Consider the following 1,153,433-nt stretch of genomic DNA (forward strand, 5'->3'; position numbering starts at 1 on the left):
TACCCCGCACTAGGGTTTCCAAGGCCCCAGCCCAGACGGGTGGGGACCCTTAGTGAGGCTTCGTGAGTCTGAAGCAAATTCCAGGAGTTCCCGGAGACGGTTGGAGAAAGGCTGAGGTTGCAGGCGCTGGCTCCGAGGCAGCCTGCCTGGGCTTGAGCCCCAGCTCCAGCCAGAGAGCTTGGGAGAGCTTGGGCACATTATTCCGTCTCCTGGGGTCGCAGCTTCCGCACCTGTCCAACAGGGAGAACGATGACAGCTACCACCTAGGTACCGGGAGGACGAAATGAGTTCATCTGCAGGCAGTTTGAATTCAGTGCCCGCACTGAAGGGGGAGTGTGTCCATCCTGTTGAGCAAGGGAGCAGGACTCAAGGGAGCTGGGGTGGGGGTCGGGGAGAAGTAATCATGAAACAGCTTTATTGAAACTGGTTCTCCCCATTCCCATCCTCCACCTCCCCACTGCCCCATCCTCCCACCACCCCTGTACCCGGGTGAACACTTAACCAAGCCTCGAAGCTCTTCTGAACCCTCTTGGGTCATAAAAAGCGCAACCACCACTTTAAGTCACAAAGCCCATTACAGTTCTGCAGTTGAAATGTCCGGCTCCTCTACAAAGGCCAAAGGCACACTTAGAATTCGCCTTAGCCCATCCCCCAACTCGGTCCTCTCACAAGGGGACCAGACGCGAAGAAGGAGTGCACACGTGTGTGCACCGCTGTGGGTGCGTGGGGGGGGGGCAGTCCCTCCTCTTCCTCCCCACCTCGCACTGTCACTCCTCCCCCTCTTGCTGACCCCAGGTTCCCATCCCTTGGGGAAGGAAAGAAAGGAAGGATGCCCGTGGGGGTTCTTTCCCCATCCCTTCAGCCCTCCAATCTGTCTTCTTTTTAGGACCTAAGACACTTATAGCAGAGGTCCTCGGGCATCGTTTGCTCTGGCAAGCTCTGGGCATTCAGGCCACTCATCTCTGCCATCAGCAGCCAGCCAGCCCATCCCTCATCCCTAGCATTGGGTAAGAGGGCAGCCAGAAGGAAGGGAGTACTCCCACGCCACCAGCAGCCATTTCTTTCTTTCTTTTTTTTTTTTTATTTATTTTATTTGACAGAGAGACACAGCGAGAGAGGGAACACAAGCAGGGGGAGTGGGAGAGGGAGAAGCAGGCTTCCCGCAGAGCAGGGAGCCCGATGTGGGGCTCGATCCCAGGACCCTGGGATCATGACCTGAGCCGCCCAATGACTGAGCCACCCAGGCGCCCCTCACCAGCAGCCATTTCTGAGGGTCCTGTCCCCATAGCCACGACCTCCTCCTCAGCCTCTCCACTGTGTCTGAATGGAGAAAGATGGTCAACTCGAAGTTGAAAACAGTTGTCCGCCCCGCTGTCGGGCAAGCACTGCGTGCCCTCGCTGGGGGATGCGGCCTCTGTTGTCTCGTGGATCCAGCCGAAGCTGTGTCATCATGCTGCTGAGGGGCCCAGTGTCGGCCGACTCTTACCCGGATAGCCACCCCATGACCTTAGTCCCTTTTCTTTCCGTCCCTTACCTGCCCTGCCCCCTCTGCGGGCCTCACAAAGGACTTGTCAAGCCCTGATGAAACTGCGTGAACACCCCACAAACAACGGTCACACCTTTGGCTCATTCAGGTGCACTTCCCCCCAGCCTGGTTCCCCAAGTTCTTGGGGCCTGGACCATCCCTGTCACAGCCCCCCCCCCCCCCCCCCCCCCCGCATGCAGCAGGTTACCCTCCAGCAATGCCCCGAGCACCGTGCTCCCTGCTGACGCAGTCCTGTCTGCCTGAGTTCTCCTGGTACCCACCCACCCCTCCACCCTGTTCCCAGGCCCCATGCTAGTCCACCCTCCCTGCTTTGTGGGACCAGGGAACTTAGTACCCCAGCGAGCCTCTGACTCACCCAGGGGCTCCTAGGGGTGAAGCTGGGCTTGAACTAGGCTGTCTGATGTCCTTCACACTCTGTAGAGGAGGGGGGGGTGGAGAGAAGCATGGCGGTGGGGAGGGGGCTAGGCAGGGGAGTCCCCGGGCTTGCAGGATTCAATACCTGTCAGGTCCTGCTTCTTTGGGCAGCCCTTGGCCCGAGGGAGTGTTGGGACCCTTGGCAAGTCCTATCACTGGGGGCCCTGCAGGCCTCCTTCCTCCACCAGTCTGTGCTGAGGCTGCAGGCAAAAGTGGGGGACATGGCCTCCGAGGTGGGCACTCTGCCCTCACTCGACTGCTGCCCTCCCCCTGAGGAAGGAATGAGGGACACGCACAGGACGCTCTGCCTTGTAGGCAATCACAGGAACCCCCCTCTTGGAGGACAGAAAGCAAGGCTGGGATGAGGGTGAGGCCAGCAAGAAGCCCGGGGTGCAAAATTTAAGGGGGAGCTCAACTCAGGCTCCTGCAAAGGCAGGGCCACAGCTAAGAGTGAGGCCCCTTAAATGCTGCCCCCACGGCACTTCCCTCACCTCCCCCTAGTCCTGGCCCCAAGCAGGAAGTTACTCCCCCTGTAGCAGCCACAAAGCTCTCTACCCCAGCAGTTCAAAATTCCATCCCAGCCACTGGCCAGGGCGATGGTGAACAGGCCCTTCCTCTTGGGACAGTCCCTCCTGAGCCCGGCTCACCCGAGACCCTGCTGCCAACAGAGCCCCGGGGACATTGCTGGGCCTTTGGCCACGGGCAGGTGGTGCTGGACGCCATCCCTCCTCCAGCCAAGACAGAGCCCTTCACTGGGGCCCAGGGTGAAGGAAACAAAGGAAGGACCGGTCTCTTTCTCCCCCAGAACCTCCCTTCCATTCCTGGGTCCTGGCCAGAGCTGCTCATTCGCTCCCCAGATCCCCCTGGCACCGGACAGCTCGCTGTGCTCGGAGTCTCTTCCTTATAAGGATGGCTTCTTGAGTGACAAGGTTTCCTGTCCGCTCCATCTTTCCTCTCCTGATTTAGAGACAAGTCTACTTTTTTTTTTAGAGAAAGTCTACTTTAAAGAATATTTGGAGAGAACCTTAATTGTATTGCTTCGGAGTAACTGCTAACAAAGTATTTCCAAATAAATATCCCTGGGGGGTCCACATCAAAGAAAAGATAAGACTCATTTGCAGTTAGCACGAGCTATTTACATACAAACTCTTGCACCAAAGTCTAAAAAACACTTCTGCTCTTAAGTAGGTTAAACAAAAACCTTCCAATTTTATTTCCTCAGCTCTTTGGCTGAACAACATTTTTCTTCCAAGATTTTGATAAAAGTAAACTCGGCCCAGTTCAGTTACACACCTTCTGAATTCTGATTCTGTGGGGTCCACCTAGATGAGGTCAGAAGTACTGTGGGTGCCCTGCGTCCTGAGGAGCCCTTGTGCTGTGTGTGCATCCTGAACGGGGACCCCCATCTGTCCCAACGCCTTGGCAGAGCATGGCACCGGGCATCAACCACTGGCAGGCACCCAAATGTCCTCGAGGGCAAGGTAGGGGCTTCGGGGAACAGGTGCGGGAGCCTCAGCTTTGACAAAGGGAGTCAAGAGCCTGGAAAGGAAGGGAGGAAAGAGCCTTTTTGCCCAAAATTTAACAGGGGAAGTTTGAATAGGGACACCCGGATGGTGAGGGAGGTGGTATTGCCTATGAGCTGGAGGGAAGAGGAGTTCTGTGCTTCTGGCCTAAAGACCTCAGTGTGGCTTTTCTTCTAGAATCTCCAACTGAATGAAGAAAGCCGCTTACAGAGCCGTGAGATTGCAGAAGTCTTGGTTTTGAGGTCTTAGCTACCAACCCTCCTACTGAATTGGCCATTCGTGGTGGTAGACCATGGCCAGGGTGGCCAGAGGGGAACAGTAGACATTGATGGGGCCTGGAAAGCTCTCTAGGAAATGGAGAGGGAGGGGAGAACAAGAGGACCAAGGAGAAAGACTATGGAAGACAAGGATTTTCTTTAAACATCATCATCATCATCACCACCACCATCACAGCTAATATTTATCTAGTGCATACTAGGTACCAGACACGTGGTAAGCACTTTCCATATATTAGCTCATTAAATCCTCATAAAGACTTATAAGGCAGATGCTATCATGATCCCATTTTATAGATGAAGAAACTGAAGCCCAGAGAGTTTAAGTAATTTGCCCAAAGTCACACAGCTAACAGGTGGCTCAGGAAACCCAAGGGCAGGGCTTTCCTCAAAAGAAACTCTGGATGGAAGCTGGATCCCTGAAACAGAGGAAAGAACAGCTGCTCGGGCTGGTGGTGAGGACCACAGGGTGGTTCTGAGATGGAAGTCCGCTCAGCAAGTGCAGAAGTGTGCGGACGCAGTGTTAGTTCCTGGGCTTCTGAAGGCTGCTCCTGGGGCATGTCGCTGAGGGCAAGAGGAGTAGGGGGGAAATGAATGCCCAGGGAAGAGAACTTTCTTGTTTCCTACTTCCCAGGAGCAGTGGGGGTTCCCCCAGGGAGCAGGTGTGCTGGGGAGAAGTGGGAGGGAGGCCAGGGTGGAGGGAGCAGAGCACTGGCTGGGAGCCGGCCAAGAGCCTGGGGGTGAGGGGAAGATAACGGGATGGTTCCTTGGGCTGACCATGGGGTCCCCAGATGCAGTGTCACTGGGGATGTGCTTGGAAAGGTTTCCAGATGAGATTAGTATTTGACTCACAAGGTAGACGGCCCTGAATGGAACAAAGAGCAGAGAAAGGGAGACTCTGTCCTTTTCCTGCCTAGCTGTCCCTTCTCCTGCCCTGGGACTGGGATTCTCACCAGGGGCTCTGCTGGTGCTCAGGCCTTCCCGCGCCACCAGCCCACAGACAGACAGCAGGTGCTTCGATTCAGCCTCCACAGTCACGCAAGCCAGTTCTTCTCAGTAAATCCCCGCTGGAATATACTACTGCTCTGTTTCTCTGGAGAACACTGACTAATTGAGAGACTCTTCTTCCTTAACTTAACGTCCCATCCTGGGTGGGGGGGAGGGACCTTCTCCGTGACTGGGAGTCTCGGCCTCACTGTTCTCTGGGGAATCTCTTTCCTCCCAGGCTTTGCCTCAGCAAGGTTGGGGGAAGCGAGGTGGAGGGGATTAGGAAGGGTGGGCATCGGCCCATTGTTGGGGGGCACGATATCCACGGAAGGAGAACTACTGTCCCAGGTCCCTCCCCCCAGCTCAAAGCTAGCCCGGGCCTGGCCTCCCAGGGTCACCTCCACCGCGGGGAAACACGGAGACTAAATAGGAATAATGGAGGGATGCAGGGCCTGAAAATAGAAAGCTGCAGAATTCAAAAGCTGGAGGGAGCCTAGTCCGCCATTCCCATTTTTATAGTGTGCAAGACCAGGGAAGGGAACCGTCTCTGCCCTGTCCCCACGCCGGGTTCTGGTGAGTGCTGGGTTCGGCACTCGAGACAAAGCCCTGGTTCTTGGATCAAGAGACACCAATGGAACTATGTGGAAGGCTACAGACAGCATTTTGGATCATCTCGCTTGCACAACGACGAGGGATTTGAACCTTCATTAACCTCCTGCAAACTAGGGATTTTAGTTAATAATAATGTCTCAATATTGGCTCATCAGTTGTAACAAATGTACCCCCACTGAGGAGAGGTGTTAGTAACGGAGAGAGAGCACTGGGAACGCTCTGTACTTTCTGCTCCTTGTTCTGTAAACCCAAAACTGCTCTAAGAAGTGAAGTCTATTACTTAAAAGAAAAGGCTTATTAATATAAGTTCTGTTTTCAGGCGATGAAACAAAGTCCACCTTTCAGTTCACTGATCCACACACTGGGAAGGGACTTGAGACGACGCAGGGTATCCTGGGCTCTTACAAAGAAATAAGAAATCCATGCCTACTGTTGGAAAGCAAAACTCCTCCCTTACAGAGAAGCTGAGGAACCCTCTAGTTCAAAACACAAGTGATTACAATTGAAAACTGATCAAAAATGAGAACGTTCCCTTTAAGATTCATAAATTTTAGGAAACAGGTTAATTAGGTCCAGGGCACTGAACAGATTTTTTGAGAGATAAAGAGATTAAAAAAAAAGATAAGAGAGAAGGAGGAAGAAAGAGAAGGGGAGGAGGAGGAGAGAAGAGGGGAGGAGGTAGGAGGAGGGGAGGGGAGGGAGAAAGGAGAGGAGGGGGGAGGGAAAGGAAGAGGTGGAAGGAGGAGGGGAGGAGAGGGGGAGGCGGAGAAGAGGGGAGGGAGAGGGGAAACAGGTGAACGACAGGGACAGACAGGGAGGAAAATGGATGGGAAAATGGTGACTATTACCTGATTTCTTAGACAAAGTCAGGTCTGTGAGAGGCTTTCTGCAGATGCCCCTGGGTACGCAGAGAAATAAGCACCCTGCTCAAGTGAGGTGTAGTTAGCAATGCAGTTCATTTTTATTAGTTATAAATAAAGTACAAAAAATCCACCAAAAGTGAATCTAAGCATTTACACAATTCCTAATGTCTCCGCCTTTTCATTGATGCACTATTGCTTTAATATTCATAATAAATATTCTTCTAGCTTTCTGCTATAAAATAGTCTATGTAGCAAAATGTTGCAGAGCACAAACAGAACAGAACAGCAGGAGGGTTACAAAAAAGGACAATCAACACTGAGGATAATCCTTTCACTTACCAGGGGCAACCGAATTACCCCAGCAGGCCCCGTGCGGCTGGCTCTAGAGCTGAGACGTGAGCCACGGCCAAGGCCGGGGCGGGGCTCGGGGAGGGGGCGGGGCACAGCCCAGCCAGGGCAAAGGGCCCTTCCCGCTCTGACCCCGCAAAGCAGCGTAAGGCATGTCCGCCCAGGAGCCCTGCCAAGGGGGCAGTGTCCGCCAGGCCTGGCGGTGTGGTGGTCGCGCACCCCGGTGGGCGACCCCACAGGCCGTCTCCAAGGAAAGCAGGAGAACGAGGCTCCAGGGCAGAGGCAGAAAGGGAAGCTGGGCAGACAGCAGGCAGGAAGCCCAGGGAACGGGACCCATAGTCCGGCTGGAGCAAAGTTGGGGCGTAGGGACCCTACAAGGCCCGGCCACTTCCTGCAAGCCCGGGGCCGGCCGCATGGCGAGTCTGGGCCTCCGCCTCCTCCCCCATCAGCACCATCCCAGGGGCCTCATGTGGAGGATGGACGTCTCCACCAGGCAAAGGCAGTGATGTCAAGAGGCAAGAGGGAAGGATGAGCAGGAAAGGAAGGGAAGGAGGACAGAAGGGAGGAGGCAAACATGCAGAGAGCACAGGAGTGGTCCTCCTTCTCCTGGCCAGGGTCACAGCGGGCCCAGAGGCCTCTCCTGGGGGCATGGACCTCCTCTCTCTCTTTTTTGGCTCAAAGACATCTGGGCTCAGGGCATTGCCAGCCTTTGGGGCCACTGCTTCCCCACACCCTCCCCCAGCATTCCTTCCCAGGAGCAGTGAGACAGGGGGGCCCTGCCCCATCCTCCACAGCAGCCCCCCCCCCCCCCCCGCCCACAGCCTCCACGGAGCAAAGACAGAGGGCCAAGGAGGAGAAGACCGTGGGAGGAGAGACCGAGAGTCCCGAATCTGTGTCCCAGGGCTCTGCTGAGCAACACAGCCTCCAAGAGAGGACAGGTTGGAGTGGCAACCCCAAACATCACACTTTGGGGCTCATATTCCGCCTACCCCATCCCCACAACTAACAACGACACGGGGATTTCAGCTGGCTCTGCAAAGGCCCACCAAGGCTTGTGAAAGCACATGTCCTGTGTCCAGGATGTGTCCGCCTATCCCGCCTCCCTGTCTCCCGCAGGATGCCCTCCTTCTCGCCGTCCCTCCATCCTTTCTCTTCCCCTTCCTTCTCTCCTGAGAGGGTGAGACAGCACAGCCTGGTGTCCCACCCCCCTTCTGTGTCATTGTCTCTCAGGGTCTGAGGGACCCTAGACACCCTCCCCTTCGCCCCCCTCAGCCAGACTCAAGGAGGCCAAATGACTTGCTCAAGTTTACAGGGAAGTTTGCAATAGAGCTGGTCTGAGAACCTGAGCCTCCTGACCCCCCAGTCCAAGGCTCTTTCTAATAAATCAGGCTTTTTGGCTTTCAGATGCTCCTGCCGGTAATGTCTGAGGGGCCCAGTTCCGGAACCAGAGAGATCTGGAGCCCAAGTGGAGAGAGTGACCCCTAGTGCCCCTGGACCAGGCTGGGAGGATGAAGGCGGGGTGGGCTGAGGTTGTGGGAAGGGTAAGGGAAGAAAGAAAAAGCGGTTAATGATGGGGATTTGGGGAGGGGGCCAGGGTAGCAAGTGAAAGGATTAGCCCAGTCTGCTGACGAGTGCAAATTATATTTATATATGTGCTATAAATACAGTCACTATATTGGAGTTTTTCACTAGGTCACAGCATACAGAATCAAAGGTTTGCATTTCGTATGGAATGTATCCAAAGAGGCCAGCACCACAGTAGGACAGCTTGCAATCACACACCCTGATAGTTTGGACGAAATAAAGTTCGCGGAATTTTATTTAAATTTTTTTTTTTTTTGTATTCATAGTTGTTTGTCATCGTACCAATGCATGCAAAGCATTCCACTCCCAGAAACAACGCCAAAATGAGGTAATAGGAGTAATAAAAAAAATTAGTATCCTTTCTAAATAAATAAATTATAATTAAAAATGCAAAACAACTATAAAAATAATTAAATAAGAACCCACGATATCTACAAGTTAGTCATAAATTATGATTGTTAAATATAAGGCATTTAAACTCACAAAACCCTGTAAACTAGCAACGTGCCATGTTTTTTTGTTTTTTGTGTTTTTTTTTTTCATTTTTGTTTTTCTATCAGCTGAAATCGCTCTAGCATTTGCTCTACGCGCAGGAGATGAAACACGACAGGGGGACCTGACAGACGTTGCTACAGCCCCACGCGGGGAGTGTTGGCCCCGCCAGCAGGCGGCGGGGGGCTTGGGGGATTTCTTCAGGAAAAAAAAAAGATCTGGTGCTTTGTCTTCACCATTGAAAAAACTGTGCTTGTTCATTAGGCGTAAAGAGTTGAGAATACTTGCAGGGAGGCTGGGAGCATTTGCAGAAGAGGAGCTTGAGTCCTGCCACAGCTGCTGGGCCGGGGGGGCCCCAGGGCCCCAGGGGTCCCGGCAGGTGGCGGAGCCCCGCGCCTGGGCCTCTGCCCCGAGCCAGCCGCCTGTGGCGTTGGTTGGTTTCGTGGATTGGCGTCCTTGGCGACCCGCTTTGGCCCAGGCTGCGCTGCGGCTGGGAGGCCCACCTTGAATCCTGGGGTGGCTCTGCCCCAGAAGGCACTCATGCGTCTCAGTCAGGAAAGGGTCTGAGTCCCTTGAGTTGAGCAGTAGGAGGACTACCGGGGGTGTCCCCTCCTGGAGGTGGTGGGTACAAGATGCTGAGGCCTGGAGCCTGCCTCTTCGTCATCTTCCCAGGGCTCCCCGACAAGGGAGAGGGGGCTTCGAGGGCGCAGAAGCGCAGACCCCTCCCCCATGTTCTCACCCAGAGAGCTGTCCGGCTAAGGAGCCTGGAGCTGGCAGGGGCCTGAGTCCACGTCCCCTCCTATGCCCACCTACAGGGTACAAGGGCCCAGGGAGATAGGGAGCGGAGGTGGGCTTCAGGATCCACCCCCCAAAGTTGGTGGCTGACCTCTCCCCTCTGGGGCCATCCCCACCCCAGTCAGTGCCTAATGTTAGCCTGGGGCACTCAGAGCCCGCCCAGTACAGGGAGGAGGAGGAGGGGACTGCGTGCGTCCCACTCTCAGCCTCTGAGACAGACGTTGGTGCCCACAGGAAGTTGTTTTCAACAGCTCGGTAGGCACTCGGTCCTACCACTCGAAAGATGTGTTGATGTCAGGGAGGATCAGAGAATGTGAGTGCTGGAAGGAAATTTAGCAAGCATCCAATCCAACCTCCTTGCCTTACAGCTGGGGAAACTGAGACCCACCAGCGTGGCATGCTTTGTCACTGAAGAACCAAGACTAGAACCCACACCCCAGCTCTCGCACCATCTGCCTCCACACCGACTCCCTCTACTTGCTAGCCTTTTGAACCAGCCTCAGAGAACACAAGAGCCCCAGACGGAGAGGGGAGTGACCTTCCCTAGACCACCCTGGCTACCCCCAGGTCACAGCAGGCTGGGGAGAATTCCCCACTCCCTGTGGCTACTGGTAACTAGCTCTCCCCGAAATCCTGACTCGGAAGCACCTTCTACACCGGTGGGTTCTCCAGCCTTTAGCCCTGGAGACACGGTTCACACACTGGAACCATGGAACTGGACAAGGTAATGCTCATTGCTGTTAACCCTGCGTCAGCTAGTCACCATGTTTGTGCTATTATATGCGTCTTGGCTCCTCAGCTTTAAGCTCCTCAAGGCAGGGATGTTGTCCTCTTTCCCCGCACTGAACAGGCACTCAGTAAAGATTTTATAGAACAAGTATGGGTGCTGGAAGAAGCCTCAGTCTGAGTAAGATCCTTGAGTAACCCTCCCACCAGAAGCCAGCCACATCCCCCATTCTGTGCCTGCAGGTGTCCAGAAGAGCCATGCCTCCGCCTGACAGCTCTGGTTGTGCTAGAAGGTTCTACCTCAAGCCCAAATCTGCCTCTCGGTCATTTTTCCCCGTTGGTGCTGGATGTACCCTTGGTAGGAGCGATGCAGACTCAGATTTCCTTAACCTTACAGAATTTCTTCATGTATGGGATAAGTATCCTGTCCTCCTTAGTCTTATTTTACTGATATGAGGGCATTGAGGGTGTAAGGGGAGCGGGGAGGCTTTGAGGGCAGTGCAAATAAGGGAGGCGGAGAGGCAAAGGAAGGGAGCAGAATTCCAGCTGGGCTGGGGTTTTCCACCTGTGGGTGAAGAAAACTGGGTTGGGGTTGGAATTTGGTGGATCTTCCCATCTCCTTCCTTCTGTTCCCCCATCTCTCTGCTCCCTTTGAGGTTCAAGAAAAATTACAGGGTCGTGCAGAAAGACACATTGTGTGGTGTCACTTGGAACTTCCAGGTCAGTCTCTCCACCACCCCCTGTCCCTAAACCCCAAGGAGGTTCTCAGGATGGAGCATGAATTTGTTGCGTGGAGAGTGTCAGTCCTCACAATGTCTGGGTGAGGTAGAAGAGGGGGCAATGGGGATGCACTGTCGTTTGTCTCCCCTCTAAGGAGAAGGAAAATGAGGCACAGAGAAAGAGCGGGATTTGCCCAGGGTTGTCAAAGAGTTAGAGAAAGAGCCAGAGACTAGGGACCCAGGGCCTCCCAAACCCAGCCAACACAATCTCAGGACCGGGGCCATCTCTGACGGACTCCATCGGGATCTGAGACACCCCAAAAGAAGCTGAAGGCCCTCCTCCAGGTCCACGGTGTTTGACCTCGGCCCCTGAGTGCCAGCTGAGAGCACTTTGGCCAAGGCCAAGTGTCTACCACCTATGCTAACATATCTTCATCATCCAGTTAATTTTTTGCATAGGGAGGCAGTGGCCAAAATTGCCTCTTTGTGACAGGGCTTAAGCACAGCCGAAAGGAAGAAGGTGGCATGAACAGGGACACCCTGGCTCCAAGGAACATGGGGGAACCTCTAGCTGAAGGCTGGCCCCTCCCTAGTTCCATGTGGAACCGGGGACATGGCTGGAACTGAGTAGATGGGCCCTGGAACTGGGGAGCCCTCCTTCCAGACAGAATCTCCCCTTCTCCTACTCAAACTCTGCCTTCCTCACCCTGGCTGAGCCCCTTGGGGGCCCGCCTAAGCCCCCCATCTGCTCCTTTTCCAGTCCTCCCCTTCCCCAGATGCTCCCCTTCCACACTCCATGCACTGTAAACATGAGAAAAACAAAAGCAAAGGAAAAAACAAAACCGAAAACAAAACAAGAACCCCCCTCCCGCCTCCCAACCTGGGTGGGGAAAAAAAAAAAATCATCCTTTTTCACCAGAAACAGGATTTGGCTTTTTTTTTTTCCCCCACCTTTGATTCCTTTTTCCTTTTTTTCTCATAAAGACGGGAAGATCTGGGCTGTTGTTGGTTGGTTCGGTCAGGCACCAAAACAAGGAACTCAATGAGAAATATTTGGTGCGAATTCGTAATAGCGACATGTCCACCACAAGATGACTAGAGCACCACACACAACATTTTTCTTAAGCTAACATGCTCCGGCTGCCATCCACAGAAATAGCTAGAGACCCCTACGTGGTTTCTACGTGGTCGAGAGGTATATATACAATCCTTCAAAGGACAGGATTGAGGGGCCTGTCTATCAGCTAGGACCTTCCAGTTCACATCGAGATTCTCAGCAGCGTGGGCCCCCCCTTCCCACCCCCGCTCCGGGCACGGCCAGCTCCCTCCTGCGCAGCGAGGTGGATGGGGGCAGTCACCATTCTGGATGGGGGGTCCTCCCCCCACCCCTCCTTTCCCTCAGACACTGATACCGCCAACTCCTCTTTCCACAAAATGTGCTTGCAGGCTTCTCCTCTACATCAAATGGCTCAGAAGGCAAAGTTTGGCTGCAAGGGCTATGGCCGTGGGGGGACCTGGTGAAGGAAAATGGGGCATCCACAGGCTAATTCCTCCCTCAGCTGTCGGCTCCCAGTTGTGTCTCAATGTCCACTCGGCAGATGGGACATTTCTTGCTCATGGCGAGCCACTGGTCCACACATAGTTGGTGGAAGAGATGCATACAAGGTAGGCGCCTGGAAGAGAAGGGAGGGTCAGATGACTGGTGGAAAGGGAGAGGTCCCCGGCGGGCCAGGGGCGGCGCGATATTGGCTATCACAGGTTGGGGGGGGACCCACACTGGCACCACTGGGGGATGGGCCAAAGAGGGTCTTGGGAGCCCTGCCCCAGAGTGAGGCTGTGGCTGGGATGAGAAGTCATGACAGGGAGGAGCACCCCATGGCCCTCCTCCTCCATGAAGCCCTTTCAGACCAGCCTGAAACAAAGCCATGACTTTGTCTGAGACCCATCCAGGCCAAACATCACTCTGTTCTCTTACACTTTGTGTCCACCAGTCCACACCATAAACATCACACATCTAGAACATTCCACACCCCACCTTCCCAGAACAACCACATAGCCCACTATAGCGCACTTAGTACACACACACACAAGAGAACAAGCACCGTCTCCCTGACATACAGCACATGACTGATTACTAACACCTGTGGGGGGAAGGGAGGGGAAACAGAAGAGGTGGGTCTCCTACCTCACATCTTCTCCATCTTCCAGCATAGACAGACAAATTGTGCATTTCTCATCTGTGTCTGATTCCTCCCCCTCTTCCTTCTTACCCTTGCCATCCTGGGGTCTTCGCTATGAGAAGCAGAGGAGAAGCATTGGTTACCTGGATCAGCTCACCTGGTGACCACTATCTTTCAACCACAGCCTCCCCCTCCCTTATCTGTGAGTCAGTGTCTTTCTAAATTCTTAAGGAATCCCCAGACTTGTATGCTCACCCCAGGCCCTTTTCCCAGCCTCCTCCCCAACTCTTCCTCCTTGCCTCAGGATACAGTGGTGGTTATCCTGGCTGAAGGGTATAGAGTTTGGAAAGGAATTGTGTGTCTAATGAATCAGTCCATGGCAAAACTATGGCTTGTGCATAAACTGCTTCTCCTTCCTATTCCCCTCATACTGTCCACTCCTCCTGATGTCCTTTCCTACCTAGATCCCTGCCTCCAGGCTTCTGCCTCCACATTCATATCCAGCATGCTTCATCCATTCATCCACTCATCCATTTACTCTTCCACCCATCCACTCACTCACTTGCCCTCCATCCACCCAACGTCTCACCCATCTGCCCATCTACCCTTCCACCCATCCATCCATATATCCATCCATACATACATGCAGGCATACATCTACCCAACCGCCCATCCATCCACTCACCCACCCATCCATTTACCCACTCAGCCTCCAACCACCCAACCTTCTATCTACCCATCTATCCTTCCATCCATCAATCCATCCATCCATCCATCCATCCATCCATCCTGTCTTCCTGTCTTCCTTCCTTCCTTTTTTCCTTCCTTCCTTCTTTCCTTCTCTCCTTCCCTTCTTCCTTTATTTCTTTCACTCTACTAAGGTCTACTCATTTATTCATTCATTACTAGATGAAGGCAAAATTCCTCAACTCCTATAATTTGTACCATACTGTTACTTTATATTGTTGGATTTCTTCCTATCCAGAAAATTCCTTTAAGATAGGCACTAGCTCCAAAATGAGTTTGGACATCATGTAGTCACTTTGTTTATATTTGTTGACTTTAGTTGAACTGTTTTAAATTCTATGCTAATTATTTGAAAATCATTAACTGCTATGTAGAAAGTTCCAAGTTCTTAGATTGTGTGGACCATGGTTCACCCTTCCTTGGGTAGTGTTCCACGCTTGGCCAAGCAGAAGGCACATCATCAGTGCTTTAAAAATATTCTGGGGAGGAAGGAATCTAATCAGTGAATGAAATCAGCCCAGCTTTCTTGTCCCCATCTCCAAGCTGTGCAGTGAAACAGTCTGATAATATCCATGGGAAGAAAACTAGCCCTTCTGTCCCCTCTCCAGAGAGAAGCAGACTTAAAGGTCATTTTGCCAAGAGAAAAATCTGAAGACTCACAAGATTTAAACAAGACAAAACAAAACAAAACACCACCCACAGAATAACTATGACCTTGGGGACAGGCCTAGATGCTAGGTTTCCCCACTCAAGTCCCTGGTCCTAAGCTCTGGAGTTCCTTAGTCTGATGTGGTCCCTGGAGTATTAGAGCCTTACTGGAACATAGAAGAAAATCTATGCTTTCTGCTCTCAGCCTCCCTGGGCCCTATATACTCCAACTGCAAACCCCGTGATGGCCACTGCAATAAGGGTTCCATCGTCTAGAACCCAGAAAATCAGAATTACATCCATAGTCCCATATAATCATCATGGCTATTGAGTCTGAATGGAGTCATGATGGTCTGCCTGCCTAACAGCCCAGCTGTGTTTCTGGGAAGAGTGGCCTTCTTTCAGTTGGTCCTTTGAGAAATGGGATGTTCTATAAAAGATACTAATAAGACTCACTACTTGCCTATTTTCTATTGTTATTTTCCCACCATTATTCATGATTTCCTTTTTATAGTTAATGATTTCAAACAGTCTTACCTTATTCCACTATGTCTAATCTGTATTTCTTTTTTTCTTAAGATTTATTTATTTGAGAGAAAGAGAGAAAGCAGGGGGAGGGGCAGAGAGAGAGGGAGAGAAAGTCTTAAGGACACTCTACTGTGAGCATGGAACCCAACTCGGGGCTTGATCTCATGACCATGAGATCACAACCTGAGCCAAAACCACGAGTTGGATGCTTAAACCAACTGTGCCACCCAGGCGTCCCTAATCTATATTTCTTTAATTATTGTCTCTTTTCAAATCTTACCCTATTTCCTCTTTTGTATTTTTAATCTTTTAGGTCTTCTAGGTTTTATCTTCTCATTATCTGTGTAACTTTTAGTTTAATAGTAACTCTTCTCAGCATGTATTTCATATTTATTTTACCCCTTCTGCCTGTACCTTTTTTCCCTCATTCATATTCCCTCTCACGTCAGTGTTACTGGTTTTCATTCTGTATGTTGTTTTCATATCTTTGCCTAATTCTTATTTTTTATATTTGTCTGCATGACTATATTTCTTTTATATTTTTTATTTTTATCATCACTACTGTAAAATATTTTTTTGTTTTTTATTATTTGACTCTCAGTTTAAATTTTTAAAGTTTTTTTCACATTTTATTTGGGTCCTAAACTTTATCATTTCATATTTTATTTCTTATTTCTTTCTTATAATATTTTATTCTCCTAATTCTCCCTTCATTCTCATCATCTTTACCTCAACTCTTTATGTCATTGGCTTGGTTTGTGTTCCCTTTCCATCCTCCTTATGTGTTCTCTCTCTGTCTCCTCAAGGCCTGTGGCCCTGAGGGCAGGTGCAGTGTGGCCCTGGCGGCAGGTGCAGTGCGTGGCCCTGGCAAGAGTGAGTACGCCCTGGTCAGAGGAGTGGAAGCTGCTCTGGACTCTTGAACACGCCACTCATCCCTTTCCATGTTCTCCTCCAACAGCCTAAACTTGCCCTGCAGAGAATGATCATCTTCCATTTGCTGATGATACCCTTAGTTACTGAAATACTGCCATTTCTTGTATGAACACCCTACCCATATAGGACACATTGTAGATAATAAATGTTGGTTGAAATAACTTATGGATGAATCCAATGCCTCTATGAGGATCTGCACAGACCAAGATTCATGGTCTTTTAATTGATATCATTGGCATCTCTGCAAGCCTTGAACAAGTGAGCCCTATATCAAGGTGAGAGCAGTTCAACCTCCTGATCACTCACCAGATACTAGGCACTATGCTAAGCTGTTATATGCATTGTCCCACTGAATCCCTGGAGAACCCCTTATGGTTGCTACTAACACATCATTCCTATTTTACATTAAAAAGGACAGGGGAGGGGCCAGAAAAGCCAAGTAAGTTGTCCAGGGCTACACAGCTATCAGTGGTGGTTATGGACTGAATGTTTGTGCCTCCCACCCCCAAATTCATATGTTGACGCCCTATCCCCCAATGTGATGGTATTAGGAGATGGGGCCTCTGGAAGCTAATTAGGTTTAGGTGACGTCATGAAGACAGAGACCCTATGATGGGATTAGCGCCCCTATAAGAAGAGGAAAAGACACCAGAGCTTCCTCTCTTTGCCATCCGAAGAGACATTAAGAATGGAGCCATCTACAAGTCAGGAAGAGAACCCAGTGCCTTGATCTTGGACTTCGCAGCCTTGAGAACTGTGAGAAATAAATGTCTGCAGTTTAAGCCACCCAGCTGTTGGTACTTTGTTATTGCAGCCCAAACAAAGACAGTAGTAACAATGAAATTAAAAACTGGCCCTATCTGACTCCAACACTTAGCGCTCACAACCATTGTACCCCAGTGCCTCATGGGGCAGTGAAGATGGGCTCTGGCTTGACTTCAATGAGCATTTTCCCACGCCAAGTCTCTCAGCACTTGTCAAGCTTTTAATTCTTAAATTTTAAAAGAAGTGTTTGTTTTCATTGCAGAATTTATTTTGTAGAGCAATTTTAGCTTACATTGAAATTGAGCAGAGAATACAGCCCATTCACACATCCCTCCCCCACTCAACACACACACACACACACACACACAGTTTGACCTGTTATTAACATCTTGCATTAGTGTGGTACATTTGTTACAACTGATGGACTGATAGTGATACACTGTTATTAACTGAAGACTTTATATTAAGGTTCATTCTTCCTGTTGTAGTGTTCTATGGGTTTTGACAAATGCACAATGTCATGTGTCCACCATTACAGTGGCGTGCAATAATTTCACTAAAAATAGCCTGTGATCCACCCATTCACTGTCTATCCCTCCCCCCAAAGCCCCTGGCAACAAGGGACCTTTGAACAATCTAGTTTTGCCTTTTCCAGAACGCCATATTGTTGGAATCACACAGTATGCAGCCTTTTAGGATTGGCTTCTTTCACTTAGTAATATGCATTTAAGTTTCCCTAATCTCTTTCCATGGCTCATTTTTTAAAAATCATGAAATAATATTCCATTGTATGGATGCACCACTGTTGTTTATCCACTCGCTTATTGAATGACACAGTGGTTGCTTCCAAATTTTTTATTTATTTGAATTTAAAAATGCTTTAAAAATCAGATTCCTGGGTTCTAAGCCTACTCTACATTCCTGAGCCATAACCGTGGAGAATCTACTTCTATAGGCTTGGGGTGGAGCCTTGAACATGTGGGTTTAAAAGCTCCCCAGGTGATCCTGATGCTCAATGAGGATTGGAAACTCTTGCTCTGACCTTAGTTGCCCATTTGTCCCCATGTGGGATTGGACTTGGACTTCTTTTCTAAGGCGTATCTTAGTTTCACTTATCTTCACTGCAGGTGCTCCCTTTGTCCACCTCATTCAGATACGAGCATTCATGCACCTGTATGCCTACCTAACACACCCACTCACAAATCCACATGCACACACACACACAGCCTTCCTCCTTTATGATGAGAGGCAACCCCGTCTCCCCTCCTGGTCACACCTGATGGAGACAGGGGAAAAGACCCTGGGAAAACATCACAGCTTCAGAGCACCTAACCACAACCCCTCAACTACGCAGGCTGACCTGCTAGCAGACTCACCTTCTTGTATTTGTGGGGGAAGGTGAACCTCTCAATGGTGTTCTGTACAGCTCCCCGAGTCACATTTCCCAACCTGTCCTCAAGCTGCAGCAGCTCCTGCAAAGAGAAAAATGTGGACATGTGCACTCTGCATGCGCTAACTCACACACACACACACACACACACGCACACACACATGTGTGCACACAATATGGAGGAAGGGCACTGAAAGATGTTAGCAAGAAGCATTCACATAGGGACGCCTGGGTGGCTCAGTCGGTTAAGCGGCTGCCTTCGGCTCAGGTCGTGATCCCGGAATCCTGGGATCTAGTCCTGCATTGGGCTCCCTGCTCAGCGGGGAGTCTGCTTCTCCCTCTCCTTCTGCCTGCCTCTCTGCCTATTTGTTCTCTCTCTCTATCTCTCTGTCAAATAAATAAAATCTTTAAAAAAAAAAAAGAAGCATTCACATAGCCATTGGGAAGAACTTGTCTGGTACTGAAAGACCCCCACATCTTTACTCACTCGCTCTTCTTCTCTCTCTTACTCTCAACCCCGAAGCTCCCCGCAACCTCCAATGCCCCAGCCACCAGCAGGAGAAAGGAGGAGGGAACAATGAACAAGAATGGTGTCTCCACCAAGCCAGCTGGAGCCAGACAGAGGGGCGGGCGTACCTCGTAGCTCTCCCTCACTGCGGAGGTGTGTCTGCTGGGGTTCAGTCCCTGGAGAGCAAGGAAGTGAAGCTGAGGGTAAGGGTAGTTTCGGATTTCATGGACGACCTGTTGGGGAGAAAATGCCTTGGATAGGATTCCAGGCTGCACGAGCCCAGCATCTGACTGCTCCCCCCATAACCGGCCAATCTGCACACCCCCGAGATTCTTCAGGCAAAAGTGCTCTCTTTCCTGCTCCGATACCCTCCTCTCCTCGTCAAGAACCAAGCCTGTGCCAGACCGGCCCCAGAAAAAATAACAAAATCAATAAAGTAAATATAGATTAGTAAATATATACACTGTATACTAATATAATTAGTAAGATGACTAAGCTGATTGGGCATTTATTTCAAGGCAGGCTCTGTCTAAGTACTTCACGTGACTAATTGATCTCATCGGATCTAGGATGTGGGTGCAATTACTACCCCCATTTTACTGGTAGGGGAAATGAGACACAAATAGATAAAGTGAGTGCCTAAGTTATGCAACGAAGTGGCAGACGGTGACTTCAAACAAGGCAGTTGGGTGGCCGTGGGCCACCTCTTCCCCTCCGCTCAATACGGCCTCAGGCGGTGCCTTAGACCGTGAAGAGCGTGGGCCACGTCCTGTCCAGGCGGGACAAACGAGAGCACAGATTTCAGCACAATAGACTCAGTAATCAAAGTAAATAATATTTTAAGGCGATATTTCTTTTTAAAAAATCAAAATTAATGCGAAAAGGCCATAATGAACAAAATACCAAAATTTTAAATAAAGACAGGATCTGACCCTGCCCTGGCAAGGCCCTGCCCTGCTCACCTCATCCTGGCCCCGGCTATGAGATGGAGGGGCCAGATTTCCATCATAGCTCCTCTCCTGAGCTCTGTTACTTAACCTCTCTATGCCTCAGTTTGCCCATCTGAAAAACAGGGATAAAAACCCTTTCATGTAAGGTTCTTGGTAATTCGCATAAAGTGGTTAGAACAGGGCCTGCCATGCACTAAGCGCTCAATAAATGTTAGCTTTTTCTCTTAGGAGATGGTGCTTCCTGACACCAACCCGAGAACCTCAGAGCGGACGAGGGCTTCAGCGATCACTCATCCAAACCTCTCATTGCGCAAACAAGGATACTGAGGAACGGGGTGGTTAACGGCAGAGACAAGGGCTGGAAGGGGGGAAATGTGTTGTAGGGCAGCAACACGAACGAGCTGTCTGGAGATAAGATTTCACAATCAGTCCGTTGCTGCTTTAATGGCCTGTCTTCACCTCTGCCCCAGGGACTGGCAGCCCCAGGGCCTGGGGAGGCCCCCAGAGCCAGCCGGCCCCTTTCTGCAATCGCAGAGCCCTGTAGTGACAAAGTCCGGCCCCTTGCACAAAGCAGAACTGGATCAGCAGGCCCGGCCCGAGGGGGCTCCTGTGTGGGCTCCTTTGTCCCTAACGCAGGCCCTTGCCAGCCCCGTGAGAAGGACGAGGCAGGCATCTTCATGCCGTCTCATAGATTAGTAAAATCAAAGCCCAGGGAGGCGCTGACCCCAAGAAATTAGCTAAATGAGGTGATAATGAGGGACTACCCTGGCTGTTCTTAGCCCCGAGCCTCTTCCCCACAAACCACAGCCCACCGTGCGCCCCTTTCCCTCCTCCAGTGCCCCACTCAGTCCCACCCACAGTACTGGCTTTCGTCCGGCAGATGCCATCAAGCCAGAGTGGGAACAGGAGCGGGGAGGGGAGGAGAGCATGACAGCAGGACACGGGGGAGCCGCTGGCCTTAGTCCACGGCCGGCACCCCCAGGCAGCAAGGGGGTCGGTTTCCTGGCAGAGCCCTTGCACTCACCATCTGCGTGGAGGAGGAGTTTCTGGGAAAGTGGTGCATTCGAGGAGTCGCTAGGTAATGCTGATAGTGCTGAGGGATGGGCCGCACCTGGAACTGGGCCGGGCTCAAGCCGGCGTCCACACTGAGATCCCTGCGGGGACAAGGCCACAGTGAACCACAGGGCGGTGGGCTTCAGCCATCTGCTTACGGGAGGGACGTCGGACCTCGAGCCCAGGGACAAGACTCAGAGTCACAGACCACCAGAGCTGCAAGGGATCAGCATCACCTGCCCCTTCCCCTCTTTTTAAAGTGAAGAAAACAGAGACTTAGAGGAGGAAAGGGGTCTGCCAGGGCTGAAGGGACTGGAACAGTCTACACCTCATAAAACTTGTTAAAATGAGCGCACCGAAGCTCCCTCCCAAGACAAAGCTCATCCCTGAGAGAAACACTGGAAGGATCCAAATAGAGCCGGTCAGGGGTATGGAGCAAAGGGAAGACAAGTCAGGCAGAGGCGGGAGCGGAGGTCATATTTGTGCCACTGTGAGAAAAAACACGAAGAGGGACCGCGGTAGCCGTGAGGCTGGGAAAGCTATCCTGGACCCCTGCCCTCCACTCCTACAAGGACAGGAAAACTCATTTCACGTAAAAAATTAACCAGTCTTTGCAACTGAAGAGTAACCAGGGCTCCTTGGGAAATGGCCAATTTCAGGTCTGGGGCAGAAAATGTGCAAAATGATTTGAAACCTCTTGTTACAACTGAAAGCAAGGAAGTTGTCCAGGTCATGTCAAGAGGATTCAGGAACCATCCTGAAGAGCTTCCCACTGGGCAGGTCTTGGACAAGGGGCGTGTCAGCGAGCATAATTCCAGCAGATGGAAACTCCTCGAACAGGTTCGGATCCATGAGAGGGAAACTATACTAAATTATACAAAGAAAACCGGTCCCTTCGAAGGATGTCAGGGAACCAAAGCTTCATTTTGAAAACTAGTAAAGAAAGGGGAAGAATCCAACGCTGATCTTGCCTTTCCTCTGTTAACTGGACTGAGGGTAGCCAAATGGTTGACGAAGGGAAATTTCTCTTTATAAAAGCTCTCTAGCTAATAAATGAGTAAGGGATGATGGAGTTATCTGTCACCTCCCTGCATCCCCAAAAGAAATAAAGGCTCCTGGTGAAGATCACCAATTGCTGCTAACACCACAGAAGGACAGACAACCAGCTTTCTGCTGGGAGAACACACCCCTTTTCAGTATTTTTGCCAAGAAATAGTAAGAGTTGAACGTGAATCTGCTCAACCCTTGATCTAAGCCCCAGTGCGCCGGGAACAGAGAAAAACTGAGGGACATCTGAAGGGACACAGCAGAGCGCAACCAGCACGATCCAGAGAGAGGGAAAGTAGAAAAAGCAGCCCACATCACTTCAACAAATACATCCAAACGAAGGGAAAAGATACGAAGGGCATTTAAGGAATTTCTGCTTCCAGATGTGATGTGTGTATATATATATGAGTGTGTGTGTGTGTGTGTGTGTGTGTATATATGGGGGGGGCATTGTCTCAATGCAGTGTTTTGTCAGTTGTGTCTAAATATCAAGCTAAACTTTATTTTCCACTCACTATCAGTGACCTTGAAGCGTGCTGTGGTCTGGTTGCTACATAGATCCTGACATTCTTCCCGGGGAGCTTAAGTGCTGGCACCTTCTCGCAGGTGAATCTGGAGGCTTGGCCCAGGCAGAGCTGCCTGCAGGGGAAGGACAGTAGGAGGCTCTTGTCCTCCACCTGCCGTCTCACAGGTCCCAGGTGTCTCTGGGGGGCTCTGCCCGGCCAGGGCTAGGGCTGGGTAGTGGGGCGGGGTGCGATGAGAACCCGGGCATCACAGCGGGAAGTATGAAGCTGGGAATGAGTCAGAGAAGGAGCATGATGACAGAGACATCGGAGCTCAAGGTCAGGGTCGAGTTATGAGGTACGGACCAAAGAGGGGGCATATTGGGGATTGTTCCTGCAAGGCCTGCTGCTCCCACGCACTCCCAGGCCAAGCTGCCCAGGTAAGAGAAGCTGCCTGAATAGGGTTCAAATATCCTAAAGTAAGGGGGACAGGCCCGGCAGAAAAAGCCCAGGGTGAACCCAGGTGTGACTCAGGGCAGGAGCCTCCCTCGGCCCCTGCAGAGGCCTCTCAGGGCTTCAGTCTTTGTGTTTCTCAAGCAGACAGAGGTCAGGAGGGCAGAGGGAGTGAAGTGCAGAAGGACGGGGGATCTGGCGAAAGCGAGCGAGCTGGTGAGCGAGCTGGGGAGGCTCACACCTGCGCGGCTCCTGACACCGCCCCAGGACAATGCTCACCACTCACCCATGTCACCTCCCCGGTCCCACTCACCACGCTGGCTGCCCTATGTTTTTTCAAATCACTCAGTGTGTGCTGAATTGAATCAAATTGGATGGACTTGACTGCTGAGGGACAGAATTCAATCCAAACTGCAATTAAATCTTCCTGATTTGAATCTGCTAATTAGAAAAAGCCTGGGCTGAAGTTGGCCGCCCTGTAGCCTCTCTTTTGAGGAAGTGTTCAATTTCACAGAGCGTCCCCCAGAACTGGCAGAGGGCTGGGAGACATGGGAACACATTAGAGAACAACTATTTCCTGCCCCTAGAGCACCTTTCGCATGCAGTCATCCAGAATTTTTGAACCATTCCGGTTCAAACGGCTGAAAAATGACACAGTGCCTGTCTGGTTTTTTTTGAAATATAGTCCCTGCCTCTCCACAGAAGTTTTTTGTTTGTTTGTTTTTACATTCTCTAAAACAACAATAACATTGTTGACCCCAAAGTTGCAAGACCAGCCGGAAGAATTCCTGGATACCCTTCACCCGGATTCCCCATGTGTTAATGTTTTACTATTTGGCTACATTTGTAGTTCCTTTTCTCTCTCTGCATGTATACTTACAACAGCTACACACACACTTCTCCATGGGCTTTTTCCCCGAACTATTTAAAAATAATTGCAGGCGTGATGCCCTCTAAACCTAAATGCCTCAGGGAACTGCACGTCTTTTTCAAGTGTTTGGGCGTACGCCTCGCACCCTAGTGTAGGTCAGCCAAGGGCTGAGCTAGAACCAGAGAGTCAGGTGTGACGGAGGACTCCCAACCACGCAACGCTGCATTGCGGGGCAACAAAGACCTCTGTCCTACTGTCCCAAGTGCAAGAGATTTTGGAAGACAAGGACTTGGTGCCTACAAAGATATCACGGCTAAGTCCTCAATCTCTCTCCCCAGCTTCTGTCCACAGTCCTTACCTCCAACTTTGCGAGCTCTGCCTCCACAAGCCTGTGTTTGGTCTTGCTGGGTTGCCCTGGCTCTTCTCTGTGGATCCCTCAAGGTCCACCCCCTCCAGGAAGCCTTCCCTGACTAGCTAGTTCCTGAGACTCTCCTTTCTGCCTGCCTCCCAGAAACCACTGGTTTCCAGCCCTCCTTGACCTTGGGAAATGTTTTGTATCCCTGTCTCCTCCTCCCCTGCAGGATCATGAGCACAGAGCCCCAAGCTGGGCACATGATGCTATCCAGCCACATCCTGAGCTAACTGCTGAAACCAGGCCCAGTGGGGGCCATGTGGCTTTGAGGGTGACTAGGGGCACAGCCAATGGCTGGAGCTTGAAGATGAGGTCTCCCGTGCCATTCAAAGTGAAGGAAACAGGAACTCCGTGGCTCAGGCAAACCTCTCCTCCCCTCCCCTCCCTTGCTTAGGGACCCCAAAGACTCACCAGTCAGTGCCCTCAGCCAAATACCTGGGCTGAGGCGTCTGGAGTTGGTGGCCGAAGTCGAAGCTGGGGTGGAGGCGGTGGGGATGGACAGACACGCGCTCCTGACTCCGCCTGCACGGGAAGGGAAGGAGGGCCCATGGTGTCAGAGCTGCCCCGGGCCAGCCCAGCCCCCAGAAGCACTGAACAGCCCTGGCCAGCCTGAGCCTACAGCCTACAGAGCAGTGGGCTTTGCCCCTCTTCCCAAATTCCAAGGACGCTTCCCAGCCGGCAGCAGCCGGTAACTCAAACATTCCTGCTGTCCGGGGCGGCCCACTACACGGAGGCCTCTCCCTCGGTGTGTCTGCCGGCCACTGCCCCCCCCAAACGTCCTTGCCTCCTCTGCTCCTTCTACTTTTTCCCTCGGAATTTCCTGCGCTGTCTCCAGGGCACGTAGCTGTGCTTCCTGTAGGCTTTCCCACACCGGTGCACCCCTCTGGTCTCTCCATCCTTCTCCACACTCTTGCCAGCTTTCATGGCCCTGGTCAAAGCCACCTACCGCCTACAGGAAGTCCTCCCTGCACACTGCAGGCATGGTGACCTCTCCTCCCTCTGACCCGCTACAACATTCACCTCTGTCCCGGGCACCCCAACCCCTATTTTCATAATAATACGAGGATGTTACTTGCTTTTCTACTCTCATTCTCTCACAGGTGAATGGTGAAGTTCTCTAGAAACTACATGTGATTCTGCAACAGATTGAATGTAGAAGCAGACATGAGAACACAGCTGTCTTCTATTAAGCCAGGAATTAAAGATTTGCAAATATGTAAAAAAAAAAAAAAGCCCCTCTTCTCACTACATGTATATATACCTTCTTTTCAAAAAAGATATAATTGGTGTTAACATATGAGTTTGTTCTTGTATTTTTAAATGAATTAATAAATATGGTTTAAATTTCTCAGTTTTAATTTCCAACATGGTAAGTATCAATAGTCATAACCCACATAAACAGAAGTTTGTGTAATCCTCAATAATTTTGAAGAGTGTGAAGGGTCCTAAGGCAAAAATGTTTGAGAACCACTGATGTAATCAAACTCCTTCTCTTAACAGTTGAGGCTCAAAGAGGTGAAGTGACTTGTCCAGTATTACCTAATTTTACTCTCCATTTGTTTCATAGCTGGTCCCCCCAACCAGACCATGTGCTCTCTGACGGCGGGGCTGAAGCAGCTGTGTCCTCAGGTGTCCCTTAGGGAACTTGGGTGTTAGAATCAGGTGATCATGAAGCTCCAGGGGACATGAGGGATCCCATCTCCCCCACCGTGCAGCAGAAGTCCACCGTGAGCACGATAAACCACCAGTCACCCGGGCCCTGTTCCTGCCCCTGGGTGATGTGACAAGGACACACACTGGCTACCGAGGGAACCCGTGTCGGGTCCAGGTGGAGTTCACCGCCTGAAACGAATGCCTCTACCTGGAGCAAAAGCTGCCTCCCGCACGGAACCCCGCGTAGTGGGGCCGGCGGGGCGGTGGCAGCCGGAAGCCAGGTGTCCCCCGAGGCCCCGCCCCCGGCCCCGCCCCGGCCCCGCCCACCTCGGGTGCGAGACGAGCCTGCGGTGCTGGGCTTCCAGGAGCTGCTGCTGCAGGAGGTATTGCTGGTGCAGGGCCTGAGGTAGGAAGGAGGGACCGGTGACGTCCTGGAACTGCAGGGTGGGCAGCGGAGTCAGCGACTGGTGCAGGGTGCCGCTGTGCTGGTGGGCCGGGGCCATGTGGGCGCTGAGGCCCGGCTGCGACTGCACGGGGTGCGCCAGGGGGAAGTCGGGCGCCAGCTGCTGCGCCTGCGGGGGGCCCAGGTGGAAGTGGCGGCAGGAGGTAGCGTGAGGATGCTGAGACCTTTGAAAAGGGGCACCTGGAGAGGCAAGGACAGAGAAGACTGCGTGAGGACCCGCCCTGCGCCCCTCCCCTGCCGAGGGGACGCCCTGCAGCTGGTGCCGCTGGTCGCCTTCCTTGGAACGCGGCGATGTCATCGCTTTGGGGTCCACATGGTCATCCTCCCCGCTGCCAGGTAGAAGCTCTGGGCTGTGTGTGCTGGCGGGGGGGCGGGGGGGTGGGGGGGCAGGGAGTGTTCCAGGCGGTGAACAGAGAAGCCAGCACCCTTTAAAAAACCAACACACTTGTTAGAGGAGTTGTAAGGCTCCTCCCATGCAACCTCATGGGCCCGACAGCCTGTTTCAGTAGATGGCACCTAGAGAAAAGGCAGTCCAGCCTCGCCGAGGACCCAGCCCATAGGGAGCCCTAATTTCCAGAGACAAAACAACCAGACGTTGTTTTCCATTCAGTTTTGTGAAAAAGACTAATTCAAAAAAGTCATTTTTATTTAAATAAAAATTAAATAATTTGTTACAATGTTATAATTCATTTAAAAGCAACCATTTCCAGGAATAAGCTGGGTTCAGGGTACGTTTAATCTAGTCTCCTCGACTTTTCTAAGTAAAATTGACCTTGACGACAGGAAAGCCTTTACAGATTCTCCATGAGTAATGATCCAGCTCTCGGCAGGAGGGGTCCCTTACTAAGGAAGGCGACAGGACTTGGCAAACTTCAGAAATGTTTACAGGGACTTCCTGCTACATGTGGCAGGTTCAACACATATCGGCTCCTTCCAACCCCCACTGAAATGAGAGCAAAGGAATAAAGAGAAGATAAATAGATAAGGACGGAGAGAACAGTAGAAGTGACACGTGCAGGCAACAGATGTCAACAGATTTCTGGAAGATGGAAAGCAGATGGAGGAATTAGCAGAACTGAGAAACCAGAAATCCAGCGCCAGCAAAGGGGCGGTCAACCAGAAGTGGATAGATCTTGTCACCGTGCTGGAAAGGTCAGGAATTGGAGGTGCTGGCTGCTTTGGAAGGCAGGAGAGAGGGCACCGATCACAAGTCCGTATGAGGACCAATTCTGCCTGGAGCTTCTCCCCTTTCCCATGGACTCACTGACTACCTACCTCTCCCTCACACTGGTACTTTGTACCGAAACTGGGCCAGACAGGCTCCAATAGAGGAGGGCAGGTGTGCGGCACATGCTCAAGCAGGGGACACCCCCTTCTGCCACTTGGTTCTGAAAGCACTGTCACCCAGCATGCTGGAAACTGGTCCCGGAAAGAGCCCTACAGAAACTTCTAGTTGGGAGTCCCCAGTAAAATGGTTGGTTCCCCAATTCGCCGCTCTGTAATGAAGCCCATAAATTAAAAAGTACACACACACACACACACACTCACACACATGGTTTCTGGACAGCTTTTAGTGACCTACTCTTCACTATGAACAGATAGCCCAAGGGTAACCAGTCTCTGAGGAAGATTACAGGGTGAAAACAGAGAGAATGTATCAAATGTTAAAAAGGAGAAAAGAAAAGGAACTCCAAGGAACAGAAGTAATGCAAAGACCAGGAAAAAATAAACTTCAAAACACTATAATTAATATCTTCCGAGAAATAAAAATGTTGGATCCATGAAACAAGAAGCTTTTTTTAAAAGGAGCTAAGAGAAAACAAGAGAGAGAGCTCTTGGAAATTAAAAACAGGAGGGTCAGAAGATAAAGCTGGGGAACTTGCCCAGGAAGGAGAACGAGAAAACCAAGAAACAATAAGTAGGAGAAAACAGATATAAACATAGAAGGATGGGTCGGAAGTTTCCATACATAACTAGTGAGAGAGAAAAGGTGGAGGAAACAAAGGAGAGGAGATTATGAAAAATATTGCAAAAAGTAGTTCCCAGAACTGATGGTCTAAGTTTCTCGATAGAAAAGTCTCCCTGAGTGCCCCGCAAAATCGATGGGAGAAGAACCCCTCACTGAAGCACCTGTGAGATGTCCGAATTGTAGGAGCAAAGATGATTCTAACACCTTCCAGAGAGAAAACAAACGGGCCACACAAAGGGTCAGGAGAGCAAAATAACATGAGAATTTTCAAGAGCAACGTTGGAAGCATGAAAATAGCAGAGCAATTGCCTTCAGGATACTGGGGGAAAAAAGATCTCAATCTAGGACTCTATGCCCAGCTGAACTATTGATTGCTCAAGTGTGAGGATAAAATAAAGACATTTTCAAGCATGCAGAGTCTCAAAAAAGATCAACCTTCTTGGCACCCTTTCTCAGGCACAAACCAAGAAAGAGGAGCAAAAAATAGGGGTAGCACCTGAGAGAGATGGGCTCCCCCAAGCTGTGCAGGGGCTCCAGCCACCATGTCAGAGGGGAGCAGGAGGGCAGGTGCTCCAAGAGGGTATCTTGGAGGCCGGGATGGAAATGATAGGGTTACCAAGAGATTTAGCCACATAAACATAGTATTTGAAGGAATTTTGCAATATGATAGAGAAATTTGGTAGGAACTTGTACAAATGTCATAAAAAGCAAGGTAGCCAAAAAATAAGATAAAATCAGCAGTTATCACCTCCAAGAAAAGAAACAGTTGTGCAAGAAAGTGCAATTGTTACGCACTACTTCGTTCAGCAGGGAACAATATTTACATATGAATAATAAAATGTTAATAAAATGTATTAGAACAGAAGAGGACATTTCTCTCTTAATAAGGAGAAAATATATAATGTCAAAATTGAAAAATCAACAAATAGCATTATAAGAATTTATTTAGAAATTTACTTAGTAATTTATGTATTTCAGGAAGTAAATACCTGAAGAAGAGTGGCGTGTGTTGAGCTTTGGGCTGTAGGGGAGGGCAAGGGGCAGACACATTACTACATGTATCTTATAGACTGGTACCTTTCAACTGTGTAAATGATGTGCATGTCATTGATAGGTTTTTTTTTTTTTTTAAAGATTTTATTTATTTATTTGAGAGAGAGAGAATGAGAGAGAGCGAGCACATGAGAGGGGGGAGGGTCAGAGGGAGAAGCAGACTCCCCGCCGAGCAGAGAGCCCGATGCGGGACTCGATCCTGTGACTCCAGGATCATGACCTGAGCCGAAGGCAGTCGCCCAACCAACTGAGCCACCCAGGCGCCCCCATTGATAGGTTTTTAAAAGTAACTATTTACAAACCCAAATGAAAATAAAAAGAATTTCTAACTGCCCTCAAAGGAGCCAGAAAAGAATTTTCTAGAAGGGTAATTTCTGCCAACATTCTGGATAAGTAGGGCCTCTCTGCCTGTTGAATTCTGGCTTTGCTGAATCCCAGAGCTGTGGCCTGAGCAAGCTGGCACTAGATTCCCCCTTCTCCCTCACTCCACCACCTGTTGTCTCGCCTGACCATCAAAAGAGAAGAAGGCCAAGGTGACAGAAGGACAGGGGCAAGAAGGGAAGGACAGCTGTTGAGAGATAAGGAAAAGAAGAGAGGACGCCTGGGTGGCACAGTCGGTTAAGCATCCGACTCTTGGTTTCGGCTCAGGTCATGAGATCGAGCCTCGAGTCTCCCTGCTCAGCCTGGAGTCTGCTGGTCCCTCTCCCTCTGCTCCTCCCCTGCTCACCCTCTCATCAATCAATCAATCAACCAACCAATAAAATCTCAAAAGAAGTGAAAGACAGTCATGACTATGGAGAAAGGGAATTGCACAAAAAGAGTATATTGTAAAGACTCTAATCCAGCCTTGTCCAAAAAAATGATAAGGTGAGCTACTGTGTGGAACTTAAAATGTTCTGGTAGCTAGCCTTCAAAGAAGTAGAAAGACACAGGTGAACTTAATTTTAAAACTATATATTACATAGGTTGATATATCCAAAGTGTTGTTATTTCAACATGTACTCGAGAGAAAAAAAATGATTGAGATATTTTATGTTGTTTTTTATCGTGTGGGAAGTCTTCAGAATCCAGTGTAGATTTTGCACTTAACAATGCATCTCAATTCCGACTAGCCCCACCTTCCAAGAGCTCAACTGGCCCCCGTCGTTAGTGCCTTCCCCATTGGAAGTAGAGCTGTAAAGGAAGCAAGCCAAGTCTGTACACAGAACAAAGCATTTTAGCCAAGTTTCCTGACTGGTCTGTCTTCCAGTGGGGAGCTCCCCATGGCTTACAGGTGAGATGCACACCCTTTAGCCTGATAGGAAGCGCCATCTTCCTGATCCCTGCTAACTCCACCAAGCTTGCCCCCAGCCATCCACGTTGGTCACCTCAACATTCCAGACACACCACACACATTCCCACTGAGGGGCCTTTGCTCACACCTTACCAGCTGCCTTCCCCGTCTTTAAAGGTCATCTCTCTGCTCTTCCAAAAATGCCTCCCCTGCCCACCAGCCTCCTCTGAGTTCCTGGAGAACGCCCTGTCTGTACCACTCATTTGGCACCTGGCAGGGGCTACCTTGAGCTGTGTCTTCACACTCACCACCCCCAGCTGGCTGAGCTTCGTGTCTTAGTGTTTCTGGGTCCCCACGCACCTCTTTGGGAGCTGGCGTTCAGTGAAGAGCTGCTGACTGAATGTGGGGGGCGTCTGAGGGAGACTGGTTGCCCTGAGACAGGTTAATGGCAGACTGGTTTGAAATCCAGAGGGAACGAGAATGGCAGGAAGGACCCGGGTGAGCTCCGGGTTTGAAAGCTGCGGATTGGCCGGAGACCAGTCAGGCCGCGCTGGCCAGCATCCCGCCACCAGGGCGCCCGCCCTGCGAGGGGAGCCTTCGGGGTTCTGGGACGGCCCATTAGGAAGAAGGCCGACTGACTGCCCCAGCCCAGAGAGGCTGCGCTCCCCTGCCATCCAGACCCTCTGGTCGGTGCACTGGGAGGTGAGAGCAGGCACCCTTTCTCGGGATAGGCAGCAAGAGAAAGGGGAACCCAAGTGTCTATTTGTCCCCTATTTGGGGCAGTTTCTACCTGTAAAGACCCTTTGACTTCCCATTCTGGGACTTTGGGTCCCTCTCCCCATCATCTCCATCCCCGGAGGATTCTCAGTCTCAGCATCCCTGCTCAGAAGGGAATTGAAGCCAGGAGACAGCCAGTCAGGGACCCGGGGCTCTCCTCAATCCTCTGGCCTTAGGGTCTGTGAAAGTAGCAGAAATAGCTATTCTATCTGGTGTCTAAGACCAGAGCAGGGAAGTTCTCAGCATAGAATATCTGGGCCCATGACAGCCAATGATCGGTGACGTCTGAACAGCACTTACATCCCAAAATGCCCCCATCAATAGACAACCCACAATTTTTCCCATTAGAGTTACTCCCTTGGGTTAAAAAATAATCTCCAGATGTCCCTGATTACACTATCCACTTATCATACTTCCTCGGGGCTGAAATGCCATCGATTGCAAGCTTCGTCATGAGCTAAATAACATTTTGAGGGAGTGAAGGGAACGAAGGAGTGCCCAGAAACAAAGCACCCCACTAAAGAAACCCATCAAGTATAGGACACAAATTAGTTTTGGAAATGGAAGAAAAACATGTGCGTCTTTGAATTCAGAAACTCAGTGCTCACAGCACGGCGGGGTTGCTGGCTGGGAGCAGCAGGGGCCCGGGGGGGAGGGCGCAGGGTGGGGCAGGGCTGCGGAGGGAGGCCCGCATTTAGCCCTGCACAGCGGGGGCAGGGGACGCACACGGCGAGGGGCCCGCTGGATGCCCACCTGGCCCACACGGGACACAGCAGGTGCTCCACCAGTGCCTGGGGACCGGGGACTGATTTGTGCCTCGTGGGCCGGGAGCCTGAACAGGCTGGGAGCTAGAGAGTGGGTGGATCAGAGGACAGAAACCATACCACCCCACAGGGGAGGGAAAGCAAAGGAGAAGCAGGGGACTCGGGGGCTAAGGGCTGTGGGCCAGGTGGGTGGGGATAACAGTGACAGAGGTCCCCAGTCTCTGAAAGGTTCGTTAACATACATCTGGTGAAGGACAGAGCAGAGATTTGAACTGAGGTCTTTCTCGAACTGTCGATGGGAAGGAGGGGCCAGAGCCCAGGGAACTAGGAGGCTTGATAAAGCAGGGTTGGCAGCGAAGGGACCTCCCAAGGAGGAGGGTGGTGCAGAAATGGGGCCAGTATGCCCAGAGGACCCCCCGGGGCCAGTCTGTGGTTTCTGGCCAGGTGACAGAGTCAAGGGGGCTGGGGGAGCCTCGGGGCTGGGCCTGGGTGGGAGCAGAGGGGAGCCAGGCCAACAGGTCAGCGTGCCCGGGACGGTGACTGAGACAGCAAAGCCATGAGGCCTAACAGAGGCTTTCAGAGCAGGCAGCCTCCTGAGCTGCAGGAATATTCTAGCTGTATTCTCATCTGCACCAACACGGTCACCCTGAAGTAAAGGTGCTTTCGTCCCCAAGACTCTGGGGCCCAGAGGCACCACCTCCAAGCCCTCAGACTAAGAGGGAAGGGGACCTGGCATCTCTTCAGCCTGGGCTGCTGCCCATGCAGGCGGCCCCTGGTGACCGTCACCTTCTGCTGGTGGGTGGCTCGGGCACAAGGACTGCCCACAGTGCCTGTTGCAGAGCCTACCAGCTGGCCAGGGCCAAAGCTCCCCTGCTCCTCCCAGGGCTATGGGACCCTGGGAGGGGAGGGTGGGACCCAAACCTTCCAGGTCTCCAGGGACAACTGGCCTGGTGTGTCCCATCCTGCCCAGGCCAGTTCTCAGGGTGTCAGGTTCCTGCTGAACCTCGGCTCATTGACCCAGCATCACCCTCCCTCAGAGCTGGGGGCAGAACAGGCAGAGAGGAGGGGAGGGGAGGGGTGCTAGGCAGGGCCCACAGAGTCAGAAGGGAGGGGGTGCCCTGGAGACTGTGTCTCAAGGGCCCCAGGACAGTGTGGGGAGACAGAGGGCGGGAAACAGCTAGAAGTCTGGTCCCTCCTGAGCCCTTTCCCAGAAGCTAGGACTGGGGTCAGAGTTTACTCCTTTCTGAAAAGCCAGCTCTCAAGCAGTAAAGAAAACCAGCCTTTTGAAAAGCAGATTGCTGTCCACAAGAGGCCAGTGAGGACGGCCTCTGCTACCAAAGAGGCTTCCAAAGCCAGGCAAAGTTATCTGGCATCAGGGCCCTGTCCTAGAGGCCAGGGTGCCTCCCCCTGCAGTCAGACTGGGACAGGGCGTCGGACTTCTCCGGGCCTTAGTCTCCTAGACTTGTGACCCACAATGATGACACCTGATCCTATACACCTGCTAAAAAGTCTCAGCTGTCTGAGGCCATGAACATCTTCCCACCAGGCCTCTCATCTTGCTCACTGGGAAGCCAAGTAGAAAGGCCTGGAAGGTGTTTCTGAACGGACTGCTGCGCTGCCCCCAGGGGCCCAGAGCCGGAAGCCCAGCCCCTGGTCTCCTGCCCCAGCCCCTGCTGAGATCTGTGTGATGCCCAGCATCTGAAGTGGGCTAAACGCAGCGAGAAGCAGAGCAGACCGGTGCTGACCTTCAAAACCCACCTTCCGAAGGGCTGCCACATTATCCTAAAGCCCAATTCTGAGCATTCCTTGCCCAGATTCCCCTCCTGGCCTCTCTCTCTCTCTCTGTCCTGTGTGACCTTCCCTCTCACCTCTCCTGGACCCCCAGGGCCTTGCCTGCCTCCAGCCCTTGACAGCCATTCTCTGCCCCAGCGCTGCTCCCTCTCTACCCAGACTGTCATGCCCTGTGCAGCCTGGACTCCCCAGGGCAGATGCCCATCCCCTTCGGAGCGCTCCAGGGCCTTCCCAGCCACAGGGGACGCCCCTCCCCTTTTCACTGTGGCATTCACTTCTTATACTAGACATTTCATTTGTGGGCAAATTTTATCTCTAAAAATAAGCTGTAATGTGAGTGCTTTTGGGGTAAATACGATGCAGTAGATGTCCTTTGTTCTTAGAAGGGGCTTAGGAATCTTCTGGGACGGGGAGGGGATGAGAGAATGAAGGGGAGAGGAAAAGAGAAAGGGGAAGGAGGAGGAAGACAACGAAGAAAGGGGGAAGGAAGGAAGGGAGAGGAGGAAAGACCCTCATGATCTCAGAAAAGGTAAAGATTACATTATTCCCTAGTAAGGAAATAGAGTTCTTCATGGAATCATTGAATATTCAAGCTAAATGATACTCAGAGAGTGGATAGCCCTGTTGAACAGAGGAGAACCCCGAAGAGGGAAATGTGGGGTGGCCTGTCCAAGGGCTCCCGGGTAGTGACAGCTGAGCTGGGGACTAGGGCTTGGGGCTCATCCCCCAGTTCTGCAAGCACCTGGGCCCCACGTGCCCATGCTTGTCCCCACATGGTACTCCCAGAGAGGAACCCACCTGTCCAGGTGGAAATGATGTGCCATGGCCCTGGTGGTCCCACCTCCCCTGCCTCACCCCCATCCGTCTCCCCACATGCCCCCAGGAGAAAGCGTGTTCCTGCCTAAGGAGGTACCCATGATATGACAAGGGCCCAGCTGCCATTCCCCTGGAGGGCGGGACAGGCTGAGGAATAGCCATGCGGATTGAGATTCCTTAGGCACAGTCCAGTCTCCTTGGGCCAGCAGCCTCAGGCCTCCCCGCTGGCCTAAGAAGAGGCCAAGGGCTTGTTCCATGTTTCTAGCTCATTGGGCGCTTCCATAGCTGGGCAAATCTACGGGGCCCTGGGAAATCTTATGCCTCACAGGGTTTGACTCATGAAAAGGATGAAGGAAACCCCTGGGTATAGGCACCAATTTGGGGTGCCTCGTATGAACATCCACGTGGGTAAACTGGACTCCGAGGATGAGGCCAGGGCGGTCAGTGCCCGTGGGCGGCCTGATACGAAGAAGAGCTGACGCATCTGGGCGTGAGCCGGGAAGAGGACCCTCTGGGGCAGGTAATAGCTGCCCGCAAAGGGATGAAGCTCTTTCTGGCTGATTTGGATCAACACAAGGAACACGTCTCTTAGAATGTCACTATGTCCCCCAGAGTTCTGCCCATGCAAAGGCCCCTGAAGTGCCCGGCAGTGGAGTGTGGACACTGGGGCACGGGCTGGCCGGGAGCACCGGCAGGACCCCTTCCGGGGGCCCACCATGAGAGGATGCAAACTCACTGTCGCATCTCCCCATGCCAGACTGGTCTGCGGGGGCCCAGAAAGGCCGGGCCAGGTGCTGGGGGCAGGGAGGATGGAGCACAGCAGCAAGGAGAGGGCAAGCCTGAGTCCTCAGCGCCCAAGCTTGGAGACCTGAGCCTGGGTGCAGGGGAGAAGTGAGCCACAAGTCAGACTCCCTGTTCTACTCCATGGGGCCCCACCAGGGGTCTCCTCTTTCCCCTGCTGATTCCATTTCCTGCATCGGCTGAGCCTCCCAATGGCCCACACTGACTTCTCCAGCCCGGGCCACATCGGAGTTCCGTGTGACAAGAAATGCATCCTTTGTGATCCAGTCAGATGCAGGACACAACACTTGGGGAGGTGATACGGGAAAGAAGTTGGGCGGGTAAGTTATGGGGAGTCTTGAATCGCAAGACCAGGAGTCCGGGGTGTGCTTCATGAGCTGAGTACTTGATGGCAGACCAGACAAACCAGAGATGGAGAAGAGGGAAAGTGGGCCATCTGCCCAGAACCCAGCTTCCTCCACTGCTCTTCCCACTCCCTTATCTCCTCCAGGTAAATCGGTTTAACTTCTTTTGCTCCAGTCTGATCAGCCCCAGGAGAGACCTATTCCCCAGCGTGGCTCCTGGGGCTGCCAGACATCTCCTTTCCTCCCTCTCCATAGTTTGGTTCCTGGACCAACAAAGCCTAGAAAGGAAGTGATATGCCCAAAGGGGTTTTGCCCAGAACAGCAATGTGAATGCTCCCCGGGGCCAGTCTTTGATCTCTAATGAAAAGCTCAGCTTCTTCCCAGGAACTGAATTCCAGGCTCTCAAACCACTGCTGGGAGGGGAATTTCCATCCTAAGAAAGCCTACTTGCCCCAACCTGAGACAATTAAATTGCATACTTCCAGCAAGTTGCAAAAGGCCAGTGTTTCCCTCCAGTTGCCCTCTGGGACCGGAATTAGGGGCCGGGAGCCTAGGAGGGAGTGGCCAGCTAGGGACCATCTGCAATTGCAGACAAAAATGCCTAGGGGAATGGGACCGTCTTCCAGGCATCATCTATCCCAGAAGATACCTTTTCTCCATCCAACGCCAAAGAGGTCTATAAAAACATTCCCAGAGGGCCCCTGGGTGGCTCAGTCAGTTAAGCATCTGCCTTCAGCTCAGGTCATGATTCCAGGGTCCTAGGATCAAGCCCCACATTGGGCTCCCTGCTCAGCGGGGAGTCTGCTTCTCCCCTGCACCCCCGCCATGCTTTCTCTGTCGCGCTCTCTCTCAAATAAATAAAATCTTTAAAACAAAACAAAACAAAAACATTCCCAGCGCACTCATAAAAGGGCATTTTGTGGAGGGCATCTATGGTCAGGAGACCTCACTACATGAGGGCAAGACCTGGGTCTATCTCATTCACCTATATTCCTAGGACCTGGCACAGATCCTAATACATAGTAAGAACTTGAATGAATGAATGAATGAATGAATGAATGAATGAATGAAAATGAACAATGGAACATGTAGGAAGTAGCATCTTGCTAACAGCCTTGGCAGTGCGTGGAACAACTGCTCCCCGTGCGTTTGCCCCGGTGGGCTTGCATGGCGGCTCAGGAACGAAGGGAGCCAAAGTATAAGGCAGAAGGACTAACCTGGGGAACATCGCAGTCAGTGAATAACAGGGCCCAGTTGCAAGTCCAGCAGGGATGGGGGTGGCCGAGGATGTGAGGGGGCCACTATGAATCACAACCAACTCACTCAGGGGAAGCAGCTGCAGACCCAGACCAGAAGCCCTCCTCCGGCATTCCTGGCCGCGGAAGGAGGGTCCCCACTGTTGATGGCATTGGTTAGCTTTTGTAAACCACGTGCAGCGACCCCTAGGTCATGAGTTCAAATGCTCTGCTCATAGTCTTGATAGTCCAGTAAATTAAAAAACAAACAAACAAACAAACAAACAAAAAACAGCAACCAAACCCCAGTGACTTTCAAGAAGTGCAAGGACGCTACCTGGACCCGGTCACCTTAGCCCCGCATGGTGCCCAGCGGGCAGACCAAGTTCAGCAAGCTGCGGTGATGGACACTTCCTCCTGAGGTTCTCAGAGCATACGTTCCACCTACACAGAGTTGAACACCGGCCCTGCGAGCACCCGGGGCCGGGCTGCAGGTAACACCGTTCCCCACCAGGACATTTCTGTCCTGACGCCAAGTCCTCCTGCACGCTCCTCCTCAGAAGAGTGTAGAGGAGTTCAGACCCGGCCTTGCTCAGAAGCAGGTGTGTTTTGGCAGGATCACATTATGAAGTTTTAATGGTGGGGTTTCAGAGAGAAGCCAGTGAGCCCAGGCACTGGGGGAGTCCGTGGCCGCCCCAAGCCCCTGAAATAAAATCGCACCAGTGGGTGGGCATCTGCCTGCTTTCAGAGGGAGCCAGATGCACTTGAGTTCGATTCCCAGACATTACTGCTCATGGCACCTCGGCCAGCACCCTGGGGTGAGGGGTGTGGGAGAGACAGAGACAGAGACAAAGGAGGGAGGCCCGGAGGACCCTGTTGAACTAGCTGAGAGAGGGAAAGCTGGGAGGACAGATGGGAGATACCACGGGGGAAGAGGGAGGGGGAGGAGGGAGAAGATGCCTGGGAGAAGCAGAGCTATAGGGGTCTCACAACTGGCAGACCCCAGAGGCCTCACCAGCAGCAAAGGCCCATCTCAGGTCACCTCCAGTGACTCTGTCTACCCCTCGGCTGCCACTGGCCTGGCCTGTAATAGCGCCGGCCTCCCTCCACCCGACAGGCCTTCCCTGGGCGGTCCCAGGCCAGCTCTGCACTCAGCTCATCACTTGGCATCCTATGTACTTATTTTAGGCCCCTGTCCCTTCCATCAGGTCACCCCAGCTGGCCTAAGACCCCCCCCCAGGCCCAAACTTTGCCCACTCCCATGGAGGGGGACCCCACACAAGCCCTCAGTATCGCAGCTCTGGCCTGCAGGTCTGCAGAATGAGCGTGTAGTGCCTCTGCCCGCCTGGCGGGCTGAACGCCGAGACCCCAAAGGGGCGAGCGCCTCGCACAGGCCAGATGCTGCTCGCCCTCCACTGGGCCTGGCCCGGGGCTGGGTGCAGGGAACAGGCCTCTTCCCAAGTCCCCTCGCTCCCCAGCCAGCCGCAAGCATGGTCTACAGTCAGATGGCAGGCAGGGGAGCGTGCCCAGGGCACCCAGCACCGGGCCCCCCGAGGGCTCCCTGCGCATGGAGGCACCGCCCTGGCCTCCTACTCCCGGGAGGAACCCAGGAACGACGAAGCGATTCATTGCCCAGTAATAACATTCCCACTGGAGCCAAAAATTTCCGGGAGGGAGGCACTGCCTTGGATTAAGCATGGCTCACACTCCTGCAACGCATTAAGTCCCCGATGTTCAGCGGGGATGACCGTGCAGAGTATTCCGTTGGTCCAGAGAGGTGGGAAAAGCATGGAGGTGTTGAATGAGGTAGCCACGCTGGGAGAGAAAGTCTATCTTTATCCCCTTCACAGCTCTGCTCGGCAGCCCTGAGGATGAAGCCAGCCAGCCGGTGGTAGCCCTTTGCTGGGCCTGAAACTCTCTGGCCACGTACTTGGATTTGATTCCAGACTTGACTTATTCATTCACCCGGTATTGACTGCGTGCCCGTTACGAGCCAGGCACTGTTCCAGGTGCTAGGATGCAGCCGTGAAAGGAAATCTTCGTCCTCTCGAGACGGCGCTCTCCTTCTGTATTATCCCGTGTGCTCACCACAGGGGACAGTTCCGTATGTGAGACGTGGCTGGTCTAAACTGATATAGGCTGCCAGTGTAAATATGCACCAGACTTCGAAGACTTAGTACAAACAAAATAATGTAAAAACAAAAACAAAACCCTAACAACTTCCGAATTAATTATATGTTGAAATGATACATTTTGGATATTTTGGATTAGATCATGTATATTATTAAAACAAATTTCACTGGTTTCTTTTTACTTTTTTAATGTGGCTGCTAGAAAAAAAATTAAATTATATATGTGTCTTACATTATATTTCTGTTGGACAGTGTTGGTCTAGACACGAAGTAGATAGATAAGAAAATATGTCATTCAGTGATGATGCTGATAAGATCCGTGGAGAAAACTGAAGCAGGGAAGGAGGATGAGTGGGGGGAATGTTTCGATTTTAGATAGGATGGCCAGGAGGGCCTTCGGTGAGACGGCGATGTTTTTGTAAAGAGCTGAAGGGGGCCAAGGATTAAGCATGAAGACAGCAGGAGAAGAGCTTTCCACGCGGACGGGTCTGCAGTGCAAAGGCCCTGTGGAGAGAGAAGCCTGGCATTTTGAGGACCATCTGGAGATCAGTGTGGGTGGAGCAGAGTGAGGTAGGGGAGAGTGGTAAAAGTTTAGGTGAGATAGATATCAGGAACAGATCGTGCAGGCCCTCATTGGCCATTATAGGATGTTGGCTTTTACTCCAAGTGAGACTGGGAGCCAAAGGGGGGTGGTCTTAGCAGAGAAGTGATAAGATTTGGTTTGTTCTGGCAGCTGTGTTGAGAACAAGCTATAGGGATAAATGGGAAGAAGCGGGAACCAAGAAAGAGATGAAGGTTTCTTGGACATGGGTGAGAATGGCGCGGAGGGAGGAAGGGGTGGTCGGATTCAAAATATATGTCAAGGGTAGAGGTAACTAGATTTGCTGATGGATTAGATGTGGAATGTGAGACAGAGGACAAGGAGGACTCCAGATCTTCAGTCCTGAGCAACAAAGATTGTAGGCTGACAGTTCAAAACAGTGGCCCCGATTCTTCCCCTCACGCACTCCTTGCCAGGTGATTTGTAGCTCCTCCCATCAAGAGGCAGCCTCTATTTTTCCATCCTTGATTCTGTACCTGGCCATGTGACTGGCTTTGGCCAGTAGAATGTAGTGAAAGTGACAACATGCCAGTTCTGAGGCTGGGCTTTAAGACACTTGCCCGTTCCCACTCTCCTGGACCCTTGCTTCTCCCACATAAACAAGCCCAGGCTAACCCACTGGAGGATGAGAGACTTGTGAATGGGAAAACTCTCCTAGCTGAGGCCATCCTACACCAGTCTGTCCCAGCTGACTGCAGATATGTCACTGAGCCCAGGTAAGACCAGAGGTCCCAGCTGAGCTCAACCCAAATTATCAAGCCACTGAATTGTGAGCTGAACAAACGGTTGTTGTTCTGAAACCATGCTTTAGAGTGGTTGTCATACAGAAAAAAGCTAGCTGATACCGATGATGTTGCCATTTATTGATGTGGGAACTCAATTTTGAGTGATGCTCTGTTTTGAATGTGAGTCTGGATGTTTAGAGAGCAAAATCCTCATCCCTCCCCGAAACACCTAGAGCCCCTCCGAGAGGGCTGGATGGTATGCAGGTGCACACTGAACATTTACTGGGTGGAGAGATAGATGGACGGACATATGGATGCATGGATGGACGAGTGACTTATTATTTGGCCAGGTCCCCGCATCACCCTTTCCCCTGACAAAGCCAAAAGAGCTTTCAGTGCCTCTCCTCTCTGCCTCCAGAGCCTGTGGTTGAACCTGATTTCCTCGTGCCTTCTTCAGCAATAGCAGCAGAGAGCTGAACCCCGCAGGGCCATGTGCTTCCTTGAGAATGTGAAGCACTGATTTTTTAGCCTGTTATTTGACCTCCCACACCCAGCCTGTTCCCAGATGTGCTGGCAAAGAGACAAATCCATTGTTTTGTGTTTTTCCTGCTCTCCACCCCCATGACATGTTAATTAGCAGGGAAAATGCCAACAGCAAAGTCAAAAAGGCTGAGGGACAGTCCCCAGCCCTGAGTAGCCAGCTGGTGCAGCCCTGGCTTATCCTGACTCTTCCATCCAAGGTTGGTGTCCACCTCCAGGGCTTCGGGCACCGTTTTCTGCCTCCCTGCTTGTCTTTCCCGCACCCCAGGTGCTCGAGATTCCCTCCGGATCTCCATTTCAGTGCCTCGGTGATGCCGACAGTAACATTGATACATTGCGTCACCTCTTAGAAAGCATTTCCCAAAGTCAGCCCCCCAACCACCCAGCACAGTGAATTGTGGAGATTGGTCCCATTTTAGAGATGAAGAAACTGAGGCTCAAAGGGTCAGAGAGCCTTACCAACATCCCTTGGCCCAGGGCTGGGGATTGGGAGCCTAGTTTTCTCATGCTGAGCATCTCTCACTTTCATTGTCTGCACCATCAAATTATGGGGCCAAGAACATTGACGAGAGGGGCTCCGTGAGCAAATCACTGGTAAGGTTACCGCTTTAGGTCTCCCATGGGCATTAAGTGATGTCCGTTAAACTCTGGCCAAAGTCTTCCAGGCCCAGGGAAGGGGATGCTTTGAAGAGACGTAGGGCTCTCCCAGGCCCTGAAATTGCCCCCTGCCCCCATGTCCTGGGCTCCAGGTGTCAGCTGAAGCTGGGGGTGTCTATGAGCCACGAATGCTCCCCATCCATAATGTTGTGACGGCACAGAGTGAGGATGTTTACTGGGTGCAAAGTGGCCCCCAACGAACCTAATACGTCCTCTCCCATGACCCTTCCCAGCTGCCACTGCACCCTTCCCTCTCCACTAAGGTAAGGGAAGCCACGAGGAGCACGGGGTTCTACATGCTGCATTTGCCCTTCGGGAGTCTGACGGGGGTGTGTGCGAGTGTGTGTGTGTGTGAGCATGCACACACATAGAGCTCAGCCGTGGCCTTGATCCACAGCCTGCTCCCTGGCCTATGCTACACATAGCCCTGCTTTGCCAGGTCGATCATCTTTTTTGTTAAATATCTGCTCTATACCCAACACGAGAAGGGGGAGTGGAGTATTTTCCTGCAAGGAAGCAGTGGGGTACCTCTGCCCTGGGACCCAGGCGAGTTGCATTCAATTTCAGTCTTACTCGCGGGATGGCCTTAGGCAAGTAGCCTGCCCTCTCTGAATTCCAGCTTCCCAACCTGCAAGACAGGCATAAGGAGGCTACCATCTCGGTGTCCAGGCTGGTCATGGGTTCAGAGGAGACGTGCTGGGGCAAAGTGCTTTAAAAAGGGTACAACGACTCACACCAGGGAGGCCTGGTAGGAAGGGTACTGGAACAAACGTTCGCAGAAGAAGAGCCTGAGGTTCCTGCAGTAACGTCAGGTCAAGTCTGCGGTTATAATGTTTGTGCAGCAGACAATTTCTGGAAAGGGACGTGCTCTAACAACAGTGGTTCCCTTGCAGAGGGCAGGGGAAGGAGGGGGATGTGGCTTTCTCTATCTCTATACATCTTTTCCTACCATGTGTATATATTGTGTGGTTTTCAAAATATGCGGAGTAGATTTTAAAAATGATAATAAAAGTGAAGTACAGCAAAATGGGCAAGCTGGTCAGTCTTTGGTGTTGTCCTGCCCCCCTTTCCGTCCTCCCACTTCTTCAGCCCAGTTCCCAGGGCGGCCCACAGTGTCTCCCACTCTTCTCCCCCAGTTTCAGCTTTTGCCCTCTCCCCAGTTTAAAGATAAGCCAACAGGGGCACAAAGAAAGTAAACAACGGGTCATGATGCTACCCCAGGGGGCAGGGCTAACACAAGGTGCACTGGGGTTCTGTCCCACAGGGCCAGGGAGGTCCTCTGACCCCACTCAGAACCTACAACCCAGAACTGCTGAGAAAGCCAATGGAGGCCCTCCCGGGGTGCTGAGCTCAGGCATGGGCCAGGCTGCAGCAGACAGACTTTGGGGTGCAGAGGGCCTTCCCAGGGCCCCTTAGATGTCACCACATGGTCTGCTTCTAGATCACGCTGGGTTTGAGTGATGCTGCTTTATAAACAGTGCTGCTTTGGGTGTGAACTTGAGAATCGGTGCCCTTGGAAAGGGTCAGGGCAGCCCACCTTATTCGAATTCCACTCTCTGAGAAGAGGTCCTGGCAGGGTTCCCAGCTTGCAATGCTTGAACCAAACGCTTTTGAAAACTGAGTTCAAGACCTGTCACCCGAAGCGACAAACTTTTACAGAGGGCCACTTAGCCCGGCCACCCTGCCCACTGCCCCCACACACCCCCCCCCCCCCAGCTAAGGCAGGAAGATGCTTGGGACACCTCCAGCCCCTGAGAGCGCTGTGCTCTTTGAAGCCAAAGTCTCACTCTTTCCTGAACATCGGAGGCCTTGGGAATTCTGGCGGGGGATGGAGGGCCCTTGTCAGGGAGACAGGAAGGATTTGACAGTGACCTTGAGCGGTCTCCTCTTCAGGCCTCTGTGTCTCAGCCGTAACTGGGCACAGGGGTACCTGCCCTGCAGGTGTGACCTCTAGGGGCATTCACTCCATGATGGCTGAAGCAGAAATTCCATATCCAGCACAGCTCCTCCCTGAGGTGGCCTTGTCCTTCTCCAAGAGTGGGGGGCTGTCAGGACCACGAGCAATTCCCTTCCTGTCTTCCCTGTGTCCCCTGGCAAGGGAGCGTTTCACTGCCAACCCATGGCTGGAGCTGCTAGGGGTTGGGGGGGATGGGGGGTGCTAGGGAGCAGAAGTGCGGCAAGTGGGAAGAATCAGACAAAGGAGGGGGCCTCCGCAGCGCCATGACTGAGAGGCCGGCCCTCCTGGAGCCGTCTCCACCACCGTGGGCTGTGCGCAGTATGGGGCTCAGCTCCCAGAGGCACGTTCGATGGGAGGGCACCTGCTCTCTGCTCTGACCCCTCTGTCTTCAGAGCCTGACAGGCAGCTGTGAGCTGCTACCAAGACTCAAAGACGGTGGCAGACAGCAGACTGGCAGGGACATGTTTGCCCGCTGGCCTAGTGGTGAGCCTCCAGGGCTGCCAGGCAACCAAGAGACCAGGGCTGTTGGCCTGCCTCCAGCCAGCTGGGCAGTCAGCCCAAACCAGGATACGTCCCGTCCACCCCATGGCCCCTGGAGTCCACCCATTTCCCACACCAGGACATGTGGTTGTGGCAGGATCCCATATGAGATGTGATTTGCAGGACGAGGGTGGGGAGACTTAAACTTTGGTTAAACTTGGGGCTGGGGGAGGTGGGGAGTGGTGCTTTGATTCCCAAGCCTCGAGATGAGCCATTCTCGCCCGCTGAGCTTGAGATCTGCACTTGGGGAAGAGAGGGCGTTTAAAAATAGCATGCCTGGCTTGGATACCTCTGCTCCCTGCCTGTGCAGGTCTGATGCGATTACTCTGCTGACAAGAGGCTTTTAGCCCAGGGAGCTTGGCATCTTTGATGCCCCTCCAGGGGGCTGGACGCCATGGTTCCCCAGCCCCTCCTCTTCCGAGTGGGCAACCAAGAGAAGGGACCAAGGGGATGTGAAGATTACAGACACACAGGGCTCAGCCCCCGGCCGTATTTCAGGCACATCCAGCTACTCGGCTGAATAACACCCCCTTTTATTTTTTTTAATGAAGTGTCTATCACATACAATATTATGATTAGTTTCAGGTAGAGTACAACATCTACAATATGAAACGGTCACCATGTTAAGGGTAGTTACCATCTGTCACCATACAAAGTTAGTAAGATATTGTTACTTATATTCCCTAAGCTGTGCTTTTCATCCCCGTGACTGACTTACTTTTCACTGGAAGTTTGCACCTCTTAATCCCCTTCACCTATTTCGTTCATCCCCCCAACCCCCGTCCGCTCTGCAAACACCAGTTGTTCTCTCTTTTTCTAAGTCTGTTTCTTTTTGTTTTGTTTTGTCCGTTTACTTGGTTGGCTCTCCAGATTCCACCGGTAAGTGAAATGATAACGGTATGATTTGCCTGGCTCTGACTTAGGTCACTTAGCGTGATACTCTCGAGGTCCATCCATGCTGTCACGAACGGGCAGGATTTCATTCTTGTCCACATTGGGTGAACAGCCCAAATACCTGACCCGTGCCTGGGATTCCATCAGTACAGCCTCAGCCCTTTGGAATGTGAAGACCTTTTCAAGAGTCCCCCGCTAAGAGCCAAGCGAGCCTCCCTGGGATGGGTGGTCCATCACAGTCGAGGACACATAGAACGCCAACTCCATGAGGCGGGACCTCCACTGCCTGGCTCACTGCCGGCACACAGTAGGCACTTCACAAACACGTGTTGAGATGAATGGATCAGTAGTAAAGGGATATTGGCAAGAGAATGCAAATGGCTCCATGCAACTCCCTCTCAACGGCCAGGATGAGAAATACTCTGATCCCGAAGCACGTGGCCTCTTAATGATAGCCAGATGGCATTATGTCATCACCAAAGGCCAAGTGTAGAGGCTCCTAGGATATATTGTCTCTTTCCCTTCTCTAGTTCTCATCTTTCAGCAAACTGGCCCAACCCAGAGCAACTTGCCAGTGACCCCGTTACCCAGCAAACGCTAGACCTGAAGCTCTCGCTTGTGAGCCTCACCCCACCTGCTCAGTGGAACAGTCCTCTCCTATCTACTCTACTTCTCTCCCTTAAAATCACCCGATGTTCAAGGAATGAAAACTAAGAGAGCTGTCACTGAGAGTGAGGAGGGATCTGTAGGACGCAATTTGCCCGTCTTGTCTAAGACACTTGTCACTTTGCATCTTGTCCTTTGTCACAAGAGGCCTTGTCTAAGCAACTCTTCCCCTGGGTGGCAGCAGGGTCTTGGTCATCTGTCACCCATGCACAGCCAGCACCTGGGACACATGGTGCTGGGGAGATGTTTGATTAAAGAGTGAGTGTGAGTGTGTGTGTGTGTGTGTGTGTGTGTATGAAAGAGAGAGAGAGAGAGAAGGGCCCTGTAAACATTACATAGACACACGTGCAGGACGCAGGGATGACTTGCTGACCACTTGCATCAGCCTGGACAATCGAGGAACTGATGCATAAAAGTGAGCTCACCATGCACTATGCCAACGACAAGAATGGAAGGGACAAGAGGGACCCCCCCACACTTGCTCGTTGTGTTTACACTTCCTTTGTGACAGATTTCCATTTGTTTGTTGGAGAGGTCCCTCCCCCTCAGCTATGGGATGGCTGTTGGCGATAGCTTGGAGTGTTTCCGGGCATGGCTCCAGGTCACAACCAAGATCTCCGCCCCACCAGCACCTTCCTGTGGGGAAATTACCTTTAAGTATCGGGAGCCTTGGTAAGCTAAGAATGATGATCCCTCACCGAAGACCTGGACAGTGAGTTTGCTCTTCAGCCCCGCAGCCCGAGGGTTCTGCCCTGCCCCAGGACACACACAGCTGGCTGGTCTCCTTCTCCTCCTCCCTTCCTGTGGGAAGCAAGGTGTGTGTTCGCAGAAGCTGGGATGATGACCACTGCGGGCACATCACTGGTGAGACACTGAACACCTGGGACTCTCTCATTCCCTCTCTCTCTCTCCTCTCTTCTCTTTCTGAAATCGGGGTGGGAAGCAGAAAACAAGTGCAAGGAGAGGAGCTTCATAAGAGGCCAAGCCCAGCTAAGCATTCACTGCCTTAAGAACCGGGAGCAGCGGCAGAGCAGGACCCCGGATCATGAAGCCTCAGACGAGGTAGGTACATTGAGAGATCGTCAAGAAATCCCACCCCGCACCCCAGCCATGTGCGTAAGACAGCGGGGCCCACAACTCGGCAGTGGGATTATAACTGGTGCAGCCACTGTGGAGGGGGATCTGGGGATGGCCGCACAAGTCACAAATGCACAGCCCCTGTCCTGGGCAGCGCCACCTGGCATCCCACGGCTAAGTGTGGACAAGTCCATAGAGACAGATGTACAAACTGTGCTCAGCGGCTTGTCAGTGAGCAAGACCAGGAACCGCCAAGCGTCCATGGAGAGTGGCACGTGGACTCAGCGAATATTGTACAGTCATGAGAAAGAATGAACATGATCTCCGGAATGCCTTGGAGCGAAGAAAGCAGCGAGTCTGAAAGGTCTCTGAATCCTCTGTCTTATAAATGGGAGGCTAAGACCAAGAGAGAAGAATGAGAGGCAGAAAGCCGCCGCCCCACCACTCAAAGGCACCTGACCCCCCTTGCGGGGGGGGTCTCTCCAGTGCACCTCAACTTCCACCCTGGTCAGATGTGGCCAGCAGCCCACGGCCCCTCCGCCTCCCCACCCCAGGACTTAACAACCCAGAGCCAGACAGTTCTTTCCCTATCAAATCCACACCCCAGAGTGTCATTGCTTTAGTGCATTTCCTCCTGCGCTGTCCTTGGTCACACTGAGGAAGAGGGTGTCACCACCCTCATTTGCACACAGATGTGCCTCAAACCTCAAAGCATCCTTCCATCCCCTTCCTTCACTCCACAGAAGATCACACCAGTCAAACAGGACTTGCGCGTCCTAGGTCACGGTGGCCGCTCCCCTGGACACCAGCCTGTTGTGGTCCAGGTCTCTCATATCACGGTGACTCCTTTTTCCCCCCGTAAGGGGAAAGTAAATTTACAGGCTCTCTTTTCTTTGGGGGTAGTAAGGCTATCAACATTCTTTTTCTCAGTCTTGAAGGTGTGCAGTGGTTATGAGGGCGGACACATATATGGCACCCACTGCGCGCCCAGCACTGTTCGATGCTTCACGCCTGTTAACCCATGCGATCCTCAGGACCCCATGGCCTGGCTGCTCTTATGACTTGCTCTTAATCAATGAGAAAACCAAGGCACAGTGAGGGCCAGTAACTAGCCCAAGGACAAACATAAAGGAGGACATAGCCCTGCAGGCAGGTAGGCAGTGACTAGGGAACTGAGCCTTGAAAGAGAACCCACAACTTGCAAAAAGGCCCGTGCAATGACTCACAAAACAGATAAACGGCACAGCGCAGACTAGTTAAGTCAAATGCTTTGACACCAGCTCTTTCACACCCATATGTTCCAAGATAAGACCACAGACAAACTGATCTGACAGCAATTCCCAACAGACTCGCGCCTTCTAAAGATATGACATCTGACTGTTCCAGCAACCCGCTTGTTTACAAACTCTGATCAAGACCGGGCAGGGATTCATCCCAGCCCCCAAACTCCATAGGCGCCCCTTCTTTAATGCTCCCTTTGGAGGTGCCCTGCAGTGTCCCAGGACGCGTGCCCTCCTTTGCTGCCGCGGGCTGGTACACTAACTGGGTTTGGCTACGGGTGTGTTCCTGGCGGTCTTGGCTCATGGGCTTTAATGGGATAGACCTGGGATTTGAATCTAGGAACTCTGGCTCTGTGTGCTGAGTGTTTCACCTCTCTAGACATTCTGCTGCCTCCAGGCTGTCATTATAGATGCCGGGAACTGAGCGGACGCTGGTCAGATCAGCCTGAGACCAGCTCTGGTGGGGCAGGCGGATGGTAGGGCCAAGAAACAGCCAGGCAAGTGCTACTCCTTGGCAGATTTCCCCCTTCCACTTCTTCAGTGGCCTCTTCACTGCTCCTTGAAACAGACCTGAGATTCCTCCTGCTCAACTCCCACTGAATCAGCAACCTCCATCACAGTGCCTGGTTTAGCTACTCCTTCCAAGAGAGATGTCACTCTTCACATCTGACTCCAGCTCCCCCCATCCCCCCCTCCACCCCGCTTCACTGAGCTACTTCCAGGCCTCCATACATACTGGAGCTTTCCTGCCTCCAACCATCTCCCCAGGATGTTTCCCCAATCTAAAATACAGCCCCCTTCCCCAACGTCCATCTTCAAAGTCTTCAGCGTTCAGCCGCCATCCCACCTCCCCCAGGAAGGCTTCTCTGATGCCCTCGCCAGATCTTTGCCTCCCTGGATGGCTGAAGGTGCCGTACATCGCTGTGCTTCTCAATGGGCAAGGTTCCCCCAAGCAGCCTTGTGACATTTGTGATGATGTAATGCCTGTGATGTCACCCAACTTTTTACCACGGTAGCTCTCACCCTACCTAGAGCGTATGCGTCTTCCAAGCAGGAGCTCCCTGACATGCCTCAGGCAGCACGCCCAGCGCCAGCCCCCAGCTAGTGCTCCCCTGCCCTTAATTTTAAAAATCCAACTATGAATAGCAGCTGTGATTCATTTTTTATCCCATGCAAGCCACTGCTGGAGCCACAGGTCTGGAAACAGCCTCTGCATTACAGGGGATTAACCTTCAACTTCAAAACAAAAACAAAAGACAAAAAAACAAACTAAACAAGACCTCATTGACCTAGGGAGAAAATCTAGAAGGAAGGACACCAACAGGTTACCATGGTCTTGTTGGGTGATGGGATTAGGAATGATGTTTTCCAAATTTCTTGTTACAGGATTTTGTAATGGGGGAAGAAAGAAAGCCACAGACTAATAATAAAGATAATATGTACCAAAGAGAGAAAGCACATGTGAGCAAGCAAGACGGAGCTAATCCCCAGGCCAGCCAGCAGTGGTGATGCTCGGGGGGCGGGGGGGTGGGGGGGCTGGTGATCAGGAGGGTCAGGAGACAGGCTCGGAGGGGAAACCTGCTGCCACCCTTGCCTGGGGGGGTCTGAAGTGGATGCCCAGGCCAGAGCCGGTCTCCCACCCTGTGGGGTGAAGGCCATGCGCTCCCTGGAAAGGGAAGCCGTAGCCTTCATTCCCTGATCCCAGTACTTGAAATAAATCTCAAACACAGGGGAATACAAGGCAGATCAAAGGAAGCCCAACTGTATGCGGTAGGATGCAATTTATAGTCCTCATTTCCCCCAAGAGCTGGTAGAGGCAAGGGCAAGAGTCAGGTTTGAGAAGGTTTTAGATAACTCTTAAATAAGAACTCCATAAATAGTGATTTTTAAAGGGAAACTAGGCTGTTCGGGGACAGAAGGAGGGTGATACCAGGAAAGACAAGCATGCTTTGCCTGCCCTGTCCCTGGGTGTCCCTGTCAGTCCCAGGATTCTGGGCGAGATGGGCGAGTGCCTGGAGCTGCCTAACACCTGCCCTCACTGCCCACTCGCAGGTACCAGCTGTACCCTGACCCAGGGACAGCAGCTCCGGGGGACAGGGGCGGGAGGGGCCCCACAGCCCAGCATCTGGACTCAGTGCTGTGGGTAGGCTCTACGCCCAGCCTTCGAGACAGGCCCACCTCTGACCCCTCCGAGGATCAGACGTGTCACCCCGGGCACGGAGAACTCCCCTTGCCCCAGATGCTGGTGTTCCAGTCCCTAACCTACCACCACTGGGCAGGGTGACCCTGGGCAGGGCAGGTTCTTATCCGCACAATGAGCCAAATGAGAAGCTCCCTATGAATTCTTGGAGTTTCCACACTTTGTTCCCCTCCAGGGACACTCTGGCTCCCTGTTTCCTGGGGGCCTGGAACCTGGGACAGAAGGGCGACAATCCTCCAGAGGTTCTGCTCCAGCCCCAGCCAGCACCCACCAGCTCGACGGTGACGGGGAGCAGGGAGCCAGCCACCCCAAGTGTGGGCCACCTGAGAGTGGAGCTGCTCCTCTGCCCGGGGCATCCAGTCCCCAGAGGGCGGCCCGGCTCTCAGGAGGCTGCGAAGGCCTGGCTGGGCAGTAGGCGCTGTTGCTGAGTGGGAGGGAGAGACGAGAAAGGCTACACGTGTGTGTGAGGCTGTGTGCCTAAATGAGTGAGTGTGCGAATGTGGACGAGTGTGGGAGTGGGAGTGAGCATGCGTGGATGAGGGGAGCGTGTGCATGGATGAGTATGTGAAGGTATAGACATGTGTATGTCAGTGTGCAAATACATACAGGTGTGTGAGTGTATACGGAGGGAATGTGGATGTGTAAGGGGACTGTGCCTGTGGATGTGGATGCAGGGGTAAGGGATACACGATGTGTGTGTAACTGTTCTAGCGTGTGAGTGTGTTCAGTAGGAGTGTGTGTTGGGTGGGTGTGTAAAGATGCACACAGGGGTGTGTATGTGAGTGTGTGGATGTGTATATGTGGGTAAGTGTGTGAGGGTGTGCACATGTGTGGGGTGAGTGTGTATGTACACGTGTGTGAGTGGACAAGTGAGGGGACTGTGTGATGTGTGGGGGTGAGTGTGTGAGGGCACACACATATGCACAAATCCCAGAGGAATCTCACTGGGTGGGAGAAGGAATGTTGGTCCTGCAGGGAGGTTTGTTTCGGGGAAGGTCTAGAAAAGCCGCTACCCTCCTGGAAGTAACCCCAAATCTCTGCAGCCAGTGTCAGACCCTAAGACGCCAGCCAGGGCACCCCACTGAACTGCTGACGCCACCCACCCCAAGCAAAGTTATCCCCCTCCCACCTGCTCCTCCACCTGTCTCACCCCTTGAGCTGCACAGATCCCACCTGGACCCATGGCCAGGCAGGGGCCTGCGAACCTTTCCAGGGTCACCTCGATCTCTCTCTCTCCTGCACCCTTTCTGTCCAATCATCCACTCATTTGTGTTCTTTCTGCCGCCTTCCCCCACCGCCCCAGCCCCCTGCCCCAGCTGTGTCTATGGCCCTCATCGTCCCTACCAGGGCCACTGCTGGACCCCTGGCCAGCCCCACCTCCCATCGGGGGCGCCCCGCCCTGCACACTCCCGCCCTGGGGCCCGCAGGACTCCACAGCGTCCAGTCCCTGTGCTGCCCCCCTCCCCGGCCACAGACACCTCCCCCAGATGCCGCGATCCCTGGGGAGCCCTTTGAGCTGATGAAGCCTGGCCTCTCAGCCGGCCCCACAGCTAAAAATTCTCCTCTAGGACCCTCAACAGGTCACTCAACCTCCCTGTGTCCCAGAGTGCAACACCCCAGTCTGCCATACGGTGAGCAATGGATGTGTTCGAAACAGTCCACTCACTTTGTGAAGCAGATCCTAGGTAAAAAAAAAAGAATCATATGATGAACTTCATCTCTCTAAAAACTGAGTTTTGCCATATGATACTTGTTTCAAGTTCGGCGCAGGTCTGTAGTATGGTGGAGAGAACCCAGCCTTTGAAACTGAACAGAGCTGGATGTGAATTCTGCAAATATCCCACAGACACACCGGCTGCATGACTTCACTTCTCTGAACTTCTTGGCCTTACTTTCTCCAGCTCGAAAATGGGACTAATAGTCCCTGCTGCATCGAGTTCGAGGAGGCAGGGAGTGATATCATGAACACTGAACGCATTATGTATTTGATGCAAAAGAAGTGCTTACTATCTATTAGCTTCTTTCTGTCGCCCTTTCTCCCGTCCTTGACCTACATCCATCAAATTACTTAGAATTCATTAGAAGTAGAAGTTAAGAAGAGTAAGGCAGACAGCCGTTCGGCACATTCACTGGACACATGTCTTTCAACTCTGTTAAATTATAGTGTGGCACAGGGGAAGGGCTTGCAGATGAGGCCACAGAGCTACTGAGCAATTTTGGCGGAATCAAGAATAAGTGGGGAGGGGCAGACGTTTCCAACCATGCATTGTGTTTAAATTTCCCCACAAGGAAAAGAGATGAAATCAAGAAACTTTAAATTGGAATATAAAACACCTTGACAAATTTTTAATGGATTTCAAAAGGTTGAAAAAGGGAACGGGGAGCAAGAGGAGTCTGATAATCAGTAGGGGCCAGTCGAGTTCCCCATAGAATGGGCCTTGGCAACGGGGTTACCTCGATTGGGAGATGAAGAACACCAGAGTGGAATGGATCTGATTTTCACCAGGCATCTGGCACACCGCACAAGGAAGCATTCTATAAATACTCCCTGAAATGAATGAATCAGAAAATTGAAGAAGAGTGTTATGAAATGTTTGTAGATGAAATGAGAAATGTAGTCTGGGTAATAGCTACTCCACTTAGGTAAGCTGGCCCAGGGAGTGTTGGTTAATGTCAACCCACAGGAAGTGGGGAAGGGAGGGCTCTCTGCAGGGGTACACCAAACGTGTCCATGCCTAGCCTTGGCCAGGTCCACCTGTTCATCCATTACTTGACTGCAGATCTACCAGTCAGGAGTATTAGGTTTGAATCTCTTCTAATCTGGGAAGGATGGACTTGTTGCTTAGGTTACACACTCTAGCTTCCATGACATGCCAAATGGCAATGGCCTAGAGGCATGGACAAACCAACAAGATGCAATAAGTGGCGTAGATGAAGGAGCTAGAACAGTTCAAGGTGCCTAAGAGCTGGAGGAGAGGCCTGCCTGATGGCACCCAAGTGAATGAGAGGTCAGCAGAGATCATGGAACATGCCTTTGAGAAAGGCTAACAGTTTTAACATCATTAATTAAATGCATGACAGGGAGACCAGAGGAGGTGCTGTCCAGGACCCTAAAACACCAGGAAGGTTCAGAACACACGGGAGTGCTGAGATTTGTCTTCAAACACCAGAAGGGCTGTTCCTTGGCAGAGGGAACATGTGAATTCTGTACAACACAAGAGGGTAGAGCTTACAGTTGCCAGTTAGCAAATAAAAATGCAGGATGCCCAGTTAAGTTAGAATTTCAGATAATCAGGGGCGCCTGGGTGGCTCAGTTGGTTAGGCGTCTGCCTTTGGCTCAGATTATGATCCTGGGGTCCTGGGATTGAGCCCCTTGTTGGGCTCCCTGCTCAGTGGGGAGCCTGCTTCTGCCCCTCCGCCTACTCGTGCTCTCTCTCTTTCTTTCTCAACTAAATAAATAAAATCTTTAAAAAAAATAATTTGAGATAAGCAACAAATGATTTTTAGTATAAATATGTCACATGCAATTTTGGGGACATATTTATACCCCCTCAAAAAAGCCCTATTCGTTGTTTATCTGTGATTCTAATTTAACTGAGCATCCTGTATTTTAACTGGCCACCTAGTGAAACGGGGGTTGGAGAGTTGAATTTAGAGAGAGTATAAGGTTGGAAAAGCCCATGGCATGTAGGATGTTCTCAATAAGTAGCTGATCTAATAAATGAATTAGTCAAGAAGAGCCAACCAGCAGGGAATAGGCATATACATATGTCAAAACTCATCAGACTTTACACTTTAAATACGTGCAGTTTATGGAGCATCACCTAGACCTCGATAAGACTTTCTGTAATGGGAGGAAAGAATGCATTGCCTCCCAAACAATGTGTGAGACCTCCCACAGAGCAAGCCAAGTCCAAGGCCTCCTGCTGGGTATCGAGGAGGGGTTTGAGGAGGGGTTTTGTGAGTCTGCATCAGATCTGCAGCTTCCAATTCTTCTCTGTGTAAATAGGTCTCACTGAGAGTCCCCAACCCACCCACATAGAGCAGATGAAAGCTGGTGGCCCCTCCCTCAGTGCAAAAGCCCCACTCTGGCAGGAGATGCGTGTTATCAGCCAGGCTCCTGGACCGGGATGTGTCTTCCCACCCTATTTGAGGAGCAGAGGAGGAGACACTTCCAAGGCCTCCTCAACTCAAAGGCCCGTGATAACTGGAAGCCCCCCGGGAGAGGCTTGAGCCTCCAGGGCTGCTATGAGGGTCACAGGCACTTAGAGGGTAGTCCTGGAGGTGGTGGGCATCTCTTAAAGATGGTTTAGTGGGAAGATGGCAGGATAGAAAGAGAGCCCTTTGTGTGTTCCTTTGCTCCATCCTCCGACCCAGGTGTGGTCCAGGAGGAGGAGGCCCTGAGTTGCTGGGTGACCGTGGGCAAGTCACTGTGCTTGCCCAAAATAGGATAAGGGTTTTGCTAAGTTCCTTTTGTGCCTTCTTGCTCTTGGATCCATTATAGAATTTAAATACATGGAGTCTTCGTTCTTAATGGAATGACACTGAGAGGTCAGAAAAACTCCACAGTAAGGAAAAAGTGTCCTTGAGGGACAGAGTTGGTTGGAGAAATGGAGGTGGGGTAAAGTGCCGCATGCCACCCTCTGACTTTGGCTGGAATTTGGTCTGTTGACCTGCTGAGTTCGGAGTGGCCCATCCAGCTGGCCGGCTGCTGGGAAGGCTGGTGTGGCAGGTGAAGCGGCTTCCTACATAATGGACCCACTGTCCCAGGACCTCCCCCTTAGATAGCCTGGAGGAGCAAGCTTTGCCCTCAGCTCCGAGCAGGTCCGAGCAGGGGTCTAGGCTTCCTGTGCCCTCACCTCCCGTGTCACATGGCCCTGGGGCGCTCAGCCTGCACGATAAGTCTCTCAATCCTCATGGGAGGGTCAGGCCTCCCAGCATTTCCATACAAGGCTTAGCTTTGATGGTGGCAATCTCGGTTTCTAGCAGCTTTGGCCTCCCTGGACCCCATCCCCATCCCTTCCACCTGCCCATCCAGAAGCTGCTCTCCCTGGAAGACCCAGAAGAGCTGGGTTGTACATGGCCTACCTGAGTCTTAACCCTGAGCCCTTACCAGCACATTTCGTTCTAACAGAGGACCACGGAGGGAGAAATGCGAACAGAGAAACAGGATTTGGCCCTCAGGAGCACGGTGCCAGGGCTGCCGAGAAGCTGGCACAATTCAGGCTGTGTTCAGAGCGAGGAAGACGACAGACCATCCCCGGCAGACTGTCTGACTTGGCCCACCACACTAAGAGGCACATTAACGCATAGGGGAATGTTCTGAACAGCTGGGGACTTGTGAGAACAGGGGGCGTTCTGACTGCCTAGAAATGACATTATCTAGGCGATGTTTCCCCCCATTTCTGCAGGTCACACAATCTTACAAACCGCCCATTAACAGATGGAGGCTCCCCGTTTGATCTGAGTCCATCGGGAAGGGGACGAGGGCCAGGACAGCACTCTTTTAACAGGCCAGGAGGAAGCCATCAGGGCCCTTAATAAACATCTATTCACTGGAGGCCTGCCGGGTGCCCAGTCCCTCTCTTAGGGAACACAGAGAAGTGAGGAGTCAGGTCCCTGCCCTCGATGCAGAAACTGGCCAAGCCCAAGTACAAAGACGGCCCCCAGAGACTGCTCATGCGGTCCAGGCAAAAGGCTCAGAGGAGAGGAGCCGACACTAGGGGTGATAAACAAGGGTCAGAAAGGCCCAGCCCATTCTTCGAAGTCAGAGCTGGAGCTAGAGAGGGAAACCAGGACATCCAAGCCCTGGGAAATGAAACTAGGGGAAGGTTAAGAGGTGGGGTGAGGGTCCTGGTGTGAGCTTGGGGTGTCCACTCTGAGAGTCAGAGTGTCCAACACCGAGGGCCTGAAGATCAGAAGATAGCCAGGGTCTGGTCCCCTAGCTGAGCTCCACTAACCCTGAGGCTCAGTTTCTTCATCTGTAGAGTGGGTTGCTTGCCCCAATCACCTTTCAGGATGGCGTACACAAAAGTGCTTTGGAAAAGCCAACCACAATGTAGAATGTGAGGGCTCAGTATCAGGGAATTGGAGAGAAAACCAGAGGAACAGTCCAAGATGGGACAGAAGAGCAAGGGCAGGTCCTGGACCAGAAAGGAGGAAGGCGCACCAATGCTGGATGAGTGGCTATTGAATCTGAAACAATCTACGCGTGTGCCCCAGTCCGCTGATTGATTATTGTGTGAGTCGTTTCCTGTGTCTGCATCTCAGTCTCCTCACCTGTAAAGTGAGCTGCCGTCCATTTTTGTAACAGTCTATGATGCCCAGAGCGCTCCGGTGGTCCTCCCAGCGGTGAGAATGAGAAGGGCAGCCAGTACTCGCCTCCAGGACTGGTCGAAGGCAGCGCTGGACACCGCCATTACCAGCTGACCCTTCCTTTTATCGCCTCCCCTTCTCTGCCTGTCAAAGCCTATCCATCCTGTGTCCCAGGCCCCCAGGACTCTGTTCTCTGCCGCCAGTCAGCACCCACAGCACATTAGCTAACCAGATAAATCAGGCTCTTCCTGGGGAGTCACATGCCTTTGCCCCGTTCAAGTGCACACATTCCCAGGAGGCCTCGCTGCCTGACCCAGTCTAGTGAGAGTATTTGATGGAAAAGGGCGTCCCAGTTCTACCCTCTACCCCCGTGTGGCCCTGAGCGAATGCTTCTCCTCATGGGTTCCACTGTCCCCATCCGGGAAATGGGTGCAGCTCTCCCTGCTCAGCCTACATCACAGGCAGAGGGAGTTCTGGGGAAACCCTGTAGTTGAAGGTATTTTGCAATCATAATACACGGAAGCAGTTTCCAGGTCCTCCTGGGGACTTCAGATGCAGATTCCCAGACCCCTAGGCAGATTTGCTGCACTGCCGTCTCTGACACCCAGGGGCCCGACACTTCACCAAGCCCTCCCAGGACAGCCTTTATCACACCACCTTTTCCGAACCACTGCCTTACACGAGGCTTACATGGTGACTAGGTATTGATGACGCGTCTCATGTGAGATGGGATCCAAGGGGGAAGGAGGGAAAACGCACAGTAAGCACCCACCCCACCCAAGAGCACCAAGTGGAGGAAGGCGGGGTCCCTGCATTTGGGGTGTGTGGCCTCTCCTGGCATGGGGACCAGACCCCTTGATGGCAGCTATCAGGCCACTGGTCTCCACAGAGCCCCAGGGCTGGACTGCGTGCTCTCAGTTCAACCGCGGGCAGCGACGCTGGGCTCCCCGACATTCCAGAACCCCAACCCCACTGACTCCACTCTTCTCTTCTCCAAGCTTCCCTCACCTCCCCACTCTATCCCTCTGGCCCCGATGTCCCAGCCCTACCCTGTGACACTTTGTGGACACTGTCCAACCCTGCTGGTTAATGGTCTCACCTGTGCCAGATTCTTGTCCCCACTTTGGGGGGACCTTGTGAGGTAAGGGGCTGCATTTCTTCTCCTGGACCATCCACAGCTTCTGGCAAAGGCTCAGGCCACCAGAGGCACACTCGACCTATAATATCTGGTCTGGTATTTGCTCTTCTACCTGTCTCCTTCCTCCCACCCCGCCACCTCCCCATGGCCACACACACACACCCCGCCACCTCCCCATGACCACTCCCCAACACACACATGTTCCACACACCCTGACCTAGTGACCGACACGGTGATCTCTACTCCCAGTCACCACTGAGAAACCACGCACAGCGGTCTGATTATTTCCTGACCTGGAAAGAACCCCACTTTACCTCCCACCCCAGGCCCCATTCCTGACTCTGGGAAAGGCTGAAGGTGGAGATGAGAGAGAGGAATGATATCTCATTAAGGCCCCTTCCTTCCTCTTCACACTGGAGAGCAGGAAGAGGGGACGCCTGGGGCACGGGCCCGCTTGGCCAACACGAAGCCTGGACTCCGGGCCTGGCCGGGGGAGGCTAACCTCGTTGACTCCTGGCAGAAGGCAGCTTCCTGTTTCTAAGAATCTGGGGCTTTGAAAGCCTCTCCCATCCCGGCTGCCCTTATACAGACAGCATTGTGGTGAATCTCAAGCACGGTCTCAGATTTCCCTTCCAAAGCTCTCAGGCTTTCAAAGGAAAAGGGAAGCCAGCAGGCTGCCGAGACACCCGCTGGATTTGGCTAAACTGAACCACTTGGAAAATCAGCAGAAAATCCACCCGACCCACATCGTGCCAAGAACTTGGGAAGAGTTTCCAGAGACCCGGGCCTCTTCACGCCCTCCCCTGGATGGCCCAGGCTGTCACAACACGGGTGTGGTTTGCAAGGCCAGCCCTTCCAAGGCTGTCTGGATGCCTTCTCAGTCACATCCGCCATCATTCATGCCCAACGTTTGGTTCGTGGTCCCGATGGCCAGGCAGAGGACTGGACTTTCTTCTGACTCTCTTGGATTAAGTAGGGCCAAGCTCAGTAGACCGTAGGTACTTAACAAAAACCACTGAAATCAGGTGACATTGGATTAAATTGAGGTGAATTTATTGAATTAATTTCATACTTCACAACTGAGAACCTACTGTGTGTCACACGTGCTAGATTCTTTGAACTGAGGGGTGAACAAAGGCCGTATCCTCCAGGAGCTCACCAGCCTGAGAGCTGACAGGAGACCTGCTCTGCGTCCTGGCAGCCGGGATTGCTCTGCAGAAGCCTGAACCTGCTCACATGTCCCTTCCCTCTCTCACTAACAGGGCCTGGGCCCCCAGGGGCCTTCCAGAAGGCCGGATGAACTATCGGAGAGAAGGAATACAGAAATGGCCGCAGGTGCCCGCTCCCTGTCTCCATGCGCTTGGGCTGTGACTTGGCAGGCCCTCGCCTTAGAGGCAGCGTCTGTTTCCGCGCCCTAGAATCTGGGCTGGCTCGGTGACTCGTTTCGGCCAGTAGAGTGAGGCAGACGTGCCTGTTCCAGTTCCAAGCCTCGGCCTCAGAGGGCCTTGCCCATTTCCTCTCCCCGTTTCTCCCTCTCGGATTCCTGCTTCCCGCTTCCCCACGCGAGCAAGCCGAAGCTGAGCTGCTGGTCGCCGAGCCCGCAAAGCACAAAGCCGGGACAGCCCCGGTGTCTACGCGGGAGCACGGATGCCCGAGAGAGCCCAGCCCAGAGCAGCGGACCACACGCCCACCAGTGCACCCCGCCGAGCCTCCACGAGACCAGGGGCACCGCCGGGGTTTCCTGGGGAGTTGTGAGCCCCAACAGATGATTACAGTGCTCAGCCCCTGGGCGTTGGGGGGCTCAGGACGCAGCGTGACTATGGCACTAGATAGGGACACAGGCTCCAAGGCCAGCCAGCCCCGCTGCAGAAGGCAAGCAGCTCTACCACTCAGCTACTTCTTCCCAGCCCTGCCTGGCCCTGGAAGAGAATTCACAGTTGGGACCCTTGCGTTGAACCTATTAGCTCCCTTTTTCCAAACCCAAGCTCGGGCGTTCTCCCAGGTGAGCACCAGCAGACATCCCCGGCTCCTTGCAGCTTCAGAGAGTGAACGAGATCTCCTCCTCTGCAGCCGGAATCGTGGTTAGAATTGTGGGTAAAATCATCGACTTCAGGGGTAGATGGCAGGCTCGGGCTGGGGTCCTGGCTCTGCCTTGCCTAACTGGAGATGTTGCCTGACTCCCCCAGCCTCTCGGTGAGTTCATCTGGAAAGCGGAGGTGATAATCCAGGCTGGTCCCTCACGGGGCTGCTAGGATTATGTGTGGCGACATGTAAAACCACAGTTCTCAAGTGGCAGTGATCTCGCCCCTCAGGGGACACTTGACACGGAGTCAATGGAGATATTGTCACGAAGTTGGGGGGACAAGTGTTGCTGCTGGCCTCCAGTGGGAGGGGCCAGGGAAGCCGCTGAACATCCTGCGAGGCACAGGAGAGCCCCCACTATAGAGAATTCTGTAGCCCAGAATGTCAGTAGTGAAACCCCAAGGTCTCCAGCCCCAGTCCCTGGCACATGGCAAGGGGAGGCGGTCACACAGCCCCTGGAGAGGTGGGGCTCAAGGTCCCCTGCACGCTTCCTGGGAGGTCCCTGGTAGAGCAGCAGTCTCCCGTTGGGTGCTGACAATAGCCAGCCCACCTTTCCCTTTGAGTCCATCACCCCATGTGTCTGTAAAATGGGATCTCAGCTAGTCTGGATGGACTTGAGGGTCCAGCTGGAGTTCCAACAAGGCGGGGGACGTTTCTGAGTTTCTGGCAGTCTGTGGCCCAAAGGTAGCCATCTCCACAAGCTAAGTGAGGCTTTGCATGGCATTTCTAGCACACTCGGAGCCAAGTTCCACATAACAGTTCATGTTAACTGAATGTTGCAGGAACAGAGATACCCTGTACCCTCTGTTAGGGCATCTGTTTTTAAAGAACCAGCCTGTAGTGAAATACATTGGATCCTTCCTTTGTTAATTACGAAGGCCTTTGGCTCCTGCAGGAATAATCATGGGACCATTTATCAGGATCCACAGTGGGCCTTGCACAGTGGTGGGGACATGAAGGGAAAGCTCTGTCTCTCTGGATTCCTGCTTGTTTGGATTTGGGGTGGGGTGTGGCGGGGTCTGTTAAATCCCAAATAGAAGGAAGTAGGAAAATGCCACCAGGATGGGTTCAAGCCACTCGAGACTGTATTCTATTTGATCAGTCTGGATCTCAGCAGAAATCTCCTCTATTGCAGCTGTGTGAGGAGATGAGCTAGGAGCCAAATGGGGGTGTAGGGGGAGCAAGGAAGCCTGGGGACTCAGGACCCCCAGAAACAGAAGTCTGGAAGAATCATTTGGGTGTCAGCTAGCAGACTGGGAGGGAGGGGGAGAGACCTTCCCAGCAGGGACCAGTCAAATGTCAGGGCCACCTGGCAGGCTAGAAGGAAGGAGCTACCTCAGTGTTAGGCAGTGAGCTGGTGCAGGGAGCTGGGACACACGCGGGATGCCCAGGCCAGGGCTCGCACTCGTGCCCCAGAAAGATGGCCTCCCATAGTGAAATTAGGGCATGCACTTGATCTCTCGAGGTTCATATTCTCACCCTGTTTCAAGTCTGTCTCTCTGTAGGAGCCCCCTCATCATCTCACCATCCCTAAGTGAGAAGGTTCTGGAGGAAGGAAATTCGTGACAGTCTGGTTTGCAGCAGAGTATGCACTGCCCATGCCCTGGGGATGCTCCTGGGCAGCACTAAGCTAAAGGGAAAGGTTAGGGCACCTAAGGCCACTCTCCCTGCTTCTCATAATGCCAGGAGCCAATGCCCCTAGGGTCACCCACAACCCCAGGCAGTGGGCACCTTCTCTTTTCTAAGCCTCACATCAACCAAGATTCAGAGGCTTAAGGAACTACACAGCCATTATGTGACAGAGACAGGCATTGAACCCAGGTCTGTCAGACTCCAGAGCCCAGGATAGGTTCTCTTGGCTTCCAGTCTCCACACTGTGAGTCCACCCTCTTTTCTACTTACTGGGCCATCGCCCTGCTGACCTCTGCAGAGTAGCTGACACTCCTAGGAACTGGAAAATGGCTTCACTGCATGGGAGGTTTTAGAACCTGGAGGACACATCAAGATTGGACAGGTATTTGGAGTGGGGTGACAGCGGGTCCCAGACCTCACCCTTTGGTGAGTTCACCAGTACATTGGCCAGCTCTGGTCCTCCCTGGAGGGCGGAGGAGGGGGCCATGGCCCAGGCAGGGTGTGAGGCCATGGAGGAAGGAGGTGAGAACCTCCCAGCACTGAGGACTGTGTTCCTAAAACCCTGTGGAGAAGGGAGAAGAGTGCACATGGGGGGCTGCCCCCTGGGAGGCTGTGGTTAGGCAGCCTGCCTCCCACAGAGAGCTGCTGGGAAGGAGGAAAGGTCGCCTGGTCAGACGCAGCCTGGCCCATGGCCCAGGGCCCCAGGCCGTCCTCACACCTTCCCAGAACGGGCTGGGAAGATTCACACCACGAAGCTCTCCTCAAACTTAACTGGATGTTGTCAGAATGAAACCAGTGGGCATATCCTCTTGACAAATATTAGAATTCATAACACAGTGCCCCTTTATGCTTCTGCTTTTAAATACAGAGCCACAATGAAGCAACGCTGACCCATGAAAAATCTGAATGTGTGAGGCCCATAGAGCAGGACATAGCTCCCCACCCCCCCCCCACCCCCGCTGGAAAAGGGCTTATCCTGCACCAAGGGGCTGTGCCGTGGGGAGTGAGTTTGGGGGCCTCTGGGTCTCTATGCCAATGCCATGGGGAGGCTGCCTCGGGGACTCCAATTTCCCTCCGAGCTCTTCCATGGTGGTTCTCGGGTTCCTGGGGCTGGACCCAGAGGGGAATAGGACCAGGAGTCACCGCCTGCAGGCCAGGACCGTGCATCTCGCTGCACGTCAGCTCCATGGAGGCTCCCTGCCCCCCTGCAAGCGGGACTGAGGGTGCTGGGTGGCTTGCTTACTTGGGCCCAGTCCCAAGCTGGGTACCTGGCAGGGGCCGGGGACAGTGTCTCCATCTGCCCTGAGGCTGCCGCAGCACCTGCCAGGCTTCGCCTCATTGCACGAGTCTTCCCCCGTGTACTGACCCATCACCCCACACACGGGCTCCGTCCGGCAGGCCAGCGGGACGGGGATGCCGCCCCAGAGAGCTTCGCAGGTTCCAAGAATGGCTCTCAAGACCTGGCAAACGGTCCAATACTGAGTGTCGTCCGCTCCCACCAAGCGTGGCCAACAAGTGGCCGCAGGAGGGCACTGAGGGCCTTAGCCTGGAGGAGCGTACGGGGTGGCCACAGAGGGCCGTTACGGGCAGCAAGGAGCCCCCAGCTGAACCCAGTCAAACGCCCCAGTAAGGAAGGAGAGCGCAGCCTTGCGTAAGCCAGGTGTCTTTGGGGAAGAGGCAGGCTGACAGTGAAGGCCAGGGGAGGGGAGGGGAGGGGCTGACGGGAACGGCATGGAGGCAGGATGGAAAGGAGGGATGTGCGTACGTGGGGGTGTGGTGTTTGTGTGTAGGTATGTTTGCATGGGTTCCACGTGTGCATCGTGTGTGTAAATATGACGCAGTGTGGTGTTGGGTGTGTGATAGGTATGGGGTGTAAGCTGTGCAATGTATGTGGGGTATGTGGTGTGTTATGGGGTGCGGTCCACGCGGTGTGGTGTGCGTGGTGTGTGTGTGTGTGTGTGTGTTTGGGTGGGGGTGGCTGTGTGTGTGGTGGGGGCCAGGCTTGGGAGGAGAAGTGAGCAGAGGACACTGGAGATGGACATGTCCAAAGTTCTCCACACAGCGCAGCCTGGAAAGCGCCCCAGTGACCACTTGGTCAGTGTTGCGCAAATGTATTTTAAATGTCAACAGACCAAGCAGGGCAGCTGAGGTGGAAGGGAAGGTGGGAGAACCTGGCTGTGCCGACCACCCGTGCCCCCTCCAAGGTCTGCCCAGGAGGCTCCCCAGGGCACAGGTGCAGAAGCACAGAGTGGGTCCAACACCATCACGAATGAAGACACTGGGGCTGGAGCCCTGGCAGGAACATCAGGGTTGTTGCCTCTGAGAGCATGAGCATGCCGTGAGCCAGGCACCATGCCAGGCTCCCCGAGCTCGGCTCTGATTGTCCTCACGACCCAAGGGAGCAGTAATGTCCTTCCCCCCCGACAGAGAGAGCCTACAGCCCAGAGCCTGCGAAGGACTCGCTCCAGGTTACGTGCCACTGGGAAGGCGCTGACTTTAACCCCAATCTCCCGTCTCAAGACTAAACAACATAACTCCTGAGGAACATGGCCCGCGTGGAAGTGCTAGTGAGCAGGGAGCCAGAGATGACAAAGCAGGAAGCCACGGCGCCCACGGAGGGAGCCGCGGCCTGGTGCCATTTTGTCCTCGGCCCTGGGAGGGAGCAGCTCTCACGCCGCCACCCTGCTGGCCAAAGCAGAGCCCGATGCAAACCCAGCCTGTCACACTCTCAGACCAACATGAAAGGCCAAGTGTGTCCACGGTGCGCGTTGCTCTCGGTGACCGCTCTCCTAAATGGCAAGTCCGTAAGAATCCCCTTTACCAGAAGAATCAGCGCCATCCGCCCCCTGCTTCCTAAATGATTCACAGCCAGGGTCTGGTCGGGGCCTCCCCCCGCTTTGAGGCGTCAGAGCCCCATTCTACAGATGAGGCCAATCGAGTAGGCAGAGCCAGGGCTCCCGGCTCACCGGAGCCTCAATGGGAGCCTGAGCCCAGGCCGCCCGGGTTCTGAGTCCCCCGCTCCCGCGTCCCCTCCTGTCTCCTCAGTCCGCGCCAGAAGTGCTCGTGGGGGGGGATGGGTTCACTGTCCTAGAGTGAGAGAAATAGAAGAAACTGGCCTATTTCCATCGCTCGGAGAGGGTGAGTGTTCCGTTTCACAGGAAGCCGGAAGTCCACAAGCTTGAAAATCGAGCTCCACTGAAAATAGAATCTATATGCCAGAGCTTTGTGAAACCAGCCATGCCACCTGAGGACACAGACGCAGTGACCCATCTCCAACCACTGTCACCTGCTGTCAGGCCAAGGCTGGCTGATGGAGTCGGCTTCCTGAGAGACCCCCCACCCTGGCTGAATCCCCCACGATGCCCCATTCCTATGCCAACTCCACACCGGGGGTGGGGGGGAGAAGGGGGGTGACACAGGCAGACAGGACGAGGGGGAGTCACAGAGTCTAGCGATGTAAGGGAAGGCTGTGGGGCTTACTCCCAGTGGAGAAACACAGGGGAGAGCTAGACTGTCCTCCCTCCATCAGCTGTGGGCCTCTGACTGGGCGGCTCCTGCCCACCCCGCCTCCCCTTCTGTGCCAGACAGAATGAAGGACTTGAACCAGAGGACTCGGCCACGCTCTGCTTCCTATACATGCTATGCGTCTGTCCCCGGGGAAGGCATCTAGAGCATTCAGAATTTACAGCGATGCTTCATTTATCAGCCTTATTGAGAAAGATTCACATACGTGAATTTTCCCCATGACATAAATTTACCCATTTAATCTCCATCATTTAGTATGGAAATCTTTCCTAAAGGCTCCCTTAGTCTCCCAGCTCCTTATAGTGACTAAATATAATGGATCCTCCCGTTTCCTCGCAAGAATTACCCAATGGTGAGTTATGATACAGGATGATTATGTACCCAGTCATCTCCATTGTAAGTTCTGCTGTCCCTGAGCCCGTCCTTCCCCTTCCAACTTGTTGTTTTCAATCCGTTGTGGACTGAGCACCAAGACTGGTAGAACTCTTTGTAAACTAAGAGTCAATAAACTATGAAAGAAATCCAAAGAAATCTGGAGCAATGAGCTCCATGATAGCTGTTTCAGTGTTTTTATCTTTTTTTTTTTTTCTTTTTCCCTTTTCTACCTCTGTCTTCTTAGCTCCTTTTTTGACCGCCCCTAAGTGGCGTGTTAAATTTTCACTCTCACCCACCTCTCCACACAAACATGTCTCTTGGTTCTCTAGGTTTACTCCTCACTCTGGGGAAATGGAATTTTCTTTGATTTATCTTAAAACCATCTTCCAAAAGAGCTGCTTTTTCTTGTGGACTAGGATTTGGTGAGCAGGCCCTTGCCCACCCCCCTTACACACACACCACCCACAGGCCCACCTGAGAATCCTACACCACCAGAGCAAGAAGAAGCCATGTGTCAATGACCCCACAGACCCCGAGGGCTGCTATATTTAGGACCAAACCCGTGTCCTCCCGTGTCCTTGATCCAGGCTGAGGCAGACCCTGAAAACAGAGTGTAAGCACCTTGCCACCCAGTCTCTTTCTGCTCACCCTGCAGGCCCCAAAGTGTGTTTCAGGAACAAATTGTCCTGCAAGCCTGAGCAGCTTCTAGGCCACGGAAGGGTCCTAGGACCAAATGCATCCAGGAAGCAGTGGGTTTAAAAAGTTCCCAGATTGGGGCGCCTGGGTGGCTCAGTTGGTTAAGCGACTGCCTTCGGCTCAGGTCATGATCCTGGAGTCCCTGGATCGAGTCCCGCATCAGGCTCCCTGCTCAGCAGGGAGCCTGCTTCTGCCTCTGACCCTCCCCCCTCTCATGTGCTCTCTCTCTAATAAATAAATAAAATCTTAAAAAAAAAAAAAAAAAGTTCCCAGATAGTCAAGCCTGTAATATAACATGTGAGTGGTGAATTTTCAAGGCAAAGGCAATGTTCCACACAGGATAGGTCAATCTTACCTAGCCAGGACCCAGCCCCCCTTGAAGAGGTCATCTTATTAGGCAACTACCTTCTCTCGCCTCCAAGCAGTAATTCCAAATAGCCATTGAGCAAGCCTCTCTCAGCCTCCTGTTCTTCATGGCTCCAATGGGGGTGTTCATCTAGATTGGGAATGGCAAAGAGGCAAGCATGGGACCCCCGTGCCAGCTCGAAGCTGCGAACATCCTGGCTGCAGTGCTGTGAATTCTGGAGCTGCCTCCAGGCTTGGGGGAAGGTTGCCGGGGCCACTGAGGATGTCTGTCCCTCCCCCCAGCCCCGGACCTGGGCTGGCAGCCTGTGTGCCCCATATTGGCTGTCCCCATAACTAGATAACCCCTAAGGTCACCTTTTGCTTCAAGATTCTGCTTTTGGGGGCCCGAACTTGGGATTTCAGAAGTCCTCAACGGCAGACACAGGAAACCTCTCTCCTTCAGGGCGGACTTAGAAGCGCGGGACTTTCCATGTTTCTCACAGCATCAAGAGGACTTCAGCACCAAAGTTTGGACAAGTTTCTCCCCTATAAGCGCTGAATACTGCAAGTTCTAACCAAATGCCCCGTCCCCAGAGCTAAGCACTGTTTTCATACTGGACTTATTCCCAAAGGCCCTCACTGTCTTGAGGAAAGCTGCTTTCCCAACTTCAGGGGAGCCCCCACGTTGGAATCATGGCGTTGGGGTCAGAGGGAGCAACTTGGTTTAATGCAGGAGCTTATTTTAACCTCCCCCCCACACACTATGGGACTCTCTAGAGGTGGGTTCTGGTTATCAGTCTTGTTCATATGTGGCTGGACACTGAAGCTGAGAACCACAAGTCATCAAGAAACTTGTCTGCTGAGCTGGCCAGAACAGAGCCCTGGGCTGAAAAGGCACATCAGGACATCATACTGCACCCCTAGAAATCACTCTCTCTGAACCTGACCCACTCTCCCTCGGGGATGTTGTGAGAAATGAATTAGATGAGATGTGTCTGCAAAATGCCTGGTCAGCACAGCACCCAGCGGTGCCCATAAACATCAGTGTCCTTGCTCCCCTTGGCTAGTGTTTAGCTGCCCTGCTGCTACCCAAATCCTGCTCACCATGCCAAGGTTTCTAGAAATCAAAATGACTTAAAACTGATCTGCTGTGGGCCAAAGGAAAAAGGAAGTGATAGGAAGGGGAAACAAAATCTTCCTCTGAGAGCTTCATGCCCAGGCTTTCACTCTCCACCTTGGATCTTTCTATCTACAGAAAAGAGAATCTCCACTTAACCAATAGCAGCTAGGGACAGGGAACAGGTTTATTTCTGTTTACTGCTGTAACCCTACGTACATGCTTGGCTCTTAGTAATCATCTACTGGATGGATGGATGGATGGATGGATGGATGGATGGATGGATGGATGGATCTGGGGTCAAGTCATAAGATACCATGGAAAGAGAGCTGGATTCCAGTTCCGGCCCCAGTACTTGCGGCCTTAGGAGAACATTGATATTAAGCCCTCTGATATTAAGCACCACTTCTTGTCAAATAATGATGGTTATGTCTGTCCCAACTCCATCAAAGCAGGAATTTATGCTTCAAATGGGACAACTACGTATATAGTGGCTATTTGGTAAACGACCTGAATATACGAACACCAGAGGTGATGGTGATGATGGTGACCATGATGATGATTAGAGAGTAGCCAAGGTGTCAGAGTTCACAGATCCTTGTACATGGCTAGGGAGCCTTTCCTTCAGCCTGCCTCTCCAGTGTGGGCACTGAGGCAGCCAGGAGAAAGAGAATAAACCGTGGCACGATGGGTACCCATTTCCTTCTCACCCGGGAGAACACTCCTCCCTGAACTGATGGGCCGAGGCATTTGCTGCCAAGGCCCCATGAGGCTGTGGGTGGACCCCAATACCTCCTTTTGGCAAAACAACTGAGCGGAAGGCCCAGATGGCCTGGAAGCTTCCTCCTGTAGACATGAGGTCCATGTTGCCCGAGTGTCAGAGTTATCAGATACCACTATGATGTCATCTAGCCCTGTCCCCTCACTTTATGGAGATGATATTACAGTCTTCTTGGCACGTATTAATAAAAGCAACTCCTCTAGCCCCAGACACCTCATTGGGCTCAGCTGAAACACTTGTCACTTACAGAGGGGGGGAAAAATCACTCTTCCGAGCCGAAGGCAAACACTGATTTATTAATTAATTACCTCCAGGGGGTCCTGCCAAAACCGTAGGAGAAGAGCAAGAGGCTGGGGTGGGGGAGTGGCAGAGAATCTCTGGGAGAGGTGGCGGATGCTCCGCTCACACTCCAGAGGGTGAGAGAGCTGACATGTTCAGATGAGGGACTGTGAGGCTTGTATTTAGATTTAGATTTTCTCTCTGTGCATTTCAAACAAGGCTCATTCCTCCTTCCACCCATCAGCAGAGAGGAGCAAAACCTGGGGGATTTAGAAGCTCCAGGCGTGGTTCTCTGTCCAGTAGGGTCATCAGAGCCAACACGGAAAGCTCCTAGTCTTGGCCTCGACATCCTTGTACATCACCTTCCTCTTTAGAACCCCTTTCTGCACGTACGCCCATGCACGCATGTGCACGCACACGTACATGTCTTCCTAGTTCCCAAAGCCCCTCCAGTCAAGACAATCTGTTCTCAGTCATTTACACCCAACTGTGAAGATGCACCACCACTCTCATCTCCCAAAAGAACGTACGATGTAACTCTCCTTTCCATGCAATTTGATTTAGGGCCCAGGAAGAAGCCCTATAATTGCTGGGGTGGGAGGGGCCTCTTCTGGCCCCTGACCTCACATTGCCCAGGGAACCTTTGTCTCTAGCTCAAGAGATAAGAGCTGGCACCAGCGTGGGGAACAGGACCTCAGAGAACATACGCCAGTGCTGGCTGGACTACCTCCCATCAAGGCTTCAAAAGGTTTGCCAACCAAGAGGTTGAAGGGGGCCCTGGAGACTACTCTAGAAATCTCTGAGGGGGAGGGAATGGGGCCATTATATGTGGATGTGCTGTCTGTGCCGGGCACAAAGATGTCCTGCAAAGGAGTGAGCAGGACTCAAGCAGCTGTGTTTGCACCCTGGCTCTGATGGGGGGAAGCAAGCCATTTTCTAATTCATGCAAAAGAGCAGAAGGGGCTGGCCTTGGCCCCAAGTGGGAAGAAGTGCAAGATAGAGATGGACCCCCTTTCTATCAGGAGGCCATGCTTCTTCAGTGTACCTGAGGGAGGGAGTTTGCTTTCATGGAAGGTGCTACGTGTGGGACTCTGTGGTGGGGCAGGAATAGGGGAATATATGTCCGTGGGGAAAAGTCAAGGAAAGAGCAATGGATTTGGAAGAGTAGACAATAAGGGCCAAGGTTCTTTCAAGAAAGAAGAGGCTCTCAAGCCCCAGTGCTTGGTAGAGCCCTAAAGGAGAGGGTCCCTGTGTGTAAGAAGAGAGTGGAATCCCACGCACACACGCACACACACACAGCCCCCCCACAGGAAGACTGGGCACCTACAGGGAGTCCCAAATGAGCACTTGGGTGTCTCCAGCCTTCTCGGATTCATGTTCATCATAAAGTGTCCAGTCCAGGTTATCCTAATTACCAGAATGGAATGTTCTAGATGAAGGTAGGGGTCGACCAAGTAGGTGGGGCAGGGCCAGAAGAGGTGGGTAAGTGGCCTTGGATGGTAAAAAATCCTCAGTGCCATCTCTATCTTGGGCTCTCTCTGGCTGGAATCCCTCAGTTTTACGTCTTGGCTATTTCTGCCTGCTATTAAGGAAAAATACCCAAAACTTTAAAATAAGGCAAAAAGGAGACTGCATGCTTTCAAAGTCATACTAGAACACAGACTGTCCCGCCTAAGAGTCATCTGGCTTTCTAGGGCAAGATAACTTTATCTGACTTACTGTTTACTGTTGATGGAACCCATTCTCTGTAAAGTTAGACATTATCCTCAGGAACCTGGTAAGGCGCAAATGATTTTTGCTCAATGGAAACTACCAGTTTTGTATCCAATTTAGCAATTTTGCTCTAGCATGCTTTTTTTTCCATTAACATGTGTGCGTTTGTATATATATCCTGCTGATTCCCTCATTAACAACTTAAGTAAATCTTTGACTCGTACTCGCCATATATTTGTAGGAGAATTATGTCTTTAACATTTTGAAAATCTGACTTCGACACTGTCTTGGCCTGACCCTCTGTCTTCAGCCCCAATACCAACAGCTTCCCACAGCTGGATGGGGGCTGACCGCAGCCCCCTCTTGGGCAACCATCCCCCCAAGTCTGTCTCACATGACTGGCTCCTACCCTGGCCTGCGCTGGACCCTTGGCCTGACCCTGGCCTCGCACGTAAGAGGATGGAGAGCACGAGGGGGTTCCCATGATGTGGCTACGCTGGCTAGGCAGGCTGGACTGTGTGTGAGGTTCCAGATCTGGGGCCGTGAGAGGCAGACATCTCAGCTCTGCTCATCTCAGCCCAGTTCTGCTGCCTCTTCACCAGGAGGGAAGCCTCGGGCCAGCCCTGGCCCTCCCTAAGCCTCTTTCTTTCCCTGCGCAGGGAGGAGACCACGCCTCCCAGGGTTGTGGCGGACGAGATAGACCAGAGATGGGGAAGGCTGGAAGAGCTGAAAACTCATGCTAGGCAAGTGTCCACAGAGCCCACGGGGGTCTTGGAGAGGGCAGGATTTTACCTTTAACAGTAGGCAAAATAAGCAATGGGAAAATAAGAGACAGACACTAGATGAAGGTATTAATATCAAAACATTAAATGACATACATTGTAAAAATAAAAAATCTCATCTCTGAATGCCACAGGTCTGCAGAAACCCAGATGCAATGGGGGCCCAACCAGGGGCTCTGTGTTCTGCAGTGCAACTGAAGCCAAGAGCCAGGGAAAAGTGCATTTCTCCAAAAATACCTTCTCCCTGGGGGTCCCTGAAATCCCACCACTCAAGTTGTATTCCTAAGAGTCTTAAAAGATGTGCTTTTTCCCTCCAGGAGGACTCTGTGGAAAGACAAGGACATGGATGCTGCTGAGAGCCCTGGGAGCTCAGAGCGAGGGACAGCCTGCACCCCAGGACTGCGGGGAGGGAGAGGGTGCAGAAGGACAGCACTGCCCCGGCACAGGCCACAGTCTCCGGGGGGCGGGGCCTGCCCTGGTGGCCTGAGCTGGGGGGAGCCTCATTCATCAGAGACCAGAGCTGGATCAGCAAGTCGGGAAGGACCCTGGCTTCAACCACAGACAACAGAGGATGTGCTCAGCCTCATCTCCATGCCGGGCTGGTGGTCGCCGCAATCCCTCCTCACTTAGAACAGCTCTGCTTCCCTCCTCTCATTCCGTGGGTCAGAGGGATAGCATTGTCCCCATTTTACAGCCGGGGAGACTGACACCCTGTAAAGGCTTGGCCACACTCCCACACATGGCCAGAGGAACCCAAGGATCAAGGACGGTCAGGGGCGCCTGGGTGGCTCAGCTGGTGAAGCATCTGCCTTTGGCTCAGGTCATGATCTCAGGGTCCTGGGATCGAGCCCCACGTGGGGCTCCACACTCAGCAGGGAGTCTGCTTCTCCTCTCCCTCTGCCCCTCCCCCCTCAACCACTGCGCTCTCTCTGTCAAATAAATAAAATCTTAAAAAAAAAAAAAAAAGGGATCTAGGATGTTCTCTATGAAAGATCTGTTTCTGAGAGAGCAAGAAACCCAAGCCAGGCTGGGGTTACATTCTATGTAAGTCCCCCCTCTGTCCTTTTCCTTCCTTCTGCACCAAGGGGCTGGCTCTGGGGAGCAGGGCTGGGGAGAGAGTGTGATGATGGGGACCTGACCCAGGAGGACACCCCCCCTTGCCTTCCGGCCTCTCTTTCCCAGTAGTTAGTGGGGGGCCACTCGGGGGCCACCAGCCCAGGGTATGCAGGCTGCGTTGAGAGCTCCAGGACGCCAGAAACTGGGAGTGGGGGGACCTCAGGGAGCCACCGGCTCCCAGCCTGCATCCACCTGAGCTTCTCTAGCACCCAGCAGTTAGCACAGTATCTCCCTAAGGCTGCGGATTCAGAAGCTTGGGGATCTAAGGACAGACAGGCGGGGGGCCAGAGTTCACGTAGGTGGAGCACTGAGAGCCATGCCTGGCCCACAGGAGCAGCTCGCAGGAGCCCGCGATTACTATTACTGTTACCCCTGCTGTTGATCTTGTGCTTGACATCGTCATTATTACTTTACTTTATTCCTCTCAGTGAAAACGTAAGCAAGGTCCTCAGGGCTCCTTCAGGCCAGCGGATGCCCCTGCACACGCCGAAGGGGACCCAGGGCACCGGCTCCTCCAGGCAGGGCTCCCCCTCCAGCCCCTAGCCTGGGCAGGGCCAGACTGGCCCCTTGAGACCGCAGCCCCGCCCAAAGGGGTCCCCACCCAAAGGCACAAGTGCATGCATTGGCTCAGTTTCCTCTGTGGTCCGGAGAAAGGAGTGAGGACCAGGACAGCTGTGCCAGGCCAAAGCACTGTGTAACCTCAGGCAGCTCGCTCAACTTCTCTGGGCTTACTCTCTCATCTGTAAAATGGATAGAGGGTGGGAGGGTGGTGGGAGGGGAGGAGGGGAGGAGGGAGGGACCTCTAAGAATCTGGAGGGATGAGAAGAAACCAGCACTTTGCCCTATGACACTGATTTGTTCTCTTAAATTTCAAGTTAAGTTAAAGGAAAGGATGTGTTTGTCAAAGTGGAGACATCCTCTGGACTAGATGCCCTCCCAAAGAGAGATAGGGGAGCTTTCCTTGACTGAATGACTCACCAGGACCATGGCGTTTCCAGCTCTTCTTATCACAGAGTAGAATGGGGGGCAGGATAGGGGGACTGGGGGCTCCCAGCAGGGACAATGAGGCCCTAAAGCTGTCCCTTCCCTTCCCCGCCTTGCCCACATCCATGCATCCTGGAGACCAGATGTCGGCTGCTGCCCCTTGGCACTCCCCTAACTCGGAGCAGGTGAGCCCCATTCGGGGCCCTGGGGTCCCTCCCCTTGACTGAGGGTTACTTTCAGCTGCTTGCTCATCTGAGCCATGCTGGGGGAGGAGGCGGTTTGACATCCAGCGGTCAAGACCCCTCAGACCTTCCCCTCAAGCTCCCTGAAGCTTTTCCAATCTTGGTGGTGAGTTATAGAGAAAGGGCTACAAAAGGTCACCACTGTCCCTCTCCCAGACTGTGTTCAGAGGGACGAATGTTCTAGAAGACATGCCCCGGGTGCCTGGCTTCTAGCCCTGACACTGACCCTGACGACCCTGTGCATTCAGCAGCCACACAGCCCACAGCCTGTTTTCTCCCCTGTGGCATGGGCGAAGAGGAGGAACTCCGTGTATCGCCCTGCGAACTAGAGCTAGGCCACCCAAGCAGATGTGTGGGGTCCTTATCTTGCTTCTGAACCCTACCCTCAATCTTGCTCCCCCAGTACAAAGTGATAAATGGCTGGGGGTCCCTTGGAGCATTAATGAAGTCCACACTAGGATCTGGCAGAGTAGTTAGCTAAAGATGCAAAGCCCACGGCCACCTTCCACTGGCCTCAGCTCGACGACTGTGGCTCATCAGCTGCCAAGACCCACCACCCGATTCCCAAGCGCCTCTTGTAACAGCCCTGCCTCTCCATTCCTGCACCACCACCCTCTTGTAGCCCACTATCACCTACTTGCTGTCCTACCCCCCAGATCTTTCTCGGAGATGCCTGATCATGCCAAGTCCCACCTCCCTGTACTCTTTCTCCCAGACATGATGGCCTGAACATCATTCTCTAAATATAGCATGCATATATTAGCACGGGCTTCTCCCTCTGCTCAAAGTGCTCTCACCTTTGCTTATCAAACTCCTACTCATCCTACAATGCCCCAAACACCAGCCCCTCCCTGAAGCTTTTGTCTATCTCCCTTGCCTCTGCCCTCAAGCAAATTTAATTACACCCTCCCTTGACTCCCCATACATTTGGCTCATAGAGCCTTTATACATGCTTTTCTCTCTACCTGATACCTTCTCTCCAGCTCCCCACCTCATCCTCCAGCCCTTCACCCGACAAAATACTGCTGTCCTTCTAGCCACCTCTCCCACATCACTTCTTCCTGGAAAACTTCCTCCAGCTGCCCCCTGCCCCAGGACTAAGCAAAGTACCCTCCAGAGGGCTCTCGCAGCACCTCCATGCATAGGCATTTTGGAGCAATGCTGATATTGCCTTTTTTTTTTTAAGATTTATTTGGGGCGCCTGGGTGGCTCAGTCGTTAAGCATCTGCCTTCGGCTCAGGTCATGATCCCGGGGTCCTGGGATCGAGCCCCACATCGGGCTCCCTGCTCCGCGGGAAGCCTGCTTCTCCCTCTCCTACTCCCCCTGCTTGTGTTCCCTCTCTCGCTGTCTCTCTCTCCATCAAATAAATAAATAAAATCTTTAGAAAAAAAGTTTTTAAGTCAAGATTTATTTATTTATTTATTTATTTATTTGAGAAAGGGGTGGAGATGGGCAGAGGGAGAGAATCTTTCAAGCAGACTCTGTGCTGAGCACAGAGCCCGACGCGGGGCTCCATCTCACAACCCTGAGATCACGACCTGAGCCAAAACCAAGAGTCAGACACACTGACTGAACCCCCCAGGCGCCCCTGCCTTTTTCGTTAAGTAGACTTTATAGAGCAGTTTCAGTTTCGATATTACCTTTTGTCTGTCTCCCTCACCTCACTATAAGCTCCTTATTGCAACCTGTAGCTAGAATAAGCTTGCATGGCTAGTACATGGCAGGTTCCAGTGAATACCTGTTGAAGACTAGGCAGGGAGGGAAAGAGAAAGAAGAAAGGAGGGAGGACAGAAGGAGGGACGGATGACATCATGTCTCAAATACCCAGTCTCAGTTTTATGAAATATTATTCTTTTCATTAAAGGCTATTTACTAAAGATATAATAAAATGTGATATAATTTACACCTTCCTAAGACCTTTCCTATACATATATTCACAACTGAAAACAGCCCACTGTCAGACCGCGTGCTGACTTGGAGTTCGGGTGAGTGGCCACACTTTAACCTCTCTGCCTGCACACCCAGTGCAGCAACCTCCTCCCATTGGCCAGGGCGCCCCCTGGGACAGGGGCTGGGTGTTGCATCTTTGGGCCTCTGCCATCCCCTGATCCTCTGCACATAAAATATTCTCTTTTTTTTTTTAAGATTTTATTTATTTATTTGACAGAGAGAGACACGGCGAGAGAGGGAACACAAGCAGGCGGAGTGAGAGAGGGACAAGTGAGCTTCCCGCTGAGGAGGGAGCCCAATGCGGGGCTCGATCCCAGGACCCTGGGACCATGACCTGAGCAGAAGGCAAATGCTTAATGACTGAGCCACCCAGGCGCCCCTGCACATAAAATATTCTTAACCCCGTGTTTGTTGAACTAACTTCAAATGAACTGAACTGAGGCCCCAAAAGAAATTCCTTTCCAAAAAAAAAAAAAAAAAGGAAATTCCTTTCCAAGTCACTGGCCCATGATTTTGCAACATCCCACAGATTCTAGCCTACTGTTCTGACGCACAGGTGGGGCCTGGGGTCCCATCCAGGAGGCTTCAAAAGGCCCCGGACAGGGGCGCCTGGGTGGCTCGGTCAGTTAAGCATCTGCCTTCAGCTCAGGTCATGATCCCAGGGTCCTGGGATCGAGCCCCGCATCGGGCTCCTTGCTCAGTGGGGAGTCTGCTTCTCCCTCTCCCTGCTCTGTCTGCCATTCCCCCTGCTTGTGCTCTCTCTCTCTCTCCCTGACAAATAAATAAATAAAATCTTTAAAAAAAGAAAAAAAAAAAACAAACCCGGACAAAACTATCTCCCCAGGGAGCTGCATCTTCTGTTTCCTTTACACCTATGCCTTCACCTGACAGGAACAAAGTTGGATGCTGGGGAGGCGAGGGCCACGCTGCGTCCTCTACCATTGCCCTGACCATGTGGTCCTGGTCATGCTCCTTCATGAACCTCAGTTTCCTTGTCTGTAAAGTGGGCATACTAACACTTGCCTCCCAGAGATTCCTGACACAGAGAAGGTAGCCACACGGTGTCAGCTCCCTCCCTGTCGTGCATTGATTTTAGGAAGGACAGGCAACAGCTTTGCTGTCTAGAAGCTGGGGCTGCAGAGAGGAAGCTCCAAGCAGACAGCAGGGACAGAGAGGTGTCTGGTGGCCCCCAGCCACCAGTGAGGGTGCTACTCAGAGTGGCCAGTGCTTGCTGGGCCTGCCTGTGCCGGCCTGGCCTCAGCACTCACAGGCTCTATCTCATTTCGTCCCTGGACAGCCCTGCAGGCATCATGGTCCCATTTTACAGATAAGGAAATGGAAGCAAAAGGAGGTGAAGCAAAGTGCCCAGACTCACGGTCTCGTGAAGGGCAGGGTCTCAGCCTGTGTTGTGGTTTCCCCGGCCCATCATAGCTGACCCACCGATCCACAGCTGCGTGACGTAAGCAGCGCCGTGGTTGCCACGATGGATTTACAGGACACGCGACGGGGACTCCAGTCCATGTGCTGCTCCCATCCCCAAGGATCGCCCCCACCCAGCCTGCCTGCCGCAGGGTCTGAAATTCCCCGTGTGCTCTGGACCTTCCCTGAAAACTGCCAGGATCCGAGAGTCTCTGATGAATGTAGAGCTCCCCGAGGCACATAAACTCATGCAGCAACTAATATGGCAATGAATACTCACACGGTGCTAAGGAAAGGGAGCTCAGGACAAGTAATTTTTGATGAAAGGGAAAGGAACTATCTAGAGCCAATATATGGATGAGGCCAGTGGGAGCAGAACAGAGTGGGGCTTGGGCAGCCTGGAAGGAGCTGGGAGACTCTGCGGGTAGGAGAGCTATAGCAGGTGTAAGAGGTGAGCGGGGTGGGTGGGGAGGAGAGACAGGCGGCTTCCACCATGTCTCAGAAGAAACTCAGACAGACAGACGCTGATAAACACAGGCTGGGGGAGGTTGGCAAGAAGGAACCCCAGATCCCCCAGTAAAGGACATTTTTTTTTTTTAAGATTTTATTTATTTATTTGAGAGAGAGAGAATGAGAGACAGAGAGCATGAGAGGGGGGAGGGTCAGAGGGAAAAGCAGACTCCCTGCCGAGCAGGGAGCCCAAGGCGGGACTCGATCCCGGGACTCCAGGATCATGACCTGAGCCGAAGGCAGTCGCTTAACCAACTGAGCCACCCAGGCGCCCCAAGGACATTTTTTAACTTTCTCTGGTCCGAGGGGTCTGGCTGGGGTCCAGAGACGTGAAGAGGACATTTGGAAGGAACGCCGAGGAGGCAGGAGGGGAGTGGTGTGATGGAGGGAGGCCAGGGCCCTCAGCGACCCAGGACCAAAGCTTGCTCCCTCTTGAAGAATGCAGGGCCCCCCGAGGCAGAAGCCCTGCCCGGGACCCAGGAGCTCCCAGGGAGGGTCTCCAGGGGCCCCACACTCAGGGTGTGGGTTCACCCCCCAATTCAGCCAGAGCAACTCTGCTCTCACGGGCCTTACTCAAGGGCCTCCAGGTGAGATTTTGTGTGGGAAAGAAAACAGCTGAGCCCTTTTTTTAAGTTTAAAAATCAAAGAATTAGAGCAAAAGAGAAGGTATTTAAAAAGCCACCTGGCTGAGGAAGGAAACTCTGACACACAGTGAAACATGGGTGAGCCTGTTGGACATTATTGTGGGTGAAATAAGCCGGTCACAAAAGGACAGATACTGTCTATTTCCACTTACACGAGGTTCCTAGAGTAGTCAAACCCGTAGAGACAGAAGGCAAAGTAGAGATTGCCAGGGGCTGAAGAGAGGAGGATGGGGTGTTAGTGTTTATGGGGAAGAGTTTCAACTGGGGAAGATGACAAAGTTCTGGAGATGGATGGTGGTAATGTTTGCCCAACAATGGGAATATACTTAATGCCACTGAGCTGTGCACTTAAAAAATGGCTAAAATGGTTACAGTTTTATGTCTATTTTGCCACCATAAACAATAACTAATCAATTAAAATAGAACAATTTTTTTTTTTTTAGTAAATTCTATGCCCAACGTGGGGCTTGAACTCAGGATCTTGAGATCAAGAGTCGCATGCTGCACAGACTGAGCCAGCCGGAGGCCCTAAAATAGAATGATTTTCATAGAAAACAAAAGCCACCCCACCTGGCTGGCACACCAGCTGCCTGGGCCCAGTTTTCGTGTTTGTGGGAAGGGCTCCACGCCGGGACACTTGGTAGGGAGGGGAGCTGGGGGACCAGGATGACAGAATGCCCCAGCCTGGCCTCACTCACACCGAGGGAAGAAAAGAACACCAGGGGTAATTAGAAACACGAGGGGCCTAAGTTTGCCATGGGAACGGCAGCCCGGGCGCCACACATGCCCTTTGTGGGAGCAACTGCCCATCTGCCTGGGGAAGGCAGGCAGCTGCCGGAGCGCTCAGGGCGCGGGGCTGGGGCCGAGGCCTAGCAGGCCAGCCCAGGCGGCGAGCCGCTCTTTGCCCGGCTGCCCTGCACTCACAACCTCCCTCCCGCTTGGATCCTGGGAAGGATCCAGTCCTGGGAAGAACCACACAGGGCTATTTACACACGAGTCTGCTCTAGTGCTTAGTGGCCGGCTGTCCCTGGAGCCCTGGAGCTTCTCCTGGGGAGCTCAGCCCCATTCTCGGCATCAGCAGGGGTTTATCAAGCCCCCCTGTGTCCCCAGCATGTGCTCTCTCTTGTCGCCACATCACTTGGAATTGGGTCATCAATGGCAAGAGACACCATCACATTGACATGTTCTCTGGGATGCATCCAACTAGGCCAGTCCTCCCAGCCAGACCCCGTGGGCCGCTGGGGAGTCGGGATGCCCAGACAGAGCCCACCCCTCCCTAGCCACCCCAGCCCAGTCCCTCAGCACCCCTGCGCTCCCACTTTCCTCATTTTCCTGGGGGGCCAGCCGCTTTCGAGGTGATTGTCAGGATGAAAAAGTAAGGCAACCTTAGCAAGCCTGCACGAAGCTCTGTGGAAATGTGCATTATTATCTAGAGCCTTTGGCTGGCGTCACCATTCCCCAAGGCTGAGCATTCGCCACGCTAGACCAAGAGCCATGGCATCAAGGCATCAAGTTCACGGCCCTGGAGGCCCCGAGGAGTCTGCATCCTCTCAGGAGGCTTGGTGTGGGTACCAAGAGGATGGCGAAGCCCTCTGTGCATTTGCTACCTTTGGAGCTGGAAGCCCACCCTTTAGCACATCCTCCAACACACACGTGCCTACACGCACGCACGCACACATGTCCTTCCTGTTTTCAGAGCAGGGGTGGTGATGCCCCCAAAAGGCTTCGGGGAGAGAAGAGAGAGTGGAGGCCACAGAGGTGAGGAATCTTATTTTCCCTATGCCCCAGGAGGCCTCCTGGACACCACGCAGCCCTTACATAACAGCACTGCAGTGTGGTTAGGATAAAGGAAACATGGATTTTGTCCCTTGCAAAATGCACAAGATTGAACACGTGTGGATAAAACAGCCTAGCCAGAGGCAACAGAACCTTTCATTCCTGGGCTCAGAGCAAGAACCGGCGTGGCTCGGGAGCCCTGCCTCCCCTCCCCCAAGCCCGCACAGGAGAACCCCTAACCCCCCGAGGCCAGCCTCTCTCCAGACCCCTGCCTGCCTGTTGCCATGGAAACGTGGCTAGGGCCACAGCCGGTGGCCCTCTCTTCCAGGACCCAAGCCAACTAGAATGTGCGGTGGGCTGGGAGTGAGCATGGGTGCCCCCCACAGGGGTCGTTGGGGACACGATGTCACCCTGACATCCCAGAGCACTGTTTCCAGACTGTCTTGTGCACTCTTTCATTAAATCCCCACAGGACCTCTGGGAGGGAGAGTGGCAGGTTTATGGCTCCCAGCACTGAGACAGGAGGAAGCCAAGGGTCCTGCCTCAGGATGCACTCCAACTAAGCTCCGTCATTCTTCAACCAGGCTCTCTCCAAAATGTGCTACCACACTGATCGGCCCCCTCCGCAGAGTCCCACGCAGGACCTGCGTTCTCGAGCACCCCTGAACTTGGCATTGCTGAGACATGGCAGGCAGTCCAGGCTTCGAGGACCTGCAGCCACCCCACAGCCCAGTGGTGCCTTTGTGCCCCCTCATGGCACACTCCCGTGTAGACACTAGTCCCTTTGTTCTACCCTAAAGGGAATCTGCCTCATCCTCGGGATGCTTCCTGACATGGTCCGTACAGGACGCCGTAGCCAGCTCTCAGAAATGACATGTGGCCAAGTCCAGCTTACTTCATAAGTAGTTATTGGTTGAATGGATATGAATAACAAATGTGAGGATGCTGAGGTTCAAAGAGGCTAAGTGACTTGCCCAAAGTCACACAGCTCGTGAACAGCAGAGCGGGGCTTGCACCCCAGCATCATGCAGACGCTCGGTGCAGGCTGACCCACATCTTGATTGGCAGCCAGGCCTTGGTACCCAGTATGCGCTCCGGGACCCTCTGAGCAACAGAAAAGACCCACCTCCGTGGAGCTGTCCCAAAGAGAACAGAACTGCGGAACAGAATGGTCGCAGGAGGAGGTCCGGCTGCCCTCCTGCTTGACAGTGGATGAGGCCGGGAACAAAGCCCATGACAAATTCGGACCAAGGTGACCTGGGTCCCCCAGCCCACAAGGAAGCCAGGGCACTCGTGGGCCTCCTCCTGCTCCTCTATCCCTTGACTTGGCCCTGTCCTGACGTCCTGGTTTCCCACACAACAGCTCCAGGGGGCCAGGGTGGTGATGTAGGCAGGGGGAGGGGGCAGGAAAGGGGACAGATGGGGGGAAGGGCAAATGACTTAACCAACATATTTTATTCTCTTTTCAGGACCCCAACCCCATCTCGGTCAATATCAGCCAGGCCCAACCTCCGTCTCTAGGGGTGAACCCCGTTAGTGAACTTCCAACAAGCCTCGCCTGGGAAGGGTTTCTCTGCAGGTGCACAGGGCTCATGGGGTCCAGGGAAGCTGACCAGGCAGGGGGCACCTGAGCCACCACATAGCTTCTCATTTAGCGGCTCTGGGGAGGGGCCCAGGACCCTGCATGTGTCACAAGCTCCCAGGTGAGGGAACTGCCCAGGGGACCACCCTTGGAGAGCCTCGCTGGCCTCAGAGAGCAGTTCTCAACCTTAGCTGGGCATCAAACCCATGGAGGGAGTTGGTTAAAAGTAGAGATGCCTGCTCCCAACTTGGAGCAGTGGCCATGAATACACAGAAAAAGAGCCCAACCATCCGAATTGTTTCAAGCATCCAAGAGATTCTGACACTCAGGAAGTCTTGAGCGGCATACCTGTAACCTGATATTCAGGGGAGCTGGGGTCTGGTCTCCACTAAAGTGCAGGTCACAGGCTGCAGGTGGGGAAGAAGCCAAGGCCAGTTTGGTGGAGTATGTTGCCAGAGGTTATTCAAGCACAACTCACTCCATCATGCTGGAAGCTTTAGACAATGTGGTAAGGCCCAGGTTGAGGACTACTTTTTCACTCTGAAGACACTGCCTGATTACGAAGATACCAGGCTAGAGGTCCAACAAACCGATCTGTCTCTCAAGAACCAATTCAACCCTGCTTCAAAGAGTGTCCGCACAGGGCTTTGGCTCAAATGCACGGAACAGAGAGCCACTTCTCTTCCAAGCAGAAGCACGCTCACTTTCCGGGTCACTGCTATGGACAAATGATTCCCCATCACGCATGCTGAACATTAACACCATCTTCCAGTTTGAGCTTAGATCCTGAAAATCCCTGGATTGTTGAATTTTAAAGCAGATGGAGACCTCAGGGGTCATCTGGTCTACCCAACATCTGGAGCGGGTTGAACCAGTGGAATACAAGGCTAAATCCCAAAAGGTCCTTGGAAAAGCCCCAAAACTCTGCATCTGTAAGAAGAGATCCCACATCCCCCCGCAGATGGGCAGCCTGGAAGGAGACTTTCATCCACCCAACACAAGTGTCTTCCTGTTGTGTTTGCTTTATAAGGTCCACAGTGTTGTTTTGCTTGGTGATTTATTTCCTTTTTCTTAGAAATTAAGTATATGATGAATTTCCTTTTGGTGTGAATCCCAGAAGCTCAATAGGAGGACTGGGCCCCAAGCCAGTTTCAGAAAATCCATTCTCTCCCGCAGGACACAGAAGGCTTTTTGCTAGACTTGCATTTCACTCTCCAGGACTGTTTTGTTCGCCTCCATTTCCCTAGGCTCCAGCTCTGCGCCTGACATATAGTGGACCATCCATATGTGTGTGCTAAGTAAATGAATGAGTGAATGAATGGATGGATTCAACCTAATTCCAAGACTAGGAAGGGTAGAGAAAAAGCTCAAGGCGCAGCTATCCTTGAGCCATTCCAGAAAGAAACACCTTCCTCCTAGTCTAGAAGCTTTTCAGAAATCCTACTATTCCTCTGTCCTGACTCCTGCATTTAATGACCACCAGGCTATCAAGCAGTTCTCCTGGAATCCCCCGAAGGCATTACCGGGCACTCCCATGTACTAAGAGCATAGGGAAAGCTGGGAGCAATTCTCCTTGACCCCTCACCAAGTTCTCAGGGGCTTATCACAAAATGAACTACAGCATCTGAGAGGACATTTGGGAAGAACGATTTTGGGGCTGGGCTGGGCTGGCCTTGGGGAGGAGGGGGGAGAACACTGTCAGTCCTTCCCAGCTCACCTCCCCTAATCTCCCAAAGGACTAAAGCCTGCATCCCAAGCATTATCTCTTAATTAGACCCCAATTTGTACTATTACCCCATCATTTGCTCACAAGGTATGACATTTCCTTTGCAATGCAAATGATTGTAACCTCCCTCGGGGCGACCACCTTGCTTTACCCCTTGCCTGCAGTCATTCCTGTCCCTTGCTCACACCCTGTACTCTCAGGAAAATCTGGCCACAAAGTTAGAGCTCCCCATTACTGAAGGAGGATGTGGAAGCCCAGAAGTGAAGTGAGATGTCCAAGGTCACAACATGAGAAGGTACCTGGCCAGATTTCAAAGCCTGGACCCCGGCAAAAGCCAGCATCCTTGTGAAGAAATAATTACATGTGTTTACTTAGCATAGAAAAGTCTCCTTCAGAAACTTCTGGAGACAGACATCAGTCCCCCCAGAACAGAACCCCTGGACCCTTGACCCTACTTGACCTTGAGTCAGGAGTGTGGGGAGGGGAATGCAGATAGGGGACTCGAGTTTCTAAAGAGCACACCTGGGATCCTCAAGGCCGGGGCTGAGGCCACCTGTCATCTAGGCCCCTGCTGTCCAGGCCCCTCTCCTCCAGCCCAGGGCTGGTTCCAAAGAGCAACTCTCCTTCCTGTCCTTCAATAAGACGGCAGGATGCTTCCTGGAGAGGACATGGCAGGAGAAGCAGGAGAAGGTGATAACGTAGGGCTATCTGGGAGAACCAGAGAGTCACAGAGTGCTAGATGCAAGGGGAGTCCCAGAGATGCCCAACTCACTCACGTTTCTCTTGGGACAGAGAGAGAGACACACCAAGAGCCTGGGAGGGACACAGCTGGGACCAGAGGGCCCAGCTCTCCTGAATCTGGGCCACAGCTCTTTTCCAGCACCTGAAGTTCCAGGAAACATGGCCCATCAGTCAGCTGCTTCCCACGGCCTCCAGCCTGCAGCCCAGACAGGAGGAGCTCGGACTAATCCGCTGGACCTGCTTCCCCTGGTTTCTATGCTCCCAGGGCTGTTTGGTCTTCGGCAAAGACCACCCCCAACCAACACGCAAGGACAGGTTGTCAGAGGGAGCTTAAGGGCAACCTTGTAAAACCACCAAAGAAGACTCCACAAAGCCCCCACCCCCTGTCTGGGGCACTTCTGAAGAAAACAAAATGCAACTGTAAACCAGTCCTAAAATCCAGGCATCACACAGCAGATGGAGGAGGCCTGCTTGCAATAAGGGGTGAAGGATGACCTGAAACCCCATGCCCAGGTGGTCACCTCACCTCTGTGTGAGGCAGGCAGCACTAAGGGTCCTGGAAGGCGCCACCAAATGAGGCACTCTGTGGTCACGTCAGAGTGCGTGCTCTATGCCCTTGGAACCTTTACTCTGATGCTTTGTTAGAACACACTGAAACACATCTGGGGTAACTCTTGAGGATTTTTTGATCCAAGCAAACTTCTGGTTGGCAAGGAAGTACATGGGTAGGGGGTGGGAAGAAAAGATCCCAGAAGACCTTTTGTCTTGAGGAAAGGGGATCCAGGGAGCAGAGCCCAGGCCGCAGGCCCTCTGAAGGGTGAGTCAGGAGGTCACGTTCTCACTGGTGGGCGCAGCTGTTTTGTGTGAACTTTTCAATTCTGCTCAGAAAGTCCAAGGAGACCCAAGACAAAGAGGCAAGTTCCTTGTCCTCAAGGAGCTCGCAGCCGGGCTGGGGAGACACGGCCAGCTCCCTATGGCAACGAGAGTCCTCCACCTGCCCGTAAACCCCCCACGGCTGGGCTGTGGCTTGACCACCTGCTCTCCCCCACGTCCCTTCCCCTGCACCCACAACACGGCTGCACTCAGAGTAGGTATCAACCAACACATGGGTGGCGGTGGGCGGTGTGCAGGGGTAAGTCAGGGACCCAGAGACCAAAGAGAAAGTCCTGACTCGTGGGTGCCTCAAAATGAGAAGCGGGGACAGGCTCCCCTTCCGGGCTGGCATAGCCCCACCCCGGCAGGCCGGAGCTTTGCCAACCACAGCAGACCCGGCTGGGGGCCCTGGGGTGTGTTCCTTCCAATCTTCTGAACATCTAGAATAGAGCCGTCTGTTCTGCCAGGTAGAAGACAGCTTTTGCTTCCTCTGCAGCCAAAGGAGGTGGGCAAATTAAGAGTGCTCATCTTCAGAGCCACATTCAAAGCCCAAGGAAGGAGGGATTTTCTCAGCTGACAGCACGGCAAAGCCATATTTATCCAGACCCCTCTGACTTAGAATGAGTTATAATTCCCATTCCTTGGCTCAGCTCATATTTACTGAGCATTTACTGTGTGTCAGTCCTGGACCGGGCCCTGGGGAGCTTCACCGCTGTAGGCAGCAGAGGGGCCGGCCCGGGTCCCACTCCACACTCTTTGTGCACCTGTGGATCCACACAAGAGCCCTGGGGTCTGGCTGGCTCTTTGCCAGCACCTCGTCCTCTGATTCTCCCCCTCCGACCCTCAGCCTCCACCTGGGCCAAGTGGAGGACTGAGCGAAGACACCTCTAAGAGCCTTTCAGCACGAGGATGCTGTGCTTCTGTCGTTTAAAGAAAAGGGCCAGAGGGGACTGCCGGGAAGAAAACCTTGTCAAGCGCTTTGAACACAACCTACTTAAAACACCACTGAACTTGGGATGGTTCGCAGAGCTCCCTCTCGTCTGTTCACCAGAGCGTGTTCCCAGAGCGCTGTTGGCCAAGGCTGAGCTACCCCCAGTCTGTACGTCACAAAGCTTTGAGGCTCTCACTGGTTCAATGAGTGACGTGTGGCTGCACCCCCACCTGTTTGGGTGGCTTCCGTGGCGCTCTTCAGAGTTTTCAAGACTAGGACATGAGGCACGAGGAGGATACCCAGGATGGAACTGCGGGCATGGCTAACGAGGGAGCCAAAGTCCTGGGGCCAGTGGGACCTCTCCACACAACACATCCCCACCGCTCCCCTACAGACCCACCCCTACAAGGCCAACATCTTGTCAAAAGTCTGCTGTTCCTTTTAGGAGCGCCCCTGAGGGACTCTTCCGGCTGGCTCTAAGACAGCAAACCCAGGTCTAAGGAATCTGGGGTAGAAAGCAACTTTCTTGAAAAACCTTGAAGGGAATCGTGGTGATCTCAAGAACCCATCCCGTGGGCCTACTGGGGACTACTTCATGGCCTGGTGGAGAAAAGACTGGCCTCGGAGGGAAGCCGCTGCCTCCAGCCCCTTGTCACCTTGGACCTGTTCCCAAGCCCAGGGCCTGGGGCCTCCCCCCGCCACCATTTCTGAGTGGGGATGGGGCAGGAGGGGGTGCCTTTGGCAGGCCATCCACAGCTGAATTTGAGTTCCATTTTGCTCGCACTGTGTAAATGCTTTGAAATCCTTCTGGGACATAAGTGAGCTATTATCTTCAATGCTGCCCTATTTCTTAATGGCTTTAAGTGGGGAAATGGGGCATGAAGCAGATAAGAGACTCAGGGAAATTTGAGCTGAAAAGCATCTTGGAGATCTGCTTGCTAGTCCAGTAGACTAAGGTCCACGGATGGTCGGAGGGTCATTCTCCCAGGAGCCAACAGAGGTGGGGTCGGAGGCCTCCAGGGTCTGCTAGCCCATGCATGGGTAGGGGACAGGCCTTCACACCAAGGCCACCTCCCCATGCTGAGTGAGACAGGCCCTTTCCTGGACAGTCGGCCCCACTGCTCCTCTCCTTCCATGATCATGTATACTTAATAACCACACTGAACATCATATTAACAGGGATCGACAGGGCTGACCGGAATGAGCATGACAGTCCTTGACAGGGTCCAGAGGAAACTCTGGAGGGCCCCAGGGTGGCTGGACACAGGGGAGGGAGCCCCCCTTTCACTGTGTGCATCCTCTGCCTTTTGGGTATTACGTCCTGTGCCTATGATGCCCAGGCAAGTATTAATAAATGTATATGCATATATGTATGATGTATATATACATATATAATGATTTCCATATCATAATGTGTAATTACTATTCTATTTTTTCTGGTTTTTAGAAGAGCACATTTACAAGGATTGAGGTAAAATTTTGTTTTGGAACTCTGGTGTGCACCTGAAACCAATGTAACATTGTTGTCAACTACACTTCAACTGAATATAGATATAACAAAAAATAAAAATAAAATTTCACTTTGGAGAGCAAGGATGAGCGTTCACCTTTTCATTTTCCCATCTGGAGCCGGAGTGAAGCCCCGCTTAGAGCACCTAGGGCTCTCAGAAGATCAAGAAGCTAGCACCTAATCCAACTCGACCGCAGGCTCTGCGGTGCACTTGGTAAGACACCGGGCGTCGGGGAAAGGCGCTCACACCCCGGCTTTGCCGGCCCGCAGTGTGGGTCTCCGGCAAGTCACTGTCCCCTGCGCAGCCCATCTCCCACCTCTCATCAGCTGCTCACTGAAGGGCTGGCTGGAGTCTTCAACTTCTATTTGCAGAGATCTTCATTTAAATGCCTGTCCCATGAAAGTCCCCTTTGAAAGCCGATGGGAAGTCTCCGGCTGGGGTGCTGAGCCCAGCCCCTGGGTTCCTCCCTCCTCCACAGCGCTGTGGTCCCCATGGGTCCCCGAGAGCAACTTGAACACCCTCAGGCTGGACGGCACTCCTCTCCCTCCCAGCGCAGGGTCCTGGGACCAGCCTGGCCCCTCCGGTGTTTGACTGCTGGCAACACCCCAGACAGAACTCCTCATCCCACCTCATGTGTCTGTGAAGGGCAGTCCTGGGGGCAGGGAGGGGTTCTCCCGTAGCACCCCACCTCCTGGCCCCCGGGGGAAGCTCTGATAACTTCCTCAGTCTGGGGTCCTTTGCCTGGTGCTACCTGGTGCTTTGGCCCCAAAAGAGAAGAGAGCAGGGCAAGGCTGGAAAGCAGGGATTTGCCATGGAAATGTTTCAGAATAGGACACAAGCAACCTGGGTTTCCAGGTTTGTTTGTAAACGATGTGACAGAATTCCAAATGCGTTTTCTTAGGAACCCTAGCTTCCAGGTGAGCCCACAGAAGCAGTAGGAATGCTATGCTAGTTGAGTCCGACTACCCATTTGAGTCTGACTACCCATCTGAGTCTACTGTGGTCCCCCTGTGGTCCTCCATGGCTGGCCACAAATACATTACCCCTCCTCCCAACCTAGCAGCAGGAGGGAAGACCTCCAACACCCTCGACATCCTGGCAGAGAGTGAGGGCTCCATGGAGGAGTGTGTGGGGGGGTAGCCCTTGAATGGACCCCATTGTTGGGACGAGGCTAGCTCTGTTTGGGGCAGTGAAGTGGAAGCCTCTCAGTGATGCCAGTGCATGGACTCATGATGCATGTCGCCATATTCTGCGTCCAGAGTACCCTCATCAACTGAAATACTAACCATAATGACTATGGTGGAGGCCATGACTTATCTCCCAATATCCATCTTCTCTTTCCACAGTCATAGAACGCCTCATTTTCAGCTGGCCCATGGCTATCTGGGATAAAGACCATTTCCCAGCCTCCCTTAAAGCTAAATGTAATTCTGAGACTACAAGCTGCCCAATAGGATTTACATGGAGATGGTACCTGTAATTTCTAGGAAATGCCTTAATTTGAGAAGGCATCCTCACCCCTTCCTCCTTTGTATTTGCTGGAATGAAAATACAAGGGCTGGAGCTGTAGTAGCCATTTTGGGCCACAAATGGCTTTGGGAATGGAAGTCACGAATGGCAGAGCAACTAGTAGAAGGAGACTGACTCTCTGACACTTTGGAGTACCACACCAGCCTTGGATTGCTACCTCCAGACTCCGACACAGGTGAGAGAAATAATCTGGGTTTTAAACCACAGAAAATGCCAACTAATACAATGACCTTTCAGGTGGAGTCCATGTGAGCTCTGGCCTCAGTTCTTACAACCCCTTTGCTCTCTATGCTCCAACCATACCAGACTGCTTCTAGGACAGGCCATGAGCTCTAGTCTCCAGGATGCCATTCCCTTTGCTGAGAACTCTCCTCCCGTTCTTTGCCTGACTGACTCCTCCTCATCAGTCCACTCCCCTCTTATGGGCTACCACCCGGGGACTGGTTTAACCGGACCCGTGCACCAGCTGAAATCCATCCCAGCAGACCGTCCATAACCCCTGCAGGCAGGACACAGCCTGTCTTGCCCATCCCGAACCCCCTGGGCCTGACATAGGTCTCAGGTTGTCAGACTGAATCCAAGTGCACGATTCTAGTTTCTGGACGGCTGCTCACGTTTCCTTCTCGTGAGAGCCCTGTGAAGTAGACACTGCAGCCTCCACTTTACAGGGAGGCCTCCTGCGGCCCTGGAGGGGCATCTCCTCACCCAGGTGCCACCTCAGCTCAGCCACAGTGTCAGGACAGGAGCCCGGTCCTCCTGACACAGTGGTTGCATGAAGGGCTGGAGGGTCTGGGTCTCTGCAGGGACAAGATCTGAGGATGACACTGTCGGGAGTCTCTCTTCTCACTGTGGTCTTCTTTTTAAGTCAAAAGAATATTTCTTGTGTGCATCCTCCGAGCGAATCCTTGTCTAGGCCCCGGGGAACAAGGTGGGTGTCATCCCACCTGCAGGTTCCCCCCTGAGCGTGTGAGAAGGGAAAAGATGGAAAAAGGAGCTAGTTGTGTGGGCTTAAGGCAAGCAAGGGATGGTCCTGGGTGTTTAGAGCCTGTCATCAAGGGGCCAGAGGCTCTGGGCTTTGGGGACACGTGCTACTCTTCCCAGGAGCCCAAGTGACGGTCACTTCTCCCCTCTCTGCAGCCACCGTATCTGAAGGCCAGAGCCAGCAGTTGGAAAAGGTCACAGAGGACACCCCCAGGCCCCCCTCACTGCCTTCAAGGGAGGAGCAAACGGGTGACCTGTAGGATGTGCTGCAGGCTTCCCAACTGCCACGGCCTCATTTTCCTGAACTCACAGTTCTAGAAGGCAGCTCTGAGGAGGTCCTTGGTGCCTCTTCTCTGTGGCTGTGTGTGCTTTGTGCATTCCTGGCTCTGGGCTCTTTCCCTCATCCACTTACTCTGCTCCACCCTCCTCCCCACGTCCTTGGAGCCTGCCCAACCATCCAGACCTTCCCCTTCCTGAGGCCTGCCCTGCCCCACCCACTCCAGCCTGCAGGGACCCAGGCCCCCCTCCTGGAGTCCTCACTGTCCTCCCAGGCTGGGTCACTCCGGGGCCCGCATGTTTTATCCTTGTTGTGGGTTGAGTTGTGTCCTGCCAAAAAGACATACTGAAGTCGAAACCCCTTGTACCTATGCAAGTGACCTTATTTGGAAATAGGGTCTTTGCAGACGTAACTGAATTCAGATGAGGTCACACTGATAGAGATCGGGCCCTCATCCAGAGACTGGTGTCCTTATAAGAGGGCCCTCATCCAGAGACTGGTGTCCTTATAAGAGGGCCCTCATCCAGAGACTGGTGTCCTTATAAGAAGGCCACGTGTAGACATAGAGACACACAGGGAGAAGGCCACATGATGACAGAGGCAGCGATTGGAGGGATGTGTCTATAAGCCAAGGACTCCCGGCTACCAGCAGAAGAGAGAAGAGGCAAGGAAGGATCCTTCTCAGAGCCTTCAGAGGGAGCATGGCCCTGTCAACATCTTCATTCCAGACTCCTAGCTTCCAGAACTGTGACAAAATAGATCTCTATTGGTTTAAGCCACTCATTTAGACTTAGGACAATCCTAAAGCAGCCAGTACAATCCTTAGCAAGACTGATGTCCTGTGTCCCCAACCAGAAGGTGACTCTGAAACATCGGGAGGAGTCTTGCTCCCCTCTTACGCCAGACACAGAGAAAGAAGTGAGTGGAGTCTGAGGGCTGCAGAATAACCCCCCTGGCACCCTGGACAGGACACCAAGAAGTCCTCGCCCCTCCACCACCACGCCCTCCAGCACAGCCCAGCCAAACGAGGTCATCCCTGCTGTGCTCCCTCCAAATACCCCGTTCTGGTCGTCCGGACCCTTGTCCCCTCTCATGACAACGTGCGTATTTGTGGGTCATCTGTTTCTCCCCGTCACCTCAACTAGACTCTGTGCTCCCAGAAGGCAGGGACAGAAGGGTTCTGTTCAACACAGTACGTGCCCCGTCAAGGGCTGCCCCTGCTGCTTACTCCAGAAGGAGAGTTAACAACCGTCACCCGTGGGGAGAGGGCCGTGGGACAGGAAAGAAGCCTGCTCTCAGCAATGAGTCTTCCTACCGCTTACATTTTTCCCAGATGCAGGTGCGTGTCTCTCTTCTTTAATGACAAAACAACTCATTTGCATTTAAAAGTCACAGGTCCGTAAAATACAGATTCCTACCTCAGAAAGGTATCTGTGCAGTAGGGCCTGGGAATGTGGATTTTGGCCCGCTCCCCAGGTAACCCTAATGACAGAGCCCATTGTCCCTGCCTGAGGCCACCATTGAAGCTCAAAGGCACAGAACGTTGCCCTCCCAACCAGGGCTCCACCTGGCTCTGGAGGAAGCCTCCCCAATCTTTAGGGTCTCAGTTTCCCCTGAGTGTAAAGTCTATGTCTCCACACCACGACCAGATTTGACCAAGATCTCGAATGGAGGCCGGGAGTTAGGGGGACAAGAGGCGGTGCCATGAGGGAGCAGAGGGGAGTGCCACGGAGAGCGGCCTGGGGAGGCGGGGCCCGGGAAGGGGCGCTGAGACTCCAGGCACCCACTCTACTCTCAACCGCCTGTCGTGGGCCTGACTCACAGGCGTCCTTGGTGGCGTGTGAGTCCCCCTTACGTGCACACACACGTACATGTGCACACACACCTGCCCTCTCCTCGGAGATGGTCCTGAGCAGATGAACGGACCCGCCATGCTCGCACCTTCTCCCAGCCTCCCCCTCCCATTGCCTGGCCACCAGCCCTGAAGCTCCTGGGCAAAGAAACCAGACAGAGGGACGAGGAGGCAGGAGAGGAGACTCCCTGAACCTATTTGGTTGTTAATTAATATGTGGCTCAGAGCAAGTCAGTTTGCCCCTCTGGGCCTCAGTTTCCTCACACATAAAAGGGGAGAGTGAGCCCAGCACCGAGGAAGACCCTGAATGCTGTGCTGGGTGCTACCCCGACCAGTCAGCACCCCTGCCCTGAGGGGTGAGGGCGAGAGAGGCAGCCGTCTGGTGGCAGGGCTCGAGAACCCACTGGACCCAGGGCTGTGACCGCGACATACGGGGACAGTGTAGCAGAGTGGTGACAACTCAGACTTTGGGGTCCCCTGCCTGCGTCTGAGTCCAGCTCGACCTCTACAAGCTGTGTAGGCTTTGGCAACCTCTCTGTGCCTCAGCTTCCCCATCTGTAAACTGGGGATAATGATGGGATCTACCTCCCAGGGATAGGAGGACGGAGTGAGGCCGTGCTCAGAATGCCTGGTAAGGGGGACCCTCCAGCCTGGCCAGGAGGCAGGAAGCAGCCAGACTCGGCCGTGCTCACAAGGGAGGCGAGATTCGGTCCCTTACAGTCTCTGGGACCCTCTGTCGCTGCCCTCCGCACAGGGCTCTGTAGCATCGAGCTGACCACAGAGCTTTTCCCCAGTGTGGACGTAAGGTAAGCACCCCGCCTCTCCCGGCACCCCCGCCCCAGCATCACTGCCCCCATGCCCTGAGCTATCCTGCCCCCTAGCCCGTGTCACCTTCGCAAGCTGTTGACCTGCTTACTTATTCGCCACCAGCCAGCCCCCACTGGAGGGTCAGCTCCGAGAAGTCGGGGTGCAGATGCTGCAAACTTGGAGCCTAGAGCATGCCTGGAACATGGTCAGTCCCTCAGTCAACATTTGGGAATGAGTGAATGAATGAATGAACGAAAGGAAGAGAGAGAAGGCCATCTCTTTGTCAGCTTCTACAAGTTCCTGGCACGGAGTAGGGGCTTAATAAATATTTCAGTAAGAAATCAAGGGGGGGAATGAGGGCGGAATGGCGGCAGCTTGGACCTGCCCTGAGCCAACCTCCTCCTGGCCTAGGGCCGAGTGTCATGGGAACCCTGCCAAGGAGTGGCCCATGGCCTTGGCCTGGCAGCCCCATCACAAGGCCCTGCCTCCTCCCACCACAGAGGCCCTTCATCATCATCTTTATCATCACCTTCATCACCATCATCATCATCATCCATACCAGTCAGATCCCCCACGTGGCGGGGCCATCTGGGTACTTTGGTGCTGGGGTCCCGCAAGCATTGTGGGGCCATGCAAGGCTTTGGCTCTCGTGTGCACAACTGGGTTTAGGGAAGGTCCTGAGGGGGCAGCTGAGTTCTCAAGGGGTGGAGACAAGGAGGGAGCTGCCAGGAGGCCAGGCAGACACTGAATTCAGGGATGGCAGAGGCCCGGCAAGGGACCTCCCAGGGCACTGGGAGACAGTGGCTGGGGGAGGAACGGGAGGGGGAGGCGTCAGCATCCCTGAAGGGTCCTCTGACTATCTAGAAGATCGGCAGTCTTCTGATAGGCACAGGAAGGGGGCTTGGACAGTTGGTTTGGGGAGGGAGGGAAAGTCAAGGAAGTTCACATTTTTCCTAGAATATTAACTCTGGGGCAGGTCTGACCTTTCCAGAGCCTTTTAGACAGCAAGTATACACTGTGGTCCTCACCAGCCCCTGAAGAGTAAGGCAGAAAGAGAATGCTCCTCCCATCGGACCAGCAAAGAACCCAAGGCCCCCAGAAATATTAACAAGGCTGGTCCTCATCCAACGGGTCCCAGGAATTTTGCCTCCCCATTTGCTGACTTCCGGCCCTCCCCAATGTGCTCATCCCCTTGAGTCCTTGGGTGAGAGGGGTCGTGAAATGTTAAAAACAAGATGAAGGGGAACGTGTATGTTGAGAAAGGAACCTAGATGTTATGAATCACGAACTTGGCACTGACGTTTGCCTCTGAGAGTTCTACAGACTTATTTGTGGCCCCCAAAGCTTTGTGAATGGGGAGCATAAAAAAGCTGCCAAATTTCATCAGTTCTAGGAGGCCGTCAATTGCATGGTGAACCATCCCTTTATCCACAACGAAAAGATGTTTAAAAGGCAATTAAACTAGAACACATGGGCATTGATCAAGTGCACTCCAGTGTCAGAGATGTGAAGTGCAGAAGGTGCGTACAGCTCAGAGGCCTACTGATGGCTGACCACAGCAGTACGTTCAAGTGTGGGGCAGAGGCCCCGGAACGATTCTAACCAACTATGGAGACTCTTGTCAAGATTCCTCCTGTTTCTCACTGTTTGATCTCGGGGCCAATGCACCCTGACCATGCTTCTTCTTCTCCTTCCCATCCTGTGCCTTGTGCCCAAGAAACCTCATCTTTACAGCCCTGATGGACAGAAGCCCTCGAACCTGAATGGCCCCTCAGAGGTCACAAACTTGTGTCACTTAATCTCTACCCTGACCCCAGGAGGCAAGTCCCATGGTGCCCACTCTCGTCCTTCGGCGCACACCTGTGAGCCCAGGCCCCCAGTCCCTGACCCTGCAATGCCCCCTCCCCATCATAGCTGCTCCCCCAAGAGATTGTCCCCCAAACCCCGCTCCACATTTGCCTCTGCTAATGTGTGGGCCCCTCCCTGGGCCTTCCCCAGACAGGTGACTGCAGCCTGAGAAGAGACAGAGTAATTCATAATTGGGGGCAGAAGGCAGAGGAGGGGAAAGAGACCTGGGGAACACAGAGGCTCATGGCTCCTGCCCTCCTGGTTCAGGAGCAAGAACAGAGACCAAGAGGAAGATCTGGGTCTTCACCCTGGCTGAGGGCCCTTGGCCAAGCCCCTGCCTCTCTCTGGGCTCTGTTTCCTATAAAATGAGGGGGTGGGGTGATGAGCCAGATCTCTCTGGGTCCTTTCCAGCCCTGCCATTCCAGGCTTCCAGTAAAAACCCGGAGAGCTGAGTCTTGGCAGACAGGAAGACAGAATCACCTGGGGTACAGCCAGGCCCCCCACTAGGAGCCCCGGGAACATGTTCCCAGCCCTCAACATGGGAAGTCTGGGTCTAGTTATTGCTCCTGGAGGCACATCCCATTTCCCCCAGCAGAGGGTCTCAGGCCAGAACGTGGGGCCTGTCCTCTACCCAGTGGCAGCTCCTTGGCCCCATCACCCCCACTCCGATTCCCAGGGTCCTTCCCCATGTCTCCACCAACCACCTGCCGAGGGAAGGGGAGGGATTCAGGGATTGGTATGTGATACCTCTTACCAGGGGTGGTAGGGTGGGGCCCAGAGCAAGCTAGCATTCACTGAGTGCCCACTCCTTACCAGGGACCTGTGCAGAAAGCTCTAGGGATCCCATGTGGCTCACGCAACTTCTCCAGAGGTTAGAGCCTCACTCTCTCCCAGCAGCCTGACCCGGAGCCTTTGCTCTTGACCCCCAAGCCATCCTGCCTCTGTGGCAGTTACCATGCCCTGCCCCAGCCAGGACTCGGTGCTGCCTGTGGGCTCTCACCAAATCTCCCCAACAGCCCCAGCGGCCGGCCATGATTACATCGCCATTTCTCAGATGAGAAAACTGAAGCACCGAGAGTTTAAGTACCTTGCCCAAGGACGCACAGCACTTGCTGAGGGTCTACTGTACACCACCCCCTGGGCTGGGCACTTCCAGTCATCACCTCAGCCTCTATCCTAACACCTTACTACATTCTTGTGGACAAGATGCGAAATGAGACCTAGTCACCGGGACCACAAGAATCTGTAATTAAATGAATGAGTACATGCCATCAATACGGCGCAGGGGTTTGATGCCAGGGTGGAGGGTGGCTTCTCCCTTCCCACCTTGGGGCTTTGTGAAGCCGTGAGGAGCATGCTAGCCCACCCACCACAACACTAAATGGAGAAGTGCACGCACAGGACAATCTTTAACTAGGATCACGGTAAGGCCTAATGTATGGGTCTAAGAACCAACTGAGGCAAAGACGACTTGTCTCCCGATATCTATTCTCTCCTTCTATGGTAACAGAACCCCCAAATTTAGCTGGCACATGACCTTCCAGAATGAAGACTACATTTCCCAGCCTCCTTTGCAGCCACACATGGTCACGTGGGCCCGTTCTGACCAACGGGATGTGAGTGGGTACCAGGCAGCATTGTGTCATGTGCCTCCTGACCTCTCTTTTCTTCCTCCATCCCACTGCTTGGAAAGTGGACATGGGGGTGAACCATCCTGGATCATGCAAAAAAGGGGCCACACCCTAGGGAGGGGTGGAGCAACAAGAGAGGAGACACCTGATGATTGACATCAAGTACCCACCAACCATGACTACCCAGGACCACTAACTCCAGGCTGTTCTAGAGAGTTGCTACACCCTTTAAGCCACCTTTATTTTGCATCGTGGTCACCAGAGCCAAACTTACACCCTACAGAATAAGCCAGCTCCACTAGGCTGAGACAAAGAGTCTCCATAACAGGTGTTGGCAGATTTGAGAGTTCTGGTCCATCTGAACTAAGCTCGATAAAAGGGTGTTGTGTGCCCAGAACAGCTAATACAAACTTAGACTACATTAACGCAAGTGTGGATTCTCAACTAGGGGAGGGCATCTGATGGAGTCCGTACTGGCTCCCTTCCCATTTTATGAGCGTTTACTAGTTCCTCAATCCTGGATGGGGCTTACGGCACCCGAGGAGAAGGAAATGAGGATGTTTGGCCTGAAGAATTCTCAGAAGTCCCCCCAGCAGAACCCTGCAAAAGCTGCCAAGAGCTGACGGGGAAGGAAAGGCCCAGGCCTGGGAGGCAGAGGACATAAAGCAGCCATCCTAGGGATAGGCCCAGGAAATGCAAGGGGAAAGGCAAGGGGCAAGGTCACTGCCCATGGGCCACTGCCACCCATCAGAGCAAGATGAGGGTTCCTTGTGTGAGTCAGGTAGGCCCTTGTCCTTCACAACCCATCTCCCCACTGACCTGCAGGGACAGGATCTGCCAGGCTACCAGTGGAGAAAGATCCATTGCATTCTGTGTCAGAGGCCTCCCCAGGAAAATAGAGCCAGCCCTTGGAGGAAGGCTGCTTAAGTCCATGGAGCATGAGGGCTCCTTGAGCACCTCGAGTTCTTACAGATCCCTACCCCAACATATGCAGTAATCTTACTCTCTGGGGAGGGGTGCAGTGTCCGTGTGTGGGGGCCCTGCCTCCAGGTTAGGAATACTGCCTCAGGTCATAGAAAGGACAGCCATGTCCAAGCTTCATTTAAACCCAGGCCTCAGTTTCTAGGCCATGAAATTTAAAACTGCTTCTTGCAACACCTCAGTTTTCTTATCTTTCAGTTGGCTTTAATAAAAGATAACCCAAAGATCGGCATAAGATGCCTGAGACGTGATGCCTATAAAGCCCTCAGAGGGACAATGTTCATGAGCTAATGTTTCTCTCCTGCTGGGCAGGAGGGTCTCACAACCAGCCGAGTGGCAACAATGCTGGGGGGCCCCATGGGTGCAGGGACACAGCCTTTGCAAACTTTACCATTTTGCTCATTCTTTGCCGGCCCTTCTCCTGTCCTTTTCTCTCCAGAAATCCAGGGAAGGGAAGCCTATTTTTGGAGCAGAGGGAACCTGGAGGCCACCTTGGCCTGTCCATAGGCCAAGACTCACCTAGGCAAGAGCATACGGAGGCAGGCCTCCTCCGAGAACACTCCAGACTCAGGTACTCCCAAGCCCTACCCCTAGGCTAGGGGAATCTGCATTTTAATAAGCTCCCAGATGATTCTTACTTGGTGTAGGGTCCTGAGTTGGAAGCTCCTTGGCTGGGTGACCCCCCAGTGTCTCTCTCCCTGCACAGGTGGTTGTGCTCCCCCACCTAGCTCCCTGGGCCTGCAGACCTGCCCACCTGCCGGGACACGCCTCTCCCGCACGTCGCCGGCTCGGGGAGCTCCCGGGCCTCCGGTCTCCTCACTGCTGTTGCCTTCCGTGATTTATGACCGTGACTCCCACACACACTCCGGAGCAGGAAAACCCAGCGCACTGTTCACAAATTAAATCCAGCCCTCCTCTCCTCCCAGGTAATGGGCCCATCTGATGATAGAAGAGCTTATAAACAGCTATCATCAAATTAATCTCCATGTCAGAGAAATAATAGCAGTTGTAAATAAGACGGAGTGTGCCTGGCTTACCAGCTTGTTAGGACACTTTATAAAACAAGGCAGCAACATTAATACTGCATGGTCTCTTTAATTCCCCCAGCCACCTGGGTGCAGAAACTGAGCACTAAATGAGGGGTCTCCCGGGTCGGCAGGAGGAAATCCCAGCAGAGTAGGGCTACTGGCCACTTCCCGGCCTCACTGCTTCTTCTCCCATCTCTGCTCAAACTGTTCCCATAATCACCACTGGGGTTGTCTGGGTTGGGGAGGCTGCCAGCCATGCTCACTCCTCCCCATGCTCTTCAAGTGGCCTCCCCTCCTCCCTGTCCTCCCCTCTTGCTTCCTGATGGCACGGTCCTCAGCCTTCACCCCGGCTCGAGCCCCACCTCCTCCATGAAGCCCTCCAGGCCACTTGACATCCAAAAGGGGCTTTTGCGGTTTGCTTTATCCATCATCAGGCAACTACAGTGGACACCATAGCAAGTCAGCCGTGCCCCTCACATTAGCCCACACAGACGCTGCCCCTCCTGGGCCTCAGCAAGGCCCCGTGGAGAAAGCAGAGCCCTGAGTATGGGGACAACTAGGTGTCGCAGGGCCCAGCTCTGAGGCAGGTCTGGGTCCCTTAACTTGGCCAGCGGCATATGGAGACGCTCAGGCCTCGCGGCTTTATCCTGGCTGAAGGTCTCCATCTCTTTTTTGGATGATTAACTGTGTGAACTTGGTGATGGTGGGATGGGGTCCTCATCGGGCACAGGTGGCAGGCATGTCAGTGACAAGAAGGAGAAGGAAGTCCCATCTGGGGACATTTAAGCTTGCCTCTGGTGAGACAACGCGAGTAGGCGTCATGGATGTACTTGTGTGTATGCGTGTATGCGGGCCGTCAGGCGGGTCTGTGCGTGCTGATTGGCATCTGCAAATGTGTGTGTGGGTGCTCCCTGCTCCGGTCCAGCACAGATGTTAATGAGCGTGACTGAGAGTATGTGCTGTGGCCTAACGGGGTGCGGACTGTGTATGAACGCGTGTTACATTGGGACCGTGCGGGGCTGACTGCGTGCTGGGGTTGAGCATCTGGAGACACAAGTATGTGAGTATCAAGTGCCATGTCGATCGTGTGTCAAACGTAGCTGGGGGCCAAGGGGCACGGGGGCTCACAGCTGGGCAGGGAGAAAGCCCCTGCCGCGGCATCTGGACAAGGTCATAAATATAAAAAGGTAGGAGGGAAGTCTTAAGCAGAACGGGGCTTTGGTACAAGGCCAGTCCCTCCAGGGCCCCCCTCAGCTCCCTGGCCACTGCCAGAGCTCTCCCAGGCTGGCCAGCAAGGGTGTCGCTGGGAGGCAGTGACCGGCTCACCCCTGACCTCCTGATCTCACAGTCTTCTCTTCGGCAGGTAAAGACGGCCCTCCTAGGAGGAAGACTTGGGGCGGGGAGAGGACTTCGAGACAGGCAGTCACCAACAGATGGGCCACCTTCCACGGCCTTTCTTAGCTGCCATTTCTCTGCAGTATAAGGAGTTGCTGGGCCAGCCTTGAGCTAGATGACCCAGTTCCCGGGCTGGCATCTCCCAAACAGTCTCCACGCACCAAGTTCAAGGGCTGTTTTAGGACTCGCACAGGGACACACACAGAGGTCTGCCGGCAGGTAGCGTGGGGAAGTGCTACCCAGGCAGAACCAAAGGGCTCGCTGTACGGGGGAGTCCGCGTGCCCGCACGCATCGGGGCTCCCCGCCATAGGGGTGACGCGTGGAGCAGTTTGCTCATTGGGGGAACATGTAACTCTTCTGCAGAAACAACTCTGAACAGCTCAGGGGGTCCCAGGGTTTGGTTGGATAGAGTGGAAAACGCTGCCCCGGGGCCCTACTGCAAGGGTCGGCTCCACTCCCTCGTCCTCCAGGCCCAGCGCCCCCCCACGCCACATCCCCCTCACCTTGCCCTCCTCCGGACCCCTGCCCGCCCTCCCGGCAGGAGGCCATGAAAACCCCTGGAAGGTGGGGGAGGCTACTCTGCCCCCTCATGGCTTCCTGGGGCGGGGGCAGGGGGCTGTCGAGATGTCAACCTTGTTTCCTAGGCCTTCAAGGGTCGCCCTCAGCCCTAAGCTCAGGACATCCGCCTCTGGGGAGAGCGTGTGCACTTCCCTCCTGACAAAAGCCAGCCGGCCAGCAGATCCCCGGGCAACACTGCAATGCTGACACCCAGGAGTGACAAAGCCCCGGCTCCCCCCACAGGACAGCAGGGGCGGCACTCTGCTCCTCAGCCTGCCCTGTGCCCCCGCGGCCCCTCTGCCCGCAACACCCTGCCCCCACCCCTTCTCCTGGGCAAGCCCACGCATCCCTTAAGACTCAGCTCGAGATCAGCTCCCCCAGGCTGAGAGAGCACCCAGTACCTACCTGGAACCTTCCTGCCTGTCGGCGCATCTGCTTCCCCTCCCATTGGGTCTGGTGAGGGTAGGTAAGGAGCCTAGGAAAGTGGCTGGCCCAGACAAGTGCCCCGGGGAGCATCTGCTGGTGCTTTTGTTGTCGCTGTTCTCCTTGTGTCCCCAGGGCCGTGCACAATGCCTGGCCCGGGGTACATGCTCCGTGCACAGCTGTCAGACGAGCTGAACAAATCCACCGTCAAATCTCAGCCTCAGTATAACCCTGTTGGGGGCCAGTGTGGGGAGGGGTTGGGGGGAGGGGAGGTGGGTTGATCAGGATTGTTCCCATTTTACAGATGAGAACACTTGGGCTCAAAGAAGTTTTTCCTCCTCCCCTCTGTTCCCCTTACCAAATTCAAAGTGCCTCCTAGAAACAGGCAGAAGATTCTTTACGTGGCAACTCCCTAGTAGACAGCCACGTATGACGAGAGTAGCCCCGTCCCCTGGGTCAGGCGTCAGGGTGGGCATCATCCATCCCCCACCTCACTTCATCCTCACTCAGCCCGGCAGGTCAGGAGGAGCACCCCATTCTGCAGAGAACGGAACCAGCGCCCCAAGAGGGTTGCCCACTTGAGAGGGTGGTCACGAAGCCCCCAGCTCCCCTGGGGCGGCCTCGCCCTCTGCAGGTGTACCCGAGGGATGGCATGTGGACCCACCGGGGCCCTCAGGCGGCCTGGCCGGGCAGGGGTGGGAGAGGGGGCAGAGAATTGCAGGGGAAGTGGCCAGGCCCAGGGGAGATAGCAGGGAGGAAGGGACTGGAATGGGTGGCATGACAGTGAAATGAGAGGACCCAATGCTCCAGAAAAGGAAAAAAAAAATCAGACAAGGATGACAGCCACAGGACTCTGAACATTCACCTCTTGGATCAGATCAGGGTCTATGTCTGGGGGGGCGGGGCAGGGAAGGCAGGCTGACCTGAGAACTCCCCCAGGCAGCAGAGGTTCAGATCTCCCTCCTGGGGAGCAGCTCCAGTTCTGCCTCTTCCAGGAGGCCCTCCTGGCTTCTCCAGGCCTCAGTGACCTCTCCCCATCCCGTGTGCCAGCCCTGACCAGTTGCCTCCAGGCTGGGCCAGGCTTTCTAGCCAGCATGACCATCAGCTTGGCCCTCTGTGGAGCCCAGCCTGTGTTCTCCACCCACTTCAGGGGTGCTCAGGGCTCTCCCCAGCGAGGCTGTGAGTCAAAGGCTGTGTGTGCCTTGGCTGCCCACAGCCCATCCTAGGTTCTCATTAACTGCTTATGCAGTGACGCTGAAACATGCCCGGCCCTCTCTTGTCTGCCCCTTTGCACTCCCTTAGGACCCCCTAGACTGTTCCAGGGTTCCAGGCCTGAACAAACGGGGTGTGTGTTCAGAGGGAGCTGGAGAATGACCACCTCTGGCTAAGCACCGCCCAGGGCTCCGAGTGCCTTGCACTTCATCCGTCCTCCATCCTCACCTCCCCCTGGCGCCGGCACCCATAACAATCATCTCCAGTTTTTCTGACGAAGAGATGAAGCTCGGGAGGTCCAGAGTCACCTGGCTAAGCCAGAACCCAAGATTTCCGGACGCCAAGATCTGTGCACTTCTTACTACCGCTTAGTGTCCCCAGTTGTCCTCAAGGAGAGCCCACAAGCAGAGCCTTGCCCGGCCCAGGAGCAGGCCTCAAAGTCAAGGCGGCCCTTAGTTTCTGGCTGGGGCGATGAAAAGGTTTTAAAAGTAAGAAGTGCTGATAGTGACACAACGTTGTGAAAATGCTCAACGCCTGTGAACTGTACACTTTAAAAGGGTTCACCCAGGGCGCCTGGGTGGCTCAGTCGTTGAGCGTCTGCCTTCGGCTCAGGTCATGATCCCAGGGTCCTGGGATCGAGCCCCGCATCGGGCTCCCTGCTCTGCGGGAAGCCTGCTTCTCCCTCTCCCACTCCCCCTGCTTGTGTTCCCTCTCTTGCTGTGTCTCTCTCTGTCAAAAAGTAAATAAATATCTTAAAAGGGGGGGGGCAGTTCAAGCAGCAAATGTTATGCTCTGCCTACTTCCCCTTATCCACAGGAAATATGTTCCAAGACCCCCAGTCGATGTCTGAAACGGCAGGTAGCACCAAACCCTATATATACTAGGTTTTTTTTCCTATACACACATACCTGGAATAAATTTAATTTAGAAATAAAGCACAGTAAGAGATTAATAATAGCTAAGAATAAATTACAACAATTGTGCTAATACGCTCTAATAAAAGTTATGTGAATGTGGTCTGTGTCTCAAAATATCTCACTGTACTGTACTCACCCCTCTTGTGATGATGTGAGGTGGTAACATGCCTGCCTGAGGACAGGAAGTGAGGTGAAGGACGCGGGGCCGGTGACGTCGGGTTAGGCTGTCACTGACCTGACCACACGTCAGAAGGAGGAGCATCTGTTTCTGAACTATAGCTGACAGTGGGTAACTGAAACTGGGAACTCAAAACCGCAGAGAAGGGGGAACGGCTGTGTATATTTTACTACGGTAACAATGAGGGTCCTTAGAGTCCCGGGGGCAGCCCTGCTGGGCCTCCCCCACGAGAAAGCCTCCCTCACATGCTTCCTCATGGGATTCATGTCCACCTCCCCACTCAGACCCTTGCTCCCGGTCGTGGCCCTAGCCCTCCAGACTAGGGAACAATATGGCAGATCGGCCACCATATTGAAATACCATCCTTTTCTCTATCCAGTCAAACCCCACGAGGTCTTCAGCATAACCCAGTTGTGCTTCCGACAAAGTATCACTCCACCACCCCTGTTGGAGCTGCTGGAGCTCAGGCCACTTCCAACTCACCTTGAGTCAAGACCCAAGAAGAGCACCGCCCCCAGAGTCACGAGACCCAGGTCCCAATCCTGACTGGGGCGCTCGGGAGCTGGTTTTGCAACTCCAGCCCCTGGACAGGCTAGGGTTTCCAGTTCTGTGAAGAGGACACCTTGCTTCACCTGGCACTCCTCATACTCTTCCCCAGGAGCACCCAAATGTCAGAGGGGTGTTGAACAACCAGCCCCCAGCCATAGGGCTACTGTCTGGCCTGCCCACATGAAATACGTCATCAGAGTCCTATATTTTCACTCAAAAGTTCATGCAACATTTGCAACTGGTGACTTAAGAGTTCCTTGTCTAGTCTAATATAAAACCCCTTTTTCTCCCAGATTTAGCAGTAAAACTGGAAAGCATGCCATGTTTTGCTGGGGCACGGCAAGCCCCTTTTTTGCCGGGAGTCAAGGGTTCTGCTCTGTATTGCACATTCCTCCCAGCTCCCCTCTAGTCTGGATGCTCCCAGAGGGCAGGCCAGGACTACCCTGCCATGGTGAGCCCAAGGAAGGACTCTTCAGGGACCGACACAGACTTCGTGAGTCCTCAGGAGAGGATGAGCGGCCCCTGCTGAGGAGTGGGGACAGTGACAACAGGGCATGTCTCTAACTTCTTCCTCCCACCTTCCCATCCTCCATGCTCCTTCTTTCCTCAACCTGTCTCCTAGAGAAGCTTGGACGGGTCAAGGACCCTTCAGGATGCGGTGGGGATAGAATGGGAAAATGCACCCCAAGTTTGTGTCTGGGCTCCTTACCCACCCTCTCCATCACACTCCCAGCTCACCTGCCCAGGGGAGGGCTGGCTGGCTGTTGTCCCCTTCACCACCTGTGACCTCTCTTCCCCTCACCCCTCCCATAAGCCCTTCCCACCTGGCAGGGAGAAGGCTGGGCTCCTCAGGCTCTGGGGGGCCCAAGCCCCCTCCCACACCCTCTTACCGCCCTCCCCCTCTTGGCTTGGCTGCAGCCCTGCCTCCCAGGCAGGGGCAGCCTCAGGATCTATCCCCTCAGCCAAAGGAAGTCCAGCAGGTGCCGCCTCCCAGGCCCAGTTTCCCTCCAGACCGGCGGACCAATCTCCCCCTTTAGGCCTGACTTCCACCTATGCCCGAGGGACATGGATCCACCAAAGGGGAGGCCAGGGCCACAGCCCACCTAACCCAGGGTTCAGGAGGAGCTCTGGTGAGCTCTGACTCAATCGAGGCCGAGGCTCTGTCCAACTGCCTCTTCGGTCTCCCTCACCACCAAGCTGGACGCACAGGCTACTGAGCCGGGGGTGGCTGGCTGTGCCGGGAGCCTCGAAGAAGGGTCTGTGGACACCCGTGTTCCCCCCGTCATGCCTCACCTTCCCCAGAGTCGGATTTCTCAGCTCTGCTTAGCAGGGCCCTTTTCTGGCCAGTCCATTCCAGCTCGGCCTCCAGGGAATGCCCTAGAGACTGAGGGCCCTCCGGGGAGGACCACCCTTTGGCTTCAGGAAGACTCCTGGTATCGCCAAGCCCTGGGGGGAGGCATTAATCCATTCCCGCACACAGCGTTTGGGAACCTAGGAGCAGTTGCTCTAGGAGGGGGGTGGTCCTAGGGGACAGTCAGGCCCTGCGCACTGGGGAGGGTGGTATGGAGGCCCCGGCTGCCGGGGGAGCAGAGCCCCAGCGAAGCCGGCTGTTGGGGGGAGGAACACTGGAGAGCGCCCCCCCTTCCCTCCCACTCTCAGCCCCAGACTCAGAGCAGCAGCTGTTGCAAACTTCCTGCCCTTCCTTGAGACAGGTGTCCGCTGAATTCCCACTTCCTCCCAGCCTGGGAGAGCTCCTCCGCCCCCTCTCCACGTGGCAGGCTGGTGCTGAGTCAGCAGCCGCCACTTCCTCTCCTCGCTGCACCCCGCTACCTGGGAGGAGTGGCTGAGCCCCATGGGACAGGCCACCCAGGGGGTGGCTCCCCTGCTCGGCCTGGCACACCCCGGAGGATGATTCAGGGAAAGGATGTATTAGGGAACAAGGGGAACTTCTCGCTCGGGCATCAGGTGAGCCTGGGCTCAGGCCCGCGGGCCGTGCTCCCTGCCGTCCCACAGCATTCCCGGCTGCCCAGGGCAGGTGGTCTAGCCACCGGGCACTAAAGAGCGCATGGCTGCTACCCCTGTGGAAAGTCAAAGAGGCAATGAAGGGTGCCTCACATCTAGGGGAAACCCCAGTGTTTTCACGCAGGAAGGGACCACTGGGCCATTAGCTCCCTTGGCAGACAGCAAGTGAGTGCGTGGAGTAGTCAGCCGGCCGCAGGCCACCCCGGGGCGGGGCAGGACGGTGAGCCCCAGCTGTTCCCACTGCACCCACTGCACCGCATGGCCCATCTGAGGCCCAGCACCAAGAAACGCCGCTCATTATTGCTACCATTGCCTTGGGCCGGCTTCACGCTTTGTTTCCCACGCATCACTTCACGGGGCAAGTCCTGGAGGACAGATTCGATGGGTCTATCCTCCCCATTTGACTGGCAGGCCAACTGAGACCCAGGGGAGGAAGCTGACCTGCCCAAGATCACAGAAGTCTGTGGCAGAACAAAGACCAGCACCCAGATCTCAAAAGTTGCTGCAAACCTTCTTCCTTCCCCAAGCCCTCTCTGACCTGCCCTCCCCTCCAGCTATCTGGGCCTATTGATGGGAGGGGCCACCCACCTCTCCTCTCCTGGGGCCCACAGCAGCCCTGCAACCCAGGGCCATGTGAGTGCCTCCCATGGTCCCAAGCCCAGGTGCAGAGCCACGGTTCACGGGGAATATCGTGCAGCCAGTAACAGTGATGCTTGTCAAAACAACATAGGAAAGCATGAAAAGGCTGTGACATGTTACATTAAAAAAAATGGAGAATGCAGGATTGCGCATTACTGTGTTTGCAGCTTGCCAAAAAATATACATATATGTATGCACAGAAATGTGGGAGGAATTTCACTGGCATGATCTCAGAGGGGTGGACACCTGAGATTTTTTTCCCCTTCCAAAATGTCATTCTAGTCCTTCCATGATCGAACCTAGATGGAAGTTGTTGAACCCCCAGGTTCTTCCTCCTCACATAGGCAGGGCCAACCTTTTTTGCAAACCCGTGAGGGCGTGACCCTGGCACTTGCCTGCCTTGGAGTCTCTCTTCTCAAGAAGGGTGAGATTGGATGAAAATCCTTCAGGCTGAGATATCAGGGCACAGCAGGGCGCAGCACCCAGGGGGTCCATGTCGCAAGAGAGGCTACGGAGAGAATGGCCTCCTGACTAAAGATGCGTGCGTACAACCGGATAAGGGGATTCCGAGACTGGAGAGAGAGGTTTTTGAGGAGTTGTCATGGAAACATGAAGAATTTTTATTGAAGTGAATTTCCTAACCCCACCGGGTACTTACTAGAAGTCTTTAATCCCAGGACAGTGCCATGGTCCCCTTCCTTCTGTCACTCTTGGCATCTCAAACCCACTGAACTCATCTCTCCCTGAAACTAACTATTGCTCCCATCTTCCTGGTTTGTCCCCTCCGCCGGACTCAGTTCTGCTCACTTCTTCTTATGGTAAGGCTCCTCATGGGAACCGTCCTTCCCATCCCCCAGACCTTTGGTGTAGGCTTCCATCACCCCCGGAAGCCTGCCATGGCCGCCTCCCTGGCCTCAGCCCCAAGGCTCACCTCTCTGCCACCAGCTGCCACAATGAGTTGTTGAAATACCACTCTCCCCAGAGAGCTCCCAATGGCTAAAGGAGCAAGTTCAAACTCTCCCGGAGCTTCCCAAGGCCTTCCGAAACAGGCTTCAAAGTATCTTCCGGCCCTTTGTCCTACATTCTCCAGACCTTGTGCTGCTTAACTCCTGAAGCTGTGCTCTGGGGAGAACCATTCAAAGACAGACAATGGTCCCCGTGCCTCCTGAGGCCACACAAGGCAGCAGACCTGCACGCATACCCCTACACACATGCACACACACACACACCTACACACGCCTCCTCGTATGCACTTCCTGTTCTTGCCAAATCAGCAGAGCCTCCTGGCCTTAGCCGAAGTCTCGCTCCTTCCCCACCCCCACCTAGAGCCCTTCTCCCTCTTCCTCCCTCCTGAAGCACGCTACTCTTGGAAGCAGATCTTAACCCACCTCCTCAGCAAGGTTGTCTCTGAAACTTTATTTAATCCCTCACCAATAAATTCCTATGGTTATGGGGGATGGAGGGCAGCCATCTAGCAGGCCCTAGGCACCTGCTGCAAGCCAGGTGCCTTTGAATAGTCTAAACACACCCTGTCAGGTATCAGGATGGTCACTGTTTAGATGATGCTCAGAGCAGTGGTCTAAGTTCACGCTTCCGGGACAAGACAGGGCTGGGACTTAACCCCTGGATGGCCCCAGGCTCTTTCCACCTCACCCAGTCTGGATGTTCTGCCATCGTTTGGGTGCTTTGGCAAGAACATCTTAGACAGCATCCGGTTTCCTAAGCATTCATCTCCCAGCCTCAGCATAAGCCTCTCTCGGAAGGGCAGACACCCAGGTCCTACAATGCTTTCGTATCCCCCTTAACTTGGCCCCAAGCAGGTATTCAGTAAACACCCATTAACTACATGAATAAACAAGTGAGTGAGTGAGTGGATGAACGAATGACTGAACACACTAAGTCACAGGCATTGCAAGTGGGTTCTGCTGCAGGGTTACAAATGTTTGCTTTTGGTTCTTAAGTCATCCAGAAAATCCTGAGTCTCTCTAAGGCAAGCTGTGCCCACCCCTCTCCCCCAACTCTCATGGAAATACATTGGCTCCTCTGTGGCTAAGCCCTACTGGAAACTGATAAATACTGATTCATGTTCGTACTATGTTAAGCCAGGAATTTTTAAAGAGCTAGTTAGATCCACAGAAAAACTAAGGCACAAATGTCTTGCACCTTTGTGCAAACCGTAGTGAGGTAGGACTGAGAGATCCAGAGTCACACCCTGAACTGGAGTCAGGGGCCTGTGTCTCCTGGCCAGGAAAGGGGCTTCACAATGCACTTGGATCCGGCATGGAGTTTTGCTTCCCTAGCACAGGAAACCAGTAAGTTTTCCAGTGGGACACCTTAATTTAAAGATGGGAAGGATGTGGGGGGAAAGGATAGGGCAGGAGGTAAGCAAACTGTAAGACGAAGAGAGGTGACCCAGTCTCTGTCACCTGCATCTTGATGGTCTTTTCCCCTAATCTTGAGGGATTCATAGTATTGGCTGGTTTATGGATAACTATTATTTAAGAAAACTCATCATTTAAGTGGTCCTTACCTGCTGCTAGCTTCAGGAGTTCTTTTGTTTGAAAAGAAGACTGGTAAACAAGAGCTGTGCTTCTTCTCCCTAGAAAGTCTATGGTGTAGGATCTAAGCAACTAGATGGCTTTTCCAAAATCCGGGAGTCAAAAGTTATTAAAACGGGTATGTGTCAGTCAGATGGTTGAGAGAGTAGATACAAAGTACAATGGCTTTGTAATGATTGGATCATCCAGTCAAGGGGGAAAGGGCTTCTTCATCTGAATGTGTTTCTTCTGACAATCTGGGTGAAAATAGAGTATGCATTTGATAAATTGCTGAAACATGACTTCCCATTAACCCCACTAGCTTTCTATATTATTACTAGGTTATAAGCCCATCCTCGCAATGTATCGATCAACTAATTCTGACATACATAACACTAATCTAGAGAAGTAGAATCTTAGAGCTGGTTAGCATCAATCTAATAATAGCCACTGCTCTCTAGGACAAAAACGAGGGTCATCACCTGATTTTGGGGGGTAGTTTTACCGCTGTTGAGGATGGGTTGGAGGATGGTTGCTTTTGCTTTCTCAAACTAGAAACAAAATTAAAAGTTTCGTGTTAAACCGAAATTAAAGAAGAAAAAGGAGGAGGAGAAGAAGGAAAAAAAAAATCCTTGAAGGCCTGCATATCTCTTCTTGCACCAACTACAGCATGAGCCTCCGCTGGGAACTTCCATGTGTGTCCATGTGTCACAGTAAATCAGCTCAGCTTTCCCACCCAGGCTGGGCAGAGCACAAGAACAAAGGGCCAGAGCAGAAAGGGCAGTAATGGGAGGAGAGGAGAGTCCAACCAAGCCACAAAGAAGGCAAGGCAGCACTGTGGTCAGGCAGGGTGCACCTGCGTGGAGAAGGAATGCCAGCAGTGGGGCAGAGGGGCCCCGGGAGACAGCCTGGGGGAGGGAGGAGGAGGTACGGCCTGGGAAGAACAGCTCCAAAATGATGACCCTTTGGAGGAACTGAGAATTTCTTTAATCAACCTATTTCCTCCCTGTCTAAAATGCCTCATTTAGCAAGACTTGTTCTGGGCTGAAACTGAATAGGTGTAATTGACAAATGCTTGAATTTGGGTTCCACTCTGGGGGAATAATACCTCTCCACTGGCTTCTCAAATGTAATTATGGAAAACATATACATGTTAAGGGCTCTTCTTCCAATTCAATTTGGGGGTAGGTCCCGACTTCCCTCCTGATCTGCACCCCACCTCCTATACACACACACACACACCCCTACACACTTAGACAATGGCAGAGATCTGGCTTTCTTTCTCAAGAGAGGCACTAGGACCACAGATGAGGCAGCTGTCCGGGAACTAGGCTATAATCAGCTTTAACTGGCTTACAGCCTACAGAGGACACAGACTCTCTTATTTCTACGGTAACAGGTCAGGCTGCTGACCCTGGGATAAATGTGGGGGGTGGTCTGAGTTGGTTTCTGTTCCCAACATCTTCCTTATGCAGGATCTCAATGAAAAACTTACACTGCAGGTTCCAAGAACTTAAAGATGTACATAGAAGAGGGCACTTTAAAATTCTAGACCATGGCTTCAACTACATGTAACATGTTACCCCTGGCATGATTTATAAGGACAGTAAATCAATGAGACAGTAAAAGGAAATGTTAAAACACAACTAAAAATGGGTTTTTCAGGCGAGTCTGAAATGCTACAAGATTGCTAGTTAAGAACAGTATCCCTTTTCTCAACCTAAGTGTTATATCCCCACCTCTTCACCAGCATCACAAACCGAGTGCCGTGTAACTCAGAAATTATGGTGAAATGTGCAGGCTGCACACGTGGCCAAAGAGAGGGGTTGTCTCTATGCAGTTGAGCTGTTTCGGTGTGGCCGGGCAACTGACCTTTCCCATGGCCCCAGATGTCTACTGTAAAAAGATACGGACTAGTTGGGATTAAAGTCACCATATCTGTACCACCAAAAAAAAAAAAGAAAGAAAGAAAGAAAAAGAAAAGAAAGAAAGGAAAGAAAAGAAGAAGAGAAAGAGAAAAGAAAGAAAGAAAGGAAAGGAAAAGGAAATAAAGAAAGGAAAGTAAAAAAAAAGGCATTCACTCGAATCTTACAATGGGAGGTGGGAGTGGTGGGTGGGTGGGTGAGGGTGGGGATAGAAAAGCAAGGGAAAAAATCTAAACAGCAGGATACGACAATAAATGGGAAAACAGCAAGAGAAAAAGCACACTAGGTTAATATAGGAAAACTAGTTCTTTATTGAGAGATTGTATATTAGTATTAGTGGATTCTGTGTGTAACAATGTCATCATGCACACGATACCAAAAAAAAAGGCTGGGCCCACCATGCTTCGGAAGGAGCAACAGAACAAAAGCAGCGTACAATGAGCAGATGGCCCGGGCTACACGACCACAGTACGTTTCAGCAGGGTGACATCTCTAACCGAGCGCTGTACATTGTCAACTGGGGGATGTAAAAAAATACAGATCATGCTTTAGTTTTAGTACAAGAAAAGGTGAAAAAGATACACAACCAAAAGGATATTTGATACAGAAAAAATTACCCACAAAATAAGAACAGGAAGTAATTCAGCACAGCAGAACACACTATCCCTGTTTAATGGAAAACCATTTTGCTGGGGATTCTTTCTTCTTCTTCTTCTTTTTTTTTTTTTTTTTTTTGCTCTTTCTTTTCAGATTGCCAAATGGCAATCTGGGGCAGCCACTTGGGACTTTCTTTTGGAAGGACCCTCGAAGTAGGGGCCTTAGTCTTACATTACTGCCGTCGTTTTGTTGCAGTTTTCCAGCAGGTCCGGCTGGTGAGGCAGCAGAAGGGAGCCGGCTGTTAAAGGGGCAGCTCTGAGGGCCAGGGCGGATGTCCAAAGATACTCTTGACATCATACAATTAAACAATTAAGACACCATGGCCATGGCTCCCCCTTAAGCCAGGGACCTTGCTACACCAAATTTTCAGAGGCTATGGGGTAATAGCAACTGTCATTTCATTCAAGATTTTCATATATATATAAACATATACTTATTATTTTTTGCCTCCGACTAAATGTACTCTCTTCACTTATGCCTGGGTGCTGCCAAGAAGCTAGCTGACGGCCACCCAGGTAAGTGGGAAATGGGGTGCCAGAGCCTCCAAGCCAAGGCAAAAGGAATCCACTTAACAGGGATTTACAGTGCAATGTACTCAGCTAAACAAGATGAAGATACAAAAATGGTTATTTCTCTACATCTATCCTGAAATGGCCTACATCCTATACTACTACAATGGAAACTAAAAAGAACAGACTTAAGCTGGCAAGCTATCTAATAGTTTTACAAGAAGATTGTGGTGTAGGACCTTGTTGGGTTAAGCATTAGTATCCTCTATCGAAAGGTCATGAATTCTTATCTCATTGTGCTAAATTTTACCCACAGCCCAACTCACCCTCAGCCCTTGAATTTCCTGTGGGCGTGTTTGCCATGAAAGTAAACTTTGACTGAGAGGCAGAATTTATTGGGGGGGCAGGGAGGGGAGCTTGCAGGGGTGGGGGGGAGCATATTAAAAATAAAATTTAAAGGCAGCTGAGCAATTTGAATTTCAAAATGTAAAATCGGCATCCTGCAATGGTATTTAGAGATCCGTGGTATTAATGAGGATGATAATGATTTAATCAGGATAATTATACTTTCAGGCTCAACATCCTCCTTAATCATTTTTGAATTTCTGCCTAGTGTAATGTTCCACACCCGTTTTAAGAGGAAATGCCAAGTAAGAAGACATAATTGTGTATTGGGGGAGGGGGCTGACATTTCCAGGGAGAGCGCACCCGCCCCCGCCCCGACCTACTCCTCACACACCCCCTCCACACCCCCTCCACCGCTAGGCCGGCCTGAGATAGGGATACTGCTGCTTAAATAGCAATGCTTTCCTCAGATGGAGACAGGAGATGGTTAAGAGGGGTGTCACAATACAGCTAAATGCGGAGGCAGAAGGGTCACAGCGCACACAGCAGCGAGTTGACCATTCACTGAGCTACACAATGAAGAAAAAAAAAAGATTTGATAAATGCAGAATGTCATCATTCTATCATCACACAAAAAAAACTGCGGTTCAAACAGGCCTAAGGGGGCCAACCTTGCCTTTTAGGTTCTGGGGAGAGGCGTGGGGCTGGGGACAGCTGGGCTGGAAGAAAGAGGGCCGGGCTTTCATTTTCTTGCCCAATCGGGCCCCTGGGGCGCACTAAAGCGCTCGCCCCGCGACCCCACCCCCTGCTCTGACTCGAAGGAGCAACCCTGGTCGCAAAGGGAAGACATCATTCTGTGCGTGAGGGAGGGGGGAGTGGGGGAGGGCCTCAGCCAGCAGGGATTTAAGCAGCCTTGGAGTGGGAGAGGGTAGCAGAAACATTTCCAAGAAGAGAAATGTGAGTCCAGAGGCAGAATACAAAAAGAAAAAAAAAAAAAAATGAATCTAAATGCATCTCGGATTCGCTTGGGGAGGTGGGAATTTTTGATTAAAAGAAAATGGAAGAAATGTGGCGGGGGGGAGAAGAGGGGGAAACCAAGCTATTGTTGGAGTAGAATGTAAGGGAAAGGGGATGTGGGGAAGGGGACCGTGCAAACACACCCCATGTATCACAGTTAAAAACAAAGCCGGCGCCGGCCTGCTGCTTTGTCAACGCCTGCCCAGGGCAAAGGCCTGGCGTGGGGGCAGCTTCGCACCTCATCCGCACACACAGCGCGACACCCGAGGGCCGGGCACCCCGCTCCAGCCGGGACCGGGGGTGCACAGCAGTGCACGTCTGACTCCGAGGCGCACACACACTGACACACGCGCTCACATACACACACCCAAGCATTTTGAATCCATAAATGCAACTGTCATACAAAGACAATGGGGGGGGGGTAGGGAGGTAGCACAAGGGCGATACAGAAAAGGGTTAAAGGGGAGGAAAGGATGGGAGCGGACGGGAAATCGTGCAAGTGCCCACCAGAGGGTGGGGGCTGGGGCACGGGATAGGGCACATACCAGATCCCAGCTAACCAGCCAGCGGGAGCGATAACCAAAAGATGAAGGAATACAAACACAAATAACACAAAACACACATATGCCTCAAAAAAACCAAATAACAGAAAGCCAAGTACGCTTGCACACACATACACACACGCGCGCGCACGCACACAGTCATGGATCTCTCTCCTTCTTTCGATCATACAGGGCTAGGTATTAGGGGAAGGGGCTGTGATTTGGGGGAACCGCGTCCGCCGCAAAGAATAAAAAATGGGGCTGGGGAGGGAGGGACCCAAATTCGCCAAACCCTAACTTCACTACAAAAGCTCCCACGAGGGCGGCCACCCCCACACTGGGGGGTCCCCCAAAAGGGAGAGGGGAGAAGCCACCGCTCGCCCTGCGTCCCCGCGGGTGTTCCCTGAGCCCCCCGCCGCCCGCGGCGCCCGCCCCCGCCCCGCTGCCTGCGGCGATCCACGCTCCGAAGCGGACCCCGAAAGGAAAAAGCGATACCTCTGTTTCGCACAGAGCCAAACACTGGAAGCACGAGATAGCCGACGTGGACCAGGACCATCCTGGCTCCTCGCGCGGCGGCGGCGGCTGCGCGCGGGCCCTTTGTGGCGCGGCTCCGGGGCGCGGGCGCGGGCGGCGGCGGGGCTGCGGGAGCCGCCGGGGCGGGAGGCGGAGCGCGGGGCGCGGGCGGCGGTGGGGCGGCGGCTGGCGGGGAGACAGATGGCCCATGGAAAGGCTCCCTTCCCGGCCCCTCTCGACATTCAAAGGCGCTGGGGCCGCAGCTGCCGCCACACAAAGGCGCGCGCAGCCAATGGGAGCGGAGCGCAGCGCGGCGCGGCCTCGCCGGAACCGCGGGGGACAGCGGGGACCGCGGGCGCGCGGGTGGCGGGGGGGCGGGGAGGGAGGGGTGACGGCTGCGAGGGCGCGGGCGGCCAATCGCGGAGGCCCGCGGCCGGGCGCGGGGGGCCGGGGGCGCGGGGGAGGAGGTCAGCCCCGCGGGGCGTGTGGAGCCTGGCGCGGGTCCCCGGCCGCCCGCAGGCCCGAGCGCGCGCGTGGAGCGCCCCGCACACAGACACGGACGGCGTGCACACGGAACGTGCACACACTGAGAGGGACGTGCACCCAGACATGTGGAGGTGCGTTCGTGCGTGCGGAGAGACTGGCACGAGCGCACCAAGTGCACACGACCCGGAGGTCCTTGCACACCGCGCACAGGTCACCCGGGGACGTGCGCATGGGGGCTGGCGCACGTGCAGAGCCTGACTGCGGGCCCAAGTGAGGCTGGAAAGCGAGCGAGCAGCCGCACCCAGGACCCAGGCACTGACACACAGACATGCACACACCAAAAGCCTTGTGAAGGCAGGACACGTGCCAAGAACACATTCCCAAAGACACACAGAGGGGACACACAATGCAGATATGTACACTCCCAGGCTCCCTGCCCGTGGCAACGCTTTGTTGCTTTTGCAGAGCACAGAGCTCACAATAATTATTTGCTGAATCGAAATCCACTCATACACTGAAGTAATGTGCACTGATTCCATACAGAGACACGCTCACCCGGAAAACCCAGAGCCACTTGGTCACCCTCCCTCCGCCCTGCTCTGACAGGGCACAAGCAGCCATGTGCACAGACACGCCCACTGCCTCAGCCCCGAAAGCACACATGACATCAGGGCTAGCAGGCTCCTAGGATTCACCGTGGAGGTACAGCCACGGAGTCACATGTGGCCTGTGGCTGGTCTCCCAGGTACAGGCAGGACTGAAGTGAGGAGCACCCCCCCCTCCCCGCCACAGCCCTGTTGTCAGGTGGACTGCTAAGGCTGTGTCCGTGCACACTCAGCCCACGTGCTATGAAAATTCCCAGCATGACCCCAGACCGGGCTCACAGTCCACACCCAGGCCAGAGTCCGCTTGGGGAGCCCATCCACAGGTGGAAAGATGGAGGACACTTCCGACATTGGGACTTGTCTTTAAACCCAATGGCTCCTTTATTTAATAAGTCTGGTAAAAATTAGATGGTAAAATCACAGTATATGGAGCTAAAAGGAATCTAATACAACCCAGGCTCCCCCCATTTTAGAGACAAGGCAAAAGATGATCATTCACTGAATACATGATGTATTTGTGTCAGGGCATTAGGGGGGCCATGCAGGGCCGGCCCCCTGACATCCCAACCCTTGTAGTGCAGAGGGGCCTCAGCAATATAAATGCCATCACCCAAAAGCCTGCTAGGTGCAGACGTGGAGCTTAGCATAGAGTGCTGGGGAAGGGGACACCTAAGAGGGGCACCTAGCCCATTTGGGGGTGGGGGGTGGCAATTGGGTTGACTGCAGAAAAGTGGCTTCTAAGCTGAGACAAAGAACGGCAAGAGTGAGGTGAGGCAGACCCAGGGCAAGCTGTTCTCTCCGACCCAAGCACATGTAACTCTCAGACCTCTTTCCACCCAGACACCTGCGGCTGGCCCCAGAGAACTCAGGGGTGAAGTGGGGGGGGGGACTGCCCACCAGACCCACCCCGCCTCTTGAGGGTCATTTTAACAAGCTTCTGCCACCAGCTCTTTCCTGTTTTCATGATCTGTTAAATAAACATAATGTCACCACTAATAAAAATCCTAAAAAATAAGAAGACCTTAACAAACACCTAACTACTAGAAGTATTTCCTGTTCTATTTCAGGCTTTGCCAATATGCATAGAGACCAGATTGGTCATCGAAATCTACATATTTTTTATTCTGTGTTTTAATCTTAACATTTTATCAGAGACAGTTCCCCATCCTTCTACACAATTACCTTCATAATTTTCATTTTAAATGTTTTCATAGTATTCCAACTAGTGAAGGTTCTGTGAAATTACTTAATCATGCTCTGTTCTTGGGCATTACTGGATATCACACAATAAGCTTCATGCCTACAGCTTGCTGCTTTTGTTGAGCTGTAAGCTTAGAACAAACTTCTAGGGTTGGCACTCTTTTTTTTAAGATTTATTTATTCATTTATTTGAGAGAGAGAGAGAGAGCTCGCAGACAAGCAGGGGGAGGGGCAGAGGGAGAGGAAAAGAGAATCCTTAGGCAGACTCCCTGCTGAGCCCAATGTGGGGTGGGGGGGGGCATCCCAGGACCCTGAGATCATGACCTGAGCAGAAATCAAGAGTAGGCCACTTAACCAACTGAGCCACCCAGGAGACCCTAGGGTTGGCATTCTTAAATTGACAAATATGAAGAAACTTTATGGGTCTTGCCACATATTGCTCCCAAAAAGATGGAACTCATTGTCAGTACTACCAGCAAAATATGGTGTGCCAATTTCCCTGCAACCCTGTAGCTTTGAGTAGGGCATTCTCATTCTCTCTCTCTCTCTTTTTTTTTTTTGGTATCTGAATTTATACCAGAGCAGCTCACAAAGGCTTATATGACTACCCAATCTGACCTTGACAGCAGAGTGGTTAGGCTATAAACTTGGAAACCAGATTGCCTGGCTTCACGTTCTGGCTCTGCCACTTACCAGCTTGGACAAGTTGCTTAACTTCTCTAGGCCTTGGTTTCAATATCTGTAAAATGGGCGTGATTATAGCAACCTTCCTCATAGGATTAATGTGAAGACCAAGTGAAGTACGTACTTACGGAGTACATACAATACTGCCAACAATTCAGCTCTGAATTCTTGCCCCTTTACTGGTCCATCTCTCCTTGCCCACTACCCGTGGCCCTCCTGTTACTATTTATGATCGCCTAGTTAAAGCACTCAGTGTAAATTATGCCATAACATGGAACATCCATCCGACAAAAGCAAACATCAATGAGTTCCCTGTAAACCCAGGAAAATCATGAGTCCAGCTACTAACTGTACCTTTCTTACTCACACATCGGAGGAACATAACAGACAGATGCCCACACTCACCAATATGCCCACATTCAGGCACAGGCATGAGCCTCCTGCTTAGAAGGAACTATTCTGCATTAGGAGGCGGGGTTTCATTACCAACAAAACCTTGGGAGTTTACTATTCCTCAGCCTCAGTGCAACCATCTGTGTAATGGGAATAATAATAACCCCTGTCAGTACCTTAAAGGCGTATTGTGAGTATCAGATGAGAAGATAACTGTGGAGTCTGAAAAGAGTACGGAAGATTCTAGAAGCATAAATATAGTGTATCCCCAAGAATGAAATATAATTATTGTTTTGCCCATCTCTGTCTTACGGGTAAGGAAACTGAGGCTCAGAATTGGGGTCATGAACAAGGGCACCGCCATTCCTGGCTGAGTTAGAACAAGAATCCCTATTTCCTGGCACATAGCCTAGTATTGCTGCTACTTCCCACTGGTTCTCCATCATGCCAGGATGACTGTTTTCCACTCTTCTTCCCATTAGTTAATGTCCACAGAAGTACAACAAAGCAGATTCCTGAGAATAGGAAGATTTGTAGAAATATTTCATTCATTGGGGTTTTTTCTTTATGTGTGCTTCCTGCCCCCTGCCAAAGTCAAGACCTAGAGCAAGTTTGCAGGCTTAGTGGGAAGATATATTTAAACAATGGAAGGTGAAGGTCAATCTGTAATTCCTGGTCCAAACTGGAGAAACATGACTCTCTAAGGTAGAAATAGCATTGTCCCCTTGGACCTTGACTCACACTGGGATTCCTCACTCTCTTCTGCCTCCATCTTGGCCACCCGCAGAGGGGGTTCTACAGAGCTTCAGGTTTCTGGGGCCCAGGAACATCCGTTTTGAGGGCTACTTCTCTAGAGCCCAACATCAGATCTGGGTGATGACCACCGTTGCATTTTATTCAACAAATGGAAGCAAATTCAGCACATCAGCCACGTAGACATGAACAATTTTCCAAGACAGACCACAGAATTTTTGCTCCTCTCCAGGTTGGGCTGGCATCAGGTAGACCCAGCTTTGAAAATCTGTGTGAACCAGCTGGACTTCAGACCTCAGTGACTGGGGTCACAACAGCCTCTGTGCTAAACGGGGCCAGAGTTCCAGATGCAGCCTCCTTGCACGGGAAGAGGCACAGTGGGGCACTGACACTGGGGAGCCAGGGCATAACCATGAGAAAATAAAGAGGGATCCCAGAACAGTTGCCCATAACCAGGGATGACCGTGAGTCAAGCCAAAGTCAAGGTGGGCTTGAGTCTCAAGAAATCCTTCAGGACAGAGCAAGACAGGAGTGGTCCCTAAACAGGCTGAGAAAATGAGAGAGGCAAAACATGAAACTGGGCCCAGAAGTAAACATAGGAGCAGAAGGAGAAGGAGCTGGGGAGGAGGGGAAAGAGAAGGAAGGGGAAGGAAGGGAGGAGGAGTGGGGAGAGAGAGAGGGAAGAAGGAGGAGGAGGAGAGGGAGGGGAAGGAAAGGGAGCAGTAACAAGAGCATGGGAAGAGTGAGGCCACAGGAGAGAGCTCTACTCTCTGCACAGCGCAGGGACACAGGGCAGGCGGAGCAGGAGGGACGGGACTGGGGACGCATGTGTGGTGTGCACACGCTCTGACAGGACCTGGTGTGCCAGGAGCTCGCCTCAGCCCTCAACCAGGGATGAGCCGACAGGAAACGGAGTGGGGCCTGGGGGCCACGATCCCCTTCTCCATTGTAATAGGGAAATTCTCTGAGCCCCCAGCTGCCCAGGTTAAGGGCTGAAGGTCCCAGACCTCCTGGCAGTGAGGTGAGGTCCTGTGACTATGTCCTGGCGAAAGGGATGGAAGCAGGAATTCTATGGGATGGCTTTCTTAAAAAATAGAGCTGTTTTGGAGGATGCCAGGAAATCATTTAAAACAGGCAAACAGGGCACCTGGGTGGCTCAGTCGTTAAGCGTCTGCCTTCGGCTCAGGTCATGATCCCAGGGTCCTGGGATCGAGTCCCACATCGGGCTCCCGGCTCGGCAAGAAGCCTGCTTCTCCCTCTCCCATTCCCCCTGCTTGTGTTCCTGCTCTCGCTATCTCTCTCTCTGTCAAATAAATAAAATAAAATAAAATAATCTTTAAAAAAAAACAAAAAACAGGCAAACAAACAAACAACCGGTAAATAGAATCAAGCATGCATCTGCCTTTCCTCTATGGACTCTATTTCAGGTTAATGAAATATTTGATGAGGGGAAGTTTCTCTTTACAGAAGTATTGGCTAATAAATGAAGAAGAAATGATATAATGAGAATATCATCATAATGACATAATAGTTCTAGGCAATGACATCGACAGCTGTTAACGTCACGAAAAGAGAGACAGTGGGAGGTGACATGTCTCCTAATAGAAGAACAACCTGCCCCCTATGAAGTCGTCTTTTCAGAAAATGGAACCTGAACCTAATCAAACTTCTAGATCTTAATTCCCAATTGATAGGAAGCACAGGAAAGTGAGAAACATATTCAAAGATATCATTGGGGGAGCGTGCAAGTCTTGATCTTGGGGTTGTGAGTTCGAGCCCCATGTTGGGTGTAGAGATCACTTAAAAATTATTTATGTATTTATTTTAATAAATACATGAAGTCTGGAAGGTTCTTACCTCTCCTGGGGGGAGGAGTATAGGTGAAACTAAGTTGACATTGAGATGATAATTGTTGAAATTGAATAACAGACACATGGGGATTCATTTTATTATTCTCTCTACTTCTGTGTGTCAACATGACTGGGATGCCCAGAGAGCTGGCAAAACATTATTTCTGGATGTCTGTGAGAGTGATTCTGGAAGAGGTCAGCATTTGAGTTGGTAGACAGAGTAAAGGAGATACTCTCCCCAGTGTGGGCGGGCATCATCCAATCCACAGAGGGCTCCAGTAGAACACAGAGGTGGAGGAAGGGCAAATTTGTTCTCCTGCTTGAGCGGGACATCCAACTTCTCCTGTCCTCAGACCTCAGTGCTCCTAGGTGTCGGGCCTTCAGACTTGGCCTGCGACCTCCATCATTGGCTCCCCTGGTTCTCAGGCCTTCAGGTTTGGACTGGAACTCCACCAACAGCTTTCCTGGGTCTCCAGCTTACAGACGGCAGACCGTGGGACATCTGAGTCTCCATAACCACGTGAGCCAAACCCTTATAATAAATCTCCCTCACTCTATCTATCCTATTAGTTCAGTTTCTCTGAAGAACCCTGACCAATACAGTTTATATTTGAAATTTTTCAAAAATAAAAGTAAAAAATAAAGCACAAACAAAACAGCCAGCACACATCCTTGTACTCTGCAGGTACACGAAAAGATGTTTCCTCTGGTTGGGCAAGTTAGGAAATGGTGCTTGTTCTTCGTATTGGACACAGGCCTAGGCCAGAAGCTTGGGCCGATTGTCAGTTCCCAGGCAGGGCCTCGGACTGTCCCTACTCTGCTGCACTAAGTGCTTAGCAACACGGACTTCTCCAGCTCACCATCCAGTTCACCATGACGGGTTACCTGCTTCTCGACCTTCATAGGGGAGAGAAATCAACTCTGATCTTATTTAAGCCACAGTTTCTTTGGGTCTCTGTGTTCATAGCCACACCTAATCCTAACTGAAGGTAGAAGGGACTAGTACTCTAAAAAATGCACTGAAAATGCTGCAGGTATTCTGAATGTCTGTAATCAGGTGGATCAGTTGACAATTGCTGCAAAAATATTACATAAGAAATAGTTGTAAAATCATGGGGGCACACAAGAAGCATGTAAGCATTTATTCTCACAGATCTGCAGGCTGACCAGCCCCACTCTGCTCTGAGGCATCTGGACTGGCTCTGCTTCTCACAACGGCCAATCTGGGGGTTGCAGGGTGGCCCTGCTCCACATGTCTCTCATCCTCCATCAGCAAGCCCAGACATGTTTTTCTCTGGCAGGAGCCAGTGGAACCAGGCAAAGCCTCATATGGAAGGCCAGTGCTGACTGGCTTAGGCAGAGCCCCAAAGAAGCCAAGACACACGGTGAATCAGGGAAACAGCGAGGGGTTTTATTTGATGAGACTACAGTGTGTGTGTGTGTGTGTGTGTGTGTGTGTGTGTGTCTGGTGAAGAAATTAAGAATATATTTGGAAGGGGCGCCTGGGTGGCTCAGTCGGTTAAGCGACTGCCTTCAGCTCAGGTCATGATCCCAGGGTCCTGGGATCGAGCCCTGCATTGGGCTCCCTGCTCCGCAGGAAGCCTGCTTCTCCCTCTCTCCCTCCCCCTGCTTATGTTCCCTCTCTCGCTGTGTCTCTCTCTGTCAAATAAATAAATAAAATCTTTAAAAAAAAAAAAAAAGAATATATTTGGTAGGGTATGGGGAACCCGGGAGGTTTCTGAGCAGAGGGGTGAGCTGATCAGGAAGAGAAATCCATCTATGCACAGAATGAACGGGGGTGGGGGCAGATTCTAGGGCCTAGGAAATCAGGGGGATAAATAATGAGGTGAGGCTGAAAGTCAGACTCAGGAACAGCACATTGATCCAAAGTGTAGGCGTGTCAAGGAGGAACAGAGGACACCCCTGACATTTTTAACCAGGGAAAGAATGTTCTATGAGCACTCCTCCCCTTATGAGGATGTCAGATTTCAAAGGTGCTTCCCAAGCCCCTGTGCTCCCAAATCCAAAGTGAATACATATACCTGTCTCTGAAAAGTTATGCTTTAGTCTCATTCCCTTTGTAATTATCTGATTCTCTTACTGTCTTTTCCACATTTTCTCTGATTGCATTCTTATTAGACATAAGGCAATTATATACATTCATAAATCAATTCAAATGTAAGGATCACCATAGCAAACATGCCCCAGATTGAGGAAGACTACAATGGTGCTGCAGAGTGCTAGCAGCCCCCATTATACGTTCTCCCCTTTTTCCTTATCATACAATGTCTGACTTTTCATTCGACATATGGCCACCTAGAATAATGACTACATTTCCCAGATTCCTCTGCAGCCAGGTGTAGCTGTGTAACTAAGTTCTGACTGATGGGCTGAAAGCAAAAGTTCATGTGCTACTCCCAGGAAGTATTCTTCAAGGCAAAGAAATGAGCCTTTCTTCTCCTCTTTATCATTCGTACTAACTGGAAGATGGCTGTAAGGGCTGGAGCTAGAGCAGCCATTTAGGACCATGAAATGGACAGTATATAATGAATCTCATGCAGCTGGTGGAGAAGCAAGTTTCAAAGAGCCTGGACACGGGATGATTGCAAAAAGCCACTCTGTAAGCCCCAGATGGCCTCTCTGTGACGTCTTTAAAATAGAAAAGAATTCAGTGTCTATCTCGCTGAAGCCTTTGTTACTTTATAGCCTTCTCTCACTTTCTCCCACATGCAGGCAGGTATAAAATCACCACATGACCACTGATTCCTGCCTATGTGGGTACTAGACAGAGGTGGCATGCGAGGCTTTGTTCAGGCTTCTGGAAATGTGTAAGTTCTAAGTTCCTAAAGAGAGGCACTACTTTCATGCACATTAGGAGGCCACAAGGAAGAGAAGAGCAGGGGGGAATGTGCCCGAATATAATCAGCAAATGTTAATGGTTGCTGGAACAAATTGGGTGTGACAGGATGAATGGCTTAGCCTGCCCTCGCAGGCAAGGGGGACATTATGACTTTATCCCATTCCTTAGCTCCCTCATTCTCCCTTCTTAGTTGGTGGGGTTGCGTGAGGGGTGGAAACCTATGTTGGAGGCAGAGGGCAGTCCCTAGATTTACTGTCCTGAGGGGCTGGTTCTCACACTTCAGTGTGCATAAGAATCATATGGAGAACTTGCTTAAAAGGTCCCAGCCCCTGAGAGTCTGATCAGGAGGTCCCAGAGCAGGCCCCAGGAGCCTGCATTGTAGCAAGCCCTGCCTCCTCCCTGGTAAATCTCCTGCAGATGGTGAGGACTATCTGGGAAAAGCCCAGCTGTGATGGCTAGATTGTCGGCCCCAAGGGCAGCTTCTGCTGCGTCTGTTGGCATAGCACCCCGCAGACCTCGGCTCGGGTGGCTGTTCAATGCCTATCCATTGGCAATGGGGAGCCGCTGTGCCATCTTGAGCAAGAGAGTGACTTTAAAAACACTTCCCCTTCTGGCTCTGCTGCTCTGGGCCTGCTGAGGGAGAAGAAAAGAATTTCTAATCCAGCAGGAACTGAGGATTTTCTTTTTAAAAAAATCAGATTCTCAGGCCAATATTTTGATCCTCAACCTACTTTCTGACTTTGCAGCCAGCGTCTGACTGGCCCACAGTGAACTCCGTGTTAGTATTAGGTGATCCAAACTTCGGGAGATGGGGTCCGGGACAGCGCTGAGGGAAGAGACGGGGTGTGGCGATGAGGCATTTTGGGGCCTGAGGCCTCCCATGTGCAGAGCCTCCCAGGGGCATCCTCATGCCTCCCCTCACGATGCTCCTCATCTCTCCCTGCAATGAGCATAGAGGGGAAGGCGAGGCTCCTAGAAATTAGGCCACATTGTCCGAGTCCAGGGTGCAAAATTTATACCCAGGCCTGCCACCTAGGCCTGATCACGCCACCACAGGACACCACACGTTGCTGGTATCAGTCACTCTATGTCCCAACCCCCAGAGGCCAGGCTGGCCCCTCGCCCTGTTGGAGGCATTGGCCTCACTTTCCAGTGGAACTTGAGAGGCCCAGACTCCCCAGCCCATCCCCTCTACATTTGTCCCCAAATCGGGCACAGTGCCTTAAACCACCACTGCCCCTCGCTCCTTTGGGTTCAGTGGCTTCGACATGTGGCCTTGGGAAAAAGCTGTAAATGTTCAAGTAAATTTATGCAACAGCCCCTCTCTGACCTGCCAACCCTCCAGGAGCTGAGTCTTCCCTTAGCTCAGGAAGCGTGTGCTCGGCCCTCCTCAGTACATTTACCACATCCTCAGAATTGACCAGCAGAGCCTTTTGCCTCCCTCTCCCTTCTCCTGGGTCCCCTGTCCCTGCTTCTCTGGGTAGCATGGGTGCCCTGGGTCGGACTCCAAAGATAAGAGTTTCAAGCTTGGGCCTGGCAGAGGGGTGGATCCGACAGGCTGGTCCTCAAGACGGGGAAGGGCTTAGGGCAGAGGCCCAGCCCCTCCCCCTTAATGGACCCAGAGGGAGGGAGGAAGAGGGCAGAGGGCAGCCAGACCTGGGGATGTCCCCCTGCGAGGCAGCTACCGTCCACGCTTCACCCTACAATGTGTTCAGGTTACATCATTAGGGCTGAATTGATGCTGATTACAAATAATAACTGCTCCAAAGAAAAGCCAGATGGGGAGTGTTCAAACTGAATGAAGACGGAAATGAGCTGCCATCCACAGGGAAAAGGGCTGCGTGGGGGGCCTTGGCTCAGGGACTCTCAGACCCGGAAGGGAGAGTCTACAAAAGCCAGTCCATCCCCCAACTCAGGAAGGGGATCACCCACGAGTGTCACTCAGCGGGAAGACTTCCAGTGACCAGGGGCTCCTACGTCCTGTGTCTGGCCTTCTGGGGCCCGTGCATCCATGCGGGTACATCGACGCGTTCATCCGGGTGCTCTTCAGAGTCCCTGCCTGGGCTGACGCTCCCTGACCCTTGGACTCTTAAACCTTTTGGGCATCTCTGACCCAGAGGACCTGCCCTAAGTGAGGTCACAGTAGTAATGGGCTGAGGGGAGTCTGAAGGGTGTCCCCAGGGGTCGGCAGCAGGTTCATGCTACGTACTCCATCCAAGGCTGCACGAATGAGTCCCAGGTCCCTGCAGGCCCAGGAGGACAGGGGACCGTGAGACACCTGGACATTAGCGGCGGTGAGAGTACCGGGGACAGTAGCATTTCCTGGCGGCCAGGACGTGGTAGCCCCAGGGCGACAAGGCGGCGGAGGCGGGGGGGTGGGGGTGGGGGGGCGCTGGGGGGCCGGTGCTGCGCTAAGCGTTGTCTGTTCAATCTGCACAGCGGCCACTTGCGGTAGGTCCCGGTATTACTCCATTATGCCGATGAGGGAACTGAGGCTCAGAAAACTTCAAAAAATTTTCCGTAGCAACCTAACTAGTAAGCCTCCGATCCCTGAGCCCACACTTAATCACCTCACGGGTAGAGAGGTAACGACTATTGCTTTTCCAGCCCAGAATAAAAGGATGCGATTTGGCAGAGAGAAGAGGGAGAGTGCTAAGTTGTTCGATCAGTCAACAGACAACCGGCCAGTGGGTGGGTGAGCAGCTGGTGACCCCGTCAGTCAAACAAACACGGATTCATGTCATGATTGGCTCGCCCTGAGTCAAGAGCGCACACGATGCTCTGGGGATGTGAGACCGGGGATGTCCCCGTCCCTGTCCTCAGGGCACTTACAGCCTAGACACCAGCAAACAGATGACTAGAAGACAACCTGACAAGGGTTGTGTTTGCCATACACAGGTGCCTCTGAACACAGAGCAGGGCCTGGTTGATCTTGAACTAGGAGATGGGCAGAGAGCTGGGAACTGAAGCCTCAGGGTGGAGGGCGCATTTAGTGGATTTCAAAGTAAGGCTCAGGAAAACAGCATGGTGGTTTCTTAAAAAGTGGAACATAGAATTAATTACCAGCACTACTAGGTATTTACCCAAAGGATACAAAAATACAGATTTGAAGGGGTGCATGCACTCCAATGTTTGTAGCAGCATTGTCAACAATAGCCAAACTATGGAGTTCGATCGGTAGCAGGAGCGGAGAGCCGACCCCACAGAGCCCCGAGCAGCCCCACCGCCTAGTTACGATCACACCCCGGGAGGCCTCACATCGAAGGCACCTGCCGGCGCAGACAAGAAGGTCATCACAACGAAGGTTTGGGGAACAGTAAAATGGTTCAATGTAAGAAACGGATATGGTTTCATCAACAGGAGTGACACCTAGGAAGATGTATTTGTACATCAGACTGCCATAAAGAAGAATAACCCCAGGAAGTACCTTCGCAGTGTAGGAGATGGAGAGACTGTGGAGTTTGATGTTGTTGAAGGAGAAGAGGGTGCGGAGGCAGCAGATGTGACAGGCCCTGGTGGAGTTCCAGCGCAAGGCAGTAAATAAGCAGCAGACCCTAACCATTATAGACACGCTCCCCAGCACAGGCGTCCTCCACACAATTCCCAGCAGAATTACCAGAATAGTGAGAGTGGGGGAAAGGACAAGGGGTCGGAAAGTGCTCCCAAAGGCCAGGCCCAACCGCACTGGTTCCTACTACATGCGGAGACCCTCTGGGCGGCGACCACAGTATTCCAACCCTCCTGTGCAGGGACAAGTGATGGAAGGTGCTGACAACCAGGTGCAGGAGAACAAGGTGGACCAGTGAGACAGAATACGCACCAGGGTTATAGACCACGATTCCGCAGGGGTCCTCCTCGCCAATGACAGCCTAGAGAGGATGGCAACGAGGAAGATAAGGAAAATCAAGGAGATGAGACCCAAGGTCAGCAACCACCTCAACGTCAGTACCTCCACGACTTCACTTACCAACGCAGACGCCCAGAAAACCCTAAACCACAAGATGGCAAAGAGACAAAAGCAGCCAATCCACCAGCTGAGAATTCGCTCTGCTCTGGAGGCTGAGCAGGGCGGGGCTGAGCAAATGCCGGCTTACCATCTCTACCATCATCCGGTTTAGTCATCCACCACGAAGAAATGAAGATGAAATTCCAGCAATCAGAAATGAACAAAAGATTGGAGCTGAAGACCTTAAGTGCTTGCTTTTTGCCCATTGACCACATAAATAGAACTATCTGCATTATCTATGCAGCATAGGATTTTTATTAGAATATATATAGAAAATATTAGATTTTTCTTATTTTTTATTATTATTTACAGACGTCTCTGTTTGGTAATGACAAATGTGTTTTGTTTTGTTTTGTTTTTAAAGCCTGTTTTTTCTCAAGACACCTTTAAAGGTTTTTAAATTGTTTCATACCTGGTCAAGTTGAGATTTTTAAGAACCTCATTTTTAATTTGTAATAAAAGTTTACAACTTGATTTTTTCAAAAAAGTCAACAAATGGCAAGGTCTTAAATAAAAAAAAAAAACAACAATAGCCAAACTATGGAAAGAGCCCAAATGTCCATCAACTGATGAATGGATAAAGAAGATGTGGTATAGGGGCGCCTGGGTGGCTCAGTTGGTTAAGCAACTGCCTTCGGCTCAGTTCATGATCCTGGAGTCCTGGGATCGAGTCCCGCATCGGGCTCCCTGCTCGGCAGGGAGTCTGCTTCTCCCTCTGACCCTCCCCACTCTCATGTGCTCTCTCTCATTCTCTCTCTCTCAAATAAATAAATAAAATCTTTAAAAAAAAAAAAGAAGAAGAAGAAGAAGATGTGGTATACACATACAGTGGAATATTATTCAGCCATCAAAAAGAATGAAATCTTGCCATTTGCAATGACATGGATGGAACTAGAGTGTATTATGCTAAGTGAAATAAGTCAGAGAAAGACAAATACTGTATGATCTCACTCATATGTGGAATTTAAGAAAGAAAAGAGATGAACATAAGGGAAGGGGGAAAAGAAAGAAAGGAGAGAGGGAAACAAGCCATAAGTGATTCTTAACAAAAGAGAACAAACTGAGGGTTGATGGAAGGAGGTGGGTGGGGGATGGGCTAGACGGGTGATGGGTATTAAGGAGGGCACTTGTTGTGATGATCCCTGGGTTTTGTATGTAGGGATGAATCACTGAATTCTACTCCAGAAATCAATATTGCACTGTATGTTAACTAACAAAATTTAAATTAAAAAAAGAAGAGTCATAAGAAAAAAAAAAAAGAGGAAGAGTCATAAGAGAGCTTGCTTCCCCTCTGCTCTCTGTCCTGTGAGGACACGCAAGAAGTTGGCCTTTCTACAACCCAGAAGAAGGTCCCCACCAGAACTTGACCATGCTGGCACACTGATCTCAGACTTCCAGCCTCCAGGACTGAGAGAAATAAATTTCTGTTGTTTATAAGCCACCCAGTCCTTGATACTTTGTTATAGCAAAGTACCAAATTGACTAAGACAGTCTTTTTTTTCAGACACCAGAAGACTCAGCCAACACATGGGAGGACATCATCACCAGGGAGGAGTTAACCTGACAAAGAATCAGCCCCAGTTCTGAAAAGAAGGGTCCTAAGCCCCCAAAATGATCAGGCTTCAGAAGCAGCATTTGAATGAAGCCCAGAAGGAATAATGTCAGCATCTTTCCAGTGTGTGGTCCATCCTTCCTGCTTTCCACAGCACCCAGCCACGTGGTTGCAAAGGGTGCTATCCACCCAGGCCAGTGGGTTGGGTTGTCCTAGGACACGCCTGGCTGGACGCCATGCCTTCTCACCAGAGTAGTACCCACTTGCCCAGGACTCCCTCCCTCCAAGCTCCCAGTGAAGGGGCTGCAGGGGTGGGGGCTCTGAGAGACCCTGAGAGGTTGGGGCTCTGGGGGTCTGTCCCGAGGGAACCTGTCTCCGCCTCCCAGCTGCAGCAATTTGAGCCCATGGGGGCCTGGCTGAACTGCCTTGTGGCAGAGAGAAGTCAGCAGGACCAAGCCTCTGCAAGTTGCTGATCACTCGGTAGAGTAGTTGGAGCATAGCAAGGCTATGATGACTTGCTATGGCAGACTGAACATGCGCATCTAGGCTTGCTCCCTTCCAAAGTTCACTACAACTAATGAAAAGATTTTTTTTTTTTTTTAGGACATAAACATACAAGGTCAGAGGAGAGAAGGCAGGAGCTTGCAGTGACAAATTTGGGGGGTGCTGGAAATGGACAAGTGGTAACTCTACATGGGCAGCCCCAAGGGAGCAAAATCCTAAAACCAGAGGGAGAGAAATTCAGCCAGGATCCAATTCCACTGCAGAGTTCTTGGTGTGCCCAAGTGCTGACTGCCGCAGTGCCCTAGGGAGCTGGAGGGAAGGGGGCTGGTGGAGACGGGGAGACCTGGGAGGCCGCCCGTCCTCCTGGCCCCTCCCCAACTCCGCAGTGCTGGGCACCTGCTCTTCTCCCTCAGGGCAGGGGCTGGAGCTTATTCTCTGCCGAAGGAAAAGCAGAGAAGAGAGTCTTCAGGCAGGGATTCAGTTTTGGCCCACCCACCCTCCAGTTCTCCTTCCCAACCCAGCCCCCACGGGACTGGCACCGATCTTTGCTCTCCAGGCAGGAGATCAGAAGACAACTCTCTGGGCATTTCACCATCCAACAAGAAAAACCTAAATAAAGACATTGACCCAGAGGATCCCCAACAGAAGGTCCACCAAGATCACCCTACAGTGAGGCTCAAAGTCAAAGAGCCCCAGTCACTACTCCTTCCAATGAGCGCTAGCGTTCCTCCCCATTCACCACTATACGTAATTACGAGCAGACAACCAAAGGTTACCAGACTTCCTAGAAAGACCTCTAATAAGGAATCTAGAGACCAAAGGACCTGAGGCAGCAGAAAAGATAAAAACGATTTTTAAAAGATCATTAATATCCCCAGAGAAATAAGAGACGTTGCATACTGGGAATGGAAGTTTGTTTTTTAAAAAAGATCATTTACAGAACAACAAAAAAAGAATGACCGGAAATCCTAAACATGTGACCAGACATGGGAAACTCAGTGGGAGCCCCTGAATCTCCCATGATTCCACAGAGAGGTGTGCTGGGGCCAGGGTGCAGCTGGTCCCAGGGGAAGGACCTCCTCCTCACGGGATCTCCCTCTCATAGGCAACTGTAGGAAAGCAGTTTTGTCAAGGGGGTAATCATAGGCTATTGGGGCACCAGGCAGACTAGATTCAGAGTACCTGATGTTTGCCATTGCTGGGGAATGCCCGATACCTGGCATCTGGAGACCTTGGGGTCTGTGGGATTTGTAGGTCTACTCCCAGACCCCCACTGGGGGGAGCATGGGAGCGAAAGCTGTTGTTGGTCCTGTAAGAAGCTAAGCTTAGGAGATAGGGGCCCTGGCTTAGGTCTAGACAACCCACAGTGAGTTCCCAAGGTCTTCTTAATAATTCTGCACCATGGGGGACGCCTGGGTGATTCAGTGATTTAAGCATCCGACTCTTGATTTCAGCTCAGGTCATGATCTGAGGGTCGTGAGATGGAGCCCTGAGCCTCTGCACTCAGCACGGAGTCGCCTTGATATTCTCTCTCTCCCTCTGTGTCTGTCCCTTCCCCTGCTCATGCTCTAAAGACATACATACATAACATAAACAAACTCTTTAAAAAGTAATAATAATAATTCTGCACCATGGGGGGCACCGGGCTGGCTTAGTCGGAGGAGCATGTGACTCTTGATCTCAGGGTTGTGAGTTCAGGCACCATGTTGGGTGTAGGGTTTATTTAAATAAATAAAAACTTTAAAAAAAAGAATAATAATTCTGCACCATGAAGACTGAATAGCCCACTGAGCTCCCAGCATAGTGGCTGGAAGCAGTCCCATCCCAATGTGTATCACTAGGAGTTTTCAGAAGACTGAGGACAGGAGAAAATCTGTTCAACTTCCAGGGAGAAACGTGGGGTCAGTGCTTCTAAAGGATTTGAGCCTCTCAGCAGTCATACTGGCAAAGAAGATGATGAAGCAAGGCCCTCAATATTCTAAAGGAACGTGATTTCCACCCTTGTATTCTATGTCCAGACTAATTATTAATCAGGTAGGAGAGGAGTATTTTTCAGCCATGCAAAGTCTCCAAAGATCACCAGTGCAAACCCCTTCTCAGGAAGCTACTAGAAGTTGTTCACCACTAAAACCAAGAAAGATGGATGCAGGAAACAAGAGATCCAACCAAAAGAAAAGTCAAAGGCATTTTCTGGAGGGCAGACAGACTAAACTGGAGTGGTCATCATCATGCCCTCTGCTGCTATCCATTGTTCACCGGACAAGGTGCGTTACCAGAGCAAGGGAGTAAAAAACCCGAGGAAGAGAAAGCCATGAGATCCAGGACACACAGAGAGAGGTAAAGGGAATTTTAAGGATGACAGCAAAAGGAAATCCCAAGACAACCACTGGGTAGCAGGCCTGGAGAACAGCAAGTCCAGACTGAAGGAAAACGAAGGTCTCCAGGAAGGACAGCTCCAGGGAAAACACTGGAAATGATAGATTACCTCCTATGATTGACCTTATGGACGAGTATTGTGGAAAGAATATGCAATGGCTATAAAGAAGGTTAAGCAGGGGCGCCTGGGTGGCTCAGTTGGTTAAAGCATCTGCCTTCGGCTCAGGTCATGATCTCAGGGTCCAGGGATTGAGCCCCACGTCAGGCTCCCCGCTCAGCAGAGAGCCTGATTCTCCCTCCGCTGCTCCCTTTGCCCCTCCCCCCACTAGTGCTCTTTCTCTCTCTCTCAAATAAATAAATAAATCTTAAAAAAAAAAAAAAGAAAGAATGTTAGACAAATGAAAGTAACAAAGCAATTATTAACTTTGGGGAAAACAAAAGCCAAAGAAAACAGAAAGGAAAAAATAGCACGAATTACAAAGCTCAGCTGTGAATAATTTTTACATAGGCATAATACTGTAGACTCCGAATGTTGACTTAAATTGTAAAATAACCATATTGGAGGGGTGCCTGGGTGGCTCAGTCAGTTAAGCGTCCAACTCTTGATTTCTGCTCAGGTCATGATCTCGGGGTTGCGAGATTGAGAGCTGAGTCTGCTTAGGATTCCCTCTCTTCCTCTCCCTCAGCTCCTCCCCTCACCTCACCCTTTCTAAAAAACAAACAAACCCTAAAAACATATTGGAAAGTTGGGGGAGGGGAAGGAGAGAGGACATTAGTGTAAGAGCATTAAACTTCATCTATCATAATAAGAAATCAATTAATTAAGCCTATAATTAAGTAATCAAAAGCAGCATAGGCATATTCTTCAGACATATAGGAATGAGTAAATTCCAGAAGAAATAGGTAACAGAGTTTGGTGGTTGCCTTTAAGGAGGAGAACTAGAAAAGTAGGGAAAGGTGGAGCAGGGAACCACCACACTGTCATAAGACTTTTAGCACTATCTGACTTTCCAAATGTGTGTATGCATATTGGCTTTTAAAATTAACTAACCAAATAAAAGTACAGAAATATTGGAAGGCTATGACTTGGAAATTGTTCCAATATCTATTTGTAAGCACTGGACAAAGACTCATGCATTTGCTCTTACTTAATAGCTTTGCATCTGAGCTTCTTCCCAAGAGGGTGAATATTTCCAAAATATACAATAAGCATTTGTGGGGTGAACAAATGAACCAACAGATGAACTAACAAGCAAGACAGCCACCAGAAGTAAAGCATAACATACTCATAAGAATTCATATTCATGGGGGCGCCTGGGTGGCTCAGTTGGTTGAGTGTCTGTTGATTTTGGCTCAGGTTGTGATCTCAGGGTCATGAGATAGAGCCCCATGTGGGCTCCGCACTCAGCAGGGAATCTGCTGGAGATTCTCTCTCCCCCTCTCCCTCTTCTCCTCCCCCTGCTTGTGTGGCGCTGTCTCTCTCTCTCAAATCAATCAATCAATCAATCAATCAATCTTTTCTAAAAAAGAACTCATACTCCTAAGATGCTGGTTCCATGTGGACAGACGCCATCTTGAGGGGCCACGGCAGATGGTTGCACATGACCAGGCGGCCTCTTGGTGAGAGAGAGGTTTCCTGGAAACCGCCACTCTCCATAGGAGGTCTGGCGGTCCCAATTTCAGGCCCAGGTGGGACAGCTAACCCCATGGCTTGGGTGCCTGTGTCCGCAGGAGCTTGGGCTTTGTTAGTAGGAGGACTTTGGTAGAAAGAAATCAAGACTCACCTAAACCACCTTAAGAAAGGAAGACATAATGGTCAGAAAGTGTGAGGACTGACACTGGAACAGGACAGTACAAACAGGGAAAGCCCCCAGGGGCAGCTCTGGGGACCTCCTCCTCTCTGGTGCCACTCCTTCCCTCACCTTCTTCTCTCTGGGTGGGAAGCGGACATTGCTGAACGTCCATGCTACATTTGGGGGCATTTCCATCCTCGCGAGCCCTCCTCCCCACTGCCGAGCCCAGAACCCTGGCCTCTGCAGCCTCCTCGGCAGTAAGGCTTCGGGCAGGTGACATAGACTCCATTATTTAGTATCACTCACACCAGGCTCGGAGCAGACATGAGCACCTGAAGAAGAAAGTACCAGATGGGACAGGCATCTAGCTTGGGGACAGTGGCACTGATGTCCTCTAGGCGGGGGCCATCCTTCCTGGGAGTGGAGCCTCAAACCTGGTTCCCAGCTCTCCAGATGATTCTGCATGGATCTTGGTTTAGGTTCCCCAGAGTAGACAGTGATTCAAATATTCAAGTGTAACTAGTAAGTGTTTCTGCCGGGAAATAATGGTAGAAGAGAGGAAGAGAGGGGCCCCTGGGTGGCCCAGTCGGCTAAGGGTCTGCCTTCGGCTCAGGTCATGATCCCAGAGTCCTGGGATCAAGTCCCACATCAGGCTCCCTGCTCAGTGGGGAGTCTGCTTCTCCCTCTGCCCCTCCCCCTGCTCTCTGTCTCTCATTCTTGCTCTCTCAAATAAATAAATAAGATCTTAAAAAAAAAAAAAGAAGAGAGGAAGAGAGCTAGAGAAGGAAGTTAATGAAGTATGTGTTAGCAGGTGTGGTGGGTTGTTTCATGGCCCCCTTTTGTCCCATCCAGTCTCCAGCATGCTCCCCATCCAGAGGGAAGTGTACTTCTCCACCCCGTGGATCTGGCCAGCCTCAGGCCTTGTTTTGGCCAATAGAATAGAAGTGGAAGAGGCATGGAATGAGTCCTGGAGCCTAACGAGGCCTTGCAGCTTCTGCCTGGGCCCTTTCCGAACACTGCCCTGAGACCACCTCACCAGGAAGCTGGTCTAGCCCTAGTGGAGGATGAGGAGTCATGTGGAGGGAAACTGAGGCCCCCAGCCAACCGCCAGATGTACGAGGCTATCTTGGACCTTCTTTCCTACAGAACATAGCTTCACAAGATGACACCAACTGCAGAGTTGTCATCCAACCCACAGAATCATGAGAAATAATTCATCATTATTGTTTTACACCACACAGTTTTTGGATGGTTTGCTCCACAGCAATAGATAACTGTTATATCAAGCTGGTTACCGCTCAGGGCAACTGGAGCTCAATCCTGCGGGGGAGCTCTGGAGAGAGTGTGGAACAGGCCTCAGAGTTAGCTCAGTTGAGGAAAGGGGTCTTTCTGACCAGCTCCTCATCCATCATTGGCTCAGAGCTGCTTCCAGGGGCACAAACTCGCCAGCACTTTGGGTTCGCCCTGCACTCGGGCCCAGCGCGCTCCCTGTGGTCAGAGATCCAAACACTGTCACCATAAGCAGACTTGATGGGTGGCCGTGAATGCAGAGGGGTCTGGGCAGGGCACTGACAGGGCCTGCTAGAGTGTGTATCCCAGTGTGCTTTTCAGAAACTTCTTTTCAGTTTAATCAGGGAGAGTGAGTGCCTGGTGCTTGCATCCTAGAGCCCTGACTGATGAATGTGGGTCTCCATTCCAGTCCTTCTTGCCTACCAGCTGACCCAGCCCGTCTCTAAACCAGAGTCTGAATTCTGGCTCCTGCCCGATCTCACGGCTGGGACATGGCCCATTGTGCCTCAGTTCGGGGCCTCTGGGGCATGGAGCCCTCTGTCTACAGTGGGGCAGAACTAAGGAGCTCCTGGTGCCTGAAACACTTGCCCCATCCCTCCAACTCCCCGAGGAGCCACCAGCCCCTTGATACCCCTTAGAAGTGAGACGTTATGCCTGCATTCCCCCACTGAAACCTGAAATGCATTTTCTCAAACAAACCACACTATAAAAGGTGAACAGGGCAGCTAACATTGTACTGCTAATGATAAACTTCAGGAACATGATGAGTTAAGTAGAAATTTGTGGACTGACCTGAAAAACCACCACCATTTATAACTTGGTTTCTATGGGAAAACGCATTCCGAGTTCCAAACAACTGGCTCACATAGAGATTTCTGGAACACAGCCTGGTCACCACGGTGGGAACTGTAGGTGGCTTCTCAGTATACCCAATTAACATGGTCATTGTGGGTAGTTACTAGTGGTTTCTTGCTCCAGGCTCGGAGAGCCCTGAGCGAAGCTGGGGGATATTTTGGGCAACCTGTGGGGTACCCCAGGTCCTTATGAAGCTGGAAGGACATCAGGGGGCATCTGGTCCCACATGCTACCCAGGGTAACATTCCTGACAGTCTCTGCTTACACGCTCCCCGCGTCACAGAGATTTTATAAGGCTAACTATCACAGGCCAACAATTCTTTCTTCTACTGAACAGAAATCTGCCCTCCCATCCCAATTCCACCACTGCAAGTTCTGCTCATCCTTCAAACCTTGCTCAGGTTAGAACGTGTGTGTGAAGCCTTCCCTAACCCCCCTTCTTCCTACACATGAGTTAGAGTAATTTTAGCTGCTGTAATAAATAAACCTCAGACATTTCAGAATATATCACTCCTTATCAAACAGTGAGTGTCTTAGCTCGGGCTGACCATAGACTGGGCAACTTAAACAACAACATGTATCTCTCCCAGTTCTGGGGTGGTGAAGTTCCATGATCTACAGGGGCTGGCAGATTCAGTGTCTGCTGAGGACCCGCTTTCTGGCTCATGGATAGCCACCTTCCCCGATGTGTGCTCACATGGCAGAGAGAGATGGTCTCTCTCGGGGCTCCTCTTATAAGGGCACTAAGCCCATTCGTGAGAGCCCCACCCTCATGACCTACTTACCTCCCCAAAGACCCACCTCCAAATACCATCACAGTGGAGATTAGGGCCTCAATATATGAATTCAAGGGGGAGGGGGTAGCGCAAACATTCAGTTCCCAACAATGGGTGCTCCATTGTTGGGATGCAAGCAGCATTTCCCACCTGGTGATTTAGGGTCCCAGACCCCTATCAACCGGCCAACCCACCATCGTCAGCTAGGAAGGAGAGCGGCGGGAAGGCACACGTGCTTCTTAACGGCCATGCCTCTACTCAGGGCCCTTGGCAAGAATGAGGCCCGTGGCCCCACCGACATGGAGACAGAGCGGAGGTCTGGAAACATCATCCATAGCTGGACAGGTGTTTCTAGTGACAGCTATAGACCAAGGAAGCAGAAGTACAAAGATGGACATCAAGTTCTCTTTCTCTCTCTCTCTACACACAAACACACACACACACACACACACACACTCCAGGCCTGCTCTCGGCTGATACACAATTCCCAGCCAATCTGCTTGTGCTCAGCCAAACACTGAGCTCCGTCTTACAGAGGCAGAAGACCGAACCCATCCCCCCGCCCTACCCTCATCCATGTGTCTCTGGGGTCACAGGACACCAAGGGGGCTGAAAAGGAATGCTCCAGGCATCCCTTCCTCCCGCTGGAGACATCCTGGGAACAGAAGCCTTTCCGCCGAGGGCAGGACCTACCTGCACCCGCAGGAACTTAAGAGACAGGCGAAATGTTCCCTGTTGGCAGATGCCAGCCGTCCGGCCGTGGGAGCCGCGCCGCCGAGGCCTCGGGCCCTGTGCGGGAAAGAGGCGAACGCTAATCAGCGCTCACACTTCCTGGGCACTCGGGATGTGCCAGCATTGTTCTGAGAACTTGACACTGTTAACTCCGCCTTCTTTCAGGCTCGGACTGAGTTCTATTATTATGCTGTAGATTACAGACCGCCCTGGCACGTTGAGGCAGCCGGGCTGTCACTTGCCCAAGGTCACAGAACCGGAATGTGGCGGCTGGGCGACAACCCCAGACTCGGGCTGCAGAGTCAGCTTCAAGGAACCCCCGGCGCCTGCTGCCCAGCTTGGGACAGCGCCGGCGGCCCCCAGGCTTTTGCCCTTCTTTATAAAGCCATCCCAGCTCCTTTCTGTTGAGGGCAAGGAGGAGAGGGGAGGGCGCCTGAAGACTCCAGGCCAGAGGCTAGGACCGTTCCTCCTTGGGCCCCCAACTCCCATCCCCTCCCAGGGTGCCCCAGTCAGCCACCTGTCGCCCCAGCCCCAGCACCGCAGAGCAGCTGTGCCCTGGAGGCCAGCACCTGCCCCTCACATCGAGAAGCCCCAGACCGGGGCGGGCGGGGGGGGGGGGGGGCAGCTAGGCTGGAGACTCCTCCTGGGCTTTTCTGCTTTTCTGCAGCAAATGAAGTTCCCTTCCCCAGCCTAAGGCCCCTCCCCCCTCCGGGCCACAAGGATCCTCCTTCCCCACCTGCAGCACCCCCTTCCCCCTCCCCCCAACCCGCTGGGAGGCCAGGACTGGGAGCCTAGTTCCCACCTTCCCTGGATGGGAGGACCCCCAGGGAAGCTGCCTCCCAGAGCTGACCCCTCACACACGTGGTGAAGGCTGGGAACCCTGGGGTTCCTGTCTCCTCTGTCAATAGCTGGAAAAGAGCTCAGAGGGTTCATCCCCATTTGGGGGCTCGGTTTCCTCATCTAGTGAAAGGGCTTACTACCCTCGGTCAACGCCTCCTGACTTGGCGTCAGATCCTTACTAACCTGGTGCCCTCAGCAAAACCACCCTTAAAACGATTTGCTTCTCTAGCAAAAAACAAAAACAAAACAAAACAAAAACAAATCCCCGTGTGTGACACTCTGCAGCCATGAAAAGGAATGTCAGAGAAAACCTCTTCATATCATATCTCTGGTGTCTGTCGGATCGGATGGGGGGGAGCCCCCAAATGTGCGGTGATGATTGGGTGGAAGCCGGATGCGTGGGGGCGGGGGGGCGGTTAAAAGATTCACCTGAGGCAGAACACAGGAGATAGTTTATTGAATGATTGAATGCCCCAGCAAGCGAGCCCCCGGCAGGCCAAGGAGGAGAGGCCTCGGGCTACAAGAAGGCAGAGGGTGGGGGCTGTATTTAAAGGGGGAAGGCAAGGCGGTATGGGGAAGTATGGGACTCTCCCTTTTTCGGTAACTGTGACTGGTTGTGAGTAGCCCACTGGTCAGTTAGGGCCTCTGGATGTTTCCAGGTGGGTCACCTGCTGGGCCTGTGTGTATTCAGCCAGGTGGTGGCTGTGGGCCCTTGTGCCTTGGTCAAGTTTCCATCGCTCAAGCCTGTTGTCTAAAAGTGGCCTCTCCAATATCTATACCTAAAAATAAAAAGCTACCATAATGCTAATCAGGTGGAATAATTATGGGGAAGTTCTAATTTTTGATGTGTGTCTGTGTGTGTGTGTGTGCTTTCAGCTTTTTAAAACACACTTTCTACAGGTATTTGTTACCAGATTGCAATTTTTTTTCAGGTACTAAAACCCTAATTTCACTGTGTTCATCCCCCCCACCCCTAAAATACCGAAGGCTCTTTCCAGCCAACATAATAACATCAGTGAGAGACCTTTCATGCTGGAAGCATCTGGGGCAGTGATTTTTAACTCTCTGAGAGCCACAGATCTCTCAGATGGAAACCATGGGCCTGTCTCCAAAATGAAAATACACACAGATGCAAATCTTATGTGATCTGGCAGGTTCTTGGACTCCACGAAGTCTGCCCATGAACTTCAGGTTGAAAGCTTCTGCCTGGAGTTCACCTATCCTCATTCACTCGCGAGCTGTGTAGTATCCCCCAGGGTGGATGTCCTGGTTTATTCAACTAGCCTCCCTGCTTTGATATTTAGACAGCTGTCTCTGTCTGAAAACTGCAAATCCCGCTGCTCTGAGCCGCGTGCGGAGCTATCTTCGAGCTGTGGAGGTGAAGCTAGGTAAGCCCGCGCAGCAGGTCTCAGGGGTGAAGGGTAAACGTACACACGGGCTCCTTAGGTCCTGACAAATCCTTCTCCGTGGATTGTGCCATTTGGCCTTCCCACCAGCACCGTGTAAGACAGCCCATCTCCCCATAGCCACGCTAACAGACTGCATCGTGGAGCTGCTACATCTTTGCCAATCGGATGAGTGAGAAATGGTATCTCAGTGTGTTTTAAATCAGTATTTTTCTTAATATTTTTATGTTTAAGGGCTATTTTTGTGTTTTATGTGTGAATTGTCTGTTCATATCTTTTGTCCATTCTATAGAGTTTTAAATGTCTTTTATTCCTTCAATTTTTAAATGTTCTTTATATATTAGGGATATCTCATTTTATTATTACTGTGTGGCACCTACCTTCTCTGTGTCAGGCCCCATCCGGGCGACTAGGGATCCTATGCCTGCGGCAGTCATAGTTTAGAAGGAGAGAAGAATTCCACACAGTGTCCTGAGGGTTTCGTAGAGACATGAAAAAAGTGGGGGGAACTTCTCTGCTTGCTGGAATCCAGGAAGGCTTCACAGAGGAGGTGACTTTTTTTTTTTTTAAGATTTTTATTTATTTATTTGAGAGAGAACACATGAGAGGGGGGAGGGTCAGAGGGAGAAGCAGACTCCCTGCCGAGCAGGGAGCCCGACGCGGGACTCGATCCAGGGACTCCAGGATCATGACCTGAGCCGAAGGCAGTCGCTTAACCGACTGAGCCACCCAGGCGCCCAGGAGGTGACTTTTAGAAAGCTATCCAAACTATAAAAACATAGAAAGGCAAACAGACGCACATGGGGAAAGGCTGGGAGAGAGGAGGGCGTGGCCGGGGCTCCAGGGCCTTTTCCAGCACCTTCTGACCCCTAGACTTGGAGGCGGAGCTCTGACACCTTCTACTCAGCCCTCTTCCTGGGCCACCCCAGCATTCTTCCACGGAGTCATAGTTCTGCCTGCCCTGTGGTCAGCTAAGGCCTGCCAAGCTGTCATGGCTACGCTTATCCTGGTTGGCTCGAGCAGTGGGGGGCAGTGGGTTTGTTCTTTCCCACTGTGGATGCAACTGCTCAGCTGTCTCAGGCACAACTGGCCTTGTGGTCTTGAAGGTCTGCAAACGTGTGTGTGTGAGAGAGAGAGAGAGAGAGAGAATGCACAGTGCATGGGGCACATGCCCAGAACACCCGAGAGAAATATAATCCCTTACCGAGAGGTCACGTTTCCCCCATATGCCTACAACCTGCGAGTCTGTAGTTGAAGTTAGCACTCACTTCTCACTTTCCTGGTGCCACCCGAGCTGTCTCCCTCACCTCCCCAGCCAGGAAGGGACAGAGCTCCCAGAGGCCTGGCCTCAAGTGCTCAGGGAGGGCCTCCAGGCGGACACGGGGTCTGAACTAGACTGCGAACGTTGGGTGGGTTTTAAAGAAGCTGGAGGAAAGTGGGGAGTGTGAGCAACCCAACGAAAAGACATGGATCGGGCCCAGGCCCAGCGCACACATCCAGGGAGGTCCATGGCAGCTGCGGAGATGTGAGTTAAGACAGACCCAACGGGGGAGAGATGCGTCCGAGTGCAAGCCTGGGGAGGGCAGGGCAGGGAAAGCGCTGTGATCTAGAAAGGCTTGAATACAACAGAAATCCTTTTCTCGGGTTCTAGGCCAAGGCACAGTCCAAGCCTCTTCAGGGGACAGCCCTCTCTCCGTAGAGACTCAGGTACCCAAGCCCATTCCCTGCAGTGCATCCAGCTTCCCAGACCTGTGGCCTTCCCGTCTGCAGCTGCCAGGTGCAGAGAGACCTTGGAGGGGGCGCACCCACCCCTCAAAAGCCCCAGCCCAGGAGTAACACACGTCACTTCCACTTACACTATGAGGGGTGGCCACCCTCCCCCCAGGTTCTTGGGACCTGTAGCCCTTTTCCTTTAATGCACCCAGCTAGAGTGAGAGAGCTCAGGCCCCTCCCCGGCTGACCATGGTCTCTGCTAACCTGAGCCTGCTCTCCCGTGGCCCGTGGCCCTGTTCTGGGATTCACTGGCCAGGAGCTCCATGGTTCCTGGTGACCAGAACTACAACCCTGGACTCTCTTTGCTGGAAACGTTTGGACCCTGACACCACACACACACTTGTCCCTCGGGGAGCCTCCAAGAGGGATCTGACCCCCACAGAGCATGAAGAATGATGCCCCGCTCCAGGTTCAGCTGCAGCCCTTGGCCTCACCCCCTTTCAAAGGTGCTGAGAAAGGCTAATTGAGGGAGTGTGCCTGGGAAGGTGGTCTCACTTGTCTCCCTGCAGATCAAGGGGTCCAAATCAGATACCTTGCTTTCCGAGACCATATCTCCTGTCCAGCCAGATCAGCCTCTAGCTTCCAGCGCTCACCTCCTCCGGGGAGCCTCCTGGACTAACACCCCTGATCACAGCCTACCATGCAAAGCTTCTGTGAGGGTTCGTATGTTTGGTGATATTCGATCTGATCTGTGATCAGAGTCATCTAGGCTACGAGAATCCTCTCCCTCCTCAGAGCTTTCTAGAGCAAGTGTACACAACTCTCCATTGTCCGTTCTTCTCTTTTCCACCTGGCTCAGGCCCCACCATTCTGTACCCCCACGTGTTGCAAGTCTGAACCTCACTAGCCGCACTTTCAAATGGCGCCGACCCCAGGACAGTGTGGCCAGTGACTGCTTATCTGTGACACGTTCCTCACTGAGCCTGTAACAGTTTCCTTCGCTTACACAGAGACTCGCTGCTGCTTCAGCTTTAAACTACGTTTTAGGGGGGCCTGGGTGGCTCAGTCGTTAAGCGTCTGCCTTGGGCTCAGGTCATGATCCCAGAGCCCTGGGATAGAGTCCTTCATCGGGCTCCATGCTCAGCGGGGAGCCAGCTTCTTCCTCTCCCACTCCCCCTGCTTGTGTTCCCTCTCTGACAAATAAATAAATAAAATCTTTAAAAAATAAATAAATAAACTACATTTTAAAGACAACATTGTACCTGCCCTTTGTTCTGTAAGCCCTGACATGGCTTTTGACAGAAGGGGGGGGTATGTCCTCAAGAAATTATAAATCAACACATTTCCCGTTTTTGAAAATTGTATAGGCCTTATGTTTTTACATGAAAGAATATACGTGTTAGGTAAATCCAAATTAGTCCCAGAAGAAACATCCAGCGGTGATTTGTAAAGAGTGTTCCTCCCTCCCTCTCCCTCCCTCTCTCTCCCTGCCTCCCTCCTTCTGCCTCCTTCCCTCTCTCCCTCCTTCATGTTCCCTCTCCCTCCTTCCCTCCCTCTCCTCTTGTTCTCCCTCCCCTTCCTCTCTCCCTCCCTCCCTCCCCTTCCCTTTCCCTCCCTCCTTCCCTCACTCCCTCCCTCCCTCCCTCTCCCTCTCTCTCCCTGCCTCCCTCCTTCTGCCTCCTTCCCTCTCTCTCTCCCTCATGTTCCCCCTCCCTCCCTCCCCTTCCCTGTCCCTCCCTCCCTCTCCCCTTGTTCTCCCTCCCCTTCCTCTCTCCCTCCCTCCCTCCCCTTCCCTTTCCCTCCCTCCTTCCCTCCCTCCCTCCCTCCCTCCCTCTCCCTCTCTCTCCCTGCCTCCCTCCTTCTGCCTCCTTCCCTCTCTCTCCCTCATGTTCCCCCTCCCTCCCTCCCCTTCCCTGTCCCTCCCTCCCTCTCCCCTTGTTCTCCCCCCCTTCCTCTCTCCCTCCCTTCCTCCCCTTCCCTTTTTCTCCCTCCTTCCCTCACTCCCTCCCTCTCCCTCTCTCTCCCTGCCTCCCTCCTTCTGCCTCCTTCCCTCTCTCCCTCCTTCATGTTCCCTCTCCCTCCTTCCCTCCCTCTCCTCTTGTTCTCCCTCCCCTTCCTCTCTCCCTCCCTCCCTCCCCTTCCCTTTCCCTCCCTCCTTCCCTCACTCCCTCCCTCCATCCCTCTCCCTCTCTCTCCCTGCCTCCCTCCTTCTGCCTCCTTCCCTCTCTCTCTCCCTCATGTTCCCCCTCCCTCCCTCCCTCCCCTTCCCTGTCCCTCCCTCCCTCTCCCCTTGTTCTCCCCCCCTTCCTCTCTCCCTCCCTCCCTCCCCTTCCCCTCCCTCCTTCCCTCCCTCCCTCTCCCTCTCTCTCCCTGCCTCCCTCCTTCTGCCTCCTTCCCTCTCTCTCTCCCTCCCCTTCCCTGTCCCTCCCTCCCTCTCCCCTTGTTCTCCCTCCCCTTCCTCTCTCCCTCCCTCCCTCCCCTTCCCTTTCCCTCCCTCCTTCCCTCACTCCCTCCCTCCCTCCCTCTCCCTCTCTCTCCCTGCCTCCCTCCTTCTGCCTCCTTCCCTCTCTCTCTCCCTCATGTTCCCCCTCCCTCCCTCCCCTTCCCTGTCCCTCCCTCCCTCTCCCCTTATTCTCCCTCCCCTTCCTCTCTCCCTCCCTCCCTCCCCTTCCCTTTTTCTCCCTCCTTCCCTCACTCCCTTCTTCCCTTCCTTCTCCCCTCCATTCGCCCATTTCCTTTGGACCCCGCTCCCTCATCTCTCTCTCCCTCCCTCCAGAGGCTTGAACACAACAGGAATCCTTTTCTCGGGTTCTAGGCCAAGGCACGGTCCAAGCCTCGTCAGGGGACAGCCCTCTCCTAAGAGGCTTCCTGGTTTTGACACATGTACATTCTTGCTTGGGCCACATGTAGTTTTAATTAACGTAACTGGGTTGTGGTATAGATCTCACTCTGACTTTTTTCTCTTGGCTCAGTTTTAAGTTCCTCCATTTGGCCGTATGTACATCAAATCTGTTTCCTCTCGCCGCCTGCGTGCAGGGCACATGAGACAGGCCTGAGGGTAGGGCAGGAGGATGCAGCACGCAGGAGCGTGCGGGTCCAAGGCTGATGGGAAAGGGCCCAGCCCGGGCCTCAACCATGGGATTTGTCGGACCTACTCTCCAGGGGGGCCAGTGGCTGCCCTGTGTCCTCGTCTGTCCAGTCAAGCTCGGATTAATGCCCAAGGTGCTGGCCTCTGTTGGGGGTGGGGGACGGCGTGCGGGCAAGTCCGGGGGGGGGCCCCCCAGGCCAGAAGTCTGCTTGTGGGCTCCCTGCCCTGACTGGCTTGAGGAGGAGAAGGCCGTGGAAAGGGCCTCCTAGCTGAGGAGACCCTCCCTGGTGGAATGGCTGAGCTTCTCCAACGCACTTGGCCCTGGCGGCCCACGGGGGCACCTACCTGGAGGAGGACGCCAAGACCCCGGTCTCTCCCCAGTCTGAGCCTGAGCACTGGAGGAAGAACATTTGAAGAATATCACCACCGGGCATTGCCCTGTCTGAAATGAAGTGCATTCGGTCCTCAACGCCTTCATGAAAATAAGTTTATTAAACCTCTATGCTCCTGAACAGGCTCTTTGGTAGCATGAGGGCCTGAGCACCCCGGGGATCAGGGCTGCCAGAGAGGAGGGAAAGGGGAGGCTGGGGAGCCTGAGAAAAACAGCCTCCAGCAGCACCCTCCCAGCCCTCCCCCTTCCTTTTCTGGCTCAGCTGCCCACCTGTTCCTGTTGAAAAGGAGACTGTCTACAGGCTTCCCTTGCCCCCCAGGACAACCCCAGCTGCCTGTAGAAGGGACAGGGAATGGGTGACACCAGAGACTATTGCCCCAAACTGGTCTCCCCAGCCCCAGACAAAAGAAGGTGGTCCCAGCTGCTCTGAGCTGAAAGGAGATACTGGTTGGGCTGGATGTCAGGATGAGTCCCTGGCCTCGGCCTGACCTCCTGCCTCCTCCATGTGAGGCGGGGAGGGAAGCCCATCACTAGCTTGGGCCTCGGGGAAGGGAACACTGTCTACCTTTCCCTTCAGGCTTGGCTGATGTCAATGTAGGAAGGAGGGGCAGTGGCTCACATTTTTGAGCCGTATGTGTCAAATTCTGCGCTAGATGCTTTCTGAGCATTATCACATTTCAGGTAAGGTGCTCCAGTGATTTCCATATACAGAGAAGCGGGCAGATTCTAGGGTCAAGTGACTTGCCAGGATCCAAAGGCTAGTGAAGAGGTGGGTCAGGGACTCCCCCCAGGCCATCTGGCTCTGTGCTCCTCTAGGAGTGGGTGGCTCCATTCGGCGGCGAGCTCATCAGGGCCCCTGGTTACTCTCAGGAGCCCCTCTGGCCTGGTTCTCATCCTGAAACTGGGTGGGTATCAGATTTGCCTGGAAGTTTCCAAAATGCACCTGTCCGGTCTACACTCTGGCTTGTTTCAGAATAGGCTGGGTGGGGTGCACAGAACATAGCTGGGGAAAACCCCCCCAGTGATTCTGATGCTGCCCCTACCAGCCTGCAAGCCTGCAGTCCAGGAGGAGGTAGGCTCCAGGAGAGGTAGCCGAGGTCCCATTTCATGTTCCCAAGAAAGCCTCAGGGCTCCTGCTGACTTCCCGGCGGGGCCCCATGGGTCAGAGTTTCCGCCTGGCTCCCAGCCTGGCAGAAGGGCACGGATGTGACCCCCTAATCATACGTGTCAAGCATCGTGAAGCATGGGGGTAGCAAGGAGAGAGGATTCTGACCGCAGAGACTTACCTTCTGGCCCCTCCTCTGGCTAGTGCAGTGCCACCGGGCCTCACCAAGCCCAACCCAGCAGCATGGGCCGTGTTATTCTGCCTCCTTTTCTGGAAAGTTGAACTTTCCCATAATAAAAAGAGCGGGTTTTTTTTCCCCTAATGGTTTGCAGTAAGGACCAAATGTAATAATGGATGCCACGTGCTTTGCCTCTCTTCAGGCAGAAAGGATCACGGCAGGATTAACCAACTCCTCTCTAAGACGTCCTGGAAGAAGATCTGGCGGAAGATCAGGCCACCAACCCTGCCTGGGAGGAAAGACACAGGGGCCCAAAGAGAGTGACCAGGTCATAGATGTGCAGGACAGGGATGGGGGGTGGGAGGGGCCTGAAGCTTACACTGCGTTTCTGGGGGGTGGGAGGTGGGGAGAGACTCTGGAAGAAGAAGAATACAAAATGACAGATCCAAAATTAGTCCAAACCTGAAAATGTATCTAGAATGAGAAAAGAAAGCATAGCAAATTTACAAATGTTAAAAAGCTAAGAAATACCAAAAATATCACAAAATCTGCTTTGTTTTGATGACCTCTGCTTGGAACCATTCTGTAATGGTTTTCCACAGAGAAAATGCAAAAATGTTCCTGTCTTTCCTCTAGCATGGTTGATCCAAATTTGTTTGTCTATTATGGATAGTTTAGAAAAGGTTCCCGGTCACAAATTATTATTGGTATTGTCATATAAATGTTTAGGATTGTCACAAAACTTGGGAAAATTTCTATCAGTTTCTTTTGTATGTGAGCTATGGGAATTCAGGGCATTTCAAGTTTTCTTGTTCAAATCAGCCAGAAATTTAAACACAAAAAATCTGATACATCCAATTGCATGTGATTCCCGCTTAAAAAAAAAAAAAAAAAAGTATGGTGCGTATTATGGTAAACAAATTATTCATGACACTTGTGAGAAAGAGGGTAAGAAAGACTTTATTGAAGCGGGCTACTACAGCGGGGTTTTGTAGTTGAGGGGACAGGTCAGGCTCAACCCGGAACAAAAGGAGGAAACAGGAATTTCTAGCCAAGGAGCGAGGGAGGGTCAGTGGGTGGAAAATCATTCAGAGGAGCCCTTAAAGGACTCTGGTTAAGCTGACCTCACAGGACTCTTGCTGAGGGCAGGTCAGGGTGTTCAGATATCACCTGGGTGCTAGCGGAGGATGACGGTGACCAGATCTGGAGGCTGGGGAATTCAGGCTCAATTCACTTAGCAGGGTTCTTGCTAAAATTGGACCGTGCAAACACAAATGTGGAAGCCCAACAGTCAGGGCCCAGTTGAGACTGAGTAGATTTTGGGCAAGGAGAGAACTTTGTCAATTTTAGGATCAATAAAACCAAAGTTTCTGGGGCGCCTGGGTGGCTCAGTTGGTTAAGTAGCTGCCTTTGGCTCAGGTCATGATCCCGGGGTCCTTGCGTCTTGCTCAGTGGGGAGCCTGCTTCTCCCTCTCCCTCTGCTTGCTGCCCCCCCTGCTTGTGCTCTCGCTCTCAAATAAATAAATAAAATCTTTGAACAAAAGACAAACAAAAAAACCCCCAAAAGTTTCTGATTTTTATGTATCTGAAAACCAGAAGAACCCATCATTTCAAACCTTATTTCTCCTGCACTACCCACACGTTCCGTAGCCCAGCCTCAGAGGACAGGCTCATGTTGTCTCTGGGTGTCCTGACGATCACAGTGAGCCACAGGAATATTCCCAAAGCCGTTTCTACATGGACTATAGCTGTATGTGGCTACAAATCACATAAAGGGATCCCAGTTAACCCTAACTCAATGAACCTTCAACTCCACTTCCCCTTAGCTAGATCCCCAGCTACCCAGAGCCACTCCAACACCATCCATCATGAGAGGAGGCGACAGAGGGAAGGAAAGGAAAAGAGACAGTAGACTTAACCTCAGAAAGGAAAGAGACAGTGGACTTAACCAATTACATTGAAAATTATCTTACTTTTGCAAATCCTATAAAGCTATATGGCCATGTGCACACATTGCTAGGGCCTCCCCAGGACCCCATAACGCCCAAATTTACATTGACCGCAAGAGACCAATGAGGCTGGCCTGGGAGCTAGTGTCCAGACTCCAAATTCCCAGGAAGGACCCTGAGGGGTCCAATTTGGCCACAGCCCCATCCCTGGACCAGTCAACTCTGGCCCGATGGGCAGATGTGTATGCGCTCATGACTCGTCTTGCTGGAACTGTGTTAGATGGGGGTGGAGCAGTTTTCAGGGAAAGGAAGGAGGGGTTCAGCTACAGTCCAACAGAGGTATGGGGCCCGCAGGTGTGGAACCACCCTGCAGGAAGAGACAGAAGTAAATGCACCACAAAGCCGACTGAGAAGGACCTTGCCATTCCTGGACTATACTTTGTACCTTGCTCTTTTTCCATATGCTGGGAATTCCTTCTACCAGTTCCCACCCTGGGCCATCCTAGAACTCAAATGCCATCTCCTCTTTGGTGGCGCCTTTGACTAATTACTTCCTAATTGTGCCTAAGATACGAATTATACCTTTATCTAGGTTCACCTTACAACAGTCTCCTATAAGCACTTGCACTGTGGCTAGCTGTGTCTCTCTCTCCCCAGTCAGATTGTCATACTGTGAATCCCTCTAGGGTGAAACTATGTCTCATGTTTGCAGCCTCAGCTTGGAGCAATATGGCAGCTGGCCCACGGTAAACATTCAGGATATACTTACTGCAATGAAGGGCTCACTAAGTAAGTGAATCCCTGTTGATCGTCTGGGGTTCAGTTCCGGCCCTCCTCCCACCATAGTAACAGTCCCATTCCCTGTCAAATGTTCCCTGAGTGCTTCCCGTGTACTCTGCCCTTGCGGGGTGCTGAAGAAGGACCCCCAGGGCAACTGCAAAGCAAGCAAAGACTATCTTAAAATATCACTGGAAGTTCCATTCTCACCACTCCTATGCCTGAGACTCAGATCCTCTCGCCTGGGTGTGGAGGGAACGACTGCCCATTTTGCCTTCATCTTCTGGTGTGTCCTGCGCTCAGCTCCCCAGAGACCTGCTCCCAGCAGGGTGCACATGTGGCTGGCAAACAGCTAGGGCTTAAGAAACTTCACGCAACGGAATGAATGAAGAAGCAGATGTGTGTCTATCCCTTGAGAATCCCGCCAGTCTCCCTGTTGTAACACTGATTTTCCAGGAGTTCTGCGACTTTAATTATTGTATTGTGTCCTCTCATCCCCATAAATATGCTGTTATCTATCAGATTATCGGTCCTGAGTTTGGGCCAGCAAATAAAGTCATTATCATTTGCCATTGCAATGACCAAACCAACCTAAACAATTCTGCCTGGCGTTCAAGGTCCTCCACAGTTAACCCCCACCCCTACACATCTGCCTAGACTACACTCCCTCATCCCCACTCCCTACTCTCTTGTTTCACTCAAGAAAGTATCCTCACACACGCTGGAGGCACATTTACTTTATTTAATTTTTTTAAGATTTTATTTATTTATTTGACAGAGAGAGAGAGCGCGCGAGAGCGGGAACACAAGCAGGGGGAGCGGGAGAGGGAGAAGCAGGCTCCCCGCCCAGCAGGGAGCCCAATGCGAGGCTCGATCCCAGGACCCTGGGATCATGACCTGAGCCGAAGGCAGCCGCTTAACCGACTGAGCCACTCAGGTGCCCCGACACATTTACTTTAATGTGACACTTACTGGATTTTAGAGTAAGTCAAATGTAGAAAGCTTGGAAAAATCAAAACGGACCAAAAGGTGAAAAGCATCTCCCATAGAAGCATTAATATTTTCTTGCTATTACTTTTCAATGAATTTATGCTTAACCGTATACTTCCAACAAAATCGAGAGCGCGTCGTTTTGCAACATGCTCCTTTCCCTTGGCAATCACTGAAACGCATTTCGTTCTGCCTCCGTGTCTTCAGCTCTACATACACGAATCTTAGAGTGAAAAGGAACCACAGCAGGGCAGGGAGTCTCCGGTAACATTCGGAGAAGAGCAGGGCTAAGAACCAGCTTCTGCTAGAACCCACCCCCCACCCCCACCCCCACCCCCACCCCCACCCCCACCCCCACCCCCACCCCCACCCCCACCCCCACCCCCACCCCCACCCCCACCCCCACCCCCACCCCCACCCCCACCCCCACCCCCACCCCGCGAATGGGCGCCCCGCCCTCCCCGGGCGCCTGGTCCGTCGGTGGGCGGAGCTACTTGCTGGAAGGCTCCTTCCTTGTCTTTGGCGCGGAGACCGGCCTTCCGGAGCCTCGGAGCGCAGGGGAACCTCCGGTCTCCCGACAGCCTGTCCACTCCGTAGACTGCACCAACGCTTTCCTAGGTTCGACAGTCCTGAAGTCCTCGCCGTCTTAAACATCACCCAAATTCCATTCTCACCCTCTCCTAGCTCATGCTATCAGACTGTGCCAATCGGGGACAATTGCAGGTGTCTCTTAGGTACTTCTTTATGGTCTTTTCTGTTTTCCGAATTTTCTGCCATGAGCTTATATGACTGCCATTAATAGAAAAAACAATAGGGCGCCTGGGTGGCTCAGTCGTTAAGCGTCTGCCTTCGGCTCAGGTCGGCTCAGGTCATGATCCCAGGATCCTGGGATCGAGTCCCACATCAGGCTCCCTGCTCGGCGGGAAGCCTGCTTCTCCCTCCCCCACTCCCCCTGCTTACGTTCCCTCTCTCACTGTGTCTCTCTCTGTCAAATAAATAAATAAAATCTAAAAAAAAAAAAAAAAAGAAAAAACAATAATATAACTTCTCGGGCGCCTGGGTGGCTCAGTTGGTTAAGCGACTGCCTTCAGCTCAGGTCATGATCCCAGGGTCCTGGGATCGAGTCCCGCATCGGGTTCCCTGCTCTGCGGGGAGCCTGCTTCTCCCTCTCCCACTCCCCCTGCGTGTGTTCCCTCTCTCGCTGTGTCTCTCTCGGTCAAATAAATAAAATCTTTAAAAAAAAAAAAATAATAATAATATAACTTCTCTGCTATTCTGCTGTGAGTTTTGCTCTTAATTAGCTAAATCCGTAAGTGCCAACTACGTGCCCTTTTGTGCCGTCCTCCCCATCATGTGCTCCTCTGGGGCCTACATGACAGAACCAGAGCTTGCGGACCTGCCATAGGGATGGCTCTCCGCGGTGATGTCCATCCGTTCATCCAGCTCCTGGGGAGAAACTGTTCGTATTGTTACAGACCTCACCTAACCATCCACCACCCTGCTCACATCTCTCTCTCATGTTCACACGGAGAGCATGGAAAACTTCACTGAGTGCCTTGCCAAGATACGCTCTGCTTTTCCTAACATGCTGACAATAAATATGCTGAGTGAATGGAAAACAAAATCCTTTGATAATGAAAATCACTGAGAGTTTGGTTTGACATGATTTAATGAATTAATTCCAGAAAAGCATGGTTCTCTGTCAAGTGCTCCCAACCCATCTGTTTGATAATCCTACAATGCTGTTGAGTGACATTAAACTTACATCCCAGCAGTCATATTCCTTTCTTTTAGAAAATCAGGACATTTTGCTCCCTCTGGCTGGTTAGTCCTTCCTCTCTTCTCTAACCCATCCTACGAGTCCTGTCTCAGGCCATTCGCGATCATTCAGTGGATTCACCCTTTCCTGAACTGTAACCATTCACAACCAAGCAAACAGCAGCAACAGGACCAGCTCCCACCTAGTAGAGCTCGCTCTGTGCCAGACGCTTTGCTGAAGGACTCTACATCCTTCATCACAATGTATCACTTAGTTCATCACTGTATCATATATTTGAATCTATGTAATTGAAGTTTTAATCACTTGAATGACAGGTGCTATTGTGACCCCCATTTAGCAGATGAGGCAATGGAGTTTTGGAGAGTTTCACATTCCTGCATTGCTCACCGTCTCTCGGCTGGTGAACAAACCCAGGTTTGTCTGGGTCTGAACTCTCACTTCCTTACGTAACCCCAGGCACTGGCATCTGTGTTATGCAATTCACTGATCCATTCTCTTATTGTTTCTGGGGCTTTCGTTTTAATATTTCTGGTGCCTCTTGGGCAGCACCTAACAGGGCCGCAGGCACACAGTCAGCCTCCTCAGAGGCTAAGTGGTCTTGCTTGAGCTGCCCCTGGTCCTGCCCCTCTCTGGGTGCGGGCCGCACCCCTCACCCCCACCGCCAAGTGCTGGGAGAAGCTGCCTCGGAGGGGCCTGGCAGGGGTGCAGAGAGGGCCCAGCTGTGGCCACCCCTCACTGCAGGATGAAGGAGGGACCACATCATAGAAACAAGAGGGATGTGCCTGACCCCCCTGAGACACCAGGGAGGTGGACACTGAGAAGTTTCCACGGTCTGTTCTCTTCCACTGAGCCCCTCAGAGCCCAGGCCCCCGCTGACACCTCTGATCATCTAATTCTCAACAAGTCCCTCCTGGCCAGTAGTTGAATTCCGGGTTTTCCTCCCAACCCAATCAGCGGGGCTTACCCCCCACATCTGCTCAGCAAAACACCTGGCCGGGCATCCTGAGACCCTCCTCGGCCTCCGGGTGCTTCTATTGCAGGTGCCACAGGTACAACCCTGACAACAGGAGTGAGCGGCACGGCGGTGACGGCCCAGGACAGTCGCTGTGGTCGGGGGGCTTCACGAAGGTGAGCCCTGGGGTGTGTGTGTGGAGGAGGGAGGGCATGGGTTGAAAGCGGATTCTGAGAGCCAGGAGAGAGGCGGAAGCGTGGGCAAGGCCTGGAGGTGGGAACATGCGTGACACATTCGAGGGACAAGAAGTGCACCTGCCTGGATGAGCCTTCACTGCCCTTCACCAAGGACCGGCTCCTCCAGAATGCGAACCGCCCCCAGTGCCCGGGAAGAGCGTGTGGAAGGGGCGGGGGGAGCGGGAGGGTCAAAAGGCCGCTTTGCCTGGCCCCGAATGGGACCCTGCCTCATCTCCCGGTCCCATTGCCCCATCTTAGTAGGCGCTCTCCCAGCCCTCTCTGCCAGGCCGGCCGCCATCACTCCGACCTGCCTCGGGGCGCCACCCCCCCCCCCAGCCCACACTCCTGTGGCCACGCTCTTCTCTAGTACATTCTCCACACACCTCTCCCCGCGGCTCCCCGGAGCCTGTGGGTCCAGAGCATGGTGGGAAAGCCCCCCATGGCTTTGTCCCATCTCTCCAGTGTCATCTCCTGAGATATTCTGGCTCATGTCTGGGCCTGTAGTATAACCCCATCCCGACAGTAAGAAGGAACATTTCTTATATGTGCTCGATCCTCGCAGGAAGCCCACGTGCATAAGGAACAGTAAGGCTAAATGACTTGTCTGCAGTCCCACTAGCTAGTCAGGGCACCGGGGGACTCCCGGCCAGATGGCTGGTGTCCAGAGCCCAGCTTCTTCAGCACTATAGTCCCTTTAGAACCTTCTGTGGGCACGAGCAACTCCCTCACCCTCCACATTCCCCTCGACTCATGTGTGCTCACAAGCCACCACTGCACTGAAGGTTGCTGCCTACCTGACACCACCTCCAGGAGGCTCTCTCGGATGCCCACCACACCGCCGCCGCCCCCGCCCGCCCAGGCCTGGGTTGGAGCAATGGTTCCCCTGCTTCGCTGCACATTGGAATCACCTGGGGATCTTTTTAAAAACCTGTGATGCCTGGCTCCCCCTCCCAGACATTGTGGTTAATTGGTATGGGGTGCTCCCAGATGACTCTCAAGTGCCGCAAAGTCTGGTAGACTCTGGCAGTCATTCTCAGATTGGGTGTGCACCAGCACTGACCCCGGGTTTCTGATTTTATATCCCTGGGCTCAGGCCCGAGACGGCCTTTCTAACAAGTTTCAGCTTCTGCTGCTGCTGGGACCATAACTGGAGAGCTGCTGAGCTCTGACGGTGTTGGTAATCGTCTGTGCGCTCCTCGGCCACCTCTGCCAGGCCCAGAGCTTTCTGCTCAGCTCTCCTCGGTAACCCGGGCCAGCACATGTTGGATGAGCGAGTCCATGAGACACCAGGCAGGCTTCGCATGGTGATCGGCACTCTGCAGCAATCCCTGCTTCTGCATGGAAAAGGAGCTGTACAAGCTGAGCTGTCTTGTACGGAGCACAGAGGGGTGGAATCCAGGGCCACAGATGGAAGAAAGGGCAGAGCTGGGGTTCCAGGAGGCAGCCTGGCTCCCAAGCCCACACCTTTAACCACTGTACTGAGAGATCCTATCCTAGGTGATCCCAAATCTATCCCCCTACCCCACCCCACCCCACCTCCCCGTCCCCACTCCCCTGGCTTAGATTCCCAGTGGGTTTCAGAGTACAGGTCTCCATCTACTGGTGGGTGTGAGTAGCATTTCTTAAATGACCAAATCTCGGACAGAACTGAACCACCTAGAAATAGATCAGAGTGCACCCATGTAGTAAGGGTATTGCTTAGCAAGATAAACATGTGCACAAACCAGTAATGATGTAAAATGTATGTCCAACTGTGGATCACCGTCAAAAGAGTCTGCCAAACCCTCGCGTAGAGAGCCTCCACCGAATCTCCAGGCAGCCAGCAGTTCTCCACTGAGCAGGAGACGGAGAAGAGCTAGGCTGCTCCCTGCTGGGCGCTTCCAGAATTGCATCAGGAGCCCTAAAACTGCCCCTTGGTGAGAGGGGGTCTGGTCTGGCCCTGTCTGGTGTCTGGGTTGGGGGGAGGCAGTAGCAATTTCCTCATGACCGATCAAAATACAAAATAATTTTTTGATGAAATACGAATTCATTTTAATCTCCAAACTAAATGCAGATCTCGTGGCGAGGGATGGTGTGGGTTGCTGACGGATTGACCAGCACCGGAGATGGAAGAGGTGCAGGGTCACCAAACGTTTCGCTACTGATTCTGAGCACCCAGATGAGAATCAGTAAGACTCGCATTTGTTTTCTTGTTGCAGAAGCAGGAGGGATGTGGCATCTAGAACAGATTAAGTAGCTACTCTGAGGCAGGTATGCATAGATCCTATTTCCTTAAATCTCTGTTCCTCCCTTCGTTCTCCTCACTGTACAGATGGGAGGCCGAAGGCCACAAGGCTGACAAGCAGGGGAAAAAGTTCCAGCAGCCAGGCCTCCTGACCTCTAAGCCGGGCCTCTGGAGACAGGAGGGGGTTGGGTGGGTTGCGATCCTTTTCCCACTCGGGCCTCTCTTCGGCCTCTAGCCTTGCTCTGCCTTTTCACTTCTCCCTCCACGGTCCCTGGAAGAGCTAATACCTTGCAAGGTGAGACTAGATCTCCGAGAGTGGGGTTTAGAGTAGCTGCAGTGAGTCTGGGCATAAATCGTCGAGGCCCTCACACCCCAACTGATGAAACTGTAGTGTTCCAGAAAGCACACTTTCATGCGTTTTAGCCATAACCACCTTCTTTTGGAGGCTGAATGTAAGAGGAAGCTCTCTTGTCTGCCGTGCACCTCAACGGATTGGGCAAAGCCTCAGGGCTGGGGAACTCAGGAGGACTGAGTAGGATGTGAAGAGGAAGAGCAAGGTGCTCACACAACGGCCCGAGGGTGGGTGCTACAGGACCCAGACCCACCCAACGAACCAAACGTTTGGTGTGAGGTGGTTCTGCAGGAGAGAAGGGTTTCACCTCCAAGCTTGAATCCGTGGCAGAACAGAGAGCACATGTAGACACGGGAACCAGGAAGCAGAGGTGACCCCAAAACCTAAACCCCAAGTCCACGAAGCTCTCGGGAGAGAACCCTGGGTCTCCACAAGCATTCCGCAGAGAAGGGGAGTGCCAGCTGGCATCTCAGGGGACACCTGAGGGCCCGCAATACCTTGTGCTCACCTCTGGAACACACCAGGCAAGAAAAAGGACAAACTTCCCAAGGAGGCTGTTCTGGGCGAGCAGAGCAATACAATCAACAACCATATATAATCTAGCATCAGGTAGTTCTTAACAAGCTTCCCGCCCCAACGCACCTCTGCCTTCACGTGCCCTGCAGGCAGCGGGCTCCTAGACTTGTAAAGAACAAAGAGGCCCCAAGTTAGCCCCTCAACAGGCTATGCTCTCTCCCCTACAGCTGCCGCCTTCCAGCCTCAGAGGAAGGTTTTCTTACCTGACCCAAGTTAGTGCCCCTGTGCTCTGGCTTTTGGTAGCACAGACGCCCAGGGGCTCTGTCTACCATCGGTCATCCCCATCCGTGCCCCCTGGTTCTTGATCATTGCACACGCAGGATGTTTGGTCTTTCTGGGATCTTTTCACATTCGCCCTCCTCTCTGCTGTTCCTGCTCGCTCGTCCCAGCAGCCGTTCCTGTCCTTCGCTTTCAAGCTCCTGGGATGGCTCTGTCCTTGTCCTCACTAACTGCTTTCCACTCGTGCCTCCCTCTGCACCAACCGACTTCTGCCCCTCGGGGCTGGCGGAACTGCTTGGGTGAAGGTCCTTGTTGCTAAACTAGGTAGGCAGTTATGGGTCCCGTCCTCCCCTGACCCACCAGCAGCACTGACCTGCCTGTCCCTCTGGCCCCGTGAAACTCTGGCTGTCACAGCACCACTCGCTCCCTGTTTTCTTTCTGCCCCTTCTGCAGCCCCTTTGCAATCTTCTTAGGACAGTTTCTCACCCTCAGCACTACTGACATTTGGGGCTGGGTCATTCGTTATGGGGATCTGCCCTGTGCCCTGTAGGATGTTTAGCTGCATCCCTGGCCTCCACTCACCACACGCCAGGAGCAGCATCCGCGCCCCCTCTACCCCTCCCCACCCTCTGTTGTGCCCACCAAAAACATCCTCAGGCATTGTCAAATGGTCCCTGGGGGGCAAAATGGCCCCTGCTTGAGAACCACTGCCATTAAAGGGTGCTTCTCTTTCACTGACCTCTTAATTATGGGTTTTCCCCGGGCCTGTGATTTTATCTGCCATCTTATGCTAATATATAAATCTGCATCTCCCAAAGTCCTGTGGCCACTGCCTGCCTCCTGTTCCCTAGATGCCTCTTCAGCCTGTCAGATGCAGAGTGGACGCAGACGCTTTCTTCTTGTCTTAGTTTGGATTCTCCCAGAAGCAAAGCCTGAGATGAGGACTGGGTACGGGTGGTTTAATCAGGAGGTGGTCTCAGGAAATGGGAATGAGGAACGGACAGTGAAAGAGCAAAGGAGGAAAAGCCAATGTAAGGTCCGACCACAAAGTCAGCGCTGGGAGCAGTGGGGGCTCACTTCCACTGAAAATCTCCTGAGACCTACAGAATGGCCCCCAGAATTGTCCATCCAAAAGATGTAAGGCTGGGCTTTCAGCTCCTAACCAGGGCATGTGAAGGGGGGACATCTAGCCAGTGGCTTCCATACTTCGCTGTTGAGGGCTGTCCCAGGGCCACTAACTCCCCGAACTTCTGGGCTGCGTGGAGCCATGCAAGCCAAACAGACCTCTGTGGCTTTGAGGAAAGTGCTAGAATAGACAGGAGAATGACGCGCTCCCTGTGCTTCAATGGGGGTGCTGTCAACAGGAGTGAAAGCTCACCATGAACGTCTACCGTGGCTGTAGCTGAAATCAGAGGGTGACCAAGAGGATGTGATGCAGGGCACCCAAAATGGTCTACCCCGGTCCGCCCCTTGCACTCCAACCCAAGTGTGTCCCCACGAAGTCCATTCCATCACCAAGTCTTCAAGGTAGTGGCCGGCCATAATCTAGTGAAAATAGTGTGTATGGGAGAGTCAGTGGGATTCACCATAAGCCACTCACTGGTGCAGCAAGTCGAGGCTGAAACTGCTGATCGTTACCCTCCTTCTCCACCACCTGTTCTAGATGTTTCTGTCAGCTAGTCGAGGTTGTCGCCTGACGGGGTGACTCAGACCCACATCCCTGAGCGCTCTGAGCCTCAGCGGGCGTGGCCTTGTCAGGCCATGGCTCTTGTCAGGGGCCCTTCTCTGACATGGCCAGGCTCAGAAGCCCTGCGTCCCAGCCACCCTCTCACCTGGTGCGAGTGGAGCAGAGAGAGCAGCGGGGAGAGGGACCAACCCGCCCTCCACCCTGGACCCCTGGACCCGTGTATTCACGCAACTGGGGACACAGCACCGTCCACCAGCTGTATTCTGGGGACTACGCCCAGCTGAGTGTCCTCCTCGAGCTGGGACGAGCTGTCCCAGGGCCCTCCTTAGCTGCAAACGGTCCCATCACTCTAGTCGGTCCGCTGCGGCCCGCAATTTGGTATGAACCAGACCAGCCGGTCCCGCCGTCCTGCACCCACTGTTGCACTTCCTTTGTCATAAAATGGGCCTCTTGATCTGAGGCGATGAGTCATCACATGTTACTAAATCAGGCAGTCTGTAAACACTCAGATTAACACCAGAGTAAGTATCAATCCCCAGAAGGGAGGATTAGCGGCTCTTTCCAGGGTGGGAGGGGCCCAACGTAATCAACTTCCGGCAAGCAGCTGGCCGCCAGTCAAGGGCTCGGGGCCTCTGTGCCCACAGACCAGTCAGCAGTGGCAGGGCCAGACCGCCTTCGAGAGGGAGCTGGTGCTGCTGGGCCCCTGCCTGTCTCCATCCGTCACCATGGCTACCCTGTGCGTGAGCTCAGCACGCAAGCCCAGGGATGGCTGAGGACAAGGCTGACCCTCCACAGAGCACCATGTTGTCCACATGGTGGGTGCACTCTGACGAGCATGAGCGTGAACACAAAGACCCACACGCTTTGTGTCCACGCCCATAGAACAATCCACACGCCCCTTCCCCAGGCCTCCTTGTCTCCCTCTTCTCGGCATTTTCTTTTCAGGCACCTGACCAACCAACCAACCCAACCAATGGCCACTGCACAAGATACATATCCTTATAAAATACACACTTCTCCCCCTGAACCACACTGAATTACAAGTGTTCTGCTTGAAGTTCTGCCCACCTGGAAAGGCTCCACGAACCACTGTCTTCCAGGGCTACCCTGCATGGGGCTTTAGTGAAACCCACAGTCCGTTTTTGGCCAACACCAGCATGTTGAACCAGGCCTAAAACCTTTCTTCCTCCATCAGCTGATCACAAGAAAATGCTTGGCACGAACTGAGAGAGAGACATCAATGCAACGGCGGGGGGTTGGGGCCGGGGGGGGGGGGGAAGGGGGTGTGCCTTGGAGGTCTGGAGAAGAGGCATATGCAGCGAGTTTGTTTGTGCAGCTTACTTGTGCCCCCTGGCCCTGCTGACACCTGATTCTAGATGTTGCCACTTCCATCTTTGAGTCGACTGAATTTATAACATGAATGGTACAAAACCCCGCTCGTGATGAGCAACTCCAAGGTCTCGGTCAACTCATGCCCTGTGGTCAGGGCCCAACAGCATGCTAGGAGCTGCTTTTCAAATGGGGACTAGAAAGCATAGTCCTGCTCCCGAACCTATAGGGTCCATGATACACCTCTCCTCCTGGGGCTTTGCCAGAGACTCCATGCTGCATCCTTACCCACCATGGATACCTCTATCACCACTGGACTTGCTGGGCTGCGTGGTCCACACAGAGCAGCTTGCCTGGGAGGCCGGCTTGCTGCAAAGCCCTTCCCTGCTCCAAGTCACTCCATGAATGGACTGGATTAGTATTTCCAAATATGCTATGTATGTGTCCCAAAGCCAAAGGGGTCCATCAAGTGCTCGGTCTCCTTCCTAACAGCAGAGGATACAAAGGACAATAACTTGTCCTCATCTTAGAGGAAGGTGACATGGGACACCCCAAAGCCTCTGCTACATTCGCCACACTTGATCCCTTTCTCGACCCCTCTTCAGCATTTCCTCCTCAATGGGAACAATAACCTGTGAGCCCCTCACTTCCTCTTTCTTCCTCATTCACATGCTCTGCACCACCCCAACTCTCTGTCACCAAGTCCTGAAGATTCTACCTCTTACATGGATTTCTTCAGTCAGACCTCTCCCTGTTCTTCTCACCACCTTGATGCAGCCTTCTTCGTTTATCTGCTCAATTCCTGCAGAAGCTTCCTAATCGAACCCCCCATTTCCAACCTCGAGTCTCTTCTAGTTCATTCACCCATTTTACCACAAGGGAGAGCTGCTCTCATTCCTCCCCTCTGCACAACACCTTAGTGCTCCCATCACTTCAGAGATACATCTTGATTGCACTGATGCCTTTCACTGTAGGCGGGCTGGGGGTAAGGTTCCTGTTCTATTGAGGAAGACCAGTACCCAGAGTGTCTGTGGGATGTTAGTGAGGCATTCAAGGCCCTTCCCCGCAGGGCTTCCAACTAGATCTCTGGCTTACTCCCCACCACTCACCCCATTTCTCCCAACTGGCAGCTTCTCTATTAAGCCAAACTTGCTCTTTCTCACCTTCATGCTTACCTAAGCTTTGTGCCTGGAACAACACCCACCACATCCGCCTCTCTCTACTTCCTCAGATCCCACAGTTCCTACCCCTCCCATGAACTTAGCCGTCACCTTCTGCAGGAGCTCTTTCCCTATTTGTTCATTCCATCCCAGTGCTGGCCTAGGCAGCCTTCCTTCTGTTCCCACTGCACAGAGCTCTGTCTCAGTGCCTGTTAGGCTTTGTGACAATGATTTGTTACTCCAGACAGAGCAATACTTGAGAATGAGGACTGGCTTCCAGTCACCTTCGTGTCTCTGGGGACTGGCGCAGTGCCCAGCGTATAGCGAGTATTTACTAAGGGTTTGCTGAACCAGTGAAATTTGCATGGTACGGGGGTAGCAAACTAGCAGCCTACAGGCTAAATCAGACCTGCAGGCAAGTTCTCTTTGGCCCACACACTTCCTGGCTGAGTGAGGTCAACTAGGATTGATCCAGGTTACAGGGCTGATGACACGGAACTGGCCTCTATTCCCTTTGGCTGACTGCCTAGCCAACTAGACATGTACTCAGGCAATACACCAGACCAAGGATGCAAGCGACCACAGCCCCTAGGATGCACCGTCCCTTACAGCGAAGGCTCACCTGCAGCTTTTCAAAGGCTCAGCAACCTGTACAGAATGAGGATTGGAGCACCAGACTTCCTCGGGCTCCCTGCTTTTTATCCCATGCAAAAGGACTGGGGGGGGGGGGGGTGGCAAGAGAGGTGGGGGTGGCACAGGTCCACCTTATTTTTATTTCTTCCTGTACCAACAGATCTACTCAGGTTGTATCTTTAGCAGGTCTGACCATGGCCACACAATATACACAGATCAGAAATTTCTCATTTGCATTTTAAAAATCCTGATTCCCTTTCTTTCTTGAAAAAAAATCCACAGACCTGACAACATCAAGCCTGCACTTTCTCACAAGAGATGCACCTTCCCCTTAGACAAGGCCCAGGCTCTCTGCACTCTGCCACACCCCCACTGGTCTAGCTCAATGATGGCTTCCATCGCCAACCCTGCTTTATCATTTGGGTCTGTAACTTCTAAAGTGCTTCGAATCATCCTCTGCTATTTTACGATCTTCTTTGATCGCCCCATGGTAAGCGTGCATGTATCCTCCTTTCAGAGAACAAAAGGCTGGGATCCAGAGAGGTGGCCGATGGTAGTAGGTCACAGAGCTTGTGAGCAATGAAGGCAGGATTCAAATCCAGACCTTGGGACTTTTTCCCCCCACCCCATGCCAGTTAGCACAGACACAAACTGTTGCTTGCCTTCTTTAAAGTACTTCACTTGTTTCGAGAATATTGTAAGGATTTAGTCTTGTTGCTGGGAAACTGTTAGCAACCTACAGCCTAGTTTTATTTGATCTACACACTTCCTGGTTGAGCTAGCCAAGTGACTGGGGCAGGGCTGGCAAGACAGAGGGCACAGCTTGGACGTCACTCACTCACCCCTCTAATGACAAGCCTGTAAGGCGGGTACTATCATCCCCACTTGATGGGTGGCACAGAGAGGTCCAACGGACTCAAGATGGGATCATCTGATTATACACTAGATTGGTTCTATCAGGTGTTAAAATGACAACATCCTTCAGTTGCAGTTGGTCAGCTGCCCCTGCCGAGCCGCCTGAGTGCCCTCACCACCGCCCTGGGCACTTCGTCAGGACCTGCAGGTTAGCCGTGACAGGGCTAATCGCACACCTGCTGCGGCAGCCTGTGACGGGCCGTCCTCCTTCTGGTGCTGCCTGGCTCGTGCCTACGCCGACAGGATTTGGACGATTTCATCAGAGGGGGAGGTTCACATTTGTAACTTCACAAACTAAGGTACTCTGCCAAGGGCCCAAAAAGCTGATTGGTAGAATTTAGTCATCCACTTTGGGGTGTGGGAGACTATAAATGGATGAAAGAGAACAAGTACTACCTGGCACAGCCTAAAAGCCAAGGTTCCAACACGTACGAGGCTCCTGATTTCTCCACTTCCTCACCGACACGTTATCTGACTTTTTTGATTCTAGCTATCCTAGGTGTGGTGAAGCGGTATTTCACTGTGGTTTTTTAAGATTTTTTATTTATTTTTTGACAGAGAGAGACACAGCGAGAGAGGGAACACAAGCAGGGTGAGCGGGAGAAGCAGAGAGAGAAGCAGGCTTCCCGCTGAGCAGGGAGCCCGATGCAGGGCTCGATCCCAGGACCCTGGGATCATGACCTGAGCCGAAGGCAGACACTTATCGACTGAGCCACCCAGGGGCCCCTCACTGTGGTTTTGAGGTGCATTTCCCTGATGACTAATGATATTTAACATCTTTTCATGTGTTATTGACCATGAATAGATGTATGAAGACAGCCAAAAACTGGAGAAAATGACACTAAATATTTTTTAGCACATAAACTAGTTTCTCTAGAACCATGGCTTTCCGTATCTTTTTGACTACAACCCCCAGTACAAAAAATGTGCTTTGTATCTTGACCCTTTGCACACATACATATACTTGTGTGTAGGTGTGTATCAGCATATAACAAAAGTTTCATGTAATAATACTGTCTGTTTTCTGCTGTGTTGTTCTATTCCCTTAAATAGATAAACAAAAGATGGTTTACAGACACTTGAACTGATTTCATGACTTCCCCATTTAGGCTACCACCAACGCTTAAAACCTGCTCAAGAGTATTATCCCAAGGTGTGGAATTTGTGGGTCATGAGACGCCTTAGTCAGCTCAGGATGCCATAGCAAAATACTATGGAGTAGGTGGCTTAAACAACAGAGATTTTTTTCTCACCGTTCTGGAGGCCGGACGTCCAAGACCAGCGTGCCAGCACGGTTGGATGTGGTAAGAGCTCTCTTCCTGGCACACAGCCTCCTTCTTACTGGGTCCTCACATGCGAAGCTCAGGTCTCCTCCTCTTCTTCTAAAAACACTAATGCTATCACAGGGACTCCCATGTAATCCAAATGTAATTACTGCCCAAGGGTACCACCTCCAAATATCATCAGACCAGGGAGTAGAGCTTCAACATACGAATTTGGGGTAGGGTAGGGGGGACATAAACATTCAGCCCATACATGGGGTATACACATATTCAGCTTTACTAGACAATTCCACTGTTTTCCAAAGTAGTTGTAGCAAGTTATGCTCACACAAAAAGACAAGTAAGTTGCCACTGTTCTGCGTCCTGGTTGGATTTAAATGTATTCCCGATCCTGCCTGTGTGAAATGGCATCCTGTAAAGTTAAGTATGTGTTTCCATAATTAGTAGTGAGCCCAACCAAGCATCTTTCCTATGTTTACTGGCCATCTGTAGTTTCCCGTTCCACAAACTATGAGACAGGGAATCTATCTATGGAAAAAGTTTCCATGGTCACTCCAGAGCCTGCGCTGGGACGCATACTCAAGTGTGTGGTTCTAAGGTTTAAATCTTTGACCACTTACCTAAGAGTAAAGGGACTCAACCAAATATTACCTTCTCAGGAAGACTTCCAATTCTTCTCAGGCCAGAGCACAAAGTAGAATCAGCAGCAAAAAGAATGAAAGAAAACCAGGTGGAGAAAAGAGGTTTTGTTTTTTTTAAAGCTAAAAAGTCCTAATTTGGACCATAGGAAAAATCTGTTCTTGCAAAGTCTAGCCATGCAAATTTGGAAAAGTTGTTATTCTTCTGTTCTCAGTCTTCCAATCTGCAAAATTAGGATAACAATCTGTACCACTCCTTATTCCCATGTGGAAATTTTGAAATAAACATTCTTTTAAAACTTTGAAAATAAAAGAGATTGTCAGAAGTCAAGGTTCTGCGAGCGTTAGTCATCCGATGCCTTCCAAAAGCCTAAGAGGACAGAACTGTAGTCCTCTGAACAGCTTCCTGGAGTGAGCCGCTCTCCTAAATTCTTGCCTGAAAAGCCCGATGGCTTTGCAGAACAACAAATTAACTCCTAAAAGAACACGGCCCTACCTTTCAGTCTCAGAAAAGAGATCTGAGAAATTCTTCATTTTACAGGTATAGAAATTAACTCCCTTAGGTGGTCAGATAGTCTTTCAAGGATCTCCTAGTCTGATTCAAGCTTTTCATACACTAGCCACCACACCCTCCCCTCTGGTCTAATGGCCCCTGGTGCTCCAGGTCCTAAGTCCATCCTAATGCCAGACTTGCTTGCTTCAGACTCCATTACAGGTGTGAGGGCTCAACAGTGAACAATACTTCACCTTCCCACCCTTAGAATGGAGTCATCACGGAAAGGAAACAGAAATGACTCCTCTCAAGTGTCAATTCTCAAAAGCACGAAGGAAAAAGCTGGTATCCTATAGCTTCTTTCACTAAAGAATAAGAAGCTAGATCGATATAATTTACAAGCAAAGGGTATTCCCAACCAGCAGGCCAGGATCTGAGGTCACATGGGTTGCTGCTGCCACAGCCCCCTTCTGAGGTTTGACTTCACTGCGAGCACTCGTGCTGACCCTTCACTCACCCACCCCACCAAATGGGATCGCAAGGCTAGGCTGAAACAAAGAAACAGTGAATCCTCATCACACAAAGGGATCCCTGCCTAAAGCCCCTCCATCTACAAGGCCTGCGCCTGCGCAGAGATGCACCATTGCAGCACCGAACTGAATAGTGCCACAGCCTCTGGAGCAAATGGGTGCTCTTTCTGCATCTCTAGGAGGTGCACAATCATCATCTGCATCTTTGTCCGAGCCCACTGTTCTTTCCGGTATTTTCTACTGCCTTCTTCTGCTCCAAGCAGATTCTCCCAGCCAAAGCTCCACCATAGCCCAGGAACTTCCCAGACTCTGTGACTCGGTGCTCTCAAACATGGGAGTTAAGAAAGTCATACCTACCAATGACCTAGGAAGTTCACTCCTTCCTAGATGAGGAATAGAGTTAAAACAAAACCAAACCTAGGGGCACCTGGGTGGGTCAGTTGGTTAAGCGTCTGCCCTCGGCTCAGGTCATGATGCCAGGGTCCTGGGATCAAGCCCCGCATCAGGCTCCCATGCTCAGCAGGGAGCCTGCTTCTCCCTCTGCCGCTCCCCCTGCTTGTGCGCTCTCTGTGTTAAATAAACAAAATATTTAAAAAACAAAACAACACACACACACAACCAAACCTAGAAGAGGTTCACTTTACTTCAGCTGCAAAATTGGAGCCAAAGAGCTATTTATATATTTGGTCAAGTATTATCTATAATTTTTCTCAGGAGTAAGGTTACAAATAGCTGTCATCTACCGTGAAAAACACACCAATAAGGCAAGGCGAGGCCAAAAGCCAGCCAAGCGTAGAAGGAGAAAGGCAGAATGAGATTAAGAACTAGCCACAAATTATTTTACTTACTCATTCTATAAAAGTGGCATCCAAGGGCAAAAGGGATCAAAAGCAAGGACCAAGATAAACAGTTTTCTTCTGGAGTCCAAGAAAAGAAGAGTTTCTCATACGCGCTAACATGCCAAGGTCTCAGATACAAGGTAGTTCAATAGAACTGTTCCAGAACGCGGAAAACATTTCCCAACTGCTAACGCTGTATTTCCTCATTGTTAATGGACCCCTTTCCAGTGCAAGTAGAACTAAGAATTTCTGAGGAACATGAAGAGATCCAGGAGTGGTATTTTAGTAAAGACAGGCCTCATTCTCCCCAGTTCCTTGTTCCCTTTAACATGAGAAAAGTCATGTGATGTTAATATGTAGTTACTATAATTTTTATAGCTAAATAAAACCCCGAATATAGAACCAAATTAAAGGACAAGTTCTTTTAGGCTGTTCTGAAACCGCCTATATTTGATTCGATGTTCAACCACATGCCAAGTGCACGCAGTTGCGCAGCTGGTGCTGGCCCCCGGGAAGTAACTGTCCGCTGAGTTTTCTGCCCAGGAGCAAAGGTGCTAGGAAGCTTTCTGCTCTCTTTGAAATCTCACTGGTCCTAGCTGGAAAGGGAGGCAGGGGCTACAGGAAAGCCAGTGCAAAGCTACTTGTATCTAGATGTAACACACCAACAGCCACATGCAAAACATCTTGGGAGTAGGATACAGCTACTGCTTGGAAAAAGTCGGCATACCAATAAGATCTGTTAACAAAATATAATCCACTTTCACATCCAAAAGCTAACTTAGGAGCTGCTCCAGACACCATCTAATTAACTGAAGCAGATAGAAAAAAAATCCTCAGAAATTATCATTGTTTAAATACACTCTATTTTATTTTGTCTTAAAATAGTTTAACCTTTATGCTACAGACTTATTTCAAAAAACAGAAAATCTTATCTTGCACCAAAAAATATATATATAACACTCTGTTTTATTATTTTTTTTTCTCCAAAGACCATTAAATACTAAATGGAAACAAAAACTAAATAATGAATGTAAAGAAGAACTAAATTTTGTTTTAAAAACTAGAGTTGCACATTTTAAAACATTAACTCTAAGCAATGATTTGTCGTCACTGCATCAAGTCCACGCTCACACTCCAGCAACAGCAGACCTGTTAACCACCAAGTGCATTGGTTCCTAGCCATACAATGGCTAACATTTCATTTTCATGGTAAGAGGAGCAAAAGGCTTCATAGGACCTTTGTACTCTTTAAAAAACAAAACAACAAAAATATTTCCTAGTTATCCAGTGATTTTTCTTTTAAGATCACTACCCTTTAAAATTTGTTAAAAGAATAAGATGTAGTGTTTTAAATAAAATGAAAAATACAACAGCATTGGACTAAAATACGTGATTATTTTAAACAAACAGTGCACAATCTGAGGAAGTTTGGTTAGGGCGCAATCATTTATATATATATACATGGAAGTCACATCATACACATACTGGAAAACAGAAATTACGGGCTCCTTGCATTTGAAAAAAAAGTTTAAACTAAAAGACAACATTGTGTCCCCAGCTCTTTCAAAAACCTTGTGACACAGTATAAAAAGCAGGCAATAAATTCATTTTTAAGTTAACTACGGTGCTAATCTGCTAAAAGTAACAGTGAACAACTGACTAACTTAGCAAATCAGAGGGTTCATATTCATAATTGAGAACAATAAAAGCAGAGTTGATGCAATGCTCAGTTGTAACGAATACTGGAGTCCATTCAGTCTGGCCCCTTCCATCAGAATGAAAAGACAGCTACTGGTGAGCAGCACGTACGTGTTCTAGGGCAGCAACAAGGACGCAACAGCCAGTTCTTGCTCTGTGGTTTCAAACTGGAGGGCAGGAAGGGACTTAACTGAATTTGTGCCACAATCCAACCTGTGACCCGAGTGCACCACTTTAGCAGAGCTTTGAACAATGTTCTGTGAGGCATAAAGAAGTACTTATGCTACCAAATCCAACACTTTGGTTAACAACAATCCCTTTAAAAGAAATTTCAAATGTCACAGGAGTTGTTACCCACACAATTTTATCAGTACAATACCTTGCCGGAAACCACACCCCCCCTCTTCTGGATCTGGCAATGAAAGAAGAGTTGAAACAGAGTCTCTCTCTGGTTAGTAGGTGGAAAAATCCCAACCCTGCAGGGGAAAACAGTTGACTGTCTCCACCATCCCTTCCCCTCCCCCTTTTGCATATTAATTTCTAAATCCCTGTTCTGGTGCATCAAGTCAGGTAGTCAGGATGCTGGAACGGGGGCAGGTGCGGGAAAAGTGCGACCTGGTGTAAAGGCAAAAGGCCACAGAAGAGCTTGGTTATGACTCTGCTCTCTGCTCCCAATCCAGAGTGCACACAGCACACCAGAAGAATTCTCTCTAGAGGATGACTACTAGGGGCTAAAGAAAATATGTCATGGGAAATCACCTGCTGTGTGGAACTGGACAAAACACACTATTAACATAAGAATAGGTAATGCGAAAACATTCTTTAAAATGGGGCTCTGCCCTGATGCTGGGGAAAAAGTAAGCTGCAAAAACTTCAAGTCATATAATCCACTCTATTCTTTTCCCAATGATTTTCCTGGAAAACACAGACCAGAAATTGTACATTTCTGCTTTGTCTAGCATTTTAATTCAAGTCAAAAACAACGTGTAACAGTAAAATTCAATAAATTAATCCTAAAGTAAAATATGAAGGTCCAAGGATACACCAGTAGTGAATCTGCAGAAGGTCCTATTTCGCTCTGGCCTCTGGATCTTTGGTTTTTGTCTAGAACTGTGGCCATGTGAGAGACTTGATATATGAGGTGCTAAAACTGGAGGTTCATGATCTTTTATAAGCCTGATCTATTAAAAGTAGATTGACAGGAAAATAAAAAGTTGATGAAGAACAGAGGCCAGATCAAATGAGAGGCTATCAGAGAAGATCAAAGAACACACGCTTATATCCACTCCCATGGAAGAGGTACATGGAAGAACTAAAGCAGCAGGAAGAAGGGTAAAGGACTAAATGAGTCTTTACCAAAAAAAAAAAGAAGAAGAAGAAGAAGAAGAAGAAGAAGAAAAGGCCAGGCAGGTGGAGCCAGGCAGACTCTGACGCATGTGCACGCAGGGGTGTCCCCATTTGTCTTGGCAGCCCCGCTGCACCTACCCTGCACCGTGCCTTACGCAGGACAGGTACTTGGTACATGTGTGTCCACTGATTGACAATTGAAAATGGTAGTTCCATGCTCTTATGATAAGGGAGAGCCACCAAGGCATTTGGGGAGGGAAGCAAAGGGCTACAGCAATGTTATATGGCAAGTATGGAAACAAAAGAAAAGCAAACAAAAACCACAGAAAAACAAAAGATGAGGTCTTCTAAGCCAATAGCACTTCACTCCTCCCTGTGCACAGTACATAGTGTTCTAACTAGGTATTGCTTGTAAAAGAATTCACTAGTAACTACAACATGTTAGAGGAAAAAAGGTAGTTAACTAATGCCACACAACTCCAACACTGGCATTTCCTGAGTTCCCTGAAGCTCCTATCACCCTTTGCTTATTGAGAGACTGTAAAACCTACAGTGTCATTTATGTGCTTTGCATCTGGTTTCTTATGGTGCATTTTGCTTTTTCCACTTTTAGATGGTAGAGGAGAAGAAGACCCAAATATAGCATCAAGTCTATTTCAGCTCAAGTGTTGAACAGTTGTTCCTCCTCTATGAAGAGACCAGCTATGAAAGAAGGCACTGTCTTCTCAGACTTGTAAGTGCCCACAGTCTAAGAGGTGAACGCAACTCTTCATATTCTACCTAAATAATAGGTATCTGTGTTCTCCCGTTATTTGAACAAACCAGGAAAAAAAGTTGAGGGAGAGAGATTTTCCTACTGATCTCTCAATACTCTCCTCCCATGCCCAGAAAACCTCATGGTGGGTATCTATCTGAAATGCCTCTGCCCCAAAAGCAGACATTTTACAAAGAGTTATGAATTATTGCAACAAGGAGACCAACTAAGTCACCTTAGCAGTATTTATAAACACAAAGGGCCATATCAATTATTTGTATTGTGGGAAATCAGCCAGGAGCAAAGTCAGGAAAGAAGGCAGAAGACTTAAGCTAAAAGAAAAGTAATACTTCTGTCTTCTATTTTTAAGGACAGGTTTTCAAATGCACATGCCCTACTAGGTGCCAAGAAGGACCTGACTAAATGTGTGCAAATGCCCTAAGGTAGGAGTGCCAATGGGTGGGCTGACAGTGGTCAAGTCTAGATATTAATTTTATTACACAGAAAAATAAATACAAGATTCAAAAACTGAAATCCATTTCACCTGGTAATTAAAATATTATTCTAAAAGGAAGGCAGAGTTTCCTAAGATCAAAAGTCACCAAGTAAAATGAAGCTCTCTAATAAATTCATCATCCTCATATTTCTACTGAGGGAAAGAAGAAATTCTTTTCTCTGTGCTAAGTTATTTTCCTAAGTGACTTCTTTTAATTTAAAAAAAAAAAAAAAAAGGAGGGGAGGGGGGCAATTTTCCATGAGTTTCGATTATACAAATGCCACAAACAGCTTCTGAGGCTGAAGCTATGACAATGAACTTCCATGTCACAAAGAGGAGGAGGAGGAAGTGGAAGGGAACAGTGCAGAGGAAACACAGTGACCTTGTATTACAGTAGGTATTTACGTCTGCTATCCTCATCCAAGGTAAGATCAACAACTTCCGCGGGTGAAGCCCAAGTCTGCTGGGGAGTCACAGCGGTCCATGACTGTGTTTGCCGGGTGCTGACATACTGCGTGCCGGAACCGTGCTTCCACGACGAAACACTCTGAATCACACCTCCTCGAGGATGAACACACCTGCAATCGAGGTGAAGAGCAAAAGCATAAGCCTGGTTAATCCCACCACAGGGAAAACAGAAGGCAATATGGCTTCAGTAGCACCAACTGATACTTTTACAAAGATAAGCCTACTGTGTGAGTTCATGAAACTCACAACCAATATCCTTCCCATCCTCCTCCCTCTTTGTCTTCCTTCCCGCCTCTCTCAATTTAGCCTAAAAACAGACAAGAGTCTTGTCTCAGTCAGAAACTCCTGAGTTATGTCTAGATCTGTTACTGAAATGGACAGATAACAATGTTTCTCTTAACACAATTAAACCTCTGGGGTCTTCAGGACAGGGCAGAATATAAATCCAGAGCAAAATTAAGATACCCAAACAATCTTAGTCTAACCAAATGAAACAGTAAGAAATATACGTATAAGCTGTTCTCCTAAGTAAGTTCTATGCCATCCTGGGAATAGTATCTTCCAAGAGAGTAATAGTAATACTCCTTTACAGATTGGATTTCTAGGAGTCTGTAAGTACTAGGTCATGCATAAAGGATCAATTTCCCTTACCCTGAAGGTCACAACAGAACACCTGGTTCATTCATCTGAACTGCTTATGTGTTTTATGTCTTAGTTCAGGGAAAGTTAACAAGGCTGAAGTGCTCCATCTGTTAAGGTCCTCTAAAAGTGTTTTATCAGAGGGACAGAACTGCCTTGTTGATAAATCTCACCAAGAGTTCACTGGAAGAAAACGGTTTCTGCAACACTGACATAATGAATTCCACATTCCAATCAAATGCTAGAACTGTGAGCCTCCTGGATGAATCACTGAGGGACTCTGGATTCTGATGAGTGGAAGGCAGGCCGCTCAAGCTTTCGGTGCTACTTTGGTCCTCACATCTAACTTACTGACCAGAGCCTGCGTAATATATGTGAAAGTGACAGCTGGTAGGATTCTAGTCACATAAACTACTACAGTGGGTCTTGAGCAGCTGCTCAAACAGGCTGCGTACAACGAGTGGTGCTGGATCACTGGAGAATTCCAGCTCTGCCCACTGCTACCTGCACTACCAGATGCAAAAGAACATTAGGGTAACAATGGACAAGATTTAGTTGCAAAACTGCTGAAGGACTCTTAAGACCCTGCAAAGAGGCCTTGCTCCTACAAAGGTAGCCTAAAAGTTACTCCCTTACCAAGAGAGGTGCCAAAAAACAGATCCCCTGGGGCCAAAGCAAGGGGCAGACCGTAGATTTGTTACCATACCAGAAGCCCATTATCTGTTCAGAATGGGCAAAGTAGCTATTAACCCAGGGGCTACTATGGTTTCAAAGATTAGCTAGTGAAAAGGACTAAAATATGAGACATAAAATCCAAAGACTAATCCAGATCTGTCCAATCCATTAAGTACACTCAGATGAAGTGATCTTGTAATCTCAGAAGAATGTCAGCCAAAGGAGTCCATGCAACATTTATAGAAATAGTTTTGATGACTGATGGCACTAGCATACTGAGTTTCTTAGCAGCCTCACCTCATTTGACAATCCCAACAGACCTATGAGGTAGATGGAGAAGTTACTATCCATACTCAACCAAAAGGGAAACCGAGGATTCAGGTGGTTACATGATTTGCCCAGGGTCACACTGCTTGAAAGTGGTGGGCCAAAGAGCTGCAAGCCAGGTCTGATCTTGAGTCCACTGCTTTTCACATCAGCTTGTCGTTTTACAATGTGTGTATTAAATTAGATAAGGCAAAACATAATGAGTGCAAAGCAGAGTGCAAAAATAGGCCCAGATTAACAATTTAAAAATATAAAGTTCTTCAACAATTCGAAAGCTCACCTGTACAAGTACAAGAGGCTAGAACTTAGTAGAATTCAGAGAATGAATGGCTACAGAGAGAATCAATGCAATCTTTGGCAGAATTCCTAGAAATATCTCCAAAATAAAAGAGGTATTTAGGGGGCACCTGGGTGGCTCAGTCAATTAAGCGGCTGCCTTCGGCTCAGGTCATGATCCCAGGGTCCTGGGATCAAGCCCCGCCATCGGGCTCCCTGCTCCCTCTGCCTGCCTCTCTGCCTACTTGTTCTATCTCTCTGTCAAATAAATAAATAAAATCTTTAAAAAAAAAAAAAAAAGAGGTATTTAGTCCCAACTGTTACTCTGCACTGCTCCCTAAGTAATCATACAAGGGAGTGGCTTTAAAAAGGATCTGATCCAGGGGCTCCTGGGTGGCTCAGCTGGTTAAGCGTCTTGACTCTTGACTTCAGCTCAGGTCATGATCTCAAGGTTGTGAGACTGAGCCCGGTATCGGGCTCCCAGATCATAGTGGAGTCTGCTTGAGAGTTTCTCTCTCCCTCTGCCCTCCCCACCCCACGCTCACTCTCACTCTTGCTCTCTTGAGTGCACTCTCTCTCTAAAATAAATAAATAAATCTTTAAAAAATAAAATAAAAGGGATCGGATCATTTTACGGAAGAGAAAACCAAGGCCAAAAGACAACTGTCCAGGGTCTTAAGCAAGTTAAGCACAGGATCCCAAAAAAGGTCTCCATCAGGGAGTTTATTTTCCACTAAGTAACTATGCCTTCCTCAGACTGCACCTGAAGCACTATACTATGTCTGATTGTAAGGAGCACTGCCTGGCCCCTGGGAATCATTCGATAAACAGCAAAGCAGATTCTAGAATATACTCAGAGTAGGAGAGTTAGAGGTGTAGAGACAGTATATACCACTGAGGACTGGTAGACACAGAAAGGAGAATAAGGAGATGAGGCACTTCAACTATCTGAATTAGATCACTTCTGTAGTTATGTTACAAATGAATCCAGTTACTAGAAACCAACTTGGACTACTTTAAGCAAAAAAGAGAATTTGCTGAAAAGACACTTGAGCACCTCAAAGAACCTAAGGATGATGGAATAACTAGGTCTCATTCATTTGATTCAAGCGTCAACCCTCTCAGTCTGTTTCTCTCATTTCAAAATTTTAGATTCTCTGGATTATGTGATGATCCCATCTTCAGTCAAAAGCTTTCTCAGCTCCTATTTAACTGCAACTGGAAGGTCAAATCCCAAAGAAGAGAGACTCACCATGGAAGAAGGTGGCTACTCCACCTTATACAGAGATCTCAAGAGCAAACTAACAACCACGAATCAAGTTTATGGAGGGAAGTTTTAGATGATCATTACTACACAACAATTGCAGCTAATGGAATACACTGCCTTTTAAATGTTCAAGCAAGTGCTAGGGTATCTGTCAGGAATATTAAAGAGTATTCTAAGATGACTTCTAAGGTTAGTACTGACTTTAAGATTTTGAATACAGGCAAAACTCTCCTTTTAGAAGTGAGGCTGGTAGCACAGGGGGCACAATGGTGGGAAGGTTGTAAATGGAAGATGGCACAGGAGGGATTTCTGTTTCTTGATTGGAACACTAGTTACCTGAGTGTGGGCAGTTTGCAAAAAGTAAAATGTACACTTACAACTTTTCTGTGTGTGTTATAAGCCAATAAAACATTCAAGAAATTTTTTGTGATTTAATGACCTCAACCTCCTTGAATAAAATGGTAGCTAAGACATGGATGAGGCCTGAATAAGGCTTTTACCACATTTCCTTTTTAAGTACAGGGCAAAAAGACTCAAGCTGGTAAATAAAAGGATGCTGGAGAAACATTTCAACTATTTTACAAGATGGTGTACATTATAGATCAACTTATACCAGATAGGGACGGAAAAAATTTCAGGAGGAAAAGGGACCAGAACAATTGTTATCAGCCCTATAGAGATGCCCTATAAAGAAGGATATGAGAGGCTCAAATTTCTGGTAAGCCTAAGAACATAAAATACAGTTTCATGGATTATCACAAAACCCTTTTCTGTATGATGAAAGATCTGGCATGGGAACATACTCAGCTGTTTTTTAATTGATCCAATCCAATTCTAGGGCAGATACAGGCTGTGCTTTTACAAAGCCATTTATCTGTGTATGATGGGCAATAGGCATAAAACATAACCTAGAGTCATATTTTGGGTCCTGTACCCAAGAAAATGCTTAGGACTCACTTTCCCCCCAAAAAACCTACTTTATAAATAATAAGTTTTGAAAGAATAATTTCCTACTCTTCATATACTGAAACCAATAAAGGAGAGACTTCACAGTGGAAAAGAAAAAATACAAAAAGAGGGCAGGCTCTGATGATCAGCTTTTGATACAGTTAACTTACTATCCTAAGAAAACAACATTAAACATTAATCATTTTTGCTCTCATTTACAGAGCATGAACGTGACCTCTTAGATAACATTCCTACTTGTTTTTCCTAACTGAAGATGAAATGAATCCTTGGCTTCAGGGAAATGCCTGTCTGTCTCCCTTGCTTTTTTGAAGACTGATGTTTGCAACTGGTTCTAGGAAGCAATCAGTCTTAAATGCAAAAGGATTCTAGCATCAGTTCTTCTGTGGAGGGATGAACCAACATTAAGACAAATGAACACAGGATCAAAGACTATGGTGAAATGAGGTAAGGATCTGATTATTCCCAAAAGCTTCACAGGACAGGTACCAAAGAAACTGTTCCAACAGTTCCATAACAGAAAGGCCTGTTCTGTATGCATTCATATGCATTCATCTTCCTAAGGCAATTACCAATGAGGCTAGTAGAAGAAAAGGAAAAAGGACCAAGGACAAAGAAAAATATTGGCAGAGGGCCATAAATTAAAACTTCTGCAAAATTAAATGGGCACAGAGGAACTAGAGGTGCTGGAAAAGTCTCTATCTCATTGGCGAAGAACATCTTGTGAAAATAGACTGTCCCAAAATTAACATCTAGAAATGATAACATTTAGGTAACGTCCGGAGTTAATCACAGCAATACAAGACAGCCATAAAAGATGCATTCAAACCATTAGTTCAGAAGGCATGCTTTCTAGTCTATGACTAGATGAAACACAGAAACTAAGAGAACATATCAAAATCTAAATTTAAAAAGCAGGGAAAGATATTAACGTGCAGGAAAAGAAAAACTGTTAAAAAAAAAAAAAAAAAAAAGACACAACATAACTAGAACTACTGAGTCAATGTGAAACAAAATGCTTCCAATATGGAAAAATGGCAACGCAATTCAAGTCAGAGCAATCACAATCCCAAAGAGAACAACTCAAGAACCAAGTCTGAGTTTTTAAAAAACTCTCAGAAAGCCCACAGCAAGGTAGAATATCAAAAGAAAAAATAAGAACAGGACAACTAAATCCACACAAAACATCTATGCATGCACATCAAATTAGAAAAGATGTGGATCAAAACCTAAAACCTTTTTCCAAGCGATAACCCTGCCAGAAGCCCATCAATACTTCATAACTGCAACCCTAGACCTGTAAAAGAAATAAATTCCAGATGAGATACAGGCAGCCAAAGTGGTCACTCCGAAGCAACCAACAAGAAAGCTTCTCCCCCAACCTGCTTCTCAGATTTTTAATCTCAAATGGTTGAAAGATTGTCAGGTTTCCTCTAAAGAAAGTACTGGAAAAATGTTCAGAAAGACACGGAAGAACCAGTGAGACTCTATTCAGTCCTAGGCCCAAAAAGCAAAATAAAAGATCCCCTCAGAATGACACAGGAGTCCGTTCAAAGTACTCAAACAAAACTTGCCAACTGTACATTCTATCATATGGGCAGTATTCACCATCTCTGAGATTTCATAATCAATTTGTCACCTCTAAGATAGCATTTCCACAGGATTCAAACCAAAGGATCAGAATAAAACATATCTTGATTCAGAGCCTGTAAGGAAAAAGTCCTTGAAAGTAACATTACCTCATATTATTTACAACGTAGCCAGCCACTTAAGAGTGAACAAACAGGTCTACAGAGTAACATGACAATCTGGATAAAAGACCTATTAAGTAATAGTACTAGAGAAAGAGAAAGAGAGAGAGAGAGAGAGAGAGAGTGTGTGTGTGTGTGTGTGTGTGGTGGGTAAAAACTTAGAATTTAAATTTCCAAGTTTTAACAGAAATATAATGATAATTTTAACTCCAGATACCAAAATACTGGTAGAAAAAAAGAAGCTAAAGAGTTTATGATGGAAGAAAAGTTGAACAAAGAAGCCAAGAAGAAAGGTGGCTCACTCTGTAACACTTCTAGGCACAAGTAAACAGTAAAGAAGGGAGATCTGATAGAAGTTAATAGAGAACTGGACCAAGTAGTATGTCTCAGGGACAAAGAGATCAAGTAAGCAACATAGGTTATTACTTACTCTTTGCTACTTCAGTAGGAACACATGACTAATAGTGAATTAAAACATGAAATGTAACTCAAGAGGAAGTTGGTGAATGGATAATGTGCTCCTGGCAAAACTGAAGATAATTTACCTCTATCAATTTGTTAATAGGCAAGATAAGGTTTATAGTAGGGATTAAAGGATAATCATGTCTTCTATATTGTAAGGAACAACGGTGAAATAAATTATGGCAAACACATGCTAAAGTAAAGGAAAAAATCAGAAGCTCTATCCTCTCATCTGAGGGATAAGTCGGCATGTTTAACTCTGGTAACATCTGAGAACGGGCCACTTTTGGGGAGAAGACATATTAAAACAATGACTTAACTCTACATCCTTAAAGTCCCAACAGGTACAACCTGAAAAATGCTCTCCGAAACTACGATCAGTTCTCATTAAGACAAACGTAGCCTCAATTTACACACATGTGTATTTTGCCTGCACTCTCCACTCCTAAGTTCACCTTTTATATACATGACAGAAGAAATGCTGGTGAATGTTTTATTACCTTTCTACCCAAAGAATAAAATCAGATCTAAGAGCCAGGTAATGTAGATATTGTGTCATATGCCTACTTGGGGCAATCAGGAAATCACAACTTAACTCTTGTGGCCCAGGAGAAAAGTTGTTTGCTAATGTAGAATACAAATTTTCCCAAGTCTACATTTTTGTTCTCTAGTGTGTGTGTGAAATGTTCCTCAGGAGCACCTCTGAGAAGGCTATAACTGATTCTTAGGAACATTATCTTAAAGTGAGAGTCAGTACATTTTTTCTACAAAGGGGCAGAGGTAAGTATCTTGGGCTCTGAGGGCTATGAGGCATCTGCTGAAACTTCTCAACACTGTCACTGGAGTGCAACAGCCACAGACAATATGTAGATGAACAAATACGGCTCCATTCCCATAAAATTTTATTTATGGATAAATGCAATTTATTTGAATTTCTTTTCATATAATTTTCACATGTCACAAAACCTTCTTCTTCTTTTGATCTCCCCTCCCCCCACCCTTAACCATTTAAAAATGTAAACCAGTCTGAGCTTAAGGTCCATACAAAAACAGGCAGCAGACCAGATTTGACCTGTGGGCTACAGTTTGCTCACCCCTAAACTTAAACTTAAAGAATGACAAATTTCAAAAATTTTCAAATACTACACAAAGTTGACATCTTGTGGCTTTTTTTTAATCCTAAAAAAAGAGGACTGCCTGAGTCACATGAACATCACTAGAAATCTACTACGTTAGGAACAGACCAAAGTAACTCGCAAGTTTTAATGAAAGACAAGGAGAGAAACAAGCAATAGAGGTATGATGTCCGATGTATATTTCCCAATTGTTTGCTCCCAATATATTTCCAGATAAAGTGAAAGGCAAGAAAGTATGAATGACAGGGGGAAAAGTAGGGTGATACTTAAGCCATAAGAGAAAAATCTATCAAGCTATCTAGACATTTGCTAAAAATAAAAGAGGAAAACATCAGTTCTATTTCACATACATGTATGGTTGAAAAGTTTTTGATAGGAGACAATATGCAACACATTCTGAAGCTCATTATCACGTCTAATCAAAAAGCATTTTTTTAAGCCAAAGGAAGATGAGAGCTCCCACCATTCATGCCAGCCATGCCATGAGGACTACCATTTTCTTCTCACTTGGCTTCTGGTTAAAATCAAATTCACATTTAAAATATCAGAACGCTCCACTTAATATCCTACCTTGCATGTTCCTGAACTCCCACAATCTCCACTTCACTATCTGAAGAGGCAATATTAATTTCTTCATTGAGAGGTGCATTGCCACCTGATGTCTTGTCACTTGCTAGGAATCCTGGATCCAAATGACCTGAGAGAGAAGGGGGAAAAAATAAGCTCTACAGTTTGACTTCTTACAAGCAGCACGAACAACTCATTGACAGATTTCCCATCAAGGCTTAATCACAGAAACAGGACTGCTGTACGAGAGCTCACCAGAGTGAAACTGTCAAGTCTCTGGCTCTCTATTCCTTAGGAAGAAAAAAAAAAAACAACAACAACAACACATTGAGTACTTTAGTAAATACGTATATATAAACTGTGATAATACTCTATTATATTTTATTCCACAATGCTTTTTGCATTCAACTCCTGTCTGCTTTTAAATGACCTGTATAACAGGTCTGTCACCACCTAGAGGGCAACGGGGTTCTCTACTGCTTACCGGTGAATTTTAATAGAACAAAATTCTAAACCAGAAATGTTCAAAGGCATAAACGGAATAAATAACAGAAATACTCATTAATAACATATTTATACTGGAATGCTTTATGAAGGATTTAACAATTTTCTTTAAATTTTAAACAATTTTAACAGTCTTTCTCAAAAGGAATGGAGAGCTGACAAAATCTAAACCACATCTAAAAGAAAAAGCTAGAGGCAGATCAGTTTTTGTTCTGAGCAACTGAAATATAACCTGTACGTTGCTGATAGTTCTTATTAGACAGAAGGAAACCACATACTCTTGGAAAAGCATAACAACTTGTGGCACTGGGGCATGTAAGAACTTTTTCACAAGGGGCTTCACAAAGCATCTATTACATGGTGCAGTAAAACACATTCTCCAACGCACCGAAAACATGAGCTCTCTCAATAAAGGCTAAGAGCAAGCAGCAAAGTACACAGCAATATAAACAATTCTAACAAGAGTTAAAATAATTCAGTCTATGTACCCAGCTCTTAAGTGTTCTGGCCTTTAGGAAATTTAGAATATCTAGGAGTTATGAAATAAACCGAGTTGCAACAGGTACAAATTTTCAGTTACTCTTTAAAAGGTATTTTTATTTAAATATATTGTCATCTAACACAATATTATGTCTCTGTATCAAAAAAAAAAAAATCCTTGGAGCGCCTGGGTGGCTCAGTTGTTAAGCGTCTGCCTTTGGCTCAGGTTCCTGGGATCCAGCCTGGCATCGGGCTCCCTGCTCTGCGGGAAGCCTGCTTCTCCCTCTCCCACTCCCCCTGCTTGTGCTCCCTCTCTCGCTGTGTCACTTTCTGTCAAATAAATAAACAAACAAACAAACAAACAAACACTCCCCCTACCTGTGCTCCCTCTCTCGCTGTGTCTCTGCCAAATAAATAAATAAATAAATAAATAAATAAATAAATAAATAAATAAATAAAATCCTTGGTGACACCTCATATAAACTAGACCACGATCAGTAAGATTTTACACACATGACTCTCACTTCCCCCTCCCTCACCCCTTCACATCACTCATTCCAATGCTTCAAGGTCACTGAGAAACCTTGTACTTTCATACTCCTGAGAACTTTTAGTATAACCCTTTTGGAAAGTTACAGACAGTCCCAAAGCAAAAGCCTTCTAATTTTTAAACCCTCTGACCCTGTAGTCCCATCTCTGGGAATCTAGCCTAAGGGAAAAAACTTTAAATAAGCAAAATGCAATGATGTCCAAAGACAGTGACTACTGTCTACGTTAGAAACTTGGGGAAGTGGGGGCGCCTGGGTGGCTCAGTTGGTTGGGCAACTGCCTTCAGCTCGGGTCATGATGCCGGGGTCCTGGGATCAAGTCCCACATCGGTCTCCACCTGCTCTGCGGGGATCCTGCTTCTCCCTCTCCCTCTGCTGCTCTTCCTGCTTGTGCAATCTCTCTCAGTCAAATAAATAAAATCTTAAAAAAAAAAAAAAAAACTTGGGGAAGTGTATGCATAACACAGAAAGTGTCACATATAACACTATAGAAGTATTTTGGTGCTGGGTGAAAGCTGGTAAAAAGCAATCAAGTTTGAATATAACTGTGGGTCTTTTTTTTTTTTTTTTAACAATTCTTTAATATTATCTTTTTTTATTCGGTTGACTATGATGCATATGAGAAAACAGAAGACCACAAAGCTTAAAATGGCTCCCAGATACAACTGGTGATTGAGATTATATTACAGTCTGCAAGGGCTTAACTTTCTGTATTAAAGAACAGCAGAAATAGGATTCTAAATACTGGCAATGGGGAAATAACTGAATCCTATGAGCATATGAAAGGTGGCATTCACCAGACAAAACCCAGTTTTGTTAAATCTGGGGTGGTTGCTTAAATGGGGAGTACGTATGGCTAAGTCTTGATTTGGTAAACTCAGATTCTTGCTCTGACCCCAACACCTTGCTTGTGGCCAAGTGTTTTGTCCAATGTCCAGTTCAATGTTGAAGTTACAACTATTATCACACGCACTGTTCCTACTGCACTGCTAGGAAGGAATATATAGTCTTTTTTCAAGCCTTCAGCTTGTCCATATTCAATCTTTTGAGCAGCCCTGCTTTGTACAACTCTAACAATGTACCTCATCTATTTGTTCCTACAATAAATACTTGTTTATGACAGGCTATGCACTAGGTGCTAGGAATATTACGGAGAACAAAGACAGGAGGTATATAGTGTCGACCCTCAACTAGCTCACGATATACTCCGGGATTATAAAAAGCAGTCCATTATACTGTGACTTGAAAATTGCTCTGTTAGAGAAGCAAGGAGTACATTTAAAGACACAGAAAAGGGAAATTTCCCAGACTTGGGAATAATCGAGGACACAGAGCTCTTAGGGAAGAGTAGGCACAGGTGAGGGAAAGTAGCAATAAGGAACACTGTGTTGCCCTTTAGGGTATAAAAATTCAGCAAAATGTGGGGTAATGTAGTAAAAACAGTAATGGGAAATGAGGCTGGGAAAGTCAGCAGGGCTCAGAGGGCAAGGTGTCTGGACTTGACCTTGAGAAGTCAGAAACCACTGAAGAATTTAAGCAGTGACATGATCTGGTTTTCCATTTTCAAAAATTTCCTTTTGGAGTGTACAAATGGAACTAATATCAGGGCAGGGAATATGAAAGGCAAGAAAACCAGTTAGACTGCTATAGTTTCCTGGGTGAGAAATGACTACGGCCAAACTAGTAAAGAAACAAAATGGGGGGATACTATCTGTGTACGTGTACATACAGAGGGTTAGCAATGCTGGGAATCAGGCAAATCAACAAACAAACCTAGTAAAAAATAATGGCTAGGTTTCTGCTTCAGGTAACTGGACAGAGTTACAGTGCCCTTCAGTGAACCAATGAACAGATGAGGGTGGTTGCTTAGGACATGATGATGGCGTGCCTTTAAGATGTCCAACAGGCAGCTGGAGGTACTATTCTAAAGCTCAGGTCAGAGGTCTAGAGAGGAAATAAGAGTCCTCGGCAGTAGGTGGGAAGGTAAAGGGCAGCAGAGGAGTGAAGGAGGCCTAGAAGAGAACCCTGACAAACACCAATAATTAAGGATGGGCAGATGAAGGGGAGCTCACCAAGTTAAGTAAGAGGTAGGAAGAAAACCTTAAAATACGAAGCCAGGACACCATGGAATGAGCATTTCTAGGAAGAAGTGCTTATCAGTGCCCAATAGAGAGGTCCAATGAGAAGAGGGACTAGGTAGAGTCCACTAGAATCAGCAATAAGATGACCATACATGTACCTTGGCAAGAAGAGCCTCAGAGGAGTGACAGGGCTAAACCCAATGTAGCAAAACAAGGGGAAGAATAACGGAAAGGAAGAATATACACATTTTAAATAGTTTGGCTATGAAGAAAAAGGCAATAGGATAGTACCGAGAAAGAAAAATGAGTCTGAGGGAGAGGTATGTGTGTGTATGAAGAACTTTAAAAGATGGGAGAGACCCGGCCATATGCGGAAAAAAGGCAGAGCAGAAACAAGCATGATGGCAGAAGACTGAGGCAAGGTTCATCTGTGAAGAATGCGGCAAGGCCATGTGCAGAGCACAGGTGTGGGTGGGTAGCAGGATGAGGGTTCAGAAAAGTGAAGCAACCACTATGAAGACAGAACTGCCTAAGGAAAGACAGGATCTGCTGCGCAGCACTGACAGCCAGGGTGACGCTGCACATTAGGACGCTAACTCAACCCACGATTCTGCCGCTATTTGATTTTCTCCAGCTATGCTAAGCAGAGTGATACAGGTTCCAAGTGTGCGTCCAGGGATCAGACTATGCCAGCTAGGTAACAGGAAAGCCCACTCTATAGGGAGCTGGGCTTAAACATGCTGGAGCAGGGAAGAAGTGACGCTAGCAGGGGGCTGGCAAAGAGCCGCGTGATGGGTCAGTGAGGCGGAAGAACAGTATAAGGGAAGTTAACAGCATGAGAGTATACCAGAGCCCCCGTGGAAAAGGAGAAAGCAAGAGCAAGAGGCAGGAAGAAAACCAGTGATTATGAGAAGTAAAACATTGTAATTCTATCTTCTTGGCCACCCACAAACACAAGCCTCTGGGACCCATCCACTGCTCTCCTGTCTCATCCTCCACTCCACTGTTATTCTCCTTTGCTCCAGCCACCCATACTTACCTTCCTACAACTTTTCCACTGCCCTCTGGAATGCCAGATCCATGGAAAACTGCACTGAACTTTTCACCTCCCTGTGGAAATCTGACTCTCCTGAAAATGCCACCAACCCTGTAGTCCTTGGAAGCTGCTCCTACGCCACAGTTGGGGGACCAGAATCACTTACGAATACTGCCCTCCATCCTCACGTACAACACCAGCAGCCCCCACCTTCCAGAGCACTTCCAAATACTAACTACAGGACAGTTTCACCCCTCCATGGAACATTACTGGCACTGGGGTCAGTTTCTCTCTCTTTCCACTTTAAGTTCCTGCTACCATGATTACTTATGACTCTATGAGTGCTCGTTATTTATGTGGTCAACCACCCCCAAATTCTCCATGCCTACTCTCTAAGGAGCCAAGGCTCAAGAGGCACTTAAACTCCCTGTGGTTAGACTCACAGCAAGGGGCTCAGCCCTTACCATCCTAAAAATAAACAAGATAACTGAATTAAACCAAACTAAAAAGGCAGATTATAGGAATCATAGTTGCTATAACTAAACTACTCCTCCTTGATTACTCAAATCTTTTCAACAGTAATTAAGAAAACATGACAAGAATATGACACAATTAGTTCTTAGTATCTCTGTGCCCAGTTCTAACTCCAGAGTTCTAATTTTCTTAATTAATTTTTTTATCTGAGGGTAGCCTGCAGTTCTAATTTATAATTCCAACTTATGAAATGTTCTGTCTCAGTCACCAATATTTCTGAATAATCAATCTTTACTGATTAGGCCCCTCATCCTGACCCTATCACCTATAAAGCCTCACTTCAGATCTGGAAATATCTCTTTGCCTTCCTTTGTTTAAAGAAAGGGGAAGAACAAAAAAATAATAAAATAAAGGGGAAGAAATGAAAAATTACTATGCTTTTACTCACAATTCTACTATAGTATCTTAAGAAAAGGTAACTACCGTCAATATTTAAGATTCTTCTAACTTTATTCATCAATATGGATCCAGAAACTAGTATTTTACATACCACTTTCACATTATTACATCAATTCAAACCATTTTGTTAGCATGATTTGGGCCATAAAAATTGTAATCCCACCCTGCTGGCAATTACAGAACTTGTGTGATGTTCTAAAACTGATCACTTAAAATCAGGGTCGGCTCCTGTGGCCAGTATTTTTACTCTTTAGTCTAAAAATCAGTATAAAATGAAATAAGGGACACTGAGGTTAAGTGATGGGGGCTAAATACAAATTTCCTGGTGAATGTTAACTCTAGACTAATGATTGTGAGAGTTTTGCCACATCTCTTGTCAGAGCCATTAGATAAAATGTGCCACTCAGATAACAAGTCAGCTGTGACCCCACCAAGTTTATGGGACACCATGCTCTACAAGAGACACCAAGGCTTTCTCCAAGAGCCAGAAATATACCCCCTCTTCGGTCTATTTCAGAGCCAGGGCAATTAGTCCTTTTCTCTCAACGTAACCCTCTTCAGTATGTCATACATTCCTTTGGGAGCTCCTGTGCACAGCTTCACATTCTCTGGCCTTTGGGCCATCCTCCACTGTCAACCCTCCAACCCATGACCTCACAGGAATCCAGTGACAGAGCAATGGCTAAAACATACACAAAACGGAGCCTCAAAGATGCTCTGGGGTTCTCGAATACGGTCAGTGGCAATAATCTTTCCTGTTGCAGGACAAGAATAAGCCCTGTAGAAAAAGTGTAAATACCACAATTACCATATATTAAACTGAAAATAAATCAGAGGACTTATTTAACTATGGGGGCAGTTGGCTGTCTCTGTGCAGCTCTTTGGAAAGATAACTTCTTTCACTCTATGAGAAATTCTAAGTTTTTGTCCTCCCACTAAAGACCTTTTCAACGCACAAATCAGAAAGAAAACAGCATAAAATCGTAACTAAATTATCATGGCAAACATTTTCTTTCTGTCTTCAAAAGAAATAATGTAGCTACTTTTTAAATCACAAATCTGCTGGGTAAGAACTAGTCCAAAGCCGATCTGCAGCACATTAAAGGACAGGAGGACAGCGACACGTTAGGTATAAAAAAGGTTAGTATCTCAAGTCATCATTCGTTTAGCTTGAAAAGTGAATTATTACCTTGCATTTTTCAGTAAGAATGTGGAAAACAACTTTAAAAAGTAGGGCAAAAGAAGTCAGAGAACTAAAATCTTAGAGCTCGTAAGAACCAGGTAAAAACAAGCGAAACCCGACCAAATGTGATCTCCTTCACAAGACTGATACACTGACTTCAAAGTGCTATTAATAGAAACATGGCCATTCTGGTCTGATTATAAAAAGCCCTAGGCTAAGAACAGGAAACCCAAGATTTGTTTCTCTGCACTATAACTAGTGTTCTGGACAAATCAAGATCATCATCCCTATTTTAAGGATGGGAACATGCTCATGGGCCACCTTCTTGACAAGAAGGCTGATGGAAAAAACGTATCATTTCTGTAAAAGTTTTAATTTACGGGGGGGAGTTCACTCTAAATAAACTTTTATAAGCCTTCCATACCAAGAGTACTTCAGATTTCTGCTTGTTTTAGCCTTATCTACTTTTACATGTACAGTGAGCTACTACTAGCAATAAGTAAAAATTAAGCCATATTCCTATTTACTGATACCATTTCCTCAACATGTCCAACACAAGAGTTACCTGGGAGTGATTACTAGAAACAGATTTTCCAGACCCCATACCAGATCTACTTACAGAATCCTCAGGGAGAAATTTAGGATTCTGAATTTTTAGAAGTACCCTAGGTAATTTTTATGCTCAAGCTAAGTATAGGAAATTCCTGTGGCCAGAGCAACTCACTCCGGGACAGAACAGTAAATTAGAAATTCACTGATTAGGTCCATTAATCACTTCCTTACTCAGCCTACTTCAGCATACATACGCTACATAATGCTGGCCAGCACTCCTGAGGTCCTACCTTGTGCTGTATTCTGCACTAAGTATAGTAGAGACATCATTTCACCTAATGGGAACAATAACCTTTTTGGGATGGATACTAGTTTTATCCCGGTTTGCAGAGAAGAAAAATTGAGGCTTTATGTAATTTACCTGAGTTCACACAGTATGTAAGCGGCTGCTGGTTCAAACCAGGATGTTTGTTGGCAGCAGGCTGCTACCTACACTACACTGTTCAATTCTAGCATCAGGAAAGGAGAAGGAAACACATGACAACAGCTGAAATGGAAAGTTTAGGTCTTTTTTTGACCAGTGGCTTTCTGATTTCAATTATTTTCCTTGGTTAAAACTAAAACTGAAGAGGGGCGCCTGGGTGGCTCAGGCGTTAAGCGTCTGCCTTTAGCTCAGGTCATGATCCCAGGGTCCTGGGATCGAGCCCCGTATTGGGCTCCCTGCTCGGCAGGAAGCCTGCTTCTCCCTCTCCCACTCCCCCTGCTTGTGTTCCCTCTCTCGCTGTGTCTCCCTGTCAAATAAATAAATAAATAAATAAATAAATAAAGGGGGGGGCACTTGGGTGGCTCAGTCAGTTAAACATCTTTCAGCTCCTGATCCAAATGCATCAGACTCCCTGCTCAGTGGGGAGCCTGCTTCTCCCTCTCCCTCTGCCGCTTCCCCCACTCATTCTCTCTTTCCTTCCCTCCCTCCCTCCCTGTCTTTCTCTCCCTCTGAAATAAATACAATCCTAAAAAAAAAATTCAAACCATAAGAATGACCATCTCATTGATGCTAGAATTCAAATCTCAAAACTATAAACTGGCAAACAAGCATGAATTCTGTTAACATTTTGTTGTGGCACTGTAAGTATATTCAAAATTTGCGAGATGGGTTCCCACTAAGACAATTATATCAAGACCAGAGTGTATTATTAAGTTTTATCACTCACTACCTGCATTGTCAGATTTAGAAAAAAAGACTTTGAGCCAATATATGGCTTCATAAGAAAATGTGGTGAGGATCTGTTGAACAGTGATGATATACAAAAATCTACACACAATATGTGTGGCCCAATACATGCGTATGTTCTCTATATATTATATCCTAAAGAAACTAATCACATACGTGTACCAAGAGACATGTACAAGAAATGTTAATGGTAGCATCATTTGGAATAACATCCTAAATGCCCAATAAAGACAATGGGTAGGTCAACTATGATATATTCATACAGTGAATACTAAACAGCAGTGAAAAATGAATGAACTAGAGCTACACTTATCAACAAGAACAAAACACAAAATGTTGAAAAAAGCAAGTTACAAATCATTACGTTCAATATAATATCAATTAGTATTAAAACATGCTTGTTTACAGATACATAATAAATGCAGTAAAAATATAAAGAAACACACGGAATACCAAACATCAAATATACCAAATTCAAGACAGCTTTGGAATGGAGAGGGAAAAGGAAAGGGAACAGAGTTGAAGCTGTGGGTGTTTCCCTTACATATTTTTGTAATGTTTCATTTCTTAAGAATGGTGGCTCTTAAGAAGGTATCTGAGTGATATATTCTTTAAAAATTTGTGACTGAAATTCAAAAAAAACAATCAAAAATAGAATCAAGTACACAAAGGCTAGTGATGTTTTAAACAATCAAGCTAACAATTACTTGAATCTGAAAATGTGATGCTATCGGGGTGCCTGGGTGGCTCAGTCAATAAGCGTCTGCCTTCGGCTCAGGTCATGATCCCAGGGTCCTGGGATCGAGTCCCGCATCAGGCTCCCTGCTCGGCGGGAAGCCTGCTTCTCCCTTTCCCACTCCCCCTGCTTGTGTTCCCTCTCTCGCTGTGTCTCTCTCTGTCAAATAAATAAATAAAATCTGAAAGAAAAAAAAAATGTGATGCTATCCCCGATACTGGTAACTTTAAGGATACTTTAAAGCCCACATCTTTGCACTATTAGGTTGAATTGTGTGAAACTGCTGGGTTTGTTACAGGTCAAAAAGTCAAATATTAACAATTCCATATGGCTCAAACGAATATTAAAATTCTCTACATGAAAAGCAAAACAAAAAGTAATCATTCATGTTTTCCCCAAGACTTTACTATACAGTGATCTACATTTAACAGCAAGACTAAGAAACAGGGAAATAAAAGTGAAGTAGAATGGATCACTGGTCAACAGAAGAAAAATGAAGATAAACTATCCAGTGTATAGAACAAGTCATATAACTTAGAAATATATATTGAACAAAATGTGGTCAAACTACTCTCCTTTGATATAAAATATTACTGCTTAATTTTTTAAAGTACTTATACATATTAATAAATCCTTAAAAGATCCTTGTTGGGCAAAGCAAGTATTTATACATACAAAAACTGAAGTCCAGAGGACACTTTGTCCAAGGTCAAACAGGCAGTTAGCAGTCAAAACATATTTAAAGCTAAAGTCAGGTCCTGTTCCAAAATTAGCTATAATAAATTAAGCAGAAACTCAACAAATAAGAGATTTTTATTTTGTTCCAATCAGATTATGGAAGGAAGAATTAAGGGCAATGATCTGTGGAGCGCTGTCTCCTTTTTTATTTCCTAGCAATTTCTATATATATATATATATGTTCTAAACCTATTATTATTTTTGTAAAACCCATAAACATATTTTAGGTAGTGATTAAATTATAAGAGTAGCTCATAAAAGCCAATGCAATTTATAATTTAACTAAGAAGCTATAATCCTTCTGTAACACTAAAGTAGGAAAATACACACTAAAAGCAGTCTCTCAATCCCCTCCCCCTCTCTTTTCAAACTTAAGTACTAGTGCTTTAAGAAAAAGGTTTAAATGAGAAAGAATGTTGAAAAAGTGTTGAGGAACACAATTAAGGAGACTTGGAGGCACTGGGCAATGTTTTCAAAAGCAATGCAATGGTTTTTTTTTTTTTTAGTGAATAAATATCACTCTTCAGAATCATCACAGAGCCCAGATAAATTATGCAAGACAGGGAGAGAGATTTTCCTGAGATACCAGAAGCAGAAACTGAATGAAAAGGGTTGGAAGAGACAACCTGAGAGCTACCGTAGAGGAAGTGACAGGGACAGGCACACCGAGAAGCAGAAGAAACAGTGCAGCCCCGCACAGGAGCAGCCCCCAGGGGCCAGTTTAATAAGCTCCCTCCCCACACTGCAAAGTAAGGTCGCAGTACAGATTAAGTGAGGGAAGCCCCTGGAGAAGAGGAGCGGGGAGGAGTATTAAGGCCATCTGGATGGTTTTTAACGTATGTGAAGTATTTTTAACCCAAGAAATAGGTCTACTGGAATCTACCTATGCCTACCATTATTTCTCATTTTTGCTTCCTTCACATTAGGAAAGATGAACGACATGCTACCCACATCTCCTTTTCAGTTACAAATGGCACCCTGGATAGTCACAGTCATCTAATGCCAGATGTCTAGTTGGCCTGCTCTCATTGGCAGGGTCACTACAAGGAGAACAGCTGCTGGGACACATGCACAGTACACCATGAGAGGGGGGAGGGGAGGGAGACCAACCTGCCTCCGCATTCAGCTCCTCTAGAAGCCCGCTGGTCCTCCAGGTAGCTCCTGTGTCCTGGCCTCCTACAGAATTACTGTGCTCTTGAACTACTGCAGCCGCCAATAAATTGTCCACATTTACCACTTCTGGGTCAGAGCTGGTGTCAGACATATCATAATAAGCTACAACTGGAGGTCCATCTAGGGAGGAAAGAAAATGTATACTTGTATCTAACTTATGGGGTGAAAAATACTTCTGTAACTAAGAGCCCTCCAAATGCCAGTTGCCTTTATCTTATTATTCTATCTGGTCAGAAAAGCTGCACTTTATATACCTAATATTTTGTACATGATGTGAAAGTGGAAAAGATAACTCAAGCTTATAAAGATGAGGGACACATTTGAAAAGTAGAAAAGGAGCATAATTATGAAGAACGGAGGACAACAGTATACTGAACAAAGTTACACTGAGTTCTTGCCATATTTCTAAAAAGCAAAAGATTATGAAAAAGGGGAAGACTCCACAGAGTAAAACTGATTTTTTAAAGGAAAAAAACCGAGGCAAACTATTAAAACTCATTTTATAGTTTTTAAGAGAATGAGTCTAGTTCTTTCTCTTAATAGCTAATACTTAAAAAGTCACTAATAGATTCAGAGAAGAAAATCAAATACGTATTTTCCTATTCTAAAGAACTAAGGCTAACACTAAGAGTTCTACTTGACTATGTCCAGTAAAGCCCTTTACAAATATCAGGGATGTTATATACTTTACAACGTTCTACAAAAAAGAAAATACTCACAAAATCCACCTACAGGATTTTGCTTTGGATGTCTTGTTAGGGAGAAATTTTCTTTTCCCTGAGAAAAACAACCAGCTCATGCTCCAAGGCAACGATATGCAACCTTATGGGTTATTTTAGAGGAAGACATTGAAGTCCTTACTGGAAAATAAGAGATCCCTTCTACCTCCAAATCATCCTAACTAACTGAAAAAGGCAGCAGAGCTCCAGAGTAATTAAACTGCAGTGATTCATGCTAAAATAACTCAATATTCATGCTTGTAGAACAGATACATGCTTTAAAATGCTAATGCTACCCTTTTTCTAATGCAACAGCAAAAAGCAAAAATACAGTTTTCATTCAATTATGAAACACATCCCTTACTACTATCTCCATTTTAGAATAAAGCAGAAATAAAAGAATGCAGTTTCTCCCCAACAGCTATTTATGAGGTGCAGGCAAATTATGTATTTCCATAAAGATTTTTTAAGATCAAGACTGTTTAACATTAAACACGCCTATTTTATGAAACTCTTTGACTATGAATACATATGCCAATGAATCATTAAAATAGAACACAATGAAGGATTAGTTTTAATACAAACATCCATTGTGTAAATTGTCACTGAACAAAAGATGGAACACATTTGGGGTATTTATCCCTTAAAGCAAAGTTCTCAAATCACAGGTTTATGTAGCAACATTTTTAAAATAAAAATGACCAAATAAAAGCAAATGAGTTGTTAAGAGCCACTGTATAAAGAACAGACATGTCACAATATGAAATTCTGACGATCATGACAATTTCAGTTGACTACTTAAAAATAATTTCCAATTCTCCCAAAAGGGTAAATCAAGTTCATAAAATTCAATAGTGTGGCCTCAGTACCAGTTGGTAATGGATTTTAGCTCAAATAGCAAAAATTGGTTCATGTTTGATTTTTTTCTTTTCTAAAAAGGAAAAGAAAGCTCTATCATTTATGGAGTTCTCGTCAGAGTTCAAAATGATTATTATGGAATCAAGATACTGTGTGATGTCCAAATACTTGGGTGCAGAAGATATGAGGGTCAAGTACAATATTGACTATTTGACCAAATGTTCTATTTTTAAAAGGGCTTTAGTTAAGTGTTGCTTTTACAATAAATTAGTAATTTATTTTAAAATTTATACCACTAGTACCATTCACAACCTCTTGCTCACACATCCCCCCGCCCCAACCACCAAATTGAGGCATCAGGTCAACAGTCAAGTCAAAATTGTACCACTCCTACATGTAGAGTCATGCAAAGAGTATAGTTGTATATGTACATGCAGAGTTAACATCACCTACCCATGGCAATAACTTGTCTGAAAGTCTTCATCAGTAGGAAATACAAGCATAAACTTGTTATCTGGCTTCATTCTTGTATCTTCCATTATTTCCAAACAGCACACCTTATAGCTTAGCTTAAATTTAGTATTCATCATAAACAAAGACAGTAATATTTTCATATTTTAATTACACTTAAAAGTTAAATTATCATCAGTGTCATTTCTCAGTTCCAGTGTATCCAAAACAATGACAATACTATTCAAACTTTAATAAAGGAATGGCTGCCTTTTTATCTTTCTTCCAACAAGAAACCACAATTAAGAATCTTGTGTTCTTGAGCGCCTGGGTGGCTCAGTCGGTTAAGCCGCTGCCTTCAGCTCAGGTCATGATCCCGGGGTCCTGGGATCGAGCCCCACATCCGGCTCCCTGCCCAGCGGGGAGCCTGCTTCTCCCTCTCCCTCTGCCTGCCTCTGCGTACTTGTCTCTCTGTCAAATAAATGAATAAAATCTTTAAAAAAAAAAAAAAAGAATCTTGTATTCTAAGGTCATCTTACACTTATCATTAGCAAACCAAGGTTAAATAAGGTATGTTTAAAGCATTCATCATCGGGGCATGGACTTTAACCACTAAGTATTAGCTAACTGATGGTGATAATTTGTGATATTCTTTTAAAAGTGATTCTTGCCACATAGCAGAATTAAGAGACAGGTAAGATCCTGTAGTAATTTTATCTGCCTTTTAAAAGAAAGGGGGGGGCGCCTGGGTGGCTCAATCGTTGGGCATCTGCCTTCGGCTTGGGTCATAATCCCGGGCTCCTGGGCTCCTGGGATCGAGCCCCGCATCGGGCTCCCTACTCAGCAGAGGCCTGCTTCTCCCCCTCCCACTCCTCCTGCTTGTGTTCCCTTTCTCGCTGTGTCTGTCAAATAAATAAATAAAATAAATAAAAGAAAGGGGGCGGAAAAAGCCACTGAGGAGGAGCTAGGAAAATTCAACACATTAATAACAGAAGCAACAACTATGCTTCCAGTTTGACTCTAACAATTCATTACAGGATGGAATAAAGATGGAGATACTGTCCTCCCTCCCAACTTGATTATTCCTCTACGCTGCTAAAACAAATGCAATGCTACTAAGATTTTCACTTTCAAAAACACCAAAATAGTCCCTTTAAGTAGTTATACATGGAAACATTTCCAATTTAAAATTTAATCATTAATGTAAGCACATCCCATGTTACAATATTTAAGGATTAGCCAAACTGCACAATCTCCCATCTGCTAACCTTGAAGTCTGTCACAATCTTAAAACACAAATTTATAATAATGAACTTACTAGTTCTTCTATAATCATTAAAAGCATATCTCAAAAAGGTATATTTAACACAATTAGCTAATAACTATTTCGTCTGTGGTTAATCAAAGTGCTGTTTCTCCTCCTGATTGAAATATCTTGAAATTTTTACTGGTCGTTATGATTATAAGGCAAGAAAAATTAAAAGTCAAGCAATCCACTGCCTTAAGAACATCAATTAGTCCATTTTATGCTAGAAATAGGTTTGGACCCTCTCACTGACCTCCTAGCCTATAAACACTGTTTTAACTTTGCAAATAATAAAATACAGATGTGTCTGTCATCATATACACCTGATATAGTGAAGTTTACACTTTTATGGACCTTAAACCTTCTGTACTGTTGTCATCGTGTGTTTAATTTTATGAATTCGTTTTCTCAATCAAATATGTTCTTTTTAAAAAATACGTTCTTTTAAACCTCATTGAAAGAATCTGAATCAAAAATAAGGAGGCAGAACAAAACCAACATCCTTTACTATGTTTATCCCTGACAAACCCCTTTTCAAATTTGATAACCAAAAGCACAGAATTTTAAAATTATGTAAGGTAATACATAATTAACCATTCTTGTTTTACAGATGAAAGATTTAAGTCCTACTTAGGTGGAAGCAGAATCAATTACATTACAGTTGTTCAGTGTTGAGGGAACTGGGAATATACAGGCAACTGACAGCAGCATAGGAAACACATAGATCTTTGGCAGCAAACATAATAGGTTAAAAGTCCTGCCTACTACTACTTAGCTGTAAGACTGTTTCTTCACAAGGTTATGGCAAGAGTTAAAGATGACATAACAGCACAATACTGGTCCACTGCCCCATCCTTCCATTATAATTAGCACCTGCCCTACTTTATTATTTGGCTGCTTTTCTTTACATGCAAATTCTGCCCTACAGAGCCTGCAAGCAAGCAGCTTTGAGAAAACATCACTGTCTGGATTGGTGCCTCATACTGGTCAAAAGATTAACCCAACTTGTGAAGTAAATGCTCTGCTAGGATTACTGAGATCACCACAAATGGGGCTTTTGTACTTTTATTTTTGTCTTAAGTGTCATATCAGTTTGGGTGTATTTATATAAAAGTGTTTCAAAGACAAATAGAGAACATTTTTGGATTATTTCATATTTTGCACCATCCTTGCCTATAGAGCCCTCCCACTAAAACAAGGGTTGTCAGTCTCCCAGTATGAAGTCTGATTAGATCTAGGAGACAGGAACTCCTCTTGTATCCCAGACATCCTAGAAATGCCACTTCTCTTTCTCTATTGGTCAAGTCTTAGGCCCAAGGAAAAGTGGGGCAATGGCCCAACAGATGCTTTGCCCCTTCAACTCCCATTCCTATGACTATAGTAATATACAGTAAAGCCCAGAGAAAATTCCTTCTGTTGTCCCTATTACAGCCAATCTCCTGAACCCCTCATGAGGAGAGGAAAAATCTATCTTGTTACTGCCAAATGATCCCATACAAGCTCTACTGCCACAGTCATTAGAGGGCCTAGGCCCAGTGCCATTACCTACAACATTAAGACAGTGATGGAAATCACACTTGACCTCAAACCAGATAGATTCAAAAACAGTTACACCTGAAAGAAGGGTTCTTAGAAATTACCTACCCAAGGGGTCTAAGAAGGGAGAGTATGTGTGTTTAGTGGCCAGGTGAGAGAATGAGGTGTGGGGGAATAAGGGTGTGCTTATGAGGAATCGAGGGAAAGGGCAAACCTCAAGAAGGAAATTTGCATGTTAGCAGAAGCTACTCAAGAAAAAAGCCTTTTTCATTACATACCAAAATACTTACCAAAGTGAAAATTTATATTTGCAAATGAGAAAAAATACGTGAGAATACTTATGCTATATTTTTATTACCATCAAAGTGTGTGTATGTATATATACACACACAAAGAACAATTTGAAGAAACAGAAAGCAGTCGTTTTCAAAGCAGCTCTTGGAAAAGACGAATAATTACATCTACCAGAAGAAAACAAAAACCTATATAGAAAAGTGCCATCTCTAGAAAAACAGCTTTAAATACCAAAAACTGTGTGTGTATATTTTCTGCAGAATAATACCAAAAGCTATTTCGGTGAAAAGAAAAATGTCTGAGAAAACAGGGCTAAATGGAAATGAAATGCGCAATATGCACTGAAAATTTATGTTTAGGCAGTAAGTCATTTCTATTTTTTAATTAAATTTGTACTTGTTTTTTTAAGTAATCTCTACACCCAAAGTGGGGCTCGAACTCACAACCCCAAGATCAAGAGTAGCATGTTCCACCAATGGAGCCAGCCAGGCACCTGGCATTAAGTCATTTTCAAAATAAAACTGAATCAATGTCTATTTTGTACTTTTTCCATTATACTCATCTCAATTATTCAAATTTTTGAGATTATAAAGTTTGCAAGGTGGGAATAAAGTTTTAAGCATTACATCTATCCTTATATCATACTGGTAAACGACAGGTCATTTTGTCCACCCAGAAAAGTTACCTATGATACTGATTAAGAGTTAATTTTGACAAGATCAAAGAGGTAAACGCAAATATTTAAGATTATCAGAGTTGTTAGAAAGTTGATCACAAGAAAGAAAATTTTTATTTTAACATTTCATCACTAACTATAAAGCTGGGAAAATTGGGAGGTTATTCATGAGGTAACTTGGGTAATATATATCTGGATGTTCAAAAAAAACCCCTAAAAATATAGAAAACAGGGCACCTGAAGAGGTCACCATCTTTCAGTTTTTCTTCCTTTTTCAGAAACAAACTCACAACCTACTGCTTTAGTATTCAAATCTATAGAGAACTAAAATAGCTGTACTACATACAGGAAGGACATTAAAATTAGGTATGATTTTAGCCACATCTCCATGCCTATGCTCCCTCCTAAAGATACCTCCATTCCTTTCTGATTACTCCTTGTAGTCTAAATTCTGCTATTTTCCAAATATTCCTCAATTTTTAAGAGGATAACTTACTAGGACATATAAAGGAAAAGAATCTCAACTTTTGTATTAACATTGGTATTTGTTATTACCTTTCTCAATACACCAATTACAAAAAAACCTGAAAATTATCTCAAAAACATCATGTAGGGGCGCCTGGGTGGCTCAGTCATTAAGCATCTGCCTTTGGCTCAAGTCATGATCCCAGGGTCCTGAGATTGAGCCCCACACTGGGCTCCCTGCTCCACGGGAAGCCTGCTTCTCCCTCTCCCACTCCCTCTGCTTGTGTTCCCTCTCTCGCTGTGTCTCTGTCAAATAAATAAATAAAATCTTTAAAAAAAAATCATGTAAAACCTATTATTAATTATTCTAACTACAAACTAATACCATCATTTCATTATGGAAAAGCAAGCTTCTTGAATCCCAAACACCTAATGTGAATTAACTGGTAGAGAATCACTAATATAACCAATGCTGTCCTCAAGAGAGTAACAAGAAACATTTCTTTTTTAAAACTTTTATTTATCTAGATTAGTTATTACACTTCAAATGCAGTTAGGTAAAAGATATAAAGAAAATGCAATAAAATAAAATCAGTTATTTGATAACATTCTCCCCAAATCTTAAAGTTGTAAGATTTCATTACCAAAGAATATACTTCCTTATAGATTATTATTCCTTCACTTTTTAGGATGTCTTCTATTTTATGTTGTGGTAAATTTAATATAAGGTAAGATTTATTCAATGCTAGTAAACTAGTAGTTTGTTTTCGATCCCCACTAACTTTCCTAAAAGTCAGAGAAATTAAAAACAAAAATCAAGAAAAAAATGAGAAGTATAGAAACTCAGAAGTTATTCATGTTGTGTATAATTTGTTCTAGTCAAATTAAGAAGACAAGTTTCTTACTGTACAATGATTATGGACACATGCCATTCTTAGAAAGGATTTTGAGATGAATTTTTCTTCAAGAACAATTTTTACTGAACAGTAAAAAAATTTCAAGTTTAATAAATTTGCTGAAACGGTTTTGATGCTGTATTTTCTAAATGTGACATTCCACAAAATCTTTTTCATTGTCACCATCACTGTATCATTTAAATAATTCAAACAGGAGAGAGGGAAATCAATATAAATTAAATAAAACGTAACAGGTACAACTACTTTAAAAGGTCACCATCTTTAAAACAGCTTGCCTATAATCTGTTATTCTAAACAAATGACAGCAAGAAACCTATTTGCCATCTTTCCTATGACTTCCATGTAGCTGTACCATTAGGCAAATTCAGCTATACATTAAAAATGAAAATTATCAGTAGTATCAACTTGGGTGCTTTATTTGCTCAACAAAAAGATTCACTACAGCATCTCTTTTATTAACAAGCAGATTTAATACATTTATAATTATTTCATTTCTAATATTCTGACTTGCATACAAATTTTAAGTAATAAATCTTAGGTAAATTGAGATATACCTAGACCCAGAGATCTGGATCTCTGCTGTTAAATCTGTAACAGTAGAGAATGACAAAAGCAATGAAGCAAAATTATTTTTTTACTCAGTCTGCTAGTGAAATAAACAAGAGATCAAAAACCTTTACTCGCCAGAAAAAGAAAATCCATAAAGTAATTTTCTCCAATTTAATCACCCTAACTAGGCTTATATGTGGGCAACTCTTTTTCTTACATACATGTAGGAAGCAATGAATGGATGTTAATGATGTGAATCCATTAAAATCCCTGTAAGACTATTACATAGTTATCTGTCTCCAACAACGTTAATAAAACGTTAATAAAAATACAGAAATTATTTCAGAATTCTGAATGGGCACATGTGTACACACGCACGCGCAGACACACACATCCTTGAGATGAGGCTCATTCCTCTTACTTGGTAATAAGAAAACAGGCTTTTTCTTTTGCAGTCCCAAAATGACAGACTCCTTTACTTCTAAGTTAAAATAACACTTCATGCAAAACATTAAATCTTAAGATTTTAATTTCACTGTGTTGTGTTCTAAATTAAAATTTTATTTGGGCTTTTATTTCACTCATTTTTAATAATGTGCACAAAATACACATCAATACAATTAAGAGAGTTATTATCTAACAAGTGGCTCGAATAACCAGATCATTCTAATCTGCTGTTTAAATGCTCTTAAAATTATTAAAAATCTAATGTTTTAGAACACTGAGTTAGTACAACTTAGGCAGGAAGTAGTCTGTTGACAGAGTACCCGAAAGCACATTTACCTTTAGTGAGGGGATAATGCCCCTTTTTAAAAATCATCACCTAATTCCATATGTACATATTAGAGAAATGACATGCTCAAATATGGGACTTTATTCTTAAATAAAAAGCATTTCAACCATGTCTAGATTAATGTTTTAGGTTGAAAGAAGTTTCTTCTCAGCATTAGCCCTTTATATACTACAAAAAGGTCCAAATAGGATACATTTTTTACCCTTTGTAAAATTCTAGGAAAATTAAGGGAATTCAAGAGAAATTAGGGAAGACCACTAGGCACTTCTAAAACAATACCTACATTAAAACGCCACACATGATCCAAAAGTCATTCCCACTTCTTAGCTGTAGTCCTTTTAAGTACAACAGTCCCCTTTAGCCGTGGTTTCACTTCCATGGTCTCAGTTACATCAGTCAACAGCAGTCTGGAAGCAGATGATCCTCCTTCTGACAAATGGTCAGAAGGTCAACAGTAGCCTAACACTATGTCACAGCGCTTGTGTCATTCACCTCACTTCCTCTCATCACGTACCCATTTTATCACCTCACATCATCACAAGAAGGGTGAGTACTATGAGAGATTTTGAGACTACAATCACATAACTTTTATTACAATATATTGTTGTAACTGTTCTATTTTATTATTGTTGTTAATCTCGTACTGTGCCTAGTTTATAAATTAAACTTTACCACAGGTATGTTTGTATAGGAAAAAACAGTATATGTAGAGTTCGGTACTGTCCGTGGTTTCAGGCATCCACGTGGGTCTTGGAACATAATCCCCCCATGAGGGGGTATAATCTCAGGGATACAGACTTTGCCTCACTAAAGGAGAATTCACTAATCCACAACAGCAGTCATATAAAAATAAGTATTAAAACTACTTCAATACTTGATACTTCTTTAAATATACATAATATAAAGACAAACTTTTTTGAAAGAGAAATTTTTAAATTGTGCAATCTGGACAAGGTGTAATCATTTTAAAGCACAACTCATATAAAAACTTACTGTTTTTCAAAACAATATTCCCTAAGACAGCAACACATTTTCAAGGCACTGTGAGAAACTGAAAATCAGGATAAAATTTGCATGTATGTTTCTGCTACAAAATTATTCTTCAGGTTAAACACTCCAAACCACAAAGTGTCCAATTTTACTTTAGAATAAATTTTAGGGCGCCTGGGTGGCTCAGTTGGTTAAGCGACTGCCTTCGGCTCAGGTCATGATCCTGGAGTCCCTGGATCGAGTCCCACATCGGGCTTCCTGCTCGGCAGGGAGTCTGCTTCTCCCTTTGACCCTCCCCTCTCTCACGTGCTCTCTCTCTCATTCTCTCTCTTTCAAATAAATAAATAAAAATCTTTAAAAAAAAAAAATTAGAATAAATTTTAATATGTTGGAATATATTCTATGAATGAAATCAATATATTTTGGTGGTCCTTTTCTTTCTACCAAAACCTCTTTCACCTCTTTATCCAAAATTATGTAGAAAGACTTGCCAAAATTATTGTTTAACACCTTCCCAAATATCCTAAATGTCATTCCTACCTAGAATATCAATTATTAAAACTTATGTCTGGTAATTCAATTTCATTGAAATTTTGTCATTTTTTCTCTTAAATGCAAAAAATGTATCTGTAGACTTTTTGCTCAATTATCTAATAACAAAAACTAGAATATATCCAATCAATACTAGGAATAATTTGTGTTATTCTTAAAAGATGAATTCATATTTTCTATTTTAAAAATAAAAAACAGTACATGCTTAATATATCAAATATTAAATCATGAAACAAAAAAGAAACCTGCTAAGTGCTTAAAGCAGTTTATATATGCATAGAAAAGTAGTCACGTTAACATGCTGAAATTAACTTTTTTATTTAAGTAGGCTCCATGCCCAATGTGGGGTTTGAACTCGTGACTCTGAGATCAAAAGTTGCATGCTCTACCAACAGAGCCAGCTAGGCACCCCCCTAAATTAACTTTGTTTTTGAAGATTTTATTTATTTGACAGAGAAAGACACAGCGAGAGAGGGAACACAAGCAGGGGGAGTGGGAGAGGGAGAAGCAGGCTTCCCGCTGAGCAGGGAGCCCGATGTGGGCCTTGATCCCAGGACCCTGGGATCATGACCTGAGCCGAAGGCAGATGCTTAACGACTGAGCCACCCAGGAGCCCTAAATTAACATTTTTTTATGCCTAAAAGTCCATGTCTAGAAAAATCTGTGATCTCAGTAAGAAACTGAAGACAGAACAAACTTCCCTGAAAATATCTCAAATTCAAGCAAAGATTACAGATTAGTTAAAATCTAGTCAGTCATCCCAAACCAGTATGTTCTTCCTGTTGATATAAAACTTAATCTAAAAAAAAGAAAAATACTGGCTTAAGTCATTTACAAATGTTGCACTATCATTTCAAAGAAAAATACATCAGTTATAATAAACTCCTATATAGTTTATGGTGAAAATTCATACTAACGTTATGTAAGAGCTTAACTGATGTTAAGAAATTTATTGCAAGTTGTACTGGTGTTCAAACCTTACCCCTATTTGTCAAATATCAAGTTTAGGAAATCTGACAAGTCATTACACAATAGAGAAGAGACTTCTAGTCTTTTTCACCAATTCCTACCATACATTCTTCAGAGAGAACGGAGCACATTAACAAGCCTCCCCCAAAGTTAACTCCCAATTCTCATCCATCAGTTTCTAAAAAGAAAAAAAAAAAAAATCACACAGTTTATTTTTCAAATAATAAAAACTAGAAAAGAAAAAAAGCTGACTCGTTCTATTACAGTTAATTTAGAAGCTGCAAATATTTGGATAAAGAACAAAATAGAAAATGTACTGACAATTTTCTGAGTAAAGTTACTGATAAATTATTAAAATAAAGGTCTTCACTGTTATATAAACTACCCATCCTTCCTCTTATAAAACAGAGAATTAGTTTTCCCAAAGTTGCAACTTCATTAAATATTAAAATAATTAACCTTTTTCATATTGAGAAGTTACAAGTTATAAATTTGAAGGGAAAGACTAATAAATTTTTATTGTAAGTAAATCCAGTATAAAGCAAAATTTTAAACAAAAAAAGTGTTAGCAAAGTTACATATTCCTACTAAAAAATTTCATCCTAATTCAGCGGTTTCTCACAATACTCTTACCAACCCAGAAAAGATAAAATACCAATATTTCCCAATCCCAGGCTGCACACAGAAACAGCTATCATGTTGCAAGACTTTCAATCCTGTGATATCTTCCCCCCTTTGACATACTCTATGGGCCCTTTAACATGCCAAAGGGCTGTTTATTTTCTCTCCGGGGATAAAAAACAAAATTAAATTGGTAGTACATTAGCTAATACACTTAGTCACTAGTAACTTAAAAACCCATTCAATACACATGCTTAATAGAGTGACAACTTCATCTGTTTCCTCTAGAAGTACCCTTTACATCAGGGTACCAGACAATTTCACTGAATGATGTCTGCCAGGTTACTGCCTCAGGCACTGAGCTTTAAGTTAATGCTCAAGATAAAAATTCATCTATGTTGCAATGAAAAATTCTCATGCATATACTCAAACTCCGTTCTATTCTGCTTTCTCTACAATATCTTACATAGTAGGTAGAGTATACATTTCCTCAAAAGTTAATTCATTCTTCCTGCATACAAATGTTATTGAAAGTTATAATTCATTAAAGACTAACAACAAATGCATTCATTAAATGACATACGTTAGAATGATATAAAAATGTTCATGCAGTACATTCATCATTTGTGATCTTCAGAGTGGGATTAATTACATGATTCTCTCCTTTGGAAACAGAAGGGAGTCAACAGTGTTTGTAGAGAATAAATGCTAAGAGATTCTCAAGGAATTAATCACTTACCTATTTGGATTCACTTAACATTCCCTATCTTATATCTTATTTATATTTTTGGCATGAAAAAAGCATAAAGATGAGGATCGCTCCTATTATCATCTAAATATGGTTCCATGTTCCAACCATATGTAACGAAACACAAGCTAAAATTTATCCAACTCTGTTTTAAATATCTAATTTTTAAAAGAAACTGTTTACTATTATAATTTTTACACCATCAAAAGAAACTTATAATAGGCAAAACCATATTCCTTCTTACACAAGCCAAAATCCAGATAGTAAACACAATTGACTTTGTGACAGATTCAAAGGTTGTTCTGTAATATTCCCATTTTTGGCAAAGTTAAATGGAAAACTGTTGTAAGTCTCTGGGAATTCTACTGTACTGTCAACATTTCGACAAGTCACACAAGAACCAAAGGGCTGCTGTGGTAGTTCTTGGAAATCAGGCATCTGCATGTAAGCACCTGACTGGGTGAGAGGGGAAATTCTTTGGCCAACTAGTTGCATTTTAAGTTCCCTGGGTTCCATAGCTGCTTGTTCTCTTCGCCAGTGTCAAGGTGAGTTAGCTTTTCCATCCACACGTGAAACTTCTCCTCTGTCTGCCTCTGCATCTCGGAAAAACAGCTCATGGCCTCCTCCAGGGCACTGCCTATGCAGTTCCTATCATACACAGCACCCCTGTCAAGTAATCCTGGAATTTCCCTGGGCGTTCCTTCAGATCCCCCAGCACGACTGAAGTCAGCTTTAAAGACATTGAGGCCATTTGATAAAACATCATTAATTCAGAAAATATTTTTTATTATGACATGCTTAATTAGGAAAATGGCTTAAGCATTACTAAAAAGAGCCATATAAAGCACTGATAAGCAAGCACTTAAATTAACAAAAGTAATTCCAAGAAAAATTAAATAACACACTACCATTTTTCACAGCTTCAATATTATTTGCCTGGCAACTTGTATTCTGTTACTAATTATGAATCTGTAAGAGTGGTTTTTAACCTTTGCTGAACATAAAAACTTGGAGTGGTTTAACAAATATCAAAATCTAGGGCTCCTAGGCACTGAAGGTTTGTTTTATTTTGTTTTAAGCTCCCCAGGTGATTTACTTGGTTGAGAACCATTGTATCCCTGAATATTTTCACTGTTTTGACTTTGAAATTCTAAAAGCTGTTTTCACAGCTGACCCATAATAAATCAATTAATTCTCAACTTACTGATTCTTATCAAATGCTCTTATAATTAAGTTTAAAAATATTCCTTATGGGAAACTTCATAAAAGATATATACAATCCACGTATATGCCTCTGGGTCAGCTTTTTACAAACCGTGGTCTATGCAAGTGCTAAAAGGTATGCTTTAAAAAAAAAAAGGTTTCGTGGTTAAGTTTAGGATATGCTACAAATCATATCCTCCCCCTCTGCAGAGCACATTAACGGCTCTGAGTTGTCCTGCAGTAAAGAAACCTGTTTCGACATGGTCCAGCACTTTCCAAATGTGTGAACAAGTACAGCTATTAATATCCAGTAGGAAGTCACCTCATGGGATTCCAGTTTAGGATATGTTCCTCTACATATACTGTTTTATCCTTGAATTAGGTAAGATTATCTTTGGTTTGGATTGGATTGGGTCTCCAAAAAAACTAATTATGCCGACCTCTTTTCTTTAGGGAGCTATTAAAAAATGTTACCTCGTCAGACCACTCTTGACTACAGTACTATCTAAAATAGCTTTCCTACCTGTCAATCTTTATCTCTTATATCCTGCTTTATTATTATCCATAGTGTATATTTAATGAATTCATTTATAATCCATCTCCCCAAAAAAAGATTTTCTATGACTTAATATGTCATTCACTGCTGCACTCACATGCTGCATATATTTGCTGAATAAATGAATGATGGAAATCAATCTTGGCCTTAACCCTTCTACCTATCCCAAGAAGTCTTATAAAGAACAGCCCTATGAAATGCTCTATTGTATTTATTCCAGGGTATTTCTGAAAATACGGTTTACTTTATCTCATAGTGGCTTTATATGAAGCTGCAAAAGAAAAATTTCCCAGGTCTCAGTATTAAGAATAGCAATGTTTCTCCTAGATAATGAGAATTGTTTAATCAGTCACGCCACCTCTTTTCAATGCCTAAACGGCTATGGGACAAATTTTTGGCCCAATTCTACTTAGCAAATAAAAACCTCATGGAGTTTATTATTCTCTAAGTTCATATTTTTCCTTTTCCCCTGACTACTCCATCCCTTGTCCTCATGTTTAAAAAAAAATCTTGTTTATACAAAAATTTTCTCAAGAAAAACAAACCTTTCCCCAAAATTTGTGTTTGGCTTATGGAAACAGTAAATGAAATTTAAAGAATATTAAACTTTCTTTAAGCAGTTTATCCCCATTACAAGTGCTGGATAAACTTAAGTGTATAGGACAGGAAATTAAGATGGCTACTTTGATCTATTTCAGATTCTGGTGCTGTTTATTTTTCAGCAAACACTGAAAAATGGCTGAATTCAGAAAATGGTATAAGAATACTTACGTTAGGGATACTGAGATAAGTTGCAGCCTCATAGAAATGACTACCAGCAATAAACACTGATAAACAAGACATTTTAAAGTATTAAAATCAAGATCAATTAACTATACATTTGTCAAGACCCACAGAATGTATAACACCAAGAATGAACCCTAATGTAACTATGGACTCTGAGTGATAATGTCAATGTAGGTTCATCACTGTCTCTGGTGGGCGGTGCTAACAGTGGGGGGGTCTGTACGTATGTGGGAGCAGGGAATATATGGGAAGTATCTGTCTTCTGCTCAATTTTGCTATAAACCTAAAACTGCTCTAAAAAATAAAGTTTATACAGAAAAAAAAACAAAAAACAGGGACCATATTCTCACCTTAAACACACATATGTCCTTTTATTAATATTAAGATATATCCTACTTTGAGAAAAAGACTTATTGAAAGCAAAGCTTACACTTTTGCATATACACAAAGTTAATATAGGCACTCAACTTTAGGAAGTTAGGAAAAGCAGGCCAAAAAAGTAATACCTTAGTGCTTTAACATAAGAGATTGCCAAAAGATACCCACCAGTAAGATTGCAAAGCTTCCAAATTTAAGGTAACATTATCCAGACATTGTACCATAGAGAAAACCACATTTAAACAATGCATGCTTTCAAAATAATCACTTAAGTGGAGAAAAAGAAAAAAAATGCTTATGCTTGTTAATTAATACAAAACTGTGCTGTGGTTTTTATAACTAATACGATTTTTAAAAACTAGACTCTATTGTTCATAACCTGATACCCATTAGCAGTAACAAAACTGAGTCAGACTACCAGTTTCACAATGATTTTTAGCTATGGGAGACTTAACATCACCACTTAACTGAATAGTTGCTCTCAGCCCTGGCTGCTCACTGTAATCACCTAAGGAGGTTTAAAATACGCATGATCTCACGTGTAGGTAAAATCTAAAATAACCAAACTCATAAACAGAGTAGATTGTGGCTGAATGGGGAGATGGGTGAAAGTGATCAAAGGGTATAAACTTCCAGTTATAAGATGAATAAGTTCTCAGATGTAATGTACAGCATGGTTGTACACACATGTTGTGTACACACAACATGTACACACAGTTAACAATGTGTTGTATATTTGAAAGTTGCTGAGAGCAAATCTTTTTTTTTTTTTTTTAAAGATTTTATTTATTTTTTCATTAGAGACAGAGAGAGAGAGAGAGGCAGAGGGAGAAGCAGGCTCCCAAGGAGCAGGGAGCCCAATGCGGGACTCGATCCCAGGACCCTGAGATCATGACCTGAGCCGAAGGCAGACACCCAACGACTGAGCCACCCAGGCGCCCGCTGAGAGCAAATCTTAAAAGTTCTCAACACATATTATAACTATGTGAAGTGATAGACTTGTTAACTAAACCTACTGTAGTAATCATTTTGCAGTATATACATACATCAAATCATCACATTGTACACCTTCAACTTACATGATGTTATATGTCAACTGTATCTCAAAAAAGCTTGGAAAAAATGCTGATGCCTTGGGTGAAACCCAGAGATTCTGATTTAACTGGTCTGGCGTGGGGCCTGGGCATCGTTAGTTTTAGATGCTCCCAAGTGATTCTAACCTAGAGTGAGACTGAAAACTGCACGGATTTTACCTGCCTTGTTTGCTTTTACTAAGCTGAAAATAGGCAGTTTTCACCTGATTACTATGTCTCAGTGTATTTGTTATCAATGTATTTAATGAGTCTCCTAAATAGCCACCAAAATACAGTAAGATTATAAGAGGTTTAAAATGGGAAGATGGAGCTTGTAGCCACTCATATTCAATCTAGGAAAAAATTTATAGGACTGCTGATGTGGGTTTGGGGTCTCCTCCCATGAGTTCCCACTGCTTAATATAAAAATTTTTCAAGTAATTCAATCCTCAACAGGCTAAGAACCCTCACAAATCAGTAAGAAAAACAAATGTGGCAGGAGGAAAATGTGCAAAGAATATGAACAGAATGTTTACCAAAATAACAAATGGCCAAACATGACCTTTCAGCTTCACTAGTGATCAAAGAAATGGAAATTAACACTAAGATACAATTCTTCCATCAAATCAGCAAGAGTTTTTTTTTTTAAAGATTTTATTTATTTGACAGAAAGCGACAAAGCTAGAGAGGGAACACAAGCAGGGGGAGTGGGAGAGGGAGAAGCAGACTCCCAACTGAGCCCAATGTGGGGCTCGATCCCAGGACCCTGGGATTATGACCTGAGCCGAAGGCAGACGCTTAACAACTGAGCCACCCAGGCGCCCCTCAGCAGGAGTTTTTAAAAATATAAATATTCAATAGAAAGAACATAATGCAACGAATACACAAACCCCTGGATGCAATAAACTTAATATATTTTAAAAAACAGTTTGACAGTATGTGTCAAGTGTCTTAAAGTATTCATAGCCTTTTCTCATACTAGCAAAAACCAAAAACAGCCCAAAGGCCAAACATTGGGGAATTTATCTTATAGTTAGCTAAATAATTCAAAATCCATACATTTTAGGGAGAATATTGTGTTTAATTAAAATGTTCAAAACGCAATGTTAAGAGGGAAACGAAGATAGAAGTATACATAGGGTGATAAATTTTGTTACGTATTATGAAAGGCAACATACTCAAATGTTAACAAAAGCAGGATTGTAAATGATTTTAATCTTTTACTTCTCATTTTTCTATTTTCAAAATTTTCTACAAAGCATTTACTACTTAAAAAATTCTTTTTTATTTTTAAACAAGAATTAATTGATGAATAGTAAGTCTCTGCCTCAGAAACACTGTGAGGTAAGATAATAGCTTATCAGGGTGCCTTACAGCGCGTAAGTGTGTATGGTGAGTAAGGGGTACTGAGATCCTGGCTTCAGTGGGGCTGGACCTGGCCACATGGACTGAGAATTAGGTGATCTTAGACAGCTGTCCTCAACAGCCTCCTTGACATTCTCTGAAACAGATATTTTCTAAATGCAAAATTAGATTTTCTGAATGCAAACCCACCAAGAAAACTGACCCTTACCTATGACGGTGGATACTCTTTTTGGAACCTCAGTCTGAAGAGGCATTTATATGGTGGACTATTAAACCACACAAAAGCAGGTCATTATAGCCAAGACAAGATGAAGCCACCCTGAGGTTTACTCTATGCTAAAAACAACAGGTATGGGCCCCTGGGTGAAGTCGGTTAAGCCTCTGCCTTCAGCTCAGGTCATGATCCCGGGGTCCTGGGATCGAGCCCCTGTCAGGCTCCCTGCTCAGTGGGGAGTCTGCATCTCCCTTTCCCTCTGCTCCCCGACTCCTGCTCTCTTGCTTGCTATCTCAAATAAATAAAATCTTAAAAAAAAAAAAAAAAAAGTTATTGGAAAAACTTTTCCCTGCTGCCCATGTACACTGATGGACGTAAGTAAGTCTGTTCAGAGAACTGATTTCTTTAACTGAATGGAGTCCGATGTCCATTATTCATATTCACTAAAATCAAAATTCTCTGCAAGAGCGGACTTTACAGAACTAGATTCAACTTAAAGTGATTTTACAGAGAGGTGACGTCCCACCATAAAACTGCAAGGAGTGATTAAAAGTACAAAAAGGTCATCTATAAAGATAAATGAGATATTTGATTAAAAGCCTTGAATACACAAGACCACTACAAAGTATTTTCACATTAATATTCACTTCCAAATACTCTATATTTTTGCTCATCTCTAAGTCCCCCAAATGCAAGAACTGCCAGAATTATCTTGATATGATATCTCCAAACAGATTCTTAAAACAGCAATTTAGTCTCAAAAACCTCACGTAGAGAATGTTTCAGTGTGGATAATAAGTTGCCTGTCAGTTAACTGTTAACTAAAAAACAATCTTCATAAACATCTGTTTCCAGATATCGAACTCAATTAAGCATGATCATGCACTATAGAATACAGAAGTCTCCATCATTTTCATTCTTTAAAAGAAAATGCATTAAAAAAATAAAAATGAAAAAAGAAAAAGCATTAATTGTAAATTTGGCATAAGAGAACATTTAGCCTAATTCCTTCAACGTTTATGCTGCTGACAAAGCTTATAAATGAAGCATTTTCTGAATTACTAAATTAGTTGTACCTTGATGAAAAAGGATAGCAAGAATCTGTTTTCACTTTTCCTCTTGATTTCCATTCTGTGTAAACAGCTTGATTCAAATGTCAACATCCAAGAGATTCTGTCAGGCACATCCAGTTTAAGTTCACCTGAATGTCTATGTTGCTGCACTCAAGTCAGTTCATAATTTATCCAATCTTTACAATTTATACAACTTTTCAACAATTGCCCTTGCTATTAGGTTGAGTGTATCCCCTTCCCTGAAGTCATAATGTGACTCAGGAAACTGACATATACATAATTATTACATTAAAAATGCACGATGTAACAATTTTTTAGGGGTAGCAATACAGACAGCTGAAAGGAACTTCCTAATATTTAAACTTGGGCTGTTCCATCCTTGCTGCTCTGCATGCCCACTTATATGAACAGCACCTCCTGAAACTGTGCAGTACACACAGTGTAGGCAGTCATATACAGCGGCCCGGCACCTTACCTACCATTTGATTTTCCAGGGATTACCTTAGAAAACTGTACAAACTTTCAAAAGCCACAAACTTAATAAATGGTGTGAACGAGAGAAATTAAGTCATAGATTCAGATAACTTACTTTGGTGTTTTGGTTTGTATAAAATTCAGAATAGACGAGAAACAGACCACCAGTGTTTTAGAAGTTTTAAACACTGGTGAAAGTAGTCAATTAGCAAGGAGGTTTAGATAATATAAACAAAGCACACCTAATCTATGTAAGCCAAACAGGAGAGTGCCCATGAACACATTTCTCATGCCACCTCTATAACTGGGTCTATTTTGTTGTTTACCCACCTTCTTCTCCCTTTCCATAAGAAGGCAAAATACTGGGGCGGTTACATCAAAAGCTGTTTAGTGAGTGAAATTAAGCACTGTATCATTATGATCTTGATTAACAGATCAGAACACAGGACATAAGAATGCATGAACAAACAATTTTACAGGTGTTAATCAACCGTTCTAAAAAATATTAAATGCAAAACTGAAATATACCTAGAATCTGCCTGAGAACAACCCCAAAGTCTGCTTCTCTCATGCATTCAACTGATGAACTTCAAATAAACCCCCTCCCCAGCAATTTTAACACAAGGAACTACCAAAGGAATTCAACAGATATTAAAACAGTAAGCATTTCTAATTGTTAAAAACTCATATTTAATATACTATATGGATGAGACTTTTATTATAATAAGATGAACACCTATAGGATCATTCTTGTTACTGAGTTTATGTAAGTTTGGTTGGCTACAGGCTTAATGAACCAATATGATTTTTCTTGAAATATTCTTTGTAGATCAGCAATATGCTGTCTTCATGTATAGAAACAAACTTTTCAGAAAACTAAGAGAAAAGAACAGTCACCCATAAAATTTTAAAAACCAAAACCTCCCCTTCTTTAATGTAGCAATAAACAACGCTGTCATCATCTATTAAGTGCCAGGTACTTTATAAAATGTTCCTAATCGTAAGAGTCTCTTCAATAACGAGAATTCACCAATTAAGAACCATTCAGATCTCCTCCTTCTTCCACCTTGAAATCTCAAGACTGCCTTTGTAGTACACACTACCAGTCATGATAGTAAGGAAAAAGCAGATATGTCTAACATGTAATAAATTACACACTCTTACACCAGTGAGAGCTAGAATAAGCAGATTTCTATCAAACTTCTTAAAGCTTGGGAGAGTAAAGGGAAAATACTGCAAAAAAGCATTCTTTCCAATGCAAGGGACAACTTAGAATAGAAAAATGTACAAGGTAACTATCTCATCATGCAGTGAACTGGGGAAAAACTCATAAAACTACTGTTTTAGGAGGAACAGTTACTAGAAAACTTAAACGGAAGATAGAACATGTCATTTCAGACACCATAAGCTCGAGTACAGTGGCTATATAATAAAGCAAAGTGCCTATTCCTGAGGAGAATTTACTTAGTAATAATGCTGAACAGTGAGTACTAAACCTAAGCAGTGCTAAAAAGGCAATGATGGGAGTTCAGATAATGTGTTACAGAGAAAGAGACGTGTGAGAAATTCCATTACTTAAAAATAATCTTGCCCCTATCATTAACCATTTAAATATTTTTTTGCTGACGTGCTAAAGTGCACTGGAAACCTCAGAACAGGTTTTTAAAATTGGCCATGTCTTGTTAATACACTGCAGTCTTCAAATTTACACAGAGCTGCAGGTCTCCTGGATTTTTTCAAGTGTCACTCATCTAACTGAGCCTGACAGCTTAGAAATGCCATCGGTCGCTCTACAGTCAGTTTAAAAAACATCCTCTACCTGGTATCTCTGCAGTGATTGTCTTGCTGCTCCCTGAAACCTCTTCATCATCATCTGATGAGCTCGTGCTTGAGTCACAAGTCAGGTCACTATCACTGGTACTACTGTCCTGCAATAGGTTATACTTCTTCCGTGCAGCAGCCTCCCTTTTCTGTCTCAGTAGCCTGATTCTCTCCTTGTGCTTTTGGCTCCGATGACCTTTAACCTTGGCGACTCGGCCATTCTGTTTATCACTGGATTGCCGGTTTTTCTTGGCAGCCATAGTAGATGTTTCACTTTCAGATCGGGAACGCCGAGACTTGCGCCCGACGGTGGCACCAGGCACTCCAGAAGGGTCTCCTTCCACTGCTGTTTCTGCCTGGGAGGGTTCATTCTCTTCTGCAGAAGACAACGTGTCTGAATCAGCCAGGTGACCACTAGAGGAAGGGGAAAGCATGCAGTGATTAGAGGAGTCACTCTCATAAACTCGGCCAGTGGTCGGCTTGTCACTTTCTGTGGATGCTAACTGAGACTCAGAAGAGTCCCTTCTCAGTTCCATCAATAAGCAGGGCATTGAAGAAAGAACTGTAGAATCCACTACCCCATCTTTCTGAACTTGAGATTCCAGTTCTACAGATCCATCTTCCTCCTTAGCTGTCTCTTGTTCAGATGTTTTTGGTGGGACTTCAGACTCAATGAGTTCTTCGACTTTTCCCACTGCCTCCTCCATCTTCATTTCAGACTTTCAAGTTAAATCATGGAGCAGAGTTTAGGAAACTAGGTCAAAGATGCAACAGGAAAGCAACCTGTACAAAAACACACAAAATCAATAAACAGAAATGGAAGATTATGTAATCAACACAACATGCCTACCTTTCTAAATTAGTAGCAAAAGTTACCATCACACAGGCCTTTAAAATGTACCTGTCATCTGCTTAATAGTCAAATTCAAAGGACTCAGTACTATCAAAATACTAGCATACACAACTACTAAAAATGGCATAATATTAATCCTCAATTACTGAACTTGCAAGCCCAGCAAGGAACCAAACAAGGATTTTCAATTTTAAAAACGTTACTTAAAATGCTCAAGAAAGGGGTCCTCAAAACTCTGATACAGTTAAATGTGTATGTTCTGACTTTAACATATATGAAAAAGAATGCTTCAAAAAAACTAGTCTCAAAAACAAGTTAGCTAGAATGATTACTTTTACACTCAAATCCTCAAAGAGAGGACATTATAGTGGAGTAACATCAAATGTACACACATTAAAAAAAAAACCTTTCAATTATATGCATTTGGCAAATGAGCACCCAAAGTAATTGTATGCATCAAACCTATCTGCTATTCCCCTCAGGAGGAGTTGCTCTACAGGCGTATTAGGAGGCCAGACCTGACTATGCTGTTTCCTCACAGTCCTTCCTAGTTCCCACATACCTCTCATCAGGCTGAATGTGAGTCTAGTGTTTCAACATGTTTTGTTTCATAAACAGAGCCACTAAATACAGATCAACTACTTTGTGAACCCAGAAAACCTAGTACATTCTAGTCTATGAATGACTTAAGGAGTTTAAGAGAAAACACCCTACACAAATTTTCTACCTTTTATGCTTTTTTTTTTTTAAAGATTTTATTTATTTGACAGAGAGAGAGAGAGAGAGAGAGAGCAAGTAGGCAGAGAGGCAGGCAGAGGGAGAGGGAGAAGCAGGCTCTCCAAAGAGCAGGGAGCCTGACGTGGGGCTCGATCCCAGGACTCTGGGATCATGACCTGAGCCGAAGGCAGCCGCTTAACCGACTGAGCCATCCAGGCGCCCTTGACTTTATTTATTTATTTTTTTTAAGATTTTATTTATTTGAGAGAGAGAGACCATGAGTGGAAGAGGGGCAGAAGAGGAGGGAGAGGGAAAGGGAGAGAATCTCAAGCAGACTCCTCGCTGAGCTCAGGGCTGGATCCCAAGACCCTGAGATCATAACCTGAGCGGAAACCAAGAGTTGGATGTTCAAATGACTGAGCTACCCAGGCGCACCTATGTGCTAACTTTAGAACCTAACATCCTTCCCCTACTGAGTGTGCTACAACTCTACTTAATCATGGAGAAACAGGAAATAACCTTTAACTACAAGAGCTGTGACCTGTACAGAGCAAACTCCATTAACTGATGGTTTGGTTTTAAAAGGATGGTGCTAAGAATGTGCAAAGCCAGTAAATACCTCATTCTGTACATATAATGTTATAGAAGACAATTATCATGATTTCCCACTGGTAACAGACACAAACACTGAGCTAGATGGTGTGCTAATCAGGTGCCATAAGACATCTTCATCACTTCACTCTATCAACTCTATTACTTGACAGTTTAATATATGGTAGATGGCAACTAGAAGATATTCAGAAAATCCTTTTATTGCTCTAACATGCCAAGCCTACTTTTTGCTTACTATGAACATGAATATTCTATATTCCTATTTTTTGTTTTTCATGGCCTTGTTCTCAGCGGCTGATGAAACAGACATTCTGATGAAGGTTCCTCACAACATATTCATGAAAACCAGAACATTCACGGCCACTGGAAACATTCATTAATGTAAAACAATCCCATATGTAGCCTATTTCATATTTGCATCATTACTAATTTTTTACTTAAATGAAAAAAAGCATAAATGTTATTCCTAACACCATTCCAAAAGGAATGTAACACCTCTGAAAGCCAACAGAGGGAGTAAAAGTTAAACCGGCAAACTGCCAGTGTCATAACTGAAGCATGTTGGCAATACAAACAGGAAATAAAATATTGAGATATGAAATACCCCAAATATAAGGAATAAACCAAGATTTTGTAACTAAATAGAAACAAGAGTTGATTCTTCTGTAGAGAATGATGTTATATATTCCAGAATAAAAATTTTTCTTACAGCTGAAATATTTGAGAAATTACACTCAAATGAAATTAATGTCAGTCATAAAGCACAAGAATCAAAAGTCTCAAATTAATTTTTGAAAGGAGGCACTGGACCTTTTTGAAGTACATAATATAACATCAGGTGGAAAGGTAAATATGTTAATATGACCATAAAACTCTTGTTCGTTCAGTAAATAAATTGTGTGGGTAGGACAAATAAATCTAAACTGTTTTTCTTTGTAAGAAAACATGACATTATCATTGTCTTTCAATATGACAACTCAATTATCTTTCATTTCAAGATCCTTATACTTAACAGTTTATTGAGATCTACAATGACTTCTACTGCCTAAAAAAACAATTTTAATCACAAACACTAGCATCAACCATAAATAGGACACCAGTTAGCTAATAGTGATATGCCCATACAATGTGCCCATAAAGGATGAAAAAGTTCTTTAATACACTAATATGGAGCAATTTTCAATGTATAATGTTAAATGAATAAAAAAGGTACATTATACCATTAGTGTAAATAAAGTAGTATAATTTTGTTTTATACTTATATGTGAGTTCGTCTGTAGATGTACAGAATCTCTGCGAGGATACTTAAGAATATAGTTAACACCAGCTACTTTGGCAAGGAAAGAAAGCGAATGAGAGAACAGGAGTCAAAAAACCTTTTTACTGTACGTAGTTTTTACCTCTTGATTCTACTATCATGTACAAGTATTGCCTATCCAAAACCCCACTCAAACATAAAAGTCTACTTTATTTTTTTTTTAAGATTTTATTTATTTATTTGACAGAGAGAGAGAGAGAGAGAGCAGGAACACAAGCAGGGGGAGTGGGAGAGGGAGAAGCAGGCTTCCCACTGAGCAGGGAGCCCGATGCGGGGCTCGATCCCAGGACCCTGGGATCATGACCTGAGCCGAAGGCAGACGCTTAACGACTGAGCCACTCAGGCGCCCCATAAAAGTCTACTTTAAAGTCTTCTGAAGAAGAGGGGAGTTGGTACCTTTCTGCTCCTGACACCAACTACTGCTCAGGTCACATTTAGTCAGTGAAGGCTATTAGAGTCTCCCCACTGTAGTGGAATTTTGTCATAATTCATAAAACACAAGAAAAAAAAGTCACAGGAAGTGAAAATACAAGCTCTGACAAAACTCCCTGCAGTGGAATAAAAATAAAGTACTCTAAACACGGGGGAAAGATGTCATGTGTACAGAGTAATCCTCTCCAACAACCAGAGTATTTACTGTATATATTGTTGTTTTTTTTTTTTTTAAAGATTTTATTTATTTGACAGAGAGAGACACAGCGAGAGAGGGAACACAAGGAGGGGGAGTGGGAGAGGGAGAAGCAGGCTTCCCGCCGAGCAGGGAGCCTGATGCGGGGCTCGATCCCAGGACCCTGGGATCATGACCTGAGCCGAAGGCAGACGATTAATGACTGAGCCACCCATGTGCCCCTACTGCATATATTGTTTTTGGTCCGGGAAAAAATGTGGATTTTCTTGGTAGAGGTAATCAAAAGTAGCTGGCAGGAGAAAAAGATAAAACTACTGAATGATAGTGGCATCTTACAAATGGGATAAAAGGCTCTCAACCACCCAGTTTAATAGTAAATTCACAATGAAGTAATAATTATGTAACATACAGCATTTCTTTCCTTAGAAGAGCATTTTCCACTATGCTGTTCTTCCCTCCACTCTAAAGGCGGTCCCCTTCTACATGGATATTACAGTTAATCCCCCCTCATCTCCCTAGAGCCTTAGTGATTATTCTTCGGCATTCATCAACTTCTCACACTCAAATGGATCGTCCATCCATCCATTTACTCATTCATTTGAAAAAAATTCTCCTACTTACCGCCTCAACCTCTCATCTCCTCCAGAAACCATTCTCTTCTCACAACGTCATTAAGAGAGATGTCTAGGGGCGCCTGGGTGGCTCAGTCGTTAAGCGTCTGCCTTCGGCTCAGGTCATGATCCCAGGGTCCTGGGATTGAGCCCCGCATCGGGCTCCCTGCTCAGCGGGGAGTCTGCTTCTCCCTCTCCCTCTCCCCCTGCTTGTGTTCCCTCTTTCGCTGTGTCTCTCTCTGTCAAATAAATAAATAAAAATTTAAAAAAAAAAGAGAGAGAGCTGTCTAAATTCCCTGCCTCTATTTCCTTACCTCTCGTACTCCTCCAACCCAATCCCATCTGACATCTGCTTTTATTAAACCTGTAGAACAGTGCTTATCAGGGTCATTAATGACCCCCGTATATTTAAAGCAAACAAACAGTTTGGCCCTCATCTTAATGTCTAAGCAGCATTCTATGCTTAACCACTCCCCTCTCCTCCTTAAGCTAATGTTTTTCTTTGGTTTCCCAGGCTTCCCTTCTTCTGGTTGCTCCTTCTCAGCCTACTTTATAGACTTAACTTCCTCTACCAAACCTCGGGTGTTAGTCCTAGGACTAGGTCCTTCTCACACCCCTCAAAGTAACCCTCTTCTACATCCAGTTTCTTTTTTTAAAAAAAGATTTTATTTATTTGACAGAGAGAGACACAGCAAGAGAGGGAACACAAGCAGGGGGGAGTGGGAGAGGGAGAAGCAGGCTTCCCGCGGAGCAGGGAGCCCCATGCGGGGCTGGATCCCAGCACCCTGGGATCATGACCTGAGCCGAAGGCAGACACTTAACGACTGAGCCACCCAGGCGCCCTACACCAGTTTCCAATACCATCCCTATACTAGTAATTCTGTCTCTCCATCTCAGCTCTTCTCCAAGCTCTATACTAGTCTACCCAAACAGCCATTTGACATCTGCATTTAGATTTCACAAAGGCACCATAATCTCTTCATGTCCAAAACCAAATTAGTCATCTCTGAATTACCCCACTCTGCTCCTTCTCTAACTTTCCCTAGCTCAGTAAAAACAGCACCACTATGGGTCACCTGGGTGGCACAGCTGGTTGAGCATCTGACTCTTGGTTTCACCTCAGGTCCTGATCTCAGGGTTGTGAGATTGAGCCCCACGCTGGGCTCCGTGCTGAGCACAGAATCTGCTTAACAGTCTCTTGCCCTCTCCCTCTGCTCCTCATCCCTGCATGCGTGCTTGCCCGCATGCTTTCTCACTCCCTCTATTTTTTAAATAAATAAATAAATAATTAAAAAAAAAATAACACCACTAATACTTCAGTTGCTCATGTCAGAAACCTGAGGATTATCCTTGACAATGCCTTCTCCTTTACTCATTGCATCCCATCATTCACTAATTCCTATCAGTCCTACCTCATATTTCTAGCCTAGTATTCTCCATCTCCACTGTCAACCACTCTAAACACAACCTCCATAATTTATTTTTCAATAGAACGACCAAAAATCATCATCTCCTCTCTATATATATTCAGTGTTGCTCCTACCCACAAACCTGTGCTCTATACAGCAGACAGAACAATATTTTTACAAGGCAAATATAACATGTTTATAGAAAGGGTTTTTTTAGATTCCACATAAACAGAAAGTATTTTATAAATGTCTTACAAGAGTAGGGGGATGACCAAGAGGAGAGTAGTTCAAGGCAACTTGAGTTTTATCTGAGTTTCTCTCTCTCCCCTTTAAAAAGGATTATATGCAATAATTTTCAAAATCAGGCTGTCAGGGATGCCTGGGTGGCTCAGCCGGTTAAGCATCGTCGTCTAAGCATCGTCATCTTGGTTTGGCTCAGGTCATGATCTCAGGTTGTAAGATCGAGCCCTGCGCTCAAGTAGGAGTCCGCTTGAAGGGTCTCTCCCTCTGCCCTTCCCCCCAACTCACTCTTCTGAGCGCTTGTGCTCTTTCGCACTAAAATAAATAAATAAATCTTTAAAAAAAAACAAAAATAAAGGGGTGCCTGGGTGGCTCAATCACTTAAGCACCTGCCTTCAGCTCAGGTCATGATCCCAGGGTCCTGGGATTGAGACCCACATCAGGCTCCCTGCTCAGCAGGGAGTCTACTTCACCCTATTCCTCTCCCCCCTCCCACCCCGCCACTTGGGTGCGCGCATGCGCTCACTCTCTCTCTCTCAAATAAAGTCTTTAAAAAAAATAAATTAATTAAAAACAGGCCTTCAGTTCTGGACAATCAAAATGCAGCATTTGTTTTATTAGTCCTGTGTTCACTAAGAAACTAAGATGACAAAAGATGAGGACAGGTAGGAGAGCTAAACCATGGAAAGGAAGCAATACACTGCCCCTCTGAGACAGGGAAGTGGAAAGTATTAAGTGAAAAGGAGTGGAAAGTACAAAGTATAAGGCTAAATGAGGCTACTGCGAAAATCTGGAGGGAGTTTCTCTCATATCAGACCTTATTCTTGGTCGGCAAAACTTAATACAAGGTGAAAAGAGCACATCTGGAGGTTTGTGAAAATGGAAAAGGATTATAACACTTGCTACAGAAAATGTGAGGAGAATAAAACTGCTAAGCACAGTAATTTACATAGTGTCAAAAAGAATAATTTGCAATACTACTCAATTTCCACGCTAGGTAGGGACTATTAACACAAACTTAAGAGGAGAAGGTAGTGTGTGATTGCTCTTACCTGCTCAAAACCTCTGCCCACATCTCCAGCTTCATCTTGGGCCACTCACACCCTAACTCCTTCCAGATACAAAGAATGTGTCATGAATGGCTTTTTCAGATCTCTGGCCTTTCACACTCATTTTGTGCCTGCCCCCTTGCTGGCTACTCTTCACAGATATCAGAGTAAGTATCATTTCCTTGGGGTAGCCTTTGGTACCTTACTAATAGGATCCCTGTTATATACTGATTACACACCTATTTTGGGACACCTGGGTGGCTCAGTTGCTAGGTATCTGCCTTCGGCTCAGGTCATGATCCCAGGTCCTGGGATCCAGCCCCATATTGGGCTCCCTGCTCAGCAGGAAGCCTGCTTCTCCCTCTCCCACTCCCCCTGCTTGTGTTCCCTCTCTCATTGTCTCTCTCTCTGTCAAATAAATAAATAAAATCTTTAGGGGGGGAAAAAAAGATTACACACCTGTTTTCTTTCACAGCACTTTGCATAACTGTTACTGTTTAATGTCCATATTCCATACACAGGGACTTATAAAGGTTTAACGAAATAAAAAAATATATAAATGAAAAGAAATCACATAATCCCCCAGCTTATTTATCTCCATGATTATTAGGCAAAACAGACCTTAAGACAGAAATTGTCAAGACTAAAGGTGTCATTCTAATTTTCATGGCCCAATGATAAACACAATGGGAATCTATGGAAGTTCCCTCTGACTACAAATTTTTCAAGGAAGTAGAAAGCAAGGTCATCATTAAGAGTGAAGATGAATGAGGTGGTGTTGAGGCTGATCAGAAGACCAGGTGTGAAAAAGTATGGTGAAAATGAAGACACTAGAGCAGTTACAGTCTATGATTTTCAGACCATAATAAAGGCCCACTTTAAGGCTATAGCATGAACTTCAAGTGAGACTGGGACACACAGGTATGTTTTTCTCCTCTGAAATTCAGCTGTGTAAGTCTAAGCACAGAGGAGAAAGAAGCTGGGTTTAACCAGAATTCTAGTTTTACTAAGCAAGTAGATCGGTGCAAGAAACAAGAGTGTATACAAGGAAATGATTCTAATGATCACATCCAGAAGGTACAGGGCAGTGAAAATGCCCAATGAAATGGACATCCCAGTGGAGTCAAGGTACTATAGTGAACTGCAAAGAGAAGGTGGCAGTCCGAGAGCGCTGTGAATGAAATGGATTACGGAAGGGTTGCATTTACTGGTAACTGATGAGATCTAAAATAGTGCCACTTAAAGTGGTGTTCTTTTTTTTCTTTTTTTTTTAAAGATTTTATTTATTTGACAGAGTGAGAGAGGGAACACAAGCAGGGGGAGTGGGAGAGGGAGAAGCAGGCTTCCCGCCAAGCAGGGAGCCCGATGCAGGGCTCGATCCCAGGACCCTGGGATCATGACCTGAGCCGAAGGCAGATGCTTAACAACTGAGCCACCCAGGTGCCCCTCAAAGTGGTGTTCTTAAAGGACTGTCTGCAATGAGAGAAGTACAGAAATTAAGAAAATTGATTAAGAGACTTATACGGCAATTTGGTATTGTCATGACATGTCATGACAAACAGCATTTCAATTTCCTAGTAAATAATTGTATTTTTTAAAAGATTTTATTTATTCATGAGAGACAGAGGGAGAGAGAGACAGAGGGAGAGAGAGGCAGAGGGAGGAGGCGGCTCCCTGCTCCCATGCACCCTAATTAATTGTATTTTACCAAAAACATTGACCAATGATGGACTGGAAATAAAAATACACTGGTCCTGGAGCACCTGGGTGGCTCAGTCGATTAAGTGTCTGTCTTTGGCTCAGGTCATGATCTTAGGGTCCCGGGATCGAGCCCCATGCCGGGTTCCCTGCTGGGGGGGAGGGGGCGGAGGAAGTCTGCTTCTCCTTCTCCTGCCCCCTCCCCCCGCTCATGCGCCCACACAAGTTCTCTCCCCCTCTCTCTCTAATAAATAAATAAAATCTTTAAAATATATATATACTAGTCCTTCACAACAGATAGTTCGAGAAGCACTGGTTAGAGTATGACTGTGAAAATAACTGGCTGAGGTAGAGAACAAAATCATTATGAGAGAGTTCACAGAACTGAGTGGGCAGTGTCAGAAGGATCATCTGTGTATACTGTAATCATGAAGAATTAAGACAAGAGTAATAATGGACAAAATGACACTAAGCAAGGAACAAAAATCACCAGAGTCAGTGGTCAAAAGAGGACAGCAATATGGGGATTAATGGAAGAGGAAAATTATCTGAAAAGTGGCAATGAGGAACAAGGAAATCCAGGCCAGAGGAGAAGGACTGCAGGAGAAAAAAAAGCACAGGCATCCCTTGCAAGGTGAAGCTGTGCCCTCAGTGGAAACCACAGTGTTACTAGTGTAGGAAGGTGAAGGGGAAGTTCAGAGAGGAAGTTAAGAATATTGGTGATTTCGCTGATGATGAACTGAAGTAGAAATGAGGTGGAGAAGGAGGGAAGGGAAAGAACAGGGAATGTGCAGTGCTTTCTGAAGATTAGAGTGTAGGAAATAAGGGGTGACGTAGGAGTTTGGAGCTTCCTGTGGTTACATTCATGAGACAGAAACTTATGTAAAGCACTCAAGATATTTTTTCATTCTATATATTTAAAAAATGTAGTGTTGTTCATGACTCAGTCAATTGATTTCACAACCCAATAGGTGGTGACCTAAAAGCTTGAAAAACACTGTCTAGAGAAACACATGTGTCGTAGCAGCACTGTCTCTGTGATAGACAAAACAAAAACAAAACATCTACTGACAAACAGCGGAATGGAAAAATAAGCTGTGGTACATTCCTACAGTAAAGGAGCATATAGCAGTAGAAACAAAAGACAACTACATCAACATGGATAAAACAATAAAAACAATGATAAGCAAAAACAAAACAAACAAAAAAAAGGAAATTGCAAAAAAAAAAAACCCCTATCAGTCAATGTATATAAAGTTCAAAACAAGACGATACGAAATGACATAATATATATGGATACTTAGTTGTGCTGTAAAACTACTTTAAAAAAAGCTCAGGAATGATTACCAAAATGTCAGGATAGTGGTTACCTCAGTGTGAAGAAGCGGTGATAGATGATGAGTATGCAGGGTTTCATAAGTATTGGTAAGGCAGGACACCTGGCTGTGAGCATGGGAAAAGGTCAGCAAATACCCCCAAAATGTAATTACAAAGCAAGACAAAATTAATCAAAACAACCACTTCAGGGGTGCCAGCTGGTTGGGCACCTGATTCTTGCTTTCAGCTCAGGTAGTGATCTCAGGGTCATGAGATCAGCCCTGCATCGGGGACCCCCCACACACACACGCCCCTCCCCCAGTCGGGCTCCCCAGCGGGCGCAGTCTGCTTGAGATTCTCTCTCCTCCCTCCCACTTGTGTGTGGATGCTCGCTCTCTTTCAAATAAATCAGTAAATCTTAAAAAAAAAAAAAAAACACTTCAGAGCTCTGGAAATCTATCAAATGCCTGCACCAAAGAGAAGTACTGATGCTTAAAGACCTGCAGGACTGGGGAACCTGGTCAGTTAAGTGTCTGCCTTCATCTCAGGTCATGATCTCAGGGTCCTGGGATGGAGCCCCCCCACCCCCTTGTCAGGCTCCCTGCTCAGTGGGGAGTCCGCTTCTCCCTCACTCTCTGCCCCTCCCCCTGCTTGTACGTACTCGCTCGCAAGCACTCTCTCAAATAAATAAATAAAATCTTAAAAAAAAAACAAAAAACACTGCAGGTTTGGGGCGCTTGGGTGGCACAGTCAGTTAAGCAGCAGACTCTTGGTTTTGGCTCAGGTCATGATCTCAGGGTCCTGGGATGGAGCCATGTTGGGCTCCCAATTCAGCGGGGAGCCTGCTTCAGGACTCTCTCTCCCTCTACCCCTCCCCCTGCCTGCGAGCTCGCTCTCTCTCAAATGAATAATTAAATCTTAAAATGTAAAAACCTGCAAGATTTTTATTAAGAACAGTAGGGGACCTACTTGGGGCCACTCCCATTTCCCCCCACCTCCCAGCTCAATAGGTTCTGCCTAATTAGGTGGCACAGGCCTAGAGGATCTGTGTTTGCATTTACAAAGGCGCCTCACTCAATCTGGAATGGTGGGCCACACCTACACCCAGGGGCATTATAGGTGCAAGTGACAATCTAAGCAGCAGGCGGACAGGGCAATCAAGGGTTCCACTAGCCTGAGGATGTGATCATGAATGGGTCAAGCATATTCTTGGCTAAGGCTACAGGATTATGCAGAGGAGATGCCAAAAATCTTTACTGGTGGGAGGTATTTGAGCACAATTTCTGTCCAAGTACTGGCTGACCAGTAAACTATGCTGGAAAGGATAAGAGCAAAGAACAGAAAGCCAGGTTGAAAAGTTAAAATAGAAAAAATTTTAAAAACTGAGCAGAGACATAAACAACACACTGCAGGGGAGACAGATTTCAGATTTATCCCAGTTACCTAAACAAAAACACAGCAACCCTTTCAAAGGGAAAAATAGTAAGAATCCAAAGCTGCTGCAAAATATTATCTAAAGTGTCCAGTTTCCAATAAAAAATTAAGAGACCTTTGAAAAAATAGGAAATGTGACTCATACACAGGAGATAAAAAGCAGTCACTAGAAAAACAATGTCCTCAGATGATGAACTTCACAAAGACATCAAAAGACCTATTTTACTTTTTTAAATATTTATTTGTCAGAGAAGAGAGAGCACAAGCAGGGGGAGGGGCAGAGGGAGAAGCAGGCTCCCTGCTGAGCAAGGAGCCCGATGCAGAACTCGATCCCAGAACCCTGGGATCATGACCTGAGATGAAAGCAGACATTTAACCCACTGAGCCACCCAGGCGTCCCAAAAGAGCTATTTTAAATATGTTCAAAGTATTAAAGGGAAATAACTTTTAAAAATTAAAGAAAAGTAGAACAATGAGTCAACAAGCAGAGAATCTCAATAAGGGAACAAATTATTTGCAGAGGAACAAATGGACGGACATTCTGCAGTCAGAAAGCGTAAAACTGAAATTTCATGAAAACGGCTCAACAACAGGTTCAAGATGGCAGAATAAAGAAATCAGTGAACAAAATAAGTCAATAAAAACTGTGCAATCTGAAGAATAGAGAGAAAAAGATTAAAATGAATAGGGCCTCTGAAACATAAGGGACAATGTCAAGAATGTCAACATGTGTACAGGAATCCTAGAAAGAGAGAAAGAGGTAGAAAAAATACCTGAAAAAATAATGGCCCCAAACATCCTCTAAACTGATGAAAAACATCAATCCACACATATCCAAGAAGCTCAACAAATCTCAAAGTAGACCTCAATAAAGATCCACATAGATACATCATAATCAAACAAGTGAAAGACAACTGAGAAAAATCTTGAAAGCAATAAAAGAAAATTCATCATATACAAGGAAACCATATTAGATCAACAGCTGATTTGTCATTTTGAAACACTAGAGGCCAGAAGGTAGAATGACATTCAAAGTGCTAAGGGGAAAAAATAAGAATTCTATATCCAACAAAAATATTCTTTCAAAACAAAGACAAAAGGGACACCTGGCTGGCTTAGTCAGTAGAGCATGTGACTCTTGACCCTGAGGTGGTGAGTTTAAGCCCCATGCTGGGCATAAAGATTACTTTAAAAAAAATTGGGGGGGGGGGCACCTGGGTGGCTCAGTCATTAAGCATCTGCCTCCAACTCCAGTCATGATCCCAGGATACTGGGATCAAGCCCCGCATCGGGCTCCCTGCTCTGTGGGAAGTCTTCTCCCTCTCCCACTCCCCCTACTTGTGTTCCCTCTCTCACTGTCTCTGTCAAAAAAATAAAATCTTTTAAAAAAATTTTTTTTAAATTTTGTTAATGGGGGTGCCTGGCTGGCTCAGTGGGAAGAGCATGTCCCTCTTGATCTCAGGGTGATGGGTCCGAGACCAACATTGGGTGGAGGGATTGCAAAAAATAAAATAAATAAATGTAAAATAAAATGTAAAAAAAAAAAAAATTCCTAGATAAGCAGACTAAGAAATTTCACTGGTAGCAGACCTGCTTGACCAGAAATGATAAAGGAAATTCTTTAGGCTAAAAGGAAAGAATTTGTGACTCAAATCCACAAAATGAAATGCAGACAACAAAAAGTCGTAAATATGTATGTTAACATAAAAGACCCTATAAATGATTACTTCTTCTCTTACCTTCTTTTAAAAAATAAATGGTTGCAAAAAGCAATAATTATAACACTGTGAGATTTATAATACACACAGATGTCACATATATAAAAGTAATACTATAAAAAGGAGAGAGGAGATGGAGCTCTTCCCCATTGGTACAATGTTTCTATATTTTACTGAAATTAAATATTAATTTGAAGAGGACTGTGATAAATGATGATACAGATATAATCAATCCCTAGAGCAACCATTAAAAAAAAGAAAATCCTCAAAAAATACAGTTAAAAAACTAACCCCCCCAAAAAAAAGACAGTAAAGAAGGTACTGAGGAACAACAACAAATGAGACATTAAAAAATAAAATGGCAAATGTAAATCCAACCATATTAATATTTGTATTAAGTATAAATGGCCTAAATACTCTAACCAAGTAGCAAAATATTGTCAGAATGGATAAAAAAGATCCAATTGTAGGGGCGCCTGGGTGGCTCAGTCATTAAGCGTCTGCCTTCAGCTCACGTCATGATCTCGGGGTCCTGGGATCGAGCCCCGCATCGGGCTCCCTGCTCAGTAGGGAGCCTGCTGCTCCCTCTCCCTCTCCTACTCCCCCTGCTTGTGTTCCCGCTCTCGCTAACTCTCTGTCCAAAAAAAAAAAAAAAAAAAAATCCAATTGTAAAAACACGAAACAACAATAACAAAAGATCCAAATGTATGCAGTCTAAAAAACACACCTTAGGTTCAAAGATACAACAGGCTGACAGAAAATGGAAAAAGATATATTATGCAAAGAGCAATCATAGGAGAGCTAAAATGTTTCTATCAACATCAGGTAAAATAGACTTTAAGACAAGAAATATTACTAGAGACAAAAAAGGACATTTCGTAATGATACAAAGGTTAATATATCAAGAAAATATAAAAATCAAAATATATGAAACAAAAGCTAACAAAATGAAAAGGAGAGAATTCAACACCAATAGTTGCAGATTTCTAGCCCTCATTGTAAATAGATAAAACAAGACAGAAAGTCAAGAAGAATTTAGAAGACTTGAACATTATCAACCAATTCAACCCATATGACAATATGGAACACCCCACTCCTGGGTGGTTGCTGGCATTTACAACTGGGTACAGGGTAACCCCAAATTAAGATGTGGACTACTGGAGGGCGCCTGGGTGGCTCAGTCAGTTATGTGTCCAACTCGGCTCAGGTCATGATCTCAGGGTTGTGAGATTGAGCCCCACGTCCGGCTCTGTGCTGGACATGGAGTTCTGCTTAAGATTCTCTTTCTCCCTCTACCCCTACCCCCCCCCCTTTTTACTCTCTCCCTCTCTTTAAAACAAAAACAAAAACAAAAAAAGGATGCGAACTAGTGGAAAAGTAAAAAGAGAAATAAACAACTTTAATTTGAACTACATAATGCTTAGGAACATAGGTCTTGAAGAAAAAAATACAGAAATACAGATTTGGACATTATCAATGTAAGTAGAGTGCTAGATGAATATATCAGCTAATCCAGGAAGAAAGCATAAAATTAACAGAGGAGAAATTCTAAACAGATTTTTTTTTAAATGTCAATCTGTTGCTTTAGTGTATAAACTAATAGTAAAACAATTACCCTTGGGGGAAAAAAAAAGATATGAAAGTATCAATAAAACATACAGAAGAAAGTCTTCCTTCTCACAATATAGTCTTAGATATTTAACAACTTCCTATGAACTAGAATTGTGAGAATGGACCATGACTGATGGGGTCTTATCTAAGGCCAACCACTATAGGAAATCCTCCTGAGAGTTTTGACACAGCAGTATATATAAAATCATTAAGCACTCAACATAAGAAAGGCTTGCCTTTTATGCTGTTCAATTTTACTCCTAATGAGCAACTAACCATCCTTTTACGCCATTATAATGACGCAAAATGAATGAATAAACTGAAACTGTATTGTCCTTCCTAATGTGACAAATGCAAACTCAAGTCATTTGCTGTTAGAAGTTTACTGTTGCTACAGGCACTTTTCCGTTGAAACCACAAGTTGACACAAGCACAGCCCATTAAGTGAAACTGCTTCTAGGTGCGATTTTGCTCTACAGTCATGTAAAATGGGGCATTTTAATTGTAAGCACTCCTATATCTGTTTATTTCATATCACCACCCTAGACTTGTAAGAAATATAAGCAGGTAATGCTTCAAACAATCTATATGAACCCATTAACTTACACTGCTTCTCCACGTGTACAAGCCACAGCATTAGATAATTCATGAATTCCAACATTGCTTTTTTTTTTTTTTAGATTTTATTTATTTATTTATTTGAGAGAGAGAGAGAGAGAAACAGCATGAGAGGGGATAGGGTCAGAGGGAGAAGCAGGCTCCCCGCTGAGCCGGGAGCCCGATGTGGGACTCGATCCCAGGACTCCTGGATCATGACCTGAGCCGAAGGCAGTCACTTAACCAACTGAGCCACCCAGGCGCCCCCAACATTGCTCTTATACAAAACAATGCATTAAATACGGCTTTCTATTTAGACAAAAAAGCAACTTTTTTTTTAAGATTTTATTTATTTGACAGAGAGAGACACAGTGAGAGAGGGAACACAAGCGGGGGAGTGGGAGAGGGAGAAGCAGACTCCCCGCTGAGCAGGGAGCCCAATGCAGGGCTTGATCCCAGTACCCTGGGATCATGACCTGAGCCAAAGGCAGACGCTTAACGACTGAGCCACCCAGGCACCCCAAAAAAGCAACTTTAAAGAGGGTCAATGTTTTAATGACAAAATAACAATGCTTCTGACCATTAGAGTAGAAGAGATAATACTTCCTCTGTCACAAAAATTTGAGTTAAAAAAAATCCTTACAAGTGATCCTATTTCCTTGCAATAAAGTGGGATTTTTCCAAACAGGAAACCTTCTACTGTTTTATCTAATCTAGTGTCAAATACCAAGTGATAGGGCTTACACCAACCACCCCTGGGAGAACACTGTTTCAAATAGAATTTATAACATAGTTTTTTCTCAAGATTTAGACTACCTTGGTTTTTCATTTTGTCTAAAATTGATACTAAAAAAAAAATTCTGTCTATACTTGTGACCAAAAACTACCTAACATAAAAACTACAAGGAACACCAAAACCTTTAATGTGAGTCTGCTCTTAGCCTCAATATTTAAATTCCTTACCTACTTCCCTTCCCTCCAAAACTATACCCACAAAATTTCAAAGCTACTAAGTAGGTGTTGGACCACTAAAATACAAATTTGGATACAAGTTTTCTGCTCTTTAATCAAAATAGTCAGACTCTAAAGTTTTGGGTTTTTTTTAAGAAATATTGAAAATATTACCAAAGAGAAGTACACACATCGTTAAGTATACAATTTGATAATTTTTACAAAATGAACATACCCATGTAATGACCACACAGATACAGAGCATTCCCCAAATCCCAGAAGCCTCCCCCATGCCATCTCTAATCATTACCTGCCCTCTCCCAAAGGTAACCATTTTTCAGACTTTATCACCATAGATCAACGTTGTCTATTCTTAACCTTCAAGATATTACAAACAAATGGGGGAATAGTCTGTATTCATGTATTGGAAGACTCATTATTGTTGTGACATCAATTTTTCCCAACCTGATCTAATGATTCAGTGTATTCCCAATCAAATCCCCAAGCTATCTTTCAGATATTGACATACAAATCCTAAAGTTTATATGGAAAGACAAAAGATTCAGAATAGTCAACACAATACCGAAGACTGAAGGACTGACATTACCCAACTTCAAGACTTAACTATAAAAGCTACAGTAATCAAGACAGTGTAGTATTAGCCAAAGAACAGATAACACAGATCAATGGAACAGAATAGAGTGAGCCCAGAAATAGATCCATGCAAACACGTTTAACTGACCATTGACAAAAGAACAAGAAAAGCAATTCAGTGGATAAAGTCTATTAAACAAATGGTACTGGAACAATTGGACAGTCACATGAAAAAAAAAATCGTCTAGACACAGACCTTACACCTTTCGCAAAAATTAACTCAAGATGGATGAGACATAAATGTAAAATGCAAAACTATAAAACTTCTAGTGGGGAACCAGGAGAAAATTCAGGTGAACTTAGGTTTGGCAATGAATTGCTAAATATGATACCAAAAACACAACCCGTAAAAAAGACTTTATTTTAATTAAAAATTTCTGCTCTGCAAAGACACTGTCATGAGAACAAAAAGTTTGAAACATACGTCCAAGTCTCACCTTTAAAAAAACAAAAACACACTTTTTTTTTTTTTTAAGATTTTATTTATTTTTGAGAGAGCATGAGCAGGGTGAGGGGCAGAGAGAGGGAACCTAAAGTAGACTCCCCGCTGAGCACGGAGCCCATGCAGGGCTCAATCTCACAACCCTGAGACCATGACCTGAGCCAAAACCAAGAGTCGGACCCTTAACCGACTGAGCCACTCAAGCACTCCCAAAAGCACACCTTTCTTGTTCTTTCACTTCAACTGTCAAACTTTAGGATCTATCAGCATCTCTAATTCCTTCTCTTCCACTGCTTAACCCAAGGTAATCTAATCTCTGTTCCCATCATTCCACCTAAAGTTTGCTAAAACTACCTTTATTTCAAGTCACTAAATCCAAGAGACATTTTTAGTCTTCATTCCTTACCTCTCTACAGTATCTGATGCTGTTGACCATTCCCTCCTTGAAAATCCCTTTCCATGGATTTCTATACCATCACACTATTCTGGTTTTTCCTCCTTCCTCTCCAATTCAACCAACTTATATCTCCTTTACTGACTTATTCTCATCTCTCTAAATTATGTTTTTTAAGAATTTTTTTCCCTATTTAAACTGCCATGTTTCATCCCACTGAATTCTCAGCCCACGTAAGATCATTTAAGTACCACTTCATTAGAAATGGGAAGACCAAGGCGCCTGGGTGGCTTGGTTGTTAGGCGTCTGCCTTCGGCTCAGGTCATGATCCCAGGGTCCTGGGATCGAGTCCCGCATCGGGCTCCCTGCTCGGCGGGAAGCCTGCTTCACCCTCTCCCATTCCCCCTGCTTGTGTTCCTGCTCTCGCTATCTCTCTCTCTCTGTCAAATAAATAAATAAAATCTTAAAAAAAAAAAAAAAAAAGAAATGAGAAGACCACTGAGAGAAGCCAAATATTCCATCATCTGTTCAACCAAATATTCCATCATCTGTCGTCCGGCTTGATGAGGAACACTTCCAATGTGAGGTGTTAAGAGTGATGTTCTTCAACTTCAACAATGGATTATCTGTGGGAAAGGGCCCTGGGTGTGTCACGTCCAAAGTTGCTGCTTTAATAACCCCTGTCTGAGGCGCTTCCACCAGGTCATCTTGATGGACTAATAGACATTTACCAGTTTGTTAAAGGATATGAAGCAATAGCCAGATGAAGAGACACACAGGGAAAGTATGTGGAGCTTCCATGCCCTCTCCAGGCATACCACTCTCCCCAACCTCCTAGTGTTCAACAACCCAGAAGCTCCAAATTTAGTTCTTCATGGCCCAGTCTTAGGCCCTCCTTTCTCTTATTGTACTTCTAAGTGGTATCATCCACACCCTTAACTCCCAAATTCACACCTTTAGCCCAAAGGGCTCTTCCAAAGATCCCCAAATCCTGATGATCAACTGTATCGTTGACATTCTATTTAAATTATCTCAAAGATACTGCAAAATTAATGTTAAAAAAATACCCAAACTTGCCTCTCCTCTAGCAAGCAATTAATGTACAATTAACTGTCTCATTACCAAATCCAAAAACATATCCCAAAATCCCATTCCATCACCAACTCCTATCAACCTAGCCATCCAATACATCCTACAAGTATTTTCATTTCTCTGCTGCCTGGTTGAAGCTACCATGACCCACTGCCTGGGCTATTATAATAATCATAGTGGAGGGGTGCATGGATGGCTCAGTCGTTAAGCGTCTGCCTTTGGCTCAGGTCATGATCCCAGGGTCCTGGGATCGAGCCCCGCATCAGGCTCCCTCTCCCACTCCCCCCTGCTTGTGTTCCCTCTCTCACTGTGTCTCTCTCTGTCAAATAAATAAAATCTTAAAAAAAAAAAAAAAAGAAAACAAAAGTTCATAAAAATACCAGTCCTGATACTAGAAGGAAAGGGCATTTGAAGTGCTATGTGTCCACTGACAATTATTAATGTTCTCTAAGCCTCAATTTCCTTGTTTATAAAACTTCAGTCCTTGGTAAGATAAAATGAGTAACACATTCAAAGTACCTAATACGTAACAATCACAAAGTCAAATTTCAAGAGACAGTATTTTTTTTAGCCTTTCTATTCTCTCTTCTTCACTTCAAGGCCCTCACAGAACTAACATGTCACTTCTCTACAATGTTATCTGGATACATTCATGTATTCAGCACATATTTATTGAGTACCTAGTGTCAGCTACTGTGCCAGGCACTGGGAAATATACAGCACCTTCCTAACAGTACTTATAGTCTAAGGAAGAGACAACTGAATAATCACACAAATAAATATAAAATTTACTACTGTAGTATTACAGAGAGAAGATATACTGGCACCATAAAAAGAAAAAAGGAAGAGGAATGTAACATAGCCTAAAAGATGTAGGAAGGCTTCCCTGAAAAGTAAATAGGAACCCATTGTTTTAAAGAGAGGAAGGAGACATAGATTTAAGCTGATTTGTACTTCAAAAAGAGCACTTTGGCAGCATAGCAGAGACAGGATGGAAAAGAAGACAAATGTCAACAACAATTTGAAGGTAAGGCAAAAAATTACAGTATTTCTAGACTGATGGTACTGGCAACAGACAGATGTGGATGCATACGAGATCACAGAGCACATATGCGGAGTGAGAAAGGCAGGTGTCAAGAACAAGTCTTTGGCTTCTGGATTCTGCAACCAGTCTGACAGTAGAACCAATCACTAAGAGAATGAAAGGACCTGTGTAATGAATGGAGGGGAAAAGGACATCAAGAATTTGGTTTTAGGCTTAGAGATTTTCAAGTGCCTTTGAGACATCCAAAGAAATGTTGGAGAAACACTAAGTATTTAATATTCAGGTCCAAAACTCAGCAGAGATTGGGGATGGATTTTCCTGCCAATAACACAAAAGTATTCTTGGCATTCCTAAGACCAAATAAAACAACAAATTAGAAAAATAATGCAAATACTGGGCACCTGGTGGCTCAGTTGGTTAAGTATCTACCTTTGGCTCAGGTCATGATCCCAGGGTCCTGGGACAGAGCCCCACATCGGGCTCTCTACTCCGCAGGGAGCCTGCTTCTCCCTCTCCCTGCCACTCTCCCTGCTTGTTCATTCTCTCCAATACTTAAATAAAATATTAAAAAAAAAGAAAAATTCAAATCTTTGAGAATGAGTTACCATTGTCTCTGTTTCTGTCTGCACGTGACTCTCACTTTATGTAAAAGTAATGACATGAAAAAGAAAGGCAGCAAAGTAGAGAAAGAAAAAAATAATTTAGGTAGGAATCAGAAACTTGGGTTCTAACCTTAGCTCTGCCACTAACTATGTAACCTAAGATGAGTCTCTACCTTTGTTCTTCAGTTCCTTATCTGTAAAACTTAAAAAGTTGAGTAGGGAATGGAAATACAGATTTTGCAGGTTAAGAGAAACAATGTAAGAATGCTTTAAAAAGTCTAAAGCATCAAAGACATGTATTGCTCAACACACTATTTAGACACTTCTCAATACATAGCATGTATGTAGGAAAGACGAGCAGTTGTTTTAGTAGTTATTTTAGTGCTAATCTTACATTTTAGTAAAAAAAACTGCAAATAATCCAGCCTTTGATATGACTGCATGAACTGTTTGATGTCCAAGGATACACCACATCTGTTTATATACATATAAATAATAACATTATTAAAATCAAGCACTGTTGGGGTGTCTGAGTGGCTCAGTCGGTTAAGCTCCTGGCTTCGACTCAGGTCATAATCTCAGGGTCCTGTGGTTGAGCCTCACGCTCAGAGGGGAGTCTGCTTATCTCTCTGCCCCTCCCCCCGCTTGTATGGGTACGCACACACTCCCACTCTCTCGCAAATAAATAATATCTTTTATTTTATTTTATTTTATTCTTATGTTAATCCCCATACATTACATCATTAGTTCTAGATGAAGTGTTCCATGATTCATTGTTTGTGCATAACACCCAGTGCTCCATGTAGAATGTGCCCTCCTCAATACCCACCACCAGGCTAACCCATCCTCCCACCCCCCTCCCCTCTAGAACCCTCAGTTTGTTTTTCAGAGTCCATCGTCTCTCATGGTTCGTCCACCCCTCCGATTTCCCCCGCTTCATTCTTCCCCTCCCGCTACCTTCTTCTTTTTTTCTTAACATATATTGCATTATTTGTTTCAGAGGTACAGATCTGAGATTCAACAGTCTTGCACAATTCACAGCGCTTACCAGAGCACATACCCTCCCCTGATATTTTTTTTTTTAAAAGATTTTATTTATTTATTTTGAGAGAGAGAGAATGAGGGACAGAGAGCATGAGAGGGAGGAGGGTCAGAGGGAGAAGCAGACTCCCTGCCGAGCAGGGAGCCCAATGCGGGACTCGATCCCGGGACTCCAGGATCATGACCTGAGCCGAAGGCAGTCGCTTAACCAACTGAGCCACCCAGGCGCCCTAAATAATATCTTTTAAAAAATAAAATAAAATAGGGGAGTCTGGGTGGCTCTGGTCATGATCCCGGGGTCCCGGGATCGAGCCCCACATCGAGCTCCCTGCTCAGCAGAGAACCTGCTTCTCCCTCCCTCTCCCTCTGCTTGTGCTCTCTCTCTCACTCTGTCAAATAAATAAGTAAAAATCTTTTAAAATAAAGCACTCTTTAGTCTCCAGAAAATCAGCTAAGTATTTAAATGTATAACCCACCCCCAACAACTCTATAAGGCAGATACTATCACCCTATTTTACAGATGGGGTAAAGTTAAGGAATTTGCACAACGTCAATACTGGAGTCGGGATTTTCACAGAAGCAAGTTCTTTATCACTCATCACTCCACAGTATATCCCACCTAGCACCATACCTTAAAATAAGGAGCTGCTCAATAAATATTTGCTATTGATAATCTTCAATCCTATTTTTTCATAAATAATTAGGTGGTAGTTTTGTTAAACCAAAGTGTAAGGGCTTTGGAGTTAGAGAAACAAATCAAGGTTATACAGAGGAGTTTATATAGAGAATCTGCAGATTTTGAAACACTTAAATACAACACTTAAAAATGTTAGGATAAAGTAAAGGGAGAGCAGAGTGCCATACAAAACCCACAAGATTTACAGTAAAATGACTTTAGTTTTTATCTAGCGCATATGTGACTTTAGACAAGTCATGTAACTTCTCTGAGCTACAAAATGACACTACAATACTAACCTCAGAACGGTATTTTTAAGATTTATTTATTGGGGGCGGGGGGCAGAGGGAAAGCGAGAGAGAGTCTCAAGCAGACTCCCTGTTGAGCACAGAGCCAGACGTGGGGCTCAATCTCACCACCCTGAGATCATGACCTGAGCCGAAACCAAGAGTCAGACACTTAACCAACTGAGCCACCCAGGCACCCCCCTTCAGAATGTTATTTTGAGTATTAATTTCACTAATGTGTGAGAAAATATTTTGTAAACCACTGAATGCTAGATTAACAAAGGAGAAACATTTAATTTGCATTTTATTGTTTTTAAAACAGACCTATTCTTGTCTTAGCCTAGGAGAAAAATTTCTTCTAACACTTGGCATCTTCTGAAAAACTAGTAATAAATTCTTATACCATTGTGGGGGGGGGGAGACATAAATATTTGTTATTGATAACAGTAATAAAGTCAAGAAAAAGAGTGGTTTCAATATTGTGATTTCAGTCAAAAGTGCTAAAGGATATAAGGCCAAAAACTGGAAGCCACCAAGATGTCCTTCAGCAGGTGACCATTCGAGTAAACTGTGGTACATCCAGACAATGGAATATTATTCGGTGCTAAAAAGAAATGAGCTGTGGGGCACCCATGCGGCCCAGTTGGTTAAGGGGCCAATCTGACTCTTGATTTTGGCTCAGGTCGTGACCTCAAGGTAGTGATATTGAGCTGAGCACCGCCCCCCCCACCCCATCGAGATCCAAGCTCAGCAGGGCATCTGTTTGAAATTCTCTCCCTTTCCCTCTGCCCTCCCCCTACCTGTGCCTGCTTTCTCACTCTGTAAAATAAATAAATCTCTAAAAAAAAAAAAAAGAAATGGGCCATTAAGCCATGAAAAGACATGGAAAAAACTTAAATGCATATTACTAAGTAAAAGAAGCCAATCTGAAAGGCTACATACTCTATAATTCAAACTATATGACATTTTTGAAAAGGCAAAACTACGTAGACAGTAAAAAGATCAGTGGTTGCCAGAGGTCTGGAGGAGGGAAAGATGAACAGGGGGAGCACAAAGGATTTTTAGGGCATGAAACTACTCTGTATAATACTAAAGTGGTGGATATACATTATAAATTTGTCCAAACCCAAAAATTGTACAACACCAAGAGTGAGCTCTAATGTTAACTATGGACTCTGGGTGACGATGTCAATGTAGGTTCCTCAGTTGTTAGAAATGTACACTGTAGGGCGCCTGGGTGGCTCAGTCGGTTGAGCGACTGCCTTCGGCTCAGGTCATGATCCCAGGGTCCTGGGATCGAGTCCCACATTGGGCTCCCTGCTCTGCGGGGAGCCTGCTTCTCCCTCTCCCACTCCCCCTGCTTGTGTTCCCTCTCTCGCTGTGTCTCTCTCTGTCAAATAAATAAATAAAATCTTTAAAAAAAAAAAAAAAGAAATGTACACTGTGATGGGGGTTGTTGATAATGGGGCAGACTATGCATGTGTGAGAGCAAGGGGTATATGGAAAAATCTCTGTACCTTCCATTCGATTTTGCTCTAAACAAACTACTAAAAAAGAGAAATAAAGTCTATTAAAATAAATAAATAGTCAAAAAAAAAAAAAAACCCACGGTTGCCAAGGAGAAATGGAGAAGGGGAAGGAATGATAGGTGAAGCAAAGGAGATCTCTAGGGCAGTGAAACTATCTGTCGGATACCATCATAATAGACAGGCATTAGACATTTGTCAAAATCCACAGACCTGTTATTCCGTGGTATGGTATCTCTATTTTTCAACACAAAAAGTGAGACCTAATATAAACTTGGACTTTGTAATGTATCAATATTAGCTCATAATTGTTAACAAATGTACCAAATTAATGCAAAGCGTTAATAACAGGGAAACCGAAGAGGAGGTATATAGGAACTCTGTACTTCCTCTCAATTTCTCAGCAAACCTAAAACTGCTCTAAAATATAAAGTCTATTCATCTTTCTTAAATGCTGAGGAAACTGTAAGCTTGGAGCTGCTGGAAAGTCAACTGTGCTCTCATGAGAGGAACGCCTGAGTGAAAATGAAGCCCACAAAGAAAAGCAGTAGACAGCAGGAGCCAGTATACAAACAGAAAAAGAGTGCCCGGATATCAAATGAGTTCCCGGCTTCAACTAGGTTAGAGGCCAGCTGCACACTGGACTTATCAAAATCAAAGTTAAGTGAACCTATTACATCTCATTCTTGCTTTTTAAAAAATGCATGGGATGCTACAATATACATATGTTACAGTCATCACTGCTAACAGAAAACCAGCACAGTTAACGGATTTACTTGCAGACTTCACTGAAAAGTCGACATGAGAGCAACCTGCACTGCTCTGGCCTTTGCTTCTCACCATTAGAAAACTAGTGCCTGTAAGCACTATTACTGATGACTATTGTCGATTTTAGATACAGCGTAAAACTCAACCATGAATTAGCCAAGACCTCAATGTTTCAAAAACTTCCAAGGGTTATTTTATTTTTAAAGATTTATTTATTGGGGCAGCTGGGTGGCTCAGCTGGTTAAGGGTCTGCTTCGTCTCAGGTCATGATCCCAGAGTCCCAGGATCAAGCTGGGCTGCGTGCTCAGTGGGGAGTCAGCTTCTCCCCCTGCCCCTCACCCTGCTCGTGCTCTCTCTCTCTGGCTCTCTCAAGTAAAAAATAAAATCTTTAAAATAAATAAATAAATAAAGATTTATCTATGTGTGTGTGTGTGTGTGAGAGAGAGAGAGAGAGAGAGAGAGAGAGTGCATGCACACGTGGAGGGAGGAGTAGAGGGATAGAATCCCATGCAGACTCCGTGCTGAGTGCAAAGCCCAACTGAGGGCTCCATCTCACTGCCCATGAGATTAGATCATGACCTGAGCCAAAATCACAAGTTGGATGCCCAACTGACTGAGCCACCCAGGCACCCCTCAAGGAATATTTTAAAAAGCAAAAAAAGATATAGGCGATTTCAACTGAAAAGCCTACTAAAAGAATGCTTTAGTCACTATTTTTAAAAACAAACTTAGGACTATTTTATTGCCTATTTGTAGGCTTTTTTTAAAGCTATAATTTAAAAAGATACACACAATAAGTAGTCTATCCACACTGACAACTACCTAAACAATTCCATTTAGGTTTCCAGAACATTATAATTATTTTTATTAATTATTGCTCATAGTTAACCTGAAATATATAATCCTCATTTCTAAGAAAAGAATATATAGGTCAATGGCCAAGATAGATTTAGATAGATTTAGATAGATATATTTAGAACAGTTTCTGAATTCCCAACCTGCTTCTTAACCTAAGACTAGATTGTGCTACACAAGTAGCCTCCTTTAACCAAAATGAAGTTCTGAACATCTGGATCTTTACAAAAGATCATTTAGGTTATACACTTTAAAGGTAAGGCTTTCATATAGACTCCTTTAAAATAAGCTTTCCTAATGTATTTGAGGTTATTTAAAATTTGGGTTTTGCCCATAAATATATAAGAATATCTCTTCTTCTGTGTGAATCAAGGCACATCTACACTGTACACCAAAGAAGGTAAACAAGACTGCTCCTTGCTTAGACCTACAGTTTCTACAGTAAGGCCTATAAGGCATGTATTGCTCAAGTCTCACCTCAGCATCATTTTGCTTCATTAGGCTCCAAATTCTTCAACATGCTAAGATCTTTTCTGATTCAGGGGATTTTGCACTTGCTGTTCCCACTACCAGGAAAGCACTCCCCATCGCTCTTTTGAAAGTTGGCTTGCTCTTGTATTTCAGATCTCAATTCAAACTCACCTTTAAAAGGCCTTCCTTAAATATACTATAAACACCTCCTCTCTCACCCATATCCCATTATTCTCTATTTTTAAAAGGAGACTAAAATTACCTTGCTCATTTGTGTTTACAGTTTATTGTCTGTCTGCTTCATAAAATATGAGATACAAGAGGGCAGGGGATTTGTCCCATTAATTACTGTATCTGCAGCATCTAGAAAAATACCCAAAACCTACCAGACACCTAATATTTGTTGAACAACATATATTTATATTCAGTATTTATTAAGCAAAAGATATTTTGCTGGGGCCTGTGATACCATTTTTTAAAAATAAGTTTCATTAAAATAGAATCTTGAGGACATTTTGCTTTTTCAAACATTGGCATTTTAAAAGCCCCCCCCCCTTTTTTTTTAAAGATTTTATTTATCTGCGAGAGAGAGAAAGAGAGACAGAGAGCATGAGAGGGAGGAGGGTCAGAGGGAGAAGCAGACTCCCTGCTGAGCAGGGAGCCTGATGTGGGACTCGATCCTGGGACTCCAGGATCATGACCCAAGCCGAAGGCAGTCGCTTAACCAACTGAGCCACCCAGGCGCCCAGGCCCTTATTTTTTAATAATTTCCCAACCATTTAAAAATTTTAAGGACAAACTCTGCTACAAGTGCAGTTACCCTTTACTTCAGCACTAACTTTATCTACAAATGCATCATATTAGCTTAACACATGCCTTTCAGATATACACAATAATAATAAAGGCTTAAGTGACAAATATTTTTTCAATATCAGCTACAGGAAATGCAAATAACATGCCATTTTTTCCTTGTTTAAATCTATGGCTCAATTAATATAAGCTATTAATGTTTAAATAAATACTAAGCCACTTCATAATTTGGTTTCACCCACAATTATACAAGAATACATGTTTTGGGGGCACCTGGGTGGCTCAGTTGGTTAAGCGACTGCCTTCGGCTCAGGTCATGATGCTGGAGTCCCAGAATCAAGTCCCACATCAGGCTCCCTACTCGGCAGGGAGTCTGCTTCTCCCTCTGACCCTCCCAGTCTCATGCTCTCTCTATCTCATTCTCTCTCTCAAATAAATAAATAAAATCTTAAAAAAAAAAAAAAAGAATACATGTTTTGTGGGGCACCTGGCTGGTTCAGCTGGAAGAATGTGCAATTTTTTTTTTTTTTTTAAGATTTTATTTGACAGAGAGAGCGCGCATGCTCAATCAGGGGAAGCGGCAGGCAGAAGGAGAGGGAGAAGCAGGCTCCCACTGAGCAAGGAGCCCAACGCGGGGCTTGATCCCAGAACCCTGGGATCATGACCTGAGCAAAAGGCAGATGCTTAACCGACTAAGCCACCCAGGTGCCCCGAGGGTGCAACTCTTTATCTTGGAGTCATGGGTTCAAGTCCCACACTGGCTGTAGAGATTACTAAAAAAATAATAATAATAAACTTTAACCAAAAAAAATATATATATATATATATTTTGTGTAAATCAAAATATATCTACATTTTACACTTAAGAAAGTAAACAGGGCTACTCTGATAACTTTCCCTAAAAACAAATATCCATTGTTTTTATTCACTTTATAGAAACCACACAAGCAGTATATTTTTCCATACTGCACTTACTTAAAACCATGCCCAAGGCATACCGTACAATTAATCAATAAAAGTAAAAACTATGCTGGGGCATCTGGGTGGCTCAGTCAGTTAAGCATCTGCCTTCGGCTCAGCTCATGATCTCAGGGTCCTGGGATCAAGCCCCACATCAGGCTTTCTGCTTAGTAGGGAGTCTACTTCTCCCTATGGGCTCTCCCTCTCTCTCTCAAATAAATAAAAATAAAATCGTTAAAAAAAAAAAAAGTAAAAACTGGGCGCCTGGGTGGTTCAGTTGGTTAAGCGACTGCCTTCGGCTCAGGTCATGATCCTGGAGTCCCAGGATCGAGTTCCGCATCAGGCTCCCTGCTCTGCGGGGAGTCTGCTTCTCCCTCTGACCCTCCCCGCTCTCATGTGCTCTCTCTCTCATTCTCTCTGACTCAAATAAATAAATAAAATCTTTAAAAAAAAAAAAAAGTAAAAACTATGCCATATAGAGGAGGGAAGGAGTTATTAAGCAAGGGAAGTGCTATCCAAATAGCCTCACAGCAGTCTAAACAAATTTTTTAGTTATTTTTTTAATTGGTTTAGCTTTGAAATCCAAAAATTATTAGCTGGCTTACAGTTTAAATATTCAGTTATATGTGTTTGTTCAGGTGTTTGTTTTGGGGTTTTTTTAAGGACTTTTTATTTTGGGGGTAACCAGGTGGCTCAGTTGGTTAAGCATCCAACTCTTGATTTCAGCTCAGGTCACGACCTCAGGGTTATAAGATCAAGACCCACGTGGGGCTCCACACTGGGCAAGGAGCCTGCTTAAGGTTCTCTCTCCCCCCTCCCTCTGCCCCTTCCCCCAAAGAAAAAAATAAATAAAAGAGGCTGTTCTATTAAAAAAAAATTATTTTTAAGTAATTGCTATACCCAACATGGGGCTCTAACTTATAACCCTGAGATCAAGTCACATGCTCTACCGACAGAGCCAGCCAGGCACCCCTCAACTATGCATTTATTAATGAATCTATGATTCAAAAATGATGCACTCTCCTAGCGCTAAAAATCAAAGCAACTGGACTGCTTCTACGCTGTTGGAAAAACACTTCTTATATGAATGGAACTTAAGAAAAAAAAAATCATGAGACCACCAACAACAGTGCAGCTTAACTCTAAGAGAATAGAAATTTCTGCCTCCAAGACAGTTAAGATATAAAATAGATTATAGCTTGCATATTCTACTAACTCACTTTAAGTAGTAGTAACTTTCCTAATAATTGGGACCGAGATTAAAAAAAAGCAAAATCCCTGACAATCAATTATGGGTCTTTAAAACCACTTTCTAAGTTCTTTGCCAAACTTAGCCTACCCTACACCTAAAAACTTAAAAAAAAAAAGACCCACGTTAAGGTGTTTTGAAGTTTTGCATGGTTTTACTTTTTAAAATAAAAACATGAACAGAAGACAGAGACCAAGAGACAAATTGCAACCCAAGAAAATAAAACTAGAATGAAGCAGGGCTTTCAAACAGTTCTGTATGCCAACTTCCTGCTGGTGTAGGCAACTGTCAAACATTATAAAGTAACTCTACAGTGTCAGGCAAGTTGGATATCAGAACAGATAATATGACAATCTAACGGTGGGAGAGAATCACAATATAAATAATCATCCAAAAAAATTAGCACCTACTAATTATTACCTGATTTTTCTGACTGTGGCACACAACACATACACTGCTATGAGAGTGATTTTTAAAGCAAAAAAAAAAAAAAACACACACACAGCAATGACTGAAAAAATTTAAGCCCAAGAAATTAAGAGTTAACCTTAAACACGGGGGAGGAGGGAAACAGCACATTATGAAGAAAGCAAAAAAAAAGAAACCAGTTACTTGTGCAAATGTTTTTACTCACCCCCTTCAGCCCCATTATACTGCAATCTCCTTTGAAAACAGGGATTATATTAATCGTCTTCAGTTCATTCACAGTTCCTAATATAGAACGTTTTTTCCCTAATACATAATATTTAATAAATATTTGTTAAACTGATGAACTGAATCGTTTTTAAAAATCACCAAGACAGGGCGCCTGGGTGGCTCAGTTGGTTGGGCAACTGCCTTCCGCCCAGGCCATGATCCTGGAGTCCTGGGATCGTGTCCCAAATCGGGCTCCCTGCTCGGCAGGGGGTCTGCTTCTCCCTCTGACTCTCTTCCCTCTCGTGCTCTCTGTCTCTCATTCTCTCTCTCAAATAAATAAATAAAATCTTTAAAAAAAAAAAAATCACCAAGACCACTAATGAAACCCCTTGTTTGCTTAACAGCACTATCAACTTGTATATAAAAACGTATTCCATTACACAGAGTCAACATGATTTCTGACAGTGTAACTCTCCTTTATCTTTCCACATAAAAACGTAAGACAAAAACAGACACCACTGCTAATAGCCTAGTAAATCTATTTCCTTAGTTAGAATACTGTATATAAATGCTGTGAACTTATGCATAAAGATGCAAAAATCAGACACTACGAAACTAAATTTCTTAGGCAACATAACACAAATAAGGTAAAAGCAGCATTATCTTACTGAAAGTCACACAAAGCCCCATCTACCCAGATGTTCAGTTCTAGGAAGAATCCATTATGTCTATAACAGTGATGTTGCCAAATCTTTTGAAATAGAAAAATTAACCTTTCTTCTAATTTTTATATATACACACTTCATTTTTTTTTAAGATTTCATTTATTTTTGAGAGAGCGCGTGAGCACGAGTGGGGGAGGGGGCAGAGGGAGAAGCAGACTCCCGCTGAGCAGGGAGCCCCATGCAGGACTCGATCCCTGGACCCTGGAATCATGACCCGAGCCAACGGCAGAAGCGTAACTCAGCCCCCCAGGTGCCCACTAACCTACTTTAATGACAACAGTACTTTTATCTTAGTAAGCACCAATATCTCAAAACAAATTTTGCTCCCAAAGGACTTCTTTTTGATTATTTGTTGGATTTGGAGTTAGTTTTTCCCGAGAGAGGGGTAGGTAGCATGGATAATATGAACAGTGCAGGAACCAAAGATCAGGACTGAAATAAACCCCCTATAATATTACAATGTAGCGGAAATAGCCCTCTTCTCCACAGCAACTCATCCCTTCCCTTAGCTCTCAAAAGGGAGAGATTGAAAAGGCTATACAAGGTTCAGTATAAAAGCCTCAGAACTGGGAATGATGAAAGGCATTCAGGGTGAGGAATCAGGAGTAAGTAAGTAATGCAGCTCAGCAATGAGTATCAACAGCTGCTAACACCACAGAGAACCAAATGTTATGTGCCTCCTGATGCAATTACTCAACATCATCGATAAGGTATATTTTTACCCCTTCAAAGAAAAAGGAGAGAAACAATATACATTACAGGGGTGCCTGGGTGGCTCAGTTGGTTAAGTGCCTTCGGCTTGGGTCATGATCTCAGGATGCTACAACTGAGCCTCACATCCGGCTCCCTGCTCAGAGAGGAGTCTGCTTCTCCCTCTCCCACTCCTGCTCCCCCCGGCTCTCAAACAAAATCTTAAAAAAAAAACAACAACCAATATACATCATAGAAACTGAATCTGATCAAGCCTCTAAACCTAATACCACATAACGAGAGACCAAAGGGACAGAAACATGTTTAAAACCACCACAGGAATGTAACTGACAAATTCAAATGGGGAAAACTGTTTCTTCAACAATTTGCCAGGGGAAAAAATGTAGGGGGAACCTTTAGATTACCAAACAATACACAGACCTTTCTTGGTTCAGTAAAAATACATTTAAGAGACAATGGAGCAATCTGAACACTAAATATCATACGACAGTAAGGAATTATTGCTAATTATTTTCAGTGTGATAATAGTTATTTGGGTTTTTTCCTTCATGAGTGAAGTTGACTAAGAAACTGCAGTGCTAAAAGATTGGAGTACAGAAAAGGAACACTAAAAATTAATGTAGCTGAATGGATTTGGCCCACCCAGACTGAAATATAAATTGTGAGACTGCAACCACGGGAAGAGAGCGGCTTTGCTTGCTTGCCAGCCAACCTTTTCTCCACTGATACAAGCTCTATAAATAGGCCAAGAGTGATAATGACTGCTCAAATCACTTCATGTTGCAGATACTACCACTACTGACATGTATCTGGCCCAGCCTCAGACTGTGAATAAACCAGCATCAAGAGCCAAGGAAGTACCAAAAGGAAAGAATGCACTATGGCTGATGTGAGACCCTCTTAAGTACTCAAAAGCACCATCAGTATAAATCAAGGATACTTTAAAACACAGGTTCTAGATTTCCTCCAAGATCTCTGCTCTGGCCATTTCTATCTCCCTCAGAATATAGTACACATAAAGATGGGATAAAGATGGGTCACCACATGCTAGGACCTGAGGTCCCCAAGATAAATGATGCCAAAAACCTAACATAGCAATTATATGATGGACTGTAGTGTAATAAAGTAATGGGAAACCCTTGATGATAAAGCACTGATGTAAGAATAAACTATGCTTCTATGCTAGGTTAAAACTAGGGCAGACAGGATACCACTTAAAATCTTAACCACATGAGGTTTTTGTTCTTAATACAGAAAGGAAAACAGTTCTGTTTTCCCAGAGTTTTAGTCCACACCCAACTTCCCTATCCCCAACAATACCTTTCCCTAATTATAAGACACCTAGCAAAATGCTGACTCAGAACATCATAAAAGTTTTTTTTTTTTTTTTAAACCAGACAACTCAGTATAAAATAACTTCTGGACACTTTGGTCGGTATCTTGTTTCCCTAATGTTTACCACACTAATGAAAACTTAACACTCTAGATTACCTAAGGACAAGCCTAGTTTATCCAGTCTTAGGAATGACTGCTATAAATTTTAAAAGATTTCCTTTTCTTGCTCTTTGAACAATCAAAACTAATTTACTAATACATGGACTTGAATCCCAGGCAGAGGAAAAAGTATTTTATAAATGAACTGGCAGTACAAAAAAGAACACTCAAGTCTCCAATCATTTTCTTTCACACTTAAGAGACCTATTTAAGAAAAATGTCAGGCGCCTGGGTGGCTCAGTTGGTTAAGCGACTGCCTTCGGCTCAGGTCATGATCCTGGAGTCCCAGGATTGAGTCCCACATCAGGCTCCCTGCTCGGTGGGGAGTCTACTTCTCCCTCTGACCCTCCCCCCCCATGCTCTCTCTCTCATTCTCTCTCTCTCTCTCAAATAAATAAAATCTTAAAAAAAGAAAAAAGAAAAGAAAAATGTCATGGTGGGGGGGCAAGGAGGAAGAAAAATGTCATTCTCCAATACCTTATTTGAAATGATTTTAGGGGCGCCTGGGTGGCTCAGTCATTAAGCGTCTGCCTTCAGCTCAGGTCATGATCCCAGGGTCCTGGGACCAAGTCCCACATCAGGCTCCCTGCTCAGCAGAAGGCCTGCTTCTCCCTCTCCCACTTCCCTCCTTGTGTTCCCTCTCTAACTGTGTCTCTCTGTCAAATAAATAAAATCTTAAAAAAAAAAATAAAAAATAAAATTATTTTATAAAGGAAAAGACTAACTCCATACTACACTTTGCTATACAGTACTTTTTCTGCTATAGCCTACTTTTCTTCACATTTTAGGGCAGGAAAGAAACTTAGAGGTCATCTGGCTCACTAGATTTGAGTACCTTATGCAGAAATTGTTTCTTTTCTCTTTCTACCCATCCCTACCTGGCACCTAAGTACTCAGTAAATGGGCTTCTGATTTAACCAGATATAAACACCCCCACATACAAGTAAGTCAGTTCTGTGGTAAATTTCTACTTTTAATTAATCTTAACTAGAAAATGACCATCCAGGTAGTTTTAAAATTGAATCAAGTCAAATTAATAAATTAGGACTTATACCATCTATCTTTCGGCTATTAAGTGACAGAATCAGAGGTCCCTGTTTTAAATGAAGACATGAAAGAGAACAGAAACAAAACTTAAAATGAACACTATAAAGCCACAAATCCTAAACAAGAGAATCATCAAATCTGAGTATGCTGGTTATTTTATGTTATTTTTAAACCATGTTTACTATTATCATCTGCTACTAATAGGTTATGAAAAATATGTATAATATATACAACACACATTTCCTCCCTTAGCCCAGAAATATAGAAGGAATATAAAATACTTCTTAGTTTCACCCTGCTCCTTCCTTTTACAAGGATCTGTAGGCTGAGTGTGAAAACTGAACATCAATCCCACTTGTGCTGAGAGGCTGCCCACACACAATCAGAAAACACTATTTCCCCTATCTATCATGAGCCCTGAAAAAGCAAGGAGTGTAGGTACAATTAAAGATAAACCTTAAAAGGATTTAGAAAAGTTTCATGACAACAATCAAATTTAAATTTAAGACTGGAATTTAAAAACTAAAGAAAAAGAACTATCAGTCTGACAAATAAGAATCAACCCAAAATAAAAAATGAAAATCAGTGGGGCACCTGGGTGGCTCAGTCGAATGAGTGTCTGACTCTGGATTTCGGCTCAGGTCATGATCTCAGGGTCCTGGGATTGAGCCCAGCGTCACTGTCACGCCCCACACTGAGCCTGCTTACGATTCTCTCTCTCCCCTTCTCCCTCTGCCCCTCTCCGCTCGCTCACTCGCTTGCTCTTTCTAAAATAATAATAACAATAATAAAATTAAACCAGCAACATTTCTACTCATTGAACATAAGGATGAAGAAAATCTTTCAAAAGGAATGCCTATCACATCCTTCATATTCCACCTCAGCTTTTTTCCCCTGAAAGAAAGTAACACTTTAGCAGACTAAGCACAACCCATCCCTCTGTAAACTCAAGGCACTGGCCACACTTAGCCAGTCAAGATTGATCCTCATGACTTTGGGTAAGCTGCTACCCAGCCGGAATGCCCACCTGGAAACTCATCTCAGAGTCAGATTTCAATGTTCTTTCAGCATCAGGACCTTGTCAGTCCTGTTCACCAGTGTATCTCTAGCAACCAGGGCACTAGGGGCACACAGTAAGCAACCAATAAATTAGTGCTGTGAGAAGAGGTTCTACCTAATGTGCTGTCCTCTGTTTCCTCAAAGTTTTCAAAAGCTCTTCCCCAACTACTAACATGTCTATTTCATTTTTACTACAGCTATCCAAGAAAATTTCTTTGGCCCCAGATTCTTTCCTAAAATAATACAGAATACCGTAATCAGTATGGTTCAAAAGAAAACACATTAATAGCACATTGTGAGGGGCACCTGGCTGGCTCAATCCACAGGGCATGTGACTCGATTGCAGGATCGTGTTTGAGCCCCATGTTGGGTGTAACATTTACTTAAAAAATAAAAATTTTAGGGGCGCCTGGGTGGCTCAGGTGGTTGAGCGACTGCCTTCGGCTCAGGCCATGATCCTGGAGTCCTGGAATGGAGTCCCACATCGGGCTCCCTGCTCAGCAGGGAGTCTGCTTCTCCCTCTGACCCTTCCCCCTCTCATTCTCTCTCTCAAATAAATAAACAAAATCTTAAAAAAATAATAATAAAAAAATAAAATTTTAAAAGTAGCATAATTTTGGGACGCCTGGGTGGCTCAGTCGGTTAAGTATCTACCCTCAGCTCAGGTCGTGATCCCAGGGTCCAGATCCTGGGATCCAGCCATCAGGCTCCCTGCTCAGCGGGGAGTCTGCTTCTCCCTCTGCCCCTCCCCCGCTCATGCTCACTGACTCTCTCTCAAACAAATAAAATCTTAAAAAAAAAAAAAAAAAGTACCACATTTTAAATCTTTTACAGTAAAGGTTTTCTCAAGTACTGTCAATTGTAAGCATGTAAGCATGAATATACATTTGTTTTTACATCCCTAGTTACATGCAGGAAAATTAGGAAGGTCTACGATGATTTGCCAAACTTACAAACATAGGGTTTGGGTCTCTACTATATACCTGTTCCAAACTTTAAAAAGAAAGATAAAACAGTAACAAAACCATTCTAATTTCACATACATCAAGTTTACTCATGCAGACGTCGGAACAAAACCGTAAGATTGAGGATCCCAGCAAAACAACTCCTTGAATAATAAGTTTACAAGTTACACGAGCTTGGAGAAGTTACTAGTCATACAGTAGACTGTATGGTACTTAAGGTACCATTGTCACAAAATAAAATCTTTGAAGGACATATACTGAGCACTCAGTTCCAACAGAACTGCATTAAATTAAAATTTAAGCTGAATTTATCTTTAATATCAGATCTTGAGTTAATCACGAAGAGTATAAGACAAAGAGCATTAGAACACTTTCATAAATGCATTTAATAGTAATATAAACTAAATTAGTAATGTAACAACTACACTGTGAATGTAGTATGAAGCTAGCACTGGGGAAAGCTTCCAGCTCCACTTCTTTTTCACAAAAAGATGTCAGATGTCTTTTTCACAAAAATATTTTCATTAAGAAATCATTTAGCTGATGCTTTAGGTATAATTACCTGGAAATTTCTCTCTGCCTTCCATGTTGTATACACCTATATTGAAGTTTACATCTACAAAATGTTAATGTTATGAAAAATAAGTATAGTTTGAAGTTTTAACAGTACAGTGATACTGAAAAGCACTCTGATTTAAAAATGGCTAAAAATAGGGGCATCTGGGTGGCTCAGCCAGTTAAGGGCTGCTCAGGTCATGATCCCAGAGTCCTGGGATCGAGCCCCATGTCAGCTCCTGCTCCCTGCTCGCTGGAGAGCCTGCTTCTCCGTCTCCCTCTGCCTGCTGCTCTGCTTACTTGTGCTCTCTCTCTCTGTGTCAAATAAATAAATAAAATCTCTAATAAATAAATAAATAAAAATGGCTAAAAATATTTTTATTTCTCAATGGAACTGCATGAAATTTCACTAAGATTCTTTTGAAAGCAGCATAGGTCATTGCAGTAAATTCCATCTTAGTTTCCTGAACTAAAATTTAACTCAATTTTTTATTTACTGAGCACCTACTGTGCATAAAGCACTAAACTAAGCATCCCATTGGCCAGATTAGACACCCAAAATATTACACTTCCCACTAACAAACGGTCAGCGTTTTGACTCCTCAGGACATCAGGTAATAACTATCAATTGTAGGCCTCTAAAAATGCTTGTTAAACCAAAAGGCAATGCTCTTAATGGAGGAATCCAGATTGCCTGGATCAGCAGAACTACATTAGAAAGTTAACAGCCTCCATCCTCAAAATATCCCAGGAGAAGAAAGGGAGTGATTCAAACTGTTAGCATGTGCCCAACGACACTACATAATAATAGCCTAAGCAAAACTGCCAGATGTATTTGTAATTAAGAGGTCCAACCTTGACAAAGCATCATCAGTGAGATTTTCATCCTACTGGGTGGATGGATTCAGAAAGCAAAAGCTCAGTCAAGAAATGAAAAGCACATTAAGCATAAACTGCTCGGGCGGTTCGATCTGGAAGAACAAGTAGAGAGAGAGGTTCATTCGTTCAACCTGCGAGCCTCTATTCTGCGACAGCGGAGAGGAGGACTTAAAAGAGAGAATGAATGACCTGCGGTTTCTCGTGGGGGCTGCGGCCCCAACCGTAAACTGAGATCGGTGCTGTAAGAAATAAATTACAAAGCATGAAGTGCTACTGGGGAGAAGTGAAAACCCCCCGGGAAAAGTCAAAGAAGGCAACGATCTTTAATTTAACTTCGCGCCCGTCAGTTTACATCTTCGCCGATTTTCTACATAAAGTTGACAAACTCTCCAGAAGAGGTCAATTTTGGAGGCTGACACATGCCTCCCCTCGACCGGCTGCGTCGGCCGACCGAAAGTAGAGGAAGCGCCGAGAGGCAAGCGGCGCCAGCCAAAGGAAGCCTCTTCTCCCTCCTCTTAGGCCACGGCACTGGGGCGGCCGCCTGGGCTCCTGGGAGCAGGGGCAGGTGTCGGCGCCAGATCCCGGCTCGCGGAGCTGGCAGAGTTGGCAGGGCCACCGCCGCCGCTTCTCCCGCGGGCCGGGGCGCCGGAAAGTTGCGTGAAGACAACTCCAGGGCCGAAAAGCCGCTCCCCCGCGCGGCCCATGGGCAGCGGCAACCCCAGCCTCCTCGCAGCCCCCCGGGAGAGGGACCCGCGACCCGGGGAAGGGGAGAGGAAGCTCCGCCCGCCAGCTCGGCCGGGCCGGGAGGACCCGAGGGTCACCGGCGGGCGGACGAACAAGGCGTCCAGCGATTCCGCTCCTGCCGGGAGCCCCCACCCGGGCCGTGCCTCCCGCCAAGTCCGGGCGCAAACACTCTGCGCCCGCCGGCCGGGCCCGTCACGACCCCGGAGCCCGGGCGCCGCAGAGCCCACACCGCGGCCCGCACCCCTCCAGCCCAGCTCGACCCCTCCCCGAGACGCAGCCTGGTCCCACCGCTCGACCGGCAGCCGGGCCCCAGCCCTGCGCACCTTCCCGACTCACCTGCGCTCCGCGGCAGCTCTGTACCTCCTCCCCGCTCCGCGCGCCCCGTCGGGGCACGCACCGACGCCCCGACCGGGACTCCCCGGGCCGCGGTGACTCGGGGCGCGACGGCCACCGCCGCCTTCTCCACCTCAGCACAAGCCCCGGCGGCGAGCTGAGGGTCGCGGTCAAAGCCCCGCCGAGGCTAAAGCGAATCTCGCCACCTCCACAGCCTCCACCACCAAGTCCCTTCACTCGTCCGCGCCGCCCGGAGAAAATGTCACCAGAGGCCGTTCCGCTCGGCGCCTCACTTCCGCCCGGAACCACAGAGCCCGCACGGGTCGGCTAGAGCGGCCGCTGCGGCGGCAGCCTCCAGGGACTCGAGCGGGAGGCCGAGGGAAAGCCAGAGAGCGCCATCTGGCGGAAGGGGACAGGCGCTCCTCCCGCTGCAGAGTGCCTGGCGCGCAGGCACCAGCTTCCCCGGCTTCTTTCCCGCGCTCCATCCATCTGATCAGGCAGCTCCCTTCCAGACCTGTCCTTCCCAGAGGGTCGGAAATCAGTCAGTGCAAGCTAAGGACAATGCCCTAAGAGAAGGACAACACTCCATTTTCCGTGCGCTTCTCGGTACTCACCCCTTCTGAAGCCTTCCCGAATGAAGCTCGTAGTGTCTGAATCCTTGAGTGACTCCAGCAGCGGGTCCGCTCTCTTCTCTCCCCACTTTTTCGCGGATGCCGACAGCTCGGCTCGAGGAGACTCGGCTGTGCTGGTCTCTTGCAGTGGCATCAACATCCCGTTCAAGTTTTTGGTCGGTTACCTTGCAGGCCTGGCAGATAGACCGCCACCTGCTGGTGAGTCAGGGTCAGTGGGGGAGAGCCCGCTCCGCCCCTCCGCGCGCTGCAAACGCCCCAAATTCCACCTCTGCAGAGTCACTCCTCTCATTTGCACTTCACCGTGGGCAGGGTGACGCACCAGGGGACTCTGAGTTTTCGAGGCCCTTCCTTTAGGTCTGTGATTGAAAGAAACGTGCTGGACGCGGGCCCTGGAGGAAAGGTGACCGGCCACCTGGCCGGTACTGGGCTCAGAGGTACGGCTCAGAGGTACGACAAAACGCAATTCGAGATCTAGCCAAGGGCCGGCGCTCCCAAAGTCAGGGTTTTGAGAAGTAAATGAGTAAATAAGAGCGTGAGGAGAAAATGTAGAAGGTCTTCACTTTTTCAGGAGCCGTGCTGACACCTGGGGTAACACTACCCAAGAGGAGACTATGGAAATCACAGCGCTGGCCCCACATCCCCCTTAACATCAGTCTCCCCTTCAGATCTGGTGCTTCAGCTCCCCCAGTTCACTCATTTATGCTGACTGGCCACAAGCATGGGAGTTCTCCGTCCATGATTAAACGAACACATTGATAAAATAATTTTATATTAATAGCTAACTTTTGTTGAATGCCCACTGTGTGCCAGGCACTGTAGCATGTGCTTAAATGGATTCATTCATTTAATCTGCACAACAACCCTATAAGCTCAGTACCATTACCAGCCCCAGGTGACAAAAATGGAAACTGAGGCCCAGAATGGTTAAAGTGACCCACCCAAGGTCACACATCAGTAAGTGGCAGGACGGGACTCCAACACAAACAGTCCAACTCTAGGGCTTGCTCTCCCAGCCTCTACCACGACCTACCTCTTTGAGACTCACTGAGAACATACCGTGTGCCCAATAAACATTTTGTCTATGTTTATTTCACTCACTTGTTCATCCCTTTGTTCATTTATTTCCCTGCTACCTTAGTCCTCAAGGAATTTGAGAAGTTGTCGGGTAGTGATAAGAGCCCAAGCTCTTTCAGAAGAAAAAAAGAAAATTTTACTACCAAGAACATACCTGTCAGTCTTGAAGTGAAAGAATAAATGTGGGCTAATATCTTCGGTTTTAAAACTACTCCTTGACAATCTTATCTCATCAAGGCTGTAGACATACTGAATTGTCTCCCAGAATCCCACGTGCAGCACATGCTCAGCTCTCCAAGCTCCTGAAATCCCATCTCCATAAAACCAGCCCGGCCCAGCCCCCCTACCACCCCCCCACATCACTAGCAACCCCCTCCATCCCATTGTCTCTACCAGAAATTGAACACGATCCCTCTGCTCACAGACACCAGCCTACAAACATGTCCATCCCTTAGCCTACCTGCAGTGTTATTACTGAATTGTAGCGGTGGTTCTCCTCTCAATTTCGGTCCTAAGTCTTGGAGGCCAAGGCCAGGCCTGTCTGAATCACTCTCTAGCATCACTGCTTACACCTGGTGTACCACCAGCACTGGGGCTGGGCCTGCAGCAGATGCCTGTTAGAAATGGTGGCCTGGGGGCGCCTGGGTGGCTCAGTCGTTAAGCGTCTGCCTTCGGCTCAGGTCATGATCCCAGGGTCCTGGGATCGAGCCCCGCATCGGGCTCCCTGCTCCGCGGGAAGCCTGCTTCTCCCTCTCCCACTCCCCTGCCTGTATTCCCTCTCTGGCTGTGTCTCTCTGTCAAATAAATAAATAAAATCTTAAAAAAAAAAAGAAAAGAAATGGTGGCCTGAACAGTAGCATCAGAGCGTGGCTGGCCTTGCTTTGACTATAGCCCCTTCCCTCCTGACCAAGCCCGGAACTTCAGCCATTTCCTCCTGTAAGGGGGATGTTACTATTAGGACCACTCTCTAGATGAGGAAAGTGGGAGATCGGAGAGACAGACCCCTTATCTGTAGGCTCTGGGCTGCCCCCTCTCTTTCTTCTCAGATTGCTAAGAACCAGGCTACCCCTCCCTCAGCGTAACCACCCACCCCTCTACCCTCCAACCCCAGCATGACCAGCATTCACTACAATCTCCCAGTATGCGCTGTAAGGGGAAGTGTTGAACCTCTGCACTGCACTGGCCACATAACCTCAGAAAAGTCACCCCTTCCAGAGTTAACACTACCTGCTTTAACTCGGAGCATTATTCCACAGAATTAAATTATGTCCTCCATGTGGAAGGCCACCCAGAACATTCTAAGGATACCAAGTAGCAGAGGGTCACATGGTCATCAGCACTAGGGGCTCTGGAATCTGACAGATCTGAATTTGGATACAGTTCTGCCTCCCTCTAGCCATGACCCCCTGGGCAGTTCGGTAACCCTGCCAAGCATAAGGGTCCTCACCTGTTCGCCACAGATGACTCCTGACACTACCTTGCAGGCTTTTGTAAGGGCTGGGAGTGAGGTGACTTGCGTATGTAAAGCTGTCAGCACAATTCTTGGCTCAGAGAGAACACTCCATAAACGGGACCCTTGTTCTGATGGCAACACTCCGGCCACGCACCTCCCACAGGCACCCAGACTCACACTGGTTAAGTACAATGATGCTGCCAACTCAGCTCCCAAGTTCACATGGAACCAGAATGGAACAGGGCAGATGGGGCCATGAAAGTGGAGCCATTCGTGGCCCAGGGTGGCTGGGCAGGGCACCTCCCTCAGCTCCCCTGTTCTCTGGGGTGGGCTGAGTGAGGCTTCTCTGTCTTGGGCTCCCGGTCCCTCTTTCCAGTCAGGTGACCCCCGTGACATCCCCTCTATATGGAAGTCTATAACTTGTATTAAAACGTGGAAATAAACGTAATGGACAGTTTAACATTTCTCAACAAGTGTGTGTTGTCCTCTCGTTTTTCAATGTAGGGACTAGCTCTGTGTGACACAGGACCCGACCTTGTGGGACCTCCAGGGTGGAAGGAGCGAGGGGTTCCTCGGACATGCACCCCACTGCCCATCTCAGGAACTGTTTGTTCCCTTTGTAACGTCTACCCCTGTGTACCTGTTGGGCATGTCCTTCCTCCCCACCCGTCTGACTCACCGGAGAGGGCAGTGGGGCCCTGTTCTGTGGCAGACACGAGGACGCAGGTGTGAATGGAAGAAGTCCATCTGAGCATCGAGCTGGGGAGACCCAGAAGCCTGAAGGGTTGTCAAGACAAGTGGTGCCAGATGCCAGGTGGGTGAGAGGCTGGGAGGAGGTAGGCCTGCAGTAGAGGGCAGTGAGGGATGCCTGAGGGAATAGCCGGCATTGATACAAAGGAGGAAGAGAGTAGGTGCCCGAGGGCAAAGCTCCTGCCTCTTTCCTCTGAGCTCCCTTGGTGTCCAGCACACAGCGCGGCAGACAGGACAATCCAAGAAATGTTTGTGACTGACGGAAAAATACGCAGAGAAGCTGACCTTGAGGGAAAAGGGGCAAGAGGTGGAAAAGCCCCTGGGATGTTTGGAGGATGACAACCCTAGGGCCAAGCTGCCTGTGGCCGGAAGGGAGGTGGGGGGCTGCGGGTGAGTGTAGGGAGCCTGGGCTGCCTTCCTTCAGCGCTAAGAGGGAAGCAGGGTGTGACGTCTCCCCCTCTGCTAAGTGTTATGATCAAGACCTCAGACAGCAGATCCTTCCTTGCCCACGAACAACCTGGCAAGGAATTGACCCCACACTGACCAACCACGGGGCAGGGAGAGCTCTGGGAGGGGAAGGCTCAATCCAGTTGCTGTTGAAGAAGAAGGAAGGAAAGCACTAGGAAAGAAGGGAAGGGCCTGCAGCCCTAGCCCCTTCCTTGTTGGGGGCAGATAGGATGGTTCCGAAGACACACTGGGATTTGAAAGAAAAGACTCAAGGGCTTCAGAGCCACGGAAACACCAGCCTTATGGAGAAGGTCCCCGGTCCCCCACCTTCCCCTCTCCAGCTCTGAAAACTATGATATTTAAGTAAGAACAACATCAGGGGATCCGTGGCATAATTAAAACTGTGTGGTCTTTGTCCTCAGTTCCTGACACAGAGCTCCTAAAAGCCTTGGAATTTCCTAAGTGATAAGAGTGCCTTTTGTCATTCTTAGGAAAGCCCTTTCAACCACACCTGAGTTTATGCTAATGAGGGTTCTCTGGGTGGGCCCGCAGGTAGCTTCAGGATGGGGGCCAGTTGCTGGAGAAACCAACCTCCCGAGGAGAGTGTTGAAACGTTCAGCCCCACCCCCACTCTGGGCTGGTGAGAAGGGCTGGAGATTGAGTTCAGTCACCAATGGCCACTGATTTAATTAATCATGCCTACTTCATGAAACGTCGTAAAAATCCCTGAATGATAGGATTCACAGAGACCGCATACTGGTGAGCACATTGAGATGCTGGGAGGGTGGCCCTCCTGGGGAGGGCTTGGAAGCTCTGAGCCAAACCCCACCATGTTTCTTTTCCATTTGGCTATTCCTGAGTTGTATCCTTTGAAGTAAGCCAGTAATTATAAATAAAATACTCTCCTGAGTTCTGTGAGACATTCTAGTGAACTTATGGGAGAGTCATGGGAGCCCCCAAATCTATAGTCTGCCAGGCATAAGTGTGGGTAGCCTGGGGACGCCCCTTGCTCCTGGCATCTGAAGTGGGGGCCCTCTTGTGGGGTCTGCACTAACTCAGGGAATTGAACTGAATTATTGGAAGACCCACCTCTTGTCAGAGAATTGGTGTGATCGTAAAAACTTTGACCAAAAATGAACACACTTGATTTTAAATAAATGTTATGTTAAGCAAGACCAGTCCTACCAAATCTCAGACTCCTCACCTTGCTTCCCTGTGGTGTCTCCACGGTTTCACTGGAGATCAATGCTGCCGGCACCCAACACCCGGGGAGGCAGAGTGGTTTGAGGCTTCACCTCTCCCCATGGTACTGGAACATAAAGGAGTGCCTGGGAGGAGGAATTCACCTTTCCTGGTGATATTTCAGGTACCAAATCCTGTATAGAGACTGTCGCAACATTCCTCATTTGCACCTACTAAGTGGCTACTTCCTCTATTTGTGTCTCAGGAGAGCCCACGGAAGTCTGCATGAATGCCCTTCAATTTTATTTAAAAGACATCTATTGGGCGCCTGGGTGGCTCAGATGGTTAAGTGGCTGCCTTCAGCTCAGGTCGTGATCCTGAGGTCCTGGGATCAAGTCCTGCATAGGGCTCCCTGCTCCTTGGGGGGCCTGTTTTCCCTCTGCCTCTCTGTCTCTCTCTCTCTCTGTCTCTCTCTCTCTCATGAATAAAGAAATAAAATATTTAAATAAATAAATATATAAATAAATGACATCTATTGAAAGCCTACCCACTAAAAGCAAGGCACACTTGACATGTGGTATCTCATTCATCCTCCCCACAGTCAGCAAGAGCAGGTAGGTTTTACAGAAGAGGAAACTGAGGCTCAGAGAAGACAGTGCGCCTGACCAAGGTCACATGAGCTGAAGGGGCAGAGCCAGGATTCCTGGAAAAGGACACCTCTCACCTCCTTCCAGAACACCGCTGTCTGTCCGGGAACAGGGCTCAATCTAGAAACAAATCACAGGAGTTCACGGGTGGGACGTGGCAATCCCCAAAGCAGAGGAAGGACATGTGGGAGGAAGAAATGAATTCCCAAGAGCAAGAAGGACTTTGTAGAAGAGGAAGCTTTCGACCAGGGCCTTGGAGAAAGCAGGGTTTCCAAGGACAGAGATGAAGAGAAAGGTATGCCAGGCAAAGTCTGGCTCGGGGAAAGGCTGGGCTCCCGAAGTATGGGGCACACCAGACAGCCCGGAAGAGGTGTATTTCTTGTTCAAGTGATGTATGAAGTCTGTGGTTTGGGCTCTCCTCCCCTACCCCTCCAGTGCTTTTTTTTTAAGCTTTTTGCTGATGAATGCCAACAATACAAATGTGTTCGGAGCTTACCTATAACACTTCACAAGTATGGTTTCGTTAGGTCTTCTAAACAGTCAGGAAAGGTAGTAAGAGCAGGCATTGTTAACATTTTGCAGAGAGGGGCACCTGGGTGGCTCAATCGGTTAAGCATCTGCCTTTGGCTCAGATCATGATCCTCCGGTCCTGGGATCCAGGCCCGCATCACATCAGGGCTCCCTGCACTGCAGGGGGTCTGCTTCTCCCTCTGCCCCTCCCCCTGCTCATGCGCAAGCACGCCGCGCTCTCTCTCTCACTGTCAAATAAATAAAATCTAAAAAAAAGAACATTTTGCAGAGATTATATGACTAACACAAGGAGATACTGAAAAAATGCTTACTGGATGAATGAATGAATGAATGAATGGACTTGCCCAAGGTCACCAGCACGGAACAGGAGAGTCAGGGCCAAACCCAGCTCGGCTGCCCCTAAATCCCAGACTCTTCACTACCGTACATCTCTGGGGGACTTAGCAATGCCATTGTGTGTGCCTGCGTGTGTGTTGGGGGGGGTGGGAATTAGACTCATTATTGTGTTTTATAATGTGCTGATCATTTGAAAAAGGCTCCAGCCCGAGAACAATACAAGCATTCATTAAAGTACTTCAATAGACTGACAGCAGCAACAATAACCTAACATTAAATGAAGCAGAGTATCTCATGTGACTCCTCTCTTGAGGAGTCGGTGCAAAGGCACCAGGCTTTGGGAAACAGGATGGGGCCCCCTGGGAAAAAGACAAAGCAGAGATTTACAGAACCTGTGCGGGGACAGCAGGCTGGGAGGGCCCTCACCGGCCAGGCCGGCCAGCACCAGGCAGCTTCCAAAGGTCTCCCTCCTCTAGAGTTACTGTCCTTTACTGAAAACCATGAGTAACCCTCAAGCAGAGAAGGGGACCTTAGAGATAGCCCTTTTATTTTGCAGAAAAAATGTTTTTGTTTGGGGCGCCTGGGTGGCTCAGTTGGTTAAGCGACTGCCTTCAGCTCAGGTCATGATCCTGGAGTCCCGGGATCGAGTCCCACATCGGGCTCCCTGCTCAGCGGGGAGTCTGCTTCTCCCTCTGACCCTCCTCCCTCTCATGCTCTCTGTCTCTCATTCTCTCTCTCTCAAATAAATAAATAAAATCTTTAAAAAAAAAAATGTTTTTGTTTGCTAATTTTGCTTGTTGTGTCCCTTAAAGCACTCAGTAGAGCTGCTCTGGCTTTTTAATCCTGCTTGTGGTTTTTGCTGTGAGTCCTTCAAGTCACCAGAAGGGCAAAAGACCAGCTGGTGGGGAGGCCTCATGGAGTGATGTGTGTGTGCAAAGCCAACTCCTGAGAGAACACACACGCACGCACTGTGGGTCAGTCTGGGGGATGTATGAGATGTCGACTGGCCAGTCCCTGCCCTCAGAGAACTAAGATCTTGTTCATGGGATGTACACATTGGCCTTACCTAAGGCAAAAGCGTAAAATTGGTTTCTCTTTGGTGCGTCCGTGCTCACTACATCCAGGACCCTCCTTGACCCAGTCAGTGTTGTCACCGCCACTCAAAGCCCCAGGACTTTAGCCTTCTTTGCCTCTCTATTCCCCACCTCTGACAACCAAAACATCCTGGCCTAGAACTCAATCTCTAAGGCTTCTAGTCTCCACAGCTTAACAACAATTAATTAAGGAACCCAATTCCTACTAGAGTGACAGCTGACTAACACATGACTTCTCCCAGGCGATGGCATTTTGTCCAACTAACATAAACTCTTCTCTAGAAGCCATCAAGGAATGACATAAAAGACAGGAATTTCAGATGGCAAGGCAGGTCAGCTGGGAGGAGGGAGATATTTTTGTTAGCCAGGCTTTTCAGAATTCTCAAATCACAACAATCTGACAGCGTAGGAGGACACATTCATCTATACATTCTTTTTTTTTTTTTAAGATTTTATTTATTTAGGGGGCGCCTGGGTGGCTCAGATGGTTAAGCGTCTGCCTTCAGCTCAGGTCATGATCTCAGGGTCCTGGGATCGAGCCCCGCATCGGGCTGCCTGCTCAGCGGGAGGCCTGCTTCTCTCTCTCCCTCTACTACTCCTCCCTGCTTGTACTCTCTCACTCTCTCTGTCGAATAAATAAATAAAATCTTAAAAAAAAAAAAAAAAAAAAAATTTTATTTATTTATATGACAGAGAGAGACACAGCGAGAGAGGGAACACAAGCAGGGAGAGCGGGAGAGGGAGAAGCAGGCTTCCTGCTGAGCAGGGAGCCCGATGCGGGGCTCGATCCCAGGACCCTGGGATCATGACCTGAGCCGAAGGCAGCCGCTTAACGACTGAGCCACCCAGGCGCCCTTCAACTATACATTCTTTTTTTTTTTTTTTAAAGATTTTATTTATTTATTTGAGAGAGAGAGAGAGAGCACATGAGAGGGGGGGAGGGTCAGAGGGAGAAGCAGACCCCCCGCTGAGCAGGGAGCCCGATGCGGGACTCGATCCTGGGACTCCAGGATCATGACCTGAGCCAAAGGCAGTCGCTTAACCAACTGAGCCACCCAGGCGCCCTTCATCTATACATTCTTAAGGAGCCTCAGCCCCAACTGTTTTGTAGTTCTGGTGTACTGGGAACCAAGAAGCTTTGGAATTTACAATTAAAGAAGACAAGAGTAACTCAAAGGAAAAGAACATTAAGAAGACAGTTGAGAGGGGCGCCTGGGTGGCTCAGTTGGTTAAGCGTCTGCCTTCGGCTTAGGTCATGAGCCCAGGGTCCTGGGATCGAGCTCTGCATCGGGCTCTCTGCTCAGCAGTTAGCCTGCTTCTCCCTCTCCCTCTGCTGCTCCCCCTGCTTGTGCTCTCTTGCTCTCTCTCTCTGTCAAATAAATAAATAAATAAAATCTTAAAAAAAAAAAAGAAGAAGACAATCGAGAGATCAATCTGGGCTATTGATTATTAGTAGTACGATAATACTTCAGAGAAGGAAAGGTCAATGCTGTGTAATGAGTCCTACTCTATGGTGGGAGGAGGCTGGGTCTACAGTGTAGATAGAATACAAATATGGAATGTTCCAGGCCTTTCTAAACTTCAGAAGCTTCAAGAGCCTATCTCCTCAAATCTGCCCAGCACTGAGGGTTTGGAGTAGGGGTGGCAACCATGCCCCTAACTGGATTTCCCATTGCCACAAGGACTGCCGGAAGCATGCTTCCATTCTGGCAGGTCATGATCCTTTTGTGTAGTCATATCCCATCAATCTGCCTCTTGGGAGAGGTGTGTTTTTAGCCAGAACCCCTAAGTCGACGTTGTTGAACTAGAAGAGCCAGAAACACTGAGGAGAACTTTTATCTTCCTGGAAGGCCCCAAAAGGCTGCTCCTGGCTCCCAGGGAGTGGAGATGTACCGTCACTGCCGATACTGCTCTGTGCCCACCGGAGCCCGGTAGCAGACAAGGCGATGACACTGGGGCTCACCCCAGCCAGTTCCAGGAGCTCTGCGGAGGGTCCCGGGGGCTACTGTCCTGCCTCTGCTGGGCTGGTAGCTCTCCCCCAAACAGGGACTATTTGTGTTCATCTGTCCTCCCCCCCCATCACCCGCCCTCGTTCCCTTCCTGTCTCTCCATTCCTTTGCTGCATCTTCTGCTTCACCCTCTGCTCTTGCATTGTGCCCCGGCTCCCTGTGTGCTAATGTCACCTGCCCTGGGGCTTCCCTCCTGGGGCAGACAGTCGACTCTGGAGGAACCTGGAAGAAGGAATCAACAGCCCACAGGGTGACACTCAGCTGGCAGAGGCCAGAGCTAGTGGATAAATGTCCCGTCTTCTTTCCCTCAGGTGGACAATTCTGTGGCCCCTTCTGCAGCGCTCCTCTGAGGCAACCAGCAGGACCATGTCCCACTCAGTCTCCATGGAGACCAGTGTGGTAGCATTCCCCGGGAATGGCTCTCCCTCTCTCCTCAAGTCACTGTATCCCAAGGAGCTTCACAAATCAACTACCTGTGTGTAGCTCTTGTCTCAGACTCTGTTTTGGGGGGGCACCCAAACCCAAGCCCAGGCTCTCCTTCCTCTCTTCTGTCTCCTCCACCCAGTCCCCACTCAGCCTCCCCTCTTCTCTTTGCTGGTCTGCTCTCTTCCTCTCAACATATATTGTCCTCCCCAGTCTACCTCAGAGACAGATGGTGTGTCCTTGGGCCCACTGAGGGTGAGGAAGTTGGACATTTTTTTACCACACCATCCCTTGGGAGCTTTGGCTCTGCACCAAGGTAGAGGGGGGCAGCAGGGACAAGAGAGGGGCTAAAGATGGGAGAGAGATGTTTGTGGTTTCTAAGAGGTCTTAACTGCAGTAGAGGTGACTAGCTGGACCTGAGAGAGAGAGAGAGAGAGTTCTATTGATCTCATGACCTTCTTGGGCACTTTGCTCCCAGTGGCCCAGTGCTGGCTAGAAGGATCCTTCCTGTCACACACAGCCTCACCCCTACCCCCTACCCAGCTGGGTTCATTTCCCTGTGGAGCTTCTTCTCTGGCCTCCCTGGGTGCCTCTTCTTCCCATGCACAGAGCTTGACCTTGAGCAGCACTTTTACTCTCCATCCTCATTGAGGGAAGGATACAATTTTCCTTACTGGGACTTTGAGTCTCTGGAAGGGAACATCCAATGCCTGAAGGATTCGCCTTCTGGGGCTGCCCCAAGCTGCTGAGAGGACAAGTCACCATACAGTCTTGAGAATGATAAAGCTCTCCCCAAATTGCCACACTCCAGGCAACAGATGAGGGGACGAGGGGCTAAATTCTGAACCAGTTCAGGTCTTGGCAAAATTTCTAGGTCAGAAGAGGGGGAAAGGGAGAAACATTTCAGGACTTACAGGATCCAGAATTCATTTCTAGTGGATGATAATCTAGTCCTCCCAACTCAAGTACGCAAGAAACATCACTTTCTTTATGTCCTAGAAATCAATTTAATTTCTACTCCGAGGCCCCCACCTGGCAGGAAAGACCATGTCAGTCATTGCTGAACTTTTTTTAAAGATTTTATCTATTTATTTGAGAGAGACAGAAATAGAGAGTGATGGGTGGCAGCTGGCTCTGTTTTCATGTTGTTTCGGGAAGCAGAAATCCTTGCTCCCACCCGTAAAGGAGGACTGGCCACCTCCATCATGGATGGCTATGCAAGGGTGAGAGCACCCACACCTCTCTCCCTTTCTAGGCCTTCACGATTTCTTCTCTCTCAAAAGCCATCTCCCCTCTTTACTCCTACCCTTCCCCCACAACACACACACACACATGCACACACGCACGCACACACAGACACACACGTGAAACCCAATGAGTTTAGATTTTTTTTGAAGGACAGGAAGTCATTGAACTCAGGCTCCTCTGCTTTACACCAAGCCCAAATGAAGGAATTACCAACCGGCCAATCCACTTGAAATGGAAGGGGTGGGGTGGAAAACTATGAGAAACACACAGATTAATATGTCAAAAATATCATCCTGCCACTCATACATGCTCCAGCACTTTACAGACACCTGTTTTGGAGCCAAGCACCAAGCTAGCACTGGGGACACAGACGTGACAAGAGGAAGTCCTTCCAGGTGTAGTGCTCAGCCTAGTCTGTCCTAGTGGAGAACACAGACACGAGGCCACCTAACATTAGGACGGTATGACAAAATAATAGAAATATGTACCAAGTCATAGCTGACATGAGGAAGCTGCAGGCAAGACCTGGGCCCCAAGGAAGACTCAGCTAGGAGGAGGCCTCTGAGCCAAGACTTGAAGAATGAAGAGAATTTTGCAGCATGGAGAAGAGGAAAGATATAATAGGTGGGCATCCCCGTGGACTCTAAGAGCCAGGCCACGCTGGGGATGAGTGGGCCTGGACGTAGGGTGCCCATTTGGGAGTGGTGAGGGCACCTGTGGGAGAGGGGTTTAATATGTCACATGGGCTATGGTGCTTTTCCCTTTTCTGTCTGGTGTGGGGCTGGAGGTACAAGGTGCAATAAATAACCCCGACTCTCCTCCTCCTCTAGTTTGGGACCAACTGAGAAATAAGACACAGGAAATAGATGAACATTTAAAGGTCAACTTTATGGTAGATACAAACTAAACTGGAGGACACGGTACACATGTGCCATCCCTAGGGACTTCCTGATATGTCCCAGCCACTGCAGACATTCACCTGACAGCAGACAGACCTGGACAGACTCAGCCCTCCCCCATGAAGCAGGTTTGGTGCATGACGAGCAGCTCTGAATATACATCCCTTTTTTTTTTTTTTTAAAGATTTTATTTATTTATTTGACAGAGAGAGACACAGCGAGAGAGGGAACACAAGCAGGGGGAGTGGGAGAGGGAGAAGCAGGCTTCCCGCCGAGCAGGGAGCCCGATGCGGGGCTCGATCCCAGGACCCCGGGATCATGACCTGAGCCGAAGGCAGACGTCCAATGACTGAGCCACCCAGGCGCCCCAAGAATATACATCCCTGTAGTCAGGCAAGTCCTAAAGAGAATACTCTATTAGTTCACGAGGGCTGCCATAGTAAAGTATCACAGACAGGAGGACTTAACCAACAGAAAGTTATCTCCTCACAGTGCCAGAGGCCGGAAGCCCAAGATCAAGGTGTCAGCAAGGTTAGTTTCTTCTAAGGCCTCTTTGGTTTGCAGATGGTCTCCTTCCTACTGTGTCTTCACATAGCCCTTCCTCAGTCTGTGTGGTCTGTGTCCTGAGGACGAGGGCCATCGTGGACCGGGGCACACCCTAACAACTCCATTTTAACTTAATCCTCTCTTTAAGGGCCCCATCTCCAAATTCAGCCACATTCTGAGGTACTGGGGGTTAGGACTTCAACATGTGAACTCGGGAAGCTGGTCTTAGTATAGCATGCTCAGGTCCTTCCCTCAAACTTTCCAATCAGATGTCTTTCTTCCAGAGAGAGAGAGAGACCAGGGAGACTCCAGGAATGTGGCTCAGTGGAGTCAGCTCCACATGGAAACACGAGGAGTAGGGAATAGAGGTTCCATGTCACACCCCACACCCACTCTGTGGGTGCTCACATTACTATTGTTTTCTGGAATAAAGGACGATCCTCCACTTCTGTAGAAATCAAACTTGTTGCAGCACTTGCTCATCCATGAAACAAAGCAAAGAAGGAAAGGTAGGAGAGTTTCCAGGAATCACCTAATCCCCCTCCCTCCTTTACAGGTGAAGGAAGCCAGGTCCACAAGTTCAAGACACCAGCCTGGGGCCACTCGACTAATTAGCTGCCACCTGTCTTCCAGCCGTACCAAGCTCACTTGATGTTAAGGTCCCTGACATAAAACTCTCCTCCGTCTTTATGCCCTCTCCTGCGAAGTGCCCATGCTGAGGATCAGCACAGCTGTTTGAAAATGGAATTGAAGTAAAACATTCTGAGAGGGGCTAAGCGCTCGGAAGGGGCTGGAGCCGCTTGGCCTGGGCAGTGTGCTTGTTTATAGTTGCGTCCCCAGTGCCCAGCAGAGGGGCCGGGCCACGGTGGATACCCAATTCACCACCTGCAAGCATCATGGCTGAAGAGCCAGAAGACTGGATACAGTCATTTTTTCCAACTGGGTGAAGAGGGATTCTTCAAATGATAGAGCCGTGAGCATGGCATTGATCTGAGGCCCCTGCTGGGCTTGTTTGCTGGCACTTCTCCCCATTCTCCAGAGATCTTTCAACGTCATCTTAGGCACTTTCCTCTCCTTCGTCCTCGTATTAAATTGGTTTCCAAGTCTCCTCACAGCCCCTTCTTTTCCATCTCTGTTGCCACATCTTGGCCTAGGCCCTTATCACTTCATGCCAGTCTGGACTCCTGTGTTGGGCCCAGAGGCCTGGGAGGCAGCTAGGAGGCTATCTTGCAGATCAGGCTGCAGGGTGCCCTTGTTTTTATCTCCCCTCTCAGTCCATGGCCTGTGTCTTCCGTCTTATCGGCCCCCCTCATGTGGAGCCCCTGCCTGCTCCTTCTCCTCCTCTAGTGTGAGACCAACTGAGAAATAAGGCACAGCTTCCACCAGCTCCTAGCTCCTCACCCAGCCAGTCCCACTGCCCACCTGCTCCCCACCTTGCCCGTGCCTACCTCTCCCCCACCCCCTACTTCAGGTTTCAGTGAACTAGCTGCCCATAGAAAGATTCCAGCAAATCTATTCTCCCTGAAATAGAAGTGACCCATAATAAGGCTTAATGAGATCATCCCCTAAGGAATTTAATAAGGGACAATCGTTTCAGCCAGTCAAACGAGCCTGTCGGCTGTGTCTGAGGGAGTATTTGGGGGAGGCAAGATAGAGAGTTGATGCGCCGGCTCTGGGGCATGTTAGTGGTCTGGGGCCCCTGTGACAGGCGGCAGGAGTGTGGAGAGCAAGGGAACATGATGGATTGGCCTGGTGGGAGAACACAGAAGCACAACCTCACCTACTTCCGAGCTTTGTCAAGAGCTCATAGGAAACCTGATATCCTCCCTGACTCAGCTCCCCGTGAGTTCCCCAGGTCAGTTCTTGAGGCCGTCCGCCCAAGAACTTTAGGTGTCTGGAGATGAAGAGTTGTGAGAGGAGACCCTCTGCCCCTTCCTAAACTGACAGAGATGGGGGCGGGTGCCCAGGGTGGTGAAGCTTCCCTTACAGAGCAGGGCAACGAGGATGCTTGTTTTTCCTGCTTCTGAAAGATGATGGCTCCTGCAGCCAGGAGCGATGCCCGCAATGGCCAGTGTCCAACCTGGCAGCCAGATCACTGGGGACTCAGGGTGAGTCCTCAGCTGCCTGCGTTTTTCTCTGCTTGTGCATCAGAGGCCTCAACGGCACACTGCCTTGGCATCCACGGCCCCTTCCCTGCATCCGCTCAGCCACGAAGAAAATCATTCTCCCTCCCAATACCGAAGCACCCAGCATCTGCCCCGTATATCGAGTCTCCAAGGCAGGAGTTGGAGAGGCTGCTAGGTGTGACCAGCTGCTGCCCCAATTTGCGGACGGATAACCAGAGCCCAAGGAGGTTAAGGGATGTCTCCAATGCGCTGGTTCTCTATACCGCATAACCGATGACCACAATCTAGTGGATTAAAACAACACACACTTATTAGCTCAGCTTTCATGGAGCAGGATTCTGGGTTTGGCTTAGCTGGGTCCACCACTTCCCAGTTTTGCTATGCTGGAATCCGGGTATCAGTTGGGGCCCCTGTCTCATCAGAGTCTCCCGTGGGAAAAGATCTGTTTCGAGGCCCCCTCGGGCTGTTGCAGAATTCCCTCATGGGCAAAATTCATCTTCTCGTGGTTGCGGGACTGAGGTCCTCATTTCTTGCTGGTGGTCAGCTGGATGCTCTCCGTGACGAAAGGCTGCCCATAGTTCCCTGCCACATGGCCCTCTCCAGAGACCCACTTACAACATGGCCACTTCTTCAAAGCCAACATCTGAGAGCCTCTGACCTCAGGAAGGGCCTAGTCCCTCTTTAAAAAAAATAAATAAATAAAATTACTTGTTTATTTATTTTAGAGAGAGTGTGGGAGGAAGGGCAGAGGGAGAGAATCTCAAGCAGACTCCCCACCAAGCCCGGAGCCCAATCTGGGGCTTGATCTCATGACCCTGAGATTATGACCTAAGCCAAAATCAAGTCAGACATTTAACCAACTGAGCCACCCAGATGCCCTAACCTAGTCCTTCTTTTAAAGGCTTTTACCTGATTAACTCAGACTCACTCAGGATAATTTTCCCTTTGATTAAATAAAAAAATCAGTTGATTTGAGATTTTAATTATATCTTCAAAATCTCTTCACCTTTGCCATATTCTTTTTTTTTTTTTTAAAGATTTTATTTATTTATTTGAGACAGAGAGAATGAGAGAGAGAGAGCACATGAGAGGGGGGAGGGTCAGAGGGAGAAGCAGGCTCCCCGCCGAGCAGGGAGCCCGATGCGGGACTCGATCCAGGGACTCCAGGATCATGACCTGAGCCGAAGGCAGTCGCCTAACTAACTGAGCCACCCAGGCGCCCCACCTTTGCCATATTCTTTTACTTAGAAGCAAGTCACAGGTCCTGCCCACACTCAAAGGGAGGGGATTATACAGGGCACGCATAAAGTAGGAGACATGAATCTTAGGGCCACCCTATGGTCAGTCTACCATATCTAATGTCACATAGCTAGATAATAGGAGAGATAAGATATAGAACCTAGATTTCATATAGAAATAGGTTCTGGGGCTAGTTATGTGTCAGAATTCAGAATGTTCGATTTTAGAGAGACAATCAGGTGCTTACACCATAGACTCAACGACTCATGCAGTGGAGTCTGGGACAACACCCTGTGATCAAGCACTGTAGATTTCTGTAGTGGAATCCATGAGCACTCACACCAAGTGGTACACATGGACCAAAATTAGTGGCATCGTGGTTCAGACGAGGTTTTGCCGCCAAATGAATTCAGGTCAGATTAGTTTTGCCAAATCAATTATGAAAGACCTTTGGGCTTTTAGAGCTTGGGAAATTCCAGAAAGGGATTGTGGACATAGAATAACTAACACTCATCAGGTTCTTGCCCTATGCCAGTCTCGGGCTAAGTCTTGTGCAGTCTCACGATCCTGTGGGAGGAGAATATTTTTAAGATTTTTTTTTTTAATTTATTTATTTGAGAAAGAGAGAATGAGAGACAGAGAGCATGAGAGGGAGGAGGGTCAGAGGGAGAAGCAGACTCCCCGCTGAGCAGGGAGCCCGATGTGGGACTCGATCCAGGGACTCCAGGATCATGACCTGAGCCGAAGGCAGTCGCTTAACCAACTGAGCCACCCAGGCGCCCGGGAGGAGAATATTTTTGAGATACTAACCATTTTCCTCCCTTTCCTTCTTCTCATTCAGGCTGGCTTTGCCGTCGTTGATGTAGAGAGGGGAGGAGCCTGGGTAGGGAAGAGCCTGAAAATCTCTGTTGCTTATGTGTTCCCAAAGCTGCTCAAGCCCCAGATTGGGAAGGGAATGTGGGGCTCTGATAAAACACATCAGACAAGCAAAAAGCAAAACAAAACAAAACAAGCTGGAAATAGATCATCACTCTAGGCTAGGAAAGAGAAGGACTGCGGTTTCTGGAAGCACCACCTTCACTGGCAGCACCCCAAGGGTCAGGGCTGCATGCTGCATCTTGGAGAAGTTATTGTCTTGGGTGGTCTCCTGTGCGCTTCCCCTGGAACAGACGCTCTTTGCCTTGGGGCTGTCCTTACTACTTTCTTGTAATGTTGTGTAAGTGAGGCCTCTCTCTGTAACCAGAACAAGTCTGTTTTACCCCTGCCCATACAGGGCTGGTTGTTGTGAAGATACTGCTCAATAAATGCTCACTGACTGACTCTCCTCAGTGAGGACTTGAAAGGAGGTGGGTACGTGGGTACCCTAGGCCCCTCCCTGTGGAGGTTCCTATGTAGTTAACTTCTTCTAAACTGTTTAGTTTGGGAGACCCTCTGATCGACTTCATTATGGCCCATGTCAGTTTCCATGACATCATCCTCCACTCAAGGGAACAGAGCCTTGTGATAATCGGTGGAATCCCCAGGCCCAAAGTGGGAGAGTGGTTTGGGTGCTGGGCTATGTCTCCATTGGAGAGAATCCCACCATGGGGATTGACTCTGGTCCCGGAACCCTGGGAATAGCCTTTCAAGAATTGGGTTTGTCCTCTTTCTTCCCCTATGAAAGTGTTTTTTGTTTTTGTTTTTTTATAGTATTTTTCTTTTTTAAAGATTGATTGATTGATTGATTGATTGATTGATTTGACAGAGAGGCACAGCGAGAGAGAGAGAGCACAAGCAGGGGGAGTGGGAGAGGGAGAAGCAGGCTTCCCGCTGAGCAGGGAGCCCGATGCGGGGCTCAATCCCAGGACCCTGGGATCATGACCTGAGCCGAAGGCAGCCGCTTAACGACTGAGCCACCCAGGCGCCCTACGAAAGTGTTTTTTAACTGTGACTGCCCTCTGGTGGCTAAAATTATACATGTAAATGCCCCATGTCTTCAAACAATTGAGACCAGTGATTGGATGGCACAGAAATGAGAGAGTCTGAAGGGCCAAGTTACTGAGTTTGTTTGGAATTTGGGTGGGAGGGTGGGAAGTAACTCCCCTTCCTGCATTTGTTGGCACAAAAGCCAGATTTCAGACACTGAATTGGATCTGGATCATTTTGGCTACAAGCTTCCTGAGGACTGGAACCAACTTCTGTTTTGGCTCAGTGTTCTGAATGCCTAGCAGAGTGTCTGGCACACAGTAAGGGCTCAGAAATACTCACTGAGGGGCACCTGGGTGGCTCAGTCGGTTAGGTGACTGCCTTCAGCTCAGGTCATGATCCTGGAGTCCCGGGATCGAGTCCCGCATCGGGCTCCCGGCTCGGCAGGGAGCCTGCTTCTGCCTCTGACCCTCCCCCCTCTCATGTGCTCTCTCTCATTCTCTCTCAAATAAATAAATAAAATCTTTAAAAAAAAAAAAAAAGAAAGAAATACTCACTGAATGAAGGGATCAGCTGCAGACGTGGCTCAAAGAGAGCAAACACAACCTCATTCATTTTTATCTTATTTTGATGCCTCTTCAATAGATGCCTCATAAATGCTGAAAAGACCTTTGAGAAAACTCACCATCTATTATTTACTTATTTATTTTAATTTTACCTCTAAATTAAAAAAAATTTTTTAAGTAGGCTCCATGCCCAGCGCGGGGTTTGGACTCACAACCCTGAGGTCAAGAGTCGGACACTCGACTGACTGAGCCACCCAGGCGCCCCTATTTATTTATTTTTTAAAAACTTAATAAAATCAGAATAGGGGGACTTCTTTGATATGATAAATAAATAAGTTGGAACTGAGGCTTAAAGTTTTAGTGGAAGAATTTCTATTCAACTCAGGAACACAATAAGGCCATTCCTTTTGGTAGATTTTATGTTCCACAGCTGGCCTCAAGGATATCTTCTATCCCACGTGCTTTTCTTAGAATGTAATACTGACAATCCAACCACTGGGTGGGGAGTCTGTGTTTCTCCCTTGCCCTTGGTCTTTTGCAAATCTGCTTGGATAGATATAGTACGGTGAAGTGATGCTTTGTGATTTTTAAGGTTAGATCATAACAATGCAATACACTTCTGCCTTGCTCTGTTGAGATGTTCACTCTTAAGAGCCAGCTACCAGGTTGGGAAGGAGCCCAAACTAGCCATCATGGAGAGATCACTTAGAGAGGTCATGTGTAAATGTGTCGGCCAGAGCCCGACTGAGACCAGCAAAACTCTCAGCCATGTTGATTGAAGACATCAATGATCTCACCCCGCAGCTAGTGAATCATCCCTAGCCTTTAAATCTTCCCAACTTGGGACACCAGATAGTAAGGAGCAAGGGTAAGTCATGCCCACTGTGCCCTGTCCAGATTCCCCATCTACAGAATCCATGGTTGTTTTATGTCAGGGTGGGGGTAGTTTGTTACATAGCAATAATGACTAAAACACTAACTGTTACCACCATCACCACTTTGGTATTAATATGAGAGTACCTCCTAGAAAAAAAAGAGAAGAATCAAAGTTGATAAGGAGGAAGTTAATTTATCATTATTTGCTGTGAAATAATTACATAACTGGAAACCAAGAAAACCAACTGAAAAAGTATTAGAACGATAAGATAATTCAGTAAGGGGCTGGGTTCAAAACGAAATTTATTTCCATGTTTTACTTGCATTAATGACCAATGAAAGTTATAACTCCCATTGTCAAGATTTCCGTAACATTAGAATCAATTCTCTTTTAGAAAGACCATCAGGGGAGAATACACACTGGTGGCCAGTTTAGCAAATAAAAATACAAGATGCCCAGTTAAGTTAAAATTTCAGATAAATACCAAAGAAAGCCCCTGCCATACCTGGCTTCACACATTTTTTCTGAGAAGTCCATTTTATTCCAAACAGATATTGTTGCTCAGAGAGCAAGTTTAGACACCTTCCCTCTGGAATTTCTTCCTTGGGCAATGACTTTATTAGATGCACCAAGGGCTTAGAGCTTTTCCCACATTTGCATCTACCTGGTGTTGAACCGAATGAGTGTGTTGGTACTTCTGTCCCATGTGAATAAATAAAAGGAGAGAAGAAAGATGAATCACGATGTTTGCATTTTTAAAAAAAAATTAGGGGCACCTAGGTGGCTTAGTCGTTAAGCGTCTGCCTTCGGCTCAGGTCATGATCCCAGAGTCCTGGGGTCAAGCCCCGCATCAGGCTCCCTGCTCCGTGGGAAGCCTGCTTCTCCCTCTCCTGCTCCCCCTGCTTGTGTTCCCTCTCTCGCTATGTTTCCCTGTGTCAAATAAATAAAACATTTTTTTAAATTATTTTTTTATTTTTTTAAGTAAGCTGTACACCCAAGATGGGGCTTGAGCTCACAACCCCACGATCAAGAGTTGCATTGCTCTACGATGCTCTAGGCCAGGCGCCCCCACAATGTTTGTACTTTGTATGTCCACAGTGTTGCAGAGGTCTGTAAGCCAGTTATAAACATAAATCTGATGATACCTGGTTTGTGAGATATTTGCTTCCTATAAAAGGTTGTGAACTCAAGTATAAATTTCAGACCAGATGGGGTGGTATAGAGAAATCTACATTAAAGTGTAAAAGTGGGCCTAGGTGGGTGGATTAATCCTTTTGCGGAGAACAACTGGAAAGCCGAGAAAAATGGAAAAGGAAAATTCTGTTTGAAGGCATCAGAGAGCTGCCCAGGCAGCCAGCACTCAAGGAGCCAAGATTCCAGAGAGAAGGGAAATTCTAAGAACTGAGTGTTTTAGGGGCCAAGAGCAGGCCCCCCACCAAGATGGGCCATTTTGACATGAAAATTATTGAGTTAAAAAACAATCAAAATCCAGCAAATTCAGGGAAAGCTCTTTACCTCCCCCACAACTGCCTAAAAGAATTCATAGAGGACCTGCTCCAGGAAAAGAGCTGTCACCATAACTATATTATGATATGAACTAGTTATGGTGGACAGGGAGGAACGTAGCAAGGCCTGTTTGATCAAACTCCTCTCCATGTGCCATTATTGTTTTCTAGTGGTCCAGCAAACATTTATTTACCAAACATGTACTTTTTTTCATCATCCTGTAAATTGTATTCCTTCCCTTTGAAGTCCCAGACCCTTACCCCTTTTCCTTGGTTCAAACTGACATATATACCCCATTTTTCCTGTCTTTGGAATTTCCATGTCTGTGTGGGTTCCACGTATGCAGGAAAATTTTACTTTCTCCCGTTAATCTGTCTCATATCAATTTGATTCTTAGTTTGGCTGATTCTTCCTTCCCCAAAGGGGACAGGAAATTCTTGCTACCTGACCCCTTTGAGAAATGTGCTGAATCATTAATGGCATGGAACAGAAATGCCGAAAAGCTGGGCAGTAATACAACAGAAGTGTCTCACAAGGTTCTCTTTTTTGCCGCATCTACTGTGAGAGTGAGGACTGTTCTCTGCAGACTGTTGACATTCCAGAATATGTTGACATCACTCTGAAGGGATGCACTGTTATTGTGAAGGGCCCCAGAGCAACCCTGTGGAGGACTTCCAAACGCATCAATGTAGATCTCAGTCTCCTTGGAAGGAAAAAGAAGAGGCTCCGAGTTGACAAATGGCAGAGAAATAGCAAGGAACTGGCTACCATTCACACTATGTGTAGTCACGTACAGAACATGATCAAGGGTGTTACACTGGGCTTCTGTTATAAGATGTGGTCTGCGTATGCTCACTTCTCATCAATGTTGTTATTCAGGAGAATGGTTCTCTTATTGAAATCCAAAAATTTCTTGGGTGAAAAATACACATGGGGTTCAGATGAGGCCTAGCATCGCTTGCTCAATATCTTGAGCCCAGAAAGGGGAGTTAATTCTTGAAAGGAAATGACATTGAACTTGTACCAAATTCAGCTGCTTTGATTCAGTAAGCCACAACAGTAAAAAACAAGGATACCAGAAAATGTTTGGATGGGATCTATGTTTCTGAGAAAGGAACACAGTTCAGCAGGCTGATGAACAAGAGCTAAGTTGCCCAGCTACAGAAACAGCAAGATGCCAGATGATTCCTCTGACTTATTTGTGATATTTTAAAGATACAATAAAAGCTGTGTCTTGATTTGGGGTGGGGGGGAGGGGGAGGAAATGCTTAACAGCAGCAGATTAACAAGAAGATTAGTAATCTGGAAGATAGGTTGGTACAAATATCCAGACTCAAGAGAGAAAAAAGACAGAAAAAATTGAAAGAAAAAAAGGATGGAAAATACAGAAAAGAGTGTAAGAAGCATATGAGATACAGTGAGAAAGGCTAATGTGTGGGTAATTGGGAATACCAGAAAGGAAAGAGAATAAAGCAGAAGCAGTATTTGAAGACATAGTGGCTGAATTTTCTTAAATAGATGAAAACTATCAAGCCACTAATACAAGAAGTTCTATGAAACTTAAGAGAAGTTTAAAGAAAAACACACCTAGAATATCATGGGGTTGCTGAAAACCAAAGAGAAAATCTTAAAAGCAGCCACTGAAAACATACACATTACTTTCAAATGAACAATGTTCAGATGAACAGGTGACTTCTGGGCAGAAATGATGTATGGATAGACTCTTGAGGTGGCCCCTATGATTCTTGCCTCCTGGTGTTCGTGACCTGTGTGATCCACTCTTGAGGACAGACAGGGCCTGTGGCTTCCTTATAATCAAGGGAATAAGGCAAAGGTGATGAGAAGTACATGATTATGTGAATACCTGAATGATGAGATTACACGATTATGCTATATAAGATCATGGTAGGGCGCCTGGGTCGCTCAGTCGGTTGAGCGTCCAGCTGTTGATTTCGGCTCAGGTCATGATCTTGTGTGGTGGGACTGAGCCCTGCGTTGGGCTCCTTGCTTGGTAGGGAGTCTGCTTGAGATTCTCTCTCCCTCTGCCCCTTCCTGTGTGCACACAGGTGCACACGCTTTCCCTCTCTCTCTCTCATATTAACAAATAAATCGTATTTATTTACTTATTTTTAAAGATTTTTTTTTATTTATTTGACAGAGAAAGACACAGTGAGAGAGGGAACACAAGCAGAGGGAGAGGGAGAGGGAGAAGCAGGCTTTCCGCCGAGCAGGGAGCCCGATGCGGGGCTCGATCCCAAGGACCCTGGGATCATGACCTGAGCCGAAGGCAGATGCTTAACGACTGAGCCACCCAGGCGCCCCTAGTTTCTTTTTTAAAAAACATTTATTTATTTTAGAGAGGGAGTGAGAGAGAAGGGGGGAGGGAAAGTGGGAGAGGGAGAGAGAATCCAAGCAAACTTCGTGCTGAGTATGGAGCCTGACACGGGGCTTGATCTCACGACCCTGAGATCATGAGCTAAGTGGAAACCAAGTGTGGAACGCTTAACAGGCTGTGCCACCCAGGCAGCCCCAAAATGGTATTAATTTCTGACTTCATATTAGGTTTTAGTTACTGTATATTTTCTCAATCACTGATACTAATTTTACAATGTTAATGTAAGGCTGTGTAAGGAAAATCGAAGCTCACTTCAGTTTAGGTAAAAGCAGGTGACACAGAGCAAAGATCCTTGGGCTGGGAAAGAAGCGATCTGGGTTCTAATCCCAACTTGGTCAGTGACTGGGTGTGACATCTGGGCAGTTATTTTATTTCTTTGGGCCTCAGTTTCCTGGTCTATAAGACTAAAATTTGGACTGGACAATTCATTCCAGTCTGATATTCTGTGAATTTATAGACTGCCTCTCTGAGACTGAGGGGAAATTCGTATTATCTCTGAGGCCCCACAACCTAACACACAGTATTTAATAAAGCTTGTTGCTAAATAAGTGAATGAATGGAATAAGTGATAAGGGAGGGAGGGCAGCTATTATATCCTTTGGACACCTGAGAGTTTACATGACGTCCTTAAGGTCACATTGCTAGGACGCGTAAGAACAAGTTTTCGTGCTTAGCGTCTGAACATGCTGTAGAAAATCTGGATCCTGAAAAGGCAGAGAGAGCAATTCTTTTTCCCAACACGGCGGAGGCAGGCTGTCAGCCCAAGACCACTGCTGCAGAATTTAAAGAAAACTGTAAATGTGAGAGCTGGGTGCTGTGAGATAAACCTAAAAATATATTATCTGTACAACGTGAGAGGAAGCTAAGGTCAGAAGGACATGCGTGCATCATGGTACTAAATATAGCTGGCAGAGTGGCCTCTTTGGGTGGTGTCTCATCAAAGCCAGGACATGTAGGCACAGGGTCCTACCCAGGCTGTGGTGCGCCATCTGTCACGTGCTCCCGTGATCAATCACAAGAAAAAGATCCCCTGGCAACCAGACAGGCTCCAAGGACATCCACACACGCAATCCTCAGTCCACTCCTAAAATAGCTTCAGACACATTTTGATGAGGAACATCTTTTCATTCATGCTACACTTCTTACCCGTATCGAGCTTCACAAGCCTCCCAAGCAGCAGAAGCTGTAATAGCTAATCCCACTCTGCTGGAAACTCGAGCCCCTACCTAGGTCACAACTTCTTAATTTAGTATAGGCAAAGGCAAATCTCTTGGGAATACTGCCCTTCCCACAGGGCAGAACATGGGGCAAAGCACAGTGACTCTTCAGGGCTTGGACCTCAATATGCATAGTCCCTAGGTTTGTGCCATCCTGGCTGGACTAGCTCATTTGGAGGGGAAAAGTTTCATAGACCTAGAAATGGGGGTGTAATGAAATAGTAAAAGCAAAATGGTCAAAACCAGGTATCAAAAGCTGGCTTCAGACAGAGACAACAACACACAATGTATGGCCCTGGATTGGAAAAACAATTGTTAGGAAGCCTGTTTTTTTGTTTTTTTAATAAACCTTTTATCTGGGTGCCTGGGTGGCTCAGTCGTTAAGCGTCTGCCTTCGGCTCAGGTCATGGTCCCAGGGTCCTGGGATCGAGCCCGGCATCGGGCTCCCCGCTCCGTGGGAAGCCTGCTTCTCCCTCTCCCACTCCCCCTGCTTGTGTTCCCTCTCTCGCTGTGCCTCTCTCTGTCAAATAAATAAAATCTTTAAAAAAATTAAAAAATAAAAATAAACCTTTTATCCACCTGAGCATCCTACATTTTTTTAAAAGATTTTATTTAGTTATTTATTTGACAGAGAGAGACACAGCGAGAGAGGGAACACAAGCAGGGGGAGTGGGAGAGGGAGAAGCAGGCTTCCCGCGGAGCGGGGAGCCCGATGCCGGGCTCGATCCCAGGACCCTGGGACCATGACCTGAGCCGAAGGCAGACGCTTAACGACTGAGCCACCCAGGTGCCCCTAAAGATTTTATTTTTAAATAATCTCTATACCCAATGTGGGGCTTGAACTTAAACCCCAAGATCAAGAGTCACATACTCCATGAACTGAGCCAGCCACATGCCCCTGAGCATCCCACATTTTTAAAAATTGAAGCATAGGGCGCCTGGGTGGCTCAGATGGTTGAGCGTCTGCCTTCGGCCCAGGTCATGATCCCAGGGTCCTGGGATCGAGTCCCGCATCAGGCTCCCTGCTGGGTGGGGAGCCTGCTTCTCCCTCTGCCTCTGCCTCTCTCTCTCTCTCTGACTCTAATGAATAAATAAATAAAACATTAAAAAAAATAAAAATTGAAGCATAATTAACATATAGTGTTCTATTAATTTCAGGTGTACAATCATTATGTAATGATTCAACAATTCTATACGTTACTCAGTACTCACCACGGTAAGTGCAGTCAGTCATCATTTGTCACCAAACAACATTTTTACAATCTTATTGACTATATTCCCTCCGCTGCACTTTTCACCTCTGTGACTTATTGATTCTGTAACTGGAAGTTTGTATCTCTTACTCTCCTTTATCTATTTCACCCATCCCCCCACCCATGAAGCACATTATTCAGACAATTAGAGAAATTTGAGTAGGGACTATATATCAGATAGTAATATTTTATCAATGTTAAATTTCCTGAATTTGACCATTTTACTACGATTATTTAAGAATGTCTCTGTACTTATGAGATCAATGCAGAAGTATTTTGGGGTAAAGCAGTGGTTCTCTATAGATAGACATGCAGTCCAGGGGCCAGAATTAGAGACAAAAAAAAGAGGCTCCTTCTCATATGCTGCTCTCCAAACCCTTCCATATGGGCATATTTGATCTTTCCATAAAATATGCAGGTTAGAGACCTAGAAATGGAATTAGAACAAAAGGTTTAATTCTGGGCTGCTTTGGATATTTGCTTGCCCACACCTCACATCCCCTTCCAGGGATGGATGCTCACGTCACTAACTTCATCTGCAAATAGAAACAGCTTTACTTTTTTAATCTGCATACCTTCCCTTCAACAGCTTTATTTACCATACAATTCACACATTGCAAGTATGTAATTTGGGGCGCCAGGATGGCTCAGTTGGTTAAGTGTCCTACTCTTGAATATCAGCTCAGGTCTTGATCTCAGGGTCATGAGTTCAAGCCCCGCACTGAACGCCCCCACACTAGGCGTGGAGCCCACTTAAAAAAAAAAAAAGTATATAATTTAATGGTTTTCGATATATTCACAGACACATGCAACATGACCTCAAGAGGAACTCTGTACCCTTTAGCTATCACCCCATATCTCTCATCCTCTCAACCCTAAGCAGCATCAATTTGCTTTCTGTCTCTGTTTCTGGACATTTCATGTGAATCGAATCTCATAACATATGGTCTTTATGACTGGCTTCTTTCACTTAGCATAATGATCTCAGGGTTCATCCATGGTGTAGCATATATCAGTAGTTCATTCCTTTTTATGGATGAATAATACTCCATTGCAGGGATATACCCTATTTTGTCTGTCCACTCATCAGATGGTGGGCATCTGGGTTCTTAGGAATAATCCTAATGTAAACATTCACATACAAGTTTTTGTGTGGACCTGTGTTTTCATTTCTCTTGGGTATATACCTAGGAGTTGAACTGCTGGGTCATATAGTAACTTTATATTTAATTATTTGAGACCTTGCCAAACTGGTTTTCGAAACAACTGTACCATTTTATTCCTACCGTTAGTGTATGAGGATTCCAATTTGTCCACATCCTCACCAACACTTGTTACTATGTCTTTTCTGTTCTAGCCATCTTAGTATAAGGTAGCACCTCATGGTGCTTTTGATTTTCATTTCCCTGATAACTGGTGATGTCAAGCATCTTTTCATGTTCTTATGTGGGCATTGTACATCTTCGCTGGAGAAATGTCTATTCAAATCCCTTACTCATTTTTTAATTGGGTTGTTTGCCTTTTATTAAGTTGTAAGAATTTTTACAGATTCTGGATATAAGTCCCTTATCAGATATGTGATTTGCAAGTATTTCCCCCCATTCTGCGGATTGTCTATTCATTTTTTTTTTTAAGAAGATTTTATTTATTTGACAGAGAGAGACACAGCGAGAGAGGGAACACAAGCAGGGGGAGTGGGAGAGGGAGAAGCAGGCTTCCCGCCGAGCAAGGAGCCCGACGCAGGGTGGGGCTCAATCCCAGGACTCTGGGATCATGACACGAGCCAAAGGCAGACACTCAATGACTGAGCCACCCAGATGCCCCTATTCACTTTTTTTTTAAGACTTTATTTTTAGGGGCACCTGCGTGGCTCAGTTGGTTAAGCGACTGCCTTCGGCTCAGGTCATGATCCTGGAGTCCCGGGATCGAGTCCCGCATCGGGCTCCCTGCTCGGCAGGGAGTCTGCTTCTCCCTCTGACCCTCCTCCCTCTCATGCTCTCTGTCTCTCATTCTCTCTCTCTCAAATAAATAAATAAAATCTTTTTTTAAAAAAAAAAGACTTTATTTTTAAATAATCTCTACACCCAACGTGGGGCTTGAACTTACAACCGGGCAAGGGTGCACGCTCCTCTCAATGAGCCAGCTGGGCGCCCCCTATTCACTTTTTTAATGGTGTCTTTTGAAACACAAAAGTTTTTAATTTTCATGAAGTCCAGTTTATCTATCTCCATGCAGTAAGCTGGGGAAGTCAGAGGGCTCACCTTGTTTTTTCTCTTCTCTTATGAATTAATGTCCTGTGTTGCTTTTTTTTTTTTTTAAGATTTTATTTATTTATTTGACAGAGAGAGAGTGAGAGAGCACAACCAAGGGGAGCAGCAGAGGGAGAGGGAGAAGCAGACTCCCTGCTAGGCAGGGAGCCCGATGTGGGGCTCCATCCCAGAACCCTGGGATCATGACCTGAGCTGAAGGCAGGCACTTAACCGAGCCACCCAGGCACCCCTGTCCTGTGCTTCTTTGTTATTCAGTGTCTGAAGACTATAGTTTCCTATTTTTTTTTAAGATTTTTTTTTTTTTAATTCATCTGAGAGAGAGAGAGACAGAGAGAGCACAGGCAGGGGAAGAGGCAGAGGGAAAGGGAGAAGCAGACTCCCTGCTGAGCAGGGAGCCCAATGTGGAACTCGATCGCAGGACCTGGAGATCATGACCTGAGCTGAAGGCAGGCTTAAGCTTAACCATCTGAGCCACCCAGGAGTCCCTATAGTTTCCTATTTTTTGCTTGTTTTTCTGTGTAAAGGAAGACAATCAATCTGATCACTCTTCTCCATCAGAGCAAAAAGCAGAAATCCAAGTTTTGATATATAGTTCTCATTATTGTTCTGTTCTAAATATTTTCTAATTCATATTATTATTTATCGGTTATTTAGAATGTATTTCTTAAATTCCAAACATACAACTTTTTAGTTATTTATTTTTATCTAATTGCATTGTGATGAGAGAATATGCTGTATATGATTTCAGAGCTCTCGCAGTGGTTGAGATTTCTTTTCCTGCCCACCATTTGGACAAACTTTTTTTCCCTAAGTAAGCTCCATGCCCAGTGTGGAGCTTGAACTCACGACCCTGAGATCAGGAGTCACATGCTCTACTGACTGAGTCAACCAGGCACCCCTGGACAATTTTTGTAAATGCTCTGGATGCACCTAAAAAGAACATGTATCTAGTGGCAGTTGGGTATAGGATTCTTTATATGTCCATTGGATCAAGTTTGTTAATTGTGTTGTTTCAATATTCCGTATCCTTGGTAATTTTTTTCTGCCTATTCTATCAATTACTAAGAGAAGTATGTAATGTATCATAGTTGTGGATCCATTTATCCTTACTTTTAAGATATTTCTCTCATGTATGGCATATACTTAGAGGTTTTCTTGAAAACCTATTTTTTTGATCTTGATCTTTTTTTAAATTTTTTTAAAGATTTTATTTATTCATTTGACAGACAGAGAGATAGCGAGAGAGGGAATACAAGCAGGGGGAGTGGGAGAGGGAGAAGCAGGCTTCCCGCAGAGCAGGGAGCCCGATGCGGGGCTCGATCTCAGGACCCTGGGATCATGACCTGAGCCGAAGGCGGACGCTTAACGACTGAGCCACCCAGGTGCCCCTTGATCTTGATCGTTTAACTAAAACATTTTCTCACTTACATTTAATATAATTACTGTTTTATAAAATTCTGCTGGTACCAAGTTTCTTCGGTTCTTACAGTGTATTTCTTTTGCTCTCCTTTTACTTTGAACACTATGTCACAAGCTACTTTTATCAATTAGCTAACAACCAGTCCAAAACTTAAAATAAGCTTCAAACAATCATTTTTATTATTTCTCATGATATTATGTGTTGACTTTGTGGCCTGGGCCAGCTTAGTTGATCTCTGCAACTGCTGGGGGCGTGGCCAGGGCTGGATAGTCTAAGAAGGCCTCCTTCACACCGTTGGCAGTTGGCAGCCTGTCTGGTCTTGGGTGGGGGCAAGGCTCAGCTGGAATTACTTGTTTCTGCTCCGTGTAGTTTCTCATCCTCAACAGTCCAAGTTTCTTTACATAGTGGTTTCAGAATTCCACAGCCATAAGATAGGGCAAGCTCTGAGGCACAGTTTTTAATCCTCTGCTTTTGTTACATTTGCTATTATCTCGTTGGCCAAAACAAATCATAAGGCCCAGTCAGAAAGAAGAGGTGGAGATTCGTCTCTTGACGGGACAAGTGGCAAATTCACAATATAAAGGATGAGTGCACAGGGGCAAGAGGAATTACTGTGGTCACTTCCACAATCAATCTACCAAGCTGCCTTACCAAGAACACTGGAATTAAGTCAAAAGACAAATGACAAACCTGAAAAAAATATTTACAATGCAAACCACAAAAGATTAATTTAGCTAATACACAAGGAGCTTCTATAAATTGTTAAGCTAAAGACCAAATTGCAATGCCTAAATGGCTAAATGATATGGACAATTTCCAAAAAAGGAAATACAAATGTCTCTCGTATTTTGTATCTCCACATATTTGTGGGAAAGGAGAGGGAAATTTTTTTTTTTAAAGATTTTTTATTTTATTATTTATTTGACATAGAGAGAGAGACAGTGAGAGGGGGAACGCAAGCAGGGGGAGTGGGAGAGGGAGAAGCAGGCTTCCCACCAAGCAGGGAGCCCGATGTGGGGTTCGATCCCAGGACCATGGGATCATGACCTGAGCCGAAGGCAGACGCCTAACGACTGAGCCACCCAGGCGTCCCAGGAGAGGGAAATTTTTTTTTTTTAAAGATTTTATTTATTTATTTGATAGAGAGAGACATAGCGAGAGAGGGAACACAAGCAGGGGGGAGTGGGAGAGGGAGAAACAGGCTTCCCGCTGAGCAGGGAGCCCGATGCAGGGCTTGATCCCAGGACCCTGGGAAAATGACCTGAGCTGAAGGCAGACGCTTAATGACTGAGCCACCCAGGCACCCCAGGAGAGGGAAATTTTTAAGGTCATTTAGATAATCTTTAAAAAACTGATGGCAAACAAAACAAAACTGATTGCTTCTTTTTTTTTTTTTTTAACTGATTGCTTCCTAATCACATGGTGCAAAATTCTTAAAAGTACAAAAAGGAACATAGTGAAAAATTTCTTTCTTTTTCCCTACACCACATTTGTGAAGTCCTTTGATTTTACTTATTAAAGATTTTACCACACAGGAATATTTAATATTTCCAAATTTTCAAATATTTCTATCATTTCATTTATGGCTCCTGGATTTGGGATGCGTGTTACTGACTGACTGTATGATTATTTAAGAGTCAAAACATTAAAGCTTCTTCATGGTTCCTCTCACTCTCTCTTTTTTTTTTTTTAACATTTAAATCTTTGATCTTTGGGATTATCCTGACATAAGGTGTAAAGTAAGGATCTAGCACCATGTGTTGAATTATCCATCTCTCCACTACTGATTTAAAAGGTCATCTCTTTCATAAACTAAATTCCTGCATATATTAACATTTGGAAGTAGGCAGGTGAGCTGATCAGAAGGAATGACAGCAGAGCCCTGGAGGGAGGAGTGGGAGAAACATAACCAAGTTGCAGAACTCTTCTCTTCACTTAGCTGACCTCATAAGTGACTGCATGACAAATGTCATAATGTTCACCAAAGAGACCCAGTGAGGGACACTTAACTGCCAGCAACATAGAGAACCCACAATGCTTTTTAATATGAAAACTATGTATTTGGGCACAGAAATGCAATATATAACCAGAAACCACTGTTTATCAACAGTGACATTACTATCTCATCTAAGAACACAGGAGTTAAGTTATTAAGGAAGGCCAAGAGAAAACAATTCTTTCAAGTCCTACTCAATGTACTCTGTTAGGGAAGATGAAGCTTACTTGACACTGGTCACAGTTCCATCATGTCCACTTTCTTTGTAAGTTCAGCTTCAATGGTATCCTAAAGGAAGAAAGAAACACCATAAATTCTATAAACAAGGACATATTGTGCAAGACTGTTGAATCTCAGATCTGTACCTCTGAAACAAATAATGCAATATATGTTAAGAAAAAAAAAAAGAAGAAGAAGAAGAAGGTAGCAGGAGGGGAAGAATGAAGCGGGGGAAATCGGAGGGGTAGACGAACCATGAGAGACGATGGACTCTGAAAAACAAACTGAGGGTTCTAGAGGGGAGGGGGGTGGGAGGATGGGTTAGCCTGGTGATGGGTATTGAGGAGGGCACATTCTGCATGGAGCACAGGGTGTTATGCACAAACAATGAATCATGGAACACTACATCTAAAACTAATGATGTAATGTATGGGGATTAACATAAGAATTAAAAAGAAAAAGACCCCCCCCCCAAAAAAAACAAGGACATAAAACAGGTGGTCTAACTTCTAGTGTTATTTAAAGTAAGGGAAGCAAAAAAGAAAAACATTAAAACAGAATTTCAGGGATGTTTGGGTGGTGCAGTCAGTTACGCGTCTGACTCGATTTTGGCTCAGGTCATGATCTCAGGCTTGTGGGATTGAGCCCCACAAGGGGTTCCATGATCAGTGTGGAGTCTGTTTAAGACTCTCTCTCCCTCTCCCTCGGCCCCTCTCCCAACTGGTGTGCTCTCTCTCTAAAATAAATAAGTAAATCTTAAAAAAAAGAAATTAAACAAATACCATTATAAATATTAAATATGCTTTTAGATATTTCTTGCTTTTATATCTCCCCCTTCTCCACACCCCAAAAGTTTTCAGACTCCTGATTCTAATAAACATCTCCAGGGGGAAAAACCCTTTAGAGAGATGAGTCGCTGTATCAGTGTAAAGATACATGAACCTATTTTTCCGACATCTACTGTTTGAGCAAAGTACTTCTTCAACTTCTCTCACGTCACCTCTTTCCCACTCTTCTTTTTTTTTTTTTAAAGATTTTATTTATTTATTTGACAGAGAGAGACACAGCAAGAGAGGGAACACAAGCAGGGGTAGTGGGAGAGGGAGAAGCAGGCTTCCCGCTGAGCAGGGAGCCCGATGCAGGGCTCGATCCCAGGACCCTGGGATCATGACCTGAGCTGAAGGCAGACGCTTAATGACTGAGCCACCCAGGCGCCCCATCTCTTTCCCACTCTTATTGCCACTTTCTCATTACTTCTCCCCTGGTCAAAATAGGCCAATCAGTTTCTGCAATTTTCTTTCTTCCTCCTCCAATCCACCTTATACACTGATTCCAGAATAATCTTTCTTTCTTTTTTCCAGAATAATCTTTCTAAAGAACTGTCCTAATCAAAAAGCATAGCTTTGGGGTGCCTGGCTGGCTCAGTTGTTAAGTGTCTGCCTTCGGCTCAGGTCATGATCCCAGGGTCCTGGGATTGAGCCTCGCATTGGGCTCCCTGCTCAGGGGGAAGCCCGCTTCTTCCTCTCCCACTCCCCCTGCTTGTGTTCCCTCTCTCACTGTCTCTCTCTCTGTCAAACAAATAAATAAAAAATCTTAAAAAAAAAAAAAGCATAGCTTTGATCACATTTCTTTTTAGCTTAGAAAATAAAGAAACACACAGCAATGTTCAGTGGTCCCCTCTAGCCTCCAAGTTCAACCCTCTTTATATTTAAGATCCTTTATATCATAAACCAATTGATCTTCTTTAGCCCTTTGTATTGTATACTCCTAAGCATCTGGACTACATCACTTGCCAAAGCTTAGACAAATCCTCCATTTTTTTTAGCTCTTATACCTTTGTTAATTCTTTTGCCTAGAATATTTTTTGTCTCTTGACCCCCCTTTTCCAGCCAGGAAAATCTATGCAAAAATTTAAAAGAGATAAAAAATCACTATGTATTTGTTATGGTAAGAAATATATGGGGCGCCTGGGTGGCTCAGTTGTTAAGCATCTGCCTTCGGCTCAGGTCATGATCCCAGGGTCCTGGGATCGAGCCCCGCATCGGGCTCCCTGCTCCACGGGAAGCCTGCTTCTCCCTCTCCCACTCCCCCTGCTTGTGTTCCCTCTCTCGCTGTGTCTCTCTCTGTCAAATAAATAAAAAAACCTTAAAAAAATATATATATATACACATATCCAAAAAAGTATTTAAAAAATACATGGTGGAGTGCGTGGCTGGCTCAGCTGGGAGGGCATGTGACTCTTCTTGATTTCGGGGTCATGAGTTCAAGCCCCACATTGGGTGTAGAGCTGACTCAAAAAAACAAAAAAATTTTTTTTAAAAATGCATGGTAATGACACATAGCAACTTTGGGACTGTGGTTTACCTTTGAGTAGGAAGGAAAGAAGAAGGATAAAGGGAGCTTTATCAGCAGTTTTTTTCTTTCTTTTTAAAAAATCAGAAGAAAAAAAAATGGAACTACTTACTAATTCCCGCTTTGCTTCTTCAATTTTCACCTGAGCAAGGGACGGGTTCTTTTAAAGAAAAATAAAACAAGAAGAGGTTATATTGCATCACCCAGGACTCAAGGAGAAAAAGTGCAACAGTCTTTTTCAAAAGGCAAAAACCTTACAGAAGTGTATCCAGTGAACATACAATACTGAAATTTAGCAGACTTTAAATCCTTAAACATAGACCTAGTATTCTCATGATCATTTAGTACCCTTGGGGAAAGTTGGAGATGACTTTTTTTTAAATTCATAAAAATAATTACCGGCATTAAATCTAAATAGGACTCCAATTTTTTCTTCAAAGGTATAGTCTGTCGTTTTAGTTCTGCCAATTTCTGGGGGTGGAAAAAACACAGGAGTCACAGAGTGATAGAGATATTCATAATGCAACTAAACACTGTTCATTTCTGAAATAAAACATAATAAAGCATTAACATTAAGATATTTTAAATAATGTATCAAATTGTATCAATAGGTCAAATGAGGTTCAAAGATATATGAATAACAAACTTATTTCCAATGGAAATAATCCTTATAAGATGCTTACAAAAGGAAAGTTATACTCCCATTTATTTATTTTTTTTTTTAAAGATTTTCTTAAAATTTATTTATCTGAGAGAGAGAATGGGAGACAGAGAGCATGAGAGGGGGAGGATCAGAGGGAGAAGCAGACTCCCCGCTGAGCAGGCAGCCTGATGTGGGACTCGATCCCGGGACTCCAGGATCATGACCTGAGCCGAAGGCAGTCGCTTAACCAACTGAGCCACCCAGGCGCCCCTATACTCCCATTTATTAAGAATAGGATTTAAGTGGGGCGTCTGGCTGGCTCGGTCCATGCATCATGTGACTCTTAATCTCAGGGTTGTAATTCAAGTCCTACATGGGATGTAGAGATTACTCAAAAAATAAAATCTTTTTAAAAAGAGAATAGGGGCACCGGGTGGCTCAAATGGTTAAGTGTACGACTCTTAGTTTTGGCTCAGGTCATGATCTCAGGGTCCTGGGATCAAGCCCCACACCAGGCTCCACACTTAGCGCACTCTGCTTGTCCTTCTTCCTCTGCCTCCCTCTCTGTTCCTGTCCCCCGCTCATGCTCTCTCTCTTTCCTCTCTCTCCCTCAAATAAATAAATAAAATCTTTAAAAAAAGAAAGAGAAGAGAATCTTCTCTTTTAGAAGAATGCTGTCTAAGAGTACAGAATAATGTGATGAAGGGGAATCAGAATGTAAGGGAACAATTAGGATCTCAAATATGTATTGATGAATTGTCAACTTTAGATTCCAAAAATCAAAGTGTAAAAAATTTTCAGAATAAAATAATAAATAATAATAAAATAAACAAAACCCCCTCTTGCTCCCTCTTCCCACCAAAATAAATGAGACACTTATACAACCTAAAAACCTAGAATTGCATCCTATAGGAGTTTTCAGACTGCATTTTTATTGTAAGTGGAAAGAGAAGAAGAGGACCTAGATGGTTAGCACATAATCCCTCAATAAATTTATTTTATAAACAAATCAATAATATATAACCAACTCTAGCAAAGAGTTTCTAGCATATAGTAATAAATAAAGGAAACCAAACAAACGTGAGGATAGTTAAAGCTAACCAAGTAATAAAGGTATAAATACTGGTGAACATAAAGTACAGAGGTAAAGAAAAACAGGTCAATAGTGAACAAAGCTCTATACAAAGAAACAAATGAAAAAGTAGATTGTGCACTAAGATTTTAAAGAAAGCTAAATTGGGTTAAACTGAGCTCACCTCTGAAAGTGCTACTAGGGACTGATGAGACAGAGAAGCATCCATGCCTCTGGCTGAAAGTTGCTCCTATAATTCCAAAAAATAGAGTTCGGTTAAAAACAGTATTTTGAAAGTGACCACCATTTCATATTTTCATCATATAACACAGTAACGAGAAGCTATAAATCACAGATGAAAAACTATACATGCATCTAAGCACTTTTTTTTTTTTTAAGATTTTATTTATTTGACAGAGAGACACAGCGAGAGAGAGAACACAAGAAGGGGGAGTGGGAGAGGGAGAAGCAGGCTTCCCGCGGAGCAGGGAGCCCGATGCGGGGCTCGATCCCAGGGCCTGGGATCATGACCTGAGCCGAAGGCAGATGCTTAATGACTGAGCCACCCAGACGCCCCAGCATCTAAGCACTTTTATGCAGCACTTGGGTCATTTCAAACAGTCACAGATCTGCCACAAGATGGGTGCACTGCTAAGAGTCCGGGCTTCGGGGCCTGGCTGCCTGCATTGGAATCTAGATCCACTGCTAAGCAGCTACATGACTTTGGGCAAGTTACCTATCTTCTCCATAGTTCCCTTATCTGTAAAAAGGTAGGAATAATACTGTCTAGTTGTAAGGATGAAGGTCAACAAGAAATCTGAAAAGAATTAAATAGGGGCACGTGGGTGGCTCAGTTGGTTAAGCATCTGCCTTCGGCTCAGGTCACGATCCTGGAGTCCTGGGATCGAGCCCCCCCCCCCCCCCCGCCACCCCCCTCGGGCTCCCCGCTCAGCAGGGAGTCTGCTTCTCCCTCTGACCCTCCCCACCCCCATGTTCTCTCTCTCTCAAATGAATAAATAAAATCTTTAAAAAAAAAAAAAAGAACTAAATACATTCAGTCCTTCGTACAAACCTCTGCGGTTCTGATTCCAAATCTGAACTCCTCCGACTTTGCTTTCAGGAAGTCCATGTTCTGAAGACGATTGTCAACTTTGGCCCTTTCTGTAGTCAGATGCAACTCGGCCTTCTTCAGATCCCTTTAAAAAAGTAAAATTGAAAACATTTTCTTCTCCTTGGTGGAATTATTATAAAGAAGAAACTCCACTACTTTTGGGATTCAACTCTGGATTAGTCAAAAGTTGGTAATACACTTGCTGGATTTTCTACCACATATTTTATATCCCAGACTAGCTACCGTGTATTCTTCCAGGTCATCTTCCTCTCCATGTTGCCACCTGGAATTTTTCTCAAGGAATACTAAGTAATTTTAAGATAAATCTATGCCAATTATTCTTGGAGAAAGTAAACCTGCTGCTTAAAGAACTGATTTAATATATCCAAGCCTAGCGGGGCGCCTGGGTGGCTCAGTCGTTAAGCGTCTGCCTTCAGCTCAGGTCATGAGCCCAGGGTTCTGGGATCGAGCCCTGCGTCAGGCTCCCTGCTCAGCGGGAAGCCTGCTTCTCCCTCTCCCACTCCTCCTGCTTGTATTCCCTCTCTCGCTGTGTCTCTCTCTGTCAAATAAATAAATAAAATCTTTAAAATATATATATATCCAAGCCTCCATGAATTATGGAGGTCCCAAAGTCCTCTTTCCTAAATGTGACATGATAGTGCCTTGCATATACATACTCAATATTTTTTTGTTTGTTTGTTTGTTTTTTAAAGATTTTATTTATTTATTTGAGACAGAGAGAATGAGAGAGAGAGAGAGCACATGAAAGGGGGGAGGGTCAGAGGGAGAAGCAGGCTCCCTGCCGAGCAGGGAGCCCGATGTGGGACTCGATCCAGGGACTCCAGGATCATGACCTGAGCCGAAGGCAGTCGCTTAACCAACTGAGCCACCCAGGCGCCCCATATTCAATATTTGTTAAGTAAATTTACATACCATCAAATTAGTTGTGCATATCCATGTTCCTGATCTACAGCATCTAATCTCTGGGGCAATTGGGACCTAAAGAAGGTCCAGAGAATCAAGAGGAATACCAGAGCTCTAGGGAGCCTGGGTGGCTCAGTCGATTAAATGTCTGACTCTTGATTTCGGCTCGGGTCATGATCTCAGGGCCCTGAGATCTAGCCCTGCATCAGGCTCTGTGCTCAGCAGGGAGTCTGCTTGAGATTCTCTCCCTATAACCCTCCCCGCCCTCCAGCCCCCGCTTTCACGCATACATACACACACGTTCTCTCTCTCTCTCTTTCTAAAATAAATAAATAAATCTTAAAAAAAAAAGAGGGATACCAGAGCTCTAATAAGAATGGGCAACAAAATATGATGTGACTTTAAGTTGCACCATAACTTTTAAGTAAAAAAACAATTCACATAAAATTTTCAAAATTATAAAACCTAGGCTATTTGTTGGGGCACCTGGGTGTCACAGTTGGTTAAGCATCCAACTTTTCACTTCCACTCAGGTCATGATCTCAGGGTGGAGGGATTGAGCCCTGCATGAGGCTCTCTGCTCAGTGGGGTGTCTACTTAAGATTCTCTCTCCCTCTCCCTCTGTTCCACCCTCGCTCACACTCTCTCAATCTCAAATAAATAAATAAATCTTAAAGAAAAAAACCCCTAGGCTATTTGTAAAAGAAGAAAAAAAAGGTAAAAATTATATGAAGTAAAAGGTGAAAGTCTGTACCCAACCAACCCCTATCTACATCCAAGTCATGTTTTACTTAGAAAACCATTTATGGACCCCAGTTCCTAATGTGTTGTTTTAAATCATACCTACTGTCAAAACTAAATCTGACGATGTTCTGTCTTTATAATAAACATTGTCACCACTTCCAACTCGGGTACTTACTCTCGTAGACATTTTTCTAACACTAAAGTTGCAGTTAGGTTTTTTTCAAGTTTTGCCAATTCAAGCTTGATTTCTTCATTTTTGGATTTGGTACGGAAAAGATCAGAGGTCAAATCATTCACTGCAGGGATAAAACTAAAAAAAGAATCTGGTCATATAAATGGACATTAAGGACAATAATGACAGTTATTCCTCATTTCTAACAATGACTACATCTCTATGTGGGTTTTTCTATCATCACGCTGTTTCATACCTCCATGCATTTTTTTCTCTATGCATTTTTTTATATGCTGTTCCCATTGCCTGAATAGCCCTTCTTCAGGCAAATTTCCTTTTGTCTTTCAAAACTCAAATAAGATTTATTCCCATTCTGGAACTCACTACTCCTTTCTTTGTGCTACTTAGCCACAGCTGGTACATTCTTTGATTGCTACAGATGCCAAACTACGCTATAGTTTTACATACCCATCTCCCTTATATGACCATGAGCAGAGACTGTCCTTGCTGACAGCTATTATCCTATTCATCTGTGCTTCCCCAGTGCCTGCGTGTGTGTGTGTATGTGTGTGTTTACACACCTATTTATATCTGTCCATCTATCTATTTGTATATATATGTATGTATGTGTACGTGTATGTATATAGCTATGGTTATAGGCCTAGCGTATTAACCGGCATTTGGTGTCTGCTGAGTTGCTTCAAGTTTAGATTTCTGCTGCAATATAGCCTTATGTTCTTATACCTAAAACACTACTCTCTGAGCATACATATTAATCCCAAGTCCTTATATGGGCAATTAAGTAGAATAGCTATACAGTTCTCTAATTATAAGTTACAGTGGTAGTCCTAGCTAAGACATGGCCACCAGTGGTAATCATATGGACTTTGGTGTCAGACTGGGTTGGAATCCCAATTCTGCCACTTACCAGCTTGGAGAAGTTATTTAACACACCTCCACTGAGCTTCAGTTTCCTCTTAGGGTTGTTGGAAAGAATAATATTATTATATAGGTGGGATGCCTGTCACCCTACTTACTTAACCTACTGTACCCAGAAAGGGGGGACATGACAAAAATTCACTATGCTCAATCAGATATAATTTAGCCTATTGCTTGTCTTTGTTTATAGGGAGCAATGTAAGTGATACCTAATCCCTTTCCAAATATACATGAGTACCAACCTTCACAAACCTAATCCTGGAAGAAGAAAATTTAAACAACACCAAGTTTATCTGAACTAATTACACATACTCACTGGCAATGATAAGGAGGAGTTAAGTAAATTTTGCATTTATTGTTAATTTCCTATATAGAATTACCCAGAGAAACAAAAAGTCCTTACGTCAAGACATTAAAGTATATATGATTACAGAAATTAAAATTGTCATGAGAATTACCTAGCTAGTGAGGTATCCTTCGTTTCAAGGGCCATTGCACTGTCAACCAAAGCATTCAGGTACCTAGAACCAGTGCTTGACAGATTGGCAGGGGAAAAATTCACACTCTCCATGAGAAGGCTCTGAAGATGCTTGGCTGAAAAGATATAAGAGTTTTATGGTGACTAAGATGTTTACTTTATTTTAATTTTTAATAGCTTTATTGAAATCTTATTACAATCCACCCACCTAAAGTATACAATTTGATGGTTTTTAGTATATTCACAGAGTTGTGCACCCACCAATACGATCAATTTTAGAACACTTTCATCACCCCCCCAAAAACCCCATATTTCTTAGTCATCATATTCCAATTCCCCAACCCATGAAGCCCTAGCAACCATTAACCTACAATCTGTCTTTACTCATTTCATATTTGGATATATATCCAGGAGTAGAACTGCTAGTCATATGGTAACTATGTTTAACCATTTGAGGAATTACCAGACTGTTTTCCAAAGCAACCATATGATTTTAAAATCCCACCAGAAATGTACAAGGAGGGGCGCCTGGGTGGCTCAGTCGTTAAGCGTCTGCCTTCGGCTCAGGTCATGGTCCCAGGGTCCTGGGATCGAGCCCTGCGTCAGGCTCCCTACTCAACGGGAAGCCTGATTCTCCCTCTCCCACTCCTCCTGCTTGTGTTCCCTCTCTCTCTGTGTCTTTATCTGTCAAATAAATAAATAAAATCTTAAAAAAAAAAAAGAAATGTACAAGGATTTCAATTTCCCCTTATCTTCACCAACAGTTATTATGATCATTATTATTTTTGCATAGTGGTCACTCACAGAACTTAGCAATGATCAATAAAATGATAATCCAAGATCTGAATATTTTTCTTTTTGATTGTAGCCCTCCTTGTAGGTGTGAAGTGGAATTGTGGTTTTCATTTGCATTTCCCTGATGTCTAATAATGGTGGCTTAATGGCCATTTTTATATCTGCTTGGGAGAAATGTATATTCACACTCCTTACCCATTTTATTTTATTTTATTTCATTTTAAAGATTTTATTTATTTGACAGAGAGAGACACAGCGAGAAAGGGAACACAAGCAGGGGGAGTGGGAGAGGAAGAAGCAAACTTCCTGCAGAACGGGGAGCCTGATGCGGGGCTTGATCCCAGGACCCTGGGATCATGACCTGAGCCGAAGGTGGACGCTTAACGACAGAGCCACCCAGGCGCCCCTCCTTACCCATTTTAAATTGGGTTATTTATCTTTTTATTATTGAGTTGTAAGAGTTCTTTATATGTTATCGATATAAGTCCTTTATCAGATATGATTTGCAAATGTTTGTCTTTGCATTTACTTGATGGTATTCTTTGAGAACAAAAGTTTTTAATTTTGATGACGTCCAATTTATTTAATTTTTCTTTTGTTGATTGTGTTTAGGGGAATCATCACTAAGAAACCATTGCCAAATTCAAGATCTTGAAGACATACACTGATGTTGTCTTCTGAGTTTTAGGTTCAGCTCTTACGTTTAGGTTTTTAATTCATTTTGAATTAATTCTTGCATATGGTATGAAGCAGGGTCCAACTTCATTCTTGTACATGTGGATATCCAGTTACCCCAGCACTAGTCATTGAAAAGGCTATTTTTTCCTCCACTGAATTGTCTTGTTACCCTTGTCAAAAATCAGTAGACCAGGAGTTAAGACTTCTAGCCTAACAGTGCAAGGAGATCTGCATACCAGCCCCCTCAGTGAAACAGGCAAACATTGTAAAAAACAAAACAAGAAACCCAACCATGTAAAAACAACAACGAAAACCAGAACCAAAACACAGTGATTTAAAGCCTCTGAAAATGGTCCTAAGGACAAACAGCAAATAAAGAAACATCTATTCTAGAAAATCTATGAAAATTCAGTGAAGAAGGTGAAAGTTTGTGGTATTTAAACCAAGACCACCCTCTCCTTCTCCCTCCCAGTTCAGTGAGGTGGAGACTCCAGTCCAGACTGTTGTAGTTAAGAACACAGGGATCTCCATGCCCCCTGCTCCCAGCCAGAGGGCTTTCTGTCCAGGAGGAATTGGACTTCAATGTTTCTCATCCTGCCACCAGCTCTCTGTTGCTGAGACTAAGCCCTAGGTGGATGTGGCTGAGAGGTGTGGGCTCTCTTCCTCCACCCAGCCACTGTTTTTGGAATGGAAGCTCTACCTTGCATGAGCTTCTACCCTACCCCAAGGGCCCTTGTACCAGGCCATGAGGTAGTGATTCCATACCAGGAAAGGCAAGCCAAGAGGACCTAAGGCTGCTGAACTCCCCTGTCCACCAAGCACTCAGCATCTACACTGGCAGTGCCACTCAAAGAAAAGTTTGCTATTGTCTCTACCTCCAACTCCAGACCCCTGGTTCAGAGATTTGGGGCAGAGGAAGAAGCAAGCCATAGAAAAGATAATTCCCAGTATCTTCCCAAAGGAGCTGAATTCATTTGCAACAGAGCCTGGAGAAGTCCAAGCCTAGAGAGACTCTCAAGAACTGTGGAAGTTATAGTAAAAAGCAATTGGGAGTAGAGTCAAGACATGCGTTAAACTGTAGGCTAGTTAGTTTGCATGGGAGGAGCAGAAAATAAGACATGTAAGAGGAGTCATCCTTAGGTCACAACAAATATCAAACATTGCCCTCCGAAACTATACCTTTAAGGGTGCCAGAATTTGATTGGATTAGCTTGCAGCTTATGTCCCACGGTATTGTTGGAAACAATAATCAGCCGTCAATTAGCAGAATTGCACAGTTGGATGTGGTCCATGAAAGAGAGTCCTACCAAAACCCCTGATATCCCACAGTGACTGTGGGGATACTTAAGTACGTGCCTCCCTGAGGAGCAACATCACAGACTTAACACCATCAGGGGCAAATAGGCTTCATTAAAAACAATCAGTCGGAGGGCGCCTGGGTGGTTCAGTTGGTTAAGCGGCTGCCTTGGGCTCGGGTCATGATCCCAGGGTCCTGGGATCAAGCTCAGCATCGTCGGATTCCCTGCTCAGCGGGGAGCCTGCTTCTTCCTCTCCCTCTGCCTGCCTCTCTGCCTACTTGTGCTCTCTCTCTCTCTGTCAAATAAATAAAATCTTTAAAAAAAAAAGTCAGTCATTAAATAAATAAGAAAACAACAATGACAACAAGTTTTGGGGGGCTGGGGTGTTGGGAGACTTATACTCCGAGTTGCTACAATACAGTATCTAAAATGTCCTGTTTCCACAAAAAATACATAGGAATGCAAAACAAGAAAGCATGACCCACGGTAAAAAGCAAGCAACAGAAACTGCCTGTCAGAATGACCAGATGTTGGATTTATCAGAAAAGACTTCAAAACAGCCAAGCGAACAAGTTCACAGTACCAAAGGAAACCATGATGAAAGAAGTAACAAAAGGTATAGGACAATGTTACATCAAATAGAGAATATCAAAAGAAATAGAAATTGCTAAAAAAAAAAATTAAATGAAAATTCTAGAGTTGAAGAGTACAATAACTAAAATGAGAAGTTGACTAAAGAAAATGAACAGAGGCACCTGGGTGGCTCAGTTGTTAAGTGTCTGCCTACGGCTCAGGTCATGATCCCAGGGTCCTGGGATCGAGCCCCACATCGGGCTCCTTGCTTGGCGGGAAGCCTGCTTCTCCCTCTTCCACTCCCCCTGCTTGTGTTCCTGCTCTCCCTATCTCTCTCGTTGTCAAATAAATAAATAAAATTTTTTTTTAAAGATTTTATTTATTTATTTGAGAGAGAGAGAATGAGGACACAGAGCGTGAGAGGGAGGAGGGTCAGAGGGAGAAGCAGACTCCCTGCCGAGCAGGGAGCCCGATGCGGGACTCGATCCAGGGACTCCAGGATCATGACCTGAGCCGAAGGCAGTCGCTTAACCAACTGAGCCACCCAGGCGCCCTAAATAAAATCTTTTTTAAAAAATGAACAATAGATTTGAAGTAGCAGAATAAATAATAAGTGAACTTGAAATTAAAGCAACAGAGATTATGGAAGCTGAAGAACAAAGAGGAAAAAAGTAAAAAAAAAAAAAAGAGAGAGAGCCTCAGAAAAATGAGAAACACCATTAGGCACACCAGCGTATGCACAATGGGAGTCCAGAAGAAGCAGAAAGAAACAGTCAGAAATAATGAAATAATGCCTGAGAACTTACCATATTTATTGAAAAACAGTAATTTACACATCCAAGGAATAACTCAACAAAAAACTCAATAACTCAACATACCCAAGCAGAATAAATGCAAAGAGATCCACGAACACACATATCAAAGTAAAAATGTTGAAAAAAAAGATAGGGAGACAATCTTGAGAACAGCAAAAGAAAAAGGATTTGTTATTTACAAGAAAACCCCAATAAGATTAATAGTTGACTTCTCGGCAGAAACAATGGAGGCCAGAAAGCAATGGGTTAACATATTCAAAGTGTTCAAGAGAAAAACTATCAATGAAGAATTCTACATTTAGCAAAACTATCTTTCAAAAATGAATGCAAAATAAAGACTCCCAGATAGACAAAAACAGAGAATTTAACAGTCCTGACTTAGAAAAAATTCTAAAGGAAGTTCTGTGGGCTAAAAGCAAGTGACCCCAAACAATAATTTGAATGCACACACAAAAAAACAATGAGTATCAGAAAAGGTAGCTATAGAATTATAAAGAGCATACGTGCATATTTTTTCTCCTGATTTAAAAAGCAATTGCATAAAATAATATAATATTATCTACATATCATAGAAATATAATATATATGCTGAAAGCAGTGAACCAAAACAAAAAGTCAATTTTGCTGTATGTTAATTTTTAAAAGAAAATTGGAAAAAGCCCATATATAGTAGAATTACAATATAAACTGTACTACATTCAAAACATTGCATGTAACACACGCCACACACATAATTAAATACAGGGCAATTGTAAGTTTCACTTTCTTCCTCTTTTGTATATTCCAACCCATAGAAAGTTTCTGTCAATTCTTTCGTGTGTAGTTTGTATTATAAAAACAACAGGTATCTTGAATGCACTTTTTCAAGACACATATGCACAGCAGAAAATTCTAATGCAATCCCATGAATACATAGTGATAACGTGATTTGTTCAAGTCTTGCAGTTCATGGCTGCCACCTCAGATGCCCTGATGGCTCGTTAAACTAAAGCATGGAGACGGGAAACAGACCAGAAAGATATGTAAGTGAAAAACCAAAGGCTTTTATGTCAGGCTAAGTTTAGACACGTTTTAGGGATTACTATATGGTATCAGAATACCAATAAAATTTACATTATAATGAAATTTATGGCTTATTAAGTTGCTATAATAACGGAGTGGGAGGCAAATCTGGGTGAAATAAGAAGCAAAACTAACAAGCAGTCTACACTAAATTAATTTTGTATTCTTTGGTGTTATAAAATGTAGTTACCTCAAGTTAATAGCTCATTCAAAATTCTGTAATTAATCTCACCTTCTGATTCATATTCACTTGCTTTCTGTTTCAAGTCCTCTATTACCAAGTAGACATCCCTGTCCCGAACCCTGTTGCGTTCTGAAAGGTGATGTAAAATCTCCGTGGTCCGAGCATTCACCTCATATTGCGGAATGGGGTGATCTCCAAATATTTTTTTCAACCACGCAGCAACCTAACCATTAAAAGAAAAGCAAGTATTATAAGCCTTGTTTATTGTAATAGCATGAAGCAAATATGAGAAAGAACTGATCAGAAGCAAACAAAATGTTCTCTAGAAATATTCTGGCAACCTACTTACTTCACATTATAATTTGTCTTTACGGAGATAGATACCCGATGTCAGGAAACAAGTGAGCAAGCCCAATGAACAAAATCAGAAGACAATCTACCCTTCCCTAAAGCCACAAAGCGGTATAGGCTAATAATTTGCTCGAATGATTTTAAGCTCAGTATGAAGGTGCCAAAGCATATTTATACGTGCAAAGTCTGAAAAAAGAGTTGCCCTCAACACACCAAAAGCCCCGCTGTACCCAGAGGCACCTAGAGTAGGGATGCAGGATGAGGAAGGTCAGGTGTGAAAATCCTACTAGGAAGTAGCAGTGAACGGTGAGGCTTGGCTGGAAAGTGGCTTTGGATTCGGAAGTCCCACTCCAGTCGGCTGAGAGGTCTCTCGTACCAAGAGGCTCCTCAACCGCTCTCCAAGCCTGAGTCCAAGCAACGAGGGCCCCGGGAAGGAAGGGAAACACCCTTTCCCGGGGTCTAAGCAGAGTGGGGCTCGCAGGTCGTGAAGGCGGGACCAAAGATGGACCCGCAGAGAAGGAGTAGGAAAAAAGTAAACATGGTGTGCCCAGACGATCCGCGGACGGGGGGAGTTTGTCAAAGATGCCGTCTCCAGGAGGCCACAAATCCCAGATCCCGCCCCATCACCTGCGCCTCTTTCTCTTCCTGTGCTTCCATAGCCGCCGCTCCCGCCACTTCTCGAGAAGTTCCTCGCGGGAGAAGTTCACAGCTAGCTCTGAAGGCCCCGCCTACACACCGTTGGTTCCGCCCCCTTCTGGGCCCGGGATTTCTGGGAGTTGTAGTTTTTACTAGGATAGGGGGCCTCCGAGTCCTTGGGCAAGGCTGGTCCAAAACTCCAGCACCACGGGCTTGCCGCCTCGGGGCTCTCTCTGCTCTCGGTGGTATCATTTCCTAGAGGAGAAGAACAGCCGTCTAGAACCAGGCTGTTTTTTTCTTTCTTATATTTTTATTTTTGACTTGAATCACTTGTCTTAAAAAATACCTGAAACTTGTTTTTTGGATAGCAGATATTTGTTTCTTCCACAAGGAGTGCATTGACTTAAAATTTTTATTTTTACCCTAGCAATATGAGCTGCAGCAGTCTTATCCTTTAGTTTCCACTATCAAAGAGCTACATGTGCTGGAGACTGTTTTATTTATTTTATTATTTTTATTTATTTATTTATTTATTTTTTCTGGAGACTGTTTTAAAATAGTTGACAGTTGGGGCGCCTGGCTAGCTCAAACAGAAGAGTGGGACTTTTGATCTGGGTTGTGAGTTCAAGTCCCTCTTGGGGTGTAGAGATTACTTAAATAAATAAAACTTAAAGGGAAAAAAAAACAGGGGCGCCTGGGTGGCTCAGTCGTTAAGGGTCCGCCTTCGGCTCAGGTCATGATCCCAGGGTCCTGGGATCGAGCCCCGTATCAGGCTCCCCGCTCTGCAGGAAGCCTGCTTCTCCCTCTCCCACTCCCCCTGCTTGTGTTCCCTCTCTCGCTGTGTCTCTCTCTGTCAAATAAATAAATAAAATCTTTTAAAAAGAAAGAAAGAAAAAACAGTTGACAGCATCCAACTGCTGGCCCTGTCACTGCCACTCAGCCATTCTTCGTTCATTTCTTGCCTTCCCTAAAGTTCTCCCTCCATCACTGTATTTAACACTAGGAGAGGTTCTCTTTAGCTGTCTACACAGACAGCAATGTGTAGTTTTCTATGTTTTCCTATTTTAGTTTCATTCTTACAGTACCCTGTAAAAATAGATGACCATATTATTCTATGTATTTTCACATTAAAAACCACACACACACACAGAGTAAGTGACTTGACCAAGATTAGGTAGTAGAGCTAGAGTCTGACCATAATGTTCTGGCTCTGACTGTTTTATATTTGAAAGCTAGTTAGACCACACTGCTGACTGCAGCCTCCTGTGGTATACCGTGAAACATCAGGAAACGTAGACCATGTACTCAATAGTCTGATATATGTGGTTTAATATCAAACTGGGCATTACTCTTAGCACTAAATCTTTCTTCTAAGTCATATGCATATTTAAAATGATGAAATTTTTTTTTTCCAAAAGAATTTTACTAACTGGCCAATACCATATTGTATGGCTTGCTTATTATTTTTGTTTTAGTCAAATGTGTCTCGGCTCAGTAACAAATTTCAAGTAAGTTGGTACAGCCCCTGAGTATGGGGGAAAAGTTATCTTTATGCCCTTTGTCCACTTTCATCACTACAAATTTCACAAAATACCCCTCCAACCTTTCCGTTTTTACAAACCATTTTTTTTTTCCCTGTTAGCCTGTATTTACCCATAAGGAGAAGGATGCTCACCTTGAAAATGGAATAGCATATTAGAGAAGGGATTGCTGACAATACATTTGCAAGCTATATTTTAGGACATGACCCTTTTAATCCAGATATTCATATGCTCCACCCAAATTAAGGTTTTGGGTATAAATCAGATAAGACACCCAATATCCCCCCCCAACAATCTGTGCATATCATAAAAATCTCAGTATCGCAAAAATTCTGTGTGTGTATGGGTGAGGGAGTTCTGCCCCAATGTTAATGTGTTGGTATAGGAAGGTGTTTTTTCTTTATCCTTTCCATTTTATTTTATTATTTTTTGAAGATTTTATTTATTGGCAGAGAAAGAGAGAGAGCGTGCGCAAGAGAGCACAAGCAGGGGGAGCAGCAGCGTGAAAGGGAAAAGCAGGCTCCATGACCTCAGCGGAAGGCAAATGCTTAACCAACCAGCTGAGCCACCTAGGCATTTCTATCATTTCCATTTTATTCCAAATTCATTTTTTTAAAGATTTTATTTATTTGAGAGAGACAGGGTGAGAGAGAGAGAGAGAGATCATAAGCAGACCAGCAGGGGAATAGGGTAGAGGGAGAAGCAGACTCCCCACTGATTAGGGAGCCCGATGGGGGACTCTATCCCAGGACACCGGGATCATGACCTGAGCCCAAGGCGGAGGCTCAACCGACTGAGACACTCAGTCGCCCCCATTTTATTCCAAATGTAAAACCATAGTCCCTGCTGTCCTGAAACTAGTTGTTGGTAGAGGAAACCTTGAATCCTGGTTCAGTCTGGGGTGAGACTTCTGATTCTGCACCATTCTCAGTAGAATTGGCAACCACTCTTTTTGAACTTGTGTTTGTTACCATTTTTAAACAATTTGTTCTAATATACAGATTTCATTTAGATAGAATCTAAAAGAACTGAGATTTTCGAACTTGAGTGCGTAACGGATCACGTAGAACGGTGTGGGCGCCTCTCAAAAATTCAGATTGCTCCGAATTTTCGGCTTTAAGAGGGTCTGGGGGTGGGGCCAACGATCTACGGATTAACCAGTTCGGCAAGCCCCCGGTGATAACCGTTTACTTTGCTACAAGGCTTTAAAAGCTGTAGTCTCCGGGCGCCTGGGTGGCTCAGTTGGTTAAGCGATTGCCTTCGGCTCAGGTCATGATCCCGGAGTCCCGGGATCGAGTCCCGCATCGGGCTCCCTGCTCAGCGGGGGGTCTGCTTCTCCCTCTGCCCCTCCCCCTCTCATGCTCTCTCTCTCTCTCTCTCTCGCTCTCTCAAATAAATAAATAAATCTTAAAAAAAAAAAAAGCTGTAGTCTCGGACCCCACAACATCGGCCTCCCGTCACCTTCAAACAAGCTGCGTCCTAGTACAGGGTGACACCTACACGGTCCCCAGTCCTGAGAGCCTCTTTGTAGGGGGTTCCGCTACCCACATGGTCGCCAGGGGCAACCACAAGGTCAACTCAGTAGGTCAAAATAAATCTGTAACGAAAGCCTGGGCCGAAGTTGACAAAGGTCTAATTGCTCATTTTTAATTTTAAATCTAAAAACTGTACTTTAAAAGGTAACTCCTCCCCAACCCTCCCGCAAAAGGCAGATTCGCATCCGGGAGTGAACGCGAGGGGCGGTACTTCCGGGTCAGGTGGGATGCTGCCTTGACCTTCCTCGCCGCTCAGCCATTTTGTCCCAGTCAGTCCAGAGGCTGCGGCTGCAGGGGAACCACCCAAGGAGAACCTGCAAAGATGCTGTCCGTGCGCGTCGCCGCGGCCGTGGCCCGCGCCCTCCCTCGGCGGGCCGGGCTGGTGAGTGCGGGGAACCGGCGGAAGGGAGGTGGCCCGGCGGGTGGCTGGTGATGTACTGACTCGAGAGCTCTTGCTGCATGGAGGGTGAGGGGCTGGCGGGCGCCGCCATCTTGCACCGCTGGCTACTCGGCCTTGGGCTGGGCGGCGGCGCAAGGGCCCTGTTGCTTGCCATCCGTGCGGGACGGTGTTGAGCGGTGCAGGGGAGGTGGTGACCTCGATGCTGTGCAGAGATGGGGCCTCAGGGGGTGTTCACGACTTCACTTGAGAGCTGTCCGACAGGGGGCCTTGGTTGAAGGTCAGGGCTGGGGCGCTAGGTCTCCGACCCCTGCTCTGGAACGGCGAGGCTTGTCCCGGCTGGTTCTCCGGGACTGCCCCGCTGAAGGTCGGAGCACTGTTGGTAGCTCTAGTTGAAGCGACCTAGGGCAGCCTGACATTGTATGAAGGTCGGGGCGCCCCGGCATTTGACCTCTGCCCGGAGGTCGGTTCGGGGGAAAGCCATAAATGAAGGTGCTTTTCTGAATACTTCAGTAGGCGATCTCAGTGCTCAACACTGATACGATTGTGAAAGGCCGTACAGTGCAAATGTGCATTGCATGTGGCCGATACCGTGACAGCAGTGAAGCCCAAAGTGTCTCAGGCAGAAAGAAGACTTTGCTTTGTGTTGTTCCAAGATTTCGTCCTTGAGGAATCGTTAGACAGTGAGTGAGAGCTCAAGATAGAACACTGGTTGGAAAATGCCTCTAAAGGTCAATTCCCTTCGTTACTTACCTCCCTTGAAGTTAAGGCTTGCATTTATTTTTTTTTCCATCTTAAACATTGTATCAGTTTCCATCTTAAACATTGTAAACACTGGCTGTTTTACTGTTCTAATACAACTAGTCGCAAAAGAACATTTTTAACGGTTTTCATCTGGTCCTGTAGAAAGTAGTAGGTTCAGAATTGACAGTGACCAATCACTGAGTTACAACTTGAAGGAGATGGAGGGGGTCCAGATTGTTGTAGGCTTTGTCGACCAGGAAAAAAAGAGTCCACAGCCATACTTAATTTCTAATCAAACTTTAACATTTACTAATTTAAATTTCTTTTTTTTAAGTAAAATAGGATATGTCTTGATATTTCCCCCTTTTAGGAAGCAGTTTATCTTACTGAGAATATCCACAGTTCAACTGAAATATATCTAAAGATGAAATAATAGTACCTGATACCTTTAAAAGAAAAGATAATTTGGTAACTGTTGGTTTTTAAAATAAGTGTTTTATAAAATACTTAACAGTGTTACCAGGAGCTGCTTAATAACATTTTTGCATATATCAAAAGCTACTTTGTCATGTGATTACTAGCCTTCCAGTTTTAAGCAGAATATTTTTTAATATAATTAATATTTTCACCGATAAATTGATCAAGGATCCAGGACCCTGGGATCATGACCTGAGCCAAAGGCAGCCACTTAACTGACTAAGCCACCCAGGCGCCCCTTTTAAATAAACTTTTTAAAACTGTTTATGCACTAGGTCTCCAAAAATGCTTTGGGATCCTCCTTCATTGCTGCAAGGAACCTCCATGCCTCTAACACTCGTCTTCAGAAGATTGGTAAGTCATTATTTCTAAGTCTTCATACACCACACTTACTGCTTTGTCAATAAGGGAAAAAATAAGTTACGTAGGTTACGTAACTGTTGTTTTTTTTTTCCTTTTTTTAAATCCAGCACTATTTTTTAATTAATTAATTAATTTGTAGAGTTTTAAAGATTTTATTTATTTTTTTGACAGAGAGAGAGACAGCGAGAGCGGGAACACAAGCAAGGGAGTGGGAGAGGGAGAAGCAGGCTTCCCGCAGAGCAGGGAGCCCGATGCGGGGCTCGATCCCAGGACCCTGAGATCATGACCTGAGCCGAAGGCAGACGCTTAACGACTGAGCCACCCAAGCGCCCTTATTTATTTATTTATTTTTAAAGATTTTATTTATTTATGTGACAGAGAGCACAAGCAGGGAGAATGGCAGGCAGAGGGAGAGGGAGAAGCAGGCTCCCCGCAGAGCAAGGGAAGCCCAATGTGGGACTCAATCCCAGGACCCCAGGATCATGACCTGAGCCGAAGGCAGTCGCTTAAACAACTGAGCTACCCAGGCACCCCATTTTTTATTTTCATTTGTTAATTTTTTTCTCTTAGTTACTATAAATCTCAGATTCTTTGCCTGTAATGTGCCATTTAGCCCTTTTTTCTTGGTAGGTTGTCTTGTTCTAGTGAAATATTTCTTTTTTCATGATACTACAGCTTTTTTTTTCTGATACAATATCCCTTGGGTAGAAACAGTACACATATCAGGTGGTGGGCATCCTTTCTGAACTATGAAAGATTTCTTTTTCCTCTCCTAAAAAATATTAGAAACAACTTTACCTTTATGTTTTTTGAAGGTAATAGCTGCTAATCTATACGTGGCAACCTATAAATTTGCACATTGCAAATAGAGAAGTGGGGAGGTGAGCATGGGAAGATTCTGTAGGTTAGGGAATTCTTTGAGGATGTGTGAGTGGGGCTTTGAACTAAAGATTAAACAAGTGAATGCATAAATCTTGCATACGCTAAGATGAAGAATACTAAATACTTGCGTGTCTTTATAAAGGGAAAGATATTCATACTTTGTTAACAGTTGCTTTTAAAGATAGATTGCATTTTTGGGGTGCCTGGATGGCTTGAGTCGGTTAAGTGTCCCACTCTTGATTTCAGCTCTGGTCTCCATCTCAGAGTCATGAGTTTAAGCCCTGCATTGGGCTCCATGCTGGGCGTAAAGCCTACTTTAAAAAAAAAATAGATTGCATTTTTAAGCTTCCTGCAGAGTTTAGCCAAAAAGTCAGGTTTCAACTTCCTTAGATACTAATTCCTTAGATATAAATTCCTTAGAAATTAAACCAAATGAATAGACGATGAAAATTCTTATTATAATGGTGTTGCTTAATTTTATTAGCTTCTTACCTGACTTACATTTGTCTTGTGAAATTTTCTGTCCATCACTTGGATTTGTTTTTATAGTAGTGGTAGATATCAAGCTTGAATAGAACCATGCATTTTACATTTTAGAATAATTTAGTTATTGTGATTATAAAACTATAGTTTTTATGTTGTTGGGAAGTGGGTTTTAAAAAGATCTTGAGACAAGGCTGTTTTTGCAATGGATTTTTTCCTCTCAATAGGCACTGCCGAAGTGTCCTCTATCCTTGAAGAGCGTATTCTTGGAGCTGATACCTCTGTTGACCTTGAAGAGACTGGGCGTGTCCTAAGCATTGGTGATGGTATTGCCCGTGTACATGGGCTGAGAAATGTTCAGGCAGAAGAAATGGTAGAGTTTTCTTCAGGTTTAAAGGTAAAATGAGATTTTGGTGTTTCAGGATTGGTTTCTGAGTTACTCATTTAGTAATTCAGAGATTGTGCTAGTGTTTTGTTTTGTTTTTTTTTTTAAAGATTTTTTTTTATTTATTTATTTGACAGAGAGAGACACAGAGAGAGAGGGAACACAAGCAGGAGGAGTGGGAGAGGGAGAAGCAGGCTCCCGGCAGAGCAGGGAGCCTGATGCGGGGCTCGATCCCAGGACCCCGGGATCATGACCTGAGCCGAAGGCAGACGCTCAACGACTGAGCCACCCAGGCGCCCCTGTGCTAGTGTTTTTTGTATTTTAACTTTAAATCTCAACTTCTTCGGTATTTAGTCATTATCATAGATTGTGAAAAGAATAAGCTTAAGGGTATTGGTTACCAAAGTTTTTACTCTAGGGACTGATGTATACATAAATTGTAGCCACTGGTGCTGAAATAAAAACGTTACTAAACCTTCAGCCAAATTCTAAGAAGTCTTTTTTATAGCCATTAAGATCGTATAAAAGCATTAGATAACTTCCAACTAAATTCATTTCTGGTGGAAAGTTGAAAGTCATTGACTTTGTATTTCTTGTAAGAGTAGACCTATTACTGTTAAGTTAGTGGTATAGTCAGCAGAAGCTCTCTGATGATAGAAGTCTCCTTTCTATTAGGTTGAGCCTAGTTGGCCAGTGGGATGAAAACAAATGGTAGGAGTCATGGGTTTTCTGAGGAAAGCAGAGCATGATATCTGGTAGAACAGGGGGAGTAGGATTACCCACTTAGCACACATGGGAAAAGATAGTCTTGGTCCTCTCACTAGTGACCGGTATGGTAAAAGCCTTGATATGGAAGAATAATTATAGAGCCAAAAGTTTTCTCCATAGCTGTTAGACCTTGGCTAAAAGTTTAGCCTTTCGTATCTTCAGTGTTAACAAAGCTTTGAAAGGTGAGGCTGAAATAAATGAACTCAGAGTTTCTTTTTTAACTTTTAAGATCTAAGAGTCTAGTATTGTCTAATAGGACTTCCTGCAATGATGGAAATATTTTATGTCTGTGCTGTTTAAGTATAATAACTATTTTACATGTGAGGCTATTGAGTGTGACCAGTGTGGAGTTTCTCACACAGAGAAAGAGTGGGTGGTATGTAGAGATGTGTTAATTGGAGGGAAAAGTAAGTGTCTCTGACTTCGGTAAGATGGTGTTAATTAATTCAAGTTTTAAGTAGCCACATGTGGTTAGTGACTGCTGTATTGAACATTACTTGCAGTGATATTCCATGATACTCCTCTGTTTGTTCTAAGTACTTCTACAGAGCTTTAATTACTGACCAGACTCAGTTCCTAGAATAACCTTTTTCCTTAGTAATGATTAGGGACCTAAAAATCTTATATTTTGAATTAAAGTTGTAATGATGAGAGATGACCCACCACTGTTACATTATGGCATTTTGTCCTTGTTTGGGTAGCTTTTAATTTCACTTTCTACTAACTTGATGAGTTCTCATTACAATTTTTTAAGCTGTTTGTGGTGCTACTCAGATAAAAAGATGTAAATCAACTGTGTCTTAAAATTCCCAGTTGATCACTTTATTTCATGCTGATCACCTGGTTCAAAAGCCATTGACAAAAGAAATGCAGTGGAAAAAGCTTGACCTGTTCAGTTTCTTTGTTTCTTTTAGTTCTTTGAGGATGCAATAAAGGAGCATGTTAGGCTTATCATAATGCTATCCTAAGATTATTCAAGGGAACGTGTTTTAAGTCTAGGGAACATGTTTTAAGTCTTGATCAAAGAAAGTTGTTTGTCATAAAAATACTTGAGTAAATCAGATCTAAAGTACAAGTCTACTTTTTTTTTTTTAACTAGCTGTTTTCATATCATGTAGTGTTGACATGGGAAGAAGTACTACTCAGGCTTAATGGGGGTTCAATTGTGTGTTTTGTGTAGGGTATGTCTTTGAACTTGGAACCTGACAATGTTGGTGTTGTCGTGTTTGGAAATGATAAACTAATTAAGGAAGGAGATATTGTGAAGAGAACCGGAGCCATTGTGGATGTTCCAGTTGGCGAGGAGCTATTGGGCCGTGTTGTAGATGCCCTTGGTAATGCCATTGATGGAAAGGTACGTTTAACAGTTATTAGATGTGGTTGTAGCTTCTAAGAGACGTCAAAACTGATTGTTCTGGGGGCTCCTTTTTATTGTATAACAGGGTCCAATTGGTTCCAAGATCCGTAGGCGAGTTGGCCTGAAAGCCCCTGGGATCATTCCTCGAATCTCTGTGCGTGAACCAATGCAGACTGGTATTAAGGCTGTGGATAGCTTGGTGCCAATTGGTCGTGGTCAGCGTGAGCTGATTATTGGTGACCGACAGACTGGGTAAAGCTTGTTAAACATTCTAAGTAAAAGTTGTTTGTGGAAAGATTACTTTTATGCTTGGAATGGTAAATGCTTTGGATGTAACGGAGAGAGAGGAATGTGATGAGGATTAGTAGTAGTATACTGAAATCTTAAGTTGAGAAATCCTTTGAAGTACTTACCAAGATTTATGTTTACTTTCTTTTTAAAGCAAAACATCAATTGCTATTGACACAATCATTAACCAGAAACGTTTCAATGATGGAACTGATGAAAAGAAGAAGCTATACTGTATCTACGTTGCTATTGGTCAGAAGAGATCCACTGTTGCCCAGTTGGTGAAGAGACTTACAGATGCAGGTATTAAAGAACTTTAGTCAGGAATGCCTGGCTGGCTTAGTCGATAGAGCATGCGACTCTTGGTGTTGGGAGTCATGAGTTCGAGCTCCACCTTGAGGGTAGGGTTTACTTAAAAAAAAAAAAAAAAGGAAGAACTTTAGTCTCATTGTTCTCTGGGAGTCCTATTATTGCTAATCTTAAGATAGCGTCTACTTAATGAAGGCTGGTTTTCATTACTCCCTAATGAACTGAAATTTCTAATGTGATTCAATAAGTAAAACAACAAAAACAAGTAAAAGTATAAAACAACAATAAATGTTAAGGTTTTTGTCACCTTCTTTAAAATAGGTGCTGTCTGGCTTTGGTTAATCTGACTTTGGTAAATTATGTAGTAAAGCACTTAATTTTTATTATAATAGTCTCTAAAATCAAAATATTGATAACCTTGTGAAACTTAAAATCTGTTTTCTTCCCAGATGCCATGAAGTACACCATTGTGGTTTCAGCTACTGCTTCTGATGCTGCTCCCCTTCAGTACCTGGCTCCTTACTCTGGCTGTTCTATGGGAGAATATTTTAGAGATAATGGCAAACATGCTTTGATCATCTACGATGACTTATCCAAACAGGTCAAAGGATACATATTTTTAGAATCTGTTTGTATGTTTGCACCACAATTGAAGGTGACAAATTTAGCTTCTAGTAACTGAACTTTATAACCCTTTCCTGTACTGTAGGCTGTTGCTTATCGTCAGATGTCTCTGCTGCTCCGTCGGCCCCCTGGTCGTGAGGCCTATCCTGGTGATGTGTTCTACCTACACTCCCGTCTGCTAGAGAGAGCAGCCAAAATGAACGATTCTTTTGGTGGTGGCTCCTTGACTGCTTTACCAGTCATAGAAACACAAGCTGGTGATGTGTCTGCTTACATTCCAACAAATGTCATTTCCATCACTGATGGACAGGTATTTTTTTATGATTAAAATAAATGTAAAAGCTTTGGATGATTCCAAGGCATTGGTTGAAACTAGTGTTGATGAACTGATTTGTTAAATGCCTTTCACTTTAATGTTTAGAAAAGTAAGGAGAACAGTATAATGAACCCTGCATATCTCTCACCCATTTCAATTTGTTACCAAAAAACTTCATTTTTGCTTCATTTATAGCCACTACTGTTCTCCACCCTAGATAATTTTGAAGCAAATCGCAGAGGCCAAATCACTTAATCTGCATATATTTTAATAGAAATTTATCACCTGTTTTTTCTCCCCACATCTCTTAATCGTAGCAATAGAATATGTAAGTTGATATGTGCTGGGAAAGATTGGAGGGGCTCTTTATGATGAGAAGACACTTAACATTTTTCCTTGGAGATGTTGGGCTTCAGGTTTTTGGCTTAATTTTGAAAATAGGTTTGTTTTTTTTTAAAGCTTGTTAGCATGTGTATTTTCTGTATGTTGTAGATCTTCTTGGAAACAGAATTGTTCTACAAAGGTATCCGCCCTGCCATTAACGTTGGTTTGTCTGTGTCTCGTGTTGGATCTGCTGCCCAAACCAGGGCCATGAAGCAGGTAATTTGCAGCACTTTGTCAAGGAGAAGAGGTATCATTAGGCTAAAATCATAATGTATTTGTATAGTGCTCTTTGTCAGTGGGTTGAGTATTTTTGTGTTTCATGAGTTGACCATTTCTGTTTTTCAGGTGGCAGGGACCATGAAGCTGGAATTGGCTCAGTATCGCGAGGTTGCTGCTTTTGCCCAGTTCGGTTCTGACCTCGATGCTGCCACTCAGCAACTCTTGAGTCGTGGCGTGCGACTGACTGAGCTGCTGAAGCAAGGACAGTATTGTGAGTTCTTTCATGTCAGCCATGTGTGTACTGTATGTAAGCGCCTGGGAGTATCCCGCAGCTCCTTACAAGCTATCATACGTCGTGTTCTTTCATTAAGGATAACAGTGTTTTGAATGTGATTAATGCCTGTTGTACTTTCAATACAGTCTGTCGTCATTTGAATAACCAGGAAAACTTACTAAATATACTTAATATTTCTCTTTTGAGAAGTAAACCTATTAGATCTCTTCCTCCCCCCCCTTCCTCCTTGGCTGTGAGAGAATGGAATTGGGCAGATTTAAAAGTATGTTAGCATTTTTTAATCTTGCTGTGAAGTTTCAGCAGATTATTTATATCTCAAATAGTATAAATGGTGCCAGATGATAAACAGTGCTTGTGGAATATGCCCAAAGATTACACTTTAAGGCTTGCAAATACAAGGAAAAAACTGTTGCCTAGGGAGAGAAGTGGGAAAAAGTATTAATGTGGAGTTTGTCACAGAGAAAGTGTGAGGGTGTTATGTAGAGTAGGTGATAATGTAGAGACATGTTAATAATTAGAAGAAAAAGGTAAGTTTCTCTGACTTTGTTAATGTGGCATTTATTTATTTGAGCAACTTACTTGGCATTCTTTTGTTTTCAGCTCCCATGGCCATTGAAGAACAAGTGGCTGTTATTTATGCTGGTGTAAGAGGGTATCTTGATAAATTGGAGCCCAGCAAGATCACAAAGTTTGAGCGTGCTTTCCTGGCTCATGTTATCAGCCAGCACCAGGCCCTGTTGGGCGATATAAGGTATGAACACAATTGATGGCCTCTTTTTTGTAAATTTTAAGATAGAAAGTCTTGTTAAAATTCTTTTGAATTTTGTAGCTAGTCATTGAATTTTTGTTTAGGTCAGAACTGATGAATTGATGAACTGCTTTTCATTTTCAAATAGGACTGATGGAAAGATCTCAGAACAGTCAGATGCTAAGCTAAAAGAGATTGTAACAAACTTCTTGGCTGGATTTGAAGCTTAAAAACTCCTGTGGATTCACATGAAATACCAGTTATGGTTTTGTCGTCGTTTATTCTAGTAATCATTTCCATTTGTAAAAGGATTACTCTCATACTCCAGATGTACAGAAATTACCTTAAAAATAAAGGTTCCATATTGGTTGGTGGTTTTCTGTAGTCTGAGTGGTTCTTTTAAAAGAACTGAAATTAATTTGAGGAATTAGTAAGCATGCTGAGCTCTTTGTAAGATTCTAGAGTGCTTTGTGATTGATTAAAGAAGAATTCATAAACTAGGTAACTGGCTATGTGGCAGAGTTTACATTTGGTAATGTTGAAGGGTCTCACTGGCTTCTCTGCCAAGAAGACTGTAGGCAAGAAAAGGATAAGACGACTAAAATTCTCAAGGAAATGAAAAAAAAAATGCTAAGTGAAGTCTGAAAGATTGAGACAGGTTGAGAGTAGAATGATGAACACTTGTCAATATCTTCTTATTGTTTAGTATTCTTTAACATACCTTTTATAAGCAGCAGTTTATAATGTAATCAAGCTGTTAGTTTTTATGATTAGTATTTTCGGTCTTATTTGGGAAATCTTTACCCTACAATATACAAAGATAACTATTTTTTACTAAGAGTTTTAAAGATTTGCTCTTTTTACCTAAGAGCTTAATCCAGGTATTAAGAGTTCTTGAGAGAAATAAAACAGATAGGATGAGTACAGAGAGATTGTAGGGGCTGGCAAGGTTGAAAGGGCAGAGACCCAGGGAAGAGTTGTGTCTGGAGGCAGAATTCCTTCTTCTTGGTGGACCTCAGGTTCTCTAAAGGCCTTCAACCGAATGAGACCTACCCATGTTATGGAAAGTAATCTTTTATTCATAGTATCTTAAGTGTTGGTCACGTCTAAAACACACTGTCACAGCAATTAGACTGGTGTTTGGCCAAAAACTGGATACCATAGTTCAGCCATGTTGAAGCAGAAGATTGTCACTGGGCCGCCTGGCTGGCTCAGTCTGTAGAGATTTGATCTTGGGGTTGTGAGTTTGAGCCCCGCATTGGGTGTAGAGCTTACTTAAAAGATTGTCCCAATCCATCTGGAGTTACGTTTTGTGTAGAGGTCAGAAATCTTTTTTCCATATTCATATCCAGTTTTTTAGCTCCATTTATTAAACGACTCCTCCATGTAACCTGCCATGACACCTGTGTCGTATTTAAGCTTCACGTGCCTGGGTCTTTTCTGGGCTCTTCCTTTTTAAATTGTTAAGTAGGCATATAATTTCAAGAAAGAAAAAGGCAAGACAGGACTGAAAAATGGAAATCCCTTGCTTGCCTACCCCCAACCTCTTCTACTTCCCAAAGGCAACTCATTTCTATTCAGTTATTTTGTCAGCTCCATATTGCAATTGTGCCACTTCCTTTTACGATATATGTGTAACCTGTTGATTTCACCCAACGGATAAGAACTTTGCATGTGCACACCTATAGTACACATTCCACAATTCTCTATCATTACAATATGAGAAGATTATGATTTGGGATAAATTCTGCTCATATGACTTCTTTATGATCTGATGAAAGCTGAAATGCTCATTTTTACCTATCTGAGCCTTGAGTAGGGTCTTTGTATAGACTATTTTAAAGTAGGTCTGGTTTAATTGGTCTAATAAAAGCAGGACAAGCAATGTCTTAAGAGCAAACACACCCTAGGAGAAGAATTTTTGTGAATGGTCCTCTAGATTTTAGTTTCTACTATCTACTAGCTGGAGTAATTTAAGTCCTTTAAGTCATTTACTCATCAAGATTAAGAATTGTAGAAGGGGCGCCTGGCTGGGTGAGTCATTGGAGCACGTAACTCTTGATCTTGGGGTCATGAGTTTGAGGCCTACATTGGGTTTAGAGATTAAGAGGCAGTGGTTGGGGAAAGAAAAAAAATGTGCTAGAAGATGACAAGAGTTCCCCTAAATCAGTAAAGTTCCCCACCCCCCTAAATCAGTAAAGTTCCCCACCCCCCCAAAAAATAGTTTCGCTGAGCTAGAGCCCAAAATAAGTGAACCAGGAGAAATAGAGATTCAAATCTTTTTTTTTTTTTTTTTTTTTAAAGATTTTATCTATATGACAGAGACACAGCGAGAGAGGGAACACAAGCAGGGGGAGTGGGAGAGGGAGAAGCAGGCTTCCCGTGGAGCAGGGAGCCCGATGCGGGGCTCGATCCCAGGACCCCGGGATCATGACCTGAGCTGAAGGCAGACGCCCAACGACTGAGCCACCCAGGCGCCCCTCAAATCTTATTTTTTATTAGTCACTCAGAGACCAGCAAGTTGGGAGACCTTGCAGGCACCCAGCTGTTCTCACCAGATGGGCCTAAATATTCTGCCCAACGGCCCTGCTGTGGAGCAGCCAAAAGGCTGTCATAAAATGTGTTTTTGCACAGCTTATCTGAGAAATGCACTTGACCTTTGAAATTTGAGGTTTTATAGCTTTCAGATACGTATTTTAAAATCTATTTGATGATTATGAAGTCTAGTTCTGGAGACGGCCTCTAATGTCTCAGCTCTGTAATCTATGTAAGAATATTAAGATAGGCATATCTTACATAGTGCTTAGTTTAGCTATTGCTCAACTATGAGATGAGCACTAAAGAGGATACAAAATGAGTAACAGAACCCTCTTAACTTCCCTAGGGGATAGGGAGGACAAATGATAATATATTGTAATAACTGTAAAATGCTGGGTAATTATAGAAGTACATATGAGATGCAGTAAGTGACCAGTACAAAGTGCCATTTGGATTAAAAAATGTATCCCTATTTACAGAACTGGAAAAGCGTTCAGGAAGAATTGGCTTTGGCAAGAGGTAGACTTTAATTATGAAAATACTCAGGCCTAAGGAAAAGTTGGAAGAGGAGTACAAGCAACACTCATTTACTAGTCATCAATATATGTCACTTGTTAATATTTTGATGCATTTGCTTTATTTTTCTGGAGAACTATTTGAGAGTAAGTTGCAAGCATCCTGACACTTCTGATACTTCATCTAAAAAATTTCAGCATCTGGGGGCGCCTGGGTGGCTCAGTTTGGTTAAGCATCCAACTCTTGATTTCGCTCAGGTCATGAGATCAGGTCATGGGGTTGAGCCCTGCATCAGGTTCTGCGTGCAGAATGGAGTCTGCTTGGGATTTTCTCTCCCTGTGTACTTCCTCCCACTCCGCCCACCCCAGTGTCTTTCTTAAAAAAAAAAAAAAAAAAATTCAGCATCTGCCCTAAGAATAAAGACCTTCAACTCATCTGCATAATAGAACAGTCTTGTTTTTGCAAACATCTCCTTTCATCTTGCTAGTGAGTTTTCTCCCCTTTGTGTCCACAGGCCCCTATCCTTCCCCTTAGCTCATACAGAGATTCCTGTTGCCTCATTGTCTTCAGAATTCCATTTCAGTGTGGATTCCTTGTACATACACCTATTACATATGATTTTCTCCCGTTTTTTTTTTTAAAAAAGGACCATCTATATAGCCACAGTAACATTATACCTAAGAAAACTGATTCAATAATATGCAGTCCAGGGGTACCTGGGTGGCTCAGTCGTTGACCTTCGGCTCAGGTCATGATCCCAGGGTCCTGGGATGGAGTCCTGTGTCGGGCTCCCTGCGCCACGGGAAGCCTGCTTCTCCTCCCACTCCCCCTGCTTGTGTTCCCTTTCTAGCTGTGTCTCTGTCAAATAAATAAAATCTTTGAAAAATAATAATAATATGCAGTCCATATTAAAATTTCCCTATTTATCTCCCCAGCATCTTTTATAATAGTATTTTTTTAAGTCTTTATTTAAATTCCAGTTAGTTAACATACGGTGTAATATTAGTTTCAAGTGTACAATTTAGAGATACAACACATACAACACCTGGTGCTCATGACAACAGGTGCACTCCATATATATTTTTTCAAACTATGTGAATATCTTGTTCCCCAAAACTTTTCACTGAATGGCTACGATTTATTACATTGAAAGGCTACAAAGCAAAATCAGCAATGGGAAAGTGCTCATGGAGTGATGTCTGGAGGAAACCAGGCCCAAACTTTCAAAGAGTCCCCACCCAGTGGAGTCAAGTGGGATGCACTTAATTCCTCCAGCAATGAATTGTGACAATATATGTGATGAGTACCAGGGAAGCTCATTAGAAACTCAGTACCCAAGGTTTTTACTGGGATGGGTCATGTAGGCATGCTCTGCCTAACCACATACCCAAATCCCAGACTCCCAGGAGGAAGCAGGTGTTCAGCATAAAACACGTTGTACAGTTTAGGCACAGTGAGCCACTCTGAGCCTTTAGGGACAGTTTTTTTTAAGATTTTATTTATTTATTCATGAGAGACAGAGGCAGAGGGAGAAGCAGGCTCCCCACAGAGCAGGGAGCCCGATGCAGGGCTCCCTCCCAGGACCCTGGGATCATGACCTGAGCCAAAGGTAGAAGCTTAACTGACTGAGCCACCCAGGTGCCCGTAGGGAACTGTTTACCAGGCAAGTTCCCGGACACCAGCCACGGGCTAACTTTGCAAGCTGGCTTCTCTCAGGACAGCAGTCCAGGGCCTGCTATATTAGTTCTGCACGGGTATGACTCTGAGGCAGAGTAAGACCAGCCAGCAGTACCCACCTCAGTCATGTTCTCCAGGAGTCCTGGAGTTAGCCGGTGAATCTTATTAGCCATGGAGGTCTGTTTTATTTTTATTTTTATTTTATTTATTTTATTTAAATTCAGCTAGCCAACATATAGTACATCATTAGTTTTTGATGTAGTGGTCAGTGATTCATTAGTTGCATATAACACCCAGTGCTCATCACATCACGTGCCCTCCTTAATGCCCATCACCCAGTTACCCCATACGCCCACCCACCTCCCCTCCAGCAACCCTCAATTTGTTTCCCAGAGTCAAGAGTCTCTCATGGTTTGTTTCCCTCTCTGATTTCTTCCCAGTTTTTCCTCCTTTCCCCTATGATCCTGTGCGTATTCCTTATATTCTACATAGGGAGGAATATGATAATTGTCTTTGTCCAATTGACTTATTTCACTTAGCATAATACCGCATGGAGGTCTGTTTTAGAACGCTGGCATCCTCAAGTTTCTGTATGAACCTTTTTGATTTGGCCAAAGGTACCAATTCAGGCCTGGTACAGCTCTGGCTAGTAAACTGAAGCTGACCTCTTGCCTTCTTGCGCTGAGGCAGTATCATGATAGGACATTAGTATGGTGTATCTGTCATAACTAGTGAACCAAGATGGATAGACTATGGATTACCGTCCTTATTTTATTGAGATTTCTTAGGTTTTGTTTTTACTTTCTATCTCCTCTACCCCACTGGATTTCCTTAACTTTTACCTGTTGTCCTTTTTTTTTCCCCTTAGATCTCATCCAGGATACCACATTATTCATCATGTCTCCTTAGGCTCCTCTGGGCTCTGACAATTTCTTAGACTTTCTTGGTTTGTGGTGACCTTGACAGTTTTGAGGGGTATTAATCAGGTATTTTATAAAATGTCTTTCAGTTTGAGTTTGGCATTTTCCTCATGTTTAGACTGACGTTAAGGGTTTTGGGTGGAAGACCACAGTCATAAAGCACCATTCTCATCACATGACATCAAAGGTACTACCAACATGAATTATCATTGTTGTTGGGTTTTTTCTTTTCTCCTTTGTGAATGATCACTGTTGATGTTAACCTTGATCACTTGCCCGATGTACTGTTTGTCAGGCTTCATCACGATAAGGTTACTCTCTCCCCAGTCCCTTCCACACTGCATTCTTTGGAAGAAAGTCACTATTCCCAGTTTCCACTATAGGGTGAACAGTTATGCTCCATCCCTGTGAAGGCAGACTGTCTGTGTAGATTATTTGGAATTCTTCCGCCCAAGAAGAATTGTATTTCTCCATTTATTTATGTATCCAAGCACCCACTTCTATCAGTATCGACTTGTGGTTAGTTGTTTCCTACTTTGGGTTATAATCTCATAATCCAATATTTCTTTTGTTGTTCAAATTGTTCCAGCTTTGGCCGTTGGAAGGTTTTTTTCCTTTTCTTTTTAATTTTATTTATTTGAGAGAGAGCGAAAGTGAGGGAGCACAAGCTGGGGCGGGGGTTGGGCGCGGAGCAGGCAGAGGGAGAGGGAGAGCAGGGAGCCCGATGCAGGGCTTGACCCCAGGGCCCTGGGATCATGACCTGAGCTGAAGGCAGACGCTTAACTGACTGAGCCACCCAGGCACCCCTCTAGAAACAGTTCTTACGACTGTTTGGCTTTTTAAAATCAAGTTGTCTGGTTTTGTTTGTTTGTTTGTTTTGAGTTTTACAAGTTCCTTATATAAATATTGGATATGAATCCTTTCTGGACAAAGGTAGTATAAATTTGTTTTGTTCTGTGGCTTGCCTTAATGGTGACTTTTTGACAAGAAAAACAAGCCCGTGTGCAGGAGGTTATCTTCTGTGACAGTAGATATCCAACTTTTCCCATCTTTACACTTTGACCAGGAACAGACCCTTTGAGTCCCTTACTTCACTCACATTAACTTATGAAAATACAAATCTTTTTTTTTTTAAAGATTTTTTTTTTATTTGACACAGAGAGATAGCCAGAGAGGGAACACAAGCAGGGGGAGCGGCAGAGAGAGAGGTCAATGACTGAGCCACCCAGGCGCCCTGAAAATTCAAATCTTGATGGTATCGACCCTTAACCCTTGCTTTGATGCAGGCCAAACCTCCTCACCCACCATGCAATGAGCCCCTGGGCCCTTCAGCCTCCTCCTGGATGTTTGTTCCTTGTATTCTATTCCTGTCCTGTCCTGACCCTCTGCTCCATTCCTCCATCTACTCAGCTTCCAAACTTAGTGACAAAATCCAGCCTCTTATTTTGACACTGACTTGGCAGACCTAATGACACAGCTGACTCCCGCCCTCTGGTGCTTTCTGACCCTGGCCTCTGCTTGGCCAGGTCTTGGTCCAGGGATCCCATCTGGTTTTAGCTACTTGGCCAGTACTCCCACCAGGTTTGCCCCTACTTTCTGGAATGGAGGGAGCAGACCCTGGGGACTGAAAGAAATATTGGTAGTGCTGTTGAGGATCAGAGAGAATTTACTGAATTCCTTGGCTGGATCCATCCTTGTCCAATCCATGAGAGTACACAAGAGAATGTCAGTCTTACCTTGAGGTGTTTGAAGTCTTCTTGGGGAGGTAAGAGATCCAAGAGGAGCAGAAATTAGGGAACATTAGGATGTAAGTAATACATTATTAAGGGCTAGTTTGTGTGATAGTGATGACAAGTTCTAGAGATTCGAGAAGTGAGAAGACACCCAGGGCTGGAGAAGTTGGGGAAGTGGTGACGAGGTGGAATTTCAGCAGGAGGAAGAGTGAACCAGGTAGCCTGCTAAGCATGGGCAAAGACAGGGTGGCAGAACAGGAAAGAGCCTGACTGGCTCGGGGTGGGGAGAGGGGGGAGGGCAGGAAGCTGGGCAAGGAGATCGGAAAGGTCAGGGTGGAGCCAGACCCAGGAAGGTCTTGAAAGTCAGGCAGAGGTGTTTGGGACTTCATTCCAAGGGGCAACAGGGAAGCTTGGTAGCTTTGTGAGGAGAGGAGAGATGAGAAGAAAGCAGTGTTTTAAGGAAGAATGGTTAGAAAGGGTTGGTGGGAGGAAAAGGAGGAAGAGGGATGTAGACATCAGATAGCATGAAAGTGTGAAAGGAAAACTGGTGATTACACTGGGTATTTGTTAGTTTGGCCACTGACCATCCATTTATCCCACCCATTTATCCCATCCAGCTTCTGGGGAAACCCTCCCCTTCCTCCTGCTGAGAGTATAAATGATACAACTTCTCTGGAAAAGCATTTGGCACTCTACTCCAATAACCTTAAAAATGTTTATATTCTTTGAACCGTAATTTGACTATGAGGAATTTTAACAAAGATTCATGTAAAATCTATTTATCACAGTAATGTTTCTAATATTTCTAAATGCATTAGGGAAATGCTAAGGAAGCATTGGTATATCCACTTGATGGGAAATTATGCAGAAGTTAAAAATAATATTGAAGAATTTTCTTTTTAATTTTTTTTGGGGGGGATCTGTAATAAACTCACATAGTACAAATTCAGAGGTCCAAAAGCGCATGAAATGAAAAGTAGTTCTCCCTCCTATGTTCGTCCCCTCATCCCCATCCCCTCCTTAGAGGGAACCATTTTAAAATATGTGTGTGAAGGGGCACCTGGGTGGCTCAAATGGTTAGGCATATGTCTTTGGCTCAGGTCATGATCTCCAGGTCCTGGAATCAAGCCCCACTCGGGCTCCCAGCTCAGTGGGCAGTCTGCTTCTCCCTCTCCCTCTGCCTCTCCCCCTGCCTGTGCTCTGTCTCTTTCTCTCTCAAATGAATAAATAAATTTTTAAAAACCGGGGCGCCTGGGTGGCTCAGTTGGTTAAGTGACTGCCTTCGGCTCAGGTCATGATCCTGGAGTCCCTGGATCGAGTCCCGCATCGGGCTCCCTGCTCGGCGAGGAGCCTGCTTCTCCCTCTAACCCTCCCCCCTCTCATGTACTCTCTCTCTCTCTCTCATTCTTGCCCTCTCAAATAAATAAATAAATCTTTAAAAAATAAAAAAAATAAAAAATGAAATTGAGTGTGTGTGTGTGTGCGCGCGCACGCGCACGGTCTTCTCTGGCTTTACTCAAATGGCAGCTTGTTTTGTATCTTTTTTTTTTCAATATATCTGGTGATTGTCCTATATCAATACACAAAGAACTTCCTCATTTTTAATGCTTGACTATTATTTCATTATGAAGATATATCACAATTTATTGAGCTGATTCTCTATCAATAGACATTTAGCTGTTTCATATATTTTGCTAGAATAGCCATGCTGCTATGAATAACTATACATATTTCACTTTCCACATGAGAGAATATACTTGGAATTATGTCTTCAACATGGAATTGTTGGGTCAAAATATAAGTGCATTTTAAATTTTGGTGACACGACCAAATTTCTCTTCCCAGAGATTTTCAAGCTCTACATGCAACAGTGTCCATTTAGCCAGCACTGAGTGCTATCAAACTTTTTGTTAGGAAAAGTGCATTTAATGACTTTAGAAGATACTTATGAAATGTTGTTAAGTTAAAAAAGCAAAAATTAGGGGCTCCTGGGTGGCTCAGTCGGTTAAGCGGTTGCCTTCAGCCCGGGTCATGATCCCAGGTCCTGGGATCGAGTCCCACATCGGGCTCCTTGCTCAGCAGGGAGCCTGCTTCTCCCTCTCTCTCCCTCTGCTTATGCTCTCTGTCAAATAAATAAAATCTTTTTAAAAAAAGAGCAAGAATTAAAATTTTATGTACAATAAATGTGTTTTATTGAAAGAGATTATGCCAAAATATTAACAGTGGTTATCTTAAAGGTATTGATCATTTAATGTCATTATTTCAAAATTGCTATAGCAGTATTATTTAACTTTGTTAGTAAAATCTCTCCAATTGGTTGTAGACCCTTAGATGTAGTACACATTTTACTTGTCTTTTTACTCACAACGCCTTGCCCAGACGATGACTTTAATAAGGTTGAGGAATGAATGCATAGTATTTTCCGTCAGTGTGGACAAGCATTTGTAATTTTCAATCCTGCCACCAGGTGGTGGAAGAGAGTTAAAAGTCAGGGATCTTTGGACCCAGGGCTGTGAAAATCAAGCCTTATGCACCGTGAGCATTTGGAAGACTTCCTAAGACTTAAAAATATATATAGATTAAAAGTGAAAACTTAGACAATTAGAATTGTGTCTAAAATATCTGCCCCCAAATACTAAAAACTTCCAGGGAAAATCTTGGTGCTGTCTTCCTTAACTTCATCTTCTTTCATCTTCCCAGTTCATGCTATTTTTTTAAAAAGATTTTTATTTATTTATTTGAGAGAGAGAACAAGCAGATGGGAAAGGCAGAGTGAGAGGGAGAAAGCAGGCTCCCTGCTGAGCAGGGAGCCCGACACGGGACTCGATCGCAGCACCCTGAGATCATGACCCGAGCCAAAGGCAGACACTTAACCAGCTGAGCTACCCAGGTGCCCGCTATTTTTTTTTTTTAATGTTTTATTTATTTACTTTGAGAGAGGTGAGAGAGAGAGATCATGAGCAGGGGGAAGGAGTAGAGGGAGAAGCAGACTCCCCGCTGAGCAGGGAGCCCACCAAGGCACACGATCCCAGGACCCTGGGATCACAACCTGAGCCGAAGGCAGGACCCTCAGTTCATGCTATTTCTTACCTTTCCTGCAGTTTATCCTTTCTCCTGGTGCCCACCATGGCCTCTCCTGCCTCCAGATGGTGCTGCCAGGCTTCCCTTCCTCCCAACCTCACTGCTTTCCAAAGAGATGAACAACCAGATGGCTGGATGCATGCCCTTGGAGTGATCCAGGGCTGGAGTCACTTCATCTTCTTAGTTGTGGATAACTCTGCTGGTGGGATTTCATCACAGGGGGACTGGGCGTGGTATTTCCAGGCAGGACTTTTTAGCTATCCTTCAAATTACCCCAGCAATTGCCCTTTCACTGTGTCTGGACAGAGGTAAAACCTACTCAAGAGGCAAATGCTTACCTCTCCAGGCCTGTGGTTGCAGGTGGCCATGAGCACACAGTCTTGGTACCCTTGATCTTCATCTTCCCTTCCTTGAGCACCTACTCTTTGCCCAGGGTGGATTTGCCCCAGGGGTGACATCTGTCTTTGGCCCTGGCCCTGTTTAGAAGGGCAGAACTCTAACCCAGCTCTTCACCCATTTAATACCCTGGAATCTTGGGCAAGTCATTCAGCCTCTCTGGGCCACAGTTTTGGCTCAGGGCATGTAGGTCGTGGCAGTACTTTGTCCCAGAGCACCACAGTGGTACAAAGCAGGGATGGGTCCGCCTTGTCTTGGCGTTATGTATGTCCTGAGGGTGGAAGAGTGCATGGAGAGGAAAGGGGCTCTGCACTCCTACTGGAGTGGGATTGGTGGAAAATGGTCTTGGGTCTTGAGAAAGGGGAGGAGATCGGGGAGGAGCTGAGCTCTTGGAGGCCTTGAAAGGGCCCCACTAAGGGACCTAGAGTCAAGGGCTAATAGTTTCAATGACCTTTCCTTGACTTTTAGACGAAAACCTGCCCAGGGGCCGATCCGTAGCGAAGGCGGCTGGGGTAGTACACAGGACCTGCTGAAGCGTCCGCTGGCATTGTCCGTCTTCAGGCTTTGAGCAGCTGACACCCGGTCCACGCGACCACCCTCTGATCGCGCGGGGCTCCATCCACCACCCCGCCGAGCCTGGATTTCTTCGCGAGGAATTGGTCGGGGGAGGAGGGAGCACGTAGGCGGGAAGGGAGTCAAATTCGGGAAGGCGGCAGGACCAGTTCCTTGCAATCCTTGAAGGCTTCCTGAACGAGGGGGCAATTCCAGGGTCACAGAGGTCGCGGGGCTGTCCGTGGGCGTGGGCGTGGGCGTGGCCGCTGGACTCGGGAGTGGCGGCCGGGGAGGAGCCGTGCGCCCGGGGCGGGCGCTACCGGGCGTGGTTTAGGACCCGGCGCGGCCTCCCCGCGGCCGGGCGACTCCCCAGTCGGGCTGCTGGACCGCGGGCTGCCACAGTCCGCTCACCCGGCGCCAGCCAGCCGCTCCGCTCCGCTCGGCCCCCAGCGACGCGCGCCGGCCATGACGGGCGCACTGTTCAAGGCGAACTTCTGGGTAAGTGGGCGCCGCTCGGGGCCCTGTCCCGCGTCCGTGTGCCTTCTCTGGCCGGCCCCCTGCCCCCGGGCCCCAGCGGCGCGCGGCCCCCATCTCCCCGCCCAGCATCCCGAGACCCAGGCGAGGAGCGGCCGCTCCGGGGGGAGGCGCCGGTGCCCCCGAGGCTGCGCCAGGCGCGGATCTGGGGAGCCTGGGTGAGCCTCGCGGGCTGACAGCGGCAGGCAGCCCCCCCCCCCCCCCGGGGACCGTGTCCTCCAGGTCCGCGGACACGGACGGCCTGTCCCAACCCCGGCCCCATCGTGGGCTGCTGGGTGGAGAAGTCTGGCGCTGAGGCCTCACCGACCCGGTTTAGGTCCTGCCTTGGGAGGCCCCGTTTCCTGAAGTTTTTGAGCTTCCCTTGGGGCTCTGCCCACCTGTAGGTCCATTGCAGGCATTGTCATGGTGGGCAAAATTAGGACAGAGAGACCCGCCTTCCCCCTGCCTCATAGTGTGACACTCGGTTTTCAGATCTCAGCTCAAATGTCACCTCTTCAGGGAAGCCTTTCCTGATTGTGCCCAAGAGGCCCTATTGCTTAGCTCACGTGTCACCCATTCTGTTCCTTCGTAGCGTTTGCCAGTTTATGGTTTTGAACTGGAGGACTGCAAGCACACAGCACCTTGGGGCAGGCACCCTGGGGCTTTCAGGGCTACTGCCCCCCAACAAGCTGGTGGAGGATGTGTGCTCAGCTAAGAGTTGTTGACTGAGTAAGTGGGTCTGTAAAGCCGAAGGGCCGGAGACAGGGTGAGAGCGGCAGCCTCCATCCTCAGAGAGCTCCCAGCCACTGACCCCTTCTTGCAGGAGTGGGTAGGGGCATGGGCAGAGAGCAGTTCTGGGTTCCAAGTTAGAGGTGAAGGTCAGGGGAGAGAGAACTTTCTGTTTATACTCTTTTTCCCCTCTGGCCTGAAAGTATAATACTTTGAGAAGGTATCTGAGATCCTGAGAGAGATTTTGCAAAGCTATCTTTCATCTCTAACTTCCTGTAACACTTTATGTCAAATAATAGAAACTATAATAGCTGACATTACTGTGCACAGTCTGTGACTAACACCGTCCTTTTTTTTTTTATGATTTATTTTTTAGGGGCGCCTGGGTGGCTCAATCGATTAAGCGTCTGCCTTCAACTCAGGTCATGATCCCAGGGTCCTGGGATCAAGTTCCACATCGGGCTCCCTGCTCAGCAGGAGCCTGCTTCTCCCTCTGTCTGCCGCTCCCCCTGCTTGTACTCTCTCTCTGACAAACAAATAAAATCTTTTAAAAAAAAGATTTGAGAGAAAGAGAAAGAAAGAGAGAGAGTGCTCCCTTGGGGAGGGGAAGAGGGAAAGAATCTCATGCAGACTCCACGCTGTGCTGGGAGCTGAACCCCCAGTGGGGGGGTTCAGTCTCAAGACCCTGAGATCATGACCCTGAGGTCATGACCTGAGCCGAAATCAAGAGTCAGATGCTTAATCAAGCGACTAGCCACCCGGGTGCCCCAACTAACACTGTTCTAAATGCTTTACACGCACTACTCATTTAAACCTCACAACTACCGTATGAGGTAGCTTGCTTACTATCATTTTACAGATGAGAAAACTGTGTGGCAGAGAGGTTAAGCAACATTCCCACGCTGCTGGGGCGGTGAAATAGTGGAGCAGGACTCTGCATGGACCAAAGGCTCCGTGAATGTCTTGATGAGGCTGGTGCTCAGGGAGATTCTCCCAGCACCGCTCTCTGCATGGCTCCTTTGGTACCACCAGAGGTAGACGCTGGGTCCTCATTTGACCCATCATTTCTCCTGCAGCTCCAATCAGGAGCTCAGGGAGGGTAGGCACTGGGTGTACCCAGCACTGCCATGGTGCCTTGCATACGAATGCTCAGGAATCAGGCAGACGGGACAGTCATCCAGGCTTGGGGGCAAAGGGGCAGAAGGGAACCTGCTGGAGACCTCAGCAGTATGTCTGATGCCTCACCCACTCAGGGGGTAGGGGAGGCAAGGCTGTGGTTAGCACAGGGGAATAGCTTTTGTGTTTCGTGTTTCAAGTTTGAAGGGCAAGAAGGTTGTGATTGGATATGGTAGAAAACTTTGGAAACACAAGTGGGTACCAGTCGACTGAATTTATTAAATAGTTATGAAATACCTTTTCTGTATAAGGATTTCTTTCTTTTTTTTTAAGATTTTATTTATTCATTTGAGAGAGAAAGAGCATGAGCAGGGGGAGGGGTAGTGGGAGAGGGAGAAGCAGACTCCCCACCCAGCAGGGAGCCCAAATCAGGGCTTGATCCCAGGACCCTGGGATCATGACCTGAGCCAAAGTCAGACGCTTAACTGACTGAGCCACCCAGGCGCCCCTCTATATGAGGATTTCTACTTGAGGTGCCATTTGCAGGGTAAGGCACCACCTTGGTTAGAAGGTATATTCCCATGCAGAAGCAAGGTAGGGAGGGCAGGCTTTGGCCTCAAGTTTGTGGAGGAGGAAGGGGAGTCCAGCAGAGGCCAAGGAAACTGGGCCAGGAGTAGGGGTCTGTTCCAGCATGGAGGCCATAGGGAGAGGAAAGGAGGAGAGCAGGGAGGACTGGCAGAGGGCAGAGGAGGTCAAAGCCACAGGGCAAGGCAACCAGTTGAAGGTGAACACTAGAGAGGAAAGGAGGGCTCAGAGGAGGCTCCCTGTAATGTGAACTGGGGAATGAGGTTAGGGCCCCAGAAATAAGGAAGTCAGGAGGAGGAACTGGTTTGTGGGGAGAGACGGAGGGGGAGGAGGGAGAGGAAAGAGGCAATTTTAACAGTAGTTAACCACAGGGGTAGCAATGGTGAGGACCACGGCCAGCAGCATCCTGAAGCCTCCCCCCCAGCCCTTCCCCCCCCCCCCACACCATGCCAGGATTGGCGGGTATGGGGAGGTTGTGGGAGGGGGTGCGTCCTGGGGAGGAGACAAGGCGCCAGGCAGCAGGATTTGAAAGTACTTTCATGGCTCAACAACCAGTGTAAACATGTCAGGGAATATTCTCTGGGGTCTAGTGGTCAACATTCTGATGAGAATGGGCATATTCAGGGTGGTATGGTAGCAGACCAGTGCTCAGCATTCTGGCTTTGAGGGGCGGTCTGGAGGACAGGGCCCTGGCCCCTTGTGAAGGGCGTCCAGGCGAGAGAATATAGAGAACTGCATGAAGTACAGAAAGGCATCAGTTACCAGTGGAGGCTCTGAGGTGGACTGGCCAGGTTTGAATCCCGGTTGTGCCCCTTAGTAGCTATGTGACTTCGGGTGGCATGGTACTTCAACCTCCCTCCTCCCACCCCACCACCAAACCTCAGTTGTTCTTCCTCATTTCCATAAAAATGGGACGTCAGCCGTGTCTACTGCCTCAGAGTTTAGTTCGGTGCCAGGCACGGCCCATCGTGATCACCTGTGTTGTCAGCTATTCTTACCATCAGCACAGAGGTGACAATTAAAGGCAGTGGGTGACAGTCCCTCAAGAAGAGGGAATGAAAAGATATGAGGTCCCCAAGGAAGCCCTCCTGAAGAATACCTTTGTGAATGCAGGAGGAGAGAGGGGACAGACAAATAAAGGCAGAGATGCAGGGATACAACCAGGAAAGGACCAGCACATGCCCAAGAGAGGAATGTTCCATGGAAACAGTGGAAAAGCCCATGGCCAAATTAAGTAGATACTCCAGAAAAGGTCTGAGTCAGCACAGTCTTTGTACATAATCTTATTCAAATGCCCCATGGAAATATTTATTTATATATATATATATATTTATTTTTTATTTTATTTATTAGAGAGAGAGAGAGAGAACAAGTGGCGGGGAGGGGCAGACGGAGAAGCAGGCTACTCACAGAGCAGGGAGCCCAACGTGGGGCTTCACCCCAGGACCCTGGGATCATGACCTGAGCCAAAGGCGGACACTTAATGACTGAGCCACCCAGGCACCCCTAGTGGGATCTATTTTTAAAATAATTATCAAAATCCTTTTTTCTTGTTTTATTTTCTTACAAATTTAATGAGAGGCATGGGACCTATCTTTTTTTTTTTTTTAAGATTTTATTTATTTATTTGACAGAGAGACAGCGAGAGCAGGAACACAAGCAGGGGGAGTGGGAGAGCGAGAGGCAGGCCTCCCGCCGAGCAGGGAGCCCGATGCGGGACTTGATCCCAGGACACTGGGATCATGACCTGAGCCGAAGGCAGACGCTTAACGACTGAGCCACCCAGGCGCCCCATGGGACCTATCTTTAAGGAAAATAAAAAATTCCTGCTTTTCTCAACATCATTATGCAGAAACTCATACTCTTCTGGTAGTTACCACCACTTTACAAAATAATAGGATTACACTGCCTTTTCTTGATAGAGCAGTTTTAAAATTATCTATTGACGTACTGCTGTATTTGAGGATTTAGCTCTTTCATTTTTTAAAAAGATTTTATTTATTTAGGGCTGCCTGGGTGGCTCGGTTAAGCGTCTGCCTTCGGCTCAGGTCATGATCCCAGGGTCCTGGGATCGAATCCCACATCGGGCTCCCTGCTCGGCAGGGAGTCTGCTTCTCCCTCTCCACTCCTCTGCTTGTGCTCACTCTCTCTCTCTCTCTCAAATAAATAAATAAAATCTTTTTTTTTTATTTGAGAGAGAGAAAGCGAGAGAGAGCACAAGCCAAGGGGAAAGGCAGAGGGAGAAACAGATTCCCTGCCGAGCAGAGAGCCCGATGCAGGGCTCGATCCCAATCATGACCTGAGAGAAGGAGATGCTTAACTGACTGAGCCACCCAAGCACCCCAATACTAGGTATTTTCAGTACCAGTGTTCATATAGCTGCCGTGAACCTTACAACCTCCCAACAAAGGAGGAGTCACGGGCTTCCTGTTTCCCAAACAGTATATGTGTGAGCAAATTAGGAGAATCAGACTTCTCAAAGACACAGTAGACTGGTGGCTTGTTTGTTTAAGACTACTTTCTGGGATTAGCTCTACCTTATATTGCATTTTAGGCTGAAGGTTAGTCAAGGGTCAATAGGAGGTTTCAACATATCTGATACAGATTTTTTCTTTGTGAGAACAGGAAGGCTTTTCCCCAGTGGGCCCTAATACCCCTGTCTTAAACTCCTTGTACTATTTGTATGTGTAAGGAGGCTCAGGACAGCACAGAGCAATCTTAAGCCCCAGTGTACAAATCCATAATATTCATCATTTTCTATCTTTGGGAACTATTACCTAGCCTCAAAACTCACTGTTCAAGTATGGCTATTTCATTAGCATTGACCACGTCACATGGGATTGCATTCATAGATTAGAAAGCAGTTGAGGACTTCTTTTCTTTCTTTTTTAAATTAATTATTTATTTTTAAAGATTTTATTTATTTATTTGACAGAGAGACACAGTGAGAGAGGGAAAACAAGCAGGGGGAGTGGGAGAGGGAGAAGCAGGCTTCCCGCTGAGCAGGAGGCTCCATCCCAGGACCCTGGGATCATGACCTGAGCCAAAGGCAGACGCTTAACGACTGAGCCACCCAGGTGCCCCGAAAACTTCTTTTTTTTAAACAGAAATGATCACAGCTAACTATTTTTGAAAGTAAAACAAAAGAGTATTCTTAGATATTTAAATGCTCTATTTACCCACTATTCTTAAAAAAAAAAAAAAAGGCTGTAATGATAAATATTTTTTCTTTCACAGATGACTGTTCTTTTTTTTTTTTTTAAAGATTTTATTTATTTATTTGAGAGAGAGAGAATGAGAGAGAGCACATGAGAGGGGGGAGGGTCAGAGGGAGAAGCAGACCCCCTGCCGAGCAGGGAGCCTGATGCGGGACTCGATTCAGGGACTCCAGGATCATGACCTGAGCAGAAGGCAGTCGCTTAACCAACTGAGCCACCCAGGCGCCCGACTGTTCATTCTTTACACATATTCCTGTTTATGGGGGAGGATTACAGTTTCAAGAACTTTTATAAACCCTCAAGCATAATACCAAAGCTTCCACCTACCTCAATGACAGCACTGTTTTCACAACTGTATTTTAGCAGTGAGAGGAAAAAAAAGAACATAGAAAGTTGTAATGATAGCAGAAGGCTGGCCCCTACCTCACACCCACAAAGTTCACAATATGAACCACAGCCACACAAAACTACTTGCTCCACCCCAAGGGGCTTGGGAAGGTGGGGGGGAGATGTTCCCTTGGCCCCACCCCCAGGACTTTGCATTGACCTCTGTTCCTGCTTCTAGGTCTTGGCTAGGAGACTTCCTGGAAGTCTGTTGCATGTTTCTAGCAGTATACTTCTCATTCTGTATTGAGTCACCTGTTTCTTTGCCTGTCTTCCTTACTAGGCTATGGTCACCTTCCATCTCATTCACCTCTGTGTCCCTAGAGCTTGACACAGTTCTGAGAACAGAGTATGTGCTCAATAAATGTTTAACATGTGAAGAAATGAACATGGACGTCTCACCTACTTGATGTAAAAAGAGGCACCCACTGCCCTTCACCCCTATACACGCTTTATATATACATAATATTCAGGGTCCATGCAACTGAATTCCACATAGTTAGCTTGTGTGTTACCTTTTCTTTTTTTTTCTTTTTTTTTTTACCTAATGCCATATTTTATGTACTGTGGCAAAATACATATCACTTAGAATTTGCCACCTAATCTTTTTCAAGTGTACAGTTCAGTGGTGTTAAATGCATTCGCCTTGTTGTGCAATGATCCCCACCATCCATCTTCATACCTCTTTTCACTCTGTAAACTGAAAGTCTATGCCCATCAAACAGTGACTCCCCATTCTCCCTTACCCCAGCCTCTGGCCACTATCATATTTCTGTCTCTATGATTTTGACTGCTCTAAGTACCTCATATAAGGTTTAAGATTTTCTTTCTTTTATTTTTTTTTTAAAGATTTTTATTTATTTATTTGAGAGAGAGAATGAGAGAGAGAGAGCATGAGAGGGGGAGGGTCAGAGGGAGAAGCAGACTCCCTGCTAGCAGGGAGCCCGATGTGGGACTCGATTCCGGGACTCCAGGATCATGACCTGAGCCAAAGGCAGTCGCTTAACCAACTGAGCCACCCAGGTGCCCCAAGATTTTATTTCTTTATTTGAGAGAGAGAGAGAGAGATCACGAGCAGGGGAGAGGGGTAGAGGGAGGAGCAGACTCCCGGCTGAGCAGGGAGCCTGATGTGGGACTCGATCCCAGGACCCTGGGATCATGACCTGAGCTGAAGGCAGATGCTTAACGACTGAGTCACCCAGGCGCCCATAAGTACCTCATACAACACTTTGCTGCTATCTGTTTTGTTTTTTTTTTAATAGTAGCCATCCTAAGGGTACCAGATGGTATTGTAGCTTCATTTTGCATTTCCCTAGTGGTTAATGAAGTGGAGCATCTTTTCGTGGGCTTGTTGGCCATTCGTATATCTTTGGAGAAATGTCTGTTCAAGTCCTCTGACCACTTTTGAATCAGACTGTTTATTTTTTTGCTGTTAAGAGTTATCTGTATATATTCTGCATATGAACCCTTTATCAGATATATAATTTGCAAATATTTTCTTCCAGTCTGCAGTTGCCTTTTTACTCTGTTAGTGTCTTTTGAGGCACATGGTTTTTAAGTATCCATGAAGTTCAATTTGTCTGTTTTTCCTTTTGTTACCTGTGCGTTTGGTGTCATATCCAAGAAGTCATTGCCAAATCTGGTGGTGTGAAGTTTTTGCCCTATGTTTTCTTCTAAGAGTTTTATTGTGTTAGGTCTTACATTTAGGTCGTTGGTCCATATTGAGTTAAATTTTTTTTTTTTAAGATTTTATTTATTTGACAGAGAGAGAGATAGCAAGAGCAGGAGCACAAGCGGGGGAGTGAGAGAGGGAGAAGCAGGCCTCCCGCGGAGCAGGGAGCCCGATGCGGGGCTCGATCCCAGGACCCTGGGATCATGACCTGAGCCGAAGGCAGATGCTTAACGACTGAGCCACCCTGGCGCCCCATATTGAGTTAATTTTTGTATTTGGTGTTAAGTAAGTGTCCAACTTCATTCTTTTGCATGTGGATATCCAGTTTTCCCAGCACCATTTGTTGAAAAGACTGTCCTTTTCCCATTGAATGGTCCTGGCACACTTGTCAAAAGTCATTTGACTGTGTATGCAACTGTTTATTTCTGGGCTTTCTATTCCAATTCCCATTGGTCTGTCTTTATGCCAGTACCACACTGTTTTTGTTTTTTTTTTTTTAATGTTTTATTTATTCATGAGAGTCAGAGAGAGAGAGAGAGAGGCAGAGGCAGAGGCAGAGGGAGAAGCAGGCTCCCCACCTAACAGGGAGCCCGATGCGGGACTCGATCCCAGGACCCCGGGATCACGACCTGAGCTGAAGGCAGATGCTTAACCATCTGAGCCACCCAGGCGCCCCAGTACCACACTGTTTTGATTACTGTGGCTCTGTAGTTAAGTTTTGAATTCAAGAAGTGTGAGTCCTCCAGTTTTGTTCTTCTTTTTCAGGATTATGTTAGCTATTCAGGGTCCTTTGAGATTCCATATGAATTTTAGGTTGAGTTTTTTTTTTCTATTTCTGCATATTATTCACCTCTATCAGAGACTCTTTCTAAAAAATGCTCCAGCATTCCAAGTATGTTTAAAAATCCTCTTCACGCCCATCCTCCTGTGGAAACCCCCACAGGAGCCCTCTATCCTCTGTTTCCGTCAGGCCTTCTGCACAACTGTCACCCTGGGCTTCCCTTCAGTGCTCTCTTGGGCTGGAGCCACTGTTTTCTAGAGCCTAGGTCACTTAGAGAGCTCTCAAAAACATACATAAGTTCGTATCTTTCCCCTGCTTGAATTCCTCCAGTGGCCTCTCGTGGCACTTGGAGTCTAAAAGTCTGACCAGGGCTTACACGGCTCTGCCCAACCCAGCCCAGTCTGCCTCTCTGCCCTGATCACTTACCTTCTCTTGCTCACCTACTCTAGTGCAGCACTCGTAGGTCAGTTACCAAATGATGATCATGGTTTCCACCTAGCCAATTTGCTTGACCCTGCTTGCCTGTTCCTATGGCATCCTGCGCCCATAAGACAATCCACAATACTGTACTTACCTCTTTAGTGTCTAATTCCCATGACTGGGAGCCCCATGAGGTGCATCTGACTTGTTCAGCACCATGTCCCCCACACCTAGCATGGTGCCTGGCATGTGGCAAATATCAGAGTGAGCAAATGAACAAAGGAAAGAGCAATGAGAGATACATGTGGCAGTGAACAGAGGCTACTCATCCAAGTCAGTGCTCTGTCTTCACATTTGCTTTAGGGGGAAGTGTCCTTCTGGGCTTCTAAAGAGCCTGTTCTACTGTGACTGGCTGGTCATCTTGTGCTTGGGAGAATGATATCGTCAAGGATGGGCTCTGGCTCTGCTGGGACCCCCATGCCCAGGGAGGGGCACAGCACCCACATACAGAGCAGAGTCCACACTCTAAGTGCTGACCACCTGATGAGAGTCCGTGTGACCAATAGAGAAAACACAACACTGGTTAGAGAGAGGAGCGATCTTCCCTGGTCATCATGCTGTCTCAGACAGTTCAGCTTAATAACTATCTGCGAAGTCCTGAGTAGCAGCCCTGTGCCATGGGTCACAGGGAAACATGAGACATCTCACTTTTTCGAGACTATTATCTACCCAATGAGATGAATCTCACATGCTATTTATTTATTTATTTATTTTTAAGATTTTATTTATTTATTTGAGAGAGAGAATGAGATAGAGAGAGCATGAGAGGGGGGAGGGTCAGAGGGAGAAGCAGACTCCCTGCTGAGCAGGGAGCCCGATGTGGGACTCGATCCCAGGACTCCAGGATCATGACCTGAGCTGAAGGCAGTCGCTTAACCAACTGAGCCACCCAGGCGCCCCTCACATGCTATTTAAAACTAGCAGTTTTTAATATTAACATAACAAAGTCAAGGAAATTAAAAATATATTGTTAGTAATTTGGTACCTTTCCCAATTCTTTCCTGCACACATAATTGTTATCATAGTGTATGTACTGTTTTGTATTCTACTATTTCCATATAATAAATAAAATATGAATACAATAATAAAGTATCATAAGTATATTTTACCTATTGTTGTCTACTTTTCCTAACAATCATTTAAGAAATACTATCTTCCTTCATTTAGGGCATTGAAAAATTGGCTTCTTTAAGTACCTGTTTACGGAGACTCACGAAGGAACTTGTCACTGCCCAGCTGTTTTACTATGTTTTTCTGATGAGATCACTTTCTCCTTCCACGGTCATGACATCATACCTTTTCCACGCTGCTCAGACCTCCACTTCCTTCCCATATGCTCACTCTGTTTTGATGATCTTGCTTCCTACTCCATTAAGAAGCCAGACACCAGGGACACCTGGGTGGCTCGGTCAGTTAAGCGTCTGCCTTCCGCTCAGGTCATGATCCCGGGGTCCTGGGATTGAGCCCTGCATCGGGCCCCCTGCTCGGTGGGGAGCCTGCTTCTTCCTCTGCCTGCCGCTCCCCCTGCTTGTGCTCTCTCTCTCTCACTTTCTGACAAATAAATAAAATAAAATCTTAAAAAAAGAAAAAAAGAAGCCAGGCACCAGCTGGTGAAAGCTCATTTACCTTCTGTCTAAATAAGATTAGGTTCGGTCATAAGTAACAGAATACCCCAAACAACAGTGGCCTAGACAAGGATAGTGTTTATTTCTATCTTACATACATGAAGTCCCCAGCCGGTCTTGACCCTGCTTGCCTGTTCCTATGGCATCCTGCGCCCATAAGACAATCCACAATACTGTACTTACCTCTTTAGTGTCTAATTCCCATGACTGGGAGCCCCATGAGGTGCATCTGACATGGCCACCCATATGTCAGGACCCACACTCCTGCCTGCTTAGTCCAGCCGTACCTGATTCAGTGCCTGGTACATAACAGATTTGACGTAGGCAGGCTGGGTCCAAGGTCATGCAGGTGCAGCCGAGAGGGTCATTGGCTTTGTGCAGGATAGAAATCGAACACGAGGGGTGCCTGGCTGGCTCAGTCGGAAGAGCATGCAACTCTTGATCTCAGGGTTGTGGCTTTAAGCCCCGTGTTGGGTGTAAAGATTACTAAAAAAAATAAACTTTAGAAAAACAAAATAAAACAAAAAGAAATCAAACATGAGCCAGGAGGAAGTGAAAGCAGAGCTTATTGAGTAGCCTAAGTGATGGCGTATCACAGATGGAGTGTCTGGGAGACTCGGGAAGGGAAGGAGAGTGAGTCTCTCTGTTGCTTGGGGTTAGGGGTTTATATTGGAAAGGGATCCAGGGTATGGGTTCCTTCAGGGATCCAGGGTAGGGTCCGCTTCAAGGCGATGTCTGGTGAATAGTAGGTGTTATTTCACAGGTCACTAAAGGTGGGGTATTGATGTCAGCATCGGCCGAGGTTTGTTTGAAGCCAGTGTCCTGGGACATATTTGGGATTCAGTTCTTCTTAGATGTTATCGGGTGTTTGGGGGCTTAGGACGAGACTCAGAGAATGATTCACTTTCCTGCCTCGTTCCTGGAGTGGGAACAGAGCTCCTTGGTTGATTCAGATGCAAGGTGAAATATAGAACGTGAGTAAACGGGACCTAGCTGGGAAACAGAGGAGATGGAGTCTTTCTTTCTTTCTTTTTTTTTTTTTTTTAAGATTTTATTTATTTGACAGAGAGAGACAGCGAGAGCAGGAACACAAGCAGGGGGAGTGGGAGAGGGAGAAGCAGGCTTCCCGCCGAGCAGGGAGCCCGATGTGGGACTCGATCCCAGGACCCTGGGATCATGACCCGAGCTGAAGGCAGACGCTCAACGACTGAGCCACCCAGGCGCCCGAGATGGAGTCTTTCTAAAAAAGGAGCCCCCCAGTTTCCCTATCTCAGATTCACAGGACTGTCTGTTGAATGACTGAAAAGAGCATTCATTTACAGTAGTACATTTAAAAAATGTTGGCCTATATATAAAGTGATTTCCTAGAAGGCAGACGTATTCTCAGTGTTCCCAATAATATCCGAAGAGACCAGTTTCACTACATCCAACATGGCTGGTGTGGTTTCTTCCCGGCCCATTTAATAAGCAAAAAGAGGTGCCTCATTAAACTTAACATTTGCATTCTTATCACCGGGGAGAGTGAACATTTGTTTATTTTCTGGTTCCGTTTCCTCTTTTACACATGGTTTTGTTTCTTTCCTTGTGCTACTTATGAATCCACATGAGTTTTAAAAAATTATAAGGATATTCTTTGCCATTTACTACAAATATTTGAATGCACATTCTTGTATCTACATATGTATGTACACATACATGTGTTGTGTATGTAATTCACGTGTTCTGGCATCCAGCAAATACAGCGTGCGATAGTGAAGGGCAGTCCTCAGGTACTCGAGCTTCTGTGTTGGACATTCCTGGTTGCAATCCCAGCTCTGCTCCCTTTAAGCTGAGGTATGTGCCCTTGTTCAAATTACTCCGCTTTCCTAGGCTTGGTGTCCTCATCTGTAAAATGATAATCATACTTAAAATGTGTATGCATTTTGCAGACGCTGTGTATAGTCCAGTGTGTTGAGCTAATCTTTTGTGATTACATCTATTACACACCAAAGTTTAAAAACTTCTCCCCATGCTGGAAGCTTGATAAACATTCAATTACTTTTTTTTGAGCTTTTCTATGGTTAAAGTTTTACTCAATATTGAATTGTCTTTCTGAATGAGTCCCAGGTGTTCTGACATTTGCAGAAGCCGGAGATCTGGATGGACCCCTAAAGTCAGGAGAAGAATGACCCCTGCCCTCAGTGGGCCTGTGCTCTTGTTAGGGGGCAAACACACATGTATGACCCTGATCAGAAATAGGCTGGCCTACTCTCCTCACGCTAAAAGGCGTAGCTTAGCAGAGTAGGATTAGGGGGCAGTCCCAGCTGGGTGTGGGTGCGATGGGGCACCAGTCCCTAAAAAGTGCTAAGATAGCACTGAGCATGTGATAAGATGGGGAGATCTGTGTTTCCAGAACACCTCAAGGGAGGGTAAACCTTGGCATGGGGCTGGAAAGAATACTTGAATAAGCTGCTCAGGATAGGGGACTTAGAGTCCACACCTACCGGCAGGTCCTGTCTTGAATGAAAAGAGTTAATAGTTTGATGCCCTCCTAGGGGCCGGAGCCTGGTTTTGGGCTGAGTTGTGCTGGGTAATGGATGCAAGCCGAAACACTGGGGAAACGCTGGTCTTTCCACTCTTGTCTTGCAGTGCTGATTTAATTCTACTCCAATTTGAACACGAGTTTTTCTGTTTGAAGAATAGCTGCTTGAAGTGACAGGTTATAAATGGCCACAAATGTCCAAAACCCTAGAAATCAGTTCCTTCACTGCTCCAGGCCTTGGTTGCCCAGCCTCTTGGATCCTCTCTGAGGATATATTCCCTTTTATCAAACACAGACCCTAAGCTTTCTCCACCCCGAGACAGTCAGGTCCTGAACAAGAGGTCCAAAATGACCTTAGCTCTCTGGAATAAAAAGTATTTCCTTAGGCCTTTGTTGGCACTTCTGCTAACAGCCAGATCTGGAGATCTGGAAAGCTGACCAGTCCTGTGGGTTGTCCCCAGTTCAGCCTTCTTTGTCCACCTGTCCCATGTTAGCACCTCCGCTAACAGCCAGATCTGGAGATCTGGAAAGCTGACCAGTCCTGTGGGTTGTCCCCAGTTCAGCCTTCTTTGTCCACCTGTCCCATGTTAGCACCCTCCTGACCTGTTTCATCAGGATTCCCATGGAATTCCTGCCAGAAGAGTGGTCGGCTTTGATTCTGACCAGCCATTGCTCAGGGCCACCGTGGTCTTGGTCAGCAGGCTTCTCCCTGGCTGACCCCAGCTGGTATGGCCCTTTCCTGGGCAACGTAGGTGGAGAGTCTGTATACGAGAGACTGTGGTGTTCCTGGCAGGTATCCTTAGCTCTGAAACAAAGGGAGCAAACAAGACAAAGGGATGTCAATCAAGGCACCTGCCATTGAGCATCGTGGCCCCTTCTGCAGAAACTAAACAGCAAGGCCACAGGGCCCAAGGGCTCGGCAAGCTAGAAGTCTGTCCACTCTCCAGGGCAAAGAAATGAGTCCTGTGGACGGGGTTTCAGATAGGGAAGCTGGAAGCCTGGGAAGACCAGGGGGCCCAAGAGAGGCTGAGAGTACAAGACTGCAGCTATTCAGATGGAATTGTGGTTGGGTTGGGTGAGAACAGGAAGTGGGGAGGGAGAGGCCACCAGCTCAGGGCAGCCGCGGTCCTCCCACCCATGGCTACATATCATTTGGGGTCTATACCCCACTCTACCTCAGATGAAGTGGGGGACTTGCCCAGAGCCACCCAGCTAACCACTCGTGGCCTAAGCTTCCTGTTTTGCAATGAGGACAGTACTATCTGCTCAGCCTAGAACTAGGACCATTCTGTTTCAAATGATAAAATAGAGTATAGTCATGTTAAAGAGGTACAGCTGTCAGTATGCGTTCCTATGCCAATATGGTCGTGGTTTTTGTGCACTTAAGTTAATCTTTAAAATTGAGAAAACGACTGAAAACGATGAGTGGAAATAACTTTAAAAAACATAAGGAATTGTTAGAACAAGTGAAATATAGTCCCCAATCCGGAAAGGTATTTATAATATATTAAGTTAAAAAAAAGTTACTACCAGGGCGCCTGGGTGGCTCAGTTGGTTAAGCGACTGCCTTCCGCTCAGGTCATGATCCTGGAGTCCCGGGATCGAGTCCCACGTCGGGCTCCCTGCTAGGCAGGGAGTCTGCTTCTCTCTCCGACCCTCCCCCCTCTCATGTGCTCTCTCTCATTCTCTCTCTCAAATAAATAAATAAAATCTTTAAAAAAAAAAAGTTACTACCAATTTGTAAAATAAGACCTCCTCATTTATATTTTAAAAAATATGAAGACGTAGTCATGTGTCTATAGGAAAATATCTGGGGCTTGTGCAGCAAAATGTTAACTATTGTTTTTTCTGGGATTTCATGTGATATGAAAAACGTAATTATTTCCTTTTTGCTTATCTGTACTTTTCCATTTTTCTACAATAAAATAAGTATAACTTTGAAAATAATTCAAAGGGCTTAAAAAAGTATTAAAAGAAGAACAAATACAGCTAGCGCGGCTCAGTCGGTTAAGCATCCGACTCTTGATTTTGGCTCAGGTCTTGATCTCAGGGTCACGAGTTCAAGCCCCATGTTGGGCTCCATACTGGGCTGGAGCCTACTTAAAAAAAAAAAGTTCCAAACTCAGAGGGACATGACCAGCCTGCAGGGAAGGAACCTGGACACCTGTTTGTGCCAAGGCGAGGTTTTCCCCTTAGGGCATGAGGGGCCCCTCCTAGCTGGGTGGGAATTAGAGTGCAGGAGACCCCCTCCCACTCCCACATACACCAGTGAAAGGACCAGCCTCTTCACAGTGACCTCTCCAGCTAGACCTCTCCTTACCACCTGCCCTGTAAGCAGAGAGAATCACTTGTGGGTAATGGGCCATTTATTTTGAATTTTTACTGGTGCTTTTAAAGAAGTAGGAATGTAACACATGCTCATTGCAAGATAGGAAAACCATTACAGGTGCATATCAGTTGACCCTTGAACAACAAGGGTTTGAACTGTGCAGGTCCACTTATACACAGATTTTTTATAGTGCAGTACTGTAAATGTATTCTCTCTTCCTTATGATTTTCTTTTTTTTCTTATGACTTTCTTAATGACATTTTCTTTTCTCCAGCTTACTTTACTGTAAGAATACAGTCTATATAATACATATACAAAATATGTGTTAAGTGACTGTTTATGTTATTGGTAAGACTTCAGGTCAACAGTAGCCTATTAGTCATTAAAATTGGGGGGAATCAAAAGTTATACTTGGATTTTCAACTGTGTGGGGTGGGGGAATGAGGCAGTTGGGGGGTGAGGGGTCTCATCACCCCCAACCCCCTTGTTGTTTAAGGCCCACTGTGTAGTAAAAAAAAACAACAAAAAACAAGACTCTCAAAGTCCCTCCTTCAGCACCTCAGATCCCAACTTCCAGGGGTAAATTATTGAGTTACTTTCTAGAGGATTTTCCAGGTGTATCTGTTCCTATACACAGGTACTTATATAGCTTGTCCACATTCCTGTTGAAGAAGCATGTTAATGATTATGGTAGAGAACATAAAGCTGTCCCTCCCTCCAACTCAACATTAAAAGCACATAAATGGAAGTGATCTTTGTCTTTCAAGGTTATGTTTGGTTTTCTTTTTTGCTAATATGTTCGTTGTAGAATAATCAGATGTTCTGTAAATCAAAAAGTTTAAGTGCCCCTTTCCAAGGTAAGTAGTGGTTAAGTCATTTGCACCTTAATGTGATCAATGGAGGTCCTTGATGGAGGGAGGGAGGAAGGCAGGGCCAGGACTCCAGTAAGACGCTTGCCTTGGGCATAGAATTTGAAGGAGTGCACCCCAAAAGTCCAGAAAACCCTCAGTAATCAAGATAAATAATACTTCAAAGTAATGTGTGTGTGTGTGTGTGTGTATATATATATTTTAAGATTTTATTTGTTGGGGTGCCTGGGTGGCTCAGTCAGTTAAGCATCCAACTTGTGATTTCAGTTGGCTTAGGTCATGATCTCATGGGTTGTGAGATCGAGCCCTGCATTGGGTTCTGTGCTCAGCGGGAAGTCTGCTTGGGGTTCTCTGCCTCTCCATCTCCCTCTGCCCCTCCCACCACACTCTCTCTCTCTTTCTCAAATAAATAAAATTTTTTTTCTTTTTAAGATTTTATTTATTTGACAGAAAGAGAGACAGCGAGAGAGGGAACACAAGCAGGGGGAGAGGGAGAGGGAGAAGCAGGCTCCCTGCTGAGCAGGGAGCCCGATGCGGGACTCGATCCCGGGACTCCAGGATCATGACCTGAGCCGAAGGCAGTTGCTTTAACCAACTGAGCCACCCAGGCGCCCTAAAGTAATATTTTAAAAAATCACCCTCAGGGAGGGTCATTATTCTGCCTACAACATAAGGTGATTAGATGGTCACTCCATGTGTTTGGGGGGTGGGCAGAGTGATCTCTCTCAAAAGATGATATTTGAGCTGAGATGGGAAGGGTAAGGTCCAGCCAGGCTTCCAGAGGGCTGGGGGAAGGGGAGAGAAAACATGAGGCTGGAAGGGCCTGGCCTGTTTGAGGAACAGAAAGGTAAGTGTGGCTTCAGCAGGATCCAGGCCAGATTGCTGAGGATCATTTTGACAAAAGCCCATTTGCTGAAATGATCAAGTCACTGAAGTCCTGTTTCTAGTAATTACCTAGAAAGCTAAAGCATGCTGCGTTACTGAAGGTAGTTTCAAGAATTTTTAAAATTAATAGGTTTTATCATTTAGGGCAGTTTTAGGTTTACAGAAAAATTGAATAAAAGTACAGAGTTCCTAAATTACTCCCCCCGAGCCCCCAGTTTGCCCCATTATTAGTATATTGCATTAGTGTGGTACATTTGTTACTCTTGCTGCCCCAATAGGGATACATTATTATTAGCTAAAGTCCATAGTTTATATTAAGGTTCACTGTGTTCTATGGGTTTTGACTAATACATAATGTCATATATCTACCATTGTAGTATCATACAGAGTGGTTTCACTGACCTGAAAAATCCCCTATTCATTCTTGCTTCCCTCCTTCTGAACCACTGACCTCTTTATTGTCTTCAGGTTTGCTTTTTCCAGAATGTCATGTAGTTGGAATCATAGCCTTTTCAGATTGACTTCTTTCACTTAGCAATATGTATTTAAGATGCTCCCATGTCTTTTCATGGCTGGATACCTCATTTCCTCCTATGGCTGAATAATATTGCCTAGTGTGGATATACCACAATTTGTTTATCCATTCACCTACTGAAGGACATCTTGGTTGCTCCCAATTTGGGGCAGTTAAGAATAAAGCTGGTCTAAACATTCATGTGTAGGTTTGTATGGATACAAGTTTCCAACTCACTTGAGTTAAAATGTAGCATCAGTGAATCAGATTTATTGGTCTAGTCATTTTAACACAGGTTTCACATCTAAGATGCCTGAATATCCTCTGTGCTCAAAATTCATGCAAAATGCTCCTTGGATCAGGCTGGCTAAGAAATCAGTACGTTAGAGGAGAAAAGTCAATGGACTTAGGAGAACATATACTGGAAGAAATACTTCCTGTCTCTTCTAGAATTGTGACATTTAAGACATGAGTAAGTCTGAAATTTGAATATGTAAGACATTCTCATTCCCAAAAGTCATGGACCTAAAGTTCAGAAAACCCAAAATACAGTAAACTTGGTCTGGTCTCAGTGACATAGAAGCAGTGAAGTCAAAAATAACATTAAAAAAATAATAATAAAATAAACTAACATCAAAACTTAACTAAATCTAAATAAAAACTTTGAAAAAAACTCCTCAAAGACAACACAAAGTGTTGTCAGTTTTACGGAGTCACAAGAAACAAGTAGAAACAAGAGTCACATATTTCAGGGGTTGGGGAAGGCTGAATCACCGAGACATGAAGGATGATTAATTTCTGAATAAAAAAATGTATTACTTGGTCTTATTCCTCAGAACCAAAGTTAATCATCCCGAGGGGCACATTTGGAGAATATTGCATGTATTTGACTATTGTTGGTTGAGTAACACTTTTTGCATTATGTATTTCTGTTCATGTTGAGAATATAATGATTGGTCAAGTTGCAACCTAGGCCTGCATTCCTTCATTTATAAAAGGATGGAAACGAGATATATGGCTGAGCTCTAAGATGCTCTCTAATACAGTAGTGCTCCGAGGCTAGAATACTGTGGGAAGGTCAATAGACTCTTTGATTACCTCCAATGTTTAGGACATGGATATTCTGCTCAATTGCACTTAAAAAAAAAACACATTTATTTATTTTAGTGAGAGAGAGAGAGAGCAAGCATGAGTTGGGGGAGGGGCAGAGGGAGAGAGAGTCCTTAAGCAGACTCCCCGCTGAGCACAGAGTCCAATTCTGGGCTCGATCCCAGGACCCTGAGATCACGACCTGAGCCCAAATCAAGAGTCAGATGCTTAACCATCTGAGCTACCCAGACGCCCCCAATTCCATTTTCTAATCAATTGATAATTAACTCCGATTCATTTTTGGTCCAAAATGTGTTAGAAATTATAAACCCGCTTTTGCCTTGGCAAATCCAAACCCTGAGAACATAAGGGAAATTTTTTTTTGAGGATTCTTCCGATTTAGGTCCTGGGGTTTCAGAAATAGAGATGAAGACGATGGAAGATATTGAAGAGGAATGGATGCACTGAGGCCAGGTTCTACCTTAGAAAAAGTTATTCTCATGAACATTACATATTTTCTATTAATTTGCAAATTCTTGGGTTCAGCTAAATTGTCATGGAAAAAAACCCAATCGATGGAATATGGGGATTACTGGAGTATGGGATAAGGCATGCCGTTGAGATTTCCCAGTTAGCAGCTGTGGACGTGCATCCTAGACATTACTTCTGCAGGGATGTGGCTGTTTATGAGTCTTCACAGTTACATATCATCCCAAGACTTGGAGATTTCTTCTCCTTTGAGTATCTGGTTTGCCTAGTGGGTACACCATAAGGATAATAGATAGAGATTAAAAGGCATTCAAAATGGTATTTCCGTGGGGATGTGACACGAAGGGGGTCAGAGGCTGGTGGGAATTTTTATGGATTGGGTTCAAACTTCCCACCCACGTGGAGCAGGAGGGAATACAAGTCAGCCAGGGCAGTGACTTTGGACATTTCCCTGGGCTTGACCTACTTTGGATTCCTGGCTTAGTTCTGTTATTTGCTTGGACAGTGGTGGTGGTCCGTGGGGTGTTTGATCTGGCTGGCTTTCTTGGCTCTGCTGGCCGACTGCTGGGGTTTGGAGAACCACTCTCTTGTTCCCTTGCTTCCCTATCTGAGGACTGACTTCCAGTTTTAGGTGTAACCACTTCCTGGCACTCATTCTCTCCAGGCCCGTGTGGTGTCTTGGGCACGCTGTGCACCAGGAGGAGGACTTTTGAGTCTGTATTTCTGGACACTGATTTGTACTCACTTCAGCAGCACATATGCTAAAATGGAATGATGCACCACTGATTTCATCCTGTGATATAGGCAGTCATGCCCCTCTCAGGGGTAAACTATAGAACTTCAACTTGCTTTTAGTAACTGGGAAAGTGTTAGCACTAACATTAGCAGTGCCCTTGGGGGTGGTCTACTGTTCCTCATGGATTAAAACACCCACCTTCAGTTCTTAGATTTTTCTCTCCCAGTGGATTTGTAAATCAAATTTCTCATATCCCTGAGGGGTGTGTGTGTGTGTCTGAGAGAGAGACAGAGAGAGACAGAGAGGCAGAGTGGGAGAAGGAGGGAGGGAGAGAGAGATTTGGATCATGTTGAAGGTTAGATAGGTAATAATTGAACATTAGCCAACTTTCTGAACATTAATGTCTCCTAAATCTTAATGCCTTCTATGTTAAATTTGGAGGGATAATTGTCTTTCACAAAGTCATGGTCTTACCGCACATAATAGAAATGAATCTGTAGTAAAATGTGAAGTTGTTTTTTGTTATATGTTCAATTTTGTTATATTCCACTTTATGGAAATGTCACAGTTTGTTTATCCATTGATCTTTGATGGATATTTGAGTTGTTTACAGTTTTCAGCTGTTACAACTAAAGCTGCTATGAACATTCATAAAGTCTTTGTATGGTGATTTTCTGATTCCATCTATACAATAAAGTTGGTATTCTACTGTAAGGAAGAGCTTTCTCTCCTCCCTCTCTCTCTTTCTCTGTTAGTATGCACACATGGATTCTTTTTTTTTTTTTTAAAGATTTTATTTATTTATTTGAGACAGAGAGAATGAGAGAGAGAGAGCACATGAGAGGGGGGAGGGTCAGAGGGAGAAGCAGGCTCCCTGCTGAGCAGGGAGCCCGATGCGGGACTCGATCCAGGGACTCCAGGATCATGACCTGAGCCGAAGGCAGTCGCTTAACCAACTGAGCCACCCAGGCGCCCCACATGGATTCTTATTTTATTCAGTGGATTATAATATGTTACCATCATGATTTACCTTGATGCTCCACTTTTGCTAGGTTTGGATAGCAAGGAGCCCCTCCAAACTGGATCACGTGTCCTAGATCCTGTGTCCTTTGGATATATTCCCATCATTCTTTGAGCACTCCTTGCTTTCTGGGACAAGATGTTACAGGTTTAATAGCTAATTTCTCTGCCCCAGTCCTGGAATCTGCCATTTCTCCAAAGAGCCCTGGTTCCTTTTAAGAGAATAGGATTGTGGGCGCCTGGGTGGCTCAGTCGTTAAGCGTCTGCCTTCAGCTCAGGTCATGATCCCCGGGTCCTGGGATCGAGTCCCACATCGGGCTCCCTGCTCAGCGGGAAGCCTGCTTCTCCCTCTCCCACTCCCCCTGCTTGTGTTCCTACTCTCACTATGTCTCTCTCTGTCAAATAAATAAATAAAATCTTAAAAAAAAAAAAAAAGAGAATAGGATTGAGAAACCAGTATTTGTGCTTTGGGTGTACTTATTGCTACCTGTGGAATTCCTTGCTTCTAGGCTCTCTGAACAGACAGAGTGAGGGAACATAAGTATGCATAGTGATACCTCCGATTCCATTCCCCCACTTGCTGCATTTTATCCAGTGGATACAAATTTTGCTTTGCAGCATTTGCCAATTTCCGTCATGTAAGACCTCCGTCTGTGGCCAGTTTCAAACCACCAACGTGACATTACTCAGGGGGGAGCTAGGAAGAGGTATGCAGAATTGGTCCTCACTGGGGTGAGCTAGCTCTAGTATGTCACTGCTCCCTTACCTAAGGGAAACCTGGCTCCTGTTATTCATAGTATATTTACTCATTTACTCAGGACCTAAGACACCAGGAAGTAGTTTCAGAATTGCTAACCAATAGCATTGCGAGAACCAAGCGAGAGTTTAATGTGTTGACTTCTTTTGGCCTTAGGCTGAGAGTACATTATCAGAATAGGATGTACAAAAGTTACTCGGGTTGGTCATACCTCCCTCTCCTTCAGTGTGGTGATTTTATTCATTCAAATGAGGTTAGGTTCGCTTCTTTCTCTTTGTGTTCCACTCTAGAGGTTTCTCCCTTACTCGCACGTTTCCAGCATTTCCCACTGTGTAAAATGTTAACAAATTTCAAAAGTGAGAACAACTTAAAAAGGTGTGCCCAGAGAAGCATCACCTTCCCCCACTCCTTCTGTCCCAATTCCACTCCTCTCTTGTCCACTCTGATCTCACTTACCCCTTGTACGTGACTAATTTCATTAATTTCTGGTTTGTTTTTCCTGTTTCTTTTTGTACAAATGAGCAGATAAGATATATTTTCTCATTTTCTTTTCTTTCTTAATGCAAAAGGCAATATTCTATACAGAATGGCCACAGAGTCTGGAAATGTGTATGCGGTTGTTTTATTTTTTGTAACTGACAATCCTTGTTTACATCTGGGGCATGTTAATGGCAGGTTTATTCCATGAAAATCAGACCCATGAATCCCTCAAAGCAATGCAAAGGTGCATGTGCGGGGGTTGACAGAAATGCTGTATTAATAAGCTATGTTCATAGCGGTTTTGCAGAACTTATTGAACTATGCATTGCCAGTCAAGGACAACACGTTCAACATGTCATATGATGTCATCGAACACTTTGTAATGTAATAGCAATGAATCATTTATTATGTAATATTTGTCTGTGTTTCCAGACTTTGTGACCACACTGCAGTTACCCTCCTCCCTTTGCTTTCTTTACTGTAAAAAATATAGACTGGAAGCCAACCCGTATCAGTTCTTAGTGATAATTCTCAGTCTTTTTTTTTGAAAAATTTTATCTATTTATTTGAGAGAGAGAATGAGAGAGAGCACGAACGGGGGAAGAGGTAGAGGGAGAGGGAGAAGCTGAGCAGGGAGCCTGATGCAGGGTTCCATATGGTGCTCCATGTGGGACTCAATCCCAGGACCCTGAGATCATGACTTGAGTTGAAGGCAGATGCTTAACTGACTGAGCCACTCAGGCGCCCCAATTCTCATTCTTTTTTTTTTTTTTAAGATTTTATTTATTTATTTGACAGAGAGAGATACAGCGAGAGAGTGAACACAAGCAGGGGGAGAGGGAGAGGGAGAAGCAGGCCCCCTGCCGCGCAGGGAGCCCTATGCGGGGCTCAATCCCAGGACCCTGGGATCATGACCTGAGCCAATGGCAGACGCTTAACCGACTGCGCCACCTAGGCGCCCCAGTGCACTTGGATTTTAAGTCACAGTTAGAAAACCTTTTGGAATGTTTACTTCTTTTTTTTTAAGATTTTATTTATTAGACAGAGAGAGAGCACAAGCAGGGGGAGCAGCAGGCTCCCCACTGAGCAGGGAGCCCAATGCGGGGCTCGATCCCAGGACCCTGGAATCATGACCTGAGCCGAAGGCAAACTCTTAACCAACTGAACCACCCAGGCGCCCCATGAATGTTTACTTCTAGTACTTGCAGGTCTCATGTTTTTTACCTTGAGATCTCTGATCCATTTTGAATTTATTGTTGTGTATGGTATGGGGTTTGAATCTATTTTTATCATTTTCTAAATGGCTAACAGTTGCCCCAGCACCACTTATGAAAAAGTCCATTTTGCCCCAGTGATGTGAGATGCTACCTTTAGCATATATTAAATTTCCATGTGTACTTGCATCTATTTCTGGACTTTATATATATATATATTTTTTAAGATTTTATTTATTTATTTGACACACAGAGAGAAAGCACAAGTAGGCAGAGAGGCAGGCAGAGAGAGAGGCAGAAGCAGGCTCTCCAATGAGCAGGGAGCCCGATGCGGGACTCGATCCCGGGACTCCAGGATCATGACCTGAGCCGAAGGCAGTCGCTTAACCAACTGAGCCACCCAGGCGCCCTGGACTTTATATTTTATTCCACTGGTCTGTTTGACTATTTCTGTACCAGTCCTGCAGTGTGTTAATTATGGAGGCTTTATAATATGTCTAAATGTCTGGTAGGGCAGGCTTCCCTTCAGAACTTTTCCTTCTCAGTATTTTCCTGGCCACCTTTGCAGTTTTATGATTTCCGTATGAACTTTAACCACATAACAGAAAACTTGTTGGTATTTTCACTGGGATAGCATTACAATTACAAATTAACTAAGAACTGACATTTTTAGGACTGTGAGTCATCCTATCCAAGAACAAAGACTATCTTTCCATGTGTATTATATCCTCTGCAAGTAGAGATGTATTCTTTCACAGTTCTGGAGGCCCAAAGTCCAAAACCAGCATCACTAAGATGAAATCAAGGTGTCAGCAGGGCCGTACTGGAAGTTGCGGGGAAGAATCTGTTCCTTTTCCTTCCCAGCTTCTGGTGGCTGGCATTTCTTGGCTGGTGACACATCACTCCAGTCTCACCTCCGTGGTCACATGGCTTTTCCTCCCTGGTATCAGATCTCCTTCGGCTCCTTCTTTTAAGAACATTTGTGATTGCATTTAGGTCCACCCAAATAATCCAGGATAATCTCCCTATTTCCAAGATTCTTAATGTAATCATATCTACAAAGACTTGTTTTCCCATATAAGATAAAGTTCATGGAGTCCAGGAATTAAGACCTAGGTATCTCTGGGGTCTGTTATTCAGCCTACCACAGGCATCTATGGAGAAAATCATGATTTTTCTGTTTAGATTTATTACAGTATTTTATTAGGTTAATAAACTTCCTGATAGTAAACCTATTTTTCATTCCTGGAGTAAATCCCACTTAGTCATGTTATATTGTCTTCTGAATGTGGCATTGGATTATTTTTGCTAACATTTTATAAAGATTTATTTATTTATTCAAGAGAGGCATGGTGGGGGGAAGGAGTGAGGCAGAGGGAGAGAGAATCTCAAGCAGACTCCTCAATGAGCACGGATCCCAATGACAGGGGTCCGATCCCAAGCTGAGACCTTGACCTGAGCCAAAACCAAGAATTGGTTGCTCAACCAACTGAGCCACCCAGGCACCCCTATTTTGCTAATATTAGAACATTTTGATTAATATTTATAAGTGATATTGGTCTGTAACTTTCTTTTTTGTACTCCATCAAGTTTAAATATTATGTTATTCTTGCTTTACAAGATGAATTAGGACATTTTCTTTCATTTCCAATCAATTTTGGACCTTAGGAATACTTTTTTCCCCTGACGATTTGGTGGAATTCCATTCTCCTGTGAAAACATCCAGTTCTGTTGCTTTTTTCTGCTCCTTGATTACTTTCTGTTTCTTCTATGAAAATCGGCCTGTTTAAACTTTCTATCTCAAATGAGGTCAATTTTGCTAAACTGTATTTTCAGAATAGGCTAATTTAGCCTTTTTTTTTTAATGTCTTCTAAGTTTGCTGTCTAGAAAAATCTCTTACCTCAATATTTAAAAAGATATATATTCTGTATTTTCTTCTTACATGTGTATGATTTTCATGCCTAGACCTTTACTTAATCAGGTACTTATTTTAGAGTATGATGTTAGAAAGGGGTCTATATTTAATTTTTAGCAAAATGGACAGTCATTGTCACAATAACATTTATTAAATAAGCCATCCTTTGCTTTCTGGTTTCAAATGCTTCCTTTATCATATATTAAATCCCCTGTGTGCATAAAACCATTTCTGGACTGTTATTTGTATTTTGTTTACCTGAGTATCAATTCTCAATGTCAGTACCACACTTTTAAAATTTTTCTTACTTTACACTGCTTTTTATATGGTAGGCTAAGTCCTTACTCATTACTTATCTTTCTGACATGTTCTGGGCTATTTTCATTCACCTACTCTTTTTAGGTGGGCTTTGGAATGAAGTTAAATTTAAAAAGAAACCCCATTGAGATCTTGATTCTGATTGAAATGATTTTAACTTTATAGATTTACTTGGGGAGAACTGAATCTTTCCCATATGAGATTTTTCCATCTGGGACTAGGATATGTTTCTAGACGTATTGTGAATTTTGTCTGTATTTTTTGGTAATGTTTTATAGTTTTCCTTCAAAAAGGCTTATTCCTAGGTATTTTATATGTCTTGTTGGCATTGTGAATAGGACTTTGTGTTTTAAGTTACGTTCTTACGTGGTTATTATTGACATATACGAAAGCAAATGCTTTAAAAAAAAAAGTAATTCAGTTCCTAGCTTTTTGCTTGATAAAATATCTGGTTTTCCAAGTAGATACTTGTATATCTAGAAATCATGGCAGTTTCTGATAGTTTTGCCTGCCTGGAGTGAGAAGGTGGGAAGGGTGTTACCCTGGAGGTGAAGGGCATTTACAGGACTTTAGAACCGTGCATAACCTTTATTTCTTTCAGTTTTTACTGTGGAAGCTCTGATGGTACCTAGGGTCAGTCGCCTGTTGCTGTTCTGGTCTTCATGTCCTTGCCAGCAGCCTGCTGCTGGGTGGAGTCTGCACCATTTGGGGCTTTGGCACAAAAATCAGCATCAGCTGCTCGGCCTGCACTGAGAGCAGGGCAAGGCACTGGCCGGGTTCCCGTGGCCTTCACACACCCTGCCGATTTTCCATGGTTGCTTCAGATCCAGCCCTTGCTGAGTTGGGCTTGAGGGTTTCTGGGGCTTTCCTGGGAAAGTTTGTGGAACTTCTGTTTTGCATGGGTGGGAATACTGGCTTCTGTCCTCTGCCCATCTAGCCCCATTCACTTTTTTTTTTTTTAAGATTTTATTTATTTATTTGACAGAGAGAGACACAGCGAGAGAGGGAACACAAGCAGGGGGAGTGGGAGAGGGAAAAGCAAGCTTCCCACCAAGCAGGGAGCCTGATGCGGAGCTCGATCCCAGGACCCCTGGGATTGACCTGAGCCCAAGGCAGATGCTTAACGACTGAGCCACCCAGGCGCCCCGTCCCCCATTTGCTTTTTATATAACGGAAATTCCTACAAATCTCCAGCTTCTTCATTGGGCTCTTCTCTACTTTCCATTGTGGTTATGGACCGTTTGTTATTGGGGCTGGCGAACACATGGGGGAGAAACAAAAGACCTCAAAAAAAAAAAAAGACCTTTGCCATCTTTAAGGGATGGAGGTAGGGAGAAAGACTTCAGATTATTAAAGCAATTTTATAGAAAATTTAGAAAATACAGAAATAGTAAGAAGAGAATTGCTTTCCTTTTTTTAAAAAAAGATTTTATTTATTTGAGAGAAGGAGAGAGAGTGGGGGGAGGGGCAGAGGGAGAGGCAGAGAGAATCTCAAGCAGACTCCCTGCTGAGCACGGAGCCCAGTGCCGGGCTTGATCCCACAACCCTGAGATCATGACCTGAGCTGAAACCAAGAGTTGGGTGCTTAACCCACTGCACCACGCCAGTGCCCCAGAAGAGAATTGCTTTGAACATTTTGGAATCCTTTGAACATTGGAATCCTTCCAATCATTTTTTTTTCTGATGCAAAGGTTTGGCATTGCACAGGAGGTACTCTGTGGGCTTGCAGAGCACCGCTGGAGTGGGAACTGGGGTGGGCTTCATTCTTGTCTTCAGAGTCCCCTGTTATGGCTTAAGAGAGGGCTTAAGGACACAACCATGAGATGACTTTGACTTTAGGTTTTAGGAACACATGGCTGAAAACAGCAGTTTCCTTATCTCATGCTGAGGTCTCTCTGACACATTCCTGCTGCTTCCTCTGATGATGACATACTTATTTTTGAATAGCTCATAGGGTACGTAGGAAAAAGTTCACACAGGTCCAAATACATATGCTTTTTTGTTCATGTGGCCTGGTCTTGAGAAATCTGAATGCGTCTCCCTTCATTCCTTTAGTCTATGAAGCACTTGACAAACTCAAAGCACAGTATCTCATTTGATCCTTACAATCATCCCCATTTTACAGCCTTGTAAAATCACACGAAGGGAGACTGAGCTCTTAGCTCAAGGTCACACGGCTGGCACAGTAGAATTTGGACTCAAACCCAAGCATGGCATGAAAGCCAGGGTGTGCCCATGTAGAATTGCTGGGTGGGGGCGGGATGCCTGGCTGCCTCAGTCGGCAGAGCCCCTGACTCTCGATCTGGAGGTTGTAAACTGGAGCCCCACCTTGGGTGTAGAGATTACTTAAAAATAAAATCTTTAGAATTGCTAGGAAGTGGACTGACAGAAAGTTAGCTACGGTCCTCGTCCTCCAGGAAGAGAAGCTGTGTGGTCGAGTGGTTTACGGATATAGACTTTGATCCTCAGTTTCTTGTCCTATAAATAAAGATAACAATGATACCTGTGTTATAGGATTGTTATAAGGATTAAACAGGACATTCCATGCGTAATAGTTGGTATGCTCTTTGGAATAGAGCAAGCATTCAATGAATATTGGACCTAATTTTTAATATTAATTAACAATAATTAATCCTTATTTGCTGATAAGGTGAGTTTGAACCATTTGGTTTTACCTCTTTGGATAAAGGAGATACAAAAGAAAGTAGGAAAGCAAGGTCCAGGTGGAGAGCACAGGGAGCTAACAGGAATGCCTCCTTGGTCCGTATCCCATGCCGACTGTCGCGGTCTAGCTCTTAATGAATGACAGAGATTTGAATAATATTGTTGGTTAAGGGTTAACATTTTTCATTGCGGTTGGAGGCAGTGGTCAGAAGACCCTCACTTCCTAGCGCCTTATTTTCTCCAGCTGTAAAGCATGGAAATAGCTCCCGCCTCGCTGTGTTTCTGGACCTTGCGGTGGACCCGTAATGCACAGTGCGCCCGGCCGATGCGTCACACGCCAGGTGGCCGCCAAACGCAGCCTTTGTACTGAACGCCAAGGTCAGCGGCCCCGCCCCCTTCTGGTGGGGCCCTCCAGAAGGCATCAACGCTGATTTGCATTTTTTACTCAAAGAGGTTTCATAACGAAGTGCAAGCCATGGAGTCCTCCTCTGCCCTCTTCGTGCCCGTTCCCAGCAGTGGTTCTCCTGCGTCCCGCGTCTGCCGGGCGCCTGCGTCCTGCTTTCCTCCGTGTTCAGCGCCTCTGCGCAGGAACCCTGATTGTTTTCTTGTCCGTCATCATTGCTGTGGCAGCTGTTCTCAAAGGGCATGAAGTCACTTGCAAGGAGTGTAAACAATGGAGATTCCCCACGCTCAGAACCGGCGGGTCTGGGTGGGACCTGGGGGTCTGCCTGGGTGATTCCCCCATGGAGAGAAACCGTGTGTAGCAGACACCGTGACCGATAGGGTGGCCGTGAGATGCAGCACAGAACCAGGCGTGGGGACACTCTGGCGCAGCACCTGTAGCTCGCATGGCAGCTTTGGAAGCTGCAGGTACTCTCTGCTTCCCCTCTGCCTTCATCCTTCTGTCCAGAGGCCCCATGGGGGAAAAGGAGCCAGGGAACAAGTTCTCAGAGGCCCCTGCAGCAGGGGGCTCAGCGCCGGCAGGAAGGAGACGTGTATGTGCCTGGACTGAGTGAGTGGAATCAGACCTGAGTGTTAGATCTGGGGTGGGGAGCTGGTGGGCAGTGGGGTTACCCTCCACCAGGCAGCCCGCAGAGACTTCCTCCTGTGAACCCACAGCCCCACCTGGTCTGGGCTGCCTGCTACCATGCTCAGGAGACTGTTAGTCCTCTTCTTTGGTTCACGTGTCTGCTGATGTGGCGCCCATGTGCTCACCGCTGGATCTGACAAGTTTTTTGTCTTTAAAAAAACTGAAATGCCGGGCGCCTGGGTGGCTCAGTTGGTTAAGCGACTGCCTTCGGCTCAGGTCATGATCCTGGAGTCCCGGGATCGAGTCCCGCATCGGGCTCCCTGCTCGGCAGGGAGTCTGCTTCTCCCTCTGACCCTCCCCCCTTTCATGTGTTCTCTCTCTCTCATTCTTGCTCAAATAAATAAATAAATTAAAAAAAAAAAACTGAAATGCCTTTGCGGTTTAACTACTAACCCATTGGTTGAAACCTGAATGCTGTTTACCTCTTTGTAATTTGAGCATCATGAAACCTTACGTTCTGGGTCTTGGGGAGGTTTGTTGGGTGCTTGGATCCGCTCTCCCTTCTTTTTCATCTCCCTGCCCCGCCCAGGACTCCAAGCCCAGGTCCACTTCTAAGGCTTAGCTTCCTCTGTTCCTTCTACTGACTGCCTCCTGCCCGTTCTCCCTCTGCATCCTAATCCATTTTTTTTTCACCTTTTAATTTTATTGAGGCGTAATTTACATAAGATAAAATGCCTAGGTCAGTGAGTTTCGAAAACTGCACACACCTGTACAGCCCACACCTCTCTATAGGATGATCTTGATAGGACTGTGGGTCACATGGGTGTATGCTTTTCCATCGTTCCAGGAAATTCCCTGAGGGGCCCTTCCCACTCCAGCCTCAGTTTCTCGCTCAGGCAATCACTGTTATCTATTTTCCCATAGAAATAAGTCCTAGGACTGCCTGCCTGTCCTAGAATGTCGTGTCAATGATATTACACAGCACATACTTTTTGTGCCTGGCATCTTTCAATTTTGTAAGGTTTTTGAGATCCATTCATGTGGTTTCATGGGTCAGGAGTTCTGTCTTTTTATTGCTGAGTAGTATCCCATTGTATGAATATACCACACATTGTTTGCCCTTCATCAGTTGTTAGACATTTGGGTTGTTTCCAGTTTTGGGTTATTGCGTCTAACACTCCCATGACAATTCTCGTGCAAGTCTTTTTGTGGACATACGTTTTATTTTGCTTGGGTAAATGCTGAGGGGTGGAACTTTGGGTCATGGGGTATGTATATATTTATCTTTTCGAGAGATCACCATTTTTCAAAATGTATTGTTTTTATACTCCCATCAGCAATGCATGAGAGTTCCCGTAGTTCAGCATTCCTGCTTACATTCAATGTTGACTTTTTAATTTTAGCTGCTCTAGTGGGCATGGGCATGAAATAGATATTACTGTGACTTTAATTTGAATTTCCCCGGGAAGGTAAGCAATTTTTCATGAACATTTTTTCTTGGTCCATTTCTGTGTCATTGTGTTCCACTACTTTTATTTCCTTCCTTCTACTTACTACAGATTTCATTCATTCTTTTTTCCTAGTTCCATTAAGTGAAGTCTTAGATCATTAATTTTAGAAACTTTTTTTTCTTATATAAGCATTTAGAGCTCTAAGTTTCCCTTTAAGCACTATTTTGGTGCATCTCATAAATGTTGATATACCATTTTCTTCACTATCAGTTGGTTTGAAATATCTTCTGATTTTTCGTGTGAATCCCAGTCACTCTAAAAGACTCAGTTTAAATCTTATTTCTTCTCTTTCTGATGACCCAAGCCTAATCTTTCTTCTCTACCTCATTCATTACATATTTTCTCTTTATAGTCTTGTATATTGTTTTAATCTCTCATTTTCCTGTGCATGCACGTTTATTTTATGTAATTGTCTTTTACTGACTCCCTAAGTGAACAATAGGCTCCTTGGTTGCGAGAACTCTAATGAGGGCTTTGTAACCTTGTTGGTATCTTGTCTGTAGTTGGCATATAATTAACAGACATTTCTCAAACACCATTAAAGTGGAAGCTGCTGTCGGTGATAAAAGTTGGGTGTAATCCAGAAATCTTGAAGAAGTTAACTAATTTTTAAAAAGATGTTAACTAAAGACATAAGATAATACAGAATAAGAGCCAAATAGAGGAATGGGCATTAAACACTCTGGGTAGTCAGAAGAGGAAGAGACGACTGTAGAGGGATTACTTGAGGAAGACTCCAGAGAGGAAATGGGATTTGAACTGGCTCTGAAGCAGAGGTGAGACTTAAGTGAAGAGGAGGAAATGGCATTCCCACTGGGGGCGGGGGCGGGGGAGGAGCATGTGTAAAAGTCCTGGGGTAGAAACATAAACTGTTCATTTGGAGGTCAGGGAAGAGACCAGTGTGGGAAAAGCTGGGGGAGGGAAGTCAGGGATATTGTGTAGAGGGCTCCGTTTACCCAGCTGGGGATATTGGGGTTATGGGGTTATCAGTTCTGATGGCAGATTTGTGATGCCATCTCGGTGCTCATGCAGTCTTCTATCCTACTTGGCCTCCAAACCCTTGGGGGTTTCCTTTCTTGGTCGCCTCTGTATCCCAGTCTCTGCTCTGAAGCAGCAGTTCTGTTTTTTTAAGGCTGACAGCCAGGAGTCCTAGTGATCTGGTGTGTTTCCATGAAACCCCGGTCTACCTCCAATCCTTCCTGCCCAGCCCAAAGAGTGTCTGCACCTTTCATTAAGAAAAAGGAAAGTACCTTTTTCAAATGAATATCATAAGACAGAGAACCCAAGTGCTTTTCTCTGGGAAGGGCAAAGCACTTCTGTCTACAGACCAGCATTGACTGTGGCCCTGTGTATCCATGCATTCACTCATTCACTCCAGAGTCTGTTTTCATCCTTCTCCTTGGATGCATCTGGCTGGAACACAAGAGGCATTTTCATCCTACAGAATTTTACTGCAGACCTTTGGTGTGCATCATATGAAGCTAGATGGTTTGGTTGGTTGTGTGTGTGTGTGTGTGTGTGTAGGAGTGGCCCCAGACTAGGAAGAAGTTGCAGGAACTTGTGAAGGGTTGGGACAGCAAGGTTCCTCATGTGGTAGATAACGAACAGCAAATTCAGAGGCAGGGCGCTCTGAGAGCCCAGGGGAGGGGGCATCGGGGCTGCTCAGAGGAGGCTTCCAGAAAACTTGGGGGTTGAGGGGCTGGATTTGGATTCAGGAGGGGATAATGCAGACATTGTCTTAGAGTTGCTGCTGAGCACTACATTGCAGGTGACTGTAAGAAGCCTACCTGGCTGAGACAGAAGTGTGTATGGAGGGGTGGGGAGAGGAATAAAGCTTTGGTGGAGGTTGTTTCCTTAGGCTTCCCGAGGCCTAAATCTATGCTGAAACAACAGCCAGAATTCATAGAATTAAAGGCATTTCTTACTTAGATGTAATTATATGTGTAGAATTGACTATTCCGATAATAATCCATCTTTAAAAATGCAGCGTGAGGGCGCCTGGGTGGCTCAGTTGGTTAAGCGACTGCCTTCAGCTCAGGTCATGATCCTGGAGTCCCTGGATCGAGTCCTGCATTGGGCTCCCTGCTCGGCGGGGAGTCTGCTTCTCCCTCTGACCCTCCTCCCTCTCATGTGCTTGCTCTCTCTCATTCTCTCTCTCTCAAATAAATAAATAAAATCTTTAAAAATAAAAAATAAAAATAAAAAAATAAAAAAAATAAAAATGCAGTGTGAGTTATGGCCAGTTAGGTTTCTGAATGCCACGTTAAATCAACCTCAAGCCTTGGTCCTGCTGGATCTCCCTGAGACCCTGTCTGCTAGGCCTGGCTGTGTGAGTGGCAGCAAATGGAAGAGAGAAATTCTGCTTCTCTGGTGCCCGGGGCTAAGTAGAGAGGTGTCTTCAGGAGGCCCCCAGTCACCACCAAGGGCAGAGTGGTACCCCCCTCAGCTGACTGGGGGCTGGGAAGGGGTGATCACCTGGGCTGGGCTGGGGTGGGTGAGTTCAGAGCTCCCCAGGGCATACCCCAGGGCAGCCTAACTAACCTCCCTAAGGGACTGGAGTCTGAATCTGGCAACCTATTGTATGCATTTGGACGTAGAAGCCAGGGAACCAGCCTCATTAGGGGACACTTTAGGGGATATTCTTTAGCCCCTGACTGGTTGGTTTAAGGGGCTGAGGGATGTTGATTTTAAAAATATACTGTCTCTGGGGATACTGCTTTGGGGACTTAGATAGCTTCCTCCAACCTCAGAGCTCACAGTAGAATAAAATAGTATAGATTGCTAATTTAAAATGAAAAAACACATTCCTATCTCCCCTCCCGCCCAAACTGGAGCCAGCCAGTGACCATGTGGTGGGTCATGCTGGTTCCCCTTCATGTTTCCCGGTGGGAAGCGGGCCCCCTCTCCGCTCCTGGGGCCTGGCTCCTGGCTCAGAGCTACTTGCCCTTTTGTAGGGATACCCTCAACCCTCCCCCTGCAGACCAGGCTTATTGGTTGTGGGAAGAGACATCCGTGTCAAGCTCTGTGACAAGTTTAAGGACAAAGGGAAAACTGTGTAGCCCTGGTTCTGGTTCTGGGTGGGGGCCCAGGGAGGGACAGAACCCGGCCAGCTCCCTCATCCATGTGCTCTCTCTATCCCATCACTTCCTGATTCATGGCCCTTTAGTTTCATAACTTTGACAATTCTGCCAAGGCTGCATACACACTTAACTTCTTCTAGTTTGTTCTCTTTGGTCACATGTCTTGGAGGTGAAGTGCTTCAGAAACTTCCCACTGCTGGCTTCCCCCCTGTGCTCTGCCCTGTGCACTCTGCAGGCCTGGGGCTGCCGTCCCCCCTGTCCCCGCTCTGACACAATGTCATTTCTCACCAGAGCTCAGACATCCTCAGCACCACAGGCTACGACTGCATCATTCAGCACCTGAACAACGGCCGCAAGAACTGCAAAGAGTTTGAAGACTTTTTGAAAGAGAGGTACACGCTGTTCTTCCTTGAAGACGGAGGGGGAGACAAAGCACTCCCACTCAAAGGAACCATTTACTGCTTTCTGTTTGTCTTCAGGGGTTCACAGGTCCTCTGCTCTAGGTTATGGGATGATACCCAAGAAGTAAATGATATTTCTGTCCTGAAGTTCTTAGAAATCATTGTGACAGATGAGATTTATGAATGAAACAGCAAACAAATTATCATAAAATCCAGTGAGGTGATACGCATAGCACTAAAAACCTCATGGGAGAGGGAGATTGTGAAAGACCGGTATAAAGAGGGGCAGACAGGACCTTTGAGGGGCCCTCGGAGGGTGGTGTGGATTTGATAGATGGAGGAGTAGCTAGGTGTCTGTGGGAGGACAGCAAGCTTGCAGGTGGAGATGAGCATGACTTACCTGATTCAGAGACCCGGGTGGGGTGGAGTGGGGTCGCCATGGCCACAGAGTGAGAAAGAGGGGGGTGGGTCACAGCATTCCAGAGGGCAGGGGGTGTTCAGGGCAGTCCATGCCAGTTTAGAGGATTTTTCCTTTCCTTTTCTTTTTTTAATAGATAGGATTTTTTTTTTTTTTAATTCCATACTTAATGGGGTAAGTTAGTTTTGTGGAAAATCTTATCCCACCAGAATACTCAATTTCCCAGTGACTCCGGATGAAGGAACACTTTAGAGGGATCTTTGGCCAAAGATCAGGGTTGTTGCTAGGACCCAAACTAATGAACAGATTCTATTTGTTTTTTTTGTTTGTTTGTTTGTTTTTAAAGATTTTATTTATTTATTTGAGAGAGAGAGAATGAGAGACAGAGAGCATGAGAGGGAGGAGGGTCAGAGGGAGAAGCAGACTCCCTGCCGAGCAGGGAGCCTGATGCGGGACTCGATCCCGGGACTCCAGGATCATGACCTGAGCCGAAGGCAGTCGCTTAACCAACTGAGCCACCCAGGCGCCCCTGAACAGATTCTATTTGTAACACAGTGAGTAAAAGGTTTATAACTTGGAGATCCAGACATCAACGTGTTTTTCCATCAAGTGTTTTTATTTTCTTCTCGAGAGAACATTGGGTAATATCACACTACTTTTTTTTTTTTTAAGATTTTATTTATTTATTTGACAGAGAGAGACACAGCGAGAGAGGGAACACAAGCAGGGGGAGTGGGAGAGGAAGAAGCAGGCTTCCCGCTGAGCAGGGAGCCCGATGTGGGGCTCGATCCCAGGACCCTGGGATCATGACCTGAGCGGAAGGCAGACGCTCAACGACTAAGCCACCCAGGCGCCCAACATCACATTTCTATGGTTGTCCACCCTGGATGATGAGGCCTCTCTCCCTAAACTCTTTGAAAGTCCCCAGGGAACTGGAGCCCTGACACACGGTGCATATCAGGAGGGGTGGGTGGAGAGAGGTGTGTCCACTCTCAGGCTCCAGGGAGCTGGTCACTGCACCTCCTCCTTTGAGGGACCAGCCTCCCTCTTCTACCCAAGCTGGTTGGCAGTGGTGACACCAAGTTACACCTTTCCTTTCTCCTAATGGGCACCGGAGGTGGGCTTCCTCCTTTCTTCAGCGGAGCTCTGACAAGGTAGCTGGCAAATAGGCGTTTCACAACTGCAAGATACACAGATTGCAGAACATCCCTCGCTTTTTGTGTTCCTTCTCCAGGTAGGGCTTTTATACATTTTCTCCTGGGGGTGAACTAGCCTTGCCATACATCTATGAGGAGCCATTGTCTACTGACTGAAGCTTCTGCTGCCCAGGCAGGACCATCCAAGAGACCCCTGACACAATGGGGATGGGGATGGAAATCAGTGGTGTCCACATTTTTTTAAAATGTAACCCTCAGTAAGAAATAAAATAAAAATTAAAAAATAAAGTTTTTTAAAGAAAAAGGAAATAAAAAAAATTTACACTGCCACCCAGCACACACATGCATAAAACAAAAGTTTAACAAACATCACTGCCCTATTATTTTATTCAATTTTATTTAGGGTTTTTTTTTTTTTTTTTTTTTTTAAAGAGACTGAGAGAGCACACAAGTTGGGGGAGCCAAGAGAAAGAGAAAGAATCTTTTTTTTTTTTTTAAGGTTTTATTTCTTTATTTGAGAAAGAGAGCACACACATGAGAGAGAGAGAAAGAGGGAGGAGGAGCGCATAAGCAGGGGAGTGGGAGAGGGAGAAGCAGGCTTTCTGCTGAGCAGGGAGCCCGACGTGGGGCTTGATCCCAGGACCCTGGATCATGACCTGAGCTGAAGGCAGACGCTTAACTCCTGAGCCACCCAGGCGCCCCTAAAAGCAGGGTTCTATAGAACATCCCAGTTTGAGGTCTTCCACTGGTTAACAATGAAATGAACCTTTTTTTTTTTTTTTTAAAGATTTTATTTATTTGACACAGAGAGAGAGAGAGCACAAGTAGGCAGAGCGGTCAGCAGAGGGAAAGGGAGAAGCAGGCTCCCCACCGAGCAGGGAGCCCGATGCAGGGCTCGATCCCAGGACCCTGGGATCATGACCTGAGCTGAAGGCAGCCACTTAACCAACTGAGCCACACAGGTGCCCCTGAAATGAACCTATTTTGTCCCTGGTACTCAAGCCCATGGACTCTCTCACCCCTAGAACCCCGGATGGGGCCAGCTTACAAACCAAGCTCCTGATATGAGCAGGAAACAAGGAATATAAAAATGAGGATCATCATCCTGCAGCGAGTAGCTAGAGGCAATTAAGTGAGATTATATTAATAGCTGCCAGTTATTGAAGGCTTGCCAGATACATATATAAGCTACCATATATTTTGCATACATTATCTTGTTCGTTCTCCTAATAACCCTGTGTGGTAAGTTTTATCATCCTTATTTTACAGTTGAAGAAACTGAGGCTCAGAGAGGTTACGTAACTTGCCTAAGGTCAGACAGCTAAGAAAGGATAGATCTGGTTTCAAACCTAGGAAAATCAGGTCCCGGAACCCACTGCAGTGTTCCTGCTGCAGTACCTGGGACACTGTAAGTGATGGGAGAATGGGGATATTTGGCACATTAGACAGACCATACTACACCAAGTAACGATCTGTTGTTCTTGTGAGACCTGCCAACAGCAGAGTTTATATTCTATCCCTCTCCTTGCTACAGTTTAGCTGCATCTTTGAATTGACTGTGAATGAGGAACTCTATAGAATGGTTAAAAGGATACTCCTCGAGAACATGAGAGGAGGGGTGGGCCTTAGGAGTGCGGCATTTGGTGGAAGTATCTCTTACTCAACTTAAGTATATGTATATAAATATAAATAAAAATCAATTTTTGGTATATAAATCCTTGGGTCATAGTTTTGAATAGTTAGTCTGTAATGCCCTAGCCTGTGCTGGTCAGGGGGCCATGTCTGGTTTTGCCCGTGATGTCCAGGCTGGCGACTTAGAGGTGAAGACCACTGGTCTTCTCGCAGTTCTTCCTGTTGAGTAGAGGGACTTCTGCATTTTAGAGAATGGTGTTGTATCTGAGCTTCTCCCGTCAGAGGTGCAGTTTTGCCCTCGAGGGGAGTGCCATGTGTTTTAACTAAGAATCAGCACCAAGAAGGACTCAGAGCTCTCTCTTCTGTTCCCCTTAGGGCATCAATTGAAGAGAAATATGGCAAAGACCTTCTCAACCTCTCCAGGAAGAAGCCATGTGGACAGTTGGAGATCAAGTAGGTGCCACGCTTCGTTCCGGGTTCCTGGTCGACCAGTACTGCCAGGAGCCCCCATTGCTTCGGCAGACAGAGCTGGCCAGTGGGGTGACGTGTATTGGGTGAAAACAGTTTATAATTGTTTTTCCCCCTTATTTCCAGTTATGAAAAATACAGAAAAATAGAAAGAAGGCTCCAATGAACTATGAAGCCACAACCCATTAGTAAAACTTTCTAGATTTTCTTTGAAGTCTTTTTCTATGTATACTTTTTCATCAGGAAGATTATACTATATGTAATTTTATACTAGACATTTAATAGAAGGGCTTAGGCACATGCACACATGCATGCACGCTGTTTGTGACAACTCTGAGAGATTGTCTTTGCACCATTTTATAGTTCTCACCAGTGATGTGAGGTTTCTGTACTTATTTATTCTTCCGTCACTCACTGAATACAGATATGGCTTTAGGAACACTCTCTCATCTACAGGGCTGGTGGCTTCATGGGCGGTCATACAGGCTCCTGTATTGATATTTATTGAGCTCTCTGATATTTAGCAGAATGAGTCTGATCTAAAATGATATATATATTTTAAAGATTTATTTATTTATTTGAGAGAGAGAGAGAGAGTGAGAGTGCAAGCATGGTGGGGGAGAGGCAGAGAGAGAAGGAGAGAGAGAATCTCAGGCAGACTCCCAGCTGAGTGTGGAGCCTGTTGTGGGGCTTGATCCCAGGACCCTAAGATCAGGATCTGAGCCCAAACCAGGAGTCAGACACTTAACTAACTGAGCCACCCAGGCGCCCTGATCCAAAATGATATTTATTATATTCTTAGACATCTGACCTATAACTTAGTAGATTCATAGAGAGCCTCTAGCATCGTTCTCTGTGTTCTGTGACAAAAGCCAGTCAGTGTTCCTTCTTAGAGTGTACCTCAGAGTGAAAGATGCAACGGGAAATGATTTGTGGCAACGGTGTCTCCAAGGTCGATATGAAAGGTCATTTGGGGGGGCGCCCGGGTGGCTCAGTCTGTTAGGCGTCTGCCTTCAGCTCAGGTCATGATCCCAGGGTCCTGGGATCGAGTCCTGAGTCGGGCTCCCTGCTCAGCAAGGGGCCTGCTTCTCCCTCTCCCTCTGCCTGCAGCTCTGCCTACTTGTGCTCTCTCTCTCTCTCTCTGTCAAATAAATAAATAAAATCTTAAAAAAAAAAAAAAAGAAAGGTCATTTGGGTGACTTCTGTTTCTGTCACCTCTAGGATGATCTTTAGGAAGGGGCCCTCTATAAGAGTGCAAGACTCGCTTCTCTGTGGACTAGTTAGAACTTTTCATCTCCTGGACCACATTGAGAGACTCAGGTCTCTAATGGGCCACATTAGGGTTTAAGGCCAAAGCGCTTATTTAAAAGGGTGGTAGAATATTTTCTCTTCCCACAGTGAAGAACACTAGGGAGAAGAGGAGATGGACATTGCTAGGCCACTACCCCCAACGTTCCGATTCTCTCTCCGGATTGTCATCATGTCCTGAACAAGGGAAATAGCAATTAAGTGATGATGGGAGACAAGAAACCTAATGACAAACAAAAGAGGGATTTGGACTGCCTTTTTAGTGGCCCTTCAGCCAGTGGCTTAGGGTGGGGAAAAATTTTAGACCCTGAACAATTTGTGGGTAAGGCTGGATTTCAAGTCCACAACTCGCCATGGAGAAGGACTTCCGGTTGTACCTGCTGCCATAACCCTCTGCCTTTCTTACTAATTCCAGTAGTAAGTCTGTGCTTCAGTGATGCTCATTTGTCCCTCTGGACCACTGGCATACTTGTTTGATAGGGACACTTTCTAGTACATTGTGTTCCTTGAAAAATTGTATCATAAGATGGGTAAGGTGAATGGAGAATGTGCAGTTACGTTTTTCTGCTTGATATCTTTGTAATAATTGGAAATGTTTGTGTGAGAAAAGGCATGGAGAAATAAGAATCCTTTCTTTTGGGATAAATGAACAGAGCAGGAAAAGTGAGAGCTAGAAGTGGCCAGCTGGAAAAGACGAGGGTTTTTACTTTGCAAAATAGCAAAACTTGCCACACACATATATACATATAGGAAATGATCCATGATCTTATGCTGTTGTGGCTGGGGGACCATGAATTCACAGAGTTCCATTCCTACCTGAGTGGCTGGAATGAGCCCAGTGAGATCTGCTTCTGTGAAGGCAGCCTGAGCAAGAACATTCCCAGGGCCAAGTGACCCCAGAAGGAGGTTTACTTAAAGAAGTATAGGATGGGGAGAACTCAAACCATAGGCAAGGGGGTCTCCAAGGAAGGAGGAGCCATGGGCCGTAAGAGGATGGGGGAGATGAAGAGAAGGTGTGAAAAATGAATCAGGGTCTTTCTCCACTGAAACCGTGAGGTAATAAATGTGTGTTGTTTTAGGCTGCTAATTTTGTGGTAATTTGTTATTCAGCAATAGAACACTAATACAATGTGTTAATGTCTGTCTCCCCCATTGGAGTGTGAGGTCTGGGACTGTGTCTGTCTTGTACCATTGAATCATTAACATCTGCCACAACACCTGGCTCATAGTTTATGTTCCATAAGCACAAATGATTGATGAGTGAATGAAACAGGGGGCGATCAGGAGCCAGAGTTTGAACCCTTCCTTTATTGGCTTGTATCCATATTTCTCATTATCATATCTTACCGAAGGACCGGTATTCTTATGAGAAAGGGACCATAACTCCTGTAATACCATTGGGGGAAATGAAGCATAAGGAATTTTGGCATCTTGCTCTACCCGGGTGGACAGTGGAGAATGTATAATGCTTGTGCCTGAGATTGAGAGAGTAAGAAAGAGGAAAGTGAATGGCAAAAGTCTTGATCCTTTGTGGTCTTCCCAAGCTCACGGGCAAAGTTGAGCTGACAGGCCATGAGATGCGGGCAGAGAGAAGCATGCCGTGGCATTATAAGATTGCACAGCCAATTTCCAGAACTGAAACTATACATGTGCTTGTTTTTTAGCACCCTGAAGCGGGCCCTGGAAGTCTTCAAGCAGCGTAAGTGATTCTCTAAACTGTGTTTGCTGGCCCCGGCGGGTGCTGGGTCTGTCTGTCACCAGCAGTGGGTTTTAATGTGAACAGCAATCTCATATTCAGTGAGAAAAAAATTAGAGCAGCTCCAAGGTGAAAAGGAACTCTGCAGAGTTGAAATGAGGAGGAGAACCCATCCTGCACACCCTCTCATCATGGTGTGCATTTGACTCACTTAGAGCTGCAGTTCTCACACTTGAAATCCAGGGCAAGACCCTGGCACTCTGGTCTTCAAAGGGTCCTGTCCAGTTCGTTCGTTCTTTCTTTCTTTCTTTCTTTCTTTCTTTCTTTCTTTCTTTCTTTCTTTCTTTCTTTCTTTCTTTCTTTCTTTCTTTCTTTCTTTCTTTTCTTTCTTTCTTTCTTTCCTTTCTTTCTTTCTTTCCTTTTCTTTTCTTTTCTTTTCTTTTTTTTTCCTTTCCTTTCCTTTCCTAGTAATCTCTACACCCAACATGGGGTTTGAACTCACGACCCTGAGATCAAGAGTCACATGCTCTACCAGCTCACCAGCCAGGCACCCCCCACTTCAGTTCTAATAGTCCCCAGGCCTGTTACCCAGAAAGTGCCTTTAAGGCTTTCTGTTCTTCACAGTATGGGGTGCTTCCAAGCTAAGGATTTTAACATGGCATCATAGATATGATATGTGCTTAAAGTGTTTCTATAGCTAGTTGACTGGTTCTAGATGTTTGTTAATGTTAGCTAAATAGGTATTCATCTTAACTTTTCCATAGAAGGTGTCTTCTTCCCTCTTTAACCACCAATGACTACATTTCTCAAGGTGGAAATATTTCTTATGTTTCATGTTTCTTAGACACCCTGCTAGGCTAAGCATGTGGCCCAAGGGAGCTTCAGCCTAGGCCAGGTCTCCTAAACCTGTATACGTGTTCATACTTGACTTATTTTCTTTTTTCCCCCAAAATAATTTTATTTCTCTCATATTAAAAAAATATAAACATATATATTTTTTTCTTAAAAATTCAAACAACTGGGCGCCTGGGTGGCTCAGTTGGTTAAGCGACTGCCTTCGGCTCAGGTCATGATCCTGGAGTCCCGGGATCGAGTCCCGCATCGGGCTCCCTGCTCGGCGGGGAGTCTGCTTCGTCCTCTGACCCTATCCCCTCTCATGTGTTCTCTCTCTCTCATTCTCTCTCTTTCAAATAAATAAAATCTTTAAAAAAAAAAAATTCAAACAACTAACTAGTTAGACAACTAGCAAGAAGATGGTAAACATTTGAATTTTCACTTCCTAGTGATAAGCAGTTATTGGTGAATATGACTCCAGATGTTTTTATGCAATTAAACTTATATGCAAATGTATCTATTCATATAAGTGAATAGGATGATACTGTGGGAGGGGTTCAGACTCTATGGGGTGGGAGCAGAGCCTATGTTTTAAAATCAATTTTGAAATGAAATTATCAATGTTTTAATCATGCTAGCAGTTTGGTATATATCTCTCTAGACCTTTTTCTATGCATTTATAATTCTCTTTCTCTTTCTTAAATTGCAGACACACACACACAGAGACATGAGTTTTTGCATAAATGAGATCATACTATACCTAGCTCTCTACAATCTGTTTCTCAACAATATTATCTAAGCATCTTCCCATTTCAGTTCATATAGATCTGCCTCATTTTTTCACATTTGAAAATCTTGAGGGGCACCTGGCTAGCTCAGTGGAGCATGTGACTTGATCTTGCAGGGTTGTGAGCTGAAGCCCCACATTAGGTATAGAGATTACTTAAAACTGAAATCATTATAAAAAAAGGAAAGAAAGTTTTGATCCTACAAAATGCCAAACTTCTTCCAGAAAGGTTGTACTGATTTTTCCTTCCACCCAAAGTGCTGTTTTTCCCCATGCTTACCGATACGAAGAATTTTCACATTTTAAAAAATTTCCCCAACTGAAAAGCAAAAAATTATAGATTACTGGGATTTCAAGTTTTACACTTTTTCCATTAGCTTTAAGGCTGAATACATTTCCAAATATTTATTGGCCATTTAGCCAATCTTTAAAAGATGTCATGTTCTTTAACCAATTTTTATACTGGAATATTTATTTTTTTTAAAGATTTTATTTATTTATTTATTTATTATTAATTTTTTTTTAAAGATTTTATTTATTTATTTGAGAGAGAGAGAATGAGAGACAGAGAGCATGAGAGGGAGGAGGGTCAGAGGGAGAAGCAGACTCCCTGCCGAGCAGGGAGCCCGATGCGGGACTCGATCCCGGGACTCCAGGATCATGACCTGAGCCGAAGGCAGTCGCCCAACCAACTGAGCCACCCAGGCGCCCCGATTTTATTTATTTTTATTTTGAGAGAGAGAGCACAAGAAGGGGGGGAGCGGGAGAGGGAGAAGCAGACTCCCTGCTGAGCAGGGAGCCCGATGTGGGTGTCGATCCCGGGACTCCAGGATCATGACCTGAGCTGAAGGCAGTCGCTTAACCAACTGAGCCACCCAGGCGCCCCGGAATATTTATATTTTTATTTTGATTTGTGAAATCTCTTTTAATATAGCTGTTTCCTCTTTGTTATATAAATTGCTAATATTTTTCCAATTTGTCATGTATCTTTGAACCTTGTTCAAGGTTGTTTTGACACACACAAGTTTAAAATTTTTTCTTAGGTCAGATCTGTCAGTCTTTCTAGCTTTAATGTCATGCTTCAATTTGTTTTCTTAGAACAAGTAAAATAGGAATTTTTTTGGTTGTTATAAAGATAAGCCATGCTCCTTGCAAAGATCTTAGAAAATAAGGGGAAGAAATCACCAGTCATCTTTCTATCTAGAAATAACTATTGATAGCCAAAATTTTCACGTATGACCTTTCTTACAAATGCTCAGGTTCATGTTAGAGATGGAAAGACTGTTAGAGTCATCTAATGAGAAATAAGTATTGAATTTGAAATTGTAGTGGGTTTCATGATGTCTTCTAGCACATAAGCTCCATGAGCTGGGGCCTTGGCTGTTTTTCAATTCAGCTCTGGGTACTCACTAGGTGAGTGACAGCCAATGGTAAGAGGCTAAGCTAAAGGTTTGCTAGCTTTGGTCTTGGTGGCCAGGGCAATGCTGGGCACATGCAAGGACTCAATAAATGTTGGTAACCGAGTGAAGAGGATAATTTTACCATTAGCTCCAGGATTTTGTGAATATGTTATGTGTGGTTTTGTATATTTGAATTCAGACATATGTAGATCCTGCTTATTGGTTTTTGTTTTGTCTTGTTTTTTTAAATTCTTCTTGCAGAGGTAGACAGTGTGGCCCAATGTCACATTCAGCTTGCCCAGACTCTAAGAGAAGAGGCCAGGAAGATGGAAGAATTCAGGGAAAAGCAAAAGCTACAACGGAAAAAGGTAGGATTTGTGTATGTGTGAAGACATTGGTTTTCCTATGGCACAAAACTCCAGGCTTGTTTGGTCATCAAACTCCTTGGCTCATTCCTGCCTTCATGCAGCTATGCTCTTCTTTTAACCAACCTATGAGATTATTTATTGGGAAACCACATGGAGACCCCATCTAGATGGTTATGTCTCTGTGCCCATTTGCACCCAGTCAGTTCTCTTTGAATTCTTGCAGGATTTAGGGTCTGGCCTGCCTTACTCTTCTTTTCATATCTGCTGCCACTGTTCAGACTGTGACTGACAAGGGGGAGCCCTCTGTCTTCAGTAGAGTCTGAAGGCATTTAACCTAGAGGGCTCCCAGATCACACTCCTCCTCCTGGACAAAGCAGTAGGGGAACGGTAAGATGTGGAAAAGACTCACATTCTCCCAGAGACCATGAAGTTCAAACACCTTATTTTACAAATAGAGAAACTGAGGCCCTGGGAAATCCAAGTCCTTTTTGTCTTCAAAGCAGGTGTACGTAAGCTCTTTTCCATTGATGGGATTTACTCTTGTCTGACTACATGGAAGGAGATGGGAGTAAGCAAGAGTTAATAAAACTGCCAAACATGTGAGAAGTTATAAGGATCAAGAAAAGAAATCCAGATTTATGGTAGTAAGCTGTTCCTTAGACTAGACCAGCCACTATTCTGACTCTCTTCTATTTTGTTCCTAAATGACTTATATATCCAGGTTGGCCTGGCAGCCAAGTAGGGCCTTTCTTTTTTATATCTGGTCTATAAAGTTGGAACCTCAGCTTCTTATGGGGGGCGGGGGACAAGCTCTTTCCTATTTGGCATCCAAAGATTTCCAGCCAGATCTCCCCAGACAGCTCTGCATGGACTTTTTGGAAATCCATCCTTATCCTGGCTCCTGACCATCTGGAGGTCATTGTCAATAGTGTGTGTATCCAGTAAAATGTCCAGCTGTTAAGGCTGATTCTATCTGTATATCAATCTCAACAACTTTGCCTATGGTTCTAAGTCAGAGTCTAATTCCAGCTTCTTTGGTGACCACTTGGCATTTGGAGTGGGTGCAGCATCTTAAAAGCCTGACTGCCTTCATCTGTTGTCATTTCCCAAGCTGCTCTTAGAGCTGTGCCTCTTGTGGGGAAGAAAGGGCGGACACTAACATGTAAGGAATGCCATATCGAGTGGTTTCATACACACTCCCGCTTCAGGTATCAGGTTTGGGAGGTGCATCTGGCCTCAAATACTTTTCAGAACAGAAATAATATGCATAAAAAAAAAATAAAAATAAAATAAAAAGAAATAATATGCATCTTACACTCACCCATTGGATAGTCACACTGTTTTTTTTTTTTTTTTAAAGATTTTATTTATTTATTTGACAGAGACAGAGATAGCGAGAGCAGGAACACAAGCAGAGGGAGTGGGAGAGGGAGAAGCAGGCTTCTCGCAGAGCGGGGAGCCCGATGCGGGGCTCGATCCCAGGACCCTGGGATCATGACCTGAGCCGAAGGCAGACGCTTAACGACTGAGCCACTCAGTCGCCCCAGTCACACTGTTTTTTGCTGACATTGCCAGCCCTGCCCACCTACCTAGAGGAATAACCATTTTTCAGAGGCAAAATGCCTTAGATGATCAGAGTCGATGCATATATGATTTCCAGGAAGAGGAGCAGAGGGTCATTTCATCATGTTTCCAAGTGCCTTCGGTAGCTTTGGTCATTTCAGGGAGAGTTCTGTTAATTTTGCAAGGCTTCTGAAACTTCCCCTCCTAACCAAGTTACAAAGACCAGATTCTCATAGCTCGAAGAATGTGTTCTGAATTCTGTTAAGTAATAGAGGAGCCAGGGTTCGATCCACTGCTGTCATCCCAGTTCCCTATATCCTGTGTGCTCTCTGCAGCAGGAGAGTGCCTTCTGAGCTTTCTTGGAGAAGTCCAAAGTTTATTAATAAATTTGCAGTTACTTGTGTCGCGGTGAACTCTGGGTTGTGCCACTTCTGTTTTTAAATACATTTTTTTAAAATCAAACTTTGGGAGAACATGTGTCAGTGTTAACTTCGCATTTTCACTGGCCCAACCCTGCATGCGTTGGTCTTCCACTTTTTGGAAATTAAGCCATTTCCATTTATCAAGGAAAGCCATCAATTGGTTTCTTCTAGTAACTTGGGGAAGGGGAGGTGCGGGTAGAATGGCTGATCAGAAGTTAATGGTGTACTCGCTTAGACAACTAGATTTCTGCGGGTGGTGAAAAATACAGACATGGTCATCCTTCCCTCAACGAGTGTAGAGCATGGCCAGAGACTGAGGTGACATAGTCATCATGATAAAGCATGATGAGCCTTAACTAGTAGGGAAGGTGAAGATGCCACCTGAACAAGCAGTGGGGACACCTGATGTCACCAGTGAGGCTGGGGAGGCTTCCTGGGGGAAGACCTTGAAGCTTGTCCTTGAAGGGACAGCACATGGTCAGGGGCTTTCCTCTGGTGCCCACATTCTGTTCTATGCTCTCAGCTTAGATTGGGATGATCATGGCAGAATGTTGGTCTGCCTGTGTAGGGAGCAATCTCTGAAGAAAGGAACCTCCTGGGGTTATACAGAGTGACCAGCTTTCTGAATACAGTCTGAATGTGGACAGACGGACACACAGACCACTGAGCAGCTATTTCAGTAATTTACCACAGGGTCATTTGGGTCATTTATATATATCTTCTTTCTTACCCCTGCCCTCCTGCTTTTCCCCACCTTAGAGCAGAGGTGATAGTTTTTGCACTACTTTGTGTTATCAATAATACAACAATTCGATTTCCATTGGGTTTGGCCTTAGAAGACTTGCCATGACTAGGTCACTCTGCAAGTGAATACAGACATGAGGAAGCTTTAATCAAAGAGCTGGACTTGGTGTCACTGAATGGCCTTGAGCAATATCACCTCTTGGGCCCCGGGGATCACACCTGTCAGGTGAGAGCCAGACTGCCTCTCTAGGGTTCTGTCCGAATACAAATGCCAGGCATCCTCGAAGGCAGAGAGGAAGAGGAAGGGAAAAAGTCTGGCTAATTAATAGGACTTTGTAGCCACCTGAGAGGTGCTTGAAGCAGGTGTTATGTGCAAGTTGGACATAAGGAGGCCTGGCTGGGGCCATAAACTATAAAATAGTAGCAGCTCCCAAACTGGAAGAATGGCAATGTGTATATTTGAACTGGAAAGGACCACGGAATAGACCAACATTGCTAACTGATCTGTTCCAGGGAGCTTGGGAAAATTAGAAACCATTAACAAATAAACTCAGCTCCTCCTCCTGGCAGAGGTATATAGGCACTCATGTGAATGACACAGCTTCCTGTCTGTGATGCAAGGACCTTCCCATGAGTCTTTGCATGTGGGGCTCATGTCTGTACTCTGTGCCTTCAGCATCTTCACTATTAGCAGATGCATGGCCACCTCTTGGTCCCTTGATTTCTGCTAGGCTAGAAGATGACTGCTCTGTTCTCTGAAGGCCCCTTGCCACCCCTCCCACCCCCGGGGAATTTCATGTATTACACAAAATGTATATTTGAAGTGAGACCATGCCAAACATTCCATCCAGATATCTTGAAAATCCATCCAACCATGTTTGTGTTGGTAACAGACAAAAATTTATTTTTCCAGAAGAAAGAGAAACCACATTTGAATATCATCTTCAATATTATTATTTTGCATTGTATCATTTTACACCAGAGTAATGCCATAGCTCATTTTGAATGATTGCATCTCATGGTATAAAAGACCAAAATGATTGGTCTTTTATACACCTGTTTGGTTTATAGAGCTATCATAAGGGACAATGGTAGGTTAGGGTACTGATTAGGAATAAGGGCACAGGAGTCAGGCTGTGCCCAAATCCCAACTCCACTACTTGCTTGGCTAAATAAATCCACCTCGGTTTACTGTCAAGAAAGTGGAGATAAGAGTACTCACAGTCGTGATGCATGAAAACTGCTTAGCACATAATAATACCTGATAAATGGGCACTACTATTATGTCTGAGACATACATTTTTATTATTTGCTCCATTATTTTGAGTAAAAAGTGTTTACATCACAGCCACAACAAAGAAATTGCTTCCAATTGAACTTAACAGAGTACTTTACCTTTCTGGGATTAGATGGGGTAAAGAGAACATCTTCTTTTAGCTGTCCTACGAACATTTCTTCTCTTCACACTGCCTGGGCTCCTTGCTGATTAAGGGTGTGCCATTGAAGGATGCTGACATAGGTTTATAGGCTAAAGACCCCTTTTATTTTTATTTTTTTAAATTTTATTATGTTATGTTAGTCACTGTACAATACATCATTAGTTTTTGATGTGGTGATCCACGATCCATTGTTTTCGTATAGTTTTTGATGTGGTGATCCACGATCCATTGTTTTCGTATAACACCCAGTGCTCCATGCAGTACGTGCCCTCCTTAATACCCATCACCCGGCTAACCCCTCCCCCCTCCCCTCTAAAACCCTGTTTGTTTCTCAGAGTCCATAGTCTCTCATCTCTCCCTCCAATTCCCCACCCTCCTCATTTCCCCCTTCCTTCTCCTAATGTCCTCCATGCTATTCCTTATGTTCCACAAATAAGTGAAACCATATGATAATTGACTTTCTCTGCTTGACTTATTTCACTTAGCATAATCTCCTCCAGTCCCATCCATGTTGATGTAAAAGTTGGGTATTCATCCTTTCTGATGGCTGAGTAATATTCCATTGTATATATGGACCACATCTTCTTTATCCATTCATCTGTTGAAGGGTATCTCAGCTCTTTCCACAGTTTGGCTATTGCAGACATTGCTGCTATGAACATTGGGGTGCATGTGGCCCTCCTTTTCACTACCTCTGTGTCTTTGGGGTAAATACCCAGTAGTGCAATTGCTGGGTCATAGGGTAGCTCTATTTTTAAATTTTTGAGGCACCTCCACACTGTTTTCCAAAGTGGGTGTACCAACTTACATTCCCACCAACAGTGTAAGAGGGTTTCCCTTTCTCCACAACCTCTCCAGCATTTGTTGTTTCTTTCCCTGTCCATTTTTGCCATTCTAACTGGTGTAAGGTGGTATCTCAATGTGGTTTTGATTTGAATTTCCCTGATGGCTAATGATGATGAACATTTTTTCCTGTGTCTGTTAGCCATTTGTATGTCTTCTTCAGAGAAGTGTAAAGACCCCTTTTAAAATATGAATGGTGCCTTAGCAAGAGTTTTAAAATCCTTTTTGAAACCTAAGTTCCTTGATTCCAGGTTTACTGAAGAGACAGCTCCAAGGATCAATGATTCTCCATGGTGGCTGCCCAAGTTCAAAGGCGGGCCTCACCATTAACCAGCCATAAAACCTTGGGCAGGTTGTTCAGCCTCTCTGCTACAGTTTCCTCATTTGTGCAATGTGGGTAATAAATAGTACATCTACCTTCCGGGTGTGTGAGGACTAAGTGAGGTAGTCCACGTTGAACATTTAGTCCTCAAGGTAAACTGACATTAACAGTAATTTGTTTTTTATTAATAGTGCTGTCCTCTCTTCACAGACAGAGATTTTAATGGATGCTGCCCATAAACAAAAGAGCTTACAGTTCAAGAAAACCATGGATGTGAGTCTCACTTTATTTTTTATTTATGTATTTATTTTTAAAAGATTTTATTTATTTATTTGAAAGAGAGAGCATGCACAAGTGAGGGGAGGGGCAGAGGGAGAGGGAGCAGCAGACTCCCTGCTGAGCACGGAGCCCAAGGATGCATGGCTTGATCCCAGAACCCTGAGATCATGACCTGAGCCAAAACCAAGAGTCGATGCCTAACTGACTGGGCCACCTAGGCACCCCTAAGTCTCACTTTATTGCCTTCTTTTTGTCATGGGGACATTTTCTGAAATCCTGTGCTGTGTATGAGCATATTCCTGACAATAACGTTTCAGTAATATTAATTAGTGCAGTGGTTTGGGAAAACAACCTTTAGAAGTTTGACTTTCCTTCTTTTTAAGGCCTTGGTAAGACTGAGGATGAAACTAGATAGAGGAAACAAAATGATAGTGCCTTTCTGGTAACCTGGAAAGGTCAATTTAAATATTTCAGGCCAAGACACAAAAGCATCTGTACTCCATGATGCCATTTATCTTGTTGGATTTGAGCTTTTTCTCTGTGACTACTTTGAGTCTTGATTTCTTACCTATTTTACTGAGTGACTCCTTCCTGTTTCAAGATCTGAAACCTGTAAAAACCTTCCTTAAATTATTTATTTAAAAAAACACTTAACAAGACAGAGCTAAGACAGATTGCTAGCACCCTCACTCTAGCGTTTATGAGTCTGTTCATTTGGGACAGTGAACTCTGGTTTTGAAACATCTGTGACTCCTTTTCTGTACAGAGGCATCATCATGATATTCTCTGACTGTGACATGCTATCTGGTAACCCAGTTACAAAAGAATATGTCACCAATGTTGATGGCATGTGTGGTCTGTTCTGCATCATTCTTTCCCACGATGCATAGCACCTCAAAAGCCACTGATAAATAGGAAGTGATGTTAGTGTAATTTGCAGAAATAGTGTTGGACAAGAAATAATTGTTCCCAGCACTTTTATTTTTTGAGCAGTCTGGGGTAAGCGTTCTCACAATTGAAGAGAAAGCCTTCGTGAAATACAAGTTTCTTAACTCTGTCTTCTACCTACGTGAAGAGCCATATCAGTGTTATAACTTTTGCTTCAACTGTCAAAAATGATTTAGAAAACTCAAGAGAAAGGAAGACTATTGTATTTACTCATTTTTTGCTGACTGTGTCCTTTTTTCCTCTTGATGTTCCAAGGTTTCTTCTTTTATAGTTTCCTTTTGCTTAGAGAACTTCTTTTTTAAGTAGGCTTCATGCCCAATGTGGGGCTTGCACTCATGACCCTGAGATCAAGCATCACGTGCTCTACCAACTGAGCCAGCCAGGCACCCCCGGAGAACTTCCTTTAGCCATTCTACAGAACGGTGTGTTAGTGACAAATACTCTGAGTTTTTCTTCATCTGAGAATGTCTTAATTCTCCTTTCAGTGTTAAAGGCTATTTTTACTGGATATAGAATTGTGTGTTGACAGTTCTTTTCTATCAGTATTTGAAAATGTGCCACTTTCTTGTGGCTTCTGTAGTTTCTGGTAAGAAAGCTGCTGTAATTCAAATTGGTTTTCCCTTATAGGTAAGGTGTCATATATTTTTTAATTTTTTTTTACCTTTCAGAAGTTCACCTATGTGTTTTTAACATGGATTTCCTTGGGCTTTTTTTTTTTTTTTTTTTTTAGATTTTATTTATTTATTTGAGAGAGAGAGAATGAGAGACAGAGAGCATGAGAGGGAGGAGGGTCAGAGGGAGAAGCAGACTCCCCGCCGAGCAGGGAGCCCGATGTGGAACTCGATCCTGGGACTCCAGGATCATGAGCTGAGCCGAAGGCAGTCGCTTAACCAACTGAGCCACCCAGGCACCCCTCCTTGGGCTTATTTTGTTTGGGGTTTGATCAACTTCTTGAATCCATAGGTTTACATCTTTTGCCAAGTTTCAGAAGTTTTCAGCTATTCATTTCTCCAAGTGCTTTCTCAGCCCACCTTCCTCTCCTTGGGTTGCAAGTACATGAGTGTTAGATCTTTTCTTACGGTGCCAAAGGTACCGCATTTTTTCCAGCCTATTTTTCTGTTATTCAGATTAGGTAATTTCATTGTTCTATCCTCCTCTCAGAAGAAAGAGACTCTTTCTTTTGTCTCTTCCATTCTTAAGCCCATCCACTGAGTTTTTTTATTTCCATTAGTGTGTTTTTTTAGTTCTAAAATTTCCATTCGGTTCTTCTTTTTTTATTTTTTGAACAATTTTATGTATTTATTTGAGAGAGAGCACAAGCGGGAGGAGGGGCAGAGGGAGAGGGACAAGCAGACTCTCTGCTGAGCATAGAGCCCAATGCACATCAGGACCCAAGATCATGACCTGAGCTGAAGTCAGACGCTTAACCAACTGAGCCACCCAGATGCCCCACCATTTGGTTCTTCTTTTTATCTTCTCTGCCTTTGCTGAGTTTTCTATTTCTTTACCAAGACCATCTATTTTTTCATTTATTTTAAGCGTATCTGTCCCTCTCCCTCTAGTATTAGAAAAGGTCAGGCATATTGTCTAGGCTTGGTATTGGTGAGAGTGAGGAAATTTACTCCATATACTGCTAGGGGGAGTTTCAGTTGGTGTGGTCAAGGAAGTTGGACATATACATATTCTTTTACCAAACAACTAAACTTCTGGGAATTTGACCTGTATAGATAAATTCATCCTACCCAAAATAAAATCAGCGTATTTTTATGTTATAAAAGAATGGGAAAGAAGATAAATGTCCACAAATAGAGAGATAGTTGAAATTATGGCATGAGTGTGTGTATTTACAACCATTAAAGTGTTCAGCTACAGGGCTCATGCTTGACATAGAGAAATGTCTCACATATTGTTAGAAAAGAATATTGTTGCATGAATATCTCATGTGCTTGTAATTATGAAAAATTATGACATTTCTATGTGTGTAGCATGTGTAGAGAATTATATGGCTGTTTACTGAAAGATTAACCCCAAATGAATTGCAGAGGATGCCGAGAAATGCAAGAATGCATGTGAAATATTTGATGAGCACAAACCATCTCTGCAAAGGAGTCTTCGTTCTTAGTCAAGCAGTTTTCGGGGGTCAACATTTTTGTTTATTAGCTGATTCGCAGCTTTATTTGTTCACAAAGTTAAGACTTTGCTTCAATAGTTGAAACAGAAAGTGCTCTGATTCACTAGCTATAGTTTGAGAACTGTTTTCACACTCATAGTAGTAATGATGGCCCAGATTAGACCACAGCCTACTTTCAAACTGAACTAAAACAGTTCTTTAAATCAAAAAGGAACATGGCTATGCCTAAGTGCCAGAGTCGCTGGGATTGATGCCCTCCCACTGTCACTTGCTATGGTGGGCACATTAGGATATTGAAGCATAATTATAATTACCATGGCCAAGTGATTGCATCTAAATTCTGAGGCTTATGTTATGAAAATGCTGGATTGCACATCTTACGGTTACATACCTATCTTGATTTTGCCTATTTCAAATCCCATCTTTTGTTTCTGTCAGTTTTTAAAGCTCATGTACTTTGTGCTTGCCAAATAGGAGGGATTACTTCCTTGATCAGGTTGCCACCACATGCATAGTTTGGAAAAGGGCTAGAGAGACCTTTCAAAAAGAGATCAGAAAGAGTGTTTGCCCTCAGAGTGCCCACCATGGAGTGGTGATCACAAAGCTAATCCGAGTGCCCTGTGCTTTGCTGGGCTTAGTGGGCTGGTGTGGCTGCTTTGCAGGGTTCCATTCTGCTCACCTGTTTTGGTCCTCTTTTGGCTTCTAACAACAAAGGCAAAGAAGATCTATGAGCAGAAATGCCGAGACAAAGATGAAGCAGAGCAGGCTGTCCACCGGAGTGCCAACCTGGTAAACCCGAAGCAACAAGAAAAGGTACCTGGGAGAGCCGGCGGCCTGAAAAATCTGAGATTTATGTATTTGAGACTCAAGCCAGTTAATAATCTTAATTAAAAATGGAGCTGCAACCTAAGTCCCTGACCATATCTTCCTCTGGGCTACTAGGATCCTCTGACCAAGAAAATCCCTTGTCACAGTTTTGGGGGTCTGGAAGAGCTGGAGAAATGTGGCCAGGGGGAAGGGAGTAGAGTGATAAGAAGTTGGGGGGGGGGCTTGGTTTTTTTCACCTTTCTTCAAAACTCAAGTATCCTTTGTAGCCAGGCCACCTCCTGCTTGGGTATATTATCAGTTTTACGTAATCTGGATAGAAGATTGTCAGCAACCAGAGGGCAGGGGTATGTGTTTAGGAAAACAGAGGGCAAGATGCTCCATGGCTATTGCCCAATGGTGATAAGATTAGGGGGCCGGTTGAACGATTTGCTGAGAGAAACACAGGTAAGACATGGGCTACACTGTTCTCTTCACAGTCATTGTAAGTCTGGTTGGCCTGTGGAAGCCTGGCCCAGCATTTCTCCTCTCTCCTTTGTTCTCACAGCTTTTTGTGAAACTGGCAACTTTGAAGACCGCAGTAGAAGACTCGGGTGAGGGGCTGCTCCCGGGGATGGGGGAAGGTTTTGTGGGGCTGACATTCTGCGGAATCTGTTCGGAAAGGTAGTTTTGTAGACCACACAATCATGTATGGACAGGCAGTGGGATTACTGAGATATCTGGAGGGAAGCAGGGAGAGAAAGAGGGAGAGAGGACAAATCAGGACCCGGGAAAGTGAGAGGAAGCAGATGGGACTGCAGTTTCTGTCCCAACACCCCTCCCCTCCTCAGGTCTTGGGGCTTACTTGTGATTAAATGGTGGAGGTAGGGGGGGTCATGTGCAGCTGCTTTGTATTCAGGCGCTCACTCTGCTTATTGGAAACATCGCTCTTAAAAGGCCATTTCAGCCCTGCTAACCCTTTCCTGTTATGAAGGCAACAGGCAAGTTGTGAGACCTTGTCATGGCTGAAATCTGAGATCCAAACCAGGTGTTTGCAAAGCCCTCTAATCCCAGAATACCCTGCAGAAGACAAGCCTCTCATGACCGTGGCCACTTAAGAAATCTCTAAATCCAAAAAAAAAAAAAAGAAGTCTCTAAATCCAAAACCAAAGTAACTCAATAGTTCTCTTCCCCGCACCTCTCCCTGGATCATTTTCCTGAAAATGGGAAGGAAGCTATTGAGGCCGAATTAGCCAAAGAGAGCCCTGGCTGAGGTTCCTGCCAGCCTTCTCTCTCCTCCCTTGAGCCATTTCTTGCTACTTGCTTGGTTTAATGTCTAAAAGGAAAGTGCTTAATTCACAAAGATATTACGAGAGTGAGAGATGGATGTGGCCTTCCAGTGTTCAGAACTCTGTGGGGCCTTGAGAGCTCAGCGCTACTCCATCGAGGCAAGCTGGGCGGTGGGTCTGCAGGCCCCTGTCCTGTCTGGTTTCTGAAGCCAGGCCCCTCCCCTGCATTGCAGACAAGACGTACATGATGCACATCAGCACCCTGGACAAGATCCGCGAAGACTGGCAGAGTGAGCACATCAAGGCCTGCGAGGTACTGGAACCGGCAGCTGCTTGGGAGGGGATGAGTTTTCCTCCCAGAACCTGGAGAGTCTACTTGGGGAGAAACGTACCACCCCCTTACCATAGGACCCCAAGTCTCATCGAATTGCTTGAGGGCAAATTAGAAATCAGAAATTTCAGTGGAGGAGGGAAGGAACTGGAAGGTTTTCCCCCAGACCTCATCTTTCTGCCGCGTCCCAGTCTTGACCATTGTGTCCGACTCTGCTCCAGGCCTTCCTCTCATGTTTGGTTAGTCCAAACACGCCATAGCTGAATCAGGTAATGGGTGATTAAGTAATTATCTTTCCAGAGTCTCACCTGAACCTGCTATCGGATAACGAGAACGCAGGCAGGAGGCGAGCAGGCTTTAGAAGTTTTTACTCTCCTTACACCTTCGATTTCACCATTACCCCCTGCTTCGTTTTTAGCACATGACCTCACTTACAATCTCCTGCAGAAAATAAAGACGTAATCTCTTTCTTACCAGTCGTTCTCAAAATGAAGTCCCAGGATGTAGCATCAGTATCCCCTGGGAATATGTTAGAGATGCAGATTCTCAGACCAATTCCAGACCCTACTGAGCAGAAACTGTTGGAGTGGGCTCAGCCCTGTGTTAATAGGTCCTCAGGTGATTCTTATGCAAATTTAAGCTTGAGAACCGCCAATCTCCCCTCCACCCCTCCTTTTCTCCTGTTAGTTGAAAAGGGGCTGCTCCTGCCCTATCAAGAGCCTGTCCCAACACCTGGGTTCAAGATGCCATCATCCAGCTGTCTTTCCCTCATGCCTGTGCACAGCCTTTTTAAAAAAATTAATTAATTTATTTATTAGAGAGAGAGAGCAGGAATACAAGCAGGGAGAGTGGAAGAGGGAGAGGCAGGGTTCCCGCAGAGCAGAGAGCCCGATGTGGGGCTCGATCCCAGGACGCTGGGATCATGACCTGAGCTGAAGGCAGACACTTAACGACTGAGCCACCCAGGCGCCCCCTGTGCACAGCCTTTAATGTGAACTTCTGCTATTGTCATTTGCACAACTCTGCTCATTCTTGGTTTTAGAACCTACTGGCTGTTGCTTCCCATCTGCTACCCTCTCCTGTCTTCACAGCCAGCCTTCTTGAAGGCGTTGTCTTCACATAATCATCGCCCTTTGCCTATCCTAGCCTGCTGCGTCTGGGGGTCCCCCCTGCCCACCCCCGCCCACTCACCGCTGCTCACTTGAGGAACTGGAAATCTCCATGGTGTGAGGTCCAGCAAGCCTTTGCAGTTCCTGATCTTATTTGATATATATCTACTCTCTAGTACTGTGGGTCACTATCCCCCTCCCAAAACACTCCTTTCTGTTTTACTTCCTTGATTGCACACTCTCATGGAAAAGCCTAGAATAAGCCCCCCTTTTAAGGTTTAAAAAAATGCAAAGCAATATCATATACATTTTATGGACATGCATGAGAATGATAAAGTTTAGGAAAATGGTTATCTGTGGGGAAGAAGGAAGGTGATTGAGATTGGGGAAAGCACACAAGGGGCTTAAACAGAATCTGAGGCAAATATGGACAAAATTGTTGACTGAGCTAGGTGGTTGATATGTGGGGATTCATTACATTTCTGTCTATGATGCTTTTTATGGGCAATATTCTATAATAAAAATAATGTGAAATTTTAGTATTTATATGCTACATAAATATTTAATATACTAATATACTAAGTATACTAAATAAATACTAAATAAATCTAAAATTTATGCTACATATAAATACTCAAAGGTTTGCAGGTAAAATAATGTATTTGCTTCAAAATACTCTGAGGAGTAGTTGATTTGGTAGGCATATAATAAAACAGAATTGGTTGTGAGTTGATAAATGTTTAAGCTGATGATGGGTACATGGGCAGTCATTAAACTATTCTCTTGTGTATGTGTGAAGCTTTACATTATAAAAATTTTCAAAATGTAATAGTGTTATAATCAACATTAAAAAACACATTAATATCGAACATCCACTGTTGAATAGAATAGCATCCACTTTATAGAATAAGAGCTTGATTTTCCAAATGTTGGTATTTGTTTATATCCAAAAAACTATTTTTCAGGGAGTGACCTTTTAAAAAAACTTTTTTATAAAGAAAATTTCAAAAATACACAGAGATAGAAGGCAAGTGCAGGTTCCCCCATGTTCTCATGAACTGGCTTCTACGATTGTGACCGTCTTGCCAATTGAACTCAGTCATAGGGGCAGGGCAGAGTTTTGGAAATTGGAGCTGCCAGGTGGAGAAACCCATTAGGCAGTTGGAAATGTGAGCTGGAATTCAGGTTAGAACCTTGCTATCTGGGTTCGTCATTACCTCTTACCTTCAGAACTATCTCCGATCCTGTTAGTGTTAATACCATTTGAGAATACCATTTGCATTCTTTGCCTACAGTAAGAGTTGATGAGTTTCCCCGGTGGTGAGGGCATTATCCTAAACGGGGCAATAAGCTTACAGATAATGAGGGTTGATACTGATTCTTAAGTCATAGCCAGTCTAGACAAATGTCCTTTTTCTCTGCCTCTGTACGGACATGTCATTATGTTTCTATAGATATTTGAAGCTCAAGAATGTGAACGAATAAACTTTTTTCGGAATGCACTGTGGTTACACATGAATCAGCTGTCACAACAATGTGTCACAAGCGATGATGTAAGTCAAAGGCATCCACGGAGGATTCATTAGAGTGGGAGGAACCATAGACATTTATTAGTCCACCTTCCTCATTTGAGGCCCAGAGAGGTACAGTGACTTGCCCAAGACCACACAATGAGTTGATAGACCCAAATAAACACCTAACTGCCTGACTCCTGGTCTGCTTTGCTACCATGACTTTCTCTTTAAGAGTTAGGACAGGGGAGCAGAGAGGGAGACCCAAATGCAGTTTTTTGTTTGTTTGTTTGTTTTAGGATTTTTATTTATTTATTTGAGAGAGAGCGTGCACAAGCAGGGGAAGGGGCAGAGGGCCCGGGGGAGAAGTGGGCTCCCGGCTCAGCAGGGAACCTGATGCAGGGCTTGATCCCGGACCCTGAGATCATAGATCATGACCTGAGCCAAAGGCAGACACTTAACCGACTGAGCCACGCAGGCGTCCCCCCAACCAAAATGCAGTTGAATTTATGGATGACAGAGATTTTATAGCATGACTGTGGGTCCCAGAGTGTCTCTCCAGGACAGCGCCAAGTACTAGCAGAATGACCCTTGCCCAGGCTAATGATCACGCCAGGGCTCAAGATTTACTTCAGCAGTATTCCCAGGGTCAATATCCAGCTTTAACTTGTGCACAGCAATCTTCATGGGATCTCAGACCTCAAACGGATCAGAATTCAAATTATCACAACCCTCTGTCTAAGAAATAGCCACCCTCACTTAGATGGGACAGTCACTTTAGAAGAACAATTGAATACCTAGAAAACCTGTAGAATTGACTAGAACTTTTTCCAAGGTAATACATTGTCTTTGCATTTGTGTGTGGCATTAGTCTTGGTATCTATTTCCTTTGGCCATCAGTATTATAAAAAACCCTCTTTCTGGCAAGGTTTTTATGCTGCCATAGAGATACCTTTCTTGCCATCTTTAAAACAATTTTTTTTTTTAAAGATTTTATTTATTTACTTGAGAGAGAGAATGAGACAGAGAGAGAGAACATGAGATGGGGGAGGGTCAGAGGGAGAAGCAGACTCCCTGCCGAGCAGGGAGCCCGAAGCGGGACTCGATCCCAGGACTCCAGGATCATGACCTGAGCCGAAGGCAGTCGCTTAACCAACTGAGCCACCCAGGCGCCCTAAAACAATTTTAATAGCAGATATGCGTCAGAAAAATCCCTTTATATGAGTCATAGAAAAAGAGACTTGGGAATGTCTCTTTTTCTTTTTTAAAACAAAATTTGGGAGATTCAGCCATTCATCAAAACTGTTTTAATAAGCTGTGTCACAATTATCACCGACATACTCTAGCTTGATTTATCTTTTTTTTTAAAAAAGATTTTATTTACTTATTTGTCAGAGAGAGAGTGCACAGCAGTGGGGAGGGGTAGAGGGAGAAGCAGACTCCCGCCGAGCAGGGAGCCCAATATGGGACTCGATCCTAGGACCCTGGGATCATGACCCGGGCAGAAGGCAGATGCTTAACTGACTGAACCACCTGGGCGTCCTGATTTATCTTCTTTTTGTTAGATGTATGAAGAAGTCCGTAAGAGCTTGGAAGCATGCAGCATTGAGAAGGACATTGCATTTTTTGTGAACAACCGAAAAACTGGACAAACCCCACCAGGTGAGTGGAGTGGCAGGGCTGGGGGTTTATTTAAGCATTTCTACTAGTCTTCTGCATCACATGTCGAGAATGGAAGACACCATCATCTTAATATTTTCTTTCTTAATTCCCCTAGCACCCATCATGTATGAGAATTTCTACTGCCCCCAGAAGAATACAGCCTCACAGGGAAAGGCCCCGGGACCTAACGTAGCAAGGTAATAACCAGCTACCTTTCAAATAAAGAAAAATAATTTTTTTTTTAATTTATTTTTTTGACAGAGAGAGACATAGCAAGAGCAGGAATACAAGCAGGGGGAGTGGGAGAGGGAGAAGCAGGCTTCCCGCAGAGCAGGGAGCCCGATGTGGGACTCGATCCCAGGACCCTGGGATCATGACCTGAGCTGAAGGCAGACCTTAATGACTGAGCCACCCAGGTGCCCAAGAAAAACACTTTTAATAAATGTTATCATTAGTGTTCTAAGAGGTATTAGAATTGGAACACATCCACATTTAGGACAAATGTTCAGTGGATTTTACCAGTCATAGTTTAAGGAGGACTATATCATGCTTGAGGGTGATTATTGTTACTCATGTATGAATCCTATACCTTTTTTACAGCTTATAGAAAGCAGGAGTCAGCAGACTCTGGCCTGCTGTGAATCAACTCTGACCAACCTCTTTTGGTAGGGCCCAGGAGTAAAGAATAGTTTTTACATTTTTAAATGGCTGAATAAAGAGAAAAGGATATTATTTTGTGACACATGAAAATTACATGAAATTCAGATGTCAGTGTTCATATAAAGTTTTATTGGACCCCGACCATGCTCATTCGTTTGCATTTTGTCTGCGGCTTCTTTTGCATTCAAGTTGACAGAGTTGCAACCGAGTTGCCCTCGTGGCCAGCAGAGCCGAAATCGTTTACTGTCTGGCCCTTTACAGGGCTATAACCTGTAAAGGATCCCGACAGAAGAGAAACTTCTGTTTCACGCAGTCAACTTCACGACTAAGCTGCTAACTTCCATTCCAGTTTTTTCAAAAGAGGAGTATTTGAGGGGGCATTGCCGGACCCTCATCAATATTTAAGAATGCCAGGCTCTGTTCAGAATAGTTCGTGTGAATTAGCTCATTTCATCCCAACAGTGAGGTGGAAGCCGCTTGTCTTTTCCATTTTAGGTGTGATCATGCGGAGGTACCAGATCAGGAAACCGCGCACTCATAGCAGAGATTTTCCTCTTGTCGGTGTGGGGTGTGGGGGCGGGGCTCCGTGCAGCCTGCCCGTCAGCATAATAGAATGTCAGCAGCCTGGATTCCAGTGGGTCAGCGTTGGTGCAGGCCTTTTGCTTCATCTGAACTCTCCTTGACTCTCCAGAACAGAAACCAGATCTGATTAGAGGGCAGTATGCTTGTAGTGTGAAGTCAAAAATTAGAAAAATAACAAGATCTCATATGAAAAACTTTGGTTTTCATTTCTTACAGGAGAGGACCTCTCCCAGTTCCTAAAAGTTCACCAGGTATGACACCGAGAAAGGCCTTTTGAAATGCTTATGTCATGTTCTCTCTCTCTTTTCTTTTTTGTAAAGATATTATTTATTTATTTGAGAGAGAGTGAGCACATGAGCAGGGGGGTGGGGCAGAGGGAGAAGCAGACTCCCAGCTGAGCGCAGAGTTCCACGCAGGATCCTGAGGTCATGACTTGAGCTGAAGTCAGTTGCTTAACCGACTGAGCCACCCAGGTGCCCCATCATGTTCTCTCTAAAGTTGAGTAGTTAGAATGTTGAAATAAAGGGAAAGAATGGAACAATTTTTTTTTAAGATTTTATTTATTTATTTGACAGAGAGCGACACAGTGAGAGAGGGAACACAAGCAGGGGGAGTGGGAGAGGGAGAAGCAGGCTCCACGCTGAGCAGGGAACCCGATATAGGGCTCGGTCCCAGGACCCTGGGATCAGGCTTAACGACTGAGCCACCCAGGCGCCCGGAAAGAAGGGAATAAATAGAATCAAATTCTCAAGAGAATGAACCTGTATCAGGATCTTAATATAATACTATTTGTCACAGAGTGGACTTTGGTAATTGGTGGTCTACTTTATAGCTTATCAAAGAGAATTCCACTCTTGGAGTACCAAAAGAAACTTATTATAAGGCAGTCTTACCTAAGAGATTATTTCAACTTACCTAAGTTGACAGTCTTACCTAAGAGATTATATGAACCATATAAACAGCAAAGTGAGATATAGTTTCCTTTGGATTACACAGAAACATAACTGATAGAAGGCAAAGATGTCTAGAAACATATAACCTAATATTATATATTTGTGCACTGACCGTAACTGGGTCTTTCACTAATCACTCTGGTCTCTTTTTCATTCAGAACTCCTAATGATACCTCTGGGACAACCACACATTTTAGCACTTTTTGTTAGTTTTAGTCCTTGGATAATTATAAGATCCTTGAGGGTGGGCACTTGGTTTTCTCCTGTATCACTCATAGCACCTAACACAGTACTGGGCACATAGTAGGTGCTCAACAAATATCTGTTATTCGAGTAAAAGAAAGATCTACCTACCTGGGTTCAAGGGACTGAGGGAAGAGAAAACTCATGCAGCATATGGGAGCTTAATAGAGCTTCAGTGACTGAAAGAAATTCAGGGGCTGAAATGATATCTTTGAAAAATATAAGGATTTAAGTTATTTTATTTTTGTAAAACAATTACCATCTGATAACGTGGGACTTATTTATGTCTATGTCTGAAGATGACTTTACTCTGGGTGCTGCTATCTGTGCATGGATGAAAAGGGCAATGAAATCATAGTAGTGATTGCCAGAATGTGTGAGTGAATCCTCTGGCTTATAGTCATGACTACCATTGGTAGGATTTGTCGCCAGATGTTTTCTTTTTATAAAAGGACAGTCACTAGAATCTTAAAGTGGAATGTTCTGATTTCAGAACGGCTAAGATCTTATCATGAAACAAGATTAACTTAATGTTGCTGTTCTGCCCTTTGCAGATGCTCCTGACTATTCCTTGGTTGAGGACTACAGTCTGATCTACCAGTAACATCAATGGTAAGAACCTTTAATGTTTGCATAATCAAATTACATTTAGACTGATGAGTGTGTTTTTGAGTCTCTGAAGCTTCCTTAAAACACCATTGCAAGCAGCAAGGCCTTGCCTCAGGCTGGCCCACTGGTGCATGGGGTTCTGCAGGATGGCCTCTCTAAATCCCATACTGCAAGGGGACTGGTGCCTGCGCCGTACATATTTGAATGAGGAGATTCTCCCTTCATTAATTATTCTGTAGCTCGTTTCTGCTCCCGTTAAGCTCTTTGTGGCTATAACACACTTACGCTCAAGGCAAGGCTCACAAACAAAACACACGTGATCCTCACTGTTGAAGTAATAGTGTACTCCCCCATTCCCCAAAGGGGGAAAAGTCAAGTCAAAAGAAGTCAGTGAGGGCGCCTGGGTGGCTCAGTTGGTTAAGCAACTGCCTTCGGCTCAGGGCATGATCCTGGAGTCCCGGGATCGAGTCCCGCATCGGGCTCCCTGCTCGGCAGGGAGTCTGCTTCTCCCTCTGACCCTCTTCCCTCTCATGCTCTCTGTCTCTCATTCTCTCTCTCTCAAATAAATAAAATAAAATCTTTAAAAAACCAAACAAACAGGGCGCCTGGGTGGCTCAGTTGGTTAAGCGACTGCCTTCGGCTCAGGGCATGATCCTGGAGTCCCGGGATCGAGTCCCGCATCGGGCTCCCTGCTCGGCAGGGAGTCTGCTTCTCCCTCTCCCGCTCCCTCCTCTTGTGCTCTGTCTCTCTCAAATAAATAAATAAAATCTTTAAAAAAAAAAAAAGAAGTCAGTGAAAATGAGGCAAACACTATCACACTCACCTATTACACGAGGGCATTATGGGGGTCAACTCATCTCAGATTATTACTGCTCCATACTAGCAAACAAGGATTCCTAGAGCTGAATCGTGGAGGCAACCGTTACTGCGGAGATGGTGCTCTGTCTTTGGTTCTCAGACACTTGCAGCTTGCAACATGTCCCAAGTCAATCTCAGTCTTCACAAATGGGAAGGAATGCCTCCAAAGCCAAAATAGTACTGTATGAAACTCTATCAAGTATGAGTGTTTTAACCCAAATGGGCGTATCTTGGGGTATGACAACATATGTACGGATGAGCAAAGAAAAGGCTTGAAAAGGTATATTTCCAAACAAGTAATAGTTTTTCTTTACTTATGTTTTCCAACTGGTTTACAATGAAACTTTATTACTTCTTTAATAAAAAACTGTTTTTGAAGAGTGGATCCTCTTGCACATTCCTGATTTAGTATGTTCCTGGGAGTGCCAGGAGTGGGGGTGGGATACAGGAACTGGAACAGCCTCTCTCCCACCCTCCCTGGTTTGGTGCTACTGTCTCTTAGGAAACAAAACAGGTTTTTCATTTTTTTTTTTAATTAAAAAAATTTTTTTATTGTTATGTTAATCCCCATGCATTAATCATTAGTTTTAGATGTAGTGTTCCATGATTCATTGTTTGTGCATAACACCCAGTGCTCCATGCAGAACGTGCCCTCTTCAATACCCATCACCAGGCTAACCCATCCTCCCACCCCCCTCCCCTCTAGAACCCTCACTTTGTTTTTCAGAGTCCATTGTCTCTCATGGTTCGTCTTCCCCTCTGATTCCCCCCCTTTATTCTTCCCCTTCTGCTGCCTTCTTTTTTTTTTTTTCTTAACATATATTGCATTATTTGTTTCAGAGGTAGAGATCTGAGATTCAACAGTCTTGCACAATTCACAGTGCTTACCAGAGCACATACCCTCCCTAATTTTTTAATTAACATATAATGTATTATTTGTTTCAGGGGTACAGGTCTGTGATTCATCAGTCTTACACAATTCACAGCGCTCACCATAGTACATACCCTCCCCACTGTCCATCACCCAGCCACCCCATCCCTCCAACCTCCCTCCACTCCAGCAACCCTCAGTTGGTTTCCTGAGATTAAGAGTCTCTTACGGTTTGTCTCCCTCTCTGGCTTTGTCTTGTTTCATTTTTCCCTCCCTTCCCCTATGGTCCTCTGTCTTGTTTCTCGAATTCTTCATATCAGTAAGTTCATATGATACTTATCTTTCTCTGATTGACTTATTTCACTTAGCATAATACCCTCTAGTTCCATCCACGTCATTGAAAAAGATTTCATTTTTTTGATGGCTGTATAATATTCCATTGTGTATATATATATACACACACACACACACACCACATCTTCTTTATCCATTCATCTGTTGATGGACATCTGGGCTCTTTCCATAGTTTGGCTATTGTGGCTGTTGCTGCTATAAACATTGGGGTGCATGTGCCCCTTCAGATCCCTACATTTGTATCTTTGGGGTAAATACCCAGTAGTGCAATTGCTGGGTTGTATGGTAGCTCTATTTTCAACTTTTTGAGGAACCTCCTTACTGTTTTCCAGAGTGGCTGCACCAACAAAACAGGTTTTAATAGTGCTCTGTGGTGGCTTTCCTTCAGTGTTTCATAGCACTGAAAAGTTTTAAATTCAATTAACTAACATATAATGTATTCTTAGTTTGAGAGGTAGAGGTCAGTGATTCATCAGTCTTATATAACACCCAGTGCTCATTACATCACATGCCCTCCTTAATGTCTATCACCCCATTCCTCCATCCCCCTCCCCTCGAGCAACCCTCCATTTGTTTCCTATGATTAAGAGTCTCTTCTGGTTTGTCTCCCTCTCTGATTTTGTCTTGTTTTATTTTTCCCTCTCTTCCCCTATGATCCTCTGTTTTGTTTCTTAAATTCCACATGTGAGTGAGATCATATGATAATTGTCTTTCTCTGACTTCTTTCACTTAGCATAATACCCTCTAGTTCCATCCATGTCATTACAAATGGCAAGATTTCAATTTTTTTATGGCTGAGTAGTATTCCATTGTATATATATACCACATCTACTTTATCCAGTCATCTGTCAATGGACATCTGGGCTCTTTCCATAGTTTGGCTATTGTGGGCATTGCCACTATAAACTTTGGGGTGCAGGTGCCCATTCGGATCACTACATTTGTATCTTTTTTTTTTTTATAAAGATTTTATTTATTTATTTATTTATTTGAGAGAGCAAGAATGAGAGAGAGAGAGAGAGAGAGAGCACATGAGACGGGGAGGGTCAGAGGGAGAAGCAGGCTCCCTGCCGAGCAGGGAGCCCGATGCGGGACTCGTACATTTGTATCTTTGGGGTAAATACCCAGTAGTGCAATTGCTGGGTCGTAGGGTAGCTCTATTTTCAACTCTTTGAGGAACCTCCATGCTGTTTTCCAGAGTGGCTGCACCAGCTTGCATTCCCACCAACAGTGTAGCACTGAAAAATTCTTGCAGTGAGCATATCAAACCTTGCTTGTCTTCAGTCCTCTGAAAACACCTACTTTGTGACTTACAGCCCATTAGCTAGATGGGACAGAAGCCATGTTGTTTTAATTACATAGAAATAATCAGCTAGTATGTATTGATTTAAATATGACTCCTTAAGTTGCTTAATAAATGTCTTTAATATCTAAGCAACTTGGCTGTGAAAGATGATGGAAATTGAAGATCTAAAATACCCTGGCCTCTGACTATGCATAACTTTCTGACTTACAAACAAATGGAGTTTTTACAACTGGTCATCATTTCTTCATTTCATAAGGTTCCCTTTTTCTCATGGAAAGAGGCACAGCCCATATTCGCGGTAGAGAGGGACGGGGGAATCAGCGACTTGGGACCCCCGCCCTCTGGAACACCACATACCTGATGGCTGCAGGCAGCCATGCAGCTCCAAGAGTTTGGTGGCGTTTGCTTTTTTTTAACCTCTTCCTTTCCTACGCTCACCTATCTGCATAAAGCATGTATTCTAGTTGCGTAACGGTAACCTTTGATCTGGCAGCTCTAGTCCCTCAGAGCTGTAGAACCTGCTGTTCACGGATGCATGATGCGAACACCAACACACATGAGCTCTGTCACCCCCTCGGGTTCCGTGTTGTGCTCCAGCTCAACGGACAGGGGCTCAGCATATATGGGTATTATTGACAGAGCTGAAGAGAATTTTACAGAAGGAAGTCTGTCTTAGTTAATAACTTAGCTAAGCAACTTCTCACAACACTTAAAAGAGTTTGAGCCTTTGGAAACGAAGTAGGAAGGTGTAGGAATTTGTGGTTTGTGTGGTGTCGTTGGTATTAGCTGCTCTGCCTGTTTTTGCTTCTAACATGTTTAGGTAAAGACAGATTATAACTTTTGTGTATCAGAAAATATAAATACGTGTATTGTTTACCAGAAAGCAATGCTGTTGTCATCACAATCCATTTTTCATCACTTTTTGAAAAATGTATTTCTTTGAGGGGGCGCCTGGGTGGCTCAGTCGGTTAAGTGTCTGCCTTTGGCTCAGGTCATGATCCCAGGGTCCTGGGATCAAGCCCCGCACCTGGGATTGAGCCCCGCATCAGGCTCCTGGCTCAGCAGGGAGCCTGCTTCTCCCTCTCCCTCTGCCTGACACTCCCCATGCTTGCTCTCTCTCTGTAATAAATACAAATTTTAAAAAATATTTTATTTATTTATTTGACAGAGAGAGAGAGAGAGTGTGTGTGTGTGTGTGTGCATGTGAGCTCTGGGGGTGGGGTGGGGAGAGGAGCAGTGGGAGAGAGAGAGCATCTCCAGCAGACTGCCTGCTGAGTGGGGAGCCCAATACCAGGCTCGATCCCAGGACCCTGAGATCATGACCTGAGCCAAAATCAAGAGTCAGATGCTTGGGGGCGCCTAGGTGGCTCAGTTAGTTAAGCGTCTGCCTTTGGCCCGGGTCATGATCCCAGGGTCCTGGGATTGAGCCCTGCATTGGGCTCCATGCTCAGCAGGGAGCCTGCTTCTCCCTCTCCCACTCCCCTTGCTTGTTTTCCCTCTCTTGCTGTGTGTCTCTCTGTCTTTTAAATAAAATCTTAAAAAAAAAAAGAGTCGATGCCTAACCAACTGAGCCACCCAGGCACCCCCATTTTTCATCACTTTTAATACTTATTCCTCACCATTTGCTTTCTTTGGCCAAGCATACTTATTCTTTGTAGATAATGTATCAAGGTAGGAGTGAGGAGCTGAGGTCAGTGGTTCATTCTAATGAAATTTCTTTGTTATTTTCTTTCAGAACACAACTCCCTTCCCGGCTGGTGCTTCGATGGCATGGGAGGAAGCACTCAGAGCAGGAGCATCTCTAGCCAAGCTATGTCAGTCATGAAACTTTGAAGTGAGACCTTGCTGTCATGTTCTGGTATTTTATATTGATGGTAGACATTTAGATCAACTGAGGTTAGGGAAGTTCTGAAATTTTTAAAAGAAGCTTACACATTGCCCCAGACTGAAGAATTACCCTTTTCCTCTCAGTTACCAACATTGTGAATGAATTGTGTTATCTCCTTGATTCCGGAAAATCTCTGGATTTGGAGCCTTGACTCTTCTTGTGGGGGGAGAGGTGGCTGCAGAGGGGTCCACGCCATCAGGCTGTAGGCGCGTCTTTGGCTTTGGGGGCAGCGTGGCTGTGGAATGTTCCACAGCAGGACGCGCCCTCAGTGGTGCAGAATTATAAATCCCCTTCCTTTTTGGCTGGAGGACTGAGAGGGCATCTGATCATACTTTCTCATTTTACAGATGAGGAAATGAGGCCCAGAAGTGTGAAATCCATTTCCTTACTGATTAGGGACAGAACCAAAACCAGAGTGTAAGCTCATCCCACATCACCATTCGTCCTAATCCTTCCTGAGGCTATGGTGCTCGTGTTGAAATTTCAGTCACCAAATGTTTTTGCCAGTGTCCTTTCAGTTGGGAAAATTACCAGGGTTTAAATGTCAGATTTATTTTTATATGACTCACTGTGTGTGCTGAAGTACAGAGCACCATATTTAATTTAGTCTAAGAAGGTGTTTATAAAGCATGCCATTATTTTATATACCACTGAGAAAGTTAGGTGGGGGACTTGAACGTTAACTTGTGACAGTTAATGGCCAAGCCCATTTGAATTTGATTTGTGAAAGTGTGGAGGAAAAAAAGTACATCCTAAAATCCATGTAACAAGATATTTTGACTCCATTCCTAAAAGAAATTCTAGAGCTCCAAAGCCAGTCCTCCATCCTGGGTCTTCTTCACAGAGAATCTTTCCCTTGCTAGATTCTGGAATTTTTAAAAGTGTTAATCTTACCCTTTCACAGGTATTTGAGTCTTTCTTTTTTTTACCCACAAACAGTAGGGAGACTACATCCCTTTTGTATAATATCCACACTCCACAAGAAAACAACACATTGTAGTTAATAACAAATTAAAACTAGCACTGGTACTTATTTGGTATGTTGTAAAAGTCTGTTGGCACAAAGAGCACATATTTTCTTCTCCTGCCCGTGTAATAGATTTCTCAGAACTATGCATAAATTGATTGAAACAAGATTATTTCCCCCCATTTAATGTAAGGTGTTATTGAAAGTGGCAGCTTCTTCTCATGACAGGAAACTTGCATCAATGGGATATCCTTTTGACAAACTTAAGTTTGCAAAGGGCCATTGACTTCCCCAAATTGGGCAGGCTCAGGAAATTTTCCTTCGAACTCAGAACGTTCTGTTTTTAAGTGTTTTATTTATTGTTGGCAATTCCTCAGGGATTTCACTTTTCTATTGGTCAGTGTCATTGATGTAAAAGTTTTATGAATTGAAAATATTTTAATTTTATGGCTTTTTCAGTTTGATATGAAGTAAAATAAAGGTTCCTGGTGATTTGCGATTTATTTTGCATTTTTGTGATCCTTCCAGCAAAGTCACTTCCTTGGGGAGGCACCGTCCCCGCCTCCAGACAAGATTGGATCCCACTGCTGTGTCCTTTTTCTCTCCCAGATTGCCCTTGATAGGACATGATTCGCTCTTGAAATTAATTGTTTAAAGTCTGGCTTCCCTCCTGGACAGTAACCTTCATGACAGCAGGTCCCTCTCCGTCAGTTTTTCTTGCTGTGTCCCCAGCACCTGACACACTGTAGTAAGTATGAAAGAATTAGTGGCTAGGAGAGAGCGCACCTGGAGAAGCAACCAGTCTGAGAGAGAAACCAGGAGCGTAAAGGGAGCAAAGCCAGTCAAATAAGCATACACGTTAAGTTTAGTAAATATGAGCTACCCTGAAGACCGTGGGTATCTTAATTTGAATTCCGCCGGAAGCCGACCCTGAGGTAAGAATTTGAGTGCAGGTCTTTTTTTCTGGGGGGTGATCCCAGAAAGCACCCATATCGGAGTGGGAAGGTAAAGGAGATGGAAGGTAGGAGGGAAGGGAAGGAAAACAAAAAGGCCTGCATTATTGAGCCAGTCAGCACTGCGGACACTGGAGCTTCAGTCTGGGGACTCCTGGGGAACCGTGTGGGACACACACCTCAAGCCGACTCACCAGTGGAGAGGAGCGGTGATATTCCTTCCCCAGCTCCCTGCACTCACTGGTTGAGGGCCACCCCCAGGAAAGATGACTTCCCTGGCATCTCTGACCTGCCTGAAACGCAGAAGTGCCAAGCAGAGTGGGATCCAGATTGCCGAGAGAGTCCTTGGGAGGGGCAGTTCCTGGCAGTCGGAATTTGGGCTGCCCTGTAAGGGAACGGTAAGTGCAGAAGGAATGTGGATGGTGCCCTGACAGTGGCTGACCCCTGCGGGGCTCAGATCCATCTGTGCCCGCATGAATTTTACTCCACCCTGCCTGCCATCACTTCTTCTAGTTCTGGTTTCCAACACGCACACACACACACACACACACGCGCACACGCATATGCACACCAGGAGGTTTAGTAGGACAAGCTATAGTCCCTTGCTATAGATGGTCCTGAGTCTATCTATAACTGCTATTCATCATCTCCTTCCTCCACCAGCCTGTTATGGAGTGAATCATATTCTGCTCACAGCCCCCTCCAAATTTATATGTTGAGGTCCCAATCCTCCACACCTCAGAATGTGACTGTGTTTGGAGATAGGGCCTTGAAAGAGGTGATTAAGTTGAAATGAGGTCCCTGGGGTGGGGCACTAATCCATTCTGATTGGCATCCTTCTAAGAAGAGAAAGAGACACCAGGGGTGAGTGTGCACAAAGGAATGACCTTTGAAAAACAACCAGAAGATAGCCATCTGCAAGCCCGGAGAGAGGCCTCAGAGGAAACCAACCAGCACCTTAATCTTGGACTGCCAGCTTCCGGAACTGCAAGAAAATGAATTTCTATAGTTTATGCCATCCAGTTTGTGGTATTTTGATATGGCAGCCCTAGCAAATTAATACCACACATTCTAGATTCCCTTCCCCCTTGGCAAATCTACTGCTTGTCTAGGTTGCATGACTGGTGGGGTGACCCCAACCCTCATCCCTAAGGGGTCTCAGCCCCTAGTTATCAGGCTCTTGTCAGACCCTGTTTGCTGAAATTGCCAACTGATAATTTTTCACCAGGCATGGCAACCCCCAGAGGCATCCCAGTGAAACTCCTGTGTTCCGGATATATTCCTCCCTGTCCCACTTTCCTCATGATAATCATGTACTCCTGCTGGGACAGTTACTCCTTTCTTTTCTTGCTCATCTACTGGCATGACTAGGCATCAGCCACAGTTTTAGTAGAATGAACTTTCTTTCTTTCTTTCTCTTTCTTTCTTTTTTTTTCTTTTTCTTTCTTCCTTCCTTCTTTCCCTCCTTTTCTTTCTCTTTCTTTCTTTCAAGATTTATTTATTTATTTAAAGATTTTATTTATTTACTTGAGAGAGAGAATGAGGAAGAGAGAGCATGAGAGGGGGGAGGGTCAGAGGGAGAAGCAGACTCCCTGCTGAGCAGGGAGCCGGATGTGGGACTCGATCCCAGGACTCCAGTATCGTGACCTGAGCCGAAGGCAGTCGTTTAACCAACTGAGCCACCCAGGCGCCCCAAGATTATTTATTTACTTGAGAGAGAGAATGAGGAAGAGAGAGCATGAGTGGGGGGAGAGTCAGAGGGAGAGGGAAAAGCAGACTCCCCACTGAACAAGGAGCCTGACATGGGCTCAATCCCAGGACCCCGGGATCATGACCTGAGCTGAAGGCAGATGCTTAACTGACTGAGCCACCCAGGCGCCCCAGTGGAACCCTTTCTATGCCCCACGGTTGATGCATCTCCTGGCAACCACGTAGAGCGAGATGCTCTAGTGCTGCAGAGCCTAAAGTTGAAGAGATGGGAAGCACCAGTTTCCCAAGTGGGTCAGTGTAATCTCTGGTGGCAGAGGCCACTCTCATCCCTTTGCTCCCAGACCTGTGTTTTCTATCTATTGGAGTCAACATCCAGTACCATATTATGGCTATATAAGCACCATATAAGACCTCATCATTAAGACCAGCACCCCAATCCCTGCAATGTATTCTCAAGCTGCCACACCTTTACAAGGCCATTCCAACATTCTATCAGGACAGCAGCTTCTAGGTGACGTGGCATGTAGCAGACAAAGTGGAGCCCATGGGCATTTCCCTGTTGTTGCACCAACTTCACTATAAAGTGGAGCTCTTGGTGTAAGGTATGCATTCTCAGTGGGGGCAGTATTACTCACAAGGGGTGAAAATTGGTTCTTGATGGGAAAAACTAATTTTAGTCTTCGTATGTTTAAAGCACAGATACACATATGGTGCATATACAGGGATACAGTATATCTGTGCTATTAAAATTTCATGGGAGTGGCAATTAGCAAAAAGTGTCTAATGAAGGGTAATGAAAAGCAATTTGGCAAACACTGGTCTAAGGTGATGTTATGTGGAATTTCATAATGATACATGAGATACTCTTTGAGCCTTTGGATAGCACTGTTGGCCAAGACACTGCCAGTAGGAAAGGAGAATCTATGCTTGGAATCAGTCCCAGTAGAGGTGAATCTCTGCTCCTTCTAGAGTGGAAGGAGTTCAATGGAATCACATTGCCACCAAGTGGCTGGTTGGTCTCCTTGAGGGGATGATAACATAATTAGGGCTCACCTTCAGCTTCAGGGGCTAAATGGTCAGACATTTAGCAGTAGCCACTAAGGTGGGCCTGGTGTAAAAGTCTTCATCCCTGCTACCACAGCTACTCTGCTCATGAGTCCACTGAGGGAGCACTGGCATGGCCAAGGACAGAGGCTGGCTGGACGTCCCTGGATGAGTCATCCTACCTACCTGGTTGCTCTGCACCTCCTTTGATGAGTAGTTTCTGTGGGTGCTGGTGTAAGACACACAGATTTCACATTTTGTTGCCCATTCTTTTGTTTTCAGTCTTCTGATCCCATTCCCTGATCCATCAGTCAAGTCGTGCACCATTGCCCAGCAGTCTGTGTCTGTGCTTACCTGGGGCTCCTCTCCTTTCGCACCACGTGATGACCAGCTGGGTTACTTGATGCGCTGCCACGGGGAGCACTTCTCTTCATCCTGGGTGGGGCTGTCGTGTGGCAGCAGTCCACATAGAGATGAACAACAATTAACATACAGAGATGATTTATTCTTGAACCAGGCATGAGTGTTTTTGCTCTTCTCCACGCACCGGGTTGAAGGACACCTCCTCTGAGGCTGCAGGTATGAGCTGGAAGGAGAAGCATGGACGCGACAGAGGAAGCTGGTGGAGATGTCTGCGTTTGTGTGATGTCCTGGCCTTCTGCATTTGCCCTCACCTGTTCCAGAATGTACCATGTGTTCCAGAATGCCCCCTGGACCTGACTCAGGGGGGTCTAAATGAGGATAAGCTAGTTTAGAGTAACATTATTTCATGTTCCTGTTTCCTTTGTAACTTCTATAAAATGCATTTCTGTCCATGTTACCATAGAGGCTTTCTGGCTTTCTTGTTAGTCCTAGTGGCCTGAGCTTGTAATTCTCTTTGGTACACTGACAGCCTTCGACAACAACCCACTCTATGGTCCTTATAGCTACATTTCACCCCACATCTCTCAAATGTCAGGAATGTTGTATAAGACTGTCCCCCTGGGGGCGCCTGGGTGGCTCAGTCATTGAGGTCTGCCTTCGGCTCGGGTCGTGATCCCGCGGTCCTGGGATCGAGCCCCGCATCGGGCTCCCTGCTCGGCGGGGAGCCTGCTTCTCCCTCTTCCGCTCCCCCTGCTTGTGTTCCCTCTCTCACTGTGTCTCTCTCTGTCAAAGAAATAAAATCTTTAAAAAAAAAAAAAAAAAAAAAAAAGACTGTCCCCCTGAATCCTGCCCTGAGTCCCCACAGATGAGGCCTCCAATAATTGTGATGCTTCAGGTTGGTGGTCATCACCCCTCACTCCACTTCCGTAAGCAGTGAGATCTTGTGACCATCTGGCTGGGAAGGGGTCTGATTCCAGAATGCCATCCTGACATCTGAGTACCGTTTCTGATACAGTCTTGTCTGGGTTCCTCAAGGAGGCCTGGAGACCAGGAGTTCAAGAGTTTGAGAGTTCGAGATCAAGTAGTTCATTTCGGAAGTGGACCTAGCAGTGAAATGGGAACTGAAAAAGGGAAGAGAAGGAAGTGAGTAAAGACTGTGTTATCAAGGAAGTTGCCACTGTGGGTAATTGGAGCTGAATCCCATGGGGGACTCTGGGAAACAGCACAGAACACAGATCACAGCGTTAGTCCAGGCCAGGTGTGAGGGAGCAGGGTGTGTGTATTAGTTTGCTAAAGCTGCTATAAGAAAGCACCACACACGGATTGGCTTAAACAACAGAAATGTGTTTTCTCAGTTGGGGAGTTTAGGAGTCCAAAGTCACAGTGTCAGCAGAGTTGGTTTCTTCTAAGGGCTGTGTAGGAAGGAGCTGTTCTAGGCTTCTGTCCTCGCCTAGTGGATGGTTGTCTTACCTCTCTGCATATTTCTGGTCCAAATTCCACCTTTGTATAAGGATACAGGTCATATTGGATTAGGGCGCACCCTTATGACCTCATTTTAACTTGATTATCTCTCTAAAGATCCTATCTCCAAATAAGGTCACATTCTCAAGTACTGCGAGTTAGGACTTCAATATATGCATTTTGAGGGATACAGTTCAACCCATAATGGTATTTATATGTCAATCCCCATCTGTCAGTGGTTGAGGGCTGCTTTCAGTTTAGGGGGATGCAGTATTTCCCTGGCACCTGCATACACGTGGCCAAAGGGAGCTCTGAGGCAAAGATGTGACAATTGGAGTTTGGATCTGCATATTCAGAAATCATAAATGCCAAGGAGATATGAGTGGGACACCAGCAGGTATCTGATGCTTTGGGGGGTACAAATAACTCACCATTTCTATGACTCATTTAACTTTTTTTTTTTTAAGTGGGGAAGATTACGAGAGGGGAAATAATAGAAAAAAGATAAGTTTTATATGTTTTGCTTACTGTGGATGCAAAAGTCTGTTAATAGAAGAGCTCCCGTCTATGTAAGAGTCTTCAAAAAAATGTAGGCAGGAGGATATTTTTGGTACTTGCACTTCCAGCTAATTGTCTCAAGAAACTGAAAAAAATTTAGAAATAATGTGATTTCCTCATAATTTAAAAAAAAATATGTTTAGTAATCACAGATGATGAAATAATTAATGCCTCATACAGACTGAGGAAGTAATTAACTGTAGAATGAAGGACTTCTCGGAAATCATGTCAGAGGAGGTGTCATCAGGGGGGAAATTACCACCAGATGGCAACAGAGCCTCTGGAATCTAATTTCATAGGGGAGTTTAAGAAAGGTTTACCCAGCGCTCCTTCCTGAGTGCAGCAGCTTTCATTGAACCCGTTATGGCAAATACTGTTCCAGATGCTGGCTGCCTTAGGAATCAGGCTCATATGAAATTTTGGAATACTGTAATATAGTATGTGAATTATACTCCTTTTATGAATGCCTGGTAATTGTTTTAAATTGGGATTTTTCTCATGAGATTGAAAATATTTCATTAAAAAAATTTTTTTTAAAGATTTTATTTATTTGGCAGAGAGAGAGAGGGAGAGAGAACAAGCAGTAGGAGGGGCAGGCAGAGGGAAAGGGAGAAGCAGAGAGCCTGCTGAGCAGGGAGCCTGATGTGGGGCTCTGTCCCAGGACCCTGGGATCATGACCTGAGCTGAGGGCAGATGTTTAACTGATTGAGCCACCCAGATGCCCCCAAAATTATTTTAAATTCTGAAAGGTGCAATGAAAATGAATATAACCCATTGGAAGGAAATTCGGTAAATACTTATTAAAATTAAAATTGAGAATGTCTCTTTGATCAGCAATTTTACAGCTAGGCATCTATCTTATAGAAGTACACATGCACAAAAAATGTACAAGTATGGTCATTTGTAAGCATTTTTTTTTTTAAGATTTTTTTTTTAAGTAATCTCTATACCCAACGTGGGGCTCAAACTTGCAACCCCAAGATCAAGAATTGCATCCTCTACCGATGAGCCAGCCCCTAAGCATTGCTTTTAATAGTGAAAAATCAGAAACAATTTAATGGCCATCAGAAGTGTGTTTAAATAAAGTTAGGGAATATTTAATTAATTAAGGGAAAAATGAAATAGAGCCATTTTCCTTACAAGGAAATATCTCCAGAATTTATTAATTAAAAGGTTACAGACAATATATACATGGACATTGAGTATTTAAGAATGTGATATTTGTACATGGGTAGAATGTCTGAAAGGATGCATACTGAACTGTTAATAATGGTTAACTCTAGGGAGAGGAGGGTTAACTTTCTATTACATGTTTTTCTATGTTGTACTTTATGTTGCTTGCAGATACATTTAAAAATATTAAAATTTAAAACTATTATAGAATTTTTTGAAGGAAAGAAAAAATATATAAAACCAATACCCAACAGTCAATGCTGTGACTATTCTGAATAACCCAGTATCTTTTTTTTTTTTTTAAGATTTTATTATTTCTCTGACAGAGAGACACAGCGAGAGAGGGAACACTAGCAGGGGGAGCGGGAGAGGGAGAAGCAAGCTTCCTGCAGAGCAGGGAGCCCGATGCGGGGCTCGATCCCAGGACCCTGGGATCATGACCTGAGCTGAAGGCAGATGCTTAACGACTGAGCCACCCAGGCGCCCCTAACCCAGTATCTTTTAAATGAAATATTTCTGATATTCATCTCAGCTCCAATGTGTAAGTTTAGAGTATCACAAATACGGAGAGAGTAAGCCTAGCTACCTATCTTAAAAGTCTATTTAGGGGCGCCTGCGTGGCTCAGTCAGTTAAGCGTCTGCCTTCAGCTCAGGTCATGATCCCAGAGTCCTGGGATCGAGCCCCACATGGGGGGGGGGGGGTCCCTGCTCAGCAGGGAGTCTGCTTCTCCCTCTCCTCGGCCTGCCGCTCCCCCAGCTTGTGCTCTCTCTCTCTGTCAAATAAATAAATAGAATCTTTAAAAAAAAGTCTATTTATTTATACTGTACAATTGCATTGGTTCAAATCCCAGCTCCCCCATTTACTAGCTCAGGCTAGCTCGCTAGAGTGACCGTAGGCAAATAATTTAACTTCTCTGAGCCTTAGTCCCTGTCTATAAGATGAGAACAATAAAACAACTGACTTTGCAGGATTGTTATGAGAATCAAATGAGTTATGTGAAAAGTACTCAGAACAGTTCCTGACTGATAGTAAGAGCTTAGGAAATGGTGATTACTGCCCAAGAATCTTAGTAGCAAACCCTTCACTGTTAAATTAGGTAAGTGATTAACCATGCTTGCCGTCAATGTACATTTTTTAGGGTGTCTGCAGGTAGCGTTTATGTACATTTATCGTTATTTTGTTTTTTGAAATTGACCTTTTAAATTATTTCAAAATTAATGTTCAATTTATTAGTCATATACATTGTAAAATTTAGTTTTTCTTTTTCTTTTTTTAATTTAGTTTTTCTTAAGTCTTTATCTTTATAAATCTCAACATTCTATTATTTCATCTCAACATTCTATTTATAAATCTAATGAATTTTAATAATCACTTTCAAGAGGGAACTTTAACATTTGGTCATTCAAATTCAGTAGACCAAATTTTGTTAAACAATCGGTCCCATTGTGATTTAAATTCCCTCAAGCATTTAAAACTACAGTATTAAGTTTAATAGAGATTAATTTCTTCTATTGCCTGAACTGACTAGCAAAACTAACTACTTACAGTACTAAGGTCTAATAAATTCAGTTCATATATATATATATATATTTTTTTTTTTTGCAAAATTTTCTTACAAAATTCAGTTTATAAATGTAAAGTATGCCGCTTTTCCCTTTAGGCTGTGATATTTATTCATTTGACAGAGAGAGACACAGCGAGAGAGGTAACACATGCAGGGGGAATGGGAGAGGGAGAAGCAGGCTTTCCGCTGAGCAGGGAGCCGGATGCAGGGCTCGATCCCACGACTCTGGGATCATGACCTGAGGATGCTTAACGACTGAGCCACCCAGGTGGCCTGGCTGTGATATATTTATCGCAATTTACCTATGCATTGTGTCTGCTTCCCAACTAAATTGTGAACCATAGAAAGTGAAGGGAGGGTCAGTTCTGTTTTGCTACGTAGTGACTAACACATAGAGAACTTCGAAGGCCAAAAAGGAATTGAATTGGTCTAAACCAGAAAGGGTATTCCAGACCTGAAGAAACACCAGCAAAATTAATGGGTAGTAAAGGTGGTAAAAAGATTTTGTTCATATTTGCTAAGTCTCGCCCATTACACATAAATAAATAAACACACAAACACACACACACACAGGTGTACAAAGTGCATGTGCGTTCTGAGTGGCTTGATAACATTTTTGTTGTTGAGGATTTCAAAATATGTGAAACTGTATATGATCAAATAGCTCATAAACAAGTCACTATGCAGTTTGTATCTCTTAAGTGCTTCCCATTTCTCATGTCATATTCCTGGATTTTTCATTCTAGGATATGCCACCAGTGGGTGGATAGTCTTATTTTCCTCCCATAGAAGCCATCTCAACTATCTTACCCCACCACCAGACAAAACAACTCACATTCATTTGTTCCATTCATCAAATATTTATTGAGCATCTACTCTAGGCTGGCCCGTGTTGTGGAGGCCCTGGGGATACAACAGGGAACAAAACAAAGAACCCTTGCCCTTTAAGAGCTTACATTCTGGAGGAGCTGACAGACACAAACATAAAAGCAAATTATATAGTATTTTAAGAGGCACTAAGTGCTTTGGAAAAAAGAAATTGAACAGCTGGGGAAGGGAGAAGGGGCCAGGTTTTTAACATCTGGAATTTTAAAAATGAAGCAAGGTACGGAAAATCTCTAAGAAAACTTTTATGTGTCTTATTTCTTCTCTGCCCTTCTCGGGTCAGGTGTCTTATTTCCTGCCTAGCAATGTGTATAGTAATGATAACTTCCATTTACTGACATGCCTGTCGCTCCACAAGTACCTTTCACCATTAGCACATTTAATCTTCATCAAATATCATCGTTCCCCTTTACAAAAGAGGGAACCGAGGTGGAAATCTCAAGGGCACATCACGGGCGCAAAGCAGAGATTGAGGCTGACTGGGGGATCTACTTAACTACAGGTCAAAAGAAGATTGATAAATAAACATACCTCCCCGGACTCCTTTAAGCCGGCGGGGGTGAGGTATGCCAGCGCACCCGGGCTCCACACCGAGTGCAGGCCGGAGAGACAGACGCACTCTCAACACGGACAGTCAGCCCCAGGGCTCCACACAACCGATCGAACCCGCGCGTACAGGGTACACCTGGAGGTGCAAAGCACCGCGCCAGGGGTGGGGCCTGAGGGAAGGGGGCGGAGCCACCATCCTTCGGGGAAAACGTGCTTCCTGGAGTGGTTTGTCCTACGTCGCGGCCCGTAGCGTCCCTGTGCTGCCGCCCCTTCTCCGGGAGTGGTGGAGGCCCGGTCACGTGATAAGTCCGGAGGCCGGAACTGGACAGGCTGTGGGAAGCGCAGGGTTTTGACAAAAACAAACGGCGACGGCGCTACCGCAGGGTCTATGGCCGAGGCGGTGAGGCCCCCGCGCCGGGCCAAGGCCAAGGCCAGCCGGACTAAAACCAAGGTGAGGATCTCCCCGCCACCCTGCCGAGACCGTGGCGGATGCGCCCTGTCTCCTTTTTCCTCTCTTGGGCCTCCCTCGCCCCCAGGGCTACCCATTTCCTGAGCCCTCCGCGGTCTCTGCCCGCACCTCCCAGTATTTGATCCCACCACCCACTGACGCCAGTCCTGTTCATCTATTCCATCTCCACGTTCCCCTACCAGATTTGGTCAGGAGCCCTATTTTCCTTTTCCTCCTCTGATCTCAGTGGGCTCTTTCTTTTCTGCTTTCTTCTTGACTTTTCCCCATCTGGGTCTGGGTTCCTGCCGTGGAGCACCTTTTCAGTCCCCAGCTTCATCGTTGTCTCTTTTGTCCTTTACACCTGGGAACATTTTCAGGCCTCTCATGCACAAAGAGGGAAGGAACCTGTCCTCCACGCGTAGCATGGACCCTCTGGCAGAGCTTTATGGATAGCGACAGATAGATTGTAGCGATGTACCTTTTCACTTTTGAAATTCAAGGTGATAGTGGTGCTGCTGCTGTTTATTTCTCATTATCCTGGTCGTTTATGATGGGGGACGAATGTCCAGAAATTAAACCAGGGCAGGACTCACACAGTAGAGATGGATTTGAATTTTCTGGGTTACTTTTGTTGGTTTGTTTTGTTTCAGGTGCAGCTTGGGTTTTAATTTTTCTCCTATATATTTCATGAAATGACATTTATTTTACAGTGAACAGGTTAAATGCTGCCCCTGGATGACTGGACCTAGATTATTCTGGCTTACCTGGAACTGAATTTATATTAAGGAAATAATGAGGGTAGTATTACAATTACTGGAAATTTCCTTTCCGACAAGTGGGTGATATTGCAGAGCAAGTGTACCTTAAAAATGGTACCCAAATCTGATTTTCTCATGGGAACAAAGTTTTGGCAGGAGACAGGTGTTCAAAGATACTGTATTTAATAAGCCATAAATGATTGATGCTGTTTCATTGTGCATTTTAAAAAGGCTGTAATGGAGTTATGCACACCGGCGTACCCAGGCCTGTGAGGAGTTACTCTTTGAAAGCCATTTTGCTATCTAATTTAAGAAGCATATTTAAGAGAAATAATTTTTCATTGTATTGGGCTGGTAAAAGAACTAGCTAGATGGAGGAGGAATTAAAAAAAGCCCTTGGTGAACCATGCATAAGGTCCCTGAACCTAGAATATGGTAGTGCATAACATGTAAACATCAGTCATGTAGAGGGCAGAATGTTAAATCTTACTCTGTAGGGCTTTTTTTTTTTTCCCCAAACGAATGATGAAACTAAAGCCTAGAGAAGTTAAATGGTAGGCCCAAAGTCGTGCAGTTTGACAACTCAAGGTAAAGCCAAAAATCTCAATCCAGTAGCTTAATAAATAATTCATATATCTATATGTCTGTCTATAAATACTTTTTTAAAAGATTTTATTTATTTATTTGACAGAGAGTGAGAGATAGCGAGAGCAGGAACACAAGCAGGGGGAGTGGGAGAAGGAGAAGCAGGCTTCCTGCTGAGCAGGGAGCCCGATGTGGGGCTCAATCCCAGCACCCTGGGATCATGACCTGAGCTGAAGGCAGACGCTTAACGACTGAGCCACCCAGGCGCCCCTCTGTCTATAAATACTTAAAAACAGTTAAGAGGATTCTGTGTCAGGTTATTTTGTTTGCAACAGGATTTCTGAAATAAAAACCTTAAGCTTTTAATCTGTCAAGAAAAACCAGTTGCTCATTTTATTGACACATTTCAGGCAATTTTCTTTCACAGACATATGTTAATTAATTAATTAATTTTTAAGAAGATTTTATTTATTTATTTGACAGAGAGAGACACAGCGAGAGAGGGAACACAAGCAGGGGGAGTGGGAGAGGGAGAAGCAGGCTTCCCGCTGAGCAGGGAGCCTGATGCGGGGCTCGATTCCAGGACCCTGGGATCATGACCTGAGCTGAAGGCAGACGCTTAACGACTGAGCCACCCAGGCGCCCCTATGTTAATTTATTTGAAGAGGCCTTCATTCCAGAGGTATTTGGTCAAACCAGAAATCCTGGACACATACTTTTTCCTCACTCTCCAAATCTAATCAGTCACTAAGTCTTGCCAGTTGTGGTTCCTAAATATTCTCTTAACTCTGCTCGTTTTTCTCCATCCTACCACCACCATTCTCCAAGGAAGAGTTTTTGAATTTCTGCTAAACTGGCCTTTCCAAATTCATTCTTGCTGCCCATTCTGTAAACTAAAGCCGATTGATTTATTTTTATTTTATTTTTTTTAAAGGTTTTATTTATTTGACAGAGAGAGACACAGTGAGAGAGGGAACACAAGCAGGGGGAGTGGGAGAGGGAGAAGCAGGCTTCCCGCTGAGCAGGGAGCCTGATGCGGGGCTCGATCCCAGGACCCTGGGATCATGACCTGAACCGAAGGCAGACGCTTAACAACTGAGCCACCCAGGCACCCCTAAATAAATAAAATCTTTAAAACAAAACAAAACAAAAAACAAAACTGATAACTCTCCTCCTTAAAACCTTTCAGAGGTTCCCCATTACTCTGAGGCTAGAGTCCAGAGTCCTTAGCATGGACTCAGGGCCCTAAATGACCTGGCTTCTATCTTTCTCTTCAACCTTAGGTTTACCACTACCATCTCTTTTGGTTCTCAGTTTTTTATATATATATATATATATATTTTCTGCTTCAGGGCCTTTGCACATGCTATTTCTTCTGCCCTGATACCTCTTCCTGCCCCTCTTCACCTACTACTCAGTCATGAGGTCCCTACTAAAACAGTACTTCCTTAGAAGAACTTTCCCTCATGACCCTTGTATTACTCCCTCCTGCAGTAACACCCTGCACCCCTTTTGTCACTTGTCTCACTTGTAGTTATTTTGTCAAAAACTCTTCTCTCAGGCTGTGTCCTCAATGAGGCAAGGACTTGTTTGTTTCCAGTACCCTTCACAGCCCTTTATGCACTTGGTCATGTCTGTTGAGTAAGGAATAGATGCTGGTATTGAAGAATACTCCCAAGCTTTGTCACTTAGAAGAATTGAGTAAATTTTCTCTGAGTAGAATGAAAAAAACAAATGGAAAAAGTCCACAACACCAGCAAGGCCCTCATACTTGTCATTGTAAAAATTGTTCTTTTAGAGTCAGTAGATTCATTTTTAGTGCTGGCTGTAGTTTAGCCATAATTATAAAGTTCTACATTAATGAAATCTTTATTATCTGTGGTATAATTTGGCAGCTATTTATGGAGCAGTTCCAGGACTCAGTTCAGGAAGTGAGGAGTGTCATGTGTTGTTCCCTTTAGATAGTTTGAGTGGCTTGTGGATTTTTTTTACCTAGCAGCTGACCTGCATTCCTCAATGTTAATCATTTGGTAGATGACCTCACATTGTTAGGTTGTAGTTAATCTCATTCCTAAGAGATTGTCCCAGTAATGTTTTCATTCTTTTAGTACCATCTTCTACTAGACTATCCCCCACCTCAGAGGACCCTGGCTTTGGTGATCTTGGTAGATTATGAGTTAAGAACAGTAGATTTTTAGATTTGGACTTATTCTACAGATGCAGTGTATATATATATATATATTTTTTTTTTTAAGATTTTATTTATTTATTTGAGAGAGAGAGAATGAGAGAGAGCACATGAGAGGGGGGAGGGTCAGAGGGAGAAGCAGACTCCCTGCCGAGCAGGAAGCCCGATGCAGGACTCGATCCAGGGACTCCAGGATCATGACCTGAGCCGAAGGCAGTCACTTAACCAACTGAGCCACCCAGGCGCCCGATGCAGTGTATATTTTATAGTCATGGGATGTACACAAACATTAGTTAAATTCTGAATGCTAGCAACTCCTTAATAGTAACAGCATATGGTAATTGCTAAGGATAGACTGAGATGTGGCCCAGAAAGCTGATCGTGAAATGGAAAGACCTTTTTTAAAGATTTTATTTATTTGAGAGACAGAGAGAACAAGCAGTGGGGAAGGGCAGAGGGAGAGAGAGAAGCAGACTCATAAGGATGGGTTGCAGTTTCCCAAGGTGACATATAAGTAAAGACACGAAAGAGATGAGGGAGTTAGCCATGTAGATATTGGGGGAGAAATATTCCAGGCTGATGCCCTAAGGGAGTGGCCTGCCTGGCCTGCCCCAAGAACTGCAAGGAGGCAGTCTGGGAAGGGGGGGGAGTAAGGGAGGGGAGAGTAGTGGGATGAAGTCGGAAACCTAACACAGGGCCAGGTCATGCTGGGCTGTGTGGGCCATTGTAGCAACTTCTACTTTGAGTGAAATATGTAAGCACTTCAGGGTTTTGGGCAGAGGAGGGGTGTGATCTGAGTTAGGCTTTAAAGGATCACTGTGCTTGCTGTGTGGAGAATAGACTCTAAAGGAGCAAGAGTAGAGGCAGAGACCTTTTAAGAGACTGTTGCAGTAATCCAGGCAAGAGGTGACAGTGGTTCGGACCAGACTTGTATGGGAGAGGTGGTGAGAAGTGTTTGAAGTCTGGGAGTTTCTGCAGGTAGAGCCAAGAGGATTTGCTGATGGCTTGGATCTGGCACGTGAGAGAAAACAGGCACAGATGACTCTGAGACAGAGGAGGTGGGGGGTGGAACAGGTTTGGGCGCTGATCAGGAGTTCAGGTTTGAATATGCTAATTTTGCACTTGATCTTAGCCAAAAGGCCGAGAAGCGATGAATATGCTAATTTTGAAACCGGTGTCTACTGGACTTCCAAATGGAGATGTAAAGTAGGGTTGGGTATGTGAATCTAGAGCTTGGGAGAGCTCCAGGTTGGGATTAAGATCTGGGAGTCTTTGGGGTGCCTGGGTGGATCAGTCGATTGAACACCTAACTCTTCATTTTGGCTCAGGTCATGATCTCAGGGTCGTGGGATCAAGCCGCGCACTGGGCTCCGTGCTCAGTGGGGAATCTGCTTGAGATCCTCTCTCTCTCACCTTCCTCTGGTCCCCCTCCCCAATAAATAAATAAATCTTAAAAAAAAAAAAGATCTGGGAGTCTTTGGCATATAGTCATTAGCATATAGATAGTTAAAGCCAGAGACTGAATTAGGTTACTTTGGGAATGAGCGTAGTATAGAAAGGTGATAAGAAAAGAACCCAGGGGCACCCCAGCTTTAAGAGTTTGGGGAGAAGAGGAGAAGAAGAGGACAAAGGAGTGTGAGCAGTGACCAGTGAGGTAGTATGTGTCCCCAGTGCCCGAGAGTGTAGGGTCCCAGAAGCTGAGTGAAGGAAGTGTATGAAGGAAGAGCAAGAGGTCAAGCCTGCAAAATGCTAATACAACAGGAAAGAGGTGGCAGCCAGGAGATGTTGTATTCAGAGCAAAATGTAGAGGCCCCATCCTTCCCCCAAGCCTTTTGACTTGTACACCATCCCTGGACACCCCAAGGAGAGCTGGTACAGTTGCCCCAAGAACTTTTGATTTATACAGACCCACGTGTCCAAGCCCTTTTTATCTGTTCTGTGCCAGACATTGTGCTAAGTGCTGGGGATACAGACATTATTGGTAAACAGACCCTGTCTTTAGAATACTCTCATGGAAATATTCTACAAAATGTATAACTTGAATCTTCATTGTTCATAAAGAAGCAGCTCGTTATTTTTACAGAAGGAAAGGAGTTGTAATTTTTTTTACTTACTCCAGCTCAGAGAGAAAGAACTGTGAGTGAGGAAACTTCCAATTTGTTTCCCGGAACCTACACTCTTTTTTTTTTTTTTTTTTTAAATTTATTTGAGAGAGAGAGTATGAGGGGGAGAGGGGCAGAGGGAGAAGCAGACTCCCCACTGAGCAAGGAGCCCGATGCGGGATTCAATCCCGGGGCTCCGGGATCATGACCTGAGCCGAAGGCAGTCGCTTAACCAACTGAGCCACCCAGGCGCCCCAGAACCTACACTCTGTATTTTTCTTCTGATTACAAAAGTGCTCATTGCTTCAAGAAGTATGTGCATCTGAGCGGACACACACACACAGAAACACACACACACACAGAAATGTACAGCAGAAATCAAATGCCCTGAATTCTATCTTCTGGAGATAATTGTTGGTAGTGGTTTATGTGAGTTCTTTAGTTTTTTTCCCACATGTACACAGCACTCCAGAGCATGTTTACTGTGATGTGTAGTTAAGTTTGTTTTTCCTTGTTTATTAACAATTCTTCCATTTCTGTATCAGTGCTTGATTATTTTTCCTTCTGTGGAATTATTTTAATATTTATTCTCTACCTATATGTAACTTAGGTGGAGATTAAAAGTAAAGAAATACAGATTCCTAATCTCCAGGGTGTTTTTAGTTGTAAGAAACGTGTCTTTTGCTTAAAATAAAATTATGTAAGTATGAATTTTTGCACACGTGACTTGATACACATGGAGTTGCGTTTGAATTTTATTTTGTGATGTATAATGATTATTATATATACAGTATGTTCTCCTATATCTTTATCTCTAGGCAAAATAATTGGAAGCTGACTTTTTTATTTTTAAGTGAAATTTTATATTTTTAGTATAAGAATAGATTCAGATTTTGGCATAAAAGTTGAGTTTCCTCTGAATTCATTGGATATTCCCTCTGCTTTCTGAGAGGTATATAAAAATAAATTTCTGAATGTGCCAGAGCATATGGTAAGTATAAATATTTGTTGGATAATTGAAAAATTTCTTTATATTTATTAATTCTAGTACCTGGGACAGAGCCCACTATACAGTTGGTACTCAATAAATCCTTGTGATTTATAGGTCATCACTCTTGTCTCAGGAAACATTTATTGAACACTGTCAAAAGTCAGAGGCAGATCAGATCCAAAGACATAAGATATAGTGCCTGGCCCTAAGATACTTGTGGTTTATGTGGGGGGGAGACAGAATTTAAAGATAAATTAACCTGTAACCAGGGCCGGATGACAAGTACATATTGTAGGAGTTCAGAGTAAAGCATGTGTGGAGGGGTTGGTGTGGTCACTGAAGGAAGATTTTGTCTTGAGGTGTGATCATAACTGAGTCATCAAAGGCACTGAGTGCCAGGCGTAAGAATCCGTCTTGCATTAAATGGAGAGCTGTGACTGTTTGTGGTGTTCAGAGCAGTGTTTTGCGGAAGCCAATGTTAAAATGGCATTTGGAATGAATTGGTGGTGGGGCAGAGGCTGCAGGCTTGGAGACCATTTAGGACCTGCTCCCCTATTTAGTGCTTTGGAAAATGAAGTAAACCACAGGGAGCTCACCACTGCTTTTGAGACTCTGGCATCAGTGATGATCTCAGCAAATCCCCTCTCTCTCTCTGCATTCATACCATAGAGGTCCTGTGTCTGTCTTGGGATCCTCAAGGGAGCGTCAGGCCTTTGCCATCAGCTCAAATGGTTGTCCATCCTTCCCTCCAGATTACCTTCCTTGGTCTGGATGGTCCATTTGAATCAAAGCACCAGCTTCTCTGTCCTTCCCCCACTTCTTCCTTGGGCCAACTCCAGGTTAATTTCTCTTTGGACCTAACTTCCCTAACCAGTACAGGTAGAGAGTTTTCTTTGGTTCCACTCTAGAAACCCAGAGAAGCACTGAGTTCTACCCCAGGGGAAATAAAACCTAAACAAAATCTTGTGTGTTCTTTCCAGAGAGGCTAAGAAGTTTTTAAAAAATTCATTTGATTCTCTGGCTGCATTATCTGTTCTACGGCTGCTGGGAGTGGGCAGGCAAGTTTGGGATTAGCCGCTGGAGACCTCATTTTGTTTAGTGGAGGGAAAGAATTTGGAATTGCAAGGGCCATCCTGGAGTGGGGAGAGAGGGCTGAGTGAGGTGGGGTTGGAGTGGAGTGAGATGGGACACACGGAGGTTAAAAACTGCCTGAGGGATAGGTTGGATAGGAAGGCTCTGGAGGCCTGTGGGTTGGAGGAGGTGTGGTTGCTTGCTGTGCCCTTGATCCTGTGGCCCGTCATGTGGCTGCTTCCAGCTCCCTTGTCTTCTCTTCCAGTTAGCATTTAACAACCACAGAGGTCTCTTCCAGCTTAAGAAAAGAGAAAAAAGAATCTTCTCTGTTCCACGTTCCAGTCTCTGCTTCCTGATTTCTCATTCGTCAACTCAGTAAATTTTAAAAATCTCTCATAGCTTTTTGAGGTGTAATTCACACACGACACAATTCACCTATTTATACTGTATATTTCAGTGGTTTTTAGTATGATCATAAGGTTGTGCAGCCATCACCACAGTTAGGAGCTGCCAAACTGTCTTCCATAGTGGCCGCATCACGTTACAATCCCACCAGCAGTGTATGAAGTTCTAATTTCTCTACATCCTTACTGTCACTTATTATCTGACTTTATTTTTTAAAGATTTTATTTATTTGACAGAGAGAGACACAGTGAGAAAGGGAACACAAGAAGGGAGTGGGAGAGGGAGAAGCAGGGAGCCTGATGCGGGACTCAATCTCAGGACTCTGGGATCATGACCTGAGCCGAAGGCAGACGCTTAACGACTGAGCCACCCAGGCGCCCCATTATCTGACTTTAAATAGTTTTCCTACTGGATATGACATGGCGTCTCGTGATTTTGATTTGCTTTTCTGTAATGGCTAATGATGTTAGCATCTTTCTATGTGCCATTTGTATATCTTCTTTGGAGAAATGTCTATTCATATCCTTTGCCCATTTTTAAATTGGGTTATTCATCTTTTTATTATTGGGTTACAAGAGTTCTTTTTTTTATTCTGAATATAAGTCCCTTATAAGATAATTGATTTGTAACTATTTCCTCCCATTCCATGGGTTATCTTTTCACTTTCTTCAAGGTGTCATTTTCAGCACAAATATTTTTAATTTTTATGAAGTTCAATTTATTTTTTTCTTTTGTTGTTTGTACTTTTAGTGTCATGTGTAACCCAAGGTCATTAAGATTCACACCTATGTTTTCTTCTAAGAGTTTTAAAGTTTTAGCTCTTACATTAGGTCTGTGATCCTTTTTGAATTAATTTTTGTATATGATGGAAGAAGGTAAGGGTCCAGTTTCAGTCTTTGGATATCCTGTTGTTAAGCACCATTGTTGAAGACTGCTCGTTGTACGTTATATTGTCTTGGCACCCTTGTTGAAAATCAATTGGCCTTAAATATAAGGTTTTATTTCTGGATTCTCAATTCTCTTCCATTGATCTATTTGTCTGTATGCTAGAACCACACTGTCTTTATTACTCTAGTTTTATAGTAGGTTTTGAAGTTACAAAGTATGAGATCTCCTTTGTTCTTTTTTAAGATTGTTTTGTCTACTCTGGGTCCCTTGCATTTTCTTATGAGTTTAAGGATCCAACTTGTCATTTTCTGCAAAAAAGGCAGCTGGACTTTTGATTGAGATTATGTTGAATTTGTGCATCAATTTGAGGAGGATTGCCATCTTAACAATATTGTGATCTCATCCATGAACATGGGATGTGTTTCCAATTATTAAGTCTTTAATTTCTTTTAACGATGTTTGGCAATTTTCAGAGTACAGCTTTTACAGTTCTTTTGTTAAAGTTATCTTTCTATATTTTTTCTTTGCTCATTATAAATGAAATTATTTTCTTAATTTTATATTTTGATTATTCAACTCACTTAAATTTGGCTTTTCTCCTGACCAGTACAACAGCATTTCTCTCACTGTAGTAACCATAGGCCTCTGTCTCCTGATTGTCTCTTTCTGACCTCCCAGTCTGACAAACCTATTTATTATAGAAGTGTGCTAAATATCATTGCAGTGTAATCAGACCCACTTCTTCATTTTCTCATAAATACTTGTATAATGCTTTTTGTTATTCATGATTTTAGGCGATTTGACAAACTCGTTTGTATGCATTGTGTGGCTTATATCTGAATCTGATATCCACAGTTCACAGTGTAGATTAAAGTAATTTTGGAGGGGCACATTGCTTCTTCAATCACCACCATTGTAAATGTTTGGTAGCCATTACCAGCAAGTGACCTCAAATTCCATTTCAAAAACGTTTATCTTTTCTTCCTAATATTAGGTACATATAAGGTCTTACATTTTTGGTTCTTGTCAACTTTTTTTTTGCTGGACATTTGCTGGACAGCACAATCCAAAATCACTGATAACTTGTGAAACTGTCAGGTTTGTCTTCTTAAAATTTCATAGTGAAAGGGGAGTATTAGGGTGATGTAGTCATTTTTTTTCAATTTGTTTGCGTGTAACAATTTTTTTTTTTTTTAAGATTTTATTTATGTATTTGACAGAGAGAGAGAGACAGCCAGAGAGGGAACACAAGCAGGGGGATGGGAGAGGGAGAAGCAGGCTTCCCACTGAACAGGGAGCCCGATGCGGGGCTCGATCCCAGGACCCTGGGATCATGACCCGAGCCGAAGGCAGACGCTTAACCGACTGAGCCACCCAGGTGCCCTGCGTGTAACAATTTTATTTAAAGAATTTTCCTATAATTTTTTTCTTCTTTATCAGCATGTTTTCCTGTGTTTCTAGTTTGGGTTTTTCTTTTTTTTTAAAGATTTTATTTATTTGCTTGACAGAGAGAGACACAGTGAGAGAGGGAACACAAGCATGGGGAGTGGGAGAGGGAGAAGCAGACTTCCTGCGGAGCAGGGAGCCCGATGGCGGGGCTTGATCCCAGGACCTGAGCCAAAGGCGGACGCTTAACGACTGAGCCACCCAGGCACCCCGCTGTGTATCTAGTTTGTGTGTTAATGCCTGAGGTGTTTTTTTAAAAACCCTACCTCATTTTATTGGACTTTCTTTTAAAGTTAACTTTTTTTTTGTCTTTGTTTTTTGGAGATCATTTCAGACTTCATGAAAAGTTGTAAATATAGTACGGAGAGTTCCATATACCCTTCATGCAGCATCCTCTGATGTCACTCTCTCACATAATCATAAATTCTATGGTATAGAACATTTGTCACAACCAAGAAGTTAATGTTGGCACAAAACTGTTAACTCAGATGTAGAACTTATTTGGATTTCAACAGTTTTCCTAGTACTGTTCTTTTTCTATTCCAGGATCCAATCTAGGGTCCTACAGGGCATTTAGTTGTCCTGTCTTTGTTGTTTCCTCCAATCTCTTGATAGTTCCTCAGTCTTTGATGACCATAACATTTGTTATTCCTTTTTTTTTTTTTAAAGATTTATTTATTTTAGAGAGAGAGAGCGAACATGGGGAGAGGGAGAGAGAAACTTCAGCACTCTGTGCAGTCCCTGACATGGGGCTCGATCTCACAACCCTGAGATGATGACCTGAGCCAGAACCAAGAGTCAGACACTTAACTGACTGCACCACCCAGGGGCCCCATGTTTCTGTTCTTTTGTAGACCGTTCCTTAATTTGAGTTTTTGTCTGGTATATTTTTATGATTAGATTGAGGTTGTATGTTATTGGAAAGGATACTTGAAGAGGTGATAGGCCTTCTCAGAACATCACATGGGGATATGCTACTGGTCTTATCAATCTTGATTAAGCAGTTAATATATTGTTTGCCGAATTCTCCACTGAACCTTACTATTTCCCCCTTTGTAATTACTAAATATTTAGGAGATACTTTAATGCTAGCCAGCTGTCTTGTTTCTGCTTACATTTTCACTCACTCACTTTAACATCCATCGGCAGATTTTGCCTGTGGCAGTTATTACCATGGTGTTGTAATGGTGATTTTTCTGTTATTCTCATTCCATCTACATTTATTGATTGGAATTCTGTAGGGAGGGGTGTCACTTTTTGCCCATTTATTATTTATTTATGTCAGTATGGACTCGTGATATTTATTTTATTCTGTAGGTTATAATCTAATACTCATTTTATTGCTCAAGTTCTTTGACTCTTTCTGCATGAGTTTTAAGTGAATATGTTTGTCAAGATGAAGATAAATCTATTGAGGCCTACACTATGTGGACACTGTTCTGTTGACCTCTAGGAGAATGGAGAATGACCTAATTAAAACTTTCCTCCTCTGTTCATGAGTCGTAATTTGCTGCTGCTTTTGATGTCTTTCTCTGTTGGGATTAGACTAGTGAATCTCCCAAATTTAACAGAGTCGAAATTGAATAATAATAGGAAATATGAAACACACTGCTTAGGAATTTTATTTAGACTCCATTTGCTAATTATAAAATTTAGATTTTGTATACAATTTAAGAATTTCTCATGTTGAAAGCATCAATTATTACTATATTATAAATTATTTCACATTATAAATCTCATTTTTAGGAAAAGAAGAGATCTGAAACTCTTCAGAGGGAAGAATCTGATGAAGTCTCCCTTCCAAAAACCTCCAGAGAGCTGGAAATCCCTACTCCAGCTTGTGGATTCAAAGGAGACTGTCTGAAGGTGTTAACTGATTCCCAGCTCCAGAATGCTGCCAGTGGACAAAACGAGAGTGAAATGTTTGATGTACCACTCACCTCCTTAACTATAAGCGATGAAGGGTCCCTGACATGGAACACAGAGACCCTAAAGGAAGGGGAGGAGGTCAGAGCCTGTGTTGGGGATGATGCAGTGAAGCTGAAGGTTGACCCTGGAGACAATGTCGGAACCAAAGTAGAAGCTCCCAAGAACTTTACAGAAGTAGAGGAAAATAAGTTGGTACAGTGTGGACCTTCTGAAAGCACCTTGCAGTCTAATTTTTCTTATACTCAGCAGGAAATGGAAAATTTACAGGTCAGAGAAACTCAGAAAAAGAAAGACAAGCAAGCCTTGGGTTTTTCTTCAGAGGTGCTACAAAATGTTCCCTTGCAGAGTTCTTGTGAAGCCAAAGACATTTTTCAGCCACCTAGAGTGAAAAAACTATATCCTCAGTTGCCAGCCGAAATTGCTAGAGAAGCACCAGCTTTGGTGGCAGCGAAACCCTTGTTTTGTAATGAGCGACTCTACCCAGAGCTCCCATCTCAACCAGAACTAGTACCATTTACTAAAGAACAGCTAAAAATCTTTGAGCCTGGTTCATGGCTGGAAAATGTTGAGTCATATTTAGAAGAATTCGACAGCATGGCTCATCAGGACAGGCATGAATTTTATGAGTTGCTTTTGAACTACTCACGATGTAGGAAGCAGCTGCTGCTGGCTGAAGCTGAGCTGCTTGCCCTGACGTCTGATTGCCAAAATGCGAAAAGTCGACTGTGGCACTTTAAGGACGAACAGTTGTCTGTGCAGGTATCTAAAGCTTTTGGGAGCCTGGGGCATTTGCAGTGGAGCTGCTTCTCTTGTGATACCATCCAGGTCTGGATTATGCTTGTACTCACATTGACCCTATCCTAGCCCAGAGTAGTGCGGTGTGGGGGTCACAAAGTCAGATGCCTGCAGGGGCCACGCAGGTGACCTGGAGGAGTGAAGTGGGCCGAGTGGGACGGTGGTCGATGGGTAAGCTCCTGCCTGGTCCAGTGGGGGCAGCCGCTCTTGATTGTTGCCGTGATGGTTGTATTGGTCCAACATTGCCACATCTTTTCACTTCCTAAGAGGAACTGGAAATCTGGATTTCTGTGTGAAGGATCCTGATTTGTGAATGTTGGCAACAAAATAGAGAGTAGAGGCCAAGCAAGTCACATTTCCAGGTCAGATGCAGCCTGTGGACCATTTAGTTTGTAACCTTGGGCATAATGCCAAGAACATCCACATGGGTAGAGAGGGTCAAGGAGAAGATGATCCATGGAATAAACTTGAGAGATGAGGAAACAGGAAGGCAATTAGATGTGACCCTGTGGAGGCCAAGGTGACCATTAGGGAAGCCACTTCCCAGTGGCCTGGGAAGGATGGCAAAGAAAAGGAGGCCACTCTTGGCAAATTTGGCAATGAAGGGAAGCTGGAGGAGATATCGAGGAGAAACACGTGCTTTCCCCAATCCCTGATCCTATTCATTGGGGGACCTTTGTATCTCTCTTTGTACATAGAAAGGAGATTGTGGAGAGGAGAACATTTGAAAACTACTGAAAAAGAGAATAGAATCAGGAACACAGCTGGAGGTGTTAGTATTAGAAAGGAGAGGGGTTGCTTTTGAGCAGAATCAAAGAATGATGAGGGTAGGTACAGAGATATTTTGAAGTCCCTTGAAGTTGTGGGGTTATCACATGACTTCCGTGTTTATAAAGTTGAAGGTAAGATTATCAATCGTGAGAGTCTTAGGGACAAGTTCTATTGTTTTCTTCTTAGGGGTTTCTTTTTTTTCTTTGACCTTGTGATGCTTTGTGATTGGCATTATCCCTCTTGGCCCCTGATTATATATTTGATTTATTGTTCCCTATGTGGTAGGATTGTCCCCTTACTCTGATTTATAAGCTCTTTGAAGGTGGTACTGAAGCCAATATATTGTATGCCTGCAGCCTGATTATTTCAAGTGTAAAGAGTTAACTGGTTTCCTGTTTTACCCATTTGTCCACCTCTAGGGTATCTGTGCAGATCAAGTGAAAGTTTCAGGCTATCATCGCTACCAGAGAGTAGAGATGAATGAAAATGCACTGGGGGAGCTAAAGAAGCTATTTGATGCCAAATCTGAGCACCTCCACCAGACCCTCGCTCTGCATTCATACACCTCTGTGCTCTCAAAGTTGCAAGTGGAGTCTTACATTTATGCCTTACTCAATGGTTCAGCTCTTCTGAGATCTTTCGCAATTCAAGGCCGAGGTATGTGAATCGTGAAAGTCTCACTCTTTCTCGTGGTCTGCAATGAGGAAAGAAGTGAGGAGTTGAGTTGATTGTGTACTAATTGGTATTATAAGGGAATATTGGTGCTAGCTGTTTTACCTTGCCTTCCCCAAAGTAGGATTGAGATCTGCCTTCATACCATTTCTTGGGAGCAGTGCTAGGTCTCCCTTCCCTGGGGCTGTCAGTCTCTGCTTCTCTGGAAAAGCCAAAAAGCTTGCTTTTTATCATTAATGTCCCTTAGTCCTAATGTATGTACTTGTTACCAAGTAGAGTTCAAATACATTTTGATTGTAAAACTGATAGCGTACTTTTTCATCCTGTATCTTTTGTACTTTATTTTTGCTTGTCTAGTTTGTTGGGCTGTTTTATATAACTTTCATCAGGGGATCTATAATGTTCTGCATTTTTCATCATATTTGGGTTTTAAAAAACCCTAGCCTTGATTGTATGATGTGTTAAGTGTGAATTAGCTAATTGAATTATTCAATTTTTATTTCTGGGGGAGATATTAAGAATATTTGAAGTAAAAAAAAAATCCTGGGCGCCTGGTGTGACTCAGTTCGTTAAGTGTCCAACTCTTGATTTTGGCTCAGGTCGTGATTTCAGGGTTGTGAGATCGAGCCCCACGTTGGCTCTGCATTGGGTGTGGAGCCTGCTTAAGATTCTCTCTCGTCTTCTCCCTCTCTCTCTTAAAAAAAGAAATCCTTCCCCCTCATTGTTTTTATAACTAATCAAAGAGCTGGGATTAGATCAATGATCTGATTTTTATTTTATTTATTTATTTTTTTAAATTTTTTTTAAAGATTTTATTTATTTATTTGAGACAGAGAGAATGAGAGAGACAGAGAGCACATGAGAGGGGGGAGGGTCAGAGGGAGAAGCAGACTCCCTGCCGAGCAGGGAGCCCAATGTGGGACTCGATCCCGGGACTCCAGGATCATGACCTGAGCTGAAGGCAGTCGCTTAACCAACTGAGCCACCCAGGTGCCCAATGATCTGATTTTTAAATAAAAAATGGATTTGATGAAGTTAATTTTCCCTTACTTTGTAATACTTCACAAAGTTAAAAATTTTTTGGATTACATATTTAGTAGAAATTCAGATTTTTTAAAGTTCTATTTATTTTTTTATTATTTTGAAAGATTTTTTAAATTTATTCATTTGAGACACAGAGATACAGAGAGAGAGGGAGAGAGCATGAGCAGGGAGAGAGGCAGAGGGAGAGGGAGAAGCAGGCTCCCCGCTGAGCAGGAAGCTCGATGCGGGGCCTGATCCCAGGACGCTGGGATCATGACCTGAGCCGAAGGCAGACGCTTAACCATCTGAGCCACCCAGGCGCCCCAAAAAAGTTCTATTTATTTAAGTAATCTCTACACCCAACATGAGGCTCAAACTCACAATCCCAAGATCAAGCGTCATATGCTCTTCCTACTGAGCCAGCCAGGTTCCCCCAAATTCAGATATTTTTGATGCAACTTTTCTCCTTGGATTTTTATCTGAACTAAATATTTTGAAAAGATTTAATTAATTAATTAATTAATTGATGGGTAGAGACACTAAAAATTCTCTCCAAAACACCCATTTATGTGGGGCTCATTTAATCTTCTTTTTAATTTATAGCTTGTAAACAGACAGAAAGCTTTCCCTCTGACCTGTGTCAGCTAAAGGAGTGCATCAGTGTCTTATTCATGTTCACCAGAAGGGTTAATGAAGATACTCAGTTCCATGACGATATTCTTCTCTGGCTGCAGAAATTGGTAAGGGAACAAATAATTGAAGAATTATGTCTTCTTCTAGTTTTTTTTCAACAGCTTCTTCAGCTAATTCATTTAATGTGTTAGTGACATTTTCTTCGTTCATGACACATGGTAATAAGTTATACTTATCTAGTGTGTCATTAAGCACAAAATATTTTTCTTTCTGATACACTTTAATCTCATACCTTCAGCTTAGGAAGAAATGGAAATGTGGGAAGCATGCTAAATTAAAGATGGGATATGTATTTAGAATATAGGTAGCTGATCTAAAACCTTCCATATCATTTATTTTTATTATCTAGTGTCTAGTGTTGTATTCAATCATACTTTAAAAACTTAGAAAAAAGGCTGGTGTCAGGATTTGGGAGATTTAAGAAAGATGTTAAGTGTAAGGAGGCTTATTTGTTTAGTGGTTGTGTTTTCAATGGGGCTGCCTTGGGTGCTTTTTTTTAGGTTAATATTAGAGTCTTACATATGTGGTAAAGTCCCAAGCATACTTATTTGGATTTGAGAATCTATTACAAACTGAGACTAGATTAAACTACTTGGCTTGTATCTATTCACATGTGGCCAGGAACGTGAGTAAGTTGTATTTTGCCAGATAATAAAAACTGGGTTTACAGGGAAACTACTTAGGATTTTTTTTTTTTTTTTAAGATTTTATTTATTTATTTGACAGAGAGATACATAGTGAGAGAGGGAACACAAGCAGGGGGAGTGGGAGAGGGAGAAGCAGGCTTCCCGCCGAGCAGGGAGCCCGATGCAGGACTCGATCCCAGGACTCCGGGATCATGACCTGAGCCGAAGGCAGACGCCTAACGACTGAGCCACCCAGGTGCCCCAACTTAGGATATTTTTATCATAGTACTCGTAGGTTCTTAGGCCTCATGTGCCTCTGTGATAGAAACTCAACATGTTAATAGTGTATTTTTGGTTATATACTGTATATATACTATATATATGTGTGTATATACAGTAGATCTCTGGTTATTCTTCTGAAAGATTCTTAAATTTAAACATTGGCTAAGTGATTTACTAGACCCCTAGGTACACTTTTCTTCTTATTAAATAATGAAACTATATGTCCTTCCCTGTTCAGGTGTCAGTGTTACAAAGAGTTGGCTGTCCTGGCGATCACTTCTTCCTTTTAAACCATATTCTTCGATGCCCAGCTGGTGTTAGTGAGTGGGCTGTTCCTTTCATCCAGGTATGATGATGGTCTTCTGATTTTGAGTGGGATGAGAGATTTTGTTAAACATTTTTCCTGAAGAAATTGCTTTTTTTCTCCTTTAAAAAACTACTTCAACATACTGATATCTAAAATAAAATTCTTAAAATATTTTAGTATATATTTATGTATTCCCAGGCGTTTTTATGCTGGAACTTCTTGGGCCACCCATAATTGATGAAATTAAGATAGAATTGCAAAAGTTCCCCTGTAGTCTGGCTTGGTAGATTCACTCGTATTTAGTTCTGTAAAATTTCTGTGCAGGAAGACTCACTGGGACTTTTTTTTTGTTTTTTGGTAATATTCAACATGGCTTCCTAAATTAACCCACCTCACGGCACAGTTGGTAGAGGCAAAACAGAAACCACGAGCATCTCCATGTTCTTTAATGCTAGCAGAGATCCAGGCCTGTGTGATCGGCTCTCATATAATCACCTTCAGTGCTGATGATATGGTTCACAGTTTCTCTTCTCTGCTGCTTGCCTTTGGGTTGTTTTGTTACTCATAGCAACCACTCAGATGGGTGGAAGCCAAGTGCATGCCAGGTTCAACTTCTCCACATGACCTTCTCTTTAGTATTTCTGGTGGTGAGAAGTCTGAATCTCTTTAGGTAGGAGGAGGATTTTTTTTGTTTTGTTTTGTCTTTGGACTAAAAGAGCAGCATTGTGCTTCGTCCTATATGGTTACAGTAGTTGAAGTCTGCTGCTCAGCTCACGCCGCTCCTCTGAGTGCAGCCGAACCAGGACTGCCAGGTAACCCAGAGCCGCGCTCTCATGCTTGTGGATTACGTGCCATTTCCATCTTTGTTTTCATAACCACTCCCTTTGTCAGAATGCTGGTGAACTAAGATTATGGATACTTGGGTTGTCGGTTTTCTACAGTATGCCTTTTCCTTTTCTGATTTCAGATCAAAGTGTTGAATAATCCATCAGGGGTCTTTCATTTTATGCAGTCCCTTGCCCTGCTAATGTCTCCTGTCAAGTAAGTGCGGAAGAGCTTTGTGAAGTAGAAATTGAAATGCTTCTTTCTACCAAAGGATTGACTTCCTAAACTGCCCAGATCCAAAGAACTGCTAAGGGAAGTGTCAGCATTCCAGAATTTAATATTGCAGATTTTCTTTGGGTTGGATACCCTTTGTCCCCAGATGATCTTATTAACTGCTTATGTATAAGCAATTAAGCTTTTTGGGGTCCTCCTTTTTAGTGGGTTTGCCTCTCCTGTCATATATGTCATTGTGAAAGGTGCCATGGAGAGACAAGAAAGATCATCTTTTCCTTAGAAGAAGAGATGTAGAGAGGGAAAGAAGTGCAGAGATCTAAGTGCTTGCTTGGGAAGCTGCGATCAGCATGCTAGTAGCACTGGAGAGGCTGAAGAGAGGAGGTAGAGCAGTGAGAGAAGGTTCCAGGTGCATGAGCTGGGTTGCAAGAAAGGGCTAGATCTCAGAGAGAAGGAGCAGGCAGGGCACTATTGGCAGGGAGAAGAGGCATTGGCCCAGAGTCTAGGTAAGATGGCTGTGTGGAGGACAGGTAGGAGATCAGCTTGGTTTGAGCGAAGAACTGCATGGGAAATGGTTATACAGTGGAATAGCTGCAGCGACTTGGATTATAGAAGGTTTTAAGGGATCCAGATTTGATACGGTCTGGCCCTGTAGTAGTTGAGGGCTTTTGAATAAAGGTAAAAGTCATATCAAGGGAGGCTAGGATTGACTGAAGGCAGAAGATGTGCTTCTGCTTAATTGAATTACAGTTACAGACTTCTGGCTCTCCTGGCTCTGGATCCCAACTCGTCATCAAGAGGACATTTAACTAGGGGAGAAGGCACAGTCTCTGTCTAAGTGACCTTGAACAGTGTTATTACCACTGGCTCTCAGTCCTGGAAAACCTGTCTGCCTCGGAGCCTGCATTGGGGTAATGGTGGTGGGAAAGATAAGGAGGGGAACGTAAAGGTTATCTTCCCAGAAAAGGATTAAGTAGCTGACTAAATAAGGAATAGGAGTGGTTCCAACAGAACTCTGTAGACGTCCGAGCCTGAGTGTGGGGGCATTGACACTCTAACAGGAGGAAAGTCTGAGGTCATTGAGGCATACAGGTGGACACATACAAGGGACAGATACCAGTGGACATTTGGAGCTTCAGGATTGGAGCTCCTTGGGTTGAAAGGGAAGCAGTGGACCTACAGAACTGGAAGTCATGGGAGAAAGTTCCTGTAACAGGAAGGAATGGATGAATTTTTCAGGGCCAGGCCAGAGGGGAAGGAACAGAGGACTGAGAACCGTGTCGTAGTCTAAGAGAAGAAATTTCGCCACTTAAACCTGCTCATCAGGTCTAGCCAACACCTTGTGAAGTCTGGTTGGCAGGAAATTCTCTCCAGTTCTCTCTCTCTCTGCCTGGAGACGGGGCTTCTCCAACACATGGTAGATAGGATTTTGACTTAAAAATGGTTTTGCATTTAGAGGTACTCTTTTGCCCTAAACAAGCTTCTGAGTTACCTGCAGATTATCCTTTTATATTCAGTAAAGCATCGTTCCTCAAGTCGTGCCCTGGCAACAGTTTGTAGGCCTGGTTGGAGGTGAGGTTCCGCAGCAATCTGTATGTATTGAGGTCCCATGCGTGCGGGAGCTGGGCCAGCATAACCGCTTCTCTGCAATTACTTGTCACTACTAATCTAGAATCCTCAAGGTCTGCACAATGAAGTTAGTGAGGTTTTAGCCGCCTTGAGTTCTCGCCAGTCCTTATTTCTTGTTTGCTAATTTAAACCATTTGAAGATTAGGTGGCTGGCTGACTCTTATGCAGGGTTGAATAGATGATCCAGAGTGCATGCATGCAGGCTTTCTGTGTTTATGTGATTGGAGTGATCTCCCTTGTCCTTTAGAAATCGAGCGGAGTTCCTGTGCCACATGAAGCCTAGTGAGCAGAAGCCATCCTCCTCAGGGCCTGCATCCGGGACATGGACACTAGTAGATGAGGGAGGAGAAGAGGTAACTTGTCGTGTCTGCATTATTTTGATTAATCATTGCCGAGCTCCTCTTACGTGCCATGCATTGTTCTAAGTGCTTGTCACACAGTCTCTCCTTGACTTCTGCCCACAGCCCCATGAGGCGCAGGTATTGGTGTGAGAAAACCGAGGTGCTGGGGGTGAAGGATTTTTCGCAGATCAGGTCACTGAATGGTGGAGTCTCTGAGCCAGTGTGCTGTGTTGTCACCTTCATGTAGGATATCTTCCTGTTCAGCTGGGAGAATTTGGAACCTGGCAATATTTTCATATGGTGTAAAATTTATATTAGAATTTTCTTTTATGTAGTAACAAGTTCCTGGGCTTGGGATCCCCCCCACCCAATCAGGTAACGTGAGTCTGTATAATAAAGAGCTAGAGCTTAGCAAGGTCTGCCTTTAACTCTTACGAATACTTCTTATCCATATCTTCTCATTTGCAAGGTAGAAGATGGTTCTTTATTCGTGGTGAGAATTGAATGATCAAAATCCAATTTCTCAAGATAGTCCTTGTTGATTTTTCTTTCAGCTGTACACAGGGTTAGTGTATCTTTTTTTTTTTTTTTTTTTTAAGATTTTATTTATTTATTTGAGACAGAGAGAATGAGAGACAGAGAGCATGAGAGTGGGGAGGGTCAGAGGGAGAAGCAGACTCCCTGCCGAGCAGGGAGCCCGATGCGGGACTCGATCCCGGGACTCCAGGATCATGACCTGAGCCGAAGGCAGTCGCTTAACCAACTGAGCCACCCAGGCGCCCAGGGTTAGTGTATCTGTAAGGAATTTTTCCTCCAGCTAGTTATCTGCCCTAGTGCTTTTTTATGGTCCACATCCTGACTTGATGTGGTGACCACGGTGGCCAGGGACCAGATTTACTAAGCCTCCTTCTTTTTAAAGAAGTGATGGTTTGCAGCAGACAGTTCTCAGAATGACAGCCGTGGTAGCAGTGGGGATCATGTCTGTGTATTTACCCAAGTGCTCTTTCAGAAACGGGGGGCCCCTTCGCACTCCTTTTACTCTTCAGACATCTCTGCTAGAGACTCAACAGTCACCTTGAAGAGAGCTTCTCAGGAGCTGGTGCAAATTGGTCTTTTAAAGATTGTGGAACAGGTTTTTTTCCCCCGAGAGTGTTCTCTTCTGAGAGAGAAGTCTTTTCTCTGGGAGGTTTCCTACATTTACTCTCAGAGACAGATGATGGTTGGGGAAGCCCGCAGTGGTGCCTGGCCCCTGGCTAGCCCTCACTGACCATTGAGTGAATTCAAGAACTTGGGGAGTAGATGAGAATGTTGAGAGTGCTCTTGACTCAGAGGAAGGTGCTCTGGATTATGCTCATTAGTGTTTCCTTGAAGTCGTCTGTATATTAGAACCGCCTGGGCAACTTACAAATCTTGCCCAGGCCCACACACGGACATCCAGGTGTGTAAAAGCCTCCCAGGTGATTCTGATGTATAGCCAGAGTTGAGAGCTACTGCTCTAAGTAGAGTTTCTGAGGCTTGTTTGTTAGCCATTTAGAACCTAAAATGGGGCAGGGTTGGCAGCGGGGAAATAAGTGGCTTGGGAAATTATGAATGAATTACATTAGTCCCTTATTGAAATTGAGGTGATATATTCTTCAGGATGTCCAGATCTTTTTACAGCATTCCCTTTTTGAATGTAGCATATTTTAGAACACAAATCAACTTAATTTCTAAGATGACTTTAGTGCTCGGTATTAAACAAAAAACCCTAAAGTTTTCCCCTATATAATCTCTATGTGTGATCTGTTAGTCTCACCTGCTTTATCAGCACCAATTGGCAATAGAGCTTCAGTTATCTATAGCAAATGCAAATTACTCCACCATAAGACAGTTGAATACTACAGTAGGCCTTGATTTGGGGGCAAGAGACTTGTAGCTAAAATAACTTGGACTGAGTGTGTGGTTCTTTAATTCATGTTGTCAAAGTACTGAGCTTTATAGTAAGGTTCCCCACTCTAGAGGAATTTTTTTATTTAAATTTGCTTTGGGATGGACATTTAATGAGAGAATTTCAGCCACAGAAGAATTGATATAATCCAGATGCACATAAAATTGTGCTTGCAATTTCAGGGGGTTTACAGCCCATCTATGGAACTGATAGTAGGAGGAGAATTCCATGGAGACACATGGACATGATGTACCACTTGCATCTGTGATAATTTAGCTCTTGTAACTCTAGACCATGGTGCATTCTGATCAAATCAGCTGACATGATTTTGCATCTTTTCCCTTAGGATGAAGACCCCGAGACCAGTTGGCTTCTCCTTAATGAAGATGACTTGGTTATCCTTTTATCCCAGTTTCCGTTCCATGAACTCTTTCAACATCTTCTTGGGTTTAAAGCAAAAGGTAGACTGATTTCTTTTGTCATGTGTTAAATGGGACAGTGGCAAGCTCAACACAGGAACTCAGCATCCAGCCTTCCATCTTGGGCAGGTTCCTGATTCAGGTTCTCTGGTGCCTGACCATACCATGCGGACATGGTTGCATCAGATCTCAGATTTCCTTCCTTTCTCTTATGATTGTAATTTCCCACCTAGTGCTGAAATGCAGAAAGGTCAGCTAGCTTGCACATCACCCAGCTTTTCCTTTTTAAGATTTTATTTATTTATTTGAGAGAGAGAACATTAGCAGGGGGAGGGTGAGAGGGAGAAGCAGACTCCCTGCTGAGCAGGGAGCCCAACGTGGGGCTTGATCCCAGGACCCCGAGACTATGACCCAAGCTGAAGGCAGATGCTTAACCAGCTGAGCCACCCAGGCGCCCCCCAATTCGCCTAGCTTTAATTTGTTGTTTTTATTTTTATAGTTTGTCTCAGGTTCCCCATTTCATGTTGCTAGAAGAGCCAGACCAGTGGGGTTTGTTACGTTTTCTCTGCCTTGGCTTTGTTCCTCACTGAGATGTTTACACGTGTCCTTCCGTGTTTTTTCATAGTAATTATAATTTCTTCCTTTTCTCCCATTAACTTCTAGGTGATTATTCACCTGAAACAACAAGACCTCAAGAGATGATGAAAATTTTTGCCTTTGCTAACTCACTAGTGGAGCTTCTGGCTGTGGGGTTAGAAACCTTTAATAGGGCACGCTACAGGCAGTTTGTGAAGCGAGTTGGTTATATGATCAGGTAATACTGCTATTGCTGCATCTGTTTCTGTTTGCCTTCGCTGGGCTCAGACACACATACTGTGTGAAATTGGGATGATGGACATTTCAGTGTATGATTCAGGTCTGATTTATCATAGAAGTAAGAATTTTCTTTCACCATCTAGCAGATGGGAATTCTATAAATGCTTCCAGTCAGAATATTTGGTTAATTATCTCAGATTTAACTGGTTTGCTAGATAATTGTCCTTGGAGTCAAGGTTCTCAAAGCAGTTGCTGGGTTGAACTTGAGCAGAGAAACTCAACTCGGTCAAGGAAAATGAAGCCTCTTTGAAGCCTCTCTCCTTTTCCTTTGCTCCCTGTTTTCTTCTACCTCCTCACTTTTGCCTGGGAATTGTCACTTAGCTGTGGAAGATTGGCAGTAGTTCTCTCGTGTCATTATTTTCCTGTTACCTCTCTTATTTATTCTTATTCTGATTTTCTGTTAAATTCCCTTTGAAGAAAGTTGCAAAGACTTCTGTCAGTGGCCATTGTTTCGAGCTGGGGAAAGCATTATCATTTATTTGATTGAAAAATGGGTTTATGCTTTTCTTATCAAGGATGAATAAATTTTGAGAATGTACTGCTTTTTATTGAATTAATTTTGTATCTTCTTTTCTGCATCGTTAATGTTTCTGTCTTTACTGTCATTCCCTACAGCACATCAATATGCTGTTATTTCTTCCAACCTCCTTTCCCTCCAAAAAAAAGCCTCTAAAACTTCTCCCCTTCCTCAGTGATGTTTCCAAAACAAAATTGATTGTAATTTATTTTTTATGTGTATCCATGTGCTTTGTAAAGCCAGGTAAATGATTCTAGGATGCCCTGCAAGGCTGGGGGGTGACTTTAAAGGTCTTGAGAAGACCTTTAGTAGAATGTAATGAAAACGAGATGGTGGGAGAAAGGATGGCTGGTGACTTGAGAGTAATTTCTTTAAATCTAAAAGCCCATCTACTTATTCTCAGAAGTTCAGACATTCATTTTCTGATTCTGCTTGCTAAATAAGGTAAAACCTGTCTTTGGGTTCATATATGTGATGTAGGATTGAGTGTTTACTATGTGCCAGGAATATACCTTCTTGTTTTATTCTCCCAATAAGTCTGTAGGAGAAACATTGTTATTATTGCTTTAAGGTCAGTATTCACTCTGTAATATTTCTCTGTAAATATTTACAGCTGATTATTGTAGTTTACGTAGCTTTCTCAGAGTTGCTCACTTTCTCCTTAAAACATTTTCTTTGCTTGGTTTCCAGGATCCCATATTCTCCTGGTTTCTCTTCCATATCCCTGGCTGCTCATTTTCTGCCTCCTTGGTTGTTTTCTTTTTTTTTTTAAAGATTTTATTTATTTATTTGAGACAGAGAGAATGAGAGACAGAGAGAATGAGAGGGAGGAGGGTCAGAGGGAGAAGCAGACTCCCTGCTGAGCAGGGAGCCCGATGCGGGACTCGATCCCGGGACTCCAGGATTATGACCTGAGCCGAAGGCAGTCGCTTAACCAACTGAGCCACCCAGGCGCCCTCCTAGGTTGTTTTCATCCTCACTCCCAAACTTCTTGATGTCGGAGTGCCCCAGGACTCAGTTCCTGGACCTCTTCTAGCTCAATCGAAACTTGCTCTTGGGACTTCATCCATTCTCATGTCTTTAAATATCACTGAAATACTATTACGATTCTCAGAGTTCTATTTCTAGCCCTCTCTCTTAAGCTTGTAAGCCCAGCTGCCAGCTCAGCATCTCCACTTGGATGACTCACAAACATTGTAGTTTAATACACCCAACGGACTTCCCTCGTCCCACCTTCCAAGCCACTTGTCCTTGGCCTTCCCATCTTCAGTAAGTGGCAACTTTGTTCTTCTGGTTGCTTGGGCCAGAATACTGGGTGTCATCTCTGTCTTTTTACACCCCACATCCAGTGTAACAGCCGATTCTGTCATCTCTAGCTTCAAAACACTGTCATCAAATCTAAGATGCCACCAATTCTGAAGATGCATTTTGTGTGCCTCTAAGGAAAAAATGCTACAAAAATATGGCATGTTATCAATTTAATACACATTCCAATTGCAGGGATTACAGTGTGAAAGATGTGCATCTTTTGAACTAATGAAACATGCTGTTTCCAGAATCCAGCTGCTGCTTCCCACCTTCACTGCTACCACCCTAGTTCATTCTCAGATATTTCTCCCTAATTACAATTGTAATAGCCTCCTGACTTATCTTCCTGCTTTTGCCCTTGTTCTCCCCTCAGCTTATTCTCATAACAGCCAGTGTTCCCTGGAAATGGTGAGTCAATAGCTCATGTCACCCCTTTGCTCCCAGTCTCATTCAGAGTAAAAGCCAAAGGGTTCACAGTGGCCTGGTCTTCATGGTCTGGTTTCCTGTCACTTTTCTGATTTCCTCTCCAGCCAGTCTCTCTCTCATTTACCTGTTCCTCCAACATCCTGATCACGCCTTTGAGCCTTCACACTGGTTGTTCCTTCTACCTGGATGCTCTTCCCGTAGATATCCGTGTGACTTCTTCCGGTCTTTACTCGCATGTTGCTCTTCAGTGAGGCCTTTCTTGCTCCCAACCAACCCCCCTCCTCTGGCCAACTCCCGAGAAACTTTAGTGCCCTCTCCTACTTACTTTCCTCGTCGTCACTTATGACCATGTGACAGACTATACTTTTTACTTTATTTTGTTTAATGTCTGTTTGCCCTGCACTAAATGTAAGCTGCATGAGGGTAGCTTGTCCCCTCACGGGATGCTCTTCAGAGCCTAGAAGATAGTAGGTGTTCCATAAATATGTATTGAATAAATTAGTGCTTCAAATGTTAAATAAAGGTGCCAGGATTGAGTGCGTTAATGAAATGAATGAATTTAATGAAAAGTGCTGTATTGCCTTTCCTCCTGCTCAGGATGACCCTTGGTTATGTGAGCGACCATTGGGCGCAGTTTGTGAGCCACAACCGAGGCTTGGGTTTGGCCCAGCAGCCTTACTCCGTGGAGAAACTACAGGTTGAATTTGATGAGCTGTTTCTGAGAGCTGTCCTACACGTGCTGAAAGCCAAAAGGTAACAAGTGTGATGATAATTATTGAGAAATGGCTCCTTGGCTGGTGAGGAAGATTTGTGTGAAAGTCATCGACTACAGTACATCTCTTACAGTAATGTCTAAGTGTGTTTCGTCTGTTTCTTATCTTGGGCAAATTCATTGTCTTTAGTTTCCTTATCTATAGTGGTGACTGAAATGCTCTTTTTAAGGTTTCTTTCAATCTTAAAATAACCCGATTCTGATATTTCAAGTTTTGCCATCCCTGAACTTTTAGGGTAGCCTTGAACAAGGTGTGAATTCTATTTCCCACCTGTCTCAGTGCCTAAGTGAGGCAGATTAGGTGCTCAGTGCATAGTACAAATGATTTGCCCCCCCCCTTTTTAAAGATTTTATTTATTTATTTGACAGAGAGAGATGCAGCGAGAGAGGGAACACAAGCAGAGGGACTGGGAGAGGGAGAAGCAGGCTTCCCGCTGAGCAGGGAGCCCAATGCGGGGCTCGATCCCAGGACTCCGGGATCATGACCTGAGCCGAAGGCAGACGACGCTTAACGACTGAGCCCCCCAGGCGCCCCTGATTTGCCCATTTTATTGTTGAGGTGTCTTACTGTGAGGATTCTCACGGGTCCTGGTCCCCTGTCTTGGCTGTGTAAATGCTGTCTCCTGATCATGTTGTCTTTGTTGCTGCTTATAGCCCAGGGTGCTCTTGGGGCAGAGGCAGGGGCACAGTGGTGCCTCCTGCACTGTCTTCCCTGAGTATCTGGCCAAGTGTAGGAGCAAGTTCTGCCAAGCATTGTGCCCTCTGCTGGGGGACGCGGCCTCCAGCGCCCTCACGAACTGCCGGCTCTCCCCACCATTGCCTCCTTCTGAGTTGGCGCTGCTCCCTGTTGCCTGGGCCTCTCAGCTTCAGCCCGTATTTATTGTGTGTTGTGTAGTGGCTTTGAGTCTTGCCACCTTGGGCAAGTCACCTAGTCTTGTCTTCTCACTGTCTTCATTTATAAAATGGAGGTGATGGTAATGATTCTCCCTGTTCCATTGACCTCATGGATATGATCCCAGGATGAAATGCAGTAATACATGGAAATACTTTTTAAGTCATGAAGGATCTTTTAGATGTAAGTGGTGGTGGTTCTTTTGTGGTTTCAGATGAAGAATAGAAAAACTGCTCTCTTAGAGAAATAGCAGAACTCCTTGACTAAATCTTAAGCACTTTTAGGCACTCAGAAGGCATGGGTCTAAGATAAATAGAACTTGGGCTTAGAAATTGATCTTTACTCGTTACACTAGGTTGTTTACTCATTACTATGTTGTCCATAAATTTGGTGGTCTCATGAGGTAGACTGGATCCTGTGCAGAACCCTGCTGGGGGTCAGGAATAGTCTCCTGTCTCTGATCTGTCACTCATCATTGTGGCTGCTTAGCTGAGATGGAAAGCTCTCACCATAGTTACCCGCTCCTAGAGTCTGAGCTGGGAACTGTCCTGTAATTATACATGTAATTTACAAAGGTGATAATCATTTTAAACTTTAAAATATCAAGAACTGTTATTCTTGAGTATAACTTATCTTAGGAAAGAGATTACATGAGAATCAGATGTTTAAAGCCATGACATTTAAATTTATTTGGCACTCCAATAGAAATTTCTAACAGTGGTTATCCCCCAACCTAAAGCAAAACAAAACCAAAAGACAGTAAAAACCTAAGCCAGACTTACTGCCTATCTTTCATATGGGGAATTTCGTATCCTGAAATACACAGTCCTGTGACATTACTTTTAAGGCCTCTGCAAGTCCCTCTCACTGTTTTGGGATAAGTTATACAAGAGTGTCAGGTCCTATGTGAGGTGTTAGGGATTATTATATAATAAGACAGAAGCTTGGCCCAACTGAACAGTTTCTTGAACCTTTGCTCAGGAGTCGAGCTGTTGCTTTTCAGAATCTAGGTCAATGGTGGTTTGGGCCACTAGCAGCGTGATGCCCCATAGATGTGGGTCAGGCATGTACTTTAATTTCTTTTTCTTTTAATAAGCTTTGTTTGTAATCGGTCAATTTGTAGGTTTGTCCAAAATAGAGCAACAGTTTTGAGTGCCTCCTTATTTTTTTCAAGATTTTTTTGAGATAAAATTCACATAACCAAATTTTAATGAGCATTTACTGAGTGCTGATTGTTTGCAAGATACTGGTTTAGGTAGTAGATAATTAAAATATAAGACTCTAGGTTACATTGTGGTTTATTCAAAGATAAACAAAACCTGGTTTCTGCTCTCAGATTGTTGTGGTTTGTATGTGTACGTAAATTACAGCAACCTGAGGCATTTCTCACTGTGTGGTTTAAGGAGCACTTGAGTCTGAGTCAACCAGGATGACTAGAAGCTGCAAATTCTTGGGCCCAAGCTGTGACCTACAAAGTCAGGATCTCTGTAGGCAGGCCTTGGAATCTGCATTTTCCACAAAGTTTCCCAGTGGTTTTATTTTATTTTATTTTTGTGAGTAAAGCGATAGAAGTTCATTAAGTGAAGATCTAGAAAAAGCTCTCAAGAGTGAGAGGGATCCCTACAGGGTTGCCACTGAGGACCTTTAGGGTTGGTCTTTTGTAGAAAGCTAACCAGGGAACTTAAATTCTTTTAACATCTCTATTGATACCACCATTGAGCAAGGACTAGAAATAACACCTTCAATGGCTTACTTCCTTTTTAGGGTCTGTTATTCTTTGTTGGTCACAAGTGATTATCATGAAAAAGACACCCACCCCACAGGCCTAGGGCAGGGTGGTCTGGTTTGTTCCCTTATCTCTGGTTTCCCCCACACCTCCACATTTTTGGGATTTCTGTGAGCCAGATCACGTAGCCCCCTATTTATCTCTCCTTACCTAGCCCCTGCCTGTCCCTTACTCATTCCTCCCCCCTAGAATAGTCTCCTGTGATTTTTCTGCCCACTCTGGTGTGAGAACCACCGATAAAGGGTATGATATTGCCAAAGTCAGGTATGGATGGAGTTCTGTAATAGTGCTGGAGGAAGTCAGAGGAGGGCCTCCCACTTGGGGGGATGGCAGGTTGGAGGTGCGAGGTTCTCACCTGGCTTGTCCAGGAGTCGTCTCATACTCTGAACGCAGTGAGGGCTCTGGTTAGAGAAACGTGGGTCTGAGCTGTATAGTGGAAGCCTTTGAACGTGGGGCCGAGGAGTGTGAATTTCATTCGCTGATGAGTAGGGAGTCCCTGGAGGGTGTCTGATTCTCCTCCCGCTCATTGCATGTGTGTCTGTGTGCACACTCGTACCTGCACACAGGCTCGGACACATACATCCACATCTAAGCGCCTCTCTGTCACCCAGGCCTTAAAAAGATCTTTGGTTCAAAACACAGCTCTGCCTCTTACTACCCTTTCTGTGCCTGAGTAGCCTTATGGGTAAATTGGGGAGAGTATCAATAATACTTGCCTTGGATTTAGTGAGGACGGAGTGAGATGATCTGTATGGCAGGGTGATTAGAACAGTGCCTGGCACAGACGAAGTTCTGTGTGAGTATTGCTGTTACTCTTACCCGTCCTTGAGGCGTTGATGGCCGAAGCATGTTAGAAAAATGGCTGTGTTGTGATTTAAGAACTTTTTTTTCCTACCAAAGCAGGTCTGCCTGCTTTCTCAGTGTGGTGAAGGTGACTGATACATGAAACTATTCCTACTCTTTAAAACACGCAGACTTGGCATTTGGCTGTTTATGTCGGAAATGCCCTTTGGGACGCTGTCGGTCCAGATGCTCTGGAAGCTCTTCTACCTCATGCACCAGGTGGAGAGTGGGAATCTGGAGAAACTCTGCGTCACTCTCCCGCCTGCTGAGTGCAAGAAGCAGCTCCAAGGTACAGCCTGGCTAAAGTGTGCGGATAGATTTTTTCCTACCCTGTGTGCCTTTGCTCTTCATGGCTTTGTTCTTTTCATTTTTAGAAGGACTAAGAGAGTATTTTACTCTGTGTACTCACATGTAATGATTTTGAAATTCGAAAGATTGCTTTATTGTTTTGATATATTAGAATGCTAATTCCAGTTTTCATTATTTTTGAAATGCTCTGGGTAGTAACTTGTTATGATCCCAGCTCGGGGATGGGAAATGAAAATTGGGTTGTAAATGCCCCCATGGAGTTATTTTGAAAATACAGGACATTTGATGGACTACCTTTGATTTCTCAAATGTGTAAACACATGGAAAGAAGTGTAGACTTACTGCCTTCTTACTGTGAAAATTCCATCAGGGGAATATATTTTTTAAACAGACTTTTTTTTTTTTTTTTTAAATCTTTCCTCTGTATCTTTGCCTTTGTGGCATTTAGTTTTCTGTCACGGATCCCAAAGCTGTTTGTCAGTTGTGCCCGCTGGTGACAAAATGTAATACTGCTTACATTGTATCTTCTGAGAAGTTGGTAGAACGAACACACTGTGTACTGTTTATCACATTTAGCAGTATTGCTTTCATGGTAATAACTAATTTCTCGCCCCAGATTTTCATTTATAAGAAAATCTCTTTTGTTTGGAATGAATGCTGTGTTTGTGCTGAGTGCTTTGTTAGTCCTAGCAGTTTTCATCAGTAAGGTCATCATCAGTCATTTGGCTGACAGTTACTAAGTTGTTTCAAGTGTGTCTTTGAAGGGGTCTCACCCGGTGACAAAACCCTTCACTAGTCACTAGTGTCATTTAATTTTCAACAACCTTTTAAGGCAGAGAAACTGAAAATTGGGGATGTTAAGTGTCACATCTGAGGCTACATTATATGTAGAGTTGGAATTTCATCTTGTCCCTGCCTTTTTCCCCGAAGCCTGTAGAAATCCATTCTGGAACAAAGAATCCTAAATATTTCTAAATATCTTTTAATTTTATATCTTCTTTCTCTCTGGAAGAGTGATTAAAAGTGATATATCTTCATTCTTTCCCTATTTTAATCTTCTTGCCCTGAACTTGCAGACCCAGAACACTTTGTGAACTTTGAGAAGTGTCTGTCTGCCATGAATAGCTCAGAAGAGATTTGCCTTCTGACTACATTTGCTCAGATGGCTCAGGCCAGAAGAACCAATGTGGATGAAGACTTCATAAAAATTATTGTTCTGGAGATATATGAGGTTAGAATATTAAGTTTTAGAAATCAGCTAAAAAATGTGTTCTTGGGGATTATCTGTGCGTTGATTCTTTTGGGATTGCTTTACCAAAAAAATGTGACGAACTTGTACTGTCCACACTCATGGAAGGAGATAGAAAATCAAAGGAATATCATTTTGCTGTAAGGAGTATTGAAAATATGAATCATACTCATTCCATTTCCCCCTGCTGTCTCTTGACATTTGATGCGTGAGTTTTGGTGAGGAATAGAGTCTGATGACACAGCCTGACACTTGGGTGTTAACACTATCTGTTGCCCTCTGCCCCACAACACTGCCAGTAACACGGGGGCCTGGCTTCCAAGCCAGTGTATTTCTGTGTTTTTTAAAAGATTTTAATTAATTAATTAATTAATTGACTGTGCAAGTGGGGGGAGGGGCAGAGGGTGAGGGAGAGAGAATCTCAAGCAGACTCCCCAGTGACCTCGGAGCCCCGACACGGGGCTCGATGCCACAACCCTGAGATCATGACCTGAGCTAAAATCAAGAGTCAGACGCCTAACTGAGCCACCCAGGCGCCCCTTCCAAGCCAGTTTAAATGAGATGGTGGAAAGAGTACTGACGCTCAGGTAGAAGACCTGGGTTTGTTTTAACTCTGCTAGCAATTGCCCATCTCACAGCCGGAAAGGTGCCCCACCACTCTGGGCTCAGCTTCCTCAGCTATAAAATGACAGGCTGGGATGAGATCCTTGCCTTCTTCGTCTTTTCACTGAGCCATCCCTAAGGGAGGATGAGAGTGGACTCTGGACCCTGAGTGTCTAGAGACATAACCCATATATTTAAAAAGATGCATATTTTCCATTTAGGTTGTAATTTATCTGTTTATCTTCATTAAAAAATATTTCTTCCAAACTATTCAAGTAAACTTAAAAGTAAAATTATGTTTGAGGAAGATTATCTGAGTTTATTACCTTCTCCCCAGTACTCCAGTTTGAAAATGATAGACCTGGATGATCTAAAGTTCTTTTCCAGGATCAAATATTAGGCTATTCTTATATTTGTATTTTGTACTTACGCATGAAGTTAAGGCCTAAATCCATCTGGAATTCCAGACTGTCTTCATGGTATGAGAATATTGCAGGGGGTGGGGGGTAGGACTGTTTTCATATACAGTAAGTGGCATTCTAGAACAAGGTCTTTTATGAAAGTAACATTTGTGCTCTTGAATGTTTCAAGGGTTTTGGCCAGTACTCACAGTAAAAGTTACATTGTTTATTACATTCTGATTCTGCTTGTGTGTGTCCATGTATGTGTGTGTGTGTGTGTGTGTATACATGTATGAAATTGAAGCAATACTTAATCTTACTGAGATGCACTCACCTTTTTCTATTCTGTTGTTATTTTTCCGTTCTATTCCCTTGTATTTAAAAAAAAAAATCTGCTTGCTTTGGCATCAGTGGATTGCAGCCTGTGCTTTGGAATACGTTGTTTAAGTTGCTATTTTAGAAGCTCTTGTCATTGAGGATCTTATTTTGTAGGAGAGAATAGGTATTTCTATGAAATGCATTCTGATTTTCATCATTTTAGCAATTTTCTCAATTTTAAAGAAGTTTTTACACCAAAAGGCCTATTTTATAGCTACAGACAGACTTGGGGAACTTGGAGTCATTGTTACATAGTTGCTTCCCTGCCCCTCCTGACTCACAGCCTCAGGGTAGACAGTTTGCCCTCCAAAGGTCTGACATCTTTCTTGAACATGGTGTGACCCTAGGCTCAGTGTGAGATTCTTTCTCCTTTACTTGAAAGCATCCTAATGAATTATGGAACTGTGTTTTGACTGGTAATTGACCGAAAGTGCAATCTCCACCTCCTCCCACTTTTAGGTATCTTATGTCACCCTGTCTACCAGAGAGACTTTTTCAAAGGTTGGTCGAGAGCTCTTAGGGGCCATCACAGCTGTTCACCCTGAGATAATTTCTATCATTTTGGATCGAGTTCAAGACACTATTGACCACGTGGGAATGGTAAGAGCACTGATTTTGTTTGTTTTGCTTTTTTTGTTCTGTTAAATTCTGCATTCATGGAGCAATGAGAAAAATAGGTTGTTGGGAATGACTGAGTCACGGGTGCAGCCGGATGAAGAGAGCACATACTGTGTCCCAGGCTCTGCCATTCACCAGGCCTGCTTGGGGTTAGCGGCTTCGTACAAAAAGCTGTGATTGTTTCTCTTTAATCTCCTCCAAGTGACTTTCCCACCTCCCTCAATAACAGGGTTTTCTTTTAATTGTAGTCTATAGTTAATAACAGTTTGCACTTCAAAGTTTGTTTGGCTGTCATAATTTTTATATTTTATACTTGGAAGAAAACAACCCTGATTAAGAAGGATGGCCCTATTTACATCAGCCAAAAGCAGAATTAAAAGTGGTAATTTAAGTTGAACAAGACACATATAGTTTATTTCTGTCATTTGTCACAATCCCTTTTGTAATTTTTGTCGATGTTAAGAACAGGTGTGTTGTGATATAATTCACATGCCATACAGTTCATCTATTTAAAGCATGTAAGTCAGTGGTGTTTTAGTATATTCTCAGAGTTGTGCAACCATCACCACTCTCAATTTTAGAACATTTTCATTACCTCAGAAAGAAACCACAAACTCTTTAGGTATTACACTCTGTCCCTCCAGCTGTCCCTCCAACCCCTGCAGCCCTAAGCCATCACTAATCTACATTCTGTCTCTATAGATTTGACTCTTCTGGACATTTTATACAAACAGAATTATACAATATGTGGTCTGTGACTGGCTTCTTTTACTTAGCATAATGTTTTTCAGGTTCATCCATGTTGTAGCATGAGTCAGCACTTTACGCCTTTTAATGGCCAAATATTCCATTGTATGGATGTGCCATTTTATTTATTTATTTATTTGTTAAAGATTTTATTCATTTATTTGTCAGAGAAAGAGCACAAGCAGGGGGAGCAGCAGGCAGAGGGAGAAGCAGGCTCCCCGTGGATCAGGGAGCCCGATGCAGGACTCTATCCCAGGACCCTGGGATCATGACCTGAGCTGAAGGCAGACACTTAACCAACTGAGCCACCCAGGCGCCCCTGATGTGCCATTTTTAAAAACATACACTTAATGAAGATCTTTTTCATCATCTATAAGAAGGCTATAATGTGTGAATTTTTCACATGGCAGGTATTCACGTGTTATAACCTGAAGAGGAACATTTAAAGTACTTTTCTGTAAGGTATTTGAAAAGGGCCTTTCTGTCTTATAGTCACTGCATTATCCCTGTAGGATAGATGACTGATAACTGTCATTACTTCATCACATTCAAAAGTGGGCAAATTCCAGTGAAAGATTGATTCATGAGACATATTGTTTCTAAATGAAGGATAAATGATATATCATGCTTTCCTTGGAAGAGTACATGGTACTTTTTTTACATTAAAAAATTTAATGGTGGTAAATTATACACAGCATAAAAATATACCATTTTCACCCTTTTTAAGTTCAGTGACATTAGGTACATTCACATTGTTTTGCTGTCTACCGTCACCATCATCCATCTCTAGACCTCTTTTCATCTTGCAAAACTAACTCAGTACTGATTAAACAATAAGTCCCCATTCCCTCCGTCCTCCACTCTCCAGCCCTGGCAGCCAACATTCTACTTTCTCTCTCTCTGAGTTTGACTACTCTAGGTACCTCATATAAATGAAACCATCCAGTATTTATCCTTTTGTGATTGGCTTCCTTCATTTAACATTTTGTCCTCAATGTTTGTGCATGTCGTAGCATGTGTCAGAATTTCCTGCCTTTTTAAGCCAGAATAATATTCTATTGTAAGTATAGACCACATTTTATTTATCTGTTCATCTGTTGATGGGCACTCGGATTGCTTCTTCCCTTTGGCTGCTGTGAATAATGCTGCTACGAACATGAGTATACAGCTATCTCTTGAGACTGTGCTTTCCATTCTTTGGGGGATATGCCCAGAAGTAGAATTGCTGGAACATAGGGTAATTCTATTTTTCATTTTTTGAGGCACCACCATACTGTTTTCTATGTGGCAGCAGTACTTTAGAGAAAAGCATTGTATCCCACTGTGATATGATTATGTTGAGATGAAAGCCCTTTTATATGCAATATACAGGAGCATGGTTTTAGTTGTTCAGTTTTGAGTGATTATCTGATGGGATGAGTCCCAAAGAAATATACATAGGGGGTCACAAGATTCTTTCCATTTGGTTGAGCTCATCACCATTTTCTCTTAAGTGTTTTTCTGGTTTGGGCTACACCTGTATTTTAAATTTGGTCATAATAGTTCAAGTAGTAAACTGTGCCCAGAGATATGTTTAACTTAACTGTAAAAATTGGGACCATAAGGTTTTTAGAGCACATCTTCTAAAAGATGCCTCCATTCTCTGTTTATACCTATAGTTCCTTTGTGCCCTGGGAACTTGCTGACATTTTTGGAGTAAGTTGTTCAAACCCTCTCTGCCTTTAGATGAATAGGATAGCTTTGAATATTTTTGTTGTCACCTTGGGGTTATCAGGAATCAGATGTAGCCCCAGAGCCTGGAAGTGATCTGTGGGCTCTAAACTGTTCTAGTTTTCAAATGTTGAACCATTATTGTTTCCTGGAATAAAAGCCACTTGATCATGGTGTATTATTCTTGATATATGTTGATAGATTCAGTTTGATATTTTTTGTTGAGGATTTTTACATGTATATTTATGAGGATATTGATCTATATCTTATTGTTATGTCTTTGTTAGGTTTTGATTTTAGGATTATATCGGCCTCATATGAGTTGGGAAGCATTCTTTCCTCTTCCATTTTTTAAGAGTTTTTTAAGATTGCCATTAATTCTAACTTGACTGTTTGATGGAGTTTACCAGTGAAATCATCTGGCCCTAGAGTTTTCTCTGTAGAAAACCCTTTGATAACAATTTGCATTTTTAAAACAAATATAGAGCTGTCCAGATTTTTGTTTTTCCTTAGTTTTGGTAAGTTATGTTTTTAAAGGCATTTTCCCGTTTCATCTAACTAGTTGAATTTATTGGCATAAAGTTGTTGGTAATATTCCCTTGTTAACCTTTTAACGTCCCTAGGGCCTTTCACGATAGCCACACTTTGATTCTTGGTGGAAAGACACATGCTATACCATTATTTTATCTAGCTGGGATAGATGTTTTTCTGGACAGATCTCATTGCTGTACTCATTGTTTTGCCCTTTCTCTCAGATTCTCACAGTGTAAAGTAGGATTTTTCCATCTTTAAAATTACCATTTTACCATTTTATTCAGAATATTCAAGACCTTTATTAACAAATCCTCATGAAAATTTAACTATGTGAGTGCACACACACAAAGGAAAGGAAAGGTTTCTTTAAAATTTATTGTTTCTGTTGTTCTTTCACATTTTGTTTTGCCTTTCATTGGGAGCAGTGCAGGAACCTGAAAAAAACTAGTATGTATGTTCTAGATTTGCGTTGTCCAATGCTGTAGCCACTAGGTACACGTGTAACTATAGAGTCCTTAAAAGGTGGCTAGTCCAAATTGAGATGTACTGTAAGTGTAAAGTACTCACTGGGTTTCAAAGACTTCATATGAACAAAAAGTATGTGACATGTCACAGTTTTGTGTAATGATTACATGTTGATAATGTATTGGATGTATTGGATTAAATGAAATATATTATTAAAATTTTATTACTTGTTTCATTTAACTCTTTAAAAATGTGGCTGTTAGAAAAATTAAAATTACATATGTAGCTTGCATTATGTTTCCATTGGATAGCACTGTTCTAGACATTGTAAAACGAATTGCTCTTCTGATCAGTCTCCCTTAAAGCAAACTATTGAGTGAACCCAGATTTATCTTAATTTGCACACATGGGTATGTTATTCAGAAAGTGATGCTATAGACTTTTTGTAAACAGGTTTTAAAAAACTTTTTATTATAGAATCTTTCAAATCTGTGTAAAAGAATAGGGTAATGGATCCCTGTGTACCCATCATCCAGCTTCAACAGTTACCAACTCTTGGTTGATCTTGTTTCCTCTTCACCTCCATCCACTCCTTGTCCCTCTTCCCCAGATTGCTTGGAAGCTAACAGAAATATCTTTTTAAATGCCACAGAAGAAATAATAATTTTTTTATAGTTGACATGCAATATTATATTTGTTTCAGGTGTACAGCATAGTGATTCGACAGTTGCATGCATTATGAAATGCTCACCACGATAAGTGTGGTCACCATCTGTCACTATACAAAGTGATGACAATATTATTGAACGTAATCCCTATGCTGTACTTCTCATCCCTGTGACTTATTTATTGTATAACTGGAAGTTTGTACCTTTTTCACCCATCCCCTTACTCCCCTCCCCTCTGGCAACTACCAGTTTGTTCTCTGTATTTGAGTCTGTTTCTGTTTTTTGTTTATTTAAATAATTATCGAAAGTGCTAACGCTTTTTGTAAAATGAATGACCATCTCCTCATTTATCATGGCTTTAAATTTGGGCCTTGGTATTCTTAAATGGTTTTCTTAAATGGAAGTATATCAATTTATATATAAATAAAAGATTGTTGACCTTTACAAAGGGTAGCAAAATGTGCTTTTGGTGTATTATTAGTTTTAATATTTATTTTATTTGGTTGTCCATGATGTTCATTTCATTTGTCTAAAAATCAAACAAAACCCCTCTTCCTTTTGGAAAAAAATTTTTGCAAGCAGTTTAATAATATTATAGTAATACAGGATTGTCCTTAAGCTTCGATCTTAATTATCATCATTTTCTTTTAAATAAGGTTTCTTTATACTTGTTTAAAGAACTGCCTTTGTATCTCTGGCGACCATCTGCCTCTGAGAGAGCTGTGATTCGGGATTGGTTATTGAATTATAACCTGGCAATGGTGAAGAATAAATTGGCCTGCGTTATTCTAGAAGGACTCAATTGGGGATTTGGTGAACAGGTATGTGTTAAAACCATTCTCTAGAGACTGGAGGTTCTATACACATCAGTTTTAAAGAAGCATTTTCTCAAAACATAAACATTTCCAATTATCATTTGCAAGGTCTGCAAATTCTGTTAGCTGTGTCAGAGTTTAGGATCTTTTCTTTAATTCTATTTTGCAGAGTGACCATCCTTTACATGAAGATAAATTGTTCCACAGTGAAACTTCTTCTCTTTTTCCTAAGACTGTTTGTATCTGTTGTGTTATCTCTAGCTGTTTACTGCAGTTCTTCCTGCTTGCCCCTCCTGACTCTGGTCTCTCTTCCTCCTGCATTTTGTCTTGCTTGTCACTGCCACATTTGTCTCCTAAAACACTGTGCATTGGCTAAGAGCCGGCACTCTAAGCAGGCTGCATGCCTGGGTTCTGTTCCCAGCTCTGCCACCTCCTGGATGCATGACCCCGAATGCATCTGAACTCTCAGGGCTTCAGGTGGTCATCCATCAGCATTGATACTAACACGCTTACCTTGTAGGGTTGTTGTAAGGATTCAGCAAGTTAGGACGTGCAGAACATTTAGGACAATTCTTGGTGCACATTAAGTACTCAGCGGTGGTAGTTTTTGTTAATAATAGTTTATTAATAGCTTTGTTAATAATAGCTTATTATTATTGAGAGTTTGCTACCTATCATATGTCTCCAAAGATGCCATGTCAATGATTTTGACTGTTAAAACTTTCCTTCCTCTTGGGGCACCTGGGTGGTTCAGTTGTTAAGTGTCTGCCTTTGGCTCAGGTCATGATCCCAGGGTCCTGGGATCGAGCCCCGCATCGGGCTCTGTGTTCAGCGGGAAGCCTGCTTCTCCCTCTTCCACTCCCCCTGCTGTGTTCCCTCTCTCGCTGTGTCTCTGTCAAATAAATAAATAAAATCTTTAAAAAAAAAACAACAAAAAACTTTCCTTCCTCTTTACCCTAGACCTTATTAGTTAGCTCCTAGATCAAAATGTTTTGGTATTATACAGGGAAAATGGGAGAGAACTCAGCCCTCTCTGTCTGCCAGCTTTTATTCTCAGCAAATCATTTAGTCCTCATAGCCGTCTTGTGAGGTTTCCATGTACTTGACCCCTGTTGTACAGATGAGAAAACTGGAACCAGGCAGCTTTTCTCCCTGGGTGTCCCTAGCCACCTGGGTCTGCCCCTGGGTCCATTTGGAGCTTCTCCCACTCCAGTGCTGATGGGTGAGAGCTATAGGGGGCTAATTTTCATCTTCACGTTCTCTGATTTGTGAGTAGAACCCCCCTCCCCTCAGCCCTTCCTCTCCCAGCTGGCTGTGTGAAGACTTCCCTGTGAGAGTCTCCACGATCCTTCATTAGGAAAGTCATCTTCCGTTAAAGGATTAAGAAATGTATTTCTTCAGGTTGCAAAGGAAGATTGGATGGGAAATTCGATAGGCAACTTCAAGCTCCTGAAGGAATATTTTATCTGTGTTATCTTTTTTTTTAAGGTTTATTTATTATTTATTTATTTATTTAGAGAGTGCACACGTGTGTGATGGGGGGTGGTGTGGGGCAGTGGATAGAGGGAGAGGAAGAGAGAATCTGAAGCAGAGACCCTGAGATCATGACTTGAGCCGAAATCAAGAGTAAGACGCTTAACTGACTGAACCACCCGGGTGCCCTGTGTTGTTGAGTATCTTCTATATTTTCACTGATGATAGAATAATGAAAGGGAATATAGACTTAATTTATTAAATATTTTCCTGTTTAATAATACTTGAACAATTTCCCGGTTTGTGGCAATGCCCTTAAAATTGTAACCCAAAGACTTTATAGAGCTTCTAGGGTGGGGGAGTTACATTCAAAGATATACCTGGGGTCCAAGATGAGTCAGATTCAAACCTATCTAAGTGCAATTAATGGTTCTTTAAGATTTCAGGGTTTTTTCCTGTTGTCATTTTATAACTTAATTGTTAGGGGATGTCATTTTTGGAATGCTTAAGTTCTACATCCAAGATCCTTTTTTACTATTTTTCCTAGTCTTTTTGTTCAAGGGCATGTTAAAAAAAAAAAAAATCAAGGTGGCTTGTTTGTGATTATTTTTCTCTTTGAAAGGGTACCCTTCATCTGGATCAAGCAGTCCATGCTGAAGTGGCTTTAATGATTCTTGAAGCGTACCAGAAATACCTTGCACAGAAGCCATATGCCGGGCTTCTTTCTGAAAGTATGAAGCAGGTATTTCCTTTTCCTCTATACTGAGAACATCTTTTTTGTAAGTGGCCCGGGTGGATAAAGTTACAGTATTTACCCTTAGATTGCCTAAGACCATTTCTGGCAATTTAAGATCCTGAAATTGAATTCTGTGGTTGGATAAAGATTTTTCTTTGAGAAGTAGCTTACATATGACCATTTCAGTGTTGTAGAATTCAGTGGAAGCTGGAGCTGGCATGTCCTGGCTCAGGAGAACGGACTGAATTTTCAGGAGCTTTGCAAACCAGGTTGTTAACCTGTTTGTAGCTTGCACCTGACCATGGTGGGAGTTTTTACACTACCAAAATTGACAAACCCTGTAAATGATCTCCCACGCTCCAGCTGGTTGTTAAAACGTACCTATCATGACACCATTTGTTGTGTACCAACCTTTGTATTATTGCTCCTTTGCTTGCACTGACTCAGATCAGGTTCACAAAGTGACTAGCAAGTAAGCAGAAGTGGTAGTTGTGAGAAATTGCTTTAATTGAGTGCTGTAAACACTTGAGTACTGGTAAGTAGTATGTCCTCTCTTTTGAGGATGTTGTCGATCACAGAAGGAAATGGGCGGGTGAGCTTACTGATTTAATTTGTATGTGACTAATTGTGGTTTTAAAATAAATAATTGTTTTAGGTTTCATATTTGGCCAGTATTGTTCGATATGGAGAGACACCTGAGACCTCATTTAACCAGTGGGCCTGGAACTTGATCTTGAGGTTAAAACTGCACAAAAATGATTATGGAATACAGCAGAATTGTCCAACTGTTCCCTTCTCCAGCACTGTGCCTGACATGACAGAGTCACCCACGTTTCATCCTCTCTTGAAGGCTGTTAAGGCGGGCATGCCCATCGGCTGTTACCTGGCTTTAGCTATGACCACCGTGGGCCACAGGTACAGTGTGGGCTGAGCCCCTAGGGTCGCTGAACCTCAGTCAGTGATTCTAGATCTCGTTTTTCACACCCCAAGGTCTGAGGCCTCCATCAAACCTATCTAATGGTGATCAGGACCAAATCATAAGCCTTATTAATGGTTTCTCCAGGGGAAATGCTGCCCAAATTCATATAAGACAGATTTGTACCTCATACATTATGGAGAGAGTATATCTGTGCCCCAGAGTGGAATGTTCATGTCAGCAGTAGGTGTTTTCTCTTTCTTGGAATAGAGATCACATAAAAAGAATTGGTCATCTGTATTGAATTTTGTTTAAAGTGATGGCAGCCCAACTCAGGCTTCTCCACTAAAGGGCTAAATCTGCCCAGGGGAAAGAAATGCCTGATCAGGTCACATGCTTCTTTGGCATGAGCCCAGAGCTGTCGCTATTTCTTCCACTGGAGCATTTGCCACACTGTGTTGTAGTTGTCTGTTCAGTCTTCTCAGGGATCGTCTGTGAGGTCCTAACCTCAGGAACCATGTTTGTCTTGTGTTCCCATTTCATCCCTAGTGCTGACAGCTGTAGCTGGTCCCGTAAGTAAATGGATGAGTTCTTAGTTGGTTAAAAATCGTTTTTTTTGTTTTTTGTTTTGGAAAAGATCATTTTCCTACGATGTATTAATTTTTTCTAGCCTATCTGTTTTTCTAAAATCTCTTTCACCTACATGCTTCTGGTTCTTGCATTTTAGACTCACTGTAATACTTCTTTAGCATCCCAATGTCAACATCTTGTTTCGCATTACATGTATTTTCAGTGGGATGCTGGGTGTCCTATCAGCTGTTTGTGTTCGGCCTTGTGCTCTGAAGTGGGAGAGACATGGAACTGTTAGTTAGCTGCCTTCAGGTTATTGACAGTTTAGTGGAGCTGGTTGACAGAAGGTAGTGGGCAGCGCTAAAGATGTGATTGTGGGCCGGATGAGGTTTGTAGAGCGGTGCTTCTCCACCCTTGCTGCTCTTTAGAGTCCTGTTCGGAGTGATTCTAAAGCTACGGAAAAGAGGGCGAGAATCCAGATATAATTGGTCTGGGGGCCAGTTCTCCAGATTATTCTGATGTACAGCCTGGATTGGGAACCACTCAAAAGTATGAGCAGAAGGAATTTCAAGGAAGGAGAGATCATGAGGGCAGGATACCTGCGTAGAGGAGCGAAGCTTTGGAGAGGAGTCTTAAGTAGAGAAGGCATCCGAGGCTAGGGGGCAGAGTGGTGACACTCACCCTCTCCAGGTGACTAGTGCCCCCAGTGTGGAAAATTCAGCCACGGGCCTTGCCCTCCCCGTCCCCCCGCAGCACGTGTGCACTCCGAGCAGCACCCTTACTGTATTGCAGTGTGATAGTGTCTCTTGCTCTCCTCGTGCACTGCGTGCTCCTTGACGGCAGGGCATTGTCCTGTCATCTGTGTATCTCCACAGCTTGGACTAGTAGGTGTTTGACTCCATGAATGCGGGAAGGAGCAGCAGGTGTCTGAGTGTGTGTGTGGGGGGGTGAGGAAGCACTCCTGACCGAAGCCCGTGCTTCCCGTGAGTGACCGGAGGTGACCACGTAGGTGAGTAGGGCCCAAGTGTGATGGACAGATTTGAAAGTCAGGTGAAAGAGGGTAGAACTGATCCACTAGGACGAGGAGAGATGTTACACAGGCGCTTTGGAAAGCACTCTTCTTTTTTTCTAGTAACCCAAGTGTCCTTCGCTAGGTCGAGTTTCCTGTACCTCAGGTTCCTCATCTCTAAAATGGGAATAATGATAGTACTGGACTGACTTGTTGAGCCTTAAGTGTGTGATAATACTTTCAACTTGTTCAGCAAATGGCTGGCATGTGGATTCTGAGTGTAGTGCTCTGAACTTAATCTTTCATGATTTCTCTCGTGTCTTGTATTCGTTCTGGGACTGCACCTCTTTATTCACTGATACTACTATCGGTCTTCTCCAAACATAACTATTTGTTTGGTGCTGATTACTGCATCCCGAACGGGAGTGGAGGTGAGAATAAAGTGTTTCTCTTGTGGACTGAACTCCATCCACCGTGGTCATCAGGGATGTATATATACTAGAACTAACTTAAAACAATCTTATGAATGTGCTTGGGGTTGGGGACAGAGTATTCAGGGATATAAGTTGTACATGAATATAACATCACACAGAACAGAGAACAATAGTCAGAGAAATCACCCAGAATCTTTCTTACCCTAATGAAACACTGGGTTTTTCTTTTCCGGTTTGCTTTTTATCCAGTATTTTTTCCTTTGATGTTTTTTAGAGTTATAACATATGTATAATTTTGTATATCCTTTGTTTCTCATTCTAATATTATAAACATCTCCCTGTGGTATAATCTTTGCATCATTACTTTTATCTTTTGAAATGACTTTTTACCCTAGAATTTTTTTTTTTTTTTTAAAGATTTTATTTATTTATTTGAGACAGAGAGAATGAGAGACAGAGAGCATGAGAGGGAGGAGGGTCAGAGGGAGAAGCAGACTCCCCGCCGAGCAGGGAGCCCTATGCGGGACTCGATCCCGGGACTCCAGGATCATGACCTGAGCCGAAGGCAGTCACTTAACCAACTGAGCCACCCAGGCGCCTCTTCACCCTAGAATTAAAGCAGTATAATCAAACTGTAGAAGTAGGAAGATGGGAGAAAGAGCCACTTACTTCTACTTCTCCAGCACAATGAACATTTTGGTGTGATATCATACCTGTGTTTTTTCCCTTCTTTTTTTTTTTTTAAAGATTTTATTATTTGACAGAGAGACAGTGAGAGAGAGAGAACACAAGCAGGGGGAGTGGGAGAGGGAGAAGCAGGCTTCCCGCTGAGCAGGGAGCCCAATGTGGGGCTTGATCCCGGGACCCTGGGATCATGACCTGAGCTGAAGGCAGACGCTTAACGACTGAGCCACCCAGGCGCCCCTGTTTTTTCCCTTCTATATGATTCTTTTTTACTAGTTGTTGTAATCAAAAGTATAACATTTTATGTTTTTTTTTCTCCCCCCGGCATCAGTGTAGTAGAATTTTTCCATGTTGCCCTTGCACATCATATGCATTCTTTTTAAAGATTTTATTTATTTTATTTGGGGGGCAGGAGCAAAGGGGGAGTGAAGGAAAGAATCTTAGGGAGACTCTATGCTGAGCACGGAGTCCCATGTGGGGCTTGATCTCACGACCCTGAGATTGTGACCTGAGCTGAAACTAAGAACCAGATGCTTAACCGACTGAGCCACCCAGGTGCCCCTCATATGCATTATTTTTAAATGATGCAATAATATTCCCATTGAATGGATTTTCCCAAAATTTACATATATCATTTTTGCCTCTGAGTTTGTGATTTTAAATAATTTTGAAAAGTACATCTTTACATGGATCATATGTCATATTTTTCTCCACATTGAGATTATTTCTTAAAGATAGATTTTCTGAAGTGAGTCAAAGAATAAATCAATTTTTATGCAAATTGGTTTCAGAAGAATTTCGCCAGTTTATACTAACAGCGTGAACTCACTTTTGAATCTTCTCTTTGCTCTAATACCTTGTGGAAATGCGCAGACAATGAGAGCCCCATGGCTCTTCGAAGAAGCACCATTTGGGAAGCAAAATGGGGTAGTGGCCAGTGTTCTGGACTGGAAATTTGCAAAGCTGGGTTCTCATTTTGGCCCTACACTAGGAAATTATGTGAATTTGGGCATGATACCTCACCATTCTCATCTGTAAAGTGAAAATACAGATGAACTGTTAAGTTCTTTGTACTTCCCGAGTTCTGGTGCTGGTATTTCTGTGTGAAGTTTGGCTGTGCACACCATGTGTTGGGGACCTGAGATCATCTGGGTAGCAAGTAGGCTGATGGCTCATTGGAAGAACATCATTTTCTTGAATGCTCATTGCCTTTGTCTCTTTCCGTAGCATTGAGAAGTTCTGTGCCGAAGGCATCTCACTGTTAGGAATTCTGGTCCAGTCGAGGCATTTGAGAACAGTGGTTCATGTCCTGGATAAGATCCTGCCTTTGTTCTACCCTGGCCAGTATTACCTTCTGAAGAACGAGCAGTAAGTAGGGTATAGCCCAGGGAGGACCAACCACTGTGTTTTCAAGTAAAATAGGGAATGATGTGATTCCATAGTGTATTTTTTATGAGGCAAAAAAACTTCCTGCCTAGTTTAGAATGCAGGTTGATGAACAGTAACTCCTAAAATGATTCCAGTTTTATTTTCATGAAAGATATTTCCTCTTCTCATTTAATTTTAGATTGCTTATAGCTTGTTAGTATTTGAGAGAGTAGTTGTTTCCATGAAACCTGGGAATAGTGTTTCTGACATTGAGCAGCAAATGGCTTTGCCGTTGTAACAGTAGTAAAACCTACTGCTTTTCATTGTCTGTACTATTACAAGCAGGTAAGATACATGGGAAGGTGCTCATCACATGAGATACTCATAATCTTGTTGAGGAAACAAGACTTTTGAGGTAATTACAAAGTGTTATTGGCAAGGCCATGCTGTAGTGTTATAGGTTGCATTTGCATCTGGGTAAAAGTAAATGGGATTTATAGTAAAAGAAGTAGCTGCTTGGGGAGGGAGGGAATTAAGAATGGAGTATTAATCAAGATTCCCCATTACACATGATAAAAATCCAGTGCACACTGGTTTCACCAAGAAGGGTATATATTGGCTCATGTGATTGGGAAAAAGGCTCGTGATAACGTCAAGTAATTCTAAAGTGGTAGTTCTCAGCCGGGGGTGATTTTGAGCCTCAGAGGACATTTGGTAATGTCTAGAGATGATTTGGGTTGTCACATCCTGCTGGGGGGGATGGAAGGCAGTGGATGGTTGGGCAAGGGTGTGCAGAGGGAGGGTTTGGGGGAGGCTTCATGGGTTAGGTGTATTTTATTTTATTTATTTATTTATTTATTTCTTTTTATTTATTTATTTATTTTATTTTATTTATTTATTTGAGACAGAGAATGAGAGAGAGAGAGCACATGAGAGGGGAGAGGGTCAGAGGCAGAAGCAGGTTCCCTGCCGAGCAGGGAGCCCGATGCGGGACTCGATCCTGGGACTCCAGGATCATGACCTGAGCCGAAGGCAGTCGCTTAACCAACTGAGCCACCCGGGCGCCCCTGGGTTAGGTGTATTTTAGATAGCAGGGAAGGGTCAGGAAGTGTCTTCTGGGGAAAGGACATTGTAGATGAGATGTTGGGAATGAATAGGAGTTTGCCAGGTTAGGTGTGGGGGAGTGTTTCAGGCACAAGACCCAGAAGAAGCAGAGGAGACAGGAGAGAGGCAGGAGCCAGTACACCCAGGGAACTGAGGGCACTCCCCCCATTTGTGGTGGGATTCCACCCCCGCACCCCTTACACCACCTTGTATGAAGTTGACAGGCAGTACCAGATTGTGGGATGATTTTCTAAACATCTCTGCTTTTGTGAGAGTAGGGAGTGGGGAGGGGATAAACGGGATGCTTGGGATGTTTTTCCTCTAATGCTTTTTAACTTGTGTGTGTTTGTGTGTCTTGGATCTGTCTGTTCACTATACTTCTACAGGTAGATAGAATTCCTTTTAACCCACCTTAAATTCAAAAACTTCATTTTTCTGAAATTCTTGAAGAATTGTTGAAATCTCTAAAAGAGCTTTGGTCTACAAATGGGACCAGTTTAATATTTTTCTGTTTCCTTGTAAGTAATTAGCCACTGGAAACTTTATTGACTTCTGATTAGAAGGTCAAGTGTGTTGTCCTATGTTCTTGGCAGGTTTCTGTCACACCTCCTCCTGTTCCTACACCTGGACAGTGGTGTCCTTCAGGGTGTCACACAGCAGGTCACCCACAAGGTGGCACAGCACCTGACAGGAGCCAGCCATGGGGACAACGTGAAGCTTCTCAACAGCATGATCCAGGTCAGGCCCCTAGGAAGCCCCTACATAGACACCGGCCCACCTTCCCAGTCAAGCACCCTGGTGTTAGCACAGCTGAGTGTTGGTCATTTCAAAGCACTTGGCAGCAGATTTGGGCTTTGTAGTGGAGGTTTTTATTTGTTGGTGTTTTAAAAATGGGAGGCTGACTCTTACCTCCACATCACCTGAGACCTTTCTCCATAGGCCCACATATCTGTAAGCACGCAGCCCAATGAAGTGGGCCCCGTTGCCGTGTTGGAGTTCTGGGTTCAGGCTCTAATAAGCCAGCATCTTTGGTACCGAGAACAAGCCATCCTCTTCCTCATGGACCAGTTGTGTAAAACAGCTTTTCAGCTGATGCAGGAAGACTGTGTGCAGAAATTACTTTACCAGCAACATAAGGTAAACCTGTTAGAGAATTTGTCTTCCAGTCATTGGCTAGATAGTGGCCTTCTCAGAACATTCCTCCAAATGCACAGTTCCCAGTGCTACTCTGGGGTACTGCCTTTTTAAAGCTTGGTCTTGATGGTGCCTTATCTCAGGAACCATAGTCTCTGCTAGTGTAGACTCCAGGGAAGCCAAAGGAAAGGACCCCCCCGGGAGGAGCTTGCTCATCGCATTTGGCTGTAACACGCTGCCTGTGACTATCATTGCTGGGGGGGACTAATCAGTGAAATCCGTGTCTTACCAGAACCTACTGTTGTAGGAAGATAATTGCTGATATTCTTGATAAGGTTTTTTTAAAGCCTCTTCTCTCTGCTGCACATCCTGTCCCATGTGTAGAATGCTCTGGGTTACCACTGTGATCGGAGTCTGCTCTCTTCTTTGGTGAGCTGGATCGTGGCTGGCAACATCACTCCTTCCTTCGTGGAGGGCTTGGCCACGCCCACCCAGGTAGGAGCGCCCCTGCGGCCCATTGGTAATCTTCGCGAACTTTTAATGTTGTTATCATCTATGCTGATACAGTGCTACCAGCTTTAAGTAGCGCCCCTCTTACTGCGTATTAGAATGCTTTTCCACGTAACCCTCCCAGTGGCTCTCTGCTGAGGTGGTGCTGTTGCTCTTCTGTTTCACGGAGATGTTAACGGAGGTTTCGTGGAGCCAAGTGGCTGGCAGAGTGTCCGACAACTCGGGGTCGGGCCTGGTGTGCCTGATGGCAGGGCCTGCCCAGCAGCATGGTTAAGAGTGGACGCTGGAGCTAGACCGCCCCAGGCCCGGTCTGCTCTTTGTTAGCCCTGTGCCTCGGGCGGCTTGCTTACCTCTCTGTCCTCAGTTCCCTCTGCTGTGGAATGGAGTAACGGTTGCATCTGCATGTAGTGCACTCAGCCCCGTGCTCAGTGCAGCCACACGGCGCGGACTCGGTGTTGGCTGCTCTTACCACCATGAGCCGCAGCGGCAGCTTTTCTTCATTCTTACCCCCGTCTGACGTTGTGTGTCACATTATGTCCCCGATTCATCCCTCCCACCAGTAGTGACAGCCTTCAGCCTCCCATCGGTCTTGCCCCCGCTCTTCCTCTTAACCTCTCGTGAGCCAGCTGTGACACACTCCTTGCTGTCACCCACACGGGTGCCTGGTGTTTCCGCCTCTCCGCCCCTGCCTCACCGGTCCTCTTACCAGGCACGCCTTCGTGGCCATTCTCCATGCAGAGTCGTCTGTGGTATGCCCGCTCCGTGGCCCTGTGCTCCTTCCGCCAGCTTCCCACAGCACTTGACTCCTGATTCCGTGCTCAGCACCTCTCGCTTCGCATTGTAGTTACTTAAACGTTAGTCTCGTCTCCTCGAAGAGATGGAAAACTTGAGGGCAGAGCTCAGATCTGGCCCTCTTTCCTGTCCCTCGTGCCTATGGAACCTGCCCAAGAAATAATTATTGTGTGAACAAACGTCTTCTTTTACTGAAGTGGCGTTTCTGAGGGAATTTAGCATTTTTCAGTGATTTGTTTTATCTAAGTTTGGACCTGTGACAAGAACAGTGATAGGTATAAGAACTCTGTTAATTCGGGGAACCATAAATATTTGTTGATTGAGATATCTGGTAGAAGAGATGCGCATTTGTAGAATGTCGGGATGATTTGGTCTGAGTGAGCTGCTCATTCCCCTCACTCTTACCTGCTGTCCTTGTAGGTCTGGTTCGCCTGGACAGTACTGAACATGGAATCCATCTTTGAAGAAGACTCCCAGCTCCGTCGAGTTGTCGAAGGGGAATTGGTGATAAACTCAGCTTTTACCCCTGACCAAGCTCTGAAGGTGCAAAAAGCAGTTCTGCATTTGAGTGGGAGAAGGTGGTTTATTGATGGATTCATCTAATAGCTTTTGAACTTCTGCGTTTTCTTTCATGTAAATGCTTGGAAAGCACAACATCCAAACCAGTGCTTAAAACTGTATAATTGAAGTGTATACTTCCTTTCCAAGCTTTATTTAGCATAAAGAGTCACAACCTAACGATTGAAGTCTGTGTTCATGCAGGGGTGGAGGGGTTTGCCCTCGTTTTAAAACAATTTCCAATGTGCGTCTGTGCATCAGTCCCCTGGAGAGCTCGTTAAAAATCAGATTCCCGGACCCCAGCTTTTGAAATTCTGAGTTTCTAAGTCTGGAGTGGGACCAGGAATTTATTTTAAAAACTCCCTAGCTGATCTTTAGGCTCATGGAATGAGAAAAAGACTGGGATAAGGCTTTAGAATGAAAGACCTATTTTAAGGTCTCCTAATAGGGAGTTGGATTTTGGATTTCAGACCCTGTCAAGGAGTTTATCATTCTTGACAGTTCTTTTCAAATCTAAGTTTTCAAGAGATTCCTAACATTTGACAGTAAAATTGACTTGATTTTCCTATCGTTCTGCTCCCTTGTACTGTGGCGTTTTGTGCGCAAAGGCCTGGAAAGGCACGGAAATGAGGTAAAATGTGTAAGACACATTCCAGTCTGGGGGCTTATGAAATGTTTTGACAGAAAAAAAACTGCCCCACATGTTTTGCTACCAAGGAGTAACCTTGTGTCAGCTAGTGGGTTGGAAAAGTAAGGTTTATAGGACTTTTTTTTCTTACTGAATGAAAACAAAATGTTCAGTGTTTTTTTTGGATCATTTAGAAAGAGCTGACTGTCTGGAACTGTGATCATATCATGGTTGCTCAAAGCCCCTCCTCTTTTGTAGAAAGCCCAGGCCCAGCTGAAGCTCCCCATCGTCCCATCCCTGCAGAGGCTGCTGATTTATCGTTGGGCGCACCAGGCCCTTGTCACACCTTCTGATCACCCTCTTCTGCCTCTCATTTGGCAGAAGTTCTTCCTCCTGTATCTTCATCGCCCAGGACCGCAATATGGGTATGGTACCCAGTGTTGTTGTAGGTGTCTCTTGAACCTGTTCTTTACTTTGCACTCTGCTCTCATGCTCTGTGTTCTCACACTGTGGCCTGTGAGTTAGAACCATTCTTTAGCCTCTGGTTAGGAGTCTGCCCCTCTGTTTCACATTTATTAGACTAGACAGTTCTTGAGTTTAGGGTATCTTGTGGCAGCTCTCTCTTTACCATCCCCTATACCCCCTGGGGTGAGGACAGCACCTGGAGCTGGGCAAGGTGTAGCATAGAGCCCCTGGAGCTGCAAAGGGAGAGAAACTGCCCCAAGCAGGCTGCTCGTGTGACTGTTGTGGGGGTCATCCAAGCGGACTTGTGCTGGCCAGAGCAGGTGTAGACAAAGATCAGGCACTGCCTGGCAGCCCTTGGGCTGTGCCTGGGGGTGTCTAACATTTCCCCTGGGTATTAAGGGACTCTGGCAGCTGGAACTGCCCATTCACTGTTAACTGACCGTGTTCTCTGGCTCCAGCTCAATTCCTGGCTCACCCTCACTCCCTTAACTCAGTCCTTCAGAACGTACAGATATTGGTTCTTGGGCTCTTCTGTTTTCTACCAGCTTGCAACTTCTTCTAGAGCAGAGACTGTCTTTATTCTGTACCGCTAAGTCGTGATAATATCTTAAATTTGTGTAGCATTGCATTCTTTTTAAAACTGCTTTCATACACACCCTCTTGTTGGAGCCTCATACCAACCACTGAGGTAGAAATAACAGGTATTGATTTAATGTGGTATATTTATAGCCATTGAATTAACTGATTGCAGTTGTGTGCCACATAGAAAGAGCATCTTGTGTTGATCTTGTGATCTGTGCTTGTATTTTTTAAGGTTACCCATAGATGGTTGTATTGGAAGAAGGTTTTTTCAAAGCCCTGCTCATATCAGTTTGTTGAAAGAAATGAAGAGGCGCCTGATGGAGGTGGCAGACTTCCACCATGCTGCGAGCAAGGCCCTCCGCGTTCCAGCAGAGGGCAGTGAAAGGCCACCTGCCAGCCAGGCTGGCACCCCCGGCTACCTGACTTCACCAGAGCTGCACACGGAGCTCGTGAGGTGGGGCATGGTTATTTAGCCCTCTGTGCTGTCGTTGGCAGCATCGGGTACTCTGCTGGAGCACCTGTTTGTGCTACAGACTGCCAGATGTCATTCTCTCAACCCTGTTAGATTGAATAGGGAGGGTGGTTTGGGCTAGGTTTGCATCTTTTTTTTTTTTTTTAATATTTTTATTTATTTGAGAGAGAGAATGAGAGAGAGAGAGAGCATGAGAGGGGGGAGGATCAGAGGGAGAAGCAGACTCCCTGCCGAGCAGGGAGCCAGATGTGGGACTCGATCCCGGGACTCCAGGATCATGACCCGAGCCGAAGGCAGTTGCTTAACCAACTGAGCCACCTAGGCGTCCCTAGGTTTGCATCTTGTAATGCTTCTTCTCTGTGTTCCTCATGAGAAGGGAATTGGCACTTTGGATATAGCTCTGTCAGGTGCCTGGAGTCTGAATGGAAGGTCTTAAGCTAGAGGGGCTGATGTCCTCTTCTGTTTCTCTATGTAATAACAGAAACCAAAACAGTCGGTCACAGCAGGTAAACATCTAGTAAAGCCTGCTAGGAAACTTCTCTAAAGGAACTTCATGAGCAAGGCAGGGTTCTTTAAGCAAAGTCCATACACCTCTTGGAATCTACTTGGGGTAGGGTAGGTTCTAGTAATCCCCCAAAACCACTTCTAAGGGGCGCCTGGGTGGCTCAGTTGTTAAGCATCTGCCTTTGGCTCAGGTCATGATCCCAGTGTCCTGGGATCGAGCCCTGCATCGGGCTCCCTGCTCAGCGGGGAGCCTGCTTCTCCCTCTCCCACTCCCCCTGCTGTGTTCCCTCTCTCGCGCTCTCTCTCTCTCTTTCAAATAAATAAATAAAATCTTTAAAAAAAAAAACAAACCAAAAAATCACTTCTAAAATCAGGCATAAAATGGATATCTCTCCAAAGGTTAAGAACTCTGAAGTAAGTGTGGTCCGTTTCACACTAGTCCTTTACCTTTCATTTATGCTTGCCATAAACCAGGTATTAGTCTTCTAAATAAGACTTAATAAAAATGGGTTCTAATAAGTAGCCCTGAATGCTGAATGTCTTGGTCAGGAAACCCGGGGTTTTGATCCAGCTCTGAGGCTTCAGGCTTGCTTGACCTGAAAGCCCTGCGGGCTATCTTTCTGCCTCTGGGATGATTTCTCCCCTTATCTTGCTTGAAGGAAAACTTACTTTTAGCCAGGTTTAACAGTGGGGAGGCTTAATCTTTGAACATTTAGATCAGCCAAGAAAGTTTGATGTGCCCTTCTGCCTCTCGTAAACCCCCCCTTCCTTTGGCATGTTCGTTAAGTAGCCATCTAACTGAATCAGGAGCTGGAAGAGAACTCCACACTGTCCTCTTCTGTGTGTGAGAGCCTCAGAGTCCTGTCCCTCTTCCTGCACGGGCTGCCTCAGAGGTAAGGGAGGTAGTTTTCCATGTTACTGAGCAAAGCCAAACTGTGCCAGCTCCCAGACCCCACCCAGCAGTTCCTGAGCCACGGACTCCTCTAGTCCTCCCTTTGCTGCAAACAGCTGCTTGGAATACTGGTGAGCCTAGCTAACTGGACTGTGTTCCTTATAAAAACAAAGGAAACATCATTAAATTTTTAAAAAAATTTTTACTGGAAAATGGAGATTTTTTTCTTTCTTTTTTTAGCCAGGCTTTGTTTTATTCCTTGTTAATGGGAACAAGGTATACACATACTTTGAGTTTTGTTTGTGATTCCTTGAAGCAGGAGGGCGTCATTAAGTCTAAAGCTGGCAGGTTCTTCTGTTGCGAAAGTTTAAGATGGCTTTTTTTTTTTCTTTCTTTTTAAGATTTTATTTATTTATTTGGCAGAGAGAGACACATAGAGAGAGGAAACACAAGCAGGGGGGGTGGGAGAGGGAGAAGCAGGCTTCCCGCCGAGCATGGAGCCTGATGCGGGGCTCGATCCCAGGACCCTGGGATCATGACCCGAGCTGAAGGCAGACACTTAACTGACTAAGCCACCGAGGTGCCCCTAAGATGGCTTTTAATGTTTTCTCTGAAAGAGAGAAAATATGTTTACTGGAATGTTACTTAAACTTTTCCAACCATTGAGGCTCACTGTGACTGGATTGCCCAGGAAGGAAAAACTCCAAATTCAGATCTTAGGTCTACGTTAAAATCACCTCTTCCGTTTATTTTTAATCTCTGTGTTGTATTTACCCCAACTTTAATAATAGAGTTTGCAGAGTCCTTTTCTCACAGCCTTGTTGTAGCAATTACTGCACCATATTGTAAGGATTTGTGACCTTCCTCCCCTGCTGGCCCATGAGCTTCGTGGGCCTGTGGTGGTGGATGGAAACATTTTCGGTATTATGTGCTTTTTACTTCTATGTAGTAGTGACAGGGTTCCTACGGATGTAAGAAACTTCATTTGTCTGCACATCTTTTTGTATTTTATATAATTCTGTCTTTTTTCTTTTAGGCTCTTCAATGTGTATATAGTATGGCTGGAAGATGAGAATTTTCAAAAAGGAGATACTTACATCCCTTCTCTACCAAAGCATTACGATATTCACAGGCTAGCAAAAGTGATGCAGAATCAGCAGGTGAGACTATGGCAATGTCTCTTTTAGCATACCTGACTGTCATCAAATAGGTCACAGTCTTAATCTGACGTTAAAACCACTTACTGATATGGAAATGGGGTCACAGGCATGTTCAAGAGGTGCAGATGGGGTGTAACCACCGAAGAGGGCAGATGATGCCAGACAGGTGAATAGGGGTTAAATTTCTAAGGACCAAAAATGCCTTTCCAAAGAACTTGGATTTTGTTCTGAAGTGTTTGTTTGAAGGGGCCATGAAATGACAGGAGTGATTAGATAAATGGATGAATTTAAAGTATGTTGAAGAAGAATCAGTAGGATCAGGAGGGTTTTCAGATTAGATACACAGGTGGGATTGATCTGCAGTGGTAGGATTGATTAGATAGACGAGAACACTCGGATTTCTGGCTTGGGCGGCTAGAGATACTGTTAGCAAAGACCCAGAACACTGGAAGCGGAGGTGCCAGAGGGGCTTCAAGGAGGATGCTCTCTCCAGGATTTGGTAGGGAGGGGATGCTAGAATTCAGGAACGGGGCAGGGTAGGAAATGCGGGTTTAACGGTAGTGGAGCATTTAGATTGCGAAGAGGACTGAATGAAGCCAGAGCCCTGAGAAGTAACGACATTTAGGGCATAGAGAAATAAGGCTGAGAATCCAGGGCCAGAGAAACAGGAAACATAAATAGGCAGTCATGGTGTCCTGAAAGCCTTTGAGTCAGTTCTGTGTTCATCTCTTCTTTATCCTCTACATGCCAAGGCCTTACCTAAGAATTTGTGTGTAGTAGATGTCTGGTCAGTGTTTTTAAAAATTAGTCATAGCTTCTTGGTTCTCAGATATTTATCTTGGTTCCCTAGTATCGACAGAATTAATAGCTTTCTTTCTTTTTTTTTTTAAAGTCTTTGCCATTTGATTTTATAGCTACACTTTTTTTTTTTTTAAAGATTTTATTTATTTATTTGAGAGAGAATGAGAGAGAGAGCACATGAGAGGGGGGAGGGTCAGAGGGAGGAGCCAGAGCAGGGAGCCCAATGCGGGACTCGATCCTGGGACTCCAGGATCATGACCTGAGCTGAAGGCAGTCGCTTAACCAACTGAGCCACCCAGGCGCCCCCTTTTTTTTTTTAAGGATTTTATTTATTTATTTGACAGAGAGAGAGAACAGAAGGGGGAGCAGCAGAGGGAGAGGGAGAAGCAGGCTCTCTACTGAGCAGAGAGCCTGATGCAGGGCTCAATCCCAGGACCCTGGGATCATGACGTGAGCTGAAGGCAGATGCTTAACCAACTGAGCCACCCAGGTGCCCCTATAGCTCCACTTTTTGATCTGTAGTTCACATTTAGAGTTGTTCTGTCTTTTTGTGGTTTCTGAGACATCTCTTGCTTGCCCACTGTTAATTCTTTGTATTCTCAATCGTTAGCCTCTGTCAGCAGTTATTTAGCACAGAGGCAGAGAAGGTGACATTAGCGATCCCTCTTAAAGGAGCCGTGTATACACAGTAGGGGGGACTGGTACAGCACCTCCAGCAGTTGTTTGGGGCCTCTCGATTCAGGCTTGTGACCGAGATGACTTCGTAGTTTCTCCTCTGAGTCTGGAATGCCTCGTGCCGTGGTTTGGAAGTAATGATTTAGGACTACATGGCAGTGTGCTCATTGAGAAACCAGAGACATTTGTAGGTTTAGAGGAATCCTTTAAACACTTAAAATCAGAAAAATAAATTGTTCACAAAACTATAGTCCATAGTCCATATCTGATCACCCGTTACTACTGTTTGATACAGTTTTTAGTGTTCATGGAGAGCTGCCATTTCTTTTCACTGAAGACGGTCTCCCATTCTGATATGTATTGATCACCAAAGTGAAGTAGGCGTAGTTCAAAATATGCAAGACAGTTCATTGGAATGTGGGAAGAGAATACTGAAACTTCTGTTTTTTCTCCTTTTATCTATTATTTATTTTCTTTTGTAATAGAAAAAATTTGATCATACAGAAAAATGGAATAGTGCAACACACAGCCCTTCTCCTCCCTCTGCCTGCTGGGTACCAGGTGTCGAATTTTATCTGTAGCCCATCCACTCCCTTCACCCATGTTATTTTGGAATAATCCTAGAAAGCATTTGATGCATGTAGATTTCAAAAGATGAGGGTTAAAAAAAAGTATTCTAACCCAATAGCATTTATATCTGAAAAATATTAACAGCAGTTTCTTAATATCAAATATCTAAGTGTTCCAGTTTCTGGTTACCTCATAAATGTCATAAAAGTTTTATTTTCATTTTTATACTTTGAGTCAGGATCCTCGTTTTGTGATTGGTTGATAGCTCTTTAAATCTGTTTAATCTACTGGTCCTCACCTTATTCCTTTTCTTCCCCTCGCAGTTTGTCTGTTGAAGAAACTGGATAGTTCGTTCATATAGTTTCCCCAGTCTGGATTTTATAGATTTTATCTTTGTTAGTGTGGTTTAATATGTCTCTCTGTCCCCTGTATTTCCTGTAGGATGGTATTGGGACCAAGGGCCTGATCTAATCCAGATTCAACGATTTTCCAATATATTTGTTATTTATCTCTTTAAAATTTCTGACTTTTACTCATGTTTTATAATTTATTAGCTCAGTACTATGTGTATATAATTTATAAATGTACAGTTGGTGGGGCTGTTAAAATTATTTTTTCTGATCTTGGTACGTAATCAAACACCTGCTAAGATTGTTAGTATCCATTCTGTTTTTTATATATGCATGTGTGTATGTGTATATATATATATTAAAGATTTATTTTTTTTTTTAAAGATTTTATTTATTTATTTGAGACAGAGAGAATGAGAGAGACAGAGAGCACATGAGAGGGGGGAGGGTCAGAGAGAGAAGCAGGCTCCCTGCCGAGCAGGGAGCCCGATGCGGGACTCGATCCAGGGACTCCAGGATCATGACCTGAGCCGAAGGCAGTCGCTTAACCAACTGAGCCACCCAGGCGCCCAAGATTTATTTATTTGACGGAGGGAGCACACATGTGTGGGAGTGGGGGGAGGGTCAGAGGGAGAGAATCTTCAAGCAGACTCCCTGCTGAGCACGGAGCCTGATGCGGGGTGAGATCTCAGACCCATGAGATCATGACTGGAGTTGAAACTAAGAGTCGGGTGCTTAACTGACTGAGCCACCCAGGCACCCCTGTTAGTGTCCATTTTAAATGTGATTCATCCTAATACTGGAGAGCTTGGTATGGACCACCTTGTGCCAAACGTTACTGGTCCACTTTTTAGTTAAAAAATTTAGTTTTATATGTGAATATGTGATTCATTCATGAAAGCTAATGTCCTGTGGTTCAATTCTAGGATCTGTGGATGGAGTATTTGAACATGGAGCGCATACATTATGAGTTCCAGGAAACCGTTGGTCTGTGGACACAGGCCACACTGGAATCCCATTCTCCGCCCTGCAGCTTGTTGATGCAGCTGGACGTCACTGATCCTTTGTTGGGTGAGCGAATGAGCATCAGCCCCCTCGAGGGAATGAATGCGTGAGGGAATGAATGATTGAAACCGAACCATTGAGGGTTAAGGTTTACACAGTGTATTCCTCCAGTGAGAATTGCTTTTTAGGAGGTCGTTGTTAACTTGTCTACAACTTAGGGTTAGGTTTGGCTGTGATGGAGAGAAAACTCCAAAACAGTAATGGCTTAAATAAGATACTTACTTTTTCCGTAAAAGAAGTTGGAGGCAGGCAGTTAGGCAGTAGCTTTATGGCCTAAAATGTTGCTTGAGAGAAACTTGCACAAAGCTAGGAGTCTTTTCCAGTGATGAATATCCAACTTTGTTACATTCTGTGCAGAGTAGTTGTTCTAGTGGAAAAACCCCGGCTTTACAGGTTGATCCCTCACTTGACCTGTTTGGAATGTTAAATTCCATCTGTTTGGGGTGCAAACAATACAGGTCTTTTTATGCCAAGTAAAATCCTGGCTATTAAGTTGTCTTAAATTTTCTTAAGAATAGAAAATGGAATGCTACATCTGGAATGAAGTTGGAAATTCATAGTAATCCCTTAAGTATTTGTTGACCTGACTTACTGATTGAAATTTCCTTGACCTCTCCTATCCCCTGTTATCTTTTGAAAAGAATCAGGTGTGTGGCAGCATTTTTCTTCATGTTCCTCAGTCCCCACCTGCTATATGGTATGTGTCCAGTGCAAAACAGAAAGAGGGTGGGAAGATAGTAATTTACTGGATACCTGTGTGTGGTCAGCTCTGTACTAAGTGTAGAAATAAAAACACTAAAATTGCATTCACCAATATGGGATCACATGCAATCGAGTACAAAGTTGGATGGATAAATTTGCCTTTACTTTCTTACATGGCACCTGATTTCTTATTTGGACTTTATTATTGAGTTAATGAGTAAGTGAATAAATGAATGCATGACAATATAATTATGTAATATAAGTACTGTAGTAGTTTGTGCCCATGTCTTTGTTCATTTTATACTAGTCTCAGCCCTCCTGTTCAAACTTTGGCCCAATTTAAGATTTTTCAGTCTGTCATATTCCTTAACACCCATTTTTTTTTTCCTCCTCTTCTTATGAGGTTTATCTGGATGATTGCATTAAACTCTTTTTTTTTTTTTTAAATTTTATTTATTGAGAGAGACACAGCAAGAGAGGGAACACAAGCAGGGGGAGTGGGAGAGGGAGAAGCAGGCTCCCCACTGAGCCAGGAGCCTGATACGGGGCTCGGTTCCAGGAGCCTGGGATCATGACCTGAGCCGAAGGCAGATGCTTAACCGACTGAGCTGCCCAGGCGCCCCACATTAAACTCTTAATGGGACTACCTGGTGATAGCTACCACCTTTCTCAGGCTTGTTGAGAGCTGTTCACTACTCGTATCAAGTCCAGGCACTGCAGCATGTCACGCAAGGCTGTCTAGGGTAATAATTTAAGATCACAAGCTTTAGCTCTTAAACTGTCATTAAGGCTTTTTGGATAGGAATTCTGTTTATTAATCATACCACATGCTTGTGAGCTCCTAGCTCCCGGTAGAATATTAGTAGCCGGGTGGGGGCTCCCTCAAAACTTGTAAGTAACTGAAGATAATGATTTTATTCATTTAGGCCTCTGATGGTTTATGTAACTGTTCTATAGATCTTCAGCATTCTTCTCAAAAGTAATAGGCCAAGGCTTTGCACCCATTTAATATGTTACTACCTAGTGGTAGCCATTGCTCGGTAAGTAGGACATAATTTTCTTTCAGCTAAAGAAAGGGTTTTAAGTAACTTGCGGAAGCATGAGGCTCCCCAGCCTCCCCTTGACCTGCACCCAGTGAGGCCTCCTGTGCCAGTCATTTCCTCAGCCGTGCTCCTGAGTCAGAAGGACGCCACCCAGCTGGTGCGCACGGACCTGAATGTGTTGCAGCAGCAGGCCAGGTAAGCCCATGAGACCTCCAGGGCCGTGCCTTTGTGCTCGCTGCTGCGGCAGCTTGGATGACTGCGTACCTAGAAGGGCTTCCTCATCAGCCACCTCTCCGTGAGGGTAATTTGACCAGGCTAGCCCAGTCAGTCACCTCAGCTGACCAAGTTGTGACAAGTCCCTTAATTTTACGTTGAAATGATGTGGTGCTTACGTGGACGATAAATTTTACATTTCCTGGGGTGGCATTTCGGAGTGTCAGCAGTGCCAGCCGAGTGTTTCTTAAGCTTCTCCTGAGGAGACTTTCTGATATTGGAAAGATGGTGTTAAAAGGGTATCCAGTGAGATTTGCTTTCTTTTGTCACTGCTTCGCTCCCTAACTCTTCATGTTCTTTAACAAACTGCCACAGGCGCTTGATCAGAGTGTGGGAAAGTCATTTAGTGCTCTGAGTTGAAGTAGATACAGAATGATCAACTCTTGAAGGTTTGATTCTTGCTTGTTGTCTTGTGAGAAGGAGTGTGTGTGGAGTGAGTCTGTTTTATAAAGTAAAAGAGTCTTATCTTCTCCAAGACCATGGGAATCTATCTCTTACTGGCTTTTGTTTCCTTGGCTGTTTTTGGTCCAGGTATTTATTGTGTGTGTGTGTGCGTGTGTGCACGTGCGTGCGCACGCGCACCCCCTGGCCCCACCAGCGCATGCGTACACACACGTAACAGTATTGACACCCATGTAAAAAGTTAGCTTCCTCTATCTTTGAAGTTCAGTTTGAGTTGCTAATACCTAAGAAATCACTGGTGCTTAGAAGTAAGGTACCCCTTTAGGAATGTTTTAATCGGGATGAAATTCTCATTTGGTCTTGTTTATTTAAACAATGTCTGTGTAAAAAACATTGTTAATGTAATACAGATTCTAAATGAAGCTTTGTTCCTGGCTAAAAAGTCGTCCCACTTTCCCTTCTTTTCTTAACTTTCTTATCAAGGAAAAGAGAGGATTTGCACACACCTTTGGTCTTTTGTTCCTGTAGAATACTAGGTCTTGTTGCTCTCTAGTGTAGGCTGGGGGTAACCGGAAGCCTTTATTACTTACCATGAAACCCTTCCTAAGCCATTCTTCTACCTCCTGATGATGTTTCCAGAACTGCAGCTCTTCGAGAATCCCAGCAGGTTGCCCTGGAGAGTGAGCTGTTGGACACAATGCCCAAACAGTACGTGAACAGGGAAGAACAGGCCACTCTGCATTTGGAGTGTAGAGGTAGTAGCGGTAAGAAATGCCAAGGACCAGCCGTTGTCACAGTTCAGGTAAGATTGTGGAAGCTTCTTCATGATTCACCGAATTTTTAATTGAGTCCCTAATACTGGCATATTGTTGAGAGAGACAGCAAGAAGTTCATAGCACATGATTCACGTCCCAAAACATTTAATAGTTTTGTGGGGGGGGTGACGGCCCACACGGAGCTAATCATGTATTTCCGTAGTGCTGATGTGTCCTGCAAGACAAATTCACAGAAAAGCAGTTAACTGAGAAGATTCTTAGAGAGAGGGGCTCACACTTTGATGATGACGGTTTGGAGTCACTGGGAAGGAATGTGGGAATGGAGTCTTCTGGACATAGTTTAGGGGGCACCGGCTAGGTCAGTTTACTTCAGGTGGTTTCTGGCTGTGGTGGTGGGAATTCATATCAGAAAGGTTGGGGTTTACATCGGAAAAGAGGATCCTTTGGGAGCTCCAGCCGTGTGCCCTGGCCAGTGGAGAGCCACTGAAGACAGACGTGGAGGGCCGTGTGGAAAGCAGGTCAGTTGGGTGGAGCTTGCCAGCAGGCGGAAAGAAAGAGATGTGCAGCTATAAGATTAGGAATTCAACCGCCTCTTAGAGTCAGCTTCTTGGGTTGGAAAAACAGGCTCAAGTTGGGTCTGTGACATCATAAGGACGTCAGGGTGGAGCTTAGCTTTAGCCAGCACTGTCTGAACACACTGCAGAACTTACTTTATCCTCCCCACAACCCTGTGAGGTGGGTATTCTTGTTATCTTCAGGAAATAAAGGCACAGAGAAGTAAAGCACACACCTGAAGTGGCACAGCCGCTGAGTGGCAGAACCAGGAAGGCCCGGGCAGTGTGGCTGCAGAGTGCCGCTCCCCCACCGCTGCACCCGAGTCCTGTGCCAGGGCCTTCAGGTCCCCAGAGCCGGGAAAGAACCGCTCAGAGATAGGCTGCCTGTTGCCTGACTCCATTTGCACAAACATGGCTCCTCTTCTTTTGTTAGCTTTTAGAAATTAGGGAAAATTTATTTTACTGACTCTTGATTGTCTTTCCAGAATTTCCTTTTGTTCTAATCCGCATTTGAGCAGTTCTGATGTATTCCTCATCAGTCTCCTTGGGAGCCTGTTTTCTCTAAAATGACTCCTCTGAAGTAACTTTTATACTTGTATTTTTCATTACCTTTAAAATTTGTTTCTGATAAAATAATATCTTCGTATGCATCTGAAGTTCAGAACTTTGATCTGGGATGGGAGACTTCTAAACACTGAGTAATGTCTTTGGCCAGGTGCTTTATAAAGTTAATTTTCTTTCAGTGTAATTTTCCCCTCAGTTACAAATACTTTAGTAAGACTAGGTAGGAGCATTTAAGAAGGATCACTTGCTAAAGGAATAGTGCTGGAAGACAAGTCTGTCAATTTCGGATGGAGTTTGAATTGGTGTGAAAAAAGCTGAAATGTATCCAGTTCTAATTAAAAAGGGTGTCTTTCAATCTGTGCCTTCACAAATATGGTATTTTTCCATATTTTGGAATTACATATCTTTGCCAGGCTGTTAATTCTATACAGAGAGGGGAAGTCTCCTCAGATGCATTTTTGTAAATGACTGGGTGAAGTGAGTACAAAAATGTTTTCCCAGTTCTGGCCAGTAGCTTGCTCTGTGAAGAGTTGTGAATATTTGCTGCCCCAGCCAAAGAACAGGTCTCTTTGCCTGACCTGTTAACTCTCCGGGTCTTGCGGTGGAAAATACCACCAGGCAGACTTGGGAGCTTTAGCTCCCAGCCTACCAGTGACTTGGCGCTTTTCCTTTTCTGAAGTAGTCTTGATTTGTCTGAACCCTTGAATTGAAATTTCTTTACAAACTTTTGCTTTGTTGATTCTGAAATAGAAAGGCATACCTTTCCTAAAATTCCTTCAAAGTGATTTTGATTAGAGGGAGATTGGAAAGCGGATGATTTATGATAAGAATTAAAATGAATATGGTTTAGATTTTATTTTTACAAACAAATAAAAATATTTCTTTCTTTTCTCAAAAGAAAAATTGATAGATGCTAAGATTGCTTAAAGAAAGGAAGCAAAAAGAGAGGAGAGAGGGGGGAAAAAGGAGATTTTATAGAAGCCTAAAGAATGTGAAAAAATAGCTATGTTTTGTGGCCATAATCTCATTAGAAATATCCAAGTTTTCTTAAAGCATGCTCTGATTTTCTGCTGGCCTTACTAGTTTGCCCAGTGCTCTACCTTTCAGTTCCATTTGGGAAGACCTAGAAACTTCGGAACCCCCACTGATGGCTCCTAGAAGTACCAATATCGACACGGTATCTACTTCAGCCATTATTTTGCCTGGTGATGCAGATCTGCCAGGGATATTAAAAATGTGAGGATAGTGAGCAGCTTTTGTAGTCTGATTCAAGTAAGATTTCTTTAGAAAGTTATATAGAAATTGCTAACTAAGTCTATCCTAGGCAGTACTCGCTGGTTGATACTTCTAGGAGTTGAAGACAAAAAAATTTTTTTGGCTACTCCTTGATAGCTAAGAGCAATAGAAGAAAGTTGAAACTCTAGCTGTCATGAAGTTGGGGCATTATCTAATTGATGCAAGTCAGTTAGATTCGCTCTGAATTTTGGTCAGAGATTGTACTTGAGTCTAAAGCTGTCTCTTACACAAATGGATGACTTTGGTTATGGATGTTGGGGTAGGGAAGGTGAGTTCTGACTGTTTAGGACTCATCATGGAACTGCCACTGGGAGAGCATATGCCATACAGAAGGTAGATTGTTATTCTTCTACAGAGAATTGTAGCCCCTTTGTGTCTGTGTGTCCAGGGACCACTTCATGGCTATATCCAGTAGTTTAATCCTGTTTAACATAATTCTATCATCTGGCGATGCTGAACGTCATGAGGTCTCTTCTAGTCCCTCCAAATCACTAGCCACTTTGCAGGTTCTGTCCAGGGTTCCTCTTCATCAACTCAACCCTTAGATTGCTGGTTGTGAGTTGCGCTTCCCCTGATCCCCTCCGTCATTGTGACATTAGCGGCTTTTGCCTACTCTTTGTGTTGGAGTTCCTAATCTAGTGTGGGTGTGTGAATGGTCTTCAGTGGGTCAGTGAAGTCCCTGAAAGTATGTGGAAATTTTTTTTCTGGAGAGTTCATAACTTCAGTAGATCCTCAGTAATCCATGACCCCCAAAGGGCTAACCCATATGTTGATGACTCCTGTTCTGCTTTTCTAGTCCAGAATTCTCTGAGTTCCAAATCTAGATTTCTACTTGCCTATGTAATGTTCTGTGAATGTCCAAAGATACCTCAAACTCCACAGGTCCCAAACTAATCCCACTTTGACCCTCCAAACCAGTTTTTCCTATAACAGGAAATGGGGACCTAGGCATCAGTGTCATCGCCCCACCCTCATATGTCCCATCTAGTTACTTTCCAAGTCCTCCCGGCTCTGCTTCTGAAATGACTTTACATTTGTTTTCTTTCTCTTCGTTCCCATTGCCCCCAGGTAGCCCCACATCACTTCTCCCCTGAACCATTACGTAAGGCTTCCTGTCCATAGACTCTCACCCTGTCCAGTCTGTTTTCCATTCTGCCACCATTCATCTTTTTAAACACAAAGCTCATCGCATTTGCAGGCTGACAGCCAGCATTGGCTCTCCAGTATCTATAAGGAACAGGACTCTTGGGACCCCCCGTAATCTGTTCTTCATCAGTTTCTAGTGGCATCATTTACCCTTCCCTGATCCCTAAACATTGTTTTCTAGCCACTCAGGCTTTTTCCATTCTCTAAACATGACATGCACGTTCCTACCTTCTGTCTTAGGCATGCGCTACTTGTCCCACGCTCCTGTTGTCGCATGAGAGCTCCTTCCTCTCATCCTTCCAGTCTTGGGTCAGGCAGTACGTCTTGAGGTCCTAGCCCCTCTAGTCAGATTGAGGTAGTCTCTCATAGCAGCTCGTGCATAAATGCTGTGGTAGTTGCCTGCTGTCTTTCCTGCCAGTCTGTGAACTCCTCAGGGATAGAGTTCCTGTCCTTAGTCGTCTGTGTTCCTGTACTGTCAAGCATGGTGCCCTTTCTTTTTTTTTTTTTTTTAAAGATTTTATTTATTTATTTGTCAGAGAGACAGAACACAAGCAGGGGGAGAGGCAGGCAGAGGGAGAAGCAGGCTCCCCGCCGAGCAAGGAGCCCGATGTGGGACTCGATCCTAGGACCCTGGGATCATGACGTGAGCCGAAGGCAGCCGCTTAACCGACTGAGCCACCCAGGCGTCCCTAGGTGCCCTTTCACGGCCCTGAATGAGTCCATGAAAACCACCAGCACATCACTCATTAGGCTGAATTACAACTTGTTTTGCATTATGATCACCTCTGTCACTGTGACTAGATTCTGAGTTCTGTGAGGGCCGGGACCTTGTCTTAACTCATGTTTCTGTTGTCAGTGGCTCAGTCAGTGCCATAGAACTGAGGTGTTTGAAGGAGCAAACAACTACAGATTTATACTCTTCACAAGTAAGATTTTCACTACCCTCAGGAATTTTGTAGATATTATTTGCCTGGAAGTTGGAACTTGTTCCTACTAGAAATTAGCAGTCACTCTTTGACTGTGTTTACCTTAGGCCAATTTATTGTTCAGTTGGCCGACTTAATGCTTTCCATACAAAATCTCGACTTAAGCACCACACTGCTGCGCTTTTTGCTCTAATACAAACGCCTCCTGGGCATTCCATCTTGGAAAGTGATAAGGATGGTCATACTTCAGTATATTACATTATTTCCCAGCTCTGTTTATTATTTCTTCTTATCACTTGCTGGGGCACTCCCATATCCCAGGGTACATGCTGGTGACTCTGCATACATTATCTCACTTAATCTTCACAAAATGTGGGTGATGAAACAGGTTCAGAGAGTCTCAAGGACCTGCCATAGTCACACAGCTTGTAAGTGGCTCAGTTGAAATTCAAGCCCACGTCTATTTAAATTCAAGACCCATTCTTTCCCACTCAGTATTGGTAAATGAAGCCATTTGCTTTTAGCTATTTCTGCTCCAATTTTTAAGACTAGCTGTATCATTCTGAGAAAGCTGATCATGACCATCAATTTTCATTTAAATTAACAGGTATACCATTTTCTCTCTCTTGAGTTGGTGTGATAGGATCACCTTCCCTTTCAGTGATTAGAAAATTCATTGATTGGATCCATTTTTAAAATCAGTTTCACGGACTTTATATTATATTATATATTTATATTATGTTATATATATTATATTATGACTATATTTTAAATATAAATTTTAAGATTAAAATGCATAAGTATATTTAAATGGCTCATTTATAAAGATTTCAAATTATATCATGAAAATATTTTATAGCTTCATAGAATTTTTCTGAGAGGGAAAGCCCTGGAAATTTCCAGCCATCTGCAAATGTTTGAACTATGTATAGCTTGTTAGGGGTATACAAAAGCCAAATATATTTTATGGGAAGTGAAACGTGCTTCTTCTGCGGTCGTCTCTCCCAGTAGAAGCCTCTAATAATTCAGTGATATTCCCTGAGGAAATGGTGTGATTTATAATAGGGTTCCTTTTGTTGTACTGTGGTATTGTGGGGCATGTTTGTGGGACCCAGGATTGATTTATTATCATGTGAAAAATTTGCTCAGTCCTAGAAATGAAAGATGGAAAAGACCCACTGAAGGCCTCGCAGTATTGTAACAACTTACTTGCTTTGTTCAGCTTTTCCATCGCTTTGTCTCCTTACAGTGACTTAAGTGGAGGGGCTTCCAGCACGCGGCTTTGCTGTGTAGTCCACAACTTCTGGTGATTGTGAGCCGCCAGGCAGTCAGCCCCTCTTCCGTCCTTGTGAGCAAAGAAAACTCTCAGTAGAGTTGGGCGCAATGAACAAAAACACGTAGACTGGGAAATAATGATCATTGTGTGGTGTTTTTGGTGAGAATGTTGCTTTTCCTTACTCTTGGGCACTAGTAGTTTCCAAGCGTGCGGTGGCAGTTCTGAAGCTCCAGTTAACTTAGTCTTGTGTCTGCATTTCCCAATCTGGGGATCCTCTTTCCTTCTCTCTTACCCATTGTCTTTCCACTTCCCTTCATCCTCACTGTCTTCCTTCCTCCCCTCAGATTCCTTTTTTTCCTCCCTGTTTGGCTGCCTTCTCTCCAGGCCAGCCAAGGGCTGTGACCCTCAAAGACCCAGTGTAACCGCAGTGGGTGACATCGTAGGCACAAAACTGACTGCACATGCTCCTGATCACATTTTAGGTTATTAAACGTTGGTCTTTTATTTGAAAGATTGGAAATTTAATATTTGTATTGATTCATTATGTGGTTTAATAGAGGTAATTTGATTATTTTATCTTTCATTTCTCCAAAAATTAAAATACTTGTTGTTAACATTATATGTTCTTATTCACTTTCATGCCTTTTGATTCAAGCTAACAGTGTATTTTTTTCTTTAAGAAGTTTCGTAAAGCTTTTTAATACAACATTGCTGAGTTTTATGGGAAAAAGTTGTTCTCACGATTGTGAAAGTAGGTGCTCGGCATCCTGTCAGAGTCGTGTTGTACTGGGGTGCTGTGTAAAGCAGAAGAGACCGGACCATTGCACTCCAGGAGCCTTTCGTCTGGAATTTATGATAATAACTCTGGCAGGGACATAAGGGCCTCAGTTAAATAAATTTGTGAATTAAGTATTTATGTTATTTACAAACAAAGGTACCTGTAATCATTGCAGTGGTGGGCTGAAGACTGGGTTTGGGTAGGTGCACATAAAGGAAAATGTAGACTGCATTGCTCATTCACATGATTGGGGGAGCCCATTTGAGGAGAATGCAGGATTTAACATTCCTGCCTTCTGAATGTTCTCAGCTCTTCAGCATTCTCTGCTGTGCCTGCAGGATAAGTCCAAATTCCCTGGCTTGCTTCAAAGAACTCCCCCAGGACAGGACCCCTCCTCCCTAGACTGACTGCTCTGTGCTATTCATCCCTGACCTCCCTGCCAGGCGGGGCTTCTCCTTGTTGTCCCTGTGTCCTCCTGTCCTCCACAGTTGCTGCCTTAGTTCTATCTTTGTGTTGCAGCCTGGATGTAGGATATGCTCTGCATCTATTCATATCCAAGAAAGGACATTACAAAGCAGTTATCATACAGGTCACCATCTTTTTTTTTTTTTTTTTTTTTAAAGATTTTATTGTTTGACAGAGACACAGCGAGAGAGGGAACACAAGCAGGGGGAGTGGGAGAGGCAGAAGCAGGCTTCCCGCTGAGCAGGGAGCCCAATGCGGGGCTCGATCCCAGGACCCCGGGATCATGACCTGAGCCGAAGGCAGACGCTTAATGACTGAGCCACCCAGGCGCCCCTAGGTCACCATCAATTAATTAGAGAAAAGGGATATTAACAATCCCCTCAAATAAGAGAGATGTAATCTTAACTAAAGGCTAATCTTTTAAATTGAAATAGATTTAGTTTTTTTTTTTTTTTAAGCTCAGTAAATTCTCCTTTGTCACATCTTTACTGAGAATGAGTAAAAATTTTATCAGAGATGAGCTTCAGGGACCACTGAATCAGTCAACTGCTCTTTTGTAGGCGTGCAGCTGATTTGTGCACTTCCTGGATTTTATCTTATTTTGTTGTTTGTTTTATAATTATATATCCTTTCTTCCTTTCAGAATGGCAAGTGTTTTATTAACAGCATCTGTATCATGGTCTTTGTATGTGTGGCACACATGAGATGTGCAGCCTAAGTGTTTTGAGTTGAACTGTGTGTGCTATTGGGTGGGGAGAACGGGAGGTCAAGCTTCTGGGGAAGATGCTCAACAGAGGAGGGGCATGCTTCAAGGAAAACCTCAGTGGTAGAAGACATTAAGTCTGTTTTTGATGAGAGCTGGGGAGTCCAAACATAAGTGACAGAGAACATATCCTACAAAAGACTGAACCAGTGATAAACTGACTCAGGTTTGATTCTTCATGAAAAACCTGAGGTTCTTGCATAGTTTTCTGACATTTTTTTTCCCCACCCCTGTCCCATTCAGCTGAGAATTTTGAGTTATAATATTAATTGTAGTAATAATTCTTCATCAAGTACACAGTATATTTGTAATAAATCTTTGCTGTAGAAACATAATAGGAACAAAAAAGTCTGTTGACCATTTAAATTTTTCTTAGTTTGAAGGTATGCATAAAAATGAAGCAATAAGCCAGCAGCTTCATGTTTTGCGAAAAGAAGTGAAGCAGTTGCAAGCCGAAGCTGCTAAACCACCATCACTTAATACTGTGGAAGCTGCGGTCCATGCAGAAAACTTGATTACGTAAGTTTTGAGAGCATTATAATTTAAAAATCTATTTTGTTAGTACTGATAGTAATCCTACCTGCTACCACACCCCCAGGCACCTGCTAATTAAATTAGTACAGGGATCAGCAAACAATGGCCGTTGGACCAAATCTGGCCTGCCACCTCTTTTTATAAATAAAGTTTTATTGAACACAGCCATGCCCATTTATTTACTTCATGTGTATGGCTTTATGCTATAATGGCAGAATTGAATAGTTGTGACAGTTTAGGGCCCATAAAACATACAATATTTACTATCTGGTCCTCGATAGAATAAGCTTACTGACCCCTAAATTATGAGATGACACAGCATATTGAAATTCAATCATGGAGAGATTTAGTGCTTAAGCTTTAGATTATAGTTACATTTACCAGAAAATCATCATCGTCAACTCAGATTACTGAGCAGAGTTTGAAGTGGAATTGCTCAGGGGAATTAGGGCTCTCAACTGTAGTTGTCAGCTTGCATTTGGCCATTGTGATTTTTTTCCCATGGAGCATCTGGCTTACACTCAATGTCCTCTTTCTTCTTAAAGCCACCAGGGCATGACTTGGGAGAGAGGTTGACCCTGCCTTTGATTTAAGGTGACTCCACATTCTAGTACCAGCAACTAATCCCCCAGTAGATTGGGGTGGTGATACGGAGGAGGGCATTGAGTCCTTTTGTAGGTTGGATTGGGGGACCTGGGAAGAAGAAGGAGGTGAGGTGAACAAGAAGTTAATGTTTCTTTTACCAGCAAAGGAACTCAAAAGAGTGTGAGACTTAGAAGAGGTGTCTTTATTCTAGGATCATACTCTACAAAAATCTTTTTCAGTGTTTTGGATTTTAAAATTTAGAGAACTTAGTGTTCTTGTTTTTAAAAATATGTATTCTATAAGGAATACACAAAGTGAAAGAATAAATTATGAATTACATAGAAAATATGAAAGGGTAATTTTGATAAGGGTAAGAATGTTAATACAGCTGATCCCCACTCTCCCAAGAGGACATAAAATCATTTCTGTGTATTAAAAATAAGTGTCGGGCCAAGTTGGAAGATACCCCATGGCATATTTTATTTTAAAGATTTTATTTATTAGGGCGCCTGGGTGGCTCAGTCGTTAAGCGTCTGCCTTCGGCTCAGGTCATGATCCCAGGGTCCTGGGATCGAGCCCCGCATCCGGCTCCCTGCTCCGCGGGAAGCCTGCTTCTCCCTCCCCCACTCCCCCTGCTTGTGTTCCCTCTCTCGCTGTGTCTCTCTCTGTCAAAGCTTAAAAAAAAATAAATAAAAACTTAAAGATTTTATTTATTAGAGAGAGAGCACTCATGAGTGGGGGGATGGGCAGGGGATGTCTCCCTGCTGAGAGGGAGCTGACTTGGGGATCAGTCCCAGGACCCTGGGATCATGACCTGAGCCAAAGGCAGACACCTAACTGACTGAGCCACCCAGGCGCCCCAATCTCATGGAATATTTTTAAAGTGACATTTGTATGGGGCTCTGAAGGACTCTTTAAGAATATTGCCTGAGAAGTGTAGAGTACCAGAGAAATACTTGTTGAGTCTGGATTCTCCTACTGTAGACCAATAGTCTCACCTACATTTTCCCACAGGGCCTTAGTGAATGCCTACAAGTTGCAGCCTACTCCTGGGGTTCAGAAGGTTGGCATTAGCCTCTTCTTTACTGTTGTGGATTATGTCAGTGATGAAACTCAGCGTCATCCTCCCACAAGGCAGTTCTTTACATCATGCATTGAGATCTTGGGACAGGTAAGGTACTTCTGTGTTTTTTAGCCTTTTTTTTTTTAAAGATTTTATTTATTTATTTGAGAGAGAGAATGAGAGAGAGAGAGAGAGCATGAGAGGGGGGAGGGTCAGAGGGAGAAGCAGACTCCCTGCCGAGCAGGGAGCCCGATGCAGGACTCGATCCCGGGACTCCAGGATCATGACCTGAGCCGAAGGCAGTTGCTTAACCAACTGAGCCACCCAGGCGCCCCATGTGTTTTTTAGCCTTATTCACATCTATTGAGTTCCTGCAGCATCCTCATTAGATATAGTCAGGGTTGACTTGAGGCTTCCATTACAGTTTCGGACTCTTAAGTCAGAAGCCCCTTTGAATTCTTGACATCTCAAGATGTGATTAAATCGTTGGTATAGAGTTTTGCTTCTCATACAATAGATATAAAGTTGCTCATATTTGAAAGTCTCTGGGGAGACATCAAACGCATATGCTTTTGGTATTAACAATTAACATGATGAAGTTCTTTATTGTTTATAAAACGCTCTCCAGTTCATCCTCACAGTGACTCTTTGTGATTGATACCATTCTCATTTTAAAGATGAGAAAACTGGTCTCTAATAGATGAAATGACTTGCCTAAAGAATCCAGCTGGTCAGTGCTGGAGCTGAGCCTGGATCCCATGTGTTCTGCCTTAGCATTCCGTGTTCACTCTGCCTCCCCACTGCTGCCTCCCAGTTGCTGTTCTCGGTCCCCGTTTGTTTGTTTGTTTGTTTGTTTATTTGACTTACTGTTAAATATATGGATATTTTAAAAGGCAAGAGCAAGGTATGCATGCATAGTTATGAAATAAGTCATTAAAGAAAGGAAAGCCACTTGATGGAAAATGTGTAAACACTAACCGTGTACTCTCACCCAGTTTCAGTGGAATGAGTACTTTGTTATTGGATACTTATATAGAGGTGATGCAGAGCAGATATTAAGATAGATTTTTTAAAGTTTTCTTCCTGATTTTAAAATTGATGTGTGCTTACCATAAGCAATGCAGACAGTATAAAAAGTATAAAGAAGAAAAATTTCCATAATTCTAACCTCCTGAAGATATTGGTTAAATAGCTAACATTTTATTATGGTTTGTCTTGTGTATATGCATGTTAGCGTATGTGTGTACATATGTAGAAATGATACATCATTCCTACGTATCGCTAAATAGATAGAGATAGGCATATATACCCAAAAATGGGCAAGTGCTATTTTGTAACCTACTGTTTTTCATTCAAACACAACTTTTAGATACTATTCTGTTAGTAAAAACAGACTGATCTCATGGTATTTAATACATAGTGTTCCATGGTACAGATATATTGTGATGTATTGAGCCCGTGCCCGCTGGATGGCTATTCAGGTGGTTTGTTTTGCTGCAATGAGCCTGAGATAAATATTCTTACACATCTTTGTGAACTCTTTGGACTGTTTTTTCCAGGATAATTTTCTAGAAGTATGGTCGCTATGTCAGAGGGACTACCATTTGGTGTAGATTGTCACAGTGCCCCCCTGGGAAGTTTTTACCTGTTGCCACTATCATAGCAGGGTTTGAATTTATTGTTCTCCAAACTGTAACCAGTGTGAGGGAGGATTGTTCTTTTTAAGTCTTGCTAATCTAATAGGGCAAGTGTACTTTGTTATTATTTTAAGTTGTATTTCTTTAAGTAATTGTTCACTTGCATGACTTTCCTTATGTTTATTAGCCATTTAATTATTTTTTATGATTTGCTGGTTGTTGTCCTTTGCATGTTTTCTGTTGTAGAATTTCTGTTTTTTGATTGCTTTGAAGGAGCTCCTCAGACTTTCAACCTAGTATCTGGAATGTGTTCTAAATGGATTTTTCTACTGTGTCATTTTCCTTTAATTTTATCATACTTTTTGCCTTATGGAAGTTAAAATTTTTATATATTCAGATCTCTCAGTCTTGCTTTTTATTATTTCTGCCTGTGATCCGGCCTATCAAAGCCTTCCTGACCCTGAAATTATTTAAATACTTATATCCAGTACTTAAAACATTAGAACCAAGTTAAAACATGGTGAAGTTATCTTGATTAAATATTAATTATTAAAGTTAATTTTTTAGGGGTGCCTGGGTGGCTCAGTTGTTAAGCGTCTGCCTTCGGCTCAGGTCATGATCCCAGGTTTCTGGGATTGAGCCCTGCATCGGGCTCCCTGCTCGGCGGGAAGCCTGCTTCTCCTTCTTCCACTCCCTCTGCTTGTGTTCCCTCTCTCGCTGTGTCTCTCTGTGTCAAATAAATAAATAAAATCTTAAAAAATAAATAAATAAAGTTAACTTTTTAAAAGTACTAAAAGCACATCTCAATAAAATTTATAACCTAGAGGTTTTGTTTTCTTGACAAAATGCAGGGTCACTTTGAATACTTCGAAATTATGGTAGGTACCTTGCAAATTTCTGGATTCAAATTATCCTAATATTTTAATCTTTTAGAAATTCCCTATGGCTTGTCCAAATCAAATTCATGGATAATCCAGAATTTTTAATATCACCATCATTGGAAGTGTTAGGTTTATCTGTGTTGATTTTAGATTATTTTGATTGTTTCATGTTTTCATTTAGAAAAAGTTCTCTTTGCCTTCTGTATTAGCCCTTAAAGCTTGGTTGCTTAACTAAAAGTTGGGGGGGAAGGCAGTGCAGAATCTGATGACATTTTCCTTTTCTAATTCTTTCAAGGTGTTTATCAGCGGCACTAAGTCAGAATGCAGGAAAGTACTGGAGACCGTTCTGAAGAATAGAAGGCTCTGCTCTCTGCTGTCTCCTTTCTTCACTCCCAATGCTGCACCCGCGGAATTCATTCAGCTCTATGAGAAAGTGGTGAAGTTTCTAAGTGAGGACAACAGTGATATGATTTTCATGCTGCTGACCAAGGTGAGATGTGATTCCGTGCTGATGCCGTCATGGAAATGTAGGATCTGGTGTTGTTTCCCACTCTGTAGAAATGAAGGGGCCCCTGGAGTTGTTTCCTGGTAGACCCTTTTCACATTTTGTATTATCTTCAAGCAGCCTGATCCCGCAGCTTCTTCTTGTGGGGGTAGTGGTTGTGTTGTGTAGAGCAGTCTTACTCCACATAGTAGAAAAAGGACTTCGCTCCCAAGCCCTCTTGAGAAACAGTACAGCTTTGAAATATTCATAATAGTAATTTAGTGCATGCTTCTTTTGAATATATCCTGAATTTATGCTGAAAATGTGTTTGATAAATGAGATGTCATATATCAAAGTCTCTCATATTTGGAATAAGCCAGAAATAAGCAAATTGCCTTTGTCCTCATTCCAAGTAGAATATTAACTCAGGCCCAAGCAATGAATTTACTTAACCACTTGAGAATTGCAGAGCCTTAGTGATTTTGCCTTCAATTGTATTTCTCTGACATCTATAAATCATAAAACCTAGGCATTTTTTAGGGCCTAGAAACTGCTCTCAGTCTGTAATGGGGGCAAACATGTTATTTTATAGTTGCGAATTCTGGGAGGTGATCGATAACACCCTGAAGTTTTATTAACTGAGATACGTTACTACTGCAGACTCAGAAATGTAACTGTATCACATGGAGACAGTCCCGTAAAGGGGCTGCTTGTTTCTGGCACTCTGGCACAGTGAGGCAGAACGACAGAGTTCTGATTCTTGCCTTGTAGGGAGAACTTAACCAAACATTCTTACATTACAGAAAAGCGCACAGAGCTGAGAAAACTCTCCTCTGTAATCCCAGAGGGTGAAGTGGAGCTGGCGGCTTACTGACACCTATTAATTATTGACCTGCATAGATTCTTTTAAGTACTTGTATATACGTTTTAGTTTCAGTCTTTATACAAAGCTGAATCTTGAGTGATGTTTGACTTTTAAACTAAATTTGCACATAGTTTTCTCTACTTCAGTTAATTTTCCGGTGTCAATAAAACTGCTTCTTATTTCTTTTTCTTTTTAGTTCAATCTTAAGCAATGGTTAAACACCACTAAACCTCCTCTGTCTGATCGTACCAGGCTTCTGGAGTCCATTCATTTGGCACTTACTGCCTGGGGTCTTGAGCCAGATGAAGATATTTTGATGCCATTTAATCTTTTCTGTAAGCACTGGACTTACCTTCTTCTCTATCAGTTCCCTGACCAGTACAGTGACATTCTCAGGCTGCTGATGCAAAGTAAGTGTCTTTTAATTATAATGATTAGATTGCAGTGAATATTTAATGTGACATTTACCATTCTACAGATGTCATCCAAAAATGTAAAAATAAGACCAGTATGTAGGAGTTTTAGAATCACTAATTTTTACCTGAAGTGCTTGATGAACAATGCCCAAAAGGGTACTGTCTGTAGAAAAGGTCAGTTATTGTCCTAAATGTTCAAATGGGCCCTGATTCAGCAAGACAGCACTTAGTATATGGTGTTGAAGTCCACAGTCATGCATCCACCTCTTTCCCTTGACTTTGCAGCTGTCCTGAACTGGGCTGGGTTAGGAGTGGGCCTGCTTACTGTGCTGACTACAGATTTGGTAAGAGAAGGAAGTTGCTCCGTTGCAATATGTTTACTTTGCCAACTGGTTTCTCTGTAGATCCAAAGAGTGGATAAATTTTGGTTTTTTTCTCCCCTCTTAATTTTTTAGACTCATGTTTTTTTGCAAGTAAATTTTATCTGTATGTAATGGTAGCCTGTATTTATATTCACCAAGGGAAAGAGCAGTGTTCAATTTTCTACATTCCCGCCATTTCTTTTTCCTCCCGCCCTGCAATTTTCCACTAGAGTATTGGAGATTAGAAGAGGAGTAAAAAGGTTGTTAGTTTTTTTATTTTGGGAATTTCACTAGGTAGGAATTTTACTGAAATTTGATAAATGTGAGATAGTATTTACTTTTTTCATGCGAACTTCATACAGTTTATAGATGTAATGGAAAACTAAGTTTTGCTTTATGCCACATTTTTGTGTTACTTAATATTGAGAAACCATTTAAGGAATAAGGTAATGATTTTATATATTGAACTACCTGAAGAATACGGAAATGTGTGCTCTCGTTTTCAAAGTACTTCAAGCTTTCATTGTTTCTGTGGAGGCAGGTTGAGGGTAGGTGGAGAATGGGGTAGGGAGATGTATTTGTACAATTTTGATGCATGCTGGCCTAATTTTTGCTCTAAATTTTCAGAACTTGATCAAGTATATATTGTGTTTTTTTTCCCTGAAGCCTTTTTAAGAGCTTGTAAGCAGTGTGTATAGGCAACTATTGACTTGCATTTAATACGAAATTTATACTTACCAGGAAAGTAATTTTAGTTAAAGGCTTAAGAATAACAGTACCATCACTGGCCGATTCCGTGACCTCCAGCCTCCTGGTTTACCTTCCCTCCCTGGACACCATGTTGGTGTTCTTGGGGCTCTAGCCTTTGCTTGTCTCTTCTCTTCACTCTTCATGGACAAGCCCCTTGTTTTCCCTGGTTTCCCTGCTGTGTTCTAGGTGTGCGTGACTCCCATACCTGTAACTTGATTCAGGGCTGTGTCCTCAAGAGCCAGACCACAGTAGCCATTCGACACAGAATTTTCATTCCTTTGTAAAGTACACACATTATTTGATTCAAGTTGAAAAAGTTAGTTTGTGAAAGATGCTAACCTGCTGTCTTCCGTCCCTGCCCCATAAGGCTCCGCCGAGCAGCTGCTGAGCCCCGAGTGTTGGAAAGCCACTCTGAGAGCCCTGGGCTGCTGTGCCCCAAACTGCCAGCAGGGGGCAGCTTCTGCAGAGAGCTCAGTGCTTCAGAGCTCTCCAGATGTTCTCTTGTCTGACAAGCAGGTGTGTAGCTTTTGGTGTCTGAAGTTTATGTCTCTGCATTCCTTTTCTGTTTCCTTTGCTATCTGTTTTTTAAACAGTTGGAACACATTCAAAATTTTTACCTAAAAAAGCTGCACTTCTGTGCATTATCTTTAAGAGCCCTGTGTTTTTGTCAGTCACTTTCTTCCTCCCATGCACCCTTTGCCTTTCTCTCACACCTCAGAGTCTGTCTTGCTCAACCGTTCAAGAGCAGCCCAGACCCACCCTCTGGGTGTACCTTCCCTCCCCACCTTACCCCACCCAGTTAACCTCACACCCCTGGCTCCTGTGGTCAGGTTCTCATGCAGCGTCCCACAGAGCCCTCAGTTTCATCAGTGTTATGTGATGTGGGGCCGCATGACAATGTACTGGAAAGAATGGTTCCTCTGCTTTAGAAAAAGAGTTTGAAATCTGCTGATTTACTTTTCCTATGCAAACGCCTTTGCAACTCTATTACAAAGTCCGAGCCCTCCATCACAGTTGACCCTAGTACTCGGCTGAAAGTAGACCTTTAGTAAGGACTCTTTGACCCGTCATTCTCTTTCAGGTAGTGGAGACTATACAGTGGCTTTCAAACTTTTTTTATAAGCTTCGGTTATCCACATTGGACTTTAAAAGCTTTGGTTTATTCTCAAAATGGAGTCCTTACATGGCTGATATGAAGACACTCTTGGGCTATCTTGTAAAACGGCTGCTTGATTCAGAAATGGCCTGCTTGGCTCAAGACGCATTTCCCAGCAGCAAAACAGGTAATATGCCCTTAGTGCACCACGGAGCAAGGTGCTCTGACCTTCCATTAGAAGAGACTTGAATAGACACATTAAGATATTTAAATCTTAGCAATAAAACTATATATCTGAGTGTCAAGAAGAAGAAATAGGAAATATATAGTATAGACGTGAACCCATCTATGTATCATACCTATGTTCACTTGCACACTGTGTGCTTGCTTCAGCTTGTCTCTGCCCCTCCTTCATGGGGGACGGCGCACGGAGATAGGTTTCAGTCTCCAGCTCTTTCTTCCTATATTTATCTCATTTGGGAAAGGGTTCTGAATATTTAAACATTTATCTTTTAAAAAATATACGGTATAAAATTATCCATGACACTGTGAGGTAATAAAAATTCCTCAGGAAATTCCATTGCAGCAAATGATGAAAACATGAGCTTAACTTAGTTACATGAAATGTGTTGTTTATCAACATAGGTTTGTGAGTATACAGATAATAAGTAGATTTTTTTTTAGCGTTATTAGTGATATTGACAAAGGATGAGCTTGTTTCTTGTCTCTAAAAATTTTGCTTTGTTTTTAGTGCTGAGATCCCTACATTCAGTAATCATCCAGCTCTTTAAGCCATGGATCTTGGTTTTGGAGGACCATGAAAGGTAAATCGTTTTTCAGAGATTCATATTCTTTTGAAATGTATAGAGTTAAAGTTCTGTTGGTATTTTGTTATGAGGGATGCGTCACGGATTTAATTTTTTATGTAGGGCCATATTAAATTTAGAAAATGCTTCCTTATGAAGGAAACTTAAGACGTTTTCTGCTTGTGGAATTGTTAGTTTGGTTGATCAGACCTATTAACTTTGAAGCAAAACTAGACACTTATTTCCAGTTTTCTACAAAAAGACGTTGAATAAATTTTGGTACTTAATTTCAGAAAAATGGGTGTTACTCTCCTGAATTAGATTTTGATAATATACTACTGTAAAATATGAGACTAACTTGATTTTATCCAGTACTCAGTTATTTATTTTTTGGAACTAAGTTGGCTTTTGAATTACTGGGTGGCAATGAACCCCTTTCACATGAGTTTGGAGATTAAATGAAAGCATGATGTTATGAGCATTTAAAACAGAGGTGTAGAAACTGTTCACATGCCGGGAGTTGCCTTCTGAGTCTATTTTCCCCTAAAAGCATACAAACAAAGCTAGGTGAATTTGTCAGGAGTTTGTTAAAATTACAACAGTGCTAGATATCACAGTGTTTGGGTGTTTTCACAACTACTAATCTGTTACTGAGACTCAGAAAACATGAGTGGCTTTGCTTCAGTCCCACCACGAGTGGGGGCCAGAGCCGGGAGCAGAGCTCAGGGCTTCCGACTCCCCTGTCGGGACTCTTGGCATTAGCCCATGCTGCTCCCAAGAGCTCGCTGAAGAAAATCGAAAAGGTTCTGGATCTTTGCGTTTGCTAGAGGACTGTCCTCAATCTGCAAGCTTCAGGATTCCGTGCTGACTCCGAGACTGTTGGCCATAATGCAGACTGCTGTTTATTTCCAGGAAGAACTAATGGGACTTATTTTGATACTGCATTTTTTGGGCCCAGTTCAGAAACTAAAATGATCATATAAAGAGTTTTTTTCTTTGGTTATTTCGAAATCTGTCCGTTTTTGGCCATCTTTCTGTTACAGGGATTTTTTCCCCATGTTTTCGGAAGACAAAACTGTGGAAGCCACTTCGTGGCACGTGTCTGAGGCATTTGAAATATAACCGAGATACACAGGGGTGTAAATTGAATTTAAAAAGGTGTTAATCTATGTAGACCACACATTTCTGAAACGTCATTGCATTGGAATGAAAGGTTTAGAAGGAAAGTAAATAAAATTGTGTGATTGTTATTATGAGCTACGATTCATCTCCAGGAATTCACAGCGGTTAAAGTGGTCAGAATGTGTTTGGGGGCTACGTAATACAGTGATCTGTAAGGACTGAGGCAGTCCCTAGATTCTGGGACCTAGAGTGATTTAATTACGGTGCTTTCCTTTCTAAGCGTGTGCTTCTTTTATTTAAAGCAGCCAACGACATTACCCCTGGCTGGAGAGTGATGCTGTGGTGGCCTTAAGCATTGTGCAGTTGTTCACGGACTGTATTGACTCTTTGCACGAGAGTTTTAAAGGTAGGAAGATGTTATGTTATGTCTCTGGTTAGTTACCACTTTTTTCCTAAATCATTCGGTTACTCTTTTGCCTCTGCTTTTCCTACTTTGTTTAATTTTATTTTAGTTGAGAGGCAGTCATCTTTGACCAAAGGAGGTCACTGATAAGTTGGTTGGTGTGAAGTTTGTAACCTCTTATTGTTTGTAAGGTAGCTCTGAGCTGCATCAGCCTTGGAATATAGGCAGCCATTCTCTTCAAATATTCTCTGTCCCTCATGTTGAACCTCATTCTATCTTCTGTGACTCCGACTTCTTTTTCATGTTTTCTTTCTGTGCTTCATTTTGGGTGAATTTTTGAGGACTCTCTTCCAGTTTACTTAGTCTCTCCAGCTGTGTCTCATCTGCTTTAAAAAAAAAAAAAGCCTTTGGATTTATTTCAATTTCTAGAAGTCATGTTTGGTTTTTTTCAAACCTATCCTCCTTTTTGATAGCGTATCATTTCTTTTGTTTAAAATTCTAATTTTTGTTTGTTTGAAATGTTTAAACATCGTTTCCTTTATGATCTGTTTGCAATAACTGAAGTTACTATTGGGGATGGCTTATGCTACAACTAGTTAGATGTTCCTTCAGATTCTTACACTTAGAGGCTTGTTTCCTTGTGGATTTTTAAATTTTGTATTGTGAGCCCGCATTTAGAGAGATTCGAGAGATTCTCTCTGTGGGAATTCCGTAAAGACAAGGGCTTGAGGGTGTGTCCTCCAGAGGAGATCTGCATTTGTTGCCAGTGGGAGTTGTGTAATTACTTGGCTTGTGGTTTCTCACTGTTGTGCTGTAAACAGACCCCAGGCTCACTTGCCGGCGGGCCTCAGTGTTCACAGTCAACTTGTTCCTCTCCTTGGCTCTGAGTCAAGGTGAAGGCAGAGATCTTACCATGATCTGCTCTTTCAGTGAGGGCCCAGTCCTTAGGAGACTCCTCATGCCGTTAGAACCCCTCAGAAGCCGACCGTCCACGGGCAGCCGAGGCTTCAATGTCTGTTCAGTACCCAGGTTTCCTCGTCTCTCTTTGCTTCTGGTCCCTGCTTCTGGCCCTGTTTACTTCCATTGAGCGAACGTAGTTCTGCATTTTCAGAGATGTTTTGTTTTATCTAGTGTATCTACAAGTTTTATATTGGGAGGTTTATAAAGACATTCGTTCCACACACACCCCCCAAGATTCTTGCAATCGCCTCCTGTTTTTCCTATCTCCAGTTTTTGTTCCTGCCTACTGACTAGATTGATTTTCGTGAAGTAGTATTTATATCCTATCATATTCATATTTCCAAACTTTAAAGTGTCGTGTTTCTGCCCAGAATTCCGATATGGCTGGCCCAGTGTACTTCAACATTATGTGATGGTTTCTTCATGGAAACCTTCCACTCCAGCCATACCGCTTGACGCACTGTTCTGCGAATGTCCTTGGCGCTCCCCTCGCTGCCCTTGCTCAGGCTGATTCCACTACCAGATGAAGCCTCGGGTACTTTATATTCTTTCGCACGTGTGTTTATGTGCATGTGTTTCTCGCCTGCCTCTGAATCTTCTAGCGCACCTCTGCAGTTTGAGTCCTTGGGCAGTAGACACCGTGATGGAGCCCAAATGCCAGAGATCTGTTTGGGGCGGTGGCCTCGGACCCCCGTGCAGGTGGGACAGCTGTGAGAGGCGAGTGGGAGGGAAGAGCAGTGCGCCTGCCTGCGGTGCAGCTCCGACCAAGGGGCGGCCAGCCAGTGGCCGGCGCCAGGCAGACATTCCGCCCTACAGCTCCCACGTTGGGCAGAAGTGGCCACTCTGTGCTCAGTTGTTGGCTCCCCTCGGGCACTGCAGTGGGTCCTGAGGGAGCGCGGCCTGCTGGGCACCTTCTGTTTCTGACTGGTCTGCCTCTGGGGCAGCCACATTCTCTGTGGCTCGTAGTCGCTGACTTAACAATGTGGCCTTCGACAGCTGTGTGTGTGTGTGCAGAACAGATTTAGGTTTGCAGCCAAATTGAGCAGAAAGTACCCGGAGCGCCCATATGACCCCCCCCACCTCCCCCACACAACCTCCCCTCCTATAAACACCCCCCCCACCAGACTGGTATGCTGCTTACAGCTGATGGGCCTACACTGACACCTCATTGTCACCCAAAGCTCATAGTTTACGTTACCATCCACTCTTGGCGTTGTACATTCTGTGGACTTTGACGGCTGTGTAATGACACGTATCCACCATTGTGGTATCCTGCAGAGTAGTTTCGTGGCCCCAAGGATCCTCTGTGTTCTGCCTACTCTCCCCCCTCCCACCTAATTCTAGGTGACCACTGATTTTTTTTTCTTGTCTCCATAGTTTTAGTTTTTTTAGAATGCCAAATAGTTGGAATCATATATTATGTAGCTTTTCATATGGGCTTCTTTCACTTAGTGATATGCATTTAAGTTCCTCCGAGTCTTTACATGGCTTGATAGTTCATTCCTTTTAGCACTGAACAGTATTCCATTGTCTAGATATATATATTTTTTTTAAGAGAGAGAAAGCGCACAGGGGGTTGGCGGGGTCAGAAAGGAGAGACAGAATCCCAAGCAGGCTCCACATCCAGCATGGACCCCGACTTGGGGCTCGATCTCATGATCCTGAGGTCATGACCTGAGCCAAAATCAAGAGTTGGAAGCCCAACTGACTGAGCCACCCAGGTACCCCATCATCTGGTACTTTTGATTGACCTTTTACATACATGCCAGATCTCTTTAAAAAAAAATTTTTGACCGAACTGTAAGATGTAAACTCTAGGTCCAGAAACATTATTCTTTTTATCCCCTACAAGACTTACGCAGTGCCATAATCTCAGTGTCTATTTGATAAGTATTGGTTTAATGAGTAACATATGAAATACTAACAGTAATCACTTTTTTTAGAAAGACAAACTTCTAGCTGCTTATCATCATCAAAAATATTTGAGCATCAAATTATAATCACAAAGGCACTATATATATATATATATATATATATATATATATATATATATATATATATATAAACTTTTTTTTTTTTAAGCAGGCTCCATGCGCAGCATAGAACCCAACATGGGGCTTGAGTTCACCATCCTGAGATCAAACACGAGCTGAGATCAAGAGTTGGATGTTTAACCGACTGAGCCACCCAGGTGCCCCTGTATGTTTAGTTTCTTAGTATAGGGGACAAGCACTCTCTCAGGCTCTTGCCTGTGTATATAAAATAAGAAAGTGGCTTGGGAACAGGAGGGTCCATGGCTAACATCAGGAACTGGTAGCTGAGTTCAAGGAGAGGAAACAGAACTATGCAAAGCAGGAAAAAGCATTTTATTATAGCCTTTTAGTGAGATCTTCTGATCCAGCTCCCTCCTTTTATTCATGAGAAAATGAAGACCCAAAAAGCAAAATGAATTTATCTGAGCTCACAGAACTTAATGTGTGTCTGGGCTGGAACTAGAAACTCAGTCTTGTCCTCAGAGATTACCTTTTAGACATCCAACTATATATCCATCCTTATTTAAACAAAACTATCTTTTATTCATATTTAAATAAATGCTAGCCTTACCTTGTCTTAAAAGGTTAAAAACATGTTGATGTTTCATGCTGTAGAATAAAGTAAGGACTGTGAATCAAGGGCACAGGTATGTTGGAAATGATAAAGCGATTGCTACCATGGGTTGATGCTCATTGGCCATTTTTCAAAAGCCACCACTAAGAACCACCATCAGGTTTCTCATGTTGTTGTGGGCGGCTGGCTCTCTCTTCTTTGACTACATTCATTCCTTTGCGTAGAACCAGAACATCTGAAAAGTTTTGTTTTAGACTAAATGCCCCTTATACTGGCATTCACTCTTGCGGGCACTGAGGTAATTGATACTTGTGACTTTAATACTGAGTGATCCATGTCGCAGAGGAGTGTCGTTTTAGAATAACTTAGCCGAGTGACAGTTAATCATCTAGTCGTACTGCACCAAGGGTTACGTTTTAGTCATGTGCAACATTTCCTTTTGAGCGATATTGGATTCCTCCAAGGCGCCAAATGAATGAGTGCTCCATGCTGGTGACTGATTATATGCTGAGGGCAGCAGACTGGAGGGATGCCTAGAAGTGGGTGGGGTTGTGCAAGTGTATTTGAGTTAAAAAGCCATTTAGCTAGAAGTTTTAAAGAAAAACTGATCACCCCTGCTATCTCCCACCTACCAGCTTCTCGTTCTGGTTCCCCAAGTAAGTAATTATAGTACCGGTCTTTGCTATTAATTTGCCATCAGTTTTTTGTTTTTTTTTTCCTGGCACATGAAAATCTTTGAAATTTGGTAATTATTGAGAAACTTAGGTTTTAGACTTTTAGTTCAAATTTTTGTTTTGTGTTTGTTTTTTGTTTTTAAAGATTTTATTTATTTATTTGACAGAAAGAGACACAGTGAGGGAACACAAGCAGGGGGAGTGGGAGAGGGAGAAGCAGACTCCCCGCGGAGCAGGGAGCCCGATGCGGGGCTCGATCCTAGGACCCCGGGATCATGACCTGAGCCGAAGGCAGACACTTAACGACTGAGCCACCCAGGCGCCCCGTGTTTGTTTGTTTTTAAAGATAACCCAGAAGGTCTTCAGCTGTGTTTTCTGCTTGAATTTTAGATAAGCTGTTGCCAAGTGATGAAGGAGCCCTTCGGTTACACCTGATGCATTATTGTGAAGCGTGTACAGCCCCCAGAATGCCAGAGTTCATTCTGTACGCCTTCCATAGTGCCTACCGGAGACTCCCATGGAGGGACCTGCACCCTGACCAGATGCTCATGGAGGCCTTCTTCAAAGTGAGCCCTCGCGCTCTGTGTCGCAGCCTGGCTCCTAGGGAGCAGCCTGCTCACTGCGGTTCTCAGGCCCGGCTGCAGTGGGTGCTAGAGTGGACTGTGCTTGCATTCTGTGTTGCCCAAATGGTGCTTGTGGGAAGCAGCGTTCCGTGGAATTCATTTTACTGCGGGAGTAGGCAACTGGAAGACATTTGTAGGACCATTTTTAAACCTAGGGAAAGATGTTGACTGTAGCATGGCTGTCAACCCTGGACTTTCGTAATATTGTTGTAGGAGTACATGGTTTAATGACTTTGTCATGCTCAGTCTTGGTGTCTCTGGGTTTGCATCTTTTTCTAGGACAGTATCATCAGGCTTCCATGTTGTTAAATGTTCTATTAAAGCAAAATGTAATTGGTACTCAAGCCATTAGTTTCTTTAAGCAGTTACATAAGGGAATAATGCTGTAGGAGACAGAAGTGCATCGTAACAACCAGTGACGCATCATAATCATATAAAGACCCGAAACGACTTGGAAAAATTGCTAATACGTATGTGAGTCTTAGCAGTAGAAGCAATAGTTACAAAAACAGCCCCAGTAGGTCACTTACATAGCACCCGGCATTTTTGTTGTTGTTCTTCTTAGGTTTCCATTTTTAAAGATTATTTATTTATTTATTTATTTATTTATTTATTTATTTATTTATTTGAGAGAGAGAGAGACAGCGAGAGAGGGAACGAGAGAAGGAACACAAGCAGGGGGAGTGGGAGAGGGAGAAGCAGGCTTCCCGCCGGGCAGGGAGCCTGATGGGGGACTTGATCCCAGGACCCTGGGATCATGACCTGAGCCGAAGGCAGATGCCTAACGACTGAGCCACCCAGGTGCCCCTTAGGTTTCCATTTTTAAAAGCCCCTTATTGTCTTGTCTTAGCTTTTTATAGTCGTTTCAGTTATTCAGAGTCACCAGTTCTTTTGTGTTTACTCCTCACTTGACGTCACGTTGATGACTGAGACACCATAAGTGCTTTAATTCCTGCAGGTCCACGGTGGTCTCTGACGGTCCGGGAAACGTACTGCGGTCTGTTAGCGCTGACCGTGGAGAGCACCCAGGGCTGTGCTTGTCAGCCGCTCCTCTGCAGCCGAGCTCCAGGGAAGGCTGAGGACGGCTGTCTCCAAAATAAAAGTTTAGGAATGATTTTATAGCCGGTTTAGTATATGAGATAGGTCCCGAGTAGATATTTATCACTACTATGAACATGGAAGAGAATGTTTGCTTAAAGAGCTGTAGGGTGGCTTGAAGCGGGCGGCCTCAGCTGTGTGACAGATGAAATGTGAGCACAGCCCCGAAGGGTCGGTGTAGACTCGGTGCCTCTAGGTATTTTAGTCTAATGAGAGAGAATGCTGACCTGGCCGGAAGCAGGAAGGCTTTCAGTCCTGTGTGTCCTTCTGGAGTAAGAAGGGATGTGTTTTGAGGGGTTTGGAGTGAGGATAGAGAACAGGTGAAAAAAAGAGGATGAGGAATAAAAGGGAAAAGAAGCAGCAGTTAATATGATAAAATGATGGTAGTCACAGGAGGGCATGAATCATCACCAGATTCCATTGACTGATTTTATAAATGGCTTTTTAATCTTCATTTTAAATAGAAAAATTTATAGCTAGCCATGTTTTATTTTAAACAGACTGCTGAAATGGGCTAATAAGAGTTAACTCTGACATTGATTATATACCGTAAAATACATTTACCACCCCCCCACCAATCCCTAATATATTTTAAATATCTTTTAAATAGGATTTAATTAAATATTATGCAGTCATCAAAAATCACAAAGTCTAATGATGTGGAGACATTTTTATAACATAACATTATACCAAAAAGGCAGTATAAAAATTATATACAATAATAGAGCGGGTCTCAAAGTATGGTCCTAGAACCAGCAGCGTCGGCACCACCTGGGAGCTTGTTAGAAATCCAAATTCCTGCTCTTACCCTAGATGTAGGAAATATAAAATTCTGGGGGTAGGGTCCCACAATCTGTGTTTTAGTGAGTTCTCCAGGTGGTTCTGCTGCACAATCAACTTTAGGAACTACTGACTAATAGATCTCAATCTTTGTTCTATCTTAGCACATCTGAGGATTGTGACAGAGCATTGGTGACTGTGGCAGGGATTTACCACCCTGGTTAGAGCTAGGGAAGGTCATTCCTCTCCTGTTACGAACTAGTGGAATAAATAATGAACTCTAAAGAAGCTGAAAAATGTATGCGTTCACTGAGGATGGAAGAAAAAATATTACAAATGTTAAGTCTAAATCTTTGCGGGGAAGGATTCGGACATGGTTTTTATAATTTGGGGAAAAAGTTATTTTTAAAATTCAATTTAGTAAGCATTGATTTATACACATTTTTAAGAACACAGACAGGTTGAAGGAAAACATTAATTTTGATTCATTTCCCTTTAAGGTGGAACGAGGAAGCCCTAAGAGCTGCTTCTTATTTTTGGGGTCTGTCCTGTGCGAAGTCAACTGGGTCAGTGTGCTCTCTGATGCCTGGAGCCCCAGTCCCCACCCAGAGACCCGGAGCATGATTGTCTGCCTCCTTTTCATGATGATTTTATTGGCAAAGGAAGATCAGCTGGTAGACCAAGCAGTAAGTTTGGAGAGCCTGTGATGAAGACTTGGCAAGGCTTCCTAGAGCCCCACTCCCTACGAGGTTGTAGCTTTTCACTTGTTTCCCTAACACCTCTGTCAGTGTGAATATCTGCTTGGCATATGGGATGTGCCTTCAACTAGGCGCCCGATTTTCTGGGATCGTTCATAATCTAATTCTGGGTTATGAAGGGAAGCACACTGAGTTAGAGAATGCAAGTCAATTTTATTTTACATCTCATTAATTGCTAGTTCTGCCACCAGATCTGAGAGTTCCTTTGAAAATTGGGTTCTGAATACTTACAGATTTTAAAGTTAATGTGTTTTTGCCAAGACCTTGGTTATTACTTTCACTAGTACTTCTAGCTTCAGTAGATACTTACTTGACATCTTAACTGTTCAGTGCTTATCATAGGCCATCTTAGTGATCACTCCATAGACCAGAGATACATATTTCTGGGAAACTGAGAACTCCGAAACTAAAGGAATATGTGTTTTATTTTTAGGATTCACCTCTCCTGAACCTCCTCGGACAAACAAGCTCACTCTCGTGGCATCTCGTGGATACCGTGTCCTACCAGAGCGTGCTCAGTTATTTCAGCAGCCATTACCAGCCAGCCATCATCCTGGCAAAGGAATCTTCTGCAGAATTAATCATGAAGCTCCTAAGAGTGTCTGCGGGCCTTTCCATTCCTACTGACAGCCAGAAACATCTTGTAAGTTGAGTGGGTGCTTTAAAAGGCAGAGTGTTCTTCAGGATTGTGGTAGTGGAGGTGCTGCTGAGGACAGTCTCAAACCCTGTGATGGCTCAGGTGAAAGAGTTAGAGGATGTGTACCATTGTGTACTCCTATTTTGGCCTCTCAGATCTTTTAGTTTTAATTACCTCTTTTGCTAAACCTTCACTTACTAGCAATATTACACGCTAACAAGAGGGCGAAAGGATTGAGGGCGGCAGCCTTTGGTTTAGAGATCTGGATGTCACTGGCAGCAGAATGGCAGCGAAATTATGAGCATGAATTTGAGGTCTGACAAACTCCGGTCCCCAGCTCATGGCCATTCCGACGTTTGTTTTCTCATCTGAGCTGGAAATAGTACTTTGCCTCAAAGTGTTGTTGTGAGAATTAAATTAGGTAGTGAATATAAACGTTTTTGGAAAAGTTTCTGGCAAGTAATCAATGTGTAATTAACATTGCTATTGATGTAGTGAAAAAGGAAGAATGTTCTGGAATTTGGGAGAACGGGGGTTCTGGTGTAATTGTTACCACAGATTTGCATATCCCTAGACACAGGGCCTTAGACACACACCTGTCTTCATGTGGCCTCCTGCTATGTCCTCGCCTCTCCCTCCCGAAGCATTCAGAGCAGTTACATGCCCCCAGGGGATACTCAGTTTACACTGCTCGCATGGATTCAAATGAATGCTCCTTTTATTATTTGTCAGGATGCAGTTCCAAAGTGCCGAGCCTTCACTCATCAGATGGTTCAGTTCCTCAGCTCCCTGGAACAAAATGGAAAAATCACCTTAGCAGTCCTAGAAACGGAGATGTCTAAGCTCTTGGATGATATCATCGTCTTTAACCCACCTGGTGAGTGGCCCATGGGCCGTCGTGTCTCCATTCAGTGGGTGAATCCCTGCTCTTGTGAGATCAGGGGCCTGGGCAGTACACTTTCAGTCTTGTTCCCAGAGAAGTGGTGCTTGGAGAGAGGATGGGCTCCCAGGGACACTGTCATGTCGGCACCAGGGGAGGGACAAATGCTAAGAACTTGAGGAGGAGTTGACACTGTCAGATGCTGGTGTGAGATTAACGGGACTGAGGGCTAAGCTAGACAGCTGGATTTAATAAGTAGGAGGGAACCAGAGACGGCCAGTGAGCAGCATCCCGAGATGCTTTCGCTCTTCACTGGGAGAGCCCTTCAGAATCACCTGTAGACGTGTAAAGAAACTGTGTGTGGAGAGCTTGTGCTCCTGGCAGTTTGGTGGACTGGGTATCCTGACTGCTTCTGCTGAAAACAACTAAGAATGCTGGACAAAATGTTTTTAGGAAACCGACAATGAAACTTGTCATGAGGTGGTGGGAAATCTTAGAAGTCAGAAGCTAAGTGAAAGGAGGAACCCATAAACGTAGATGGAGTGCTGAAGCTGGCTTCCCCCTTGGAGGCTTTTACGGGACCATCTTAGACTGGGGTGGGGTAGGGGAGCACTAAAGCCCAGGGCCGCTGGAGATGGGGGCCTGAAAGGAGCTCGTATGCATCACCCACAGGATGGCATCTTCAGTGTAAGGATGAGCCAGAGATAAACCTGCCCCTGGGAGAGGAGAGCAAAGTCAATAATCCGTTTGACCTGGGTGTTGGGTCAGATATCTGTGTGGTGGGGAAAGAGAGCTGTCTCTTTTGAAAATCAGTAGGCATAAGCTGACCCTCATGTGTGTCTGAGGCACAAATTCCTACTACCTAGACTGTCCAGAGAAAAATCCCTCAGCCTGGGAACTGAGTACAAGTTGTTCTGTGTCGGCAGTGCCGTTAGATGCCCAGGGGAAAGCACCCACAGAGCCACGTTGGAGAAACCCGTCTTCAGCTCTGGCCTCAGAGTTCCAAGGAATATAAACTCATAGTAAAAAAAGAAAAAGTCATAAAACACACAAGGAAACAAGGCACCACAAGCAAGTCAGCAGAGAACGACTTAAGATACTGAAATAATTAGTACAGTAAACAAAAAAGTATTTTTATCTATTTAATAAAATAAGAGAAATTTGAAAATGTCGGTAGGAGCAAGAAATTATAGAAATATACAGCTTTGAGGGAGAATCCGATATTCTAGAAATGTAAAATATAGCACTTGTAATAAAAACTTAATGGGTAAGTTTAACAGCAGGTTCAACTCATTTGAAGAGAAAATTAGTAAACTGGAGAATACATATGAACACAGTGTCCAGAATGTAGGACAGACAGAGAAAGAACATGGAAGCGAGGTTAGAGGGCCTGGGGGACAGGCCGGGAAGATGGAACATACATGCAGTCATCCAGTCAGAATTCCCGGAGAGGACAGACAGACCTGGGGGGAGGCAGGAATAGCCGGAGAGACAGCAGGGCTGAGAATTTTCCAGGGCCGATGAGCACAACACTCCTTAGATTCAGTGAACCCAGCAGATCCTAAGCAGGACCGAGAAATGCACATCTCTACACACTGTCACACTGTGGTGATGCTGCACGAGCAGCAGGGACAAAGGAAAGAACTCTCACACCCAGGAAGGAGGGCGGACGGTCACCTACAAAGGAACATTTACACTGCTGACTTCTCAGTAGCAACAAAGGAAGCTAAGACAGTGGAACAGCTTCAGTGTGCTGTGCGGAAGTGACTTGTAACCTGGAGCTGTAAACTAAGAGAAACCATCTTGCAAGGATGAGGGTGATGTAAAGATACTTTCATTGAAAACTGAGATTGTTTGTCCCCGTGACATCACTTGAAGGAAATCCTAAAGCATGTTCTTTAGGTAGAAGTAGAGTGATCACAAGTAAAAAGGCTTGGATTATAAGCAGGAAAAGTAAGCAGAGAAAGTAGTAAAATGTTAGGCACATATGGAAAACTACATAACCATGCATTTATGGGTTTAAAAAGCAAAAGCAAAAATTAAACTATATGGCCACAAGTACATGTAAGTTAGGAAGGAGGTTGACTTAAAAGCATCTAAAGTTTTAGTATGGTTTGAGAGGGTCAATAAATTGATTAAATTTACATCTTGGTAAAATGTGAATGTTGAAATTGCTAAGAAATTCACTAAAAGAATAGAAATAAAATGTATAATTTCCAAGTTAGTGGAGGGAGATAAAAAGGAATGGCCAAAGTGCATTCAGTCCAAAGAAGGCAAGAAAAGAAGCTTGGAGAAGGTGAGAAAAATAACCAAAATAAGATGGTAAAATTTAAATACATCAGCAAATGTAAATGGACAGGTACTCAGCTTAAAAGACAAAAGTTTGTCAGACTGAATTAATAATGAACATCCAGCCTTAAGCTGTTTCTAAAAAGTACATATAGAGCATAGGATATAGAAAGCTTTCTATAAGGCAATCATATCAGGCAATTATTAAATAGAAAGCTGGCGTAGTAGATTAATATTGGGCAGATAGGACTGTGAAGCAGAAAGCATTACAGAGCCAGGTGATCTTTAGGGTGTTTCCCTGCTTTGAAGTTGCATGACAAAAAATAAATAAAAGCGTTATCGTAGAGATGGAGTCATGGGAAATTGATAAAAGGTTTAATCCACCAGGAGCATATATTAATGATAAATGTATTTGTACCTAATAATACAGCAGCAACTGCAAATACCTGAGTGAAAACTGACAAAATTAGGAAGAGAAAAGTCAGATTCACTCACAGTAAGAGATTTTGCCACACATCTCACAGTAATTGATGAAGTCGAAGGAGAATCAGTAAGGCTTTAGGAAGTCTGAAGAGCCCCACTGGGTATAGTGAGCACGTGGACAAGATATGCCCTGTATATGCGGGATGAGTCCCCTACACAATGGCTAAGGAACCTCACCCTTGTTCAGCTTAAAGCCAGTCTCCACCAATCCCAAAGGACTGGTGTGCAACAGACCACAATGCAGTCAACTTAGGAATCAGTAACAAAATATAACTATACCCTGGAAATTAAGAAGCAAACTTTTAACTAACTGATGATGACCAAAGAAGCAGTCATAATAGAAATTTAGAAGATTTGGAACTGGATAAAAAAACAGAATGCATCCAAACTTGTGGGGTGCAGCTAAAGTGGGACTTAGTTTCTTGGCCTTCAGTGCTTATATTAAAATGTTAAAAAGATGAAGGCTAATAAGATAAGAATCCAGCTTAAGAGGTTATAAAAAGAATAGCAAAATACGATCAAAGACTGTGGAAAGAAAGAGATAATAATCCGGAGAAGATAAGTAGGAAGAGAGAGAGTGTGAAGAACAATGAAAGTGGCAGATAAACGTGTAGGTGAGTCTACATGAAACATGACTGTCTAAAACAATAATAATAGAAATGCCTCCCGGGGATAAGGCACCAGCAGGGAGAGCTGGTAGGGGTTAGAATGTTACAGAGCCCTGGCACTGCCTTGGAGCCAGTTAACATCAGACTTTTGAAAAGTCAAGAGTGCATGTGTAATTGGTAAGGCAACCACTGTAAGAATGTTGGAACGGTGTTTAACTTCCAGACCAAAAGAGAGAAAATAGAATAAGAAATAATGAAGTAAAAGAGAGAAAAAGGGATGTAGAATTTGGGGAGTAAATGGAAAGTACATTGTAAGATTGTAGATTTAGACCCAGTTACATCAGTAATTAACATTAAATATGAGTGACTAAAATTATCACACTGGATAAAAGAAGGGAGAAAAAGACAAGCCAGTAGAAAAAATGAACAAGACCCTTGAATTGACATTCTACAAAAGAGAATATCTAAATGACCAGTATATTTACAGAAAGGTGCTAACCATGTTAATAATCAGGGAAATGCAAATTAAAAGATGACACATCCACCATAGTGAGTACAGTTAAGAAGGTTTCGATACAAAGTTGGCAAGTATGTGGATGAATGTAACTCATGTACTGCTGATCACAGAGGAAATTGGTACAACCAGTTTTAAAAGTTTGGCATCTGTCATCTACTAGTTTGCATATCGTACGACTCAGAATTCCGCTCCTTGGAATATTCCAAAAGAAATGCACCTGTGCCCTGGGAAACGTGAACAGTGACTGTAGTTATGCATCTGAGGGGATCCAAAACCGGAAACAACCCGTGTGTTCAGTAGAAAGGATGAATTGTTGTAGTATATTTGTATAATAGAATGCAACAGTGAAAATCTGCCACGACGTGGATGAATCTCACAGACGTTTTAATGTTTACTTAAATACTGTTTGAAAATAGGCAACTGTAGTATTTAGGGAAGCACAGCAATTGAAAGCTGGTGTCACTGTCTGAGTTGGTTAGAATTGGTGAACAAAAAATCAGTTGAAATTTCTTGTACGTACCTGCAATGTAGATTTACTGCACAGGGTATATAATATGGTAGGTAAAAAGCTGATTCTGGGACCAGACTGCCTGGGTGTTCCACCTGCTGTGTGATCTTGTACAAGTTTTATAACTTCATCTGCAAAGTGGGGATAATAGTCATACCTGTTTCATATGGGTGTTGTAAGCATGAAATGGGATAGTGCACCTGACCTTTTAGCATCAGCCCCTCTAACCAGTAACACCCAGTCAGTGTTAAAAGAAAAAAAGAAAAATTAGCAGGCGATACCAGAGAAAGGGTTTTAGAGTTGATCAAATGTGTTTAGGCCGTGAAGGTCAGATAATAGCTGGCCAAGCACAGGAGGGGAGGGTGTTCTAGAAAGATCTTCCTCAGAAGAGTGACGGGATCAGATCTGGTTTTTAAGAAAACATTTGTTGGCTGTGTTGATGATGCATAGGGAGAGGAGAGGAGAGGGTGGGATCTGTTAGGAGGCTTACTGTATGAGTTTTTTGTTCCTGTGAGTCATCATTAAAAGGCACATTAAAATTACAGTTGCTTTTGAGCTGAAATTCACAGATAAGGCCTTAGAGAAGAATGCCCATACCCGTAGGAATACATGACAAAATATGCACTCACACATAGACATTGTTGAACTTATGTCTAGAACTTTGGTTCCTGAAGTCCTTGCTTTGATCACAATAAGTAGGTCTTACAGTAACATTGTTAGAGTTTATTTAACACTTGCAGGTGGGCGAGTTTGATTTGATAGGTGTGGCAAGTACGACCCAGACTCCCCTGCCCTCGCTGATGTCAATACGGGAGGCTTGTGGTGACAAAGCCCCACTTCTGTTCTATTAAAAAAATTCTACCTAGCTTAAGGAGAGCTAGAAGTAGTTGGCAAAAACTCTAGCCTGCGAAAAAGGTTTTCTGTTTTGGGATGTGAGGAAGGAATCTACCTCGGTAACCTGCTCATTCGCAGGTGTCTTGTACAATGAATTTGCTTTTTCTTATACGCTGTGCTCTTTTCATCTCAGTTTTTTTGAAAGACCCATTTAAATTATCAGTCTGTCCACTTTTCTTTTTCCATTTAAAAAACAAGGAAATAAGAGCTGTTTAAGTTAGGAGCTCTTTTAAGAAGGTTTAAAAGGTGTTTCTTTTCCTTACTTTTATGTTTTGTTTTAAGTAATAACCTCTATTCCTTGTAAATCACTCCAGAATATTGATAGCTTTGGTAGTGGTGAGGGTGGAGGTATTTTTCTAGTCCGTTTATCAGGTGACTTCTGAGATCTGCCTGCTTGGTTTTCCAAATGAGCAAAGTTTGGAAGCTAAAGTCTAAGTAAGCATGTTCTGATAAATTGTTTAGTCTTTCATGCCAACTTGATAGGTCTCTTTATTAAAGTATTGCTCGGCCACCTGCTGTAACCAGGGGTCTCTCAGTGGTTCCTACTGTGCCCTTACAAAGTACTGATGTGCTGCATCCTATCCTTACCAGCTAAGCACCATCCAGAGTATTTATAAATTGTAAAATGTGCCCAGAGTGCAGCCGAAGTTGCTCACATTCACGTCGCCGTTCCGGCAGCCTCTCACGGAGTGTGTCTATGTTACCCCGCAGACATGGACAGCCAAACCCGCCACATGGCCCTCAGCAGCCTCTTTATGGAAGTCCTAATGATGATGAACAATGCGACTATTCCAACGGCAGAGTTCCTCCGGGGCAGTGTCCGGACCTGGATTGGACAGAAAGTGCACGGGCTGGTGGTCCTGCCCCTCTTAACAGCAGCCTGTCAGAGCCTGGCTTCCGTCCGCCACATGGCCGAGACCACGGAAGCCTGCATCACTGCCTACTTCAAAGAAGGTGCGAAGCTCTCTTTAGGTTGGTCCTTTCCAGGCGAGAGCAAAGCTTTGTCAGAAGGAGGTATCTTTCCAGACCCTCCCCAGCGGGTGATTGCGCCACGCAGATTTCCTTGTTAATGTAGCTGATACTTCAGTATGTATTTTGTTTTGTTTGCAAAGATCTGCAGTTAGCGTGAGAACCTATGGCCCATGTTTGTCAGCACAACCATGTTTCCGTGGAGGGAACCTCTAATTCACTTTACAGTGGGTTTCGATGTCAGACCGGCCCTTTTATGGGAGGCACATCGTGTAAGTCACAGGCCTAGCTATGCTCTTCAAAACAAATGCTATAAACCAGAATCTTTTTTTTTTTTTTAAAGATTTTATTTATTTATTTGAAAGAGAGAATGAGAGAGAGAGAGCACATGAGAGGGGGGAGGGTCAGAGGGAGAAGCACACTCCCTGCTGAGCAGGGAGCCCGATGCGGGACTTGATCCCGGGACTCCAGGATCATGACCTGAGCTGGAGGCAGTCGCTTAACCAACTGAGCCACCCAGGCGCCCCTAAACCAGAATCTTTATAATAAGACCCACTGTGTTATTTTTCTCTATTTTTGTCACTTGTTAAAATGAGTTTTCATATAAGTTTTTTATTGCTTTTTGTCACATCTTTTGAACTATTACAAAGAGGTCAATCTCCACCCCACCCCTACCTTTTAAAAATCTTTCTTATTCCCTAACCTCCCTCTAAACTCTGATTCTGGAAACAACGTGGTCTGGTTAAGAAGAATGGCTTGGATTAGCACTACTCAACTCTTGATACCCAGATATACATTGTGCACACAGTAGGAGAGAAAGAAGGGTGTTAGAGCAAGAATGCCGGGAGGTGCCCATAACCTGCCCCTGCCCTTTCTTGGCAGACCATGACCTGTACCCATGTCCCCCCATGGAAGGTGCTGTGCATGTCACCATCTCCCCACCGTCATTCCCCCCAAAGACTTGAGAACCATAAGGATAAACTCCTGCTTCAAATTCATTCATGTTACCAAAATCAAAAAAAATGTTTTTTCAATTGATTTCCGTTGAGGGATGAATCCAGCTAAGCTTTAAAAAGGGGAAATACTTCAGTTGGATAGAATAATAATTTTCCTTGGAAAAGCATACATTTTCATAACATACTTAAAAGGTATTAGATGAAGTTAAGACCCTTGGATGACCGGACAGGCAGTGTCTGCCTGCGATTTTAATGACCATAAAATGATGAGAAGGGTGACTCTGAGAACACAGTGCTCAGTTCTGACTTCGGCCCCTCCGCGGTGGCTAGCAGGGGATAGGCACTCAGCGTGCGGGCTTTCCAGTCTGAGCCTCCCGGCATGCTTCCCTTGGGTGGCCTCCGGGGTCCCATGGGCTTGACATGAAGCCTAAAGTGAAAAGATTCATGACAGCAGTTAAATAATTTGATTCCTGTTTTTATCTTGCTGTCTTTTCTTGGTGCTCTTTTCTTAGGTTCCCTCAATCAGAATTTAGGATGGGGCCCCATTCTGGTGTCCCTTCAAGTTCCTGAGCTTACCATAGAAGAATTTCTGCAGGAGTGCCTGTCCCTCGGCAGTTACCTGACTCTTTATGTCTACTTGCTTCAGTGTTTAAATAGTGAACAGACTCTAAGGAACGACATGAAGGTGCTGCTCATCTTAAGCAAGTGGTTGGAACAGGTGTATCCAAGGTTTGTTGGCCCCGTGGCTGCCGTATCACACTCACTATATTAATATTATCTGTTAGCCTAAGCTTTTAAAGTACTGAATGTCCCCTGTACTTAAAATTCAAATGTGGACTTCAGTTAAATGGGAGCGGAAAGAATCCACTTCTAATTTTATTTTCCTCCTGGCCCCCCCCCCAGCTCCACGCAGGAAGAGGCCAAGCTGTTTTTGTGGTGGCACCAAGTCCTGCAGCTGTCCCTGATTCAAGCGGAGCAGAGTGACTCGGTCTTGACAGAATCTGTCATTCGAATTCTGCTCATGCTTCAGAGCAGGCTGAGCCTGCTGGCCGAGGAGAGGCTCAGCTCTGGGATTCTGGGGGCAATTGGGCTGGGCCGGAAGTCACCCCTGTCTAACAGGTAAGGAAGCACCTTCTAAGTGGGCCTCAGCTTCTGCTCCTACTTCGGGATTGTAATACTTTAGGAGGTTTTTTGACTTAAGGGCTAGGCTAGGGTTCCCCTATAGATTAAGGGGGGGAACAAAATCACCTGATTACATCTTTATATTTTACAAAAACATTTTTTTTTCTCATTTTATTTTATTTTTTTAAAGATTTATTTATTTATTTGAGAGAGCGAGAATGAGAGAGAGTACATGAGAGGGGTGAGGGTCAGAGGGAGAAGCAGACTCCCTGCCGAGCAGGGAGCCCGATGCGGGACTCGATCCAGGGACTCCAGGATCATGACCTGAGCCGAAGGCAGTTGCTCAACCAACTGAGCCACCCAGGCGCCCTTTTTTTCTCATTTTAAAACAACTTTGTTTTCACGTTTAAAGAATGTTTTCTTAGTAGTATCTCTTGTTGTATTTTGGCTTTGTAACCTGACCACACTGCTGATTTCTGTCTGGTTTTGAGCCAGTGACGGTGTGCAGGGTTAGGTGAAAATACCCCAGTTAGCTGCTTCATTGCATACTTTGTCAGGGCTGCCCAGGCCCCACGAGGCAGTCTCCTAGAACTGTAAGTCAAGATGAGTTAAAGTTAACGGATAAGGATAAGTAATGAGAAACAAGTCTTAAGTTTTTGTTGCTAAAAAATTCCGAGGCATGAAAGAATTTGCCACTAGCCTCCCGTTTTATCTTACTTATTTGCATAATGGTTTTCTTTCCAAGCCCTTATCAGTGTTGAAACAAGTTCTCCTCCCATTCTCATGTCAGCATTCTTGTGGAATAGCCCATCCTCTTGTTGCAACTTTGGGAATCACTCAGTCCATACGGGTTCACACCATGTCTCTTTGTTTGTGATAGAATTTAGCAGGAGTATGTGATTTTGATTCACTTAAGTTGTGGTAGACTACACGTAACATAAAATTTATCATGGCAGCTCTTTTAAAATGTACAATTCAGTAGCATTTAGTACATACACAATGTTGCAGCCATCACCACGTTTCTGTCACCCCAGCAGGAAATGCTACGCTCATGACATAGTTACTCCCTAGACCCCTGTCCCCTGCGTCTCTGGCAGCCACTAATTGACTTTCCGACTTTATTGTGTCTCTTCTGGACATTTCATATAAATGGAATCATGTAGTATGTGGCCTCGTGTCTGGCTTCTGTGACATAGCATGAAGTTTCAGGACTCACCCATGTTTTATCATAAATCCGTACCCCACTCCTTTTAATGGCTGAGTCATATTCCAGTATATGATGTCCCACATTTTGTTTATCCATTCATCAGTTGATAGGCATTTGGGTCGTTTACACTTTTTGGCTGTTGTGAATAGTGCTGTTATGAAACTTGTTTACAAATTTTTGTTAGAACACCTGTTTTCTGTTCTTTTGGGTATATGCCCAGGAGTGGAATTGCTGGGTCATATGGTTACTCTGTTACCGAGTAACTGCCAGAACCTATTTTCTTGCACCATCTCTCACATTCACACTAGCAATGTCTGAGAGTTCCAGTTATTCTACATGCTTGCAGCACTTTTATTCTTGAGTCTGAATGTTGCTTACATTGTTGGGGCAGTATAATGGAAAGGAAGATTAATCCTCCTTCTGGATCTTTTTTAAGATTTTCCTGCAAATGCTAACAGCAACATTAGGTCTGAAATGTGTTTATCTTGTTTTTAAAGAGAAAATGTGGTATTTACTTTAAAATATTTACTTTAATAGTCATTTACTTCTGACCTCTCCTTGACACCTAAGGTTCCGAGTGGTTGCTCGAGGCATGGCCGCCTTCCTTTCAGTTCAGGTTCCTTCCGAGGATCAGATCCGTTTGAAGCCTGGCACGGAATTACATCTGACCCCAAAAGCTCAGCAGGTCAGTAAAAACAGCTTTACAATTCCTGGGTAGGAGTTCTTCCGTTGACCTGCCCAGGAGGCGGGGAGGGGGCAGCACTGGTCCTTACACACGACGACAACACGAGGTTGTGGTTTTCAGGAGTAGCTCATCAGTATGCTCTGCGCCCCGGAAAATGGTTACTGCACCTGCCTGCGTTAAACTGTCTTTGTAGGCACTTGCCTCGAGCACTGTCACTGCCGTCGTAGAAGAAGCAAGGCCGTGGGCAGGCAAGCCAGTCCAGGATCAGATCTGGTTCTGATGAACGTGGTGTGCTGACTGGCCACCTGCTGGGGGCTGGGCACTGGCCCAGAAGCTGGGGCCACAGTGAAGACCAGTGAGGTTAGCTGAGCTGTAGCTGGGAACCAAGGAAGCAGCTCCTGTTTTGTGAGTCTGGAGCTTGACCACTGCTGGCTGCTGTTGGAATAACCAAACCCGGACAGAGCGGCAGCTGTGAGAAATGCTAGTTTGTTCTAGAACACGGACGGCCACGTGGCAGCGGTCCCATTCCTGCACCTGCAAACAGGCTGGCCGCGTGCGTACAGAGGTGGCTCAGATAAAACGATGGCTAGTGTTCTTGAGTCCTCACTACGTGCCAGGCCCTGTTGTAAGTCTTCACTCACCGGACAGACCCTCCTAACCACCCTGGACGCTAGGGACGGTTCCTGTCCTGGCTGTGTGTGGTGAGGAAGGGGAGCGCAGAGGGGCGGGCGCGCTAGCTTGCACGTGCTGGGCCGGGATCACTCAGCCGTGTGGCTCCGCCTCGCCCTCTTGGCGCTTGCACCCCCAGCTCTTCCTCCTCTGCAGCCTTGCGGTGTCCAGGCTAGCCCCGGGCCGGATGACCTCCTGGGTATCGAGAGCACGCGTCCAGTGATCCAGTCGGCAGGGTCTTCACAGGCTTCTTGGTCTATGTAAGACCTGATACTTGTCCCGAACTGACCTCACAACTGCTCTCTGAGTCCCCAAAGTCATCGATGAGCCATGTCTGAACCCCACAGGTGGGCAGGTGACTGTCCCAAGGGCCGGTTGTGAAGTCAGCACGACCCATTTCCGGGTATATTTGAGACGTCTGACGCTCTCCTGCATCAGAGGAGGTCCCCTGAGCCTCGCCTCTCTGCCTGCGTTCCCTTCAGGCATGGCTCCCGCTCAAGCCCAGTGCTTCCTGTTCTTAGGTTGAACTCTCTTCACACAGCAGTTAGGTTGGTACCCAGATCAGTTTATTTTCCACTCCAAGACTTCTGTCTCCAACCCCCTGGCCATTTACTTCTAAGCTGCCAGTTCGTTTACCATCCTCAAAATCTTCTCCGTCCTTGTTTACTGAGCCAAGCAAATTCCACCATTTAATCTATATTCGCTAGTGCAGTGGTCGCATCTCTGAGAGGGGAAGGTGTGGGGGACTTGATGGGCACATTCACCATCCTGGGGGTGGGTGGACTTGAATAGCTGGAAAATAAAACTCTCCCTACACTAAGAACTGTTACCCTGATTTTGTTTTCTCCAAATAGTCTTTTTCACTTCTCCCACTATGAAGGAAAGAAATTTTAAAATTATGGGATTAAAGAATGTAAGGAGGGGCGTAGGATGCCTGGGTGGCTCAGTCGTTAAGTGTCTGCCTTCGGCTCAGGTCAGGATCCCAGGGTCCTGGGATCGAGCCCCGCATCGGGCTCCCTGCTCGGCGGGGAGCCTGCTTCTCCCTCTCCCATTCCCCCTGCTTGTGTGCCCTCTCTTGCTGTCTGTCTCTGTCAAATAAATAAATAAAATCTTAAAAAAAAAAAAAAAAAGGGCATGGGAGCACCTTCATTGTTTTTGGCGGGCAAAGCCGGAGGAACTTGATCTGTACTTCGTTTGTTGACTGATCGAGCTACCTTATTGTTTATCCTCAGCAGCACTTAGACACTGGTTTCTTTTGAATTTCATACAGTTAGCTTAGTATGACATGATTTTGTAACGTGAGAACAAACCCAACAGCAAATCAAACATGCACAGGCCATTGGCACCTGGGATTTCCGGTTAAGGGGCTTGCAGCAGGGGCTCTCTGTGCAGAAGGGTTGGGAAACAGCACAGGCCAGCAGGAGGGAGGGCTGGGTGTGGAAGGCGGCCGAAGCCGGAGAAACTTGAGTTGCTGGCTTCCTTCCGCTGTGGTTAATCAGTGAGTGCCTGCCTCTGGGACTTGTAGTTCTGTAAGCTTCCCGGAGGCTCACGGTCGTAGCAGGTAATGGCAGGTGTGCTGCACCTGTGGGAATCACATTGTCTGCGTCTGTATGGTTAACCCTCTTGTCTTCGTGTCTCTTAGGCTCTGACTGCTCTTGAATCCTTGACGTCAAATAAGCAGTATGTTGAATACCAGGATCAGATATCGCAAGCTGCACAATTTATAAAGCATCCTGGCCATTGCCTCCAAGATGGGAAAAGCTTCCTGGCTCTTCTTGTTAACTGTCTCTATCCAGAAGTGCATTATTTGGACAACATACGATAGTAACACTGAGTATCTCAAGAAACCCTGTTGCTGTTTACGTTTACATTTAACTTTGCTGTTGCACAAGTAACTTCGCTCAGTCTCACTGCAGAGCTCAGTTTGGCCAATGAGTTTGTTGACTGCAGTGCAAGTCGGGAGGCACTAGATAATTCTGTTGCGCATGCGCACGTGTGTGCCTGTGTCCGTGCGTGTGCGTGTGTGTGTGTCTTCTTAGTTCTTGAAACTTCTTGGGGCCTTTTTAGTTTTTATGTTCACCCGACAGGAGAAACTTACTGAGTCCCACTTGGGCACAGAACCACTCTCAGCTGCTGGAGCCCCAGTCACCTCACAGGACCTCGCACAGAGCTCTTCTGTGTCTCCATTTCTGTCTTCCCTATTTTATTTAAATCTCGAGACTGCTGTGCCAGATCTAACCGCTTTGGGAGTCATGTAGAACCCTCACTTTTGAACCCCATTTGTGTTCTTTCCAGGTAAAAAAAGCTTAGAAAATTTCTGCATTTCTCACAGGTGGGGAAATACACCAGCTTAAAAGTATCACTTCCCGCAGAATGGAGATAAGAATGCTGAATTAAAGTGAGTCATTGTCTAAAATGGGGCCACTTGATCCTGATTGTAGTGGACAGCAGAGACGGTGACAAGTCCATTTCCATCCAGCTGTGGTCCTTATGGAGAAGGAGACATCCCTGTCAACCGAGGTGGCACACTGGTGGCGTGTTTTGTATGACCCCCATGGTGGAGAGTGTGGTCACTGTAGACATAATCTCTGTAGAGCCTACCCCAGCCCATTCCCTCACTCAGGTCACTTCCTCCGTCCCTGTAGACATCAGGCTTGAAATCGGAAGGCCTTGCTGTCTAGAAAGAGACAGAGTCTGAGAACTTGATGCTCTGGGTCCCTTTGTGTTTCTTCATTCCACATATAAAGTCAGATGAAGTTAGCACACCTACTGAAGCACTTGTCCATGGAAATTGGGCTTTTCCCAGTAGCCCTGTGCCTTCTGTTGTTGGTAACAGTTCACTCATTACCAGCGCCTTTCTGTAGTGTGGCCTTGTTCTGTCGCCAGCTTCTTGCTCTCGTCATTTCGCCCCCTGGAATGAAAGTTTGACTTTTGTCTTCCTAATTCTCTTGGCTCAGAATTGGTTTTGTTTGTTCAGCTTGCATAATATGTCTTCTGTTCATGGGTTACTTACAACCCAAGGGTATTTACCTAAAAATATCTGAACTGAGAGCTCTTAGCAGGGGGTAGGGATCTAGGTTAACGGAGTGATAATCTCTCTTTCAGATACCCTATGTAGTACTTCCCCCAACATGTGGAAGTGTGCAGGAGCTGTTCTTCATTTCAAACTTCTCTAGTTGGACAGAACACTTCTGCCTCACAGAGCTCATCCCCGTGCAGCCTCCGAGTTTGTGTAGGTCACGAGGTGTCCGTCTCAGAGGGGCGCGTCACAGAGCTAGCCTGGGGCGTTTTGCTTCTCTCCACTTTCAACATCAGGCAGCTTCCCTGTGCTGTGTAAGAAAGCGTTAGAAGCTGTGAGCAGTTTGGTGGCCGATTTGGCAACAAAGATTTTATGACAGGAGGGGTTTTGTGTGCTCTTTTCTCTGAGGAAGCTGTAATTATTGGTATCCTAGAATGTGAACATTTTTGAGTGACAGTATGTACATTTTAAAGAAAATTATGATTATTAATTTTCGAAGGTTTGTAATATTTATAATGTGTTTGGTCTGTAAAAATCATAAAAAATAAAACCAACCTTTGGTTGTAGCTGGCAAGACTACGAATTTTAGGGATCTCACACTATCTTGTCAAGTATTTCAGTTAAAGTCAGTGCAGGCTTTCGTGCCTGATGTCCTCTATTTCATTTGACACTGGAACTTGATTATCATAGGGGGTCGGTGAAAGCGCCTCCTCTCTAACTCCTTCGGGCTTAGCAGCAGTGGGAGCTTGGCTCACCGCTTGCTTCCTCCGAGCTGCTCTGGGCCAAGAAAGCGCTTTAAAGACCGTGAGATGCTTCAGAAGGTGGCAGCGCTGCTGCAGCCTCCTGGGGCGGAAGAGACCGGCCTCCCCGTTGGCTTTCAGGAGTAACGCGCCTTTGCTGCCGAAAGTAGTCGGCCTCCGGAGCGCGCGGGGCCGGTTTTGGACGCTGTTACCCGTGCTGTGCATGGCTGTCCGGATCCAGCCGGCCCCAGGCCGCCCGCTCCGAGCAGTGCTGGAGGCCCGCTGGCCCACACCTGCCCACACCTGCCCTGCACCTGCCACGGCGGCGCCTGCTTCCCACAGGGATGTCTGGCAGCTTCCTGGCCCATGACGAGCACCTCCCCTGCTTCTGCCCCCCCCCCCCCCCCCCCCCCGTCTCCCCCAGCTCTGCAGCACACAGAGCTCGGTCCGAGAGGCACCCTCGGTCTCCCTCTCCAGTCTCCCACGCCTGTAACAAGTGAACATGGCGGAAAGCTGGGAGGCGCAGACGCTGAGGACAGGAGGTGGTGCTGATGTGTGTGCCCAGCCTGCTGGAGGATTTGGGACCCACCCCGCATGTTCCCAAAGCTCCTGGGCACGCAGAGAACCTCATGATCTGTTTGGGGCTCAGTCACATCTGCTTCCTGGGGTTGCAGGAGTCGGTCAGTTCTGAGGCGGGGGCAAGCCTATCCAGAAGATGCAAACCCCCAGAGTAGCCTAACCTCACTTTAACCAAGTGCCAACCGCGTTCCTCCCGGTCGGTTACTAAAATCAGTGTGTCCACGTTGTACAAGGTAGAGTGTGCATGGCCTTTCTTCCTTTTGAATGAAGGTGATACTCCGTTTTCTACTGGGTTTTTAATACTAAGCTTAATGATTTCTTCTGGAGCAGGAAGCAAATGCTGTACAATCGTGACTGAAGTCAGCAGGGACATTAAAGCTCATCTGGTCCCACTTCTCATTCAGCAGGGATCCCCAGCCCTGCTCTTCAGCCTCCCCTGCTGACCCCCTCCTGCCTCTCCTTTGCCCCTCCCTGTCAGCCCCCAGGCCAGTAGTCCCCCCCTTCGTGGGCAAGGCCAGGTGGCCCGTGACCAGCTCTCTCTGTAGTTCTACTTTACGTAGCACCAAAGCTGGCCTGATAACATCGGTAACGGTTTGGCAGGAGCAGGCCAGGCCGGGGCTGCTCTCCTCCTCCTCCTGGGACAAATCTTCCAACACTCCCAGACCTCCTCACACCTCTGGCCCCACCCGTCCACCTCTTAGTCTTCAGGCTAAATGCTCAGTGCCTTCAGTTGGCCCTCTTCCACCCAACGTCTAACAGGGCTGCTCTTTGGGGAAAGTGCCCGCGTTAGCCCATGGTACTCCAAAAGGGCCGTGTCCACGAGTAGCAGGGCCAGGACTTGGGAGACCGATGAGGCTCCAAGGGCACAAACTGGAGGCGGCACTCACCTGCAGGCATCTGGAGAGTGTGCTTCCTTCCGTTCCGTGCCCTCCGCCTGGCCCCTGCCCTGGGCGAGGGCCCAGCAGCCACGTCCACTGCCCGGGCCCCGTGGACAGCATCGGCTCTCAGCAGCTGTGCCCCGCGGTTTCTCACCTGTCAGCACGATGAGCTTATAATAAGGCTTTGCATGTTATCTTTTAAAACTGCTCTTCACGGGGCGCCTGAGTGGCTCAGTCGTTAAGCGTCTGCCTTCGGCTCAGGTCATGATCCCGGGGTCCTGGGATCGAGCCCCGCATCGGGCTCCCTGCTCAGCGGAAAGCCTGCTTCTCCCTCTCCCACTTCCCCTGCTTGTGTTCCCTCTCTCGCTGTCTCTCTCTGTCAAATAAAATCTTTAAAAAAAAAAAAAAAAACACCTCTTCATTTTGGACCAACTTTATGGCTTATTTTGAGGTAGTAGCTGAATTTTTTTCTGCTCAGTTGACTTTGTCTTATTAAACAAAATGGAGAGTATAATGTTGGAAACAAACATGTTGCCTTTTTTACTTTTAAGTATCCTCGTACTGATCTTCCGTTTGAATCTGGGTTGAGCTGGATAAAGTTCTTGGCTTACAGCCAGGTGCTCATACTGACCTTATTCTGGTCTGTGGTGATCCTCACACTTAATAGAGCCACCAAGTGTCCTGTAGAAACTATAGTTGATGCTTCCTCTAGTCCAGATGGGTTCCTGATTTCTGGTGACAATAATTTGAAAAAAATAAACTACTGACCCTGTTTTGGGGTAATGAGATCACTTAAGGAATGAATGTTGTTTATTATAACTTTCATTTTTTAATGTACAGTTGTAGTATGTCTGAGCACTGAAGGTTACAATTCATTTTTCTTTCAATGGCTTAAAATCACTTATGGGGCAACAAGTACTTCCTAAGTGTATTTAACCCTTTCCTTCCCACATGTCTAGTGTGGCCTTACCACAACTTATTTGTTCATTAAATGTGCAATATTCACTTCCTATTCATTGTTCAGCATTTTACAGGCTTGTACAAAGGATGAGTTTTTATGTAATGATGATAAGCAGGGAGAAATGAGAATTGGTTTAAGTAAAATCCTGCAAATAAACCAGATTCAAATTTCATTTACATGTGGTGGACAGGTCTCATTTTTTGGCAAGTTGGTTGGCAGGTCTTTTCATCCAGAAATCACACTAAGAAAAAGGTGAAATTAGAAAGCTCATAGTGGGTAGAATCTATATATTGTGATAAGTCCCCACACCGCACACAAGGCCTCAAAGAGAATTTAATGCTTGGGGGCTTAAGGCCCGGCTTAGACAGGAGGCCCCCTGGTGATCCCAGAGAGTTCAGGAGAGCCCTGGGAGTCTGACGTGGTTGTGACCTGAGGAGGAGGAGGGATCGGAAGCTGCAGGAAGCCTCCACTGCCAGAGTTGGTGGGCGGGGGTGGGGCATCTCGGAACCTCAGCTCGCTCTTACTATTCGTTTTCATTAACATTTGTAAGACACATCTTGAATGGGCCAAAGTATGGTGGGAGGGTCTGCACTTTTGGGAGTAACATCAGTTTGGAATTTCACCCAGGGACGGGGCCCCTTCCACCCTTGTCTGGGTTTGGCTTCCTTTTCCAGGTAGAACCACAGGATTAAGGGATTGGAAAGTGGATTAGAGGCCAGCTGTGCCACCTCCTTGTAGTGTAGGAATCCGGTTACCTGTCTCTGGATGAGTGGGCTTTCTTGCTGGGCCGGAAGTGGTCCCTGGCACCGTGGGGCAACCCAGAATAGAGAAGGTCTTCATCTTCCTCTGAAAACTCCTCCTCTTCTGAAGACAGTCCTCTTCCCTCTTGGTCTTCTTTGTTAGCCAAACACTTGTAGGAAACAGCCCTGCATTCCCTGGTCTGTTGGTCAGAGTGACCAACATGGCCTCTCACCTGGATGCCATATTTTAATATCGCCTAAATTTGTGGCTTAGATCAGATTTACCCTGGACTCTCTCAGCCTTCCCAGGCTGACCTGCTCCCTGCCTTGTCCTTCTTAATCAACCTTCCTTAAGGCCCCTCTGCCTACCTTCCCTTTCCCTTCCCCCTCCTTCCCACTCTTAGCCTCCCCCACCCCTCCTCCTCCTTTGGTGGAGGTATGGAGGTGAGTGTCTGGGCAATCTTCTGCTCTGGGGACCCTTTGAGGTCACTTGCACACACGACTTGGAAATGACTGTGGAAGACAAAGGTCTGGGGGCCCAAACCCAGGGAAACCCAGAGAGTTCCAATCCCAAGTAATTCTATATCCTTATACTGGCAGATCATGTTTTTCTCCCTTTAGTTCATAAAACAGGACACACAGGAAGGGCACAGGAGAGGAGGAAAGCCTGGGAAAGAAGAGGCGGCACATGGATATGGAAGGAGCTGGGACCGGGCCACTTACCTCCCGGAGATTTTCCCTTCATTGTAAATGAGGATAATTGCAGCCTTTCTTGTTCCCTGGGTTTATAGCGAGAACTCCCTGAGGTCACAGAGGTGGAGGCACTCAGGAAATGTGAGGGGCTGTTGTTGGGGGTGGGGGACCAGTATCACTGACCTAAGTGGCCAGGGCTGGCGGTAGGACAAAGCCTGGGACCCCTGACTCTGGGTCTCTAAGGTCCCACTGGCCTGAGGCCCTGTGAGCAGTGGGGCCCCCCGGCTCTCCTGTCCAGGCTAGCAAGGGGGCTGCATGTGAAAACTCAGCCCCACTGTGGGTCACTTCCTTCCCCCCAGGCAGGGCCTACCTTCAGTATAGATTATCTCACGGAGACACATCTTGATATAAAAGGTTAGCTCCTCAAGGGCAGGGAAGTGTGTTGGGCTCTTGGTGGATCTGGGTGGGCACCCGAGGCCATTGTCATCTCTTCCTCCTGCTGCCCATCCCTGGGGGCAGTTGGTGGGAGGCAGAGGAGGGCAGTCTCCAGGCTGTCAGAAGCCCCTCTTGGGACTAACGGGCTCACATTCCCAGAGCACTGTACGGAGGAAGGGAAGGCTCTAGCTGTGTGCCCTGGGCCACACTGGGGAGTCCGATCTTGAAAACGCCAAGTCTCCTGGGTCTCTTCTCTCCGCGGCCAGGGACCATGTGCTGACTGCACCTGTCGCCCGTGGCTCTCGTCCTTGCTTGCCATGACAGAGCCCCTGTGCTCTTAGATGGTCTGGTTGGGGAGGACGGTGGCTCTGCTCCACGGAGACCTCCCAGTGGCAGATCCAGGCTCCCAGGGGTCTGGTGATGGCCAAGTGCACCCCCCACCACCACCCTCCCCTTCTGCTCCTAGAGCAGCTGCGTTCTCTGGAGACCAAGCAGGAGGCCACCTGTGCCCTGTGAGCAAATTGGCAGAGGGAGTGCCAGAGGGAGCCTTTGCTGTCCCTCCTCAGGGTGCTCCCACGGCCCATCACCACGTGTGAAACCACTCCATCAGAGGCACATTTCTTTGAGGAATGCCGCTTCTGCAGTTTCTGGAAGACCTACTTCACGCTGCACACACCACAGGAAGGAACACTGGCTGGTTAGCTCGCTCCCTTGTAAGTTGGGCCCCAGCCAGAGGCATTCTCAGACTCTAGCTTGCTTAAGAATTGCCTGGAGTCAACTGGACCCTGGCTAGAGACAACAAGCTAAAAAAACCGTTTTGAGAACTGGGTAAATACGAATGTGGGCTGTAAGATGGTATTGTTCAATTACTGTTAATTTTCTCCAGTGTGCTAATGGCATTGAAGTTATGGGGGCGCATGCTCTTGTTCTCTGGAGATGCAGCTGACGTAGTTAGAGGTGAAGTACTGTGGTGTCTTGAATGGTTTACTCTTGAATAGTTCAGCCAAATGCACACGTGCGTGCACACTTGCACACACACGTGAATGGGCACATTAGGAAATACAGCAAATATGGCAAATATGGCAAACAGTAGTAACTGTTGAATGTGGGTGGCGGGTATGTGGATGATCATCTTTTTCAGCTTTGTGTGTGTGTGCGCATGTTGGAAAATGATCACAATACAAAGTTACGGGCAAAATCACGTGAGCATTTGTTTAAGATTCCAGCGCCCACCCTCAGAGCCCACTTTTAGGAGGCCCAGGTGGCACTGAGAATGGGGATGTGAGCAAGCTCCCCAGGTGCTCCTGACACAGGTGACCCTCTCTGAGAGCCCAGGGTGTCCAGGTGGAAAGCGCAGCCCGAGCGCGTGGGGCGTGTGGGGCAGGTGCAGCGCCAGGCTGGGGAAAGCATCCCGCTGGGCAGTACGGGGAGTCAGCACCATGCTGGGCCGCTTGGGTGCCCGGCTCCCTTCTGCTTCTCGGCCCTGTTGGGGGCAGCACTGGCCACCGCGTGGGAGACTCCTCTCGCTGCAGCCCCAGCTCCGGCCACCGTGCCTCTGTGCTCACGTCCCAGCAACTTTCAGCTGCTTCAACATCATGCTGTGTCCGACCTCCTGGCCTTTGCCCAGACTGTCCTTTCTGCTTAGAATCACCTTTGTTCTTAACCTTCCAATTTCCATCCTTCCCCATCACACATATCATCTCCATGTCCCCTCCTCCAGGAAGCCTTCCCAAGATTGGGTCAGTGATCCCTTCTGTGTGCTCCCACAGCACCTTCAGCATTTTCCACTTACTGGTCCGTGGCTCGCTAATGTGAGAAATCCTGGAGTCTTACTGTGGAGCCCTCAGGGCTGTGCCCCGGGCTTCGGGGTTTCCTCACTCCAAGTGGTGGCAGGTTTCACTGCCCGGCCCCTTGAGGGTGAGTGGGGCAGGTGGCTAGTCCTGCTCTCAAGTGGGAGGCCCTCTAGCGCTTTCTTTTTATCTCCAACCCAACAATCCACAGCGAGAGATGCTGGATCCATGGGAGCCTGGGACCCCGCCAGTCCGTGATGGGCACATACCTTCGGTAAGAATAAACCCTGTTTTCAGCCACTGTGATTTGGGGGTTTGTCGGTTAGCACAGCACAACCGAGCCCAGACTGACTGATAGACGCCCCTTACTCATTTCTGTACACACGCCTGGCCCAATTCCTCGCACAAAACGGACCCTTAAGAAGTAACTGCTGTCACAGTTTTTCTTGGCTGCAAAACAGGCCTCAAAGTCCATGCAGATGTTTCAAGACACACCACCCCCGTGTCCCTGGCTTCCTCGTTGGTGATACAGGACCCTCCATGCAGATGTCCTCGTACAAGGAGGTGCAAATGCTGACGCATTTTTGGCAGTTCAAACAGCCTCCTGGATGGATCCCCAGTTAACCATGGGCTGCTGACACCCACAGGCCCTGGCGAAGGCTCTGGTGAGCAAGGGTACCTCGCCACCCACTGCCCTGCTTATTAACTTGTGAAGATCCCTCCACTTCAGGCCACCTCCCCAGAAGAGCATGAACCAGGGCCCCTCCCCACTCTGGGTTACCAGCCTAGCTTTGGGAAAAGCTCTGAGGGAAAGTTTGTCCCCATCGCCTCTTCAGTCCCCTAGCTCTGTGGCCCTTTCCTCTTGCCAGCTTGCCCGGGTCTCAAGCACACCTGCTCCCCCCATCTCCTGACCCCAGGGACTGCGGGAGCTAAAATGCACACACTCGCACTGACGTGTGAATGTGGAAGGTAGCACCCCACAAAGTCAGCCTGAGAGGCCTCGGGCAAATGCCGTGAAATTGCTGGTGCTTTTGGACCTCACACGTCCGGGGAGGGTGTGGGTCATAGGGAGAGGTCGCTGCTGCAGCTGCCTTATCCATGGGACCCTGCAGCCCAGACTGGCCCCTAGCCTCTCAGCGTTGGGTTCTTGAGGGCAGTGGATCCCAGATGCAGGAGACGATGGGTTCCCAGGGGGTCCCAGTTCAAGGAGCACAGAGCAGCCGATGGGGTAAGAGGTGGGCAGAGGGTGGGGGGCAGTCACAGAGGAGACCCTGGGAGGCAGGGGGACCAGGCTTCTCCTCACCGCTGAGTGGATGTTCCTGGGACCACAGGTTTACGCAGCCCCAGCCTCAGAAGCCCCAGCCCTGTCTGTTCTACTATGACGCTCTGTGTAGGAAAGGGCGAGAGTTTGTCCGTGAGTTTCATGCTGGAGCTTGCACGCATGTGCGCGTGCACACACACTCAAAATGCTGGTCCCACTGACATAAATATCCCGGGGGCTCTGGGACAGACATCCTTATAGGAGACCACTGAGCCTCTGTGAGCAGGATCTTGACATCCTTTGTGGGAGGTCGCCCAGCCAGGGGCTGCCCATGTGGCTGGGAGCCAGGAAGGGCCGTCCCAGCCAAGCTTGGCCTTGGCCTCTGCTCTTCATGGGGTACAAGTGGATGCCAGTGGCCAAGGGGCTCCTCATGGTACACATGTGGCCGCTGGTGGGTCCCCAGGGCTCATCTGGCTCAAATTCTCATAGTTGGACTCCTGAGCCTGGGGCCTGTGGACAGGAGAAAGTGCGTTGACCACCCAATACACGAGTGGGGGCGCCGCCAATTGCCCACGCCATGCCCCAGCCACAGGCAGGAAGGAGAGTTGAAATGGGCGCCCGGCCTAGACCCAGCAGAGCGTGGGGACTAACTAAGGTTGGAGACAGGAGAGCGGGCAGCAGCGTCTGCGGAGCAGGGAGGAGGCTACCATGGAGGACGGCCTCCCAGACCCCAGAGGCACTATGTTCTGGAAGGGGTCTCGTCGGTGGCATCAACAACCGTCTTGTGCCTGGTGCCCCCCACACTGATCTCCCCAGGCGTGGCCCCGAGCTCTAGCTGCTCTCCTCACTTCTCCCGCGGGCATCTCAGACCTATGTGTGAGCGCTTGCACCCCCTCCTCCCTGTCGTCTTCATCTCAGTCAGTGGCACCCAGGCTTACAGCGCCGATGCTGGGCACCCTGGCTGCCTCGCTCGCTCGTGCTGCCCACCCGGCCCCCTGGTCAGCCCTGCCTTCCGTCTGCCCGCCTCTCCACCTCCGCCCTGCCGCCTCCTCGGAAGGCTCCTGGCCCGCAGCCTTGTTCGGGTGGGGCCCCCCGGGTGCTTCCCATCAGCACTCAGTGACTTCCCATCGGCCCCTTCCCGGTCTCCCCTGAGCCTGTGACGGGCCCAGCGGCCGCCTCCCTTCCCGGGGCTCTGCTGCGTGGCCCTGTCCACTTCCTTCACAGCTCATACTTCAGAATCGAAGCTGATCTTGTTCACGTGTTTATCAAATTCTCCACGTTAAAACGTGAGTTTTCTGACGTTGGGGAATGTCGCTCTAGTGTTAGCACCCGGCACGCTGTCTGTACACAGCAAGTACGCAGTGTCTACCTGACCCCTCGGCCTTCTGACGGAGGTGACTCGGTGTGCTAGTCAGTTAGCGGAGCAGAGGGACACTGCATGGGTTTTCAAGAACGGGGGGGATGGCTGGCCGGGCAGCTAGAGAGAGGGGCCTGGGCTGGTAATACGGCTTCTCCCGCCCTCAGAGCACAGGCAGGAACCAAGTTATGGGAACGCCTGCGCTTGTCCAGTAGGCCCTGAAAGACTGGGCTCTGCCCCCCCACTCCCCAGCATCCCAGGCACCCCGCCCAGGGTCAGTGAACTGGATTCTTTCTTCCACGCAGACCTTCACTTGAACAGACACCGAGAGAGAAGGGGAGCCTGGACTGCAGGGTCAGCACGTCCTAGCTTAAACCCTCTGAACCTCTAATGGCATTTTGTTTGAGAAGCCTTCAGCTCTGGGGCAGAATGAGCGCCCCGAGCGGGCTTTCGTGTGAGTCTGCCTATTCTAGAATGCTGGGGAGCCCAAGAGGAAACACAGCCTCTAGGAATCACATGTAGGCGCGGACATAAGACAGAAAAATGACCCTTTGGCACCAGGATACCAGGCAGGTCTGGGAGAGATGCCAGTGTGAGGCCCAGACTGTAAATGCTGGGGGAGGGGTGGGTGGGGAGAGCAGGTCAGCGTGGCCTGGTCTGGCCAAGAAGGACTTGGGAGACTGAAGAGCAGGGCTTTGGAAGGCTGTAGGGAAGGTCAAAACCCTGGTCGAGGCCCAGACCCCAGCCCTGCCGCTTTGCCTGGTCTTTCTCCTTATGCTACAAGCCCTGGAAATTCTGTGCCTTGGCCAGTGGGGACTTAGACTGGGGTGGGTGAAGGCAGGGTACTCACCGTGGTGGGGTGTCCTGGGCAACTGGGTGCTCTGTAGGAGGGACAGAGAGAGAGAGAGAGAGAGACGCATGAATCTCTATGGTAGCCTCAGGCGACAGGCCCCGCTGTCCACCCCACCGCACTGTGGAAAGTGGTCCGAAGGGACGTGCGACAAACACTAGCTAGCCAGGCATGAAGCGGCCTTAGAGATGACCAGGAGTTAACGATGAGAAGCGTGGAGGGAGAAGCCGCCCAGCAGAAGAACCCGCCTTTCTCAGGACTGTGGCGCCCAGAACGCTTGGTGGGTCTGAAGAACCGGCAAGGAAAGACAGCAAAGCCACAGGAAAGGCAACAGCCAGGGCAACTGTGACAAATTCTGGATTTCATCCCAAGACGGTGTGAGGCGGGTGCTACTGACCTGGATGGTCCGAGAGGCTCTGGGAAGCCCCTGTCTGGCACAAGCCGATTTCCCATCCAGCTCAGCGAGAGCAATGAGGGGTGAACGGCAGGTCCGGAGGACACCCTGCTGGCCCATGCGTGCACACCCTGCTGGTCCACAACGCGGACGCACCCTGCTGGCCCACCCGCGCATGCACCCTGCTGGCCCACACGCGCACACCCTGCTGGCCCACACGTGTGCATTTCTGCACCTGTCGCTCCCTCTGCTGGGAATACCATCAGCTCCTTGCTTCAGTTCCTGATCTAGCTGTCCCTTACTTGTAAAGCCTTCCCTCCTGGCCTATCCAGGCGTCCCACCCGGGTGAGGCATGCTGCACTCTGGGCCCCTGTGGTACCCGGGCTCCAGGATAGCCCTTCTCCCTGCAGACTGCAATTATTTGCTTACTCCTCAGCACCCCATTCGAGGGCACATCTTATTCATCTGTCTTCCGAGCACCTACACAGCACACAGTAGGTCCTCAAGATGCTTACTGTAACACAACGGAATGGTGCTGTTTGGAAGACCTATGTGTGGTCAGAATCCTCGGGAGGAGTCATTTATGGGGTGTGGGCGAAGGGTGGGAGTTACATTTTTTGGGTCTCTGTCTCTAGGCTCGAGGCACGTTCCTTCACTTCTCTGTCCTCCGCTTCCTTAGTGTAAAACGGGCTCCTGCTGGTTCCCCCCTCCTGGGCTCTACGCAGGGAGAGGACAGCGAGATGAGGCACAGGTGCAGAAAGCGTGCAGGGGCTGAGTCACGCCAGGTGCTCGGCCAGGCGGTCTTTCCTGGGAGAGAGCCCCCGCCCGGCCCCTCGCCCCCGCCCTGGCCCGGGGTGCACCCACCTAGGCGGCGGCGGGCGGCGGCGCGGGCGGCCAGAATGCCGAGCAGCAGTAACGCCTTGAGGCCAAGCGCGCCGAGCGGGAGGGCGAGCGCCGGGGCCCCGGAGGCGCCGTGGAATCGGAACAAGTAGACGCTGGCCTCCGCGCGGCCCAGGCTGTTGGAGGCCGTGCACGTGTAGCGGCCGTCGTGGGCCAGCGCGGGCAGCTCGACGGTCACCTGGTGGCCGTGACCCTGGCCCGGGCCCGGCACGGCGGCCGAGCCGTTGCCCAGGGCCGGGCCGGACCAGTCGAGGGCGGGCGGCGGCTCCCCCTCGGCGGTGCAGAGCGCGCGGAAGGCGTGCGCCGGCCCCGGCAGCACCGAGAGGTTGACGATCCTCGGGGCGGCTGCGGGCGGCGGCCAGGGCGTCGGGGGAGAAAGCGAACCGTGGTCAGAGCAGCGGCGGGCAAGGGGGGACCCCTCCCAGTCCCTTTTAGTCACCAAGAGATTTGGGGCGGGGGCGCGGAGAGGAGGGAGTAGGCGCTCTAGCGCCATGGTGCCTGGGACCCCATGGAGATGTGGCCTTGGGCAAGTTATTCTGAAGCTCCGTGCCTCAGTTTCTTCATGCATAAAATGGGGATCATTTACCTTATGGGGTCGTTGAGGAGATTTGGCAAGTTAATACATGTGGGGTGCTTGGATTCGGGCCTGGCCCATAGCAAATGCTCACTCGACGGTCGTTACCGTTGCTGGAGCTCAGGGCTGGGGGCTGTCTGCCGGTATGACTTCAAGGGCACTTCCCACTGGCAGACAGCCTCACCAAGGTCTAGGGTTGAACGCGGGGGTCTGCGGCAGGGCGGCGCGCGGGCCCGGGTTAGAAACTGACATGCACTCGGAGAGGCGGCACTCGGAGAGTCAGGACCGCCTGACTCCACAGGCACATGGGGAGTTCTTGGCAGAGCCAGACTGGAACCCAGAACGGGATCCCCACAGCAGGGAGGGCTAGGATTTTTAAAAGCTCTCCAGCTAATTCCAGTGCGCGGCCAGGGTTGAGAACCTCGGCTCTAGGGGCCGGGGACCCTGGTTCCCACTTCTTTAGGGGCTCCCGGGGCACCTCCCCAGGGGGCTGCGGGTGCCCTTCAGTGCACAGAGCACACATTCCATCGCAGCCTTGCCATTATTGTTCAACTTGTGTCCCTCCCCCTAGACTGAGAGCTCCTGGGGCCATTCACCCCCCCCCCCCGCGCTCCCCGAGCTTCATTCCGATGCCCACTCCCGGGCGCCGCTCGGCCCTTCTCGGGGCCAGCATTCTGCATTTTTACCAAGTCGCCGAGCGGCCCGCGGCCATCGCCAGGCGTGCGGCCCCCTGCCCTAGAGAAAGGCGCCGTGTATCGCCCCCCTGGGGACGCGGCGGGCCGGGGGGAGGGGCGCCGCGCTCACCGGTCACGCGGAGCCGGACGCCGTGGCGGCTCTCGTAGCGGTCGTGGGCGTCGCCGGCGAACTCCACGCGGCAGAAGTAGCGGCCGTCGTCGGCCAGGGCGAGGCGCTCGACGCGCAGCGACAGGTCGTTGCGGCGCGGGTTGCCCAGCAGCCGGAAGCGGCCGTGCAGGCTCAGCGCCGTCTGGCAGAGCTCGCTGCCCCGCGCCGCCGCGCACCGGAACACCTGCGGGCCCGCGTAGGCCTCGCCCGCGCGCCAGATGGCCGTGAGCGGCCCGTCGTAGTGGCGGTGCGGGTGCGTGAAGGTGCAGGGCAGCACGGCCGCCTCGCCCGCCGCCGCGCTCACCTCGGCCGGCACCTGCATGGACCAGCGCTGCTCCGGCGCACCTGCGGGCGGCCGGAGCGTCAGCAGACGCTGGGGTGGGGGACCCCTCGCCGGGGAGCCTGGAACCCGCCGGACTCAGGGAGCGCCCCGGGGGGGGCGCTGGAAACCCCAGGATTTCAGGAAGCGTCTCCCTCGTGGGGGCCCAGAAACCCACCCCGTGACTTGAGAGGCATCTCCCGGGATCTTGACTCCCATGACTCTCGAGGTGCCTGGACCCTCCCTCCCTCCTTCGGGGAGGTCCCACCTCACCTACAGGCCCACTGACCCCATACTCTTTCCCACCACCTGCGCTGCTGCAGAAAAGCTTCGGGATCCGTGGTTACCATACAGTCCCAAGCCTCCCACGACGGTGAAAATAACACTTACTGTGCACCTCTGTGTCGACCAAGTTCCCGGTAGTATCTCTTTTGGTTCTCGCAAATGAATCTAGATAGAAGCACAGTTATCCTTGGGTTACATGTAATAAATGGAGGCACAGAGAAGTTGTGTAATTAGGTAAGGCCACACAGCTAGAAGGAGGCACAGGCAGCATTCTGACTCAAGACTGCCTGACTCCACAGCCAGCAGTCTAGTGCACTAAAGGCATGGAAGCCTGGGGCTCATCCAAGGAGACCAACACTCCCATTTACAGAGGGGAAACAGGCCTCAGCAAGGGGTGGTAGGTTTTGAACTTAATGTGTGGAGCTAGTAGACGAGGTTCCTTTAGAATCCAGGTCAACCCAAAGGGGCGTCCCAAAGGGGCATCCCAAAAGCCAGATGGGGAGCTGAGAGACCATGAGCGGTAGAGTTTTGTGCTGTCTTCTTGCTCTGGGCCTAGTTGCCTCACCTGCTGTGCTGTGAGCCTCTGAAGTATGGTTGAGCTCAGGTCTGGGAGCTGTGCTCAGCCTCCAGCTCCAAGATGGCGGCAGAGCCCCGCCCCTGTTGTTACATGCTTGCCCTGCTTTGGGGAGGGGGCGAGCAGGTGGGCGGCTGGGTGTTGGAGCCGGGCTGGGAGGATCTGGCTAGGGGTGGTGTCTCCCTGAGGAGGGAGGACAGGCTGGTCGGCCCGCGCTGCTAGAGCCCTGAATGCAGTTCACAAAAGGGATCTTTAGAGGGAATAATATAGTTGCTCTTGTATTTCCCAAGAGCTTTGTAATTTACACAGTTCTTTTATATACATCATGTCACATGACCCGCAAGACACCCTGGGGGAGTGAGGCGGGGTGGGGGGGGGTATTGTTATAGATCAGAAAATGGAGGCCCAGAGTCACACAGGCAGAAGATGGGAGAAACCCAGCTTTTCTGACTCCACGTCCAGTGCTCTTTACTCTTTGGGGGTAGCTGCTGCCTTGGGTAGGAATCCCCTGAGCCCACAGCTGGTGACCACCCATCCTCCAAGAACCCCATCCCATCTACTCCGCTTCCTCACTGCTTGCTTCATGCTCTCCTTGCAGCCTAGTGGGGTGTGCGGCAGGGGTGTGCAGCAGGGGTGTGCAGCAGGGGTGTGATGCACCAGTGGCGTGGGGTACAAATTGGGTTGTGTGAGCTCTGCCTTGTATGAAACCACACTTTGGGCTTCTGCTGAGCTTGCCATCAAGTAAAACCACACATTCTTTTTTCACACAATGTGCTTGTAAGCCAAATCTTGTTTCTTCTGGACAAGTGGAATTATGCTTTTGAACCCAAGTGAGGACATGGCATTTATCTCTAGTTATGAGCTTGTTTGTTCAGTTGTTAATAAAGGTCCTGGTTTCGGGGCGCCTGGGTGGCTCAGATGGTTAAGCGTCTGCCTTCGGCTCAGGTCATGATCCCAGGGTCCTGGGATCGAGTCCCGCATCGGGCTCCCTGCTAGGCGGGGAGCCTGCTTCTCCCTCTGCCTCTGCCTCTCTCTCTCTCTCTCTGACTTTCATGAATAAATAAATAAAACATTTTAAAAAAATTTAAAAAAAATAAAGGTCCTGGTTTCACATTTGAGAAACCCTTTCTGAAGGTTTTGCTGGTTTACTCTGTACTCCCAGGTGCAGAAATTGTTTCCCCACTCCTGAGGCTCAGCCTCTGCCTCAGTTTCCCTACACTTCCCACCCTCTGTAACCTCAGCCTCCTCTGACCTTCTGCATCTTGCAGGCATCATGGAACCAGGTACCGATTACTCCGGGTAGTTTTTGCTATTGTGCACTCATCGATTGGCAAACATTTATCAGACACATTCCCACTCTAAGCCAGGCACTTGGATACAAGCCAGGGTTACAAAGATCAATAGGATACCTTATCAGCCTGCTGGAGCTCACCACTCAGAAAGGGAGACAGATCTGTGAACACATAATTACACTGCAGGCTGCCAGGTCCTCTAATGAGGGACACCAACAATGTTTCCTTTGTCTGAACAAGATTCCTGGCCCATTTCTCTCACCAACTCCCTCCCAGTCACCCCAGGCCTCTGCTGAGTCGTCCTACAGAGGGAAGCCTTCCCTGAACCCCAAGCCTGGGTCTGGCATCCTTACCCTGTGCCCCAGGGCCGGCAGAGGTTCTTCCTCCATATGGGCATGGCCTATTCAACTGTGTGTCTTGCCCAGGCACCCAGAAGCTCAGGAGGGCAGGGACCAGGGATATGTGGTCGTATTTGTGTTGTTACTGCCTTGCGAGGGACTTGCCATGTAGTAATTGATGTTGAATTGCTGTAACAGGGCAGAAGGGAGGGTGACCAGGCTGGCAGGGGAGGGTGGTGTGGGCTGGGGGAAGAGGTGTGCAAATATTAGGCAGGGAATCCTTGGAGGCCCCGGGAGAGAGGACGTGTTGTTTCGGCGGAGCCTCAAGAAAGGAAAGGGATTTGCTAAGCCTTGCTGTAGACTGAAGGCGTCCTAAGCAAAGGCAGCAGCTGGGCAAAACCACAGAGGCAAGGACATCAGTGAAGGGGTTGCAGGGCATGCCCAGATCATGGGCCCAGAGTACGCAGTGCTTTGGGTGCTCACTGGGAGACGGTCCTCATGTCATTTCATGTGCACGACAGCCCCAAGAGGGACTGGCAATAGCCCCTTTTGGAGAAGGGAGGGCTGAGGCTCAGAGAGGCCACGTGACTGTTGCAAGGTCATCTGACCAACCGGAAGCAGGGCTGAGGCTTCCCCGCTCCATGGTTCCTGTTCCTACTTTGTCCCCTGGGCTGTGTTGCCCCTGGACGACAGCCTAGTTTGGAAACATCCCCGCCCCCCCGCCCCTCCCTCGCCCTGGAGGCTTTCAGAGCCGAGAGGGCACACAGGGGCCCTTTCAGCCAGTGTTAAGATCTTGGCTCCTGTTAGGGGGAGATTTGTGTTTCCTGTTAACCTGCTGGATGGTGTTTCAAGAGGCAAGGGCCTGGACTCCCTCTTACATGGAGACTTTGGATGCATCCACCCAGGAACTCGAGGTGAGAGTGGGAAGTCCTAGCAGGGATTGCCCGGGGAGCAAACACATGTGCTTTGTCAGGAACCCAAGGTCCCAGCATCTTGTGACATGTGCCGTTTCCTCCAGCAGCTCTTGCACGTCTTTAGCACAAGGGAGGGAATCCTCCAGAACTGAAACCCTGGCCCCTTGTTGTAGTCTCTGATCTCCCTGCCTCAGGACTCTTAACCTCCAGGTCAACAGGAGACCCAGACTCGCCTCGCTGTCCAAAACACCGGCCCTCAATGCTGGGCCACAGGGCGTACTGTACGCCTCCCAGCTTTGGCAGAGCTGGACCTGGGGGACAATCTGCCTTGTGGTCATTCTTTCCTTGCCTTTTATGAGCACCCGGTCTGAGCCTGGCACTGTTCTAGGCTCTTTCACTTCCTGGGGGCTCTTTGGGCAGGTTACTTCATGTCCCAGGTCTCGAGCTCCTCTGCTGCCAAATGAGGCACCTAATACCTTCCTCGTGGGCTTGAGCGTTGAATGAAGTCACACGGGTAGCTTGCCCCGCACATGCTCGATGCACGTTAGACCCTGCTCTCACCAGCCCGGCAAAGGGAGTGTGACTGCGAGGGAGCAGGGTGGGGGCGCTGACCAGTGCTGCGGAAGTGCTCTGGGCATACATCTGGAGGTGATGCAGCAGGAGTGAAGACGTGGTACCCTGACATTGCACCTTTTCTAGCTCACGTTGGCATCTTAGATAATGTGCGCAGTCACAGCTGACCGTGGTCTGGGGCCGGTGTCGGCCACAGGGTGCTCTCTCCAGAGTGCCCATTTAGCTCATCTCTGTCCGTGCTCCCCCCGGCCTTCTCAGGGCCCTCCTCCCCAACAGTCCTCCTCCGCCCCAGCTAGGACTTCTCAGCCCAAGCTACTGGCCACAGTAGCCGCCGGGAGCAGAAGCAGCATCCTGGCTCACGACACTCTCCCATTTCCTTCCGGACCCATGACCAGCCCATCTCCTCCCCAGCCTTTCCCTGCACCCCCACCAGCTAGGGCGACTGCTGTGATTTGTCTTGCCTTTTGGTTTGTCTGTCAGCAGTGGTTCCGAGCTAGTAAATTCCTCTGAGCACCAAGCTGTGCTCTGGGCTCACGACCAGGGCACGTAGGTGGTGTAAAAGGTGGGGCTTGCCCTCGGGAGACTCCAGAAGTTCAGTCCAGGCTGTGACACCCCAGAAAAGTCCCCTGACTTCCATAGGCCTCCTTAAAATTGGGACAAGGGTCCTTGCTTTGTAGAGCTGTGGTGAGGAGTGAACGAGCTGCTTGTCCAGGCCTGACACTGAAGTCTTTGAGGATGACTGTGATCCCTCCACCCGCTTATCAGAGGCTTGTGGACCAACTGCAGTCTTGTCCAAGGTCACCCAAGCGGCCAGAGCTCCCAGACCATTGTTCTTCCCACCTGCACGTTCCCCGGCATCTCCAGCTTTCCAGAAGCAGATTTGTGGGGAGCCCAGAGGGGAAAGACAAGGGAGAGTGTGCGTGAGCCCCTGGGAGATTCGGGGCTGCCCCAGGGCACTGGGTGCTGGGCGTGGGTGGCGTCAGTATGAAGGAGAAGGGCACAGGAGGTAGAAGGGGGTTTTCTGGGCAAATTCCTCCCACTTTGCTTTTGCCAAGGGCCTGCCCTGGCCCTCTGCTCAGAGATGTGGTTGGGGACGAGCCTGGGACTGCGGCACCCTGCTCAGGAAGGCCCGGGGCTCCTGCATTGCAGCCAAACCCAGCCTGGTCCTCCTGTCCAGGCCCGCTGCCTCATGGAGGGGCTCATAGGTGAACGTCTCCAGAGGGGTTTCAGAGAGCGGGGTCCCCTCACCCTAGTTCACGGGCCTCTCGGCTGTAGCCATGAAGCAGTGCCTCAGCCTCCCTGGGGAAATCTCCTCTCGAGCCACAGCTGGAGTGCTTGTGTGGTTTGGGTTTTGTTCTTGGACACGTGACTGCTCAGGCCTCCTCTAAGTCTTTTTGTCTTTGACTGATTCATAGCAGCTGACCCTCAACAGGAGAAAAAGAAACCCAAACCACCTCCCACCCCAACCTCGCCTCTCTCGAGGTTACGTGGCTTTAGCAAGATTTCCCTGCCGTTTATGGCACGATCAGTGAGCACCAGGACTGAGCTGGCGGGCTTTTAACCAGGGTCTAATTATCCTTCACAACACCCCATGAGGTGCCGGGTCCCCACTTTACCGACGTTCCGAGAAGTTAGGCAACCTGCCCAGGGCCACACAGCTGGTAAATAGCAGAGCCAGGATTCACAGGTGTTTGTGACATCAACACTCACGTCTGAACCGCTCTCTTATCAGCCCCCGGTCTGGGTGGGGTCACCTCCTCCAGCCCCCACCCGCTTCGCCCCCACCACTGGGCTGGGTGGTGGGACGGGGGGCAGCACGGGCTGGGGGCCGGTGGGGGCCCAGTCGAGAGCCACACATCCACCCACACCACTCACTGGGCCCCTCCGCGCCTCATCCGTGAAAAGGGAATAGAAGTTCCTTTTTCAGACGGCTTCGAGGCTTACGTGGGTTCTAATTAAAGGGCCCAGCACTTGTAAGAGCTATCTGTAGGTGGTTGCTAGAATTATCCAAACCAGACCTGAACTGGACGCTGCCTCTGTTGAATGTTCAAGAGGAAGGAAGAGGAGCTAAGGGTGGGAGTTGATAGTCCAGTCATGGAGACAGGACCCCAGACAAGGGCTATTGACTAACTCAGAACACCATGATGTCACCGTGCGGCGCGTGACGGCCTGTGGCCCTGCCCGTGGAGGCACCGATTCCTAGTCTAGGGGCAGAGTCTCAGGAGGGACCAGGGCTCAGAGGATGGCCTTTGTCAGTTATCCCGATTGCCTTCAACTACCTCGTGTATCAGACTGACCCAAGAGAGGGCGCCTGGGTGGTGCGGTCAGTTAGGTGTCCTACTTTTGGTTTCGGCTCAGATCTGATCTCAGGGTCATGAGATTGAGTGCACTCAGCACAGAGGCTGCTTGAGTTTCTCTGTCCCCACCCCCCCTAAAATAAATGAATAAATCTTAAAAAAAAAAACGACCTGAGAAGATGGTAGAACATGAGGACTCCTGAGCCCTGCCGCTTGATAGAACCAAAGGATCTGCCTTTAGATGAATGCCCCTCTCCCCACCAAAATTCTCATGCAGATGGTCTGTAACCAAAACACCATTACCAGCAACCCTAAGTCACTGAGCTGAGTGACCAATGATGTTGTTACTTAAGCTGCTGCAAAGAGTTCCCATTCACCCCTTGGGAGTCCCGCTGGGTGCTCAGGGTGCCCTCTCTTACTTGCCCCATTCCCCATGGGAACTCAAGCCCGCTCTTACCCCAAACAACCACGCGCCTCCTCCCTTCCCCTCTGGGCTGTGCCCATCAAGACATAAGGCACTCGGATGACGGCAACACCCGAAGTCCCTCAGAGCCTGGACTGTCCTCCCCGAAGCTTGCCCATTATCTTCCTTGGATCCTCACAGCAGCGGGTGAGCAGGTGGCCTTTCTACAGTTGGGGCCACTGAGGCCCAGAGAAGTCAGAGGATTGCCCAAAGTCCCCGGAAACCCAAGGCAAAACCCGGGCTTGAACTTCTGACTTCTGTCACCGCGGCTTCCCTCTTTCCTCCTCCGCAGGTCTGGAGGCTCTGGGTGAACCCGGTTGCCCCCGGCGCCAGGCGAGAAGACTGTACCTGAGGTCGTGTGAGCATCTATTCTGTTCTGAGCATAGGCCAGAGAGGATAGTGGGAGACTCACCCATCGGGAGGAGGCCCACTAGGCAGGCCAGGAGTCCGACGGACCATTCCATGTTGTGAGCGTCCGGAGACCCCAGGCTGGCCCCGCGCTCGGCTAGGCCATCAGGGAGAGGCCTCTCTGGCGAGGCTGTGGGTGAAGGCAGGTGAGGGGATGGGCAGTGTGCCCGGGTCTGTGCCCCGACCGGGCTCCAGGCACGGGAGGAACTGGCGAGAGGCAGTCAGGTGGCCTGGGTATGATGCGATGAGGCCCGTGGGGTTTAGTCATGTGGAAAACCAACTGGGGAACCACTGGGATGATTTTCCAGGACAAGAAACAGAGAAGTACACGAGGAAGATGAGGGACCTTTTCCCATGGCTGCTGGTCCCTTTGGAAAACCTGCTGTTCTTATGCTGCCTGCCTTCCCTTCCTCCTCCCCTCCCTCCCCCACCTTTCTCCCTCCCTCCTTCTTTCTTCCCTTCCTTCCCTCTTTTCCCTCCTGCATTTTTAGTGTGCCAATATAGGTTTTTGTTTTTTTGGGGTTTTTTGGTTTTTTTTTAAAGGGAGAGAGTGTGCACCAGAGGGGGGCGGGCAGAGGCGAGGCTCACGGTGGGGCTCCATCTCACAACCCTGAGACCTGAGCCAAAATCAAAATCAGAGCCACCCAGGTGCCCCCAGCATGGGTTTTCATTTTGATGAAGCTGTCTCACTGTGGCATACAGATTTTGAAGTGGTGATTATTCATGGAAGGATAATTATCTCCAAAACGTAGTCATCATTGACAATGGTTACATTACCAAGTGGCATAAAAGGGAAAGAGTAAAATTAGTAAGCAAATCAATCCAGGCAAACATGTCAACATGCTCAGAACATCAAAATGCCAGATAAAAATATCTACTACAGGGGCAGAAACTTCGTAGCTGTTGCAAGGAGGTCATCAGAAAGTTGGACAGAAAAGTGGCCAGGAAGGGGGGCTGGCAAAGATGAGCCAATCCGTGGCTAGAGGGAAATATTTTAGGGATAAAGGCTAATCTGTTAGAGAGAAAGACAGAGACAGAGAGAGAGCTCGGCTCTCACACACAATAGATAAAAAAAATAGAAGGTGATTTCTCTCCCATATGTCAGTCCCAAGGTGAGCTGTTTATCTTGGCAGGTGGCTTGCTTCTCCTGGTCATTCTGGGATCCAGCTTCCTCCATACCGTTACACCCTCACCCCTTTCCCCTGTGGCACTATTAATGCCTTTTAAGGCCAAAGGTGGGAATCAGGCTTGATCAAGGGGAAAGACAGAAACTTTAAGTCAGTTGGCTTGTGTTTTTGGTTATCCATGATCCCAAAGTTGTATACATCACATCCACTCCCATCCCAATGGCCCAAACTTAGTCATAGAACCACACCCACTGCAAGGAGCCCTGGAAGTGCAGGTCACTAGCAAGGCGGTCTTGTGGCCAAGTTACAATTTATGACCATGGAAGAAGGGAACAGGTGTTGCTGGGTAGTTACCCGTCTCTGCCACAAATGCTCGCTAGAACTCAAGAAAACTAACCTTTGGAAAAGAATCGACTCCATAAACTCTAAGATGTCATTGAAGGATGCACCCTTATTTTATATAGCACTGAGAGAGAGAGGAGAAAAAAAAAACCTTTCTACCTTTTTATAATTGTAAGATGCCATTGACTGTAACATGTATCCAGAATTCAGAAACGTGAAAATGTGAAAAAATGAATGAAATATAGTTCCTTTTTAGCTTTTTGGTAATATATTCTCAATAAGAAAAGACTTTTCAGAGGGGCCAGTGTGTCCTCCCATTGCAAGAAGGAGCCATAGGGAAGAGATGCCAGTCCATGGTTAGGCCAGGGTTTTACAGATACTCTTTATCAGGTTAAGGAGGCTTTTCCTTCTACTCCTGGCTTGCTGCGAGTTGTTAGCATGAGTTAGTGTTGGATTTTCTCAAAAACTTTTTCTGCTTTTATTGAGATAATTATGAGATTTTTCCTCTTTAGTGAATTACATTGATTGATCTTTCCTAATTGAACCTGCCTTGTGTTCCTGAGATAAACCACACTTGGTTGTGATGTAGTATCCCTTTTACATATTTCTGGGTTCAATTTGCTAACATTCTGTTGAGGATTGTTTATGTCCATGAGGGCTATTGATCTGCGGTTTTTGCTTCTTGCAATGTCTGCGTCTGGTTTTGGCATCAGAGTAATGCTGGCCTCATAAAATGAGTCAGGAAATGTGTCCTCCTCTTCTGTTTTCTGAAAGAGATTATGAATTGGTATGACATCTTCATGAAATATTTGGTAGGATTCCCCACTTAAACCAAATCATCTGTGCCTAGAGTTTTCTGTTGGTTGGAAGGTTTAAAACTATGAATTTAATCTTTTTGATAGAGTACTATTCAGATTTATCTATTTCTTCTAGAGTAAGTTTTGGTAGGTCATGTATTTCGAGGAAATGGTCCATTCCATCCAAGTTGTTGAATTTATGGGCACAGAATTGTTCATAATATTCCCTTACTGTCTTTTTTTTTTTTTAAGATTTTATTTATTTATTTGACAGAGAGAGAGAGACAGAGAGAGCACAAGCAGGGGGAGCAGTAGAGGGAGAGGGAGAAGCAGGCTCCCCGCTGAGCAGAGAGCCTGACGTGGGGCTCCATTCCAGGACCCTAGGATCATGACCTGAGCCGAAGGCAGATGCTCAACTGACTGAGCCACCCAGGCGTCCCCCCTTAATGTCTTTTTAATGTCTGTGAGGTCTGTAGTAATATCACCTTTCACTCCTGAATTAACAGTACTTTAAATAGCTCAGATTCAAAAAATTTTGAACCTGTATCATGCCCGCGGTACTGTGCTGGACACGCTCAGATGTATGGAAGAACAGCTTCCAGTAGTGGTTTTCAGTGTAACTGAGTGTGCTGTGATTGATGACTTGGCTCTCAGCCCCAAGCCTCTGTTTCTATACCCTGCTGCAGATGCTGAGGCTGGCACTTTGCAAACCACATTTCTCAGACACGCTTGCTGGCCAGCGGAAGGCACTAGAGAGAGACTGGGAGCTGGGAGCTGGGCTTCCAGTTCCTGTTAGCATGGTTCCAGCACCTGATGAGAGTTCTGGGTCCAGGCTCTGAGTTCTTTTGACAGTGGAAGCCTGCTGAGTCCCCTCAGGGCTACAGCACCAGTTAGGTATGTCTGTCCCCCTCCCACCCTATCATCTGAGCATTAGTCGCCCTCTTCATCGAGCTGGCCACCAGCTGCGCAGGGCCCCTTCCTCTGAGCTCCTAAACCTCAGTAACCTTACCTCCCCCTTCCCCCCCAGCCCTGGGAGGGGTAGCTGCTTCCTCTAGTTACTAATACTTGGGCTGCTCAGAATCTCCTATTTTCTCATTTATCCTTCAATTATCTGTGTAACCAGCGGGTTATACTGTGTTGGATACATGAACTCGGAAAATCTCAGTTTAAGAGGTCAATTCTCCCCAAGTTCATCTCTACATTCAAAAATCTCAATCAAAATATCAATAAGCTGTTTTTTTTTTTTTTTTCTACAAGCAGATTCTAAAATTTATATGGAAAGACAAAGGAACTAGAAGAACCAGAATTGTTTTTCGGAAAAGAAGAATATATTGGGAGGACTGTTTTTTTTTAAGATTTTATTTATTTATCTGACAGAGAGAGACATAGTGAGAGAGAGAGCACAAGCGGGGGGAGTGGGAGAGGGAGAAGCAGGCTTCCCACTGAGCAGGGAGCCCGATGTAGGGCTCGATCCCAGGACCCTGGGATCATGACCTGAGCCGAAGGCAGACGCTTAACGACTGAGCCACCCAGGCGCCCTGGGAGGACTGTTGTTAATATGATTTCAAGAACCATGATAAAGGTGCAGAAACTAAGATAATGTGGTATTGGTGGGATGAGAGCCACAAAGATCAATGAGACAGAACTGAAAGTCCAGAAATACCAATGCAGCCAACTGATTTTTGATAAAAGTCCAAAGGCAATTCAATGGAGAGAGGACAATCTTTTCAACAAATGGTTTTGGAACAATTGCATGTCCCTCTACCAAAATAAATAAATAGATAGATAAATAAATATAAAAAAAGGACCTTGACCCATAACTCACACCTTATACAAAAATTAACCAAAAATGTAGTATAGACCAAAAGGTAAAATGTAAAACTATAAAATTTCTATGGGAAAACAGGGAAGAAATCTTTGTAAGCTTAGGTTAGGCAAAGAGTACTAATTTAAAAAAAATGATAAACTGGATTTTGTTAAAATTAAAAACATTGACTCTCCAAAAGACATTGTTAAGAGAATGAAAAGACAAGCCACAGACTGGGAGAAAATATCTGCAAATCACATCTCTGACAGAGGATCTGTGTAGAATATACAAAGAACTCTCAAAAACTAACAATAAGAAAAGAATAATTAAAAAAAAAAAATCAGTAGATTCGAACAGACACTTCACCAAAGAAGATCTACAGATGGCCAATAAGCTCATGAAAACACACTCAAAGTCATTAGTCATTAAGGAAATGCAAATTAAATTTACAATGAGATACTGCTCCACACCCATTAGAATGGCGAAAATAAAGGATACTGACAATAAGTGTGCTGAAGAGCCCAGGACAACTGACCCGGCACGAACTGCTGGTGGGAATGCAAAACGGTACTGTGCACTTTAGAGGACAGTCTGTCGGTTTCTTACAGAGTTAGAAAAGTTAAGAAGTTCTTACCGTGCAGCCCTGCAATCCACTCCTACGTATCTACCCGGTGAAATAAAAATTTGTTTTCAAAAAGTCCGTGTGAGAATGTTTATAGCATGTGTATTCATACTCACCCTAAACTAGAAACAGCTACATGTCATTCACAGGGAGCGACAACCTGTCATACGTGCATACAGCAGAGTGCTACCCAGGGACAGCAAGGAAGAAACCACTGATTGACACAACAGCAGGGATAAACTAAATGCATTTTGCTTGGTGAAAGAAGACAGGCTCAAAAGGGTACGTATGGTATAATTCCGTTCATGGAAGAGACAAAATCAAAGGGACAGAAAACAGATCAGGGTTACTTACCCGGGTAGGGGCTGGCGAAGGGGTTGACTACAATGGAGCTGCAGCAGGGAATTTGGGGGCGATGGAACTGTCTCATATCATGCCTTGGGGGAGTGAACATGTGATTCTATTTGTCCAATTACAAGGGCAAACGCACAGAATTCTACACCACAAAGGATGAATTTTACATATGTAATTTAAAGAAATTAACCAGGATATGGGGAGAACCCCAAATGGAATACAAAGGTAACAAAACACCTGAATGTATTACAAAAGAGTAACTTAGCCCCACAGGAGAGAATACAGAACTAGCCTAAGTTTCTTTGGAAAACAGTGTTTTGACTGAATGCCCAGGTTAAGACAAAACACTGCGCTGAATGCCCAGGTTAAGACAAAACACCGCACATAATCACTGTACTGTAGTTAGTAAATTTGTTTCTCATAAGGATAGAGCTAGAGGTTCTGAAACTATGTATGTGTACCTGAGCGTTGAACAGACAAGCAGATATGATGTAGGTAATGAGCCAGATTTCTCTCTGCTGGAGAAAAAAGCTACAGGTAAGGAAAGGGGAAAGGCTAGCATGACCCTTATTACATTGGATTGGAATTGGAAGTGTCAGAATAAAATCTTTTTTTTTTTTTAAAGATTTTATTTATTTATTTGAGAGAGAGAATGAGATAGAGAGAGAGCATGGGGGGGGGGTGTCAGAGGGAGAAGCAGACTCCCTGCTGAACAGGGAGCCCAATGTGGGACTCGATCCCGGGACTCCAGGGTCATGACCTGAGCCGAAGGCAGTCGCTTAACCAACTGAGCCACCCAGGCGCCCCATAAAATCTTGGTTTTAAAGTGTATATGCAGATAGATCCAGAGCCCATAGGGCTCTTAGTACAAAGGCCGGCAGGTTGAGGGGTGTCCAACACTCAATAGATAGTAGCTACATATGTGTATGGATATACACACATGTTACATGTATGCATTTGTATATAAAAACCATATACATACATACATGCATGTAACACTGGCTTGTCGACATGGGTGTATATATATACATAGTGGGTGCTCAATCAAATGACTCTTTGTGTTTGTGTTATTGGTCAATAGGCTGATGCCACCCTTCCCCAGTCTCTCTGGACTGGCCCATTTGTGGCTTTTCAGTAGGGTGACTATAATTTACTATCCAAACCAGGACACGTTTATCTGGGACAGGTGCTGGACTGTTGGGACCACCAGTACAATAGTCATAAACTGTGACTGTCCTGGGCCAATCAGACATGTGGTCACTCTTCTAGAAACAGCCCGCACTATGCATTTCTTGGCAGAATCTCTCAAAGGTTTTATGGATCTACGTATGAATACTGGGGTGGTGGGGGAGAGTGGAGGGCGGGAGAAGGCATTCATCTTCCCAGTTATCAAAGGCAGAATATTGCCCTTTCCTTTTGAGTTCCTTTGCTTCAGTTTTGTTGGGAGGATCTGAGAGGATTGGGGTGTATGTGTACAAGCTTTTGAGGATGAGCTGTAAATTGATGCCAGCGTCCTTGTAGTTGAGGAAACACGGAGAGTACGAATCAGGGGCCATTGTGATTTATATGCTCAGTAATGTTGTGCAGTATACAACCTGCACAACTGTATGTGGTCACCCTGTATGAATACTTGGGAGAAGGAAGGATTGGAACATGAAACCAGGATTGTTTCTGGGGTACTTTGGGCCCTTCTCTGTCACCTGACGCTCTTAATCGGGTTTAATCTGGTGAACCCCCCCCCAAGCCGGCCTAGGTCAGTGGAACTAGGGTGTAAACCTCAGGAGGGGCTGTGAGTGGAAATGTAGCAGCAAGGAAGAACGGCAGAAGGAACCTACAGGAATTTCCAGTTGGAGGCCACAGGGTTACAGGCTGATAGGATTTTCTCTTTGCACCTGCTGATTCCATGTCCAGGTAAAATAACGCCCCAATTCACAGACAGGGCCGTCTGCAAGGTTCGGGTGGCCAGGAAGCCAAGGAGGTCAAATCAGATCTCTGCTGAGAGGCTTCCAGAGAGAATGGCATTCCCCTGAGACACGGCAGGAGGAGTCTGGGGCTGAGGGCAGGCCAGTGGGGCAGCAACTCACACCACTTAGGGAAAAGGACTGACAGCTCAGGGTTTCCTAAGTCATTCTCCACCGGCGTAAATGAGGCCACGTCCTCTTGCTAGTTCTGAATGAAGATGGGGCTGGTTGTTGCTTTCCTAGTCTTCTTTCCATTTCCTCTTCCCTGGGAACCCCAATTTTAAAAACCTCTCTGTGTCACATGCCCTCTACGCTATAGATCACATGGGAAAGGTCATGTGGCCTCCCGGCAAGGCCACCCTTCTGCATCAGATGGCGCTGCGCTGACTTCTAGCTTCGCCACTCACTACAGTGTGACTTTGGGCAAGAATTATTTTCTCCGTAAAGCATGGGTAATGGTGGCCTCCTCGTGGTGCTGCAGTGAGGACAACAGGGCGAGCTTCAACACGGCTGGTGCCTGCTCATAGTAAGAATGCCATTAATCTTCAGAAAGGGGCAGGATCATCTTATTATTTTGGGGCCCCCCCTTGTTTGGAATATGCATGGATTCAGATTCTGATAAAAACCAGTATGAATTCAAGAGTCAGATGGGAGACAGTAGCAGAAAATAGATACCTATCAGAGGTCAAAATGATTGCAAGAACTTTAGAAATGTTTGGCTAGCTAATTAGCAAACTCATCTTTTTTTTTTATTCTTATGTTAATCCCCATACATTACATCATTAGTTTTAGATGAAGTGCTCCATGATTCATTGTTTGTGCATAACACCCAGTGCTCCATGCAGAACGTGCCTTCCTCAATACCCATCACCAGGCTAACCCATCCTCCCAGCCCCCTCCCCTCTAGAACCCTCAGTTTGTTTTTCAGAGTCTCTCATGGTTTGTCTACCCCTCCCATTTCCCCCGCTTCATTCTTCCCCTCCCGCTACCTTCTTCTTCTTCTTTTTTTCTTACCATAGATTGCATTATTTGTTTCAGAGGTACCGATCTGAGATTCAACAGTCTTGCACAATTCACAGCGCTTACAAGAGCACCTACCCTCCCCAGTGTCTATCACCCAGTCACCCCATCCCTCCCACTCCACCCCCCACTCCAACAACACTCAGTTTGTTTCCTGCGATTAAGAATTCCTCATATCAGTGAGATCATATGATACATGTCTTTCTCTGAGCAAACTCATCTTTTGTTCATAAAAGCAGGTCCTCTGAGGATCTGGACAATTGCTCATGATTTCAGTTGCTTTGGGAAGCAGTGCAATTGCTTTTAAAAATATCATTATGTAATTTATGTCATTTAGACATCGATCTCTTTACTGCGTGCTTAGTACTCCCCAAATCCTCACCCTCCTCCCGCTCTCCCTCCCAAGCTGCTCAGACAGCACCCCTTGCGCCCCACAGCTGTGCTGCTTCCCTGGCTCCGAGCTCCAAAGATCCAGACCTTTCTCCTCTCTGTGCTGCAAAGCTGCCCTTCCTCAGAGAGGAGTTGTTGGTCGATGAAACAAAGCATCTGCAAAACAGAGGGAACCGTCTGCAAAACAGAGGGAACATAGCACATCTAAGAAAATGGCATTTCAGATCACTGGAGAGAAATGGATTCTTTAATAAGTGATGCTGGGAAAACCAGTTAGGCCTTTGGATAAAAAAAATAAAGCTAGATATTGTCCTTACTTTTTAATCTATATTCTAGATGGTACAATTACCTGAAGGTAAATGTTGAAACCATAAAAGTGCTAGTAGAAGGCATGAATGACTTTCAAAGATATTTACTTTATTTGACAGGGAGGGAGAGAGAGCACAAGCAGGGGGAGCCCAGGCAGAGGAAGAGGGAGAAGCAGGTTCCCTGCGGGGCTTGATCCCAGGACCCTGAGATCAGGACCCTGAGATCCGGACCTGAGCTGAAGGCAGACGCTTAACCGACTGAGCCACCCAGGCACCCCAAGGGCATGAATGACTTTTAAAATGAACACGAAGTGGAGATCTCTCTAACTTTGGGGGAAAAAAACCCCAGAAATCATAAAACGAAATGTTGATACTTTTGATCTTGTAAGAAATTCACTTTAAACTTGACTAGTTCAAAACTTAAACATTTTGTATGGGGAGTAAAAGGCACAAGGCAAATGACAAAGTGAGGGAAAACATTTGCAGCATATATGATAGATAAAGACACGCTTCCTTTGTTTCACACGTTAGTAAGGTATAGGATATTTCATAGAAAAGAAATGAAAATGGCTGATAAACTTAATGCTGATTTTAAAACAGCAAATCAACTCCACAATGAAATACCTTGTTGGACCTATCAGGTGGGCAACATTTTAAAGCTACATTAAAACCTTGCATTACCGAGGGTAGGGAGATGGGCTCTCAGTAACACAGACGAATGTATCAACCAGTCATCTTTTTTGGAAGGTGAATTGACATAATCAGGATTGCAAATGTGTATATCCTCTCTTCCAGAAATTCTACTCCAAGAACTTTATTTTTTGCCTAAGCTGGCAAAAATATACTTACTAGAATCTTCCTTGCGGCATTATTTTGTTATAGTAAACAACCTATATGACCATCAGCAGGGGCTGATGAAGTACTGTAGACATCCTACGATTGGATGCTTTGAATCTATTTAATGGACGGGATAGATCTCTATGTGCTGACTTAGGAGGATTCTTAAGATATAGTATTAAACAGAAAGAGCAAGGTGTAGAATATATATAGATAGTGAGATTTTAGCTATGTTAAGGAGAAAGGACTATCAGCTTTTGTATGTGTAGATAATTTCTGGAAAGACTCAGAAGAAAATTAAAGGCAATTGCATCTGGGGAGTTGAGATGATTTTAATATATGTCCAGGAGTATACTCCTCCCCTCAAAGGGTGAAGCCTAATTCCTCTGTGGCTGGACTTAGTGACTTGTATCTAATGAGTAGAATATGGCAAAAGTGATATCATGACTTCTGAAACTGAATCTTAAAAGTCATTGTGGCTTCCTTCTCACTCTCTCTTTTGGATCATGCACTCCGGGGGAAACCAGCTGCCTCTTAAAAATTATTATTTGAACATTTTTTAGAATTCCATTTTAATTTCCATGTTGGTAGTTTTGCTATATTTCATTGCATCCCCCACCTCTGTGGCTCTCTAATAATCACGATATACTGTCTTAACTTTCACAGCCTAATTAAATATTGTCCTACTTCACATAAATATAGAACCCTTGCAACCATATAGGTCCACTGATCACCCCCCAGTGGAATATAGATCTGACATAGAACATTTCCTTTATATGACATCTGACATGTACCTATGTTATAAATACAAGGCAGTGTTACAATTTTTGTTTTGAATAGTCCTATGTGTTCGAAGGAAATTAAGATGGAAAAACCAGTCTTTTATATTTACCAGATATTTATCATTTTGGTTGCCCTTCATTCCTTCCTAAAATTCATATCTTCATTTGGTCTCATTTCTCTTAGACAGCCTGAAGAATTTCCTTTAGCATTTCTGTAGCGCAGATCTGCTGGTGACAAATTCTTTTAGTTTTCTTTTATCTGAAAAATCTTTATTTTGCCTTCAGACTTGATAAATATTTTTTTTCCTGGATATAGAATTCTGGGCTAGATATTTTTTTTTTCTTTCTTTCAGCCCTCCAAGATGTTGATCTACTGTCTTTTGGCCTCCATCATTTCTGAAACCGGTTTTTTTAATCACTGTTGCCTTCTTTGTAAAATGTTGTTTTTCTCTGCACCCTTTCAAGATGGTCTCCCTACCACTGGTTTTCAGAAGTTTGACTCTAATGTGCCCAGGCATGGTTTTCTTTTATTTAACCTGCTTAAGGCTTGCCAAGCTTCTCAGGTGTATAAATATATTTCTTTCCCCAAGTTTGGGGATTTTTTGGTCATTATGTCTTCAAATATTTTTTTCTATCCTGTTCATCTCTCTTTTCCTTCTAGGATTCCAACTACATGTATGTTAGACCTTTCAATATTATCCTATGGGCCCTATTGTTTTTCTCTGTATTCTTCAGGTTGGATGTTTTATACTGATCTCTCTTTAGATTCACTGACTCTTTCCTCTGTTTTCTCCATTCTGTTAAGCCCATCCAATTAATTCTTTAAAATTTTAGATAGTGCATTTTTCAGTTACAGACTTTCCATTTGATTCTTTTTTATGGTAGCTTTTATTTATCTGCTAGCATTATCTTTTCATCATTATCTCATCATGTTCCTTTACATCATTTAGCATAGTCAAAATTGCTGCTCTAAAATCATTTTCTGCCCATTTCAACATCTGCATTATCTTGAGCTTGGTTTTTGTTGAATGTCTTTCATCTTTGGCATGGGTCACATTTTCTTCGTATGTCAAGGGATTTTTGGATTGTATTCCAGATAGTGTGATTATTATGTTGTACAGTCTGGATCTGCTGAATTCCTTCAAGAAGGTTTGAATTTTTGCTTTAGCAAATAATTAACTTGGTTGGGCTCAAACTGCAAACTCTGTTTTAAGGGTGACACCTCAAATCTCAGTTCCGCTGTCTTATCCCTAGCTGGGCTGCCTAAAGTCTGTCCTGCATACAGGTGACTAGGGGTCAGGCAGAAATCTGAGCAGAGTCTACACCTGAAATTTGAGACTTTTTCTCTCTGTCCCTCTCCTTTCCTAGATTCCACCTTACTTTCCAGCAGCTGTGGTAACTCCCAAATTCTGGTTGCCCCTGGTTCTGGTTCTTCAGGCCAAAAAGACTGTGGGGTCTCTATCAGTCTTAGTTACCCCTCAGGACACTGACTGCAGCTTGCCCCCAGGCTGAGAGTCATAAAAACAGGGTACTCATCTCATACTGTTTCCTTCTTTCAAGTATCACCCTCCCTCTACAGTGTGTAGCTCTTGTGTACTCTCCAGGACCTTCAGCTTTCAGGTGTTTCTGTTTTTTGGGGTTTTTTTTTTTGGTCCAGAGCTGATAGTTGTTATCTTCAGGAAGGGTGGTACAGTACAAGCTTACTCATCCATACCAGAGTGGAACTCAGCCCAGAAACTGGATTCTTCACCACTGAGATATACTGATTGTGACTTAATAAAATGCTGATCTGGTTTCATCAAATATTCTAGAAAGGATCCTTGCCCTGAGAAGTGTCTGAAACAGTGGGGTTTTAGACACTGTATAAGACTGGTGATGTTTTTTGAAGGATCATTTTTGTCAATGCTTGTCCATCTGTAGATAAGGGCCTTTTTTTTTTTTTCTGAAGAGAAAGTAATGACCATGTAGGCAAACAGGAGATACTGACTCATCTCAGATTAAGCTGGGTTTGAGGATGACTCACTCTGCCTTCAGAGACAGGGGGAAAGACCAAGTGGGTGGGTCTTCTGCTAATGGTTGGCTCTGACTTGACTAGATTTAGAACAAATTGATTCTGATTTGGGAAAGGTATGAACTTGATTTTCCAGGTCATTAGGGGGCATCTTCTGTTCCCTTTTATTTACCATCTTCTGTTCCCTTTTATTTACCATCTAGAAGGCATGAGATCCTAGGAAGTGATTAGAAACAAGCAAATAAATGCAATTTGTATGAAGTCATTCAGTCACGCAGAGCACTGCTCGGGGTGGAAGGTGAGCGAGGTGTTCGGGGGACCATGGGGAGAAGTCAGAGGCCATAGGCACAACTGGGCCCTGTTTAGTCACCCCTTCCTCCTTTCTGTGAGCACCGAGGTGGGGGTTGGGTGTTTGGGCGTAGTTAGGAAGGACCTGAGTCTCACAGATTGGTGCCAGCATTTGTCATAGCTTTGGTCTTCTGTGACTTAGGAGCTTTGGGGCTATTGGAAGGGCTCCATAAAGTAATTTCCCTTTTCTCCTCTATAAAACTATGGCCAAGGATTAGATGTGCTTAAAGGACCCTTCTGGTGCCATGAATCTCCCCTATTCTTAAGTCAGCCCTCACCAGAGGGGAGATTATGGGAATGGGAGCCAAGACAGGAACGGTTGAGGCAGGAGAGAGTGGACGCTGGAGGGTGACATGCCAGAGGCCAAAGGCATCATCACCCTCCCTATTTACCTTTCCTCCAGGTCCACCCTAGAGCTGAGGGTGGGAGTGGGCAGGACCCAGAGAATCTCACGGTGTGGTGAGGAAGTGCAACTCTCTCTGCAGTGGGCTCTGCCCTCACCTCCCAGGAGAGCTTAGAAGGGCAAAGGGGGCCAAATCCTCCCTTGGGGTCCCACCTGAAAAACCACCAACTGGGCTTCCCCTCACTGGGCTGAGCCCCCGCTTCCAACCTTGGGGAGGAAACGTGCAGTTCTTCTCACTAGCTTGTCCCTCCTGGGGGGTGGGACTCCAGGTGGCTTAAAACAGTGGGAGAAGGGGAGAGGGAGGGGTTGAAGGAGGGGAGAAAACGGAAGGGGATGGTGGAGGGGGTGGAGGGCCAATGTCATCAGTTCTGTGTTGTGGATTCTACTCAGCTCAGCGACCCCTTTTCTCTGCCCCCCCCCCCAATTTGGAAAGGTCCTCTGCTTGCATCTCTAGTTTATTAACTATCAACTTTGTGCTCACCAGCACTTTCCATCAAACTTAAAAAAGTAGAAGGAGGATGCTTTGCCATCTATTCACTCTCTCTTTACAAATTTTTCTGATTTCCCCACAACCAATTTCCCCTCCTTCCCAAGAGCTGTCAGCACTGGCCCTTCTCAGAGGCTTTCCCTGATCAGAGCAGGGGGCTCAGGTGGTGGCTGTGAAGGTGTCTGGTTTCAGCTTGCAACCCCACCTGTCCTCAGCCCCAGATCTCCTTGCTCTGGGATGTCAGAGGTTCTGGTTCCTGAGCCAGCCGGTGGAAGGGACAGATCTTTCCCCCAGGTCGAAAGTGCAGTGGAGGAGGGTGAAGCTCCAAGATCAGAGGGTGACCTGGCCTACATATTTCTCAAGAGATGGGACCTCCAATGACCACGGTGCTCAGTGAACGATCTCACCAGCTTTTGTTTTTATTTTTACTTTTTGGCTGTTCCTCCCCAGCCATCATGGTGCTGCATGCACGTTGTAGACATTTTGAATAATACCAAAAATGATAAGAGATTGTAGGAAATCACCCATAGGTGTATTACCCACTGGCAACATTGGCATGTTCCCTTCCAGTCCCCTCCCTTTTGCATCAGTTCTTTATATATGAGATCCAAGAGCACAAACTCTGTTCTCCACTCCTTTTACAACTTAACCCTATACCAGTAGGATTAGTCCTATGATATGAAAATTCTGTAAGCATCATTTAAAATGGCTGCATGATGTCCTGTCCAAAGGATATGCCTATTTTACTTAACAATGGGCCTATTTTTTTGGTCATGCAAGGTGTTTCCACTTTTAAGTTATTGTAAATGAATCTGAAAATAACCTGTTGGTGCACAAGCCTTTAGGACAGATTCCAGGAGTGGGATGGCCAGAAGGACTGGTTTCCCTTAATCCTGGGCAGGCTGAGCTTTTCCCAGCCTCCAGTCCTTCAGACCCATTATACACCTCAGGCCTATTCTTAAGTCAGTTCCTATATTCCACCTCAGGACTTTCTCAAAGTCTGTATCAGTTCACATTCCTACCAGCACTGGGTGGGCATCCAGGTTATTTGGAAAGGCCACTTGCAAGCTAGAAAAACCTTTATGTTGCTTTGATCGCAAGGAAAGTTATGCACGCTGATCCCCATCATGGCCAGTCCCCCGAGCCTGTCCCCCAAATAATTACAGTATTAACTGTCACTAGAGAACCAATAATTCCTTGGCGAAGGCCAACTTTGTTCTGAGTGCTCCGTGTATATAATCTAATCCTCACAGCAACCCTGAGAGATAGTGACATTCCCATTTTATAGATGAAGAAACAGGGGCTCAGAGAAGAGAAAGAATCCTTCCAAGGGCACATGAGTGAGAGACAGAGAGAGAGGTGTAGACCCAGATTGTCTAGTCCTTAATACCCTGCTGGTGCTGCACATCACAGGGGGGCAAGGAAGGGGGCAGAGCACTGAGACTAAGTGCTAAGCTGGGCTTCCTAAGGGCTTGGGAGTCAGGGGTGAGTGTGAGGTGGGGTTGCTCCGGTTTTGGTTTTGGTTGTGGTTTTGGCCTCACCACCTGGGTCATCTGCCACTGAGATCAATGCCGACTGGTGCCTGAGGGCTGTCTGCTCAAGGCTGTGTCCCTGGAAGGACAGATCTTATAATTCATTTTTATCTTCCAGCTCTGAGATATAATTGACATATTGCGTAAGTTTAAGGTGTACAAGGTAGTGATTTGATATATGTATGTATTGCAAAATGATGATCACGATAAGGTTAGTTTTTTTTTTAAGGTTTTATTTATTTATTTGAGAGAGAGAACAAGCAGTAGGGAGGGGCAGAGAAACAGAGAGGGAGAAGCACACTCCCTGCTGAGCCGGAAACCTGACACAGGGCTTGATCTCAGGACCGGGAGATCATGACCTGAGCTGAAGGCAGACGCTTAACTGACTGAGCCACCCAGATGCCCCCACAATAAGGTTATTAACACATCCATCACTATACATAGTTACAATTTTTTTTTTTTTGGTGCTGAGAATTTTTCAAATCTACTCTCCTAGCAACTTTCAATTATACAGTATAGTATATTGTTAACTATAGTCACCATGCTGTACATTACATCCTTAGAATTTACTCATAACTGCAAGCTTGGACCCTTCGACCACCTTCACCCTATTGGCACCTCCACTGGCAACCACCAATATTCTTTCTGTTTCTGAGTTTGTTTTTTTATTTTTTATTTATTTATTTTTTTAAAGATTTTATTTATTTATTTGACAGAGAGAGACACAGCGAGAGAGGGAACATAAGCAGGGGGGAGTGGGAGAGGGAGAAGCAGGCTCCCTGCTGTTCAGGGAGCCCAATGCGGGGCTTGATCCCAGGACCCTGGGATCATGACCTGAGCCGAAGGCAGACGCTTAACGACTGAGCCACCCAGGCGCCCCTGAGTTTGTTTTTTTAGATTCCAAATGTAAGTGAGATTACACGGTCTTTGTCATTCTTTGTCTGACTCATTTCAGTTAGCATAAAGCCCTCAAATTTCATTCATGTTGTTGCAAAGGCAGGATTTCCTTTTTTATGGCTGAATAATATTCCATTATAGCTATTTCTCCATATCACATTTTTCTTTATATATAAACCACATTTTCTTTATCCATTCGTTTGTTGATGGACACTTAGGTTGTTGCTATGTGTTGGGTTATTGGGAATAGATTTGTTTAATTTATTTTAGAGAGAGAGAGAGAGAGTGGGGTGAAGGACAGAGGGAGAGAATCTCAAGCAGACTCTGTGAGGAGCGTGGAGCCCAACACAGGGCTCACTCTCATGACACTGAGATCATGACCTGAGCCAAAACCAAGAGTCAGATGCTTGACTGACTAGGCACCCAGGTGCTCCCGGGCTATTGGGAAAAATGCTGCAATGAACATGGGGGTAGGTACCTCTTCCAGATAGAGATTTTCTTTCCTTTGGATATATACCCAGAAGTGGAATTGCTGGATCATATGGTAGTTCTATTTTTAATTTTTTGAGAAAACTCCATCCTGTTTTTTATGGGATCTACATTCTAGAAAATTCTACATTCCCACCATTCCCTTTTCTTTGCATCCTCGCCAAGTCTGGATATCTCTTGTCTTTTGGACAATAGCCGTTCTAATAGGCATAAAGTGGTAGCGCATCATGGTTTTTGATTTGCCAAATCTTGTCATAATTTTAATGCAGGTGGATGGAGACTTTCCAAAGCTGCTGCTTCTGTCCCAAATCCAAGGTCCAGGCTGCGGGGGACCAGGGACCTCATTTGCCTGAGTAGAGGTGGTGCAGCTGCTCTCTACTGTCTTGGGGGGAGAAAAACCAGTCTTAATTTAATATCCTTGGACATGTAACCTCCTGCAAACACAAATTTAATAGCTGACAAAATATGATTATGCATATGCTCATCTGTGCGCAGTTTTTTCTTTTTTTGGTTTACTCTTCATTCTCCCTTCCCTCCATTTCTCCTTCTACATCATGTCCTGCCCCAGCCAGGTGAGCCAAGGTCACAACTACTGTCCCTCCTGCCCTAGTTCTTCATGTTCTCGAATGCTTACATATACGTGCATGTACAGATATGTGTGCCTATCCTGTATGTGATGTGGACCCAAATATTACATGTACAGCAATATTTGGTGATTTGTTTATTAAAATGAATCCAGTTAGGACCTCCTGATTGTACTTGCTTTTTTTATCCAACCATGCTTCCCTGAGACCCCTTTAAGCCACCTGTTATATGTCTTATTTATTCTGTTAAATAGTAGCATAATATTCATGATGTGGTTGTATTCCCCCATTAATGGTTATTCCATTTGTTTCCATTTTTTTCCTCACTATAAGCCCTGCTGCCCCCAATGCCCTCACACATATGTACTAGTGATTTTATTTCTGTAGGATGGATTTCCAGCAGGGGGATTGTGAGGTCAAAAGTCATACGCATTTGGAATTCTAGTGATAACATTAGATGGCTGTCTAAAATGGTTGTGATATTTAAAAAAAATATATTTTATTTATTTATTTGTCAGACATATATAGAGAGAGCACAAGCAGGGGGAGCAGCAGGCAGAGGGAGAAGCAGGCGCCCTGCTGAGCAGGGAGCCTGATGTGGGACTTGATCCCAGAACCCTGGGATCATGACTGGAGCCTTAACCAACTGAACCACCCAGGCATCCCAAATGATTGTGGTATTTTATATTTCCACCGGCAACATAGGACAGTTTGTCTGCATCCACACCAGCAACAGGAGTTACAGCTTTTCATTTTTTTGCCCTTCAGAAGGGCATAAAGTGATATTTTGTTGCTACGTAACATTTATTTCCATGCCTGCTAGTGAATTTGAGCATCTTACCATGTTTGCAGGCTATCTGAACTTGCAACTCTGGATTTTTTTCTAGTTTGATTTGTCCATGTTCCTCTGCAATGATTGCCTTTTTCTTACCGCATGTGTACCGGCAGCTTGCGTGTTTTAAGTATTAACTTTGTACCATCTGCATTATAAATATTTTCCCTTCCGAAATTGCTTCACTATTGTTTGTTTAGGGGATATTTTACAGTTCAAAGGACTATGCTGTGAATATCTATTTTACATTATATTTCAAAAATATTTTTTATTTGGTTGAAATTTTTATCAAGGTAAAAAATTGACAAACTTGATCGATTTTAAAACATGTACATAATCTTCAAGGGTAGCTAGTTATGCAAGGCTTTTTACAAGAATACAGCAGTCCTTTCTTGTCCAGCCCACCCCATCTATTTTCCTACTCTTCCGAGCCAACCACTTTCTACTTTTAACTGATTATTTCATTCTTTCTGTCCACATCTCTACAGAGCATGCTTAAAATGCTACTTGATTTTTTCGAAGATTTCATTCTTTTTCCTATGAACCTTGTCACCTCAATGCATGTGCCATCTTCCCATTCCCCCATCCTGCTGTAAATTATGTTGTAATCATTTCTAGATGCATATTATGATGCTATAAGTGCTTTCACAGCTGTTTACATCTTGAAATGTCACCAATAGGTTATTCCTTTGTCTTGAAGGAAGCCTGGAGAAGGCGCCCTCCCTTCTACGTAATTGTATGATTTGAATTTTTGCAACTGAAATGCAAGACTTTACATTTAATTTTTTCTTGTTTGTTTGGTCCATCATTCTATCTGTGAAATAGCTTTGTACACTGGATTGTCTTTCATCTTTACACGCCCCCCAAGCCTAGCACGGTGGCTGACATGCACGGGTATGAGCAAAGGACTTGTTAGATGGTAGGAATTGAGCAGAGCATCCAGATTGCCTAATGCCCGCTCTGCTAATCTGTCTTCCTTTCTCCGGGTTCCTGAGAGACATGTACTCACAAGGAACTCTTGCAAATGAGAACCAGGGCACCTCAGTACTATCTGGGCCTGTGTCCAACAGCAATGATGCTTTCTCCCCGAGTGTGGCATTCTAGTAAAGAGGTGTTGGATCATGAATCTCAAGCATTCTATGATTTTATAGGCATGCAAATGAAACTAAAAGTTCTGTAGTGTCTGGAATTATTCTGTTAGCCAGAGTCCGGGCTGCGCTCCCAGGCAAGTTCTTTTTCAATTCTTTGGTTGTAATGAATGGGAATTTTGAGAACCCAAGGGTCTGAGGTGGGTCAAGGAGTTTCATTTCCTTTTACCCCCTGTAAGTTATAATGCCTGAGGTTGCTGCCTGGTCCCTTCCCAGCTCCGAGGGGGCAACCAGGAATCAGAATGCCCTTAGGTGTAAAAAGAGCCACTCTCCACAGTGAGGCAAAGGGCAATGGCTTGTCCAAGGCCTGACCCTAGGCCAGCATTATCCCTTGACTAAGTGTTCCTGGGGGCAGGGGTAAGAATGTTTTGAATTCTTTTATTATGTCCCTCGGGGCAGAAATTAAGAGCCCAAGATGACATCCAAACACAACCTTCTTTTACTTTATTTGGAACACTGATAGACAAGTTTTCTATCAATTTATTTGTACCAATAAACCCAGCATGGTTTCTAAACAAAAGGCACATTGAGTGGTAGGTCTGCAGGTGCTTCGTGTTCTCCTCCCTCACTGGACACGCAACTGATTTTCTGGAAAGGGTGCAATGGCCTTGGTGGACCTTGCTTAAGAACAATAGACAATGACAACCATTAATCCAAATTTGCTTCCCTGCAGAAGGAGAAGGGCTTTGCATGGACCCGTCAGGGGGACTCAGGCTCCATGTTGGGGACTTCCCAGAGGGTCTTTCGAAGCACTACTTGTCTCCCTTAAGAAAACATATGACACCTTTTACAATGTGTGCTATTTTCTACAATTTATCAAGGATTATTGTTGGTGACCCCAATGACAATTTGGACATTTATTTTAAAATAATAGAGCGCAAAACATTTGAGCCCAGACAGAATCTCAGGTGGAGTAGGTAGGAGCTTTCTGTTTCTTTTCTCTTACGTTGTGGCTGTAGACTGTTTGTTGGTGCTGGGGATAGCGGTCCCCGTACCTGGCCACAGGCCTGGGCTCATGACTTGGGCCTGGCTGCCTGTGGAACCCCTGGTCTTGGCGACAGTGATTGGTTTCAGCTGATAGGCCTGAAGGATAGCCAGAGCCCGGGACTGGTCTACAGACACCAGGGGAAAGAGGACTCTTGTCCTGAGGCTGCTGGGTGTGGGGAGGGGAGGTCTGACTGATAGCTATCTCCCCTGGCTCGAGCGGGCTGTCTCTGCAGAGTGAAGCTAAGGAGACAAGCAGAGAAGACAGAGATCACGAGGGAGGAGAAGTGAGGGAAAGGACAAAGCAGGGAGAGTGAAAGTAGTGAGACCCACAAGTCCTGGTTGCCCCGAGGCCTCCTTCTGGCCTTCCAGGCCGGAGACCTTTGTCCCATAGTTCTTCCCATGTTGGGATGGCACCAGCCCTCCCCGTAGTGGCGCCAGCCACCCTCTTCTCCAAAGTCCCCTCCCTCCTCTTGATCAGCTCAGATGAATTCAGTCACCTACATTCGAGAATCCTCATTAACAGACCATGTTAGGCTTGCATTCTTTCTATGTGTCTACTTGGCCTTTTCCAACTTGAGGATAACCTTCTCTGGTGAAGATGTTCGAGAAGAGGTGTTGATGAGTCCTGCTTTCTTTCTGTTCTTTCTTTAACATTACGGCCCCTTTTCCAGGTGCCAGCTTGCCCTTTTCTTGCTTTTCTACATTCTCTGAGCATAACTTTACTCAACCATTTGGAATCCTTAGCTGTTTTCCTAAATCCTGTTCATTCTGGACTTTGGATATTTTTACACTCCTCATAGAATTTCACTCTACACTTTTAAAGCTCCTCCTTCCATTTTTCTGGATATATTATCATTAACTTCAAAACATAAATAGGGTACAGGTCTTCTATATTTTCATATATAGAATTATAAAAGTAAGAGGTATTTATGATAAAGAACATGAAAATCCAGAAGTGGTCAAAGGAGAAAAACCATAAAATAAAGGAATGTAAAATAATAAAACAATGTCATCCCTGCATCCAGAGATGAATATTAATATTTCTATAGGTGGTCTTCTTGTATATTCCATACATATCTATGTATCCACACTATTTTAAAATCCAGCTTCAACAGGAGGAGAGAAATCACTGCCTCCCAAGGATTTTGTCCCTTTCATGGCTTTGGGCAGTTCTTTCTTTTTGCTCTGATGTAAGTCCTGAGAAGCCACACCACTTTCTCTTGTCACTGCTTCTCTTTTCTAGCTTTAAATTGTCAGAGAGGCCAGGCAATGCCTTCTCAGGGGCTCTGATGGAGGCAGAGCAGGACTTCTGGTGCAGGCCCGTCCCTGCTCCCCGTCCCCGGGGCCTGCTGCATCTGGGTTTATGGTAAGTGTTCGGGGAGGAATTTCCAGGCCTCCCATCCAGCTGTGCATGTTTCTAGCACGAGCGCGCTTGTGTCCACTGATCTTCATGGAAGCGCCAGCATTCTGCACGGGAGCACATTTCCATGTGTGCACGTCCTTCTCTGCTCTTTGCTGCCACTTCCTGTCCTCTCGCGGACCAGCGTTATGGCCGCGGCCCTTGCGGGGGAGCACATCTGGATTTGAACACGGTCTTCGGCACTGACTCAGTCATGTGGCCCTGAACAAGCTACCTGGTGAGGCTTTTGGACCTGATCGTGCTCCTCTGAGGGACGGGGATAAGTTGATCTGAGAGGGGCAGCCTGGGCTTCTCGGAAGGAGGTGATGGTGCTCGGTTATCTCAGGAATCCCAGGGAGGAGTCGCCCACAGCCCAGCATAAACCCCGTGCAAAATCCCACCCCCTCCTGCGTCCCAGAGCCTGAAAGGAATTTTGTGGAGGTCAAACCTTTTCTCTTTTTCTTCTAGAACCTGAGATAAGAGGAGACTTGGATCTATAGTAGAGTGAGAGGTCAGTGACTGATAGCAAATATTGTGAAAGTGTTTTGATATGGAGTAAAGGAGAGAGAAAGAGAGAGAGAGAGAGAGAACAGTGGGCCTGAAAAAGGAGGGGGCTGGGACAGGGACAGAAAAGAGGGCAGCGGGATGGAGGCAGCCATAGACAGTGTCCTGGCTTTGGCTGTTCTGACGGGTTGTTTAATCCTTTGTTGTCTCTTGGACACGTTGTTGGCCAAGAACCAGATGCCTTGCAGCCCTGGGCTCGCCCCTGCCTTTGTTTGTTGTCCTGAGCAGTTCCACCAGCTAGCTGCTCTTGGCAGAAATAAAATGGATGGTATTGAGGTCTGGGAAGCAATGAGAGTTCAAGGACATGTCTCCCAACAGGATATGCATAAAAAGATGTATAGTGGATCTGGGCTCCTAAGGCACCTATCAGTTACTCGAGAGAGCCTTCCAGAAGAGGGTGGGACTCTCTGGGGCCTGAGGGTCCATCCTGGGGACATGCTGGTACCGGGCGAACTTACAGGTGGGACAACTGGGAGGTCGGAGAGCGGATGAATACAAAAGGACCCCCAGTTTTCCAGCACCCGCAGTTGCCTGCTCAGTGGGGGTGAGGCCTGGCACCTTCTCCAGCTCCTGAGACCCTGCAGGAGGCCACCAGATAGCAGGCTGGGTGAGTGTTGAGAGCAGGCTGGGTGTAAGAGTGTACGTAAGTTGAGAAGGATGAGTGAGTAAGTAAGAGAGCAACCTATTGGAAACATTTAGGATAAGGAAAAAGTGGGGCAGGAGAGATCTGGGAAAAAAATATCAACCAAGCTGACATCTTTCTTTGTTCTGAGCAGAGGCCTTTTATGCCAAAGAGCCAAGGAGAATTCAAGGATGGCCAGCGTTCATTCATTTATCCAACCACTAATTACTCATCTGGGAGCTACTGACGTGTGCTGGGGGTACAGAGAAGAGGGGGTACAGAGAAGAGGGTGGTCTCTGTTCTCAAGTCCCTTATAGCCCATTCTGCATCTGTGCGTTGGCTCACACCACCCCTTGCCTGACCCGCTCTCCCCTTCTCCCCATCTATTCCAGGCGTTCCCAGCCTCAGCACAGGTGGCATTTGGGGATGGGGATTTCTTTGTTGTGGTGACTGTTCTGTGCATTGTAAAACTTTTAGCAGCATCCCTGGCCCCTACCCACTAGCTGCCACGGCCCCTCCTGAATTGTGACATCCAAAAATGTGTTGAGACATTGCCGGATATCTGATGGGGGCAATGGAACCACCGATCCATTTTGACTTTATCCATATTTCATAACCTTACTCAGGTCCTCCTCCATGAAGCTTGCTTTAGCTGCTGTGGCTCATCTGGATTCCCCTTCCCTTTGGGCTCCCATGCCAGGTCTTGCTGCTGCAAGGCCATTCGACATGAAACCTTCCCCCCCCCCCCCCGATCTCTGCAAGAAGACAGTCCTGACGATGGTCCCGGAGCTGAAGATTTCATTCAGGCACCGTGGCAAGCCTATGGCCTCTCCAAGAACGAGCTGCTTTCATCCGCCAGGGAGACCCAGCTTCCTCAACTCTCAAATCCAGTGCAGTGCTAGGTCGGAAATTTCCAACCATCCATCACAGAAGATACAGAGGGGCCAATTGGGTAGATTTCTAGGTACCCATTCTCTTTAAAAGAAGCAGACTGTATGTTTTATACACTGAGTTTCTGTCTGGTGTTTTGTCGGGAGGGTACCATGGAGGGAAAAAAGATGTCAAAAACTATTATCTTAAAGACTTTTCTAATATTTGATAGTGAGATATTGTTTGTATTAATTATATCGCTCAGTTAGGTGTGAGGGCCTTCAAGGCCTGCTACCTTGGTGATATTGCCACAGAGCCAACTAGCTCAGGGCTGGGCTCACAGAAGGTTCAATAAACATTTGCTGTTTGATTGTGTTTTCACTCCAGTGCCGGAGATGATTTTACTCTGATGTGGGGCCCCGGCATTTGAAATCTCCCTATCTCAGTTAAGGGGGTTTCATTTGCAAAAGATAGAAAACCTCACCACAATAGCTTGAACAAATAGTGGTTTCTTTCTCTCACATAAGACAGCAATGTCAGGGCCGGCTTCTTGAAGGTTTTCTGGGCCCTTCCCTCAGTGAGGGCTCAGCGCCTAGAGCCAGGGAAGGCGGGCAGCCAGAGGCCCACACACAGAGCCCCGCACCTTGACTGGTCTTGTGCCTGGGGCTGGTGCAGGCTCCAGTCCCTGAGCTCACCCACTGCCTGGCCAGGCCCCTCGAGGTGGCCCCTGGAGAGCAGCGACAATGGTTCGCTGCTCCTGGACTGGGGTGAGTCTGTCTGTGGCTTAGGCTTCCCTTTCCTCTGGACAGAGGTGGCAATTGGAATTGATGGCTCCCCAAAAAGGAAGCAATTAAGTAAGTCAGACAATGCTGCCTGTTTTTGAAATCCCATGGGTTTAAGTAGGCTTAGAAGGACCAATATGAGAATTAACCCAATAAACTCTTTCATTCTTTATGTTGGCTGGAGCAAGGGAAGGACACCAATAAAAGGAATCCCTTTTCTTCTGTTGTCACCCTTCTAGTGGCCCCTGCAACTGCTCCCTCAAACAACCCCATACCCCACTTCCTGATTCATTTCTCTACTCACGTCCCTCCACTGCTCGAAAATTCTGACCTTTATCTCTATCCAGACCCCATATCGGACTTCTGCTTCTAGTAGAGGCAGTCCAGCTACTCTGGGCTAACCTTCCTTCTGAAAACTACTGAAACAATCTGAAAAAATGTTTAAAATTTTTTTTTTCTCTATAATATCAAAAATCAAATAGAACTGTGAGGGATTAGCAAACCAAAATCTAGAAGGCAGAAATCCAGAGAGGTGAGCTTGGCATTTAGGGCTATGTTTGCCCGGAGGGCATTAGCTAGCCAGTCTTCATGTGATTTTTGCACCTGCCACAATGATGTCCCCCCTAGCTTCCCTGATTCCTCTGTCCACCAAAGTCCTAGCACCTTAAGAGACTGATGCACTCAAGGTTGGATTTATTATACACTCTTTATACTGTGGTTTATTTGGAGGATAAGTTTTAATTTTCCTAGAATATAGGTTTCTGAAGGACAAGGATCATGTCTTCAATTGTGTCTATCACAGTGCCTTGCACAGGGGAGACACGAAATAAATAATTTTTACAGAAATCTGTAACCGTGAAAAGCCATTTAATATCTGTGACTCATCTTCTCAGCTGTTAAAATGATTAAAACAATATCTGATCTAACCTATTTCACCAGATTGCTGAGAAGCTCAAGTGGGCTAGTAGATACGAAAGAGCTTGGATCATGTAATATGCTGTAGAGAATTACTAACAGTAATGAGCACTGAGGATCGAGCAGCCATTGGGTATTTATAACAGGAGGATGGTGCATGTGCCCCTTCGGATCACTACATTTGTATCTTTGGGGTAAATATCCAGTAGTAATTGTGAATCAGAGACCTGTACCCCTGAAATAAATAATACATTTTATGTTTTTAAAAAAACAAACAGGGGGATGGAACTATCAATGGTTAGAGGTTAATGAGAATCAAAACTCATTGTCTGAGCCCTTGGGTCACTGGCACCAGGACTCAAGTCTTCCCTTCGCTCACTTCTGCAGTGATGTTTACCGAGGACGTCTGCTAAGACTGGCATTGTGTCAGGCTCTGGATATGCAGAAATAAAACCGTTTCTGCCCACACCTCACTCAGTCTGGTGAGGGACCAGGTAAAGGTGGCAAGTGATATAACAGAGATATTTATAAAGTGCCAAAAGAGCACCGAGGGGAGACACCTGACATGAGAAGAGAGATACTAGGAGGCCTTCCTGGAAGAGGTGACCACTGAAACAAGTTCTGAGGGACAAATAGGAGGCAGTCAGTGGAAGAAAAGAGCTATTTCAAAAGAGGGGACAGTCTGTGTAAAGGACTGTTTTTGAAATCCCATGGCTTTAAGTAGGATTCAAAGAGCAACTCTTCTTAAGGAAAGTTTTGGCCGTTTTATGCAGAGGAGGAGGCCTGTTGACTCGAGAGTCTGAGAGTTACATGAGGACCACATTAGTGAGGGCCTCGTGTGGCCTCATGCACAGCTCTAAGTATGCGCTCTCTTCTCTCCAAGACACTGTCTAGATCATGTCATCCAGCAGTTCTGAAACTCCAGCATGAATCAGAATCTCTTGGAGAGCTCGCTCAAAGACACCCTGCTGGGCTCACCTTTGAGCTTCCTATTTGGGGGGGGCATGGTTGGGGGGGAGAATTTGCATTTCTGACAAGTTCCCAGGTGATGCTGCTATCGCTGGTCTGGGGACCACTGGGAGAACCACTGCTGTAACCCAACCTTTTTTTCTCGCAGCTGAGACCTGGAGGGGAAGCGCATCAGCCCAGGTCACACAGCTGCCTAAGGCGAACTAGTCCAACAACAGGAACTCTGACCTCCTCCCAGCGGAGTCCCTCCCTTCTTGGATCTTGGACAGCCTGTCCTCCCTTCCAACCTCTCTTCCTCCCTCCCATCCTCCCTCCCCCGCAGGAACCTCCCCTCACAGCGCTCGCTCCCCTTTCAGCCACCTGTAAGGCAGAGAGATCGCGTGTTCCGATTTACACCACAACCCAACTTTTCAAGACCCCAACGTTTTAACCGCAGGTTCAATCGCGGATTTTCCGGCAGGCACCGCGGCGGCTCCCGACCCGGCAGTGGGATCGGCCCATCTCGGTCCAGGGAGCCGGGCTCTGCGGACCGCGGCCCCCTGGCGGGGGAGAAGCGCAGCCCCGCGGGCGACAGTCCGGTCCCCTAGGCCGCCGATCCCCGCAGCGACGGGCCGCCCGAGCACGGCGCCCTCGAGTCCCCGGCCGCGGAAGGGACCTTCCCGAGGGGCTGGGGTGGTGATGGGCACCGGCCACCGGCAGCCCGGCCGTCCCGCCCCCTCGGGGTTCTCAAGCTCAGGGTCCACCACTTCCCCCCCACCCCAGTACAGCCTGCTTCCCAAGAGGGCTCCCTCCTGCTGGCTGAGTTCTCGGAGTCCTGGAGCCTGGAACGCGGCTCGGTGTCGGGCTCTCTGCAGCCCACCGCGGGCTTACTGAGGGCAACGAACAGTGTTGGGTCCATCACCAACAAAGGACGCAGCCCTGTGGCGCCCGTTCCCTTCCATTTCTTTAGAAAGCATGTATCATGGGTCTGCCATTCACCTTGACCTTTGCTAGACATCGTGGGGCATGCAAACACGGGAGGCGCACACTTTCTGCCCTCCGGGAACTTAAAGGTAAGGCTGGGGAGACCAGCACCCAGCACCGCAGGCCGCGTTCACAAAGCACTCTACTCCCCCGGTTTGGAGGTGCCTCCAGAACTGATACGAGCTGGACCCATGTTGCCATCTGCAGCGTGGGTGTCAAGAAAGGTCCCTTGCGTGGTCCGCAGAGGCTTCAGGGAGGAGGGGGCGCTGGAAGTGGACTTTGGAGGGGTAGACGGGGAGAGGGGCCTTTCCAGGTTGGGAGTGACTTGGGGGGGGGCAGTGGGATGAGGAATGGCCTGGCCTGCGGGGGTGGGGGTGGGGGAGCTCCTCTAGGTGGTGTGTTGGCAGGTGGAACTTGTTCTCCTCCAGCTGTAGGGTCTTTATGAAGACCTTTATGTTTCAGGTGACCAGCCACCTGGTAAGGCCACAGCATGTGCTGCGTCCGACTTAGGACAAAGCAGAGTAACGCAGTTCCGTGGACTCTGGTTTTCTGCTTCTCTCAGAGCCATTGGGAAAATGGCACATGCCCTGGGCAGGCGCAGGCGCTCTGAACCCGGGAATAGGGAGCTGTCTGGAGTTTTATGGACAGCCGTATAACAGGAGAATGACATTTATCTTCCAGGGTGATCTTTTTTTATTAAGAGGGCCTGTTTGGATATGGTTAATAGCTTATTCAAAGCAGTTGGGCAGGGCTGAAGGCAATCCCAGTTTCGGTGGGTTCTTGGTTAATAATACGAGCAGCGTGGAAAGAGAAGGATGGGATGAGGTGAGCAGAGCAGAAGAAAGGATTCCCAGTGGAGGACTGATGTTTATGAGAGGCTCTGAAAAAAACTTACATATGCTTATGTTTTTTGGTCCTAACACACCTTTTCTCTATGAAAAGAGAAGGAAATCTGTAATACCATAGCTCCAAAGAAAACAAAGTATCAAGTCATTTTTAGATTTAACAGGTAGCAAGTATTGGGGCGCCTGGGTGGCTCAGTCAGTTAAGCGTCTGACTCTTGATTTCAGCTCAGGTCATGATCTCAAGGTGGGGGGATCGAACCCCAGGACAGGCTCCGCGCTCAGTGGGGAGTCTGCTTGAAGATTCTCTCTCCCCCTTCCCTCTTGCCCTCTCCCATTCGAGAGCACACACACATGTGCACACACACACTCTCTCTCAAATAAATTAAAAAAAAAAAAGGTAGCAAGTAATCATGAGACCCTACTGCTGGAGAGGGGGCAGATGGGAGGCATCTTCCCACATCTGGTGTGAAGTTGATGGTCTTCATCTGGTTCGTGGAGGAGGCTATGGGTGTGAGATAGAGAAGAAATACCAGGGGGGCTGCTGAATGCTCAGGTTCTCTCTCCCAAGCCTCACCCAGAGATGCTGTTTTAGTTGGTCTCTTTCTAGTCTTCACCTTGGAGTTTCTTTGTGTTTACCAAATCCTTCCTTTAAAATAGGAACACAGAGGCGCCCGGGTGGCTCAGTCGTTAAGCGTCTGCCTTTGGCTCAGGTCATGATCCCAGAGTCCTGGGATTGAGCCCCGCATCGGGCTCCCTGCTCAGCCGGAAGCCTGCTTCTCCCTCTCCCACTCCCCCTGCTTGTGTTCCCTCTCTCTCTGTGTCTCTCTCTGTCAAATAAATAAAATCTTAAAAAAAAAAAATGGGAACACATGTGAACACAGGTGAGTGGAAGGATGGCAGGAGAGCTGGGAAGTATTCTGAGGTTTGGGACATCTTGGGGGTGGGAGGGCTTTGGGGGGAACTTTGGGTGTGGCAGAGGACCTTGAGAAGCACTGGGTATTGGGACAGGGCACCTACGGGGAGCTGGGAGGGCATTCAACACACACTTTGCCTGATACGCTGTGATACGCCTACCAAAAAGGGCAAAATGCCATCTCTGAGGAAGATGCTCTTTGAGACCTCGTGAGGGTGTCCCAGCTTCCTGTTGCTGTCTAGGAAACTACTCCAAAACTTAGTTTTCTACGTCAACAACCATTTTATTGTATCTAATGATTCTGTGGGTCAGGAATGAGGGAGGGGCTTTGCTAGGTGATTCTTCTGTTCCGAATAGAGTCGATGAAGATCTCTTGATGGTACTCTGCTAACATTTTAAGAGGCAGAAGAAGAAAAAGAAAAAGCCAATAAATATTTGTTGAGCACCTGCTTCTCATGGTGGCTGAGAGCAAGATTCTGGCCTGAGAATGGTGCTGTCACTTCTACCTACATGGCCTTGGGAGAACCCCTTAGCCTCTCCCGGTCAGTCATCACATCGGTAGAATGGGAAAACTTCCTCGTGGGGCTATTATGTGGTTCAAAGGAGATCATAGATATGAGTCTTCATTAAGTCTATGCTGGTGTGGCTGTTGGTGCTTTTACTTCTCTGGGAACAGTACGGTATCTTGCTCCATGTGTGGGCACAGAGATGTAGCAGATGTAGCCTGTCCTCTCAAGATGCTTAGTGAGACAAACCCCACACCGTAGATGGATAATGCAACCATGCCCCGTAGCTGTGAACATGCTGACTTAATTCAGGAGCTTAGCTGAGGGGAGACACTGCAGTCCTGGAGGACTTCCTGGAAGATGAGCATGCTTCTAGTAAATGAGGAGGAGGAGACCATTCCAGGCTGCAGGGGAACCAAGGCAGATGGGGGGAGAGTTGAGGGGAGGTACAGGGGGCATCAAGCAAGGTTCTTGTGAGGCCATAGGGTTAGCTGAGCCTGGAAGGTGAGTGGGACAGGCTGGAAATTCTGAAATTCCATACTAAGCCCTTCATCCCTGTTGGCCTGTTGTGTTTCATAGTTTTCTTCTGAAATATTCTAAATAGGAGCGGGTTGGAGTCCAAACTGGCAACTGCAAGCAAGACATTTCATGGGAATTTCATGTTTCATCTTAGGAATTCATGTGATTCTGTGTTCTGCATAACAATGTCTCTCTATTTTTTTTTAAAAAAAAGATTTATTTATTTATTTATTTGAGAGAGAGAGAATGAGAGACAGAGAGCATGAGAGGGAGGAGGGTCAGAGGGAGAAGCAGACTCACCGCCGAGCAGGGAGCCCAATGCAGGACTCGATCCAGGGACTCCAGGATCATGACCTGAGCTGAAGGCAGTCGCTTAACCAACTGAGCCACCCAGGCGCCCACAATGTCTCTATATTTTTAATATAAAAGCCATCTTTTCCCTTACTTACCATTGAGTAAAAGGGAAGGAGCTGGTATGTTCTCCGCCAGCCTCCCATCCCCCAGACACATTGTCTCGCACTGCTGTGGGGCTTTGGACCCTGGTGGGGATGGGGCCACATGGGGCTTGAGAGGGTGCAGGAGAAGGCCCGGGAGCCGTGGGGAGGGCTCCCTGGAAGTGGTGAGCACGACACCTCAACATCAATAGATGCAAGTTCGAATCCAGATGCTGTCACTTACTGCCTGTGTGACCTGGTGAAGGTGTGGCCTTTCTCAACCTCAGGGCCGGTGGTATGAGGGGGTGACAGCGGGTGTGTCGAGGGAAGGAAGGGGTGGCTGGGTCTCCTCTTCCAGACTCTACCACCGATTCCCCAGGACCTCCAACACTCATGTGGTCCAAGGTCCGGTTTCCACGTCTGTAGAATGGGAAAACTTCCTCAGGGGGCTATTGGAGGGTTCAGATGAGATCACATATGCATACGCAATAACACTGAAGTCACTTAAATGGTCCCAATGTCTCCCACATTTAAAATAGCCTCCCTCCCATCTCCTATTCAGCTCTGGTTGCTGTCCTCTATTTAAAACTGTACAGATTAGCAAAATTTTCCTGACTTTGTCTCCACTTCCTACTTCCTGTTCTCTCCTGAATCCAGACTCCCCAGCTTCTGCTCCCACCATGCCAGGCTCTGCCTCCCGAGGTCGTCAGGGACCTCCTAAGTGTGGGCTCTCATGGGCGATGTCTCAGAAGAGCGGCCACCACTAACACTCCCTTCTTTTTGAAATCTGTCCTTCCTCTGGAGTCTGTGGCACCCCCGCCCCCCCCCCCGATTTTCCTCCTGCCTGTCTGGCTACTCCTTCTCAGCCTTTCTCATGCCCTTCTACTGCAGCTGAACAGTGGACTTTCTCTGGGGTCCTATGTTCATCTTCTCACTCCCTAGGCTGTCCTGGGTCATTTTATTAACTCATGATTTGAATTATCATCGGTAGCCCAAGGTACTTTGCTAAGCCCCAGACCAGTGTGGTCAATGGCCTCCCGAGAGCCTCTACTTGGATTCCTCTGCTCCAAAGCCTGCAACCTCGCTTCTTTTCTATTTCACTTCTCAGTGACTGTCACCACCACTCAGGCGCCCAAGATGGCCATCCTTGACTATGCCCTTCATCTTATTCCCCACGTGAAGTGAACCACTAAGTCCTAATTCTATCTCCCAAAGTTCTTTAGAGTCTCTTCCTTTTCTCCTTTCCAATGCCATTCTGTCCATCATCTCTTATCTGGATTAGTCCAGAAAGTATTGTAAAGGGCCATGGTTAGAAATGTTCTGCTCAAATGTTCAGAATTGGTTGAATTGTTGGGACTTTGAGGTGAAAGAGATAATTGTACATTCTATACTAGCTTAAGCAGAAAAGGTGAGCAAGCCCAGAGAATCAAAAGGTGAGGAAGACACACAGGAATTGGAATTTATGGTCACTTCAGGGACCAGACCCAGACACTTTGGCCTTCTAGAACACACACACCCCCCGTTGCCTCATTCTCTCCAGCTTCAGATGGTCTCTCTCCACACAGAGGGGAACATGACCACTGACAGCCTCGTACTCACATTCTAGCCTTGGACTCACAGTTTCCTGAGTTACCAAGAAGGAAAAGAGTTCTTTTCTACCAGCTCCGGCCAGAAGAATTGAAATTGGCAGCTGTTGTCATAGGACCTTCCTGAATCAATCACTGTGGCAAAGGGCAATGATTGTTCTAACCTGGCTCCGGGGCCTCTCTGTGCAGTCAGGGGTTCAAGGTCTGTGACCGGAAGTGTCAGGGGTGGGAGGTGGGTGTAGACTGAACAAAGATAAGAGTTACTTTGCTGCCCAGCTCACACACCCTCTTCTTCCCATATACACAATTTCAAAAATGTTCCTGCTTAAGATAATACCACATTGCTCATACCTCCTTCCCCCCCCCCCCCGGGAGACAACCGGAAGTCTATTGAATACCCCTCCCCCTCAGGGCTGGATGTGCTCTGCACGACCTCGCAAAAAGATAAATGTGCCACCCACAACTCACCTGGTATATAATTTTTTGGGGGGAGGGCCAGAATAACAATAGAGGCTTCCATTTAAAGAAGGGAAAAGGGAACAGGAGATGATGGACACCGGGCCAGAGGATGCATGTCCTGCTGGTCAGGAACAGTGAATAAGCAGGCAGACACGTATGCTGAGTCACTGCCCCAGGTGAGCCAACGGCTTAGTCCTTGGTTGGCCACTGTGGCTTCCCTGGGATCTGCTTGCTGGATCCTCCATCCCGGGCTCACCTGGGCCACACCTGAGGGGCACCGGGCAAGACTTGCCTGCTGGGGCTGGGCCCTGACATGGGCTTTGGGGCCTGGGTGTGCCTTGGGGTTGATATAATCATAAGCTCCTGCGTGTCCAGCTTAGAGTGTCTCTGTCAGTAAAGCTTAACAAAACTCACTGATTCCATCTGGGGGAGCTTTATTGGCAGTTAAATCATGATGTTTGAATCTGGATCCCAGCCTTGCAGTTCTGCCTCTTAGTTCATCCCCTCAGCCCTCAGCCTCATGGCTGAGATCCAGGGAGCAGAGCTGATTTTCTTCCTGTCAGCACCCCCGCCCCTAACATTTATGGGGCTGGGGCAAGAGCACAAAGAGAGGCCTTTTGTTGACCCCACCCCCCCTTTTCTTCCCACTCAGCTCTGTCCTACACGACTGGGCCTCCTGCTCGCACAGGGATAACTCAGGGGGCCCATCCAAGCTCTGGTCACCCCCACCTCCATCAGCTGTCTTGTAGCAGCACCAGGGGCCCAGGGGTGTGTAACCTGGAAGCACAGAGGGCCCCCAGAGGAATGACTCAGGGAAGGGGCCCTCACAGGCCGCGGAAGCAGGCTCTGGCCAATTGGGCAGAACATTCCATGATCTTGGGTACTTAAAGCCAGGTGTAGAAGGGGATCCCAGGCTCCAGGTGGACATATCCCCTGGGTCTCATGGGCTTGGCCCATGTAGGGAAGGGCATGGCCAGAGGAAGGTCAGATGAGGGCATTTTAAAGCATGGAGGGTGAGGCGAAGGCCCTTTCTGCACAGCTTGAAAGTCTGTACTTCTTCTGTCTCCAGGCTGCTCCCCAGTAAGTGACACTTAATCATGGCCAGGAATTGCTAAGCTTTTTTGGCAAGGAGTGATTTATAATAGAATGTGATTGAGAAGGGCCTGGGGTAAGACTTCCCCACTTCTCTTCATCCTCCCAAGTAGCTGCTTCCTATCAGGACATTAATTTTAGTACAGGGACAGAACTCAGCTGAGGAAGGGACCTCCGGGCTGGTCCCCTCTAGGGCTGGGACCTCTCAGGGGGTGTGGTGAGTCAGGTTACGGGACAGGGACAAGAAACAGGCAACTGCTCCCAAAAGTGGCACATCTCTCTCCCTGCATCCTGCCTCCCAGTCTCCCTCTGACCCACCCTATTAGCAGAAGCCAACAGGCCAAGGAGAAAGTGTGAGACCATAGCTTAATAACTTGCACAGGCAGAGAGCACAATTATTCAACCCCCAGGTGTCTGTTGCATTTGCTAAAGGTAAAAAGAGAATCTCCACATGCCCACGCATCCCACTTTAAGCCAAAATTGTAGCCAGAGCTCTCCGATAGCCTGGCATTTTGCTGCCATGCCTTTCCAAAAGCTTTAGTCACAGGGGACACATAGTTGGGGTCATAACATACATCAGTTAATAATTTAACCCCATGGAGCAAAGCCTATCAGATTCCCAGCCCGGGATAGGGCAGTGAGGGCAAGGACAAGGGGAGGGGGGATGGTCTTCCCTTAGCACCTCCCCCATCTCCACTCAGCCTATTCGATCTTCTAAGTGTTACTCGAACATTCCGTATCAGTTTTGGCTGTTGGTTACAACAGAAACAGATTCTAACTCATTTAAGTACCAGTTTATTGGAACGGCATGGGGATAGCTCACTACATGAAAGTAATAGTAACCTGGCCTGGGGCGGGGGGGGGGGGGGGGGGGGAAGAAGCCGAGATGGCTTTGAGTGTTATATGGCCTTTCTCCACACCACTGTCATCAGACGCAGCTCATCCCTCTATTCCGGGACGTCTGTGCAGATTTCAAATTCCTGCAGGGGAGAATCTGATTGGCTCAGTTTGGGTCAGGTGGCTATGCCTTGGGCCAATCCCTATGACCCGGGGAGTGGAGGACGACGATTGGCCAGGTCTGAGCTGCCCCACCGGGCGGTGCCTTGGAGTAGGGAGGGTACCCAGGTTGGCATCCCCAAGAGATCCCCATGAATGGGAAGCAGATCTCTTAAGGGAAGGGAGGTGCTGTTACCAGAAAAAGGTAGGAAGTATGTGGGGAAGATTAAAAACAACAGATGGCCATTAGGGCAGGCAAGCAGGGATTTCAAGATTCTGGGAAGAGGAAGAAACCGCATTCTTTTTTTTTTTTTTTTTTTAAGATTTTATTTATTTATTTGACAGAGAGAGAGACACAGCGAGAGAGGGAACACATGCAGGGGGAGAGGACCCTGGGATCCTGACCTGAGCCGAAGACAGATGCTTAAGGACTGAGCCACCCAGGCGCCCCAAGTAACCGCTTTCTAAATAGCACGGACGCATCTGACTGGTCCTTGCCTGTTGGCTTCTCTCTTCGCTGCGATGTGCTCGGCAGGGAACGGGTTTTAATCGTGCGTTGTCCTTGGCTTCCTCTTGTATGTCCCCCCTCCTCCTCCTCTTTCTCTTCCTTTGCACGACAGCTCCCCGAGTTCTGGATGACGGCCTTCCTTGGACTCACCCATCAAAACGAATCTTTCTAGAATACCTTTCCTATACGATTTGTTCTTGCTGACTCTTAGGCGGGAAGAAGCCCGAGAAATGATTTCCACCAGGTTTCTAATAGCTGAGATCGTAACGAGTTGCAGCTGTCGCAATATAATGCTCTTTCACTGAGACGTTAAGGGAGATATTTTAGGTTGCGTGGGCAGCTGTGAACCTCCGAATCGCTCAGATCACGCAGGTGTTGGCCCGATCTGGTCCAGGTGTGACTGCACGGATTCTGACTCCAGGTGCACGCACCCCTGGCACGTACCTAACTCTGAGTCCTGGGGCCGAAGATCCCACCTTGTAGCCTGGAAGGAAATAATGCTTTACAGTAAATTACAACAGGCATTAAGCATGCAAAGTCTGTCTGCACGGATCTTGTGGCCAAATATACACCAGGTTGGCATTCGGAAACTTGAACTGGTCTGGCAAGGGTATTGACCCATCAGATCCAGGACGCTGAGGAAGGGGCTCCTCATGCCTGTGTCTGGGAGTCCTTGGGGGCCCTGTGACAGGCACTGAGGGGCAGGGCTGCAGGTGACAGGATACTTTCCATGAGGAATGTGAAGTTCAGAGGCAGGCAAGGGGGGCAGGAGTGGGCATTGTAGGAGGCCCCCAGAAGAAAGAGAAGCACAAGCCTGCCTCACACATGAGTGGAGGGGTGCAGTCACCGAGGGGTGGGGGGCAGGGCCTGGGGAGTAACAATGTTACCCTTCTTCTTTTGGCTTTTTGTGTCTATATAAAATCCACATTTATTTATTTATTTATTAAGATTTTATTTATTTGTTTAACAGAGAGAGAGATAGCGAGAGAGGGAACACAAGCAGGGAGAGTGGGAGAGGGAGAAGCAGGCTTCCCGCGGAGTAGGGAGCCCGATGTGGGGCTCGATCCCAGGACCCTGGGATCACGACCTGAGCCGAAGGCAGACGCTTAACGACTGAGCCACCCAGGCGCCCCTAAAATCCACATTTAAAGATAATAGATTTTCTGCCACAGGCACATCCTTCTGCCCCTGACCACCTTCTGAGTACACTTTCTACGCGGTTAATCTCAAGGCTCACCAAAGCGTGGCTCCTTACTGAGAGCATCATTTCTTTGGACCCTGGCCGTGGTTCTAGAAAAGGTGGTGGTCAGGGGACCCGGGAGGAACCCAAACGAGCTTCCAAAGCTGAGTCCCGATGAGCCAGGGAGAAAATGTGTCAAACAAGGGCAGAGTCGCACCTCCTCCAGGAAGCCATCCAGCTTCTGTTGGCTTCTGAGTTTTCTGAACTTGCAGTCCCTTATATGTAGAAGAGCACATAAGAGTCATCTGTAGAAGCCAGGATGGGGTGGGACGGTTTTTTTCAAAGATCCTTATGCATAACTCTGATGAATGCACTTGGTTGAGAAACATTGTGGAGGATTTATAAGAGGTGCCTGGGCATAGAACTTGCAAAACGGAGCCCTTGGAAGAAATCCAGCCCCCAAACTGGCTTTGTTTGGCTAGCATAGTGTTTAAAAATATCTGAAATGTGAATGCTTTGGTGGCAGTGGGGTGGGGTGTGCAGTCGTCAATTTGCCATGGTCCCCACTCTTCCCTATTGCCTCATAACCAGGTGCTTCACTGTTTCCATCGCTTGTGACCGTTGAGCACTTGCACATCTGGGAGACTGCATGCTTCCGGTGGGCACAGTGGGGGGTAGCCCGCTCATCCCAGTGGGGCTGCCCTAGCTCCGAGCATTTCTGAGGCTCCTTTCCAGGCACTGCCTTCAGGATAACTTTATACCACACACAGGAAAATCAGTCTCCTCACTCTGTAGGCGTGTTATGATTATTTTTTAAAAATGACATCCTCGAGGGGCAGAGGGTATTCCTGAAAAGGTGTAAAATTTTACCTGAAATTGACACTCCAGAACTAGCTAACTCTGTCTCCACAATGTAATAGAGGAAAGGCTTCTTACCCATCCATCCATTCATTCATTCATTCATTCATTCAGGGAATAATGCATTCTCTAGAAGTTTGAGCTCCAACAGCTCGGTGCCTTCTGAGTTGTCATGGAGACTTTGCAGACCATTAAGAGCCCCAGGATTGGGCATTGTCTAACCAAGCACTGTCCCACAGACATATAATATGAACCACGAATGCAAGTCATATATGTGATTTAAAATTTTCCCGTGACCACATTAAAAAATTTTTTAAAGATGAAATTAATTTAATAATATGTCTTATTTAACCCAATGGATACAAAGTATACATCTCTATATTTAATTAATATACAAAATCATTGAGATATTTTACCTTTTTTTTTTTTGGTCTTATATGTTTGAAATCCAGTATGTACTTTTGAACACACATCAACTGGGGCTGGCTTTATTTCAAGTGCTGTGTGTGGCTACTTGTTACCACAAATCTCCCCTCTTGTTGAGAGGCCAACATGGGGGTCTCAGAAGGTCGGAGGGCCTCCTTGTTAGATTTGCCACTCCTATGACCTGCCTGTATGTTGTTCTCCTTGCCCCGAGATGTGCTTGCTCTTGGGTCACTGACTCATGTCCTAGCTGCCTTTGTGTCCTGTGGTCTGAGGGACTTAACTTGAGCCAGATTTCCTGACACCGTGCCAACTTTCCTCTGTGCTTCCTTTCTTCCCCTTCAAGTCCTTGCATGTCACTGTGATATAATTCAAAGCTTCTGAGGGCTAGGATTCAATGGACCCAACCCAAACAGGAAACTGGCTTTCTCATTGTTTATTAGGAACCATGAAGCAGAAAATGTCAGACACTTGTTTTCAGTGCTTCATTGAGCTGGGATTGAATTGAAACTCAACTATTCCCAATGCGGTCTTCTGACGTCGAATGATTTAAAGGCTTCAACTCTTTAGATGGAGAGGACAAATGAGGGCATGAATTGACCCTCAACTTTCCTTGCTCTGATCATTATCACTGGATGCCTCACCTTTTGCTTAGAATCTCATTAGTCAGAGGCTACAAAATCTTGTATGAAGCTGGGGTATCCTCAAGTACTCTGGGAATATTCCAGCAAGTATTCCACAAAGTCTTTCTGTGTCAAAGGTCTCGGTTTAAGTCTCTGTCCCAAACTCCTTTGTGAATGCCACAACAGACAGCCTTGTCTGCCGCCCCGTAGCGCTCTGCAGGGTGGTCTGGGCACAGAGGTACTGTATACTGCGTACGCCACCATGGTACACGTGTTTGTCTGCTTGTCCGAGAGCCGTTCCTCCTGCTTTCCCTGCAGTATGGCAGGGCTCACCTGCTACAGTGGAGGCCGGCAATGCCAGATGCATGCTTTCCCAGACTCCTTTGCAGCCAGGAACGGCCATATGACCCAGTTCTGCCAAAAAGACACAAGTGAAGGTATCTGGGGAGAGCTTCTGGGGAAGATTTTCCTCCCTGATAAAAAGAGAGAGCCGTGAAAGAAAGACTCTCTTGCAACTCTGGTTGCCTCCTCCTTCCAGATGTGTTTGTGATGTTTGTAACAAGGCCCCTGTTTTGGGACCATGAAGCAACAAGCCTGAGGATGAAAATGAAGTCTCTGGAGGATGTTGAGAATGCTGAGGAGGATAGCAGGATGTCATGTCCTTGATGACACTGTTGTGCAGCTTCACTAAACTTGGAACAGAACTTTCTGCTTTAGGAATGAAACTACTGTTGTTCTATTACTTGCTACCGAAAGCATGCTGACCAGTATGGATGCCTGGTATTTAATGATATGTTCTTATCTTCTGTTTCTTAGAAGGAAGAAGTCACTGAAATACTCTTTCTTCAACCTTGTTGTCCAGCTACCTCTTACTCATCTCATCACCATGCTACTCCCTTTACTTATTTACTTGTCGGTTCACCTCATAAAGTTCTTGTGAGGGCAGTGGCCATGACTATCTGGTTCACTATGGCAGTCCCAATTCCCATTAGGTAATAAATAGTCATTCAATAAATATTTGCCAATTAATGAACCAATGGGGGCTATCAGGGAAGTAAAATCCCTAGAATTTGGCTATTGCCTAGAGGTGAAAGAATGAAGCTAAAAATGGCACACTGTTTCTGGCTTGAGTAGTAGGCTAGAGGGTGCTACCTTTCCCCATAACTCAGCACAGAGGGGAGAGCAGAGTAGTTGAAGAAGATGAGTTTTGCCCTGGATGTGTTGAAACTGATACTTTTGGAACAGTCCCCATAGACAAAGAGTCTGGATTAAGGCTCTGGAAAGATGGGATTGGACAGGAGGACGTATAGCATGAGAGAAGTGACTCTTCAGTGCTCCCATCCCTCTGTGGCACCACCCTCCACCTTGTAATCCAAGTGAGAGTTCAGGAAGTCATCCTTGACATTTCCCTCTCCCTCACTTCCCACATGGATCCATCACCAAGTCCTGAGGATTCCACCTCTTGTCTCTCACACGCATCAACTTCTTTCCACCTCCCTGCCCTCACTGGAGTCTGAGCCAACTACCTCTCTCCTGTGTTACCGCAGTGGTCGACCTGATTTCCCCAATCCACTCCAGTCCTTTCCACTCACCGTGGTCCAGCCATGTCTGTCTTCTCTCACTTCTTGAAACCATCAGTCTCCTTGTCTCAAGCCCTTTATGCACGAGCTTCCATCTGCCAAGAACACTGCTCCCTCCATCCTCCACCTTCCTCCACCTGCCCGTCTCTGGCCTACTCTTCAGGTATTGGCCTAAACCTCACACCCTCGGGAAGGCCTTCCCTGACTACCTCCCACCCCACCCACCTTTGTAGCCTCAGAAATTTAACTTCGTTGGAAACACCATGGGGTGATTTGGGTTTTGGTGACATGTAAAAAACAAAAAACAAAAACAAAAACCTTTACAAAAACCTATTATCAAAATGGAATTATTGGGCGCCTGGGTGGCTCAGTTGGTTGGGCGACTGCCTTCGGCTCGGGTCATGATCCTGGAGTCCCGGGATCGAGTCCCGCGTCGGGCTCCCTGCTCGGCAGGGAGTCTGCTTCTCCCTCTGACCCTCCCCCCTCTCATGCTCTCTGTCTCTCATTCTCTCTCTCTCAAATAAATAAATAAAATCTTTAAAAAAAAATGGAATTATTAATTACAATGAGAAATCTAACTATCGAGGGTCAGAAATTCACAAGTATGGACAAATCCATTGTTTCCCTTAGAAGGCAAATCTACACAGGAAGTCAAATAGCTTGTGAGTACAGGCTCAGACAAGGGGCATTAGCTTCTTGATCTAAATGATTACATTTGCTAAACTGTGATTCCTCCCAGTGTGCCCATTCCCACCACAGGGGTCTCCCTTGACACCTGTTCCTGATCCATGACTCCCAGAGCTGAAGGACCCCTGCCTTTGTCTGCCTGCAACTCCTAAGCTTCAGTGGATGACCTGCCCTCCCATCAGATGTAAGCTTGCTCTGGCTGTGTTAACACCTACTTGGTTAACACCTACCTGGTTTAACACTTAGTAAGGTAAAGGTCAGACCCAGGAGCAGTCTTTTCTTTTAGATGATTTCACATATGTCTGCTTTGATCTACTACATGTCTTTTGTAGTTCTATTTTAAGATGAAAGCAGACTGGTGAAAGCAGACTATTAAAGGACTTAAATCGGGGCGCCTGGGTGGCTCAGTCGGTTAAGCGTCTGCCTTCGGCTCAGGTCGTGATCCCAGGGTCCTGGGATCGAGCCCCACATCGGGCTCCCTGCTCGGCGGGGAGCCTGCTTTTCCCTCTCCTCCCCACTCATGCTCTCTGTCACTATCTCTGACTTTCTCAAATAAATAAATAAAATCTTTAAAAAAAAATAAATCCACTTCTTTCAAAGTCTGTTATTTACTATATTTGTTTAAATTCCTTCAAGATCTGTACTGGTGAGTGTTAGCGAAGGGCATTCTATAGCCTTGAAGCTCTAAGCCTTCTAATGATTGGGGGGGGGGGAGTGTTAGTGCAGGTTCAAGAAGCACTTTAGGTCTTTAGGTTTTACTCTAAAGACAAAAGCCTTTTAGAAGGAAGTTGTTGGAATAAAGGGAAGGCTGAAAACTTTCTTATGCATAAGACCTCATGCTGTACTTAACCACCTCAAAAATATTCCTGCAAGTTTGTCTCTAAGAAGCCACCTTGGAAAATCCTGATCTCCTGTCAGCTTAACCTCCTATCTCAACCTATTCCATGTGAATCAGGTACCATGGGTAACTTTATATAGCACTTGTAATATTTAGCTGAAAAGCCTTAAAACCTTCTCTCTGTTTTCTACCTCAGACCAAAGGGGACATTTAATGACCAGATCACTCTCATAAATTTATTGTCTTGAAACAATAGGTAGGAGAAGGTATTTTTTTGGTTTGTTTTTTGTTTGTTTTACAGAGAGAGCATGCACACATGTGCGTGAGCTGGGGTGGGGGGAGTTGGGAGGGAGGAGAGAGAGAATCTCAAGCAGGTTCCACACCCTGGGTGTAGCCCGAGGCGGGGCTCCATCTCATAACCCTGAGATCATAACCTGAGCCAAAATCAGGAGTCAGTCACCCAACTGACTGAGCCACCCAGGCGCCCCTTGGAGAGGTTTTGTTCTGACAGAGGGCACTCCAATGGGGCTAATCTACTGTCGCCTTCTCTTATTTCTTGTTTGGGTTGCTTTTGAACCTTGGGTGAGTTTCCATTCTTGCCATGTTTTCTTTCAAACATGCTAGCTGTGGATGTAGGGAGGTGGGAGAGAGGAGTGTGGCGTGGCTTCACCCTCAGGGGTAACGTTCCTCCCAGGATGCTGACCGCTTAGGTGTGCTCAGCCTCAGTCCTGGGGTGGGGGGTGCCCGGGGCCTCTATGGCATGCATAGAAGCTGCCTGGATATTCATCTCAAAGTGTTAAGAGTGTGCCCTGAACATCAGTGACTGCCCTAAGTAACCCATTCTCATCCCTTAGCGAGGAGAATGATACGGACTTGAGAGGCGACCCACCGGGATGGGTCCATACCTCTGAGTTGAACAGGGTTTGCTCAACTACACATCTGGTGTTACCAGTATAAGAAAGGAATAAGGATACCAGTACATCAAAATATAAGCAATTCTAAGCAATACACACGTATGCATATGATTGTTAATATCCACGATAGCAATAAAAGGCCTATGTGACTTTTAAACAAAATTTACACAAAACTGAGTTGTGAGTATAATTTTATTCATATTCTTAATTGGAAATTGGTTATATGGACAATAGGAAAGAATACAAGTGATCCCTAAGAAAACTAACAAATTACTCACTTCATTTCAGGATAATACTTAGTAACAAAAATAACTTGAGAAAATTAACACCATTTAAATTAGACAATGTACAAGGCTCTAGAATGTTCCTATCTACACGTCTCTGTGAGCCCACCAGGTGAAGGCACAGAGAACACTCTAGAGCTCCTCGTGAAGATGGGCCTGAAGACACGTTAGAAGCTCTGGTTCGCTCAACCATGGCCCAGGTTCTTCACTCCTGGTTATCTTTGGTTCTGCTTGCTTTTTTGTGTCCTTCCCCCGACCCCCCCTCCCAAATCTTATTTCACAAATTCCCTAACAAGGGAGATCTCTGTCCGAACAATGAAAATTTAGTTTTTCCACAGGAATGCACATGACTCTATGACAGTTGCAAATTCAGGGCTTCAGAAGGCTTTGGTTACAGGGTTGTTAAATTGGAACAATGTTTGTGTTCCCGAGAAAAGGAAGAAGTGGACTTCTCCCCAGGTATTTGTAGGTTTCCTTTGGGGCGCCTGGGTGGCTCAGTCGGTTAAGCGTCTGTGTGTTTTGCACTGAGCGCTGGAAGCCCAAAGGGGAAAAAAAGCCTTTAGGCTTTCACGATTTCTCTTTTTGAATCCTCCAAAATACTGAACTGATAGAGACTCAAGTAGAAGGTAGTGAGCGGAACTTTCCACGGCATCCTCAGCATGTTTGGGTATATAGAATGTTTATAGGACTGATAACTTTAAGATTAAAACAAACAAAAAACCAAACCAAAACAAAACAGGAGAACCCTTTACCGGTATGTCTTGTCAGGTTTCTGAGTGAGGATATTGTGAGCCTGCAGAAAATAATGATTTTTTTTTTTTTTTAAGTAAGAAACTCAACAATTTCCAAGCACCCAGAAACAATCTGACCTTCACTTTCAGTCTTTATAAGATATAAGACATCCTCAGATGAATTGCAAATGTGGTTTTAAAGGGCCTTGGATGTTGATGACTTGGTTCTATGCATTCCTGGCATTTACGAAATTAACTTGGGGATTAAAGTAAAAATGGCTATGCCAAGTATTTTATAAAAATGTAACTTTTCGTTAATATCTAGGAACTGGTGAGGCCAGGAACTTCTCTTATTTTACCTCATTGAAAAAACAAATCCATTCTCATAAGAAAAAGATCATAAACTTTACTAAAACATCCTTTGCGATGTCTAAGAAAAATAACACTACAAAATAATTTTGACTGATAAAACCCCTTTCTCCCTCCTAGAGCTGTGTCAGCGGGAAAGAATCAACCATCTCCTTGTAGGAGAACGCCGCACACACACAGGGCAGCATCCAGGCCCTTCTGCCCAGGAGCTGGAGAATGAGCTGTGGGCACCACAGCTGTCCCGCATAACTTGTATTGATTTTAAACAAGTCAAACTGCTTATCGGAGAATTCTGGGTTGACTTTGATTTTGTGACCATGAATTCCATTCACTGAAGCCTTTGTTGGTTTGTAGAGCTTAATTTTTAATACTGTTAACATCATGTAGCCAACCAAACACCAAGAATATCAATAAATAACAAGCTCTGGTCTCACGTCTTCTTCCCGTTGGAGCGTTTGACTTTATGAATAGATTACATGTCTAGCACCAGCGCCCCACCAGGGCAGACCATCTGGACGCGTCTCTCACATGTTTGGGGGTGTTCCTGGAGTCTAAAAGAAAGCCACAGAGATGAGCCTAAGAGCAGATTGCCAATGGGTCAGTGTGAATGTTGTTGCGAATGAAAAACAGCAGTTTGCCGAGACCCTGGGAGTCACCTGGGGCAGTCGGTCAGTCCCCCCTTGGGACCTGGGCTGTGGGTGGGGCTTGCCCTCACAAAGGGCTTTCAACCATCCTTTTTTTCTTGGCTTGGAGGTAGAAGATGCGGTTTTCTTCAGGATAAGTGACTTTGCTGAGGGGCATCCTGTAGATGTTGGCATTTTTCGTGGTCACCAAGAGGAACAGTAGTGTGGCCAAACAGAAGGGCCAGGTACAAGCCGGCAATCCCGCCTGAAGAGGAAGACACAAACCACATGCTCCTTTGAGATCCCGTCACAGAGCACCACCCTTCATCCTATTCTCATTCAGCCCAGGGGGATGCGTCCCTGGGCTGCCGATCTGGACTCGGCTTCTGCCCACCGGGACTGAGTCCAAGGGCCCAGTCGGACTGCATTTAGCAGGCGAAACGTCGCCGTCCATTCCTCCGGTGGTCAGTGGCACGTCCACCTTGCACATCTTTCCCTCCTCTCATCCAGCCAGGCTTCCTACACCACGTGTGCGGAGATGAGCCCAGGCAGCCAGAGGTGTCACTCCGCAAGCTACCAGGGGCTCCTGACCCCTCACCACACCCACAGGGCCCTCCTTGATTGGTTTGGTCTGTGGTGAGCTCTCTCCTCCTGACTCCCACCCAGACCAGTCTTGGACTTCCCTTCCTTTCGTTCCAGTTCCCAAATAGACTCTAAGCTCTTGGAGGGGAGGTCCTTCCTCTGGGCTGTTCTTGGCAACTCATGCAGTTCTGGAGAAGGTCAAGGGCAAGACAGTGCTGAAAAGGAAGGAGGCACTAAACAGGCAACGATTTTGCCTATTAAATAATTCAGCTAGGACATGGGTCTGAGTACGTCTTACGACTGACGAGGGGTTTAAAAAAAGACAAGGGGTATGAACAACGAATGGCTCAATTAAAAACAAAACCCAAACCATTTGGGTCTGTAGGCAATTATCCTTTTCCTCCCTTTCTTGATTTCTCAACCACTACCTGGTTTTGGCTTTCTGTTCAAGTAGAAGATATTCTAAAGTCAGTTCCTGATCCTCAGAGTTAGAGTAGGAACTTGATAATTATGGTATACAGCCTTTCACTTCTTTAAATTATGCAATCTGGTATTTTTATTATTATTATTTTTTAATCTGGTATTTTTTTAGCAAGCCCAGTGATTGTAGTTTGGACTAAAATTTACTATGATGTTAGCAGGTGTGTGAACAGGCAGGTCCAGGAGACGGGAAGATCGTGGTGACCGCAGCCCTGGCTCCTGCTGGAACACCACCAGGGGGACCCCAGGAGGGTTTCCACATCACTGAACACGGATCAACCATGCTGATGATAAAGCGAGATTAAAGCCAACTCACCACAGCCATCACGTGGGACAGGCTGACTCCAAGGTAGGCCGTGAACAGAGCTACAAAAAGAAGGGAACAAGACTTAGTAGGTGCACTTTTCATTACAGGGAAGACTGCTTTCTGGTATAAATCTCCTGGAAATCCATGTTTCACCAGCTAGCTCAGCACCCTGGTTACAAGTAGGAGCTTACAGTCGGCAGCTCTGGGTTCAAATCCAGACTCCACCACTTAGGAGCTTGGTGGCCCCCATTCTAAGCCTCCACTTTCTCACCTGCTCAATAGAGGTGATAGGAATTTCTCACGGGGTTGGTGTCATCATGAAAGGAGATAATACTTGGGTTTAGCACACAGTAAGAGGTACTCAGTAAAGGGAGTTTTCTGTTGTTACTATTCTGTTGCTATTATTGCTGATCCCTAAGGAAAAGGCCTTCTATGGCAAATTAACTTCCCTGTTATTTTATCTGAGCATAGTTGAATTAAAATGATGGGGGCGCCTGTTAAGCGTCTGACACTTGATTTCAGCTCAGGTCATGATCGCAGGGCTGTGGAGTCGAGCCCCACTTTGGGCTCCACGCTCAGTGTGGAGTCTGCTTGAGATTCTCTCTCTCCCTCTCCCTTTGCCCCTCCCCCACTTGCTCTCTATCTCTCTCTAAAATAAGTAAAATCTTTAAAAAAATGAAACGTATGAATGTTTCTTGAGATAGCATGGTTTCTGTGCAATCACAATATATGCATCTAGGAGTCTCATATTAATGGTTAGAATTCACAGTTACAAAAAAATCATGGTATAAAAAAATAAAAAGCAGAAACTGACCACAAACTTGGGATTTCTTCCCATAAAAAAATTGTTCCAAATACCATTAAGATTGGCATATAGGCCAATGAATTCATATGCTGTGTTTTTATTTACTCTGAGTGAGCACGGATTTTAAAGTAGGTAATTTGAGTCTATGTGTGACCCTCAATGTAAAACAACACACACAAAGACCTCAAGTAGCTAATCATCAGTTGAAGAAGGGGCTCGGGGAAGTTCAGGGAAGCTCAGGTTTCACAAAGTCATGCTGCAGAATGACCGTGCATTGGCCACCCAGTCCCCTGGGCCATGGCTGGTTCTGTTAGACATGCCCACCACCTAGACCTCCAGGGCAGGGAGAAGTGATATGAGCCCCCAGGGGGGCAGGGTGGGAAGTGGGGGGAGGGACTCTGATCCTATTTACTTTACCATCCTTCCATCAATCTTTGGTCTTTTTATCCTGGTATTTTTGTTCAACAGTATACCTCATTTTTTCACATCTGAATTGTCTCATGCTAGGGGGAACGGCTTGTCTTGGAAACAGCCTGGGCTTCAAACCCTGGCTCTGCCATTTTATTGTACAAAAAAATCACTGAACTTGGGAATCCAGTATTATCGTCTGTAAAAGGGCAACTTGACGATGCACTTTACAGGGAGGAGATGAATCTCAAATGCAGTCTTGTATTTCCACAAACAGCCACTGTCAACCCATCCATGTCCCCAGGGGTGTGTGTGGGGGGGGGACCACGATGCTGCTCTGAGCAGAAGCGGGCAGTGGCTTGGTTTGGAAGAGCTTCTTTGTTTGGTTTTGATAATTTCATTCTTTTTTTCCCCCCTTTCATTCTTCCTTCCTTCCCTCCTTCCCTCCTTCCTTCCTTCCTTCCTGCCTTCCTTCCTTCCTTCCTTCCCTCCTTCCTTCCTTCCCTCACTCATTCAACAAATACTCACTGCCTTTGGGTAAGCACCAGAACACTCTGCCCTGCTCTCTTGGGTACCGGCTCTTCTCCGAGACCTCCCCTGAGCCCATGAGTCCTTACTGCCATTCTTCTCCTTTTCACACGGGTCGCACCTGGAAGGCACAGTTACCGCCCCGGTCTCTTCCTGCTAGGCTCCTTCCAAGTGGTCTCCGATGACAAGTTGCTTTTCTTTCCACAGTAAGAGCATCAGACTATCTAACAGTAGCTGCCATCAATTAAGGCTTGCTGAGTGGGACCGGGAGAGCCTCCCATTAGAGGAGAAGTCTGCACACCACAGGGTTTAGGCGATGACTCTGACAGTGCTCTGGGCAGCCGAGGGACAGAAAGGCCCTGAGTGCTGAGCAGACAGTGTCCATCCCAGCAGACCCCGTGGGCCAGTCCTACTAGGGCAACCCAAGCATTGAAAGGGGACAAAATGTCGGGGCGCCTGGGGGGCTCAGTCAGTTAACCCCCTTCTTTTGATTTTGGCTCAGGTCCATGATCTCAGGGTCCTGAGATCGAGCCCTGCCTTGGGCTTGCACTGGGCGTGGAGTCTGCTTAAGATTCTCTCTCTCCCTCCGCCCCTCCCCATCTCTAAATAATAAAAAAACCCCAAAAAACCAAAAAACCAAAAAGAGACAGAATGTGTCTCCAGTTTGCGCTGACAAAATAACAAAATTGAGGAATTCCCTGGTGGGCAGTTTCCGGTTTCCAGGCAGGGCAGGCGGCCCTGCTAGGCTCTATCAGAGCTTCCCCGCTCTTCTGATAACACCATCGGAACCAGGGAAAGAGCAACTCTGTAATAAATGTCTGTTATTTATTTGCCCTGGCTGGCAGAGTTGGTCTCTCGTTTGGCAGGGTCAGGGTGATGTGGGCAAGCTGGAACTTGCTGTGACATTTTCCGTGTGAGACTTGCTTTACAAGAGGGGCTGGAGGTCTGCCTTCACACTTTCTGTCCAAAGACGGAGAGGGGCAGGACCCAGTGTGGATCCAACAGCCACTCTCGCACATTGTCCGTGGCAGGGGAAATCCGTATGGCCTCTGTGGGGGTGAATGTGGCATCTACTGAAATTCAGATGGGCAGAGCTAGGATTTTGGCCCCAGGGTCTGGGCTCTCCGCTAATTCTGTATATTGCCCTAACCGTGGAGAAAATCTGACCTGTCCAAGGGAAGGTAGGCGCGATAGGCGGAATAATGGCCCCCAAAGATGTTCCCATTCAAATCCTTAGCACCTGCGAATATGTTAGTTTACAGGGCGGAAGGGGCTTAGCAGCTGTGATTAAGTTAACGATCTTGACATGGGGAGACTAGCTGAATTATCTAAGTGGACCCAGTGTAACCACAGAGTCCTTGTAAGAGGGAGGCAAGAAAGTTGTATCGAGGGAGTAGGGTGGAATGTTTTTACTTTCTGCTTTATACTCTTCTGTATTTACTGAGTTTTTGTTTGTTTTGTCTTGTACAATAAGCCTGTACTACACCTATAGTGAAGAAAATAATGAAGATATTCCTGCTTTGAGGAAACCCATCTGCAAACATCTTTGGCTTCATCCCTTTCCACACTCTGTCAAGATCTCATCAGCAACTCTTGTGTCCAAAACAGTGTCTGCTTGATCTTGAAGGATGTGCTCAGGCAGTTAACCCCCTTCTTTTGATTTTGGCTCAGGTCCATGATCTCAGGGTCCTGAGATCGAGCCCTGCCTTGGGCTTGCACTGGGCGTGGAGTCTGCTTAAGATTCTCTCTCTCCCTCCGCCCCTCCCCATCTCTAAATAATAAAAAAAACCCCAAAAAAACCAAAAAGAGACAAAATGTGTCTCCAGTTTGCGCTGACAAAATAACAAAATTGAGGAATTGAGGAATTCCCTGATGGGCAGTTTCCGGTCCCCATGCTGGCCCGGACCTCCCCCTCCACCAACCAGACTTCCTCCTCTTGATTTTTAGGACGTACAGAGAAGCCACCTTCTCTAAGAGGTGCTTCTTGATGATTCTGAACTGTGATGCTCCCCCAGAGACTCTGGTACTGTAGACATGTCCTTGTTCCCCTCCCAATATTCATATGGTCTCCGTGGGCTTCTCTCACCCACCTGGCTTCTGCCCTGGACCGTAACACTCTCCGTGCAGAGCAACTTCTGGGATCTATGCTGCTGAGCTCCTAGCTCTTCCTAATACTGTCTGGGCTGTTTCATGAGCATTTAGTATGTATTTGTTGTTCCTGCCAACCCAGACACATAAAGGTATGCACCTTGAATAAAGATTTGAAACCTCAAACAATCTCACAGTAAAGCTTCTAACCTGGCCTAGCTCAGGTGGCACGTAATCCGTCTTCTCCCTTGCCCTAAACTTGTGAACAGATGTGGGAAAATGAGCAAAGAGCTTTGACGGGCTTAGTTGGTGGAACAGCTGTGTACTACAAAGAAGTGGGCAAAATGACGTGGACATGGTGCCAACACAGCAACCTGAGATGTGTTAACCTTGCTACAGCTTCGGAAGATCGAAATTGAATGAGGCCTTAGAAATCCTCAGTCCCACCTCCTGCCCAGTGCAGGAATCCATTCTAAATCCTGCCTGACATGTGGTCGACTCTTTTTTTTTTAATTTAAATTGAGGTGTAATTGACATACAATATTATATTAGTTTCAGGTGTACAGCATAGTGATTCTACCTTTGTATACATTGTGAAATGCTCAGCTCGGTGAAGTCTCGTCACCATCTGCCACACACACAAAATTAATACAGTATTATTGACTCTATTCCTCATGTGGTATATGACACCCCATGGCTTATTTATTTTATGACTGGAAATGTATACTTCCCTTTACCCATTCACAACCCTCCCCCCCCTCTCCCCCCCACCTCTGGCGACCACCAATCTGTTCTCTGTACTTACTGAGTCTGGGTTTTGCTTTGTTGTGTTTGTTTTTTTAGATTCCACATGTAAGTGAAATCATATGGTATTTATCTTTCTCTGTTTGATTTCACTTAACATAATACCCTCAAGGTCCACCCGTGTTGGTGCAAGTTGCAAGATTTCATTCTTTTTTATGGTTAAGTAGTATTCCATTGTGTATGTATATTTGTGATCTGACATTTTAGTAGCAGCTTAGATAACTTGGATTGATTCACCTGGTGATAAACTGACTCTAGACAAATATTTCTATTGGTTAGGAACGATTTCTGCACCTTCCACCATCCTCCGCCCTGCATATCCCCCAGGGAGGGTCATTCCCTGCACTCTTAACAGATTATCTTAAATACTTTTACTTTGTATTGGATTAGGGATGCCAGAGGCTCTGGGTGAATAAGCCTCCCCTTTACAAGGGCCTGAGAAATCCATTAGCTTTTCAAATCTAAATCACTTGAGCTCTGTTTTTACCTCAAGGCCTGAATGCTGCCACAGGGAAGCTGGGGTAGTGAGTGGATGTAATTCCAGAGGTTGTTAGCAAATGTGGATTCTGGGCTTGCATTTACCCTAACTGACTGGATGCCCTTCAGCACATCACTTTACCTCTCTGGCCTCAGAACCCCAGTAGTAAAATGAGGGGGCTGGGGCGGAGATCTGCAGAACCTCTCCTAGCTCTGACAGGCCGAGGCTGGCTAGAATACCGGGGTCAAAAGCGGTGAACACAGTGCAAGACGTGGCCCCCAGAGCACCAGCAGCAGCACCATCTGGCCCTCTTTAAATGCCAACTCCTCCCTACCTCGAACGAGGAATCAGACACGGGGTACTGGGGCGGGGGGCAGCCGTCTGTGTTTTAACAAGCCTTCCAGGTGATTCTGACGTCCCCTGAAGTGTGAGAACAGCTAGATTCTTGTGATTCTCAAAGGGCCACATGTAGTCCTACCTGATTCAGCAGGAGGAATGGCTCTGTATCTAGCTCGGGTCATTTCATCTTAGTTTCTTGGGTCAAACGATGAGTATGAAGAAATAGATGAGTCAAGTTTCTACCTCCCCCCTTCCCCTCCCCCATATACAGATGGCAAAATGGTTAGCCTGACTCAACAGGCTCTCCTGTCCTCACGACAGCCAATGAGGAGGGCACAGCAGAGCTTAACCCTCCCAGGGAGGGGACGCCACTTGTCCTGCTCACACATGCAGACAGCCGGGGGCCCACACTGGAACCGCGGCCCCAGCGTCTCACACAGTCCCTTTGTACTGTGTGGACTGTTCCCATAGTTCTGAGCAACCCTCCCGCCAGTGCACGGAATACTCACCACAGGCAAGAGCCAGGATGTGCGTTTGCCAGGTGAGAGCCATGAACATTCCTCCAATTGCAATGCAGGCCAGAGAGCTGTTGAAACCCCAGAGTCCAAGGTAGATGTTCTCAAATGGTGCCGAGACACTGAGTCCTATTAGGTGAGACAGGTGAAGTCAGGGCTGGGCACCAAAGGCAGGACGCTCTGGAAGGAGGCCAGGGGTGGGGGAAGCTAGTCCCATTGGTCCCTGGGAAGCAGAGCCCTCAAGAAGGCCTGGCGTTTGGAAGATGCCTGAGGGGAGGCATGCGGGGCAGGAGCTGCTCGATGTTTGCTCACCTGCTGCTATCCCCAGCAGCGACCCGATGGCAGCATGCAGGGACATGAGTGGGGAGGAGAGCAGAAGGGCGACCAGGAAAATGCCCCCTGTCCACGGGTTATCACAGCCGTAGATCTGGCCCACACCCACGGGCAGCGATTTCAATAACTGCAAAGCGATTTAGAAAATGAGCTCATTAACACAACTGAGCAGAAAGCCGCGGGACCCCACAAGCGCATACAGTGTCATGTTAGAGTTAGCGTTTCTCGTCTTCCCAGGTCAGTGTTACTCATTTTTAAAAGTTTCTTTCTCTTGACAGAGAAATCTCGTTCTTCTGCTTTATCCCGAGAGATAGACCCACCCGCCCCTGGCGAATGCTGAGCCTGCCTTCTCAGGATGCCCCTTTGCTCGGGGGCTCCGCTGTGCGCACGGCCACTTGGAGCTGGTGGCTGATAGGCTCCCGGGTGGTCTCACTGCTCCCCCCCCCCCCCCCCCCCGGTGGCGATGACCTGCCGAGTCTCCCAGTGAGGACAGCAGGGACCACGGCTGACATTTCCGCTGCTCTTAACTGTCCATCGGTTGTCAGGCTAACACGTTAGTGCACACCAAGGTCAAGAGAAGTGTTATTACTTTCGTGCAATTGGGTTGTTAAGGCCAGAGACCCAGAGCTGGGTTATCTTATCCACAATTCAGAAGCAATTATCGGCAAGTTCAGGAATCAGGACCCTATTTATACTTACCTAGAACATGTATTAATTTTTTTAAATTTTATTTTATTATGTTATGTTAATCACCATACATTTACATCATTAGTTTTGGATGTAGTGTTCCATGGTTCATTGTTTGCCTATAACACCCAGTGCTCCATTTTTAATGGAGCTCCATTTTTAACGTGCCCTCTTTAATACCCATCACCAGGCTAACCCATCCCCCCACCCCCCTCCCCTCTAGAACCCTCAGTTTGTTTCTCAGAGTCCATAGTCTCTCATGGTTCATCTCCCCCTCTGATTTCCCCCCTTCATTTTTCCCTTCTTGCTATCTTCTTCTTCTTCTTCTTCTTCTTCTTCTTCTTTTAAACATATAATGTATTATTTGTTTCAGAGGTACAGGTCTGTGATTCATCAGTCTTACACAATTCACATGGGGGAGGGTACGTGCTATAGTGAGCGCTGTGAATTGAGCTGAGGAATCACAGAACATGTATTAATTTAAGCCAGAATATCATTGGCTTCTTCCACTTACCAACAACTGCCAGTTAGTCCTCAAAACACAAAACCACATGTGAATGTCACAGTTCTCTGTTCTGGCTGAGGCCTGATGTCAGCTATGTGCTCAACAGAATGGCAGTTTTCGGGAAAGTACAGGGTTTGATTGAAGCTAACAGATAATAATTCTTTATAATGGCACTTCTGGTCGAGCCAGGAGAGGCATAATTAGCCACATTAGGCTCCTTTGTGACCAAGTCCATTTACTTGCCCCACATCACATGTACATCTTTTGAGTGACCTTGGGGAGGCAGACTCTGCTACAGGGGACCCTGCTGTGGCACGAGGACCTGCCTCCTCCCCTCATTCATTCGGTGGGATCTAACACTGGCTTGCAAACCCTGCTCCGGTCCTTGTGCAGAGCACAGGACCAGACTGTGAGTTTGATTCTATCCTAAGATGGACCCTGAATTTTCCAGCTCACAGTGGATCTTCATGTCTACACAAGATCGTTTACTGTTTGTCTGGACCAGGGAACTTGACACAGGCAAAGACTACATAGGCTTCCCCTCAGAACTGATGGCAGAACTACCCCTCAGGGAGCCAGGGAAGCGGGGAGTCGGGCGAGATGGGAAAGAAGGGTGCTGATGTTGGGGTGGTAGCTCAGAGTGAGGAGAAGACCCTCACTTCCGCAAATGAGTACCGTCCAACAGAACTTCCATGGTGGCGAATATTCTGTACGTGGCCACTGAGTGCGTGAAGTGTGGCTAGTAAGGCTAAGAAACTGAATTTTTAATTCTATTTCATTGTAATGAATTGCACATTTAAGTTAAAATAGCCACGTGGGGCCGAATAGCTACTATATTGGACAGGGCAGTTTTAGATAGATCAATTAACACTATAATATTATTTTTTGTGGGTAGGTTCGAATAAGCATTTGATTTTCTAAGTTATTTCCAAAAGCTCCCATTTATTTTCTGGGCAAGAATGTAAAGAAAAGCCTGCCTGAGCTCCTCACGCATTTTGATGGCTCAGCAAAGAGGACAGCAAAAGGGGTTATGTGACCTGAGAGTGGGAAAGCCAGGCTTTTGCACATCAAAAAGGTGCTTTTTGTTTGTTTTCCTCTGATTTTAAGCGTCCTCTTTGTCAAGAAACCTTCAACAGAGTTATTAAATAAACACCAACAGAAGTGAACCAGGTTTTTTAAAAATGGCAATTCTCTCTGTGCACACCTGTAAAGAGATACATGCAATACATCCTATGATCATGGTTCTTAAACCCTGGTCCACATCACCATTATTTGGGCAGCTTGTTAATACAGGTTCCTAGGCCCCCTCCCCAGAGATAATGATTTGGGGAGTCTGAGGTGGAGCTTGTGTTGGTATTTAAAAACAATGATTCTGATGGCAACCAAAGCTTGAGAACCATGAATTATTGTACATATTCTTTGAGATCTACCCAAAGAAAAAGCAGAATAGAGAGGTTCTTTAATGAGACCTAACAGTAAGCTGCCAGCTCTTTTGATCAGAGGGGGCAGGTCATGGAGGGCTTAACTCCAGGCTCAAGGCACTTCCTCAAGGACTGGCCCCCATCCCATCCACCCAAAGAAGGGGCAAATTTGAAACAGAGTCTTTGATTTCCAATGGAGCTATACTCTGGACTGGATTTTAGAAAAAGAGGGGGAAACTTAGCTTTGAGCAGTCATTTAAAAAACTCTTTAAAACAAAGAAAAAAAAAAGAGATAAAAAACCAGGCCCTTAACTACAGAGAACAAACTGGTGGTTACCTGAGGGAGGTGAGTGGGGGGATGGGTGAAGTCGGTGAAAGGGATTAAGAGTACAGATATCTTGATGAGCACTGAGTAATGTATAGAATTGTTGAATCATTATATTGTACACCTGAAACTAATATAACACTGTATGTTAACTATACTTCAATGATAATAATAAACAAACCCTTAGAGCCCAAAGCTTTGGAGTAGAACAAATGGTTTAGGGGGCAAGATGAAGACAGCAAGCCGAGTCTCCATCAGGCTCTGATGCCCAAGAACAATTAAACAGGAGGACACTGAGTGTCTTCCAGAGTCAGGAAGGAATGCAAGAAGACAGTGTATCTTACCTGCAGGGCACTGAGGTCAGACCAGGTGATATTGGGAACCGCGGTCACGGGTTTGAACAATTTGCCTGGGAAGAATGGATTGTAATGTCCTGTGGCCGATAAGTACATTGATAATGCCATGTTGAAGGGCAGCGTGAAGACGGGGAGGTCCCATTTGCAGAACAAGGAGTTCAACGCACTTGAGAAAATTGGACTAATAACAACAACAACCACAAAACAGAATGGAAGAACATGCATGTGACAAGTCGTTTGACAAACTGAATCTCTACACTGGGGAGAGGCTTTGTTTCATGGGCACAATGCTAACGTGCTGTTGTTTCAGCAAACTTTTCACAGGGGGAAAAAGAAAGAAAACCAAAAAAACCCAAACTGAAACAAAAAAACAAACACGCGTGGAATAAATCCTGTCAGAGAATAATTCTTACATGAAGTCAAAAATCAACTCTTTGCTTATTTGGCTTTTGAAAAATTATACTCTGGGGTTGCTCACAGAGACTTATAAAATCTAGGTTTTAGAAATATTTTTGAAGTATTTTAGACATGAAGTAAAATACACAGTTAGAGCCCCCTGTGTAACCTACTTGATCATGGTACATGATCATGAGCCCCTCCCTCCTGACCAGACGCAACCGCCATCTTGAATTTCTCTATCATCTTCATGAGTCTTTAGTATATCTATTTTTGAAAAAGAGAAACAATTATCCAAGGGAGGATGTAAGGTGGTGTGGGCTGGAGGAAAAAGATCTTAAACTCGGGGTGGGAGGGGGAGCAGGAAGGGGAGGAACAGCTTTAAGTCAGGAATAGTTGGTGAACTATGTGACCTTTGGCAAGGAACTACTCCTCCATTTCCTGGTCTGTAGTCTGGGGGACTGGATTAGATCAGATTAGATTGTCTCTGGGCCCCTTTTGGGCTCTCACTTGTTAGCCCATCACTAAGGTCAGAACTCCAGATTATGGGAGGGGGTGTGGGGAGTCCCTGCTGATGACCCACTTCCTGTCCTTGAGCCTGTTTTTCGGAAATTACTTCCTGCTCAGATCGGCTCTGCCCGCAGACTCTCTCGCACACGCCTATGGATGCTGGCCGGGGGGGGCGGTGGGGGGCGCTGCAGACTTTGTCCAGAGTGGGCTACACTACTCATTTGTGTGGGTATTCGTGTTTTATATCCTAAATGTGCCATAGTAAGAAGGAAACGTATGCTTCCAAAAAACAAACAAAAAAGGACTTAAGAAACTAATTTGAAGGATTTAGAGTTAAAAAAAAATCCTTTTTTTTGAAGGATTTTTTGAATTCAGTAACGAAATTCTTTGAAGGCAGCAGGGGCAGGTGGATAAGGAGAGTTCATATAGGCACATACAGTGGTTCTCAAAGTGTAGTTCCTGCATCAGCCACCTCACCTGGGAACTGGTTAGAAATGCAGATTCTTTTTTTTTTTTTTTTTTTTTTTTTAGATTTTATTTATTTATTTGATAGAGAGAGAGACACGGCGAGAGAGGGAACACAAGCAGGGGGAGTGGGAGAGGGAGAATCAGGCTTCCCGCCGAGCAGGGAGCCCGATGCGGGGCTCCATCCCAGGACCCTGGGATCATGACCTGAGCCGAAGGCAGACGCTTAACGACTGAGCCACCCAGGCGCCCCAGAAATGCAGATTCTTAGGCTTCATCCTGGATGGACTGAATCAGAAGCCCTGGGGCGGGGGGCTGCAGGCTGTGTTTTCACAAGCCCTGCTGGTGATTCGGTAGTGTGCACGGTGGAGGACCGCTGATGGAGGGCATGGTTCTCAAATTTGGTTGTACTTTAGAAACCCCTGCGAGCCCAGGCAACACCCCAGACCAATTACATCAGAATCTCAGGGGATGGTGGGGGGGGATGAGGTGTGTATGGAAGGTCACACGCATCAGTGTGTTTGATGCTTCCTGTTTCCAATAGACATAAACCGAATTTAATTTTAAAAAATTATTTTGCTAAAAATTGTCAGACATATGTACCATAAAATTGACCATGTTAACCATATTAAAGTCTGCGGTTTCACTTGCATTCAGTTCATTCACATTGTCGTCTAACCATCCCTGCTGTCCATTCCTAGAACTTTCTTCATCTTGCAAAACTGCAACTCTGTACCCATTAAACAGTAACTGTCCATTCCCTCCTCCCCCCACATATATTTTTTTTAAAGGTATTTTGGACAACCAGGTACAACTTACCAAGTCATGGACATAGCAGACACAGGGAATAACAGCCACCAGAAATAGTTGCCCTTGTCTGAAAAGACAGCCATGAGGATTCCCAGCAGCGTGGCATTGTAGCCCTGGAGTCCTGCGGCGATTGCGGACCTGCGGGCGAGAGGCACAGCGTGGGCACGTCCTGGGTGGACACTGGCTGGACTTGCACATAAATGATTCTTGCAACTTTCAGATCATTTTCCCATTAGGAAATGAGATTATATTTAGAAATTTATTCCAAAGTCTGTAAAAGCCAAACACTATTAAAATCATGGGGAAAAATGAAATATACATAGATAAGGATAAAACAGAAATGTGCATATAGAACAACCCCCTTCAGAGGTGTCCTAGCAAGATAAGATTCCAGCATCCAGGTGCAGAAAAGGAAATGAGAGAGGCAGCTTGTCCTGCTTCCTTTAGCCTTTCCTTCAGAAAGTTATTTCTCCTGTGTCATTAAGGGCCTTTGATCTGAACAGAGTTGTTCCATGAAACTGTTCTCTAAGTCTGACATTCTTGGTGAGAGGTGTAAGATGGTCCAACTGTAAATTCACTTTCGTAGTGTTTGTGACCTTAAAAACATTAATCTTCCAACGTAGCATACATTTTCATCTTCCTGTGCTTCCATTTTGTGGTCTCCAAATATACATTTCCAAATTATTGCAAAGAAAAATAATTACTTTAACTGGGCAGAGTATTCCATTTATGTGCATATTTAGCACCAAATTCATTCTTGGGTTCCTTTTTGCCTCTCAGCCTTCTGAAGGTTGACCTATTGTCTTCCTTAACTAATCTTTTGGGACATGTAGGAATTGATGGGATTTTTGCTGGTTTAACTCTGGAAATGATACTCTCTTCTAGAATTTGGGAATATACATGAGGACAGTGGACAGCTAGGCAAAGACTCGCCTTCTCAACAAGGGACTTGCAGATTGAATGCTTGGCCGCCATTGCTTTAATGGCAACGTCAGCAAGTTGTGGAACACCAGAGTTAAAACAATAGACACTGTGTATTCACTTAAAACAGGATTGCTATTTTAATGTGGTCCTTTAGGACTGAGGAAAGTAAGAGAGAATTGAAAATCAACACATATAAATATGGCTTGCCTTCTAAATAATACCTGATAAGGAAAATGGGTCAATTTTTGCTGGAACAAAACAATGAAGGAATATTTGATATGGTACAATCCTGGACCACACCTCCAAACTGGATGCACTGTTTCCTGATGTGCATTGGAATAGGATTTAACCTGACCTATGGAGAACAAATCAGGCCCCTTGGACCTGAAGGGAAAGTGGAACATTTTCGGATTCTCTCTCTGAGAAGCTCCTTAGGTAACTTACAGTAAATATTACAAGAGCTTAGTTGTGTAATGACCATCCACTGGTGCTTACTCATTGATCCTGGACACCTAGAAGACCAGCAGCCTCCCTGACAAAACTAGAAAGTCAGGAGCTGTCTAATCCCATGGTGGGAGTTCGCTTATCACTTCCTCAACAACAGATCAATTTATAAAGTACGTGCTATTTTTAACCCAACACATAGTTCAGAAGACACACTTACACGTCTTAAGTCAGAACTAATTAACTTGGAATTTGTGATTATTCATCTCTCTAGAAACTGAACTAACATCTGCACTGTCTATAAAGAATGAATTTACCAAACTAAGCATGCAAACAATATATAATGGGATTAGTCGGGATTTTTAAGTCACCAAGACTTTTCAAGAACTCATATGCTTGTGTTGCCTGAGTGGCTCAGTCGGCTAAGTGTCTACCTTCGGCTCAGGTCATGATCTCGGGGTCCTGGGATTAAGCTCTGCGTTGGGCTCCTTACTCAGTGGGGAGTCTGCTTCTCCCTCTCCCTCTGCCCCTTCCCCTGCTTGTGCTCTCTCTCTCAAATAAATAAATAAATAAATAAAATCTAAAAAAAAAGAACTCATATGCATTTTTACCCACACAAAATGCTGATGATAAATAATTGATTAATCATTGAAGAAGAATCATTTAGTGAATGACTCAAGAGAAATAATAAAGGATATAAATAATCCCCTGACCTCTGGCTCAAGACAAATATAGAGTTCTGTAGAATAAAGGTGGGTTTTTCTGGGAAGGGTGGGGCTTTATCACTGATGCCCAATTCACTGATTAACTCCTGTGTTCTCAGAAGCAGGAAGAGCAGGCTGGGATGGATGCACCTACCTGTCCTGGGCAAGCAATAGGGCTGTCAGGGTGGAGACCACTGTTCCCACACAGCCATTGAGAGCCCACCAGGGATTCTGGACCAGGAGTCCAACCAGAATCAGGATTCCACTGATGGGGTTGCTGACAAACACCACTTGGGATATGCCCCGAAGAACCCAGTCAACGAACTGGAGCACCTGTGGTTTGTCTGGAAGAGATGAGATGGACAGAGCTAAGGAAGTGACAAGTCAAGGTGCTCCCTTCCACGCCCAGTGCCCACCCTGAGTAAAATCATCAAAATCCCCTCTGATAAAGGTGAAACTAATTTGTGATATTCCTGGAAGCTTTTTCCCTCTGAGCCATTTCCCCTTTAGTCGTACCCAGGTCCCCGAAAACCTCCAGTTTCTTTACGCTCAACCCACACTGCCCTTATTAGAATCTCCACTGCAGAAAGCACTGAATGCGCTTATTTACCATGCTCAGAGGTACAGACTCTTAAGCTAAAGAAATGAATTATTAGAGTAAAACTTCAGTTTTTAAGTACTGAAATTATGGGCTGGAGCCAGGTGCTTTCCTCTAATTTGAGTAGGTCCCTGGCCCTAAGCACTATCTCCATAAAAAAATATTTGAAGAGGCTTGCAGGTTGGAAAATAAAAAATTAGGGGCGCCTGGCTGGCTCAGTCGGTAAAGCATGTGACTCTTGATTTCAGGATTGTAAATTTGAGCCCCATGTTGGGTATTGAGATTACTTAAACATAAAATCTTGGGGCACCTGGGTGGCTCAGTGGGTTAAGCATCTGACTCTTGATTTTGGCTCAGGTCCTGATCTCAGAGTTGTGGGATCAAGCCCCACGTCAGGCTTCATGCTCAGTGGGGAGTCTGCTTGAGATTCTTTCTTTACCTCTGCCCCTCCCCCTGCTTGTGCTCTCTCTTTCTCTCTCAAATAATAAATAAATAAATCTTTAAAAAAATAAATAAGATCTTTTAAAAAAGATAAAAAGTTAAAAACTGGAGAGGAGAGAGATCAATAGAAGGCAGGGGACTGTAATGAAAGATACAAGTAGAAGAACCAGCAAGTCATTTCCCCCAAAGCTACTTCCCCCATCTCTCCAAGGGATGGAAATATAAATACCTTTAAGCCAGCTGGCAAATTCTTTCATATCACCGGTGACATAGCCAAGTGCCTTGGGGAGGTACCTTCTTCGTGGACTTCGTAAAACCTGCTTTTCACCCTGGTCCATTTTAACCATAGTGGGACTATCCTCCATGGTTATCTCTTCCTCTGGCTCCTTGAGGAAAGGACAGAGCTCATAAATATCCTAATGCAGAACACTTCAGACTGGCCAGCACTGGGCCTGGTTGCAGTAGCCACGGAGGATGAGTTAAAAAGCACTTCATCTTAGTCCCAGGGGACTAAGAAAGCACCAATTTCCTCTTGAACCATTGTCATGGAGATTATTACCCAAACCCTAATCCCATACTACTTTTGTCATCACTGTCTTTAATGCTACCATGAGAAGGTTCTGGCCTTGAGTTTCATAAGGTCCAGTTTCTAATTCAACAAATATCCATAGAACACCTACATCCTACACTAAAAGAGCTCAGACTAGTGGAAAAGACTGAAAAATATTTAATTTCAACATACTGACTGAAATAATAATATAGGAAGAGCTAAGACCAAGTACTTGAGATTCATGCTGTTGGCCAGAGGAGCCAGAGGTTAGGTTACAAAATGGCGCTCACGAATGCAGATCAAACAGCTACTTCCCAAGATGAGCAGCCTTTTTCTTAAAATTAAGTTTTTAACTTTAATTCCAATATAATTAGCATAGTGTTATGTTAGTTTCAGGTACACAATATGGTGATTCAATAATTCTATACATTACTCAGTGCTCATCATGGTAAGTGTACTCTTAATCCCTGTCACCTATTTTACCCACCCCCCCACCCATCTCTCCTCTGGCAACCATCACTTTGTTCTCTACAGTTAAGAGTTTGCTGGGCGCCTGGGTGGCTCAGTTGGTTAAGCGACTGCCTTCGGCTCAGGTCATGATCCTGGAGTCCCGGGATCGAGTCCCGCATCGGGCTCCCTGCTCAGCAGGGAGTCTGCTTCTCCCTCTGACCCTCCTCCCTCTCATGCTCTCTGTCTCTCATTCTCTCTCTCTCAAAAAATAAAAAAAAATAAATAAAAAAAAAAGAGTTTGCTTTTGGTTTGTGTCTTTTTCTTTGTTTGTTTTGTTTCTTAAGTTCCACATATGAGTGAAATCATATGGTATTTGTCTTCTCTGATGTATTTCACTCAGCATTATGCTCTCTAGCTCAATCTATGTTGTTGCAAATGGCAAGATTTCATTCGTTTTCATGACTGAATAATATTCCTTTGTATATGCCCCACATCTTCTTTGGATACTTGGGCTCCTTCCATAATTTGGCTATTGTAAATAATGCTGCAATAAACATGGGGGTTCATATGTTCTTTCAAATTAGTGTTTTTATATTCTTTGGGTAAATACCAAGTAGTGTGATTACTGGATCATGGGGTAGTTCTATTTTTAATTTTTTGAGGAAACTCCATACTGTTTTCCACAGTGGCTGCATCAGTTTGCGTTCCCACCAACAGTACATGAGGGTTCCTTTTCCTCCACATCCTCACCAACACTTGTTGTTTTTTCTGTTTTTGATTGTAGCTATTCCGACAGGTGTGAGGTGATATTTCATTATGGTTTTGATTTGCATTTCCCTGATGATGAGTGATGTTGAGCCTCTTCATATGTCTGTTGGCCATCTGAATGTCTTCTTTGGAGAAATGTCTGTTCATGTCTTCTGCCCATATTTTTTAATTGGATTATTTGGGGGCAGGTGTTGAATTATAGAAGTTCCTTATACATTTTGGATACTAACCTTTTATCCATTATATCATTTGCAAATATCTTCTCCTATTCAGTAGGTTGTCTTTTAGTTTTGTTGATTCCTTTGCTGTGCAGAAGATTTTTTTTGGATGTAGTCCCAATAACTTATTTTTGCTTTTATTTCCCTTACCTCAGGCAACATATCTAGAAATGTCAGTGTCAGAGAAATTCCTGCCTCTTCTAGGATATTAATGGTTTCTGGTCTCACATTTAGATCTTTAATCCATTTCGAGTTTATCTTTGTGTGTGGTGTAAGCAAGTGGTCCAGTTTCATTCTTTTGCATGTAGCTGACCAGTTTTCCCAACATCGTTTGTTGAAGAGACTGTCTTTTTTCCCATGGCACGTTTTTGCCTCTTTGGTTGAAGATTAACTGATCATATAATTGTGGGTTTTTTTCTAGGCTTTCTCTCCTGTTCCATTGATTTATATGTCTGTTTTTGTGTCAGTACCATACTGTTTCAATTACTACATCTTTGTAGTATAACTTGAAGTGTGAAATTGTGATGCCTCCAGTTTTGTTTTTCTTTTTCAAGGTTGTTTTGGCTATTCTGGGTCTTTAGTGGTTCCATACAAATTTTAATATTATTTATTCTAGTTCTGTGATGAATGCTTTTGGTATTTTGTTATCAATTGCATTATATCTGTAGATTACTTTGGGTAGTATGGACATTTTAACAATATTTGTTCTTCCAATCCATGAGCATGGAATATCTTTCCATTTGTTTGTATCATATTTAATTTCTTTCATCAATATTTTATAGTTTTCAGAGTACAGGTTTTCTACCTCCTTGGTTAAGCTTATTTCTAGGTATTTTATTATTTTTGGTGCAATTGTAAATGGGATTGCTTTCTTTTTTTTTTTTTAAAGATTTTATTTATTTACTTGACAGAGAGAGATAGCGAGAGCAGGAACACAAGCAGGGGGAGTGGGAGAGGGAGAAGCAGGCTTCTCGCCGAGCAGGGAGCCCGATGCAGGGCTCCATCCCAGGACCCTGAGATCATGACCCGAGCCGAAGACAGACGCTTAACGACTGAGCCACCCAGGCACCCTGGGATTGCTTTCTTAATTTCTCTTTCTCTTGCTTCATTATTGGTGTGTAGAAATGCAACAGATTTCTCTACATTAATTTTGTATCCTGGGATCTTACTAAATTCATTTATCAGTTCTAGCACTTTTTTGGTTGGGTCTCTGAGGTTTTCTATATGTAGTATCCTATCATCTGCAGATAGTTAAAGTTTGGATGCCTTTTATTTCTTTTTGTTGACTGATTGCTGTGGCTAGGACTTCCACTACTATGTTGAATAAAAGTGATGAGAGTGGACATCCTGTCTTGTTTCTGATCTTAGGGGGAAAGCTCTCAATTTTTCACCATCGAGTATGATGTGAGCTGTGGGTTTTTCAATGTGACCTTTATTATATTGAGGTATGTTCTCACTAAATCTACTTTGTTGAGAGTTTTTATCATGAATGGATGTTGTCCTTTGTCAAACACTCTTTCTGCATCTATTGAAATAATCATATATTTTTTATTCTTTCTCTTATTGATGTGATGTATCATGTTGCTTGATTTTTTGAATACTGAACCACATTTGCATCCCAGGAATAAATCCCACTTGATTGTGGTGAATGATTTTTTTAAATGTATTGTTGGAGTTGGTTTGCTAGTATTTTGTTGAGGACTTTTGCATCTATTTCCATCAGAGATATTGGCCTGTAGTTCTCTTTTTTGTAGTGTCTTTATCTGGTTTTAGTATCAGGGTAATATGGGCCTCCTAGAATGAATTTGGAAGTTTTCTTTCCTCTCTATTTTTTGGAAGAGTTTAAGAAGAATAGATATTAACTCTTCTTTAAATCTTTGGTAGAATTCACCCATGAAGCCATCTGGTCCTGAACTTTTGTTTGTTGGGAGTTTTTGATCACTGATCAATTTCATTGCCAATAATCAATTTGTTCAAATTTTCTATTTCTTCCTGACTCAGTTTTTGGAGGTTATATGTTTCTAGGAGTTTATCTGTTTCTTCTAGGTTGTCCAGTTTGTTGGCCTCTAGTTTTTCATAATATTCTTTTACAATCTTTTGTATTTCTGTGGTGGTAGTTGTTATTTCTCTTCTTTTGTGATTTTGTTTATTTGAGTACTCTCTCTCTTTTTTCTTGATGATTCTGGCTAAAGGTTTCTCAATTTTTTTGCTCTTTTCAAAGAACCAGCTCCTGGTTTCATCAGTCTGTTCTATTGTTTTTTAAATTTCTATATCATTTATTTCTACTCTAATTTTTATTATTTCCTTCCTTCTACTGATTTTGGCTTTTGCTTGTTCTTTATTTTCTAGCTCCTTTAGGTGTAATGTTAGGTTGTTTGAGATTTTTCTTGCTTCTTGAGGTAGACCTGTGTTGCTATTCTTCCCTCTTAGAAATGCTTTTGCATCCCAAAGATTTTGGACCCTTGTGTTTTCAATTTCATTTGTTTCCATGTATTTTTGGATTTACTCTTTGATTTCTTGGTTGATCCATTCATTGTTTAATAGCATGTTATTTAACATCCATGTATTTGTGCTCTTTCCAGATTTTTTTCTTGTGATTTCTAGTTTCATAGTGTTGTGGTCAGAAAAAAATGCATGGTATGACTTCAATCTTTTTGAATTTGTTGAGACTTGTTTTGTGGTGTAATATGCGATCTATTCTGGAGAATGTTCCATGTGCACTTTAAAAGAATGTGTATTCTGCTGTTTCAGGGTGGAATGTTCTGACTATATCTGTTAAAATCCATCTGATCCAATGTGTCATTCAAAGCCACTGTTCCCTTGTTGATTTTCTGTTTGGATGATCTGTCCATTGATGTTAAGTGGAGTGTTAACGTGCCCTACTATTATTGTATTACTATCAGTGATTTCCTTTATGTTTGTTACTAACTGTTTTAAGTATTTGGGTGCTCCCATGTTGGATGCATAAATATTTACAATTGTTATACCTTCTTGTTGGATTTTCCCTTTATTATTATATAGTGTTTTTTTTTTTGTCTCTTGTTACTATCTTTATTTTAAAGTTTATTTTGTCTGATATAAGTATTGCTACCCCAGCTTTCTTTTCACATCCATTTGCATGATAAATGTTTCTTCATCCCTTCACTTTCAGTCTGTACGTGTGTTCAGGTCTGAGATGAATCCCTTGTAGGCAGCATATAGATGATGATTCTTCTTCTTCTTCTTCTTCTTCTTCTTCTTCTTCTTCTTCTTCTTCTTCTTCATTTTTTAATCCATTCTGCCACCCTATGTCTTTTGATTGGAGCATTTAGTCCATTTACATTCAAAGTAATTATTTATAGGTATGTATTTATTGCCATTTTGTTCCTTGTTTTATGGTTGTTTTTGTAGTTCTTCTCTGTTCCTTTCTACTTTTGCTCTCTTCTCTCATGATTAGTTGGCTTTCTTTAGTGATATATTTGGATTCCTTTCTCTTTAATTTTGCATATCTATTACTGGGTTTTGATTTGTGGTAACCATTCAGTTTGTATATAACATCTTCTGTATATAGCAGTCTATATTAAGTTGATGGTCACTTAAGTTTGAACCCATTCTTTACTCCACTAGCCCCATATTTTAGGTATATGGTGTCATACGTTACATCCTTTTATTTTGTGAATCCTTTGACTGATTTTTACAGATATATTTATGTTTACTGCGTTTGTGCTTCTTACTTTCCTTTCTCTTGCTTATGGTCCTTCCTTTTCACTCAAAGAGTCTCCTTTAATATTTCTTGTAGGGCTGGTTTAGTGGTCATGAATTCCTTTAACTTTTGTTTGTCTCAGAAGCTCTTTATCTCTCCTTCTACTCTGAAAGATAGCCTTGCTGGATAGAGTATTATTGGCTGCAGATTTTTTTTCCTTTCAGCACTTTGAATACGTGATGCCACTCTCTTCTGGCCTGCAAAGTTTCTATTGAAAAATCAGCTGATAGCCATACGAGGTTTCCCTTGTATGTGTTTTCTCTTGCTGTTTATAAAATCCTCTATCACTACTTTTTGCCATTTTAATTACTGTGTGTCATGGTGGGAACCTCCTTGGTTTGATTTTGTTGGGGGCTCTCTGTGCGTCCTGGATCTGGATTTCTGTTTCCTTCTCTAGATTTGGGAATGTTTCAGCTATTATTTCTTCAAATAAATTTTCTGTCCCCCTTTCTTTCTCTTCTTCTTCTGGATCCCTATAACGTGAATGTTATTATGCTTGATGGTGTTGCTGAGTTCCCTAAGTCTATTCTCATTTTTGCTTATTTTTTTTCCCTTTTACCTGCTTAGCTTGATTGCTTTCCTTTACTCTGTCCTCTAGGTCACTGATTCATTCTTCTGCTTCCTCCAGTCTTCTATTTATTCCATCTAGTGTATTTTTAATTTCATTTATTATGTTCTCATCTTTGATTGGTTCTTTTTTTTATCTTATCATTAAGGGTCTCAGTGATGTCCTCCATTCTTTCCTCAAGTCCAGTGAGTATCTTTATGATCATTTCTTTAAATTCTCTATCAGGCACATTATTTATCTCCATTTCATTTAGATCTCTTGCTGTGATTTTGTCCTGTTCTTTCATTTGGGACATATTCCTCTGTCTCCTCATTTTGTTTAAGTCTCTGCTTCGGTTTCTCTGTGTTAGGAAAGTCAGCTGTGTCTCCCGCACTGGAAAGCAATGACCTTACGAAGAAGAGGTTCTGTAGTGTCCTGCAATGTTCACCAGAACCTGGTGCTCCGGGGGAGTCTTCTGTGTGTGTTGTGCACACAGCTGTTGTGACTGAGCTGCTTTTTCCTTCAGTCCAGTCATCTGCAGTGACCTTCTTTGCCTCTTGTGGGCAGGCTTTGATCTTGGCAGTAAGAGTGGGCTAATATTCGATGCCTTGGGTTTGAGCTGAGTCAGGCCAGGCGTTTGCCAGAGATATAGCAGCACCGAACCGCAGGCTGTTCTCCCTGTCTTGTCTTCTGAGAAGCTTTTGTTGGTGGGCAGGGCTGCAGTCAGGCTTGATGTCTTCCCCGAGCCCACTGTGGGGGCTGCAGTCCGACTGGTGTACATCGTTCTATTCCCCTATCCCTGGGACAGGACTCACTTTGGAGTGGTGCTGGTCCCTGCTGGGGCTGCTTGCACCCTGCTAAGCCTGTGGCACTGTCCTGAATTGGCTCTGAGCAAAAGGGGCCCCTCTGCGGTGCTGGGACTGGGGCAGGTTTGTCTGCAGGGGGCGGAGCAGTGGGGAAGCAGTATTAGCAAGTTCGGTAGAGAGTATCAGCAACGGCTGGTTCCTCCTGCAGGTGTCTGTGTGCTTATGCTGGGGGCCGTAGGAGGAAATGGTGCCTGCCAGCTCCTTTCTTCCTGGAGGAGTCCCCCAGTGGTCTCTGTCCCTCCAGGACAGGCTCTGAGATGAGTAAATAACCCTCCCCCCTGTACGCCCCAGGCATTTTTCAAACTGCTGTTTTTATGCTGTGTCCCCACGGGGCTGTTTGTTGTGCTGTCTCTTTAAGCGAGCCCGGGGTCTCAGTTTCCTCTCTCCCTCTTTGCTCTCCTAGAGCCAAGCCCACTGATTTTTTAAATTTCAGGTTTTAAGTCCTGCTGGTTGTGAGAACTCATGAATTTCAGTCCCTCTGGTTTTCAAAGCCAGTTGTTATGGGGATTCGTCCTCCCAGTGTGGGTTCCCTGGTGTGGGGGTCTGTTTCTCTCCCCTCTCCATGCGCACAGCTCCCTCCTGATGTGGACCAACCTGTGGGTCTGTTGGCTTCTGACCACATCTTCGCCCTTTCTACCCCCTTCGATGTGACCTCTTCTCTACCTTTAGTTGTGGAGTTTGTTCTGCCAGTCTTTGGATCGTTTTCTGGGTTCTTTACACTGATGTGAGTGTTATCTAGTTGTATCCATGGGATGAGGTGAGCTTAGGGTCCTCCTACTCCACCATCTTCCCCAGAAGTCCTGAGCAGCCTTTTTAAATTAAGTTTCTATTTTACAAAAATGTTTTTGTTTTTAAAGGTTTGACAGGGCAGAATTATTTACAAAACGATCTCTGTGTGCTGACACAGCCTAAGTAAAGCCCCTCATAGACACTCTTCAAGTCAAAGGTTGCTTGAATATGTCCCCACATTGGGCAACTGCCTCAGATAGTCTTTATTTTTGCAATTGGTTATTTAAATGTTTCAAAAACAGTCATGAATAATATTCTATACGGTATAGAAACTAGAAAAGGTAAAAGTGAACGAAGCTATTGAAAACCAAAAAGCTGTAACCTAAGAATTGTACAATATAAGAATATGTAAGGCACGGTTACAGTAAGCATGCCTCAGAAAAATACTAATATGACCGTGACTTGTGTTCACTACAAGACTCTTCACTTCTCATGATAACTGTGTGATGGGAAAGCACCAACATCACCAGAATGGTACCCTCTAGACAAAAATGAAGTTTTCACAGTGCCAATGGTAGACACAAAAGAAGAATATCAATGATGTCATCCCAGAGGGAGGCAAAGGGAGAAAGACATTGGCAAACCACCTTGAGCATGCAAGCAATGCCAAGAGCACATCCAGGTACGTGTGGAGTAGGGAAGCATCAAAACTCTCCGACCCCAGAAGGCACCAGTGGAAAGCTGAATTCACAGGCATAGAGCACACCACCAAGGGAATACCCCAAATCTATGCAGACAAACCAGCTCAGCTTCTCCCTGTGGCCAGGCTGTGAGTAAGGGGTTCTCACAGATAGTTTTGGCCCCATCCTTGTTGCATTTATCATAGCCAACAAACACCTATTAAAAGATAATAAAGTTATGCCTTTTTAAAATGTTTAGTTCTTGCAATCCTGACTCTAGTTTGGGCTTCTGTTAATCCCAGTACAAAAATCAATGTGGGTAACTGATTTTTCTATCGAGTAGCCACCATACTTCAATTGTATTATTTCACCACCCAACTAAGTGGCCTGCTTTTAAACAATGGCCAACTATTAATCATTACACAAAGCAGAAGCTATTTATGCAATGAATTCTAGACCAAGCTCATTTCGTCTTGGCAAAACGGTGTTAGACACCTGCACTTGTGAGATTGCCCATGAACCTTGGCATTAAGAAATTCTTTTTTTTTAAGATTTTATTTTTATTTTATTATTTGAGGGGGAGAGAGAGAGAGTGTAAGTGTGAACATGAGCTGGGGGAGGGGCAGAAGGACAAGCAGACTCTCGGGTGAGCTGGGCGCCCAACATGGGGCTCGATCCTAGGACTCTGGGATCATCACCTGAATCGAAGGCAGATGCTTAACCACCTGAGCCATCCAGGCTCCCCGGCATTAAGAAATTCTTAAATTGAAAACTGCTGGAGGTCAGGAACCAAAACTTAGTCTGTAGGGAGCTCAGCTGGACCCATAGTGAAACATGGAAAACGATTCGAATTTTAAGCAATTATGAAAAACTACCTTTTATTTTATAAATAATAGCTAATGATAGCTATCATTTATTTTCATATATCTTCCTCTTTAAATCTCATAACTGACAACATTGCTCAGTAAGCTCCTTCCTCAGCTCCAGTGACCCATTTGTAAAGCAGGACCAATTTATGAGAGGCATCAGGTTTCACCCCAGGCAACAGCAAGAGGCTCAGACACAATTGCTTTGAGTTTCTATAACTGAGTAGATCTGTTCCTACAGAGGCAGCATTGAATGAAAACATTCCAGTTTTTCCATCAACTACAGAAACAGTAAAGTGTATAGGTTATTTCAGGGTGAACAAATTCATGTTCTCGAAATTTCCGACATATATTTACTTATTTTAGAGGGTTTTAAATACACCATCAGCTCAGGGATTTTGGAGATACAGATGCCAAACCCGATACTACAACTGGTCAGACGTGATCTAGAACCTGCTTGGCCTGAGCTCCTTGCCGGGACTCCCAAAGCGGAAGACTGAGTTATTTCTGTCGGGAGTCCACAGCCCAGCATATAGAAGAAGGCTTATTGTGATTTGTCTTCCTAGTACCTGCGTGTTGGGATGGTTTGTCAGGGTACCGTGCCCGAGAGAGAGGGCTCCTCTCCCAGGGTAAGCAGACGGTGCTGTGGCAGACCCCGCCCACGAACCATTTATTCTGAACTACTGAACACTTCAAGAGCCCTTCAGATCCTGAAGACTTGCTCCAGAACTCAGGCAGGAGAACTGGTTATGAGAAACCAGTAACTTCAAGGTTGTAGTTCACCCTAGAATTTTATCACGTGTGATGATTTGCAGTTCTTTGGAGAACTTTTAAGAATTCTGATCAGGAAGGCAATGCAGCCGGGGACTTCTACTGATGCTCAGATTCCTCAAATCTAAGTCAGCCATTAAATTTAACTAAAAAGACAAGAAAATAAAGGGAAAAAGCTCTAAATAAGTAGCAACAGGGTAAGATTATAACCCCAGACTCCTTTTTCCTAGCTTTTCCACTGTTCTCAAAACTCAGTAGCTCAGTCTTACCCAAGTTGAGTGCCGTGTGACTTTCAGGACCAAGACTCCCATGCATCCCGCTGCCCCTCAGCAGAGCATGAGGACCCCACTTCCCGGGCTCTGTTCCGAAGAGACACACCTGAGCTTGGAGCGCAGGCGCCCACGTTCTCGGAGACAGAGGTTGCACCGAGGGAGCATACCTGATCCGGGGGCCCCTGTGCTGGGGCCATGCTGAGCCGGGCGAAGCCTCCAAGCGCAGCCTCCCCAGCCTTATCTCCACAGGGGTCCTTCCAAAGAGGACCACGAGGGGCATCACCAGCGTCGGTAACCAAAGACTGTCCATTCATCCTTCCTCTCTCTCCATACTTGACAAAGGGCAAAAAGACGTGAATCAGCAGGATGAGCACGCGGCATGCAGGATGGAGTGAGGCAGGAGTGCCCCCGGTGTGGTCCTGGGGAGCAGAGCTGTGGCCCCAGATGGAGACCTCCAACGGAGAAGGCAGGCTTCTCCATTGGCAAGGAGAGACAGTGAGCTGACTACAGACACAGAACGTTCATTTTACTTTGCTTAAATAAAAGGATAAAATGATAGCAAACCATCCTGCACAGAGACCAACGCACAGATTTTGTTTTGCTGCGTTTCTCTACCAGCGGGAGGTTGCCGATCTGAATCCTGTCCAGAGGGAGGGGTGGGCTTCAGGCTCTGACATGCTTCAGGCAACCCCCTGTTAGGACCAATACCAATGCAACAATTTCCCTCAGCCTTGTTCTTTACAAATAGGAGAAGAAGGCATGGGGTGGGCTCTATTTTCTGAAATAAGATAAAAGCCACACTCTTAATGCACAGCAAGAGCCCAGTCTGAGATCCTGCTGAATGGCATTTTTTCTTGTATCAGAATAAGAATTGTTAAATATTGGATATCACCTTGTTAATAAAAAATAATTCTTAGTTGAATTCAACAGGTGTGGCAACTTTTTGTAAGTTTTATTTAAAAAAAAAAAGGTCCACTGCATCCAAGGATATCATTCTTCTTTCAGAAGTTCCAGAAAAGTTGTGTGTATGTGGTATTTTTTTTGTCCCTCCTTTATTTAATTTTTACTTTCTTCTACTCGTTTGATTTGAAAAATCCACAATTGTGGGAAATACTATTGACATGTCTCAGAAAAAAAAGGTGTGTGTGTGTGTGTTTATCCATGGTTAAATTATCTGGCTAGTTAAGTACCAACAGAAGTGTCTGTGGGTTGTTGCATTATGTATTTTTGTTTGTTTGTTTGATAAAGAACAGCATTAAGAAAAACCAGTGGTAGGACTCTCATCTTATTTGCAGTTAAAAAAAAAAAAAGAAGAAGAAGAAGAAAGAAGAAAGAGACAAGCAGGGACTGTTATGTTCCCTCCGTGTAGGTGTTTACCCCTTTGGCCCCTGCATACCCCTCTTTCCCCCCGCCACCCAAATCACACACATCTAGGAGGACAATATCCTTGAGCTCACCATCATATTTTCTTAGAGCCCAGAGAGAAACATTTGAGAGCTAGGTGAGGTTGTAAAGAGCACACAATTTAAGCCTTCACTTTATAGAAGAGAAGACTCAGGTTCAGAGTGGGGACCATCCAAGTCTCCTCAGCAGAGTGAGCTTTATGCAATAGGGAAGCTATGGTGGTTCTTTGTCTTCTTGGAGCCAGGCACATTAATGCCACCTGAGATTCTATTCAAGCAAACAGTGAAGGAGCAGCTCCTGAGTGATGGGGTCTGCAGTGTGCGTCAGGGCTCAGTGACATAGCGCACACAGGCTGTCTTCATGGCTGGTTTGAAATAACCCTTGGGTGGGGGCGAACAACAACCAAGGGCCCCGTCACCCCCACTTTCACCTTATGCCCTAGCTGGAAGCAGGAACTCTTCTGACAAATAGACATGTACCTCAAAGTGAGCCTCATTCTTTTGTATCACTGACACATCCACAACAAACCTGTATGTGCTAAAGTGAACATCCCAGGAATATTCTAGAAGCTGTACCTGGTGAGCTTTCCAGCAGGAGTCAGAAAGCACCTTTCATAACCCAAATCACTCGTGAGATGAAGCAGTACTTATTCTAATGCGAGGCAATGTCAAGATTTCAATTCAACCAACATTCCCTATTTGATTACATGCAATAAAACTCAGCGTACATTAGAAATCTGTGCAGTTGGAGAGACCCGAAAGTCTTCAATTTTCTGTGGCTCAAGTATCACTTTAAAAAATAATACAAAGTTTTGGATACAGATATAGAGGAAAACATTTAAACGTTCATGCTCTATCATAAAGAGAATTTAAGCATTGACATTTATTTGGTACTTACGATAATCTTTATTTTGGGTGGGTTTTGGTTCCAAGCGGTAGGAGGGGCTTAATTTTCTTTAATCAGAAACAAAGACAGTGCTGTTGGGTATTCCTATCTCCTGATGAAAACACTTCTGTCCTCAGAAGGCACCACTCCTAGAAGCCTTGGGGTCTGAATTCCACACCAGAAAATGCAGCTGCAAAGAAGCTGCCAGGGGTGGACACCAGGTTCTCCCGGTGGGTAGCAAGCACACTCCCTTCAGCAAGACGGCACACTCAGGGCGGGGTGCAGAGCCATATTTGGAAAGGGCCATTCCCCAAACCCCGCTTTTTTGGAGTCATATTGATATGTCTCCAACTTCACTCAATTATTTCACAAACACAGTTTGAAACTCCTCTCCAGCACTGATGAACCCCGAGGCATTTGGCACATAAAGTGGACTCCTTGCTCGAACCCCTCTTGCACACGGAGCTCAGGTGCTGCTCCCACCCGGTTTCAGAGATCGTGAGCAAAGACATGGCTCGCAGGCTTCTAGGAAGAAGCCCACGGCTTTGGGAAATTGCTTTCCTGCCTCCCAGGACTCTGGCTTTGCTGCTTCTACTCAGTTGCAACCATCTGAGGCATATTTCTCCATTAAAAAAGAAGAACAATTAGGAGTAAGCAGACAAACTGGCAACAGTGGACAGTTGGAAATGAATAGAATTGAGGAGGGTACTCACGCTCCAGCTGGTTGCCCGGCGGCAGAAGGCACTGGCTGATAAAGCGCTGCTGGGCTCTCGTAAAAGGCAGGGTGCTTAGGAGCAGATAGTGCTGGGAGGAGGCACCTAACAGTTTTATACACAGAACCCAGCTCGGCATACCCGTGCCCTCGGCTTTCTCCTCCCACTTCAGGAGCTCCGGCCAAAGCATTGCTGAGGACCAGTCCCCTGTCCTGCACCTGCTGTCTGTCTGTCTGTCTCTCTTCCTCTCTCTGTCTCTCTCTGCTGATGTTTCTCTCCCTCTCCTTCTCCATCCCCCCCGTCCCCCCCCCCCCGTTCTTGATTTGGTGCCAGCAGCTTTGCCATCTTTCTACATTGTTCCAAGGTCTGTACCCAGGGACAATCCTGCAAATTCATCTTTACTTCCCCTCGTTGTTCTGGAAACTACTCTCACCCTGAAATATTTTGGAGAATATTTGTAACTAAAAAAGATCAACATAGTATCACTTAAAACTAAAAACTGAGGGTCAAGTTGCTACACAGTAGACTCGCAGAGCAAAGGGACTGCTCCCAGCGTGGAAATTTCTCAATTTCTCTTAGACTCCACACAGCTTCTGCCCAGACGTAAGAATCCAGCAAAGTCCTGAGGGGTGTGGTGTGAGGGTGGGGAGGGCAAGGGGAACACAGTTCATGTTCTGGAAACCCACCTGCCCTTTTTCCCAGTAAGGAGGAAACAAACATAAATGTTTCCCCGAAATGTCCTTCTTTCCAGGTGAAGATCCCAGGACAAACACTGCTGCCTTTGAATGGACGGGAGGCAAACATTCCACAGCAGAGTAATCTAAAATTCAAGTGAAAAATCCATTTCTTTCCCCATTCTTCTTAAAATTCAGTATTTGTGGCTTGCTCAGTGATGGCAGGAATCTAACTAACTCAGGTGCACTTCCTGGAGCGCAGAATTAAAGAAAAACAAAACAAAAATAAAAGCAAAAACCACACAACCCACAGAGAGCTGTGTAGATGTCATGGTCTTTTATCTGGACCTCCCGCCTCCTGGAATTGCTGATAGCTCTTGTCCGAGGTCCCCAAGGCAGCCACGACTCGCTGGCTCCCCCTACTGGACACCTACGAAACCACAGGGTCCCCTGTCTTAGCTCAGGCTGTGTGTGTCAGGGGCCTAGGAGGGAGGCCAGAGGTCGGGGTTCATGATTACAGTTCTGAACTTCAGGGAAATCTCCCTCCAACATTTTGTCCTGGTAAAATAAGGCGAAAATAAGCTCCTAGGTTACCCGGAAAGAGAAAAATGAATCACAAGAGGATAGTCAGAGGGCTTGGTAGGGGAATGAAAGGAACCATACCAGTTTCCAGGAGTTACTTAGGCAGATGGGCTACCATCCCGATACTATAGCAATAAGAATGATCATGATAAGAATGGCACGAGAGGTTGAGGGTTCCCTGTATGTGCCGAGCACTGTGCAAACCAATTTATTCCCGTCAGTCCTTCAACCATTGCAAAAGTCCTATGAGGGTAAATGCCATTATCCCTGTTTTGCAGATAAGGAAACTGAGGCTCACAGAGTTTAAATAACTTGTCCAAAGTCTAACACCAAAGTTTGTACATCGATGCCCTTCAGCACCGTCCAATATTTCCAGCTGCTGATCCTTGTTTGCCTTTCATCGACTCGCTGATTAACTTAATCAACTCGGCCGTCCACAGGTTGTTAGAGACCTCACCCTGAAGCCACCTCCACACGGCACCCATGCAGCCTCCTGCCTCAGTGGCCCTGGTCAGGATTGGGTCTCAAGTCTTCTTGGCAGAACGACCTCCTCCTCCATCCTAGTCTCCCCATCCTCTCTGCCAGTCCCTGCAAAGTCATCCCAGAGGGGCCGCTCACAAAATGCAGCCTTGCTAGGGGGTGTATTCGAGATTGTGCTGGCACATGGGCTTCTGAGTCAGGCGGACCTGAGCTTGAATCCTTACTTTGTCCGTTCCTAGATGTTTTCCCTTAGGTATGTGAGCTACCCTTTCCGAGACTCAGATTCCTCCCTGTAACGTGGGGTAACTTTCCTTCTTTTATACGGATGTGATGAGGTTTGGCAAGGGTACGTGTAAAGCTCTGCGGCTGACCCATGGAGGTGTCATCATCCTGACGCCTGCCCGTCTCACTCAGGGTTGGGTGGTCCTTGAACATCCTCGAAGGGATCCCTCCTCCCAGCTTGGATAGGGGAAAAATCCTCCGGGCCGCCACATCAGAGGAGATGTAGTTACGAGCATGGAGACGACTGCTGAGCAAGAACTCTGGACCAGGTAGGTGGCTGACAAGGCTCCCCAAGATTTTGTGCTGCGAGGTTCTGCTGTCAGCCAGTCCCTGTGGCTTTGTAGAGGATCCCCTGAGCCGGAGAGCAGAGGGGCAATTGGACACCCAATGGGTGCATACATGAGTTCGCAGGTGTTTTTAAACCCTTGTTGATAATTTAATGACCTTTTTCTCAGTTTTTGCTATCACTTATGGCATATCTTTTGCCGAGTGTTTTGGCCCTGATGTTGTTTTCCTCCCCCCCACCCCAAATCTCCCCCCAGCACTTACCCTCGTGTGTGCCCCTGTCCTCTGCAGGCTCTCTGAGCTCATCTGCCAGCCCTCCGCCTGGCGCGACCACAACTGAACGTGTGCAGAGCCCCCAGAAAGTTCTCTCTCTCCCCCTCCCTATCCACTCTGGCCACATGCTCACACTGAGCTTCTAGTCCTCCACTTTCCCAGCAGACTACTGTCCAGGCCGCACTCCGGGGAACTGACAGCAATTTAGGTCCCTGTTCCCCACTAGACAGGCGACTGTACCCCCTGGCCCCACCACAGCTCTGCTATCAGATTTATTTATTTATTTATTTTTAAAATGTTTTATTTATTTATTCATGAGAGTCAGAGAGAGAGAGAGAGAGAGAGAGAGAGGCAGAGGCAGAGGGAGAAGCAGGCTCCCCGCAGAGCAGGGAGCCCGACGCGGGGCTCGATCCCAGGACCCGGGGATCATGACCTGAGCCGAAGGCAGACGCTTAACCATCTGATCTGCTATCGGCTTTTATTAAAAACACATTTTATGCCACACCATCCCACCTGGGTTAGAAGATACTAGACGATAAGGTCAGGATCTAATAGTTGTCTTTATTCACAACAGATCTCTTTCCAGAACGGCTTTGAGGAACTTCATAAAATACATGTAAGAGGAGATAAGAGCTAGTTGAAGAAAACAGTGAAGAAGGAGAGCCAAGTGATGGGTAATGTCATGATTTCAGTATTTTTTTCCCCTACGGCTTGCATTTGTAAGTGTTTCTAAATTGTTGTTTCACTCAGAAGCTCTTCCAGCACCAGTTCATTTGGACTGCTGCTCGCTCAGTTTATCTAGGGGCAGTTTACCTTACACGTAACGTGCACCACGAGCGCAACGGAGCGCCCACACTCAGCAAGTGTGCAGCGAGGACTGCCCCGAGTGTCGCCTGCATCCCGAGCCAGGGCTTCTAAATGGAAGAGAGCACGGGGGAGAAACTCGTTCTCATTCTTGCCTTCCTCTCTTCCTGTCCCCCACAAAGAGTGGCCAAGATGGGGAGTCCAGGACACACCGTCCCTCTGCAGTGTGCTCTGAGCCCGCAGTGTTTTCGTGTGGTAAACAGTCAGACAAAAGGCCCCAGAGGAGAGTCCAAACTCCCACTGACCCTGGACGGCTCTTGGGGGCACCCTTTGTGGTAGGCGCTCCTTGGATGTAGAGCCACGAGGCCAGTTGGCACATGGCGCGGGTCTGCCCTGCCAGGGGAGCTGCGGGTTGGATGGTGGCAGGAGCCCGGGAGGCGCCTACATTTCTAGCTCTCGAGCGCAGTCATGCGATTATTCAGCTCCATTTAATAGCTGGTTGTTCCTCTTGCACACAAGGGCGAGAGAATCTCCAGCGCCCCCCTCCCCATGACTTCTATCAGACGTCTTCTTTCCATGCATCACCTGATTTCCAGCCTGTTTTTTTTTTTTTTTTTTTTTTTTTTAAGATTTATTTATTTATTTTAGGGGCTCCTGGGTGGCTCAAGATGGTTAAGTGTCTGCCTTCAGCTCAGATCGTGATCTCAGGGTCCTGGGATCGAGCCCCATGTTGGGCTCCCTGCTCAGCGGAGAGTCTGCTTTTCCCTCTCCCTCTGCTTGTGCTCTCTCTCTCTCTCAAAATGAATAAACAAAATCTTAAAAAAAAAAAAAAGGATTTATTTATTTATTTTAGAGAGAGAGAGTGCACGCACAAGCAGAGGGAAGGGCAGAGGGAAAGGAAGAGAGAATCTGAAGCAGATTCGGCACTCAGCATGGAGCCTGGCTGTGTGTGTGTGTGTTGTGGGGGTGGGGGGCTCAATCTCATGAACCTGAGATCATGACCTGAGCCGAAACCAAGAGTCGGTTGCTTAACCGACTGTGCCACCCAGGTGTCCCCCTTCTTTCCAGTTTTTAACTTAAACTCAGGTCAGGTTAAGGTCCATCATGTAGGTCTCTGGTCTCCACAGCCAGTGCCTAAGGATGTGCAGGTTGTGCACTGCACAAATGCACTATGTCTAAAGTGGTACCATTAACATCCTAGACATTTATGTATTTATTGCAACAAAACTCTTGCAGATGACACTAAAATGTCTTGAGGAAAGGGATGTCCGGATGCCTTTGCATAAGGGGCCATATTGGCTAGTGATGGTCCTGCTGGTGTTTTGTTTCTTCAGTATTAAAAAAAAATTCCCATTGAGAGACAATAGGGAAGGGGTTAGGGGGAGACTCTTTTCAATCTCTTCAGAGTAGACTGAGGAAGGGATTGAAGTGTTGGGGAAAATGAATGTCGGGGAGTGGCATGACCCTGTTTCTCTCTTGAAAGTAATTTAGAACTCATTCAGTTGCTTCCTCATCATTAAAGGCTTAGTGATATTGGCTCCAAGCTTGGGGAGTTGAGCTTTATTTCATAGTTGGGCTGGAAAAAGAAGGTGGGATGGCTTGACACCACCATTGCCAATGGGGAAGTCCTTTCCCCTTTCAGCCAGATTATTTATTTTCTCCCAGCCTGGATCAAGGAACATCTTTGAATAGAGGGCTAATATTCGGTTATGTCATGCAGCTTGTGCGGGTTGGGATGTGCTGATAGGAGTGAAGTCAGAGTTGATTCCTGAATAGGTTGGTTCGCTCTCTACCACCCAAATGCATGACATACTGGATACCCGCCAGCTATACCTGGTGTCAGCCGAGGTCACAGAGTGGACCAGGGGAGCATGGGTGGTTATAGAATAGTCCTTCCTCTTTGTAGAGGAACATCTAAGACATGGCTCAGGCAATGTCATCTTTGAAGACGAGGGGCTGTGGGTTCATAATTAAACCCACACAAGATATTGAAGATGAATGAGTTCAACACTGTTGAGTGAGGGAAGAAAATCCAGTAAGAAATTTAAACACCCTGACAAGGGATGAGCAAAGCAATATCCCCATGTGGACTCTTAATCCATCACCCAGAGTTTTGGCTCCTCCTGACTCATGTTTTTGCAGAATCTGGGGTTTACAGAATCTCAGAGAGGGAGTCAACTGCCATGTAAGACTGACCACCATTTCTCAATAGCTTTTCACCCCCAATATTTTAAAGGGAGAAACTAGCTTTAAATTAATATCTATTACAGCCTTGGAAGGAGAAAAAAGTTACCCGAAGGCAGCTTTATATTAGGTGAAATCCTTCCTCCTATCATTGTCTCTACCCTCAACCCCAGTGTGAGTCCCATTTTTCTGCTCAACTTGCACTCCAGATTTCCTTGTCCAGGGGACCCACCCATCCTCCTTGTTCCATCCATTCACTCATCTATCCATCATCTAACATACACTGGGATGACTCAGAGATGAATAAGATGTTCTAATTTCAAGGACTTCAGTGTGGTGAGTTTTTCTCTTTCAGAATCTTCTCTCAGCTCCTAAATGCATAGTGCCTCTAGCGTTGGCTGATATTTTCTACTCTTTTCTTACATATTTTTCCCTGGCAATCCCCTCCCTCCCATACCTGTCCCATCCTCCTTCACCCTACTACATTGTTTTGTGTTTAGCTGGTTTCTTGGGCCGAGTCCTGGAGTAGGAATTGAGAGGTACTGGTTCCGATGAGATTGGACTTCATCCATCAGCTACTCAATTGCCTGTTTATTAGAAGGGAAGCTGGACTAACTCTGACTCCCAGTCTTGCCTGCACATTGGAATTACGGGGCGGCGGGGGCGGGGGGACAGGGCTTACAAAATACTGATAGTGGAGAGTCTGATGTAATCAGCTTGAGGTGTGGGAGCTTTAAAAGTCCTCTTGCTGGGCACCTGGGTGGCTCAGATGGTTAAGCGTCTGCCTTCGGCTCAGGTCATGATCCCAGGGTCTTGGGATCGAGTCCCGCATCGGGCTCCCTCCTCGGCAGGGAGCCTGCTTCTCCCTCTCCTACTCCCCCTGCTTGCGCTTTCTCTCTCTGTCAAATAAAAAAAAAAAAAATCTTTAATAAAAAAAAAATAAAAAAAATAAAAGTCCTCTTGCTGATTCTAACACACCAGCAAGGCTGAGAACCGCGGGACAAATCTAACGTTATTTCCTTACCCTCCAAAACAAGGACGTGTGTCATAGTGAGATCTGCTGGATTTTGGAGTTTGACAGACAAGGATTCAAGTTCCAGCAGCGATCCCACCCTGGGGAAGATTGCTTCACCTTTCCAGACCTTAATTCCATTATGAAATGAATGGAGATCAATAACACCTCCCTTGCCAAATCCAAAGATTGACAAGATCACGGCCCATGATAGGCATTCAGGCAAAGGAGATCTTTGACACTATTCCTATCTAAAACAGTTCCTACCTCTGACTTCCTTCTTTCTGCCAATCTTTGCCTCAGTTCTGAGGCTTAACAAATGCTTGCCCAGTGGGTAATGGGTGGTAGAGCTGACGCTCTGCACTTAGGAAAGCTAGGGGAGGGTTTCATTTCATTCACTCTTGTTCATGTTCTCAAGTCTTTACGGTGTCTGCAAACCAGCAGCCTCGACACCCGTGGGACCTTTTTCAGAAAGGAAGCCCCACGCAGACTTTGGGGGTCAGAATCTGCATTTTAACCAGATCCCCAGGATTTGCATGCATATTAAAGTTTTGGAAGCAGCTTCTCAAGCATCCCTGTCCTTGAGACTTGGTGGAAAGGGATGGATGCAAACCTCCAGAGTGGCAACAGTTTACAAATTCCAATGTCTTGGTTGGAGACTCCATGGAGAGCCCGAGTGAGTCACTGTGGCGTTCCAGGGGGCAGCATGGAGCGCGCTGTCACATGCTGGGCCACGCTGGTGGCAGGCTGCGTGCCAGGAGAAGCCTCATCATCCCATTAGACTCCAGCGGGCCCCTCCGGCCGGCCCCACCCTCTGCCTGGTGCTGATTATTTCACACAGCCTTGCCGAGTGCCTTCCAGCCCTCAGCCACCATGACAGATTATCACCGGTCACGAGAGGGGGATGCTTGCGTGCCCAGGGGCAGGTTCCTCCTGCCCGGGGAGCCCCCGCAGCGGCACCTGGGGTCCAGCCAGAGGCCTCTGCATCTTGCCCGCCCACAAGACAAACACCCCCACACTGCAGGTGCAACCCCTACCCCTCTGGGGCTTGGGATCTTCCCTGAGCATTTTCCCTGGGAGGCCCCACCACTTGGTTTTCTCTCCGGGATTCCTTGGCCTTTTTGCCCTCGGGCCCCTGCGAGAACTCTCACCCCACCCTGCTATACAAGTCCTTTGGCTAAAAGGCAAACCCACCTGTGTCGAACTGTACTTTGTATGACCTGCACGTTACAAGGTACACCTCCCAGCCCATTTGCGCTCCCTCCCCTGCGGCAGGGCGGCTAAACCGTCCCCCATTAAGACTTGTGGTTTTCGGGAAGGTGAGTCTGTGGGCCAGGAGTGCAAGCATTGGCCCACGTCCCCCAGAGCGCTTCTCTTTTCCCTCACAGCCTCGATCATTGATTGTTTGTCATGACATAAGGGTGTGAGCATTCGCTTCCCTGAGTTTGCCCACTAGACTGCAGGCTTCCTGAGGGCAGGGTCTGGGCGGGTCTTGTTCACTGCTGTAGCCCCAGTTTTGGGCTCAGTGTCTGGTTCATAGGGATCTTCAACAGCTCTTCACTGAGTACGTGGATGAATAAATGGGGGAATGACTCCGTCACTATGGGGACTGGAAGGCCTAGGGTGAGTTCTTGCATGGTACTGAGATACGTGTGTGTGTCTTTGGTGTGAAGGGGATGGGGGTGGATTTCCCCCAAATACGGCCCTCAGAGCAGGGTACAGCATTGTGACTGGGACGTGTGGTCCAGGGGGTAGGGCTCCATCCCTTGTTCATCCACAGGTCAATCAACCACAGGCTCCAAGCAGCCAACACTCAAGCTTACAGGCCAGCCTTTGTGGTCAGAGGTTCTGGCTTCCTCTAAAACGGTCCTAAAACTGGGGAGGGCTGAGCCCCAGCTCCAGGCATGCAGGTTGGCCAGTCCTTGGGGCAAGGAATCATCCTGAGGGGGAGTGAGCAGAAAGGAAGTGTGCATCTTCAGGGCCTCCATGGTGGAGGTGGATGATACGGGACGGTCCCAATCCTAGCTCTCTATGGTGGGCTCACCCTAAACCCAGGAGGCCTGGGCTCTTCAAACATTGGGGGTGGGGATGTGGTATGGCTGACTCCTTCCCGCTCCACATCCCAGGTCTTAGGCTGGAAACTCATGATGCCTTGGCCAGTTTGCAGCCTTCCTGCCGACCTAAGACTCAGAATGTTCTCTCAGGCTATCGGCCGCTCTGAGGCAGTTAGCTGCCATTTATTCACCCCCAATTTCCCACCTTACTGTGGATGAAGGTAAGTCCAGGACTGGAGCAGATGAAACAAAGTGGAAGATAATTCTCAGATCTGGCGTAGCCATAAGACACAGATGTTAGCCTCAGGGTCAAGACCGTATGTGATCAATGGTCCTGCTATGGGCAGAAAGGGACTCTTTCCTCAGCACAGAAGGGATGTATAAAATCATCATGCAGGCTTCCGGGAGGGACAGGACGCCTGTCAGGTTTAATCAAGAACCAGCAGATTTTAGGGCTCTCTTCCATGATACAAGGTGATGTGCAATGAAGTGCTAACTTGTCAGCAGACACACTTTCAGGCTAGAAGAGTTTAGATAATTCCAGTGGTGTCTGGAGTAGGCAGAGGGAGCTTTCCTGAAGATACAGACCTCGTAAGGCCCTTGACCTCTGAGTAGCACTTTTGTGAAGGCGGGAAAAGACAAGGCAGGCTTTCAGGAAGAAAGCTGAGTGTCCGTCCAGAGAAACATGGCACGTCTGTGGGCTGTGAGCAGCCTCCCGATGACATGGGAGGGTGTGTGCTGTGGGTCACAGCCCGCGAGGCCAGCCCCCACTCGGGTGCCCAAGGAACGCAGTACTGCATCATGCCTATGCAAGGCATCTGGATTGACCGTGCACTCTGGCATTTGCTTCCCTGTGACAGGCTGTACTAACCAGGCACTGAGTTAGTATATCCAAGGGACTTCCAAGGACTCAGCATCAGAAGTACACGTGAGAAAAATACTACATTATCAAAGAAAAGATGGGCCTATGAACCTCTCTGACCATTTAAAATAGCAAAATTATGCTCTAAGCTCTAAATATGGACAATACAAACTGGAGTATATTGGGGATCCCTTGTGTAAAGAATACAAGTAATAACTAGCACAAACCATAAGCAAACAAAAACACAGTTGGATTTGCCTTTTTAAAATTTGGGAGGAGTAAGAAAAATCTGCCTGCTTCCTATTTCCCCTGCATTTATTTGTGATTCTCTGTAATGATAGCAGGTTTCAAACCCTTTCTATTGATCAGAAGCCTCCTTAAGTGTGATGTCTGCTTGAGAACTGCTCCTGGTGAGGATGTTTCTCTCACTGAGAAGCGGTTTTAAAAGCAGAGCTGATTTGGAATTTCTATCTGCTACCCCTCTTCTCCCCATCCAGCTCATATCCCAAGCTCTGACTGCTTTCAAATCAAATAAAAGCTACCAGCAAATAAGAAGTGATAGTTGTCCCTTTAAGAAAGTCACAGAAAAACCTGCCAAGTCATTAGGATTAAAAAAAATTCTTTATAACTTGGAGCTTCTCTGGAAATAGGGGTGTTGGAACGGGTTCCCCAAGGATTTGCCAGCATGAACCCTCTCCAGCTTGGGGGTTTCTTACAGAACCGCTAACAAAGAAGACAGTTTTCCTGCCAGACAAGTCCCAGACTTACAGGGAGAGGGACGGAGGCATCGGAAGTCACCCCGGGGGCGGGGGCGGTTATGAAGGCAACATTGAGGCCTGAGGGAAAGATGGGGTCTGCTTGATCACTGACCTAGGTTTGCAGATGGTATCAAAAGCCAGACTGAGGAACAGATGCAGCTAACGTAATAGGAGATCAGGAGCAATGGGAGGTCTGTGGACAGAACAGTGTGATGATTAAAGCAACATTTAGGGAGATTTGCTGGGAGTGGTTCACGGAGCCTGAAGGCCAAAGCTAGGGAGGCTGGCAGGACTTCACAGTGCCTGCCTCAGGCAGTGCTAGGCGGAGAGGGCTGGACATATGAGATAATTTGGGAGGAAAAGGGAGCATGGATAGGCACGGGGAGAAGGGTGAGTGAATAAAAAATGGCGTCAAGTGTTGGTGAGGGAGTGGAGCAACCGGAACTCACGTCCACTGCTGGGAGAGATGTACCTGTGACCACGTAGAGAACTGCCTGGCGGTCTCTGCACACCCTACAGCCCAGCAATTCCTTCCCGGCAACATGCACAGACGAAATACGTGCGTCCATCACACCAAAAGACACACACCACAGAGTTCGACTTCGCACTACTCATAACAGCGCCAAGTGGGGAACAACCCAGTTACTCATCAGTAGTACAGTGGATAAATAATGATTTATTTGCACAGCAAGAGAATGAGTGCTTTACAACTCCGGGCAATGGTATGAATGCAACTCACAACGTTGAGCCAAAGAAGCCAAGCACAAAAGAGTGCAGGCTGTATCATTCCATTCATACGAGGTTTGAAAACCAGGCTAACCTGAGAGAAGTCTATGTGTCATCCACCAACTGGAAGGGGGCACACGGAGGACCTCTGGGGTGCTGATGGTGTTGTGTGTCTTGATCTGGGTGCTGGTCACCAGGGTGTGTTAGTTTGTGAACATTCACCAAGCTGTATGCACTTTGATGTAAGTCTGTTCTTCTTTAATAAATAGTTTTGAAATGACAGGATGAGGTAGAGTAAAGGCAGTTAAGGCCTATTGTGTGACATGGAGTTTGAGATGTCTAGACAGGCAGGTGGAAACGCCCAGCATCAGTGGGAGAAGCACCACTCTGGTCTGGGCAAGAGTTCAGGGCTGGAGACAGAATGTGGGGATTGTTTACCCAGGAGTGATGGGGAAGCGGAGAGCCTGGGTTAGCTTCTGGGACAGCGCGGCTGTGAGAACCAGCATCCAGCCCCGTGAGAGGCAGGAAGAGGAAGAGGAGGGAGCAGAGCCCTTCATCAGAAGCCTACTCAGCTGCACTAGGACCCTGTGCTTGGCTCTGCTAGCCGTGATCTCTGTCCTTCAGGACTTATATTTTGCTTGGGGTGGGGGCAGATGCTTCTTCATCCCTTCAGGCAGCATAGTCTTTTAAACGGTCAAGAAACAGAGGGCTGGTGAGCTTTAGAGCCAGGTGCCAGCCAGGCCATCCACCTTGAGGGCACGTGGTGCCTTGGACACTGTGGCCGCCATCAGTGGAGGGCATCAGCCACCAGGCAGGTGGACGGGCCCCGCAGTAGAGCCTTGAAGGTCAGCGTGAGGGGTGGTAAGCAACCTGCCGTCCAGTACTCCTCCCTAGAATACAGGGGCCTCTGAGATCAGAGGAATGTGCTGGAATCTGTGCACATACAGCGCAGCCACACAGACGTGTTGTCCCACTGCCTCTCGTGGGCGGCTGGGCTTGTGCTTTTCCCGTAAGCACGTTAGGTCAGAAGATCAGGGTGCCATCCCAAACACCTCTGTGATGCTGGGGGCCAAGGTGATACACCAATCACAGAGCCAGTACATTTCCTCTAATGGAAAACACCAGGGCAATAGGGAGTATCAAACACGCCGACAGGAAACATCAAGACATCTGCAGGAATGCAGAAGAAAAATACATATTATGATATCACACACACACACACACACACACACACACACCAAGGTCCATGAACTCTTAATCATCATGCATGCAAGGGCATGAGGGGCAAAGCAGCTTGTTGGGACAAGTGGACGTCCTTTCATTAAAGCTCCTCTACCTGTTTTCAGGACCTCCCCCTGTAATGGGGTGCTACTCTACCCCTCCCTCCATAACTCTCAGGTTCCTCAGTGGGATGTCACATGGGTGTGTCAGTACCTCTCCGCCCCGTGTAGAAGTGCCCAAGACAAATGGTCCTCATTCCTGCCTCAGTGCCTTTGCTTATGCCTTCTAGAAAGATGTTCTCAAGAGTCAGATGGATTGAAATCTCGGTTCTTCTAGGCATGGTAAGTTGAAGATGTGGGACGAATCCTGTTAGTTCTCTTCAGCTCCCTCTTCTTTCAGATGGGGACGACCCTCTCAGTGGTATCACTGGGGTAGTATATGGGAAGTCCCTAGCAGAGACTGGTACAGAGTTGGCAGGCAACCAACAGTAGCTGTTCTCCATCTCACTCCCATTAACCCATACCTGGAATGTCCTTATCATCAACGTGACCTTGTTCTTCAAATGTCACTAGTGGTTTCACTCCATTAGGTGGTGTACCTGCCTCCCGGGACCCTGGCTCAGCTCCAAAGCTCAGGAGTGCCCACTATGGGGTTCAGGTTAGTTGAGGGCCCTGACGTTGCTCTGGAAAGGAACACAGTGTCTCCAGATCCTCAGAGTGGATTCCTCAGGGGCATTTGTCTTCTGTAACTTCTAAAAATGTCTTTGGAAAGCTAACCACTCGCATTACGTTAAAAGTAACCACTCGCGTATTTGAAACTTAATAGCTCACTTTTAAAATTGTAAGCTTAAATAGTTAGAAATGCATTTTTAAATACGATCATGGAGTGGCTTCTGGATGTTGCTACTATTCTGTTTCTTGATCATACGAGTAGGTTCATTTATTGGAAATTCATTCATGAAGTGTTCACTTGTGATTTTTTCACTTTTCTGGATATATGTTAAAAATAGATTTGTGGTAGGCTGTCTGAGCTCTGCCACTTGACCTCATGCGGCCCAACATCCTTCTGAGAATCAGTGAGGTAGGGGACAAGCCTGAGATCCGGAGACAACCCTGAGTGGAGAGCCTGACTTGGAAGGGGGGGACGGGCTCGGCTTTGGAGATACTCTTGCGCCCTCTGGTGGCGACCTGGGGTATCACAGGCCAAGGAGCGCTTCCCGAGCTTAAGTTCTATGATTCCTATTCTCCGGATGTGTCTACATGTTGAAGGGCACGGAGGTGGGCAGTGAAGATGGGGACGAGGAAGGAAGAAGGGACGGGAAGAGCCATCTTGGTCCTAGGTACCTGTCGGCCTCTTCCCCCTGTCTCTCCACACACAGCTTGGCTCTGTCCTTTAATCCAAGGACAAACAGCGGTTCTCAAGGTTTGATGTGCACAAGAATCACCCCAGAGCTGGGAGTGTGGCTTCTGGGCTTCAGCGCCAGAGTTTCTGACCACGAGGTCTGAGGGGGCCCCAGTGATCTGCATTTTTAAACCCCATCCAGGTGATTCTGATGCAGGTGGTATGGACCACACTTTTAAAAAACCCCACTGTTTGGGCGCCTGGGTGGCTCAGTTGGTTAAGAGACTGCCTTCGGCTCAGGTCATGATCCTGGAGTCCCGGGATCGAGTCCCGCATCGGGCTCCCTGCTCGGCGGGGAGTCTGCTTCTCCCTCTCCTGCTACCCCCTCTTGTGCTCTCTCTCTCACTCTCTCTCTCAAATAAATAAATAAAATCTTTAAAAAAAAAACCCCCACTGTTTAATATTAATATTAGACGTAGATTAATGTTTACCTAGGGCTGGAGGGGTAAGGGGGAAATGTGGAGTGATTTCTAATGGGTACAGGTTTCTTTGGGGGGCAATGACCATATTCTAAAATCGATGGTGGTGATGTTTGCACAGTTCCCTGGAACTGTATCATTTAAGTGGGTGAGCTATATGGTATGTGAATGGTATCTCAATACAGGTGTTAGAGAAAAATTCCTATGAATTCTTTCCTCCATAGAGGCCGGGGCGGGGGTAATCTCAAGAATTGTGTATGAAAAGAAATCTTTATTTCTAAATTGAGTCTTCACTCTAAAAGAAGAGCTGTTAGCTGCCTGAGCTGAAATGGTGCTAAGGACATAGTTTTTGCAAATATATTCCTGGAGAAAAGACAGGGAAAACAGTTCTCCTTGGACTAAGTCTATTAACATACCCAGTACCATCGAAGGCAGCTTAGCCGAGAGTATTAACGGTACCTCACCTTACAGTTTCCAGAACACGTAAACCCGTGTGACCCTCACAGCAACCCCTGAGGCAGGCAAGCCAGGGATTATCATCTCTGTTTTACTGGTGAGAATACAGGCTCAAGGACAGGAAATATCTGGCTCACGGTCACAATTAGAAAGAAAAGCGACACGGACCGAGGCCTCTGGACTCCACGTCCGTCCGAAGCTCTGTTTATACCACTGTGGCTTCCTTCCATTGTCATGACTGCCCGCACCCACCGGAGGTCTCCAAGCGTTTCACGGTGGTCAAAGCTCTGAGCCTCCTTTGTTTATTTCCTTGGCCAGAAGACCCCAGCCGGGCTGCTTGCTCTCATGGGTCCCTGGTCGGCCGGGCCCGCCCTTAGCAAACTAACATCCGCGAATGATGGGACGATCACAGCCCTCGAGCCCCGCCCCTGCTCCACAGCCTCCCAGGGCGGTCCCGGGGCTCGGGTGTGAAATCCGGCTGTGAGATTTACCCGCCCAGTGGCTGCGAAGATGCCGCTTAACTTAGATCCCTGGGCATTTGACCTGTAAAATGGGAATGAGACGTTCAACCGCGTGGGACTTGCGAGATGCAGCTGAGCTGTCGCATGAAGGGCTGGGCTTAAGGCTGTGTCCGTCCCACCCGGTCCTACCCGCCGACATTGCCCGGAATCCGAGGTATTCTGCTTGGCTCGCCAGGTTGGAGCAACCTCGTCCCCCTCCGAAAGCTGTCTAGAGCACACAGCTTGGCAGCCGGTTATCTTCCAATGAGTTTTTCGGGTGTCACCTTCTAAGGCACTGTTTGTCAGTGTGGTCCTGGATTACAGAATAAGGGTCAGAAAAAGCTGGGGTTCCTTTCGAAAAATCTAGACTTGCGGAATCAAAATCTCTTGGGGATGAGAAAAATCTCCTGTGGTAGAAAACCTGAAATCTGCATTTTCCATAGGCGCTCCCTATAGGCGCTGCATGCCCTCTCCCCCCACTGTATACACAGTAGCTGGTGCCCGCCGAACTGAATTCTAAGCAGGTAGAGACCGGGGGGTTCCAGGGTCTTTGCTCCTACCACGTCACTTAGCACAGTGTTAGTTAGGCACCTAACAGGTAGTTATGTCAGTACTCCTGTGATGGAAAAGAAAACACCGTGCTGAGCTGAGGAGTTCTCAAACCCACCTGCATCAGAAGCATCTGGAAGGCTTGTTCACACAGATCGCTTGTCCCCACCCCCCTGAGTCTCCTGAGTCCGTAGGACCGGGTGGCACCTGAGACTCTGCATTTCCAAGTTTCCCTGGCGATGCAGATGCTGCGCCTCCGGGCACCGCACACCGTCTCGGTAAGAGTTGGGCGGGGAGACCAGAAGCACCAGCATCCCTCAGGGACTTGCAGATTGCAGCAGCTCAGACCCCACCTGGGACCTGCTGTCGCGGAGCCCGCATTTTAGCAAGTTCTTCAGGAGATCCGGGTGCCCATTCAAATGCTTTTTATTCCCATTTCCTAGATGAGGACGTCAAGGCTGGCGGAGCGCGTGCCCGACACAGAGTCACGCAGCGGCCGCAGCCCGCGGCGGCGCTGGGATTGGACTCGACTCTGCAGACGCCAGCCCTCAGCCCTGACACTCAGACACGGTTTCCCTCTCTCCAAGGAAGTCTCCCGGCCCCTTCCTTCCTTCAGGTAACAGTCCTAGGAGCGCACACAACTGAATCAAGCCGCAAGGACACCCTGTGCGCAGCCATGTGCTTGAGCCCACGCCTGTGCTGGGTTTGCGGGGTCCCGGCCTCAGAATTTGCCACCTCCTTTTGGAAGTAAGACCCCCCCAGGCGAACCTAGCAACACCGGACCACATAAAATTAAGTGTGAAGTTGGACAGTCAATAGCACATTTTATGTTAAAATTAGGGTTTGCCTAAAGAATATGGAGGCTACTAAGAGATTTATGCCAGATTCACGTCCCTGGGTGTCTTCCTGGCTTGTTCCAGACCCTGCACCGCCGAGCCCAGGTGCTGGGCCTTCAGAATGGCAGGTGCCACCTCTCTCCGGCTTGCCTCTTGCCTTGGGTGTGCGCCCTTCCCTTGGTGAGGTCCCTTCGTGTATGGAGAGTGTCGTGTTGTTCTCCCATGCTGTCACAGGTGACGCAGGGGTTGAAGAGCAGACGGGGGAGCTATGACGCTGTCTCCATGGGAGAGAGATCTCCAGTCTCCAGCGAGAGCCCAGCACAGAGCCAGCTACATAATTCATAGGGTCCCGTGCAGACATTATTAAGGACTTTGAGATAGTGACAGAAGAGCATTAAACCAAATGAGAGGGCCATGTAAGTGCACGGGTCCTGTGAGGCTGGAAACGGGAGGGACGGCACAGCACTTGAACTTGCAAATAGCTCGCCTGTCAGGGGTGGGGTGGTCAGTGGAGGAGAGGGAAGGAGGTAGAACTGGAGATAGAAGACAGTGGAGGTGGGAGTGCTGCCTATTTCTGGACATATTAGGGGGTCTACTCTACTGTAACTGTGTCACTCTCTCACTGAGGAGGGGGAACGGGGGGGAGGGACCAAGAGCGATGGAGCCCACCCCTCTCCAAAAGGGGCTCAGTCTATTCCTGTTGAGGTCCTGGGGCTGAGGCCAAGGAGCCAAGGTGGGGACCCCGGAGAGTGGGAAGTTGGTGGCCCAGGAATGGCGCTGGGTCCTCTGGCCCCGGCCCCAGGCTCCCTGTCCTGTCCCCCAGGTCCTCACCTCAGTCTTGGGTCCTGGGCTCTGCCAGTGTCTCTCTGTTCAGCAATCCGATGGGCCGAATATGATGTGATAGCTCTTTTGTGGGGCCGGCACCACAGCTGAAATTTGTCCAGCTCCAGAGGTTAAGAATTGCATGGAAACAGGCCGACTCTGACCCTGGGGGCAGGGACACCCTCCTTTGACAAAATAATGCTGCCTGGGGGTATCTCCCACCTAATAACCCTTTAGAGGATCTTCTGCTGCAGCTTCCCTCATACTTACTATGTTCAAGGGCACTGGCCCGCGGCCCCTCTATACCTTCCACTACGGGGGCATCCATCCTTGGCTGCATGCCCTGGGGAGCTTTGAAAACTGCTCCTGCCTGTCCCCCTGCCCCAAGGTTCTGAGGGAGCTGGTCTGGCTACCAGGATTTTTAATGCCCGGCTGCCTGATTGGCTCACCTCCCACCCCCACGACTCTCTTTGCCACATATGCTCAGGCCACACTGGAGGTGACACTCTCTCTCCAACGTTCCAGTGGGTCCTCCTGACTCACACTGACTCCCCAAGAAGCGAGTCTTGGGGAAAGAAGTGAGCACTGCCCCCTGTCCCTGTCCCTATCCCGTCCTGGCCCCACCGGGCAGTTCACAGAGGGGAGGAGCCTCATGCCTCCCCTGAAACCCGCCTGTTGTTGGCCCTCTTCCTGCTATGGGACCGCCTGGGCTCCCAGCACCCGCTCTCCCACCTTTCTCTGTGTTCTGCTTTTCTCAGTCTTCTTTATCTCTTACCTCAAACATCTACCTGGCCGATGGAGCGCCTTTTCTAGTCTACCACCTGCCCACCTGTCTGTCCCCCTGTGGCAGCACCCGCTGCTGTCCCTGCCTCCCCACCCCTTCCACTTTCCATCCCCACGGAGGATCCATACCTGTTCATACAGCACCCCTGCAGCTTCTCACCTCGCCTCTCCGCTTGCCAGCGCTGCCCCTGCCGTGGGGCCAGGGAGACCCCTGCCTGAGAACCTCAGGGAGCGGAGGTGTGGCGGGCGACCCAGCTGCTTCAGTGTCTTCCTTTCTAGGGCCCAGGCTCCGTGCCCAGCAGGTTTCCGGGGCCAATGCAAAACCTTGCTTGTCGCTCAGCCTCCTGGGCCAGATGTTTCCTGTTTAGTGGTTTCATTTTTTGTAAAGTAGTCTCCTTTGGGGTGCAGGGCTGGGACCCAACAACACTGAGAAAGAGGCAAACATCACTTCTGAGGATTCTCTCTGCCTCCTGCGCATACCCCTCCCGCCTGCAGGCACCCCGTGCTTCTCACTGCACCCACGTCGGCCCTGCTGCTCCTTATCAAAACCCACTGGGGACTGAGGATGGCGGGGGCTCAACATAGTTGTTTTCCACCCTGGCTGCACACCGGGAGCTTTAAAACTACCTGGCCCCAGGCCCCTGGAGACCTATGTGATTTGGAGTCAGGTGATTCTAATCCAGCCCAGGCAATGATCTCAGAGTCTGGACCTTGACCCAGCAACATCCGTATGATCTGAGAGTTTGCTAGAAGTTCAGATTCTCGGTGTCACCCAAATCTACTAAATCAAAATCTTTGGGGCTGAGGGCCGGGAATCTGTGTTTTAATAAGCACTGCTGATGATTCTTATATGCATAAAAGTTTGCAAACCATGGGATTACTACTAGCAGAGCAAGGGGAAGGGATGACTGGAGGCAGCATCCTATTCCTGAGTTTATACCACTGGTTTTCAAAGCATGGTCCCTGGTCCCCATCATGCCAGAACTTGTTAGAAATGCAAATTCTCAGGCCCTGCCTCAGACCCACTGAATCAGAATCTGGGGGTTGGGCTCTGTTTACCAAGGGCTGTAGGTGATTCTGCTGTGTGTTCAAGTTTGAGGGCTACTGGTCTCCCATCCACCTGCCTCACCTAAGACCCTTTCATGATCTGGGTCCAAACCATGGAGACTCTATAAGGAAAGGATGGTGGCAAAGGACATTTGTAGTGGCTTGAATTTATTACCCATCAAATGATGACATGCTTAGGGTTGGATGGTGGGTCTGTTCTGAAGAGTTCCTTCCCTAAACACTATTCAGGGAGTATATGTTGGGAAGTTTTGGAGGCAAGATTCAGGCAGCTGGCCTGCCTGAGATTCTGTGTGTCTGTTATGTGCAGGTGGTTAAATGCAGGAAGCAGATCACAAGATCCAGCCAGTCTGAGCGAACGGGCTCTGTAGAAGGAGGCTGAGTGGGGATAAGAGGTGTTTCCATTCCTCAATCAATTATTTTCCCAGGGCCTCTAGGTGCCCATCTGTGGCTAGTCGTCGGAAGAGACACAAAAAACAAAAACAACTGTGTGTGTGTCTGTAGATGTACTTATATATGTGGGTACATATGTATGATTTCTGCATGAATGCATAAATGTGTGTGTATACATAGGCGGGTTCGTCTCTGTGTGTGTTCATATATGTACGTACTCCCGTGATAGCATGTGTATGTATTATGTATCTCTGTGTAGATACGTGTGTGTATGTATGTGTGCGTGTGCATAAGTGTGTGTGTGTTATATGTGTGGGTTTGTATATTACAACCACTATCCTCGTAGGACTTACAATCTAACTGGAGAAAAGACCCATATTATTGAAGCAGAGAACAATTGTGTCCTAGTAGTGACCTTAAGGGATTAAGGAACCAGGGCCTCTGGGGAGCTCATTTTGAGAAAGTTTCCCTAAAACATGTGAGTTAGGAGAGGAAGGAAGAAGGACAGTCCACATGTGAAATGAGGGGATGCCTTGGTGCACCCCCATTTGGGTCACACCTGAGCTACGTCCAGTGTCCAGCCAGTCTTTTCCTTAGCATCTTAAAGCTAAGAAGAGGTTCTGATCTGGCCCCTCTGGCCTGAACACCCACATTTTAAAGGAAACCTACAAGATGATGTCCAGGCTTTCCTGGGCATTTCTGGTCACTGGGATTGCCTGGGAACTGGGGGTAAGAGTGTGAGACCCTCCCTCCCCCCAGCACCACACATGGATGACTCCTGGTGTGGACCCGTTACATATCAGGGGTTCTTAGCGCTACCTCAACACTGCGCTTAGGCGGGCATCATCCTCATTTATAGATGATGCGCTGCAGGCGAGAGATTAACCCCCAGCCAGTAAGGAACAGAGAAGGGCTGCATTCAAAACTGGCTCTGCTTGACTTCAGAGCTGGGACCTTTCCACACCCAACCTGGTGGACTCGTCAGTTAGGTTTGATGACTGTGGGAGGTGAATTTATTATCTCTGAGCTCCCCACTCTTTGTGAACCCAGCTGATAATCTCAACTCCACTGCTTTCATTCTCTACAACAACAAAATTTCCCTTTCTTTCCACATTTTATCTGAGATTCTAAAACATTTGAAAAGTGGAAATACATAACAAGCTCATTACTGTTGTTACTCTTGGGATTACAATGTTCATCTAATTTGGAGGCAAAGCACAGAATTATTTTAATATATAAAATTATATTTAATATATAAAATACATATTTTAAATGTTATAGCCTGGCCAGAATGTTTCCAAATGTTGGTGCAGGCAGCATGGAGCACTAGGGGGCTTTGAGGATTGACCGTGCCCCAAGTCTGGGGCTGCTGGGACACTGCCAGCCAGAGGCTCTGATGGGCTGAGGAGAGCACACTCTAAGCCCCACCCAGTTAAGATTTTTTTTTTTCTTTTTTTTTTGGCAGAGCTGAGTTACCCGGGTGCTTACTCTTTGCTTGTGATCTTCATCGGCCCAGGAAAGGCGCCTCTCTTGAATATCAAAGTGTGCATGTCTTTTCCTTTTTATACTCCACTGCCTTTTCTCTATTTTGTTTGTAGGAGTAATTGCAAACCGTGCATTGTTGTTTGATGTGCATGCATTTTTAATTAATGCAAATGATATTGATCATAAATGTCACGTTCTGATTTTTAGTCCAGCACTAGGTTAAGATCTATCCACATTGCTCTGTGGTCCTGGGCAACTACCGGCTGCGGGGGCTGCACGGCGCGCCCCACTCGGCTTTGCCTCCGCCTTCTCCAGATCTCCCACTACGGTGAACGCTGGGACAAACAGCCTTCCTGGCGGCCCACCGTGGGAGCAGGGCATACTTTCCCTGAGCACCAGACACATTTGGGAGGGGAATTTCTAGGTCACAGAGGGTGTGTCTACTTAACATGACTGAATACTGAGGACCTGCTCCCCAAGTGGCTGCTCCCGCCAATGTCCCACCAGCATTTTGTGATTTATGCTTTTTGTGCTTTATGGTGTGATGAAACATGGTCTATGTTGTTGATATTCTAGGGATCCTTGAGAAAAATGTGTTTTCCCTGCTTGGTTTTTTAGGATGGGGGATGTTGAGTGGGAGGGTTTAGAATCTTGTGTGTAAATAATAGCTCACACTTACTAATTCTATTGTTTGTATCTCTGATATCTCTCTGTTCACTTTTTGTTCTCTTGATATATCAGTTTCTGAGGTTTTGGTAAAAGCTACAATTATTGATTTGTTTATTTCTCCTGAAGTTCAGCCAACTGTTGCTTGATGCATTCGAGGTTGTTTATGTAGTATATGTGTTTGTGATAATTATGTACTCTTGTCCTATGTTCCTTTTACATCATTCTTTGTTCTTTTTAAAAAATGTATTTAAACTAAACAAAAACAAAAACAGTTCACTCATTTCTCCCACCCTCCACCTCTCACCTCTGGCAAACACCAGTTTGTTCTCTGTCTCTATGGACTTGCTTTTTTTTTTAAACCATTTATTTATTTTTGGATTCCACATATAAGTAAGAACATATGGTATTTGTCTTTCTCAGTCTGACTTATTTCACTTAGCAGAATGCCCTTGAGGTCCATCCATGTTGTCACAAATGACCCTGTTGTATATTTATTCCACATTTTCATTATTCATTCATCTATCAATAGACACTTAGGTTGTTTCTATGTCTCAGCTTTGTAAATAATGCTGAAATGAACACAGGGGCGCAGATATCTTTTTGAATTAGTGCTTTTGTATTCTTTGGATAAATACCCGGAAATGGGATTGCTGGGTCATAAGGTAGTTCTAGTTTTCATTTTTTGAGGAACCTCCACACTGTTTTCCACAGTGGCTGCACCAGTTTGCACTCCCACCAGTAGGGCACGAGGGTACCCTTTTCCCCAGGTCCTGGCCAACACTTGTTGTTTCTTGGCTTTGATACTAGCCATTCTGACAGGTGAAATGATATCTCATTGTGGTTTTGATTTGCATTTTCCTGATGATTAATGACATAGATCATTCTTTGTTTTTTAACTTTTTTTTTGCCTTAAATTTCACTTTTCTTCTTTTTAAAATTTTTAAGAAGATTTTATTTATTTATTTTGAGAGAGAGAGAGCACAAGCGAGCATGAGCAGAGGGGAGGGGCAGAGGGAGAGCGAGAAGCAGACTCCTCGCTGAGCGGGGATCTCCATGTGGGACTCCATCACAGGACCCTGGGATCATGACCTGAGCCAAAGGCAGACGCTTCACCGACTGAGCCACCCAGATGCCCATTAAATTTCACTTTTCAAGGCCTTAAACTTTCTTTTGGTCCGTATTTATTTATTTATCTTATCGCATTTTTTTTGGTATTTAAACATTTATGTCTTTCTGTTTTAAATGCTTTTCTTGTGAACAGCAAATTGTGTAGTCTTTTTTCAAAAGTGCAACCTGAGGGTCTCTGTCTTCCAGTGGCAAATTTAATAGTTAACATTTTTTTCAGTCAATTACTGTTATATTATGACCAGTTTCTACCTTCTGTTTATTTTTTTGTACTTACTATCTTTTTTTGGGGGGGAGGACGTTTCCCCCCCTCCTTTGCTGTTTTTAATTGGAAAGATAGAATTTTCTTCTCATTTCAAAATTTGAATTCTAATTTTGTTCTCATGGTGATTGCTTTTATCACCCTTTTCTTCCTCTTTGTGGACTTTTTAAACTTACCAGTTTTTCTACAAGCCAAGTACTCTAACAGGCTCTTCTTGCCTCTTTTGTATTCCTCTCCCCACCCCCATCATGTAATATTCCACTTTAGGTTGTTACAGGTACTTTCCTTCTATTTCTCCCCTCTTCGGTCCTAATGAACAACAAACATTACCAGTGTTCAATCTCCCTGCACTCCTTGTGTCCCTTGCAACATTTCCTGGATTTATTCTATTTGGATGCTTCCATCTGGTGTGTTTTCAGTGTCGGACTCCGTGGGTAAATCTTCTGAGTTTTTTTTAATGCCTGAGAACATGTTTGCTGTCCTTGAAGATGCCTCCTGTACGTGGAATGGCATCTACATGGCATTGCTGGATCAAGTACTTAGAGTACCTAGTTTCTGAGCCTCCGGTCTGGAGCCCTACAACAGTTCTCTTCTTCCCACCACACTGGCTTGGCAGTGGTGTGCTGGTAAGCCGGCTGTCTGGGGGAAAAAGCCCAGATTTGTAGTTTATTGATTTCTGTGGTGGAAACACTACCCCTGCAGCTGATTTCAAGCTGTAGGTGTGACGGGAGAGATGCACTCACTCGCACAGCCAACTCTTGGGAACTGGTGGGAGCTGGCTTCCTCTCTCCTCTGTTCGCGCCTAATTGAGGTGCTGACATAGACTTGAAATCCTGCGGCCTTCATACATTTTCTTGGGTTGAATTTTTTTATCCCATCTATTCCCACCTTGCTTGATATCCTGGGCCAACTCAATTTGCTTTATAGATGAGGATATTGAAATCCTTAGAACAGCTGAAGGGATTTGTTAGTGGTCACTAAGCAGAATGGTATGCGTGTGGAGGGTTTCCTGCTCTTCATAAACCCAGATTATAACACTTTGGTGGAAAACACACAGAAAAGTGCTATTTTAATGGTTCGATGTCATCACTTAAGAGTTCTGGGGCAGCTGAGTGAGCTGTGAACAGAAGCAGCCATCTGGGGAAATTCCTGGATGCCTGATCTTCAGAGAGCCACAACTCCATGGTCATTAAAATATAGCCTGAGACCTTCCTGGCCTCAAGGTGTGATCACAAACTCAGAGGTAGCCTCTGGAGTGTGACGCATTCCCCTTTCCCATGTGGGGGATTTTCCTCCAGCAGGAAGTGTTCCAATTTCCTGGAGAAGTCATAATGGCTGGATATGATGTGGTAGAGAAATAGGCAGCCCAGGGCTCTTGGGCTGGCAGAGATGGCTGGGATCTCAGGGCAGACAAGGAAAGAAAACATAAATATAGACACCAGCTTTTTCCAAATGATGGATTTTGGTCAAATGTAATTATTTCCTTAAAGCTGAATTTATAGAGGGTGTGTCTCCTGCCCCTTGCCTTCTTCCCCCATCTTATATCCTCACCCCATCACACTGAATTGGGAGTGTAAGATGGGGGAGATGTTCCCTGAGGTGCTGGGGAAGGTTTATCCCTGTCCTGTGGAGGAAGGGTGGGAGGGCTGAGCCATGTGGCTTCCCACAGAGGGGTCCTGCAGGTTAGGAGCTCTATGCTGTAACCAGAGTAACTAAATAACAAGAGTTACTGGCCATTCAAGAGGGGCTGGGTTTGTAATTTGGGGATGCAAGACTAAAAGACTATGCCCTAAAAAGTAAGGTGTGTTGTTAATAACCTGTGCTTCTACTCAAAAAACAATGACCGTGGTCATTTCTATATAATTCTCTTTGTAAGTGAATCAGACCTTCTTCTGATGATTTGTAACCCATCCTCACCTCAGTCAGACACTGGCTTGACCATGAAAAACCCCTCAAATGGGCAATGTGTGAACAGGGTAGGTGAACCACATTTTAAGAAGACCCTGATACCATCTTGTGAACTTAACCATTTAATAAGAGAATGCTTATGAACACTATCAAAGAAAATACATTGGTTTAAAACATGATTTGAATGTTGAAAAAGATCAGTTTTCATCTTATGACATTTCCAGAAATATTTCTATTTTGTAAAGGAAGGCATGTTGGCATTTCCAGTGACTTTAGTTTCCTAACACCAAGTCTGGAGAGTATCTGCTTGTGACTCAAGAACAAATCTCAGAATATTAACGTTTTCCTGCCTCTTCTCCAGGGAAGCCCTCCATCTATTACTTACTCAAAGTAATTACTTGATGGTCATGCTGATTTCGTCAGTTTATGGGAGAGAGAGAGAAGAATCAACACTTCTGATGTGGGAGAACTGTAGAGTCCCTCCCTGTCATGAAACTAGGAAGTCAAGGCTGAGAGCAGGGATGTGCTCACTCAAGATGGCAGGAGCTCACTAGAGGCAGGGCTGGGGCAGAACCATCCCATCACCTTCCAGGTTGATGCATGTTCCCTGGTTGATGCATGTCCAGGTTGATGCATGTTCCCTGGTACTGTGCACGGCTCCATGACATGCCTGAGTTGGAGGCCCATGCTACCAATCTCTGTCTCCTTCTTGATGAGTTCTTTTTAGGGATGTGACTTATTTTGCAGAGGAGGGCAAATCACCTCAAAGGGAGCTCTTCTGGAGTGAGCTATGGGTATGAAGTCTAAACTAACTGTATCTTTGATAAGTGTTGTACATCTTAGAAATGAGAGGTCCCTAAATGGTGACTACACACGTATGTCCTTATGTGGGGGAATAACTAGGGTGTAGGCTTGCTTAAGGGGAAAATCGCAGAACAGACAGAAAGGGAGGTTGCATGGTCTTCAGCCTGGAGACCTGGACAACCTGCTGAAGGCTGAATGTACAGTGACATGTTTTGGAAAAGGCAGTCTAGGAGACATCATAGGCCTGGTACTTTGTTATGGTTGATGCTCTTCTGTTTTTCTCCTGGGATAAGTAGTAGATGCGGTTGGCCTCTGGGTAGGTGACTTTGCTGAGCGGAAGCTTATAGATGGCGGGGTTGTTGGTTGTTAGGAGCAGGAAGGTGAGCGCCGAGAGGCAGAAGGGCCAGGTGCATGGTGGCAGTCCAAACTGAGCAAGGGGCAGGGGGAAGACACAAGAGAAGCCTTGGTTATATCACATGCTTGTGTTTGTTTCATTAGCCTTTACCAACCCTATACAGCCCTGGGTAGAGGACAGGATGCTTCATGGGCAATGATAGGAATAATACTTAATTCTTGGCCAATGTAATCCTGTCAGTGCTCTCTGCCTGCATTGTAACAGGTGGACACACATTCTTCATAATGCAGCCATTGAAACCCTATTACAATATGGCTTTATGTAGAAATCCTGTTTTGTCTTAGGCTGTCTGGCCAGGCTATACCTCCAACTCTAGGACCTATGACCATTGTCTGCCTTCTCCCATAGCCCCTGTTGAAGGAGCAGATTTGGCAGCCATTTTGTAGTTCACGATATTTCTCTGGTCACAGCCGATTGGACCAGAGCAAGGCGCTTGACTCAAATGCAACTTCCACAGGCAGATGGCCTGGGAATTGGATCCCTCTTTTGAGAGTTTGAACTAAGAGAGACTGAGCTCTTGGTCTGAAAGGACTGGAGAGCCAAGCAGTGCTGAGTGGCCGCTGGGGGACTGTGTGCACTGCAGAGAGACACAGGGAGATAGAACAGACATTTGGAGAGAGGCAGAGACATGCTGTCCTTGCCCCAGGGCCTGGAAGTGGAGGGCAGCGACTTCTCTTCTTAAGGGCTCTCCCATTCCCAGCTCCCCTTCTCATGGTGTTGACCTGTTTTTTATTCCTTAAGATGCCCTGAGCCTTTTTGATATGCCTCCCCACTCTTACTTGAGACCACTTGAGTGGAGAGCTTGCTGACAAGGAGCCTTCAGACTCAACTAGGAGGCAGACCAAATCATGTCCTCCTCACCTCCAACCTCATTTCATTATAAGCAGTAAAGACCTCAGGTAATACCATGTGCCCGTAATGTGTATGTTCAAAGATGGTGCTGCTGGATGCGACTTGGGGAAGAACAATGGCAGCCAGAACCGTGGCCATAAGATACTCAAGCATAATGAATTCCACCCAATGAGTCTCCCCAAAGCCCTGCTCACACTACACAGTGTGTTTTGGGAAGCACCCCCTGGAGTCCCACAGTGGGAAAGGACGTCGGTCTAGAGTCCCACGGGCCCACATCTCAGCTCCAACCACCTTGTTAAAGGCATTTCAATCGTCTGAGACCTATTTCCTCAGGAGTTAAGTAGGGATAACAGTGTTTACTCAGAGAGTTGGGGCCTCATGCGTACTAAGGACCCCATAAATAGCCCTCAGCGCGTGGTCATGACCATGGAGTAGAGGGTGGCACTGTGGAAGACACAGGCCGTGATACGCATGCCGGTGAGAAAGCGGAGGAACACAGCTCCTAAGTGCTCTCGTCTGTGGAGGGCTTGAAGGGGCTCATAAATGTCACTCGACATTTTTATATCCTGTGCCTCAAGGATATTAGAAATTCCTTCAGAGTGAGTAAATAGCCTGCACTTTTTCATATCCTTGAGAGCGATCAGCACAGTGTCTTAAACATCATAGGCACACAGAAAATGACCTTGATTTAGGAAAGAAAAAAAAGCCTAAATTGAGTGGTATAACCTCTAACTTCTCTGTACACAGAAGAAAGGGTCAATCATCCTGTAAGTGCCTGGGATCCTGTTTGGCATCTCTTCTAGTCCTTGCCCAAGGAAAGCACGTGACACCCAGTCACTGCCTGGACAGGCAGCTGTAAGGATGGGTACACGCAGGATGTGAAAGTCCGGAGCACAAGGAGCCACAGAGCCCATACTCCGTGCTCTTGCTACCCGTCCGTGTTTCTGAAGGCTGACGCTTCAGCCCCAGCTCTTATACCCCCCATGGTGGCGGCTTGCTCCCCTAGAGTTTCAGTCATTCAGCATTTCTTGAGCACCTGTTATGTGCTGGGTACTGCAATAGGAACTAGAGATAAAGATTAGAATATGACCGGGCCCTGGTTCTGAAGGAGCACACGGGCTGAAGGTGTTCGAGGAAGAATGTGTACGAGGCTCATCACTACCGTACTCCAAGTGTTGCAGCAGAGGGACGTACACAGTTCGCTGGGGCCCAGGGGGAGATTAGTCCGCTGGGGGACATAGGATGATATCAGGGAAGGCCAATTCTCTTGCCTAGAAAATGCTTTCCTAAGCTAAGTTCAACCTGCCCAATTTCACTAAGGGTGAAGAAGGGATTTAGGCAGGTGTGGGTAGAATGCCCACCTTCATCCCCATTTTCAGGACCACTGGGACTTTTCCTGGATGCTTTTATAAAATGTGCCCTTGAAACCTTATCCAAAAGGGGGAGGCATTGACTGTGGGCTGAGCCCCTAGCCCTCTGTGCTGGGCCATGTGCCCTAACCCTCTGCTGGGGCTGGCCACGCGGCTCCTCCTGACTCCGACACCTCCTCCCACCAGTGCTCAGACAAAGACGGGGTTCTTGGATGGCTGCATGTGCTCATAGCCACCAGCTCAGCCTTCTCTCAGGTATGGCTGCAGCTTGGTTCCCTGTCTTCCCCGAAGGCTTCCCTCACGACCCCCTCAGCACTGAGTTGCCAAGGGATGAACAAAGATGTACACTGGCCCATAAGCTAGTTGGGCAGTTGCTCTCTCCACACACACACATTAAATAATAAAGATTTAAAACGGAATCTAGAGGATGAGGTGACAGAATTCAATTTACAAGATAATGCTCGTCAAATTGTCCTTTTGTAAGAAGCTCCATGGGCCCAAGGCTAATGGGATCTGATTGGGCCAACAGTTGACACTGAAACTTTTGAGACCCAGCTCTTTCTGTCTGGCAGGTGCCAAGGCAGGCAGTGTGATTTGAGACGAGAGGGAAGAATTGGGGAAGGGTTCCCAGGGGAGAGGTTTGCGCTGGCTTCGGGGAGCGGAAGGAACAGCAGGAAGGGAGTTGTGGCACGTTCTTAGACTCACCACGGAGAGCACGTTAGCCAGGGCGGCGCCCAGGTAGGCCGCGAACAGGGCTGCAAAGAGAACCAAGACACAGTCCAGTGACTACCGGTGCCTCAAGCTCAGCCTGCACGTTATCCCCCCAGATATTTAGGCCACAAATGCTATCTGGCCAATTAAATAAAACTTGAGTTATGTTTCTATTACTTGACAGCTTTGAAATGTGTTAAATTCCAGGCAAATGCCAGCACAGCTAAGGCGGAAGATGAACTTTGTTAAAAAGGGCCAGAATGGAGCCGTTATGGTTCTCTTGGGTCCCACCACCTTGCATTCTAGCAAAGGAACACTTAGCAGCATAAACCATACATGAAAATTTTACTATATGGCCAAGGCCAAGTGGATCCCAGGACTCCCTGCTGGAATATTTCATCCCAAGTTATTAACAGAATATGGGTTTCCAGTGAGGAGCAGCAACCTGTAAGCTTGAGGAAGACCACATAGGCCCACTGCCTCGTCTTCCAGGCTCTGCCTGCAGAGGGATGGCCAGACTGGGCCACTGGGAAGAGCCAAGTGCCAGTAAGAGGTGAGGAGGCTCTGTGAAAATGAGCCAGTGGAATCGGGCTTTGCTTTTGAATCCTGTTTCTCAACTGAAAGCATCCTAATTGTCCCTAGGATATTAACAACAGCAAATCTTTATTAGAGAGTCACTGAGTACCCACACCCTTCAGCATTTCTACAACGTAAGCATTATTTGAAGGTCCTATGATTAGTGTTTGGGTGCTTAAGGTTAATTGCTGTAACTGATGTAAATCACCCAATTCTATATATAAAGATTAATTCGTGGAAGAGTTGCTCTGTCGGTTGGCTTCAATCACCAGCTAGGAGAGTGGCAATCACAGAGACAGCCCAGGAACAACAACCAAACAACCACCAGCTCAAAATTCTGTCTTCATGTGGCTGAGCGCTTTGTGTTCCACGAAAATAATTTTTACCGCGTGAATCATTAAGCAACCATTCAAAAACAGTTTTCGATAAAAAGCCTTTTACGAAGCAAACAATCCTCCCATTTATCTGTGGAGGATCCACAGGGTTTTCAGTGCGGTTTTCCCTACAGGGGCAGGCACGGGGGCGTGCAAGGGGCAAAGGGACGTGGTGGCGGTCCTTACCGCAGGCGACGGCCAGGACGTGCGTCTGCCAGGTCAGGACGTAGAACATGCCCCCTATGGCGATGCAGGCCAGCGTGCTGTTGTAGCCGCCCAGGCCGAAGTAGATGGAGTCCAAGGGCGTCGCGATAGTGAGGGCTACGAGAGAAGACAGGCCTCGGTGTTGAGTTTGGCGGGGGCGGTCTCGTGGGGCTCTCCTGCCGGCCCCCAAAACCACCATAGTGCTCAAAGCCCAGACCAGCCATTCTCTTAGGCATTTATAAAAAAGAACTTCTGATCTGATTCAGTGAAAAAAATAACTAAAGGGAAGAAATGGCCATAGAGCCGCATGAGTGCTAGTGGTGTAGCTGTTACGGTAGAAGAGAGCTTTTGGGGTAAGGACTCTGCGGCCTTTTGAAGGAGTCCAGAGAACTTCCCTCCCCTGCCAAGAAAGAGGACTTTTCCTTCTTCATCGATATCTTAATGTTCTCTACTGGAGTATCATCTCTCGAGATAAGACGTAAAACACAAACATGCCTGTAATTAACCTCTCTCAAACTTCAAATTTATACTAAGGTGTAAACGGCTAACACCAAAGCCTTTCTGGAGGGCAGCTTTTGCTCACAGAAGCATGAGGGCACTGGCGCCCGAAGTGGGGAAACAGGGTATAATGGAAGGAGCGAAAGTGGACGGGCATCAGCAGGGGTCGGGGGGCCACAGGTATTGAAGACACGTGTCACCATTTTCTTTGGAGCTGACTCCAGACACTAACATCCTTATGGCCCATTAGTAAGGGAGAAGTGATGAGACTAACCTGCTAACATCCCCACAGTGGAGCCGATCGCGGCGTGCAAGCAAATGAGAGGGGACGAGATGAACAGAGCTATGAGGAAAATGCCTCCAGTCCAGGGGTTGTCACAGCCGTAGACCTGGCCGATTCCTACGGGGATGGCTCTCAGAAGCTGTGGGGGCAAAGGATCACGTGCGGTTACAGAGGGAGACCAGAGACAACTGGAACCTTGGCTGGAAAAGATTTGTGCCAACGTCTCTACCCTGACATTCTGCAGCAGGTTTCCAAGATATTTGTATCCAAATAGATGAACTCTGAAAGGAACACAAGCTTTTCTGTTTTAATCTTGAGTTCTTAGAACAATAGTTTAAGATGTTAAGTTTCCTTTATTTAGAAACATGAGTGTAAGGCACTGAACCCCCACTGAAGAGAAACTAGAAACTTAAAATGAGGAGATGTCTGATCAAGGTTGGGGTTTAAAAACTCTCTTGTAACTTTTTAAAAAAAAACCCTAAAATTATGACTAGAAGCCTGAATATGCTATGAAAGAATGGTCTTTTGTGTTTCCAAGAGTAAAATGTCTGGACTGTGGTCATGTTAGTCTGGTCTGGGTGAGCAGTTGGACTCACAGAAGAGTCTCCGAGGAGGTAGTATGGTCTCTGCTCTTTTGGTTGATAAGCCAATGAAATGGTGACCGACAGATGAGCACCCAGCTTGCGTCAGGCCTCCACGTAGCTCAGGGAAGCGGGGCCTGTCTGCCAATGTGAAGGGCTTGAGGAGGCAGGATCCACTGCCTGTGGGCGCTTGCACACGTGCTCTGGAGTTCAAGAGAAGCATCCTGGGCATGCAGCCTTCTGCAGTGACTGGGGTTGGTCCCATGGTTTGGAAGGTTGGCCAAAGGCCCTTGAGTTAGGAAAGTGCATAAGGGAGTGGCCATGCAGGGTATACTGGGGTTTGTCTCATCCCTTGGGCAGTGAGCTGAGAAGAAGCAGAGTCCTGGGCCAGGGAATCTATATATTATAAGGAAGCAGCTCTTCTCTCAACCCATTGCCTTCCGAGAAGACTCTGCCCCTGGAGGTATGCGGAGACAGGAAGACATTGCAGGAGCCCGTGGGGTGGCTTAGTGGGCTAACCCTTCAGACTCAATCTCCTGTGACCCCAGGAACAGGGGACAGGGTGGGGGTTCTGGCATTACCATGTGGGTGCGGGCGGGCGGGTGGGAGAGCTCGACACAGAGGCAGTGGTCCTGGGCAGTGTAGTCCCAGCTGGTGACACCATCTAGGGGGCCCTCCGGGGACCAGAGGGCAGAGGAACTCATGGGGCTTCAACACTGTTGGGAGTTTTAGACCCTCCTTCTGACATTTACTTGTTTCCCCAACACTCAAGGCTCTCAGGAGTGGTCAAAAAGACAAAACATATTAGTCATTATCATAATCCATTTAACTGGCTAGAGTTAACTTCTTAAAAGGCAACCACCCAAAACTGAATTTTTCTTTTCTGGAACTTTGGGGTTCTAAAGTATTTGTACGGGATTCCCTAATTGTTTTTCATTTCTACAAAATTCCTAGGTATCTTTTCCAATGACAGCGTGGCATGGAGAATGCAGAGTATCTTCAACTTGCCCTTTCTAACACCATCTCCCCATAGCCAGCCGGTTAGAGCAACTGTGTCTTCAAAACTGATCGCTGGGGTCCATACCAGGGAAGGGAAGCCTAAGGAGTGAGTTACCAACCTCTTCTCACATCTGGTTCACAGAGGTCCTCACACACACGCGCACGCGCGCACACACACAAGGATGAGGCCAACACGGATATTTCTCTTCCTAATAATGTATTATTATTATTATTATTTCTCATCCTAAATAATGTTTCTTAGTGCAAATGCAGGGCCTTTCTACCACGCTGTCGTATTCTATGAAATGTTACAAGAAATGAGTCATTGTTATTTCTGAAAGTTCTTTCAACAAGCCCAAGTGGTTTCGTGGTTAGACGATGACTTGTCAATAGCAAAGTTCCAGAGCGAGCCCCAGACCGTGGAGAGTAGTCTAGTGTAATGGAAAGCAGGAGAACCTCAGCTAAAACGTGTCTTATTAATTATCTTGGCAGACTTCCAGAGGCCAGCGTTATACACAAAATACTTGCAAAAAAATGTTAAAAGCTCTAATATCTAGACATTTCTTAACGGAGGAACACCTGTGCTTTATGGTGTGCCCATGCCTCAGAGAGCGAATGCAACCCATTCTGGAGGTTGCAACAGAGACTTCGTTAGCCCACAGGTGGTCTTGTAATGTGTATGTCTTTAGTGATTCAGTGAGACTGATGGAAGAAAATATATAGTGTAAGCTGGAGGAAAACTGGAGAAAAGCATCAAAAAGATTTTTTTCCAAAAGGAAAAAGGAAAGAACCCAGGTGTAGCAGTAGGAGGTCAGAGTGCTAATCTCGACTCCGCTCTTCACTGATTAGGTGTGTGACCTCAGGCCTCAGTTTCTTCCTCTGTGCTAGGACAGCGTGGGACCAAAAATGGTCCTGTTAGCTCTTACGGAGAGGCAGGAAAAGGATGGTGGCTAAAGAGAGACTGCATGCCGAGTGCCTCACACTGTGCGGTTGTTAATAGGCATTACCCATGGAGGCTGCAGTAAATGCCACATTAACATGGCGTTCGGACAGACGCTGCCCTTCTGCCTTCCCAGACACTTACCAAGGGCACTTGGACCTCTGACCAGGTGATGTTGGGTGTGGAGGATGCAGGCTGCAGCAGCGTCGTGGGGAAGAAGAGGTTGTAGTGGCCGGTGGCCGCCAGGTAGAGGGTCACGGCTATGTTGAAGGGCAGCGTGAAGACCGGGAGGTCCCACTTGCTGAAGATGGTCCCCAGGGCACTGGAGAGGATGGGGCTGTGGCAGAAGCACAGGAGACTGTTCAAGAAGTTCAGGCCCTGATACTAGGCTGAACAGGAGCACTTTCCCAAGGAAAAGCAGCCTGCTGGGTATGTTCTCTGAGCCTGACTGGCCCCTGAGCACATCTTCCCATGGCCTCCTCCCTGGGCCTGGTGCGGTGATAGGGTAGATGCCCAGGCTCAGTTTTAGAAAGAGGGCTTTCTGGGGGAAGACCTAAGGCAAAGAGTCATAGAAACTCCTTGAAAAGTCATGCAGCTCCATGCTCAGGCATGAGGAGAGTGGGGGAGTGACAGGAGCAGAATTATAGTCCTTCCTTCCTTCCACAAATGTTTGTTGAGCAGCTGAGAGCACCAAGCCTCCTGCCCAGAATGCCCCATGGCTGATTTCTGGAGGGGAAGGGGAGCTGAGCCCTGACCCTCTAAGGGCTCTGCTCAGTGGCTGGTCCTTCAGCCTGCACTAGGAGGTTGTTCCAGGCTTGTCAGGGGTCCCGAGGATGGGGGAAAGCTGGGTGGGGGGCAGCAGGAGGATGAGAAGGTTTCTAGAAATGGATAGGATGCTGTGGTATGGCTCTTCACCTATATATGGGCCTCTCAGTTCCTTTCTCTGTGCTCTGGCTGAGTAGGACCAGAAACCCTTTTAGATCTTACAAAAAGAAGAGTGGAGGCTGGTAGGTACTGAGATATTGTCCACAGATAGCCTAGCATGGGTCTGTCACTGTATGACATTAATAATTATTTCCAGTGGATGCTTCTGATGTGCGAAGTCCATGCCCCCTTAAAGTTGAGTTTAGACAGACAGGGAGCTGAGGTGGAAAGGTTGGCAGCCCTTGACTGCACCCGCAGCCTCAGGAGAAAACTTACCACGACATGGACATCATGATGACGGGGAGCAGAAGCCACCAGTAATAGTTGCCTTTGTCTGAGAACACGGCCATCAGCAGCCCCACCAGCACCCCGTTGTAGCCGTGGAGTCCTGCCGCGATGGCCGACCTGGACGGATGGAGGAGGGCTGGGGTAGCAGAGTCCCCCAGGGCCTCGGGAGGGGCACTACCTTCTTGACTTCCCTTCTGACCCAGATTTTTCTCAGCTGGGGGCCCGACTGCACACACCTTCCAGCAGATGGCCCCACTGGGAATGGGAAGGGAAGACATCAGCCCTTCACGTCCCCCTGGGCGATGTGGAGCTGTTACCAAATAATGAGGGAGTGACTGTTGTTAGTTATTAGTGTCCTTAGTCTGAACAGTGTCTGAGCTTGGAGGCCAGCAGCAAGGCGATGGGAAGGTGGCATAGGGTCCCTGCAGGAAGCAACCTCTGGCTTCATGCTTGGGCCCTGGGTCTCCTGGAATTTACCTGTCCTGGCTCAGGATGAGGGCTGTCAAAGTGGACACAACAGTGCCCAAGCAGCCCGAGATGGCCCACCAGGGGTTCTGGACGAAGAGGCCAAGCACAATGAGGATGCCGCTGAGGGGGTTGTTCACAAACATCACCTGCGACGTGCCCCGCAGGACCCAGTCGAGGAACTGGAACACTGGGGATTTGTCTGAAATGGAACCAGGGCAGGGAGTCAATGTTCAGGTGTGCCGGTCCTGTGTGGGACTCAGGTGGGTGGGTGGAAGGTGCGGGAAGCTCCGCGTCCAAAGTGGGTTCGCAGGGCCCTATTGTCACCTGCCACAGAGGGGGATAAACCAGGAACCCAAGAGGGCATTTGACGGTCCAGAAAACTCTTCAGACCCATCGCCAGCTGGTTGTGGTCTTTACAGTGTTTTTCAAGCAGTGGGGATAAGGTACCCTGAGCTATCTGTCCCCCTGTGAGAGCAGCATGAATTTTCAAGAAGATACATCCAAAAAGAAAATTCTCTTGCTGCACAGAGGGTGTCAAAGCCATGGCCTGGGCTCTGGGAGGACTGCAAGAGAGAACTTACTTTCTAGTAGACATAGTTCTCCCAAGAGTCATCCATAGGATGGGCTTTTTTTTTTTTTGAATGGTGACTCTAGAATCCCAGGCCTAAATGCCCGATGGGATATGTGTGAGAGCAAGGCTGCTCGGTTTGGAAATGAGGGCTCGCACACTGACACGTATTGTATTCACCTCCCAAGAGTCTGCATGTCTGCCGTCACAGCAAAACTATTCCTTCTGAGCAACCATAGAAACAGTACTCAGTCTAATCTACCAAGAACTGCGGCACATGGTGCCTGCTGGGGACGCTTGGAAGTGACACTCTAGGGGCAGGGTCAAGGGCTTCGCTCGCAGGACCTTTACCTTTAAGCCCCTCGCCGCACTCCTTCATCTCCCCTGTGATGTAACTGAGGGCTCTGCTGACCCTCTTCCCGTGGGCAGTCAGGTGACTCTGAATCCAGGAAGCCATGGAAGTGTTCGCTTCCGCTTTTATCTCAGCGCTGTCCTCCATGGTGTCCAGATCCTGTCCAGGGGCAAGACAAGGAGCTCCCACACCCTGCGCTTCCCACGCTGAGAAGCCACATTTGTGCTAGCTCAGGGACCAAGTTAATGTTTTCATTTGGTATTGAGAAATACCTTTTGTCTTGTCTGACGTGTTACCTCATTGACTATGGGCAACAACCTTGCAGTACAAGACACCGTATTTATCCTCATCCTGGGGATGAGGGCTCCAGCACGGATGGAGGGTTCTCACTGGCAAAGGTCAAGGTCAAACAGTAGAATTGATATTTAACCACAGATCTTTAGACTCTTTATTTCAACCATGACTACCTCTATACCGCACTCTTTCCAGAAGAAATTATTCCCCACCCCCAGCATGTCTCGTCTTTAAAATTTAACTGTCCATAAAATTAAACACGTAAATATTCTGTGTTTGAAAATTGGCACCAGCTTGTTTCCTAAATGCTTGAATGCCAGATTTAGAGGAAGACAGATAATAACTAATTCAAATAAAAGGAATATGAAATTTTATAAAGTAGACTATGAAAAATAGGCATTTTTATCCCAGGTAATTATGTTTCTGGATATATGAATTCAAGCAAAGTTTGCCTATATCAGAGGGTGTCTTTTCTGGACGTCCGCTCCCTAATCTGCCACAGGCTCTGTGGCTCAGGACATTGCCTGATTCGGGCCACTTGTGACTCACCAGCAGCTCAACCGCAGGCTTCCGGTACTGATAGGGAGAAGGGTCTTTGGTTTGTCTCTCCTGGTGGTCACCTTTTCCAAACACTGGAGTTGAAGGAAAGCACATCATCAATTAGGACAGCTCTACCCCGGCACGTTAGCAGCAAATTTCTTGCAGTTGAGTTGATATATTCAATATTTCCTATTCCACTTGAGGAAGCCCAGAACTGCAATGTCTTGCAGCTGGAAGGCACCTTTTAATTTTTATTGGTCAAGAACCCATTTGGACTCTCACTTTGGGTAAAAAATGTACATCCACATGTAAACAGGACATTTTACAGGAATTTAGGGAGTTCAGAGACTCGACTGACCTTTAGTGAAGAGCCTCTGATTTAGCTCAATCCCTCTATTTTTTAGATGAAGAAATAGTGCCTTGGCCGTGACCCCCAAATCTAGGGTTCTTTCTCTGCACAAACTTGTAAGTGTACAAAGAAAGGAAAACTTGGACGTTATTTCTCCGAAAGTATTAAGCTGCCTGAGCCATGTAAGGTCTGGGTTTGAATTTGACTGTGACTTCAACTGGATGACTGCAGGCTGTTCTGGTCTCTTGTTTTGGACATATATCTGGGAATTTCAGGTATTTTAGCTGCAACTGCTGGTTGGATTAAGACGAGTGATGTCCACGTCATTCCTTGAAACAGATTTTGGCATGATCTTGTAATTCTAGAAAACTCTTGTAACGTTGCTGTAAACATATTTTTCTTATTACTAGATCATTTATTTTTAAAGATGACCAATTTTAGTAGGGTTTTATGCATCCTAAAAGAACTTTGGAAGTTTCGGTCTTGGTGCTTTGGTTCCCTCTCGTGGTCAAGTTTGAGGATGGCAGGCTGGGCTCTGAACACCTGGTGTTTTCAGACTGAATTGGCTCTTCCCACGGCATTCATGAGCTTGCAGGATACCTAAGATGCATCAATGGCAACAACGGCACCTGAATGGCACAAAAACGTCCATTTTTGAAGGGACAGGGGCTGCAAATACCAGTATGGTTGGGAAGTTACACTATGCAGGAAAAATTAATTTTGGAAGATTTGAAAGAAAGAGTAGGAGCAAAGATTCCTCTCGATGTTGAGGCCAGTGTGTGTGGCATCCTGATGGAGCCGTTTCCTGTGCGTGAAGCTGCCCCAGGTCTGCTGTTGAGCAGTTCCACTGATCCACGTCCCAGGCTCCTTTGCACTCTCTGAAAGGGCCTCCTTACCCCCAGCCCCCAACCCCTGGGACGAAGGACGTTTGGAAGGGGATTGTTAACCTTTTGAGGAAAGCCACACTTTCTTCTTGCCATGCTGGTGGCCTCTGTCAAATACAAACCCCTGGGCCAGATGTCTCAATGCCCTTTCCACCTTCACCTCCACTGTGTTTTCCCACAGCCCCCAGGCCTGTTTCTTTGGGTCGGCCACTTTTGGTGAGAAACGATGAAGCTTAGATGAACTGGAGCAAGAATGTCACGAACACATCTTCTGGGAAGCATGTGATGTTGTAAAAAGGACACTAACCAGTCCTCCCCCTGCCCCTTGTCCCTTGCCAGCTGTGTGACTCGGTTCCCCTCCCTGGGACTTGAGGGGGAGAATTAGATTACCCCTCTGCTCTGGCTCTTCACGTGGCTACTTTTGCATCTGATTGGGGAGGAAGGAGGACTCCTCTTGCGTCCCTCCCCGTGCCCCTGACTCCTCCCTGGCTTCCCCACCTGCTCATTTTTGGCTGCCCCTCTTGGCCTGTGGGAGTCCCCTCCCTTCCATGGTTCTCCCGCTCTTTCCTTGGCCTTGACATCTTGACCACCACCGTAGGCGAGAACTTTCACCTCTCGACTTGTAAATGGACTGGTGGTTTGTGGCTTGGCAAAAATTAGAATCTCATGGGGAGCTTTGGAAGATCCTTATGCCCACCCAGGCTTCTCCCCAGATGAATTAGATTAGTGTCTCCAGGGATGGGATGCAGGTGATTCCAATATGCAGTCAAATTGGAGACCTCCTGAGTCGGCTGCCTGTCCCAGCTCCAGCATCCCCCCACCCGCACCCCCCGGAGGGTCCAGACAACGGGGCCATGGCTGTGGTCAGAGGTTGGGTGTGATAAAAATGAGCCTGGCCCGCGTGGCTCTCCCTACTGCCCTATGAAGTAGGTACTGCCACTGTCCCCATTCTAGAGATGAGTCAATTGAGGTCCCGAGAGTGAAGGGGAGCAGCACCCACCTTTGCTCCTCCTCCGAATGGATGACCACTCGATGTGGAACACGCTCCTGGGCTTGGGGGGCACGGCCTCCGAGCCCTCATCGGCCTTGGGGCTTGCTGTGGCTGGCTGCTCCCTACTGCCACCTAGGCCGGGGACAAAGCAAGACAGGTTAGTGTCCACCCAGGTCCGCATCCGGTGAGAGCCAAGCAGCGGGGGTGGGGGGGTGGGGGGGGGGAGGAATGTCACGTGCAGAAGCTGGAAAGGCAGGAGCGGTGGCTCTGAAGCTGCAGGTAGGAATCACATCTGTGTCGCTGTCAAGCCTCCAGCTTCTCCATTCCCCCCGTTAAAACGTGTGCTTCCTTTCCCCGCAGAAACCGTGTCATAGACACGTATACATGTCAAGAGACAGATGAGCCAGTCTGCCCTATTTCTCTAGTGGGGAACTACTCGAAGATCTGGAGGAGCCCCCGATCCCGTGCTTCAGAGACACCTGGAACATCAGCCTGCCCTCGGACACCTTGGCAGACAGGTTTTGTGCAGGGGAACGAGGACTGAGGGGGTAGCATGCATCGACCGACACATCAGGGCATTCTGCCGGAACGCCAATCCCCAGTGCTCATCTGCCAGGCTGGAAGGGCACCTCTGCTGGCCCGCTGCTTCTCGTTTCTCACATGCCGAGTGTCAGCTACCCCAGCCACCCCCCGCCGGGCACAGCAATATTCTGACCTTAGCCTCCTAGACTGAGAATTGCACGAAATTACGAGATCACAGTCTATCTCCTGTGTCCCGAAAAATCAACGGAGTCATACAGCTCATGAATCATGGCACAGCCCGGAGTTGCTCCCAGGTCTCCTGACATCCAATCAGAGGCTCTGGAAATGGCGGCAGGAGGCCTGGCCCACCTTCCATGCCCTGGCCCTTCACTGTTAGCACCCCAGATTCTGCTGCCTGCTCAGGGCCCAGGAAAGGGGGGGCCGGGCCCATATTACTGTATGTTCCTGGGGTTGATGTCCCAGCCACAAAAAGCAAAAGCCAAAGTATCTTTCTTTCCCTTGAACGCTGCTGTTGGTCTTTCTTTGGGGAGATGGCACCAAATAGGGTCTGACACGGGGTGGGTCCCCGCTCTCCCGTGGGTATGACTGAAGTGGGGGGCACTACCTGGAGGGCAGCGGCCGCACCCGACGTGCCGGCCAATGGCTGAGAAGGTAAAGTGGGAGCAGATGCCACCAAGAACTGGAGATAAGGCCCCAAATTTCCCGAGGCGGTGAAAATACTTAAAAGCTAAGATGAGGGCCGTTTATCACTACCTTTGGGACAGATGCTCAAGACTTTCCTAATGGATAAAGGCGATTTCAAGAATATCCTGAACACATCTTTCAAATGTTCTAGAAATAAATGTTCCATCGGTGTGGTGGGGAAGCAAGAAAGCAGCAGTAACTCTGGCCAAGAACCAGAGTCATTCATCTCCACATGCTGTTTTCACTGACGCTTCCCCACTGCATGCATGGCTCCCAGAAATATACAGACGCCCGTCGGCAGCCCTTGTGAACTCCATCTATAGAACGATGGCAGTTATTTTGGAGGGACACCCTCCGTTTCTTCCTCATGTTGTTATGAAGATGAGACAATGCTTGCAAGAGGCTCTGGAAAATAATTTTGCAGCACTCACATGTCAGATCCCTTTCCGGTGAGGCCACTGCCCTCGGATGGCTGCGGGCAGGAGGGCAGGAGGACTCCCTGTCCCAGTGCACACCTGGCATTTTACACCAGCCCGCACTGACTCTTGCCAAGTGTCAATTATGTGTTCTTGTCTGTCACCTCCACAGGATGGTGAAGCCCTCGGCAGCCCGGGTTATACCCGATTACCTTGGTTTCCCCAGCACCCGGCATAGGCCTGGTATTCTTTTTTTTTTTTTAAGATTTTATTTATTTATTTAACAGAGAGAGATACAGCAAGAGAGGGAACACAAGCAGGAGGAGTGGGAGAGGGAGAAGCAGGCTCCCTGCAGAGCAGGGAGCCCGATGTGGGACTCGATCCCAGGACCCTGGGATCATGACCTGAGCCGAAGGCAGACGCTTAACCAACTGAGCCACCCAGGCGCCCTAAGCCCGGTATTCTGTAGGCACTTGGAAGTATTTGCTGAATAAATTAATGAGGGATAATTATGCTACACATTTTAGTTTCTGAATGCTATAAGGAACAATCATTGGCTATTGCAGGATTTGAGCTATTTTTAAGAATAATACATCTCATTGTCATTGTTAAATATTTGATAAATATTGAAATAAAGGTGAGAGCCTTTCATTGGTTGACAAAGGTAATGGCTGAGTCGAGTAGGGTTTTGCAGCTTACACGATAAGAGCTGATTATTTTCAGTGGCACTTGGATAAAAGAAAGGAAGTTTACAGATGGTCATACAATGCTTGACCATCTGTGACCAACCAACCAGAAACCCAGGAATCCTGCGAGGGTGGCTGGGAGGACTCAGTTACGGAGACAGGAGAGCAGACCACTGAAGACAGAGACCATGCTCCATGGGCTACGGGAAACCATATACTACCTAGTTCATTCTGGGTGGCCAAAATCCCTAAGCACTTCAGAGGTGGGGCTGGGTGTTCTACAGCCCAAGAATAATTTTGTTCGTAATAACTTACTTTTTGGGGTTCTTTCAACTTTTCTCCCCCTAACATCATGGCACACATGGAAAATAGTGTGTGGCATGGTGCAGTGAACAGATAATGCTGTTTATGGCCAGAGGGCCTGCCCCCATGGACTTGGGGCCCACCAGGCCCACCTGGGTCCTTAGAGGGCCAGTGGGGGCTCTGTGGGCCCAGCGTGGCATGAGCTGTGTGGCCCACGATTGGAAAGCTCAGTCCTTGATAGCCCGTGGGTAAACCTTAGTGGCTGAGTAACTCCTTGGCCTGCCCGCCTGGTGAAGGAGTCCTGGCTCTCCTTCCCTGAAGAGCCTTATTGAGTGTCCCAGTGCATGTGGCTTCCCACTGCCACTTCAGGGGTATGGCCCTTGCCCTTGAGGCCTGCCACCATCCTGTGTTTTTATAGGCAGGGGTCCAGCAGCACCTTCCTCCCGTTGACTCACAGAAAGAGAGCACAATTATGAGGCATGGTATCTGTTCAGAAACGCGGCTCCTGGAGAGTAGTGCCCCATAGTACGTCTGCCTTTACTGACATTGAATGTCCAGAAAACATCAGCCATTCAAATACCAGGGTTAAAAAAGATTTTGTAGAGGACCCGACCTGTCAAATACAATTTTGAAACCTAGTACATTTTCTTTGAGAGGAACTAAACAAACCCGAAGCATGTATGACATCGTTCAGAAGAGGAAAACTGATCTAGTCCATCTTACTGAAAATCAGTCTTTATTTGGACAGGCCCATGCCTAAATTCTTTCTGTAAGTTTTCTTTCTCAGATTTTGAACAGATGTTACTGTCTCTTGCAGGTGGATCTTTGCCATCCATACATTGCTTGCAATGTTCAACATATGGAGCATCTGGAACCCATCATTAAGACCCATTTGTCACCCCTCCCCAAAACAAGAGTTACCTCCCCCAAACCCCACTCCAAACCACCTGTGTATCATTACATCTGTGACACCCAATAAAAGGCCAAGGAAAGTTGTGGGCCATTGTACACCAGCTTCTTCTCTGGTAGCCATGTTTCTATATTCCTTTTCCTTACCTCCTCTTCCCCGCCCCCTTCCTCTCCATTATCTATGGCAAACATAGCTAATTAGTGATAGCACTCTCTCCCAGTAAGTTCCAAAACAGCCTCAGACTCCTTCTTAACACAATGCTCAGACAACCAATACTAATTAGAGTTGGCACTTGAAAGTAAACTTACTCCCCTCTCCCCCAGCCTTAAAGGAAGGTGTAGATACTGTACAAGTATCTATGTCTTGACAGAAGGGGTGTATCAAGGCCAGGGTGTTGCTATCCAGGAGATGCCTGGCCACAGGCCCTTTCAAGCCTCACAGGACAGCCTTTCCTCAGCAATTCACCAAACCTCACATCCTTTGGTGCCAGTTTTGGAGGAGATCACATACCATACAAGGTTGTCCATTCTCTGATCAGATAACTTCAATATCCTGGAATATTCCAGAAACATCTACTCTCTGTAGCTACACAGAATATGTCTATAGTAATCTAAGATGGCTGTGTAAGAGAGGGGCACCAAAGAGATAGGTTGTTAAGCGGGGATGTTAAGAGGTTTGTAGATGCTCAGATGGTCTAGCTCTATTGGCATGTCTGAGGAAGGGGTACAGGACTTGAGCGGAAAGGCCAAGATGCCTGGACCAGGTACCTCCACCCTGGAAGCAGCAGGTAATGACTCCTAGGAAGAAAGTTCTCAAATTCAGTGCATTAGCCTCCCACAGTTCAACTCCATGTGGTGCTGCCCTAGGAACCATCCTATGTTAGAGTTGTGGGTCACAAAATTGTGGAAAGGATGACAAATAGTGTGAAGACTCACCCAGTGGGCAGCAAGTGTGGTAAGGAGATTTGAGGGCTGATGGATTAACTTGGTTCCATCACCGGGTGAGCAAGAAGAGCTCAGATCTGTGAGTTAGGACCCCTGGACTTGTGTGCAGGCTCTTTTATCACCTGGACAGGTCCTTGAAAAACCATGGCTTCTTTATCTACAAGGTAAGGGCTTTGAAGCTTCCAGAATCTAAATTCTCTCTAGAGTTCTCTGTAATGTTCCCTGTTTTAGGACTAGCTTCCCCAGACACCATAGCTCAACAGATGAAAGGAACAGAAAAACATCGGCTTTTCTTTTTTTTCTCTTCCTTTGAAAAGTCAGATGGTCCTGTTGGCTGGGGGGGTTAGTCTATGGTTCAGTTCTCCCCCACAAGACCTCTTACCTGGGCTCTTTCTGATTTCCTGCACAGGGCTGGAGGAATCTAGACCGTCAGGATGTGGGAAGAAGCTTCTTTCCGATTGGGTGGCGTTTCTGGTCCTCAACTCCGGATGCTGGACTGATCCCTAAACCCAAAGCCCTTCACTTCCTGAAGCCCTCCTGCCCATCCTCTTGCTGACCCTCTGTAAGTTCACTTTGCATTCCCTGACCCTATGCCTGGCACATGTCTTCCAGTTGAGAAAGGGTATCATGGAAGAGGAGGGAGAGGAAAGACAAATGTTCTTTCTGCAGCTTACTCTCACTCTGGCCTTCCTGACAAAAGATTCTTTCTACACTCCCTGAGGAAGACTGGCTCTGGCTACCATGGTTCCCCCACCTGGTTTGATCAGGCAGGTTTCCTTTAAAGGGACAGAGCCAGAGATCGTGTAGTAGGAGCTTCCCTGTCCTCCCTCAGTTGCTCCTCTCATTAGAAATTTGCTCCAGTACTCGCCTTTAAAGCAATCATCTAAGTGTTGTCTCCTCAGGGGGTCAATTTGTCTTCCAACCTCAATAAATTCCCTTAGTTCCCTGTACAGCCAGGGCACAGACTGGGGGACAATATTGCCATCTCGACAGAAGTTTCTGCACAGCCCAATACTAGATGCTGTCTTTCTGGTTCTGTGGAAATCTTCAGACCTTTCCTCCTTCTGACTTATGCTGACAGGGGTCCTGAGGACTCACCACGGGACCCGCTCAGAGCAAGAAGGGCATGACCTAACCACTGCCTGCAGAAAGGACTTGAGGTCTATATATTAGGAAAGGTGACCCTCCCACATCCCGTGGGGCTGTGGGGTCTGGTGGGCTGGAGTTTGAGGAGGGGGGCCCAATCTAAACATGTTTTGTTTGGCTCTGTGGTAGGATGGGTCAAGCATCACTCCCCCTCCCCCGCCCCCAGCCCGTCCCAGGTTTGTGTACCTTCCCCCCATACACACACGAGTACACACACACACACACACACTTATTGATGGGCTGTGAGGCAGCCTACCCAGGTTTAGAAACAAAACCCCACATTGAGGAAATTAGCTACACCTGAGTAGACAACCTCCCCACTGACGTCAAAGGCCCCCTTCCCACCATTCCAGGTGTTTCAGAACTGCCAAAGAGGGGACCTGATCACAGAGGTCCTTCTGAAGAAAGAAAGCAGACAGAGGGGGGAGGAGCTGGGGAGCCCCACATTCCAGGGACAGGTGTGGAGCTGACTAGAGATCAGTCCCCTGTACAGGGTCTTTACTTTGGTATTACTAGTTCAGGGCCCATGGATGTCTGCCAACAACACTTTTCCTTGTTCCCCACCTGGCGGCTCTTGGCTCAGTTCTGCATGCCCTATCCCTTACCCTCTTGCTCTGGTCTTTCCTGAAGGTTCCTATACTTCTTGTGGTGTGCTCCCTTCAGCCCCCTAATCATCCATCTGCCCAAGAAGTGACAGGAAAAATGCCATCATTAACCAGTTTGAAAAGACTGGAAATAAGTCTCCCTGAGAGCCATTCACAAGTTCATATGCAGCTCATGAGCCAAATTAGACGTGTAGAGTATCTGTGATACACACTAAGGGTGGGGCAATCAAGTGCTGTCCTGTAAGAAGATCAAGATGGAATCTTGTCCCAGACGATTCTTCCTGAAGGCTGCAGTTCAGATACCAATGGCTCCCCAAGATATCTGTCTATGCCTACAGATTATTTCCTTGAAAGCTCAATCAGAATTCACTTCAGAACTAAGTTTTCTTCACAGTGCTCATGGCTTCCTTCAACTCCACATTTCCAATCTTGTAGAAGGAGGAGGCCTGCACTGACTGCTGGGGAGGTCAGATTTCTCCAGAATAGGCCGGAGTTCAGGTGGAATAAATGCATGCCGGGCTAGACGTTCTACAAAGAGCTACTTCCTTTACTTCATTCTGTTCCATTAGCTTGTTCAGCTGTATGAGGGGGCTGGGGACTCCTAGTTATCAATTTATAGGGGGCAACAAACTCTTTTCTAGCAATCCTTCATCTCCCTCCTTGGGGCCTTGCAATTCTAGTTTCACTAGGGACAGAAGTGTTCCCTATGGATTCTTCTATCTTCTCTGAATGGTAAGAGGTGTGAAAAGCCAGGCAAGTAAAAAAAAATCTCACATAAAAAGTGAATGCCTTTCAAGTTACCAAATGAGACTGTGGTTTATTGAGTAGAACTCATACCCACACTGAAACTGCCAACTCCCAACTAGTTTAGATTACAGCTGTCCCCAGACCCTCACAACCTTTATGACCCAAGGAAACAAAGCTCAGACTCATATAAGAAGCACAAAGAAACTGGGGCACATGGGTTTGATGTGACCACAAATACAGGCCATGAAGATTTGTGTTTCCAAATGGGCAGATCTTGAAGACCAACCCAAAGAAGAACTCCCTGAGAGGGGAGAATGATAGGAGGGAACAGTTCAAAGACAAGGCACAGTTGAATGATGTTGGCATCTCAGCTTGCATCCACACAAGCACGTTGAGCATTTTGGTAAACTGTAGGAAAAGCTGTAAAGGCAACAGTGGTATGCTCTTGGTACATTTGATCTCCATGTTATTAACTTCTTGCCATTTCAGTGATGCCTCCTTCCCATTCCTCTGTAGAGATCCAGGGCCAGAGTACTGGAGAAACTAGTGTTGGAAGAGAGAGGCTACCTGGTCAGCTGGTCTACCCCCACCCAAAGCAAGCATTCCCAATAGGCCTCTAGCCCTTGTCCTTGCACTGCCAGAGCAGGGAACTCAGGGTCCCACAGGACTATTTCTCAACTTCCATTGTGAAAAACTGCTCTTCTCTACTGATTCAAAGTCTGCCTGCTTATCAATCCCACTGTTATCCTTGTTCTATCCCCTGAAGTAATGCTGAGTAAGTTGACTTTTTCCACATGCATTACTCCACACTGCAGACAGCCATGACCCTAGCCATTTCTTTTCTTCTCCAAGCCAAATATAACAGTGTCATCATCATTCCTGATGAAGCAAGGGGGCTTCAGACCTCATTCATCCAGCTTGGCCTCATCTAGTATGTCCTCCATTGCCAAAGACTCTTTCAAAGTATGCTACCCATTTTTTTTCTTTGTTTCTTTTCCATCTAACCTATTCTCAGAAATGATCCTGCAACCTAAGATGCAAATGATTGATCATGCTTACCGTGTTATCTTTCTAGGACTGTTTACATTTTAACAGGTTCAAAGCTTGAACTGAAGGGATGGCTGGGAATGTTTGGGCATCAGGTAATGGCAAGATAGAGGACAAGAGATGAGGCACAGAAATCTTCCTGGGACCCTTAACATCATGCTTGATACTTTTCCTGAACAGAAGACCAATCCAACCAGATAATTCACTCAAAATAATGAAACTGATACTCTGAACTTACATGGCTCAGGCAATCTGTGGTGTTACCCTCATCTTCACCTCAGGTGAGACTACTCACCTGGCCAGGCAAATTCCCATAAAACGAATTCCTTGAAGCCAGGAACTCGGCGGATTCTTTCCTGGTCAAGTAGGTTCCTGAGTAACATATTAACAGTTCTTCATACATGTCTTCTAGATGAATGAGTGAATGAGGTCAGACAATAAGGCAAAATTTCTAGGGGCTTGGCTCATGGAAGTTGACAAGTGGCCTTGGGCACAACAAAAGAATAATATAAACATACATGGAGATTCAAGATTCAAAATCCCTAAGATTTTCTGAAATGAAACACAGGTTTTTGAACTAAAAATTCAACTATCTCTTGAATTGAAGGGAAGAAAGGTTACTGGGATCTGAATTGGTGGCCTGGAAGATCAAAATGGCAGAAGTATCTCAAAGCAAAGCAAAAATACAAATGGTAAAAATTATGAAGGAAGCAAGCAACGTAGAGCAGAGCTCGAGGAGACAGAACACATGGATAATAGGCATTCCAGAGATAGAAGAAGGAAAAGATGGAGAAAGAGCAATAATCAGACAAATGTTAGAAGAAAAGCTGCTGAGCTGAAGAAAGACTTGAGTTTGCAGATTGAAAGGCAGGACTGATGAGACAAGACACACATTTAGGCTTGACTTAATAAAATTCCTGAAATCTACTGATAAGAAGAAAATCTTATGATGTTTTAGAAAGAAAGAACAGGTTATTTACAAAGGAAAAAGAATGAGATTGACATCAGATTTTTTGTTTGTAACACCTGGAAGCCAGAAAATGGAAGGACAATGGCTACAGACAGTTTAGGGAAGGGCTGTGGTTCAGGAACCCCCAGCCAAAATGCCATTCACTTGCAAGGGAAAGAAACTTTGTGGACATGCAGAGTCAGAGAACATGTCACCCATATTCTCTCATATAGTATTGAACAAAACACTCAATACTCAAACAAGAATTCTAAACAAGTAATACATGAATCGTAACAAAGATCATGAAACAAAAGAAGGTGAAGAATAAAGGGAACAGTGATAAAAGGTAACATGTCCACTCTACACAGTAAACGCCAAATGAACAACGATAGAATTACTGGGAATGTGGGGCATAGGGGCTGAGTAAGGATTTTTGCAAAAATGCGAGGCAAGGGAAAAAAATAAAAAATTATAAATGATCTCAGCAAGATCCAGGGATGGTTGATACTGGAGAAATAAAAGTGTTGTAAAAGTAAAAGTGGGGGCTCTGGGGAGGAGAATAGTGAAAGTGGTATATAAGGGCTTTAGTTCCTCAGGGTGGGGAAGGAGCATCAGAGAAATGGGAACTCTTGCCAGGGTAAACTATTTGACATCTTGTTTTTATATAATAGAGACATATACTTTTGATCATGAGTGTTGGGAAAGAAGCAGAACAACTAGTGAAACGGAAAAGAATAGTAGACTTTCCAAACAAACAAAGGGAAGAAAGAAAAAGTAACATGATCATACTTGCAAAATGAGGAAAGTAAAAAGCAAAAGCAGTAATAACCAATAAATAGTAAAAAGTAAAGTAAGGTGGAAGAAGTAAAACAAGCATACTGATGGTTACACTAAACAGGAAGAGGTTATATTACCTACTAAATTACAGAAACACTAAGATTAGGTTAAATATAAAACATTGCTAAATGCTATTCTTAAGAAACACGGTTAAAAGAAAATGATAAAGGTTGAAGCAAAGGGATAAGAAAACACTAGGAAGAAAGTAGGTATGGCAACATTAAGGCCAGATAAGTTGGAATGAGGTTAAAAGCATGAACAAGGATAAAATAGGTAGTATGTAATAGTAAAAGAACATTTATGAAAAATCAATGACGGTCATTGTCAATAGGCACCAAACAATGTAGCTGCTACATATATGAGACAAATGTTACAGAAATGCAAAGAGAGTTTCATGAAACTATACATTTATAGTTGACTTTTTTTTTGGTAAGCTCCATGCTGGGCTCAGTGTGGCGCTTGAACTCATGACCCTGAAATCAAGACCTGAGCTGAGATCAAGAGACACTTAACCAACTGAGTCACCCAGGTGCCCCATAGTTGAATTTTAATAAGCCCTTTTCAGAATTAAGATCCCATAGACAAAAAATAAATAAGCACATAGAAGAACTGAATGATGCAATTAATAAACCAATTTAATATGTATTTCCTTCAAATCAAAAATTTGCATTTGCATTTCCAAAATCAACTAAGTACTGGGCTACAAAGAAGAATTCATATAATTTTAAAATAGTTTCACAGGCCATCTTCTCTGCTCATAATAAAACTAGATATAGAAAGTTAAAAAATATAAGAAGTCCCAAGTGCTAGAAATTAAGAAATCATTCTTAGATAATTTTTGGATCAAAGAGAAATCAAAACTAAAATTACAAACTATCTGAAACTGATCAAAGCAGAATACTTTATTCCCAAACCTATGGTACACAGCTATAGCTACACTCAGAGGAAAATTTATAGCCTTAAAATGCCTTTGTTGTTAAAGGAGAAAGATCTAAAATGAAGAAACTTTACATCAATTTTAAAACATTAGGAAAAAGGAACATTTAAATTTGAGAAAACATGAAAAAAACTAGAAAAAGAAATCAATAAAATAGAAAACACACCAAAACTGTAGGTAGGGCAAATAAATCTCAAATTGCTTCTTTGACAAAGCCAATAAAATGGATGAACCCATCACCAACTTGATCAAGGAAAAGAGAGCAAAAGTCCATAAGATTGGGAAGAGAAAGGAGACGTAGCCATAGAAAGAAGAGAGATTGAAATTATTGTATGAGAACATTATGAGTAACAGTAGGGCAACAGTGTTTTAAATCTAAAGAAAATGGATTATTCCCTAGCAAACAAACTCTGAAGTTTGACCAAGAAGAAGTAGAAAACTTGACTATGTCAGTTAGCATAGAAGACATTGACAGATGAGTTGAGATTGATGATTTAAAAATACGACAGGACAACATCACTTCATGGCTGACAGCAGAATTCATTCATGGGGGAGAGCAGATGGAAATGGGGGGGGGAGATGATGAGGTCAGAGGGAGGAGATGAGAAGATCTAGGGAGGGGACAGTGGAGAGAGGGAGAGGATGGTGTGATAGGGACAATTTCAGACAGCACCTCCTCTACCACCCCCTGCTGCCAGCATATTCCTACTCTTTTTAATGACTATGTTCAGCCATATTTATGTTCAACTACCATTTGTACATCCAAGAGCTGCTACCCGGAATCTGGGGGTGATCACAGCAACACAGCCGGGATGTGGACCCAAAAGCTCTTCTCCCTTCTTTCTTGGCGGCTCATTCCTCTGCAGTCTCATGTTGGTGGTGTCTCTGTGGTTAAGTTTCCTGCCCCTACTCATCCATCCTACTCATCAGTGGGATGGGAAAGTGCTGGTGAAGGCAGGACAGGGTCACTCCAGGGAGCTCTCCAAACCTCCTACCACTATTTTGTCTACTTCTGAGGACATCTGGGCTTCTGTCCATGGCCCACAGGCAGGGTGACCTGCACGGGGCTGACTTTTCTTAGAGGGGTGGGGATTTTCATTTCTGCCCCACCCTTGTCCATGCCCACAAGAGAGATGTGGCATCTGCCTGCCAGACTGGCTTAATAAGATTTGTTCTGCTCCAGAAGGAGCTTGTTTGACCACATTTGGGAAATACCATCGATTTTCTGCCTCTTAGCCCCAAAAGATGTTTTTTAAAAACATTTCATCACTCCTGGACATATCTTGGCAAACGAATTCAGTGATTAACAATACTTCATCCAGGCAATTCTTTCTTGTTTCAAATTAGTAGATGTTTTCCTATTTCTACATAAATATCTGGCCATCTTGATCATAATGTATTATAGAATTTCTAAGGCCCTGTGGTTTTTCCAGACTTGCTGGACATGCTTTTTCCTCTTTCTGAATTACTTAGCTTTTATCCATTTTTCCTCCCATGAATTTGGCAGCTGGCAATGCAGTTAACATTTAATTTCTACAGGGGTGGAAGTGGGAACTTGGGAGAAAAAAAGCAACCCAGACACCTGTGACCAAAGTGGGACCTTGTTAATGACAGAGATGTGGGTTGGGAAAGGAAGAGAGAAGAGAGAATCTTGTCCAAGTGAACTGAAAGGATTTTTTATAGCCAAATAGTTTTCCTGCCCTGGAAATCAATTTTAAAAGCATGGTTAAAACCCAGCTCCCCGGCGCCTGGGTGGCTCAGTCAGTTAAACGTCTGCCTTCAGCTCATGTCATGATCCCAGGGTCCTGGGGAGCCTGCTTCTCCCCCACCCCACCCCCACTCATGCTCTTTCTCTCTCTCTCAAGTAAATAAATAAAATCTTAAAAAAACCCCCCAAAACACAACAAAAACCCCAGTTCCTATCAGATCCAGTTCTTGGGGTGGAGAGTTTCACAGGCTTAAAGGAAAGGAAAGATTTCTGGGCACAGTTTGTCCATAGTGAATGAATGGGGAATCTGGTTCTGTTATCTCTTGTTAGAATAGTTGGGGGGTCTCCCCTCCCTTTTGGGTAATTGAGCCCTGTCTGGAAGCCTGGCAGGGAACTGACACCCCCATCCTCCGCAGACCACCTGACCTTCACACTCCGCTCCACGCCTGCGATTCTAGGAGCCTCCCTGCTCTTCCCACTGGCAATGCCTGCACCAAAGGTCAGTTTTTCCTTACTCTTACGGTGGTGTGCCTGCTGGCAGAGGTGGAAGCAGAGTGAGGGGACAGAGGAGGGGTGGTTCCCAGACCTTGCTGGGGAAGGAGGGCCTGGATGAAAATGGCAGCCTCTGGTGCACTGGGTCAAGGAGACTCAGAGCGGATCTTCCTGATTCCGGTCATACTAATCTCACTTTCCTATAATCTTCTACTATCACCCAGCATAGAAATGGCTATGTGGGTGTCTGTTGCAAAGAACTTGGCGGTGTCCTTTGGGCCTGCCCTCTGCCCACCAGCTCCGAACTGTTACTATGGCAAGCATCCATGTCAGGCACTGGCAGACCTGGGTCGAATCTAGTTTCCTTGCTTGATCGTGGAACACAACCATGCTCATGCATGTCTATGTTGTCTAAGGCTGTTTCATGCCTTAGACACGCAGGTGAGTGTTTGCTAAAGACACCATAAGGTCTCCAGAACCAAAAACATTTACTGTTTGACCCTTTCCAGAAAAAGTTTGCTGAGCCCTGATATACATATAAATGGAGACTGAATGTAAGTTAATGACTGTAATTGGGAAGTCAAATTATGAACTTCATGGATAATTGTTTGTCCTTCTACTCAGGCTAACCATTTAAGTATCACAGACCTCATAAAGCTTCTAACACCCACAGGCAAATAGGAGAATGAGATAAGTTTCTTATCTTTTTTTTTAATAATAGAAGTCATATGTGGGATTCTAATTTTTATGAATTGCTTCCTGCTATGAGATAGCATCTTGCCCTTACTCTGACCACTGAATGTTCGAGACTTCCTATTTAGACACTCCCAAGCTCTAATTGTCCCTGCTTTGACTTTAAAACTCTATCAATGTGAAATCCCTCCCTTTTATGTAATGCTGGGTGTGCTCATCAGCCACTAACTCAATGCACCTTCAACTCTTTGCGTGTATCCCCTGAATTTCCACCCACTCCGAGTCTGCCTGGGAACCACTCAGCAAGTTCAATTTTACAGCATCTATTATTCAGCTAAACATGCCATGAAGACCATCTTGTAATCATCTTCCTAAAAGACTAAAGAGAAATGTTTTTGTTTTAAGACAATGACATTGAAAGCACATGTCTTACTTCTAACTCTGCAAGCTCATACCAACTTCCTCTAAAGTCATATATGGATAGTTATGGCTATTTGGGCAGAGAGAGAAAAACGAGCACCAGGGAAAGGGAGGTACAGGTGTGTTGGGTTCTAACAGGAGAGGCACAGAAGGGGAGTGCTGCAGCCGATTGACCCAGAGCTGAGACCACAGGGAGCAGACACCAGGTCCAGGCAAAGAACATTTCTGCCTAGGAGTTGGCTAGTCACCGCTGGGGGACTTCTCTTCTTCACTGCTCTTCACTTTCAGGTAGTAGATGCGGTTGGCCTCTGGGTAGGTGACTTTGCTGAGTGGGAGCTTATAGATGGCAGGGTTGTTGGTTGTCAGGAGCAGGAAGATGAGGGTGGAGAGGCAGAAGGCCCAGGTGCCTGGTGGCACACCAACCTGGAAGAAGAAACACTGGGGTCTGAAAATGGTCCTAGGCTGCAGGGACCCTGGGGGAGAAGGATGTGGTAGGAGTTGAGGATGGAGATCCTTCTTCCCTAGTGATGACATTGGATTTTGGGTTCATAACATCAGAGGAGTTGGTGTAGGAATTTGAGATGTTGGCACTTTTGGATACAATCCGAATCTTTTAATGATGGAGCTGAAAATCAGCCTAGGGATGATTTCCCACATCCGGCCACACACCAATACCTCCATCTGTCCATCTAGGTTCTCCACTGCTGGTCGTATCTCCCTTTTGCGCACACACACAGCCACCCCCAACTACCTCAGAGGCACATGCATGCAATTGCCAGTCATTCTCTGGACAAACCCTGGATAAACGTTGACAAAGACGTTGTGTGGGTACTAGCTATCATAATGCACTCAGGATTCTTCCACAAACTGCAAATGTCCTAAAGCCCTGGCTGGGGGAGGGGCATGTTCAGGAGAATCCAAACTTACCACCGACATTATGTTGGAGAGGGCCGCTCCCATGTATGCACAGAACAGGGCTGTGGAAAAACAAGGCCCATGGAGTCAGCTTCCCAGGGTCTGCCCCCACCCTCCCCAAGGGCAGGGTCTGCAGCAGACCCTGACATCTGGCATATTTGCTTGACATTATTATGGTAGTTATCTTTGCAGGTAGGTGTGGTCAGTCTCCCACCAGACTGTGGGTTCCCAGGGCAGAGATGAAAGCGTTCTATCCCTTCCCCACTTCCATGGGGAGTCCCCACTTGCATGCATAGAGTCAGGGGTCAGTAAGCATCTTTTGCTTGTCATACTGACCTTGGGGATGGTCTGGCACAGGCCGGGTCACTGGATTATTATCTGTCCAGGGGTTGAGGGGTCAGATTATATGAGCCCCCAGCAAGTCCTCTCCCGTCCAAGATTCTGAGCAGCTCTGATAGACCTTTTTTGGACCTGCACCAAGTCTCACAAGGGCTGGACCTTATTGGTCCGTGAGCTTGTCTTTAGGAGCCAGGCATCTGAGTTCACCCTAGGATGTGGCCCTCAGGATAGGGTAGCTCATCAACACCCCTGTGCCTCTGGACAGGCTCCTTCTGCCCCTTCACTTTTGCTCTTTCTGTTCCTCTGTCCAGAACACTTTCTCTGTGCCCCCTGCCCCCCACCCAATTCCCATCTTGGCAATGTCGAGATAAACCCCATCCTCCTCCTGAAGTCTTCCCAGATGGTTCTAGCCACAAGAATCTGCCACTTCTCTGAAGGTCAAATGCAGTTACAGTCTTAGCCTCAAAATATCTGGCACTTTTGACTTGACAAATATTTATCGAGCCTACCGTCTCCCTGCTGGCTGCTGAGGGGACTATAAGGGACACGGAAGACATTTACAGTCGCCACACATGAGTGGGGAAAAAAACAAAAGTTCTCCTGGATGGTATTCTGACCTTTACTTGTCTTTAGTTTTGCTTGTTAAGGTCCTGCTGTTTCCAGAGAATATAAGCAACTTCAGGGCAGGAAGACTGGTGGAAAGATGGGGCTGTGGTTTGAATCTTGCTTCTGCCCTTAATAGCTGCATTCGACGCCAAGTTCGTGAACCCTTCTGGGCTTCTTTCCCTGTCCCATAAAATGCGCTGACAATCTATGCCTGGACTGAGCTCCCATGTGGTGCTGGGGGCAGCCGTAATAAGGCCTGCAGCCCATTTCCCTTGGGACAGCATGCTGTTTACTCCACGGGAATCAAGCTCCCATGGTCCGATTTTCTGAGACCTCAGTGCTCCCAAGTACATCATCTCCCTGGGTCTTTCCGACAATCTTTTTAGACATCACAGCCTTAACAATTGTGTGATTACTTCTCTTCCACTAGATGTGGCTTCATGAGGTTGTGGTCCCCACTGCATCTGTGTCTAGCCTAGGGCCTGGCACTTAGTGGTGCTCTGTAATGGGTTGTGGGATGACAAGTTATTACACCTGGACACTGCCACTAGCACATGAGGAAATGCATGTGTGATCTCCTTGTAAACTTCCAACACTGTTGTAATAGCAGTAAGCGTGGTTGCGACTCCATTTGCCAGAAGAGGAACCTCAAGTCTCCTGGTGTCGGGACCCAAGCCACAGGTCCTTCTATCACTGTTGTGAGTTCTGACTAGTGGGCCCCATGAGTTTCACGTAACCAAGCAGGGAGGGAAGGAAGAGCAGAGTGACATGGCTTTCCCCAAATACCTACCACAGAAAAGGGCCAGCAGGTGGGTCTGCCAGGTGAGGGCGTAGAACATGCCCCCAATGGCGATACAGGAGAGGACACAGTTGTAGCTCCAGAGGCCCAAGTAGATCCTCCCAAAGGGCGTGGCCACCGTCAGGGCTGTGGGACGAGGTGTGTTGTTTCTGGCCAGTCCCGGGTTCCAGCACAAAGGCCACCCCGTGGCTGGTGCCAGGTCTCAGGGTGGCCTCAATCCTGGCATCCCCACCCCCCCAACCTCCTCCCTCCTCCCATGAAAGGAGCTTCTACAAATGGCATCTGGTCTTCGGGAACCAACAACAAGAAGAGAGCAGTGATTTCCAGACTGTGTTTTGGAGATTTCACATAGAGGTATGACTACTTTCAAGGTGAAGGGAGGTCAAGGTGTCGGGATTCTAGGCCTTCCCCACTCCTTTGGCCACAGCAACTGCATTTTTAGTAAGAAAGTTTTCAACTGAGAAAGGTCTGCTTCAAACGGATGAGGAAAAGTATGTATGTACACATATAGGAACACGGAGATAGAGAAATAATACAGTGAAACGGTAGGATGTGAACAACAGGTGAATCAGGTAAAGAATGTATGGGGTGCTTTGTGTACCGTTTTTATTTTTGTAATTTTTTGGTAAGTTCAAAGTTATTTTCAAAGAATTTTTTTAAGTTCTGTTTCCAAGATGTTTCTGACAAATATTGGAATGAGTCGGCAGGATCTTAGTCCCATATGTCCAACTCCAATGTCTGGCTCTGCTGTCCACATATCCATATATACGTGCATGTACATACATACACATACATGTAGAAATATTAAATCACATTTGTCAAATAGCAACACAAATTTTGAGAAATTTTTTTCTTTTAGTTTCCTTGACACTTCGAAGTGCTGGGTCATTTATACCTCTTGCTGTGCTACTGCTCCCCTCCCCCCTGAGTTCCCCTCCCCTCCTCCCAGCCCCCAGCTCCCAGGGGCTCAGTTAGCAGGCTGACCAGGTCTTCAGTCCCTTGCGTCTCCCCACATATCCTGCTGAGGCAGTGTGCTCCCTTTGGAGACTCAAGAAAGGGAAAAATACATCCCTACTCCTGACAGTGTTCAAAAACGCTGGTGAAGATCTATGATCTATGATCTAGAACATTTGCCACGTGCAGGGGTGAAATGACCTCAGGAAGATTATGCCCAAGCCCTCCTTGCAGAGATGGGACCGTGTCCTACCCGCCAGCATCCCCACGATGGAGCCAATGGCGGCATGCAGGCAGACGAGTGGCGAGGAGATGAACAGAGCCACCAGGAAGACGCCGCCTGTCCAGGGATTGTCGCAGCCATACACCTGGCCGACCCCGACGGGGATGGCTTGTAGCAGCTGCAAAGTCAACAGAATCCAGGTCACTGGAGCGTGGGCACATAACACAAAGACCAGGCCTTAGGGTCGGGACTGAGCCATTCCTGGTGGGGGTAATGGGCTGGAACAGGGTGGGGTGGGGGGACGGTGCTACCCTCCAGTGTGTAAGAGACCTTGGGAGGCAGGACGCCAGCCAGAACAAATCACTCTTCACTCCACCACCTAGCAGGCATCTGGTATCCCTCATGCAGAGCCGGGCAGGGCCCCCCAACACAGATGCTTCTGAGGGACACATGGCTTCTGCTCTGAGAGGAGAAACTCTGAGGGGACCAGAGGGCACCTCCTCTCTAGACTGCCATTGGAGGTTTCGGGGCACTAAGGTATTGCCACTAGACCTTCCGAAATCCTACAACTATTCCAGGAATACTGGAAATATTTTAGGCCATTCTGACAATTGACTTAATCTAAGGTCACCCAACTTATTGGTGGCCAAGGCCAGGCTAAAGCCTCTAAACTTGACCCCTAGTCTACAGGTGGTTGCTGTAGATTCAGAGCTACCTAGGGTGTTGTGGGGCTCTGGGAAGGAGGTGGGACTTCCCCTGCTCGAGGAGCCTTTAGCATTGCAGAAGGGTAATGTGCGCAACCTTGGAAAACAGAACAAAGCCAACATCCCTGAGCTTAAGAGTCATTTGGTGGTGTTGTAATTGGAGATGGTTAGTTTGGCAGCCAGATGGCCCTTTTCTGCCCAAGCTGAACCATCCCCATCTGACAGAGGAGGGGAAGAAGGAAAGGAGGGAGATTGGCAGGCTAGGGAGAGCATTGGCCTGGGAGCTGAGGGCTCCAGCCTTCAGAGGTCTCTGCGTGAGCTCATGGCTTGATGGCGAGTATGTCACTTCTTCACGCTGGGCTCTGGTGTCCACCTCTGTAACAGGAGGAGGCTGCCTTATCAGATAATCTTTCAGCTTTAAAATTCTGCAGTCTTCACTCCATTACTAGGTGATGTGACCTCTTTGAGGTCTCCTTTATGGCTGGGTACATACTAGGTGCTTCATATATATGTATTGATTCGCTCAGCGGTTTCCAAACTTGGCTGTAATTAATCACCTGGAGATCTTTAAAAAAAAAATTGATGCCTGGCTCCTCCCCAACATCATGATTTAACCGGTATGGGCCTGACCAGGGCCTCAGGAGATTATAATGTGCAACCGAGTTTGGGGACCACTGGGTTAGTTACACATGACCTACTGTAGATGTTGGGAGTTCACTGCATGTCTCCCTTTGGGTGAATTTTTGGACATTTTAACAAACTGATTTAATTCTGGAGTCAGTCTGATTTCTTTAGAGAATAGTGTTTTGAGCTTTTAAGCTTTACCCATCCTTGTCTCTAGATGGGTGGCCTTTCAATCACCAAGACCCATTGGGCCAGAGCCTATAGCCCTGTGCCAGGAATGACATGGTGGGGTGCATCTTATTTAAAGGAACCCCGAGAAAGCTTTGTGCCAGTTCAGGGAACTCAGCTTCTATTTGGGGAATGGGTTAGAAGTCTACTCAATAAATATTCTATGACTTCCCAAAGTCTGAGGAATGCAGGCTGCTGAGGGGGTTCCAACTTCCCCCTTCCCCTCTAGGAACACAGGTTTGAAGGAACACAAACTCCTATTACAACACCACCTAGCAGGTCTGTGCCCCTAGGGCAATGTGCCTTACTGCCGATGAGGCTCCCTGACGATCCTATCAGAGGTAGGGTTTTGCCCCTGCTCCCACCCCTGCTGTTTTCCACTGGAGAGGGTGAGCTTTCCCTTCAAGGCAGGGCTCTGTCTTTTCCATTCTCTCCGATTTCCACCCTAACCCTGACTCCTCGTACTCCTGCCCTGGGCCCAGACAAGACTTTACAAAGATAAAACCTTTACAAAGGGTCTGCGTGGTTGGCAGCCGCATCTGCGCTAGGGGCTCGGGAGCCTTTCCTTTTCCGAGAGGCTTCGGGGTCAGAGGGTGGCCGGCCCTGGAGGAGCCGCGGCCCACCCTGCCCTGGAGCCGTGGTCCTGGAGCTGAGCCCCCCGCAGCAGGGCTCGGCTGCGTGGTGAGGGCTCAGAAATCAGACTGTCTAAACAGTATTGAGGACATGGGTTATGTTTGCAAGCATTCAAAAGACGATCATGGAAACAATATTCTGAATTATTCCAAAAAGCCGAGCTAGAAGCAATGGGTGAAAGATGGAGGGGGATGGATTTCTGAGGAAGGTAAAGAACACTCCAGCACTTAGTAAAGGTACCCAGTGAGGGGCGCACTGCACTGAGAAGCAGAGGGTTTCACCTCACTGTGGTTGTTCCGGCCGAGGGTGCCTGTCCTGCCTGGGACGAAGTGGGAGGCGGCTCACAGCCCGGGCTCTGCAGCAGGCGTTTCATGCTCAGGCACTAGCTGCAGTTTGACCTTGGGCAGCTAACCCGCTCTGTGCCTCAGTTTTCTCATCTGGGAGCGGGGATAATGATAGTACTTACAGTACTGGGCTATTATGAGGGTTGATTAAATGAGTTCCCAAGTCCAGGGCTTGGAACAGTGTCTGGTACGTAATAAGCTTGCCCTATGAGGGGCTCTTAGCTTTCTCTATTGTTCATTAACAAGGCCAAATGTTACAATTCTGTATATTTAATCTTATGTTAGATTTTTATTATATCTCTTCATCCCCAGTGTCTAGACGTCAGTAGAATAAATGAATATGTACATTTATGATAGTTGGATGTAAAACAGAGTTTCTCAACTTCAGTATTATTGGCATTTGGGGCTGCATAATTCTTCGTTATGGGGAGGGCTGTCCTGTGCATAATAGGATGCCATGCGGCATCCCTGGCTTCTACCTGCTCAATACCAGTAGCACCCCTCCCCCCCAGTTTAGACAATTTAAAAAGTATCTGTGGATATTTGCCCTGCTCAGGAGGACAAAATCACCCCTGCTTGAGAGCCACTGAGATGGAAAGTATATGCAAATTCATCCCCATCTTCACTGCTAATATCTTTAAAATCCTAACTTTAAACATTCACTTTAGTGTCTTGCCCCTCCCCCCAGCCGTCCATCTTACTTAATATTTCTCCCCGAACCCCACGGCTGTGTAGCATCGACCTGGCACTCATCTGTGCGCTTGTTTACTGTCTGTTTCCCTGGGTTGGGGGAGTGTACCCTGCAAAACGGCAGAGAGGTTGTTGTCCTCTTACTCCCCGTGTATTCCTCGTGTCTGATAAAGTGCCCGGCACGTATCAGGCCTTCAAAAAGGGTTCAGTGAAAGAGCATACAGAGCTGGCAGCATCCCTTCCCTGTCCTATCCTCACCCATGGCCATCATCTGGCGGAGCTGCGTCTGGAGAAGCAGAGAGCCTGGGTAATCCACAGGCTAGTTATGGAGGAGTGTGTGACAGAAGCCGGGGTCCCAACTCCTCTGCCGCTGGGGAACTTACCAAGGACATCTCCATCTCTGTCCAGGTGATGTTGGGCACCGAAGACATGGGCTCCACCAGTGTCGTGGGGAAGAAGAGGTTGTAGTGGCCGGTGGCTGCCAGGTACAGGGTCATGGCCATGTTGAAGGGCAGCGTGAAGACCGGGAGGTCCCACCTGCTGAAGATGGAATTCAAGGCACTGGAAAGAAGTGGGCTGAAGATGAGAGAGACAAAAGGTTAATCTGTGCGCATCCTTAGGTCTACACCGTCTCATCGGCTCTGGCCACAGTGCCACCCACTGTCTCCTCTCCTTGGCACGGCCATTCCTGACTCCTTTGGGACTCTAGTGGTCCAATTTATCTGGGACTGGGAATAAAGTGTTCAATTTAAGGTGAATCTTTGAGAAACAGATTTTTAAAGTATTGTAATTTGTTTGGAATAGAAACCTTTAGAAATTAAATATTTCCTTGTTTCTTAAACCAAGAAAACGAAACAAAATGTCATCCTTAGAAAATATCACGTATTGCCTTTGGATTATCGAGATGTACAACAGCTTCTATCCTGGGCTGTGATAACATTTTAGAAGTCTGGCCTTGTGGGAGGCAGCTGATGAGAAATGACGAGATGGGAAATACTTCATTTTCCCAACCTTGAGCTCCACACACTCCAACGGCCCTGCTCCCACACCCTCTTCCTCTCTGCCTTTGGCACATGATGAAAGTGTCCCTCCTTCTTTATTGGGCCAATTCTTTCCCTTGTATTTCGGGATCCATTCTGTCTCCAAGACTTCACTCCTACAATTCTCTCCCCTCTCTCCTGCAGCTTCAGTCTCTCCTTTTCCTCTAGATCATTCTCATAAGTCTACAACATGCTTTAGTATCTTCTACCTGTAAACATTCTCCTCCTCTAACCCGATGTCCCCTCCAGCTAGTTTGCCCCATTTCTCCACTCCCCTTCATAGCAATTACTCCTCAAAAGATTGCTATGCCTCATCTTTCTACCCCCTTTCTTTCCTGGACCCACTTCAGTCACGTGTGCATTCTCCCCATGCCACAGAAGTGGCTCTGGTCCAGTTCACCAATGACATCTATCCTGCCAAATCCACAGCCATTCCCTGCTCCCTTCATTTGACACCTGGACACTCCAACAGGATTGAAACACCTTCTGTCTGGGCTACCACGACACTGCCCTTTCTTAGCTTGCTTCCTGCTTCTCCAGCAGCTCCTCATGACCTCTTCTTTGTAGTTATTCCCCTCCTCTGCCAGTTATCCAAATATTAGAAGATCCATCCTATGGCTCTGCCTTGGGTCTTCTCTTTCTTCATTTTTTTCTGGGTGATATCCTTTAGTCCCATGGATAAAATATCTTCCGTATGCTTCTGCCCTCCAATCTTGACCGTATCACAAAGTTCTGGATTTGTACATCTAGTTACCTCATCAACATCTCTCCTTGGAAGTCTACAGCCTAATATGTCCAACAGAACTCTTGATTTGTGCCCTGTCTCCCACCACCAACCTGTTTTCCTCTTAGTTTTGTCCATCAACCCAGCTGCTCAGCCAAACTGTAGGAGTATACTGAATCTTCTTTTCTTTCTTACCCCCTGTACTCCATAGCTTCCCAGCGAGTCTTGTTGCCTACACCTTCCTTAAAATACACTCCAAGCCCAACCGTTTCTCACCACCTTCCTGTATATCACCCTTGTCCAGACCATTCTCATCTCTCCGTGGGTTCCTGACGATGCTTTCAGCATCCACTCTTGCTCCAGTTAAAATCCATTCTCCACACGGCAAGAGTGATTTGTTTAAATTTAAACTATATCCTATCACATCTCTGCTTAAAACCCTTTAACTGCTTCCCATCACAGTTGTAATAAAAATCAAAAAGCTTACTGGATCCTCAAAGTGAACAGGGTCTAGCTCTCACTTCCTTCTGCCCACTCCTTCTTGGTTCACTGGGCATAACCGCCCACCATGGTCTTGCTTCCTGAACACAGACACTCCTCCATTTGGGGTCTGCACCAGATCTTCAGAGGGCAGCTGCCTTTTATCATTTAGGGGAAAGCACCCTCATTCCCTCTACATAGTGGCCTTCCCTGACCACTCATGTCTGGAATCACTCTCTGTCCTGCTCACCCTTGTTTTGCTTTCCTCACAGCACTAATCAAATCTTGACAAGATCTTTTTAATTAACTAGTTGGGGACATTGTTTCTATCTTGGTCAAGAAGAACATAGGCTCCAAGAGGATGGAGACCGTCTCTTGTTCACAAGTATCCCCAGGATCTAGAATAGTCCCCGCACATAGCAGGCACTCAGCAAATATTTGTTGGATAGATCTGGAAAATGGCACTACTAATACCTACCTTATGGGTTGGATTTTGGGGTCTACATGAATAGATTAGCGAACACACTGGAATAGCAGCACAGAGTTGGGTGCTCCATGATTTTTTGTCTGTTAAAGTGGGGAGTGGGCACTGTAGACAAAGTGCCACCCAGTGCAGAATGGCTGCGGAGCTTGCTGAGGGGCTTCATCTGTGTTGTTATAAGCAAATGTGTGCAAATGAAGACGAGGTCTGCTACTCCTGACATGGGGACAGGAGGGGACATTGAGAAAACTCCACAGAAATGACTGCTATAGCTTTTTGTCCCAGTGGTTTCAGAAAGACAGAAACCCTAAGAAGAAACATAAATTGCCCAGAATGCTTAATGTAGTAATTTATTTACAAGCACTACTAAAAAGTAATAAAACAGTACTTAAACTAAATTAAACTAACTGGTTTTAGTAACTCCAGACACCGAAGAAAGACATGTACTTCTTAGAGATGTTAAAAATTCGTCAGCCTCTCTTGGAGCTGCGGGGCACAGAATGGACAACGCGGATCACCTCAGGCTCCTGCCCTCAGGTGCTGGTGGCCTCAGGCACCACAGACCTGCCTCAGACACAGGTGAGCTAAGGCCTAGCATGAATATTTGTTTCCAAGACCCTTCCTCCTGACTTATTCCTTTGCAAAATGAGGTGATTGCACAGCAAGATCTTAACTTATGCTTCTTGTTCAAAGATTCTGTGCTTTCACTGTAGATATCCTGCTCCAAGAGAGCTCTAATTCTGTCCCCAGTGAGTTTTTAGCTTTTCTGTCTATTCTCAGGCCACAGTTTAGATGATTCCCAGGAAGCCTGGAGACTCTGGGTTCATCATCAAAAACTTTGTAAAAGTGTGACCTGGGGCCAGTTACTTAACCTCTTCATGACTTGGTCTTCCCTTCTGTAAACTGGGGACAATAGTAACCCTACCTGGCTTTGCACTGTTCCTTGGCTTGTAGGAAATCCGCAGTAAATGTTAGCCATTATTATTAAAACTATCAGTCAAAGAAGATTATTAGCACCATAAAAAACCTGTGCTCATTGCTGCTCTAAAGGGTCCCTGTTATTCCAAAATAAAAAAATGATCTGCTGTGTCGCAATCAGATTCACGGATCTTCACTGTGTCTTGTGGGACAAGCCAGCCTGATGATGAAGCACTGGGCTCCAGGGGGTCCATGTCCCTGTCCAGTGTAAGACGCAAGCACCCCGGGGCCCCGTGGGTCTGTGAGCAGAAGGAGTGAGGTGTCTCACCAGGTCATGGCTGTGAAGGTCACAGGAAACAGAAGCCACCAGTAATAGTCCCACTTCTCTGAGAACACGGCCATGAGCAGTCCCACCAGCATCCCGTTGTATCCATGGAGGCCGGAGGCGATGGCAGACCTGGGGGTGGGGGGAGAAGGGACAGCTACTTTGCATCTGAATTTGGTGGTGCTTGTAGGGCCCCCCTTGGTACTACCAGAAACAAGTCAGCTTACTCCTGAATGTTGGGTAGTCACAGAGCTGCCAGCACCTTCCCAGATTACCGCCCCCCCCCCCCCAGCCCTGATTACCCTGCTGTTCTAGAATTAAGGCTTCTCACTGTGTCTGAGCTCTCCCCTCAGGTTCTCAGGGGTGGGTGTCTCTGACTGCTAAGTATAGTGGGAGATCTAACAGAAACCTGAGTATGACACTGGGGAAGGGGAGTGTGTGTGTGTAGGAGACAGGGAGGAGGGGAGGAAGGGAAAGAGGAGGAGAGAGTGCATTCTGACTGCATGGTGTGAAGCTGTAATTGTCACCTGTCTTCTCTCCAAGGATGACAGTGTGTCCCAGAGTGGACGAGCTGAGCCCGCTGGGGATGTGTATGTGCCTCTCCCCTCGGCAGGGCAGGGAGAGGCCCAGAGGTGGGGAGAATCCAAGCCTGAGTCTATCCTCTCTTCATTTCATCAGGGAAGTCTATGTGCACCTCAGCTTCTCTCCCGGATGCTAACAACACTGCCCTTGACCCTGGCCATAACTCTGCTGGCTGGGGGGACAGGGAGCAGGGTAAGGGAGGGACTGGGCCAATCCCTGCAAGACCCCTGCCTGAGCTTGAGCTTTGTGTGCTGTGCTCTGTCCCTGTCCTTGACTGGAAGTTGCCCAGGGTTGCTCAGGCTGGAGCTCATCCATCTGACATCAGTGTAACAACAGACAACAGCGTCCGTCTGGTCCACAGAGGGTTCCAGGCCTTGCCTAGCTGTTGAATGTCTGTGTGGGAATGCTAGAGCTCTTCACCGACTGACCGTTCATGCCCAGCAGGGGCATCTAGAAGCACAAGTGCCCTGAGAGGGAGGCAGGGAGCTCTGGCTAGAGAAGGGCTCCTGCCTGGCTGAGGCCATGGCTTAGGTCCGGAAGGAGGGGAGCCTCAGCTCTGGAGGGGCCAGGAGAGACGCTCAGCTAGTGGGGCGGGGAGTGGGCCAGCCGGAGGGCGGGAGGGGGAGTCTCTAGACAGTTGCCAACAAGAAAACCTGAGCACATGGCCCTTGTGGGGGGACACTTGTATGGGACACGGGACAGTGGGTGGGCTGCTCCCGAGGCCATGAACATATGGGGCAGCTGGGGACAGGTCGGGGGGGCTGGGAGGGAAGACCACTGGGGTTCACAATGCTCAGGACTAGGATATCTATCTGAGAAGCAGAAACTCATGTTTGGGCAAATACTTAACTTTTAGGTGTGATTGCATTTTGTCTACACTTCCCCATTTCTGTTCAGTGTTAGAATTTAGGATTTTTTTGGTTTTAATACCAGTTGCTTCAGGCAAACTGGGCAAAGACGGCTGGCCCCTCGTGGGGGCCTGGCCAGTAGCCCCAGGGGCAGGGTATAGGGGGAATAGTAGGAATCAAGCAAGGGAGCCCAGGGGAGACAAGATTAGGGCCATATCTAAGGGCTGCCTCCATAGTTGCCCCTCCCTGGTGACATCCCCTCCCAGGACACTTCTCTACCAAAACTTTGGTGGCTTTGGGTTTGGTTGTCAAAATGAAACTCATTACCTTACATCCCACTCTGACCATCAGAAATACAAAGGTAGGTTTAACCCTAATGCCAAAAAGGTCTTCATTAGGACCACGTTCCATCGGGACACCACAGCATTAGAGTTGATGACCTGGAGTTCCTCTCTGTGAAGTAGTCTCTGGGCTAGTGGGGGTAGGGTAGCAGGGATAAGGCGAGACATGGGATTGATGGAGGAGGAGGCGGGGAGTAGGACTGGTGGACAGGAAGTAGGGGTGGTCAGGGGAATGGGGGTAGGGGAGTAGGGATGGTGGAGAGGGACAGTGGTGGTTATGATTAGAATATGGAGCATTCAAAATGACTTCCTGTCCTGAACATGCTTAGAACATTGCCAGGGAGAGAAGCCTCAGAAAGCAATTAGAGAACCATCCCATAGAGTTATTGGGGTATGTTCTGGGGTTGTCCAGTGAGAAAGGAGGGTTCGTTCAGAGAGCACTGAGGTAATCAGGGGTGGCTCCCTGTAGGAGGGGGGATTTGAAAGGATAGTAGGATTAAATAGGCAGAAGCAAAAGTGCTGAACTGGGAATAGTGGGATACTGAGTGGGAATATGGTGGGGCCCATCAGAGAAGGCTTTGGAAGCCAAACTGGCATATACTTGTCTTAGTGAAGATGTTTGGGAGGATTAGGCAGGCGTGGTTGGTGTCTCCCCTGTAATACTGAGGTCCATGAAGCAGCTCTGTGAATGGCCTGGCAAGTTTACCAGTAGATTATGGTTGGGAAGAAAGCCAGAGAATCAGACTGTCAGCGCAGGAAGGGACTCTGGCTCCTCGAAGTTGAGCTAGTAAGTTGTAGCTCTCACAGACGAGGACAATGGGGCCAGGAGGGGAAGCACTGGCCCAAGGTCACATAGCTAAAGAGGCAGTGGGCTGGACAGAGTTCGGGTGAGTTTTACCAAACAGTGATGAAGCAGTGAGACCAGAGGTAATCCCGTCAGGGCCCCAATTCTAAGCCAGCTGGCCCCTGAGATGGTAAGGAGGAATAGGGAACCTACTGGTTGAAAGAGAGACACAAAATCCTGGCTGGAGCCTACTTTTTATGTCACACACAGACCTGCACCCCAAAGAATTCAGCTTCTCATTCATCCAATTTGGAATGGCCTCCTGGGGTCCCCCAGGGCCACCTGAGAGGTGCATGAATGGCTTCTCAGGGGAGACAAGTTGACTCACAAATTTGCCTTGGTGGCATCTGGAATGTCAGGTGCACCCGGAGGCAATGTGGTGTTGGTTACAACAGTCAATTCTGATTACTCCCCATCCTCTGGGTTCACCAGAGAGCCTCTGGCCTTGCTGTCCACACGGTCTATGTGACAAGGAGAGCACTCACCTCAGCCTAGAAGATGTGGGCCATGTGTCACACCCCGAGCCCGGCCATCCACTCATTGTGGTACCTCCCTGTCTCCTTTCTCTTGTGAAGTGTGGACCCTCTTACCTTCACTTTCTGCCTTGTGAAGTGGCCGTGAGAATCATGATACTGCATGATAGTGCTTTTCAATCTTTTGGCAGTAACCCACGGTAAGGAGGGAATATACTTGGCAGCATGACCCGGTTCTCTCTCTCTGTCCCCCTGTGCATCTCCCCCACATATACAACACATCCCAACATTAATGAAACAAAAATTTCGCAAAATATTTACTACATATGAATGACTCTAATCTGTTTTATTCTATTATTTTAATTTTTAAAAATGCTGTTGACAATTAATTCATGATCCACAAATGGATGGGTGACCCCCAAATTGAAAAACACTAAAAATATGCACATTCCCAAACTTCTCTGATCATCAGAAGCACCCAGAAGGATCTTTTTTAAAAAAAACCACTCCCTCCCAGACCCATTGAATGGGACTATCTGAGGGAACAGAAGTGGTTGGGCTGAAGAAGACACATTCCTTAACAGTCAGCCCAGACGATTCTAGCCATCAGCAAAGTTTGGGAACACTGGGACAGAGTGGCGCAAAGTCTGAGGAAATGGCCCAGTTACATAAAATGCTACTTCTTATTGTTCCTGGACTTTGTGGCCACCAGTGCGGGGGTCTGTGGGGGGGTAATGCCTCCTGCCTCCACTCTGCCCTTCCTCTTCTCCCTCCCTTCTCTCTCCCAGGTCCCATGTTTCCAGCTCAAAGGCTGCCCTCTCTCATCCCCCCCAACACTTAGAGATGTCTGTCTTTTCTTTTTTTTTTTTTTTTTTTTTTTAAAGATTTTATTTATTTGACAGAGAGAGAGACACACAGCAAGAGAGGGAACACAAGCAGTGGGAGTGGGAGAGGGAGAAGCAGGCTTCTCGCCGAGCAGGGAGCCTGATGCGGGGCTCGATTCCAGGACCCTGGGATTATGACCTGAGCCAAAGGCAGATGCTAACGACTGAGCCACCCAGGCACCCCAGAGACGTCTGTCTTTTTAGAGCTCTCCAGTATATACTGTTTCTTATTATTCTGAGACATTTCTTGCCTCAAACAGACTGTAGGCTCCATGAGGGAAGAGCCACTTAAGTGTTCCTTTGCACCTGCCTCCCAGGGAGTGTTTCCAGAAGGATCTACAGTCAAAAGGAGCCTAGTGCTGTCACCTGCTGTGAGCACAGGAGTAATTTAATTCTGTTTAATTCTATAGAGACCTCCAGTGACTGGTTCAAAGTCGATCTTCAGGAGACTTTGGGCTGGCCGGTAGGATAATGTTGGCTGATCAGTCTCGTAAACACTTCTCTACCTGTCCATCTCAAGACCCCACAACCAACCAGACAGGGACCTACCTGTCCTGGTTCAAGGCGAGGGCAGTTAAGGTTGAGACCACTGTCCCTAGACCCCCGGTAATCGTCCACCAGGGATTCTGGATCAGGAGTCCTATGAAGATGATGAGTCCGCTGACAGGGTTGTTGACAAACATCACCTGAGCAGCCCCCCTCAGGACCCAGTCTGAGAACTGGAAGGCCAGGGGCTTATCTGAAAGAGACAGAGCCGTGAGCAGGGGTCGGCTTGGGTCTCCCTGCTGGACCACTGGCTGGCACGGCAACCAAGGCAAACAGGGATGCAGGGGCCAGGACATTTCCTCTCATTTGGCCTGGTACCCAGCCCAAGTCTCTGAGTGGCTAGGCAATCAGTCCACAGTGGGTGTTAGCTTTTGCCATACAGACTGAGGCACCATGCTGAGACCAATTTAACGCCGTTCCAGCCATCAGCTTGGTTGGCAAGGAAGCCTCGGGAGCATTCCAAGGGGAATTTATTGGTCCAAGGGAAGGGGTGAGGAGGGAAGGAAACTCTCTTTTTGTGTTGTGCCGTATGGCTCAGTTGAGAGCTGGTATCTGAGCAGTAAAGAAAGGAGTCTGGAGAAAAGGAGCTGAAAAAGAAATGGTTTCAGCCCAGCAGTGCAATTGTATTGAGTTAGGACCTGGGGGAAGCCAGGCATAGAAGAGGGGACATATATTCTGCCTTGCTCTCTGGTTCGGTTTCTAGGACAGCCTCTACAGGTGTGGGTGAGGAGGATAGGGGTGTTTGTTGCAGTATTTAGTTGAGGGAAACTAGGAGAAGAAAACCATTGAAAGGAGAGAAAGAATATTGGAATATGGGGGAGGGGGATGTCAGTATTTTCTCGGCACATAGTAAATGGCTGTGGAACAAGGGAAGGAAAGATCACTGGGGAATGGCTCTTATGTTGCTAAAGTGGTTGTCCTCTATTCCATGTAGGGGTGAAGAATTTGCAAAGAACTAAAATCAGTGAAGTGCATTTCATTCTGAACCTGTGGGAATCCCAAGTTAGTGGGGTACCTTAGACCCACCCACGGCCAACTCAGGGCGGGAGCACTCCACCTGGGGGTCCTCTCAATAGGTGAATGAGGGAGCAGCTTCCTCCACCCAGGCCAGAGGGGGCACTGCTTCTTCCCTGGGCATTTGCTTACCTTTCAGCCAGCCCCTGCACTCCTTCATCTCCCCTGTGAGGTAGCCCACTGCTTGGAAGAGGCTGATGCCCCCCAAGCCTGCAGAGCCCTGATGGGCTGCCCCACTTTCTCTCCTTTTAGTCCTTTCGCTGGGTTTTTCCATTTTCACAATATGGCTGTCTTCATTGGATGAGCGGAGATCCTTTTAAGAGAAACCATGACAAACTATCATATAATACGTCTTTTTGAGAGCAGGGGCACTTGGAGATAGGAAAGCTTGTCAGCTGTTCTGATAAAGATAAACGATCATAAGACCCCGGTCCACTCTCTATTGCTGTCCAGGGTGCCACACGCAAGCCAGTCTTCCAGGACGACTACACATTCTTCACAGCAGGGTTTCATAAACTTTTGTGCTGTGGATCCCTTCTGTCAGTTTACAAGGCCATGGACTTCTTTCCAGAAGTGATGTTTGGAAGTGAATAAAATAAACAGGATTGCAAAGAAAACCAGTTATATTTAAAAATAAAAAAGTCTGTGATAGACATACAGATGCAGCCAATCTAATACCTATTATAATTTCAAAGTAACAATGTGTGAGTATGTGGGGCCTCCTCACGCCAACTCAGGACAACTTTATAGGGCCACTTGAGATCCAGAGCTCACTATAGGGTCGCCTGGGGCCCTTATTGCCCAATTTCTTCTTCTGCCTAATCCTGCTGCATTTCCTCCTCTCCAAGTATTGACCCCAAAGGCACACCCCAGTAAACTTCTTACATGCAAATCTCCATCTCAAAGTCACCCTTCTAGGGGAACCCAACCTGTGACAAGGGCAACAATCCTAGTACGGATAGGGCTGTTGTTCATTACTTATGTTTATAATTCAAATAAGTGCTACAGTTCATTGGAAGCTAGTGAAATAAAGGTAAATTATTTTCCCCATCCAAGTTCATACCCCCTCAAGCCTATCTTTGGACCTCTTGGTCAGGACTGCTTGTTCTAAAACTACACTGTTCACTATCATAGCCAATAGGACACGTGGCTATTGAGCACTTAAAATGTGGTTAATTTGAATTGAGACAGGCTCCAAGTGGATTTTGAAGACTTACTATGAGAAAAGAATGTGTAAAATATCTCAGTGATACTTTACACTGGTTAAATAATGAAATAACAATATTATATATATTCATATATATTAGGTTAAATAAAATAGAGTATTAAAATTAATGTTACCTTCCTTTTACTGTTAAAAATATGGTTAATAGACATTTAAACATATATGTGTGGCTCACATTATATTTCTATTGTACACTGATGGTCTATAGATTTCTCTAACCTCCTCCATACATCAAAACTTCAGTGTCTTGAGGATATCAGTGAAAGTGGTAGAGTAAGGACCTCCACAAGTTCTTTCATAAAGGCAATATACATTCTTTTCTATTGCACATGGAACATTCTTAGTATAGACCATGTTAGGCCATAAGATAAGTAAAACATTTTTTTTTTTTGCCCTAAGTAAAACATTTTTACTGATAAAAAAGTATCAGTAAATTTAAAGGCATTAAAATCATACAAAGGATGTTCTTTCTCTCTCTTTTTTTTAAGATTTCATTTATTTGAGAAAGAGTGAGAGAGCACAAGCAGGGGGACCAGCAGAGGAAGAGGGAGAAGCAGGTTGCCCGCTGAGCAGGGAGCCTGACTTGGTCTCCATCCCACAACCCTGGGATCATGACCTGAGCCGAAGGCAGATGCTTAAACGACTGAGCCACCCAGGCACCCCTGTTCTCTCTTTTTAAAAAGATTTTACTTTTAAGTAATCTCTACACCCAACGTGGGGCTTGAACCCACAACCCCAAGATCAAGAGTTGTACACTCTACCAACTGAGCCAGCCAGGTGCCCCCAAAGTATGTTCTCTGACCATGATGGTGTGAATTTAGAAATCAAAAGCAAAAGGAAATTTGGGAAATAATGTGGCAATTAAACAACAGGCTCCTAAATAATCAATGGATCAAAGAGGAAATCAGAAGAGAAATTAGAAAAATACTTTGAGATGGATGAAAATAAAACACAACTTATCAAAACTTATGGGATGCAGCTAAATCAGTGTTCAAGGGAAATTGTAGGTGTAAAGAACTATGTGAAAAAAAGAAATATCCTGTATCAACAACTTAACCTTTCACTTTAGGAAACTAGAAAAATAACAGTGAACTAAACACAAAGCAAGTAGAAGGAAGGAAATAATAAACACTATCATGAAAATAAATGAAATAGAGAAGAAAAAATATAGAAAATCCACGAAACTAAAAGATAGTTCTCTGCAAAGATCAAAACTGACTAACCTTTAGCTAGACTGACCAAGTTAAAAAGAGAAGATTGAAATTACCAGAATCAGAAATGAGAGAGGAGACATTACTACCAAGCTTCAAGAAATAAAAAGGGTTATGAGGAAATGGATTCTAAAGAAATGGATAATTGTATGCTAACAAATCAGATAACCTAGATGAACTGAATACATTTTTAGATAGGCACAAGCTATCAAAATGACTCAAGAAGAAACAGAAAATCTGAACGAACTCGTAACAAAGTAAATGATTAAATTAGTAGAACAAAAACAAAAACAACAAACAAAACACTTCCCACAAAGAAAAACCCAAGTTCAGGGACGTCTGGGTGGCTCAGTTGTTAAGCGTCTGCCTTTGGCTCAGGTCAAGATCCCAGGGTCCTGGGACTGAGCCCTGCATGGGCTCCCTGCTCTGCAGGGGGCCTGCTTCTCCTTCTCCCACTCCCCCTGCTTGTGTTCCCTCTCTTGCTGTGTCTCTCTGTCAAATGATTAAAAAATAAAAAAATAAAATAAATCTTTATTAAAAAAAAAAGAAAAACCCAAGTTCAGATGGCTTCACTTGTACAATCTGCCAAATACTTAAAGAGTTAGTAACAGTATTTCTCAAAAACTAGAAAGGGCAACACTTCCTAGCACATTCTATGAGGCTAGTATTACCCTAACACCAAAGCCAGACAAAGACATCACAAGAAAGAAAATTACAGATCAGTCTGCTTTGTAAATATAGATGCAAAAATCCTTGACAAAATACTACCAAGCCAGATTCAGTAACATATAAAAATAATTATGGCCAAGTGGGATTTATTCTCAGAATTCAAAACTGTTTCAACATATAAAAATCAATCAATAATTATTAACAGAGTGAAAGAAAAAACCCACATGATTATCTCAATAGACACAGAAAAACCACTTGAAAAACTCAACAACCTTTCCTGATAAAAACACTTAGCAAACTAGGAATAGAAAGAAAATTCCTCAACTTAATAAAGGGTATCTACTAAAAACCCACAGCTAATATTATATGTATGTAGAGATGGGATGCTTTCCCTTTAAGATCAGGAATGAGACAAGGATGTTGGTTCTCTTGTCACTTCTATTCAACATCGTACTGCAAGTTCTAGCCAGAGCAATTAGGTAAGAAAAAAACAAACAAAAGGGACCCAGCTTGGAAAAAAGTAATTTAAACTATCTCCATTTGCGGATGGCACATTCTGTTATATGGAATCTTCTTAAAAAATCTATTTAAAAAATCCCAAAAAACTATTAAAGTTAATGGACAAGTTCAGCAAGTTTGCTGGATAGAAGATCAATCTACAAAAATCAATTTTATTTTTATACATGGGCAACGAACAATCCAAAAATATAATGAAGAAAACAATTCTATGATAGCATGAAAAAAATAAAATATTTTGGAATAAATTGAACAAAAAAGACGTATACTAAACTAAAGGTTTTGTACAAGTTTTTTTATACTAAAAACTACAAAACATCAAAAGGAATTAAAGACTTAAATAAATGGAAATATATCCTATGTCCTTGGATTGGAAGACTTGTTAAAATATCAATACTCCTCAAGTTGATCTATAGATTTAATACAATCCCTATCAAAATCCCAGTTGCTTTTTTTTTCCTGCAGAAATTGAAAGTCAGATCCTAAAATTAATACAGAAGTTCAAGGGTCTCAGAAGAGATAAAGCAGTCTTGAAAAGGAGAAACAGAGTTGGGAGACTCACTCTTGATTTCAAAAACCTACTACAAAGCTACAGTAATCAAGATGGTGTGGTACTGGCGTAAGGACAGACATACAGATCAGTTAAAGTTGAGAGCCCAGAAACAAACCCATGCACTATGGTCAGATGACTTTTGATGGCAGTGTCAAAACAGCTCAATGGAGAATGAACAGCCTTTTCAATATGGTGCTGGGACAGCTGGATGTCCACGTGTAAAAGACTGAAGTTAGACCCCTACTTGACACCATATACAAAAGTTAACTCAAAATGGATGAAAGACTTACGCGTGAGTGCTAAAATATAAAACTGTTAGATAAAACATAAGACTAAATCTTTGTGACCTTGGGTAAGAAAATGGTGTCTTAGATATGACACTAAATGCATAAGCAATAGAAGTCCATAACAGATAAATCAGACTTAGAATCGCAAACTGTGCTTCTGAGGACACTATCAAGACTGCGAAAAGACTTACAGAGTGGGAGAAATTATTTGTGAATCATATAATTGGCAAGGGTCTAATATCCAGAATATAGAAACAACTGTTACAACTCCACAATAAAAAGACAAATAACCCAATTGAAAAAATGGGCAAAGGACTTCAAAAGACATTTTTCCGAAGAAGATATACAACTGGCCAGCAAGCGCAGGCAAAGATGCTCGACATCAATTTGACATTAGGGAAATACTAATCAAAATCACAGTGAGATGTCAGTTCACATCCACCCACGCTGTTAATAAAAAGACAGTAACAAGTTTTGACAAGGAGGCGGAGGGGCACGACGTGTACATCGCTCGTGAGAACGCACAGCGAGGCGGTGACTTTGGAAAACAGTTTGGCAGTGCCTGAAAATGTTAAACATACAGTTACCACATGACCCAGGAATTCCACTTCTGGATATATACCCAAGAAAAAGAAAAACATGTATCTGTACAATACCTTCTACACAAATGCTCATAGTAGCATTTTTTGTAACTGGCAAAAAGTGGAAACACCCAATGTCCATCAACTGATGAATGGGTAAATAAACTATGGTATACTCATACCATGAAATGTTGTTTGGCCATAAAAAGTAATGATGTACTGATTAATGCTACGACAAGGATGCACCTGAAAACATTATGCTAAATGACAGAAGCATTTCATGGAAGCCCATATATTAGATGATTCCATTGACATGAAATGTGCAGAATAGGCAAATCCACAGGAACAGAAGGTAGACGGGCGGGTGACAGGTGTGGGGGAGGGGGAATGCGGAGGGACTGCTAATGAGTATTTTGCGTTTCTTTTTGAGGTGATGAAAATATTCTGGAATTCACTGGTGGTGATGTGGGCGAACTTTGTAATTATGCTGAAAACCAGTGAAATGTACATTTTAAAGGGGTGAATTTTATGGTCTATAAATTGTATCTCATTAAAAAAAAAGCAACTTTAGTGGTCCTGGGTCCCTCTTCACTGTATCAGTTCAGGGAGCGTTAAAAGCTAAACTTTGAACACAGGCCTTACTTTGGGAGACGACGATAAGGTAAGTCAAGGGAGCAGGTCTAAGGGGGAAGGATTCGGGGGATTGGCTGAAGATTGGTGTGTGAGTGTGTGCATTCCCTACTTGTCTTTAAAATCGTGTTGCACACAGAACCACATTTTCCATCGTAGGCCAAATAGGACCGACCAGGGGTGTGACCCTGTGCTGACGGGGGGGCAGAACGTCCCCGGGCAGTGGCCCCTTCAGGCCGCTCTGCAACGCGTGTCCTGGGAAGCTGGGAAAGCAGCGTCTTTCATCCCCCTTCCTCCCTCTACCTGGGAGACGTGCTGGGAGGGACACTCCTCACCTTCTCTTCAGGCATCTCCAGGAGGGGCAGGGCCAGGTGTGTATCCTGGGGGCTGGAGGGCCAGCTCGGGTTGGTAAACTCTGACTCACAGAGTTTGCATCTGCTGGAAAGAGGCTCGGCCAGGAGAGGGCTGCTCTGAGGGTCAGACATTTTCCTCCGGGGCCGCTCGCTCAGAGGTCCTGCGACTGGAGAGGGAAGGGGGACAATGGTGAGTCAGGATGGGGCCCGGAGGGATGTGGCTGAGGCTGGATGGAGGCCTCCAGAGGTATAGGACCAACTGCTGCTGCCAGGGAGGCCTGGGGCCATTCCTCCACCTGTGCTGCCTTGCATTTCAAAATCCCCCCATTCTTCCGCGTCTGCTGTGAAGAGTTCCCTGACCACCCAGTTGGAATAGATGCCTCTTTTTTTCTTCTGGTCACGGAAATAGATTTCCTCTACCTTTTTTATTATCCATTGTGCTATCTTACTGTAGTCGTTGCAAATATACTTTCTCTTTGATAACCACACATAGGCCTGAGTCTTCGAACGGAGTGGGGATCTAAGAGAAACTCATTTTCTTACTTGCTCTGGAGCTTGTATTGATTATGGGCTACCTCCAGTCCTCCCCCTCTCTTCCCTCTGTCCTCAGTGCCCTTTCCAGCACTTTCCCCCTCTTCCTTCCCCAGGAACAGTACTGAAGAAGCAGCTCTGGTATAATCTACTAGAAGCTGTGCGTGCCAGGCTGAGGTCCCTCCGTGTGGGGCTCCCTTTCCCTTCACTACCCGGACTGGGGTTATGCCATGACTAGCTTGTGGAGCAACCTCTGGCCGCGGTCCTCAGTTTCCTGGTTCACTATGGCTGCCGCCTGGGAGAGCCTACTTCTTCCTATTTGGCCACTGTAGCCGTTCTCTTTTTCAGCCTCCTCTGGCTCAGGGATGTCTTCATTTACTTTACCGTTTCTTTGACAGGCGGTTTGGACCTGCATGGTCCCCTCTCAGTATGACCTGGAGTTTTCCCTATTGTTCCAGGCGGCCTCCCCCGAGTTGCAAGACAGCATATCTTAGGACGGTGTTTGCAGATCCTTAGCATGGGTGCTAGCCTTCCTCACACTTACCTCTGCAGATGCTGCTAAGGGACTGCAGGGTTCTCTTCCAAAGTGGAGGAAGTCCCCTGCCTGTGCTTGCATTAGTGCCCCTTCCCGGGGCTATTTCCTACTCCCGTGACAGGAATTCCTGTTCTTCACCGTTGCTTCCAGACCCCTGCTCACCTTGCTGGTGCAGAAAGCCCTCTTCTTTGAGGCTTATACTATTCCCTCACTGCTCACTGCTGTGTTACCGACTTCCTGGTCGTTCACTTGTTCAGTGAAGACTTTAGGGGCTCCTATGAGTCATCTTCATCTCCACTCCAATAACTTTCAGCAACTTCAATGGTCTGGACATTGACACGGACCTCACTGATGTTAACTCATCACTTCATTCTCTGACTTCACAGACCCTTGTCTTCCTCGCTTCCAGGGACCTTCTCCACCTCTTCTTTTCAGCCTCTGATTCCCATGGTCACCACACGGACTTGATACCACACAAACTATGAAGTCTCAAAGGCCTGGTTCTCTCCTCTGGATTTCCAGCTCGCCTGCTCAAGTGCGCCCACCGGCCCAGCGCTTTCACTTGCAGGAGACCTCCAGTCCCTCAGCTCCACCCACTCCGTATCCTCCCTTGCCTCCTCAAGCAACTCAGACTTCACAGCCCATCGTTTCACTTCTCTCAACACCCTTGCTCTGCTCTCCCCGCTCCCTCTCTTACGCCTGTGTGGTGAAATCCTGGCCGGGCTAAACCCAACCCTCCGTCTCGTCCAGGCTTTCATCAAGCAACTGAACAGTGTGTGAGAAAAACTGCCTAACTGGATAGGCTGCCATCACGCTAGGTTTATGCTTGCCATCCTCTTGGGTGGACTCTTGGCACTTCCCTTTCTATCTTTGGCCAGCCCAGACTCGTTTCTGCTGCAGCTGCCTTTCCTGTAAGACCTCCATGTGGGCAAATCCAAAACATGGTTTGGTCTTCATCTCATTAGACTGCTCAGGGCATCCACACAGCTGACCATCCCTCCTTGACACACTTTCCTCTTTTTGGCATTTACATCGATCCTCTCTTTAGCTGTTCCTTCACACTGTCCTTGGCTGGCTCCTCCTGGAAATATGAGCATTCTGTTGAGCTCTGTTCTGGACCATTTTCTCTCCACTGATAACTCCTACCCAGCTGACATCAGCTCTCACCATGGCTTTATCCTCCATCTGTATACCTATGACTCCCGAATCGAATATTTCCAACTCAGTTTTGAGCACTGTATTCACAGATTTAATTGTCTACTTTACACTTGCATGTGGATGTTCCAGAAATAGCATAAAGTTAATGCACAGAAACAGCTCCTAATGTTTCCTTCTCAGATCCTGTCTTCCTTGAAAAGTGCCTGTCCCAGGACAAGTCTTCTCTCCATTCCAAGCTACTCCTTATAATACCTCTTCCTCCCTCCCCCAATCCAGTGATTCTACCTCTAAAATACACCTGGATGTGGGCGCCTGGGTGGCTCAGTTGGTTAAGTGACTGCCTTCGGCTCAGGTCATGATCCTGGAGTCCCTGGCTCGAGTCCCGCATCGGGCTCCCTGCTCGGCGGGGAGTCTGCTTCTCCCTCTCCCACTCCCCGTTTGTGTTCCCTCTCTCGCTGTGTCTTTCTCTGTCAAATAAATAAATAAAATCTTAAAAAAATAAAAATAAAAAAAAAATACACCTGGATGCTCACTGTCCCCATTTGGCTGCCATCACATCCTACCTCTGCTCCAATAACTCCCAATTGGACACCTCACTTCTCAGATTTCTCCTCCACGCCATACTCCCCAGGGTCATCAGTGTGTCCTATCATTACTCCATGCCACTCATGTCTGTTCCTGCTTTAGTCCTTTCAGTGGCTGCCGATGGAAAAATAGGTCTTAAGCATGCACATAAGGGTCTGCACCACCATGTTCCTGTTATGCGTTAGCCCATCCTGGGTTTCTCCTGTGCCTCGTCTCTGAGCTCCACACTTGCCTCCTTTCAGTGCCTAGGTGCTGAGCACTTTCTACTTCAGAGCCTCTGCAAATGCTGGTCCTTCTGCTTAGAAGGACTCTCCCTTGCTCTTCACCTGGGACCGCCTTCCCTCAGGCATGGTCTCCATTACCACTCGTTAGAGACGTCTGCCTGGATCGGCTCCCGACCATGTTCTCCTCATATACTCTCAAGGCACCCAGTATCTTTCCTTACAGCCTTTTTTGCACCATGCAATGATTGACTTATTTGTATAGGGTCTATCTCCCCACCAGAATGTAAGATGCATGAGGATAGTAACCTTCTCGGTTCGGTTTACTACTTTATCCTTAGCTCCTAGCACAGGGTCTGGCACATAGCAGATGTTCAATAAATAAGTAGTTAAGCAAGGGAAGGGAGGAAGGGAGGAAGGAAGAAGAGAAGCCTACAGGTAATTGCTAGAGTGGGAAAACCTCCTTGCAGAACTTTATGAATCACTGTGGGTTTCATGAGTCTTGAATGGTTTAAGAAGGGCATGGGGCCACCCACCAGTCCTGCATTTTTGAGGCAGAACTGCCGTGTCCAACACCTGTCCTCATCCCAAGGAGTTGCTCATTTAAACCATAGCTGATTTTTAGTGTGTATTTGCAAACATCATTCAGATCCAACTCCTCTTTCTCACTGTCATTGCTGGAAGAGGGACTTCTCCTCTCTTTTGACCCCACAGGTGGAGTTTCAGACTGCCCTGGAGGGGGCATGCCAGAAAGGTTTAGGAGAAGGAAAACTAGCAAGCCTGAGAACCAATGCGCTCTCTCCCTCTGGTGGCCAAGAGGTGATACAGCATCCTGGTCTCTTTACAGATTGCTTCCAAGCCATCCTGATGAAAGGTGAGGGGAAATCAGGTATCTAGACACATGATCTGCGTGACACCATACATCTGGATGAACAGGAATGTTCTGGAAAGACCTTGTGTTAAATTCAGTGGCTGTGAATTTCCTCTAAAAGTCCAGTTGAAAAGTAAATTTTCCCCCCAAATGTATTTCATTAATCTAAGATGTTATCATCTGTAAGATGATCATTGTTTGGTGTACCATGAAGAAGAAAATGCTGCCAATCAAAATGGTAAGATGCAGATTGACTTGAGAAATGTTAAAATATGAGAACAATGTATATAATATAGTCAAGGAAATATTTTTTAGTGATGGGGCTCAAGTATACAGGAGTTAGAAATGGGTATATTCAGGATTATTTTCTAGACATGAGACTTCACACATACATTTTTTTTTTTTGATGCAAAAAGAGTTTATACACGATGAGTCCTTTAAGAACAGGGGTTTTATCTTGCTGATTTCTGTATTGGCGTTGCCCAGCAGAGAACCTGACACATCATAAGCCCTCAATATGTGTTTAATAATTATGGAAAGAATGAATGATTGTACAAGAGACATACTCTCCAGAGACATCGCCAAAAAGACACTTTCATCTCTACCTCTGAGACTCTCTTGTATGCAGACAACATTTTACAATTACAGACGGAGAAATTAATGCCCAGGAAAGCAAAACAAGAATTATTTCTCACATGGGTTTAACTCTCGGCACTTTCCAAAGCAAGCTTGTTGCCTTGCAATGGCAACGGGAAGCAGAGACCCAGGGAAAGCAGTGACTTGCTGCAAAGTCAAGATTAGACCTGGCTCCCCACTCTTCTGTTCCACCAACTGCCTTGTAGGGCACGGCTGGGGGCTGCAGGGGAGGGGTGACTGCCCTGGAGCCTGGGTTCCGGCCCTCAGCCCAGTTCTATTTCATAAGCACACATAGCCTCGGCAGGAACAACGTGATTGCCTCTCCTCTGGGGAACACAGCGTTCCTTTGCCATGGGAATGTTTATCCTGTTCGACTGGGGGAATTTTGGCTTTGGGGTAGGACTGAGACGTGCAGCAGGAACGGCCTTGTAGAGAGAAGGTCGCTGTGTCTGGAAAGAGCACAGGCTGCGGAAGCTGAGATGCCCAGCTTCCCTCTCTCTCTGCAGCCAGGGGCTCCGTGGGCCTCTGTGTCTCCCTCTTCAAAGGGCAAAGGGGGACTCTTGGGGCAGTGAAATTGCTGACTTGGTTCTTGGCACGTAGTGGGCGCTCCGTGATTTCTAGTTGCCTTTCTTCTTGTGCTCCCACATTGAAGGAAAGATGGCTAGAGCAGCCAGATGAAGTACAAGCTGGCTGTCCTGAAACAGAATGCCTTTCAGAAGTTTCCATAAGGCGTTGGCCACTTGTTAAAACTGGACGGCAAAATCCTTGCCTGAGCCACGTCCCTTCTGAAGGCGGCAGGCCTCAGAGCCCATTCCCAGCTCAGAGCTGAGCCAGTGCATTAAACCAGCTTCCAAGAACACATAATTATCTGCTTGGCTGCCCACACCTCCTCTTCTCCCTCAGAAATCTGGATGGAAAGGGCTGTTGGATCAGCCTCATCTCCCTCCAAAAAGCCAGGTCTTGCGTGTTCTGGGGGTCCCCAGACACGAAGTCCTCCGTCTCTCTGTTGAGTACCTACTGTGTGCCCTTGGACTCCCCCTGCACAGCACACTCACGTTCGGGCTTGGGCGTTGGAGGGCAGGAGAGGGGGAGCGAACGGACTTTCAGGACAGAGGGAAGGCCATGGCAGAGGGGACACGGGGCCAGCTCCCAGGAGTGAAGAGACTGGGGCCCAGGCTTTCATGTCAGGACTTGGCTGAGCAAGCCAGAGGGAGGAGAACACTCTAGGCCAAGGAGATGCCTAAGAAAATATATACGTGGTTTGTGCCGGGAAACCCCGGTTGTAGAACCTGCTGGAACATGGGGAAGGGTGTCAGCAGGCAATAAAATGATGAGGGTAGGGGGTGAGACGCCAGACTGGGAAGGTTCTCAGTCCCTATATTTGGACCCCAATTCTTCTTCCAACATTTAGAAACCATGGCTCTGACTCTATTGTACTAACTTTGAAATGCTTGTCCTGGTTCTTTTCTCTGAAAGACTACCTGTCCCTGGTAGCAAAGCCAAAGCATGCCCATGCTCAATTGGGAGGGGCTGTGTCCTCTCTAGCACATTCCTGGTGTCAAGGGAGAGCAGAGATTTGTGACTGGAGGGGTTTCTTGAGTTGGTGTGAATTAATGCAGAGTCAAGGCCCCCCACCCCCGACCCCCGGGGGCCTACTGGGTGTAAGTATGCCAGTGAACGTGTCATCCAGGGCTGAATCTAGAATGGGCTCATTTATGTCATCATCTGTCCAGCTGAGTTACGGAGGTCACAGCAGCTCTACAGAAGAAAATGTGATTAGCAGGTTTTCCAAAACATTTGCTGAATTAATTGTGCTCAAGATTTTGCAATTGATACAATTATGGAAACCGTTTCCATATATTTCTACAACTTCAGGACCAAAAAGGATATTCGCCTCTTTCAAGCAATGAAGGACTCCACTTTTTAGTGCTTCTGACAGTTGGCTGTGTCCCACGATCCCATGAGGTAGGCTGCTCTCATTGTGAATGTCTTCTGTGTACTAGAAACCCTTCGATCTATGGAGCTGACATCAGTGCCTGGGAGTTTTACCCAGTGCTGGTTCTAATTCCGTCCATCCTATCTGCAGAGTATGCTGTACTCCCTTTCCTACATGAGAGTGCTTCTGAGAGTGACCCTAATCTTCCTTTCTCTGGGGCAGAACTCTTGGTTTTTCTTCAATTTGGCTCACCCACCAAGGCCCCCAGACTCTGCCATCTTGCTAGTGGATCTCAGCGACAGCAGGATCAGGGGCAGAGACATGACTCCGAAAGGACCTTGCTGAGTCAGGCTGGGTCCCCGGGCCAGGGCTCTGCTGATCCCTGAGCCGAGTGGACAGCTGCTGAAAGGGAGAAATCAGCTGCTCGGGGCCAAGTAGATGCTGGAATGGGGGCAGAACAGATCCAAGGATTGTAGCTCAGGGAGGCCAGGGAGGGGATGAAGCCAGGAGGGCCCTGGTCCCTCGACAGATAGGCCAGGGAACAAGGGAAGGGACCAGTCAGCAGCTAGGCTAAGGTGAGAGTGCCTTTCTCAGAGCTGGCTTGTGTAAGAGGTTGGCCAAGAGCTGCTTCTTGTTAGGGAGCTCAGAGTTTTTCCTGGCAGTTCCAGCCCAGGGAGTCTGATGTGGACTGAGAGGAGCCTGACTCGTTGGGGCCAGAGGTCAGGTTGGGCGGGAGGGGAATCGGGAGGCAGCACAGTCTCAGCTGGGCCACCTGCAGACTGTCAGGGTGAGAGATGGCTGGTGGTCAGCGCCTCGGGGCCTCTCTCTCTCTGGGTTCTCCCGCAGGTCCAGGGTTGGTGCCTGTAGCTGGGGACCTAACCAAGGCCTGGAGTGGCGTGCGGGGAGGACGCTGGACCTGCTTGGATCTCCTCCTTGGATCTTGGCTATCCTTGGGTTTGGAAGGACATTCTGAGGGGGTCACCATACCCTTCTCGGCTGACATTCTTTAAGTGGGATGACCCTTCCCCATGCTGTAGTGGTCCTGCCTCTCCACATCCCCAAAGCAGCAATCACGGAGCAGTCAAATTTCACGTCAAGGGCCTCTTCTGCATGAATCTATTTTCTCCCTCTGGGCCAGGTCCTCTCCTGTCCAGGTCAGCTCCTAGCTGGTCTCCCTCACTTCAGCAACCCAGCTCCTCTCCACCTTGTCACGGGTGATGGATGAATTACCTTAAAACGTGACTTGGTCATGCTACCTCTCAGAAAGCTTCTGAGATGCTGCATGTCTGAGTGGCTTGCTACCGGAACTGGGTGCTTACTGCTTTTATGTTTTTGTTTATTTTTTTAAATTTTATTTTTAAGAATTAATTAATTAATTAATTTGAGAGAGAGAGAGAGCGTGCATATGTGAGGGTTGGGGGAGGAGCAGAAGGGGAGGGGCAGAGGGAGAGGAAAAGAGAATCTCAAGCAGACTCCCAGCTGAGTGGAAAAGGATGCGGGGCTCAAGCTCACGACCCTGAGATCATGGCAGAACCAAAACCAAGAGTCAGATGCTTAACCGACTGAGCCACCCGACAAAAACATACGGGTGTCTGGGTGGCTCAGTTGGTTAAGCATCTGCCTTCGGCTCAGGTCATGATCTTGGGGTCCTGGGATTGAGCCCCGCATTGGGCTCCCTGCTCAGTGGGAGTCTGCTTCTCCCTCTCCTTCTGTCCCTCCACCTGCTTGTTCTCTCTCTCTAATAAACAAATAAAATCTTAAAAAAAAAACCAAAAAATTTCTAGGAAGACATTTTGACCCTGTAGGTGGCTGCTTCGGGCATGTCCCCAGAGCACCTGAGGGCGGCGGGTCTGGTTTCGGCACAGGCTGGGGCTACTTGGGGGAAAGGGGAAGCGGCACTGAAGGCAGCGAGTGTTCTCGCTCTCCCACGGCTCTGCCTTGGGGTGACGGGGCTCCACCTGGGCTGGAACCACTCTCCAGCTTCTCTGTCACACGTGCCCCTGCTCTCAGCAGGAGCTCTCCTCTGGGCCTGGGGCTGCCTCAGGCTCCATGTGTTTCCACATGTGTTGTCCTCCACTACGACCTGACCCTGCCCACGCGCCCCAGCCCTGTCATTGCTGGGGCGCCTTCCTGACGCCAGGGCACCCTGGCCTCTCCTGTGGCCCAGGCAGTGCTTAGGATCTGCTTCCCAGTGCAGTTGCCAGGCACACACACACACACACACACACTCCACAAACACAGGCTCGTACTCACACACATGCATGTATATGCACACACTCGTACACATGTGCACACACACACATTCCACAAACACATGCTCGTACCCACACACATGTATGTACAAGCACACACACACTACACACATGTGCACACACACTACACAAATTCATGCATGCTCATACACACATACACACACTCATGTATGTGCACGCACATATACTCATACACATGAACACATACACACGGCACAAATTCATGTTCATACACACATGCACACGCAGTCATGTATGTGCACACACACTCATACACACGCATGCACACACACTACAAAACTCTGACTCGTATTCACACACATGCACACATACTCATGTATGCGCACGCATGCACACACTCATACACATGCACACACACTACTCAAACTCATGCTTGTACACACATGCACACACATGCACACACTCCTACACACACACACACACTATGAACTCTGCGGATTCGGCACTGCTCTAACTCTTCGCGCACACATCTCTTCCAGACTTGACCTCTCCAGGGACTTAGTCTGGCATGTCCTTTAGTGTTCCCTACCTTACAAAGTACTCTCAGGTCAAGATCTGCATTTGTTTCCCCCAACGATCCATGATGGGGAGAGAGGCAGGGGGTGCGATTCTCATTTCATAGGCCCAGAGAGTGAGGGCACCCCCCCCACCCCCCAGTGACACGGGGAGTTGACACAGTGGCTGGGACTGACCCTGCCTCCTAAAGCTCAGGCCTGGGCTCTGTCCGCAACAGCATCACTGACTCCCTTGCTGCGCCATGTCCGCCCCGAGGACGTCTCTCTCCTCTCATGCAGAGCCCCGGGGGCCAGCAGGTCCTCATTCTCCCTGGGGCCTGGCTTTACGTCATTGAGGTTTCTGGTGTTTGGCTTTAATGTGGACAGACACATGCCTCCTTTCAGGAACTGAACGATGGTGTAAAGCTGGGACTTCATGCTGTAACCTGGGGCAGTATGCAGCCCCAGTCTTCCATTTGGCAAGGACACAGCTCTTCTGGACTTGACCTCTCCAAGGACTTAGTCTGGCATGTCCTTTAGGCCCTAGAGCTACACCCTTTCTTTTCAACAAAACCCTGACCATGTTTTCCCTGCACAGATGTTTATTTTCTGGAACTGACACCGATCAGAGTGGGGAAGCAGAGCTGTCCCTGGGAGGGTGCGGAAATTGGGACAGATCCCATCAGGCGCTGTGCCCGGAGCCTCTAATTCAGGTACAGCTCAGAGTCAGGTGACCTCGAAGGCCTTCCGGAAACAGAGTGGAGGTGTTCTGAAGGGGCTGAGGGGTGGTGTTGGGTGCAGGTAAAGGGGCAGTTAATGGGATGGTGCTGAATCTCAGGTCATAAGTACTAGACCAAGGGGCCCCAGGGCTGGGTTCTTCTGGTGCAGCATCCTGGGGCCCTGCCCTCCATCCCTTTGGACGGCACTTCTCAGCATGCTGTAATGTGCTTGGGAGCCATTCAAGGCATGGCTGCCCCCAGTCACCTCCAGTCTTCAAAACTGGCCTCATTTTCTGCACGTGATGAACTGGAGCCCCTGTTGCAATCTGGTTTGGTGGGAAAACAGTTGGGCAAGTAGGGGGCAATGTTGTTTTCAGAGTGCCTCCCCCTTCCCCTTCGGCCAGCTGTGAGCCCTCCATCCTTTTAAACCGCAGGGGCAGAGGTTCTCATCCCGGACAGCACACAGCTGTCCTTCGCCAGGGCTCCTCCTTCACAGAGTGTGACTTATGTGGTCTGGGGTGCGGCCTGGGCCCTGGGAGCCTGAGGGTCTCTCTAGGTGATGCTGATGTGCAGCCCGCACTGAGAGGCACTGACCTGGATCTTTGGGGATCTGTCTTTGCGGCATACATTTTACTGCCTTGCTACTCAAGGTACGTGTGGGCTGAGGATCAGCTGCCTTTCTAAATGCGGGCTCTGGGCCTGGGAACAATCTCCATTAGTTTTAGAACTTTGGCTGAAGTGTCAAAGCATTCAGTAAACAAGTGAAACAAGATTAGATTTAGCAACAGCAAAACCAAAATGAAACCAAAGCTAGATTTATGACTTTAATTAAATATCGTTTACATTCTCTATCTCCAGATGAAAGGAGGTGGCGAATGCCCCAGTCCTTTCCAGCATGTGTCTCAGCCTGTCGAAGCTAAATCCCTGCTTCCCACACAACCTGAGCAGGGTCCTAGCCATGGCATGCCCCCAAGGAAGCTGGCTTGTAAGGGGTGCACAATTTCAGAAATAAAAATGGGGCACCTATGGAAGTGGAAGCTCATCCCATTATTGAAAATACCTAAATCAAAAGCTCACCTTTGCCTTATAAGCTCCTACAAGACAATAAAGAGGAGACATAGATGGGTCGTGGCTGTGAATGGCCCCCAAAGAGGACAGAGCCTGGGCCCATGCTGGGGCGAGTCAAGGTTAGGGGGCTTTAGTTACGACATGTCACGCAGCCTTGCTTCACAGCAAACTCCAGTGGGGGTGCTGGGGTGGGGGAAGGGGGCTGCAGGAAGGAAGAGCACTAGTAAGAACATCAGTAATCACACAGTAAGTTTGTGCCACATCAAAGAAGACTGAATAGAGAAAGTGCCGCCTGGACTGGAAGGGGATATTTTGTGGAGGTAGTGAGAAAGGAACACAGCTGGGGTTGGCAGAAAGGAACAAGGGTATTTACAGGTAGACAAGGAGGGATGTGGCGGAGGAGGGGGGAGAATAAGGAGGAAGGGGGAGAGGAGAGAAGAGGAAAAGCAGAGTCACAGCACAGGGGGAGGGTTAAGTGCTGGCTGGAGAGGTGCTGAGAAGGGTTGGAGTTGGAGGGGAGATGGGGCTGGGAAGAAAGATGGTTGCTCCGGAGCCATTTGTCCCTGCTCTGAAGGGGCCACAGCCTTCAAGCTGCCAGACTCTCTAGTGAGGCTTCCCCCTCCTCCTCCCTTCTTGCATGAATCCTGTGAAGGATGGAGCAACACTCTTCCCGGAGAAGAGGAGGCGAGGTGATCTGTCACACTGCCCTGTGCATGGCTCCTGGCACATCATCTGGGCTTAGAGATAGCCAGCCCCTGGGACAGCTACTTAAGAAGGAGAACCAGAGGGAGGCTGGCAGGGAAACGGGGACTTAATTCCAGCTTCATCCCACCCTTTCTCCTCCTTCATGCCTAACCAGATTTACCAAATGAGCTTTCCTCAGAACCCTGAAGAAGCCACTTGGGGTTACACCAGTTGAGTGTTAAAGAATGTATGCATTTTGCAAGTGGCCGAAGACATTTGCCAAGATGCTTGTCCTCTGACCCCCTGAGGCTTGGCTGAGGTAATGGGAGAGATACGTTGGCTATATTTAAGCAGCCAAGACTCTGTAGAGATGGAATTTGTCTGGACATCACTGGAAAAGAAGTGGCGTTTGTTGTGAAATCTCTGAAGATGTGTTTTCTCGAGAGCATCTGAAAGGAGGGTGAGTGTTGATGAGCAAACCCCACTGGGATGGTCACAGTGAGTGGAACCAGAAGAGCATGGCCTCGGGAGTCCATCCAAATTCTAGCCCTGCCACCTACCATGGCGCCATGGGATGCACAGATTCCTTCTCATCTGGGAGGCAGGATGGTGGTTACTACCCGGAGAGGGCTGAGCAGCCCACCACCCCGCGTGCCGTAGATGTCAACAAATGTCACTTTGCCTACGTCCTCCCAGGTTTTCTGGGGCTGTTCATAAGCTTGAAAGCCTCCAACTACCAGGAATTTAATGAGAGAGGATTTGCTGATGTAAATACTTAGAAATGTTAATCTTCCTAAAACACTAATTTCTGCACAGCAGATCCTCTATCAGATATTGCTCATTCAGTCAAATGTGTTTGTTGAGTACCTACTATATGGGCCAGTCAGTAGTGATTCAACAGTGAGCAAGCAAAAGCTCTTCTTGTCCTCACGGAAACCAGAAGGCACACTGTGAGTGTCCAGGGATGGGACTGCCCTGGTTCCCACTGTGGGGGTGGGTAGGAAATGAAGGTGGAAATGAGGGGAGCATCTTTTGGTTGTCTCAGTGACTGAGGGGTACCACTACTATTTATTGAGTGAAGGCCAGGGAGGCTAAATATGCTGCAATATGCAAGACAAGCCTATATGACAAGGGAATGTCCCCCACAAGATTCTCAGTGGGGAAACCTGGTAGGCCAAGGATGAAAGAAGTCATGAAAACCAAAAACTTGCCTGTTGGTAGAAAGATTTTTAATATCATAATTTTCCTAAGATCAATTTTTAAGAGATCTTTGAATTGAATGTGAAGGAGTCTTGTGTCCTGTTTCTTTCTGGTTTTTTTTTTTTTTTTTTTTTTTTTTTTTCAGTGTTTATAGACACATCTCTTTTCCTCTCGGGCCCGTCCTTCCACATGATTGTATTGCCTTTTTGGTGATGCTCCTAATTCCTTCATGCCCAGGCCTGATAAAACTGTGAACTAAGAAGTAGGATTCAACCAGAACTCCCAGACTCGCAGTGCTTTGCCTTTAGAAGGGGTCCAGTTCTGGGTAGAGGTGTAGATGGGGATCATAGATCAGGGAGAAGACAAATGGCTCATCAAGAGGCAGGTAAAGTACACCTCTCAAAACCAATGACCCATCTATAACATCTTCAAGGGCTTCTGAGGTGCTAAGACACAAACATTTTGGGGAATATGCCTTAAAATGAGATGACAATATCACCTGCCCAATAATCATATTCTTTTTATTTTAAGCCCCTCATTGCCATGTTTATAAAATCATATATGGTTGCCATGAAAATTTCAACTACTGAGGAGCATAGGAGGAATACAGAGGCTTACTGGCATTTCCCAAATGTGGAAATGGCCATCATAAACATTTGGGAACTGTCCTCCCAGACACCTCTCTGCTCATATACCCAAGCAGCAAGAGAAACAGACAGACAAAATTCTTTTCTAGAAATAGGATTATGCCTTATGAGCTATTTGTTTTTGCTTTAGAGCTATTTTTAATGGAAAGTATCATATTTAATTTTGTGTGACTTAAAGAAAAATGAATTAAAGTGAAACCAGAAAAGTGCTAAACTTCAGATAAATGTTTATTCATCACAGGAAGTATTTTTAGTTTTTATAACCTTTTAAGGCTAAGAAAACAGAAAAACCATTAAAAAAATTAAGAACTTAGTATCTTTCAAAGAAACCCCCAGGTTTCATATTTAGGTAGTACTGAATGCCTCTTACTAGAAAAATAAGAAAATTGGTTTTCTATGCTTTCATCAATTTTTACTAATTTTATTACTATTATTATTTTTGCTTTGTCAAGGTTTATACCATTTTATTCTATTCTTTAATTATAATTTATAGTTGTCATACACTTGTATCCCTATCTATTAAAGAAAGAAGATATATATACATATTCATTCTTATGTAGAGTATACATCTATATGTATATATAGGTTTATATATATTTTATGTAGAGTATACATATATGTATACATACATTTATATATATTTTATGTGTATATATTTATATGTATTTTTATTCCTCTACATAAAAAAGGAATTCAGTGATTATCACTAATTCTTTTATTATAGTTCATATGTTCCCAAGTTCTTTTTTTTTTTTTTTAATATTTTATTTATTTGTTTGACAGAGACAGACACAGCGAGAGAGGGAACACAAGCAGGGGGAGTGGGAGAGGGAGAAGCAGGCTTCCCGCAGAGCAGGGAGCCCGATGTGGGGCTTGATCCCAGGACCCCGGGATCATGACCTGAGCCGAAGGCAGACGCTTAATGACTGAGCCACCCAGGTGCCCCTGTTCCCAAGTTCTTATTGTGGGTGACATTTTATCACACACACATAATACATGATTCGTACACATCTATATTCACAAGAAAGCCTCCTAGGTGCTTTACCTCTTGAGCTGCTCCATTTTGGGGAATGCCTATATGTTGCTTAAAGGACAAATTTATTCATTCTTCACATATTTCCTGAGTGACGAATAAGTGCACTCCAGAGCTAAAATCGTACAAAGATTAAAGTATCTCTAAGGATATCTCACAAGGTTGCACTGAGACAATCAAAGTCCTTTCCAAATCACAGTGACAGTACCCGGAAGAGCTCATTTACAGGATGAGGCCATTAGGAGGTGTGGCAGCCTGCTGCTGCCACAGTGGCCCTTGGTGGCCCTTGCCTCCTGGTGTTACAGAGCTGACCTGTGTAACAGGCCAGACATTATGTAGAAATGAGGCTCTGTGGCTTCCGAGGCCAGGTTATAAAAGCCATGGCCCTTCGGCCTGGCGCTCCTGGGTCACTGGCTCTGGGCACGTGGCTGCCATGTCATGATGGCACTCCAGCAGCCTTAGGAGCTCCTTGTGGAGAGGAACTGAGAGCTCCTGGCAACAAGCAGCATGAACTAGCTAGCAGCACGAGACCGTCATCTTGAGAGCAGATCCTCCCGCTCCAGGAAAGCCCTCAGACTACAGCAGCCCTGCCTGTCACCTTGACAGCCATCTCATGAGAGACCCTCAGCCAGAACCACCCAGCTATACTCCTCCCAGATTCCTGGCCAAAGACATTTTTGCTGTTTTAAGTTGCTAAATTTTGGGCAATTTGTTACACATCGGTAGATAACTAATACACTAGCCATTAATACCTCTTCAAGGAGCTAATTAGCCAGTCTCTTAGCTTGAGCCCCAAAAGACGTATTTTTTATGGAGGAAGAAGTTCTTGGAGAGAAGGAAGGAAATCGACACTTACTGAACACCTACTATGTGGTAGGTGTTGTTCCTGTGTTATCCTACCTAATCCCCATAGCAACCAAGTAGAATAGTGTAGAGGGCATCTGCTTACCCGCTTGGAGCTACGCTGCTGCCAAAACAAGATGATAGTTCAGATACGAAAGATCGGTTGGCCTCACACTTTTGCAGGAAATCGGGTTCCTATTGGCCGAGCCTCATGGGGCAGAGATGTCTCTTGGGAAGAAAAACCAGCTGGGGGTCAGCTGTGAAACACAATCACCCACCAAATGAGGAAAGTATATACCTCGCTCTGTGGCTCACTCCGTGGGGATACACCTGAGAAGTACCAACTAGCATTATCTTCAAGGAGGTTTAATGCAGAGACAACATTTAAAGGTAGGAACAGAATCAGAAAGCAAAGTAAGAAAGTACTGAAACAGTGAGTTTGACCATTTGATTATTTGGTTGTCCTTAGCAAGGACCTCTCTTCTGCAAGTCTTGTAGCCTTAAAGGATGTGAAAGACATGACCCCTGTCCTCCAGGAGCTGAGGGGTGGTTAGACACGTAAAAATACCATAAGATGCATTATTTGGGAGGTCCCATGCTGGAACCCCTAGTGTGGCTTGCTCCGTCTTCCTAGGGCACCCTACTATATACAGGAGTCTAGAAAGTTAAAAATCAAATTTCTCAGCTTCCCTTGCAGCTAAAGTTCTGGAATAAAATCAGGCGTTGTCAAGTAGAGGCATGTAGGCAAAGTCTAGAAGGTAGAAGTGAAGCAGAAGTCTTGATCTTTTAGCTGTTTTTTTGTGGAAGCAAGGTCATGGACAGATGACATTTTTTGCCACTCAGTGCTCAGCTACCAGCTTTGTGGGGTTTGAGGGGCGGGAGCTATAGTGACCACATGATTCTGGCTTTCTGATTCCTGGAATATCATGGTGGGTTCTTTTTTTTAAAGCTTTTATTTATTTATTTGACAGAGAGAGACATAGTGGGAGAGGGAACACAAGCAGGGGGAGTGGGAGAGGGAGAAGCAGACTCTCCGCTGAGCAGGGAGCTCCATGCGGGGCTCGATCCCAGGACCCTGGGATCATGACCTGAGCCGAAGGCAGACACTTAACGACTGAGCCACCCTGGTGCCCCTCGTGGTGGGTTCTTGAACTCAGTAGTTTCAGAGGTGGCCTCTGAGGTAGTAGCCCCTATGGTATGTCAGTTTTGTAGGGTTCCAGGAGTCATTTCTGGCCCAACCTAGAAAGCTCACTCCTATAACTCTGCCCCAAATTTCGTGAGCCCCTAGATTCCTGTATTAAATCCCTTTCTGCTTAAAATACCTGTAGTTGCTTCTGTTTTCTGTACTGAACCCTGAACAAGAGGTGCCATAAGGAAGGAGATTGGGGCAGGGGACAGGAAGGCAGGAGTAATTAGGAAGGAATTTTTGGAGGAGCTAATGTTTTAGCTTAAAGGAAGAAGGATTTCAAACAGTCTAGAAGAAGAGACAAGGGCTCCTGAGTGAGAATGACTACGAGTCTGTTTCTCTTTCCCCCAAGTTGGTACCTCCCTATCTCCTTCCACCCTTCAGCAGGATGGGCTGTGGGTTTTGTTAAGGCCTGGCCTGGAGTAAATAGTCACTTGAGTTTCTATTTGCTGTCATGGAAAGTGTGTGATTTCAGTATGGGATTCAATACCCAGAACACAGATTCTCATGGAGCCCCCTCATGGATCCTGCAAAGACAAATACATCTGGAGAAGGCAGTGCTTTTCCTCTCTGGTTGCCTTCCTTCATCACCCTGCTGGAAACTGCACGCTGCTGTCTGGGCTTAGCTCCTGATCACCTATCTCCCTGGGGAAGGATAAAACCGAGGGACCAGGTGTTCTCTGACACGGCAAATCAGAAGAAAAATCACTGTATTGGGAGTGAGGGGACCTGGGGTCTAAATTTAGCTCTGCTGCCTACCAGCTGTTTAACCTTGGGCAAGTTTAATGAATAACCAAATCTTTACTATCTTGTGAATCTGCCCACTTTTTTCCATTTTAGAGGCTGCAGCCTTAATTCAGACCATTATCCTTTCTCCCGTTATAACTCCTGTGTATCACTCCTGTGTATGCTCTGCAATCCATTCTTCTTAGCGCATTCAGAATAATCTTGCAAGGGAATGCAACTCAGGTCATAGCATCCCTTCTTCAAAAGACTCTTTAATGCTTCCCAGTGCCCCCAGGATGCCCAAACTGCTGGGCAGGACATCAAGTCTGACTTGGTGGGCCTCTCCACCTTCCTCTCCAGAAGAGGTTGTATTTTAAGGTGAACTAGAACCCGTGGTTCCCAAAGTGGGACATTCATCCTGAGAGATATGTCAGACACTCAGTCCATTGGGGTGTGGATAGAAAATATTAGAACTTCTATGGATATTTTTATCTAAAAATTGAGATACACTTAAAGTGTCCTGGTTCAGATGCTTTTTCAAGTTGTCACACGTCACGTATGGACCTTGCGTACCTTGGGTGAAGGTCAGTGTGGCAAGGTCAGGAGGTTGGTGGCTGTCTGTGTAGCCTCAGGAGTCAAACTTCCTGGATACGTGCTTTTTATTGGTTATTAGTATTATTATTATCATTCTGGAATAGAGTGGATTCCCATGGTACAAAAAGATTTACACAAAACGGACACTTGGATTAACAAGATCCTTACAAAGAAACTTTAGAATATAAAGAAAGATTGGCTAAAAAAGCACAAATAAGTCAGAGGAGAGTGCTGGGGCTATTGCTTCCTCAGTTGTGCTTATTTTCTGATTATTCCAGCTACATTAGAAAGTAAAGGCAATGACAACCTAATTAGCCATGACAAGACCTAGGCCCCTAAAATGTCAAAATCATGAAGTCTACTTTAAAAAGGATTTACATTTACTGTCATTAAAGATGACCCTCTCCTAACCGTGTATTGTGCCTTGACATATTGGCTGATATAAGTACATAAATATAATTCGTAATTAAACAAATGTACTGGGGGTGCCTGCTCAAAAATATTTTTCTAGTAGAATTGCACAATAAAGAAATTTGCAGACCACTAAGCTAAGCATGGATTTGGGTCTAGATAGTGCAAGGACTTGCTCTAGATCCAATAAATGTCCTCTGGCCTAATGCAAGAATGTGAACTTCCTGGTTATTGATGCTTTTAATGCATTTATAAAGCAGGGTTGTTACTGTGCCATATATTTTCAGTGGGTTTTAGAGGAGGAGACTTTAAAATTTGGGAGTATTTTATCTGCAAAATCATTTGATCTAATATTATCTGATATTTACCGAGAATAAAAAAAGGTCAATATTGGGTACCATACAGAATTTTGTCACTCATAGGATGGGTTATGGCAACCTGCACCGTCCTGATGGTGAATTGCCTCCTGACATTAGGACCAACTGGATCACACACCAGTTCCATCATTAGAAGCCAGCGAGCAGTGCCCTTTTTGCTCCAGTCATTCCCGAAGTAATTTGTTTACCCCAGCCATCAGAACACAGTCAATAAACTGCAGGGATTGACAAAGTGGCACTGTACATGCAACACGGAAAATTGGAAAAGTGAATTGTAGGTGGTGAGTGACTAACAATAAATAATCAGCTTATTCCTGCTGCAGAAATGTCTATGACCGGGAGAAAATCTGACCAGTGAAAAATTTGAATCGGACAAAAGTGGGCCACTTAATTCTGCATGAATACACTTGAGAGTGAATGTGTTCTGATTCTTTAAGCAAGATGGCTCTTCACAATACTTGGCTTTGTTAAAACCATGTCTGCTGACACTTGGGACTCTCTCCAGTTACCTGGCATCTGAAATTATACCATTAGTGATTCACTACTTTGAACTAAACACAGACCTCTTCAGGTATCCTTTTTTGAAGAAGAAGCACCCTTGGAAAGATTTAGCACAGTGAGTCAAAGATCCCTTCGTGTGACTTGATCTATTAAATGGTCGCCCATGCAGGGAGAGCTCTGGAACACTATTAAGGCTCCAGGCATCCTGGGGAGGGGGTGAGAGGTGGTGGGAGCTGGGAAAGGGTGAGGCGAGGCTTGAGAGAAGGGTAAAGGTAGAGAAGGAGGGTGCGAAAGGCCAGGTTGAATGGTTTCAGTTTAAACAAAGAAATAGATTTTAACTCTTTAGTTCAGGTCTAACATAGACCGTGTCAAACACTGAATTTATCATAACCTCTGGACTTGGGAAGGCATCATATCTTTCAGAATTAATTCAGGATAATATAACACTCAAGGGAACCTCAAATAAATACAATCAACTTTCGGTTTTCAGCGAACCTGCCATCAGCTTGTTGGTGCTTGACAGGCAATTGGGGACACAAATCAGCACTCCCGGGCAATCACACCCATTTTCTTATCAATTATGGACAAACGAGACAGGAAGGTGAATTTCTAGAAAGAATAGAAAAAATGCTCGTCAGTGCACCAAATTGTTGTGATTAGGGACTCCCTGTCATCCGTCTTGCGGGATCCCATTTCTCATTGTTATTGTGGATGATTGAGCAGTAGCCATTCTGATGGAATCATTTTGATGATTTCATTTCTGATGTTCACCTCCCTGCTTGCTCAGTAAACTGCACATCTGGTCAATATCCTCCCCACCCCACGCACAACTGATTGATTTAGTAGATTCAGTGGGAAAAAAAAATCAAAGTAGTTCAACAAAAATATATTTTTTTGATGGAAGTTATTAGTCAGTTGCTAACTAAATTGATAGGTTACTTTTATCTCGATTTTTTTTTTATTTTTGTTTTCAGAAATAACAAGTTTAGCTGACTAAAAAGACCAGGTGTCTAATCGACTTGGCTGGTTGTGCTGACAGATATTTGATATGACATCAATTGACTAAACTGATGGGAATTTGAATGAGTTCAGTCAAAATGTTTGAATCCATCAGCAGGGAGTGTCAACCAATTTTTGCTCTGGAGAAAGCACTCGAGTGTCTGCATTTTATAACGAGGAAGTACAAGCTGTTTGGCCTCAAGAATAAAAAGTGATCCAAGAGAAGACTTCTTTGAAAGAACCTGAGCGATTGTTTGTGTCTTCTGATCTCATACAAGAACCCGAGTTTGTTCGGGAAAGACCAACTTATGTGCCCATTACAGCTCCATGGTCTCCAGGGAAGGTGCAAGCAGCAGAAGTGATTCTGGGTAGATATGTTTTTCATATTATACCAGCGACCTTACACTAACCATCTTCCTGGGGTTTCCAGAGCCAGACCATGGAGAAGCAGAGCAGTAGGTAGACAGGGTTTTCAGTTTTCCATAATCGATGCTCCTGTTACCCTGCCCTGCCTCAAACTCTTTCTTCCACCGTCACCCTCCCTTCGTCACGGTGTTCAACTCTCCTACTGTCCCTCTTTGGGGCCAAGAGTCTCCAATTCCCGCAAGGAATAAGTGACAAATCCGACTGCTCACAAAGCCTCCCCAAGAGAGATGACATTTGTCAGGGACTGACATTTTAGTTGAACACTTACTATGTACCAGGCATGGTGCTGAGCACTTTACACATGTTCCTAACAACCACTGACCATCCTATGGCTCATCTATGGCCTTTTGACAGTTCATGAAATAACTCTCTTGGCTGAAGTTGAGAGCTGACATTCTGGCAAATTCCCAGATGTGTCTGGCTTGCTGGGGGTAGTGAACCAGGCTCCTAGGTCGGGCCCCGGATCCCCAAGAGATGGGGGCCCTTGGGCATCACGCACGGCCCATCAGCCACACACAACCTCAGTCGGCCTAAGTTACTGCTGTGGCAGATGCAAAGGCTCCGACTGTTCAGATCTTCCAACCAGTCTTGCCCAAACAGAAACTTCTCTGATAAGACCCAAGGAAAGCTCCTGCTTGTCTTGAGGAAGTATACATGTCACTCTAGTTCAGCAGAAGAGACCTAAAAGCTAAGGGTCAGCAAGGTTTTTCTCGCCTTACTACAGATTTGGGCCCCTTAAGTCAATGCTTATCGGATGAGTTCATTTGAGGAAAAACATCATGCAGACTTTTTAAAAAAAGATTTATTTATTTATTTGAGAGAGAGAGCGAGCGAGCACGAGTAGGGGCAGAGGGAGAGGGGAAGCAAGCTCCCCACTAAGGCCCAAGGTAGGGCTCGATCTCACGACTCTGAGATCATGACCTAAGACGAAACCAAGGGTCTGAAGCTGAACCGACTGAGCCACCCAGGAGCCCCGTTGTGCAGACTTCTGATGACTTCATTCAGCAAACATTTACTCAGAGGTGCCGATATCAGGCTGGGCAGGAGGAGTCCTGGCTCACTAATGGAGACAGCTAACCCCATGGACTGTACACATAGCAGAAAAAAACTCCATTGTAATTAAGATGATGAAATCAAAGTGGCTGTACATGGACACAGAAAATATGACACCCTTTAGAGACCTGAATGGCAAACGGGTCTAGCCTTGTCCCTTTCTTACTGTGTGGCCACAGAGTGGTTACATTACAAAGCACTTACACGGGCCTCCCTAGACATTCAGGGTCAGGGTCAGTTGGCTACAGAGGGGTGGGGAAAAGCCCGGGAAAGAAGGAGATGGTTGAGAGCTCCAGTTCGGGTCAGGCTCTCCTACCTGTCTTGGATATATTAGGTGACACTGGTGCTTCTCTATAAATATATACCTGTATCCCTCCAAATTTTTTCTTTTTTTCTTTTTTTTTTTTTAAAGATTTTATTTATTTATTTATTTGAGAGAGAGAGAGAGAGAGAGAAACAACATGAGAGGGGATAGGGTCAGAGGGAGAAGCAGGTTCCCCGCCGAGCCGGGAGCCCGATGTGGGACTCGATCCCAGGACTCCGGGATCATGACCTGAGCCGAAGGCAGTCGCTTAACCAACTGAGCCACCCAGGCGCCCCTTCCAAATTTTTTCTTCACAGTGCCTCCATGTGGCAGGTTGGGCTAAAGCTCAGAGAGGCTGAGTGACTTGCCCAAAGCCACATAGCCAGTCAGCATGAGTCAGCATTGTGGTGCAGGCTGGGCCATGCATTCTCTTTTGACTTTTCTACCAGGCCATGTGGTACTGTGCTGATCACCCTGGGGGAGGAGGCCGGGTTTGGTGGAATGAAGGAGAGCATGGGGAAATGGTAAAGGATGAGGCTCTGGAGCCAGATTACAGAGTTTGAGGCTTAGTGTTCCCCTATACCCCAGCATCATGACTTTGGGCTAATTATAGGGCCTGGGTTGTCCCGCCTGTAAAATTAGGACAGTGGTACCGTCTACCCAGAGTTGGCTTTGTGGGCATGTGACCAGTGTAGTTGTATATAGTCTTGTGCTTAAAAGGGCCCTAGGCTTGGGGTTTGATGCTATATAATCACCATCTTGAAATTCTTAATAATTCAAATATGTTTAATTGTTCAAGATCTTAAATTTGTGTTTTGTCTTTTAATAGGACAGTGGACCATGAACAGGGGAAGCTTGGATCCTTGGTTTACACTCAGTCCTGCCCCCTGCCGCCTCTCCTGTTCTCAACTGCCTTTAGGTGCTCAGGGCCTCTCCCTCCTGGCCCCCCACTCAGGGACTGCTCTACCCTCCATGCTCAGGGGTGCACAGGTGTGGGGAGGGGCGGAGTTATGTGATGCGCACTGCAGCATCTTGGCCTGTTCCTGGTACCAAGCGAAACCTGGCCCAGAGGTTGCAGTCCCTTGGGGGTCATCCATTCACTGTGGGCTGGGGTGGAGGGCTTGCGGGAAGGGGAGACACTGGGCTCAGCTCCCCCATGCTGGCTGGGGCAGGGTGCGGCAATCTGATGGCTGATGGGAGGGAGCCTGCCGGCAGTGGGTCTTTTGTAGTTATGCTGAGTCGCTGGCTGGCCCCGTGTGGTGAGGATCTGTGCACACCTAGCAAGAATCCCTGTGCCCCTGGGAGTGTGACATTTAATAGCAGCTAAAAACATCATGACAGGTCATGACAGGTCAAGGGTGGGGGAAGAGAGAGAGAAAACCACCTGATGAAAAGTTTCATATTTTAGTACATTTAACTGCATGTTTCCCCTGCTTTTAGAACCAGGGCCCCATATCTTCCTTTTGCACTAGACCCACACATTCTGCATCGGGCCCTGTATCTAGTCCAGGGCTTGTTGAGGGATAGATGAGTGAGCACCTGACAGCACTGGGATCGGGGCCGGTGTGTATGCAGGGCTCAGTTCACTCTTGGCCATTTCCGGGCTGGAGGTGTGAGCCACGGTTAGGTTAGGTTCCCTTCCTTTGGAGAGAGAGGGCCACAGTCATACTTCCGGGGGGCGGGAGGCGGGGAGGGGGAAGCGGCGTCCCTCCGCCCATCAAGCCCATAATAAAACAGAATTATCTGCCCTCTTCCTAACTCCTGACAAGCTTCTTTAAATCGGGCCAGGTATTGAGAGGTAACCACTTTCGCATAGTCCGAGAGGGCTGGGGCCAGGGCTGTGGCAGGCATCTTGCCGAACCCAACTGGAAGGAAGCAGGGGATCGTCATGTGGTCACATCTGCTGTGATTCAGCTCATTTCCAGCATGATAATGAATTCAAGAACGAGCTTCTGAAATGAACTCTCCATCAGGAGGGAGGCGGTAATGGTGCTGGTTATTAGCGATTACTCCTGGATGGGGGTTAGGGGTGTGAGCAATAGAATTAAATGAATTTCCTTTGAAAGTTCTGCTGCGCAAAGTAAGAGATATAAATGCTACATTATGCGTTTAAAATACCTCCTGGGTTTGGTTTATAGACTTGTTTATATTTATATATTTATTTGAATGTTTATGACTTTCTCTCTGTCATTTCACGTTGGTATCTCCATACTCATTATGGTTTTATGGCTGCCTTTTGGAAATCAGTGGCTGCACATACCAGCACATGATTTGATGAGAGAAGGAGATCCAGAAAGGAAAACAAGTTTAATATTGTAGTTGGGGCGGGGGAAGAGGCTTCCCCTGGGGTCAGAAAGTTGAAAATGAAGCTCGAGGTCTGCAGGCTTTAGTTAGAATCTTGGGGAGTCGTTGCTTAGAAGGCAGCCGAGAGATGGTCAAGTTCCGCGTCCCCCTTCGGAAAGAGGAGGAGGCAGAGGCCTTGAGAGGTGGGGAGACTGATCGGACGTCTCATAGCTTCTTGTTCAGGGGTCAGGACAGGGGCCCAGGTCTCCTGACATCCACTGCTGCTCCAGACCCACCCTCTTCTCGTCCTATACACAGGGACACTTCTCCCTGGGCACAGCATGTGCTGTGCCTGGAGCCCATGATACTTAGAAGGGCCCACAAAATTGCTTTAATTTCTTTTAAAATCAGAAGGAAAAAAAACCACATATAATCCAGCTGCATTATATTCACCTCAATACCAAAGCAGTCATAAAATATAATTTTTAATATTTTTTTATGGAGAAAGGGACCTGTGAAAGCCAAGTGCCTAGAGTCCCCACAAGTCATAACGCAGCCCTGCCAATACCGACCACCCAAGAGAGCCATGGGAGAAATGTGGGGGGTGGGGAGCAGTCCATTGAATCCCCCCACCCCACCCACAGGGATGAGGTTCTGCTCCCCTCCATCCCCACTCCCTTTAAGACCCCACATCTCAGATGTCTTTTATTTTTTTATTTTTTTTAATTTTTTGACAGAGAGAGAGAGACAGCGAGAGAGGGAACACAAGCAGAGGGAGTGGGAGAGGGAGAAGCAGGCTTCCCCGCTGAGCAAGGAGCCCGATGCGGGGCTCGATCCCAAGACCCTGGGATCATGACCTGAGCCGAAGGCAGACACTAAACGCCTGAGCCACCCAGGCGCCCCTCAGATGTCTTTTTGTCTATCTCTCCGCAGGGAGACCATTTCAAACAGGAAAGAGGAAGCTCTGAGTAATACCTTCTGATGGGTAGAGAGTGACAGAGATAACCGACGTGGGTAAATGCACACTGAGCAGCAAAGCCCTGCTGACTCGATTTTGATCAGAAGGCACCTGAGGATGTTCTGAGTCTCAGGTCTCCGTGGTATGTGTGAGCCACAGCTACCTTGTGGATGTGTGGGTGGCCCTCAATGTAAAACAGGTTCCACTCAGTAAAAGGCTTATGTGTTGGGTATATGCTGAGGGGCCTGCACCTCCTCAGACCTGACCAGCCCGAGAGGCTCCCCAGTCTCAGTAAAAAAGACTGTCACTCACCGCTATGGACTGAATGCTTGCGTCCCCCAAGCCCCTATGTTGAAACCTACCCCCCCAGTGTGATGGTATTACGAGGTGGGGTCTTTGGGAGGTGATTAGGTCATGAGGGAGCAGCCCTCACGAAGGGGATGAGTGCCTTTGTCCGAGACCCCAGAGAGCTCCACTGCCCTTCCCACCATGTGAGGACACAGCCAAAGACAGCCATCTAGGAACCAGGAAGCAGGTCCTCACCAGACACCGAATGTGGGTGCCTTGATCTTGGACTTCCCAGGCTCCAGAACTGTGAGAAATAAATGTTTGCTGTTTATGAGCCACCCAGTCAGTGGTTTTTGTTACAGTGACCAGAATGGACTAAGACACCCCGCAGGTGCTCAGGACTCTTTCTCGCACACGCTACGCCACAATGCACCAACACCTCCCGTTAGCTCCACCTCTATGTTACATCTGGAACTGGCCTTTCTCCTCGCCTTCACTGCTCATGGCAGAGCCCAAGGCAGCTGCCGCCGCTGCCTTCTGTGTATGTGTCTCGGCTTCCTCAGTCCAGTCTGACAGTCTGAGTGGTCCTTTGAATGTGTAGCACGAGTCTCTTCCCTGAGGAAGGCCTCTCCACACACTGCCTAGCTCATGCAGACACAAGCCCAAGTCCTTCTGCTTCCCACTTGGCCTCCACAACCTGACTTCTGGCTCCATCTCTGACACCCTCTCCTCCCCTACCTAGAGCATGTTAAACCCACTCCTGCTCCAGGACCTTTGCACATGCCACTCCCGTTGCTTAGACCACCCTCCCCTGCTCAGTCACGGCTCCTCAGGCATTCTCCAGACACCTCTCTATTGTAGCACACACACCACCCTCCACCCCACTGACTTTCCATCCCTTTTACCTGTGACTTTCTTTGGCATGCTACCACCACCTGACAGTCTAAAGCACCCCCATTTGGGCGCCTGGGTGGCTCAGTTGGTTAAGTGTCTGCCTTTGGCTCAGGTCATGATCCCAGGGTCCTGGGATAGAGCCCTGCACCTGCTCAGTGGGGAGTCTGCTTCTCTCTCTTCCTCTGCCCCTCCCCCCTGCTCATGTGTACTCTCTTGCTCTCTCTCTCAAATAAATAAATAAAATCTTTTAAAAAAATCCCACCCCCATTCATTTCCTGTCCTTGCCTCCCACTGGGATGAAGCCCCTCAAGGGTAGGAATCCTATTTTACTGTCTCTAGGCTTATAACCAATCACATGTTCAAATAATATTTGTTGAATGAATGAAAGTCTGGGGCTGTAAAGTAGTTTGTTCTTTAAAAATGTCTGAACATCTGTCTGTATGGGCAGGTTTCCTAGTTTCATCCCAGATTTGGATCCTCAAATCTTGGTGATTCCTCTTCTGGCCCCTGCCGAGGTCCATCCCTCATCTCCTCTGAAGTGCATTCCAGAAACAGCCAGGTGGCTGGTCTCCCGGCCCCTCCTCCTGTTGCCCACAGAGGGTCCTCCAGAGATGTACTTGAGACTGTGCCTGCTGAGTACCCTGGGGAGGCTCCCTGCAGCCTCAGACCAGCGTCCAGCCCCGCATCTCACCCTGCCTGCCTTACCCTCTTGGTTGCACTGTCCTGTGCTTTTTTTCAGTTCCTGAAATGGGCCCCAACACCTCAGGCAGTAACTTCCGTGAATCATAATTTATCATGACAGTGGTATTGGTCAAAACAACTGGAAGACAGGGAGGGCAGAGGGAGAAGAAACCACTCCCTACCCCAGTAAGTTTCCGACAGAACTACAGGCAGAGGAAGAACGTGAGGAGCCAAGCGAACGGAGCGGTGCTGGGAAAACCCTGCTGGCACATTCTGTCCACTAACCCAGCCAGCATTTGCAGGACACACATCGTAAGCCCTACGGATGTTGGGATGGGCGCTGGGGGGGCAGAGGTGCGATGCTTAGTTCGAGGTGGGGGCAGATGATGGGCAGGTAGTTCTATCCCAGAGTGGAGTATCCCCATGAAGCAGGGGAGGGAGCCAGAGTGGGAGCTTCTCTCACCTGGGGAGCTAGTCTTCAGTGAGGAGGCAAAGACATGTGTGAACGTCAGAGGAGAACATGGGCCTTGGCATGGAGGTGGGCAGTGTGGTCATTTCCAGGAACCACGGAAGCACAGAGGGGAAGGGAGGCAGACAAGAAGGAAGGCTGGATGCCACTCGGAGGAGCCCATGATTCAACAGGAACCCTGTGGGCAGCTGCTGAAGGAGTCTTAGTCCCCAAAGAGTTGGACCAGGTATGGAGCTTAGAAATACACTCTCCTGGCAATGAGGATTTGGAGGCAGGGAGAGCAGGTGGGAGGCTATTCCAGGCACCCGCTGGGGAAGTGATGACCAGGGAGAAGCCGTGCAGGCAGCCTATCTTGGAGACCTGTTCGAGGTTTCGATGGGGTTGGCTGGCAGACAGCTCACGGGCCATTCCTGGGTGACTGGGACACTGCAGAACCATGCGAGAGCAGGAGGCTTCTGGAGGTGGTGGGGGGCCTGATGGTAGAGGAGGTGGGGGCTGAGTGGTGGGAGGACAGAGCAGTCATGATGGGCAGTGTTATGCATAGGTGACTGGGCTACAGTCCCTGTTACTCAAGCACCAACGTGGGTGTCGGTACACAGGTACTTGGTAGATGTGATTACAGTCCACGATCGATTGGCTGACTTTTACCTGAAAGAAATGATCCTAGATGATCTGGGTGGACCTGAATCAATCCGTTGAAAGGCAGAACTGAAGCTTTCTTCCTAAGAAAAGAAGTCATTTCTTCCTGTGGACAGCAGCTTTACCCCGTGCCTGAGAGTTCCAGCTTGTCCTACAGAGTTTGGACCTGCCAAGCCAGCCCCCACAATCACATAAGCCAGCTTCTTGCCATAAATCTCTTTATATATTATATATTCTCTTCTCCTGGTTCTGCTTTTCTGGTTGACCCCTGACGATACAACAGCTGTGATGGAACCAAGCCCAGCCCCTTGTCTGTCCCACCTCAGGTGAGGGTGCTTCTTTCCCTGCCCCCTTTTTTCAGGAGGCTTGTGGAGTTGCAAGAGCAAAGAAGAGTCTGTTTAGGGAAGGGCATTATGTACCTAGCCATCCTCTGTGCACACAGAGACAAGCACCCATAACTGTAGGACTGGATTCTTGCCTCTCAGAGACACCCAAACCCACCCAGCCCCATGTGCCTCACTTTATAAGATACCACTTATGGTATCCCTCTCTTTTGCCCAACCCTTGGGAAATTCCCTTTGGGTTCGACACATCACAGGAGAATGACCATGCCGGTGTCTTTCTTTCCCTCTTAGTTCTGTCTCCCTGTTCCCCAGTAAGGGTTTGAAATATATGCACAGTGTTTTTAATGAAGAGCCCGCTCTTTCTGCATACGCCTCCATTAACCAAAGTCAATCTCAGGAGTCCTGGGGGTGAGATCAATTCTGCTCCAGATAGCCGTGCCAACTTCCACTGCTTCCAATAGTATTTCAAACCTATCAGGAGCCCTTGGCAAGCCAAACATTTCCACATGGTTTACACACATTAATTAATAGCCTCATGCCACCATAGCGAGACAGGCGAGGGCAACTGGAGTGCACAGGTAGAGTTTATGGGAGGGGGACAGGTTCCCCGCGAGCAGGGGAGGGGGGACCTTCCAGAGCAGATGCTTTCCTCCCATCCACAATGGGTGGTTGTCTTTTTCTTGGATGGAATCTGGACTGCTCAGTGGGAGAGCCTCCATGAAGCATGAGCAACACAAGCTCTGTGATCCCATCTCTGCAGTGTCTTCATGACTGTCGGGGGGCCAAACCTCCTTATTGAGTATGCTTGGGGCAGCCCGCTTGGTCTGATATTGGCTCCCAAGGACGAAGTCAGGCAAACTGAACAAGGATGCTGCCTGCAAGGCTGCAGAGTGTGTAGGATCGGGGAGGGGGGAGAAGGAGGGGAGGCCGGAGGGAGAGAAGAGGCTGAAAGCTGGCAGTAACCGCACACTAGTTCTGTGCCAGGAAATGCATGAGAGTCCTCCTCGGTCCTCATCCTCACGGCAACCTGGCGAGGTAATTATCGCTGCTTTCTTCTTACAAAAGGTGAAACTGAGGTTCTGCCTGGCTTTAAAGTCTTTGCTGTTTCCTGTATATATGACTTCTCTCACATGGAAGGAAGAATTCAACTGCCAAGCTTGAAAGAGGCAGTGATGCTCAGTGGAGGGTACCTGGGTTCTAGCCCCAACCTTGTGACGGGTAATTCACTGAATGTCTGAGTGTCTCAGTGTAGTTAATGGGTAAATGGACAGACAGTTGTTTTGTGCAGGGGCAAAAGCGTGGCATTTCAAATCAGACTGCCTTGTATTCTAGAATCTACTATCTCCCAGCTTTTATTTAAAATAAAAAATCTATAATACCTATCTAATAGGGTTATTGATGAAATGAGATATTGTATATAAAGTGCTTAGTGCAGGGCTGGCCACACTGTTAAATGCAAAATAAATGTTAACTATTATTAATTCCACATAGAGACTCTATGGAGATCATTTTTTTTTAGCTCATTTTTAATGAGCTCCTGCTTTTTGCACAGCATTACTCTTGGTACTATAATAGGTGTGCAAACACACTGAAAGGTTGTAGAGCATACTATTATTTTCATATGCAAGGAAATAGTTTAAAAAGCTGGTTGCACAAGTAGATAACTTTGTTGAAGAGATAGTTCAATCAATGAGGTGGTCAGATTTAAGGATTAATACAGAAAGGTTTCACGGAAGATTAAAAGTCTGGGCAGGGTTTGGAAAGAGGAAAGGGCTATGCTTTGGAGAAAGAAGTGTTCATTTCTGGAGAGTAGATGAAGTCTCACAGAAGGGGGAGGAAGTTGTGGGTTTGTGTGCATGCACGTGTGTGTTTGTCTGCACCTGAGTATGTGTCTGTGTGTGTGTATGCTTGTGTGCACATCTAGGTATATGTGTCTGTGTGTGTGCATGTGTGTGTCTATGTGTGCATCTGGAGATGTGTGTCTATTTGTGTGTGTGTGTGCATGTGCCTATGTACATGTGTGTGCACGTGTGCGTGTGTGTTTGGGGGGCACGGGGAGGGATGTTGGGTGGTTGCCTGGACGGAGCTTGTTCTGGTGGGACGTGACCGCTGCCCAGGCTGGAGTCAGGGTCATGAGGTCCATGTGTGGGAGTCTCACTCTGGTAGCAAGACTTAGGCTGTAGGGTTCTTGGCTTGTTTCCTAGAGTTCCAGAATTGTGCACTAGAAGACATCTGGTTCAGCCTCCAGTCTATCAGGCTAGTAATATCTCCCAGTTTTTACAAGGAAGAGACTAGTAAGGTGCCAAGAGTTGTATGGACCTGTATCACTGAGCCTACCCTCTTGGGTGCTCCCCTCTGTCCTGCCACCTTCTGTTAGCAGAGGTAACAATTGGCCTGGGAGAGAGAGGATGGGAGGGTGTCAGGGAGCAAGGAAGGGACATGTAGTACCTTGCCATCCTCACAACAAAATAAGGACCAAAGAAAGCTTGGTGAGCAAGCCATGAAGTTAGTAGAAAAAACCGTGGTGCCATTTTCTGACTGGAGGAGGACTCTTCACTCTGCTTTCCCCCTAGCCCACGCCCCAGTCCCCTTGAACCCTGTATCTGATGTCCAATATTCTCTGACGTGTCTTATACTTAAAACCCCCGTTGCTATAGTACAGTTCCTAATACTCGGCATCCTTGAGTCCCCCAGCCTGGTACCCTGTCCTTGAGTTGTCTGTACCGTGGTGCTTCTCAAACTTCCCCTCTACTAGCAGCAAATAATCCATCTGCACGCATTAACCCTTCCCTCCACCCCCTCCTGCCCTGACTCTGTTCTAACCCTGCACCCATGCAGTCTATTCTACCAGCACGCTGTGCACTGGTATTCAAGGTCCTCATGTAAATCACATTTAAAGAAAAAAACAGCACTGAACACTTCATGTGTTGAGACACCCGCCCCCCGCCCCCACGCACAGGTGCTTTCTGCACTGACCAATGCCTCTCCCTCTCTGCTGGTCAGTCACAGTCCCAAAAGTATTTACTGCAGGAGCGTAGGGGCAAGATATCCTGAAGGGCGTGGTGTTAATATTGAGTGTACAGAGCTAGCCTGTCGTTTTTACTTAACTCCAGTACTAAAGATCAATAAAAATAGCAAAGTTTTCCAAAAATCCTTTTATTCGTCCTTTGCATAAGATTGAGGAAATGCCTAGTCACCACATCTAAGAATAGTATTTTTAGCATTTCAGTGTTATTAACGTGATAATTCCTGGGGATAGCTGGGGGTGGTGCTGGAGATGATAGGAACGTTAAACCCTGCTCACCCCCAGCCAACTTCTGTTGCCACCACTGGTTTGGGATCCAATGGTGTCTTCTATTCTATATTTGCACAACTTGGTATGGTCGTCGCTAGCCACATGTGGCCTCTGAGCACTTGAAATATGGCTAGTCCAAACTGAGATGTGCCATGAATGTAAAATACACACCAAATTTCGAAGACTTAGTACGAAAAAAAGAATGTAAAATATCATTAATCATTTTTAATGTTGATTACATGCCAAAATGACACTAGTTTGTATATTAGACTAAATTAAATAAATTATTAAAATTAATTAAACTTGTTATGTTTTATTTTTAAATGTAATATATTTGATTTTTTAAAACTTTTTTTTTTTTACTAAAAGTTTAAAATTATATACATGATACACATTGATGGCTCGCTTTACATTTCTACTGGAGAGCCTTGGCCTAGAACCCTGAATCTTCAGTTGTTCCACAATACAGGTTCCAAGTGTCCCTTGGACTCTGTCAGACTGGAGAGCAGATCTGGGGAGTGTCTGATTTATTATCAACAGTCACTCAAAGGAATGGCTTCACTTTATTGCCCACCTCGTCTGTGTCTAGCCCTTATAAGGAATGATGCTTGCAGTAACATTATAGGTCACAGAGCTTGAGAGTCTGAAACCCAGACCTGGGGAGCTAGGGATTTGAGCCCAGCTCTGCGGGGCTGGGTGTCTACTGGGCCTCCCTGTCCCTCACCAGGCCCTTTGCCTCACCCTGTCAGAGGGAGCCAGACCAAAGAGGCCAGGGGTCAAGTGCTGCCCCTTTCTGCTCTCAAATGCCTATTTCTCTTGGCTGTGCGAGGACTTCAGAGCCAGTAGGAACATGATACGGTGTGTTTTGGCTGTGAAGCAGAGCCCTGGGGACTAGGCTCCCGCCTTCCAGTCTAGGGGCTCAGGCAGCCTGCTTGGCAACTTGGGGGAATCAGCCTCCTCCATCTGCTTCCCAAGACGTAGATGGGGAGGGACCAGGAATAGGGCAGCCAGGTTCATGTGAAAGCTGTGTTTACGGTGCTCAGCCTCCAACTGGAAAGGAAATGGGTTCTGTCTGATATCCTGATGCTTGGTGTTGGCAACAAGGACATCAGAATATTTAGATGTGCAGACAGCTGGCTGAATTTTTATTTACTGTATAGGCGTTTGTAGACTCATAGACTGGGATGGGAAGGAGGGGAGGGACTGAAAGTTCTCGTGCAATCCTCTCATTTTCCATGTCAGACAAATGGAACCAGGAAGGTTAAATGTCTGTCCAAAGTCCCCAGCAAGAAGGTGGGAACTGCCACACTGGGCCAGTTCCTCCTGGCCAGCAGTCTTCCCGCCAGGATGTAAGAGAGGTGTTGGTGTTGACTGTTCCTGACCCCAGTGATCACCGTATAGGCACGACTGCCCCTGCCAGGGACGTAGACATACTGGACTCTCTGGTCCTGTGGCAGCTGGCTGGCACCCAGCTGCTGCAAAGATTTCAATCCCAGGGCTTCCCGTGGCCCCAAAGACTGTGTACCTTCCCTAGGACTCCCAGCGAGATCTAGTGGCTCTGCTGATGGGTGGCAGGAGGGCTAGCCTGGGCCGCCCCTGTGAAACTGATGAAGTGTCTTTGACCCTTCCAGCTGCCCTCTTATGGGTACCTCCTTTGGTGGAGGAAAGCAATCAGGTAAATAGCCTAGAGCCTTGCCACTCAGAGTGTGCTCCGTGGACCGAGGCAGTCCCCGCAAGCTTGTTAGAAATGTGGAACCTCAAGCTCCTTCACAGACCAATTAAGAATCTGCATTTCAACAAGATTGCTAGGGAATTTGTATGCGCCTTACAGTTTGAGAAGCCCTAGTTTAGAGTATTAGTGACTTAATGCCACCCATGCTCAGGGGCTGTTTACATATCAAAAGGGTAAGGAGAAAGTGTGAAATGTTTATTTCAAAAAGTATATCTCCAGTGGGGGTGAGAAGAAGAAGAATTAAGACCTTCTCCTCTGACATGGCTATTTAGGTCTGTGTGCTTTGGGGTGGGGGGCGGGTGGTGGGCAGTGGGAGAGCTCAGGCTCTAGAGCCCGATTGTTGAGATTCATATACTGGCTCAGCCATTTAGGTCAGTTATGCGATCTTAGCTGGCTATCAGACTTTGAGCAGTTTGCCTCAGTTTTCTCATCTGCAAAATGGGGATAACAGTATCACTACAGCATAGGGTTGCTGTTAGGATGGAATGATTGAAGTCATGTCAAGTTCTTGGAACAGTGCCTTAGCATTGTAACACTCAGTCACAGTCAGCTTTTATTCTGATCCTTTTCCGTGCATGATGCTATCCATGGTAACTGGGTATAGAGGTGCTGGGCAAGAGATGTTGGGACCGTGTGACATTCTTATTTCAGGGACCACTGCATGGATGACAGGTGGGCCACGACATTCTGTGTGCCTTTCAGTTCCAGGGGTCCGGACTGGGGTGCCAAGACATGTGGGGGAAGAGGGCCCCACTTGGCTTCCTGCAAGGTGAACTCAGCACATACATGTGAGCTCCTGCAATTGCCATGTCCTGTGGAGGTTTCCAGAAAGCAAAACCAATGAACCTCCAGGGAGCCCTCACCCTGATCTGTTTGAAAATAAACATGCGATAGTTTTATGATGTGAATTATAGTCCAATAGGAAATGAACTTAGAGTATCCAACTTCTTTAGGATAGACTGTTTCATAGCGGGGGGTGCGGAGTCTAGGCCTATGAGTTCATGCAAAAAACCATGTCGTCAGCAGCTCTGATCTGGGTCAGACGGAGTGAATATCTCTGCCTCATTTATCCAGGGAAGTGGCATGCTTTGCTGGAAAGAACTAAACTGGGATTCAGGAGCTCTGGGTTTTCTTTCAATGTGGTGGACCCTGGGTGAGCGAGTCAGTCTCTCTTCTCGCTGCCCTCGCCGCCCCCCCAGCTCTGAAATAAGGGGCAGAGTCTACATATCCTCTGGGTACTGCTGGGTCTGCTGTGCTCTGAAACAATGATCCCAGCAGGGAAACTGGTCCCAGTGGGACGTTCGGCGCCTCGACAGGGAGAGGAACCATGGCGACCACCTCCCTTTCTGGGGAGCGTCAAACCCGGAGAAATCCCGGCGCTGCCGGGGTCTGAAGGAGGCTCATGCCCACACCTAGAAATCTGCCAGCTCTTCAGAATTCCCAGGGCTTCTCCATGCTTCCCTCAATAGGGCCTCCTGTCTCCCAGCCCTGCCCCAGCCTTGTCACTTCCCCCTTCTTCGGCAAGCTAACCATTCTTTCTTCATGGACAGTTCAATGGAAAGTTAGTCTGAAACGACAGTATATCATATTTCATGAATTTAATAGGGTTTTCATGATTTTACAAAGTGCCTCCACCAGGCACTCACAGCTGGAGGCGGCTCAGCAGGAGGCTGAAGCTCTGCATCTGGGTTTTTCAACTCTTGCCAAAATCCATTGAATTTGATCCGGAATGACTATGAATCTTTGGAATGTACAGTCCCTTTTCTCTTGCCTTATCCAAATAAAAAAAGGGGAGGGGGGGAGGGTGGTGCGGGGAAATGTCCTATGAGAATTCCATATGGAAACACTAAACGTGCATTATAAAGGATTTCCTATAAACAAAATCACAGTCAGAGATGTTGGACCCTCACCGTGTTGAAAACAAAGGGCCCTTGTATGTGTGTTTGCGTGTACTTTAAAACATATACATGTATTCATTCGGGGTACCTGGCAGCCCCCTTCCTCTCTCTAGCTAATTCTCCCCTTTCCATCTTCCCCGCCCCCAAAACTAGCCCCAAACTCCTAACAAGAACAAACTTTAATCGTTCTGCACAGTAAATCCCCTACAAATAAATATCCAGGGCAACTTCAAACGCGCTAAATTGGAAGCACATGGGAAGAACAGCACAGTCCTGGCCGAGGCTGCAGAGTTGTAATTTACTGTTATGATCTGCCATAAATGTGGGCCATAATGAGCAGAGTTTGGGTTTCCCTTCTGTGTATCAGAAAACTGCAGGTTTAAGTTTTTTTCACATTCTTTTTTCTCTTTCGCTTTGCTTTTGTTCGGTCATCAAACTTCACATTTAACACCCCCTAACCCTCGCTGAACGGAAAAGGACAACCACAGTCTAAACAGACCTTCTTCTTCCTTTAACCTCTCTCCGCTGCTGCCCTGCTGCAAACCGTGCATGACTGTCCTGTCTTTCCCTCTGCTGTAAAAGAATTATGGTTTAGGGTTTATAGGGTTTTAAAAAAAATGTGTTCTATCACCAGAATGGTAGAAATGAGGCTAAACCACCTCTGGGCCCTCTAATGGTTTTATCATAGAATTATAGCTGGAATGGGCTGGCAGGAACCTGGAGAGGTCATGAATTCCATCCCCCTGCCTCCACACTGCTTTTTCTACAGCACCGAGGTCCATGGGTATCCACCTTCTCCTCAGAGATCACCCAGAGAGGAGTTCCTGCAACATCCTCTAGCAAGTGAACCCCATCTCCACACTCACGATACAGAAAGTCTCTCATAAGTCCTGTGGAGGTCACATGATTTAAGGCCATTTCTCCTTATTCCATCCTGGGGGATGGCTGACTTGTAGATGTCATCCTTTAGGATGACTTTATTGGGGAGAACGCCTCCAGCCAAGTGGGTGGGAGAAACTCCTTCTGGTTTCATAAGGGAGGAACCCAATGCCAAGTTCCCTGTGCACAGAATTGCCGAATGCCAGGCTCAGAGGCCATCCACTCCAACTGCCCCTGTGAGCTGGGGACCCATGAATAGTGCTCCTGCCTGGCTGACTTCCAGCCTGGACCCAGGTCCTTCCAGGAATCAAGAGTCCACCATCTCCCCAGTCTGTTCCCTCTACTTTCAGAGAGCCCTCCTGATCAGAAAGCTGCCTCTCCTACTGAGCCCAGATCCACACTCCATTCCTCCCCTTTGCTGGTCCTCATTCTGTTCTCAGGAGCTACATGGAAGAATGTGAATCCCTCTGAATGACAGTCATGTTCATTATCCTATCAGATCATTATCATATTTATGTGCTATCATTATCACGTTTAGATCATATCATTATATCCATATATCATTATCATATTCATCCCTACTTTTCCCTTTATATGAATTAAAAAACAACAACCCAGCTTTTTACTCCCCCCCACCCATTTCAATATATGGTCTGGACCACTCAGCAGAATCTGGTCCTTGCTTGTTCTACCTACAAAATGGGGATACTTTTGCCATTCACTCCTACTGTCTAGAATGGCTGCAAAGATTGCAAAGCAGTGCAGTTTTATTCCCTCTGCATTTTTTCTTCAGCACCAGCACAGTACTAGCATCAGCTGGTGATGGTGGGGAGCCTCCACGGTTGCTGATCTTCACTAATTGCACCTGCCTTTCCTGGCCGTGTGGGCCCTGGACCAGCCACTTCACCTCTCCGGGGGTTGCTTTCTTCCTCTGGGAAATCAGAGAGCTGGGTTAAACGACTTCCAAGATCCCTTCTAGTTCAACAGGCTCACGAGGGCAAGTGTTCATGCCAGCTGGAGCCAAAGCCCTGGAAGCTTCTGTATCTCAGATCCTACTGCCCTCTGCTCATCTATCAACTGGTGCCAACGGTGCACTAGACCAAGGAGAAGAAGGCGTGGCTCTTGCCTGCGGGGAGCCCACCTTCTGGTTCAGGAGCCAAGAAATACACAGAGGACAGAATCAGAGGATGGAGAACCATGTGCCCCAAAGGGTATCCTGGGAGGAGGTTCTTTCTCATTCCCAGGGTTGGCACACTGGGTTCGCGGCAGATATGGCAAACCACGCATTATCAGTAACAGTTAAGGTACTGAGTTTGTGAGTGCATAATTAAAAAGATAAAACAGAATAAAGACTTTTTCCTATAACGTCGCTCCCACCCATGCACATTCTACTACAGGTCCTTAAAGTGGTAGATAAAGGGGCAACATTGTAGCTGGCATTTTAGCTCCCTCCAGATCCCTTTCTGCCCCCCACCCCCACCTCTGGGAGCCCCATTCAGCTTGCAGGTGGCAGTAGCCAAAGGCTGCAAACCACTGACACACATGACTAGATTGAAGGATGGTGGACAGAACCTGTAAGCTCTAATGGAAGACCAGGGTCTCAAATGGTACAGTCCGCTGGGGCGTGGGGGAGGGCCTGGCTGGAGCCCCCATTGTGCATCACCTGGACGACTGCCACAGCCTGCCATTCTGCCTCCACTCTACCCCTCTATCCCTACAGAGTATTCTCCACCCAGCAACCAGAACGAGTGTTTGAAAACACAATTTAGATCATGTTGCTTCTCTGCTCTGGATCTTTCAATCCTTTTCCATCACACTGGGAACACAATCCCAATCTACCAAGGCCTCCACAGTTTATGAGAATTAGCTTCTAGCTGTCTCTATCACCTAACTTCCCACCTCCTCTCCTTTCATGCTCCACTCCTTAGCCACACTAACATTCTCGATGTTCCTTGGACAAGCCAGGCACACTCTTGCCTCAGGACCTTTTGCACTGGTTGGTCCCAGATATGTGACTCATTCCCTTACACTGAGGTCATTCTCAATGCCTAGAGCAGCACTCCCTGACATTCTCTCCCCTAGCCTACTTCACTTTTTAACAGTATTTATTACCACTTGACAGTGTATTATATATTTATTAGCATATTTGTTTATTGCTTGTCTGTGTCATAGGACAGAGAACTATATCTTGTCTGCCTCCTTATTTCCAGCATACTCAATAAGTACATGTTGAATGAATAAGTGAGTGAATGAATAAAGCCTTACTTTTCCCAGTGAGAGATGTCACCGGGAAAGCCTTGAACCTGCGTGAAATGTGAAATAGGGTATAACCAGTCCCTGTTCAGGAGGAGGCAGTCCAGGGACTCACATTGATATGGAGCCATCCCTGTGTTGGATAGGCTATCAGAGCATCTCCGGAAAATGGCTCATGAGGAGGGAGAAGGGACAGGTGAGGCCTGGGGGATGTCAGTGGGGTGGGAGTGGTGTCAGGATTGGAGCAGATGCCAGGAATGGGAGACTAGGGTTCACCAGACGGAGAAGAGCACCCTGACTGTTTCAATTCCATTCCCTGGGCTCAGAGCTCCAGGAGGACTAAGCTGGCTGTACCTTGAAAGGGGAAAAAGGTAATTTGGGTATGCCTGTGAATAGCAATGTTTCTAGGATCTTGGCTATTAATCTCTTTGTTTCAGGTATTAATTTTTATTGATAGGAGGTTGGAATCTTAGAATGTTAGAGCTGGAACGGTGTCTATTCATTCATTCATTCAACCAATATTTGTTGAATACCTGCTATGTGCTGTTTTAGGCATGGCAAATATATCCAGCTAAGAAAACAGACATGAATTCCTTCTCTTTATGGAGCTTATATTCTAGAGAAGGGAGATAAACATCAAAATACATAAATAAAAGTATGCTAGGAGGGGTAATTACTATGAGAGACAAAATAGGGGAGGGGGTTTCAGCTTAAACAGGGCCCTCACGGAGAGGTGTCAGTTGAGGTCATGGGGACCATAAGAAGGTCATTGTGGCTGAAGCCTAGAGAATGGGGAAGAGGGGGAGGAGATGGTGCTAGAGAGCTGGGGTGGGAGCAGTTTGACTGTGGGGGAGGGAGGAGGCCATGGAGCTTGCTCATAGAGGATGACATGATCTAGTTTATGCTGGTTACTTAGATGGGCCCTTTCATTCTAGTGATAAGGAAAAGGCCCAGTGAGGTAACATGACTTGTGCACAGCCTACTTCTGACAGATCCAAATAAAGAACCCAGGTTTTCTGGTTTCTAGTCTGCATCTCTCGCTAAGCTCTGCTGCTTTTGAACTCAACATTGCAGCATTTAACATTTTTCCAGAGCATTTTCATCAATATCATTTTGTTTTATCAGAAGCCGACTGCCAGATTCTCAATGTCAGATTATAGAAGGATAAAGCAAACTCCAGAGATTGTGGGATTTTCTGGAAGTCACACAGAGCTGAGCTGGAACCCATGACTTCTGATGCCCGGGTCACTGCCTTGGGAGTTGTGGACTCTCCTTTCAAAAATGAAGGCCTGAGGCTTCTGTGCAGCAGCCTACCTCCTCCACTAATCAACAGGTCCATTTCTGACCACTTCCCATTCACATTTAGCTTCTGAAAAGTCCAGCTTCATTATCTGTGCACCCACACTCTCTAGCAGTCACGTGATGGGAGGAGCAGTCGATGAGGGGGTAGGGGTGGGATGCAATTTCTGATCCTAAATTGGCATGTGGAGCAGAGGGAACAGTGCATCTGGGTGTTCACTGGCTGCCTTCAATCCTAACCTATGAAAGCTGGAAGGAAGGTGTAATAATTAATAAGTGCTCAGGATCCTGACAGTGCAGCCATATGGGCCAGAGCGGAAACAGACCTGCCTCTGAAATTAACACAGCCCATGGGAGAAGGGCTGTTTCTGCCTAAAGTTGTAAAAAGGCAACAGCATTCAAAAAATCATTGACAACACCCTAAAAATGACAGATGTTCACGTCATGATGTCTCTGTATGGCTCTGACTCTGATTCTAGACTTGTGCTGTCCCAAATTGGCAGCCACTAACCACATGCAGTCCGTCCCAGGGGAGACGTGCTGCAGTGTCAAGTACACATTGGCATTTCAAAGACTAAACAGGAAACCAGCAATGTAAAATAGCTCGTTAATAATCTTTTGTAACAGGGTGCCTGAGTGGCCCAGTCAGTTAGGCGTCTGACTCGATTTCGGCTCAGGTCATGATCTTAGGGTCTTGAGATGGAGCCTGGAGTTGGACTATGGCACAGAATCTGCTTGAGATTCTCTCTCTCCCTCCTCTTCTGCTCCTTCCCACCCCTGCTCTTTCTCTCTCTCTCTCTCTCAAATAAATAAATAAATCATTTGTATGGATTAGATGTTAAAATAATATTCTGGATATACTGAGCTAAAACATTAAGATTAATTTTGGTTGTTTCTTTTTACAATTTTAGTGGGACTAGAAAATTTAAAATTACATATATGTCTTGTATTCAGTGGTGGGCTGGAACCATATGGCTCATGAGAGCCAACTGTGTACACTTCTGCCCAACTCTGTGTCTAGTGAGTTCACGTTGGTGCCAGTGGCAGGGTGGGAATGGCATAGGGAACAGCAAAGGGCGGTAGCAGAAAGAGCACATAGCTAACGGCTTGCTATGTGACCTGGCAAAACCATCCCCTCTCTGGACCTCAGTTTCCTCGTCTCTAGAATGAGCAAGTTGGACTCAATTCTGTGTGTTTTAATGTTTATTATATTTGTTGATTACTTTATATTTTCTTTTAAATTTTAAACACGTGACTAGAATATTTTCTATTTCTCATAAAATAAAGGCTAAATGAATTTATTTTGTACTGATGTGGCTTTGGTCAGTATCACAAATGGCTAGTAGCACATAATGGAAAATAAAAACCTTTCTCATCTTTGCACTTTATACCTCTGTTCTGATATGACTGGCAATACTAAGACTGAAAGCGTGGAATTTCTAACCCTGGAGCAAAGGGATTTGCATATTTTCCTGGCATCTCTGGCCCCATATCATTTCCTTCCTAATTAGTCAGGGGCTCTGTTAGTCTGTTCTGCGATCAGGGGTTGTCCTATTTGGTGCCAGGGGTAGAGACTGGGTTGCCTGGACCAGATGTCCATGGTGAATCCTTCCTTTTATCATCTCTGTGGCCAGGGGGTTCTTGTTGCTTCCAGAATCAGTGGGACAAGAGCAAAAGTCTTCTGAACTGGATGGTATCTTGCGTATTGTATTGGACCATTTCCCTTTTTATCTATAGCTCCCTCTTTGGTTCAGTCACTCTGCCCACATCTATCAGAAAGTGCTTGTAGATGACTAGATGACATCTTTTGTCCTGCTTTTTTTCTTCTCTGCCCTAGAGCCACCGGTGGCTTCTTGGGGCAGACAGAGCACACATTTCCACTGGGTAAGTGAGGCCTCAGCTTTGCTTCTGCAGCTTCACAACTCCCCACCATCCTCTAGGCTGCCCCCCAAGACTCTCCCTGTTCCTCACCTTGGTGAATCTGATCACCACAGCTCCAGAGACACCTACGGTTTCCTTTCTGCCATCTCAGGTTTTCAAGACTCTGAAAGTCCTCTCTTTGTTTCCCTTAGTCTCTAACCTGCACACCTCTGAAGCATCTATAAACACTTGCAGTGGGTCCTCTCTTGGTCCCTCCTGTCTGTGTGTTGTCTTCCAGAACAGGCAGGAAGACTGGGAGTGCAGGGAACTCATAGGTGGAGGAGTGAGGTGAGACTGCTGCCTGCCCACAAATGGACCACACGACACTGGACATGGTATTTCACCTCTTAGGCAGTCTCAACTGCTTTGTCTGTAAGATAGAATAATACTGCCCGTCTTCCTTTATTCTTGGAATTGGACCTCTCCTGGGAGAGTCTGACATGTGTACAATAACTAAACAATGAACTGCATGGTGGCAGTGTCCTACAACTCACAGCACTGGGATCACACTTCCTCCCCTCAACCCCTGCCATTTAAGGGAGTCCTGAAGGTTATTCTGACTCCAACACCATGTCTGGAATTTTGGCTGGGAAATGTGGTGCTAACAGAGGGGCAACTGGATTTATTAACTTTCAAATCTAAGGCTTCTGAGTTGTAAGGAATGGGGAGCAGGCCCATGAGTCCTTAATGATAGGTTATAGAGACTCTATTATGGGAGGTGTGCTGGTTTTAAAACATGCTCACAGGGGCACCTGGGTGGTTCAGTCGTTAAGCGTCTGCCTTTGGCTCAGGTCATGATCCCAGGCTCCTGGGATCGAGCCCCGCATCGGGCTCCCTGCTCCACGGGAAGCCTGCTTCTCCCTCTCCCACTCCCCCTGCTTGTGTTCCCTCTCTCGCTGTGTCTCTCTCTGTCAAATAAATAAATAAAATCTTAAAAAAAACATGCTCACAAATTCTTTGCTACCCTTCCATCAAAAGCTGGAGTCCAATTCTCCTTCTTTTGATTATGGGCTGGCCTTAATGACTTGCTTCTTACAGACTGAAAGTGACAAATGTACTGTATGACTTTTGAAGCTAGCTCATAGAAGGCAATATTAATGTCTACCTGGCTCTGTATGGCTTTCGACACATGCCTTTGGAGCCCTGAACTACCATGTGTATTAACCATGTTTGTTATTTTCTATATTTTGATGCTTGACATCTGGAAACTTGCTGACCCTGGAGGGATTGCCCTCATCAGGATTAGCGAATTCCTAGAGATGGCAAACAACCCACCTGGGAGTGCAAACTAACCAATATGGGGCCCATACCCCGACTGCCTCCTTTAATGGGCTCTCACATTCTGGGCCACTATCCACTTGCTCTAATCATCCTAGGGCCAGTTACTGGACAACTAAGAGGCAGCTCCTATGCCCCAGAGCCTACTGAATTTATTCAAACTAGCCAATCCTGAGGCTGCATCCTCTGCCTCACCTGTTCCTTCCCACAGAAATACAATATAGGCTCTGGCCTACATCCCACCCCTCTCCTACCCCCTGACCAATCCTGGTGCTTCCCCATGTGGCACCTTCTTTTTAAGGTCTGTCAGTATAACAAACTATCTTTTCAAAGGTAATTGTCTCTTAATCCACTGGCCTCACCATACTACATAATAATATAACCTATATTTTGAAACACCATGTAAGAAGTCTGGATACCCTGAGGCCGCCATGCTGGAAGGACCATGTGGAGAAACAACGGAGAGAGGAAGGGATGCCTGAGGAGCCCCAGCTGTTAAAGCCTGCCCAGTCCAGGTGCTGGATATGTGTGGGAGCCTTTGAGAAGACCCTGCTCCAGCCACCTTCTGACTGCAACCTCATAGAAGGTCCCAAGCAAGAACCACCAGCCAACCCCAGAATTATGAGAGATAATCATATTAAATGACTCTTGTTTTGTAACATAGTTTGGATGTTTTGTTAGAGAAACACCGGTATCTGAAATAGAAGGGTGATCAAAGTGAATGGTTCTGCTAATTACATTCCTGTTCCCTTTGACCGCCGAATCCCTGCTCATGCCTTTTTAGGATCATTTAATTCCTAAAATTTGAAATTCCTCCAATTCTAGCAAGATGCTGTAGACTGCCCTCACCCCCAATCCACAGCGCCAGTGGTAGCCCTCTTGTATTGCTTAGTGCGGTGCCTCAAAGACAATATCTCAAACTATTTAGAAATACTTCTAGGGGCACCAGGATGAAATTTGGAGCTCAGCATGGTCAATCTGGAAAAAAAAAAAAAGAGAGAGAGAGAGAGAAGGGGGGTGGTAAAGAAAGAAAACAAGACAAACTAGGCTTTCAAAGAAAATTGAGGATCTGGAGAGCCTTCAACTATTTTGATTTATAGTTAAACATTTCTTGAGATTGAAGTCTTGATTAGCCCAGTCGTCTCAAGTTCTGCCTTAGCCCTGATTTATGGGAAAGCTAGGCCCGAACAAAATGAAAGCAAAATGAGGTATTCTTTAAAATTACCTTGGAGTACTTGAAGGAGGGTACAAGTGCTAACGTGGAGATTAAAAGGGAAGTGATGAGATGAGTTTCTGAAGCCCTAGATCTGCAGATGCCTGGCAGTGTGGGGAGGGGAGCCTGTGAAAGATGGGCTACGATCTCTGCAGGTGAGACCCCTGCAGGATGCTTTGTTTGGTTTGGCTTGCCAGAGACTGAGCTCTCCATCAAAGGGTGGCCCTGCGAGCCCAGGCTGGCATTTTGATTCAGTGACTCTTCCATCACCAGCTGGAAGGGAGACATTTCTAACACAGAGAGAGCTATAGGAGTGTGGAGGGAGGGGGCTGGCTGGCAGTGGGTTGGGATAGTAGAATCCAGACTCGCGGTGGCTCAGGGGCTGAATCACTATTAGATCAGGCGGGAGGAGCGCCTGATCCAGCTCCCTACTCTGACTGTCTTCCAACCATGCTTTTCCACATGGGCAGGAAAGCCATGGGACCAAGAAGATGTGCTCACCCGCCCACTGTTCTCTTCTAGATTTCACCATTAGTTCTGGGATCCATAATTCCCTGACATAATGGCTCCAAGCTCACTTCCAGGGGCTGCATGGACCTCCTCCTTGGTCCATCCTTCTGAGGACAGACGGCATCCTAAGTTTTGAAGGGTGGCCAAGTGGTGGCTATTTACAGGAGACTGTGGAGGCGCTTGGACACATTGTCTGGGATGTTCACTGCATGAGCATAAGGCCTTTAATATGTGGGTGGAGCCAAGGGTGGAAAGAAAAGAGAGGTATATGGCAGAGGCTGGAACCTACACATCCCCAGGCCTCCAGGTTTGGTACAGAAAACTGAGAATTCTGAGAATTTTAAATTGAAACTTGGCTTTCTAGGTTGATATAAAAGTATATCTATCAATGGAGGAGGAGGGAACATATTGTATTTGACAGTTGTTATCTTTATTTATAACTCATATATGTAGCCATATGGCACATGTGGGCCTCCATATGTACTCTTGTCCCGATCCTGCAAATATTAGGAGAGGTCTGTGCAAAGGGCAGGGGCAGAGCATGCTGTTGGTCTGCTGTGTCAGCTGCAGGGAGCTTGGGCTTTCCCCAGCCTTATCCCTGAGGGTGGGATGGTACTGTTGTCAACTTTAACTTCTCTTACACCCCCCTCCCTGACCCCCACCCCGGCTCAAGAGTCAACAATGGCTATTCTCATCTCCAGGAAGAGCCCTGAAGACTTATGGAACATTCTGGGCTCAATCTGCTGTCCTAACCCTATCTCCCATCTCTCTTCTTCCCCTCCACGAACCTTCTGTGTGGTAGCATAAATCTCTTCACTGCTCCTCCCTACTCTCCTCTGCCCCCCCCCATGCGCTCTCTCTCACAAGTAAGCACTTTCCTTACTCTCAATTTACTCATGACACTTATTCTGCCTCAAGTACCTTTCCTCCTCTTCTCCACCCATCCAAACTCAACCCATTTTTAAAGATTTAGTTCACGTTGAATTTCTTAAATGGTGTTTATTCATTAATTAATTCATTCAATGACTAATCAGTGAAACTCTGACATGTACTAATTCCTGGATTATAGCCATCTGGACACTTTTTCTACTCTAACTCACCCTGATCTTAATTTTCCTAATTTTTACTTCATATAACACCATTACTACCAAATTTTAACAAAATTTCAACGTTGCTTTCTTAAATTTTCTTATAGATTTTATATCTAAACTGGATGACATATTTCTTGTGAGCATGAGCTCTCCGTTGGGCCATTTTCATATCCCACTCATTGGCCAACAGTGTTTAACAGTATAGACCCATTGATTGAGTGATAGGCAGATTGATGGAGGAACCCACTGATTTGCCGCCAAACCCCCTTCCTTGTAAAGGAATTTGCAAAGAGCTTGGGTGGTCTGGCTTCCATTCTCTCCTTGCCATTTTTTTTTTTCTCATTCTGCTGGATTATTTCTAATCTATTTTGCATCTATCATGCCTGAATTTATTTCAACTCCTTTGAACATATTGATATTTTGGCTTGAAGTCTTAATAACAGTGATTCTTTACTACAAATTTGAGTTTTTATTTGTAATTTATACCAAATTACCCTTATAGACAAGCATGTGTTGAAATAAATAGGTTAAGTCATTTATTATTTCTTATTATTTCCATACAGTTTTGGCTTGCTTTTCTAACATCTCTTCTATTAGGCCTGAAGTCTCTGTTTCTATCTTTTTTCTTTCAGGAAATAGCTTGTATTAGAATGGAGGTCCTCAAAAATGTGCTGCCTGGCCCAGGACCATCAGCATCACCTGGAAACTTACTAGAAATGCGATTATCAGGACCTGGCCCAGATCTACTACTTGAACAAGACTTCTAGGTGATTCTGATGCATTAGCTAAAGTTTGAGAACCACTCTATTAGTTGAAAGAACACTGAGTGGGCAGGATAGACCCTGAATTTTGGCTTTAGCTCTATTATTAAAAGGCTGTATGACTCACTCTGGGTCTTAGGTTCCTCGTGCCAGTTCTGTCTGTCTTGGTGTCTTTGGGGATAAAGATGAACTATTCTCCTTTTAGGATTTTTTGGTTTTGTTTTTGTTTTTTACTGGTGACATGGTGAAAATAACAATATTTACAAGGTTGTTCTAAAGACAAAATAACTTAAGTTTTTATTTTATTAAAAAATAATAAAGATCAAATAATTCATCCCATGCACATCCTTACAGGATTCTCTTTCGAATCTCAGAATTCTCAAGAGAGCCCAAGTTCTCATTATTTTACATAGGATAACACAGCAAGAAAGTTTGGTTTCTACCACATGTAAGTGTTGTAGCTCACTGGGAAATGCACACATACATGCTCATGCATGTATTTGAAGTGTCCTAATCAATGTACTTGTGATAGCAATAAACCCAGGAGAGGAAGCAGCTTCTGAGAGTTGTAGTGGTCACACAGAGATGTTTTCTGAGTTGAGACATAAAGATTGGCTACGGAGATACAGATGGGGGAAAGGGCACTTCTGATCAGCCTCAGTACATGCCAGGATTCAATATGCACACTAAGATGGGGGTGCAGAGGGGGGACAGTGAGTATATCAACTACCAGCTGTTGGGTGTGTGTAGAGAGATATAGTGGAAGAAAATTTGAAGGGGATATTGAAGCCAGTTGTTGAGGATCTTGATGGTAGGCAAAGGAATCTGGAAACTCTGAGGGAGAAAACTAGCATTGCAGGTCACTGGTCATGATTTAGATTTCTCCAGGGTCAGTGGGCTATTCACCTGGTAATGTGCTGGGGGCATCTGATCACATGATTTCAGGAAAGAGGACAGAAGTCTGAGGACTGAACCCTTGAAACCTATCTTGGGAACTGCCTTGGCTGGCTCAATGGAGCCAGTCTGAACGCATATGTTTTAATTAACTCCTAATAGCTTTAAAGACTAGGCCAGCCACAAAGTTTCAGATACCCCAGAGGAAAGGAAGCAAGTTCATCATAGCAGTAGTTCGCAGTCCTGGCTACACAGGATCACTGGAGAGCTTTAAAAAATCCCTATCTGGGCCCTACCCCAGAGATCTTGGTTTACTTGGTCTAGGGTGGGGTCTGTGCACTGTATGTTTAAAGGCTCTCCAGGTGATTCTGATGTACAGCCAGTGCTCTGAACCATGGCCCCTGGAGAGTCCAGCAGATATAACTGTAGGTCTCAGATAATGTTTGCTCAACCCCAACAACTTGTAATGTATTATGCTCAATGAGGAAATGTTTCTGTTGTCTCAGACATCAGTTGTCTCTGATTTTTCATGGCTCTTCAAATAATGCAGCAGATTGCCATGGTCTTGACAGGCTGGGGAGTCTGGCAGACATGAGTGATCTTGGCTGGTGTATCAAAAAATATGGACCCAGAAAAGAAAACATAAGGTGAGGTGGAGCAGTGGAAAGGACTCTGGGTTGGACATCTGAAGACTTCTACACAACACCAGTAAGGAGTCAGGAACTACAGATCAAGACTGCAATTGTAAAAACATTGTCCGACTTCCTAGACTTTATAACCATCACATGTTTATTTTTTATACTTCCTTCTGTAGCTCCACAGAAACTACCAGTAAATCTTTGGAATTGAAAAAGGATGGCAGGCTTGTTGTCAGGGCCTGAAAAGAAAACTGGAGGGATCTGTGGCACAGTGTCTTGGAGGGAAGGGACTCTCAGGCCAGGCCTGGGTAGGGACAATTTTCAAGAGAAAAGAAAATATGGCCGCTCAGAAGGAAGCCAGGAATCTTTTGTGGCTCCATTGTACTTAAAAGTACAACTAACCCATCACCTGGCACACAGAATTTATTTAAAGAAATAATTGTTGGATTGACATGTGTTCTAGTCCTGGCCTCCATTCCTTCTGGGTTGGGTGTCCTTGAGCACCTTCCTTATTCATCTAGTGTTCCTCCTCCAAGTGGGGTAAATTTTAACCCAATTTCCAGTCTTCAGGAAGTGCCCCAAAGGCATGGGCAAATGAACTAATAAACTGAAGGAGCCTAGGATTAGAGGTTAAAGTGACATGCCTTTGATGACATCGTTTCCCCAAATCTCAAGTTTTAGCTTAAAAATTAACATATGATGTGCATTCATTCACTCATCAAAATTTTACTGAGTGTCTGTGACAAGCATGGCACTACCCTAGAAACTTGGGATTCAACAAGGAACAACCAAAATAAAGAAGACCCTCGTCTCGTGTTGTTTCTTTTCTAGTGGAGGGAGACACAATAAATTCTGTAATTCATCTGTGTTTGTTTAATATAAAAACAAGGAAACATTATTTATAACTTCAAATTCCTTAACACCCCCTCGGCCCTTGCTTCATAATCGTGGTGTCACATGAGGCTCCAGGAGGAGGGGCAGGGTCCAGGGCCCTGAGTGTCATGGCATACTGCCAAAGGCATGTGGTCCCACATGGCAGAACTAAGAAAAAGAATATTGTGAGGACCAAGGGAAGAGATGGAAGTCACTCAGTTGGGAGACTTCAATATACTGTGTAAATATAAAGGATGAATATGAGTTTTAGGAATTTTATATTCCAAGCTACGAAATGCACTGCGTGCCAGGATATGGTGAACTTGTGCCTGTGAGCTATGAATCCATAAAGGGCTTCCTTTCAGGGTGAGGGTGGGGTGAGGGTTTGGGGAGACTACAGACTAGGTCTTTAAGAACATGTAAAATGTCATAGAACTTTAGAGCCAAAGGGTAGCCCAGAGTGGTTAAGCGCCAGGTTCAAGATCACACAGCTAATTAGGGGTGTAGCTGGAATGCGAAAAGAGAGCTGTTCTCCTATACTTCCTCTATGTTAAGAGGTGCTAACCTCACACCAGTCCATATCAACCCCTCACTAGCTGGTACCCCTCAAAGCACACACTTGCTATCGGTTGAAAGATACGTTTTTCCTGCTTATCTGGAACAAATCGATACAGTTCCAGTTCTTCAGTCTTGACAACACTATGCTTAAGGACAGAAGGGAATGATGAGAAGGAATCAGTATTGTTGTGGTTTAAAAGGCCACTGCAGGGCTTTTAGTCAAACTCTCTTGATTAGGGGTGGAGGTGGGTGGGCTACAGACTGCAGCCTGAAGAAGGAATGTGACTGGCTCAAGGTCATATGGCTGGTTAGCTGATGGCTGGGAGGAACTCAGAACTCAGGATTTCCATTCCAGAGCTCCGTCTCCCACTGTCATCGAAAGCGGATATTGTTGTGGACCAGCAGTCTTGGCAGACAGATTATTCAATGAGCCAAATTATTTTACCATAATGGCATGAACGTTTCATAGTAAATCAGGTCCATGGTCACTACAGCACACCTAATTACCCACAGATAGTCAGCGAGGGTGAATTTTCCTCTTGAAATCGCCGTTTCATAGAATATTGATTTCCCAGATACATTGTGAGATGGCTAACATTGGCTAGGGATGACATATAAAGTCTGGATTGAATATACCTTGATGTGCTTTTTATAGCCTCTGATCCCTAAATCCTGAATTTTATTTTGTAAGGAGAAAGCTCATAGTAGATTCTAAAGGAATAAAGAAGTATAGAGCTGGTATATTAATGAATCATTTAGACTAAAGGGGTTGGTTCAAGGTTAAGAGATGATTTTTATTTCAAGTAGGGAGGCATTTGAGAGCATTTATAGGCCGTTGATAAGGATCCAGTGGAGAAGGAGGTGCAAACAAGAGAGAGGAAGTGGGGGATCACTAAGGGGGTAAAGTGTCTGAGTTGGTAGGGTGATTGGATTTGGACTCTCAGACTGGAGTAAGGATGAGTGAAGAGGGAAATAAATAGAAGACTGAAGGTGTGTGATGAGAGGCAGTTGGGATGAAGGGAGGGGGTCATGAGGGGTGCAGCAGAAGCCTGATGCCCTCCTAACTAAAGAAATTCTGGAAGAGCAATTTAGGCTGGAATGGGTACCCAATGTTCAGGGAGAAACAGAGAGGTGGGGATTTCCTCCCACCCCCCTCAACCTAACTTCAATACTACTCAGACTCCTGCAGGTGCTCTCAGACCATGCCAGCTCACAACAAATTCCTCTTCTTTTACTGCATCCAGGGTTTACCATCAAATCCATAACATTCAGAATATGACTATCCATGGCCTTGTATGACACTCATTTTGTCCCAGACCTACATAGCTTGTGTCTCTGTATCAGTCAGGGTAGATTAGGTTGTGCTGCAGTAACAGCCCCCCACCCCATCTCTGAGGATTAAGACAATCTAGGTTTATTTCTTGCACCTACTAAATGTCTCACTCCGTGTATGAGGGTGGGGGTTGGGCTCTGCTCAACACTGTCCTGCAGGGACTCAGGCTGACAACGGAGCTGCTTTCTTGAAGTAGCTGGTCCTCATGCCAAATATAAAAGAATGCTTTGTGAGGTCTTGCCTCAGCAATTAGATGTTCTGGGTTAGAAGTAAATGACAATTTTGCTCATAGCTCATTGGCCAGAACCATTCTTGCAAAATGTAATCCTACCATGTACCTTGAATGGGAAAGGGTGGTAAATATTTAGCCAACAGTGCTAATGAATACTAGACTCCTCTAGTCAGACAGCATACTCTCTGAAGGCAAGGCCAGACTAGGCCTCCTGCTTCTCTAGAAGAGGCGCCATACTGGGCAGCCATATTGGGCAAATGGGAATGACAGCGCTGGTCACAAGACAGCAATGTGCTGGCTGCACCCACAGAGCTCACCAATTAGCCCAGTCCTGCAGCCACAGGCCACAAACCTCATGAGGCAGACCAAGCAGGGAGTGGGGGAGGCAAGGTCCTGTTGGGGGTAGGAGTGGAAGTGAAGATCACAAGGAGGTAAGGAGCAAGTAGTAAGAAACAGAAAGGAGGCTGCTCACAATGATGGGGCACTGATGTTGCCATCTTGAGGGGTTCAGTTCCTGCAGTGCTGAGCATGTCCACGAGTGTCTGAAAGAGGGGAATAGGATAGACCCACACCCATGCTGGTTTGAGTGTAGTGAATTGAGTGTAAGAACACTAGAAAGAGCAGCCTGGGTCAAGCCCTATGATACTGAGGGACAGGCTGGGAGACATCATGGCCATCCTTCTCCACATCTTCACAGCCTTCTCCTGAAGATCCTGGGGTGGATCTGTTATTCATGAAATGATCTGCACTTGCTTGCCTTTTTAAAAAAAATATTTTTTATAGGCTTCTTCTTGAGGTAAGTGACCATTGTGCCTTTGAACCCAATAACTCCCCAGTGAAGTGATCCGCCAAGGTGGAGGCCCAGAGAGGCAGGTCGCTTGCTCTAGGCAGAACAGCTTATGACCTGGAGTCCTGCCTCCTTCACACTCCTCTGTGGGCCTCATGGTCACCTAGCTAACCCCAGACTAAGGTTAGCTTTTTCAGAAATAGAGTGAAAATAACCTCATGCTTCTGAGTAATGAACACTCTGACTCCTTCCCAAGTTTTAGGTGTCCTAGACATTGAATAAGATAGAGAAGCTTCCTTCTGCTCAAGGACAACAGCTCAAAAGGGCTGTCCAGCCAGCTTGCTCTCTCTTAGCCAGGGTCCCTTTAAGATATGAGAACTCGGAGGAAGGGAGGTCATAAGCAGGCCAGTGGAAGTTTCCACACTCTGTGTGTCTGGGCCAGCGTCTCTGTCTATCTCTGCTGGGGAAGGGTGGGCCCTGTTCCCACAGGCCTGAGATTTATGACTTCAGTCTGGGAGGGGGGCGTTGGCCTTTACTTCTCGGCACGAACAATGGTAAACAGTTATGAAGAACATTTGGAACTGGTAGCCTTCAGCCTGTGTCAGGCTAACTCTCTAGTTCTCTCTGTCCTTGCGCGTGCGTGTGCATGCACACACACACACACACACACACACTTTGTAAACCTTTCACCTTACCCCCAGCCCCTCACTGGCACCTCTCATAAACCTGACCTCTGAGCAGAGCCGAAGTTTCTCAGCTGCCTTGCAGTTATCTGTTAGTGGAGATAGGATCTCCTGCTCCCAAGATTCTTCCTCCTATACACTGAAATATCAAGGGGCAAAGCTGTACGTATAGAAGGTCTATGTGGAGCTTAAATGGGAATGAAAGGTCAGTAGCTGAACGGCTGAAGCCTTAACTGTTGGTCTCAGGACAGTGACAGGGAAGGAAGTCTGGCCGATCAGCGAGGCAGTGATGTGCGTGTGGGTGTGCATGTGTGCATGTGTGTGTGTGTGTGTGTTGGGGGTGACAGCAGGGAGAGGGCTGCCATCAGCTTTCTATTCAGAGGATTTTTAAGTGGTTGCATGCTGAGGGGTTCTGGTGAGGGTTCTGTGCTTGTGGCAGAATGATCCCACTTTCTTCCATGGAAGGCAGTAGATCATAGTGGTTAAGACACAGTCTCTGAAATCAGATTCTCTGAGTCTAAATCCTGGCTCTGCTACTTCTACCTGTGTGATTTGGGCAAACTTCTGCACTTCTTCTAAGCCTCAGTTTCCCTGTCTATAAAACAGGCATGACTAGGAGCGCCTGGGTGACTCAGTGGGTTAAGCATCTGCCTTTGGCTCAGGTCATGATCTCAGGAGCCTGGGATGGAGTCCCACATTGGGCTCTCTGCTCACTGGGGAGCCTGCTTCTCCCTCTCCCTCTCCCTCTGTGCTCTCTCTCTCAAAAAAATAAATAAAATCTTAAAACAAAATAAAATGGGCATGACTGGAACATTGGCGTGGTAGAGCTGAATCTGCTGAGTGCCTACCACATGGCCAGAAATCTGAAGTTCCTATTATTTTTCTTTGATGTTCTACCTGAACTGAGGTTTGGGTTACTCCACATTCTTGTTTCCTCACCTACAGCAATGTGGAAACCAACTAGAACTCCTCCCTCTGTGACAGAAATGACCTGTACCTGCTTGTTCCCTCCACGAAGCAGGGCAGAAACCCACCTCTACTCTGCCGCTGAGGCAAAGGACACATCTCCCCTGAACTCATCTCCCCGCCTGGCACCCAGGGCCCGTGGCTTTACATGGTGACAGAGCCGGGGAGGAAGAGTCAGGGTAAAAGGACCAGGTGACTTTCTGCTCTCCTGAGTCAGGGCTGGCTGGGTGATGGACAGTAACAGAGTGACCCAAGGAGGAGGCAGGTTCGTCTGCCTGGAAGGGCACGCTGTCCAGGGAGCGGCAGGGCAGGCCGCACTGATACGGAGCTGCAGCGGGGGCCCGGGGGGGGAGGGGAGGCTGTGGGGGAGAACATCTTGCACGTGGTGTCGAGAAGCCCGGGCGTGGCTGACTAACTGCAGAACCTGGGCAAGCTGCCCTCCCTTTCTGGGCCCCGGTGTCCTCCTCGCGTGTCAGACTGATGTCTGCCATGACGCCAGGCCACTTCTCCCACACCCTCCCTGCTGACCCCTTAATTCCCTCCCCGCATGCACTCACACAGGTACACGTGCACGCACGCGTGTGCACACACACACACGTGTATGCTCACGGAGAGACAGACATGTGTACACATCTATGATCTGTTAATACTGCCATTTCTCTCACTTCTGAGGTGCCGCCTGTCACACTTCTCTGTTTGGTGGCATTGGAATGGCAATTCGGAAGCGAGCTAAGGAGCAGCTGGGTTGGGGCTGTTCGGTCTGGGTTGAGGGGATGTATTTAACGTGACATCAAGTCCCTTTTCTGTGTAATTCACTACTGCGCGCTGTTCCTGTGGGGCAGAGGCTCCCAGGGACACCCTGCTGCTCACTGCGCAGAGGTATTCTGGGTCATGCCACAAAAAGCCACCAGAAGTGGTTCAGAGACCCAAGTGCACGTATCCTGCGGGGCCTGGTGCCGGAAGTACACAGACAGTGGAAGACAAGCAAGGTCTAAAACATACAGAGCCAGAAGCGAGTTGGTGGGGAATTCCTCCAATCATCAGGCAGGTGAAATTGTAAGCAGAAGATTCTGTTCTCATCACTGCCTAGTCAAAATGGAATTTCTCTCTTGTCAGGAATACACCCAGTCATGCAAAGTAATACAATTACAAACGCACTATTCATTTTGTTTCTTTTTTGATGAGAATTACCGACATGGAATTTATCAGAACTCCCGTGTTTCAACGTCTTGCTGATTTGACAGGAAATACTGACATAGACAGAGATAACAGAAAACTCATTATACACCACCACAATGAGGACATCGATGACAATCTGGTTATAAGTTTCATAAATTCAAAGAGTATTTTAGATTTGTCACTGTAAATGAGAAGTTGAAACGCCCTGAAATCTCATAGCTCATCTATGAAAGATACTTGACAGAGGTTTTCCCAAAGTTGATAACAATCCCGAAAATTCACATGGCATTACTAGTGACAAATTGTGAGACTCAAAGAAACCTTTCCAAACTGTGAATAATAAAATACAAAATTGGATCAACTTGTTAGAGGAGAGACTGAATTATCTTTGTATTCTCTCTATAAAAATGATATTGAAAAATGATAGTCATTTAAAGAGATGATCAAAGAGTTTGCAGCCAAAAAAAAAAAAAACCTTGGAAGAAGAGTATTACGGATGTGTGTCAGTCATTCTCGACTTTGTGGTGCCTGTGGAATTTGTCAGTGTTTTACAATTTGTAATTTGTTGTGATCTTTTTTGTCTTTGTAAACACAATTTCACTTTCAAACATAATTTTGTACTTGGAATTTTGAATTCTTTTTCTTCAGCAGGGTCCCCTAAATTGTGAAAGCTGGGTCTGCCTTGTGGATTCCTCGGCCCCTAGAGAGAGCTCCCTTGGCCTGTGGCTGCCAGTGGAGGTTCCGGATGGGGACAGGGTGTGGGGGGCACTGACAAGAGCACCCACCCTGAGTCAGTGGGTGATGTGGGTCTGGCTGACATCACACGTCCTTGGAGACCACCTGACTCTTATTCTAAAAGGGGCAAAACTTGTGTCACGCCGACTGTGAGGGGCACAAACCTTTCCACCGAGAGTCTCGTCAGGGCCTGGCTGGGCCCTGCCAGCCCCCATGCGTTTCCTTTTAATAAAATTTAATGTTTTCATTTTCAAAGACCTAGAAAATCCAAACACTTTTTAAAAGCCCCGAGGAACTATAAAAATTAATAGCACAGGGATAATTTCTTTTTCAGTGGCGACTCAATTAAATCTGCCAAAGTCAGACAGTGTGATTTAAATGCACCGCTTGCAGAGAGACCCAAGCAAAGCAGGCAAACATGGAATGAACAATAATATTTACCAATTACCCTCTTGGATGTTTCCCACCCGGCCCCTTCCCACCCCTCCACCCCCCCCCCCCGGGGGAGAATTTTTTCCTTCCCTCCCTCCTCTCTAGGGGCCAGAGGCCAGCATCCCTAATTGTTTTCTCCTTGAATGGTCACATTGCTATCAACAAGTGACTGAACTTCTTCTCTGCTCAGGGTAATGGAAAAATACCACCCGGGCTGGCTGCCCAGGGCAACAGGCCACATGGATATCATCCCGACTGTGGGGCTGAGCTCAGCTTTGAAAATGGAAGAATGGCTCCCGGCTCATCTCAGCCAGGCGCTCCAGCCAGACTAGACATCTCACATTCCACACTTAGTCCTGCCCCAGGGCACTTGCTCCTGCCATTCCCCCTGCCAGGAATGTCCTCTCTCCTGTTCACTGAATGCTTACCATGGAACACTTAAATCTTATGTTTTGTCTGAAGCCCCTATCAAGATCAAGTTCTCTTAAGAAAGTTTTCCTGGTAAAATCCACATCCATGTAGAGTTCCCACTTAATCTCCTTGCCTTCAACTTCTCTTTCCCGAGGCAACTGCACATTATTTCTGAAGTCATATGGGCTGTCCGGGCACTGTCCTAGCCTAGAGTTTTTAACAGGCTTATCCCTGCTTCCAGACTCCAGCTCTTCCAAGGCAGGAACCGGATGTGTCCTTTGCATTATTTGTTGCATTTAGTTGGGTGCTCTGCATGTGGTGGAGGCTTAATACTGGCATTGGGACTAGAGTGGAGAGTCTCAGCATTTTCTCCACAAGAGAATGAAATTTGTGCCTCAGGAAATGGTACAAGGATTTTGATGCAGCGTTGTTTGCACAGAAAAAATAAAAAAATAATAGTAAGTTACAAAAGATAAAAAAGACCCGAGCTAAATTTCCATCAGCAGGGAATGGATAAAGAGAATGCAGAATATAGTGGCATGCTCTAGAACAGTTAAAATAAAGGAAATGGAGTTGAATTATCAATATGTATAGATTCCCCAAACAGAAATGTTGACTGAAGAAGGCGAACTGCAGAACGATATGTTTGTTAAGATATAATTTATGAAGATTCAATGCTACCTAAACCAATACTACATAGCATCTTATGGATCTATGTGAACATACCCATGTGTGAACACATGGATGAGAAAGAAATACATGCCATTCTTGCCAGGGGTTGCCTCTGGAGAGGGTGCGGAGGGGATGGGGAAGGGGACCCGAGATCCTTCATCTTGGATTTTTTTTTCTTCATTGTAAAAATCCAAAGCAAATAAGAGAATGTTAACATTTGCTAATTCTGCTTGATGAGTACACGGGTGTCCGTGGAGTAGAGACTGGCAGAGTGCCCACCTCTTGGGCTCCCTCTCCTCTGGCCCACCCTGCACCCCATTTCCCAGCCTCCTCTGTGACAGTCCTGTGACCTCAGTCTGGCGGGGAAAGTGGGCAGGTGGGTGGGAGTGATAAGAGAGTGCCTCTAGACTGGGCGGCTGAACACCTGGCCTCGGTCAGCAGCCCTGGAAGTAGGCAAGACAGCCATTAATTTTGTTGTCACCCTTCCCCGGGAGCTTCCCAGGATTAAGCTAGACTGTAGGGAACAGGAAGAGCCAAATCCAGGGGACTTGCGCTGCGTGCAGGATGACAGCTGGTGGCCTGCAAAGGCACTCTGCCCTCGATTCACGTTAGCCAGCCTCCTCACGGTCCCCAGACCACAGCGTTCTCATGTCTGATCGGATCCCCACTAGGGGTGTTCCCGTATGGTATTCTGCTTTTACAGCATGTATGCAACCATCAGACCCTCCTGCTGCCATCCCGGTGACGCCGCAGCCCCTCCCCCAGCCTGTTCCCAGAACTCTATCTGGACTGCTTGTTTTGGCTTCAGCCACACGCTGCCCTGAGCAGTTGCTTGTATCTCCGTGACAGGGACAACGCCTTACCTTTGTGTCGCTCTGTCAGGGAAGGACCTAAATTGACTTCTGGGCTAAGCAGGGCGTTGGGGGGGTATAACAAAGTCTAACCTGGTGCCCTCTGTGAGTCTGATGGGTTTACAACACATTATTCAGAGCTTCCAGAGTTGAGGAGGAAGAGATCCTTGCTGGAGAGGGGAGAGGGCAAGCAGGCGTGTGCCCCTGTGCTGTGAGAGAGCACGGCATGCAAGCCCCCTACAAGGAGCTGTTGGGGAGGAGGCCTCTGAGCCCAGGGCTGAGTCTCATTCTCATGGCAGAGAAGATGAGGATGAGCTCCAGCCAGGGTTTCTTACCATTGCTTGTTTCACTTCCGGTTCCTCTGTAGGGACTCCAGACAAGATCCCACAGAATGCAGTGATGTCTGTTTCAGAGGCAGTGGGGAAGGTGGGGAAGACAACAGGAAGCAGCATCCTGTTCCTGAGGTTTATGGGTAGAAGGGAGGTGGCGGTGCTGGAGCCTAGGATGGAGAGAAGATCCTAGAGGCAGGGATTGGGTCCTCATCTGTGGTGTGCAGACCTTTGGGCCTTGGGCAAAGCCATTTCACCTCCCTGACCCTCGGGTTCCTTATTTTTAGAAAAGGGATGCTACAACTTTGCTGGGCTGCTGAGGTCTACATGAACAAAATATGTGAAAGGGTTTCTCAACTCTTGAGTGCTATACAAATTCACAGGTCACTGTGGCTAGCATATCAGATGCCAGATAGATGTGGGCCCGTCAGAACGAAGAGGCTAATGAACGGCTGAGTGAAGGGATGAAGGAATGAGCTAGGGAGGGGGCATATGCTCGCCAGAGGACCAGGGCATGGACTTGGGGCAGAGGCACTCCTAACCACTCCCCTTCTGCTCCGGAGGAACAAACTCACAGCCCAGGGCGATCTCCCAGAGGATGGGACATCCTCCCAGGGTCACTGCCTTCTCATGCCCACCTTCTCTGCAATTGCGCTTAGGACCCCAGCTCCTGCGGCCTTGTGGGGGTGGGGGGGGAGAAACCAGAATGGCAGATTACTGCTCTCTTTGCAGGGTCAGATGAGTGACATCAGGCAAGGCTGTTCAGAGAGGGTGAGCTCACTTGCAGGCCAGGGGGGGTCCTCAGGGATTCAGGAGGCGGCACGGGAACTGGGCCTTGAGGATGGGCAGGATTTGGAGAAAGACAGCTGCAGAAGCAACAGGGCAAAGAGTGCTGGGGAGAAGTGAATTCACTCGGTGGCTGGGAAGGAGGAATATAGGAGATGGGGCAGAAAGGTAGAAGATGGCCCAGGAGGGGGAATTATCCATAATGACAGAGTATTTATACCTGAAGTCTTTCTGAGCACCTACGAATGCCCACCTTGTGCTGGGCCAGGGACAACCAGATTGGCTTGATGCCTATGTTACTCTTGGAAATACGTACATCTCAGGGATGGGGTGAATTCACTCTTTTATAGCCAACTGGGAATCGCAGGGAGGGCATCCTCATGGGGCCACACTCATGTGGGTCTAAGGATAGTGTCTCCTAAGTGCCTTATGGTTGCTTTAGGAGTATGATAGTCACGAGGCAAGATTAATCAAGTGTGCCTCAGAAAGAGAAAGCTTGCCAGAGAGAACAGGCAAGAGTAGGAGAAGAAGCCACAGAGGGCGATGCTGCCTCACAGGCCCCAGGCCGAATAGGTGAGGACTCTGACACGTCTCAGGAAGGCATGGACTTCTGGCCACAATCCACGTGCAGAAAAGCTGGGGATGGGGACCCCGAAAGAGACAGCGTTGAGGACATGTTTGGGGTGCAAGAGGAGAGAGTGTCAAACCGAGCTGCTCTGGGCTATTTCCAAATGCCTTTTCCTTAGAAAGCTTGGGAGTGCAGGGCCGGGGTACCCAAGCCTGCAGGTGTGAAGAGGCTGAAAGGAAATGCAAACGTAGACACATCACTGGGGCTCAGCAGCCTGGCTTGAGCATGCCCCCCTTTAAGAAAGACAGTGCCCCAGAGGACATCCAGACCAGGGTGGCAGGGGCTGGAGGGAGCCTACTCCGGGAACTCGGAGGGCAGGGGGAGCGAGGTGCATGGGGACCGGTATCAGGGGGCAGTGAGAGAGGGCACAAGAGAGCAGTCGCCGTGGGGGGGGGGTTCAGCTCTGTGGGCAGTGCTCCCATGGGGGCAAAGGTAAGAATGAGAGGATACCGGTGTCTTAACGGCCGAGGGCTGTTCTGCAGGCACAGGAACTGCCTGCACTGGGATCGGCTGCTCTTTCCTGAGCGCTTCTCAAGTGCGGGGCCTGACGCCGTATGCCAACACAGCCGAAAGCTGGCCATACCCAGGCTCACCGAAAGCCCGATTCGGGCTTACTGGAACATGTGGGGAAGGCTTTCTTTGGTAAGAGTACTCAGAAGAATTCTCACACGCACACACTTTTCGTACTCAGTACTGGCCAATGGAGAAGGGCAGGGTGCTCTCGGGAGTGGGAGAGCGACACACACGTCCCCCTCCCTGGGCGCTCCACGCGACGGAACGGCTCTTACAGCAGAAGCGTCGGCCTACGTCGTTCTTGGCACGCGCACTCAACTCCCCCGGAACGGGCTACGCGCAGATTGCATATAAGGTCGGATGTAAATACATAAAATTGTACTGCATAGATAGAAATGCAGAATTCCAAGCAGCAGCAAAGAAAGCACAGCGAAATGTATCATCTCCTGCAGTGCTCGCGATAACCCATGGGGTCGGGGGGCTACTATCTTCATTTCAACAAAGCGGAAACCAAGACATAGAAAGAGTTAAGTACATTAAGGTCACTTAGCTGAGAGATGGCTGAGGCAGGACTCGAGCCCAGGGCTGCTCGAAGGTCTTAGTTTCTATGTTCTATGGGAGGGGTTCCTGTCAGAGACACCACGGCTGGGGTGGGGGAGGTTCCTTCCACCTCTGCAGGCCTCGAGGGTTTTCAGGCAAACACTAAAACAGATGCCAAGCTGGGCCCCAGCTGCCACACCCCTAAGTAATGCCAAGAATGGGATCCTGGGAAGGCAGAGAAACAAGCAGAAAGGCAAGGCTGGCTGAAGTTTGTTTACACCTTCCTGACGCCCTGTTCTCTTTGCCAATTGTTCCTGCTGCCCCTTGAAGGGTACCTAGGTCCCGGGGACCCAGCAGCTGATCTGTCTTAACGAAGGAATGCTAAACAGCCTGATGGAAAAGGGAGTGGGAGGCCTCAAGTCCATCTACTCATATCCACTGACCCATGACGAAATAAATCCCCCTCATCCTGGGGACATCAAGAGATGCTCTCATTTTTGGTGGGATGGAAAGTGCCTATTTTGAGTTCTAAGGTCAGTTTATGAATCCTCACCAGCTGGGAAGATTCTGTTGAGCATTTCTTCCTGTAGATTGTATTAGGAAAGTCTCTTGTATTAGAAGCAGACTCCTTGGTTTTCCAAATATAACACTGCTATACTACTGAATATTCTTCTTTAAACCATGGACGCTGCCTTCTCTTTCTCCATGGAGTGTGATATACCCCCTCGGAAAGACATGCCACCCTCTTTTGCTGCCCTCACAGTTGAGAATCACTGGTCTTGTGGAATGGCTATAGCTGAGAAACCAGAGATATGAATTAATTTGGTCATAGTCACAACATGGCTTATTCAGCTCCTTCAATTCAGTTCCAGTCAACAAGTATTTATTGAGCAACTACTATGTGCCTTGGAATTTTAAAGGTAGCAGGTGCACCTGCATTTTCAAATCCATCTTAGGAGAAGGGACCCCTTGACCAAAGGACTGAATGTTTTTACTGGTAGAATTCAGATACTGTAGGGTACATTCTTTTAGTTGGGAATCTTCCAGATACCACTAAAATCTCACACTGTGGACAAAATCTGCTCATTCAGTACAAAAAAGGGGCAGTCCTGCATGGGCTCCCAGCTTTGAAGATGGCAAAGATGAGGAGGATTAGAGCTCTCCCTAAAGTAACAGCATCTCCTTGCCGCCCCTCTCTTGTCAACACCCTCTTCTCCCTGGCTTTGGTCTTATACCCTGCCTGCTGTGTTCTTTGTTGTCCCCACCAAGTTGGGCAGAAGGGCGCCTCCCCTTATTTCCTCCCACCCCCCCCACCCCGGTTTCTTCCCAGCACAAGGTTCCATTCTTCATTAATGCTGTTTTAAAGCCAGCATGGAGCTGTTTTCCAGATGTGGCCATGCGCAGACAGTAATTGTGCTCTGTGATCCCTTCCAGCTGCTTCCATAGCTTGCCAACAACCCCTTCCCACCCCCACCTTGCAGCCCCAGGAGTCCATGTTTGGGGGCTGCAAATTAGGGCAAGTGTTGTAAAATGATCGTGTGCTACACCCGGCCTTCCCCACAAGAATTATGGACTTTATAACTGAGCTAATTGGCATTAGGTCTTGCCTGAAAGGTCAACAGAGTGGCAGAGAAACAGGATCTTTGTAAATTGATCGGCTGGTTCCCCCTGCGTTCCCCCCAACTCTCTCTCCCATTTTGAAATATGGCCTACCTGCATTGCAGAATTGCTGACTCTTGTAAATTACTGCTTTGACTGTGTGGGACTGGGACACATTGTTTCACGTCACGTGGAAGGTGGTGGGGATGTTGAAGGGGCGCATAATGATACCCTGCAAATTCTTCTGCCATGCTACAAAGCTTCAGCCTTTACGCACCTCAGTGAAGCAAGCGGGGCATTGTAATGCTCCTGACCTTCAAATCAAGCATGATTTAGCCAAAGGTAGCATACAGACTCTCGGGATTCATTATTTATTTATTTATTGCTACAAATACATGAGTTACTTTGGGATGATCTTGCCTTTCTTAAATGGGAACACTTGTATAGTGCTTTTTTTTTCGTGCCACACTTTCTTATTGAGCTTAGTAGTGGCAGGGTTCAAGACTGACTTTAGTAGGAGGGAAAAAAGTTGTCTTTCTGGAATCTGAGATGTTATGTTTTTATCTATATTTTGGGCCGGTCTTTCCGCTCAGGGTGAATCGAAGCCTTATGGTTTCAAAATGTCTGTCCTCCCCGTCTGGTGCTCACTGTTTGGGGTTAAGCATCGGAAGTCCTTGTTAAAACACGTATGGTATCTGGGGGAAATAATGCATCAAATCTGTGGTTCTTACCCTTTTCCCTCTTCTTTTTCTTCATCAGGGACCCTTGAGAATCTAATGAAAGTTGACCTCATACTGCACACACTCACACATATTTTGCCTACAATTTAGGGCTGTTCTTGGTCTTTCAAATCCCAGCTATGGATCAACTCCAAGCTATGAATCCCCGCTCAGTTATCATTGTCCACGGACACTCTCACTCACGTGGGCTTATTCGACCCCTTCTAGCAGAGAGACCTAAGGGAACAGGTCCTCTGCTGGCCAACGTAATGGGAAAAGTGAGAGAGGCAACGTTTCAGCGGCCTGCTTTTGGGCCACAATGCAAGGAGAGGTCTGAAAATGATCTACTCGCTGAATAGGCAGTCTGTAGACCGAATAAACAATGCAACTTGCACACATCACATGCAACTCTTTTTCAAATGTACGTAAATACTGTGGAGATGTGAACATTGTGGATTCATTTGGAAACGTGGACATGGAGTGTTTGCCTAATCAAAAGATACAAAATGGTAACTGTTGGGGCGCCTGGGTGGCTCAGTGTTAAGCGACTGCCTTAGGCTCAGGATCCTCAGGGTCCTGGGATCGAGCCCCGCATTGGGCTCCTTGTTCCACAGGAAGCCTGCTTCTCCCTCTCCCACTCCCCCTGCTTGTATTCCCTCTCTCACTGTCTCTCTCTCTCTGTCAAATAAATAAAATCTTAAAAAAAACAAAGGTAACTGTTATCATGCTGGGAGGTTATTTACTGCAAAGAAGAGGTCTGAGCTGGGAAGTCTGGGAGCCCTTGGTCTACTCTGTCAGTGCTCCAGGTCACCACCCCCTCTCACTGTGATTATTACCACAGCCTGAGCAAGTTTCTCCCTCACGGCCTGCCCCCAACACTGTGGCCAGGGTGATCCCTCCCAGATGTCAGGTCTCCTAAGCTTAAACCCTCCTGGGGCTGCCATCCCACTCTGAGTCCAAGCTAAACCCTTGCCTTGGCCTCCTGCTCTGGCCTCATCTGCTGTTACTCTCCCCTTCGCTCACATCACCTCAGCCCCTGATATTCCTCAAACATGCTGGTCAAGCTACTGCCTCACACCTTTGGTGTTGCTGTTACTCTCTGCCCACAGTGCACCTGTCCTAGGTGTTCTGGTGGCTGGTCTCCTTCCCGTTCTGGGTCGCCGCTCATGTTTCACCCTTGCTCCCCACCCTGTCTAGCACAGTCACCACCTGCCCCGGCACTCCCGATCCTTCTTCCCTGCTGGATTTTCCCCCACAGGCTCCAACACCACCTGACTTCATATTTACTTTTGTCTGTGGATCCCCACCAGAGTGTCAGCTCCTGGAGAACAGAACCTTTGTCTGGGGCGTCCACTGCCAAATCCAACAGCAATAGATATTTTCCTGTCGGTGAGCTCCAGGCCCTCAGACCCCATCTGCTACAGCTCTGTGCTTTGAGCATTGCACTGCAGCTTTGCCTTAAGAGGTTTTCACAAGTTCAGAGCAGTCCTGGGTATTGGGGAGTTGAAATTATTTTTACCCATGTGCAGCTGAAATAGCCATCTGCCATCACACCGCCCAATTCCCCACTGTGTTTAAAATCCATCTGGAGTTCTTTCTTTCTTTTTTTTTTTTTTTAATTATCCATATTAAAAAAAAAATCAGTGTCTTGGTACAAAAGAAGGTGTCATGTTTTCATGTCTTTTCTGCCCATGGCAGAACCTGTCCCAGGCTAGAGGGATAGATTTAGGGCTACTCATTGCTTGTTTCAAGCTATATGGGTTAATTATTGCTTCTAGGCTCATGGTTGTTTCTTGTTCTAGGGATGTTTATCTTCCTGTACTCAAGCATAATGCAAAGCCCAGCCATGTCACCTGTTTCACAAAGCCTTCCTGATTACTCTAGCCCTGTCTTCTCTGACATCATCATGGTGGAAATAGGCAGCTCTTTAGAACAGAGTCCTTACTTTTCTTCTGTTTTCCTCAGCTGTGTTGGCCTTGTACTTCTCAGTTCTGTGACAACCGAGAGTGTATTTTATGTTGGTCTTACAACTGCCACAGAACCCAGTCTGGGAGGGCCCTTATAAACTCCTGGAATGCCTTCTAACTGCTTCTTTTCCTTCAAGGCTCCCCAGATCCTTTCTTGAACAGCTCAGATTTTCACCACACTTGGACTCACATAGTGTCAATTAAATCAGCCGAATTCAAGGTAGTGCCCACACTCCTCCTGCTTTGCCAAAGCTCCCCGTGCGCTCTGGACCGTGTGGCCATTGTCTCATGTCCCACTGCCTATATAATGACCAGCCCAAGGAAATGCTCAGTGAGTCATTTTGATTTAAATTAAGATGGCGATGATGATGGAGACATTCAATTAATACACATCTGTTAGGATGCTAATAAGTGCAGGTCCCTTGGCAGGTGCTCGGGATTGAGCAGTGAATAAATCATCATTCCTACCTTCAAAGAGCTCACAGTCTAGTGAAGGAGATAGATGGTGGGGGGAGGGTATACGAGCCTTTCCATTTCATTTCAAGAGGAGAAAGCAATGAACTCTTTATGGGATTTAAAAAACTTTGACACTGGGGTGCCTGGGTGGCTCAGTTGCTTAAGCGTCTGCCTTCGGCTCAGGTCATGATCCCAGGGTACTAGGATCGAGCCCCGCATCAGGCTCCCTGCTCCGCGGGAAGCCTGCTTCTCTCTCTCCTGCTCCCCCTGCTTGTGCTCTCTCTCTCTGTCAAATAAATAAATAAATAAATCTTAAAAAAACAACAACTTTGACACTTGGGTTTCAGGAAGAGGATGCACAAAGGCACGGAAATGGTGGATTCAGGGAGCAGCTGTGGTTCTGAGTGGCTGGGATATAGGAGGCTGGCCTGGGAAGTTCGGAGGGTCAGGGCAGGGAGCCCCGTCTTGCTCTGCTAGGCACACCCATCTCCGGTCTCCAGGGTCATTTATTCCAACTGCAATGCGTGCATTTATCTGAACTCTTTGGTAATGGGGTCTACGGGTTCGTCCTCTTCTATGTGAAGTGGGACTTGCTTTGATTCACCTTAAATTGTGGGCTGGGGTTCTGTGGGGTTGATAGCCCTCAAGCTCCCCCGACTGCCCTCAGTCCAGTGATGTGTCCTTTATAAAAAACAAGACGCATACAGACAAGCATTGGGAAACTCGGCATCTGGGGAATGACTTTGGACAATTTCTTTAGCTCCTCTGAGCCTCAGTCTTTTCACTTGAAAAACTGAAGATAACATCAGGCCCACCTACTTCACTGCGTGGTTATGAAGCTCAACTATAATACAACAATCGATGTAAACATGTCTCGAAACACGTAAAACTGCACAAACGCAAGTGCTTATTACCCTGACGGAAGGAGACAGCCGCTCCTTCGGCCCGAGAAGACTCCCTTGCAGGCAGTACAAGCGTCAGTGGGGTCCCTTGGTCTCCCATGGCAACTCGCCTCACCAACCCACTGGCACTTCTGCCTCGTAGAAGGCGGTGCTTGCTCATTAGGAAGAACAAATCACCCACGCTCCACTGGGGTAGAGATGGAAAGCTGTGAGGTAGAAGAGATTTCTTCCCTCGGCTTCCCTCCCTCTCCCTTTCCATGTTCCCAAGTCTCTCCAGAACAATCTGTCTCCTGTGTGGGGAAGGCAGAGCCCCGGCCGCGTGGAGGTGGTGTGCGAGATTCGCAAAGGCAGCGGCTCCGGCCTTCGTCTTCCCCAGTGCTTCCCACCGCGTGGCCGGCTCGGCCCTGCCATGCTTGTAGCACATCTGAACATCTGGGGCACCCGAGGTTATTGGCTCCACGTGCCCGCTGGGGCCAGAGCATGGACGAAGTGGAAGCCTAGCTGCCCATCTAGAGACTGGTGGAGGAGGCCTTTATGCTCACGCCTCCAGCCCTGGTCCATTATACTGCCCTTCAAGCAGCAACACGTATCCCAAATCCTGAACGGGAAGCAGGGGGCATAGGTGGTGCAGATGGGAGAGAGGCAGGGCTGTGGGACCAGTCAGGAGCGCCGCTCTCCGCTCCCTGGGGCCCCTTCTCACCTTCGGTTAGGTCCTCAGGGCTTTTGCAGTACCCCCCGCCGATGTCCCCAGCACCCTATTCCTGGGCTCCAGCTAGGTCGCCAGAGAGTTGCTGCCAGGTCGCCATGAGTGGTGAGGCTAGAGATCGATTTTCCGCGTCCAGGTTAAGCGATACCGCCCACCGAAGCCTCTGCTTGTGGGTCACGAGGGCGCCGAACCGGGAGTGAGCTCCGATCCCATCATGCTCCAAAGCGGGTGATTCTGCTACCTGCTTCTTCCCCGATCACCAGTCATTTTTCCTGTGGCCCACTCCCTCAGCGTCTTATTCCTCATGGAAAGAAATGTTGTTCACATGCTACTGGGAAAAGCTAACGGGCACAAAGGGTCTTCCCGACAACCCTAGGCCCCACCCTCCCAGTCCTATCCTCAGCCCGGACGCCAGGATGCTTTCCCCTTTTGGAGAGTTCCCACTGGACACTTGGCCCTGCATTCACTACTCTTGGATCATTGTCTGGTTGTTCTGACTTTGACAGTTTTACCTCCTATAGATTACAGAATGCCCTGACACCTGAAATTAAGTGGGCACCAGGCTGACCCCCTCGGAAGGTTCTCAATGACAATAATTTTGAATAACTGATTAGTTGGAAAAGACTCCAGTTCTGGGTTACAAAGTCATATTTGAGTCCATTATCCTACCCTTCTGCGTTCCTCTCAGTCCTACCCTCCTCAGTCCATCCCGGGCCTACCCTTTTCTCCCAGGCTTTCTCATTATGCACTTGGTATGTAGCCCTCCGTTCTCCAAAGTCCCTCTTCTACACGAAGTCTTCCTGGGCCAGATCAATACTACATAGTGGGATTCTACTTCTTTCCTTAATTAAAATCCCTCACGGTTACATATGTATTTTACCATGCACGTTCATGGAGGTCTTATTTTATTATCTCATAGATGATAGACATTATCATTCCCATGTTGAGGAGACTAAATGAGGCCAACATCACCGGGCTGTCAGCAGAAGGCCCAGGAGGGGCAGGGCAGGGACTCGGACAGCAGCTCCTGCATTCCAGGCAAAGGGCTCTACCAGTTACAGCACAGGCTGGGGACTCTGGCACCTGCGAGGGCTTGTGGGCATTCCCACTGTCTGGCTTAGTTTATTCCAGAGCAGCTTGCTTCCCATTCCACAACTCTCTCTTGGCTGAAAATACCCAAGGAGTCAGGAGAGGAATTACTGCAGGATGAGGCAGACTACGAGGGAATTGGAGGCAAGGGGCATTTCAGGGACAGAGTCAGGCTTTAAATGTCCCCGAGATGATTCTCCCTGAGTGGGATCTGGCCCACCAGTGTTTGAAGCAATGGGTCTCTAAACATGATGAAGATCAGAAACAAACCCTTCATGCTTCTTAAGCCAAAATCAATACTAATTTTTTTTTCTTTTGCTTCCCTCAGATGGCAATCTTGGCTTGATGCGGTAGCCATGTGGATGAACTAAGTATCAGACCTGGGTGCTCTGGTAGCTGCCCCTACCCGGGACAAGAAGGAGCCCTGGGCCTCCTGGCCTGTATCCTAATCAGAAAGGAGTTAGAAAGCACCTCTTGCTCAGGTAGGCTCAAAAGGATCCAGGGACCATGATGGGAAATGGATTAGTTTCTGGAGTAAGAAGGCTGGGCATGGATGCATGTCTTCCTTATGCCTCTCGCCTGCAGCAACAGCAACCAGCCTGCAGGAAGGAAGGAAAATCCAGGTGGATCTTGCTATGAGGATGTCTAGAAGCTTCCAGGAGAACAAATAAAATTAATGGCTATCATGGAGAGCTTACTATGTGCCAGGCACTGTGCAAAGTGTTTATGTAGATGATCCCAGTTTTAACTTTATCACAACTTCCTGAGGTGTATTCTGTCTATCATGATTCCCATTACAGAGATGAGGGACTGAGGCACAGCGGTTAAGTAATGTGCCTAAAATCAACAACTAGTCAATGATGGATCTGAAATCAGTCTGGATTCAATCAGCCTTAACTATTAAGCTCTTTGGCCTTTAGGGCTCAGAAAAGGTTCTTTCGTAAAAGAACCGTCCGTAGGCTCCCTTCCCAGAGCAAGAGCTCTTTTGTTCCTGGGACGTGGACTGCGGCTTCCAGAGCCTGGGTCAGAGGGGGAGGCAACATCAGGCAAAGAAAAGTAAAGGCACTGCCCGGTGCTTTCAGAGATTCAATTTGATTTGGTTAGCTTCGATGTGATTCGACTCCATTCAACTCAGTTCCCACATATTCAGCATTATTTGTGTGTCAGGCGGTTTTCTCTGTCTTGGGGATTCTCAAATGAGGCTGAGTCAATCCAGAAATAATTTCAAAAGCCTTAAACGTCTGGCTAATCTAACTCAGCAATTCTTTTTCTAGGAGATTATTCTAGGAAGATAATCTTGAATGTATGGGAGTATTAGCTATGAAGATGCTCTTCTTTGTTTGTTAAACAGTAAAAAGCAACATAAATGTCTCAGGGATAGGAGACAGGCATTACATGTACCTAACACAGTCCCTACAAGTTCTAGTGACCCAGTCCTGTGGGCTGGAGCCTGTCAGGCAGGAGGAAAACCAGTTGGTGCCGTATCTTTAGATGCACAGGGAATGTGCCAAAGGTTCCCAAACTTTGTCTCAGTAATATTTTTACAGCACCCCTAAGCCAAAATAGATGACACATAGTTAGGTTTATTATGTAGGTCTAAATAAACTGGTAAGTATTTATTTCCTGACAGCTTAGTAGCTGTTTGAAAAAAATTTTACACAGAAATTTAAAGAAAAAATATTTATAATTCATTCTTAATCATAATTATTTACTAATAGAATATATGCACCTGTTGGCCATTGTACAATTAGTTAAACCTTGGAATCAGATTGGATATATCCACCCTCATTTCCAGTTCCATACTGATTTTTGTATGGTACTTTCTTTTTATTTATTTTTTAAAAGGTTTTATTTATTTATTTGAGAGAGCAAGAGAGCGAGCGAGAGAGAGAGTGAGCATGAACGGGGGGAGGAACAGAAGGAGAAGCAGATTCCCTGCTGAGCAGGGAGCCCAGAACCCTGGGATCATGACCTGAGCCAAAGGCAGATGCTTAACTGACTGAGCCACCCAGGCACCCCTGGTACTTTCTTTTTAATACATCAACCAATGAAAACCCAGTTTTGCAAAGATATGATGATATCATACATTTGTAGCATGATATAATACTAAATCTCTGAATTCCCTCAAGTTGGTAGTTTGTGTAGTATCTGACAGTTCTGAGAATAATGTATTATTTGATAATTAAAAATACCTCGTACTACCCCTGTGGATTCACTGTGGCACCCTGGAGTTCCTTGGCACACAGTTTGGGAACTGCAGAAATATGTTCACTTCTATTTTGTTGAAACAAACTGCCTTCTTTATTTTCCCTTTTGCTTTAGCTTTTGATAGACATAGGAGTACAAGAAAAATTTCACTTTTCTTGACTGTAGAAAAGAAAATCAGCCCACGAGTCTGATAAATAGCAACTGACCCTTAACTTTAGTTTCAGGGAGGCCATAGGGCATGGTGGGGCATGAGACAAAGACAGAACACAAGCTCCATCTAAAGAAATCAGCGTCCACTCAGCTCCCCCAATGCGGCCTGATGGGAATGTGATATTACCATTTTTTAAAGAAAAGCAGAAATTATGGACTTTTATGTGAAGTCTCCCAATATTCAGATACTGGCAACTAGTTCTAACATATTCTTTTTTAAGATTTTATTTATTTATTTGAAAGAGAGCACGAGAGAGAGGGCGAGAGTGAGAGAGAGAGAGAGTGCGACGATGAGCAGGCAGAGGCAGAGGGAGAGGGAGAAGCACACTCCCCGCTGAGCAGGGAATGAGATGCTGGACTGGATCCCAGGACCCCAAGATCATGACCTGAGCCGAAGGCAGACAGTTAACTGACTGAGCCACCCAGGCGCCCCTAACATATTCTTTATAAATGTTGGGTAGGTCAACACAATGCTATGCAGAAAAGGCATGTCTTTAGGTGGTGGTGTTTCACTTGAGAGTCACTGAGTTTGTGACACATTATAATTTATTATTATGTCACCATTAAAAATGACATTATTGATAAGCATGTAATCACACTGATGCATGTTCATGATAAATAGAAAAAGGTAAAAAAAAATGATATCATTTTTATAATGGCTATTTATGGATAGTAAGAAGACTAAAAGGATATATAACCAAATGGATAAACTGGTTTTGCTGGGAAGGGAATCATGGAAGGTTAAAACTTTTTTCTTCTCTTTGCTCTTCTGTATTTTCTAAGTTATTTTTACCATAACCATATACTGCATCCAAAATTTTGTTTTGTTTGTGTTCGTTTTAAAAAAGAAACTTAGAGCAATTACCATGACTAAAACACTATTAGGTACAAATACAAATCAAAGTCATGTGAGTCATACAGAAGCTTATTAATGAATGGGAGAGAGACATCACATTTACTAGTGATATATTAAGTGGGAGAGTTCCATGATTATATCTAAGGTGCTGAAGGGGTTCAGGATAGGAAGAGAATTGGAGGGTGGCATGGTCATGAAGGGCAGCTCTATGTGGGGTCCCCGGGACCAACCCCAGGTCAGTGGTTCAGGACTCAGCATATGGTTGTATTTACAACTAAGATTTACTTAAGTGAAAGGAAACAAAGCATAAGCAGCAAAGGGAAAAGACACATTGGGTGAAGTCCAGAGGAAACTGAGAACAATCTTCCAAGAGTCTTCTTCCAACAGAATCATGTAGGAAAAGTTTAATTCCTCCAGCATTGAATGGTGACAACACGTGGGAAATGTTGTCTACCAGGGAAGCTTATTAGAGATGCAGTGCTCAGGGTTTTTACTGGAGCTGGTCACACAGACACCCTCTACCTAGCATGTACCCAAGTTTTAGACTCCCAGAGGGAAGCAGGGTTAGAGTAACCCACATTGTTTGTATAGTGTAGGCATAGTGAGCCATGCTTGTCAATTAGGGAATGGTAGGAACTTCCCTAAAACCCAAGTCCCCAGTGCCAGCCAAAGACCGCCCTTGCCTGCAGGACTTTCTGAAGATAGCAATCTCAGGCCGCTGTGTTACCTCTCTTCTGGTCTCAGAAGCCGTCACCGGGGAGATGAGATTTGAGCAGGGCCATGATTTAGGGGGGTGGAAAAGAAAAGAGAAAGTGTTCCAGGTGTGGCCAATACTCACAGAACTAAACCTGTGTTCTAAAATCAGAGAATCTTAAAATGGAAGGGGTCGTCAAAATCACCTAGTCCTAGTACTTCCAAAGGGCAAGCATATACGACCAGTAGTATGTAAGACGACTGTAGGCCATCCCTGGGTGAATGTTGAATTGTTTTGATGTATATATTAATGTTTATATATTTATTTTGATGTGCAGTTATAGGCATACCTCATTTTATTGTGCTTTACTTTATTGTGCTTCTCAGATAGAGCGTTTTTTACAAATTGGAGGTTTGTGGCAACCCTGCATTGAGCAAGTCTATCGGCAGCAGTTTTCTAACCGCATTCGCTCACTTTGTGTCTCTGTGTCACATTTTGGTAATTCTCACAATATATCAAATTATTATATTATATTCATTATTATACTTGTTATGGTTTAATCATGTGGACACATGTTCATGATCTATTAAGTAAAAACAGGTAACTAACAAAAATCATGGTACCATTTTATAAAAGCTGTTTATGGATAGTAAGAAGACTAAAAGGATATGTTATTATTATATTTGTCATGGTGATCTGTGATTGGTGATTACAACTCTCTGAAAGCTCAGATGATGGTTAGCATTTTTTAGCCAAAGTATTTTTAAATTAAAGCATGTACATTTTTTATACATAATGCTATTCCACACTTAATAGACTATAGTATATTGTAAACATAGCTTTTATATCCACTGGGAAACCAAAACATTTATTTGACTTATTGTATTACGGTATTTGCTTTATTGCAACAGTCAGGAATGAAACCCACCATATATCTGAAGTATGTCTGTATGTAAATAATGTAAAATTAATAATAATATTTTAAAATATATTACAGACATTATATATGTGCATGTATTTCTACATATCTATCATCTTTATAAAAACCTGCTACTGTAGGTATTATCTAGGGTAAGGCTAATTTTTCAAAAAAGTGTCAATTTAAAGACAAATATTAAACAATGTTAAATAATAAATAGAGAACAATTACATGTAAACTAACTCTTAGACGATATTAAATAAACAACAGCCCAGGGGGCTAGGGCCACATCCAATCCCCGAGGGCAGTACAGTGAGCAAATGGCCGATGCTGATCAGCCCAGCCTCCCTCTTGCGGCAGAAACCCCCTTTCACGTTTTTACATTTGTTACGGAACCCTGCAGTGTCATATGCTATATAAAGTATAAAGTACTCTGTATAAAGTAGGAGCTTTGAGCTAAACCTCTAGGGTACCTTCCAGATCTCCTAGACAATACTTTCCTGATTCTATAAGACCTAGTAATGTAAGTCAGTGGGAAAATGGAGTTCAATTTTTACTATTTCAAGAATTCTTTTTTTTCTTGTATAAGATACATCTTTATGGATACTATTATTGTTTATCTGCTGCAGGAAGTGCATGGGAAAAAAGCAAATACACAAATCACCCAGAAGCTTCCTATTGCACATTACATTCTGCATCTTAAATCCAACTTCCTCATTTCTCTGTTCTTTCACCAAATTCCAGTCTAATACCTTTTGCACTTGAGACACTGGCATTGCTGAGTTGGCTCGATTCTGTTTCCCTTGCCCATCGTTTAGAAAAGGCAGTCCTTGGTGACAATATTTTGGCCCTGACCATCCATTCTGGGTTCCCGTGGGACTTCCAAAGCCACTCATGGCAGTTCTCAGCCATGCCCTCTGAGATTTCCTAGTCCACAGAGACTAGGAAGTTATTATTAAGCAGAGAAATACACCTTTGCGATAGTCCTGGAGGCTACTTCAGGCAAGTGAGCTGAAAACCTAAGTGTGGCTTTCTGACTGTTGATGCCTGGAGGACCCAAAAGCCCCTTTTCTCTTTTATCTAACAAGCCTCTAGGATAGATGCACCTTGTAAAGTCTGTCAAAGAAGTTAGCCTGCTGTCAGGGAGAGGTCTCTGCTTTTCAACATTATTAATTCACTTAACAAAAAAAGTACCTATTTTGTGTAAGACCCTGTTCTGCGCCCTGGGGACAAGGCAGTAAGTGTGGTGCCCTTGCTTCTGTTCCATATGGAGATTACACTTCGAAAGCCTTAGCCATAGGCAAAGCAGAGAGCCCGATGACCTCACACAGTCCCATCTGCTTCTGTGCCCACTACCAATTCTCTCCCCTTCTTTCAGATTTGAAAATCTCAATCTTATTTTATCCGTAAGGCGTGGATATCTAATGGCTACTCGACAGTATTAGATCAAGCTCTTAAGTCAGTCACTCTCTCGGGTATGGAATGACCTCTATCTATTTACATGTGAACCAGCATTTAAGGCCCAAATAAAGTTCAACCTTTTCGGTGAACCATTCTGTATTAGAAGCTCTGAGAAAACCTGTCCTTCCTCACCTTCTGCATGGGCACAGGTCTGCTCCATTCTTTACCTGAGCAGCTAAACTTATGCCTGGAAGCCTTCCCTCAGAGATGGATCACTCGATGAGGGTGGGCACCTGATCTAGGCAGCCTATCTCTAGGCTGGCCAGGTGTCTCCGAGCAGGTCTTGGTTTGAGAGATCTGCTTAAAGGGGCAATGTGACTTCAGTGGGCCAATCTGATCTCTGAATTGGGCTTATCGGGCTGTTGATAGTGGAAGCAGATAAGAGCTAGGGACACACTCACATACAGCTGCATCATGGGAGAGGCAGAACCCTGGCAAGAAGACCACAGACTCCTGCTGTCAAGGGGCACAAAATATCCCCACTCCCAGAATGGCTTGGATTGTCTTTGATTCCCCTTTGTATTGTTGTCCCACGAGAAGGCCCCACCGTGCTTGAGGGATTCTGAGCTCCTGTTTCTTCTAAACCAAATGGCTGAGATGAGATGTTTCTCCTTCTCCTCCGGCCCCATCCCTCCCCTCTTCTCATCTTCCCTCACATGCTGTCTCTTGCCTCTCTGGACTAGAACCCAACAGAATTCCTCATTCTTAGCTTCTTAATTCCACTAACTGTGAAGTGTGGGCCAAGTGCTCAGCCCTATGCCAGGCGCTAAAAGGGAAAAGAAAGGAAGTCAGACATCGGGCCCCCCGCATGCAGGGAGCCTCCTCCCTGGAAGGACAGATAAGGCCCATGAGCACCACCGGGCTTGGTAACTCGCCAAGCCAACATCTGACTACCCCTGAATACAGTGTGTTTGGGGTGGGTGTCTGTGAAGTTAGAGGAGGCCTCTGGGTACTGGGGTAGGTCAGAAAATGTGGCTGGACTGGAAAGGATTGGGGAGATCATCCCAGTTACAGAGTCCAGCATGAGCAGATGTCTCAGTAAGGGAACGAAGCTGGCCAAAGGGGCCAGAAGAAGAGTCCAAATGGGGAGCAGGGGGCTGGAGACTGCTTCACCCTGCAGGCTTTACCTTGCCATTAAATCTGGGGAGGCAAAAATGGGTGTGCCAGCCACCCTGCCCTCTCCATCACCTCATCAGGCACGAATTACCCAGGATTTTAAAAAAAAGAAGAAGAAGAAGGAAAGGGCTCATTATGTGGTTGGAAATCCTTATACCAGAGATAAAATTTTATGAGTTGCCTATTGCTCAGCACCCCATATTTTTGACATTCCCTGTTTCACATACAGTATTTTAAATACATGAGACACAGACATTACTGTTTTTTTATTTTTTTACCCTTTCATTTTTTTTTTCTCTCTGTCATGGCTTAGTGGGTAGCTCTGAAGTTTTTAATACTGAAGGGCCCATTTCATGTTATTTATTACCCTGCTTGCATGAAAGCTGAGGCCTATAAATCGTCAACACAGGCCGTCTAATTCCAGCAACGGCAGGGCTTCGTCACATGTAATTAAAAGATCCCAAAGCCATTGGAATGTAATGGATTTGGAAATGACACCATAGGGGCGCAGGGAGCAGGCCCAGGAAGAGGCAGCCGTATTTCAAAGGCTCTCCTACATGGTCTGGGATTGATGGGGCTGCCTGGCTGGCCTCCAGCAGGGCTGGCTGCCGTAGGGATAGAGGCAGGGTCTGGATTTGATCTCACCCTCAGCCCAGAAACCACTCTAGTTCCCACCTGCGTGGAGATGCACCCGGCTGTTGGCCTCACAGACTCCCTCCTCCTGGCATGCTGAGGTGCCACTCCGATGGCAGAGAGCATCCATGTCCTGGCAGGAGGATTTCTGGAAGGAAGGGAGTAACTCCACTTCACAGACAGAGCGCCGGCCCAAGACAGGTGGGCCGGTCTCCGTTCCACCTTCCCCACAAGTCCAACAGTCCTCGCATTCTTGCTCTCCAATAGTCTCCCTGAAACTGTTTCGGGCTGTTCTAGACAGGGTCGCCCGTCAGCGGCTCCAAGTTCTGCAGTGAAGTTTTCTCGAATGCCCACATCCACCTGGAGTCCGCTGCCTCTTCTTGGGAGCCCCCCTTCCCTGGGCACCTTGTCTGCCCAGCCGTGAGACACAACAGTGCACGGAGTGGGGGTTCGTTTGCCTGGCTGCCTCATCATCCCCGCCAGATTGCCAGGAACCAGGGCTGCATTTAGGCTGTCTCTGACCCCGGTGGCTTTACACAGGCCTGCTGCGTGGGAGGTGGTCGCCAGGATGGGGCAGGAAGGAAGACAGGGAGGGGAAAAACGGACAAAAGGAAAGAAGGAAAAAAGGAAGTGGAGAGGGGTCTTTGGTGATTTCTCTGTCTCCTCACTTTAAATAATAAGGTAACCAGACTCCAAGATGACCCCAATGATCTCCCCCTCCTGCTAGCCACATCCTGGTATCTCCCCCCACCCCTAATGCACTGGGGTTAGTGTTTGTGACTAATGGCATACAGCCGGAGTGCAGTTTGTCTTTGGAGATTAGGTTATAAAAAAGACTGCAGCTTCTTCTTTTCCCCTCTCCTTCTCTCTCGAATTTCTTGCTCTGGGGCAGCAAGCTGCCATGTTGTGTGAGCAGCTCCACAGGCAGGCCCATGTATCAGGGAACTGAAGCTTCTGGCCAACAGCCTGACTGCAATCCCACTAAGCTGCTCCCAGATTGCTGGCCCCAGAAGTCATGGGACTAAATGAAGGTGATTTTAGGTTGCTCACTTATTTGGAGATAGGATTGTGGCAGATGTAATTAACAAGTTAAGATGTGGTCATACTGGAAAAGTATGACCTTAATCCAGTATGACTAATTGTCCTCTTTTTTTTTTTTTAAAGATTTTATTTATTTGACAGAGAGAGCACAAATAGGCAGAGTGGCAGGCAGAGGGAGAGGGAGAAGCAGGCTTTCTGCTGAGCAGGGAGCCAGATGTGGGGCTCAATCCCAGGACCCCAGGATCATGACCTGAGCTGAAGGCAGCCGCTCAACTGACTGAGCCACCCAGGCACCCCGACTAATTGTCCTCTTAAGAAGAAGAAGGGACACACACGGAAAATCACATGTGAGGACAGAGGCAGAGATTGAAGTGATGTATCTGTAAGTCCAAGAGTGCCAAGGATTGCTGGTCATCACCAGAATCTAGGAGAGAGGCATGGAATGGCTTCTCTTTCAGAGCCCCAGAAGGAACCGACTATGCCAAAACCTTGATTTCAGAGGCTCAGCTTCCAAAACTGAGAGAACAACTTTCTGCTGTTTTAAGCTACCTAGTTTGTATTTCTTTGTTATGGCAGCTCTAGAATACTAACACACACTCCATGCCTTCTTCAAGACCATCCCAGTCCCGCCTTCTCTTAGCACTAACAGACTATTAGAACATACCACCTTTGATTTGCCAGTCTTTCTCTCTCACATACAATACAATGAATCTCATGTCCTCCAAGAAGCCCTCTTGGACAGCCTACAAAGAAGGAGGTCAATGCTCTTAGAATTCCAGTATTTAAAGGTTAAACTCTAGAACGTATGGTTTCTTTATTCACATTTAATGTGTATTCTATTGGCTTGGGAAAAAACAGACCGTTCATCTTACCCATTTTTTTTACTTGCTCATTCATTGCCATGTTGTCACTCTGATTAAATGTCATCAAATGATAAGAAACAGATAGGTCTCCTTCACTGACCATGTTATAAGTCCAACTATGGTAAAGAAAAGGCACACATGCTGGTTGATAAAGACTGTTTAGTAAGTGGGGTCTGGCTTACTCAATCCTTTTCTATTTTACAAATGAGGAAACTGAGGCCCAGGCAGGAAAAGTGACCCCTAAAAGATGAAGAACCACCAAATGTTTCCATTTTGCCTCCATATAGGATTGGCTAACACTAGGGCTTTTGCTTAAAGTCAAACAGTTAGAGATATATGCCCTTGCATAGTCATTGCTAACCATAGACGAAGAGCTAGGTTCAAATCCCAGCCCCAACGTTCTTTGTTTGTACAATCTTGGACAAGTTATTGAAACTTCCCAAGGCTCAGAGTCCTCATCTGAAAAATGAGGGTGGAAATACCAACCTCACAGGGTGGTAAGGGGGATTCAAGGAGAATGTTACAAAGGAACTGAGCCTGTATATTGTGGGAATCCAACAAAACCTTTATTTCTTAACTTTTATTCCCATCACATAAACTCCAGACTAGAAAAAGGTAGAAACAAATTACATTTTCAACAAAATCTTGGTCTATTTGTCACATTCAGCTTAAGTTGGAAAAGTTGTCAGAAATAATGGAAGTGCATAAAATAATCTATCCCAGCCTTGTCACTAATAGCAAGTGTTATATAGTGCTAGCAAGATCCTTCATCAGCAAACAAAGGCCCAGTGATGTTCACTAAACTTGACTCAGTATAAAAAGAAAATGGGAACTTGACATTTTGGAAAGATTTCCAAAAACCAGGGCACAAACAGGAAGAGCTTTCTGGTTGCCTCTTGGTGACGGATCAGATATCATAGCAGATGGGAAAGTAGGAAAGGATTACAGACATGGAACAGACCTTGGGTCTCATTAACTAGCTAATTCACTTAACCAGAATGCCTCATTTCCTGAGAATTTCAGTGAGCTGAGATTTTACAATATGGTAATGTTTGGAGGATCTATTTTTTTCTTCCTTTCAATAGCTGCAAAGATGTCTTGTGGTGCGGGACACATAGGGCTGATAATAATGGTGCCAGGATTTAGGAACCAGCTCTACCATTAACCAACCATGAACTAGCCAGTTTGCCTGTCTAATCTCAGGGTCACCTTTTAGCTAATGCAAGGTAGGACTAATGATCTCTGAGTTCCTAAATCTATATTTTACATATTTCTGCTCCATTTTCAACCCTTTGTCCAGATCACACATCCTCCATGAAGGCCCAATTCATCCCTTGCTTGACCTTGAACAGATATCTGCAAAATGGGAGAGGTGGACCAGATGAACTCCAAAGTTCCTTTGACACTTGAAATGCTATCAATTGTGGCAGCATATCATAAGGAACTTTAGAGTTCATCTGGTCCACCTCTCCCATTTTACAGATACTTATAAGTATCTGTAAAGAACGTGAACGTCTTTACTATTATTCATTAACTAACTAACTAAAGGATTAAATTTACAAGGTCTTCATCACAAGTGTTTGTGGTGAAATAAAATGAAGAAGCTCAACAAGCTGTATTACAAGGTGTTATAGACTGAATGTCTGTGTCTTCCCCAAAATTCCTATGTTGAAATCCTAACCCCCAATGTGATGGTATTAGAAGGTGTGGCCTTTGGGAGGTAATTAGGTCATGAGGGTGGCACCCTCATGAAGGGGATGACTGCCTTTATAAGAAGAGACACAGAGAGATAATTTTTCTACCACAATGAAAAGATGACCATCTGTAAACCAGGAAGAGGGCTTTCACCAAGAACCTGAATGTGTTGGCCCTCTGATATTGGACTTCTGGCCTCCAGAACTGTGAGAAATAAATGTTTGTTGGTTAAGTGCCCCAGTCTGTGGTATTCTATTATAGCAGCCTGAATTGAGTAAGACATGTGTACGATGAAAAAAACCATTGGGCTTGAGGTTGAGTTCTAACCCACCCTGCATTGCTATCCTGAGTAAGTCAACATACCTCTCTGGACATTTTTTTTTTCTATCTATAAATTTGGATGCTTGAACTAGTTATTCTTTGGGCCTCTTCCAGCTCCCTATTTCTGAGACTTGCCACCGAGTTGTAGAATTATCCCTCTAACCAGAGCAATGTCTCATAAGGGGATAATGTACAGTGAGGAGGAGTAGAGAGTGGAAGTCACAGAAGGAATACATGCAAAGTGAACTTTGAAGGTCTCTTCCAGCTCCAAAGTTGTAGCTTTACTTCCTCGGACTCCAAGTACCTCCCTGAGCATAGGCACAATTTCACCAAAACTGGATGGATGTGAAGCCCCAAAGCCCATGACCGCTCAAGACCCTAAACAAAGGTGTTTCTTCCCTTTCTACCTTCTTCCTGATTTGGGTTGTTGAGTCTGGCATGTTTGGCTTTATAAAACTGCTGAGCCAGCTTTAGTCATTAGAAAAAGTGGGGCTCAAGATGTCCATTGACAGATGAATGGATAAAGAAGATGTGGTATATATACACAATGGAATATTATGCAGCCATCAAAAGGAATGAGATCTTGCCATTTGCAACGACGTGGATGGAGCTGGAGGGTATTATGCTGAGCGAAATAAGTCAAACAGAGAAAGACATGTATCATATGACCTCACTGATATGAGGAATTCTTAATCTCAGGAAACAAACTGAGGGTTGCTGGAGTGGGGGGTGGGATGGGAGGGATGGGGTGACTGGGTGATAGACACTGGGGGGGGTATGTGCTCTGGTAAGCGCTGTGAATTGTGCAAGACTGTTGAATCTCAGATCTGTACCTCTGAAACAAATAATGCAATATATGTTAAGAAAAAAAAAAGAAGAAGAAGAAGATAACAGGAGGGGAAGAATGAAGGGGGGGAAATCGGAGGGGTAGACGAACCATGAGAGATGATGGACTATGAAAAACAAACTGAGGGTTCTAGAGGGGAGGGGGGTGGGAGGATGGGTTAGCCTGGTGATGGGTATTGAGGAGGGCACGTTCTGCATGGAGCACTGGGTGTTATGCACAAACAATGAATCATGGAACACTACATCTAGAACTAATGATGTAATGTATGGGGATTAACATAACAATAAAAAAATAAAAATAAAAAAATAATTGGATAAAAAAATAGGGAGGAAGAACAACAACAAAAAAAAGTGGGGCTCAAATGCAAACCCCTGGGTGAGATTAGCTCACCACTCCAGCTTGCCACTTAGCGTCATTTGACCTCTCCTGAAACTAGTCTTTGCCCTTGGCCTCTGGACTTTAAAGAAAAGGAAGGTGATTTCTAATGAGCCTTCCCCCACCAGAAGCAATGCTACCATCAAACACATTAATTCACGTAGATTTTGAAATTGATCACATAAAAATGAGTGGAGTCACCACTTTTCAAAGGACACATTTGAACCTGAAATGATTCCAGGTTTGTAGAAACTTCCGTGTAGCAGAATACTTGAAGCTCCTCTGGCTGCAGTTACCCTGAATGCTTTATCTTACCAAGGATAATGCCCTAATGCTATTCCAGCACCACATTTATTCAGAGGCCAGGCTAGTCGCAGCTTGGACTTTGGACCCCATGTGCAAGAACAAAACCCTTCTGAACAACTGACCTAGCTTCCCACAGAATTTTTGAAGTAAGTAAAGTCCATGTACCTTTCTTTCTCCTTAGGCTGTCATGCAGCACTTTTGTTGACTCCTTTCAATACACAATTTCAACACACTTAGTCATAGATGGTTGCCAAGGCTTACAGAAGACTAGATATGGAGAATCACAACTGAAAGCAGGTTATAAGAGGCACTGGCATGAGGAAGAAGTAAGACTGACAGTGTAGGATGAAAAAGAAAAACTTTTTAGACTCAACACGAAAACACAGAAACAGAGGGACATTTTATATCAGGGCAGGTAGCCTCACATAACTCAGTAACCCATGAGACTTTTGCACTGTTTAATAATGGGTTATGGAGAAGAAGCTACCTTCACTTTCAGCATTTCCTTTACATAAAAGTAGGGAGGAAATAATCTTTGTTAGGAAAATTGCCAATAAAAATTGTCCTCCCCGCCAAATGGTTGTTATTGATGAGATTCCTCTGAGCCCAGGAACTCTGATTCGTACCTCTGTGTCCCCAGTACCTGGCACACTCCCTAGTACACAGCAGGTGCTCAATAAACACTTGATGAATGAAAAGAAGGCAAATTTTGAAGGGTTGTGTTTTTTAATTTCTCGAAAATTCACTTATGTACAATATCATGCCTTCCAATGATTCACTGAGCAAAAATCTTTGTGGAAAACCTACCAACTAGGGAGGCAGGGTCTTCCTTCTCAGAGAATGGTGCTGGATCAGTGACAGCCCCTTGCAGCAGTGAGTGTGAACCATCCTGATGCCTGGCTCTAAAGATTGGGCAAAGCTTGGGACACTGGAAGTTTTGTGGTCTATTTGGAGAAATTAAAGGCCGTAGAGAAGTCCATTCCAAACACTCCTTTATTTGAAACCCTCAGAAACAAGATAGCCTCCCACCAAAGAGCTTCGGAGAGGGAATCCCACATAGGATTGGTGTGCTGAAGCATACACATGAGGTGTATGCTTTTTTACTCCACTCTCCTATACCTTGGACTCTTTTGTTAAATTAAAGCTACTTTTCTCTTGCTGGCTGAGTAACTCCAATTCAATCTTAAGTCCTGGACCTCCAATATGACAAGGCTAAAGATTTCAGAGAGAGAGAGAGTTCTACTTTAGGAAATCAATCCATTCATATTAACTGGTGACTTACGTGCCCAGCACACTAAGTCTAAGTCTTAACTAGAAAGGGGCCAAAGAAATAGAAGATCTAGATTTTTCCTTATAGAAAACCATCTAAGGGCTAAGAGAGTACCAGCTTGGGTTGTAGGAGGTACAACTTCTGCCTCTTGGATTGACCCCAAACCCCATGGTTCCTTATATAGGGTTATATACTTAATATGTGTGTGGGTATATGGCCAAATAACCAATGATAAGTGGGTTGTGGTGAGATATTTGTTTTTTCAAGAAATCTTTCACTGCACAAGGTTAAATAAGTGTTTTGACTATGTTCTTCTTCCCACTGCTGATTCTCAGTTATATATTGCCGCCTAACAACACAAAACAAACATATATTATTTCTCATGATTCTGTGAGTCAAAAATTTAAGCAGGGCTTGCCTGGGCATCTCTTTTGTGCCCTGATGTCAGCTGGGGTCACTCAGCTGTTTGCTAGATAGGAAGGTGCAAGAAGGCTTCACTCTCACATCTGGTGCCTTGGTTTTCCTTCATGTGGTCTCCTTCTCTCCATGGAAGAAAGAGTAACAGGTGATTAGTGGTATCTAATCATTCAGAAGTCTGGCCTAAGGTTATTTCCAGCATGGTGGCTGGCCTCCCCAGAAAGCAGAAAAGTGGAACCTTCTAGTCTGGGCCTGGCATTGACACACGGTCATGTTCACCTCAGTTTACTCGTCAAAGAAAGTCACTAGGCCAACCCGAGAGGTGGTGAAATAGCCTCCCCCTCTTGACGGAAAAAGCACATGGGGAGTGGCAGAATAGATGGCAGCCATCCTTGGATGCTATCTAGCGAAGATTTGAGTCTTTGTTTTCAAATGAACTGAACAGATTTCAGGCTGTCATAACTTGAGTGGTAGGACCAGGACTTGCTCTTTTTTGCATCTCCAATGTTTTCCATGGTTCTGGTTTAGAATGAATCAATCAGGTTTGATGGAACCAAATGTGGGGTGTGTGTGTGTGTTTTAACTGGGAGTAGAGGAATGGAGTTCCTATTGGCTGGATGATTAATTCATTATTGATGCGACCTGAAATAGAACACAACTGTATGTGATTTATATCCTGTTTGGTAAACGCTCCTGGCCAGTGTGGATGCTACAGGTTCTCAGCCCAGGTAAGGAAACCGGTACGATCCTAAGATGTCAGACTGTCAGTGGGCCTTTTTCAGCAATGTGGATTTTGAAGTCCAATTGGAAACTATAGGGATGATACTGAAAGCTTAATGGCAGCTTCCAATGGCTATCTCTCTGCTTAAATCTAGAACAATCCTGTTCCTTTCAGATACTTTTTGGGAGGAATTCCTGCAATGGTTTTGAAATCAGAATGTCTTTACATATAGACATAGAGAGACTGAGGGAGTTTACCTGTATGCACATGCACGAGCGTGCGCGCGTGCGCGCAGACACACACACACATTCCTGCCTCAGTTACAGGAGAGTGTTCTCTGGAGGTAATGTCAAGATTCCACCTCAGTAAGTAAACTTCTTTTCTTGGAAAGAGCTGTTAATTTGGTCACAAGAGTAGCTTTCTAGGAGAGAAGTTGTGGGTGGTAGAGAAGAGTCACGAACTGTAATCACTCATATTTGTGCATCAATTTGCACATTTTCAAAGCACTTTCAAATATATTATAGCACTTAAATCCTCACAATCCTATGATATAGATATTGCTATCTCCATTTTGTAGTTGAAAAAAACGGAGAGAGCGAGTGATTTGCTCATGAGGACATAGCTGCTAGGTGGGCCCCGGTTGGGGCTGAACCTGGAGCTTTACCATGTCCTTTCCATATCAGAGGTCCGTAGAAATGACTTAGATTTCTATTTTCTCTCTAAATGTTGCTTTTCTTCTTGTGCAAAATTTGAATAGGGTTAAAGTATGAATTGGGCAATTTATGTAGTTCCATTGCTACTGCTAATTTTAGGGGCAACCTTGTCTTGCTTTTCTTATATGCTATTTCCTACCACATCACCAAACAGCTATATTGCATGAATCAAATCTACATTTGATTTCATCTATATCATCTACAACAAATAAGACATCTAAGGGGGTGTGCTGTTAAGATTTTCGAGATGTAAAATGGGATCATGAAGGTGACTCCACCCCTAATCATCTCCCGTCTTGGATCTGCCATCATTGTCTCATGAGCTGAGAAGGGACTCTAACCTACTGCTCAACAGAACCTCAAAAAATCTGTCACCCCAGGACAGAAAGCCAAGCTTTCTTTTCTTGGAGGATTCTTGGAAAAAGGTCCTGGGAGATCTCAGCTCTGTCATTCACCAGCTGTGTGACCTTGGGCAAGACGTGCCTCTCTCTGGGCCTTAGTTTCCGGACCTATAAAAGGAACCCTTTGATAGATTATCTCTGAGATCCTTACAACTCTTATATTTTATGATTATAACTTTCCACTCTTATCTACCCAGCATCCATTATTCTGATTTGAAGAATCTTCCTGTTCAATTCCTTCTTCTTTAATTACATTCCCTTTAATGGTGCTCTGTGTGAGATCATGGTAAATTTCACAGCAGCTCCCTCCTGGCCTATAAAGTCCCTGCTCCAGATTATCATAAAAGAATTGAGAAAATTAAAATCTACCCTCCCTCCCCCAGCCTGGCCAATAAGGCCTTTGTAATCTTGCTCCACTCTGCCTGTCCACAATGTATTTCCCTTTCCTCTTCTGCAGGAACTTCCTATTGCTGCTAAGTCACATATTCTACCTACCTCCCCTTCTTCATGGCTCAATTGTCTAATATTATACACCCTGGGACCTATCACATCGCTATCTATCACATTCACACCAGTATTGATGCTTCTCCAAAGCACCGGTTTGGATCTACTGCTTTCCCTCTACTGGGTTTTCTGGTTATTTATATGTGTATGTATGTATGTATGTATGTATGTGCTTATTTATTTAATCTGTCCAAGTAAATTACAAGCTACTTGACTCAGATACTGTGTGATGCTTCCTTCTACATCCCCACGGCACCCAGCACAGTAAGCCTGGGTCTATTGATAGCTGGGGATGTCTATGGGTTGGGAGAGCTCGTCTCCCAGTTAGGCACTGGAATTAGGAATGAACATCTCATTGCAGTGTCAAAGCATCCTGACAAGGACTGCTGGTCATGTCACACACGATTCTCTCAGATTACACTGGCAAAGGGGATTTTTTTATTCCCTTCGGCTGGACAGGGAATCCCAGTGACTACAGACCATGAGGGGTCACTGTTGGGAAGAGAATGGTTGTGCAGGCTCGGCTAAGCTACAGCAAAGACCCTCCCTGCACAACCCAAATATTTACAGCCGCAACATTAGCTCATTCTCTTTGAAGCTATCTTTCACGTGGAAAAGAATGTCTCTATGCCTTCCACCTTTTTTCTTCATTTAACCAAGTGAAATGATGCTTTTCTTGACCATTTAGCATTTTTTATTCCTTTTTGCTTATAAATATCCTTTGAGCCAGTGAATTGATTTCGGTGGGACTTGTTGCGATATTGAAAGGGCCCAAGGTGCGCCCTGAATGCCACAGCGTCTCTGAGGACAGTGAGAAACAAAGTGGTCACCATCAGCTGCATTAAGAATGGCACTCCTGCCATTAATTGAAATTTGCACAATTGGAAATTTGGAGTTGCTGTTGCATTGGGTGTGTTCATGGGCCAGAGTTCATCTAGAACACTATCAGAGAATATATTCCTGGTCTTAGGAGTCTCATCTAAAACGTGAAAATAATTCTTGAGCAGATTTACAAAACGCTAATTGGAATGCACAGCAAATAGGTCAGCTAAGTTCGTGAGCATTTTGAAATTATCATGGGTGATATAAGCATATTTTTATTCCTAGTGTTTAATAAAAGCCATTTCTGTGTTTGGGCCAAGGGCTTTGGCACATGCTCAGTACAAGTCAAAGGATTAATAACCAGTAATAAAGGGAAATTGAGCCAAGGAATATCTAAGCTGCATATCTCAAGGGAGCTTGGAAGTGGTAGAAGGGACATTCCTCAAGACATGCAGGGTGGACTGCACCAATGTCACTATAATCAATCATTCATTGCAAGCTCAATCTACCAGACCTTTCCCAGGAGAAAAGGCCAGGGCTGATCCCATGAAATCCTTGCTTCATTTGGTTATTTCTAAGATTAACTGCAAGTAATTCTGTTTGCTTCATTACCAATAGAAACCACATTTAAAGAATTCCCAGGGGGCGCCTGGGTGGCTCAATTGGTTAAGCGACTGCCTTCGGCTAAGGTCATGATCCTGGAGTCTCAGGATCGAGTCCCGCATCGGGCTTCCTGCTCGGCAGGGAGTCTGCTTCTCCCTCTGACCCTCCCCCCTTCTCATGTGCTCTCTCTCTCTCATTCTCTCTCTCAAATAAATAAATAAAATCTTTAAAAAAAAAAAAAAGAATTCCCAGGTAGGTGGGAGGGAGAATTTTAAAGGATGGGCAGAGACAGAAGGGAGGATACTTTATAGCATTTCACCTGATAATAAAGGAGCTCCTCTCTCTATTTCTGTCTCTGTCTCTGTTTCTGTCTCTCTCTCTCTCTCTCTCTCTCTCACACACACACATACACACAGAGTCATCTGTCTTGGGATGTCTAAATTATTTCATCTTTGGTGACCACGTGTGGTCAGAAGATGGGTGGGAGGTCTCTTGAATTAATTCTCATGAATTTTGAAGAAAGAATTCCTTTAACTTTATGTGGGTCAGGAAAGAGGGAAGAGGTCTCTTATCTCAAGGTTGGGCTGGGGGGTGGGGGAAGCAAAATGTGGGGAAAAGCCTTTCAGTTTCAGGATGAGGAGAAATGACATTAGCCATACTAACCAGACCCCTACTATTTTGTATGATTTAGAGCATTTTACAGGGGGATGGGCAAAATGAGGGAAGGGGATTAAAAGGTACACACTTCCAGTTGGGGATGCAATGTACAACAAAGGGAAAATGATTAATAATATGTAACAACTTTGTATGGTGACAGACGGTAGCTAGATTTATTATGGTGATCACTTTGTAAGGTATATAAATGTTGAATCACTGTTGTACACCTGAAAATAATATAATATTGTATGTCAACTACACTTCAATTTAATTTTTTACATATATTTTCTAATTGGATCATTGAAAATATCCTGTATGCTAAGACCGCGTTCATTGCTCTTAGTTTGAAAACAGAAAATTCTGAAATTCAGAAGAATAAGTCAAGTCATTTGCCCAATATACCTCATGGGCGGCAGGCAGCCCTTGTACCAGAAACTGTTTCTTTGATGCCATGCATTGCTCTAAGCCAGACAGCATGACCCTGTGGCAGGTGCTGCAACTCGGGGAGTTTCTGGGAAACCAGATGGGGTAAACAGACAGAATCTGAGACCAGGTTCTTTTCCTGGTTCTGTCACATATTTAGACAAGGCGCTCACTGGCTTTCTCAGCTCAGGATTCACCATCTGTTCATTGGTAATGGTGATGGGGTGAGGACAATCATGCCTACTCTGTGACTCTCAGGGAAGATGTAGGGATCCGTGGGCACCTCTTTCTGGGATAGGCACTTCTCCCATTTGTTTTCCCATTTGATCCTGATAATAGCACTTTGAAGTAAATATTATCTCTATTTTATATAGGAAAGCCTAAAACTCGAAGAGGTTAAGTAACTTGCTCAAGGTATGTGGTTTTGTAAGTGGCACAAGTTAGGATTCCAACCCAAGTCTCATGATATTTTTACTGTGCATAGCACCCTCAAATGGGATCATGGCTGTGGTAGCTCTTTAGATGTATAAAAAGTTATCCTAACATGAGAGGAACTGGTTGGTGTTTTGACAAGTATCTGAAGTCTGGAGCAAGCTGGGAGGGGACCAGGATGAGACAGAGGGGACCCAGAGCTCTCTGATAATTATGGCAAAGCTGGACACAGCCCCCGACCTCCTCAGTCATCTGTTCCATCTATTTTGAAGTTCTAGATTCATTCACTCACTTGCTTATTAAACAAGTATCTACTGAGCCCCACCAATGGCCAGGTACTATGTTTAAAACCGGGGTGGCAGTGGGGAGATGGGCAGAGCAGGCCATCACAGTAGATGTGACAGGGGCACTCAGAGAGGAAAAACAGAAGAACTGAAGGGACTTGGTATCTAGAAGAAGCATAAAGGCAAGGTGATGGAGGAGGGGGGGAGCTGCAAGGCTAGAGAGGCAGGAAGTGACTGAAGAGATGTCCAAGAGCAGGCAAAATGGCTGAAGCAAAGCATTTCCCACTGAATCTCAGGAACTAGCCTAGCCATTGGCAGGAATGTTTCAATAGATAAGACTCAAGACAGACAGAATTCATGGATGTGGAAGTCAAGCCTCACCCAGCCTGTCCTCGAAGTGGTCATCTAAGAAAATAAGCCTTCTTGGTGACTCCGAGAAGGGAATGTCTTTGCGTCCTAAAAAACCAGCTAAAAAGCCAGTTGGATGGTCTCCCAATTTAGAAACGACAGGCAACAGGATGAATGCCTTCGGAGAGAACATGTGGAGTTGGCTGCCTCCTTTGACCTATGAGCCATGCTGCCCTCATCTGCCATAACATGCATCAAGCTCTGGAAGCCCCTCTGGGAGACCCTGGCTGGGGCGCCCTCCTGCATGCCTCTGTCCAGCCTCACGCATTGTACAGGGCTCAGAGGGAGGTGCTGCTGGGGAGTCTGGCTGCAATCAGGGAATGTTAAACCTGGAGCCTTGCAAATGGAGCATTTTGTGCCCTCCCCACCTTGCTCTTCCCCCAGTGATTCTGGGAGTGTTCTTCCCATTTCCACACTCGAATTAGACTCTCAGGACAGAGACTTCCTATTTTTCATGGTGACTGACACTGACCTGGGCATGGAGTAGGTGTTATTTGTTAGTTGAAGGAATGCTAATTGGTGCTACTGCAGAACAACTGCTGTGAAGATTTGTAAGGAGAGCCGCTCTGAGTTTCAAGCTTCACATAGAGTCACAGAGTCATGGAATGCAGGAGCTGGCCAGGCCGTGGGGCCTACAACCTCACTTTACAGACGGAGAGACGGGGGTGGCCAGAGAAGGTGGGTGAGTCATAAAGGGCTTAGAAGAGTTAGGTTCACACCTGTGTGTTTCCTTTCTGGGCCATTGTTCTTGCCACCAAGACATTGCTCACCTCCTCTCTAAATGAGAGCTAAGAAGAGTGAAATGCCAAAGTTTCACAAAATGTCTGCTACCTGTTCACTGTCCCATGTGCTGGATGAAGAACTGAGGCCAGTGTGCCTTGCCTGCTGTGGGTGATCAGGCTGCTCTGAGCTTCTTCAAAGTCCTGTCCAACCTTCCATCTCTCTTCAGGTCCAGCTGGGCTGGTCCCACACTGGGTTCAGGGCACACCCCTCTTAATGCCTTTGTCTTCTCTTCTTCCTGCCTGATTCAAACCCCGCCAGGTCTTCAAGGCCCAGTTGTGTTCAATGCAATGTAATTCAATTCAACAGACATTTATTGAGGGCCTCATGTATACAAGGCATTGTGTAGCCAGACATTTACTGGGGGTGTTGAGGACACTAAGTGAATAAAACACATTTTCTGTTCAAGGCTCAAGGGGAAGATAGATCTGTAAACAATCAAGGCCCACAGCCCAAGGCTGAGAGTACTAGTAATAAAGATCATTTATTAAGCACTCACAAATTACCGGACTTCGTCCCAGGCACTTTATATTTGTTACTGCCAATCCTTCCAAGGCCAGGAAAGATAGGTGTTAGATGCAGCCCAGTACCTTCAAAAGAGCTCCAGTTTTGTAACCAGTCCTAAGGTTAAATTCTAATTCCATTCTACCAATTATGTGTCTTTGGGCAAGTTATTTAACTTCTCTGCATCTTTTGTCTGAAAATGAAGATAGCAAAACCTCCATAGGAAGGGTGTGAGGATTAAATGATCAAATGTACACAAAAGACCTAATGTTTGTTGGGAAAGTGCTTGACAAATGTGACCGGAGGCCCAGATGCTCCAGGACAAGTGGGGCACCTGTGAAGGAAGAGCTCGGTGGAGCCCGATGTGGACTGGGGCAGGTCATAGGCAGGGGGCATCATTTGAGCTGGGTCTCTAAAGATAGGAAGAATTGGGTGGGGTTCGAGAATGTGGCCACCGAAAGGCTCTGGCTGCTGCCACCCTGAGGGACCTGTCTTCGTGATGCTTCCCTACCCTGCAGGGTGTTTGCCCTGGATTAGCCAGACCCAGCGTCATATTGGAGGCTGAAGGGAATTTCTGGGCACCCCCCCCCCCCACTATTTATTTAATCCCCTTCCTCAACTGATTATCAGCTATAATCCTCACCAGTTTAGAAGTGGAGAGCCCTGGGGCGCCTGGGTGGCTCATTCATTAAGCGCCTGCCTTCGGCTCAGGTCATGATCCCAGGGTCCTGGGATCAAGCCCCGCACTGGGCTCCCTTCTCCGCGGGAAGCCTGCTTCTTCTCCCTCTCCCTCTGCCCCTCCCCCTGTTTGTGTTCCCTCTCTCACTGTCTCTCTCTCTCTCTCTGTCAAATAAATAAATAAAATCTTTAAAAAAAAAAAAAAAGAAGTGGAGAGTCCTGAGTTCCTGTTATCTTAGTGATCTGTGTACACCCCAGCCTGGTGATTAACTATGGCGTTCTGCTTAGACACTTGGACCACTCCTGACTTGAACCCTAAACGTACCAGTGTTTTTGACTGCATGTGTGCAAAGCCGTGTGTGCTGTGCATTGGCATTGAGCGGTGCTGGGAACCTCAAGCAATCCAGATTGTCTAAACGAGGTGTCCTTTAAAATGTCTTCTGACTTCCATTGCCCAAGGCAATGGGGTGTAGCTGTTGGGTGATACGATTTTCCAATGACCCACATGTCAGTGCGCATCGGATGAGAGCCCGAGGAAAGCAGGCAAGCCAGCAAGCAAAAATCCTCACGCAGCCCAAACAACAACAACAGCAGTGACACAACAAGCACACTGAAAAAAAAAAATCAATAAATAGTTGTGGTCCAGAATGAATGAATGAATACATGAATGGAATTTCCTGAAAAAAGTACTCTTACCAAAACCATCGGCTTCTTTTAGAGCACGAGGGAGAACTAGGCCTGTTTCCCGGGAAGTGTCAGTGTAGAATTAAGTGCGCTTGGTGGCATTTCCATTCCCGGTAGTGAGTTCTGTAGGACTGTCCCCTCCCCAAGCAGAATGAGAGACTGGCGCTGACAGATGCTGCCAGAAAGCTGCTGCACCTAGGATGGCAGGGTTAAAACTCGCCCTGGTCTGAAAGGTTAAGGGCAAGCCTGCCAGGGCTCCCTTCCCGAGTTTATCACTGCAAACTAGACATTTTCTCAGGGGCTCACAGTGTTTATGCTGCTAGGGCTTAGCTGCTTGCATCACAAGGCTAATGAAAGAAATGCTTCCTTTTGGGGCACCTGGGTGGCTCAGTCATTAAGCGTCTGCCTTTGGCTCAGGTTATGATCCCAGGGGCCTGGGATCGAGCCCTGCATTGGGCTCCCTGCTCTGCTTCTCCCTCTCCCTCTGTCCCTGCTTGTGTTCCCTCTCTCGCTGGAACCCAGTGAGGGACTCTGTTCTCTCCAGTCATGAGGCATGCAGGCTGAGGGTCAGAAGAGGAACATGACTGCTTTAACACGACTCAGGAGGCAAAGAGTCAAGGCGGGACTAGAACCCACGTCTCTTGACTCCCAGCCCCGGGCTCTTTCCTCCTTGACAAGCTGCCCCCAAATGAGGCAACTTCTCAATGAGTGCACATGATGCTTGGGAGCTGGGTCCCCCATTCAGCTTGGGGTAGATGCCTCCTGCCTTCTGGTGGTGCTCCCTCCCACTATAGGCACCCATGCACCCCTGGCTCCTGCTTGAGTCCCCACAATCACCTGGCAGTTTGGTACAATTACAGATTTGGGGCCCAACCCCCAAAATTCTGATTCTGTAACAAGATGCATTTTTGACACATTCAGTGAATCTGATGCGTGTTAAACTTTGTGACTTGCTGGTTTAGGGAATACAGTACATTCTGAAGATCACTTGAGCCAGACATAATCTCACATGTAAATCTGTTCCCTTGAAAGGTAAGCGAAAAAGAAGAGACAGAAAAGACATAAAAGAAACAGGCTTTCTTTTTGGCGGCCTTTTCCAAGATCACTATTTCTGCCAGGAATGCCCCCCTCTTTCCTGCTTCTCCCAACCTGCCATGCTTTTCTGACCCTTTCCCTGTGCTGGTGTCTGGTCCCTGTCCCTGAACCGCATCATACCCTAATATGTCATCGCTGTGGGTCTGCCTTTGTGGTTTGGATCCCTACCCTGGGCACCCTTCGAGGGTGTCTCCTGTAAGAATCCCTGGCACAACACTGGAGACTGGGAAGATGGTGTCAGTATATTCTTGGAATGAGCCACTTCACTCAGCTGGACTCTGCCTAGCATTGCTCTCTGCATCCGTGTGGACCATCAGGTGTGTTTGCTGCAGACAGATGCCAAGCCCGTTAGCAAATAGGCCTCAAGTCCCTACCAGATGAAAACCTAAAATCTCAAAAACCCCCTTCAAAAATATGGGGACTCACAAATATGGGTGTATGAGACATGACTGTGGACGGGTCAGCTGGTACAGAAAGGGGGTGTTGGGAGGTGCAGAGGGTGGTCCAGCCCACAGGTGGGACTGCTGGTTGGTCGTGGACATCACTCTTGCTTGGGCCAGCTGTTCAGATCCTGGAGGATCTCCCAGGAGGCGGGGAGAAGGTGTGAACACCATCCCATTCCGGCACTTAGGTCCTACTCAAGCAGTGCTCAGAAAATCACCTCTGTCATTCAAAGGAACAGAATGCAGGTCTCCTGCAATTTTAACAACAACGGTGATAACAGTTTCTATTTGCTCCTGGCTTTGCCATTTACTAAGCCTTTCCCCTGCTCTTTTCACAATCACCTACAAACTAGGTAAATTGTTACCTCCAGGTTTCAGGAGGAGGGAGTGGATGTTCCCAGAGGTGAAGTGAACTGCCCCAGGTCACACAGCTGGATGTGTTAGTACCCAAGTTTCTGGATGCTGAAATGTCATGCTCGCCCCAGGAGACCGTGTAGCTTCTCACCTGTAGGCTGCACCTCTTTAGGATGTAAACTCCCAGAGGAAGAAGATCTAACTCATTTTACATGCAGAGTTTATCCAATAAATTGTAATAAAAAAGAATAGAAAAAAGTGCAATTTTAAATATATTTAGTTAACCATTCAAAAAGTATCAATATAGTCAGTCCTTAGTACTAGGCAAGACCATGGTGCCCCCGACACCGGAGGGGATACAAGTGGTATGTACAAGGCATGCCCGTCGGCCCCAGGAGCTCGAAGCACGGCGAAGCACGGCGCCGGTATGGCTTCCCGCCAGTGAAGGTGGCAGCGGCTGCCGGCTCCAACACGCGCATGCAAAGGTCTGTTAAAGACCAGAGGAGCTGGGTGAGTAGCGTGATGTTTCTGCCAGGTGCCTGGTGCCATCAGCCTGTTAGTTCCTAATTCAGGACTCCAGCTGACTCTGTAGGGTAGAACCCCAAGTGTTCTCCTAGCCACAGGAATTCTAGATCACAGGCCCCCGGGGGCAGCAGGTACTGGATCAACAGTGTGGAGGGGTTTCTCCGAACCTTTGGATTAATTTCTTAGAGTCATTAGCCGGAAGGTATTTGGCTTGGCACCTTTTTGATTGCCAAGAACTCAGGTTGTGGTTTATAAGCTCTCTTCTCCTTCTTTGTCTTTACCTCTGTCCCTTTACCCTTGGTTAATTCTCAGCCAGGGGCTCTTCGCCAGTGTAGAGGAGGAAAACAATTTTCCTTCTATCCTCCTAAGGTTTTTGGCTGAGATACCTCCGTAATAAAAGACAGAGTAATAGGAAAAAAAACAAACAAAAGTTTAATAACATGTATACCTCATGGATATATGGGAGAGACCCAGGACAACTGAGTAACTCTCTGAAATGGCTCAAGCCATCACCCTAAATACCATCTTCAGCTGAAGACAAGATGGTATGGGAGGTAAAGGTGCATTCTGGGAGGTGACTAGGAAAGGCAGAGTTAACAAGGGTTAAGGCTGCTATGAAGATTTATTCACCATCTCCACTGATAAAGAGTTTTAGAGATTTAGAATCATCTCTCTCTTCCTGATACAGAGAGGGAGATACTCATACAAACAGAGATTCCTAGTGTAAATGTCTCTTACAAAAGGTAACTTTTACTGGGTTTTCAGAGCTTTTCCTCTGTCTGAATCTTAAAATTAATCAGTTAAAGATAATCCTTATGCTGAAAAGGCATATATTGGGATGCCCTATTCTGTTCCCCTTCACCAGCTAGCAACTAACAGTGAATTACAAGTCTGGGATTCTCTGTGGGGGGTGAGCGAGTGAAATGTGTGTGTTCTTGCATGTGAGCTCACGTGTGGGCACGGGGCTGTGGAAGCGGGAGAGGATGATCCAAGTTCAGAACTAACAACGGGGACTCTGTGAATGGGCAGATGATTTCCCTGGAGGGTCAGCATTCCATCTCCTACAAGAAGCGATCAGATGGAACTAGGCCTGGTTCAGGGCTAGCTAATCTGCAAGGGAGATTTTTTTCAGTCTGAGCCCTACCTTGCCTTGCCTTCCCTTCGTGGATTTCAGTTCATTTATACATGGATTCAGTTGCTTGTTAGTGTACTCTGCGGTGCCTCCCTAAGGATATAACTCTGCAGATGGACGACATTTTTTGTTTTCTTAATATTATTCTTGGCTTTTTGGAGAAGGGTTTTTAATGATTATTCCTCCTGGTATTATTTTAGTTTCCAATTACAATGTGGGTATACTCCAGCACACTGCTATTTTGTAAATGGATGTATATGCTTATTGTTAATTGATTCCCCAAACGGGCCCCAAACGTTTGCATTTAGATTGTGTATTATATTACTCGCATGCCACTGGGCTGGCCCCCTGCCAGCTGGGGCTCTCAGTTTGCCAAAATTACGGTGGACGCATCTTGTTTTCCCTGACACCTGTGCAAACTAGCTTGCCTGCCCTTGGCTCTGCTCTCCAGGGAAAAGGAGCTAAGGTGGCACTCTACTGAAGAGGTGCCCAAAAACCTGAGAGCCATCTGTTCTTTTTTCATAAGGAAAGAAATTTCAGTTCTTGTCCCCGGACTATCCATCTTTTTGTGAAAACACAAAGGAAGGTGAGCTCTGGTCACAATGTCTTAATCTCTGACCATCGGTGGCTGAGTTCTGACAGCATCAACTTGAACCACTCCTCTGCGAAGCTCTTCTTGGGGACCCAACTTGAACCACTCCTCTGCGAAGCTCTTCTTGGGGACCCAACTTGAACCACTCCTCTGGGAAGCTCTTCTTGGGGACCCAACTTGAACCACTCCTCTGCGAAGCTCTTCTTGGGGACCCAACTTGAACCACTCCTCTGCGAAGCTCTTCTTGGGGACCCAACTTGAACCACTCCTCTGCGAATCTCTTCTTGGGGACCCAGCAGGTTAGAATTCCTTGCTCTGGGTTCTCTGTCACTACTTGATCCCGGCAGTGATAGGGCTGTTTTACTTACTCATATGTCTATTTGACCTCCAGACTGCAAGTGCGCGCTGAGGTCTCTTCTTTCCACCAGTAATCCTGGTGTCTAGAACTGTACTTAATAGTTACGATTGAATGAAAGACAAATGACCGAATACAAAGGCTGTCACAGAAGAGTTATACTAAAGTTTGACACTAAGAACAGGCAAATAATGGATATATAATCTTTAAAAATATCTATTTTTAAAAATTACGGTATTTAATAAAGTATGAAAGCTAACGTGCATAGCACATGGTGAACAGGGATCTGATTTGTATCAGCAGTGAAATGAAATGGACCATCTCAAAGATGTCTCGGAAATGTTGTGGTGACCCAGAGCTATGATCTATGCTTTGGCTGGGAATGGCTCTTTTAAAGCATGGAATTGCAACTGGGGAAGTATTTTATACATCTCAGTCCTTCTATATGATGGAGTAGAGAGCAGATTGAATCTAGATGCTATTCCTGATTATTATTAGTTGTTCACATTTAAGATATCTAATTAAAGATGTCAGAGTTGAGATACGGGATGCGTTTGGACATTCCAGTGTAGCCACCTTCTACAACAGATGCAGTAAAATGCCTTAGGCTGTAGCAGCTGCCCCATTGACCAAGCTGCTTGTTTTCGAACTCTTCTGTGGTATCAGTGAGCTTCTATTTTTTACGTCCCTAGGAACCTAATATTCCCTCCTAGAAAAAAGAAGGATTAAAGTCTTCAGTAGAATGCCCCAAATCCCGAAGGCAGAATTTCAGGTATTAGTCAAAAGGCGAGAAAGCTCTGGGAGGGAAGGTCAGGGTACTACAGAGTTCCTCCAGGTACAGGATTTACAGCTCCCGGACAAGTCCTGGTGGCTGCCTTCACCTCCGGGTGAGGCCGGCCCTGGCCGTGATAAAGCCTGTCAAAAGAAGCTAATTCGGCATTGGATAGCAGCGGGAATGGTTATGTAATGCTAGCCTGAGGTTTAATGCCACAATTAAAAGAATAACAAACCCTCCTGCTGAGGAGCCTTTTGGCTACTCCAGACCCTTTAATTCCCTTCAGAAAACAGCATGTCACTTCCAAGGGTTACCCACAACAGGGCTTGCTTTGGAGACCTAAAGGCGTAATTATCTATCGGGAGAGGCAAGGCTGAGGTCAGTCTGGCTGGGGTGAGGGCCTGCCCTTTGTGCAGATATTGGAATGTCTCGGAATCCCAGCCAAACCGAATCAGCCAGGGCTGTGTCTCATGAGAAGTTACTTCGGGAGGTCATTTTGTCTGCCGGGCTGCTGACTCAGGCGGCCTTCTCCAAGCTAACTACAGTCAGATGAATTCGTGGGAAAAGCTCTGTCGTCACCATCAAGGCCCCAAATGGAGCCGGGCCCTGAGCCCACTGTGTTCTTCGGTGGGCTGTCCATGTCTCACCAAACGATGATGTCTGGTTCACCTCTGGGTGCCCGTGTCCATGCTGGACTGTGGAGGGAAGGGGTGGCCCTCTCTGTCCCCCATGTGCTCTCCCTTCTTTTCTTCCAGAGGCCACCTATCCTTGAAGGCTTAATTCAAGCTCCACCCCTCTGTGAGGCTTCCTTTGCTGCCCAGCGCTCCCTGGTCTCTCAGTGCCCCTGTACTCACGTCCCCCCAAGGTGAGTCCCAGAGATGTGGCAGCGCCTCGAGCTGTGGGCTCTGCCTTATACCTCTCCTGATTTCACTTGGCATCACCAACACCATGTCTGCTACATGACAGAAACCCAATAAACATTGCAAACCCACACCCCCGGAGTGCGAAAAGACCTTCGAGATCAAGTGGCCCAGTGGGTTTCTAACATTTTGTTTTTAAAAAAAGCAAAGAGAACACTTTGTTCTTTTCAAATGAATTATTATGAGGCCTCCTCCCTTTGGAAAGCAGATAAGAAACAAGCTTCCTGATTGAGGAAAGGGCAGAGGGCTTGGAAGCCCCATGTCTGATCTTTCTCTCCCCCACTCAGCTCCCTGAGGCAGCATTTGAAAAACCACTCATCTGTTCAGACCCTTCACTTTATACATGAGGACGCTGAGGGCCAGAGAAATACAGTGACCCCACTAGGTTCACACTTATTTCAGTGGCAAATCTGGGAGGAGAACCAGGGTCTCCTGGTTCTGCCTGAGTGACCTTTCCAATTTATGATGATGCTTTACTTTCAGCTGAAAGAAGGAGGGAGGGAAGGAGGAAGGAAGGAAGGCACGAAGGAAGGGGGGAGGGAGGGAGGAAGGAGAGACAGGAAGGAAGGAGGAAAATAGTGGGAAGAGAGAAAGGAAATAAAGAAAAACATGGAACTTCAATACGTTCTGGATGAGTTTAATTTTTTTTTTAAAGATTTTATTTATTTATTTGAGAGAGAGAGAATGAGAGAGAGCATATGAGAGGGGGGAGGGTCAGAGGGAGAAGCAGACTCCCTGCTGAGCAGGGAGCCCGATGCAGGACTCGATCCTGGGACTCCAGGATCACGACCTGAGCCGAAGGCAGCCGCTTAACCAACTGAGCCACCCAGGCGCCCCTGGATGAGTTTAATTTAATGTACTTTTGACCGCCGCATCAACACAGCCTGACACTCCCCAAAATCCAAATGTTATGTTTTGCAAAGAGGATCTTGAGAGACAGAGTTTAGGAAACCATATCAATGATTAACTCGGTCACTTATTAATATTAAGATTCCATACTGCCTATCGACTTTGAATTTTCCCAGTGAGGAATTTTCAGTTATAGGGCAGTTTGGGTGAACAAGGCAGCTTACCCTTAGGGAGCTCAAGGTAGAGCAAGGCAGAACAGACCCTGCTTCATTCCCAAAAATGAACCGTCTCTGCTAAATCCTTCTGCTTTGGGCCCTGTTTCCTGTGATGGGCAGTTTCTCTGCCCCAGAATGTCACCCCCTTGTGGTTTTGCCCAGCCCTGCCTTCACATGGGGAGTGAGCTGGGAGGGCACTCCTGAGTTTGTTGGGTCGTTCCTTTGTTTCCTCTGTGCCTCCTCTTGACTCTGCTTGTACTCCCTTTCCCAGACTACTTCGTAAAGAAGCCGAGACTCAGAAAGATGAAAGGATCCTCCCAAGGCCAACCTGGAGAGTTAGTATTCGTCAAGCTCAGTACCCAGGTGTTTGGATAGCAAATCTACACTCTGTCCACACTCTCCATAATCACTCCTTAAAATGGATTTTAACTTAGTGATGCTACAGTTAGTATGACAAGGCAGTTACTTTAAGATTATAATATCCAGAATCTGTAGTTGTATTAAGAACACTTGAAAACTCTTCCATTTTCAACCAATCATTTATTCATTGAACAAATATTTATTGACAAATCACCTAGGGCCAGGCACTGTTGTGGTGCTGGGCACACACCACTAGGTACTTTAACACTTCTGTGAATGAAGCACTAATCCTGTTTGGATAACATGTCCCCCTCAACCTATCCCGGGAGAATCCTGTCATGATTAATGGGGTTCTCATTGTTTTCTTATTAGGTTTCAAGAGAATCACCGAATCTGGTGCTTGCATTTCAGTTTTTGATAAATTGGGGAACAGAGGAAAGAAGGTAGCCTTAATGGGTAGGAATAAAAGCATTTATTAATATATCAATTAACATTTTAATGGATATTAATGGCTATATTAGTAGCTATCTCAGTGCTACATTAGCAACAGGAAGTTTGCAGCAGTTACTTCATGGGTGGGTTTCCACCTAAATCTTGAGGGCATGGGTTGAGCTTTATTCATCTTTGTATCCCCCGTAGAATCTAGCCTTGCACATCATAGATGTACAATAAAATTTGCAGATTGACTGGTATGCTTCCCAATATCACCATTTGCTCAACAAGTAATATAGGCCAAGTCCCCCTTAGAACTCTCACCTAAAGCACTGATAGCAAATTTTTAACGAGGCAAGTTCATCTACAAGGCTAGATTTACATTTTATCAGAGTAGATGTTTACCTCCATGGTATCATCCTTGGGGAAAGTCTTTTCCATCTGTGGCTGATGCTATTAGCCTGATTAGGCCTGACGTTTAGTTCTAGAGATGAAACCAGGAGCTGGAGTGTAGAAAGGGTAGGAAGCCTTCCCAAGGAGGGACATGAAGGGTTATAGGTTTTCACCACTCTGGGGCAGACCACTGTGTGGAGATGAAGATGTTCTCTTAGTCTGTAGCACCCCCATGGAGATTGGGTCCATCCTCAGCTGGGCAAAGGAAAACCTTCTTCCATCATGGGTCTGAGTCCGGACGGTGAGAATGGCACAAACCAGATAAGAATCTCATTCTTTCCGCCATCAGACACCCGGGGCCAGACAACAGAGACCCAAGCCAGCCATCAGTTCTTTGCATATATGTAGTAAGATCTAAACACTCTCACCCTTCCACCTTTCTGTCTGGGGCTAAACTCAAATTGCTGTTATTGTAATTAAATTTATCACAGTGAACTCTTTATTTGAGTCCTATAGGCCCTGACTACTTTGGAGATGGGGTTGTAACTCAAAGAAAAATAGTATCATTACACGGTAGTATCACAAATGTGCTTTGTCTATTGTGTGCATCCCCTCTATGTATTCCAACCCTCTCCCCCGATCTTATCAATGCAATGATGCTGGAAATTTCTTTGCCAGAGAGTTAGTGATAAGGCTTAAAGTGGAGGTTATTATGGGGAAGAGAACTTGCACTGGGGGAGGAATGGCAGGTTTGAGAGTTTTTCTTAAAGTAGGTTTTGACCCAGAGACATACAGAGAGAGAAGTACAGGTTGGGTGGTATAGAAGATGAGGATGTGGCTCAGATGGTGTTTGTAATGGAGACCCGTGCTTGCTACCATTTGGCCCCACTGAGCTCTACAGTGGCTCCATGCTATGAACTTCCAGGGTATCACCTCACTGAGGCTGAGGTGCAGCCATGGAAAAGTGCAGGCATCGCTGGGCACCTCTTGGACTGGGCACCACATAGGCTAATGCTAAGTTTCTGGGGCCCATCTTCAGTGAATCTTGGTCAACAGGGGTCCCTCAAAGAAGCACTTTCTCTGACCACAGCCCAGAGTAGACAGAGCCTTGGTAATGGATTTACCTAAAAGTTACTGACAGAAAAGTACTTGAAAGCATTCTGAACTAGACACGGACCTCACTGTTGAGAAATGATGTCTGGGAATTCCCCTCGGCCTCCCCCATGCTTCCAGCCCACCACCCCCTCCAGTAATGGCCTTGTGATCTCATCCTCTGAGACAAACTCTGAAGGCACAGTGAACCTGATGTATGTAAATCTTGTGCCCGAGCCAGACTCTCCCAGAGAGGCTGCCCTGAAGAAAATCTATTGCCCTAATCAATTACCAAACTTCCAAATGAAATAGATTGTTCTCTCTTGCTGGAAGACTATCAAGCCGTCATTTTTCTTGGTAATGAGCAATAGTGCAGAGGGGGAATTGCATTTTCTCTGTGGCACTGGACGAAGGGTTCCAGTAAGCAGGGCTTGACCAGGAAAGCTGGGAGTTACCCGCCAAAATGATGGAAAGGTATCTGGAAACTTCTCTCACTCCTAAATGCACTCCAACAAATTTCCCTTGACTGTTTGATATGGATCAGGCAGTTTGCTTGGTGTGGGAGGTGTACAATTGAGAAAGGACCCTTCCTCCTGGCCTGGGAATCTCTTCATCTGGCTGTGTTTCCCTGCTTTCCAGTCCTTCCTTGCTGGCCCAATTCACCCCAATTTCTGAGCTATACCTGTGAGGACAAGACCTCATTTGGGAGCCTCACCTCCATCATCTGATGGACACTGGAATTACTCTCTTGCTCAGGGATGCTCCATGGGCGCTGGTATACAGTCTCCATGCATTTATCTTCCCCTGCCCCCAAATGTGCTCCTGTACATGCATCTGGGCTCTTGCCTCAGTTTCCCTTCCCAGCCTCCTAATTCCCCTGTGGGCTTGAGACAGCATCTCAAACTTTAGTCTGCTAGGCTGGGCTTTTGCTAGGCCCATTCTCTGAGAACTGGGAGCCCATTTTTCTTCCTCCCTCTTCCTAGGAGGGTGCGGCATTGAGTAGACTGATGCCACAGCTTACCTGTCTTCAAATACTATGTGTCCCCTGGGCATTTCCCATAGTGATGCTTTGCCCACCACAGCGAACCCTCAGATATATAGCTGGAGGCCTGACCCTGTGTGATATCATCCTACCCCTTGGATTCTGTACTCTTCTGCCAAGGCAGTGCTTTTGATGAGATCCATTTGGGGGGTGGTACTTAACACAAATGGGAGAATTTTTACTGGGAGAATTTGGGACACTTGGATTAGGTCCCCCTTCTTTCCTACCTAGTTCCAACTGCCTTCTCCCTCAAGCTCATATCCCTGAGATCTTACCTAGCTGGGGTTCCTGGGTATGGCACTTATCTACCTGGTGTTCACCTTCTGGATGGAAAGACGTCTAGATATTTAACAGATAAAAATGAACCACTGCGATCAGGCAATAATAAAGGTATGTATAAAGGGCCACAGAGCGAGCACAGGGAAGGGAGGTTACTCATTTCACTGGAGTATGGGATGGGGGCCAAGAATGTCACAAGGAAAATAGTGGAAGTTGACCTTAAAAGAGGGATAATTTGGGGAAGACAAGGGTCTTCCAGGGAAAAGTTACCCTGAAAGGGTCCACTGTTAAGAGTAATAAGATGTAAGTCTGAAAAACAAGTTTTAAATGACTACATACACTCTAGAATTTCAGAGCCCACTGCCCCAAATCTAGTTCCTGCCCCACAGGAGCTATAACCTGGTTGAGAAAAGTTCCTGATGTGGTAAACAGTTGAGTAAGGATGCAAGGCTATACATAATAAAGTGCTACTCTGAATACAGACAAGCACCATGGAGGTGTTCAGTGCCAGAAGGTTGTCTGGCCCAGGGAAAGCCCCCTGCAAAGGCTGGGAAAGGAGTGAGGCTGCTGGCTTGGGGTGACTCAGTAAACAATTAAAGGGGAGTTACTACATGAGCTCGGAACAGGGATGTTTTTGATGTCTCTAAAGTCATTCGGTGTGGGTGGCTGGCTTCTTCGGCCTCTGCCCTGCAGGGGACTCCACCGGATTTTCAGGAGAGAAGGAGAAAAATAGAAAATAAAAATAATAGGATTTGGGGCACCTGGGTGGCTCAGTCGCTTAAGCGTCTGCCCTTGGCTCAGATCATGATCCCGGGCTCCTGGGTTCGAGCCCCATGTTGGGCTCCCTGCTCCATGGGAGCCTGCTTCTCCCTCTGCCTGCCACTCCCCCTGCTTGTGCATATACACTCTCTCTCTTTCTCAAATAAATAAATAAATAAATAAATCTTTAAAAAAAAAATAGGCTTTGGTGTGCATGTGTGTGAATGAGTGTGGGTCCAAAGAAATGCCTACCAGTGCAGCTAGCTCTGAGCACTAGCTGGCGGAGAGGTGTCCTGAATCCAGAGTGGGGGGCACGGCCTTTGCAAACGCCATCTGGAAGTGCTGCTATGCTGTGCAAACAGGATGAGAACAAGCTGGTGAGCTGTCACCTTTCCCAGTGACTTAAGGGATTGTCTAGCTGTTTGGAGAGCGGCTCTGGGCATCTCGATGCCTCTCTCCGCCAGGCAGACACCTGGGTGCGGGGAGCTGGGCTGAGTGCCCCTTTATTCTGCGGCTTTATCCAGAGCACTGGCCTGGACCACTTTCTGGAGGCTGGACCTTGACTGGCAGGCCAAGGGGAATGTGACATCGTGATAGTCCATGAAAGAGTGGGCCAGGCTGCTCTCCGGCGAGCATTGGCGACCTGCCTCTTCACTCCACTGGTGGCGGGTTCTGGGGGCGAGGGGCAGCTGTGGAGAGGCCTGGGAGTGTGGGAATGCATGGTCACGGGGCCATACTCCTCTTGTTTCATCTAAGCCTGTGCTAGGTACAGCTGGGGGTAGGGGGCGGGGTGGGCACTGGATAAACCACTGGGATCGGGATTCGGATTCTGACTCTACAAGCTTCATGACCTTAAGGAGTTTGCTTAATCTCACAGAGACTAATTTTTCTCCCCAAAACACAGGGATTTTGATGACCACTGTAAAACGCATACATGTCAGGTTTAAACCTGAGAATAGTTGTAAACAGTGGCTACTCCATAAGAAGCCCTCACAAACGCTCTCTTCCCAAGCTCCCTCATTCTGCAGTGAGAACTCTGAGGATCAGAGAGGTTAAGCATGTCAGCCAGCATCACCCATTAGAGACGGTGGTAGGTGGGAGCCTAGGAAGCACAGTGAGGAGGTGGTGGAGAAATGCTCTGGGCTGACTCTGCCCCAAACTAGCTGTGGGATTTTGGACAAGCTCATCTCTCCGGCTTCAGCTTCCCTCTCTGTTAAGTCGAGGATGGATCAGATACTCTCCAAAGCCTCCTCCAGTCCTGACATTGAAGGAGCATCGTTCACACCTCTGGCCCATGACCCATAATGCTTTGTATTTCAGAAGAAGCAACCATGGAAGCTCCAAGTCAGACAGTTCTACAAAGAGAATTTATCTGAGTGGAACTTCTCAAAGGCTTTGGCCCCAACGCCTCCTGTGAGAACAATCCAAGGGAGGTCGGGGTGAGGGCCCACAGAATGCAGAGTCACGGCCATTAGAGTAGCAAATTGCTAACATAATGTAACTCAGCCTTTCTGGTCTTCACTTTTCAATTCTGTCCAATTTATTTTTCCTTCCCTGTCCCCTCAGTGACCTGAAATGCAGTCACAACCTTATCTAGGCTTTCCTGTAAATGTCTTTTCTTCTTCTTTTAAAAGCTTGATCTCCTCCATGCTAATAAATTAGAACTGAGCCTCCCTGTGACAAGGGCAGGGGGTTTCTCCCCAAAATATAATTGTGTGCATGTAACAAAGAGACAGAGACTGAGAGGCAGAAAGAGATAGTGAGAGAGAAGAACACAGAAAGGAAGCTCATAGAGAATCTGAAGAGAGAGACAGGTCTTGACAGAAAGACAGAGAGGGAGTAAAATAGGGAGGAGAGGACGGAGCTGGACAGGCAGAGATGGGGACCCTGGTCTCTCTCCTCTTTGTGTCGCTGTCTACAAAGAGGGATGGGATGGAAACTGCTAAGTCCACAGATGAGATGGGTAAGATGGAGAAGGTATTCCATGAAGGGGTATACGGAGTCTTCATTTTCAAAGATATTCTTTTTAAAGAGATTTCAAGGCCCCTGGCTACACTGGAGGCTCCAGGATAGACCAGCACCATCTGCAGTCCCCAGGTTAGGGCCAAGGATCCTTCATCCCCACATTTTGACTTGAATGGACCTGAAAGCAATGATTTGGAGGATGCTGGCATTGCTACCGATGAAATCAACTCAGAGGTCATCTCTAACCCCCAAATATCTCTACATTTTGGGATTCCATTTACATTTTTACATATCTATGTCTGGTTTCCACAACAAGATTCCAAACTCCTTGAGGACAGTATTTTTGTGTGAGCCTGATGCCTTGAAACTAAGAGCCCTTAATAAAGTCTTATTGAATTACTGGGCCCTTATCCTCAGACAGCTTTCAATGGCCCATATGAATGGATTCTGGAAGGTTTGAGAGGACTCACTAAATCAACACTGGTTATTGGTAGAGGAAAACTTTGTAGATGGTTAGGCACCCATGAGTGGGTTGGCAAGCAAAGACACAATAAAGGCTCTGCCTTTGAGGAACTTTGGGCTCTCTTCCAAAGGGCGAGAGAGAGAGAGAGAGAGAGAGGAGGGTCACACCAAGAACAGAGATGAAGACCAGTCTGTCAACAGTCAGCATAGGAAGACTCAGGAGTGCAGCCCCTGCTGGGAACAGATCTACCCAAATCAGTCTTCTAGAGAGCTGCCAGGCCTCTGCTGATGATGTTGGGTGATGGCGTTTCTGAAAAATGTTCCAGCCTTTCTTACCTTTGAGAAAAGCAAAGGACACTGAATCTATTTTAAGCTTGTATTTTAGGTTCAGGGTTGTAGTTGGAAGGCCCTAGTTTGTGCCGGGGTATTTGTCCCTGTGCCAAATGGCCCCAGATGGCCATGTTTTTCTGACTAATTATTCTTCTTCCTTTTCTTACTGTTCCTATTTATTCCTGTTGTATGTATGTTTCTGCTTCTTTATTTTTACACATACTCAAGTGAGGGAGAGCTAAAGGAGGCTCTCACCATTCCTGTCAACTAGCCAACTTTTATTCATTTTTCAGGTAGCTTAAAAGTGACTTCTTCTGGGAAGATTTCCAAGCCCCACAAATTGAGGTAGGACTCAGCATGAGGTACCCCTCTGTGTATGTTCTTGACTAAAATACCCACCACCTGGAACATAGTGCCATGGCTGATGATCTGCCTCCACCATCTGATTGCAAGCTGAGGGCAGAGCCTGTGCTCACCACTGACTCTTCAATGCTTGGGCCACTGCTGGTGTACAGTGGTGTTCAATAATTATTTGTTTAATGCACAGATGTGTGCAGGCTGAGGGGCAGTCCGATTTTTCCCATGGAGCAAAGCACATCCCTTGGGGCTGGGATGCTGGCAGTGGAACAGACGTTACCAAAGGCTGACTTTTGGGTGGGTGGGGATGTGATGCTCCCATGGTCTTCCCTGCTCTACCCTGGCCCATTTCCTCATGGTCACCCACTCATCCAACCTCTGCTGGTCCCCCCTGCCCCCCCGGCCCTTGTCGCTAAAGCCCTCCCTGCTCCTCTCCTTCACCAATCTGTGCTTGAGCTCAGAGACTGTCTCCTCTGTGGAGCTTTCACGGACTCTGATGCATTTGCACTTCTCTGATCCATGATAGCTTTTTTAGTCTGCTTTTTACAGGGGGCACTAGGCTTATAATGTCATCATCCTATGTAGTTATAACCTCTCTCTTTTGCACAGAACGTATAATACTAGAGCTGCAAGGAGTCATGGACATATCGTTCTGTCTACCTCCTTCAATGTACAGACCAGGATATTGAGGCCCAGGGGGCTTATGTGACCTCTCTGAGGGGACACAGCAGACCAGGACCCCTAGTTTCAAGTCTAGGGATGATTCCAACTTCCAGTTTTAGAATTTTGTCTACCATGTCACCCTAGCCTCAGGCTATTTTACCATACTACTACCAATTTGGTGCCTTATAACAATAGAAATTTATTCTTTCACAGCTCTGGAAGCTAAAAGTCCAAAATCAAGGTGTTGGTAGGGTCATGTTTGATCTGAAGGCTCCAGGAGAGGATCTTTTCTTGCCTCCTCCAGCATCTGGTGGCCCCTGGCATTCCTTGGCTTGTGGCTGCATTACTCCAATCTCAGTCTCTGTTCTCTGTCATTTCCTTTTCTGTCTCCTCCATCATTGGATTTAGGACCCACCCTCATTCAGATGATTTCATCTTAGGATCCTCACCTTAATGGTTATCTACGAAGACCTTCATCCCCAAAAGTTCACATTCTGAGGTTCTGGGGGAACATCTTTGGATGGGGCACTAGTCAACCCACTCTGGCTCTAAATACAGCAAAAACACAGTATGTGCTGCTTGCTGACTGGCAGGAGCACTGCCGAGCGTGTGACGAGGCCAGCTAGCCAGCTGGAGCGAGGCTCTGTGGAGGTGACTGGGGCTTTGACAAACAGAAGGGAGGGTTTTCTGAGTGAAGGGCAGGGTCTCAGAGGCTGGTGGGAACAGGGCTTGAAGGTGACTTGAGGATGGTGGCCCTGGCCAGTGTGTGAATCAGAGCAGGGGAGGGACACCTGCTGGGCTGGTGGTGGGAGAGGCCCCACCACAGTCCAGGGTGTGCACTGTGCAGCCATGGGTGGGAAGAGGGAGGCAGGTATCTCTCCCCAAAAGCTCTACTTTCCCAGGAAGGTGATTTTCTGCTCTCAGCGTGGCTCTCCCCACCCCCAGTTCATCTGAGAGAACCCCAGCAGAGAGCAGACTAGGGTGAATGCAGGTGGCCCTGTCACATGTCCCAGTTGGCTACTTGAGAAGAAAATGAGGGAGGCGGCAATGCTAGGCTTTGCGTCCCGCCTCCTGTGAAACACATAGGCGGGTCTGTACACAAACATCGGCTCATACAAATAAAGCCAACCTGGCCAAAAATAACAGAAAAGGCAACAGATGCTTCCAATTAAAATGTCAGCGTCTCCCGAGAAGCCATGTTCTCACGTGGTATGGGTGCTCTGGGGCCGAGGACTATGGGGAGGGACCGCATATGGAAATCTGCGTGCATTATACCATGTCCCAGATGCCACGGAAGACACTGGCCTGGCCTTGCAATTAACACGGTGGCTGCTTCTGGGGGGTGGATGCGGACACAGGGAAAGATCAGGAAGTTGTGAAACGGAGCGACTGTTCCCACTGCGTCCCGTAGACAGTGAGGAGCCCAGAGCATTCTCGGAGAATACTCCCCCGTGGGCTTCCTCACACCTTCATCTCCTTTTCTCTTTGCCTTCGTTTCCTCGTATTCTTCAACATTATCATAAAAGGAAACTCAATGCACAGGAGGAACATGCAGTCAGTGGGGAAAGGCTGTCAGAAAGGGGGATAAAGGGGGGCGCCTGGGTGGCTCAGTCGGTTGGGCGACTGCCTTCGGCTCAGGTCATGATCCCGGCGTCCCGGGATCGAGTCCCGCATCGGGCTCCCTGCTCGGCAGGAGTCTGCTTCTCCCTCTGACCCTCCCCCTCTCATGTGCTCTCTGTCTCTCTCATTCTCTCTGTCTCAAATAAATAAATAAAATCTTAAAAAAAAAAAAAAGTTGTTGACAAGGATGTGGAGAAAAAGGAACCCTCATGCCATGTTGGTAGGAATGTAAATTGGGGGCGCCTGGGTGGCTCAGTTGGTTAAGCGACTGCCTTCGGCTCAGGTCGTGATCCTGGAGTCCCGGGATCGAGTCCCACATCGGGCTCCCTGCTCGGCAGGGAGTCTGCTTCTCCCTCTGACCCTCCCCCCTCTCATGTGCTCTCTCTCTCTCATTCTCTCTGTCTCAGATAAATAAATAAAATCTTAAAAAAAAAAAAAAAGAAAGGGGGGTAAAGGGTCAGTGCTCCTTGTTCCTTCTTGGTGAGGCCTGGGGGACGCTGGGCCCACGCTGCCTATGGAAGCAGCATACCAGATCACAGCCTCTCTGGCCATGCTGGCCTCCTAAACCCTTCATAAGATGGTTCCCTTCCAACTGGCTTTGCAGTTTACTGGTAATAGCTCTTCGTTCCCCTTTCCTCTCAGGGCAGCTTGTTCTGTTCTCTTTCGGTTTTCCCCAAACTCTCTTTCTAGCCCTAGTTGGCTGATGACTAAGGAAAGCAGTGAAAGAGGCAAGGAAACAAAATGGCAGAGGAGCCAAAAGGAAACCAACATTGTTCCTTCCAAAATGCCACCATCTCCACAACCAACAGGGAGTGTGAATTTGAAATGGGGCCTTATTCTAATAAATGGATCTCCTTCTTCTCCTGATTATTTTTGTTATCATCACCGTTATCATAAAATCCACATTTTATAGCTGAAGATCCAACTAGAGTAATGTCCACAGACAGGAAGAACAATGGGAGAAATTAATGAACTGAATCCTCATTTGTGTTTCTATTGGGAAAGATGATAATTTGTTGATTTTAATAAGCTCCTGGATTGAGTTGCTACCATAGGCCTAGTGCTGCTAGGCCTGGGTACCCACTAAGTAATACAAGATGGGAAATTTAAATAATTTTATGTGAACTCAAACACATTTTCATTTCTTAATGGTCACTATTACTAGCCAGATAAGAGAAAGACCTGTCTGCATAAAACAAACAAATAATTAGTTTTGACAACAGAAGCTTAAACAGGACGTTAATTAGCAGCCATAGAGATGGGGAGGTCCTGCATGGGAACAATTACACAGACAAATCCACAGTATGGCTACAATGTGCCAGGGTCCCATCCCTCACCATATGGCTGCAGTCTGGCGAATGGCTCGTTGGCAATTCATTACCATATCGCTTGGAACTCAGGAGCGAATGGTTTATGATTAGCCAATTCATTATGCTACCCTTGGTACCTCAAGGGGGCCCTGAGGGCTTGCCTCCCCCATTGTGTTATTTTAAGGACATATGACAGGGAAGGAACAGCCCTCCCTTCCCCAGCTGCCTCAAAGTACTGTTTGCTGGAAAGTTTTCTGGAATCGAGATAGAATCTTTCAAAAGAAAATAAACAAGCAAAAAATCCCCACAGTCATGAACTGCAGCCACAGCTGGAACCATTGGAACATTCCAGGAGATGAAAACAAAGATTTCCTCCTCCTTCCCTTCCGTCCTACTGAGGACACATCAGCCAACCTTGTGAGTACACTTTAGCTATGCAAGAGAGTGATCAGAGGGAAATAAAGACTAAAGACCATTAGACCAGATACAGGAAGTCATGATTCTTGAAGGGGCTCTGTTACTAACTAACTCTGGGTAAGTCAGCTTGACCCTTGATCCTTAGCTTCAAAACCTGCAAAATGGACACAATCCCTTCCGTCTCACCCACTTCTCAGTGGTGTGGGAAGCCTTGTGAGAGAAGCCTCTTTGACGGTGAAAATTCCTCTGAATCCATGAGGCTGATTACAGTGCAGCAGATAGCACGTGAGCCATCAGAGAGATTTATTTTCAAATCGTTAGCACAGGTGGGCAAGGAAGAAAGGGCACTGCCTTGCTCATTGGATCTACTACGAATGGGGTTTGCCCACCTCTGTAATTGAGCATTTTAACTAGAGCTGCCAAGAAGGAGTGCAACAAGACTTTGCATAAGGGAAAAAAGTGGAGATGAAGCCCGAGGACAGAATAAAAGGAATGCATCTCACCGGGAGCCTGAAAAAGTAACAGGAATACCTGAAGAGTCAGAAAGACATTAAGATAGGAGGGTTACAGTGACAAACAACCCCAAATTGAAGGAACAGAGAATGGAAGGAGGACACAGAGAAACCAGACACTGAGTTAGTGACATTAATGTGATTTGCTAAGCGCTTGGCTGGGCAGGGAAGCCCCTTCAGTGACTGCAGAGCACAGGATGGTCCCATTTCAGTTCATGTGCATAACATGGAGACGCCCTTTGTAGAGTTTGTTTTGTGAAATCCACTGCAGCCTGTCCCCCAATCCTTTAAAACCAGCCTCTAAGTCATACTCCCAAAGCCAAGACAAGGGAGACATACACAATGCTATCACGTGTCGCAAACACTATCAGGCCCCTGCATCATAAATCTGACCTAAAAGAAGCATGCTTGCTACAATCAACAGTAATTACACATTTAATTAGCTCTAAATTTGTTTCCTTCTTAGAATTCCAAGGGGCTCTGGGGAAGACTTTCCATGGCCCAGGTCCCTGGTAAGAGCTGTCCAGGGAACTTTAAAATGATGCCTTCTTCTTCTTGTGACAAATGTCCTTGTAGCAAGCAGTAGAGGCATTAAAAAAAAAAAAAAGATCTTATTGACCATTCTTTAAAAAAAGAAAAAACAAAAAACAACACAGGTCCTTCTGAGAACCTTATGGTTTTAAGGAAGCTCTGCTCAGAAAATCCAGAGACCCAGGTCTGAGTTCTGGACGTGACACTGATTCAGGGCATAATCTTGAACATGTCAGCCTCTTTAGGCCTCCGTCCTCTTGTCTACAAAGTGACTGCAAGGTACACTGTGTTACATTGGTTAGATGATCTCTAAGAAAACCTTTCTTAAAGCATAATCCTATAGGCCCAAATGACTGCAGAGATTCAGAGTGGTGCCTTTGCTTAGGGATGCCAAAGAATGGATCTGGGTACTTTTCAGCTCTATCTCTCTGGCATCCCACCATTCAACATTGTCACCATATTTATGATATATGCGGGGGTTCCCAGTGATGCTTGTCAACAACACAAACCCTAGATATGTAACTGTTCCCATGGGAATGGGATGTATTTGGATGTGAGCACAGGTGCTCTGCTAGGCTCTGGTGTACGAGGATGAGAAGGCACAGGCCCTGTCCTAGAGTAGCTAACCGTTGGGCAGTCATTTCAGTGCAAGTATGTGAAACAACAGACTATCAGAGAATTTCTCAAAGCTTTTTCCGCAGGGCTTACTTGCACTGGAAACAACTGGGGAGTTTGTTAAAGGCACATTACTGTCCCATCCCTGCCTCATGAATCAGAATCCCTAGGAGTGGAACTTGGGAATCTGTCTGTTTAATAAGCCCTCTAGGACCTTTTGCCTAACGAAAAGTTCATTATGGGAAAAGCGAGCTGTGGGAACTCACAGGAGGATGGCACAGCATCCTGTCTTTATGGACCACTTATTTGAGCTCTGTGCTCCTCTAGGTTCTATGCGAAGTCCAATAACATATAAGATAAAAAGTCCATTCCCTCTGGGATCTTACAGCCTATACTTTTCTCTAGAGCCATAAAACTAGGACATCATATCCAGGGATAAGGGGGGCAAAAGCAGAGTTAGAGCTCATCGCTCACGATATTTTTGCTCTAGCCAGCTCTAATGACCTGCCAGCTTCCTCCCCCATGACTTTCCTCTTCCCAGGACAGAAGATACTAGACTTACCACAGCTGCCCAGGGCTCTGGGACCCCTTCGAGCCTAGGACGGTTTTAAGCAGCTTGTAGGGGATCCCTTGTCACTGCTAGTGCTACTGTGACCTACTAACTCATTATCAGACCTCAGCTGTATTCTGGGCTACTGCTTTCTTCATAGCCGGTGTCCCCAGGACCTCTACAGCCTTTGCTCTGTTGTGCGTATGCCAAGGACGTGGCCTTCAGCCGCAGCCCTGTGAATGGAGGCAACGCCACCTTCTCTCTACCTGAAGACAAAGCATTTTCACAAATATCACTGCATTTGAACTACGCAACAACTCACACATTTCCAAGAGAGATAATGTTCTGTTTATTTTATAGAGAAGTTTAAGGGACTTAGTTAAGCTTATAAGCTAGTAGATGGAAGAGCCAGGTCTCAGGCTGAAGTCTTCTTATTCAACAAAATCTGTGTCTATCACATAATAATCAAAGGTCCTTTACCAAGGGGAATGTCTTGGACAGGACACGACTAGAGAGTCACTCTTATTCACACACAAGTGTGTCCACTACTTGGAAAGACCTCTGACACCTCTGGTGAGCCAGTTTGCTGGAGTGCAAATAGCCTGGCATTCGGAGTCCCTCTGTTCCTTATTCTCTGTGTGATCTTGGGCAAGTTTTACCTTTTTTGACCCTGAGGTTCTTTGCTGGGAAAATGGGACAATAAGCCTATACCAGAGAGTATTGTTGACTGGATTGAATGAAATAATGTAGGTGTTATCCTTAGTTCAATAAACGCTGGCTTCCCTTCCATTTCCTTCTTCTTCTTGCCCTGCACATGCAGCCCAAGACACTCTGTTGCTCCTCACTTCTTCAATGAAGGGCCAGTTTTGTACCTCCCAGGTCCTAGAAGACTGTTGAGAAATGCTTCTTGCTGTGTTATCTGCCTCTGACAGCAACCTGGCTTGTCCTCACCAAATAATAGCTAGTCCTCCCTTCCCATAGCACTGTGGAAATCCTGCCTCTTTCTGAAACCAGAGAGAAGCTGGTAAAAAGTCAGAGATGGATCCACCTCAAGCTTGATAGTTTGTCTGCACCCATCCCTGACCACCACCACTCTGAACCTCAGCTGGGCACAGTGGAGCACAGAAGAAAGGACTGGGAACCGTGCCCTTTCTTGGAGAGCTGGAAACCTATTAGAGGCTATGAACACTCATGTGTCAAGGTAGAGCCAGGATTTCAGGTCAGGAAGTATTTTATTTGTTTAAAAAAATTTTTTTGGGAAAGTATTTTATAGCAACTCAGTGTACCAAAGAGACATGTGTGCATGCTCCTGGGGGTGGGTTCAAATACAGGCCAAGTGGCTAGGAGGAATGATTATTTCTACAATGGAGAATCTTTATCTCACACTATATTCTTTCTCTCCATGGCCTTTTATAAAAATAATAAGTAGCCAGTTATTATCAATTTATTTGCTGCTTCTTATAATTACATTATCCATGATTAACTCACTGGAGTCTAATTTGACTCCAGACTTATTTCGTAGGAATGTTCCATCATTGGGCACGGTGGGACTCTTGTGAGCACAGCCTCACTCTGCTGGGCTCACGGAGCTCAATTAATGCACATGGAGAGGGACAAAGAAGAGGATGAGAAATGGCAGGCGCCTCAGTCTTGCTGAGTTGCAAAGTCCCTCCACATTCATTATTTCATCTGATACACATCCTGGCTCTATGAGGTAGCTAGAATAGCTGTTATTTCCAGTTTACAAACTGGGAAATGGACCCAGGTCAGATCATAACGTGGCGCCCAGTACAGGATTCAAGCCCATGCTGACAACCGGCTAGTGCAGCCCTAAAGATATTGATCGGTGATTTTAATTGTAATAATTTCCGTACTGCTTTGAAGTCTGCAAAATGTTTTCAAATTCCCCATCTTGTTTGACCTTTACAATAATCCTGTGCAGCAGAGAAGAAATTGTAATACCCATTTTCACAGAGGAGGTAACTTTGGTTTAGAGAGGTGACTCGTTTAAGCCTTTAAGGTGTGAAAACGGATGAGAACTGTGGGCTCCTGCCTTCTGATAAAGCGTGTGACTCCATTACAGCACCGCTGGAAGCCAAGAACTTACTAGAATATGCGATTTAAAAGCAACATGGAGGGGCACCTGGGTGGCGCAGTCGGTTAAGCATCTGACTCCTGGTTGCGGTTCAGGTCTCAGACCCTGATCTCAGGGTCGTGAGATTGAGCCTTGCATCAAGCACTGCCATGAGGCTCTGGACTATGGACTAAGGACTACGAGGAGTCTGCTTGTCGGTCTCCCTTTCCCTCTGCCCATCCCCTTCTGCCCCTCCTCCAGCTCATGCTTGCTCTCTCTCTCTAAAATAAATAAATAAAATCTTTTAAAAAAGAAACAAAAAAAAAATTTAAAGCAACACGGAACAGCCACGTGACATTACATTTTGTACAAAAGGTTATTCTCTGGGGAGAGGCCCTTAATTTATGGAGTCCATGAGCTTCTCCTGCAATGTTTATATATGTGTGTGTATGTCTACCTATATGCATGTATATATATATATATACACAAACCATATTTTAAGGAGATTTTTAAAAAACTTCCAGCAGATTTTTGAAAGAGTGTGTTACCTCCAAACATCCAGTGAGTTGGATTATTCTGGTCTCTCTTCCACCAAATGACTAAGATGGTGGTTTGGAGGGGGTCTTGGGACCAGGAAGGAGGTGAGAAGATTTCAGAGGACAGCAGGGAACAAGGTCATGCAGGCCAAAGGAGGTGACTACTTTAAGATGTTGGGTCCAGGTAATGCTTACAGTGATAAGTGCTGCTGAGGCCAGAGGCTTAGAGAAACGGGCATATCTGGCAGTTAGAGAAGTTTCTGTGGAATCATGGGACCAGAAAGCAGATGGAGAGGTGTTAAAGAAGGTGGAGATAAGGCAGGCATGACAGTGAACACAGAAGTGCTTCTTTAAAATCTGGCAGTTAAGGAAAGTGGAGAGACTGGGTGCTAGCTTGGGGGGAAAGCAGGACCAAGGAAAGTTCTCTCTCTCTCTTTTTATTCCCCTTAAAAATGGGAGATGATGTGTTTGTGGAGGAAGACTGTAATTGAAAGGGAGAGACCAGGTGAGAATGCAGGAGCCTAATTAGGAGACAGGGGGAGATGAATCCTGAGCTGAGATGGAGGGTTAACTTTAGAATAGATTTGAGACTCTCCTGAAGCAGGCGTGGTGGTGGGAGGGAGAGGTGAAGATGCAGAGAAAGTGTGAGCGTCGCGCACATTTCCTGCCAATTTCATCTACAGCACTACTTATGGCACTCACAGCGAGCAGTGCAGGACGCCATCCAGCCGGGCTGTGCCTGTCACCTCCAGGCACAAGGCCTCCTGGCTCCGGGGCTGGGGGGGTGGGGGGGTGGCTAGCAGCTTCTCACTGCCCTTCCTGCTCTGAGTCTCTATTTCCTGGCATCTGACACTGACCCTGTCCAGGGGCTTCTCCAGCTGCTCCCTGTGGCCTCTCCTTAAGCCCCCAGCAAACAGAATTCTCCTGGGGTGATTTCAGTAGCAAAATACAGAAATGTATTTGGGCAATGGCTTTCTTCGTTGTTGATTTATTTGATTGCTAAACCTTTTAGAAAATTTGTGCTATACAGTGTATAGCTACATCATTTTATAGCTATAAAATAGATTATATACTTGGCAATTTCTGTATAAAGTTTTTTCGTTGGGTCTTGGACAGAAATGGACTCTCATATTGCTTCTAAGGTACAATCAGAGTCTTCTTATTTTTTTACTCTTAGTGCCTTTAATTAATCTATGAAAAGCACTTAGATGGGTGCTTGACACAGAGGGTGAGTGTTAGCTAATGCTGTCATTATCATTGCTGTTGTCACGAGCTGTATGACCAGGGACAATTCAGTTCTGACTTGGGGGCAGCAATGTCTTCACTCATAAAATAAGGGCAAGATATTCTCTTTTCAGAGTGTTCTGAAGTGGTGTTCTGAAGACTTTGGGCTCCACCCCATTGTGCACTGCCATTTTACTCATTTTATCCATTTCCTTGGGGTTTCACAGTTTTCACTAGAAGAAAGAATTCTGAAAAAAAAAAGTTGAGAATCACTGGGCCAGATAGTCAAAGGCCCATCCTCAATAAAAGTACTTGATTGCCTAAGTGAAAGATGCTATTGACAATGGACAGAGAGATGAACTGGTCTCAGTGGGAGCTGCCACAAGCCAGGGCAGGCTCCCTGGAACAGGTGAGTTGAAAAGTTAGAATCTGGCTATTTCTAACAACCAATGAGCCTGGAAGAGAAACTGCAGTTCCTAAAGAGTGGGGAGTATGAAGCATTAAGTGCAGAACCACAGCTATGGGGGGAGAAAAAGGTTAGCAGCCTAACTCAGACCTATCCCTGGATGGTAGAAGCCAAATGGGCAGACAAGGGCTTCAGGTGTAATTATCCCAAGTAGAAGTTTGACCAAAGTGTGAAGTGATGAACAGCAAAGCTGATTGTCTCCACGAGGAAGGCACTTAGTCAACACGCTTTCTTGCATGGTCAGGAAAGCAATGTCCAGAGGAGGCGAGCTCTTGTCTAGGGGTGCAAAACGAGTTACTGCTGCCTGGCAGCCACTGCTAGCTGTTAATCAACCAGCCTCTCCCCTTCTTACTTAGCGTGAGAGCTCCCAACTTTTTAGCTGGGGTTAGGGATTGTCAATAAAATGTCCATGTAAGTTCAAGGACTTCCAGGAAAGAACTGATGGAGGGGTATAGGACAGCCCATAGGAGCCATATTGTCCTTCCCTGCTTCTACTTGCTTCTGACCTGGATGGCTTTTAGCTATGGGGCCATCGCAGATCATGGGATGACCTTGGAGATGGAACTCATGTAACTAGGGATGGCAGAGCAGAAAGACGGAGAGAACCTGCATCCTGGAGACAGAACGTAGACACCATATTAGCCGCAGACTGCCAACCTCTGAATTCTTTTACGTTGAGAGAGAGAGACTGTCCTATTGTGTTTAAGCCATTGTCATTCCTGGGCCCTATTCCTAGCCACAGAATGTTCCTGATGCCCTGGCAGATCTGGGGCTGGCAGGGCCCCCTGTGTGCCTCGACTATTTTGCTTGGCAGCGCTTCTTGCATGATCCCGCTGCTCCCGTGTGTGGAACTGTCTCGGTGTGTGTGCATGAGCAGAAATCCAAAGCCAAAATAATCTTCAAAGCTGTCAGCTCTGTTTCCTGCAGACTCATGCTCCCCACTGCCTTCTCATTTCCACCGGAGGAAAGAGAGGCTGCTGGTGAATAACTTCTTCTTTCCTGAATTGTTTACTATGTCAAACACTCAGTATCCACAGCACAGAGTGTTATAATGTTCACATCTTGCTGAATTTGTTTTAGTTTTTTTAAATTAATGAAATAAAACATAGGTTCAGTTTAACCATCTTTGTACTGTCCTTGAGCCTATCATCAACCACCTTCTTCTGAGAAACAATTTTTCTGAACTGCATGGATCTTTCTCTGTGTTTTTATGCATTTACCATACCTCTGCTTGAATCCATAATAGACAATATTGTTTTGTATGCTTTAAACATGTATGTAAATGGCACATTGATACGAATTGATTCTTTTTGTTCAACATGGAGTTTCCCAAATCATCCTTCTTGATACATGAGTCAGGGAGGCTCACTGCTAGGAAATGTACATTGCTTTTCCATTGACCTGAGCATTTAGATTGTTTCTAAATTTTCAAAATTGCAAGGCATGCAATAACAAACATCCTTTTACAAGTCATATTACACATAGGAGTGAGTTTTGCTAGGGTATACATCTAGACATAAAACTAGTTGTCATAGAGACACATATCTTCACTGTTACAAGATATTTCCAAATTGCTCTCTAAAGGAGTTAAAACAATGTGCTCCCTCCAGAACCAAAGTGCCTATTTCCCACAGAAACTCAGCACTGTTGAACTCTTTAATTTTTGACAACTGGATAGGTGTGAAATGGTATTTGTTTGCTGTGCTTGGCATTTCCTTGATTACTAATGAGGTAGGGCATCTTTTCATGTGTTTATAGGCCATTTTGATGGCCTATAATTCTAATTCTAATTCTATTTTTATATTTTGCCTGTTGTTCTATTGGGCTGTTTGTCTTTTACCTATTGTAGTGTTTTCCCCACATATTTTAGATATTAATCCTTTGTTTGTCAAGTGCATTGCAACTGCCTCCTTCAAGTCTCCCGTCTTTTGGCTTTGTTCATGGTGTCTTTGGTCTTATAGAAATCTTAAATTTTAATGTGATCCAATTTATCTTTTTCTTTTGTGCTTTTTTGAATCTTAAGAAATCTTTTCCTGGTTTGATATAAAAATATCTTTCTGAATTTTCTTCTAATAGTTTAAAAGTTGTTATTGTTTGAACTTTTAGCCTCAAATCCACGTGGAGTTTTATTTGCAATATTTTGTTATTTAGTATATGAAATAGAGCTCTAATGTTGATTTTCCAGTATGGGGAGCCAAATGTTGTGACACTAATATCAAAAGTCCATACTTTGCCTATTTATTTGTAATCAACCGCTTCCCCAAATGTGTGGGTCTCTTTCTGAACTTTCTAGTTTATTCCATTAATCTCTGTATCCCTACACCTCTAACAGACTGTTTTATCATGTGTTTTGATGTCTCTGATGTAAGCCCCTCTTTTCTATATTCTTTCTCAAAACTCCTTTGGCTGTTGTTGGCTCTTTTTACTTTCATATGAATTTTTAAGTTTATTTTCTCCAGTTTTATTGAGATATCATCGACCTACATCAGTGTGTAAGTTTAATGCATACAGCATAATGGTTTGACTTCCATTTTGTATATTGTGAAATGTGTATGAATACCGATGAATCTTTTCATGGAATGCTTCCTTCCTACCTCTCTCAGCAGGTGCTTCCCCCCATCCCATCACCATCACAAAGATCTGGGTTCCAGGTCCAATGCTACCACCAGATGGCCAACTGTTCTTGGGCCAGTGGTCTAACCTCTCTGGGCTTTAGCTTCCTCATCTGTCAGATGTGCTCTGCCTACCTCACAGGACTGCTGAGCAGAGCAAATGAGGTAAGGGTGTAAGACTATGCCCGAGAGTTAAAAAGATTGAGGTAAAGTCAAAAAGAGTCAAAAACAGAGACACCTGGGTGGTTCAGTCAGTTGAGCCTCTGACTCTTGATTTCAGCTCAGGTAATGATCTCAGGGTCCTGGGATTGAGCCACGTGTCAGGCTCTGCGCTCTGTGGGTAGTCTCCTTGTCTCCCTCTCCCTCTGCCTCTATACCCCCTGGCCCCGGGCCCCCCGCGCTCTCTCTGAAATAAGCAAATAAATCTTAAAAAAAAATAGTCAAAAACAGTAATCTCAGGACTGGCCTGAGATAAAAGGTGAAAGTCAGACAATTTCTTCCTGCAGTTTTCTGCCTTCTACCTTCCTGACTCTCCTTTCTCCCAAACTTCCAGGGTTGTGAGACAGAGCTCTTTCACTGGGGTAGATTTATCACAATAATGTGGTAGAGGCAAGTTGGATTTATAAGGCCTGGGTCCAATTTCAGACTCTAACCTGTGACTTGAGGTGACTCACTCCAACTTTCTGAATCTCAGTTTATTCATCTTTACAAGGGGCATGATAATTCTCTCCCCCGAGTAGTATTGTCAAATCGAAAGGAAACAATGACATGAAAGTCCATTGTTTGGTAAAATGTGAGGCCTTTAAGAAACAGAAGTTTTTGTTAGTGCTCTTGCTGATAGTTACATGTGACAAAGGACTTACAGGAAGGTAACGGTGCATACTGTGTTGAAGTGTTTTGCTCTCACCACTTGAATCAAGGCATGTAGGGGAAACAAACCCACTTTGTCTATAATTATGGTTAGACCTGGTACAGTATCTATACAGCCTTCTAGAAGATGCAGGTAGTGCCTTTCTTAAATACCATTTCTTTAGACTTTTCAGTCCAGATCCCATGAGGGTTGTCTGGACAAACCAACAGAACTCACGCTGGTGCAGGTACTGGGCTCAGCACTGGCAGGAGACAGTGAGCGCCTCAGGGGGTTTAAGGGTGGGGACAAAATGAGTCATTGTACCCCCCTCACAGATACCATTTCGTTAAAATGAACATTAAGGTGAGCCCTAATGTTCTGTGAAGAGACTTCCCTTGGAGTGAACATACGGCAATGCCCCTACGTCTTTCTAACCCTTGCTACTCAGGTGGCTGGAGCATTCTGTGCTCCTGTGCCAAAATCGGACTTGAGCTTTTGCCAAATGACATCTATTGGCCAGATGACATGAGGCTGTAGTCCACCTGCTCAATCTCATACAGAACAGCCTTTTCCTCAGTTCTATGGAAACAGGACTTCCTACTTGTTCCCTAGTTACTTCCATGGCTGATGCTGGACTGTCATGTTTTGACCACTGGTCACTGCTACAAATTGCTGGAATCCTCCTAAACCAATATCAGCATTACCACCCCTGCCTGTGGCCTTTGACAATGTCCACTTCTCTGCTGTGGTTTGGGCAAAGTCCTGGACTTCTGACCTGGGTTTGGATCTTAGTCCCCAGAACTCACAATCTGCCTGTGCTTTCCTTTGGGGTCCACACCATCTCTGACCCACTCTCATTCTCCTCTTCCCACGGGACTCCTGCCTGTTCTTGCTCCCATGTTCGTGAAATGTCAAGAGTCTGACTCTCCTTCCAGATCCTGTCTTGTCTCGCAAACCGCTTGGCAAAATCTGTCAGTTAGGTATAATTCCAAACAGACCATAGCTGACTTCATTATTGTTATTTTTTTCAAATGTGGGCATGAAACTTAGGCACAAGCTCTCTAGTAGAAGCTGTGATTGTCTGTTTAGAGCCTCCTTCATGAATGAAGGAACACATTCCCCTAGCTACTGAGAGTTGCCCTCTCAGCAGACAGTGGACTTGCCCGTGGTCACAACCCCTCCTTAGGGCAGCCCACACCCTGTGACTGCTTGATGTGGTCACAGCAATCAGAGGGGAAAGAGATTAAATGTTCAGACCCATATGACAACTCTGAAGGACCATTACATTCTAGGGATCCCCATGGGGTGAGCTGAGTCTTTAGGTCAGCCTGTAACCCAGCTCCTCCCTCTGCCCATTCCTCTCTCCTTCCCTTCCCCTGCAGGGCTTGATCCTGAGCACACTCTTACTTCCAAAAAATCTCCTTGTTGAGTTGGATTCTTGGAGTCCCTAGCCCACAACAGGTGTCCACAGTTATTTTTTTGCTCAACCAACCCCCTAACTCACCATCTTCTTTCTCCGTAAATTCATTCTCCCTGTGGTGGGCAGAATAATGCCCATCTCCACCCAAAGATGTTCACACCCTAATCCCCCAGAACCTGTGTATGTGTTATCTTCTATGCTAAAAGGGACTCTGCAGTTGTGCATAAGGTTACTGACCTTAAGATAGGGAGATTACCCTGGATTATTCAAGTGGACTCAATCTAATCACATGAATCCTTAAAAGCAGAGACTCCTTCCTGGCTATGGTCAGAGACGTGATTACAGAAAAAAAGATCGGAGACATGCAACATTTCTGGCTTTGAAGATGAAAGAAGGGGCCACAAACCAAGGATGTAGGCAGCTTCTGGAAGCTGGACAGGGCAAAGAAGTGGATTCTCCCCAGAGTCTCCAGAAAAGAATGTAGCACCGCTAATACCTTGATTTTAGCCCACTAAGACCATGTAAGGCCTCTGACCTATGGAACTGTGTGATAATAAATCTGTGTTGCTTTAAGCCACTAAATATGTGGTAATTTGTTACAACAACAATAGGAAAGTAATATACTCCCCTTAGGGGTTAACTTAATACTTGTGCATTTGTATGACCTTGGATATGCCCTTCACCTATGTAAGCCTTATTTCTCTCATCTATAAAATGGTTATTTTGGGCCATATGCTTGCATAACCACTTCTAACTTGATATTTTATGGCCCTCACTGGCCAGATTCCCTACTTTGCAACATTTATTTTTTTCCTTCTAATGAGGCAGTTGTCTGCTTGTCTTTTTGATGATGACACTAAGGCAAACCTACCTGAGATACTGCAGGAACAACAGAACGGCCATGCACTGGGGTGAAGAGGGAGATATTCTTTCCTTTTGTCTGTCTGGCTCTACCAGTCTGTCTTCACGTTGATTACTAAATTTCCTATTCCCATAACTCATCATGACCATAGGAAAAATGCATCTCAGCTGGTGAACAATTTATAAACCAAAGCCTGATGACCAATAGATTTTGTCATTTTTCTCTCTACTAGCAGACCTTCAAGTACAATTAAATACATTTTTGGTGATGCTGAAAATAATTCATTAAAAGTTGTAGGTACCAAGCTTAGAGCTGGGATCAAAGGCAGCCGTGTTCTGGTTGCTGGTGAAAGTTAGGATTTCTTTAGGGAAATCCACCATTTTTAGGATTTAAAAAAATGCCCTTAGTCTGATTTTTGTTAGGAATAAGTATAATGAAGTACCACTGTAATTAAAATACTGATAAACCCACTAGACATAGCTGTTGTGGAAAAAAAAAAAACAACTGGACACTAAAATGGGATAAAAATAGAGCCTCATTTGGCCCCTTCACCCTCCTAGTGGGAAACCAATACAGTTGCCACTTCATTAACTGCTCTGCGTTAAGAAAAGCTGAGCTGACCACAAAATAATAATGGGAATAGCACAGTGATAATGATGACTCTTGCTACATTTATTTAGCACATTATGCTTTTCAAAGCACTTTCTGTCTGTTTACTTGTGTGAGCCCCCAGGTCTCAGTATCTCCATAAGAAAGTGGGGGAGGTGGTGTGGGGGGCATCATCCACCTGATTTAACAGATGAGGGACTCTTGACCTACAGTGTCTAAACGACCCTTACGTCGTCACAGCTGTGAGCAGCGGGTCTGGGTCTGGGGGCTGCGCTCTACATGGCGATCCATGTCTGCTATAGCTCACTGCCCCTGGCAGTTGGAGTTCCCCAACTCAGGGTCAAACACTGTCTCCAGAGACCTTGTACTGCAAACCTAGGCTACCGGTAATAGTTCTTTTTTTTTCTTTCTCTCTCAATAGAAAGAATAAAGTCACTAAAGAATTAGTCATTAACATTAGCTGGGAAAAGTCCTAAAGAATTGAATGGAAGAGAAAGAAAACTCTAAGAAATCTAGAAGTGGATTCTAGTCTGTCACCCACCTCACCAGGGTTGGTGGTGCTGGCCAGTGATGTTGGCATATGAGCCAAAGAGGAGGCAAAGTGCCCCCTTTTCCACCTTCCTGGGATCCTGCTCATGTTCCTTGGAAGTTTCCAAGTTTCCAACAGTTTCCATGTGTTATAGCCTCCGTAAAATGACATCCCCAACATGGCCACTACTTACCTCTACCCCCACCCCATGACCCAGGTCCAATGAGCCTGACTAACCTGGAAGGAGAGAGGACAACCTGAGGTCAGTGGCAGAAGAAGGAGCAGCCCTCAAAGGCATCAGCAAGTCATCTGAACAATGAGGGGGTGAGATGAGGTCTCCTCGATGATGCCATTTTTTCCAGCAAGTTCCCACTTTGCATCTGGTGCAATAGTATAATTTTGACTTGGGTTTGAGAGCCAAGTGGTGACTGTGACTGGGCTATAATGTGACCTTGGTCATTATCACTTAGCCTCCATGAGGCTCAGTGCTCTTACCTATGAAATGGGTGTGATAATAGTGAGTGTCCTTCCCACTTTATAAGGTTATCATGAGAGTTAAATACCCAAATGTAAAGCATTGTTGAGAAGAGACGTTACGGTTTTATTATTGGTGGTAGCACTAACCACTGTAATTGTAGCTTAGGAGTAACAAGGACATTATTAGAATCGGCAGTTGCGGTAGTGCTGGTAAGGCACTTAGGGGATTATTCATCACATGTGGATACTTGCTGGAAAAGTCCCTGCTGTTGAGACAGTGTGTACCGTGCCCTTTCTTAAATTAGTTCCTTGGGGCTTTACAACAACCCTAAGAGGTAGAACTTGTTACTGTCATTTGACATAACAAGAAGCTAAGGCAGAGAGAAAGAGAGAGAGAGAGAGAGAGATAAGGCAGAAGTGGTTTTATTTATTTATTTATTTTTAAAAGATTTTATTTATTTATTCATGAGAGACAGAGAGAGAGGCAGAAGCAGAGGGAGAAGCAGGCTCCCCGTGGAGCAGGGAGCCCAATGCAGAACTCAATCCTAGGACCCCGGAATCACAATCTGAGTCGAAGGCAGACACTTAACCAACTGAGCCACCCAGGCGCCTCAGAAGTGGTTTTAAAGCTGATATCATGAGAACCCAGTGGTTTCTGCAGACTTCCAGCATTGGCAGGCAAACTTAGCACTTCTTGTGTAGAACAACCTTGAATCTTTAGAACCTTGTTTGTTACCAGGGACTTGTTACCTTAATCCTGAGAAGGAGGTATGGTTGGTATTAGAAGTCCCTTCACATGGAGCAGAACGGTTCACTATTCAAAGTCATTGATGAGTCAGCTGATCCCTGCTCTGTGATTGATGTACAAATGCCCACTAAGAATTTTCTCAGCAGGAACTTTCTAACACTATGATTTTTCCTGACAGAGCCCATGATGTGTGTTCTCTTACCACAGAGTGGATTTGTTGGGAAGTGATTGTCAATCAGGGACTAAGTCAAGGTCTTTTTTTTATCAAGGTAATGTGTGTCAATCACAGGCCAAGGCCTATAGGAAGAGGGTGTGCCATCTTCACTGTCTTCTTCCCTATCAACCAGGTAGATGTAGAAGATCCAGCATAAAACTCAAAGGCCCTAGAAGATGGTGAAGCCACAAGATAGGAGGCACCTAGCTTTCTGAATCACTACTTTGACAAACACCCATTTGGGCCTTATATAAGGGAAAATGATCTCTTGTGTTAAACCACCAAGATTTGAGAGCTATATGTTACACCAGTTATTGTACAATAGATCCAAAGAGAAGAGATCCACCAGTATTTCAGACCTGGTCCTAGTTCCCCACCATTTAAAAAACCACTGCCTTCCTTCTCCATGGATACCAGCTCACCCATCCTAAGCAGCTTTCTTTGTGCTCTATATAGGTGTAGAGAAACCGATCAACTTGTCAAACAACCAATAAACCTATGTTTGGCAAAACAGTAGTTTCCATCAGCAAGTGACCTTAAGATAACATTTACGTTGCTAGAGAAGTCATTCCAACCCAGAACCAGCAGCATCCTAACTCAGGCCCCCTTGGTGGCACGAGGCAGGGAAACTAATGAAGTGTGGGGATTATTAATAATTTTATCTTCTCACTCATCCATCCCCTTTCCTTTTATAGACTTGCAAATATGTTCAGCAGTGTCAGATCTGGTTCATCTATTTTTGACACATAAATAGAACCTATCCTGTTGGAATTTTGCAGAGAAGATAGATACCATGTGATTATGATAGCACATGTCTGAAAGCAGCCATGATTGAGCTGGGAAGACACTGGCTCCAGGGGAAGAATATCTTCATAGGACCCAGCTCTCTCTAGTGACCTCAGAGGGGAAAAAATAATTTTAGTTTTTTCCATGGTAGCATTATTGGTGGTACCAGTTGTTTCAGAAGACATAAATATAGAAAATTCTAGAACATACTCACGATTTCCTTGACAGTGGGATCAACGGGGTCTACGAGGAGTCTCGTGAACTTCTATTTAGGTGCCTTCAAGTAGTAAGCAAGAAACACTCCTGTAAAGATGGTCAGTGGAGGTCAGAAACAAGAATTTTAGAGGATTTAAATTGCTTTGCTTTTTAATTAAATAACATGTGCTCTTTTTAAACTTATAAGCAATATATGTTCATTTTAGGAAAAATAGAAAATACATATTAGGAAATAAGACATAAAACTCATCTGTCATCCCACCATCCAGATATAATAACTAGTTAACCCATGGAACACTTACAGACTGTTTCATGAATACTTATGTATATATGAATATATATTTTTTCTCTTGTTTTTCCTTTATAGACCTGAGATCATGCTGCATACGCTGTTTGGTGACCTGCTTTTCTTTCATTGACTAAGATGTTATGAATAATTTTTTGCCACTAGATAAATGTCAGTGGTATGGTATGTAACCTCTAAGATGGTCCCCAGGGATCCCTGCTCTCTTGTATCCTCACCATCATGGAATGCACTCCCCTGGAGCATGGGTGGGACCTCTGATTTACTTCTAACCAATAGAATATGGCAAGAGTGATGGGATATCAGTCTGAGATTAGGTCACAAAATCACTCTGGCTGCTGTCTTTCTCACCTTCTCCTGTACTCTAGCTTGTTTATGGTGATGAAACCACCTGCTATGTTGTGAATTATTCCACAGAAAGGAGGGCAGTGGAACTGAGGGAGATCTCCAACCAGCAGGCTTAGGGGACCCGAATCCTGCCAACACCCACTTGAGTGAACTTGGAAGTGGATCCTCTCCAAGTTAAGCCTTGAGATGGTTCAAACACCTTGACTGCAGCTTTATGAGAAGTCCTGAGTCAGAGAACCCAGTTTGGCCATTGCCCACAGACTCTTGACCCACAGACATTGTGAGATAATATGTTTGTTGTTTTAAGCTGTTAAGTTTTGGGGTAATTCAGCCATGGATAACTAATACAAACAACATAGTTTTTAATAGTTGTTTAGTATTCCAGTGTAAGGTTTACTCAATCTTTTACTGCTGTACATTGGTTATTTTATTTATCTTGCTATTATAAATAGGGCAATAATGAATGTCATTATAGCTACACCTTGGTACACATCCTTCATTCTTTCCTAAGGATAAAGTCCTTGAAGTGGAATAGCTGGATTTCAAAGGGTTTTCCTCTTTTAAGGCTTCTGAGATGCTATTTCCCAGTTGCTTTCTGGTAGGAATTGTACCCATTTACACCCCCGCTGGCTGTAGTCTGGAGTGGCCACTGGCCTATACTGAAGGGCTTACGTTTCTGAGGCATAGTTTTGGTTAATTTTAACCACTCTCTCTTGAGCTGTGTCTCTAGGCAAACCAGTCAGAAACAAAACTAAAACCAAATCCCAGAACCCAAGAATGATGACTAAGGTTGAATCTTCAAAATTACTAGATAATTCGATGCTAAACAGTTTATGGAGAGTACTGTTGTTTTGAAGTCAGTCAGATGAATTCAACCACCCTCAAATTGTTTTTCCTATCTTTCAGTGAGCACTGAACTTCTGAAAATATGATGATGCTCAAATCCCCAAGAACTTTGAGAGGGAAAACAACAGCATTGGTTGAAGCTAAAATAATAATGAGCTATTCTGAATATCTTAGTTTATTTCAGTCACACAAAGGATTGTCAATAAATTCAACTTTCTAAATTAGCTGGATGAATTATATATATATATATACACACACACACACACACACACACATATGTATATGTGTGTATTTATATAGATAGATATAATTTATTTTGGGGGGGAGAATTTTGCATATATAGATATCACCACCATTTCCAAATTGCAACTTCACTGTTGGGGAAGAATAAATATTTTAATGAATGCTATATATTTTAACAGGCTCTGAACCCTGTGGTTGGTTTAAGCTAAGGGTGCAATTTCAGGCATCTAAATAAGTAAATAAATGAGGAAGAAAATCCGTGTTAATTGCAGTAATTTGCGGTACTTTCAAATTCTTAATTAAGAAATAAAATAGGATTCATTATCCATGCCCACTGTAGATGGCATACATAGATCACCATTATGACCAGACACAAGACCTGAAGTTATTGCCATAAATGAAATAACAGAGAGAAATCATTGGTGCATTATTGGTCAAACTGTGCAGGCACAAAGAGGGAGGAAAGAGGGCACACAAAATGCCTATTTTCCATAAATGCCCTTCTTTCTGACCTGGGCACTGTATTATCCCAAAATATCTTCCCTGAGCCTGGAGTCCGGCCCCTCCCTCCTAATCTCTGGGATAGCTTTCTTCCCTCAAGCCTCACATATAACATTTGTCTGAGCTTGTCTGGACACCCTGCAGCGTCTTTCCCCAATCACCGGCCCCAGGTCATTCTTTTGGTGAGTCCTAATATTCTTCTACAAAGGTGGGAAAAAGAGAAAGGCTTTTCTTATAACCAGAGGCATTCTGACTCATGCTGCCCTTTGAAAATTAGGTATTAAATTAAACTAGGGAGGGCATATAATTTGTCATACAAAAATCAATTTTGATTGGGACAAATGCTTAATTTGCCAGGACACCAGACATAAGCTGGACTGTTCCTGATAAAGCAGGATGCTTGAGGCCCCTACTGAAAACCCATCAAGGCCTCCAGGGCTGGGGTAGGGTTGGGGTGGACATAGGTGTTCAGGCAGGTAAGTGGGAGTTCTGCTTTGGTTATGTGGGCTGTAGGGGTAATATCACTGGACATCTGGAAGGAAGGGCACTGATGCACTTGGTTGTAGGCAGACATGGCTGGTCATTGTGCTTTTGTTTGGGATACTTTTAATAAGGACTATGGGTGTGCATCTCCCAGGCTCTCCCTTTCCTGTTGTCCTACCCATCTTAATCTTGCAGGCTGGCATGGACAGTCCATGGGCAGTCAACATGACTCTGGATTCCACATCTTTCGACATGGGCAGTTATGGGCAACCAATTACAGTTAGCTCAGCAATGAGAAGGGTGCAGAGCAGGAGCAATTTGGAGGAGTTTAAGTGACTCGAGACAAAGGAAGATAAGAAAGGGAAACATCCACTGAAGATCCCTTAAAGGAATGAGGAATTTTGTCAGATTAGGCACTGAAGGTTTTTGAGCAAGTAGTACTTTTGGTTTTACCTATAGTCCCAAGGACAATCAGAAATTAACATGTATTTCCCAAATGCCTACTATATCCTATATGGAAGGCATAAGAATAATCTGAGACATACATCTTGTTCTCAGGGGATTTAAGAAGTAGATTCCTTGAGTTAAAGGCTCTTCTCTTTTAAAAGGGAAACCAGAGAGAAAGCTGGACTCAGTATTTCTTCTGACAGCCAGGCTGATCTTTTCTTGGATCACATGTATGCTAAAGACCCCCATGGAATTCACAAGGGCTGAAAAGAGTGTCCATATCTTGCAGTGTTCATTTCGCCAAGGATCCTTCCTCTCTGGCTGCATCTGGATGGAGTCCAGACCACTGTGGGACCCTGGGGGATCTGGGGAAACGTGAACAATTATCTCCATTCCTTACCAAAACAGGGTGCAGAATGACATCATTCTGTCTTTATTTTCTGATGATTTATGGTAAAGAAGATATAGAGCTTTTCCAATTTCAGAAGTAAGCCAGGGAGAAACACTTGCAAAATGCATCCATAAAAACAGGCTAGATACCAAACTGGAAAGAAAACCCCAACTATATAAAGTGTTCTGTAGAATTCACTGTTCCATGCGTACCAGGGACTCTTGAGTTCCAATAGTGAGTGACATCAGGATGCTCAGACAAGATAGTGAAAGATGGGAGAAATGTGGGCAGAAGATCTTTAAACCATAAGAAATGCCCTGGGAAACATGCCTTGTTATGCTGTAGCAAGGAGGAACCAGGAGATTAGTTCCTGAAGTTCTTTGGAAGAGAGGTCTTAAATGCAGTTATGTCTCCACTACTACATTTGAGAATTGTTCATGCTTTTATTTATTCATTTCATCTAACAAGTATTTATTGAGCATCTTCTCTTTCCCAGATATAGTATTGAGTGCTGGCGATTCAGAAGGAGTAAGAGAGGGGTTACAGCCTTTTAGACGGGGCTTCTACTTTTAAGATGGCAGTGTTAAGAAAGCCTTGCCCACTTCTTTCTAATTTCATCCCAAAACAATAAGGAAAATGAAAAGCAGAAATGCACTTTTCAACTTTGTTGAGGAAAGGCTGTCATATGCAATAAAATTCTGACCAGGAGTGGGTAGAGGCTGAAGGAGGTCTGCTGCCAAAGACGTCAAGCAAGGTTGGCAGAGCACAGAGCTCATCAAAGAGGACAGAGCCAACACCATCTTTTGGCAAGCAACTGGTCTATGGTGAATCAGCTGTCCGTCAGAGCATCCCCGGACCCTGTCTGGTTCCATCGAGAAGCAGGGAATATGGTATAAACAAGAAAACACTTAGGGGTGCTATCTCTACAGGAAGCGGTCTGTTGCGGAGGCAGATTGGAGAGGACAGGTTCAGTACAAATCAGTCTTGCAACTGTCAATCTCTTCTTCCTTCTGGGTTGAAGTAAAGGCTAAATCAACATGTACATATATGCATACACACAACCCTGTGTATCACAAAGCGCAGTTCTGTAAATGAAAGAGACGTTCTGCTGGATGCTATCATGGCCTAGACCCTGCCCTATAAACTTTCTGCAAAGTAGCTGGTTAATAAAGAGCTTATCTCCATCAAGTACAAGTCAGAATAGAAAAACCATCAGGAAGTGCCTGGGTGGCTCAGTCGGTTAAGTGTCCAACTCTTAATCTCAGCTCAGGTTTCAATCTCAGGGTTGTGAGTTCAAGCCCTGAGTTACTTATAAAAAAAAGAAAGAAAGAAAGCATTCAAAGAGCTCTACAAAGATACTGCAAGAAAAGAAGGTAATGATTAGAGAAAACAAATAGACAAAGAACACATATGAAATTGTATTGTCACAGAGTTAAAGGAACTTGGTGGCCAAGCAAATAAGCATAGACAAAAAAACAACAAGGTTTAATGAAGAAAGATCACTTATATAAAATAAGAACTCAAGGAAGAAATGTCAAGACAAACGAAAGAGACAAAAAATGAGCTAGCAGAGTTCAGGAAAGAAGTGGAGGAGATTAGGAAGCCATCCGAGGCAACAAAAAGGTAAACAGACACTGCTCAAAAAAGTGGGCTTAAGAACAGGAATTCTGATGTGAGCAAAACAAAATGGAAATGAATAGTTAAAAAGGATTAGAAAAAGAACATGGTAGCTATGGAAGATGAAACATCAAATAGACCTATGTATATGCATAAATAGACCAAGCAGTATTTGATAAACAGTACTGAAAAAAAAATAGAATAGAAATTATATTTGGGGAAATATAATCACAACACATTTTCCAGAAATAAGAAATTTAAGTCTACGTACAAAGCAAAGCCAAACCAAACCAAAACCAAACATAAACTGTCTGAGAAAATATCGATACAGAGCCAACAGCCCAAAATGTAAAGAAAGACTCTTTACCATCAAAACAAACAAACAAAAAACCCAAAACAAACAATATAAACCCAAACCAAAACCAGAACGTCTTTTCTAAGGGGAAAAGAATTAGGCTGGTTTCAGAGATCTCCACAGCAATATCTCATGCTAGAAGACAGTGGAACCATGCTTACAAAAACCTCATTAAGAATTAAATTTAAAACATTAAAAAAAATGTTACATTCAAACTTTTGTTCAAGTACAAATGCTGCTACTAAACATCTAACAAACCAGAAAACGTGGACACCAGGATCCTGTCTGGAATAAACTTCACGTCAACCAACCAGTAGAGAATACAGAAACTGTGGCAGAAAGTCTGGTGCTGGGTTTTTAACAATTTAGTTTAGCATTAAGATTAAAAAAATGTGGCAATTATGGTTCTAGAAAATGATGAATTCTAATAAACTATAATAACATGAAAAACAGCAAAACTAATACAATTCAGAAGGTGAGAAAAGAGAGAAGGTGGGAGATAGCCAGAGGTTAAATGACCAGGCAGGGCTAATGAATCAAGCAATAGAAAGAAGTATATATTAAAAATTATAAAATTAAGATTAATAGAGATATCACCATCATCATCATCATCATTATCATCTAAAATTGGGTAGGATAGGAATATGAGAGGCAGGAAAAGAATAAGTATGAAGATGTCATTATCTTGCAGAGCCATATCTAAGGATATAGAGGATCAAGTATATTATATTTATATTATAAATTATAAAGATAATCACTTAAAAAATAAAAAAACTATTAAAAGTTTCTAAAGTATCACTATGAACCCACACATATACATTAAATTAAAAGACAAAACAAAACAAAGACCATAAAGTGAAATAAAAGCAGAAAGCACATGATGTTAAGACTAATTCCAAGCATACCTATCATATTAAAATTTATAAAACTAAAATATATCGATCAAAGGAAATAGATTCTCAGTTTAAATTACAAATAAAACAACCCAATCACATACTGTGTACAAGAGAAACAATTAAAACAAAGTGACTGGAAAGTTGAAAATAAAAGGTGGGCAAAGGCAAACCAGCAAATCAAACCAAAACAAAAACAGCAAGTAGAGACCCCAATTTTAATATCTAGACATGTATCAGACAAGGTTGAGTTTGGGGCACAAAACAGTCAATGATGCAAAGATGGGAACTTTACTGCAATCTCAATGATGCTCTAAGTATTAGGAGGATTTATGCACCCCCATTTTTTTTTATAGCAGTACTATGTATTAAGCTGAAAGGTGGTACATATAAAAATAAAGGCAGACACACATGAGTAGTAAGAGACTAATACAATTCCCTCCATTCAAGGTAATCAGAGAATGCTTTCAGAGTCACATAACAATTCATTTTGCAGTTATCTATACTTTTCAACTCCCTATATTTGCACAAACAATTATAAGAGATCCCAACAGTGTCTCTCCCTTGCTATAAAGCCTTCCAAGCTCCCCAGTCCTGCTGCCCCCAATCCTAAATTTCCTCTGTGATCTGGCTCCTGCCTCTTCCAGCCTTCTCCCACTCTGCATGTGTTCAGAGACGTCCCCACAATGGGGGTTCTCTTTCCCACACTTCCTTGCCTTTGCCTTGGCTCAGGCTGTTTCCTCTCCTTGGATGCTCTCCGACAGCAGGTGGACATAACCTTTAAGACTTCACGAACATGTCACTTTTCTGGGAAGCCTTCTTTGCCCCCAATCCTGCCAGGTACAAGATACAGTTAGGACACACTTACACCTCCTGGTAACAAATCCAGTTCTTTAGGATCAAGGCAATCGTGACATCTTTACTCTGTAACAATCCTCATCCTCCACATGCAGATAGGTACTAAGTCCTGCCTTCTCTTCCCGTATCATTCTTCGTTCCCTCTGCACCCATCTGACCATTGCCCCTGTACTCCTGAGCTCCTCTTCTTTGAGTATTTTGTCACCAGCCTCACCCCCTCCTGTTGACTCAGCATTCTGCCCCTGCACCCATCTTCCTAAAGCACCACTTGGTCAAGCCAGCAGCTTTGCTCCAATGTCTCCGATGGGTTCCTTTTCCTTTACGATCAGTTCCCTCATCTGTTGTCAAGGCTTTCTGCAACTGGTCATGATGGACTTTCCAGAATGATTGTCCAGCATTCCCATCTTCTACACCGTTCCACTCACACCGACAGGCCCTCCAACCATGCCACACACACATGCCATCACCATGGGCTTCCTGACCTGCACCTTATGTTCCTCATGTTCTCTCCCCACCAATCCAAATTCTGCTTCAAGAGCAACTGCATGGGTACCCTTCCCTGGCCCACCAGCCCACAGATTTCTACTCTGAGCTCTTCGGACTTTTATTATCAATACCCTAGCTTGGCTTTTATCGTAACTCATGCTAGGAGCTGCAAGTATTTGTACGTGTTCATTTTATTTGATAGACAGTATGCCTCAGGAGTGGCATCTTGTGCTTCTTCTACATTATTCTTGACATCTTACAAGGGATCGAGAATATAGTAGGTGCTTAGCAATCATACACATTTTTTTAAAAACAGAGAATCTGTTGCTTCCATCTGTGTCCTTTAGCAGGATGGCAGCTCACCTGAGTCCTGAGCCTTAAAAGGCCTCCTTCACTGCCTCCTCCTTCCCAGAGTTATGGCGACCCAATTCTTCTTTCTTTCTTTCTTTCTTTCTTTCTTTCTTTCTTTCTTTCTTTCTTTCTTTCTTTCTTTCTTTCTTTCTTTCTTTCTTTCTTTCTTTCTTTCTTTCTTCTTTCTTTCTTTCTTTCTTCTTTCTTTCTTTCTTTCTTTCTTTCTTTCTTTCTTTCTTTCTTTCTTTCTTTTCTTTCTCTCTCTTTCCTTTCTTTCTTTTTTTAAGAATTTAGTTATTTATTTGACAGAGAGAGACACAGCGAGAGAGGGAACACAAGCAGGGGAGCGGGAGAGGGAGAAGCAAGCTTCCCGCTGAGCAGGGAGCCCAATGTGAGGCTCCATCCCAGGACCTTGGGATCACGACCTGAGCTGAAGGCAGATGCTTAACCGACTGAGCCACCCAGGCGCCCCAGGTGACCCAATTCTGACTGTCATTCTAATTGTTCACCAAGCCTAACTAATTACAATACAGTTGCTTAATATTTTAAAAACTGCCTCCCTATCCATCATCTTGGTGGACCCACATGTGATAGCGTGTCGTAGGCAAGGCAGAGATTGTAAGCTCACTTTACAAATGCGGAAATAAAGTCAGTGCATCACTGGTGCCAGGGAGACCAGACCCTTGGCTTTTACTTCTAGTCTATTAACCTTTACGTCAGGGCAAGCTGTGTCTCTACCCTAAGTTTCTAGAACGTCTCTCTGGAAGTGTGAATGTGTGTTTTTAAAATACTGATTTTTGCTAAAATGGCTCTTTATTTTGCTTTTGATTTCTCCTTCCTAGTGAAGATCCTGCCCTACTCCCCCTGATGGCAAGCATTCTTTTTCTTTCCTGAATGATGGCCCCACTTGGTCCCCCTTTGGTTTTCTTTGCCTGAGTTTCCACTTAGCCCCGCCACCCCCCAGAGAACCATTCTGGCTTAATGCCTCCTGCATCCTTTCAAATTGTTCTTGTTCCTCAGCTCAGGATTTCCTGCAGGGCTGGCCTTCTCAGCTAATGAGGAGCCTCTAGCTGAAGGCACTGTTTCTGACCAAGTTTCCTAATCCTGCTGGGAGGTGGGGGTGGCGGCCGGCGGGAGAGCGTGTGGCAGTCCTGCGCTGATAGTCTACGATCACAGGCAGGAGTCTCTGCTAATGCAGCTCTGGCGAGCCCTGGAACTTGCTGGTACCTGGTTTTGTTTCGAATGACCCACTCTCTCCCCACACCCCCCACAATGCATCTTTAAAATGATTCACTTTATTTCCTCCAGGAAAGCTCATTCATATTGTGTTTTCTCTTTCTCTAAATCGTTCAATGCTATTACTATAATTTGTGGAGGTGGAGTGGGGAGAGTACTATTTATGTCCCAGACTAATTGAGTAGGAGTGACCTTGTAGTATGCATTTTGGAGAGATGCTGGGGGCACCCCTCAGCATAATTGTCCATTAAGTAAAGTGGGCTTTAAGTTGTCACAATACTAGTCGTGGATATATATGTTTTTTGTTTCCCCTTCTGTCTCTAACAGCCGTGAAGGGGAATGGGTCACCCGGCCTGGGTACCTCACAGAATCTCACTCAAGGGCTATCAGACTGGCCTAAGAGGTGGCCGTGTGAGCCAGGCCAGTCCAGGCCAGGCCAGCTAGAGTTCTTCCTTGGGAGGTGCAAAGTGGAGCTGGGCAGACGAAGCCAACTTTGCTGTCTGGCTATTCAACTGTCAGGATATGAAGCTGTAAGGGCTGATGCCAAATTCTCAACAACTGCCAATTTGAGGAAATGACATAACACCCACAGAGAAACGTAATGGAGATTGAGGGATGGGTGGCACTAACATCCGCAATTCTTGTTATTCATGAGGCCACCTCCCAACCCTGGCTTTTCAGGAGTCTGGCGACATAAGCCTATAAATCACTTTTTATTGCTGAAGCCAGTTTAATCGGTTAATTGCAACCAAGAAAGTCCTGGCTATATGTCCCCTCCTGTCTGTGAATTTTCTCATCACAGGTTCCAGATGCCCTTGTATTGCCCTCGGCTGCGCCCAAGACCAGATGCCCTTACACGGCAGCCTTGGGGCCTCCTAGTGGGTTGATTCCTGCCTGCGTCTGAACCCTGAAAGTCCTATCCACATGAACCCAGCCCCATCACTGGTAGCTAAGGCATAAAATGCATGTGTCCCTGCAAGAATGAGAGCTCCGTGAGGCAGGGAACAAAGGCCTGCTTTGTTCTCTTGTATGCCCATCTGTCTAGACATGCCGGGCACACAGTGGGTACACAATGAGTATTTGTTACATGAAAGAAGCACTGAATGTGGCCATTCACTCATTTGCAGGGTGGTGCCGGGAGGGCGGGGGGGGGGGGGGGGGGGGCGGGGCGGGGCGGGGAGCTATCTCTCTTTGTCTGATCAGACGTCTTCAGTCACTGCCCACTGCACTCTGAACTTAACCCTCTCTCAGCCCAACTTCAACCCACCTGTCTAGCCTCGTCTCTGACTGTTCCCCCACGGGATCAGAGGGCCTCCCAGTGTGAAGTAGGCCTGACGCTCCCCTGACTGCAGCCTGTCCCTGCGGCCTCTGAGCCTTTGCTCGGGCAACTCCATCTTCTCTGCACTTAACAATCTCATGTTTTGAACTCATGCCTCAGGGCCTGGCTCAGAAGAAGCTCACGCCATGTGCTGGCCCGGTTCCGCCCATTCAGAAAGAACCTCATGCTCTTCCGGGCCCTCACAGCCCATTCTTGCAGCCTTTGCCCTCTGCACTTGCAGTAACAAGAGCTTCCGATGCACATGCATTCTCTTCCCCAGCTGACTCCAGGCTCCTTGGGTGCAACAGTCCTGTCTCTCTGTCTCTGTCCACCATCTTTTCCTTCTGCCCGCCCCCCGCCACCCCCTTCACCATGTACCACCACACTTTCCTACCAACCAGGTCCTAGCATGGCCTCACACAAACTGATGCCCAGTGAATATTATTATACAGGAGTAAATCTGTGCACATCAATGCAAAACAGGAACTCTGGCCCGACTGGCACAAGCCTGTGGGATCAGGGAGCATGGCTTATCTGCACAGTGGGCCTAATAAAACTACAGACTTTATTGGCTGATAAGTACTTAGTGTATGCAAAGTGCTTAGCCCAACGCCTGGCACATAATGAGGGGCTCGATAAATGTCGGTGGTTTTTACTGATAGGTCTTAGGTATCCTGAAAGCCAGGATGACACTTTTCTTTCCATTTCCCATCCAGGCGAGTTCTCTGTTATTTACAACCCAACAGGCATCTCCACTTCACACCTAGCAGTGTGGCTTCCCACACATCTACCCTAGTCAAGGGTCTCCCCCAGGGGGCTGCCTCCCAGCCAGCCAAGCAGCCAGCTCCTCCCCAGTCTGAGCCCACCCCTCACCACTCTCCCACCTCCTAGGCCAGAAGAGAAGGAAAGGGAAGGGAACAGTCATGCCGTCATGCACTCTGAGGCCTGGGCCTGGGAGAGATGGGACAAAGCTGACATGTGAAGCCAGACTGGCTGCTTCCATCTAACTCCCTTTGCCCGCGAAGCTGCAGACGGTGACGCGCCATGAGGGAACGGAGCTGGTCTGGGTGCTTTCCTTTCTTTGCCCCTCTGCACATGTCCGCGAGAGGCCCTGGAGGCTCCTCTCTTGCTGGAGGCTCAGAGAGCTCCAGAGGCTTTCATTGGGGTGGAGCGCTCTGACGGAGCTCTCTTCCCCGCTTCCCCTCCTTCTGTTTCGGCGCTGCTCGCTCTGGCTCTGGCTCTGGCTCTCCTCCACCTGTCCTGTTCTACAGATCTGCTTCTTTCTCTCTTGAGCTCACCTTGCTGTGATTCCCATCTCTTGCTTTTCTGTCATTTCTCCAGCTCTCCCCTTCCCTTCATTGTCTCTGTCTTCCTCCCTCCTGCCATCCCCCTGCTCCCCGCCTCCCCACATGCATTTGGGCTCCCCTGCTCTCCTCACTGCCACGGTGTTGCCAGTGCTGCCGTGGTGAGCAGGGGACCATCGATCTGTCACAGATGGGCTCGGCCAGCCTCGACCACCTCTCTCCCGCTGCTGGCAATTATCTGGGGCTGGCACAGGGCCCGGAAACAGCCGCCTGCTCCACCCCGCGGCTCAGGGCCTGCTCCCCTACGCCTGCCCCCTTGGAGGACCGCTTGGTGCCGTGCCCAGGATGTGACAACCTGCAAAGGTCACACACACTCTGGAGAAGATGGACTGCTCTACGAGTGGCATTGACATTGGGCAGATTTGCAAACGTCCCTCCAGACTTGCTAGCGTTTCACAGAGGCGAGGAATGAGGTGCAAAAAATAGAAACTATAAATTGCACACAGTGCCCCTACCTCCCCCCATCACACACACTTTAACATTGCCATACTTCCAGATTTTTCATTTCTTTATTTTTTTAAAGGGTGGCTTTTGAATCTACCTTGTTTGAAATATTACAACTAATTCACCTACACATCACTGGAAGATAATGTACCTGGGGCTGCCAGGCTGGGAGCTGACCTGACATTTACAGGATGCTGTGCAGTTCTGTAGACTGAGTCACAGCTGTGCCCTGGCACTCTTCTTTTCAGAGGTCGATGGGATTTCAGAGCTGACAGGGGCTTGTGCGGCTTTTCTGCCAAGACTTTCATTTTGGAGCTGGGAAACCTGTAGACGTGAGCGGCTGAGAAAGGTACCCGAAGTCAGACAACTAGTTGGTAGCAAAGGCCAGACAGGGATTCCTGTTTTCAGGCTCCTGGTAAAGCACCCATCTCACTCTGCACCCCAATGCCTTTAATGAGGGAGGAAACAGGTCCTCCAGGGAGACAAATAATTCCACCCAGGTCACTCAGTTGTTAGGTGTCAGGGTCCCAAGATATATTCTGATATCTTATTTAGTTGTCCTTGCAACTGGTCAACTGGTCATGATGCATCCTGGAAATCAGAGATACAGAGAAAAAGGGGGGGGGCAGGGTTAATCACCTTGGGCTGATTTGGGCCTTTTCAGCTGGTTCCAAGCATCAACACTGAAGCAAAGGCATGTCAGAAAGTGTTTACTAAGGTTCAATGCGTCTTCCCCCCAGGGCCACCGTGTGTCATAGGTTCATTTCATGGCAGGGCACCCCGTACCCGCTGTGTGCACGCCACCACATTCCACATACTCCCTTGGAGACCCTCATGTCCAGGGTTAGTGGCTCACTGCCACTGGCCTCACAGAAGGCTGTGTGCTGTGCACTGTGCACTCGGGTGCAGCCTCATTCAACGTGTGGAGAACCCCAAGTGGAAATGGGGGTTTGCAGAGAGGACGACTGAAGGGTTAGAAGACCCTAGGCACCTGGCTGTGCCCAGATCACGGCTCGCTACTGGGTCGAGTGTAAAGCTGCAGCTTGAATGGCCTTGCTGTTCCCCTGTGGCCATTAGTTAATGAGAAGAGCTGCCATGTACTGAGCATCTGCCCTGCCCCAGACACTGCGTCAGAGGCTCCCTGCGCACCATCTCCCCTGACCCTCGCTGCTTCCCAGGAGGCCGGGGCCACCCTTGCTGGCTGTTTCCCTAACTGAGGCTCAGGGAGGCCAAGCCCAGAGGGAGTGGAGTGCTGAATTCAGCCTTTCTAGCCACAAGGACTGTCCCTATTACTCACCCTCTGCCCCACTGCTTCATAGTTTGTCCATTTACAGGGAATCCAGATCCAAGGCTCCTGGAAAAGAAGGGACAGCAGAGCTGCCATGTAGGTAGTGCAGGTGGGTCTGCTTATTTGGGAGGCTGAACATGCTTGTCTACTTCCTGGGCTCCCAAGGGCATTCTGGATCACAGCGCATTATAAAAATGAACATTTATCAAATATGATCCACCTGAAGGGCAACAAAAAGTTAATGCACATTCAGCATATTTTGTTTTAAAAGGGGAGGAATAATCCTAATGATGTGACCGATAATACAGAGACCATATATTGAGAACCCAGTAGGTGCCAAGCAGTTTGCTCTGTGCCTCATTTATATTTCACAGACATCTGTGAATTAGGCATTATCCCATTTTGCAGGTGAGAAAATTCAAGTCCAAAGATGTGAAAAACAAACAAAAAACCCCACAAAACCTCTTCAGATTTATTCACATTTTAAGTGTAGGACTGGGATTCAAATGTCAAGCCGCCTGCTTCCAAAGCTTTTCCACCATTCTATTCTCAAGGAAGTACACACCACCAGTTAAAAAACTTTCCAATTAAATAATTAAAACTTCAGAATGGTCTCAGTCCTTAAAGGGATCCGTTTCAATTACCTAGAACAGTCACTGAGGCAGAACAGTCTCTCTGTCTATATACTCTTCCTCGGCTCTGTTTCAAATCGTGTATCTCGAAACCCTCAGGCTCTAGTGGACAATATATAACTCCTGCCTGGCAGCTTCATGAGGGCGCCCTAAAACTGGGGAATTTACAGGCCCTGCTAGACGGCCTACAAGGCCCTTGCCTGCTCGGCATGCAGGACGCCGGCTGGCTGAAGACCCTGGAAACAAGGGCCTGGTTCCAGCAGTCAGCTGGCTCTAAAAGTCTATGTCTATGGTACTGAGGTTTTATTTTCCCTTTCGATGCTGTTATGGGGGACAGTTGAAGAGGAAATTCCCTACAGTTCAACAGACTCCAGATTTATGGAGTAGTATGAAAATATTTGCCCTGTGTTTGAAACTGCTGAAGAGGGAAAAAGAAATGTTGTTTTCTATGGATTTATGAAAACAGAAACATTGATTTGTTTTGCTTGGGGTTTGTCACTTTCTAAATGATAGCTTGATGTTTTCGGGTGCTTTGAGAGGGCCGCGTTTCTTTCAGGCAAGCCTGGCACCTGGGGAAATTGTGAAGTTTGTCTCTTGCACTTTCTCCTCTACCCTTCTGCATCCCTCCCATCTTGTGTTCCCTTTTGATTTCTACCTACAATGATCCCACTGTCCCGTGTCACCCAAACTTTCCTAGCAAGGAAAATCATCTAGCATTAATTCATAGAAATTATGAAGAATGAATGGGTTACAGTTCCTTTTGTATTTCTGTCTTTAAAAAATGCTGAATGTGGGGTGCCTGGGTGGCTCAGTTTGTTAAGCACCCAACTCTTGGTTTTGGCTCTGGTCTGATCTCAGGGTTGTGAGATCAAGCCCCGTGTTGTGCTCCACACTCAGCTTGGAGTCTGCTTGAGTTTCTCTCTCCCTCTCCCTCTTTCTCTGCCCCTCCCCCCTCCAAATAAATAAATAAATAAATCTAAAAAAAAATTTTTTTTTTTTAAATACTGAAGGTGAGTAATGTTACCTAAAGTAAATATATTCTTACTCTCAAAAGATGTGATTTTAAGGCACTTGGGAGAGAAACAAATTCAGGTGGAATCTGAAGGTCTTTTCGCTGTCCTTAATGCTGTATCATATAAGCAAAGGTGGGTTATACCTAAACATGAGGCTGGCTCTGACTATAAACATGGATTTTGCTTCAGAACTAGCTCTTCAGAGAGCCAAAATTAGTCTAGACACTTTGATCTCAAATATCAGTGTGAGGCTTCCTAGCAGAGTTGAGGGATAGATTCCTAGGGCCAAGACTAAATTAGAGTAGGTCCTAAAAAAAGGAGATTAGTCTGGTTCTACTAAACGATGGCTCAGAATGCTGCTTCTAGCTGAGGGGGAAGAAAGAGAAATGCAATTCTCATTAATAAATCGCTCAATTACACTCAAGCTAGGCAGCTCCTGGAGATGACCCTGTCACTCAGATTCATCCTTGCATTCTCCAATGTCCCTAATGCAAAGGAGCATCTCTGAGAAGTGACCACAGTCATGCTCTCCCCCGTGCACGCTGCCCTAATGCAATGAAAACTAGCAAACTCCGATTTACTTCTTCATGTCTGCTCAGCAACCAGGGCTGCTGGGACCATCAGGAATTATAAGAAACAGAAGGACTTGGAAAGAGTGCAGTAGGAAATAGGAAAGAGAGATAAAGTTTTGGGGGGACAGTGAAGATGAACTGGGGAAAATAATGTCGAATGACCTTTGTGAGGGAGGTGAGGGGTGAAATCTGGTGGGAAGGATCGGGGCAGGTGCCCCGGGCCTATGACACTACGTACTGAGAAAGGTCTTGAGCAATCTCCATTTGGCATCCAAATAAGTTAAATAAAGACAAGCCAAAGCCTTTTCTCTCCAGCTTCCAAGTCACACAGTGAGATGCAGGAGGCAGGAGCCAATAAAATCTTAAAGACACCCAAGGACCAGGCCCACACATTCCAAATGCTTCTTAGGGTGAGTATTTTCTGCAACAAAGCAAAATGAATTTACAAGTATCTCATTAAAGCTGCAGGGGAGGAAGAACGTGAAAAGTTTCCAGGGAAGGAGGGATGGTAAATGGAATTAATAGCACAGAACTCATTAGGACTCATTATTACTAATTTAAGATATGTGAAATGTTACTGATATTTTCTGCATAGTCTCTGTTGTTGGTTTGAGTAGATTTTGTTAGGGCTTCCTTAGTTTTTTTTAAACCTAGACTCTAATTCTATTATTTTATAGGTTGGAATTTTCACAAAGGAAAATTCTCTCCTCATGGAGGGCTTTTGGGAATAGTCAGGAAGTTCCTCTGAGTCACACATTTTGGGCTGGCCTTACCCCAAGATGAATGGGGCAACCCCAATGTATACACATGGGGACAGCCCCCCCACAGGAAGACTTTGGTAGGAAGATACAGCATGGAAGCGGTGGTGGGGAAAATAGGTGAGGAGTCAGTGCGTGATCTGTGGAGTGCTGTCAGCGAGGAGTCTCAGCCTCTACCTCCTCTCCTTTACTTGACTTTGTGGCTGCCTGAGATGTGCCATGTTTAAGGCAGCACTGTTTCCTGTCAGATGAGAATATGCTTGAGAAAGTAACAGATTACAGCCTCATGAAAATGGCCTCTCAATCCCTCAGAACCCAACGGCTCTGACTTCGAGAGCAGTTTTGAGTATTAAAGGAAATTGGAAGAGCCCAGAATACAGAGTGAGCTAGTGACTGGAGAAGGTGGACAAGGATGGGGCACAGGAGGGCACTGGGGGCTGGGTGGGAAATGGCTGAGGGTGGGAGGAAGGAGACTCAGCAAAGGGGGTCGGGGGCGTGGGGGAGTGAAGACGCCGGGGCTGAACACTCAGTTTTCTCATCTTCTGGTTCGACCAAGATAGGCCTGCACCACACATATACAGGTTCTTCTAAAGATGGGCTCCTTCCTCAAAGCCATGATGAGAGCCACCCACTGAAGTGAGAGAGGTCACAGCATGAGCGCTTCTAGCTTCCAAACCTAGTCCCCAAATGTCAGAACTGGATAGGACCGTATATTCCCTAGATTCCTGACTATTTTCTGAGCAGCCTGTGTACCAGGCACTGGGTGAGGCCCTGGGAATAGAAGGTTGCAAGGTGCAGGGCACCCTGGCGAGATGAATGGCAGGTTAGTGTCTCCTACCTGAGCTGGTGCTCTTTTCATTACTGGAGGGAGTTGGATCTGACAATGAGCTTCATGGACTCACTTGCTCCGCAGAAGTGCTGCATTGAAACACTGGGGGATCTCTACACATCCACCCCAGCGCAGTAAGATGAAACCAGAGAGGGAGACAAACCATAAGAAACTCTTAATTACAGAAAACAAGCCGAGGGTTGCGGGAGGAGAGAGGGGTGGGGGGATGGGGTAACTGGGTGATGGGCATTAAGGAGGGCACTTGATGGAATGACCACTGGGTGTTATATGCAAGCGATGAATCACTAAATTATACCTCTGAAACTAATAATATACTATATGCTAATTAAATTGAATTTAAATTAAAAAAAAAAAAAAATCCACCCTAGCCCAGAACTGATGGCTGTGCATGGTCCTCCCATCTGGGATCTTATCTTCCCCTGCTATACAGAGAACCTCATTATAACTGTCCTATTTTAACTGTCATTTGTACCCCGAGGTATAGCTTTCTGTACATCAGTACACTCACTTGCATCAAACGTTCTGTGAGTTTTCTGACTTTGCCACAGCTGTGAAAGGTCATGAGGCGCACCCTCCAGATTTTAAGCGACATGACTCTACCTCTACCTTGCTGTCACAGCTGCACAAACCCACGAGCACATGGGGCCTCAGACACCATCACGTGGCTGGTAAATGTGCTCTTGGGCAGATTAAAAATCTCTCTGGGTCCTAGCTTGGTCTTCTACAAAGAGAGGAGCTGGACTAGAAATATTCAAAGCTCTTTCCCAGTTCTAGCCTCATTCACTGAGGTAGGGGCGGCTGATGAGCCAGCAGAGGTGGTGTCGAAATCAGCATGTGGCTAGTTGATCATTTCAAGATGCTATCAGGAGGAAAAGACTCTTTAGCAGGGGGCAGGGGGTGAGTAGATTTGGGGGTGTGAGTCACCCACAGGGAAAGGCTTCTGTTCCTGAGTGTCACTCCGAGTGGGGGTTCCCTGCCCAGAAGCTGCAGGGCCACTCTGGGTTTTGCAATGATGCCAATTCTCCTTTCCTAATGTTCCGGGAAGAACATTTTCATGGAACACAAATCACTGGTCCTTCATCCTGTGACAGCAAATGGAGACTAATGATAGGAACTGAGACTTAAGAGATGCCTTTACATTAGTGCCTGTTTCTGCAAACTTGTTCTAGAAAGCTCCTTTGCGCTGCTTGGATCCTGGCCTGAGGGCCTCCCCTTGGGGGCTGCAGGATGGCAGATATTAGGCAGCAGTGCCTCCCCTGGGGTGGGCATCTCTTCTACATCTCTCTCCCTTCATGCTGTAGCCTGAAACCCCCAGCTCCCTCACACCCAGAGCAAAGCTCCAGTGTGGCATCTGCCCTTTGGCATGCCTCTCAACACCATTCTTCCGGGAGAGCCTGCATGTGCTTGTCCTCAGCTTCCTGCTTCCCCTCTTGGCCACTTTTGATCCTTGATACTCAGTTCCCTATTGGAGTGCATCTGAATCTGGGACACCCCTTCTCCTCCCACCCCTAAGAAGTAGCTACTCCTATTATCTCCATTTTACAGATGGGAAGATGGAGGCATCAGGAGGTAAAGGGATTTGGCCAAGGTCATGAGGATAGAGGGCAAGTGTCAAAGCCAGAACTGGAAGCCAGGCAGTCCAGCACCTGCGACTGTGCTCTTGACCTTGGTTCTTCCGCGTTTTCACCAGCATAGCCTTCTGACTCCTAGTCACAACTTTCTGGTTCCCACAAAACAAGCCACCACCCAGTGATTCTTTCTACACTGTTGCTTTCAAATAAGGCTTCTAAGATTCTACAAGTCTCCCAACTGCCTTTGGGGCTTGGAGAGAGGGGGCAAAACTGGATCTGAGGCAAACTTGGCCACTTCCACGAATCTCCCTTTGCCACCAGAGCTGCGGTAAGACCCCACGAAGAGGTGGGACTGGTCGGGGCGCTTTCTTTCATTTTCCCTTCTGCACATACACGCAGTTGGTTTTGGAGGCCCTGCATCAGGGAGAGAGAGAGAGGGGACATGTGCTGTTCCTCTCTAAACCTACCATCAGGGACGCTGAACATCTGGGATGGGCTAGGGGAGTCTCTGGGTGCCACTGTCCAACAAATCGGTTGAAAATGTGCTACACCATTTATTCTGCCCTACTCATCCAATCTTAAATAAGATCCAGTCTTATGTGATAACTGAATCTGAGACTCAGATTACATAGGTAAAAAAAATCTCTTCATATATTGCAAAATACTGTGCAAGATATGCTTTGTTATAACTTATTAATATTCAACTTTCACCCAAAGTGGAATTGATTTTTTAAAATTCATGTTCATGTGTGCTCCCTAATTGGGGGGAGTACCTGGCAGCCCTGGGGTCTCCAGGTCCCTCCATCTCGTGGGTCCTGTAGACTCTATCCCTCCAGGCACATCTCGGCTGGAATAATAAGGCATTTCTTCACATTCCCCCGACCCCACTGCCCATCTTGCATTTATTCTAAAGGCTGTCTTTACCTCAGCTTTGAGAATCTACAACAGCTCTGCAGCTGGGAAGAGAGTGTATCATTTGGCTCTTTGCCCAGAAAATAAGATGCTTCAAAAAGGTCATAAAAAAAAAAATCTCTTGGGGGGAGAAAAGGAAAAAAAACAACCCTTCTCTCTCAAGGTTAATTGAGTGGAAGGTGAACTTGCATCACATGTTGTCCCTTTGTGAGAGCGGCACAGCTTAAGTACACGGAGAGGGCAATTCACAGGAGGGCGTGGGCTGGGCTGCTGAACAGGGACGCCGTGTTCTCCTGGGCTGGCCCCGAGCTTCCGGTCTCTCCCCCTCTTCCCAGTGTCTCCACCATGCAGGAGCAGAAGGGAGTGTGCCGGCATGCAGCCGGCCTACACGGAGCCCAGGCCTCCACAGGATACAAAGAAATGACGGCTGGACACCTGCCTTCCGGGAGCTTTTGCTCTTGAGGATGAAAGGAGGCCAACAGCCAGCTAGCGTGAGATGACTCAGAGACAAGTGGTGTGTTGGGGGGGGGTGAGGTTGGCTCTGCAGCTGGTGAGTGCTCAGGGCTGGTGGGGTTAACAGGTGCCAGAGAGCCCTGCTCTGAGCTGCGGGACAAGCCTGACCTAAATTCAGGACCTTTGCACTTGCCTCTTACTATGTACACAGACTCTGGTTCTACTGGGGACGGCTTTACTCCTCAGAGGACGCTTGGCAATGTCTGGGGACATTTTCGGTTGTCACAAATGAGAGGGATGTGCTACTGGTATCAAGGAGGTAGAGGCCAGGGGTGCTCCTAAACACCCTACAATGTACAGGTCACCTCCTCCAGCCCCCCAATAATCACCCAGCCCCAAATGTCAGTAGTGTCAAAGTGGAGGCACCTTGCCCCAGAACTAGCTCCCACCGCCTCCACCCTGTCCACATAGCTTCCTCCATCCTTCCCTTCATTTAGATATTTGCTCAAACCACCCAACAAAAATCCCTTCATGACCATCTTATACAAAATAAAACCCCAATATCACTCCACCATTCCTTTCCCCCTCACCCTGGTTCAATTCTTCGTGGCTCCTCTCCTTGTCTGATACGTGTATATATGTGTCTGTGTTTGTTTACTAACTGCCTTCCCACACCGGAACATATGCTCCGTGAGAGCAGGGACACTGTCCCTTTCGTTCCTTACTCTATTCCCAGTGTCTACATCAGAGGCCGTAGTAGATGCTCAATCAACATTTGTTGAGTTATTGAATAAATGGACATTAGTCCCAAGCAGCTGTGTGACCCCGGGCCAGTCATGTATCTCTTCTGGGAAGACTGAAATTCTCATGTGAAAGAGAAAGCGAAGGATTAGAATGTTTCAATGTCTTTCCAGCTTTAAGCTTTTTTCATTCTCTAAGAAAGAGTAACTTTCTTAGAGTTAGAGTACTCTTTCTTAGAGAGAAAGAGTAACTTGACGTGGGAGCTTTGGATGATCAAGAGGACAGGTTTCAGTAGGGAGCATTGTGAAGGCAGAACGTGTATGGTGAAGTCCTACCTGGAGGGGATAACGTGTAGATTAAACAAGCAGAGCACTTCGCCCAAGGCCAGCTTCCCATGAAATGCGGTGAGTGGCAGCTACTGTTATTTACAGACAATTCAGGGCCAAGATTAGGGTGAGGCCAAGAGAGGCCCAAAATTGAAGGTGTCTCCAAAGAACTCTGCCATCAAGACAAGTAATATTTTAATGCAATATTTTTTAAAAATAAAAATTAATGCAAAAATCCATAATGAAGGAAACATCAAGACCTTAGCTAAAGACAAGATCAGTACGACTGTTTCCTTTGGCTTCTTGGCCCAGTGCTGCTACTGATCCTGTCTTTATTTGAAATTTTGATATCTTTCTCATCAAGGAGTTTTTTGGCATGAATTTTGATTTTTAAAAAACATTGCACTGAAATATGATTCGTCTTGATTACTGAGCTTTTTGTCACTTCCTTCAGTTTTGTGCCTGAGGGTGAGTGCCTCACCCTCTTCACCTGGGGCCCAGCCCGCAGATGGGGATACTGGAGAGCAATGGACCATCTAGAGGCAGAGAGGAGCCTCTCATCCATCCCTAAGGAAGAGAAACAGGGTAGGGGATGGGTTACCTAGGTAATGGGGATTAAGGAGCGGGAGCTTTATGATAGCTGGTGGGATCTTAGAATTTAAGGGCTGGGCTTCCAGGGCAGAGTGGGACTGAGTAGATGGTCCGATTCCAAGTGAAAAGGAAAAGGACCCCAGGCCTAGGAGACTGCAGGTCCTGGTTTGCCTGGGACAGTCCTGGTTGTATCAGTTGTCTTGGCAATGATTAATAATTCCTCCTCTTACTCTCTAAAGTGTCCAGGGTTGGGCCATGGTCATCCTGGGTCAGGCTGCTGTCCATGCCTGGCTGCAATGGGCCTCTCTGGACCACTACAAAGGAGAAAGACACTGCCCTCCACTTGAGACCTGCTCTCTGATGCTGCTGGAAGAATTCCTCAGACCCGTCTCAGACCTCAGCTATGCTTCATAGCTTACCCTTTGCCCTGTGGCCATTTTTCACATGTCTGACCTTGCCCTTATCTTGCCGGGACTCTTGGCCCCTCACAGCCTTGCCTTGTGACCTGCTGCCAACACCACAGAGTAGCTGTCCTCGGAGCAACACTCACAAAGAAGCACCGTGTTTTTCTAGTCCATAGTGTTGGAGAGAAAAAAGGAAATCGACAAGAAAGATAATCAATACATAAAATTAATGCCAGTTTTTAAAAAAGCCTTTATTTCTATTATATTAACCTATATAGTCAATTCCTTTTCTGTTGCATCGTTTGTCCTGAGCTTAAAGTGCATGTATGGACTAATGTGCAAGGTACCCAGCCAGAAATAGCACATTCCTATCTCACACCTACATGGTATGAACTAATATAATGGACTTAGTATATAGTAGGTAAAATTAAGCAGTAAGACGCCCTGAAACCAGAAGGGCATGTACTGTTTGATGGCTACAAATAATGCACTTGGTTTTCTTTCTTTTTTTTTTTTTTAATGCACTTGTTTTCATTATCATTGAATATTGGATTGTTAATTTTTCAGACACTGGGCTACATACTTTACAGGCACTGTCCCTTTTCACTTTAATCCTATAGCAATTCTGACAGTTGATGCTATTACTTCCAATTTAGAGATGAGAAAACTAATGCCTACAGGAGTCAAGTTGCCAAAGCCATGAAGTTGGCAAATGGTAGACCTGGGATTTAAACCCAGTCTTCTCTGAGTCCAAGCTCTCAGCTAAACCCAAACACTGTTTTGACTCCCATGGAGGGTCAAACCAGGGGCCAAGGACATCTCTTACACATGTATCCAGTCCTCTGTCAAAGGAGCATGTGACAGACATGTTCCCACCCTTTATATGAGCACCCCCCCTCAATCCTAAAATGTTCTGCTTAACTGAGGTTTGACTTGCTGAATGGGAAAACAGATAAACCAGGAAGTAGTTATACACATAACCAGCAAAATAATCTTTCAAAACAGAGTATCATTGGTCCTTTGAATAGTTTATTGATGACTAATGATTCCTAAAATCTCTGATACGAAAGGAATTTAGAAGTCATCTGATCCAAATATCTTTGACTACTGAATTGAGATCGCAAGAAACTTAAACTAAAATGTTCTTTTGGAGTGAAATCATGGATATAGGTAAACTATCTCTAAGATGATAATGTGAATAGTGAATAGGAGGGAAGAGTTCACTGAACTCAATTTGATTATTTATTTATTTTTCAAGTTGGCTTTTGTATCCAATTTTGGGAATAAATATTAACCCAAATTTCCTTTCCCTCCTTTTCATAATCCAAGTTCTATCCGTTCTTCAAGCCCTAATTTAATTGTAAGTTTTTTTTTTTTAAGATTGATTTATTTATTTTAGAGAGACAGAGAGCATGAGTGAGAGGGACAGAGGAAGAGGGAGAGAGAATCTCAAGCAGATCTGCGCTGAGTGGGGAGCCTGAAGTTGGGCTCAATCTCACGACCCTGAGATTATGACCTGAGATGAAATGAAGAGCTGGATGCCTAACCGACTGTGCCACCCAAGCGCCCCTAACTGTATGTTTTTTCATGAAATTTCCCAATGGTTGGATAGTTATTTTTCCTTCCCCTGAACTTCCATTTTTCTCAGTCTTCATTATATCTCTTAGTGCTTGATTTTTGGATGCTTTCTAATAGTTTTATCCTTCCAGATTGATTGCATGAAGGTCATAGAAAGTGTATGTTCAGTATCTTGCTCCCTCACTTAGGGATCGGCTTTGTAAAAGGTGCTTTCAGGGCCCTGCCCTACTCCTTGGACCCTTCAGTGAACTCCAGCTAACTTACAAATGCCAGTATCTGTCTCTCTGTGCCTGAAGGCTCTCCTTCCTTCACCCTCAGTAGGGGAAAGCTTGCTCTTTGTATATATGGCAGGCTAGAGCTTCAAAGAGTTACCACCCTCCAGCAATAGCCCTCAAACTAATGAATCTCTGAAGTTGGTGTATAAACACCCCAACTCCCTCACTCCTTGAAGTGGTTGTGAACTATGTGCTTTGCACCATTTCCCAGAGTTTCCTTTTTTTTTTTAAAAGATTTTATTTATTTATTTGCTAGAGAGAGTGAAGAGTACAAGCACGGGGAGGGGCAGGCAGAGGGAGAAGCAGGCTCCCCGCTGAGCGAGGAGCCCAATGTGGACTCGATCCCAAGACCCTGGAATCATGACCCGAGCTGAAGGCAGCCACTTAACCAATTGAGCCACCCAGGCGTCCCTTCCCAGAGTTGCCTTGAGAGTTAGCCTCCAGTGGCCCATAGTAGAGGCTGGCTAAATAAATCATGTACACTTTATTCACTGCATTTTCTTCCCCATATTACTTTCTCTTCTTGTCTCCTAGTACTGCCTGCAATTCCCAGGTAAACAGTTTACACTCACATCCTTATCTCAGGGTCTATTCTTGGGGAACTCAGACAGGCATGGAGGATATTGTCAATATTGATTTATTGATTGGATGATTAGCCAACTTTCAGTGTTACCTTGTAGGTACAGGGACTGTGTGTTTCTGTTCAGAAGCCATGGTGCTTTTCTACTCATTCAACCTTAGTTGAATGGAACAATAATGATGGGCAAGGATCCCACCCCAGGTTCATCTAGCTCTGTTCACTACTCTGTATTTGTGATCTATTACTGACTTTGGTAAGTAGCAAAGAGCCAAGGGGAATTATGTCAAACCTCTATTACCTCTCTCCCATCCCTGCTGCTACCAGCTATGTGCAGTTCTCATGTCGTATTGTCTTTACATTGATTACCTCCTGACAAGGCCAAGAAGAAATGTTGACCCTCGGTTACAACTCAGCAAAGGCCCCTTCCCTTTGGAAACATAAAAAGAATGAGAAAATGAACAACAGAAAGATGCTTCCTAACAGGGCCATGTCAAATATATAGATAAAATATCAAAGACCAAATGAGGCTAGATCAGCAGTTTGGACCTCTCCCCACCCAAGCAGAGAATATGCTGTCGACTCCGTCTTCGACTGCTTTCCAACTTTGTGATTCACAGCTGTAGCCAAGCAGAGCACGTCCAATAATGCTATTTGTTTTCCACTTAAAAAAAAGGCTGGGGAAATATATAAATGGCTCATAGGAGAAGGGGGCATTAGCAGACAGTCAGTCTGACCAAAGCGAGACAGGCAGATGGTTTGTGGGCCTGACGCCAGCTGGGTGTTTCCATAAGTGATCGCATATCTCCTCTCCGTGCCCCAGCACTCAGCTTGATTAAGAGGTCAGGAGCAGGCTGCCACAGCACGAGGCCGGAGCGCACATGATATACGGCCAACCTGTCGGTCGCCTAGAAACAGCTCTGTAAAGGGGCCCAAAGACAAATCAATTTATAAGCCCACCAGTTTGGGCCCAGCAGTCCTGGCTATTATTAAAACATGAAGTTTGATTCTTTGGGTTTGCTTTCTCAAACGCCACTCAGTCCCTTTAACTTTGACCCCCCATCACTTCCTTTCCTTTTTAATACAGTAGTATCTTTTGATAAGTGACAATAGTTTTCAGGTGGGATTCTGGGAAGTGGAGGCAGCACACAGGAGAGGGAAGCATTCGGGGAAAACTAGGTGAGGTCTGGTTCTCCTTTGTTCACTTGCTGAGCACTGTGTGCCCAGTACTGTGGGGGAAATATAGGGAGGGCAGAACACATCACCCTTTTCTGTATGGCTGGAGGTGTATGTGTACAAAGCAGGGCAACCCAAAGATGCAAAGGGTTTGAAATGAGAGGTATGGACAATGCAGATTTTTAAATGGTCAGAGAGGTGGTCAGGAAAAGCCTTTGGAGAGGACGTAGAACATGAGGTAGGTGGGATTCATACAGATGAAGAGGTCAGATTTGCAGAGATTCACCAATCGTCGGGGTAACCTTAGGAAAGCCTCTTGACCTATATACACTTTGGTAGGTTTTATCCTCCCTTTCCAGAGAGCATAGGATGGAGAACTTTCCAGATAAAGGACTCAAAGAACAAAGGCTGAGCATGATACCCTAGGGCCAATGAGGCACTGGTCTGACTGGAGTGGGCCTTGAGACTTTGTTCACTGATTTGCAAGTAATCCTACTATCAAGTAGGCAGACTCAATTGAATGGCCCTTGGAATGAGCCTGCTAGTCACACCTTCCTCTGCTATGTTCACTCCCCAGACTCATCTGCTCAGCTGCAGATTCTGGTCAGTGATCCTGGACTGAAATTTTACCTTCATTGCTGATTAGAAAGACAAGGGATTGTGCTTCCCAACTATAAAATCTATTTAGTAAATGTTTACCATGTACCTGCTTTTAGCGAGGCACCAACGTAAGGATGTTGGAAGAGCTAAAAATCTGCAAGTATAATTTGTCTCCTTCTGTAAAGAGTTTGCAATCTTTTCATGGAGTGGTTAAAAATAAATACATAAATAAAGATGCTGCAAGCCATTGAGACAGGCACCAAGAGAGGTGTAAGCAATGTGATGGGGATTAGGAGTGGCCATTTCTGGCTGGAGGGACTGGGAAAGGTTTCCTGAAGACTATGGGCAGCCCAAAGTTGCCTGAAAATGCGAGAAGGCAGAGGTCCAGCTTTCTATCTAAAACCTTACGTGTTGAGTGGCAGTCAGGGGTAAAAGGTGATTCTTATATTCACAGTCTGGTAAAAGCAACCCAGCTAGATGGAAAAGGCCATGCTAATTTTTGGAGGTTCAGTCTTGGTTTGCCTAAAACCCTCTCATTTTACATATTATTAATAACATCCTCTTTCATTCCCCAAATTGTCCCTGTCTGGACAAGAATTATATAATCATCTTAATTATGGGTAACGTTTTCAGCAGCCCTTCAGGAGCAGCCATTCTGAGCTGCACCAACACGGTGGATGGGGGATGTGCCCTTGAACCAAGAAATCCCCTTTATTTTGCCTCCAAATCAACACACACAAATCAACAATGAGAAAAAGCCAAGGCACTCATTTTCCGCAGAATGAGCCAAGTGATGGAAGCAGGTGGGCATGCCAGACACACACCCATTGTTGAGGTACACTGATAATACATGGAATGATCACAAATAATCTATTAACACACTTGAGCCACATTCAGTCTTGTTTTGCAGATAAACATGGTCTGTGATTATTTTACAACACTGTGAAGGTGCTGGGGGTTGTCCCTCATTTATTACTTGACTAATAAATACTTTAATTACACTTAATAAATAATGTAAGCAGGGCTCACTGAAGTGGTAATTCTTTAAATTAATTATTAACTGCATGCAAAAAGCTGCACTGCCAGTACCACTAAAAGAAAATTCAGCCTTTAATCTAAAGTGATTATTCATTATCTGGTATAAAGGCTCTATTTGCATATTATTAGGGAAATAAACTTTGGCCTCCTTGGCAATACAGATAGATCTCAAAGTCCGTGCATTATGAATCTCCAAATACTAAAGTAATGATAAACAATATGTAATAAAGTCTCCAGTTTATAGCTTTATAACAGCTGGTTTTTGATTTTCCAAATATATTACAATGATAAAGTGACCAGTTAATGTATAAGCTCTTTGTGAAAGGTGGTGCCTACAGATGGTCGACTGATAGGAAACGGTAAATGTGCAAACTGCACATTTCCCTTGAGATCGGAGCCATAAAATGATCTCGATAAGATATGAGAAGAAAATCTCTCTTTAACCCTTTTCTCAGCTGCAACCCGAATATGGTGTTGCATTTCGTTGTTTGGTGTGTCTCTTTCTCTGCTCCTCTTGCACTCCTACCTTCCCCTGATAAAGAGGGAATATCTGGGTCTCCAGACCTTGTGATATCTCTGACTCTATCTTGGAGCAAAGAGGCAAGGCAAGATTCCAGTCAAAAGAGAAAGACGCTCTTCAAAACTAGCAAAAGAGTAGAATTCATGTGCCCCTGCTTTCTCTTGCTTGGTACTTTCTCCTTGAGCCTGGCATCTTCCAGAGGAAGTGCCTGACCCCAGATGTGATGGCCGGGGAGCAAGATGCACGGAGCAGCCTCCTAGCATTTGGACTCTACAATGCTGGGAACAAATGATTGAAACAGAAGTTTGTGAAGGAGAAGGAGAGATCACTCTCCTTGACTCCCTTTGGCAGAAATGGGGGTAGGGGATGGAGAGCAGGGTGGAAAGTGAGAGGAGGGGGACACAGGACACCAGGAGCTCATGAAAGTGGCCACAGTCACAAGGAAGCAGGAATGACTTTTCTCCCCCACTTTACACCCCATCCTATTCATCTCTCTGAACCCCATTCAGAGACTATCTCATTCAAGATATTTTCCCTAACCCTCTGTGCATTCCAGCAGCATTTGCCCACAGTGTGGGCCAGTCAGTGGTCACTGATCTGTGGGAGGGGGAAAGGGGCTACATGAGGATGAGGGGGGTCCTTCAAAGTGGTCATTTTGGGAGCTGAAACTTGTTTCATAATGTTGTTGTGCCCCAAATACGACTGAAAACCTTTGAGAATTGCCCTTCATGTTTGTTTTAGTCAGCCCGCACTGCTGTAACAAAATACCATACCCTTTGATGGCTTGAACTGCAGACATTTATGCCCCATAGTTCTGGAAGCTCAGAGTCTGAGCAGAGTGCCGGCATGGTTGGGTTCTTGGTAAGGATTCTCTTCCTGGCTTGTAGATAGTCACCTTCTTGCTATGTTCTCACAGGGCAGAGAGAGAGCTCTGAATCTTTTCCTTTTCTTATAATGACACTAATCCCATTTTGGGGGCTCCACCATCATGACCCAGTCTATACCTAATTACCTCCCAATGGCTCCTCCTCCTAATACCATCATATTGGGGATGAGGGCTTCAGCAGATAAGTATGGGAGTGGGGGACACAAACAATCCATCCATAATAATGTTTTTATGAACATGTCTTCAATGGGAGAAAGATCATGTTAATAATAATCACTCCCTTTAACGGAGTATGAGTGATATATGCAAATAGTTTCATGTACATTATCTCATGTTATCCCCATAGTAACACCAAGAAGTAAATATCATTAGCTGGTTATAGTGAGAACACGGAGATTCAGAGAAGTTTAGTGACTTGCCTAAGGTCACACAGCCAGATGTGCAACCATTAATGCCAAGGCATTAATGAGTATGCATACCACCCTGTCTTTGAAGGTAGACTGAAGTCTGGGAGATAACTAGTGGTTAATGACTGAATGTGTTCACCTTCTCATGTCATTTATATCACCAATGGGACTTCTTTGGGCATTTCTTTAGCTCCAAGGGAATTCTTTTGTTTTGTCTTTCTTCTTTTTCCCAAAGGGAATTCTAACAGTAGGACTTTTAGGTGCACCACTGGCTCAGTGGTATGATATGTGGGAGAGAAGCTCCTCGTCGACCTTTTTGAATCATGCCCTAGAGGCCACTCTGTGCATTCTGTGGTACACACATAGCACCAACTTCATTCTCACCTAGACTAATCTGTAGCTCCGTGGGTCACAAAGTGTACTTCCTGCTCACACTTAGTATCTCCCATTTTCCCGCCATCCTCAGGAGCTAGGTTGGTTCTTCATTTTAGAGATGAGAAAACTAAAGCACAGACAGGTTGAGCAACTTCCCTAAGTTTACACAGCAAGTGAGGGAGGGGCCCAGGGCTCAAAAGTAGGAATCTCTGTTTTAATCAATAAGAAACCAATAAACAGATGGATTCTACATCACAAATGTCTCTCACATCCTATCAAACACGAGGTCAATTTGACAGAAAGAGCAAAAATTCATCTGTACGTTTTTTCCCCTTACCTACAAGGTTCCCATCCATTATTCATGCATTCCCTCATTGTTCCTGCCACTCACTGATTAATTAATTTAATAAATACTTTTGAAGCGCATTACTTGGTGCCAGCGACTGTCCTAGGTACTGGCTATCTAATCTAAATTTACAAAAGGAAATTGAACCAATGGGCTGTTAACTGAATTGACAAAGTGATCCAATTACTTTGGTGTTCGTGGAGACTTCATTAGAGACCCCTCCACAGTCTCAATCTCCCAGAGGCTCCAGGAGAGATGTGGGGTCTTCAAAAGGACTGCGGACACACAACTACCTGTGAGCCTCGCCACTGGCTTCCACTTTTGAAAAGATGACGGCGTGATTTCTGATTACAGCCATTAGGCAAACTAAAACACAGAGAACGCTGGCTCGCCAGTTTCATCCTGCTTAATCAAATAGCCTCATTCATCACATTCACTCACACTATTCAGGGAAAGTGCCTTTCTGCGCTTCAGAGATGGGCAGGAGCAAGCCTGATCTGTGCTTCCCATTTTGCTCTCTTTCCTTTTTAGATACAAGCAGATGATCTTTCCCTCTTTTTTCTCCCTTCCAGTTCCTGATCCAGAGGCACAACCTTAGCACAGCAGCAGTCCAGCCAGGAAGAAATCTAAGCTGAGGACAGCATTATCCCTCATGACACTCAGAACCCAGCAGAATTTCTTTCTAACTGACTTTGGGGCTGGACCTGAGCGGGGATCAGAGTATCAAAGAATGTCAGGCTAGCAGAGTCCACAGAGAGAAGGCATTCCAGCCACTCGTATTACAGATGAGGCCATCGAAGCACAGAGAGGGGAAGAAGCTTGTCCAAGGTCAGACAGCAAGGTTGCTGCAGAGCAGGTGGCAGGACCAGTTCCCAAACTGGCAATTCCCAGCCCAATGCTCTCAAGTGTCTTAGCACCATGACTATTGCTAACACCATAGAAAACCCCAGAACAGGGGCTTGGGTTCTTCAGCACCTTCCCTAATCCTACATTCAGGTAAATCACTGATGGTTTCACGGAGGAGCCAAAACTTCTTTGTTTTTGATAGAAGCAAATTTGCAAAATTGGTGTTACTCACTCTATTGTGCTTTTACTTCCTCTCTCTGGGTTCCTTTGTCTTTTCCAGGTGACTCACTCTCTAGGCACATTCCCCCAGAATTTCACACTGCTAGCCAGCCCTGCTTTCTCTCCACAGGACCCAGGCTCTGCAAAGGCCCCTTCCTCCTCCTTCCCTTGTCCTATGTTTCTTTTCTTTCTTTCTTTCTTTTTTTTTTTTTAAAGATTTTATTTATTTATTTGACAGAGAGAGACACAGTGAGAGAGGGAACACAAGCAGGGGGAGTGGGAGAGGGAGAAGCAGGCTTCCCGTGGAGCAGGGAGCCCGATGCGGGGCTCGATCCCAGGACCTGGGATCATGACCTGAGCCGAAGGCAGACGCTTAACGGCTGAGCCACCCAGGTGCCCCGCCTTGTCCTATGTTTCAAGCAAAGAGGAGGAATGCCTTATACTCTTGTTCAAAATGAGATCTGACTAGCAACTAATCTAGGATGAATCTCGTGGTTCAATTTCAGGGGGTTTTGATTTTTTTTAAAGATTTATTTATTTATTTGACAGAGAGAGAGAGCGAGCGAGTGCACACACAAGCGGGGGGAGGGGCAGAGGCAGAGAGAGAATCTACAAGCGGACTCCCTGTTGAGCGTGGAGCCTGACCTGGGGCTCCAGGAGTCAGCTGCTTAACTGACTGAGCCACCCAGGTGCCCCAGGGGGTTTTGAATTTAGAGCAAAGATTTTTTTTTTATATACTTCTCAAAAGATGCATGTGTATAACCATACATTTGCCAGTACGCCTGGCCCATATATTGACATTGTGTGGACATAGCCTAAAACTTCCTACAGCCTAGCACCACCCCCACCTCCTATGTACACCCCAACCCTGGGTAACTTACATGATGTGGTTGATGTATATGGGAAGTGATTTTTTCCCATCATCCAGACTAACTAAAGACAAATCTTTTGTAAATGAAAGTTTAGCAAAAAAATAACAACAGTAAAAGCTTCTTTTATTGAATGCTTACTTTGTAATGGGGATTCTGTTCAGAGCTTTTTATATATGTCATAATTTTCAATTCTTACAACAATCCTGTTATGCGATGAATTGTACTGCCACAGATCACCAGTACATCACTGGAAGCAAGGAGAAAGGCATGGAACAGAGTTCTTCTTCATAGCCTCAGAAGGCAGCAACACTGCTGACCCTTGATCTCAGACTTCTGGCCTCCCGAACTGCTAGATAATCAATATCTCTTAAAGCCACTCCGTCTGTGGTACTTTGTGATGGCAGCCCTAACAAAGGAATCTAAAGCCTTTGTGCACTATTTTTTTTTATTTTGCAGACAAGGAATCTGAGGCTCAGAGAGGTTAAATAACTTGCCTTAGATCACACAGCTGGTAAGGGGCAGAGCCAGGATTTAAACTTAGTTCTGCATGCTTTGCTGCTTTTATTTGGGAGTCTATGCTGGCAAGAAATAGAAAAGGCCAATTTTCTCTCCATTTCAAGCCTGATGTGATAGATCTTCTTTCTCAGCCAGTGCCAGGGTCTCCCAGTCTGCACCCCCATCACTAACTCAGAGCCCTGAAGGGCATCCTCTATTTCCCCCCACATTTCCCCTCTTTCAGCAATTTCAGAACCCCAAATCAAATGCCCCAGGCTAGCATTAGAATAATAAATTTTCTGACTTCAATCTTCTCATTTTATTTTATTTTAATTTTTATTTAGCCCTGGGAATACATTTGAGGCCCCCCAATACAGTGTATGCTTTCATGCTGTTTCTGAGAGGGTGAATTCCAAAATTCACCAGGAGTGGAGAGGAGAGTCAAGTTTAAAACTAAAATGCTCCCTCATTCCTCATTTCTGTGGTCAAAGGGCCCTCTTGCCGCCGTCTATTCAGCTTCAAACACACACACATCTGAAAGTTGAACTTGGCTCTTTTACCAAAGCCAAACAGACCAGCTTCCTCCAGAGCCTCCTCATCTTACCACCCATCAAGCACTAAGCTCTAGTGGTCCCACCCTCAGAAGCCTTCTCCCATCGTCTGTCCTGAAGTCAAGATCTCCGGCCGTCCTGCCTCAGCAGCTATGGCATTCCTGTTTCAGGGTTTTGATTGGGTGGAGAAAAGGGGAGCCCCAGGACAGCGAAATAGCTATCAGCTTGGATCTGATTCCGTTTCTGAAATAATTTGAATCCAGTGCCCCTCAGCAGGACGGTACTCGGAGACTTATCCTTGGAATCTCTGCAAGGAAGGACTTTTTCTCAGCATTTCCCAACCTGAGAAATTATGTAAAACTGTATTCTAAAAAGGGGATGCTGCTATTTTCCCAGCCCGTCAGGTTAGAACGTCGGCGTGACTAGGATGCAGACAAAGAGAGCCAAAGTGGAGGAGGAGAGGGCACGGTTGTCCATCAGAAGGGCCAGTCCAGGAGCAGGCAGAAGCAGGGCAGGTAGCTGCAAACCAAGGGTCTAGCCTCGAGGCCAAGCAAAGTAAGACACCAGAAACAAGAAAGTGGGTCAGTACTAGATCAAAACAGTATAGCACCAACAAGGTGGCCTTGCTATTCCTCAGAGAGGAAGTTATTTTCTCAGACAGAGCAGGTACCAACACCTAAGTCCCAGGGCAATGCCAGCTTGAGATCTACGAACTCAAAGTGTCCACCGTTCTGAGCTCATGAAAGATTCTCATCCAGGACTCAAAGCAACGGTAGTAATGGTTTTTCTTTACTGCACAATGTCTCTGTGTCCTGGGTCAATCCACGGACTTTATCTTTGAAGTAGCTTCTATTATTCCCCTCATTTACAGATGACAAAGTGGAGACTTTCAGAGGCTAATCTGCCAAATGTCACACAACTAGTAAGTAGTAGTGCCACGCACTAAGATAATTTACTCTTAGAATTCTGCCTACCAGATAGGGAAAGTGTGGTCTTCAGACCTTGTCCTCTTATAGGTTAACCTCCCATTTACTAGGCTTACTAGGTTAGGTTCACCTCCCACTTAATTCCTGATGTGACCATGTGGTTTGGTGCTGAGAGAACTCTCTTCATTTCCAGTAAGCTGGAACAGTTCTGCTGGTGAGGAGTGAAAGGAAACGCAGGTCTGGAGTTTATGCTGAAATCTCAGGCTACCCAACCTCAGTTATGGTCCTGGAGTGGATGCCATGGATGGACCCAGCCAGAGCTGGGGGCTGGGGGTAGATGGAGCATTAAGGGACAACCAAGTAGGATTCAGTGTATGTACATGGGAGCAAAAGCTAGAGAGCTACACTTCTGGACTTAGTACAGGCTGTCATGAATTAATGGCTCACAGAAGTAAAAGAAAGACTTTGAAAAAAAATTCTTTAAAGCTGTGTTTGCATGGAGAGGAGCTCCGGCTGAGTTGCCTGGAGGAGGCCTATATGCATGCCCCTTTGGAAGCCCCAGCCATCCATTTTCATTAGTTTTATGATTTGATCAACTTACAAAGGTCACTCTTTAGCTTCCTGTGAACCACAATATTATGACTGGGCTTAAATAATGCCAAAGCAATTCATTGAGAAGGGAAACATTCAGTTACACCAGTCACTGGGCACTGAAACCAGTTTTCCAAAGCTGAATTGCTCCCTTTTAAGGCAAGGGTCTTGCTTATGAACACAAAGCACAGAGTCTCCAAGGACTGCTCTGTGTAGGGCAGAGCCTGGGGGAGACTGTCCAGGTAGAAAGTATAAGCTGGCACCACTTCTTTCCCTGGAGGGCTCTCTTCTCTTTGAGCCCCCTAGCCCACGACTCCTGCACCCCTCCCACCCCCATCACTTGCTAGTTTCGACATGGTGCTGTCTCCTTGAAAACTCCGCACCAAGTGCAGACACAACTCTTTGCTGTGGTTTTCCCTAGCACTGCAGAGCAGAGACCAGTCTATAATGATGTGGCTAATTACATGTAATGATTTCTTTGGCATCTCTTCTTCACTCGACTTCAAGAACTAAGTTGACTATGTTCATCTCCATATCCCAGCACCCACCACCGTGCCAAGCACATTGTAGATGCTCCAGGAATAGCTGCTCATTGACATTTTTTCAAAGGGAAAACCAAAAGAAAATATCCCAGAAAATACAGACAGCATGAAAATTAGTAGTCTCTTTACTGAATACTGCTAAGCACCAAATCCCTTATTCTACCCCAAGTTAATCACATGTTGGAATCTGACAAGCAAATGATGTACCTTTGCCATTTCAATGCCGTCTCTGCAATGTCTTCCCCTAATCTTGAGATGCTAGAGGTCCCAGATAACATTGGGGTTACATAGGGTCACTGGGAAGATTAAAGGAGATAATTGGACAGAAAGTGCCCAGTGCCTAGTATGGTCAATAATGAACTGTGTGCGTGTCCCTCATAGCTCTGTGCTGGATTCTTAGCCAAGTAACTTTGTTGGCACTGGATTACCTTCTAGGCACCAGGAACTGGTCTTCCTGCCCATTTTCCTATCACAGGACAGACATGAACCTTTAACTTTCTTGCTAGATCATTACCATATTTTTACTCTTGGTTTCCAATCTGAGGGATGTGATTCATAGCTTGTTTGAGTGGAAACGGTATTGCTTAGCCTCCAGCAGAATGGGTTTCCTTTAAACAATTGCTTTGGCTATTATACAGCATCTTGAACAATCAGAGTCTTATACAAAATCTTTCTTTTGTACACACACACATGGATGGAGGCTTTCTTTAAAGTTGTACCTGAACTCTGTCAAACTAGTTTGTATGTATAGATACAGGTAACAGGAGGTGATTCTCAGCTGTAGGGTTAAAAATATTTTTTGGTGTTTTTCAGGCAGGCTTGTGGTTTCAGTAGTACTAGAAGGGACCCTTGCCCCCCATTACCATATATTCTCCTTGACCTGCCTGAGCCAGTCATGCAGAGAAATGCTGATTTGCTGCCTACTTTCATAGGAATGATTGTGAAGGTTTAATTCAAGTGATTTTATTTAACCAAATATGCACTGAGTACTACCATAAGCAAAGAACTTACCACATTTTATACTTACTAGGAGTCTTTATTTTTGTTTTTCTATATCCTTGAGGGCACCATGCTGCTTCATTTCTACAGTTTCAGTGCCTAACATAGTCCCTCATATATAGTAAGTGCCTAATAAATGTTTTGTTGGCTATATGACTGAAGACATAATGGCAACAGGAAGTCAGAGGTATAAGAGTATTTGTAACCCGAGATTACCAGGCCCTTGGAAGGCAGCAGGGAATCATAAACAATAAGAGTATGGCTTTTGTTCTCAGTATGAGTGTGGATTTTCCTTCTGGGAATTACTAATTGCTTAGAAGTTAAAAATTATCCTTTTCAGGTCTCAATCTCCTCGTCAATAAAATGGGAAGCAATAGGTGATTTTTGAGGGTTAAGCCATCGCTGATGTGCCATAGTGAGTGCTCAACACACAAGGGCAACTCCCATAATGTTGCTGGTGAGGTTGGGAGGGTGGCATAGTAAACACTTAATAATCTCCAGTGCAAGTTGCTGTGCATGGGGAAAAGAGAGACGGGGCCGCGGGAGATGGGGGTGGCTGGAAGGCTGGAGCAGATGGGGTGAGGGGGGAGAGGCTGGAGCAGACAGGTCAGCTCCCTGATGGGGGGCTTGAATGAGGTGGGGGACCCTTGCAGTATTCAGTGATGGTGGGCATAGCTGGAGCGGTGGGAGGAGCATATCTGGCTGTCAGCAGAAGGAGAAAACAACTTTCTTGTCTGGCAGCAGGGTCCTGGATGAATGACTGTCTCCTTGAGGTGGGTTTCCACTGACTAGAAACAAGGAGATGCCAGCTCCATAGCCCTGATTTCTTTTATGCTCCCTTAGGGTCTCGTGATACCATCTGTGTCTCAGTGGGTGCCCTCTTTAGTGGTTGTTTACAGATTTTGGAGTCTAACCACAGTTCTCAAGGACCATGCTTAGAGGGCAATAAGAATGGGAGGGAAATGGAAAGAAGATGAAAAGACACAGCAAAGCAAAGTTTGGGGGGTGGGGGAGGGGAGGGGAGGGTCCGGTGGGGAGAAGCACTAATTCAGAAGAGCACTCCACCCTCCATTGTCTCCTCCCTGGTCCAACCCCCATTGGAATGCTGAGCTAGGGATCAGCATGCTTTAGGAGAAATCATGCAAAGAAGTTCAACTTCAAATATAAGTTTCCTTTCTATTTGCATCTCAGTTCATTTAAATCAAGCCCCTCTTCCCTTTCAGCCTGGTGATTTATGTATGTATGTATGTATGTATGTATGTATGTATGTATGTATATATGTATGTGAATATGTACCTTTTGGTTTTACCTGCTCTACTGTGATGGTTTCTGGCTTTGAATTTTTCAAAATGAAATCTCCAGTCATTCTGATTTTCTCAGCTTCTGGCCCCACTGGCATCTCCATTTTGCTTTAATTATCCAATTACTGAATCTATCCAACCTATTTATTCAGGCAATCAAGACTTTAAATGCATGGATTTATCATCACCTCAAATCACTTGTCACTGTGGTCAGGCAAAAATAGAAAGGCAACCAGGATGCTGCAGGAGGTTTGAATCAACATACTTCTGGTCATTTCTGTACTTTCAAGGCTCCCATATGCAAAGACAAAAATTGAAGGGGGACGCTCATGAGGAAAGGGAGAGGAGAAAAGAGTGTGGAGGGAAAGGGGATGAAGACTGGAAGGGTTTTATCTCTGTTGTCATAAGGACAGGTCTGTACTGTTCCCCTGATTTTCCCTACATTCCCCTCCTTCCCAACTCTCCCCTCCTTAGAAGGGGCACGGATTGAAGCTTCTTGCTATTTTCTATTTCCTCTATTAGTGATGTTGCAAGGACCCAAGCGAAGAGATACAGAAGGCTCGGGGGTCAATTTTTTTCGTCAGTTGTACCCCAATAAAGCTGAAGAATGAAAACAAAAACATAGAGCTTGGGGTCATAGAGGAAAGAGAAGGTGGTCTATAGATCTGGGCTGTTAGGGAGCTGTTTCTGCTTTCTGGAGTTACCCAGAATAAGTCCATTTTCTCATTTATCTGACTGCTCCGCACATACTTGGAAACAGATTGCTTTTTAAAACATAAGCAGCTTTATTTCTTTCAACCATTCCTCATTCGCCATTCTGGGCATTTTACTCCAACTTATCAACTTCTTTACTAAAAGGTGGCGCCCTCAAATTTAACATAAAACTCCAAGTGTATTATGTGCAGTGAAGGGCAATCACCTCCTTCCCTCTGGGCATCGTATTACCATTAATAGAGCACCACTCCTTTTTAAGCTTCTTCGGCATGTCCTATGCTGCTGTTTGGCCACATTCTCCTTGATGTGCTTCCTTGGTTGTGAGCTTTTGAGAAACCTACATGGAGAAATCTATACGTAGCCTTCTACATTTTTATTGGTTAAGTCTGGCCCACTTTACGAGCCACGAAGACAAGTTGGGATGGCAACATACCTCCCAATATATTTACCACTTGTACTAAAACTGTAGTTTTCTGTACCCTCATCCTAGGTATTAAAGCTGTCTACCTGGACAGGGTTGATACAGAACCCTGGGACAAGCCATTAGACACCACCCAATGGGTTGCTATCACTCCATTAATCAGTATTCTCAGGGCTAGCTTTCCCAATCATAAGGCAAACTCTTACACTGGAAGGTCCCTGGGGCTCCACCATTGCTGATATTTTGAGTACAAAAATAAGAATAATGGACCAGCCTTGTCCAAATTGTCTTAGTACAACACCAACTTAAAAGAGGACTCCACCAAGTGCAGACCCATCCACAACTTTGCAATTTGTGCTTTCTTGTGCAGGTGGTATCATAATACTAGCTGATGCTGTACTCACTTTTTATGTATAAATTTCTCAGTAATGTACTGTGTAATATCAAGTGTAATTGACTTATTCTATTTGTTCCCTCCAAATTAATTTAAAACACACTCTCACTTCCTTTGCCTTTGAGATTGACTAATATCCTCACACTAGCAGGTTTCCATCTGTGAGTTTGATCGAAGCAAGTTTATCTGCAAAATTTCGAAGAATCAGCTTCATCTCCACTTGGCAGCATGTGGCAAATGAAGGTATTTCTGGTGAGATTTATTGTATCACCTTCGAGGAAACGCTAACTCCAGAGAGGAGCAGATTGCAGAGAACTATATATTAAAGTTCCTCTTCCTATCTCTGGGCCCAGGTGGAGGGGACAAATGGATTCCTACTCGACTGCAAAATATGATATATTATTATAAACAGAGTCTTGAATTATAGAAAATACTAGTTAGCATAATTACATTACCATATTTTTATATGGAGATTATTATTCAAATGCCAAATAGGCAATCTTCCACTGGAAAAAACCAATAAACACTCTCAATCCAGACTTCCACTGTTATGTATGTCACAGTACAAAACAATTTTAAAGTTTAAAACCCATTACATTACAAGAGCTATTCACTTCAAGTAGGTGGCAATTTGCTACTTTTTTTTTCACCCCACGTTTTGATAGCTATTCACCTCTATCAATTCTTATCTTGTCCATTCTTTAGAAACCAATTGCAGTTTAAAAAGTGCCCATCTATTTCTGATTGAAATCTTCACATGCTGGTTTTTTAAACTATTTTTCAATCTCTTAATAAAATAGATTGCCTCCAGGCTGTCAGTTAGTAAACCCACTAACAATGCAGTGATTCCAAGGACCACCCTGGCTTGTGGGTTTTCCTTGCTCTTGGTTCTGTCCAAGAAACCCTGGATTTCCATTGCTGCGCTACAAATACAAAACAGTTTAATGGGTTAAACTTATTTAAAATTGTACAAACAACAAAAACAAAGTCCTGATGAAACTGACTTGACTCTCTGACTTTTTAGTCCATGAAATAAAAATAGGTCTTATGCTTTTTTCTTTTGTTTGTTAACAGTTGACATCCCAGAGTCTCATCAGACCGAAAAGTCTCTCCCTATCATTGAGGACAATCTCCATTGTAAGAGGGGCTCTTAGTCCATCAGTCTTAGAACTCATACTTCTTAAGGACCCATCCTTGGCTGGCAAGTAAAGGAAGCAGAGATATTATGTCAGTCCCTGAGAGCTCATGCTTTAGAGAGAGAATAATATGAGACAATCCACAAATTTAAGGGGGAAAGGCTCAGACTATGGGATCACCTGTGATTCAGAGATGGAAGAAACAAGGGGATGAAGGAAGGTCCCTCAGAGATGGTGATGGGGATATGTGAGGTGGAGAGGACGATGTGGTACTGATGAGAAGTATTTTGAGCAGTGAGAAGTTGGGCACAGTGACCCTTTCCCCTCCATCCAACCTGTCTCAGGGGAGAAAAGCCACATTTTCTTTTCTTTTTAGCCACAGTCACCCTCAGTGCCCACTCAGGACTTCCATACCCATTCCATAGCCTGGGTCTCATTATTCCCCAGGGTTTGAATGTCCTATGACTTGAGATAACTCGCACATCCTCACGGTTTGAATCAGATCCAGGTAAACTTCTCCCTTCCATCCCCAAATACAGGTATCATGAAACTTTAAGATAATGCAACTCCATACACGTTTATTGATCTCATGTCAATGGATGGACACTGCACATCACCAGCCTTCCAGATCCTTTTACCCCAGTAGCAGGTACAAGGTAGAGAAGTGTGACAGCTAAGGTAAGGGCCAGGAGAACAGCCTGGAGTGCTCTGAGACACCATGTCCTGTTTGGAGAATCAGAGCAAGTTATATGCATTTGAGATGACTTACAAATGACTGGGCCTTTTATATTCATCATAAGAAGAAGGTCTAGGAAAATAAGGGCATAGTGGAGGCAGAGCATGGACACAGGCAAGCTGAGATTACATTCAGGAAAAAGCAAATAGTTCTGTTTGACTAAGTGCACTGATGATACCATTTTATTAATTATAAAATAATATCTAGTGCATGCTCTCTGTTATAGGCTTCACATTCTGCTCTTTACAAGCATTATTTCAGTTAACCCTCACATATCAGCATGTGAGGTGGGTACTGAACACATGAGGAAACTGAGGCTTGAGTAGGTTAAGGATGACAGCTGCAGCCCCTTAGCTAATAAATGTTGAGGCCAGGACCCAAGCCTCATCCATATGGAGAAGGATATAGTTTGGGGAAGGTAAAGATTTATTTTGAGGAGGTAACAGAGAAGAGCTGATGGAGCACATCTCTAGAGAAGAGGAAGAGAGATCAGTTAGAAAATCTGCTGACAAATAAGAGCCTTTGGAAAATATACAAAAGGGGTTTATTTGCTTATATAAGGGAATCAAAATCTGAGATAAGCTATTGCCCCTAATGTTGGATTTGATGGCTCAACGTCAACCCAGCAGACACTTAGTAACTGAGGCTGTGTCTGTGTGCCATCAACTCCCATCCTGGGATCAGACATCTCCCACCAGGCTGTCCTGAGCATCCACATGACCCTGTACTAGGGAGACAAAAATGTTAGGTAGATGGAGTATAGGCCTTTGCAGAGAACCGTGCAAGAACCATGAACACACCACAGCTGTCTTACAAGGCCGAATCAAGATTGAAGATCAGGGGCTGGGCATCAGGGAACAGCAGAAAAACTGGAGTTGGTGACTTCTCTGGGGCTCTGCCTCCCCTTGATCAGGACGGATGTTTTCCAGCACAGAGGCTGGCTCTCCTGGGTTAGGAGGCATGTGCCCAGCTGACTCCCTGGGGTAAGTCCAGTGAGGGTCTGATCAGGGACTGAGTATTCTGGGCCACTTGTTAATCACCCCTTTACTGTTTTAGCTACTTTCTTCAGAAGAGGGTTCCATAATGGTCCCCAAAGCTACACCAGAAACTTCTTTCAAATAGTCACCTGGGTCTGGCCTGCCCCTGTGATGTGGGAGTGTCTGTCATTTTCCTTTCTTCCTTGCTATGGAAAACACTGCAACTGCATGAGCAGAGCGCCATGCTGGGGAATGCTGTTATCCTTTTGAACACTGCTATTCTTATTATAAAAGATGGAGACATAGTAGGAGGTTAATGACTGCTCAGAATAAAAACAAATAGTGACTAAGAACAAATATGCAAATGGGGCATTGTCTTGGTGGGGGGACGGCTATTCAACAGTGAAGCTCTGAGCTCCAAGCCTCTTTGACTGCACAAACCAGGGACTGTGTGGACTCCTTTACTAGCACTGTACTGCTTTCCATTGTCAAGTAACCTAATAAGAGAGACTCAGTTGGAAAAACAAGAACCCTCCAAGGGCCAAGGGCTCTACCCAGGGTAGTCTGTTTCTTCCTCTCCCCAGCACCACACTTCCATTTCCTTCATCTTAATGAATGAATCATCACCTCACAATGACCCCCGCGCACCTTGCAAAGCCCAGGCCTGGGCACCGAGGCGCAAGTGATCCTAGTGAGCCATTAGCCCTAGATCAGACTTGCTGAGCTTGGGTAGTGCCTGTTTCCTCTGCCTCAAGCACACGGTACACACATCGCTTGCCCATGACTTCAAGTTTCTAACAGTTTCTAACTGTGCTGACACAGTGTCCTAACCTCCAGCCTTCTGTTGCCCGCCCCCGCCCAATTCCCTCATAGCCCTCCTGTTTTATAGATATAAAAGAGGAAAGAGAACCAACCTTATTTGGGTGCATACTATGTGCTAGGTACTTCCTAAGGTGTTTTTATCTTATTTATTTCTTTGGATAATCTTGCAAGGTAAGTGTTTTATCTTTGTTTCACTGTAAAGAAATTAAGGCACATGAGAGGTTTTGAAAATTACCCAAGGTCACTGAACTAGTTAGTGATAGGCCAAGATTCATTAACCAGACACTGCATGCACACACATACACCACACACTCATTCACTTGTTAGGCATAAGATTATCTATCTATCTCTCTATCTCTACCTACCTACCTACCTACCTACCTACTTACGTATCTATCTATAAAGAGAGGGAGAGATCTCTCTATATATCTTTTTGAAAATAGGCATGCTACATATAACTTCTTAATTCTTACAAAAATTCTGTCTCCAGAAATCCCTTGAGAAGATAGTCTAATGGTCACTGTCAGACTTTAGCACAAATGATGCCATATAGGAAATATTCTCTCTGCCTATTCAGCATTAAGCTTTATCTAATTATCAACACAAATGAAATGTTATATGATTGTTTCCAAATACAGCGTAAGAGATCTAAAGTGGATTATGTAAGATCTTCTATCTCCTTCTTTACCCTTCTCCAGATCCTTTGTATCCCATGCCTGGGTCCTAAGCTCCCTCCCTGTTTCCTCCCCCTTCTAAAATTGAGTCATCCACACCCAGCCAGAGAAGTCTCCTTAAGCATGGGGCTCATGATGGCCAAAGGCTAATGGGGCTCTCTGGGTGCCCACCCCACCTGTCAGCTCCACTGATCTATAAATCTGTTTTGGTGGGCAGTGAGTAGACTTCCGTGTTACCACCATGTGAAGCCCATTCACCTGTTAGGTCCTCTGTATCTGGGTTACATTCGCTTTCCAACCTACCTCGCAAGCTTCTCCCTTCAGTGTCTTCCTGATGTCATAGTTCCCTTTCACAGGCGGAGCCAGTCCAGAGACCAACCCACACAGCTCTCTCCCTTTTTCCTGAAATCCTTTGGGCAGTGTTAAATGGGTTACCATGATAGCCCTCTCATTTCCCTTGTGTATGTTTTGTCTAGTCAATTCGATTTATAGCTTTGAGGGTAGGGGCCAGGCCTATGCTTTTCTCTAACCCCTTGTGGCTAATGTTCAACAAATCTAACTGCTAAAATGAAGCCATAGAAAGAACACTGAGTTCATGACTTGGAAACTTGTCTTTCGTTCCAGCTCTGCTACAAACCAGCTATTGTGATTTTGGGCAAGTTACTTAACTCTCAAAGACTGTTTTCCCCAACTGCAAAAATGGTGATGTTTGAGCAAATGGCTTCTAAAACTCTTTACAAAGTTTACTGAACTGGCTAGACATTTGAAGAGAGAGGAAATTACAAAGAAGGGCCTGGACCAAACCCTAATTATTTAACACACAAGTGTTCTGAGAATGGAGGCTGAGTGTGAACTATATGAATGAAGGAGTGAGAGATAGCATGGTTATTAAGACAGATTATTGAGTTTCTTTAAAAAAAAAATCACTAGGTCCAAGCAACCTGGTCTTCCTTAAGTGAGCACCTTTGAGTCTTTAGGGAGTGATGAAAAGAACTTCTGGAGTGAAGAGGATCAGGTTCCTCCATTACAGACCTTCACTGGACCTGGCTACAATGGGAGGTCCTCTCAATGCAGAGATCAGAACTCAGAGCCCTTGGGGCGCCACAGAAGGAGACTTCCAGGTGCCCCAGGAGGTAGCTTGATTTGGAGGATCACACTCAACCACTCTGTCTTCCCTTCCCTCTAGACTCTTGTCAAAGACTAGACTCTCTTTGTGAGGCTAAAATGTATGCAAAAATATGAGTTGATTCTATTCCAACATTGGCTAGGCTGGAGAGGCCTATTGGACTATGAGTGCAGGGTCCTGGGAGCTAACAGTTGTCCATATCACAGAGCTTTGACAAGAGCAAATGGAGTGATGGGCTATTTTCCTCCCTCAAGGCTTTCCCAGTGCTACTATAGAACACCCTGAGAGTGCACGGGTAAGATGCTCCTCCCTGAGCCCTGCCAGCATGCTTCTGCTCAGATAGGTCCTTGCTTCTCAAATCACAGTGCACAAAGAGCGACTTCCCATGCTTAGCTATGGCCAGTCTACTGTCACAAGCAGGTTCTTTCTAGAAATGTGAGCTCCTCACAGACTCCTGGCTTGATGGATTTAGCTTTTAAAAATGTAACTGTGTTAATTTATCCAATAAGTATTTTTCCTTTTAAAAAATGAAAACATAGAGTATATACTATTTCATAAGGTAATTTTTAATTTAATGATACGTTGTGAACATCTCTTCATACCAATAAATTCAGAACTCTAACATCTTTGTTCTTGTCTCCCTTGTCTTCCATTACATAACTTCATTTGTGGTCCTGGTCAACGTTCCTCCGAATATATAAGAAAGTAAATTTTTTCTTAGGTCCCTGGACTCTCTCTCATCCCTGTTCATTAATGCACCTGCTACTTAGCCCTCTTATCCATCAGGCACTTGTGAGGGCATGGTGTCAGTGCTTAGAGGATTTCTTTCATGAGAGCAACAGATGCCCATCTCTTCCCAGAAATCTAGAACCAATGGCAGGGGACAAGTTGGGGGACTCATCAAGAACCAGTTCACTACCAATTCATCACCAACGATATACCACTATTCATGAAAAACCACCAGTCATCATCCTGAATGACTTCAGAGAAGCTGAATTTTATGTGTCTTTGTATTTATTAAATAGAACCCACATGGAAGTTTTAGTTAGTTTTTCTTCTCTTGACTTGGGGTGGCAAGTGACACAGGTCTTTTGTAAGTGCAGTCCCAGGGACTGGTCCATTCTATCATTAAATCTGTTATTCCCTCTGCTCACTTCCCTACCCAGACCCATGTCACCTTGGCATGGTCCTCTGCCTTTTTGATTTTCCAATTATAACCCATGTTTTAGGACAAACTTATACCGTATGTGCTGTGGGGGTTATGTGCCCATAACCTCCAGCTCATAGGGGGAGCTCTCTCTCTGGGCCTCAGGGATTTCCCTCCCCACAATTTTGTGGTGCCCATTGTCAGTGCTGTTCTCTGTCTATATTCACATTAGCACCATTTCTCCTCAGCACTTCCAATATTGTGTACAATTTCTTCAGTTACAATTCTGCAAAGCAGGTTTTTTATTTTAAAGTTATGGTCTGTGGTAGCCATTTTATAGCTTCTTAAACATGGATCATTTCTATCCAACAATCCGAAGAAGCGACACTGCGCCCTTGAAAGGTGTTGTTTTATTTGAGTTGGATATAATACCACTAAGATATATGCTATCCCCAGGGACTGGCTGTGTTGTGAGTTTTCCTTGTAAATGTCTACATTCCATCTTTAATTCCCAGGCTGGTGCTCCTTGAGTTGAATGACACATCTTTCAGAAGTAATGCAGGTGCAGTAGTTGGGTAATTTGCATATAAGCTTTCCCCCTGGGACTCTCTCTTAGGAGGGTAAGTTTCTTACATGGAATGAATGGACTTCAATCCAGATAGACTTGCTAAAAACAGTTAACTCCTTCTTACTTGAAAATAGTGTTGTATACTTGTCAATGCTCTTTTATACGTATTCTTTCAGATCTTTACTGCACCCTTGTGTGAAAGGTAGGACAGTTATTTTAATCCCCATTTGACAGATGGGGTAAGCAAGGCCTGGGGGATCTTATGACTTGCCTAAGATCATATAACAGCCAACTAGAACCACATGCCAGGTCCCCAGCCTGGGCTATCCTCTTGGCTACACAAACAATGATGTTCTGACAACCATCTGTTTCTCCACATCATTTTGCTTCTAAAATATGATCGTATTCCTGATCCCATTTAATTCTCAAGAACCCTGGAAGAAACACTTGGGCAGGGGTTTATCATTGTTTCCAACTTACAGGCAGAGAAACAAACACAGAAACTAAAGGGGCTTAGCTGATCACATGTGGATCATGGATGACATAGGGGAGAACTTGGTTCCTAGACCCTCCAGATGGAACTTTGACACCTTTCTGCACACACTGTGTACCTCAGAGGTTGGTCTCCCTGCTGCCAATAATTTTAAGTAGAAAGCATGAGTGTCAGCAGGAACTTCTGGGTGGTCTTCAAAGGAAGCATGCCACCCAAATGAACCCATCACTTGGTACTAAGTGACAGGCAGGTGTGCAAGTGGTGTGGTCCCAGGGAAAGAACCAGGGGGAGGAGGTCTTGGGCACACAGCCAGGGTGAGAAGGCAGCCCTCCTGATTTCCAGGCCAGTGCTGTTTTTTCTAATCCCACTAATAGGAGAAGTCAACAGCTTTTACCATGAAGAAAAATTAAGTGAATGTCAGATCAGGGGTTTGGTTTCACCCATGACAAATACAAAGAATCACTCCCACAATTTTCCAGTGAAAAGTGGTCGGGTGTCCATTTCCACGCTACTTATGTCCTTCAGTAGGTATTTTGGAATGACTCAGTCACTATTAACTAAGTAAAATGACCCATAGTCTCAACTCAGCCAATACTAATATTTCCGCAACTCTGTGTTGAAGAAGGAATGAATACATTTGGCATCTTAAGAGGTGAAAGAAATTGGTTACAATGTAGTCATTCCCTGAGGGAGGATAGCAGATGGATAGATTTCCTGCTGTTGTGATGGGTGGTCCAGAATCAGCAAAGAAGGGACTTCCTCACACCGGCATGCGTGACCAATGCAACTTCCCTGGGGCAGAGCCAGAACTGTGGGACAGCATCATGCTCCTCTTAGAAAATGTCCAGTCTTATTCAAGAGCTATTATTCCACTGAGTATGCATATGCTTCACTCAGTTCTGCTTTGCGTTGTCAGGGCGTGCTCTACTTGGAAGTCATTTTTAAAACAAACTAACGTATTCCATGTGACCAGCTAACATAAACCATAGCGAGGAACAGAGATGAAGAAAGCATGTCTTCTGCCTTCAGGGAGCCTACACTCCAATTGGAAAATTATGACTATACACTTGACAAGTCAGTGAGCCACTTCATTAAGTGAAGAAGAGAAAGACTGGTTGTGCCAGCCCAGGAAAGGGAGAGGTCCAAGGCAGGTGGGATGGTCTGCACAGAATCAGAAGAGTGGGGCTAGAGTTGGGTCTTCACTACTAGATTGCTGCTGGATAGGAGGGGTCATGAGGAAGGTGATGCCAAAGGCAAGGAGAGAAGTGCAGATGGGAGAAAGCAGGAACATCGGGTTGGTCATTTCCTGGACATAGACTTCCCTTTTGTGCCCAGGGATTTGTTCTCTCATAGTCACAAAAGACTACACAAGGCAATGTGGATGGTGCAGGAGAAACTTACCTGCATTTCCAGAGGCTCTAAGAGCATCCTGGGTGAGAAACACCATTTCTGAAGTGGAGGGAGAGCACACAGTTTTTCAGACAAATAAAATCTCCCTCCCATGCCCTTTGCCCCAACTTGAAAAAAAAAAAAAATACACCACGGCTGTGTTACTTACCTATAGAGAAGACTTGAAGGGAAATGTGGAAACTGGGATTGTTTTGAGGATCTGTAAAGTTTAATGTCATGTTCGTCAACTAGAGTACTGGACAACTTACTAATACATACGAGGGCTGGACTGAAGGACCAAATTCCAGGGCATGTCAAGTAATGAGGTAGTTGTAGTACTTCCAGTGAGTATATTTTTCAAAGGTGGTGGGAGTCTTAGAGCCCTCTCCCAGGGCAGAGATCTCTTTCTGAGTGATCTCTAAGGGCCGGCCATCCAGCCTCTATTCTTGCAACTGCTTATTCCACTGATGCACTGGTGCATCAGTGGGGATTAGCAGGGATTGAACCAAAGATACATTTCTAGGGTGGAGGAGGCTGTGGAATCAGGGTGTTAAGAAGGGAGAGATGACATAGCCTCAGGAGGTTGGAAAGCAGTGGTACATGCTTTGCTTATTTCAAATCAAAGTTGAAGCCTGGGCCTGGTGCCCTCATAAACTGTTGCTATTGCCCTGCCATATCTCTAAGAATTATTATGTAGCTCCTAAGCCATTAACTGGGGCTAGAAGATCATCTTAAAATAAGAGTGGCTGATGGAGGATCATTATTCGGATATTTGGTTGGGATATTACCATTGTAGGGCCATTTTGTCCATGCCATATTTGGAAGCTTCTTCTGAGAGGTTTTGTTTTCAGGTTAAAAATCTCAGCTCCTAGGAGTACCTGGCTGGTTCAGTCAGTACAGCATATGACTCTTGATCTCAAGGTCATGAGTTCGAGCCCCACTTTGGGTGTGGAGCCTACTTTAAAAAAAAAAAATCACAGTTCCTAAAGGGCACTGGATATGCAGTTGAGACACTGAAATCAAAACTGGCCTTGACATGAGGCAGCCGTGTCTCAGTTATACTTGGTGAATCATAAATGTTCTATGAGGCTTTGTTGGACAAATAGATAACTCAGGGAAAATCACTTAGTTTCCCTAGGACTCAGTTTCCTCATCTCTAAAATAGGAGAAATAATCCCTAGTCTCCTAATAGGGTCACGGTGGGAGAAACATGAGGTAATGTTTTGGTTGTTTTTTTTTCTTTAAGATTTTATTTGTTTGAGAGAAAGAGAGAGAATGAGAGAGAGAGTGGGGGGGGGAGGAGCAGAGGGAGAGGGAGAGAATCTCAAGGAGGCTCCCCACTGAGCATGGAGCCCAATGTGCCAATGAGGGTCTCCATCACCTGACCTTGAGATCATGACCTGAGCCAAAATCAAGAGCTGGTCGCTTAACCTACTGAGTCACTCAGGCTTCCTGAGGTAATGGTTTTTAAACACATTTTAAAAGGAAAAAGTTCTGTAGAAATGCAAGTGCATTATCACAACCTGAGTTGGAAAAGGCTTGTGAGTAGGACCTAGGAAACCTTGGAACTTGTCCAACTCAGCCCATAAATAACACATCTTGGGAAGTCTTTTACCTTCCCGGAGCCTCTGTTATCTCGTATATAAATGCAGGATTATAGAATCTGTTTACTTCACGGGAGTGTTTTGAAAGTCAACAGAGATGATTATGAATTGCTCTTCTCTGATAAGCAATAAAGAAGTTAAGTTATGGGTGTCTAACTCTTGCCTGTGCTCGCTTGTGATTCTGAAACCAGTTTGCCCCTGGAGAAGTGAAGCTTTTACAGGGAGCTCCCAGGCCTCCCTTTCTTCCTGCTCCTAGTCATCCACAGCATGTGTTTCCCATTAGCCTCTCCTCAGCACTCCCCTTCCGGCCCATGTTCCTTGCAATCACTGTTCACCATCGCCGGAAAGCAGAGTCTCCAAAGAATCGCCGAATGTTAGAGCTGGGCGGGGTCTCTGAGTCTGCAGAACGAACCCCTTATCTTATACATGAGAGTATGGAGGCCCAGGAAGGTCATGCAGCTATCTGGCTGCAAAGTCAGAACCAGAACCTGGGTCTAAGTCCAGTGTTCTTTTTACTGCATGTCACCTCAGGCCTTTTAAACACTGTACTTCCCAACCCCATCTTTTACAGGAAATCCCATCTGCCCAGGGTTCCGCTGAGATTCTTAATAGATGCTGTTATGTGAAGTCTGTGAGTCTGAGTTCTCCTCCCTCTGCTATCTCAGGCATCTCCCTGAAAGCCAGCCCCAAGAGTGGCATTGGTTAGCATGTTCCAAATATAGTAGGGAGAAGCTACTCCACTCAGCTCCAGTTTTTTCTTTCTTTTGTAGGAAAGCAAAAGAGAGATGAATAAGGGATGGGAAAAACTCCATCTCAATAAATCTTGGGTGGAATGATGCAGTCCGACAAGGTAAATAAAAAATGGAGCACTTGAGTACCAACTCTTGAGACAAAGGCATGTCAATTACCAGGAGTTCTGTTCACTTCATTTTCTCAACACAAAATGTCAAGTTACATTTATGGCATGCCATCATCTGTGGGTTTTTGTTTCTACTTGGGACAGTTGAATAGACATGTTGGGGGTCATATTTGTATGTATTTAGCAAAACAATTTTTTTAAGACTTTTTTTTTTTGGCTGTCAGAAAGCTTAGTTTCTAGTCCCAAGGTTGTCATTATATGTGTGTCCCTGGTTGGTCACATCCCATACCTGAGCTCCAGTCTCTTCATCCATAAAAATGGGTGGCATAGCCTAGATTCTCATTAAGGAATTTTTCCATGTCAAGGTTCTGGTGTAGCCCCTCAGCTTATGCACACTGTTGTTGAATATGAGAGCCTTTTAAAAATTAGTGGTCACTTGGCCCTACCGCAGCAGCTTCTCTACACAGGAGCTCCAGAGCAAAGGGCTCTCACCAGGGCAAACTGTGAACTGTCAAGCAGTGGCCGATTACCCTATCTTTCAGCTCCTGTTTCCTGACAATTCACATAACCACCCTTCAGAAGGACATGATAATGCAGTGTCTGGATTGTAAAACTGCTCATAAAACATTATGGGATTGTGGGAAGTCTGGGTCCCTGTAAGGACGGTGCTGGAATCCAGCTTGAGCCTGAGTGGAAAATAAATAATGAGCTATTTGAAACCGTCATCTTTTCCCCAAACGCAACAGAGAAAGTGAAGATAAATGGAAATACCATCAATTACTGTTTTTCCCAGTGGGAAGGTGGTAAAGATATTTAAACGATGTGTGACACAATGGAGTGTAAGTCCTAATGGAGGGCTTCCCATCCTTAACAAGGGAGAAATGTTAGCTAATGGAATGAGTAGAAAAGTTAGGAGGGGAGAACAAAGAAAGGGCAGAGATAAATGAGAGGCTGGGGGAGCCAGGCTGAGTCTACACAGAAAAATAAAAAGTGGACTGAAACGGAGCACATGCTCACACAAAGTCTGATTGCCTATTGTCCAGATGGAAACCCAGAAAGGAAATACCAGAGGATGGGACTCCCAAAGCGGGGAGAATGGGGAAATGAAAAGCTTGGGCTGTAAGATTTTAGACAGCAGCACCTTTAGCCACCTTTTCTGGGCCATGAAAAGCTCTGGCTCAGGGGATGGAGCAGGGTTTTGGCCAAGGCTCAGACTTGACTTTGGCCTTCTTTCTCCCTGTAAGACCTTCCCCAGAGGTTTGACCCACCCACTTTTGGGGTCTCCCACAGGCTGCTCTGTAGATGATTCCTGAATCTACCCCTTGGGTTCCATCCCCTCTTCTTGGGTCCAGTCCTCCCATATTTCTAACCTTCCAGCCCTCCTCTTCCAAACCCCACCCCTACTCAACCTAAATCTGCATTCGCTTCCTTACCTTTCCCATATATTCACACTATGACAGTGGTACCAACTATTTCTCATATTTCCCTAGACTCAAACTTGCATTTCTTCTACTCATCTTACCTGTTTTATAGCTCCCAGATTCAGCTATTCTTTCCTAGCAAAAACTCTGTACCCACAAACTACTTTTGTCAGGACCCTCTCACACATTATTTCCAAACCACTCCAATAGCTCCTGCATGCTGACCCTGACTCCAGCTTCTTCTCCCCACTTGAATCTACCCAGTGCCCTCTTGGCAGTCTGATAGTCCTCAAATACCCTCAAAAGTCTCCAAGAGATCACATTTTTCAGCTTTTCTTTTCCATGTTTTCTTTGCTATTCTACAAATATTCTTATTGTTCCCACTCACACTCAACTGTAGTATAATCTCCGGTCCCATTGGATGTCTTATATCCTATTCAAGGCCAAAGCTAAGATCCTTTCCTCCAGAAAGCCTACCCTGAGTATTGAGACTGATGCAGACACACTTACTGCCACATATTGTCATTTGGCATTGGATTAGAAGCTGATCCACATTATCACCCTAGGGTTTGGGGCTAAATAGAGTTAACTCTTAAGCATTCATCTTCCATTCCTTAAGGCCTTCTCTGGACCTCTCCTACATGCTTGGTAAGAGCATTATGGGTTCACTGATAGTCAATGATTACCTGATCAGCTACATGGCCAGTTCAATGATTTACAGACTTGACTTTTGAGGAAGGAGCATAAAGATCAGTCATTTCAATGTATATTTTTTAAGAAAATGCAAGTAAGTAAAAATATTGACCATAAACATTGCCTTAACACATGACCAGTTATCTGATGCTGTCCATCCTGTCTTCAAGATATCCTGATGATCTCTGGGGCTAGCACAGTCCTCTCTAGGAGGCCAGTGCATTCTACTCCTATATGTTATTCTGTATGCTTTGCAAGCACCAATTATGTTTGTTCCCAAGCCGTTTTATGCTGCTTGTAGTTATAAGTATGTAATTTATTTAAAAATTATGCAAAAATGTGAAATATGAATGCAAAGAGAATTGTTTCATTGATAAAACCAAGTCCAAGTTGATTGCTTTGGAAAAAGTAAGTAGGAAGTTGATTTTTTAAAAAATGACGTTTAATTGAGTATGGGTGAAGCAGCTCTAAGAAATTAGCCAAAAATTATAAAGGTCTTGACAAATTCTGTCTTTGCATTGCTTGGAAAACACATTTTAGGTTCTTGCTTTACTTTAAGGAAACCAAAACTAGATTATGTTAATTATGTATTCTGGGAATGGTTTGGGGGAAAAGATAATGCAGAACTTTAATTAGAAGGCCCTTACCCGAAGGAAAATTATTGTTTTCTCAAAAAAAAAAAAAAGGAAAAATGAAAATATTGGTAAATGAATATACATTTGTAAATTTAAGCTAAAATAAAAGGTTTATTGTTTTAATGTATGTTTAAAATACTTTGACCCATTATTGACCATATTCCAGACTATGTCAGATTAAAGCAATTCTTCTCCAGTGAGCACTGCTCAAACTTAGCACAGTAAAAATTTTCCCAGAGTTTTTGAGCAGAAACAGGGTAGTTCCTCTTCTTAATGCCAGAAGCTCACACATCCACTTGTGAGGTGCAGAGATACAGCACTTCTGTGGTAGGCAGCCTCTAAGAAACCTCCCAGTAACCTATACCTCCTGGAGTTCACACCTTGTGTAATTCCCCACCTCATCCCATCAGGCTGTCCTGTTGTGTGACAACAGAATATATCACAATAGAATAAAAATAATAGAATAAATCATAAGTGATAGTGTGTGATTTCCAAGACTGGGCCATAAGAGCTTTGAGCTTGGTATCTTATATTACTAACTCACCCTGGGGGAAGCCAACCACCATGTTGTGAGGACACTCAAGCAGCCTTGTGGAGAGACGCTTGTGGTGAAGAAGTGAGGACTCGACAACAGCAAATACCAACTTGCCAGCTTGTGAGTGAGCCACCTCAGAAGTATATTTTCTAGCCCTAGCCAAATCTTCAGATGACAGTGGCCCTCCCTGACATTTGACTAAAGCCTTCTGAGAGGCCCTTAGCCAGCAAAGTCTAGCCAAGTTATTCTTGAATCTATGATCCTCCAAAACAGTGAGAGATACTAAATTATTATTATTCTTGCTTTAAGCCATCATGTTTTGGAGAGATTTGTTATGCAACTACAGATAACACACCATCTTCCCAACAGAGCTGCTATTTCTAACCAGGGAGAACCTGATATTGAGAACTAACAAAAAGAAGAATGCCCACTCTACTGAGAGTACAAAGGACACATTGCTTTTTGTTCTCATGGATCTTATAAAATGAGAAAGGAGAAAGAAGAAAACTTCATTTTCAACAGCTTCTGGGACAAAACCACAATGCAAAACAAATTTGCTCAATAGTTTGATGGTCAAGAGCAAGGCAGAGTGAATGGGCACCAGAGAGAGAACTGTTTACCCTTCTATTCACATTTTAAAGCTCACCTACACATGTCACATACCCCCTAACAGAGTCAGAGGGAACGATGAGGAGCCCCGGGGATCATCCAGGTCAGGGTGGGCTTCATGAACCCTGGGTTCCAGACACAATTCTGTGAAGATTCTCCACCACGTAGTGCGAACATGTTTTCTTTAAGTAAAGCACTCTTGGGTCTAATAACAGCAATGCTCACTGGCAGATTGGTCATAGCTTACTGAGTGCCAGTCAATACTCATCACTTCTTTCCTCCTTATAAAAGTCTTGCTAAAACTTGAGAAATCAAATGATGAATCTGGTGCTTCAGCCTGACCAACCCAAGTATGTATGACCAGTTGCATTTTCCTAACTATTCTCCTACCTAATTGCTAAGCCATGGATCTGAGGCTTGCACCAGGAGGGAATCCTCTGCCTGCCTCAAACAAAGCACCTCGAAGCCATCATCAAAAGGGAGACAGTGCCCCCGTTTCCCCCGGAAACAAAATAAGAAGGAAAGCTAGTTGATCAGGGACTTGGGGTATATCTACCTTTCCAAGTGATCCAACAACTTTTGAAATGTCTTCCTCCTTCTCACCCCAGTTTCATTTAAATTTTTCTACAGTTTTGATCAGATCAATATTCTGCTTAAGAACCTGAAATGACTCTCTAAAGCTACCAAATAAATGTCCCAGCATCTTAGCATGACACTTAAGTGGACTTGATAATGACACTTCGAATATAGCCTGAAGGTACTTGCCAGTCTTATGTCTACCCACAACTCATGGATGTGAATCTGGAGTCCCAGCAAATGCTGACCATCCTCAGAACACACCAAACACTTCTGGGTCTCTTGCTTTCACTCCTGTCATCTTTTCTCCCTGAAATGTTCTCTTTCCAATCACCAGCTTTCCATACATTAGAGTCCAATAGTTCCAACACCACAAAGTATAGGAGCCCCACCCCCCCGCCGACATTGCCAGTGACTATTGCCATTTCTGGACTTTTATGCCACTTACTTACAAGAAATTATTTTCTCATTCAACAGTGCAGCTGCTGCCTAGGTTCTGTATATATTTTATGTCCCTGTGAGCTGGTAAGTGCCTAGAGGATGGGAATCAGATCTCATTCCTTGCCATTTCCCCCATAGCACCTAGGAGTATCCTTGGCATTTACAAGGACCTTAATATATAGTTGATGCTCCCACTACTCTCTGTGTCTTGCTTTTCCAACTCAGCTTGCTGCCTGCTCCAAGTACACATTTATTTCCAAGGGAGAACTGCAAAAAGACAAGAGCATGCATCTGACATGGGATGGGCAGTGCCATTTCCCTGAATAACTTTATTCAAAATGTGCCCACTTAGTTATTTTTCATCTCCAATCCAATCAGTTATTTGACTGGACTGACTTCAGGTCTTAGAAGGTGGTAAAGTACATGGCTACCTTGAAGGCAAAATTGGATGGTAATTTTTTTTTTTTTTTAAAGATTTTATTTATTTGACAGAGAGAAAGACAGCCAGAGAGGGAACACAAGCAGGGGGAGCGGGAGAGGGAGAAGCAGGCTTCCCGCCGAGCAGGGAGCCCGATGCGGGGCTCGATCCCAGGACCCTGGGATCATGACCCGAGCCGAAGGCAGACGCCTAACGACTGAGCCACCCAGGTGCCCCTTGGATGGTAATTTTAAAATGTTCTTGGGGTGCCTGGGTGGCTCAGTCAGTTCAGCGGCGACTTTTGATTTTGGCTCAGGTCATGATCTCAGGGTCCTGGGATCCAGCCCTGCATCAGGCTCACAGCTCAGCGGGGAGTCTGCTTCAGGATTCTCTCTCCCCCTCTGCCCCTCCCCCCTGCTCTCTTTCTCTCAAATAAATAAATAAATCTTTAAAAAAATAAAAACATAAAAATGTCCTTTCCTCCTTCAATCCCTTCTTTAAAAAAAACCTATTTTTTTTTAAGATTTTATTTATTTATTTGACAGAGAGATAGAGAGCACAAGTAGGCAGAGTGGCAGGCAGAGGGAGAGGAAGCAGGCTCCCCCTGAGCAGAAAGCTGGATGCAGGGCTCGGTCCCAGGACCCCAGGATCATGACCTGAGCGGAAGGCAGTCCCTTATCTGACTGAGCCACTCAGGTGCCCCCCCCCAAAAAAAACTATTCTTAATTTACTTATTAAGTTCTTCCATTTAAGAGTCAATGTTTAGTTTTTTATGTAACTATCCTTGGGAGAGGCCACACTTAAGGTGAGAAGATTATCATCAGCAATAACCATGATCGATGAGCTGTAAGAAATAAGGCTCTGGGACTAGGGAAGTGCAAGAAGCACAGTAAGTGCTAAAGTACCCAAGAAAACAAGTTTGGTGAATTTGCTGAAGTTTTTCTCATCCCTAGTAGAATTTTACATGGCAACTCTTCATGGATCAGAAAACCTCTCTGCTGATGAATAACAACAATCCCGACACTTTTTTTAACCCACCCACCCCCCGCTCTAACCTAATTGCCTGTGACAGAGAGCCAGCTGTATCCCTGTGATGTAATTATTTTCTTTCTGGGGTCCATCCTGTGGGTTCATGTACATGCACGTAAGCGCCCATGTGTGTGTCCACACACGCGCATGCTGTGTAGGCACGGAGACAGCTCGCTGATCCTTTACACCCCATTCATTTTCCCTCCTAATATGCTACATCAGAAGCACATTGAAATTTCTGGGTGTGGAGTAAAACACGGATCTATGGAAAATAAATTAACCTAGTAAAGTCCATTCAAATGATCAAATGTCCTGTAAAGGTAATTTGAGAGGAAAAAAAAAAACAAAACTACTGGTTTCGATGGCAGTTTAAAATATCTTTTATTTCTCATAAATAATAGGCTAGTTAAAATGCCCATTTTACTTATATCATGGTAATGAGTTCTATGTGCCATTCCCAAATCCTCATTCTTCTCTCCTGAAGCCTTCCCAATAATAATAGTGACAATAACAATAACAACCATGGTCATATACAACAAAGAGCAAAGATCATTCGAAAGTTTTCTTCCTCCAAAGAGGAATTTTTGAATGGCTGCACTCTGCGTCTTGAATGCATTATGGTTAATTTCAGATTCCGAGGATGATTAACTCTGACTGGTGGAATAAAAGGCCACGACCAATTATTATTCAGAAAAATCCTGCTGTTTAGCCAAAGAGCGTACAGTGCAATCCAGTCCTTGATGTTCCTGTGATAAATGCTCACATGACAAGGTTATTTGGTGTAGAGCAGCCAGAGTGGTTGCTATGGCAACCTGTTCACAATGCTCATAAATCTGAGGTGTAGTTATCCTTGCTGTGTATGCAAAAAAAAAAAAAAAAAATAAGGAAAGAAAAAAGAAACCTACAAAGCCAACTCAAGCGGTTTAATTTACAGTGCTGCCTCAAAAAGAGAAAAAAAATGGGCAAATGAATTCTAAGATAATAGACCTCTCCATATTATATTCTTTCATAATACGGGCACTTAGGACTCAAATGCTCTCTTCAAAGCCAAAAAGACTTTTAAGATAATCATTATGGTAGAGAATGTAGGTCATCATTAGCACCAGGAGTGACAAAAATAAAAGAGGTGGTTAGAAATCCGAGTTTGCCCGCATCAATTGTTTTCCCTTGGCACGGTTAGCAATGCAAACAGCTGTTGACAGTGCGTCAGGACAGGTACATTCAACGGGGAACAAATGGCTTTTTTAGTCGCTGCTTCCCATAAATGATGGGCTGTGAGTCTAAGAGGCCAAAGGTCAAGCAGACAATGATGAAATATCCCCCACAGACCCAGTGTCAGGTGGTTCGATGTTAAGATCGCTCTGATATGGTCTCTCGGCCTCGATTTCAGCTCCACTCAAGCCCCATTAGAAATAAGGGCAGCCTATTAAACCAGCAGGTGGCAAGGGTTTCTCATCTCGGGTATAAGCTCCCTGGCCACCTGGCTCTTTGACCCCCTGTGGCTTATTTCAACCATTATCAGTTTTCTAAATAAAAATTGGGGAAGAGTTGAACCCTTTGAAGTGGCAATTCTTTAACACTTAGGAATGTGAGAGCCATTGGCCTGAAGTTATCTAGAATGACAGGGAATTCTAGTATGTTAATGGCCTAGTTTAAATTAAGACTAATATTTGACTTATGCCACCCACAGTGGAGGTGGCTCAGTCAGAGAGCTTTGATGGGCATGTTCAGTACGTGACCAAGTCTCAGTGTATACACACATGTTGTGGCATTCGGAGGAGTACAACAAACCACCCATTTGCTTGGGCAACACCGGAACTGTTCCCATAGAAAATTAGAGAATGACCACAGAAACACACCCACTGCACCCGGGTCTTAATTCTCGGTGAAAGCTTAAGTCTTTCCGCTACTCTGTGCTCAAGAACACCTACAGGATATGGGACTTCTAAACCTACTCAGTAGGTCAAGGAGGAGCCTGACCAAGATGTGTTTGGTAGCCGCAGAGCTGGCTTACTCACATAGTCAGCAAGTGCATACCCAGTTTATCAAAATTTGCTCCCCCTACCTTTTTAAGAATGCCTAAAAATTTGTCATTTGAGATAATCGCTTTGGTTTAAGATGTATCCTCTCCTTTTAAAAAGCAGACACCCGGGCGCCTGGGTGGCTCAGTTGGTTGGGCGACTGCCTTCGGCTCAGGTCATGATCCCGGAGTCCCGGGATGGAGTCCCGGGATCGAGTCCCGCATCGGGCTCCCTGCTCAGCGAGGAGCCTGCTTCTCCCTCTGACCCTCCCCCACTCATGTACTCTCTCTCTCTCTCTCATTCTCGCTCTCTCAAATAAATAAATAAATAAATATTTAAAAAAATAAATAAATAAAAAGCAGACACCCTTGTGATCTGAAGAGGTTAAACACGCACGCAGACCTGAGTGCAATGTAGTCATGCAGACGTTAGTACAAAGAAGTTGATCAGACTATTTGCCGAGAACACACTGGGGACTCAGGATGGGAAGAGCCCTAGAAGGAGAAAAGGAATGGTTGGGGCTCCTCAAAGATAACCCTGTCTCCAAGACCGTGAGACCCTTGAGGATAGGGACTGTATTTTCCAGTTATTGTATCTTTAATGCCCAGCACAGTGCTTGGCACACGGAAAGGCCCACTGCATCTCTGAGGAACGGATGCAATTCTGTAACTCCACAGAGGACAAACTTTCCTCTGGAAAAGTGAATTGCTCGTATGTCCAAATGTTCCAATGCACTTTTCATTGTATACATGGATGGATTGGTAGGAAGAGAGAAAAGAGTGATGAGAGAAAGAGAGAATAAGGAATTTCCTTCTTAAATTGCTGGGTTCTCTCAGAAGATTCCTCTGTTCACAATCATTATTCTAGGATTCCAAAAATCTTGAAAAACTCTGAGTGTGCCATTGTTTATTATTTAACTAGGGCCACTTTCCAACCAGTGGGAGATGGGGTTGGACTATATGCACTGCATCGTAACTCAGGCCTACAACGCTGCATGCTGAGTGCTGGGCCCAGAGGGGCACATTTCTCCTTCGGCCACCCAGAGCTCAGTCACCTCCTCCATGATACTAAATGTGGCTTTGCCGAGGCTGACTTGCTCCATTTGCGGTAAATTAGAAATTCTGCAGATGTACCCTTATTTTCCCAATACTCCACAGCAAGGAAATAGTTATGCCCCTGTTTGATAATAATGATATTGACTCTCTTTAACTGAGCATTTTTTTTTAATGCCAGGTACAGATATCTGTGCTTCACATCTAGACCTACACATGATCTTCTCTCTTACCAAACTCTCTGGGGATACCTGTAGGGTTTTTCACCTACATAAAGTTACATGTGTGATCTCATTTGAGCCTCACGAAACAACCCAGAAATAGGTACTATTATTACCTTATATAGAGACGAGAAAACGATGGCTTACAGACCAGGTTAAGCACCTTGGCCACAGTCACACTGCTAGTGTGAGAAGTAATGAGACTGGGAGCAAGAACAGTTGCTCCAGAACCCTCCTTATTAACTACTATGGCTCAGCATTGGCAGAAACAGGGGGAGTCTGATCGCCTTGCTGAAGGATAAAGTTGGAGAAAAAGCAACCGTGTTTTTTAAAGGCATTGGAATTCTGAATTTTAAATGTTGCCATTACCTTAAAATTCTGATTGCTCCTTCTTATTAAGTAAGGACAGGAAAGAATGCCTTACTGGAAGCCGGGGACTTGGATCTGAGTCCAGATGAGGAAAGAGAAAAAGGAAAGGAAGCTGAGGAATCCTAGCACACTACGGTTGTTTGAATACACTTTAACTTAGGCACGTCTTTGATGCAACCACCTTTGGTAAGCCTTCCTACCACATTGCAACACAATTCTCTAAGCAATTCTACAACTCTACAAGTTCAGCAAAGAGACCCTATTGGCAGAAAAAGCTTCCTTTTCTGGGGGGCAGAAATAGTGAAGTTTCTTCTTACTCCTCTAAAGAGAGGAGATTCTCCTCACCAAAAGTGCCTAATAAAGCTTTCCAACACTCTGTAGATAACATTAGCTAATACAAGCTACTGTGTATAATGATCTTTGCATGAGCTTTAGCTCTCCCCCTGGACCTTAAGCTCCTTTAGATGGGCACACGGTTCTATTTATCTTTATCTTCTCCCTAATGATCGACAAAAGACACTTGAGAAAAACAGTAACAGCAACAAAACTGACAAGCTGAAGATAGAATGCCAGTTTCTGCTTCATCTTAAAAAATCAGAAAATTTGGCAACCCAACACTAGTCCCAGGTTCTTGCACGGAGCTGAGTTGCAGCTGTCCCCTCGGGACAGGACTTGTCACGGCTCTACCTGGCCACTCCACCTATTTACATCACAGGCCAGCTGCACGAAGAGCTGAGTTTAAGAGCCCCACAACAAAGAAGTGAGAAACAGGAGAAGGGCAAGGCCTCCTGGTTCAGTTGCTTCATAGCATTCTTCTACCATCTCAGGATTAGCCATTTTGGTTATCTTGATCCTGATCGGCACCTATGATGCATCCTATGACGTTTGTCCCACTTGGATGTGCTTTATCTTACTTCACACACCCAGAGATTTGGGGTCTTCACGGTAAGGAAACTTAAGGGGACTAAGGACAAGCAAATAATTCTCTGGGGATGGGCTGATCCTCAAGCTCAAATCTGGTGATTATATCAAATCAAGTGATTATAAAAGCAGGTATGTGAACCTCCCCTGCTCAACTGGACAGTCTCCACTCTGAGCTGAGAACACAGGCCAAGCTCCTGGGACCATATGTTGCATTGAAAACCATAAGTTAGAGGGCCCGAAACCTTTCTGTTTTCTCTCTTTTCAGGTCTAGTTACCGCTAATTTACCCATTATCAGGTCAAAGAGGCCACAAAAAGCTTAGAACATGATGATAAAAATGCCTATAGGATGCACACTTATTTCCCAGGACAAAACGTTGTTCCATATGGGAAAAAAATCCCACTAATATTTTGATTTGTCAAACCTCGAGCAAAGCTGTCCCCCTAGGGTTAAGACCTTGGCCTTACTCTGCATCTCTATTCAGCCGTTCAGTGGTTTGGCCAGGCAGTGCGTAAGGCAGTGGGAGGTACAATGGGGAGCAACAACAGAAATACCTGGCCCCTGCTTTCAGGGGCACACTGTCTATTTGGGGAGACAGAGGCTAATCAAGTAAGTACCAGGATGAAAAAGAAAGTTGTTCTCTGGGAGCATCCAGATCTAGCCGTGGTTGAGAATGTATGTGTCCAGGGAGGGGAGGGTGTGTCCAGGGAAAGCTTTCTTGAGAAACTATCCTTTGAGGGTGTAGCCTGTGATGTCTGTTCTGGAGCCTCACATAGAATAAATGCTGGGGACCCTTGCTCCAGGGATCCCACCCAGGTCACCATGCTCACTGCTCCTTATCTTTCAGTTCAAGCATCTCATCCTCAGGGCAACTTTGACTGACATTCACCCTCCATCCTAGGTTGAGTTCCCCGCCATAGTTGTCCCACATCTCCCTATCAAACCATGACGTTGTAGCAAGGGTAAGATGAGGACCTGTCATCTCTACTACCCAGGACCTAGTCAACCTTGGGTCAATGCTTGCTGCGGAGTGGACGGGTGATCTCCGAGAGAACAGAGATGACATGGTTTGCACTGTGGGTGTGGGGAACTGAGTCTGTGTTATGGGGAGATTCAAACTGGCTTACACAAAGATAAATCATCTGGGTAGATCAGAGCTCTTAACACAGTGAAGTTTGGTTTTGAAGGCTGACGATTTTGTTTCCTGAGACTCAGCTGACTAGTTTTCATTTATCCTAATAAAGGCAGAAATGTTCATTTAAATTAGCAACTTCTGGTGAGATTAACAGGTTAATAGAAAAGTACTGCATAAGTTTGCTAATTATACTCCTCTATAGTCAGTATCTAGTACTTGACTCAATTACACACGGGCATATATACAGTCAATTCTCATTATTTGAGGGAGTTACATTCTAGAAAGTTGCTTCTAACACTGAATTAGTGAATACTGAGCAATTGCTCCTACGGGAAATACAGGATTAGGTTCCTGAGAGCCTCTGGTCACATTTTTGCCAACCGATCAATACATAATATTGTCTTATATGTGTTTCTGTTTAAAGATACCTTATATAATATATATCATTCATTAATGTTGAAGTCATGGCCAGCAGCATATCTCTCATGAAAATATATCATATTTAATTCGTGCCTGAATGAAGCTTATCTAACACACATATTTTCTTTGTAAGGCACACCACAGCCTTCTTGAACTTTAGGAACACTAGATAGGACCTAAGCACTGTGCTGGAGGCCATTTTAAACAGGAGAATCACTAACAAAAAGCACAAAAATGCAAAAAAAAATGTGGCACTACATAAACCACAAAAAGACACTTGTTTGCCATATGACAGCTGAAACAAGAAGGCAGAGTGTCTTCTTGTTTGACTTAGCTGGGAATGTGTGAGTCAGGCAACTCATTTTTTCACCGTTCTCCACATGTCCTTGAATGACACTATGAGTATTGTGAAAAACACTGTGAGTATAGATTTTGGGGTTACAAATAAATTTTAGCATGTAGGTGAATTTTCAATATGAAATCTGCAAATAAGGATCAAATGTCTGTATAAATATATAGAAAGAAATATATCTATATACATAAGTATATTCTTCAGCACATTACCTGCCATACAGTAAGTGTCCAATAAATGTGTTTTGAATGAATTAGTAAGATTTGCTATTTAACATGGTAAAAAATAAAACATTTTGGTTAAGAGAGAATTCATATATTTCATATGAGGTACTATAAAGCATATTCAGTAATAAAATGCTACTGAACATAATTTAATCTTTTGATCATCTGCCTCACAGATTCTTGTAAAGGCCATCCCAAATGACCTCACCATGAAAGTTTATAAAGTTCACTTAAAGTTAAATAACTTCTCTAGAATATACTGCCCATGTGGATTTGTGGGCAGTGGTGGTGAGGAAGCACAATTATTTACTCAATCCTTTTGTTTCTTCATTTTCATCTAAGAAAAGTCCTGAAAATGCTCTTTTGGAAAAGGGGTGGATGGAAGGAAAGTTTGCCTTGAAGGTCAATGGACTGGGTTTACTTTGGAAGAGGCAATGCCACCGTATAGAACTCTAGAATTTTCTTTCTGGTTCATTTTCACTTCTTAGTCATAAAAGTGTTTAATTATATTTTGTTGAGTGAAAAATCATGGGCACCAAAAGGCTTGATGATAAATAGTCTGCTCTATATTTAGCAAAAGAAAAACTCAAGAATGAGCATTAAGGTAGGAGGAGAAGAAGGGAAGGAAAGTAGAAAGACGAGGGAGTAGCCACAAGCCCTGATATGACTCCTACAACCAGCTATCACTGGCTGTGGTGATGATAATAAAAACAAAAACAGTAGCTCACATATATATTATACTCTTTAGTTCTCATATAAAGTATCTCATTTAGTCCTTATAACAACTTCTTGCATTTGATCATGAGAAGAATGATGAGCAGAGAATCAGATGCATTTGTTGACTTCTGGAATCTCACCTCTCCAGTGGCAGTGTGGAAGTGGGACTTTTGAATCCAAGTCAATGCTCTCCCACCTGCCCTTGGAGAGCTGTAACTGGAGGGATTGGAGCTCTGAGCCAAACGTTTGGTGAGCAGGAGTCAACAGATACTTGAAATTGTCCATTTGGTTAAATTCATAGACTCAGAGCATTGGTTAAATAAAATAAATCTTAGGGATAACATTGTAGATCTCTATTTTTTAGATTAGGAAACCAGTCCTAGAGGGGTAAAGTGAATTATAGTAATAGAGCTAGTTAGTAGTAACGCCTAGTCTTGAACACATGCCTCCAAATTCTGGGTCTTCTTCCTGCCAGCCTTATGCTATTTCTACTGTCACTGCACTCCTTTCCCACAGCTTTACAATTGTGAATTTTCCTGATGGAGTTTCAAATACATGGTGTGGGGGAAATTCTCTCTGTGGTTCACAGATAAGAATTGTAGACTTCCCCACTGTATTAATTAATGGCCTCATTAATCCACATTTAACTGTTCAATTAAATGTTTAATGTAACGCTTAGAGGTGCCATCAATTACCATGTGTGAAGCAGCTCTTGGAGATCCTAGCCTGGAAGCTGCTATGTACATGTGCAAAATTCCTGTCATTCGGACACACCATGTTATCTCATAGAGCTCTATTCAGGGAAGGTGCGTAGTTACCGCTCTGGTTTAACTCAGGGTGGATTAAATCAGTGCGTTGGAGAATGGGATTAAATGCTTTGCTGTAATGACTCACATCCTCACAAGTACCACTCATTAATTGTAGGTGCTACATGACATAAATGTGCTAGGGGATGGCAAATATAATATTTTGAATGCTTTCCTTTCCCAGAATTACCCCAGAGAGAGAGAGAAAAATGATCTCAGTGGTGGTTACTGAAAACATATGCCAGCTTGATTTCCCCAGCAATGATATTAACAGTGAAGAGTAAAGCATTTGTGCCTCAGTGCAAAGAAAGGCAGCTCGATTTCCACCAAATGTATTTCAGCCTGACCTAGGTAATAATTAAGCAAGTAACGTGGGGAGATTCATAATTGCAATTGCTTATTATGTGAGCGAAAATGGTAAGATTTGTTTCTGTGGCAGAGTTCCTCTACATAGGCCCACAGATTAGAGCTTGCAGTTGCCCATTTGCAATGCCAACAGATGGATGTCATATGTTGTTTGAATGGACAGTGGTGCTGTACTCCAGGGCCAAGCCTATGTCTTGCACTAGCTAAAAAAACACAGGATTTTAAAAGTTGAGCTCAGGCAATTAACTACTATTGGTGTCCTGAGTGAGTGCAAACATTTTGCTTTGTAAGGAGATATGGAGGAGACTCAGCCTTTGTGAGAAGAGTCTTTGGAGCGAAGGGTGAGAACATCCGGTACCTGGCTCCTTGGAGTCTGCCCCTGTGAACTCTCATCTACCCGGAGTTTTCTTCTGAGGGCCTGGGTGGGTCTGCTCAGTGTCAGGATAGGAGGAGACTGGGTGGGTGCGGGGTGGGAGGAAGGGGCAGTCCAAACCAGGCAGAATCCAACAGCAAGGCTCAGCATCAAGAAAAAACAAGCTGTGCTAGGGACAGCATTCAAAGCACCTCTTCTAGGTGAGCAGCTGGGTTAAAATTATGAGGTAGATTCAAATGAAAGGAGAGACATTCAGGAATGAACTTGAGTTAGGCATGAATGTGAGGCTATGAGGTGGACACATACATGGTAAAACCTGGTCAAAATCTTTGCCAGACAAGGAGGTTTTCATCTGGGTGTTGGGTGGAGTCTGGTGGGTAGGGGAAAACGAACTTCTAGAATGAAAAAATCCTAATAGTGAGGATGGAAAAGAACTGGAGAGGCAAGAAAAGGAGTTTTTAGAGAAGTATTGTTATGTGTTATGATTTGAACCTCAAAGATACCAAAATAGATTAGATATTTTTAATTGGCTTTGGTCATTAAATTTTATTTCTTTGAATATGACACTGCCTCAAAACAGAACCGTATGGGTCCTCAGGATTTATTAGGGTTATATTTTCCTCCACAGGGAAGAATTCGATGGACAAATCCTGGATATTGACCTCTGTTTCAGCAATAAATACTCTCTGATTTCTTATTGAGATATAGAATTCTTCTTGGATGCCCTGGATTCATCTGAATTCTTCCACTTCAACCCTTTGCTATGTGTTAACTCTCCTGGTTTTAGGGTGCTGATGTGTTCTGCTCACTGATGTCCTTCTCCCTAAACCTTTCGCATCTCAGAGCTCCAGAGGTGTTTCAACTGCTTTTCTGCCTTTTTTTCTTGGAGCCGTTCCTGCACATTCTCAGACCACTCTCCTGCCCTGGGGGATGTTCTGCAGCTTTCCAGACTGTTCTATAAAGTGACCTGAGGACTTATTTCCAAGTAAGCACATTATTAACATGGAGTCACAAAATGCCAACTGGCAGAGACCTACATTTACTGGTCTAAGTTTTTTCAAATTATATGCTAGAAAGCCCTAGAAGTCCCACATGGAAGTCTTGAGGGCTTCTCAGGACAGTGCTGGTGGAAATGAGAATGAGGCTGAGTGGGAAGTCTTCCATCCTCAATCATTACAACACTTTTTTTTTTTTCCTGTTTTATGTATTGGGCTTCTGTGCAAATTTTGTTCCATTGCTGAGAAAATAGGATTGACAAACACTAATACAGCTGCACCCTCTCCACATGCACAGAAACCAAAGTAAAAATCTAAAGAGGTGAATGACCTTACCACAGAGACTCAGCTCGTCAGTGGCCAGACCAGGGAGAAACTCCAGCTTTAGTCTTCTTCCCACTGTACTAGTGTGGTTTGCCACCCGGCTGATCACAGAGACACCCGGGGTCTCTCCTGGGGAGATTCATTCACTAGAAATAGGGAGTATAGTCTGGTAATATGTAATCGTAAGTCTCCCAGGAGATTTGGACAGATCTGGAAATTACTGTATCATGCCCACAGTCCACCAAGCTTCCCATTCCAGCAAGTATGAAGCACCATAAGGAAGACACCTCCCACTAATAGGAAGAAGGAAGTTAGGGAGGGAACTCAGGAGTTGGCCAAATTCTCTGAGCTCCCCAGATCATAAACTTTCTTACATAGGTGTGTACTGCACCAGCTTCTGATTTATGGATTGGAAATCTAGCCTTATTATTATATAATGCAAAAATTAGTAATATCATAATACATTTGGCTAATTAACCCCTCAGGTACCAGGCATTGTGCTAGATTGTAAGAATATACAGACAAAAGTGTCATATCTAATGGAGGGAAACAGACAAGTTAATGACACATATAACTCTGGATTTGGCAGGAACAGCATGAGCAAAGGTGCAGATGTATGGGAGGGCTGCAGGTATTCTGAAGACTGCAGAAGCTTAGCATGGACAGATAGAGGGAAAAAGGGGCTGGTGCCAAAGTGAGAAGCGCTGAGCCTAGAGCGGTGGATATGGCTGGATCATGGAAGTCCTCACCAGCCTTCACCCTCTGTGTGCTGGGAAGCCACTGAAGCATTTTAAGCAGAGGAATTTGGTGATCGAATCGGACTCATACAGAGCATCCACTCATTCGTTCATCTCTGACTGTTTCTGACACTGGGGATACAAAGGAGGATAGACCAAGCATGGTCCCTACCCAGCACGTAGGGTGAATCATGCCGAAGCCATGAACGAGGCTGCAGAGTGCCCACTAAGCTCCTGCCTCCTCCCGTGCCAAGGCTGCAGCCCAGCACAGGCTCTCCAGCCGGCTCACGTGAGCACGAGTGAGCAGGAATGCAGAGAGCTCAGGAGCAACCTGGCTCAAGAATCGGAGAGATACCACTATATCCATGGCCCAAAGCTAGAGAGCACTATTGTGGCTTCCAAGCAATTATTACCATGACTGGCTTAAAAGTTAAAAAAAAAAAAAAAAAAAAGATGCGGGCGCCTGGGTGGCTCAGTTGGTTAAGCGACTGCCTTCGGCTCAGGTCATGATCCTGGAGTCCCGGGATCGAGTCTCACATCAGGCTCCCTGCTCAGCAGGGAGTCTGCTTCTCCCTCTGACCCTCACCCCTCTCATGCTCTCTCTCTCTATCTCATTCTCTCTCTCGAATAAATAAATAAAATCTTTAAAAAAAATAGATGCTTCGATAAAATTACATTATTATTCTTAGAATTCTGTGATAGAATTCATTATTATTATCCATTCATAGACTGAATAGTGCCCCCCCTATTCATATGTTGAAGCTTTAACCTCTAATGACTATGTATGGAGATAGGGCCTTCAAGGAGGTAACTGAAGTTAAATAAGGTCAAAAGGCTGGGGACCTAATCTGATAGGAAGAGGAAGAAACACCAGAGCTCTTGCTCTCTGCATACACAGAGGAAAGGCCATGTGAGGACGCAGACAGAAGGCGGCTCTCTGTAAGCTGAGGAGAGAGGCCTCGCAGAAACCAAATCTGCTGGCACCCTGATCTTGGACTTCCAGCCCCCAGAACTATGAGAAAATAAATGTCTGTTGTTTATGCCATCTAGTCTGTGGTATTTTGTTACGGCAGCCCTAGTAGTTAACACACCCTGTCAGGGACTACTGAAGTAGGAGAATTTTTTAGGAGCTAGGAGCTAAAGGAAGATCTGTCCTGTAAGTGTGCACAGGAGTGGTGAAGCCCCAGACGCCATCCTCTGAACAGTTCACCTATGACAGGAAGCTAAATTCCACTTGAGATTGGTTAAACCCTACTATAGCTCCGCTGTTCTAGATTTATGCAAGAGGTCTGAATTCTGGTCTCAGGACTGCCACCAACAAGTCTGTCAGCTCCTCTCAAAGATTCAGATTCCTTGTTCGTAAAATGAGGATGTTGGCTGGGGGTGGGTTGGGGGAGGGTGGCTGAATTCTTGTGATATCCTTTAGCCTACCCAGACACAATGATTTTATGATTCTTTTCCTCCTAGCCTCCCAGATAGATATTTCAATATTGACAAGATCTATTGGGACGTTCGCCAGATAAACACACCAACGGTATAGCTATCTAGAAGTGGCCCACTTGCAATAAACCTGATTGGGGAAAGAAATGGACAATTAATTTCAGGCCAACAATAAAAATGTGTGAAAATTAAAGATGTAGAGAAACTAATAATGACAGTGATGAGGGCTGGCTCTGCCTTTATTAGTGTCTTTTGTGTTCTTTTATGAAACGTCTATTATCGGCGAACTGGCTGATTATTCTCTCATAATTACTTCATACAGAATAATTAAATAAAATGCAGACAATAATCTTTTATAGACAATTACAAAGAGAAACATTTTTGCGGGAGGAAAGGAGAGGAGGGGTGTTGGGTAAGAAAGCTGGAATGTGATTCCTCGTTCTGGGGTTTTCCTGGGGGCTCCTTTGCCAGCTCCTGGGTCTCTGCTAAGACCTCCAAAGGGACTGTAGGCCTCTGTCATAGGTGCTGAGGGCCTAGATCCTCACTTCTTTGACTACAAGGGGATTTGGCTCCCTGGTAGGTATGGGTGTGTGGACAGATTTTATAAAGAAACTCTTGATCCAAATATTCACCTGCAAAGCCACATTCTCTTATAGCCATCTGGGGATGTCAAGACAGTTAAGATGACAGGCTTTGAAGCCAGACACGTCCAGATTCAATTCCCTTTTCTTTTTTTTTTTTTTTTTAAGATTTTATTTATTTATTTGACAGAGAGAGACACAGCGAGAGAGGGAACACAAGCAGGGGGAGTGGGAGAGGAAGAAGCAGGCTTCCCGTGGAGCAGGGAGCCCGATGCGGGGCTCGATCCCAGGACCCTGGGATCATGACCTGAGCTGAAGGCAGATGCTTAATGACTGAGCCACCCAGGCGCCCCTCAATTCCCTCTTCTTGAAACTGTACCTTGGGGATCATTACTGACACTTCTTTCCTCCTCACCCATCACATCTAATCCATCACCAGTGGTCTTAGGGAGTCTGTGTCTCAAATATCTCCTAAGTCTTCAACTGTTACATCTACTGCCACCACCCTAGGCCATCATCTCTCTATTGGCCACTGCAATAACCTCCATATAAGTATCTCTGCTAAAAGTCTTGCCCCCATATAATTAGTCCTCCATTAAGTAACCAGTGTGATCTTTGAAAAACATAAGGTAGATTAGGTCACTCCTGTATTTAAAACCCTACAGGGGCTTCCTGTGGCAATTATAAGGAGATGTACCAAATCTTTTTGCTGAGCTACACAGGTCTGCCTGGTGTGGGCTCACCTAGCTGCCTTGCCCTCATTTACTCCTCTCTCCTCTCCCTAGCCATCAGCCTCCTGCCATTTCTTGCATGGCTGTGGCTTTTCTAAGCTTAGGGCTATTATATATACTTTGCCTTGACTTCTTTTCCTAGGTAATTCTATATATTGTTCACATTCATTAATGAGGACAAGGATTTTCATTTGTTTTGGTCACCTAGCATAGTGCTTACCCTCATTAAGCCAATATTTGGGAGGGGGTGGGCTCATAAAGTAAATACATAAAAATACTTGTAGTATTAAATAATAATAGGTGATAGGGAGAGACTAAAGAAAGGGAGATGGATAGACTATGGCTAGGGATGCTGTCAAGGGTTGCCATTTTAAATAGGGTAGAAGGGAAGGCCCAGGAAGATGAAATTTGAGTAAAGACCTGTAGGGGGAAGGGGGTGAGCCCTGTCAATGAGAAGTCTTCAAAGAAGCAGCACCCTAGTAGGTTGGGCACACCCAGCACCCAGATCTTAGCTTCCAGCTGCCATCATGCACTAAAAAGAACCAGACAGCCTTGGAGGAATGGCTGACTCCAGGGATGGGGCAGGGAAAGTATAATTCAATGAATTGCTCAAAGAATGACACAGCTAGATGAAAAGGACACAGGAGCCAGCTTGAAGGAACTCCTGCTGGCCAAATCCAGGACAAAGCTGAACATCAAAATAAATAATGATAGGAATGAATTATGACCCGTTGAATAAAACAGAAATCCATGAGTCAATGGTGATATAAGTAAACAAATGAATAAAAACATGGGGAGAAATTAAAGCTCTTTGTTACAGGAGAATGCCAACTAATAAATGTAGAAGGAAGGAATTAGGAAGTCACCATTTGTCGATCATCACACTAACAACTCAGGCAAGAAAGAAACATCAGTGGAGGCTAGAACTAGTGGATAAAATAGGATCACAAAAGAGATCTTTACCTTATCTCAGAATATCTACACACAAACTACTGATGACATTCAAAAGGGAAAATAATTTTATAATGGGGAAACCTGGAAGACACCTCTTAATTAAGTAGATCACAGTATCAACATGAATGGGACAAACGGACACTGTGTGCCACCTGAGGGATGCCAACGTGCAGAATAGCATTAATCCTGGGATTTCCTGCCCAGAATGCACAACCTGGGTCTAATCATGAGGAAGGATATGACCAACCCTGGTTAAGGGATATTCCACAGAATGACTGCCTTGTAATCTTCAAAAAGGTAAAGCGTGTGAGACGTAAGAACAAACCGAAGGACTGTTCCAGATGGAGGAAAACTAGAGAGTCATGACAACCGGGTGTAACCCAGCAACCTTTTGCTATAAAGGTCATCTTTGGAGCAGTTGGTGTAGCTCCTGGGGTCTCTGAATGAAGAGTCTATAAAATTTCCTTGTGCTATTCTTGCAACTCTTTTTATAAATTTGTTTCAAATAATATTACATTAAAAAAATTTACCCTAAACTTCCATACTTCAACTACTGCTAGGGACACGCTTCTTGCGACACAAATGCAATTGACTGTGATGTGGCCATGAATGGTGACAAGACAGTCAATTGCCTCAGGTCTGTAAGACCTTTGGGGCTGCAGCCAACTCTGATGAGGATGAGGAGGAAGCAAAGAATGAAGAGGATGTCGATGGGATGGCTTTGTCACTTGGCTCTTACCACCCGTTCTCATTTGCAAATTCCTCTGCAGGAGTAGTAGCATAATCAGACCCCTTCTAACTCTAAATGTAAGCTCACCAGTTGTCTTCCTGTGTGGTTGGGAGTGTGTAGGTGGCAGCAAATAGAAGAAAAATCTGAAAAAGTAGAAAAAAATAGATGCAAATGGAAAAAAAATTTCCATCATAACATATATTCTTCCTCTCCTCCCCTACAACCCCATCAAACAGACTAATGAAAGGAAAGAAAAAAACAACAAAGATCAGCCATCAGCAGGAAACCTCCCAAGTTTTTTGGTGCCAAAACACAGCAGAAGCCAAGGAAGTGGTATTTCACCCACACGGACTTCTCGACGATGGACCCCAGCTGGGTCTCCCACGTCCGGGATATTTATGAGGCTCTAGGAAGGCCTTCAGAAATGGAGATAAACCCTAAACCCTACCTCTCAGAGAAGTGTGATGGCTTTAAGGCCTTCGGGTCAGCCAGCTCCTTTTCTGCTGGTTCAGGGGCTCGCTACTTGGGCACCAGATCCCCCCCGGGGGACCTCAGCCCTGGCTCAGGGAGTACCTCCACTGCCTAAAGCTGAAGGTTCTCCTTAGACTCTGGAGCGCCGGTTTGCTTTGCCAATTTTAACACAGGGGGTAAGGGCATAAACTCAGAAGCCAGACTGGGTTCAAATCCTGACTGCAGTCCTTACTGACTGTGTGAACACGGGTAGGTTTCTTTCTTTCTTTCTTTTTTTTTTTTTAAGATTTTATTTATTTGCGAGAGAGAGCATGAGAGGGAGGAGGGTCAGAGGGAGAAGCAGACTCCCCGCTGAGCAGGGAGCCCGATGCGGGACTCGATCCAGGGACTCCAGGATCATGACCTGAGCCGAAGGCAGTCGCCCAACCAACTGAGCCACCCAGGCGCCCCCAACGGGTAGGTTTCTTGACCTCTTTCTGCCGCAGGGCCCTCATCTCAAAATTGAGAGCAATAATAAGTCCTACTTCTTGAAATTATAATGAGGATTAAATGAGATGGAACCTAGCATCTAATAAGTGTCACCGCATTATTTCTTGGCTCTCTAAATATATTTTTTATTGTGGTAAAATATACATAACACGGAATTTTAACCATTTTAAAATGTATAGTTCTGCGGCATTAAGTATGCACACATTGTTGTACCATCTGTCCGTCTCCAGAACTTTTCCATGAACCCCAACTAAACTCTGTACCCACTAAACAACAAGTCCCCACCCCTGGCAACCACCATTCTGCTTTCTGTTTCTATAAGTCTGACTACTCTCAGAAACTCACATAAGTGGAGTTATACAGTATGTGTCCTTTTATGTCTGGCTTAGTTCACACAGCGTAACGTCCTCAGGTTTGTCCATGTTATAACGGGTGTCAGAATTGCACACGTTTTAGGGATGAGTAACATTCCATTGTATGTATAGACCACATTTTGTTTATCCATTCGCCTGTCAACGAACGTGTGGGTTGCTTCCACCTTTTGATTATTGTAAATAATGCCACTATGAACACTGGTACACAAATATTTGTTCGAGTCCCTGCTTTCAAGGCTTTTGAGTACTCTATTGTCTTAGAGTAAATGTCTGCCCACCCAACCCCTGCTGCTTCATGATAAAAATCTGGTCTGATGCCCAAGACAGCCTGGAAGTGGCACAACCATCGATTTCCCTCAAGAACCTTGGCCTTCATTACCTGATTTCAGTCAGAAATTAACATCCAGCCTTGATGTCAGCCACACACTCAATGCAGAGAAATGGGAAGGAGAAAGGTTGATGGGGAGGACTTTGGACTCAGAAGAATTCCTTTAGGATCCTGGTCTGTTATCTTAAATCTATACGGGCCTGGTCCTTTTCATTTCATCTCTATGAGCTTGTTTTCATCTCAGTTTTCTTATATGTAAAATGAATTCTATGCATAGAATATCTACTTCTTTTTGTGTGTGAAAAATAACATTATATATATATAAGCTCCTGGCATAGAATAGGTCCTCAGTAAATGCTACTTCCTAAATCCCCTGCTAGGATTCATGTTAAAAGTAATAGAAGCTGGTAGCTAGGTGATTTATTTGTAACATCATAATCATCACTATTGCTAGTTCCTGAGGGTCTACGATGGACCAGGTACTGAACTAGTTGGTTTTTTTTTTTTTACATAGATGAATTTATTCAGTTCTCCAAATATTGCTTTAAAGAGGTAAGTCCTATTGTTATCTCTAATTTACAGTTGTGATAACTGGCTCAGAGGGATTCATTAATTTGCTCATGATAGTAAGTGATGGAGCCAGTATTCAAATTAGGCAGGTCGACTCCAGAGCTGTCTTTACCTTCCCACTCCACTGCCCCTACTAACTAACTAAATGGGATAATAAAGATAAAAATAAAATAAAATAAATAATAGAAAGTAAAAGAAAATAGATGAAATTCTCACATTTCATGAGTGCATGTAAACAAGTTGGGGAGGGGGGACAACGTGGATGACAGTACAGTTGGATGAACATAATCTCAGTAAATAATTGACCTCAAGGGTATAAGGTTAATGGACCAATACAAAGATGGAAAAAAGTCGAGGACTCTGCCTTTGACATGATTAGCAGTTTTATTTTATCAATGGTTTATCTGAAATCATAGAAAGAACAATTATCCAAACACGTGGATCTAGAAAGGCCAGCTACTGGATGGCAAAAAGTTCTCTGTATATGAAATAAATGCAGAACAAACAACATAAGTTTTAATAAAAATAAATATAAAAACCTTAACTCAGGTAAAAAAAAAACAAAATAAAACTGCACAACTGGAATGTAGATGAATTGTCTACATTCAGAAGTTAAATGAAAAAAGATTAAGAATGACTTATTTGGCCAGAAATGCTTCATGCTCTCAGTTGTGGGATATACTTGCTAAACATCTAATGTCCCCTTAGGCCCTTCAATTCGTGGCACAGTAACCAGATGAGGAAAATGGGTAAAGGACTTAAATAGCCATTTCTCCAAAAAAGATCTACAATGACCATCAGGTGTATGAAAAGATACTCAACATCCGTAATCATTAGGGAAATGCAAATCAAAACCACCATGAGCTATGACTTCATAACTGCTAGGGTGGCCATTATAAAAATAAATAGACAATATCTTAAAGGTAATTTCTACTTTGACAGTTGTGATTCTAAATTTAAAATAACCAAAACACTGTGAGTTGCAAAGGATGCTACAAATCTCATATATATTTTATTTATGGTGAAGCCTGAGGGCTTGGTTGTGTCTCTTTACTTTCAATTTGCACACCATTTTAAGAGCATGATTCTTTGACTTCCAACACCCTAACAAATTACACAGAATCAATTAAGTTAAAGTAGTAACTGATGTCAGTGCAAAGTGACTCCTGACAGCCTGGTACACAACCGAACAATGACAATAAGTAGGCACAGAAATTTTCAATTCACTGTCGACTGGTCTCATGTAATACTTGGACCAATGCATCACAGCACAGGAAAGCATTTAATGTGCATAATATTTCTGGTTTCATTAAGAAGACAAATGATAAAATGCTGAGTTGCCTTAAGTAGGCAAACTTGAATCAATTAAGACTATCTGAGAGACAGGGTGAGGATGGGCTAAGAGCCTGGAGCCTTTTAGACCTGAGTCTGGATCCCATCTCTGTCTCTTACTGATGCCGAGACCTTTAGTCTCTATTTTCTTTCTGAAAACAGGGATTATGATACCACAGAGAGTTTTGGGGAGGATTCAGTAGGATTATAATGCTTGTAAGGTGAACTGTCTATAGTAAGAACTCAGTGAGTGTTGGCGGCTGCTCCGGGATGGATAACTGGCAGCAAAATGGTAGTGTTGTGCATGCAGTGCACAAAGCCAGCCAAGCTATTCCAGAAAGGGTGGGGAAGAGAGTGAGCTGGGTGCTCCCTCAGACAACCTGGAGAAGGCCAAGTCAGAGTGGATGAACAGGTCTACTCCTAGCGCTTGTGGTACTCTCAAGAGCTTTAAGATCTTTCCCACCCTCTTGACTAGCAAACCTTCAAAAGCTTCTGAGTATTGCCTTGCTTCCAACCCTGGGTTTCCATGATGCACAGGGACAATCTATCATCACAACCTTTTCTGTAGGAAAAAAATGAACTGATGCATGCTTTCCCGTAAAGCAGCAACTGATGTGCCACCTCTCCCAGGAGTGCATACATTTTATAAATTTTTCCAGCAGAGGACAAGGTTTCAATTAAGGGAGTGAATCAAATACCAGCACAATTTTAGGCATGGGTTGGCAGAAGGGAGCAAGTCATGTTCAGGAGTTTGGGTCTTCCTGGACCCTTTTGAGTTATTTCAAATATAGGATGAGATCAAATGCATATCAAATAGCTCTAAAAATGTATCAACTTATAAAACTGATATTAACCAGTATGCTCACATAGGTATGAGGGGAGACCTTGAGAGAGGAGAGGCTTTCCAGTGAAGTGTTTTTGTAGAAAGAATGCTAGTGGAGCCAATGAAGAAAAATCTTTCATGCTCTATCTTCACTAAGAATTCACTGCTTTCTTACAAAGAAAATAAGTCGATTCACATTCTTAGAAAGCAAATATGCTCTTAAAAAGAACACAAGTTTAATCCCAACATTTTAAAGATTGGACTTTCTAATTATATTTTTATTTCAAAGTGAGACAGAAAGACTATATACATACATACTTGCATATACGCATGTTCAAAGGTTCAGAGAGAAAGTGTATTGTCGCACAAAATGATACCTTATTTCAGTGTTTCAGATAAGTGAATTTTTATGTAAGCATGTTATGTGCCAGTTAAAGCAAATACTGTATACAACAGCCATTTTAGTAGAGTATCTTTTAAAAATATGTTATTCTACTCTGGCCCATTTTAAACAGAGCTATTAAATGTAGTCTGACATTTTATGGTGAACTCTGGGTCAACACTATGCACACTGATTACCATGCTGTGCTGTGAAGCATCAGCACTTTCATTGGCCCCAGTAATACCTGGGACTGGTCATCTGTGTTTTTTCAGTTCTCCCCCTCAACATTTAGCAATGAGAATTCATACACATCAAACAAAATTAAACTCTTAGATAAAAAGTAAAAAACCAGCATGTTACAGGTGAAAGCATATGTGTGTTGAGGGTGAGAGGTTGTTAGTGCGTGTTCTGAGGTTCCTGAGGGGGCCAAATGGCCTTAGGTGGCTGTGCTCATTGTGGTTAAGCACAGTGGTTAGGATTTGGGGATTTGGATCCTGCTTTCACTTTTCTCTGTATGTCCAGGACAATGCTTTTAAATTCTCTGAGTGTCGTCGTCCTCTATAAAAGGGGCATAGCCATATTGAATGCTTCACCTGGTTATTGTGAGCATTCAGTGAGCAGTGTGGAAGGCACCCAGCTCAGTGTGTGGCCCCAATGACCATTTGTGACAGGTGGCAATGGTTATCACCTCCTTTGGGTCTTTTACCCCTGACCAGCCCAGCTAGTATCACACCCCCTATTCACACTCACCTCCTAACTCCCTTCCCATTCTCTATATGCCTTATTTTATTTGTGCATCTTTGAAAATGTAGGCTCTGTTAGGGTAGGATTTTTGTCTCTTAGTTCACTAAGTGCCTGGCATTTAGCAAGTGCATAGGGAATGTTTATTTAATGAGGAATGAATGAATTAGCTGATGAGGGTGTGGGGTGGACAGCACAATGGACACATGGTGGACAGCCATTCCCACTGTGAAGCTTAGTGGACTGCAAGATCACTCAGTCCATCCTGACTGTCCCATTCTCAGGACCCCACAAGCTAATGAGGCAGTGCTGAGGTACCACCTGAGATCACTCACGGCTTACCTTGTGAAGCCCAGGGAGAGGGATGGCATGTAGAAGAGAGGAAGCAGGACAGATGCAGGTCTCCCTTTAGCACCACCTGGACGTGCCAGGGCCTGCCCCACAACTCAGCTTTCTCCCAGTGCACCATGTCTGCAGCCTGGGATGGAGGGAGAGTAAACGGCCACCTCTGATCTGCAGCTCCAGGGCCTCTGGCAAGACCTCCTCTCAAATTCTCTCCAAATGCTCATGGGGCTTTGGCATGCTACCATGATCTTTTAAAATTTGCATTATCTGTTAAAATGCAAGGATCTTTTAGCAGGGTCAACATTTTCACTCCTTAGAGTGAGTACAAAATCTAATTTACAGATCTTTTGGAATGGAAATGAGCATGGGACACCAGGCTCAGGAAAAAGGAGAGAGAGGAGAGGACCACTAGGTGAGGTATCCAAACTTTGTCAGTTTTCTTATTTTGCTTAAAGCCTGTCTAACCCTCTGGTACCTATACACAAAATAGCCTCATATACACAGCAACTTTGGTTTTCTAGTTGAGTAACTATTTGAGAAACATTTTGTAGCAGAACTCCAGAATGTCACAATTTTGCAATGCTTACCCATTAACTTAATCCAAAGAAGACAGAATGCTGGTTGAAGTTGATTTGGGACTCTGAGAATAACTACAAGAACAGTGCTTTTTGGGCTAGTGCTTTTTATCCTGCAAAACTGGTCAAACCTTGAATATGAGGAATGATAATATTTTGATGAAGGATAAGACAGTCTTTTTGGAAAAGGTTAGTTTGGCCACTGGGCGGGTCATTACTTTTGGAGAGAAAGACCTATGGTCCTTGGTTCAAAAAATGATGAAGATGGAATTGGTAGCCCACATTTATGAGAAAGAAAATTTATAAAGCACCAAACCGATATCAAAATTTAGTCAGGAAAACAAGCTGCAAGCCTACCCTGGAGTTAGCACCATTCTGTGCCATCACTCAAGCTACAAGCTTCAATAGCCAGCTAATAACTGGTTAGAAAGATGATCTTTATCACCAGCAAATAGCTTCAGGATGGTCAGATTTCTCTGTATACAAAGGCTCACACTTGTGCCATATATTTTAGAAAGATTTCTAACAAAACAATTTGAAATCAAAAGGTTTTACCTCTCAAATGGTTAACTCTTGTGCTTATCCATGCCAGATTACTGTGTGTCTATTTATATGCACCTATTTTTATTATGAATATTTTACTTTTGTCTTATTTATTCAATATTTTAAAAATCTTCATTAGATGCTTCTAGCACATCAGCATGCCTTCTTTGAAGGAGCCAACCCACATTTGGAGGTCTAAGAATCCCTTGGCTTTATAGTCCTATCACACACAAACACGTATCTGTACGCACATGTGGCCTTTATGCCCCCTTTATATTCATGGATTGCAATGGACTTGTTTGTGATTTGTACCTCTTCTCCCTGCAAGTGCTGAGATGCTCCTCCTTTCTAGCTGGCATCTGGAATCAGAAACACGGGTGCAATTCCTACTTTCTCATGATCTCCTGGGGAGGATGAGGGAGATGGTGGAGACATATCTGAATATATGAGTGGTCAACCCCATGTACTGCCAGCCTTAGGGCATTGAAGGGAAATGCCAGAATGGCCCCAGCTGCCAGGAAGGAAAGGAAGGAGCTCTCAAATAATTACAATGGCTTTTGTTGTTAAGAGCTAAGGAGTGCAACTGTTCTCCATCTGTGATAAAGTAAGGCCTCATTTCAGGTTCATGATTTCCTTAAGATATGAGCAAGGTGAGCTCCAGGAGACTGGGGACTCTTCCTCCTCCGAGCCTTCCCAAACTGTCTGCCTTTAAAAAACAGGTTAAGAATGACCTCCTTCCCATATAACCTGACCTCTCGGGGATCCATCTACTTTTCAGTGTCTCCTATGGACACAGTATGTACCAGCTTTTATGCACTTTCTACAAGTAGCTGTGGACCATCTTCCAGCTATGTCATGTGTAAATGCTATTTCGTGTGTGAATCAGTTTTCTGAGGGCAAATAATCCTTCCCAGTTACTAGCTGTCATAATTCATACGACTTTTTACATGTAAAAACACATGGTGTGAATAAGAGGGGAATAAAACTGTGACCTGTACCATCCCTTTAGACCTGCCCCGAGGATACCTGAAATTTCTACAAGCAGTCATTAAGAGACTTTTGATCTAAGGCATTGATCTTGATTGGGAAAAATAACAAATGTGAACAAATATGTTCATTCAGTTATTCACTCAAAGATTTCTACTGTGCCCTTGGTGTGTATAAGGCCCACTGCTGGGTAAACAAGAGGGACAGTGCAAAGTAGAATACTGCCTTTGTTTTCCAGAAATGTAGTACCCACTACTCATTCTTACTAATAGCTGGTTCTCACTTTGGGGGTGAGGAGACATGTGGTAGGGTTACATTTGCTGCCTCCTTGTCTTGGGGGCAGGGCATATGACTAGTTTGCCAATAAGCTGTGGCAAGAAGTCATGCTCTATTTTCATGATGGAGCATTTAAATGCTGGTGTGAGACCCTCCCCAGCTCTCTATTCTTCATGCATGATGACCAGCACGGTATGAGATGGTGCCATTAGCTTGGTCCCTGAGTCACTGCCATGAGCAGAGCACCGCACACCCTCCCCACCCATGGACAAGGAGTGTGAGCGAAAGAAGAGCCCTTCCTGTTTAAAACCTTTGAGACTGGGACTCACTGGATGGTGCAGCACAGCCTAGCCCATTCTGACTGAAATAGGCAGCTTACCCTTGTAAGACATGGGCATAAATGACTATTATATAAGGGAGGAAACTGTAAGGGAGATACAACAAAATTCTTATGGAGAGAGATTCCTGAATATGTAGAGTGTAAGGGAAAACCCAATGGAAGAAGCGGTAACGGGGCTAGGCTCAGTTTAGAGAGAAACAGTAACTCAGACTAGAGCATTCCACAAACAGTTTGAGCCCAGGTCTGGAGGGAGGGAGAGTTAACATTCATAAAATGGTGATAGAGAATAATTCAGATTGAATCACAATTATACTACTACTAACAAGCGGCTATTAATTGCATGTGTTCATCCTGTGCGTGGTTATATGCTAAGTTGTTTGCATACATGACCATCAACCTTCACAGTGTCCCTGAGAGGTAAGTACTGTCATCATCTCAATTCTACAGCTGAGGAAACTGAGGCTTCAGGGGGGTCAAGTAGCATGCTCCAGGTTCCAGAGCCAGGTGGTATCACTGCAAAAACCCAATTCCCAGCTTGACACCACAGTCCATGCTGACAACCACAGTGATGTGCTGCTCCTGAAAGCAGGCACTTTAGCAGCTGTTCAATGGGGGAGGACTCTAGGGTTATGTGTTAGCAAGACTCTGTTTATCCGTTAAAGTAGCTGTGCATACTGCCACCGAGCAGGAAGTGAGCCTTTTGGGGAGGGGACCCCATGAGGTGAGCTATGATGGAGGAAGAACAGAAGCCGGGCAAAGAGGCAATGCTTGGGTCCATTAGGGGGCGCTGTGTGCCTTCAGACTACAAGGTTGCGGTTGGCCCTGGTTTTCTAAGACCCTCCTGGGGGTCTTTGCTTTCTAGAAGACACTGCAGGAAACAGCTCCAACTCCAGGTGTCATGAAAACAGAGTTCCTTGTCACCAGTTCTCTCTCTACCCTGTCTTCTCTTCAGTTTTAATATGATCTCCCCTCCCATCTCTGGGTTTTGGATATGAAATTTCCACGATACCTTTGACCCTTCGCTTTGGGTTTTAAAAGCCAGCCAGAAGTACTTTCCAGCTGCAGGTTTTGAACCCACTCCAGCAAGACAGATGTAATTTCTCATTTGGGTCTCCTGATTTACCCCAAATAACTCACCACCATCACTTGCACCTCCACCATTTGGCTGATGTTCTTCTCTCTGCTCATTCGAATCATTTTTTTGTCAGTGCAGCTCTCAACTCTGAACCCCAAACACCTCTCCTTTCTGGGCCAACAAATCCCCTCTCCTTCAAACAGACCCTGAGCTCTGTGAGGGCAGGCACTATGCCTTTCACTGCACTCATGGAACTTACTGCAGTCCTGGGGGCATGGAAAGGGCTCAGTGAAGACCTTGGCTGCTTCCGGTCCACTTCTTTTCATCTCCTCTGAAGTCACTGATTGGCTTCTAGTTCCTCTTACTCTTCTGTGTAACCTCTAGAACATCCTAACATCTGCAGTACCTCATTTGAACCCCTATTTCCATTACAATCATTTACTTCGAAGGCTCTTAAGTCAGTCCTGGGTTCAAATTATGACTCCATAATTTCCCAGCTGAGTTATCTTGGGCAAGTTCTCAGTCCTCCCATCTGAAAAATGGGAAGACAGTGATGTAACCACGTACTATTGTGTGAGGAGGTTAAATATATAAAATATTCAGCACCTGGCACATAGCAAACACTATATGGGTTTTTAATCCCCCATGCTCCCTTTGTTCCATTTTCAAGCCTCACTGGAAACACTCTGGTTCTTCCTCATCTACTAAATCTACCTCCCCTTGCCCCTGCTAAGTTCTTTTTTTTTTTTTTTTCCTCCACTGCCTGTTTAAACCCAGTACCTCAGCACCCTGGGAAGGGCTGAGCTGTGCTTCTTGAGGAAGGTTGTGACCTAAGGGAGACAGCCTGCTGCGGAGCCAGCAGCAGTCCCCCGCATCGGTGTGCAGTCCTGTGATTCTTGCGTGCTTGGAAGCGTTATCAAGTTGCAGAGAATTTGGTAGCGCTAATCAAACATTTGCTGTGCACCACCTGGAACTGGTGTGTACTTTAAGATAATGTCTGGCTTCAGATTGGATGCTGGTGATTAGAGCAGTAAATTAGCCCCACGTCGTGGCTGCAGGTTTTCTTGGCCCACTTAGCGCATCGGAGCAGATTTCAGCGTGCAGATGTTTTTCAGCTTCTCTTTTCATCTCCAAGGAGAACAATTACAATATCCTGATGTTCCCCTGCCATCCAATTATTCCCATTTTGCTTCTGTGCTTTAGCTCATCAATAGCGAAAGGCAGGGGAAGCTTGAAAGCCCCCTGGTCATCTTTGCTTGAAGGTGGCATCATGCTGAGAACCAGCGGGGCGATGTCCACTGAGTGAGACCTCAGTTAATGTCTTGCTCAAGTCACAGGGAGCTTTCACCTAATTGAGGACAAGTGGCCATTTGGGTTTACACTTATGTGCCATCTTCCCTCAACACACACATGTACATACACCATCCCGGGTCCTCAGTTTCTTTGTGGTTTTCTGCTTGAATATGAGGGGCAAGATAGGTTACCATAGGGAACACAGGAGCCGTGGCTGGGCAACTGGGGGGTGGACAGAACACCTTGTGGGGGCAGTTGGCTACATACCACCCAGCAGAGGGCAGCAGTGCCTAACAGTCTATCCTAAATCCATCCCTATCTTCAGAGACAGGGCAAGGCAGGTTGGGGATGACTCTAGGACATCCTCTGCAGCCCCAAGAAAGTGGGGAATGTTTCCTTTATAAAGGCTGTTACTGATTTCCACTGAGGAACACAGAAAATCCTAGAGCCCTGGAGAGAGAGTCTTCAGAGAGCAAAGGTCTAATCCATTCACTTTACAGCAAGAAAACTTACTCATAGATTGCCAGGCAGGTCTGGGAGGGTTCTGTGCTGCTCTTTACTCTGAACGTGAAATCCACTGCAGGAGGTGAAGTCAGCATGTCGCAGGCAGCAGAGGAGAGGATCTATGTGGTCCCCTCAAGCTCTTACTCTTCCTTTCAGTGCATGGTGGGTTAGGTCCCAGTGGTTTAAGAGAACGTACAAAGGCTTCTAGTCTCAGCTCTCTCATTTTCAAAGAAATGTAATTTACGCCCAGTCTCTACTTCCTTGGGCAGTGCCTACGCTACATGTGCTGTATATAAGAACAATTCTCTTCCCCCTCTCACTCAACCCAGAGACTCTCCTTGGCTCTCTTTACTTGTTTGTGTTTCTGGGGATTTACCCTTGATATTGGTCCTTCTCCTCAAATCCAACCTGCAAACGAATCTCAGATTAACCTCACTCATCCTTCGCACCTCATCTCACTGTCAGAGGCCCCTTGGGAGCTGCAGGGAGGAAAGAGGAGAGAACTGATAGGTCCAGAGGTGGAGCAAGTAAAGAAGCCTGGAAAAGCAGAGCTCAGGGCAGCCACCCAAGGATATTTTTCAGATTGCTTTCATATAACATTCAGCAGAAATAGTGATTCAGACATTTTGAATTATGGAACAACATGGGGCAAGATTAAGCCCAGGTTGAAGGTCTAAACTGGACTGAGAGCATCATGAAGGTATGAACACCTGGAGGCCCATGAAAGGAGCCTCAGGAGGTTGGGGAGAAGTACAGAGGGCTAGGGAGGTGGGAGTGTAATAAAAACAAATCTTGCCTACATCAAAATTTTGTTTAGGACCATCAGAGAAGCTGTAAAAAGACTGCAGCCCTGGCTGGATAGTTTTACTGGATGACTGCTAAGCCCATTTCAACTCTCAGCCTCTGGGATTCTAAGAGCTGGATGGAGTTTTAAAGCGCCTTTGGCTGAAGAAGCTTCCATATGGTCACTATGTTTTCCACTTGGAGCTGAGCCGTTTTAGTATACAATGGGCCAATTTCCTCTATTTTCCAGACACCTTGCACGGAACCTCCCAGGTGCTTCTGGGAGCTGGATGGGGTTATGGGAAGAGCAATATACTTGGAATCAAGAGACCTGGGTCTTGGTCTGACTTTTCCCACTAACTCATTGTGTGCTCTTGGGCAAGTCATTTTCCCTCTCTAGTTTTTAATTTGCTTTTTTGACAAATATAGGCATTGTAACACATCAGGGAAGGCAAATGTGTGGCACAAATAAAGGCAATGCCCACAGCACACAGTGCTAATAGATTACAGCCTTCTTCCCTATTGAACAAGACTCAGAATCCCTCTCAACGCTGCATTTGAAACAGCCATTATCAACCAAACAGAGCTTTTTCTTGAAATTAAAATGGTTTGCCATCACAGGATTAGACAATCTTAAAGGTTTTCACAGTTCAAAACTAAACTCTTCCTCTGCCATATATTACACAAGACTGCCATGGTCACAGAACAAATGCATATCTAGCAGCTCTTTTCAGAACAGCTACATGAAATATATTTTTAAAAAAGACATGTGAAAATATTGGTGTGATTTGATCTGTGAGAAGTATTTATGAAGTGCCTACCAAGTGATTAGAACTTTCATAAGTTCTTTACACAGAGATTAGGCCTAAAATACAAGTATTTCCAGGGATTAATGACACCTGACTTAAACTCACTGTAACCCATAAGGGCATTATGGTTCTTTCTAATAATACAGTGTGGGTAATCATTTAGTCTGCAGGTAGCCAAAGTGTGGTGGAGAGAGTTTACTGGGGAGAATCTGGGAGACATAATATGGTAGCTGGCGTATTGCAGAGCAAATCATATAGACATACTCTAGCGTAAATGACTATTTTGCACGGTCTTTCCCTGTATCTTCAGGTAGAATGAAATACCACTGTCCTTGACACCCATTATACTCCTCAATACATTCTGACATGTACTATCTTTCCTATGAAAGTATAAGCTCTTTGAAGGAAGAATCTGTGTTTAATCATTTTCTGATTAAACTAGCATCTACCACAGCATCTACCACAATTATTACTCCAAAATGTTACTTGAATTGAGTTGAAGTCATAATTTTGTCTCCAACCAGTCTACCCTTAAAGCACTTATAGTCCCTATTATTGGATCCCTAAGAGCTATGCCCAAGACACACTGAAGAGGAAAAAACTAAAATATTAACTCAAATGTTGAAGCTCTCAGTTGGCTCAGGTCAGGGTCTGGAAGCAAAGGGAATATATCAAATCCCATCTTGTGTCTTTGCGGCTCATGCAGTTTGGGATGACTGTAGTCAAAAGACCAAAGAAAACTAAATTCAGGAGGTCTTTCCTTTTCTGATCCTTAATTTCCTCAACTATAAAATAAGGGGCTTAGTCAAGAATATGGCTAGAGTCTTCCAAATCTAAAACCCAATGATGTTTTGATTTGAAGAGTGCAATCATTAATTCACCAAATATATGCTGAGTATTATTATCCAACTGCCTTACATGGGAAGATGGATTCAGCCTGCTAGGGTCTCTCCTGCAAGAGAGCTCAGCTTCTACTGGTGGAGGAGATAATTTACTGTCTAACAAGTGCAGAAAACTGGCTGGTTTCACCTATGGAGTGAGGTTTATCAGAAGAATTCAAGAGCAGCTTTCTCAGAAGACTCAAGCTATGCAGCTATAGGAAGATTTGTTTGCTTCGGAGGGGTAGGTAACATGAGGGTAATGAGGCCTAGGAAAACTCGAGAACTTCCACAGGTCATAGATCTGGAGAAAGAACTGAACAAGGAAGCTCCATGTTTGTCAAACAATGGTAGAGTGAACAAAGCATTTTCACAAATGTTACCACTTTTGCCCCCTGACCACAATGCTTAGAATTGTTATTTCTGATTTCCAGGTGAGGAGACTAAGATTCAAGGAGGTTCACAGATAGCTAAGTTAATTCTGATAAAGAAAAAAATAGAGCAGCTCCTGACATCTGAAAGCTGGCCTGGCACTCACATCCAGATCATGTTATTCTCCTATTGGACAAAAACAATCTCAAAGAATACTAAACTCAGACAAGTGTATTTTGAGACCATAATGAAATGAGACAAAGCAAGTTGACTTCATAATTTTGTCTAAATATGGACAAAAACACGGCCACCATGCCACCCATGAATGCTAAACACCCTCCCTTGGGTAAAATGAGTGACTTTTACTTCTTTACCAGTTATAGATTTATCCTCATTCTTCCTATAAATGAGATTAAGACTTTCCCCCACTTTTTGATAGCATCCAATCTAGAGAAAACCTTTATTTCCTTAGACCCTATCTCAGATCACCCAATCAGGGCCCCAAATCTATAATAGGTTCTTTCTAACACCCTATTACTGAATGACCTGTGATTCCTCATGGTGAGCATTCTCCCTTGCTGCAGAGAGTAATAAGCCCAACATGTTTAACTATAGGTATACTCTCGGTGGTCTTTGGCTGGAGGATATTGAGAATTTCCATAAGGCTAAATGGATGTCTTTGTCACACAGTTAGTAGGTGCTGGCCTTGTGGTACCTAGCCCCCTGTTCTTTCCAGGACACAATACTACTGACCAAGGCTGACCTTCACCACACCGTAGGAGAGAGGCCCTGAAAACATAGTGGCAGCCAGTAGGAGAGAGTTGCAAGGCACTGGGGTTTGAGAATGAATCGTCTTAATAATTTCTATTTGAGTCTCTATTTCAACTTTTCAAATCCCTTTCCAATCTATCTTCTTTGAACCTTATATTACTCTGGTGAGGAAGGTAGGATGAATATTACTGTGCTATTCCATAGGGGAGATGGGAAGTTATGGTCCTCAGCTAGTTTGCAGAGAGCTCCTTTCCCTATCTACCATATTACTCCTACAAGTCCATGTACCACACGGAGTACATGCAAAACATTCTTCTTGGCTCTGGTCAAGTCTCATGATAAACACAAAAGTGGAAGATGGGGAGGATTTTATCTAAAATGGGCATGAAGTTTTAACATAATCATACACTTAATGTGAGCAAATAATGAAGCTTCGATAAAATTTGGTGTGCTCTTAGGCCTCATTAAACAGTGGATGGGGCTCAGTTATGACAGGTAGCAGTTTGGGCAGAGCATAAATATTTTGCTCAGGTCTGGGAACCACATTTTAGAGGATCAGTATTTGTAGCACATTCAGAGGAGGGTAGTGATTATGAAGAATGGCTTTGAAACCAGGTCATAGGAAGAATGGTTGAGACAATGGGGGCAGGAGAAGTTAGCTTGGAGAATAGTTCACATGGTGGCGACATGATAGCTGCCTTCAGACATGGGAAAGGCCATCGCATGGAAGAGAAAATAGATTCACCATGTTACTTTGGAGTCAGAATTAGGACCAGTGGGTGGAATTTATAAGAAGCCAGCTTTTGGCTCAATATAGGAATTGTCTTTTTAACATGAAGCGTTGTCCAACAATGTAGATGTCAGAAAGCTTATTATCCTTGAGAGAATTTAAGTAGAAGCTGGAGGACATATTGTCAAGGACACTTGAGAGCAGAACCTGTACCAGGTGGAAGTTTCTATTCCATGACCCCTGTGGCTGTTCCATCTCTAACATGCCCATCTGGGTCATTCCAGGCACTATGTTAGATTCTAGGTGAGAGTGAGGGTGAGGTAGGGAATTCAAGGATTAATAAGATGCAGTCACTTTCCTATCTTGTGTTTTTTTATTTGATCATTTACTACCTTGGATTTTAATTTAATCAGCTCTTTGGTTAGGTATCATCTCCCCATCAGATTCTTTTGATAAAAACGTATTGCACACTTATGTTTCCCAGGCTCTGTGGATACCTTGGTAAGTAAAACAGACATGAACCCTCTTCTTATAGATTTCCATCAAGATCCTAAACTTGAGGGCAGGAACTATATCATAATCTAATTTTTTGCCTCCCAAAGAGCATCAGTAAAATGGCCTTTAAATGTGGCATATATGCAAGAACAAATTAGAATTCAGGACAACTGTCCAAGCCCAGATACCTTCTGCCGAATCACTTGCCTCTATTATATTATCTCAAGATTTTTAAAGGAAAAACAACTTCCGGAACCCTTTGAAGTCAGTTTCCACCAGAGATAGGAGATGGTAATCCAATTTCAATTCTAAATGTGAGCTGTGCTGTAGCTCAGAGATTCTTTTTAAGAAGTAGTTCTCCAAAGATTTTACTCTGGAGATGAGGAATAAAGGGAAATGTCTTCAGACCTCTTTGCCAATAATTCAATTCAGTTCAGTTCAATTCAATTCACTTCTTAATGGGAGCCTTTAAGGCACTGTGTTAAGTACTCCTGAGAATTCAGAAACAAGTAAGACCTAGCCCCCAGCCTTAGGAGCTTACTGTCTAGTTTGGAGCCCACAGATAAATGTAAATTCAAAGTAAAATATCTAAGTGCCTTAGGGGAGAAATAAAGAGATAGATTACAGTAGTTGCTGTTCAAGAAGGAAACGGTAATTTCATAGGAATTTTGATGCATATGTAAATTTTTATGGTAATTGTGGGGGGTAGGATCTTCCAGGAAGATAGGTGAGCTTGAGAGAGAAACAGAGATGGGAATTTGTAGGAAAACTTTGGAAAACAGTCAAGATCCCTATAATTGAATGGTTGAGTAGATAGTGGTAGGAGGTAAAGCTAGAAGATGGGGTCATAGAAGACAGAGGTTTGGATGCCCAAATCAAGGGTTTACATTAAGTTTAGTAGGTAATGGAGAATTATGGAAGGCTTTCACCCAGAGAAGAAGAGTAATCAGAGTGATACCATAGAAAAAAGGTACATTTGGCAAAATGGATTGGAAGTAAGAGTGACAGGACAGGTGTCTAAGAGGTAGAGATTACCCAAACAAAAGGGTGAACACATGAAATAAAAAGAAGAGGATGCATCTGAGATGCTAGGGTGGGAGAATCTACAAGGCTTTAGCTTTGGAATAAATGTAGCTGGGAAGGGAAAGAGGGGAGTGGAGAAGGAGAGGGGGAGTAGGGAAGGAAAGGGGGAGTAGGGAGGAATGGATTGGGGACAAAAAAGGCTAGGTTAAGAACAAATAGGAAGGGCTGGGTTTTAGGCACTGGTTTTGAATTCAGGCTGAGAGTTTAGCTGGCAGTTGGAAACCAGTGTCCCAGTTTGGGTGAGGAGTCGCAGGTCACATTAGGGGCTTACAAGTCATCTGGGTAGAAGCCAACATTATATGAAAAGATGTAACCATCAAGGGATTGAGGATCCTCAGCTGTGTTTAGGGAAGAAGAGAAGGCAGTAAAAAAGAACAACAACAACAACAATAACAAAAAACCCCCCAAAAATAGAGAATGAGGTTTGTGATGAAGAAGCCACCATTGAGCAGACACAGAAACCAGAGGAGACATTTCAAGAAAGGTAGGTTGGTGGTCAATAGATCAAACAGTGTCAGAGGTCAAGGAGGATCAGTAATAAGAAACAGCTTTGAGGTTTGGCAATTATAGATGTTTTGGAGACCTTTAGAAAGTAGCATCAGCACATGGCAGAAGAAGCAGCCAGATTTCAGGGGGTTGTTTGAGCAGTGGAAGCAGTGATGGAAGCCACATTTTAAAGGGGTTAAGGATTGTAAGGGAGCATTTTGAGAGGACAGCATAGGTGACAACATGCTTTGTTGAGACAGAGATATAAGAACTTACCTTTAGGAAGAAGTAGGTAGTAAGTGAGAGGCTAAAGGTATGAAGAAGAGAAAAGAACCAAATTCTAGTTGTAAATGTCTCTTATTGAATCAACAGTCAGAAATCATGGTCCATGGCTCCTGAGGTTGCCATTCCCCTCCTGCAGATAACTGACTTATACACCCAGCCCCAAAGCCATGCTGTGGCCCCCACAGTCATCTCCTCTTGGGATGCTCCCACCCTATGCCCACCCACCCACCACCATCAAGAACCTTCTTTAAATGCCCCACTTGGCAGAGATCTCTCTTTTCTCTGAATCTCTGTTGTATCAACTATAACCGTTTAGCCTGAAATGATTTTAACTGAATGTGTTTGTCTTTCTAACTAGACTCATGAGGGGCAGGACCAGGTTTCATACTTCCTTTGATTCTAGTAACTCCTAGTAGAATTTGAGTACACAGTGGTACAATAATCTCTTAGAGTCATAGAATTAAGTTGAGGAAGTCCAACTACATCATTTTCCTGATGTGGAAACTGAAATCTGGAGAGGTTTTTATGACTTAGTTTACTCATTCCATCCTTTGTCAAACACTTGCTAAGCATGTATTTGTGGCAGACACTGTGCAAGATGCTCAGGACTTTAGAAGACAAAGAGATTCATAATCTAACCTGGAAGAGAGACATGTACACAGCTCAGAAAAGTATAAATTATACAAAGTAAAACAGTGGTCTGCACAAGCTGGAGCTGGAGGAGGGGCTATTAATTAAATCTGGGAAATGAGGTCAAGTCCAGAAAAAAGCATCGGAGAGGAAGAGCTATTTTCCCTGTGCCTTAAAGAAATATCAAGAACTTACAGCTTGTTAGCATCCATGCCAGCATATAGCCCCAACCTCCCCTATTCACACTGTTCCTCTTCCAACTCGGGCAGTGGTTTTTTGCCTGATTGAATAACTGATTGCTTGGTCTCCTGACACAGCTTCCTACCCTTCCCTGGCCAACAGGTACGGGGACATGCACCGGTGCTTGTTGGATATTCAGGTGACAGAAGGAGCCACTGTTGTCTCTAGGGAAGGGGAGGAGCATGATGGAAGTGGTGAGGCTGCCTAAGACTGGCCGAAGGGCATGGGATAAAAGGGAAGAGGTTAAGAAAATGTTGTTATGGATTGCTCACAGAGCCTGCACTGCATCCCGCAGTGCTCGTGGGTTCAGTAGTATTACATTTGTAAATCTGAGGCTTTATTTATTTGTGTGTGTGTGTGTGTGTGTGTGTGTGTTCAAGAGTCTCTCTACTTTAAGAGAAAAGGGGTTCAGCCCAGACAGGAAGTTGTATCTTTAACTCACAAATGGCTATCTTTTTTGGGACCAGATACTTGGTCTGAGTCCCCCAGTCCTCTGTCCTGCAGCTCTAGAAGTTGGTTCTCTAGGTTGGAAGTCCAGATCAGCAAGGAGAGTTCAACCAAGAGAGAAAAGGCAGGGGAGGGAAAGCTAGAGACAATTCCATGTAGAAGGCTGCATTTTATAGCAGCAAAAGCCAAATCAGCAGGAGAGACATGTGTTAACATCTCATGGAGGGCTGAGACTGGGAGTCTGTCACTGGCTTGTGACCTTGGTTCTGCTACTAACAGCACAGGAAACCTGGAAGCACCCATGCCTCTTTGGACTTCTGACTCCTCATCCTTAATGTGAGAGGTTGGGAGGGGTAGGGAGTGAACAGCTCCTGAGATCCTTTCCAACCCTAGTGGTCTCCAGACCTCTAATTGGAACCCCAAGAAGACAGCAGCTTGTCAATTTCTCTTCTCACCTCAAGAGGAGTCAGAAAATATTTGGCTCTGGCTCTTTAGCATGGGAAGTGGTGGCCCACAGACATCACAGCCGAGATATTAATAGATTACTCCAAATGTTATATTTGCATAGATGCACCACTCATTATGCAGATTGCCAATTATGAACTATTTGTTCTTTCTTCCAGGGGATAAGTTGTTTATTTGCAAAGTGCATGAGGGTGACTTTGGGAAGCATGGCGACAGGGCCTCAGCCAGGAGATCTGTTCGTGGGGCTCTCTGAGAGGATCTGCACTTTAACACCAGGTGAAGGTCACCAGTGAGTGCAGGGCAGTGAGGTGATGAGAAAGCCACCAGTGATAAGATTTTAAGAGAAGGGCTGCAATGAGAAGGTCTTGATACGAGAATGATCAGATGTGCTCAGTCCTTTAGAGCCATAGCATTTCTTCTGGCTGAACCATGCAATGATCAGGTCTCTTCCTTGTAATGCAAGAAACACCAACTTTAATAGAGACCTGCCACTTACTGAGCACTGATACATAGGGGCACTGTCCTAAGTCCTTCACTTGGGTTATCTCATTTAACCTCATAGCTATTAGGAGACACTGAAGTTTAGAGAACTTATATATGCCTCCTGCTGAACTGGTATTTGATCCCAGGCTGTCTGATCCCACGGCCTGTGCACTTAACCAGTACATGCTACTCTTCCTCAGACACTTACTACTTTGACCATGGGCCATTTTTCTTGGGGTCATATATTAACACAAGACTGAATTCTGAGGGCATGTAGAAACAAGAGCATCTGATATAATGCCCCCAACTGTCCTCTATTAGACTCGAGTTTTCCACATAAGCCTTTAAATCTGAGGGTTGCCTGAAGCTGGCTCCAGAGGGAGTGCGAGGGTGATTAATGAGTTTTTAAAAGGGGAAATGAGGGAGGAAGGTAGGAACTGTTTGCGACGAAGAAAGAGAGGAGGCTGAGAGGGCATCTGACACAATGACTACCCCTAATGTTGGAAAGGATAAAATCAGAGAAAAAGGTTGGAAGTCACCTTGTCTAATGTTATATGCAATGTTGGAACCAGAGAGCCCTAAGCTGAACAATATAAATGTGTGAAGATGCTGGGAAAGGCTGTTGTCTCTTCATAAGAGATCAGGGTGAGCAGAAATCAGTAAGTTTCCACGGATGGCATGTGTATGTGTCCAGATCTGGGTAAGATGTCATAGGACATACATAGAAATGAGCCCTGTTCTGCGGGGTGAGCTGGTCTAGTTGGGTTTCAAAACTACAAAATGAAATAGACTCCACAAGATAGTCTACAATTGACACCAGTGTGGTCTGGAGCTGTGCTGCCTAATTTGATAGACACTGGCCACACGTGTCTATTGAGCATTTGAAATGTGACTAGACCAAATTGTGCTATAAATTTAAACTACATGCTGGATTTTGAAGACTTAGTATGAAAAAAAGAATGCAATACATATATTTTCTATTGTTCAAATAACAATATTGTATATATATTCGATTCAGTAAATATTATTAAAATTAATTTTAATTTTTTTTCTTTTTAAAATGTGGCTGCTAGAAAATTTTAAATGACATAGGTGTTGTTAGCATCCATGCCAGCATATATTTTTTCCTTCCAAGTTTTTATTTAAATTCTAGCTAGTTAACATACAGCGTAATATTGGTTTCAGGAGTAGAATTTAGTGATTCATCACTTATATGTAACACCCAGGGCTCATCATAACAAGTGCTCTCTTTAATACCCATCACCCATTTAGCCCATCTCTCCACTCACCTCCCTCCAACAACCCTCAGTTTGGTCTCTATCATTAAGAGTCTCTTATTATTTGCTTCCTTCCCTCTCCTCTTTTTTCTTTCCCATATGTTCATCTGTTTTGTTTCCTAAATTCTACATATGCGTGAAATCATATGGTTTGTCTTTCTCTGACTGACTTATTTCGCTTAGCATAGTATGCTCTAGCTCCATCTGCATTGCTGCAAATGGCAAGATTTCATTCTTTTGATGGCTGAGTAATATTCCATTGTGTGTACACACACACACACACACACACACACACACACCACATCTTCTTTACCCATTCATCAGTCGATGGACATTTGGGCTTTCTCCATAGTTTGGCTATTGTTGATAATGCTGCTATAAACATCAGGGTGCATGTACCCCTTAAAATCTGTATTTTTGTATCCTTTGGGTGAATACCTAGTAGTGCAATTGATTGATCATAGGGTAGTTCTATTTTTAATTTTTTGAGGAACCCCCATAATATTTTTTTTTTTTTAAGATTTTATTTATTTATTTATTTGACAGAGAGTGAGATAGCACAAGCAGGGGAAGCAGCAGGCAGAGGGAGAGGGAGAAGCAGGCTCCCCATTGAACAGAGAGTCTGATGTGGGGTTCGATCCCAGGACCCTGGGATCATGACCTGAGCCGAAGGCAGCCGCTTAACTGACTGAGCCACCCAGGCGCCCCAGAACCCCCATAATATTTCTATTAGATAGTGCTGGTCTAGATTAGCTCCAGGCTACCCAAGGTATAGTTAGCCCATGAACCATTTGCAAGGGCATCTCCTGCAAGCTTGTTAGAAATACAAGCCCCATTGATTTGTATGTACCCTGGAGTTTGAGAAGCACTAGATAACACCAATGTTCTGTGTCTCCTTTGTGGGCTTTTCTTCTAGTCTTCACACTTAAACAATGCCAGTGTTGACACTAACTACCTGAAGGATCAAGAACAAGGTGTGTCCTTAGTCTATGCCTTAGATTTTCTCATCTAAGACAAAAAGGAGCTGCCCTTAGGGTCATTTTCAGTCCTATCTAGCATACTATGACCCTATAATTATACTGTAGAAATTTTGTTCTCTGGTAGAAGAACTTAATTTTTCACCATAACAGTTATTTTTAGAATCTCTAGCTCCCAGTCGAGCTCTTATCTAAGAAAGTAATATCTTTCCACTCCTTTTCAAGAATATTTAACTCTGTACCAGATAACCTAGTCTCATGTTCTTTTGAAAACTGTATTCCAGTATTCATACTTACGAATAAATTTACTTAATAAAGCGAGCAGTGGAGGGTTTAAGGATTTGGACTATATGCACTGAGTAATGAAAATGGGCAGACTTAAAGGCATTATTTACAACCGGCTTTTTGAATGTCTTCGCTGGGCTAGATCTGCAAAATGGGCATTCATCAGTTCCTTCTCAGTAGATAGATAGTAAGCAAACATTAAGTAGAAAAGCATAGGGGTGAAGAGCAGAGCATTTCAAGTCAGGAGGACTGAGGTTTGCATCCAGGCTCTGCCCATATGTATAATTAAAGATTAGTAATTTTACCTACCTAAGCCTGTTTATTTCTTTGTAAATAGGGAAAATGTCACTGTTTATTCACTGAATAGACTGTATAAAGATTAAACTAGTTCAGCATGGTGTTGGGCAATTATAAATATTAGTTATTAGTATTTTATTATTAATGTTATTAGTTGAGACTAATATAGTGTGGGGCTAGGAATTATGTGGGTGAAAAAGTCTTAATTGTAGTTGAACACCACACTGGGGAGGTGGAATTTGAAATGGTCTGTTGAAGTATAATAATGTTCAGAGAAATGGAAGAGAGGAGGATGGGATCCTTGGTAGAAGAAACACGCAGCCTATGGAGCATGGAAGACCTAGGCGTGTTTGCAAAATGGTAGATCATCTAGTTTGGTGAACCGAAGGGTATAATGGGAATGATGGCTGAAAAGGCAGGTTGGGTCCTTGGTTGTGGAAACTGAGGTGGAAGAGATTTCAGAGTTACAGGATTACACATTTTTGATTAACACTGAGAAAATGGGTGTCTACACTACCAAACCAGGATGCAGAGCCTCTTTACCTTTGGAGTGTTGTGTGCTGTTGGTACCACAGATTATTCCATCAGCCTCATCTCTCTGGCTTGTCTTCCCCCAACCAAGCCATTGGCAATCGGATCTCGCTCCCATGCTGACATTTCCCTGAGACTCATTTCATGCTATTTCTTCACGGGGGCATCTGGGCTGACAATGCAGAGAGACTTTTCCCACATAATTGAAAGGAATTTCTGATTATGCGCGGGGATGTCAGCCATGATGAGGTCTTGGACTGTTTCCAATTCCAGCTGCTTCTGATGACAGTGTTCCAGTCCCCCTCTCTCTCCCCCTCCCTGGCATTCTCCCTGTGAACTTTTTGCTCCCTTCTGGGAGTGATTTCTCAAGATAATATGCTATTTCCAAGCTTCCCTTTCTCCAGCCAGATTGATGGGTCCTGCGTGAAGTGTACTCTTTTGGGGGGCCCAGCTCAGAAACACTGCTATTGCACAGACCTGCACAAATTTCATCAGTAGTTACCCTGTCATTTCCATATCTGGAACCCTGTGCCTGACAGGGAAAGGTTGAGTGAACACACATATATTTTGGGTCTTTCTTTAGAGAAGTTCTTTTGAATATGCAGAACAAAGTGAGGGCTGCATTTATCTCTGACCTTTTCCGGCTCTTTTCTTGCATCTGTTAAGGGAAAAGCAGGCCTCCGAGCTCACCAGCCTCCTCTCCCACGGAGCAGATGATAGAGTTGCCTGGATTCACATCCTCAACAGCCTTCGTTGCTCAGGTCTGCCTAAATCTTTCCCCTTGTGGGTGATTCTCCTTGGGGTTTCTGGGGGATCTTAGGGAAAAATGAAACAGGGTCCATAGGGAGTGGTTAAGGTAGGGGCTAAACATTCAGGACCTTGGGTTCTCCCTTCATGTTCAGCCTTTAAAACTCTTTTCCACAAAGTGATTAACCCCATTGTTATCCTCTGTGTGTTTCCTGGCAGAGGATGTGAGGAAAGAATGTGTATCAGGAACAGGGAAGGGAAAGATCGAGAAAGCATCAGGTCACTCTCTCAGTGCCAATCAGAGATGATAGCTTGGCTTGAAACAAACAGTTCTCAGTCCACGGTTTCATTGCAATCCAGGGGTGACTCTGGGGGCAGAAATCTACCAATACGAGCTTTTGCCATTTTTTATAACTTCCCTGGGAAACAGCTATAACATAGTAGAAAGAATTGGACTTAGTATCAGGAGTCTTGATTTTGTTCTGGTTAGGCCTTTTAGAAATGTATGGCACTATGCCTGGTTCATAGCAGGTGTTTAACAATGAAAATATGATCTGGAGCAAGATCGTATATTAAATATATTATGTGTATATGTATATGTATATATATGCATGTGTGTGTACATATATATATATCCATATATATATATATATATATATATATATATATATATACACACATAGTCACAGCGTGCTTTTACTATTAAAAGAGATTAAATGAAATCACTATGAACAATGCCCTAAAAACAATGCTCCTAGCATAATACATATATATGTATGTTCATCTTAGCTTACCCTCTACTGGAACACTATTTTTCATCCAACCCATCCATATATAAAATACCCACCTTGGATCCTTGAGATTTCACCATTAAATGTATGATATTTCTTTTGATTAAGTCTTATATTTTCCTAATGACCACCTTTAAAATGCAAATGCCCCTGGTTCGGGCAGCACATTAAATCCTGTATGTGAACTAGCTTGAAAAATTACTTCCTAAGATAAACAGAAAAGACCAAGTACCCTTTTGTTTAGCCCCAAAGAGGAGTGGGTAGGTAGAAGGATACTAGAAGAGAAAGCTGGAAACTGAGTCTTCATCACAGATTGACCCCATCTTTCTGGTCCAGGTGATCAGGCCCAATTTCTTCTTATATGGTAGGGAAGAAAAAAACCCAGGATGGATAGAGGTGTTGTTACCCTCTGAAAAGATAAGCAGTGACAGTATTTATTTGTTTTTTCCATGTCAACTGAGACTCACACAGAATAATCACTTTTGCCTAACAGAGACTCTTAGCCTCTCCCCAGTGAGCTGGTTGCAGTCACTCATTCAGGAACCCTCATTACAACATCCCAAGGTGTTGCTTGGATTTTTCTTGGCTGAAGATGGCTCTTGCTTCTTAAGGCCTACCATTCTACTGTTGAATGACCAAAAATTTAGAAAGATTTGATTTAGTTCGGTGGTTAAGATCTTTGGTATTTATTGGCTATTAACATCATTTGAAACTCTTCAATGTCCAATAGGACCAATTTCTCTTTGGTGTGAGAGGAGCAAGGGGTTAAGCCAAATTAAAGCAAAATTATGAGGAACCTGAGATTTGCCTTAAACCCCTTACATTTGCTCTTTATATCTCTCTCTTGTCCACATGGCCTTTCCTCTCTGCTCTCAACACTGGAGGCCCAAAACCTTTCTGGGTTTGACATTTGCACAGTATCACTAATTGTTAAATGGAAAGAAACCCAACTTCACAGATGCTAACAAGGGAAGCAACATTACATAAAGTCGTATACCTAATGTGACAGAAAATATTCCGTGGGTCCTTCCTTAAATCTTGCCATGGAAGCAGTCATCAAATCTACCCACATCTCAGTCTCTGACTCCTAGAAACGTATACTGAGGGAAAAGCTAACAATGAATCCCAGGGACCAAGAAGATCTTAGCTCGTGGTAAGCAAAGATATGGCTGTTATTTTAAGTCTTCTTTTCTCTCCCACGCTGCCACCCTCAACTCATGCCTCTTCTATATATTCTAATGTCATGAAACTCAACCACAACAAGCCAAAGTATACATTCAAAGGAAATGAGTAACCACATGCACAAGGATGTCACTCTTTCGGGAGGCCTTGCTCTTTAGCATTGATCATAAGACCTTCGTTCAGGTAAGGGGATAGCATCAGAGTGTGTCTCTCCGTCCCTCCCTAGGTAAATCTGCTCGAAGGATGTACCTGTTGTTCCTGACCTCCTGTGCCCCACAGTAGGATTGAGGAACAAGTATGGACAGAGCACAGAGGGGAGATGAAGGGTCACGCCACCCCCAGATGTTTCTGATCCAAGATGTCAACCAGTGAGCCTTACATTTGCCTTTCATTAATCAAAAGAAAAAAGGATTAAACTTTCAGTGTCTCTTTCTCTAATGAAGAGCTGCTGCTTTGCTCTGATTACAATTCCTCAACTCAGGAACCAGAAGTAGGCTGAGCCAAAATAGCCTCTGAGAGCAGGGTAAGTAGGGGCCCTGGGAAGGGAGAAAGCTGATGCCCAGCTCAAAATCAACAAAAAGCTCTGATTTGTAGCATTTGCTGATTTCCATGGTGTAAATACTTCCATCATGACCAATTTCAAGCTACCAACATGAAGTTACTGAAACTGGAATTGGGAAAAGATGAGCACAGTTGGCTTGGTGTGAGTCAGCTCCAGCACACCAATGGGAGAGTGACCTTTGCGAGGTCGCAAAGTCACTAAAAGGTCAAACCACAGTCTGACATGATGTTCCAGCATGCTTGCTCACTGTTTAATCAATTTGCTATTTAAAATGGGAAGATGTTAATTCCTTATTTATTTATTTATCGTTAAGAAAGGCAGACTGATACATGCAGCACCTCATGGGTGCATCTGGAGTCTTGGAAGCTTGACTATCCTATGTTCTCCTACAAATGGACCTTGAGAGCTTGTTTGGCGATTTTCTATCAGGGGAGCAGAGCCACTCATGTATTCTGGACCAAAGACCGAACTTCCTCTATTGGGAAAGATTACCCTCCTCCACTAAGCATGCAGTTTTGGGATGGGTGTCCTTGGAGTGGAGAGAGAAGAAGGGGACACCTGCCTAGCCAGTCAGATTAGCCAACTCAATGCTTGCAATGGGGTGACAGATACCACAGTCAGATCATCTCTCATGTCCAAAGATGGTAATTCTTCACATGCGGTTTCTTTTTGTTCTTGGGCATGCCAGATTCAGCTAGCTTCTGAGAATCCAAAAACCAAGGAGAAGGATATATTGAGGCAAGAGGCCTCATTCTCTCTATAATGTAGAAGAAACCTTATTCCATTTTACATTTGTAAAATCTTGGTAATTTTCCCCAAACACATAGGCCACCATCTCACTGTGGGACCTTGGTCAAGTCATTCCCCTTTTCTGGACTGTTGCTTTTGCATTTGCAAAATGAGGAGGGTAGATTATAAAATCTCCCAAGTTCCTCATGGTTTTAACACTGCTCTTATCCAAAACTGAAAATCCCCAAACTACAAATCCAAAATATAAAATACAAGTGAAAATTTCCAGTCAAAGAAACACCTTTTTCTGTTTACATGCTGTTGGATAACCAGTTCCCTGCCCCTCAGTCAAATGGAGCCATGATTCTGACAGATTTTCCTCCTCACTCCTCATGCAGGGCCTCAGCATGCCGTGTGATTTGAAAGGATACCAGCAAGTCCCAGCCTTTGTCCTTAAACTGCTCTCCCACTGGCCCAGTACTTGGCCTGACATTCTACCTTTATATATAAACTCTGTTCCATTCTGAAGTGCATAGACCACTCTGATGAAGCAGATGGAATCAGTCACCATGAATGCTTTTGTATCCATAAGTACTCTACCAGATACCAGCTGAGCCAATTCTCCCAATAATGAGAGACACACACCAGGTATGTGTGGTGGGGAAAAGTAGGAGACAGAGTCAGTCTGAGGTCCTGGGGAGGTGGGCATATGCCCCAGGCAGAAGGCTGCAGCCAGTTCTCCTGGGCAGCCAGAGGCCAGCCAGTGGGGGGCTTCCAGGTGGTGGGAGAGGGGAAGGCACTAAAGGAATAAGAAGGACCCTGAAGAGGAAGGTAGAAAGTGAGAGAGAATTCTCTAGCTCACTCTTTGCTGAGATCCACCTTGCACATTTCTGTCTTTGATATAGATGGGAAAGGTGACGGAGGGGTCCTTGGCACGAGCTACTCTAGTGCCTTTGTTTCTTTGATTGTCAAGAGTGGCTTCCACACTTGGTAGCTCCTGGCTGGACAGATCTCAGAGTCCGTCCTCATCAAAACCTTTCCTGCAGCTGATCCAGCTAGCACACACTGGGGAGGAGACTGAAGGGGAGAAGAACAAATGTAGAGGGAGGCCAGGAAGGAGGCCTCTGGGTGAAGTGGGGAACCAAGCCCAGAAAGGACACTGCGATTGTGGTGACTGCCGTGGCTAGTCAGTGCAGGGAGCCGGAGGAGCTCGGCTGATGGAGCTCGGCTCACGGGCTGGGTTCAGACTCCTGACTAGGGAGGGAGCTGTGCTCTGTTCTCCCCTCTAGGGCACTCTGCTTCATGGTAAGTCCTTCAGAAAGGAAACACTAAAATATATAGTTACACTCACTCTACCCCTGCTGGTGACATTTTCTAGTTACAAAACTAAGCTTATTGTAGGTTTTTTTTTTTGGATTCCTTTGCTTGAGTGTACATGCTTAAGCTGTTTATGGGATAATCTAGTCCCAGTTGCAGCCCTAAACTGGCTAAGTAGACAACTTATGTGTGCTGAATGCACAAGAGAGAGCCCATTCACAGTCCCGGAAAAACAATTAAAAGTAACAATAGTAATAGTAATAATAATAATAGCTAACAGATATAGTAGTTATTATAAGCCAGGTGAGAGAGCTGTGACTTGAACCCAGTCCTTCTGGCTCTGGAGTTTGTGACCACCTCCCATCAAAAGACAGATGTCTTCTTACCAAGAGTGTAACCCAAGTGAGACGGGGGAAAAGCACCAAGGTAGGGAGCTGTAGGTGACCTGGATCTGTGACATTGGGCACAATACTGTCTCTTATCCTCAATTTCTTCTCTAAATAATCAGAGTAGCAAAGAAGACTATCAAGACCAAAAGGTCTCATTGTTATGTGTCCTGCTTTGTATTTGGTGATCCTCATGCTGCACAAGACAATGCACGCTATTTTGTACATGAAGTAAGAAGTACCTGTAATGACCATTTTCTAGGCAAGATTACTAAGACTATTCCAGGGGAAAGATCTCACAAGGCCATAAAGCTAGAAAAAAGCAGAATTGGGACCTACCCCACCGTTTCTAACTGTAAAGCTGGGACATGAGAAGAAAACAGAGGTTTTGCGGTGTTCCTCTGAGCCAGGGGGCTTAGGAAGTCTATGCGTCCCGCAGGGGCTACTGGAGTTTGAGTGGAATGGGGGCAGTGCAAAGGGGAGAGAGGATTCTCTTGACTTAAATACCTGTCTGCGATTTCATTTGAAGATTTTATGGCTTGAAAAAGCTTGTGTTTCATCCTGTTCCGGGTCTGTCACCCTTCACATCAGGGGCTAGAGTGGGGCTTCCAATCACTATCACCAAGAGCAAAGATGTGAGGAGAGAATGGTGCTTTCCTTTAGTTCTTCTCAGTAAAAACTAGTGAGGCTCTGTGAGTGAATTCCTATTCATGAGACAACCCATTCCCACTCCTGGAAAAATAACTTCAGACAACATTGATAATAAAAATGAACAAAAACGTGTCACGCTTGCTAGGTGGCAAGCACTATTCTAAAATTGCGTGTTGCCTAATCTATGCTGCTTGTAAAAACCTACAGGAGTTCTTTACAACGAGAGACCACCGACTCCTTTCCGGAAGAAAACGGTTTTCTCTCTTGTCATTTCTCTGTTACAGATACAATCACTCATGGATAGCTATACCTTTGTACACATACACACACCTATATATATAACAGGTACACATACATGTGTATATATGTTCATGTACAGATTAGTTCTTTTACTTTGTCCATCTCCAGCACGCTGCTGTTACAGAAGCGCTACCACCTTCTTGCTCTTATCTGACTTTCACCCTTGCAATGACTGAAATAAGTGAATCGACCAACCACGGGGAAGAGCCTTGAAGCATAGTGCACGGAAATTTGCTTTTAAGAGTTTGGAGAGCTGAATTCCAGACTCCGCTTTCGTTAGTTATGTAGCTGGTTTGAGCAATGTTTATTAATTATCTCCTAAGCATAAAGGATCGTGGGGAATACCATAAGTACATGATACCATCATGGGGGGCACAGGGAAGATACAGAGACATGGGAGTATAGGGAAGATACAGGGACATGGGGGTACAGGGAAGATACAGGGACATGGGGGAGAACAGGGAAGATACAGAGACATGGGGGTACAGGGAAGATACAGGGACATGGGGGAGAACAGGGAAGATACAGGGACATGGGGGTACAAGGAAGATACAGGGACATGGGGGAGAACAAAGAAGATACAGGGATACAGGGGAGAACAGAGAAGATACAGGGACATAGGGGTACAGGGAAGATACAGGGACAAGGGGGAGAACAGAGAAGATACAGGGACATGGGGGTACAGGGAAGATACAGGGACATGGGGGCACAGGGGAAATAAAGGGGCATGGCGGGGGGCATGAGGAAGATAAAGGGGCATGGGGGAGCACAGGGAAGATAAAAGGGCATGGTGGGAGGACATAGGGAAGGTGGAGGGGCATGGGGGTAGAGAGAAGATACAGGGACATGGGGGGCACAGGGAAGATAAAGGGACATGGGGGAGGGGCATGGGGAAGGTAAAGGGGGCATGGAGGGGTGCAAGGTGAGGACTGGGGAAGGTGCTGGCCTTTGAAATTGAGTCTGGAAGGATGGGTACAGATATTGATTTGTACTTGGCCTCTTTTGGCAAGGGAGGGGACTGAATTTTAACGGTGAGGAAGGTGGCCTGGCAAGGCAACAAGAGAGAGGCAGGGAGCCCAGGGTGAGGGCAGCATGCTGAAGCCCCTTCCCCACTCCGATACTTTCTTCTCATCTGTTAAAGGAGCAATGAGGACTGAGTAGGTGACTTCCCAAGGCCCCAGCGCAGGCATGACACCCCAGGAGGTGGTTCATGCTCAGGTAGCTTCCATTCCTGGCTCCCCAAGTAGCACGGTCCCTCCCATCAATGGTACCTGGCAAAAACCCAACTGTTGCTTTTGTCTTAATCCATGGTGTTCCAGAATCAACCTCTGCATTTCTCCATCTTGCACTTCTAAGCACAGCCTCATTGATATTCTGCAAACTTTCCTGGCCCCCTTCTTGTCTAATTCTGTGAGAAGACATTTCAATGAGTCTGAGCCGGGACAATTTAGAGCTGAGACTCGGATCTCTATTCACAGCCAGGGTACGTTCTCACCAGATTTGAGTCAGGAGGCTAAGCTTTTTAGATCCCCCAATGGCATTGTCTCCAAGTTTTCTCGGGGCCAGGCTGCCAAGTTCATGCGAGGTGCTGATCTCCCCGCTTTCACAGACCTACTTATTAGCAGCTTGCTTGCTTTCTTTTTCTTTTCTCTTTTTTTTTTCCCCCTTCCAAGCCCATAGATACAATTATTAGAAATTCCTGGTTTTGTGCCCATACTGAAAGAAGGCCTGAATGGGTATGCTAAGGCCCCGAAAGTGAGCCACTCTCCCTAACTCCCGCTCACGCGGTTAATTAGATTTGGATGGTTTCAGAAGAGCAGCTGGAGTTTTCAGAAAATGGGAACCATAAAAAGGGACTATTCAAGGTATTTCGGAGGGGCCTTATAAAACAATGTAGCCGTGAAATGGGGTTTGGGAAATACAACGCTCTTGATTGGGGGGGAGGTTTCGGGGGAGAGGGGCGGGCAAGGGGCAACAGGACTGGGTGTGAGCAGGCAGAGAAATGCCAGGCCAGGGCAGATTCCATTCACATGCAGGCTGTCAGGCTGGTGCCACACAGCTCTGGGCCCTACAGCAGCTCTGTCCCTAGGTTGGGGGAGCAGCCCCAGCACAAGCCGGGGGCAGGTCAGCTGGGGAAGATGGTGGCTAAATACTGGCCTTGGAGGGGAAGCCTACTCTTGTTTGGCTGAAACTCTTCAGTTTTTCAGAAAATACAGTTTCTGCAATGCTGGCTTTGCACTCTGCAGGCAACATGGGGGACGAACCCCCGGCTGGGTCCGACTGCAGGAGAGCCATGCTCTCCTTACTTTGGACTGCATACAGCCTGGTCTGGAAGTGCCTGATGCCTGAACCTCCGTGGTCGCCCTGGTTCCTTGCAGTGTGGGATTTTAAACTTGTTGAATACACACCCTATGGAGCATGAGTCTCCACAGCCATAGTCTCACAGTGTGACTGGGCCTTTCCCCTGCCTGTCTAGAATTCACCGTGGGTTCTCCATCTCCAAGACCAAGGAGGGTCTCTCACATTCAGTTACTCAGTCGTGATAATGCAGAGCCTTTATCAGAACGTGTGGGAGGGCCTGGGGGGTGTGGGGGAGTTGGGGGCCTACAGGTGAGCAGGAGGAAAGGTGACTTTCCACAGTTCCACCAGTAGGAGGAGGGCAGGTCATAGCCACGTTCCCCTCACAGATTCTACTCCCCGGTGGTCAGTGATCTAATAATGCAGGGGACTGCAGTCAGGGGTGCTCCCGGGAAGAAGGTGGGCATGAACAGTGGCATTTTGTTTCATGGAGCAGTAATTAGGAAGCTTTTTGTAACCCATCTTTTTTTTTTTTTTCCCCTAATTACTGGAAGACTTTCTAAGTTCTATATAGAACTGCAGACTATGAACCTGGGAGAAGCAGAGCGGCCCTGGTTCAGGGAGCGTGAGCTGCCAGGGCCCTGCTTGGCTTTTGCTTGTTCTCACTCCTCAGATGGCCTCTTGGGTCCAGGCACGGAGCGCTGGGGCCCCCTTGTTGCTCCGGAGCCTCTGCGTTCTGCAAAGCAGCCTTCTGCCAAATCCAGACGTTTTAACCTGTCCCATCTGTTTTTTAGATTAGGGTCTGTCTGTAGGTCTGCCCCTCTCCTCCATCCTGATTCACATGGAGTCAATGCGCGACAGACTGGTTGGTTGTGTAGGTGGGAGCTGTGTGGGACCAAAATGTGGTTATTAATATCAGTGTGTCCATGGGCTGTCAAGCCCCAGAGAGAATCATGGTTTCAAGAATAGCTCACTCATTCCTTTAGCAAAAGACCACCTTCTTACACCAAAACCTCGGCACTGTGTCCTCCTGCTCCTGCGGTGAATGAGACGAGGTTCCTGCTGTGGAGGGGTCTGTACGCTAATCAGGGCAAAAGCCACACACACGATGAGCGCAGCGCGGGACCGCTTCATCAGCACTGCATCAGAAGGGCGCCAAATGCTCTCAGAAGAAGGAGGGAGACTTTCATCTCAGCGATCTGACAGGAGCTACACAATGTGCCACCCAGTTTCTGTGCAGAGAACAAGCAGGGATGGACATGGGCGCTTACTGCCCAGTGGGTTCTGTTTTGACTTTTTAAAGGTTTAAATATTAGAAGAGAGGGAGTGAGGAGAAAAAAGTGAAGACTTTAGGGGTGAGGGAGGAGGGAGAGAGAGAGAGGGAGAGAGGTCTGCTTTGGATAAGCTTGCAGTGGGTAACACTATGAAACCTCCCTTTTCTGTTCAGAACCCTGATATTTTTAGATACTGTCTGCTCCTAGTTCTTGTCTTTTCAATTGTCTGTGTGCCCTTTCTCTCTGTGGCATATTTTTAGATTGTTGGCTTCTAAAAGGCAAGAATGGTGGGCAGGTATTTTAGGAACTCAGTTTACATTCCAAGTGTTTCCCTTCCTTGGAAACCAGATCACCAGTTGGAGAACCTTTAGGCAAACGGAACACACATGGAGCACCCACTTCCTGGGGTAGAGGTGAGGTATGAGAATGTCCACATAAGACAGGGCCCTGGTCTCCAAAAACGGGCTACTTGGAGAGACAAGAAAAACCACCAGAAGCTGTCTATGAATGTAGCTGGTGTTGACCATTTGAGTGGCGAGAGGACATGTCTGCGGTGTGGGGGTGAGCTAAGCCCTGCAGAAGGTTCAGGAATTAGGATAGAAATTGAATTAGTAAGTTATTCAATGCCTAGACGTTAGTCCCAGGTACTGTGGGGGACACAAAAAGTAGAAGACCCTTGAGTCACTTTCTGTTTTCCAGGGGAGGTGGTACAGAACACAGCCCGGAAGCCATCCTTGCCGGTTAAGGGGTGCACAGATAGGAACTGTTGGGTTCTGTGTCTCCAACAGTGGCAGCGATCTCTGCGGGGCTGGAGTGGCCATCAGGGGAGGGAGTACCTCTGATGAAGAAGGGGAATCTGGAGAAAAGATAAATCAAACAGAGTAGGGTTATCCGGGAAGGGAGGAGGTAGAGGGGTAGCTTGGGCAGAGGTCCAGAGGCAGCTTAAACGTATCTGGCTAAAATGAAGACATCCCCTGATAGGAGGGTCTGAGCTGGCCAAGAGCATAAGGGGAATGTGCGCAAAGAGTCTGAGTAGAGACTGCACATGAGTTTGGAGACTGGGGGCATTGAATTCCAAGCTAAGAGATGTGAACTTTTTCCTGTAGGCGAGAGAAGCTCTTTTTTGGACCAGGCAACTGAGCCCCTATCATTTCATCAGTTGGAGAGAAGCCCTCACCAGGGGTCAGTGGTCAGACAGCTGAAATCCGTACCAGGTTGCTCCGCAGCATTCGGAGGCACAGACAGGAGCTGGAAGCGGCTCGCCATAATTGGCTCTCTCTAGGCTGCTGCCTCATTGTGAAGAGAGGTGGTGCTCCCTCCTCTGCACGCAGTGATTGCTGGCCCAAAATAGCCCTGCACCTGCTCTGAGATGCCTGCAAGATAATTTCAGCTTCCAAGGAATCTGCCCTGATTGGTGTTGATTTTTCATGACCTCCCTTCAGGCGAACACCTGGAGATAAGCACCTGATCGTGGAGGTGCACCCTGGCGAGCCAAAGGCATGGAGGTATGCAGCCTGGGTGCTCCTATCTCCTCCCAGGAAAGGAAGACTCTGGCTCTGGGGCCTCCCACCCCACAGGTATCCGAACCAAAAGGCTGGGCATTAACTGGCCAGTGCAGAAGGCAGGGAAGGGGTCACAGGGGGTGTAGTGTGGGGAGTAGGAGCTGGAGCCATTGCCTGGAGTGCCACTTTGGAAGCAATGCTTGAAATGGGCCCTGCCTCCTAGCTCTGATTTACAATCTGACCCTGACCTAGCTTCCCAGCTTATCTCCCACCTCTGCACACTCTTCCACTTCAGCTCCAAACAGCCCTCTAGAAAGGCCTTCCTTTAGCTCATGCCTGGAGTTCTGGTCTCCTCACCTAGCCAGACGCTTTCCTTTCAGCTCAAACATCACTTTTTCTTAGACCCAACTGTGACCTTCTATGTGCAGAAAAATCCAGGGGACATGGGAGAAATACACATAACTGGCTGAGAACTGGAAGGGATCACAGATTAGTGAATTGGCATCATATTTAAGGCACACTATTGGTGCCTGCCTGCTATACTTAAGACACCATCAAGAGTGACTGTATACACATTCTGTCATCTAGTTTTCTCCAGAACTCCAGGTGGTGGTTGTAGGTATCCTTGTGTCCACTTTTCAGGTGTTTATTAACTTGCTCAAGGCCATATAACTAGAACTGTTAGAAGCCAGGGTTGGACCTGGTGGTCCAAGTTCACAGTCCTTTCTCTATGTTGTGCCATCTTGGTCCCACATTATGCACTTAATTATGGGTAAAGAAAGGTTACTTAAACCAAGTCAAGTTTTATGATACAGTATTTTATTATGTTCCTCTGATGGACCACGGGGCTCTGAGAATCCTCACCAATATTTCCCGTTTCATGATTCATCTGAACTCAAGCAGACTCTGCTTCCAGAAAGAGTGGCCTCTAGGAGTAGTGAGGCTTTGGCCAGCAAGATAAAGTTTGTTTCTACTGAAGCATACTCTTCATTGCAACTCAATCCCTCTGACAAATTTTTGGAGAATTTACTGTGGAATCCTCATTTTGGCACTTCACTGGGACAAAGGATAGACAACTAAACCTTTCTCTCATTCTCTCTCCTTCAAAGAGTTTATTTATTATTATTTTTTTCAAACTGAAGATATGCACAATAGAATACCTTGACTGGGGAATTATAGGACCCTTACCCTCTCATCTGTGCTGATTCACAAACTTTATCATGTCTCTCTCTCTCTCTTTTTTTTCCTGTGTTGTGGTTATCAAAAGCACGATGTCTGACAGCAAGGGTTTTCTAGAAGTATTCTGAGATGTGGCAGGTCCACGCCCTTCACCAAGGTGTGAAAACAGCTTCTTCCAGGATCCTGTCAGCCCACCAAGCCAGTCTCCTTCTTACATACATGAGAACATGAGCCTGGGAACATTACCCTCCTCAGGGCACCCGTGGCTTCTCCTTGCTCCTGACTGTAGTTGTGGAGGATGGGGTGAAGGAGAGGAAAATCCAAATGCACACACTTTTATTTTTCTCCCTCTTCTTGTAATTCCACCGTATTTCTCCCTCGAACTCTGTTTTCTTAACCTGTCCTGATAGGAGTGGTAAAAAAAAAAAAAAAAAAAAAAAAAGTGTGTCCTAAGCCCACTGCCTCAGGAGAGAACGTCAGAGAGCATGAGAAGAGAGGACCTTGCTTGTCTCAGCTGCTCCTCCAAGGCTCCCCATCCTACCCGTAGCTTTCTCTCTCCTCAAACCTACAGACCCAGCCTCTCCAACATCCTGAACTGTAGCTCCCACATCTCTAGAATTAAGCAAGTAAACAAAATCCACAGGCCAGTGAAGTCTGCCCTCATCATCCTCCCTGCCATGTAACACTGGTATCCCTGTAGTGGTCCAGATGACTGCAGGTCCCAGGCTTCCAGGCACTCGAATCTATAGGGCTGATGGCTCAGACCTCTGCTTCCCAAACCTGGCTGATCATCCCAATTACTTAAGAGAACTTTCAAAAAGATTTGGCCCCCCAAACACCATCCAGAGATTCTGATTCACTAGGTCTATATTTTGTTAAAGCTCCTGGCTAATTCTAGTAAGAGCTGGCCAGGTTCAAGGACCACTAATCCAGACCACTAATTATTATATCATTGTTAATCTGTATCTTTATCTCTTTGTACCCAGACTTTTAGCCTACATTTTATTTCCTCCAGCTATGACTTTTGGGAGAGCCAGCTTTCTGGTCTCAGATTCAACCACTTTCCATATCATTCCTGATTCTGATCCACTCCTCATTAGTCGAATTTGTTGTATCTATGCTGATATGATGGGTTTCTTCCAAGACATCTATAAGTGGGAGACGATCCCACTCTAGGAAATTCTGTAAAGAGGATACAAGTCCATTGAGTGAACTTTGCTGTGTTACTAGCACCCCTGTACAGTGATGATCACTGAAAATAAGATATTCACAGTCATAGTCATAGTCACCTATAGTAGGAAACAAAGTTGTTCCAGATCCATGATCTCACTTGGTCCTAGTAAAAGCTCTAATAATACCTGTGTCATTTTGATGGTACAGACTTATAAACTGAGACCTGGAGAAGCCAAGGGGTACGCACAAGGATCCATAGAACTGTCTTTCTGGGCTTTTTGAGCACGGAAGGTCACAGCATGCTGAGCACAGCTATACTTTTGGTGCACGGTAATGTAGTCAGAAAACTGACATGTCCACAAAGCCCTTAGCTCCTCTCCATCAGAGTCACCACCAACACCCCTCAGGTGTTCACAGCAGTTATGGACTGCCCTCTGACTCTTACAGCAGCTGCTTCTCAGTCTCTAGCAGTCAGCTTCTCCCGTATACCCGGGTCAGGATTCATCCCTCTGATTTCCTTGATTCTTACTGCCTTTGATGTAAGCTTGCCCTGACTGTTCCCCAGCAGCCGAACCTGGTCAGCTCACTGGTCAGCCCACCCAGTGCTCTGAGATGAAATGGAACATTCAGACAATAATTCTTAGGTATTTGGGACCCAGGTATTGTCTGAAGCCAGGGTAAGCCTTATGGAGACTCTGACAGTGTGAGCATAGGGCAGGGGTCTTTGTGCTTCCTATCCAAAAATGCCTCCCCTCTCCAACCTACTTTGGCAGCCAGAAAAAGATGGTCTCTTACATCTGTGTGAGATTTTGAATCATGATCAGCATCATAAGTTGTCCTTCACTGAACACCTACTACATTCCAGGCCCTGTGCTTTGTGTACTTTGTTTCCCTGCAAGAGACAGGTATGATCTTTTCATAGACTAGGGTATTTGGACTCAAAGAGATTAATGCAGAAATGCATGAGCATCTCTCTACCCCAGGCTACAGAACCAGGAGGTAAAAGGGCCCTGTCTCCATGTCTCAAAGGCAGGTCAGCCTCAAGTGTTTGTTCCATGATATTATCTTCCCTCAGTTCCATTAATATATGATCCATTTAACATATTACACATCTTTTAAAAAAATACATAGGAGTGATCAGTCACTGACATGCTTCGGCTGGTGTTCTTAGTTGATGCTTCCCAGTATACACAGCTGAAAATCCTTTGGGATTTGAGAGGGGAGAACCACAGATAATTTGGAGGTTGAGTCATGTGGGAAGTGAGGGCTTGGTGGGCAGTGCACAGGGTGAAATTATGAAAATTTCATCTCTTTCCTAATTTCATTTGGTCATTTCTATGGAAATTGTCTTTTACCAAAGCAGTGGCTTTACCAGGGCATTAACAACCTCACCCCACTAGATAGTTAAATGCCACCAGCTTTGGGGATATCGTTCCAACTCCACCAGACAGGACTCAGGTATAGTACCCCCAGAGATCTGAGGATATGCTTACATGTTTGTTTGCTCTATTGAACTGGGAACTTCCACAAGTCAAAACTATTATTTATATGGCTTTTCTCTAGCATTGGCCACACAGTCAACATTACTCAAGTTGGTAACTGGAGGAATGAATCAAAATAACCTTTGTTAACATCAATACCCAGAAGCCAGCCTATCCAGTCCCTGTCTATTTCCAAAGGTTCCTCAGAAATCAGCCTGCTTCCAATGTCTAGAAGCTTCATTGATTGATTTACCAGGGATTCTTGAAGACTATTGATTAGGTAAATAGAATGCTAACAAGTTGGACTGGTGAGCCAGAGAACATCAATAGCTGAGATAAGGTTGAATCAGCGACTTCTACTGGTTATAGCACAGGTAATTTGTCTTTATATTTACTTAGTATTGATGTTAAAGAGAACAATTATTCATTCACTTTATAGCTTACCTCAAACCTACCCCCTCCAAAAATTACATCAAGTGCCTTAGATATTAAAGAGTAAAGCTAAGAGTTTTGCTTCTTTCTCATAATGGAAGGAGAGCAGTTGAGAACAAATAATTCCCATCATCTCCACCCATTATGCCCTTCTTAAAACAGTCCCCATTCATCTTGTTAAAAATATTTTTAAGCGGGGCGCCTGGATGGCTCAGTCGTTAAGCATCTGCCTTCGGCTCAGGTCATGATCCCAGGGTTCTGGGATTGAGCCCCGCATCGGGCTCCCTGCTCAGCGGGAAGCCTGCTTCTCCCTCTCCCACTCCCCCTGCTTGTGTTCCCTCTCTCACTGTGTCTCTCTCGGTCAAATAAATAAATAAAATATTAAAAAAAATATTTTTAATCTCAGAAAGGAGAAAACAATTAGCAAATCATTTAGTCTGTCTGTTTGACTTAAAATCTCTAAGATTTCAGAATAAAGTCAGGCTAAGCTGCCATAGGTAAATTAATACAAAAGATTGATAATACAGGGACCTATGTTTAATCTTGGAAGGAGGTGTGAAAAAAACCCACTAGTCACAGGCTTCATGTATGCCTACCACACTCAGACTCTCAAATACATCCATCTCCTTGGTACCCAGCTCAGGATGTCTCTACATCTAATATATGTTCTTTTTCTTGTCCTGCTGAGGCTTACTAACATGGTAGAAAGGAAAACCACTTATGGGCTCAAGTTAGGGAGGATGCATGCATGGATAATTAAGAGATTATTGCTTAAATTCTGTCTGGGCCTACAGGAGAATTGTGCTAAAACAGGTCAAGTGGACCCCAATCCAAAATAATGTCTGTAACACAACTGACCTATAAAATGAACACTAATCTTCCCGTCTTCCCAAAGAACTGTATAAAGCAGGACTGTACTATTTATAGACATCTCAGGTTCCCAAATTCCATCAGTTTACCCCCATTCCCTTCCTGTATCCCTGGTCACTAATCATGATCCTAATTCAGTTATTTTCTACCATTGTGGATAGGTACCATGTTGATGTTTCCTAGAATTTTCTTTGAGTTCTCTGAATGTGTAGTTCTTCTTGTGTTTGTTTATATTGTTCCCTCTTCCTGGAATAATTTATTCCTCCTCTCCTTATCTCTTGAATCTCTTAACTTTCACTTTGTTACCATCCCCTAACCTTGGATCTCAGCTCAACTATCCCTCCCTTAGGGAAGCCTGTTCTGTCTCCACTGCAGCCTAGATTTGGACTCTCTCTTATGTCTTCCCATTTCTTCCTGTATTTTCCTTTGGTGCCATTTGTAAATATATATATATGTATTTGTATATATATATATAAATTTTATATATATATATAAAATTTGTGACATTACTTGGCTAATGTCTTTCCCCCTGATAGACCATAAACCCTCTGAGGGCTGGGACCATACCTGTCTTTGCACATCATTATACTCTAGCACTGGGCCCTAGTACCTAGATCCTCAGTAAGTTGTTTTAGAAGACAGAAAAATAGATGAATGGAAAGACAAAAGAAAAAAAATAAAGGCATCAACTTAAAAACGTCAGTCTACTTCTTGTGCTTCTTCCTTCACTTTGGTGGGATAGATGAACATGTAATGAACTACTTTCTCCTGCCTAAAAGAGGTAAATTTGCTCTTGGATGAAGAATTAAGAAACAGTGGGTGTGGAGGAGTGTGGGCTCAAGTTGAATATGTGCTGTACCTCTTTAGAAGCACCTTGTCCATATCTTCTCGAGCAGTTCAGCTCTTACATAGGAACTAATTACCTCTTCTTTGAAGTCTGCCTTGATAACTAACACCCTCACAAATGTGTTCCTTCTGCAGACTCCTGAAGCACATATTTGTCACATCAGAGAACGTGGGGTTTAAACGGGCCCAGTCCCATGACCTGTCCAGTACAATAACTCTACGCCCATAGGCCTCACAGATGTCATTCATCTTCTTTTGCCAGATGACTCCACTTAATGGATTGAGAAGGTTTCCTCATGTCAGCCTAACATCTCTGTCTTTGATGATGCCATGCTTTGACCCCATTCATGTTCCCCAGAGCCCCCACAGGACAGCTACTCCTCTTTGCCCTTCACTGTCCTTCTGACACTTGGATACAGTTGTCACACCTACTCAGTTCGTCCCATCTACTGTCCATCCTACTCCCACAGTGTCCTCAGTTCTATACTCCATGTGTGTCTCATCTCCTCATATAGATTATAAGCTATAGGAAGGAACAGTTTCCCTTCTCCCTCTTTTGTGTACTTCTCAGACCCAACACTTGGCTGAAAACACAGTGGGCATTCATTGCTGAATGAAAAGTGCCTAAATGTAGGGAAGAAAGGTTATGTTGAAAAAAATGGAGATTATGTGGGCTGGAAACCCAGGAAGAACAGGATTGCCCTCTTTTCCCATGGTTGGCAAAGTTTAATTGGTCAATGTGAAGATTTTTTTTCACCACCCCACATTACGCTCCTTTCTTCCAATTTAGAAATACAAAATGTTCATTTGGTAGGTGAAGAGGAAATTATTTTTCTACGAGTTGGTATCAGAATAAAAGACTAAGGACAACTTTCATTGAAAGCATAGGAACTGAGAAGACAAAGACAATTTAACACATACAGAGAAAGACCAGGAAGGAAGGAGGGTAAAGGAGAAGATGGTGTGGAATTCAGAACATGGCCAGGCCAAGACTGCCATTTCTCTGGTATCCCCTAGTCCCAGAAGATGCATTAGGTTTAATGTAGAAAATGACTGACAAATTACTAGGTCACTGAGTGTGAAATTTATACTTTTTGCTCCTTGCTTTCTCCCATCCTATAATTGTATTGACCTAAACAGTAAAAATATTGCTATTGTCTTCTTTATTATGGCACCTCTGAAAAGGGAACTGCTGTGTCTCAGTAGATTTTTTTTCCTGGATAAATCTTTTCCTAGTGATAAATAAATTTCCTAATAGGGTCTTATTTAAATAACATGGAGCTGGGAGTGAGGCAGAAATCAAAAGATGAACCATTAAGCCCAGTAATAGGAAAGTGGTGTGCATCAGCAGCATTGCCACATCCAGAGAAGCCACATCAATTAGACACCTAATGTGTGACCCGTCACATAAACCAGTCCAGCCCCACACCCCTCATGCTCCCACTATCGATTATTGTCCAGATATTCGGAATTAAACTGAGCCGCCTAATTATCAAGCACACAGAGCTATGCTGATCCTGCCATCAGGAGACTGAACTGCAGCCTCTTTCCGAGGAGTTTCCCTCACAGTGATGAACGTGCTCTCCCCGTGACCTTGGGCTGTGAGTGTGTTTGTTTTATAATCAACCCTATCTGAGCCACAGGGTGTTTCTGGGAATCAAAGAAATCAGAAATAGCATTCGTTCAGTGCATTCTCAGTGACATACCTTGTGATTCTGGGGCTTTATCCAGGTTGGTTTTTAGAGACATTTACTCATTTTGGAGACAACACTCTTTAAATCAGGTTCTTACATATTTCTCTGGCTTTTTGGCCACCCCAGGTCATGGGGATCTTTCCTTGCCCTGAACTTTTTTAGAATATTGTCTGCTCTCTGGACTCTGTTCAAGGGTATTTGTTCTGTCTTTTTGGCTCTACTGTCCTCCCACAGTGATGCTGTAATTTGTTTCGCTTTTGTCTTAACTCTTCATTGGTATGCAGCATAGGGTGGGACACATAGCAGGTGCTCAATAAAAAGTTGATAATATTGCTTCTTTTGACTACTTCTGATTTCTTCCCCTACCTTAAGCAGTCATTGTTTCCACCATTGATGGATTTAGATGCTGCCTTTTGCCAAATTATCTAGGCACACAAAATACTTGGAGGCGGCTTTCAGGTCCCTTGGCATTTTCATTTAGCTAAGTTATGCCTAGTTAGTTCTCTTAATCTTCTATGTTCCACTTCTTGCCTTTAATTTTTTACAATCTAGAGATGACAGCACCTTAGATAATTCTAGGGAAACATTTGGGGAAATGCCCAGGAGAAGGGAGTGCTGTAGCCAAGAGGAGTAATGTTCGTGCAGTCTCCCTGTTCACTGCATTCACTGCATGATGTTTCACAACTGAAATGCCTGGTGCAACCCATGGACAACTGTTGCTGCCTGTCTCTGCTTGACCTCTGCTGTGTCCGGGAATTGATGTGCTGGTCTACCACCTAGGAGGCCCATTGATATATTTCCATTCATCCCCAGGAGGAGGTTGGAATGTGGCCAGCTAATCAAAACACAGAATAGGGAAAGGGGATTGTTAGCAACCTTTTTTAAACAACAGAATCAGTTTCTCTCTGTGCGACATGGTCAACAGGCCCAATATGCTACTTTGGGTATGCTGCAAAGGTCTCATGTGGCTGTTCCCCTCTGCCTGGGAACTTATCTATGGACTCCCCATTATGTGGCTTTTCTCCCATTTGATATCATCCCCAGGCTGAATCATGTGTTTTTGATCAAGCAAAACTTCCCGGTGAACGAATCGTCCTTCCAAATATGATCTGTGTCCAAATGGACAGGGAACATGAAGCACCTTTTAAAAGCACAAAAGCAAAATGAGCATAGGACATTGAGAAGAACATAGTGAGACTCCGTCATAAACTACCTCAATTTAGCATGGATTGTATCATAAGTCCAATCTTTTCTCCTGTGGCAACAACAGGTTCATCTGTGACACAGGAGGTCAGGAGCCTGACACAAATTGCAGCCGCTGGTACTAGTATTCCAGTCAGTTGCTGCTGAATTCAAAGTACAGGGCTAAAACTATGCTGTGACTAATCATGCAAAAGGAAGACAGAGTCACATAACCAGTCTGAATGTAAAGGAAATGGGAGACAGAATGATATAGGAAACAGAAGCCTCAGCCGGACTTCTAGAGCCTGAGCTATCAGTCTTTGCTTTTGTACTTCTCATACTGTGGTTCTGGGCAAGCCACTCAACCTCTCTGGGTCTTGGTTTCTTTATAAATTAGAGCAAATTGTTACTGTCCTATCCTTCTCCCAAAGCAGTTATGAAGCACATAGAATTGCAGCATTTTAGAACTGACAATGACTTTGTTGAGTCTAACATTCTTCTGTTACAGATGAAACAATGGGAGGTCCAGAGTTGCCAAGGCTGAAATAGTAGAATTAGAACTTTAGGAGGAACAGTGGGAACCATGATCATAATCACAGCCATACGGTGTGCTAGAAGTGACTTTAGGACTGACCCAGTATAATATCTTTATTTTATAGTCAGAAAACTGAAGCCCAGAGATAGAGAGGAATTAAGGGATTCATGCCACTTGGGTGTTTGGATCCACTGTCATCTAGTCCAAGTGAGATGAACTATGTGCAAGGCTTTGGAGAAATCCAAACTTTTATTTACATGTATGTGAATGTGTAAAAGGACTAAATACTGTGGATGCACATTTCAAGCGTTGTAAATAATTTTCATAGGCATCTCACAAACCAGAACTTCTAAGTGAAGTCATCTCATCCACTCTGGGCTTCCTGTAGGCTGTGGACCGGTGCATCTCAGACCTGGTGGAGGAGCAGGGAAGCTTCTGCCAGAGAAACCATCTCAGTGCCCTGGATGGTGTGGCAATGCGGACATGACTGTCAGTATGATGGCAAAGAGCCTCAACTCGTGAAGCCTACCTGTACCTATTATTCGCTTCCCACTGAGTTGAAGTGTTATGGGAATGCTGGGATGAGACCTTGTTTTGCAGGGAGCTCACAACTGTGTGAGTATGGGGGAACTGGGCTGGGGCACACAGGACAATGGGATAAAACCCAAGGCAGGTCTTGAAAGATGCTATCATGGAGGCAAAACTGCTAAAAGGACATCGGGGTTGAATACAATAATTCTAAATGGTCTGTCATGGGAAGGTTCTGTAGTTGTATTTATGTTTATAATGAGTCTTGAAGACTGAGTAGATGGTAAGTGGGGCATGGAAGTAGATAAAAGAAAAGGCTAAAGATTCAAGAGGACCGAAGAATCAGAATACGATGCACCTCCCTGTATCAAGGCTTACTGTAAAGCTATAGTTATTATAATAGTGTGGTATTAGTATAGGGTAGATGGAGAACTGGATATAGAGCCAGAAACAGATGATTTTCTTTTCTGAATTCCTGATCTATGACAAAGGTGACCCTGCAGATTCACAGGGGAAGGAAGGATTGTCCCATACTTGGGAGTAGAGACAACTGGTTACCCAAATGGAAAGAAAATGAAGTCAGATATTAGATCCCTACTTCATACCCTGAACACACATCAATGTCAGATAAAGATCTCAATATGAAAAGCAAAACTCTTTTTTAAAAGAAAATGTCAGCAAAAATTAAGGTAGGTAGGATTTTTCAATACTGATAAATTTAGATTAAATTTCAAAACTCTTATTTATCAAAAGATGGCATTAAGAAGAGGGTGCCATTAAAAGAAAATTTATACTCAGAGAAGATATCTGCAACTCATAAAACCAACAAAAGATTGATATTTAGAACATATATTCCTAAACTGGTAAAAATCAAAAAGAAAAAGAAAAAATCTCCAACAGAAAAGGATACAAAACATGAATATGCAGCTCACAAAAGAGGAAATACAAATCACAATAAATGTGTTAAGTAGAAGTTCAACTCCTACTATCAGGGAAATGCAGATTAAACTATAGTGAGATACAGTGTCTCACCCATGATAGTGGCAAACATTTAAGGTCTGACAATTCCAAGTGTTGGCAAGGAAGCAGATTGATGTGATCTCTCATCTACTGTTAATGAGAGTGTAAACTGGCGCCACTAATTTGGACAGCAATTTCTCATTATCTAGTAAAGCTGAAGAGGCATGTTTACTGTATTCCTGCAATTTTTCTTATAAATATTTTCCCTAAATGAATACTCATAGTGAGGTCAAGAATACATGTTTATGAATCACTGCATAGAGTAAAACTGGAGAAAACCCACAGGTCTATCAGAGGAGACTGAGTAAGTAAACTGGAATGGTCCTACAGTGGAATGATAAAGAGCACTGTAAATAAATGAACTAAACGATATGTATGGATCAATCCACAAATTAAACCCAGAAGTGATGGTTGGTTTGCTTGAGAACTGGAAATGGCAGGGTAATAAAACAAAAATGTACAGAGCTGTGCTTCTGTAAGGAAGAAGAGGGCATCATGTGAATGATGCAGTGTGAGCTGGGCTTCTCTCCTCAACATCTGACTGCTGGATGTGTGAAGAGTCATCGCTAGAGAGCAGGGACTCTGCCTTTTTATCTCCATCTCTCTGGCACCATTCAGAGTTCCTGCCATGGAGTAAGTTCTCAATAATGTATTTCTCAATGAATGAATGAATGCCAAAACCAACCAATTCTACCTTTCTTTATAGGGATAAGCACAGAAAGATATAATGTGCTCTTATGAGTTGTTCTTACTACATTCACTTCCTGGCCAGATTACTTTCTCTATTTCTCAATCCCTCTGGATCTTCACAGAGTGAAACCCTTACTGGATCCAGCCTTTTGGCAACATTTCTGGGATTTGTCCCTTCCTTCTTGCATCCAGAATACCTGCTTGTCAAGACTCTTCTAGATCTCACCCTATATACCTCTTCATCTGGCTATTCTTTGGTATCCTATATAATAAATTGGTCTTCATACATATAGAACTTTCCTGAGTTCTGTGAGTTATTCTGCTAGTGAATTACTGAGCCTGAAAAGATTGTGGTCAGTCCCAAATTTGTAAGCAGCCACAAGTGCTTAGGAGTACCTGGGACTTGTGGTGGGCATCTGAAGTGGGAACAGCCTTGTGGGACTGAGCCCTTAACTTGTGGGGTCTACACCAACTCTGGGCAGTTAGTGTCAGAACTGAACTGAATTGTTGGACACCTAGTTGGTGTCTGAGAATTGATGTTGAAGAGTATATGGGTGAAGTAACGTATCAATGAACTGATCAGTGTCTATTTATATAGTAAAGAACATGTACAGGGGACTCTGCCAGGCATTACGGACATAATAAGAATAACAACAACAAAGATAGTGACAGATTTTGACTAGAGAATTACACAGAGGGCTTTAACATACATTGACTCTTTTCATCCTGAGAACACGATGGGAATATTACAGCTTATGAAACTTTGTGGACCAGCAAATTGTAGCTGCTTGTATGTGCAGAGTTCATCATGAATGTCTGCTTTCTTAGGAGAGCAGAGCCTTATAGGATGAGCCGACACCCACCCTGGGGACTATAGTTTCAGGATGCCTGAGGTCTCATAAAATCAGATATCGCTGTCACACAAAATCTGGTCTTGTCATCACCTCACAAATTGTCCCTTCTGGATCCTCTATGCAATTTGTACAGAGATGACTTTATAGTTTTTTGATCTCACGATACCTGGAATTTCTAAGGCCCTTTGAATAACCAGAAGGAACTATAAGGCCATAATCTGACTGGGTCAGGGACTCAGGAACACTTTCAAAGGCCTCATAAAGGGGAGAGAGAATCCTTTCAGCAAAAATTAAATCATAGCATTTTATTTTTATCAGATACTTGCTATCATTTTCCCCCTCCCTTTGCTGCCATGAAAATTGAGAAACTGGGAATCCAATTACAAAGGCGAGATAAAAAGGAAAGATAGTAAAACATTTTAATTGGATGGAGGAGACGTTGAATTGTGTTCTCCTGCTCTGTGCTGCAAGTTCTCTGTGTGTCACAGCAGTGGGGGAGGGCAGAGGTGTCACTGGAGACAGGGACAGTAAGGTGACACGAGAAAAACAGGAACTTCCATGGTAGTGTTCGTATCAATAAGGGACCACCATTGCTGCATTCTGGCTCCCTAGCATTACTGATTTCCACCTGACCATCTGAACCAACATACTGACAAGCAGAATGTAGCCCAAATAAGGAAGACTTAGCTCCTCTGTGGGGCTCATTTCAGATGTAGATTCTCAGAGCAGGAAGAGAGACTGTTATTAAACAAATTTCAATAAATGAAGGTAGCTTTGCAAGTGGGGGGCTTCTCTTGGAGTTGGATCAGGGCTTTGCTTATGAGAAAAAGCAACAGAGGGCTCCGTCGGTGGCTCAGTTGGTTGAGCATCTGACTCTTGGTTTCAGCTCAGGTCATGATCTTGGGGTCGTGGGATCGAGCCCTGCTTTGGGCTCCGCATTCAGCGTGAGCCTACTTAAGATTCTCTTCCTCTCCCTTTGCTCCTACTCACTCACTCACTCTAAAATAAATAAATATATCTTTTTTAAAAAGCAACAGAATCACAAAGGTTTTCAGCAGCACTGAAGGATAATCTGATAGGACTACTTTGAGGAAAAGTGGTGAAGTTACCTTTGTTTGGGGCACTATCCATCTGCCCAGATTTAGGTTCTATGTCCAGTTTCCTGACGCTAACTACTGTCAGACTTGGCAACTCATCAGGGCTTTGGAGACCAGGGACAATGGTAGTTTATCATTCAGATCTTGAAGAAAGGCTGATTTAAGGGTGTTTCAATGGCCTTTGGCTGCATAGAAAGGTTGGTAGATTGAGAGGTGCCTGCTTTGGTGCCATATCAAGAAGTGGGTTTAGAAGTTCTCTCTTTCTCCCAAGGACAAAGTTTAAGCACTGGAATGTACTGTCATGGGAAGGTCTCTGGAATTAGGATAAATTCTTGATTGCTATTCCAATTCTGTTCATTGCCAAATCCTGCCCAGTTTGTCTCCTAAGCATGTCTCAAATAATTGCTTCTCTCCATCTTAATCGTCAACCCTCTGGTACAAACAGGCACAATTTTTCTACAGGACATTAGCAATAACCCTCTCTCTGGCTCTCTGCATTTACTCTGACTGCTCTCAAAAGTATTCTCCACATTTTTGCCAAAGCTATCTCAAAATGTAAATCTGATCATGTTTCTTTGTCCACCAATTAAAACTCTACAGGGCCCAGCATGAACTGGTCCTGTCCACTTCTCTGACCTTGACTTTAAACCACACTCTCCTTCCTAGCCACATGACTTGCCATCTCTCTCTCCTTTGTGGGGGTGGGTCTCCCTGCTGTGTGTGTTCCCCACAACACTCTTCCTCTGGTTTCCTCCTTATCCTTCAGATCTCAGCTAAGCCTCCTCTGTCCGGCAAAGTCTTACCTGCTCACCCTTACCTCATAGTACCTGCAACTGTTCACGGCTGCATTCTTTTTTAAAAAATTTTGAAAAAGATTTTATTTATTTATTTGAGAGAGAGAACAAGTGAGCATGAGCAGGGAGGAAGGACAGAAGGAAAGGGAGAAGCAGACTCCCCAGTGAGCAGGGAGCCCGCTGTGGGGCTCAATCCCAGGATGCTGAGATCATGACCTGAGCTGAAGGCAGACGCTTAACCGACTGAGCCCCCAGGCACCCCTTTTTTTAAATTTTTTAAAAAATGTTGGTTAACACAGTCCATTCCCATTATTCATGTTAGTTGAGTTAATGCATACTGAACTATTGCTTCTAAGAGAAATACAGGGTTAGGTTCCTATGAGCCTCTGGTCACATTTTTTGTCAATCAATGAATACATGATCTTGTTTTATAGGTGCTTCTGTTTAAAGACACCCTATTTAATATATACTGCTGATTTGTTAACATTGATCTCTTGGCCAACAGCACTGTAACTCCAGCCTGAAGAAAGCTTATCTGTTTTCCTCACAAGGTACATCACAGCTTTCTTGCATGGGACACTAGAAAGGACTTCAGCTCTATGCTTGGGGCCATTTAAAACAGTAAATTCACCAACAAAAAGCACAAAAATGTAAAAAAAAATCTTGGCACCAAACAGACCACAAAAAAGATACTCTTTTACAGTATGAAAGAACTTAACAGGAAGGCAGCGTGGTGCTTTCTTCAAACTCAGCTGGGAAAGTGCATGTCTGGTGACTCAAATTTTTTGCTGCTCTGTGCAGGTCTGTGAGACTTCAAAGGCATTGCAAGTATTGATTTGAGGGTTACAAATACATTTTAGCAAGCAGGCAAATTCACAAATATGAAATCGATAAATGATGAGAATCAACTGTATTTTATACTCCACTAGATTATAAACTCTATGAAGGTTGTTTGGTTGCTTTTTGCTTTCCATTTGACTCAACAGTACCTAACAGTGCCTGGAAAGTGGCAGGTGCTCAATAAGTAGATGTTCAGTAAATGAATACATGTGAGGGATGACTGAGGCTAGATACTGGAAAAAAAATAGCAGTCTCAGTCAGTTATCTGTTCCTTTAAAGAAATAGCCTAGGGGCGCCTGGGTGGCTCAGCTGGTTAAGTGTCTGCCTTTGGCTCAGGTCATGATCGTGGGGTCCTGGGATTGAGTCCCACATCAGGCTCCCTGCTCAGCGGGGAACCTGCTTCTCCCTCTGCCTGCTGCTCCCCCTGCTTGTTCTCTCTCTCTCTCTGACAAATAAATAGAATCTTAAAAAAGAAAAGAAAAGAAAAGAAATAGCCTAAACCCTTCTACAACCATCCTTGGGTCCTCTGTCTGAGGGGCAATTCTGAGATGATGAGGGAGATGACTCAGGATAGTTCTCCAGTACCACTATCAAAGGTTGTCATAGGACTGTTCTACCTGAGATTCATTGACTACACATGTCTACATCATGGACCACTCCTTGGGGTAACAGGCTGTGAGAGTTGGTATCACCCATATCCATGTTATGATTTTCCTGAAGTGGCATGCATTAAGGGCCAACGCAAAGACTAGAACTTACGGTATCTGACTTCCATACCAGTGCTTTCCCCACACCACAGAATCCCCTTTCAAACAAACAGTGGTTATGGCTTGTATTTTTTTCAGTCTACCAGTTATTGCACAGGAAGGGCATTTCTAATTCACAATCTCTACCTTCCAAGAGACCAAGAAAGTTGTATTCTAATTTTTACCACCTAACAGCTTTAGGACCCAGAGCTCACAAATACACCTTGAATTATCTACATTGGTGGAACTTTTCCATCAGCTTTTCCACAATGGGTCCCAAGGATTCTAACTTGAACCTTAGTGCTTCTATTCAAGATATTCTACCCTCATAACCAGGATAACCAATTGTCTAATTTTTCAAGGATCTTCTTGCTTCATTTTATCTTCACACACCTGGAATGAAAGTAGGGTGGATACTTACACCCACCATCATTTGTGGAAGGACAGGTTATGTTGTCTTCCACACACTTCCCAGGGCTACTAGGAAGAATGAGATAGCATATGGGAAAGCTTGCCACCAGCACACAGTAGTTTCTCAAAAAATACCTGCTAATCTAAATTGTTGGCCCAGAGAGGTGACTGCCTAAAGTCACATAAGCAAAACAGAGAGGGAAGTGGTTTCCTTATTACTGTGTAATTGCTTCTGGATAAGCCAAAGTTTGGGAACGCAGAACATGTTCCAGAAAGCTATTCTGAGAATGTCAGGCACCACACTGGCTACAGATCAACAAGTCTGAGATAACTAATCAAAGTATAGTCAGAGAGACTTTTCTTCCCAGATAGCCCCCGTGACCTACCAAGTCACCCAGAGGAACCTTTGTTGTGCCCAGATGAGCCAGAACAGAAGTGTCTGATGGACTTGGCTTCAGAGAATGCAGCTTTAATCATGTCTTCTCTGTGCTTTAATACACTGAGCATAGCTAAGTTGATCATATGTCTTGGTTTGCCTAGGACAGAGCCAGTTTTATCCGCTGTTCTGGCATTATTATTAATATTGCCCACTTCTACTCTCCAATAAGTTTTTTCTTTTTTTTACTCTTGATAAATTATATGATCACGCTACCCACAGACTACACCATCAAACCTGCTCAGCCTGTAATCTAACACATCACCAATCTGCCAAAAACCTGTCCACACAACCTGTTCTCTCCTTTCTTCTCAACATCTACTGGTCAGCTGATGGTCCTTCCACTGTCCACAATCCATGCCACATTCTTTTTCATCTATTTATATTACCTGTAATTTACTTCAAAATGCATTAGACATAGACAGCATAATGGGTGTGTAGGTGATAACTTTAATCTATACTCTAGAGACGAATGATTAACATTTGTAGTTCCTTAATCAGGAATACACACTCCAGAGGTTGTTAGTTAGCATTCAAAGGACTCTAATCAGAAACCATAACTTTAGAGGCACTTACTGCAGGCCTTTAGCTTTCTTTATTTCTGGTTATGACCAGAGGTTTTATTAATTAGAATAATGGATGTTAGAAACCATTTATTTTTTTTCATTGACAGCTAGAAATGTGGGATTTTTTTGCACTGTTTTGCAGGCACCACTGCCCTTGCACAAAGTATAAGAAGCTAGGGAGAAAAAAGAAGAAGAAGAAGAAGAAGAAGAAGAAGAAGAAGAAGCAGCAGCAGCAGCAGCAGCAGCTAGTGAGAACATTTTCTCATTTTGGAATGGTGTCCCTGGGGTTAGGAATCCAAATGGGTCCTGTGTCTTTGTTTATCAGACTAGAAGATTACTGAAATCCTGCCACCAGAACATTGCTCCATCTGTTTCAGTATGTGTTTTCATACAAGGACAGAGGGACATGACCCGTGTTGTTTATGGCACAGGTTAAGTGACTGTTTTCACACCTGCCTGCAAATAAACTTGTTTGTGTATGGCAGAATTGAGTACTCCATGGAAGCCTGACTACCTGGTAAATTATAACATGGAAGCAAGTTAGTAGGAAAACAGACCTATGGGCCTCTCCTACTTCTAACTTTGGAGGCTACCAGTACCTACCAAAAATCACATAATACTTGGCACGGGTCAGTCTGCAAAGAGTTCTGTGCCCTGTTGCATGTTGTTTTTCCCTTCTAGATTGCCCTGTCTTCCCATCTTCCATTCCAATTCATTCCTATCCTTCAAAGCCCAGTTCAAGTGCCCCTCATAGTCAAAGGACCTTCTGATGATTCTAGTCCTTTGGATTCCTATTCTGAACTCTTATACCACTTAGAGCTAGACATACAATCTAAGACATGGGTTTGGTTGTTTTTGTTTGTTTGGGTTTTTTTTGCTATCATTATTATTTCTTTCTCTAATTATTTTTGTATATACACTTTTTAAAAACTGTACTATAAACATCCTGGGTGTGGAGATGTCTTCTCCTTCCCTTGGACACCTTTAATGCCTGACCCAAAGGTAAGAACATATTATATGCTCAGTAAATACTTGCTGGCCAGTCAACCTACTTAAGGACCTGAGCCAACAAGCCTTGAGTCTCCATGTATTTGGCCTGGAGGCAAGGTGGAGGCCAGTTGAAGGATGCTGAATTCTGGGCTGTGGGTTTATTTGGTGGTGGAGGAAACTGGGAGCTATCACAGGCAGTTAATGTTACATTTCTATGTGAAATATGGGGCCAAAGGAACAGTCCCAGAACATCTGTCCAGGGCAGGAGGCCAACGCATATCCTCCAGATGTTACTCAGGGATCTATGAATGCACTCTTCCTGCTCTATTGGCAAGGAGGTAACAGAAGGAAGGAGGCGAGATCCAGGGGGAAAACTGATGAAATAAAAGAGACATTATAAGGCACACCTTCAGAGAGCAGTCAATTTATAGGTTCTGAATATTACACTATAAATATCAGTATCTTAGAATCTCAGAGTGAGAAAGGGCCCTTAGAGATCATCTGGTCCAACCTCCTGCCCAATGCAGAATTATTAACTATGGCAGGCTGATGTTAATAAGGATCCCCTGCTGCTTCCTCTGGAAAGCTCCATTTTTCAAGGGTCTCTTGCTCACCTTTATATCCGGTTAGGCTACTGCCCAGAGGACATTTTCACAGTTCAAATACCTTTTTGTTTTCTTTTGGACTTGCTTCTTTTGAATCTGTTTTCCTTACCAATAAGGCAACACAAAAGCAGGCTGTCTAGGTGGTGTATGCTGTGCCTCCTTTACCACCCTCACTTTTCTAATTAACTGGTCCATTTTCAAAGCCGAAACTGGCAGGCACTTAATCCTTTAGGGTCTCTCTGTCCCTGCCAAAAACAGCCATGTTAAAAAACCTATTTTATGGCTAGGTTTTCCAAAGTTACAGCCTCTCTCATTCCAACCAGCTTGGCGAGAAGGAGGCCAAAACACAGATTAAGCCATTTTCTCCTCGTTATCGCCCCATTAAGCTTGCAAAGATGCTGTGGAAGCCCAGGGCTTCATCTACCTGTTCTGGCCAGGGAGCCAGGAGAGTTTAGCACCTTCCTCTGAAAGAAGCCATTTATTCAATGAGTCAGGGAAAGGCCCCTCCTCTCCTGGCTAGCAGAGGAAACCCTACAAGTGGAGTGCAGTAAATCCTTGGCTGTTCAGAGCCCTTGGAGACTTCTGGTGTTCCAGGTAGCTTAGGATGACTTCTTTAGACTTTAAAATTCAGAATAATTCCAGCTATTCTGGAAGAAATTTCTACAAAGTATTTTCTGTGTTTCCATGTCTTCTTAAATAGAGTATCCTAACCATGCCTTCATCCTTTCTTGACTGCTCAGGATTGTCTGTATTGACACCAATTCTACTGGCTTCAATGAATCATAGGAGTTGTGCAATACTGGTGGTCACATCCAGAATGCAAAATGCTTTAGATTCTTATGTCTGAATACAATAGCTTTTAGGCCTCCATCCTCTACTGCAATCAATGAATCTACTTCCAACAGGATGTCCTCAAAAGGACATCTAATTTATATACACAACAACATGGATGAATCTCAAAATAATAACGCTGAGTTCCAAAAAGCTAGACAAACCCCCTCTCCCTCCCAATAAAGAGTCCACATGGCATGATTCCATTTCTATAAAACTCTATAGAATGCAAAGTAATCTATAGTGACCAAAAGAAAATCAGTGGTTGCCTGGAGTGGGGGGGGGGGGGGATTACTAAGGGAAATAAGGTAACTTTTGGGGGGGATGGGTATATTCCTGGTCTTGATTGTGGTGGTGGATTCAAGAGTGTAAGTATTTGCCAAAACTTATCAAATTGTGTACTTTAAATAAGTATCATTTATTTTATGTTAGTCATACCTCAAAGAAGGTATTTAAATACTTAAGTAAATAGGTGAATAGATAATAAATAAACACTATCCACTTATTCACTTGAATTCTTGTGGGAGCACTCAGGAATGCAGTCAGGAGGTGAGTACTTCGCAGAAAAAAAGAGGCAGAGGGAGGCAGGGGGAACACGGCTCTCAGAGCAGACCCCTCCTCAGCTAGCAGCGGGGCAAAGAAGCACCTGCTCTGTGGGGCGTGGAGCTCACTATTTACTGAGTGCTGCCTCTGCCACAGGCATGCTCTCGACACTTCATGGGGATTAACTCGTTTCCTCCTTACCAGGAGCCTGGGAAACAGGTAGAGGTGCAAATTTTATTTTACTATTTTATAGACAAAAGAAGAGAGATGAAGGCAAAGTGGGTTATGAATATGAGCGATCATCTAAAAAAGACATCCAAAAGATGGTTTCCAAAGTTCTAGGAGTTTACAGACCAAGACAGACCCATGGAGGTAAGTACATTTACGTGGTATTGTGACCAAAATGCTTAATGACTTTATTTCTTAGTAGGTGTAATGGGAACTTGGTAACTGCCCCTGTAGTAAGGAAGTTGTAAGAAGTTAAAAAACAAAACCAAAACAACCAACCAATATATGGGGCAGTCCTCAGGCCACAGAATATGTGGCTACCAGACGCCATTCCCCAAATATCACCTATGCGCCCTAGTTCTACTGGCTAGTGTTTAAACATCATTAATAAAGGATTAACAAAATATTCTCATCCAATAGGCAAAACAAAATCCAATTGCTATTTGGATTCCTAATATGCAGACTTACATTTACAATAAAAGGCGATGACTGGGATTCCATTTTTACATTAGCTCTTCTATTGTATCACTGATTACATACAAATCCTGAAGCAAACAATTCAGCAGTGGCCAGGCCTCAAGGGACAGAAGCAAGGGAATAGAATGTGGAATAAGCCAGAAAAATATCCTTTACCTTAAATTACTAGTTCTTGTAAGAAGAAACTGCAACTAATGTCAGAACCTGCTATGTATCTTCATAGTGTATCACATACCACTAGGTGTAATAAACTATATATAGCTCTCAATTTAAAATCAGGCTCAGTCAATCTCAACAGACACTTTCATCAAGTTAAAGAACCATTTCAAATATTATTATGAATAAGCGTCAGTGCTGGGTGGGCTAGTATGTAGCTCAGTGCCGGGCACTCAGTAAACACGTATTAAATTAATGAATGGAGTCAAAATCCTGTTGCTCAGAATAGGCACAGACAGTCAAGCATTACATTTTTTTCTTTTTTAACAAGGCACATTAAGGACTGATGGGCTACGAGTTTTTACCCCTTCGTACTTGCCATTGTCCGTAGCACAGTGTGGTGCTCCTTGAGAGCCTTCAATAAAGATTCATGGTTTAAGTGATTGCAATTTATTGACTCCACGATTTTTCTCAGGACCAGTGCTGGAACAGGTCCTCTGTTATTTTCTGTGTATATTCTAGAATATAAATTACACTGCCAATACAAAATAAAGGACATTAAACCATGCATTGAACTCTAAGGAAATGCCCTAAAAATGCCTTTCACATAGCCCCTCCTTGCATTATGCCTCATTCCCAACTACTTCTTTCCTACTGCAGAGACTATACATTCACTCTTAGAGATGTTCAGTCACTGGGTCTATAACATGATGTAGCCACTACTACAAATAAGGCTATTATTTTTTTGCCTCTCTATCTAAATATTTTCATCTCTCCGTTCCAGACGACTCCGTTTGATCCTCTGAGAAGGCAAATAATTTCTTCTGTCAATGGATATGATTCCCCAGAAGATACTGATGCATTTGGGAGTATAATTTGGCCAGGGAAGGAGATAACCTGAAACCACAAACCGCCCTAAACACTCTATTATTAACAAAGAGAAAAAGGCCGAATTGAGTTGGAGAAAAGCCTTGCTGAATGATAAATTGCCAGACCCTGTGTAGCTCAGGAAGTTTCACCCCAGCTGCATTTTTATGAATTCTTGAGGAAAGAACTTTGAAATGGAAAGTCTAATAGTCAGGATTTGAATGGCTGCATTTGCTCCCTAAGGTGGCCTGAGTCTTGAGAAACATGGCTGAGAAATTCACCCGGCACATCTCCCCACTCCTGACCCTTTAGGCTGCTCTCCTCATGCAAAATTGCATCATTCAAATTGCTGCCAGTACTTTTATTCTAGTTTAAGCTGTGGACTTAGGGTAGCAGTCATAATTCCAGAAACTTCTCTGGAAGCAGTTGTCATTCTGGGTAAAGGCTCTGATTCAACCTTGCTATTTTTTATAACTCTTGGGGTTTTTTATTCTCCTTGAGTTATGGTTTCCTATTTGTTTCATTTCCTCCCTCCCACTGCCTTGGAAGCCTCTTGAGAGAAGTTTCTACAGTATCCATCCAGGTCCTGATCATTAGTGGACACTTATTATACCTTTGAAACATGGAATTGATGGTCAAGGGGAAGCCTAGTAGGATGAAAACAAAGTGACTCTACCATACTGGTTGATTACAATGTTATGGCTGCCCTTAACTTTAGAGGAGACATTTTAGAAGGGGGGAGAGAGTGGAGTAGATTTCCAAGGGGCAAGGATTTACCTTCTATAGATAGCTACGTACTCCAGACCACCCAGCTACCACATGCGGGCACAGATGATGGTGTCACTGTTAACCCCACCCACCGTCTGAGGACAGGAAGGTCCAAAGATGGGCTGAACCCTGATGATCAGAAGAGTTCAAATCATAGTTATAGATAAAGGATATGGTGTCTGGGATGTGCTTTAAGATATTCCAGAAAAACAAAGATTTTGTTTGTTTTTGTATTTTTGGTGGGGGGAAATAAATGAAACAAGAATTCAACAATGTTGATAATTATTCAAGGTAAGTGATGGCACATGGGGTATATATACTATTTTTGTGTATATTTGAAAGGTTAAGTAATTTTTTAAAAATTAGGTAAAAAGTAAGACAAAAGAGAGAACTGCCATTAGAAACTGGCCAAGCAAGGGAAGAACAGCTTTCTTCTGCCTGTTAGAATTTTTACGTCATTTTGTTTTATTTTATTTATTTTATTTATTTTTTATTATTATGTTATGTTAATCACCATACATTACATCATTAGTTTTTGATGTAGTGTTCCATGATTCATTGTTTGCATATAACACCCAGTGCTCCATGCAGTACGTGCCTTCTTTAATACTCATCACCACCTAACCCATTCTCCCACGCCCCTCCCCTCTGTTTCTCAGAGTCCATAGTCTCTCATGGTTCGTCTCCCCCTCCGATTTCTCCCCCTTCATTCTTCCCTTCCTGCTATCTTTTTCTTTTTTTTTTTTTTTAACATATAATGTATTATTTGTTTCAGAGGTACAGGTCTGTGATTCAACAGTCTTACACAATTCACAGCACTCACCATAGCACATACCCTCCCCAATGTCTATCACCCAGTCACCCTATCCCTCCCACCCCACCCCCCACTCCAGCAACCCTCAGTTTGTTTCCTGCGATTAAGAACTCCTCATATCAGTGAGATCATATGATACATGTCTTTCTCTGATTGACTTATTTCGCTGAGCATAATACCCTCCAGGTCCAACCACGTCGTTGCAAATGGCAAGATTTCCTTCCTTTTGATGGCTGCATAATATTCCATTTTATATAAATACCACTTCTTCTTTATCCATTCATCTGTCGATGGACATCATGGCTCTTTCCATAGTTTGGCTGTTGTGGACATTGCTGCTATAAACATCGGGGTGCACATACCCCTTCAGATTCCTACATTTGTATCTTTGGGGTAAATACCCAGTAGTGCAATTGCTGGGTCTTACGGTAGCTCTATTTTCAACTTTTTGAGGAACCTCCATACTGTTTTCCAGAGTGGCTGCACCAGCTTGCATTCCCACCAACAGTGTAGGAGGGTTCCCCTTTCTCTGCGTCCCCGCCAACATTGTCGTTTCCTGACTTGTTAATTTTAGCCATTCTGACTGGTGTGAGGTGGTGTCTCATTGAGGTTTTGATTTGGATTTCCCTGATGCTGAGTGATGTTGAGCACTTTTTCATGTGTCTGTTGGCCATTTGGATGTCTTCTTTGGAAAAATGTCTGTTCATGTCTTCTGCCCATTTCTTGATTGGATCATTTGTTCTTTGGGTGTTGAGTTTAATGAGTTCTTTATAGATTTTGGATACTAGCCCTTTATCTGATATGTCATTTGCAAATATCTTCTCCCATTCTGTTGGTTGTCTTTTGGTTTTGTTGACTGTTTCTTTTGCTGTGCAAAAGCTTTTTATCTTGACGAAGTCCCAATAGTTCATTTTTGCCCTTGCTTCCCTTGCCTTTGGCTATGTTTCTAGGAAGAAGTTGCTGCGGCTGAGGTCGAAGAGGTTGCTCCCTGTGTTCTCCTTTAGGATTTTGATGGACTCCTGTCTCACATTTAGGTCTCTCAACAATTTTGTCTATTTTTTTGTGTGGTGTAAGGAAATGGTCCAGTTTCATTCTTCTGCATGTGGCTGTCCAATTTTCCCAACACCATTTGTTGAAGAGACTGTCTTTTCTCCATTGGACATTCTTTCCTGCTTTGTCGAAGATTAGTTGACCATTTTAAAATGATTTAGTGTGTGTTTAAGTGGATATCACAAGAAACTTCACTTTGGGTCTTATTTCGTGAGGGCCCCAAATCTGAGAACACAGAGAGTTAGGTGTCCATATATTCTAAAGAGAGATGCTAGAACTTCTATTCAATAGTTGCCAGTAGGTGGCTATTGTGGGTCAAATTGTGTCCTCTAAAAAGATATGTTGAAGTCCTAATCCCAGGTACCTATGGATCTGATCCTATTTAGAAACAAACTCTTTGCAGATGTAATCAAGTGAAGAAGAGAACATGCTGGATTAAGGTGTACTCTAAATCCACTGACTAGTGTCCTTACAAGAAGAGATGACACACAGAAACACACACAGAGGGAAGAAAGCCATGCAAAGACAAAGGCAGAAATTAGAGTGATGCATCTGCAAGCCAAGGAATGTCAAGGGTTGCTGGCAACCATCAGAAGCTAGGAGAGGCATGGAACAGATTCTCCCTCAGAGTATCCAGAAGGAGCCAAGTCTGCTGATACCTTGGTTTCAGACTTCTATCCTCCAGTACTGTGAGTGAATAGATTTCTGTTGTTTTAAGCCACCCAGTTTGGGGTAATTTGCTACTTCAGCTCTAGGAAACTAATTCAGTGGCCAAACACTGGTTCTGCTGCTCATAGCTCATTATACTTCCTTCCTCTACCATGTAAGATGGGGACTTAGGGGGAGACAGCTGGGGCTAATGGATCTCTGCAGAGAGAGTTTCCAAAAAGTATGGCTCTTTCCACTCAATTCTTCATGTTCAACTAGGTCAAGGGGCTTCCAGAAAACTGTTGGGGAGCTTGACCTGTATCCCTGGATTTTGAAGGATTCAGAGCCTGGTGCCTGATTGCCATGTGAAGATTTCCAAAGACTGTGGAAAGACAGTGGCCTGTGGTGGCTGAGGAAGGAATGAGGACTATGCTGGCTTCCAAGTATTTCCTCTGGGCTAGAAGAAAGGCCAGTGGATTCTGCAGAAGTGGCTAGGCATAAGCCCTTTGGAAAGGATCCTGCTCAAGAACTGAGGGAGCCACAGCAGAAAGATTCAACATGAGCTTTGCCACCAGCAGCTTGAAGTAGAAGGGAGATTCAAAGTTGTTCAGACAGAGGAGGCATCAGAGTACTTAGAAACCATTCAGGGTTGAACCTCAGGAAGGAGAAGATTGACAACCCACAAAAGTGCTCAACGAGGGAAAAAGCTAGTATTTGTTTACCTAACATACAATGAGCCCAATACGGTAGAAGGAGAAAACTTTCTACTAAAAGCTGTGCTCTTTTCCTCAAATTTTCTTTCCTCTTGTGGTCTGGAGTGTAGAAAAATAAATTCTATCAAGAAGAAGGTCAGAATGAGGAAAGGATATAACACCCCACCCCCCACCTTCCTGAGCTCAGGTGGTGTGGAGCTTTTTGCCACTGTTGATCCAACAATCCAATACCTCAAAATGAGACTGTCTGTTGATATCTAAAAATGACTTGGAAAACTAGGGGCTCTGCGATATCACCAAAAACAGAGAAAGCCAGGGGCAGGTAGAAATTAATTTGTTTCTTTCTTACACCCTACTCAGGTCAGCCTGTTCAATAAACTGATAACACTTGCTAGTTTTACCATCTCTAAAATAGTATAAGCTGCCTAATGGTAAGAGCTATGTAATATATGCCTTTAGTTACTCCATCTAAATGTCTAACAGAATCTTGGACACAGAATATCTAGCAATAATGTCAGCTAGTTATGCATTTCTTACATCCCTTGGGTTTTATGATATATCACAATACCTATCATTCATATACTTTTTGAAAATGCATGAAGTACTTCCATATTTGTGGATGTGTGCTGTGTGTACTTTCATTTTCTCAACAATCACGTAAGTTCAGGAAGACAGACATTACCCCCAAACATCTAGCTCAAGAAATGAAGATTCACCTTCTCTAGCTAGTGAATGATAGTAAAAGACTTGAGCCATGGTCTTCTAATTTCAAAGCCAATGCTCTTTTTCTCCAACACAAGGTTTCCTATAACTGGGAATGGTTTGGGGAGGAAGGGTCTTGGGTTCTGAAAGTGAGTGGCAAGTGATGACTCTGGGTGGCAAGGAAAAGATCTGTCTCATCACATCACATCCATGACTTCATATGTGCGTACTGAGCTTGAAAAGAGTGTATGTGTGCTCATTCATGAAGCTCCTATCCATGTTTCCATGTCCTGCTTGGGGTGGTTGGACATCTTGCCTTCCCCTATAAATCCCCCTCACTCAAAGACAGGGGCCATGGCTAAAATTCCATCTCCATCCCTTCTCAGACCCTGGCAGCCATGCACCATCATCACTCATGCACAAAAATGTTTTCCCAGCCTCCCATTAGAAGACCATGTGCTCTGAAATGCAGCTTCAAGCCTAGTGATGGATTTCCCCCAAGCCACCCACACTCTTTTGTCTGTGACCAATTGCACAATTTCAAATCCAGCTGGCTTGGCTTAGGGGTGTGGTTGGAAGCCAAAAAAGAGTTTGTCTTGATGCAGCACAAACACAGAGTCACAATCATGGCTTTGGGCTCCCTAGTCCCTTGCTTGACCCCACTGAGTGAGCTATGACATCAGCCCTGTTTACTTTCAAGGTCTCAGTGTCTACCCAAAAGACTCATCAACCAACCTGGTTCTGACCCAACTTCAATTCCTGGAATCCAAAGATATTTATTTCTTTGAGCCTCAGTTTATTCATTTGTAGAATACAATAGTCATTTCATTTTGCATACTTGTTATGAGGATTAAAGGAGATTATATATGTAAAGAACTTGTCACAGTGCCTAGTACATGGTATAACTTCAATAAACGGAGACAATGATAATAATATTAAAAATAAGTTATAATTATTAGTTATTATATTGTAAACCATAACAGCTTGAAATCTGAACTGGCTATCTTCTTAGTTGAGTTAGTTTTCTTTGGCTCCATGCAAATTTAATGAGGTAAAGTGTGTCACATGTCCCGTTCTATCAACTTTTTTTCCCAAATCAACATCTATTACTAGTTGAACACTGTGCTGGGCACTGTGGGAGTTTCAAAGAGGAGGAAGACACACTTCTAGACTTGTAGGAACTCAGAATCTCACAGTGGAGATAAGGCATACACATATAAACTACTGGATGTCAATATAGTCTAGTGACAGCTTAGCAAAGTGAAAAAATGCCTTTCTTTCCAATCCCACTGAAACTTGTCCCTTCTTAGAAATTACTCTAGCTGTCAATCATCAGCTTTGGCCCCCAGTGCCCAAACAGGTTTCTAAATGGAAGCTATGTTGGGGCATGTTTTTTTCTATTAGTACAGGGAGTTGTCATGTGCAAACTGATGGTTATCTGAAGATCTATTAGGGAGAGGAAGGGGGGGTCACTTGGGTGTCACCAGAATATACGCATACACACACATGGAATCCCCAAGTTTAACCTCTTTGAAATGAGCTTGCTCATTATCTTACAAGAAATACATAATTGTATGGCCGATTTCTCCATCATAATCTGCTCCATAATACTGAAGAAATGCTACCTTGCCAAAGGAAATAAGACGTTGGCAATCAACGTATCTCCTCAGACCTTGTCAAAGAGCCATAACTGTAACAAAATAAACAAACAGATCATCAAAATATTCCTTTTCCCTTTCCCCTTGCTGTTTCTGTCTCTCTCTGTGTCTCTCTGTCTCTCTCTCTCTTTTTTTCCACTTTAAATGCTCCATTGGAGTGTAGAAGATTTCACAGTTTTCTCCAGCTCTGGAAAAATCGTTAGGCCCTTCTGCTGGTCGGCTTTGGAAACATTTGGAACAAATTATCTCTACTTTTGGAATCTGAATAAAGGAATGTGAGCCTCACTAGAGAAATGTGAAATCTAGGGTGGGATTCACGAAATGGTTTAAGGTTTGCTTTTGCACACATACTTTTTTTTGAGTTTGTTTGGGTTTGGAACATAGTACAAGAAAAATAACAGGACTTGCAATGTGCTTTCCATAATTCCTTTGCTTTTCATAAAACCCACTGGCCCCTCCCCCAGTGCTCCATCATCACCCTCAGTAGCTTCCCAGCTTGAATGTCAAGCATGTGCTTCTTACATAACATGAAATCCACCAATTAAGGTAAAGCAAGAGGAAGGAGATTTTCTAGGGATTTATTTTTGACTCAATCTCATGTACACCTTTTGTTATGCTACCAAATTCATGATGTCCTAACATCACTCCAAGAAGTTGGCATAGCCCCCAAGGAAGTTATTGAGACCTCACGAATGTCACTATTGAGTTGTGTTATCTGAGCGCCAAAGTAGTTATATCAGAGCATAACTTTAGTCCAACTCAAGCCATTTAGGTTCTGACAGGGCTGATTTCAGTCCTAAACTGCTTTTCAAGACTTTGCCCATCTTTTCCACCCAGATGCTGTGGTTGATATTTAGTGATAACAGGATGGAGGGCCTAAGAGGTTGAGAGATAACAAAGACATCTTCCTGGGCCACAGGTGCTTCTAAGACATTCTTCTTGGTGTTTCCAGGTCACACTCCCTTCCTGCTCTGCAGACATAGCACCTTCAGGAAGAGAAGGCACTCAATTTCACAGAAGAGACCAAAATCAGGAAAGTAGGGAGCAGAAAATTCCAGAACCTCTGCTTCAAAAGGGGGAAATCCTTATGGAACATTTTTCTCCCCTTTGTTTTTCCAGTTGCTAAGGGAGCTATAGTGACCACACCTGCTTAATCTTCTGGACAGTCTATTTTCAACATTCTCTTTAGTTATCCCTGCACAAACATGGTATTTGTCAAATCATGTCCTCATTTTTAGTTCAGAAAAAATGTTGACACTGTAATATTTCTATAGTTTATAAAGCCTATTCAGAGGTTCCCTAAGACCTCACAAAACCTCAACAATTCTTTCCCTCAACCCTACACCATAGCTTAGTTAGTAAATATGCATCACACCCAACCGATGATAAGATGGAAGTGCCTGGGTTAGTTCACCCACTGCTCAATGGAAAAACACATGTGGCCTATACATACAACATCATATTACTCAGCCTTAAAAAGGAACGAAATTCTGATACGTGCTTCAATATAGATGAACCTTGAAAACATTATGCTATGAGAAAGAAGCCAGACACAAAGGACTAATATTGTATAATTTCACTTATATGAGGTACCTATAAGAGGAAAATTCATAGAAAGTAGAATAAAGGCTACCAGGGAGTGAGGGAGGGGAGAAAGAGTAAATGAAAGGTTGTATTTTAATGAGTACAGAGTTTCCATTTGGGTTGATGGAAAAGTTCTGGAAATGGATAGTGGTGATGGTTGCATAACACTGTGAATGTACTTAATGCCATGGAGTGGTACACCTAAAAAATGGTTAAAGTGGTAAATTTGATGTTATATATATTTTATCACAATAAGAAAACAAAGTTTTGGGGCTATTGGTTTGCAGACCTTTATTACTGGAAAGAGAGCCTCATATGCCCATTCTTCAGGGTAAAGAGACATGTTAGGGCTGCTACCAAGTAGGTGGAATCGCTCATAATAGAAAACTGTGGTGCATAGAACCTTACTCGAATCAGGGACATTTTAGACAGGGCATTTGTTATTAAGAGTTGGACTGGGTAACCCTCCATTGCCTTCTCCCACCAGGAATTTCCTAATGAGGCTTCCTGCACCCTGGACAGGAACTGAGGTTAGGAAATGTGTAAAGCCTGTCTTTGGTCTGCTTATCCAAACTGCAGCATGAAAGAGGTGAGCCCAGAAGAAAGGTCTGCCTTCATTTCTTAGCACTTGAGCTCAGGAAGCACCAGAAGTTGAGCTCTAGCTACCCTTTCACACAGTAACCCAGCCTGCTAGTAAATGGGACCAAAGAAGGGTCATGGTTCTGAGGAATCCGATGAGTCCCTCCTGTCCAGGTGTGCAAGGGAATCAGATGAGATTACTAGAGAGGGGTTTGACAGGGGGCGGAGGAGCCAGGGAGAAACAATTTTGCACCTCTCTCCAACATAGCTCATTTGCTGCCCAGAGTCCTTTCTCTTCTTCATCAGTGCTTTCCCATATATTTTAGATTACTGATGATATGAGCCCCAAATTCAATGGAATGCTCCTGTGGTTTGGGGAAGGTGCAAAGAATCTGAAAATGAAGTGCCACCAAGAGAAAGAAGGTCATCATTATTCATGAGAATCAGAGCCACATCTTGGGACTGCAGAGTAAAACCTGTGAGGAAACTGCATTCAGGTAGAAATGCTTCCAACAGAAAATTGTGGTTCTTGAAACTTTACTCATATCAGGTATATTTTGGACAGAGCATTTCTTATCATTTTTCCTTCTGGTGGCAAGAAGTACAAAATAGTTTAAAATAAAGAGCATCATCCTGGAATTCCCTCCTTTGATTTGGAAAGATGGTAGGAAAGTGTGAGAGCAAGGCCACACACCTAAGTGTCAGGAAGCTGGGGTTGGAACATAGACTGTGCCACTGTGTGTGCCTCTGGGTCAATCATGTCTGCTTTACTCCTAAACTTCCCCACTGGACAAATGAGGAACTGGTCTAGAGCAGTGGCATAAACTGGGGTGTGCGTTGGAGTTTGTTCTAAGAAGTATTTATGTGAGGGTTCTCCTCCCTACTTAGTGATTCAGACTCTGTATGTGTGTGCTGGGGGAGTAAAGCAGGAAGAGGGGAGTTGGGAGGGTGGCACACACACATAGGTTTTGAAAACAATTCCTCTGATGATTCAATATGCATCCCTGCTTGGCATCTATTGATCAAAATTACAGCTAAGGTCACTTTCAGTTCTAATATCCCTAAGATTTTATAAAAACAAAGACTGAATACCTATTAAAACCATCAAGTGTGCTTTTTTTACAAAGATCAAATGAGAAAATAATGCATATGAATGTCCTAGAATATGGTACTATACAAATGTAAGCAATTATTAGGGTCCCCATAATTCTGTGCATTACTCAAGTGGTTCATCAAATATTAACCAAACCCTCTTAGGTTAGAAATTCTGCAATGATAAGTCTAGGGAATAGGATCTATACTTGGCATTTTTGCTTGAGTTTCTCCTAGGGAGAGCATTTGCCAAAATAATAATATTCCTACTTGTTTTCTGATAATGCGAATGCATGTAAGTCAAAAGAGGATAGCCCTAGATATATTCCCACTTCCCAGGAAAGGTGAGCCATGGAAAACCTGGATCTATCTAAAATCTACCCCATTTTTCTCAGCTCAGATGCTGTGTATCCTGAGGATTTCTGGTCTTACTGAAGAGAGGTGTGTTGTTTTATTGTCACCACCCTATCCCCGGAAGCTGATAGTCATGCTTGTGCCCTGGCTTCTAGAATGACTCTTGAGGTAGATAGAGTTGGTTAGTATGCCACAAAGGAGAGAAGTCTTTGCCTAGAAACCTTCATTTCCATTGAGCTAATGAGAGTGCTGTCACCTAAATTTTCATTGTTTTAAGAGCAAGTGGAGGCTGACAGTTTCCTTTCAAGCTTGAATGATGAAGAGAAAACATCCCACAGCCTCATCTGGCTGGCTTGCTGTGAGGTAATGAGCCCTGTGCAGCACCCATCTCTGCTAGACTGGGATGACCTTATGTCTGGTAATGCATCAGGGAAGAGTGAAAAACACACTGCGGGTCCCGCCAACAATTCCCCCAGGACGTGCTGAATGTGCCAAACAGTTTAGTAAATAGATCTCGAGTTACCGTGTTGAAACCTATTCCAATGTATTGCAACACAGAATGTCTCAATCTAAAGGTCATGCTCTACTTTGCGAAGACCCTGTGTGAAGGGGACTAGGGGGTGGCTGGACAGGGAATGAATGGAGGTGAGGGTCAGGAGAGAAAACATTCGTAGCATTTAAAAACAAATTTCAAAACCTTCCCTGGCTAATTGCATTCTATTCCTCGTCCAGACAAAGACTTGCTGCCAGTATTTGTTCTAAGACTTGCTGGAGTTTCTTGGGATAGAGTAATAGTGTGGTGTGGGTGGGGGGTAGGGGGAGCTGGGCCATATCCTACAAAGGCTGGGAAAGCATAACATGATGGGGTGAGGCCAGGATGGAGTTCAAAGGGCTCAACTTTCCTGACTTCTTCTCTTCTCTTTTCCTCCCTCCCTCCCTCCCTCCTTCCTTCCTTCCTTCCTTCCTTCCTTCCTTCCTTCCTTCCTTCCTTCCTTCCTTCCTTCCTTCCTTCCTTCCTTCCTTCCTTCCTTCCTTCCTTCCTTCCTATGTTGGCTGTTTATTTTTCCTTTCCTGACTTCTTGCTTTCTTAGCTTTTGGAGTCTTTTGGGGGAAGAATAAAAGAGGACTTAGATATATGAATCTTGCTTAAAATAATTGCTGGACGTTGCCTGGGTGCAGAGAAGAGTAAAAAGATTGGAAAAAACTTGGATCAAATCTGGCTTTGCAAGTACACGTAATCGGTGGCTGCCTCCACAGTGTGGTTTTGAAAAATGCCTGGACAAGGGACATCTTGCTTCCACCATTATTGGCTTCACTACTGAAGATTCTAAACAAAGTGTTTACTTTGATTCAATGGATACATGCTGAACAGCTATTGTGTTCCTAGTGATGTATGGTATCAAAAAGTCAATACCTACCTCCAAGGAGCTCACTCCCTTTTGAGTGATGGGCATATGCCCCACTACCCCCACATGTGCTTACATTGCTTTTCCGTGCTTTCAAATTATAATGTCTCTTTCACATTTTCTCTTTTGCCCTCTTTCCCACTGCCATTAAACTTGAAATCTCTAGAGCATGCATTTTACAGAGTGCTAAGCATAGTTTAACAGATATCCCTGAAAACAACAGTGAAAATGGAAAGAAAAACTTGCTATTTTCCAATGTCTATTAGAGCAAAAGCTCAAGAAACCATGATGTGTTCTGGCGGTAGGAGGTGAAAAGGGGAGGTCAGGCTATATACTGGTGTTTGGAACCTGTCTTGGCAAACAAGTCCATGGAGATGAGAACCTTAATTTATCTGAGTGGCTACAGAGCAACATCACTCTGAAGAAGGAAGTATCTGGATGCTGTGGGGGCATCCTCAGTCCTCAGAACACACTGACTCAATGACATTAGATTGAATCTTACTACGTTGCTGATATTTGACTGCTTTTGACCTACAAAAATGACAATTTTCTAGGGTTCAATCTAATACAAAGCAGAATTTAAAAAAGCTGATGGAAGCAAACACAATCAGAAGAATGACAGAGAAGTATATGGTCAGATTTAGGGATTTATACTTCTTAAACCTCTGTTTCTTTCTGGCTATAGACTGAAAATAGATCTCTAAATTCTTATGTTAAAACTTGATCCCCAATGTGATGGTATTAAGAGGTGGGGTCTTTGGGAAGTGATTAGATCCTGAGGGTGGAGTCCTCGTGAACGGGAGTAGTGCCTTTTTAAGAAAGAGACCTCAGAAAGCTCCTTCTACCATGTGAGGACATAGTAAAAAGATGGCCATTTATGCACCAGGGAGCAGGCTCTCACCAGACACTGAATCTGCCAGTGCCTTGATCTTGGACTTCCCAGCCTCCGGAACTGTGAGACATAAATTTCTGTCATTTACAAACCACCCAGTCTGTTTTGCTACAGCAGCCCAAATGGACTAAAATACCTCCCTTCTTCCCTTTGGCCTTCTCAAACTTATTACATCCTTATGGGTAAATACTTTAAGGGGGAATGCAGCTGGCTGGCAGCAAGACTCTAACACAAGGGGTGGCTTCGGGGGAGAGGCCTGACCTAAAGAACAGGGAGAAATCATCAGGAAGTTGAGTGGACATCAGAAAATATCAAAATTTGATACTCTGCCATTCTGTTAACCATCAGTTCACTAAGGTTATTATTCCAACAGTCTCAAAGTGTTTGCATTAGCTAGAAGGCATTAAGGAACATATACAGTATTTATGCAACAAAATCACAGCTTGGTTTCCATCACAATTTGTTTACTCTGTAAAAATAGTCTTGTGAGGTCCACAAGTTCTGAATTACACACCTCAAGACCACTCTGCATTAAGATGCAGCCAGGTGGTGTTTTTATTTGTTTGTTCTATATTTATGTTAAGCAGGATCAAAAGAAAATCGACTCAACTTGGCATTCATCCCTTTTGTCTAATTTTGTGTTTCAGAAGAATTACACGAAAAAAGTCTGTGTGATCTCCAATTTATCAGTTCAAGCATTGGGGATAACAGGTTATGTTGGATGATTTTTAAGGTTTGTTCCAACTCCAGGAGCTTCAGGTTCTCTGATGTAGTAGAAAAATCACTAACCTGGGAGTCAGGGTTCTAAGCCAGCCCTGCAAAAAAATAGCTGTGTGAGCTTAAGAAGTAAACAAGACTCTTTTTTCATCCATGATAGGAGAGGATTGGACCAGATATTCCATTATAGTTCAACCCAATATTCCTTGGAAGGCTGAAAGAGAAAGAGGAGACTTTCCTAACTGCAAGTGGGAGAAGAGGAAGAGGTAGATCAGAAAATGGCATTTTCTGACCTTAAGTATTATGAATCTACCTGAAAGGGCAAACAAATGCATAACATTTATCAGATTGATTGTGTTCACTTGGATGGGAAATTCCATGTAGAGCATGTTACCGAAGTCCCATTCTGTCCTTCCGTATGGATTGATATCTTTAGCCAATTGTCAATAGGCCTGCCCCAGGAAATGTTTCTTTAAGCCCTCAATTAGTGTATACTATTATTCCTCATTTGGAAATAAGACTTGACGTTCTGAGTTGATAGTCTCTCCAAATGGCCAGAATCTCTAAGCTCTAGGTTCTAACCAACCTAACCTAACTAACATGTATCTAGCACTAAATTAGGTAATTTGTCCCATCTACAAATGCAAGGTGTGACAATCCCAACAAGGAAGACATTTTTGCAGCTGGATAAAATTAATAAGATAAAAGTATTTCCCTCTTATTCCTACCTTGAGCTGTTTCAGAGTAAGTCCTGGAGAACAGGCTGTTCTATTTTTTGGAATCAAAATCATCTAAACTTAATTTTAAATATGTGTTCTTCCATCAAAAACATCACAGATAGATCAGAATGACACTCCTTATCCCGTCTTGCTTCTCTACCACCATGTCTACACCTCATTCTCAACCACAAAACAAACCAACACAAAGCAAAAAGTCAGACTTGCTAAGTTTTCAATGACTCAACTGATAGGGCATTACAGAATCAGCCAGAGAGAAGATGCTGAAACCTCTCCATCTTCCTGCTGCCTGGTGCCCTTTGGGAGTCTCTCCAAATGTCCCTCTGCTCTTTGCAGCAGCTCTAAAAATAGAGGATGACTGCTCGGTACAGGTGCTGTTTGTGAAAACGTTCTTCTTGCATTTAGCCTGCCTGGCTTAGTGATTAGTGCTCTGCAGACACTCAGCATCCCCTGGACTCTGCTGTGTCAGCTTTTCTTTATAATAGTGAGGGAGCTGGAGGATAATTCTGGGACTGCTGTTTATAGGGACTCTCTTTCTCCCTCAGAACACAGAGCTGGCTTTCTTCCTTTCTCATCCCACCATTAAGAACTTCATGCTCCAGAACAGCCTGGAGGGAATCTCAAGATGAGTCTGCAACTACAGTGCCCCCCAGAATGTACTAGTTTTTTCAAACGCATCTATTTTCTACACAGAACTGGCACATGTGGGTAGGGGATAAAAAACTAGGAGGCTAAAAATGTAGTGTGTTCCTTGTGGACCTTGCAATAATTATATTCATAAAATCACAAGATGATATTTCATGATGGAAGCTCAGAGCTCATCTGGTCTTGGGGTTGTTTAGCCTTAGTATGCTTCATGATCTTACCTGATAAGCTTGTTTCAAGTGCTGGTTTTCATGCCCACTCCTTAATACTCTGATTCAGTAGGTCTTGGGGAAGCCTAGGGATCTTTCTAGACATGCATCCAGATGATGTAGCTGCAGTTGGTCCTCAGACTAAACAGAACCACTTCTCTGGATAATTCTCTTATGTAAAGATGAGGAAAGTGAGACCCAGAACGTGGAAGCAATTCTTTAACTAGGGCTTCAGCTAGAACTCCGGTTCGCGGTCTTCTTGTCCAGAATTCTTTCCATATGAAACCATATGGTTTCCACATGTTCAAATCCATGAACACCAGTGATGGAATATTCATGCAGATGTTGTTGAGGTCAAAGTTAAAAAGGCACCTTTAAATGAGAAGGCACCTTTCTCTCCTGACAGTGGGTGGAGGGGGTAGAACCATATGTCCCAGCCACTGAATTTTGGTGGTTCCTTGGACCAGCCATGACACCTCTCTAAGCCTTGTATTCCAAAACTAGTATAACAAACTAGCCTTCCTTATCTGATGATGGCAATTGATGTGACATGGCTGAAAGTAATTGAGCTGTGGCCTTAACTGGGACTCAGGTGAAGGTCTAGATCCCTTCCACGATCTGTGCCAGGCTCAGAAGATCCAATGCCAGAATCACTGGACTACAAATCAGGGTAAGCCTGATGTGCTGCCAGAGATCAGCAGCCCTTGTTTGTGATTGACAGGGAAGTAGGAAGACACTCTTTCCAAAAAACACAGACTATCATGACTATAGGTTCTCCACCAGGGAGTCATGTCTTTGGAGAATAAGCCACTTTGGGTTTTCTTTCTTACCATCCATGTGAATGAGTTTGTGTTCTGTGACTCATGGATACCTGGGAATTCTTGGCTCTATTCCGGGGAAGGAGTCCTATACAAGGGCCAAAGGGTACAAATCTTTAAACTGGGTGGCTCAGTCATTAAGCGTCCGCCTTCGGCTAAGGTCATGATCCCAGGGTCCTGGGATGGAGCCTGGAATTGGGCTCCCTGCTCAGCAGAAGTCTGCTTCTCCCTTCCCTGCTCCCCCTGCTTGTGTTCCCTCTCTTGCTGTCTCTCTCTCCGTCAAATAAATAAATAAAATCTTAAAAAAAAACAAAAAAAACTTAAACCTCTTTGAAACTGAAAACTATAACAAATATTAGAAATCATCTAGACCAAAATATCCTACCTACCTCACAGGTCAAGGAAATAAGAGATAAAGCACATAAATAAGTTTCATATATGCTTAAAAGGCTGCACTTACGGAAGCAATTTTTAATATTTTTGCAACAATTACTAAACAGTATAGAGTATGGTGGCTAACATAACATAATAATAAAAAAAAAGAAAGATAGTATAGAAAAACTAGACTAGAAAAAAAGTGGTGGGGCACAGAAGTAGCACTTGAAACTAGGAAACTAGGCCAGTTGGTGAATTTGCCTGAGGTCTCATAGCAATTTAATAGCAGAATCTGGTTTCTTAACTCTTGGGAAGAAAGCTTTTTCTAAGACATCTCATTTCCCAGTTTTGTAGAATATCAAACCTACCACAGGATAAAGTATTTTTCTCTTCTCTCCTTGTATGTAAAAGGTAAGAGGCCACTAACTGCTGATGTTCCGTATGTACCAGAGCAAAGGTGAAAACCCAGAACTTCTGGAAAAAAAATTATATATTCCATTGAAGTTATTCAACTACAACTACTACCCCCAGCCCAGTGATTGAGTTAAGCACAGTTTGATGAGGTTGAGGCTATGGGCAATTGCAGATCTAGTATGCCTCCCAGGGGACCTGGACTAAGAGAACAAGGTGTTTACTGGGATAAGGTGTCTGACCCAGGCAAAGTCTACTGCCAAACTGGTTTTCAGAAGTCCAGACTGACTCATTCATTTATTCAATATATATTTATTGAGTAGCTCCTAGGTGTCAGACATTGCCAGGCATCAGTGATTGGCTGATGGACAAGATGGTCATGCGCCTAGTTTTCCTGATACTATAGCCTACAGATGGTGCACACAAATAAATAGAGAGTCCTCATCATGCTCCCTGTGTGTGGGGGTACAGGATTGCAAAACCAACCAAGACTGGGAGGTGAAGGAGATGTCAGGGAGGTTTTCTCACAAGAACGGTTATGTGCCAGACACTGTGCTAGGTACTAGGTAGGTAACAGACACTGTCTTCAGGAGGTTTCCTGTCTAGAAGGGAAGACAGATGTGCCTAACAGGGTGATAAACTCCGTCCCAGGAGTGGGGGAATACTCCTATGCTAGGGCAACACAGAAGAGGGAGCTGCAGGTCTATGATCATCAAGAAGACCATCTTTGAGCTGAACCTCAAAGCATGGGAAGGAATTTCCCATGGCAAGGACATGATTGGAGTCATAAAGAGGTCATAGAGAGGACCTGGAGCACATGGAGAGACTGGAGGTCAGGGGCAAAAGTGGGTAGAATCAGATGAGTGACAGGTCTTCTCCCAAATGGAAGCCAGCTTGGGACTCCCCTGGCACGAGTGAGGAGTGTGTGCAGAGATGGTAATGCAGCCTCCACATAATGCAACTCAGATTCAGGGTCTCCAATTCCCTTGACATCTTCCTCATCCCGATGTACTCAAGTGTAGCTCAACATCTGGCTGTGCATCTGGCCTTTCCTGAGACTCCAAGAGACCTTGAAAATAAGCATGCTGACTGCTATTGAGTGATACCCACAGCCTGGGGAGGATTTGCCCAGGAACCAGGAGCACAAGGTGTGGAGTCACAATGTAAGGCATGAACCTCATGAACAGAGCCAAACTGGGACACTACCAGCTGGTGGTGCCCTCCCTTCTACCCTAGGTACCTGGATATTCAGAGAAGCCCTCTCAGAGGTTCTTCAGGGCTGATGTTTCCTCAAAACAATCTCACTTCCCCAACAATCTAATTTCCCTTCAGATAAGGCAGTTGGAATAGTGGAAAGTTTGAAGTGGTTGTCACCACACGAACTTGGATTCAGATCCTGAGGATTAAATGAGAAGACACACATGAAAGACCCAGTGTTCTCCTTGGCTTGTAATGGGCCCTATCAATGGTAGGAAATTGTTTTATGTCCTCATCTATCTCCTTGGGCCCTAAAGGGCAGTCATCAATTATTCTCTAACCAAATAGGGTGTTAATGACCACAACTGGATTAATGTGTTTTCCATCTTAGAGATGTTTTAACAGGGGATTTCTGAAGTCACCATGACTTAACTCCAAGGAATAGCTCTGTAGTGGTAGATTAGTAACCAGCAAGGAAACCCAATTTTGCACTGAGAGGCCTGTTTTAGATGCTTAAATCTTAGTATCTACACTCAGAGCTGGCTTCTCCCCTGTCATCATAGTAGTGAGTATCATGACTAGGACTAGGGGTAGAACTTATACCTGAATCACTTAGAGTCTGACATGCTGTTTCTCCCCATGTTGAAACTGCCCCTTGCTACAGGGCATCATGGGTGGTTAGCACCGGAGCTTGTCAAAGTTTTAAAGTGGGGCAGGGCCACTTTGAGAGGCTGTGCAGGTGGCCAGTGGTATCTCGAGCTGAGGAAGGAAAAGGAATCCCAGCTTAGTTCCACACTTTAAATTTGGAGCAATAAAGAAGAGCATGGATGAAAGGCCAGCGAATATATTCCATGCACCAACATCTCTTTGCCCTGCACAAATGGAGACACTGTCCAGGGTCTAAAGGCCTTTCTTAAAAATTATACCTTTCATCTATGGAGAATTTTCCTGTGGTCCAACTCATTTGGGGAGCACAACTGTCAGCAGCCCTGAACCTGCGCCCATTCCTCCCAGCTGAGCTGATCCCTCAGGAGAGCAGTGGGCTGGACAGATGGCCCAGTGTTTGCAAAGGCAGCCCAAACCTGAACCTTCCCTCTGAGGAACAGAGGGTGCAAACTGCTTTCCCTAAACGTTTCTGGCCAGTTCTCTTCAGGGCCAGGCAGGATCCCAAGCCTGCCCACGCTGTGTCTATCCCTCCGTCTTTGTTGCCACCCCCCCTGTGCTCAGAGCCAGCTGCCTCCCGCTCCTGGAAGCCTGCCAGCGTCGCCCTCCAAAGAGGCGCGTCTCAATCAAGTTATTTATTCACCTAATCAAAAAGGAAATAATGTATACAATTTACAGTCTTCCCAGGTCCTAGCTCCCACGGAGGCTGGGGAGGGGGAGATACAAAGGAAGTAGAGCTCTCCAGGTTGGGCTCTGATAGCCCAGTGGCCCCCTGTTTAGGGAGATGAGCCATGAGCCTTACCAGCCAAGTGATCCAGAAGCTCCTGCCATGATCCAAAGGAGAAAAAGGACAAAGCAAGAGGCTAAGCTCAGACTGAAGCTGTGGATAACGTCACAGAAATCGACCAGGGGTTCAGACAGAAAGGGAGGCATCTGCTAAGCTCAGGGCATTCAGAATATGGGGCCTGAGGGCTCAAGAAACGCAAAAAGGATGGCAAAAGCTGGAAACATGCAGCTGGCTGCCTTGGTTAGGTGTGTTTCTTTCAAGTTCCATGTCTTTTTCTGCCTCGGGCTATGACCAGAACCGACCCCTTGCCGGATCCCAACCTCCTTACATTTCGCCAGCTCTTGCTCATCTTCCAAATCTCAACGAAAACACCACTTTGGAAGGTAGGCTTTCTCTGGCCTTCACATCTCAAAAAAGGTCCCTTGGCCATTATCTCTCATACCTTACAGATCTTTCTCTCCCTAACATTTTATACTGTAAATTGTACAGCCATTTGCAAACGTATTTGCTTAAAGACTAACCTGCTCGGTGGGCTGTAAGCATCAGTGGGTCAGGGACAGCTCTCTCCTGAGATCTTGAGGAGCTCAGTACCATGCCTGGTGGTACACGCCAGGTGCTCAGTAAACATTGGCTGATACGATGTAATGTGTGTCCTCTGTTTTAACCATCTATTTAAATACTTTATCTGTATATCCAGATTTCAAGTTCCCCAACCACGAGGGAACATGTGTCTCATAGTACTTTACATTCCCACAGAACCGAGCAAGTTCAGTTTTAACTATAATGGCTTTAACACCAAAACAATAGTGCACACTGTCAGGGCTGGGAGAGCACTAGAGTACAGTGGTTCAGAGCTCAAACTCTGGAATCGGCTGGACCCAGGTTGAGAATCCTTAGCTTCTTTGAGTCTCTGTCCTCCCATCAAGAAACGGAGTGCTTCACTTCATAGGTTTGCTGTAAACATAAATGAGGAAACCATGACTAACACAGGGACTACAGAGTGAGCTTTCTTCAAATGGGAGCTTTCACTAGCTAGCCTTTGGGAAAATGCACGGATTGGTGCAGGCTGTTTGGCGCTACCTTCATGGAGCAGAGGTCTTGAATTGGTTCTGGAAGGACAGAAAAGGTTTGTGAGCTGAAGGTGAAGGGAAGGCAGCTCTGCTCATGGAAGCATGGCACGAGACCGAGTCACTGAGGTCACGCAGGTAAATGGGTGACCTCACACGGCAGAGCACCCGGAGTATTGCTGTATTCTTCTGGGCTCCTCACCCTAGAATTCTCACACTTGGAAAGTTTCAAAGGCCCAGGGAGGTCCAAGCCTCATGAAGGGTTTAGAATTCAGGCTCTCTCAGCTCTAGAAACCCCAGAGGGAAAGGAGATTTTGCACAGGGTCCCCCGAAGCACCCAAGCCCTCACTTTCTTTGCCACACCACCACCAACCCAATTCCACGTGTTAGAAGATTTCAAGTACCAGGTTGACTGGTTCATTCAGTGAAATAACTAGCTGTGCAGCCTAGGCCAGCCCCTGCCCCTTCCCTGGTGGATTATTTGCCATCGGCATCCCTCTTGCTCTGACCTTCCCTTCCCTCTGCCTCTCTTTGTGGCACTGCGGCAGCAGGCAGCCTCCTGGGGACTGTCATCTACTCCACTTCTGAGGGTCTTTTTGGGTTGACACATTAGGCAGCCCTTCCTTGAGCTTTCTTAAGAAGGAAAGCGGGAGACAGAGCCCACATCAGCGTGCTAAAAATTGTGAGGTAGGAAAAATTGCCTGGAGTTTCCTCTTGTCCTCTGCGTCAGCACCCTTCTCCTCTGCTTCTCATTTTGTGCTACTATAGCTCCCAAGCTAAGGCAGAGGTGGAAATGGTGCGAGGAGGGGAGGGGGCACCAGCTCCTCGAAGGGTCTCTGAATAAGTAGGAAGGGTCCCTACTTCCTCCAGAGGAGCCTACTCCCAGAAAGCAGGCACCAAGGAAAGGTAAACCACACGAGGTGTGGATGGCAGTGAATGCTGGGAAGCCTGCATTCTCACAGAGCAACTGCTCGTTCAGAAGGATGATGGAACAGGGTTCCTGGAAACGCTGTAGGCTACCTTTCCCATTTCCATCTCTTACCTTCTTCCTCTACATATTTGTACCTAGATGAAATCAGTTGCAAATGAACTTGAAGGGAACCCTGAAGAGGAGAAATCCTCAAACCGTGCCTGCTTCAAGACTGTGAAGGGCTTATGGGTTACTACAGATTTCACCTCATTCCCTCTTGCCTTCTTACTGCCAACATACCAGCTTTCAGGGAACCTTCAAGCCCCAAGCTGGGAGCAACCATGAATGGGCCTTGGATGGTTCTAAGCTAGGAGAGGACTTCTCAGTTCCTGTCAAGCCAGGGACATTTCCAGTCTCTTCTACCTGTCCTATAAGGCTCAACCTGTGGTTCACTGTCTAACCTGTGAATGCTGGCCAGACAAGGGAGTCATGGGGAAAAGTCACCTAGCTGTGTATTCATCTTAAAGTCTCCTTCCCTTCTCCCCACTCCTTCTGCTGCATGAAGCATTCAACAACCACCTTCTTCATCTCTGAATGTCAAAGACTCTCTGTCATCAAAGCTAAATGATCTTTCCAATTAGACTATGACTGGGGACCGATGTGATGCTGTCCTACCTTTTCTGGTGCTTTTTATCTTGACCCTCCTCCTGTCTGGATCCTTTGTCCCACTCCTCCAATATTCAGATTCTTCCTCCCTGAGGCTCCAGTAGGTTCCCCTGCTTCTAGAAGCTTTCCCTGATTACTCCTCCTTGCAGCAAGCAAGATACTGTCCGTCTCACTGACAGGCAGCCAGTGATGAACTTCTTGGGGTCATTTCTTACATGATTCTCTTTTTGCAACTTAAATCCAGCCCAGCATTTATAGGCTCTCACCTTCTCTCAAATTCTAAGCCCATCCTGTCCATACAACTGGGTAGCAGCTTCCACGAGCTAACATGAAGTTTCCTTCTGGGGATGCTCATTTTATCTTTTCCTGGAGTTTTTGATGAACCAGAGGACAGGGACAGTCTCTTTACTCATTTCTGTGTCCACCCTCCACTCCCTCCTGCCATAACTCCAGCCCAGTGTCTTGCATGCAGTAGGTGCTTCGTAACTATGGTTGCTTTACTGAGAATATTAATTTTCCCTAGATTCCCAGTTCATAATTGTAGCATCGTGGAAACATGCTTGTTCTTTTTTCTTCAGGTTACACAGCCCCACCTTATACTATCACAACATGTGCTCTTTCTTTGCCATTGCCAGTAGTCAGTGGAACAAGGCTGTCAGGCCAAATAGCCCTTATTCCTTGGAGGTTTCTATGTGTGTAGGGGAAAGAGGAGAGGATCTCAGGTCCAGAGACTTGAAGTCACATTTCAGCTGTGTGACCTTGGGCAAGTCCTTTAATCCTTCATTGTCCTACTGTCCTTACCTGTTGTATAGGAATGGTTAGCACAGTGCTTTACAGATAGCAGGATGCTGCTTCAATGTCAAGTTGCATTATAGAGTTAAGATCCCTACTTACAGGGATTGTGGCCTCCTGAAGGACAGGCACAATCTCTGCATTTTCAGTATTTGGCATAGTAGCCAATTCAAGACAGGGCCTTAACATAATACCTATGGAGGCTCCAGGGAGCATACACAGTAGTGTCTCTTAGACCAGGGTAAGGTGGCTCTAACCTATGCTTTAATGGGTTAAAATAAGATTGATCTTGCTTATTCCTGGAAAGAAATATCAGTCATCTCCATGATCAAGGAAGGCCTGAAGGGAAGAGATTTTTTTTTTCCCCACTTGATTTTTTGTCCTCCGTAGTCTTGAAAGATGTAGCCCCATCTTGCCTCTCCCATTGGACTGCTGATGGCTCAGCCCACATTCAAGATGTACTGTGGTACTGGACCTGTACTGTCACTGGGGAGACAGAGATAAACAAGGCAAGTTTCCGCCCATCACGAGCATTTGCATCAATGACTTCAGTTCTTCTGCTCTTCTCTCAATTAAAAGGGGACCTCAGACATTTCCAGATACTGAAATTCCCCTCTTAGCTTTTTAATAATAAAAGCAGGACAGATGGTAAATGAAGGTAAGGGAATAACAGTCCTCCTTTCTGAGAGGATAGAAATATCTGGTCTCTCTCTCTCTCACACACACACAACCTTATAATAAAAATACATCAGAAATTTAGAATATTCCAAATAATAATACTAATAGTTAATGTTTACTGAATACTTCTCTTCTGCCAGGCACTGTTCTAAGCACTTTACATGAATTAACTAGTTTGATACTCATAATAACCTTCTGAAGAGTGTGCTATTGTTATCTGCATTTTACAAGTGAGGAAGCTGAGGCATGGAAAGGAGTGAGTAACTCGTGCAATATTTAGCTAGAGCAGGGATCTGAACTCAGGCGGCCTGACTCTGGGCCCCTGATCATGAATTAGCTATCAAGAAGGTAACTGGGTTCACTTTATAGAGCTGATGAGAAATGGTGTAGCAGACAGTACTACAAGGCTGATGGTGAACTTGAGTTCTAGGCCTCGTCAAGCTACTGACTGCTCCTCAGACCCTAAGCCAGGCACTTCATTTGGGCTTCTGGGCCTTCAGCCATAGCAAAAGGAGGTAGGAGTGCTGATTCCTCTGATTCCTGAAGTGGAATACGGAGGGAGGTAGGCAAGGGGGAAGCCAACCTAGCCTCCCTCAAGCCCCATCCTGCAAGTGGGCATCTCCTCTGCTTCCTCATAAAGCTACTTCTGCTGCCCTACACAGAGAAAACTCCCCTTAGCTCATCAAATTAATCCATTCAGTGTGGATACATCCAATTAGATAGTTCTCTCTTTGCCCTCTGAAAAATGCTCCATAGGAGGCCAGGGGCATCACCAAGCCTGAGAGCATAAACCCAGTTGCCTGGCACCAGCAGGTGACCATTTGTCTTGGAAAAAAGATCTGGGCACCAGCCCTGGGCGTGGGGTGGAGGTGCGGGAAGTGCATATCCTTGATCAGCATCACTGCCCAGGTCAACCGGCTTTCCGGTGACTTGAGTCTTGGAGCAAGAACCCCACACCTGCAGTCAGTAAATATTCCACCCCTCTATGGTCTGCAGATTCCAGGATGAGGAGCTGGGGAGGGGGGGATGGGGTAAGGCCTGAGAAGGAGCCCAAGCTTTCTCTTTGGCTAAGTAGACTGGAAAACGTGAAATTAACACACATTGTTTATTTCACGCTCTCAGCCTTGCCTGCACAATAGCACAAATTAAATTCTGCACTAACCAGACGAGCAATTAGCCCACAGTGAAGATCGGGCTTTCAGCTGATTGCTGAGGCATTCCATTCACACTATTTATGAAGGGAACAAACTTACTGAAAATATTTTTGTAGCAATAATTTTTTCTGATACACATTTTCCCCCAATTTGCTGCATTACCCCACACTTCCTGGTATTTGAGATGATTTGGCTAGGTTTTCTGAAGAGCAGTATGTAGTTCATCAAAGAGAAATTCATCTTGGGTCAATACCCAGTAATTAGCATCATTTTCATTGAAAATGAAGCTGCTGCCATTTCGGAAAAAGCAGAGTTTTTTTTTTTCCCCCACCCCAGTCTGAAGGTAGCCTGTAGTAGGATCAGAGATCTTGCCGTATCAAAGACCAAGATTTCTAAATCTTAGTTTATTGTCTCTTACACTGCACAATTTCCATCTCCTACCATTAAAAATAATAAGACCTAACATTTGCTGCACACATGTTGTGAGCAAACCACTGCTCTAAGCATTGTTTATATAGTAATCACCTAATGAGAGGTGCTGTCATTATTTTCACTTCATAAATGAACCAAGTGGAGCACAGGAAGGTTCTGGAGCTTGTCTGTCCACAGCCACACAGCTTGTAAGTGATGGAGCAGGAACTGGAACCAGAGCCCACGTGTTAACCGCTGGGGTGGACTCAGCAGCATGAGGATTTGTTACTCCCTCTTGTCACTCCTTATTCAAGTTCCCAGCTTGAAGGCATCCACACCTCCTTTTAGACATTCCTAGCTGGTCTTCAGCATCAGTGGTTTATTTAGTTTGTTTCCTCCTTCTGGCCCAGCCCCTCCTCTCCCATGACTTGGCTTCTAAACAGTCTGCCACTCTCTCTCGACCTCAATTCTCTAGACCTTCCTAGTCCCTGCCAAGCACAAGTGCCAGATCAGTTCTGCTAAAACACTGCTTTGCTTGTGACGCTCCCTTGCTCAAATGCTGAACTTTGGGAATGTTGGGCTTATCAGAAACCCAAGCGGCTCCTGGTGGCTGAGAGCAGTGACTGTCAGCCAGGTGTGCATGTGCATCTGAATTACCCAGGCAGCTGGTCAATACTGCAGATGCATGGAATCTGAATGTCCAGTGATGTGGCCAGGCATTTTGGATTTTTTAAAAGCTATAGGCTTTAACTAACCTTTACTTAGAAACCCCCAGATCCTATAATGGGGTTATAGCATAGTGGTTAAAAGCCTAGACCCAGCAGTCAGCCACACTGCATAGGTCCAAAGCCTGGTCTACCACTTGGTAGCTGGAAGATTTGGGACAAGTCTCCTAACCTCTCTGTGCCCAGTTCTCTCATCTATAAAACAGAAATAAAAATATACCCTCCTATAGGGTAATTGAGAGAATTAAATGAGATAAAGTATGTAGAGCATGTAAGGCCTAGAATGCCTAGAATATAGCAGGTGCTATGGAAGTATGCCGATAGTATTACCGGATGGTAATTCAGTTCCTTTGCTTGGCATTCAAGCCTCCCCAACAGTGGTTCTGACTTTTCACTTTAGCTTTTGGTACTACTGTCCCCCACTATTGACCCCTCACCATATGTTTACTTCTACTTTTTAATATATGTGTATAAAAAGCCTAGAATGCCCTTTTGTTTTCCTTGTCCCAGTTCTCCGATGATACACCAAACCTGAGGCAAGGGCCAAGTCCTATACTTGTTATCTCAGTACCTCCCCGAGTGCCTGAAGCTGGCAGGTGCAGAGCAAAAATTTATACAGGCTTCACCTGTGGGCTCGTGGGCTTGACCTTCTGCATCAGTCATTGCCCTGGGCTTCCCAAGCCCAATGTGCAGTGCCAAGGGAAGCGTCACCACCTTCCCTGTGCTATGTGCCTGTAAGCTCCTTCAGTGCAACTGCTCCAGCAGACTCCCTGGCATCCCCTGCTGGATGCCCAGGCTTTCAATATCTGCCTGACCTTCCCTGGCTAGCAGGTCTTCATATCCTTTCCCAGGCTGTCTGTGCCTTCCTGTCACCTCAAAGTAAGCAGGGCACATCTCTCAGAGCACATCTTCGAAGTTGTGTTGATTTTCTATTTCTGTACTCTACTCTGCCTTCCATCTGGGCCATTGCTTGTGGTCTTCATTAGCTCCACCATCTAATGGCAGATTACCTGAGAGTATGGAGCGTGTCCACTTCCACAGAACCATATGATCACATGACTTGCTTTTATATAGACTGGCATAGTGCACACTTCAATTATATCCCTGAAAGCAGCATGAGTCCAAATTACAAATCCACTTCACCTGTACATTGCCTCCATCAGCATTAACAAATGCAAATGCAAATGCAAATATATTTCCTATGGATGTCTCATGGCACCTAGGATAGCTTTTTTTTTTTTTTTCCTTTTTTATACACTAATGCCTAGGCAATATTGAATAATGGCTGACAGCAGCAGAGCAAATTCTACTCCTGCTAAGGAGCTTGCATTCTAGTTCAGACTCTGTGGCTTGGTCAGGCCAGTTAATGTGAATAAAGTTAATATTCTACACTATAAAATAAATTAGAAACAATAATATCTATTTTCTCAAAACAATATGGTCATACCTATCAGGCTGGCAAAGTATGATACTAGTTAAGTGTTGATTAAGAGGTAGCACCACGGAGTCCTTCGGCCACTGCTAGTGAGCATAAGATGCCATTTTGGGGGGCAGTGTGGTAACATCTGGTAAAGCTGCACATATTCTACATGCATGCATTCTATGACCTAGTATTTCCATTTCTAGAAAAACTTGGGCTCAGGGAGCCAAGTAGCATGTTTGTTGAAGCATTGTTGCAATGGCAAGATGGGAAAGAACCTAAAATGTTCATCAAAAGTAGAATGAGTAAATAAATAGCATATTCATTAAAGGGAATATTATTATAGGACAAAGAGAAACATGAACTCTAGTCACATGTATCAGTATGAATGAGTCTCAAAACCAAACTGTTAAATGAAAGAAAAAAATCAGTATATTTCATTTTAAAGTGGGCAAAAAAAAAGAAAAAGAAAAAAATGCTCTGAGCACATCTATTACAAGGTACTCTACCATGAGCAACTGAGCAAGTACTGGGCTGCAGAGAAAAGAGCAGTGGACAGGCAGTGACTCTTCAATGGACTACAGAGAAGTCAGGGATCTTTTGTCAACATCATTTTGTCGACCTTGCAATCAGTCTCCTCATCTGTACAGTGGGAGCCCCATTGTCCTTGCTATTTGCAGAGTGGTTGTGAAGATTACATGAAATAATAACTCTTACAGTGCTTCTAAGAGGCCAGAGGTCACCCATGTTAAGAGGAGTCCTGGAGTCTAATGGGAAGAGAAAGATTAGGAAAGTGAGCATGATCAATACCAAATCACATGAGAGGCATTTGAAGGAATTGAGAAAGCTCACTATAGAATAAGGAAGCTTCCAGAAAGACATGATCACAGTTTTAAAAATTTTTGAACATCTACTCATGTTAAACATCTTATTCTGTGTAGGTCCTGAGGGCAGAACCTAGACACATGAGCAAATGCTTCAGGGAGGAGAAATATATTGGCATTTAGAGGGAGGGAGAACTCCCAAATAAACCTCTCAACCACGAGAACGGGAATCTCCAAAACTTAGGCTGAATTCTGTCAGGAGAACATGGAAGGGAGATGTAGATGACCTCTGGGTCCCTTGCAAGTCTGAGTCCCTTGTTCAGTGGTCCTAAGACTCTCTGAAATGCCTCCTTGTGTGATCACAGTTATGGAAACCTTAAAATAACTGAGCCACTCAAATGACGTCAAGAACTGATAGGAAACAACAGATGGCCTCGGTGGCATTTTAAAGTGTTATGTTTTTGCTATGTTCAGAACAGGGGGAAAGAAAATTCTGAGTATAAGTCATAAATATTAGCTTTACTTAACCAATTATTTTTATAATGAAGTTATTATTTGGCCATCTGGAAGAAATCATACTGCAAGGGATGGCAAGGCAACCTGGGAGGAAGAGAGTGAGGCAGAACCAACAGCTCCAGGGACAATCAGCTCCCATATTCCAGTGCACAAGGATCCTCATTCTTGGCAAACTGTGAATGAGGGAAGGAAAGCACGTGACGGGAGAGGCAACCTCACCGGAGACAGAATGCGTGGCAGCAACACAGTATCTATAAGATGGCAGCTCGGGCAAGCTCTCCTAATACTTTTCTTCTTCTACTTACTGAGTCTCCAAATTTTACCATTCTAGAGAGGGTATACTGTAAGAGTGGCAGCTCTAGAGTTAGATTGCTTGGCTTGAAATCCCACTACTTAATAGGTAATGACCTTGGGCAAGTTACTAAGATTCTTTAAATCTTGACTTTTTTTTTAATCTGCAAAATGGGGATTTTAGGTAGAAACACACACATAAACACATGCATATGTGCACACATACACACAGAGCTCAGTAGGTGTAAGGACCCATTAAGTGTTGGTTCTCATAATTATCGAAGCCCGAATTCTTCCAGCTTTCTCCAGTGTTACAAGTTTTCAACAACGGTCCTTATCTCAACATGAATGGCCAAATTATGTCCTTCTATCCTGACAGTGGGATTTTACAGGAAGGAGGAGAGTGTGAAAGGGCAGACATAACTGTTGAAGGAATGAGAGCCAAGGTGGAAGACTGGAGGGAATTCTGCCTCCTTTGGTGGCATGAATATAGGTGAGGGACCAGCCCTTGGAAGGAGAAACATGTTCTCTGTTCCACAGTTATGTCGTTTGCCCCTGAATTCTATGGGCTTCCCCAGTGGTCAGCACTTCCTTGATGGATTTTTTGACTGAAGATTCCGAAGCTCTTAAGAGAATGAAGGTTCCAAAGAACCAGAGGGAGAAATCATTCCTATTGCAACCAAGGCCAAAATGAAGCTCCTGTATCCCAAAGTGCAGACCATAAGCCTTGGGCACTCTGGAACTGGCCTCTGGCTACTTTTGCTATCCTTCCAATTAGCATTCTGAGGCTAAAGGAAAGGGAGTGCTTTAAGAAGCAAGAGGAAAATGAGAACAGATGGTTTTTATGGCTTCTAGAAAGAGTACCTGAGCAAGTTATTGCGGTGGAAGCAATCACTCATCCTTAGACCAAGATCTTAGCTGCCATCCAGGCAAAATCTTCATTTTACCACTGAAGAAACTCGTTCCCAAGAGTGCAGTGACTTTCCCGAGAGTCCCTAGTGGCAGAGCTAGACCAAGATTCCAGGTCTTCTGACCTAGGCTCTGGACCCTTTTCACTCAAGCAAGGGTTGGAAAACTGGCCATTGGCCAAATCACAAGCTAAGAATGATTTCTACATGCTTACATGGTTGAAAAAAATATCAAGTAGCATATTTTGTGACACGTGAAAATTATATGAAATTCAAATTTCATTGTCCATAAATAAAGTTTTATTGGAACACAGCCACACCCATCCATCTATATATTGTCTATGGCTGCTTTTTTGCTATAAGGGCAAAATCAAGCAGCTGGGACAGAGACCGTATGACCCACAATGTCTTTACAGTAAAAAAATGGCCCCATACAGAAAAAGCTGGCACCCATGCCTGTTACTCCTGTGCCTTGGGAAATAAATTAGAGATGAAAGAAGAAATAAAATACCTTTAAGGCGCATAGTTCCTTCCTGTGCTTTGGAATGGCTTGTTCAGAAAATCTACTCTGTGCCTCTTGCACACTCAGTGGCAGAATACTCTCTGCTCACTTCAGTGGGGAAGTTAATAATGAAAGTATTAATTGTGTTCCTGACCAAATACCTCCTAATGGGCTCTACTCTCCGGGGCGAGGAAAGACTGAAGGAAGATATGGCTTCCCTATTGGTCAGTGAGAACCAAGGACCTTGAATACCCCAGTCCCTTCCTTGCTAAGAGAATCCTGATCAAATGTTATTGGATATTAAATATGCATTACTGCAAGCATTAATTGAGGATTTAATATGCTCCCTAATTAAAATTTGGTGGAGAGAAGTTCATCATATTTAGAAACACAGTATTAAAAATCCTCAGAAACTTAATAAAATTATAAATCGGAATGTCTTCTCTGAAATTAATGAGCCAAAATATTATAGCCAAGCAGGAGTCAGCCGTGTCTGGAATTCTGAAGGTCATTTGAAGTCATAAAAATGCAGTTTTCAGTTTTACGGTTTCCGAACAATAATAAGGCTGAGAAGAAATCTGGCAGAAAAAAAAATCATCTCTGCTATACACAGCAATTAATATAATAAGAAGCCCTAAGCTGGTGACTAAGGCAGAGAAGCAGGTCTAATTTAGAGTTCTAAATTTCAAGTAGTGGGTGGAAGTGTGATAAGTGGTGGGGTCAGGAGGGTCTGCATCAATGCATGGTGGCTTGGAGGGAGAGGGTTGTAACAGAGGGTGGGGGGAGAACACAAAAGGACACAGCATCAGAGAAGAAAGGGGAAAATATCCTAATAATTCAACCCATCCAGAAAGGATCCAGAGCCCCAGGAAGTAGTGAGCTCTTGGTCACTGGAAGAATTCAAGCAGAGCCTGTTTAGAAACCTAGGGTGGAGATTCCCACTACTGGTGGACGACAGACTAGATGGCATCCCCGTGCCCTTCAAGATTAAGATTTTGAAATCCTTTGACCTTGGAAAGATACATTCCGCTAGGAAGTGGTAATAATATTAAACAGTTTGTTGGCTTGACTTACCCTTGGGTGCATCAAAGGAGAGTTGGGGACGTCAGACTCGCGCCTTAACACTCAGTTCACTGAGTCCTATATCCTATATCCCCAACAACAGCACTGCTGTTGCTCCTGCAACTTTGGCCTCCTCCACCACATCACCATTACCTCTCTGTCTCTGAAACAAGTCCCATCTTTCCTCGGGACCACCGCTAACTCAAGCCCACCAGCCCTGTTCCCAACCTCTATCACAGGTCAGGCTGGAAGCACTCACTATGCATTTGAGCATGCGCACTGTTTGTGGAATGATCCCCAGAGGTGGTTCCTGCCTCTCTGACAGTTTCTTACTGACTCCCTGAGGGCAAGGAAAACATATATGTATTCTCTAACAATGCTCCATTTGATCTATGTTAGATGCGATCGATGTGCTAATGAAGAGTTAGCCTATGTTCCTAAATGAAATAGGGAGCAGAAGCCTTTACCCAGAGGTGGTGCTTGAACACTGTGGGCCTCTGAGTCCTCCTTTTTAGCAGATGAATACATACCAGGAGCATATCCTGAATGTTGTTTACCTCTCAGGTGTTCCAGAGGTTAGCACTGTGCAGTGAGCTTACTTTCTCCTCTTTAGCGCTCAGAATCTTGTCTTCCCTCTTGCTCCCAATACCAGCTATAGATCTTCCATTCATTTCTTTTTTTTTTTTTTAAAGATTTTATTTATTTATTTGCAAGAGAGAGAATGAGAGACAGAGAGCACGAGAGGGAGGAGGGTCAGAGGGAGAAGCAGACTCCCCGCTGAGCAGGGACCCTTTTGCGGGACTCGGTCCCGGGACTCTGGGATCATGACCTGAGCCGAAGGCAGTCGCTTAATCGACTGAGCCACCCAGGCGCCTGTTCCATTCATTTCTTAAAGAATGATCACCTCCCCCTCCAAAAAAAAAAAAAAAAGAATGATCACTCTCTCCCAACACACAGACCACCTACAACCTAGGGTTTGCATTTTAACAAAAATTCCAAAGCCTTAAGCTAAATGCTATGGAAGTGGCAGAGTATTTGGAAGGGCCCAAATGATAGTATTTGTACTTTTGTTATATGCTCATGAAGAAAATACTTATGTACATGTGAGATTGAAATCTCTTGCAATGACTCTTGTCTTCCTTGGGATCAGTGGCCCACAGGTTGAAAAAGTATTCTACATCATTAAATTTCTCTTTATAAAAAATTAAAAACCTAAATATGATCTCTGGGTCATCTTTTCCATAAGTCAGGATGTTATGTAATTAGAAAGACACCTTAGTTATTAACGAATCACTTCTTCTTTGGTTATTTTTATTTATTTATTTATTTTTATTCTTATGTTAATCCCCATACATTACATCATTAGTTTTAGATGAAGTGTTCCATGATTCATTGTTTGTACATAACACCCAGTGCTCCATGCAGAATGTGCCCTCCTCAATACCCACCACCAGGCTAACCCATCCTCCCACCCCCCTCCCCTCTAGAACCCTGTTAGTTTTTCAGAGTCCATCGTCTCTCATGGTTCGTCTACCCCTCCGATTTCCCCCGCTTCATTCTTCCCCTCCCGCTACCTTCTTCTTCTTCTTTTTTTTTTTTTCTTAACATATATTGCATTATTTGTTTCAGAGGTACAGATCTGAGATAATGAATCACTTCTTAAAGTTTCTGCATTTTGTAGATAGTGTGATCTAAGCTTGGAAGAGCAGGGAGAATATGACAAGTGTAAGACACAGGTCCTGCCCTCATTGGAGTCTAGTTAAGAACTCAGGCAGACACATGTAAACATAAACCAAAGGCTTCTATGGAGAGGGCCAAGAGACCAGCGCAGGAGGTGGGATAATGGAGACCAGGTAAAGCCATGCTTGTTGAGCTGAAACAGCAAAGAGTGACTTCTTGGAGATTCTCTGGAAAAAATCGTATTCTAACGTGATCAACACATCTTTTACACACTGAAAAAATGGGGGTGGGGGGGGGAAGCATCCCAAGCCCTGAAGAGTTGGGTTTCTTCAACATCTAGTTTTCACAAACTACTTAAAGAATGCACATTTTAAATTGTAAGTGTAATAAGTTAGAAGCATTAGCGTCTTTTAATAGATAGGTCCAGTGTGTCTGCTGCGGCAAGTTATGTGGAAGGCTGCGAGGACAATGTATACTTAACATGTCTGGGTCACATCCTAAGTGCTCGGGGATGGATGCATCACTGACTAATGTGGACGGTGGAACCTTGCTTCCACATTAGTGTTATAGAGACTGTCGTCTTGGTATAAAGCTTGACTCTTGATCTTTTGGCCAAAGGGAAGAAAAAAGAAACAGTAAGAACATACAGAGAACAGACCCACTTTTTAAGAAGGATGGTATGTTTCAACGGTTCAACTAGCCTATAAACTGATTTGCCAAGGTGGTTCTGCAAAGAACGTTATTGTGACATTCCAGGCCCATCAATATAAACATCACAAGAAATCATGGGCGAGGGCAGAGGGGCTTCCTCATCTGGCACATCACAACCAAGACTGTATACATGTCACAGGGATGAGAGCAGCCAGTCCTGGGGCTGTGCCCGGAAATGTCCAACACAGAAGCCCTGTCTCTCCCACGCTCCCCTTCCCTGGACACTTCCATGGAAGTTCCTTGATCCAAAGTGACCTTGGACCTTGGCCTTGACATCTGACACAGAGATTGGCTTTTATCCACAGTTACACAATGCTGACTTCTACAGGAAGGGTCTTTCTGAGGAACTGTTCAGTAGTTTGTTTGGCTGGGTAATGCAGTTTGAACACTGATCACTGCTTTTTATTTTTGCTAACAGTTTCCATGCACATGTTCCATCTTCTTGCTTAAACCACATGTATTTTACGAGTAAAGACTGAATCTGAAATATCTGCTGTTTCCTGCAGTGGCTTGTACTAGGATGAGCATATGAATTTACAAGAATATTATTTTTTTTTTTTTTCTGTAATAGAAGCTGAGTTTCTGTTGGCTAGAGAAAGAAGACCCTAACCCAGGACTTGATAAAACCAAAGAATGGATAACTAAAGAAGAAATAAAGAAGGTCCCTGTCCCTAGAGAATGTAGGGAGCCAGACATCTTGGGAAGATCAGGTATTGTGATGGGAAAAGAGCCACGGGGCCCAGACAAGCCGACAAGGAGGGGCCTTAGTCCATAACTTCCGGAGGGAGTTTGGACAAAGTCACCGTCCCTCTCTGGACTTCAATGTCCTCCTCTGGTGAATAAAGTCACTGGGAAAGCTGTTCTGCAAGGTTCCTACTAGTGCAGACATCTGATAATTCAATGGCTCCCAACTACCTATAAGCAAGTATAGACCAACTATCTACTTACTCTAAACCTCAGCAGCCAGACACATCATCATGTAAAAACAGACCTGCTAAAGAGCAACCAAACGATCTCGAGTTAATTCCCCACACTGGCCTCATTCAGGACTGGATTATGTGACATTTTTCAGAGAGGTGCCAAGCACAGACTTGGTCTCTTCCCCTGTGGGGTTTCCTGTGTAGATGAAGAGAGAGGAGACATAAACACAGATGATAAGCATCACAGGTCAGAGAGGGGAAGCACCAAATGGAGTGGCCATGGTAAGACCTGGAAGAACTCAACAGAGGTAATGAGACCTAAGGGCTGGCACTGAGAGAAAGGCTTCAGAGACAGGTATCCTTTGGGTGGAATATCAGGGGAGGGCCTGACCTGGAAAAGAGGAGGATGGATTTGGGGAGGGGGGCAGAGGAGCAGCATTTTAAATAAGAGTAAATATTCATAGTGGTGAGAATGTTTGCAGCACATTCAGGAACTAATGAATTAGACCAAGTTGGCTGGAACAAAGGTTTCCAAAGAGGAGCACCAGGAGACTATACAGGGTATAAAAATCATTCCAACCGACCATTTGGCATTATGGAGAGGAAACAACCTGCTCGATAGATTGCATTTTCCTTTTTCGAAGCTGTTGCTTTGGCTTATAGCTTCAGCACACAAACAAACCAGTTTGATTGAATGGAGCAAAAACAAAATTTCTGAAATCAGTCACAAATTCTCTGAGCCAAGTGCAGGCACAAATGTGGGTGTCTGTGATGCCAATAACCAGTTCTTAGTTTTTCTCAGCAACTTCCTCTTGGTAAATAGGTAGGTCAGGCCTCTTTAAGGGTAAAGGAGAAGAGGCTTCTGGATGGACCTGCCATGGGTCCATGAATGGTATAGCCTCTGGCCAACTCAGGTGGGACTCCAGGTACTCTTTCTGCTCTGTCTGGGGACCCCAAATTGTCTTCATTGACTGGCTTCTTCCCCTCCCAGAATAGCAGCTCAGTGAGGCCAAAACAGCAAAGTTGAGGAGCACAGAGTCAGTATCAGGGTTCTAGTCCTAACTCAACTACTTACCTTAGAGTTCCCACTGAGCTTTCCTAGTCTCTAAAATGAGGTAATATTACTCACTCTGCCCACCTTACAAATTATGAAAATGTTTTATAAATCATAAATCATATTAGGAGCAGTGGTTATCCCTGAGCCAGTCATCAGGCAGAAGAATTGCTAATATAGGAAGTTACATCACCCACCTGTCATTGACCCCAACCCCTACCCAACTTTCAAGGCCCAGGTAACAGTCCTCCCACATCAGCATCATCTCCTTTTCCTATTGGTCAGGTAGCATTTCCTCTGTGATAGCAGAGATATCTGACACACATCTGCCTCCTTTATCAGGCTGCCTGCCTTCTTTATGAGGCTGTTCCTGGGGTGAAAAGTACAGGCTGTGAGTCAGACAGGGTTCAAATCAAGGTTTACCTCATACTAGCTGTGTGATCTTGGGCAAGTAGTCATGAATGCCTCCAGTTCTTCATCTATAAAATGGGAATAATAATAGTACTGACCTCAGAGGGTGCTCTGAGAATTCATCGTATTCAAGTATGTAAAATGCTTAAAACAGTGCCTGGTCCATAGTGTGAAAGTAATCAATGTTAACTATTAACTATTTTTACTTACGAAACTTTTGTTTTAATTTCCATCTGTCCTGTATCATCTAGCCTGGTGACTGGCACATAAGAGGTAATTGCTATGGACTGAATATTTGTGCCCACCCCCCGGGCAACCACCACAATTCCTATGTTGAAATCCTAATGCCCAATTTGATGATATTAGGAGTTGGGGCCTTTGGGGGGTGCTCAGGTTATGAAGGTGGTGCCCTCAGGAATGGGACTGGTGCCTTCATAAAAAGAGGTTCCAGAAAGATCCCTAACCTCTTCTACCATGTGAAGACACAGTGAGAAAACACTGGCTAAAATATGCCACTTTGGCAGTGATCATTTTGAGCTTCAAGGCACCTGAAAAACAGCATGTCGGAGTACTGGTAATACTGACTCCATCTTTGGCCTGCCACCTGGTCCATGTCCATAGGATGACCTCCATGGAAGCAGCGAGTTCCAGGCCCCTTGGAGGTCAAGATATGCCATGGCCGGAATATGGGGAGGCTTGTTCTGGTTTTCCTAAATTTGTTTAGATAACGAGACAATGTGGTTCCCCAACCCCTCCTGATGCACAGACAGCGCCACAAGTTCTAAGTGCGGACCTCACCATGCACGGTGCCCTCTTGCACAGCCCCTCCCTCTATAAAATCCGTAGACTAAGGTCTGGACTTTGAGGAGAATAGTGCTGTGTGGCTGTCTGGTTCGTGGTCTGCAAGATCCTCCCTGTAAGTTATGCTGAATAAAATTTGTGTAAACCACATGGAGTTGCCTGCTTCCTTTCTTGGTCTCAAATTGCTTTCCCAGTTTGGAGGGTACTTTCCAATCCCTCCTCCACCTTCCAACACAGAAAATGCAGGGAGAGGGGCGCCTTGGTGGCTCAGTCGGTTAAGTGGTTAAGTGTCTGCCTTTGACTCAGGTCATGATTCTGGGATCCTAGGATCCAGCCTAGTGTCGGGGCTCCTTGCTCAGTGGGGAGTCTGCTTTCCCCTCTCCCTCTGCCTGACCTCCCCTACCCCCGCTCCTTGAGGGCGCAGGGCGTACGCATGTTCGCTTGCACTCTCTCTCAAATAAATAAAATCTTAAAAAAAAAAAAAGAAAGAAAGAAAATGCAGGGAGAGGCTTTCTCTGAACTGCCTTTATCTGCTTAAAGACAGATCCTCCAATAGGAACACAGGTGTCAGAAATCCCCTCCCCAGGAGTTTCATCAACCTGGGAGAACGGAGTCTTCTTTTTTTTTTTTTAATTTTATTATGTTATATTAATCACCATACATTACATCATTAGTTTTTGATGTAGTGTTCCATGATTCACTGTTTGCGTTTAACACCCAGTGCTCCATTCAATACGTGCCCTCTTCAATACCCATTACCAGGCTAACGCATCCCCCCAACCCCCTCCCCTCTAGAACCCTCAGTTTGTTTCTCAGAGTCCATAGTCTCTCATGGTTCGTCTCCCTCTCTGATTTCCCCCCCTTCATTCTCCCCTTCCTACTATCTCTTTTTTTTTTTTTAACATACAATGTTTTATTTGTTTCAGAGGTACAGGTCTGTGATTCAACAGTCTTACACAATTCAGTGCTCACCATAGCATATAGCCTCCTCAATGTCTATCACCCAGCCACCCAATCCCTCCCACCCCCCACCACTCCAGCAACCCTCAGTTTGTTTCCTGAGATTAAGAATTCTTCATATCAGTGAGATCATATGATACATGGCTTTCTCTGATTGACTTATTTCGCTCAGCATAATACCCTCCAGTTCCATCCACGTCATTGCAAATGGCAAGATTTCACTCCTTTTAGATGGCTGCATAATATTCCATTGTATATATATACCACATCTTCTTTATCCATTCATCTGTCGATAGACATCTTGGCTCTTTCCATAGTTTGGCTATTGTGGACATTGCTGCTATAAACATCAGGGTGCACGTACCCCTTCGGATCCCTACATTTGTATCTTTGGGGTAAATACCCTGTAGTGTAATTGCTGGGTCGTATGGTAGTTCTATTTTCAACTTTTTGAGGAACCTCCATACTGTTTTCCAGAGTGGCTGCACCAGCTTGCATTCCCACCAACAGTGTAGGAGGGTTCCCCTTTGGGAGAACTGAGTCATATCACAGGAGAGGAGTCTAGAAGTCAACACCACACCCAGACAAACTTTGTCACTAACTATCATACCTCCATCTGTTCTTCTAAGGGTCCATTTATCTTCCCTAATAATCATTTATTCTTTCTTGAGAGGCCTACGTCTCCCCAACCCTTTCTCTATTAAGATAGTATTTAAACCCGAATTCTCAGCTACCTCTAAAGTTACTCATTTTTTTTTAGTATCTCCCTTATGTTTATAAGGTACATATGTTAATACATTTCTGTTTGTTTCTCTGTTAGTCTGTTATTACAGGGGTCTCAGCCAAGAACTCAGAAGGGTCAAGGGAAATTATGTTTCCTCCCCTAAACTATGAACCAGGAAGAGGGCCCTCAACCAACCACACTGGCACCTTGGTCTTGGGCTTCCCAGTCTCCAGAACCACAAGCAATAAATTTCTATTGTTTATAAGCTACCCAACATCTGGTATCTTGTTATGGCAGCCTGAATGGACTAAGACAGTGATAAATAAACTTTTTTTTGATTACGTGAATGAATGATTACAACACGGTTTTATCATCAGTTTCAGATTAAATGGGAAGGAAATGGTGAAGCTTCTTATGACTTCATTGTGGGAGGGTTCAGTAGAACCGCACTTCAGTTAGTAACGAGGACTCTGGAGACAGACACAGCAGGCTCAAATACTTAACTAGCTGTGCAAACTTGAGCAAGTTACTTAACTTCTCTGAGTCCAGTGCCCTCAACTGTGAAATGAAGATGTGACAGCCCCTAACTCACTACTTCCGTTGAAAATGGGAGGAAAAGGGAAACCTACAACACACTGGAAGCTGTAGGTCCTCAAAAGGGCCTCCAGCTGCTGACACAAGGACAAGAGAGAGGAACAGCAAAGCCATACAAGCGGTCTCTCTCTTTCCCTTCATAAAGCCATAGCCTCTCTTCTGAACTGTGCCCAGGCCAAACCTGGGCCTGCCCTCAAGGCCTGGCCTCCAAGTGACACTAATTAAAACAGACTAGAGTCTTCCTGCAGAAAAATGCATAAGGCAAAACCACAAATCCAATTACTGGCCAAATAACTAAAAAGAATTAAAAACCAGAGAGCCACCTCCCTGTGCATCTTTCTGCCACCCTCAAGCATTAGCACCATTTGAGACAGCCTCAGAGGACAGGCTAAACACACAAGTACTGGAAACTGACTCTCTTAGGCCAGGACTTGAGTCAGGAAAGGAGCCGTAGAGGGGACTTCTGTGCTGCTATCTTTTCTCAGCTGCATGTTAAAGTAGGGCGTGTGTGTGTCCCTCGCTTTTCCTGGGATCTAATCTACATCACCATGATAGCAAAGGCCTGAAGAAGACAATAGTTAACCTGGCATACAAAGAGTCTCTCCCTAATTCCCTGTCTTTACATAGAACAGACACTTGCACAGAATGCTGGAAAGCCTCTAAAGGGCTTTGCATTTCCTGGTGGCAGCTTGATGTCATGGGCAACACCAGTAGGGCTCCAGAGTACCCCACTGTTTATGCATTAGGAGCTGAGCTATCTCCCAGGAACATTGTCTATTCAGAACGCAGGCTGAATGCCTTATCTCTTTTACCGAATTTCTAATGTGTCAAAGAATCTAATTTGCAAAACAAAACTACCTTTTAGCCAGAGGGCTTGTGATGGGCTTTATCAGTTACTCTGCGTTTTTTCACAGCTAAAACAATGGCTCTTCAACCAACGGGTCAAGTAGCTCAGCTCCAGACTATGTCTTTAAAAACACAAAAACTTGGTGAATTATTCCTTAGTAGAGAATGAGAAAGATGTCATTGTCATATTAAAAAGCAAGAAACCCAGCCTTTGGGGGTATATGATCTCCTACTCTTCCCAGTGAATTAGGTCAAAACACTCTCCCTTTCTCCTCTCCCAGAAAGTCACACAGGAGGCTCACTTTGGGAGAGATCTAAATTGGCTATTTTTATTTAAATTTCAGTTTTTCATAATTAAGATGATGTTAATATACAGTCAAACATTAATCACATTCTGACGCATGCTAACCTCCACTGAAAGCCCGCAGACAGATGGTCTTTGATCAGGTTTGCTATCTAAACAAGAGGAAGAAAAATGAAGCTACAGGGGGCAAGGGCTGGGGAATAAAAGGTGGCAAAAGGGGCCTCAGGAAGAGGAAATCCCATTTTGAAATGATTTGATCAGGAGAGAGTAAACACCATACTTGCTCTAGATATTGCCCGTGGATAGGTGTAGCTCCCCCCCCCACCCCCCCGCCCAGGGTAGATTTTTGCACGCTGCACTGTCATATTTGCATCAAGGGGAAAACAAAACAAACAAGCCGCTTTAAATAAATGGGTATTTCATTAGCCTTTTCTCTAAGTAACAGCAACAAGCATTGCCCTGGATGACCCGCTTTCTCACTGCTGCTCTACCAATTACAGGGATGTCTCCTCCGACAAATGGTTCTAGAACACATTTTCCTAAATCTTAAATTATCTCTCGTGCTACTTGATAGAAAATGATGTGAGGAATAAAAGAAATGATGCGTATGTCCAGTTAAAAGTAATAAATATTCAGAAGATACTATATTATGATTATAGGTTTTTCATGGCTCCAACTGGGGCTTGATTAAGTAAATTCATCTTTGAAGGATTTTTCCACTTACTTTTAAAATGGAGACACAGGCGTAGAGTATAAAATGCCTCTTTGTCTTTAAAGTGAACTTATTTTGACCTTTTGAATGAGTGGCTTGTCACATTTTATCTGTGTCCTAAATGGGATTGTAAACTCTCTCCTTCAGGGTGATGCCCATGCCAGGCAGTCAGGCTGTTTGGTCAGTCCCGTGGGGTGAGTGCCTGCTGTGTGCAGAAACACAATCGGGACCCCAAAGACGACCAGCCAAGATGGAGCTATTCGTCCAGCGGGGACTGGTGTCTCTGGTCACTCAGGGACTGACACTAACATTTGTTAAATCGTTTAAAGTTGACAAAATGCACCCTTACGTACATTATCCCATTGGATCCTCCAAATGATCCTGTTGCGTCAACAGAGTGGTTATTTTTACTCCCATTTTGTAGATTAAGCAACTGAGACTCAGGCGAGTTCAGTGACCTGTCCCAGATCCATAGCTAGCAGGTAATGGAGCAGGAATTAGAACGAAGCCAGCCTGAAAGCCTGCTGCCTCTTCCACTGCAGGTAACTTCCACATGGCGCGTCCTGGCCTGATGTGTGACCCTGCTCACGATCACCGACAAAACGTTCTCATCCGCATTCATCCTCAGAGGATGCGAGATTCAAAACGCCATCCCGGATAAGAATCCTGTCAAAGAATGCTAATCAAATCTGGCCTGATTTGATGTCAGCTCTTCCGTTCATCCCAATTGCGAGGCTAAGCTATAATTAATACATAAAAGATGGTGATTACACTGAATTAGACAACATATCGGGAGAAATCACACTTTTAGACTGTCTTTCAGTAGTTGCTGTACCTCAAGAAATAAATCTAACAAGGCAGTTATTATCAGGTTAATAGACTATCTGAGTGTCACTCATGATCTCCTGCATCGATGGTTATGCCCAGTATCCTTCTTCTTCTTTCATTCTCCAGTGAAACCGGTTCCTATTCATCTTTCCGTATTCTTTCCTTCTTCCAGCACTGTATTTTTATTGTTTTCTTCCATAGGGGAGCACGTAACTTTAAATCAAAGTAAGAGGCAGAATAATAGAGGGTCTCACATCTGCCTTCCTTACTCAGTATCAAAATATCTTCCAAGGCCTCAAAAGAAGCTATCAGAGAGACATAAAGGAAACAATAAACATGAAAAGAACAATAGGATATTTGAAAAGGAGAAAAATATCTCAGCCAACAGAGACAGACATTTTTATGATGGTTACCCTGGGAAAAATACATTCAGAAAAGCAGTTGTCTTACATTTCTCCATAAGCTGAGGAAATGGAGACCACCGCTCTTCAGAAACAATGCCCCCTTCACCATCCCTGAAAACAGAGCCTGGGGAACATCTACTTGTACTGATGGGCCCAGGGAGCTGGCTTGAGGTAACCAGCGCAGGAATACAGTTACTCTTCACTGATAGACCCAACCGCAAAATTCCAGAGAGAAGGTTCAGTCCCTGATCATTTGGTGAAAGGACCAAGACGCTGGTTTAGCTGATCATGAGATACCGAATGAACCCCTGGGTGACAGATGCTGTAGCCAGGTTAGCTTCACATCTGGCTTCCCTCCTTAACGGCACAGAGACGCTTCTGTCACTTGGGTGTCTAATTTTATCCTGACCTAACTTACTACCTTCATACAAAGCTGCTGTCTCTGTACAGCGGCAGTCATAGGATCTTTGGAAGACTAGGACTGTTTTTTCTTACATTTGTACCTATCCCATTCCATCCTGGGACCTAACATAGGACCAAAGACAGAGTAAACTTTAAGGTCCTTTATTCCATGGTACTTCCCTTTGGAGGCAAGATTCTTATTCTATTTACCTTTATTTCCCCAGAGCCCCTTTATTTCCTCATGCACATCACAGGTAGTTAATAAATATTTGCTGAATTACATGTCTGGTGCTCACTGAAGACTTATTTAATTCAAATAGAAGGTGAGATTTCAAAAATTAATTCCAAACCTACCTCTGATAAAGAGTGCTAGGAAATGAGAAGAGTAAAAAAATAGGGAACATTCTTTGAGGATTTACTATGTGGTGCACCCCCTGTCTTCCCTCTGTTATCTTTTTGCTCACAACGGCCCCTTGAGGTCAGCATTAGTTGTTATTCCCATCCTACGGATGGGCAAACTTGGAGCCCAACTCAGTAGCCCAGGGTTATATAGCAAGTAAGGATCTAACAAAGTGTTGCTATGATAAAAGACACCACAGAAGAAAAGTGAGATAAATCTGGCGTTTTGCCCACTTCTGCGGTCCTTCAGATAGCTCCCATAGCCAACGCGATTGATGGTGCAGAAATCAGTTATCAAGGCGAAAAGGCAGGCTGCAGATAGATAAGGCCTGTAAAAATGGACAGAACATGACATGCCTCACTGGGAGGACTGATGGAAAGGATTGGTATTGCTTCCGAGAAATGTGTTGATTCTTATCCAGCAGTGACTGTGCCCTGACCTTTTCTAAGGAAACGTGTTTGTAATGGGTTCTTTCCGACTTCTCCTTTTCAGTTGTAGGAAGCTACAGTCTGTGAAGAGGATGGACAGCTTCTTGATGATGACCCTGGGCAGTCCTATGACAACCCATAATGACGCCTATGGTGGTCACAATCAGCACCACTGTTCCAAGTGGCACATCGAAGGACTTAGAGGGCTGTGAGCAGCTCCATCTTCCACGGGTGTTCCCCTACTCTCCAAAAGTAGACTTTGAAAAATCTATCTTAAGGAACATTTGAAGAGGATGCACAGTGAATGGACAATATGGAACCATCATTGGCATAAATCACAATCTCCCTTTGGTCCAAAGTAGAATGGGAGGGGCTCGTACCTCCGTGCTGCGACTAGCCCTGATAAAATCTCCATCGCCACTTACCACATCGCTGCAAGAGTGGGATTTCTTATTCGTTGCTTCACTTGAACTATGAGTTCTAGCCCACTACCAGTCCACGGAGGTAATCAATGTATGTTTGAGCAATGAGTAATGGAATGAACGGCTAAGTTTTATGGTTCATTAAGGATTCACTTTAACTAAAGATTGCCTTATGCTTTTAAAAACTACAAAAACAAATATGTAGATCTTAAACATTTTGAAAAAGCCTTAATACAAACTGGGTTCCCCAAACTGCATTTCACAGATGCTGAGAAATATCTAGCCAAAAATGGAGGGGGGGGGAGAGAGGGAGGTCCATGATCAACTGAGCTTGGGAATTCAGGGTTAAGCAAAGTTAAATATCACCTTTAAAGTGGGATTCCAGAGGTATAGATCTGTGATTCAACAGTCTTGCACAATTCACAGCGTTCACCAAAGAATGCAATATATGTTAAGAAAAAAAAAAAAAAAGAAGCTAGAAGGAGGGGAAGAATGAAGGGGGGGAAATCAGAGGGGGAGACAAACCATGAGAGACGATGGACCCTGAAAAACAAACTGAGGGCTCTAGAGGGGAGGGGGGTGGGAGGATGGGTTAGCCTGGTGATGGGTATTAAAGAGGGCACGTTCTGCATGGAGCACTGGGTGTTATGCACAAACAATGAATCATGGAACACTACATCAAAAACCAATGATGTAATGTATGGTGATTAATATAACAACAAAAAATTTTAAAAAAATGAAGTGGGATTCCAAGCTTGTAAGATGCCAATATGCACTGTGTATCTTCACAAAGGTGTTATATTGTGTAGCCAAATGTATTGGACCACAGAAATAATTTTCAAGTTATTTCTGTTAACATTTGTAAAATTCCTCTATAGAAACAGTATAGCTTAGTAGGCACTTAAGAATTTTATAGGGCCAGGGTGCCTGGGTGGCTTAGTCAGTCAGTTAAGTGTCCGACTCCATTTAGGCTCAGGTCCCAGTCTCAGGATCATGGGATCAGCCCTGTGCCCAGCAGGGAGTCTGCTTTGAGATTCTCTCTCCCCCTGCCCCTCTCTCACCCCACCCAACCTGCCTGTGAGCAAGCACGCACATATGCACTCTCTCTCTCTAAAATAAATAAATAAATCTTAAAAAAAAAAAAAAAAAAAAAGAATTTTACAGGGCCAAGACATGCCAGGCTGCATAGTACTTACCTTTCATACATTCGTTCTAGTAACTTCTACAATATCTATGGGGTATAGTTCTAAAATATAATTGAGGGGGAAGCAAAATAAGTAACAGCTTGTTCCTGTCCCTAAACATCTTAGAATTTAATAGGAACAGCAACAGATATGTTAATATTAATAGTACTAATATTAATTAACAGCTTGCATAGTCAAAGGATACGTAAAGCACAAGGAAATTTGATCAAAAAGTATGTTTATAAGTCCAGGAGAAAAAATAAATTAGAGCAGACCCTATGGCATAACCTAGAAGTTACTTCCTTGAGTAAATATCTAATACCCTCTTGATGACTCACTATATACAAGGGAAAAGCAGGAATAAAAATGTCTGGCTATTTGAGATTTTGACAGATATTTAAACTTCTGGAAAATGTGAAGATTCTCAGCCTATGTGGATGGCATTCTTTGAAAATCATCACTCATCTGAGAATGGTAAATGCAATGACCCTTTTCAGGCGACATCTGTTTTCCCTCCAAATATGAGGCCTAGAGTGAACCCACTCCTACTTTCTTTAAATTCCTTCATCCCAGCAAACTCCTCTGGCCTCAGTGTCTCACATGGGCTGTCTCCTTCTGTGTGAAATGTGCTTCCTCTTACTCTCCCTGAGTTCCTCCTTCTCTCTCCAATCTCAACTTAAATGGCACTTCTCCTGAGGGCCTTGCTTGATCCCTCCAATCTAAATTAGCCACCTCCCTTTGGTCCCTCTCATCATTTCTGGTTCTTACAATTGTATATTTATATTTAAAAAAATGTCTTCCCCATTAGATTAAGCTTCACGAAGCCAGGGGCTGTGTCTATTACGTTTACCACTTAATCCCCACCATCTAGAACACGTCATGGTGTAAAGATACTCAATAAATATGTGATGAATGAATACATGAATGAAATGAATGGTGGCTGAAAAAAATCGGAATACCAAACTAAAAATTGAGCTGTAGCTATAAACTCATATACCTAAATTCACACATCTGAGTGCTTTGCATATCAAAAAATTCCCCATGGGAAGCTGCCTGTTTTCACTAATAAAGTACTCACTGCTTCAAAAACGTTTAGAATTCTCCTTTTGGAAGAGTGCTCAGAGCCTGATTCAGGGTGACCCGATTTTGTGCAATAGCCAGAAATCATTCAGAACGGACTCTGAAGAACTTGGAGGAAGTTGAGTCATCTTTTGGGGGGGGGCAGGGAAAGCAACAGAGCTCATAATTTGACTTGGAGGACAATTTCTAAACTGAAAATCCACTAATAACATACATCACATCATCACTGCAATTATTAAGGAGCTACTGGAGATGTACATGAAATGGGGTAACACTTACTTGGATACTGATTAAAAAATGAATCTTGTGACTTTAAAGTTTTATTTCCTAATTTTTAGGGTTAATGAAACATCAGAACAGAAATAACAGATGCATCTGAAGATAAACCGGGCCAATATCCCCAACAGTTTCTAAGTGCACATGCAACATGTGGGCTAATCCAACCTGTCCCACCACCAACAGTGCTTCTCAAAGTCATTGTTCTGAGGGACTTATCAATTTCCCATAAGACTTATCTGGGGGACTCTACTTCAGGAGAAAGAATAATAATTGAACGTTACAATGGAGATTCATCTGGTCTGGGTACAACTGCCCTCACAACCCACTCCTCCCTTGCACCATAATGAGCTCATGTGTGAAAGCCTAAATTATGTAAATGAAAAGGCCCCACTAATACTGCTGAAATATTCCTGGAGTGTTACACTTGACAACCTCAAAGTACATTTCACACTGCTAATGACTTCATCACTAACACAACTGCCATGAGTCAAGCAGTTTCCATGGCAACGCCCTAGTACAGCTGTTTACCCATATAAAGTATTGCACCTACTTAGTTACATATACAGACAGATCACTAGATTCCTAGGTACTGAAATTGAAATAATTCAATTTTCAATGTCTCTCTTTATGAAGTGATTCTGCCAGCTATAGGGATTAGCATATCAATGTGACTTTGACAGGGGTTGCCGCAAAAGACATATTTTGCAGGCACTTCATGTCAATTAGAGCCCTAACTGTTTCATGGAATAATCATTCCTGCCAGATTAAGGTCGGGCTGCAAGGTAATTTAATTGGTGCCATTATATGTAGAAAAAAAATGCTCTAATAGAGTGCATACACTGTCTCTGCCAGGAAAGGGGAGGGCTGCACAAAGCAAATGACTGAAAAGAATTGCCTTCTTAGCCGTTTAGAAGGGATTTAAAAACACCACACACACCAAGATGGGAACCTCTGCAATGTTATTTCCTGGATTAGCTGAGAGGAAAACTTTGAAGGAAAGGACACTGGCCAGTTCGCGGTTTTCTCCAAAGGTTTTTTTTCCAGCCCCCCCACCACCCCGTACAGGAACCTGGACTAGCATGACAGTTCAATAGATTCATCACCACAACACCTACGTAAGCTTTCTGAAATGCTATGGTCACGTTTGCTGAGGGGGTGCTTGTCTCCAGGCGGGGGAGGGGAAGGGATGTCACTCAGTATGCCAAGAAGCGATGCCGCAACACCACTTTCTCCCTCTCCTGGAAGACAAAAAGATGCCTCGAACCTTTACTGTCCTTTGTTGCCAGAATTCTCTAATGTAACTCCCCGCTGCCTCATGGAGGCCCATGTCATCTCTAGCTTCCCACGGTTGGAGGTTGGAGAAAAGGACTGAGGCTCTGAGGAACCAGTAGCAATGGGTAGCACCATCCAAGTTTCCCAGTCTTGATGGGAAAAGGCAGGGGAAGTAGTCTTAGAGGGGAAGATCATGGCTCGGGAGACATTTTCTGTTATGGATAACACTTAACTTACCCGTGCTCACTTATCGTTCCCCATTATTATCATGCAACTATTTATGGGAGAATGAGAAATAGTCTCGTCTTTGTTTTGTTCTCCCTGTTAATCCCCACCAGAAGTAGTCTCCTCATGCGAAGTCCTCTGAACTGATTATAAAGACTCACACATCCTATACTGTGCGAAGAACTAATCTGGCAGTTAATTACATATGATTTTGTACCATTCGTGATTGTTTTGTGTTTCCTTGTCTTATAACTCCATCCCCAGCATTGGTTGCTTGAGGGCAGGGCTCGTGGTTCTTATATCTTTACAGTGCCTGATGCCAACAACATGCCCCACATGGCATGTTTTGTATTCAGTAATTCTTTAACATTCCCTGATGATGTTGGGGAATCATTTCTAAAATACCAAAGAAGTCAGTGAACCTTGGAAGATATAGCATATGCAAGGAAAATACTGATTGTCAGAGGTGGTCTCTAATGTACCTAATTTTACCAATTAGGGAAGCTGTACAGATTTGTCTAGGGCAGCACTGACCCAGAGAAATACAACGTAAGCCATGTGTGAAATTTTAAACTTTCTGGTAGTCACATTAAAAAGTAAAATTATACAGATGAAATTTATATTTTGTTTAACCTGATATATCCAAATAGTATCATTTCAATATGGAGTCAACATAAAAATTATCAATGAGTTCTTTTTGAGTATGTGCTAAGTCTTTGAAACCCTGTATGTTTTTACCCTTATAGCAGATCTCAAATCGGACTGGCCACATTGCAAGTATTCAGTGCCACTGTGTTGGACAGAACAGTTCTAAGTTCCCACTGTCAGGTAGTAGGATAGCAGTAGAACCCATGTCTCCTGACCCTCCAGCCAATATTCCTTCCCCTTTACAGGATGGAGCTGATTCCCCTTCTCCCTGCCCCCTGAAGTGTATCCTGGCTTCAGCTTGTGAGCCTAACTCCAACAAACATGTCTGAGAAGCCCATAGCCACATGGAGCTGAGAGATCTCAAGAGAAATTGAGTTTCCCTTGTTTTAACAATGCGGGTTAAAAATAGTGCAATGGAAAACTCGAAGGTTGGTGGGAGGAGGGACGATCAGCCACACACGGGAGCTGGGCAGTCGGAGGCCTCGTCAAAGTTGATTTATCAAGAATTCATTGAATCTGTCCATTTGTTAGCAAGGAAGGCCTCGCCCTGTGTGCCATATTTCCCTCTTTCAGCGTAAAAACTCACTTATCAGGACACAGAGTGATTCTCTCAGGTTCTTCAGCTCTTGCCTCAACTTGACAGTTACCATTTAAGTGATGTTAAAAGAGAACACAATCCCTACCCTGCATGGCACCCTGGCACCTCTTAACAGAGAGGCTCTCTGGGAGTTAACACCCACCTAGAGATTAGAGACCACCTTCTGCTCAGCCCTGGGGGAAGGATACTTTTAGGGGAAACAGGTGAGCCACAGGGGATACAGATGATGCCAGAGGAGTTTTTTATTTGAGGATAAAGATTATATTCCAGAAACTTAGCCAAACTGCACCTACAGTAACAACTCCTAGGTGTCTTGGTCAGGGGACAGGGTGAAAGTTAAGGACATTGGTCTGTGGTTCAGTGGAGTTTATCAGCCTTGTGGGGGTTTAAAAAAATAGGACTATCACCCTCTTATACTGATGGGGAGAGTTTTGTGTTACTGGAATCCCCAGGGTATTTAATTAGGGCATTTTTATTAAATTTTGGCTCCCATGAGGCTCAAGGGCCACTGTGGAGTTGACTGGAGTTAGAGGCAGGTAGGTGTCAGTTCTCTTTTGCTTAAGCCTTCTTGCTTCTAGTAGCATCCTTGTTGCCTCCTCCCTTGGGCTGGTGGGGTTCATCCACCAGGTTAAAAAAAAAAAAGATTTTAAAATAAAAAAGATTTTTTAAATGTGATAAGAAATTACGCAAGAGAACGTAGTGACAGAGAGATGGATGCAGTGATGAAAGCAAATGATAAGCAGTGTACCAGGTCCCTGCCAATATTTCTCCATGGCAGGAAGACAGGTGCCCTTGTTGAAGTGGCTGGATGACCAGCAGGTGTCCTGGGCACCTGCTTGCTCAGAGCTCAGGTATACCTTGATGGCCCCAAGGCCGGCACGGACCAGTGAGATCCTGGATTAGCCAGCCCCAGAAGGCTTTTACTTACATTTAGTATGAGTTGGTAGAATACACTATTACTGCATGTAGGTGGGTTCATCCCCATAGGAACCACAAGCAGGATTAGAGATGTCCGTAGTCCTCAGAGTCCACATAACCCCTTGGGGGTGAGAGGTGTATTGGGGGGGTGCGGTGGGGACTGGGAATGACAAGATCAAAAGTGTAGTAGAGAGAAAGTTCATGCTCTCTGCACTTGCAGAATGACACTGTGTCAGGCTACTTAAGAATGACCTCAATTGGCACTTAAAATTGTTACAAGGAAGTAACTGTATTATTCTCCCCATTTTTACAGTTCCTTAACGGACATGGGTTTTATCCTTCTCAAATATCTGACCTGTTTGGGGGTTCGGCATATACTATGTGTCTGGTAACTTACGCCACCTAGAGAAGCTAGAAGTGGTGAGTGAGGGTATCTGCCCACGTCTCTCCAAAGCTGCCTGGGCATAAAACAGAGGGGTCTGGAGGGGTGGGGTGCTGGTCCAGAGCTAGTAAACTGCACCTCCCAGGGTTTGCTGGTGTTCTTGCTACTCACCCTCCTGCCCATTGGGGATGGACAGGGAGCCTGGCATGACATCTATTTGTTCACGAATAGGGGCAAGGCTGCTCACTTATTAACATGTAGAATCGATCCCTTAAGTTATTAGGAGGATCACAGAGTTTGGTTTAGTTTTTTAACAATGGACCTTACTCCTAAGCCCACCAGAGACCCAAGAAAACATGACTGGGTAGGAGGAGGGTCAGAAGCAACAGGTGCCACCGTTTGTCCCTGTGAAGAGCTTTGTGCCTACAAGATTCATTCACTGTCTTGTTCTCATTTTTTTTACCCTCCAGCAACCCTGTGAACTAAATATTTCTATACGTACTGGTGGTGGCTCCCACAGTGTCCCTGTTTGGAGAGGAGAAATGGAAGCACACAGAACTAAAGCAACTTGCTCAAAACTGCTGGGCAAGAGACAAAGGGAGGTAGGGCTGAAGGGCAGCTGTCCTGCTCCCAGCAGGATTCAGCAGCAGAAGGGTAGCATACTGGGACTGCTCAGTCTCCCAGGCTTAAGGTGGGCCAAGGCAGCCGTGCCAGTGGGGGCCCTGGGGGTTGGGTTATCCGCTGTTGCTAGTGTCAGGACAAAAGGAGAGGGCTTTGTTGTGTCTGGAAGGTCAAAGTAGGAGCACTGCCCAAATGGCCTATCAGAGCACGGAGTGCCCCAGTGGGAGGAAGAGCCCAGACAAACAGCCAAAGGGTTAAAGAGGAAAGGTACGAGTCTGGAACAGCCGGTGAGGTGGGGGTGCAGGAAGACAAAGGACAGAGAAAAGGGGGATCATGTGATTCTCATGACCACCATGTGGCCTCCTCTTCTTCCCTAAAATTTCAGTGTCAGAACTTGAGAGAATAAAGCTGCATGCAGAGAAGTCCGGGAGAGAACCCTTTTTTCCCCCTGTCCCCACGAACTCCCCCATGGGCTAACAATGAACTCTCTCACCATGGACCTTGAGCTGTTGCTCTTCAGGTGTCCGTGTGGAAATTCACCTGCAGGGCCTTGACCTGTGTGTGACCTTCACAGGTCTGTACCCCAATTCCAATCAGTCCCTTTGTTCCTCTGAGGTGGCATGAGTGACAGTCAGTATGCTGTTCATGCAAGTTGCAGTAATTCCTCCCCAAAATATTTACCAGCTTTGACCTCTTTCTAATTAATGCCGACAGGTAATCCCTCCTCCCACAAGGAAACAATTCCCTCTTCTGAGCAGGTGTGCTGTTATCCTTCATCCACGACAGCTTAGACACAGGCAAACAGGAGTAACAGGCACCACCTTCCAGAGGCTATAAAGGGAAAGGTCTTTCTGCTTTCTTTTAAATCTCTGTGGGGTTAGTTTGTTTGTTTTAAATGAGACAGCGTGTAAATGGCTCTCCTTAGGAGAAGGGAGTTCTAATGAACAAGCCTGGCCCATTTTCCACTGGGTAATGAGTGCACCCAGGTAGCTGCAGGGAACAGTGATGTATTCAGTTGTCACCCTGATTTTACACTGGGGCTGGGTGGCCTGTTTAATATATGAACATAAATCTATCAGCTGTTTTTACATGTTCCCATTTGGAAAGCCGAAGTCTTAGAATAATACATGCTCTGTGTTTGTGAGATTGGCACAGCCCTTCCATCATTTCCATAACGTCTATGAGCACTTACAGGTACTGTGTATTACGGACCCTAATATTTGTGCACATGTGTTCATGTGCTTGTGCACGCGCACGTGTGCGTGCACACACACAGAGTCATGCACACCTTAGAACAGTGAATGCCAATAAAAAGAAAGAGGGATTTGTGAACACTAGGAACCCTCTCAGTCTCTCAGCTTCTGAGAGGGAGAAGATGTGGTATGAGATGCAAAGGCAACACTCAACCAAAAATTGGAGCACCTTCCCTTCTACAAAATGAGGGCAAATATAGTCTCTTCGTTTTTGCCATCAACAAAATTTTTGGATTCTAAGATTTGGAACTTGGCATAAGTGAGAAACCACAAGTTAAGTTCTAATAAAGGAGAAAAGAGAGGCAGCAATGTGACAGATGGGAGTTTTGGACATGTGTGGCTCAGGGACATAGTAAGCACACTAGATGAAGAGGATGAGGTGGCAAAGACAATGTTCGAAACACTGACATATTTCTGAATCCAAAGAGCTCTGAGAATCCAATCAAAGCCATGCAGATCATATGGATAAAGATGGAAATAAATAATGGACCAAAGTGAAGAGGAGAAACTCAGTTGCTTGCTAACAGTGATAAAGCCAAATGGGAAGTGCCCAGGTGAGAACATGAGTGTTTCCAAGGAAGTCTGGAAGACCAATCTTGGAAGGGCTCCTGATAAAATACAGTGCACATGGAAATTCACACTCAGGTCAGCTGTCAGCACCCCAGAATAGCTGGGAGGGTCATTAAGGCACAATGTGCCAATTTCTGGAGCCCTCTAGGTCTGGTTCTGAACTCTAGCCACATGTTATAAATACTTGGGGAGCGTTTTAAAAATACCAATTCCAGGCTCCAAACAGACCAAAGATGAGAAGCTGGGGCCTAGGCACTGGCATCTGCAAGCTCTCCAGGTGATTCCGATGGGCAGCCAAGGTTAAGAACGGCTACTCTGAAGAAATGTGGGGCAGCTGTTGATTCTCTCAATCTTGGTCTCACATGCACCCAAAGTAGAGACCTGCACAGACAAAGGCCCCAAGAAATGCCATGCATAAAACTCTGCCTGTGGTTCTCTGTTATCAGTAGGCAAATCCCTGTGCTCCAAGAACAACATAGTGGTTGATGGAATAATCGCTGGACTGCAAAGAAGAAGCATCTAGCTCTATTCTCAATTCTCCTACTAATGAGCTAAATTACCCTTAGCTTACCACTTTAGTCCAGTGCCTGGACTGTAATTCATTTTTAATGAATGAATAAAAAGACACTGAGTTTCTCATCTTATAAAAGGAAAAGATTAGATGAGAGATCTCAAGACCCCTTCTAATTCTAAAATTTGGAAACTAATATAGATCCTCTATAATCTGCTTCTACTCTACCAATAGAATGTATCACCCACATTTAATATAAACCCTCCAAATTCTTAATCTCAGGAAACAAACTGAGGGTTGCTGGAGTGGGGGATGGGGTGGGAGGAATGGGGTGACTGGGTGATAGACACTGGGAAGGGTATGTGCTCTGGTAAGTGCTGTGAATTGTGCAAGACTGTTGAATCTCAGATCTGTACCTCTGAAACAAATAATGCAATATATGTTAAGAAAAAAAAAAAAAGAAGAAGATAGCAGGAGGGGAAGAATGAAGGGGGGGAAATCGGAGGGGGAGACAAACCATGAGAGACGATGGACTCTGAAAAACAAACTGAGGGTTCTAGAGGGGAGGGGGGTGGGAGGATGGGTTAGCTTGGTGATGGGTATTAAAGAGGGCATATTCTGCATGGAGCACTGAGTGTTATGCACAAACAATGAATCATGGAGCACTACATCTAAAACTAATGATGTAATGTATGGTGATTAACATAACAATAAAAAATTTTAAAAAAATAAACCTTCCAATTTCCTTAGTTATGTAAGGTGTTAATATTAGGGAACTCTGGGTGAGGGGTATATGAGAAATCTCTGTAATATCTTTGCAACTTTTCTGTAAACCCTGGATGCCCAAATTAGTCCAGAATCAAAATTTTATTAAAACAAAACAAAACTCTTCCATCCCATCAGGTTGTTTCTTTCGTCTTCTGAATAGACCCTACACATACCCATGTCCAAGCCTTTCCTGGGCCTAGTTCCCTCCCCCCAATTTTTCCCTTTCTTTCCCTCTCACCTTCCCTACATCCCCATTTAAGTTCCTCACTTATAGTCTCAAAGATGCACTTGGTCACTTTTGAGACTCTTCCAGCCCTCAGACCCCCATCTTGTGTTCCATTATCTCCTCCAGCTCTGGCCAATCTCTCCATTTAGTTTCTGGGTCAGTCGGTGTCCAACCAGGACAAGAGAAACGGGGAATTTTGACATGGAAGGTACAAAAGATGAAAAGCCAAGTGTGGAAGAGTGAGGCTGTGATCAAACAGCAGGAAGCCACTCCCTCTGGGCTGGAAGAATGAAGGGAGTAGGTAGTTTTACCAAGCCCAGAGTCCAGGTAACCCTCTACGTGCGGGGACTGGAACCCTGGGGTGGTCTGTCTAGTAGAGACCTGGAGCACAGAGATGACACAGCACCTGCCAAAACACTGCCAAAGCAGAAGCAGAGAGGGGAGAAACCCGCCCTCCATCCTCCCGGTAGTGCCTCCCATTGGCTGAATCCAGGCAAAAGCCAGATGCTGTGGGAACTTGAGAAACAGAATCTTGCAAGCAGCAGCCCCCCAGGTACAGAGCAAAGTGGGGGCAGGGTAAGGAATGAGTTTGTGGGTGAAAGGTCAAGCACTTATACTGTACCTATAGCGTGTATAACAGAATGTGATGTTTGATTGTATCCTGTGTTGTCTGATACTCTAAGACAGGGTGTCCAATAGAAACGGAATGCAATCCATGAAATGTAGACCATGTAGGCTATTTAAAATTTTCTAATAGTCATATTTAAAACACTAAAAAATGTGCAATTAATTTTAATAATACATTTTATTTCACCCCAAATACCCAAGTATTATCATTTTAACATGTAATCAATATTACCGGGTTTAATGAGATAATTTACTTTTTTTTTTTCCATACTAAGTCTTTGAAATCCACTGTGCATCTTACACTTATAGCACAACTCAATTTGGACATTTCAAGTGCTCAATAGGCACATGTGGCTAGTGACTGACTACTGGAGTTTTGAGTGATTTCATACGGTTTCCAAGTTTTGAGAGAGTGCAGGACTAGAATCCCCTGTGCAGAATGTCTCTGTATCTAAAAGAAACCTCTCATGGATGAAAGTTCCAAAAAATTCTTAATGAACTAAGAATTGAAAAGGAAGAAGAAAACACAACAGGAACCTGTTGAACATAGATCTTAAAAGCCTGAGAAAGGCAGCGCTATATATGCCAGATTTAATAACATTTAAAACTTTTTCACACATCATATTAAGTAGCTTTGGAATCGTGGGCTGTGTTATTGATTTGCAGGTTTCTCTTGGATGATGCTGGATGATGATCATTAGTTTTTAATATCTTCCATTTTTGTTAATCAGAAAAAGATTGGAAGTGTTCAGAAACGTCTCTCCTGTCACCTTCTCGAAGTTAGAGGGAAACTTTTCTTTACAGGACGTAATGACTCAGTGTCTGGGAAACTTTGGAATTGTAAAAGTCTCAACAGGCCATGAGGATCACAAATCAGATGCACACAATGTAGGGGCAGTCATTAGTTCTAATGGGATAGGGAAGAAAATGAGTTTCAAGTGGTGACCATGTCCTGTTTTTTCTACTCAGCAGCGGTGCACAAGTGTTGACTGTATTGCTAGTTTTCACAGCCCACATGTATTTTATAAATGTTTTTATTCTTTTGTTATTTAATAAAATCACAAGTGGCACTCATGCAAATGCATACAAAGTAAATGAGGAAGATAAAAGGGAAGCAAAGAAGGAAGGAAGGAATTTTGGGGGGGTGGTATAGAAAGAAGGAGATAACAAATAAGGGAAAACTGAAAGAAGGCAGAATGTCTATCTGGTATAAACTGACCTGACCAGAGAAATGCCTTGTTGTATTTTGAAATCCCATCTTTGTGGTTTGCCCTGCTGTCCAGCTTCATACACCTAGGGCAGGTGTCTCCTAGACATGGGGATACTCAGAGTAGATGAGGCTGGGCCTTGGCATTTCCCTCTAGCAGAAGGCCATTCCTTTGACAATCCTGTGTCCTTTATGAGATGATTCTTTGAGGTCAGACCCTTTGGTTGGCTTTTATGAAAATGGAAATGCACATGATTTGCAAAAATTGGGATGGTGTTGGTGTGGTAGAAGGATACAACTTGGGCTCTGATGCCAGCTGAGCCCACTCTAGATCAGGGACCTTTTCCTGACTTCTAGAGTAACTCCAGACTTGAAGATGACAAACTACAGAGTTACACTGGGATCCATGTAGCCTGAGTACCTCATGACTCCTAATAGAAGTACCCCAGATACTGGGTCATCTCTCATTCACAGCAGACTCCCCATATACCATTCTAAGCCAGATCTTACTAAAAGAGGCAGGGTGGACTTCTCTTCTGAAGTTGGTACCAGCTCTCAAATCCCCTCTCTGAAATCAAGCCAGGGTGCAATGGCTCAGCATCTCATTCGATTTGCATTAGCCTGGTAGTAGTACCAACTCCTGGCCCAAAGGCCCTCACTGCCACAGGGGAGTGAGCTGCACCAGCATGCAAGCTGGCCAGGACTTGGCATTCCAGGCACGCACTCAAGGAGGAAGTAAGACTTAACTCTAGTAGGAAAGCAGCTACATGGGCAGGGAGCAGGCAGCAAGCAGGGCTTAAGCAGATCAGAGGCTGAGCCACTTACTGGAGCTCTGGTGAACAAGATTCACCTTAGATCCTAGAGCTGAGACTGTCTGCTCCTTCTCTATTTTATAGTCTTGGCTGCTGTCAGTATCATTGGACCTGGAAGGGTTTAATATTAACAGAAAGGTGTCAGATCTGGCATGGGAGTCCTCCACTGAAAAGAGGCAGGATTACTGTGGAGTGATCTTATTTCTACTAATAAGTACAGAAAGTGAGGGATGTGCTTTATTTACCAAGAAATACTTCTAAATTCTCCCCACCATCTAAGAAAGGTGAGAGAGAATAATGACAAGCATTCTCAACATATTTCAACTGATAGAGTCATGTAATTAAATTTTGATTGGAAAGGGCCTGAAGAAACAAACAAAAAATATCTCAAGTATTCCCCATTTTCTCCCCAATAATTCAAGTGGTCTTTGAAAGCAGGAATGATCTCAGACATTCTGTTGTTTGTGTAACACACAGACTGACAATAACCCAGCCTGATGCTTATGACAGTGATGGCGGGGGCAAGACGTTATTCACGTGTCTGCACGTGCATATGTACGAGTGCACATTTGTGTGTGTGCAAGTGTGTGTGTGTGTGTGTGTGTATATGTACATATACATATATATGAGTCTAGAAGCACACAAATAAGGTGGCTGAGTTGGAGATATAGTGAGTAAAGTCTAAGAATAGCAGGGACACTGTTAACCCCCTGAAAAATGATTTGGAATTTAAATAGCAAGTGTTCAGAAGTGATAGGCAAAATAAACCTGGAAGGCTGTTTGTGGTACAGATGGGATCTGATGCTCTCTGAGCAGGGAGAAGCACTGTCAGTGTTTTGACAGACACAGACTGATGTTCAGGACAGAGCCAAGGAGGTGCTGGGTGGAGGGACATGGGCTGGGGGGCGGGGGGAAGGAGGTGGGCTGGAGACCTCTGTGACAGATTGACAAGCCTGCACAGGAATTCTTCTCAAAGCAGAGGGCAGGGAGAGAGGAGCTATGAAGAGAAAGGCAGAGCAAGACTGAGATGCTGGTGGTGGGGTGAGGTGAGAAGGGCAGAACTGCATTTACCAGTTCTGCCTCTTTGGGGATTATTAAGGAGGTAAAGGCAGGGGCCAAAAGCCAGCCCACAGTGGGGGTAAGCATCACTGCCCAGCACTTAATTTCTCCTTGCAGTTTGTGGAGCTGGCAGGCCTGTTTAGTGCTCCAGGGAGAGAAACCCCGATGACAAATGCCTCCCACGAGGGCGGAGGGTCAGAGGCAACCATACAGAGTGTGCTCCTCTTCCAGAACCCGTAGAAATGTTACCCAGAAAGAAAACTAGAGCTGCAGGGGTAGAAAGGCAGTATAAACTGTGGCCTGGGAGACAGCAGACCCCTGTGTAGACTTAAACACTTGGTGGTGGAAATATTACCCTCTAAAATGTGGCGCCTCAACTCAGTTAGACCAGATCATCCCCTTGCCCTGCCCAGCCTACCCACAGCCCCTCAGAATTCTTGTATGTCTCTGAACCTGGGCTGTCCTGCCCTCCTCTCTGATCCTTCCCACCTGTCTGCACTGAGGCCCCCTCTCCCACGTGCCCAGCCTCTTCTGGTAGATGCAGTGTCCTTGTTCTGATTTCTCCCAGTGCGCATCCTGGGCCCTTAGCATCCGGCAGGCAGTGTGGTGGTGTGGTTACAACATCACTTCAAAACAGGAAGACTCCACTTAAGTCCTTCCCGCATTAGCCCTGTGCTCCTGGACAAGTCCGTTACTCTCTTGGAGCCTGTTTCCTGGTTTGTGGAGTAAAATCTGTGGCAGGAAAGCAGGCTCGTTGCATTGAAATCAGTGGTTCTCAACTAGGGGCCACTTTGACAACGTATGCCCTTCTGGTAGTCACAAGTGCAGGAGGGGAGGTTAATCCTGGCTTCTAGTCAGTGGAGGTCAGGGATGCTGCTACACACCCTAAATGCTCTCCACAACAAAGAATTTTCTAGCCCCAAATGTCAACAGTGCTGAGGTTACTTATAAAATGTCTCTCGGTGTTTCATGGGTCCTTTATCAATGACAGCTTCCATTATGGATCACATGGATACATAATGGATACGTGTTACCGGAAGACTGTAAGCTTCTTGAGGGCAGGCAGAAGCTATGGCTAAAACCTCTTTGTTTCCCATTCAGAGCCTTGCACAGCAAAAAGCCTCACCAGGCATCAACTTCTCGATAAAAGTAATCGTGGAGGAGACTATGACTCCTGACAAAAAGGTAAATCTGAGTTGTAGAGCTGGGTTCATCTGTTCATGGCTTAAGACGGAAGTAAAGCCATATACGAAGATTCTCCCCTCCCCCAAATCCGATATTAGTAGATCATGCTAAAATGACATCCATATCATTGTGGGTGTATGTTTTTCTCAAAAAAGAAAAATACAGTCAAGTCACTGCTTTCCAGCAGGTTGACAACAAAAGAAAGGCTCTTTGACTAAATTCATCCCTTTTTTACAAATGGGAGCCATCAAAATAACATATGAACGGGGTCTGGCCAGTGTGAGGGAACATCACCTCTGCACATAAATTCCTCAGAAATGTTTCAAGTGACCTCTTTTTTGCTGGAAAATATTGTAGGTAAATTTCAGAGCCTTTCTATTGCTCCTTCATAATTACCCTAAAACATCTCAGACAATCTGCTATTGCTATCATGTCATGTTTTCTTTTACCCCTGGCTGCCTGGAGCAGGAACTGGCCCACTGGATGGTCAGTGGATATTTGCCAAAAAGACGTAAACCTTCCCCATGGCCTACAGAACAGATCAGAGCCAGGCTACAGGGCCACGATGTCTGCTGAATATAGCTGACACCACTACTCACATGCATGTGGTGTCAGTCAAGTTGCTTATCATCTCTATATTTCTGTTTCCCATCTATGAGATGGGAAATGTATGTTGTCTATCTTTGGGGGCTACTGTGAGATGATATATACCGTGTTTAATATCACACCTCACATATAGTGAATGTGCACTAGTAAGGATCAGTCAGCAACCATGTTGTTTAGAAAAGCAAAACAAGCAATCATCACCCTCTAGCTTTTAGGAAGAGAAGAATGAGAGTATTTGTAAAATAAAACTATTTGTGTAATTATTTTATACATTATTATTGTATTATTATTATTTTCTATTATATAAATATTTGTAAAAAACCTATTTTTTTACACGACATTTTACAACACTTCATGAGCTTTTCCCCTTTTGTCCATCACAGTGACCTTGGTGAGCCAATGTTAACTATTTCCTGCCCAACCCAGGTATCCAGCCAAAGTCCAGAATTCCTGCCTCCGATGCTCTACTACAGTGGTTCTTAACAGGGAAATATTTCCTACCCCCAGGAGACATTTGACAATGTTTGGAGACAACTGAAGGATGCTATTGGCATCTAGTGAGCAGAGGCCAGGGGTTCTGCTAACATCAGACAATGCAGACGACAACCCCCACAACAAAATAATTATCTGACCCCAAATGTCACCAGTGCCAAGGCTGAGGAACCCTGACTTAACAGGAAATCTCATGTTCTTCCCACCAAACACGTAAATGAGACACAATCAATTAATATCGGAAAAACCTACACCCTACAAGGAAGCCACTGATTCATCTCATGGGCTATGTATTTCAATGGGAAGATCCCAGAGAAGGCCCTTTGTAAATTACCACATATTCACTAAACCACAGAGTCACAGTGGTTATCAAAGAATTTAGGGATATTTGGGGGACACCCTAGCCATCTGAATTTGGCCTCGTAAATAAAGTCCTTCTATGTGTGGACAATCACAGGGAGCCAGTTCTGGCATGGAGAAGTGGTACAAGATCAGGTTGTAATTATTGGGGGAAATCCATACTATCGGGCTGTTCATGTACATATTAAATATGTTCAGAAGGTCAGGAAATGGAAGCCCCTTTTAAAAACAGGCTAAGAGAGGATGGGGACTTTCTGGACCCTGCGCCTACTTTTGTGTACCTCTAATGTACCAAACAGATCCTGTGTTAAGTGTGTTATCTCATTTATACTCACAACAACCCTATTAGGTAGGAACTGAGGCTTAGAAAAACTAAGGGTGTATAACATAGATCTTAAAACAAACACATTTTTCACATTTTAAGATTCTGGAATGGAATGCATCTTGACATTGATGCCATCTTAGAATCAATGTTGGCTTTTTTTTTCCTCTTTTCTTTTTTCACATTTTAATATATCTGAAGTAAGGATGCATCTTACGATCTTTGGCTTCTTATATTTGTAAAATATGGTCACTTATCCAAGATCATACAGCTAATACGTGGCAGAGCTGGCAACTGTAAGGTGCGAGGTGTGATTCATTTCTAATCCAGCAAGGAAATTCAAGTGGTGCATAGCAGGCTTCTCATAAAATCAGCTAGAGTGTTTTTTCCTGAGATGAATGAATGACTGCAGTGAGAGATTAAGGTAGGTGGTACATTTGTGTTACTCTATGTTTTTAGGGAAGTTTTAAACTAGCGGGACAGGGGCCCCTGGGTGGCTCAGTCGGTTAAGCGTCTGCCTTCAACTCAGGTCATGATCCCAGGGACCTGGGATCGAGCCCCGCATCGGGCTCCCTGCTTGGAGGGGAGCCTGCTTCTCCCTCTCCTCCCTGCTCATGTTCTCTCTCACTACCTCTCTGTCTCTCTCTCTCTCAAATAAATAAAATCTTAAACCAGTGGGACAGAACGAAAAGGTAAGGGCCAAGGATTATTGTTAACATCAACAATGAAAGACTGGATCTAAAGGAAGACAAGCCATTAAAAATATATGAGATATATATTTACAAATATAATAAAATATATAATAAACTCCATATATAAGACAATAATAAAATAAAATTGTATTGCTGATAGAAGTAGCCAGGACTAGAGTGGGAGGTCAGGTCTGACCATTAACCGTTATGCCACTGGTTGTCCTGGACACTGGCACAGTGATTCAGCCTTGCATGGGAGGTTGCAGACTAATAAAATATAGTTTTAACTTAGGAGTGCTTGATGATAATTCCGTAATTCAGGTGGCACCAATCTATGCCTAGGAACAGAACTTATTTTGAACTTGTTTCAAATGGTATTCTAACTCAGTGATAACATAGATAGGTAATGTCTAATACATATACTTGTTGAATGCAACAATGTTTCAAGAAAAAGTCATGGGCCAGATTGTGGGCTTTCTCTGTCACACACCATTTGTGTTCCTGAAGTTGTCATGCTCACTAATGTCATACTGCTGTTATTTGGCATGTTTATCCTACCTCATTACTCCCCTTGTCTTTGCCTAGAAAAATCCACTCATCTTTCATTTTTCAAAGCTGATCTCCCGAGAGCTTGTCTTGATTTCCTCAGACTTCAGAGCCTCTTCTATGCTCCCTCTGCATTTTGTGTATATTTCTATTGCAATGACTACGAAGCTCCACTGAATATTTTGGAGTGCATTTCTGCCTGGTCCTTGTGAATCATCTTATCCTTTTGGACTCAACAGCATAGCCCCCTGATTTACACATGATAGTGAACCTGCTAAAGGGATGAGTGAGGTGTGCACGCTGTGAAATATCTTCTTACCATGGTCTAGAGGGCTTGAAGGATCTGCCTCAGCTGCCTCTCAGACCCCATTTCCCAGCACACTCCGCCTCACAAAGTTCCATCCTAACCCAAATGTCTTCTTGCTGTCCCCAAACACCAGGCCTCAGGGCCTTCACACTTGCTTTTACAACTGTCCAGAGCGCTCTCCTCCCAGATGCGTGCCATGGCTCATTCCCTTTCTTGATTTGGGTCTCTGTTGAAATGCCACCTGCACAAAGACTTCTATGACTACACTGTCAAAGAGAGTACCTCTCTTCTTCATTCTCTGCCCTTACTTGTTTTATTTTTCTTCTTTAGCACTTATCAACAACCTACATATTTGTATGATTCATTTTTTTTTTTAAATTTGTCGATCTTCCCCATTGAAATGTAAGGTAAGGAAGATGGGGCTTTTTATTTGCAAATAATAAACAAGTAATCACTCAGTAATAAATTAGTGAATGAGTCGATTACTATCTTTAATGAAACTACTTCCACCTCGTGGTAAAAAGCAGAACTGCAGGCATAGTGCCTCTAGAGTAAATCACTTTTTTGGAGCACCAAATACAGCTACACACTATTTTAAGTTTTTTTCATATATTATCTCATTTGTCGCTCATAATAGTCCTAGCACATAGGTACCATCACACTCAATTTAAAAGAGGAAAAACTGTGATTCTTCCAAATCCCGGGCACTTTCTTTTATACCCTGCTATCTTTACACTATCTCAATGTTATAAATCTACCTACCCCATTACCTTTATCCAACAATTTATTCAGTACTCGAGTTTATCCTATATGTTTCCATTCTTAGGGATGCATACAGCAAAGTATTTGTTTCTTCTTCCTATTATTTACAACTACTCTTTCATTATTACTTTCATCTAACATTAAAGTCACTAAAAATGTGGAACAGCTACCACATATTCTGTGAGACATGAAAAATAGTACTTTACTTGTCTCCACCCACTACTACCTCTTTCCAGGCTCTAACTTCTCCAATGTTTTGGTTTGAACAAATACAGAAAAACAATCTTAACATGAGTAAAGGAAAGATTGTACCCCAGGAAGGAGCTTTAAAAAGAGAATTCAGTTAATGCACCTCTACAGTTATCCCTGGAAGAGACCTTCAAATTCATTCATCAGGCAGAGAATCAAGTCTGGAAAAACTGTTCTTGGAAGAGCTGTGCTTGAGGAACTCACACCAAGAATAACATTCTCAAGGGAGCCTGGGGTGTGTTCAATGAGGAGTAAATGATGTTCAAGAGGACAAGAGAGTTGAGTTATTGGGGAGGTCACAGAGAATTATGAGTCAGACTCCCTTGGGCAATGCCTGAAATACTACTACAGAAGTGGTTGTAAATTTGGATCTGAGGACACTGCCCTGACTCTGTTGGGCTATGGTGGTTCCCACCTTTGACATCTGTTGACTGGTAATACCCTGCCCTGAAAAAATATGAATTTGCTAGAACATGGATTTCCCACTCTATGGATGACTTACAGAACAAAGCTGCCTTAATAAAATGTTGCATTCACAACTGTGGAAAAATCAGACATTTGGAAAACCTGGATCTTATGAAAACTTGGACAATATCTATGAGGAAAGATAATAAAAGATCTATGGCTGGGTCTTAGCCTTGGAAAACAATGTTAAGGCATCATTTAACCCCGAAGACTCCCAATAATATAAGAAAAAAAAAAGGGACTGCACATTTAGTAAATTTTTTTTCTTTGTTATTTAAGCAAGTAACATGCTAAAATTTTCTCTTCTAAGACAGATGTTTAATCTCACTTATGAGAACAACACACATCTTGCCTGAATTTACCCAGGAAGGTCAACATGGGTGAAAATATCCAGCCAAATTACAGCTGATCAATTCACTTTGGCCTCTGCCCTAAGCACTGTACAGAAGGTCTCTGAGTTTGGGGTACCACTGTTGGTCAGTTAGGTTGTACTGACAAGCCCATTGTCATATAAATGGAATCCAAAAATACAAGTAAGTAGTGGTGAAGTATATTACATTTTCTTAAATCAGGAATTTCTTGTATTAGGTAATCCTCATTAGTCCTGTCTTGAAATTATAATTCAAATTAAATAAAATTCATTAAACATTAAATATGACATAAAATTGCAGCATAATGGAACCTCAGTGTTCAGTTGACTTAAATCCTCTTCACCCTTCCATGTCATTTCACAGATGATTACCCTGAGCCCAGAGAAGAAAAGTGACTTATAGTAGCCACAGTTAAGTTTTCATTTCTAAAAAAGAAGAGGATTTTATTTCACTCAAAGAACAATCTGTGCTAACATACTGAATCTGGTTTGCTTTCCTACTTGTCCTACATCTTACCTCCCAGGTCCTTGTTAATGCTTTCTTTATAGACTATCAATCAAACTTTTCTTTGGAGACCTTGTTACTTTGCCCATCTGTTTGTGCCTCCTCTCTTCCTCGTTGCCACCTCCTACCACAAACATACAACAAGCACACATTATCAGAGAAAAAACTGAATCTGGAGTATAGTGGTGTTTGATGGTTTTATCAAAAACCATCCATTCCCTCCTGATTTGGTAGGGGAAACTTCCTCCTGAAAAATATTCTCCTACCCACTTCAGTCTCAGTGGTGTGAGTGGTATCTTGATTTTACCTCCAGGTTCAGAGAGAGGAATGTGACTCAAATCTGACCAATCACAACATCCAATCGCCCTGGCCACAGAGATTGGTTCAGGGGTGAGAATATGACCCAATCAGACCCAAAGAGGCAGTACCATGATAGAGGCATTCTGTCAGGAGTACCATAATAGAGGCATTTTCTCTTTCTTGCTAAACTTGCAGTTACTAGGACATAAGCCTGGAACTGCTGGATGATCATTTTACTTCTGCAATGTATGGAGTCATTGAAAATGAAATCAATACATAGCAAAGCAGAATGGAAGGATGGAGAAAAACCCATTCTGATGATATTGTTAGAACTCCTCGATTCATCTGAGCTTGAAACCCTTAGACATTTCTGTTATATGAACCAAAAAATCACCCCTTTATTTAAGCCATTTGGGTTCATTATCCTGACACCTGCAATTGCAAGGTTCCTGACAGACTCTTCAGCGTAGAGTTTAATGTCTAGGCTCACCTAGAAGGGATTTGGTTGCTGGTTTAGTTACGTATCTTTTTATCATTGCATATTTTGCTGATACTTTTAAAGTCACTTTTCAGTTGCTGCATGCTTTTTCATAACGTCATGAACACGGTTAAACTATTAGCCTGTATTTACATTCAAGCTGTGACTTCCTGATTTTTCTAGGATCTAGGCTAGCATGATCTTTTAGACTCCAGAATCACCTCTCAAAGGAAAGAAAAACAAAAAATAAAAAACAAAACATTGCTAGAGAGAACTAAAACTAAACTGGCCCAAATATTAAGATGTCTACACAACAGAGGACATTTCCTTTGGGGAAATGCTGGTTTGATCTGACAAGAACTCTTCCCTTTGCTCTTATGATTTGGTTAAGTCTTGCAAATGCAGCTTGAAATTCAAACAGGCATTACTAGCCTTCTTTACCTGAAGTGGGGCCCCCATGGTACAAAGGGGATATGGGCTGGCGCCATTAGCTGCACTACTCATCTACCAATGCCTGCTCTCTACTTTTAGCCCTGCATGGATGGCTTTGAAGAACAGCCTCATTGATGTATAAAGGCAACTAAAAGCTTACTGTGTTCCCCTACACGGAATATTTGTTTTAAAGCAAAGTTTTATTTCAAGATAAAGACCTATAGGCATCAGCCAAAAACAAATAAGAAGAAACTTTTCAGCACACTGAAATCCTACCCATCCATTTTGCTTTTGAGTAAGGAGGGCCCTAGTAATGGAAATGAAAGGGCAGACCCTTGGGAATCAAGTTCAGGTCATTCTCAAAGTTTTATTTTGATTTGGCACTGTAAAACTTGGCCCATTCAAGTCTCCTTCTGGAAACAAGACTCAACCTTAGGGCCTTACCTCTTTCTGTCAGTGATCATTACCTGTGACCTCAACATCCTCTCATCCCATTTAGTACACACACACACTTAAGTAAGGCAAAGTGATAATGAAGAGCCTCTCCTCCCAGGCTGGCACTTCCATTGGTGACTCCATTTTTATTCCCTATTATTTTTGCTGCTCTAATTTGCTGAACTCTGAACCCTTTCAATTATTCTCCTCATCTGGCTTGACCATCCAGCCTCACCCACCATGTGGAGCTCCACCTCTGGCCAGCCTGACCCACTATGGTTACCAGCTCCCCACCCATGCTCACCCAACCAGAAGAAATGCCAGGAGTCTGGACCTGTGACTACCTGCTTGCTGCTCCAAGGTGGCCCACACTGCTGACAACTGCATATATGTACTTTCCAAATCAGTCAATGCCATGTATTTAGACTTTACAAAATCATGTTGCTCTCCCAAAGAGACAACAGGACAAAGAAGGGAAAAATAAACAGGAGCATTGCTCTTCTCTTTAGATAAGGCAAAATCTTTTGTCATTTTGAATCCAACTGTTTATGAAACAATGAAGTCACAGCAGTTCTACATATGATATCCTACCATTTATTTAGCATGGATCAGAAACAGCTTTTGACTTCTTGTATATTATATATTAGTGCTCAGCATTTCTGTTTAGCTTTTATGTGGAAATTAACTACTTGTGGTTTTTTTCCCATTTCTCTCGTATTTTGAGGAAAAGACATATTTATATTATCTAGCTCCTAGCAGAAGGCTTAGGCAGATATTTGTATTAAATAAACCCATAGTTTATCAATACATAGTTATTGAGCACTTGGTATTTGCTTCAACTTTGTTCTGGTTACTGTGGGATTTACAGAAGAAAACTTTATGATACTCTCCCTTCCCTGGAGATTATGGAGTTTGTGTGGGGGTGGTAGGAAGTAAGATTAATGAGCATGAAGCAAATAGAGACAAATGCAAGATATTTTATGGTCATGTGGTGCATTATGAGCACTGGGCTATGTCTGCTATAGCGTTTTAAAAAACAAACAAAAGTTCCTGAGAAAGTAAACTTTTTACAGTTATGAACTGAAATGAAAGAAAACCAAATAGGCCCATCCTTCAGTCCATGCCAAACTGCTCCCTACAATTTATCTTGAGTTGTTCTATCTGGTCTTGAATGCTGCCTGGCATCCAGTTTCCATCAAAGTCATTGGGAAATACCAACAATCAAAGTGTTCTCCGCCCTGAGAATTTCTTCCAGGACTCAACATTTATTGCCCCATCTCTTTCTACCTTTCATAGTTCCTTGTCATCATTTCTCAAGCTACATCTCCTAGTACCTCTGTCTTCCATCTGCTTGATGTGGCTGGCCCAATGTTCCACATATCTCATCACCTTTGTCTTTCATCTTTGGTTTCTTTCTTTTATATTTCCATAATGATGATCACATTCCTACCCAGGAATATCCTCTGTATTAAGTAAATTGTTAGAGTGTGACTCACAGGACGCAGACTACTTTAGAAGCAACAGCTTGGATGTTCTTTGACATCAAAACACTTTGAGTTCATGGTTGTATCTCAGTGTCTAGTGCCAGGTGGGTGCTGGGTGCATGGATTAGCTCACCCTCCTAAAAGTACGTAGTTCTCCCGAGAATGGCTGCCATGGGTCTAAACAGGATGACAGCACAGTGGAATGCCACATGATATCTTCATGCTTTTGAAGCCAGGGAGAATATAGTTTTAGATAACTAGAGAAGGATGGTAGCTCACACAGTGTTGTGTAGTTATCAGATGAGGTAGTATAGTATAGAGACTGGGAGATTGGAGGAGGCAGTCAGGTTCTCAGTTCTGTCTACTGCTAGCTAGATGAGCAAGACTGAATCTCATTAGATGTCTTATAACATACCCACCTATCTCATGTCTGAAAAAGTGACCCAGTGGGGCAGGCCTGTGTCTGTACATGTTGTCAGGATTTTTAAGACAGGATTAAATAGTTGGAATTTTTGGCAGAACACTAAATACTAAATATTTCTAAACAAGTTGTCAATGAGGGCAAGACGATCACCAGTACAACAGGAGAATCTCTCAGTGCCCATAAAGGCACCCACATAAATATATACACTGTTTGCCTGGTTACCCTTCAAATCTGTGTCATGTTTGAGGATATCTGGTCACTGTCCAGACTCTACTCTCATTAACTCACAAGGCATTGTTCCCACATGTTACAGAAAATATAGGATGTTTGTCTGGTATTTGTTTGACTAAATGCCACATTCCTTACCCTGACCTGTAGCAAGAATTACTCAAATCACTCAGCTTAGCATTCAGCCTGACAGCCACAGCTATAAAATTATAGATCCTTGGTTATAACAAAATTCGTGCACACGTAGCTTGTATGTATAAGTTGGCAGTGTGTCTGTGAAGGATGTTTGGTACCCAGGGAATAGCCACATACCAACTGAAAACCTCAATTTTATAGTGAGCTTTTCATAACATTATGGCCATGATAGGATGAAAAAAGTATGAATAACCTGACCTTAAAACAATTCTTTTTCTTACGTATGTTTGATATTATATATATTGGTTATATATATATAGAGAGAGAGAGATTTTAAGGGAGTTTTGGTTGAACTCTCCATGAAAATAAAGCCTTGATTAATAGCTATGAAGAGGTCCCACACTCAGTCTGAACAGAAGTCTCAAGAATTCAAATGAAAGGAGTGAGGATATATAAATAAAGCCAATGAACATCAAAAACTAATCAGGTAATGTATGGTGATTAACATAATAAAATAAAATTTTAAAAAATGTATGTAAAAAAATAAAATAAAGCCAATGACTAAAAGGAGCCAATTATCATGGTACAGGCACACAGCCTCTAATGTGGTGTGCTTGGGAAATGAGCCTGTCAAAATTTACATTCAAATACTTCAAATTCAATGTCATTACATCCTGCAGCCCAGATGGGATGTGGCCACTTCCTCTCTTAACTCATTGGCCAAGGCTGGTCATATGGCCTTATTAAAGCAGAAGGGGACCAGGAGCCTAGCAATGATGACTCCCACCCCTCCTGTAAGTTTGTGGTCAAAGTCACCTTTTCAAGGAGACCCACACTTAATCTCTTCACTTTATATCACAATCTCCTACCTTGGTCCCTGGTGTACCTGATTTTCTCCTCTCCCACTTTTTTTTTTATACTTTAATTAGCCACTGTACTTAATGTTTGCCTCTGCCTGGTAAAATGTACACTTCACAACAGCACGGATTTTTGTCTCTTTTTATTTATTTATTTATTTATTTATTTATTTATTTGAGAATGAGAGACAGAGAGCATGAGAGGGAAGAGGGTCAGAGGGAGAAGCAGACCCCCCACTGAGCAGGGAGCCCGATGTGGGACTCGATCCCGGGACTCCAGGATCATGACCTGAGCCGAAGGCAGTCGCTTAACCAACTGAGCCACCCAGGCGCCCCCGGATTTTCGTCTCTTTTGATAACTGTTGTACCCCTATTGTGTCCCTAGCATCTAAAACCATGCCCAGCACAAATTAGGTGCTCAATAATATTTGCTAACCTGAAATGAATTTTAAGAACATTGAAAACCATGCTATTCACTGATATATGCTCACGAATTACCCTTATCTATGTTACTTCCCCAAATAATGGGCTTACCCTCTCCTCAGACCAATATTTGGGGCACTTCTTACTTAGCCAGCAAATATTAAATTATTGCTAAATTACTTATTTAAAAAAGTGTTTAAGTTATAATTGTGTCTCTTTCTTAATATGATAGGATCTCTGTCATTCATGGGCAGGTTTTCCATCTCTGATGGTGTTCTGTCAAGCCAAGTGCCTCTGACAAGGGTCCAGATGAAATGAAAGAGAAGTTAGACATAGAGTAAATGGATATTTAGGTATTAAAGGGTGTGTTAGAGAACCATAGAGATTCAGTTTTCAAAAGGATCTTAGAGGAAAAAGGGCGAAATCCAAGTACAGTCTATAGTTAGTATTGTAATAATGCCAATCTCTTAGTTTTGATATTTGTGCTACGGTTATGCAATACGGTAATATGTGGGGAAGCTGGTGAAGCATATATAGGCATCCTTTGTACTAGTTTTGCAACTTCTCTCTTAAGTCTAAAATTATTTCAAAATAAAAAGTTTAAAACAAATAAACGTTTCACTCATTCTGACTCGTGCTGCCATTGCCTTTGTTCCATCCTCTCCTTAATGTTCATCACATAGCAATGTGTTCAGTTAATGCTGGGAAAGGAAAGAGTGGCAGTGAGGCAGAAAGTATTTGGGACTGGGTCGTGTGCCTAGACTGCAAAGTGGGACGGCTCCCCCCAGAGTCAGAAGCCCTGACGAGCAGCAAGGACCTTAATTCTAATTCTGGATTCATCAAATTTGATGATACGAACCTGTGAAAGTTATTCAGTCATTTCTGTCAGAAATGGGCATAAACAGTGACCCTTCCTCCCTCACTCTCAGGGCCATTGTCAGAATCAAAGGCTAGAGTGAGAGTCTGGGCCAAGGCAATGCCAGAGGCATCACCTTACTCAGGATTCCCACTGCATTTACTGCATGTCCAATTCATTCACTTTTCATTGTACACAGTAGTGTTTAATGGAGGGTTGCATGTATAGTGGTTAGGACTCCAGGCTCTGGGTTTATATTGCCTGGTCCCCATCCTAATGCCACTGCATGCTCGGGGTGGTGTCATTTCCTCAGCTATAAAGTGAGGGTAGTGACAGAAACTACCTCATAGCGTTGTTGTAAGGATTAATGGAGGTTGTATTTGTAAAACTTTTAATCTTGCAACATGGTAAACGCAATAGTGTTTGCTCTTAACATTACATTACTGTCATTTTTCCTGATACTTCATGACATTATTCAGAATACCATTTCACTCCTCTGGATATGGCAACTTGTGCCTTCCTCACTAAACAGTGGGTTGTTTGAGGGCAGGGATTTATGTGGCTTGTACTTCAGCCTTCCCCAGCACGATGCCTTGTGCAGAGGAGTTGCTCAATAAATATCTGATGATTGATTGATTCATAAAGCCCTAAAGCCAATGTTCTCTTACTTCACAATTTTGCTTCGGGCCAACTTGTCATCTGTGTATATTTAAACAAACTTAGAAAATAGAAAATTCTCTAGTGCTGGAACTGGTCTTTCCTGAACTCTGTCAGTTTGCTATGGGAGTCGTTAGCTTTTTGACATCTCTTCCTCCCATCCCTCTCCACCAAAAATCGCCTGTCAGCACCACGTCTGAGAAGACAAACTCAGAAATAGCACGCCCAACACTCAATCTTTGACTGTATTCTGCCCTCTTTCCTCTTGTCTGGAAGGAAAAAAAAAAAAATCCTGCCATCCACTTCCCCAGATTATCTCTTTATGTTCTTTTGTCCCTGTTTCCAAGAATACATATTCAGAGTCAACTTGAGCTTCAATGCTTGGCAATTACTAAAGAAATAAAATATCACCCTCTTCGTTAAGCATTTGGGCCACATTCTTCTTGGTGCTCCCATTTTCAATATCTAATGTGCTGAGCTCCTTCGGTGTCCTTGAAGATGTACTTGTTTCCTTACTGAATGCATTATTCCATAGAAGAAAAAAATATCATCTTTCAATTTATGAATCACTCTTATCTTTACTCTTCACCTTTCCTTCTCTTTGTGTTTTTTCCACTTACATACTTCTAAATTATTTCTGGCCAAACATGAAGCAGCCAAGTTGGGATCCTGGGTCTACTGCTATCATTATGATTGCTCCTTTGGTGCCATTTGTATGAAATGAAGTCCCACAGATGCGGGCACACTGCAAACTTGTTTCATTTTCGCAGACAGCAGTGATTTTGCTCAAGAATTATCCAAACGCTGCCCCCCTTCCCTAGTCTGGTTGTCATCTCTCTCCCATATATTATTCCCTCCCATTTTGGCCCTATGACTCAGTAGTGGAAATATTTCATGATTCCAAGAAGCTTTATCGCTCTCGTGACCCTAAAAATTGTCCAGAATGACAGGGGTACTTCCCAAGCCTCTGGGATGGGGAGAGGAGATGATGAAACATTAGCACTGAAGTTCTCCAAATCTTCTTTCCTTTCTTTCCTTGCCTAACTCTGGTGGGCCAAAACCATGGGTTTCTATTCTAACTGTGGGAGATAGAAAGCAAAGTAGCCTGAAATGCACTGATCGATGAATGTGCTTGTGTGCATATGAATGGGCATACTCCAAAGAGAGTGGCTACTCCTAAATAAGACACTCCACTTATTTGGGGTGGCATGGAGACCAAAGAAGCTGAGAGAGGCACAGGGTCTGGATTTGAAAAACCTACACTGAGTCGCAGTTCCACCACCTTCACAATCTCTTCCATGACCTTGATCAAATCATATATGTGATCATCTCTGGGAAGGGGAGAGAACTCACATCTCCCTCACTGGGCTGTCACGGGATCAAGGCACTCTGCACTTGTCGAAGTATTTACAAACAGCAAAATACCATGTGGATGCTATTATTCAAAAACAGAATTTATAGCAATGAAAAAAAGTATGGTTATTAATATGGCCATTCAAACCAACTGATCAATATGATTTGTGCTTATTATGTGGGCAAGAAGCATTAGACAAGGTCCTTGGCCACAGAAGCTTAAAGTCCAGTTGAGAAGACAGAACTTGCGCAGCTTGTCCACACTTACACAGCTGAACATGAGAAAGCAGAGAAAATCTGGAGCTAAATTTTGTGCCGTAGCATACACTGCAATAGTGTTAGGATTTCGGAGACTTAAATACCTCAGTAGGAAATAATAGCATTGATCATATACCCCTCCTTCTGAGTCCCAGTAATTTTTAAAGAGACAGCAACAATGTGTGATATGTGAGATGCAGGCACCTCCTAGGCATCCATGTTCCTAGTCTGGTGGCTCTCACGCTCTTGGCCACTGTGTTCTTCTACCATCATCAACCCCCTGTCACAGAAAAGAGCAGTGGGAGGGGCGCCTGGGTGGCTCAGTTGGTTAAGCGACTGCCTTCGGCTCAGGTCATGATCCCAGAGTCCCGGGATCGAGTCCCGCATCAGGCTCGGGGAGCCTGCTTTGCCCTCTCACACTCTACCCTCTCATGCTCTCTCTCTCTCTAAAATGTGGATAAATAAAATCTTTAACAAGGAAAAAAAAAAAAGAAAAGAGCAGTGGGAGCATGATGTAAGAGTAAAGAGCGCAAGCTCTAGGGCCAGTCAGCCTTGTTCAATTCACACCTCCCAAATGTAACAGCTGGGGACCCTGGGTAAGTTATTTGCACTCTTCGGGTCTTGGGTACCATAACTGTACCTATCATAGGAAGGCTGGCATGATGGGTGAACACATGACAAATACTAAGAACAATGCTTGGCCTATGTATGTACTCAATAAAGCTACTTATAGTTATAGCTACTGTCATTGTTACTATTACTATTACTGTAACAGTATTTCCCAAAGTGTGTTTAGAAGACACTAGTCCTGCAAGATATTCCTCACAGAGTGGGTTCTGTGGCTGAAATATATGGTAATTGTTGCACTTACATATAAAAATGTGCACGAGCACTGAGACATATAAGAAATCCTTAAAGAACAATGTTTACCATAGACCAACTAGGTTGTCTAAACACACCTGGTCATGTGCCCTTGGTGCCTACATAAAACCAGTGACCCTAGACTTCCTCCATAAAGCACACGTCAGGGAACTTACTCCAAGGGAGTTAAGGAAAGGGAGGCTATCTCCAATTTATAAATATTTTGAGTTTAGTTAAGGGCTATAGCAACAAGGAAATCAATTGGAAATATTAACTATATTGTGAGTGATTTGTTAAAAAGTTGTCAAATAAATGGTTTGCATATTTTCATGTAATTATTAGCTCTTTATTTGATTGATTAAAATCGACTAAAATATTGATTTTTCTCTCTCGTCATCAGCTCACCTACAATTTTAGAGAGAGTTTAAAATTGTGTCATTCTCAGTCTCACTAATGACAAAAGGGCCACAAGGAATGTGGTGAGGAATACATGTGTCTCATCCACCGGCAAACACACAAGTAGGGATAACTCCCAAGAGAGCTTAACTCAGCCTGAGACATAGGAAAAACCTTTAAAGAAAGATATTTAAGAAGAATTTGTCCAACTGAAAATTTATCTAAAACACTTCAGCTTCTATCATCCCTGGAACAATTAATTTCGTAAGTTGAAATGCCATTTTATGAGGCAATTTTTAGAGCTGATGTGTCCGGATGCAGTGATCACCTTAATGTCCACCTTCTACCTCTCTGAAAATGTGTTATCATTGCCAGTCTCTGCACAGACCCACCTTGACCGCATGCTACCTTTTCAGATGTGCCTCTAGCAGAACCTTGGGGGAGGTGTCAGGAAAGAAGGTAAGGGTAGCAGGATCTAATAAAATTTGATTTCTGATATTGTCTCTAGGTGTGTATATATGACACTTAGGAGGCCTTCCATTCAGGGCGTTTCCAGCACTGACATTCCAAAGCCCTAATTCATGTTATACCTGTGTTTTAACTCTTTTCTCTTTCTTCCCCTAGGTAGTCAAGAAAAGTAGCTTTGAGAAATAAAAGCTGCTGTTAGGTTCTTATTTTAGTCATCGACTGGTGATGGAAAGTTTCCTGTTGAATTTGAGCTTTCCAATATATGTTTTAGTGATAGTTCCACAATTGGTAACTTGGCCTTTGTTAAAACAAAATTATTGCACCAGAAGAACAACACAGAAGCATCAGTTAAGATGCCTTCACTCAATGGAGTACATTGGTTTCTCAGAGGACAGGCTAAGAGGGAATGAGAAAATGGACTTGTAAGAGTCACAGAAAAGGAGATGCAGGACGCAGGAAGCCATCTTTGACCCTGGCAGGACACACCTTTAGGGAGTTCTCTAGACAGCTGAAAGAACATGAAGAGTTACCAAGTTCCACTGGAATTCAAAGAGGTTGAAGGGGTGGTTGAAATGAAGGTGATGTATCTGTTTTTCTTTTACATGATGTGGCTTTGGGCTGGCCTTATCCTTGACACCTCACTCCTATTCAGCATAATTTATGTAACTATTCCTGTTGCTTTATCTTCACTCCCAGTGAGGGATCAACAATCCAAATCCTTCAATAAGCATTTGCTCCTCTTGTCCTCCACTGCCTGAAATCTAGAGAATTTTAGATAGATGGTATCACCAGTAACTTCACCAAGGAAAATCAACGGCCCTGGAGGGTGTTGGTGGGTATGTGTTCAGGCTCCTCCAGCATGATTGCAACCCAGGATAGAACCATCTCCCAGCTTCTCAATGGGTAAGGCCAAACCAGGTGTCAGGAATCAAAAACCGAATGAATACCCAAGTCTGAGAGGCTGGAGTCAATCCAACAGGCTTAGTCTTGTAAGATCTATGAAAGGCAGGTATCTGGGCCTTGCCACTCTCTCTGTCTGCAGGCAGAGGAGCTGCCCATGAGACTGTGCCAGGGTCGCCACTGACTGGGGTTTGGGGGCTGGTGGCATATGGGTTTTCTTTTTAAATATATATATTTTTTCATCTTGGTTAAAACCACAAGTATTTGAAATACTCCCAAAGGAATGAAATCTCAGACCTGTGGAATGTCAGTCGTGGAAATTAAATGGCCACCACGTGACCTAGCAAATGCCACTGTGGAAAATAAACATATGATGCTGAGCAGACCCACTGTTTACTCTAACATTTTGAGATGACAGGCAGTCACTTTCCAAAACCACGGCCAGAGGTAGCACTCTCAGAAGGCTTAAATCAAGAGTCTTTTAAAGCAAATTGACTATTCGGCTGCGATTCTTCAGCAAATTAAGGATCTGCTCTTGAATGCTGGACAATGAAAGCCCGGACAAAGCTACTAAACACACACAAGCACACTCTTCCTTTTTGGCCACAAAAAAACCCATGCTGTTAAGTACAGTCTTGCTCAATCCCGCTTACAGCTCTGCAAAACCAAGATCTCTTTATTTTAAAAGAACAAGTCCTGTAGCCTACCTCTGGTGTGATGCTAGAGGGAATGTGAGCCAGGGATGGGAAGAGGAAACATCAATGACAGAGGGTGCCAAGGGAGGGGGAGAAAGAACGGGGGAACAGAAAGAGGGAGTTGAAAAGATACAGGGGGGAAGAGAAAGGGTGGCACAATTTGAGGAGAATGATAAAGAAGGAAAAAGGAGAAAGGGAATGGTGAAAAAGGAAAGAAGCAGAAAATGGAAGTGAGCGTGGGGAGAGAATCAGCAAAATGGCTAAGATGGGGGCAAAAGGGGGGAAGCGGGGTGTCCCTTTTTCAGGGAATTTCATGGAAGCCCCCTTGTCCCTTCAGATAGCATTACTAATGCAGAAGACTTGGCCAGCATGGCACTGCACAGCTGGAATCAATTGGAGTGAACGTGGGCGGCTGCCCAGGCCGACTCTGGGGAAGCAGTGGGAAGCCCTGCCCTCTGGCCTGGCAAGGTCTGGTGCAAGCCTGCCAGAATCATCAGCCTCCTTGGGGCAGCAAGAATTTGGCCTACCCCAGCCTTCAGCAGCCCTGAAACCCAGGCGTATGTGGACCGCTCAGGCCCTGCCCGCATTTTCACCTGAATTGCTGGAATACTCAAATGGGGTAATTTCTCTCCTCAGAAGAAGAGATAAAGCAGTATGGATTCTTCCCGGAGAAAAAGCAAAATCCAGTCAACTGCCTTCAGGACTTCTAAGTATTGGAATCGAGGTCCAGTGTTTTACAGTATATGGAAACAAAATCTTGGCCCAACTGCACAGTTGGATGGTTAGTATTTATACCTCTCTCTCTCCTCCTCCCCTCAGGGCCCCTTTCCAAATTTTAAGCATCTCAGCTCATTTGATTAAAGTATGTGTGCGGCTTACAACATGCTCAGTCCCTGGCTCTATGCAGGGAATGCTGAGTGATGGACACATGCCCAGGGCCTGTCTTTAGGTTGCTTGCGAGCTCTTCCACATTCCGTGTCTCTCCCCAAAGTCTCAGGATGTTGAGTCAAAACCAGAAGAGCAAGGACATGCCAATGTGCCCAGCTAACAGCACCAGGCTTCTAAATGAGACAACCCGGGTTATAGTCTCAGGAAACACACTGCTCGTCTGTGTGACCTTGGGCACAAGAACTCCCCACCTGTAAAATGAAGCTGAGGGGCTAGGTGACCTCTAGGGTTCCTTCTTGTGTTTCATTTCTGTGATTCTCCTACAAAACCTCCTCACTTCCCCCAAAGTGCCCACTTCCACCAATTTCCAATAAGACTAAGAACCAAATAGGATGTGATTTGCTATATTTCTGTTTAGGCCAGGAATAGAGGAAAATAGAGGAAATCCTTACCCATTCAGGCACATGGGAACTATGATAAAAACAACAACTATTCACTGTGATAATTTAATTTGGGAAACAGGAATTAAATCAAATATTTCTTAAATTACTTTAATGAGTTTACAAAATTGAAGTAAATCTATTTGTTCTCTAATGATAAGACCTGGAGCTACAGGTTCGGTTCCATCTTTCAAATGACTTGGGATAGCGGGTGAAGGAGATGAAAAGTATGCTCATATCTGAAAATGATTAAATGAAAATTTAATTCTTAATTATCCTCCTAACAGCTGCTGGAAATCATGTGTGCACCAAACTTTAAAGTGCCTGGGTTCTGTGCTTTCAAATTAAGATTTTTTTATGCAGTCATTTGATTTTTAAAATTATAATGAATGTCTGTTTTCGAAGCATCCAACATAATGCAAACAGCAAACACTTTAAGTATTGTATAAAAGTACTCTGCTCATTTTTCCAAATCCATGGATCTCTCTCAACTTGCTTTGAACTGTTTCTTGGTCTGTTTTAAGTCTTCCATCCACTGTGTTTCTCATCAATACACTTGCTCTTTCCTGCCTCTCAGTCCTGGGCCATGGGGCTACTCCCCTTATCAGACTGTGTTAGGGCAAAGGTTCTCAGCAGCAGCACCATCAACTGGGAATTCATTATCATCACAAAGTATTGGGCCCCACTCTGACCTGTGGAATCAGAAACTGGGTGGGTTCTGACAAGTCCCTTGGGAGATTCTGATGCTCAATCTGAGAATTTGGGTTAAAGGAAGGAATTAGGAACTGAAGCAGAAGAAGTTTGCAGGGTGGCAGAACTCAACCTTTTTAATTTTGTCAGTCATGGATTTGCTTCCTGACCACCCCAACTCCCATCCTTTTTGAAAGCTTCTCCTGATTTTAGCCTATCAGTAGAAATAGAGGAAACATATGCCCAGTCATGCTTCCTAATTCCTTTTGACCTCTCTCCATTGAGTTCTCTTGTCTATAAAGAAGAATTCCATGTCAAAATTGCTTTGAGTATGTTGGTACCTAGGTAAAACCTGAAGTGACAATAACTAGCTTTGATTTTAATGTTTTTCAACTTCGGTTTGTGGAAAGCCTGACTGTTCTCAAGTTTGAACAACATTGATGTAGAACAGCAGGGGTCACAAATACCACTCTACACTGTTCCTGATCTGTGACTGAGGTCTGTCAGAATAAGGCAAGATGTTCAAGTGGAGATGTTCAAGTTATTTTGCATTTACTTGTTTATTTTTTTAAAAGGCCAGATAGTCAATTTAAATGACTATGACTCTTTTGGGTCTGAGATTATGTCCTTCACATTTTTTTGTGGTTAACATGCCCCCCCTTCTTAAAAATCTCTATATTTGGGCAAAGCAAAAATTGGAAACCCTAAAAGACACCCCTGTTAAAAAATTATTGGAAGTAAAACACAAAAAGTCTAGGAAACACAGTTATAAGTCATTTCTAAGGTCCCTGTATGCTTTCAAATTTCTGTGGTCTCATACTCATCTTTCTACTATCCCAATCTCAGGTGAAAACAGATATCAAATCTTCAGATTTCTCTTATAATACAATCAATTCTTGTTTTTTTTTTTTCATGAATAAAATAAAAGTCTATGGTTCTGACATAGATGTTAAGAAGGTAAAATCTGTCCAATCCAGAGTTTGGTATGAGGCTCAAGGCACCCCTGGTATAAATCTCATTGCTGGTAACAATGGGAACCCAGGTCTTTCTATTATAGAAATAGCTTTTATCAGTACCAGAGCCTTCTGAAGCAAGTTGATACATTAAAGCAAAGGACTCAAAAGATAACGTGTTTCTTTCATCATGATTTTAATGTTTTATAAGCTAATGCTTCTCCATTTCTTTAAGCTCCAGACCAGACCAGGAGATCTTCTGCCATTATAGTTAGGTGGAGGCTGCCATTTGCATAGATGCTCTATTAATGCTAGAGGTTGAATTGTGTTCTCCCCAACTTCTTATTTTAAAACCCTAATCGCACAGAATGTGACTGTATTTGGAGGCAGGGTCTTTAAAGAGATACTTAAGTTAAAATGAAGTTATTAGAGTGGGCCCTCATCCAATATGACTGGTTTCCTTACAGGAAAAGGGAATTAGGGAACACACACACACAGAGGGAAGACCATGTGAAGACACAGAGAGAAGGTGGCCGTCTATAAGCCAAGAAGAAAGGCCTCAGAAGAAACCAACCTTGCTGACAACTTGATCTTGGACTTCTAGCCTCCAAAATTGTTGGGGAAATGAATTTCTGTTATTTAAGCCACTTGGTCTGTAATACTTTATTATGGTAGCCTAGGAAACTAAGACACTACCTATCCTGTGAATCAGAATGAATTTCCAAGGGAAGAATCCTCTTCTGACAGGAAAGGATAGTTTGAGTTCTTTGAGTACAGTGGGAAAATCTCTGAGCAAGATTCTTCTCTGTCTATAAGTGAATTATGAGGTTTTCTCAGCCTTACTTCACAGTGTATATGATCTTAAAATCTTTTATATTCTGAATGACAAACACTCCTTCCTCGAATGACTGAGTTGAAGAGATTTCAGAGATCATCTGGTCTACCTGCCTTTCCCACCCTTTGTTTATAGAAAGAAAACTGAAGTACTAAAAGTTTAAGCAACTGTGTTGTGTCATTGGCTAGTTACTGGCAGAGACAAACCTTGGTCCAAAGTCTTGATCCCAATCCTGGTTTCCTTTGCCATATCAGTCTGCTTTGGATTCTTTTTCTGCACACATTTACTGAATTACTATGTGCAAGGTGCTATGATAAAGTCTTCAGGTTAAGGACAGTGTCTCTTAATCAAAAGTACACAACAGAAGCACATGGTGAGATTTTTCAATATTTGGATTCCAGGCACCAACTTCAGACCTACTAAATCCAAATGTACTGGAGTGTTAAAACAAGTGGAGTGTCAAAACCACATGGCATATGTATGGCTATCTTTTTAAGAAAGTGCATAACCATGAATGTACGATTTGCTACTCCTTCCAGCAACGTATGAGAGTTCCAATTCCTCCACATCCTCACCAACACTTGAGATGGTCATTCTTTGTAATGTCAGCCACTTGTACCATTGTAGCATAACATTTTTAATGTCTGCATTTTATTTCATAACATAATTAACCCCTTTTCTACTGATGGATATTTAGATGATTCCAGTCATTTATTAAGACAATACTGCCCAATACTGTGCACCCACTTTACATATTTATCTACTACATTGCCAGTTTCCAGGAATCATCATTCCCAATGTAGTTTATATAAAGATACCCCAGACTTGTCCATTTCAATAGCCCAAGTTTTAATAAGTAGGAATAAAATTCCTAAAAGGCATAGTCAAACTGCCACACAGCATGCGCATTTCACTGTCTGTACCTGGGCACGAGCTTTTATCAGAAAGATGACAGCAGGAACAAAAGGAGTAGGTAAGATCAACCAGAGAAAATTTGAGAATTTGAAGGATGAGAAGAGAGGATGTATAAAGACAGAATGTGAAACACCAACATTTAACATACAGAGAGAGAGAGAAAGGAAAATGTGAATGACCTGAAAGGCGAGAGGAGAAAGAGAAGTGGACATTCAGGGTGGTTGAGTGACTTATCCAGTGCTGTCCAAATGGAGGCCAGCCAAGCACAGACGAGACCTGACAGGCCCTATCAGTGCAACTGACTTTCAGGGCAAGTACTTTCTATAACTTAAATTCCCCCTTCCCCACACTTTCCCTCTCCTCTTCCCTCCTTCCATCCCTCCTCCTCCTCTTCCCCCTCCCCCAATAGTTTTCTGCATGTTCATTTGTTCATCTTTATCCATAACTACTCCCTTCCCAGCTGACTTGTCTTTCTGGGGGAAAAACCAGAAAGCTCAATTTCTCCAGATCCATCTCTAATAGGCACAAGCCATGCAACCTTGAGAGTCAGTTGCCTCTCTGGTAGGTCACTGGTGATAAGATGTGCTTTGAGGATCAGGTGGAGAGTATAGGTGTCTGAGATACAGAAATGCTCATAGCCAGGGTGGGATAAGATGCAGAGAGTGTGCCCCAACATCACTGAAAGCCCCAACAATTGACTCCATGATGCCCTGAATTGACCAGACTTGAAATATGTTGCAGGAGATGGAAAGGATAGTGACAATGACATCCATTTTGGAAAAGAAGCCTGTTTTTTGCCAGATCACTCACTCATAGTGATCTCCTTCTGTGAATGCCTAGTGCTCTACTCTAATACTTGTACCCTGCAGGATTATTCACATAAGTTTTCCATAATATAAGCAAAGCACCTGAAACAGTGGTTGGCATGTAGCAAGTGTTCTCTATAAGGTAACCAGTATGATCACTGTTGAATACAAGGATATGACCTGATTTTAGTAATGACTGGCTTCAGATTAGCACCCTAGTGGGAGAACATTGCCCACCTGCAATATTTCAGGAGGGATATGGAAAGAACAGGAAGTTTTCTTTAATTACTCTGACTTCATTGTATGGAAAAGCACACAGCTCCTGTCTGCATGAACATTTTGTCTGACAACATCAGACAAGAAAAGCTTATTCTTTAAGACCATCTCACCCAAGGCCCTACCTGAAGAATGCAGAATTGGATTCAGCTCTGTTATGCAGCCTATCTGTGTTTAAGAGAAGAGAGGTGATTGTGACACCAAGACTCCAAAGCTGGCTCGCAGCTGCATAAATGGAGAGGGTACATATGTATGGGAAGAGAGACCAAGGCAGAGGGACAGAGACACAGGAAAGGAGAAGAATGGGAACCTCAGCCCCAGAAGAGATGACAATGTTTCTCTTAATGTCCTGAGGCTTCCCTATGAAACCTCTCTCTGTAGACTTCCACTAACTCTTTCAGGAGAGCTGTGAGTATGATTTGTCATGGGGTCTACACATTTTCCTAGTTAACTTGCCTCAGGCATCTAATCTTCCAAGTTTCCAGTAATGTTCACAACTGGCTTTTGGTTCAGGGAAAGAGTCCTATAAAGATAACACTTCTTTCTCTCCAAGATGTCTCTGACCCCCAAAAGCAACTAGCTAGAGGATGTAGTTGTAGGACAGACTTCTGTGATAAGTTCAGGAGGAGTTGGGCCTTTTGATCTCCTGGACCACTTCTCAAACCCACTGTGCAGTGGGTTTCACATGGACAGCCCTGACCTCACCCTATCCACCACCAGTTACCTTTGGAGACCAGTGATATGGAAAGGACATTTAGAAAATAGGCAGAACGGGCAATGAGTACAGTGAGAGGATGAAGAAGGAAAACTCAAGGTGAGAGATGAAAAGAAAAATGGAAAAAAAACAGAGCAAAGGAAGGGGAGAAAAAAGAAAAGGGAGAGTAGAAAAGAAAAAAAAGAATAAAGAGGGAAAATACATAGGTTATAATGTGATAATAAAACATTTTAAAAGTGGTTATGGAATAAAATCAAGATGAAAAATCAAATGAGGACTAATGAAAATACACCTCCAACTGTGTGCATGCATGCATGGGTGTTTGTCAATGGTATCCTTTATCTACAACCCAAAGATCAAACTAGAGCTAATGCTCTGAGCAGGAAAGCATTAATACAGATGCTCATTAGGACCTATTTAAATGACTCTTGATTTTAGCCACTTGTTTCTTTAAAGTTCCTTTTTTCTTTTCTACTCTCCCTTTTCTTTTTTCTCCCCTTCCGTTGCTCTGTTTTTTTCCATTTTTCTTTTCATCTCTTACCTTGAGTTTTCCTTCTTCATCCTCTCACTGTACTCATTGCCCCTTCTGCCTATTTTCTAAATGTCCTTTTCATATCACTGGTCTCCAAAGGTAACTGGTGGTGGATAGTGTGAGGTCAGGGCTGTCCGTGGGAAACTCTACCTAAGTAGAGTTATCAAGACGTATTGGTAAATCATATTGTTTGAATTTCCATGGGTGGGTTTATATTCCATTTCTTCTATCTCAAATCCAGGATCTGGCCTTAGTGAGGATCCTTCTTTCCTTCTGGTGGTTATTACGCCTATTTGGTATTTCGGCAATGTCTCTGATTCATGGAATGAATCTGAAATTTTCTACACTAGTCATGAAAGTCCTAGTTGCCGAGTGTTGTAGCTGAGAGGAGGAGGGAGACCATTCACTGGACATATGAAGAGACAAAGACTAGAGGGGCCAGGTGGCTTTCAGGAGGACAAACACTACAGTTCCGCCTCTAGTGAAACTCAAGCAAGTCACTCAACCTCTTTGAGGTCAGTTATATCTGCTCTCAAAGGAGCATTAAATATTTGCCTCAAGGATTTTTGAGAAAATTAAAAGAAAGAATGCTTGAAACATAAACAGCATAAACCCAAGGAAGTGCTCAATGAATGTTAAGCACATGTGCACACACATATACACAGTTAACAACACCCTACCCCTTGCATCTACATGCACAGCAGATGAGAAATAAGGCTGGAGTGTTGACCCTACCTTAGTGTCCCCACCAGGGCATCACAGGGATGTAGCCATGTCCAAATATAAGGTAACAGCAAAAGAGTGAATGAGTAAACAAATTAATTAAAGTTACTTTCTCTCCCTAGTTTAAAAATTATGTAAAAATATTTTTATAAAAGTCCTTAAAGAAGGAAACAATTATGTCAAAAATATGCTTATGTAAAAATCGTTCTCTGTTGATCCTGAGGCAAACACACTTATGAACAGCTAATAGTTGCTCCCAAGTGAATGCTGCTTACATACATGTAGAGACACATGCATATATACAGTCCTGTGATGACTATCTTGGAGGCAACCCCACAGTGAAACCTGGGTCCCTTCTTCTATTTCCTTGAAAAGACACTAAAGGGAATTTAAAAGAGAAAAATTATGGAAAGTGGACAGCAATGAAAATATCATTTCACTCAGGTTCATAAATCATTTAAAAAATTCTTCTTTCATTTCCCGCCACCCAGCAGATTTATTGAAAATTTATCACCAGTCCTTTCAGGGAAACTTTCCCTTGTTCAGAAGACAGAGGATTTTGACCTAAATTGCCTAAGAGGTAAGCCAGAATACTATTGTAGTTCTGCGGCTCCATTTCAAAACTAGCCTGTATTTTACAGAATTTCAAACATCCAAGTCACTTCCAGTCATAGGAGCTAAAATTGGGCAGGGTGGAACTGTGGCTGTCAGAACTGATAAACATTTCCTGAATATCAACTGGTTGGAGAACCATGTCTCTGAATGCCATTAAAAGAGTCTGAAGTCTACCTCAACACGTAACCCCAAGTTGCAATTGCTTGTCAGAAAATTGAGACTTTGTTTGAACAAGCTCAACCAATATTTTAGTCCCTCATTCTGTGATGCAGGGCTCTTATTAGTGCTGAGATCTCTGGAGGGAACAGGCCAAGTCTTCCGGTTCTGCACCAGGGTGAGAATAATAAAGTTCAAATACCTTGATCCCAGAGATCAGGATCTTTCTGTATGGACCAATGCCTTCCATGGGTCTCAGAAAGTCTCAAGGAGGAGAAAGAAAAATCCAATCAAGTCATCCAATATGAGCTATGGTAGGACAAAATAAGCTTGACAAAGACTAAGACTTTTTTCTGTGTTGGAGGAATTTTGTTCTCCAAGGCAAAGTTTATCCTTGGCAAAACTGGAGAGGATGTTTCTTTTTTTGTTGCTTGCCTCCCTCCCTCCTTCCTTTTCTATGCAGCGACCACTGCCAGCTAATTATTTACTGCACAAATTCAGACCAGCCTGCTACCCTCTTTTCAAGGTAGTATTTAATATACATTTCTTCCCCTCCCCCAAGAGTCTTGATAGGAAGAAGTCTTTTGTTCCCAAGACAAATCCAGCCTCAGCTGGTTTGGGCACAAAGTGAACTTACTAGCTCACCTCACTGCTTGGAAGGGTGTGGGTATCCTGGACCTCAGAAACACTTGCAGTTAGAGACTATAATTCTGCCACCTTCCTCTTTCTTTCCCTCTCATTTATGCTTCTGACTAAGTCACCTCCATTCTCTCCCACCATAGGTTGGCTTCTTTTATAATGGGGCACATGGATACCTACAACTCCAGTGCTTCATATCAGATCATCAGAGAGCTTCTCCTCCTTTGGAACTCAAATTTTAAAATGCTGAGGAAGGGCTTTGACTGGGCTAATGTAAAGAAGGTGCATGTGACCAAATAAGCAACCAATGACAGCAGAATAAAGTTCTATAATTGGTCCCACCTGTTCAGGGGTCAGATCTGTTAGAAAATGGCAGCTCCCATTTGAACTCCTCAGGGAAAAAGGGAAGAGGAGTATTTCTGGAAGAAGGAAGGTAGGTATGAAGGAGAAGACAAAATGGGGCATGTTTCTCAGAGAAATCTACAAATATTCATATGCAAATCTGTTGCTCATATTTAAGTCTTGATACAGATAAGTAGCTGAGGCCAGGACCTGGGAATTCAGGCCACAGGTTTCCAGGCCTCCATAATCCAGAAGCCCATATGCTATTACTCTCCTTATCAGTATCTCTTCAGTATCACTTTCTTGGTTTTAGTAGTTATATCTTTTTATACAATGGATGTGTTTCTGGAAAGTGCTTGTATAAATCAGTTTTTCTAAAGAAAGAATAAAAATTTAAATGAACTAGTGAAGTTTCTTATTTAAATAACCTTCTTTAAAAAGTAGTAATTCATTTCAAGTGATAACCTTTTTTAAAAAGTGATGCATAGACAGTCAATTGTTTACAACAAAGAAGCCAAGAATATACAATGGGGGAAAACACTCTCTTCAATAAATGGTGTTGGGTAAACTGAACAGCCACATGCAAAAGAACAAAACTGAACCCCTATCTTACATCATACACAAAAACCAACTCAAAATGGGTTAAAGACTTGGAACACAAGATCTGAAACCATAGAACTCCTAGAAGAAAACATGGGGGTAAGCTCCTTGATATCAGTCTTGGTGATGGGATTTTTTAGATTTGGCCCCAAAAGCAAAAGCAACAAAAGCAAAAATAAACAAGTAGGACTTTATCAAACTAAAAAGCTTTTGCACAGCAAAGAAAACCATTAACAAAATGAAAAGGCAACCTACTGAATGTGAGAAAATATTTGGAAATTATATATCTAATAAGGGGTTAATATCTAAAATATATAAAGAACTCAAACAAAAAATTCAATTAAATTAAAATTAACATCTTTTTTTTTTTTTTTTAATGATCTTTATATTTTCATTATCTATTCACTTTTTTTTTTTTCATTTTTTTATTCTTATGTTAATCCCCATACATTACAACATTAGTTTTAGATGAAGTGTTCCATGATTCATTGTTTGTGCATAACACCCAGTGCTCCATGCAGAATGTGCCCTCCTCAATACCCACCACCAGGCTAACCCATCCTCCCACCCCCCTCCCCTCTAGAACCCTGTTTGTTTTTCAGAGTCCATCGTCTCTCATGGTTCGTCTACCCCTCCTATTTCCCCCGCTTCATTCTTCCCCTCCCGCTACCTTCTTCTTCTTCTTTTTTTTTTCCTTAACATATATTGCATTATTTGTTTCAGAGGTACAGATCTGAGATTCAACAGTCTTGCACAATTCACAGCGCTTAACAGAGCACATACCCTCCCCAGTGTCTATCACCCAGTCCCCCCATCCCTCCCACCCCAACCCCCACTCCAACAACACTCAGTTTGTTTCCTGCGATTAAGAATTCCTCATATCAGTGAGATCATATGATACATGTCTTTCTCTGTTTGACTTATTTCACTCAACATAATACCCTCCAGTTCCATCCACGTCGTTGCAAATGGCAAGATCTCATTCCTTTTGATGGCTGCATAATATTCCATTGTGTATATATACCACATCTTCTTTATCCATTCATCTGTCGATGGACATCTTGGCTCTTTCCACAGTTTGGCTATTGTGGACATTGCTGCTATAAACATCGGGGTGCACGTACCCCTTCGGATCCCTACTTTTGTATCTTTGGGGTAAATACCCAGTAGTGCAATTGCTGGATCATATGGTAGCTCTATTTTCAACTTTTTGAGGAACCTCCATACAGTTTTCCAGAGTGGCTGCACCAGTTTGCATTCCCACCAACAGTGTAGGAGGGTTCCCCTTTCTCCGCATCCCCGCCAACATCTGTCATTTCCTGACTTGTCCATTTTAGCCATTCTGACTGGTGTGAGGTGGTATCTCATGGAGGTTTTGATTTGGATTTCCCTGATGCCGAGCGATATTGAGCACTTTTTCATGTGTCTGTTGGCCATTTGGATGTCTTCTTTGGAAAAATGTCTGTTCATGTCTTCTGCCCATTTCTTGATTGGATTCTTTGTTCTTTGGGTGTTGAGTTTGATGAGTTCTTTATAGATTTTGGATACTAGCCCTTTATCTGATATGTCATTTGCAAATATCTTCTCCCATTCTGTCGGTTGTCTTTTGGTTTTGTTAACTGTTTCCTTTGCTTTGCAAAAGCTTTTTATCTTGATGAAGTCCCAATAGTTCATTTTTGCCCTTGCTTCCGTTGCCTTTGGCGATGTTTCTAGGAAGAAGTTGCTTCGGCTGAGGTCAAAGAGGTTGCTGCCTGTGTTCTCCTTTAGGATTTTGATGGACTCCTGTCTCACATTGAGGTCTTTCAACCATTTGGAGTCTATTTTTGTGTGTGGTGTAAGGAAGTGGTCCAGTTTCATTCTTCTGCATGTGGCTGTCCAATTTTCCCAACACCATTTGTTGAAGAGACTGTCTTTGTTCCATTGGAAATTCTTTCCTGCTTTGTCGAAGATTAGTTGACCATAGAGTTGAGGGTCCATTTCTGGGCTCTCTATTCTGTTCCATTGATCTATGTGTCTGTTTTTGTGCCAGTACCATGCTGTCTTGATGATGACAGCTTTGTAATAGAGCTTGAAGTCCGGAATTGTGATGCCACCGGCTTTGCTTTTCTTTTTCAATATTCCTCTGGCTATGCGGGGTCTTTTCTGGTTCCATACAAATTTTAGGATTATTTGTTCCATTTCTTTGAAAAAAGTGGATGGTATTTTGATGGGGATTGCATTGAATGTGTAGATTGCTCTAGGTAGCATTGACATCTTCACAATATTTGTTCTTCCAATCCATGAGCATGGAACGTTTTTCCATTTCTTTGTGTCTTCCTCCATTTCTTTCATGAGTATTTTATAGTTTTCTGAGTACAGATCCTTTGTCTCTTTGGTTAGATTTATTCCTAGGTATCTTATGGTTTTGGGTGCAATTGTAAATGGGATCGACTCCTTAATTTCTCTTTCTTCTGTCTTGTTGTTGGTGTATAGGAATGCCACTGACTTCTGTGCATTGATTTTATATCCTGCCACTTGACTGAATTCCTGTATGAGTTCTAGCAGTTTTGGGGTGGAGTCTTTTGGGTTTTCCACATAAAGTATCATATCATCTGCAAAGAGTGAGAGTTTGACTTCTTCTTTTCCAATTTGGATGCCTTTGATTTCTTTTTGTTGTCTGATTGCTGTGGCTAGGACTTCCAATACTATGTTGAATAGCAGTGGTGATAGTGGACATCCCTGCCGCGTTCCTGACCTTAGGGGGAAAGCTCTCAGTTTTTCCCCATTGAGAATAATATTTGCTGTAGGTTTTTCATAGATGGCTTTTATGATATTGAGGTATGTACCCTCTATCCCTATACTCTGAAGAGTTTTGATCAAGAAAGGATGCTGTACTTTGTCAAATGCTTTTTCTGCATCTATTGAGAGGATCATATGATTCTTGTTCTTTCCTTTGTTAATGTACTGTATCACATTGATTGATTTGCGGATGTTGAACCAACCTTGCAGCCCAGGGATAAATCCCACTTGGTCATGGTGAATAATCCTTTTAATGTACTGTTGGATCCTATTGGCTAGTATTTTGGTGAGAATTTTTGCATCCATGTTCATCAGGGATATTGGTCTGTAATTCTCCTTTTTGATGGGGTCTTTGTCTGGTTTTGGGATCAAGGTAATGCTGGCCTCATAAAATGAGTTTGGAAGTTTTCCTTCCATTTCTATTTTTTGGAACAGTTTCAGAAGAATAGGTATTAATTCTTCTTGAAATGTTTGGTAGAATTCCCCTGGGAAGCCATCTGGCCCTGGGCTTTTGTTTTTTGGGAGATTTTTGATGACTGCTTCCATTTCCTTAGTGGTTATAGGTCTGTTCAGGTTTTCTATTTCTTCCTGGTTCAGTTTTGGTAGTTGATACATCTCTAGGAATGCATCCATCTCTTCCAGGTTATCTAATTTGCTGGCATAGAGTTGCTCATAATATGTTCTTATAATTGTTTGTATTTCTTTGGTGTTGGTTGTGATCTCTCCTCTTTCATTCATGATTTTGTTGATTTGGGTCATTTCTCTTCTCTTTTTGATAAGTCTGGCCAGGGGTTTATCAATCTTGTTCATTCTTTCAAAGAACCAGCTCCTAGTTTCATTGATCTGTTCTACTGTTCTTTTAGTTTCTATTTCATTGATTTCTGCTCTGATCTTTATGATTTCTCTTCTCCTGCTGGGTTTAGGCTTTATTTGCTGTTCTTTCTCCAGCTCCTTTAGGTGTAGGGTTAGGTTGTGTACTTGAGACCTTTCTTGTTTCTTGAGAAAGGCTTGTATTGCTATATACTTTCCTCTTAGGACTGCCTTTGCTGCATCCCAAAGATTTTGAACAGTTGTGTTTTCATTTTCATTGGTTTCCATGTATTTTTTTAATTCTTCTTTAATTTCCTGGTTGACCCATTCATTCTTCAGTAGGATGCTCTTTAGCCTCCATGTATTTGAGTTCTTTCCGACTTTCCTCTTGTGATTGAGTTCTAGTTTCAAAGCATTGTGGTCTGAAAATAGGCAGGGAATGATCCCAATCTTTTGGTACCGGTTGAGACCTGATTTATGACCTAGGATGTGATCGATTCTGGAGAATGTTCCATGGGAACTAGAGAAGAATGTGTATTCCGTTGCTTTGGGGTGGAATGTTCTGAATATGTCTGTGAAGTCCATTTGGTCCAGTGTGTCATTTAAAGTCTTTATTTCCTTGTTGATCTTTTGCTTAGATGATCTGTCCATTTCAGTGAGGGGGATGTTAAAGTCCCCCACTATTATTGTATTGTTGTCGATGTGTTTCTTTGCTTTTGTTATTAATTGCCTTATATAATTGGCTGCTCCCATGTTAGGGGCATAGATATTTACAATTGTTAGATCTTCTTGTTGGATAGATCCTTTAAGTAGGATATAGTGTCCTTCCTCATCTCTTATTACAGTCTTTGGTTTAAAATCTAATTTGTCTGATATAAGGATTGCCACCCCAGCTTTCTTTTGGTGTCCATTAGCATGGTAAATGGTTTTCCACCCCCTCACTTTCAATCTGGGGGTGTCTTTGGGTCTAAAATGAGTCTCTTGCAGACAGCATATCGATGGATCTTGTTTTTTAATCCAGTCTGTTAGCCTGTGTCTTTTGATTGGGGCATTTAGCCCATTTACATTCAAGGTAACTATTGAAAGATAGGAATTTAGTGCCATTGTATTGCCTGTAAGGTGACTGTTACCGTATATTGTCTGTGTTCCTTTCTGGTCTATGTTGCTTTTAGGGTCTCTCTTTGCTTAGAGGACCCCTTTCAAGATTTCCTGTAGGGCTGGTTTTGTGTTTGCAAATTCCTTTAGTTTTTGTTTGTCCTGGAAGCTTTTTATCTCTCCTTCAATTTTCAATGACAGCCTAGCTGGATAGAGTATTCTTGGCTGCATATTTTTCTCATTTAGTGCTCTGAATATATCCTGCCAGTCCTTTCTGGCCTGCCAGGTCTCTGTGGATAGGTCTGTTGCCAATCTAATGTTTCTACCATTGTAGGTTACATATCTCTTCTCCCGAGCTGCTTTCAGGATTTTCTCTTTGTCTATGAGACTCGTAAGTTTTACTATTAGATGTCGGGGAGTTGACCTATTTTTATTGATTTTGAGAGGGGTTCTCTGTGCTTCCTGGATTTTCATGCCTGTTTCTTTCCCCAAATTAGGGAAGTTCTCTGCTATAATTTGCTCCATTATACCTTCTGCCCCTCTCTCTCTTTCTTCTTCTTCTGGGATCCCAATTATTCTAATGTTGTTTCGTCTTATGGTATCGCTTATCTCTCGAATTCTGCCCTCATGATCCAGTAGTTGTTTATCTCTCTTTTTCTCAGCTTCTTTATTTTCCATCATTTCATCTTCTATATTACTGATTCTCTCTTCTGCCTCATTTATTCTAGCAGTTAGCGCCCCCATTTTTGATTGCACCTCATTAATAGCCTTTTTGATTTCTACTTGGTTGGATTTTAGCTCTTTTACTTCTCCAGAAAGAGTTTCTCTAATAACTTCCATATTTTTTTCAAGCCCAGCTAGTATCTTTAAAGTGATGATTCTGAACTCTAGATCTGACATCGTACTAATGTCCGTATTGAGTAGGTCCCTGGCAGTCGGTACTGCCTCTTGTTCTTTTTGTTGAGGTGATTTTTTCCGTCTCGTCATTTTGTGCAGAGGAGAATAGATTAATGAGAGAACAAAATGCTAGCAGAGTAACCACGTCCCCAGAAAATATACTCTAAACAAATCAGAAAAGACCTGAAGCAGTGGGATAAGAAGGGGAAAGAGAGAAAAAAGAAAAAGAAAAAAAAAGAAAAAGATAAAGATAAAAACAAAAACAAACAAAACAAAACAACAACAACAAAAGAAAAACCAGAATGTGATCAAATATGATCTATATGGTATATAGATCAGTGCCACACACTAGATTTGGGGTGTATTTTGGTCTTTTAGAAGAAAGTGTCTCCCAAAATTTTAAAGAAAGAAAAACTTATATATGTACAAAAATAAGGGTTGATATGATGAAGGGATGGAAAATGACTGTAAAAATGGAAATTATAAAAAATTTTATAAAAGGAATTGATAAGAAGTTGTTTGAAAAAAGAAAGAAGAGGATTTAAAAAAAGAAAAAAGAAAAAGAAAAAAAAAGGGAGAGGATGGATCAGGCAGGGGAATAGAAAACACCATATACTAGAGATTTAGGGTATATTTTAATCTGTTAGAAGAAACTATCTCAAAATTTTAAAGAGAGAACAACTTATATATATAAGCCAAAAATACGGGAAACTACTATGAAGGGATAGAATATGACTCTAAAAATGAAAAATAGAAATGTTTTTTTTTTTAAAAAAGGGATTGATAAGATGTTGTTTGAAAAAGGGAAAAAGAAAAATTCAAAAAGAAATAAAAAGACAAAAAGACAGTTAAAAAAAAATTAACTTTAAAAGACTAAGGAATCATGGTAAAAAAGCCATGAATTCTATGTGCAGTATTCCCCTAGCGCTGGAGTTCTGCTGTTCTCATTGATCGGTAAACTTGGTCTTGGCTGGCTGTTCTCGCTGGTCTTCTGGGGAGGGGCCTGTTGCCGTGGTTTCCAAATGTCTCTGCCGGAGGCGGAATTGCCCCGCCCTTGCCCCCTCCTGGCTAAGTAATCTGCTCGGGTGTGCTCTCCGGGGCTTTTGTTCCCTGCGAGCTTTCCGTACAGCTTTGGAGGCGGAGAGTGAAGATGGCGGCCTCCCAATCTCCGCCCCGGAGGAGCTGAGAACTCGGGGCCCTGCTCCTCAGTGAGCCCCCAGAGAAAAGCCGCCAGTCACTCCCGTCTCCCTGGTCTGCAGCTGCACTCCGTGCTCAACCGGCCTCTGACCACGCGTTTCTATCTCCGGTACCCGACCCGGGGTGGAGTCTCCAAACCCAGCAGATCCCTGCTGTGCACTCCCGCGCGGCTCCTCCCGGGGGAGGAAGGTGAGTGTCCCCGGATCTGCCGCTTGTTGGGTCCCTGCTGGAGGAGCAGGGGCCCGACTGTGCCGCGGATCACGGGTTATGGCCACCCCGAGCTGAGAGCCCGCGCCTGGGCTCCGCCTCTGCAGCCGGCTTCCCTGCTCCGATACCTGGGAGCTCTACCGCCCTCAGGCACCCCCGGTCTTTCTGTGACCCCGAGGGTCCTGAGACCACACTGTCCCGGAGGGTTCCACCCCCGCTTAGCCACCAGAGTGACGTCCCTCAGCGGAGCCGACTTTTAAAAGTTCCGATTTTGTGCTCCGCGGCTCTATCACTTGCCAGAAGCGGCCGACGGAGGCCCCTCCCCCGCCGTCTATCCTCCCGAATATCGCCTCGGATTCACTTCTCCGCTCGTCCTACCTTCCAGAAAGTGGTCGCTTTTCTGATGAGTGAGTTGTTGCTCTTCTTTTTTCAATCTCCTGTTGAGTTTGTAGGTGTTCAGAATGGTTTGATCCCTATCCAGCTGAATTCCTGAGAGGAGACGAAATCCAGGTCTCCTACTCCTCCGCCATCTTGCTCCGCCCCCTTCAAAATTAACATCTTTCTTAAGAAGACACAGATGGCCAACAGGTACATGGTAAGATGCTCAACATCACTAATCATCAGGGAAATGTAAATCAAAACCACAATGAGACGTCACCTCCCAAATGTTAGAATAGCTATTATCAAAAAGACAAGAAATAGCAAATGTTATTACAGATGTGGAGAAAGGGAACTTTGGACATCATTGGTGGGAATGTACACTGGTGCAGCCACTATGGAAAACACTATGGAGGATCCTCAAAAAATTACAAATAGAACTATCATAGGATCTAGAAATCCCACTTTTAGTTATTTATCCCAAGGAAATGAACACAGTAACTCAAAAAGATATCTGCACCCCCATGTTCACGGCAGCATTATTTACAATAGCTAAGACATGGAAGCAAACTAAATGTCCATTGGTAGATGAATGGATAAAAATGTGATATATACGTTATTACACTATATATATACATATATATGAATAATAATGGAATATTATTTAGCCATAAAAAGAAGGAAATATTGCCATCTGGAACAATATGAACAGACCTTAAGGGCACTAAGGTCAAGTAAGTCAAACAGAAAAAGACAAAGACTGTATGACCTCACTTAGTGTGAAATCTAAGAGCAAACAAAACACCCAAAAAACTAACTCATAGATACAGAGAACATTCTATGTCAATAGAACTAGGATGTGCAAAGGCCATGCTATGGCACCCAGTCTCTTAGACACTGTTGGTGGGCACTAACCACACCAGCCTCCCTGATTTTCATTTGGTCTGTGCTTCTATTGCTGAACTCCTTTTAACTGATCCATTTTCCCCAAAGATGTCCTGAAATTCTCAATCCACTTATAATCAAGATCTACTCTTCGGAAAACTTTCCTCCCTACAAAGAGACATAATATCTGTTCTGGTATGTTAAGTTTCCAAATAAACTCTCAGGGCAATCCTTGCTTCCTTAATTTCAGGTCCTTATGAGCACCCTACTTTTGTCCCCCCATGTGATCATTCCTTCGGATAGTAGCTGAGAGTACTGGTTCTGAGTCATAAAGACCTGGTTTCAAACCCAAGCTGGGTGACCATGGGTAAGTCACTTAACCTCTACGAGCCTGCTTTCTCATCTGTAAAATGGCCGTGAAAACAGCTAAGAAGACTATTGTTAAGATTAATTAGGGTAATGTTTAGAAGCACTTAGCACACCTGCAAACTCTCACAGTGAGCAATAGTAAACGTGACTATGAGTCATTATTTCTCATTCCTCCATTCAGCCATCCTTCAGAGTACCCAGCTAAACGAGCCTGGCCCCATGCTAGCCCAGGAATCCAGCACATGATAATACCTACAACTGAATATAAAGTTTAGCTTTTAACTTCCTGGCTGCCAAGGCTCAAAAGGTCATATTAATTATTGATAAGGTTTTTTATTTTTCTGGGCCCAAGTTTATTCAATTCTATGATACTTATACAAGAAGCTTGATACCAAAATATTTAAGCTCTAAACGAAAGGCTATCTAATTATGGACTTTCAGATACTGAGACAATCAAATGAGAATGACATCTCAGCACTCAATCGGTTTAACCTTGAGGTAGCACAAATCAACCCATATCGACAATACCCCACACATCCCTGCACTTCCAATATAAACTAAAAAATATAAACTAAACATGCAAGTGACTATTGCAACATCTCCGTCTCTGAAAATAGGATTGGTTCTCCTGGCTGATGAGAAAAATATGCAGGTTTAGTCTAATAGAGATGTGACCCTAGCTATAAATTATTCCTTTAAAATTTTAAATACAGTGCTTAAGAAATGAACTCGCATGGCCAAGATGCACGTATGCATTCATTTAGTCTGATCTTGAGTAATTCACATTAATAAGAAAGACACAGGGCCCCATCTTGCCATATGCTGGCAGTCACTTTACTGGACTCGAGATAGAATCAAAGTAATTGCTCCATAAAGTAAAGCAGTTAGTAATAACCTAAACTCCAAAAGCCCTTTAATTTTCTGATTCATATCTTTAATCAATTTGCAACATGGAGCAATTGAGTTTTCCCTCTAGTTTTCCCAATTGTTTGCTCAAAAGGGCTGCTCTGTTGCCTTTGACTGACGTGACATTATTGCATTTATATTGACTTTTACGGCAGTTTTTACAACATTCAAGGTGCATAAGTTACATGAAAATGTAGCACGGGAACATTTCGGGATGAAAGTAAGCCATAAAGAGAGTGAGTGCCTGGCTATAATGTCTGCAATTTACAGTGTGAGGACATTACAAATGGAGGAGAGGAAACCAGGCCTGGGCTTGGCATCATCTGCTTCCAAAACCCCCAGGAAATTGTCCAAGCTGCCCCCCCACAGACTTGAACTAGGAGAAGCCACAACTGTACTGGTTGCTTTTGGCTTTGTTGTGCCTTGAGGTGCTCTGAAAGACTTTCTTAAACATGTAGAACCGCTTTCTAGTTTCAAAGTGGGGCAAGGGAAAGTGCTGGAGCAGGTGCTAAGGAGGCAGGATTGTTTTGAAAATCAGATGAGTCAACTGAGGCCTAAATTAAACCAGGGAATGGCTTGAAGATGACATTCCTACTGGCTCGTTCTCACCTGTTCTCAGCTGGCCCCTCAGTCTCCACCATTCACTTCCTACCAGGGACGGCAGTGAGGTGGAAACAAATGGAAGGTCCTTTTCCATCTACAAAGAATCCTCACTTCCACTTCTCTTAACTGAGGTGAACCCTTTTAATTCAGAGCCTCGGCATCTGCTGCCTAACTGGCTCCAAATCTTCAGCCCCTCACCTCTCCTGTCCTCACTAGAGATACTTTCTGAAGACTCAGTGAGAGCATGTCACTTCTCGTCCGAAAACATGTCCAGCAGCTTCCCCCTCCTTCAGATCCTTTCTTCAGCATCCCAGGAAAACCACACTGCAGCACCATCTTAAGTTCCAAGGTGACGGCCTCCATTCAAGCCACGCCAGGGAGTAACTGGTTTGTGCACCAGCACTTCACCTTGAGTGTTCCCACCACTCCTTCACCTGTCCTCCATTGTTTCTCCACCTACTAAAAGGTTTGGAGAGGTCAAGACCTGGACCCTAGAGCCAAATTCCCTTGGTGTGAATCTCAGTTGTACCACTTAACCCTCTGGGACCCTAGGAAAACTACTTATTTTCTGTGCCTCAGTTTCCTCATCTGCAAAATGGGTATAATAGCAATACCTATCTGACTGGATTGTTATGAGGATTAATTTATTGTATATATGTGAAGAGTTTAGAACAGCACCTGGCAGAGTAAGGACCATTGAAGTGTGAGCTGCTATTTGAATGTTGGATTTTTCTGTATTTCTCCTTGTAGAATACTCCTTCTACTTTCTCTGCTAATCAAAATCCAATCTTTCAATAATCAGCCTGTTTCCTCCTCAGTGAAGCCAACCTAGATTTTCCTGTCAGAATGGGGCACCCTTCTGTGCCTTCCTTACCCCTTGCATGTGTTTTTTACTTAGAATTTTTACAAAGGCCCAGAAGAGCGTGATTTTCATAAGCAACAGGAGCTCCTGCATAAGAGGATCACAGCAGGTGACTAAACCAACTGTCAGCCTAGTTTGCCTTCCTCACCCTACAGGTTTGCCACCTTTGGGGTCACACTGTGGCACACAAACACACATAGTGCTAAGTTAATTTCTGTTATATTACCTGTGATTTGGTCTTGACTTTGAAAAAGCTCAAAGTTCTAAGGAAAATCTAAATCAGAGAAGCTACCAAAATCTTCCCTTAGATCAGCCCTCACAAACTTGTAGGCCTCCTTCTGGACAGACCTGCTGGTAAAGTAGGATTGGAACCAGGGGCCTAGAAAGGTGGATCCAACACTTTCCTACCTAGGGAGGATCTGGAGCTGGCTGGTGGTTAGCTCTGGGGGTGCATGGAGCTGAGCGCAGCTACCCCAGAACCCAGAGAGGCAATTCATTAGCAGCTACCACTCTAGAGATGAAAGAATAAAGTCCTTGGTCAATATTCCTGGTGGGAAACTTTCTTTCAACATGTGTCCTTTTTGTCTTATACACACCTTTTCAAGAAAACACTCCTCATGAACTAGCAGCGTCTTTATTTTATTCTTTCTGATAATATAGTAAATGTTTCTTTGCTCTTTTGGCTTGTAAGGCCCTTGAAGTTGGGGTCTATATGCCTTTTAGGTATCTACTTTTGAACATTTTACTTTTTAAATACTAAAACACAAACAAACACAAAATCACTCCTAATCTGACTTCAAAAAATTATGTGAAATACAGACCAAGAACGTGGCCCTTTCCACCCCTCCCCCAACACTGCCATTAGTTGCATGTAAATTATTCTTGTTTCTCTAGTTTCCTCTCTCTTACTCTCCACTCTCTCTCTTATCTCCTTTCTTTTTTTTTTTAAAGATTATTTATTTATTTATTTGACAGAGAGAGAGCACAAGTAGGGGGAGCTGTAGAGGAAGAGGGAGAAGCAGGCTCCCCACTGAGCAGGGAGCCCGGATTTGGGGCTCAATCCCAGGACCCTGGGATCACGACCTGAGCCGAAGGCAGCCTCTCAACTGACTGAGCCACCCAGGCACCCCTCCTATCTATCTTTTCTATCCCCATCTATTTGTCTACATGCATAACGTATGCACATAAATCCCACACACATCCACCTACAGCTAGTGAACATAAAATTTTGCCCTACAGAATTTTTTTCCCATTTAAGGCTCTATCATGGACATCTTTCCCCAATCATCTGAATCTATCTCATTATTATTAATGCTTGCACTCCTAGAAATGGAGAACTCCGTCAAGAAGCATGGGCACCTTGGGGTAGCAAGCCCTCAAATTCGGCAACAGTATGGTTCCATCTTACCTTTCTGACATGGCTTTCTGCACTTTAACCTCTCTCTCAGGTCGTCAGGGACCTGACTGCTCCTTGAACAGAGGAACAGAGGCCCTTCCATGGGTCTTACATTCACCTTCTCCCCACTCAGTGCCCCTTAAGGTGTTGTACAAATAGCAAGCACTCAATAAAAGCCTATTATAAGAATGAATGGACATATAGGAAACCCAATATAATGCTACCCAATCAAGACCCTAACCACCTGCTAGACAGACTGCATACGTAGTCGAGGGACTTTCTGTGTTGCTTTCAGGAAGTTACTGAGCTTTTTTTTTTGTTTCCTCAGTTTCCCATTCATTCAATAAGTCTAGAGACACTGGCTTGTCTCCCTGGAGACCTTGGGTGGAATCTGGTATTTCAAAGTGCTTAATGGCGCTGCTCAGTAAATAAAAGATGTCATTAATATGCATGAAGCTATTTCATCAAGAGGCCAACAGAGCAAATTTAAAAGCTATCTTCAAGGGAAAAGAACTAAACTGCTATTATCATGCATACTAATAACCACAATGGAAGTCTGCAGGAGCCAGGACAATGTGCTCCCTGGGGCCCCTCAGCCTCTGCCGAAACCTTAAGGTGCCCCGGTCTTGCTGTCAGCCTCTAAGGGAAGGGCTGGAGGAGAATCATCTTTTACCTCCAGACTTTCAAAAGCAGCATGGAGCTCTCAGCATTCCAGGGCTGTGCTTAAGGGCCCTCAGATGATGCATCTAATGGTTTCCGAGAACTGTCCCTAACAATATGAAAAATTAGATGGGAAACAGCCAACGCAGGGGCAGGAGAAAAGCTCGAGAGGATTTATGATTTGCCACCACTCCAAGGTCACATTTCCATTCACAGGCAAGAGAAATGGGGCACGTGGTTAAGGCAGAGTCATTAGGAGTGAACTGAACACACCATGCTGACTGTAGAGTTAGCAGCAAGCTGGGAAAAGAGGTTAGGGGCCTTGGGCTGCCACATGACTTTGGGCCAAGTCCTTAAACTCTTGTCACCTGGAACCTATACCTCACCTCATTTATACTTCATCCGTAGGTAATCAGAGACACCTTCCTGAGGATCCTACGTGTTCATATTAGCAGGGAGTCCAGTGTCTTCCTCTTGAGGCTTCTCCTTTAATTATCTAAGAATTGTCAATGGGGCCAGTTTTCATTCAAATGTCAGGAGAACTTAGGAGGCTGATGTGTCCATTAAGGGTCTCCAGTTGAGCTGCCTTTGTTTCTATTATTACCACAGGTATTGCTGTAAAAAAGACAGCACAGTCCCACCTCACACAGTCCCCTGTGTTCCTTCTGTGGCTGAGATGATGCATTTTCTAGTCCAGATCCTGTGATAGGTTGCAAGGGGTCTCCTCACTTGTGACCCCCTACTACTAGGCTGTCAGTGGTTATGTGCCTATGTGCAGTGGCAGTATTTCTGGGTTCTCCCCCAAGACTTCCAGGCCCTGGGGTTGAGACCGGAGCAATACTTCCAGATGTGTAAAGTTCTTTCTTACCAAGAGAAATCACTTGACCCATCCCAAGCTAATACAGGTGGTTAAAAGGGGATGTTTATATTCTGAGCATCCTAGGGGATCCCTTGGCCCCTGTGCAAACTTATTCATCTCTTCTCCAGCTAAGCATACTACAGGGTATTGAAAGGGTACAAAGGCTTATCCTCTTCATATCTTACATTTGCCTAATTAGGAGGAGCCCCCTGTCTGTTCAGAAAAGAGGCAAATTTGAAGGGTTCCAAAGTGATTTTCTGTACCCACCTATACAATGAAATAGCAGATAAATTCTCTTGTTAAAAAATTAAGTTCTACCTTTATAGGTATTTTGCTCTATGTATAATGTGCTTTACTAACACCTTCATCTGTCTCACTGGGATGTTGTGAAGATCAAATAAGGTATTTGATGAAAACATGCATTTTAAAAAGTAAAAAAACCCCCCAAAACAAAAAGAGCTAAGTGATAAAGACAAGGACTTGCTATATAAATGATTCATTCCATTAGAAATAAAGTTTGGTTCTAGAAACTCTGGGCTGACTTCTAGGTACATAGGGTCTCCCAACAGGCGGTAGAGAATAAAAATTGGTTCTCTGAGGAAGGTCAGGGACAGAGCACGCTTGATTTGTGGTGCAAACAGAGAGGAAGCCAAAAGAATGGAAAGACAAATGAAAGTTGTTACAAGGACAGTATTACTAATTTACAGTATCCATCTCCCACTTAAAGAATTGCTGTTTCGTTAGCTTTACCTCCAAAATTTTGTATATTTTTGAAGCCACTTAAACACTTGAATTCAGTTTCCTAAATGTGAAATGAGGGAGATAGATGGGTTTTTTTTTGGTCACAGAATGTCTTGCATGAGCAAAGACTTATAAATATAAATGACCAATAAATAAATCCACTGAAGTACAGTATTTGAACACTCCAAGACTAAGAGATAAATGATAGTCTTCCAATTTCTGTTCGTACTTTACAGAGTAGGAGATGCTGCCCTACCTAGCAAGTCCACCATGAGGCCTTTGGAGATATTTTAGGGCAATGGTCTTTGGTGGCCAAGGCCCAGATCCTCAGGCCAGGATTGAGTGTACAATTACTTGAGGTTGTTGAGTAATCTGGCACTGTTGGGCAGATGAAGGAATTTATCTAAGTAATCAGCACTTAATTTTTCCTAATTTTTCAAACAGAGAGAATAATTGACTCTGGCCAGAGGTATAATGTGAAGAAATTACCTCTGATATTGCCTGGAAGGCCATAAGCAGTCTAGACAATGAATAGTTCAGATAGCCTTTCTTTATCTAATATTAAGCCTGCATTCTCCTAATGAGCTAATTTCTCACTTTTCTGATAGGTAGCTCTAAAGTCACCCCTTGCTCCAAAAAAAGCAGAAAAAGCTAGTTGTGTATAGAAAAGAAGTAATTCCACTTTTCTGTATAAAGGCACTGTGACCGTTGGGAAATGCTTTTAGGTGGGACAGTGGGTGGGGTGGAAAGTGAAGAACACTTGGGAATAAGCCCAAAAATGTAAAGACGACCTCAGGAGGCAATAAGGCTAAGAGGCACTTAAAAAATCAACCCAGCAAGCCAAACTTAAGAGTTGTGACAAACATATGACCCCATCACAGCTTAACTGTGTTTCTCTTCAGAGTCACATAGATTGTCCTTTCTTCATAAACCTTTTCATGGTGCACAGAAGGGATTCTAAAGGAAAAACCATGAAATAGGGGAATTTTGTGTTTGGTTTCTTCCAATGCTGCACTTTCAAACATACCAAGAGAAAAAGAATCAGGGGTAAAGAATCACATAATCTGTACAGCAAGAGGGTAGTTTGGGGAGAGGGGTAGTTTGCTGTGAATAACACAGCATCTCAAGGACATGCTTTTGTCAGGTGAGTTTAGATTAGGAGAAAGCTGATCGTAAGAGGTCAACTTGTGGAATCTCTTGAACAATACAGGAATCTCTTCTACAACACTGCCGAATGATGGTCACCCAGGTCCCCTATGAGCCTCTTCAGAGACAGGAACTTCCTGCCACTCCAATTTGCAGATTCTACTGCTGGATCACTTAATGGTGTTAGAGAGTTGTAAAAAAGTAGTATGAAACTAAGGGGATGCAACATTTCTTGTAGCTTCAAAGACAAATGCAAGAAGAAGAAGAAAATGTCTGAACAGAAAGAAAGCATTTTGAATATTAAAAATCTCATGTAGGCATTTAAGTTGGAGAAAAGTTGTGTAGGAAGTCAACCTGCAACCTCTCTTGTCAATGACCCACACAGCACTAGTAGCCTGTTCCACATAGCTTGGCACATGATCATATGTTTAATTATCTTATCCTTTTGTGGTTTCATGGTTTCATGGGTGTGCCTCTTAAGTGGGTATACAAGCTGCTTAACAGCATCTCCCATGACATCCGGCCTGGAGCTAGCTGGCTGTTCTTTAAAGACCTTGGTGACTAAACCAATTAAGCTGAACATATAACAGATTTTTAAAAGTGACAGCCTAGAATTAAATATAGTCTCCTGATTGGGTCCCAAAGAGATTATCTATGATGTCAGTTTGGTGTATCCTGGTTTGCAAATGGAATCCAAGTTGGTTATTTCTTCCACATCTCTAAATAGTCACCAGAATGCCATAGAATTAGAACAATAGGTTGAGATGTGTTATTATGATGACCTAGGTGATCCTTCCCTTTCTGCACCCAGAGGTTGAGTTCTGGTCCAAGATCTCGTCATTTTGTGTTTTTATTATTGCATTGGCTCTCAGTTGAAATCCTTCAGCCTGGTTCTCAAGGTGTTACATGAGAGGCTTCTAGCTTCACCTGTTGCTTCTTCCCAGAGCAGTTTATGGACAGTGGCTGCACCCTGGATATTCATCAGGTAACCCACAACACTTACAGAGGTTCAATAACCGCTTACTAATACCCCACATACACCACATACACCCCACAGCATGACATAACTGAGGTGGGTACCACTCTTCAAACTGGCCCCCCATTCTCCTGCACTTGCTCATGTCATTTGCTTATGTTATCTGCATTATGGCCATATTAGGAGAAAATGCCAAAGAATGTGTGAATTGAGTGATGAGAAAGTAAAGTTCACAGTATCCTGGCTGGAAACAAGAAAGGATTTGTAGGGTCATGAGCTAAGAAAGGCCTACCTTGATCATAAGAATACCAAGATTTTATTATTTCAGCCTTTGCTTCTGGATTATACTGTGACCTTGGGAAGATTACTTGCACTCTCTCTGCATTTACTGGTCCCTTACTCTGTGAAGCTTGGAGAGCAATGCCATTCTACTGGTTGACATTTCTACGAGTCTGTGTAGAATGGCCGTAGAACACCCCATGCTTTGGTACTTTTGCCAATACACTTATTTTGTTGTTGTTAAATATTTAACATAACTGCAACCTGGGGTCAAAAAAATTTTCTTTCCTGTCTGAGGTATTAACATGTAACAACTTGTTCCAATAACTTGCACAAATGATATTAGGAATACATTTTCTGGAAAACAACAACAGATTCTTCAAAATTCTCTGAGTCTTCCTTTGTAAGGATTGGATTTAGTTCAACATTTCTTAAAATAAGTCTTTCATATGCCAGGCCCCATAAGGAATAGTTGAGGGAAAGGAGAACATCTGTCTTTAAGGATCTTGCAGCAGGTAAAATAATGGCCCCGAAAGATGTCCACGTCCTAATCCCCACATCCTGTGGATATGTCACTTTACATGGATAAAGGGACTTTGTAAATGTGATTAAGTTAAAGGCCCTGAGATGGGGAGACTTTCCTGGATTAGTCTATCAGGGTGGGCACAATCTGCTTACATAGCTCCTTAAATTGGAGCCCCTTTCCTAATGGTGGTTACAGAAGGAGGCATGACTACAGAAAAATGGCTGGATAGCTACCATCATGCTAGCTTTGCAGCTGGTAAAAGGGGTCCACAAGCCACAAGGAAAGTGGCCTTCAGAAGCTAGAAAAGGCAAGAAAACAGATTCTCCCTCAGAGCCTCTAGAATGGAACACAACTCTGCCAACACCCTGATTTTGACCTGTGTTGGACTTCTGATCTGCCGAAGTGTAAGGTAATAAATCTGTGTTGTTTAAGCCACTAAGTTTGTGGTAATTTTTTTATGACAGCAATAGAAAACTTACACAGACCTCATGAAGTAACCAAGCAGGAACAAAGGGAGAAATCATGACAATATAAGGACATCTGGGGATTAATTCCCCAAAAGTGAAATAAATCAGTAACATTGACAATAATGATGGTTTTCATAATATTGCTTAAATAACACTGAATAGCATTCATGTAATGTTTGAGATATATTTTATTATCGATCCCATTTTATAGATGTGGAAACTGAGCCACAGGGATATTAACTAACTTGCCCAAGTTTATGGTGCAATTACATGCAGATGTAGAATCTGAAACCATGTTCACTCCAGAGGGTGGAAATATCTCACCTGGGAACCCAGCAGCAACTTCCTAGATTAGATAGGATTTTGTTTGACCTTGAGCTGGTGAGTAAGGTTTTGAGTGGAGAGACTACTGAGATCACTTATGTGGAAGAAGTAGCGTGAAGAGTGGCATGGGGATGCCCCTGTGCTTGGGGGAAGGTGAAGAATGAGTTAACATTATGTCAAGTGCCAGAGGGCATACTAGTAGCTACAGCTTGGAAAAGTAGGCTCAAAATAAATCATGAAGCTCTGACCATGCTGGGCACTGGGTTCTAATTTGCAGGTAGAGGGGAGCTATAGAAGTTTTCTACATGGAGTGTAGAAAATGGCAGAACTCATTTAGCTTTTTACCTGATCCACCAAGAAAGCAAGAATTGGAAGGCAGTGAGAAGAATTTTATTTATTTATTTATTTATTTATTTATTTATTTATTTATTTATTTATTTATTTATTTAAAAGCCTTGTCTATGGGAAAAAATCAGTGGCTTGACTCTCAGGAGATCTATACTGATTATCTGCCTCTCAAATTCTGAGTTTTTCTTCAACATTAAACTCCTTAGTTATAAACTTCTGATTTCTGGTCCTCTGGCAGGAACTGACTTCTACGTGTGTTTATCTCCAGCACCTATCTCAGGGCCTAACTCAGCATAGGGGTTTCTAGAGAAGAAATTGATAAATGAACGAACAGTCAGGTCAAGTTATGCATTCCTGAACTTCTTTTATTAGAGATACATGCCTTGTCTGCTTTCTGAAAAGACCATAGGCCAATAATGCACAGAGCAGACGTTCAGGAAACATGTGTATGCCAAACCAAACAGTCTTGCTAAAAATTGGAGAATATCCAGACACCAGATTTCAGCAGTTTCCGTGATTTCTGCCCTAGGAGATGTGGTGATGGTGGTGAGGGGATGTGTGAGCTGGGAAACCAGCTGGCCTACCAGGCCCACTTTTAGCTGTAGAAACCACTGGAGAGGCGGACTGGGCCACACGCTCAGGAGCTGCATGACCATGGAACATCATATGACAGGAGTACTGGATATTGAAGGGGTGGGGCCTGAGAAATGCAGCATCCGGGAGAGACAGCTGGAGCTGGGCTGAATGCACTGGGTCGTCTCTCTGCAGCCTCCCAAAGCATCTGTCAAGGCCTTAAACTCACACAGTGGTGAATGCTATTGGCTTTCTTATAGAAAAAGGTGAATGGTGGCATTTTATATCAAGTATGATGAAAGTCAAAGGCAGTCCAATGCTAGGGAATTACCTGTGTGGGACATTCTGGACTTTTTGTTACCCTGCAGGTTAGAGAAGAGTGTCTTCCCATTCCCAACCCACCCCCAACTGAGAGGAGTTGGTGGGGGGGGCAGAGACCCTCATGAAAAAACTCCTTTCCATGAGGGCACTAAGGGGCTGTGTCCTGAGTTTGTGGCAGTCACTTACTTGCACATGACCTCTATGTCACTGAGCATCTAGAATAGTCTCAGAGATGCTAAAAGAACCCCAAACCACAGCAGGCCTCACATGATGGCAGGAAGGGGAGGGATGGTGTCGCACATGAAGGTACAGTCAAGGCAGGTCTCCCAGAATGCATCCCCACAGCTGTTGGTAATAGCTCCACCTCTAGAGAAATTTCTGACAATTACATTTATTAGGACTCATCCCTACTTAAACTGCTGTCATGGTAACTTGACAATAGATTCTTCAATGACCCTAAATATTTTTCCTTTTTACCAAAATACAATTCAACTTTAAAGAAAATGTAATAATAATAATAATAATAATAATAATAAATCACCCCATATCCTGTCACTCAATACAACCCCTATTGTCACTGCCTTTTATTTTAATGCCTCTAATCAATGACAGATTCTTGTCTTATAGAAGGGACATTCCCAGTGAGAAAATGGAAGTAGAAGAGGAAGAATTCTTCCATCATCTATTTAAAGTGATAGAATCTACTTTAAATGGAGCACAAAGGATCTATTCATACATGAACCTAGAACCTTTTTTTTTTCCTGCAGTGGAATCTGGCCCCAAGCCTTGGGGCAAGTTTTTTGAAATTCAGCAAATTAATTAACACATGAATCTTGTTAAAGCAAGAGCAAGAGAATATGGTCGACAGAAACCTGGAAATAACAGTACGTGCCCATGAGGATGAAGCCTGGCTTTCAGGACTGGCACTTAACATCCCACAGCAGTCTGAACCTCAGCTGGGTTCCAATATGCTCCCATCGGTTCTCCACACAAACTGGGATCCAGATAGCCCAGCCTCCTCTCTCTATGCCACCTTCCCTCCCTGGCATCTTCCCCTTCTCTCTGACCATCCAGTGCACAGGTCACAGTCTAGCTACGGAGCAGCTGTAGAGACCCATTCCTGTCCTCCCAATATGGGGAGCGAAAAGACAAATTTGTGCTTTCCTCAGACCTCCTTCTAGCTGGGGGAGGCTTTGTGACCCCTTTCTCGTCAATGAGACATAAGAAGTTGCTTTTGTTGGGGAGAGGTTGTCCTGAAAAGCATTTTCTTACCTGCTGGAAGGAGATAGAGAGTGCTGGCACCAACCTTTCTCCTTTCCATCTTTCTGCCTTGAATACAGATGTGAAGTCTGGAGGCGCATGGCCTTCTTGTGACAAGAAAGTGATGGCATCTGAGGGCAAGGGCAAAGGAACAGTCTCCCTCCAACTGAGCTGTTGACTGTATACCAGCAGCCACCCACCTCCTGAGTCTTATTAAAAGGGAAAAATCAACTCGTGTTTATTTAAGTCACTGTAAGTCAGGTTTTTTATTACTTGCAATCAAAAGTATTCTTAACGGATATAACCACCCTCATCAGCCTTCCCTAAGCAATCCAACCTGAGAGGCCATGTATATAGTGGTTACAAACTTGGGCTGTGGAATCAACCCTAGTTTTGAATCCTGGATCTATCACTGACTAGCCATATGACCTGGACCACGTTACACAATTGCCAGAAGCTTCATTTACTTATCTATGATATGGGAATCATAGTGGTATGTGCTTCACATAAATGCTGAGTGAGATAATGCATATAAAATACTTGACACATGACTGTCAGATAAGTGTCAAGTAACACTGGTTTTCCTAGCAGAGGTGCTCCTGTCATCCCTAAGCATCAGCTGAACATTGAGATTTCTGAACTCTTCCTGTGTCCTGCAGCTGGGCTCACTCCTCCCTTTCACAGAGCCCCATATTTGACTCTGCCCTAAGAAGAGAGAATCCAGAGGAGTCACCCACCCATCTCCCTGGACCTGCCCTCATGGACTTCCACTTGGGAGCCTGAGTTGGACTTGGATGTGATTAGCTCTCATGGCTGCTATTTGGCTCCTACAACTGATTTGGGGCCTCATTCTACTTTACCCTCCAGTTTCCTTGAAGGAGGAACTTATAGCGGAGAGAGGGAAAGAAGAGAGTTATGACTCCATTTTCCAACCCCCTGCTTCCCAGTGGCCCCAGACACTCTAGCTGTTGCCATGGCAGTGGGCTCCGGAACACCACCACGGCAGCCACTTGGTCTCCCTGGCACTTCAAGGATGGGAAAAATAAATCACTCAAAGAGTCCCTTTCCCTCTTGGGAACTGGGGATTATGCTGAAACTTTATTATTACTTTAAATAAATAAATTACTCCCTTGAGGCCAGATGAAAACATGCTCTTATTAAATTTTTTGAAGAAGGAAAGCAATTGAAGAATAAAATCAAAGGTGACCAAATGGATTGAAGTGGCTCCTCAGAAGCTGACATAATAGCAATTTGTATTTATACTATGCTTCTCATCAAAGGAGCATTTCACAAAGGCTCCATTTCCCCAGAGTTGCCCCATGGAGCTTGACTCCAACACAGAAGAGCCCAAAGTCTTGGGGGTCTGCCAGCCTCCAAAGCCTAGCCTCAGGCTCTGACCACAGTGGATGACCTCCTGTCTCGACCTCAGGGCCAGCTTAGTTTCAGAGCCCTTCTGGGAACTTTGAGAGGGTGTCTGTGTCTTTACTGGTCAGTGGGAAAGAGAGTGGCTGCCTCCCATGGAAGAACTCCTCGTGGAGACAGGTCATGAAAGCCTAATCAGGGGATGGCTGATCACACACACATGTACACACACATACACACACACACAAACACATTGAAAACTGCTGGAAATGAGGGGCGCCTGGGTGGCTCAGTCAGTTAAGCATCTGCCTTTGGCTCAGGTCATGATCCCGGAGTCCTGGCATCGAACCCTGCTTCAGACTCCCTGCTCAGGAGGGGATCCTGCTTCTCCCTCTCCCTCTGCCCTTCCCCCTGCTTGTGCTCTCTCTAATAAATAAAATCTTTAAAAAAAACAAAACAAAAAACTGCTGGAAATAAGAGCCTATCTGAGGTTGAGTTTCCTCCCTGACTATCCATTAGCAAAGACCAGGATTTTTTATTGTGTTTGGTTTTCCCCAAGTGTTGCAGACATGCAGGCCAGTGATAAAAGATTTTTTCTTTTCTTGTATTCTAGATGACAGACAAGACATCTGCATATATATATATTGAAAAAGTAAAATATCTATCAAAGGATTGTCTTTTATGTGTCTTTTCTCCACAGTGCTTGATACCTGGTAGGGGTTAAGTAAGTACCCTTCAATGAAATAACTGCACAGGGGAATTGATGAAGAACAAGGGTGGATCAATGTGATGGTAAGTGAAAGTTTCCAGGTAGGAATGATTACTCTGCCTGAGCAGTTAGATAGGATTTCACTCCTCAATCACAAAAGCAATCTGAAAAATATAGCTACTATTTATTGAACGTTTACTCCTTGGCACTCTTGCAGAATCCGATACATTTTTAAAAGAATTTTCACCATAACCGTTCTCATAACACCACCGTACAGACGAGGAGACTAATCTCGGAGAAGTCATGATTTGTCCATGGACTTGGTAAGGCTGGGTTGGCCCAGCTCGACCTGGCTCCAAACCCATGCTCCTCCTCAGCACCTCCTGTCTCCCTCCACCCATGGTCTTGCCTCATCTTTCCACCAAAGTGTCCAAATCCATACTTGTTCCATGGAAACTCCACACTTGGAATGCCTTCTTCCTAGTTTATTTAGCAAAATTCTGTATTTTTTTTTTTTCAGCCAACCCTACTCCAAAAGCTTCCAGGATCCAGACTATATCCCAGCATAGACACCAAGTAAATACTCTACCAAAGAAGGCAGAGGAGAGATCCCACATTGATTAATGAAGGTTTGTATATTCTGTGTAATAACAAGTAACTCCTACCACCTAGAGCGGGGCTGTTTCCCATCCCGAACTTCTATCCTCTGTGACCCCACATGCACACTGCCAGTGAGCTTCCTGCAGTCAGAGGCCAGGGTCTAAGTCCCAGCTCCATCAGCTCCTACCTCTGTGACCGTAGACAGGTCAGTGCGCATCTCTGAGCATTATTATCCTCATTTGGAAACATGGAGATAATAATACAGAACCACCTCACAGGGCTACTAGAAGGATTAAATGAAATATTAACTACTAAAGCCTCAGCACTACTTGGCACACAGTCACATTGGTCGTGACTGTTGGTGAGGAGCAGTGTGTTGCTAGAAATGGCAACCCGACATGCTCCTCATATGGTCTTAGCCTTGGTGAGTTGGCTGAGGCCCTGCGTAGCACAGAGAGGGAAGTAAAGGCTTTTCAGTGACCATCAGCTGAGTGTAATTAGCGAGTGCCAGGACATACACTTGCACTGTTCGAGCCCCATAAATGGTGGCTTCCCATGAATAGGCCCAACTCCTAGGGAGGCTGATCCCCAGCAGGTGACTTAAGAAGTGTCAAACAACAGGATAAAAATGGTCTGGAATATTTAAAAGAGATAGTGTGCAGTGATATTCAGAAGGGCAGCTTGTGACCTCTGCAGGCCTAAGTGTCTCTATCTGAGATAAACATTTTCCCACCTCCTCTTTCTTGCTCACCTCCCCCCCCTCTAGCTGGTGCCCAACAACCACATCCATGCCCTTCATTCCATGAAGCTTTTCTCATCACTGCAGTACAAATGACCCTCTCCTTCCCCTGAGCCCTTAAATCAGAACTGTCTGTATCTCTCACATGTCAGTTTCAGTATGGTGACCTGGCACTAATGTTCCATTGTTCACATTTAAGCCTTGATGATTAGTCTGCAGTTCTTCCTGGATAGGACCCATGCCAAATACAGACCTTTGCATTCCAAAACAGAGGTCAGTACTGAGGCCAGATGTAGCCGATAACCAGTTTTCAAGCTACATACTTGTTGGACAGAAAGATAAGCAGCAACTAACTGACCTGGCAGGGCCATAAGACAAATGCTTTCATTTGAAATAAATAAATAAACTGAGAACAAAGAGGAGATGTTCCTGGACCAGAGTCACAGTTAATATCAGAGCCCAGGCTAGTGTTTCTCTATTCAGGTTATGGAAAGTGTTAAGCTTTATAAGAGAGAACCCAAACCAAATTATGCCTCCCACCTTCTCCATTTTCCCTTTTATACCTTTATCTTAATGGAAGATTTGACTTTTGTTGTTTAATTGGAAACGCAGTCAAAAATGTATGCTCACTTTTGATCCACTGTGGGTCTTCCAAACTCTACTGTTTTGAAGACATGGACTCTCTAGCCTCAATTTCTACATTCCACTCTACCCTGCTGAAATACTTACTGTCCCCACAAAGCTCCCACACAAGGCTTTGCCCATCTTCCCCATGCCTCACTCCACTTGGCTAGCCTTCTCCCTCCTTAGACCTTATTTTCAAGTCCTATGTGATGTCTTCACCAACACTCCCAAGACTGCAGTATTCCCCACCAAGTGCTGCCCTAGTTCTTTGGGAGAACTTCTTCTCCCATCCTGTTCATTCCTAAAATATGTTCCAGATGTGGGCTGCCTCTTGATAAGACCCTGCCTCCCTGGCTGCAGTGACTGACCAGGCAGTGGGCACCAGATCAACCTGGACCAATCAAAATGGCTCACTGTTGTGGCCACACTGATTGGTCCACAGAAGACTACTTGATGCAAAATAAGCCAAGCAGAGGCTCTCTCCAGGATGTTTCAAGCTTAAGCGGCTAGGAAGGCACTTACTTTCCTCTCAAATAATACACTAAAGATTAGAGGTCAGAGGGGCTGGAAGCCAAGGTTCTTTCTTACTGGAGAAGTCATTCTGGAATGATGAAGCAGACTGAGAAATAAGAGCGAAGACAAGATTTAGAAGAAGAGAATCTTGGCCATGTTTGATACCTTATGTTCCCAGTGCAGCTCTCACCCTGCCAGTTAGATGGTTTGATCAAATAACTGTATTATAGGGCTGATGTGCCCCCTCCCAAATTCATATGCTGAATCCCTAACCCCAGTACCTCCAGTGAAGGTGGCCACTCAACTAAGATCAGGTGGCTTGCTTTAAACATGATTGTATCACACTTTTTCTTTTCCTGGGGCATTTTCCCAACTTCTAAATCAGCTACTTGCTTACTCCCAGGAAGGGGCTTTTCTTAGCTCTATTAAGAATAACTTTACCTGGTCAAAATCAATAGCACTCTTTTATTTCATCTAATAATATCTGAATTCTATGTTAGGCCACCATTCATTCACCAAATATCTACTGCATGCCTACTAGTCGTCAGAAAACAGAGTAGCCTGACCACAGTAGCTTAGGTTCCCACCGAACATCTATCATTGAGCTTACATTCAATGTCTTAACCCTCTACAAGCGTCAGCCTTGGGGACTACTTCTTAAACCTTCAAAAGCTTTATGGTCTATTTACACTTGATGGTGTTTGTTGGTTGTTTTCCCTGCTACAGTCCTCATGTACTGCTTGCTGCCTGCTCGCTCCATTCCATTGCAGGGATGCTCTTTCTCCAAAAATAAAGTTTCTGAATGCATTTTCCTGCCTCCCCATACGTCAATAAACTCCTTGCTTGTTTACAAGTAAACTAAAGGTGTTTACTCAGGAAAATTCAGCAAACAGATGTTAGAAATAAACAATGAGAAATTTATTAAGCTACAAAAAGTCTTTAGTAACTGGTATTTGAGGTTTTCAGAGGTGTGAAAACAGAAAATGGAATTTTTTTTAAGTTCTCTTTGCTCTTTCAAATGCATCTTTCCCCATGAGTCTCACATAGCTCCCTTAATAGTTCATCCATGGCTTTGATAATCTCCTTCCACCTTTAACCTCCTCTTGTCCTCACTAGACTGTACCACTTGTGAAAACCACAGCTAAATCTCAGTTCTTTGTGGTGAACATGCTTGTAACAAATAACCACCTTTATGTATTTTTTGTTGCACTTATCAAAAAGCTATATAAAAAAAGTGATTTTAAACAGCCTTTTATTTAAATAAAATTTTAGATATTTATTTATTTAAATAAATAATTTTATTTAAACAGCATTGCTCGATCTTCCACAAAAATGCAGACAAAAAATATTAAAATTATTTACCACATCTATCTTTCAATATTCTTTATGTGGACACAAGATACACTCTTGAATTGAGCTAATGGATTTTTAAAATAAATAACAAATGAATTCTCTGACTATGAATCTAAGTGCCTTTGTCCTAATTATGGGAAAACAGAGGAGAATTTAGTTGTCTGTGTGTCACAATCCACTCAGCTCAGGGCTCTGAAAGAATTTTGGATGTTCTCAGTCTTATCTTCTTAAAGATTTTACCTTATTTTAATCCAGAGTATTTTTAAGTATTACAAAAATAACAACTAAAAACTGATTCTGAGTTCAGATATGCTTGTAAAATGCTAGATAGAATAGAGGGTTTTTTGTTTTTGTTCGTTTTGTTTTGTTTTTTAAGTGTCAAGTTTCCTCAGAGATTTTTAAATACTTGCATACCCTGATGCTCACAAATTTATTTAACCTCCCATACTCATTTTGTGCAAAAAATCTTTTAGGATTAGCAGTCTACAGAATATCAGTATGATGTCTCTACTCATTGCAAGTGACTTACAGAAGAAAGAAACCTTGAAGGCCTAACACAAAAACATTTTTATTTTCTTTTAAAAATTCAAGCTACTGTTCTACTTGACTTTAAAACTACTACTAATTCCTTTAGAGCAAGTGCTAATTTTGGTGTTACCACATGGCATATTCTTTTTAAAAAAGTCTGTATTTAAACCCTTGAATCAAATAATCAAATGCTTCATTATAGAGAGAGAATCAAGTCACCAAGGAACACTCATCGGAAGGTAATGAGCTGTATCTTTGTCACAAACTTGAGGTGATGGGCACACAAAATGTGGTCTATCCATCCAGTGGAATAGTACTCAGCCTTAAAAAAAGAAGTAAATTCTGATATGCCCTACCACATGGATGAGCCTGGAACACAGGCTGCAAAAATCAAATAAGCCAGACACAAAAGGACAAATATTGTATGATTCTACTTATGTGATATACCTAGAATAGGCAAATCTACAGAGATATAAAGTAGAGTGGCGTTGCTAGGGGCTTTGGGAGGGAGGGAATGGGAAGTTATTGTCTAATAAGTATAGAGTTTCAGTCTGGGAAGATGAAACAGTTCTGGAGACAGATGAGGTGATGGTGGCACAACAATGTGAATGTACTTAAAGCCACTTAACTGCACACTTAAAAATGGTGAAAATGGTAAATTTCATGTTATGTATATTTTACAATAAAAAAGTAACAGTTCGGGGTGGCCAACATATGGAAATCCCATAAATAAGAAGGGTAGGACATTAAGAAGAGAAAGAAGAATCTGAGTAATTGGTATTTGAAGAATATTTAAAGTAAATCTCTGTTCATATTTTTTAAAAAACATTTTTCTTTAATATAGGGAGTAAAGCAACACAGCAATTTTGAAAGCGGAAACTAAGGAAAAAATAATTTAAAAGTCCTCGGTTCTTAATATATTAAATTTAAATATATATGGGGGCCTAATATATACATACACATACATATGTATATATGCATATATACGTATACGCACAGGGCTAAGTAATATTATAGATACAAACACAAAAAGGTTTTATCCTCGTTCTCAGGTAATTTATAATCTCAGAGTAAGACTCACCCATGAGTAACCGGGAGTTAACACTGCGCTAAGAGAACTCTGGGAGTACCAGGAAAGGACACGGCAAGTTTGATTGGGGATCCATTTCCTGTTCTTCACACCTATCCTTATTCTCCCAGCATTGAGATTTAGATCCAGATCCACGGCCTCTGAGAAGCCACTGGTCATTGTTTTAACCCACTGTGGTCCAACTTTTGAACTCTCGCTGTGATCACACTCAAGTAACCATTCAGAGCCTTGCCCTTTTCTCTCAATGGTTTTAGGTAGACATTGCAACATGGCTGATATACATTTTTATGCATTTTCATGTGTTCTCCCCTGTTTGGTTAGAGGCATCCATTGCTTTGGGGATGATTAAAATTGCTAAAATAGGAATGAAAGGGAACAGAGGAAAATGGTGTTTTGAGTCCATAATGTAAGAAAGTTTTAAAAGCCAGGTACGGTTAGGAGAGAAAGGATTTTCTAAATATCAGAAGTTCCCCTTTTCAGATCAGAAGCCAAGCCTGGCAAACTCCATAGTAGAATTTTACCCTAACTCACAGTTGAGAGAATGAAGACAACAGGGAAGTTTCTACCAGATAAGATGAGGAGAAAGCATTCAGGCAAGAAAGAAGATACTTTTGTTTATCCCAGCATAAGAATATCATCAGGTTTTCTGAGACTCAAAGGCCTGGACTTTCTTGGGTCTTGACCAAAGGTGGGAAGTTAGTTCACTGAAACAGCAGACTCTACAGACCGAGGCCTTCTAGAACACTCAGGCTGTTATTCTGCCCCTCCGCACCCAAGATGGCTTAGACTTTGAGAAAGAAAGCTCTGATTTCACATTTCATAGGCAAAATTTGAGTTTCCATATGCCACTCTAGGGGCAGGAGCAGACACAGACTTACTGAGACCCTGTAACACTGGATTAGATGAGAAAGATAAAAAATTCATGGGCACCTGGGTGGCTCAGTCGGTTAAGCGTCTGCCTTCGGCTCGGGTCATGATCCCGGGGTCCTGGGATCGCGCCCCGCATCGGGCTCTCTGTTCCGCGGGGAGCCTGCTTCTCCCTCTGCCTCTGCCTCTCTCTCTCATGAAGAAATAAATACAATCTTAAAAAAGGATTCAGGGACCGCTCCAACATGGATATATTTGGTGACTGTCTATTTTGATGGTGTGAGCAACAGCACAATAGCCACAAAAAAGCAGGTGAGATTCTCCACGTGGGAAGCTACCAGCACAAAGTGTTCAGGGACCAGAGCAGACCAATCTCACCCTGGTGGACGGTAGGGAGGACAGTGTGTAGGAAAGTCCCCCTCACCCCAAAGGGTGTGTCAGCTTTCCCTGCGCGTGTCCCTCCATCTTGGGGAAGGGACATAGAGGTGCTTCTTGTGAAAGGGGAAATATCCCTGATAGAGCATTTATAGTTCAAATTCACTATTGAACTATAGTTCACAATTAGACCCAATTACACCTAAGAAAATATTTTAAATGAAAAAGATTGAATCACCTTTAATGGGAAAATTTAAATCCACCCTGCCACGATGGGTAGGACTGAGAACAGGTACAGAAAGGAAATGTATTCTTTCATTTTTTGACCCATTTAACTTAGAATATGTAAATGATAATCCCTTTTCACATGTTTAACACAACAAGTAGACTACTGTGTCCTGGAGATCTGTGGAATGCTTTATGCTATATACCCAATAGGTGCCCCTAAAATGTACTTATGAAGAAATGAAAGGAAAACAACATGGATTTCATTCTTCCCGCCCCTCATTCCACCAGTCAAGATAAATTACAAAACAGAGAGATTTAAAAAAAAAAAAATAATGTAAGAGAAATCACAGAGAGAGAGAGTTCTGGAAAAAGAACTGGCACTCGGAAAGTCACAGGGTTTAGTCCTTGGAATATTAATACTGCTGGCCACAGACAGTCTTCCTGCCAAGGTTTCTGTCAATAAGCTGAGGTAAATATCTATCTGGACCAGTAAGTTCCACAAAAGTAATAAGCAAAGTTTTCAATCCTCAAAAATATTTGAACATCTCTCTCTCTTACAGAGAAAAAACCCTGAAACTTCTCATAAATGGATTATTTCCCTTGGGGAACTAATATCCTCTCTGGGGTCAGACTTGCATCCTCCTGAAGATTCGGTGAAGCAAGACTCTTGAGAAGTGGTTTTTTTTTTTTACTTTCTTATTCTCTTACCTTAAAATTCACTTGGCTTTAAGAAGTCACTGAATATACATTCTTCTAATTGGAGCTTTCAGTAGGAGAGAAACTAGGGCAAATTTTAGACAAAGCAAAGACAATCTTAAAAGTTGGCAACCAGGCCAGGGAAGTCTTAATGAGAAAGTTAACAGACTGGCTGGCTTTTTCTTGGTGTGCATGATGAGGTGTGCAAACTATTAACAACAGAACTCTGCAAAAAGCAGTGTGGAAAGCAGGTGAATATTGATTCTGTCTAAAGCTCATAAATAATTAAAGAGGCAATTGTAGTTTAAAGATATAGGCATTACTTTTTTTTTTAACCTGGCACAGTGGTATTCAGTAACTCACTATATTCAGTATCCCATAAAACATATCCTTCTCATCCTTTAAAAAACCACTCAAATTTCATCTCATTCATAAAGCCTTCCCTGTTCAGCCATCACCAACCACTCCCTTCTCTGAACTTGAAGAGCATTTATTGCTTCTGGCAGTCACTGGGCATAAGCTGTTAGGTATCTTTTTTTTTTCCCCCTTAAACAAACATGGTCCAATAGAGAATAAAATCCTCCAGCATAGGGATTGCATTAAATTCCTCTTATTATCCCTAGTACCTAGCCTGGAGCCTGATCCACAGACCATAAGAGTTCAATAAATGTTTGTTGTTAATGATGATGTGTTGTAGATGCATCTGCAACATAATCTGGATAAACACAATACAGGAAAAGTGCAAATCATCATCTAACGAACATGCAAGCCAAGAAATCAATAGGAGAGAGCTGTCTGAGCTCCAAGTGAAAGACAAAGTAATGCCCTTCTCCCTGGCCCAACATCCAACATGGTGATGGATTGTGCTACATAAAATTATTGATAAAGACCGATGTAGTCACAATGATTTCTAAATAGTAGCAAGAAATATTAGATACAAAATGTAACATTACAACAAAGGCAGCAGAACTGAGAGGCCATACATGGAGAAACAGATTCCCTTGATGAAGAACTTTGTAAATAAGTAACTTGGAGCATAATGAAAGCATGGCATTTTCATTTCCTCCCTTCTCTATCTCCCCAGCCCAGGGACTGAGGTGCTGATTTCTCACAAGATACTTCGAATGAGTGTCACTTGCCCCTAAAACAAAAGGAGCAGGAAAGCAAACTTGGGCATTCAACCTTTGCCAAAACAAACCCAACCCTTCAAATGAGTTATGTTCTTACAATAGAAGTCAGGTTGAGTAAATTCATACAACCCTAATTTACATACACAAGGAGAGTAAATCAATCCACTTACCTCTTGTCTTCTTCTACAAGATTTGGCTTATTAGGAGCAGAAAGTTTGGGCCAAATCTGTTGCAGCAATGAAACTCATCTTGCCTTTCTCTGTCACTCTTTGTTTCTTCTTTTTCTACTTGTACCCTTTCTTTTATCCTGATGGTGGGGGACTCTTAGGCAGAAGGCTCTCTACCATTGTTATTGAATATATATGTAACATACTCAGTGCCAACATTGGTCTAACTGATGCAGCAGTGAAAAGATTAATCAGGCCAACCCAAATGTCCCTGGTCTCTGGGCAGAGATCTGGAGCAAGATGGGAGAAAGGGAAAAGCAAGTGGGGGCCACAAATTGATGTTCTACCCACAGAGTGCATATGCTTTGTTGCTATATGGATAACTGGACCAAGGCTAATTAATTTTAAATGATCACTTCAATGGAACATTGATAATGATTTGACTGATTTTTAATAGCATGTACTAATTCTTTGGCTTAATCAACCAACCAACAAGATTTGAATGAATGAATTTACTACTCCTCACCTCATCCACTACCATGTTTCTTAGTCACCTTTAAAATTCTGAATGGGTTAAAGAACTTGCAAAATTAATTGTCTACATAGACACAGCTCTAAAAATGGCCTGTTTTTTCTTCACTATTATTAATCATTTTGTGCATTAAATACACTAGCTAAAGGCAATGAGGACTGAATTCCATGGGTTAATCAATGTGTAGCAGTGACAATTTCTATAGCCAACTTGGCTTCCTTCACAGCCAAAGGAAGACCAAAACCATTTCATCTCTTTGAAATAATTGGCCTGTGGTGTCTTTTTGTGAGCCAAAGTTCTTATTGAAATAAAGAAATAATTACACACGTATAACGTATTCCTAGATTTAGTGAATGCAGGAAGCTTTCATTATAAGATACAGAGTTTTCCTTCTAGATCCTGAAGACATGGCCTTAGAAATGATTCACGTACTCACAGTCATTCAAGTCCACTGACAGTGGACAGAGGTGCTCCGAGTCTTTTCTTTGTAGATGGAGGAGGAACTATTTCAATAGGATGTACTCATGTCCAGAAACACCCAGGAAGAAAACTGGAAAGAGCCTAAATAGAAATACAGAGGAGCTCATTCAGAATGGTTGGTTTTTTAGGGTGATGGAGGTAGTGTGCAAAATGGTGAGTTGGAGCAATGGCTGCAGCCCGCACAAGGAGGCACTGTGGGGCAGAAAGTGGGATTCCCCACTAGATGGCGCCAGGATACATCTGTGGCACCCATGGGTAGTGCTACCAAGGCAGAGCAGAGGGATAGGAACAGTTTTCACAAACTGTAGGCAAGGCCCTATATGGAGTGCCATATGGATTAAAGTGAGCATAGGTTGGTATTTCATACCTCCTTAGGTCTGATCTTATATTGAAGGTATACCTGGGATGGCACTTGTATAAGTTCTTACGAGTATGATTCCATACATGGATATGAATGTGTGTGTATGAACACCTATAGACACAGAAAAATATTAGGTTATATAGATAAGGATTGATATGAGTATAGATACAGACTGGGGGGGTATTATTACAATAAATGGAAAACATGTTGGAGAAAGAGGACTATCTTCTATTGAACATGTACCGTGTGCCAGGCCCTTCAATGTACTTTCTCATTTAAATGTGACAATACGGGGCGCCTGGGTGGCTCAGTCGGTTGGGCATCTGCTTTCGGCTCAGGTCATGATCCCTGGGTCCTGGGATCGAGCCCCGCATCGGGCTCCCTGCTCAGCGGGAAGCCTGCTTCTCCCTCTCCCACTCCCCCTGCTTGTGTTCCCTCTCTCATTGTCTCTCTCTGTCAAATAAATAAATAAAATCTTAAAAAAAAAATAAATGTGACAATAGCTGTAAAAAGTGGCTATTATTACCTCCATGTTTACCAAAGAGGAAAGTTCACGAACTTCATACAGATTAAGGAACTTGCTCAAGGTTACACAGCTGAAAAACTGCAGGGCCTGGATTAAAATCCACGTCTGCTTAGCTTCAAAACTTTAACGCAGTCTTCAAAACCATAATACAGTCATGCTTCACATCACATAGACTTGCAATAGGTTCTTGCAATGTGCAAATTAACTCCAGGGAATATGGCTTGTGGTATGTTTGCACAAACAATACAGACATGTGTATTACACAAAATTACAATAATATATATACAAAAGTTTGATCTATGTTGGATTACAAATATATATATATATAAAATTAAATAAATACCACATTCCACTTTCCCCCTTTTTACCCCAAGATAATTACTGAAGAACCCCATCATAGGAAAATACATAAGCATGAATTCCAATATGTGAACCAATTAAAATGAGTCACTTAAAAGAATATCAAGCTTATTTTAAAGAGGATATATCAAATCCACATGCATACATAATGGAATACATTCACTATTTGCCACAAAATACATTAGCATTGAGGTGACAATATGAATTCCATCAACACTGCCTCTTTATGTTGTAGAAAAGCCATTTCCACTGAGGTGGTTAGAGCACACCTTAACTCAGCCCACTCCACTATGGTCCATTGTCATTGAAGACTTGTAGCCTTTGGGCACAAGACTTTCAATCTTTTTTTTTTTTTCTTGTCCAGAAAGCGTGTTGTTCTATAAATTATGTTTCTGTGAGACAGATTAAAGAATGTAGTGCATACTGAGCATTTAGCACAGTGTTAGGCAAACAGTGAGTAAAAAGTCAACAATGAATAAAATTCAACAATGGTGGTTATGAGGACTGTTAAGAAGAAGAAAGAAGAGGAAGCAGAGGAGGGGGAGCTGAAGGAAGGGAAGGAGACTGAGGAGGAGAGAAAAGTTAAGAAGAAAGAGGAGGACAAGGAGAAGAGGAAGAAGGTGGAATTACAGCCAGAGATAAAGGATCAAAGTGACAATTTCTAGTTCTTGTATTTTTAGGGTCAGAACTTCTTCCAAAGGTACAAAAATACCATCTGAAACAACATGGAATGACAAATATATGTCCTGCACCCTGGAAATTATTCTGTTCTTCATTTTAGGCTTTGCACAATTTTCCTTTTTTTGCCTAAGATTGGTTACCTTTTCTGTAGGCTAAAGAAGAATGTCATGAGAACTGAGCTCCTGGTTGAGATTGTGGGCTTGAAAAGGAGGAGAAAGGCAGGAAGTATGTTGTCAACTTGTACTCTGGGCACATGGAAAATATTTTGGTTGTGTTATTTACAAATGGACTATTTGGCAGTGTGGTAAAGGTTAACCTTGGTGCTCTGAAACCAGATGGAAGATGCAGAAGCTCCTTCTAGATAAAAAATGAAATAGATGATTTCTCTGGTGTTTCTGATCTCTAATTAATAGTATCTGAAAGGAGAAATCACGACCCAGGCAGAGGGGAAAAAAGGAAAATATTCTCAGTTACTTTCAAAAGTAAAATTCCATTTGGTAATTTTCCTAAGTAGATTTTTGTCATATCAGGCCTCAGTCTTTGTGTCTTTCCTTTGTGTTGGGGAATGTTGGGAACTGAGTTGGTAATACATTAATAGCAATAATAAAGGCTAACATTTGGGTGCCTGGGTGGCTCAGTTGGTTAAGCGATTGCCTTCAGCTCAGGTCATGATCCTGGAGTCCCAGGATCGAGTCCCGCATCGGGCTCCCTGCTCAGCAGGGACTCTGCTTCTCCCTCTGACCCTCCCCCTCTCATGCTCTCTCTCTCATTCTCTCTCTCAAATAAATAAATAAAATCTTTAAAAATAAATAAAGGCTAACATTTATTGAGCATTACTATATGCAGAGCACTGTTTTTCACACTTTCTATCATTTATACTCAATGTAATCCCACAAAGTAGGAATCCTACTATAGATGAGAAATAGGAGGCTCTGGGAATTTAAATAATTTGACTAGTCACACAGGCACTAGTTGGCAGAGCTAAAAGTCAAACCAAGGACATGCTGAAAGCAAAGCCATCCGTGGTCTACCATGGTATGCATACAGATGCCTGCTTCAGTGACTCACACACAGTAGGAATACCGTAATACTCCCCTTTGCTTTCTTCAAAGGAGTTATTGCCCTTGGATTGTTACTTCTTTCAATAAAGTTATTTTTATCTGTACACAGCTTGAGATGTCATATGTGGACAGTGACATTAACTTTGATCTGGGGGTCTGAAATATTCATCTTCTCCTGGATGTTTCTCTTTTGCTGATTCTAGATCTTAGCATAAAAGCATAGCATCCTTCCTTGGGCTTAAGAAACCATGAATTGGCCAACAGTCAGATGTTACCCCCATGGATACTTGAGGAGGTGAGACATGCAGTGATGAGAGGGAAGACATCTGACTCCCCTGGGAGTCTTACCATTCTGACACATTCATACTTATATAATCATGTGAGATACATAAATTTTTTAAATTAAGGGAGAAACTCAAAGCTTAACCTTGTCTCCAGCAGATAATTTTCTGACCTATTAGAGGACTATAGCAAATTGGATCAGGAGCACGGGACATGGTGGCCACTAATTAGTTATTGCCACAACAGGAGGACATGCCCATCAACTACAGTCCTTGTTCAAGGAATGACTGCTTCAACTCTTACCGTGCGGTCCCCTTTTATCTTCCTAAACCCAAACTAGGATAGCAAGATGAGTGAGGAAATTGAGGCCCACAGATGGCCAAGGTCACACAATTAGTCTACAAGTGAATGAGAATCTAGGTTTTTCACCTCCCATTCAAAAATAATCTTTGAATCAAGGCCACAAATATTGGAAGATGGCTTGCTGGGGAAATAAAGAGGGTCCTAATTAGTCAAATGTGTCTGGGAAATGCGGCATACTCTATCATCTTTTCAGAATGTAAAATGTACATTATGCACATGAAAGTCTCTCATAAATCTACACATTTTGAGGTGTTTTTTTTTTTTTAAACACCCGTTAATATCCAGAGGCACTAGTATTTCTCAAAGCCCATTTTAAGGAATAACATCTCAAAGCAATTCAGAAAAGTTCTGGAAAGGCTTCTTATTGGGAATCATAGTACAAATAATAATTACAATAATTGCTTTTTATTGGTATTTCTATGTGCATACTATCTTTCCTCAGAATACCACCGTATCTTTGTAGCAGGTCTTTCCAGTCCCTAACTTTTCCTGTCTGATGGATCCTCTATGTTCCTACTAGATCTGCCTTCCCTAAATACACTTTTGCTATGCCTTCCTCACCCCTCTATCTGTGACCCTCCACTATGCTCAGTATAAAACCTGACTTCTCAGTCTGGCATTTCAATCTCTCTGCACTGCTTTCCAAGATGAGCCCTTTGGTTTAAATCAACTGACTCACTCTCTGATCCCTACACAGGGCACAAGCTTTCACACTTCCCCCACGTTTGTGTTCTCCCCTCTGCCCACATGTGTAGGTGTGTCTGTCCATAAATTGCAGGTTCCTCTGAGAGCAGAGGTGGTTACCTGCTCAGCACTGCTCCCCTCACAGGACCCGGCCCCGTGTCTTACACCAAGGATGCTGGAACAACTCTGGCTGTCCACCTGCACTGCCTTCACTACCCATCTATGACTCTCAAAAATTAATGTCCGCAAGCAGGGTCACACTTGATGACCTGACACTCAGCGACTCATGTGGTGTTATTTTTAAGTTTAACTGTGGTGACAAAGCTTTACTATTAAAGAAGTTAGAAATACCTAAAAGAATTGCAATTTTGAGGGAAAAAAGCAACATACATTTTACTTCTGTCTTTTTTAAAAAAATTATTCTAGACCTTCGAGCCCCAGTTTTTGTGTTGGTTTTAAGAAGAGGTGCCCATGGGGCTGTGTCAAGGACATACAGCAAGCGGTTCCATCTCTACTTTATAAAGGAACTATTTGCAGAGGGATCAATGAATATGAAGGCAGAGAGGCTGAGATAGAAGGACAATCAATAGTCAAAAGATCTGGCTTTGGGTTCTGGCTTTATGGACGACTCCTGAGTGACCTTGGAAAAAGTGACTTAACCTCCCTGGGCAGCACTTACCTCGGCTGTAAAAAGGGAAGTCTAATATTTAAACTCACAGGGTTATTGTGGGAATTAGCTGCGGTAATTGCTGTAAAATGCCTTGTAAATTATAAGGGGCTCTGCAAATGTTAGTTACTGTTAAGGAAACATTCTGGGCATCTCCAGGTTTATTTGTTTGTCTGTTTTAGTCAATACTACAAGTATTTCCAAATGCCCCAGGTAATTTTTATTATGAAACATGGGATTCTTTTATGTCTGTGTGACTGCTCCATGCTCTAGTTCCAACTCTGTTCATATTTACATTTAGCTGAGTTAATTTCTTAACAAAAATTCTTCTCTTTACTGTTTGAAGACTTTTGCTATTAGTAACCCAATGAAATATGCTGAATCCAAGCTTGGACTTTCAACTACACACACACCCTCTCAGGTTTCTTTTCCTTTCTTCCTTCCTTTCATTCCTTCTTTCTCTGCTCCCTTCCTCTTCTCTCCTCCATGCCTTCATCTCTTCCTTTTTTTCTTCCTTTCTTCCAGTGAGAGTCTAGAAATACTCACATCAGAAAATGCTACATGACCAGAGTGACTATATTTTACTTCTCCCCTGCCTGAGTCTACATGAAACATTTGAAAGCCTCACCATTTTCTCCAGAGCATTCAGACAGGCTCTAGTTAGATGTAGGTAAAATGTACCTAACTGTGTGTTATTTACCAATTAGGTCCCAGAGCAGACTATAAAGTTAATGCATAATCTACTATCCAAGACCCTTGATTACTGAAGAGCATCCCTCAGGCATTCTGCAGCCTATAGGGGTGATACATTTTCTATGATATGATGGGAATTATTGGCTCACTGGACCAGAACACTCTCAGAGTCCATGTAAAGACCCTTATTTTCACAATGGATTGAAAAGCCAATACACTCTGCTTTCCTGCATATTCACAGTTTGCAGATTATTGATCTGATAATGAACCTACTCAGCATCCTCTGGGTATCCTTAGCTCAATGTATGTGCAACCCCCCTTCATAAGGCCTGAGTCACACAACTCCCCAAACCAGCACCTGCACAGCACCTGTTTATGGTGCTCAACTGTTCAGATGACATTTGTCTTTAAAGTGTAGTATTTCGGCCTTCCTTAAAAATACAAGGTCAAGGAAAGTAATACTCCCTAGGAAATAATAAGTAAATTGCCATAGGCACTAAATTATAAACAAGAAAGGCCTACATAGATAATAGAATTTTTAAGCTGGAATGAAATGTAATAAAATTATTTACAACTTATTGCACATTAAGGCTAGCCTTGGAGTAAAGACAAGACCCCTTTTCATATTAAGTGTGTGTGTGTGTGTGTGTGTGTGTGTGTGTGTTTTCCCAATCAAATGCCCTCATGTCATACAGCCTCTCAGGAAAGTGTGTTCTCCGGTGCCTAACATGAACTACGCAAGAGCTACATGGAGTATTTGGGAGGTAAGGTCAAAACTTGATTGGATTCCCATCTGGTCTTTTAGAAAAATTACCTTCTAAATTTCAATATAAAGATCAATTCTGGGGGTGCCTGGGTGGCTCAGACAGTTAAATGTCTGCCTTCTGCTTAGGTCATGATTCCAGGGTCCTGGGACTGAGCCCTGCATCAGGCTCCCTCCTCAATGGGGAGTCTGCTTCTCCCTCTCCCTCTGCCCTTCCTCCCTGTTCATGCTCTCACTTGCTCTTTCTCAAATAAACAAAATCTTAAAAAAAAAAAAAAAGTCAATTCTGTTCTGAATGACCACTATCTCATATATGCAGATAAAACAATACCCTTTACTCCTCTATTTCCATGCCCTTTCTGTCCCCACCAGCCTCTCCAAGTCATCTTTCCACCTCATGCTCTAATGGAGATCCTTCTGCTTAGAGCAGAACTCCAAATCAGAACATGTGGTCTGAACTTCAACTGCTCTTCCTTCTTCTCCTTTACTCCCATTGGAAACCCCCTCTCTTTCCATGCTCCTATCTTCTTGCACTGGAGTGGAAGGGCTCTGCAACAGATTCCTTTGTTGAGCTCCCAGGGATTCACATATGTCAAATGTTCACTTTACATCCGTGAAATAAAAGAATGAATGAATTCCAGAAGGGGTCCAGCCAGGAATCCACTTTATAAGGCCTTGCTCTCTGACATGTTCCATGTTCCACAGGATCTTCATGTTTTTAATATGTGAAAGACTGAAAAGATCTCTAAACTCACCACATCGGTTTTCTAGTGATTGGACTTTAGTTTCAGTGCATGCAGTGAAGTCTCAAGTCTTATGTTTTTGAATTGCATCTACTCAATCTCTTTTTCTATCAAGGGCTCATAAGCACCACAAAGGCAATAACCCTTTTCTTACTTCTGTGTTTAACCCCCAGTGGTCCTCACTATATAGTTTTGTCCAATAACTGCTGATGTCCAGCTATTTCTGCCCCTTCCATCCCAGATAATTTAGAGTTGACTATAATAAAATGATTTGGAACTTACTGCATGAAGTCATTAAAGATCTTTTGTCAGATAATTGATAAAAGAACATTCCAGCTTGTCCTTCACATTCACTGGCTCAAAGTTCATGCAATGTGTACACATGATACGTAAACCACCTTTAGCCTGATGGTTTGAGGATATCATCCATCAGCAGCTGAATGGTAATGCTCATCACTGGCTATCTATGCTGCCTGATGACTGGTGTTGCTGGGGGAAGCTCCAGGGCCTCACTGCTTCTGGGATGCTGGGATGCTGGGACGCTGGGACACTGGGATGCTGAGATGTTGGGATGCTGGGATGCTGGAGGAAAGGATCTTGGGACGTGGTTCCCATGCTCAGCACCAAGTGGTAGACCCAGTTCTCAACTAGTTCCATATCATGGTCAAGGCTACAATTGACATCTCCTGTCTAGGTATTCTGAACAAAGCTGAGAGAGCTGCTACCAAAGACAGTACCTCCTCTTAGCAAACTACCCCCTACTTCCCATTTCCCCTCACCTCATGGTATTCTCTCTTCATGCAACATTTATATAATGGAACGTAAGGCAGGGGGCTATTTTTGGCAATCAATTGGGTAGTAGGTACCTTACCTGGAAAGGGCTTTTTTTTTAAACCTCAAAAAGAGGTTTAAAAATTGGAAGTTTTTTTTTTTTTAATATTTTATTTATTTATTTGACAGAGAGAGACACAGCAAGAGAAGGAACACAAGCAGGGGGAGTGAGAGAGAGAGAAGGAGGCTTCCCGCTGAGTAGGGAGCCTGACGTGGGACTCAATCCCAGGACCCTGAGATCATGACCTGAGCCGAAGGCAGATGCTTCACCGACTTAGCCACCCAGGTGCCCCTGAAGTTGTTTCTAATTCATAAAAATTCATTGGTTGAATATGGCTAGCTGATATAAAAGCATGGCTTACACATCCAGTAAAATTTCCCTTGACATTAGCCAGTTAACCTGAATATAAGGCAATGATTTGTTAACTATATTTCTTTTATTGCTAAGGCCAATTAACATGGAGTTTTTAGCCATAATAAATCTACAATATCCACTTTATTCTCAAGAGTGTTATTGCTAAAACAAAAATAAGAACACCTGCTTATCATCATTGCCTTTCAACCCACCATTACACAGAATCTATATAACCCCCACACAATGTTCTCCTGGTCATCAAACCCCAAGTCTCCATTAGACCAGTCATAAGGCTTCACAGTCAACAGGGAGCCACACACTTCAGCTCTGTAATCACACCATGGTGAGGGTGGACTAGAAGGTTTCCATTTAACAACTATTCCATGAGCCTGAATAGTTGGAAGAGATTTCGGAACTTCCTCCCCTGTGCACAGATAGATTTGTAAATGTGTCCTCTTGTTCTACTAAAAGGAGCCTCAAGAGGCTGATATTCACCCATCTCAAATAAACTTGTTTGAACTCTTGGGGGATTCCCTTTAGCTTTTCATTACCACTATGGAATAATATACACATAATTAGGTGACAGCATGCCCTTTATTTGAACATTATTAAGTATACAACAATGATCACATATAGTATATTCTATGTGCATACAAGCCCCTTCAGGGTAATGCATATTCTCAACCCTAACCCCCCCAAAATATGAATTATTAACATTCACTCTTCAAGCTCTGTAAAAGCAACTTTCAGATCGTGGCACTAAACGCTCATTGCTCTGGCATCTACACAGGCTGGCTGGAGAATTCATGTGCTATAGTGTTTGACACACTCATTCTCTCAGGTGAAATACTGCAGGCAAAACTGCATAATTTATTAGGCTGGTACAGCAAGGCTGAATAATTAGATCATCTCCTTGTACAAGGCTACATTTTACGATGATCTTTTTAACACTGTAATCTAAATTGGGGTTGGAGTTGGAGGCATGGAGGGGGGATGAAAGTAAACTAATTGAGAGATGCTCTATGAGAAATAACAGCTGTATCATTCCAAGCCATTGAAGTAGGATCCCATCCTCGAAAGGCTTTCAAATCATCTATATTATTGGCTAACAAGCACCTCAAATCTTTTAATAATAGGAAAATGATTTTATGTGCATACACACACACAATGTTATATTTTTTGGTGGATGGAGAGGAAAAGCAAAAGAAGCTTAGAAGCCAATAATTTCCTCCATGAACAGGTAGAAACGAATTTCCAAATGTTAGTAAGAGGGCACAAAGTTAGAGAAAGAGTGATACCTTACCCTGCAGTTCCTCCTGAGCCTTGAAATTATGGTTTTGAGAAGAGTAGCCACTGTCACCAAAGAGACAACTCTGAATAAGAATTTGGGGTCCTTCTCAGGTGGTCAAGGTAAAGAAGGCAGCTGACGTGGAGGAGACATGTGTGTCCAGGTGTTTGCTAGCCTCGTTCACTAAGTCCTTCCTTATTCTTTATCAGCAACTGAGCACTAAAGTGGGTTCAGTCAGCAAATAAAGGAGATTTGCTTTTGAAGTGCCTCCCTTGGATTGCTTTCATTAGCATCCCGTTCTCCTTCAATGGTCAAATGTTACGTGAGGATCGGGTTGCTTTCCCATTGGCAAATTTGCGTCTCATGAAGACAACCCATCTCAGGGGCCCCAGCGAGAACCACTGGAAGATCGTGTTTCCTGTGGCCACTCTGGTTCTGCTTGACCTCCCCTCTGCCACATTGTTTCCTCCTTTTTTTTTCTTTACACATTACTGAGAGGTTAAATTTTTACAAATCTTATATTCATAAGACATTTTTGTCTTTGAGCTGATGGGAAGATAAGGAGGGCTCGTACACCTGGCCTTCCTAGGATGGAAAACTCCATTTGAGAAAATAATTGGCTGTCTTGAAGGTTGGTACAGGAGCAAACTTTACTATGAAATTCAGACGGGAGAGGCAGATTCAGAGAAAAGGTCACGAGAAACCCTTCACATAGGATCTGGTCCCTTTCTCTCTGAAAGAGTACCAGACCAAAGTCAAATTCCATCCTTGTGGTTATTTCTGAACTGAAATTATAGGCACTTGCGGTTCTAGGCACCCAAACTCAGGTGCCTAGAACTCCAGGTTTCATCCTCATTTCATTCTCCTCTTTCATTATCATTATCACAAGAAGAAACAAAAACAGTCTGTTATTCCCCAACATTAAGCAGCATGATTTGCACATATCTGCCTTAAGCATAGGGTAAAAACTAAGGCTCACTCATATTCATGGTTTCCTTTGAACATCACATAATTGGTCCCTAGATTTCCCTGAAATCTTAGATTTTATTCTGAAACCCTTACATTAGCTATGACTTTATCCTAAGGATCAACTCCCTTTAAGCCTTAATATCTATCCCTTGCTTTTGGAAATGGAACTGTTTTTTCAAAGGCTCAGCATGCTGCCCTTTGGGCTTTTGCTATATCTATAGCAACCACTCTGTTGGGGAACCTTACAAATAAAACTAGGCTTTGGAGTTTGGCACACATAAAAAGATACACTGCAATAATAAACATTTTAGGTTCTTTGTTTAAAGCAGCAACAATAGCTTATTAATAACTGCTGAAGTATTGCCCTTGGTTCTGAGTAAAGAAAAGGGATTCTACTCCTTGAAATTTAGTATATTTCCAAGTTAATTTGCTCTTGCATTTAAGACATTTCCTTTTGATAAATCAGTATGAGACCCACGTTTAGAAGAGATGTATGGTCTCAACTGGCAATTAAGGGTAAAGTTCTCTGTTATTTTTAAAGGAGTTTCCTAATTTTCTCCAAGAGTTGTACATCCCTATTTTGAAAGTCTTCCCTTTCAAAGAAATCTAATGGTTTTATGAGGCCATTCACTCTGCTCTCAGCATTCCTATGAGGCTTACAGGAGAACAAGTACCAAATATTTTATAAGCGGGGATAAATAAAGAAAACAATGTCTAGTCATGTTGGATTCAGTGCAACATTTCCTTTTATTCAATAATCTCCTTACTAAAAGGAACCAAGGCTCCTTGGAGAAATGGCTCATTAGAAGACTGGGACAGGAAATATATAAGATAAGCTTAGAAAATCCTGCAGCCCCAAAAAGTAAGAGTTTAAATACACATAGACACACACACACACACACACACAGTGAGAATATCAAAGGAACACAAGGAGGCAAAAGCATCCAATGGCCAAAGCTGGAACAATTTGAACAACAAAATAAATAAACTAGTAAAATAAAGATTTATGAAACTGTAGGGGAGGAAAAACTTCCTTCCACTCTCTTAGGTTCTGCAACTGGGTCTAAGAATTAAACTGACATAACACATTAACAGAAGAGGGATACAAATTTTATGTAATATTTTTACATGTATACAGGAATCTTCAGAAGTAAAATAAAGACCCAAAGAAACTGTTAGGCCCAAAAGCTTATATAGTTTTTTGAGCAAGCAATAAATTGTGAGGATATGACAAGACACAGACATTTAGAATAGGGGCAGTAAATTTTTGGACAGTGACTAGGAAATACATGGGAAAAATTAATGGAAGATAAGGATTATTTTAGTAGATTTGTTTGTACATTTTGGAAATGATTCCCAGTATCTGGTGAAAAGAATATTCCTTTTGATCTGATACCAAGAGGGCATCTTTTCATGGGAAATTTTACGACCTGGTTTTAGGTAGAAAGGGGAAAGTCAGAGAATCCTTCTGTATCTGCTGTTTCTCAATGCTTTCAGTTCAAAAAAAATCAATATGCTAAAGTGATATATTTTGAAGTGACATGTCCTGAACTCCTTCAAGTACACACTGACATAAGTAAGTGATTAAATAAATAAATGGAGGGAGAACAGACAATTATCCCATGCAGAACAGTTCCAAATAACTTAAGTGGGTAACCAGTTCTCAAGGTTGAACATAACTCCCCACTCTCTTCAGTGCAGGCTGCTTATAGTGCCTTCCTTCCAAAGAGATTACATACAATATGGACAGGGGAAAGAGAGTTAACTTTCCATTTGATAAACCTACAAACATGACCTCAAACATAGAAATGATGTCATCTTGATAGCATGTACCCTTGATATGAAGTGATAAGAATGGCACGTTAGCTCTGTGGTCTTCCCCCAGAAAGCCATAACCTCACTTTAGTCATGAGAAAAACACTGGACAAATCCCAAGTGAGGGACTTTCTACAAAATACTTGACCATTAGCCTTCAAAACTGTCAAGGTCATTCAAAAATGGAAGTCTGACTTTCTGTCACAGGGAAGAGGAGGCTAAGAAGACATGATAACTAAATGTAATATGGTATGCTGTATGGGATCCTAGAAGAAAAAAAGATAAAAACCAAGGAAATCTGAATAATAGTATAATAACGTAACAATACTGGTTCACTAATTGCGATAAATGTACCATAACAAAATAAGATGTTAATATAGGGAAAAAAGGATGTAGGGTATACAGGAATTATAGCTTTGCAATTTTATTTATAAATCTAAAACTATTCTAGGTGCTCCTGGGTGGTTCAGTCATTAAGCGTCTGCCTTCGTCTCAAGTCATGATCCCAGGGTCCTGGGATCGAGCCCTGCATCAGGCTCCCTGCTCAGCGGGAAGCCTGCTTCTCCCTCTCCCTCTCCCCCTGCTTGTGTTCCCTCTCTCACTGTCTCTCTCTCTGTCAAATAAATAAATAAAATCTTTAAAACAAATTTTAAAAAATCTAAAATTATTCTAAAATAAAAAGGTTTCCTTAAAAAAAATAATGTATTTACTATATTAGACAAAACCTAAGTGTATGGATACACTGTCATTCAACAAATGCTTGTTGAATGTATGAAAATAAAATTTATTCTTTATTCTCCATGAGTTGACCCTAGTAAATCACTTTCCAAGAGGTCTTCTTTTATTTAATACTAAAATGACTTTAAGAGCAGAAGTGGTATATGAAAAAAGCAAATTCTACAGTGGAAAAATCAGAAGTAATTTCTTAGCAATAAAAGTAAATATGGGATACCTGGGTGGCTCAGTCAGTTAAGTTTCTGCCTTCAGCTCAGGTAATGATCCTGGGGTCCTGGGATCAAGCTCTGAGTCTGGCTCCCTGCTCAGTGGGGAGTCTGCTTCTCCTCCTCCCTCTGCCCCTCCTCCCTACTTGTGTGCACACTCTCTCTCAAATAAATAAAAATGCTTTTAAAAAAAGAAAGTATGACATAACTTATAATCTCCATCACAATAAAATTTTAAAAATGATAACACCAGTAAGATACTAAACTTTTTATATTCAAAATACTTTCACATTTATTTGCAATATCAATTCCTACAATAATGAATTGAAAAAGGCAAGGTAGGCATTACTTTCTCCATCATAAACATCAAGAATCTTGAGGTAAAGGGAAAATGTACAATGTGTTTAAGGTAGAGAAGTGCTTCCTGATCTACAGTTTGGCAATATTTAGGTTGTGGCTTGGGTAAGCTGTCTCACTTTTCTGGGGTTCAGTTTCCTGTCTGAAAAATGAAAGTTACTTTCATGATAGAGGAAAGTTCATGTATAATACAAACCCCCTCTAATCCAAGCACATAGAATATAATAAATTTATCTTAAAATAAATACAGAAATGCACTAAATATTATGAAAAAACATCCAAGCACCAAAAAGGAATGGAAATTATAGGTACAGGCTGAGGCTAAAGGCCCATGGTCACCAAAGGGATGAGACTAGGTATGTATGGATGGTCCAGGTGGGGCCCTCAAATGGGAATGTGCATGCTCCAAACTGGGCTCAGACTATGTGTCATAGAGATTGGAACATCTTCTCTTGTCTGCCTAGATGGCCTCTAGAAACATGGTCCTTTCCCAGAGCCTACTGCCAAAGTCAAGATTCTCACATAAGCCTGGTTTCCAGGCTACAGGCAAAGGCACTAAGAGTATTGCTGAGCTGCTAAAATAAAGCTTTCTGTATCCAGACACCAAAAGGCATGGGCTAAGGCAATCATAAAATGATTTTCCAGGAAAGAGGCATGGAAGGAATTCCCCAAGAGATGAGTGAAACCAAAGAAATGGGAGAATTCTCACTCAAGGAAATAGAAACAATTGAAACATCTGAAAAGATGTTTAAAAATCACTATCTTTGAAATCCTCAAAGACATAAGGGAGGAGAGAATGGGAGACTCGATAGTGTGTTAAATATTAGGCTAACATAACCAAAGAAATTGCAAAGTGAAACCTGGAATTGAGAAAATTTCCCAGGATGAAAACAGAAAGACAAAGTGGTAGGGAAAAAAAATGAAAGAAATTGACATCAAGGCTAAGAACTACCAACATGTCCAAGTAAAAATTTCAGAAGAAAAAAAAAAAAACAAAGAATGAGAGAGAGAGTCAAAAAGAGTTAGGTAGTGGCTGAAACTTTCTAGAATTAGAAAGATAAGAGTCTTCAGATTAGGGAAACCCACTGTGTGCCCAGTAGGAGAAATAAAAATACATCCACACATAGACACTGCAATGGAGGGAAGACCATAAAACCCACCAGAGGAGACAAATTACCTAAAAAGAAGAGCAACCTGGGTGACAGCTCATTTTTTCACTAATAAAAGAATTTGTTCAAAGTGCTGTGGGAAAATAATTGTGAATGTAGAATACTGTGTCTTCATGAATAAATGTAAAATGAAGGTATCTTCAGATTTTTAAGGACTAAGTTTATTGCTATCAGATTCTCACTGCAAGAACTATTAAAGGATATAATTCATCAAAAGAAAAATAAATTCAGGGTGCCTGGGTAGCTCAGTCGCTAAGCGTCTGCCTTCGGCTCAGGTCATGATCCCAGGGTCCTGGGATCGAGTCCCGCATCAGGCTCCCTGCTCTGCGGGAAGTCTGCTTCTCCCTCTCCCACTCCCCCTGCTTGTGTCCCTTCTCTCGCTGTGTCTCTCTCTGTCGAATAAATGAATAAAATCTTAAAAAAAAAAAGAAAAATAAATTCAGAAGTGAGGAAGTGGGATTCTAGAAAGTTGGTGAGCAAAGAAATTGGATATAGTGATAAAATACATAAATACTTACTGTAAAAAATGAACATATGCTTCTTTTGTGTTTAAAACATGTTAGAATTAAAACTCTAAACAGCAATAGCATGAAAATTGGGAGTGAGGAGATCTAAGAAGTATGAGGTATACTAAGGTTCTTCCTTGTACACTTTATTAACAAATTAGTAATGAAATATGTATATTGAAAATTTGAGGTTGGGGCACCTGGGTGGCTCAGTTGGCTAAGCATCTGCCTTTAGCTCAAGTCATGATCTCAAGGTCCTAGGATCGAGCCCCACATCAGGCTCCCTGCTCAGTGGAGAGCTTGCTTTTCCTTCTCTCTCTTGCCTTTCCCCCAACTTGTGTTCTCTCTCTTGCTCACTCTATCTCAAATAAATAAATAAATAAAATATTTAAAAAAGAAAATTTGAGGGCAACCAATAAAGAAAAGAAATAATATGCATAACTTACAAACCACTATGAGGGAGCAAAGAACAAAAGACAGAAAATTGTATCAACCCAAAAAGACTGCTAATGAAGGGGGAAAAAGAAGTAAAGAAAAAGTAACATGAAGAGAAAACATGAAATAAATCCAAATGTATATAAGGAAGCAATTTGCAGAATGATACTTTATATATAACATTGATGCCTATTATGTAAAAATTTTAAAGTCCTAATAATTATACTGTACATACACATATATGTAATCAACTCTATAGAATGTTTTAAACAGACTGAAAGAGTCAAACTCACAATAGTGGTTGCATATTGGGTAAGGGGTCCAAGAATTCTTTTTTTATCTGCACATATTAATTATTTGCATATTAAAAAAGAAAACAGAATATTCAGGCTTATTAATCAGAGGTGAGGGAAATCCATGTATTATTAGATTTTTCTTTGTATGTCTTATATTTTTCTTTTTTTAAAAAAAAAAAGATGTTTAGGCTAAGTTATTCCTTCTATGTCTAATAATATGTGTATTTCTGAATTACCCAAAAGCAGCCAGGTAGCTTCAGGAAGAATCAGAACTAGCACCAAGGTCTCCTAATTCCAAGGCCATGTTTTTTCCCTTGATACCCATATTCTAGGTGTTCTGGTTATAATCAATGTTAGCTGCTCCCTGGGGTCCTTAGAGATGACTTTTGAAAGTTCATACCAGCTCTGCGCTTTCATCACTTTTTCTTCTACTCTCAATGCCTAGATTGGCACCAATTTACCCTGGAGAGGTTCTTGTGAGCCTTAATTGAGGACCACAAAAGATAGCAAGATCTCTAAGTGAGTAGTCTGAATAATTTCCCCAAGCAGATCACTCTGTGGAATTTCATTTTCAACCTGAATGGTCACACTTCAGGCAATGAATGAGATGCATTGTTCAGGGGGAAATGACGCACTCAATTCTGTAGTGCTGCTCAACGGTCCCAGGGCAACTTAGCAGTGCGTCAGCATTTTCATTATAAACCCATCAGCAGCATGTAAGTGCCCCGAGGCTACCTCTGAAATCAATGTGCTGAGTCACTGCTGAGAAGGGTTGGCCCGACAGGAGCCACACAAGACTGTCACAAACAAAAACATCAACCTCTCCTAGGATGCCTCTCCTGATTATATTGGTCCTCACCCTGACCTCTTTTTAACCCTGAATTTTCCATCTTTCATGATGAGTCCAAGTCCACCTCAGAGAAAGCTTCCCCATTTGCTCATTCCTTTCTTGTTGCCTTTAAACTCCTTTTGTACTTAATGTTACGTGCAGCTTAGCACTTATTTACATGTTGTCTTGGCCAGAGTGATTCCAGGGATATTTCTTCTGTTTGCCAAGTAAATGGGAGAGCCCTCTGAAAGCAGTCCCTTGTTTCAGGGACTGAAACACAGCTTGAGAACAGTGCTGATAACTACAAGGCACTGGAGAATTAGCTAGGTGTTGCTTGATTGCTTCATGGCAAGTCGTATGGCTCCAAGTCCTGCTCTGTGGAGAGAAGACACCAGTTCCACTCCTCTGAATCAGGCCTCCTTCAAAGTCATGGAGTTGGTGGAGTGAGATAGGGTACAGATCACCCTCCAATCGTCTATATTCATGCTTCTCCATTAGTCTACAAAGGTAGCAGTCTGTTTAAGAAATATTGCTCAGTATTACCTTAAGGTTGGCAAACTCAAAGCAGATTTCGGCTTAAAGGGAAGACCTAAAGGGTGATCAACAACAGCCTCATCTTACTGCCACTTCAGAGAATCACAGCCTCACAGAGGGGAAGTCCCTTAGCTCAGGCACTTCAAAATTCTTCAGCTGCGATCTACAATGATCTACAATAAGAACTCCGTTTTACACTTCAGCAGAGTGTATACCTGTAACTGAATGAGAGAGGAAGAAAATGAAAATTTTAAAAAAAGTTGCAGGAAATTCTAACTACTCTATGTGGTTCAGCTGCTATTATAGGTCTTGTCTTATCCTATTCTATTCTATTCCATTTTAATTCATTTTTTAAACTGTTGCATATGACTGAGTATATTGAATTTATGACTCAAATATAGAAATTACTTTTCCTACATCCCAGATAAGAATTTCTCATTCTCTTATCAGTCAGTAACTGCTTCAATCATTTTAGTGACCTTCTGATCGGTAAGGAGTTCTTTGGAATATTTGATAAGATCTCTTTCTTGATAACTTCTGTACCCAGATATGTTTTTGGAACTTTCCCTTCTGTCTTGAATTGTGTGTAAGGCCAAAGTCCCTACTCAACGTGAAATGTTGCAACTAGACATCTCTCTTCAGGGTTTTCTGAGAGGCTGCAGATGGCTCCCCCCTCAATAAGCTACAATCTTCTCCCATTCCCAGTCTCAATACAAGGAAGACTGAAATTACAAATTAAAGCTTAAAAAAACAACAACAACACTTAAAGTGCCATAAAAAACATGCAATATTGGGAGGAATATTTGACAAATTATGTGCAAAATCTACACATTGAAAACTACAAATTACTGAGAGAAATTAAAGAAGGCCTAAATAAATGTGGTCATGGGGTAGAAGATAATATTCCCAAGATGTCAATTTTCTCAAATTCATCTATAGAGCCAATGCAATTCCAATCAAAATCTGAGCAGGCATTTTTTGTAGAAACTGGCAAACTGATTTTAAAATTCATATGGAAACACAGAGAACCCAGAAGAACAAAAACAACTTCGAAAAAGAACAAAATTGGATAACGAGCACTACCTGATTTCAAGACTTAATATAAATCTTCAGTAATTAAAACAATGTGGTATTAGCATAAAGATAGACAAATATACCAATGAATAGAACAGAGAGTTCAAAAGTAGATCACCACATACATGGACAATCTATTTTCTACAAAAGTGCAAAATTCAGTGCAGAAAGACAATCTTTCCTACAAAAGGTCCTGGAACAACAGAATATGCACATGCCTAAAAGTGAACTTGGAATATGCAAATATTAATTCAAAATAGATCATAGCCAAATGTAAATATTAAAAGAATAAAACTTCTAGAAGAAAACTGGAGAAAAATTTTACATGCCTGGGTTAAGCAATGATTTTTTAGATATGATACCAAAAGCATAATCTATAAAAAAGAAAGAAATTGATAAATTGGACTTCCTCATATTAAAAATGTCGCTCTTTGGGCGCCTGCGTGGCTCAGATGGTTAAGCGTCTGCCTTCGGCTCGGGTCATGATCCCGGAGTCCTGGGATCAGGTCCCATGTCGGGCTCCCAGCTCCTTGGGAGCCTGCTTCTCCCTCTGCCTCTCTCTCTCTCTCTCATGAATAAATGAATAAAATCTTTGAAAAAATAAAAAAAATAAAAAAATACATAAAAATGTCGCTCTTCAAAAGACAATTAGTAAGAAAATGAAAAGTTGCAGACAGGGAGAAAATATTGATACACACACACACACACATATATCTGATAAAGGACTTGTATCCAGAATACATAAAGAACTCTCAAAATGTAACAAGAAAATAAGCAACCCAACAGAAATATGAACAAAAGATTTCAACAGACACCTAATCAAAGAAGATAAAAAAATTTTTAAATAAGCACATGAAAAGATACTGATTAGGGAAAGAAAAATAAAAAACACATTGAGATACCACACTATACACCAATAGAAAGGCTGACATTTAAAAGGCTGACTGTACTCAGTGTTGACAAAGATGTGGAGGAACTGGAAGTTGTGTATATTTCTATGGGGGTGTAAAATGATACAAGCGTTTTTGAAGAGTTTAGTGTTTTTCAGAAAGTTAAACACCTACTATATGAACCAGCCATTCCAATCCTAAGTATTTTACCCAAGGGAAATAAAAACATATGTTTACACAAAGATTTGGATGCTCATAGCAGCTTTATTTGTAATAGTCAAGAACTGGGAACAGCCCATATGTCTATCAACGGGAAAAAGATGAACAAATTGTGGTACAGGCATATCTTAGAGATACTGCAGGTTTGGTCCCAGACCACTGCAATAAAATGAATTACTGCAATAAAGTGAGTCAAATGAATTTTTTCGTTTTCCAATGCATATAAAAGTTATGTTTACACTATACTGTAGTCTATTACCTATGCAACAGCATTATGTCTAAAAAATTGCATATTCCTTAATTTAAAAATACTTTATTATAGGGATGCCTTGGGGGAGCCTGCTTCTCCCTCAGCCTGCTGCTCCCCCTGCTTGTGCTCACTCTCTCTCTCTGACAAATAAATAAAATCTTAAAAAAATAAAATAAAAATACTTTATTGTTAAAAAATGCAAACCATCATCTGAGCTTTCAATAAATTCTAATCTTTTTGCTGGTGTAGGGTCTTGCCTCCATGTTGATGGCTGACTACTGATCACAGTGGTGGTTGCTGAAGGCTGGGGAAGCTGTAGCAATTTCTTAAAATGAGGCAATGAAGTTTACCTCATCTATTGACTCTTCTTATCATGAACAATTTTTCTATAGCATGTGATGCTATTCGATAGCATTTTACCCACGGTAGATCCTCTTTCAAAATTGGAGTTAATCCTGATAGTGCTTTATCAACTAAGTTTATGTAATATTCTACACCCCTTGTCATTTCAACAAAGAATCTTCACCAGGAATAGAAGACATCTACAAGAAACCACTTAGGTCATCCATAAGAAGTAAATCCACATCCATTAATTTTTCTTGAGATTGCAGCAATCCAGTCAGATCTTCAGGCTCCCCTTCCAATTCTAGTCCTTTTGCTGTTTCCACCACAATGGCAGTTACTTCCTCCACTCAAGTCTTGAACCCTTCAAAGTCACCCATGAAGGCTGAAATCAGCTTCTTCCAAACTCCCATTAATGGTGATATTTTGACTTCCTGCCCATGAATCACAAATGGTCTCAAAAGCATCTAGAATGGTCAACCCTTTCCACAAGGTTTTCAATTTACTTTGCCCAGATCCATCAGAGGAATCAGTGTTAATGGTAGCTATAGACTAATTCATCCCTTAAATAATAAAACTTGAAAGTCAAAATTACTTCTTGATCCATTCAGAATGGATGTTGTTAGCAGGTATAAAAACATTGATCTCTGGGGGCGCCTGGGTGGCTCAGTTAGTTAAGCGACTGCCTTCGGCTCAGGTCATGATCCTGGAGTCCCTGGATCGAGTCCCGCATCGGGCTCCCTGCTCAGCAGGGAGTCTGCTTCTCCCTCTGACCCTCCCCCATCTCATGTGCTCGCTCTCATTCTCTCTGTCTCAAATAAATAAAATCTTTAAAAAAACAAAAAAAAAACAAAAAAAAAAAACCCAAAAAAACCCCATTGATCTCTGTACATCATCAGATCTCTTGGGTGGCCAGGTGCATTGCCAATGAGCAGTAATATTTTGAAAATAATAATTTTTTTCTGAGCAGTCGGTCTCAACAGTGGGCTTAAAATATTCAGCAAACTATGTTGTAAACAGAGGTGCTCTCATCCAGGTTGTGTTCCATTTATATAGCACACGTGGAGTAAATTTAGCATAATGCTTTAAAGGCTCTAGGACTTTTCGAATGGTAAATGAGCATCAGCTTCAATTTAAACTCACCATTTAGCTATATTAGCCCGTCACAAGAGAGTCAGCCTGTCCTTTGAAGCATTGAGGCCAAGCACTGACCTCTCCTCTCTCGTTATGAAAGTCCTAGGTGGCCTCTTCTTCCAATATAAGACTGTTTCATCATATTGAAAAATCTGTTGTTTATATAGGCACCTTCATTAATTACCTTTGCTAGACGTTCTGGATAACTTGCTGTACTACATCACCACTGGCTGCTTCACCTTGCACTTTGATGTCATGGAGATGGCTTCTTTCCTTAAACCTCATGAGCCAACCTCTGCTAGCTTCAAAGTTTTCTTCTGCAGCTTCCTCACCTCTCTCAGCCTTCACAGAACTGAAGAGAGTTAGGGCCTTGCTCTGGATTAGACTTTGGCTTAAGGAAATGTTGTGGCTGCTGTGATCTTCTATCCAGACCACTAAACTTTCCCCACATCAGCAATAAGACTTTATCACTTTATCATCATTTGTGTGTTCAGTGGAGTAGCACTTCTAATTTCCTTCAAGAACTTGTCCTTTGCATTCACAGCTTGGCTAACTGTTTGGAGCAAGAGACCTAAATTTCAGCCTATCTTGGCTTTTGACATGTCTTCTTCACTAAGCTTAATTACTTCTAGCTTTTGATTTAAAGTGAGACAAGTGATTCTTCCTTTCACGTGAACATTTAGAAGCCACTGTAGGGTTATTAATTAGTATAATTTTTTTTTATTCTTATGTTAATCCCCATACATTACATCATTAGTTTTACATGTAGTGTTCCATGATTCATTGTTTGTGCATAACACCCAGTGCTCCATGCAGAATGTGCCCTCCTCAATACCCACCACCAGGCTAACCCATCCTCCCACCCCCCTCCCCTCCAGAACCCTCAGTTTGTTTTTCAGAGTCCATCGTCTCTCATGGTTCGTCTACCCCTCCGATTTCCCCCCCTTCATTCTTCCCCTCCTGCTACCTTCTTCTTTTTTTTTTTCTTAACATATATTGCATTATCTGTTTCAGAGGTACAGATCTGAGAGTCAACAGTCTTGCACAATTCACAGCGCTTACCAGAGCACATACCCTCCCCAGTGTCTATCACCCAGTCACCCCATCCCTCCCACCCCACCCCCCACTCCAGCAACCCTCAGTTTGTTTCCTGAGATTAAGAATTCCTCATATCAGTGAGGTCATATGATACATGTCTTTCTCTGTTTGACTTATTTCACTCAACATAATACCCTCCAGTTCCATCCACATCGTTGCAAATGGCAAGATCTCATTCCTTTTGATGGCTGCATAATATTCCATTGTATATATATACCACCTCTTCTTTATCCATTCATCTGTCGATGGACATCTTGGCTCTTTCCACAGTTTGGCTATTGTGGACATTGCTGCTATAAACATCGGTGTGCACGTACCCTTTCGGATCCCTACTTTTGTATCTTTGGGGTAAATACCCAGTAGTGCAATTGCTGGATCATACGGTAGCTCTATTTTCAACTTTTTGAGGAACCTCCATACTGTTTTCCAGAGTGGCTGCACCAGCTTGCATTCCCACCAACAGTGGAGGAGGGTTCCCCTTTCTCCGCATCCCTGCCAACATCTGTCGTTTCCTGACTTGTTAATTTTAGCCATTCTGACTGGTGTGAGGTGGTATCTCATTGAGGTTTTGATTTGGATTTCCCTGATGCCGAGCGATATTAAGCACTTTTTCACGTGTCTGTTGGCCATTTGGATGTCTTCTTTGGAAAAATGTCTGTTCATGTCTTCTGCCCATTTCTTGATTAGATTCTTTGTTCTTTGGGTGTTGAGTTTGATGAGTTCTTTATAGATTTTGGATACTAGCCCTTTATCTGATATGTCATTTGCAAATATCTTCTCCCATTCTGTCAGTTGTCTTTTGGTTTTGTTGACTGTTTCCTTTGCTTTGCAAAAGCTTTTGATCTTGATGAAGTCCCAATAGTTCATTTTTGCCCTTGCTTCCCTTGCCTTTGGTGATGTTTCTAGAAAGAAGTTGCTTCGGCTGAGGTCAAAGAGGTTGCTGCCTGTGTTCTCCTTTAGGATTTTGATGGACTCCTGTCTCACATTGAGGTCTTTCAACCATTTGGAGTCTATTTTTGTGTGTGGTGTAAGGAAATGGTCCAGTTTCATTCTTCTGCATGTGGCTATCCAATTTTCCCAACACCATTTGTTGAAGAGACTGTCTTTTTTCCATTGGACATTCTTTCCTGCTTTGTCAAAGATGAGTTGACCACAGAGTTGAGGGTCCATTTCTGGGCTCTCCATCCTGTTCCATTGATCTATGTGTCTGTTTTTGTGCCAGTACCATACTGTCTTGATGATTATAGCTTTGTAATAGAGCTGGAAGTCCGGAATTGTGATGCCGACAGCTTTGCTTTTCTTTTTCAACATTCCTCTGGCTATGCGGGGTCTTTTCTGGTTCCATACAAATGTTAGGATTATTTGTTCCATTTCTTTGAAAAAAATGGATGGTATTTTGATGGGGATTGCATTGAATGTGTAGATTGCTCTAGGTAGCATTGACATCTTCACAATATTTGTTCTTCCAATCTATGAGCATGGAACGTTTTTCCATTTCTTTGTGTCTTCCTCAATTTCTTTCATGAGTATTTTATAGTTTTCTGAGTACAGATTCCTTGCGTCTTTGGTTAGATTTATTCCTAGGTATCTTATAGTTTTGGGTGCAATTGTAAATGGGATCGACTCCTTAATTTCTCTTTCTTCTGTCTTGTTGTTAGTGTATAGGAATGCCACTGATTTCTGTGCATTGATTTTATATCCTGCCACTTTAGTGAATTCCTGTATGAATTCGAGCAGTTTTGGGGTAGCGTCTTTGGGGTTTTCCACATAAAGTATCATATCATCTGCAAAGAGTGAGAGTTTGACTTCTTCTTTGCCGATTTGGATGCCTTTTCTTTTTGTTGTCTGATTGCTGTGGCTAGGACTTCCAATACTATGTTGAATAGCAGTGGTGATAGTGGACATCCCTGTCGCGTTCCTGACCTTAGGGGGAAAGCTCTCAGTTTTTCCCCATTGAGAATGATATTCGCTGTAGGTTTTTCATAGATGGCTTTTATGATATTGAGGTGTGTACCCTCTATGCTTATACTCTGAAGAGTTTTGATCAAGAAAGGATGCTGTACTTTGTCAAAAGCTTTTTCTGCATCTATTGAGAGGATCATATGACTCTTGTTCTTTCTTTTGTTAATGTATTGTATCACATTGATTGATTTGCGGATGTTGAACCAACCTTGCAGCCCAGGGATGAATCCCACTTGGTCGTGGTGAATAATCCTTTTAATGTACTGTTGGATCCTATTGGCTAGTATTTTGGGGAGAATTTTTGCATCCATGTTCATCAGGGATATTGGTCTGTAATTTTCCTTTTTGATGGGGTCTTTGTCTGGTTTGGGGATCAAGGTAATGCTGGCCTCATAAAATGAGTTTGGAAGTTTTCCTTCCGTTTCTATTTTTTGGAACAGTTTCAGAAGAATAGGTATTAATTCTTCTTGAAATGTTTGGTAGAATTCCCCTGGGAAGCCATCTGGCCCTGGGCTTTTGTTTTTTGGGAGATTTTTGATGACTGCTTCAATTTCCTTAGTGGTTATAGGTCTGTTCAGGTTTTCTATTTCTTCCTGGTTCAGTTTTGGTAGTTGATACATCTCTAGGAATGCATCCATTTCTTCCAGGTTATCTAATTTGCTGGCATAGAGTTGTTCATAATATGTTCTTATAATTGTTTGTATTTCTTTGGTGTTGGTTGTGATCTCTCCTGTTTCATTCATGATTTTGTCGATTTGGGTCATTTCTCTTTTCTTTTTGATAAGTCTGGCCAGGGGTTTATCAATCTTGTTCATTCTTTCAAAGAACCAGCTCCTAGTTTCGTTGATCTGTTCTACTGTTCTTTTGGTTTCTATTTCATTGACTTCTGCTCTGACCTTTATTATTTCTCTTCTCCTGCTGGGTTTAGGCTTTATTTGCTGTTCTTTCTCCAGCTCCTTTAGGTGTAGGGTTAGGTTGTGTACTTGAGACCTTTCTTGTTTCTTGAGAAAGGCTTGTATTGCTATATACTTTCCTCTTAGGACTGCCTTTGCTGCATCCCAAAGATTTTGAATAGTTGTGTTTTCATTTTCATTGGTTTCCATGTATTTTTTTAATTCTTCTTTAATTTCCTGGTTGACCCATTCATTCTTCAGTAGGATGCTCTTTAGCCTCCATGTATTTGAGTTCTTTCCGACTTTCCTCTTGTGATTGAGTTCTAGTTTCAAAGCATTGTGGTCTGAAAATAGGCAGGGAATGATCCCAATCTTTTGGTACCGGTTGAGACCTGATTTATGACCTAGGATGTGATCTATTCTGGAGAATGTTCCATGGGCACTAGAGAAGAATGTGTATTCTGTTGCTTTGGGGTGGAATGTTCTGAATATGTCTGTGAAGTCCATTTGGTCCAGTGTGTCATTTAAAGTCTTTATTTCCTTGTTGATCTTTTGCTTAGACGATCTGTCCGTTTCAGTGAGGGGGGTGTTAAAGTCCCCCACTATTATTGTATTGTTGTCGATGTGTTTCTTTGCTTTTGTTATTAATTGCCTTATATAATTGGCTGCTCCCATGTTAGGGGCATAGATGTTTACAACTATTAGATCTTCTTGTTGGATAGATCCTTTAAGTAGGATATAATGTCCTTCCTCATCTCTTATTACAGTCTTTGGTTTAAAATCTAATTTGTCTGATATAAGGATTGCCACCCCAGCTTTCTTTTGGTGTCCATTAGCATGGTAACCACCCCCTCACTTTCAATCTGGGCGTGTCTTTGGTTCTAAAATGAGTCTCTTGCAGACAGCATATCAATGGGTCTTGTTTTTTAATCCAGTCTGATAGCCTGTGTCTTTTGATTGGGGCATTTAGCCCATTTACATTCAGGGTAACTATTGAAAGATAGGAATTTAGTGCCATTGTATTGCCTGTAAGGTGACTGTTACCGTATATTGTCTGTGTTCCTTTCTGGTCTATGTTGCTTTTAGGCTCTCTCTTTGCTTAGAGGACCCCTTTCAAGATTTCTTATAGGGCTGGTTTTGTGTTTGCAAATTCCTTTAGTTTTTGTTTGTCCTGGAAACTTTTTATCTCTCCTTCAATTTTCGATGACAGCCTACCTGGATATAGTATTCTTGGCTGCATATTTTTCTCATTTAGTGCTCTGAATATATCCTGCCAGTCCTTTCTGGCCTGCCAGGTCTCTGTGGATAGGTCTGTTGCCAATCTAATGTTTCTACCCTTGTAGGTTACATATCTCTTCTCCCGAGCTGCTTTCAGGATTTTCTCTTTGTCTATGAGACTCGTAAGTTTTACTATTAGATGTCGGGGAGTTGACCTATTTTTATTGATTTTGAGAGGGGTTCTCTGTGCTTCCTGGATTTTGATGCCTGTTTCCTTCCCCAAATTAGGGAAGTTCTCTGCTATAATTTGCTCCATTATACCTTCTGGCCCTCTCTCTCTTTCTTCTTCTTCTGGGATCCCAATTATTCTAATGTTGTTTCGTCTTATGGTATCGCTTATCTCTCAAATTCTGCCCTCATGATCCAGTAGTTGTTTATCTCTCTTTTTCTCAGCTTCTTTATTTTCCATCATTTGGTCTTCTATATTACTGATTCTCTCTTCTGCCTCATTTATCCTAGCAGTTAGCGCCCTCATTTTTGATTGCACCTCATTAATAGCCTTTTTTGATTTCTACTTGGTTAGATTTTAGTTCTTTTACTTCTCCAGAAAGGGTTTCTCTAATAACTTCCATATTTTTTTCAAGCTCAGCTAGTATCTTTAAAGTGATGATTCTGAACTCTAGATCTGACATCGTACTAATGTCCGTATTGAGTAGGTCCCTGGCAGTCGGTACTACCTCTTGTTCTTTTTGTTGAGGTGATTTTTTCTGTCTTGTCATTTTGTGCAGAGGAGAATAGATTAATAAGAGAACAAAATGCTAGCAGAGTAACAACGTCCCCAGAAAATATACTCTAAACACCTTCCAGAAAGTGGTCGCTTTTCTGATGAGAGAGTTGTTGCTATTCTTTTCTTCGATCTCCTGTTGAGTTTGTAGGTGTTCAGATGGTTTGATCCCTATCCAGCTGAATTCCTGAGAGGAGACGAAATCCAGGTCTCCTACTCCTCCACCATCTTGCTCTGCCCCCCCCGGATCTAATTGGTATAATTTTAATGTTGTTGTGTCTCAGGGAATAGGGAGGCCCAAAGAGAGGGGGACAAATGGGAATGACCAGTCAGTGAAACAAAACACACAGCTTTATCAATTAATTTTGCCAACTTATATAGGCAGTTTGTGGCACCCCAAAATAATTATGATAATAATATCAAAGATCACTGATCATAGGTTATCATAACAAATATGATAATAATGAAAAAGTTTGAAATATTGCAGTAATTATCAAAATGTGACACAGAGACATTAAGTGAACAAATGCTGTTGGAAAACGACACTGATAGACTTGTTCAATGCAGTGTTGCCACAACCCTTTAATTTGTAAAAAATGCTATCTATAAAGCGTAATAAACTGAAGCACAATAACACAGGTATGCCTTATATACATACAGTGGAATACTACACAGTCATAAAAAGGAATGAACTTCTGATACACACTATAAAATGGGCGAATCTTAAATATGTTGAGAGAAAGGAGCTACACCAAAAACAATATATACTGTATAATTCCACTTACAAAAAATAACAGGAAATTAAAATTAATGTGTAAAGACAGAAAGCAGATCACTGATTGCCTGAGGACAGGGTGAGAGAAGAAGCGATCACTGGAGAGACAGATTGTAAGGAAGCACCAGAAAACTCTTGGGGGTGATGGATATGTTCACTATGCTGACTGTGGTAATAGTTTAATTGATATACACATATGTCAAAATGTATCAAATATGTATTATTTCAATGTGGGCAGTTCAATAAAAATGAAAAAATATTTTAATTGTATGCCTGATACCACATCTTCAAGTACACTAAAAAAGAGAGAGAAAAGAAAAAAAAGAAAAAAAAAACTGTCGTAGTGTAAATTTCACTAACTGCAAGTGAAAAAAAATTCTAGAATTAGGACAAGAGGTTCATTGCTACTCTGCAGGAAGAAGGGGTTCAATGCCGCACAGTTGAAAGTTGAGACTGAAAAAATACAAATCCATTTCATATGGAATCCCCAATGACTTGGGACTTCTTAATAAAGGCAAGTTTTATTTATATGCAAAGATCGTAATTCCTCCTTTGGGGTTATTCCTTCTTTGTGACAGTTCATCAAATGCACCAAGACAGCTGCCCTAACTCCTTTTCTTGTCCAGAATAAACATCCCCACTTTCCCCAGAGGCAAGGTATGGTCTCCAGATCCATTCATGGGTTTTTCACCTTGTTTCTACCTGGTTTCTCTCATCCACTACCTAAATTACCCAGTGGGTGGGTAGATTCTATGTGTATGTTTAAAGTTCCCATGTCTCATGCCATGGATGTGGACAAATTCCTAGTTTTGAGGTTGAGAAGGAAGGTCAGATATATTTGGACAAAGCTGTGGAGTTGCACCCTACAGCACCTGGCTAATAGAAACAAAGGAGGGCCCTGACCAAGGTCCCCAAGAAATAGCCAGACCTGGGCATTAGGACCAAGATATGTCATTTAATTAAGTATTAAAATATATACAATTTATTTTGGGATATGACTTAGAAATTGTCTCACTATCCATAGTATTTTAAAACAACTGTGTAAATGGATAATTTTGTAAACTGTATAATTTCCTCCTTAGGCTTTCATTTTCTACTGGGGTCCCTGAAAAAGCTGACAAGTTAGGAAATACCTTATATCATGTCATGTCTCTCTGGTTCAGATCTACCTGATTCCTTAACCCATATACTTCCATTTTATTCATCCTCTTACACAATACATCTTTACCTCATGCAAAGTATGAGTGAGACCATGGGTCAGGCATGAGGCATGGGGTAATACAAGAGAACTGAGATGAACATGACTCCCAACAGGACAAAGCCCCTGCCTTCACAGAGCAAAGTCTTCTGGAGGGGATGACTGGAATCAGACAGGAATCTACCTTAGAATGTGCCTTGGAAAAAGAGAGAAGCCAAGGAAATGGAGCCTCAGTGGAGATGGAGGTGGCTGTCAACTGGGAGAACAGAGGGTTGCCCTCTTGTCTCCCCACTGAACTGTAAGTCCCTCAGTGCAAGAATGGTTCTCTCTCTCTCTCAACCATGTGAATGAAAGTCAAAATGCCCCACCTGGAGAAAAGGAAACATGATGCCTTTCCCTTTTCAAAAAGGCTACATGGAGTGCAGAGAATGTACCTGGTTTGTAATCCTGTCCCTGCAGTTCCTAGCTATGGGGCCCAGGACAGATTAGTTAACACTTCTCAGTGTTTGTTTTTTCATCTATAAAACTCAAATAATAACAATACCTTTGTTTTTAGTTGATGAATTAAGTGATATCCTGAGGTTTGTGTGAAAGTGCCTGACCCTGTGTAGATGCTTTATACAAACCAGACTGGTAGGGTGGACTTCCTTTGTGTCATGGAATTGGCAAGAAGATGTCTGGTTTTCACTGAGCCGGAGGCAAGGGGAAAGGGAGAGGTAGATTCTGATGAGTTTTATGACACTGCCATAGCCCATCTTTATCTCCAATTAGCAGTTAGACCAGTTGACCTACTTGGTCATTGATTCAGTGGCAGAAATTCCAAAGGGAGTGACCTGAAATGATGGCTTTCAAACCCAACTGCTTGCACTAATAATCTGGGACAACTGTTAAAATGCAGACTGTTAGACCTACCCAGAGGTTCTGTTTCATTCAGCCTAGGTAGGATAGGAGCAAGGAAACTATATTTTAAATACCTACTCAAGTAGTCTAAAACAACATTTGGAAACCTGAAGCACCTTCAGGTCTGTCAATTTCAACACTAAGTGTCAACATTCATTTATTTGTCCCTCCCCCCAAAAGAGATTTGCAAACTTTTGTAGTTTGATTTCCTGCTTTCCCAAGCAAGATCTAAAGGAAGAGTTTACAGAGAAAATTACTGTATAAACAAGGAAAATGTTTAGCCTGCTGAAGATTAAAGGTCAACAAATGATACCTAAGCAATTATAAAAGCCACTTTGTATGCAAATAATGCTGTTAAATGGGAAATCTGTTAATTACAAATTATTCTTATCTCACCTGCAAAGCTTTTCTTGATGTTCCAATTCATATTATGAACATGTGCCCTGCTCAACATCCAGGCATCAGCTGTATCTTAGGGGAAACCTGAGACTGTCATCTCAGTCTCTGTACCTTCGGGGGTCTTCTGGGGCCAGAAGGTGACATTCCCCAGGGAACTACTGAGAGAGGGGGACTTATCTAAATGTGAACTAAGGGGTGACACTGCCTGCCTACTTGGACACACACCCTTGGCTCTCCTTGTGTTGTTGGATTTGTAATTTAGCTCTATGCTTACTTCCCTAAGCAAAAGTTCCTCAGCTTCTCACACCTAGATTAAGACATAAATTGGATCAGGATCAGTGGCCAGGATGAATCAGCAATAATCGTCATTGAGCAGGTGCCCAGTGATTCTGTAAATTCTCACCTGTGGACACTGGCAGTAGGGAAACAGGGATCTGATCAAGATAGAAGACTACTTCTGGTTGCCCACTGAGTTTCATCTCTCTCTTATACTTCCTTCAAACTATATTCTTGGTCTACCAACATTGACTCCCCATCTCCTACCTGGTTTACAAGGACTTCTAGATGGTAGCTACATCCAAATATTTAATTTCTAATACCTTCTAAATTATACTTTCCAAACAGGGAAGATTGATATTCCCAGAATATGTATGCATCCTGTGAACTCTGGCCTAAGTCTCTTCTTGTTCATGGAGACTGCTCTTTAAGGTCATTTGGCATAAGCAGCGACTGCCTATGGCACAAACCCATCTTTGATGAGTTGGGGAATATCCCTCTATTAGCACTGACCGGACACTTCCTACTGTAACACAGATGCCCTCCAGTCTCAATGTAATGTCAAAGAAATGGAACCTTTCTTTGTCTTGCAGACTTATTAAGAAATTTTACTGACTTTAAAATACCCACTGGCATAAGAGAATTCAAGTTTGACTCAAAAGGACACATTTTCACAAAGATAAACATTTTTCACGATATTCTCTAATGACTAAAACTTCCTATCACTAAAATAACAAATTATTTTATTTTATTTTATTTTATTTTATTTTATTTTATTTTATTTTATTTTATTTTATACCAGAAGTAGATGCTGGGGAAAGGGGGTAGTTATCAGAAGACATGGAAACAGTGATCTGGAAACGCTACATTTGTCCCAAGTCATAGATGTTTTTCTTTAGGGACATCAAGAGGTGACCTCATTTTCTTCTTTAGCAACCACCCATTAATGCTAGAAAAGTCCTAGTTGGTCTAGGGATCTTCCAACACCATAGTGCCAAGACTATCTTCTCCCCAGCTCTCAGTGAACAATATTGTTTTTTTCCCAAGGAGAGTATCCTAGAGAATGTAAATCTCAGTTCACAATTTGAGATCCCCCAAACAAGAATCATTATTGTTCCACAACTTAATTCCAATGCAAGCCCATTCTACTGGGGTTGGTGGCAGACATTTAATCTTATTCAGTTTGTCATTCCTTCCACATACATACTCCCAAACACTGGGAAGGCCCCATTTAAACTCCAAGATTGTTTATCTAACCAGTCAACCATAGAACATTCCAAATCTCTGATTCTCCATTACTGGTCTATATAAGTCATGGCTTAGGCTTTTCTTGTTTCTGCTACAGTTACCAAAGTAGAATAAAACATTTTAAATTAAAAGAAAATAGAGAATGCTCCTGGGTGGTAAGAACTTTAAGAGCAATCATGCCTTCAAAAGAAGGATTCTTTGGGACAGCAGCAGGGAGTGCTGTGGTAGGTGACAGTGATTTCTGAGAATGTGTACGGTGTGAGGTAAGGATCCAACACTATCTCCATGTCAAATAATTAACTACTGTGTCAGCACAAGTCATTCCTTCATTTTTTAAGTTTATCTCTTGATTTGTGATGACATTTTTATAGAATCTCCTCACTTATGAACTTTCATAAATAAGAATCACACTATGTTCCAGAGTAAAATTATGCAGCTACATCTGCACCAAGAGGTGGCATTAGTGGTCATCTGTGGTCTATTTTGTTTATTTACTTAATGCATTTGTATTTTTCATTGCTAATTTTGAGTTATTTTACTAATATCATTAACTCCATCATATTAAAGAAATGCAATTGCAGTGTGAATATGGTAAGATGAGGATAGAAACACAAGTAGAGATCATTTTTTAAAGCAGTTTTAAAAATAAAACACTACAAACATTTGAAGTTTCTCAGAAAATGGCAAAAATTGCACCCTTGAGTGCCATTGTTAGAAATGATTCTGATGGACAAAAACAAATCATGCAACATAGGAAAATGCTGGGGTCCTCTGCAATATATAAATAATAACTCACACTAGCAAAGAAACTAGTGGGCAATATTTTAGGTGTGGGCTAAAGAAATATCAACATCAGAAGCCACTTGTTAAATGTTCTGAGAGGACAGGAATTTGAGAACATAAAATCTCTGTAATAAGAGTAAGCTGTTGATCCGCTCTAGTTCATATCAGCACATGAAAACGAACAGCAAGGTAGCAAGTGAAGTTATTTCAACTGCAGAGGGTCTTCAGGGCTCATTCAGGGATATTTAAGGAGAGCTGCCTACCTCAGGAGTCTTTATCAGCTTCCAGAGAACTGGCAGTTTCCAAAACGATGAGCTAATACATGAGGATCAGCAAGAAGCTGAAGGATATCCCTGGATTTAAAGAACTGAAAGACCACCTCTCAATCTAATTTGATAGGAAGGTATTGAAGAAGCCATCTTAAACACCACCCTCATAATCACTGTAAGCTTATGAACACATGAACCTGTGAACTATATTTCTAAATCTAAGTGTTCATAATTCTAATCTATAGTAATCTCTGGTTTGGGCCATTTATACATTCTAGTCATCAGTCTGTCAAGTCACATACCAAGACCCTACTGTTATAATTAATTCCTCATAATTTTTATTTTCTAAAAAAAAAAAATTGGCAATCTATATCCTTTAACTCTTCCAGATAAATTCTAGAATCACTTCAGATTGAATTAACCTATGGATTACAAGTGAAAAGAATTGTAATATTTATAATATTTAGTTTTCCTTTATACAAAATAGCATATTTCTCATGTATTAAGTCATGTTATGCCCTCAGTCTTTTTTTTTTTTTTTTTTTTTACTTTCTTCATGTGACCACAGCACATTTTATATTTGGCTACATTAAACATTTTTTGTTTTTTGTTGCTTTATATATTTTTGTATTTTTTGTATCCTTAAAGATATAATTTGCTTCTTTAAAATAATATTTTCTATCAGCTTTTTGTTGGAATATAGGAATTTCCTGATTTCTATGCATCTTTTCTATATTATCAAATACTCTTGTTGGCTTTGGTAGCTTTTACATTAATTTCTTCTGAAATACTACCCATCTTTTTCTATGCTTTGGTACAAGTGGATTACCTATCTTTCCAAAGTTTGAAATAACATATTTTTCAAATCAGCTGGAGTCTTTGAGGACATTTTTTTCCCAATTACTTTTCTTCTCTTTAAATCAACATGGAAAAGTGTATTTTTTCAGAACACCCATTTCTCTGAGAATTCCAAATTTACCTCCATAGGGTGTTATATAGCAGTATGTTGCTTTAAAAGTATTATATATCATTTTTTCTATTTTTTATTGTAGTAAAATACACATAACACAAAATCTACTACCTTAATCATTTTAGGCGTACAATTTAGTGCTATTAAATACCACATTCATAATGTTGTGCAACTATCACCACCATCCATCTCCATAATTCTTTTCATCTTGTAAAACTAAAACTTTATACCCATTAAACATTATCTACTCATTTCTCCCTTCCTCATCCTCTGGAAGCCACCATTCTACTTTCAGTTTCTGATTTTGACTACTCTAAGTACTCCTTATAGGTGGAATCAAACAGTATTTGTCTTCTTGTAACTGACTTAAATATTTCACTCAGCAAAATGTCCTTAGGGTTCATCCATGTTCCCTCTTTTTTAAAGCTGAATAATTTTGCATTGTATGGATATACTACATTTTACTTATCCTTATCTGTCAATGGACACTTGGGTTGCTTCCATGTTTTAGCTATTGTGAATAATGCTGCTATGAACATGGGTGTACAAATATCTCTTTGAGACCCTGCTTTCATTCTTTTGTGTATGTATCCAAAATTGGAACTGCTGAATCATGGTAATTCTATTGTTAATTTTTTGAGGAACTGCCATAGTGTTTTCCACAGTGGCTATACCATTTTGCATTCCTACCAACAGTGCACAAGAGTTCCAATTTCTCCACATCCTCACCAACACATTATTATTATTATTATCTTTTGCTTTTGTTTTATGGTAGCCATATTAATGAGTGTGAGGTGGTATTTCATTGTAGTTTTGATTTGTAGTTCCCTAAAGATTAGGGATGTTGAACATCTTCTCATGTGCTTATTGGCCATTTGCAAATCTTTGGAGAAATGCCTATTCAAGTTCTTTGCCTATTTTTGAATTGGGTTGTTTGGGGTTTTTTGTTGAGCTTTAGGAACCTTCTACATATTCTGGATATTAATCCCTTATAAGATACATGATTTGTAAATATTTTCTCCCTTTCTATGGGTTGTCTTTTTACTCTGTTGATATTGACCTTTGATGTACAAAATTTTAAAATTTTCACAAAGTCCAATTTCTCTATTTTTTTCTTAGGTATATCCATTTTTATATTACCCTTTTAATTTTTTGTTATCTTGTTAAAATTATATTTTCAAGAGGTCATTTATATTATTGAGATTTTCCCCCTAATGTACCAGATATTTTTAAAATCTTTTTTATCTAGTTTTCCTATTTCATAATGTACTGATATCTTTATTTCATATCTATTTTCATACTTCCTTTATTTTTTAGATTAGTATAAGTTCCTTAAGCTGAATGCTTAATTACTTTCATTCCTTATTGCTTAATTAAAAAAAAAACACATGATGGTATGAGTTTGCCCAATAATTCTGTTTTGCCCACAAACCATACACTTTGATAAATACTGCTCTTGTTTTAGGTACTTTCTAACAAGTTTATAATTATAGTTTTCATTTCCTCTCAAATCCAAGAAATGTTTATGGAAATTGCCTGTGTTAAAAAATAAACTCTTGTTTAATACATATTTATGCCACCTCATTATTATATTTAAATCTCTTAATCTACTTCATACATTAAAGAAGTCACAGATGTATTAAAGTATCCTGTTTTTGTGCAAATTTATTTTTATTTCTTACAGGTTTAAAATTATTTTGATATTATTGATTGGTATATAAATCTTTGTTTCAGATGACATCTTTTATCAATTAAAAATGACCCTTTGTCTTATTCTGTGTATTTTTTAAATTTTACTTTATCCGAAATTAATATTGTCATTTATTCTTTTCTAATGTTTGAATTTGCTTGTTACAGGTTTTTGTTGTTGTTTTAGTTTTAACTTTTTTGTTTTGCTTGTAAGAGAGCATATACTTGGAATTTTACAAATGGAGAATCTTTTTAAAAGAAGAGTTAAGATAATTTACATTCACTCTATGTCTTGTTTGGCTCTCCTTCAGGGTAATGAAAAGACCATGCAATAATCCTTTGAATGATATTACCTCCCTCTGAGAAGCCACATTGCCTACTCCACCCATACCTCCTTCCTGGGGCTTTGTACCTCTGCTCAGCAGAGGTAATAGGGCCAGGAAGAGAACGAGATGTAGGACTAGAAGTAGGAATAAGTAAAATGACTGATTTGGATCAGGCATCTGATCCAAAGAGATCCTATGAAATGGTCAGACTCAAGAGCTCAGTAGGGTACCCTATATAGTGATGACTGGGCAGCCCAATCACTCCTTCACCTTATAGAAGTTTGAAAGCAAGACAAAGAGAGTCAGAAGTCAAAAGAGAGGTACAAACCCCTGAAACACACGGAGCATGTGGAGAAGTCCTGTGGAGAAGGAGAGGACAGAGAAGTCCGTCAGTGGTATCTGGGGAGGCTGAGAATACAGCAGATGGGCTGCAGTGGGAAAATGGTGTGGGGAGCAAGCACAACCAGGCTGACAGCTGAATGGGATTCCAGGTCTCCATCATGTGTGCTGAGCTGGTGTCCTGGGCTCCCCCACTTCCCTGGGTCCCCTCTCACCTAGGGAAACCCAAAGTATCTGAATTTGTAATCAAAGGGCCCCAAACAACACATTGCCTCCCATTTTCTATTCATATACTTTTGTGCTCTTTCCTCTATTTTCTATATTTTGCTATGTGGAATTTGTTCTTCGATTTTATATGCTCCAGAAATTGAAAGAATTATAACCTGTTTTGAATTATATTAGTGAATATCTTTCAGTTTTTCAAAAATATTTTACTAAGTTTTAGTTGATATTTCTGTAACTATTAAAATCAGGAATGGAATCTCTCAAGTCTTATCTATACAAGGGAAGGGATTTAGCATGGTTTTATTGCCCTGACTTGAGAGTTCTTCCTTTAAAATAATAAACTAGGATTTTTATACAGCTTGTTAATAAATCACTATTCTTTTTACAATACACAGATTATCTTTCAAGTTCTTTGACATTTAAATTATTTTTAAGCAACTACATTTATGGGAATTATTTAGTTTTAATGTTTTATGTTTAAGTGAATAATTTCAATGCTTATTTCTCAATCTTTTCTACCTCAGTGTCCACATTCCTTATTATAAGTGGCAAATGACTACATTGTGATTCCTAAGTACCAAGAATTGCAAGCACATAATAACGACTCATTTAATGCTCATAACAGCCCTATGAGGTGAGTGCTAATATTATCCCCATTTTATAGATGAACAAACAGTGGCACAGAGTTAATAACTTGCCCATGGTCACACAGCTAGTTGTCAACACAGCCAGGTTTTAAAACCCAGGCAGTGAGGTGCCAAGCCCATGTTTTCAGTCAGTTTGCTATGCTGCCTCTCTTTTGTAAGCTCTTAATTTTAATTAATCTTTCCATAGGGTCTCATATTTTTTTTCAAAAACAGTAGTTGGGTAGTATATTTTCTGAGTCCTTATATGCCCAAGAAATATTCTCTATTCCTTTCATTTATGAAATACAAATTCATTTGTTTAACATGGAGCATATTCTTTAAAACAAACTTTTTTTTTATTGACAAGGTAGAAAAAACATTCACAGAATAACTTTCAGGGAGAACCTTGTGTTGCTTTTGCTTTTTGCTTTTTTTTCATTTTCAAGAAAGAACACTGATAAACTGCTAGGGCCAGGAGGTGATATTCCAAGAGCATGTTTCTATGGCAAAGGAAGCTGGTTAGAGTAGTGTGAATGCAGCAAGGGTGGAGAGAAAGGAGAAGACTGAGAGGCCAGGGCTGGGAGAAAGGAAGTAAGAGAGAGCAAGATGGCCTCTGACCCTACATCACACACTCCAAAGGCTCCTTAGGACCTCTCCCAGCTGACATCTGCAGTAACCATCTATTTTATAAAGTTCTCTGGATGTAAACTTATTGCAGCATTCTAATTATGAATTGTGCTGGAAAGAGATTAGTCCTTCCCATTTGTGAGATCAGACATTTTCTACAGCTCAAAAATATATATTTTCTAATTAATTACAGTGAGTAGAGTTGCAGGTGCCAGACTCAAATAGCAGCCTGTGCACCAGCTCTCTCATGTGTGAGTTGTAGAACCTTGTGCAAATTCCATCCTTCAGGGCTCAGGCTTCCTTACTTGTAGAACGGAGATAAATGCTGCACCCATCTGTAGTGTTTTGTGCAGCAGATACGATGTGCTGTTGATGTAAAGATGTTTAACATATACCTGGCACAAAGCAAGGGGCTTAATAAAAGTTAACTGTTACTGTGGTTACATATTTGACTATCAATTCCGTTCCAATTATTCTTGTTCTTCTCAGGAATGTCTATAATTCTGTTGTTTGTTTATTCAGAGGCATTTATACTTATCTTTTTTTTTCATAATTTACTTTGCTTTTGCTTCATATTCTGGTAAAGCATCTCAGGTTTGCCCTCTAAATCACTGGCTTAATTTTCCATTATGCCTTCCTTGTTCTTTGATGCCAATAATGTATACTTTAATACTGCTACTGTGTTTTTGGTTTTCTTGTGATTGTTTTTTTATCTTACCCATCTCTTTCATCTCATCCACCAATGTTTTCATGTCATTACTCTCCTTCCTAATATGACTTTACAATTACTTCTTTTATGGAGACTAGATCCTATTGCTTTCTACTAAGAATGCAAAACTGTTTTTCAAATTTTCTGCTTTTCACAGTAAATGATTTTTCATAGCAGTTCACTTTTATTATATTTTGATATGAAAGTTTGCTATTATTTTAAGTGTTTTGTCTTTTATGGATCTCAATAATAACTGAATTATTTCTTCTTCGGAAAGAGAAGAAGAGGAGTTAGATCATCTGTTGCCCACTGGCAGGCTGTGCTCTTTGCCTGGGGCTCCTTTCTCTGCCCTCTGAGTTGTGGGTCAAATCTGTCTTAATGTTTGCAGCTGAGCACTCGGCTGCAACCCTCAGTGTCTTCATCCTCTTTAGCTTGAGCTTTGATAGTCTGAACAGAGGAAATAAATGAAAAACCAGAGGGTATCTTGAGAGCAGAGCCCTCCTACTTTTACCTCAATCCTTTACTTTGGGTATCCTCTTTCACTCACTCATTCATTCATTCATTCGTGTAGATGGGCATTTAGTAACTATGAATTATGTGTCTACTTTATACTGAGCACTGGAGATAAAACAAAACATACTTGAGATCATCTCTCAAGAAGCACACATACATAATATCAACAAAATATAACTGTGAACTTGTGAATACTGTGAGGAGAAAGAGTAATGTGGTGAATATATATTTTGGAGCAGAAACACACTCATTGTGGGTAGCTATCAAAGAAGACTTCTCTGTGGAACTGACATTTAAGCTGATAACTGAAGGCTCAACTGGAGTTATTCAATGGAATGAGAGGAAGAGCATTCCAGATGGGGGAAAGAATATATGTAAATACACTGATGTAGGACTGAATGCAAGGGGGGTATGGAATGCAAAGCTCTGCATAAGTAGCCAGGGCCCAGCTCAGGTAGAGTCCACATGTCTTATTAAGGACATGGATCTCTATTCTAAAAGCAATGGAATACCAGTAACCGGGTTTTAAGCAGTGTGGTGATATGCTAGAATTAGTCTTTAGAAAATCTCTTTGCTTGGAGGGTAAAAAATGAATTAGAGGACTAATTATCATGGACACAGTAAAACCAGCTAGAGGCTATTTTAAAGGCCCGAGTAAGCTTCTACAAGATTAGTTGCACAGGGATGGAGGTGGGTAGATTGGAGAGACATATGAAAAGCGAAAGTAACAGAATTTGGGGAAAAAATGGGGTAGAAGGAGAGAGGAGGTCAAGGATGCCCCTTAGGTCCTAATTTGTGCAATTTGGCTAGACAGTAGTTTTTCATTGAGATAATATTTGAAAATAGGTTTGTAAAGAAAAAGCATGAGATTATTGTTGATAATATTCAAGTTTGAGAAACTGTAGAGACATCTAAGGAACAATGTCAAGAAGACAGCTAAAATGCAGATCTGTAGCCCAAAATAAAGGTTTAGGCTTAGTTTTTTTTTTTTTTTTAAAGATTTTATTTATTTATTTGACAGAGAGAGACACAGCGAGAGAGGGGACACAAGCAGGGGGAGTGGGAGAGGGAGAAGCAGGCTTCCCGCGGAGCAGGGAGCCCGATGTGGGGCTCGATCCCAGGACTCTGGGATCATGACCTGAGCCGAAGGCAGACGCTTAACGACTGAGCCACCCAGGCGCCCCTAGGCTTAATTTTTAAGCTTTGTGACTCTTTGGTGAATAGACAGTAACTAATGCTATAGATGCCCACGAGATTTCTGAGGAAGAGGACTGATGTGCATAAAGAAGCGGGTTAGGTCTGGGCTTTGTGAAACTAACTCCACATTTACCAGCTGGGGGAAGAGAATGAAACAGCAAATCAGACCACAATGTCCACAATGTAGAAAGAAAATCAGGAGAGTGGATGTGAAAGGAACGAAAGTAAGGGAGGGTTTCCAGAAGGACTAATGGGCAACAATGCCAAACGAGAAATTTGCCACCTTAGCTTTCTTATCTTTCTAGCTAGGACTGTAAAAACGTTATTCTGGGGGTTTCCATCTGTGAGTACATATAGAAATGGAAGCACTAGCTGAGAGTAGGAGGAAGTGAAGGGAAAAATCCAGGCTAAACATGCAGTACCTACTGTGTGGAAGTTTTCTGCATGGTGCAAATCCTGTGATTCGGAACAAGGAAAAGTGGGAAGGGGGTGGGGTCCAATGGGTACAGGGAGTAAGGGGTTGGGGAGTGGGAGGTGATGGGGCAAAATGATCACATCAGTTCTGGAGTTTGACTGAGTTCAAATCCTAGCTCTGCTTCTTCACTAGCTAAGGAACCTTGAGCAAGTTTCCTGTGCTCTTCTCCACCTGCAAAATGGGAATAAAAATATAACTTATCACCTGTTGTGGTTGTGAGCATTAAAAGAATTAATATTTGCACAGCACTCCTGACAGCTGGAACACTCCGTGGGCAGGAGCTATGATTTTTATTTCAACCGGGCAGGCTTGTTCTCTTTCCAGGGGCTAGCAGACGTGGACAAGCTGCTGTGCACGTCAGTCCAACAGTCTCCCTAGCAGTCCGCTCACTGCTGCCACTTCCCCAGGTTGCTAAGATATATTATCTATTCTGTTTCTTCATATGAATTTTATATGGAGGTAATAGAAGGTTATTAGTCAGAGAGACTCTTTTATGCTACAGTTTTTAAATTTTATTTATTTGAACAGGTACTTGAAGAAGAAATCAGCCCCTCTTAATAGAATTACTTGTCATGTAGACTGACAATTAACGGCTCAGCAAACTGATAAGACCCTTATGTTTTACTCCCCTGAACAAATAAGTGTTCAAACAGTGTGAACCCTTTGAAAAGTATGCTGTCAGCACCCTTTACAGCAGGCTCATCAAGGTTGCTAACCCTGTGGTCCAATCATAAGTCAACACCACAGAATACTCCACAGTGTTGTAACCCATCACAAAGAACAGCTTGCAGTGTGACTTACTGAACCCAACCAAGTCTTATTCCTTCCTGCCTGTCACCTTAGAAATAGCTTACTCAAGAACTTAGGTCTGTGGTCCTATTTCCCCCTGAACACAGTCCATTCTAAGTCACAAAAGTCACACACTGTGAGAGGTGCCTTCCCCTTCCCCCGCCTGCCCAGCCATCAATCAAAGGCCTCAGTACTGCTACAGGAAACCAAAGTTATCCTTCCACCATGAATATTTGGGAGTTGTTTGGTACTATTGTTCCTCCATTCCCATTAACTGAATTACCAAATGAAGAGAAGTATTTTTCACCTTCCTTTCTTTTTAAACTTAATATATCTTAGGTATCTTTCTGTATCAGTATGTAGAGAGCTCTTTCCTTTTTTAAAGCTGCATATTGTGTCATTATAAGGATATATGATGATTTATTTTAAAGGCCCTTATTATTGACAGACTGGTGGTTTGTTTCTAGTCTTTTCCTATTACAAACAAGGTTGCAATTAATAACCTTGTAAGTATATTATTTTGCACCCGTGCAAGAATATCTGTGGGATAAATTCCCAGAAGTGGTATTACTGGGTCAAAGCATATTTGCGTTTGTAATTTTGACAGATATCACCAAATTGCCCTCCATAGGGGTTGTACTAATATAAATTCCCACCAGCAATGTCTGAAAAGGGCCTGTTTCCCCACAGCTTTGCCAACAGGGTATGTTTTTGATCTTTGGATTTTTGCCAATCTGATAAGTAAAAAATGGGATCACGGTATAATTTTAATTTCCATTTCTCTTATTATGCATGAGTTGTGCATCATTTCATGTAAGAGCCTTTTGCATTTCCATTTCTATTCATATGTCTTATCTATCGGGTTGTTCTTTTTCTCAGATATTTTAAACATATATAGCCCCCTCTTCTGTAATTTCTAACATACCACCCTGGGACTCAATCCTTATGTTTTTGGTCAGGGCTTTTTCTTGCTTTAATTCCCTATTAATAAACATCTACATGTGTGTATTGGAGAAGGGGTACATGAGACTATTATTAGAAGTGGAAAGAAATGAGGAATGGCAATTTATGATTGACATTCAAGCTCTGACTTTTTTTTTTTTTAACATGGTGATTCTGACAGACTTTCTCCACTTACAGCAGGTTTCATTTCTTCCCAGTTCTGAAAGAAATGTGCAAATTAAAGAATATGTGTAACCTCCCTAGAGTGGTCTTCCTAGAACAATTACTCTCAAGATAGTAGTTAGGAAAATGGTGGAGCAAAGAATAGGATTTGAGGGAACTTGTCCAGGAGGAATCACCCTTACAACCACCTGTCAGTCACCTGGAAATCCAGTGGCACAGAAGAAAGATGGCCAGGACTCTGTCATCGCTAGGGGGAAGGTAGAGTGAGTGTCACTCTTAATAGAGATGCTGACGTGGTGAGAGAGATCGGCTGTGACATGCGCACTGCCAGGAAGAAAACTTGTTCCCTAGGTGTACATATCTGATCTACCCTGTGCTTTAAAAATAGAAACAGCAAGCCCAGCTGAGGGGCTGTTCGGGGTGGGAAGGAAGCATAATCAAATGCAAGAATTGACCTGGTAACACACACTCACATGAGCTAATGGTTTACTCCACAATATCATTTAAGGTGAAACTCAGAAAATGATTTGAAATATGACTACCAACCTAACAGAGTAAAACCAGGAGACTAAGCTCTGTCACCTAACAACTATGTGTCCTAAAACAAGTTGTTAAACTATTCTTGGACTCAGTTTCCAGTTCTGTAAAATAGGGTGGGGGAAGGTTGGGGCATCTTAGGACCCCTTTTCAGCTTTATTATTCAGTAACTTCCTGATGGGCCACAGAACCAGGGTGTTATCAAACAGTGCCATGAATTTATTTTCTAAGCATTTAAAGAAAATTTATACTTAAGTGATACTTATCACTGGATTGAAAATAATTAATAATTATTTGTGGTGCCCCATTCATGCTTCAAGGTGCAGGTCAGGTGCTCAGTCTTGCCAGCTGCTACAGCCCAAAGGCCCTGGTCTCTTCTACAGCCCTTTAGGCCCCAAACACCTAGGTTCACAGCAGACCTATCAGTGTTAAATGAGGAGGATATTTTGCTGAGTCATCTTCCCACTCCCATCCATGAAGTTCTGCCTTGCTTTCTCTTTTCTTTATAAACACTTTCTCAGGTGATCTCTACTCGTGACACTTTAACTTTCAACTGCATGCGGACAAGAGGTAAAACTTAAACTGATATTGGCCTTCTGTGTTGAACAGGTACTATTGCTGGGCATCCTGTATAATGCCTCATTGTTGTTATGATCATTGCTTCTAGATTTAAATGACCAGAAGTGGTTTTACTTTAAGACTTCCTAAGCTTGATTATACAATCTTGGAGATGGAGGAAACATCAAAAATATCAGCACTATCTCTCACCCATTTCAAAATTCCTTATGCAGCATTCCTGCCAAAGGGCTATCTGGTTGCTTAACACTCCTGCTGACAGAGAACTCAGTACCTGACAGACAGCTAATGGCATTAGCATCTTAACAGTGGCAATAAGTGGCTTCCACTTTGCCCTTTTAGAAGAGGTGTGACATTGATCCATTCCTCCTCTTGTCTTTACTCATCCTAAGTTAGGAGAGAGCATTTGGCAGTTTAATAGTACCAATTTAGTGTTTATTTAATAGTAAAAGTTCCAAATGCCAGCTGTAATCTTTAGTAGCTATTTTTGTGTTGGTGATACAATTCCAACAATTACATTTTACGAAGTCATTTCCATTAGGGTTGAGGCAATCTATGAATGAGTCAGGATTGTAAGACAGAGAACTAGGATTTCGTCACAGCTTTGCTCACAAGTAGTGACTTTAGGGAAAGTCGTTTCTCTTTCTGGTTCTCAATTTCCTGATATGTAAAATAAGGGGAAGAATATAGACAATTTCTAAATACCCTCCTTCCCCAGCTATAACTTTTAATGAGGCCACAACAGTGCTTTGCAAATGGAAGATACCAAAAATGGTAAATAAATGAAAGTAGGAATTTCTATGACCAAGTAAATATGCAGACAAGGTAGATAATCCAGTAGAGCTCAGGGTTTCTAGAAAAGCTCCGGTTACCACCAATATCCAGGAAAATTCAGATAAAACAGGATTTCAACATCCTTGATGACTACTACTTACTTTCCACTTAGACTCTTTATTATTTTACTGTGTTCATGACACTCAGTCCCCTAAGAAACATCATCATACCCAAAAGGGGAACACTGAATTAACTTTATGGATTATTGGGCTTTTTTCTATAAATTATTGGCTGAACATATTGCTGGTCATAGAGAAGGGAGGAGGCCACACTTGGGAGATAGCCTGAGCCAAATCCCCGGTGCCAGCTTAATGTGAGGGTCCTTGCGGGGAGTGCAAGACAAAGGTTAGGGAGGGAGTGAAATAATTAAGGAAATAATTCTTTGAGTGAAGTCAAGACTTATTTCCATGCTCAACCCAAGCCAATCACTGCTTACGGCATTGATACACATGGAAGATTATTTTCTGGCATTAATCTGTATGTGGAGAATTTAGTTGTCTGTGGAAAATAACAACCATGAGAACTCTGAAGGAAAACAGCATCTCTAAATTTAGGACGTCAGTGGCAATTTGTCCCCTGAGGGCTAATAAAAGGAGCTGTACCCTAGAGAAATCTGAAGACCTGAGGAAGGTTTCCAAAATTGTTTGAGATGATTTGAGGGATTCATGGGGGAACTTAGCAAAAAATTTCATTACTTAGGTTTCACCACTATGTCCCAATAGATTGTTGGGCCCATTGTTGGTGTGGAGCTACCAGTTTATTTGAGAAGTAAGAAACTACAGCATGGTGAAAAGGAAAGAACACTGGCCTGAGAATTAACAGAGAGAGCAGAACTGTAGTCTCAGCTTTGTGAATTTGGGCTGTGCTTTCTTTATCTGTAAACAAGGGGAGAGATGACTGTTAAGATTTCTTCCAGCATTAATTGTCCATGAACTTTTACATTTACAAAAAAGAAAGATTATATCTATCTAACTTTTATATCTTCAACTCTGAGGTCATTGGACCTATCAGTTTTAAATTTCCATGTAATTAGAGTGATGAATTCCCCTGGCCCACCTTTCTCTTCCATATAAGCTCTCCATTCTAGACTACCTGTTTTATTCACCACCCCTTATTAAATTAGAATTAAATAGAATTTAATAAATTATTAAATTTTAGACTACCTGTTTTATTCAACGTCCCTTATTAAATTCACCCCCTTATTAAATTTTAATAAATTATTAAAATCATATATTTTCTTTCTTCTAAATATCCCATTCTTTTGCAGGTTTTCATATCCATCAAGCCATAGGATAAAATAGACTTTTTTTTTAAGTTGACTGATAAAATGCACTATATCCACTAAAATTTGAATTTGCATAATGTTTTAGTATAAGTATATTTCATGCAGTATTTGGGATATGCTTATGCTAAAAATTATCCAGTATTTATCTGAAATTCATATTTAACTGGGTATCTTATATTTTTATTTGCTAACTTTAGTAACCTTACCTTTGACCAGAGTCCCTTCTCCTATCCCCAAAGTCGCATAGAACTGCATTTGAACCCTTCTATGTGCACTTATGTTATTATCCAACATTCTGACCATATAGGTCCATCTGATTTCCTTAACTAGATTATTAGTCCTGTGAGAGACAAAACTAGATGCTACACATTTTGCATCTCCTCTTACCTCCAATGGTGCTTTTTATTATTTCATAATTGGCTGATTCCTTCGAGACTCCTTCACAACCCATGTACTTGCTCCCAATTACTAAATCTCAGTCTGCTTCTTCCTCAAGCTAACATAATCATACCACATTAGCCCAGACCCACAAGAAAACAGGATGGGAGTCAATGGAAATTAACATTAAGGTTCACAACAGTTGATCAGTTGTTACCAGTTACAATGAAAAATATAAGTTGATCTAGTTTTTTCTACTGAATTAAAAATTACTAAAGTCACTTGCAAAGCTGAATTCTTAGTTTGCCAATTTTGTCCTAGCTGCTCTTAACTTAAAGGATCCATTTTGCAGGGAACCCAACCTCCTAATGTTTTTGAAAATCTCATACGACAGTAAGTTCCTTTTGTGTCTGTATGAAAACATTCAATAATGTATATTCCTGCCCTCAGAAAACCAAGGTACCAACTGACTTCTATCCTCAAAATAAAGTCCTTTACTTTAACTTCATTTCCATGCTGAGTCTGTTCTCTTTCAAGCCTTGCCTCCTTGCATGGAGTACTCATCATTTCCCAAACACACTTTGAACCTTTGTTTGCTCTTCTGCTTCTGTCTCTAATGCTCACACCATCTCTGCCTTTCTAAATCCTACTTATTCACAGTCCCTGGTTTGTGAAGTTGAAGGGTGCAGGAGCCCTAGGAATCTACTGTGACACTATCACTTTAGAAATGAACAAGCGATGGACAGTAGCAGAGTGACAGAGCCATGACCCAAAATGTCCCCAAAGTATTTTATTTCTGCCTTTCCCAAGATCTTTCTTCAAGAACCACCTTTAGCTACCACCTTTTCTTTTAAAAGCCTTTCCTCATCATCCCAGCCAGAAATGTTCTTTCTCTTTCCTTTAACACCAGACATTTTTTCTGTAGCTCTCTTGAGGTGTTTAGCGCTTTTTAGGTTGTGTTTTTGTTATTGGCAAGGTTCTAAAATAGAATCATTCCCTTTGCAAAGAGCAAAGGGGCTGGGTGTGCCTCTAGGGTACTATTTTCCTAACTGCCTGAGGGTTCTGTTGGGAAGAAAAAGGAGAGATGGTATCACCCATTTGTTGTACCCAGTGACTGAGGCTGCCTTTCACTCTCTGGGCAGTGTTCAGCACAGAGAAGCAACTACAGAAAAAGGGAGCAGGGATGCCCTGGATTATTCCAGGGGCACAGGCCAAGTGTGGTAGGAAAGAGATGGTTTTGAGTAGGACTTCACTATATCTTGTATTCATCCTTCATCAGGGTAACCTATCATAAACTGATTAAGAGAGATGTATGAAAGAGGTGTTATCATGCTAGGGGCATTTAAAAAAACTCACGTCACTGTGACACTGTGATTACAACTTACCAAAGAGCTCTGGAGGTGACACCAGCAGGAGCAACCTTAGAAAGGGGTGACTTAGCAAGCAGAGGAAGAGTGCTGGGTGAGAAGCAGGCATGTCAATGTTGGCCGTCAGATCAATGATGGCATCAGCTATGGAAGGTGACGTGCTGCAGTCACAGGACTCAATGTCAGAATGGACTGGGTCACCAAATCATTTCAACAAAAATTCCAGAGAATACTAAATTAAACTTGGTAAAACTTAAAATAAAAAATAAATAAATAAAAAACTTAAAATAAAAAAAAACTTCATATGGGAAGTTCCTCATTGACAATCTATCTTTTGGCAAATAATTGACTTTAAATCACACAGCTTTTCATCAATGCCATTTTCTTTCAAAGCTCTTTTTTATCCCCAGAGTGTTAGAATAAGAGGAATGTGCATAAACACAGCAACCACATATGGTTAATTTCTTAGTGACTCAAACTCTCAAACGTTTAGTAGTTGTGTATCTACTTAATAAACACTCATGGGTCTGCTACTATGTATAGTCCAGCACTGAGCTGTGGCCATACAGAGCAGTAAATGACACACGTTTGCCCTCTTTTCTCACTGAACTTGGTCCTATGATTCAAGGCCATAACATACTCTTTATGTACCATTTGACACTGGAATTAAAGTATCCAGTAAATCTGCTGTGGAGCAGCAGATTTATGCTGAAAACACATTTCTTCATTTTTAACTCTATTCTATCACCAGATTTTTTTAAGTCACTGACTGACTCATAAAAAGAGAGCTCTCTTTTTTTCCCACCAAAACAATACCTATTAAAATGCTTCATAATCAACACCTAAATACCAAATAATCCAATTAAAATGGACAAAAAAATGAACATTTTTCCACAGAAGATATACAGATGGCCAACAGACACATGAAAAGATGCTCAACTTCACTCATCAATAGGGAACTGCAAATCAAAAGCACAATGAGATATCACCTCATAGCACTCAGAATGGCTAGTATCAAAAAGACAAGAAATAAGTTGGTAAGGAGAAAAGGGAATCCTTGTGCACTGTCAGTGGGAGTGAAAATTGGTGTAGCCACTATGAATAACAATGTGGAAGTTCTTCAAAAAACTAAAAATAGAACTACCACATGATCCAGTTATTTCACTTCTGGGTATTTACCCAAAGAAAACAAAAACACTAATTTGTAAAGATATATGCACCCCAATGTTTACTGCAGCGTTATTTATGATAACCAAATATGGAAACAACCTGAGTGTCCATCGACAGATAAATGCATCAATAAAATGTGGTATGCATACACAATGGAATATTACTCAGCCATAAGAAAGAACGAAATCTTGCCATTTGTGACAACATGGATAGGCCTAGAGGGTATTATCCTAAGTGAAATATGCCAGACACAGAAAGATAAATACTGTATGATTTTACTTATGTGTGAAATCTAAAAAACAAAACAACAACAAAAAAGAGAAACAGATTCATAAATACAGAGAAAAAACTTGTGGTTGCCAAAGGGGAAGGTGAGGAGACAGGCAAAATGGGTGAAAGGAATAAAAATAAATATAAATAAAATAAAATACTTCATCAAAAGAAGAAGATTTCTCATGATCAGGCATATTGCAAGCACTTAAATCACAAAATGGTAAATTTCAAAAGGAAGTCACTTTTGCCAAGATGTAAGGAATTACATGTGTAGGTTCTATTCTTTGGATTTAAGTACATCTCAAAAATATAATGAAAAGCTGTAACTTACTAAGTGTTTCTTGTATGCCTGGTATTGTTCTAACCCTTGTGTGCAGTTGAATTTAACCTACACAAACTATAAGAGGTAGGCATTAATTATTATTTCCATCTTACAGGCACTGAGAGGTTGACAGCTTGTTCATAGACAAAGCTACTATGTGGTTCAGCCAGAATTCAAGTAAAAAATCTGGCTTCAGAGGGCCCATGCTGTTGGCTATACAGAGTGGTAAGGAGATTGCCCTAACCATAAATACTAAAAACCGTATTATTTTGTTTTGCCCTAGGGCAATGTAGGAAATAAATAAAAAAACTTAAAGGTGAGACAACTGTTTTTTTGTTTTTGTTTTTTTTTGCCAATTATGTGTTACCTTAAAAGAAAGTGGCAATAAATGAGAAAGATAAAGCTTGACGAGAATGACACTGTCACGAGCCATATGATTATGAAAGAGAACTATTCAGCATGATTATGAAGTTGCAGATTCAGGGCAACACTAAGGTGGATGAACTTTCCACCAAGCTATTCAGCAAACTGGCTGTTGCTTGAGCCAGCCAGGCTCAGTAAAGGTGGGCCTGCAATAATGCCCCAGTCAGGCTCACACTTAGTTATCCAACGACAAAGCTTCCAAACAACAAAGGAGCACAACAGCATGTAGAGGAGGCCTACACAGAAAATCAGAGCTTGAGTCAGGTTATGACATACAACAGCAAAACTTGACTGGGAAATGACAACAAACGTTTATGCCTCCATTTGTTTCCCACGCAGAGAGCTCAGAGAACATCCCATCTGCTACAAAACCAGACACTACCTGGAAACCCTGAAAGCACCAGTGAAGTCATCAGAAGGGTGGGAGGGCTGCCGCCAGGAGGGGAGGCAGGGAGGTGGATTGCGAGGGGCCCTTCAGTGAAAGGTGAGACTTGGGGAAAGATGGCCTAGGGTCCCCACATTCCCCTAGAGAGCTCACAAGCCAGAAATCACCCCTTGGCTGTGCACTCAGACTGTTCTGTTGTGGAAAATGGAGAGTGTAGATTTATTAGTAAATAAGCCTCACCACCTCCATTAAAGCGGCAACGAGGGGGAGAACACAACTGAAGCCAGGATGCAGCCCCAACGCTTGACACAGTCTGCATACCAGTGTTTGTCAGCTCTGTTTTATATGTGCCTTCCTGTTTTGAGCTTCTAGGAGGAAAACATTAGCCCTCAAACTCATGGTTCTCCTTTATGTTTGTGGTCAGTTCACTGGTTGTTGAGAGGCATGCTCAACAGCTTGTGGGTGGGGGACTGATAATCCAGGGCTGCACCCAGGCTTGATGTGGACCCAACTGCACATGAGAATTATGGTGATATCATTCACATACAGTAAAAGATGATATCATTTACATATAGTAAAAAAGAAACTGTCAATACATGTGAAAGTCCTTATGTCTCATGCCATCAACATAAAATATATCAAGTGGCGGACTGAAGCAGCAACCCCGCTTAGTGGAGCAGTAGGAAGTGTAAACAAGGATATTCTCTGTGCAACTGTCATGATGCGGGGTCAGCTGTGGCTACCTGTTTTCCCTTCCTGACTATAACATTCTCCTGGGAACCCTATAGGCAACCCTGAGTTCCTGACAGTATCCTAATTCACCACATCCAAAAGGTTATGAGGCCAGACCAGAGTGACAAAACCCCACAGAGTCAGACAGGCTGGTGCTGCCCTCTTTGGGCCTCTAGCCAAATCAGCTTAGGGACAGGGCCAAGGCCAGAGGCCTCAGAGTCTAGGAGTAAGTAACCACATCTCATATCGGGAGAACAGGACTGTATACCGAGAATGACTCTCAGTACAGAGTATCCATATACATTAGTTCATTTATTCTTCCCAGGTGTTATGGGATGTTCGTATTGCCTTCCTGGTGACTGTGGTACAAACAGGGCTTGGGGAGCTTGCAGGTGAACTGCCCAATGCCACAAACTTATGAGTCATGAGATTGGAATTCAAATTCAGTGTGTGGTTATCAGAGCAGATCAGCATCTATACCAAGTCCAGCCAATTAAACTCAAGAGTAGAATCTGAGTCAGATCCAGAAAGATCTTGAAGACCATGTGCTTATATTGAGCAATGTTTGCAGTATAGCATATCACTTTTAAAATGCAGTTTACAAGAAGAAAGAAAATAATTATAAAATACCCAGTCATATGGTCATATATACTGTGAGTCAGATAATAAATCCTATCACCTTCAGATTTAGGAAACCTTCTCCTCCGACATGAGCACTACAACAGGGGCTTGACATTGTCTAGAGTGTGTTCCAACCCTGGTGAGAGGAATCAATCCAAGCCAGAGCTGCAGTGCCGAATCTGCTTTTAGATTACTTTGCACGGTATTTTAAATTTCTTAGGCCAGCCCACTAGACATCTTCCAAAACATATACTCATGTGTCTGAAGAAATCAGATGGAGTTAGTATGACAATTCATTTACCGCGACTTCTAGTATAATGTTCAGACACTTTCTAGACATGTGTATCACCAAACTCTGTATTCTAAAGAACTTTTTCTGGCTGACCCAGATCATGACCTGAGACAGTAACAATTCAACATGTTTTACGATTTCAGGAATTTGAAGGTCTCTTTTCTCAAAAGCTATCCCCCTGCTTGCCTATTTTAACTTCCATGCAATTGACAAAGGAAATTCGGTTTCCCTCTCAAATCCCCAGATGTGGTTTAGTCCTGCTTTATCTCTGGAATCTTCCACAAAATACAGCAAATATAGGATGAGAAAGAGCTAGACTCAGAAAGGAATGATTAGGCAGTGTCGAAGCAAGCCTGCTGAGAAGCCCTCTTTAAGACCTTCAGTGTTTTCCTTCAGACAAATGTTTCCCATTTTAACTCCCTTGCCTCCTTTTTATAAAACTGTATTCCCAACCGCCTTTATAAATATTAGTTCTTCAGATGAGGGCCATCCCATCACACCTTCCACATGCTTTGTTTCTACTTGCATCTGCTTGACCCTCTGGCTCTGGGGTCCACTCTTGTGTTTGTGCTGCTGCTGAGAAGGGACAGCAAGAGAGAGAAGTGAAAGTCTGTCTGGCCATCAGTTTATAACTTCCCCTAGTCCCTAGAAGTAGCCAGGGGAGGGTGTGGGTCAGGGAGGAGGGAAGGGGGCTGAGCATGTAATGTGCAGGCTGGCCAGACCCAAATACCCCTCCATTCAGACACCATCTCATAAGGATGCTGCTCATTGCTTGGGTCCACTGGACCATCAGCAGCTTGCCTTGGAGTGAGGTAGGACCATTCTGTATATAACAGGACTCAGAGAGATTATTTGTAAGATTTCATTATTTAGGCAAAAAGAATTGTCAAAAATTAACTGTTAATGAGAGGTATAGATTTCATTATGAGTTATCTTAAGCTTTTAAATAATTAGCTGTAAATACTGACCAGCAAGTCTCCGATTATCTCCTAGTTCTGTTCTGAAGGACAGTTTGGTAACCCTTTGGTAGAGCATCTGATAACACTGCCTTCTGCTCTGGTACCACCCTGCAACACCCCTTCAGCTAACCCCACTTCTGTGAGCCGTCACAGCCTTTCTTCGCTGTGCTTTTATTGTCTTTTCCAGGGCCCTTATTATCAAGTTTTCAGTCTTTCCATCTGCAAATGCCCAAGCTTCCATGTGAATGTGTGCTTCTGGAGCCCTGAATTGCCTTCCTATGTTTTACAAGATGTTAGCTGCCTGCTTTGCTTGTCAATTCTAGAAATGACTTGGTGGGTCTGCACTTCCCTCTCCAGCAGATTCTCTCTGCTGAGCCCTTCCTCAGTCCTCCACTGTGGTACAGGCAGGGAATCCAGCTCCCGATTTGGAGCAGTGCCCACACCATTAAGCATCCTCCCTGAAGCCATCCACCTCCATCTTATATGCGATATCATGTCAATGACGAATGTTGATGGAGTCATGAGGTTTTCTCAAGTCACTTTTTAGTGCTATTGATAACTTCCTTAAATATTATCTTTTGTTAAGACACTTAGCATTTTCTCATTAATTTCATACATACCATCTCATTAATTTAAAGTACTGAGTTCATTAGGACTGGTACTATTCCTATTTTGTAAATGACTAAACTAAGTCCCAGAGAGGTAAATTACGTGTTTAAGTTCAAAACTGCTAAGCGTCAGAAGATACCATCTCCTGCAACTTAGTTCACAATTTAGATGTGCTTATGGAAAACTACTGTGTGAAATGATTTCTGGCAAATAAAATCAGCTGGGCCCAGGGGAAACTTGCTATTTAAAAGAGTCCCATAGTGAGTCATTTTATAAAGCAAATATTCTCTAATGCAGCTATTTTACAAATGTGGATTTTTAAACAACACATATCTGCTGAAAGTGGGGTATCGTGAGCCGGCACATTTCAGCTACTGACTCTTAACTCAGAGTTTCTCCTGACGAGAGGCAGTGGACACACTGGCAGAGTCCATAATGTGGATAAATGGCAGCATCAGAGGGGGGCAGTCCCCTATAGACACCTGAGCTCTAGCCCCTGAATTTCACCACTGGTCAGTTACTTATCATTTTCTGTCTGGGAAACTGCTCCTATCAGGACTGGAGGACTGAACAGCTGGGCCCAAGTCTGCACCTTGCTTTCCTTCATTACCTCTGCCTCACCCTGTCTCACTTTCCTCTGTCTCTTGACTTCCTGTGCTCCACACCCAAACCAAGTTGCAGATTTTGCTACTGATACAGCCCCTTGGTCATACCCTTGCCTCTGCTTGTGTCCCACCCTTCCCCCCAACTTTCTTTCTCCTGGTCTTGCTACTTGCAGGGTCCTCAGCTCAGATAGATCAGGGATTCTGAGTTCCAGCTATATATGAGAATAACCTGGGGAGCTTTAAAATTTTTTCTAATGCTTTGGCTCACTATTAAAAGTCTTATTTAATTGGGCTGCTGTGGGGCCTGAAGGTGTCGTGTGTGTGTGTGTGTGTGTGTGTGTGTGTGTCTTAAATCACCTAGGTGATTCTAACATGCAGTAAATTGGAGAACCCTTGATCCACTCCATGGCCTGATGTTGACCTGTGATCTCTGGTTACTGGATGGTCTTTGTTATGGGCTGAATTCTATCCCCCCCATATTCATATGTTAAAGATTCAGCCCCCAGTCTTTATTTGGAGATAAGGCCTTTACAGAGATTATCAAGTTAAAGTGAGGTAATTAGAGTAGAACCTAACCCAATATAATTGGTGTCCTTATAAAAAGGGGAAATTTGGAGATAAACACATACACAGGGAGAACACCATGTGAATATGAGGATGGTCATTTAAAAGCCAAGGAGAGAGGCCTGGAGCAGATCTGAAGGCCTAGTACCTTCAGAGGTAGCTAATACCTTGATTGCAGATTTCTAGCTGCCAGAACCAGGAAGCAATAAATTTCTGTTAAGTCCCCCAGTGTGTGGTACTTTGTTATGGCAGCCCCAGGAAACTAATATGACCCCCAAGACTGCACTGCAGTTGCCCTAATCCTGGAGCATAGACCAATGTGTCCCAATTCGGCCAGGATTTTCCCAGCTTTCCCACCAAAAGTCCACGTAATGGCTAAGTGCATAGGCTTCAGATCCAGACAACCTGGGTTTAAAACTCATCTCTGTTCTTGGCTACGTTGCTTTGAGCCTCAGTATCTTCAGCTGCAAAAAGACCTATCTCATAGTAATGTTGTGTGGATGACATGGGCTAATACATGTAAAACATCTAGAACTTTTCCTGGCACAGTGAGCTGTCAATAAATGTTAACTAAATCAATATTATACACCATTAAAATCAGGAAATAGTCATGCACAGATACACGCTTTCAAGACAATGAGATAAATAAGGGGCTTGCTTCGAGAGATGAATGTAGTCAAAGTCCTTTGCCTGCCATCCATTCACTGCAATCCTAGTTTTTCTTCATACTATGAATGGCCTTGATGCTCCTCAATATTTCTGCTATACAATGCACATTTACAGCAACCAGAACAAAAACAAATTGCTTTAAGCATTCTGTGTGTTTATTTCCCATCTCCTTGCAAAAACATGGAGGAGGCTGCCCCCAGGAAACATAAAAGTCAAGACATGATTCAATGGTGAACCTTGTAACCAGTCACAACCAAAAGGGCCTATTCAGGAAGGAAGACAGACTTTCAAATGAGGAGATGTAGTTCTCTGAAGACCGGTGAAGTGGGGAAAAGACTGAAAGGAGGACTGACACTGAAGTTGGGTCTTAAATGAGGTAAAGGCACTGCTGGGTGGCCATAACTAACTCACCGGTTAGGGTTAGTTCACACAGATGGGGCACATCAGTAAAGGCTAGAAGATGTGAAACCGCCTGGCATGTTAGGAAACTAGAAGTCATTTGGTATCTCCAGAGTGCAGGAGCATGTGGAGGTTTAATAAGAGAAGAATTCAACCCATCCTGATGTCTCTGGCCTTTGTAATAAACAATATGAATGAGTTTTGCCTTCAAAGTCAGATTGTAAATTCACTGAGGAATTTACTAACAGTGCAGTGATTTTTACTTCTTGGTGTCCCGCAGTAAAATTCTGTCGTAAGTTATTTACTAATAAAAGTAGCTAATTGTGCCAAGAGCACTTTGTATAATGGATGGACATTGTACACGCATGTACATGCACGCATGAATTCTTAAATTTATTTTATTTGGAATCTAGGTGTCACCTTATAGAATTTATTCTAACAAACCCCATCCCTTTAGCCCTCCCACCCTTAGGCTTCCCTGGAATCAGAATCTGTCTAAATCTGCCATCTAGCAACAACCTCTATGAGCCCTGACTCCATCTGATGGAGAATATAAACCAGGGACTAAGGGAAAACAGGCCCTATCTAGAATAAAGTTCATACCTATCTTCTCATCTATAGCCATTTATAGCAGCCTTCTCATTGTAGCTGCCCTACTATTGCTCGATTTTGGATTTCATTTTCTTTCCTGGTTACTTTTGACCACTTTGCTTTCTCTCTTCTGGACCCATTTGCTCTGTTCCATTTTAATTGATCCTCTGATCTGAAATTATAGCTCTCCTGGATGTGTAGTCCCTTCTGAATCCTCCCCATGCAAAAGGTATGAGGGGTTCTCAAGCCTCGCTATGCATGAGAATCACATGTAAATCACATGTGAAGTCAGTTGCATAGCCTCTGCCCGATATTTTGATTCAGCAGAAATAGGAGGAGCACAATTTCCTGTATATATAGAGAGATTATCCCATACATCATTCTCATGAACAGGCAGGGGTAAGAAGCATTTAACTGGACACTGAGTCATGGTTTCCTTAGGCCTGCCCTTTTCCATTCCTGCGTAAGTCCAAGATCTATTTGCCCATTATAGCGTAGCAAAGACAAAAACAAAGGAAACTATATGCCCTCAGATGCAAGTTAACGGGGCCACTACAGTGACCTACCCCTTGCAAGTTTTACTGCAGAGGCAACATCTGCAGGAAGAGAGGACATAAACATCTTACGTTTCCATCTAGCCCCACTGGTTATAGCCCTGATAATCATTAGGAGGTCAGGAGTAGGAGCCAAAACCCAACCCTAATAATAACTGGAAACCTGTTTGGAAATGCAGCTACAATTTTTTCCCTGTGAGCTGTCATGCAGGTCACTGAACATAAACATTCTTTGAAATCAGGTGCTGTCACTGAAATCTTGAGATTCAAATGTGTAGGCTTTTAGGAAGGAGCAAGTAGAAGGTTTTACGGTTATCCTGGTGCCTGCAGTGGGGAACATGGTCCAACCACGGGAGACCATCCTGTCGCAACTGATGTCTCCAGGAAGCACAGCTAATCTCTTCTGCTGCCACTTCCCTTTGGTGTGGATCTTTAATCTCTGAAGTGTGCTGACATTGTTCATTATCCCAGACACCAACAAGATTCAATTAGTTTCTACAGGGATGTCCATTTTACGAAGCTGAATGTGAATGAAAGACCTTGGTGTAAGTGGTACACTTATCAAACCAAGACTTTACCATGTTATTCATTAGGCAAATAAATTAATGTCAGGCTTCCTTATCCACTGGGCCATCAAGGGACAGGCCAGCTCCTTGACAGAATTCTTTTATGAACAGTCATTTGTGTGAGAGAGAAAATCTTGGTGAAAGCCCTAATGGAAATGCCAATGACTAAGAGTATTTTCTGCAGAGCAGATACAGTGTGCACAGGAAGGGGAGCTGTGGGACCTAAAATTTATAACACCTAAAATTTCATGTGTTGCCTTGATATATTTGGGCCCACAGAGCTGAAAAGGCCCAACTGTGAGTTCCTTTGCTCCCCCCATCCAGTAGAAAGGCTGCCCACCCAGCTAGTTCCCCTATCAGCTGGACCAACTATACCACTTTCAGCCCTCAGCCTAGTGGTTTCACTTCCCTGACAGCCTGAAGACTTGTTCAAAGGAGCCAAGTATATCCTCCTGTGGGAACCAAAGGTCACCTCATCCTCTTGTTACTACAAGTCCTACTTCCCTGTGCCTCTGCTTGTTCACACTATCCCAAGTGCAATCCCCATGTGGTCCTGCATGGTGTGCAATGTCCTCTCCCCTCTCTCTACCCCCAGATTGTGAGTGTATATTACAAACTAACTGCTATCAACCTCATTTGTCCAGTGTCGAAGTATCAGGTACTCAACCATCTTGTACTATTTAAGGAGGCGGATCCCTCCCTCACCAAGACAGTGAACAGGAGGTGATTGGAACAGGGGCTCAGTCCTCTCCATCTGTGGCAGAACTCTGGCTTTGGTGACCACAGAATGGGCAGTCAGGGCCCTAGCTTCCAATCCCAGCATTTCCAATCAGGCATATAATTTAAACCCTCTTAGACTCAGTTTCTCTATCTGGAAAATAGCTATAATAACATTGGTCTCTACCTGCTTCATAGGTTTTTATGATATCCAACAATCATGCTTTAAAACATTGCAGAAACTAAAAATCTGTAGGATCTGTAGGGTTGTGCTATAATTACTGAATCCTATTTTTAGAATAGTTTTTTTCCACTTAGTCTAGGATAAATGGGGTTACTAGTGACAGCTAAACAGTTCCTTCTGAGTAACTTGGAAGAGTTCCTCTTCATCCCTCCTACTAGTTCCCCTGAGATGCTACCTAAAAGAAGAAGAGGAAGAAAAAGAAGGGGAGAGAAGACAGTGGAATCATTCTGTTGCAGAAGTGACAAGGTAGCAATTTTTCTTTGCAATATTCTAAGGCAAATATACCAATTTGCCCCACCACATTTCTCATGCCCAAACATCTAAAGCCCTGTTTGGGCATGAGATGTGGGGACAGGAAGAGAGCAAGAGTCAAGAATTAGAAATACATGAGCCCTGCCTATAAGCAACAGTATTAGATAACTTGGATAACAGACAGCATTAAGTATCTTATGAAACAATATACAAACGTGTAAAAATTGATGTATCTTTTTCTCTCCCCTTTTTCCAAACCCCTTTATCCTTCAAATCCCTACTGCTACATAAAAAGTCTTCCCTAAAGCTTCATTCCTCAATGATCACATAGAATGGTAGAAGGTTGGGATTGGCACAGACTTAAAGGTCAGTTGCACGAGCCCCAATTTCTGCCTCCTAGCTCCCATGATGTGGAGATGTTATAATAAAGGTGTGTCTGGGTGAGAATAAAGCACCTATAACTGGGGGCATGGAAGTGGAAGGGAAGGTTGCATGATGGGTGTCTAGGAGGGATTTGCCATATTAAGAAAGGCGAGAAACAGCTTCAAGTAGAGGGAAGATCACTCTCAAAGTGAAGGAAGAGAAAGCATGGAATACGTGCCTAACAGCAAGTCAGGAGGTCTAGAACATAAAGTCCACACGAAAGGTAAGGTGGAAGGATGGCTGATCCTTGGGTAGCCTATTCCCTATTTTTAAGAAATTTTAATTTTATTTTGAATGTAATGGAGAAGATTAAAGGAATTAAATAGTGTGTATGTCTGTGTGTGCTATAAACAGATCCATAGTTCAAAAAGCTCCCAGTGGCCAAAAGTAGAATGAAGTTGCATGGACAGATTGAAAGTTAGGAAGAATTTGGGACGCCTGCATGGGTCAGTCAGTTAAGCATCTGCCTTCAGCTCAGGTCATGATCTCAGAGTCCTGGGATCAAGTCCCGTGTTGGGCTCCTTGCTCAGCGGGAAGCCTGCTTCTCCCTCTGCCTGCCGCTTCCCCTGCTTGTGTGCTCTTGCTCTCTCTCTGACAAATAAATAAATAAAATCTTTAAAAAAAAAAAGGAGAAAGTTAGGAAGAACTAAATAAGACTTCAGATAAGAACTGAAGAGGGGTCAAGCTATAGCTGTGGCAGTGATGAAGGGGAGAAGTGGATTTGGCTTAGGCACTCTCCATGTAAAAGTAAAATGCAGGGTATGGAGTGTATAGAGCCAATGGGCTCCTACACCAACTCTTCTACTTCATAGCTGGGTGACCTGAGGTGAGTCCCTCTCTTTATCTAGGACTCCTTTTTTTCATCTGTGAAATGAGAGGGTTGAACTAGATGTATTACAATCCCTTCCAGCTCTAACACTCTCTAATACTATGATTCTGGTCCAATTGAATGGCATCCAAGGAAATTTGGTTAGCGAAATTCCCAAAAGACCTCATTATAAAGTGCTCCCATAGATTAGAGCCCCAGGACAGCTATGGCAAGACGTCAGAAGACTATTATTAAAGATAATAATAGTGTTTTGTTTTTATACAACACTTTCACACCTATAATCACCTATAATCTATGTTAATCTTCATCACAGCATTGTGAGGCAAAGAGATATAATGATCGTTATCCACATTTTAAAGATGAGGAATTGAGTCCTTGAAAGCTCAAAAGATTTGCTTAAGGTTCCAAACAAGTCGTGGTGGAGTCTGGACTAGCGTCCATGTCTCTGAATTTATCATGCAGACTTCTTTACATTACCTTGGGCTGTGTCTGGCCTGGTCAGAACCTTTCAGATGCATACCTAATTCCAGTGCACCCTGAGATTAATGGCCACTAGAATCAGCTTCTACTCAGCTTGTTAGATTGGCAGGAATGGCCCTGAGTATTTGTGACCTATTCATACTAGAGAAATATTACTGGGAAGAGATTACAAGTAGCTTGATTCTGACAATAAGCAAGCCCTCAATATGGTTACATGCAAACAGAATCTGAGAGTCCCTCATTTGCCGCGTGAATTACAAGACAAAAATGCAATTTTTAGGCATTTTTTCCAAGTAGCTCAGAGAACTTGACTGTTTACTTTCAGCCTAGGGTCCTGGCCTGAGAAGTGAGATAGTGTAGGAGAGCAATTATAGAAGCGTTTAAGATCAAGGATCTTTTCTTGCCCTTACTTCTGCTCCTCTACCCTCTTGTAAGGAGGACCCATCAGAATCTGTGATGAAAGAAGAGAATAAATTCCTCTCAAAATTCTCATCCCATAACAGATGGGCAAGATCGTGGTAGACTGTTTTCTTGCCCTGCTGACTTCTGGATCCAGCCAAATCTACTATTTATTCCACCTGCATCCCTTGTCACATGTTCCATACTGGCTGGTTAGAGATTAAGTGATTTTTTATGGACTGAAGGAGAGAAGGACAGAGGGAGGGAGCAAAGGTGTTCATGTATTCATAATATTTAAAGAGGACCTGCTAGGTGCCAGGCACTGTGTAGTTCTTTACATATATATTATCTTTCTCATCCTTACAATAATCCTCTGAAGTAAACTGCATCATTATCATTTTAGAGATGAAATCAAGGAAGTGAAGTAACTTATTTAAGATTGCATGGATAAATAAAGCTAAAATGTGAACCCTGGAATATATGACTCCAAATACTTTTCACCTCACTATGCTACTTTCCAGTCCCACCGGTCGGTTTGCTGCTGACTTTGAAAGTTTATCCAAGAGGACAACCTCAATTTTGCACAGAATGGTTAAAATTCGGGAATCATAAAGGGTAGTAAGACAGAAAATGAGTGGAAGTTAAATAAGAATTGGACTAATAATTACATAGATTTTTCCATGTCTTTCACATTACTTTATCTGTATTTTCCATTTGTTATTTCTGATGAGAAAACCGAGGCCAGTAAAAGTTATGTGCAATACAACCAGTTCATTTCAGAGCCAGGATTCAAACCCAGATTTCCTGGCCCATCTTTTGGGGCCAGTTCCACTCCACATCATGCTCTCATCTCATCTAACTCTTCACCCATGGTAAAGAGACAATGATGGCAAATGCAAGCTTCTTCAACATGTTAATGATTCTGGTGACACTGACATTCTAGTTTTACTAAGATCTCTGTAAATGCTGTCCTTGAAGTCCCCCGTGATAAAGGTAGTGACGTCACAGACGAAGCTGCAGAAGTACATTCACTGGCACCTTTACCAGTTTTCTTCTTTTTCCAGAACTGTTCGGATATTATAGGATTAAGAGATGTGTTTTTAGGGTGATTTGGTCCAGAAATTTCCAAAAGGAAATGACAAGAAATGATTTCCACACTTTAAAATTAAAAATACTCATCTTACTCACTTTTAAAAGGAAGTGAGGAGGTGGCAGGAGAAGCTATAACAGACTCTTCATGAAAAAGACTCAATCCCTTGTAATTAATGGGAACCTCTAAAATCAGAAGGCAAGGCCATTAATCATTCAGCCAACTCTCCATGAGGTTGGCATCACCAACTCACCCACACACCTTTAATGACTCAATTCACAATGGGCAAACTTGAACCACAGGGACGGTCCTCAGAGCAGCATTGTAAAACTGCTGTCAGTGGGATGTGAATGCCGTCATTCAATCAACGAGTTTGTTCTCTTTCTAGTCCATAAATGTGGCTTTTTTTTTTTTTTTTTTAAGACTAGGCTGGGAGGCGTCACATTGCATCCAGGATTAGAAGTGATAGGCAGGACGATTTTTTTTTCTCAATATATATATTAGGAATTCTTAATAATTAGATCCTAGAAGAGAATGATGTTTCTTGTCAGATAGTGAGCTTAATATGTTTATGAGGGGAAGGTGAAGGTGCAGGAGAAAGGATACCTCCACTGGGTAGGAGGTTGGCTCATGTTGCCTTCCAATTCAAAAGTATTTCTGTTCTTTTCCCAGTTATTTCTTGGAGTGATGTAATTAGTCAAGAAGACATATAACAGAGTGAACTCCTCCAGGGAGCTCCCAGATGGACTGTAAGAGCACAGGGACTCTCCCAATAGAAGACTGTCAGGAATAGTGGCCATTTCCAACTAGATGATTCCCTAAGAATTGTGTGCAGGGAGCACCACCAATCTTCCGATGAAGAGAAAAATGTCTTCTATGTATTTCATCCAAATTCTCCCGAGTTTTTGTTAAACCTTAGTAAGCTAAAGTTCATCTAACTGGACTATTTAATTACACGGATCTTATGACATTGGCTGAATATTTTAATTTTATCAAAAAATGGAAGAAAAACCTTCTCGATAAAGAATTTTTTTTAAAGAATAGGTTATCTGGAAGTCAGCACAAACTCAGCCTCCTCTGTTTCCAACAGATATTTATAGGCATGGGCTATGAAATGGGATTTGTGCTAGGTAGTTTCCACAGGCATTACCTCAGAAAACAGCACCATGAGGCAATTATGATTATTTCCATTTTATAATGGAAGGCACTGAGATTCAAAGAAGTTGAATGACAATCCCAAGATGACTCTCTAACCTTCTCCATTATTTAAGAAGAATATTTATCCTTAGACTCTGATGTCTCCTCATTAGTGGGGAAAAACAAGTATTGATACACAACAGACTTCAGTTATAAGGAAACAACGTGGTGAGACCACTGGGAATTTCCACTTATCCTCCAAGTACACAAAGAATTAAATTTAACAGAACTCCTAACCTCCCAGTATATGAGGAATTGACTATGATTTTTTTTTTCAATTCTATAGACATTATCTGTTATGGGCTAGATTATTACCCCCCAAATTCATATGTTGAAACTCTAATTCCAGTACTGTATGTGACTGTATTTGGAGATGGGGGCATTAAATAGATGATTAAGTTAAAATGAGGATATTAGGATGGGCCCTTCTTCAATATGACTGGTGTCCCTACAAAAGGGGAAATTTGGATGTACAAAGAGACAGTAGGGATGCACACTCATAGAGCAAAGACCATGTGAAGAGGCCATCTGCAAGCCAAGGAGAGAGGCCTTAGAGGAAACCAAACTTGCCGGCACCTTAAACTTGGATTTTTAGCTGCCAGAACTGTGAGAAAATAAATGTCTGTGATTTAAGCCACCCAGTCTGTTATTTTGCTCTGGAAGCCCTAGAACACTAACACATTATCTTTATGGAAGTGGTTTTCTTATTCAGACAAAAATGGATACAAGATGTAGTTGTTGTTTCTCGCAAGTAATGGAATACGTAGGTCTTTTACATTACTGTGATCAATCCTGATTCCTGAACTTTCAGGACAGGGAGGTACAAACCATAGACAGCAGTAGAGTTGGGACCACTCCAGTTGGAATTCTACCAGTGAAGAACTCACAGCCTATTCATATGGAAAAGGTTTTAGTTAAAGGATCTAAATAAATACATTCACCATATTAAAGAACTATATTCTTGGTGCTTTGCTAGTCATATTCAATATTGTTCACCAAAGAAACTCAACATTATATGTGAAATTACACACCCATATAAATATAAATACACATATTTATAAAGAAAAATTCTGTTTATATCCCTGGGACCTCAATGATCTAAATCAATATGCTGTCTAACAACAATTTCTGTGATGATGAAAATGTTCTATATTTGTGCTGTACTATATGGTAACCACTATCCACATATGGCTACTGAGCACTTGAAATGTGGCTAGTGTTATTGAGAAACTGAATTTTTAGTTTTTTAATTAAGATAAATTTAAATAGTCACATGTAGTTAGTGGCTTTCATATTGGATAGTGCAGTTCTAGATCATACAAAAAAATTAAAAATGGCTTCAGTTTTGTTTGGAAATAAACAGATGTAAAGCCAAACACCAAGAAACAAAAACTCAGTGTCTTATAATATTTCACTACAGACTCCGTTTTGCTTGACAAACAAGCAAAACAAGCTTAATTTGACCTTTTTAAGAAATGAAAAACAAAGAGAAGATTTAAGAGCTATGCAATATTTTTCAACATACAGTTATATACCTAAGGGAACCTAAAGAATTATAGAATTTTAGACCTGTAGGAGATCTGAGAAACAAGCAGTTTCAGATTTCTGATTTTAAGAAATTGGACTGGGCATTTTGTAAAAATTTTCACTTCTTGTATCAAATCATCACATACATAAGGAAGAAGTTATTTACTACAAAGCCAAATTCAAGAACAAGGAACACATCTCTAAAAGAAATACAGACTGACAGGAGAAGCCATTGCTATAGTGATAATGAAGACAGACACCTGCTACTTTGCCATCCCACAAAGAGGGTTTCATGGATAATGCAAATTTGTGTGGGAAAGTTGTGTGGAAAATTTTTCTTGGTGACAAGCATTTAACCAACAACCACCAATTATCTGAGGAAAGTTAATATTATAAAAGAAATCGGAGATAAAGTAATCTGAAAAGCTCTTAAAATATTTAAATTTTCTCAAGAAAATAATCACATTCTTCAAAAAAGCTATGAAACAAAAAAATGGAAATTATGAAACAAGAGTAGGTAACTATGACAAGGAACCAAAGATTTTAAAATAAAAAATCTAATGGCAAAAACAAAAACAAAAAAAGAAAGACACAACTGAAGGCCTAACCAGCCAGCTAAATATTAAGTTGAATTCACACAGACAGAAGACAAGAAGATGGAAAATATAAGACAAATATTAAGAGATAGGAAAACTTGATCCAGAAATTCCAAATCCATCTGAGTTCCAGAAACAGCAATCAGAAAGAATGATGAAGAGGGAATAAAGAAATACTGCAGAAAAATGTCTCTAAGAAAAAGAGAGAGAGATAAGTCTTGGGTTGTAAGGATCTGAAACCACGGGGAGAACTGCAAACTACAACATACCTGCACACTCGGCTATCACATCTCAGAACCTCAAGGGGAGAGTAACATCTAAAAGCTGCCAGAGAGAAGGGAAACAAAGGCAAAAATGAACTACTAGGACTTCATCAAGATAAAAAGCTTCTGCACAGCAAAGGAAACAGTTGACAAAACCAAAAGAAACCCGACAGAATGGGAGAAGATATTTGCAAATGACATATCAGATAAAGGGCTGGTATTCAAAATCTATAAAGAACTTATCAAACTCAACACCCAAAGAACAAATAACCCAATCAAGAAACGGACAGAAGACAGGAACAGATATTTCTCCAAAGAAGACAGATGGCTAACAGACACATGAAAAAATGCTCCACATCACTCGGCATCAGGGAAATACAAATCAAAACCACAATGAGATACCACCTCACACCAGTCACAATGGCTAAAATTACAAGTCAGAAAACAACAGATGTTGGCAAGGATGTGGAGAAAGGGGAACCCTCCTACACTGTTGGTGGGAATGCAAGCTGGTGCAGCCACTCTGGAAAACAGTATGGAGGTTCCTCAAAAAGTTGAAAATAGAGCTACCCTAGGACCCAGAAATTGCACTATTGGGTATTTACCCCAAAGATAGAAATGTAGTGATCCGAAGGGGCACTTGCACCCCAATGTTTATAGCAGCAATGTCCACAACAGCCAAACTATGGAAAGAGCCCACATAAAGAAGATGTGGTATATATATATATATATATATACAACGGAATATTACACAGCCATCAAAAAACGAAATCTTGCCATTTGCAATGACGTGGATGGAACTAGAGGGTATTATACTAAGCGAAATAAGTCAATCAGACAAAGACAATTATCATATGATCTCACTGTATGTGGAATTTAAGAAACAAAACAGAGGATCATAGGAGAAGAGAGGAAAAAATAAAACAAGAGGAAACCAGAGAGGGAGACAAACCATAAGAGACTCTTCATCATAGGAAACAAACTGAAGGTTGCTGGAGGGGAGGGGGGCAGGGATGGGGTAACTGGGTGATGGACATTAAGGGGGGCATGCGATGTAATGAGCACTGGGTATTATGTAAGACTAATGAATCACAGGCCTGTACCTCTGAAACCAATAATACATTATATGTTAATTAATTGAATTTAAATTAAAAAATGTCTAAGAAAGAAAGAATCAAAGAATAAAAGCTGCCAGAGAGGAAAGGCAGACTCCCTACAAAGGGATGGGAATGGACATTGGCCATCTCATCAGGAAATCATACCACACACTTGCAGGGGAGGCGAAGCTTAAGAACTTCAAGGTTGCTCGGCTGTCTCACTTCTCTGCAATGTGGAGACAGTGTGGTAACGCTCCACCACCTGCAGAATCTCTGTAGCGACAGTGCCCCTCTCATAACTGGTTTTCATACCGAAATACTTCCTCAAGTATCAGAACACTCACGCCTTCCTCGGGACTCTCCTAACATTAAGTTTCTACTACAAGAAAGGGCATTTGCCCACTCGCTCTCTCTTACACGCACTACACCTACCCTGGCCTTGAGGAAGCGCCGCCTGGCCTGTGTTCTTCCAGTGTTGTTCACAAACTGGCCCCCGGGACGGAAGGCGAGGAGGGACTGGAGAGAGGCAGGCCCTGCAGACCCGGAGGCGTGCGGGTTTCGGGAGGAGGGAACTCACCCAGGAAGCCGGGCCCGGTGCTGCAGAACGGTTCGCCATCTCACCTCGGGCTCTGAAAGGGCTTAAACGAGGCCGGAAGTGGGCGCTGATGCGCATGCGCCCAGGGGGTCTCAGCACCACGTGCCCGCTCACGGCGGCGCCCTGGAAGATGTCTCCGGAGTGGGGACTGCTGGCGGATTGTACATTGCGAGATCCGGGAGGGGTGAGGAGCCCCCAGCCCCCGGGAGGAACCCCAGCTTGCAGGGTTCCAGATCCAGGATCAACCAGTCTCATCCCCTCCAGAGCCCCCTCCAACTCTCCAGCCCCCGTGACCTGCTCTTAGCCTTAGGCGCCCCTTGCTCCTCATGCTCCCGGGCTGAGCCAGGGGTCCCCTCAGATGGAGGTGACTTGATGGGCGGCTACCTGTGGGCACCTGAGGCGGTCACCAGGGCAGCCGTGGAGGTTCACGCAAGAGAAAACCGTATCCAGAGAATGATTCCCAAAGTAAGTGACAGTTTTTTTTTTTTTTTAAGATTTTATTTATTTATTTGCGAGAGAATGAGAGACAGAGAGCATGAGAGGGAGGAAGGTCAGAGGGAGAAGCAGACTCCCCACTGAGCAGGGAGCCCGATGCGGGACTCGATCCCGGGACTCCAGGATCATGACCTGAGCCGAAGGCAGTCGCTTAACCAACTGAGCCACCCAGGTGCCCGACAGTTTTCTTTACTAAGAGCCTCATGATTCAAACCACTGATTGGTTAAGCCCCTTGGGCTGGGAGTCGGATCCCTCAGGGTGTTCACTCCTATCCTCACGGATTTAATGAAGATGCTACATTAGCTGAGTGCTGGGGTGTGAACGCACAGTGTCCTGCTCGCAATGGCACAGGTGCCCCTTGTGAGGTAGTTCAAGACCATCCCATGTTGGGATAAGTCTCCGTATCCCATGAGGACAGGCTTGCTGGGTGAGTAACGTCCTCCAGGCCCACGGAGGGAAGGAAGACAGGGGCCACATGATCCAGAGGTAGAAAACTGAATGTGCCTACCTGGCCTTGAGGAAAGGGAGGTTGACAGCTGTAGGAACTTGACAAGGTTGTGCCTACTATGTATGTTGGCCGGGTTCCACACTTAACTGCTACACTATACCATCCTTTATTTAAAGAATGAACTAATGAGGCCTAGAAAAACAAATAGTTTTTTGAAGTTTACAGAGCTAGTGGAACCTGAGCTGACATTTCAGACATTGCATTGCTCTTTCTGCCACCCTACTTGGGTTGCATTTCACTTAGATTTCATTATACACTGTCTATCATTGTTTTCTGATTATTTCTTGTGTCTATATTGTATATCCACAATAAACTGTGAACTCCTTCAGAGCAAGGACCATTTCTTATAGTTATTCCCACAACATATACCATATGCTCAGGCATAGAGAAGATTCCAGTAGACATTTCTTACCTTGAATGGAATACTTCTCACAATGAGGTTGCCCCATGACCCTGCAAGTATCTCCACTATAGCACTTATCTTCAGAAAACACCCATCTGTACTCATCTTGTGAGGAGTAATATGCCAGGAGCATCCTACCAGGGAATAATTCTGCCCTCCTTTGGGCCTTTACTGATATCACTGGATTCTAAATAGAAATAACCCTATTTTGAAGGCATTCTTGAGAAATTTCCTTTATCTCTCTTTTTTCCATGCCCAATTCCATCTTTAAAGCAGTACCAAAAAATATAAAGAATGACTGTGGAATCAGCCTCAGAGATTCCAAGAATAATAATTCACATATGTCTTGAAAGGTTTAGGTGTAAGATGAACAGCATAAGCTCCAGGCATATTTACAGAGTCAAGAAAAGCAATATTATTTTACATAAATATATATTTTATAAAAGAATAAATGGAGGCTCTTAGCCGGTCTCATGCCTGAGGTACATTAGTTTATGCTGCTGATAAGTGGAGGATCAGAGAATGGATTCCCGGTCTTTCTAACTCTCAGACTGGTGATCCTTCCTCTCGTTACAGCTGCTGTACCCTGGAGGGTGAGGGGAAATGCCATCAAAGGTTACCACTAGAACATTCCTTCAGATATATATGAAGGCTAAACCAGATGGACTCCAGGAAGTTTGCAACAGGTAAGGCATCTTGAGGAGTTAAAAATAAATTCTCCTGATCCTTCTTTAGAAAGTTAGAGGAAGAGATCATATCATAGCCAGGTGAAAGTTCAATAAGATCTTCCGCCAGCTAAGGAAGATGATCAAGAAATTCAGCTCTGACCCAGCTCACGGGCAATTGCAGCCATTCTCAAAAAGATCCTGTCTTCCCAAAATAAATGTCTGCTCCACTTGAGTTAAAATTAGACACACATTAATTCTGGCTGTTGACACGAAGCCTCTGGCAAGCTGGGTGGAATCCAGAATACTCTACAGAAATGACCAGGCTCTGTAGACATCAACCAAGGCACCCAGCTAAAGGATTAAATTATCTCACTATTTCTCCATCACCAGTACCCTCTGTGCCTCCTCATAACCAGCCATGTTCCGGCAAATGCCAGTCCATGAGCAAAAACTGCCTCTCTCTTTGTGGCTGAAGTTCCAAATGGAATGGCACACATATAGATGGTTTTATTTATAATAATAATGTGAGTCCCTTGCCCAGACATTATACTATTTGCTATATAATTTATCCATTCTTTGGGCAAATATTTATTGATCATCTCCATTGTGCTAAGTGTCAGGACATAAGACAAGGTCCCTGCCCTCAGTGGCCTCATGAGTAAGGTATGGAAATTATTATTGTTTTATATCCTTCCTTTAATGAATAAGGAAATAGACACAGGGATGTTAAGTGACTTCCCAACATTACTGTTGGAGGAGGAAAAAGTCCAGCTTTTTCAGTGTCTCAGAGATAGGACTTCCCTTTTTTCCTCATTCCGTTCAAAACAGACAAACTTCATGGCAGCTTTCAGTACTGCCTTATTCATGCTGTTTTTATAGTTTTCCCCAAAAGATATTAAAGATACTGAATACATGTAAGGACATTTATTTTTGGACTTGCAAAAATAATTTTTTTTGTGTATAAGGAAAGGAAGAAATATAACTTAACCAAAACTCAATCTCAAACTTTTTTTTTTTATCTGCATGGGCTATTTGGATTTAAAAAAATACCTGCTGAGACAACTGTTTTAGTTTTGTGTTTGTTTACTACATGGTTACTCCTGGTTCCAGGTCTGCATTCTTGCAACAAATATTCCTAGAAAAGTTTTCTACTTAGCTCACTTGTTCAAGGGACTTAATTTCTTTTCTGTAGAACAAAGTCCTCCTATGGGATGGAGTTCAAACCCTTTAGGACTACCCAGGCCCAATATTCCTATGAATTCAATTCATTACACAATAATTGAGAATTTAGACTTGGGATACAACAGTGTAAAATTCTGAGCCCTTGTACCCAAGGAACTCCTTGTCTGGCAGTGGAGAACAGTAAGAAAATGGTCAGAATGTATGGGGAAATTCCCTTGTAGGAGCCCATAGCAGGCAGAGACAGCTCCTTAGAGAAGTGATTGACTCAGTTTGAAGATGTGTGGTCAAGAAAAGCCTCTTGGAGGAGGAGATGCTTGAACTTCTCTCCAGCAAGAGTCCTCTTTTTCAGCCAGGCCAGTCTTCTCACTATTGTCTGTGCCAGCCATGTACATTTCTGCCTCCTACTGTGGATTAATTCAATGACTTCTACTGACCAAGCATTTACTATGTCCTAGACACTATGTTAAGGATACAAAGTCTTAACCACACTAGCTCTCAAAGAACTTAGAGTTATTGGGCAAATTTATTTATATTCTGCCATCCAAGTACATTTAGAAGACTTCAAATATGTTCAAGATAGTGATTTCCAATATCATCATTTCCTTTGTCCAGATGTCCATCTTCAGGGACACGTCTTCTGTGAATTCATTCTATAATCTCCCAAGACTCAGAAACACTCCTTCATGCCTGGGACTCCCATTATATACTTTTTGTTCCCCTGTGGTGTTACATATACAGATTGTGCTTTCCTACAGTATCATTGGTCAGTGCTGAAGGGACCTATAAGAAAAGTTTCCAAGGACTATGTGCTGTTTCACTGCCCAAATGCTTTTTTGTTTTGTTTTGTTTTGTAAAAGTGCTGTTTGTTCTTTTAGTGAGGGTCTTCTTTATGATGCTCCATGAAAGACATTCCTAGCTGGTGTTAGTATTAGGAGAGTTCTGGGTCTCCCTAACAGTTCATCTAATTTTATCTGGTAAGACACTATGTAATTTGTGTAATTCATCAGATTTTCCAGATTTTGCGGGGTGTTTGGCTCCATTTACTTCCTTCTTTCTTACTTCTCACCTAATTTCTCTCTTTTTATTTTAATTAATTAATTAATTAATTTGCCATTTTGCTGAATTTTGCATATCTTGGTAAGCTGCCTTAAGTCCCTTCTAGATTGAACAATCCCTTCTGATTAAATAAAAATCAGATTTACACTGCTCTTTTACCATCTAAGCCTGTAGCACAAGGTTAGCATGGGGCTGGGGTTACATTACAGCTTTCCAGGATAAATTTCTTGAGAAATATTTGGCTGTTTTGCTGCTGTATGAGTAGGCAGAGTCTCCTGAAGGAACACAGGAGAAAATCTCTTCTTTTGTTTCATGATTTTAACAGATTGAAACAAAGCCAAGATGTGAATTTCAAAGACAAATCCTGGTGTCCTCAAGTCTAAGCAACAAAAATATAATTTCAGGTCTTAAAGTTCTCATCTACTAGAAGGTAGGAAATGGAGAAAGCTGGCCCTTATTTATGTTCCTGGTTTGCCAGCCTGTAATGATATTCCTTTCCTTAAATTTTATTGATTTTGATAAACTCTGAACTCCGTCTTGCTTTAGGGAGAGCTATAGAGGTATAGATTTTGATGTCAAAAAAAATTTGTAAGATCAACATTTGTTCTTTGCGAAGGCCTATGGAGAATATGAAGAGTAGGCTTATTGAAAAAAGGCTTCAGTAACCAGCATGCAGAAAAGCCCAGAAAACCACTGACTGGTTCTGGGAAGCTGGACTCAGGCCAAGTCTCAGTGACCTTTTTCTGTAGAATGCATTCCAGCCAATTGAAACTCCTAGCCTAGTCCCCAAACAAAGTGGTGATGCTGTCCCTGCCTAGGTTTCTATCTTCCGATTCTTAGACCACCTGGCAAGTTGTTGATCCAGCAGCCAGCTATCTCCTATCTGTAGCCTGCATCACAGGAATTGGTCTTCTGGGCCAGCTATGACTTGGCTGTGTAAGAGAGATGGTTAATATCAGAGATTGGAGGGTCCCTTGGGAGAGACCCTTTTTGTCTCCCTGTCTTCCATGGACTGTCTCCTTTAATTATCTTCTGTGAGGGTATGCTATTTTATCATAAAGGATTTATTCTTTGGATTCAACTGTTACCATATTTCTATGTCTCCATGTGTCAGTATGAATGAGTCTTTCTGGAGTGTTTCATTCTGACAGCTCACCTTCCTAAAACTGGGGGATAATTGCCTTGTTATCAAGGAGAACCAGGGAAAAGAGGGGAAATGGATGAAAGACAGAAAGGAGAGAGAATCAGTCTAATCCCAAGTCAATAAACATGTATGGGATACATACCACTTTTAAATCCCCAGGGTGATGAAAGAAACCTTAAACTATGCAAGAATTGACTTAAAGTAATGAATTTACTTAAAAAGATCCAGCAAAATACATATGAACTTTTTCTAGAGGAAGATATCTTATCCCACAACTTGGGGAGCCACTACAAATAAATTTTCAAGGAAAATGACCAGCCCACAGTCAATATAAACAGGGACACAAACAAGTGAATGTGTTCACAAACTGGCAGAAACAATAGACAACAAAAATATAGTCACAAAGATTCCATGTTTTATAAATATTGCACAAATACTACCATATAACTGTGTTTATATCTATGTCTAAAAATATTAAAATTTCTTGAAAATATTTTCAGGGAACAGGAGACCATAAAAAGTAGGTTAGCAAACTAGACAACAATAAAAACAAATAGCTGGCATCTGTGTAGAATGTAGAAAGCTCAAAAAAAAATCATTCTCACCTTTAGAATATGAAAGAGCTGAATAACCTATGAAAATATAATTTTTCTTAAAGCCATCAGCTAAGTTTTCAGAGCTAGCAACTGACTAGCCTGAAACCTATAGAAAGGGAAAGTATTCAGGAAGAGACAGGGCACCAGCATTTGCTGATCATCTGGGGCAGGTGCTGAGCATCATACAAACCGGTAGGAAGTACTCAGCTAAAATCTGTAACAATTGCAAAAGGCTAAGTATGGCATAGCATGAGAATATGGAAACACTGGAAGCCACAGACAGAAAGGAAATGAGTACCTGCTTTCAGGCTTTTTTCCACAGACCACAGTGGATACTCACAAGAGAGATGGGGGAAGGTGAGAGAGTAGAGGAAGCCCTCTATGTGGTGCAGGCCTGGAAGAGGGAACAACAGCAACTGCAGGGAAGGCAAAAAGTCCCACCTGTGTTTGGTTCCTGTGTCTTTCCTACAGAACAAAAGGCTTAAGCTGCTAGGAGAATAGCATAAAACCCTGTAACCCTCAAGATACAAGTGAACACATCTCACAGCTAGGGGAAGAGAATAGGAAAAACTCTCTATCTCTGGGGAAGAGAGGGGGACAAGAAAACATCTGTTTCCAGAACACTAGAGATCCCCCACCATTGAGAGAGAGAGGCAGAGTCATGGAGAAGACCCCGTACATAAGACTCAGGGACAAAGCCTCTGCCTAAGACTAAGGCTGATCCAGGACAACAGAAAATGCCTACCTGTTCCCCCTGCCTTCCAACCAGGCTAGCAGATATTGAGTAACATATAACAGTTTATTGGGGGGGGGGGGGGGCGGGCAGAACATCCAGAGTGAGCCTCTGTGAGTCTCAGGCACAAAGAGAAGACTCAATGCTAACAGTGAATCAGACATTGAGAAAATAAGTCTGACAAATCCAGTTCCTCTTGCGTGCATAAGGTAATAAATCCAGAGTTAAAGTTAGAGAGTTTAATACTTCTCTCTCAGTAATAACTAGAACAAGCAGATGGAAAATCAATAAGGATATAGAAGACCTGAACTAGAACATTATCAACCAACTTGATCTAATTGATATTTATAGGATACTTGACCCAACAACGGCATATCTCTATCTATTAAAGAAATTGAATTTGTTGTTTAAAAACTGTCAAACAGGGGCGCCTGGGTGGCTCAGTTGTTAAGCGTCTGCCTTCAGCTCAGGTCATGATCTCAGGGTCCTGGGATCGAGCCCCACATCGGGCTCCCTGCTCCGCAGGAGGCCTGCTTCTCCCTCTCCCACTCCCCCTGCTTGTGTTCCCTCTCTCGCTGTGTCTCTCTCTGTCAAATAAATAAATAAAATCTTAAAAAAACCCAAAAAACTGTCAAACAAAGAAAACTCCTGGCTTGTATTCCTTTACTGACAAAAACTTCTTAAGTGACATCAAAAAGATGATTTGCTTTATTTCAGGCCAGAAGGAAAATTATCCCTGATGGAAGGAATGGGATGCAAGAAAAGAGTGCTTTATACAGAGGGGATCATATAGGAGTAAATCTAAACAAACTTTATAATACAATTAACATGTATACTTGGAGGGAAAACTGGCTAAAATTAAGATGCTGGACAACAATGGAACAATGGAATATTAGTTGAGGAAGCTGATCATATTTAAAATATTCTGAGACCCTTGTATTGTTTAGGAAGTAGGTAAAAGTTTTAGTATCAGACTTTGTTACGAATGCATGTTCAGATAATCACTGTAAGCACACATATACATTCACACACATGTACACACACCAAAAACATAGTTTATAAATATAATGAAAAAAATGACATAATAAAGGGAAAAAGGGAAAAATCAAAAACAGAAAGCAAGAAAGGAGGAAAAACTGAAGAAAAAACAAGACAAATAGAAGCCCATGATCAGATGATATAAATAAGTCCAAACTTATCAGTAATCACAATAATTTTAGGTGCACTAAACTCTCAAATTATAAGACAAGGATTGTCAGACAGGATTTTTTTTAATAAACACTAAATTTAGTTTTTGACTGTTTTCAAAAGATATACCTTAGTAAAGGTATAGAAAGTTTGAAAGATGATATAAAGGTCAAAAAGGGGATGTCTCCAGCAGTTACTAACCAAAAGAAAGCTGGTGTAGCTATATTGATAATAAACACAATAGACTTCAAGACAATCAACATTATTAGAAACAAGGTTGGTCACGATTCAATGATAAAAGATTCAAAAAGATTCAATTCACCAGGAAGCTATATAAAGATTCTAAATTCATACATGTTCACTAAAATAGCCTAAAAAGATATTAAAGCAAATATTTTACAATTCTGGAGAAATTGACAGGAACATCATTAGAGGTGTGGGAAATTTCAACACATTTCTCTCCGTAATAATAAAACATGATAAAATATTAAGGAGGGGCACCTGGGTATCTCAGTTGGTTGAGTGTTCGACTCTTGGTTTCAACTCAGATCATGATCGTGTGGTCATGGATCAAGTTGCATGTCAGGCTCTGAGCTGAGTGCAGAGTCTGCTTCAGATTCTCTCTCACTCTGCCCCTCCCCCTGCTCGCACTCCTGTGTGCACTCTCTCTCTCTCTCTCTCTCAAATAAATAAATAAATAAATAAATATTAGTAAAGATATTGATATTGCACAGTTAATTCCTTTGGTCTAATGGATACATATTGAATGTCATACTTTACAGTTGGAGGCCACACATTCTTTGTACATGTTTTGGTTTTCTTTTTCCAGATTTATTGAGATACAATTGACACGTAACACTAAATTTAGGGTGTACAGCATGGTAATTATATATATATATATATATATATATGATTGATATATATCAAAATGTTTACCACAGTAAGGTTAGTTAACACATCCCTCACCTCACATAATTGACATTTTGTTATTGTTGCTATTATGGTGAGAACATAGCACCTTTCAAGTATATAATTCAATATTAACTACAGTCCCCATGCTGTACATTAGAACTTCCTAGAACTTATTCATCTTATAACTGAAAGTATATACCCTCTGACCAATATCTCCCCATTTCCCCAACCCCTTAGCCCCTGGCAACAGCCATTCTATTCTCTGTTCCTATGAGTCCAACGTTTTTAGATTCCACATACAAGTGAGATCATACAGTATTTTCTTTCTCTGACTTATTTCATTAGCATAATGCCCTCAAGTTCCATCCATGTCTCATAAATAGAAGGATTTCAGTCTTTTTGTGGCTGAATAATATTCCATTGTCTCTATATACCACATTTTCTTTATCTTCACCCATCAGTGGGCACTTAGATGGTTTTCATATCTTGACTATTGTGATTCTCCAGTGAACTATCTTTTCAAGATAGTGATTTCATCAAGAAAATATGGCACCAAATGGCAGATGGCAGCTTACTCTAGTGTCCTAGTATTAACATTTTTAGCCTGTCATACCTTAGCATGCCATTGGCACTTGCACTCTTCTTTCTAAACCCCCACTTTCCTTGTGCCAGCTCTGAAGTCCAGCTTCATATATCAAAAGCTCTAAAGCCTCCTGGGCACCTGTTTCTGTCTTTGCCCTTTTGACTGTCTCTGTCTCTAAATGCTGAGGCTGATGATTCACTCTGCTGTTTTATCCTGTAACTCGCAGGGATGCCATTTCTGCTGTCCTAATGCTTACACATTACCTGATGTCCTCCCTGCGAGCCAAGCCTTTCCCCCCACATACTCTCAACATTGGTTTCCTGCCTGTGTATCTTCCTCCATATCTCGCCAGCATTTTTGAACATGACTTTGTTGGTCCTTTCTGGCTCACATCACCGTTATACCACAGTAACCCAGTCCTGACAATTTGAATCCTAAACCACAAGAATAAGGAGACCAACAAAGATTAGGGGAAGAACAGCATCCCCAACAACTTTTAATTATGATGAGATTATAGAAAAGTATAACATGGGCGGACAGTAATTTTGCCATTCAGTTTTGCCAGGCGACTTTGCAACAGGCAGTGAAGCATGTTTTATATTTATAATTGGTATGTGCTGTTGGGGTGGGCGGTTGCGTTCCCACCATACATCACAGTGTAAGTTGCTGACATGCCCTTCCCTCTGGCTTCTCTGGACTAGAAGGAACCCATTTATTATTATTATTATTGATATTGTTTCTGTCTGCCTTTGCTTTTAACTTTTTCATTGGCATTAATTAAAGGGTCCTTGGGTTTGCAAAGCAGGCAGACATCCAGTCAAAAGGAGGGTTTTATGGAGGCCCCGTCTCTCTGACAGCACAAAAGCAGGAGTTCAAATGAGGAAACATCACACATCATCATTTTAATTTGTAAGGACATAGGATGCTTTGTAATTGGACAACTTCTGATGACAGGGAAGTCACTTGAAGACTGATCAGGACTGGTGGCAGAATGGGGTTCTCAGGCCAGATCAGGACGCTCATCTGCCATAGTCAATGCAGCCGGCAATATAACTAGCAGAGAAAGTAAGGTCTTGAAGGTCAGAAGAGCAGAGGCTAGGATGTGGGGAGGTTCCTGTGCTTCAGGGAAATGAAAGAGTGAGAATAAGACCCTAGTAACCAGAGGAGAGGAAGGGTTCTTAAAAGGGTACGTGAAAATTAAGAAATCAGACTAAAAACTCAGAAAATAGGCCAGAATGTATAATCAGTGTTATCATTCATAAGAGACATGTTAGGGTCTTGAAGTAGTAGAAATAATATTTTTCTAGGAGTGAGTTCACCAGGGTTCTAGTCCACATTTCATGTATTCCTAATTGTGTATCATGGAGCAGTCCATTTCTTCCCACCTTTGGGTTGCAATTTCTTCATGTGTGGAATTAAGAGGTCATACCACACAGTTTCTTAGCTCTCCCGACCCTCTCACATCCTACTACGCTAGTCTACTGACTCTCAAAACAGTTCTAGAATCTCTCTCTTTTCATTGCCTTTAGAGCTGATTTGCATCCATGGCCATATGCATGCACACACATACACAAGCACACATATGCACACAGATACACACCACAGATGAGGCAATCATTTCAGGGATATATCTTGTGAATTTATAACCCAAACGGTGTATTTAAGTCTGACTGTTCACCTTATTTCTATTTTGGCTTCAATTGGCTTTTAATTTTCTTTAAAAAGTTAAATCAGATATGGAATAAGTAGCTTCTATTGAAATACTATATGCCAGCATTCTGCCGGGAAGATTCATTTGTGTCCTCTTTGATCATTCTTATATTACTGAAGATATATAAGACCAACAATACTATTCCCATTTAATAGTGGAGGAAAACAAGGCACAATAATCTGCCAAAATTAGATAACTGCAAGAGGTAAGCCTATTTTAAATAATACTTTCTAGTTACAAATTAAAGGATAAAGAATTGATCATGGATATTTATCAAAATATTAGCAATATTTTCACCCCCATCTGATATTCTGTCTCCAGCATGACATTCTCCCTGTCTACTCCAATCTCTCCCTCCTCAGAAGTGATTATTCCACTCACTGGGAATTTCAGAGAGTCTTCTACTGTCTCATCAGGTGCATGATTCTTATTTAAATGTGAGCTCTTCGACAGCAGAAACAATGTCTTACTTTGTCCTGGAGCCTTTAGTGCAAATCATAAGACCAAGAAAATAGTAAGTATCCAATAAAAGAAGAAATAAATAACCATAACGATTTGAGTGGCCTAGTTGAATTCACAGGTATATAACCTAAAAGTCTGTTTTTCCCATGTGTTCTTAGCATCTTTCTGTTAAAGATGTAAGAGAAGGTAGAAATCCCAATACATTCATTGCAGATATTTGAGGGAAGGTATGAAAGGCGAAGATTCTGACTGCCTCTTTCTCTCCACTAATGGGGTGGTGAAGGACAGAGCACAACATACTGTACTTAATGCAGATTCTGCTCAGTGAAACAATGATTACAATCAATTTGACTACTAATGTGACTTATCTTGTAAATTGCTGGGTCATTAACTTCAACAACATCAATGTGCTGTCACTATCCAATTCCACCAAATTAGTGTCCGAGGTAATAGGAGAACGAATGTATTAGTGCGTTATTGGTGGCTAATAGAGACAGCAAGTCTTTAATGTGCTACAGAGAGCAGCTGAGGCACCAGAGACCAAGACAAGAAGACCAGGGGAATTGGATGAAGAGTCAGGATCCACAACACGGTGGCGCATTAGGGCTGCTGCAGGCACTTGGTGCCTTGGAAGGTAGAAGAACTTAACCTGTGGCAGGGAAAATGTACATTCATTGACAGTTGGGGCAAAAGTAACAAAAGCGTAGCATTCGGATTATCAAAGGACAATGGGCCTATCTTAAGGTCAAGTGCTTGAAGCAGGGCCTTTTGCTGCCAGCCCTGAAATCACAAATGCAAAGGAGCACTTACTCTGCACAGACATGAGGACAGTCCTCATAACCTGACTCTAACCTTGGATCAATCTCAAGACCTATCCTAGAAATCACTTAGCAAATTGCATTCATATTCAATTTAAAAATTCCTTTGATTTCTAGGGAAAAAATCTGAAATATTTATGTCCTTGTTCTAAAGATACCCTTTATACTCTCCCTTCCCCTCCTTTCTAGTTGAGAAGCTGCTATACCCATAGCCCCATGGGAGCAGCGCTCAGACCACATGACCCCTCCTTTGTCACAGTTCACTGAACAAGAGATGAATACCTGAATAAGGTGGGTCAGACATATTCAGTCTCTCAGGAGAATGGAGATGGAGCCAGTGAGGGAGTGTTAGGCACTAAACTGTAACTCTTCTGAGTTGGAGTTGGTGCCAGGATACCAAAGCCACATTCCAGCCAACGTTATGGGGGAGCAGAATCTAAGAGCTTGAGGAAGATATTCTAATGCAGAAAGAAGAATGGAAGACTTAAGTGTGGAGAAAAGCTGTCCTAGAGAGATGGAGAAAGAATGGCTGCCTGTCAGCTTTCCAGGTCCTGGGCATAAAACCCACCGCATATCTGACAATTGGGTTTTATGGACGTTTCCTGTATCTTTTTGCTAAACTGCCATTAGTAGGTTTCTGCTTCATGCACTCAAAAAACCCCTAAGATACTCTAGTTTCTTCATGATTGTCAACAAACATTTATTGATCACTTGCTGTACGTAGCACACTAAACCCTGCCAGAGACACTCAAAACCGAAAGAAGAGGTTATTTCTTCTCAGGGAGTTATAACTGAGTTGGAAAGATTTTTCTAAGTATTGGATAGAGTTGCATCTTTCTTTGTTGAAAGTGGGACTTGTAGGAGCCCAGGGTCTGCAATCTGTATAGTCCTTCATGACTGGGAGCCAAGGTGGGAAATGTAAAGAGTACCTGAGAGGCATCCTGTGTAGAGTTGGGGTTGAACAATTCTATAACCATTGTCGCCACCACTACCACGGCCTGTCATTGACTGTGGACCCCTACGAACGTGGCTCTGGGCTTCTGTACTCTTCATGGCTATCCCATAAGGTAGTGCTATGAGTATACCTGTTTTAAAGGGCAGAAGCACAGCACAGCTAACAAGCAACAGAACTTAAAGTTAGAACCAGCTACTCTATCTCCAGATCCTGCTGTGAGTCATTTTTCCCATCTCCCTATTCCATCTCTGCCTCTCTCTTCAGAGGCCATGTCTCTGTCCTCTTTTCAGGTGACCCTTATCTTCCGAATTAAACTGTAATCATCGAAGTGCCTTATACCAGTAACCTAACTCTAAAGAGAAATATAAGTCATCATTTATCCACTCCCACCCGCCACACCAACACCCCCTCCCCTGCCCCTGCCCCAGTGGGACTTGCAGAATGTCTGATTTCTACATCTGAAAGGAAAAGCATTATCCCTTTTCTGTGGAAGTTTAGGCATCTAAAGGGGCAGGGGGGAGTAGGTAAAAGGTAACATCTTTATGACAACCCTGAAACCCCACCTTACAGGCCTGCAAATGAAGATTGCTCTAACTTTACATATGGAATGAAACTCCAGGGGGCGCCTGGGTGGCTCAGATGGTTAAGCGTCTGCCTTCGGCTCATGATCCCAGGGTCCTGGGATCGAGTCCCGCATCGGGCTCCCTGTTCCTTGGGAGCCTGCTTCTCTCTCTCTCTCTGTCTCTCATGAATAAATAAATAAAATCTTAAAAAAAGAAAAGAAAAGAAACTCCAGGAATGACTTTAGAATTTTCCTGATTCATATATATTCATATGAAGCGATTTCTTTTATTATGGTATTGGTCAGAGAGGAATCTTTGTGGATACCACTTAGGTTTCAGTTAGTTTATTTTAGAATGTGCTGTATTATATTCCCTTCCCTAAAGAAAAGATGCATTAATGAGGTGCCTGGGTGCCTCAGTTGCTTAAGCATCTGACTCTTGATCTCAGCTCAGGTCTTGATCTCAGAGTCGTGAGTTCAAGCCCTGCGTTGAAAAAAAAAGAAAAGAAAAGGTGCATGAATATGTTGAGATTGGACATATGGCAGATATCACTCAATATAATCAATGTGTATTTTCCAAGAACAATTCTATCTTGCCATGAACCATACTACACAAGGTAATAGGAAGTTGTGAAGCTAGCCATCACAGAGCCTATCACTTAGCAAGGGTAACAGGTGTTTCCATAATATGTATTACGGCTTTGAGCTTACATTTAATAATGAATAGATTTTCCACATCCTAGCAAAGAATTACCAGCACAGAGGCTACTACTAGGTGACAGACATCATTGAGCATTGATACTTGGCACAATGGGTTGGACGTGTCAAAATTACAACACATGCACAAAGTTTTAAAAAAATCTTTTTATTTTGAAATAACTAGATTCACAGGAATCTGCAAAGATATGTGCAGGGAAGTCCAGTACACCATTCTCTCATGCTCCCCCAGTGTTAACATCTTATACAACACTACTATTTTATTAAAACCAGGAATTTGACATTAGCATAATCCATTGAGTTTATTAAAATTTTACCAATTATATATACACTCATTTATGTGGGGGTGTGTGTAAAGTTCTATGAAATATCACATTGTAGCCTTATGTAACCACCACCACAATCAATATACTCAACTGTACCATTAAGAAAGATTTCTCTTGTTCTGTCCCTTTATAGCCACATTTTCCATGCCCTCCTCAGCACCCCTAATCCCTGGAAACCACTAATCTGTTCTCCATCTCTATCATTATGTTTTTTCGTGAATGTTACATAACTAGAATCACCTTATACATCCTTTTGAGATTGGGTTTTTTTTATTCAGCATAATTTCCTTAAGGTTCATCCACATTTTGTGTATACCAGTAGTTTGTTCCTTTTTATTGCTGAATAATGTTCCATGGTATGTATTACCACAGTTTATTTAACCATATGCCCATTCAAGGACGCAGGGTTAGTTTGCAGTTAGGAGGTATCTCAAATGAAGTTGCTCTGAATATTTGTGTAATGTTCTGGCATGAAAATAAGTCTTTATTTCTCTGGAATAAATACTCAAGACTGAAATTTCTGGGTTGGATATTAAGTAGATTTTCAGTTTTGAAAGAAACTTTTTTAGAGTAGCTGTGTCATTTCACACCCCCACCAGCAATTTTGAATGATCCCGTTTCTCCGAATCCTTGCCACCATTTTTCCTCACCGTTATTTTTCATGTTAGCCATTCTGATAGGAGTGTAGTGATATTTCACTGCGGCTGAAATTTGCATTTCTCTAATAGCTAATGATGTTGAACATCTTTTCATGTGTTTATTTGCCATCTGTGTATCCTCTTCAGTGAAATGTCTGTGCATGTTTTTGCCCATTTTCTAGTTGGGTTTTTTTAATGTTGAGTTTTGAGACACACAAAGCCTTTTCATATAACAAGCATTACCTCAAGCCTCCTATTTGGAAGACAATTTTTATTTTTTTATATATATTTTACATTCTAGGCAAGATTTAATCTTGACCTGGTTATTCGGCCAAAAGTGATGCACAGTAACAGGAACTTCACTGCTTTCTTTTGCATTCATTTAGCATATACCTAATAAGTATGCTGCTTACTTTTATGAATTAATAAATCATCATGTATTCCAAATTATATTTTAAGTCTCTAACTAATTAGTATACTCCTATATGTTCTACCCCATTCTCCTTCTCCAGCTTCAACTTTCACTACTCTGCCCATCTAATCCTATGTGCAATCAGCCCCAACTTCCAGATCTTCCTCAAATACTTCTTGACTCTGTGCCTTTGTACAAGCTGTTTCTTCAGACTGGAATATCCTTTGCCTTCTTCTTCATGTAGAAAACTCCTACTCAAGCCTCAAAATCCAGTTCTAATACCATCACCTCCATGAAACTGTTTCTAACTTCCCCAGCAAGTTAAATACTTCTTTTATGCCCTCACTCCATTGTGCTTCATTCTCAAGTACCTACTATCCTAGGAATTCTCCCAACTTTTCAAATAATTAATTCTTCACATTAACTTATGTTTTCCTTCTCCTCTACAAGAGCAGACAGGGCATGTTGAATGTGTGAGGCTGGCACTCGGCTACCTAGTGTACTCACACACTTCAGTTCCGACCAGCATTTGAATGACACACTTCCCAAGAACCGACCATGTTCCTTCCCAAATTTTTTATGACAGAAACTTTTCATTGTAATTATGTAATTCAATCATATATTATTTAGACTGATGAAATAACGGTGTGGAATAAAAGGAGGTATTGTTTCTGTGAAAATCAAGTTAATTAGTTTAGAAAGACTTGATAAAAGCAAGTCAAATTAGGGATGGGTGAAAATTATAACAGTCGGAGCAAAAACATAAAATTCCAGAGGTGTTCAAAACTCAGATTGCTTTGATGTATTTTTAACTTTTCACTTCTTTAAAACAAAAGAAAAATAAAATTGGAAACCGTATATGGATGTGATTTATGTAAGGAAGAGCATGTGAAACTCCAATTAATGAACACATTAAAAAAAAATCCTTGGACTTACATTAAAACTAGTTAATTATCATTTTAAGCAAAATGGATAGCATTTATAGCATTAGAATTTTTTTTACAGTTCTTGTCTTTAACTTTCTGAACATACAAAATACAGGTTTGAATTACATTAGCTGAGAAGGCTTTTATTATGTTTTCTATTGAAACTTATCATTCAAAAAACCTTTTTGTTTACATGCTTTCTCACTAGATTGAGAGCTTCTTAATGTCAGGAACCTGGCATTTTGCCTGACACATCATGAGTACTCAATAAATTATTGTTGAATGAATGAAATCTGTAAAGCAAATTTATAAAAATCAAAAGGAAATTGTATCTTATGATCTTCATGCAATTATTTAATCCAATTCATTTAAAGAAGTTATCAGTCTCAAATATCAATAGTCAGTTTAGAGGAGTTCATTCTCTCTCCCTACACAACTACACATGCCCAGCAGAATTTGGACCTCTTTAATGGTGTTGGTTAGTCTATCTATCTGTCTATCTATCTATCTATCTATCTATCTATCTATCTATCTATCTATATCTATATCTATGCATACGCACACACACACATACACATATATATGTATGTATGTATATGCCTGTGTGTGCGTGCATGGATATAAAATATGGTCCTATAAAATTAACTAAATCTCATTGTAATAAAAAAATCAGTCTTTCAGCATGGAGATGTTCTATCTTAATTATTATTATTTTTCTACATAGTTTCTGTAATATGGTCATGATACAGCCTACCATAAACTAGGTATCTAAAATGGAACATTTAAAAAGATAAGGCCAAATGTAACCCTATGAATTTCATGCAGAGTAAAGTATATTACTCATAAATCAAATTTTTAATCTAGACATTTTCTCTGGGCAGCATCCACAATATCCATGTGAAATCCAACATGCTTTGGTAAGGTGCTTTGCATCAGCTTTTGCCAAGTGTCTGAGAGAGCTTCAAGCTCAGAGGGATACTCTTAGCACCATTCTTGGTCCAGTTAGCACAGAATGGACAATTGAGATGGCTGTTCTTACCTCTACCTCTGCGATTAAGTGATTTGACTGGTCAGTTACTTTTAGGGCCCCATCCAGCAAATATAAAAAGAAAAGAATAAATCAGCTTCTGTATTGTAGATTACCTTTGGCTTCACTCCTTTCCCTACTTTCTCACTTTGGAGAAGAGGTGACACAGTCCATCTTGGTGCAAATGTCAACCATCTTGTCTCTCAACTGGAAAGCTAGAAGTGACAGCTTGGTATATTAAGAGGTCTCTGCCTGAATAAATTGATGTCAAGTTTTATTACACACAGACCAAGCTAGGAGGCACAAGACAACCACTCAACAACTATAGACTGAACAAACAAATGGTATACAGCATTATTGCCATTTCTTGAAATAAAGATAGAGGCAGGCAAGGTCTATGTTCTCTAGAATGTTAAAGTCCACCAAAGAAGACATACGTACACACAAATGAAGATATGTGGTAGGGTCTTTATGGTGTTGAAAGAAAGCACTTTCCTGTCCTTATGGGCTGGAGCATGGCTGAGGTTCTCCAAAGAAATGTCTCCTGGAAGCACCAGGACTTGTGAAGATTTAAAGAAACAGAGAACTGGAATGGAGTAAGCAGCCTCAGGGAAGTGGCTCACACTCATAACTTAGTTTAAAAGAGAGAGAAATGACATAGGGAAAGATTTTTAAGTAAAAACCATTCCCTATAAGTAAAACAAACAAAAAGATATAAATCAATACCACCAGCATTTTAAATACTTATGTGAGCAACTCTGTGCTAGATTTTAGAAGAGTACTTTTGAAACTAACAGTTGCAACCCAATAGAGAATTGTAAGATCACCATTTAAAAAAAAAAAATAGAATAGAAAATATAAGAATACCTCACATATATTAAAGGTAGATATATATGTTTCAGTTACGGGTGTGGGGGGTATTGAGTCACAGTGTAATAGTCAATGTATTACTGTGCATAGCAGCAGAAGAAATTTAAAGTATTGTTCTAGAAAGTTCTTTCCAAACTTGGCTAACAATCAAAACCATGTAGGAGCAGTAAAAAAACATACAACTTTCCAGGTCCTATCCTAAAAGGAGGGATCCAAGAGCCTGTGGAGGCTACTTCAAAAAAAGCTACAGTCCTGAATCACTAACTCTGTTTAAAAGGAGCAGATGAGAAACAGAAAATTAACAAAAGTGAGAGAGTGTGGTACAGCCTAAGCATCAGGACCCACAAGCAGACTTAAGGAATGATGAGCATGAGAGAAGTTTATCATAGAAGACCTAACTAGAGAAGGTTCATGGAGCATCTACTCTGAGCAGGATGTAAAGTTACCCAAGGCATTGCAGTTTGAGAAGGAAGAGGGAAAACCCTACATACAAAAAGCTTGATGCCTCAAGGCCCTGTTCCTGATGTAGGTACCAATGAATGAGGAAAAATGAGATCTCAGGATGAAGTCCACCAGGAAGAGACTCATGAAGGAGGTAAGACTTGCCTTGGCTGAGCCCTGGAGAATAATTCAACCAAAGTCTTCTGGAGGAAAGAGTGTTTTAGTTGCGTTGGGCACCAATTGCTAAGAACACGATAGTTGTTGAATGAGTAGACAAAGTTAGTGGAGGGAAAATAAGAAGACGGGCCAAAAAAGTAGGTCTGGATGGTAAGATTAGCTCCTGCCCTTTATATTGAGAAAGGTGAAACAAGTAGAATCGGGAAGAGAGGGGGATAACACTGACAGGACAGTTAAGCTTTTCCATTCGTTCTCCTGGCCTCTGCAGCGAAGTTACACAGAAATGTAAATGAAAGCATCCACAGATACCCTCGAAAATACTTGACCATGTTCTTTCCAGCTGTAAGAGGCTGGATGCTCAGGTTTTAACAACTGATTGAGAAAGGCGATTTTGTTTTAAGACTATAAGGAAAGGCACACACAGCACTAGTTTTAACTTCCTCCACTACAGCTATGGTTCTTGACCCTTTGCTGCACATTAGAATACTCTGGGGGATTTCAGAATTCTCAGGGTTTGGGCTCTTCCCTAAGAAAACCAAAGCAGACTTTCCAGGGGTGGGTCCAGAGCGTTTGTGCCTTTGAACAGTGCCCCAGGTAACTTTAACGTGCAGCCAGGCTTGAGAACCATTGAAATGTGAATCCTAAAATCCATACTGCCAAAGCAGAGCAGAGTTTATGCTCTCTTTTTTGCTTTTCAACAAAAGAAATCAGGTTGACATCTATTTTTTTTTTCCAACCTTGCCTCAGGCTGTAGCTGCAATAGAACTGTGGACAGCAAGGATTCTTTTCCTTAACTATGTAGGCAAAACCAAAGATAAGCTTTTAGGCTAAAACTCCTGATAGCTGCTCCTGCTCAATGTCAGTTATACTAATCTAGACATCCGCCCCTTCCAGGCACACCTCCCCAGTGGCAACCATTGTCAGACTTTCATATTTAAAAATCTTCAGTGGCCGTCAATTCTTTAATGGCAAAGCCCGAACTCTTCATCCAGGCATTCCTGGCCCTTCCTGATCTGTCTCTAAACACATACTCATGATGTGGTCTCAATATTCTGTCTGCACAGGTTGCCGTACTGTTCTGTACTGAATGGAAATGCCACATTCTTGTTTCTACCTTTCTCTCGGTTTTGCCACGTCTGCAATGACAACTGTTCTGTTCTTACTCTCACTTCATCCATGTGTCGCTGCTCAATGTCAAAGTCCAGTTTAAGTTTCTACTTGACTGTCAATAACCTAACACCCTACAACTTCTATGAAGCTTCTTCCCAGTACTCCAGCATTGGGAAAGATGTCAGATTTAATGGCACAAAAAGAACTTCAAGATGTTCAGTGAAGAAGCTTTATTGCATTTAGATCATCATTCAGTATAATGATGATGTGGTCCAGCTGCCTGGGACTGAACCCCCCTTCTTTAGCCAATTTATCATTGACCTCTTAAGCTTCAGTTTTTTCACGTGTAAAATTGGGGAAATCATTCTTAGATTAAATCAGATAATGCAAGAAAATTCTTTAGCACAGGGCTCTGCCCCTAGCGAATATTCAATGAATTCTAGGTATTTTTGTCTGTCTGTTCGTATATTCTTGTCTCTTTAGCAAAATTATAAGATCATCTAAGGATCAGCTCTATTTCCTAAACTTTACTGCCTGGATTACAATACTATACTAAAAACAACATACAATTTGAAATCAAAGCATCTTGTATGATTTTTGGCATACCGTTGAACCTGTTTGAACCTTAATTCTCTAATGTCTAAAATGGGAATTATAATAATAATGGTATTTCTCATACTCTGGAGATTAAAGAAAATAATATACCAGGAAGTTCTTTGTAATCTTTCAAGTACTATTCAAAAAAGTATAGTTGTAGTTATCATAGAGAATCTATACATTTATTGAACGTGACATCTAAATTTGAGATTAAACATCAATAAATAGATTTACTTACTGAAAATATAGGTTCTTTGTGTGTTTATTCATTTAAAAATCAAAAAGTAGATGCAAAATCCATGTCTTAATTTCTTCATCTGTAATATAACATTAAACAAGGAGATCATTATGTGTTCTCTGACTCTAAGTTATAGATTTTTGGAAAATCCCTATACTTTTATATAAGCTTAAAAAATATAAGCAGGAGATTGCGTGTATGCATATATACATATATATATGCACACACACATATATAAACTTTTTAAATGTATTTACTATACATAGGAAAGTAAATAGAAAAATGTATAGGCATATGTTATTAACAATTTTCTCTAGAAGGTAGAATTATGGGTAATTTAAACACTTTCTAGTTTATAGAAATAGTGTCATTTCAAATTTTCTACAATGAAGTAGTAACTTTAGATTTAAAAATTATTATTTTAAGGGGAGCCTGGGTGGCTCAGTCATTGAGCGTCTGGCCTTCGGCTCAGGTCATGATCCCGGGGTCCTGGGATCGAGCCCCGTATCGGGCTCCCTGCTCTGCAGGAGGTCTGCTTCTCCCTCTCCTGCTCCCCCTGCTTGTGTTCCCTCCCTCGCTGTGTCTTTCTCTGTCAAATAAATAAATAAAATCTTTAAAAAAATTATTATTTTAAAAGAATAGTCCTAGAGACATAAAACTCTATCCCCAAAATGCACATGTGTATTTGTGTGTGTATCTTTTGGGATGAGTGACTGGTGACATCCTATGACTGCTTCTTGCCAAGCATACATTTTTGCTCATTGCTCATATTATTTAGGAAATTGAAAGGACAAAAAGTAGAATGGAGGAATACACATAGCCTTATTTGAGCCTTACAATGAAATGATTACAACCACATTAAAAAATCTGAAAACGCAAAAAATATAAAGTCTAAGAACGCTTTTCCCAGAGAAGCCTAGCATGTGACAGCAGCACTTACTGGCCCGATGTGTACAGTAACCAAGCTCCCTCCGACATCACGACAGGTTAGGTGACTCTATAACTACGTGTCAAGGAGGCCAAAGGAGATCAAAGACAAAGAGCTTAGGGTTGCTTTTTGAAAGTACCTAAAAATACAAATCTATGTCAAAAATAATTACTATGCTCTTACAGATAGAAAAATATTAAACATATTTCCCTAAATGGAAACATATCTCCCTCTTTAAAATGCAAACTATAGAAAACAGGATTCTCTCCATAGATATGAGCTTTATAGGCATATTAGTTGAAAGCATGTATCAGTTTCAGAAAATAATAGCTATATTCTGTTGTTCTTCTGCTTTAATTTGGGGAACTTTGAAGATCATTTTAACCCTTTAATGTGGGCTGTGAGATTACTGAAGGAGCAACACACTCAGATGGACATAAGATAGGGTGGGTTAGAGATTCTCAGTATATTGGAAAGGCTATTGGGGGTGAATATATGCTATAACTTAAGATGAAATTTTTCTATAGAAAGAACCCACAGTTTCCATTCTTTTTCCAAGGAGTCTATGACCCCAAAAGGTATCCAGGACAGTCCTGGCTTATGCCTGTTTATCTGATAGAATTTTTATTAGCATCCCCTTTCACTCTCAAAATTTGTCCCAGCCCAGAAGATAAATTATTTGGTCACTCTAGTTAAGGTCCATGGGTCAAAGCATTGTTTTTCTCTTTTTGTGGAATGAACTCATGACTTCCTTGTCAGGAGGGGTGGCTTTGAGAGAAGTTTCATAAATTCTCTGAGCACAAATAATACACACAATGCTTGATTTAAATTCCCTCATTGAATATTTTTCTTAAATTTAGAAACACAGCAGCTGAATACTTGCCCAGTGGTTCATCCACTACTCCAAAATGTTCCTGTTCATCATTTTCTTAGTTGTATTACATCTGGGTAAAGACTAGAAATAGTAGAGAAGAAAATATTTGATTTTTGTTTTGTGCATCCTTTCAAGTAGCATCAATAAGTACCCATTTAATAATAGTTCTCTGATACTGGAGAGGGAAAAAAGAAGGAAAATGTGGTCTCATTTGTCCCATAGCTTACAATCTATTTGAGGAAATAAGACACATACTTATTAAAAGACAAGACAATTAACAAGATACCACCATACTCCTACTAGAATGGCCAAAATCAGGAACAATGACAATACAAAATGCTGGTAGAAATACGGAGCAAGAGGAACTCTCATTCATTGCTGGTGGAAGTGCAAAGTGGTACAGCCAGTGTGGAAGATAATTGATGGTTTCTTATAAAATTAAACATTTCCAGCAATTGTTCCCCTTTGCATTTACCCAAAGGAATTGAAAACTTATCCACACAAATATCTGTACAAAAATGTTCATAGCAGCTTTATTCATAATTGCCAAGACTTGGAAGCATCCAAGATGTCTATCAGTAGGTAAATAAATAAACTGGTATATCCAGACAATGGAGTATTATTCACTGCTAAAAAGAAATGAGCTACTAATGCATGAAAAGACATGGAGGATTTGCAAATGACATATCAGATAAAGGGCTAGTATCCAAAATCTATAAAGAACTCATCAAACTCAACACCCAAAGAACAAAGAATCCAATCAAGAAATGGGCAGAAGACATGAACAGACATTTTTCCAAAGAAGACATCCAAATGGCCAACAGACACATGAAAAAGTGCTCAATATCGCTCGGCATCAGGGAAATCCAAATCAAAACCTCAATGAGATACCACCTCACACCAGTCAGAATGGCTAAAATTAACAAGTCAGGAAACGACAGATGTTGGCGGGGATGCGGAGAAAGGGGAACCCTCCTACACTGTTGGTGGGAATGCAAGCTGGTGCAGCCACTCTGGAAAACAGTATGGAGGTTCCTCAAAAAGTTGAAAATAAAGCTACCATATGATCCAGCAATTGCACTACTGGGTATTTATCCCAAAGATACAAAAGTAGGGATCCGAAAGGGTACGTGCACCCCGATGTTTATAGCAGCAATGTCCACAATAGCCAAACTGGAAAGAGCCAAGATGTCCATCGACAGATGAATGGATAAAGAAGAGGTGGTATATATATACAATGGAATATTATGCAGCCATCAAAAGGAATGAGATCTTGCCATTTGCAACGATGTGGATGGAACTGGAGGGTATTATGTTGAGCGAAATAAGTCAAACAGAGAAAGACATGTATCATATGACCTCACTGATATGAGGAATTCTTAATCGCAGGAAACAAACTGAGGGTTGCTGGAGTGGGGGGTGGGGTGGGAGGGATAGGGTGACTGGGTGATAGACACTGGGGAGGGTATGTGCTCTGGTAAGCACTGTGAATTGTGCAAGACTATTGAATCTCAGATCTGTACCTCTGAAACAAATAATGCAATATATGTTAAGAAAAAAAAAAAGAAGAAGAAGAAGGTGGCAGGAGGGGAAGAATGAAGCGGGGGAAATCAGAGGAGTAGACGAACCATGAGAGACGATGGACTCTGAAAAACAAACTGAGGGTTCTAGAGGGGAGGGGGGTGGGAGGATGGGTTAGCCTGGTGGTGGGTATTGAGGAGGGCACGTTCTGCATGGAGCAGTGGGTGTTATGCACAAACAATGAATCATGGAACACTACATCTAAAACTAATGATGTAATGTATGGGGATTAACATAAGAATAAAAAAAAAAGAAAAGACATGGAGGAAACTTAAATGCGTATTACTACGTAATGGAAACCAATCTGAAAAGGCTACATACTGTGTGATTCCAATTATATGACATTCTAAAACTATGGAGACAGTAAAAAGATCAGTGGTTGCCAGAGTTTGAGGGGACAGATGGATAGATTCAGCACGGAGGATTTTTAGGGCACTGAAGATACTCTGCATGATATTGTAATGATGGATACTATCATTATACATTTGTCCAAACCAATAGAATATACAATACCAAGAGTGAGAGGTAACACGAACTGTGGACTTTGGCTGATTATGACACATCAGTGTAGGTTCATCAGTTGTAACAAATATACCTTCTGGTGGGGGATGCTGATAATGTGGGAGGCTGTGCATATGTGGGAGTAGAGGATTATGGGAGATTTGTGTACCTTCCTCTCAATTTTGCCGTGAACCTAAAACTGCTCTAAAACAGTAAAGTCTTAATTTTTTTAAAGACAGCTAATGAATACTAGGTAGATAATCAATGACCTAAGACTTTGAAGGGAGAGTCCTTAAAAAGGACTGATTGTGATGAGGTTTTGAGAAACCTTGAATGCCAGCCAGGGCTGTGGGGAAAGATTATCCTCTAGACAATGGAATGCCTTTGGATATTCTTAAGCAAAAGCTAGAATGTAATAACATAACTTGAGAAATGACTCTAAGGCATGACTTCCTGAAAATAAATTAATTCCTTAGTTTGCCCAAAGACAGTCACAATAATTTTCAGGCATTATAGATCCTTCCCAGCCCCATAGCACCTGTCTGATTGCTTAATCTTTCCATTTTGGCTTTCTGCAGGCAGCTATTTAAGTGTATTTTGAATCCACATGGACTTGTTAGTGGTTCTCTTATCTTTCTTTCTAGAGGAACTCCTCAAGGCCAGGGACAATGTCTAATTCTGTTGTACTTCTCTGAGTAGTATTTCTCTGTTTCTCTGTTTGTGTCTGTCTCTGTCTCTCTCTTTCTCTCATACACACTTATTCATCCCAAATAGAAGCTAGTCCTGAGCCTTCATACAAGAGGTAGGTGAAGGTTTTAGTTTTAGTTTAGGGGTCATTTCTCATATTCAAATTAGCAAGAAAGGCTATTGTTAGGAATCATAGTTGTATATGAGGGAGAAAAAGTCACCTGTGTCACAGTGGGGACTCTAAGTAAAATCCCCCATCCTACTGAATTTTCCAGCAGTATTTGACAGAGCTGATCACTCTCTTACCATCCTGATCTTTAAATATTAGAGACTCTAAGGCTCAGTTCTTGGCTGCCTTCTCTATTCTCTTTTCCCTAGTCAACTCATTCAGTCCCATGGCTTTAAATACTATTTATATTGATGATGCCTGAGTTTATATCTATACCTCTGACCTCTCTCTGTGATCTCTGGACACATGTCCTTAACTACCTACTTCTCATTCGTCCTTGGGTATTTGATAAGCAGTTCAAGTTTTACGTGTTTGAAATGAGACTCTTGAATCAGAGCCTTCCCCCAACGCCCTTATGCTCTCACTCATTCCCTCACACATGGCATCTCTATTCTACCAGTTAGTTGCTTACCCAGAAAAACTTAGAGTCATCCTGGTTATGAGTCATCCTTGACATCTGTCTTTCTCTGGTGCCACACATCCCATCCATCAGCAACTTCTGTAAGCTCAACCTTGGAAATATATTTAGATTCCAGACCACTTCTTTCCACTTCCATTACTGCTTCCCTAATCTGACAGCCATCCATTTTCTTCTGAATTATTTAAATTGCCTCCAAACCGGTCTCTGCTTCCATCCTTGCATTTGCACAATCTGCTCAACACAAAGTAGCAGAATAATCCTTCTAAAATGTAAGTCAGATTATAACACTCCTCCACTCAAAACCCTGCAATGGCTCCCATCTCACTCAGAGTAAAAGCGCAAACACCTGTCTTCCTATAATAAGACACTGTAATATCTGGCCCCGCCGCTACTCTGACCTCATTTCCTACCACTCTCATTGCTCTCTTGGCTCCAGCCACTAGTTCCTTAGTTGTTCCTCAAACATCCCTGCTACATTGAAAATAGCACCTTCCCCATTCCTGACTCTATGTACTTATCCTACTTTGTTCCTTTTTAAGATTCTTTTTTTTTTTTAAAGATTTTATTTATTTATTTGAGAGAGAGAATGAGAGAGAGAGCGTGAGAGGGGTGAGGGTCAGAGGGAGAAGCAGACTCCCTGCTGAGCAGGGAGCCCGATGCGGACTCGATCCCGGGACTCCAGGATCATGACCTGAGCCGAAGGCAGTCGCTTAACCAACTGAACCACCCAGGCGCCCCCTTTTTAAGATTCTTAACCCTACCTCACATATCATCTATCTATCTATTTATTTAGTGTCTGCCACTATGAGAATATTGGAATATAGCTTCATGGAGTACAGGATTTTTTTTAAAATCTATTTTGTATACAGCTGTATCTCCAGTGCCTAACATGTTACCTGGAACATATTAAATGTTCAATAAATACTTGTTGAAGAAGTTAATATGTGAATGAATGAACAAATATACAAGCAAATAAACATAAAAGTAAACTTTCTGTCTTGCTCATGCACAGAGATTCTACCTTTGTTAGGGTTCTAAAGGTTGTCATACCAGAGACCTAATTCTAACACAGAAGTAACCACCTGGGGCTTTTTGTTTGTTTGTTTTCAAAAAAGATTGTAAGAGTTGGCATGCCTCCTTGGCTGCTCCATACTCTCTTAGGACTTATTAATGCTAACTGTGATCTTTTCTACTGTGAATCATTAAATACTAGAACAATAAGGGTCACTAGAGACCATCTGGTCCAAATGAGTATTTCAGAGGAGCAGAAACTGAGACTGAGGCTCATGAAATAACTTCCTCGAGGTTACAGAGCTAGTTAAAAGCAGAGCTAGAATTAGATTTCCGATCTATAATGTTTCTGCCTATTGCTTTTTTCCCTGTCACTACAAGGATAAGGAATCTCTCTCTCCCTCTCTCTCATTGTCCTTGCTACCATTGTTGCTGATGAAAATTCAATTGCAACCGTCTTTAAAGAGAGATTTTCAAGTGCATTTGAAGCTCAGTGATGACTTTCTCAGAGCAAGAGGCTGTTGATGGGGTCCCTTCACTTTCATAGAACAGAAGAGGCAGAGATTCATCTGTGGGCATTGGCAGAGCTGATGCTTACTGACGAGGCCCCAGAATGAAAATATCCTGCTTGTCCTTTTAACAGGATTTCAGCCAGAGATTTCAGGGAAAAGTACTGCAGCCTAGTGGGCTGTGAATATGAGTGGAAATGTCAGAGCTATGAATCAGTTAACACATTTTTATTTAGCATCTTCCTGTGAAAGAGGATGAAAGACATGGTTCCTGCACTCAAATTTCTTACTGTTTCAGAGCAGAGTCAAGAACAGTACAAGAACCTGTTGGATCTTAGAGGTTCTAGCACTTTAGACTTGGAAAGCAATGACCTAGGTAGCAAGAACAGGGGTGGTTTTCATGGAGCACAAAATTTTGTCATGAAGGGTAACTGGAATTTAAGTATTTGAAGAGGATTGTGGTGTAATGCTTTCTTCTGTTCTCTTTGGATTTAAGAAGTACGTTCATATCCTTTAGCTCATGGGACCCTGAAACCCTCGGCAAAAAGTATATTTTCCATTTTGTCCAGAGAAATTGAGATTCCAACCTGTGAAGTAACCCATGTTCTCATGTCAAGTTAGAGCCAAAGTCCCCAGGACTCCCTCCCAGGACACTTTCTAATAGAATGCTCTACTGGAAGACTGCTACTCTGTATCTTTCTCTGCATTCTGAAGATGCAGGTACTAACTTGGTCTTGGAAATTCTCATGGAGATCAAACTTGGCACCTGTCCTAAGTTTTAAGACATAATTAAAAAAGAAAGAAAGTTTAAGGCATCCCCAGGTGTCAGTTTCCTCTTTGCTGCTTATAACCCAAATGTTTTAACAGCCCTGAGGTGCCCTCCACCTATGGGGCCCTAACTCTTTGAGGCCTATCTACTGAGGGTGCACAGTTGACCTGGCCCTGCTGATGAGAAAAGCACAGATGTCTACCATCTGGTCAGGGGTCCTTGTGCATGTGCCAATTTCCTGTCACTGACAGCCAGCCCTTGATGGATGGAATTTGGTACTCCACCTTTTTTTTTTTTTCTTAGTACAATATAACCTCATGAATTCAGATGGCACTTAGCCAAAATGAGAGAATTTGAACTTGGGCAGGGGTAAAGTTTACCATCAATGAAATGAGAGCCTGTTAAATAAATTACCAACGTAAACAGGATTGTAAAAAGGACAATTTAATCTACTTACAAGAATAAATTGTTTTCAAGCACTTAAGTTGCATAAATTTACATACAGTGTGCTAATTACAAATGATTGATAGCCAGTCATTCAAACACATCTGGTAGGAACCCTGTTCTCTAACACTTTGCTAGACACTAGATTGCGTTACTTAAGTCCTTGAAAATAGTACAAATATATTTTATATATGTATATAGGTATTCACACACACTCATATAAGACAGTCCTTGTTTTTCATCAAGCCATATTCCTGGAAACCACACCAGAAAGGATTATGAAACACAAATCACTAAGAGCCAAATTGTATTTTCAGAGAGGAACGATGTTATGATTAGAACTGTTGTGCCAGGCCCAGGGATCACACCAAGTAAATCATGTATTCAGTCAGCATTCGGTCATAACAACCTAAGCTAGAGCAGCCGCAACTAGAAAAGACAACTCATATTTACTGAGCAGCTGCTATATCTGAGTGCTTTACATGTATAATCTCAGTTATCAGTACATGACCATTTTGGATTTACTGCCTCTATTTTCTGGGAAACCACATTGAGACTCCAAGAGAAATAAGTTACACTTAATCACATCATTGTAATCAGTAGAGTTGGAAATTAAATCTAGGTCTGCTTCCAAATCTCAGTGCCCCTTTTCAAAATATAGTATCTATAATCCTTAAAATTGTTAAGTTGTGCATAGTTATATAAAGTTTCTGTAACCCACAAAATGTTGATAAATGTAATTGCTCTTTTCTGTGGTCTAGATGGAATTCCAAACCTCTACAAAGACTCACTGTTAAAACAGATCTGCCTCCTTTTATGCAAATATGTTTGCTAAATGGTAAAATTTATTCAAATGTAAGATATTAATTTAAATACAGTTGAGGTATCTTCAACATGTTACTTTATACATTTTTTTTCAGTTGTTGGTGTACATGTCTTATTTTCCCCAATAGACATTAAGCTCATTAAGAGTAGAGACTAATATCACTAATATCTTTACACCCACCACCATTATTTATTTTACTACCTAGAATAAAATCTTGACCAGTAAGGGCTTAGATGTGTTCATGACATGAATTAGTAAATGAATGAATTTTTTTTATTATAAGTTATAATATACCATAAATTTAACATCAATATGTGGCTAAAATAAATATTTGAGTGCAATCTTTAAGTTTACTTTAAATATTAGAAAGTTATTGATGGTGGTAATGGGGAGAGGGGGGATTAGGGAATGATTTGGATCTCTAAGGAATTTGGAAAACAAATTGCTCTTGAAAAAAAAAATTCCTATAGCTAGCAAATCAACCAAAATTAATCCCTTGATTTCAGAGCTAACAAAGTAAATAATAATAACAGTAACTTTACTGTAGTAAGACATACGTAAAAATTGGCCATTTTAGCCATTTTTAAAAAGATTTATTAATTTGAGAGAGCGTGCGTGCACACACATGAGCACGGTGGGGAGGGGCAGAGGGAGAGGGAGAGAGAGTCTTAAGCAGACTCCATGCCGAGCATGGAGACCCACCTGGGGCTCCCTCTCATGACCCTGAGATAACAACCTGAGCTGAAACCAAGAGTCAATGCCCAACTGATTGCACCACCCAGGCGCCCCCATTTAAGTCATTTTTAAGTGTACAGTTCAGTGACATTAAATATATTCACAGAGTTGTGCAGCCATCACCATCCATCTCCAGAACATTTTCATCCCAAACCAGAAACAATAATTCCCCTTCCCCTTCCCCCAGCCTCTGTAACCTCTATTATACTTTGTCTCTATGAATTTGCCTGTTCCATACACCTCATGTAAATGGAATCATACAGTATTTGTTTAGAATTATATTTACATCATCTAAACATTTAAAAACCTCAGTATCAACCTCAAGATTGATAAATTAGAGGTCAGATATATCTTGACCCTGGTCCTCTTCTTCTTCTTTTTTTTTTTTTATTAGTTTTATAGGTAGAATTTAGTGATTCATCAGTTTCATATAACACCCAGTGCTCATTGCATCAAGTCCCCTCCTTAATGCCCATCACCCAATTATCCCTTCCCCCCATCCACCTCCCTTACAGCAATCCTCAGTTTGTTTTCTAGAGTCAGCATCTCCTATGGTTTGCCTCCCTCTCAATTTTCATCTTATTTTATTTTTCCTTCCCTTCCTGGTCCTCTTATTCTTAATATTTGTTTTCCTTTCTCCTTATATTTGATAATATAAAAGGCAGGCTTACTGGCGCAGATTCAGAAAAGGGAACTGGAAAGAAGTCTAGATGTATAAACAGGAACAGTTGCCTTCATGCTTGTTGTTCAGGGCAATGTTCATATTCATCAACTGATTACATGTGCATGAGAATCCATTTAATAGCCTCCTTTCGCCCTCCTCCCACTCACCACCCCCACCTCTTGGTCTTTTCCTTCCCTCATTTCGTTATCACTGGGAACAGTCAAGTAAATAGATAAAATGGCAAAATGGTGTGTATTCATTACATCAGTGTTGAATAAGAAAAACAGCAAAAGTGGGTGTTAGCATGCTGGGGAATCACCAACATTTCTACTTATTCAGACTATTCCTTTTACTAGCTCACTCAAACCGATTTAAAAGGTGCTGAATGAACCATTAAAATCACTCAATGTACTCTGAACAGGTCACCAGCCACAGGAACTTAAAACGGAACTAGCCATCAACTCCTGCCATAAAGTGCCATCTTGTTTTAACTCTGCTAAGCCAAGGAGCCTCCGTTTTCACCAGAGCCTTTGCGTTACCTGTTCTCCCTATTGAAAAAATGCTCTCTTTGTTAATGTCATGCCGTTACTCTTCATCACCTCTCCTTGTACTGGGTTGAATAATTCCTTTGCCTCCTTAGAAGTTAAACAGTTCAAATATTTATAGGCTGTAACTTGAAAAGTTTTGGGCTAATGGATCATGTTTCTACCTGAGGGACTCCTTCATTTTCCAAAATTACTGTAGGCGCATAATCTTTAATCCTCCATTATTTCTGATTTCTCCAGGTTAAGCATCTGTGGGCGGCAGCGAATTTAACTGACACCTCCAAGCTGCCTTTTTAAGATAAAGACTTTTCTTCCCTACGTTTAATATGTGAGCTTTCAAGAGAACAAATTGGCTCTGTAGTTTCTGGCATAGGAAATCTGATTTGGCCAAACAAAACATTAAGACTGAGGAGATGCAGCTGCTTCTTGCACTGGCATACAGGTAACTTTTATTACAAAATACTGCTAAAGTTTTACATTATTCAGTGAATAAGCAGCTGTGAGTCATCAAATGTGAGATTATCCATGAAAGGGGTTTGCAAAATAAAAAAAAATTGTAAAAATAAAATTTTATTAGCATTGATATGAATTGTGCCAGGTTGTTTGGATATTTGAAGTTTTATTTACTTTATACTAAAACTTAAAAAGAGGAATAGTGTTGGATATTCATAAAATTTACTGCACAGAATTTATTCTTTTACTTATAAGCCATCGCAATGTAATAGGAGTAGCTCACATTTATTGAAGGTTTATTCCATGTCAGTATATAGGGCTAAGTATTTTACAAAGATCGTATCAATGCCCCACAGTATCTGTCTGAAGAAGACTTTATTTCCCTAATGTTCAAGTGAGCAATTTGGAGCTTACAAGGTTGTTACCCGAGATCACTCTACTAATGTGGACTTGAACCCTGTCCAGTTCAATGGCAATACCTGGGTTTTCATCAGTGCTCTCCTCTTCTGTGATATTATGATGCCCTGCAGGTACTGAAGCGCATCCCTTACCTCAATGGGTGCAGCTTCCAGGTTTTGAGTTTTCACATGCGATCTAGGGAGTTTTGTCTTCCTCTTCCACTGTCAGACTATGATATGTCCTATCTTTCTCCTGTCTCTGTGACAGTCCCCTCCCTTCCCTTCTGATTTGATTCTGCAGGTCTCGTAAGCATTTAGAATCCAGATGAACATGTGAAAATGGTGCAGTAAATAAAAGTCAATCTGTACTGAGTGAGGGACTAGGAAGACTGTCCCAAGTGAAACAAGCTACTGCATAAAGTTGCACATGTAGCTCTCAAGAATGCTGTAGGGCATGTGGGAGCTGCATTAAGTGGAAATTGAACTACAGGCTTTCTATGGACTTCTCAGTTTAGATGTTTTATGAATCTATGAGTGAAATTCTTATAAACATGCCCGAGGAAACTACTTGTTCATTGATTCATTAATTCCTTGTTCAACACCTTATTGGACACCTGCTCTGAGCCAGTCACTGTTCTGGAAGTCAAACATAGTGGTGAACAAAACAAAAATAGTCACTGTCCTCAAAAAGAACATTTTCATGGGGACAGGAGGGCTCAGGTCACAAACATACGAATAACCAAGATCACTGAAGAAGGTGTCACCTGGAAATGTAACAGAGTGTGATAGGTCTTGGAAACCTCTCTCAGGAGGTGACATTGGAAATGAGTCTTGAATGACAAGAAGGAACAAAGACCTGAGAGAAGACCTATTTAGGCACTGAAAACAAAAAGTAAAAAATTCCCAAGGCAGGAGTAAACTGGCCTACTTTATGAAACAGAAGTTCATTGTGGCTGGAGCTTGGAGAAGGAGAAGGAGAACACAGAAGCCAGATCACAGAGAGACTTATAGTTTAGTCTCCACACAATGGAAAACACTGGAGGGTTTTAAGCTACAAGAAGACATGACATGATTTACATTTTTAAGAGGTAAGTTTGCCTGCTATATGGAAAATAGATTTTGTTACCATGTACAGCTTTCTAGGACCTGTAAACAGTTTGTGAAACTAAACTTTGACCAGGATACTCATTTAACTGCTTAAAAAAAAAAAAAAACAACTCAAAAGAGTGAGTTCCAACTTTACTTGACAAAGTTCCTAATTCCCTCACTCTGGGCATGGTAATATCCTCATCTCCAAGGTGCTTGGAGGGCACTGGGGGCAGAAGCTTAGGATTTTAGCCATCTTGTATTCTCGGTCCTTCAGAAATCTAGTGTGGTGAGTTATTCAGGAGGACACAAGGACTTTTCTGCCTCACCCCAAGTCCTGACCCAGTCCTCCTCCACTTATTCTCTGAGACTGGAAATATTATCTTTTACTTCATTAATGCAAGGTTTAGACCCCTTGTTAAAATGCACATGTCTCTAAGGGGAGTAACTTGGAGCTTATCATCATTGGCCACTGTCACCTCAAATTGAGAATTAAGAATTGAGGGTTAGAAAAGTGAAGAGGGTGTGCTTTGAAGACCTCTGGATCTGCAATGATGGGACAAGACCAGATGTAGATGACAGGGGATATCAAAATCAAAAGCCCCTGAAGGGACAAGTTGCCCATGACTGCCATTCACTTTTGCTTTGTCCTCGCCTTTTCCTCTGTCTGAATGTTAGTTCTTCTCTTTTTCTTCACCCTTGAGTGAGCACCCTTGTCTATGGGAAGAATTAAAGGAAAGATTGCTAAAGCTTGTGCCTGAAACCAAAACAGGAAGATAGAGTTGAGTCTCCGGAGAGCCACTCAGAACATCTCAGTTACTAGCCAATACTCAGTGCAGCAAGAAATCATGTACCTTGCTGAGTGAGGAATACAAGGAAGAGACTAATTCCTTTTAAAAATAGACTATTTGATATAGTGGAAAGAGCACTGGGTGAGACACTGGAGACCTGTTTGGGAATGTGAATTCTAGCATTTACCCATGTGAGACTTTACCAGAAGGAGAGCTTATTTCAAGGAATTTACAGTAAAGTAATCAATAGCCAATGAATTAAGCCTCACAAGAATCTTCAATTTACCAAATAAATCTCCAGTAGACTATCTGGCAGTAGGAAGGCAAACCTCTAATCACCCAAAGCTAACTCTAGCTGCATAAATTAAATGTCAGTCATGTATGTGTGTGTGTGTGTGTATGAATGCATAGTTACAGTCATACATGTGAATGTGCACAAGCAAACTTGTATGAGTGTGATATAGATAGATAAATAGATACAGGTACACACATTCACATGTGTATATATCTACACACATAAGCAAGCTGTATACATATATACATCTGCAATCACACACATACATGTGAGTGTACAAGTAATGCATGTGTATATATGAGTTTGAACTTCTCTTTAGTAGGGAGACTCCAGCTGTGACAGAATAACTGGTACTAGACTCACCTGCCCACCAAATAACTATAAAATCAGGATAGATCATATCAAAATAATTATTTGCAGAATTTCAGGAGCATCCAAATGAAATGCTATGCTCTTTAAGAGAACAACTCCATATTGCACAACTAGGTACTTACCCAAAGGATACAAAAATACAGATTCGAAGGGGTACGTGCACCCTGATGTTCACAGCAGCATTATCAACAATAACCAAACTGTGGAAAGAGCCCAAATGTCCATTGACTAATGAATGGATAAGGAAGATGTGGTATATATACACAATGGAATATTACTCAGTCATCAAAAAGAATGAAATTTTTGCCATTTGCAATGACCTGGATGGAGCTAGAGTGTATTATGCTAAGTAAAATAAGTCAGAGAAAGACAAATACCATATGATTTCACTCATGTAGTATTTAAGAAACAAAACAGATGAATATATGGAAGGGGGAAAAACAAACCATAAGAGACTCTTAGAGGACAAACTGAGGGGTGATGGAGGGAGATGGGTGGGGGATGGGCTACATGGGTGATGGGTATTAAGGAGGGCACTTGATATGATGAGCACTTGGTATTGGATGTAAGTGATGAATTACTAAATTCTGTTCCTGAAACCAACATTGCACTGTATGTCAACTAACTAGAATTTAAATAAAAATTTGAAGGAAAAAAAGGATCCTGCAGTAAACCTACTGGGTTTATTTGGATCCTGGATTCTAATTCCAGGAAAATATCTTTGGATTGGTCTGGGTTGGATCAAGTACAGATACCTGGCCAATCATCTGTGATGGTGGGGGATGGGATGTCGTAGTACAGCATCCTGTGTAGAAAAAAATGGCTGTCCCCTTTTAGAATGGACTGGCCAGAGAGCACATGCAATTTTTTTCCCATAAATGAAACCTTTTTCGACTGCGTGAAATTTGAAATGCTTAAACAGCAAAGAATATCCTACACAGAATAATTAGGGCTAAGAAACATTACAGAAGAAACAAGTATTTGCAAAATGTCAACTCCTCTAAAATAAATGAATTTAGTATTAAACTAATAAAAATATTCCTAAGTTAAAAAAAAAAAAAGAAAGAATGAAGGCATAGAAGATGATACCCACAGTTACTCAGACTTTCTCCCTGAGGATGTTTTCTAGGCTCTCATGCAGGAAAGAGAAGCCCAAATAATGAATAGTGACCTTAATAGGCAAAGGAAACAAATTCAGAGTCTGGCCCTGCTAACATAACTAGGATTTTGGAGCAGGGCGACAGAGAAAGGTAAACCACAGGAAGAACATTTCAAAAATCTATGTGGAAATAGCCCCCAGGTCCTGGGCCAACCACTGGCCTGTTCAGATACAACATGAGACTACAGGAAGCCTGGGTGATAGCAAATGCTAGGTGGTCAGGAGCTAATCAGAGATTACAGAGACCTCACGGGGGAGTGGAGGTACTTTGGGAAACATCTTGGACAATTAGAGATCCTAAAAAAGCTCTACTGTATAAGGTCCATGCCTTGAGAATAAGAAAGAAAAAAAAAAACTGAAATAGGTCTGTTTTAACAGAGCTTTTACCAAGCTCTGAACAGAATCAAGGGG

At 44.8% G+C, this 1,153,433-nt stretch overlaps 10 protein-coding genes, 4 long non-coding RNA genes and 1 pseudogene across 33 annotated transcripts; 7 read left to right on the forward strand and 8 right to left on the reverse strand.

Moving 5' to 3' along the window:
* Positions 1 to 11,832: 11,832 nt before the first annotated feature.
* On the reverse strand, positions 11,833 to 20,682 carry ARK2C (arkadia (RNF111) C-terminal like ring finger ubiquitin ligase 2C). The gene is made up of 5 exons (XM_045887942.2): positions 20,558 to 20,682; positions 18,712 to 18,816; positions 18,062 to 18,157; positions 13,070 to 13,176; positions 11,833 to 12,557 (listed from the first exon to the last, which is right to left on the reverse strand). Exons 1-5 carry the CDS (start codon positions 20,594 to 20,596, stop codon positions 12,440 to 12,442), a joined length of 465 nt encoding a protein of 154 aa, XP_045743898.2. The 5' UTR covers positions 20,597 to 20,682; the 3' UTR covers positions 11,833 to 12,439.
* Positions 20,683 to 24,279: 3,597 nt separating this feature from the next.
* On the reverse strand, positions 24,280 to 26,286 carry LOC135362609 (E3 ubiquitin-protein ligase ARK2C-like). The gene is made up of 2 exons (XM_064578791.1): positions 25,853 to 26,286; positions 24,280 to 24,394 (listed from the first exon to the last, which is right to left on the reverse strand). The coding sequence occupies exons 1-2, from the start codon at positions 26,284 to 26,286 to the stop codon at positions 24,280 to 24,282; spliced, it is 549 nt and encodes a 182-aa protein (XP_064434861.1).
* Positions 26,287 to 92,130: 65,844 nt separating this feature from the next.
* Positions 92,131 to 126,821, forward strand: LOC135362610 (Y-box-binding protein 1-like; annotated as a pseudogene).
* A 29,075-nt stretch (positions 126,822 to 155,896) lies between these two features.
* ARK2N (arkadia (RNF111) N-terminal like PKA signaling regulator 2N) lies at positions 155,897 to 249,225 on the reverse strand. Of its 5 annotated transcripts, none has more exons than XM_064577651.1 (6): positions 248,935 to 249,225; positions 210,147 to 210,931; positions 188,700 to 188,882; positions 177,571 to 177,697; positions 169,416 to 169,611; positions 155,897 to 156,776 (listed from the first exon to the last, which is right to left on the reverse strand). In XM_064577651.1, the coding sequence occupies exons 2-5, from the start codon at positions 210,859 to 210,861 to the stop codon at positions 169,422 to 169,424; spliced, it is 1,215 nt and encodes a 404-aa protein (XP_064433721.1). In that variant the 5' UTR covers positions 210,862 to 210,931; positions 248,935 to 249,225; the 3' UTR covers positions 155,897 to 156,776; positions 169,416 to 169,421. The 5 variants fall into 5 exon arrangements, with proteins under 5 accessions (XP_064433721.1, XP_064433722.1, XP_064433723.1 ...); XM_064577652.1 differs by lacking the exon at positions 155,897 to 156,776 and adding an exon at positions 164,543 to 164,987; XM_064577653.1 differs by lacking the exon at positions 155,897 to 156,776 and adding an exon at positions 214,898 to 215,126 and having other exon boundaries at positions 167,617 to 169,611.
* Positions 249,226 to 264,988: 15,763 nt separating this feature from the next.
* Positions 264,989 to 296,146, reverse strand: HAUS1 (HAUS augmin like complex subunit 1). Of its 6 annotated transcripts, none has more exons than XM_064577655.1 (10): positions 296,010 to 296,146; positions 295,080 to 295,254; positions 289,607 to 289,742; positions 288,213 to 288,347; positions 286,331 to 286,454; positions 285,443 to 285,508; positions 283,943 to 284,014; positions 283,656 to 283,703; positions 281,200 to 281,260; positions 264,989 to 265,007 (listed from the first exon to the last, which is right to left on the reverse strand). In XM_064577655.1, exons 1-9 carry the CDS (start codon positions 296,037 to 296,039, stop codon positions 281,210 to 281,212), a joined length of 837 nt encoding a protein of 278 aa, XP_064433725.1. In that variant the 5' UTR covers positions 296,040 to 296,146; the 3' UTR covers positions 264,989 to 265,007; positions 281,200 to 281,209. The 6 variants fall into 6 exon arrangements, with proteins under 6 accessions (XP_064433725.1, XP_045742740.1, XP_054366288.1 ...); XM_045886784.3 differs by lacking the exon at positions 264,989 to 265,007 and adding an exon at positions 269,210 to 271,124; XM_054510313.2 differs by lacking the exon at positions 264,989 to 265,007 and adding an exon at positions 277,275 to 279,635.
* Positions 296,147 to 299,048: 2,902 nt separating this feature from the next.
* On the forward strand, positions 299,049 to 308,507 carry ATP5F1A (ATP synthase F1 subunit alpha). Its single transcript, XM_045886786.3, has 12 exons — positions 299,049 to 299,476; positions 300,988 to 301,066; positions 302,668 to 302,837; positions 304,774 to 304,947; positions 305,036 to 305,202; positions 305,393 to 305,541; positions 305,997 to 306,148; positions 306,257 to 306,481; positions 306,980 to 307,087; positions 307,217 to 307,361; positions 307,986 to 308,136; positions 308,282 to 308,507. The coding sequence occupies exons 1-12, from the start codon at positions 299,417 to 299,419 to the stop codon at positions 308,361 to 308,363; spliced, it is 1,662 nt and encodes a 553-aa protein (XP_045742742.1). The 5' UTR covers positions 299,049 to 299,416; the 3' UTR covers positions 308,364 to 308,507.
* An 11,357-nt stretch (positions 308,508 to 319,864) lies between these two features.
* PSTPIP2 (proline-serine-threonine phosphatase interacting protein 2) lies at positions 319,865 to 389,731 on the forward strand. The gene is made up of 15 exons (XM_045886787.3): positions 319,865 to 320,044; positions 354,363 to 354,463; positions 358,055 to 358,132; positions 361,120 to 361,154; positions 364,434 to 364,540; positions 370,084 to 370,146; positions 373,946 to 374,044; positions 374,604 to 374,649; positions 375,558 to 375,637; positions 378,219 to 378,317; positions 379,841 to 379,937; positions 380,053 to 380,134; positions 381,396 to 381,430; positions 382,930 to 382,987; positions 388,109 to 389,731. Exons 1-14 carry the CDS (start codon positions 320,012 to 320,014, stop codon positions 382,977 to 382,979), a joined length of 1,005 nt encoding a protein of 334 aa, XP_045742743.1. The 5' UTR covers positions 319,865 to 320,011; the 3' UTR covers positions 382,980 to 382,987; positions 388,109 to 389,731.
* Positions 389,177 to 399,636, reverse strand: LOC129046187 (uncharacterized). The gene is made up of 2 exons (XR_010407194.1): positions 399,472 to 399,636; positions 389,177 to 394,419 (listed from the first exon to the last, which is right to left on the reverse strand). It is a non-coding gene; the product is annotated as an uncharacterized LOC129046187 (long non-coding RNA).
* Positions 399,637 to 399,801: 165 nt separating this feature from the next.
* Positions 399,802 to 505,729, forward strand: EPG5 (ectopic P-granules 5 autophagy tethering factor). Of its 4 annotated transcripts, none has more exons than XM_045886788.2 (44): positions 399,802 to 399,940; positions 412,118 to 413,125; positions 414,286 to 414,523; positions 416,165 to 416,301; positions 417,401 to 417,508; positions 418,437 to 418,510; positions 420,402 to 420,507; positions 422,769 to 422,883; positions 423,505 to 423,655; positions 426,566 to 426,721; positions 430,393 to 430,550; positions 431,647 to 431,801; positions 433,661 to 433,801; positions 438,600 to 438,764; positions 440,854 to 440,973; positions 441,623 to 441,882; positions 445,808 to 445,948; positions 447,646 to 447,790; positions 447,992 to 448,189; positions 448,571 to 448,681; positions 449,909 to 450,031; positions 450,933 to 451,099; positions 451,954 to 452,175; positions 454,626 to 454,749; positions 458,072 to 458,216; positions 459,979 to 460,150; positions 461,270 to 461,432; positions 469,551 to 469,693; positions 471,308 to 471,464; positions 474,170 to 474,364; positions 475,420 to 475,633; positions 477,119 to 477,267; positions 477,833 to 478,034; positions 478,599 to 478,671; positions 480,078 to 480,181; positions 484,810 to 484,985; positions 487,421 to 487,606; positions 488,112 to 488,321; positions 489,048 to 489,192; positions 495,206 to 495,448; positions 496,932 to 497,148; positions 497,323 to 497,538; positions 499,319 to 499,433; positions 501,745 to 505,729. In XM_045886788.2, the coding sequence occupies exons 1-44, from the start codon at positions 399,878 to 399,880 to the stop codon at positions 501,925 to 501,927; spliced, it is 7,794 nt and encodes a 2,597-aa protein (XP_045742744.1). In that variant the 5' UTR covers positions 399,802 to 399,877; the 3' UTR covers positions 501,928 to 505,729. The 4 variants fall into 4 exon arrangements, with proteins under 4 accessions (XP_045742744.1, XP_045742745.1, XP_064433727.1 ...); XM_045886789.2 differs by having other exon boundaries at positions 412,118 to 413,059; XM_064577657.1 differs by lacking the exon at positions 448,571 to 448,681.
* A 4,964-nt stretch (positions 505,730 to 510,693) lies between these two features.
* Positions 510,694 to 523,986, reverse strand: SIGLEC15 (sialic acid binding Ig like lectin 15). The gene is made up of 6 exons (XM_045886790.3): positions 523,584 to 523,986; positions 516,826 to 516,885; positions 516,078 to 516,461; positions 514,664 to 515,044; positions 513,406 to 513,436; positions 510,694 to 511,708 (listed from the first exon to the last, which is right to left on the reverse strand). The coding sequence occupies exons 1-6, from the start codon at positions 523,633 to 523,635 to the stop codon at positions 511,627 to 511,629; spliced, it is 990 nt and encodes a 329-aa protein (XP_045742746.1). The 5' UTR covers positions 523,636 to 523,986; the 3' UTR covers positions 510,694 to 511,626.
* Positions 519,649 to 547,929, forward strand: LOC123852631 (uncharacterized). Its single transcript, XR_006792955.3, has 5 exons — positions 519,649 to 519,838; positions 528,424 to 528,556; positions 544,888 to 545,010; positions 545,512 to 545,554; positions 546,384 to 547,929. It is a non-coding gene; the product is annotated as an uncharacterized LOC123852631 (long non-coding RNA).
* A 17,941-nt stretch (positions 547,930 to 565,870) lies between these two features.
* On the reverse strand, positions 565,871 to 597,644 carry SLC14A1 (solute carrier family 14 member 1 (Kidd blood group)). 8 transcript variants are annotated; one of them, XR_006792956.3, is made up of 10 exons: positions 594,576 to 596,669; positions 584,179 to 584,335; positions 583,065 to 583,254; positions 580,848 to 580,976; positions 578,646 to 578,838; positions 575,343 to 575,490; positions 575,025 to 575,159; positions 569,075 to 569,124; positions 567,730 to 567,961; positions 565,871 to 567,624 (listed from the first exon to the last, which is right to left on the reverse strand). XR_006792956.3 is itself a non-coding variant. In XM_045886791.3 (10 exons), exons 2-10 carry the CDS (start codon positions 594,720 to 594,722, stop codon positions 567,785 to 567,787), a joined length of 1,326 nt encoding a protein of 441 aa, XP_045742747.1. In that variant the 5' UTR covers positions 594,723 to 594,740; positions 597,411 to 597,644; the 3' UTR covers positions 565,871 to 567,784. The 8 variants fall into 8 exon arrangements, 6 of the variants coding, with proteins under 6 accessions (XP_045742747.1, XP_064433729.1, XP_045742748.1 ...); XR_010407195.1 differs by having other exon boundaries at positions 565,871 to 567,649; XM_045886791.3 differs by adding an exon at positions 597,411 to 597,644 and having other exon boundaries at positions 565,871 to 567,961; positions 594,576 to 594,740.
* A 24,808-nt stretch (positions 597,645 to 622,452) lies between these two features.
* Positions 622,453 to 673,355, reverse strand: SLC14A2 (solute carrier family 14 member 2). The gene is made up of 19 exons (XM_045886795.2): positions 673,179 to 673,355; positions 667,304 to 667,484; positions 666,161 to 666,350; positions 661,643 to 661,771; positions 658,055 to 658,247; positions 654,479 to 654,626; positions 653,263 to 653,397; positions 651,540 to 651,589; positions 650,861 to 651,035; positions 636,555 to 636,677; positions 634,331 to 634,413; positions 633,487 to 633,646; positions 632,577 to 632,766; positions 632,088 to 632,216; positions 631,032 to 631,224; positions 628,359 to 628,506; positions 627,569 to 627,703; positions 626,427 to 626,476; positions 622,453 to 623,511 (listed from the first exon to the last, which is right to left on the reverse strand). Exons 1-19 carry the CDS (start codon positions 673,326 to 673,328, stop codon positions 623,311 to 623,313), a joined length of 2,763 nt encoding a protein of 920 aa, XP_045742751.1. The 5' UTR covers positions 673,329 to 673,355; the 3' UTR covers positions 622,453 to 623,310.
* Positions 673,356 to 684,957: 11,602 nt separating this feature from the next.
* LOC123852634 (uncharacterized) lies at positions 684,958 to 696,916 on the forward strand. Its single transcript, XR_006792957.3, has 3 exons — positions 684,958 to 685,367; positions 693,400 to 693,792; positions 696,037 to 696,916. It is a non-coding gene; the product is annotated as an uncharacterized LOC123852634 (long non-coding RNA).
* A 3,037-nt stretch (positions 696,917 to 699,953) lies between these two features.
* On the forward strand, positions 699,954 to 705,323 carry LOC123852340 (uncharacterized). Its single transcript, XR_006792867.2, has 3 exons — positions 699,954 to 700,623; positions 700,873 to 701,006; positions 701,380 to 705,323. It is a non-coding gene; the product is annotated as an uncharacterized LOC123852340 (long non-coding RNA).
* Positions 705,324 to 1,153,433: the final 448,110 nt, after the last annotated feature.

This window comes from Mirounga angustirostris, unplaced genomic scaffold (assembly GCF_029215605.1).
Source record: "Mirounga angustirostris isolate CCGP_5_RB_7025 unplaced genomic scaffold, mMirAng1.0.hap1 SCAF_14, whole genome shotgun sequence".
NCBI classification, from domain to species: Eukaryota; Metazoa; Chordata; class Mammalia; order Carnivora; family Phocidae; genus Mirounga; species Mirounga angustirostris.

Excerpts from the sequence above, each read along its gene's own strand:
- ARK2C (XM_045887942.2), bottom strand. The coding sequence starts at position 20,596 with ATGCACCACTTTCCCAGAAACTCCTCCTCCACGCAGATG. Across the intron at positions 18,817-20,557 it reads ACTCCTCCTCCACGCAGATG|GTCGTCCATGAAATCCGAAA; the intron begins GTGAGTGCAAGG and ends TCTCCCCAACAG. Across the intron at positions 13,177-18,061 it reads TCCCCCACAAATACAAGAAG|CGAAGACCCCAGGATGGCAA; the intron begins GTGAGTCTGCTA and ends TGCTTCTCATAG.
- LOC135362609 (XM_064578791.1), bottom strand. The coding sequence starts at position 26,286 with ATGACATCGCCGCGTTCCAAGGAAGGCGACCAGCGGCACCAGCTGCAG. Across the intron at positions 24,395-25,852 it reads AGGCTCGTCTCGCACCCGAG|GCGGAGTCAGGAGCGCGTGT; the intron begins GTGGGCGGGGCC and ends CTTCCCGTGCAG.
- ARK2N (XM_064577651.1), bottom strand. The coding sequence starts at position 210,861 with ATGAAGATGGAGGAGGCAGTGGGAAAAGTCGAAGAACTCATTGAGTCT. Across the intron at positions 177,698-188,699 it reads GGAGCTGAATGCGGAGGCAG|GTCATTTGGATCCAGGATTC; the intron begins GTTGGTCTCCCT and ends CTTCTCTCTCAG. Across the intron at positions 169,612-177,570 it reads GGAGTTCAGGAACATGCAAG|GTGTGTTCATCCTCGAGGAG; the intron begins GTAGGATATTAA and ends CCTCGATTGCAG.
- HAUS1 (XM_064577655.1), bottom strand. The coding sequence starts at position 296,039 with ATGGAAGCACAGGAAGAGAAAGAGGCGCAG. Across the intron at positions 285,509-286,330 it reads TTGGAATCAGAACCGCAGAG|GAGCAACTTTCAGCCAGAGG; the intron begins GTTTGTACGAAG and ends TTGGAATTATAG. Across the intron at positions 281,261-283,655 it reads AAGAAGCAAAGCGGGAATTA|GATACCATTGAAGCTGAACT; the intron begins GTAAGTAGTTCC and ends TTCTTCCTTTAG.
- ATP5F1A (XM_045886786.3), top strand. The coding sequence starts at position 299,417 with ATGCTGTCCGTGCGCGTCGCCGCGGCCGTGGCCCGCGCCCTCCCTCGG. Across the intron at positions 302,838-304,773 it reads AGTTTTCTTCAGGTTTAAAG|GGTATGTCTTTGAACTTGGA; the intron begins GTAAAATGAGAT and ends TGTTTTGTGTAG. Across the intron at positions 305,542-305,996 it reads GAAGAGACTTACAGATGCAG|ATGCCATGAAGTACACCATT; the intron begins GTATTAAAGAAC and ends TTTTCTTCCCAG.
- PSTPIP2 (XM_045886787.3), top strand. The coding sequence starts at position 320,012 with ATGACGGGCGCACTGTTCAAGGCGAACTTCTGG. Across the intron at positions 364,541-370,083 it reads AAAAGCTACAACGGAAAAAG|ACAGAGATTTTAATGGATGC; the intron begins GTAGGATTTGTG and ends CTCTCTTCACAG. Across the intron at positions 370,147-373,945 it reads AGTTCAAGAAAACCATGGAT|GCAAAGAAGATCTATGAGCA; the intron begins GTGAGTCTCACT and ends CTAACAACAAAG.
- EPG5 (XM_045886788.2), top strand. The coding sequence starts at position 399,878 with ATGGCCGAGGCGGTGAGGCCCCCGCGCCGGGCCAAGGCCAAGGCCAGC. Across the intron at positions 414,524-416,164 it reads TTTCGCAATTCAAGGCCGAG|CTTGTAAACAGACAGAAAGC; the intron begins GTATGTGAATCG and ends TTTAATTTATAG. Across the intron at positions 478,035-478,598 it reads ATTTCCCAGCAGCAAAACAG|TGCTGAGATCCCTACATTCA; the intron begins GTAATATGCCCT and ends CTTTGTTTTTAG.
- SIGLEC15 (XM_045886790.3), bottom strand. The coding sequence starts at position 523,635 with ATGGAATGGTCCGTCGGACTCCTGGCCTGCCTAGTGGGCCTCCTCCCG. Across the intron at positions 516,886-523,583 it reads AGTGGGCCTCCTCCCGATGG|ATTCATTTGCGAGAACCAAA; the intron begins GTGAGTCTCCCA and ends GCTTCTATCTAG. Across the intron at positions 513,437-514,663 it reads CGCCGCCCGCCGCCGCCTAG|AGCACCCAGTTGCCCAGGAC; the intron begins GTGGGTGCACCC and ends TCCCTCCTACAG.
- SLC14A1 (XM_045886791.3), bottom strand. The coding sequence starts at position 594,722 with ATGAATGGACAGTCTTTGGTTACCGACGCTGGTGATGCCCCTCGTGGT. Across the intron at positions 584,336-594,575 it reads CACAGGGGCCCCCGGATCAG|GAGCCAGAGGAAGAGATAAC; the intron begins GTATGCTCCCTC and ends CCTTTCCTCAAG. Across the intron at positions 578,839-580,847 it reads TCTGCTATGTCCATGACTTG|TCCAATTTTCTCAAGTGCGT; the intron begins GTAAGTTGTACC and ends TGTTGTTATTAG.
- SLC14A2 (XM_045886795.2), bottom strand. The coding sequence starts at position 673,328 with ATGTCTGACCCTCAGAGCAGCCCTCTCCTGGCCGAGCCTCTTTCCAGC. Across the intron at positions 636,678-650,860 it reads AGAAGAGAAGTCCCCCAGCG|GTGGCAGTAGGGAGCAGCCA; the intron begins GTGACTAGCCAA and ends TCCCCGGCCTAG. Across the intron at positions 627,704-628,358 it reads CACTGTGGGGATGTTAGCAG|CCCTCACTATCGCGACGCCC; the intron begins GTTAGTCTCATC and ends CTTCTCTCGTAG.